The sequence below is a fragment of the Stegodyphus dumicola genome, chromosome 3, assembly GCF_044657685.1.
Source record: "Stegodyphus dumicola isolate Sdum_Otavi_A_Nest chromosome 3, ASM4465768v1".
NCBI classification, from domain to species: domain Eukaryota; kingdom Metazoa; phylum Arthropoda; class Arachnida; order Araneae; family Eresidae; genus Stegodyphus; species Stegodyphus dumicola.
The window spans coordinates 184233496-185380978 of NC_140770.1; the positions used below are offsets into that span (position 1 = coordinate 184233496).

General features: G+C 33.3%; 9 protein-coding genes and 1 long non-coding RNA gene across 28 annotated transcripts; 7 read left to right on the plus strand and 3 right to left on the minus strand.

The window, feature by feature from the left end:
- Positions 1-8740: 8740 nt before the first annotated feature.
- On the minus strand, positions 8741-172183 carry eIF4G1 (eukaryotic translation initiation factor 4G1). 2 transcript variants are annotated; one of them, XM_035362888.2, is made up of 31 exons: positions 172083-172183; positions 154044-154097; positions 113987-114021; positions 110338-110568; positions 106824-107015; positions 98804-98918; positions 98522-98712; positions 92234-92909; positions 66275-66369; positions 61490-61781; positions 59937-60067; positions 48327-48440; positions 45247-45417; positions 42184-42381; positions 38770-38916; positions 36267-36343; positions 35945-36125; positions 29963-30061; positions 29378-29534; positions 27972-28072; positions 27727-27851; positions 27545-27607; positions 27217-27428; positions 23960-24054; positions 21438-21610; positions 18846-19050; positions 14894-14992; positions 14486-14617; positions 14285-14366; positions 10382-10528; positions 8741-10259 (listed from the first exon to the last, which is right to left on the minus strand). In XM_035362888.2, exons 1-31 carry the CDS (start codon positions 172141-172143, stop codon positions 10072-10074), a joined length of 4839 nt encoding a protein of 1612 aa, XP_035218779.1. In that variant the 5' UTR covers positions 172144-172183; the 3' UTR covers positions 8741-10071. The 2 variants fall into 2 exon arrangements, with proteins under 2 accessions (XP_035218779.1, XP_035218780.1); XM_035362889.2 differs by lacking the exons at positions 154044-154097; positions 172083-172183 and adding an exon at positions 124386-124627.
- Positions 172184-181263: 9080 nt separating this feature from the next.
- LOC118194674 (serine/threonine-protein kinase haspin homolog) lies at positions 181264-420362 on the plus strand. 4 transcript variants are annotated; one of them, XM_085813698.1, is made up of 11 exons: positions 181264-181318; positions 182176-182277; positions 221030-221220; positions 222387-222505; positions 244326-244502; positions 281149-281211; positions 311985-312091; positions 320957-321027; positions 345349-345583; positions 349223-349346; positions 419619-420362. In XM_085813698.1, exons 2-11 carry the CDS (start codon positions 182187-182189, stop codon positions 419644-419646), a joined length of 1206 nt encoding a protein of 401 aa, XP_085669824.1. In that variant the 5' UTR covers positions 181264-181318; positions 182176-182186; the 3' UTR covers positions 419647-420362. The 4 variants fall into 4 exon arrangements, with proteins under 4 accessions (XP_085669824.1, XP_085669822.1, XP_085669823.1 ...); XM_085813696.1 differs by lacking the exon at positions 419619-420362 and adding an exon at positions 357066-357431 and having other exon boundaries at positions 181269-181318; XM_085813697.1 differs by lacking the exons at positions 281149-281211; positions 419619-420362 and adding an exon at positions 357066-357431 and having other exon boundaries at positions 181270-181318.
- LOC118194673 (uncharacterized) lies at positions 394425-479398 on the minus strand. Of its 8 annotated transcripts, none has more exons than XM_085813691.1 (10): positions 479195-479398; positions 475055-475185; positions 461993-462103; positions 441091-441162; positions 434787-434939; positions 431167-431236; positions 426409-426548; positions 402673-403014; positions 397341-397491; positions 394425-395794 (listed from the first exon to the last, which is right to left on the minus strand). In XM_085813691.1, the coding sequence occupies exons 2-10, from the start codon at positions 475178-475180 to the stop codon at positions 394599-394601; spliced, it is 2361 nt and encodes a 786-aa protein (XP_085669817.1). In that variant the 5' UTR covers positions 475181-475185; positions 479195-479398; the 3' UTR covers positions 394425-394598. The 8 variants fall into 8 exon arrangements, with proteins under 8 accessions (XP_085669817.1, XP_035221735.1, XP_035221734.1 ...); XM_035365844.2 differs by having other exon boundaries at positions 461993-462088; positions 475055-475193; XM_035365843.2 differs by having other exon boundaries at positions 475055-475193.
- A 6972-nt stretch (positions 479399-486370) lies between these two features.
- Positions 486371-492258, plus strand: LOC146998227 (protein GVQW3-like). Its single transcript, XM_085812471.1, has 2 exons — positions 486371-486804; positions 492252-492258. Exons 1-2 carry the CDS (start codon positions 486371-486373, stop codon positions 492256-492258), a joined length of 441 nt encoding a protein of 146 aa, XP_085668597.1.
- Positions 492259-499456: 7198 nt separating this feature from the next.
- On the plus strand, positions 499457-658666 carry LOC118191742 (WAP four-disulfide core domain protein 1-like). Of its 2 annotated transcripts, XM_085813700.1 has the most exons (7): positions 499460-499649; positions 561498-561699; positions 566029-566085; positions 576535-576687; positions 581103-581156; positions 657927-658011; positions 658246-658666. In XM_085813700.1, exons 1-7 carry the CDS (start codon positions 499524-499526, stop codon positions 658286-658288), a joined length of 720 nt encoding a protein of 239 aa, XP_085669826.1. In that variant the 5' UTR covers positions 499460-499523; the 3' UTR covers positions 658289-658666. The 2 variants fall into 2 exon arrangements, with proteins under 2 accessions (XP_035218476.1, XP_085669826.1); XM_035362585.2 differs by lacking the exons at positions 657927-658011; positions 658246-658666 and adding an exon at positions 614980-615071 and having other exon boundaries at positions 499457-499649.
- On the minus strand, positions 545006-765132 carry LOC118187642 (calmodulin-alpha-like). 3 transcript variants are annotated; one of them, XM_085813701.1, is made up of 5 exons: positions 765053-765132; positions 713713-713746; positions 711412-711555; positions 708366-708608; positions 545006-545162 (listed from the first exon to the last, which is right to left on the minus strand). In XM_085813701.1, the coding sequence occupies exons 1-5, from the start codon at positions 765113-765115 to the stop codon at positions 545101-545103; spliced, it is 546 nt and encodes a 181-aa protein (XP_085669827.1). In that variant the 5' UTR covers positions 765116-765132; the 3' UTR covers positions 545006-545100. The 3 variants fall into 3 exon arrangements, with proteins under 3 accessions (XP_085669827.1, XP_085669828.1, XP_035213789.1); XM_085813702.1 differs by lacking the exon at positions 765053-765132 and adding an exon at positions 745115-745407; XM_035357898.2 differs by lacking the exon at positions 545006-545162 and adding an exon at positions 699599-700230 and having other exon boundaries at positions 765053-765130.
- Positions 765133-765467: 335 nt separating this feature from the next.
- LOC118187643 (troponin C) lies at positions 765468-836924 on the plus strand. Of its 2 annotated transcripts, XM_035357902.2 has the most exons (6): positions 765468-765674; positions 795818-795891; positions 796045-796075; positions 820070-820213; positions 822027-822278; positions 836760-836924. In XM_035357902.2, coding segments are annotated over exons 3-6 (426 nt in total). In that variant the 5' UTR covers positions 765468-765674; positions 795818-795891; positions 796045-796074; the 3' UTR covers positions 836789-836924. The 2 variants fall into 2 exon arrangements, with proteins under 2 accessions (XP_035213793.1, XP_035213792.1); XM_035357901.2 differs by lacking the exon at positions 795818-795891 and having other exon boundaries at positions 765472-765674.
- Positions 836925-855000: 18076 nt separating this feature from the next.
- On the plus strand, positions 855001-940913 carry Dd (CTD nuclear envelope phosphatase 1-like protein dullard). Of its 4 annotated transcripts, none has more exons than XR_015040380.1 (9): positions 855002-855280; positions 867040-867106; positions 876505-876623; positions 892438-892509; positions 892722-892838; positions 893652-893763; positions 898323-898466; positions 932984-933181; positions 937087-940913. XR_015040380.1 is itself a non-coding variant. In XM_035357896.2 (8 exons), the coding sequence occupies exons 1-7, from the start codon at positions 855182-855184 to the stop codon at positions 898463-898465; spliced, it is 729 nt and encodes a 242-aa protein (XP_035213787.1). In that variant the 5' UTR covers positions 855001-855181; the 3' UTR covers position 898466; positions 900878-901762. The 4 variants fall into 4 exon arrangements, 2 of the variants coding, with proteins under 2 accessions (XP_035213787.1, XP_085669829.1); XR_015040381.1 differs by having other exon boundaries at positions 932984-933077; XM_035357896.2 differs by lacking the exons at positions 932984-933181; positions 937087-940913 and adding an exon at positions 900878-901762 and having other exon boundaries at positions 855001-855280.
- An 84834-nt stretch (positions 940914-1025747) lies between these two features.
- Positions 1025748-1051127, plus strand: LOC118191281 (uncharacterized). Its single transcript, XR_004758561.2, has 4 exons — positions 1025748-1025886; positions 1039299-1039483; positions 1039679-1039834; positions 1050681-1051127. It is a non-coding gene; the product is annotated as an uncharacterized LOC118191281 (long non-coding RNA).
- Positions 1051128-1064159: 13032 nt separating this feature from the next.
- Dp1 (satellite-binding protein 1 Dp1) lies at positions 1064160-1133619 on the plus strand. Its single transcript, XM_035362085.2, has 22 exons — positions 1064160-1064224; positions 1064325-1064396; positions 1076602-1076858; positions 1078123-1078347; positions 1082809-1083015; positions 1086995-1087210; positions 1087764-1087970; positions 1088861-1088968; positions 1093134-1093317; positions 1095772-1095908; positions 1100785-1100889; positions 1100975-1101175; positions 1105256-1105387; positions 1114949-1115254; positions 1115862-1115996; positions 1117967-1118185; positions 1119602-1119740; positions 1120197-1120324; positions 1120505-1120744; positions 1127381-1127602; positions 1130855-1131073; positions 1132684-1133619. The coding sequence occupies exons 3-22, from the start codon at positions 1076634-1076636 to the stop codon at positions 1132918-1132920; spliced, it is 3792 nt and encodes a 1263-aa protein (XP_035217976.1). The 5' UTR covers positions 1064160-1064224; positions 1064325-1064396; positions 1076602-1076633; the 3' UTR covers positions 1132921-1133619.
- Positions 1133620-1147483: the final 13864 nt, after the last annotated feature.

The window sequence follows — 1147483 nt, forward strand, 5'->3', positions numbered from 1 at the left end:
TTTTTTTATTATTGCATGTGGTTTATTTCGAATTGAATATTGACTTGCAGCAACAAAAAAGTTCTATTTATTATCGAAAACGGAGAGGGGGGGGAAATGTGCATACATGGATCGTCAATGCAAAAGACGAATTTTACCTGCAGACGCCAAGATGAAGGATGTGTTTTTGTGAGTTCTTCAAGGACCACGAGTTTTTTCAATTATCGTGTGCTTCTAGCACGATTTTTCTCTTTGACCTTGTGATTTTTTGGCATGACTTTGAAAGATACGTCAGATATGGATTGTGAAAAATGCAAATTTAGACTTGGACAGTGACAACGTTTTAGATGAGAGGGAAATGGATGATATACTTCTTAAGGATTATGTCAATTTTATTAACAGTTAAATTTTGAGTTTAACTTCTTTCCTGTCAAATTTTTAACTTCAACTTACTACTTCCGGCCAGGAAGTAGTTTTAGAATCACATCTGAATACATAATGAGGAGGAGCGGTATTTAACCGTGAAGTTCTACTTGCTGAGTTAGAGTTTTTGATCAGTGCGCGTCCGCCTTTTTGGCTACTCTCTCTCAAAGCTGTTATTATGCTCAGCCGTACTCAGTCCCTTGATAGCTTCGCAGTCATCTCGTGTTTAAGGGGCCAACTCCATTAAAACTTTGATAGCTTCGCCTATATCTCTTTAGTTTACTTCTTAGCCTCTTGAGTTCAAGCCTAAGTACCGGCTTTTATTGTACACTTCAAGACAGAGTTCTGTTAAATCTTATTTAAATAATAAAGGGTTATTTACCCTTCCATCTTGTTGTTTCTTGTCACACGAACTCAAGCGATTATTTGCTTATCAATTCTTAAGATTCTTCACGTTTAACAATAACTTAGCATTTACAAAATGAGGAGCAACCCATATTATGATGAAGCTGATTTTATTATTAATGCTTTGAATTTCTTCAGGAACATGCAGGACCACTCAGACCAGCTTAAATCCGCCTGTGAAATTTTCTTACTGAAAATTCAAATGAAGATCCGTTGATGCATTTCAGAATAGGATAATTATTATTTGGATAGGATAATTATTGAAGTGTGAGGTTCCTTGCGCACATAATAAGTTTATTATTAATTCATGTACTCTGAAAACTGATGGTGTTCAAAATAATATTGATTTGACTGATGATAAGAGTATTGAAAATAATAGTGATGTAATTAAAGATAACTGTATTATGATTATAAAATTCCTAATAATGTTTCATATTCTCAGATGAATAAAAAGTTTATTTCATAAAATAGTGCTAAAAAGTCCAGCACATCTTAGTGTGATTCACGCAGAGCTAAAAAATGTGGGCAGGAGAAGGCATGGTTTTGTCTCCTCAGCAAACCAGCACGTCGATTTGAATTACTGGAAAAAAAAATGCTACCATAAGTGTTGATAATATAAGTAATAATTCTGCTTCTGAGGCTGATACTCAAAATAATAATGCAACGTATATAATCCTTAAACAGAGGTCCTCCAGCCGCTCAAACTAAAATCAATTATTGTTATTCCTCTTCTGAAAGATAATTTTAGAAAACCTGACGGAGGAAACTGAGATGGTGTTTACAGTTAGAATCCCATGAGAATTTCTGAAAGTATACCTTATTGATTTTAAGTTCATAGAGTCAGTTTTGTCTATTTAATAAATAATAGTATTCGACATTATATATTGTTCATGCAAAGAATGCTAAATTTGTAAAAGTTGTTCTAGCAGAAATTCCATCAGATACTCCTGCAGAGAAAATTAAGAGTGAATTAATTGCTGGAGATTTCAATGTTTTGGAAATAAATCTGATGTGTAAATTTTGTACATGTATTCCATGGATGGGGAACCTTCCAGAACGAATTCTTAGCGGTTTGGATCAGAATGTTTTCAAAGGCACCCAAAAGCTATATAAATCTTTCCTGCACGCAGAGTAGCAGCCAGTCAGGCAGTGAGACTAGTCAGTCAGAATCTCTTAGTCAAGTGTCTTGTCAGTCAAACCAGTGTCTATCGAGTCGATCAAGTTGATCGTCAGTCTAGTATCGAGAGTCTAAAGAGTGCATCGTCGAGAGTACGTTGAGTTCCGAAAACGGCCAAACAGAATCAGGAACTGTACTCTGGTGCTTTGTCGTGATGCTGTCTTCACCGTTGTAGCCTGAAGGTTGTAGTCTTGAGAGTATGTAATGTTCCGAGGACGACCAAATGGAGTCCGGAGCTGTACTCCAGTGCTTTGCTGTGAAGCTGTCTTCATTGTTACAGCCTCATAACTTGAAAGCTGTGTTTCAGCATGTTTATAATAGTTTCTCGATGACTGGGAACGTGAGTTTGGAGCTGTCCTGAGTAATACAGACTAAATGAACTGTGTCTGATTCTTCATCAATTTTGTCGTCAATCACTCCAAATCTGCGAACCCATACAGAAACGCAACAACCATACACAAATTCACCACTTAAGAATTTTAAATTATACAAATTAACGTTCAGAATGAATTTCGGTCTCAGGCTTAAGTTATACCCGTGTCAAATACCCTTTCACTACAGTTCTCAGATATACTTTGGAGTTATTGCAGAATGCAAAATTAAGCGATGAAGGCAGAAATCCTTTCGAACGTTCATTCAAGAAGTTTTCTCCCGCTCTTCTTCTGACGTGGTTCGAACCAGTTTGACACACCATAGAATCGATACCGGGGATTACTCACTAATTAAGCAACATACATGACGTCTACCGACTGATATACAGGAAGAGGTAAGAAAACTTCTAAAGGACATGCAATAAAGCAATGTCATCGAGCCTTCAGCAAGTCTTTGTGCCTCTTCCATTGTCCTGGTTGCTGAAGAAAGTAAGCTGGTTCAACTTAATATTGGGTTGGTTACTGCTGAGCAACTTCTAGTCAGAGGGTACCTGTCTTCTTCATGAACTGGCGACATTCTTCTGGGCCCTCTTTCTGGCAGCAAATGATTTTTGATGCTTGACTTAAGAAATGGATGTCGGCAGGTGACTAAGAAAAGATATCACTTACTACCGACAAGAATTTGGCAGTTCAAGGTGATACCGTATGGATTATGCAATGCACGGGCAACATTCGAATGCCTTATGGAGGACAGTCTTAAGAGGTCTTTCCAGTGAAGTCTATTATATCTGAATAACGTCATCATCTTCAAGAAAAGTTTTGAAGAGCCTTTAAAAAATATTACAAAGTTGCTTCAGAATCTGAAGTAAGCCAATCTAAAATTAAGTCCTTCCCAAATGTAAGTTGTTCAGACACAACGTGAGGTAACCTTGACCTGTTGGTGTGCGTACAAATTCAGAATAAGCGTCACCAATTAAAAAATGTGATGCTACAAAATTGCCCATCAGATAAGAAACTTCTTGTAGCTTTGCGCTTGCTACCGTCTATACGTGAAGTACCTTTCTTTGTGATGATCACTAGTTTTGAACACCAGCACACATCCTTTCTAGCATATTTAATATTCTCAGCTTAAGTTGATCAGTAATATAGTCTTGAGTACCATACTGTAACAATAAACGTGCCCTTGTGCTGCTGATTTCGGTAGTTTGTACAGAAAATACAATAGGAAAGATATGAAAATGTTGTTGTACAGGATATCATAACAGGCTGGATTCAGTAATTAGCAGTGCTACATTTGGCCTGTGAATCAACTTTTTTGACTACCCCTGGATTAACCTTTTGAGGCCGGGGTAGCAGTAAAAGCTACCAAAGGACGGGGAATCTTGAACAGAATGCTTTTGCCCTTTAAGAAATCACCTCCTATTTGCAACAAAGATTCTTGTGTGTATGGATTCTCAGAGGTGTGCATCTATGTCGCAAAAGGAAGACCTTTAAAAGCGATAAGTGGTTAAAACTCCAGGGACGTCAAATTTGACATTTCACCCCACTTTTCAGCCTGGAAAAAGGGGGGGGGAGGGGAAAGACATGGCCACTAAAGTGTACAACCCCGTCGTTTCAAAGAGAGGACTGTATGGCCACTACAATGGCCATCCCATCTTCAAAAGGTTAAATAATTATCTCTACAAAATTCACATACAATTTTGTCAAGATTAGAGGCTAGGCAGCCAAATAAAATCTATTAATACAGTTGCTTTGTCAAAAGTATAAGGTATTTATAAATTTATCAGACACTCGACATTCTTGTTATTCGTAATACAAAACTGTTGATGAAATTTGAAAAGAATTATTTAATTCTTCGTTTCCATGAAACTATACTGGAAATTACTTTTTTAGTTTCAAATAAATGCTTATTTTAAAAAACTCCCCCCCTTCATTTTATTCAATCAAAGCGAGTATTTTTGAAAACTTGCTTATTCTGGCAATTAAGGGTTGCATATTGGATAAAGCAGATTTTGTAAACAAATTTGTAGCTGACCAATATCACAAATATCTCCCAGTACAGAATTTTAAAGCTTAATTTATTAAAGCATAATCACTCTTGGGGACACCGTATAAAAATTTGGATTTTATATCTATGAAAACACATTTTGAACAAAAATTCAAGGAAATAACTGCAACCTTCTTTTTCAAATAGTAGAATTTCACCATTGCAGGTACATACATGAATCTGTGATTCAAGGAGGATGAATATGGAATCAAAGTCAATGGATTTTTCCATTCTTACCTTCTCCCAATTTATTTCACACATCCCTCAATAAGTTCAGTCTTAAGAAGGTAGACAATTGCTTTTTAATAATATAAAGCTGGTATTCTGATTATGCAGATCAGCACTTGGAATTATTTAATTATAATGCATTTAACTTATGCACTTATTTACATACTGGTAAAAATAGACTTCTCAAAATTCGGTTTAATAAAGTGTTATAAATTATAAAAATTTCATCATTACTATATAATTCTATTATTTAATGCTGCAATAACAAAGTAATAAATTATTACTACCAAAGAACAACAGTTTTGTGACTTTTATCTTATTTAATAAAAGTGATATGTAGTTTACATAAAATTTATATGTTTTGAAAACTTTTCTTTTTTTTCAAATTTCCAGGCTGAGAATGAACATTAATGTTCTATTTATTCTTTCGAGTATCAGTCAAAGACATTGAGAATCCTTTCATGCTTCATCCTAAATTTCCTCTTTCTGGCAAACGAATCTTCATGTCAACCCCACCTAGATCAATTCTGTATTTTGGCAGAATGCCAGCTATGGTTGTATTTGTCATTGCCAAAATATACTTACAGTGGCACCTTATTTAATGAGATGGTGTAAGCAATACTTAGGAACTCATTCTTATGTCATTTATACCTTCACTACATACAATTTGTCTCTGTAATTGATTATGTATTTAATTTTTTTTACTTAAGTGGCTGCTGTGATTTAAAAGATTCTTAAGTCAACACGCTATTTAATGCAGAACTGTTATTTGAAACATAATTGTATTATAGGATTTTGAGGAGACATAAAACAAGTTCCTCTTACATTTACACCACATGGATATGTCTAAAAGAAAGTGCTAGACAAAATAATCTGCTGAATTAATTTAATCATTCAATCAAATGGTACTTCCCATGGTGTAAAGATGCACTAGATAGAATTAATAAAATTATACTTGCAGGAAATCGTCCCTTGGAAAATAACTAAATCTAGAATAAATTCCTATTGTTAATCAGGACACTACTGTATAAGTAATTACAAGTTATTTTAACAATATATCTTTAAATAACAGATGCAATTTTAAACTTAATTTTTCATAAAAATAATTTTGGATGAAATTTTATCTCTTGGAAACAAATATTCTATCCATTTCATTTTGTTCAACAAATTTTCTTAATTTTTCAAAACTGTTAGTAGCTTTTTTGATCAGTACATTTCAGTTCAAGAGTTTTTCTTAGAATCTACAATAATTTTATTCATGATGTGAAGGCATCACTGTATTTATTGTCAGTTTTCATACAAGTTGTCACTATTGTTGTAAATTGGAATATATCCAAAACACAATTCTTCATAACTTTCCTCATTGTCTGAAAATTAGCAACAGTTTACATCTCCCATGAGTTTTCTTTTCCCTAAAGGCCCCATTTTCTTAAAACGTTTTAGAGATTTCTCCTTCATTGACTATAACACATGACCTCCAGTAAAAATAGAAGTATCTCCTTTGAAGTGCTTACATTTTCACAAAATTTAATTCTGTTCATTTGCTGAACATCATTTTTTTAATGACATTTAAATGCTTTTATAATACCCTAAAATTTAAGATTGAATGGTACATGCTGTTTCTACAGGAAGGGACACAAATGTTTTTCAGAAAGAGATCAGAGTGTGTGTGCTGCACAGTTATCAAACTAGTAGAGATGACTTTTCTGCTTGCTATCCCATTTAAAAAAAAGGGAAGGAGAGACTGAGAACATACAAAAGAAGGAAAAAAAAAAAAAAATTAACATAGTAACACATTCCTTCAATTTTTAAAATATTACTACTACTCCATGTTCAGCAATGCACTCCAGTTTCCCTTGTATTACAAATTTCATTCGGCTTTTATTCATTTAAAGTCCAAGTAAAATGTATTTTACACAGTTATCAGCTCCTTTCTTCTCATCATGCAGTTTGATAAGATAATAATAAAAATAAAAAAAGGGGGAGAATTTCTCTTGCCTAACTTGTGAGCCATCTCAGCTGATTTAAATGATCTCTCCTAACACTTAGCTAATTAATGAAAAACATTTTAGTTTTATTGCTTGACACCATTCTAAAAAAGCAATGTCTCTTGGTTTGCTCTCTTTTTCGCACTTCTTGAAACATTTGCATTTATTATTATTCTGCATTAATTATAGTTCCTCGTGTAATATTGTCTGGGAAACTCCATTTAAATGTACATTTTTTCTGGCTGCAATTAACAAGCACATAAAAATCTTTTCTTCTTTTTCTTTAGGATTACATCTTTTGTGGTTGACACTTTTCATCATGTTACAAGTTTGGCACACAATAAATTAAAAAAATGTTTCTTCCAGTGATTTATTCAAATTTCAAAACTTACATTTCTAGCAAGTAGAAAGATTATCATTTGTTCCTTTAGTTGATCTCCAATTTGATGTCTACAAACATAAGCAATGCTCCCATTGCTTTTACTTCAGCCAATAACTATCTCCTTTTCATTAAAAAATTCTTAATGTACAGCAATGTTAAGAAGCATTTCATGAAGTTTTTATTTTTTATAACTTGGCAAAGCTGAAGCAGATTTAGCATTATCTAGGCTGCACCACAAGTAGGCCTGCTACATTACAACTCTTGCAACGCATAAATCAGCCGCTTTCATTTCATACTACCAAATTGTTTGTTAACCTGACTCTTAAGAAAATGCTTAAGGAGAATATGATTCAACGTGATAAGAGCTGGAGGATTCTGGGGGAAGAGACAACTTTCATTCTCGGTTTTCCAAGAAAGACGGCGGTAGCTCTATTCAGAACAGACACGACTGTTTGCGAGACAACCTCTACAGAATTGGAGTGGTGGATTCCCCAAACTGTATTTTGTGTAACTCCAATCAGCCTATGATTTTTGAACATTTAAATAATTGTATTGCACTTTCTCAGTATGAGGACATTGTGTTAAAAAGTACTGAAGAGTCCGTGAACTTATGGCTTAAGTACTATGTCTGGCATTTGTAAAATGAATACAATTTTGTATAACTCTAGTACTACAAAAAGATATTTCTCCATTTCTTAGACATTATGTGTTTGAATGCATTCATATTATATACAAAAATAATGGAACATTATCACGTATCAACATTTTGCTCAAATTTATTGAAGACACTTTTGCGACGTATCCAATTGAAAGAAAGAAATCGCACAAAGTCGGCCAGAGACCTAATATAAGGTAATTGGGCGAGAATGTTCTGGATTATATACCGAGAACATCGGGGGGGGGGGGGGGGGGAGAGAAGGTGTTTGCATTGCTACAAATGTAAGATCAGGAAGGGATCGCATTACTGGTGTTCGATTTGCAGAGTCCCATTGTGTATAGTACCGTTTTGTTGAATATCACCCCACAGCAGGAATTTAGATTCATACTTTTATATGTATAATATTTAATTTATTGCATTTTTTGTTTAATATGTATGTAATATATGCTTATGTTAACCAAATAAGTAAGTATTAGTAATAAAATTTTCAATTTTATATATATATATAAAAAAAAAAAAAAAAAAAAAAAAAAAAAAAAAAAAAAATTTTTCATCAAATATCTTACCAGCGCAACTTACTCTGCGATTGACAAATATACTCATCATGGCTCGATTCTGGCGACACAAAACATTGCGCACTCTTAAACGAGAGCGCCACAGTTTACTGGTTAAGATGACTGTTTTTGTTAACCTTAAGATAAGGAAAGTCAGGCTCTCTAAAGCAAAGACAGCCCACCCCCAAAAAACAGCGTCTCAAGGTATGGTGACCAGGAAATTTGAAAATTCCAGTCAAATCCATAAACAATAAAGCAACTGACCAAATTACTTTAAATAGACGAACCAGAAAAAGCTTTGACTCACACTGAAGTATCAGTCTTAAGCCATTTCAGTTTTAAAAAGCAATGGAGAGAGGTAGTTTTTCTATTGATCAATATGTACTTGTTTTGGTTCATGGGAATTTGAACATTTTCTGATTATTCAAAAATAGAATTATGTATCTTAATTGCAAAGAGAAATTGCTTCAAGTTAAAAAATGAAAATATGTCATGTTTTGTGAGAATTTGAGGAAAAAATTCTAAACATTTGAAAAATCTTAAGTTTTATAACACACTCATCATTATTCTTGTTGATACAAAAACCTCATTACCAGTAATGATGTATAAAACATTATATATATATATATATGTATATATTATAATTTGCTGTTGATATTGTTTCTAATACAGCATTATTTAATGGAAAAGAAACCAGATATAAAATAACCTGGCTTTCTACAGAACAAAATAAATTTATGCATTTCCTAGTTTTTTTTACACAATAAATATGTTTGCAGTGAGCCATATGAACAGTAATCAAATTTGACACACCTTCATAGTCTAAAAAAGGAGGAATACACTGCATTTTACATTTCAAACTTTTTTTTTTTACAACTTAATATCACAACTGGAAAGAGAAGCAAAAATATAAACAGGAAACAGAAAAATTACCTAAAAGTTAGCCATTTACATTTTTCCTTCCCATTCACAGTACAGAGGATTAAGTATACAATTATACAAGAATTTCAGAATTACATGACTTTTCACATTTAGGAACAGCATCATAGATGCTTCTCGCTTTCAACAGAGTATCAAAATAGATTTGCCGTGATAAAGGATTGAAAAAAAAAGTTTCAGAAAGAATAGGATATGGAGACACTAATATTAAATATATTAAAATTCCATCAATGACTGTTAAATCTTCATAAGATACATGAAATCAAGGGGAAACAAAAATTTTAAGAAGGCACAACTTTAATACAATATATATATTACTTACAGATTCAGCAAATGGGGGAAAGATCTAATTTTGCAAAATATGCCCATTATGTACAAAAAATCTAATTTTCACCAAAAACTGCACTGGAAATAAGTCCAATGCTTTAGCATTGGGAGTGATGAGGCACATTTTTAAGAATTCAATTTACAATCCTCTAATCAACCCCCTCTTTTCTTAAAACAGCTTACCCCATTCCTTAGCAGAAAAATATGCAATACATTTTCTGCAAATCATTATACAAGTGAGTTTTTTTTTTTTTTTTTCTTTCCTTTTTTGAATGAAGCCAAACTTTTTATATTTTGACAAAACAAACTTGAGTACAGTGACTGAACACAAAGTGCCTATCATACAATACTTTAGGTAATTTTTTATACACTATACTTTTTTAATTTCAAAAATTATTTAAAAAAAACAAACTATATATAATTGCACAAACAATATATCATTTTTAATGGAAATCCAGATTGATGTCCAACAAATCCTTGCATCACATATCATGACTTCTGAAACATCCGAAAGTTAACTTGATGTATCCATATACACCAATTGAAAGTAGTCTTTTAGGTCCAACTAAGTAAAATTTTATGTTACACAATCGTCATTCATCATCTACAGATTCTCCAGATTCAGCTTCCCTTAGCCACGTGAAAAATGATTTTACAGATTGTACAGCAACACCTTTGCCTTCCAATTCATTCGGATCATTACTCTGTTCCCAAAGTTTAAAAGTCTCTTCACTAATCACATCATCATCATATAAGATGTCAAAAATTTGTCTAAGAATTCCTGAAAAATCAAAACAAAATCATAAGATCTTCAGTATCAATAATCACTACAAAAGTATTCGACCGTAGCAATTAATTTGTTACTGACGGATTACTATTTTTGAAATGAGTAAATGCATTTACCTTTTGGTTGATTCAACTGATTCATAAGAGCCTGGATGGCATACAAAGCTTGAAGTTCTAAATTTCCATTATGATCTATGTATCGTGTCAAAAGCGGTATCCTCTTTTTTAGTCTCGAAGCATCGAGTTCATACTTTGGATCTGTTCCTAAGGAAAGCACAAAATATAAAATATCAAAATGAAAATAAATTATGCATTTGGTTATATATAAATGCTCAGTATTTATTTAAAATGTACACGTAGTAAAAACATAATTGTTATGAAAATACACAACAGCTTATGCTTACAGGCATTACAACAAACTTATGTTCAGTTTATATGCCTGAATATATATATGCATGGATTTATCCAAAAAAACATGCTTTCTCTTCTTCTACAAACACGTTTGTTCTTCAGTTATCATTATCGTTAAAATCTGATCCACAATTACATGATCTTAACAGCTTGATTTTTTCCCCTACATATACTGTATCAGAAATTATTTCCTCCATTGGATCCTTAAAATCTTCAAAATGATACATATCAGAATTTTATTTCAAATATATTTTATGTAAGTATGCAATGTAATATTTTAAGTAATATTAATGTAATTATTTATTATTTAATATATACATAATATTTTAGAATATGTGGAAGAGAAGCCACCAAATTTTAATCCCGAATGATTCAGGAACAGTTGCAATGAATTGACAATTTAGTAACTTGGAAATTCATTTACTGCTTGGAGACAAAAGTGCCTTTTCCATAGATAATTTTATTCCTTCATAACCAATCCTTAGGACAGACATTCTTTTCCACTACACATCACCAATATACGTGTGTGTATTGTACACCTAAAAATTCTGTACAGCTCATATCGTTTAAATAACATAGCGAAGCAAACAACATGAAGCAGGAAAAAAAAAAAAAAAAAAAAAAAAAAAAACTGATGTGTACACCACGACTTCCTTGTACGGAATATTAAATTATATGCATTTTTTCTTGCATTTTATTTAAACTTATTAGATTGAATTAAACCTACTTCGCCGACAGTGCATAAACCACAATAGAATAAATGCATTCTTTAACATTCACTTTGTTTACTATAGCGACACTCTGGCGCTAGGTTTACTTAACAATATTATATTTCATTCATATTATAACTCAGAATGCACAAAATGTATATCATTTAAAGAATTATCTAATCTTTGCCACATGTTCTATTCAAATACTATAATAAAGCCAGAACTATGTATAAAAGAAATTAAGCAAACAAACAAACAAACAAAAAAAAAAGTTTTTCACAGACAGTTGAGTATTTTTCATTTAATTAATTCAGTTCTCACTTTGCAAGAAGGCAAAAATACATAAAAAGCCAAAATATCTATATTAAAAATTACGAAGTAAATCTCAAACGCATATTTCCTCGAAAAAATTCCAGAAAGAATTAAGCATGATTTAATTGGCAATAATAAATGAAGGCGTTATATTTGTTGTTGCGAAGCTAAGTTTTTCTAGATTGGCAACAAATCCACTAGTCTCCTGTTTCAAATGTAAACATCAATGGCCGCCATTAAAAACAGGCTTGGCGGCAATTAAACAACTTTAAAATTGCTGATAATTCTAAAAATATTGCACACAGATTTACTAAAGGCATAAAATCCTTAACCGGAAGATAAAAACAACATAATTCAATCATTTTTAAAGCAAAAAATGTACAAACATATAAGAGTAAAGAAACTGAGATCACTGAGCCGGATAATAGAGTGGATATATATATAAATATATTTATATATGTTTGATGCGGCCGATTGCAACCAAAACACGAGGTGCACATCTACATGTTATAGCAGTCCTATATACAAAATTTCAATGTTCTGAGGCTACTCGTTTTTGAGTTATGCGAGATACGTACGTACGCACGTATGTACAGACGCCACGAAAAATTCTCTTCAGAATTCATTTTAAATAAGTTTTATAATTTTTGGGGGGAAAATTGTCTTTTTTTCTTTGCTTACGTACAGATGTCATGTAAGAACATCATTAAACTGCATACGATAGAAGTAAAAATGAATATTTTCGTTGAAATAATACCTGAAATTTTAGCTATTACAATACTTCCTTTTTACTTTGTACAGGGAAGTAAAAAGACTCCGACAGAGCATACAATAGTATATCTCCTCACTATTCAAAACCCAGACAAACAGAAATTTAAGTTCATATAAACCAGTGGTGCCCAACCTTTGGCCTCTAGTGTGCACATTTCCAAAACATCAACATTTTTGTTAAACATATTTTCAATCTTATGTGATACATCTGAAATATTAATTTCTTTAAGTGGTTTTAAAGATGATAATGATATTGATAAATCAGAGAAGCAGAGTTCAAATTTATTTTTTAGTGTATTTAAGGTTTACTGAGTATTTATCTGTTTCAATTGCCTTGTGGTTATTAATATGGCTTGATTTTTCAGTGTATTTAGGTTTTCTGAGTATTTATCTGTTTCAATTGCCTTATGGTTATTAATATGGCTTGATAAATTCTGAAAATGGGTAAATTTTTTTTTTCTTTCATCTGATTTATCCACGAATTTAACTTTATCTGAAAAGCAGTTACAGTTCCAGTCAATTGAAAAAGGGGTTTTTCTTTTCCCTAGAGCAGTTTGTTCAGTTTAGCTGTTACACCCGTGAGAAAATACAGATCGGATAACTAATTTTTATTGTCCAATTCTTTATAACTTTCGTTTCCCGGATTCCCAAAACTGCTTTATTGGCGAAAGAAGTTCTACAAATCGTTGAAGTACTTTTCCCCTGCTGAGCCATCTAACATCAGAGTGAAGCAATAAGATTCCATGTTCGCTATCAAGTTCATCAGTCAGCAATCAATTATTTTATAACGTCTTGCAAGACATCTCTTATGAGTATAAATGCTCACAATATTTTAACAATTAAGAAATATAAATGAATGGTTATTTTAAAAATATATTTTGTTCATAATACCTAATCGGGCTGGCGAGCACACTTGTGCTCGTGAGCACAAGGTTGGGCACCAGTGATATAAACTTTACACTATTAAATAGTACCACTGTACTATTATCTGTTCAAGAATGATGAACTTGAAAATCTGTATTTAGTATTTACAGAATTAGAAAAATTAAGGGAATATAATTGTTAAACAATGTCTATGAGCTAAGAATAAACCATATGATTCATATAACTTGCGAAAAATATGATATTTAAGCTACAATAAAAAGAACTACATATATAAATCTTGGAATGACCGAGAGTAGTCTTGTTTTTTTCAAAAATATCTTTATTTTTTTAAATGCCCAACTGTGGTAAGATAGCTTTCCTGCAAAGCGGTGTTAGAATTGTCAGAAAGTGGCAGGGAAATGCAGGTTTGCCAGATTTTGCACAGAATCGCCCAATTGCCGATAAAACTTGTAATGATGGAGCAATAATGTTCTAAAAAGCATTTTTAGCAGTTTTCTCGGGAGTATTTTCAAAGGTAGGTTAAGGCTATATATACTCTGCCTGTGCACAGACAGAGCAGTGTACCTTGCGCGTGTATCAGATCTCGAATTCAGAGATTAGCTTGAGAGTGATTGACCGAGTCGGCAACTGTACTTTATTGCTTTGCTGTGAAGCTTTCTCCATCGTTATAGCCTGAAGGCTGTATTGTCCACTGTTTCAGTGTGTTTGGCGTAGTTTTTTTGACGGGTGTAAACACATCTTTTGAAATGTCCTGTGTAAATGCTTACTGGCAAATAAATTACGTTTTGATTCTTAATCAAGTGTTATCATCAACTACTCCAAATCCACGAACCCATAGAATACAACACTATTACTTTTCCCTTCAGAAGCACAGTCTATTCTTTCCACCCCTTAATAATGAGTGTAGAAAAATGTATAAATTATTCTTTACCTGTTATGGCATCTTCGTGTACAGCAGTGACCAAGGCACGAATAAAGGAAGGTTCTGTTAATGCATTCTGGGATACATTTGCCTAACAAAATTAAAGCACTTGATTTAAATTTATATAAATTTAACAAAGGGTGTCCTCATTTATATACAAATAATTTCTCAAAAAAGAATTTAACAATTTTCAAAAAAAAAAATTCTTACATCTATCCAATCAAATATTTCTTCACTCTCTTCAGTTTTCTCAAGTAAAATTTTTAAGTTCTTTTTTATGTCTTCTGGTGACATTTCAGTATTTGGTAGAATTTTTGTAGGACTAATTGTAAATTCCAATTTCTGGAAGAAACAAAAGTATAGATAAGCAATTAGAGCACTACATAAAACATAATTTAGATGTAAAATTTAATATGGTAACAATACTTGTAAAAACATCCTACTTATGACCAATATGATTTTTGTTCACAGATGAATTAAATACAATAATTTTCAATAAAAATACGTAAATGTTTCTATTTATGTATTTTTGTTACGACCATTATAAGCATTAACATTTATTTATACATTCAGCAGACAAACACTAGTATACATAAATATATATATAAAAATACCTACATAGGTATGTATAAAATCATCCACATTTGCACTGGAACCTAAGAAATCTGTCCACTGCAAACCAGATTCTCTCCATAATTCACCTAATTTAATTGTGCCCTAGAATTGCAAAATAAGATATACTAAAATTATCAGAAATGTTCACACATAAAGCAATTTGTAAAATACTAGCTTTTTGAAAATTTGAGCATTTTATTACAGCATTTATAATGAGAAATACATGAGACTGCAGACCTCAAGTTTTTATTTTTTCTTGAAAATTATTTTAAGAACTGTTTTAAAAAAATTAAGCCGTATTTTTAAAAATAAGCTCTTAAAATGTCAATTTTAGTAATTTAATAAACAAATTGAAATTATCAAATATCGGTGTGTGTTTATTGGTGTAAGCGATTTTAGCAAATCCTCTATGGCTATTTGCTTAAGGGGAGGGATGTCTTTGTGGAGGACTTTTTATGGGATACTGGCTTGTATACACGTTATGCCCATGCAGCCAGCCCATTTGTGGGATTCAAACTTCGGACTAAACTACCAGTGTTCAGTGACTTTACCGCACGGCTGTTGGTGGGCCCTTGAAATTATCAAATAATTTTATTATATGTAACAAATCTAAACCATTTAAAAATTATCCTATCAATTTTTTAATATTAATTTTAATATATCACTATAGCATTATTGTGTTAGAAAAAGCTGTCTTAAAATTCCATGTTTAAAACAACATGTCTATATATGACAAAAATATACAAGAGTGCTGCTGAGCAGTTGCAGCTCGAAATAAGCACTGTGGAACTGCAGCACCCCCTATTTCCACACTTATTATTATTTTTAATATTTAATATTAGTGTGTCCTTTAGTCTTTCTTTCTTTATACTTTTACAATACATAATCCTTAAGGGGTGTTTGGAACCCCAAAATCTTCAAAAAATTGTGATTTCGGATTTTTTCATTTTCAAATTCTCTACACCTTTATCTTTCTAAAAATACCATTCTTTAATCTGCATGAAAATTAGAACTGTAAAAAAATCTAGTTTTAATTTGTCATCTATTGCTTTGATCAATGAGGATTTTTACAAAAAAAAAAAAAAAAAGAAGAAGCTTTTCTCCAAACGTGATTTTTTTTATACTCGATGTATCTTTTCTCAGGAACTACTGCTCACAGGTATCTAAACTTTTTATGGCTTATTTATTAGGTTACCTAATATTTACTGAAATGAGCATTTTGTAATAAACTTAGAAAAAAAAAAAAAAAAAAAAATTAATTTTTTTTTTTTTTGGTGAGAAATGTGCTAAATTTTACTATGCCTTACAAAATATTCTGTAATTTACTCTAAAATTCAAAATGTTTCAAAAGCTCATTTCAGAATAATCAGATAGGTATACTTTAATTACAGAAAACATTTCAAGCTTGTATCTACAGCAGATTTTGAGAAAAGGTACATCGAAAATGGCCAACTTAACATTGTTGGTATAGGGGTTTCTGATACCCCTTAAGCTTAATGTCAGTTGCCATCCCCTACTTTGTGAAAAAAGTACGAAATTCTTTGTTTGAAACAGCACGCTTCACAGTTTCAGCAATGTGGTTTTTGGCTGTTCTGCGCATACGCGCACAAAAAACAGCATGCGAGCAGGTAGCGAGAAGAGCACTGTCGCTCTTGCAGTGCCGGAATTGTGGCATGTTGTTGGAAACGTGATTTCTTTTTACTCCGCGCGAGTGGTATTCCTCTACAAGGTGGAACTTCATCATACGGACCATAAACAGAGTTCATGAAAATTTGCAACCTTTAAAAAATTGCCTTACTGAAATTCAATCAACATCAAATGTAGAACAAACTATTGCAAAAAACAACAGGAATTTAAAAAAAAAAAAAAAAAAAAAAAACTATATGATGATAATTTCAAGTTTTGGTTAGAGCTTTTTTATCAGATGCCTATGTTGAAATAATATACAACTAAATGCAATCCAGGGAAATTAGTGTGTTGTTTAAAATTAACGAATATATAACAAATTTCAAAACTGCTATTTTAGAATTAAGAAACTCAAAGTACTGTAAGAATTTTCCAAAGACACTGATGGCAGAAGCTAAGGAAATATGTGACTTTATACTATGTATTGATATTAATGCACAAATATTCTTCAACTAAACACTTAGCAGCTGCTAAATTGTTAAACAAGAAATGTTTCGCTAGTTTTAGGAATGAACATTCTACAGAAGAAATAGTACTGACCACTGAAGCATATTTAATGATTGACAGAGAAAAGCTTGAACTGCAAATTAATTGAGCCACTGAAATTTATCTTTGAAAATAATCTAGATGATGTTCTTAGTGAAATTACGAAACAGATAAAAATTCTCTTGAGAGTTCCCATGACTACATCAGAAGCAGAATGCTGCTTCTCAACATTGAAAAAAATGAAAACTTTTCTAAGAAGCACTAGGAATTCGAAAAGACTAAATGCGCTTGCATTGATTTCAATAAGTCTCCTCAGTTGTCATCCAGAGATCAAGGAGAAAATTATTGATCTTTTTGCGTAAATTAAAATAAAAAGAATGGATTTTATATTTAAATGAATAGACAAACATTGAACTGTAACAATTTTGGTTAAAGTAATAAGGAAATGTTTAATTTTTTTCTTGTAAGATTTCATGAAGTTTCAAAATAAATTTTCTTTTTATACATGTTTATTTTCTTTTAGACAATTTTAAAACAAAGGTTAAATTTTTTTGGAACAGCACCCGCACTAATTTTAGCCACGAGCCGCCACTGCTGCTGAGTATATTGGCTGCAAACAATTTTTTTTTAAATACCCTGAAAGACTTTTGTGAGCCTATTGACAATTTGAAGGGCAACTACAACAAAGCCTATAAGGTATTTTTGTATAAATGTACAGTGGACCTTGAGATCATGAGCCCCTCTTTTCACAAAACAATGAATCAATGAACACATTATCTTGAACAATCTGCCTTGAATGATGTTTCAAGTTATGAATACTAAAGCTGCCAGTAAATGAGTTTCAATAATATTTTTAGATAGTCTGAAATACTGAATTACCACTCAGGGTCTTCTAGAAATGTTTAAATATATTGTTACAACTTTTATTATCAAAGCCTGCCAGCAAACGACATCAGAATATTTTGGTCTGAAATTGACTTGGTAATTAGTAATTTAGTCTGAAATAATTTATAAGCGGAGACTCTGCAGACTTCTCTGTGATTTATGATTTGTTTTCTTTAAGCAAACTTTGGAAGATAATAATGAAAAAGTGGAAAAGTTAAAAAAATTAAAAGTAACAACTTGATTATGAAGGAATTTGACCTCAAATGCACTAGCAAAAGGTAATTACGATGGAAGTTTTTTTCACAGGAAGAGAAAGGGGAAAAGGAATCTAGATCTTTGATTTCAAAATTTGGGGAGAATGTGATTAAATGTTTAGTGTAAGGATATCAGCCTGATAAAGTAGTTTCGATGACAAAGCCATCTCACTTTAAAAAGAAAAAAGAAGATAAAACATGGATTTCCCAAAAGTAGTATCTCTCTCTCTCTCTCTCTTTTTTTTTTTTTTGCTTTGCAATGGTGAAAAATTTTGGATATCGTATTTCTATGAAAAGCTATATTTTGACTAGTCTCAAACTCAATTCAACAATATTTTTGCATACCATCTGTATGCATGGACAGAATAAAGAACTCTTTTTCAAAATGAATTTAAAATGGTTTCAAAAGAGATTTTTTTCATGACGTCTGCACGTACAAATCTCACATTACTCAAAAATGAGTAAACTTAAAATGTTGAAATTTTGTATATGGGACTGGTTTTTGTTGCAATCAGCCACATCAAGCATTTATAGATACATATATTCCCACCCTGTTACCCAGCTGGTTGAGCTTAGCATTTTTATTCTAATGTATTGGTCAAAAGTGCATTTATTTTCAATTTATTCATGATATAAATACATACCTTTTTCTTAGCTGCACAATGAAGTACTGCAGAAACTAACTTCCCAGCTGTTTGAGAAGGCATACATGGCTCTAAAACATCCTTCAAAAATGTCAAAGGCAATTTGTTATCTTCTATCATAGGTTCTAATATTTCACCAATATATTCCCATATTAAAGGAATGTCCAATGCATAGTCATCTAAATTTTCTAAAATACCACAAAACCTATAACAGAACATAAAATTAATTTTTATAAATTGAATATCCAAACAACTTTTTCAGCTGTACACTTAATTTTAGTCAGTGAAAATACTGGAACCTGACATAGTAACCCCATTTATCTAATATAAAATAAAATAGGGAAAACATGCCTATTTATTCACATTATCCTCTTAAAACTCTATGAAGTGTGTAAAAAAGTAATCAAATTGATGCTTTTATAAATTTTTTATTCAATTAAAACTACGATCTTGACCTGTCTTTAAAAATAGTGGCCTTGGGACTCCACAGCGTTTGAGACAATATCTCCACTCTTCACAGCTACGCTGGAACTCAAATTCAGGAATTGCCTAAAATGACATACTTTGAGGTAGGTTTTCAATCTTGGGAATAGGATAAAGTCACATGGACTCAATTCAGGGCAATAAGTGGGCTGAGCAGCAACAGGAATATTTTTATCTACCAAAATGGCATTAATTGAAAATGCAGCGTGATATAGTTCATTGTCATGATACAGTACCCAATTGGTCTACAAATCTTGGTCTTACATGCCATGACTCTTTTTTTTAAAATCTCTCAAAAACTTAGCAGTAAAAGTACTGTTTCATCATTTGGCTTGGCCAAACTACTGTGGACAATACCTTGGCCATAAAAAAAAAAAGCAAGCCTCTTTCTGATCTTCAACTATGCACATTCTTGCTTTTATTTGGCAAGCTTGAAGCACGCAATTCGTGGTTCCGGAGAAGTATTTTTGGGTACCGATTTATCAGCACTAATGACACGTTCTAGAAACTGAGTATCATTTTCACTGCACTCCAAAAAATCATGGTATTTGTCCCTCCTGTTTTCTTTTTCTCTTTGTGGAAGGTTTTACAGAATAATTTTCACACACATTTTCTTTATCCCCAATTTATTTGTCAAAATTTAACAAACAGTTGAGTGATTAAACTGTTCTTCACTCATTTAACCTGTCAAGTGACAATCCGAATGCACAAGGTCCTGAATTCTTGCAGTTGCTGGCCTTAGCTTGCAAGTTTTGTCTTCAATTAATTCCTTTCCTGAAACACCTGATAATCTAGCCCCTTGACAAAAAACACTGTCACTATAGGGCTGCTGAAGCTCTGCTAAAGTCTTATGGGAAGTCTGACATCACTACATTGTTCAAAATTGATGTCACTCATTTTCAGAAAGCACATAAAAAAAAAAAAAAAAAAAAAAAAAAAAAACTGAAATGTTTCAGATTTTAAATTATGTCCAAAGGGGCGTTTTTTAACATTTTGTGTGTTACCTTTCTTTATTAAATATCATGTTCCTCGCACTTAAACCATAAGATCCAGTGCAACAGCAATATCGCAAAATAGTTTTAAAACGAGCATATCTTTAGAATTTCCGATACAGAGACTCACGCGCTGGAGATAAAAATGTTTTTTCTGCACAACGTTGCCATTGCTCGCTTTGAAATCCTTGAAATTGTTAATTAGAAATTCGTCAAAGTTTTAAAAAATAGGAAATCGATCATAAAACAAATTTCAAATTTGGTCTTCCATATGCTCATATTCGTTGGAGGATTACGTTATTCAAAATTCGATGAATCTATGTACCGTTATTTTATGACAATGTGAGAAATATACATACATTTACGCAGATTTTCATTATTTAATTTCTTCAAATATAATGCAGGACTCCAACATTTTATGGCAACAGTTTGAAAAGTGAACCGACATTTATCCGTCCGACGCAAAATGCCAAAACGAAACTAATAGTCCTTCGGGATTCAAATCCCTTTGGACTAAAAAAAAGAAGCTTATGAAGAAAATATAACTGTAGTCAAACAGACCTATGTAGTTCAAGCTCATACTGGCTATGCATCAAATGCTCTCTCACACTTTTTGCCAAACATGACAGTGTTGCCAGATCAAATGCTATGCTTGCAGTCTTATTAACTTATTTACACACCTCATTCGTGATCCTGCAACCAACAGAAGTCATGGAAATGCTTGTTTGATTCACTAAAAAAAGCATGTATTTAATCTTCTGACTCTATTAAGTTTTAAGTTTTTCAATAACTGATCTGAATGTTGAATGTACATGAACTATATGCAGCACACATACACACACACACACACAAAAAAAAAAAAAAAAAAGAGGCAATCATGAAATACTTTCACCATTTTTTAAAACAATTTTTGACAGTAATATGAACAATACTTTTATTAATACTATGCTATTTTTATAGACAGTGGAACTCCAGTCATCCAGATTACTTTTTATTAATTATTTAAACTACAAAAGTTTTATCATTAATGATGTATACACAGATCTAGTTTTGTTTCAGGAAGCTTGATACAACTGAATGAACTAGCATTAAATTCAGAGAAATGAATCAAGTTTACCCTTTTTTATATTGCTCTAAGGTAATTATTTTCTTCTTCTCCAGAGAACACAATAATTGGCCCAATAAATACCTAGATTGACTAGACCGTTCCAGGACTTGATTAATTGCTGCATTAATAAAATAATGAACAGTGGTTGGAGAAGCCAGCTCCGTAACACATTTTACAGCTTCCTGGAAAATAAAATATATATCCATGAACATAGCAAATTTCACCAAGGAATACTTTTACTTAAATATAATTCAATACAGCTTATGAGTGTACCCCGTTAAAAGCACAAATCTTACAGAATTAATAGTTGATTATTTTCTAATAATGAATATTTGATTGACGGTAAACATAGTTTTGTATTTGAATTTGAAATGGGGAGAGAAAAAGGGGGGGAAAGCTTTCATGTAAATGCCCATTTCCATATTAACTTTTCAGATAAACAAACAAACAAAAAGCTGGAAGAAAATGCAGATTTATAGAAAAGATTTTCCTACTAACCAAAATAAAAAATAGTTCCATCCCTTTTACGAATAGAAAGTAAATTGTGAAATGAAAAATCAAAATGGACATTCAAATAAATGAACTTATGAAAAAAAGGGAGAGCAGTCCAAGCTATTCTAACATACATTAAAAATCTGATGTGTACACCACGACTTCCTTGTACGGAATATTAAATTATACGCATTTTTACTTGCATTTCATTTAAACTTATTGGATTGAATTAAATCTACTTCGCCGAGAGCGCATAAACCACAATAGAATAAATGCATTCTGTAAAATTCACTCTAGTATTTGTTTACCATAGCGACACTCTGGCGCTAGATTCACTTAACAGTATTATATTTCATTCATATTATAACTCATAATGCACAAAATTTATATCATTTAAAGAATAAAATTATCTAATCGTTGCCACATGTTCTATTCAAATACTATAATAAAGCTAGAAGGATGTATAAAAGAAATTAAGCAAACAAAACAAAAAAGAAACAGTTTTTCACAGACGACTGAGAATTTTTCATTTAATTAATTCAGTTCTCACTTTGCAAGAAGGCAAAAATACATAAAAACTCAAAATATCTATATTAAAAATTACGAAGTAAATCTTAAAACACTTATTTCCTCGAAATAAATTCCAGAAAGGATTAAGCATGATTTAATTGGCAATAATAAATGAAGGGGTTATCTTTGTTGTTGCGAAGCTAAGTTTTTCTAGACTGGCAACAAAACTACTAGTCTCCTGTTTCAAATGTAAACAATCAATGGCCGCCATAAAAAAAGGCTTAGCGGCACTTAAACAACTTTAAAATTGTTAATAATTCTAAAAATATTCCATACAGATTTACTAAAAGCATAAAAACCTTAACCGGAAGACAAAAACAACATAATTCAATCATTTTTAAAGCAAAAAATGTACAATTTACAAACATATAAGAGCAAAGATACTGAGATCACTGAGCCGGGTAATAAAGTGGATATATATATAAATATATTTATATACGTTTGGTGCGGCCAATTGCAACCAAAATTCGAGGTGCACATCTACATGTTATAGCAGTCCTATATACAAAATTTCAACGTTCTGAGGCTACTCGTTTTTGAGTTATGCGAGATACGTACGTACAGACGCCATGAAAAATTCTCTTCAGAATTCATTTTAAAGCAGTTTTCTAATTTTTTTGGAGGAAAAGGGTCTTTTATTCTGTCCTTACGTACAGATATCACGCAAAAACATCGTTAAATTGCATTCGATAGCGGTCAAAATGGATATTTTCGTTGAAATATGCTGCCTGAAACTTTTCGCGATTACAATACTTCCTTTTTACTTCGTAAAAGGAAGTAAAAAAAAAAAAAAAAAAGGGGGGGGGTTCAAATTATTTCAGAATATTTCATTTTAGAAGTAAACTGTTCACTCAGTTTTTTGAAAATCAAAGCTCTATTACAGAGCAATACCAAAACTATATATATATATATATATAAAATAATAATAATTCGACACACATGCATGATATTTTAATTTGAAATGGGGAGAGAGAAAGGAAAAGTAAAAGCCTTCATGGAACTGTCCATTACATATTAACTTTTCAAATAATAATTATATACTATTTTTAAAATTTGCAGACTTGATGTTTTGCATTAACTAAAAAAAAATGTGAAAGCTGCAAGAAAATATAGATTCACAGAAAAGATTTTCCTATTAACCAGAATAAAAAATAGTTTCATTCCTTTTACGATTAGAATATAAATTGCGAAATGGAAATTCCAAAAGGTAAAAAAATAAGAGCAGTAAAATAAACGAACTTCTGAAAAAAGGAAGGTTGGCAGTCCTAGCTATTCTAACATATATTAAAAGAAGAAAAAAGATTATAAATTATTTCAAAATATTCCATTTTAGAGAGTTAACTGTTTAGTCGGTATTCTAGAAAATCAAAACTCTAGTACACACTAATACCAAAACTAAGCCTATAAAAAGAAAAAATAATTCGACACACATGCACAAAAAAAAAAAAAAAAAATTAAAGAATTCTTACCTCAAAATCACTATTGTGTAAAAATTCATCGATTAAGGGTTTAGTCTTCTTTTCAACATCGTCTTCTGACAGTTCAACTCCTCGTAAAGCAACAGCTAAAAAAAAATTTAAAATATTTCGTACTGTTAAAATTAAATAATTGCCAAAGAGCTGCAGATATATTCAAAAATATTTCTATACATATACTTCTACAACAATCAAAGGTAAATGACCGTTTATATTTACAACAAATTACCTATATTACAATGAACTACAGAATTTTTAAAATTCTCCTTAAAATTTCTCGCAGTTCAATTTCTTCCACATAAATTTTATGCATGCTTGTTATGTGCATAAACAGATGAAAAAATTAACTGAGTAAAATGCCAACGTCTCTTTGCATAATGTATAACTCTCAACTTATTTATTATTTTGCTATAAAATCTAGAATTCAATAAAAATGCAGTTACTCAGATGAAAAACTGAAAGACATTTAATAAGAAAATCCTTTACTTTCTTACTTCACTTTTAAATGATGAGCTATACACTAATCTCAATAAATGCTTCTGCAGTTTTCTAATTTCAGCAGCAGCTTTACTGACTTTTTTTCCCCATCATCTCTCTAAACATCTAAGGATTCTTTGGGCAACCAAGCACAATATTTTTGATATGAAAAACTTATTCATTATAATCACACCATGGTAGACTAGCCCATCATACAACCAAATAAGTGTTTTAAACTTCTCAAATCACTCTCAGCTGCATGACAAAATTATTTCAATGAAACTCCAAACTTACTCAATTCACTTTAAAATCCATGGATCAGTTTATTGTACTCAATACATTTAATTAAATATTCTAAATTTTATGTTCTTTTGCAAACTTCATTTTTTAATTTTCTTAAAAAGAAAATCGTGTAGTGAAGGAAAGGTTATAAGTACTTTTAACCCCTTTGAGCCGGGTAGCGAAAACGTGCGCTTATCGCTGAGGCCGGCAGTGTTTTACGCGAGCGTCTCTCCAGGGTCGGGGGCTTTTTTGCTACTAAGCCTAAATTCATGAAATTTCCGAAGTATCAACGCATTGTTTAATAATGCTCTATAGAGTATTTAAACGGCTTATGCTTTATAAATATTTATATATATATACTTTAATTACCTTATTTCTTGTTTAAATGCATATTTTACACATTTTATTTTAATTACTCACCATTTTATGAATTTTAACATTATACATCTAAAAACTAAATATATTACTTAAAATTCTCTTTTCGTATGAAAAATTTGAAAACAGGGATATACACACAGTCCTACGTTACATTCCTTGCACTCGTAATAACTCATTTGCCGTTTTGGAGGATTTTTCCGGGAATGTGAACAAACGAAGCATCGTCGTCTCATTTTCTTATCAGTCTCTTCTGAACAAAGTTTTGAAAAATGTCTTTCAGTTAATCTTTCAGAATCAATATCTGAAATATTTTGCATCATTTCTGCTATTTCATGCTCTGTTAAACATTTTCGACGCTTCGACATTGCAACGGTAAAAACAAAGAATTCACGTCTAACAAGATCTAATTATTTTCTAAAAACTGAACTGCAAACCAAAATACCCAACGCTTTAGAGCAAATAAAACTTCTCCACTTACAGTAAACAACTACCACGTGCGAATAAAGTGCGATTTAAAGAGACGTCATAAATCACACCATTTGGAAACATTTACTTCCCTGTTTGTTTATATAATCAAAAACACGTGTATGTGAGTCATGCTTCTCTCATTTCGAGTAGAAGGTCTAATTTACATGTATCTGAAACCATATGGACATATAATGCCATCTTGTCGCAGAAATTATAGTTTGAAAAACGTTCCAAAGTACTGGCACAAATACGTGACAGTCGGTAGAGAACGGAACAATCCTCTGGCACGCCTGCATGTCGGCTGGTAGGTAAGTGTGTTCGTTGCTGGCACGTATACGTGACAGTCGGCGCGAAGGGGTTAAATATGAAAATAATGAATATGGTACCTGTGTGAATTAATTCAGTAATCTACCATATGCTGAAGAAAACAAGATTAAAAACAAATATTAACAGAATAAAAATTACATGATTCTATACTTGTCTGCAGTACGTTCAGGCAACTCAGATCACAGCATAAGACAGATCAATAAAACGTAATCAATAACCACTAGCTATTGGGCACTTACTAAGGCTGCAAACACCTAATAGCCTTATAAATATAACAAAAATATAATTCAGGTAAAATAAAATTTAAGAAAAAGTATTCTGAAAATTAGAGAATGGAATTTCATTAATTTAAGTATCATTAATTCAATAAAATTTTATTTATTGCTGGGAAACATTTTTCATTTCGTAAAGGCTAAATATTAAAAACTGGGAGGCTCAGTGATCTAACGGGAGACAGGGTTGAAAACTGGGAGAGTTAGCATCTATGCACTAATATAATAGGACATTGAATAGTACAATCACAATAAACCTTAGAAAGATCTTGCAAACTTAGCTTTTCCAGTTATCACCCATGACATGAATTTACTACAAATAAAATTGATCTTCCTAGTAATTTTCACAGAAATTCTAGTATTTCTGCTCCAGTTAGGATGTTTCTATATTATGTATGATGCCAATTTGAGATTCTAGGCACACGCCTGAGTTAAGAGTTTCTTTTCAGTTAAATGCCACTGGATAATTCCTCTATCATGCCTTAATCCCTGCATCTTAAATCTGTTTATTCAAGATTTCAACAGACAATTACTATTTTTTAATGCAGTTAACTCACCAATTTTTGAGGTTTATTCTATTCTAATATAAAACATATTTTTAAAGCTCACAGTGTCTCTCAGTATATATATATATATATATATATATATATATATAAAAAACACCTTTCGACTTTTTGATGCAACAAAGAAGGGAAAACTAAAGTGTTATTATTTCAAAAACACAGGGAATAATGAATTCAGTACCATGCAAAATATAAAACTCAAGGGGTTTGAGAACTTTGCCAGATACTATATATGTTTTCATTTAAAAATGAGAAACTACACACAGATAAAAACAAAATACGTACTGGAAGACAGTCTGACAATGGTAAGCAGATTTCAACCGTATTATTTCATTACATCCATTGAGATCTTTCAAATGAACACCAAGCTAATAGTCATTTACATTTAATTTATACTTTTTGTACCTAATATCTAGCCCTCCAGCTTAATCATTATTATAAGAACCTATATTTTAACGAACAGCTAATGAAACAATTTTCTTACCAGGTCCATCAACTGCTTTGCCATTGAGAAGAGACTCTGGATTCCTTTTAACGTCTTGTGCTTTAGGTTCACTAACACCAGCCCGAGAAGCTAGACCTTTAATTGTTTCAAGCAGATTCTCTCGCTCTTTAGATGTAGAGGGCGTTTTCCTTACAGGTGGAGTCATAGGATTATTGCGGCCACGACTAGATTCGCGACTTGAAGCTGCAGATCTAGAAATATCAATAAAAGATTAAAATTCAATATTCCAAGAAAATGGGAAAAATTGCAGTTACACATGCACAATAACAGAAATTTGAACCACAGGTAATAGAATAATAAGAATTACCTCTGAGCACCACGCCTGGCTTCATAATTTGGAGCCAAATTTTGGTCAGCAAGTGCAGAATACCTGATTGTTTTCAAAAGGTTAGAATTGTTATTACATTCTACATGTGTATTATTATTAAATACAATTTGTCTGGATGCCATTAGTATTCAGAAATAAAGGTTATTGTATGTTTTATTTACCTGTTTGCTAAAGGAGTTTTGGCATCTGAATCACCAGATGTTTTTGTACCGCCACTACTACCCCTACCCCAACTCTGAAGGCCTCTTCCACCAGGACCTAAGCGAATACTTTCCACTTCATCTGGCTATACAAAAGGGAACAAATACAATCAAAATATTTTTCACATTTATTTCAAACTTATGTAAGAAGTATAAAAGAAAGAGCATGAAGCTTTATAAATTTCAAATAATGAACTCAATAATACCTTAGTTAACTTCAATTTATTAGGATCTACAACATTATAACTTCCTTTATTACTCTTCGATGATGGAATCCAGCCTTCTTCTGACTGACCTAAATTGCGAGCTATGGGGAAGACAAATAAATTAAATGATTATACAGTTTTGTTTGTATTTTTTAGAAAAAGACAACATTTGTTGGCTTGGTATATCCTTTCGTTCATATATAGATACTCAATACTTATTAAAGACAAACCACAAAAATTTTTTTTTTGATTTGTTACAAATGAATTCCCAAATAGTAATTTTCATTAATAAAATTAAATACAGGTGATGCACATTTATAAGAATAACATGTTTTTTAAACTGTCACACTACGTGAGGTTTATATGACAGCTGAATTAAGAGCACCTAACAGCACCAATCTCACTTAAAAGGTTAACAATAATAAAATATTCCAAGAGTTGAAAACCTCGAAATTCAACAGAAATGTTTGGTTACTTAAATAACCATACATCTTAAGTATAAATTTGATGCATATTCAGATTCTGAAATTGTGAAATATAACAAACAATAAATGAAATTTTGGAATTTCATCAAAATTTTCTAATAGTTAAATGCAATTATCAGACATGAACAGATTTTCATTCCATACTGTAGATAACAAAATGATCACAGGTAAAAGATAACTTCACATAAAAAACAGAATGATTAAGATGTCCATGAATAAAGGCTGGTCTAAACATGAAACCAAAACACTCACTGCCACCCCAAATGTTGTAACATGATCATAGATGACTTTCAGAATGGCAACTATTGCTGCTCAAACTAGTAGCAATTGACAGCAAACCATGCTGAAATGATGATTACTTTATGGACGCCACTGTAGATGAACTCCATAGAAATACTTGGTTTTATATATCATAATTTACAGTCTCTGAAAAACTCCCTACAGACAAAGTGTTTTATGTTTGAGCTGCAAAACAAATATCAGCATCTGAAATAATCACAGTCCCTACTGAAGAACACTACTTGATTTAATTTGACAGCAGTTCACCTGCATTGCTGCAACCAGTGCAGTGGATCATTATAAGAGTCTCGATACATTTTATATCTGCTATTCCGTCCACTGTGACTTTAAAATCACCAACAGTATATTACTCCCAATTTTTTTTTCACCCATGATTATTCCATTTCAAAATAGAAAGGAAAAAACCTAACAGTTTCTTAAAATTTTGCACTCTGAAAGAGAGGCTAATATTTATGCAGTGCATTTGAAAACAAAAATCTAATACAATTTTACTTCTATAACTGTTATTATTTTTGCATAGCTCTTATATCCCTAAAATTTATGAAATATTAAAAGAAATACCAGCAGTCTAAATTTTAGAATAATAATAATAAACTAACAAGAAAAACTGCAAACATTTACCTGCACTTTTCCTCCTATCACGGTCATCAGGCATTCGCTTAGAATAATTCATATTTGAAAATACTTGCTGCTGCTCACGAGCTTCTCTTTCTGCTTCTTTGTGAATCTGATCAATAGTTTTAGGGTTATTCTCATCTCTTCTTGGAATCCAATTATTCTACAATAAAGGGATAAAACATTATTTACACTTTAGTCTAAATCTCAATGTATTGCTTTGGGCCAATTTTCAGTAATACCAGCTATTTTTCAATATTACTTTAAATCTGTTCATTTTTTGGAAACAATTAAAATGTTTATATTCATTGAAGAACAATTTTTAAATAGAGCAGTTCTCTTTGTTTCATTTATTACATGATGCAGACTTATATTTTGAAAAATCATCAAAGTCTCTGGCCCCGTAAAACATTTACTGTTTTTTTTTCTATATTGAAAATGCAATTATTAGTTAATAAAAATTTAAATGTGATTCTTCGCATTAGAAAAAAGTTCTAAGTAAGTTTTATGCAGTAGGAATAAAAAGAGGGGAAAACAGGTAAATATAAATTACATAAGTAAAAACAAAGGAGTGGAAGCGAACTTCCTTACCTTTTTTAAGTCTATTACATCTTGCAACATAAACCTAACTCTAGAACTTGTCAAGCGTTTATCCACAATCCTTTGCATTTCAGCAAAATAACCATCCATCTAAAAAAGGTAAAAAAATTTCATCTTGTTACAAAATATAAAATAACTTTTAATACACCTTTCTAAACCTGCAATAACTTATACAGTTATAATCTCCCTAGAAAGAATACCATGCTTCTTAGGATTCTAAGATATATGTCTTAATCTCACAGAACCACTGATGTGGGGGGGATAAGTGAAATAAAATGCTACCTATATTTTGATTCAAGTTGACCTACCAATAATAATAATAATAATAATAATAATAAAACTGATTTTTCAGGTTATTTACACTTGCTCAACTGTGTAGATGTCTAATTTCCATCATTTGCTGACACATCTGGCAATCATTTATCAAAAGCAGTTTCCCAACAATACATGATTAAAAACATAAGAAATATTCTAAGACAGAAAACCTGCATGTTTTCCTGTCTTTACATATTTTATCAAAGCAATAATTTATACAAGTTTGATCATGTTTCAAAATCAAACTGTTGCTAAAAAAACAACAAATAATATACAGTACCAGCAACTTATTAAAATCACTTCCTTTCCAAAAATATTTGGCACACCAGCAGCCACACGGTAAAATGGGTGAACACTGGTATTTCTAATCTGGTTTCAATTTCAGGCCTGCAAGGGTGTTTTTACTGTTTTTCCCACGTATAACATGTATATGACAGTTTCCCTTATAAAGTCCTGCATGAAAGCAGCCCTCCCTTATGCAGATAGCATTAGTGTGCTTTGCTATAATAAACTAAAACAAAACCTAAACTACGCATATTTGAGTTTATTAAGTGTGAGTTGAGTATAAGAGGATTTCAATATTGCAAATTATGGTATCAACCAATCTAATCAATGTCTAAAATATTAATTAAAAATTAATACTAAAATTGAGCTTTTTGAAAAACTTGGAAATTTTTTTTAATAAAAAAACTTTTATAATTACACACTTGGGGAAATTTTAACTTTTACAAAGAAATGCTGCATCTGTATTTGTTTTGTATTGTCTGTTGCCAGTCTTTTAGTTGTATTTTCAAGTTCGTCAAACTGTTGGCAGTAATCTTTCAATTCAAGAGTTCTTAAAGTTTACAGTCTTTTCCTCAATTCAGTTGAGAGTGACATGTAGTCACTTTCACAATCAGTTTCTGTAGCTCTTTTAATGCTTTCTATAATTTCATAGTCCATGCTTTCACATGCTGTCTCAATATTGCGATCAATTGTAATGTGTTCTAAAAACAAACAACTTCCAAAACGTTAGAAACAGTTTACAATTCCGCTGTGGCTTCTACATCAAGACCACATTCTTTTAGATTGTATTCACATTGTATTCTTTTAGAAACCCAACACCCCCTTCTTTGTCCAATGATGATCTGTCCCTAGCTTCTCCCCTTGTAGTTCCCGATAAACAACATTCTCTTTCCATCTTGTGAGCCACTCATCAATTGGTCCACAATTTTCTCCTAGCATTTTAATAAATTCTACAGTTTTTGTGGCCAAGAGCTCTAAAAATTGGGACACAAACCATTCAACGTCTCTAGATTTTCCAACCTTTTTGCACTTGAGACATTTGCATTTTTTTACAAACTCTTTATCAATTTTATTTCTAAGTAAATTGTGCAATGCTTTTTGGGATATCCCCATTCTAAAAGGCTGCTTCTCTTTGGCTGCATTTACTAAACATACCATAATCTACCCGCAATTTATCCTTTTTTTTCAGGCTTAAATCATTCTGCTAAGGTATTTTCGACATGTTACAAGTTACCCACACAGCATATACAAAATGTGTAGTGATTTATCCAAGTCTAAATATCCTGTCTCTTGCCATTAGGAAGAAAGCACCTTTTTCAAGTCGACCTGTTCCTTTATGGTTATTATAGGCATAATCAATGCTTTCTTTTTTCTTCAGCTTACAATGGCCACTCCCCTTCTGCAATCAAAGACTGATATGTCTGATGATGCAAGGAAGTACTTCAAAATATTTTTTGACAACACACTGCAAACTTATTGTGTGTATGCACGAAAATCCCTTATCCGCTGATGTTCGAGAAAGGGAACCAGTGCTCCCTTTAAGCACCACCTATTCTTTAATCCTGGGAAGTATTCATTTATAATCAAAGACCTTATTTTCATTCCTTCTAAGACTGCTTTTGTTAGTCAAAGATGAATATTTTTACGTTTCTTCTTCCTTCACGTTCGTACGCGGTTTGTATGGATTTGGAGTGAATAATGACGACACTTGACGATGAAATATCAAAACACACTTTATTGGCCAGTATTGTCAGGACAGCTCCAAAACACATTTTTACAGTCGTCGAAGATCTACTATAAACATGCTGGAACTCAGTGACACAGCCTCCAGGTTATCAGGCTATAATGGTGAAGACAGCTTCACTGCAAAGCACTAGAGTACAGCTCCCGTCTCTGCTCAGTCGTTCTCGGAACTCCACACACTCTCAACGCTACAACTCGTGATGCATTCGACAACACACAGAGCACAGCTCCCAACTTTTCGGTTCGGTCATTCCCGGAGCTCAACACGCTCTCTCGACAATGCACTAACCGCGATTCACTAAGAGACGCACTCGCTGCCCGGCTCCGCAGGGATTGACTCGCTAGACGAGACACCAACTCGATACTAACTAACTCTCTGCGTATCAGCACAGTTTATATAGCTTTTGGCTGGTGTTCGAGAACATTCTGGGCTAAACCGGTAAGAATTCGTTCCAGAAGGTTCTCCATCAGTCCACGGCACATTGCCAATTTTTGTCGCCAAATGGGCTCGCTAAATGTGGCAACCCTGCCTTTCTATACCATTTTATGGAAACCCTAAAACTGCTTTGCAGTGGAAGCCATCTTACCACGCCTGTACATTTCATAACAGTATTCGAAGGAACTACAGAGGTATAACCACACCAGGGGGTTTGGTTCTAAATACACTTACGGAAATTTCTGCGAAATACAATTTATCAAATAATTACATAACGGAACAATAAATGAACAATGACAAGCAGCTTTTATAAGCCACAAACTGTTTATGGTGGATCTGAATTACCATATTTGCCAGTTTGAGTTTCATAAGCGTTAAAGATTAGTTTAATAACCAGCAATTTTTCCATTGATTATTAGCATATATTTGTTTGGGTTCCTGGAAATTTGAATGCAATAAGCTGTTAATTTTAATTTAGCAGATGTAATGCTACTGTTTTAGCACTGTACTCAATTGCAATCTTGTTTTTTAAAACGGGAAAATTTCCAAAAAATATAAATTAAAAAGTATAATTTATATTACTTTCTTAGTTTCCTAGTCGATTTAATTTTTGAATTTTTTTTATGGAGTTCACAGTTAAATAAAACACGTCTAAAATTTGCTATTTATATCACTTTAGTTTAAATTTTATGCACTTGATCCTCCCACAGAAAGACCAACTAAATCAGCAGCTTCGGCTGAAATTTCATTATCAAATTTAGAGTTAATACTCTCAGAACTAAACAAAAACATTCATAACAACCATTTGAACAGAACTGCATAGCAAGTTTCACTCTCAAAAGCTCAAAATCTACTGAAGATATGTTGAAGATGAAAACAGTAGCATTACATCTGCTTTCTAATCTTTTGGTTAATGAACAAATTAAAATGATTAAACGTTTTTCTGTTGAGAGTGGGAGTGTGGCTGGCATTACTATAATTCATTATTTCATAACTGGTACTTTTCTAATCATCCTAACAGTGCTCCAGAAGTTCCTAAATGAGAATGTAAGGTTGCACAGAGCTTAGAACTCCAGATCACTGCTGAAAAGATTACTGTCCGTCTTTTCAACTGATAGGAAGCATAAAAATCTGATGTATCCAAAAATATACATTGAAGGCAAATCCATAATGAAGACTTTAAATATTTGGGAATAACCTTAGATGCAGAACTCATTGATCATGAAGTATGCTTCTCCCATTTGGGCTCATACTTCAAAGATTACCTTAGAGAAAATAGAAGGTATTTTGGCAAAGACCACAAAAATCATTACCGGTGCACTGTGCCTTCCTCCAATAATTTAAAAATAATTCACAAATGTGGTCTCAAAAGCCTCAGAAAAAGAAAACAGTATAATTTAATAAAATTTATAAAAAAAGTATGTCGTGTACCATACTAAGAAACAAATCGCTAGGAAAACCTTCGAAAATTATAATGGCATCACTAGACTGAAAAAATCATCTCCTATGCAATTTGACAAAGATTATCAGAGCAGTTCTTGGCCTCAGTCCCAACAAATTTTTTCTTTTTCCAAGCGCCAGCATTTCCTTTCAGGCTTCCAATGAAATCTAAAATAGTATACAACCTACTTGAGCCATGCAATATAAAGGAACTGATTGACATCATTACAGCGAAAGAAATCAGGACCATTGAACAGTATCCAAAAGAGGACGCTGTGCACATTTAAATAGATGGGTCATCTAAAAGAGGTTCTGCAGCATTTCTCACTACTCAAGCAATATTACTTCACACAAGATTGGTAGTGGAGCCATTGTCTTTACTTGCGAGGTTCTGGCAATAGCAATGACACTTGACATACATAGGTCCTTTCCCATTTCTCAGCAAGCAAAAGGACTTGTCTTCAGTGACTCAAAAGCATCTCTACAGACGATCACCAATAAGATCCACTTTTGTCTAAATCAGATACAAAAGTTAGAAAATGTCTGCATTCTCCATTGGTTTCCAGCACATGTCAACATCACATATAACAATAACGTACATATAAACTGGCAAAAGAGGATCAAAATCTCAATAATAATAATAATAATAATAATGTAAATGTTATCGCCTAGGATGGAAATGCGATCGCCTAATTCAGATTGAAATAAAGCACCAGCTCCATATTCAAGCTTAAAACTGGCCACCACAGGGGATTCAAAATTGACAGGAAAGGAAAACCTACAGGAATTGTGATAGCTGACCGAACATGGAATTGACAACTGCACACACTTTCAATTTTCCAGCCATCCTTCCTAAATTGTTAAAAATTGGAGTGTTGTTTAAAGGAAAGAACCTCTAGAATGATAAGATTTTGCAGATTGCCAAGACTGTCTGTCATCTTCACCCACAGCACTATTCGAATAGGTTTCATCTCAGACATGACAACAACATCAGATGACAGTACATTTTCAAATAAAAAAATAAGCATTAAAGTATTTCTACTCCCCACTTTTCTAGTTCACTTCCTTGCTCAATAATATTTAAGCTCTGAAGTGCAACTTCTAAAATAAGACTTGTAGAAATGGCAGAACTGCATGCTACAGCAGACATGTTTTTTATATCCAGTGATCTCAGCTTAGGTTTGACTGCTAGCACAATAAATATTCTAATAATCGACATATTAACAATGGTATATGGATTTAAATACCACTTAAAAAATTGATTATTTTGAAATAATCAGTAATCCAAAAAAAAAAAAATTGTGATATTTAGACATCTCATTATCAGAGGTATGGAAATTAGAATCCAAGAAATATGATATTAGTTCTGCAACATCAGTTCCTACATACAGGTTATGGGAGAAAAATTTTTAAATCAATATTTCGCTACTTTTCTTAGGCATATACTTTAGCATTCAGTTTCATTATAATAATTTTCTACACTTTGGCATAAAACTTTCATGGAATAGCAATAAATGCTAACCAAAATATTAAATTTAAAACTTCTGTTAAAATTAGTAGAGCTAAAATTTCTAAAATGAATTCCCTCCCTTTTAACGTACACATTATACGTTAGATTATCAAGGCTGACACAGCAACAACTGAACAGGACTGATTAAATTGATTGGCGTGAAAATTATTTAGATCTGTTAGCACATTCCATATTTATACTAAAAAACAAGTTATGCATTTAGTTGCTTGAACTAATAACTTACAAGATTAGCATCTCTTGGGGCTTTGTTTGATTTTCCTTCATCTAATTCTTTGCCTATGGTTTTTAAAAGCCGACAAAGACATTCAAGGGATTCTTCATCTTGCTGACTTAAAAGCTTCTTAATACACTCATGCATTATAGGTTCAATAAGCATATTTAATTTAAAGAGTTCTCCAATGAACCTAGAAAATAACAAATATGTTACAGATAAAAGATAATAGCATGAAATGGTCATGAACATCATTCATAATGAAATCTTGTGCATGCACACAACTAAAAGTAAGATTCACATGATAAATATTTCATAAAATTATTATAATTACCTTATATTGCCTAGTTGCCTATATCTCATTTTCTTCTCTTCTTCATCGTACTCTAATTGAAGCTCTTTCTTCTTTTCCTGCATTACAAGACTTTTCATTAGTTGCATAAATTGTAAGCATTTGAATCTTCTACACAGTCAAATTTACTATCTAGATGACATGAGTTTATTAGATATTAAAACGGATTATTAAACTTTAGAGTAATTTCACAGAATTAATTTTGAACCACTGACTTATGCTTACTTTTTTAAAAGTAAAAACACCTGGGTATTTGCAAGACAAATTACATACAGTTAAACTACAGCCCAAGGCAATACTGATAAGACATATCAGCAACTAATGGATACACAGAGACAGCCATTCTTATGGGAAAACTTACAAATTTCAATTTAGGTATTTTTAATTAACCCTCTGCTTACGCCTCTCACGATTTCTACGGGATACGAAATCCTCATAATATGAATCGAGTGAAAATAGTGTGCGTAAGTATTTTTTTAAAAATTAAGATGTTATTAAAATTTCTGCATTATACTAATTTTGTTTATAAAGATGTAAATAGTAATATAAGAAGATAGAGAATATATAAAAAAAGTGCTCCTTATTTCAGAACCAGAATGTGTCCAAATTAGTGTCATACGCGGAGGGTTAAATACACTGCTGGACAAAATTAATTTTCTCACATTTTTCCGAAAATATCACACAAAATATAGACAGTTGATTTTCATATGTAACTGAGACTGAGATGAGTTTACAAATTCCTGGGGGACGCCGCTATGCCAGCAGGAGGTATAAAAATCCGCCTTCAGCTGATCAGCTCATTCTGCTCTGCAGTGCAGTGGCAATTTTTATGGGCTTTCTTAAATAATCTTTTATTTTCTCTTTTTTTTTATGTGATATGAGTACACATCATCTCTTAGATTATAGTATGGAAATGAGGAATTGTGAGTAGGCTGAGGCAGGCCAGTCCCAAGCTAGGGTTGAAAGAGAAGTGGATGCAACACCAAATGCCATCTCCAGTTTGTGCAATCAGTTAAAAAACAGCAGGACAGTGTCCAGAAGACCAGTATTTTATACTTTCAGACAAAAGTCAGAAAACATCTACAGCCACACAACTATCTCGTGACCTCACTGCTTCCACAGGAACATCAGTTTCGATGAAGACAGGACTGTCTGATAAAAAGTCCAACATTTGCATTCAACTCACACTTTCCCACAAAAGAGAGCATTTACAATAGTGCATACAACACCAACACTGGACACAGCTTCAATAGGCCCTAATGTCCTCTTCAAGGATCAGTCCCCATTCAGTCTACAACCTGATTCTCGGCAATTATTGATAAGAGGGGAACCTGGAACCCGATACAATCCCAGCAACATAATGGAAAGGAACTAATATGGTAGTGGAGAAGCGATGGTCTGGGCAGGAATCAGGCAAGACACCCGCACACCGCTCCATGTATTTAACACTGATTCCGTGACAGGCAAGAGAGTATACAGCCTTAAGTGCAACTTTTCAGAAGTGCTACTGGCCCAGAGTTCATTTTTATGGATGACAATTCAGGACCAAATAGGGCCCACCTGGTTGATGACAATCCAAAAAGCGAAAATAGAATATTCCCTGAACTGATTGGCCAGTCAAATCTCCTGACCTTAAAATCCTATTGAATATGCTTGTGAGGGCTACTGAAATACACCAGCTCAATTCAGAAGCTTCTGGTGAAGGAATGGATGTGACTTTCACAAACAGTCCTGAACTTTCTTGTTAACACAGCATGACTACTCATTGTTCATGTTGCCTGTCAGTGGTAACAACACACCAAACTAGTCCCCTTTTTTACTGCCTTTTTTCAACCTCAAGTTTAGACTACACTACACTCTTGGCTATAACTAATGTTAATGAATTGCATTTCCATTGTTGTTTTGTATAAATTACTGTCATACAATAAACTATACACATACCTAATTTCATTTATTTCTATCAGTATTTTTTGAGATATTTGTGTAAAAGTGTTCCATCTTTTAATTTTGTCCACCAGTGTATTTCAAAGCTCAGAAACTATTGTATTAATGTGTTTAAATATGTTTATTTCTACGATTCCATTAAAAAAAACTTAGAAAACTGAAAGGCAAAAACTAAAAACAAATGGTAACAACATTTGATACTAACCACATTTAAAATCTAACACAATTCAATAAAAAGGAGAAAGTTTTAGTTAAATGACATCGCACTCTTAGAAATAATGACACATAAATATTTTCAAGCAGAAGACAGAAAAATATGCATATAAAGTTAAATTAAAACTTATTCAAACAATTTAAATTTTGTATAATTTTAAGTTTAAATTGGCACACACATTTTACACCTTTTATAATAATCTGTACATTTTAAGAGCAAAATATATAAATTAAAAAGGACATGATTTAATTATCATGCAATTCAATTTCAAAATAACATCAAATTCTATTACAAGCAATATTTAGGATAGAAAAATGACTGTCTTACAGGATCTGCAGATTCAATGGCTTTAATTCTGTCTTTCCTCTTAAGCTCATCAGTTCTATCTTGCTCAAACTCTTTCTGGCACTTGGTAAGTAAGAGCTTTCGGAAATTTACCTGTTGTCCAGGTTGTCCAGCTAAAGGCACTTTGATCTATTATGAAAAAAATTATGCATGTACCTTTCATGAAATAGCATGTATGCACATATATAACATACACATATCATAATAGCATAAAATGCATAATAACAAAAGTCCAGAATGTCCAGAATAAAGGCCTTAAAACTAATGTACTTTAGTGTTTAAATGCAAAAATAAAAGTAGACCTGTATTTTCATATGGATGCAAAGCAAATTTACTCCAATTCAAATCCTTAATTAAAAAAAAAGCAACTTTAAGAATTCACAGGTCTGTATAAAATTCCTGAATGCACAACTGAAATGTATGTGCTACACCAAGATGGCATATAATACGTCTTTTCTAGATGCAATAAACTCAACTTATCAAAATGTGAAACTAGCTAATATGGTGGTGTCCAACCTTTGGCCTCTTGCAAGCACATTTTCAAAACATCAACATTTTTGTTAAACATATTTCCAATCTTATATGATGTAGGGTTTTCCTTATTTTGCATAACAAATTTATTTAAAGTTTTTCTGTTCTCAACTTCTTAAACTTCTATAGCGCACGTTTCGTTGTTATTTCGCGGTCACGCTAGTAAGCCTTTTGGCTTTATCAGTTTAATATCATGCCGGTTAGAGTTCTGAGAGTCCATCTCTTAGTAGCAATTTTGAAGTGCGTTCTTGCACTCGTTTATTTTTGAGATTTTGATTTGTATTCTAGTCTACGTTTAGGTATCACCGCAAGCGAACGGTGTTTTGTAACGACGCACAAAGTCCGTGCTTTCTGTTAATTTAGTTTGAGTTAATAAAGGGTTATTTTGCACCCTTCTTCTGTGCTGGTATTTAATTCACGCCTGTGCAAGAATTCATCAGGTTCATTGTAGGATCTAAGTTAGTGTAAGTGGACAAGTAGAGATAGATCTTACAGTGATACATCTGAAATATTAATTCCGGCAAATGGGTTTAAAGATGAATAATAATATTGGTTGAACTTTATGGAAATCAGAGAAGCGGAGTTCAAAAATATTTTTCAGTGTATTAAGTTTTTCCAAGTATTTCTCTGTTTCAATTACTAATATGGCTTGATAAATTCTGAAAACGGGTTAAATTTTTTTCATCTGATTTATCCACAAATTTAACTTTATCTGAAAAGCAATTGCAGTCCCAGTCAATTCAAAAAAGGTTTTTTTCTTTTCGCAAGAGATCTTTGTTGAGTTCAGCTGTTATATCCGTGAGAAAATACAGATTGGATAACCAATCTGGACGATAAAATTTCCGAATTCCAAAAACTGCTTTATTGACATAAGAAGTTCTACAAATCGTTGAAATAATTTTCCCCTGCTGAGCCATCTAACATCGGAATTAAGCAATAAGATTCCATGTTCGCTATCAAGTTCATCAGCCGCGCAATCAATTATTTTATAGTGTCTTGCAAGATAACTCTTATGACTATAAGGGCTTACCATATTGAGAAATATAAATGAATGGTTATTTTAAAAATATTTTTTATTTATAATACCTAATCGGGCTGGCGAGCACATGGTTGGGCACCGCTGGTCTAAAACAATGCCATATCATGTAAAACTCTTGTGTTATGTGTCTTACACAGAAAAATATTTCTTTCTCAAAATTTAGCCTTTTTAAGCTCTTTAAAATAATTTGTGCAATCTATCTTGGTATTTCACATTATCATTATTACACTATAAAAGTTGAAAGATACAGCATTTATTATATTAATTTTGCTAAAATCAAATTACCCTACAGCCCTGCAATTTCGATTAATAAAAAATCTCACGTGGCCAGCACATTACTTTCCACCAGTTTCATATCTTAACATGAAATTAGCAGAATAAGCTTAAGGCAACCATCATTTCCAGCTGATCATTTGTAAATAAAGTCTAATTTGTTCACAAACTTTGAGGCTCAATGTTAATTATAAACAGTACTCAATTTTATTATTCTACTTATTACACAAACAAAAATGCAGGGGCATAAAGACTGCTTATTTATGTTATTGAATACCTAAATTACACTTCAGAATCAAATGACAGTCCAAGGTCAAAGTTTAGGCACCACGCGCATAGGGCACCATCTGTTAGAAACATCTGCATTTCTTTCCATGTATACCTTACAGCATAGCTAGGCCACAAATCCTCCGAGATGCAGATGCCACAGATGAACTGAGTACTACAATGGCTGATGCACACCTTCCAGAAAGGGTTAACTGCTTCATAATGAGAGCTTATCTTATTCTCACAGCACTTTGCAATATTCCAATATATTTAATGCATATAAATGTTATATGTTGTTCTCAATCACATACCCATTTTAAAGATCAAATTTGAGTCTTGTATCACATTATTTTTTTAAAAATATACAAATGTCTATTCAGAGTTTCAAGAAAAGTATCACTTCAGCCAAAATCTAATATGCTGTTTCTATAGATATTCCCTTAAATATTAAAAAATGATTATATTATATTTTAATACAGTTTTTCCATTAAAAACTGTTATGAGCTACTTCTGGTTGTCCAATTTTATCCAAAATCTAAGAACCTCTTTATATGAATGTAGGAAACAAATATAAAAAAACAGAAATTTTTGGAAGTTTCATTAAAAGATATCATGGATGAAAAAGAAGTCATCACATGCATACAATCATTGTAAAAATAGTAAAAATGTGTTATAGTGGACCTAATTTGTGCTCTTTCATTAAAAACTCGCTATTAAATTTTGGGATCGAAAAATCACTTTTCTTAGCTTTTTTCTTTTTAGAGAAGCATATAAGTTCAAGCATTTTTTTTTGGGGGGGGGAGGGGGAGCTCTAAGTCCCATCAGCGTAAAACAAACCTTTATGGGGTTCATGTAAAGTACCACTTCAGAATTTCCAATTTTACCCAAAATCTATTGAATTCTATATCAATATAGAAAGCTTAAATATGGAAATTTTTTAAGTTTCATATAACAGTTATGGATGAAAAAACTGTCACACACTTAAACATGGACAGACAGATATGATTCTAAAAAGTGTTGTGGGAACTTTAATTTGTACTTATCCACTAAAACATCACTTCCTTACCTATGTATGTATATAGGCTGGAAGGTAATGAAAAGAACATTTAAAAACATATTGATAGCTAACAAAATAATAAATTGTGCTTGCAAGTGTAATTCCCCTAACGAATAAAAGAAATGATTGCACTGCAAATTGTTTTACATACCATTACAAAAAAAAGATTTCATTTTTCTTATTACCAATCTACTTTTTAATAATTTTTATTCATATTAAAAATACTTACCAGTGCCAACTGTTTGCACATATTAGCATAGGGAACACTGAAGTTTGGTTCATCAATTGCTTTTTCAAAAACTAAATCAATTACTCCTTTTAGCTTTTCTTCTGTATTTATACTTAAAGTTTTCACTTGCCCAACAAGTGTTTCAAACTTTTGAGGAGTCAATTTGTTCAAGATTCCACGAACTTTCCTATATAGATCCTGCAAGTGAAAAATTGTAAAAGACCCTAAGAATCTTTTATGCATAACTTTTCATACTACACATTTTAATATACAAACTGATTGACAAAATACACGATCTAATTTTAAAATAAATTATACCTACCATTTCACATAGAAGTGCTTTTTTGCATAGACTTTTCATACTAAAATTAAATATATTGTTTTATATATCCAAACTAATTCCAGGTCATAGCAGTTTCTCTAACACATTAGGAAAATGGATTTAAAGTAAACAATATTCAAAATACATACAAAAAATCTTCAATTTGTTTGCAGAGATATCAGGCTAAAATAATGCAGGTTTTTCCAATTGTTTATCTTTCCTGTACATTTTTAGCAACAAAAATACTTTGAATTGCAGTAGTTTATATATCATTTTGAAACTCTATTTTCTCTCTATATTTCTATAATAATAATTTTGTTCCAAAATCATTTAGCAAAATATTTACTAGGTGTTTTTGTTTAGATGTCAAAACAGGATTTTCTGCAAATTTACTTTTATGAGTACAAGCTAGGCAAGGTTACACAATTCATTCAATTTTAGAATATTTCAAAATGCCATAACTAAGTTCTAAAGATTCATCAGAGGTATGTTCTTTCTTGGCTACAGAATTTTACATGAACTTGAAATCAAGTGAAATTACACTAAGAGTAACTATAAATGATTTGTTGGGGGTTAAAATAACGCAACGTAATTTTAATATGAAGGACTGCAAGTCCCTTATATTCATTTAATGACAGAATATACCTCATTCACTCAGAATATATTTTCAAACTCAGGTGTGCAGATTTTCTCATGAAACATTACATAGTAGATATGAGTTAATATAAAGCAGTTTGCATTCAAAAATATGCAAAGACTTCATTCCACTGTTATTGTGCATTTCAAAGGCATTGAAATTCATCAGTCACTGCAGCAATTGGTAGTGATATCAACAGTCCATAGATACCAACTGCCTGCATAAAAGCAAAAACTTTGGTAGCTCCTTTCTGACTTACGGCAGAAAGAGTTTCCTGCATAGCCAACATAAATGAATCACACTAGCAGCAAACTTGACGTCAACTGAAAATTGAAATTATACGGATTACAGATGTAAAACATTTACAGCCAGATGATTACAACAACAAATATAAACTTTGCAATGGTCGGCAATTCTACAATTTTGCTGCTTGCTGAATAAACCAGTGAATAATGTTTCACTGGTGATGAATGATAAAACCATTACTATCTCTGGATATTGTCATGTTCTAGTTTGACAGAAATGGGATTCATCAAAACTCTTATGCATCATTTCACGAAAGTGTACAAGGTCTGTCTCACCATTAGAACACTATCACAGGTATGTCGCATATTGTATCTGCAGTTATTTCCTCGAAGGAATGACGATGATGATGATGGGAAAATGCATATATCCCACAAGACTGGACTATGCTACTACCTGAATAATGAGCTCAACGTCAATAGATTGGGAATAAGGAAAAAAAAGACTTAATATTGTTCTGATAGCCACCAGAATTCAAAAGACCTCAAAATGATTTCTTTTCCTTTATATATATATACATATACAGGGTGAGCACAAAAACAGTCGCTGATTTCAAGGTGTCAAAAAATTAACAGTTACTTGGATATGTTGATAAATGCAATATCCACAACTTAGTGAACTCAAACATTTTTCATTTCTTTTCTTTACAGAATCGATACACATGACTTCGACTGCTAGAGGGCAGTGAAATCGAAAATGGCGTTCACCCCGCAGCAACGAAGCTGGTGTATGTTACAATTTGCAAAAACAAGCAGTGTTGTGAGAGTGCAGCGCGAGTTCAAACGAAACTTTGATGTTGATCTACCTATACACAAATCCATTTTGAAGTGGCATAAAACATTTAGTGAGATAGGTGCATTCGCGATAAAAGAAAAGGACATTCTGGCCAACCTTCTGTCTCGGACGAAATTGTTACCCCCAACTCTGAATGATCTTCAAGAAAGCTGCTGTCAACTCCATCACACCGGATATGCTACACATTGAGTGTTTGTGATTCAAATCAATACCACCAAAAAGTTTATGTAACTATGTTAAAACTTCGGGCAAGATACTTCTTTCCGGTATTAAAGTTATCCCCTTTCGAAACTGGGGATTGTTTTTGTGCTCACCCTGTATATGTAAGAAAAATAAAGAATATGTAAAAGATTAAATTAGCAGTGTAAATTAATTTCCCTTCTCTATTCTAAAAATAGTAACCCCTCTCTGCATTATGTCATTTCAAGACTATTCTATGTCATATTCTTACGTAATTATGATGATGTAAATGGAACTAAAACTCAACCAGCCAATAGTAATTTTGGAGCAATATTAACTGTCCAATAAGAATGTATTAAGAACCAAAACTAACTCAGTCTGAATAAGATTTCACCCTGAAAATAACGCACTTGCTTTCCACGCTTTGGCCTGGCTACAGTGCTGTCTGTCGGCTGCTGCTTTTTCGATACAAAATTGTCAAAAATGAATGCCTTTTGGAGCAGGCACATTTAATGTGCCGATTTGTGTGTAGCCGCAACATGTTGCTCAAAATAAAACTGAAGATTTAATCTGCCTTCGCCTCCAATTTCCTGGTCATTGTTCCTGAATTTATTACATATATATATCAAACTTCAGGATCTCCAACACTTCATAACAGCTCCCTTGAAAACCATTAATAAAGAAATACTGCAATATATATGGGGAGGAATGGAACACTCCTTGGATGTGTGCCATTAACAAGAGGTGCACAGTCTGTATATGCAACAAAATTATATATTTATTTTAATTAAGAAACATTAGAAAATTTAAAAATTAATGAAGATACCTGAATTTCAGCAGTCTCATCAGCAGGTTTCTCCACCTTATGAGATGGCTTCCATGCATTTTCTGACTCATGTAATTTAATATTTTGCGTAAGAGAGCTTGAAAATGAAATAATTTTTTTTGGCTTCTCTCCTCTTCCAGGCTGACTTCGACGATTAACAGCAGTGTGAGGCTGAAATTATTTAGATAAAATTAAAGAAAAAAAAAATAAGCACCTATAAGCACTTTTCAAGCACATTTTAAGAAACAAATAAGCACCTATAAGCACTTTTCAAGTACATTTAAGAGGAAAAAAAATAACAAATAAGCACCTAATTACATTATACACAACTGCATAACCTTAAACAGACTTGTATGAGAAATACGTGTATGTGTATTTAATTATGGCAAAGCACACGAGGGCTATCTGCCTAAGAGGTGGGATGCCTTCATGGAGAACTTTCTAAGGGAAACTGGCTCGTATACATGTTACACATGGGGAAAACCACGAAAACGCCAATGCAGCCAGCCCGTTTGCGGAATTCGAACCTCGGACCGAACTACCAGTGCTCAGCAACTTTACCGCTCGGCCGCTGGTGTATGAGAAATTCAGTATTTGTTAAGAGAGAATGATCATTACTCAACCATTGAAAACAATTACATTTTTTTTTTTTTAAATTTTAAATAACAGTTCACTTTATAGAACTAGTTTACAATGGAAAAAAAAAAAAAAAAAAACATGCAGAGCTAAATTATATTACAATATTTAATGATGAAATTTTAGTTCAAAATAGACAAAATAAATAACCAATAAGCCATATTTATTATATTCGCATGGCACCTAAAAATAAATGCAATTTATTTTTCCACTCATTTTAATATTTAAATAATTTAACTTAAATCAAAATTCTGAACATTTTCTAAATTTTCATTGTATAACACTTTTTCCTTAACAGATATTGTAAACAAAGTAATTTAAGTAAAAATGAGTAAAAAAAGGAACTTTTCTGATATCAGAAGACGGGAAATTGCTTCATGCAGACATCCTTTAACAGTAAAAGTTTAACTAACCGGCATACTCAGAAATTGCAGAGTATCTGAAAATTACGCATAGTCGAGCGTAACTGGTAAAAGAGGAGAAGGGGTAGAATGTAGCCGTTGTTTAGATTTTTTCAGCTAAATAATGCTTTTGACATTTTGATATGTGCATCATATAAAAAATAGTCCAATGGAACTGAAAAATAATCTGCTTAGCAAGCACAGTGGTGTGCTAAGAGGTAAAACTCTTTTATCTCTGCAAAATATCGCAAACTTTATTGCGCAATACGTGTGCCTCAATTCTTCCGCACGTGATATTACATAATCAAAATCAACAGCTGTCAGTATTCGGAGAATAAATAACGCCCCTTTGCTTCTTCCGGTTTTCACCCTCCTGGGCCCATGTGGCATATTTACCATTGAGCACGACGCGGTGCGATATTCCTGCCATACTAAATTATTGTCCTAGTCCTTTCTTCTGTCTGTAGAGTACAGGTGTCATGCAAAAATATTCAAACAGATTTAAGAGCGGTCAAAATGGATACTTTTTTTTCAAATACAATACCCGAATTTTTTCGTATTTCCAATACTTCCTTTACTTCATATATGGAAGTAAAAAATTAAAATTTTCCCAAAATGTTTCAAAACCTCACTAAATTCAGCCCCTGTTCATATTCAAATTATATTTCATTTATAATATATTTAAAATTTGTTCATACTGTTGCAGTAAAAACATTGTTTTTTTTTTCATGGCACATGTATAGCAGAAAAGTACATCCCATATTTACAGAAGTTTCATTTTTTATCCCAATGACTTTTGAAGAGTGAAACTTCGTCAAGACAAAGCAGCAAGTCACACTTTGAAAAGTACCACTGCTTTCCTTGAAAAAATTATGACAGACACAGGTATTGCATATTTATCTTTTCCATGTATTCCGGAGTAGTCCCCTGACATTTATACCTAAGGACTACTGTACATTTGATCTCTTGAAAAGGGTTCTCTGTAAGTGTAAATTCACCATGATTAGCAGTGAATGAGAAATGAAAATCAATACCTGATGAATAATAAATATCACGATGCTGACTTATAGTCCCAAAAATAATACCAGACTGAACATTTATAAAATACTCTTAACATTTTAAACATTAACCCTCTCGCTGTGCATCCCGCGATTTCCACAAGCAACGTTAAAGTAGCAAAATTTGTCCAACCTGCGATTTCCGCAGGGACGAATTTTTGCCATCTATTTAACTGTGCAACATGCCCTTTCCCCGTTCAAGGTTTCCTTTCCACTTTTCTGTGATGTTTAATTGTTTATTTAGATGTGGGCTAACAGATGGTGTTAGTTGTCCGATACTTCTGCCATATTCCTGACAATATTCCCGACACTGATAGTAGTTCTGACTCTGATTTCAACTGTACTGAAGATAGTTATAGCGATTAAAATTTCTCGGATTCCTCTGCAGATAGTGACGAATGAGAAAATTAAGTTTCTATTGAAAACGTTCGACAGCAAACTGATATGCAAAAATTTTCATAGTATATATGTTTTACCTTTGTATTTTATATAATAAATCATAATTTAACCAATATTAATTTTCAAAATTCTTCTTTTATATCATTATTCTTCAATTTCAGTATTCTGACAACCTTTTTCTATGATCCAATTCTATATTGAAAGGGGAGGGGAAAAAACTTTCACAAAAAAATTTTTGTATATTTTAACAATCTCTAAAATTAACATTTTAATATTAGTTTATAATTCTAAAATCTCTAAAATTATTTAATTATATTTTAACTCCAAAATATATGTAGATTTGAAATATGTAATAAAAAATATGCAATTTTTGAACTTATTTTGATAAAAAAAAAGTATGCAGAGAGAGGGTTAATGAAACCAAACCATAATTGTTTAAAAAATGTGTAAACATGATCTGCACGTTACCTGAACAGAAAGTCGGTGTGTGTTTTAAAAATATTTATACACTCTAAATACTACAAGATATGTTGATTTTATAACTTGCATATAATACAAAATTAGAGAAGGGAGGGGGAAAACTTACAGGTCTTGGTACACCACCTCTTGCATATGTTGGCATAAATGGATCAGTGTAATTTCGAACAGGAAGAGACACTGGCACAGCTCTATTCACTTCAGTTAGCTTTTGAATATGAGCCTAAATAGAATGTATGAAAAATTGAACTGAAAAAGCCAATACTCCACGTTTTATACACACATTAAGTTCTAAAATAATTTAAAGCAAATACTAACTGAAAAATAAATGCAAAATTTGTTAAAAAATCTTAATTTTCCCTAATAACTCTTAAATATTAGTACTGAAAGCCACCATGAATATGTTAATAACCTGCATGAATAAAGTGGAAAAATTTAACATCCAAAAATCACATCAATGAATTAAATGCTTACTTCTATATATTACCATAAAAGAAATGATTTTAAATATTAATATTCTTGGACATTTAGAAACAAATATCTAGTGTAAACTATGCATTTGCCAAGCATTACAATACATACTGAAATTCTTTAACACACTTCAACAACTAAATTAATCCTTAAAATTAGTTCGGTATGGTTTCTTTTGCCAAAAGAAAAAATATATAGTAACTCTTTTGCAGCCTTTTTCAAGCAAAAGGTAATGGACTCTCTCAAAAGTAATAAGCGATGAGGTTTAAAAAATGACATTATATTATTGCATATTTAGAAAGATACAGCATACAAGAAATATTGTATGGCAAACTGCAGTTCATGAGCCAAATGAAGTATTTTAGTCTCTTAAACGCACATTGCAAAAAAAGCCTAGTTTTATTTTGAAGACTGAAATATTTCACCTTTATTGCCAAATCTTTAATACAAAGGCAGTAGAGAAGAGCACAGCTAACATAAAACTTTTACTTTCTTTTAGCATTTTTCAAAATGCAGGACACTAAAGCTTTTTTTAAAAAAAGCAATAAATTGTTGCTACTGAAATCACTACTCTCAATCACACATTTCAATCTCAAATTTCATCAGTCTCACATTTGGTCACATTATCTTTCACATTTATCAACAAATTTTCATTATTTTAGCAAAGTCAAATCAATGAGTAAAGATAAGTCACATCAAACAGTTAGGCATGGAATTTTCATTTTGCTTGTTCCAAAATACTGACACTAATGAAATCATTGTAGATCTTCCAAGGATAGGTACCACACTTCCTTCGCCTATCATTTTCCGTCTTTCTCCCATCTGGTCTTTCAGTCATCTTGTATGTCTGACATATTCTTCATGTTAGGTAGAATGAAAGACGGCTCAATGGAAAACTGTATTATTGTTGAATGCCCAATTACTTCACATTTACTCAAATACATGGAATTTTATTAAAAATTTTACTACACAAACTATCAAAGTTTTCCCAAAGCGTATTATACAGGAATGCCACTCAAACAGGAGAATGAAACTCCCCAACTTTTACAGGTGCTTTAAGAAAATTCCAGTCTATCCGTGTAATGCACGTTGGCTGTGGTTAATTATGGTATCACCAGAGAACAAAAAATTTGCCAATTACATATGATATATATATATAATATTAAATGAATCATTTAAACCGACAGTTTTCAATTTCCTTATTAATAAAAAAATTCCTCCCTATAATGTCTGTCCTCATGTGATAAGTTTAGAAGCATTTTTGAGATTTTCCATGCTTGTGTCTAGTGAAAAGTAGAGATAATAAAGAGAAGATTCTAGTATCAGATGTAAAATATTGTGATTTCATTTTCTTCCAGATGTTTTCCAAAAAGGAAGAAATTCATTGCAAACTTTCTGTAAAATACATGCATATTAATAACATGGAGAGATTTTTTTTTATTTTGTCACATTTTTCTGGAATCTTCTAGATTTGAGGGTCTATAAACCTTGCCTTCAATTACTTCTTATCTTTCCAAGCTGCAATGTCTAAAATCCTAAAGAAAAATTACCCCTACCAATTTGGTAACAGCAAAAAGCCAGAAATATTTTGGGGAGAAAAACAGAAGGAAAAAGGTGTAAAATTAATTTTACCAAGAAAAATGATGCATATTCTGAATATTCTGAGACAATTACATGGGTATTTTCCTTTTGCTAAGAACTGCTTCGTAAATTCTGCATAGCATTATAACTTGTTTATTTTTCAAATTCAAGATTATATAAGTGGCCAAAAGAAAAATATTTTATTTTAATGCTATTTTTTATACATAATTTCAAAGTATTACCATTATTTTGATGAAATTTATCAATGTTACAATGTTCTTAAAAAAAAAAAGTTGAAAAATTCCCAGATCTCGGCATTAAAAATTTTCTATAGAAACTGATCTTAAAATCGTCAAAATGTTGAGAAATCACCAAAGTTGGAGCAATTTAATAAAAGAATTCACATCGCCAAAAGCGAAAAGTTGCTTAAAAGCTCTTCATCAGAAAAAATGAATTTTGAAATTCTTACGTTTCACTTCTTGCTAAGAAACTCAAGTATCCCACCACTTATATTAGAAATAGGAACAAATTATAACCCATTAACACATTCAAAAGATAACCATATTTGTCAGTGAATCGCCTCCTCCAAAATGGCAATCGTAAAAAAAGACAAATTTCAGACAATTGAAACTAAGGACCTTTTACCGATTTTGGCAGAAATTAACAACATTTAAGAACCAAAAACGAATTTAAAAAAAAAATCTAAGGACTTTTAAGGACCGTACGAACCCTGGTTTGGTGAGAAATTTGCCGCCAACTGAGGGCCTATATGAGAGTAGTTCAATTTCAGGGTTATGCCAAAAAGAAAGAGAAAGAAAAAAATTTCCTGAAATTTGAAAGTATTATTTACTAATAATAAATAAATTTAAAGGTAAGAAGCAACATTAAATGATAACAAATAACATAAAAATAAAGATAATTACTTAAAAACTGAATTAAAATAATTAACGATATTTTAGCAAATATCGATTACTTATAGCAAATATCGTTGATTATTTACTTAATTTTTAACCTATATGACTAATTACTATTTTTTTTATTTTACTGCAAAATGAAAAATAAGGCATTTATTAAAAAGAGAAAAAAGAAAAAAAACAGGTTTAAAAGAATTTGAGGTAAAATCCTAGCATACGCTAAGGCCTTGGGCATGATTTTGATAACTGTCGCCAACACCAAACGACCCATTTACTGCTTATCATAATGTCACCAAATCCTGTGTGTACCATAGTACATGGAGGCTATTCTAACCAAAGAATGTCTATGTAAAGAAGGAAAGGTTCCTACGCCGCTAGAAAGTGGAGGAATTGCCGTAATTTTAAAACTTGAAAAATATTTAGTATTTTTTCCAAAAGAAATGAAATGTAACTCTGTAACATGAAATGTCATTGAATACTGAATGGATATGCAAGTGCGATTCACCATAGAAAAATATTTTAAGCAACGGAAATAAGAGATGAAATGTAAATAAACATGACGGGCCTTCTTAAATATCTTCCTTTTCAAACCTGTAGCAAATAGAGTACTGGAGCGAAAATCTTCCGTTTCAAATCTATTACGAAATCATTAAAAAATATTATCTAAAAAGTTATATCTAAAAAAATGTACAGAGAGCGATTCAATTTTTTTTAAAATTTTGCGAATATGATCAATATTTCCCAGATAATTATTCAAAAACTTATTTTACATCTTGCATTTTCATTTGGTTGCAAAAACTAGCACTTTAGATAAGAATGCTAGGAGAATTTACGCTCAGGCAAAGATGCCATTTTACTTCTCTAGGTGCATGGTGGGACAAGTGGTATCCCACCATGTCATGAATGACCTTCAAAGTTTTTTTTTTTTTTTTTATGCATGAAATAACATTGTATAAGGGGCTAATTATCTATGTGTAAAGTTTTTTTTTTTTTTTTCAAAAATTATTTTTTATGCAATGAACCTCGAAGGCATCATCTGTATTTGTATTTGTCAACATTTATACATATATATTTATTCACCAATTTAACAGCATGCGTTTTCAGCTAATATTTTTTTAAAAAACAACATAATCACTTTATATACCTGAATCAGCCGTATTGGGTAGCTTTTAAATTAAAAATAGAAATATTTTACTTTAAATTCATTTCCTTGAAGTTGTTTACTATCTTCTGTGAATGAAAAAAAAAATTACACCTTTTTGAAGAAGAGACACATCAGATTTTATTGATAAAGACATCTGATAAAAAAAAAAAAAAAAAAAAAAAAAAAAAAAAAAAGAGCACAAATTATATGCCATATAATGATTTCATGACATCACCTATGAAATTTTAATATTAATGAACCTTCTAATGGTAACCACTTCCCCTCCTTTAACCCTTTCTAAATGGGTGTTACACATATGTAATCCTTATGAATGTCTTTCACAGCTGGGCATCAAACCCATGCATCATTAGAGAATGAGCTTAGGAGATGGTGATGCACATGTGCATTTTAAGGCGAACCTTAAAAGACTACTTGATGGATTTCTGTGCTTATAACTTTTGAGCTGAGAATAGTTTTAGGATTCTGACCTTCAGTTTGATCACATTCTGCCTAACTTGTGTCAGCTGCACAGAGGAGAATGGGAAGTGTAACGTAAACAGACAGAGCTCAACTCACCAGGTGATATGAACACATTCGTGTTTCTGATATCCCTTCAAATCCTTTTTTCGCTAGCAAAGTGTCTTTAAGGGTTATTATGTGGAGTTCTCTTACACTTTGTATTGCTTTTATATATTATACTTCACATTTTTCCCTTTTTATTTTGGAAAACCTGAAGTTTATAATGGCAAGCAACTGTTATTTATCAGAGGAAGGATATACTCGCATGGTTAAATGAGCCAATTAGTCACATGGATGAGAGTGATTCATTTTCTAAAGAGTTTCTATAGAGAATATTTCTAATGGTTCTGACAGACATTTTGTCAGAGACTGAACTCTTTGAGTGACTGCTTTTCACTTCACGTAAATTGTTACTTCTTATACTTTTTTAAAATTAAGTTTAAAGTTTATTATTAATGCATTTTGTGAATTAAAAAAATTTGGTACAATTCCGTTATAAGGGGCATAAAAAATCGTTAATACTACTGTTGATGCTGCAGCGGCAGCGCCAAACAGGCGATACGGACTTAAAAGCTGTACAGAAAAGCGCCAATTGGCGAAACAGTAAACCCGTTTGGCAAACCTACAGGCTGACAGGGAGAGAAGAATTTTCCCGGCAGTCAAGTGGAACTACTTCAACAAATGTGTGCGTCTCTGCTTCGCCGAAATATGTGATCTTGTGTATTCGCATCTGTACTGTGCTCTGAATTTCTTAAGCCGTTATAATGTACCCGGCAACTGTTACTTTTCCTTATTAAATTTGATTATTAATTGTAACATGTCTATCTTAACTAAGATTTCGGCTTTCCTAGTTAATGTTAGGGATATTTTGCACGTGTTACTCACACGTACATCATTGGTGACCCTGTCCCTCGCTCCTTCTGTTTCGATCCCTAATGACTATCTGTCTCAATCTTTGTTTAAAAACTAAAAATATGCCTTATTTTGATGCCAATGCTCTTCCTTATGACTGATAAAAGCTCTACCCTATTTATTTCCTCCTCATTTTATCGTACGGATTACACGTGGTTTATCACACTAAAGGAGGATTTACAGGTATGTGGTCAAATTTTTTTAATTATCTGTGATTGGTCTTAATTATGTTTTTGTGATATGTTTTGCTCTAAAATTATAGTTTTAATTTAATTATTGATTGTTTAAAATTGATCTTTGTTTGTTTGTTTAAAATTGATCTTTACGATTTACGATATATTTATAATTGGCAACCATGCCAGGATCGGAAGGCCAAACCAACGAGGAATCGAATATGGCGGTTCAGGAGCCACAAATCTCACACGTGGCAGTTAAAATTCCCCCTTTATGGAAAAAGAATGTTAAACTTTGGTTTATTCAAGGTGAAAGTAACTTTGCTTTAGCGAAGATTAGTAGCGATAGTACAAAATACAACCACGTGGTTTCTTCGATACACCCTGGAACTCTTTCCGCAGTATCAGATATTTTATTTAATCCCCCAGCGACGGCTAAATATGATTCCCTTAAAGCTAGGTTAATAGTAGAATTCTCAGATTCGGAAAGCGAGCAAATACGCAGACTTATTTCTGAATTGCATTTAGGGGACGACAAACCATCTCACTTATTGAGAAAAATGAGAGAATTAGGTGGAAACTGTATAACTGACGAATTTTTAAAATCATTATGGCTGCAAAGGTTACCTTCCGAGGTGCATGCCATTTTATCAATAAGTTCGGAATCCTTAGACAATTTAGCAAAAATGGCTGATAAGATAGCTGAAGTGCGCACGCCAACGAACAACAGCGTGTTCGCGGTCCAGGCAGCTTCGGTGAGTTCCCCCAGAAACCCTAACGATTCTGGTGGCCCCCTCGAGGAGCTTAAGGCCTTAAGGAGTGAAATCTCTGCCCTAAGTAAACAAGTTGAGCAACTCTCCCGCGGAAAAACGAGGAATAATTTCCCCCTGGATCAACATAACACAGCACGTAGTTTTTCGCGTGGCCATTCCCGAGAGCGTGTGAACAATTATTGTTATTTTCATTCGCGATTCGGTAATAATGCACGAAAATGTCGAGCACCTTGTTCCTTTTCTCAGAACGCTACGGCCCAGGAAAACTAGTAGTAGCGGCTGTCGATCGAAATTCATCGGCAGTCGCGCATTCATGTCGTTTACATGTTTACGATAACAGATTAAATTTAAACTTTTTGGTTGATTTGGGCTCGGATGTTTCATGTGTGACACCGACTTCTAAGTTTAAGAAAATGCATCCTGATTCGCTTCAATTATTTGCCGCGAATAATTCCAGAATTTCTACGTATGGAACAAAATTGTTAATTGTGAATTTAGGACTTAGACGAAACTTTTCTTGGAAGTTTTTAATCGCCGATGTACCAGTGCCTATAATAGGAGCCGACTTTTTAAAGCATTTTGATCTTTTAATCGATTTAAAACGAGGTAGGCTTATCGATAATACTACGAAATTAACTCATATTGGTTCTCTTTCCGATTCTAAAAATTATTTTTCGGTAAAGTTAATATCTGGTGATTCACCATATCACAGAATCTTGAAAGACTTTCCGGAAGTACTGAAGTTAAAATCCGATTCGGGTAGAGTAAAGCATAGTACGGTTCATTACATCGAAACAAACGGTCCTCCTGTGCACAGTAAACCGCGTAGGTTAAGCCCTAAGTTATACGAAGCAGTAAAAAAAGAATTTCAATTTATGATAGATCAAGGTATTTGTAGACCATCAAAATCAGCATGGTCATCACCTCTTCATGTAGTTTCTAAAAGTTCGGGCGACATACGGCCAGTAGGAGACTACCGAAAACTGAACGCGTGCACCGAACCCGACAGATACCCTATCCCGCATTTACAAGACTTTAACAATACGCTTAGCGGAAAGACAATTTTTTCAAAAATTGATATCGTTCGGGCATATCATCATATACCGAAAACTGCAGTTTGCACCCCATTTGGTCTTTTCGAATTTCTGTTTTTAAATTTCGGACTGTGCGGAGCAGCTCAAACCTTTCAAAGGTTTATGAACGAAATTCTTGGAGATCTAAAATTCGCCTACGTCTACTTAGATGATATTTTGATATTTAGTGATACGGAAGATGAGCATAAATCTCACCTACGTACTGTTTTTGAAAGATTAACTTCATATGGATTGACAATTAACGCTTCGAAATGTGTTTTCGGCGTTCCGGAAATATCTTTTTTAGGCCATATAATCAATAAAGATGGTACCAAGCCTCTGACGAACAAAGTGGAACCGATACTTAACTACCCACTTCCTAAAACGGTAAAAGATTTGCAAAGATTTTTAGGATTTTTAAATTTTTACCCAACGTAGCCCAGAATCAAATACATTTAACTTCGTATTTAAAAGGGGCTAAGAAAAATGATAAGACAATCCTGAATTTGTCTGAGGAAGCGCGGAGTGAATTTCAAAAGTGCAAACAGCTAATCGCTAATGCTGTTCTTTTGGCACACCCGAAGAAAGATGCCCAGTTGGTTTTACAGGTTGATGCGTCAGACTTCGCGATCGGTGGAACGCTATCACAAATAGTTGATAGAAATTTACAGCCTCTTGCATTTTTCTCACGAAAGCTTTCGCAGGTGGAAAGGAACTATAGTGCGTATGATCGAGAGCTATTGGCAGCTTATGCTGCTATTAGGCATTTTAAGCATATGTTGGAAGCCCGGAACTTTTCTTTAATCACCGATCACAAACCGCTCACGTATGCATTCGACAGCGTTTGGATAAGTGTTCACCTCGTCAGGCTAGGCAGTTAGACTTTATCTCACAATTCACCACTGAAATTCGCCATATAAAAGGTTCGGAGACGTACTTTCGCGTATAGAAGCAATAAGCATGCCTAACCCTATCGACTATGAGGGAATCGCTAAAATGCAAGAAATCGACCCAGAATTACAAACATTGCTTAAAGAGTCAAAAGTTCTACATCTCAAAAAAGTTACCTTACCGAATTGTAGCTTACCGATATATTGCGATGTGTCAACAGGTAACGCCTGTCCTTACATTCCTCCGGCATTCCATGAGAAAGTTTTTGCCACCTTGCACAATTTGTCTCACCCCGGCATTCACGCATCAACAAAGTTAGTATGTTCACGGTTTGTTTGGTCTTCCATCCGCAAAGATTGCGCGAAATGGGCACGGCAGTACATTCCGTGCCAGAAAGCAAAAGTAAGCAGGCATACTAGAACCCCGTTAATGAAGTTTCCAGACCAATCACAGAGGTTTGATCACGTCCACCTTGACCTTGTTGGTCCCCTACCTCCTTCTCAAAATAATTATTACTGTCTAACTATGATAGATAGATTTACTAGATGGTCCGAAGCAGTACCCATACCAGACATAACAGCACGCACAGTAGCACATGCTTTCTATGACCACTGGATTACTCGATTTGGTTGTCCGACTGTTATTACTATCGACCAAGGGCGACAGTTTGAAAGCGGCTTATTTCAAGCCCTTTCCCAATTATTGGGAATCAAGAGTATCAGGACGTCTCCTTACCACCCACAGGCGAATGGACTGATCGAGGAATTCCACCGTCCTTTGAAAGCTGCCTTAAAAGCGCACGATACCAGTGACTGGGTGGCTGCCCTTCCAACGCTGCTGATGGGTTTCCGCGCCGCTCTCAAAGAGGACATAGGAGCATCCACTTCTGAACTGGTGTATGGAAAGACTATCCGTCTCCCAGGAGAATTTTTCAATTCGACACCTCCGGATGCGTCCCCCAAACAGTTTGTGGAGGATTTAAAATCTCACTTTGCCAGTGTCCGCCTGACCACGACTTCTAGCCACGGCCAGCGAACATGTTTCATTCATCCACGCCTTCACAAGTCCACATATGTGTTTGTTCGATACGACGGAGTTAGAAAACCGCTTCAAACTCCTTATGATGGACCGTTTAAGGTGCTAGAAAGACGAGATAAAACGTTTGATCTCGAAATAAAAGGGACTAAGCAAACAATCTCCATAGATAGACTGAAACCCACTTTTGTAACCATGGACTCTTCTCAAGTTGCTTCCAAGAGTGTGAAAAAACCTTCGGACATTTGTATCACCCGTTCTGGACGATTAATCCGACCCCCGCATCGGTATGTCACATTTCGTTGACACTGCGGAGGGAGTATGCAGCGGCAGCGCCAAACAGGCGATACGGACTTAAAAGCTGTACAGAAAAGCGCCAATTGGCGAAACAGTAAACCCGTTTGGCAAACCTACAGGCTGACGGGGAGAGAAGAATTTTCCCGGCAGTCAAGTGGAACTACTTCAACAAATGTGTGCGTCTCTGCTTCGCCGAAATATGTGATCTTGTGTACTCGCATCTGTACTGTGCTCTGAATTTCTTAAGCCGTTATAATGTACCCGGCAACTGTTACTTTTCCTTATTAAATTTGATTATTAATTGTAACATGTCTATCTTAACTAAGATTTCGGCTTTCCTAGTTAATGTTAGGGATATTTTCGTATGCACGTGTTACTCACACGTACATCAATGCCAATGCTGTCAAAAATAATTACAGTAACCCTAATGCAAGAAAGGAAACATAATAGTAAATAACTGCCTAAGATTATTGTTTTAGTACAGATGAAAGGTTAATTTCATGTAAATACATTTTTTGTTATTATAATTTACAAACAAAATGCTAAACATAACTGAAATTAAGTGTACGATATAATAGCGTCTGTACATAAACTTGGACAAATGATCAAAATGCTCTCGAGCATTGCGACTTTTATTATGCCATTTAGCACTGCCCCACAGCTTCTCTACTGTTTGTCTATGACACTTACTTTCGTGGTCCAAAAAATTGTAGTTGCGATTGATAGTAAAATGTTAAAAACTAGCATTTTGCAGTTCATCCGACTGGCATGACTTCAAGCAGTCAGTATAAACCAATGCTTCCTTCTACAATATTTTCTTTTATGACGTTCAATAAAATTTTCGTCAATCGTTCTGGAACAGCGATTAAGAAGAAACATTAATTCGTTTCTTTGCATAATCCGCCAAAAACACATTCTGGTGGAAGAACCCGTTCAACATTATTCTTTCTTCTACTAAAAAGGCTTCTGTCTACTTCAACAATTTTGCCCCATCCGCCGATTTTCGAGCAATGCCGAGTAAATAAAGTTGCGGCACACACTTCACGCATGTAACTGTTCCAGTCTACAGTTGAACTGTAGTTCATCTTCAGCTGGAGTTCACAAAATTCAATAGATTTAATCTCCTGACACCAAAAATAGATGAACCTAACGGTTGTACGTAAGGAGATTTTCGTTCCTTCAAACTAATTCTGACTTCTTAATCCTTTCTTCTCATTACAGGTTTCTTTTCTGCACCTCTATTTTGCTACGAAGCTACCGCTAAAGCATAATTTCATCTTGTGGTTGTTCGAACATAATTTTCTATCATAAATGATGCTTGCTCTTTGAAAAATTTCCATTGCAGACTTTCGTCATTCGGAAATTCCCAAATTGTTAAACCCATAGTCTTATTAGAAAAGAATTAAAAAATTGAACTAGTGTTTCAATGGTGACTTATAAATATAGAACTAACTAAATTTACGCACTTCGGCACATTCACTAGATTTGGCGAGTTTGCGCATATATTTTCGCTGCAATATTTTACGGTCCCTAAAACAGAATAGTACCAAAATGTCAATGTAAAAAAAAAAAAAAAAAAAAGATTAAATGCCAATCATATATGATAGCTTAAGTAAAAATCTAAAATGGAACCAAAAATTATGACAATGGGGTTAAAAAAAATTTTTTTTTTTTTAATTTCTATTTCTAATGTTTAGGCTTAGCAATGCAAAAGCCATGTCCTGAGGGAGCATCTTGAACAAAAGCATGCCATCTTGAAAGGATTCAGTGACCAACATCTCTGATAACATCAATATTGATTACTTCTACAAAAATTGGAAATCATTTAGAACCATTCAACCTGAGATGTTTATCTTAGAATGAAGTCTCAGTAATTTAGCTTCTCAAATCCTAGCTAAATAAAATAATGATGTATGTTTTCAAACAAAACAATTACCTTGTCTTTTATCACATCTAGATTTGGCAGGTTATTAGGTTTACATAATGACATAGGTTGAGACTGCAACTGAAGAAGAAAGTCCCTGTCATACTGTTTCTTCCCTTCAGGATTTAGAGGGCTCCACTGATCTAAATAGGAAGGGGGGAAAAATACTGCTTAATTAAAAGGCAACAGTTTCATTATATATTAAAAAAAACTTCCATAATGTTAGCTTAATTTCTTTTTAATAAATGGATTTTATTTTTTGAAAAATGTTACATTTTACACCTGCCAAAGCTTTTTTCATCGTACATATTTTTACTGAGAGTATACTAAATACTTAAGAGTGTATACAAAATCAGCTGTAGTTTAAACAGCCTCAAATGTAAGGTATTAAAAGAACAGATCTTTTAACACACTTATTTCTTTTACTTCTATATTACAATAAACATTCACTGAAAAAAATATACTTCATAAAATCACAGCTTAGCATGCTGTAAGTTCAAATTTCATACCAAAATAATTTATCAGCAACAGTAATTTACCTGAAACTATAGTTTTAAATCAAAATGCATATCTTTGATATCAATTAAACACATTTATTAGGCTGCAACATCAGAAATGTATTAATAATGCATTTCACATCATTTCTTATCCACAAAAAAGTTTGGTATTATACTTTATACCTATATATAATTTAAGTATAAAATAGATAAAAGTGAATTTAAAGAAAAAGTTAAAAACAATCACATATGACACACATTACAATTTTATGAAACTAAATGTTTCTAAGAATCCCAGGGAGAAACAACAGATATCCATTTACAAATTTGTTTTCATTAAATAAACTCTAAAATATTATAGAGATTTTTTTAAAGAGGCACTCTTATACTAATTAGCAAGATTTATGTATTAACTATAGATCTTATGATGTTCTGAATGACAACACTATCAGAATATTTAATATTTACTGGGAGAAAAAGCATCATTTTACTAAACTTTAAAATTTTTCTTAATTTTTTTTAAAGAATTACGTACCATTCTTGCAAAAAAAGCTGACTAATAAATATTTCTTTTTTGCTAAAGTGCAGACTTAAAAACATTTTGAGGTGATACCTAAAATACTAAACATATGTAGAACTTTTTTTATTAGTGCATAATTTTAATCTCCCAGTATTCAGGTCCTCAGAAAGACTCCATTAAGCATAATATTATTATAATTTCTCTTTTTATGATTTGATATTTCAACTACTGTTACATAACTTGCACTTAATATCTGTTTAACACAAACAATCTTCAAGAGACATAAGACATTTCAAAAGAAAAATCTTAACATCTCAAATCTTACCCCACCCGCCGAATGTGTACAACTGCTAAATTTTTCATTATCATAAAAACTGCAAATAGAAATAAAGCCTTATGTTGCAGTTAAAATCAAAAATTACTAAGTACATAAGTGCAATTACTGTAGATTACAAAATGTTAAAATAATGAAACATACTTTCACATATTCTTCCATTTCCAAAAAATAAAAGGCGAAAAAAATTTGAATTTTTTTTTCTAAAACTTACCTTCTTTATAATTATATTTCAAAACTATTTTGCTTTGTGCATCTTCAGATATGTTTTCTTTATCCTCGCTTTCTGCACTAGGTGAAACTGAAGACGTTTCACTAGTAGGCTCACTTGGGAAAATATCATTCTGAGGTGTTGACACAGCTGAGGTTTCCTCAGGAAGGGGTATGGAGCTTAGTATTTCACTGTCAACTATGGTAACAGGAGATGGAATTCTCTCTTCAGATACAGGGGAGACAGATGTAACTGGTGGTGGAGCAGGAACTTGAGATGCTACAGATGTCACTTCCTATTACAATTAAAATAACATTATACAAATATTTCTTGATTTACATAAAAAAAAAAAAAAGCTCGGTTTTGCTGTGTCCTTCATATTATTTTACACAATATTTTAATTTTTAGTTTGACAGATATATATTAAAAACACAAACAAGAAATGTGACTAACACCAAAGAATAAATATAAATAAAGCAAACATTTTGGTCCATTAATAAATGTAAAAATATCAGGAAAGCTGAATTTGTGGGCAAAATAAAAAATGTTTGTAATTATTTGAAAAACTAACTCTTAGAATGACACATCGTTAGATTATTGTTCTTAGGAGATTTTATACATCAGCAATTAACATGTTACTGATCACTGGCGGTTCGACAGCATATGCATGTCCAACCTGCCGCTCAGCCGCAGATTCTCCCTGTCCTCCAACAGGGTTCATAGGCACATTTTAGTTAAAAAAATAAGCACCTATAAGCACTTTTCAAGCACATTTTAAGAAAAAAATAAGCACCTGTCTAATTACATTAGACACAGCTGCATAACCTTAAAAATTAAGACTTTTAATTTACAATACGAGAAATGCAGTATTTATTAAGAGAGAATAAGCATTACCTCATGGAAAATAATTACTTTTTAAAAAAAAATTTAAATAACAGTTCAATTTACAGAACTAGTTTACAATGAGAGGGGGAAAAAAAAAAACCTATGCAGAACTAAACTATATTACAAGATTCAATGATGAAATTTCAGTTCAAAATAGAGAAAATAAATAATAATAAGGCATATTTATTGCATTCGCTTGGAACCTAATAATAAATACAATTTATTTTTCCACTCCTATTGATATTTAAATAATTTAAATCTAAATTCTGAACATTTTCTAAATTTTCATTGTATATCAGTTTTCCCTTAACAGATATTGCAAGCAAAGTAATTTAAGTAAAAAAAAAAAGGAACATTTCTGAAATCAGAAGACAGAAACTTGCTTCATGCAGTCATCCTTTAACAGTAAAACCTCAACTAACCCGCATATTGCCGAATATTCGGACAGTCGAGCGTAACTTGAAAAAGAGGAGCGGAGGGGGGGGGGGGTACACTGTAGCCGCTCTTTAGATTTTTCCACTAAATAAGTGCTTTTGACATTTCGATTTGTGCATCATATAAAAATAAACCAATGGAACTGAAAAATATTCTGCTTAGCAAGCAAAGTAAAACTCTTTTAAATGTTCATAAACAAATCTCAGACAGAACATCAAAATTAATTATCTTCCCTATGTGGTATTACGCAATCGGAATCAACAGCTGCCGGTATTGGGAGAATAAAGAAGTAAATAACTGGAGCGTGTTCATTCTAATTTTCAACACCCGGCGTTAAATTTACAGAATAGAATCATTCTTCGCTTGGGTTGGTAGACCGCAGAACTTTTAGTCCTATTCAATCCAGATTGGAAAGTGATAAAAAAAAAAAAGTCCGTTGCTTGTTTTGCAGCGAACTTGTAACAGTTTCAATATTCGAGATTTTGCGGAGAAAGGGGAGAACCTCCCAATCTTTATACTGTATAATGTATTGACCAAAAAAATTAAATTATTTTGACTATTCGATTACTTTCCCTTTATTTAAGCCATTCCGAATATTATTCCTTAGAAAGCTAATCTGTGTTAAAACACAACCATTTTTGGAAGTTTACTATACTTCAGCAGTTACTGCAATTATGTTATTATAAACATTCATACATATGCTCATAATATAAGCATAACGATCATAATAAACACGAATATGAACTGACCAAGCGGAACGAGAATGCAAATTATTGAGATCTTGATAGAAATTCAAACGTGTGTAGTATTTGGGTGGGAGGAAAAGAAAGCCGAATGTACCGGAATTTTCTAAGAATTTCTAAGGTCGAATTTTTTTTGAATTTCTAAGGTAAGCAATTCTTTGACCAATAGAACGACGGCACCTGTCTGTACTCTTCGTGCATACCAAAGGTTATGTTAATGCAGAGAAAGGGCAAAAAACTATTTCCGGGAGTATGATTCACCATCTGACATTCCATATTAGGAAGAAAAGTTGTTTATTTATAGTTTCGGCTTTGGTACGGGGAAAAATAGCACGTTCATTAAAAAAAAGCACTAAAAGCAAAAAATAAGGGCTTTAAAGAATTAAGTAAGCACCTATAAGGGCCTTTATATTTTATTTTCAAATATAAGGACTTATAAGGACCGCTACGAACCCTGTCCAATAACTGTCAGAACAATCTGATAAATCGTCTAAATAAAACTCTTCAGTACCCTTTTTTCGCTCATCGTGAACGGTAAATTGTTTTAAAAAGGTGTGATGATGTATGTGGTAGTTCATGAAGCAAAACACTTAACGCAAGTGAGCAAGTACCTCAATACTAGTAATAAAATGCAGATGATATAGCAAATGGCAATTGCTAATCGCCATGGCTACCGATTGATAGGCTATTTTTAGGTAGCCTCAAGGAAAAAGTGATTAATAGGCTGTCGGTCAGTAGGCGGTGATAAAAAGCCAATTAATAGGCTATCGGTCGGTAGGCATTGGCAATAAAAAGTCGATTAATAGGCAATCGGTTGGTAAGGTGTTAATGATGGCCATTTGTGACAGTAGATTTTTTTTTATCACAAACCGAAAATGACTTTAATTAAAAAAGGAAATTTTTCACTAAAGGCAACACTTTTACACTTCACACAGTTAATAACATGCAAATAATATATTTATATGCCATTTTTCAGGCATTTAATCATTTTATCAAAGGTTTTCTGTACTATTTGTCAATTACAGAAAATGATTTAAGAATCCAATCTCTGTAAATAGTTTAACATTAAAACACTAACGATTACATACAGTCAGTTCCAATCAATTGGACCACCAGTCAATTAAGACAGCTTCTATTTTGACAAAATTTCAAAGAACAATAATCAAACTAATACATAATTTAAATACTTCAATGGAACAATTCTCATTTAATTGGGAAAGTAACACAGAAGAAATTAAAAGATTGTGGATATATTTTAGACATTTTGCGATGTCTAAACACTACACACATTAAAATTTGATAAAATGATGCAAATCAGTTATCTATCATCCTACATCTCGCAAGAAAGTTACAATTTTAAAATCTTTTGTAAATTACCAAGAATTGAATGTACATAAGTAAGTTTCAATTTTATCCAGCAAAGCAAGTAAAATTGCTTTGCTGGATAAAATTGAAAGCCAGCTATTGAATACAAGCCATCATAGATTTGCTGTACAAAAATGTACCACAGTGTCTCTCTTACAATAAGAAAATCAGCGGTGTTAAGAAATGGATAGCATTACAGAAATAAATTCCACAATCATCCAAGCACTGAGAACTTGGAAGAAGCATTAGATTAAGTTTTGTATAGTTAGTATGGGATAGATATAAACTCCTCAGTGTTGGAGATTTTAAAAAGCTGGGCCACGATGATCTTAACCCTACAGGAGTAATGGATGTGAAATTCTATATAAAAGCATGGTTTCCATATTCATTTGCACATGAAAATTCCTGCCAGGTGCTAACTGATCCAATTTTGGGTTGGATGTACACTGGAAGAAAAGGAGTCAAGGGTACAATGTGATACAGTCATTTTCAAATTATAATCAAGAAAATAGCACTTATTCATGACATTTTAAGGAAATTTGAAATTCCATGGCCAAACCTGTAATGCACAGAGGGTTGTAAGGTTGGTTGGTTTGATAAAACAATATCACATTTTAAAAAGTGCATGATAAAAGGGGCAGTGCAGATATGAATGAAACTATGAGCAATGGCAAAAACTAAAATCACAACCTTTTTAAAACATTTCTGTTCAGAAGTTATTTACAAATTTCATGAAAACAAGTGCCTATTATTATGCTATGTCAGATAGCTAACGCCCATGCTATAATCACATTGCACTGTCAAGACATAAAAGGGCAATGGATGTTATTACAGTATTATGCTTTTTATATTTGTGAGAAAACGAAAAAAATGCTTATCCTTGATACTTTAAGGTCTTAATAGAAAGTTTACCAGCAGAATAACATATCAATAGCAAAGTATGGATGACTTTCAAAATGTTTGGTACTCTCTTACAAGCAGGGATGTAGAAGTGCAATGTAAATAAATGAAAATTTTGCTGCTTCTCAATAATGAAGCTGCACACCCTTATTTAGATAATCTAAAAAGATATAAAGCTGAAATTACTTATAAGCAATATTCTTAGTGCAACCAACATACATGGAGACATAATAAAAAGTTTATAGATAATGTATCGAGGAAAACCGGTTAATGGCATAAAGAAATTCATTATTTGTTAACAAGTTTATCAACAGCCAGAGAGAGAAGTGCAAAAATTTCCATTAGGGGGAAAAAACAATGATAGATATTTTTATACCTACCATTATGCATACTAAAAACCTTCAGTTTATAAGACACTGAAAATAAATATGTAATTCAGAAATAAACATATAAAATATACCTCTCCTTTAACCAAGAAAGCATCCATCTCTCCTCCCTCTTTGCTTTCTCCTTTTTTATTTAAATCTTTCTTCTTTTTAGTTTTATTTTTCTTACCTAAAGTAACAAAAAAATTGTCTAGCATCTGGAATGGCATTCACAACACTTAACCTTACAATAAATATTAAATTGAAGTATACAAAATCAATATACATACAGGTACTTTACAGCTCACATTTAGTTATAGACATGACTCAGTTATTTAACATTTTTTCATTAAGAGCTACTAGTTTTGTTTTTGCAAATTCTGCAATATACTTTAAAAAATACTTTATTAAATGTATATAATTACATTCGGCTTATCTTTGGAATATGGTAACTGGTAGTTTGGCGACATTTTGAAGGCAATAAAGGTTACTTACTACCTAGGACTTAGGTAATAATGTGAGAAGTACTCAGTTCCGATTATGCATTATTTTGTGTGAGGGAAATGAGAGATTATGAGATATGTCATGTGACATTAATGGACAAATTACAGTTTTTTAATTCGAAAAAGGGGAGGGAGGAATTTGGAAAACTGTAGTACTATATTATTTTGTATTAAGCTTCATTCTGTGTTGTGTGAAATAGTGGAAGTGTGCGTACCACGTAATGAAGATTCTGAAGATTAGGTAAGTTAGTATTTTTAATCATTTGAGGATATTATTTTTATGCATTGTTCTAAATGTAAGGAGTAAATAAATTAATATGATATTATTGGAAAATTGTTATTAGCAATGATTTAGTTTAAAGTAATTAGGATTGTAATCTAACTTTTATTAATTTAATGTATGTGCTTATTTATATTTTAAGTAGTGTTTTTTAATTTAATTATATTTTAATTTAATGATTGTGATTTTGTGAGTTATATGTTTGTAGTATTTTGGAATACGTTGAGTATTTTCATGCATTTTCATGAAATTTTTCTAATTTATGAGAAAAAAGCTGTGTACATGGATATAGTGAAGAGTGTGCCCAATAACATTTTTGTGCAATTCTGGGATTTTTTTTTAAGTAAAAATAAGTCAACGTGTACAAGGTTTAGTGATATTTTAATTAAATGATAGTTATTTTGTGAATTTTATGTTTGTAGGAATTTGGTATACGTTTCAGTTGAAGTAAACGTGCATGGAAGTAATTTAAATATTTGACACTAAGTATTTGTAACCATTTGCAATGTTTGCGGTATGAATTCGATGGTGATGTTTATAATATAATAGATATTTTAGAGGTAAAAGTTTTTGGATATTTTATTTTATACGTGGAAATGTTCATCTTTGGAAAGGGTATATACTTTTTGCGATCAGGTAATTTCAAATATGTTCTTTTTACCGGATTTAAAGATTCACAAAATTTTCATGCATTTTCGTGAAATTTTTCTAATTTATGAGAAAAAAGCAGTGTACATGGATATAGTGAAGAGTGTGCGCAATGCCATTTTTGTGCAATTCTGGGATGTTTTTTTAAGTAAAAATAAGTCGACATGTACATGGTTTAGTGGTATTTTAATTAAATGATAGTTATTTTGTGAATTTTATGTTTGCAGGAATTTGGTATACGTTTCAGTTAAAGTAAACGTGTATGGAAATAATTTAAATATTTGTAACCATTTGTAATGTTTGCGGTATGAATTCGTTGGTGACGTTTATAATATAATAGATAATTTAGAGGTAAAAGTTTTTGGATATTTTATTTATTTTATACGTGGAAATGTTCAACCTTGGAAAGGGTATATACATTTTCGAGATCAGGTAATTTCATATATGTGCTTTTTACCGAGTATTAAAGATTCACAGAAATTTTTTGCATTTTCGTGCAAATTTTTGTAATTTATGAGAAAATAGCAGTGTAGATAGATAAAGTTAAGAGTGTATGCAATGCCATTTTTGTGCAATTCTGGGACGTTTTTTTAAGTAAAAATAAGTCGACGTGTAAATGGTTTATGTGTATGTGCTATTCTGAAAAACGCGCAAGGAGTTTGCGAATGTGCACTTTTCCCCAAGTTTGCAGTTAATATTTGTCATGATTAAGCAGTTTTGTTACATAGAATTTCTAGCATTAGTGTAATTTCGGCTAGTAGATTGTTGGAAAAAGTGTTCAGTAAACAAAAAGAAAAGAAACATGTCTTTACTTCGTGAAGACAAAATGGCGGCGAAAAAAAAATAGAGGGTTGCTGTAGCAGAGTTGGTCGCCAAATTTTCGCAAAAAATTTAGTGGTATTTAACCATGTACACGTCGACTTATTTTTACTTAAAAAAACATCACAGAATTGCACAAAAATGGCATTGCGCACACTCTTGACTTTATCTATGTACACATCGACCTATTTTCACTTAAAAAGTCATAGAAAATTGACAAAAATCCAATTCTTACTCTTGTAAAAAGCGCCAAACAAATAAGTGGGCGATTCTGCACTTTAGCAGCGAAATTGTTTCTAAGTGCTTATTAGCTACAATCACGATCGGAATTTTCCGGAAAATGTCACATTACATGTCTCATAATCTCTTATTTCTCTAAGACAAAATAATCTGTGATTCGAACCGTGTACTTCTCAGATCTCTTTACAGTAGTACACAGTACATTTGTAGAGTACACAGTTCTCATTCGAACTGTGTACTCTACTAAAGTCCTAGCTAGTAAGCTTTATCGCCTTACCAAAATATCGCCAAACTACCTGTTACCATATTCTAAAGATTAGCCATCAATTCAATAATACAAGATAAATATTGATATTTAAATAAACAGCATTTTTGATACATTATCAAACACACAGATTTTCTTCACCAAGTGGATTATTTTAAAATTCAGAAATAACACTGAATATGAGATGATAATGAGGAACAACTACGTATATTAGGAAAACAAGCTTTACTAGTATTTGCACAAATCTAACAAAGATCATAGAATATGCAACTATTTGGCATTCAATGTAGGCATAATACTTTAAAACACATAACTGTGTAGCCATAATATTCTAAAACAGAGAATGCCACCCTCCCGAAAAATTATGCAAATGAGAGACTTATAATAGTCATTTACAAACATGCATCAGACATGCATTTACAAACATGCATGTTGCCAAACAGTCAGATGTAACACTAGTAATGAATAAACACGACATTACAAAACAAGCATAATCTCTTCACCTTGGTTTTATGTAAACCCGATTAATTCTCGATAAATCAGTTTAGTTTTTGAAAACAAATACCAATTTACGGTACTTGAGTACTATCCCATCAACCATGAAAATTAGCTACCATCAAAGTTGTGCCAATAGTTCATACGGAATTCTGAAGCAATAAAAGCCTGTTTATTATTAAACAATCAGTATTCAAACTGCATTTTTTAAAAATTTCATAAAAAGGCTTTCATTTATTTCTATTATCTTGTTAAGACTCTCTGATTTTAACTGGATGTTCTGCTTAGATTGCTACAAGTGGTACTGTTCTGCTATAGGAACCAGATTTAGAAATGAATGAAAGTATGCACATGTGTATGTATGTGCATATATGTGTGTACATACATTCATATTAAATATAGACATACATGAACACATCCATACAATTCTGAAGCCAGTCCTCATAACAGAATAGTACCATACAAGCTTTTATATATAATTATAATCCTATAACTGTTTTGTTAGCCATATGATATGCATTAATAAACACTTTTCTGCTGAAGATCTGATCTACTGAAGGGTAAATAATCTTGAAAATAATCTACTGCTTTCTGTTATGAAGAAGGCAGGTTCTAAATTTTAATCATGTTTTCAAATCGCAAGGAGATACAGAAACAGTTAATTTACATGTTTGTGCATAAAAACATAAGGTGTTGTACCAAGAACTAATCAGGTTTACTACAAATAAAAGCACAGATGTTACGAATGCATTGCGACACCATGCCTATCCATTAACTGACACTAAATTGCATTGCTCGTCAATGGCTTTATGGCCTACAGCTATGATGTATGGATGACGCTAACCAACGAGATACAAAGAAGGCACTAACTCTCAATCAGAGGCGGCAATAGTTCAGTTTTCCACGAGGCAGACCTAGTAAGAGGTCATAGGATAAAGGAAAAGCTCATGGGAGCCATTAGAGAAATGAAATTAACTGTATTAATGAATGTACATATTTCAATTTTTAGTGTAGTTTTAGTGATCTAGTGTTTAGTTTTTGTGTGTGTAATAAATGCTTAAAATACGAAGAAGGTTGAATCATTTCTGAAGCGGCACATGAACACAGTGCGACATTACATGTTCTCTACTTTTCCACAACCAGAGTATTAGCTAAGTGTAGAGAAAATTCAAGAGAAGCAGGTAGGAAGCTTTCGGTTTTATTTTACTTAGTATAAATTTACTGAAACGATATATATATGTGTGTGTGAAACGAAACTAAAAATGCTTAAGAAAGCTAAAGAGAAGATTTAGTAACGCTTCTTTGTGAAATTGAAGGTATACTAACCGTTGGTTTAACAGTGGTTCAATTAAAAAGTAAAACTGAGGACAGTAAAATTTTTAAAGATAATCCAAAATTTGTAATTGGATTATTAAACTCAACAGTTGAGAAAAAAGAATCATAGAAGAAAACGAAATAAAAGCTAGGGATACACAGTTAGCCTTTAAAAGCTCAGAGTGCTGAACTAGATAAATGAAAATTAGCTCAGCTAGAGAAAAAATTAAGTAGGAACATGGTTAAAGATTGATCTTACGTGGATAAAGATATCAATACAGGTTGAGGAAATTATTTGGAAAATCTAATAAAAAGTGTTAAAACATTATCCATTCCTGTCCCGGGAAGATCATAAAACTTTAATTTTTTTTTCAAACATTGGAGCATTCGTTACTAAAACTCAGGAACTCAAATTCGAAATTTTGTTTAACATTTTAGGTATTAAGGCAACTAATATATTATTTTACATTAATGATGAAGAACTAAAATGTTTTGAAACCATTAGAAAAGTAGTATTACAAGAATATCAACCAACTACTTATGAATGTTTATAGAATTTTCAAGAGCATGATGCGATTCCAAAGAGTCACATTTTTAGTCCGCATCTGGACTATCTGCAAACTTACAGTACTACTGTCAATTAATCGAAGTTAAAGATTTTGATACATTGTGTCAACTAATGATTTCTGAAAAACTTTTTCAAACGTTAGAGAAACGACATCTTCCATTAATATTAAAACAGGGAAAAATTGGTTAAAACCTAAGGATTTAGCTAAATAAGTTGACCAATATTTTTTAAACAAATTCTGCAGCTTTTCACATTAACAAAAATTTACCATATTTAGATGATTTTAATTCAATCCCAACTAATGCTTTTAAATCTCTATTATCCTAATTTTTCAATTTTCGTTATTACTTTCAGCTGATCTTTGGAATATGGTAACTGGTAGTTTGGCAACATTTTGTAGGCGATAAAGGTTACTACCTAGACTTTGGTAATAATGTGAGAAGCACTCAGTTCCGATTACACATTATTTTGTGTGAGGGAAATGAGAGATCATGAGATATGTCATGCGACATTAATGGACGAATTACAGTTGTTTAATCGGAAAAGGGGGGAAATCTGGAAATTTCGTATTTAGCTATATTCTGTGTTGTGTGAAACGTGACATTAATGGACGAATTACAGTTCTTTAATCGGAAAAGGTGGTTAATTTGGAAAAGCTTCATTGTGTGTTGTGTGAAATAGTGTTGATTAATTTTTGGATTGCATGGCGCTATGTAAAGTGAATTCTAAATTTTTAATGCGTTTATCTGATAATAACAATAAGTTGAGATTGTGTGAAAGGAAGTATGGTGAAAATGGACATTTTGTGAAAAGGAGTTTAAGGAAGGGTACATGGTTTGCTGAAAGTAGTTTGGGTATAGGTGAAATTTTATTAATTTCTTATTACTTGGTGAATAGACTTCCAGTTGACTACTGGATTTAGGATTTAGAAATTAGCAGTAGTACTGCAGCGACGTAATGAAGATTCTGAAGAAGATTAGGTAAGTTAGTATTTTTAATCATTTGAGGATATTATTTTTATGCATTGTTCTAAATGTAAGGAGTAAATAAATTAAAATGGTATTATTTGAAAATTGTTATTAGCAATGATTTAGTTTAAAGTAATTAGGATTGTAATCTAATTTTTATTAATTTAATGTATGTGCTTATTTATATTTTAAGTAGTGTTTTTTAATTTAATTATATCTTAATCTAATGATCGTGATTTTGTGAGTTATATGTTTCTAGTGTTTTCGAATATGTTTCAGTAGTATACGTTGAGTATTTTCATGCATTTTCATGAAATTTTTCTAATTTATGAGAAAAAAGCAGTGTACATGGATATAGTGAAGAGTGTGCGCAATGCCATTTTTGTGCAATTCTGGTATGTTTTTTTAAGTAAAAATAAGTCGACGTGTACATGGTTTAGTGGTATTTTAATTAAATGATAGTTATTTTGTGAATTTTATGTTTGCAGGAATTTGGTATACGTTTCAGTTAAAGTAAACGTGTATGGAAATAATTTAAATATTTGTAACCATTTGTAATGTTTGCGGTATGAATTCGTTGGTGACGTTTATAATATAATAGATAATTTAGAGGTAAAAGTTTTTGGATATTTTATTTATTTTATACGTGGAAATGTTCAACCTTGGAAAGGGTATATACATTTTCGAGATCAGGTAATTTCATATATGTGCTTTTTACCGAGTATTAAAGATTCACAGAAATTTTTTGCATTTTCGTGCAAATTTTTGTAATTTATGAGAAAATAGCAGTGTAGATAGATAAAGTTAAGAGTGTATGCAATGCCATTTTTGTGCAATTCTGGGACGTTTTTTTAAGTAAAAATAAGTCGACGTGTAAATGGTTTATGTGTATGTGCTATTCTGAAAAACGCGCAAGGAGTTTGCGAATGTGCACTTTTCCCCAAGTTTGCAGTTAATATTTGTCATGATTAAGCAGTTTTGTTACATAGAATTTCTAGCATTAGTGTAATTTCGGCTAGTAGATTGTTGGAAAAAGTGTTCAGTAAACAAAAAGAAAAGAAACATGTCTTTACTTCGTGAAGACAAAATGGCGGCGAAAAAAAAATAGAGGGTTGCTGTAGCAGAGTTGGTCGCCAAATTTTCGCAAAAAATTTAGTGGTATTTAACCATGTTGCCAAATTTTCACCAAGTTACCATAATCCAAAGATCAACCTTATTTTCTTCTAACAAATGGCACTTTTAGAAGTCATCTCTCTCGACTTCCTTTGGCATAAATATGTTCTTAAGTTGTTTTCTCAGTTGCAGATTTAATTCCTCATGAAGAAGAGGGACTTTGTTCGCCTTCGAAATCGATAGTTTCTATGCTAAAAATCTATGGCCAATACAAGTTGTTGCTTCATTTTTACAATTTTTTTTGAAGCATGTTTCTTTTCTGCCTTTACCTTCACATGTTTAGGGTTTATGAAAATTTACTTCTATAATGCATTTTTTTAAAATTTTACATAATTTTAAATGTAGACTTTTAATAATCAAACTGATAACAAGTTGACTATTTTTATAACTTGAAACCAGAAATTTCAGATTAAAATTTGTTGTGAACTGAAAAATAAGTACTGTATTTTCTGGCATGATTTTAAGTTTCAGCCACTGCAGTTTATTCTCTTTAAGTAGATAAGCCTGATAAAAACAATGTTATTCGTAATAAAACATTTAAAAAAAAACCTCCAATGCAAATTTTCTTTTGAAAAAAACCAGACCTAAGACACAGAAACAGAAGAAAAAATAACAGTGCTGTGTTTACATCGATCAAATTATATATCTCAAACATATTCATTTTTAACCTTTAAAAAAGACATACATTGCGTCACTGTGACTGTATGATACTTAACATCAGTATTTAGTCGGCAACTACCCGCATATGGTTATGATAACGACGGATACATTTACACATCCCAAAATGGGAAATTAATTGGCATACGAATTGACATAACATTAGTAATAAGCGATAAAGTAGTTAAATACTGCACGTAAAGGTACAATATAAAAAATAGTAAAGATCTATTATAAAACAAATCACTCAGATATTATGCAGCAAAATGAGGATGGTCGGTCAAGTGCACACATTAAAAATTGCGTTACGTAAGAAAAGCTTACCCCTACTCCATCCATCGGAATTATGCGGATTTTTATATCCAGGCATATTATCCAATTTAACACACAAAAATCTGTGTACAACAATTTGATTAAGTAGTGATAAGACATCAGAAATTCTCACGGACAAGTCGATTTGCAGCCATCATGGCCGCCAAGGAAGCTGCACGCAACATACTACTCGCTCCGCGGAGTCGACTTTACAAATTTAGATACACCCGAACAGAGGATGGGCTCAATTTTTGGCACCAAAGCAGCCACGTGCCAATTGGAAGGTTTTCAAGCCAGTCTTATGCAGCAATCACTTTCATGGAGAAGGAACATACAGTACGCTTACGGCTAAAATCTAAGCCGTGTCGCGACTGCTGCCATGAGAAATATCTCACACGTGAGCGTTTTCGCGAACTTTTTTGACCAATCTCGGGACGTCCAAGTACCGCCAAGGCCGCCACGAAATCGCGCTGTCCAAAACGGCAAATCGTCGCCAGTTGGAAGCTAGAAAAAGATGAGTTGCTCTACATAATAACTACTTTCACCACATAAGAATCGTTAAAGCCTAACTATACGCTCTACCTTATTTTTAGATGTTTCCTGAAACGGCGACAGGATGCCCAGTACTTTCATGTTAAATTTACGGGAAAAACATAGCGGCTACCGGATATAAGCTTAAAGACGAGTAACGGGTTTGGGGTAAAAAAAAAAAAAAAAAAAAAAAAAAAAAAATCGGTCAGGAAAACCAGTTTGCAGCAAAAAACATTTACAGCAGCTTTCTGATTTGTCAAAATGGTCAGTGTTTAGCTTTTTAATCTTAAGTTCTTAAGTTCTCTCGTAAATGTATATTATAACATTTAATATCAATATGAGTAATAACATAATTTAGTGCTACAACTTTAAAGAAAAATGTTTCATAGTTAACTTTTTAAAATGAAAAATATTTCTTCATATTTTCATCTCTTAAGGATTTCATATTACAGACAAGAAAAGGTATGCGAAAATATCAAATACCATTTGAAGAAAATTTTAGAAACAGAAATTTCCATAAGCTTTTAATACCAATCAGATCGAAGTTGGCTGATCAGTTTCATATTCACAATGAATTAATAAAACATTTTATTAATCACTGACAATGAAAATTATTTTTTAAAAACTTTACACAAACATTTCAAATCCAGTCATTTAATTTTTTACGATTAAATATGAAAAGAAAAATTATCATTAAAATTCAATGTAAATAACTAATGCATCTGATGATTAACTCCTTAATTCTTGTTTTTTCTTAGAGGAAAAACAAGTAAACAGTATTTTCTTGATTATAATTTTGAAACGAACTTCCCTCTTTGTACTTTGACACCCTTATGTATACTACCTTAATTGTATGCACACAGTCTGCGTTTAATGGTATCATAAATATTTCTGAATGTATTTGGCTTGCCCATTTGAAGGTTAATTAAAAATAATTACTATTCGAATATTTCTAATTAGAAAACAGGTGTCTAGACTTGATTTCTTTGGACAAAAAAACTAAAAGCCTTCTTTTCTTATTCTGCCACATAAGCTACATGGCACAGTAAGCAAAATTCCAAATTTTGTGTGTGTGTAATTATGGCAAAGCCTCGAGGGCTATCTGCCTAAGGGTAGGGATGCCTTTGTGGAGGACTTTCTAAGGGAAACTGGCTCGCATACACGTTACACATGGAGAAAACAACAAAAACTCTCATGCAGCCGTTCGCAGGATTCGAACCTCAGACCGAACTACCAGTGTTCAGTGACTTTACCGCTCGGCCACTGGTGGGCCTGGTAAAATTGGATTATTATTTACAGAAGTCAGAAATCAGCTATCATATGACACAAACATTACAGCAACTATGATACTATATATCAGATATGCTGACTGTTCTAATATTTCTAAACATAGTAAGTCTTGACAAGTTTATGCATAAGTTAACAGGTGTCCAAACATTATCTTTTATTAGATTTCATTGCAGCTTAGGAAAATTATTTAAATGACATCTTAAAATACGATATCAAAGAAAAGAATCCCAGAAAATATTAATATATTATATACCCCAATGACCTAAAATTAACAAATGCAACTAAAATTGCACAAGAAAACAGAATAATTCATTATGTTTGTGACAGACACAAAAGCAAACCTATTTAGGGTTAGAAGACATTGATATTAGTCTACACAGTCTGAGTTTTATAAGCATGTCCAGTATTTTTAAATGAAACTAATTATTCATATAGTGTACTTCTGCTGCCAATGCATCAGCTTCAGTGTAAAGGATTTTCGGTACTTTCTAATTATCCATATTGGCACTGAAAAGTCATGAAAAGATACTGATGAGGCAACACAACATACCCCAAAACGTACTTATATGACAACCCAGATATGGAAGTAACACGTGCTTGAGAATTTGCACCTTTGGAATTCAACGATAATTTTCCTGGCTAATATTTCTTTTAGCACTGCATACATTATTTTGTCGTAACAAATTATAATGGGCATCTGAAGCCTGCCAATTGCTATTACACTTGAAAGTCACCAATGAGTGTATGACTCCTCTTCAAAGTCGAAAATATGAGTAACTTTTTGGTGGGGGTAGGGGGATGTGAACAACCAAGATGTATTGGACTTTTTCAAATTAAAAAAAAATTTGCTCTTTGCAAAGAAGTCAATTACAAGCTTTGACACTAAAAAATATTTGGTAAAAATATATTTACGGGTGCCCCTTGGTGAAAACTAGCGATTTTTGGCGGTACATAGACACTGAGTTAGTGTAATTCTTTGACTTGATATTTTGGCTTTGTGTGTGTGCCAAAATAACAAGTGAATGAATTGCACAAACTCGGTATCTATGTACACATCGACCTATTTTCACTTTAAAAAAAAATCAGAGAATTGCACAAACTTGCCATTCCGCACTCGCTTGACCAGAGTCGTAGCTAGGGTTTTCAGCGCCCAGGGACAACTGAAGATTTCGTGCCCCCTACTGCTTGCCAAGGATAGAAAACATTTAATTCTAAAATGCTGTAACATCAGTTTGGCGCCCCTTGGATTTTGCGCCCGGGGACAGATGTCCCCCTCTAGCTACGCCCCTGCGCTTGACTTTGTCCACGTACACACCGATCTATTTTCACTTAAAACATCAAAGGAGCAGCCGACGAAAAATATACACTATAAATAATCTACATTTAAAACAAACAATGAAGTAAGATAAAAAAGGAAATTCATCTTGGTAATACACAAAGGAAATATCCACTTACATTATTTAGAAATTTCAGTGTCTTCAGTCAAACAAAATTCCTTAACAGCATCCAAAAACTTTCTAAAATTATCTGAAGTAGAATCTGTATATTGGCGTCACCACATAAATTCACAAAAATAAAGATAAAAAATATCCTCCGACGCTCGACCATATGCATTTCCTTCGTACAAACAGGACACTTATAATGGCTACTAAGAAAACCTGCATTTATTTACACAACACTCAATTGAAGCTTTTTTCCCTTTTGTTCCAAATCATACAGAAACTTCACATTAATTTTACATTCAGCCATTTTACCACGTAAACCACAAAATAACAATGTACTTCCTAACCAATATGCAAGCCTTTACCCATCATTCAAATTCACCACAATCACACAACCAATTGCATCATAATAGGGTTTGTATAACATTCAACTACTCAGGTAACCATAAATGAAACAATGATGACCCAAGGGGCACTCATGAATATACTCTCTAACCGAATATTTTGCCTTGAAAAGGAATTCTGGTAAAAATTTATTCTACGGTATCCCTTGGCGAAGGTTTTTTTTTTTTTGGATGCCAAGATCGGCGCCAGGAAGGAACGGCACCAATTTCAAGATGGCTGCCACACAAAATCAAAAATTTACACAAACTTGGTGTCCATGCAGACATTTAAATTTTAAAAAATGTGTTTAGATTTGTATTTTAACTTAAGAAAACATCAAAGAATTGCACAAACTAGGCATTGTGCACTGCCTTAACTTCGCCCATGTACACATTGATCTATTTTCACTTAACAAAATCAGAAAGCTAAAACAAAGTTAACTATTGCGGTTTTGCAGCTGAAGATGGTGGTTCGGTAAAACCATCGAAACTAGTCCTGTGAAAATTTTGTACATATAACGCTGATTTTTGTTGTTTGACTTCTGAATTAAAGTTAACTATCTTGGTAACCAGAAAAAATTCACAGTTGTCTTAACACACAGAGACAAATAAATAAATGAAATGTCAATTTTTTAACATTCCTTTTTTTTTTTTTTTTTTTTATGTGCATACGTTTAAAGCTTCCCACTACCATCTCCTCCATGTAAGCAATTCAATTAAATTTTTCATCGCTTCGGCTCATTCATATCTATCTTCAATTAAACCAGCTTTCATCCAAAAATCACACACCTTTCGTCCATACAAAAACCTCAAATTCACAATTTCATCATGATCCAACTCATCAACATTCATCCTCTTACTCACCTCAGACATACTCAAATGATGGTACACAGAGCAAAATAATAGCAAGACAATACCACATACGTGCAACCAAACACAGTAATTGAAAATAATGGTGAGAACCAAAAACTCGGGTCCATATAAAAGGGTTATTATTACGGAAAAAAAAAAAAAAAAAAAAAAAAAAAGGCAAAAAATCTAAAATTATCACAATATGTTTCGCAGAAATAACCCCTTTTAAATGACAAAGTGGTGCAAATCCATCAGAGCAAAAGGTGAAGTGTGATTCATCCGACCAAATTACCAGTTTCCAATCCTCAGATGTTGAATGTCTTCTTTCCCGATACCACTGCAAACGAATTCTTGCATGTCGGGCAGAGATGAGTGGTTTTCTCACAGGCACTTGACAATTCATTTTTATACTCTTAATAGCATGCCATCTCATCGGCTCAGCAAAATATCTCATATTAGCTGACCCAATCGACATTATTGCTTTTCCATCACCTTGGACATTGTACATCTAAGCGACAGTACTGTCTTTCTGTTCTGTATATGTGAGAGGCTCAACACTCAGTCTCACAAGAATTTTTCTCTCATCTGATTATTGCCATGTTATGTTAGGAACGTTATGTTATTTTCCGCAGGATAAGTTACACACAGGATACGGCTACTAGCCTCAAAGTGTGCAAACACCTAAGCCTTTTATCCTCTGTGCATGGTTCGAGCTGAATCTGTTGGAAAGAGACTTGGATGACGAGCTATGTCAGTTAAAGCACAGTAGAGTCCCTGTTCTGTCGTACAATTCGTCAGAGATGCCGCCGATCATTCTCTTGGAAAACCGTGTTCAAACCACAGTTATGTCTTCCAGAGAAGGACTGTGGGTTCTAATTACAACTTCTGCAAACCTTTGATATGGCTGCTTTTGAGAACACTGCGAGATTTGTTGTCGTTGCCCCTACTAAACGGGCACCAACAATAAGCTTTTTTTCAAATCGTGAAAGATCTGTCATTTTTCCCATTTTATTTAATTCATAGCGAAAAGAACTCTTACACCTTACTTACACTAGCATTTTAATCATGTGTAACCCATATCATAAAAAAAATTTGCATACTTCATCCCTAGCACGCATTCAAATGAAAATCTAAAAGATTTCTAATTCATTGGCCAGTGTGTATATAATATGTATATCTTGTACTCTAAACCTTTTCGCTGCGGATTTTTACCAAAGTAGGATAAAAAACACTATATTTTTATTACATATTTCAAATCTACATATATTTTAGAGTTAAAATATACAAAAGTTGTTTGTAAAAGTTTTTCTTTTTTTTCCAATTTAAAATTAAATCAAAAAGAGGTTGTTGGAAAATTGAAATTGAAAAATAATCATATAAAAGCAAAATTTCGAATATGATTTATTTTATGAAATACAAAGGTAAAACATATATTAAAAAATATGCAAAATACTTACAAAACATTTATTAGAATGAAGTTCAGTCTGATAAACTTCGAAACAAGGCTCGAGCCCAACCCCTACTTCCCAATATTTTCACCAAATTCGCATTTCTTTGCGAATTTGTTTTGCCGGTTTCAATTTTTTTAGCAACAAACAGCAGACTGTTAAAAGATTCTTTCTTGATGGAATTAGGGGTATATGGCTCACAAAATGTCAAGCAGTTAGTCTCAGGTGAATGACACATAGACATCTCTGAGATTTGCAAAGTAGTGCAAACATGTTTGTATATTTTGAAGAAACATGGACAACTAATACCATCTGTTAACCTATATCTGAATAAACAGTTAAATATCACAGAAAAGCCGAAATGAAACCATGAACGGGAAAAAGAGCGGGTTGCACAGTTAAATAGATAGGAAAAATGGATCTTCGTGAAAATCATGGGTTACGCAAATTTTGCTACTTCTACATTGCCTGTGGAAATGGTAGGCTACACAGAAAGAAGGTTAATAGTATGGTTGGGATTTAATGTCATCCCAAGCATATGTATGTTTCTTTTATTAAAAAAGTTTAACACTTCTAACTGCTAATTCCATTAGTAACCTCAGAGGTTAGATTATCTAGATATGGATTTCAGGATTATCTGCCTCTGGGGAGGTAAATCTTCATAGAGAACATTGTAAGGGAGACTGGCTTGTTACTCATATTATGCACATGGAAACCCATACAGAACATCCATACAACCAGCCTGTTCTCCTGATTCCAAATCCCAATAGAAAATTACCAGCATTTAGTGGTCTTAAGCATTTGGCCACTGGTGGTAAATCTAAAAAAGAATATTTTTCCTATTTTAATCTTACTGCTTAATAAGAAGGATTTTCCTTCTATGTTGGAAAATACGGAAAGTACTCTTTTATAATTAAGTATATGTAAACAGAAAAAATACAAACTTCCAGCAACATGCATTCAGCTACCTCAATAAAAGGGCATTTCTGTATTAAAGTATTAAGGGGTACTGAAGTTTCTTTATGAATTTCTACATGTATCTTTCATCCCCCCAAATTAATCAGTAATACTGAACGAGTAAATATAACTTTCAAATAAAAACCTTTCTGTAATCAGACATGTTTTTATTGTTTGAAATTTTGCAGTTTTAATACTAACATATATGTTATGACAAAATTATTAAAATCACATTTTATTGAAACAAAAGTATTATATTATCAGTAATCCAATCCTAACTGAACAACAGTTTGGTTCAAGTCCCAGCTTTAAAAAAATATATATAAATATAAATTTTTATATTAATCCTCTTAGAAAGAATGTTTTAAGAAGCTAATTTTTCTCTCGCGTTATAGATTGTATAAAAAAAACATGATCTTTAATATGATTTAGATTGTTTTAGGCAATATAAGAATCGGGTAACTCGGTAGTACAGAATAAACACTGCTGTGCTGTTTTATTTCTTTGTCATTTAGCAAAAAATCTTTTAATTAAAATATTTATCCTTTGGACTTCGCTTTAAACTTTATTTATATTTAAAATTACTAGAAAATGAAAAGCTGTCTTCAGCTGAAACATAATTCATGTAGTTGATATTTTAAAAAAATTGACAAGAATGCAAAATTTACGGAAGTATATAGCAATCAAAAAATCTTCATTTTCTTGTGTGAGCACTGAAAATAACTGTAGAAGGAAAGAAGAAAATTAGGGCGAAAAGTAAGCAAAAATTTACAGGGAAATTTGGCTGTCAGGCATACCAAGATCTTTCAAAAAGTTGGACGCTTTTGAGTATACTTTCAGGATACTTCAAAATTTAGGTGTTCAAAGAGACAACACTTGGAAGTGTACACCAGCAAATGCCATCAACTGAGCTTGTGTTAACAGAAAAGACAAAAATGATATCATTGCAGATTAAAGTGAAAAGCGACTGGTTTTAGACTATAAATGGTTGTATAAATTTAAATTACATTATAGAACATCATATCATATCATAAATGGAGAATCCCATGATTTCTCAGTCAAATTATTTGAAGATTCCGGAGTTTATCCAGTAATGTATGTGGATGTCACCTAAAGACATTTTTTTTCCCTCCTGATGAAACAGCGGCCGAGGAAGGGTGGCCGCTGATCACTGGTAGTTCGGTCCGAGGTTCGAATCCCGCGAACGGGCTGGCTGCATGGGCGTTTTCGCGGTTTTCCCCATGTGTAACATGTATACGAGCCAGTTTCCCTTAGAAAGTCCTCCACAAAGGCATCCCTCTCCTTAGGCAGATAGCCTTAGTGTGCTTTGTCATAATTAAATAAACCAAAACCTCTTGATGAAACCAGCCTCTCCTTTCATCTCATACCTTCAAAATACTAACCTCTAAAGATTGATATGACCATATACTGATAAAATGGATTGAATTGGATTATTAAGTTACGGCAAAGCAGGGCTATCAGCCTAAAAGGAAGGATGCCTTCGTGAAGAACTTTCTAAGGGAAACAAACCAGCTGGCATACACGTTACACATGAAAAAATCCACGAAAACGACCATGCAACCAGCCCGTTTACCGGGATTCGAACCCTGGAGTGAACTACCAGAGTTCAGCCAGTAGGCTGTTTGTCGGTCTTTATGAAATGGAAGGTGATAACTTTATTTAAAATGATTGTCAGAAATACCAAGATGTTTCGAAAAGTTCGATGCTGTTTAATATACTTGCAGAATGCCTAAAGAAAAAGAGCAAGAATAAAACAGAATTGAAACAAAAAAAAATTTTTTTGCGTAAAGTTTAGTATTTGTATTTTTTTTTAAATTTAAAACTTTTTAATCTTATATTTGATTAGTGCGATTTCAGAAATAAAATATTTGACTTAAATATGAATAACATTTTAAGAAACCAAATGTAGGATAAAATTGTGTAAAGCAATGGGCAAAATGATAAAACTGTTTAAAGCAGTGTATGCAAGTCATCCTAAGTTAAAATGTCGGTTATACATTCTCATTTATATATCTTTTCTGAACAGAACATTGAAAGGCATGTGAACTGTGCTTTACTGTATTTTCTCTTTTAATATATTCAGTTTTCAGATGCACCGTAGTCTGCGACACAAAGTATTCTTCTGAAAGAACCGCAATTCAAATAAATAAAATAAAATTCTGGGAAATTTATATTAATAAATATATTTAAAATGCTCAGTTCGAGTGAATAAATAGAAAATTTTAAAATAATTATCTGAAGAGACAATGCAACACTAACAATTAAAATAAAAGTCTAAAAATTTAAAAATTACCTAAAATAGTGACTATGACTAAAAATGTAGTATAAAGAAAACTATTTGAAAAAAAATAATAAAATAAATGATGCACCTTTTATTTAAACTATGCAGCTTGAATGGGTAAAAAGAAATTTTTAAAATAGTTATTCTAAAGAAACCGTGCAACTTAAACAATTAAAATGTTCAAAAAAGAAAAAAAATTACTTAAAATAATAGCAATTATAATTAAAAATAAAATATGAAGAAGAGTATTTGAAAAAAGGAACGATTGTGACTTTTTTCCCGCTTACGGGAAAGGAAAATAGGTTGCCATATATTAAGAGGTTCGTCAGATGAACTATTCTTGGCGCAACTGGAAAAAAAAAAAAAAAAAAAAAAAGCGCCAGCAACTGTTGAATTTCTCCGTAAATTTCGCACCAAATTTTACAAAATTTAGTATCTAGGCATAATTTGAGTCGTAGAATCGAAATATGTAAAAAAAATGGTATGTTATTTCAGAAAAAGTCCAACTTTGTGTCAAAATACCTATGTTAGAATAGTGATATATATAAATCTAATATATATCCTAAGTTGCACTTTCGAGACATAGAGAACGCAAATTTGAATTTTGTGAATCGGCCCAGTAGAATGAGAGATATAGAAATGTTCTTTGAGTTTTTGAATATTCTTTGAGCAGTGTACATACATTTGTACATTGTACACATTGTTATACAATACACGTCATACAATACACATTGTATATATATATATACACAATGTACATAAATTCGTACATTTTTTAATCTCGTTCCGTAACAGAACAGTACTCTCTTTTTTGGGGGGGTTGGGGGAGGATGAGCAGGAAGAGAAATTCATATAGGGTAAATTTTTAAACTAGAGATGCTTACTGAAAATTCTACAGGGATTTCTCCCACTAAGAAACAAATTCAAGACTGGAATTCTGGAATGGAAAAGATAAATGCCTTGAATCAGCAGAGATAGCAAAATCCAAAAAGATACCATACTGTTGTTTTCTCTATTATATATGGATCCACTTACCTTGCTTAAAAAAAAAAAAAAAAAAAAAACTTGGGTACAAATTTTGCCAACACCAGAATTTTCATTTTGATTATGATGCAACAAATCGATAACATAAAAAATTTTAAAAATAGAAACTAATTTTTATATGAATAATTTATTCCATTTGAAATTAATTTTTCATAAACTTAAGAAATAAAAAGACGCTATATTTGGTGATCAATCGCTTACTAATGAAAAAGCACCTATGTTTTTTGCGAGATAAACGGATTCACGTATAAGCCCAATTAAGCTTTAGAAAAAGCACAGAAAATTCTCAGCTTATATACAGAAATACACCCTGCAGTACATCTAAAACTTGAAAATGAACATCATTATGCAAATGCATACTTGCCAACACACGACACTCAAAAATCGGGACAATTTTTTTTAGAAATCAGGAGATTTACTTCAATGACAAAAAAATTTTTAAATGATAAAAATATATTTCTAATAATGAATTACCTTCAAATCGTTACTAATTAGTATCTGAACGTTCAGTTACTAATTCTTAAATGCAAACAGAACATTCTGCATTAATAGCATTTTGGTCCTTTGTTTCCACAGAAAAAAATTAACTTTTCCCTTTTTTTAATAGAACTCATATTGTTCCTGTGTTTTTATGTACGAACATGTTTGAGAACATCGGCCCTTCCACCGTGCGAAATCAAAAAATTCACAGTGACAAATAGTTACACATCGCAAATGCATTATATTTCCTTGAGGAAATATTAGAAGGAAAGTCATCTGTATACGATTTTTGAAAAGTACATGAGTATTTTACCTAATTTATTTTTCTTAAAATTGCCTTTTTCTCTTCAGTTACTAAACATCTTAAAAGAATATGTGTTTGTTTTGCCTTCTTGTGTAATTTTTATGCTACTGTTTGCAGCCGAAAGATTTTACATTCGCATATGCAGACATAACCAACCAAAATTTTCATACAGTGCGTCAGAACAGTTTAAAAAAAAAATTTTTTTTAAATAATGTGCGCAAGATGTTAAAAGAACCAATGTTTATTTAATAAGTAAATATTAAAATTGCAAGTATTTTTTAATTTGTGCCTCTATATTGCGCTTCTGTGTGAACTAATACGCACTGAGCGGTGATAATGTAAACGAGGGTAATTTATATTATATATGTGGATGGGAGAAAGTGAGTTTGCAAATTTTAGGTAGCCATGTTAGACAGCCTTTAAATTTGACATTTTTATTACTTATGTCATTTTCTTCCACTTAGAAATTAACTTGGCTGTTTGAAATGAAATTTACACTTAAAATTACTCACGAGAAAAAGTGCGACATTTGAAAAATCCATGTAATGTCCGCATCTGCATTTTAAGTTAAAAAAAGTGCAGATATTATGTGAGCATATATGGTATGACGTGTTTGGACACATAATCTCACACACAAAGCAGAAGCGCGCCATAATTTCTCACTGATGAAATTACTTTGGTTTTCTTCACAGTCTAGAGAAAAACCAGGTGTTTTCAGACACCCCAAATCACTTTTTTGGCGATGCAAATAAAGAAATATTAAGCCAAGTTACATAAGAATGGTGAGAAAATTTAAGAATAAGAGAAAGTCTGGAGAAATATGTTGTAAATTGGGTTGGCGGGAGAACAGTCGAAAATCGGGAGTCTCCCGCCTAAATTGGGGTAGTCGGTAACTCTGCAAATGTATCACCATGAATACAAAAATCAAGTTATTGAAATTAGCATTCTTAAAAATGGCCCAACAGAAAAAAAAAAAAAAAAAAAAAAAATTATAACTCTTAGGATTGAGGAGTCAAAAGTAAGGGAAAAAATTATTACAATTAATGAAAAATTGCATTTGTAAGAGATGTTAAATACAAAAGAATAAATCTACAAATATAAAATCAATCATGTTTCAAATATCTTGATTTTAAATATGAAATAGGAAGTTGCAGAATGTTAGAAGCTCTCATAATCCCAAAAGTTACAACAAATTTCTGAATTATATAAAATATTATCTCCAGGCTTTAAACAGCATTTTAAATAAATAAGATATGTGCTACAGACATATGCAAAAGGTTACTTTTCTGCATGATTCACAAGATATCTTGATTTTAAATATGAAATAGGAAGTTGTAGAATGTTAGAAGCTTTCAGAATCCCAAAAGTTACTACAAAATTCTGAATTATATAAAATATTCCCACAATCTCAAAAGTTACAACAAATTTCTGAATTATATAAAATATTATCTCCAGGCTTTCAACAGCATTTTAAATAAGTAAGATATGTGTTACAGACATATGCAAAAGGTTACTTTTTTGTAAGATTCACAAGATCAAAATTTAGAGGCTAAAGAGAACAGCTAAAGCTAAACAGACTTGATGCTACATGAGTAGCTAACTTACAAAATATACTGTATTGTAAAACCGAAACGAAGATATTTTACCACCATACTGTTGCTCAAAATTTGAATCATGCAAGGCTAGATATGTTCAAAGATCAGTTTTTGCATCATGCTTACTATAGAGACCACAAAAGGTTTTAACTATAGTGTCAAATCCACAGACACCACTCCTAATAACTTCCGTGGTTCCATTCTAGGTGATTCAACAATGAGGCAATGTTTTAAAATTAAAAGTAAAATTTCTCATGGAAGTATAAATAGGAGAAAAAAAATGTGAGTTGCTAGCACATGATGTCACAGTACTGCTTTGGGTACTGGACAAAGACACCATGATGCGCAATTACTATTGTCAAAAGGTTGTTGACCACCACTTTGATTGTTTCATGTTACTACTGGCTTAGCATTTATTTTAAAGATAATATTGGCACACCTCACTGAAAAAGAATAACATACCACCTACAGAGAGAGGATATTTGATGAATTAGCTGTTGTGCATATTCTTAAAACCTCAAGCTGATTGAGAATATATGGAACATTATAGGGAGACACACTGCAGCTTGCAATCCAATGTTGAAAAACAATTTCATACACGTTAAACATTATACACAACAGCTGTTCGAGAAGCAATACAAATAGGCTACCGCATTTGGCAATTAGCACTGTTAACTAAAAAGAATCTCTACTCTTTTTCATACTAGCATGTTGTCTATTACCAAGAACTTTTACTTCATTCAAAGGAAACATCTTAGTGGTAATCTGTGTAATACAGATTTTGGTGACAGATAATGGATTTATTTTTATTTCAGTAATGCTCTGTTCGGAAAAGCTGTTCAAACTCATTTTTTTTTTTTAAATCAAAATACAGCTGATGGCAAATCCTAGTACCAACAAATGTAATCCAAATTCTTTCATGCCAGTTTTGTATTCCCATTCTTACTGTCAATCCAAAACATGCTTCCTTCAGTGACGCATGATTTCACTGCATGATAATAAAAATGTTAACTGATTTTTTGCAATACTTTGATTTAAAAAAAAAAAAAAAAAACTTCTGTTTTATTTTCTCATAATTCTCACGTATCCATGAAGAAAGCAATCAATAGGAAACGTGTCGAAGGACTAAGCCTGTGGAAATAAAAATAAAAAAAAATAAAAAAAATAAAATAAAAAAAAAAACTGAAGGTTTGGTTACACTGGGGAGGCAAACATTTATTACCATACTTTGATGACAACCAAAGTCTACGATAGCAGATAACATGCAAGTACCATGTTTAAAAAAAATTGATTAAAAATGTTTAAAATGCTATGTAATGCTTTGATTATTTGCTCCCCCACCAAAAAGTTGTGAAAAACTACTCTAAAGCAATATGCAACCAAAATAGTAATGTAACAGCACATGATACTGCCAATAAGCATTATATTCATGTCACAATCCAATGTGTGTAGTGGATGTCTGTTTTGGTTAATACGCAATGCCAAAGTTGACCATATCCCAAGTTTGTGGAATTATCTTATTCTTTTTTAAATGAAAACAGATTGCTGTGTACATGGGAAGAATAACAGCATAAAAAAGGATTTCCTGTGAAAGGTAAGAATTTTATTACCAATGTTTAATGAAAAATCAGTCGTCAATGAATGCTGTTCAGTACTGCCAATGAGTTCTTTTCCAGTGAGATGTAGATAAGAAAGTTCAGACATTTTTCTCAAACAACCAACCATGTATATTTGTGACTAATTAAAAGAGACAATATATTGAGGATATAAGGAAGTCTCATACCTTAATACTACAATGTGAAGGTAACCTTGTAAGGATCCTAAGTTTTACTAACGTTTATTTTAAAACTGTACTATCACTTCTTATTTTCTACTTCTGGCCAGAATTAAATGCTTTAACTTGTTTATGCAAATTGTCTTGCTAATGCCCAAGTATTTAAGTTGTGGCTTTTTGCCAAGAGTTAGGGAGAGAGAAGAAGTTTTAAGAAGCAGGCTGCTTGTCACTGCAGTTTTACGAGTTTTCACTCGGTTGCTAGTTGCCTTTAAGGCCAGAGGTTTAGCCCTCTTGATATTTGCAAACATATTGTAGTTTCAGCAGCTCGGCGTACTACAAAGGTACCTTTTTTAAATAAAGGCCAGTCTTAGTGCTAGACATTTGTATACTAATTCAAAGTTAGCTTTTAGTTAAGAGTTTTAGTTAGTAGTTTTATATTCTTACGTTCAGACCACAAGTGGTTGGTCTCTGTATTCTGAAGTTCGGAAGTGCCTGTAAAGTGTTGAAAATAAAGGGTTTCGTATACCCTTCCTGCTTGTGTCGTCTGTTATACACAAATCTTGAACGTAGCTTGAGTAAGCTCCCTGTTCTTAATCAGGGCATTCTATGTTTCCAAAACAAATCAAGAGAAACACAAGTCCTGACAACTTTGCAAGTTCTTCTTTGACATGCAGTCGCTTTTTTAATGCAGTTCTTTTAATGTCAGTGTGTTGCCTATATTTACTTGCTAAATAATTAATAATAATTTTTATAAATAATTAATAATAATTCCTATTTTTTTAGAAGAAATACCATTAGAATTGAAAAATATGAAAAGCACCTTAAAAAGTGATAAAAAATAATTTTTTACTCACAAAGCTTAAAGTACCTTTTAAATTAGAATAAACTGAACATTATAGTGAAAAGGACTAAAAACACTAAGTTGACTTATTTATCATAAGATAGTATGTTTTCTCCAGAAAATCAAACAGAACTCTCAGTTTGTAAATGTGTTCAATATTAGATGAAAATTTTAGAACAGTAATATGATAAGAGCATATATTTTTTAAGTTTACAAATTTTACAGATAATCCATTTCAACTACACATTCCCAAATAAATTTTAGATAATAGAAATGACCGGTTAATTTGTAATAAATATTCTAAGTAGATTGACATGATATTGAAAATTATACACAAATACAAAATCTTTTAATACATTAAAAGTAACACTAAAACTTTTGATAAAATTCTCAATGAAATGCCAGTGTTCTCTTAAAAATCTAAAAGCTCGATAAATAATTGCAATCAAATAAAAATGGCTAATATTTTAACTTGTGTATCTACAAAGCTGTAAATAATTTAATATAGCTAATTACATACAATAAAATAGATTTCCTGCTCCCTAAAAAGAACAATATTTAATGTCTGAAATCCTTTTCGGGGTATACTGCTTATAACATCATTGATGGTTTCAATCTAAACGAAGAAAATTATTGAAACTTCAGTAAAACTTCTCACAGAAAGATTTGGAAATAAAGATGGAATGATAAATGCTCATATAGATAAGTTACTGAAAATAAGACCTTTAAATGATTTTAATGACATTCAAAATTTCCGCAAGTTACTCAATTATTCACAGAAACATATTCAATGTCTTGAATCATTAAATATGATCTCAGAAACATAGGGAGCCTTATTAACACCAATATTACTTAAAACATGCCCACAGATTGTTTTGAAATATAATAAAACAGTCTGAAAATCAAATTATTAGTTGAATCATCTAGTGGAATTTCTTTCTCAACAACTAATCCTCGATGGTACAACCAAAGATCACCACAAAAGCTTAACAAACCGAATGAAACCAGACATATTGCCAAACACACAGCTGTGAAATTAATGAATACAAGTTTGCAGGGGGGCAGAACTATGCATTTTTTGCAATGCTTCTGATCACGAGTTTACACCATGTAAACAAGCATCTTTGTGAACCACTGAGAAAAACAAAAAAGAGAAGTTCAAAATAAAAAGAATATGTTATCGCTGTTCACATCTATGACACCTTAGCATTAATTGTACTTATAGAATAAGATGTGAATTATGTAAACAACGACATTCCATTATAATGTGTTTTTTTATAAAAAGGGGAAATTAAGGAAGAACAAATTGAAAATAAGGCTTTAAAGAATAATTTGCCTTATCAAAGTGTAATCTTGCAAACTTTTAAAGGCATTTTGACTTGTAACAAGTTCTTTTGAACTACATACCGGACATGATGATAATTTTCTTCTTGAGGAAATTTAGAGTTTTTTTTAATAGCGTATTCTCTTGACTTTTAAAATATGCAGAAAATGTTCATCAGTTCAGAACTTTACAACATAAAAATTCAAAGAAAAACTTAATAATTCTTTCAAAACTGCACATCTTCTTGCAAAAAAGAGACAGTTTAATGCCTTCAAAATTCTTGAATCAATTCTATAGCCTGCACTCACATGATCATATACCTTATTATTAGGTATTTTCAATTCAAAATAATTACCTGCGTTATTCATTTCATATTAATTTTTACATCTGTTTATCTAAATTTTCAGATTTTCTTAGTGTGCATATAACAAGTAGAGATTTTGTAAGTTAGTGATAATTTTTTAAACATCACCACAATTCTTCCTTATTTACATTTTTTGAGTGCAGTACATTAGCCTATGCCCCAGGTATAACTGGAACATTACACAAAGTTAAATGTTAAATAATTTGAATTATACAAGAATGGCTATATAATTTTAATAAAAAGTAAAAATTGTAGAAAGCTCGCCTAAAAGTTACCAGGAGCATTCAAGAAAGCGACTGTATGATAAACTTGATATTGAAAAATATAAAAAAAGTTAATTAAACTACTTTATAAAATAACTGAAATAGTATGTTGTCACAAATTTGCCTGAATATAACATATAAATTTAATCACTGTGTTATTGTAACTATTCAAAAAATCAACTACATTTAAAAATTACCTACTTCATGAAAAACAATTCTTAGTAATATTTACCTATATTATTAAAGAAGATTTTATACTTTGGATATTAAGATATCAGTTTTTACCACTTCAGTAACTTTTGTACAATTCATTATATATATATATATTTTACAATGTGCATCTATCTAGAAAATTAACAAAGAAGTTACTATAACAAATTAAATCAAGCATACGGAAAATCTAAATGCTGATATTAAATATTACATTAGAATAATAAAAATATCGTCTAAGAAATTTGCTATTTCAGTGGAAATAAAAATGCTAAAATGTTAAAAAATTTATAAATTTTATATATTATATCATAATATTAAAGTGGAGATCTCTTGCTTAAATAATTATTTTCATGAATCAAAAGCACTTTTAATAATTATAAAGTTTTAATATCCATAATATCTTACTTTCAACTGATGACTTTTCTGTTGATTTGGAGCTGCCTGAGGATACTAAGACTTCAGATGCATCACCATTTGACTGCACTGTTTTGTTTTCTTCAGTCACTAAATTAGCTGGAGTTGTTTCTACCATGCTGTGTGTTTTATTTGGTACTGTTTCTGTGGTTAATTGAACATTGGCTTTATTTGTTTCTTGTACTCCATAATATCCTATGTTCTTTTCAGATTCACTAACATCATGAAGTGGAACATTATCAGTCTTTGTTTCATAAATATTCTCATGAACTGTTGCATCAGGTAATGTACTATATGTATCAGAGTCTTTGTTTTCAGTTATCTGTACTGACTCCACAGTTTCAGGAATTATTTTTTCATTTTCAAATGTGTTTTCAATAATACTATCATCTTTCTTGAAAAAAGCTATATTCGGTTCATCAGTACAGGTAATATTTCTATTATCAATGTAGGGCTCACACACTTCATGTAGTTCAGTATTTTCACCTTGTTCAATATTACTTAATACCTGTATTTCACTTGGACATAGAACAGGAGGTTGCGGGTCTAGGATTCTTCTATCTTCCACTGGTGCTGATTTTGATAATGATTCATTTTTTTGATCATTTGCTAATGCAGCAGCAACCTGTGCAGCAAACTGAATAGAAATATTTGTACCAACATTTTCCTGGAAAGGAAAGAAAAAAATAGTTATATTACTTATTTAAAAAAGAAAATATGGTAATGTGACAGTTATTTTATCTGCCCAGATATGAGAACAATCATCGGACAAAGCGCTATTCCACCCAAGTAGGCAACCTAGAATATAATTACCATGCATTTTATCTGGCAAACCACTAATTGTTGCACACACATTGTGCTGGCACATAATGGGCATTCTTATGTGAATTCCCATGAAGGAAAACATCAAATTGTATGAAAATGTACTGCTAAAGATTGTCAGCAAAGGGTCTGAATGTGAATAGGAAATCGGTTTCAGGATAGCCCAATATCATTTACAACAGCTGCTTACTTTATTTATTGCTGATCTCAAGACTATAACATCTTGTAAGTTTTGCCATTCTTACAGTTCGTATTGCCTCAACGTGTCTCCCAATGTAACTACTGATAGATGCAGTTATATGCGAGAAGTACGCAAGTCAAATATGGAAAAAGATAATGTCAAGGAATTGTTATTTCCCAACCAATTGTCCAATTTTTATTTTATTTTATTTTTATTTTTATTTTTAAAGTTAAAACACGTTGATGTGTACATGAAGAGCAGTGCCAAACTACTGCAAAAAGGCAAATTCTGCAACTTTCTATTGCTTTTTTAGGTTAAGTCAGTTGATGTGTACATACAGAGCAGTGCTAGTTTGCTCTCCAATGCAAAGAATTCTGCATTCTGTAAGTTAAAGCAGATCTACATCTACATAGAAAGCAGTGTCAGTTTGTTCTGCAATGCCGAGAATGCTGAAATTCTCCCTCCCTTCTTTTAAATTGAGACAAAAACCAGCATACAAACCAAGATAATAGAAATGTTTTATATGGATGTTTGTTGCACTTTCAATTAGTTAATTTTTTACTGTTTTATAAAATTTTGCATGTTTCCTTTCTGTAATTTTTATTGTTTCGTTATGGATGTTGCTTTGTGCTCTTAACTTTATTAATTCATTGCTGTATTATGTAATTTTTTAATGCACCACCATTTTTTTACAATGGTTACTGTTTTTTTTTTACGTGCTAGGTTGGCAAAGTAGTACTCATCAATGATTGGTGCCTTTATGGCAGCACTGGGTGAATAACATGAAAGTATTGGAAATACTCTAAAATTGATACAAATCTGAAATAGGGTACTTCCTTTGTTATGGTGGCACCCCAATCATATTTGGCAATTTTAGACTTGCATCAAGATCTCAGCTATAATTTTGCCAAGCTTGTGAAGCGCGAATGTAAAAATAAACAACACAATATGTAACAAATACAAAATAAAAAATCTGAAAGCTTTCAGATTTTACATTGTGCCCAAAGGGGCATTTTTTAAAGTTTTTACCTTTATTTATTAAATATCATGTTATTCGCACTAAAACCACAAAATTCAATTCAACAACATTATCGCAAAATAATTTTAAAATGAGCATATCTTTAGAATTTCCAAAACACAATCTCGCACACTGGAGATAAAAATGTTTTTTCCTGTTGTTGTGTTGCCATTGCTCACTTTGAAATCGTCGAGTTTGTTAATCAAAATTTTGTTAAGTATTACCAAATACGAAATCGATAATAAAACAAATTCCAAATTAGGGCTTCCAGATGCCCATATTCGGTATTCCCATTATTCAAAATCTGACAGCTCTAGGTACCGTTGTTTTATCGCAATGCAAGAACACATACATACGTTTATGCAGATTCTTCATTGTTTAATTTCTTTAAATATAACACAAGGTGACTACAATTTGAAAAGTGAAACGGACATTTAAATTTCTCAACTCTAAATGCCAAAAAAAATATTAATAGCCCTTCTGGGTTAATGTCCTTTGGGCTAATAATAACAATAATATTCACAATTCCTAAGAATATTTACCTTTATTATTATATTATCGCGTTTAATTGTATCAGTCAACTGCAGCACTTTCACACATATTAAGCTGTTTGTTACACCATTTCATGGACATCAATTCCTCTGCCCAAGAATACATAAATATAATAACACTGACGAACAATATTCTTCAACCACTGAACCAATTTCAATACAGAGGGCCCTCCCCTTCTTTTTGCAATTTTTAACATTACACCTCCAAATGATTTTGTCGTTAACAAAGTTCTGTATTGTGACTCTTTTCGATACTTGTTGGTTAGGTAAAACACGTTTTTCTTGAAAAAATTATACGGCATTTAACACTCATTACTTAGTAAATTAAAGATTGTTAATGTTATATTCACACAAAAAAAGAGTGATGAATATACTTTTAAATAAGCAATGCGAATGCAAAAAATCTCATCAAAAATAAATAATATACGAGGCGTATTCGGAAACTAAGTACCGTTTTGAAAAAAAAGATAGTAAAACAATTTTTTCGAATCCAATTTTATTTTTACATGAAAATACATGTCTTAAACTATTTTTCAACATAGTTTCCGCCAATGATCAAACACTTGTCACAGCGGGTGACCAGTTTTTGTATACCATCGTCAAAGAAACTTCCCGCCAGTTTCGATAACCACGACTCCACACTTTTCGGTGAATGAGTGTGTCTCCACTCCATCGATTGTTGTTTCGATTCTGGTGTGAAATGACACACCCCAGTTTCATCACCTGTCACAATTTAGTTTAAAAAGTTTTCTCCCTCATCACTGTACCGCGTGAGAAATGTCAGGGCACTACCAAGTCGCTTTGTTTTGTGAACATCAGTGAGCATTTTTGGAACCCATTGGGACAGTTTACGATAATTCAAGTGGTCAGACACAATTTCGAACAAAACAGTACGTGAAATTTGTGGAAATGCCTCTGAAAGAGTTGTCATTGTGAAGCGTCTGTTCTCATGAATTGCTTCATCAACTTTCCTTACCAAATCATCGGTGACAACAGAAGGCCGACAACTCCGAGCCTCGGCGTGGACATTTGTTCGACCTGCATTAAACATTCTTACCCACTTTCTCACCATTTCATCACTTATCGCGTATTCACCGTAAACCTGTGTCACTTGACGATAAATTTCGGCCGGTTTAACATTCCTCGCGTTCAAAAATTTAATCACGGCACGAATCTCACAGTCAGCGGGAGAACTAATTGTCTTAAACATTTTGAATGTGCACAGCAAACTGAAAACACAACATAGAGCAACCAAAATGGCGACAATTGAAAGTCAGTGAACAAGAAAGACTAGTGCGCATGCGCGGGACGCCTACCACGGCGCGGCGACGGCGCTAGAATGAAACGGTACTTAGTTTCCGAATACGCTACGTAAGAACACATGGCGAGAACAAAAAGTGGAATACTGTGCAAATATGCAATTACATCGCAAGTTATGAAAACACATGGCCAGATTTTGGCGAGATATCTCGGTTGTTTAGCGATTCAATCTGAGGGGCTGCTATAACAAAGAAGTTAAACTTATTTGAACTTCTTAATAATAAGTTATTATTAATTATTACGCCAGGATCAGATGTTAAGCCTAATAAAGCATTTTAAGCAGTTTTCTGTATTGTGTTCTTGCTGTGTCTCATCTGTCTCTCACAAGTGGCATTTGATCACACTTTCTAAGTGAATATGGTTTTACACTTACGTTCTGTATTTCCCCTTAACTCTTTCTGGCATGCTACCTTTTAAAGTTGGAATTTTGATTAAAAAAAAAAAAAAAAAAAAAGGTAGGCAGTTTAATTAGGCCTAGAGGAGTACACAAGTAAAATTTTGTAAAGATACATAGTTTTAATTCTGTGGGTGTGTCTGAAGTGGGCACACTAATTAAATAGAGCTTCGAAAAGACTGCTGAAACGAGCATTGCTGGGAAGCGCATAAAAGAGTAAGAGATTTTGCCTATGATAAAAAACACTAGATTCTGAATACCATAGCATATTTAGTATTACCCAGGTGTGCCACGGGGAGATCTGCTACTCTACACCCCCTAAAAAGCTCATTTTTGGTTATGTGATGATTACATGCTTATGAATGGGGGAAAAAGTAACTTGGTTATATGATATTTATATGAATTACATTTCATATTTACACTTTAGTCTATTTTTTCATCGTGGTACTTTTTGAAGGAAGTGACACCACCTTTAAAAAAGCACAACCCAATATTGCATGTTTTGCACATGTGCTGGGATCTGTATCAAATTCACTATCTGAAAGCAATTCGTGTAGCACTTTCAGTGCTTTAGAAATGGTCAGCCCTCTCCAATCCGTTTGAAAATTAATTAAAAATCTGAAAAAATAAACTAATATTATATATACAATTTGAAATTATGAACTATAAAAGGTCCCGAGTTTGAAACCCATCAATGACAAGATGCCTGATAATTGGTTTTTATGTAAATTTCTTTCTTGTTAATGTAATCTTATTTATGTAAATTTCCTTGTTATTCTTCCAGAACATTTTGAGTCTGGAATGTTCCAGCATATTCACCAGCTGTATATAAGTAGTTCTTCATTCAGTTTGAGTTAATAAAAAGTCTTGCGTACTTGTCTGTTGTACGATCTCTTCATCTACATGACAATATTATTAGGGAATTACCTTGTTTTGATTCCAATTTTAGATGCTTTATGTTTATATATTTATTTATTTATTTATTTATAATTATATGATCTATGTATAATTTAAGAGATTCAGACAGTCTGTGTTCATATTTTTTTTGCAATATATTAAACAATTATTCTTTATTTTCTGAAAAGAGAGGTGTGAAAGTTTACTTTTCCTGGCACATTTCTTCAACATCGATGCTGACATCATGCCTAGGTCACAAATTCGCTGCTCCTATGACATTCTAACACTATGTATATATTTTGATTCATTAAAATAATTTACTCTTTACAAACTGGTGTTTAATAATAACCTAAAAGCACCAAATATTCAGACACAATGACAAATTGATTTATTATGAAGTAAGATGATCAGATGGGTAACTTCTTGTTCCCAGTACAAGCTGACTATAAATATTATTTTCAAGTGTTTTCATTTGTGTCGGAAAAGCTGCCTCACCAGAGAAGAGATATTTGAATTTTAGACTGCTGTGAAAACTCCAAGTGTGTATGGTATATAGTAAGGGGCTTATGTTTCAGTACTGAATATTCTTGATTTAAACATCCTCTGTGCCCAGCAAGTATTTCTAGCACTGGTCATGTTCTCTTCTCTAATTGAACAAATCTGCACTTGCACTCTAATGCTCATATTTCATTGGTTCTCAGTGAATTCAGTTAAGGAGGACTGTGACTGGATAAAACTTTATTTCTCTTCAACATATAAGCTCGCTCAAAGTCCTTTTTCTTTTTGAATATTTTTCATATTAAACACACCTGAATTCCATAATCCTACCAATTCATCAGTAAATTTGCTTTCAAACAATGTATAAATATTTGCATGATACGACATATTTCATTTACTGGAAAAATACAGCATTAAAAAACATTTAAATTTAAAAAATATCCACAATTTCAGAATTACAATAAAAATTTTCAGTGAAACACACACACACAAAAAAAGTTATTTTATAGATTCATTCTATGAAGCACGTCGTATGAAAAATTTTAAAACTTGCATAAAACAAAAGAGTCCAAAATCAAACAACACATAGTAAACTTACTGCTTCTTTTTCTAACTGAGGACGTGAACTGTCTTCGTCATTTAAACGATTTAAAACATCTTCTCCAGTGTCTGGATTAATAATAGGTATAGCATTTTTCCTTAGTTTGGTAGTTGGAGGAGGCATATGATTTGACACTGGAGGTGGAGGTATAGTATTAAAAGATGATATAGGAGTTGATGGGTAGTAACCTGAAAGAAAATTGATAGAAATTTTTTATATTTACTATATAAATTTAACAGCACAAAAAGAAGTTTACCTCATAACCTAATACATACATACCATTCGTATTTGGAGGAGTTGGATTGCTATAATTATTCCAACTATTTACATAAACAGCTGCTGGCCCAGGACTAATTATAGAATATTGTGGTGGACTGTAAGGTCGTTGTTGGTACTAAAATAAAATTTTAAAAAAAATAAGAAACCGATTTTACAAAATTACAAATACTAAGCAATATATAAATATTAAATCAGCTTTAAATTAATTAATTTCTATAATAATACATCCCTTGTCAAGAAAAAGAAATCTGATAAACAATTGCCTAATACGTAAACCATCTTTGACAGTCCTGTTTATTGAATGGTTTGAAAACTCATTCATTGAAGGAGACAAAAATTACTTAAGCAGCAAAGCATGAGCTCCCAATTTCTCCTATTCTCAGTAATGCTCCAGGACTCAGTCTGAAGCCCTCATAACACTGCATCCATAAGGTTTTATTTCTTCTACCAAACACCACTTCCTTAATCCAACCAATGGACCAAGAAATAATAAAAACATTCAAAGCCTATTATGTCCGGCATGTTTACATCTCTGCAAATAAAACACTAGACGAAGGAAAGCATGACACACCAAAGGCATTTCGGGATCAATTCAAATTAAGGAACTGCACAGAAATGATTTAACTTGCGTTCATTGCAAATGAATTCATCAATATGAGATGCATCAACGCTGCACATATTTAAAGGATTTCCATCGATTGAAAATGTAGCCAAAGAACTTATACAAATTGCAAAAGCAATAGATGGCAAAGAATTTTCAGATATTGAAGAATAAATTGAATATCAGATATCGAAGAAAGAGAAATTGTAATATTCTTGAAAATAATAACTCGGGCGTGATGATCATTAAGTGATAAAGGAATAATTAGATGATCATATGATATCAGCCTACAATAAAAGCAGTGACAGTGAACATAAAAAAGTTAAAACAAAATGTTCACAAGAAAGTCACAGGAACTGCCTGATTCTGTAATATAGATTGACCCAAATGAAGAAAGATGGAAGACATCAAACAGCGCCTATTGTAACATTATACTCATCTGGATTACATGGAGGGCATATGATTAAGTAAGAATATTATTTAGTTTCTGCACTTGCTTTTGTGAGTGATGAGAAAAGCTGCTGATCTAAGCGAATTTGATAAAGGTCAGATTGTAATCTCCCAATGACAGAACGAGTATCTCCGAATCTGCATTACTGGTAGGTTGTTCATGATCTGCCTTTTTTAGCATTCATGCAAATAGGATAAATGACGGTGAAACCAGCAGTAGATGCCAAGGTACTGAACGTCCAAGTGTCATCAAAGAAAAAGGTTGTCAGAGACTGTCCTGTCTGGTACAGCAAAAATCAGGATCAGACAGTGGCTCAACTGGCAGCCCAATACAATGCAGATCCAAGTGCAAGTGTTTCAGAACACAGAGTTCAGTGGACACTGTTGGGTATGTGACTGCACCAGACATCCCACATGTGTGCTTCGGTTGACTAGGCATCAGTGTCAACTATGCCTACAGTGGGCTCAGGAACATCAAGACTGGACCGTCGATAAGTAGAAGACAGTTGCCTGATCGGATAAATCCCCATTCCTCATTCATCATATTGATGGTCGTGTCAAGGTAAGCTGTCTTCCAGGCTAACAATCGCTCACCTTGGTACAACAATCATACACATGCTGGTGGTGGTATTATGCTTTGGGGGGCATTATTATGAGTGGCTCTGGGACCCTTAGTTTTAGAACAAACTATGAAAGCTGCGGACTATCTGAACATAACTGCGGATCAGTTGCATGTTTACATGGCATCGGTCTTTCCAACTGGAAAAGGATCTTTCAGCAGGACAAAGCTCCATGTCACAAGGCTTGAATTGTGTTGGAGTGGTTCGAGGAGCATAAGGATGAATTCCAATTAATGTTCTGGACACATATTTCGTTGGATCTTAAGCCAATAAAGCACATTTGGGATGTCATGGAACAGCAGATCAGAGCTCCACTACCATATTAGAGACTTTGTGTTACAGCTGCTTAGACATTTGGTACAACCTGTCTCCATCTAAAAAGAACTAGTGGCATCCATACCAAGACAAATCACAAATTTCCTATAAAGCACATCTATTACATGTTAATAACCATTAAGGAACTTCGTTTTGTCATATTTATCTGGAAACTGTGGGTATATAAATCTTGCATTTAAAATAATAATCTATAAATATTGCCTTTACACCTTCCAAGGTGCAAGGTCTAAAATCTGAAAGTAAAATTATCTGAACTAATTATGTGGGATAACTCTTAACATGAAATATATATATATATATATATATTAACCTTATAGAAGATAGAGACGAATGAAATTAGTTTTTAAATGTTTACTGAGGCATTTTTGTTTTTTCTAAGAAGTGTTTCGGAAACTGTACTTTATAGCAGGGGTGGCCAACAAGTCGATCGTGATCGACTGGTCGATCATAAGGCTAATTTTGTTTGATCTCTTGCAATAACTGGAATGGAATGCTGTATACAATGGACTTTAAAGACAAAACTTTTTAGCAATAGTTTAATGCAATCTGCGAATATGCTGAGGTCATAAAGTCCTAGAATTCTCACAGCCTGACACTGATCTTCACCCATCCCAGCACAATATATTTTGACTTAGGTTTTACACTTGTCACCGGACGCAATGTGCGAATGCAACTGTTAGGGTTCGACTCATTGAAGAATGCACTGTTAGCTTGAATATTTGGTAGTGTCATATGGTAGATTCTTTTCTTTTGTATTAACAGTATTATTATTAATAAGCATTATTCATCCTCAGTGACGACTTTGGGTTTCAATTTTATTTTCTGTTTAAAATGTAAGTACCTTTTCTTTGTTTTAAATCAAATTGCTTTTCTTACATATCTATTTACTTGATACGTGAGCATTCTTGGCAACAGATCTCTAAACTGCGGTTATTACACTGAGAGAAAAATAAGGGACAGTATTACACATATATTAGGAATAACAATAATTCTATTTAAATGGAGATTTCAGTATTTAAACCATAATAAATATATTGTAAATTTAATAGACTTCTTATAAATTTAAATATATCTTTATTAAATTTTAATACACTTGTCTTGCTGTGTCCGATCGTAGTATGCAGTATTGTTATAATTTCTCTCAATGTAATGGAGATAACAGCAGCAGTTCATGAGTTTTTAATTTTATAGAAAAAATGTTTAATTCAATATTTATTCTTTAAAATGTCATATTTCTTTGCATTCTAGTATACCCATGAACATGATTAGTAAACCAAAGAAATTGAAAACTTATCACTTCAATGAAGAATGGGAGCTCATTTTTTTTAAATGTTGAATGATAAATGTTGTTGTTTAATATGCCTTACCTCAGTAGCCATTGCTAAAAAGGGTAATCTGGAGAGACATTTTTTTTTAATAACGAGTTTTTAATAACTTTACATAATGAGTATCAAACATATTAACACCAAATTCTAAGCAGAGAAAACATAAAGTTAAGGATCTTTAAACTCAATTAATAAATCAACAAAGAGTTTTTAAAAAGCCAAGTTTGAAGTCACAAGCAGTAACTACTGCATCATTCAAAGTAAGCTATCACTTAGCACAAAAAAAAAAAAAAAAAAAAAAAAAAAGAAAAGAAAGAAAGAAAAAAAAAAAGTAAGCCATTTGTAAAGGAAATGTTTTAAATATGTCAGATTCACTTTTTAGAGATTTTAAGAACAAGAGTGAAATTGTAGCTGCAACTCAAGATCTGTCTTGAGTCTCGAAACACAGTGATGTGACAAATTGAAAGGATGGGTGGGAATGTAAAAGAGCAGTTATATTATGATATTAATAGATATTCTTGTTTTTCCCTTCAGTGTGATGAATCGACTGATATAAGAGATATGGCACAATTAACTTTTTTCATTTGTATGGTTTTTAAGGATTTTACGTCTAAAGAATAATTGATGGATATGATTTCTTTGAAGGAAAGGACTACATTTGTAGACATATTTAAAGCCTTGAAAATTTGCTTAATGATTTGAAAGTACCACTTTTTAAATTAGTCTCAATAACAACAAATGGCACAGCTGCAATTATAGGTAGCGTAAATGGATAGCCCTATGTCAAAAGGAAGATGAATTCCCTGACTCTTAAGCTATCACCAGCAAGTGTTAGCTAGCAAAAGACTAAACACAAAAGAGGTTAAATTATTACTAGATACCAATATGAGATGGCTAAGCAGAGGTAAATTTTTGCAGCGATTTCGTGATTTATTATAGATTTTTCTTAATTCTTAATTTGATAAATTATAGATTTTTCTTCACAAACAAGATGGAAACTGCAAAAATTTAAATGATGAAATTTGGTCTGTTACTTTGCATTTCTTACTGATTTTGCTTCAATATTAAGTCATTTAAATTTGGAATTGCAAGATAAAATAAAACAGTAATCGATACCCTCAGCTGCATAGACACACATGTAAAACAAAAATTATTTTGCTAATTGAAAATCTGCATTTAAATAATCTGAATCATTTTGCAAATATTGCGAATAACCTACAAAAACATAAAAATATTAATTTTACGACAAATATGTCCCGGATATCCAAAAAGTAACTGAAGATTTTGAGATAAGATTTCAGGATTTTGAAGAAATTAAAGAAATAGCAGAATTCATATATTTTCCTTTAAAAAAAGATTTAAGTGTGAAACGTATTAGACAAAAAATTTCAGACATATTTCATATGGATCAAAAGGCATTAGAAAATGAAATTATAATTTTACAAATTGACTTAATCTTACAAGCCCACAAATTTGAAGAAGATTGTTGGAACTATGTCAACTGAAAATATCCCAGTATCACCAAATATAGCGAATATATATATTCTTGTTTCGGATCTACATACCTATGCGAATTGGCATTTTCATACTTGAAACTAAAGAAGACTAAACAACATTCTGTTCTGATTGATTCCCATACTGAAAGATCCATTATTATAATCTTTGTCAGGATATACACCTCATTATGATTCCTTGGTTAGGGACACGCAAACTCAGTCTTCCCATTGATGTTAAGGCAATAAAATAAATTCTAAAAATGTCTTTATCTGTAGCTACTTTGAATTAATAAACATTGTTAATAATTATCCAAGTTTTTTTTTTTTTTTTTTTTCCTTTGACATGAGTTTTTAGGATCTTTAAATAATAATTATTGTTGTTTTTTACATAGGTATATAAAACTTATATCTATATTTCAGTACGAGGAATGCTCAGCGAGCTATTGATAGATTAGCAAACAGCCACATTATTCTTTCGTAATAATTTCTCCTGGCCCCTCAAAAATGCGAAAGTGAAATATTAAAATCAAATTATCAGCCATACCGTGCATTTTCGTAACAACCTTTTCATATTAATGAACAAATAGTACAACTTATACATGGCAGTAGATAAAATAGTAAAAATCTACCTTGAAAAAATGTAGGAAAATCGAATTTTTTTAGGTACCTCATGTACGGAATGCTGCTATTAAAAGTTGGGTCTCTTTATACTGAAACACAGTGTATAAAAACATTGTATATATTTCACACCCGACTACACGTATGATAACGAGTTCATTGCGGCACACTTTTAAAATAAAAAATAGATTTTATATACAAAAACGTTGGCCACCTTTGCTTTATAGCACTAATTATTTTGTTTATTTTACAGAATCAAAACATTTCTAAGTTTACCAAAATGGAAAGTAATTTCACTTTAAAATATGGCAAGATAAAATAAAAATGTTTTATTTTTAATGTTATTTCTTAAATATTAATTTTAATTTATTATTATTTTTATGATATTTATCAGTGTTATTATGTTTATAAAAATCCTCAAAATTTTGCAATCTCCGAAAAAAAAAAAAAAAAAAAAAAAAAAAAAAAAAAAAAAAAAAAACATTTTGCTTATAACCGATTTCGAAATCACCAAAATTTTGAATCGCCACATTTAGTGCCATGTAATAAAAAAAACTCATATCTCAAAAAGGAGAAAGTTGTTTTCGATGTAATATTTTACGAATTCTTCATTCAAGGGGATTGAATAAAAATGTTTAAGTTTTAATCTTAGAAGGGCCGTGTAGCTAAAACTAGAGTATCCCTCATTTATGTTAAGAAGTGGGAAAGAATTCAAACACTAACCCATCAAACAGATATTTCCCAATGCATTGCCAAAATATTCCTCCAAAAAGTTAATTCTCACTCAAAATAGCAGTCACACACATGGGGGGGACAGACAGAAATGTCAGATGAGTAAAATTAAGGACCATTTGCCAACATTAAGGACTTTTACAGACCAAAAATTGCTTCGAAAAAAACCTAAGGACTTTTAAGCATTATGCAAACCCTTATTATTACTTTAAATGCTTAAATATTTTTCTACAAAGGGTTCATTAAAAAATCAAAATTCAGTTGCCTTACAATATGAAATTGGATACTTAATCAAAATAAAGTATTCAGTTTCTTCCAACTACTATTCAAATTTTAAACCAAATGAATTTTTTTAAATTCTTACTTTTACACATCGAACAGCTATTACATTATAACCACTCTCCACCTATAACAATGGGCTTGCCATGGAACAAAACCACTCAGTGTGCGGGGCTGATGGAGTATATAAAGCAGCTATGCATTATCTTTCCAAACATAGCATGATTAGTGACAAAACAGGAAAAGCAGCTGATTTAACAGACTTTTATAAAGGTCAAACCATTATAGCTCATCGATTGGGAACATCAATATCAGAAATGGCACATTTAGTGGGCTGTTCACATGCAGCTGTTATGAGCACATACCGAAAAAGGTGTACGGATGGTGAAATAACAAGTTGACGGCCAGCAGTGTATCATCGACATGCCATTGATTCCAGAGGAAAGCGGAGATTGTTATGCATCATTAGCTGTGACCGAAGAACTCTAAAACAGCCAAAATCACCAGCAGCTACAACAGTGGTGACCCAGACAGTGTTTCTCAACATTCTGTGCAGTGTACATGTGCCTACACAGCCAGAGGCCAAAGAATGTCCCTGCACTGAAGGCATGTCACTACCAACTGCGTCTGCAAAGAAACATCGGAATTGGACATTAGAAGAATGGAAGAAAGTTGTATGATCCAATGAATCACGTTTTCTGATCCATCACATTAACGGGAGTGTGCTAATATGCCAATTCCCAAACGATACCCTGGCTCCCGGATTCACAGTTGGACAGAGACAAGCCGGTGGCAGGGGTATTATGGAGTGGGCAATGTTTTCATGGAGCACATTAGGACCCATAGAACAATCCCTGACATCTGTGCACTACATGAACATCGTTGCAGACCAGGTTCAACCATTCATGACAACAGTATTTCCAGCGTAGGATGGTGTTTACCAAAAGGATAATGCACCATGTCGTAAGAGTCAAATTGTCAGGGAATGGTTTGAGGAACATTCCAGTGACTTTCTTGTCTTGACCTCTAAAATTTACCTGACATTAATCCAATAGGGCATTTCTGGTTCCACCTGGAAAACCAAATTCGTGCTGCCACGTTACCCTCGCAATGTGCGGGAATTGCAGGATCAGTTGGTGAGCGCTTGGTACCAAATACGTCAAGACTACTTATGAGCACCTTATGGAGGCAATGCCACACCGGATGCCGGAAGTTTTGAGTGCTAAAGGTGGTGCTATGTGTTATTAACAAGGTGGTTATAATGTTATGGCTCTTCGGTGTAAATGCTTTGGAGATTTTTTTTTAGATTTAGAAAATTCATAAATTTCATAATTTTGCAGAAGATATCTTATTTAGGCATGTTCTTTGGGTTAGAACATTTATGTATGGGAAAATTTTAAAAAAAATTATGTATTTATGTATGGAGAAAGGAGTAAGTGTCCTATTACACTTACTCCTTTCTCCATACATAAATACATAATATTTAAAAATATTCTTTATATTTTGTATATGACAGTAGCACTTCCAGATTATTTAAAAAGAGCTAATTGAGGCAGAACTTACCATGTGTGCCAAATGATGATGATTTAAAAGTACAGTAGGCATCTGATTAAACGAAGCATGTGATGGAACCATGTGTACTGGTTGACTATATTGTGAAGATGGCTGTTGAGCAGTCTGGTTCACAACATTTGTTAAAGGATTCCTAGCCATATTAGGCATCGATCTTGGAGCATTAGTTCGAGCATAATAATTCTAAAACATAATTAGAGTATTTTATCAAATTAAAATATTTATCCAAAATTTAAAGGAAATTAAAAAAATCAAAGATTTTAATTACATATTCACTTTTAAAACATACTATATGAAATTTTCACTAAATATTACCCTTTCAAATACATAGCCTGATTTATTCAAATTATTGGTTTATTTTTTTCTCACTGCTTATGCTAATTCTATTAATTCTGTGCAATTACTAAATGTCAAAACTGTAAAAATTAAACCTTTCATACTTAGAAAGCACAGTATAATTTTTTTACTAATATGCTGCCTCTGGTTTTAATATTTTAACATTACAAGTTTCTTTCAATTATATTCTGCATAAGTTCTAAATTGTACTTGGTTCAAGATACATATATAAAATAAGAGTAACAAAAGCAAAATTATCATCAGCATTCCTGAATAAATTCTGTATTAAATTAACACTGAATTTAAGATAATATTTGGAAAAAGGATGCAAAACTGCAATGCTCTATCCTTAATTATTTAAAAAATATATATATAATACTTAAACTGGTATAAGTAATTTTAACAGACTTCTTTCTTCTTGTCTAAAAATGTTTTATTGAAAATAAAAGCATAGAAATATTAGATATCTTTTACCTATTAACAACAAAATACAAGAGGAATATATTAAAATTGTATAAGAGTTTGATTTTCATTTCAATAGAAGAGTGAGTTCCAAGCATTCATAAGTTTATTCCAGGTTTGATTTCCAGCAATGAAATTAAATAAATGGTCCTTTATATGCTTTTGCACAGGTGTAACAGCTATGGATGCACTGCTGAGGCTCTAATTATACACAATCCTTGAATGTAAGTAACCCTATTTAATGTATAACTGAAAGCATACAGATGGGGGGTAAGAAAAAACAATTAAAGGAACTTGGGATATCTTTAGTAGTATATATTACCATGGTTATGACAAAAGTAAGAAAGGGGAGAAACTAACCTTAAAGTCCCTACTGAAGTAGGATGCTCTAATGCATTACCGCTTTGAAAAACTTTATGAGAAGGCTACCTTTAATTATAGCAATATTCTTTTTACCACAATAAAATCAATTATTATGTTTGAAAAAACAGATGTCAACTCAGATATTGAAATAAACATGCCACAAGAAAAGGCAGGAGAAAAAATAAATATATTCTAAATATAATAAAAACATGAAACTTCGGACAGAAATGGTCAAAAATGATAACTTTAGTTACATCAAAGATTGTTTTAGAAATAATTTGGTACTGGCCAGAGACCACATTTAACCAAATTGGCAAAATTCAGCACTATGTGGTTTCCAATGCAAACCCAAAACTCCATTGGCTGGGTAACATTTTATTATTTGATACATATTTCATGTTTCAGAAATTCAGCACTATGTGGTTTCCCATGCGAACACAAAACTCCATTGGCTGGATAACATTTTATAATTTGATAAATATTTCTTTTCTCAGAAATTCAGCACTATGTGGATGCAAAACTGCAATGCTCTATCCTTAATTATTTAAAACTCCATTGGCGAACTCCATGCAAACACAAAACTCCATTGGCTGGATAGCATTTTATTATTTGATAAATATTTCATTTTTCAGATTTAATACATGAACTAATTATATGCACTTGATATCAAAGAAATTACAAAAATAATAAATGAATGTCAGCTATATATAAACATGCTTCATATTTATAGTGAACATTTAACACATGCCCCCCTAAAAAATTAAAAGAATCAGACCAAACTTATAAGGCAAATGTTAATTAAATCAAAAATCTGATAACTTAAAACTAGACCATATTATACAATACACCGACTTCTTTATAACTATGATTACAATATAAGACTAAAATACTGTTTTAAAGAATACCATACTGTACTATAAAAGAAAAGTATCAAGGGTTAAAAGAATCTTTCATTACTACTGACATACAAGTCCAATATTCCCAAAATACATTATTTATGAACTGTTTGCCATGCAATTAATACAATTTCATATACCAAAACATAAAATAGTACTGTTCTGTTATCAGGACTGGATCCAGAAATATATGTATGTGTTCATGTATGCATGTATATGCAAGCAGGAATATATGTGTATGTATGCATATACACATAAATGCATATACCTACATAAACACATGTATACATTCACATATTTCTGAATATGGTCCCGATAACAAAACAGTAACCATAAAATTTCAATAGAAAATTCTCTATATGCATCACAAAAAAATAACAGCTAAAGTGGTGCACATGTTCCATGTTAAATTTTACACCACTTTAGTTAAAATTTAATACAAAAAATAAAAAAATATCCGAAAGGTTTCAGAATTTAAATTATATTGAAAGGGACTTTTTTTAACGTTTTGTGTGTTACCTTTATTTAATAAATATCATGTTCTTTGCACTTAAATCATAAAATTCAGTTCAAACACAGTGTCGCAAAATAATTTTTAAATGAGCATATCTTTAGAATTTCCGATACACAGTTCCACGCGCTAAAGATAAAAAGTCCCCCCCCCCGTAGAGTGTTGCCATTGCTAGCTTTTAAATCATTTTGCTAATCAAAAATTCGTTAAAGTTTTACAAAATATGAAATTTATAATAAAACTAATTTCAAATTTGGGCTTTCAGATGCCCGTATTCGCAGCAGGATTACACCATGCAAAATTGGATGACTCTAGGTATCATTGTTTTATCAGAATGTGAGAAATATACATACATTTATGCAGATTCTTCGTTGTTTAATTTCTTCAAATATAATACAGGGCGATAATATTTGGTAGCAATGATTTGAAAAGTGATACAGCCTTTTAAAGTTTTCAATGCAGAATCACAAAACAAAAACAATAGTCCTTCAGGAAAAAAGTCCCTTTGGACTAATAATAATAATGCAATATTATTAATTTAATCACACTCTACAATGTACTACATAAAAAATGCATATATATATATATTCTGATATTGTATGTATTCTGTTATTTGCCCCAATGATGGCCTGAGATCAGATATAATTACAGTTAGAGTTACTGAGATATAATTAAGTTAAACTGTGTTCGCAAAAGTCAAAGCTATATGACAAAACGAATCAAGGATTACCATATGTATTTGCTCATTAGCTGACATCCATTGTAAGCCAAGAAATTGAAAACAAAAATTAATCATGTCAACTATATTAATAATATTGGTTCTAAGTAGAGGAATATATTTTAAGCTGCCCTCCATAAAAGGGAACAAGTAGGCAAGAAAACAGGTAAATATGATAATTCTTTTTCATACATTTGATGATTTTTAATGCACACTTACATTCATTGACATATTATGCCCTCTATTTATTTGCTGACCCGGCTGTACCATAGGAGGAGGTTGTGGAGATGGTGCAGGTGCTCCCATGCCAGGCTGGTGGTGTTGCTGAGATGCAGATGGAATACCACCAGAGTTAGGATACATTCCTGGCTGGCCTGTTGGAACTTGTTTGCTCATGTCATGAGCAGAATTGCTTGGTACTGTTGGTAGTCCCTGAGGAAAACCATATTGCTGCAAGGGAAAAAAAAATTAATGGCTGAAAATAATTATTATATACTCTGTCGTAAAATGCACACCTACAATTTTATACTATATTTTTTAATTTTTAGAAATATTTGCTGTATAACTCGCACCCATTTCTTAACGGAAAAACATAAGAGATACTTAAGGAAAGCTCTTACTTTTTTGTCATTCATTTGAAACTTTTTCCCTAGGATTTTCAAACAAATGTATACTGAATTGGAAAGCAATAAGAAGAACAATATATCTGTGACTTATGTGAAAGGCACAAAAATGGTTTACATAAAACAACAGTTCACGAAAAATCTCACCTCACCATAGTGATTTCCAACTTAGCAGATGGTACAAAAATTAAAACCCATGGATATTATTATTATTATTATTTTTAAAGCTGGTGCTAAAATGTAATTTCTCAAATGGTGTTTTCATTAACGTTCACAAAAAAAGAGTGGGTGGATTAAAACGGTGTGAAATTGTGGATAAGAAATGTCTGGCAAAAGTGATCTGTTGCCTTAAAGAATCCAAAAAATCTTTTTAGTTCTGAATATGTTTAAATCCCATCTAACGGACAATACGAAGAAATTGTTGAAAGAGTGTAATACAGACATGACTGTTCTTCCAGGCTGATTAATGCCATTAGGTCAGCTGTTATATGTGTGTATCAATAAAACATTCTTGAAAATTTAAAATGATAGTGAAATACAATGAAGTTTGAAGATGAAAAAACATTTACAAAAGGAGACAAATACGACATGCCAGTCTAGAAATAGTGTGCGAGTGGATAATGATGCATGAAATGAAACTAAACCAGATGTAATTCAAAAGATATTTAAAAAATGCAGTTTTTTTAATAATCTAGATGGAATGGAACATGATTATTTATTTATGGATGAGAGAAATAGTGATAGCAAAGATGAAATAGAATTTGATGATGTGCCTAAAGATATAATCAAAGACAAATACAATTAACGTTTCATGTTATCGGATGATGAAAATTTGTAAGTTCATAAGCTATGCCATTTCTTTTATATAAATCTATTATTTTTATATCCGGCATACAACACACACCTGTAAATTTTTGTGTGTGTGTGTGTTAAAAGTGTGCCGAAATATATGGTACTCTAAATTTAGATCAATATATCATTTTTAAAATAACTTGAACAGTTAATCTTTAGATTATGGTAACTTGGCGATTTTTTGGCAAAAATTTGGCGACCGACCCTGCTACAGCAACCTGCTAGTTTTGTTTTGGACGCCATTTTGCTTTTTACGAAGTAAAGGCGCTTTTTTTTTTTTTTCTTGCTTAACATTTTTTTCTAACAATCTGCTAGCCGAATTACGCTTATGCTAGAACTTTTATGGAACAAAAGTGCTTAATCATGACGAAGATTAAGTGCGAAATTGGGAGAAAGTGCAGAATCATCCACTGCTTGCCGCGTTTTTAAGAATTGCACATACATGGTATCATCCATGTACACGTCGACCTATTTTCACTTAAAAAAACATCAAAGAATTGCACAAAAATGGCATTATGCACACTTTTGACTTTATCCATGTACACTGCTAAAGTCCTAGCTAGTAACCTTTATCGCCTTACCAAAATGTCGCCAAACTACCTGTTACCAAGTTCCAAAGATTAGCCACTTGAACAATTAAAAAATGAAGTTTTGATACATATTTTATAAAACTAAAATGCTTACATAATAAGAAATTTAATACTTGCAGGTTATCTGGAACTAGGAGCTAAGGCAGGTACAAAAAATGTCCATATCAGGTGTACAAATAAGTTTAGAGTGCTTTAAAAAAAAATTGAAGCTTTATTGAGAGGAATTGGAAGAATGTATTTTATTCAAAGTATTGTCCACCGTTAGCAACAACTTTCCCCATCTTCCAGGTAGCATACGGATTTCGTGTTTAAAACATTTCTCATCTTTCGAGGTGATCCAAGAACTGACCCAATTTTTGGTTTTTTCGTATGAAGTGAAGTGCTGCTCAGCCAAGTCTTGAGTCATCTACCAGTACAAGTGGAAGTTGAAAGAAGCAATGTCTGGCGAATATGGCAGGTGAAGTAGGACATCCCATTGAAGTTTCGTTGACCACTTTTACAGCATGTGGGTGAGTGTTGTCATGTTGAGAGATCATTTTGTCATTGTCTTTTGGCATATTTGGGGGGGGGTTCTGAGCTTCAATGCTTGGCTCAGTTGCATCAACTGTTTGTAATGTTCCCAATGATGATTTCGTAAGGCTGAAGTAGCTCGTAATAGATCAATCTGAGCTGATCCCACAAGATGCACAGCATTAGCTTCTTGCCATGAATATTCGGTTTGGCCATTGAAGTTTTTGATGCATGGTCAGGCTTACCCCACGATTATCTGTGCTTTGGGTTGTCATAGTAGATCCATTTTTCGTCCCCCGTCACGATTCGATGCAAAAACCCCTTCTAATTTTGCCTGGAGCAGTTGTTTGCATGTGAAAAAACAGTGTTCTACGTCTCTTGGCTTGAGTTCGTACGGAACTAAATTTTCTTGTTTCTGCACTATACCCATGGCCTTGAGACACTTTGAAGTCACTCCGAAGGTTTTGGCAAGCTCCTAATGAGTTTGGCATGAAACTTGGTCCAATGTCAAAATCGTCATTTACTTGTTATTTAATAATCATCAAAATCGACAGAACCAGTACTCACATGTTTTTATTGATGGAGCATGTTCCCCATATATATACTTCACACAACAATTGACATCCATCAGCTGCACTTTTCTTGAAATTAAAACAAAAAAGAAGCACTTCCTGTAAATTTTTATTTTGTTAGTACAAAGGTTGACATGGGCTAAGCACAAAGTCTGTTTACACTTCAGGAAAATGAAATAGACGGATTTTTAGACGAAAATGCTGGCACTTTAACATGAATATATTTACAAAGTTGTCTGATGGGATTTAAGACTAGTAATGCCATCTTATGTAAATCCCTCAAAACTTATTTGCACACCCAATAACTTGCAAACAAATGCCTCTCTCTCTTTGCAACCATGTTGTGGACTAAATTTGTTTTCGAGCATGTGACTGAATCTTTCATTAATTTTGATGTTTTAGATTCTTTTGCATTTTATGATTTATTATTTCCCTTATTAATGGTAATGAAAAAGGTAACATGATAGTAAAACAGTATTCATTAGCTTTATGCTAAATTGCAGAACATTGCTAAAAGTGCTATTATACTCCTTTAAAGTTAACCTACAGGAATAAACTAAATAATATTCACTAAAAATCTAGATCAATCAGATTGCCAGCTCTGCAACAATAAGAGTAATCAACACTCAGACTTTGATCAGTTACCTTAGCATCAGAGCTCCCTGTTTTGGATAACCATGAGTTGCAGAAAAAGATATGAGTATTAAAAAATCAATAATACCTGAGGGTATCCAGCTTGTCCGAAATCTGGGTGACCTAAAAAAAATAAAATAATAGTTAAATTAAAAAAAAAAAATAACTATCTATCTAAGTAAAAAAATTGTATATGCTCAAGGCAAAATTCATTGGAGAACTTTTAAAAAATTTTAATAAACAATTCTGCACTTTTTATATCTTAAAATTTCACATTATATTCTCATTATAAAATTACTATTTCATTTTGCAATTTTTATATTTTGAGTTTCACTTTTTTCCCCTCCCCCATTATAAAATTACTATTTCAGCTATCATGAATATCTGCTAAATCAGCCAAATTTTATAGGAGAATGTTCTGGCATTAAAATAGCCTAGGTTAGGTTATTTAACTATGGCAAAGCCTCGAGGGTTATCTGCCTAAGGGGAGGGATGCCTTCATGGAGGACTTTCTAAGGCAAACTGGCTCATATACATGTTACACACGGGGAAAACCACAAAAACACCCATGCAGCCAGCCCATTCGCGGGATTCGAACCTCGGACCGAACTACCAGTATTCAGCGACTTTACCGCTCGGCAGCTGGTGGGCCTGGCATTAATATAAAAATTAATTTTACAGAACTAAACAATAATTCCTGGATCAGCACTGTCTCAAATACTTTGTAATTTAAAAAATTACATTTCAGACTGATATGAAATATAAAGAAACAAAAACTGTGACTAAATAGCAATCATGAACTAATCTAAAATGTAGTTAAATTCTTGGTAAAATTTATTTCAACATATTAAGTAAAGGCAAAAGTATTAGTTCAAAACAATAAATATGTATATATGTAATAATATGCTGTCATGACAATGTTTTCTCTCATATACGGTGGTGGCCAAAATTGTGGACACTTTTGGAAATTTTTATGTTTTTGAACTTTGTATGCTTATAGAAAATGTTACGTTTTGCAAATTGCAAACTTGTATATATCATTTTAAAGAGAATTTATTACTGAATTCAATACAAAACACAAAATTCAATTATTTGCAATACAAAAAAGTTATATGTACTTTAATATAAATAAAAAACACAGTTATGAAGTGGTTTGTAATGTCTAGCTTTCCTGGTCAATCAATGTTCTTGTTCTGAGTATGTTCTGAGTGAGATCTTGTTCTGAGTTATCAGATCTTGTTCTTGTTCTGAGTATCAAATGTTAGTAACTGCCAGTAGAAGCTGACATCATGTTTACACTTGAAACAATTCATTATTTTGCTTTGTTCTGTAAAAGGAGGACCAGTTTCTTATACACTGCAATTACAAGTAGGAATTTTTGTAAAAATTTTTAATATTTAGTCAATAAGCAGTGACATCAAATAAAAGAGTAGATTGGACACCTAGAAAGAGATGTAATACAGTCAAAAGTCGTTAATTCGGACACCCATAATCCGGACCTCAAAGCTACAAACTTTCTACGCATGCGCGTAAGACCTTTACGACTGCGAATATGCATCTGCGCGTGTGCATCAAACGTTTACGCATGCGCGTTTAATGTATAATGGACGGTATAAGCTAAAATTCTAATTCAGTTAATATTGAAGACTGCGTTGTTCCTTAATCTTCGAATTGGATCCGGCTTATTATTTTTTGCAGACTGTTAGAGCAATTTTATAAAAGTAAGCTTGAACTTTCGATTATATCAAATAGAATTTCCGATATATATTTGCTAATATGCGAAAGATCTAAAGCGAAAGTATGTTTCGAAATCCCAAATCTGTCTATCAATTTCACGCTGCTCGGCGGGGGGAACGCCGTGGCACGCAATGAATTGGAAGTTGATTTTTCAGCACTATCCTTATCTTCAAGGCAGATGTTTTTATTTTATTTGGCTTATAATTTCTTACTAAACGTAGTATTTCATCTCGATGTACTGTGTCTTTGATATGATTTAAAACAAGTTCCTTGTCATTATAATTCGCTTCCGATAGTGAAGAAAGTAACAGAGGTTTTTGAAACGAAAAAATTTCGATTGACAAATTAGTCGGTATTCTCGACACATTAATTATAGGACTTGAACAGCGGAACTTTGTAACTCAACAAGAAATTATGTCTGTTTAATAGAATTAAAGAGAAAGTATTATCACATGAAACGAAGCAACTTAAACAACTTGCATTAAAAGAAATGTTTAATAAAGTAAACAAATAAATATTAAGCTTTTCTTTTTGTAAATTTTGATACCCTTTAGATCATAATTGTTCTTTATTTCATAAATTACGGTTTCATATTTTTAATTTTGTAATTTCTGCATGCCATCTTACCAGATTTAAACTGATGATCTATAATCCGGAATCGCCGAAGTCCCTACGAGTCCGGATTAACGACTTTTGACTGTATTATTGTGTTACGAGAAAGTGGTCTTTCCTATGCTGAAATTGCAAGACAGGTAGGTGGTTCAGTAACTACATCTGGAGTCTGAAAGTTTTGTTTACGATATCAGGAGAAAAATTCAATAAAAAACAAAGAAGGAAAAGGCCGAAAAAGGTGCACCACATCTATTGATAACAGAAGAATAAAAAGACTATGTCTCCAAGATAGAAAAATGTCATCAGCGGCCATCAGAAGTGATCTGAATGATGCTGGTGTTTCTGTCAGTTCAAGAACAAGCAGGAGAAGATTAACAGATGTTGGACTGAGAGGTAAAATTCCACGAAAAAAAGCCTTATCTTTATATTATTTTCAGCAACGAAAAAAAGACTACAATGGGCAAAGGAACACATTGATTGGACAGATGATCAGTGGTCACAAGTTATATGGAGTGATGAAACTAAGATATCGTTATTCGGTAGTGATGGGCGAAAATATGTAAGACGTAGAATAGGAGAAGAGCTACATTCTGACTGCATTCAAGCAACTGTGAAGAACCCAGTTAGTGTTATGATTTGGTCTTGCATGTTAGCAGATGGTATTGGTCGCCTTCATGTCATCAATGGGACACTAAATGCCAGAAAATACATTGACACTATTCTAGAACCAAAACTTCTACCTTCCATCAGAGATCTCTTTCCCAACAATGCTTCGTTAACTATTCAGCAGGATTCTGCTCCTTGCCACACGGCCAAAATATCGAAAGAGTAGTTTCGTACAAAGAACATTAAATTGTTGTCATGGCCAGGAAAAAGTCCTGACCTCAATCCTATCGAAAATTTGTGGCACCGTTTGAAAACTCGGTTAATCTTTGGACTATGGTAACTTGCCGATTTTTTGGCGACCAACTCTGCTACAGCAACCCTCTATTTTTTTTCGCCACCATTTTGTCTTCACGAAGTAGAGACATGTTTTTTTCCTTTTTATTTACTGAACACTTTTTCCAACAATCTGCTATCCGAATTACACTTATGCTAGAAATTTTATGGAACAAAACTGCTTAATCATGACAAATATTAACTGCAAAATTGGGAAAAAGTGCAGAATCGCAAACTTCTTGCCGCGTTTTTCAGAATCGCACATACACATAAACCATGTACACGTCGACTTATTTTTACTTAAAAAAAAATCCCAGAATTGCACAAAAATGGCATTGCGCACACTCTTCACTATATTCATGTACACTGCTTTTTTCTCATAAATTAGAAAAATTTCACGAAAATGCATGAAAATTTTGTGAATCTTTAAATCCGGTAAAAAGAACATATATGAAATTACCTGATCGCGAAAAAGTATATACCCATTCCGAGGATGAACATTTCTATGTATAAAATAAATAAAATATCCAAAAACTTTTACCTCTAAATTATCTATTATAAACGTCACCAACGAATTTACACCGCAAACATTAAAAATGGTTGCAAATACTTAGTGACAAATATTTAAATTATTTCCATGCACGTTTACTTCAACTGAAACGTATACCAAATTGCTACAAACATAAAATTCACAAAATAACTATCATTTAATTAAAATATAACTAAACCATGTACACGTCGACTTATTTTTACTTAAAAAAACATCCCAGAATTGCACAAAAGTGGCATTGCGCACACTCTTCACTGTAACCATGTACACTGCTTTTTTCTCATAAATTAGAAAATTTTCACGAAAATGCATGAAAATTTTGTGAATCTTTAAATCCACTAAAAAGGACATATATGAAATTACCTGATCGCGAAAAAGTATATACCCTTTCCAAGGATGAACATTTGCACGTAAAAATAAATAAAATATCCAAAAACTTTAACCTCTAAATTATCTATTATAAACGTCACCAACAAATTCATAACGCAAACATTAAAAATGGTTGCAAATACTTAGTGTCAAATACTTAAATTACTGCCATGCACGTTTACTTCCACTGAAACATATACCAAATTCCTACAAACATATAATTCACAAAATAACTATCATTTAATTAAAATATAATTAATTATTGCTAATAACAATTTTCCAATAATACCATATTACTTTATTTACTCCTTACATTTACAACAATGCATAAAAATAATATCCTCAAATAATTAAAAATACTAACTTAACCTAATCTTCTTCAGAATCTTGATTATGTGGCGGATAAACTTTTCTTATTTCGTCCGCTAAATAAAAAAGCAATCGTATGTGCGCCTGTTTCAGGATTTTTAAAATCATACTTATGGTTCACAGCAAGATGTTGAAAACCTTCACCCTCCAAACAGACATATGACTTCCAGCAATCAGATATTATTGTACCAGGTAGAATATACTGCTTAATAAAACTTAATAAGCAATCTTTACTTCTATCTCGCACAACCTTAAAAAAATCACTTATTACTACCCCTTTCTATCCCACTAAATACCCATTTCGAATTCACTTTAGATAGGGCCATGGGATCCAAAAATTAACCAACACTGTTTCACACAACACAGAATGAAGCTAAATACAAAATTTCCAGATTTCCCCCCCTTTTCCGATTAAAGAACTGCAATTCGTCCATTAATGTCACATGACATATCTCATGATATCTCATTTCCCTCACACAAAATAATGCGTAATCGGAACTGAGTACTTCTCACATTATTCCCAAAGTCCTAGGTAGTAACCTTTATCGCCTACCAAAATGTCATCAAACTACCTGTTACCATATTCCAAAGATTAGCTGAAAACTCTTGTCCGAATGAGGCGCACATCAAATAAAAGGGAACACTAATTGAGTCTATAATTGTTTCCAGGCATCATGTAATAATGAAAGAAGAGCTTAAAACTCTTGTCAGCTCAATGAAACATTGATGTGAAGCTGTAATCAAAAATAAAGGGTACCCTACCAAGTACTGATAACTCGCTGCAATCATCACTATCTAATGTATATCGATAACTATTATCGTTTAACTTTTTTTATTGCAAATAATTGAATTTTGTGTTTTGTATTGAATTTAGTAATAAATTTTCTTTAAAATGATATATACAAGTTTGCATTTTGTGAAACGTAATGTTTTCTATAAGCATACAAAGTTCAAAAACATAAAAATTTCCAAAAGTGTCCACAATTCTGGCCACCACTGTATAATTACCATCACTTTATTATCTTACTTATCGCACACATTAAATTACAGAACTGGGGTTTTCATCCGCAGGGAACCTGTTGGCGCTGTTGCATTTTTACTCGCCAAGCTCGCGGTTCATCGGCGATGAGCCGAGCCACAACGTGATATTTTGTAAATGTGATTTTTAGTGCATGTAAATTCAAGTTAGCAGACAAAATAATATATTAAACAATATATTAAGGTAGTAAAAATTCACAGATAATAAGCATGTAGATGTAAAACTAACTTGTTAAACGTGATATACAAAAATTGTATTAAATTCAAGTTAGCACAGAAAAGAATACATTAAGTATAAGACAATATATAAGCATTTATAACGGAAATAAAAATTCATTTGAAAAATATAAATTAGTACTAATGTACTGAAATTAACCTGTTAAACGTGATAAACAAAAAAAAAAAAAAAAAAAAAAAAAAAAATTGTCTTAAATTCTAGTTAACACAGAAAACAATATATTCCTTACACCAGCAGTGGTTTGCTAATTTTGATGACCATGGTGATGCATCAAACTATTCTGTCATCTTAGATAATCAATAATCTTTTTTATTTCAACTTAATCATCTATTTATGTCACACCTGCCATCCTCTGAAAGGTTATTGTTATAAAAGCATTAACAATATATTATCTTGTTAAATTTTTACGCCAGAAAATTGATTTATTCTCATAATTTTAGATGACAATAACCAATAATAAAAATAAAAGCATTACTTAGTTATTTAAATTGCTGTTTCTTAGAGCTGTTAATAATTAAGAACACAACGTGAACAGCCGTGTTACAAATTAGCATTCACCCCTCCCGCCGTATTTTCTTCCTTTCATCCCGAACCGAGAACCGGCATCTATCTACGAAAATATTTCTATCTATTTGTTGTTAAAAAATTCAGAAAAAATAAATAAGAGAAGAATAATATAAATCTGCAAATGCGAACAACGACAGTGATAATTCAACAAAATGAACGCAAGAGGAATGGTTGCAAACTTCGAACAAGCGAATAGGATAAATCCGCTGGGTTAGGTTACCAGGTTTGAACTATTATCGCCAAAGTTGGCGATGTTTACATTTACCGGGTTCTCTGCGGAAGTGCTTCCCAGAACTGAAAAGTATAAGATTAGTTTAAGAATACTAAATTTGTTACTTAGATTGTAAATTATGGCAAAACTACTCAAACATTATACAGACAAGAAGGAAACAGATTCATAAGGAATCTTATCTTTCACTTATCTTGCATACAGGAAAGAAAGCAAAGAAAAAATTTGTCACGTTTCTTTGCATAACATATATTTGTCACAATACGCTGTCATGACAATGTTTTCTCTCATAAATAATTGCTATTACTTTAGTATGTTATTAAAAAAAATCAAGCTAAGAGAAAAAACAAATGCAGGCTACCAGCATCCAAAAAGAAACCAATTTTAATTCCATTAAGTGAGATAGCTCTATGAAGTTTTTATAGCATTTTCACACGTAATGTGACTATTAGCCATTATTTCCTTCACAGTCAGCTCTTCGTTTGCAGACAGCCCTTGTGTGCCCTTGCCATCCATATTTGATTGATACCAATGTTTTGCAACTCTGCGAAATAAGCTATTTCTGGTGCCTTAAGGCTAAGACTGGATTAATACTTAGTAAGTTTATGAGAAAGCAATCTGAGCTATGTCTCAGTTTTGACCAACAGCACTAGAGGATATAGAATCAAAGGATCTTACACCCATCTAACCTTTAATAACATCCTTAAAAAACTTCCTGATTTAACAGACTTTTACAGCCTGCATTCTACACAGGCATTACAGTCAAAACTGTCTACATGCTGTTCATGATTTAGACCTGGGCCATCTATGGCATGTGCAGTCAGCCTTTGCTACTACATACCATCTAGGCTAGAATCATTACTAAGATAAAAACGTTATACATGATTTAGTTATCAATTTAAAACACAGAATACTTTTTGTTAACAGGGTAACAGCTGCCAAATGTGGTGGTCTATTTACGTTGTATGGTGCTTCTTTTTTTTTAAATAAAAACATCAGAGAATTGCACAAATTCTGTATAATGCACAACCTCAGCATTGCACACATATTACACTCATTATACATAAAAAAGTTAATTATTTCACGAAGCTTTATGCATCACTATAATTGTTGCCATAAAGTTATTATGCCAATGTTTATGTTTGATGCCAAGTGGTAACTTATTAACAGAAAAATACCAAAAATAGGAAAAGAAAGAAAAAAAAGCTTTTACCGTATATACTCGCGTATAAGTCGACCCCCCACTTCGACATAAAAAATTCATAGAAAATAAGAAACCCGCGTATAAGTTGACCCCCCACTTTCGAAATCGATCGAGAAACTTCGAAAAAATTTTTTTTAAGTACTACATTTATTAATTTTTTTAAGTACTACATTTATTCATCTGAGAAAAAAGTAAATATACGATAAAAAATACCTTAGTAAATAAACAAAATCAAAATCCTTCAATGTATGATTCATGGTCAGATTCGCCAAACATTTCATAGAACTCTTCTGTCGTCATTGGCTCGTCATCATACATATTTTCAGTCTCGAACTCTGTATTGTTACAATCACTACTACAGCCTTCGTCGTCATTTTCACTTTCAAACACAGCATCATCTTCCGTTGTTCGTTGCTAATACAACATTTTTTAAATGATTTTATAATCATTCAGAGGGTATTTCGCAGGCATTCGCATTTTTCAGGGGCAAAAACATAAAAATTTCCAAAAGTGTCCACAATTTTGGCCACCACTGTAGTTTGTAACATAATTTAAGTCATGAAATTACTTCAAGTAAGTGACTTATTTGATAAGTCGTCCAATTCGAGTGCGGGAAAAAAACAACTGCATTACACAAAGAAATTTTTGAACTTCCGATTCTTTTAATTTTTTATGGCCCCGCGTATAAGTCGACCCCCCCCACTTTGAAGTCTTTTTTTTTGCCCAAAATATCTCGACTTATACGCGGGTATATACGGTAATACTTTGAGAAACATGTGCCAAACTTTTGACAAATGCAAAGCATACTAGATCACTGATTACTGTTTAAACTCCTAACTGTTGTTCGGCATATTACTTTAATTATATTAATGTTCAATGTAAATATAAATACTACACACAAACCCAATGATTAAAAATTAATGGTTCATTTCACAAAAAAAAAAAAAAAAAAAAAAAAAATCACTGTACGAGAAAACTATAGACTATGTTAATTTAAATTTCTCTCAATAAGCTTTCATCAGTTTCCACAATTTGTGTCAAGCAATTTTGATACAAGATAAGAAATTGGCCCGTCCCTTTATCAAGTAATTATTCCAATCCATCACTGTTGATTCTTTTGAAGCAAAACTCTTGGTACTATGAGTTCACATAGCAGTAATGATTAAATAACCATGCTTATGTTCAAAACGCCTTTTTCTTCCTTGCATGAATGAGAGCAGCATTACTGTTTCGCCTTCTGTCAACATTTTAGATGCTATCTGAGCACAATCTTTCTTTGGGATGAATCTCTATTTCTTGAAAAACACAAGACAAGTGTCTATTCATCACTTGGTAAATTTGTTGCGAAACTGGCGAATACCAGGACAAAAAAAGTGTCAGGTGGTATAATTTTAACGGAGAAGTACTAAATTATTAATATTCAGTTTCTGCTAGCAGAGAATAATTTTTAATAGACAAAATAAAAAATATCTGAAGAAATAAACAATTGGCTGCATACCTTTTTCAGGAAAAAAGTTTAAATTTTAGTTAGAAGTTTTTAGTTTATCAATTTTCACCATAAAACTATATTGCAAACCAATTTAAATACACTATTTTAAATTATAAAAAGAAAATTTTAAGAGAATAAATATAATAGCATTTAAATACATGTATTGCTCATGTTCTTAAGCCACTAACATTACATTAACGATAAAAAAAAAAGAGTAAACAAACTTTCTTGAAAGCTTCACTTCATTTAAAAGACAGCGAACACTGCGAACGGAAATTCAGGAATGTACATAATACATAATCATTTAGAAAATTTATTTTGATACCACATATCATTTTTTTTTTAATTTTGTAAATTAAAACAAACACATATACATGCACAAAGTTTCACCTAAATGTGATTAATTATAATATTTTACAAGGTGATCACTCATCAACAACATACTTAGTTGAAGTTCATATAAATTAATGATATAATGCATTGTAAAAATATATTTCCTGCCTTCTCAAAATATTGGAAGATAGTAACAGTAGTTAAAAAATTAACACATTAAGTTCATAAATAAAAATTAATAATAGCAAAGTTTTCCACACTCATAGTACAACTGTTAAGTACCTTACAAATCATACATAAAATCTGTGTTGGCAAAAAATGTGCAAATCAATAACAAAGTAATAGTTAACAAAAAAATAAACTAAAGACTACATTAACGCATAGCAATACATGTTTGTAAAATCAGTTTCTTACAGAAGTGTCGTCATGATTATCCAATTTTTATTTTTGAATGCCAGAAAGTGAAAACCACTATCTCATAATACACTAACTAAATACACACCTAATCAAGAAAACAAACTTAGCATATTCACGATATACAAAATATATGTAAATATTACTTATATTTCTTAGCGATAGGCGGTTTTCGAACAGTACAAATGAAACCAAAAAATTTCACCGCTTATTTTTTTTTTTTTTTTTTTTTACATGAAAGATCTGATAACTACAGAAATCATCCCCCTCATACGAACATCTGATATTCAAAAACACAGAGATCGGAACAAAAATTAATCACATTTACGGTGAACAATTGCCAATATAGCGGAAAATTTTCCATAAAATTCTTTATTTATAAAAATATACCGAACTTACTTGACTGCATATGTGCAGCTTTTCATTGCCTTTCTCCAGAGAGTATAAAGCTATATACGCTTTCCATAAACAAGGGCACTAATAAAAATAATTCAAGTTTAATTTTCATTCCTCAGGTAAAATTATAACTGATATCATGTAGTGTAATATATATTTTATGTACTGCACAATGCCGATTACGAGTTAACGTCAACGGCAGCAAGTTAGGCTTAATTCTTCTCCCAGCCACGTACGTATGACTCGTTCACCGATTTCCTGTTATACAGCTTAGACGAGAGCTTGCATACCTGTAGCATTACATTGCCAAAAGGTGGTTTCTATTTTGATATCGATAAATTCGATTATTTCTCGTATCATTTTAAAATATTTAATAAGTAAATTTTATAAGTTTTAGACACAAAAATTAATAAAATGAAAGTAGTAATAATTAAACCATGAGATAAAAATAAATAGAAACAAATTTTTTTAAAAAAGAGGAGAAATTACAAAAGTCTGAATTACACAACGATATTTGTTAAACAAGACTCTTTCTTACAAAGGTTTTTAATTTTAGTTGTAAAACTGACGATAATAATTTCCAACGCAAAAAATTTTCACACATACATCTTTTTCGGAGTAGACATACAAAACTAACACGCTGAAAAATCTCTATACCAAGCATATAATCATGAGAGCAAGCGAAATAAATCAAGCTAGCATTTTATTTAAACAATACGCTTGAAATACTGATTATTTAATTAAAGTATGATGCAAAAACTTAACAAATTACGACCAAAACATGAAATTATTCTCTTGTTCAAAAAATGCTACATTAATCACTTGCAATGTATTTCGTTAACTGTTACTTCCTTCAAGTCAGCAGTTTACTAAGCAAATAATTTCCATCTTTTCCAACCAGTACAAAATGCGACATATGTGACATGAATTTAGAAAAACCTGTGATTTACTGCAAAGCATAAAGTTTTAAGCTATAATTCCCATTCTCTCCAAACCAGTCAAATTATCCGAAACTTACCTCCATCACCGTAAACAAAAGCCATTAAAAATAATAAATACAAATAAAAGTATTTTCCAGCTTTCTTGTTATACCACAACCTGCGCAAATCAATCCTATGGAAAAGGATCCAATTCATCGATTTTATCGCTAGATGTCGTTACTGCAGCAGGTTTTTTTTTTTTTTTTTTTTTTTTTTAAATATTGCAAAAAAAAAAAAAAAAAAAGCAATGATACTATTTCAACCACATAAATATACAGAACTCTTCTTTCTCTCTTATTTTAGAAATATTATATTACTACATGCCAATTTAATGAACACAAATGCAACAATATTTAGTTAATTCATATTGAAGTTTTTATGTGCATTATCATGATTGAATTCATAGATACATTCGATAGAAATAAACAATTTAGTATATAACTATTACATAACTATAAGGCAGTCAGAAGAATTTCATAGCATCCAGTGAATAACGGGCTAAACACACTAACTTACTTGAATTATGACCAAATACTTCAACAATTTATTAACACAGCAATATTTAAAGTTACTTACAACATTTCATCTGTTATCTAATATTATTCCAGTTAATAAATATTACCTTCATTATAGTAAATAAAAGCTATTATAAAAAGTCACAAATTTCAAATAATATTTAACAGTAATACTGTGCCTACAATATCTACATTAACAGAAACAATATTACTACAAAATCGGCCATAACAATCCGACTAGATCTTTTACTCCAGTAGAGTCCGCGTCCATACGAGCCAGTTTGTCTTAGAACGCCCCCTACAAAGACACATCTCCCTTTAGCCAGATAGCCCTAGTGTGCTTTGCTAATAAACTAAACCAGACCAATGTCCGAATTCCAATACTGCGAGTTTTCCTCCCGCTTTTTGTTGCCTACTGTGATCGAGGGGTAAAATCGGACCGAGGTTCGAATCCCGCGAATGGGCGTTTTCGTGGTTCTCCCCACGTGTAACGTGTATACGAGTCAGTTTTCCTTAGAAAGTCCTCCACGAACGCATCCCTCTCCTTAGGCAGATAGCCCTCGACTGTTTTGCCATAATCAAATACACCACCCACTTTTTATTTCATAACGAGGGTTCAGACTCGTGGTCTAATCTCCATCGAAACTGATTAATTATTACGAAATATTGTATGGTCCCAATAATTGTTGATAAGGAGTTACTTGACATATAAGGGCATTGCCGGGCGCATAAAATGTAACAGGTGGTGATAAATTGATGACATGAGGTTAACGCCGAAAGTTCTTTACGTACAAATCAAAGCACATACATGTTTACACAAGCAAGTGGAACAATTTTAGGCGACTATCACAACACATTAATCACGAAGCAATAAGAAATATTACAAAATTTGCATTTCACATAATTACAGGAATTGTAGTAATTATTATAGGTAAGAATGATGTTATTGTTTGAGTTCCTAAGATTCAAACGGAAAATAGTATGTGTCCAGGTGATGAAAGTAGGTACGAAATTGTGCTATGCCCAATTCGTCATGGATTACATTATTCTTGACAAATGACAGGAAGTAGGTGATTTGTCTCTTGCAATTCTGCACAGCAAGGTTGGCTTTGCAACAGTATGCCCAAACAAAGTAGGTATAACTAAGCATGGGAATCAATATGGCTTTGTAAATGTGTAACTTGTTGTCCACAGATAAAACGCCATTCCACGAAATTAAGGGGGGAAGTTTAGCTTTACAGACTCAGAACTTCTGGATAATAGATAGTACATATGGAGATCATGTGAGATTTTTGGCGAGGATTGCCGTGAGATAGGTGACACACCTAGCCCAGCAAGGGGAGGAATCATTACAGTTTTATAATTCCATCAATCTTCCTTTTCCTTGTAAAAAAAAAAAAAAAAACTGTACATTTGCATACAGTGATTTCCACTCTCCGTCTAACTCGCCAGGTATCAAGTGGCTGGATGCGGTTTCGTAATGTTTTTATTGCCGGACGAAGAAGTGGATTTTGTGAGAGAATCGCAGTGTCATCAGCATAAAGTGCTTGCATGGTGTTGGCTTTTTGCAGAATGTCGTTCACATACAAAATGAAAAGTAGAGATTCCAGCAGCGATCATTGGAGTACACCAGCTAGGATAGCACAGTGGGAGGAGTATGTGCATGAGATGCAAACGACGAAGTTTCTAACTCTCAGGCAGGATTAATGATGTTCCTTGATGTCCTCTAGGAAACCTAGGGTGGATAATTTGTGAATGAGACCGTTCAGCCAGACCCTATCGAAAGCTTTGGCTATATCCAGGAAAAGTCCCACTATAAACATTCTGTTAACGGTCTTTCGCAATGTGTTCAACCACTCATTAGAGCTGATGTGTAGTGGAAGGGCAGCGGCGAAAACCTAACTTATGCGGAATTTTACGACTTTTTTCTTTGATAACAGAACTTACTGTTGCTAGAACTACAGCCTCGACGATCTTGCCTTACTGTAGGTAGCAGGCTTATCCAGGGTTCATAGCCACATTTTAGTTAAAAAATTAAGCACCTATAAGCACTTTTCAAGCACATTTTAAGAAAAAAAAATAAGCACCTGTCTAATTACATTATACACAACTGCATAACCTTAAAAGAAAAATTAGACTTGCAATTCAAAATATGACCAATGCAATATTTATTAAAAGAATAAGTTTTACCTCAACCATGGAAAACAATTAACTTTTTTTTTAAATTTTAAATGACAGTTCAATTTACAGAATTCGTTTACAATGAGAGAAAAAAAACACTATGCAGAACTAAACTATATTACAAGATTTAATGATGAAATTTCAGTTCAAAATATAGAAAATAAATAATAATAAGCCATATTAATTGTATTCGCTTGGCACCTAATAATAAATACAATTTATTTTTCCTCTTATATTAATATTTAAAGAATTTAACTTTAATCAAAATTCTGAACATTTTCTAAATTTTCATTGCATAACTGTTTTCCCTTAACATATATTCCAAGCAAAGTAATTTAAGTAAAAAAGAGGAAAATTTCTGAAATCAGGAGAGGGGAAATTGCTTCATGCAGTCATCCTTTAACAGTAAAAGCTTAACTAACCCGCATACTCGGAAATTGCCAAATATTCCGTATAGTCGAGCGTAACTGGAAAAAGAGGAGGAGGGGAGATTGTAGCCGTTTTTTAGATTGCTCGGCTAAATAAATGATTTTGACATTCCGATATGTGCTTCATATAAAAGTAGACCAACAAAACTGAGAAATATTCTGCTTAGAAAGAACAGTAAAAGTGTTCATAAATAAATCTCAGACTGAACATCAAAATTAATTATCTCTGCAAAATACCGCAAACGTTATTGCGCAATACATGCGACGTAATTCTTCCATACGTGATATTACGCAATCGGAATCATCAGCTGCCGGTATTCGGACAATAAAGAACTAAATAAAGGAAAAGAAAGAGACTTACTAATCTCAGGTGTTTTTGATTCTAATTTTGAACAGACCGTTCAATTTCCGGAATAGAATCATTCTTCGCTTGGGTTGGGTAGACCGCAAAACTTTTAGTCCTATTCAATCCAGATTGGACAATGACAAAAAAAAAAAAAAAAAAAAAAAAAAAATGTCCGCTGCTTCAATATTAGAGATTTTGCGGAGAAAGGGGAGAACCTCCCAACCTCCGTACTGTATAATGTATTGGGAAAAAAAAATATATTCTGACTATTTGATTACTTTCCTTTTATTTAAGCCATTCCCAATATTATTCCTTAGAAAGCTAATATGTGTAAAAATAAACCCATTTTTGGAAGTTTATCTACACTTCAGTAGCTACTGCAACTATATTATAAATATTCATACATATGCTCATAATAACCACGAATATGAATATGAATATGAATATAATACACGAATATGCACCACGCAGAACGAGAATGTAAATTATTAAAATCTTGATAGAAATTCAAACATGTGTAGTATTTGGGTGGGAGGAAAAGAATACCAAATGTACCGGAATTTCTACGGTTTTCGCAGTTCTTTGACCAATAGAACGACGTGCACCTGTCTGTATTCTCGTGCGTACCATAGGTTACGTTAATGCGGAGAAAGGGGGAAAAGCTATTTCAGGGAGTATGATTCACCATCTGATGTTCCATGTAAGGAAGAAAAGTTGTTTATTTAGTTTCGGCTTTGGTACGGGGGGAAATAGCGCGTTCATTAAAAAAAGCACTAAAAGCAAAAAATAAGCACTAAAAAAAAAAAGAAAAGAAAAAGAAAAAGTAAGCACCTATAAGGGCCTTTATATTTTATTTTCAAATATAAGGACTTATAAGCACTTGTAAGGACCGCTACGAACCCTGTTATCGGACGATAACTCGTACATGATACAGGAGGCTTTTTCAGTTTCAGGATCGGTATAAATTATAGCCTATTTTTCATGGTGATGGTAAATGCTTATATTTTGAGATAAGCTAATCATTTTAACAAGGAAGAAAATTTCCTTCATGGAGAACTTCTTAATCATCTTGTTCATGATCTTGACTAATTCTGAGCTTTTTTAGCCGCAAACTTCCGAAGAGAATACTGGACTAATACGTTGTTCATGTGTGGGTTTGTCATGAATTTATGCAATGTGTCTGAAACTTTGTTTTCTGACTGATTATTTTGGATGCTGGTTATGCGAAACTGACACTTCTATGCAAAGCTAAAACTTCTCTGCCTTCTCAGTTTTGGTGTAGTGGATCCTCGGTGGGCCTCTAAGGGCCGGAATAGCGCTGTAGCTTTTCATAAGACATGCCATGACACTTCATATGGAGGCATCATCATCAGTAAGAGAACAGATATACTTTGTCCAGCGTTGCTGTGCCTGTGAGTTAGAAAGAGACCTGATGCATAGTGAAGTCCATTGAGAGTACTTTTGTCCTCGGGTAGAAATGTATGTTGCCATTTACGCCTTGCGGCGTTCCTTTCCTGGATAAGTTGTATATGGTCCGGAGACTGTATAGTCTTTTGCTTTGGAGCCCTAACGGAAAAATTTTTATATGCTGTAATGGTATCACCAATAAACTTCCTAATTAAGCTAACAATATCATCCCCCGGATGTATCATTCGGAATGTGTACTGAATATTGTTTAGAGTTTGGGCAAAAGTTTGCCAGTTTGTGATAAAGACTCTGCTGTCTAGTGCATTATAACAACTGATATCCAAGTAGATTTGGACCGGTTGTGTTCCGAGGACAAATCATCTAGTATGCAAATATCCAACGGATAGCTAATATTCTTTAATAGGAAAACAATCAATAATTCCACTGGAACAACGTTATATCCTGTTGGACCGCACAGAGCTGCTATTCGTATTCGAGGCCTCCGCCAAGCCAAATATGATGCGTCCTATGGTGTTAGAATTGCATCAGTGTTTTGTATTTAAGTCTCCGACTGTGATAACATGATCGTTAACTGCAAAACAAACATCCAGATCAGAAATAACAGGTTGTGGCCTTGAACTGGGAGATATATAAGCAGAGACAAAATTAAGTAAGTGAAGTATTTGATGTGATGTTAACAGCTGTGGTTTCAATAGCTAAAAGCTGTGGTACTGTAATTGGATAATAGTAGATATAGCGCTTTACAAGAAGAGCGGTAGCACCTCTTTGACGACTAAAAAACTGCGTCAGTCCTATAGTAGTAGTAGCAGATACTAATATTTTTTCCTCTGAGCTAAGTTTCGTTTCTTGTCGGAAAAATAAGTCGGGACTGTATTCATTTACAAGCTAAGCTTGTTTTCTTGTAGGAAAAGTAAGTCGGGACTGTATTCATTTACAAAGTCCGGAAGCTGATGAAATTTATATGAAAAACCATTTGAGTCCCATGTAACATGTGTAACTGCAATACAAACAATTTAAAGTGCAAAATATTAGTTAAAGCACAGTTATCACAATCCTTAGCTTACCGTCTCACGGCACACAGAACGGTGAAAATTAGAACAAGAGCAACAGGTTGAGCTGAGGCTAGTGTAAGGTATGACTCAAGGTTTCTTTAGCAGGCCCAGGACCTCTCGCTGGCGCCGTGGGTTAGAGCTGCTGGACTTACATAGGTTTTCTTTGGATCACGTTTGTCCGACCGATGATTTGGATAGCACAGGAATCTTGAGTTTGGGATTTTCCTTTCTTGCTGGGAATGCAGGGGACCTCCTATAATTTTCAGTGTGGATCCCTCCCTTCCCCCCACAGTTGTAGCACTCAGATTTATCAACTCTCTAAAACTCACAATTTACACTTTTATGTGCTCCAGAGCACTGAACACAAGGAGAATTCAATTTACATATGTCAGAAGAATGATGGTAAAATTGACAGTTGTAGCATGTGCTTTATAGGGATCAGTAGATATTTTGAAATACAAAACGTACATAAGTCCAATAACTTTTAAAAATTCACCATTAATGCGTCCATGAAATTCTACTTATGTATTATTTTTTAAGATTTTTAGGAAGTTTGAGAAATATAAATAAGTCGAACCGTAAATGGTTTGATTTGAGGAGCAGAGGATTTTTATTTCCAATAACTTGAGTTTGTCAAATCACTTGACTTTGGCCTTTCGGTACTGTTCAGTTTTTAAAGTAACTTTATACATACACACACATATTATCGGATACAAACATTTTCGGAAAAAGACATCAGGTAAAAATTTCTTGCCTTAAAGGAAATGCTTTTTACCTTTCCCGATATGAATGCTTTTTTACTTCTCAAATCAACTGGTAATTGCCGTGCCAAATACAATAATGATACAAAAGACCCTAATAGTAAGTTGTTTAACAGGTACTGGTACCTGAAAGGGACTAAAGGGATTTTTCTCATAATCAACACTCCCCAGAATATCATTAGCGAAATGGGAGGAAGAATAAAGCCGATAACAATACACAAAGGCAAGTTACTAAATATTATCTAACAATACTTCTAATTTTTACGAGAAAGGGAGAAGAGAATGTATAAATATTTGCACTTCTAGTTTTAGTCTTAACGGAGAAATTCACCAGCACAGCTGTTATATCTTTGCATTTACCAAGACAGCTTTCTTAAACAAACATAATGCAACACATTTTGATACGAAATTTTAAATTCTGACAGAAGTTGATTTTTATACATTAATTTTGATACATTAATTGAGGATTAAATAATGTCTAAATTTTGAATTTTTAAAGCATTCAACACCCCAGAAAGTGTGTTATTTAGAAACACCAGAATCCAATTATGTGGAAAAAGTGACGGGAGGAAGTCTGTCCCAAACGGCCGCTGAGGTTTAATGCGTTAAGCTTAATTTACTTTTCCTTTCGTGACTCGGTTACCCCCCCCCCCTCGGGAGAAATCATTCTGTTACAAAATGTACACAATACTTTTTCATTATTGGAGAAGTTAAAAAAGAATCAGCGTAATGTTTGTAAATTTTGCTGGACTAGTTTCGATGGTTTAAATTCAGACCAAATACTTCACCCGTGTAAGTGCATATGAGCTCATCTGTACTCATTTACGGCTTCTAATGGATGGCTCAATACGTTTAAAGACATGGTATTTCCTTTTGGGAGCTATGTAGAAGTGATTCTATACTCTAGAAAACAAATTTAATATGGAAAAGACTGGACTGTTTTTTAAGCTAATCTTTGACAGATAATCTTTAAATGCATGAAATATTTCCACTATAGCAACCAATCATTATACTCTTTTCTTGTAGAACACGGAGAGTCATTCTAATGAGCATCCGCTGTATATACACAATGCAGATAAAATAACTGTAAACCCCCAGACTGGAGTAGGCTTTAATACTGCTTTCGAAGGTGAGTGACACAGGTTTCCCCAATTCAGGAGCAAAAAAAAATGTCCACGTTTTTTGCACATTTTTCAAAACAATCTTTTTCTTTCCAACTGTCTTTTTCCTTGCAACATTACTGTACAATAACCACTTCTCATTTCCAGTAAAGAGCCGTTTCAAAAAAAAAAAAAAAAAAAAAAAAAAAAAAAAAAAAAAAAAAACTTTATTTTTTGCCAAGAATTACATACTAAAACTGGAGAAAGCATATTCTGATATGTTACTGAATGGGTACCAATACACCATAGAAGCTTGCGCACCCAAATATGCTTCAATTAATCAAGTATTTTTAAGAATGTCTGGTAGTTCCTGAACTATACAACATGGCTTTTCATAGCTAGCTTCTTTTAATAGATCCTTGTTTACAAAGATTGGTCATCCAGAACTGACTTCATTTTTGAGGCAGATATTTTTTTGCCCTTCTCAAACCACCTTCATACTATGTCATCAGAAACAGTACTTTGCACAAATTTTACGAACAGTTTGACCAGCATTTTTATTTTTCCTTTTTTTTTAAATAAAACTGCATAATATGACAAAAAGTCACTTTTTGGTTCTCCATTCTTAGCACTATACTGAGACAAATTACATCACAATGCATGCTAAACTTGTGCAACTTCAGCAGAAAAGACCATATTTACATAACTGCTATAATCAAGGTCACTCCTTATTAGCAGTAACAAAATAATTCGAAGAAACTGCACTTCATATTGGAAAAATACAGAACTTTCTGGATAACCCAATTAAAATGAAGATTCAAATAATCATAGGTGTAAATGTATGTCAAACTCCTAGAAGAATATAATCTATGTATACATTAAATAGTTACTCTCCAAACACATCCACATCTAGTTATAGAGAATAGAGCTCACTAGAGGTATGTAAAACATGCTTATGTATACTATATACTATATATAATACATGCAAGTGCACTGAATCATAATCTAAATATTCATTTGAAATTAAAATGTATACTTAAACATTCTTTCTATTAATTCAAAATCATTTCTAACAAATTAATAAAACATGAAACATCTTAATTTTCTTTTCAAATCAGGATTCAAATTTTAATGCTGCACCAGAGGGTTTGTTAAGGTTTTTCATGCTCTCACTGAGCTCACAGTTTATATAACTGCTTTTGGACTCACTTCAGCTGAAAATGTTTTTGTCTTTTTAACTTTATTACTAAACATCCCTTTCTTTGTGCTTATGCTTAACTCATAATATTTAATTACATAAAATTCAACAGCAAAAGAATACAATTTTTAAAAACAGCATAACTTTGAAATTCCCAATGCAATATTAAGTGTTGCTATATTTTTTTTTTTTTTAACCCAAGAAGAGCTATCATTCTTTAACCTCACTTTTGCATTAAAACATATATGTTGTCTGTTTCACTTTTAAATAACTAGTCACTGGCATGCCCTGCGACTAAAATAGCTACTATAAAGAAGAAAAAATGTATAATGTTTTAATAATTCAACTAGTGTTAATTCATTGGTCCAGCTGGTAATTAATAAAAAAGATAAAGAAATGCATTTATGTTGTTAAATCACTTATTCCATTAGTCAGTAACACGCAGATTAAATTTTAAAGAAAAATTAAATATCTTTATATAGCATTTGGTGTATCATCCTTTTTTTATTTGCATTGCTATATATATATAAAACTGCTAAATTATTTCTTTAATTTTTGTATTTTTCAAACTTTTTTTTGAAGAATTTCTGCCTCTTCAACTGAATTATTAACCCTTAAATTCTTAAATTTTTAATTTCTTGGAATAACAAAAGAACAGCACTATACTGTGTTCAAGTAAAGTTTATGCCAGGCAGGTGCAGTACTTAATTCTTGAAAACCAGAACACAGAATAAATATACATTAGGAGATCCTATGACTAAAGCGAACATGTCGCGAAAAGCGATGCCTAGGTCAAACCCACATCTTATGTTGAACTATGTTGAAGTTAGTACCATAACTTTTCATATGGCTAACATGTCATGACAAAGTTGCTTAAAAAGGCCAAGATCAGTTCGGTAATGAGATCCTAAAATCCTAAGTTGAAGCATCCGCACAAAAAATCAACAGGCAGTGGAAGACTGGAAAACAGTAAGGCATTTCTGTCTAACCTGAAACAGTACACAGAAGAACAGAACCAATTTTATGTGCAAGAAGAAATCAAACTGTACAACATAGTGGCAAGAAAGGTAATCTGAGATGCAAGTTGTGTTGGTCGAGGAAATGTCATGACATGGCCAATGATCATGTGAAAGGAAGGGGCAGTTATGAAAGCATAGCACAGGAGTACAAAATTGAGCAAGTCAAGCACTGGCAGGTGTGCAGAGGCTCTTTCTGAACCAAACATAATTTAGATAGTTGGCCTAAAAAAAGAAGTGGGAAGGATAATTTTAAAAGAGAAGACCCAAACTAAGAGAAAAATATTACACGACTAAAGCTGGAAATATGAAGGGGGTGGAATTAAATATAATTTTAATCACATTTAGTCTGATATACTCTAATCTTGGGTGCAGTAAAAGTAGTTAAGATTTGCATGTAGAAGTATTAAGCTGTATTATGGTTACTGATTTCATTAACAATTTCAGTAAGCATATACATTTACTCTAAGGGATCCGTTAACACTTTTAATTTGGGCATGTAGTTTTTGAAAACTTTTCTCATTTTTACAATTTAGTTTTTCCAAATATTTCATTGATTGCAGAGATATATTTGAAAAGGCTTAGAAAATCTGAGATCTGATTTGTTTCACTAGCATTCATAGAATTTTGTAAAGCATTGCTTTTTCAAATAGTGGCATTTTTATTATCAGAATTTTCACATAATAGATTACTGGGTACAGCAGCAACCAATTCTGGAGTATTTCTGACTACATTAAGTTTAGAATTAATATCCTACCTTTTCGTCATATCTGCATATGATATGCCTGGTTGCTCTCTTTTTTTTAATGGATTGGGTTTATTCTTTGGATTTAGGACATTCCCAATATGAGGCTTCATTATGAGCCTTGGCAGTTTGCACCTTGAGATCGTCTATTGGACCTTTCCAAGGGCAATGGATTGTTTTGTGTTCTAAAGAACCTTTTACACAATATGGAGCAAAGAAATAATTTTCAGAAGAATGGTGCCACCCATGACAATTATTACACTGTGGTTGGTTCTCTGAGGTATATTTTTAACTATTTACAAAAAATGCAAGAGATCTTTAAAATTATAAATTTTCTCAACATTTTCATTCCTTACAACATAAGCAAGAAAAAAGGACATGAAAGATTTGGTTCTTCTGCAAGTTTGTTGAGTCAATTTTCTAATTGAGAATCATCTATTGTTAAGAGCAGAGATAATGTTGCCTTTGTTGGTATTAGATGTCACGTCACAGGAGTTTGGTAGTTGAAAAATTTCCAAAGACAAGATGCTTAAAAACTTAAAATTCTTCCTGTTTCTTATTTAGATAATTGTAAAGCATGAATGATGATCAGATTTCTTCAAAGAAGAGCTATGAAAGTGGGATAAAGAACTTTCAGTCCAAAAGCAAAAGACTCTTTTTGATTGCCAACTACACTACAAACATACACAGATGTCGAAAAGACAGAATAGATTAAGACTGTTTTCTTGTCCCCCAAATGCCCCCAACTTCAATCCTGAAGCTATGACGTGTAATTATGAGCTTGAAGTGTTATTACAAAAAGCAACCTGTTTTGAGCATTTTCGTGAAGCATATGATAATCCAGTTAATTATAAGATTTCATTTCTTGATAAAATGCTAGTGCTAGAAAAATCTTGATGATTTATTGTAGAATCAGACATTTTGATATTGGTTTTGGTATACTGGTAGAGCCAAAAGTGTTAAAGATGACGGGGATGAAAATGAGATTGGTTTGGTTTATTTGATGGCAAAGCAAAATAGGACTATCTATCTGCCTATGGGAAGAAATGCTTTCATGATCGATTTCTGACAGAATTTGTCTTGTATCCTTGCTGTGCATAAAGAAAACTATGAAAATACTTATGCAGCCCATTTATTTGTGATTCGAGCCTGTGCTGAATTACCAGTACTCAGCTAGTTTAATGCTTGGCCACTGCTAGACGATGAAAACAAGTATTTGCATATCAATAAGCAGCTAGGGGAAAAAATAGCATGTTGCTACTTTCAATATGTGATGTATAGCTTTCCCAAGTATACAATAATGATGTTGTCACTTGTAAAGATTTGAGTGATGAAGATATTGTGACAGAAATTAAAATGACACATACTGTTTCTTCTCATTCTGATGAAAATGTTAAGGAACGCAATGCATGGAAAGTGAAAACTCCTAGCCAGTTGTGATATATATCATAAATAAACTGGTATTCTCACACATCACTGAGCAAAAAATGCTGAAGTCTTTGTCCTTCTAAATAAACTTACGCATGCAATTTTCTTACAGTCTGCATCCCACAAATGTAAAATGATAGATTTTCTCCCCGTCATTCTAAAGTTAAATAAATAAATTTATAAATATTTTTGATTATTCTAAGTGGTTTTTTTTTTTTTTTTTTTTTTTTTTTTTTATGGTAAAATTATTATTTAAAATTATATATATAAATGGATAATTTAGAGGAAAATGCGTAATTAGAGGAACAGTTCCAAACTATGACTTAAATGCCAAAATTATTAATGCATGGTGAAATAGACAAACAAAAGACATTTACTAATTGCAGACAATAATCATTGTAAATAATTTTTAACAAAATTTTTAATTATAATTTATTAATTTCTTTCAAAGATGTGACTATGCTAATTCATCTTTTTGGGTGATTCATCAATCAATTTTTATATTATTTTACAAGATAATCCCTTATTTTCTCTGTATTAGATTGGAATTGTGAACAAAGATTTCATTAAATAGGTTTCAACATTCATTTAATTCGGGTTCAACTGTATAATCTCTGGCTAAAGGGAACAATCTGATCACTTAAAATGAAGTAAAGAAAACTGTTACTTTGAGTAATGCTGTTAATTTGGAGAAGAAATTTCATACTATGAAATTTAACCCCAATGTTCATAATGCAATGAGTTAAGATTAATGAAATTAAATTAAATTTAACACTATCAATTAATTCATTTAAAAAAAAAAAGTTTTTCAAGGTGCAAGCAAATGTGACCTGCGCATTATCATAGAATTAAGTAATTTTCAGATTATAAATCAATTGATTTAGCAACCTTCTAAATCCTACACAGTGGAAATAAAGCAAGAAGTGGGTCCCACATTTGCGATAAGTATCAAATGCAATAAAACATGATTTTGCCTGTACTTTCTGACTTAAAAAATTTCTAATGAAGCATGAAATAGAAGATATTTAATGCATTTAAAAAAGAAAAGGAGTGAAAAAAAGAAATATAAACAGTATAATTTTGAAGCAAATGTAGATTCTGATATCAGATTTCTTTTCAAAATAACACTTCATATCATAGAATAAATTTTAAAGCTTTCTTTTGTCATATTTTACCAATAAAATTTTTTCTACTTACATACTTTATCAGGAAATTCATACCATGGTTAAGTACGCAATTTTTGCATCATTGCATATGTGTAAAACTACTTTACAGTCTTCTAATTTAGATTTTTATTGCTGGTTCCTGGCACTTCATTAAATGCAGATTCAACTGTATTAAAATATTTATGTACCATGCACTTAAAAGTGTATTTTAAATGAATCATCGCCATTCTAGGCAATAATTTCTAGTAAGATGCACATCAGAATTTTTCGATTTATTTTATTTTGTCGATAACTAAGCACTGGTACAGGCAATATTCCAGGAAATGATTTTAAGCTCTAAATGTGTCAAGGCTCTTTGTTTCCTGAAGATTTTAAGTCTTTTTTTAAAATTCATGTTGTATTTAAAATGCATTTTAAAAAATGCACAAGAATGTTCATTAGATTATTATTAATTTTCCAAGTGCAATTTTTTATACGACAGTGTTTAATGTGTGTGTGTGTATTTTAATTATGGCAAAGCACACTAGAGTTATCTGCCTAAGAGGAGGGATGCCTTCGTGGAGGGCTTTCTAAGGGAAACTGGCTCGTAAGACAATGTTTAAAAAATGACAGTTATAATAAATAAATCTGATTCCCCCCCCCTGCAGTTACAAATGCAAATAATTGGTTTTATGTAGTTTAAATAAAAATGAAACTTTTTTTAAGTGATCGACGTGAAAAATTATGAATAAAGAGGTATTTAATATCTTTTAGGAAAATCAGCCTGGTCATGGATTACTCGAAATGGATCAACCCCTCCATTTGGATAAATGGAACTTGTAACCAATCTTTTAATATAAACTGCTGGACTAACTTTAATAACGAGGGTGCCCTTTGGCGAGTAGCCAGATAAGTACTTCAGTAAAAGACAAGTGTTTAACCTGATAGGTTGCTTCAGACTCTTGCTCTATAATTTTTTTTTAAGTTAAATGCAATATCGGTATGTAACTTAAACCTGTTAATAAATAATTGCTACACTATAAAGGACTTTTATGACACTATCCAATACGACACCCTTATAAACTGTACTAATTTAGTACTTAACATTCTTTCCGGTAATTTCCTCTAATATTTAAAACTTTATACATCTATCTGGTAGAAGCTAAATCCTACCAATGGAGGTACTTTCAGCAATACCAACATATGAGAATTCTAAAGCTGGAAAATTTCTTCTCTTCATTAAAAATACTTTCCTCTCAGTACTTTGAATAAATAACAGATGCTAGCAAAATGCTATATAGAATGCAAAGAAACTATAAATGCTTTCCAATAGCATTTCATTTCCTTTAATGTATGAAGACCAGAATACTGAAGATAAGATATGTCTTATTAAGACCATTAAATTACAAATCTCACAGACCATATAAATAAAATGTGAAGATTGTTTTTCAAAAAGGTTACGTTGTTTGAGATAAACAAAAGAACAGCATTTATTTAAGCACCGTCATACAACATTCTATCACAATCCAATACCCAAACTTAAAACTGATTCCTCGAATTTAAATGTTAAGAACACAACATCGTTTCACTGTTGCCAGTGAATCAGAAAAAAGTGAAAATACATGCGAAATGTAAAAGTACTTCTTAACTACCTCTCATTAGACTTCAACCTGACAAAGTGGCAAGTAACTGGCTTATGTTCTACAGGGTCTTCCTCTTTTCCTTAAAGGTTCGTCTGAGCTGACATTCACATTAAGAATGCAGAGCCCAAGAGCAGAGCTGTGACAGACTATTAGTTCATTAGGTTTGCTGGTGCTTGCAAAATAAGTGGATGGAGATTTTTGTGCTGGGTTTTTGGCAAAGCTCTAAAGGCTGTAAAGCTGTCTGCATGAGAAGAAAGATAACTTTGTGGAGGACTTTTTAAAGGAAATTGGCTCATATTCCCTTTACACTTGGAGAAAACTGTGAAAACCAACCATGCAGCCAGCACATTTACATGGGCTCAAAAACTGACACTGGACCTCAACTAATACAGTGCAAACAATACTGACTCAGAATAAACAATATCATCTACCACATACAACTCCATGGAGAAAACCATTCTTTGTTCCTCAGTTGATACATGGCTGAGTCCATTTGACTTCAATGAGAAAAGACAATAAATAAATTTAGACAAGTCTAGTCTATAGGTAGCTTTAGACCAATCCGACTAGTAACAAGTGACATAATTTATAGTGAGTGACAGCTAAAGTTCTAGGGATATTTATTTAAATGCACAGCGGCCAAAATTCTGGGAATATTTTTTTCCCATCATTTCACTGTAGACATGTCAGTGGAACTTCTGCCACATGGGACAGTCTCGGAATTTACTGCCCCTCTTGATATAAAAACAAATAACTAAAAAAATGTCAAAATTACTTATAGTGAAAAAAATTTATGTTTATTTTTTAACAAAAATTTTAGTTCCAACATTTTAAAATTACATTACTTTACTTCGTTTTTTCTCAAAACACTCGATGGCATTGCATAAGTCTACTTGATTGCTATAATTTATGTAATGTAGAGGGGGAGAGAAAGATTCTTCAAATGCATAAAGAGTTATAGTTCTTAAATATTTCTTACATGCAAAATAAACATTTATTGTTCTAAAACACTTTCTGATTTTTATTTAGAAAACTCTCCTTATTATCAGCACTGCTTACAGTAGTTGTTAGAAAAGTTTGCAATAGTAATACAATATTTAATACTTTATTCTGAAGAATGTTTTTTAGAATAAACTGCAAAAATTCGAAAGGACCACCCTTCCATGGAACATGAAAATGGGCTCTGCTGCTGATTGACTGGTAGATTGATTATAAGTAGGCTGACTGGCTGGCCAACAAAATTCATTTGCTAGTTTATTCATTACTACTGACATGATTTACAAGGAAAAACCATATGACACAAAGTACCTGAAGTTATGACAGTTATGTATTACTTATGAAATGGTATAAAAAATTAGGAGTTATGATATTAAGATACCTTAACTTGACACTGTTTGAGGTATTTATATGCATACGTGATCTAAGAAAGAATTCCATTGAATTTAAGTTGATAATATGTAGAATTGGCTTCTTAGACATCAGTTACTTGCAGAAATTTTTTGTATGACATACTGTTCATGTGATATTGCATATCACTAGTTCTCAGGGCTGGATTTAGACTTGATGAGGCCCTAAGCTATTTGAGACATGGGACCCTTTATAAGACTGTTATATTATATTTTAATACTATATTTATACACCATTTTAATTTTTTGGGGGCCCCAAGAAAGTGGGAACCTAAGTTATAGCTTGTGTAGCTTATATATAAATCCTGCACTGATATTTCCAAGCAGTTACTGCATCTCTCTACGTGTTGTAATTATCATATCCAGCTGGTTACCTGAAGATCTGTGGCTTTAATTCCAGCATAAACCCACTGATTTCTCAAATTATGGATATGACGAAAATATAACTTAATGATAGCACCTAAACTGAAGAGTCCCATTTGGTCAAATAGAGCTAATGATTTTCCCTAATCACCCGTTGAGTAGGGAAAATATAAAGAATTATCAAATTTCCCTATGCAATCTCTTATGGTGTAAATACGTAGCATATTCCGAAACTAAGTACCGTTTCATTCTAGCGCCGTCGCAGCGCTGTGGTAGGCGTCCCGCACATGCACACTAGTCTTTGTTCACTGACTTTCAATTGTCGCTATTTTGGTTGCTCTATGTTGTGTTTTCAGTTTGCTGTGCACATTCAAAATGTTTAAGACAATTAGTTCTCCCACTGACTGTGAGATTCATGCCGTGATTAAATTTTTGAACGCGAGGAATGTTAAACCGGCCAAAATTTATCGTCAAGTGACAGAAGTTTACGGTGAATATGCGATAAGTGATGGAATGGTGAGAAAGTGGGTAAGAATGTTTAATGCAGGTCGAACAAATGTCCACGTCGAGGCTCGGAGTGGTCGGCCTTCTGTTGTCACCGATGATTTGATAAGGAAAGTTGATGAAGCAATTCATGAGAACAGACACTTCACAATGACAACTCTTTCAGAGGCATTTCCACAAATTTCACGTACTGTTTTGTTCGAAATTGTGTCTGACCACTTGAATTATCGCAAACTGTCCCAATGGGTTCCAAAAATGCTCACTGATGTTCACAAAACAAAGCGACTTGGTAGTGCCCTGACATTTCTCACGCGGTACAGTGATGAGAGAGAAAACTTTTTAAACCAAATTGTGACAGGTGATGAAATTTGGGTGTGTCATTTCACACCAGAATCGAAACAACAATCGATGGAGTGGAGACACACTCATTCTCCGAAAAAACAAAAGTTCAAAGTGACAATGTCATCACAAAAAATCATGTGCACTGTCTTTTGGGATAGGAAAGGCGTTTTGCTTACTGAATTTCTTCCCAGAGGTGAAACCATTAATGCGGGACGATATTGTGAGACTTTAACAAAACTAAGGCGTGCCATTCAAAACAAACGAAGAGGAATGCTCAGTAAAGGAACTGTGTTGCTCCATGACAATGCTCGGCTCCATACTGCTGGTGTCACTCAATCGTTAATTCGACAGTTTCATTGGGAGCAGTTCGATCACCCGCCGTACAGCCCGGACTTGGCGCCGTCCGACTATCACTTGTTCCTGCACATAAAGCGCAAGCTTGGTGGCAAGCACTTTGGATCTGATGATGACACGAAAAATGCTGTGGAGTCGTGGTTATCGAAACTGGCGGGAAATTTCTTTGACGATGGTATACAAAAACTGGTCAGCCGCTATGACAAGTGTTTTATCATTGGCGGAAACTATGTTGAAAAATAGTTTAAGACATGTATTTTCATGTAAAAATAAAATTGGATTCGAAAAAATTGTTTTACTATTTTTTTTTTTTTTTTTTTCAAAACGGTACTTAGTTTCCGAATACGCCTCGTAGTTAGCATATTCAACTGGTAACCAGAAGATCTGTGTTTCATGTCCTGACAAGGGAATGGTTGAATTTTCCTGTTTGAATTACTTATAATCAGATAAATATATTTACTTAAAATTCCTTTTTTATGATTATTCATTTAAGAAATCACATATTTTTTCAATAATTTTTACAAAATTATTACAAGAAAAACTAAGCCACATTATCTTCAAAGCAAAAATATTAACTAACCAATAATTAACTTCAAAATTCTATTAAATTTCTGCCTGGCTATGCAACTGAACAGAAAGACATCAACATATAAATTCACATATCATTTGCAACATGATTCTTAAATCATTAATTAGAGTATGGGATCATCAGCATTTTTGTAAAAGAGGATAAATACAACCAGCATTCTATCCTTTTGACATGTTTAAATGTCATATATATATGCATGTCTCTAAGTATATGTTTAACAACATCGTTGCGTGTGCACGGGTTCATAACAGATTGAATGCACCAGTCAGATAAGAGGTTAATAAAATTTATTCTTATCAAAAGAAATATATCAGAATTCTGGAATTTTTCTCAGAGATATTCTTACAAGTGTTCACAATATCTCACAATATCACACAATATAATCAGCAGTTACACTTCAAACTACTAAAAACGTTAAGTATAACACAACGTAAATCACATTTAAAGAGCATATACAGTACAAAGTCCGTAATCCGGACTTCGGCGATTCTGGATTAAGGGTTTTTCCGGATTATAGATCATCAATTTAAATCTGGTAAGATGGCATGCAGAAATTATACAATTAAAAATATGAAACCATAATTTATGAAATAAAGAGCAATTATGATCTAAAGGGTATCAAAATTTACAAAGAAAAAAGCTTAATATTTATTTGTTTACTTTAATAAGCATTTCTTTCAATGTAATTGTTTAAGTTGCTTCGTTTTTTGTGCTAAACGCGTACGCGTAAAGATTAAACATGTATGTGTAACATTAAATGCATTACGTGCATGCGTAAAGCATACAGAAAAAAAAAAACTTGTGGCTTTGAGATCTGGATTATAGATCATTCGGGATAATGGATGTCCGGATTATAGATTATTCCGGATAATGGATGTCCGGATTACAGACTTTGTAATAATAAATAAATATAATGCAATGCATTAGATAAATATAACACAATGCAAAGCATCATCTTCTCCACCACCAAGTTGACTCGTTCTTGTGTATAGTTGTGCATCACTTCAAACCGGGCCTGGAGATCTTTGATGTACTCCTCAGGCGATGAAGCCGCATCTGGAGGACGACCAAACAACATATCACAAGGCAGAAAATAGTCATGACCGAACAGCATCTGAGATAAGGAATAGACAATAGTCGTGTGGACAGTACTGTGATAAGCCAGAAAAAGAGGTAACTTCTTGTCCCAGTCCTGCTGGTTTGTGGAAACCAACTAGAGGTTATTCGGATTATTAAGTTACTAGGATGGTTCGATTAAAAATCTTTACCATGCCATCTGATTGTGGATGTAAATGTGCCATTCGTGTTTTGTAAATGATGAAAAGCTTGCAAAGTTCTTTAATTACAGCCGATAAAAAATTCCTTCCTTGATGGGAATGCAACTGAAGAGGCACTTCAAACCTGGAAATACAATGCTGTATCATTACCTCTGCTACTGTAACAGCCTCTTGATCGTGAATAGGATATGTTTCAGGCCACTTCGTCAAGTAAGCAATGACAACTAGGATCCATTTGTTGCAATCAGCAGTTTGGGGCAGAGATCCCAGTATATCAAAGACGCTCCTACATTGTAACATGGTAGCTTCCCTTGGCTGAATTTCTTCAGTCCTTTCCCACTCACACTAGCATCGCAAGATTAGCACCACTTTTGGCCGTCATCCTTTGCATTACTCCCTTAAAAGTATTCTCGAACTCCCTGGATACAGTCTTCTTTATTCCAAAAATTAAAGTCTTCATTATTCCAAAGGGGCCTCCTGTACGGCTGCTATGTAGTTCTTTACAGATGTCCGGAATTCAGGATCTTGGAAGTATCAGCTGCCACTGGAAAGCCTTTCCATCATCCAATTCGAATTTCTGATACCAGATACTGCTTCAAATAATTTGGAGTGAGTTACAGAGAGCCCAATATTGTTTTGTTGTAGGACTATAGACTGAAATGTCCTGCCAGGTAGGTTTTCTGTTTGAAGACTAAGTCAATTATGTTTTTAATGTCACAGTCTTCCAGCTGGTTCTTCTTGATTTATTTTGTCACTCTATGGGTCTCGATCAGCCAATGTTTATGTTATAACTTGTTGTGTGACAGGGGTTGAGCAGCTCGTATTTCTCTTTGATGCTGGAACAATATTAGCAGCTTTCTCCACAAGGTCTTTCAGATAGGGTGTCGGCATTTTAAAGTGATGATCCCTTCTAATGATGGATAATGATGTCATATTCCTGAAGTCTCTGCATCCACCTGGCTATTTGACCTTTGGAATTCTTAAAATTTAAAAGCTAGGTACAACAATGCATGATGTGTTAGGAGCAGGAATTTTCTGCTGTGGAGATAATGATGGAAATATTCTACAGCTTTAACTCTGACTAGCAACTCATGGTGACACAGTAATTGCTCTCCAGTGTACACAGGCACTTGCTATCATAAGCTACTACAGGTTGGTCGTTTATTTCTTGGGACAAAACAGCACCGACACTTTCATTGCTTGCATCCGTGTCAAGAATAAATGGTCTGTCTAGCTGAGGATAAATCAGGATTGGAGCAGATGTTTAAAGCTTCCTTCAGGCTGTTAAATGCATCCTCACAGTCTCCGGTCCACAAGAACTTTTGCTTATTCTCTGCCATCTGGCGAAGGGGTCTTATGATGGAAGAAAGGTCCTTCATGAATCTCCTATAATAAGAGCAAAGCCCAAGAAAACTTTTCAGCTCATGGACATTTTGGGGCACGTCCCATCTTTAACTGCTAACAATTTTTCAGGATCCGTACACACACTTTCAACAAAGATGACATGTCCGAGGTAAGTTGCTTCCTGTCTGAATAATTTATATTTGATGGGACTTAACTTTAGATTGGCTTCCATTGATGTCATCCAGGTACATCAGAAAGACTTCTCAACAGTCTCTATGAAGTGTTCGAACGTTGCTGGCGCATAATATAATCCAAACGGAATAACTTGAACTGCCAAAGTTCTTGTTTGGTAATCAATGCCGTCTTTTCTTGTCCCAAAAAAATTTATCTCTACCTGCTAATATCCACTTTTTAAATCAAATGTCGAAAACCACTTGCTTACAGAAAGAGTAGTTAGAATGCTGTCAGTTCTACCAAGAGGGTAGCTATCTTTCTTTGTAACCTCATTCAACAGTCAATACAAAATCTAATTGAACCATCTTTCTTTCTGATCAGCATGATGGGAGATGCCCATGGACTTGCTGAAGGTTCAATGACATTGCTTTCTTGCACATCCTTTAGAAGTTTTCCTACCTCTTTCTGTTTAGCAATTGGTAGATGTCCTGAATGTTGCTTAACTGATAGGCGATCCCCGGTATCGATTCTATGATGTGTCAGACTAGTTCGACCAAAGTCAGAAGACGAATGGGAGAAAACATCTTGAAATTCTTGAATGACATGTTCGGCAGCAGTCCTCTCTTCATCATTTAATTGTGCAACTCTGATGTAATGTTCTCTGAAGATACGGTTTCTGGAGTGTTACAGTTTCATTTAGCGTTGGTCACTGAAGTACATGCTGCAACCACTTCACATTTCTTAATAACTCTTGCCTTGTCAGTTACATTGGCAACCCTCACCGGGATAACGGTCCTTGATGGGTCAATGAGTGCTGAGGCTAGTAGTACTCCTTTTGGGCTGTTACAGTTCTTGAGATATTCCAATACACAAAACCTGAAATCTCTGTTTTTGGCTATGGATCCAGGAAGTAGGAATTATGTTCTTGCTGGTACTGTGGTATCGTCTTGAGCTTTGATTTGATAAACAACTTTAAATCCTTCACCATTAACTGAGAATAGGATTATGTCCTCAGAGGCAGAATGCAATTTGTTAAAGGTCCAAGGAAAAATTGTATTTCCTTAGAAAAGCTAATCAGAGTAAGCAAGGATCTGTAATATTGTCCACATACGCCTAATGAATGGTAGGCTGCATTTCCAAATGTGATGTTAACATTTAATTTCCTGTTATCAGTTTTCTCCCAGGACATAGTCTGGAGGGTAAAACACAGCAGCGCTGAGATAAGTTTACCCTCCAGTTGCTGAACCAAATCTTTTTGGATGATGGTAACGTTGGCTCCTATATTGGTTGTCAAATTACAGTGAACTCCATTGATATATCCCATGACGAAAAGTCCATTACTGCCCCCCCCACTCACTGCAGAAATCTGAAGTGCTTTAAAATGAGGCTTATCATCATCTGGCAACTAATTAGTTTCTCTCCTTTTTGATCGGCGTGGCCTTAACTTCCGTGCCCTGGGGTGTTCTGCAGTTTCTTCATATGTGGCATTCAGCACTGCAGTTCCAGCCCTTAGTGGTCGGGCTCTTGTCACTAATATTCCATCTCATGGCATTGAGTTGTCTGGTTAAATTATCTAGCTAAGCAGCCATTTGATCTATTGGCTCTTGGACTTAAAAGCTCTGATTAGCTGGCAATCTCTATGATTTGCTTGCTGCCTCGAATTTCATGGCGTACACTAAAGCGCAGTTTACATTATTGACACCCGCCATTTGTAGAGCCTTCTGTATTTCAGAATCCCAGATGCTATAGATGAAGTACTGCAGGGACAGGATTTTCCGAGTTTTAGTCAGGCAGTCCGAAAAGGCGAGATGGGACAGCCTTTAAACATCTGTGGCAAGTCCCTGGAGAGTTTCTGTTGATGGGGTTTTAATTGATGTTTGCTGTAACCTTTCAAACATTTCTCCCCAAAAACACAGCTACAATGCACTGGATGGGGTTTTGAAGCTTAGTCTCTGGTTCTCAGAAAGGGTTTGAAGTATATCTGCAGTGTCTGCTCTCAGAGAAGAGGCCAGATAACAGGCTTTAGCTTTGTAATCCCATTCCAAACGGCATCACCTTGAACCATCATACAAACACATACGTCACTATAAAAAATTGTATCATATATACTTGACAGGAGGTCTTTCCGTCATAAGTTGATAGCTTCAAAGAGGGATGAGAAGCCATGGTAGTTTAAAACCATCAGAACTGCTTCCTTCTATCACTATACATTTCTTCAAGGTGTCAACTTCTTTGGTAATAGCAGCAGAAACCCTGTCTTCAGTTTGTTGTTCAATTTGTTCTTGGATGGCCAAAACACTTTCTTCAATTTCTCCAACTCAGCATTTTCAACCATGTCTATTCTGTCTTCCATAGCTTCAAAGTTACTCTGTATTATGGCAGTAATATCTCTTTTCATTTCCTCTTGGACAGCTTTCATCTCTTCTAGGCTAGCTTACATGTCCTCTTTAACAGCTTTCATCTCTTTTTTCACAGTTTCTTGATAAGCTTCCATCCTTCCTTTAACAGATTCTTGACCTGCTTTCACCTCTCCTTTGACTGCAGCAAAGGCTGCTACTACCTGCTTTAATTGTTCCTCCATCGCATTCACTGGCATTTAGTCTCATTAAGTGTTGTGTGTGTATGGGTTTGTAACAGATTGAATGCACAAGTCGGGTAATAGGTTAATAAAATTTATTCTTATCAAAAGAAATATATTAAAACTCTGGAATTTTTCTCAGGGATATTCGTACAAGTGTTCACAATATCAAGTAATAGAATCAGTAGTTAAATATGTTAAATATAACTAAAAATGTTAATTATAACATAATGCAAAGCACGTCTAAAGAGAAAGCTAACTCAGATTTCTCAATTCATGAGGAAATAACAACTCACAGCAACAGTGGCCTTTTATATAGCTTTTAACTGTGCACGAGAAATTTCTAGTACTTTCTGCTTCTCAATATTTCTGGAAAGCATTAATAGGATGAAATTACGGTTATAACTAACATAACGGTCGATTACATTTATTCAGTTTCAATACAAATTACCGAGATATCCATTTACTCAAAGTTAAACGCACATGCCCCTGTGTTCTTACTTTTACAGCATAGCCTTCTCTTAAAATTTGTCTTGCTGCATTGCACGGAAAAATACAACAATTTTAATTATAATTCTACTAAAATTAGCTATCTAAATACAAAATTTGTAATAATATAATAGAAAATTGTAATAACAAAAGCATCTCTTTTACAGTATAAAATATATAACTATGTTAATTCAGTTAATTAGGCAGTTAATTCTTGTTCCAGTTATTCTAAGTTTGCAGATACACAATTAATATTTTCTTAATACTAAGAGATTAAAAAGTACTACGTCATGAAGAAATTCTCAGTCTTATAATAATATTGTTACTCTATAATATATTAATAAAAAATATAATGTAATATCATCTTGTTAAAACACCTAACAATAAATTATAGAGTTATAAATTATGTATAAAAATATACATATTTTTATATCATGGCAGATATTTCAATCAAATGGCACAGTTCAAAATTCACTGATCTTTCTATAATTCATTACTAATAGTTAAGTCTCATAAATTTATATGTCAAATAATCATAATGGATTTTTAAAACTCATGCCTCTCTCACTGTTAAAAAATTTAATCATTTAATAATTTGCTAGTAGTACATAAAGAATGAATTTGAAAGACACAGTGACCATTTATTTTCATGGCCATCCCTGAAAATATACATTCACTGTCTTTCAAATAAATTTATTATTATGGGGGAAAACTGTATAAGACCAGAGAAATCATGAGTTCTCAGTTTTAATTCAGACATGAGTTCGAAGTATTGAGTGATCTCTATGAGAGCTTCATTTCCTAGATGTGCTCTGCATTACATTGTGTTTAACGTTCTTAGTAGTTTGAAATGTTAACTACTAATTGTGCTCTATCATACTTAGAAGAGTACTTTTGTGAAAAGTTCCAAGTGTTTCTTTTGGTAAAAATAAATTTTATCAAGCTATCATATGTTCTGTGTACATTCGATCTATTACAAACCATACACATACAAAAGTATAATGAATATTATTTAAAGTTTTTCACCTGCAGTAATTAATAAAAGAAATGTATATAAAATAGCAGCAAGTCAAGAGATCACATAGAGTATGCAAGACCATTGGAAAGAACTAGGGTACTGTTCTGTTTTATCAGGGCCAGATTTAGAAACGTATGTTTGTATGTTGTGCATATATGTGTATTTGTATACAAACACATACATCCATATTTACATATATACATGAACACATACATGCATGCATACATAACATTTCTGACCCCGGTCCTGATAACAGAATAGTACCGGAACCAGATAGGATCTCAGCACAATTTGCATGTCATCTTCATTTTTGAAAGACATTTTCTTTAAGTCAAGTTTACCTGATAATTCAAACATACACTTTTACATTTTTTAACTCTTATTCATGTTATTCATATATGCTTGCTTAACTGCCCCAAAAGTCTGATTTTAACTCTTCTACACATTTGTCAATCACTCAATAAACTCAATAAAGTTGTAGTTGAGACAGATAACCTACATGTTTTCCTTTTTCATGCATTCATTATGGAATTGCACAATATTACTTACATACAATTTAAATTAACTGGATTGTGCATAAAATTGAATCAATATTTGAATAAGAATCATAATAACAATAATAATAATGTAATCTTTGCAATTTTAATTTAAAAATATTTATTTTCAAAAATATTTTGTTTAATTAAGACACAATAACACGCCGAATAAATACTAATTCAGAAGTCAAACAACAAAAATCAGCGTTATACCTACAAAATTTTCACAGGACTAGTTTCGATGGTTTTACCAAACCATCATCTTCAGCTGCAAAACCGCAAAGGCTTGTTCAGGCTTTCTTATTCTATCTAATCATTATTTCCTATCTTGTTCATTTGCGGTTTTGCATTTGCGGTTTGGAAAATTTTGTAGGTATAACGCTGATTTTTGTTGTTTGACTTCTGAAGTAGTATATTTTGTTTAGTTAAAAATAAAATATATGAATAAATAAGTACATAATTAATAAATAAGTTATTTCCTTACTAATAAATTATTTACTAATAAATAAGTTACTTAATTGTTTACTAATAAATAAGTTACTCTTAATTTGTAAGCATAAATAAAGTGAATCAGAGATTTTTTTACTTTTTAAAGACATTAATTAGATTTTAACCCTCTGAGCGTCATGACTGGCTTTATCCAGTCATGAGATTTTTTGTCACTTGTTAGATATTAGCTTATAATTTAAGATATTTTGCTTTCTTATTTTCATTAATAATATAAATGCCATCTTGATGAATGTAAGTTTGTGAAAATAGAGATTAAAATAGGTAAATATACATATTTAGCTAGTTGAGGCTCTTTACATACAGGTCTTCATTACAGATCCAAAAACCCAGGCTGTTCAGAGGGTTAATATTGGGTTGTTTAAAAACTCAAATTAAATTTAGCCCAATATTAATCCACGATGGCTCCAGAATAAGCATCATGACAGATTTACAGGCCCACAAAATCCGAGACATATTTCACAGGAGACAAGGCCAGGGAGAAGCAGTAGAATCTGACATGCTCACCTGAAAAAATTTAGTAACATATGGACAGGCATTTCCTGAAAGTGTATTCCAATTGAAATACACGAACAGGAATACAGTGAATGATGGGCACAATTTCAGGCTCCCTAACCACCTTAATACTATAATGTTTACTAGTGACAGTACCTTTTAACAGATAATTTTGCCCATCATGCCAAATAGCCCACTGAGATCAACATAATTGGCGATCAATGTATTTTCAGCCATTGCTGTATTTTAAACTGGAGTAGAAATCTTCAAAAAAGACAAAATCTTCCAATCCGCGTGCCAGTGGTGTAGAGATCTACAGCACAGGAGATGCCGGCAAACTGCAGAAACTAATAATGACACACCTGTAGCAGTGCTCCAATATGTTATCAACTGCTAAGATAAAGTTGTACAGTACATTACTATTATGTTGATGATGTGTCTGTCATTCTGAGCTGATTTAAAATTTGCTAGTTCACCTACAGGTTTGGAACCTGTCTGATCCTCTTGAGTCCAATACTTCCAAGGACACATCACTCATGAAGCACCATGCACCATGTAAAGCTGTAATTTCCTGGTAGGAAAATCCTCCTTCTCATAGGCCAACCATTGGCTCCCATTCCGATATCTTGCCTTGCTTTACTGGCACCTTTACTACTGAAGAACCACAGTGACTTCTCATAAAATGTTTATGGCTGGCCGACTAATAATGAAACACTATTTTTAATGTTCTGCTATAATCCTCTATTAATACTACTAACACAAAAGTTCAGAAGGATTGACTCAGCTCGCAGAGGTACTATCAATCAGAAATCCCAATCTTTAGCATATCATATCCTCCTTTCCATTTCCTGTAAGATTGACTTTACTCACTTCATGGTGTTGCAATTTTCAAAAACAAGAACATATATCCCATTATTGATGCATGCGACACATGCACATTTTATTATATTCAGGATTCTTAGGCTAGGTTAACAATCAATGTGACTAACAATCAACATACTGACTGAAGGCTGAGTGTATAAGATCAGAGCTGAGTAAATAAAATCCCACAAATTGCCAGATCTCAGCTGGTAGTCAGACCTCAGAGAAATGAACAAGGAAGCAGCACCAAATTACTAAGCAATAATACTTAATGAAACCAACTGCCATATATTCTGAAATTAGCAATGAGCATTACAAAAATATTTGAACAAATGCTGAAGAATAATTTTGTGGATTACACAGAATTATATATATATTTTTTAAAGAAATGAGAAAAAATGTAATTTCAATAAAGGATTTTTTTCCCCAATAACTTCTAGGTATTATGCTTTCCTAGTCATTTTGACTTGTATCTAAATTTAAGGTTGAAAATTAAGCTTTGGACATTCATATACATTATATAAAGATTACCTCAAGCATTTAAAAATTGCTCTAAACACAACTTCATTTAAAATTCATTCTTTGAAAAATCGCTACATATGCTTCTAAAAGTATACCTGAAAGGGAAGGGTCTTGCTTTAACAAAGTCTGAGAAGTGTAACAGTGTTAAAGTGAAAGAAGTTAATTGCCTTCATCTTATAAACATGAGAACAAGAATTAGTTGTATAATCTAGTGCAAATTCATAAACAGGATATGTCCTTATTCTCCTAAGGAGAGAACTTAAATTTTAATGTTAAAATGTTACATAAAAGTTTCAAAATTTAACACATTTTTTTAAGTTAAAAAATTTCAAATACCTATCAGTGAAAGCCTCCTTTGATTTTCCAGCATATGAGGCACAGTCTGTTCAACTAGAAACAAACAAAAAAATTCCTCAATTCAAATGAAGTACCTCACAACCTACTTAATTTTCAGCATGCTCAATAAAAATTAGAAAATATTTCATTAAAGATTATACCTCACACTGTTTTTGGCCCATACATATTGTACACTTGAATAATTGGTAAAAATTAACCTTAAATGAAAAGGCTCATTGCATTTCAAAAGACAAATGATAAATGTCTCTTCCTCAGAACAGATTTATTCTGGCTATCTTCAGAAGTTGATTATTCTGCACATACAGTTCATCTGCCTTAATACACTAGACATTTAATATAATTTGTTGAACAAAGCAGATCTGAATTAATATCCACATTAAGTGATCATCTGTGTTTTTAATTCTATAGATTTTACGAAATTTAAGCCTTTTCTTTCAGTTTATAGCAAAAATATACCACAGACATATTCTAGCTAAAATATTATAATAAAATGAAAGTGGACTGGAAGAGGGGATGCAAATTTTTAGAAGATTCAAAAACAAAACTGAATACAAGAAATTTGTTATTTTCTTAAAATACTCAAAAATTAACTTATAAACTAAGACAAAATTATATACACCTAAATTAAAAATTACATACCAAATAAAATAACTTTTATTTTTTAACCTTGCCAAATATATAGAAAGGATAATCCCCCCCCACACACATACACCCATTTTATTGTGGAGGCACCTAATAGGCAGTCACTGTTACCTCCTATGAAGGGACAGACAATTTTACATCCATGCCTTCTCTGGGATTCGAACCCAGGCCCTTTAGTATCACAGTCAGGCTCCCCTGACCACTATACTGTCTGGGTGGCTCTCTAAAAAGGATAGTAAAAAATACGAAGTAAAAATTTAGACAAAAATTTTATATTATATCCTTTTCATCTCAAAACAGAAAAAAAAAAAAAATTATAATATTTCTTATGAAAATGAGAATTTACAAAATGAGTTATTAATGCCAATATGCATAAACACACTTCTTAATAAACATAAATAGTTCCCAGATACCACACTTAGATTTCAGGCAGAAATAAATATAAATTGGAATTTTTCCTTTGTATTATTATTATTACTGTTTATATATGTTTTAATAAATATTTAAATAAATGAAAATGTTTATGCTGTTAAAAGTATATGCCCAAGTGCTGGCACATCAAGAAGTCAAGGAAGTCCTGAAATACATGAACATAAGAGTCACTTTTTACAGTCCATGCTCATCCTTAAAGAAGGCCAATTATGGCAGAAACTGTAATCGGACTAGAGCTGACACTTTTGTTTGTTAACTATGCCGGACAAAGGAAAATGTGCTTTGTTGTTTATGATTATCATTCAGAACTTCTTTTTCTATTCATCAGATCTAACATTTGTTGAGAAAAGGGTAGTATGTTCATGTGGTACAGGGATCATGAATGTACCACATGAATTTCGTATGGATGATGTGCAAAAGGTGCCTAAAGTGGCTTCATTTATCCCCTAGTTGTTTCTATTATGGTAGTCTGAGTAGCTGAATGTTATGGAAACCCTATTGTGACATAATCGGGTGCATGATTCTGGGAAATTTTGAATTATGGGATGTTTTGTTAGCGCTTTTGTGGTGTGTGTTGGTTTTATTGTTTAGACTGTAGAATGGCTGAATGTAGTAAGATTAATTTGAAGTTTCTGTCCGATTGGAACGAAAGGGAAAAAGAGCGTTAATTGACTGGTATGGTAAATGAAGGTTTACTTAGTAGCCATTATAAGTGTTCTGTATGTAGAAAGGATATGCGTCTAGTTGAATGTAAAAACCGTTTAGATGGATTTGAATGGGTTTGTAGGAAGAAAGGTTCAGATATGGCAATGCCAATATACGGATTCGAGTTCAGATATTTTAGGAAATTTTTTTATGCTGTTAAGGAATTTTGTGTGCGACAGAGTAAAGACAAGAACTTCTAAATAGGGTAAGTGGATATTTGCTTTTTGTAGTGCTTAAATATATAATATGTTTTTCCTTTTTTATGTTATTTTATTATTTGGTTTAAAATGCAGTTTATTGAAATTATGTATTTTTGTTTGCCTGTATTATAGAATTGGGTGCTCCTTTGACTTTTTAAGTGAAATTATATCGATGTGTACATGGACAAAGTGAAGAGAGTGCACAATGCAAGTTTGTGCAATTCTTGGATTTTTTTAAGGGAAAATAGATCGACGTGTACATGATAAAGTCAAGGGAGTGCGCAATGCCATTTTTGTGCAATTCGGAGATTTTTTTTTTAAAGTGACAATCGGTCGATGTGTACATGGATACAGAGTTTGTGCAATTCTTTGTCTTGTTATTTTGGCTTTGTGTAGCGGTGATTTTTGGCGCAAAAATCGCCGTTATGAAAATCAAAATAATAAGTCAAAGAATTACACAAACTCAGTGTCAATGTACCACCAAAAATCACCAAGAAGTTACCTAAAATATACTTTTAAGAAATTCTGGTACTATTCTGTTATCAGAGCCAGGCCCAGAAATATATTCTTGCGTGCATATGGGTTCGTTATGAATGAATGCACAAGTCCGATGAAAAATGAATATGATTTATTATTATCACAAATAAATAAAACAAAATACTTAAATTTTGCAGATATGTGTACAATATTACAATATCTCACAGTAGTTATCTTTTAACTACTCCAATGTTCAACAAAACTTAATTCAAAACAGCTAAAGAAAGCTAATCCGTGAATTCGCTACAATCAACAAGAGCAGTTTTCTAAACAAACTCTTAAAACAACTAACTAAATAACAAACTGAGAGGTTTTCAAGTTGCTTATATAAGCTTTTTAAATGTGCGAGAATTTTCTGGTATTTTCTCAAAATCACAAAGAGATATTTATTTATTAAATGTTAAATGCACGCACTTTTGTATTTTTAATTTTCCTTCTTAGCTTTCTTTTAAGATTCGTCATGAGCTGTACGGCACGTGAAATAAAACAATTTTACTTATAAGTCTAATAACATTAACTAATTAAATACCAAATCTGTAACACTGCCCTGTTCCCCAAGGACTGCACGTCCCGGGCAATACAATCCCCGGACAGGAAGCCAAACTTACAAGTAAGGCATAAATGCAATAATAAACATTACATTACAATAACAAATAACATGAACAATAAATGCAATAACTACCGTATTTGACGGCATATAAGACACACCCTTATTTAGAAGGCCACACACCAGGAAAAAAGTTTCAATAGTCAGCACAACAGTGCGGTACCACAATAACTTAAAATGTGGTTTCTTTTAGTTCTTCCGTTTCGTAAAAGCCAAATAAACAATCATTGAATGCAATTACCAAACATATTTTTATTAAGGAAAATTAACAAACGGCAAGCTATTTTTTTTTCGGTAGGTGGTGGACCGAAATGTCTTGCTGCTGCTCTGTTTCCATGCACTTAGGGCATGGAAACAGAGCGTAGTTTAACACTAAGTAAAGGCGTAGTTTAACACTCCTAGTTTATACTGAACTGTATAACTTAATCTTTTGTTTCCTGTAGTAATATTTTCCAGGGTAGTTTTTTTTAAAACAAACAGTTTTAAGCACCGATACCGACACATTTATACAGAGTAGCACCGACACCGACATGTGTGTCGGATGAGTCAAAGAAAGTCTATGTAAAGAAGGAAAGGCTCATAGACGGAATGTGATATTTCACGCATGCGCAAAATAATTATGGCAGATGTAGAAAGAATTATGCATGTCTAGACCTTTATACGGGCTAAAAATAGAATTCAGTAGAGAAAGTTAATCTGTGTCCTTCAGGTATAAGATGCAGGTAACTTTACTGGGACCAAATTTAGGAAAAAAAGTGCGTCTTATATGCCGTCAAACACGGTAACTTATACAAATCAAATATTATCAAATACTAAATACAAATCAAATAACCATTTAAAAACAAAAAGGACCATGATCTTACACTATTTACATTTATTTACTATGGCAATAGTAATGAGCTAACCTGTCGTAATGAACAACTTTAAGTTTAGAGTTCGATGACTTACGGATCTGAATCCCGCCGTCATTCAGCCTGTTCAGGACTGTGTATGGACCATCCCAAGGTGACTATAATTTCAGACAGAGTCCTTTCTGTCGAGTTGGATTCCAGAACCACACCTTGTCTCCTTCATGTAATTGATGTCCAGTAGCTCTTGTGTCGTATCGGGTTTTATTCTCCTCCATTGCCAAGTTGACTCGCTCTCGTGCAAAGTTGTACGTCACTTCAAATTGGGCCTGGAGATCTTGAATGTATTCCTCAGGTGATGAAGGCGCATCCAGAGGGCGACCAAACAAGAGATCATAAGGCAGACGAAGGTCACAACCGAAAAGCATCTGTGATGGGGAATAGCCGGTAGTCTCGTGTACAGCACTGCGATAAGCCAGTAAAAATGGTGGTAATTTCTTATCCCAGTCCTGTTGGTTTCTGGAAACCACTAATAAGAGGTTATTAAGGATGGTTCAATTGAACCTCTCTATCATGCCGTCCCGACTGGGGATGTAATGGCGTCATTTGGGTTTTATCAATGCTGAATAGTTTGCATAGTTCTTTGTTTACTGCTGACGTAAAATTCCTTCCCTGATCTGAATGTAACTGAAGAGGAACTCTGAACCTGGAAATCCAGAGCTGTATCATCACTTCAGTTACTGTTACAGCCTCTTGATCACGAATAGGATACACTTCAGGCCACTTGGTGAAGTAATCAATGACAATGTGTATTTGTTGCTATTAGCAGTTCGTGGCAGAGGTGTCAAGATGTCAAAGGCGATACGTACAAAAAGTGAACTTACGTTGCAATACAACTTGCCTCGGCTGCGTTTCCTTGGTCCTTTCCGACCTGCACAGGCATCACAAGATCGGCACCACTTTTGCCGTTATGAATGAATGCATAAGTCCGATGAAAAATGAATATGATTTATTATTATCACAAATAAATAAAGCAAAATACGTAAATTTTGCAGATATGTGTACAATATTACAATATCTCACAGTAGTTATCTTTTAACTACTCAAATGTTCAACAAAACTTAATTCAAAACGGCTAAAGAAAGCTAATCCGTGAATTCGCTACAATCAACAAGAGCAGTTTTCTAAGCAAACTCTTAAAACAACTAACTAAATAACAAACTGAGAGGTTTTCATGTCGCTTATATAAGCTTTTTAAATGTGCGAGAATTTTCTGGTATTTTCTCAAAATCACAAAGAGATATTTATTTATTAAATGTTAAATGCACGCACTTTTGTATTTTTAATTTTCCTTTCTTTTGCATTATTCCAATAAAAGCGCTCACAAACTCTCTGCTGGGTCTTCATTACTCCAAAGTGACCTCTTGAAAGGCTGTTATATAGTTCTTTAAGGACATCAGGAATCCGGGATCTTGGAAGGATCAGTTGCCATCGGAAAGTCTTCCCATCATCCGATTCGAATTTCCGGTATAAGACGCTGTTTCGAATGTGAAGTGAATCCCAGAGTGTCCAGTACTGTTTTGTTGTAGGACTACACATAGAAATGTCCTGCCAGGCACATTTTCTGTTTGATGACTCCATTAAATCAATTATGGGTTTAATGTCACGGTCTTCCTGCTGGTCTTTCCTGTCTTCATCATCACTCCACAGGTCTCGATCAGCCGATGTTGATGTCCTAATTTGTCGTGTGACCAGACTTGGCAGCTCGTATTTCACTTCGACCCTAGAACAATATCGGCAGCTTTCAGGGCAAGGTCTTCTAGACAGGCGTCGGCATTTCCGTGTGATGATCCCTTCTGATGACGGATAGTGATGTCATATTTTTGAAGTGTCTGTATCCACCTGGCTATTTGACCCTCAGGATTCTTGAAATTTAAAAGCCAGGTCAATGATGCATGATCGATGCGGAGCAGGAATTTTCTGCCGTATAGATAGTGATGGAACTGTTCTACAGCTTTGACTATGGCGAGCAACTCTTTCCTGGTGACACAATAATTCCTCTCCGGTTTAGGCAGGCACTTGCTCCAGTAAGCTACTACTACTTGGCCATCTATTTCTTAGGACAAAACAGAATCGACACTTTCATTGCTCACGTCTGTGTCAAGAATAAATGGTCTGTCTAGCTGAGGATACATCAGGACTGGAGCAGATGTTTAAAGCTTCCTTCAGGTTGTTAAATGCATCCTCACATTCTCCTGTCCGCAAGAACTTTTGTTCTCTGTCAACTTGTTAAGGAATCTTACAATGGAAGAAAAGTCCTTCCCGAATCTCCTATAGTAGGTAAAGCTCTAAAAAAGCTTCTCAGCTGATGGACATTTTCAGGGCGTTTTCAGGATTTAATGGGTGACACCTTTTCAGGATCCTTGCACACACCTTCTACAGAGATGACATGTCCGAGGTAAGTCACTTCCTGTCTAAATAATTTGAATTTAGTGGGACTCTTCTTTAAATTGGCTTCTTTCAGCTTCTCAAGCATCTTTCTAAGATTTTCTAAATGTCCTTCAAAAGTCTTACCCTCGATGATATCATCCAGGTCTATTAGACATGCCTCGTAGGAAAGACCTTTCAAAACAGTCTCTATTAGATGTTCGAATGTAGCCAGCGCATTGCAGAATCCAAATGGCATCACCTTGAACTGCCAAAGGCCTTGTCCCGTAGTAAATGCTGTCGTTTCTTGGTCATCAGGATGTATTTCTACCTGCCAATACCCACTCTTTAAGTCAAGTGTTGAGAACCACTTGCTTCCAGAAAGAGCGTCCAGAATGTCTTCAATTCTAGGAAGAGGGTAACTGTCTTTCTTCCTAACATCACTCAGTCGGCGATAGTCAATGCAAAATCTTGTTGAGCCTTCTTTCTTTCTAACAAGGACAATGGGAGATGCCCTTGCTGAAGGCTCAGTGACATCGCCTTCTTCCATACCCTTTAAAAGTGTTCGTACCTCTTCCTGTCTAGCAATCGGTAGACATCTTGGGTGTTGCTTGATTGGGGGATGATCGCCGGTATCGTATGCTAAATCTCAACCTAAGGCTAAACGAAATTCTAAAAAGTATAAAAATTCTAAAACGTACAAATGTTCTATAAATGATTCAAGGAATGAGGATGGATTAATCCTACCCAGCTCAAATTGTAAAAAGTAATGTTATATACCACTTTCTAACAAATTTCAAAAGTTGTCATGTAAAAATACTGAGAATAACGATGTTCAAATTATTGATGTGAATATGGATAATGATAACATGGATACCCAAACTGGTCTTGCAAATGATAATAATGTTACTGTTCAAACCCCTAAAATGAGACCTATAATGCTCAAACCTGATAAACAATACAGTGACTTACTAAAAATTATTAAAGCAGATACTAAGCGAGATTTCGTTGGTAAGGTTAACGGCGAATTTTTAAAATTTTTTCCAAGTACTGAAGATGATCACAGGGAAATTACTAGATACCTAGATGTAAAGAAAATTTATCACTATGTTATCTTTACCAAACATGATACTTATCAAAGTTGCAATAAGGGTTTTGCCAACTGACTGTTCCACTGGTGAAATTAAAGATGAATTATCTAATCTAGGTTATACAGTAAGACATGTAGCTCATGCACTGTGTAAAAACAAAAGCACCCATGCCATTATTTTAGATGCAGCTTGCCAGTAGTCCTGATGTTGAAAACGTTTACGATGTAGTTAAGTTCATGGGTTTCTTTGTGAAAATTGTGACTTATCAATCTAATGGAAGTGTTGTGCAGTGTCACAACTGCCAGCACTTTCATCATTCTTCAGAAATCTGCAAACTTAAACCAACATGTGTAAAGCATGCTGGTCCACATAGAACAAATGAGTGTTCAGCCAAGATGCTAGATACAGCTAAGTGTAGCAACTGTATGCATGTCGGTCACAATGCCAATTATAGGGGGTGTCCAAAATTCCCAGCAAACAGCGCAGTATAAAAGCCCATGTCTGGTAAAAATGAACTGTCTGCTGCTAGTAAGGCTGCAAGCCAAAATGTAAACATGCAAAGCAAATCTAATGTTGTTAATGGTGTTCTGTAAACTAAAGTTACTAAAAATGTGGAATCTGAAATGCATAATGTATGTGGTAATGTCAATAAGCAAAATGCTAATAGTAAACAAACTCAAAACAAACTAAAACTTAGTCTAGGTGGTTTTGTTAATAAAATGAGAATTTTTAAAGAAATATGTTTAAAGGGCTATCCCTTGGAAATATTATTCGTGAAGTCACTGACAAATTGCCTGAGTTACAGGCAGCTGCCAATGCCATAGACAAGCTGTGAAGAAATTTTTGGTTCACAATATTTAATACATGTGAAGAAATTTTTGGTTCACTGAATAATGCAAATGAGTAATTCTGTATATAGTTGTTTACAAATTTATACGTGGAATGCTAATGAACTGTCCTGAAAAATTAATGAACTCCGGGACTTTGTAAATGAGTACGATCCCGATATTTTCTTCCAACAGGAACACCGACTTGGCCCTGCCACACCAATATATGTGCAAACTTATGCTGTTCATCGGTACAACAGACTTGCTACTGTTATTAATCCTGGAGAAAAAGGCACAGCCCTCCTGATTAAATGCTCCATCCCTCATTATCCTGATAAATTCCACAGCTTTCAGCCGTTGAAGCTTCAGCTATCTCACTCACAACAAGCACTTCCACTACTTACATTTTCCGCTAGACACCGTGCTTGAAACTGCTACAATTCAAATGATGTACGTCATTCGAATGATGCAGCTCCAAAAACCCGAACACATTATACTGCCCATTCATCAGGAATCATTGACTTCTCCCTGCTCAGAAACACCAGTGTTCCGCTGGATGTTTCTGTGCTGGATGACCTCTCATCTGACCATAATCAGGTCAGAATGATTCTGGATATTCGCAGCTATACCTCACCAGAGCCTTTACTACTGACTGGCGAAAGTATTCCAAAGCTCTCAACAACATTCAGTACATCATATCCACAATACATACGAGGGATGATATTGATAGCTTAATTCAGACTTTCACAACATCTATTATTACAGCCCGTGCTAATGCTCACAAGGATGTTCCCAAAAGGCATATCTTCCTAAGCAAAGAGCTAAAGCAGCTGATCACCCGGTGGAATGCAGCAAGGAGACAATTTCAACATACCTGTAACCAGGAAGATAAACAAGCATTCAATCGTCTCTCAAATGCTGTTAAGTCTCTATTAGACACTCAGGCACAATAAAGCTGGACCAGATACCTCAATGTACTCTCCATAGATGATAACTCACTGTGGAAAGCCATTAAAATGTACATGAAATGCTACAATAAAATTACGCCCCTTAAAGGCCCTCAAAGGACCCATTATACAGAAATTGAGAAAGGAGAACTCTTAGCTCAGCATCTTCAAACTCAATTTCGCATAAACAATATTCATGACACTACAACAGAAAATCTTGTTCACCAGTTTCACTCCAGTTTCTCAACAAATCCATGCACAGACAACATCATTCCAGCCTTACCGTCAGAGGTCTATACCACTATCAAAAGACTCAAGATAAGGAAAAGCCCCGGTACTGATGGCATCACAAATAGCATGATCAAGAAATTCTCTGTCAAGACCATCTTCATGCTAACTAAAATCAGCAATATTATCCTCACCTGGCAATACTTTCCTCAGCAATGGGAAATAGCTAAGATTATACCTATCCTCAAGCCTGGTAAACCTGCATTGGAACCTGTATCTTATAGACCAATAAGCCTATTATCTTCAGTAAGCAAAATATGTGAAGCTACTCAAAGGAATCAACGAATTTCTGGACTCCAACAATGTTATTATTCTGCATCAATTCAGGTTCAGACGACATCTCTCCATGACCAACCAACTCTAGCGAGTGGTAGAAACTATTGCAGAGGGAATGGCTAACCGAAAAGTGACTGGTGGCTTGTTCCTCGACATTGCCAAGGCTTTTGATCGAGTTTGGTTGTATGTCCTCACAAATTACACATTCTGGGCTTCCCGGGCTACATCATAAACATGATTAATTCCTACCGAACAGGTAGACACTTTGTTGTTCACGTCTCTGGCAAAATTCCACAAGCCATGTCATCATGGCTGGCATCTCGCAAGGATCTCTGCTTGGACCTACACTTTTTAATATTTACGTGAATGACATACCTTCCACACACGACACAGCACTAGCTATGTCTGCAGACGACACAGTGGTCCTCACACAAAGTGCATTTCCAGGTCCACTTATACAACAACTACAAAATTACATACACATGCTAAAAACTTGGCTCTCCAAGTGAAAGATCCTCATGAACGTGGAAAGAAAAAAACAACAGCTATTATGTTTACAAAGAAGACCAACTTCAAAAAAAACCTGAAGTTCTATGACACTGATATTCCCTGGGCCAAGCAAGTCCCTTATCTTGGGTCACCCTTAATATGTCACTTACATGGTCCCCGCACATTAACATGCATTAACCAGAAGTTTTGAGTCTGTAAAGCCAAACTGTATCCCTTAATTGCTCGAAACAGTATATTATCTATTGACAACAAGTTACTTATTTATAAGTCCATTCTACGTCCACATTTGTGTTATGCAAGTCCAGTTTGGGCATATACTAAGAAAAATAATAGGGAAAGATTGCAAGTCTGTCAAAATACTGTTCTATGACATATTGTAAATGCTGAATGGTATGTAAGGAATAATAGAATACATGAAGAGTTAGACATTTAGTTATTGTGCACTCATTATTATAACTTTGCCAAAAAATTTCATGAAAGGCAGCAAAATATTAATAATTCCAGTATTAAAATCTGTGATTACAACTATAACAGTTTGAAAAATATGGATAGGCCTATGGCCCAACTAAATGTATGGATCCTGTAATATGCAACTGTAATAATTTGACATATGTGCTTATTTATGTATTTATTTTTATTCCTCTTATCTGCTACACTTCGAATTTGTCTGCATTCTCACTTTTGTGTATGTTATAGGTATATGTATATAATTATTTTAAGTTCATGTCTTAGTATTTGATGTTTTGTATTTGATAATTCTTAATGGATTCAATTTGCTTATGTTTGCACAACCTCATTCTTGTCACAGTCACCAGTTCCTGGACTTTTCTGCTCGCACTAATTTAGACAGCAACTCCACTGTTATTAATACATTAAATAAGTATTCCTATCTGACCTTAACAAAATTATTTTTTAAAAAAACCTATTCGATTTATCTTTCGGTTATTCTATACCACCTTTCGAAATAATCAAACTGTTCTACAAGGGGTAAAGTCTTGGCTCAGGCACCCTGGTGTCTCAAACACCATTCTACAGAGAGAGATTTTGCTTCAAAGGAAGGATCGAAACCAATTTCAAGATGGCCACTACACAAAACCAAAATAAAAAGTCAAAGACTTACACAAACTTGGTGTCCATGTACACATCAACCTATTTTAACTTTAAAAAAATCAGAGAATTGCATGCGTACTGCCATTGTGATTTTTTGTGATGCCATTGTGATAAGGCATTGCGTACTGCCTTAACTTTGGCCATGTATACATCAATCTACAGTCAAAAGTCGTTAATTCGGACACCCATAATCTGGAATGATATATAATCCGGATCTCAAAATTACAAACTTTCTGTACATGCGTCTCATTGACGCATGCGCATAGGTGTTTACGCATGCGCGTAAGACCTTTAAGGATGCGAATATGCGTGTGCGCATGCGCATAATATGTTTACGCATGCACATTTAATGTACAACGGACGGTATAAGCTAAGCTAAAATTATCTAATTCAGTTAATGTTGCAGATTGCATTGTTCCTTAATCTTTGAATTGGATCCGGCTTATTATTTTTTGCAGACTGTTAGAGCAATTTTATAAAAGTAAGCTTGAACTTTCGATTATGTCAAATAGAATTTCCGATATATATTTACTAATATGTAAAGCATCTACAAAGCGAAAGTATGTTTTGAAGTCCATTAAACAAAAAGTGAAATTGCTGCAAAAAAATGGATAAAGCCATATACTTTGTTTCTCTAACCATTCCGAAATCTGTTTATCAATTTCACGCTGCTCTGCGACCGGGGTGGGGGGACGCTGCGGCGCGCAATGAATTGGAAGTTGATCTGTCAGCACTATCCTTATCTTCAGGGCAGATGTTTTTATTTTATTTGGCTTATAATTTCTTACTAAACGTAATATTTCATCTCGATGTACTCCGTCTTTGATATGATTTAAATCAAATTCCTCGTCATTATAATTCGCTTCAGATAGTGAAGAAAGTGACACAGAGGTTATTGAAAACGAAAAAATTTCGATTGACAAATTAGTCGGTATTCTCCACACAGCAATTATAGGACTTGAACAGCGGAACTTTGTAACTGAACAAGAAACTATGTCTGTTTATAGAATTAAAGAGAAAGTATTATCACATAAAACGAAGTAACTTAAACAACTTACATTAAAAGAAATGTTTAATAAAATAAGCAAATAAATATTAAGCTTTTTTTTTTGTAAACTTTGATACCGTTTAGATCAGAATTGCTCTTTATTTCATAAATTACGATTTCATATTTTTAATTTTATAATTTCTGCATGCCATCTTACCAGATTTAAACTGATGATCTCTAATCCGGAAAAATCGATAATCTGGAATCGCCGAAGTTCCGACGAGTCTAGATTAACGACTTTTGACTGTATTTTCACTTAAACAAAATCAGGAAGCTAAAACAAAGTTAAAACTTTCATGGTAACCAGGAAAACGTTCGGCGCCATCTTAACACACAAGAAACAAACAAACAACCATTAAATACACAAACAGAGAGGAATAAATAACCAAAAATACACATTTCCTAACATAATGAACATTAAACAAAAAATCAGCTAATCTTTGGAATATGGTAACAGGTAGTTTGGCGACATTTTGGTAAGGCAATAAAGGTTACTAGCTAAGACTTTAGCAGTGTACATGGATAAAGTCAAGAGTGTGCGCAATGCCATTTTTGTGCAATTCTGGGATGTTTTCTTAAGTGAAAATAGGTCGACGTGTACATGGATACCGTATATGTGCAATTCTTAAAAATGCGGCAAGCAGTTTGCGATTCTGCACTTTCTGCCAATTTCGCACCTAATCTTCATCATCATTAAGCACTTTTGTTCCATAAAAGTTCTGGCATACGCGTAATTCGGCTAGCAGATTGTTGGAAGAAAATGTTGAGTAAAAAAAAAAATGCCTTGACTTTGTGAAAACAAAATGGCGTCCAAACAAAAACTAGCAGGTTGCTGTAGCAGGTTTGGTCGCCAAATTTCCGCCAAAAAATCACAAGTTACCACAATCCAAAGATTAACCAAAAAATCTTTTAACAAAAATTAACACACAGAAATGAATAAATACATGAAACAAGAATTTTTTATGTTTACTACTATATTTGGCAAATTTAAACATAATTTTGGGGAATCTTTACATTATGGTAACTTCAGGTATGTGATTGTTGGCGAAAATTTGGCGACCAACCCTGCTACAGCAACCTGCTAGTTTTGTTTTGGATGCCATTTTGTTTTCACAAAGTAAAGGCACTCCTTTTTTTTTTTTTTTTTTTTTTTTTTTTTTTTACTCAACATTTTTTTTCAACAATCTGCTAGCCTAGTTACGCTTATACTAGAACTTTTAATGAACAAAAATGCTTAATCATGACGAAGATTAGGTGCGAAATTAGGAGAAAGTGCAGAATCGCAAACTGCTTGCCGCGTTTTTAAGAATTCCACATACACAGTATACATGTACACGTCTACCTATTTTCACTTAAAAAAAATCACAGAATTGCACAAAAATGGCATTGCGCACACTTTTGACTTTATCTATGTACACATCGACCTATTTTCACTTAAAAAGTCAAAGGAAATTGACAAAAATCCAATTCTTCTTACTCTTGTAAAAAGCACCAAACAAATAAGTGGGCGATTCTGCACTTTAGCAATGAAATTGTTTCTAAGTGCTTATTAGCTAAAATCACGATCGGAATTTTCCGGAAAATGTCACATTACATGTCTCATAATCTCTCATTTCTCTGAGACAAAATAATCTGCGATTCAAACTGTGTACTTCTCCGATTATTGCTAAAGTCCTAGCTAGTAACATTTATCGCCTTACCAAAATGTTGCCAAACTACCTGTTACCATATTCTAAAGATTAGCCATAATTTTTTTACATTTGGTGGCTATACAAAGGCAAAATAAAAAGTCAAAGACTTACACAAAGTTGGTGTCCACATACACATCGACCTATTTTAACTTTAGCCACCGTCTTAACACACAAGAGACAAACAAACAACCAAAAATACACAAATAGAGAGGAATAAATAACCAAAAATACATATTTCCTAACATGATAACATTAAACAGCAAATCTTTTAACAAAAATTAACACACAGAGATGAATAAATAAATGAAACGTCAATTTTTTAACATACCTTTTTTTCATGTGCATACAATTAGGCTACCACCATCTTCTCCATCCTCCAGATCAGCAATTCAATTTAATTTTTCCTCATTTCATCTCATTCATATCTATCAGCAATTAAACCAGCTTTCATGCAAACATCAAACATCTTTTGTCCAACATCCATCCCGTACAAAAACCTCAAATTCACAATTTCATCATAATCCAACTGATCAACATTCATTCTCTTAATCACCTCAGACATACTCAAATGATGGTACCCCCAGCAAAATAATAAGCAAGTTAAAATACCATGCACATGCAACCAAACACAGCAACTGAAAAGAATGGTAAGAACCAAAAACCCAGGTCCATATGAAAGGATTACTATTACAAAAAATCATCAAAATCTAAATTTATCACAACACATTTGGCGATATTCACAGAAACCCCTTTTTAATGACAAAATCTGCAAAAAAAAAAAAAATTTCCGGTTGATCTTTACAATATGGTAACTGGTAGTTTGGCGACATTTTGGAGGCGATAAAGGTTACTACCTGGGACTTTGGTAATAATGTGAGCAGTAATCAGTTCCGATTACGCATTATTTTGCGTGAGGTAAATGAGAGATCATGGGATATGCCATGTGATATTAATGGACGAATTACGGTTCTTTAATCGGAAAAGGGGGGAAATCGAGAAAAAATGTGGAAATTTTGTATTTAGCTTTATTCTGTGTTGTGTGAAACAGTGTTGTGTAATTTTTGGATCCCATGGACCTAATTAAAGTGAATTCGAAATGGGTATTTAGGCATTGTGATAAAGAGAAGTTTGCTTTTTATTTAGCAGAGGAAGTATGGAGGAAAAATTCGCAGAAAAAATCTTTCAATAATTTTATTGAATGAATTAGAAAAGTGTATCCGCCACGTAATCAAGATTCTGAAGAAGATTAGGTAAGTTAGTATTTTTAATTATTTGAGGATATTATTTTTATGCATTGTTCTAAATGTAAGGTGGAAAGGAATTTGGTATTATTGGGAAAATTGTTATTAGCAATGATTTAGTTTAAAGTAATTAGGATTGTAAGGTAATTTTTATTAATTTAATGTATGTGCTCATTTATATTTTAAGTAGTGTTTTTGAATTTAATTATATTTTAATGAAATGATAGTTATTTTGTGAATTTTATGTTTGTAGGAATTTGGTATACATTTAAGTTGAAATAAACGTGCATGGAAATAATTTAAATATTTGATACTAAGTATTTGTAATACTTGCGGTATGAATTCGTTGGTGATGTGTATAATGTAATAGATGATTTAGAGGTAAAAGTTTTTGGATATTTTATTTATTTTATATGTGGAAATGTTCATATTTGTAAAGGATAAATACTTTTTCGCGATCAGGTAATTTCATATATGTTCTTTTTACCGGGTTTAAAGATTGAGAAAATTGTCCTGTATTTTCGTGAAATTTTTCTAATTTATGAGAAAAAAGCAGTGTACATGGATATAGTGAAGAGTGCGCGCAATGCCATTTTTGTGCAATTCTGGGATGTTTTTTTAAGTAAAAATAAGTCGGCGTGCACATGGTTTATGTGTATGTGTTATTTTGAAAAACGCTTAAGGAGTATGGTATTGTGCACTTTTTCCTAATTTTGCAGTGAATATTTGTCATGATTAAGCAGTTTTGTTTGATAAAATTTCTAGCATAAGTGTAATTCGGCTAGTAGATTGTTGGAAGAAGTGTTCAGTAGATAAGAAGAAAAGAAACATGTCTTTACTTCGTGAAGACAAAATGGCGGCGGGGAAAAAAAATAGAGGGTTGCTGTAGGAGAGTTGGTTGCCAAATTTTCGCCAAAAAATCGCCAAGTTACCATAATGTAAAGATCAACCAAATTTCCTCCAAGGCTAGTTTCCGCAACATTAGGGTTACCGGAAAACCTATTTCACGCAGCAGGCTTCCAGATTTCATAACCAATACCACTTGCCGATTTTTTTCAGACAAAAACCAAAACATACAGTAATACAGTAAAGATTAGCCTTACGTATCATTGTGCATGATTAATCATATCAAAAATCCTTTTAGTTCAGTTATGTAAATGATAGAAACTGCTCAATCCCTCCACAAAATAAATAATAAAATTAATTTTCTAAACTACATTTTTTGCTCTCAGTTTATCACCTTTAAAAATGATTCCTGCACAAAGGGAGGGGGATTTACTAGTTAAACTTAACTAATTTGTTTATTTAATGCATTTAGTACAAATTAATAAAACAGTTTTTCATTTTCATTAATTACTAAAATACAGCGATTAAGTTCCATTGCTAAAAATATATCAGCTCATAATGGTTTTCTCATTTGTACTTATACTCTAATATAAAGTTAATACACAAATTATTTACATACAATGAAATAAAAGCACTTGATGGGCATTAAAAAAACGTTTGCTGTAATACGATGCCTTATGGGCAAAGGCTTTATTAATCATTAGCTAATAAAAATATCATCTCAAGTGCATAGAATACCATCTAAATGGTAAGGAATTACACTATAGTGTATTATTTTGATTATATCTTCTTTAAATGTTCAAAAACTGAAATTTTAAATATTTTTAAATACAAAATAGTAGAAGGTAAAATTACAAATTTTGAATGTACATTCAAATTAAAATACATACAAAATGGAGATATTTTTCTAAGCATGTACTATGAGCTTAAAAAGCTTAGCTACACATTTGTGGTAAAATTAATATTTTATAAGGTTAAATAACAGAACATTTATGCCAGAGCAAAAATGTCAACAATTTTAATTGCAGTAATGCAAGTTGATTTAAATAAAAATAGAATAGGTCATGGATTTAGATTACTTAAATTTTCTAACATTTCACATAGGTTTATACATGATGTATAAACAAAACTATAATATTAGCAAATAAATTGCATGCTTATGTGAAAAAACTATCAGACCTTATTCTTATATAAACTGCATGTGCAAAATCACTCAACATGTACATTAATTTAAAAATAAACAGCTCAGACAAATTACAAATTACACAAAATTACTGAAAACAGATCTCGGATCAGTGAAACAGGATGGAATATACGATAAGTACACTGCTAAACATAATAAAAATAACAAACTCATGCGTTTCTTAAAGCTCGAAGCCTTGACATGTAATTCTGGAACAGAAACGCGGGTTGTTAATGTAAAGCAGGCAGAATTTGACACGATCCTTACACATTTGTACAGATTCAACTGATGACAGAAATTTTTTCCCCCATTTCTATTACAATCCCATATTTAAATTAGATGCAGGGGAACACTGTAAAATGCCCAATGTTTCAAGATCTTTGGTTATTTAATATACTATTGTAAAAATTAAATTTAATGTATACAGTAATGCGAAAATCTGTGCATGGAGCGTATGGTCTTAAAATTATAAGAAATACTGTTTGAAATTTAGCATGATTATTAAACACGAATAGAGCTAAAATTTTGCGCTTATTGTAATCAAGAAACATTTGTGGCTCACCTCGTTGTTGAGCACTCGCATAAACTGGATATTTAACTTTCTGTGGATTATTTTGACTCATTTCAAGCAATAATAGAGATATTCATTTAAGCCCTGTGGCAAAGGCTTATCGTTGCCAAACTGCTACTAGTTAAGTTTCCAAATAAAACCAACAATTTGTGGAATGGTGTTTTATACACCTAGGTGGCTAGGCTGACGCTCTTCCCCAAATCGAACATAATTGAAAGTTCGAAACAGTTTAGAAAGTAACTTATTTGAGATACAGCAATTTAAAGTTTGAAGAGATTCACGCACTATTAATTCAAGCTTAAAAGCTGTCTAACTGAATCTATGTTATCAAGGTAATTTTGAATTAATAACAAATACATACAATACACGCAAGATAGTATAAATATAAATGTGTATAAATAAAAACAAAAGAATATCGAATAATATGACAAAGTAAATATAGAAATCAGACTTCCATGATTACATTTGGATTGAGAATGGACATTGGCCTTTTTTATTAGTATCGTAATTATAAATTCTAAGTTCAGAGTTACTTATAGTACGTAAACGAATGTGAAACTATCTGGCTAGGTGGTACTAAAAACTTCTCAGTGGAATTATGCCTAGTTCAGCATGAATTGTATTGTTTCTAATATAGTATAGTGCGTTTGCAATTTGCTGCAGAACAACATTCTGGGCAGTTTGCAGTTTTTGACATAAATGTTCAGGAACATGCACGAACTCGGTTAATACGCAATAATTTAATATGTTCATTATAATGAAGATTTTTTGTGGCAACAGTGATCTTGTTTTATATATATTACTTTGAGCTTGATAACGCATCGAATGTTATTCTTTTTGTAATATTTAGAATGCTAAATAAATAAGTTCGTTGTTAATTAAAAAGGTTTTCTCTGCTAAATATATTACCATTCGTCCGAAGTTATTAAATAAGTCAAGAAATTGATTAATTTCAAACAACTTGCGTCCGGTGACAGGACAGAATGGCTATTTGAAGAAAACGAAACAACGGTTTGAAAACAAAACATTGATTTCGTATTGGAATTTATCAAGTGATGATTTATTTGATTATATCCTTTATTATTTGAATATATTGGACATATTGAATTTAAAATCATGGAATTTTTATTACGAAAGCGTAAGGCTCTAAGGCAATCGTTTACGATTACTGCCAGTGCTTTAGATGCTGAAATTCTAAAGCCTGACGTGGAAGTTAATCAACTCCAAATATTGAGCTCACAGTTGGAAGAAAAATTTAAGAGATTAGATGAAGTTCAATCACAAATTTCCGAATTTTTGTTGAAAAGTGAAAACGAAAGTGAATATTTGGCTGAGTTTGACACGAATGAAACATATAGTAATAAATATATCAGTTTAAAAACGAAAGTAGGAAGTAGAATGGTGAATTCCACTCCTGTAATTACACATGGAACTTGAGAAAATTCCACGAAAAGGAACTTTAAATTACCAAAGTTGGAGCTTTAAAAATTTAATGGGGAGACCCGAAATTGGTTAGGATTTTGGGTACAGTTTAAGAAGATCAACGAAGATGTAAATATAGATGACGATGAGAAATTTCAATACCTATTGCAGGCAACGGTCGTTGGATCCCCAGCTGAGGGAGGATAACTTTCTATCAGCTTAGAGCTCATAGATAGTTATTCTCCCTCAGGCGCGAATTATAAAGAAGCTATTAAGCAGCTAAAATCTCGATTTGCATGCGATGAATTACTCGTAGAAATCTATGTTCGCGAATTATTAAAGTTGGTTTTGGCTCAAGCTAGCAAAAAAGGAAATATGATTCTATCCAACTTGTATGATAAGTTAGAAACGCAAAGCAGAGCTTTGGAGACGTTGGGGGTTAAAAGTGAGATTTATGCAGCTATGCTGTATCCCCTTGTAGAGTCTTCACTACCTGAAGAAATTCTGAGGGCATGCGAGCGATCTCGCCAGCGTAGGAAAAGTGTTGAACACACTGAAAATTTGGAAAATTTATTGCATTTTCTCCGAATTGAAGTTGAAAGTGAAGAGCGTCTTCAGTTGGCCCATACAAGTTTTTCTGCTCCAGACAAATTTGACTCGGTTCCAGCCACAGCAGCTTGTATTTATGTAGGAGAGTCAAAGAAGAAACAGCTTAATTTTTGTGTTTGGTGTGACAAGGAAACACATAATTTTTATGAGTGCTTTAAGCTGCACAGCTTTTCATTGGAAGACAAGAAAAATTTACTAAGAAAGAAAAAAGCTTGTTTTAATTGCTTAAAAATTGGGCATGCTGCCGAAAAGTGTCAAAGTTCTGTGAAATGCCTATTTTGCAAAAAACGTCATGTAACGGTGATGTGCAGAGAACTAAAAGGTTCTAGAAGTTCAAAAAAGGAAGCACCTAAAGCAGCTAACGAAACGAGTGGGACTATTGTCTAACCAAAAACTGCAAACAACTCTTCTCCAAACTATTATGGTGAAGATTGTCCATAATGGAAAAAAGGAGCTTGTTTGTGGCAACGCTTTTTGACAGTGGGTCACAAGGATCTTACTTACGGAAAGACATAATAAAGAGACTAGATTTAGTCCCATTAGATCAAGAGACTTTGAGCCACAATTTGTTTGGTGAGTTGAAACTGAATCTCAGGTCCATGGTATTTTTAATATCGAAATACAAGGAACAGAAAATAAATTAAAATACGAATTATCGGTTTTAGATAAAGACAAACTTTGTGGATACATTCCTAGAGTGAAACTCAAACATATATGTTCCTCACTTCGAGAACATAAAATCAAAATCAGTGATTCTGGTAGAGATATACCAAATATCGGATTGTTAATAGGAGCCGACTATTCCGGACAGTTGATGACGAATAATATTATTCCAATTGACAAAAACCTTATTTCCATTGAAACAAAATTGGGTTGGACCCTACAAGGCCCTGTGCAAAGTCGTAATACCTTGCTTGATACCGCCGGACTTTGTTATTTGGATCTCACAGAACTATGGAATTTAGAGACAACTGGCATAAAAGATCCGGCGGAAGTGAAGACTAAGGAGAATTTAGATACTGAAACGATGAAATTTTTCCTAGAGAACATTAAAGTAATCGAGGGCAATAGGTATGAAGTCTGTTTGCCTTGGAAGGATAGTCATCGGATTCTTGGAGATAATAAAGATAAAGCGGAAAATGATTTTTCGCCAATACACGAAGACTGCAGAAGATGGGATTTTTCGAAGAATATGATGGTATTATTAAAGGCTGGCACGAGGAAGGTATAATTGAAATAGCTCCGAATAATAGTGATACTGGTCACTATTTATCTCATCAAGCAGTAATCAAGGATTCCAGTCTGACTACGAAAGTGCGATCTGTATTGGATGCATCATTGAAGGATGAAAATGGGAATTCCTTGAATGCTTGCCTCGAAAAGGGGCCGAATTTAATAGAAATTCTTCCAAAACTTTTGATACAATTGGTATTATGTAAATCAAGAGTAGCGCCTGCCAAAGAGGTAAATATTCCTAGATTTGATTTGCTTGGGACACTTATAGCTACTCGGCTGTATCGTCAAGTCACTGACGTTCTTAAATTGACAAAGTGCCAAGTGTACCTTTGGAGTGACTCGTCTGAAGTTCTGACATGGATCAAAAAACACTCCCACTGGAGTGTTTTGGTGACAAATCATGTAGCTGAAATAAGGAGATGCACAAATCCGGACGACTGGGATTATGTACCAAGCTCAAGCAATCCAGCTAATCTTCCCTCTAGAGGGTGCGATGCCAAAATGTTGCTACAGAGCAGATGGTGGAAGTGGCTGGATTGGCTTAAAAAAGAGCCGGATAAATGGCCTCTCTCTGAAGAATCAGAACTAGAAACTGATGAACTGAGTAGAGAATATGTTGCAATTTCCTAAAATTGCAAGGTGGGAGGATGTTCAGGAGCATGCACGAACTCAGCTAATACGCAATAATTTAATATGTTCATTATAATGTAGATTTTTTGTGGCAACAGTGATGTTGTTTTATATATATTACTTTGAGCTTGATAACGCATGGAATGTTATTCTTTTTATAATATTTAGAATGCTAAATAAATAAGTTCGTTTTTAATTAAAAAGGTTTTCTCTGCTAAATATATTACCATTCGTCCGAAGTTATTAAATAAGTCAAGAAATTGATTAATTTCAAACAATAAAGTTTTACATGAATACGCCCAGACTGGACAAGGGAAACGCAGAATGGATTTATAAATGAGTAACTTATTATCTGTAGACAGAACGCTGGGTGCTACTTTGGTAGATGGTTGCACGGATTTTGGCGATTTTCCTTTGGCGAGTAATACAACTTATGGTAAACCCATTGCTGGATAAGTTATTTATGGTAACCGATACTTTGTTGTCATTTTATTTAAAAAATAATGCGTTTTATTGTGCATAAATTCCGTGTTTAAAATTTTATTTATGGCTTCTAAATATTAAAAATCAATTTAATTTTGCATTTTTATTTGAAATAAAAATTTTATTGTTTATCATATTTTATGAAATTTTATTTTGTGGATGATGTAATCAATGACGTCACCTTACTTTAAAAGTAATTCGTTTTAATATGTATAAATTTAATCTAATGTTTTAAACATTATTTATGGCTGTTAAATATTAAAATACAATTTAATTTTGCATTTTTTTAAAAAATTATTTTATTATGTATGAATTTTTAAATAATTTTAATTCTAGCCGTGATGTAATAAGCTCTCAGACTGGTTATAGAATATTTGTGCATTAACGAGCTGTAATCAGCTCCCTGATTGGTTACTGACAATTTGTGCATTTCCGCGCCGTTTTAAAATTTAATTCATATCTTCGAATTCCTTCAAAGATGTCTTCAAAGATGTTATCTAAATTATGATTCTGATTTTTTTTGTGGTACTTATCAATAAACAACAGGTTAAATACTCAAAAAAAATGAAAGTACATATTTTTCTTTTATTTTTATAATTGTATACTTCAATTTTTGTTAAAAAAATTAATACACTATTTTCAGAAATTGCTGAGATAATTATTGTCCATGTGTTTTAATGTTAATTATATTCTATATAACTTATTTTAAAGTATTTGAATTTAATAATATTCTAATTCTTTTAAATGTTGGTATGATGGTTTTTAATTCGATATTCAATTTCAGTAATATTTTAATCTAATTAAACGTTGGCCTAATGTTTTTATAGCGGTGTTTTTATTCTCTTCTTTGCTATATGAAAGTAATAATAACCTTACTTTACTATTTTATACTCATAGTAAATGTATTTATTTACACTTGCCTGCCATCTTAGAAAACGACATTTTCAACCAAAAATTAATCCATTACTTTTAACGATATTCATTTATTTTTTTTTTAAAGTTTCGAATACTTTACTAAGCGTAAAAACAGCGTTGTTCAAGATGGCTGACGTTTGTAAAAACCGCGCCAACAATTGCGCCAACGTAAATCGCCAAAAATCCGTGCAACCGTCTACCAAAGTAGCACCGAACGCTGTTTCACAAACAAGACCCTGCTACTATTTTTCCCCTTAAAGGCCACTTCACGCGCCCTTATGTTTTGAGCTAATACATTTGTTCAACTAAGTCAAATGCATTATTGGCCAGCGTTAAGTGCTAATAGACTTCAATAACTCAAATAAAATAAAGTTCTTGGATGTTAAAAGCATTACTATATGACTTCAGTCATTTGCTATCCGAGAATTTAAATGGGAAAGCTCATTCAAGAACTTTTTATCTTACTGCTTACAGATATCAGTTGTAACTCTAACTTGCAGCATTATCATTTACCCTCCTCCATTTGAGAATTTCAATTTAGAATTTTTCAAAAGGTGATGTGTATAGATTTATTTCTTAGCTACTCTTGACCACATTAGAGCTACCGAACTAGTCCTTCAGCATGGTTTTGATCTTTATTGGAGGTATCATGATTTGCCAGTGCCAGAGTATATGTAAAATATGAAATAATAATCTACTAAGTCATCAAATAGATAGCTCATGGCTCCTCCATTTATCCTTATGAGCACGTTAACCTCGATTGGGAAAAGAAGAAATAAATTTACTAATTAATTAAATAAATAATATTAAATGCATTTCCAAATTTTTGTTAATTTCCAGGATGAATCTCCCGCCCTTTTTAAAGACATTTCTAAGACATGCACTATATATGGCAGTATGTTATCTGCGTATATAACTATACGTAGCTAACATACTGCCATATATAGTATACATACATACGTAGTAAACATTTGTTTCGACCGCATGTTTAATTGAAAAATACTCTTGAAAACCAGTTTATGGAGACGGAAGCAGACAGAGGACGGGAGGAAAAAGGGAGCACTGATACCATTCTATTCGGACATCAGTATGCGGGCGAGAGGTCGCATTGTTTGTATTTATCTCGTCCTTTTTTCCCTTGGTTTGGTTAATTTCGTTTTCCTATATTCTTCTTATTTTTTGTATTTTTATAATTTTTCGATATATATAATTGTTGAAGCTGAAAAATGCTTCTCAACTCTGACATTTTTAAGAAGCAAATGTCAGCGTTAAGAAGAAGACATTTTTAAGAAGCAGTATGAGCGAGGGCTGACTGAGCGTTCTAGCCATACTCTCAGATGAAAAAAAAAACATGAAAAACGGCATGCCTAAATTTAATCTAAACGTTCTTGAATAGTTTGTCTCAAAAAAAAAAAAAAAAAAAAAAAAAAAATCTGAAATGTTTCAGATTTTAAATTACGTCCAAAGGGGCGTTTTTTAACATTTTGTGTGTTACCTTTCTTTATTAAATATCATGTTCCTCGCACTTAAACCATAAGATCCAGTGCAACAGCAATATCGCAAAATAGTTTTAAAACGAGCATATCTTTAGAATTTCCGATACAGAGACTCACGCGCTGGAGATAAAAATGTTTTTTCTGCACAACGTTGCCATTGCTCGCTTTGAAATCCTTGAGTTTGTTAATCAAAAATTCGTCAAAGTTTTAAAAAATAGGAAATCGATCATAAAACAAATTTCAAATTTCAAATTTGGTCTTCCACATGCTCATATTCGTTGGAGGATTACGTTATTCAAAATTCGATGACTCTATGTACCGTTGTTTTATCACAATACGAGAAATATACATACATTTATGCAGATTTTTCATTATTTAATTTCTTCAAATATAATGCAGGACTCTAACATTTTGTGGCAACAGTTTGAAAAGTGAACCGACATTTATGAGTCCGACGCAAAATGCCCAAACGAAACTAATAGTCCTTCGGGATTCAAATCCCTTTGGACTAAAAAAGAGAGAGAGAGAAACGAATGGGCTCAATTTATAAAAATTGTACTTTATTATTTTGTAATCAACGTTCCAAGATGTACTGCAAGCAAATATTTTGGTTTCATTGCATTATATCGTAAGAAATGTTACTTTTTTTTTTTTTTTTTTTTTTTTGCCTACGAGAACTTGTTTTCTTTCAGTTGGATGGTTTCCTTTAACTTATGGATACGCATATGTATTTTAATTTGTAAGTTACGTCATACCTGTATATTTAATTTTCATTAATTTTGTGAAACTCCATTTAAATAATGCATAAGCCACCACTGTATGAGAGTATCAAAAGCTCACCGAAATTAAAGTGCTAACTGTTAGTTCATTTATCAAATTATCATTATAGATGAATGTTGTTGCAACCCTAAAATGTAACATTCCACTATTACAGATCTGCCCGCAACTTTCCACAATAATTTTTTTTTTTTTTTTTTCTATTCTAATAACTGAACATTGCTAAAGAAGTCACCCAGATTGGTACAGTGGTTATAGACGCTAGCTGCCATTTATTTAATCCTTCTTGTACGCGGCTTCGCAGCCAGTTCTCAGTATTCTTATTTGGCAAATTACAGATTCTTCATCTCTTAAATTCAGTCAGTGTGCAACTGCTTAACAAACGGAACAATTTTAAAACAATTAATGCTATTTAAAAATTTAAATTTCTTATATTTTAATGATAAATCTAATTAACATAATTTAAAGTACATTTGAAATTCCTATTACACGCAATTGATAATTTTAATAAACATTTGTAGCGTCATTCTAATTAATAAGATGTTTCCAATGTCATGTTATGTACTTCCGTATAAAATGATTTGATTTTGTCTAGATCATCTACTTTTTCGTATTTGTTTGTATCTCAAAAATTTTTTCTGTTAAACACATATGCACTTTCGATGGCAATACCACGCATACGCCAACGTTTGAAGATTTAATTTACCGAATATTTTTATTATTATTATTTAATGTTGAAGCCATTTTATGAGCTTTCACACCTATCCAAAATTAATTCGATGGTAACGACAGAATAATTGATAATAATGATTGCCAATAATGGTGAGGTTTTAAATTAAAATTCTCAAAGAAATTTAAATAAATTAATGTAATTTTACATTGTCAAATTTATCGGAAGACCTTCAAAGAATGGTGATGCTACGTATTTCATTGCTATGCTGAAGAGAAAGAATGATTTTCCAACATTCAGAGATACGATTTGCCTTTTCTGTGAACTGACAAAGTGTGAAATAAAATATACAAATTTAATTACGAAGGTTTACTTCAATTTATTAAAAAGTAAAAAAAAAAAAAAAATCATCATTATAATTTTTGTCATACATGAAATGACAGTTATCTAACAGTGATAGCTAAACAAAATGTTTTTCATTTATTAACGCATTTATTAACGCATTTAATTGAACTCGTGTAATCTAAGACTATTATCCCTAGATTTATGAAGAGGAAAGGCCCATCTCACCTGAGCTTTCGAGACCCCTCATCTGAAGACAAAAGTATGTTTATAAATTTTAAGAATTTAATTAAACACATATGCACTGAGATCCTTTGGAATACGAGTCATCTCTCGTTTGGAACTTGAGTGACCCCATAAATACGCCTCTGACCTCAGACAAGATTACAAGAAAAGAGATAAATCCTCTTTCTGTACAAAAGTACTCAAAATACCGAAAAAAATTCCAAATCCAATAACTGTATTTCATACGCAGGTCATGAAACATGCGTCTTCACGCGTATAATCTTTGAACGTGTTCAAGAAAAACATTTCACTTATGACACGCGCTGTACAAGATTTTATCAGTTTTCTAAATTATGTTTTACTCAAGATGTTCCCTTTTACTACTAAATGCAACCAGAAGAAAATTTTTCTCTCATTAACGGGTAAATATACTATAACATTATATTAAAATATTTTATATTTTATAGAGCTAATTCTGTTCTGTAAACGTAGTATACGTGTAAAAACAAAAATGACAATTTTTCAGCAAATTATTATTATTATTATTGAAAACTGACACACTAAACTGTTTTTACGTATTTGCATAAAATATTTTGTCAAAGTTCCTGATATTTTTCGTTTTGATCTGAAAATACATATTTTAACAATTTAAAACTTAATGAAATTTAAATTCAAGAAAAGCTGAAAACTGTTCAAATTGTATAACAGGAAATAAAAGTCTTAATTATATTTAAATAGCTATGGAACCGTTTGAATATTAAATAATTGAATTTAATAAAATAGGTAACAATCCTAAATAACGTAGTCTTTCTCTCCTAATTTTGAAATTGGATTTGCTGGAGAAACCTCCTTCTAACATTTGAACTTTGAGTCTACTGTTCTTGGCGGGTTCTGGGAAAAGCCCTAAGCAAAGAAATGTGTGCCCCAACTTTAAATGCATTGAAGAACCTTAAAAGAAACTAGTAATTTCTTTTGGAGACGTTGTAGGGTAATGGAGGATTATATTATTTTCTGTTTGCATTTGTTAATTAAATATGTTAAAGTTAATTGACGAGTGTTTATTTGAGAAATAATTCCCTTTCCATACTACAGCAGCTAATGTTTTAAAATTTAACACTAAAAGACATCATTCATGAAATGAAGAGGGGGAAAAAAGTACTTTAGCTAGTACAATGACTGATTATTAGCTTTTTTTTTTTTTTTTTTTTTTTTTGAGAATCTATCATGATTTGTTTGTTTGCTTTTCTGTTTTAGTTCATTTAATTCATATATGTTCCAGGATAGATCGAAATGCTTGAAATAACGAACTTATTTATTCCTTCCGCTCCAATAGTTGCAGGTGCTTTACTAGCCACTGGAACCTACTTCCAGATCCACAGAAGTAAGTGCAACTGCCTTTAGTCAATTCATATATTAAAAATATTTTCTTTCCTTTTTAGCTATTTCATATTTTTAGAATATTGGATGGAACTTAATCTGAAAAAACGTAACTTTAAAACTTCCAGAGTAAATGTTATAATATTTAACATTAAACTCAGAATAAAATAATTAGAATATTATGTATTTGTTATTTAATTATTAAGGGTTTTTTTTTTTTTTTTTTTAATTTCTGTTCTTGGGTAAATCTTTTCGTCATCTCTTCTCGAGATAATAATTTAACGGTTTAGATTAAAAAGAACCATAGATTTTACGATACTAAATATTTTCCTATCAGAGGGAAGTTGGCAGGCTTTTTGCTCAATAACTGAGTGACATTTAGATGGAGCTAGGCAAATATTAACTACATCTTGACGATCCATAAATATAATTTCTGACTTGTTGATCCAAAGAAAATTTTAAAAGGCGTTATGAAACAGTTTTAGAATAACCGTATAATTGCATTTTATTAAACATACTGATTGCGTATAATTATCATGTAATAAAAATAGAACAATAAAAAAATATTTCCACAGACTTCAGTCATTCTTTAAAAATGATACAGAAATATGGCTGTAGAGAAAATGGCACCGGAAAATAAGGTACCATTATTTTGCAACAGAGGAAGTAGAACACATGTTTAAAAATATTGCCACATTACTTCGGAATAGTAGAATCTTAATCGCGATGATTGCAAAAACATAAACAAGTTCTTCTTCAAGGAAAGAATTTCAATTTCTTTATATCCTTTGCTCTTTGTCTGTCAAATAATAGAAGCAGAGGAGTGTCAAATGTGTCATTGTCAGACTAGCATAGATGTTCTTACACCCCATGTAGCAACCTTAAGCTGTGGTTGAGTTAAACATTCATTGTCGCATAATTAGAATCCATCTATGGTACAGAGCTAGTACTAATTTTAAAAAAAAATGAAATTGCAATTTAGAATCACACTTGTGATAAGAATATTTTTGATTTTTGCATACTTAAGTGTCGAACATATTTTTTTCATTTTATTTTAATTAAAAGCAAGTATTTTTAGTACAGGGCAGAAATATTTAATTTATCAATACTAAACTTTGAATATGGAAACAAATGAATTGCATCAAATAAAAATTAAAGCGGCTGTTTAAAAATTACGTTAAATTTTAAAATCTAATTAAAACGCGACATTAAACACACTATTTAACATTTCGTATGTAATGAGGCCTCAGGTGGCGACGACGACGCTAAAAGGGACTAGCATTTCCGAGAGTATACACAAACATTTGTACTGAACATCATCTCTGACTACCACCAAGGAAGGACAAAATCAATTAAACCGAGTATGGACATCATGCAGAGGGTTCATTGTATTTTACAAGTAATACACATGCATTTTACTGATAGCAATTGCGTTTATAACAGTTAGGCTGAAGGCTTAAGAAAAACCTGTTAATTAGTTTTAGACTACGCTCCAAATAAATGGTGCGAAGCAGCTTTTCATATTCAGGAATTCAAAACGTTTGTAAAGAGACAATTAAATGACAAAATGTGACTAAATATAATTTACGTACACAATTTTCAATTAATGCCCTGAAAATTTTAGCACTTTGTAACACTCAAATAGCATATAGAAATAGAGATACTTTTCCCCAAAGGGCTAAAAATAGTTATATTTATGCATGATGTAAATGTAGTGAAATTAATAGAAATATTTCCTATTTTTATTTATTCTTATTAATAAATTTGAAAATAATGCATTTTTGTTAATATGATAAAGTTCTAATTTATAAATTCCTTTTATAATGTGCTGCATTTCAATTTTTTATGTTACATAATGTTTGAAATGCAATACTCTAATCTGGGATCTGGGATGAAGGGCATTCTGACACTTGGTTAGAAGTCATCGTAGCAATAAAGGTTAACTAAAATTTATTTAGCAGCTGAACAGATGAATATTCAACTTAAAAATCAAGTTGAATAGTTAGCGTTTGGGAGGCAACTTAATATCAATTAATTAAATTTTTATTTAGATTTATGCAAGTTTCGGACTTAGTAGTTTGAAATTTTTAAGAGCATTGACCAATAGAATTAATTAAGTAAGGAAACAATTATATTGTATTTAAGCAGTTGATAACATATGAAATTCATAATTTTAAAGAAAACGACGTCATGAGAAGATGTTTCGATACAGACATTATAAAATAGTTCTTTTTTATAAAGATGTATTAAAATACTCGAGAAATTTTTCTCTTCCTTGTAAATTTCTCTCTATCCTAAACTGTGCTGCCGGGTGACTGCAAAATTTTTCATGCGTAAAGCAAGAAAAGAAAAATTATTATTTTGATTTTATACACATTGCGAATTATTTACTTCTGTTAATGCTTGGGATTACTTTATTTTATAAATTAAGACTTTACAACTCTTCAAGAGAAGGTATAAACTTTAACTGTACTATAATACATTGCTTATCTTCCAAATGTAAAGGTGATGGAATAATATATTGTTATCAGTAACTTAATAGACCATAGAATCCTTTCTAAATAATAATAAGATCAATATTCACTTATATCAAAAAATGATTAACCTTAAGCAATCCTACTGACTAATTTATCGGAGAATAATATGCGAATCAAACAATTCTTGAAGGGAAAATTACTGAAATCTACATCTGAAACAATATACCACATATTAAAATAAATGGTGAGATAAACTAATTTCTTACCTTCAGCTGGTCTACGTGTCTTCTTACCTCTTCCTCTTTGCATCATACCTATCAAAAATGTCCGATAAATATTTAGTTAAAGTTCACGGGGAGCACAATCTAGACTGAAGGACTTAATTACGGCAAGTCACATCCCGCATGAATCAATCAATACGACCAGTCTGGACCTCAGATGGTCAAGATTCAAGCTCGCAGAATGTTTTTATTCCATATAGTTAATTTTTTGCTGCAAATGAAAATAAAACAAATAACCATTTTACTTCAATATGAGGAAAAGCATGAACATCTTGATTCCTTTTCATATATACAGAGTACTAGAGCGCCTGAATTGGATAAACTTACATGTACTCGCAAAAGACAGTGAAATGGAGAATGTATTGAACATTTTGCTTGGCTGTAGAGCTTAACTCTCTAGGGAGTAAGGCAACTAACTTTCTAGGGGCTCTGGGGGCAAAGAGCATAAAACCAAAGAATATGAAGAGGGATTCCCAATTCAAATTCTTTGATAAGATGGCCTTTCATTCAAACGACCAGCAGTCACCCAAACTGACGAGATCACATGCTCGGTTTCTACACTTCCCCCCTACAGGTGTAGTTTCTTTAAATGCCTTGTATAAGTTCATCTTAATTGATATGACTCTCCTGTGATTCTTTTGTGGCTCTCTATCTTTAGGTTAAAGATTACTTAGTATAACACTCAGCTGATATCATCTTCTTTGGTAGGAGCAAAGAATATGAATAGATGATGAAAGCAAGCTCCTGTTGACGGTTGACATTATGTAAATCAGCCTCGCTCCACTTTACTTTAGAATATAACTTTAGAATGGAAGTTACTTTAGAATGGAAGCCAGTATGCGGTGACGCATATGCGCTGGGTGTTGACAAAATTCACGCTGTTTTATATACTAGTCAAGCACAAAGCATAAATCTGCTATCTGAGAATTAGTTTTTGCTGTTATTTATATCCTCAAATGTTTATTCTGCAACATGCTTTACACGATTTTTTAATTTTACAGACAAGTTCTTCATTTCACATTTAATCATTTTCATATTTAAATATGATATAAATTATTGCTATTATTTAAATATTTCGAATATAATGCTACATTAAATTACGCTTAAATTTTAAATGTCTGTGGTACATTTATTATTATTAAAAAAAATAATAAAATGCAGCGTGAAGAAAGCTTTCGTAGTGGTCATCCTCCCTAACACTGACAACGTTCTTCACTGCTTGGTGAGGTATCCAGCTTTTACCTCTCAGGCGGCGAAGGGTCAGGAGAAGAAATCAAACTAAGGTGGAATTAAAGTGCTTCTTTGATGTTGCAAGCTGTTAATAAGAAATGTTAATTTAGCGCTTTCGAAGATGTTTTCAAGTCTCCCTCTTATTGTGCAAAAGAATTAAATAAAATTTTTATTGGGGGTTAGTGGTTTTAACTGTTAAGGAATAAGGTTTTAAAACGGGAGTAAATTTGGAATTGCTTCTGTTAGAAGATGTTATTTATCATGGCTGCAGATTAATGCAGGCACAGGCTCGCAAATATGAAATATATCACATGTGGTTAGAACAGTTATGATGTTCATCCTTTTTTTTTTTCCTTTAAAGAAATCTGATTTATATTTTTATGCATTTATTTACTAATTTATTTAATGCTGAAATGATTTTTTATAGATTTTTCACTCTTGTTTTCTCTTAACAAAAAAACAAAATTTCATTCTTCGCTTTATCACGCAGTCATAAAAAATTTTTAAAGGAATGTTTTATTCTGAAGCTCAAACTCAAATTAATAGATTTTTCCTTTTGATCCCTTTTTCAATCATTTCACGTCCATTGTTTTAAAATTTCAACATCTAAATTTGTACAGTTTTGAAATATTTTCACAGGTTATAAAATAAACTCTTTATCCTCTTCAGATTTATGAGGCTCCATATATTGCAATGACAAGGGGAGCCTCTAAATGATTAATTTATTTTTTAAAATGCTGAACGTACTCATGCATCTTAAGAAAAGACGATGCATGAAAATTCAGGTGAGTTAGGTCTCACAATACATAAATTCAGGTGAATTAAGTCTCACAGTACAGTAGATCTCTTTCTTCGATCAGAGTCGTAGCTAGGGTTTTCGGCGCCCAGGGACAACTGAAAATTTCGCGCCCCCTACTGCTTGCCAAGGATGGAAAACATTTAATTCTAAAATGTCGTAACATCACTTTGGCGCCCCTTGGATTCTGCGTCCGGGGACAGATGCCCCCCTTGCCCCCCTCTAGCTACGCCCCTGTCTTCGATCCTCGGAGGAAAAAAAAGTCATATTTTTTCTGACTATGTTCCATTTTACTGACTTAAGCTATACAGTGGCCGAGTGGCTAAGACCGCTGACTGCTGGAAGTTCGACCCCAGGCAAGTGAGCTACCTGCATGGTTGATTTTCCAGGTGTTCCTTATGTATAACGTGAATACAAGTCAGTTTCCCTTAGAAAGTCCTCCATTAACACCTTAATGCATTAATAAAAATTCAGAAATGTGTTTTACCCCCGCCATTTTTTTAAAATTCTTTATTTAAACACAACAATTTTTAACCTCTTTTTATGTTTTAACTCAGAACTGTAACGGATATATTCTGCTGTGTTCAAGTCAGGGAAAAAAAATATTATTAAATATATTTACTCGGGTGCGCAGAAATAATTTAGTTCGGTGTACTCGAGTTAATTAGGTTGACTGCATTACGAGGTTAATCCCGTAATGCATCCCTCTCCTTAGGCAGATATCCCTTGTAAATTTTATCGAGTTCAATTAACCTAATCTAATCATTTCAGTAATTTTTTCAGGTGAATGGGAAATTTGTGTTTTAGAAAATATGTTTTTAAATGACTAACTATGATGCGATGAAAAAAATTTGAGACGCTTTTCTTGCTTAGAACCCCAGAAAGGTGGCTTAAAGCAAAAAGGTTTAACGTCAAAAAAATTGGTTGGGTGTATTCTGCTTCTTTTTATGCAAGGCTGTTCAGTGTCAAATGTTATCATTATAATTATTATTCCCAAATGCCGGACACCAGCCGTTTGAGACTTTGACCACTACTAAGGCCGGAAGCAGTGATCACTTTCTTATGGAGGCACCTAACAGTAGGCGCTCAATACAGGAACTAATTCTATTGTTTGCTGGAAGAGTCCAAGATCTGTAGGTATGGTACGTGAAGGTAGGGATGAGCTTAAGAGGAGAAAGAGAAAGGGATTTTGAGTATAGGGAATTTCACTCTTTCCCTGATTGAGCGCCTACTATGAACGGGCTCTTGCTTTGTGAGGGTAGCTAGCGTTTCGTTAGTAAGTGTATTATTTATTATTCTTATTGATTGTCTGCCCCTTTTTTTTTTTACAGTTGCAATTTTCTACAATACGTTAAGTAAATAAAAAATTTACAGTTAAGCATTATAACTTCATGTAATACTCTGTTACTTTACCGTAATAAGAGTTCGAATAAATATTAAATTTCGTTGGAATAAACAAAATTACGTAATTTCGCCAAAACGTTATGCCTTTAAGCAAATTTTAAATAAGCATACAATTTTACATTGCAAACACGTATTTTTCTACGAAGTATTTTTTTTTTTTTTCATAAATTGATAAAAATTAATCTGGCCTTAAACAAAATGTTCAATAACACATAGAGCATAAAAATAAGCAGTGAAACTCCTTCCACGGTTCAGGAATAAGTCAGCGAAAATATCCCTTTTTTCCGTAATACCCACTGAAAGCCATTCCACGATCTAATTATTTCCGTTGGCAACCATTCCTGAACATTTCCTTTCTATTCTTCTCACCTGCGTATATTGAATTCGCCCAGCTAACAATAGCTGGCGTTCCGAGATTGACGGTCTAGCTCCATTTCGGGGTGTAGGACTACTGCCTTATGGCGCTGGATTTCTGGATTTCTCTGCGTTTTGCTTTGGCTTAGCGCGACCATGGAGAGGCTCGTAGAAAGTTACAAATTACAAATACAAGAGTTGGAACAACTCAAATTGGATAAAGGTGAACTCACAGAAATTGAAACGAAATTCTTAAATTTTTTGTTAAGCTCACTTAAAATTGTCAATGCACTACTTACTCAAAGTAAAACTGACTCAGTTTTAAATCAAGATAAGACACAACCTCAAATTCCAACCACAAGTAAAAATTACGAGGAAAATGAGAGGGCACGTAGCCCAGTTAGTATTCATGACAATTGTAACTGATGATAGATTACTGATAAAACATTAGATAAAGATTCTAGCTCTGACGATGACTATCCACAACGTTTTGGAGACAAACAGTCCGAACAAGAAATCCCAGACAGGGTATTAAGAAGATCAAATTAGATAATTTCACACAAATCATTTCACCAGTTATAACTCATAAAGATAACAATGGTACGATTGTACCGCAGGAAAATTCACAGAATACTAGTCAAGAATCAGTCATTCCTGAACAACACACTATCTCTGATAACATTGAAATGGACACTACTAATGCTGATGATCAGCAAAATACCACAAACGATAACAAAGCACAGGTTAAAACACCTAAAAAGAACAAACTACCTCCGATAATTCTCAAAGAAACTAAATTCAAATATAAAGCGTTAACAGGATTATTCCATCAACACAAATATAAATTCATAGGACAGAATATTAAGGATGGTGTTAAAATTATTACTTCTGATCCTGACAGTTATAAGGGAATTGTTAGGATCTTAAAAGAGATGAAAGTGGAGCATCATTCGTACATTTTGCCAGAGGATAAAAATCTCAAGGTTGTAATTAATGGACTACTTCTCACGACTGAAATTGAGTAAATTAAGGATAATTTAACTGAATTAAATTATCAAATAATTGAAATAAAGCAAATGTCACGACGCAGAGGCGGGGAAGTTCAGAAACTTCCACTTTTCCTGGTTACCCTACCTAAAAATGAAAACTCTAAACAAATATATCATGAACGCTATTTATGCGACCTCAGAGTCAAAATCGTAGAATACAGAGGCCGACAGGGACCATTACAATGTTTTCGATGCCAGGGTTTTGGCCATACTCAGGCGGGTTGTAATTATGAACCGAAATGTGTCAGGTGTAGTAAAAATCATTATGTAAAAGACTGTCCGGACAAAAATAAGAAAGATGTTCCTTTAGTTTGTGTAAATTGCGGTGGCAACCACACATCTAGTTTCAAAGGATGTGAAAAATTTCCGAAAAATAAAACAGAAAAGCCTAAAACTTTTTCTAACAGAATAGTTGAAGGTAAATCTTTCGCAGCTGCTCTTTCGACAGGTATCTTACACAGATACAATTACTGAGGCCAAAAAAGTTTTCACTGACCTCACTGAACTGGTTTCAGCAATAAAATCCGCTGGTTTTTTCCAGCTCACACAACAAGTTAAGGACTTGAACAGAAATCATCAAGAAAGCAATCAACCCAACAATACTGATAATGGGCCCGCACAGAATTAATAGAGCTCCTATCCAAATCATGATTTGGAATGCTCATAGCATCTTAAATAAAATCCAGGAATTTAATAATTTCTTACTAACCTATGATATTGATGTTGCTCTTGTCACCGAAACGTTTGCGACACCTTGTTTGAATATTAAGATCGCAAATTACAACTGTTACAGGTGTGACAGACTGAGTCACCGTGGTCATGGAGGTAGGAAGTAAGAAGGAGTCGCCCTAAACAAGTTTCTCCGTACCCTGCTCTGAAGCACCGGCAATCCCTACGTGGTGACCAAAACATTGGGTCATTTACCATTGAGTTCTATGGGATTTGACGCGTTCGGGTGTAAATATTTTGTAATTACGTCGCAAATATACATATAAATGTATATATTTTCTTTTTCTACAACACTTCAGAGTCCTAAGTATGTGAAAACAACATATTTTTAAACAACATTTAATTCTGAACGGAATTAAATGCTGTACTTTTCACAGGACAGTTTTCTCAGAATGGTTTAATTTGAATGAAATATTTTCACAAGTTTTCGTTAATTACATTAGAAAAAAAATTAAGGTAATTCGATTTTATTCGGTTAAGGTACAAAAATTAAGATCAAAGTTTATTGTATTATTAATATTAAAATTATGCATTATTTCTTTTCTATTTATAGAGCTTCTTCCTAAAATACTTTCTTAAATATGACATGATTTTTTGGCTTCTTTTAAATCGAAAAATGTAAGTCAATTTATAATTAATGCTCTATTTGGTTCATTTTAAATTAGAGAATTATTAGGAAAATAGTATTTGACTTTCTCTGAACATTTCTGAAAGGGAATAAAATAAGTTTTTTTTTTTTTTTTAAGTATTATTAAAAACTTGTAACTGAGTTATTATAAAATGTAAAGGGAATAATTCTTTTAATTATACTTATGAGATTTTTTTTTTTTTTACCCTTCATTTCAACAATACATATTCCAAAACTCTTTATTACGTTCTTAAGTGCGCATCTCAAAGCATTTGCTTTACAATACCTTTTAACAGATTGCTTTCCAATACGAACAATTCTTGCTTAAATAGTTTTATAACGTATTTGTCAACAGGATTTCAATTTATGTTTACAATTCAATATTAAGGTTATTATATATTTAGATAACATTTATAATCATTATATATTAGATACATTTAATCATTAGATTTCTTCACAGTACTATCACAGTTGTTTATAAGTGAATAAATTCTTCATTTCAAATACATTTATAAATAATTTAATGAATATTTAAGTATTTTGTCAAAGGCAGATACATGCTTTTTGCAAGCACATTCATAAATACCCATACATATTTCCTATTTATCATTTCCGGCATGGTGCCCACCAGCGGCCGAGCGGTAAAGTCGCTGAACACTGGTAGTTCGGTCCGAGGTTCGAATCCCGCGAACGGGCTGGCTGCATGGGCGTTTTCGTGGTTTTCCCCATGTGTAACGTGTATACGAGCCAGTTTCCCTTAGAAAGTCCTCCACGAAAGGCATCCCTCCCCTTAGGCAGATAGCCCTCGTGTGCTTTGCCATAATTAAATACACCAACACCATCATTTCCGGCATGTGCAAATCTTTAATTTCTGTGCATTCACTATATTTTTCGTGTAAAGTAATTTACACTAATTTAGCATACACCCGAAAGTTTTACATAAAAAATATATATGAATATAATTTGAATGAAAATTATAAGTATTATTTTTAATACCCACTCAAAGGTCAGTTTTTCTTCAAAATTCCCCCACGATGGCATCTCTCTCTTTAGGCAGATAGCCCTTGCATGCGTTACTCTATTTAATAAAAACTTAATCTGACCTATGTGCCTAATTACAAATATTTTAACATACATAATTTTATATTTACATTTAGCCATCAAGTTTCAAACTTTTCAAATCTTCTAGAAAATAAATTTTGGCAGATCTCTTTTAGCAATTTTCTTAAAATCTATATTTTTGTAGTGCAACAGCTTAGAATTTTATAAAACAAATTCATAATCAAAATCGCTGTTGTTAGTTATCGAAAAATAACAAAGATGTGATTTTTGCGTAAATGTCAGTAAACTATACAAATTGCTATTATCCATCACACTATGAATGTTTCTTTCATGCGAGAGTGTCCCTTTTTCGATTTCTATGGAACTGTCGTGTGTCGAAATACTATCAGAATTTTGTCAAGCGAGCTTCTGAATGTAAACAAAAAACACCCCGTCTGGTGACCCAAGCTTCAAAGCAGTGCTTCACTTCTAGCGCGGAATGGCCCCTCCTCCCTTTCCTACCTCCATGACCGTGGTGGGGGGGGCCGCTATCTACGTAATCTCCTTGCAATCATGCCTGATTAGCGAAGGTAGAGGAAACGGCTACGAAGCTGTTACAGCTTCTGTTTTATTACCAAATTATGGCATAATTTATTTTATTGCATTGTATAACCCTCCACACATTCCTATAGATGAGCATAAACTCGCTCAATTGCTGCCCAATTCGGAACATATCATCTTAGCTGGCGATCTCAACGCGAAGAATGTAGAATGGGGTTGCAGACGCACCAACAGAAATGGAGAACTTTTACTTGAATTCATTAATAATTATCCTATATATTTTTATGCTCCAGCTGACTATTCCTATCTTCCTGATGACCCTAGAAAAGGAGACATCCTGGATGTTATTCTTACCACCACCTCAATCCCAATTTATCTCGATGTGAAAGTTAAATTAACTTCAGATCACGTGCCTGTTTTAGCTACGCTTGGTACAAATAAAAACACTGATGAAAGGTTTAAAATCACTACGGACTGGAATAAATATCATAATTACCTCATTGAAAACCCTCCGGCTATTAATCACCTTAAAACAAAATTTGATATTGATTATGCAATTGATGTTCTCAATAATAGCATACTTAGTGCATATAACAGGGCTACTAAGAAAATTCCCGCTGATAAGTACAGTGCTAGATTGCCTAGTACCATTATAAACCTGATTTCACAAAGAAACAAACTACGCAAAAGATGGCATATTGCCTGGGATCCTAGAATCAAAAAAGAGTTAAATAAACTGAACAGAGAAATAAAGAAAAGTATCTATAAACACAGAGATGAGTCATGGAACGCAAAAATTGAAACATTCAATGAGCCGAATAATGCATTCTGGTCTTTTGCAAGGAATCTTCGCGGCAAAAAGCCGAACAATAAACCAATTTACGGAGATAATACTATAGCCGTCACCAATAAGGACAAAGCCAATGTAATGGCTGATTTTTTAGAAAAACAATTTGTTCCTAACCAAGATCCGAGCGACCCTTTATTTTCATATGACACTAGATATTTTATTCAAGACTGGATTAATGGCCCGGGACCCAAAAACAAAACTAATTATACTTCACCTAATGAAGTTAAGGAGATTATCAAAAGAATGAGCTCCCGGTTTTGATAACATCACCAACGTCGCTATCAAAAACATGCCTATTAATGTTATCACGAAATATGTCAGCATTTTAAATGCCTGTCTTGAGAAAAATTATTTCCCCGATAAATGGAAAACTGCTAAAGTTATTTTATTACCCAAGCCTGGTAAAAATGCTACCTCCCCGGAGGGTTACAGACCAATTAGTTTACTGCCCGGTCTGGGCAAAATCTACGAACGTGTTATCTATAAGAGAATCGAGCCTTACATGGATAAGATACCTCCTGAACAGTTTGGCTTCCGTAAGAATTTGTCTACGACCAAGCAGCTTGTCCGACTATATGAATACATCGGTTCTGCACTTTTCAAACATCAGAGTGTCGCCTTACTCATGCTAGACGTGGCGAAAGCTTTCGACCGCGTCTGGCATGAGGGGCTTATTCTCAAGCTTATATCCTTGGATTTTGACAGAGACCTGATCTTACTCATTTATTCTTTTATTAAACACAGAAAATTCTTTGTCAATATTGGTAACGACAACTCTGATCCCAGAAGACTCAATGCTGGTGTAGCTCAAGGATCAATTTTGGGACCAATTCTTTTTATATTTTATGTTGCTGATTTCCCTAAAATATGCACAGACCCAAATTTTCATTTAGGATGTTACGCCGATGACACGGCGCTTGCATACACGTCTCACAATCAAGAACTTGCCATTTCTAAATTGCAGGATAAAATTCCAGAAATTGAGCAATGGTGCACGAAATGGCGCATAGCCATCAATGCACAAAAATCCCAGCTTATTATCATAGGAAAAAGGCACTCTAGAAGTCCATTTGTAAACAAACTAAAAATCTTTAATGTCGAAGTTCCACTTGTGAACAAAGGTAACCTACCTTGGTGTTGTATTAAACAATAAATTGACATGGAAAGACCATATCCAAAAAGTAAGAGGCAAAACAGTTGCGGCTATCAGAGATCTTATTCCATTAATCGGAAAAAATTCAAAACTTGACCTACGAAGAAAAAGACATATTTATACTGCCATTATTCGGCCTATCTTTTCTTACGCGTCTCCAGCCTGGGCGACTTATTCGAAAAATGAAATCAAGAAATTACAGATCACACAAAACAAATTTTTAAGACAGATCACGAACGCTCATTTTTATGTTTCCAATGAAACTCTACATAGAGATCTAAAAATAGAGAATATCGAGAATTTCCTTCATAATGCAAATCGGAAATTTTTTGATAAGGCGAGAAATTGCTCGTACATGAATTACTTTAAAGTTTTCGACTATACCGTGTTTCCTGAAGATATCAAAATCAGACCATTAGCGGCCTTCCTCACCAGGGACACTAATTTTCCTACTTAATCAATCTTTTCATGCAACATCATCTTTTCTGTATATATTGTACATAAATTTTCGTATTACAACTCGTACTCTTTTGTATTTTTGTATTGTATATGATCACTTACTGTATTTATTTTATGTAATAAAATTGTAATTTGCTAATATATCATGTTTTTTTTTCTTAGCATACCTATCATGAACAACTTTAACTCTGACACTCCACACATTGCTGCCTCTCCTGGTCTTGGGCTCTATGTTCGATTCTCTGCTTGTGGCGTCCTGTGGTCACCCCCTCTTTATCTCATTTCCTATTGCCTCCTATCACTCGGTCCAGACACTTTTATGTCTTGTGCCCCTCGGGCATACTTGTCATGAGCCGGACACGTTGCATCAAATGCAATATTTCGGCATAATTTGTAATGAATGACGGTCTAGTGGCACCTAACACCGTTGCCTCCTGTGAGGGGACAGGCAATTTCATGGAGGTAAGAATAAAAGGAGGGGCTAACCCCACACTACCAGAGAAGCACTGCTCCCAGGCTTTGGTCTCCAGATAGGCTGTGATTTGCTTACATCCAGAAGGTCCCTTGACAACTCTGATAGTATTTCGACACGCGACAGTTTTATACAAATCGAAAAACGGGAAACTTCCGCTTAAAAGAAACATTCATTGTGTAATGGATTGGGATCTGATGACAATGAGGATAATATTTACATGTGAAATGGATAGTTATTATTTATTATATTATTAGAGAATTATTAAACTGAGTAAAATCGCTAAAAGAGGTATTGAGTGCTCTTACAAAATATATTTACTAGGAGATTTGAATTTGATAATGAATGTATCCTAAAACGTGTTTTAAGTCAAAAGTTTTTAACTTGATGGCTAAATGTAAATATAAAAGTATGCATGTTAAAATATCTGTAGTTAGGCACATAAATCAGCTTAAGTTTGTATTAAATACAATAAGGCATGCAAGGGCTATCTGCCTAAAGGGAGAAATGGCATCACGGAGGAATTTCGAAGAAAATCTGACCTTTGAGTGGGTATTAAAAATAATGCATGTAATTTTCTTTCAAATTATATTTATGCATATTTTTATGTAATATGGGTACTTATGTATATGCTTGCAAAATGCATGTACATAAGAAGAAAGAAAATACATAAATATTTATTAAATTATTTACAAAAGTATTTGGAAATGAAGGATTTATTCATTCATAAATTCCTGTGAAAGTTACTGTGAAGAAATCTAGTTATTAAATATATCTAAATTTATAATGGTTATAAATATTATCTAAATATATAATAACCTTACCATTAAATTGTAAACATAATCTGAAATTCTGTTGATAAATACGCTTATAAAATTATTCGTACTGGCAAGCAAGAATTGTTCGTACTGGAAAGCAATCTGTTAAGGTATTGTAAAGCAAATTCTATAAGATGCATACTCATAGGGAAGTAGGGAGTAATAAAGAAAATTTTTAGAATATGTATTGTTGAAATCAAGAGTAAAAAAATTCTGATAAGTAATTAAAAGAATTATTCCCTTACATTTTATAATAATATAATATACATTTTATAATAAGTTACAAGTTTTAAATAGTATTTAAAAAAATCCTTTTTTTTTTTTTTTTTTTCTATTCCCTTTCAGAACATGGAAATCAGCACCAATATTTAACGTATTTTACTATTAAAATAAAAGGTGCTCTAATTTGAAATGCATTAATTATAAATTGACTCAGATTTTCGATTTAAAAGATGCTCCAGAAGCTCAAAATTCATGTCATATTTGAGAAAGTATTGTAGGAAGAAGCTTTGTAAATAGAAAAGAAATAATGCGTAATTTGGGTGTACTCCAACTGCGCTAATGAAAATCCTTCCCGGGTCGAGCTATAGTCCAACTGCGCCAATCAAAATTTCTTCCCCTCTGCCTCCTACAGGATTACAATTTGACTTTTCGAAGCCAATTGTAGCCAAGAGGAAAATAAAAATAAATAAATAGAATTACATATCACAAGAACAAGTAAAAAATATCTAACAAGCAGGCTAATTACTTGAATAACAGTAATAAATGCGAGAGCTAACAAAGAAAATAAAAGGTATTGGTAAACATACATATTAGCATTACAAACATCTTTCATTTATGATAATAATAATCATACATTAAATAATTATAAAGCATACAAATTATATTTTTATTAAATTACATCAATAATAGTCAAGATGTCTAACTTAGACTGGAAAATTTAATAGAGTGCAAAATATTATTCCATATCAAAGTGTGTTAAAGTGTGCTAGAAATAATTTTCGTTAATTAAAGCAATCATGTAAATGTTTGCAGAAATTAATAGTTAAATTTAAAAAAAAGCATAGCATGAAATCTATAATAACAACATTACTATGCGTTTGGATCACTGACGTATAAATTGTAAATAAATTTAAATTATTATGCTAAGAAGTTTTTCTAAAGTTTATCTAGAAGAAAAGAATTAGATAAACAGTACTCCAAATTAATATAATCAATCAGGCCTGTCAATAAATAAAAGCTTATTTTTTTAACCAAAAACTAAAAATTAGGATGCAAAAGTTTGTGTAATATACTCGGAAATATCTGAACATATAATTAGTTAGAAACATACAATTAAATTAATAACAAGCTAATTAACAGTAACATTAAGCTTAATTTCATTCAATCTAAAACAAGCAAACGATCAGGAGCTCCGCATAAGTGACGTTTTAATGCTATTTTACGTAGATTTGCGCATAAAATAAAAGTTGCACTTGTGAAACAAGTGAATAATGTACTGATAGCCAACAGGAATTAAAATACAGCGGTTAAAAATATAACTACTTGTCAGAAGGTATGCAAAGTTGCCATGGCTAGAGAAATTGAATGATTATAGAAAACTCATAAAGTTAAGCGCTACAGTATGAAAAGAAAATTCTGGAATAAACATGTTAAGAAATTAGATGGAGAAATAATCCTTAATTTATTGATATCCATATAAACTCTATGCTTTTGGAAAAAGTTACATTTAATTTGAACCGAGGAATCAATCACCGAAAACGAGTTAATTTCTTTCCTTATTTTTTCTTATTAGAGGGATTTGTAAAAAGGTATGCCAAGGTGAAAATTTTTGCTATATTTTTAAAGAATAAATTTAAAAAGTATTTTTACTTCATGAACTGAAATTTTTACGATACATTTTTACACAGTAAATAAGTAAAAAAAAAAAAAAAAAAAAAAAAAAAAAAAAAATCTGGGAGATTTTTGGGATTAGAAACTCGAGTCGAACTAGTAATGTTTAGTGACTTTTCGCTTGATCATAAGACTTTTTGAAATTAGGCTGAACAATATATTAAGGAAAATAGAAGATACAGCACAGATAAGAACAAAAGTGGGCTGAATTAGAGATTTACATGTTTGGTGAATGAGTTAAACTTACCTGTATGCCATTATGAAATATTAGGAATGTAGCATAAAAGCATGAGTGAAGAAGGCAATGGCAATCTAAATCATTGTAATCTAAATGTATTTCATTATGAGTATCTGCTATTTCTGCTATTAATTTCAATACTACTGAAAAAATTATAAACGAATTACATTATAAATCACATGAGCTCGTTGCATTATAAATTTCAACAGTTAGAAATATTATTAGCGTGATTTAGCGACCATCTTTGTTAACAAATAATTTCAAGTAATTAATTTTACAAATAATTCAGCCTGAAACTAGGTTGGAAAATAAGCTACATGCTGAAGATTAAGCTTTGTCAAGGTGTTAGAAACATCTTCTCTTAACTAGAGTTGTAATGCAAGAATTTGTAAAAAATATCATTTAAATATAAATTGGCATAAATAGAATACAAAGTATCTAAATTCTACATACATGTAAACTTGAGTACAGTGCAACAATATGTGAAAAAGGAATGGATTAAAAGGTAACTGAAAATCCCAGGATATGAATATAAGGGAGTTCGAATTTTTTTTTTTAATTATGAAATTTCTGCTGATGCTCATAATTATCAATTTATTAATTAAATGTGTATTATAAATTAAATGTATTCCAAAGTACATCAGGTGGAAAACAGAATAAATATTTAAGCGTTTCTAGTATTAAAATATGAAATTTGTAACAAAGTTAAATAACCTTAAAATAACTTCAATGACTAAAAATGGAAAGCTTAATACGGGAATATATTGCAATAATATTAGTGTGAATTTAGAACGACTTGAGAAATCCAATTTTTAGATTTAATAAAGATAATTTTTTTAATTAAATTAGAACTGTTTACCTAAAATGGTAAATTTGAAAGTTAAAACCATTCTGCTATCTAAGAAGTTTTGTTAATATTTATCTAGACAAGAAACTTATTTAAGGTGAGCTACAAATCCGATATTTGATACGTTGATTATGTATCAGTTTTGTGTATGTCATTAATCTATAAATTTTACTATTCAAAACTGATATATATATATATATATATATATATGTGTGTGTGTGTGTATATATATATCAGCGATTAAAATCTACAATTTGGAAAGTTTTTAATTCTTACAGAGAATAAAAAAGATCTGGCTCATCATTCCTTTAAGCATCATAAAACTTTAAAACGAGTGTAAAAGAAATTTATTTTTTAGCACACGCCAGACTTTAAATTAATATTTGTTTTACATGCACAATTTTTACGATATTGATAAACGAAAATAAAGGCTTGAAGTCTTAATAGAATGTCCCATTAATGGCGATAAACGACTTTTTTTAGCATCCAATCTTCTTGGAAAGAAATGGGGTTACAGGAAACGTAGCGCAGTTCGTGGATTAGAAAAGAGGGGGACACGGATTTTCGATCAAATTTGGCGCAGTTCGTGCCAACCCGTAATTTTAATATTACTAATATAATAAACTTTGTACTTTTAATTTAACTTAAACTCTTAATTTTTGTAATCCTTAACCGAATAAAATCAAATTATCTTACATTTTTTTATAATATAATTAACGAAAACTTGTGAAAATATTCCATTCAAATTAAACTGTTCTGAGCAAACAGTTCTGTGAAAAATATAGCATTTAATTCCGTTCAGAATGGAATATTGTTTAAAAATGTATTCTTTTCACTTACTTAGGACCCCAAAAATATTGTAGAAAAAGAAAATACGTACATTTATATGTAAATTTAACGACGTAATTACGAAATGTTTTCATCCGATCGTGTCAAGACCCATTGATTCTTATGGTAAGGCGCTGAATGTTTTGGTCTCCACGAAGGTGATCGCCAGTGCAATGTATGGGGAAAACCGGTTAAGGCCTCTCCTCTTACTTCTAACCTCTATAGACAATTTACATCCATGCTTTCTCCGGGATTAGAAACTGGGCTCTTCGGTACGACAGACAGAATAACTAACCACTTTCCCCTCTGGGCGGTACATTGACAAATCTATGGCTGCGTATTTACATCGATTTAATTTTTAGTTAATGCAAATTTATGTTTTAAAATAATAGCACTATAAATAAAAATTACTATTTTTGAAAAGCAAATGAAGATTTATGTTAAAACATTTACCTGCCAACACTGCGAACTGTCTTGCCAGGTAAGCACAGGCCGATCCACTAGCTAAATAAAGGGGTTAGCACAAAGAACGTCTATGTATTCTTTGGTTAGTATTTCAAAAAAATCCTTGGGGGTTTCGCTAAAGAACGTCCTTGGTTTCGCCCTGTAACGTCACCATAGAGATAGATAGATCTATATGGTTGGTGGCGCTTTAGTTTTTTTCTCGCTAAAGGTTAATTCGCCAAGGTCAGCCCTGAAAACTGCAATTTCGAAATAAATTTGAGCCCCCCAACCGGGAAAGTGGTTAGTGATTCTAACTGCTCTAGTTCGAATCTCGGAGAAGGCATGGGTGTAATTTGTCTGTCCCTTCAAATGAGGCAAGGATGTTCCACTTATTATGTGTCTGTGTCCATAAAGGGCCAATGGTGTCCATAAAGGGCCAATACCTATAAACTTCTAAACCCGCCATTGCGGGGGGGGGGAAATTAAGTTCTAAAAGATATAAATAAGGAATTCAATAAAAGGAAGACTATTTTCAGAGGAATACGTTATTGAATTTTAACTCTTAAAAGAGTTAATTAGTAGATAGTTTTGTTAATTATTATTCATGTGAAATTTATCCCCATAGATGATATAAAATTTCATTATGATTTTGTTCGGTATTCAACTCTTGGGATTAAACTAATATATATATAAATAAGATTATTTAAATTTTTATGTAATTCAAATATTACGCATATTTATGTTTTTTTATTATTTATTTATTTATTTTCAGATTTTATTTTTAGCCCAAAAGGGCTATTAGTCTTGAAACACCATTTTGCGTTGTTTTACTTTTCATTCGAGTCTCTTGCCATTCGGCAAAATGTAAGAAATTTATTTTTCAAATTTAATCTATTTGTTATTAATTGGTAGACTAAGCTATTTGGATATAAACTTATATTTGGATATATACTTAGGACCCCAAAAATATTGTAGAAAAAGAAAATACGTACATTTATATGTAAATTTAATATAGCCATAAATAAATAATAGATGCAGCCATAAAGACTATTATTATTTCTAACGTTTTTCGCCTGAATGATTAAAGTAAAATGCATTTAATTCGTGATATGTCTAATTAAAAACATTAACTATTTTTACAGAATTATGTTATATACTTTTTCACTTTTCATCTGTAAAGAATGTTCCCATAAGAATATGAGCACTCTTGTGTAGATCAGTTTCTGAGTTGGAAAAAGCAACTGTCATATGAGTGCGGGAACACTTACACAAGTCCGATTTTTCGTTTGCATTACTGAATTAATGAAACAGGGTATAAAAAAAAATCTATAAAGGGAGCTTCGCATAATATACCGAATTCTCATAAAGCTGCCTGCACCTTTATGAAAAAGAATAGAATGGCGTGAAAGTGCTCGTGCTTGTACGAAAACTGCAGTCTGGCATAACTTTATTAAAAATGCAGGGACTTAAAGGTGCCGTTGCTTTTGTCAACCAGAAGTTTTTTGATTGTGTTTCTTTCGCCGGCTTAGCCTAACCGATTCAAGCAAAACTCTCGAAGGCTGTTCTGCTCTGGGGAGGTATGACGTCGTGGAGGACTTTAGGGATACGTTACATAAAGCAAAGCCATGAAAACTTCAAATATAGCCAGAATTTTCAGTGAGATTCGAACCTGGGTCGATGTAACAGTGCTTTGTGGATTTAGGCTCGACCGCTGGTGGCCTACTTGGAAAAGGACTCGGGTATCAAACTTTCAATAAATCCAACTTTCTTTTTGCTAAAATGACAAACTGCTATGCACATAAGGGATACAAAGACTGTATATAATTTTTTTTCAATGTTTTTAATTTCCAGATCTTGAATAAACATAGACAATAAATATAATATAATGCTTTTATACTAAATCTTTAATATTTCATCAAATGTACATATTCTTGTATGTTTTATGTAATAGTCTAAAAACCGCTCTGAGGGGATAGTGGTTGTGTAAAGTGACCACATTTTCATCGAGACAAAGCGGGACAAATGGAATGAAATGAAAATTGTAATTTAGTTATGAAAGCAGACCAATAATTCAAAAAAATGTATTTTATTGTATACATTCATTTACTTACCTATGAATATACATTTATTATTAACTATTGATAACTATAAAAATATTTGTAAAAAACTATAATTTGAATATTATGTTTTTTAATTAATTTAAAATTTTATTTAAAAAATTGATGATTTTCTTTCACCGTCATATTTTTTATCCGAGTGAATATTTTGCAATAGATTCGGATCATTTATTAAAATGTCTTGAAATTTCTCACATGAATTGGTCAAATTATATTTACACTTAATACATATTTTAAAGTTTTAATGTTCAACTGCGTTTTTTCAATTGTCCATATTTTATTGATACTAGAAAAAACACGTTTTATTGCTACATTTGTTCCTAAGAGGGAAAGCGCGTGTTCTACAATTTTCAAAATATTTTCATAAGGAGTATTATTCTGTTTAAAATGAAGAAATGACTCCGTCAATTTTTTTGTTCTGTTTCCACATTTGCAGATAACGAACATTTAATTTTTTCTTCAGTAATGTATATTTTTAAAAATGACACCTCATCAAAAAGATCATTTTCGCAAATATTATTTTTCGGAAAATGGTTACTAATATATTAAAAAGATTTTTACACATATTCCCATAAAATCTCCTTTTTTAATGTCACCCAAGGAAAATTTTTAATATCCTCGAATTGAACTGTATGTTCTTCAAGATATTCCAAGCAGTTATTATAAAAATTTCTGACTTCTTTCGGAAAATCAGGTCGTTTAATAAAACCTTGTTCTTCCAACCTAGTGATGTCCTTTCGAATAACTAAAGGAACGTAATCGTTATCAATTCTTTCTCGCAATTTTTTAAAAAAATTATTTATTTCATTTGACACTTCCATAATTGAAATTTTGTCCCCTTCAGTAATTTTCACCGCATTGTGAAATAATGTAGCTTGGTTGTAGATGAACTGATGCCAAATTTGTGATGTGTCATTTTCAATAAAGAGCTGCAATATTCTTGGACATTTATCTTGTGATAAAAAGTATGATTTTAATGGTTCGTATATTTTTAAAATATTTTCTACAGCTGGTAAAGGAGCTAGCCATCGTGTTTTGCCGTAGTCAATAATTCTTTTATATTCGATTTTTGGGCTTTCACAAAAGTCCTTAAAACTTTCAACACGTACAGTGTATATATATAAAAATACGAATAAATTGTTGCATTAATATTTTCAAGATCCACTGGAAGTAAGTCAGGTACTGTTTGAATAGTTTTGTGTAGAATGTGCTCTGCACAAACCTACCCCAATAATTTTGTAATGTTGCGAGTTCTCAACCTGCACGCAACAATAGTGGTGACTGCTATGAACTGGAAAGTACACAAAATCTTGAGAAGGGTTTAAATCCCTTTTTATTCAACTTTAAAAATTACAGATGCGTGCCCTTGACGCTCACAAACTACGCCGACCCGGCGGTAAAATAAAAATAAGAAACTAAAAATGAATAATAACAAGTTACTACCTACGAGGCTCTCTAAACGTAACTAACCTAACCGCGTTCTAAGATACCGCTGATATTACAGCAAACTTTCTGAATATTAAGTTGAAAGATTCAACTATCTGCCGAGGCAAGCACACAGGCCGAAACGCGCGTTTCTTAACTTTCTACCTAGCAACCTCCACACTCGTGAAGCAAGAAAGCACACTTTCGAACTCGTTTCCCTTCTATTTAACTCAAAATACTTTCGCTGACAATTTGAATACTTTGCGCGTTCTACTAAAATTTACATACTCTGGCATTGGCAATTCCAGGGGAAAGTAAGGCTTGACAAGAAAGATAGTTTAAACTTAAAATAAATGTTAGTTAAAATAAATATAAACCCTACATTTGCCGCTGCCAGAATTTGGTAAACTTGGAAGCAGGTCCTAGAAACGACCTGTTGAAGAGTTTCCATAATTCTGAACTAAAATTTAAGAGCCTCGTTTACATAAAAAAAAAAAAAAAAAAAAAAAAAAAAAAAAAAAAAAAAAAAAAAAAAAAACACCTCTTTTCTCACAAAAGTTAGAATAAATTTCTGTAGATAATTATTTTACCCTCTCTTCTTACAGCAACCTTTCTTGGACTTCAGCAATCAATCTGTTCTCTTCCTTCCAGCATCTGGAAGGAATAAGTATCAGTATCTTTCTAAATACATTATAATTTACACTTTCTTGACACTGAATAAGTTTTTGTTTTTGATAGATTTATTTTCCTTAGTTACTGCTTAATTCACATTCATTCAAGTATTCAAACATGAATTTAACTTTACCCTGGCTCTCCACCATGTGTGGTGTCAAACGGGAATATTCGTGTTTTAGTATTGCAACACTTTCCCTAACCACAGTGATTTGTTAGAATTCAGCGACCAAATAGACACACCTTACTCGACATTCTAAAACTCGATGAGCTATTTTAACATTCTTAAAATTCAAGTGTAGGTGGAGAACCCTACAAAACACATTCATTCTAAATTCCTCCTCATTCATCTTTAGACATGCAGGCTTTCGCTCTAAAGCATGATTTTATCTACAGTTTAATACTTAAATTTGAATTCATTTCTTTTGAGCATTTACTTTTAGCATCTAAAATTTTATGCTTCTAGACTAAATTCTACTTTTACATAACTTTCAAGTATTTACGTATATTTACAAAATTCTAATCCATATGATTTTTACAATTTACCATCAAATGAATAAGAGAAAAATAAATTTTTACTTCACGCATTCTTCGCCAAGCTGGCGGCACTGAAACTAAATTTCTTATTAATACAAGAATACGAAGTTATTTTTATCTTCGGCCAAATTTTGGCTTTAACATAACAGAATTAGTCTTTCGACCAACAGAAACTGCTTGTTCTTAGATTTTATACTTAAAGAAAATAATACTTTTGCCTTAGCTAAATAAAGTAAAACAAAACTAAGTCTCAACCGAGACAAATTGACTTTCGTCAAAACATAGAACTTGGTATTTACGCATAACATTTCGGAACAAAGGAAAAATTTTATAGAAGATTTTAACTTATCTTTGAGTTTTCGATGATTGGAACTCCGACATCCTCTTCTGGCAGAACTGCTCCCACGATATGGAATTCATCGAAGTCAGTCGTCTCCTTTGTGTCCTTCGAGTTTCGTCCATGTTGATTTTTCTTTTTCGCCCTCTGTATGCTGGCCTCTTGGAGTAGTAGTCGTCGGGTTGCTGTCTTTTCCGTTTTGCCCCTGGACGGCTTGTCTTGGCGTCCTTCGGTCTGGAATCGTGCTTGAATTTCTTCTGTTGGTGGTGGTCTTTTCGTTCCTCCTGCTGTCTTTTCGTTCTCGGGAACGGCGGCCTTGTTTGCTCCTGACTATCTGGCCCTGGAAGTGTTTTCCTCGATGCAGAATTTCTACTGCAATACATTGTAACTGGTATTTTCTCTCTTTACCAAAGATTCTTTACGCGGCGGCGTTGCTTTCTTGTATTTCTTAAATGCTGGAGTCTGAACGTTTTCATTTCTTCTTTTCGGTACCGTCGCATGACTTGTAGAAGGGCTAGGTTTCTCTTCAGTTCTCTGCTTCTTGGGTGAGTGCTTCTTGGGTGAGGGAGCAGGTGACGTTACTTCTTGACCTTCCACTTCTTTTACGCTTGAGTCCTGCAAGAAACTTTTAAGGATTTCAAAATCATTTGGATTATAATATTTTTTCATCTGATCGGGACTTGCTTTACAGATTTCCCCTCTCTCGTTCTTAAGGTACAATACGACTCCCTTGATTTCCTGAATTACATAGAGGCCTTAAAATTTTGGAGCTAACTTTGCAGTAAAATTGTCTGGGGCACTTGATAAAGAAAATTTCCGCTTCAACACTTTATCCCCAGCTTTAAAATCTGCTTCACGGCGTTTTCTATCATAGTATAATTTTTGTCTATTTCTTGCCGTATCCGAGCTTTTAACCGCCTGGTCAATGAGTTTTTGCACATCTTTTTGTTTAAATTCTTGCTCTCTTTGTTGCGCAAAGAATAATTTATCTAATGGCGTAATTAACTTCCGTCCTAAAAATAATTCTGCTGGAGTTTTTCCCGTAGTATCGTGATTTGCCGTTCTTAAAGCATAAGCTAACTCATTTATGTAGCCATCCCAGCGCTTGTGATGTGTGCTAACATAACTTCGAATTATTTTTACAATGTTTTTATTAACTCTTTCTGCTATGTTTGCCTGTGGTCTATACGGAACCATTTTGATATGGCGTATGCCAAGTCCAGTGCATATGTTTTCTAATATTTGGCTAACAAATTGTTTTCCGTTATTGCTAATGACTTTTATCGGTGCACCGTATTTTAAAATGTATCTGTGTAAGAATGCATCTGCGACTGTTTTGGCTGACGCGCGTTTAAGTGGAACAATCTCTGTCCGTTTTGAAAAATGATCTACAACTACTAAAAGAAAACGATTTTTATTTAACTCACTCTGGGGGAAAGGACCAAGAAGATCTATGCCTAAAATTTCATTCGGAAATGTAGCGCGAATGCTATTTATGGAATGGATTAAAATTTAATTTCCAAAAATAAATTGGCCTAATAAAACTAAATAAAATAGATTAGTAAATAGTAAAAAATTGTGTAACAAAATAAATAATGATCTTTCTTAAAATACTGCCCAATAAAACATGTCGAATAATTGAAAATTTACAAGCTTGGAAGCTAAAATTCTAAAACGATTTCGGAAAATTCGGCCGTCACATGTTAAAAGAAACAAGTCTACAGGCTACTAGTACAAAGAAAGAGGAGGGAGACGAAACGAAACGCAAGCCATTCAATACCGGGGAGGCAATTTTATGGCTTATCCATCACACTAAGGGGAAGCAAACATACTGCCTTAGGCTGAGCCATCTTAGAGAGATTTCAGAAAACGAAAGCGATTTTTTGGAGGGGTTTGTTGTCTGACAACGCGGCCGTTTTCAAAGCATTTCGTTCCGAGAGGCGGGCTCGTTGATGGGTTAATATCATTTATTAACTGACATTGATTGCAGGACCTGACATACGCAGTTACTATTTTGTATAATTGCGGGAAATATACCGCCTCGCGTACCTTTTTTAAAGTCTTTCTGACCCCTAAATGACCCGCTGTTTTCGCGTCGTGTAATTCCTCAAAATGCTTAATCGAAGCGAGGCTGGGATGACTGGTTTGTACTCGAGATTTTCGTTTGTTGTTTTCGTATAAAATAATAAATTATCTATTATTTCATAGTTTTCTGCTCTATTTCTTATCGCATCGATATCTGTGTGCTCAAAGCTTTCGGCGTCTTTCAAATATGCATAGATACTTCCAAATTCAGGATCAGCTTTCAATTCAGCAATAATTGTATCTCTAGAATCTAAAATTTTGGAAGTCAACACAGCGCATTTAAGTTCATTGCCTTCATCGTCCAGTTTTATACGAGAAAGTGCGTCAGCTACATTGTTTTCCTTACCCGGTTTATATTTGATTATGAGATTATATTCTTGGAGTTTTAAAGCCTATCTCATTAACCTGGGCGTTAGGCTTTTCCCCGAGTAAAGTCTACCAACAGCCGCATGATCCGAAAAGACTGTTACTGGAGCTTTGCCGAAATAAACTCGAAATTTGTGTACAGCCATTAATACGGCTAATGTTTCTCTCTCTGTAGCTGTATAATTCGCTATAGCAACATGGTTAGTATATTTCAAATAGGGGTGAACCAATTGTTATTTTGCTTTTGCCGACTGTTGGCTGAGGGGGGAAAAGTTATCTTTCGTCTTTAAGATACACCTACGGAAAATGGGTCAAGGCTCGTTTCTACGGCAACGGATAGCTGCAGACTACCTGGCGAGAGCTTTTCTTATGATAGACAGATTGTAGTCCAGTCCAGTCCATTCCATGCCTTTAAGGCCGGGATATCGCGCAAAGCGCAACCAAAGAACGTCTATGTACAATACATATTCTTTGGCGGAACGTATCCGGCTCAGCGAGAGAAATGCCATAGAATGCTCGTAACCAGTCTGAATTGCATAAACCAGTCTGAACCCAGGACTTAAGAGACTAACTCGCCTTGGTATATTAGAAAACGCTGGAATCTTACTTGGGATCCGAGAATCAAAAAGGAGGTTAATAAACTCAATTGGAGTATCAAGCAGAATATTAAGCAACATAGGTCTGAAAGATGGAATAATAAAATTCTCAGCTTCAATGAGCCAAATAATGAATTCTGGACTTTTGCTAGAAGTCCAGAAAGAAAGCTCAATGCAATAAAACGATCAGTAATGGAAGTATCACCGCCCTTACGAATAAGAATAAGGCTGTGCTTTTAGCCGAACATTTTGAGAAGTAATTCATGCCGAATGATAACCCGTGTGATTACACCTTTACGTATGATATCAGATATTTTGTACAGGACTCTCTAAGTGGCTCCACCGCAAGGTACAAAACAGATTTCACTTCACCCAGAAAAGTTCTAGACATTATCAAAAGACTGAAAAACAGAAAGGCCCCCGGCTACGATAGTATTACTAATATTGCTTTCAAAAATTTACAGAAGTCTTATTTTCACAAGAGAATTATCCTTAGGAGAATGGAATCGTATCTTGAAAGGTTACCACAGGAATAGTTTGGTTTTAGAAAAGGTCTCTCGACTACGAAGCAATAAGTTAGTTTGACTGAATTTATTGGATCAGCAATTCCCAACAATGAGAAAGTCGCCTTACTCACGCTAGACGTGGCGAAGGCATTGGACCGCGTCTGGCAGGAGGGACTAATTTTCAAGCTCATTTGCAAAAATTTCAACAAAGAAATGACCCTCCTGATTTACTCATTTATCAAAAACAGAAAAAATTTCATTTCATTTCGGATCAAAAAAGGTTAAGTGCGGGTGTAGCCCAAAGTTCGATCCTTAGGCCTATACTCTATCTCTTTTATGTTTCAGATTTTCCAAAGCCACTGACAGGCATCAATATTTACATTGGTTCGGCGATACGGCTCTTGCCGTAAAGTCCCTGAGCCCAGTCATAGCCGTTAAAAACTACAAGAGATATATAGAGCATATAGAGCCTTGGTGTATATAGAGCATATAGAGCCACTATATATAGAGCATATAGAGCCTTGGTGTATGAAGTGGAGGATCGCCATCAACGCTTCATCAGTCAAATTAACTAATCATCAGTAAGAGAACTCCCAGATGTCAAGCTCACTCTTTTTAACTCACAGGTTGCAATCATGAAAAAAGCAAACTATTTAGAAGCTATACTAAGTCATAAATTCGTCTGGACTTGAGCACATTAAAAATGTCAAGAGAAAATCTATTGCAATCATGAAATGTCTTATGCATTTACTGAACAAGTTCTCTAAACTGGACTTACTACGTTTAAGACGCCTGTACACGGCAATAGTTCGACCCATCTTTTCATATGCCTTCACTGCTTGGGCGGCTATATTTAATAATGATATGAATAAACCTCAAATAATACAAAATACGTTTTTAAGGCTCATCACGAACGCCCACTTTTTTGTTTCTAATGAGAGGCTTCACCGTGACCTTAAAATAGAAAGAGTCAAGACTTTCCTTCATAAAGTGAATGAAAATTTCTTTAACAAGACGTTAAACTGCCCACATATGGAAAATTTGAAAGTATTTAATTATATGATTCTTACTGAAGACCGAAATATTAGACCTTTAGCAACCCACCTTTGCGACTCAAACTTCCCTACGTAGTCGATACATCTTGTATATAATGTAGATATGTGTTTCATTTAATTTTCTTATGTATTTTGTTGTACTAAACTGCATTTTGTATTTGTGTATCTTTATTTGATTACCTGTTCACCTCACAAACTGTCGAGACTTGCTACACACCAACACTTGCCTCTCCTGATCTGCAGTTTTTGTTTGGATTTGGTTTTTCAGCCTTATGATAATTGATCACCCATCATCTTAACACATTAGAGCTCTCCTTCATCGCCCTTTGGGCATATACATCAGGAGCCGGACACGTCGCGAGATTTCAGCGATATTCCGGCAATATCGATATGGACTGGACTAATATATTAGAAACAGCACGCTTGTCAACCTCCATGCGAGAATACTTCCATGCGAAAATGAGAACCTTAAGCAAGCAAGAGTTAAGAACTTTGATTGCACTAGTGATAATTTCAAGACGAAGTCCATGGCCATATTGAACTCGTTTATAATTATGGAGTAGTAACGTATTTTAATGTGTTCTGCTTTTGTATTTTCCTCTTTATATTGTTACATATGTTATTATATGATGTATTCTATGTACAGTTTTTATTACACTACTGGTCTTATGCAATTGCACTTATTTTTATTGTGTTAGTCACCAGCTCTGCAGCTCTCTATTCATTTACACGTTTCGCCTAACTTTATAAAGTCGCTTCTAAGTTTGCTTACTTTTTCATTAATTTAATTAGGGAAAAAAGGTTCTTATTTCTTTAAAGTTATTTTTGACAAGTTTTTTTTCATAAATTTTAAAGCTCCATTTGGGGGTAGGGCAGTGTTCAGGCACCCAGGTGTTTAACAATGTTAAGGCCCGTCCACACGAGTACGCTCGCGATGTAGTTGACGCAATTTTTTTTTTCGCCGGCGTAAATTTGAGTTACGCAGAAGACGTAAAACTGAGTTCGCTCCTGTTCAGCTTTTACGTCCGTAACATGAACGAACAGCCAATAGCCGACCGAGTTCTTATCACGTGTCATAATCAGAAAATCTTCTTGCTTACCCCTTTCAATATGGCGTCAGAACCACAAAGAGATGAGTTTTTGCTTAGAATTATCATAACTGTATACAGCAATAAAACAATCAGCATACCAATATATATGGTTTGAGAAATCTGAGGATGGCATTGTTCACGCCATCCTCAAATTTCTCAAACCATATATATTGGTATCAATTTCAAATTCTCATTAAAAGGGAAAACTGCATATTTATAAAGCAATGATCCGACCAGTATATCCATATGCTTCACCTGTTTATAGCACCGTAAGTAATAGGAACCTAATTAAATTACAGTTCCTACGAAATCAATGTTTCTGCCTTACAAAATTTTCCTTAATTATTATAAATATTCGTTATATCATGTGTAATAAAAAGCTCTATAAATATCCCAATATTAAATACACCAAAAACTAACTTCAGCAATATAACAAAATAAAGCAGTTGACTGTAAAAGAGTATTCTATAAAATACAATTACGAAATTTTGGAGGAAAGTTACAACTTGGGTCATACGGCAATCATTTATTGAATATTAATTAAATTTACCTCGTACGTCCATTCCGTACGGAATGGACGTACAGATTCTTTGGTCTGAACCGTTCAAGAGAAAGGTCAAAAGGGTTGGGGGTTCACAAGACTCTAAAAGCTAAACAGCTAACAATAGAGGAAGCGAACAATGGAGAGGCATGACGAGGGAAAATCAAAATGTACACTACTTTCGAGAAGTGGCAGTCAACGTTTTGAGTGAAATGTGAAGTAATTACGCATCAATATTCAAACGGTATTTTAATTCTCATTAATTTCAATAATGAGAATTAAAATACGTTTGAATACAAGTACATTGATAAAATAAATACAACAAAATATACAAAATAATTGCGAAATAATAATGAAATTTCAATACATTCGAAACGATGCAATAGTGATGTATATTTTAGCTTATAAGATACACTATGTAGGAAAATTTGCGTCCCGGGTGAGGTGAGCTGCGTAGAGCCAGACATCAAAATCGTCTTAGAAAATAATATAATAAAAAATATTGAAGTGCTGTAAATGAGTGTAACTTTGGCGCTTTACTGAAAATTTCTTAATTCATTCTATGGAGAAATTGGTCAACATATTCAGTTTTTAAATCCTTATGCAAAGTAACTTTGGAAACATAATAATGAGCATTTGTAATAGCGCGCAAAATTTTGCTTGTGCATGACTTGATGTTTAAAAACATCTTTTCTAGAGTAAGAAGCCCAAGCTGATGAGGCACGAGAGAATACAGACCTTGTAATCTATATCCATAAAGAAGAATGTCTGTTTGTGTGTTTGTTTGTTTGTTACACTCAGTCACTACTATAGCTATTCTCACGAAACCTTTTTACAATTCTTTTCTGGATCCTGAGAAAGGTCGACGTCCACTTTTTTCCAAAAGAAAATTCAATATACATATATTTTACGCGAATTTAACGAACTTATAATTAAAAACTCATCTGAACTTTGGCCTAGCTGCACTGCTGTCTGTCTGCTCTGCTTTCTTGCTACAAAATTATCGAAAATATAAGCCTTTTGGAACAGGCACATTTAATGTGCCGACTTGTGTGTAACCGCTACATGTTGCTGAGCTGAAAATAAAACTGAAGATTTAATTTGCCTTCGCCTCCAATTTCTTAGTCATGGTGAATCAACATTTCTATGCAATCAGAATTCCTGCTCCTGAATATATTCGTATTACAACTGTGCTCTTCAGTTACTTCTGACTTTTTTTTATTACATCTGAGTCGACAGGATTCGAACCCGTGCGGGGAGACAGACAGCAGTGCAGCTAGGCCAAAGCTTGGAAAGCAAGTGCGTAATGTTCAGGATGAAATCGTAAGTCAAACTGAGTTAGTTTTGGTTCTCAAAGCATTTTGATTGGATAGTTAATATTGCTGTAAAATTATTATTGGCTGCCTGAGTTTTAGTTTCATTTACATCACCAGAATTACGTAAGAGTCATATGACATAGAATAATCTCGAAATGACACAGTTCAGAGATAGGTTACTATTTTTAGAATAGAGAAGAGAAATTTACGTTGCTTATTTAATCTTTTACATATTCTTTATTTTTCTTACATATATATTTATATACTTTTGGTGCGGCCGACTCCAACCAAAAAGGGAGATGTACAACTACATGTCATAGCAATCCTTTATACAAAATTTTAATGTTCTGAGGCTACTCATTTTTGAGTTATCCGAGATACATACATACATACTCACGTACATACAGACGCCACAAAAAAATCTTCTGAATCCATTTTAAATCAGTTTTATAATTCATTTTGGGGAAAAAAGATCCTTTATTTTTCCCTACGTACAGATGTCACACAAAAACATCGTTAAATTGCATTCGATAGCAGTTAAAATGGACATTTTCGTTGAAATACTATAATACCCAGAATTTTTCTTGATTACAATACTTACTTTATTTCGTACAAGGTAGTGAAAAGAAATAAAAGGCTGCTGCTCCTTTCTCCAAAACTGTTTAAAATTCTAGAACAAGCACGCTTACTGCGCCATTTTATCTGTTTGGCTTGAAAATGTTTGTCAAAGAGAATAAAAAAAAATATCAAATTCAGCCATACTGACGTAATATGCCATCAATATACGTGTTTCGGCCACCAAAATGCCTGCCTGTCTGACCAAAATGCCTGCCTGCCTGACCAGAGCGCCTCTCGGTCTGTGAGAATTTACGCATTCCGTAGCTTGCATTTTTATTTCTTGTTTTATTGTAACCGCTAACTGTAACTTTCCCTTTCTGCTTTGTCGTGTGATTTTCTAGGAGAAAGACTTAGCGGGTGGAAAACAAGACGTCTGTCTACTTTGTCTGCCTGTCTGTTTTTAAGTTGAAACGGCTGAATAAAAAGATGAAGTTTATAGTCCACACGCAAATGTTGTATTATTAATGTTTATTAATTTAAATTTAAGATTCCGCGACACTCAGCATTCCAGATCGTTCATACATACAGGAATAATGCAGTTGTTATTATTCAGATCTTCAGTTACATTTAATTGTTTTTCTGTTTTGCTAAAAATTATCCACTTCATGAATTTCTCTTTCCAAATTTCACAATTTCTATTCGCAGGCTCTTAATTGCTGAAATATTTCAAATTTTCTCATTTAAAATTATGATAATGTTAGGGCTATTAAGGACTTACTTTTACTATTAAAGCGAAAGCTAGAATTACACTTCTGTTATTTTAAATTAAAAATAAGAAATGATTATTTTTTACAAGAGAGACTTCTCGAATAGTGAAATTGATCGCAATTGACGTTTCAGACGTTTACGCGATACGTTTAACATAATATTTATAACATAAATGTAACTTTTATTTGAACTGCTAAAACAGAATTCTTTTTATTGAAGCATTGGTTTCATTTCCATGAGTAGGAAATGAATTCGGAAGATCTTGAGATAAGCCTGAAATCAAGAACATCTAAGGACTTTGCGCTGCTTGGTTGCAGTTGCTGAAATTTCTAAATGAAATTACAAAATGAAGCATAAAAATCTTGTACGCAACAATGATGCAGAAGTGTAGAACGTTTCCCTCGCGTTCTGTTCTAAAAATCCTCAGCTAGTCCATTAACATTTTAATAACTTTTTTCGTCTTATGCACTTTTGATAATTTCGGTCATTTTTGAAAGCATTCATTTCGGCCATTTCACCATTTCGTCTTTATTTTAAGTTTTTTTTTTAATATCTTAAAATGAAATATAGATAAGTTCAAAGGGGCAATTACCCTGAAGAACTGTTATTTTCGCTTTGGCATTTTGCGTTGGTTCACTATAAATGTCCGATTCACTTTTCAAATCGTTGCCACAAAATATTATCGCCCTGTATTATAGTTAAAGAAATTAAATAATGAATAATCTGCATTCATGTATGTATGTTTCTCGCATTGTGATAAAACTACGGTACCTAGAGCCGTTCAATTTTGAATAACGTACGTTTCCACCTGAATATGGGGCATCTGGAAGCCCAATCTGGAATTTGCTTTAATATTTATTTCATATTTTGTAAAACTTTAACGAATTTTTAATTAAACGACATGAAAGCAAACAATGGCAAAATTCTGCGGGGAAAAAAAAATTTACCTTTAGGGCACGGAACTCGGAAATTCTAATGATATACTCATTTTAAAATTAACTTGCGATATTGCTGTTGAACTGAATTTTATAGCTTAACCTCGAAGAACATGATATTTAATAAATAAAGGTAACATACAAAAAGTTAAAAAAACGCTCCTTTGGACGTATTTTAAAATCTGAAAGCTTTTAGACGTTTCTTTTTTTTTTTTTTTTTTTTTCTTTTTTTTTTCTTTCTTTATATGTATATATATATATATATATATATATATATATTTGTACTAATCAAGCAATCTTGCGATCTGTTATCTAAATAGCTCTTTGATCTGAGATAAGCTCAACAGTTTTCCATCTGTTGTTTCTCATTTCGTTTTTATTGATAATCTTAGCAATAGTTTCACATGTATGTTTGGTTCCCAAGTTACTTTTCCTTCAGGATTTACGTGCCTTGGAATTGCTGCTCTTAATTAAAATGACTGAACTGTGAAATTTAGTTATATGAAATTTAATTTCGGAGACATTATTTATATAGATATATTTGTTTCCAGCATGACGTTGCATTTTTCCTTCCCCAGAAAAGGGAGTGTCATTTATTTTAATTAGATGAACAAAACAATTAGTTTAAAGGTCACTGATTATAATTACAGTTTTAGCATTCAAAACTAACGTATCTTACATTGCTTATTAAGTATAAAGAAGAAGAAAGATCTGCAGAACTCTTATTATAATACGATGTACAAAACCGACTTACTAAATATGATTCTCTAGTTTATATCTTTAGATTTGAGTGTCTGGATGCGGTAGCGCATAAAAGCTATTTAGGTAATGAAAGGAGTGACTTTTATTTACGTTGCATGTAGGGAAAACTACGAAAACACCCATGGGTCACATTGAGTACTTAACAAATGTGATGTTAATTAGGTTTATGGTATATGTTTTAATAACAATTAGCATAACTTTTATCAACTATAGCATCATTGTCTAAACTGTGAATTTAGAAAAAGTTAATTTAAGAAAGGAAAACTAATTTAAATTTTAAAAAATCCGAAAGCTTTCAGATTTATATTACGACCAAAGGTTATTATTATTATTATTATTATTCTTTTTTTTAACGTTTTGTGTATTAACTTTATTTATTAAATATCATGTCTTCGCACTTAAAGCATAAAACTCAATTCAACAGCAATATCACAAAATATTTGTGTGTGTGTGTGTATTGAGAATGCGGCAAAGTACACTAGGGCTATCTGCCTAAGGGGAGCACAAAATATTTAAAAGAGCATATCTTTAAAATTTCCGATACACAGTCTCGCGCGCTTGAGGGAAAAATTTTTTTTTTCCCCCGGTACATTGTTGCCCTTTCTCGCTTTGAAATCGTTGAGTTGCTTAATCGGAAACTCATAAATACTTTTAAAATCTGAAATAGATAATAAAACAAATTCGAAATTCCAAATCTGGGCTTCCAGATGCCCATATTCGGGTGAAGACGTACGTTATTCAAAATTTGATGGCTCGCTCTACATACCGTTGTTTTATCACAATGCGAGAAACATTTATGCAGATTCTTCATTATTTAATTTCTTTAAATATAATACCGAACTCTAATATTTGGTGGCACAATTTAAAAATTGATTCGCCGTTTATAGTGAATCAAAATGCCAAAACGAAATTAATGGCCCTTCTGGGCAAATTGCCCCTTTGGGCTAAAAACGAAGCAAATTTACATAAAAAATCGCATTTAAACAAAAAAACAAAACTTTTTTTTCTTTTTTTTTGGGGGGGGGATAATCATGATCTTTTTATGCACATTTTCTGAAAAAAACCTGCGTCATTACATAAAAGCACAAGGTTAGGTTGTTTGGATTGGGCAAAGCATACAAGATTATACCTCTGCGGAAGACTGGTTCGTGGAGAAAACCACGAAAAATACCCACGCTGCTAACTTACTGTCTTAAATTCAAGACCAGGTGGAACTACCAGAATTCATTGGTTTTCACCACTAAACCACGGGTGGAGCCAATAAAATAAGTAATGAGCTGATACATTGCGCGGAAGTAAATTTACAATATAGTCAGCAATGTTAAGCAGTTAAGAGCAAAATTTTTGAATTTTTTTCATGGCAAGGAAATAAAATGTTAATAAATAGATTATATAAATAATTAAAACTATAAAAATTTATAAAAATTATGAAATAAAATTATTCTAAGATTTTCTACCAATATCGCTTTTAAAATTTCTTTGCAGTTAAATACGTTTTGTAAGAAAACATTTTTCTATATTTGAATCAATATAGTTTTTAAAGAAGTACCTGATGTTCAATAATGTGAATTTTTTAAAAAAAATAACAGTGTTTCTTGGATGGTCTTGATGATTATTACTATAAGAGTTAGATAAAATATAAAACCGGAACTTGAATAAAAATATCTCTACAGTGACTTAATGAACTGAAAAAATATTGCAATCAATGGACTATTTAAATGTGGGCATTTTTAGTAATAACCAAGTTTTATCCGTCAAATTAAACTAAATTTGTAATTGGAATAAACAAATTACATTTACTTTGAGCGTAATGGGTGAAACGGATTTCACTAAAAGTAGACGAGTTCCTTAACGGAAAGGGACTTGGTATCCCAAAACTGGTGAAATTCCCGATTTTTCAATATTTTGCTAAAAAAAAAAAAATACCTTTAATACCATTACTACATTAAAGAAAAATTTTGAAATAATCTAACAATAATAAATGGTATAAAATGGCTTTTAAAAATTTTGGCAGCCCTTTAAATGTCTCAGTGTTTATTTTTTTAATTAAATTCTCAATATCAGCTTACACTCTTCCTATATCTTGTTCAAATTTTCAATCGTTAATAAAATACTTTTTATTCATCCACTCAAGTTCAAACACATTTTTTTTTTAACTTGTAGTGGATGACACTTGATGTTAATACAGTTTTTTCACATATTAAAATCAATTCCTACTTATTTATTCCTGTTTATCGGAACTAAAGTTTAAGCTGTTTTTATTAAATATATGATAAGACTTACAAATAATGACCGTTTATTAGGAATTCTCACGTGCTGTGAAAATTAATTTTATAACAACTTATAAATAATAATACATGACTGTGATAAATGGAATTGTAATATTTAACAAAAATAAGTGGCAACAGTGAGACAGAGTTCTAACGATTTTTAAAGAGTATGGAATTAAAGAATTGTTGTTTTATAGAGTTGGATGAATCGGATGTAATGCCCCATTATGTAGCGAAAATTATCCTCGTATTTCTATGTTAACGTGATAATAATATAGTTTTAAAATATAATTCTTTAAAATATCTCCCGCTTCACAAACGGAGAATGCGAAAAGAAAGCGAAAAACGCAAGCGACGATTAGAGAAAGAAAAACATAGTAAGCTCCAAGAAAAGCTTCCTACGAAAACTCTTTGCAGCAGGTCATGTATAATGTCGTGTGAAATTAGTAGATGGAATGTTAATTGAAGAACTGGACTGTTCGAAACTCCCTGGAAAGGTTCCTTGCAATAATGAAGCATTACAAGAGATGAATAGAATGAGACATTATAGACCACCATCAGCTTCATAAATTAGAAACGAAAAAATGTTAATAATGTTAATGAAAAATAACTAAAATAAAATTTTTCTTTGCTGACCTACTAAGTAGGAATTGATTTAAACTTTTTTATATATATTACTTGTTTTACTTCTTAATTGTTTCAGTAACTTACTAAAAAACAGAAGAGGAATGTAATTAAATATGACTGCAACTATCAGCAATTTTTGTTTATATGTATAAACTGATTCATTTAAATAATAAGTTGGAAAAAACATTTTTTTTTCACTTTTAAACTGGCTGGTTTATATATAGTATATATTCAGCACAGCTAATATTTCTCTGTGTATTATCAGTCAACTTTGCTATGCTTCTTCAAGAATTGAAATTATTTGTGATAAGACACGAACAGAAAGAGGTGGCATAATGAAAGATGTTTTAAGTTGCTGACTGATGCATTATTGAAAATTTTTCTGGAATAAACATTAAACACCTTATTAATTAAAATGCTAATAAATTAATTTAAAAAGCAATTTATATATGAGGCCAATTGGCTAAAAGATGTGAAGAAATAACATATGCTGCTGAGTGGTTTTAAATCAAATGTTTTATGTCTTTTCAAATTCAAATTTTACTTTTGAAAAAAAAATGAATAAAACGGCAAATTAATATTATTAATATTGATTATAAGTGTTTTAATATCAGTAAAAAATATTGTAAAAACCAAATTATAATCATAAAAGCTTGTAATTTATATTTATATTAACAATTAAATAATACTAGGTTTTATCTTATATATATGTGTTGAAATTAAGTAATAAAATTATTAAGAAATTTGAAATGATTTAATGACCATTTAGACAGTTTACATTCTGTAATTTGCGTTTTTTTCAGTTTGCATTTTTACAATAAACTGTTTTACTTAAATTCCTAAAACTTATACAGATTTGGACTAAATTATTTAATGTTTTTACTGCTTATTTAAAATTATATACTTAATGGAAACAAGGATGGGTTTTGCAAAATACTGAAAAGAAAAATTATTGGAAGTGAAAATGCGATTGAGATCATTCTTTTTTCGAAGTTTTTACATAAAAATGTGCTTTTATTTTTTTTTCTCAGAACCTAATTCATTAATTGCCAAATAGATTCCGAAAGTTATTAAGAAAACTCTTATACATACAATAAAAACATCTGAAGGATAAACATTGAAAATTGTAGGAAAAGAAAGACATTCTAATTGATAAATTTTTCTTCAAAAAATTTTAATTAAAAAAAAAAAAAATTACAGGCAAAGAATTTTTTTTCAGCTTAAAATCGTTTTGTCTTATAAAACCATTTAATAATATTCATAAAAATTAAACGAATTAGTTCTTAAATACTTGAAAGAAAGTGTAAAATAGCGAGGGATTGCTGGAAAGACTTCAAAACTCGCTGCTAAAACCAAGGCTTTTTGAGTATCTCAAAGCGTTGTCATTTTCATATTATTTACGTAATTTTTCTAACGAGTAATGCAAATAAGACCCTATTTCCCTTAGAATGTGCTATATAAAATCAGTTTCCGTTTGAAACAGACAGTTCTCTTTCATTAGCTAACCAACCAAGATTGGTTTTTATAAAGAACTATAAAAAATAGTAAAATTCGACGATTTATAGAAATTTCATATGAATTTTCATACTTTATTTCATTGAATAACTTTGTGTTTCATCATAGTCGATATTTTTATGCAGCTACCGAAAAACTTCTGAAAAGATGGCTGCTGGTACATAATTCGAATGGATCAGTAAGCGTAAGAAGCCGATGTAAGAAGGCAATCCTAAAATCAATATTTACGAAAATCCGAATGACTGCAGGAATTGATAAACAGAGGAAGGCCTCTGTTTATTCGCACAGTTATCCGGGAAATGTCTCAACGAAAAAAGTAATTATAATTTATGTTAAACCTTTTCTTATTCAAACAATCCTACAGCTTTAAGTTAAGATTTTAGGCTACAATATTTAAAAAACAGGAAAAAAAAATTGAAAGTTTTCAGACTTTAACAGTTGACTAAAAAGGTTTGTTAAGGTTTTTACTCTCTCGCTGAGCTCACATCTGCTGTTACACTTACTACTATTAACCCATTCTTTTTGTCTTTTTAGCTTTATTATTAAATATAATTTTCTTCGAAATTTACAGCACAAGCAATTCAGTAAAAAGACAATAAATAAATAAATAAATAAATAAAAAATAAAAAAGCAGTATCCGTTTAGAATAAGGCGTTAAGTGTTCGTATAACATTTTTTTTTTTTTTTTTTTTTTTTTTTTTTTTTTTTTTTTTTTAAAGTCTTTTCTCAGTTCATATATAAATGTTCAGTTTTCTTACTAAAATGGGTTTTCAATTTTTTTTGGCTTTTTATTATTAACATTCAGTGTGTTTACTTTATTTATTAAGTATCATGTTCTTGGCGCTTACGCAACATAAAATTCGATTCAACAGCAAAATCGCAAGATATTTAAAAACAGTATATCTTTAGAATTTCTGATAGAGAGTCTCGCGTGCTGGAGATAAAAATACTTTATTCCGTACAGTATTGCTACTGCTCGCTTTGAAATCGTTCAGTTTGTTATTCGAAAATTTGCTAAAGTTTCACAAACTAAGAAATAAATAATAAAACAAATTTCAAATTCGTGCTTCTAGATGCCCATGCTCGGGTGGAGGACCACGTTATTCAGAATTTGATGGCTCTAGGTACCGTTGTTTTTTTCACAATATGGCAAACATGCTTACATTCATGCAGATTCTTCATTATTTAATTTCTTTAAATATAATACACGGCGATAACGTTTAGTGGCAACAATTTGAAAGTGGTACAATACATTTAAGTGTTTCGACGCAAAATGCCGTTTCAAGATTAATATCCTATTCAGGATGAACGTTCCCTTTCAGGCTAAAAATTCTTTTTTTTTTCACCACTTTCCATCAGACATTTTGGTAAACGAAATCAAATTTAAGAGCTCTGTGATTGCTTAATATATTTCTTGAATGTGCATATTCTGTTTGGATTATTGTTATTACTGCTAATATTTTAATATTTGTTTTTCATTAGCAAGCTCGTAGGTTAAAAGAAAATCGTTCTTTTTCTGAAGACATCGAAGAATTTGAAAACGCTGCAAAATTTTGTGATGTCCACATGAATGTGAAATTTTCATTTGCTATCCCATTCTGGTAAATAATGACAATTTACTGTTACATAAGAATAATTTTGTTTCATATTTCAACTGCTATACAAATGTGAATACTTTAGATTTAGAAAAATCGTCTGATCATTTAAACATTAAGAATACCATAACTGTTAGGAATCTTCAGCGCCTGCGCGATGTAAAGGAATTGAAGAATTGTATACAAAAGCAATAAGGAATTAGTTATGCCCTATTAAATTTCAGCAAATAAACACTGAATTACTAACATAAAGCAGACATGTATTCCTGCCAACAGTTTCAGATTTTGCGGATGATGTAAGATGACAGGGGTGCAGATAGTTTTTGCTTCTTTTGCAACAAATTTTGAAATCCCTAATTATGCTGTTTTCAGATTACAAAACAAGCTACAGAGTGATGTTCTGAATATTTGACTTGCAATTAATGCATCTGAATCCGATGTTCTCCTTGTAAAGACGCATACAAAATGTATACTTACACCTTAATTGTTCTAATTTCGACAGGAAATTTAAGGATGATAAAATATGAGTATCTAGGCATTAATCATATATAAAGTATTTCGTTCAGAGACCAAGTTTACTTGTCTGTTAAATAAGTTTCTGCTTATTCCTTAGGAAAAAGACGCATCTGCTGGCAAGTTGGAACGTTATCTTTACCTCGAGTATTAATGGGCGAAAAATCAAACGTACGTACGTACGTATGTATTTCCATAACTCAAAAACGAGTAGCCTCAGAACATTGAAATTTTGTATATAGAACTGTTATAACATGTAAATGTGCACCTCGTATTTTAGTTGCAATCGGCCGCACCAAACATATATATATATATATATCCACTCTGATACCCGGCTCAGCGATCTCAGTTTCTTTACTCTTATATATCTGTAAATTGTGCATTTTTTTGCTTTAAAAATGATTGAATTATGTTGCTCTTACCTTCCGGTTAAGGTTTTTATGCCTTTAGGAAATCTGCAAGCAATATTTTTAGAATTATCAACAATTTAAGAGCTAGACTAGAATAGAAGAGAAACACGCTAATGTGACAATCAAAATCGTAAAAAACAACCTTATATTTAGCGTAGGTATAACGAAACACTCAATCGATTTCGAGGGCAGCTAAAGGTCCCTCCTCATCAGGAGAAAGAAATACATAGAAAGAAGAAAATAGGAATCACAGAAACACGTGGTGCTTATCAGCACTGCACGTGGTTATAACTAGATTTTTAATCAGAGTTGCACTGGCCGCCTACTTTTACTGAGCCAGGCTGTCTGATCAAGCATAAAGAAATATTAGCGAAGTTAAAATAGGGAGCGAGGGGCAAATGCACATTACGCTCAAAATCTGAACTTCAAATAAATTTAAGAGCTGTTTAAGTGCGGTTAAGCCTAATTTTTAAATAACATGGCGGACATATTTGCTTACCTTTGAAACAGCAGAATAGCAGATAGAAACTTAGTCTCGCAACAACAAAGATAACGCCATCATTTATTATTGAGAATTAAATCATGCTTAATCCTTTCTGGAATTTTTCGAAGAAGTAAGTATTTAAGATTTACTTCGTAATTTTTAATATAGATATTTTGAGCTTTTATGTATTTTTGCCTTGTCGCGAAGTGAGAACTGAATTGATTGAATGAGAAATACTCAATCGTCTGTGAAAAGCGGTTGCTTTTTTGTTTTGTTTGCTTAATTTCTTTTATACATCGTTCTAGCTTTATTATAGTATTTGAATAGAACATGTGGCAACGATTAGATAATTCTTCAAATGATATAAATTTTGTGCATTCTGAGTTATAATGTGAACGAAATGTAACGCTGATAAGGGAATCTAGCCTTAGAGTGTCGCTATGTTAAACAAATATAGTGAATTTTAAAGAGTGCATTTATTCTATTACGGTTTAGGCGCTATCGACGAAGTAGATTTAATTCAATCCAATAAGTTTAAATGAAATGCAAGAAAAAATGCGTATAATTTAATATTCCGTACAAGGAAGTTATGCGGTGTACACATCAGATTTTTTATGAAATTCAAGACAAATTAAAACAATTGTGTTTTCCTCACTTGTGTTTTCATTAGTTCTTTATAGTGTTGTTCTTTGCAAATGTTTTACGCGGGCAGTTTTGTCACACGTGTACCGTTCCAAAGCCGTTTATGCTTTTTCAATTCACTGATTAATTCGCGCTGGGAAAAAAAAAAAAAAAAAAAAAAAGTTGTTGCCATTTGAAATGTTTTCACTATAACCGTAACTGTGAGAGCTTTCCTGTTTCAAATCATCCCAATCTCCAGCGTGTACTTACAAATAGCAATGTTTGAAGATTCATTTCGATTGATTGAGTGGATAGTTGGAACTCTAGAATTTCATATATCGAGGAGGTTTTTTTATGACCACAATATGTTTCGAAACTAAATACATATTGTAGCTATTAAAATTAAATATGACATTTTCGAGAGATATTAGATGATTTTGGCTAGAAATGGAACAACAACAACAACAAAAAAAAAAAAAAAAAAAAAAAAAAGCCAACATTTCGGTGTATTAATCAACGAAAAGTATTTGTCAAGTGAAAATTCAGTACCCGTCAACAGAAATTAGAAAGAAAATGCTTAATAACTGTTTATAAAGGATTTTGAAGTGCAAGAGATATAACTTCTCGGTGGCATTGTATTAACTACACTGTCAAATTATTTTCTTAAAAGAACTCAACTATAACAGATGAAAATTACATTAGAATGACTCTTTAGTCATAACAAACTTCTAATTTTACTTAAGCAAAACTTTCGTACAATCTGCAGTTAATAAATTTAATTGTGTAAAATTAATTTACTATCTCGAATAAAATAGCTTAAAGGGAAAATTCAGCTTTTTTTTTTTTTTTTTTTTTTTTTTTTTTTTTGTAAATGAAATTATAAGTATACATATAATTAATTAGCGTAGTAATTAAAAGTAGACAATGAATTATTAAACGGATTTTTTTCTAATTTTTTTATAACTAATCTTATTTTTTTTACTTAAATTATAATGAATAATACTTCTTTAACTATTCAGTTTGAAATGTATTTTTACCTACCATGAATTAAGTTAAAGTTTTATCAAAATTCAATACAATCAAAGTGAACTACAGAGAATGGTACATTCAGTCAACTGACAGCAATTTAAATCCGTTACGACAATTTAAATGAAGAACCAATTACAGTTCATTAGACTTAGTTTTTGACGTTTATCTGTTTGATGAAAACATTGCAGTCGGTAACAAAAAAACTCCATTAATAATTGATCATCCAGCAATCTGTTCTAATTTTCTTAATGCCATTAAATTGTATTTTTATTAAAAGTGCAACATAAAAAACTGTTTAGAATGGAAGGTATGTAAAATATTAAAACAATTATCTAGTGCAAATGGTATATTAAGCTTATAAATATGATATCCCTTATCTTTTTAAGACAGTAATGCAATGAGTGTTCAAATTTAATCTCGCCTAATGGCTTTATTTGGTCGGATTTATTTGTAATATATTTTGAACTTAAAATGCATTATGCAATGTTAAGTAATTTGTGATGTTAATCAGAAAGATAGCTCAAAAAATAAAATGATAATCTTTTATTATCAGCCATAAAATGCATCCTGCCCATTCCTTGTAAAATGTTAAAAAGAAATGTTTTAAGTTTCGCTTCCTGCTTGGCGGTCGTAACAGCTGTCTTCAGAATTTGGAAGGTTGTCGGACTTAACGACTTTGACCTGCAATGAAATCAAAACAACGAAGATAAAAAATCGAAAACTGTTCTTTTCGTCATTGTTACGCAAGTCCTTCACTTAATTCGTAAGGAAAGTCCAACTGAATTGAGTAATCTACAATACTAATGGGAGATTTGGACAGCTTAGGGGTTATGTTATTCGTCTGATTTACCAAACGAATCTTAAGAGGCTCAGTTTCTGATTTGGGGCCAATCTTGCTTTCTTTTATTTATAATAAAAGTCTTATTTGCAATAAAGTATTTACTAATCCTTAAGCAATGACCAGGAATTTTATTTTTCATTATAGAAGAACTTCGCTTTTCCGAGATAAATGGGACAGTAATCACCTCGGATAATCGAAAACTCGGTTAATAGAGACAAAATTCAGAATCATACAATTTTTCTGATATTGACAACAAAATTTCTACCGAGTTTTCTGTAACTGCTTATTTATAATTTTAAAAATAAGTGCACAAATACCACTGTTAACATTTTAATACTTTTTTTTTATTGCAAGACAAACTTTATTTCTTTCAGTGAAACAAATGAACTTTATAAAATTTTCTTTGATGACAAAAATATTCATGGGAAAACTGGAACAAATTAACTCCATTAATGCAAACTGTGAAATTTTGCCAAATTTCTTACATAATATTTTATGTGAAATTATTTTTTTCTTAAAAAAAGTGTTTTAGTTTCAATTTTTTTTTTTTTTTTTTTTTTTTTTTTTTTTTTTTTTTTTTGTTATAATTTTTGTTCCCATTTCCCCTATAACTTGTTCCTTTATATTGTTACCTATAACTTTAGTGTAAAACTTTTTTCCCTGTAACTCTATCAGTCGCCGCAAGATCACGTCAATTTTTGATCAACAAAAGATCTATAAGAAAAGCTTCAGGAATTGTTATAAACTTTGCGGAAAGGCTTTAATACCCACTATTAGAGAGCCATAAAACTGCGGAAAACTGATAGTTCAGCTTCAAAAAGAGTTCAAACAGCGTTTAATTACCGAACGAACTGGCCGCATGGGACTCCAAATGTGCTATAACACGATTCGTGTTTTAATATAATTCCCTATAAAAAGTCCTCCACTAAGGCATCTTTCATCTTTAAGCCCTTTAGTACTTTACCATAATCAAATAAACTGAAACCTATACTAAATGATAGCTAACTTTTACATTGCCTGTTTCCATTTCATTGTCATACTCTGCAGCACTACAATATTTATTTTTCTGACAACTTTTTCGTCACTCAGAACCTAAACTTTTGCTTCATTTTTTTTCCATATTTATTCATGAAATAAAGGATAAAAAGATGCCAAAACGTCATCTTTTTATCCTTTGAAATATGCCTATGAATTCATTGTCAGTTAACGTTGCTTGATCTTTAACTAGAAGGCAAATCGCCTGCTGCGATTTTACAATATTCAGAAATAATGCAATCTATGAAGAATTCAGCACTGCATAATTTTGTGCTTACTTCTATCATCTAGCACACAATCTCCATTTGAATCTTAGGAAGTCAGACAATAGCATCATTCCTATCTATAATTATGATTACGCTTTTCGTAACAATGTGAAGCGTTTAGTAGCCATCTTAAGAAATAATTTGTAAATAATTCATTATGTTCCTGTATTTTGTTTCTTGCAACATGCAAATTTTGTACCATTTCTTTTTGCTTTTTAATTAATGTGTTGTGAATGTTGTCTAAAATTGTTCCATTTGCTTATGTAGCACGTATGTGCTTTGATTTGTGCTTAAATAACTTTTAGCAGTAACTTCATGTCATCAACTTATCACAACCTGTAAAATTTTATGCGCGCGACCATGTACTATACTTCGTTCAAATCTAAAGTAACTCCTTATCATCAACAACTGTTCGGATTTTACAATATTTTGTAATCATCAATGTTTCGATGGAAGGTTGAACTTCGAGTCTGAACCCTCCGGTGCTAACACCACGTCTGCTCCGCAAGAAGATTAGTAAGAAGGATGTTAAATGATTCATCAACTGATAAATGATAAAAAAACACCAGAAATGAATCACTGATAAGAAAATTCAGGAATGTTACTGATTATGGCTCTGCTCTTTCTAACGCTGCTACATTTTCCCAATGATTTATTTACTTATTTTTATTTATTTATTTATTTTTTATTATTTATTTTTTTAAGTGACCGTCCGCTTATTTACAGAGATCCGGTTAAAGAAGTTGAACTATATTTTCAAATATCAAGACATAAAATACCATTTCAAGCACTCTTAATTAAACCTTAAACTTGCTTATTTCTTGTTAAATGTGTCCCTTTAAATTGTAACTCTAAAGAAATAACTTACAGAGCGTTCAAAATTTTAGAATAACTTTGGCTTTCTTTTAATTTACTTATAACTTTGGCATCAGAATAACTAATAACGTTGGCGTCAGAATAAAATCTCCGCAGCAGATCTTTAACTTTTTCTGAGAAAAAGTAATAGATAGCGCAAATGCTATGTTAAATTCAAAAATGATTTAATGAAACTAATTTTACAAAGCAAAAAAAGAAAATCTGAAAGGTTTGAGATTTTAAATTACGTCCAAAGGAGCGTTTTTTTAAACATTTTGCGTGTTACCTTTATTTATTAAATATCACGTTCTTCGCACTTAAACCATAAAATTCAGTTTAAGAGCAATATTGCAAAATAATTTTAAATTGAGCATATCTTTAGAATTCCCTATACACAGTCTCGCGCACTGGAGATAAAAATGTTTTTTCTGTACAACGTTGCCATTGCTCGCTTTGAAATCCTTGAGTTTGTTAATTAAAAATTTGTTAAAATTTTACAAAATATGAAATCAATAATAAAACAAATTCCAGATTTTAAATTTGGGCTTCCAGATGCCCCTATTCGCAGTAGGATTCATTCAAAATTTTATGGCTGTAGGTACCGTTGTTTTATCACAATGCGAGAAACATACATACATTTATGCAGATTCTTCATTATTTAATTTCTTCAAATATAATACAGGCCGATAATATTTGGTGGCAACAGTTTGAAAGGTGAAACGGACATTCAGAGTGATTCGACGCAAAATCGCAAAAGGAAAACAACAGTCCCTCAGGAACAAAGCCCCTTGATAATATCATCATCGACACACTCAGGATCCGAACCAAGAGGGGTGGGTACAAACGACCTTAGCCTGAGAAAATTAAATTGAAACTAGACTCGAGTACTCCCACTAGACTCGAGTGGAAAGATAGCTGAGAACTAGTAGTCTAGTGCAAAATTTCGAATAAGAGAAAAATGTCTGGCTATTTTGGTTTTTCCCATGTGTTGCTAAATAGGAGCCAGTTTCCCCTTAGAAAATTATCAGTAGAGGTATACTTCTTTCTTAGGCAGATAGGCTTTAACATTCTTCTCCGCGCTCCAATAAGAAAGTAAACAAAAAATTATAAAAAAAAAAAAAAAAAAAAAAAAAAAAATGATGAAGCTCTGTAAGAATAAAGAGGCTCCTGAACTTTTTGAAATCTTGCCTACAGACAGATTAGAAGGGGAAACGAAATTCCAGTGTTCAGTGATCTTACCATTCGGCCGCTGTGGTTGAGACAAAGAAGAGCAAGGGAAGTCGCTTCTTCTACCCTTCCAATGTTAACTCTTTTAAATGTTGATATTTACTTATTTTTCTATCCAAAAACTTTTCTGTAGTTCTATTTCATTATCAAAATTTGATCCGAAATCATAAAAATCACGAATAGTATACTGCACATTTTTGCTAAATTCTTTATCTGGTATCATTAACATAGCCGCAGGGTGCGATTACCATAAAGAAAATACTGTTGTTGTTGTTGCTAATGCTCACTTGTCTGACTTCTTGCTAACCCAAGCCCAGAAAATTCCTCGTGGCAAGGAATTTTATGCCTGTTGTTGGCAACAGCCTTGAGCACATTACTGGTGACAGTGCGATTCAGCTCAGTTTCGTCCCCCCCCAATTTATCGAGAGAACAACAGGGGGACAGGATCAAGAGTCTTCCACCCCTCTTCCCCTACCACCAACCTATCAAATGGACTTTCGGCTCGCAGCATATTTAAAGTGCCCATGCCGCACGGACACTATACATTTACAAACAGCCATACTTTCTCTGTGATTCGAATCCGGGCCCTTTGGCACAACAGTCAGCGATGCTAACCACTAAAACAAATAACGAACGTAGGTTTGAGGAACGCTATTTTCCACAAACGCGTTATCATAATTGCCTTATTTAATTTGTCCAGCGATAGAATTTCATACATGCGCGATGCGCTCCAAATCTTCGGCAGCTTTGCCATACACCTTACAAAAGATTCTTCACGAGTGCATCTTGGCTTTGTCCGTTAGTTGAGCGATCGTTTAATTCTCGTTTAGCAAAGCTGTAATCAGAGTTTTTATTAGTTTGTATCCACTTCTCCAGCTGCATTTGCATTTTTTTTTTTTTTTTTTTTTTTAAATTTAAGAAATTAAGTATGACATCTAAGCGGAAGAACGAAGATGACAGAACACACAAAACACCAAGTTTTGATGTTATCTCAGAAAACTGAAATTTTAGAGAAGTTGAAAAATAATACATGTGTTTCATCGATTGTGAAAGAACTAGCTATAAAAGAATCAAACGCAAGATCAGTATGGGAGAATGAAGAAAAAGATTTGGTCTAATGTGAAAGCTTCAGGCGCCATTTCAATAAAGGTTGCTCTAGTTTGAAGAGGTGGTGTGGTGTGGTGTATTTAATTATGGCAAAGCACACTAGGGCTATCTGCCTAAGGGGAGGGATGCCTTCGTGGACGACTTTCTAAGGGAAACTGGCTCGTATACACGTTACACATGGGGAAAACCACGAAAACACCCATGCAGCCAGCCCGTTCGCGGGATTCGAATCTCGAACCAAACTAACAGTGTTCAGCGACTTAACCGCTCGGCCGCTGGTGGGCCTAGTTTGAAGAGGAATTTCGCAGTTGGTAAAGATGGGAAATAAACTAATAGCTTATAAAGGAATTGACGGCAAGTATTTTTAGATGTAGAGGAAATCGGGGCTTTTTTTCCAGAGTGCTATCCCCGGATCTAATTGAGTTAGCCAATTAATTCCAGCAACATTGTCCCCGTCATTAAGAGGGGATTATGAGTATCTAAATTTGGAACTGATCGGACTGGTGGTTAAAGAGTTCTAAATTTCTAGCATATTTATTTTCCATTTCCAACTTAGTGCAAGTGTCAACATCGATCCCAGTGCTACGGTTCATGCTAATGACTAATTAGCGTAGTGTCTTAATTGTGAAATTGTGAAGTGCGTGTGCAGTGTTCAAGCTCTTGTGTTTCCGTAATCTCTGTGCAAATGTTTTACCAATGCTGAGTACAGAAGAACAGAGCCGAGCAAGAAGGTAGGCTCTCTAATTAACTTTCATAATTCAGCTTAATTATCAGGTTAGAAGTCACTAGATTATTTGAATTTGTATGCAGCACATTCTAAGTTGATTCATGTATTCGTTATGTATGTCCTGTCACGTTGCTTAGTAATTTGGTTGTTACATGGGCAGGCTTTAAATGTAATTAATTATAAGACAATTCATTGGTCCAACTGACCACTGTATACTGCGCATGAATAAAGTGTGTTTCAGCATAAGATTATCTTATTTATCCTAACTGGCACGAGTAGTAAAGCAGCAATAACTGTCAATAACTGTTGGCTAATTACAGACAATGAATTGTTGAATGCAGCTACTGATTAATTGATTTCGGAGATATTGATTACATAATGTGCCTTCATATGTGTTTTTCATCTGATTTTTCTCCCTAATTTGTCTAGCTGATCTTATAAGTTGCAACTACTTGTGTTTTTGTATTTTTAATTAGGTTAATTGCATATACAGACATTTAAAAATACCTTGTGTGTTTTCATATAAGTGTCTTTCAGCATTTGATAACTTTCAACTCTAATCGGTATGAGCATCTCAATTGCAGTAACTGAATTTGTAAATTAATTAGATTAATTACAGATGCGATTCTTATTGAACACAGGTTCTGTTGTTATTGAATGCTTATATTTTATTGAATGTATAGTATGCTTACATTATGTTTTAATTTTTGTGGATTCCCTTGTATACTTTCTCTGTATTTGCAATAATTTTTCATAGTGATACTTCTCAGTGTTAATGTGCTCTTGTTTGGTTCAACTACTCAGTGTATATCCATTATTCAGGGTTCAGCACAATTATTTGTATTTTAAGTCTGTATTGTGTTATTGTGAGGTGCTAATAAGAGAAGTGCAATAAGTGTACGAGCAAATAATGCACAAATGAAGTGCAGTCAGTGAAGTGCAACAAGTGCTTACGTGATATAGTGAAGTGGAAGTTAATCGCGAAGTGTGCATTCTGCCTTTGTGAATTGCGCATAGTGAATAAGCCTTTAAGTGAATTGTACAAATTATGTTAAATGCAAATAGTGCATAAGTGATATAGTGAGTGCTACCAGTGCAAGTGATAAGTGCAACAAGCGCATAAGCGTTATTGTGAAAGTTAAAATTAGTCGCGAAATGTGCAAATTTGCCTTTGTGAAGTGCACATAGTGATTGAGTTTTGAAGTGAATTGTGCAATTATCTTAAAGGCCTTTTAAGCGATAGTGAAGTGAATTTCTAACATCTAAAGTGCTACTGTGCATAGTGGTTTCCGTGAACCACCATTTTTGTGTTTTGTGCATAGTGCCTTAATATTTCTACAGGTGCGTGCTACCGTGCATTGTCTTCATATGTGAAACAGCATATTCTGTGTGTTCCCATGTATAGTGCATATTAATGCTAAGCGTATTAGTGCTGTGCATCAGTAACATAATCCAGTGCATCAGTGATAAGTGCAATTGAATGAACCAGTGTTTTTTGTGTGTTCCGTGTATAGTGTATTTCAGTACTAAGTACTATATTATCACGTACTCAGTGTCTCTAAGTGGCAACAGAGACTACCTGAGAGACAACGCCAGTGAATACAGGCCAATTAAATGCATCATGCCACGTCAAGCTGTACTACCAATTGACGGGGACGTAACTCCCAGCTGCACAAATTTAACAGTGTTACTGACCTCTGACCTTACCTACGAGAGTAAAGTGGATACAGTTCACGAACATATCAAAAGCGGAGTACTTACGTATAGAGGTGATAAGTACTGTCTGCCCACCAATCTTAGAGAGGACTTACTACAGGCGTTAGAAGCTCTGCGAAAGTTAGCCCTTGAGGGTCCAACCCCTATAGTCAAGCCACCAACAACCAAAGCAAGTACAAACACTTCAACAGTGCTGTGTTGTGATCTCGCACACGGCAGCAGTCCGAGCACAGTGCAACAGGACAATAGCATACACGAGGAGTTGCAGCAACCGCACGTACAGCAGCAGACAACCTACGCGGCAGTTACAGCGAAGATAAAAAGTCAACACCAAGTGGCAGCGCCAAGTCACACGCTGCTAATATATCCGAAGGAGGCCACCTGCTCTACGAGCCAGGAACTCAAAACTAAACTCAGCGAGGTGTTCCCACTGCCAAAGCTAGGAGTAAAGGTCGCGGCTATAAGAAACATACAAAAAGGAGGACTGGCAGTTGACTGCCACTCAGAGAACGATCTTAAGCCGCAAAGCTCCCTGACAAGTGATAAAGGCCAAGAGTTAGTAGACACAAAAGTTCCGGCCACACGCCTACCAAGAATTGCCATACACGGAGTCTCAGTTGATATACAGGAGACAGAATTGGAACGTACTTTAGCATCAGAATTCAATGCCACCAAAGCGACAGCCAGAATCCTCTACAAACTCCGGGACAGATGGAACACTGTCAAGTGGGTCATTGAGTGTCAACCATCTATCTTCAAACGCCTCTTGCAGACCCCAAGACTTTACATTGGCTGGCGAGTCTATAGAATCTCGGAATTTTTTAACACCAAGCGGTGTTATAAGTGTCAGGAATTTGGCCACGTCCAGAAAAACTGCAAAAATAGAAACTACTGCGCGTTCTGTACAGACGACCACGAAGTGCGAAACTGCCGTGCAGAACGACCTGCTTGCATTAACTGCGCGGACTACAACTACAGGACTGGCAGAAGCATCTCTTGTAACCACCCTGCCTACGATGTCAACTGCCCGTCGTACGGCAGGTACGTCGCTACAATCAGAAGAGGCACAAAATATGACTGAGCCGCAACCGCCTGATCAACAACTGACAGCATCGCGTACCCCAGGAGACTCTATAAAATGTATTCAAATAAACCTGCAGAAGGCAGAAGCCGCAACGGCGCATCTTGCACAGCACGCAGTAACCCATAAGCCAGATATACTCTTAATACAGGAGCTGTACTGCAGAACTGGAGAGGTGGCATGCCTACCAATTGCCTGGAAGATTTACCAGTGCAAAGCCGCAGCAAATGAACCTGCACCAAGAACTGCAATAGTTTGCTGCAACATAGCCTGGTTGCCTCTCATTATAAAGCAACAGCGAGACCACGTAGCAATACTATTAAGTTTTGCGAGGATGCAGTTAATTATATCTTCAATTTACAGCCCCCCTCCAGATGACATTCAAGAGACTATTTCAAGCATTGAGGACATTAGCTTTAAGTACCCATCGATCCCGCACTTACTCGGTGGTGATTTCAGTGCCCATAGTACCATATGGGGGTATCCCACCTCCACCCCTAAAGGACAACTGCTACAAGATTTCCTGAATTCTAACGGCCTTCAAATTATCAATGCACCTCATGCACAGCCAACCTTTGATAATACCTACCATCAGGGCTGGCCGGATATCACTATCACTACCCAGGACATCGCCAACAATGTCCATGACTGGCAGGTGGCCGAAGACGAAAGTTGTTCGGACCACCGATATATTTACTTCAATATAGAAGGTGATACGATCATTAGCATACTCAGATTTAAGTTACCAAAGAATAGAATACAGGCACTCACAAGGGCCTTTTCGCAGGCGCTTCAACAAAAGGAGCAAGCGTTGGATTTGTGCAATAATCAGAATGACCTTAATGACCATACAGAACAACTTCTAGACACCATCCGATGCATATGTGATCAATACCTGCCCACCAGGACTACAAAACGACTACAGGGTATTGCGTGGTGGACGAAAGAACTGCGCCAACAACGGCAGAAGTGCAGGGCGTTAAGACGCCGTCTACGCTCTACGACAGACGAAGAAGCAAAGATTACAATCCTCGCAGCATTCAGAAAGGAAAGAGCAGCGTACAAGATTAACCTCCTAAAGGCGAAGATCGCCAGCTGGCGGAAGTTCTGTACGGAGAACTCAAATCCATATGGAATACTGCACAAACTAGCAACCTCCAAAGTCTTCAAGCCGGATCATCTGTACGCCGAGACCACAAATCCACCCTCCACCGGCAACATAGCAGAAGATACTGCTACCACATATCTGAATGCAGCCTTCAGGGAAGATAACCCAGAGGATGACACGCCACAACAAAGACTAACAAGAGACTGTCAAGACGTCCCATATACCCCGGATGATATCCCTTTCGAAACGGAGGAGATTAAGCAAGTCTTCAAATATCTTCCGCTCAAGAAAGCGCCAGGCCCTGACGGACTGGACTATGCAATCATCAGGGTCGCATACACTGCCTGCCCAACATACTTCAAGGCCTTCTTTAATAAATTGCTAAGACAGCAGATATTTCCATCGGCCTTCAAAAAGGGCCAAGTCGTATTCTTTCTTAAAAAGAATAAATCACCAGAAGACCCCAGCTCCTACAGACCGATATGTTTATTGTCTGCGCTGGGGAAGGTTTACGAGAAACTTCTGGTGAATAGGCTAAAGTACCACCTTCACCGTACCAAATTCCTTAGCAATAACCAATATGGTTTCAGAACTGGCCTCTCTACAGTACACGCTCTAGATAAGATCAGAAGCCACATTAACGATAATAGAGCCAATAACCGGCACACGGCATTTATATCACTAGATCTTCAGAGTGCCTTTGACTTCCTCTGGTGGCCTGCAATCAAGCAGACCCTCAGGGAGGCAAAGTGCCCCAGGAATCTATATAACATCTTCAACGATTATCTGGACTCAAGAAGTCTCATAATCGCAAACAATAGTGGTGTCTATACAAAGAAGCAGGAGAGGGGCTGCCCACAAGGCTCTTGCGCGGGGCCCCTGCTTTGGATAATTACGTTCAATGCGCTACTGCAACTCAAATGGCCTGACCACACCAAAGTAGTGGCGTATGCCGATGATGCGGCACTGCTAGTTACTGGCCGTACGCGAGACGAACTGGAGAGGAACGGCTCCGCCACTTGCTCCAAATTCTATGACACGTGCCAAAAGCTGAAACTCGTTATCTCAGCCCAGAAATCTACGGCCATGGTCATACCGCGTCCAGGTACAAACCCCACGAGACGACCTTGTATTAAGCTAATAGGCAGAAACTTGAAAATCACCAAAACGTTGAAATACCTTGGAGTCACGTGGGACCAAGGCTTGACCTGGCTACCACATCTACAAGAAGTCAAAGTCAGAACAGCCAACATTGCAAAGAAAGCCAGGCAGTTTCGGGGACAAAACTGGGGGCAGAACCCTTACATTCAAAAACTACTCTACTTGACGGTTGCAGAAAGGATTGTACTCTATGCCTCAGCTATTTGGGCACTACCAATGGGCAGCCGTAAAATAAAAGCCCTGTCAACAATACAAAGACCTTTTGCTCTCAACATTAGCAAGGCATGTAGAACAACCGCGACAAATGCAGCACTTGTGCTTACCGGGCTCACACCCCTTCACATCAGGGCCAAGTTAGAAGCAATATATGAGCGGGTAATAAGATTAAAGGAGAATGCTGCACTCGGCACCACAGTCTTCAGCACGTTGCAGTACGAAACACCAGGCAGCACACAGCACGTGCACCCAGCACATAAAAACTCGGGCATACACGTCAAAATAGCAAAGAGATCTACGCCGCGAATAGAGGATGTACCAGTCGCCTCGCAATTCTACACAGATGGCTCCAAACATGATAACGGAGTGGGTTGTGCTTATGCTTATTATGAGCATGATACACTTCACAGTCAATGGAAAGGTCATCTTGCAGCTCACAATAGTATCTTCCAGGCGGAGGCCATAGCAATTGAAGCGGCAATACAGTACGCACATGACATACAACTTGCACGAACAGAAATCTGCACAGACAGCATGTCAGTGCTGCAGGCATTAAAGAATCATCATCACACATCTCCCATAATCCTGCAAATCTAACAGACATTGCATAGCAACCAGCAATCTAACATCAAGCTAAAATGGGTAAGAGGCCACTCTGGGATCGCAGGCAATGAGATGGCAGATCAACTGGCCAATGAGGCAGCAATCAACAATAATGCACAGGCTGTCTCAGCACTAATCCCGCCGTCATTTTTAAAAAGACAACTAAGAGACATAGGGAATAAACAATGGTTACAGGAATGGGAGAATGGAGATACCGGCAGAAGGACTTTCGAATTCTACCTTGTAGTAGATAAAGAACGCTTACAGACCATGCCCCGTGATATAGTTTACTAAAGGGGTTACCCCCTTTAGTAAACCCTTTAGTACAGGCCATACCCCCTTTAGTAAACCCTTTAGTACAGGCCATACCCCCTTTAGTAAACTATATCACGGGGCATGGCCCTTTTCCCACCTTCTTTTATAAGCGTGCTATCTCCATGACAGAAGCGTGTGTGTGTGTGGGGGGGAAATTGGCTCCCCCGACCACTACGTGTTCAACTGTAGCCTCACGACGAGCCATCGCCTACCATATCCCACTACGGACCTTACAAGAGGTTCATCATCAAACACGCACCTGCGATAAGAAATATATGTAAAATTATACAGCAGCTGAGCGCCCTAGGGCAGGATGTCTGCCAACCAACATAGGAATAATAGCATACACAGCGCAATAATTCTATGTCTCTATTGTAACTTAGCAGGTGTTATGTCTAAAATTGTAAATATGTAAGTGTATAAGTAACTGTGTAATGTAAGTAATGTAAGTAATAGTGTAATGTAAGTAATTTAATCAATGAGTGTAATACGTCGTACTATGTGTACTTTTAACATAACGTAATCGGTAATGTAGTCATTAGCGCGTGTAACGCGTGCCCCATGTGTATTATTTTAAGTAACGCATATATGATTATAAGGCAAAGTATGTGTGCCTATCTTGTTATATAGCATAATGTCATTTAAGAAGTAATAGCAATAATGTAAACTATAAGTAATCCAGTTATAAAGTAACTTAGCAAGTTCGCAATACAGTTAGCTTAACGTAGTATACAGTCAGGTTATAACTCTAATAAGTATAGATTAATGTCATGCATTATGTATGTGTAGTCTAATGTCATGTGAAGTGTAAAGTATGTATGTACTAATTCATGCAAGTATTATGTATAAGTTTAATGTCATGTCATATATCATGTATGTAATGTTATGTTTCATGTATGCATTATGGCCTATGAACACCCAGGTCAACCATTAACATAAGAATCTGTACAGAATCAATGTCAAACTGGAATAGCCCCTGTATGGCCATGTAAACTTTTTTATGAAGGCTCAGTAACTCCCGGTGCGCCCTTGTGGTACCCCAGGGAGTTCTTGTATCTATATAGGGAGGGCGTGGGACATATGCCTGTTTACCTCCGTTAAACACCAGGCGTCCCCGTCCTCCGTCACCTGTCACCTGTAGAGGAAATCAAAAAATTAATCGAGAAACGAAGAATAAAGAATTGAAGGATCATATAGCGCCAAGCGACAATGAAAGCCTTTAATTTAAATTAAACAAATTGTTAAAAATATCACAGAAACTGTTTAATTTTGTATTGACGATTGACCTAATAGAAGAAAGAAGAGGATACTTTATGACAGGCACTACAAGATACAAGACTGTGCCCCTTATTGCGAAAGCTTTAAAGATTTGCGTTAGTTATTGTTCCAAGCAAAATACTCAAGAATCCTTTCAATTAACATTTGCTAAATTCCCTCTTTTAATTACAAAAATAATTAACATAGCTGCCAACCTTGAAGTATGAAACACCGGGAGATTCTTGTGGCCAAAATTGGGAGCTTCCAGGAGATTTTCGAGGTGCACGGCAACATTATTTCAAAAGAACTCCAAATTGATTTAAATTTTATTTATACTTTTAAGTCTGCGTAGTGTTAATAATTATGGTTTTGTCGTAAAACATACTAATGTCTAATTATATATTTAAAATTTTGTGTTCATTGGTTAGTTTCATCTTGAAATTTTGTTGCACTTTTAAACTGAGGAAATCCTGAACAGGGAAGCTTTTACCCAGCTAAGTGAGCACCAGCCGCCTAGAGATATAGTGGTTAAGGGAGGTAAACAGCTGAGTTGGCTTCCGACATAGGTATACTTGATATATCCATGCAGTATTGGTTGCCAACCCAGCGGGAGTTAACTATTAGCTGCCAGGTCGCAACCCTGGCCGTGCTGGTAGAGCAGACGACATTTATTTTTAAATGCAATATAAAAATACATGTGCATACAAGGCTTAACAGGTACAGATACAGTACAGCATTCAGATATAGTACAAAATTTGTGTATGAAAAAATTGCTCTGAATAAATACAAAATTACATATTGAACATACATATTACATACTCTGTTGCTGACATATTGAACCAGCGTATATAGTTCTAACGTGCATCCTGTTATGCTTTACTGGTTAGGAGAGCCTACTACGGTACCAAAGAGCCCGGGGTAGAATCCTGGAGAAGGCATGGATGTTTATAAATGTATAGTGTCTGTGTGGCATGGGAGCTCTCTAAATATGCGGCGAACCGAAAGTCCTCTCGAGTTTTGGTGATAGGCGAAGAGGGTGTGATAAGGTCACATAAAAGAAGAAGAGACTGAAGATTAAAATGGACAAGGATGTCTCGTGAGAATAAGCTGAAAATTATTATTTTTTAACTTACAAACACGTTTTCAATAGTTGTTAAAGTAGTCTTTATTAAAATAATTAAATCGTTGGCAATGTTAAAAACGCAAGCTCCAGAGCCACGAATTGCTCTCGCACGTAAAATGTATAGAATTTGATTTTTGGTGATAGATAGGTTTTTCTCTGCAGAATTGTATGTAGCCATTTTTTTAGCATTCAATAAATTTTATTATGCTGTGTTTTGCTTTCAACCTGATGTCACAACCCAGGGTTTGCATAGCGGTTTCGGCCACTACACCACAAGGGGCTGGTTATCCTGGGACACTTCTCTCCCTCCCCGGAGTGCTCTCCATTGAAATTGGGGGCGGAGCTGAGCGAAGTCTTACTGACCTCCACCCTGACTTGGAACCCACATATTTTCAAAGCCATCGGAAAAACAACTGGGGGGAAGGATGCTCGAAAGCTTAATTTCATTATTAACCCATCATCATCATTAGACCTAGCAAGGAAAAAGATAATTTATGCAAGTATTCTGATATGCGCTTCACTGGCCTGGTGTACTGCCTCCAAAACTGACTTTCTCAAACTACAAACATCTCAAAACAACTTCTTACGAAAGATCACAGGTGCACCTTGGTTTATTCGTAACGAAGATTTGCATAAAAACCTCAAAATTGAAGATATAAAATCTCACATCAGAAGGATATATAATAATTTTTTCACTAAAGCAGTCACTAACAACACTGTACACTACGCAGATAACTTTAAATATGAATTGCTTGACGAAGATTTCAACTTAAGATCATCTACCACTTATCTGTTTACATTTGACATTTAATCTTACCATAATCTCACATCTTAGTGCATTACCAACACAGATCATACAGGCATGGGCCTTATTTTATACATTTCCTCAGGAAATTCACCCATTAGCGGCAAAATAAATAAGATTATACACGCGTGATATACCCATTATGGGACAAATAAGTTGCTTGTAAGAGCGCGATGAAATTCGCGCTGACACCAGCCTAAGAGGCTAGTATCATAGTATCATAGCGAAGTCATACTGTCACCTAGCAAAGTCATATTGTCATATAGCGAAGTCATACTTAAAGTATATAGTACTTGTAGTACATACTCGAAGTATATACTTGAAGTATATAGCGAAGTCTTGCCACCGACAGGCGCACTCTTGCCACGATGAATTTTGTTTTGTTCTGATGTCACAGGCAGACAAGTGAGATAAGCCACAATAATAAAAACAACAAGTAAGCATGATGGAAATAAAATGAATAATTAATATACCTATAACTATGTCAATAAACTTAGGATGTAACATATTCTTACGGATTTGGTATTCAAATAGCTAATGTTAGTATAATTATAAACTAAATTGTTTTATTCCCCATGCAGTGCAGCGCGTGACGAATATTAAGAGAAATCTAAGGCGGAAAATTAAAAATACAAGAGCACGTGCATTTAACATTTAATAAATAAATATCTCTTTTTGATTTCGAGAAATTGCTAGACAATCTCGTGCTGCGGCCGATTTAAAAATCTATAAAAGCCAGAGAAAGAACCTCTCAGCTCGGTTTTGTTCAGAAAACTGCTGTTTTTACTGTAGCGAATTCGCGGACTAGCTTTCTTTACGATTCTCTGTTTTGAATTAAGTTCTGTTGAACGTTTTTAGTAATCTAAAAGATAACTACTGTGAGATATTGTACGAATATCTGAGGGAATCTAAGCATTTTTGTTTTATTTGTTGTGATAATAAATTTTATTTATTTTTCATCGGACTTGTGCATTCAATGCATAATGAACCCGTACGCACGCAACAATATATTGATGTAAAAAATATAAATACAAATATTAGATGATTAAACATTAATTAAATTATAAGGTATTTCTCCCACTTCCCTAGCGTGCCTTCGTGGTGTAACGGTAGCACGCTGGGCCGGTATTCCAGAGGTCCGTGGTTCCATTCCCGGCGAAGGTGGTTGCATATTTTTCATCTTTTCTGCTTCCAAAAATATGCCTAATGTCTCTACAGGTGGCGCCCGAACTAAAAAGGGTTGTGGATGATGATTCTCCGCACCCAGGATTTGGCGACTAGGTCCCCTAAAACCCTAGTCGCCCTTTAAAAAGGGGAGTATGTAAGGTATTTCTCCCACTTCCCTAGCGTGCCAAAGTGGTGTAACGTTAGCACGCTGAGCCGGTATTCCAGTGGTCCGTGGTACGATTCCCGGCGAAGGCGGTTGCATATTTTTCATCTTTTCTACTTCCAATTAACCTAATGACTCTACAAAATATTCATATGAAGTTCTAAAAATGTCAGCAACAGATTAAAAAACTGGAGATCAAATAAAATTTAAGGAGAAAAATAATGCCAAAAATGACTAAGGTGGAGGAATAAAATTTGCACAATTTAAGGTTTTTTTTTTTTTAAACTGAATAAAATTAAGCATTAAAATTCATTCAAAATGAATGTAATTTATTGCTGCAAAATACTTTTATCAATAAAGGCTAAAAATTAAAAACCCGAAGATACAGTGATTGACCGGGAGACTGGGAAATGTGACGAAATACCAGAAGTCTTCCAATAAAACCGGGAACGTTGGCAACTTTATTTTTAGGTTTGTTTTAATTGTACTTAATTTGCTTGAACTAAACCTGCCGCATTGTTTCCATAAAAAGTTAACTTTGCGGAAAGTGATTTTTCCTTGCTAGCAATCTATTAGTGACATAACCACAGCGTTCGTCAAGGGCTTCCTATACTCTTAAAGTAATTAGCATTAAATATCTCGCTTTAAAAGAGACAAAACTGTTTAACAGGTTATTAAGTACATAGCGGATACGACATTAATTGCCGATACGACAAAGCAAAGACGCATCCGTTATTTTTAATGAATTAATAAAGTTTTTATTCGTATTTTGATATCTAATCAGATAAATGAGATAATTATATAAGAGAGAGGTCTTGTTTGACAAACTTCGAAAAAGTTTACCCTATCAGCATTAAATAGGCATCTTTTAATATCGTTTTTTCTACGACTATTTTGACAACTTTAAACGATGAGAAACAGTATTCTTCAAAACAACAATGGAATTTAACTAATTTAACATTAATATAAATAGAAAGATATAAATAGGCACTTTATCCGCCTTTTAATTAGGAAAATGGAACAGTTTATTTATGAACTTTTCAATAAGATTTCCAGAAATTTTTTGACCAATACTCTATCATTAAGCTTAATACTCGGATGGCATTTCTCAATAGAAGAGGACTTGCCAATGTAAAATTTTAAATTAGGCAAAATTTAGTGCAGATATTTTCAGGGAGGGAAAATTATTGCTCTTGGAGAAGAAGGACTTGTGTCTTATCACTTCAAAATCGATAGTTATTGATAATCTACGTCAAAGTCCCTTCCGCCCCCTAATTTTAAATGGATGACTAAAACCAAGAGGTCTTACTTCGCGACATTTCTCTCTAATCTGTCCATTTTTATAATGTATTTTAAGCTTATTTGGCGACTTTACTTCAGTTGAAAAAAAGTTTATTCTGTAATATTTTAATCATATTGACCTAACTGTTAATCACAGTCAGCGACGAATTTTATATGTTTTGGTATACAAAAGGGTGGGACTTCAAGAATCGATAACAATACCAGAATGGTAATATTAATCGCCATCACATAAAGCGGCGTCCACTATATCATTATCATTATAAGGGCACAGCCCCCGATTCTCCTAGCCAGCATAAGCCGGCCGTATGATCAAAAAATGGGACTGGCCAGAATATATATATATATATATATAAAACATATTATATATATATAATATGTTTTATATATCATTAAGCTTAATATATATATATATATATATATATATATATATATATATATATATATATATATATATATATATATATATATAACATATTATATATTATATATATATATATATATATATATATAAAACATGAAGTTCAAAATCAGTGCCGAATTTCAATTCTATCCTTATTCGTATTCATAATCTTCATTATTGTCTCTGCAAAATCTCTTTCAGATTTGAGTAGTTCCTTTTAAAATCTTCCTTAAAATTCCTTCTATATTTCTTTCTTGCACTCCGGGTAAGCGTATATGTCATGTTTCTTTTTAGGCAACAAATGTATGCCACAAAAGTTGCCGAAGGAAGCTACGGAGAAATTTATTCATTCCGCCACGTGGACGGTTCATGCAGAGTTTTCAAATGCATTCCAGTAGACGGGCAGCATCCTTTGAAATCAACACCTAACATCACCTTAAGCTCGGCCATACCGGATATCGTTTGTTCAGCGTAAGTAAAAAGCGTAAGCGTAAGTATAAGACTAATTCTATATTAATTCTGCTGGTTTTAAATCTAGAATGGCTCCACATTCTTCCGTTCACTAATCCAAGTGGATAAGCCCTCTGATTACTAATAGTTCGACCGGGTTCAGATCTGCGTCGAACGGCCTGGTTGCATGGGCATTTAGAGGTATTGAGAACATCACCTAATTTTCAGTAGAATCCTTCACAAAAGATTCCCATTTTAGACAAATAACTCTCTCGAAATTTGCCTTAATCCTAACTTTTCTAAATAATACTATTCTTTCCCCGCTGAATGTGCTATTGCGCTATATTTAAAGGACTGTAACTACTGGAATTAGCTTTTATTTTCCGAAGTTACATTTTCCGGGTTAACTCCAATCTGAGCCAGAATTACATTTTCTAAGACGTTTTGTAATGGATTTAATGTTTTCTATAATGTGTAGTGAAAATTCAAACCGAGCACAATACTAATTTGTATGATTTTTTAAATAAAAAAAATATGGTTCAACGGTATACGACGATTTGTACTGTATTCCCCTTCTCTATTTCTTTTCTTTCTTTCTTTTTTTTTTTTTTTTTTTTTTCTTTTTTCTTTTTTTTTTTTCTTTTTTTTTTTTCTAACATAGATGTGAAGAAAAAGGTAATTGAAACTTATAAACAGAAAAATGTGTATTCTCTTTACTTCAAAGTTAGATTATATATTAAGTCTCTCTAAATTATAAAATAAATATTTTGATGACTTAGAAGATTTCCCACATTAACTTGTTTGCTCTATGTTTATAAAAGTTTGTTTAGAAACACACTCAAATGTTGCTTGAGAGGGCAATATTACTATCTACATGTGAATCTGGAAAAAAAAAAAAAAAAAAGAATGGTTTGGAACTAGATACACTTTGGGGAATATTACACCTATGAATCCTTTCCTACAATGAAAAATCTGAGCTAGTTTAAAAAAAAGTCACACCAAAGCGCGTTTATTTAACCCAAAGGAGCATTAACCCAGAAGGGCTATTAATTTCTAAACGGCATTAACTATAAACGGCGCGTCACTTTGTAAATTATTGCCCCTAAATATTAACGTACTGCTTCACCAGCGGCCGAGAGGTAAAGACGCTGAACACTGGTAGTTCGGTCCGAGGTTCGAATTCCGCGAACGGGCTGGCTGCATGGGCGTTTTCGTGGTTTTCCCCATGTGTTACGTGTATACGAGCCAGTTTCCCTTAGAAAGTCCTCCACGAAGGTATCCCTCCCTTTAGGCAGTTAGCCCTCGTGTGCTTTGCCATAACTGAATAATTCAATCCTAATCCTATTAACGTCATTATATTTAAAGAAATTAAATAATGAGGAATCTGCTTTAATACATGTATGCACTACACGACGGTACCTAGAACCATCAAATTTTGAATGAGTTAATCCTCGACCCGAACATGGGCATCTGGAAGCCCGAATTTTGAATTCCGAATTTCTTTTATAAACCATTTCATATTTTGTAGGACCTTTAAGCGATTTCTGATTAACAAATTCAACGATTTCAAAGCGAGCTGTGGCAACACTGTACGGAATAAAACATTTTCATCTTCAGCATGCGAGACTGTCCATAGAAAATTCTAAATATATGCTGTTTTTTATTTTTTTATTTTTATTTTTTTTTTTTTTTTTTTTTTTTTTTTTTTTTTTTTTGTGGGTACTTTTCCGTTTTGCCGGCGCAGGCGATAAAGTCGCCAATAATGGCACAGTTGATGCCAAACTGAATATCCTCGCTGATAACCTTTTACGCGTCATTTTTCAAAACAAGTCACAGCTATTTCTTATCAGATTGATTGTTTCTTTCAATAACGGCATACAATTACATAGAATTTTTACCAGATAGTTCAATTTTATGCCTTAAGGCCATTCACGGTAATTAAGTCAATTAGGATGCAATCACACTGCTCCCTCGAAGGCGAAATTATAGAAAAGACGAGGGTTAAATTCATCAATCCTAATGAGAATGCACTAGCGAAGTAAAGCACTGCGGTTTTACATAATTTCTGGGTAAGATTTCTACCCAGAATAATAAGAAGATAATTTCTGGGTTACATAATTTCTGGGTACGAATTGAAATAATTCTTTCATTTAAACTTGTATTCCAAATTAAGGTTTAACTTAATTAATGTCGATAATTACTGAGAGAATTATATTTTTGTAGCGTAGTTTACGTGAGATGAGATCACTTGGGGTCACGTGATATGAACCGGCGAATCAGGACGTTGAACCATAAAAAATAAAACATTCTTAAGAACTAATATTTGTTAACATTTTTTATGTGTATATTGTATGTTGTCGTCAATAAAGTCTGCTTGGCGAGATTTGCGCCTTTGAAACGGAAAAGTACCATTTTGTGAAATTGCTTTTGAATTGAATTTTATGTGGCTGTGATAAGTGATAAGAGTATGATATTTAATAAATAAAGGTGACACACAAAACGTTATAAAAAGGCCCCTTTGTGCGCAGTATAAAATCTGAAAGCTCGTAGATTTAATTTTTATTTTAAATAGCAAATAAGATGTTCTTTATATGTAAAAAACCATGAAATGTTATATTTAAGTTTAATCAGACGATGAATTAAAGATACATATGGAGAATGAGCTTAATTTTATTTAAGGTAGCCAATTTCTGTATAATTTGAAGGCCAAATTAAGACGCACAATGCTTGCTTGGCTTTGCCAGAATTTAGGAATATTCCTTGGAGTTATAAACGTAATTTATTTCAGTATAATAGCAATATATATTTCAGTTTATCGATCTTAATGGTGCAGAATTGCAAGCAGAACGATAATGAGATCAGATGTAAGAGACAAAACTTAAAAAATTTAGTATGCTAGTTTTGATGGACTAGTTGTAATAGGGATAAGTAGGAACAAGTAAACGTAGCGTAGCGTAGTAGTTTTTAATTATTTTTAATCAGCATTTTTTTAAAGTAAGTTAATTGATCTTTTTAAAATGGTTTTACTTATTTATTTGTATTAAGTTTATGTATTAAGTCTGTGTATTAAGTTTTAAAACGATACTTTAATTTCTTTACTTATCGCAATACTTTTTTATAAATCAACAAAAATGTCCGAAACCATACGATGGGACAAAATACAACGTGCTACGATTTGCCCCAAGATTTTGATTTATATAGTTAGATTTTTCTCCTTTAAATGTTAACATGCAAATTACTGTTTTCTATTTGGTTTTCTTAACCAAAATGTAAAATTCGATTTTCACCATCTACTATTAGACCTCTCCCTAAGGCTTCACCTCGGAAGCAGTCTAACAGAGGCCGACGGAAAAGAAATTCTATCCTCTCAAGAAAGAAGCAATGGAAAAAGAATATGAAAAGATACTTTATAAGAGACAATATGAAAAAGAACAGAAAAGTAAAGGAAAGGGAAAGGTTAAAAGAAAATTTCCAAAAGGAAACGAAGCGATAAAATAGGTGAAGAAGATTTTGAACTTAGACACTGATTCCGAAACAAAAAATGGTTTTGTTAACTTGCGAAGATGCTCACTACAACTCTGAAGAAGAATGGATACAGTACTAAAATGGCAAAATGTGAGCACACGTTAAATGTGTGAAAGTAAACAATTTATAATTTGCTTGTGTTAACTGCAGTTCAGAGGGTTTGTTTTGTGAACATGATAAAGGGATAGTTATGCAATAAAAAAGCAGCAGTCATGATCAAGAAATCCTAAATGCATTTAAATTTTCCAAAAATTGTAACACCAAACCCCTAGCTCCCATATTCATGTCCTCAAATTTTAAAGTGTAATATACATGTTAGAACGTTCTGTACATCTATGAGAAGCATCAAGTTTACTTCAGTTTACAGTAAGGATGTTTTATGTGTTTTTAACAAGTCCTGTGGATAAATTGTGAAAAATATATACGCACTAGGGGATCCAGAATCAATTATAACATTAAAAATATAAATCGTTTCTGCTGAAGGTATTAAAAAGAGGGGGGAAGTTACCAGCTGCCCATTTCTTATCTAAATCATTTTGTACAGACTTAGTCTATATTTGGCTGGCCATTTTTATCATACGGAGTGTTTTATAAAGCAACCATACATACTGATAACTAAATGACTTTATACGAATAAAAAGTTGTTTCATCATCTGTTTAAGGCAGCAAACTCCCAGCTCTTTGAAATAACAAATTCCACCCACACATTTTAGTTTATTATAAAATTAGTATAAAAATTGTTACGAATTATTCTATTCATTACTACAAAATATATTAAGAAAGAGAGAATGGTAACTTTTACATAAATTACCATCACTTAACATAATGTATTTGCTTATTCTCAAGCAGCAAATCTACTTTTAACTTTGAGGAATGCGTGCAGTAAGATACAAATTTATACGTCAGACTTATGCCGCCCAGACGGTATAGTGGTTAGGGAAGCCGACCGCAATACCAAAGTGCTCAGGCTCCAATCCCAGAGAAGGTATGGTTGTATATCTGTCCGTCCTTTCATAGGAGGGAAAGGTGCCCCGCCTATTAGGTGCCTAAATACTAATAAAGTGAACACCCCCTCTGGCCTTAAGTGGCCAAGCCGAAATCGGCTGAGGGCCGGGGGGCAGTCAGACTTATTAAAAACAAATCCCTTAAAAATATTAGTAAACGGATCATTACACCTTCATTTTGTCTAGCCTTGGAGAGGGGAAGAAATCCCTGTAATTTGCAAAAATTTTAGCCATATAATTTTTTCAGTTTCAGCAAGAAAGTTTTTCAGTTGATGATTATTTATTATTTCTTACAGTGAAAAGTTTCAAATTTAGCGGGGATATTCAAGTGATTTAATTATTTTACTTTGATTATAAATATACATTAGTTTAAATACTTTTCAGTAAATTTGAGATTTAGAAAAATTGTGTCATTGCATACGCCATTTATTCTTGGTCCCCGATTTTGAATCTGAATTCCTGTATCTATGTCTGTTGTTTTACTTTCGAAGTCTCACTGGGAATGAATCATAAGTAAGCAGTTAGCCATAGTGTCCTGAAATCTAAATGTTAAAAAGATAGTCAGAAGGAATATTCAGTTAACAATGAAGTACTGACAGAAAACTTTTTAAAGCAAATTACTTTGTTTGATCAGGGTAAGAAGTAATAAATGAATACTCAGGTGACTCAGATACCGTCAGCTTATGGACGTAAGATAACTCGGAAGATAAGACACACTTTGTCAACATTTGAAAGATGACCTTTGACATCTCGTTTGAAAAGTGGATAAGTCAGATGAGAATACATCTGGAAAGACAGAAGACTTTTCAAGGGTCAGCGCCCATAGCTGGTGCCATCGCTCAGGCTGCATCGAGGGGCAGAATTTAGATGCAGAAAATGTTTTAGAATTCACAGAAGCAAAATTTAGGGATTTCAAGATTCTTAGAAATTAAAAAGTGCAAAATTTAGGAGGGTCAAATTTTTAAGAGTTTAAGGAGACACTGGGCAGCAGAATTTAGGTACCCCAGATATTGCAAGGGGCGGCAAAATGCCTTAGCGTCAGCCCTGAGCATAATTTTTTTTTTTTTCATATTGATAAAAATTCCGCCTAATCAGCCTTACGTAGATAGTAGACAAGGCTGTAATATATCTGTTTGTTAAGACGTAAGACTGTTTAAGTAATCTGTTTTAGCATGGAGAACTGACGTACCTACCTGTAAAGAATGAATATGTATCTCTTTTCTTGTTGCAGAACTTAGATATCGTACCTGCAAAGATTATCCTGATGTTAAAATTTTTTTATTTAAATTCAATTTCAGTCCCCTTGCAAAGAACTGTAATTAATAATTTTGATATTTTAAAATGACATTAAGTTTTATCTTACTTAATTTCCATCCATCATTTTTTAGATAATTGATCTGCATAAGTGTTGTAGATATCTGCATAGATGTGGTGGATAACGTATGCTTTTAACTACATCGTGTTTGTCATTCATTTTCCAGAACCGCTATCGAATGCAATTTAAGGATGTTTTTTGAGACATCTGTACGCAAGGACAGAATAAAGGATTGTTTTTCCTCAAACGATTATAAAATTCATTTAAAATGGATTCAGAAGAGATTTTTTTGACGCTTGTACGTACGTATATATCTCGCATAACTTAAAAACGAGTAGTCTCAGAACGTTGAAATTTTCTATGTAGGACTGCTGAACGCTGCTCAAGTGGACTGCCGCCCTTAACTATAGTAAGCCTTACGGTATTTGTTTCCACTTGGCAGATGCTGTCTAATCATGACTCGCTGATCCGACAGCACTACATTTTACACTGAGTACTATACATTGTAACAATATCATATATAAATGCAAGACATAGAAGAATATATTGATGCAAGACATAGAATATCCTATATAAATGCAAGACATAGTAAACCTGGTTATACATATAATACGATAATATTAGATCATTTTTCTATCGCACAATTTCGAGTACATACAATGCCTACGAAACTTTACACTCTAGTACTATAAGCTACAAAAGTACACACTCGGCTATAATTGCATTTTACATTGGGTACATTACATTGTGATTCTATTATATATATGTACAAAATTTACAAAATATATAAGCATTAAAGTCGCATAACCTCATACTAATACAGATATACTGAACAATTACTGTAATTACAGTAGCTCTATATCTTGATTACAATTCACACTGTACTAGTTAGCCATATTATTGCAAAATTAAGAAATAATATACAATGTTAATCAAACCATACACTGTTATTCATTATTGATGCAGGTACCCAAAGATAATACTATAAATGAAAAATGCTAAGGTTAGGTTACAATACACTTTTCAAAACCACAATACGTTTTAATGATTCTTTCAGTTATGAGACTTATTAATTGTAGGGTAATCTAAAAGTCACAAAGATGTGTACAATGAATAATTAAGAATCTATGCACCAATGTGGTTAAATCACACAAACATTGAACAGTTCAAGGTTCTGCAATGGTAATAAAGCTAATGTTATGTCATTCACAAGGAAGTCTTTACCCTAAGATGATCCTTTAATTGTGAGCGTACAAGGTACAGATGTGTGCAGTAATTGTCAATTATTCTGAAGTGTTCGCTCTGTTTATGCCTGCATGACTCTGTGCACAGTACTTTAATACCTCATTCCATTTGCGTTTAGCAATACTATTCTTGCAGATTGTTTCTGCCCATTGTGGCCAAAATAAATCGCTTGGTATCCTCAGGTGATAAGGTTTGCTGGATGCACAATGGAAGAGATAGTGATATGGATCACCTACCTCTCCACATTCACAGAATTCTGTTCCGCTTAAGTGGAACCTCTTTAAATAGGTAGGGAATGGTCCATGTCCAGAAAAAAAGTGGGTCTGTGCACCGTTCGTGACTTTTGCTACAGTTCCCACTTTTGGAAAAAAAGAGTAGGTCCTTCTACCCGTGGGTGCTGAGTCCCACCTTTCCTGCCACTGGCATAATAAATTTTCAAGAGTACTTCTCTTGAGATAAGAGGTTGGGAGTTTCACAGGATATTCTCTCAGGCTTTTATCATTTGATGCCGATTTGGCAAGCTCATCTGCCTTTTCATTGCCTGTGATGCCCACATGAGCTGGGACCTAGACCAAGTGTGGACGTAAGGAGGGAGGGCAATGCAAAAGAATTTTTTTGAGCTCTTGTACATAAGAGCTCCTGCTTTTATTTCCTCTAATCGCTGCCAGGCTAGAGGCCGAGTCACTGAAGATTGTTGCTCTGAATCTAAGTGAATAAACTGCAAATTTAATTGCTGCTTTTAGCGCTGCAACCTCTGTCTGAAAGACTGTATTTCTAATATCTAGTCTTCTTTTCCATGTTTTAATAATAGTCTCCCCTTGTAAAGCGCAAAATGCACTACCGGCGCCTCGCTCTGTTTTGGATCCATCCGTGTAGAGGCTGAAGCTGTTCTTTTTTGTAGATGCGTACACAAGTTAGATGCTATCGGACAAGTCTATGTCTGCGGGGTGCCCTAATAGAACTGGTTTGTGCTTTTCATAATCTGTGTGATAATAGTTCTGATTCCATAATGTTGCATTCTCATCTAGTCTCAGCACTCTTGCCAATAGGGATTCCCGTTCTAATCCGTTTAAGTAATTCCGTTTAAGTTTAATGGTGGTATACCAGCAAGCACTTGAAGTGCTGCTGTAGAAGTGGTTCTGTATCCTCTGCATATCAGTAATAATTGCATTCTTTGTATTGTGAGCAACAGTTTACTCATATGTGAGGAGATATTTCCCCCCAAATTGCTGCACCATACAAGATAATCCTCTCGGAAATAGTACGATACCAACTTCTCAGAATATTGGCTGGCGTTCCCTACTGTATTCTTGCTGTTTCACCTCCTTCAGGTGTGGAACCCAAGATAATTTATTATTAAAAGTCAGTCCCAAGTACTTCAGATTGGGCGCGCATTTGATCGGTGTACCGTTCATTTTAATGGACGGATTTCTTTTTGGAAAACCTTTCCTACCTATGTAGAGCAATTGGGTCTTCGTTGCAGAGATGATCAGTTTGTGACTCTTGGCCCAGGCTGCAAAGTCGTCGACTGCCTTTTGCGCCTTTTGTACCACGTCATTCCTGCTAGTAATGACTAGAAGAAAATCATCTGCGAAGGCTTGTATATTCACATTTGGATTATTATCAAACAGAGTAAAGGCTGTGTTAGCCACCAAATTCCATAACGTGGGTCCCAAGCAGGAACCTTGGGGGCATCCTCTTTGCAGTTGGTAATTTATAACCTCTTTATTCGTAGTAACCTGTACTCCTCTATCTTACAGATAACTTCGCAAGAGCTTGATTATTTCAATAGGGATTTGTGCATTGTCCAGGCATTTAATTACGTCTGGCCACCATAACGAATCGAATGCCCCTTTGATATCCATTGCCACTACTATTGTGTATCTGTCATTGTTCCTGTTGGCTTCGATATTCTCCAGAAGGTTCTTAAGTGCCCCCTCCGTAGACTTCTCCTCACAGAAACCAAATTGACTTTTGTTGATGTAATTTTTAATCTTAAGAAAGTAGTTGAGCCGCGCTAAGATGACCTTCTCTAGTACCTTGCTAATGGAAGGGAGAAGACTAACTGGTCTATATGCTCCCGGATCCGATGGATCTTTACCTTGCTTGTGGAACAATGCTACTTCTGCCCACTTCATGGCCCTAGGAAAGTGTCCTATTTTCCAACAAGCCTACATAACGAAAGAAAAAGTTGAGGGAACTCATGATGAATATATTTGATCATAAAATTATCGATGCCATCCGGTCCCGGAGCTTTCTTGTTTACGAGGCCTTTGACTATTCTAGTAATTTCCTGAATGGAAGGGAGCTGATGGTCATGCTTTTTGCTGGTCCAAAGAAAGTTTCGAAAGTTATATCTTGTTTGCCCATGCTCATCAAAGTCATCCCTTACATCATCCTTGGGAAAGATAGTGGTGAGCACTGACAGGAGGACATCTGATATGCTAGAGGCACTTGGTGCCAGTTTTGCGACCAGCTGAGTTGGGCGAAAGACTCTATCTGTTGCGATTTTTTGCACTGGGCCATAAGTCTCTTTTAGATTGGGACAATGTTTTTTCCAAGGTTCAGTTTTCGCTTTCTGTATGTGCTTTTTGTAGAGAGCACGTTCTTTCCTGTACTTTAACATTTTTACAGATCTTACTTCTTCTTCTTGTTCTGCCTGTGCCAGCCTCCTCAAGGTCCGTACTTTGCTTCTATGAGCTGTGAGACTGGGATTCCACCAGGACAATGGTTTGACAACTTGAATGGCTTTCCTTTTGTAGGAAGCACTTGCTGCCTGAGTGATATTCTTTACTAGAGTATCATACGCCTCATCTAGTTGGACTGGTGTGGTACAATCATTTAAATTTTCTTGGTTAATTACGACATACGGCCTGAGCTTTTCTAGAAATTTCTTGTGTCCCCCAAAGCAAGTCTTAAATCTTTGTTTTGTTTCGAAAGACACTGAATTTACCAGTTCATACTGGATTATCTGATGGTCACTAAAAGAAGGGAGGTCAGAAACAACCCAGTTGTTCATATACTGTACAATTGGGGAGGATGCTAAAGTTACATCTGGCCAACCTACTGCTCTAGATGTTCTAAAGTTAGGAGGGGAATCCAGTGTGTTTACAACTTTAAGCCTGTGCGCTGTGGCAAATTCTATGACAGCTCGTGCTCTATTATCCTCTCTGTCAGCTCCCCATAGTGGACTGGTTGCATTGAAGTCCCCAGCCACGATAGAGTATTTTGTGAGCCTCAAGATTGCTGGGTCTATTTCCTGTAACAGCCCCTCTATTGGGAGACTGGGGGGGAATAAGCATTGGTTACTACGTACTTATTATTTTTGTTCTCCAGCATGATTGTTACCGTATTCTCTGTCTGGTCTATCAACAAAGGAGCCATAGGTCCATTGTAGACTGTTGCCGCCAAGTTAGATTTGGAGAGAAAAACAATGTGCGTTGATGATAAACCCGGAATGATGCCATTCGAGGTGTACGGTTCTTGTAGTAGAGAAATGGAGATTGAAGACTTTGTTAATATCTGTGCCACATTGAGTGTCGCGGAGCGTGCTCTTTGGAGATTGCATTGTAAAAAGCTTATTTTACTTAATTCTTGAGTCAAACTATGCGAATTTACATTGGGAGAGTTCTGTTCAAGGTGAGACGTTCCAATTCTTCTCGGTAACAAGGACATTTCGAAAAGTTGGCTGGGTGATGGAAGTCGTGAGAAGTTCCTTTAACCTGGTTAGAATTTTGACAGTTAACACAACTTTCTGTGTCTGTTGTACACTCTTTTGTGAGATGTCCTTTGCTGCACTTTGCACAATTTGGAGTTGACTTGCAGTTTCTTCCCAAGTGCCCGAATTCTTGGCAGTTGTAACAGCGCTGAACCTGGAAGTATTCTTTGAAAGAGCAAGAATTAAGGCCTATGAATATCCTCTTGCAGTTCAGAATTCTGACAAAATGTTCCGAGGCGATTTCTACCAACCAGTTACTGTAACCGTCTGTTCTGGGCAGAGGTCTTCTAGGGCAAGCAATATCTCGGGACTCTTGAGGAATAAGCTGCTCAAATGCTGTAGTTACCTCCTCAGCCGTGGTGTCCTGCGGCACTCCAAAGACTATAAGTGATTTCCTTATCGGTTTGGGAATTCTAACACTGAGAGACTCTCTAAGACTAGTGGAATTCAGGATGGCGCTCTGGAGCCTTTGGAGATGTGCTTTCTCTCTGCAACGAATTAACAATTCCTTTGATCTGGTAGGGCGTACAAGTGTTATCGAGATTCCCAGTTTCTGAGGCTTAATGGTATCAATGAGCTGTGCCCTAATACTGTCCGGTGTTCTATCTTCGTCCTTACCTTTCACCAGCAGTACAGGCTCTGCTTTTCTATGAAAATTGTTCTGACAGTTGTCTGCTGTGGATTTACCTTTTATTCCTTTTCTTCTACCTCTTTTAACTACTTCTGTATAAAGTGACAAGTTAGCCTCGTCTTCCTCTTTGGGAACTTGATTATTCTCGTCTTTTGAATGTACCGTGTTCTGGTGAGTGCACTTTAGAGTGACACTTTATCTGGTCTCCTCTAATTGTCCTTCTAGTCTTGCTATCGTAAGCTCTTGCTCTGTTAGTAAGCTCCTTAGTTTGCTGAGGCTATTTCGCAGTATGGTAGTATCTGCCTTATTAAATTTTTTTCGATGTGTTTTTGGCCGTCAGCAACGCTAAGATCTTATCACAGTGCTTATTAAATATAACTTCCCTACTAGAGGAGTCGGAGTCAGTTTCTTGTACAATAGCGGAGACCTGTGAGGTAGTAGTCGAGAGGCAGGTTCCTGCTGAGGAAGCGGAGTTGGCAGGGGACGCTACGATAGATGCCATGCTAAATAACGTGCATTAATGCTGTGAGGGAACTCAAAAGTACCGTGCTTTTAACGTGAAACTATAAATCATTTAATATCACTAATGTAAAATAGGATTGAGAGGACTGAGATCATAACAGGTATGCTGAGTGCTTAGTACTGGCAGCACTATTATTAGAGTCACTCTGAGAACACTGGTGTAAGAATGGAATGAAACTGGACCATGCTCAGTGTTACTAACTATTTTAAAGACAATAGTGATACAGATAATTCTTATATCCTAATAACAATAAAAAGTTATGATTTTGATGTAGCTAACAGATACATACACATAAATGAATTCCAAGTAAAGCAATACAAATAAATGATACAAATAATATAGATAAGTTACTTAAATGTAAATAAAAGGATACAGATCAATTATTATATCAAACACAATGTGTGACCTATAATTATAATAATAATAATACATTTACGTTAATGTACGCACACTGTGAAAGGGCAGAGTTCACAGTGAAGTGAGAAGCTAAGTAGTGTGCTTGCGCTGTGTGCCCAAAACTAAAATATGCATTTACAGTTATAGAATTGTCAAGTGAGCTTTAACACATTTGCACTAAGAAAATCCTCTCAGTAAGGTACAGAATCTAGACCGTAAAGAACCTAGACTCCTTTACGTAAGTAAACTTAAGAACTAAACACTTGGAAATCCCATTAACTAAACACAATAACAAACAAATAACAAAATTTTCACGGACTGAGAATGTGAAATACAATCAATTATATGATAAGAATTGAGTTACTGTTATAAAATGTTTGGTCACTTGTGCATGATTAACATAAGCTTTAACAACTAATAACCTAACAAATACAGTAAGACCCCGCTTAACGCTGTTTCGTTTAGCACTGTTTCGGTTTAGCGCTCTTTTATTTCAACCCGGGGATTCCACGAAATCGCTCGCAGCATACGGGGATTCCCCGAAATATTATGCAGCGATAGGTTTCAAATACATATCCGAAAGAGTGTACTTGTATTTCTTGTTTGGTGCGGTATTGTACAGACATATTTTGAAGGGGTAAATGTGGAAGATGTCGAAGAAATAATTCAAGAAGCAGCGGCTAGTCTTTCTAATGATGAGCTCAAGGAATTAACTGAACAAGAAGAAAACAAAAATGTTGACAGAAGTGATTCAGAAGAAGAGCAAAAAGAACTTTCGATGGCGTTTGTAAAAAGGAGTTTGTCTACCATAACTGAAATAATGGATCAATTCATTGAAAATGATCCGAATTTTGACAGGAGCTCAAAAGTAAGGCGTGGTGTTAGAGATGCTCTATCCGTTTATGAAGAACTTTTAAGAGAACAACGCAAAAGAAAAAGGCAAACAACATTAGATGCTTTTGTCACAAAAAGGCAGAACACTGAAAACGCGGAAGGCTAACTAAATATGACTGACTTAGAATTTTATTTTATTTTATTTTTTTTTAAGAATATTCGTTTTGTTATTTATATTTTGTTTTTATTTTTGCAAGAAATAATAATGTGGTATTAATTTGGGCTTTAAGAAATAAATGTTTGGTTTTATTTTTATTAAAAAAAAAATACTTTTTAAATTTAATACCTAACCAATTTCCTAGCCATCTTACCCTAACCCCAATATTTACATGTAAAGATAGGCTCGTTTAGCGCTGTTTCGCATTACGCTCTACTTTGATGGAACGTATCCCCCGCGTTAAGCGGGGTCTTACTGTAAGGGGAAAATGCAGTGTTTATACTTTAGAATACTCTGGTGACAGATGAGGATAAATATTAATAAAGAAAAATATAAAAATTATATTACAAAAAAAAAAAAAAAAACACGGGGGAAAAACTATTAAATGATAATACAGTGTGCTCTAATATACAATTAAAACTCTTAACACCAACAGCATGAATATGATTATATACTGATGGATAGAACACAAAAAGAAACTACGGGACATATGATTAATTCAGTTAATATATTAAAGCAACTATAAAATAATAATAATAATAATAATAAAAAGCAGCTAAAAGATATTAATGTCCTACCATGCTTCGTCTACTTCAATAGAGAAGAACATGTGTGTAATCCAAACATAAGTATGCTTAGCAGCCTGTTTTTATATGCGTTTCATCTGTGACTTTAGTAATCCAATTAGGTTGAGATTCACAAGCACAAAAACACGTAATGCACACTTTGCAAAAGCAAAATGCAGAGACACTATGCACAAATTGAACACTTTCATTAACTGAAAAAGGGAACTTGACACTATTAAAAATTACCATTCACTCTGCTGATGATTATCGCACACTTTGCCGCTGATTAATTGGTACCTGAATAACTATCGCACATTCTGCTACTAGTGATTAAATAGCACACACTAAGTAACAAAATGACCTGTTTGTCACTGCTGGATTATTCACACACACTGTTGAGGGTATGCAAATTTCCAGATCACCCCGACTCTGTAATCGCCCCGACGACTAAGTCAATATATATATATATATATATATATAGGACTGCTATAACATGTAGTTGTGCATCTCCCTTTCTGGTTGTAATCGGCCACTCCAAAAGTATATATGTCACGGTGAAACACCGAAATCTGGAGAATGTCGACTTTCACCGGTGAATGTCAACATTCACATAGTCTCTTTGGTGTATGTCCGAAATATTTTCCAAATACTCTTATTTCTGACTTACACCGGTCAATATCGACATTCACCATGTACTAATGGTGAATGTTGAACATATAACAATATTATGTTTTCTTCTCCGTAATTCAGTCGCGAATAAACGCACTTGAGACTTGAAAAATGAACTTAAGAACATGAGAACCTAAAACACACAATACATTCAAATTGAGAAAGGAAAATAATAGAAGTTAAAAACTTACTTAATTAAACAGTACGTTCTAAATGAGAAAATAAAATAACAGTAATAAAAAACTTACTAAATTATGTGATTCAAATCTTATTTATTGCAACAGCTTAAACTATTATGGCACTTTTATGACCTCTCTTTTCGACTTTCACCAGAGCATATCTGTGATTGTCGACATACACCGATGAGGGTCCGAATATACAAGAATGCAGTGAAATATTCGGTCTTTCACCGACGTATTTGGTGAATGTTGATATTCTCCGGTGAAAGTCGACATTCTCCAATTTCGGTCTTTCACGGTAATATATATAACACTCTGTTACTAGCCTCGGAGAGATTAGTTTTTTTTTTTTTATTATTCCCATATGTTGGTAAATTGCGCATTTTTTCCTTTAAAAATTATTGAATTATGTTGTTCCTATCTTCCAGTTAAGGTTTTTAGGCTCAATATGCATATAATAGTTGTAGAATTATCAACAATTAAAAATTGCTTAAACTTTTTTTTTTTTTTTTTTTTTTTTTTACCACAGCAGCTATATTTTTTTATATTTGAAAGTTAGAAGAATAGGGAATTAAGCAGGTTTCTACATCTTCACCTTTTTACAGAGCGGGACCAAAAGAAAACTTTCACCGCTGAATGTCAACATTCACATAGTCTCTTGGTGTATGTCCGAAATATTTTCCAAATACTCTTATTTCTGACTTACACCGGTCAATATCGACATTCACCATGTACTAATGGTGAATGTTGAATATATAATAATATTATGTTTTCTTCTCCGTAATTCAGTCGCGAATAAACGCGCTTGAGACATGAAATAAGAACTTACGAACATGAGAACCTAAAACACACAATACATTCAAAATAAGAAAGGAAAATAATAGAAGTTAAAAACTTACTTAATTATACAGTACGTTCTAAATGAGAAAATAAAATAACAGTAATAAAAACCTTACTAAATTATATGATTCAAATCTTATTTATTGCAACAAAAATAATAAATTAAATGTAAGAAAATTATATTCGCATTTCATGAAAATGCAGTGGGTGGGAGATCCTCATTTATGAGCTCTTACCGCTCTTCCTTCAAAATATGCGGTGGTAACCACTGGATACCAGAAAATTAAAATTAAATTAAATTTGCCGCTGAAAACAGTAAAAGTAATTTTGTATTTTAAATTTGCATATTAATTTTCATTTCTTAGTATTTAATTAAAAGTTAGTTTAGTTAAATGCTGAGACATGAAACTAACTTAGAAGAAAGAATATCTGAAATTAAAACATTCAAATATGCGACTTTAGCTGGTTTTGATTATTTTAGGCATAGCTGTCAATCAGAAAGTTTCTCAGTGTGCCATGTAGACCAAAGTAAATGAATACTTTAGTATGCCGCCTTTTATGAATCTATAATTTATAAAGTGCTCCTTTTTTTTTACAAACTACCACGTTGATCTTAGAATACCACGTTGATCAACTACACCGTTGATTCAGTTGAATTAAAGTTAATTTTACGAAGTTTTACGAAATAAAATTTAATATTCAGGGTTTTATTTACGCAAAGGTAGGTGAAATGCTTGTCATGGTGTAGAGTCATTAGGTTATTTTGATGCTGGAGAGACGTGAAAAATGAGCAATGCCCTCTCCGGGACTCGAACCTGGACCTCTCGAATATGCACCCAGTGTGTTACAGTTACACCACGAGGGCATGCAAAAAGGAGGAAGAAAATACCTTGTAATGGTACCTCACTTTCAGAGGAAGACGTGAGGAGAGGAGCGATGCCTTCTCAACGACTTTACTGCATGGCTATTGGCGGGCCAGATTTGCGCGTGAGTCTCCACTTTTGTAAATCAGACCCTACATGCATACTTTCTCTCTCTCTCTCTCTTTTTTTTTTAAACTCAGTTTATTTCATTACTTCTATTCGAATGCAGAAAATTTCGAACGAGAAAGACAAAATTTCCCGAACTGGTTGATAGAGAAACTTGAAAAAACTCTTAAATTTAACATATTGATAAATGGGGGGGGGAGTGGAAGGGCCACTTTATTTTGGCAAAGACCTTGAAAAAAATGCACCGGTTAACGAGGGTGATCAGACACAACTACAATACTTCTTCATGGACTAAAAATGCTTCCCCATCGAATGTTGTGCTTCTAAAGATGAGGGATCTGTGTCTGATATCCTTCTCAATCTAAGTAATTTTTATGAATTTTTTTTTTCCTTTTCCGGCTAATTTTTAAATTTTATAATGACATTTTTCTCTGTTGCTCTACAGAAGAAATGAATTCGCCTCAACAAAGGAAGTTTTGCAAACGAAACAATGATCATTCTTAGCAATGAACTTGAATGGATCGATGATATGTTTTGTGATTTTAACTGCCGCTCTTTTCGGCAAGGTGATAAAAGAGCGGCAGGAAGGCCTCTTCTATTCCTACCTCTCTGAAGAGTAAGCTGTCGACGTCCATTTGGTTTTGAATCCCGAAGAATGGGTGAATGTATATAATTGTTTATACCTCTTCTTTCCTGAGTGTAAAAGTGGTCTTCCCCCTGTAGGGCTTCTTGTAAGACGTTCTCGGTCATGAGATGGTTAACTGATCGATCGGCTCAGCGATGCCCCGGCGAATGTTTGAATTCGCAAGTGTCGGGTTATTGATTAATGGTAATAAAGAAACATATTTTCTCATGAAATGACGGCGTTAGCAAGTTGTGCTTTTAACGTAGTATGTAAATAGGCTTGGGCAGGAAAGTAATCCAAATTTCGACATTTTTTGTTTCATGCTAAATGTATGTTATGTATGTATGCCAAATGTATCTTCAAGTGTATGTTATTCGTCTCTTCGTTGAGCAAATTTTGGTTTCTAATTATGCCAACTAGAAAGAAAATAGAATATACTTTTCCATGAAAGATATTTAAAAATAATAGTCTATTGTTGTTTTGACTATAACTTAAATCACCAAATATACAAAATTAGCCCTGTGTAATTTCTACAAAATTTTTATTGCAGTCCAAGCAATTTTTTTTTAAATTTTTAGCCCAAAGCGGTGTTAGCCCAGAAGGGTTATTAGCCTCGAAACGGCATTTTGCGCCGGTTCACTATAAATGTCCGTTTTTCTTTTCAAATTATTGCCACCAAATGTTATCGCCCTGTATTATATTTAAAGAAATTAAACAATGAAGAAAGAATCTGCATGAATGTATGTATGTTTCTGGCATTGTGAAAAAACAACAGTACCTAGAGCCATCAAATTTTGAATAACTTTGTTGTCCACTCGAATATGGGCACCTGGAAGCCCGAATTTGAAATTTGTTTTATTGTCTGTTTCATATTTTGTAAAACTTTAACGGATTTTTTGATTAACAAACTTAACGATTTCAAAGCCAGCTGCACTAAAAAAAAAGTTTTGTTTCCATCAGAACCAGAAAACTCTCTATCGGAAATTCTAAAGATATGCTGTTTCTTAAAATTTTCAGCCCAAAAGGACATTAGCCAAAATGCTCTCGAATGCTCGTATATGTTGGTGTATGCTCAAATACTCATGTATGTGTGTGTAAATTTAAAGAAAAAGTCCCAATGGGCGTAATATAAAATCTTATTTTTTACTTTGAAACTTTGAATCTGTAGCAAAGAAAAGTAAATGCAAATTACATTTATTTAATAGCATTCCTATTTATGAAATCTCGATTTCACAAATATTCTTAGCTCTCCGTACGCTAAGAACGTTCGTAAAATCGAAAGCACATTTTAATGCATAATTATCAGATAAATAGAAACTTCACCTTTGATAATAACATTGTAACAAATAAATGTTCAGGGTTTGAACAGATTGATAGATTTAAAACAAAACTAATATTAAAAAACTGTTAAATAACTACAACATAATTTTAATTACTATAATACTTACAGATGTCGTACAGTAATTAAAACCCTTGCCAGTAATAAAAAGTACAATAGTGCAGTAGAGTCTCACAAACTCAACCTTAATTGAAGAATGAAATGAAACCTTAATTGAAGAATTAATGAATTGAGAGGATTATAATTTATCGAAAATATCGAGTTTTATGAAAAACGGGTAGTTTATTTACAACTAATAATATTTTTTTTACACATAAATCCATTGTAATTTTGTTTCATTTACTCCTTCATCCACTCTAATTAAGGCATCTAATTTCATTTCCATTGTCATGCTAATTTCCCCCCCCCTTCTTGTTCGATCTTTTCACTTGCACAACGCAACACTTGCAAGCCTATGTATAAACTGAGAAACACTACTCAGAATGAACTGGAAGCTTAGCTTACAATATTATGCAGCCATAAACCTTCAGGCAAGAACCTTATGGCTAACAAAAAAAAAAAAAAAAAAAAAAGAATGTGAGGGGTAATTGACAACGGCTACCTGACTTTCTTTGGCCGCTTTATTACTGAGAATAAGAGCAAGGTAGATTGAAATTTTCTCAAAAAGAACAAAATCTGTCACCAAATAGGTTGCACAGGTTCCGAGAAATAGAATCGTAAGGCGAAAGAGATAAAATAGCAAAATAAGAATACCATATAATGTGTTTCTCCCGCCTTCTTAGCATGCCTTCGTGGTGCAATGGTCAGCACGTTCGGTGCGTATTCGAGAGGTCTGAGGTTCGAGTCCCAGCGAAAGCAATGCACATTTTTCACATCTCTTGCTTTGAAACAACCCAATGTCTGTATATCCATAACAAAACTTTGCACAGAACAGGAAAACATGAGGACATTTATAAGCATAAATATGTACTGTAATTGCAATGCAGTAATTAATATTGATTGCAACATATTGGTGATGTAAAATTTATAATATATTTTAATTATTAATAAACCACCATATTATTTCAAAGATAATGATCTGTTTTTCTGAAAATATTGTACAACAAGTAAGAAGACTTTTTTATTGGAGATACTATCCCAAAAGTAGCTATTCAGAGATGGCAAAAATGTTTTGTCATATCTTAAATTTGTAATCGCAGGGGCACTGCAATGAGAAATTTAAAGGTTTGAATAAAAATGTAATTTTGTAACAGTTTACCATAAATAAAAAGGTGAAATAAAATCCATAAAATCTCCTTTGAATAGAAATCTCCTTTGCTGCCAGAATTTAAACTGGGATGAAATATTACGAGCTCATTTTAATAAAGAATGGATTATGCTGGATTGTTAGATCTAAAAATCACTCCCTTTTCCAGACCTTACATCAATTAATTTCTTTTAATTGGAATATGCCAAAACGTACTTATCGAGAATCGAAAATATTGCAAAATACAAAACAAAGATAACTGGTAAATTAGAGTGTTCCGCAATCAAATTTGGAACGTCTTTGGGTTGAAGTGAGTATCAGATGATTTTGGAACAGCAAAACTTTCAGATACTGAAAGTTGATAATGATATCATTTGCGAAGACGAACACAGAAATTGCAATTTGAAAACTTATTACAGTCTAATACCTCGAAGAGTTAAAAAATATAAAAATAGTAAGTTATTTTATCGTAATTCCCACTAGCAAATTATGTAGAACACGTAATTTTACTGAAAATTATCTCTCCTAGAGTTTCGTTCTTGGTTTCGGTTCTACCGAACATGATTTTGCGAACAATACTAAGCAGATTATGGGGATGGTAATCTGAAAGTAGATTAGAAATAGTGGAGAATTGTTCAGCCTTTTTTTTTTTTTTTTTTTTTTTCTGCTATGCGAATTGTTAACTTTGCAATTTTATCGCATTCTTCTTTCTGCAAACCTGCAATCTTTGTTAAGATCAAAGTCCAAGATGACAACTTAGAATTTATTATCTTTTTCCCATTTGCGATTATCAAACTTCTGATGTGGAAGATGTATGTATCCGTGAGTAAATTTCAATCATAGCACGTGTTGTCTTGCAATATCATCAAAAGATTTCATTTCAAATAATAGGTTTAATCACAGCCAATAAAATCCTTTAGTTTGCTCTTGCTTTCTTTTTCTTCTTTTTTATTTTTTTCCCTTTTTCTTTTTTATTTCAAAATAATTATTAACACTCAAATTTGTAAAATTTTGAATAATTTATAGGGACAGAATTAAGTAACTATTTTAAAATCCATATTTTATAACATTTATTGTTTAAACTATTGTTATTATTCTTTTTAAAAATATTTTAATTAATTATCGAATAAACACTAATAAAAGGATTTTATTAGTGTTTATTCGATAAACGTATCAGTGAAATATTTCTCAAGGGAAAACTGGAATGAGATCATAAAAGTTAGAATAGATGAGTAAACCACCACATAGATGAGTAAGCCCCGTACCATGAAAATGAAGCCATGAAACCTCACCATATGACGTCACCACTCATCATTGTCGTTGCCGCAAGCGGACTTCTGATTGGTTTTGTGTACAATCTAATCGGCATTGGTTGCATGTTAGCTATTAATCATTGATCGTTTGAAAGTCTCCCATTTCCCGCTTAATTTTAAACGTGAAAGATTTTTCTACTTAGTATATAGAAAAATCACAAGGATTGCAAATAAATTTTTCAAATTTATTAAATCTAGGTCCATGAAAATGTGTAACTGGTAACTATAACAAATGTATATATGGTAAAACTTGAAATATCAATGGATGTTTCAATGATATTTTACGCAAATTAAACCTTAAAACACTTTTCTTAGCCTGCGAACGTTGATATTTGCTCTCAAATTCAGTGTAATTTTATTTAACAAAATGTTTCGTAGTTTTATGAATACGCTGTATGGCGGCCATGATAAGTCCTGACGTCGCGTTGCTAACACTTCCTTGGCTTTAATTTTGTGACGTCGTGCTTACTTCATCTATTTTAACCACCATGACTGAGATTAATTCATATAGATCTAATTCTGGCAACAGTAAAATGTTAGCTGCTTCGATTTCGAACTGGTCTAAGAGCAGTATATTTTAGTTCTGATTTTGGCAACACAAAAAATTAATCGTTTCGAATTGTTTTAATGGCGATATATGAAAATGTAACACACAAAAACGAAAGTTTAAAGCTCTTTTAATATGAGAGACGATATAAAATAACAAATTCATTGATGTATGACAGTATCCCTTTTCTTATTAAGTGGTGTTAATAACGTCACCAACAAATCTTTTCACTTCATGAAACTTAGTTCATGAAATGCGTTCTTTATTCAGAAAGGATTTCAAAACAGAGGGAAAAAAAGTTACCTTAAAGTCAAAAGATTAGAAAAAGGTTCATTTCAAATGGTGTTTTTTTTTTTTTTTTTTTTTTTTTTTTTTTTTTTTTTTTTTTTTTTTTAAACTACTATTAGATTTTTGAGAAGAAATAAATCCTTCAATACAGCTAAAATTTCTCGTAGATATATTTTAAGCAGAATTGTTAATTCTAAATAGGCCAAAGGTTTACTAAAATTTTTAACATTAGACGATTAAAAAAGGTAAAAGAAGAATCATTCTAAATAAACTGCCATAAGGCTAGATTTTTATCAAATCATGCAAATAGTTGAGTTCTGTAACATGAGTTTAGAGTAATATTATTTTTGAGCTTATTTGCCTGATATAAACTTTAATATGTCCTTTTTAAATTATTAATTTTGATTTATATTTTAAAATGAAAAGACAGTGACAGGATTCTTAATTTTGGTTTATATTTTAAAATGAAAAAACAAGTGCTTCGAAACGAATTCTACCTCTATCACTCTTGTTTGCACTTGTGTGCTGACCGTTCACAGCGGCAATAGAAGGAGAAGGGGTGGTTATCCAATATGGCAATATCCAATTTTTATGAGGTTATTCAATTATTAAGAGAAAAGTGTCGTTTCAGGAAATTTTAAATCCAGAATTACATAAGCTATCATCGTTATGTAAAAGTCATATGATATGGATTAATCTAGAAAAGACGTAGTCGAGAAAAGATATTAATGCAGCTGCTATTTTTAGAACAAAAGGGAAAATACCCAAATATCAAATGAAGAATTAAGCGGCTATTGCTAATTTCAGTTACAATTTTTAACTTTCATATTTTTTTATCTTACGCACACACACACATATATAAATATGTATATATATATAATGTAGGAACTGAATTCTGAAATGAAAATCAGTTCCTGGAATATATTCCAGGAACTGATTTTCCCCTTTTTTTCTGTTTCTTTTATCTTATGTTATTGTGCTGCATGCTTCATATGTTGCTTTACTTGTGTGTAGTTAGATTTGTTGTTTAGACTCAGCTATTCTATATTTTTTAGTTATTTCTTTAATTTTTAAACAAATTTATGATTTTGATGCAGTTTCTTTAAAATTTTGTTCTCTTGAAAAATTGTGCAGTTTTACTGGGCTCATCCAAACTGTAGAGATTGATTGGACTAATAAAGGCACGAAATTTCTATGGTTTATTTTTTATTAAATTCTAATTTATAAAGTTTTGTCATTACCAATTCAGACACAGGCTGATTCATTTACTTCTTCTGTTACACCAACCTCCTGACAACGAAGTAGCGAAGGATATAAATAATATTTTTCTTTTTACTGTTTTTCTTTTCGGTATGTATTGTTTTTGCTCCTTTTCACACAATCAGTCACTATGCTTTTCGATTATTCCTAATGGTTTTTTCTAGCTTGAATATGGGATAATTTTAAATGTTTTATTTTTATGCTACAATATTACTACCAGGTATTGCACCTGTTAGCGCATAAAAGGATATCTATTTGTAAGATATAAAAATATGAAGAAAATTATTAACAAAGTACTAACCTGCTTACCTTGGAACTAATTCCTAAATCGGCAATAGACCTTTATATTTCTAATTTCAATTTTAATACAACTCGTTTCACAGCATCTGCAATGACGTGATTCTTTCCCTGCAGTATTCCGCATTGCGGAAGCTATAGCCCAAACTCTGCGCAGAATTAAAATAAAGGATCCGAGCCAAGGAATGTCTATGTAGATACATATTCTTTGTCCGAGCTTATTTACAAGTCATGCTGTGGCTTAATCAGAAATCTATTCGCTCTTCCGTAGATTTAAATATAATTGGTTGTTCTAAAATATAATTGGGTTTTGTTTAAAATTGTAAGGTGCAGATTGCCACTCATTGTGCTAAATAATTTCGATAGAATGTGCTCGCAGAGAATTGTTTATGTCCAGAAATAAAATGTTCAACCATCAAGATAACTTTGATTTTCCGACTTCCATTCATCTACTACGCATCAGATTAAAGCTATCTGCTATCATCTTTCCCACCACTTTTATAACGTAATTTGTATTGATATATATATGCAATATTTTGGAGTAATAGAATAAAATAGAACGATTCATCAGCTAATTTTGGATGAACAAAAACGAAGAAAGTTTCTTACGAAAAAAAAAAAAAAAAAAAAGGTTCAATTGAATCTGATCTACCTCCTCTTGATAACGTTGAATCAGATTTTGATTGTATTTCTCTCCTTATATATTTTTTATATTTTTTTTTATTTCTTATATCTATAATTCTTCTAGTCTGCTGACTATTCGTTGATTTTTTGCATATTTATGGGGGAATTTTGAATTTTGCTGGTTTTGAATTTTATTTCTTTCTTGTTTTTGTGGATTACGTTCTAAATCTCTTATTTCTTATATATATATATTATAAATTTTACTAGCAGGAATTTTAATGGCGTAGCAATGACAATCCATTTTGGTTCCCAATGCATTTTGATTGGATAATCAATATTGTTGTAAAATTATCATTCGCTGCTTGAGTTACTTCCATTTACATCATCAGAATTATATAAGAATCATATGACATGACTTAATCTTGAAATGGTGCAGTGCAGAGAGATTACTATTTTTAGAACAGAGAAGGGAAATTAATTTACGCTGCTAATTTAAATTTTATCTTTTACATATTCTTTATTTTTCTTGCACGCACACACACACGCATATACGAGGGTAAGTTGAAAAATAAGTTTCCCCTGTCGACTGTGGTCAGAGTTGTGTATGAAAGTCAAAAAATAGAATGAGACATTAAAGATATGACATACCTTTATTTTTCCACATAGGTACCAAGTACATTGAGACATGTGTCATATCGCTTGATAAGCTTCAAAAAGCCCTCCAGGAAAAAATCAGGGCTTTGCATATGGAAGAAGCGTTGAACGGCTTGTTTCACTTCAGTATTGCTTCCAAAGCGCCTCCCCCGAGATTTTTCTTCAAAGCCGGAAACAGATGGAAGTCGCTTGGTGCGAGATCAGGACTGTATGGCGGATGGTGTAGGCTCTCCCAACCAAGAGTTGCAATATAGTTTTGCTTTGCCGTCGCCGAATGTGGTCTGGCATTGTCATCCAACAGCAGAACGCCAGATGTGAGAAGGCCAGGCCGCTTTTTCCGAATCGCCTCTTTCAATTTCGACAGAGTGTCACAGTAGCGCGTAGCATTGATAGTTCCAACCTCCAAAAAGTCCAGCAACAAAACTCCTTGGGCGTCCCAGAAAACTGTGAGGAGCACTTTACCTGCAGAGGGAGTTGTCTTGAACTTCTTTCGGACAGGTGATGACGGATGTTTCCACTCCATAGATGCGGGGCCTTTGATTCTGGTGTGAAATGGTGGACCCACGTTTCATCCCCCGTCACAATCCGAAACAGAAAGTCATTGCCATCTTCATGGTAACGCACGAGATGTTCCAGGCTGATCCCCATGCGTTGTTCCTTGTGTGTCGAAGTCAATTATCGGGGCACCCATCGTGCTGACACTTTTCTGTATCGAAGAATGTCGTGGATGATGTTTTGAGCTCGCTCATGTGAGATTCCAAGTTCTTCCCCTACTTCATCGATGGTGATACGCCGGTTCGCTCTAATCATGTCATCCACCTTCCTGACATTTGCATCTGTAGTGGCCGTGCGCGTCCGTCCAGCTCTTGGTATGTCCTCCACTTGCTGACGTCCATCACTGAATGTGCGACACCATCTCCGCACCATTTGCTTCGACATCCCACCTGGCCCATAGACTTCCACGAGGCGGTTATGAATTTCTGTTCCTGACACTCCACATGCCCATACATAGCGGATAACCGCTCTCACTTCCTCCTTTGACCACGAATTCAAAACGCACCTTCTCTCCATACCTACCAGGGCTCAAATGAGAGGCTGGTCTCCGCTTTGCGCAGGCACTGCAACAGCGCCATCTGCTTGATTTGCAGCAACCTCTACCCAATGGTGTATCGGTGACTTGAGCGATTTCCTGCTGTGTCGCCTTTCGCCCATAGCCGTTCAACGCTTCTTCCATATGCAAAGCGTGAATTTTTCTTGGAGGACTTTTTGAAGCTTATCAAGCGATATGACAAATGTCTCAACGTACTCGTACGAGAATAATAAAATAAAGGTATGTCATATCTTTAATGTCTCATTCTATTTTTTGACTTTCATACACAACTCTGACCACAGTCAACAGGGGAAACTTATTTTTCAACTTACCCTCGTATGTATATATCAGGTATATATATATATATATTAATTCATATCTAAATGAAAGTAAATCAAATTTATCTCTTCACTTCATCAATGAAAATTGATTTGATGGTTACATACGTGAAAAATATTGCTAAAAAACTGCACAATTAAATTTAAGAAATGTATAACTCAAGTTCTGAAAATATTGTCATGAAATATTAATTTGCCATTGAAAATATATATATGAGAAAAATGTCTTAAAAATCGGCTTGTCAGAAGTAGAAAAACGTTGATTTGTAAATTTTACCGAAACAGTGTCGGATTAGGTTTCATGAATACACTAAAGCACACAGAGGCTATCTACCTAGACGAAAGTTGCTTTTGTGGAGGTCATTTTAAGGTAAACTGGCTTTCATTTATGTTACACTTTGAGAAAAACCAGGTAAAACACCCAAGCAATCAGCCTGTTCACATGGCTTCGATCCGAGTCGAAATACCAGTATTTAGCAGTTTGAAGCACTCGGCTACTAGTAGTACTTTTACCCCAACAGTATTTTAAGTGACCAACCAAACTGAAAAGAAATTAAGATGTCTTTAACGTGCAGGTCAATTATATTTTTAATAACTTAAGTACTCAAGTATGCATGAAAATTTGATATGTAATATTGATCTTTCATTCAAATCTAAAACTGAACAATATAACAATGATAACAACAATAATAATTATATGTATAGTAAAAAAATCTGATGTGTACACCACATGACTTCCTTGTACGGAATATTAAATTATACGCATTTTTTCTTGCATTTCGTTTGAACTTATTGGATTGAATTAAGTCTACTTCGCCGACAGCGCATAAACCACAATATAATAAATGCATTCTTTAAAATTCACTCTAGTATTTGTTTATCATAGCGACACTCTGGCGCTAGATTCACTTAAGAGTATTATATTTCATTCATATCATTTAAAGAATAGAATCATCTAATCGTTGCCACATGTTCTATTCAAATACTATAATATAGCTAGAATGATGTATAAAAGAAATTAAGCAAACAAAACAAAAAAGAAACAGGTTTTCACAGACGATTGAGTATTTCTCATTCAATTAATTCAGCTCTCACTTCGCGAGAAGGCAAAAATACATAAAAAATGAAAATATCTATATTAAAAATTACGAAGTAAATCTTAAACACTTATTTCCTCGAAAAAATTCCAGAAAGGATTAAGCATGATTTAATTGGCAATAATAAATGAAGGCGTTATCTTTGTTGTTGCGAGGCTAAGTTTCTCTAGACTGGCAACAAATCCACTAGTCTGCTGTTTCAAATGTAAACAATCAATGGCCGACATAAAAAAAAGGCTTAGCGGCACTTAAACAACTTTAAAATTGTTGATAATTCTAAAAATATGGCATACAGATTTACTAAAGGCATAAAAACCTTAACCGGAAGATAAAAACAACATATTTTAATCTTTTTTAAAGCAAAAAATGTACAATTTACAAACATATAAGAGTAAAGAAACTGAGGTCACTGAGCCGGGTAACAGAGTGGATATATATATAAATATATTTATATACGTTTGGTGCGGCCGATAGCAACCAAAATACGAGGTGCACATATACATGTTATAGCAGTCCTATATACAAAATTTCAACGTTCTGAGGCTACTCGTTTTTGAGTTATACGAGATACGTACGTACACTGCTCAAAAAAAAAAAAAAAAAAAATGAGACAGTGCTATATCTCCCGTTCTACTGGGCCGATTGACAAAATTCAAACTACGTTTTTCATGTCTCGAAGGCGCGACTTAGGATATATATTAGATTTATATATAGTACTATTCTAACATAGGTATTTTGATACAAAATCGGACTTTTTCTGAAATAACATACCAATTTTTTTACATATTTCGATTCTACGACTCAAATTATGCCAGAATAATAAGTTTTGTAAAAATCGTACGAATAGTTTTTAAAATATTAGCTCTCAAAATTTTAGCTCTTCAATGTTAATTGAATTTGGCAAATATTTATTAATATCTCTTTTTTTACTAAACCTTTTTGATTTTTTCTCTCACATTTCGAAATTTTGGTTCATTCCAAATAAAATTTACCCATTTTTTGCGTTTTATTTTTTAAATTTCTATTTTTAAATAATTTTTATAAATTTTTCGAAAAAAATTTTCAATTATAACCTATAAATTTTTGCCATCATCTTAAAGTAGGTGTATTTTTAAGCATATCTGCAAAAAATTAGACTTTTTTATTCAAAATTTTCTAAGATATACACGAATTTACATAATTTCGCGTTTTGAAATTTGGCACCTTTTTTTTTGAGCGATAATAACGCCAAATGTGGTCTATGGATTTTTGTTACACTGAATTGCCACAGCTATTTTTAACCTTAAACTTCAAGTAAAATTTTACGGAGAATTAATTATATGACATTTTTTCCCTCAATGATGCTTAATAAATATTTATTAATACTATATGAAAGGCTATTTTTTTTAAATTATAGATGATATTATTCAAATTTTTAACTATTTTTTTTAAAATTTCTCTCGTATCTTTTCTTTTTTTAAAAAAATTAAGAGTAAGTTTTTGAAAGAGTAAATTTTTGCCTTCGGCGTTTTATCGTCTGCTACTTTACTTCGTTTAAATCGAATTGTCTAAAACTGAGAATTTTCGTCTGATATTTATTTGAATTTTATGACATTAACTGCATAATTTATTTCTAAACAAACTGTTGCTTTTGAAGTGGCTGAAAGAGCGGCTGATACTATTATCCATATTTTTAAAGCACAATATATTTTTATAGAAACATAATATTTAGAATAATCATTTTTTATAAAAGTCAAATTATGATATAAACATACAACCCTCTAGAGACTGAACTAATGGAAGTTCAATGGTTATGTAGAAATGATCTGCAGCTACTTAATGGCTGGATAAGTCAGCAGATTCTGTGGACAAGTAAGAATAATTATATAAACGACACCAACATTCTGGATTCAATAAACAACGAGGATACGATGTTTACTAAATGAATTTAAGAAGTTTTAAAACCTAAAAAAGCAACTCATTTTTTTTCCTAAAATGTATTTTTGTGCGTAGCGTATTTTCATTATATCCTTAAAATTCTAATTTAGAATGTAATTGTCAAGAACTGAATCCTAATCATCAGTAATATAATAAGTAATTATTGCGGTTATTAATAAATCCTTCTTATAAAGTAATTGCAAATATTTCAAAAAACTTTCTGTCTGAATGCAAACATTTTTCTATGCAAATATTTTTAATTTTATATTAATCAAGATTGCACACCATATTACTTATTTCCACTTCAATTCTTACCGTCAGTTTTAGTAGAATTTACAAATCAATTATATTTAATTAAGGATTGGATTGGATTATTTAATTATGGCAAAGCACACGAGGGCTATCTGCCTAAAGGGAGGGATGCCTTCGTGGAGGACTTTCTAAGAGAAACTGGCCCGTATACACGTTACACATGGGGAAAACCACGAAACCGCCCATGCGGCCAGCCTGTTCGCGGGATTCGAAACTCGAACTGAACTACCAGTGTTCAGCGTCTTTACCGCTCGGCCGTTGGTGGGCTATTTAATTAAGGAATGACCATCTAAGTTAAGAAACAGCGTAACGTAACAACATTTCAATTATTAGTTCCGTATCTTTCATGTTACTCCCGATTGGCTAGCTACATGATTTTTAATGAGTATTCGGATTTTACTAGTAACTTCACCTGGAAATCGAGCTTAAACTAGGTTAGTTGGTTATTTGAACATAGAAAGAACATGGGAGCTATTTGATTAAGATGCTTTCATAGAGAATCTTTGTAAAGAGAACCTAAAAAACTACGAAAACCAACCATGCAGCCTGGGTTAGACTGAGCAGCAAACAATTAGTATTTAACAATCTTTTCTTTTTCAAATGCTAGGCGACGGATGAGGCTCCATTTAAATCTCCAATTTAATATTTTATTTGTAAATATTTAAAATATTGTTGTATTCTTTGACACAAAAAGCAGAATTTAAGTTTTGTTAACTCGTTAGTAAACTACCAAGCCGTAGTGCAAATGAATATTCAATTTCTTTGGCAATGATTGTATTCACTTAATATTCTTGGAATATGAGCTAAAGAAGGAACATTCTCGGAAGATTAAAGAAGTGTTTAAATCCAGTGATATTAGGTTTGTCTTACAAGCTCAGGATCAAAACGATTCTGCAATTGCCCGAGTAGTTGACTTGTAAATGGATGTGAATTAAGCAGATGACTTTTAATCTTACAATATTCAGCCAGAAAATGTATTCCAAATGTTTTGTATTGCATGACAATGCATCTTTTCATTATTCAATAACCAGTCGGAGAACCGCTTGTGTTCGGAAAATAAGTATGTATATTCAATCGTCCTGCATGTTCTTCAAATTTGTCTTCTTGTGATTTTTTTTTCTTTCTCAAAAACTAAAGTTGCCTCTCAAAGGAAAGTTTTTTGCCATTGAAGAGACAAAATTAATATGACATCTACTTTTAGAGGCATGTCAAAAACAGATCTCTACAAACCCTCTCTTCCATTACATGCTGTGCAGTCAGACAAAAAGTTACATCAGCGTAAATTCTATAATCTATTTTTATTACACTCTGATTACTTTATTAACATACAGTGAATATATACTAAATCTTTTACTTTAGCTTAAGTAATTCGGAATTTTTGACGGAATTGTTGTCGGAACTAGGACTTAGAAGATAAGTCAAATTGAATATTTCGATAACCCAGTAAATACAAGTTCGAAATTTCAATATTTTATTTTCGGAGGGAGGGGAAATGTTTTCAGTTTTGGTCCATTATACTAAGTATATTTGCTTCGATTTTTTATTTTTCCATAAAAGCGAAAATTTTACGCATGGTATACATATAACGCATAGCTTCAAATTAAAATTTAATAATATAAAGAGTGGTTATAATTAAAGTTCCACATTGAAACGGTCATAAAAGGAAAACTACTCACCACCAGGGGGGAAATGGCGCTGTATGCAATATTGTTAAACGAAATATGGGTCGGAATCTAACTTAACCTTTTGTTAAACGGGTTTAATATGTTGTATACCCTTAAGAAACTTTGAAGTAGGCAAATTACCATTTAAAGACGTTAAATTCGATAAATGTCGAGTGCGCCATCCCTGTAAGTGAGAATTTCGTCCGTGAAAACCACGAATTAGCGATTAGAAAATGTGAGATCGCAAATCACTCTCACAAGTGCGTACAATCTGGAAATCGTTTTCTTACAGATCGCCAATTTGTAATTTTTTAAGCCTGAATTCGGTACTAAAACATGAAGATACTGATTCAAAACGCTTTTAATCGATTTGGGCCAAAAAAATCTCTCATGTTATCTATCTAGTTCCATTGCATTCTCCTACTGCATTCGACTGCATAACAGTCATTTCACACCGTTTACTGTTGAATGACAGCTAGTTTTATAACTGAACCATTTTTTCTGAAGAGCAGTCGACAGCTGGACCACTGCGATTGCAGCTCACTTAGAGCCAATATTAAAATGTTTCGTGACACATGAACTGCAGTAACGTGGCATTTTAGATACTACGATTTTTATGCAGGGCTGGGCACCACCTGAAGAGCGTCGCATAGTTACTTAGGCAACATTTCACGAATGAACGTCTTATAGGCCAACACTTCCCCTCTTCCCACCAGACATCAACCTCTGTGACTTTTGTCTCAAAAGCACTGTTTATGGTGTTTAATCTAAACAATTTGGCAGAAATGAAAAATGTGATACACTGTAACATTCCTCCTGATATGCTATGTGTAACGTGTATACGAGCCAGTTTCCCTTAAAAAGTCCTCCACGAAGGCATCCCTTCCTTGAGGCAGATAGCCCTCGAGTGCTTTGCCGTAATCTAATAAACCAAACCAAAACCAAACCTGATATGCTAAGAGCTGCTCTTGAGAATGCAGTAACATGATTTAACTTGCTTTCGGAAAATGCTGGACGCTACATTGAACATGCTTTGTAAGACGTTTCGGAAAATATTAAACACATTTTAAACAGATGTTTTCGTGTCTTATTTCATTTAACAATATTGTATACAGCGCCATTTTTCCCCTGATGGTGAGTTTTTGAACTCTTTTTTTCCGCCGAAATTAAATTCTCATAACCTCCTTTACACGATTCCCAAGTTTGATAACATTTGGTCCGGTAGTTTTCCTTTTATGACCATTTCAAAGTGGAACTTTAATAATAACCACCATGTAAAATAAGCTTTAAAAGTCTGACAGTTTGGTTCAAGTCCCAACTTTAAAAAATATATATATAAATATAAATTTTTATATTAATTCTCTTAGAAAGCATGTTTTAAGAAGCTAATTTTTCTCTCGCGTTATAGATTGTATAAAAAAACATGATCTTTAATATGATTTAGATTGTTTCAGCCGATATAAGAATCGGGTCACTCTGTGGTACAGAATAAACCCTGCTGGACTGTTTTATTTCTTTGTCATTTAGCAAAAATCTTTTAATTAAAACATTTATCCTTTGGACTTCGCTTTAAACTTTATTTATAGCTAAAATGACTAGAAAATGAAAAGCTGTCTTTAGCTGAAACGCAATTCATATAATTGATATTTTAAAAAATTGACAAGAATGCAAAATGTATGGAAGTCTAGCAGTCGAAAAATCTTAATTTTCTTGTGTGAGCACTGAAAATAACTGTAGAAGGAAAGAAGAAAATTAGGGAGAAAAGTAAGCAAAAATTTGCAGGGAAATTTGGCTGTCAGACGTACCAAGATGTTCAAAAAGTTGGACGCTTTCGAATATACTTTCAGGATACTTCAAAGAATTTAAGTGTTCAAAGAGAAAACACTTGGACGAGTACACCAGCAAATACCATCAATTAACCATGTGTTAACAGAAAAGACAAAACGATATCATTGCAGATTAAAGTGAAGAGCGACTGGTTTTAAACTATATGGTTGTGTAAATTACATTATAGAACATCATATCGTATCATAAATGGTGAATCCCATGATTTACTCAGTCGAATTATTTGAAGATTCAGGAGTTTATCCAGTGATGTATGTGGATGTCACCTAAAGATGTTTTTTTTCCCTTCCTGATGAAACAGCGGCCGAGCGGTAAAGTCGCTGAACACTGGTAGTTCGGTCCGAGGTTCAAATCCCGCGAACGGGCTGGCTGCATGAGCGTTTTCGTGGTTTTCCCCATGTGTAACGTGTATGCGAGCCAGTTTCCCTTAGAAAGTCCTCCACGAAGGCATCCCTCCCCTTAGGCAGATAGCCGTAGTGTGCTTTTTCATAATAAAATAAACCAAAACCTTTTGATGAAACCAGTCTTTTCTTTCATCTCATAGTTTCAAAATGTTTAGCCTCTAAAGACTGATAAAGGCTCTGACGAAATACTTCGTGAAGAACTTTCTAAGGGAAACCAGTTGTCATACGCGTTACACATGAGACCAAAATGTTTCGAAAAGTTGGATACTTTTCAATATACTTTCAGAATGCTTAAAGAAACAGAGAAGAAAAATAAATATTTTCGTAAAATTTAGTATTCGTATTTTTTTTAATTTAAAACTTTTCAATCTTATGATATTTGATTCTTGCGATTTCAAAAATAAAATATTTGACTAAAATATGAATAACATTTTAAGAAACCAAATGTAGGATAAAATTGTGTAAAGCAATGGGCACAATGATAAAACTGTTTAAAGCAGTGTATGCAAGTCATCCCAAGTTAAAATATCGGTTATACATCTCTCTTATTTATATATATTTTTTCTGAACGGAACATTGAAAGGCGTGTAAAACTGTGCTTTACTGTATTTTCTCTTTTAATATCGTATGCAGTTTTCAAACGCATCGTAGTCTGGGTTACAAAGTATTCTTCCGAAAAAAACGTAGTTCAAATAAATAAAATCAAATTCTGGAAGATTGATATTAATAAATATATTTAAAATGCTCAGTTCGAAGGAATAAATAGAAAATTTTAAAACAATTATCTGAAGAGACAATGCAACACAAACGATTAAAATAAAAGTATAAAAATTTAAAAATGACCTAAAATAATAGCTATGACGAAAAATATATATAAAGAAAACTATTTGAAAAAAAAATAAAGCTGCACCTTTATTTACGCAGTTCGAATAGGTAAATAGAAATTTTTAAAACAGTTATTCGAAAAAAAAAAAAAAAAAAAAAGTGCAACTTAAACAATTAATATGAAATTCGAAAAAGAAAAAAATTACTTAAAAAAATAAGTTATAATTAAAAATATAATATAAAGAATATTATTTGGAAAAAAGGAACGATGGTGACTTTTTTTCCTAAGGAAACTGGGTTGCCATATATTAAGAAGTTAGCCAAGTGAAGTATTCTTGGCGCAAACTGACAAAAAAGTGCCAACATAAATTTGTGAATTTCTCCGTAAATTTCGCTCCAAATTTTACAAAATTTCATATTTAGGCGTAATTTGAGTCGTAGAATCGAAATATGTAAAAAAATTGGTATGTTATTTCAGAAAAAGTCCGATTTTGTGTCAAAATACCTATGTTAGAATAGTGCTATATATAAATCTAATATATATCCTAAGTCGCGCTTTCGAGACATGAAGAACGCAATTTGAATTTTGTCAATCGGCCCAGTAGATCGGGAGATATAGGACTGTCCCATTTTTTTTTTTTTTTTTTTTTTTGAGCAGTGTACATACGTTCGTACAGACGCCACGAAAAATTCTCTTCGGAATTAATTTTAAAGCAGTTTTATAATTTTTTTGGAGGAAACGAGTCTTTTATTCTGTCCTTACGTACAGATACTACGCAAAAACATCGTTAAATTGCATTCGATAGTGGTCAAAATGGATATTTTCGTTGAAATATGCTTCCTGAAACTTTTTGCGATTACAATACTTCCTTTTTACTTCGTACAAGGAAGTAAAAAGTAGTAAATCACAAAAGCGTGAGACCTAGTCGGTCAAAATTGCGCGTTGAGCTGCAAAGTTTTTAAAAAGATTTACAAAAAAAAAAAAAAAAAAAAAAAAAGGAGAGGTTAGAAATCTAGTTAGGGACTTAACGAACATTTGAACCACCTATTTAATTCCTAATATTGCATGCAAAACAATGTTATATTATGTAAATCAAAGTTAAATCAAAAAATGTATGCGAAAAAAAACCTATCCAATCTACATACATTAGAAAACTGTACAATTAACTAAAAAAAGGTATGCGGAAAAACCTGTCCAACCTACATAAAAACAGAAAAATTGTACATATAAAAACATGGTTAATCTTCTCTGTTCAAAGCTGCAAACAGAACTTATCAAGGGAAAAGTGCTTGAAGCCCTCAACAAAGTTAATGTTAGGAATTTACTTTATCATTGTAGGCACATAACAGGTTGGTTGCCGTTGCCTTCTATGAAGGGACAGACAATTTAGATCCCTATCTTCTCCGGAATTCGAATCCGGGACCTTCGGTACGGCAGTCAGTAAGAGACCATTTTCCGGTCTGGGTTGCGCCTTGTATATATGAATGCTTATTTTAAAATTAGAAGCTACAGCGAATTGCATTTTTTGTAATATATACTCATGTCAAGCTTTATCTTTGCATACTCAAAAATAATGATATTCTATGAAATATTTAGCATTATCTAATCAAAAGTGATGAAACAATTCTAATATGCAAATCAAAGCACTACGTATTCTGAAGGTGAAACAAGCGTTTTCCGTAAAGTGATGTCTGAATATCTTTCTACAGTAAAGCGTTTGATTTCCGTGTAGATTTAAAACGGTTTGTTATGGCTCCAAAATATAATTCGGAAAAATATGGGAGTTACAATCATCGCCCGTTTAGAAGCAGGACAGACATCACGGAGGCAGTGAGATGTGTGAATATTTCAAGACAGACCTTTATGCTATGGGAAAAATTTCAGAACTCTGGAACCGTTGTAAACAGGCCTGGAAAAGCTCGTGAACAAATAAAAAATGCTTTTAAGATCCATATCTGGAAATAACTGCCCAGGCTTAATGGAAAAAGTCTTTTATGCAAGGAAGCCAAGTATGTGGTTCATTATCTTCACAAGAAAATAGAAATCGCTTTAATTAGTGCAAAGAATATCAGAATTGAGTGATCAGCAAACAAGAATTCTGCAAAATATGAATATTTTCAAACCTGAGCGGGGGAGAAAGAGGAACAGAAACACTAAACAAACTTTAAAAAGAAAAATACAATAACTATAACAAATTAAAATATAGGATAAAGACATTGAAATTCAGCAAATATGATACATTACCAAGATTTTTTTAATATAGTTTAAAGTGATTAAGTAACTTAAACTAAATAAATTGAATATATTATTTAATGACTTTCCTCTTTCAGGTTATTAAGCAACTTGAACGAAGGGCCATTTTATATAGCACCAAATTTTCCTAAAGTTTACAGGTATGAATACTTAGAAAAAAGTTTAAGCATGTAAATAATTTAAATTTCAGTTATAAATAAAATATTGGCTTTCTAACAAAATTTTTTAAAATATTCCTATCAAGGAAAACGCTATAGAGCTCCTAAAAACCTCACGTTCTACTAGAAATCCTAATGTTTTTCTCTACTTTTGATTCTTTGTGCGAAGTAAAGGAAGTATTGTAATCGCGAAAAATTTCGAGTATCATATTTCAACGAAAATATTCCTTTTTTGACCGCCCTTGAACCAATTTGAACTCTTTTTTTTTCGTAACATTTGTACGTACGGAGAGAATAAAGGGCTATTTTTTCCAAAATGGATTTAAAATTGATTCAAAAAGAGGTCTTTTTTTTTCGTGACGTCTCTACGTACGTACGTAGGTATACATCTCGCGTAACTGAAGACCATTAGCGTAGAATGTTAAAATTTTGTATATGTGATTACTAAAACATGTAATTGCACGCCTTCCATTTTTTGTTGCAAGCGGTGCGCCACTCATATATATATAAGACATAAAGTAAGAAATTTAGACGGAAATTTAGAAGTAATGCTTCACAAAGACGAAAAATTTCGAAATTCATAATTAATAAATTTCAAATAATCTAATAAATGGAACAAAGAATTTAATAAATGTAAAAACCAAAACTCTTAAACAATCAACACACCACCCACCAGCGGCCGAGCGGTAAAGTCGCTGAACACTGGTAGTTCGGTTCGAGGTTTGAATCCCGAGAACGGGCTGGCTGCATGGGCGTTTTCGTAGTTTCTCCATGTGTAACGTGTATACGAGCCAGTTCCCTTAGAAAGTCCTCCACGGATGCATCCCTTCCCTTAGGCAGATAGCCCCCGAGGCTTTGCCATAATCACACACACACACACACCATCAATATACCAATCCCCCCCCCGAAAAAAAAGGGAAAAAAATCTCCACAGAAATTAAAAGGAAAAAGAACATAACAGAAGAGTAATTCAATCAACTTCAATGCTACGTCATCAGGGGAAAGGAACATTGAAATCAGTTGAAATCTCTCTTCTACAAAAATCCTTGCTTTTCTGTATCCAGAATTAGGCGATGAGCCATTTCAATGTATTTTAATTTTAATAGTTCATTATTATTAATTTTAATTTTAATTATAAGAGTATTTTAATTACAATCGTTTTTACATTTATTAAATTCTTTGTTGCATTTATCAATACTAATAATTGAAATTTACTTATTATAAATTTCAAAATTTTCGTCTTTGTGAAACATTAGTTCTAAATTTCTTACTTTATGTCTTTAATGATAATATTCTGCAGCTTAAAGCGCGAATGTACCAGGCATATTTATATTTTGTTTTTTAAAAACATTGTTTTGTAATTATATATATATATATGTAGAATAGGTATTTACTGTCTAGGAATATGATGTTTGTAAACTTACTTCTTATGTGGCTGTCTAGGGGCTAATAAACTAGTCCGATTTAAAAATAACTTGAATATTTAATGAAACATGAATAGTTGCAACAAACTACAAAGTAATTACATACGTAGAAGGAAATAGATGAGATTATTTACAGATGAAGAGAAGGAATAGTCTTTAATATGCAAACATCTTTTAATCGCGTCATCCTCTTAATGGCGGAATCGTCTGACTTCTATCATCGGAAAAGTCAAAGATTTATTCTCACAGCTTGTCGCGTCATCCGATTATAATGAACGATGCCATCCCACAACTGCTCGTCCATCCTGATGGAATGCGGCCTCGCATTCTCGTAGCACCACTGTCTACATCTAGGGATCTGAAAAATAAAATTTAAAAAAAAAAAAAAAAAAAAAGATTTTTAGTTACTATTGAGGGAAAAGTCGTCTTAAAAGGTTTATTTCAGCCATCTTTTCTCATCATCTTAACATCTACAGAAACGTCACTCGGGACATCATCAGAATTCACAATAAGGGAATGAATGCCACTTGCTTTGATTGTAGATGAAGTGTCCAGTTTGATCACATTCTGTACTGTAGCAGGAACTATACTAACAGGATCAGTTTCTGGTTTTGGAAGTAAAACAGCATAATTAACAACTTTTCCATATCCTTCTTCAGAACCATTTCCATTGCAATAAGCATTTTTTTTTGCTCTTCAGAATCATTCTCAGATTTCTTGTTTTCTGCGATAAAACAAATATTTAATCTAAATGAAGAACCATCAATTTGGAATTCACCTTCAAATCTCTCTATAGGTTTGTTGCCAAATTCCGTTAACTGTAGCTCTGCCGACTTAAGTTCAGAAGAACCTATCTTCTTATGTATATCTTCTCTGATTAACGTTACTTGACTACCAGTACCTATTAAAGGATCAATTTGCAAATTACCCAAATTAACAGTTTTATGCATTTTTTTCTGACAAGTCTGAGTTATTAGAGTAACAGCTTTGGCCCCTTGGATATTTTTAAATGATGCTTTGGAGCAATCTGCGGCTTTGTGTCCAAATAAATTGAATTTAAAACACTTAAATCCTTTACTCTTATTGTTACAAAAATTAGACTTATGACCTAAACTTCCGCAATTATAACACCTTGGCTCTTTAATCTTACTAGGTATAGCGCGTGTTTTAGTACTTGAATAACCCTTATTCTTCGTATCTGGAACACGAATTTTCTCATATATTTTTAATTTTTCTTTGAATTCAGAAATATTTTTACACCCATACAAAATAATTTTGTTACTACTCTGATCTGGTATCCCATTGATTACATAATCAAGAATTGATGAATCATCAACAGAACCGCGACTGGCTATTTCACGCATGGCAATTAAATATTCGGAAAGTGATTCACCAGGTTTTAAGTGTCGTTTCTGTAATAAATTATGAAGTTGTGCACTGTTTATTTTAGAACCAAATTCAGATAAAAGATTTTCTTTTAATTTGTCCCATAATATTATACCTCTCAAAGACCTAATAAATACTTTAGCAGAACCAGTAAGCAATTTTTTAGCAAACACAATTTTCTGTAATTCCGATAACTTAAATAATTTAAAAGATTCTTCTAAATCACCAATGAAGGATTCAACTGGATATGTATCAGTGTCATTAAATTCAGAAACAGTTTCTAAAATATCACGAAAATGTAAGGAAATATTGCTAGGCATTATAATGTTTTCATTCACTGAGTTATTTATGGGAGGTGATTCGGACCGAACAGAATTAATATCATCATTTTTATCAGAATCATAAACACTTTTCAGATAACTCATCATCGTCATCACTTTCGGATTTTAAAAGCTTAAAATCACAAAGACTATTCAATATTAAATCACAGTTTTTATCAGGATTTGAATCATAATTAAGATGTAACAAATTACACACAGAAATAAAATCATTTGCAGTAAGAGTTTTAAGTAATTTTTGTTTTGTTTCTTCAATATTAAAATCAGATGGAAAACCACAAAAGTTACGCAATCTAGCTCTATTTTTTCGATCACCTAACGTTCCAAACACAGTTTGATGTAAAAGTTTAATTGACTTAGTAGGCCCAGTCTTTAAAGAATTTGAAATTCTAGGAATAGAATTTAAGGTATTCATCTTAATTCACAGTATCATAGAACACTATTTTTAGAAGTAACAATGTGGAAATAATCGAAACAAAACTAACTTCTCTTATTTTGTAATATTCATAATGCTTCTTCCTAGGCTCATCGCGGCACGAGCGCCCAAATCTGTAGAATCGGTATTTACTGTCTAGGAATATGATGTTTGTAAACTTACTTCTTATGTGGCTGTCTAGGGGCTAATAAACTAGTCCGATTTACAAATAACTTGAATATTTAATGAAACATAAATAAATAATGAAACATAAATAGTTGCAACAAACTACAAAGTAATTACATACGTAGAAGGAAATAGATGAGATTATTTACAGATGAAGAGAAGGAATAGTCTTTAATATGCAAACATCTTTTAATCGCGTCATCGTCTTAATGGCGGAATCGTCTGACTTCTATCATCGGAAAAGTCAAAGATTTATTCTCACAGCTTGTCGCGTCATCCGATTATAATGAACGATGCCATCCCACATATATGTGATGTACCAGCTTTTGTCCGGAATGTAGTCGTAGCTTAAATTATCAGACTATAAATTTAAAAAACAGGATCCATTTATTATTGGTCAGGAGAAATAGCAGTTACAAAAATCATATTTCCGGAGTAAATAAAAAAGAATTACTAATAACTTATTGTATGAAGTTTACTGCATCCTTACATTAAAGAGAAGACCCCGATATTCCTTTGCGAGTCCTTTTATAGCCTCTGGAAAGGCGGAGCTTCCAAGAAATGACGTCAGCCTCGTCAGCCATTCCAGTTCGCTTTAAATATCTCCAGAACATTCTATAACTGTACGTGTAGAAAAGGCGGGAAAAACAACTTGACTACGGGGCTGTGGATTTAATTCCACGTACTTTCAAATAAGAGACCGTCGCCATTAAAAATGAAAAGAACATACAGTTAGAATTTTAAGTGTATTCTTGACTAAGGAATTTTATTATTACATATATATAGTATATACCCACCCTTAAACCTGGCTCGATAAGCTCTGTGTTTTTTGTTCTTATATGTTAGTAAACTGTGAATTTTTTGCTTTAAAAGGGATTGAGTTATATCGTTCTTATCTCCGGTTAAGGTTCTTATACCTTTTGTTAATCTGCATGTACTAGTTGTAGAATTATCAACGATTTAAAATTCTGAGTGGCGGCTAGGCCTAAACGTGGCGGCTGTTTGTTTACATTTGAAACTCTTAAGTAGTATAGTGAATTACGTCATTTGGTGCACTAACTTCCTAACTTCAGTGGCTTTTTGCACAGTGCAACCAAAAGTTAACTTTACATTTTTGTGCAACAGAACTGTTCTCTTTTTGCCCGTTGGCGAATTGCTTGTTTTTGGGTAAAAACTGTAATTTTAATTGCAAAAAAAATTTTTTTTTTTTTTTTTTACCTGTGTTTAACTGTATTTGGTGTTTTAGGCTTTTCTGTAATTTACTAATTGAAATGTGAAGATTTTTTGAGTTTTTACTTATTTTTGCTTTGACGTGAAGAGAAAACTGAATTAATTGAATGAGAAATATATCTGTAATGAAATTCAAGGAAATAAATAAAGTTCAGCGAAAAGTGTGTATAATTTAATAAGTCGTAGAAGTCATGGGGTGTTCACATCAGATTTTTATATCCTAGTGATCACATAATAAGAATTAAATGAAAAAATTCGAAAACTTTAAAAAAATACAAAATTATACCCTTAAAAGATAATATCAAAAATAATAAAAAAAAAGTTAGTAAATTTTTAATATGATTTGAACAGATATTTATTCTGTTCAGTAAGCAGATTCGAGATTCTGGCACAATAAAATTGCTTCCTCTTGAAAACTCTTGCTTGTAAGCCTTGGCACAAGTTACCCATTGAAATAAATGAATCTTCAGTAACTTAGTCTTTTCTTTCTTAAATAAGTTTACTTCACATGCCTTCCCGTGGTTTTAATTTAAAATGGAATAATATCATAGCTAATAGTATAATATCATGAAGGCAAAATGATTAAATTTGTAAGCAATTTGCCACTCCTGGCAGCTAAAACGGCCTTTACCCGGTTAGGCATGGAGCCGAACTGGACTTGGATGACAGAAGCTGAGAACTCATTCCATGCTGCTTCAAGTCTATGCCACACTTCAAACGTATTAGCTGGAGAGGAGTAGCGGAACAGTCTCTCGCCAACCTGTGACCAGATATTTTCAGTGAGTGACAGATCTAGAAACCGTGCAGGCCAGGGCAGTAATCGAATACCCTGTGTATCGAGAAAGGTCAGAACACGACGTGCAATATGTGATCTTTGCATTATCTTGTTGGAAGATGGAGTTTGGCAGGCCTTGAAAATAGGGCACAACCACTGGATGTAAGACGTCAGAAATGTACCAATCTGCGTTCAAATTATTGTCGATCCGAACTAGAGATCTGCGTGTCATGTAACCAATGACTGCCCAAACCATCACGCCAGTTGCAGGGCCCCAATGCCGATATCGAATGTAAGAAGGCGACTTGGAGTCTCCTCGGAGCCTCCAGACACGTATACGGCTGTCAAAATACTGCACGCAGAACCGAAACTCGTCTGAAAAGATAACATTATGCCACTCGCCCGCTTTGTCGTTCGGCGTATCAGAGTCGCCGTCTCTCTCAACGTTGCATTGCCAAGGTAAGCCGAAGTAATGGTCGCCGTGCTAATAGTTCCCGCTGCTGTAAACGTCGACGCACCATACGAGCGGATACTGGGCGTACTGCAAACATGCCCATTTCTTGAGTAATGGTCCGTGATGTGGTTGTACGGTTTTGCAGGGTTAACCTCACAATATGTCTGTCATCTCAGACGTTAGTCAAAGGAGGGCTTTGAGATCCTGATGCCGTTTTCAATATGAGCCTTATTGATTCCATACTCACATGACAGTTGTTGGATGCCGACCAGTGCGACGGATGATATAACAGAACGATAATCCACACTCTCGATAGGCAATAATCTTGCCTCTATCGAATTCCAGCACTTGCCGTAAAAATATCTTCTTATTATTCGAGGCATAGCACGATATTCTGAGCAAACTCCTACCTTACAAAGCGGTTTCCGAAGGAGAAATCCACAAACTGTATTCGGTGTAATTTTCAAGTTTTCTTTTATGCTGTGCTTCAGATGTCGTTTCTCCCTCCTGCGTCCTCTAAATGCGTTGAAATACTAATCATTTGCATAGTCCAACCTCTTCTTCCTTTCACATGATCTTGACGTTCATCAGGTCATTCCTCCCGGTGTTGCAATTTTAATGGCCAGCAGTGTATAATTGCAGTCTACGCTTTTGTTTCCTGGAGAACTAATTCTAATTGGCAGATCTACCATTGCAGCTTATTTTAAAAACTTTTCAGCCGTTATACTGATACCAAGATAAAATTTTAGTTTCTTTTTCTCAATTTGAATTTTTATATTTTTCAATCATTATAATATTTTTTAATTTTTTGAAGGTGTAATGGTAAGTTTTTGGAAGTAGTGTAGTATAATCTGAAATTCAGTTTGCAATTAAGAGGGCAGAGGAAATGCGATAAGATACACTACAAAATATATGTGTGATTAAGTAGAACTGATACCATATGGGAACATTATAAAAAAAATGATTTTGCAACTTCTGGGTTTACATAAACTTAAAAAAAAAAAAAAAAAAAAAAAAAGAGAAGGGTATTTCATCTGAAAAGCTTGCATTACTCTGTATTTTTCATTCATTGTGAAGTAAAGGCTGAAAACTGTAACAACAACTAAATGGATTTTAAAATCTTATTACATGATTGTACGTTAGGCGCCGCTTTATGAGATCACGTCTGTCCACGATATTTTGATAATATTAACTGAACGATAACATTAAACTAGCAAAAAATGTATCCTGCAAAATAGCAATAAATTTAGCTAAATTAATATATAAACATCGCTAGAAACGTATAAATATCTACTTTCACAGCATTTTAATTAGGAAGAAAGTTGTTACAAGGGTGTTTACATCTTTTTAGAATGATTTCGGGGCCGTTTAATTAACGTTTAACATGTAAAGCATATTTTTTAAATGTTCGAATTTTCGGGTGAAATTTTCGAAAAATTACTATTTCATCATGTGAAGATAATCATGATGAGCACTTAATGTGCTTGGATTTGTTTCGGAGAGGGATTGGCAGATTGCAGCTTCGTTATGTGAGCCAATCCAGTAGATCTTCATAAAAATGGAAAACATATTCCTTTTCATGGTTAATTAAATCAAATTGGAAGAGAAAATGCCAATAAAACATTAAAAATAAGTTAGGAAGAAAAAATTAACATGGCGTATATTTTTTAAAGAAGGTCTGGTTTGTTTCGTTTACTTGATTACGGCAAAGCAGATGAGGTCTCTCTGACTAAAAGTACGGGTGCCTTCATGGAATATTTTCTAAGGGGAACTGGCTCGTATCCTCATTGCACATAGGGAAAACCACGAAAATTCACCACAGCCAGCCCGTTAAGCTGAATTATAAGCCAGGACGAACTTCCAGTGTTCAACCACTTAACCGTTCGGCTGTTGGTGGGGCTTTTGCAGATGGGGGTATATCTGCAGAAATTGTTTTGCTTCTGAAGAAGATGGACCTGTGTCTGATCGCCCTCGAACTAAACTAAGGTTGCCTATATTGTCTTATTTTAAATGGTTGACTAAAATCAAAATCATCTATTAGGCAACTTAATCCCTTACTTGGAGACATTTTCTGTCATTCGGCAAATTTATATTTTATTTTGAGCGTAATTGGCTACTTCATCTTTTATTTGGCGATTTTAGTTCTGTTTAAAAATAATTATTCCATAATATTTATTTACGTTATCCGAATTATTGGTCACATTAAAAGGTGTATTTCATGCTTTCGTATACAAACGGAAGGGACTTCGGCAGTTCAATAGCAATATCCGAATGATAACATTAACCGAGACCATATTAAGCGGCATCTACTGTAATATAAATCAGCGGATGTTTTAAATAGGCCTTTTTAACTGGAATCTTTTTATGTACGATATTTGCAGTATAAATAATAGTACCTGTATTTTACGCATTTCATTATATCAGCTAGCGTAACAGAATATGTAAAACTTGATACTAAAACATGCAAGGAATTTTAAGAATATCCAATACTTGAGTATATTTCCGATATTTGAAGAAATAAGGTTTAAAAATGTCTTTTAACTATTGGAAACTGTGACACTAACCATTTGTTAGGTGTTAACCGACTTATCGCTATGTCTGAAGTGTAACAGAGACTTGAGAAGGCCGTAAAAGACTCTTAATTTAACTTAGTAATATGAACAAAAGGCACGGATAGTGCTTACAAAGTTGCCAGCATTTTATGGCGAGAGACTCAAAGCAGGAATTCAAATGCAAAGCTCAATTTAAATAACTAATAGTCTACACTGAGCAATTTAGTGCGAAGTTGGCTTAGACTTCACCGGCGTGAATGTAAGTATAATGCAAGACCGAAGACTAGAACACTTATCTCAAAACAACAAACCTAATAACGGCGCCTTCATGAGGCTGACGCTCTGTCTTAACAGTCTGAGACCCTCACTTAAATACACGCTAACTCATTTGCATTCTGTAGGAAAAACGGAAAGAGAGAAGTGACAGTAAATATTCAAAACATAAAATAACTACTTATTTAAATTAAAGGCTACCTCACAAAGGAATAAAATGCTTACTTTGTTAATTAAAAATAGTAATTGAAAAGACAATCTGCAGAACGCTTTAGTACAGACTTGACAGGATTAAGGGAAGGGGGAAATTAATTATTTTTATCATTTTTGCTTAAATGAATGTATGTATTTATTTAGCATAATTTGAGGAATTTCTATAAGGCGCTTTGAATGTAATGTAAAAGGTGTAACTTTACTAGGAAATAATTTGTTTTTCATTTCTTTTAAGTGTGTCAGTAACCGTCAAATCTTTGTAAAAACATAAAAATCTAAGCGGAAATGGAAATTCGTAATATTTTATTTCTTTTAACATGAATTGAATCTCATATCTTTACAGCTATTTAGTTCACACAAAAATTGTACTTTTTCACTCTGAAGCGGATTTCTGCCATTTAATAAGATTGTAAATAAGGAAGTTTTAGGTATTCACTGATAACAAGAGGAAAAAATGAATGCTAACATCCGGCTGACTGGCAAAAGAAATTCGACCAACAATCAAGTAAAGAGTGATACATTTTTAAAGGTTCATTCTTGATCTGATTCTTTGCATCTATTGCAATACATGACCTTATTAAATCAACACACGACTTTTTTGGAAGTGGATCAATAGTCTGGTGCATTTTATTTTTCTTTTACTTTCGGATTCCATCTTGTTACAATAGATTATCAATCGAACGAAATCAATCTTCTTTAAACTCGCATAGCCACAACACCCCCCCCCTCCAAAATGGCGGTAGGCTCTTTCTGTTAGTTTAAAGAGCCGCTGATGTTTAATGCGTAGGATTATTAATGGAAGTGTGAGGATGTATAGAACAAATAAAACAAACGAAAGATTTTATTTTTTTATCTATTACATTTATTCATTCAAAACGACCTTACCTAAAATTTGTTGATGATCTGAGAAATAAGATACATAATTTAAGATATCCGTATCATTATTTTGTTATATTCCTAGTAAATGTTAAATCTATAAATGAATTGACAAACTTACTTGGATAGTTACTTGGCATCATATTGAGATTAAAGTGTTTCATAAAATCAAGTGCCTTTTCATTTCCTTTGCACTGAAATCTCCCATCGTAATATTTGGAAGATCTGTATGTACAGTAAATTCTTCATCGATCAATAAAGTTGTCTCAGAATATTTCATTAATGCACTAAACAAGAACATCTTCAAATTTGATGAATTAACAGTTGGATGAATAAATATGCATGCTAGAATAAATCTTGACTATTCTTTAACAGTTACATCCAACCATACAAATATCGCCTGCTTCTGAATCCTGTATTCTCTTATGCTGATTAAAAGTAAATTCTATTGATACACAATTTGCTATATTCGTCGAATTTCTATAAATTGCAACCCCCACTAGCTTGTCAAAATAAAACAAAATACAGCAAACATCATCTGAACACACTGACTGTCTACGCGCGACTGTGTGCAAGAGGACTTGCCATTCACCTGTGGTCGCTCATGTGTAGGGAGCTACACAAAAATTTCGCTGCAATGCACACTGTATATTTGGAAGTACTGTATATTGTCCAAATTTAATATATATATTTTTTTTTTTTTTTGGTATGTGTTTACTAATGTGCTGTTTCATCTATCTAATGATGTATTTAAATTGATTGTAACATTTGTAGTTTCGAAAATTCAGGCACACCTCAAATACCTCTTAATTTTTGCTTTTCCATCAGACAGTTGTGGAGGAACGTAATCCTACGTTAAAAGAGAATACATATATATATACACAATTTATATATTATATATATATATATTTAAACAAATTTAAATTCTTAACAAATACGTATAAAAGTAAAAAAGCAAATTTAAATTCTAAAAAAAGGAAAAAAGCCGAAATAATTTTAAATAATTTTTTTAAAAAAATGTGCAAACATGTAAAAGATTTAATTCTCGAACTAATCTACAATATCATTTAAATTCAGAAGCATAAGCAAATCAAGTGCAAAATGTTTCTTATTGGTTTATATGGATTATGTATAATTCTTTTATAGTTTCTTTTTATTGATATGCATATTCGTGTAGGGGAAGTTTCTGTAGACAAGGATTTCTAAAATACATTGGTTTCTAGATTTTTTTATTATTATTTTATAAAAAATTAATTTTTAAAAAATTTAATTTTTTAAGAAAAAGTTTAATTTTTGACTTTACTTGCTTGTTACTCAAAAGACTTCATTAGTATTTTCCTTTTTGAACTTTAATTCTTAAATGTTAATACTTAAATGTTAATTTCTAAGGGTACCACTTTATTGGAATTACTTTTGGTTTTGACTTTTACCCTTGCCTGCATGAATGACAAAACACGAATTGAATGATTGGGGAGTTAGGTTTGGAGGCAACTTCCCCTTGATAAGTCTGTCTCCCGCCTACTCTACGGTCATTCACATATGCATTTTTTTAAAAAATTGTTTAATTTAATTTTCATTTAATTTTAATTTATTAAATTAGTAGATTTATTTTCATGGATACTTTTGCACTTGATTTGCTTATGCTTCTGAATTTAAATGATATTGTAGATTAATTCGAGAATTAAATCTTTTACATGTTTGCACTTTTTTTTTTTAATTATTTTAAGTTATTTCGGCTTTTTTCCTTGTTTTAGAATTTAAATTTGCTTTTTTAGTTTTATACGTATTTGTTAAGAATTTACATTTGTTTAAATTAAAATTTCATTCCTTGCAGCAATGGCGCAAAGAATATTTAATTAAATATGTATTTAAATTTAATTTTTTTAATTAAATTCAATTTATTCTTATGAAACAATATATATATATATATATATTGTTTGACAATATTCATTTCTCAAGAATCATCAGCGATTGTAAAGTTTACTTCCCAGCTGTAGACACAATACCAATGGTTGCATTTAAATATCAAAGGACCTTAAGCAACTTACTCACTAACAGCCATGAAATAGATGAAACAGCAGAATGACATTGTAAGACACCAGTTTACAGCAATTGCGTAGATTCTCATCACCAGCACATAATTACTGGCAACCTGAATATCATACAAAACCATCAACTAAAAGCACTAATGAGTTATGGTACAAAATTTAGACCAGTCAGAAACATAACTAAAATTACTGTCACAAGACTTTCTAAAACAACATCAACGAATTTATAGTTAAAGCAAGCTATCAACTGAATTTACCCATAGATATTTTCTTAAAATGGAAAGCTAAAATTCTTCAACGCATATCCACAGAAATCAGTCACCTCAAGTTTAAAAGTACACTGAATTGGTCGCATCTTACATCAGATATCAAAAAATTAAAACAGCTTTTTACTATTTCAAAAATAGATAAAGCAACTTTAGCATTATATGAAAACAATTCTACGCAGAAATTATTCATAAAGAACTTCTCAACGCAACTACTTATCAATTAGCCAACCTTACAGAAACATCTATAATAAACAGGATTAAAACTTTTAATAAGAAACTCAATATTACTTTCAATACAAACTACAACAGATTTACTAATCGTTATGCAATTCCCAAATTCCATAAAACACCATTAAAATTCAGATTTATAGCTAATGGAACTAATTACAAGAAAAATGTAGACTATTATTTTTCAATTCAACTTAAAAAAATCTGAAAATTTATTTTCAATGATTGTAACACTAATCATAACTATTGCTGGATCATCCATAATAACACTGTCATTATTACCATTCAAACAATTAACATCCAAAACATTAACTGCTATGACTTTGAAAACTTATATACCTCACTTCCTCTAGAAGAAATCTACACCAGTCTACTTGATCTTCCTAAACTCTTCCCTGATATGCTCAAAATTATGACTCTTAACAAATGGAAAACCTACCTAAAATGCACACTTTTTCATAACTACATCAAGTTTCAAAATCAACTTTTTAAACAGGTCAGAGGATTGCCAATGGGCTTACATTCCAGCTCCTCGATCTGCAATATCTTTTTATTTATCAAAGAATTTAACTTCCAAAAAAATCTACAACCACAAGAGTTAAATTACTACAAACACACCTACAGATATATTGATGACCTTATTACTATTAATAATTTTGGTAAAATTGAACAATCCGAGATTTATCCAAATTGTCTTACACTTAATAAAACTAATCATTCACAAAATATCATAGACTTTCTAGATCTTCAAATCATTAACTACAAAAAAATTTTACTTTTTGACAAAACAAGAAACTTCAATTTCAATACTAACAAATTAATAAATTGGAACTCCAACATATCCAAAAAAGTAATTACCAATACAATAATTAAACAAATACAACGAATTAAAATTATATGCACAGATACAATAGATTTACAACGCGAAATTTTGCTTCTTATTAAAATTCTCAAAAATAATCTAATACCCATTCAATTTATTAACCATTAAAAGAGCAGGCGTTAAATACTCACTCTAAATCATTTAACTGATAGGGTGTAGGGTTTATATTTATTTTAACTAATATTTATTTTAATTTTAAACTATCTTTCCTGTCAAGCCTTACTTTTCCCTGGAATTGCCAATGCCAGAGTATGTAAATTTTAGTAGAACGCGCAAGGTTTCAAATTGTCAGCGGAAGTAATCTGAGTTAAATAGAAGGGAAACGAGTTCGAAAGTGTGCTTTCTTGCTTCACGAGCGTGGAGGTGGCTAGTTAGAAATTGAAGAACCACGCGTTTCGGCCTGTGTGCTTGCCTCGGCAGATTGTTAATCTTTCAACGTAATATTCAGAAGTTTGCTGAATTATCAGCGGTATTTTAGAAAGCGGTGAGGTTAGTTACGTTTAGAGAGCCTCGTAGTTAGCCACTTATTATTATCTCTTTTCAGTTTCTTATTTTTATTTTACCGCCGGGTCGGTGTAGTTTGTGAGCGTCAAGAGCACGCATTTGTAATTTCTAAAGTTGAATAGAAAGGGATTTAAACCCTTCTCAAGACTTTGTCTACTTTCCAGTTCTCAGCAGTCACCACTATTGTTGCGTGCAAGTTGGAAGCGCGCAACATTACATTGGCGCCCGAACACTTGTCGAACTGAAATGGCCGAAAATTGGATGGAAGTTGCTGGACAATAACAAGAAATGGCAAGCCAATTGGAAGGATTTGGATACCTGTTCCAGACGATGAGAGCGTCCATCAAGCCAAACGTCAATTTCGACGGAAAAAATTCGGTGGCGATATTTCTAGAAGGCCTAGACAATCACTTCCAGCTCTACCCTGTGCCTGAAAGACAGAAAGTTGCCATCGCCACATCTGCACTAAGAGGACAGGCCGCGCTATGGTGGAAGAATATAGGCAAATTTTTATTAGGGGAATTCAGAGGCCAGACATATACATTTGAAAATTTCAAAAAATCGTTATTAAAGGCCTTCCCCATAGTGAAAAATCGAGCAAGGCTAGAAGCCGAACTATATAGTTTTTATCAACGGAATATAGAAGAGTTGACGGACTTTATTCTGCGAAAAATTAAGCTGACGGATATGCTGTATGGGAAGACACCCGACACGGAGATTATTGAAATAATCTTACCAAGATTGCTACCTGCTGTTCAAGATTACTTCGAAATTAGAAACCCAAGCACATTGCAGAAACTCTTCGAATTGGCGGTCAAGTTCCAAAATCGCAGAATAGAGGAAAAAGCTAGAGGGGCATCGTATTCTCAAAGTATCTGAAGGCAATCTTCAAATGAGAAGAGCTCTTATGGGGGGAAAGAGCTATCAAGCTAACTCATCGACGCTCGAAGGTCAAGGCCCAAAAAGGAAATTTGAAAACAACCGTCCGCGTACCCAGAAGGCAGAAGTTGAAAGGAAAGCTTTAAGCGAGTAGAGGGGCCTGTGAAAGCGAGGGTCCAGACACCCGGAAGTTTTGAAAAAACCCTCAAGAAGACACTTAAATACGGTCATCGTCTAAGGATCTTAAGTTTTACTAACATTTATTTTATTTTAAATCTTTACTGTCACTTCTTATTTTCTACTTCCGGCCAGAATTATAAGCGTTAATGTATTTATGCAAAGTTTGTCTGGCGAACGCCAAGTATTTAAGTTGTGGCTTTTTGCCAAGCGAGAGAGAGGAAGCAGTGAGTCGAAGCAGGCCGCTTACCTTAGAAGTTATACTCAGTTGCTGGTTGCCGTCCAGGCCAGAGGTTTTAATCCTCTTGATAATTTTTAAACGTATTGTAGTGTTCACAGTTCTCTGTACTACATACGGCTTCCTGTTAATATAAGGCCAATCTTCCACGTTTATTATTTTAAAGTTAAATTAGAGTTTAGTTCTATTTTTATATTCTTACGTTTAGACCACAAGTAGTGGATCTGTGTATTCCGAAGTACGGAAGTTATTGTAAATAGAGAAAAATAAAGGGTTTTGTATACCCTTCTTGTGTATCCTGTCTACTTCCCACGGTGATTGAACATAGCTTTAGTAAGCTCCCTGTTCCGAGTCAGGTCCTTGCATGTTTCCGAAGAAAGTAAGACGGAACATTGAACCTGATAGTGGCGCCCAACGAAGAAGAATAACCATGGCCGAGTTTCAAGAAGAACCTGTGCTGCCTGCAGAAGCGGCTCAGGATCCAGAAATGCCAGCTGCCGCCCTGGAAGGATTTGGTTACATCGTCCAGACCATGCGCGCTTCGATGAAACCAGAAGCAACATTTAATGGAAACTCACCGGTAACCAGTTTTTTGGAAAAATTGGATGACCCCTTCATGCTCTACGCCGTGCACGAATTTCAAAAAGTTACCTTAGCTACCAGCGCTTTGAGGGGCCAAGCGCTTAACTGGTTCAAATGTATAGGCAGAAGTCTCTTGGGTCAAGCGGGAAGTCCCACCTATACTTACGAAAATTTCAAGACTGCCTTAGTAAAAGCCTTTCCTGCCGTAAGAAATCGTTCAAAGTTAAAGCGGAACTCTTCAACATATACCAGCAGCGAATCGAAAATCTTTCCACCTTTATTTTAAGAAAAATTCACGTCTTTAAACTCTTGTATGGAAGCCGTCCGGATCCTGAGATAATCCAAGTGATTTTCCCCAAGTACAAGACTTTATTGAATTAAGAAATCCGACTACACTGGAAAAGTTATTTGAGCTAGCAAACCAGTTTGAAAGTAGAAGAACGGCGGACATTGAAAGAAGACGCCAATATCAACAGCGAAACCAATTTGGTGCGCCAAGACTACAGCAAACTCAAGCACATGGCTACGGAAGCAAAGCGAATCAGTGGGCAAGGAAACCCGAGCATTCAAAAACAGCCGGCGAACGTCGACAGTTCAATAGCAATCCAGGAAAAAAGTCTGAAGGCCAGTGGAAAAAGAAGGAAAGCACGGAAATGAAAAATAATTTAAACTAAAACGGATTTCTGCTGACGGGAGGGTGCGGAAATCCGAAGGCCAAGAAAACCCCTCTTCCTTCAAGTTAAATACAGTAATGGTGAAAAATTTGACTCTTCCGAAGATTGAAGTGTTGGTGAATAATATCCCAGCCACCGCACTCCTGGATACAGGCGCGCAGTGTTCCTGTGTGGCAGAAGAATTTTTTAGGAAGTATTTTCGGAAATACCGCATATATAATTCGGATAATACGACAGTGTTAGCGGCGCAAGGAGAAAAATGTAAGTGTATAGGTAAAGTACCGCTGTATGTCCGTATCAAGGACGAACAAGTAAAGGTGATGTTTTTTATAGTAAAGAATCTGCAAGCACATATAATCTTAGGAATAGATTTTCTTTCAGAGGCACAAGCAACGCTGGATTTTAATGAAGCATCCCTTAAGCTGACAATGAAACCAGTTCGTGCAGAAAAGGCTGAACCGCCGATGTTAAATCTTGACCACCTGCCTAATGACGAGCAAGGAAGAATCCGACAAGTGGTAAGTGAATTTACTTCGTTATTTAGTGATATTCCAGGATTTACTCAGGTTACTAACCATAGTATTGACACCGGAGATTCAATGCCAGTTCGCCACAAAGCATACCGGTATGATAAGAATAAGGAAAAAATTATAGAATGGCATATCACCGATATGCTACGTAAAAAGATCATAACGCCCATCTCAAGTAGTTATGCTAGCCCGGTGGTTTTATGTAAGAAAAATAATGACTATCCTTTGACACATCCAAAAAGGTGGAGATTCGCAATTGACTACCGTAAATTAAACTCCATAACTAAATATCCGGTATATCCGTTACCTATTATTGAATTCTACGGAACATAACATCCACCAAATATATGACGACTTTAGACTTAACGACTGGTTATTTTCAAATAGGGGTTAGGCCTGAGGACGTGACTAAGACTGCTTTTATAACCAAGTCTGGCACTTATGCATTTTTGCGTATGCCGTTTGGCCTTTCAGGGCCGCCGGCAACATTTCAGCGATGTATGGACATTGTGTTAAGACCTGTTCTTGGAAAGTCCACATTTATCTATTTAGACGATATCATTATTACTAGTGATAATCTCGACCAACATGTACAGGATTTAAGACAGGTGTTTTCTTTATTAAATGAGGCCGGTCTAAAAGTTAATGTCGAAAAGTGCAAATTTTCAGCCCCTGAATTAAAATATTTAGGTTACAAAATATCTCAGAAAGGAATAGAGACAGACGAATCAAAAATAATCGCTGTACAAAAGTATCCGACTCCAAACACGGCGAAGAAGCTCTCTTCTTTTCTAGGACTTTGTTCATATTATAGGTCCTTTATAAAAAATTTTGCAGCTATTGCTGAACCATTGTTAAAATTAAAAAGGAAAAAGGCAAGATTCTCGTGGACGGCCGAAGCCAATAGTGCTTTCGAAAAATTAAAACAAGCATTAACGCAAGCCCCTGTGTTGAAATTTCCTGAAAAGGATGAGAATTTAGAAATTTCAGCGGATGCTTCGGATTATGCGGTAGGAGCGGTAATTTCGCAAAATCAGCAGCCCGTGGCATTTTTTAGCCAAACTTTAAATCAAACACAAAGAAACTATTCCGCGACCGAGAGAGAGACACTTGCAGTTCTGTTAGCAGTGCAAAAGTTCCGAGTCTATTTTGGAAAGGCGCCAATAATAGTGTACTCTGATCATGCGGCGGTAACTAGATTGTACTCAGGGAAAAACTTATCCCCAAGGTTAATAAGATGGGCACTCAAGCTGCAAGAATATAATCTGGTAATCAAGCATACCCCCGGAAAGGAAAATATCGTAGCAGATGCCCTATCAAGAATTAAAATAGATGAACAAGGTAATACCGTAAAGGTGGCAATGCTCACAGCATGTACAATAAATTCCCGAAAACTGTAATAACCGAACTGGGTAAGGATCCTGAGTTTGGAAGCATTTATGAGTATTTAAAGGATCCTGAAAATTTTAGCCACCAAGATATTGTGGCGATAAGAAATAGGGCGGCCCATTACGAACTAATAGATGGTCTATTATTCTATACAAAAACTACGAATTCCAACAACGAATTTCGACCTGTTATCCCAGCTAGTCTTAGATTAAATATCCTGCAGGAGCTCCATGACAGCCCTTTAGCTTCTCATGCTGGTATTCGAAAAACTATCCAACGCGTACGCGAGGCAGTCTATTTTCCTGAACTGCAAAAGTTAACAAGGGCATATGTCCAGTCCTGCCCAACATGTCAAGCAGTTAATTATATTAATTTCCGCCCGGCCGCGTTTCTAAATAGTATTAAATCCGAATTTCCAAATGAAATAATTGGCATCGATTTGTTGGGCCCTTTCCCAAAAAGTCAGTTAAATAAAAGTCGCTATCTCCTTGTTATGGTTGATCATTTTAGTAAATGGACCGAAATTGTTCCCTTAAAACGAGCCTCCGCGAAATTAGTTACTGATTCTATTTTAAATAAATATATTTTAAAATACGGGGCGCCCCTAAAAGTTATATCGGATAATGGTCCTCAATTTGTAAGTAATGTATTTGAAGACATGTGCCAAAAACTGGGCATACGTCATTTAAAAATGGTCCCGTATCGGCCGCAATCAAATATAGCGGAACGGGTCAATAGAAATATAGTGAAAATTATCCGTAGTTATGTTAAAAATTTTCATAAAAGCTGAAATAACTATGTCAATGAATTTGCTTTCGCCCTTAGGACCGCAAAACATGATACAACGGGCAAAACTCCTGCTGAGTTAGTTATTTTTAGGCAGAAAGATTATAACGCCGTTAGATAAATTATTTTATGTGCAACAAAGAGCCCCAGAATTTAAAATGGGTGATTTAGAAAAACTAATTAAGGAAGCAAAGAAGAATACTGAAGTAGCACAGAGAAAACAAAAACTATATTATGACTTGAAACGACGGGGAGTAACTTATAAAGTAGGGGATGAAGTTTTAAAAATTAAGCATTCACTTTCTTCAGCACCAGAAGATAAAACTGCCAAATTTTTTCCACGATTTGAAGGACCATATGTCATAGAAAAAATAACTCACGCTGTAGTAGTGTTAAAAGCTAGAAATGGTGAAACCTGCTCCGCAAACATTGATCAAATCAAACCCTACTATGATCGTAATAAAATGAAAATTTTCAAAGATCTTTTGCAGGATCCGGCACGGCAGACACCGCAGGCACAAGCTCCAGAGGTGGAAAAACGACAAGTACAAGGGCAAGCCATTAAGAGGCAGGAGCAAGTGAAAAGAAAGTTTCCCCGCGGAAAAATTGAAGGTAGCAAGAGAAAGAAGCCGTTCCACCGTCCAGAAAAGAGAGCTCACGAACACCCCCAGAATGAAGAAGGGAGAAGGACGACGTATGCAAAGAGAGCCAGGAGAAATGACGGCAACTATAACCCGGCTCTAAAACGGAAGATCTACTCATCCGACAGGACTCTCCGCAGCAAATGTCGCCGAACTGCGGAAGGGCCATCAGCGGCGGAGGAAAAGTTACAAGGAAAATTTGAACGGCCAGCAACGAGGTCCAAGCAGGAACACGAAAGGAGTTTCCCGGTTCCGCCAAGACCAGCTGCCATCAAACGACCAAGACCACAGGCAGAAGCGAAACAGAAGGTATTCAAGGGTGACCGAACTGGAGAAAAAAGAAAGCATCTAGAGGAAGGCACTGAAGGGCGAGCCCGTACAAAAAGGAGGATAAATGAAACAACAATCTGCACTACCTTTCAGGACTGGGCCCAGAAAAGAATGTCCGAGTATCACAAAGATAAGTAAAATTTTATGTTACTTTGCAAACTTAAGTTAATCTTTCATTCTTACTGCAAGTGGCAGATTTCAAGAAGTTTTACCTCATGCGAGGTCTACCTTTATCGCCAAAAGGGCGAGAAATGAGTTGTTACCGATTTTGGTATTATGTTTTTCAATTACTCGCGCGTAAAACTAAAGTTGATGTATAATAGCGTTGTGTAAAGACTTAAATATTGTAAAAAGTTATTGTATAAATATTATTTAAAACATTCTGGCAAGAAAGAAGTTTTAGTCTGAAAGACTTTTTGAAATGTATTATTTCAATGTAGAAAGAATTGGCACTTGCTTTGAAAAGAATAGAAGTTAACAATGTACTACTAATGTATGTTTTCAAATGTATAAATTAACGGCATGTTAATATGTTCTTATATAAAATGTGAACTGTTATTTTAAATGTTAAGAAATACCGTGATATGGTAAAAGTGAAAGTAATGTTAATTTTTTTTTATTCGTGTGACTGTAAAAAGACTAAATCATGGTGAATATGTGTTAAAGGTTGAATGATGTAGTTAGGCTCTCTGACGCTACACTTCAGAGTTAGACACTTTCAGAATAGTACCTCAGGGTTTAGAGTTGAAATTAGGGTGTGTTACGAGGTCTTGGTATGTTGAATTTTAACACGTTAGTGTTTTGATTGTAGGAGGAAGTGTTGAACACATAGACATAAACACATTCGTGTTTGGTGTTCTTTTACAACACAGGTCAGAGAGCACGGGGAGACATAACTAAAATAGTTATGAATGAAATAAGAATGTTAAGAGAAATATAATTATACGTTACTTGCCATTTCATTGTGTAACATTTCATTAAACTAGTTTTCCTTCCAGATCTCTGGAAGGAACCAGATTTGAATAAAAGCTCCTGTTTAGATGCAGTACAGATGAAAAAAATTGTGTGTCCTGGGAGCTGCTATTGTAAAAACAAATTTCTTTCTTTTAAATTTCTAGTTTCTAGCGAAAAATGTTTGTAAAAGATTGGCCTCGCGTTAGATTCTAGAGCTAAAAGTTTTCAACAAGGTCGTTTTAGACCTCAGTTTCAAACTAATTAACTCTGGCGGGAAGTATGTAAGGATCTTAAGTTTTACTAACGTTTATTTTATTTTAAATCTTTACTATCACTTCTTATTTTCTACTTCCGGCCAGAATTATAAGCGTTAATGTATTTATGCAAAGTTTCTCTGGCGAACACCAAGTACTTAAGTTGTGGCTTTTTGCCAAGCGAAAGAGAGGAAGCAGTTAGTCGAAGCAGGCCGCTTACCTTAGAAGTTTTACTCAGTTGCTGGTTGCCTTCCAGGCCAGAGGTTTAATCCTCTTGATAATTTTTAAACGTATCGTAGTGTTCACAGTTCTCTGTACTACATACGGCTTCCTGTTAATATAAGGCCAATCTTCCACGTTTATTATTTTAAAGTTAAGTTAGAGTTTAGTTCTATTTTTATATTCTTACGTTTAGACCACAAGTAGTGGATCTGTGTATTCCGAAGTACGGAAGTTATTGTAAATAGAGAAAAATAAAGGGTTTTGTATACCCTTCTTGTGTATCCTGTCTACTACCCACAGTGATTGAACATAGCTTTAGTAAGCTCTCTGTTCCGAGTCAGGTCTTTGCATGTTTCCGAAGAAAGTAAGACGGAACATTGAACCTGATAATCGTAAACAACTCACAGTTACCAATTATACAAGTCCTGGTTGGCGATGTACCAGTAGAAGCCCTCATCGATACAGGAGCAAAAGGTAATTTTATGAGTGATATTTTTTTTAAGAAAAATTTTAATAGGTTTCGATTATTTAAAAATAAAAACACAGAAATCATAGCAGCGCAAGGACAAACTTGTCAATGTATCGGAAAACTGTCTTTAAAGATACAAGTTCAAGACGAAAGCCTCAAATTATTAATTTTTGTAGTAAAAAATTTGCAAAGTCCACTTATTTTAGGTATGGAGTTTTTAAAAGCCGCGAAGGCCAAACTGAATTTTCAGGACAGTTCTATTGCGCTGGAGATGGACCGGAGGGTGGTGGAACCAGTAGAACAACCGCAAGTTGACCTTGGCCATTTGAATGACCATGAAAGTCAAGCCATCCAGCAAGTGGTGAGTACTTTTTCAAACTTGTTTTCAGAACGGCCTGGTAGCTGTCAAATAGTTACGCATGAGATACAGTTAACTGCCGACAAACCCTGTAGGACTAAACCTTATCGCTATGATAAACAGAAAGAGCTAATCATAGAAGAACATATTCAGGAAATGTTAAAGAACAAAATAATAACGCCCATAAATAGTGAGTACGCGAGTCCAGTCGTACTATGTAGGAAAAGAACGAGTTTCCTCCTTGGGATAAAAGGGCTTGGAGGTTTGCTATCGATTACAGAAAACTGAATATTATTACTAAATTCCCAGTTTACCCTTTGCCGGTTATAGAGGAAATTATTAGAAAGATTAAATCTACAAGATACATGACTACTTTGGACTTAACGTCTGGCTACTATCAAATAGCTATGAGACCCGAAGACATACATAAAACCGCGTTTTTAACAAAATCAGGCACTCATGCATTTTTACGCACGCCGTTTGGGTTGTGTGGGGCCCCATCAACATTCCAGAGAGCTGTGGACATTGTTCTAAAGCCTGTCCTAGGAAAATCGACTTTAATCTATCTAGATAATATAATTATAACGTGTAGTACGTTGGAACAACATATTAAAGATCTAGAAGAAGTTTTTAAATTATTAAAAGAGGCCGGTCTTACAATTAACGCCTCAAAATGCAAGTTCGCAACTAAAGAACTTAAATATCTGGGTTATAAAATTTCGCAAAAGGGTATAGAAACTCAAGATTCAAAAATAAAAGCAATCAAGAATTTCCCACCTCCCAACACCGCCAAGAAACTTTCATCTTTCCTTGGGCTATGTTCTTATTATCGGTCATTCATAAAAGATTTTGCTAATATCGTTGAACACTTGTTAGTAACTAAAAGAAAGAAAAGTAAATTCACGTGGACAGCAGAAGCAAATACCGCATTCGAAAGGTTAAAAGAAGCGCTTATCAATGCCCCTGTTTTGAAATTCCCGGAGGGGAACGAAAACCTGGAAATTACAGCAGATGCGTCGGACTATGCTGTGGGTGCGGTTCTTATGCAAAATGGCCATCCTTTGACATTTTTTAGTAAAACGTTGAATCATACGCAAAGGAAGTATACAGCTACAGAGGGAGAAACACTAGCCGTATTAATGGCTGTACACAAATTTCGAGTTTATTTCGGCAAAGCGCCAGTAACAGTCTTTTCGGATCATGCGGCTGTTGGTAGACTTTACTCGGGGAAAAACCTAACGCCCAGGTTAATAAGATGGGCTTTAAAACTCCAAGAATATATTCTCATAATCAAATATAAACCGGGTAAGGAAAACAATGTAGCTGACGCACTTTCTCGTATAAAACTGGACGATGAAGGCAATGAACTTAAATGCGCTGTGTTGACTTCCAAAATTTTAGATTCTAGAGATACAATTATTGCTGAATTGAAAGCTGATCCTGAATTTGGAAGTATCTATGCATATTTGAAAGACCCCGAAAGCTTTGAGCACACAGATATCGATGCGATAAGAAATAGAGCAGGAAACTATGAAATAATAGATAATTTATTATTTTATACGAAAACAACAAACGAAAATCTCGAGTACAAACCAGTCATCCCAGCCTCGCTTCGATTAAGCATTTTGAAGGAATTACACGACGCGAAAACAGTGGGTCATTTAAGGATCAGAAAGACTTTAAAAAGGGTACACGAGGCGGTACATTTCCCGCAATTATACAAAATAGTAACTGCGTATGTCAGGTCCTGCAATCAATGTCAGTTAATAAATGATATTAATTACAGCCCGGCCGGGTACTTAAATAGCATTCGCGCTACATTTCCGAATGAAATTTTAGGCATAGATCTTCTTGGTCCTTTCCCCCAGAGTGAGTTAAATAAAAATCGTTTTCTTTTAGTAGTTGTAGATCATTTTTCAAAATGGACAGAAATTGTTCCACTTAAAAGCGCGTCAGCCAAAACAGTCGCAGATGCATCCTTACACAGATACATTTTAAAATACGGTGCACCGATAAAAGTCATTAGCGATAACGGTAAACAATTTGTTAGCCAAATATTTGAAAACATATGCACTGGACTTGGCATACGCCATATCAAAATGGTTCCGTATAGACCACAGGCAAACATAGCAGAAAGAGTTAATAAAAACATTGTAAAAATAATTCGAAGTTATGTTAGCACACATCACAAGCACTGGGATGGCTACATAAAAGAAACATAATGAAAGCTTATGCTTTAAGAACGGCAAATCACGATACTACGGGCAAAACTCCAGCAGAATTATTTTTAGGACGGAAGTTAATTACGCCATTAGATAAATTATTCTTTGCGCAACAAAGAGAGCAAGAATTTAAACAAAAAGATGTGCAAAAACTCGTTGACCAGGCGGTTAAAAGCTCGGATACGGCAAGAAATAGACAAAAATTATACTATGATAGAAAACGCCGTGAAGCAGATTTTAAAGTTGGGGATAAAGTGTTGAAGCGGAAATTTTCTTTATCAAGTGCCCCAGACAATTTTACTGCAAAGTTAGCTCCAAAATTTTAAGGCCTCTATGTAATTCAGGAAATCAAGGGAGTCGTATTGTACCTTAAGAACGAGAGAGGGGAAATCTGTAAAGCAAGTCCCGATCAGATGAAAAAATATTATAATCCAAATGATTTTGAAATCCTTAAAAGTTTCTTGCAGGACTCAAGCGTAAAAGAAGTGGAAGGTCAAGAAGTAACGTCACCCGCTCCCTCACCCAAGAAGCACTCACCCAAGAAGCAGAGAACTGAAGAGAAACCTAGCCCTTCTACAAGTCATGCGACGGTACCGAAAAGAAGAAATGAAAACGTTCAGACTCCAGCATTTAAGAAATACAAGAAAGCAACGCCGCCGCGTAAAGAATCTTTGGTAAAGAGAGAAAATACCAGTTACAATGTATTGCAGTAGAAATTCTGCATCGAGGAAAACACTTCCAGGGCCAGATAGTCAGGAGCAAACAAGGCCGCCGTTTCCGAGAACGAAAAGACAGCAGGAGGAACGAAAAGACCACCACCAACAGAAGAAATTCAAGCACGATTCCAGACCGAAGGACGCCAAAACAAGCCGTCCAGGGGCAAAACGGAAAAGACAGCAACCCGACGACTACTACTCCAAGAGGCCAGCATACAGAGGGCGAAAAAGAAAAATCAACATGGACGAAACTCGAAGGACACAAAGGAGACGACTGACTTCGATGAATTCCATATCGTGGGAGCAGTTCTGCCAGAAGAGGATGTCGGAGTTCCAATCATCGAAAACTCAAAGATAAGTTAAAATCTTCTATAAAATTTTTCCTTTGTTCCGAAATGTTATGCGTAAATACCAAGTTCTATGTTTTGACGGAAGTCAATTTGTCTCGGTTGAGACTTAGTTTTGTTTTACTTTATTTAGCTAAGGCAAAAGTATTATTTTCTTTAAGTATAAAATCTAAGAACAAGCAGTTTCTGTTGGTCGAAAGACTAATTCTGTTATGTTAAAGCCAAAATTTGGCCGAAGATAAAAATAACTTCGTATTCTTGTATTAATAAGAAATTTAGTTTCAGTGCCGCCAGCTTGGCGAAGAATGCGTGAAGTAAAAATTTATTTTTCTCTTATTCATTTGATGGTAAATTGTAAAAATCATATGTATTAGAATTTTGTAAATATACGTAAATACTTGAAAGTTATGTAAAGGTAGAATTTAGTCTAGAAGCATAAAATTTTAGATGCTAAAAGTAAATGCTCAAAAGAAATTAATTCAAATTTAAGTATTAAACTGTAGATAAAATCATGCTTTAGAGCGAAAGCCTGCATGTCTAAAGATGAATGAGGAGGAATTTAGAATGAATGTGTTTTGTAGGGTTCTCCACCTACACTTGAATTTTAAGAATGTTAAAATAGCTCATCGAGTTTTAGAATGTCGAGTAAGGTGTGTCTATTTGGTCGCTGAATTCTAACAAATCACTGTGGTTAGGGAAAGTGTTGCAATACTAAAACACGAATATTCCCGTTTGACACCACACATGGTGGAGAGCCAGGGTAAAGTTAAATTCATGTTTGAATACTTGAATGAATGTGAATTAAGCAGTAACTAAGGAAAATGAATCGTTCAAAAACAAAAACTTATTCAGTGGCAAGAAAGTGTAAATTATAATGTATTTAGAAAGATACTGATACTTATTTCTGCCAGATGCTGGAAGGAAGAGAACAGATTGATTGCTGAAGTCCAAGAAAGGTTGCTGTAAGAAGAGAGGGTAAAATAATTATCTACAGAAATTTATTCTAACTTTTGTGAGAAAAGAGTTTTTTTTTTTTTTTTTTTTTTTTTTATGTAAACGAGGCTCTTAAAATTTAGTTCAGAATTGTGGAAACTTTTCAACAGGTCGTTTCTAGGACCTGCTTCCAAGTTTACCCAATTCTGGCAGCGGCAAATGTAGGGTTTATATTTATTTTAACTAATATTTATTTTAATTTTAAACTATCTTTCCTGTCAAGCCTTACTTTTCCCTGGAATTGCCAATGCCAGAGTATGTAAATTTTAGTAGAACGCGCAAGGTTTCAAATTGTCAGCGGAAGTAATCTGAGTTAAATAGAAGGGAAACGAGTTCGAAAGTGTGCTTTCTTGCTTCACGAGCGTGGAGGTGGCTAGTTAGAAATTGAAGAACCACGCGTTTCGGCCTGTGTGCTTGCCTCGGCAGATTGTTAATCTTTCAACGTAATATTCAGAAGTTTGCTGAATTATCAGCGGTATTTTAGAAAGCGGTGAGGTTAGTTACGTTTAGAGAGCCTCGTAGTTAGCCACTTATTATTATCTCTTTTCAGTTTCTTATTTTTATTTTACCGCCGAGTCGGCGTAGTTTGTGAGCGTCAAGAGCACGCATTTGTAATTTCTAAAGTTGAATAAAAAGGGATTTAAACCCTTCTCAAGACTTTGTCTACTTTCCAGTTCTCAGCAGTCACCACTATTGTTGCGTGCAAGTTGGAAGCGCCCAACATTACAAGGGATATGATAATTTGTTCCTAAACCTGAGAAGGCGGTATAAGTTAAGTTATAAGGACTATCAGTTGAAAGATTTGTATATAGTGTAATTATTCAGTTGTATATATTGGAGAAAGCTAATTGTCTTCAGAACTTATGGTGTTACTATACTGTTACTAAAAAAATGGGCCTATTTCATGACTTTAGTCTGTCTAATAACTCTTGGACAGTGAAAATTCCTTTTTTCCTTTCTTAAATTCTTAATCATTGCGACACGACAATTAGCCAGGAATTAATTAATTTCCATTCACTAGTATTTTCAAAAAATCTTAACAGACAGTTTCACTCAAATAAGAACTCCACATAATACATCCCTCAAGAATTCCGAGTCCCACCCACTACCATAAATTACTTCACCCAAGTCTTACCGACTGATATTATTCAAAGCCCCCACTGCTGCTAAGAATTTTCGGACACCCTACACTTATGAGTCAGACACGAAGAGAACACTTTGCAAACTCCCCACTAGAAAGAATGTAGTTACTTAATACCTTTTCTGGCCTTTATATCTTCATGTACATTCACTGTTCTTATTATATTTTTTATATTATTTTTATATTATTTTTAATTTGTTTTTACAAAGTTTGCATTATTTATCTTACCGTATATACCCGCGTATAAGTCGAGATATTTTGGGCAAAAAAAAAGACTTCAAAGTGGGGGTTCGACTTATACGCGGGGCCATAAAAAATTAAAAGAATCGGAAGTTCAAAAATTTCTTTGTATAATGCAGTTGTTTTCTTCCCGCACTCGAATTGGACGACTCATCAAATAAGTCACTTACTTGAAGTAATTTCATGACTTAAATTATGTTACGAACTACAGTGGTGGCCAAAATTGTGGACACTTTTGGAAATTTTTAAGTTTTTGCCCCTGAAAAATGCGAATGCCTGCGAAATACCCTCTGAATGATTATAAAATCATTTAAAAAATGTTGTATTAGCAACGAACTAGACGGCACGGAAGATAATGCTGTTTTTGAAAGTGAAAATGACGACGAAGGCTGTAGTAGTGATTGTAACAATACAGAGTTCGAGACTGAAAATATGTATGATGACGAGCCAATGACGACAAAAGAGTTCTATGAAATGTTTGGCGAATCTGACCATGAATCACACGTTGAAGGATTTTGATTTTGTTTATTTACCAAGGTATTTTTTATTGTATATTTACTTTTTCCTCAGATGAATAAATGTAGTACTTAAAAAATTAATAAATGTAGTACTTAAAAAATTTTTTTCGAAGTTTCTCGATCGATTTTGAAAGTGGGGGGTCGACTTATACGCGGTATCGACTTATACGCGAGTATATACGGTATATTGTAATCTTCTATGTTTATTTCAACTTTACTTTGAATTCTATTTAATAATGACAATTTCCAATGTTTAATTTTTACAAATAATATAGAACTCAAATGCATAAACATGAGGGTGTCGGGGACGGTTACTCGAGTTTTTTCGGATTTCTCTACAGAAATTGCTTTTTACTCCAAATTGAATTGGCTAAAATGCTTCATAAGAATAAGTTCTTTGAGTATGAGTATTGGTTCGTAATCCCTTCTATTCGCGGAAATATTTGGCCTGACTAGAATTGCCGATTTGGCTTTACCTTATAACTCGAGTAAAGACGAAACACCTTCGTATTTACGTATTTTTGTTAATTATTGTTCATTGAACGGGAGTTGGTTTGTTCCCCTTGAAAAGTCAACTAATTTCCGATCAATGACAATGATTACATGTTTTTAATTTAATTTTTCCTTTTACAATTGAAATTTTGTTCTTCATGATGATTTAATTCCAGTCCCCGTTAAAACATTATTAACATTTTACTTTCAAGTTACTTCAAAACATCTTTCAAAATATAACTTACCAGTATGGATTCACTCTTTCAAAATAATTCTACTTTAATTAAACTTAGGAGATAATATAATCAATTAATCAATATTGTTTAGGAAATTATAATAAAAAAATCTCCATATACCGTCTCCAACGAACACAAATTCAATTTAAAAACCTTGAATGAAAAAAAATTTAGTCAGAATTTTAATTAATATTTTAAATTAGTATTTTAATATCTACTTGCTTAAAAAATCTGCTAAGAAAAGTCTTTAACCGCAAAAATAAACATTTTAAGTATTGAAAAAGTAGCTATTGTCATTGACTTTAGATTAGTCGACTTATCAAGGGGATAAACCAATCTACCATCAATTAATAACAACTAAATTAGGAGAAAGTGTTTCATCTTACTTCTAAGTAAGCATCATATTATTTGCTAGATCCAAATCATAAATCACAATTAAGTCTGATTCCAAATAATGACATTAGTCAATTTAAGCCAAAAGAATCCTGTTAAACAAAATAAATAGCAAATAATCTTTGAATTAAAGTTTCTCACTAAGAACACAATTAAACCGAACGGGATGCTTACCTTAGAAGATATATCCCTTACACTCTCAATTTCAATCTCAAAAACAAAAATATATTTTAGAACATACTAAAAAAGTAACTCAAAATCCTAAGAAGTTAAAAATGATACAATCCTTAAATTTAAAGTAAAAATAAGTATTAATTTAGAAATTTAAAGATCAAACTAGTAAGTTAAAATTAACTTCGTTCGGAAGAATTCGGAGACAACAAAACTTTAGAATTGCTAATCAAATTAAGCTATTATTTTTATTTCCAAATTGCAATGTTTAAAGGTAATTTATGACAACCAGGATTAGCTTCATAAATGTATACATCTATAATTATTCCTATCACTGTTTGACATAAATTGCCAAAAAATTAATGATTGGTGTCATCGAAATGTAATAAGCGCATTTTAACGAGTATCGACTGCGCTTAACATTGTAGAATACGGCTAGTTTGTACTATGTAGTAAAAACTAATAACTTAAGTGAATATTATGATATTCTTTTTGAAGCGTGAAAAATAACACTGTATCTTATTTCACGGTTAACGAATCTTTCTGCTTAGCCCTGAAGTTTGTTTAATGTTTGTTAGAAGTAATTAACTTTATCGTTTAATCTTGACGTTTGTATTCTAATATTCACTGAATGATGGGGTTCATTGCGGGGGGGATTATTTCGTGTTATAAAATATAAATTACATTGCAAAATGAGATATGATATTTCTTTTAATTATTGCACGACAAATTTTTATCACTTTTTACAGTATATGTCTCGTCAAAGATGAATTTCCAAAACCAATGATGAGGCCTTGGTGGGATTTTAAAAACAGTCCTGAAAGATTGACAGATCCTGCTGAACACCCTCAACCGGGTAAGATTTTTGAATAGTTTAGCGGCATCCACATATGTTCAGTCAACAGCTTATAAAAACACCGTTTGTAAACAACAGTAACATCAGGAAAAAAATCGAATATCAAGTAATAATTGAATAATGTGCTAAAATAGTTATAAAGGTCACAGTACAGGTATAGTTTCATCATCATAGATGTCAACCAACTTTAGCATAGAGAATTATTCTGTCTTGATAAATATTTTAAAAAGATAATAATCATATAACTGACCTTCGTGATAATTACCGTATTTTCCTAGCGTATGTTTTTCTCTAACATTTTAGTGCCAGGTTCTAAAAATGTTAAAGATATTCGCTTAATTTTGTCCTTCCTCTGTGCCTTCAGAGAAAGAATTTCCCTAAATTTTAAAATGGATTCATCCATGTAGTGTTTCTTTTCGCCTTACTAACAAAGACAAACTCTCTCAGACTATCTGCGAAAGTCATGTCGAACCTTTCGCTTCTAACTGTTGAACTTCATGTCAGCTTAATACAAGAACTGACTCATCACAGCGAAGCAAACTGACCTTAAGATTTCGTAGAGTCAGCATGAAGAATTGGCATTAAGATTTCGTTAAATCAACTGCACATTCACGTGCTCTAATTATTTATAAATGATTTGAGGCCTAAGAAGTTGAAGAGACAACAGTACGAAAGAGTGCGATTCAAGTTACAAGAAAGTAGAAAGGAAGGTAGTTATTAGAGATTTTAATGCAAATATTATTACGTATTCTTATTGGAATACGTAATAATATTTGCATATTTTGGATGTTTCTTTTAAAGAAATAATTTGGGGATAATTACTAGTAGTTTATCCATTACTGCTTTCCATTTGTTATGTTCTTACGGTAACAGAGTCCTTTAGAAATTAAATTATTTCCATATTTTCCCCCTCCCTATAAAATTAATAATTTAAAAATTAAGTAGTTAATTATTATCAAATTAATTAATAATTAGTTAATCAATATTTATCAATGATTATTTAATTACTACTAATTATTTAAATAATTAATTAATTATTATTTATTTAAATAATTAAAGGTTAAGAAGGTTAAGGTAATTAAATAAAATGTAAAGGGATAAACTAAAATTTAATGAGATATTTTAATATAATTTTATTGCAAAAAATAAAATTTCCCAAGATCAAATTTCTACTGAAATTGTTGTTTAATTACATAAAAGAAGTGCCGGAGCCTTCTTATTTAGGGCTTAGCCTAGAATTATTGATTTATCCCAAAAACTAAGAAGTTTTTTGGAGCCGGGCTCCGGCGCAATTTAAGCTCTGGCTTTGAATTTATAAATTAGTAACTTCTGATTATCTAGCGAATTGAATAAGCGAACACGTGAAACTAGTTCCAGTATGAATTGCATAGGAATGAGAATAGAAGAATTAAAAAAGTAGAGAAAAAAAAATAAATTTGGTGATAAGATTAAACGAAATCAAATAGTAAAGCTTGATGCATAGTTGCCAAACCAGTAAAGGCTGCTATCACACGTCGGTTTGTTTCAGAACAACAACTGTTTGGAACAATTTTTCTGCTCTGTGTCGCAACAGCCAATCCCCATAGACCGCTTTGGGGTTAGCACAGGGAAAACTGGTTCCCCATCACAAACAAGCTGATAGCTGATTGCTTGGAAACGAACAACTTGCATTTTTGGGGGGGGGGGAATGAAGGAAAAATGAAGGTCTTTCTTTCAATAGTAAACCAGGTAGAAAAATTGTCCGAAACAGTTGTTCGTGTGAAACAAACACCGTGCGATATGGATTATTAATGCTTCCAGGACGTCAATTTGTTCCACTTTTCTTTTCTGGAAAGAAAATTTGTCCGGTGCAATAAGAAATGAGATCTTGATTATCTTGTGCATCGCTAGTGGTATGGCTCCTGGCAGGGTTCCTTTCACAAAGACCGGGGAACAAAAGACCACTGCAGGGCTCCGTCTGAAAACCCCCAACCGTGCAGTGCTGTGGTACTTTTTAGAACATTCCTGTGGTGACAGTTTTATTGTCATCTTAGAGCCAAAGAAAGAATCTTAGAGAAATCTTAGAGATTCTTTGCTTAGAGCTAACACAGTGCTTAAATTGCGCCGGAGCCCACCCAAAAAATATGTATTGTTAAGAAGAAAAGCTTCGCAGCAGCAGGGGTGGCTCCCTCTGAACGAAAAGGGACACAACTGCGCATGCGTGAAATATCTGTCGCCGAAAAGCGCCAAAGCTCGAAGCTGATGTCGAAGTTGGAACAGGTTCGACGGTCATGTCTATCAAGAGTTTAAAGTTGTGTGACTCCATTTTTTTCCTACATATTGGCAGATATAAAATCAGATATCAAACTACGATATGGATAATACAAGTTCAACTAGTAAAGCAAAAAAGCACGAAAATTCGATCGCGAAAAGTCAAAGAACGATTCATCTTAACCCGTGTTCCTCAATTTCCTGTACACGTGGCGGAGGTGGAAAATTTCGGCCAGGTACATCACAAAGGTGGAAATTCTTGCCAACATTTTCCGTCACCAAATCTCTTGGCGAATCGTTCCTCTTCTTTCTAGCGGCGTAGAAAACAAACTGGTTTACATTACGTCTATGGAGCCTTTCCTTCTTTACATAGACTTTCTTTGGCCCACCGGAGCCCGGCTCCGATGCTTCTCAAATTTTAAGATAAATTACAATTTTAGCCGGAGCGTACCGGAGCCCTAAATAAGACGAGCACCGGTATTTCTTTTTTTAAAACTAAACCACAATTTAAACGGAACAAAATTTAGAATTCATAACATTTTAGTTTAACAATAAGCAGACCTTGCAATACTCTAGAAATACGAATTCATGAAACGTTAAGTAAAGTCCCCTCACTCATATGCGGATGAATTGGGCCGGAACCCACTGGATGTCGGCTCCGATGCTTCTTAGTTTTGTAATAAATCATAATTCTTGCCGGAACGCACCGGAACCCTGAATAAGAAGGCTGCGGCACTTCTTTTATGTAGTTGAATAACAATTTCAGTAGAAATTTTATCTCGAAAATTTTATTTTAACAATAAAATTATATTAAATCGCGTATTAAATTTCAATTTATTTATCTATTTACATTTTATTTAATTTTAATTAGTTAATTACTTCAATATTTAATTATTTCAATAAAGAATAATTAATTATCTAATAATGATCAATTAAATTATAATGAATTAATTATATAACAATTATTGATTAAATAAGAATTTATAAGCATTAATTAAATAGCTATTAATTAATTTGATAATAATTAACTATTTAATTTTAAAATTATTAATGATTTTAATAGTCATTTTATTTATTTATTTACTCTTGTTTCTTTCTTCTGACGGTCTTCCATAGGGCTCCGGCACTTCTAATCTTAGAAATTAAGCCCTGAGCTAACAGGAATTTGAAAGGGTCTTGTTTTCCTAAAAAGTTGTAGTGAGTTAATCGAATATGATGGTTAACATACAGGGGACATTTTCTTTCGTTTTCGTTAGTTGCAGTTCTTGGGCATGCAGGCATTGATTTTTAAATATGCTATTTAAATATGGTAATGTTCTACACTGCCCAAGAATATCTTTCAGATATCCCAAAGTGAATATAAAATATTGCAGGAAAACTCCATAATATTCCAATCATGTACTAAAATTTATATGGAATGTATTAATGTCCACCTGTTTTGCATTATGCTGGGAATATTTTCATATATATTCAAAGAATGTGCATTAAATATTATTCTAAGAATGTAATGTAGGAAACTAGGCTTCAAACCATCAGAACACAGTCTTTTCCATGGCTCGGTTCGCTTTTTATGATCTTAAATGCTTCAGGTATATCGTTTAAGAAGATTAAAAAAATATTACAAATTTGAATATGCTTGGGACATTTTCTAAAGGTAGCTCTTGAAAACTGTCAGATTTTCCTGGCGATATGCATACAGTATTCCAAATTGCTAGCAAACATTCCGAAAATGTCCTGGGGTGATATGAAAAGAAATGCTTTGCGAGATATAGCAAAAGCTACTGTCTGTCTACGAGAACAATAGCTCCCGCCACAGTGTCTTGCGGGTGACGGTCGTTATAGCAACAAGGCTAGTATATTTCAAATAGGGGAGAAACAAGGGTTGCTTTATTGTTATTTTGTTTTTGGCGACTGTTGGCTGACGGGAAAAGAGTTTATCATTCGTCTTCAAGACACCCCTACGGAAAATGGGTCAAGGCTTGTTTACGGCAACAGACAGCTTCAGACTACCTGGCGAGAGCTTTTCTTATGATAGACAAACTGTACTTCGTGCTGTGTGATGTAAAAATATAGAAATTTCAATCAGGTCAAGCATTGCATTTTTTTTTTTTTTTTTTTTTTTTTTTTTTTTTTTTTTTCAGTATAAAATATATGCTTTAACTTTCGTATTAAAATTAAATTTGCGATAAAATGTGACTTATTTTCCTAGTAATATACTTGACAATAGACAGGGGTCCAGGAAAAAGATCCTAATCATATGTCTATAGATGAATATAGTTTGTTTTTTAAGTTAAATATTTAGCATAGTAGCATGGGAAGAAAATTTTGTGCCCCTCCCCAAAAAAAGACTCATCAATAAATTTGAACATATTAACCTCCTTGGTCCAGCATGACGAACTTGTTTTTCGGAATCCCAGCCAGTGGGGATTCACAAATCCAAGGTCAAAGGCTACAGAGCAGAATCTCTTCCACAAGTCCAATTTCGAAACGAGGGAGGGGGAAGGTTATGTACTTTTTGGTATGTTAACAGTGCATATTTCTACAATGGTAAATTTTAATGATTGAGTATGATATATTAAAACACGAGTTTTAGAAAATCCTTAAATTTTTATTCAGTTTTTCTTTTAAATTCCATAAACATTCAATAATAATTTATGATTAGCATGATAATTATAAAGATGAAGAAATAGCAGAATTAAAAGTTTTTTTTTTAAATTTTATAATCAAATTATTTTAAACAACTTAATTTATAAATTATAAAACGCAAATTTCGGATTTTTCTGAAATAAAATGTATATGTATAAAACATAAGAATTTTTTTTGACTATGTAGCACTAGCACAATTAATTCAGATGCAAAGTTATAAAATATTCTCATTCTTAATGGTCCAACTAGAAAATAAAAGAGGGAATGTGTAAAATCGAGGATAATTAGAAACAATATACCTAAATTTTAATTCTGGAAAGCAAAGAAATAAGTTGTAAATCCAATTTGCGGAAAAGCCAAAAGTGACAATCTTTAAGAGAGTAAGCTAACTTTGCAATAGCCTAATGCCGAAGGAAAAGTATGCTCATTCTTGTTAAATTCCTCTGACGCCAGATGGCCCTGCCATCGTTACTGTTTACAAAAGAATAGCTTCAATGGCGAAGGAGAGTGAGTTTGGAAGCCTGAGTGTCTTCCACGAATGAGTAAAATAAAGATAATGAGATATTATAGTGTAGTTTAATTATAGTTAGTTTAATTAAGAGTTACAGTCCATTCTGAATTATCCGGACCAGTTTTCTTGAGCTGAGAGTACCGCCGCTCTTCCTCCAATAAAGATAAGAAAAACAAATAGGTGTAAATATTTGAAGAGCTGAAGAATATCATTCAACATCATAAACGAATAATTCCGCTTGCTGAGAACGTTTAAACTACAACGGGTAGTTTAACTCTTTTACTGCGATGTCGCCCGAAACGCCCCAGCATTCAGGCATTAACAGATCGCCAGAACGCCTGTGTACATTTTCTAAATGTTGCTTTTCCTTATCATGTTAGTGCATGGCTCATTGGTCTCGGGAATTGTGAGAAGCCAATTATGCTTTTGAAGCGACTGAAAGTAGCTCTGTTTTTGAATGCTCCTTCTCTCTCCTTTCTTTTGCTAACGTTTAGCTTTTGATACTCGCAGTTGCAATCCTGTCCTAAAAGAAAACTGCATAGAGTGGGTGAAACCTTACAAAGATACTCGAGGAAGAAGTAATCGCTTCACTTAAGGTAGGTTGTTGTTAAAAGTTGTGACGTTCTACTTGGTATGGGGAAAGGAAATCCACTCCAATAAAATTTCTCATATACGGGCGTTTTAGATATTTGAAGCAAGCAGATTTTGGCTTCTACCAATACAGAAGAGTTAAGCCAGGAATGAAGGAGAGAAATACAATGTCGACAGAACGCTTAGAAACAATGTCAAACGAAATGACTGCTGATATTCTAGCTAGGTACCTGCCTGGCTCGGTGTTCAGTATAAACGAGGATTAATGGAGATTATCTATCCTGACGCTATTTTTCTTTCAAACGTATTTAAATATGACTACTTCTAACTCCTGTATGCAAGATTCGTAACAAGAGGAATTATGGTGTCGCACAGCAAGCTGTTTCCTGTTACCACATTATGCTGAAAGAAATCGCAAGTTATCTTGCTCAAACCCAGGGAGAAATTGGACACACCATATTTATTATGAAAGAGAAGCAAAGATTTCTAAAAGATAACGCAAATAGAAATATCCTGGGATTACATGATGTAGAAAGGTAGAACATTTGACTTACGAATTGAACAGGGATACCCCAAAATTACTCGAAGTAGAATGTTAGAAGGAGAACAATTAAAGAATAAATGGGCCAGAAGAAAAGAATTTTTTTAGTGGCACAAGCAAAAAATCTGTAAGTTCTCTTGAAGAATGTTTATAGAAGAAGCAAAAGCAAGTCCAGAAAAGGAGAGAAGGACTTCTGTACTTGACATAAAATAAGAATGATAATGTTGATAATATCGTTGACGCTTTGACAAAACCACATATATGTAAAAGCATTGTTTTCAGAAGTATGGGTTTATATATATTAAAAATATACATATTAAAAAAATTAGTATTTTTACGTACTAATCTGTAGCGTGGCTTCTGTTATTTAACCAGTTATTATTATTTTCATCTTTATACCTTCTTTCCGTATTTCTCACAAGAATTCAAATTAGCTTTGAAAGTATTTAGTTTGGTTTATTTAATTATGGCAAAGCACACTAGAGCTATCTGCCTAAGGGGAGGGATGCCTTCGTGGAGGACTTTCTAAGGGAAACTGACTCGTATACACGTTACACATGGGCAAAACTACGAAAACGCCCATGCAGCCAGCCCGTTCGCGGGATTCGAACCTCGAACCGAACTACCAGTGTTCAGTGACTTTACCGCTCAGCCGCTGGTGGGCCCTGAAAGTATTTAAGCTGAGAGTTTTGAATCTTAAGGACAGAGAACGTTTCTGGCAATACCTTCGTGCTGTTCGAATTCCTCGGCAGCCCTATTTAAAAGTGATATTCTGGCTTTGTCACTTTTTTTACTAACCCACACTCTAAACTTACGCTGCTGTAAAAAACAAATGTGCCAACTTATAATTTATTATATTGAATGTATAATCATAGACTAACGTTAGCAGTGTCTGAATTTTGTCTGTTATTGCTTAAATTTGAATAGCCACGAGTAGTGATTTCATCTGTATCCCAAGACGTGCCTTTATGTTTAGTTTAGACCAAATGAAAAGGTTATTTAAAAATCATCTTCTGCATTTGTGTATTTGTACATCTGGAGGACTTAACTTTAGTTTCTAGATAAATAATGATCCTACGACTTTATTATAGTTGTCTTATAGAATCAATCAATCAATGTTTTTTAAAGCATTAACAATCTAGAAAATGCTTTTAACTGAACCCCCCCCCCCAAAATGCAGATTCGCGGTTTTTGCTTGTTGCTGATGATATCTTCATTTCTCTTCTCATTTTGATACATTCGATTCATTAAACAGTTAGTAATATTTAATTACATACAAACAGTAACCAGTAGATTGATTTTTAATTCTAAACTAATTAATAAACATTAGTTTTCCATTCTAGTGTCTAATTTGATTTGAACAAAATTAAATATAACGAAAATACTAATTTCACAAAACTGAAACTTATAATTTGTAACAATCTGACCTACATTTAAGAATGAAGTATATTTAAAATCATTATAAAATGCTAATTCTCAATTAGGTAACACATTTAAAGAAGTGGTAATTTAGCTAATCATCCTTTAGAGAAAAACGAAAATTATTAAATCAAAATTGAAATGTACGAATACCAGATTCTCAATTACAAGATTTGACAAAAAGTTAAACGGAGAAGTTTTGACATTTTAATCGCTTTCAATGTTAATTAAATGAAAAAATTAGCTTTTTATTAAAGGTCAAAGGGACTTGTTATCCAACGAGACGTCAATCAAATCCATAGGTGGTTATTGAATGTTACGTGGTATTTCATGTTTCATAATCACAAAAAGCAAATTTTTGTAGCCTACTATATTATATTGGCTTATAAATTTCGTCTTATTTTATTTGTATTTTGTTTTGCTTTACCGTATTTTCTTTCAGCTGACTTATAGCTAAATTAACCTCTCTTTTTATTTGTTGATATCTTAATTAAATATGAATTAATATTAAGTAGCCATTCTTACTCTGAAAGAAATTATAAATTCTTAAATTCACAAAAACTTGATGCAACTTAACTATTATACCGCTACAAAAGGAAAAGATAATTAACTTTTAGTTTTCATTTAAGAGAATTAAGCTTCCAAAGAATTATGTTTATAAATAATAAACGGATTGCTAGTGCAAAATTTAATTCCAAATGTTTGAATTACATGTTTTTAAGGAAAATCCTTTTATTCTTGTAAATCTCTCAATCTAAACACATTTATATTTGCTATGTTATTTCTCATTCTTTATATTTGATAATACACCTTCTTTGATCTCATCCGAATGATTTTGATCTACTAGTAACAATAATACTGAAATCATGATCTTGATTTTTATTCAGTATCTCTTATTTTCAACTAGATTTATATTCTGTAAGCCAACGATTTGTGACAATCGAGTCTGCATTTTGTGGAGATCCCTTGACGTCTAAGGTAAGAAAAAAATTATAGCTCTCAAATAAAAAAAAAAATGTTAAAAAATAAATCCTACTAATTTGATTTAAAATTTAACTTCATTTGATTAAAATTTAACTCATTTGATGTGAGATAAATATATTAATTTTTTCAGTTAATATTAAGCACCACATGGCGTTACACGTTTCTTTGCAATTGAAATATATTTTAAACGACATTTATTATGTGTGTGTGTTTTTCTTTTTTTTTTTTTTTTCGAATTTAAGATAAAGACATTGTACAGGATAAAAATAAATGAAAATGAAATTATGGTATATTTTGTACAGATTCTTAAATCGGCATGCTAAGTATAATTTTAGCATCATCCACAGCCAAATAATAAAGTTATTACTATCAAAATCTTTTCTGTCTTAAAGCAATTAATGCTGCGAAGAAAAATGTAACTGTGCGAAGAAATATTCTAGAGGGTTAGCTGTTATAATTAGCATCATTCATCAAGAACAAATCTTCATACATGACTAGCTCCAAAGCTTATGCAGCAGGTACGTCCGAGCCAGGCTGCGGAATTTAGAAGTCGTAGAGTTAGCACAGAGCGGGAAAAAGCCTATGGGCGGCATTGTTTTTATTGCAACCTAATAATCGGTGCCAGTGGTTTCCAAAATGTGGAGAATATCTTCACTATGAGCATTCACGATTTTGGGTCCGCTGAGTGAGTAGATAAGATTGCTGAACACTGGTAATTCGACTCGGATTTGAATACCAGAGAAAGGATTGGCTACACAGCCATTTTAATGATTTTTCTCCTGTGCATGTGAATTTGAGTTATAAAGTTCTCCTTACAGATATCTCTCCTCTTAGACAAATAGTTCGAATGTGTTTTGCTTTACCAACACACCCACACAAAATTCCGATTGATATGACCCACTAAAAATGTTGTAAAGAAGCAATGTTTGGCAAAAATAGGCTAAGGTACAGACACAGCTTAGCATTTAAAATTTATTAACGACCATAATTTGATTTGTATTATTATTGCTCCTGATAAAATTGCATTTACTTTTTGATCCCATATTTAATAGACACAAAAATTATGCATTTGAAATTTCTGACCATTTTTAAATGACATTAAACTTTTGTTTAGTTTCAAAAGATGTAGTAGACACTGCGAAATTTGTTTATAAGATATTCATGTGAAATTTTGTTCTTAAATTTAGTTTTCTTGTATGCTTCATACAAAAAAATGTTTGCCAATATATATATATATATATATATGATGAAACACTCTCACTTAATTTAGTTTTTGCTAACTAATAGTGGATTGGTTTCTTCCTCTTGAAAAGCCAATTAATCTCCGGTCAATGGCAATGGCTGCTTTTTTAGTAATTTAAATTTTATTTTTTAACTTTACTATTCAGAACTTTTACGGTTTTAAATACTATTTTATAGAGCTTATTAAAATATTTTTACTACAATAGAAATCTAAATACCTTTTATTTAAAATACTGAATTTATTTCAATAATTCATTGCATTAATTAAATTTATGTTCCTTGGAGACGATATGTAAAAAAAAAACTTTTCTAATAATAATAATATATATATTTCTAATAATAATAATATATATATTTGAAGCACATACTGTGAACAAGGAAAGTGCGTGAAATACTGGAATTTAAAAAAGGAAAGAAGAGAATTAATTATTCATAATGCGGTATAGATTCATTGTTCAACGCATTTAATATTGTTTTTCGGTTATAAATTTCTGATGGTATCGATTATCATAAAAAGGGATTGAGGGAAAAGCATTAGATAGGAACAAAAATAAGAAAATTTTGGGTGGAAAAATTAAATTTTTCCGATTTCCTTCTAAATAGTTGCCATCGTAGATTTTTAAAAATTCCTTCCTTTCACTATTTTTTTTCTTTTATCTATTTATTTTCTCTATTTATTTATTTGGAAACACACGATGTTTCTTCGCTTTCATTTGGAAAGACAAAAAAGTAAAATAAAAGAAACCGTGGCATTGAGACAGCCCTGACCTCATTCTGAATTTAAGTACGAAAGTAATATTTCATTTCAGTGAAAGAACTTCGGTCTTTCGAAAGTAACGGTCTTTCAACCTTTACTTTTCTTTACTACCTGTTTGATATCCTAATTCCTCTTTCCTCCTCAAGTTCAGTTTCTTTGGCTGAATACACTTTTCTTTTTTCCAAGCTTAAACTTTTTGGACAGTTTGTTCCATTCTTTGGCTTTAGTTTGAACTCTTCCGAAATGACAGGCTTTGCTAGGTTTTAAGGTTGGAAGAGGGGGATTTTCAAACAGATCGATATAATCATTTCTGATATTCATTTTATGAATATATTCTTTCCTTGTTAGTCTTACCCAAATTCAGCAGTTAGAGCTTGTATTGCGTGTATTGCTCATTATCTGAAATGAAAAGATATTCGATCGACTGGTGTCGTTAAAAAATGAGTAATATATTAGAAACATCATCATGGTAATTATAATAAGTAATATATTAGAAAAATCAATATAAATATAGTCATCATTTAGTGTCATTTAATTTTAATATTTCAGTTACACAATTAGAACTGCTTAAGAATGATAAAATATAAAATCACCTTCTTAAATATTTTATCTAAAACATTCTTAAAATATTTAGATGATAAAATTTTGAGGGATACACAGTTTAAATTTTTGAAATTGCTTTATTATTTTGTATCATCGTTTATTTTTACTTCCTTGTACAAAGTATTGTAATTGCGGAAAATTTCGGGTATCATATTTCAACGAAAATATCCATTTTAATCGCTCTCGAAACCATTTGAACGATGTTTTTGCATGACATCTGTATGTAAGGACAGAATAAAGGACTGCTTTTGCCATAAAGGATTGTAAAATGGATTTCGAAGAGATTTTGTTTTTCTTGAAGTCTGTACGTACGAACGTATGTATGTATCTAGCATAACTCAAGAACTAGTAGCCGTAGAACTTTTGTATATGGGATTACTATAACCTGTAGTTGTGCACCTCCCTTTTTCATTGCAATCGGCTGCACCAATTGTACATATTCCCGCTCTGTTACCTGGTTCAGTGAGCTTGGTTTTTTTTTTTTTTTTTTTATTCTTATATAATGGTAAACTGTACACATTTTGCTTTAGACGTCATTGAATTATGTGGTTTTTATGCCTTCAGTTAATCTGTATGCAATAGTTGTAGAATTATCAACAATTTAAAAGTTCAAGTGGCTAGTTAAGCCAAATGAACCGCTTTTTGTTTATAAACTTTTCAGTTTGGTGCACCGAAAAATCTGCTTTCTTGTCCACTGCCCGCAATGCTTGTTTTTGCGTAGAAACTTTAATTTTAAATCGTAAAAATTGTTTTCTTAACTGCTTTGACTGCATTTGATATTTTATGTTTTCCTGTATTTTACAATTTTTAATGACGATATTTTGAGTTTTTATGTATTTTTGATTTGCCGCGAAGTGAGAAATGAATTAATTGAATGAGAAATACATCTCTAATGAAATTCGAGGAAATAAGTTTAAATAAAAAGCAGTAAAAATGTGTATAATTTATAGGCCGTACAAGGAAGTCATGTAGTGTGCACATCAGATTGTTTTATTATTATTTTGTGTGACAATATATGTATGCATATATAGTCAACATTCATTATAAAACCACTCGCTATATCCAATATTCGAATGCAACGATCGAAAGAAAATGTGTCCAGCCAAGTGCTAATTAAATCGATTTTCGCCAACAACAACCATTCTAATTTTTTTTTACATCTTTTTACTGTAGGAAGCGAAGGATCATTATAACTAGATCAGATTAGTAAGAAAGTGATGTGATTAATTAAAGGATGGTTTTTAAAAATGAAATGAATCTCATACCGTAATTAGCATTATGACATGATCAGTTAAATATATGTAAGCAAATAATATTAGAATTAGTGTGGAATATTAGAATTCATCAGTTAAAATAAATGTGTTAAATATTTCGTAGACGCCGTACTGTTTCCTACTGTTACAAAATTTGATGTTTTCCTGCTTTTAACTACACCTCCAAGAAATAAATACTTAGCGCTCTATCCGCTCAACCAATCGAAATGAAATTTCAGTATTGTTATTTGAAGGTATGCACTTGAAATTGTGATGAATAAAAACAATAGAGCTCTCACAGTTACGGTTACAGTGAAAACATTTCGAAATTTTTGAAGAGCAACAGCCATTTTTTTCCTGCGCAAATTGATCAGCGCAGTGAAAAACCATAAATGGCCTTCAAACAATACACATATGATGAAAATTATCAGCGTAAAAATTTGCAAACCATAGCTTGGCCATCAAGATCAACGTATGGTAACAGACAAGTGACAACACAAGGGAGGAGGAAAAGTTTTCAATGTGCCCACTTTCGGCTATGATAGCGCATTGCATTTAGGAGACTTTTGACAATCATGACGAATGTAACATCGCAGGAAGAATCTGTATAACTTCAAGTTTTATGGCATCTTTCAATTCGGATAAATTTCGTTGATTTGATGTGTGCACCTTGAATTTCAGATAATCCCAGAACCAGAAATCCATCGAGTGAAGTCAAGGGATCGCAGCGGCTTCGAAACTGCAAACTTACGGGAGATGACTCTAACTGGAATGTTATATATGTTGAAAACGTGGAATTCCAACAAAGGTTTCATCCCTTTCCTCTTTTGTGCTGTCTACGGTCCTTTATAATGTTTTTTTTTTTTTTTTTTTTTTTTTTTTTGTAAATGTTTTATGCCGGTGATTTTATGATATGTGTATCGTTAGAACGCCATTTATGGTTTTTCAATGTGTTGATCAATTTGCGCAGGGAAAAGAAATGGCTGTTGCCGCTCGAAAATTTCGATATTTATTCACTGTAACCGTAACCATGGTTTTTAGATTTCCTCTCGACTAAAAATTTTCTTTTCCTCAGCTTACTTTATGCAAGACGGTAGTATACAATTCACATAAATATAAATAATAGCAAGTCTCGTGTTATATTAACGATGCGAATAATCGTCACAGATTATTAATTCTTAAATTTTCAAGTATTAAAAATTATGCATTAATTTAAAACTGCGCTAAATATAGGGTCTTTGACTTCCGAGAACTTTAGGTGTCACGTGCATGTAGAATTTGATATTCATGTGATAAATGTAAATATGGATTGGATTTCTTCATTAATGACAAAATATCCGAGGATTGTCTGCCCTGAGGGGAGGAATATCTTCGCAGAGGACATTTTAAGAAAAACTAGATTGTATTCGTATCGCACATGAGGAAACCTACAAAAACTCCACGGAGCCTGACCATCCATCCTGATATGAACCCATGTCGAACTGTTAAGGTTCATTGTTCGGCCTTTGCTGTAACTGATTTTAAGTGTCTGATAGTAACATCAGATCCTGCCCACGAATTTTATGAGGATTAAAAGGCAAGTGTTGCATCTGTCATTAGTTTGCGCATTTGACACTTTATAGATGACAGTGCGAATTCGCCTGCCCAGTCCCAGTTTCGAACGAGAATACTTCGGATGTCTGCTGTCGATCCCAGTGTTACTCACACTTCTTCCTTTCCACTAACTGCTCGAAAGAACCTTCCGCTCGACAATATGTAAAAACGCTCCCATGCATTACAAATACCCATACCATTTCCGGGATTCGGATTAGGGTTTCAAGGGTGTGGTATCCGGTTTCTTTCTACCGTGTCAATACTGTAGCTCACTGCTCGGCTATTGCTGAATGTATACAGGGTGATCTGAACATGTGGGTGAAACTTTAGAGAGTGATAGAAGGCAGCTACAGGAGCAATATTCATTATGGACTGCATGGTCGGAAAGCCGCTAGGTGGTTTTGTAAATGGTATGAAAGGGTTGGTCCTCGGCATTTTCTAAGGTGGATTGCCGAGAGGATGGCTGGTTATACGAAGCACGATGAACTGGTGGAGAAGGGCGATGAACTGATGGAGATGGTCCCATAGCTTGGCCATCAAGATCACTGGATCTCTGTTTGGACTTTTTCCTGTGGGGATCCATATGAAAAGCCTAATCTACGAGTGCCCCGTTGAAATCAATATGAATCTAGTCGCCAGGATCGCCCTTGTTGCCGGAGATTTTCGGGAAATGTCTAGTGTCTTCTCAAATGTGCGTCAGTTTCTATCCCGCAGCTGTGAAGCCTGCATTACAGCTGGCGGAAAGTCTTCTGAGCAATTTCTTTGAGTATGTACAGGAGTTACATTTTTGTCATTAAAATGTTTTCTGAAGTATCTCGTCTCATTCTTGCGTTAATTCTTTAAACGTAAGTACTTTATTTATTTTTAGAAACTGGAAAATATTTTTATACACTTAAAATAGGTAAATGTTCCTATTAAAGAATGTTGAATCTCATCTGACCAGGCAAAACTGATATTTTATCACTGTCACTTCATTTCGTAGCTTCGTTGCAGCTTAGTCGGCATGGAGAATTACGCAAAGAACAGCAACTTTATGAAAACTCAGAAATGAAAAAAAAAAAAAAAGGGGGGGGGATGGAGAAATTATACAGACTATCAGTCAGGAAGTTTAGTGCAATCTTTGGACGTAAAAGTGTGTTCATAATGAAACAACAGTTTGCAGAATGATAAAGAAATTTGAAAAGATAGGTTCGATAGCAGACATTAAATCGTTATCCTCAATCTATCCGCTGTGTTAATTAATTGTTGTTTAATTATCGCAAAGGATTCTAAGGTTATCTGCCAAAGTCGAGGGATGCCTCCTCCGTTGAGGACTTTCTAATGGCAACTAGCTCGTATACACGTTACTCATGAGGAAAACGCCTATGCAGCCAGCACCAGCTATGCTTCTTTAAGCGAAACCTGCGTTCTTATAAGAATACATAGTACTACTAACATTACAATAGCTGAGGATAATTGACCGAGGCAGATCTCTCTCCTGCTCCATTTCCTTTTAAATCCTTAGAGGCAAACCACATGAATGAGATCCAAGAGTAACGTCCGAGGAATGAAGAGAACCGCCATGTCGTACCGCGCTGTGTGAAATAAGCAGGATTCCACAAGACTGGCAATTGTGACAAGGAGCACACAGATATTCCCAAGTGTGTAAATTGTTCTGGCCCCCATGTAGCCTCGTATAGGGGATGTCCGAAGTTTCCCAAGTACAAGAAAAATCCCAAAACATCCACAATTTGGCCTGGCATTAGTTTCGCCCTAGGTCTCCAACCCAACTCCATTCAGAATACAGAAACTACCAGTAGTCAGGCGGCTGCTGCCGATCTCCAACCGGACAGAAGACACATAGGTCAGAATAATAGCCAAAACCAAAAATTGTACCATGAGTCCAATAATCCTACCCAGTCAAATATCTTTAAGTTATTACAAGTAATGAAAGAAGATGAAATTATGTTTGGCCACAACCTTAGGACAATTATCATAATCTACAAAAGCAAAATCCCAGAACTATGAAAATTCTACAACCTCCTAGATAAAATCAAAATCTTACATATTACATATATATAATCTTACATATATATATAATTATATATTTACATATATATATAATTATATATTTACATGTATATATAATTATATAATTTACATATTATCCTATCATATTAGAGGAGATACACCAAATCAACAAAAACTCACCCTAACTAGTTTATTGTCATCCACAACTCATCACTGAGATTTTGTTAGTTACCCCTTTGTTACCCACAGCTAATATAATTCTCTTCTTAGCTCTCCCTACTTCCCTGACCTTTCAACAAATCTGTTTAGAGCCTATTATTATTAATTAATGTTAAATAATACTTTATTTACGTTTTGCACACATATTTTATTCATTCTGGTTAACAGTGATAGGACTATTCTCTAGGGTATTTAACCCTCCAGGCGGCAAGGCCGTATATATGCGTTCGAAAATAATGGCTCTCATAGCGGCAAGGCAGCATATATGCGTCCAAATATTTTGGTCCTCATGGCGGCAAGGCAACATATATACGTAAACTTAAATTTTGGCACGAAACGGCAAAGCAGCATATATACGGCCTGTCTCAGAGTGCCCTCCCCTGTCTGCTCTTAAAGTAAACTGACAGGTGATAATTTTTCTCTGCGGGAGATAATTGAGGAGAGGAAACTATCTATTCGCTAGGGGGCAAATGGGTTTTATCGTTAGGTTTTGAATAACAGCTCGGAATAAATAGCTCGTTCAAAACTTCCAGCTGTTCTGTGCTTATACCAGCTATAGTAAACTTAAATGTTTATGTTCGTAAAGAGAATTTTCATTTTCCAGCCTAATTATTCTCCAAATTTTAGATGCAGTTTGGCAAAATGTAATTGGAATTAAAATTAAAATTGCAAGAAACTGCAATAATATTTTGAAATATGTGATTTCAATTATATTGCAATTGTAATTAGCTTCGCAATTACAATTAGAAAGTAAGTACTTTTTAAATGCAACAATAATGTATGTAATTGCATTTTAATTCTTAAGTCTTACAATTACAATGCAATGATAATCACAAACATTATAATTATATAATCTAATTACAATTACAAATTTTATTGCATCTAATCACAATTACGGTAATATTAGCTAATTACGACGTAATTTTAAGGGAAGTAATTGTCTCTGATAATTAGAATTACTTAACATAGTGAAATTATGATCATAATTGTAATTCTAAGTGTAGTATGCAATTGTAATAAAATTATGCAATTATTAAGTAGTTATAGTTAAAAAGTAGCTGTTTTTTTAATTACAATTACAATTTACGTAATTTCATTTAAATTACAATTACTCTATATTTGTGAAATCCAATTTCATATTCAATGCAACTGCAATCATATAATCTAATTACAATTACACTGTCATTGTAACTCCAGTAAGTAATTATAATAATGTAATTAGGATAGCAATTGTTTCTGATAAAAGCAGTTACGTAGCCCAGGAAAATCATGATCTTAATTGCAAATGTAATTGCAGAATGCAATTGAAAACACATAGTAACTGGAATAATATTATGCAATTATCTTGTAATTACAATGTAACAATTTTTAATTACATATACAATTTACTCAAATGCATTTTAATTAGAATTGCATTTTAATTGTGAAATCTAATTGAATAAACAGTATAACTGTAATTATATAATCTAATAAAAATTACAATGCAATTGTAATGACCTCTTAATTAAAATTGCGCAGCAGATGATTAACTATTTAATCAGAAAAACAACTGCCCCTTGTAATTTCAGTAACATAGGCTAAGGAAATCGTGATAATATTTGAAAATTACAGTCAATAATATTATATTCGAAATGTTTCTGCATTTTGGATAATGAGTTTTTAAATAATACAACCGGATAATCACCTATAAGAAAAATATTAATATTTTCTGTCATGTCTTCTGAATCATCTTACATATATTGTAGTTTGTGGTACCAGCATAAATAGGAGTTTATTTAAAGGAAATATTTTATATAGACCGAAATGCACATAACGTTAGTAAGCAAATATGTATGTTTATGATCTTCGATATACATGTGAACTTAAATTACAAGATTAAGGGAAAGCAAGCAAAGAGTTTATGCCAGTGCAAAGGGATGTTTTCGCAAAGGATTTGTTACGGGACGCTTGTCTTGTTTACATTACACAAGAAATAAATCATAAAAATTACATTTATCCTTTTCTTTTCAGAAAGGAGATCATCAAGGACTAAACTAAGTCTCATAATTTTATTTAACCTATTACTTTAGCTGGTAAAAAAGAATTCTGATCAGCAATCAGTATGCTTAATTGCTGTGTGTATTAGACATTTTACTAAATCGATTTATTATGGATTACCGCCCAGACAGTAAAGCGGTTCGTGACTCTGGTTGCCGTACCGAAGAGCCTGGGTTCGAATCCCGGATAGGGCATGAATGTAATTTGTTCGTTCTCTTCATAAGTGGCAACGGTGGCCCACGTATTAGTCCCTCCTTAATAACATGACCGGCCTTAGTAGGGATCAATGTCTATAAACGGTTACTACCTGCCATTGGAAAAAAAAAAAATTACCAATTGGTCTTTTATTCAACATAACACACATTTTCCATAAATAGTTAAAATGCATTATTCAGTTACAAGTGAAAGTACTTGCATGAACTATTTTCCATCATTGTTTCACGTAAGAACAAATAAAAGTACAATTTTTTTATGCACCTGTGATTGTCATATTATTTGGATTACGGTAAAGACTGCAAAGATGCTTCTGTGGAGGACTTTCTAAGGGAAACTGGCTCATGTTCATATCACCCGTTAATAAAAGCAGGAAAAGATCTTTATTTAATTGAATGCAACGAAACATTTAAGAAGAATGCTGTACTCATAGAGAACTTTATAAAATAAAATGATTTGTATTCATGTTACACATAAGGAAATCCACGGAGCTATCTAAACATTTAGATTGTTTGCCAAAATGGGCATCCGATTTGAACTAGTAGTATTCAAAAGACGACTTATTACTCTGCTGAGCGAAAAATCTAATTGCTTTTGAAGTTATATTGTAATTCGAACAATCATTGTATTACAATTATTATTATTGTTTTTCCACAATGGCAGATTGGGAACAGTTACAGTGCAACACAGTCCATTAGTCTATACAAGCCCAGAAGTTGCAGTCACTTTATTATGGAGGCATCTAATATGTGGGCCACCATTGCCTCCTATGCGTTAGTTGTAGTTTTAACTACAAAGTAACTACAATGAATTACCAGCTTTTCTCAGTCAATAACAGATAGCTTAAACTTTAAAGATAAATGGAAGGTCTTATAATTTGTCGAATGGCAATATTCTAAGAAAGTGTAGTCTCCAGGATGGTCGAAGTTTAATTACAGTCTTACATTTCGCATACTGGCAGCACTTGCCCAAAGGCTGTTCCAAGATTATTTCTGTTCACCTCATCCATTAATTTTGGAGACAGAATCATGTAGAGACATTTTTTTCTGAGGACAGTATTTTATATAATAGAAATAATAATAATAATAATAATAATAATGCGTCTCTCTCAAGGTGCAGGAAACAACGAGTACTGATAAATTTAATTGAAATTACAATTATAATTCTAGTTAATACAAATACAATGTTACTTTAACGGTTAGAATTACATTATAGTTCTAATGGCAAAAATATCAAATGAGTGTTATAGATTAGTATACTTTTACTTATCACAATATTAAACTTTTAATACCGTTTTATTTTATTTAGCTTATCACAATATTGAGCTTTTTAATACCGTCGGTACTGAGAAAATGTTTTACTACTGTCATAAAATGTATACTCGATAATAGTTTCTCATTGATATTTTTTTTATATATTTTTCTGCATAATTCATAAATGTTTGCAATGGAAATAATTCTGAGGCTTTTATAATACTTCTAAATTTTCATGAAATAAAGTTCCATTAAGGTTTACTTGAAGCAGACTCTCAGTGCAAGCACTCGAAAAGAAGTTATGCTACATTTACATATTATGAAATGGTTGAATGTACAGTATTTACTTGTAACAGCAGTGCTCAATATATCGCGTTTTCTGAAAGAATGCATATGTTGCCTGAAACCGAATTTAAATCACTATAATCAGAATAATTGGCTAAAGTATTAAATTGTAATTTTTACAGCATCAATCGAATTCGTGGAGTTTATTGAAGATAAAAATGTGTTGATATTGACAAGCTATATTAGTTTTTGTACTATAATGAATGCTAGCTAGTAGCTATATGAATATAATGAATGTACCTAGTAGCTACTCTAGCTAATAGCTAGAGTAATTCAGTAAAAATCATAAAACTAGTACCATACTTATAACAAAGCAGGTTATCTCAGTAAATGAAGGGAATTAAGTACCGGCGATGGCAAGATTTTCCCATGGTTTGAAGACTAAGTAATTTATTCCTTTCAGAAAATTTTCTCGGAAAGCAAATCATCACTTACAGATAGAAGAATGTTCTAAGAACTACTGGATAAATTTATAATGGGAATAAAAGAATGAAAGAAATCGGAAACTCTTTTCTAGTAATCATCTTACTCCTCGAAAGTTGGTTTCAGTATCACCTTTTTAAGGAAATGATACATGAAATGGATTTCAGAAACTGAATCTCGAAATCATCAATAACTATCCAATATTCTGCATTTGTAAAAATTTGTTTAATGTGCATTTCAACCAAATGTTGAAAACAAAGTGAAAAAAAATCTCCTTACAAAAGGAAAAAAAAAAAAAAAGATTCCCATTCTTTTACAGTGATATTCCATTAAATTATATCAGAAAATCATATCACTGTTGGATGCAATAAATACTAATTTCAGACATGTTGCCTGTTTATGTTGTTAACTCTCTTTTGCAACTGAACACTGGTAGTTCTGCCTAAGTTTGAATTCCAGCGAATGCGTTTGTTGTTTGGTATTTTGGTGAATTTTAGGTTGAATATACCAAACCAGTTTCCCTGAAAAAGTCATCTACAAACGCATCCTTTTCCTCAAGCAGGTGCCCATCGTATGCTGCCTGACGAATATTCAAGAATTTTTCTTCTTTTACACAGCTTTCATAATCACATATTACCCACCAGCGGCCGAGCGGTAAAGACGCTGAACACTGGTAGTTCGGTTCGAGGTTCGAATCCCACGAATGAGCTGGCTGCATGGTCGTTTTCGTGGTTTTCCCCATGTGTAACGTGTATACGAGCCAGTTTCCCTCAGAAAGTCCTCCACGAAAGCATCCTTCCATTTATGCAGATAACCCTCGTGTGCTTTGCCTTCAATAGTACCATACCAATAATACCATAATCACATATTATATTATTGAACATTTTTAATTTGCAAAACTATAAGTTATGGAAAACTCAATGACATATTTATTTAGATTAATAAAAAGATAAAAATTAAATGCGTCATCGGCATCATTTTGTTAGTAATATCATTATATAATCTATTGTACTTTTTTTTTTTTAGTGTACTGGGGAATTCAAGAAAATTTCTCAAAAGTATCATCATGTTTTCGTAAACTGATATATAGTGTTAAATTATTATATTAATTTTCAGTTTATTATAGCAGAAATCGTAAATAGCTGCATTATTTATAACTCTTGCTTCACTGAGCTTTCGGAAGTCAATCTGCGTCCATCCGCATAATCGAGAAGCAGGTCGATTTGTTTCTCAGTGCAATCTCTGTGGGATCTTAATTCTACTGACCGATGTTCTATAAATTTAAAATATTTTGCCCTGCCTAAATTCTGTAGCTCTCTACATTCTAAAACTTTTGCCGTTTCAAGTGCCAAATTCTTAGGATTTCGCCATCCCTGAATTTTCTTGTTCGATGCCTCTTTAAATTCTAAGAATTTTTCAGCCATTAATCTGCCTCCTGGCAAGACGTGTTTTTCGATGCCACATATGTCACTGAAAAAGGTTGAAAAATCGGAATTTTAAAAGCAAACTTCCTACTTTTCATCAAATAAATTTTATCGATTATGAGTGCTGTGGAAGCATTAAAACATTTATGTAATAAATACACAAATACTTCAGAAACATTTTTTTCTCTCTACTGAAGAAAGGCCTGTCTCTGATTACCTGCGAATTTGATTAAGTTTTATCCAAAATCTACGTCAAAGGGTTTCTTTTTGGCCTAATATTAAATTTTACATTGGCATGTTCCTGTCCCTGCTTGATGTTGACAAGGTTTATTCAAAACTTACTGTTCTTATTTTTTATTTTAAAACAAACAATTTAAATGGAAATCCTCAGCTTGCTTTTATTTATTTAAATAATAACATTTGATAATGTGAATTGAGATCTCTAAGTAATTTGCGTATTTGAACCAAAAAAAAAAAATGTTAAACACTAATTTTGAAGTTTTTGTTTTGGTTTGCTTTATTTTTCCTTCAAAGCACGCGAGAGCTATCTGCCTAAAAGGAGGAATGCCTCCGTGGAGGACATTCTAAGAAAAACTTACTCGCGCCCACATTATGCACAGAGAAAACCACAAAAATTCCACTTTGAAAGATAAAAGTGTCTAATTTTTTAGAGCGAGATTTTCCTAACAATTAATTTTAGCAATTTAATACAAGTGCTATATTTAATTAAGAATTAAAACAATGTTCTTTTGTGATTAACATAAGGTAACTTTTTCTGTCAAAAATAATCATATGAAAATGCACCGAATTTCAGTACCATGTAATTTAGTTCGGAAACTGACAGGTATCTGTGACATCTTGTCTATATGTAGAAAAATTTTAATAAGGTTATTATGACTGAAATTTGTTTCAAAATATTCAATATTTCGTAACTTCTATCAACCAATAAATGCGATAAAGGTAAACTCCCCTTTTATAAATACGAAACAGGATAAACGAAATAAATTTGTGGTAAAATGAATTACAAACATTATGTCGAAATGACTGACACTGAGCATGGGTTTGTTATTTTAATAGTAATTTAATTATCAATTACATATAGCTTTCAATAGGAATTAGGTATTTTAAGCCTCTTATAAATTTTTTCTTAGCGTTAAAGCTCGATAACATGAATCAAAAGCAGAAAATTAGTTAAACTACACTGTCTCACTAGTCGTAAGATTATATTACTGAAATATGCATATAAAAACAAATTAACATTCTATAAACGTACATTAAAATACCGAAACGCAATAAAAATCAATAACATTTATACTTAAAAAGCAACAAAGCCGGGCTCATGTGAATCACTAGAAGAGGCGCCAAATTGGCTATACGAATTCGAAAATTACTTTAATTATTAGGGGAAATAGGCTTCGTCAAACTTAAATCAATAAAACAAAGCAAAAAAATTGCAAGAAAACCTGTAAATTAATGCAATATGCATTTCAGTGTTATTTCTTATTTATCAAAAATTTGGATTTCCAGAAAAAAGTATCTTTTTTCGTCTAACCAAAGCAAGGAAACAAAACGTGTTCTTTCCTCCGTAAGGGCAAAAGCAGCCCATCTGCTTAATCGCCTCTAGGCGGTAATCAAAGGACAGTAGGAAACCATCACTTAAGTGAAACGACTTGTTGATCGCCCTACAAGGAGGGGGGAAGAAAATCTAACAAAGGCCGTTTTCAGGACAATTTTGGTTCACTCTAAATGAAAAAAAAATTGTAAACATGGTTAATTTTTACTGCAGTTTTCGAGACGTAAATAGATTTGAATGCGAGCAGCCCGGTGGGTTAAAGCATTTCTTTAGGCTATAATTGTATTGCTTGCACATTTATTCTTCTTTATATGGTTGTAGTAGCACCAGGTGTAAGTGTCCATCGGACTCATTTTGTGGCCGATGGACACTTACACCTGGTGCACTGGCATGCTACTTTTAGATAATGTCAACGCGGGAGCACATTAAACTCAAGTTGCGAAAGCTGCCAGACCCGAGGAATGAAGAAAAGGGGAGAAGAATAAAAGACCAGGATTTCGGAAGATCATCAGCAGTAGATAAGGCTACAATGAGCTGGAACGTAAATAACACAAGTAAAGTGAAATCAGATGTTTGGAAAATTTCTTAAGTTTGAAAACATCTGTCACGTCCGGAGAGCTTGACGAAGTTGCACAAAATAAGTTTCAAATAAACAAGGAAAAATAAAATGGTTGAGATGCTAATGTTAAAATACATTTTAAACTGAGTACACTTAATTAAAAAAAAACTGAAAACTTTCAGATTTTATATGATTGATTACAGATTTCAGATTTTATATACATTCCGATAACCTCGTAGATCACGTGACGTATGTATTGCTTTTGTAAACAAACAATGCGAATGACCTCAGAGATCACGTGACTTTTGTACAGCTAATGCAAACAAGCAAGGTCATTCTTCCTCTTCTTCTCCTGTGGAGTGTATCTCATTACGTCCAAAGGGGCCTTTTTTTAACGTTTTGTGTGTTACCTTATTTATTAAATATCATGTTCGCACTTAAATCATAAACTTCAATTCAACAGCAATATCATAAAATAATTTAAAAGGAGCATATCTTTAGAATTTCCGATACAGCCTCGCGCTGGAGATAATTTTTTTCCCCGTTACAGTGTTGCCATTGCTCGCTTTGAAATCTTTGAGTTTGTTAATCAAAAATTCGTTTTATAATATGTAAATAATAAAATAAGTAAATAAAATAATAAATTATAAATAAGTTTTATGAAGCAGATTATAAAAAAAATTCCAAATTTGGGCTTCCAGATGCCCATTTTCGAGTGGAGGACTACGTCATTCAAAATTTGATGTTTCTAAGTACTGTTGTATTTTTCACAGTGTGAGAAACACACATACATTCATGCAGATTTTTCATTATTTATTTTTCTTAAATATAATGCAGGGCTCTAATACTTGGTGGCAACAATTTGAAAAGTGAAACGCCGTTTATACGCAAACCAACGCAAAATGCCAAAACGAAATTAATAGCCCTTCTGGGCAAATTGCTTCTTTAGGCTTTAAAAAAAAAAAAAAAAAAAAAAAAAAAGAAAAAAAATTAAGGTAATCTAATTTACAATTAAACTAGCCCTCTGAAGGGAAAACTATGTACAATAACAGAAGCGGAAATTATGCGAATATTTAAAAAAATTTTCAGAAACGAGCACTAAGAAGCTAGAGGAGAAAATAAATCAAAGCCTATTTTAAATACTTTCTAAACGCTGATATTTATGCATTTGGATAAATCTTAAAATAAATACGAGAAATCCATTTTTTTATGTGAAAAAAAAATTAGTGGTATAACATATACAAAACGTATGGTATTATCCGTAAGGAGTTAGCAATGAAAATCAAATGAAATATTTCACCACTTGATGATAGCGTAAAAAATGATAGCGTAAAAAATATATCTTACTCAATAGGCCCAAAAATATTCCAAAGAAAGATATTTAAAGATTTAGGGCAAAGTATGTAGCAGAGGAAGCAATTCACGAAAAACCAGATACGTTATTGAATTTTACGCATGAAGGTACTAAACGTATTCTAAATTTGTATACCGAATTAAGAAAGTCATATAGACTGTATTTAGATATCTGAGTGCTGCTTTTACGCAGAATCACATTTAAGCATCGCACAGTCAGTAGTTGTCAAACAGTGGTAATGAAAGATGTTTCTTTGAATTTTAGTTGCGGAAATGAGGTGCCTGTTAACTGGATTGCTTAAGATGAAGAAGTTGAAAACAAAGCTTTCGATTTATCTGTGGGCGGAATATATAGTGCCCCTCTCCTTTGTAAAAAAGTACAAAAATATCTTTGACGTTAATTCTGGAAAAAACGAAACTTTTAACCGTTTAAGTTTAAACTACTTTTATTTAATCGTGGAATATTATACATTACAGAGAATTGCAATACTAACATAATTCTATATTTACTTACCTTCAAACTTAAGCCATTTACAATTTACTAAATACTAAATGCTAAATGTTGCCATTTACAAACTACTAAATACTAAACGTTACATCTTCCTTTTTTTAAAGAGTCCAACGTTCAGTCCAAATACCCGGCCATTCATACTCAGTTCTATTACCTAATGACTGTCCCTTGAGTTAACGGAGTTTGATAGCTGATCTTCTAAACTTTGGGCTTGAGAAAAATCTGGGATCATAAATTTTTCCATACGTTTTCTGTTCGGTAACTCCTTGTCCTACTCCTCTCCCATTCTCTTCAGCAGCTGAATTGTTTTCTTTAGAGTCTCTAATGTCTTTTCTATTTCTTCTGAATACTGTTTCTCTTGATCTTAGTATATATAATCTGGGCGTTTTATATACTTCTTCTACAACTGATGGTTTTCAGGGATTATCTTGATATACCGTAACGCAATCTGCGTTGTGTAACGATGCTAGTGTTTTTGTATGACGATCTAAATATGACTTCTGCTAAATTCTTTTTTGGTTGATTTTTTCTTTTACATTTTCCAGATCTTGAGATTTCAGTGATTTTTCTGATGTAGGAAGAACTATGTTTGATCTTCTACTCGTAATTTCCTTCACTCCTGATGCTACATTAAATAAAGAGAGTGCACCTTTAACAAATTTTAGTTAATTTGTAGATACATTAGTTATTTTTTTTTTTTTGGAAGCAGGAGAAGGGAAAAATGAGCAACGCCATCGCCGGGAATCGAACCACGGAGCTCTGGAATACGTGCCAAGCGTGCAGACAACTACACCACGAAGGAACGCTAAGAAGATCGGAGAAATACCTTACAAATTAATTGTAAAATAAAAATATAAAACATGTATTTATGGGAAAGATATAGAGTTTAGATAAGTTTTAATTGTTTATTAATTATACGAGTTACTTAGTAGTCGGTTTTTACCATAAAATGTTTTATTGCAGCGCCAACTACAAGTATACTCGTAAAGTGTATATTCGTAGTTGGTGATTGCTTATAATAATTATTTTTACAAAAATTTTTATAAATTGCTTGATTATTTTCACAGTTCCTTTGTTATTTACTTTATAATTACTTATATTAATTCAAATCTCTTGAACTGCGCCAAATTATTGTGCTTTTTCTAATCCCCCAAACCAGATATCTGCAAAGAACATGAAAATGATCGTATGTGGCGTATGTAAAACAAAAACGTTCTACAAATTAACTTGTAGCTAGCGCCTAAAAAAACTTTGACCTACGGGATAATTCGTGGTTGGCAGCAACCGTGTTAAGTAGCAAAATTGTAGATTAGGAGTAGACGAGTTAGTTACGAGTAGAGCGGGTTTAGACCGAGAATGAGTTTATGCCACCAGCGAGATTTATACCGCGTGTTTGCAAGTAGTTTTGTAGTTTGAATATTTGTGCTAGCTAATTATTTTTAAATTTTTTGGTATTTTAGACTCGGCTTTGCTGCGTGCAGCCGATAAATCTGATTTAGATTGAAGCAGGAGCCAGCCGTGTCGGCAGTCATCTGCGTTTCAAGATATAGCGAGAAATGGCTGTCTCGTCTTCAGTAGGATCTACATTTTATGCTTCCTAAACGAACAAGGCTCTATACACTCCTTAAATGCTGGTTTTATATATATATATATATATATATATATATATATATCAGAAAAGGCGATTAAAATATACAGGTTGATTCGCTATCAGACAGACCAAGTTGCAGGGTGTGTAGGGGGTACAGAGACGACTCAGAATCACATGGAAATGCAGGATCGCAAATGCCGTAGTTGCGAGCTATGGCGCAAAGAAGCAGAGAAACAAATCAGAAACAACAATGTATTAATGGGAGAGAATACATTTTATTGAAAGGTTGTACTACAACAGATGTTCAAAATTACGCCCAAAAGTCGTCAGGAAGCCCGACAGTGGCGCTGCATGGAATTACGTTCTGCAGCAGTTTTGCTGTAGATGGCACTGAAAAAAAGAAGTTGCGTGACCATCAATCTTGCTGGAATTGCGTGAACAGATCTTGCTGCTTGTCATCATTTGCGATCCGTTCCCCTAGGCAAGTAGGTTTAACGCATATTCAAACGATGAACTGGTCGACGTCGTGTATGGAGCTGAGGACTGTAACCCGCAAAACGCCGTTCGACGGCTGTCCCAGGAACGTTGCCCGAACAGGCGTGCTCCACATCTCACCTTCGCAATTGTGAACCGATGGTTACGTGTGATTGGTTGTTTAACGAGAGCTACAATGAATCGACGGCGAACGACGAGGACACCTAGCAATGAGGAGGCAGTCTTACGCCTGGACAATCCAAGAAGACAATCCAAGTACGAGTACTCGAGCGATAGTCTAACAAGTGGCTCTATCTCAATCCATTGTCTTGAGGATACTCGCAGAAAACCAAATGAGCGCATACCACCTTCATCTCGTCCATTTATTAGAGCCTGAGAATTATCCACTCCGGAGGATCTTTGCTGCATGGCTCCTGCAACAGAGTGTTATAAACAGCGCATTTGCTGCATCCGTATTGCTCATGGAGGAAGCGTACTTCACACGTGAGGGAGCTTTCAATCAGCAAACCCCCACGTGTGGGCTTTGCAGAATCCTCATCGTACGCAACCACATATAGCTCAAGAGCATTTCTCGGTCAATGTTTGACCCGGCGTTTTGGAGACTATATCATTGGACCATAGACATTCTGCTCAGTCCTTTGGACGGTAGGCATACCTGATCTTCTTGGAACAATTCCTGCCCGAACTGACGCAGCACATGTTCCTCCGTTATTACTCCGCTCCATGTGGTACCAGCACGACGGGGCTCCTCCACATTACACGACTGATCTCCACCAACACCTCCACATAACCTTTGGACAGCGGTGAATAGGTCATGGTGGCCCAGTTCAGTGGCCTGCCAGATCACCGGAACTATCGTGCATGGATTTTTTTCTTCTCGGATCACATGAAGAGTTTGGTGTACGAAAAGCGTATTCCTTCAGTTGAAGACCTCGTCGCTCTCGAATATTTGTAGCTGCGGAGAATACGTGAGATGCCAAGAATCCTCCAGAACATAAGGAATTCCATGCAACGCCACTATCAAGCCTGCCTTCTGGCCGTAATTTCGAATGCCTGTTGTAGCACAACTTCCCAATAAAATGTTTTCCATCTCACTAATGTGTTTCTTTTTCTGTTCTTTCTCTCTGCTTTTTTGCACCATAGCTTGCAAATACGGCATTTGCGACCCTGCATTCCTGTGTGGTTCTGAGTCGTCTCTGTACCCCCTACACACCCTGCAAGTTTGTCGATTTGGTAGAGAATCATCTTGTATATCATATGTTATTTGTGGTGGAACTAAAGTCTCTTATCAATGATATTAGCTAAATATTAAATTTCTCGAGTTTCTGCGAGCTTTCAACAGGATGCAGAATTTATTGCTGTCGATCTATCTACTAGTAAAGAAACAGCGTATTTTTTCCTTAAATAAATTATTGGCAAATGATGCTTTAAGAAAACAAATGCAAATATTCGCTTTTTGATCGGATTTGTCTCTTTTTGCCTACATAGCCAAGAATACTTTATACTGTATAATTTTAACATCTTAAAGCGATGATGAATATAGAGACAAATAAGGAGGCAAACAATTAGTTTTTCCTTTTAGAAATATCTGAGTATGCGTTAACATTTGTTCGCAGACATGACAAACGATATCTCTGAGATAGTGACCATAGTTCATTAACCTACCGATTTTATCTAAGGCATTTTTAGTGCTAAAGTACTCGAGACATCTTTAATACTGGAAAAAAAAGCGTTTGGTGGATGGTTTCGCTTCTGATTCAGTAGATGTCAACGATCATTTACAACCTGAAGTTACGTCAGATAGATTTATCTTAAACGATAAGGCTCCGTCTCATCAAGATACATTTACTTATTTTGTTGTCATAAAACTCTAGAGGTAAAAAACGGGAGAGGGGAGTATTAATCTCGAAGTGCGTTAGAAAGGAAGAAAAATATCGTAGGATGTAACTGTTTGTTATTATTATTATTATTATTATTATTACTAAAAATAATTCAATTTAATTCCTAATGGTACGAATTTTTGCATTAAACAATTGGGAATTTCTCAAAAATAAAAAAAAATAAAAATTCGCACTTATTCGGAAAAAATAAAAAGTACTAATAATTGTTTTTAGAATCTGTTGGAATGAAATAAACTGTTATAATAATATAAACAATTAGTTGAACGATAAACTTCATTGTAATTGCACTTTTTTTTTTTTTTTTTTAGTCTGCCTTCTGCTCGTAATTATTATATTATAAGTTACAAAGTATTTCTCAGCATCCATGCTGTTAACAGAACAGTGAAGTTTTTGAACAGCTGCCTTTGAGAAATTTTTATTGCAGAATGAATGCAGTTGCTTTAAGAATTGCACGACATCGTTATGAGTATCTTGACTGAGCTTCAGTAAGAAACAGCTTTTGAAAATGATTGAATCCACCAAAGATCTGATCTTTTGGAATGAATTCTGTAAATAATGATATTTTAAAGAAGCTTTCCGGTAATATATTTGGCTTCAAAACTGTTGTAGGAATTCTTGCGGCTACATATGAACAAAATGATGTGTAAATATGTCTATAGGGTTCATTTACTGTGAACTAGATATAAATTTCTGGAACCACAGCTGACACTGACTTACGCTTATTTTGCCGCTACTTATATACTGCCTTAATATTTCTATTAATGAATATTTAATTGAACTTCTAAAGCAAAATATGCCAAATATGCTCCTTTGTCACTTACATTTAGTTTTGATATCGTAACTCTTAAAAATCGAACTGCTGTCTTCAAAATTTGCACTAAGAATAAGAACAAGACGAAATTACTACTTGCATTTATAGCAAGATGATGCAGGGACTTTATGCAGTCACCTTCCGCTTGTTCGTTCGATTGAAAAACCGCAATGTTTACGAGATGGCCTATAGTAAAATACTGCATTTCAGTTCATTCTACAAACAATAATTTAAATACACATATTTATATTTCTAATTTGTTGCATGTTGATATATTTTTACATTACATATAAGCTTAAAATAAATAAAAGCTTCCATTTCTATTTCAGAGGTTAAGGTGGTGCAAATATTTAAATAATGCGCACATCTCAGTACAAGAAATTATTGCGTTTTCATTTCCCGAAAGAATACAGTTTCTATTCAGAAGTGGAAGCTAAAGGGATCGGTTTGCATAAAATTTTCATGGTTCTTAAGTATTCTCCGCAAAAACACTATTCTCCTTTAATTCTATTGTTAAAAATGGGGGAAGCAGATTTTTATTGTATTATTCTTCAGTTAAAGTCGTTCACACCGTAAGTATTACAGCGGGTAATTATTATAAAAAATGTTACACATTTATTATAATCTCTGAATAATCGGCTTGGGGCAAATGCTTGAAACCTGCACACCTCTTTAGATAATTACAACCCAAGGCTGTAAAATTTGGTTTTGCTGTGATTTTTAACTTTCGCTTCTTGATTCCTATGTATTTTTTAGCTCTGAATCGGATATCGACTCGCCTTTTTCCTCGTCATGTCGAGGTTTTTCGGAAATCTCAGCTTTTAGAGTTTGCAAAAAGTCGAAAAATTGAGAAAATATGAAATTTTAAGCATATTTTCTTAAAATTTATTCCCCCAACCTTTTTTTTTTATTTTTTTAAGCTAATGTACATAAAACACATAACATGTGCTTCATGTGTCGAAGTTTCTATGGACCGCTCATGTTGTACTTCGTCCTTTTCCTTTTATGTGCTTGATAAGTGTTCATCTCAACGTAACAAACACCCTGCAACAGTCAGCTATCAGCGAAGCAGTTCATTTTTCTTGATAACACTTTTCCAATGTCTTGATGAAATCTTTCATCCATCTGTTCGCTAACGGGACTCCGATTTTCAGAAAAATATTCCAAATATGTCTTTAGAAAGTAAGCTTTTTAAGCTCGTGGAACAACCTAAATTTTTGAATATTTTCAATAATTGATTTAAAGTTGTGATCTTGCTCATTGCTCAGAAACTTGATTACTGCGTCTTCAAAGGCTACCTAAGCTATTCTTTCAGTATTTTGTTTAAGTTTTCTAATATCAAGACTAGCAAAGACACCCTCTTTTAGTTGGACTGTTGATAATTCTGGAAATTTGTCATATATATATTTAAAACATTGGCTTTCTTTTGATAAGCTGCTTCACGTCTAACTTAATATGCAAAGGTAGGAGAACTTTATTCACATTTATGAGAGCTTTTCAGAGAACATTTTTCGTTCCAAGTTCTTCACATTTGATTAAAATTTTTTATAGATTTACCTAGTGAGAAGAAAGAGAAAGGAGAGTAAGAGGAAGGTTTTCAAGAACCTAATGTATCTTCTAAAAATGGGAAAAACAAATTACTTGAAATAAATGAAAACGAAGTAAAATAGAAAATTAGTTTCATTTATAATAATTTTTATTATAAAACTGAAGGTTCAATGGACCTCTCCTCCCCATCAAATCCCTCAACTGTTTTTCTATAAGAATGCTTAGTATAGTCCATTAGTATAGGCCAAAAAAAGAATAAATTATAATAAAAAGTTTTATGTCTATTTTAAAGTCTCATATTTTCGCAATTTTTCAATAATTTTGAAATTTTCAATTTACAAAAACTCCTGACATAATAGTAAACATGAAGGCATTTTCAGATTCAGCTCTAAAATACATGAGAATCAATTATCAAAATTTAAATAACACAACAGTCGCAGGGTTAGTGTAATCAATGATTTCGTTAAACAGAGCGACAAAACTTCATATTTTTCTTCATCCGGTCAGTGAGAATAAAACAACAGTTCGCATTTTTACTTCTTTTTACTTACAGTGTAAGACGGAAGACATAAATTATTCCTTTTTTATCTCCTGTAATTAGGTTTTGAAGAATGCTTGGGTTGGAGCGAGCATTACGTCTCAGCTCGCATCGGCCTTGGCAGTGGCAGAAGAAGCCTATAACTTCGAGCACAGGGACTTGCATCTCGGAAATATACTCATCCAAAGGACAGATTCCGTATCCTTGAAATACACAATCTACGACTTCCATTTCTCTGTCCAAACAGTGGGGCATCAAGCTTTTATAATCGACTTCAATCTGTCGAGGATTTATGGCGGTATTTACCTTTCGTTCTTTCTTCCTTTGTTTTTCTTTCGTTTCTTATGTTTTTTCAACTTTGAAAGTAGTTATACTTTCAAAGCAGAAATCGCTGGCTCTGATATTTGCTATGAAGAAAATGTTAAATATGATGATTATAAAATCTACATATATATGCTCTGCAACATATATATGTTTTTCAACTATCTTCGTTGGATCGGGTAACTACATTTTTCATAAGCAAGTGATCTTTTCCAATGAGTAATTTTTATTAACTGCTTTTATGAAATACTTAATTTAAAATCGTCAGAAAATCTTTTTTTTTTTTTTTTTTTTTTTTTTTTTTTTTTTTTTTTTTCCTATCAAGAAGAGTTTAGAGGTGACAGACATTAGTCGCTGTATCACTGTCGCGCACACTGCATTTAGTACATCGTAAATTTTAACAATAGATATACAGAATCATTAGAATTATAAAATGACCCAATGCAGACCTAGGTAATATTTTGATACTTCCTAGTGGCAATAAGATTTCGAACTAAAATATTTGTCGCCGAAACATTGATTAGCCAGTGGATCACTTTTAAATAATTCATCGTCTAGATGTAAAATAAAGAAATATTCAGAATTATGACCATTGACCGAAAAGATAATATTACGCAATACCCGTTAATAATTGCCAGTATAATGAAAAGGTAAATCACATATACTGCAAAATCATTGTTAAGGCGAAAGTCTAAACGCAAACAAGACATACATGACCCAACTGTAGTTCATGTCGTAAGTTACAGGATGCTAAAAAAAACTGTATATCTTATATTATGGCATGAAATAGACATAACCAGTGAGATATATTACGGATGTGTTTCTGTTCAAATAAATGAGAAGAAGAGTTTTATTGCGGACTGCCAACTTGGTACCTCCTCTTCATGACTTGGATTAAACTGTCAGATGCTTCAGTGGGTAACAAATACCATATAATCCTATTTGTAGCTCATTTAATTTCCTTGAAGGGGAAGATGAAGTAGTTACCTCCTTTTCGATGTGGTCCCACACGTGCTGTGGATTCGATCAGATTAAGATATATTGATCGAATCGGCCAGACATCAGTAGCTAGAGCGTGCGGGTTTTGTACTTCTCCTATGAGGGACCATTAATATAAATAAATCACAATGCGGTCAATTATTTAAGAATTATGAAGAGACCACCACATCTGGCCTTGTATAGATTAATGGACTGTGTTACAACTGTTCGCAATCTGCCATTGGAAAAAAAATATTAAAAAATTATTTAACTCTTTGAATACTTGAATCGATTCCTGCCCAAACAACCGCCTCGGTTATAACCGTTCCGCAGCGATCTATTGGCTGTATCATGTTCCTTATTCCCTTCAAAATCATAATTCGACGTGACTTACACTCTAGTTACTTCGTGTTTTACCTAACAAACATAATACTCACTTGCAAAGAGTACTGATCTGTACTGTTCTATGGTGCGTGTGATTACGTTTTCTCGCCACAACCCCTTGTTCATCTCAGTTGTTGTACTGTGTATCAACTGTCCAAGGCAAAATTATCGTAATTTTATGACATAATCAAAATGGAACAAATAAACGCATTCCAGTTACCGAAATTCTCAATGATTTTTGTTTGCATACATAATTCACGAAGGTTTCTACACTGATGTGCAAGGTTCTGCCGTGTCTAGAGGCATATCTCGGCCTTACGAGACTGAAAAGTGAGTTATTGTTTTAGTTTGAATCAAATCAAAAAAATGGTAAGAAGAGTAAAAACACCGTTTTATCTAACTCTTTAAATGAACAGAACTGCTATAAACACGCTGGAACAATCAGCGACACAGCCTTCACAATGTCATGCAATAACGGTGGAGACTGCTTCACTGCAAAGCACCAGAGTACAGCTCCCGACTCTGCTCGGTCGTTCTCGGAACTCCACGTACTCTCGAGACTCTCCACGCTACAACTCGCCATGCACTCGACGACACACAGAGTACAGCTCCCGACTCTTCATCTCAATCATTCCCGGAGCTTAACATACTCTCTCGACGATGCACTAACCGCGATACACTAAGAGACTCTTTCGGTGCACTCGACGACGCACTCAGTACTCGCTGAACGAATGTCAACTCGATTGACTCCGCTCGGACTAACTAATTCGAGACACTAACTATCTCGCACTCTCTCTCCTCGTACAAGCAGGGTTTATATAGTTTTTGGCTTCTGTTCGAGAACATTCTGGGATAAGCCGATAAGAATTCGTTCCAGAAGGTTATCCATCCGTCCACGGCATATCGCTAATTTTGTCGCCAAATGTGGCAACCCTGCCTTCGCTGCCATTTTTTGGCAACCCTAAACCTGCTTTGCGGGGAAGCCATCTTACCGCGCCTGGACATTTCGTAACAATATTTCAAATGTCTCCACTGCTGATTTTCTCGCTTTATAGCAAAATTTGGTAGAAAAAAGCAGTGCGTAGAAAATTCTGTCCATAACCAGACTATATTTTAGGCGAAACAAGTGACATGTCACAGTAATAAATGCTCTCAATTATTGCCTGGCAGTTTTCCAGAATTTAAAAATATCTGATGTGGGCACCATATGACTTCCTTGTGCAGTCTATTAAATTATACACATTTCTTTTTGCATTTCGTTTCAATTTATTTCTTCGAATTTCATTAGAGATATATTTCTGATTCATACAATTCACTTCTCACTTCGCAGCAAGAGAAAAATGTATAAAAACTCAAAAAACCTTCATTAAAAACTGTAAAATACGGCAAACTCTAAAATATCAAATACAATTAAAATAATAACTTTTGGAATATAAATTAGAGCTTCTACGCAAAAACAAGCAATTCGGCCAACAAGCAGGAAGACGACATTTTCAGTGCACAAAATTGAAAGTTAACTTTTGGCCTCACTGGGCAAAAAGTCACTGAAGTTTGTGTATACCAACTTACTTAATTTGCTCATCGGCTAAGAGTTTGAAATGTAAACAATTGGCGACCTCGTTAGACATAGCGAAACTTTTAAATTATCGATAATTTTATAACTATTGCATGTCATTATATATATATATATATATATATATATATATATATATATATACTTTTTGGTGCGGCCGATTGCAAAAGAGAAGGTGCACAACTACATGCTATAGCAGTCCCATATACAAAATTTCAACGTTCGTTTCAACTGTTCATTTTTGAGTTATGCGAGATACATATCTTACAAGGAAGTAAAAAGTCATAAAACTGCAGATTTACTGCGCTTTAAATCTGTACTGTTTACATACATAAAAACACCCTTATTTATTTCCAGAAGTGGGTGAAAGCCATTTTAAGCGAAAGACAGAAAGTGTGCGAAGGGTATTTTTTTTTTTTTTTTTTTTTTTTTTCTTTAATGCGTACTTAAAAATATGTTGGTACGATATATAGTTTTCATCAGATTCAAAATGGTTAGTTATCAACATACTTAAAATATTCATTAAAATCAAGAATAGCTACTAAACACAACAAAATTTCATTTCGATTTATGTCTGTTATAAAACTTTATTATTAACTGTTAGAAAACTTTATTAAGAATTATTAAATTAAACTGTTTAAAATTAAACAATATTCTGCTTTTTGTTTTTTCTTTCTTTAGGCGATAAAGTGTATTGCGTTAGTTTGGATAGCTGTGTTTCAAAAGATGAGTCTTCTTGTGAAGTCTCTGAAAATTCTTGGTTGCATCATGGTACTATCTACAAGATAATGTTGGAATACAGCAGGTAAGTGTAATAATACCATACCAAATGTAAACTAAGTTTGAGTTTTATAATACTAAACATGTTGTCAGCTGCAAGTAAAATAAATGAATGGACTAACAGTACTTATTGTAACTTAGCTCTTTCTTTTAACCACTGAAAAAATGTTTTGTTTTCCAATTTCGATATACGCTTTCACCATAAACACACATGACTGCCAGTCGGCGATGCAAAAGATCTCTTATATGTCTTTAATTTATTAAATCTGTATTAATGTATTTACAACATTATGTATTAAAGTAACAAAACAAACCATTTATAAAGTCATTTCATTTGGATTTTTTAAACAATATATTGTGTGTGCTAACCCTTACACCCCAAAGGCATGCAGAAAAGAGATAGAAAATACACTTAACCTTTACAAACGAACTGTAATCTTTTTATTTCTACAACTTTATATAGACTGAAATGGCAAAGGTAAAAATAACAACAATATGTTTAGAATGATAATGTTTTACAAGATCCGATGTGTTAAAAAGTATTAAATAATTTTAGTTAAAATATAGTAGTGAAAATTTATTCTTAAACACATAAATAGCGTTTTTCGCGATGTAGCAACCGCTACAAGTTGTTTCCATAGCGTGTAAGAAGCACATATGTCATCATTTTTGGGGGGAAAACATCAAAAGTACTTAAATACAAAATATTAAATTGGCAGCCGCCAGTGAGTGTAACAGGATATTTTAATTATTAAATCGCAGTTTTAATCGAAGCTGTGCTGCTTTCACTTTTTGTATATTCAACACTTATAACATTTTATCAAATAACATGGACAAAATAACGAACTGAACGAGTAGCAGCGAACACATCATCAAACCTTGATTAGGCCCGGTCAAAGTGGAACGTCTGGTAAGCCTATCAAACCACCAAACAGCTGGAAGACTTTCAACTCGCCGTGCCAATATTATCATCTTTTCCAGATCCCACTACTTCAAATACCGATATAATACGAAATATACACAGTAAAGATTTAATACTACTATTAATGAGAACTTGCTGATGAAAGCGTGGGTGAGAAACCTTTTGAAATTCCAAAGACGTTTTTCAACCAAATGCATGTGTTGTCATGGTAACGAACGGGACATCAGGTGCCTACTCAAAACAATTAGGTCACAACTTCTGTCAAACAATTGCTTCTAGGTATGCAAAAACTAAGTTTTCGCGTGCTCCAAGCAAAAATGTATGCTATTTTTAACCCACTTGTGGTACCTTTTTTTAAAAAAATCTAAAATAAGCGATTTCCATGAATGCATTTTATATTATTCCTTTTATATATTTTTATATATTTAAAAGGCATATTATATTTTATTCCTTTTAAAGTAGAATACGTGACTCCAAAATTATCATATGCTGGGCAAGAAATTACATCAAATTTCTGAATTCAGCGGATTTCGATGCTTGTGACTTCCTAACTTTTGTTCTACTCTTTCCATTCTAGCACTAAAACATTTGTATCTTATAAAATTATTAGAAACGAATGGTTTTTGAAAATACGGATTTAGTTTAGTTCACCGTTTTGGTTAAACAGGGTATCACTGTAATATATATGGCTATACATAATCTAATAGCTTGTCTATCTACTCCCGTTTACTAGAGATCTACTAGTGGCCCAGCGGATAAGATCACCGAACACCGGTAGTTAGATCCAGCTGTAAATATTGCCGAACTATCTTGGTGCCTGGGTGTTTTTATACTTTCCATATGAACATGTGTAACACGAATACCAACTAATTACTTTTGAAACGACCTTCAAGAATTCAAACTTTCCCTTAGGCAGATAACCTTTGGGGGCTAGGACATAATTATTGATTAAACAAGTAAATAAACCATCAGCGTTCATTTTACTTCTGTGTCAGACTTTAAAAAAAAAAAAAAAAAAAAAAAAAAAAAAAAACGTTTTATGCAGTGCAAAAGGATTATGCAGTGCAAACTTTAGTGAATGCAATAAACTGTATGAGACCAAAAAATTTGGTTTGCCGACTTTGCACTTTTCGTGATTCCAAACCAAAGGTGAGGAGACGTATTGCCACCTTCATCGATGCAGTGGATACTGGTGCACGGCGCAGGCTGCCGTGTTACTGGGTCAGGTTCGGATGCCGAAGATGGCACGTATGTTTCAAATCTGTAGTATCTTTTCAGTATCGTGGCACTTAGATATTATCTAGCCGAAAGTCTTCTTGAGAAGTTTGTGGTACATAAAAAAAGAGAAGAATGCAATTCATGGATGCGTCCCTCAAATGTGTCTTCAAACGACGAACGCTAGAGGGCAATATTCGCAAGCGTAGAGGAATAAAAAAGAAAGGATGTCGAAAGAGGTGCTAATGACTTTATTAAAGAACATGGTTAAATCACAGATGTTCAAAATTCCTTTCACTCGCTGCAATGCATGCTTCATAACGTCGATGCGTGGATTCACGGACTGGTTCAAAATGGGCAGGTGTGTCAATGACACGTTTCTCCGCTTCCACGATCCTGGAAACGAGATCCATGTCCAATGTTCCTGTCGTCTCGTACTCTATCGACTTTATATAACCCTAAAGGAAGAAATCCAGGGGTATCAGGTCGGCCGATTGCGGTGGCCACACGACTGGTTCGCTTTTGCCAATCCAGCGGTCAGGATATGTCCTATCGAGATATCCCCCCCCCGCAGTGCTGCTAAAATGTGCAAGCTCTCCGTCGTGCTGAAACCAGATGTTTCGTCGTGTAGCTGCTGGAGCGTTATCTATCATATCCGGCAATACTTTTTTCACGAAATGGCAAATGCCACAAAAGATTCCATAAAGAACTATATTAAACGAATCCTCTTTCTCCTGCAACATTCTCGCATGAAATAATCAAACTTCCCAATCTCACATAAACCTGCGAACTGCCCCCTAGCAGTCACCGTTCCCATTTTCGGACACAAGTTCCTACGTAAATGTTGCTTGTCGTTGTGTGACAGACCAGCATGTTATGTTTGGCAACGACCTTTTGAGACACACTGTATATGTTGTTTGCTCTTATTTTCATTTATAAAGTAGCCAAGGCCTTGGCAAATGACAAACGAAACTTTCTGTTTCTCTTCACGATAAATTCATAGACTAACATGGATTTTACTATACAGATTATGGGGATTAGTCACAATAACATACTTATAATGGACTGAAACTCTGCGTGTCGGTATCATGGAATCGACAGATTGAAAAAACTAGTTTTTTCTCTTTCTCTAATGACAAGGATTAAATCCAGATTCATTTCCACAATAATTTGATCCATATCATCTGAGAAAACTTAAACAATTCTTTTTCATTCGAGGCCGCTATGAGGTTAGAAATCGCTCCCATAATCGCATAACGTTTTAGTACGAGGGGATACATGGCGATAGATATATATAAAAAAAATATATTAAATAAACCTTTTGTCTGCTGCTTATACTATACTTAGTCAGCTCTCTTTAACCACTTGGCCACTGCGAGACTCTAAAGCTAAACTAATGTTCCGTTTCCGTACATTGACCAGACCTTCCGTACATTGACCTATAACTTTAGTTAAAGTTATTGCTGTCTGATATTCAGTTGAACTTCCAGTAGAATGTTGAAACGATATTTACAATATCAATTCATATCATTCATCATTCAACAATCATAATTTCTACTACTTCCCAATCGACGTTAAACAGACCGAAGAGCAACCCCCTCGCTAAACCACACAAGAATTCTCTATATCCTGCCATCGTGTTTAATCAACTGAAAAGCACTACGCAATAAGAATTTCAGCCTTTTGAAAGAATGAACTTCTAGACCCTCGTAATTAACTTCGAGAACCTTTATTTTGCAATTCCAACATTCTTCAGCGGGAGACAATAATGAAACTAAATTTACATTTGCGTAACACTGAACAATTACAATCAGATTGTTTTCAAGAAGATGACGAAGAATAGTTTTCAGACCAAATTTTTCCGTCTCAAGCCGTGCTAAAAATTCGTTGCAGAAAGTAGGCAAGAACTATTATTTTTAAAATAAAAATGAAAATTCGTATTCAGTCATCATCCAGTTTTCATTCAAGGATAATCGTCAAATATGCTAAATCATTATAATTTCTAGCAAAATGATGAATTAGCTGCATGGAAATGAAATTTAAATCTCTACTTAATTTTGGTCAAATTTCATTTTCAAGTTACGCTTTGACTACGTCATACATAATATTGATTAAAGCATTAATTTTTGTAGAATGAGGGAAAAACTGTTTTCTTTAAAGGTTATTGCATATTGTTGCATTTATCATTCATAACAACAAATTTTCTTTTGAAACTAAATTATAAAGAGCTAGGATTTAAATTTGCACGGTTTGCTTCTTTCTATAAAATGTATAGAAAGGTGTTTTAGGTATTTATAGCAATTTTAAAAGAATCTACAGAATCTTAACTGTGTGATAGTAACTCAAAGTCCTTCAGACTTTATTAAACTGCTAAGCGAATTATCGCTTCATCTATGTAAATGAGACAAAGTTCTGTGAAGATTTTGAAAAAAAAAATCTTTTGATTAGATTTGAATTTAAACAGAAAGCACTATCTGTGTCTACAATCCATTCTGCCAGTTGCAGGTATAAAAATAATATAAATTGAAATTAAGAATTTAAAAATGTATCTTAGCCGAAGACTATACATATTTGTCTTCACAAAGCTGGCTCAAACTTTAATGGTGCGATTTAACTTCGGCTATCAAATGGCTGATATTAACTGGATAATGTCATAATTAGTGAATGGAATATTAACTGGAAGAGCTGGTAGATAGAAAGTAAAGATGCGAGCTTCTCTGCGAAAAGTGTTATTGCTAAAACATTCAAAAACCCTTGCCTTAAATACTTTATAACTCGTTTTCCTCCTGATGAGGGCTAACAGAAAAGTGAAATTATACTTCAGATCAAAATCATAAAAACTCGCTAATTAACATAAATACCTTATATATTTACTATGCAAATCTTACAGTTAACAAAATCTACGATGTGGCCAGAAAGTCCCTTTACATAAACGAAATGCATTAACAGTGTAAGATGATAAGATATTTAAGATTTAAACCTCATATCCTGATATGGCAAAAGTGATTTTCATCGTGACTTGCGCACAACTGCCACCTGATTTTCCGGGAAGGCCCCCGAAGGAATAAATTCTGTGCGTTGATCAACTCATTGTATTTCCTTTCTATGCTTGGCGAAGAAGTAATGGCAGATAACAGTGACTTTGGAGGAGCGCTTAGTGACATAAATGTGGGTCCATGAAAGGAAGCACAGCAACGATAATAAGACGCAGGTGATGATTAAGTTTCGTGAACGGTTCGCTAAGGCTCCGTTCAAACGGTGGTATGAATGTCATAACTAGTTTAAGCCGAGCTTCGTTGCTAGGTAACCAGACCTTGCTACATCACAAAACCTGGTTTAGGGGTTTTGGAATAAAGTTCGAAATTTTCAACTCTGTGCCAATTTGCCAACCGATCGGAGCGAACGTGCGAAACCTATTAAGCCAAGAAACAGAGCGGGAAAGCTGTAGACACATCCACGCATGCGCAAATTTAGCTTCTTTAATTGGCTACGCCTTAAACCCTGTCTCGGTGTGAACGAACTTCCTTATTTTATGCCTTATGATACTTTGATACTTGTGTTTATTCTGGCATGCAGCGGGGAATTCCTATTAATGCTTTTTCCAGATTCCTGAGAGAATTTCGATTGGGATTGATATCAGTGCCTTATAGCTACTATGCCTCTGACATTTATACCGTTGTCTGGATGGAGCCTAAAGAGCCTTTAAGTAGTCAGATTCTGATCATGTGGGAGAAGAAAGCTTTTTCGCCTGGTGAAGTCTTTATATTCAGCAGCCCCTTGGCCGCATCGTAATACGGACTTTAGGACACCATGCAATGTCCTATGGGGGATCATCAAGTCATACGTCAGGACGAAACGGTTCGTGAACAACGATGCTGTGCGGACAAATGTGTTTAAACCCTTCCAGCATGTGACACCACAACTGCTAAGGCGGATGAATAGGAGGACATTCAGGCATTTCGAGTTATGAAGGGAAAATAGTGGTGCATGTACGGACGTTTTGGATAAATAACTGTAAGTGTTACTAAAGTTACAATAAAATATGCACGTGTAAAGGGACTTTCTGGCCACCCAGTTCTGTCCAACTTTAAATAGTTAGGTATAGCATCATGAGAGCATGTTGTTATGTAGATACAGTCAATTTTATAATTTACAAGAATAAAATAAACAAAAATCTAATATTTAAAAACTAATAGTTTTAACATGTAAGTATACTATATAACAAATGTAGAAATAAAAACCAAAACGAAAGCTAAATCATATTTGCATAAAATTAACAATGGCATATATTATGGTGTAGTGAAAATTTCGTTGTCTTCTCTTGTTACTAGTACTGTGATGAATTCTGGTATTTTCTCAATCTACTTAGAACGACGTTGTTCATTGGTAACTGAATCTCAACACTTCCTCAATCACTAAACCGAGCGTTGCATTACAACGGGATCTTCTGTTGGTTATTTTTCATTACAATTAACATAGTATTGAACGTTAACGTTAAGGAACAGCATGTTTTTTTTTTTTTTTTTTTTTTTTTTTTTTTTTTTTTTTTTTTGTGTGTGTGTGTGTGTGTGTGTGTGTGTCTAATTTGAGAATGAAGCAACATAGAAACCAGAAATTTAGAGGACAGATTCACTAAACAGTTTTTTAATGAAAGTGACATAGAATGTTTCTAAAGTTCAACACAAATATGAATTACAAAAAAAAAAAAGTCCATTCTTGGCAGATAAATTCAGTCTTGGAGAAACAGCATATCAGAGTTTTTTGAGGAAAAATGGGGTGATAACATTACAAAAATGGATTCTAATACGGAATGTATACAGCCCTAGTTGCAATACAAGTTCAAGTTCTGGTTCAAGCTCATCTAACGATCTTGGAGGAGGATTTAAAGCAGAAACCTGTCTTCCAAGGTAGTCGCAAGGATGCTCTATCGGATTCAGGTATGGGGATTGAGCTGGCCATTCTATCCGCTCTGACTCTCAAGACATTCTTCAGCAACCCGAGCTCGGGGCGGTCGCGCATTGTCGTCTATCAGAAAAAAATCCAGGAGGAACAGCAAGGCATATGAGAGGAAATGAAGGATCTTATCTCGATATTTCACACTGGTCAAAATTCCTCCACGGAACAAACGCAATCAATGGTTAATCAAGCTCTGCCCATGTCCTTCAAATTGCAGCCCCATCAGTGGCTGAGTTAAGACCGCTGAATGTTGAAACACCATCTCGGGTTCGAATCAACTGTATATTTTGCTTTTCTGTACTTAACGCGAATAAGAGCCAGTTTCCTTTAAAAAGTCCTCTATGAAATCATCCTTCTTCCCAAACCTTCGCGTGCTTTGACATACTCAAGTGGACTAAAATAACCTTCATTTACAAGTGTAATTTCTTCGCAAACCGAGTGATTAAAACACAATAAATATACTTTTTAATATTTATTTAAATTTTAATAATATACCTAATTGATGCAATTACTGCAATTAATTAAAAAACGTTTCTAATGCTGATGCTTTCTTTTTGGAAAATAGTATATTTGCTAATCAATTTATTTTCGTGATTTTAAGAAGCACTTGCTTAAACAATTGCTGAAAAATTCTTAATTCTTCTCGAATAGGGGAAATTGGGAGAATTTCATGCCTATCACGAATATAATCTGGCTGAAGTATCTGATAGAAAATATTCTGGAGTATTTGCAACGAAACAACCCTGGACTTCGAAAATTAACAGCTGTCGACAGTGAACGAGACCAAATGAAAGCAGTGAGGTTGCTTAAGAAATGGAATGATTGCATTCTAGAACATAAATCAGCTGCTAGTTTCTTACGCAAAGTTATTTTTAAAGACAATCCTCTAGTCACAATAGAAAGAAAATACAAAAATTTAAACATTTAATTTCCTGTTCTATTTGTCTGCATCTCATAGTAAAAATTATTATTTCTCAATCTTGTAATTTGATGAAATAAAATGAATGTTGTCGTCTGAAGAAATCCTTGTGTAATATCGTACTTTTAATTCTTATTTGAATGTAGTAGTTCAACAACAACAAAAAAAAATCATTACAAAAAGAAAGCGTTCTCTTAAATTAGCATTTTAACACCATAGAAAGAAAACTACAGAAAATATGCAAGTGGAAATCAGTTTTCAGAAATTTTTAATAATTCGAAAATCCCTTGGACTTACAGAATTGCTGTTTAGAAAATTTTATTTGTAAGAGGTTCAGACGAGAATCAATTATAATTTACGGTACATCTACAAAATTTTAGAATTAAATTATTAAATGAAAAGTTGAAGAATCCAAGCTTCTTTCTTCTTAACCGTACAATCGTTATGGCACATTTGTACAACCATTTGATTCCATAGCAGAACTCAGCTTTTGGGACACTGTTTACGGATTCATGAATCACTTTTCTGGGTAAGACTTTATTCTAGGAAAAATGAAGTACTCATCAGGTGCCGAATCTGGTGAATAAGGGGAGAGGAATGACTCTTTGCTACAAACTGCTTAGCAAGAATAGAACAGTGTGACGGAAAAACCAGTTATTCGATTGAACTTTTTCAGGTCTTATGCGCTGAATTCTTCGTTGCTCTTATTTCCAATTCTCATCGAAGCCTAGAGCCAGATCAGGTCGATAGTCCCAACATTGTTCCAGTTTTGAAGGAGAACATACCTGAGGACGGATCTGATAGCCTACCGCCTTTCTGCCTTTTCCACCAATCTTCTGTGAAGAGTTTTGTCTCATTAGTTTTCAAGTATCCGCTGCGGCATAGACTATGCTTGCAAAAGTCCATGCCTTCTCCAGGATTCAACCTCGGCCCTAAGATTATAGCAGCCGGCTTCCAGTAGTCGTTACATGCATGATTATAAAATTTATAATTTACCATCTGTCCCTCAGGATCAAATTCTTTCTGAAATATCTCTTTCTGATCAGAAATGCTCACCAGCATGGTTTTTAAAAATCAAAGTCGCTGTGGCTATAGTGGAATTTCTGATCTAACCTAAGCAGATGATTACCGTTTGGCCTCAGGATCATAAACAAAGCACGAAATTTAATTTCCATGTAAACTTTATTTGAAAAAAAAAAAAAAAATAGGATTAATGTCTTCAGTTTGGCTCAAATCATACATGCAAGAAATTTGATCTTCCTGCTCCAATTAATGCGTGAGGTACAAAACGAGATCATTTATGACAATTTTATGAGCACATCTTTATTAAATTCGTCAAGTATCATTCAAAGAGATATGTGACAATTTTTCAGAAATAATTATCGAATTTTCTTAATGTTCTCGTGCATTCGAGACTATGAAGGTAGACCCATTTTGGATTCATCATCCATCTCGAAATCGTTCTAATAATAAAAGGCACTGGAATTACTTTCTTTAATTTTATTTCGTCTATAAAACGTCATGATTTATCTAATCAATTTGTGTCAAAGGACTAAACTTCGACCATTTATTTTAAATTTATAAAATTAAGTATTAAAATTAATTTTAAATATAATTTGCTGCAGCAGAATTTAAAAAATATTAAATAATTTAAAAAGTTAGATATAGTAACTTTAAAGTCCAATAAAATACAAATAATCACAGGCAATAATCTTCTTTCATTCGAGCGAAGAATTAGAAAAATATCATTGTGAATGAAAGTTACAGTTTTCATTTTAGCATTTATTGTACTGCCGAGTGAATAACAAATGTGGATACACATCTGAAGTAAAATTATGTGTTACTAAGCTTTTAAGAGGGAAGTGATGAATAACATATAACTTAAAACTTCATTTTTTTCACTTTAAATAATAATCAGGGATCTCAGCTTATATCACTGAGCCAATATGTTGCTAAGCATGCCCCAGCAAATTATATTTGTGACACAGACGTCTGCGTTTACAATCACCCATGCTGAACTGATCATTCTAGGGACAATGATCTGATTAATAAGTGATCATTGGTTAGGGTGGTCTTGAGTCTACGAGTCTGGAGAAACATGGTTTTAATACATAATGGTTAAAGTGCTTCTTTGCAGTTGATTATTGAAGTGTGAAGAAAACGATTGCATACAACAGAAAGCTATTTAAAAAATCTGGACATCACATGACTTCCTTGTATACAGCCTATTAAATTATACACATTTTTTGCTGCACTTAATTTGCTTATTTCCTCGAATTATTCAAACCTAATTAATCGATCCTTCGAAGTAAGTTGAAAATGACATTAAAAATTGGAAATTTTGAAATCAAATAGAAAGGTACATTTTGTTGTAGGGGAGTCAAACTTCTTCTAATTATTATTATTATTATTTTTTTAATAACGTTTATAAAACTTTCGCAAATACAAGTAAGCACGGAGAGATCATATTACAAGTTAGATTTCGTTATTTGTCGAAAATAATTTTTTTTATAGATTGACATTGAAAAACATGAATATTTGCGTCATTTAAAACATTTCGTTACTGGAATTATGTGACTAAGACCAACGATTGAGAAAATAAAAGGCGGGTAAGGACTTTTAAGCCAGGTAATAGGAATGGATACACACATATACACTGAAGTGACAAAAGTCATGGGATACCTCCTAATATTTTGTCGGTCCTCCTTTTGCCCGGCGAAGTGCAGCAACTCGACGTGGCATGAACTCAACATGTCGTTGGAAGTCCCCTGCAGGAATATTGAGCCATGCTGCTTCTATAGACGTCCATAATTGTGAAAGTCTTGACGGTGCAGGGTTTTGGGCACGAACTGACCTCTCGATGATATCCCATAAATGTTCGATGGGATTCATGTCGGGCGATCTAGGTGGCCAGATCATTTGCTGGAATTGTCCAGAATGTTCTTCTAACCAATCGCGAACAATTGTGTCCCGGTGACATGGTGCATTGTCATCCATAAAAATCCCATCGTTGTTTGAGTACGTGAAGTCCATGAATGGCTGTAAGTGATCTCCAAGTAGCTGAAGGTATCCATTTCCAGTCAATGATCGGTTCAGTTGTACCAGAGGACCGAGTCCATGCCATGTAAAAACAGCCCAGACCATTATGGAACCACCACCAGCTTGAACAGTGCCTTGTTGACAACTTGGGTCCATGGCTTCGTGGGGTCTGCGCCATACTCAAACCCTACCATCAGCTCTTACCAACTGAAATCGTGACTCATCTGACCAAGCCACGGTTTTCCATTCGTTTAGGGACCAACCGATATGCTCACGAGCCCACGAGAGTCGCTGCAGGCGATGTCGTGCTGTCAGTAAAGGCACTCGAGTCAGTCTTCTGCTGGCATAGCCCAAGGAAGACACATTTCGTCGCACTGTCCTATCGGACACGTCCTTCGTACGTCCCACATTGATTTCTGCGGTTATTTGACGAAGTGTTGCTTTTCTGTGAACATTGACAACTCTACGCAGACGTCGCTGGTCTCGGTTGTTAAGTGCAGGTGGTCGGCCACTGCGCTGTCCGTGGTGGGATGTTATGCCTGAAATTAGATACTCTCGGCACACTCTTGACACTGTGGATCTCGGAATGTTGAATTCCCTAACGATATCTGAAATGGAATGATCCATGCGTCTAGCTCCAACTACCATTCCGCGTTCAAAGTCTGTTAATTCTCGTCGTGCGGCCATAATCACGTCAAAGCCGCTTCACATGAATAGCTTGAACACAAATGAAAGCCCTGCCAATGCACTTCGCATTTACACATTTTCTACGCGATACTACTGCCATCTGTATATTTGCATATTGCTATCCCATGACTTTTGTCACTTCAGTGTATATTACCACCCTTGTATATATATACACACTCAAGCACACACGCACCTTTTTGGTACTACCGAGTGCAATAAAAAAGGGATGTGCTATAACACTGGATGTTATAGCAGTCCCGTATACAAAATTTCAAAGTTCTGAGGCTACTCGTTTTCGAGTTCTGCGCCATACATACATATGTACGTACGTACGTACAGACGTCACGGAAAAAGTTCCTCTTGAATCCATTTCAAATCAAATTTACAACCCATTTCGGAAAAAAAAAATTTCTTTATTCTGTCCGTACTTAGAGATGTCACTCGAAAAAGTCGTCCATATGGATTCGGGAACGGTCAAGGTAGGTATTTCCGTTCAAATATTATATCTGAAAATTTTCAAGATTATAATACTTCCTTTACTTTGCACAAGGATGTGGAAAAAATTAAGAAAAAGTTCGAAAAGATTATCAATATCACTGGTGCAACAACAATGACTTTCAGTAACACTGTTGTAGGAATTGAAAGCGTTCAAAAATGATGAATTTGTTTATTACTGTTGTACATTGTGTTTCAGTTTAGAGACTTATAGCAGCACAATCTCATTTCCTCCAGACGTAGTACTATCATCACATTATGCGACTTCCCGGGAGTTGTTTATTGTACTGCTGTGATCTCTACCTCGACAATTTAGGCAACAGGGATAACAATAGAGCGTGACTGTTCCCGATGGCCTGTGGATGAAGTGCATTATTCCAACTTTCCGCAGGTTGACGGGTTGTAAGTTAGCATTTACACTTTTGGTTTAGCGGTCATTATTGTCACTAAACCATTAGTGTCATTATTGTCACTAAACCATTAGTGTCATTATTGTCACACATTTGGTTTAGTAGTCATTATTGTCATATTTCTAAGGTGTAAAAACTGTTAACGCTATTCACATACGTGGAACAGGTTTTAAGCCGTAGCCAGTCAGGAAAAGTAAAGTTGCATAAGCGTCATTATGCAGCTGATACAGCTGAAATCGTAGACCGAAAGTCAGTCCGTGTTTCCTTCGATATGATTAGTCCGTTGTTATACCAGGCTGGCATAACGTTGAACAGTTAGAACGTTTAGACAAAACTGTTATACCAGTTTCTGAAACGTGGCTTGGTCTAGTTGCCTAGTAACGAAGTTCGCCTTATTACACTCGTGACTATAGAGCCCTCTTATGATCGCTCCATAAATGCCTCGCCTGATGATGTCAGTGGCATGTAGCGGCTGCTGTTAAATGTGTATTCCGTGTGCATCCTAAAATATGGCGGCCAGCGTAGTACTGGTTGGTTGCAAAGCGACCAGTCAAACCTTCAGGTTAATATAGCAGCACCCCATCATGAGTTCCGGAAACCAGTAGTGACGACCCCGCGGGCCCATTCGAGTAGTGGTTTAAGACAGGATTTAAAAAGTCTGTCGCGGTTGGAGTATGAGACTGACAGCAGTAAAGTAAATACAGAGCTCTCCAAGATGGCTTTTTGCCTGATTCCCGCTTTCCGCATAATACGGAGGTTTCTAGGTTGAGGAACAGGGCGTGTTGTGTCCTAAGTTATGAGACAGTACACCTAATAATAATCACATTATGTGGTCATCACACTATTTAATCTCTGTTTGTGGCTCAATGTGTATATAAAGTGAATGTTTTATTGTCACTTACTCTTTTATCGGCGAAAATTACACGTTTTTTCAAGGTAAAAAAGATCTCGCGTATTCCAGCAATTGATTTTCAAATGTAGATCTGCAGGAAAGATGAATAAGCCAACAATCTATATATCTGTTAAATACGAATCATTTGAATTTACAAGCCCATTTTATTTGAAATATCTGCCTAATTTCGCTCCTACATGCTCCTTTATTCAATCAAGAAGGCAATTTAAAGGAAGTAAGTAAGGAGAGCAAGCTATAGGTGGAAAGAAATTTATACTACCGGGCAAGCCCGCCAGATAAGCGGGCTGTAGCCAAAGCAAAATTTATAAGTTCCATTCTGTAAAAAATGTAGCTCTACATCTGTTTAGAAAATACGGATGGCAATTTTAACATTCCACCTCGGGCTCACTTCAACGCAACACGCCAACTAGCAGTGAAATTTAACAAAAAACGCGCAGGGTGCGAAAATTAGCATTTTCAGAGTTTTTAATTAATATTATGACTGATTAAAATCGTGCGAAGATGAGAATGGTCGAAATGGCTTCCAACGAATTTTTGGAATCCGGGGGTTCCTTTCTAGAAACTCAACTTCCTGCCTTCCGGAGGAGTTGTTGCAAGCAAACAGATAGACGATCAGAGATTTTATTATCATTAATATAAGAATAGTTAATTATATAAAGAATGCCACGGATAAGGGTAATGTTCAAAAAAGTACTATCATTCATTGTTTGCACAGGTATATAGGGAACTTAGGATGTTATACTTTTTCCAATCCTCACTTTAGGGAAGATGTATAAGTTTAGAGAATCTATGGTAGCTACAGTCGTGCTAAAAAAATAAGCAACAAACACATAACACGGAATAAAACAAAAGCTTTAATGCATATGCTTGAAATTGATCCAGGAATTTGGTGTGGCATTACTAAACCACATAGCAAATACACAAAAACACATGTATTACCACCATTACATTGCGAAAAAACGTATGGGTCGGAAGAATGTGCAATGCAAAGATCACGCTAATAACGGGCATGATACCCTTTTGCTGAAATGCATTTAACAGCGAGGCAAGGTACGAATAGTGTCGTTAATCGCTTCTTGTGGCAGTAGCACCCATTCCGTTGTCGCAGCATGTCCCACACATACTGTATGGAATTCAGGTTCGACGATCTAGCAGGCTACGGCAGATGCGGAATGGTTTCACTCTTCAGATAACTCCACACCACTTGAGCTCTATGCGGGCGGCCGTTATCATCTATAAATATTTCGTCGATGCTCATTGTAACGGTAAAAGATCGCACAAGAAGATGCAGAATTTTATCGTGATATCGGGCGGCTGTGACGGAACCACCAGGAATCACGTAGAGGTGAGTGCAGCCATTCATTGCTATCCTAGCGCCCTTCGTATATCGTTCTGGATGTCAAATCGAGACCCATCCTTAAATAGTGCATGTCATCATTGCTCTGGTGTCCAACTATGATGTTCACGGGCCCAATTCAACTGCGCTCTGACATGCGATGGGGACAAAGTAACGTGAACTACAGGTCATCGGGCGTACAGTCCCCTTTCACGTATTCAACACGACACAAGTTGGGGGATATGGGCCGTCCTACAGCATAAGAGAGATAGAACGCCAGCTGTCATGCTGCTAGTGATCTACGGTACATGGCACATAGCAACAGGAAGCGATCGTCTGTTGTGGTAATCCTCTGGCGTCCAGACTTACGTCTCCTAGAAGGGTTTTGAGATCCCTTTGGTAAGGATTCCACAGCCTGTTAATGACATTAGGATGACATTCAGCTCACTCGTAAAAACGGGTTATTTTGCACCATTTTGTAACATTCCGACAGCCCTCAAACGCATTTCATCGGGCAAATGCTGTTTTCGGCTCAGTCTTTCTGCTTTGACTATCTCAGTTTGTGGTGAAGTGGTGACAGAAGTGATGGCCACTTTATTGTGGAAGCGCCGAATAGTGAAATACGTGAGAAATTATGTGAAATTAATTGTCATTTCATCAGAAATATTTCAAGATTTCAGAAAACAGTAACGATACTTTGTAAATTCACTACTCAACTTTTACAAGAAAGCGTTCGGACTTAAACCAAGGATAATCATCGCGAAGCTTTCAGGAGTAATAAAGCATGTGAAGGAACAACAGGTGCAAAATTCGACTGTTCGCAATTACTTGTGACCAAAGTATTTGAATTGGGATTCCTATTCATCTCTTTTGCTTAAGACTCTCAGAACACAACGAAATGCACGCACTGACGCGATATTTGCAACCCGAGATTCTTAAACATGATGTATTCAGTGCAGGTGAAAAGGTTTTTGTTCCCTGTCTGTGAATTCCAAAAGATACCTTTCAGAAATTTTAAAATTTGATTTTCTTTTTGTACTGTGAGAGGTTTAATAGGGAAGGGAGGAAATCAAGGTTTACGCTTAAAACAAACGCATAACTTAATTCTAAGTGACATTTTTTAAAAACTTTAATTCGATACGCTCACCATGTTTAACCTGAAAAGTTCGAGAGAGACGTCAGTCATTGGTAGTATAAGGAAATTTTTTTTGTTGAATACCATTTAAATGGACTGCTCGTGAAAGATGCAGTTCAGTAAACTCTGTAGAACTGAACTAGACAATTTTTAAATTACAAGATTATATGTTTGATACCGAAAATTTAGCCGGTTGAAAAATTAGAAATTACGCTCCCAAATCCAAGCTCCCAATCAATAAATGGTACAAAAGCTCGAAAAGATGGAGCCAACGCTCTTTTTCGCTTCGGTGAAATCGTCAGCCACCATCAAGAAAGAGAGAGTGTTCAACGACAGACTTGGTCAGACTTTGGTCAAATCAATATTAGAGAGATCGCATCGCCATGAAATTTATTCCCTTCTGAATAGTTACTCTAGACCAGTGGTGGCGAACCTTTTGGGGGCCGAGAGCCCAAAATTCAATCAAAACCCACTTATTTATAGCAAAGTGCCAATATACAAATTGAACTTGAAAATGGGGTTTGGCTTAGTAAAACAACACACACTTGTCTTGAGACTTCAAGGGAACAAAAAAAAAAAAAAAAAAAAAAAAAAAAAAAAAAAAAAAAAAGACAGTTTTTAACGATTTCAACGATATAAAAAACTTTTTATTACAGGAAATAGATTGCTTTACGTATTTAATGGGATTTTTGTTGCTATATACATACTAATAATTCGCCAAACCTTGGCTCATATTTCGTTAATTTGAGTGCAACACATGCAGCATTCAGGTTATCTGTCAGTCTGTTTGTGTCACATTTGATATAGTGCAAAGCAGAAAATAGCTGTTCACACGCATAAGGTGATCCAAACAAGGTAAGAATAGCCCCATCCCAAGTGATTTAAACATATTTGGCAGAGAATTCCACGCTTTAAGGATTTCATTTTCATAACTATCAATTATGCTATCCTGTGTGATCTCTTTATACTCCATCTTCTCAAGTGTTGCACGCAGATAAGAGAATTTTCTTTTCCACGTAGAGCTTTCTTTAAATTCCAATAGCTTCATTTCCAGATTTTTAATATCTAACCATTATAAGCAAGAAAGATGAAGTTCTTCAAGTTTAGATTTATCTTGAAAAGTAACGAAACACATGGTTGCTTCCAACTGACGGAACTGTAAAAATCTATTATTAAAATTCTCTTTTGTAGCTGCTACGATGCTCGAAAATTCTTTGTACATTTCTTCATGGACTTGAAGGAATGTGTGCAAAGTGTGTAGAATTTTCTAGATGCATCTTTAGATTTGGAAAATCTTTCATCTGCTCACTTGCAAGATCTCTTTCAAGAACATGCAGTTTCTTTCAAATGTTTTATATAGCAAAATATCCTTTCTGCCGTTTTTTCCAAGCCTTGCATTTGCTTGTTCAGTACACTGAAGTGTTTTGTAAAATCTGTAAAAAACATAACGTTGTTAAGCCAGACCATATCCGTGAGTTGTGAATAATTCTGTCCTTTTTCATTAAAAAATAGCCTAATTTCATCCAAGCAACTTACAAATCTCTTTAAAACCTGTCCTCTGCTCAACTATCGGACATTATTGTACATAAACTAAGTGTTATACTGTGCTTGAACCTCACCAAGAAGTGCTTGAAACTGTCGACAATTAAGAGCTCGGTCCATGATGTAATTCACCATTTTGATGACATCTTTCAGAACATCGTCTAACATTTTGTAGCTGTCCCTGGCACAAACAGCTTCTTGGTGAATGAGACAATGAAACTGAGTAAGTGTAGGTTTTGTTTCTTTAACAAAGAACTGTATGAAACCAGATGTTGTTCCCAACATGCAAGGCGCATCATCACTAGTAATTGAAACTACTTTTCTGGTCTGATGTCTTGTTGCAAAAAAGCTCCCACCACAGCATTGTAAATATCTATTCCTTGTACAGTATTTCTGCTAAGTGGCATCTCAGCGATGCGTTGTTTAAATTTGTCCTTATTTGTAATGTCATGAAAAAGGGAATTGCTCCCAGACAATATGGCCCCTTTGATTAAATCTCCATCGGAGAGCGGTTTACCATGTTCTACCAGGCACAGTGAAATTTGAAAGCAGGCTGTTATTAGATGGTTTGTTTTAGAAAGATAATTGAAAAACCAACTTCTGGTAATTATTATTTCTCAATTTCCCTTCAATAAACACCTTCCGTTTAGCTTCATCAAGTTCGGCAGCAATCTTATGGTTGGTGTTGAAGTGCCCGGACACTAGATGTGCGACACACAACACTTTTCCCGCACAGAATGCATAATGCTTTACTATTGTGTTCAATAACTCTAAATGATTCTGTCCAGGTCTCTTGAAATGATCTTCCACTATCAATGTTTAATTTTGCCTTTTTTGGAGTCATTTGTGAGGGTTTAAAACCTGGAGTACAGAATAGCACAAAATTTTAAAATGAAGCATTAAATATATATCGATCATATTCTAAAAAGAGGTAACATTATTAGCCAATAGTAAGGAATTGGCTTTTCATGAATCAGCAATCTACGGCTGCAGATTGAAATATGAACAGGAGACAGCGGTAACCAGGACATCTCTTTGCCAGGACCAGGACATCTCTTTGAAAAGATGCAAAGTTATCTCTTTGCATCTTTTCAAGTTTATTTAGTCATATTTAGTTATTTTAGTCTTTGCAATCTTTGCAAAGATTAAAATAAGATCATAAAGCTGAAAAGGAGCATATGAAATCTAAACTTCTAACTTTAGATTTCATATGCTCCTTTTCGGCTTTATGAGGCTTATTTTGGTTGAACGCATGTGAATAAGCTTGGTTTTTCTACTAACCTTTCGTATTTTGCTATATTACCAAATTGCGTGTTTTTACATTATATTTGTACATTCTGTTTAAGATATTAAATTAGAATTATTCATAAGTTACCTCAAAATGCTTATACCTGAAGATTGGAATCTATTTAACAATGAAAGTTTTGAAACTCACCGGCAGCCTACAATAAATTTGAATTCGTTTAGCAAACATTAGTTTGCTTCAATTTTGGCGTATTCTTTGCCATGTAACAAATAATATGAGTGGCCCAAACAATTGAAACGTCATAAATAGGGTCAATAAATATGTATATCATTCCTGTGGAGATATATGAAAATCTTATATCTAGGCTTAGGTTCTATGCCAGTGGCATTATGCGATAAGTAAGTGAAACGTTCAAAGACCACACTAAAACACTTATTTAAATTGCATAGTATCATTTTATTGTGATTATTGATTAAGGAAGTAATATTTTAGTCGCGTGCCGGCTGATGAGACTCTGCGTGCCGATTATGGCACGCGTGCCACAGGTTCGCCATCACTGCTCTAAACCATTGATTTTCAAAGTGGGGGGACGCCTTTGAAGAGAGGTGCGTGGGGCAAGCGGTACTCCACCGCTTGCACGTACCACACCACACGCCTCACCCCATTGTGCCGCGCTCGAGTCATAGTTGGGCCTGAATTCAGTCAATATCCATCACACGGTGCAGTTATGTGTATTTTTGATGCGAATCAAACTTTTAAAACTGCGAAATCTGTCTACTTTTAAATTTTTTTTTTTTTTTTTTTTTTTCGTCATGAGTTTAGTGAAAAACGCAAATACAATGAAGATTATATTAAATACGGTTTTTTTTTTTTTTTTTTTTTTTTTTTTGCTATACAAAAAAATGGTGTCGACCATCCGCAATGTGTTATTTGTTAGGAAGTATTGAGAAATGATGCTCTGAGACCTTCTCGTATGTCAACAAAACACAGCGCGTTAAAAAACTAGACATGAAAGTTTTCTACTGCAAAATGTGCAAGTTTGAAACGTATGAACTGGTTAATACTGGATCTTTTACAGTCATCTGAAAAAGCGCTCGAAGCTTCGTATGAGTTATCGCTACTCATCGCTAAGGCCAGGAAAGTCACAATATTGGAGAAACTCTCGTCTAACTCTGTTTCTTAAACGCAGATGATAATGTTCTTGGATTGTAAAGTAAACAAAAACTTTTAGAAATACCACTTTCTGACAATATCGTGAAGATTCGCGTTGATGATATGACCGAATACATAAAAATTAATTATTCCAGGCGGTGAAAGCATCAAAGTTTTTCGCAATACAGTTGGACAAAAGTACACATGTTGCATAGTGTTGTAAAATGTTAGTTCTCATTCGATACATACAAAACAAAACTATTAACGATGAGATTGTGATAAGGTTACATAAAAGAAGAAGAGACTGAAGATTTATATGGACAAGGATGTCTCGTGAGAATAAGCTGAAAATTATTATTTTTTTTAACTTACAAACACGTTTTCAATAGTTGTTATAATAGTCTTTATTAAATTAATTAAATCGTTGGCAATGTTAAAAACGCAAGCTCGAGAGCCACGAATTGCTCTCGCACGTAAAATGTATAGAATTTGATTTTTGGTGATAGATAGGTTTTTCTCTGCAGAATTGTATGTAGCCATTTTTTTTTGCGTTCAATAAAATTTTTATGCTGTGTTTTGTTTTGAACCTGATGTCACAACCCAGGTTTTGCATAGCGGTTTCGGCCACTACACCACAAGATGATATGTTCTGCAAAATTAACGACTACTTCAAAAGCAATGCATATAATAACAGCAATCTCTGAATTCTTTTGAAAATATGAGTTATCACGGCAGAAACCGTTAGGCGTATGTTCAGACGATGCTCCATCAATGCTTGGATCTCAATCAGGATTCGGTCAGAGAACAAAATCCCACTATTACTGCCATTCTTCAAGCCTTGGCAGCTAAGACACTTCCAAATGAACTCAAGGATTTTTTAAAATTATGCATCAAAATTGTCACTCATGTTAAATATTCGACTTTTTACGTCTCTTTGTGGAGATCTGGGAACAGAACATAACCTACTGTTATTTCATACGGAATTACGCTAACTCTAAAAAGAACTTTGAAATGAAGTGACTCAGTTTTTTCAAAATTCAAAATCGAACTGAATTGCATCTGAAATTTTGAAAGTTAAATCTCCAATCTGGATTAGCTTATCTACCAGATATTTTTGATTCGTTGAACTCATTGAACTTGAAATTACAAGGTGGAGTTTCGAATGTAATTTTTCATCGGGATGCCTTCATAGCGTATACTGATTAAGTTACGACTCAAGGAACGTAAAACTTCAGTCTGCAATTACTCCTGCTTTCCAAAATTATTTGGCTATCTGGAAGAAGGGCGCTTTATGGGGTTTTTTAATGATACTGATACTAAGAATAAAATATAAAATCATTTTCTGTACCTCACTGGTGAATTCAAACGTTGCTTCCCTAACTCCTGACAAAAATATTTACAGAATGGCCACGGATCCTTTTCATGTTGACATAGATGAACACAGAAACACTATAAGAGCAAGCAAGCTTTGGAAATTAAAAAATGATTCTGAAGCCAAATATTACTTTGAGAACACGGATAATTCATTATTTTGGATAACATATCACAAGTAATTTTTAAGCACATGTGTGCAAAAGAGCGTCTTAAGCAGTTGTAGCAATAAAAACGAAATATAGAAGCAAATTCCTTATGCTAGTGATTTACGTTGCACACTTTCTACTGTTTAACCAAGCACTAACACATATTGTGAAAAATATACAAGGTTATTCGTCTTATTGATTTATTTGTTTTGTTATGTGTGTGAAAATAACATATTCCCACAATAAAACTTTTATAAAGTGTGCTTTTGGTTCTTACTATCCTTACAGGTAGGTAATATTTATTATTACTGTGGACAAGGGGCGCAGGAATTTTCATTTTTGGCAGTAGGAATGGGTGGCAGAAACAACTTTTGGAACCCATTCTCTAGACCCATTCTCTAGACTCATCCTCAGTAGTAAGAGAAATATTTACATTTCTGCAATTAAGTCCATTCTTTGTTATGTTTCACTGGCCTCATCGTCAGCAACAGATACAGAGTTCAAACATATCATAGGGCACTCAAAACAGTATTCTTCAGACATACCATCATAACTCATAGCGGCATCACAGGGCCCCTATGAGTTATGATGTAAAACTTCATAGGGCACTCAAAATAGTATTCTCCAGACAATAATCAACAAACATCATCTGATGAGAAATAAAGTAATCCTTGAGGATCTTAATAAGGAATCGATCTCTCACTGTATTTCAAAATTAGATGAACATTTCTTCGATCAGGGTATAAGGTACTTCTCCCGCCTTCCTATCGTGCCTTCGTGGTGTAGTGGTTCTGCATGCTGAGGCGGTAATTCCAGAGGTCCGTGGTTCGATTCCCGGCGAAGGCGGTTGCTAGTTTTTCATCTCTCCGGTTTATCTAAAAATATTGTTACTGGCTCTAGAAAATACTAAAAAAAAAAAAAAAAAAATTATTACACTAGCATTAAAGTACACGTTTTCATTTTTATTTTTCGTTCTATTCGTAGGACATAATACAAATACTGTTTTGTTAAATAAATTAATATTTTCTTAATTCAAATACTGTTTGTTAAAATAAATTAATATTTCTCTTTTTTCTTAATATTAGCTTTATTAGCAGCTTTAGGGAAAGTATTAATTTTTTTAAGTACAAAAAAATTACTTTTTTAATTAGTTCTTTGAATCATATATATATATATATAGATCTGAATTGTGTAATAAATAAAAATATAACTTATTTTGAAATTTAGAAATTATATTATTTTCCTTTAATTAATTTAAAAAATAACATTATTGCAGTGAATCAGGTTACCTAAAGAGTGAGCCAATTTAAGTTAATTAATTAACTAATTGTTGTTAATTCAAATGTCAAACAACAAAAATCTGCGTTATATTTTCAAATTTTCACAGGACTAGTTTCGATGGTTTTACCGAACCACCATCGTCAGCTGCTTATATCCTATCTCGTTCATTTGCGCTTTTGCAGCTGACGATCAGGGGCGTAGCTAGAGGGGGGCATCTGTACCCGGGCGCAGAATCCAAGGGGCGCCAAACTGATGTTAGGACATTTTAGAATTAAATGTTTTCCATCCTTGGCAAGCAGTAGGGGGCGCGAAATCTTCATTTGTCCCTGGGCGCTGAAAACCCTAGCTACGACTCTGCTGACGATGGTGATTCGGTAAAACCATCGAAACTAGTCCTGTGAAAATTTGAAAATATAACGCTGATTTTTGTTGTTTGACTTCTGAATTAGTATTTGTTCGGCGTATTATTGTGTCTTAATTGTTGTTATTTAATGAAAATAATCTTGATTATAAATTATTACAGATTATTCTGTATAATTCCGATAAACTTATAAGTATGCCTCCAATTGCCTTCGGATGATCATTCTGTGTTCACAAAACCTTCTTCAGAGACCTTTCGGCATTTGACACAATAATTTACATCTTTAAAAAATTTGAATATAAAGGTCGCTCTGAAATTTTAGAGCCAACATTTTACATTTGCACTCGATTTCCTAGCCATATAAATATGAGATCGTGAATTTTTAATACCCTGACGGTGTCGAATGCCGTCTTTTAACCCACCCCAGTTTACACTATTTGAAAGCCTAAATTAGACAGTGAAATGGGAGCTTCCAACGAAATAGTTTTGAAAGGCTGCTGTTAGAACGGAACAATACTGCAGCCCCAACTGTTCAATTTTATGATTGCAGTCTTTACTTTATCTCGGTTTTCTCACGTTTCGAATGACGTCATGAAAATTTCTAACATCGAATCATCGTTACTTCCAATGGTAGATATTCCAAGTGTATGACTGTTCCGTGTCGAATGAATACTGCGCTATTTGCAGTTCAAAGGCGTAATGTGAAGTAACTATGGCAAGCCTTAACAGTATTGTAAAGAGATATTTTTTAATTCAAATAAAATCGTAGATATTGCTTTTTTTCCCCGGTACAGTGTTGTCATTGCTCGCTTTGAAATCGTTGAGTTTGTTAATCAGAAATTCGTTAAAGTTTAACAAAATATGAAATAGATAATGAACAGAGGCGTAGCTAGGGTTTTCGACGCCCGGGGACAAGTGACGATTTTGCGCCCCTTTCCTCTGTGCCAAAAATGGAAAACATTTCATTCTAAAATTTCGTAACATCAGTTTGGCGCCCCCTGAATGCTGCGCCCGGGGACAGATGTTCCCACTTGCCCCACCCTAGCTACGCTACTGATAATGAAACAAATTCCAAATTTTGACTTCCATGTGCCCATATTCGAGTGGAGTACTGCGTTATTCAAAATTTGATCTCTAAGTACCATTGTTTTTTCACAGTGCGAGAAACATACATTCATTCATGCAGATTCTTCATTATTTAATTTCTTTAAATAGTCATAATATTTGGTGGCAACAATTTAAAAAGTGAAACGTCGTTTATAGTGATAATATTTGGTGGCAACAATTTGAAAAGTGAAACGTCGTTTATAGTGATAATATTTGGTGGCAACAATTTGAAAAGTGAAACGTCGTTTATAGTGAAACACCACAAAATGCCAAAACGAAATTCATAGCCCTTCTGGGCAAAGTGCCCCTTTGGGCTAATAAATAAATAAATAAAATTAAACAAAGAAAGAATTACGAATTATTTGATTATTATAAAGCGAGTGAAGGCCATCCGTCTAAGAAAAGTGATGCCTTCGTGGAGGATTGTGACGTATTCGTAACGTTTCCATGTGGAGACAGGGCTGTAACGACAGCAACTACATGCATTCAGCACATGTTTCGTGTTAATGAGGCAAAAAATAGACAAAGCACTTCAAAACCGATTTCGACTCTATGCCGGTTTCTATCCTATGCAGAGAGAGCAGGATTATCCATTAAGCAAATTAAGCCCCCCTGCGTTCAGGTACTCTAAAAATAATAATTTAAATCAATTAATTTCAAACACACGAAAGAAATTCCCCGGCTACAATAAGACAAAAAAGATTTTGAAAATAACGGTTTATTGGTTAACACAATGAGAAAAGTCAGTTTGAAAAACATACCCTTAATTCAAATAAATATAAAAGTACGTATAAGCGAAAAATACTTAACTATAATTAATATAACACAGTCTTAAAATTATCGGATATAACATTTAAATTTTACAAAGATTAAAATGGTTAATTTTAGTTTTTATTTACAGTTGATACTCCTGCAGTGGTGTCCACTTGTTTATCGTGTTTCTTTTGAAATAACGTGATAAGGACGCTTAGGGTGCAATATTATGTGTTTTAAGAGAATATATCAGTAGTATCCCTATTAGTAGATTCTGAATTGGTAAGAAAATTGTAAAAAAGAAGCATTCTGATTTTCCGTTGACCAAGAAAATCAAAATTGTGCTGGAGAGAGTGGAATGAACGAGAAGTGTTATTTCTCTTTAAGAATCAGTGCTTAAATTGCGCCGGAGTCCGGCTCCGGTGCTTCTCATTTTTTAAGATAAATTACAATTTTAGCCGGAGCGCACCGGAGCCCTAAAAAAGATGAGCTCCGGTACTTCTTTTTATAAAATTGAGCCACAATTTAAAGGGGAAAAAAATTAGAGTTCCTAACGTTTTAGTTTAACAATAAGCAGACTTTGCAATACTCTATTTTCCTAGAAATACGAACTCATGAGAACATGAGATGTTCAAGTAAAGTTCCCTCACTCACATGCGAAAACCTTTCTCTTTAAGAAAAGCAATAAATTTGGGGGAGTTTGTTTAGGCGTAAATTTCTCACCATACCTTCGTATCTAGTGTATTGTTATCGATGCTTACAGTTAGCTATCCTCGCAGAAAGGAAAATTTGTGTTCTCAAATGTACGTTAAATGACAGCGAGTACAATAAGAGTGAAAATACTGAGATAAACTGCTCCAGCACGTTCTATACATTGTCTTCCCACAGTATCCACCAATGGGGAGGAAAGCGTAACCAGCAACTTTACATTCATCCTTAGGAGTCAGATTCAGGACTCATTTTACCCCTGACACACATCTGCTTGATGGCTACAATTATATCAGCAGAGAGCCGAGGTCAAAAAGAACGTTTTCTCTCTCCGAGATTCTCTTCATTTTTTGTTTCCACTCACTCTTACCCTCATTCTGTTTCGCCCTGGAATTTTTATCAGCTATACTTTAAATATATTTAATTTTTGTGATGATAACCCTCCCACTTTGGATCAGAGCTTAAATTGGGGCGGAGCCCATCTTAGTTTTTGTAATAAATCATAATTCTAGCCTTAACGCACCAAGCCCTGAATAAGAAGGCTGCGGCACTTCTTTTATGTAACTAAATAACAATTTCGGTAGAAATTTTATCTCGAAAATTTTAATTTAACAATAAAATTATAAAATCGTGTTATATTATAATTATAAAAATTATAATTATAAAATTATTACAAATTAAAAATTTTATTAAATTCATAATTATAAAAAATTGCGTATTAAATTTCCATTTATCTCTTTACATTTTATTTAATTTTAATTATTCAATTACTTCAATCTTTAATTATTTCAATAAATAATAATTAAATATCTAATAATTATCAATAAAATTGTAATAATTAATTATATAATAATTATTGATTAAATAACAGTTTATAAACATTAATTAAATAGCTATTAATTAAATTGATAATAATTAACTGTTGAATTTTAAAATTATTAATGAGTTTAATAGTCATTTTATTTATTTACTCTTGTTCTTCTTTGCTGACGGTCTTCCATAGGACTCCGGCACTTCTAATCTTAGAAATTAAGCCCTGTTAAGAATTGTCAGAAAATTAAAATGCTAACTTAGCTAAGAGTAAAAATTAATAAAAGTTAAAATTGTTTCCGGCTGGAAGTTAAGGAAATAAAAAGTAGGAAGAATTAAAGTCGCTCAAATCGGCTGTATTTGAGTCTTTGAAACTAATTGGCCTTTTTAGTTATTAGCAGAATAATAGCAAGAAGTATGTACAGTAAAATAGTTGACAAGTTTAAATACAAAATATACAAATCTTCAAATCTAAAAAATATCCTGTCTTACCCTCCTTTCGGTTTCGGACACGTCGGTTATAACGTATTAATACAAAGATTGAATTTGAACGTTAAAACTAGCATTTTTAAGAGAAAAATTACTAAATTTGAAAGGAGTTTGATTTTTTATTAGAATTTACTAAAATTAGCTCACCTTTTAAGTAGTCTATTTCTGTATAAATATTTCTGATTCCATTCATTTGATCAATTATTGTGTTGTAATAACATTTCTTAATAACTTAGTCTGTCAATAAATTAGTTTAATTGTTGTAAATTTAAAATCCCTGCTTTTATCAAAAAGTTTAATTTTATTCTTAATAACTTCTTGTTGACGTGCATTGGTCTTAAGTATTGAGTAGGAAGGGTAAATTTGAAACTTTTCTATAGATTCAGTAATTGACAGTAATTACGTAAGCTGTCTGAAAAGTTTCCTACCTAACAAAGAAAAAATATATTTTTTCTCTAAAATTAAATTAATTTTTCTACTTAGTCTCCTTTTATGTCTATATATTTCTTCCAGCGATGGTCCCATCCTTTTAACCCGCCCAAATAATATGTGGAATCTTTCTCTGTAATGTCTCCTCACTTGACGAAAGTCTTTGTCTTCAAAGTGCTTCTTTTAGCTTAGGGAACAACAACAACACACACCTACACACACACACAAACACACACACACACACACACACAAAAAAAAAAAAAAAAAAAGTCACTTGGTGCGGAGTCTGCCGAATAGGGCAAGTGGTCAAGCAGTTCAAATCATAATTCTTGGATTTTTCGCTATTACAACCACTGAGGTGTGAGATGGAGCACTGTCTTAGTGAAACAAAATATTTTTCTTTTACAAATGTGGCCGTTTTTCTGCAATTTCTGTCTTCAGCTTGTCAAGTTAACGTTGCATAGTATGCTGCAGTGATGGTTTTGCCTTTTCAAGGGTAATATTGAGACAATTCCATGGCTGTTCCAGAAAACTGTTGCCATCACTTTCCCAGCAGAAGGAACAGTTCATGCCATTTTCGGAGCCGATTCAAAACAGTGGACTGCAGTCCACTGTAATGATCTGTAATTATGAATTCAGGTTTCATCTACAGTGATCAATAGTCTAAAAAACTCCGATTTATTGCGCTAATAGAACAGTGCAAATGTTCATTCGGACACGTTTTTCGTCCAAAGTGAGCAAACGCGGCAAATAACGTGCAGCCAGCTTGCGCATGTCTAAATCTTGGTTCAATATGTTACAAACACGTTCTTTGGACATGCTCTGCTATCTCTCTAACCTTGATTTGATGGTCGTCAGCACCATTCGGTGGATTTTAGCGCTATTTTCTTCAGTGGTTGCAGTTTTTGGCTGTCCTGAACGTTCGTTCATCGTCAATTCGTCATCCAAGCTGGTTAGCCCATGTTTAAATTTAGCTGCCCAAAATTTCATAGTAGTAAATGATGGTGCAAAATCCCCCTAAATGGGTAATAGTCAAACAAAAAATTCGCGTTCAGAATAGTTGAAATTTTGACTGGTAGTTATCAAGCGATGCCCAAACAAGTCTTCCCACTTCGGTTGATTTCAGTTGTCATCTGTATATTGAGGTTGGAAATTTTTCAGACAGCCCTCCCCTCATCATATCATCTGTGTATCTGAAGGTATTTGGGAAGGTTTTAAATTAGCTTGGTTCAGTGACTGATGAAACTGAATTTTTTTGGAAATAAGTATAGGCTACAAATGACTGTTAAGAAATTCGTCCCCGTACAGATCGCCTTTATTTTTTAAAAAACAATGTCATTAAATTTAATATAGTGGTGAGAAAAATGTGCAGTTGAGGAAATTTTTCCATTTGTCTTCTGCTCAAATTGTATGCATTTCAGGAATTAAATTTGGAAGTAGTAGCAGACTACTGTAAATTTCTTTCAATGGCAGAGTGGTATAGAAGTCTTCAAAATCATAACAGTTAATTTCTTTAATTTTGAGATTTTAAATTACAGAAACAACCGGTAGGTTGTTCCCGATCCACCAATAATTGTGATCTTTGTAAGCTAGATTAAAAATTATAGGACTAATCTTTTTAAGCTGGAGTGCAAATAAGTATAGTCGATGTTCTTTTTAATTTTTAGTTCCATTAGCAATAAATCCGAATTTAAACAGTGTCTTATGGAATTTGGGCAGAGCAAATCTTTTGTAATCAAGAGGAATAGAAATTTTAAGTTCGCGGTCCTCTTTTAGTTTAGTTAATCTTCAAAAAGATTCTTTGATAAAATCTCTTCTGCTGGTAAAATCAATATCTACATACCTAAAGACTTCTGAAATTTCTTTTCGATGAGCGATAGCAGGAGACGAATCAAATAAAATCGATGAGTTGCTTTATTTATAAATCCATAATATTTATTTTGTTTGATGTCACTTATTAGTTGATTATTATAGATTATTATAGTTTGGCGGCCGAATTAATAATAGTTCAAGAACAAAGGGCTTATAATATAATAAAGCACTATAATGTATTCCTTGTTATCGTGTTAAAATTAAGCGTGAGCTGTACATGCCTTCCGAAAAAAAAAAAAAAAAAAAAAAAGTTTCACTATTTTAGAAAAGTAAAGTAAATAGTATTTTAGAAAGTTCTGAAAGAAAGAACTTTTCAATACGGAGATATTTGACTGATTTACTGCAAACATTATTTATAACATATTTTATCAGACACATCAAGAAAGGAAATAATTAATTATATTACAATAATTATTAATTTAAAATTTATTTTCCAAAAATCGATCAAAATAAAAATTGAAAATTTCCGGAAAAACTTGTTTGTCTTGGAGACCATTTGGCGCCTTTCTGCAAGGGCGCCCGGGACTTGATAGACTCCCTTGCCGCCCTCTCGTTACGCCACTGCTCCACAATTTGAGAAAATGTGCAGTGATTTGCAGGCTCATGTATCACATTGATTATTAATTTAATGTTTATAAACAAATTATTAAATTAAAAAAATTATTAAGTAATGAAGATTAAAATTATTTAATAATGAAGATACATGAGTTTGAACTCCTATGTAAATTTTTTACATAGGATTAGTCATACTTTTACTGGGTGAGGAGCTATGGAAAAACTTTTATTGGAAAAAGGCGCCACGACACGGAAAAGTTTAAGAACCATTGTATTATTGTTAAAGACTCAGTATATATTTTGTTTTATTTATTCCTCGAGGTTATTTCAGCAATGCTAAGGCATAATTTTTTGCTAATTCCGTAGACAGGTCTGAATTTAGTGCTAAGTTTCATCAGTTCTCTTAATTGTAGGTCAATGACTAAATCCAAATTCTTCTTGATTATGTGATTCTGCTGTTCATTGATAAATGGTAGAAATTTTTGTTCTTTGCAGTAATAAATTGCTGTAGTACTTAGTTCCTGTTAATTGGCGAGCCAATTACTTAATTTTTTTTTTTTTTTTTTTTTTCATTTAAAAGGAAATATAGAACGTGCGATAACTGTACGTTGTTATTTTGTCACATTGAGAATGAAGGAAATTGAATTTGCAGTAATATTTGCTGGAGTTTTTTATTTGACACGAAAGGTTATATTTACAAAAATACAGTACTAGATCCAGAGGCGTAAATATGGATATGCAAGGAATGCCGTCGCATAGGAGCCCGAAGGCTTAAAGCGTTATCACATTAGCTATTTGTTGCCGGAACAAAACGTTTGCAGCAACAGTTCTGAGAAACGGCCTTTGGCGAAATAGGGTTACCATCTTCACTTGGTAAACAAGCTAAAAGCCAAACAAGAATCATTTATCGCTCAGATTGGCGAAAGTGACGTTTCCTTTCAAGTGACATTCGCTTCTTCGTGTTGTTTTGTATCGCTCACACGCTTTTCGTTTTAAACTTTATTGTTAGTAATGGAAGATAATAGAAAGGTGATTGCTATCAAGATAATCACTTTGATCTCCACTCTGGCACTTCAAGTAACAGATAGACACACTTCTGGTTATAGTAATCAATTACATCAGTAAGAGCCAAATTCTATATACACTAAAAATAGTTTAAAACGTGTGCTGGATAAGTCTATTTATCAGACATTATCTATGTGTATTTTCTGTTGTCTGCATTGCAATGAAAATTTGATGGTGGCTCACTGGAAAATTTGTGACCTGGTGACCACCTTCTGACCTTGACTAACTTTATAGCTCATAATTACTGTTCTGTCCATTCAAACAGACAGATACTATTCAGCAAAATGAAGATCAAATAAAGCACATGAATACATGAGCAATCAAACATGTGTGAGTTGTTTACTGCCCCATAGAACACTCGGTAATATACCTAAAACACATTAACCCGCGGGAAGGCGCGTTATGTGTATCATACCCCACCCTTACATAAAAGTGGAATATTCCTAACTTGAGAAACTGAAATTCTGTGCTGCATTCAGTAGCTGAGTTTCTAGTTGTGGTTAACTTTCAGAACCGCTTTTTCTTTGTCTGTGTGCTTCAGAAAAAAATTTATCGGTATTTTGTTGGAAATGGGGTATGACACACCCCAGGCGCCTGTCCGCGTAAGTGCTTTTCTGACCGAATATTTAGTTCAGAAATTTATTGTTCAGAAATATTAATTATTATTATTTTTATTTATTCTAGTTTTTATTTATTTTATTAAATTTATTTATTTTATTTATTTATTTGAGTGTAACAGTAAATATTTCTACTCGCAAGTGATTTTAAAGTACTTGACATTAAATTCGTAAAAATTTCTAACTGCATTATGGTAAAAAGAATGAGTTCCTATGAACTGGAGATGCAACGCATGTGAGATTTATTAGAAATATTTGAAAGCGATGAAGATTGCATTTCGGAAACTGAAGATGAATCTAAGAATATTTTCTACACTGTTTTGGTTTCGAAAAAGATAAAAAATTAATTCCTGATGTTCCTAAAAACGAAAAAACTGTTCTTATGCTTTCAACATTATAGAACGATCATACTATAGATGACACTATTGGAGAAAATAAAACGTCAGGAATTATATGTTTTAATAATATGACTAAAGGAGCAGTTTATATGGGGCATGAAATGTCAGCCAATTATTCAATTGCCAGAATAACAAGAAGGTGGCCAATGGTAATTTTCTTTCCTGCACTGAATGTTGCTGCAATAAATGCTTGAATTATATTACATTCAACTGCTAATCCACCAACAAGAAACAGAAGTCTGTTTTTGAAGTACTTAGCATTACAATTAATGAAAAAAAGTATTGAACAAAGATCAGAGATTAATACTTTTCCAAGAAACTGACGTACTGCATGCAAAACAAAAGCAGAAGTTTCGATGAAGAATTAAAACGAATACATGAAATTCGAAACAACTAAGTATGAAAGATGTGTTAAATTTTTTGCCCTCGCGCCAAGGACAGAAGAACGTGAATGCAATGTTTAAAATGTGAAAACATTCTGTGCCAAGAGCACATGAATGTATTTCGTTCAAAGTGTGAAGAAATAAAATAAGCATGGTGTATTAGAGATGCAATGAATCTTAGAGGCATGATGTTTATTTTTTTATATTTTCATTTATCTTAATTTTAATTCTAAGATTATTTTGGAAATTAATTTTTTTCAAACCCAATTATTATTCACGTATTTATAATACACGAGAAAAGGGAAACAGCTTTAAAACTAAATAAAACTATTTTTATCGTATTTTAAATATTGGGGTATGTGATACCCCACGCGCCCACTCTAGTAACTTTTCTTGGTGTGACTTCCGCCGGGTTAATTATACCAACTCTAGAAATTAGGTGGTGCACATCATGAGTTTGTTTTATGTGAATACGGCAAAGCCTCGAGGGATATCTGCCTAACAGGAGGATCCCTTTGTTGAAGATTTTTTAAAACTGGCTCGTATGCCAGTTACAAATGGGGCAAACCAAGGAAATGTCATGTAGCCAGCCCGTTCTCGGCATTCTAACCTGAGAGAGAACTACCAGTGTTCAACGACGCTTCGGCCACTAGTAGGCCCGTGCACTTAACTGGAAAGTGCAATTCATTATGTAAACAGACATGAAGGTGATAATTAGTTGTGCACTGTTTTAAGTAATCAAATGTTATAAATGCACAGCTGTTACATTTCTTATTATTTATTAGTCATGTTTTTATTACGTAGATCATACGTATAATATAATTATGAATTAACCCAATAACAAAATGTGTACACTCTTTAGTACTCAAATACTCATCAATTATTTTTCAACTGATTATTACATACCCATAATAATTTGCAAAGAACTGATAACTATAGTTGCTGTCAATTACATTATCGTTATCTGAATTAAAAACAACTTCAAATAAACTTCTTGGCAATGTTCATTTTTGTATTCATGCATACATATATATACAAATCTAATAAGTCATATATTTATATACAGATAGAGACATGCGATGGTTTAGAAGTTGTTAATATATATTTATTAGTATTAATGTAATGAATAAGATTTATATTAATGAATATATATACAAATGTTTTTCATCATGCATAATAATAAATCCATAAATTTCCAATGTTTCAATATGTAGCATTTACAATAAAAGTATAGTTTCTAATGTATTTATAATCCAAAAAGTATTTCATTAATAACATGAAAATAATAGACAAATTTAATGAGTATTCTCATTATTACATAAGCTACGCTTTTCTTTTTTATGCATCTTTTATGATGTTTAAAATGTGTCACTGATTATGCAATTAACAATTTAAAAGATAAGTAATTAGGAAAAAAGACGCGCATATACAAACGGATTTTAAAAAATTATTCAACTTAAATTTAAGAAATAAATTTCTATTATATAACAGTGATAATACACGATCAGCACGAAATACGACAAATTTGGCGACGAACAATTTGTAAACAAATTCGAACTGCAAGAACGACGTAAAATACTGTCAACTCTGAAATTTCCACGATTATATATTTAATGAATATATACACATTTAAAAAATGACTCAGGCAGTTGTATTACAACAAAACAGCAATAATTAAATCTGCCTCTATTTCCACCGTCCATCACTTCACAGTGAGAGCCATCGCCATATTGAAAGTCACCCGTGATCCTTCAGCAGTAGAACTTTCGTCTGAACGTTCGAGGAACACGTCTCCAGCCGGAACATTTTTCGGACAAATTTTAAAATGTTGCTCGTAGCCGGGACAGGTTCCTTCTAGCTAGACCAAAGAATGTCAAAGAACATATTCTTTGGCTAGACGAAACATTTCTCGGAAGCCTGCCGCTTAAAGCCGTACTACTAGAATCTCGTTTCTCGGAATTGTCCCGAGTAAGCGCGCGCGTCCATAGAAGTGATAGGGCCATTAGAGATCCCTGGAATGTCCTGATGAACTACATTTATATGTTTAAGTTCAAAAGAAGACGGATAGAATCCGCCTTCTTTTAAGTTTTTAAGTGCCCCATACATCCTCGTATGTGTATATACGAGTATATATATATATATATGACGTAGATAGCAGGCCTTTGCAAGCAGATAAAACAGCTGAATTTATTGTTGCATAGACTTTCTTTGTCTATAGATTCTTTGAGGAAAAAGCGAAGTTTCACGTGACTACTGACGTCACCGCACTGATTACCAACTGGACTTGACAGGTGGTGCCCTCTCTTGAACAGAATTTAAGTGTATGTACGAGTATATATATACACTCATGTCCATAAATTAAGGATAATTCGGAGTCACGAGGAAATCGAACTCTAAAATAAATATATCACCTGTAAAATCACCACACACATCTTCAAGAATCATATGCAAATTTCAGGAAGTAACCAGATGACACCGATGGTACATCACAATGACGAGAGTGATATATAACGTATACAGGCAAAGAAGTAAAATTGTTCGCAGGCGTTTTATAAGCATTTCAGTGCAATAACCGAATAGTTATGACACAAAGGACGCATTTGGATGATTTTTTACGTGGTAGAATTATCGGCCGTCTGGAATGTGAGCGTACACAACTGGAAGTATCAAACGAACTTGGAATTGCCCAGAGTGTCATCTCCAGGCTTTGGCAACGATTTTAAGATGATGGTAATGTGAGTAGACGTTACAGCACAGGTCGCCCCAGAGTTACAACGCTGAATGAGGACCGGTATTTGGCAGTTACTGCCAAAAGAAACAGGCGGAGCACAGCCTCAGACCTGTCTCGTCAGCTCTCTTCAGCTACTGGTACGAGAATTTCAAGGCAGACCAGGACTTAGAAGAGAAGGGCTAGCTCATAGAGCTTTTTTCCCTGAAGCAGAAAGTGAGAAGTGATGACGTAGCCATGATGACACTGAGCGCGCCAATATAATTCACAGCTTGGAAATTAGCGTTTTTGAACCAGCGTTTAAAATGAGCTGTGTGTGAGAGATAGTTATAATTTGGAAGAGGCAATGTTACTGCTTTATGCATTTTAGACTGAACCATTAAAAAATTTAATAATGCTTATTCAATTTTAAAATAATAGATAAAATGTGCTACTCTTTTAACATAAAGTTCCGTGGTTTTTTTTTTATTTTTATTTGCAGGTTTTTTTTATTTAATGCACGTTTATTTCTAATCATTTCTTTATTTGCATGCTAACTGAGAGAATTTTGATATTGCTTCTAAGATAACTATAATAGCAGATATTTAAATTTACTCAAAAAACAACTTTACATTGACATAGGTTTAAACATATATGACATATATGGCAACATTTCTGCTAACCTACGTTTGATTTTTTGCCTAATTGTAAATTTTACATTGTTATAATTCTCTCTTGGTTTTAGTTTGTGACACAATTTGATTTCTTCTTAATCTCTATTTAAAACCTCTTTAATAATATCAAAATTTAAAACAGTTACATCTTCTAAAACAAATCCTCTATCTAAAACGCGGTTTCTCAGTAATTTGAGGCAGAGCGCGAAATGAGACCTCTGATTAAAACAAACTGCACATTTTGAAAAGAACCAACTTAGTCCAGTTTAGAGTCATAGGAGAGTTTTCAATCTATATGCATTTCGTCGAAACTGAGAACGCATATTTTTTCTACAGAATACAAATATTCGCCTCTTTCCTTCTTTAGAGTAAGAACATTACTTTGAATTCTTGGACTACAATAAAATTTAGAAAACACTAAAAAATAAAATAAACACCATTTCTTTAATTTGATAATACTAGGTAAAGATATTCCAATTTTTTTCTTAATTTTTTTTCTTTCCAAAAATCATAGCTTTAAGATGACAGAGCTCTTATGACGATGCAACGTGAAATATTTTCACTAGTCCACCTGATTTTTTTCTTCTTTTTCAGTAATGCATTAATCTGCGTCTTTATAAAAATAGTCTTTAGTCATTTTTCCAAATTCTCCGATTTGTGCTGCCCCCCCCCAAATTTCGCTATTTCAGATTTTAATTTCTGACACCAATTTCTGTCTAGATGTCGTCCACCTTCTTTGTCGCTGAACAAACATTCTAAAATTTTTCTTTTCTCTATTTTCCAATACTTTAATACAATTTTCTAAGGATATTATTTTGTTCTTCAAATTATCAATGCATTCTTGTTTATCCTTAAACATTCAGGATGATCTACATTTTCATTTGTGAGTTTTATTTCAAAATCATTAAAATTTGATTTATTATTGTCATCATAATTTACTTTCGGCACAGCATTCCATTTCAACAGTTTCTTTTTGTGGCTATCCAAACAAGCGATTTTTCATATCATCTTCATAAACACTGCATAGAAAATGTTCGCTGCAGATTTTTCCGCTCTTCACATTAATAGAATCTTCTCTTTGACATTTGTGTATCCATTCTTTCGTCAAAAGCAAACTCTCATTTGGATCCATTGGTCCCATGAAATAATATATCTCATCCTTTCATACTTCTGTAAGTGCTACGGCACGTTACTGCAGCGCAAAAGGCCATATTACGTAAACGATACTTTACAATATAGAATTTAAAATAAAAACTGACTAAAATTACATATATATAAATTATTTTAAATATATACATTATTAGAAAACAGATATATATATTATTAAAATTAATTTGAGATATGTAACCTCTAGAAAATCTTTCGCAGTTCAATGAAACTACTGTTTTAAACGCGGGAAATCAGGACAGGTGGCATCACAGTGACGTCAGATTATTGCCTGTTACGTCCCCCCATTAGGCTCGCGTCGGCGAGGAGTCGAACAAAGAAATGAGCTAGCCCTTCTATTTATCCCTGAGGCAGACAGTGTACAGACGCTTAGGGCAGATTGGTCTATATGCTCGTAGACCTGTCAGATGCGTTCCACTTACTGCAACTCACTGTCGCCTGCGGTTAGCCTGGAGTAGAGAGCATGCATCGTGGACACCGCAACAGTGGGCTTGTGTAATGTTTTCCGACGAGTCCCGGTTTAGCTTGCAGTCTGATTCTCGCGGACTTTCATATGGAGAGCTCCAGGTACCCGTTACCACCAAGAAAACATCATTGAACTACACCGTTACGGCGGTGCTGGAGTGCTCGTTTGGGGTGGAATTATTCTGGGTTTTAGAACCGACCTGCATGTTCAAATTGGAACCATGACAAGCCAAATCTATCGGGACGTCATTCTGGAACAACATGTACGTTTGTTTCGGGGCGCCATTGGGCGCACAATTTGTGTTTATGGATGACAACGCCCGTCCTCACCGTGCAAACATCGTAAGCGAATGCCTTCAATCGGAGGATATCACCCGTATGGCCAGCAGTCTCACCGGACCTGAATCCAGTACAGCACGTGTGGGACATGCTTGGCCGACGAGTTGCAGCCCGTCAACCTCCTCCTAAATGTCTACCGGAACTTCGGAGAGCATTGCGTTTTGAGTGGTGTAATATCCCCCAAGATCGGATCGATAATTTGATACTCAGCATGCCTAGGCGTTGTACGGACTGTATTGCATCATCTGGGAGACATACAATGTATTAACAATCATACCAACCATGTAATATTGTTTTTTTGTAAATAGGCTTTTTTTTGTAATTTGCTCCAGCGAGTAAAAATCGCTAATTTTTTTAATAATATCAAACATATAGCATATTTTTTTGCTCTTTACCTTTTGTTTAATAAATAAGCTTTACAAATAAGTCAAATTTATTTTGCTTCTAACTCTTCATTTGCCTGATTTTGCATTATCCTTAATTTATGGACATGAGTGTATATGAAGTAGATTATCTTGCAAGCAGATAAAACAGCTGAATTCATTGTTGTGCTGAATACAAAGCAATAAAGTTCTATGCTTTTGTTTTGATTTTTCTCTACTGGAGAGTTTTCAAATCATTAGCTATAACCGGGGCCAGACTTTTGCTGGGTTTTTTTGTGACAAAGGCGGCAAAAATAAAGATACAGAAAGTCAGGGCACCTGAAGTTTCCTATAATTACAGAATTCCCAGAAATTCGTTTTAGGAAACGATTTTATATTGCAGCCATATATCAAATTTTCCCGTGTACGAAAAGAGTGAGTTGGCTGAGGTAAAAATTAATATTTCATTTGGGCATTGTAGACTTCACACCAGTTCTTGTTTTAAATTGGTTATACAATTCATTTATTTACATCTGTATCTCACGATAACGGTCCCTTCCGGATTAAAATCTTTTTTCTTTGTTTCTATTTTTGCTTCCTACTCTTACAGTTTTTCATATTTTTTTCAGCAATCACAATTAAATTATTTATAACTCTTCAGACGCACATTAATTTCAATGTTGCTTTTTGTGTATATAATTTTGGAGAAAATGTATAAGCCTCTTTGCTTAATCGTTTTTTAAAATCTATAAAGAAATCTTATTCGATATAACTTATAAGCTACTGATATTTGAAATTTTTGCATCTCACAGAAGAAAAGATATGTATAACGAATGACACTTATTGCGAAGTTTGACTTAAAATAGACTCTTACCAATTGTAGGCCTTTCATACTGGTTATTGCAATAGAGCGGTCGTTATAACAAGCGTCGATTGTGTTAACATTTCTAGCATGTTTTTTTAGAATCTAACTATTTAGATAGTCACTTTCCAAATAAAAGAAAATATAAAAAGGTGCAGACAACAATCAGTTATTTGACATAAAAAATGAATGTTTTCCTGAAAAATGAAGATACCCAATAGAAGCTTTTAATAATGATATAGGCCAAATAAGAATGTTACTGAGTTATTTCTAAAAGTTTCTCGTAAAGCTTTTCTCTGAAATTTTCCTTATATGTTCTGTCTCAAGAAGTCCTTTTTGAACGGATTTTCTATTAGTTATATTTTATGTATGAGTACATCTAATCAGAAACGAGGCAAGGTTTCGCCAAGTATTAAATCTTTGCAAAGTTTGCACGTAAATGTATGAAAAATTGTATTTAAATAATTAAAATATAATAAATGATTTATTAATAAGAAATTTGCCTCCATAAAATCCGCATAAAAATTTATTAGCGTGTTTATTAGTTTTTCGCAGGAAAGGTGGAGAGAGTTGTGTAAGTAATTTAGACAGACCTCCCCTCCATGTGGAAGGCGTTTTCATAATATTATGTAATTTATTTTATTAGATATATATATGCACAGAATCAATATGTAGTAAAATAAGCTCACAGAGACCTTTTCGAACATCCTGTGTTATACAGTAAACGAATTAAAACGCGTCGTCTTTCCAAATTTGAGAAAGATCTTCAGTGAATTTTTCCCCCCCCCCAATGGCAGATTGTGAATAATTACAAATGTAACCCAGTCCATTAATGTATAAAATGCTATATTATGAAGGCACCTAATAGGTGGGCCACCATCGCCTTTCCTATGAAGGGACGGACAGTTACAACCACGCCTTTTCCGTTTTCCGGGATTCGAACTCAGGCCCTTCGGCATCACAGTCAGCTTCCCTGGCCACTATATACGACTGGGCGGCCCACTTCAGTGAATTTGAAATAGATATTCAGTCTGCTTTCAATACTGATAATTTTTACAAGAGAAATTTGAGCAATTAGTTTTATTTCGGTTTCCTACTATAAAAATAAATGTTCATTCGAGAATGAAACTCAGGATGTAACCAGGAATTTTCAGCAACCTTACTTTCTTAGCAATTACACTCTTTTGCAAAAAAATCGAAGCACTAAAAAGGACTTTTGCGAGCGTGACGAAATTTGGTATGCAAAAACATCTTGATCGAACATGCAAATGATCAAAGTTTCAAGGCACATGAACATAGCGCGCATTTCTATTGCGAAATTCGCAAAGTATAAAATCAGTAACAGAGGCAGAAAATTTAACTTTTTTTGTTGCTGCCATTGTAATTCCGTAAAGAAGCAACTAAAGATGCCATTACGACGATATCAAAGACCTTACAGAGAACTAAACGACTTCGAACATGGTCGCATTGTAGGATTACGTGAAGCTGGGTGGTCATACCGAGCAAAAGGCTGCACCTGCAGCGTACAGACACTGCTGTGCAAAGGTGTTGGCAGCAATGGTTGCTACAAGGAAATTGCCGACGAAATGAAGGCTCTGGAAGGCAAAGGACCACAAATGCGAGGAAAGATAGGATGATTTTTCGCCAGGCTCGAAACGCCCCAACGGTAGCATTGTTGACTATTCAACGCACTACCAGGCACATCTATACTACCGTGGTACCGTCCACCATCTCAGTGCGCTTCTCTGAGGCGGGGTTATGCCTTTCAGACGTTTGCCTTTTACCCCACGATATCGGCAGAGTCGTCTATAGTGTTGTCGCAGCCAATCATCATGGCTGCCATCAGACTGGCAGCGTATAGTGTTCGGCGATGAATCCTGCTTCACTCTTGAAGCAGATGACCACCGTGTTCGTGTCTGGGGAGGACGGGGCCAGCGGTCCCAATCAGCCTTTGTTTTACAAAGGCATACAGCCAAATAACCCCTGGTGTGATGGTGTGCGGCGCTATTTCTTATGACAGCAGTATCTTTAGTCATCCTCTGTACACCTTTAACAGCTCAAAGATATGTTGATACCATCCTGCGGCCAGTTGCATTACTCTTCAAGGCACGTCATCCTGGGGCCATTTTTCCAACAAGATAATGCCAAACCACATACCGCTCGCATATCTCTGGACTGTCTCCATGCGGTTGATACTCTTCCTTGGCCAGCAAGGTCATCAGACCTTTCACCAATCGAGCATGTTTAGGACATAGTAGACCGTCAGATTCGGGCACTACAAAATATCGCAGATCTGGAGCAACAGCTGATGAATGCCTGGCAGAATGTGTCGCAGGATGACATTAGGAACCTCTACCGCTTCTTGCCTCTACGAATTCAAGCATGCATTGCCGCTAGGGGTGGTTCGACAAACTACTAATTTAACACTGAATGGGTGATTGTGAGCATGAACTGGTATTATGACCTTGATTTTTAATAATTTTATTATCTGTGTATGAGCTATACACATATTCAATTTCATCAAAAACAACCACTTCCTTCATGGTGCTTCGAATTTTTTGCAAAAGAGTGTAATTATTATGCTTCTACAGGTGTATAAAGTTATAAAGTAAAGTGTTTGAGACTGAGCAAAAGATGCATTTAACTTTAATTTGTAATAATAAGTTTTCAATACACAAATGATACATAAGCCTGTATGACTTATGTATCTTTTCATAAAATAAAATCACAACTATAAGACACTGACATCATTAACGGAAGATTTTTATTAAAAAAAATCATATTAGTGATTTTGCTTTCCTGAAAGGAAGATTAATCAAACTATAGTAACACAGTAATCAAACCACAATTACAAGATGCCTGAAAACAGGTATAATAATTTTTTTAGTACATCGGTGTTATTTTAATTTTATGCAACTATTTTGCATATTATTTTGTTCCTATACGTTTTGTTATTATGACCGAATAATCAATAGACATACATTTTAAGTATAAATCAAAGAAGTAACTTGGCACGATTCTGGTACTTAATTTGAAATGAACTCTGCAAATTAAAAGAGAAATCGTAGTATAATATTTGGAGTTCTCAATTTTCAAAACATGTTATTTGCAGCGTTTCATTCTGTTCATATATTTAATCTGTTACTAGCATTTCCATTAAACCAAATTGAAAAATCCCTACTAATATTAAAGTGAAAATTAAATTTATTATAAGGATCAAGGAAGTTCAAATTATAGAGTTCTTAGGCATTGATGCTTTTACCTCCACATCATCGAAAGAATAAAGTTATTGTCATCAAAAGAGGAGATTTTCTAATACTGTAAACATTTTGATAAGCCTTCACACTGAGGAAAAGGTAAAAACTCAGAAGGTCTAAGGTATTTCTCCCGCCGTCGTGGTGTAGTTGTCAGCACACTGAGCCGGTATTTCAGAGGTCTGTGGTTCGATTCCCAGCGAAGGCGACAGCTAATTCATCTCGTCTGCTTTAAAAAAAAAAAAAAAAAGTTAAACTAACTAAACATTATCAATATGAGTGATTCTTACAGTTTAATATAATACATACTGTAATGGTTCACTATATCCTTTTCAAATTGTTGCCACCAAATATCATCGCCCTGTATTATTTTTAAAGGAATTAAAGAAAGATTTTGCACGTATGAATGTGTGTTTCTTGCATTTTGAAAACACGACGGTACCTAATTAAGCCATTAAAGTTTGAATAACGTAGTCCTCCACCCGAATATGTGCACCTGGAAACCCAAATTTTGATTTTCCAATTTGTCTTATTATTTATTTCATGCTTTTAAAAATTTTAATGAATTTTTTATTAACAAATTTAACGATACGAAATCGATAAGTGGTAATACTGTTCGAAGTAAAATATTTTTATCTCAGCTCATGAGATTATTGCCAATCGAAAAAATGTAAGATAGTTATTTATCTTTCAATTTTAATTAACCAACTCAACTCTATGAAAGCAATGCGTTGCCACTGCCGGAAGTAATTCTTTTTTTAAATCATCCATTCGCCAGCGTGTTGCTCATCAGTAAAGCTTAAAACACTTTCAAATTTAATTTGGAAGGTTACTGAATAATTAGTTAAGTGATTTAAAACCAATAAGTGCAATTCCTTTTTTCATACATTTTAATGTGATAGATTTAAATAAACACGTTTTAAAATCATGGCATGTTCAATTAGAACTGTTAAATATTTTTTTTTAAATTAAATTAGCTGGATTCATTAAAATCGTTATGTACTTTTTCTAAGATAACTTAAGGTGGCTGTTTGCATGAGAGGCTAGTTTTGAAAGAAATGATATTGCGAATATAAAAGTATGGCAAATTCAAACACTCTATCTGGAGTTCTAAAGATATGCTATTTTTTAAATATATTGTGATTTTGCTGTCGAATTGGATTTTCTGTAAGCGAGATGATTTTGCGGAAAAAGACAGATTCCCATTGAAAAGTCAGCCCTTTTTCCATTGTATTAACAACAATAAATTATCTTTTAATTTCTAGTTTTTTTATTATTTTATAATTATTAATATTATTTAATTCAAATGGAATTTAATACTTCTAACTAAGTTTTATTTTCCTTAGTGTAATCTCAATTTTCTAAGGAATTAACTTTAGCAAATCTCCTATTCCAATAGTTTTTCTCTTCATTTTATAGGGGATGATCAAAATTAATAATTTATAATCTTTTAGCCACTTTAGTACTTGATTTGACTTTGAAAATTCATTTACCTATTTACTACATGAGTTAATTATATATTAATATATTTTACATCAGAATCATAAACAATTCAATAATCTGAATCATGTATTATAATGTGAATTCAAAACAGATTAGAGTTATTTTGAAATAGCATCATCCTAATTCAAGAGGGAAGGAATATGGATTGAACCATTATATATTAGGGTAATAACCTTAACAGGATTCTCCGAATATTTTGGGTACTAATCTTTAATTGCGGGTTGATTCTGTGTCACATTTCCCCTCCGCAATCTTATTTTCTATAGGAAGCAATTATTGATCACTTGCTAAACATGGAATGGCTATATAAAAGCACTTTTCTGCTAATATATTTTAAAATCCTAGTTGTGAAACATGCAGTGTGAACGCTACGAAACTGTAGTTGTGAAAGATGCAGGTTTTTTATCCATTGTAAATTATAAGGCAGAAAACCTGCATGTTTTCATTTCTTTACATTTAACCAAGGTTTGGTCTTGTGCAAAATGGTCTTTTTGCACTTTGGCAGCTGAGGCTGATGGTTCGGTAAAACCATCGAAACTAGTCCTGTGAAAATTTGCATACATAACGCTGATTTTTGTTATTTAACTTCTAAATCATAAACTATCAGTTATACTACATAAAAGTTTATGGCCAAATTTTTTTTTTAAAAAGGGGTGGAACAAGTATCATAGTTCAGATCTTTTGTTTGTATTCCATCAATGTTTTGAGTTTTATCAAGAGAATACTGAACCCTAAAACTGTTGAAAATGGTACTTTCTTTAACTGTACACCTTAAGCCCTGAATGATTCTCTGAATTTCATTCACAGTCTTGTTCAGTGGTCTTATTTAATCGGTTACTGCTGCACCTGATACCGAAAAGGCGTGGAATAAAATACCATTATTAACTGTATGAAAGGTTTTCTTACACATTGGGAATCAATACTCAAAATTCACAGTCCAAAGAAAAAAACTATCAAAAAATTAAATAAATAACTTTTTTTTAAATTAATGCATTATAATGCAAGAAATACATTTTAAAAATGTGTAAACAGCCACTGTATTAATCTCTTTTGCACAATTATATGTTCACTGGTTCAGTCTGCTGAATACTATTGGCTGACTGTTGATGATTTTAATGATGGCAAAATACATTAGATCTACTTGTTTAAGAAAAAGTTTACTTGTTTAAGACTACTTGTTTAAGAAAAAGTTTACTTGTTTAAGACTACTTGTTTAAAACTACTTGTTTAAGATCTACTTGTTTAAGAAACAGATAATAAATCTATTCAGCTATAAAACTTATAAAATAAGTAAATCAGCAGTTAAGTTTTCTTTTTTAAGATTTTCTTCTTCAATAATTTTACTTTAAATAAATACCATAGAACTTTGTTAAAAAAAAAATAACTTAATAAATGTAGCTAAAATGTAGAAGGCGGAAAGAAGTTTGGAAAGGAATAACATAAATTTAGACAATAAACAAGAAAGTAAACTATTTATTTAAACAAAATGAATTTTACACTTGTGATAAATAACACCCTAATACATACATGAAAATGGTATGTATTTCAATATTTGGTCTTTCATTAACATGTTAAATGTATTGAAAATGGACAGCTAAATAAAGTTTTTCTCAACTTAAAGTCTTTGCATTAACAGTTGTTTTGCAATACACTTTCTTTCTTTTTTAGCCAAAATTTAATATGTTCTGGAAGGTATTGTCTTCCTTCCGATTCAATTCCAGATTTGCATGTACATTCAATTTTTTTCTGTAAAGGACCTAATTCATTTAACTCGGAATTTTCTTTTTCAGCAATACAGTAAGTTTTACATTGTGCCAGTCTGCAAGAATGTATTTCATTGATTATGCACAGATTAGGTTCAGCAGGTTCAGCTGCAGATGTCAAGTCTGAATTCACTTCATGTTTTCTTTCAGGATGCTGAAATTTTCCATGAGAGTCATTCTTATTCCCACTAAATTCTATCAACTGTAACATTGTTAAATCTGTATTTATCTTATGAGACTCTATGAGATTATAGTTTAAATCATCATTTTCAGATGCAATATCAGGACAGGTTTCATGCTTATCTTCAGCATTTTGTATGGTATCCGAATCATCACTTTTATAATCCACTTGCTGAGAACTTTCTGGACTACTGTGCTCATATCTATGAATATAATGACTTCTATTCTCATTATGTTCTAGTGGCATTTTTACATTATGCAACTTTATGTTCTGAAGTTTTTCAGAAAAGTTATTTAATTCAGGTTTAGTTGTAATATTATCTTGTTCATCTTCAGGATTAGGCTCTCCAAATTCAGAATTAACACATATCTTGTCCTTTGGTTTTTCAGTAGAATTAAATTCTTTTTTTATATCACTTTGCTCTTGAAGTTTCTTTAGTAAAATCTCTTGTTCCCTATAGTGATTATTAAAATCTCTATAGAATACATTCTCACTTTTCTTCAACACTTTCTCCCTTTCTTCTATTTGTTGTTCTCTGTTTTTTAGGATTTCCCATTTTGCTTCTATCCAATACTCTTTATCTTTTAATTTTTTGTGTACAGCATTCAAAGTGAATTCCCAGTTAGCTAGTTCAAGTTTCTTGTCATCTAATTTGTGGGCATATTCATCAAGCTGATGTTTCTTGTATCGTAGAAAGCTATGCAGAATAGCCATTTTTTGCTGCTCTTGTCTCATTAGATACACTTTTTCCCTCAGTAATGTGACATTTTCATTTAATTCATCTTCAAAATTTTTTGAATGGCTTTTAGTTACAAATGAATGACATTGTCGTCTATACTGAGGAGTGCCCAAATTCTGCATATTAGATGTTCCGTTCGTACCTAGTTATGATAATGAAAAAGGTGTATTAGACAGATTATAATTTCCTTCTCTCTCATAGAATATATACAATTCTGAAAGACAGTACAGCTTGAACATTTCTGTAACTACATTTCTTTTAAACGTAAAAAAAAATAAGAATGATAAACAGAATGTAATCTCACACAGCTGACTGAATAATCCTATATGAGCGAAGTTATTTCCCTTCAAAAGGCAAAATGAGACCGAATTTGCTTTACTAATACTAAAATTGTATCCAAACATATAAAAAAGATAATGAAATATTTGCATTAAAATTTAGACATCAAATCCTTTGTCATTACATAAAACATTTCATATATACATTTCATTTCCATAAAAACAAAAATTTCTGTAACAAAAACTTATACTAAATAGGAAGTCAAGACATCTTGAGTTTTATCAGATCCATGCAAAATTATTATATTTGTCATGCTTACCATGCTAAACATTATATTTTTTATTTGAAATATTACTGTAAAAGCATTACAGTCAATTACTGATTTAACATGATAACATGAAAAGGCAGTAAAAACTCAGGAAAGAGGAGGAATAACAAATAATTCATAATGAGCAGAAATACACTGGTACTTTACAATTATTTCTATCCTTTTCTAATTATCCATACCCTAAAGAAAATTCGGCAATTTGCGATTTTGTTAATTAAAGAAAATTGTGCGGCAGTTTTATAGCTTATAAGTACTCTACTGTTCTGTCTATAGATAATAAAAATTCTAAGAAACACGAAATTTCATGACCCCACCCCCCAAAAAAATATCCATGTGGCTAAATTGTTATGGCCTGTGCATACTATTCAGCAAAATCATTAAAGCATATAAATCTATGTGGACTTAAACACATGGCATTTGGTGAGTTGCTATTGTCCTTTGTATACTCAAAATATGCTGAAACTGGGGTGCAGATAATCAGAAAGTACTAAATATTATTAAGCACTTATCTCTATTTTCAAGCAGTTTAATATATAGAATAAGTTCATTTGATTATCTAAATTTAATTAAAAAAATATTATTGGATGTTATGTTTGTGAACGTCATCTTCTTTCATTGTAAACAATGAAAAGCCAAGCATCATTAGAAATTAGAAAAATAAATTATATCTGGCATTAAAGAATAATATTTACAAAAAAATGTACACAATGTCATTGTGTTCAAAATAACATACAACATTAAAATTTAGGTAAAAAGGCAATCTTAGCATGGTGCAGATTTTGAATAAAACTCTCAGATTTTGACAGCAAACACACCCACATCCCCCTCTTTCCTCCCCCCTCAAATGAGTGATAATTGTTTTTATATTAAAATACAAACAAAGAGGAGAATGGACATAATGCCATTCATTAAGCAAAATAATAATGGATTATGTAAAACTAAGATATTAAAATTTGAAAACATTAGGAAGGACTGCATTGGAATTAATGGATCAAATTTAACCATACTTTTAATTTACCTATATAATTTAGAATTAATGTTAGAAATAATTACATCTGTTCAAAAAATATAAAATATTTACCTTTTACATTCTCACATAAATCATGTAACAAATCATTTGCCATGGATTTTCTACGGTCATCATCAGAATTAGATTTTTCAGCATTTAGATACAAAGATTTTGCATCATTTTCATAGGTAAAAGATCCAATAAATGTTTGTTCAGTGTTATCCTTGAAAAAACAATTACGCAGGAAAAATAAATTTTGTTTATTTTAAAATTAGCATCATTTATTAAAAATAAAATTTAAAACTATTTTCCAAACTGTATTCTGCAGAAAATATTATTTTTTCTCTACATTTTTATACAAATTAATTTAGATATATGATTCAATGTATTACTATATTTACTAGCACATTAGATCCATTTTTCTTGTTTTACCTCTTGAAAATTGAAATGGCCTAGTTACATAGTACATACCGTTTCTCAAAGGATGGTTTAATGAACACATTAAGACAAGTATAAAAAGGTGTATTAATATTACTGTACTGAAAATAAGAGTTACTTTTATTATATTCTTTTTAATTACACAATATGCATTCTTATCTGTGCATACATTTTTTATATTGTAATTCTAAATCAGGAATGCTGAAAAAACTAGAAAAACTATTGGAATAAATGCAGTATGACCGAGCAAGAGTAAAGAAAACTTTTTAAAATCATATTTTTATGTAATATCATACATAGTCACTATTAATTACCAGCATTCATTCTTAGTACACAGTGTTATTACTTTTGTATTTCTAACAGATGAAATTTATATAATTTTGAAAGAAAGTGGATAAAAATTTTGAACTCGTTTTAAAACTACTGATTATTTTCAGAAGTTAGTTGCAATATTAATGAATAATACCTCAGTGATTTAGACTGCATTAGATTAGTACTAGTATTCATTAATTTCATACTCATTATTTTAAACCAGTGGTTCCCAAAGTGGTCCCTATGGACCACCAGAGGTCTTCAGTATCATTCAGGCAGGGTCCGTGGAAAATTTTAATTGATTTGGGGTCCCTGAATGACATCAGGGGGTTTGCACAAGTTTAATATAAAATAATAAAATTGTGATTCATTTTTATTTTCATGGAAATTTAAATAAACAACAACAAGTAAAATAGTAGCGATTTTTACATCCTGAAGAAAATATAAATATAGGTGGGTGCTTAAAATACAGTACGTTACTTAAGTACTGAGTGTTATGTAATAACTTTTGTGAATGAAAGTGACAAAACATATTTTCACTGATTTGTCACTTGTAGTAAAAGTGGTGTGCATAACTTATTTTAATGTTATTACTAAAACTTAGTTATTATTCAATTTACTTCAGTAAATTTAGGCTTTCAATTTTCATCAACATGATAAGAACAATGCAATAATGAAATAATAAAAAACTGAGATAATCCCTCGAGAATGGGAAAAATAAATAAATAAATAAATAAAAATAAAAATAATAAATAAATAAAATAAAAATATATAAAAAATTGAAAATAAAAAAAATGTTACACACACTTATGAATTAATAGTTCTAGATGGTGCCAGCTACTTGAGTTAATAACAAGCACGACATGGTGTGAGACAGATGGCCGAAAACAGGTTTGCACAGAAACGCAATAATGGCGCTACATACATGAACTTAAACATAAACTATAAAAGAGTTATACAGCTAATCAACAATTTAGTTCTATGTTATGCAGATAAGAAGAGTATAAACAAATTCTCCCAGTCTTAGACAAAAAGAAATTTTGTATTGTTAGTTGGAAGTTTTGATATAGTTGCATTTTTGTATTGTTACGCAGATAAGTGTACTTTTGTTAAATAAGTATATTTGAAAAAATTTATCACTTTTGAAAAAAATTATATATCATATTTTTCAATGTAATAATCCCTTTACCTAACTAACATTAAGGGATTAACAACAGTGTTAGTTAAAGTACTAACAATATAGTAATCCCTTAATGCCAGATTTGGTACAGTTGCATTTTTACTTCCTTGTACAAAGTAAAAAGGAAGTATTGTAATTGCAAAAAGTTTCAGGCAGCATATTTCAACGAAAATATCCATTTTGACCGCTATCGAATGCAATTTAACGATGTTTTCGCATGGTATCCGTACGTAAGGACAGAATAAAAGACTCGTTTCCTCCAAAAAATTATAAAACTGCTTTAAAATTAACTCTGAAGAGAATTTTTTGTGGCGTCTGTACGAACGTATGTATCTCGCATAACTCAAAAACGAGTAGCCTCAGAACGTTGAAATTTTGTATACTGGACTGCAATAACATGTAGATGTGCACCTCGTATTTTGGTTGCAATCGGCTGCACCAAACGTATATAAATATATTTATATATCCACTCTGTTACCCGGCTCAGTGATCTCAGTTTCTTTACTTGTATATGTTTGTAAATTGTACATTTTTTGCTTTAAAAATGATTGAATTATGTTGTTTTTATCTTCCGGTTAAGGTTTTTATGCCTTTAGTAAATTTGTATGCAATATTTTTAGAATTATCAACAATTTTAAAGTTGTTTAAGTGCCGCTAAGCCTTTTTTTTTATGTCGGCCATTGATTGTTTACATTTGAAACAGCAGACTAGTGGATTTGTTGCCAATCTAGAGAAACTTAGCTTCGCAACAACAAATATAACGTCTTCATTTATTATTGCCAATTAAATCATGCTTAATCCTTTCTGTAATTTTTTCGAGGAAATAAGTGTTTAAGATTTACTTCGTAATTTTTAATATAGATATTTTCATTTTTTATGTATTTTTGCCTTCTCGCGAAGTGAGAACTGAATTAATTGAATGAGAAATACTCAATCGTCTGTGAAAAACTTTCTTTTTTGTTTTGTTTGCTTAATTTCTTTTATGCATCATTCTAGTTTTATTATAGTATTTGAATAGAACATGTGGCAAGGATTAGATAATTCTATTCTTTAAATGATATAAATTTTGTGCATTATGAGTTATAATATGAACGAAATATAATACTGTTCTTACGAACGAAATATAAATCTAGCGCCAGAGTGTCGCTATGGTAAACAAATACTAGAGTGAATTTTAAAGAATGCATTTATTATACTGTGTTTTATGCACTGTTGGCGAAGTAGATTTCATTCAATCTAATAAGTTTAAATGAAATGCAAGAAAAAATGCATATAATTTAATATTCTGTACAAGGAGGTCATGTGGTGTACACATCAGATTTTTTATATTGCTATGCAGATAGTGTACTTTCACTACTTTTTTTTTTATTAAAAACTTAGGAAGAGATTGTAAGTCTTTTTTAATACAGATGTTTTTTAAAGAGTTAATTATTGAGAATTATATATTATTCAAAAATTACAAGAACTTTTATCCTTCATCAAATAATTCAAAAAGGCTTTACTGCAGCATTCCACTGAAAAAGTTAATAATAAATGATAGTGGTTTGTTGCAAATAATACATTTGATATACAAATTTTCCTATATCCTTTTTTGTCCCTTTTAACAGTTAACAGTATGAGTAAGACGAAGAAAAAATGCCGATAATATGGAGTTGAATATTTGAAGTATGGCTTTATTTAATCACCAGGAAATAGTACTTTACCTATGTGTCTTCTATATAATAAAACTATGTCAAATGATTCAGTGAAACCTTCCAAGCTTAAGGAACACTTAATAAAAATCCATAATGAAAAAAAGATAAGGATTTAACATTTTTTTCAAACAGTCAAAGAAAAATTTTGAAAACATCGTTACTGTAAAAACTCTTAGGGACAACATCTAAGTGAGATGACTATGGATTGTATGCTTTTTATAACATTTTTTTAATGATTGCAAAATCCAGAAAGCCATATACTATTGGTGAAGAACTTATTTTACCAGCTGTAAATGAGGTAATGCGCAATGTCTTGCACAAACCAGCTTTCGACATTATAAAAAGAATCCACTGGGTAATACAGTCAAAAGTCGTTAATTCGGACACCCATAATCCGGAATGATCTATAATCCGGACCTCAAAGCTACAAACTTTCTGCACATGCGTCGCTTTGATGCATGCGCGTAAGACCTTTATGGCTGCGAATAAGCCTGTGCGCGTGAGCAAAATACTTTTACGAATGCGCGTTTAATGTATAACGGACGGTATAAGCTAAGCTAAAATTATCTAATTCAGTTAATGTTGCAGATTGCGTTGTTCCTTAATCTTCTAATTGGATCCGGCTTATTATTTTTTGCAGACTGTTAGAGCAATTTTATAAAAGTAAGCTTGAACTTTCGATTATGTCAAAAAGAATTTCCGTTTCTGGAGCTATCAAAGGATCTACAAAGCGAAAGCATGTTCCGATGTCCATCAAACAAAAAGTGAAATTGCTGCAAAAAATGGATAAAGGCAAAATATTAAATAAAATATCCTAAATATTTAAATTTGCTAACAGTTTCAAATTTGTAATTCCCAATTTCAAAATAGGGGCTGCTGTTATTACCACATGGCATGTACTTAGTTTTATTTTGGTTGATAGCTAGATGCATTTTGCTGGCTGTGGCCTCTAGAGATGTAAAAGCCTCTCTAAGTGACTCGTGTGTGCGACTATGTCAATATCGTCAGCAAATGCAAAAATCTGAACAGACTTGTTAAAGGTAGTTTCACGAGTATTAAAATAGGATTCTTTTATGATTTTTTGGAGGGTAAGGTTAAAAAGCAAGCAGACCAGTGCATCACCCTGTCTGAGCCCATTTGAAACAACAATAGGCTCTGAGAGATTATTCTGAATTTTAACCCTAAGTTTGTAAGGTATTTCTCCCACCTTCCTAGCGTGCCTTTGTGTAGTGGTTCTGCACAGGTATTCCAGAGGTCTGCGGTTCAATTCCCGGTGAAGGCGTTGCTCATTTTTCATTTCTCTGGCTTTTCCAATTAACCTAATGTCTCTACACTTTTGTCTCAGTAAGAGTAATGGTGACAAAATTTATAAGTTCAGGTATTGCAAATTCTCTCATAGCTTCAATTAAATACTTTCTGTTTACTGAGATGCAGGCAGTCTTAAAATCAACAAAAAGGTGGTGTGTTGTTATGCCATATTCATTAGATTTTTCCCAAATATGCCTAATGTTAAAGATTTGTTCTGTTGTAGACCTTCCTTTGCGAAAACCCCATTGGTAATCACCTACAATGTTTTCTGTATAAGTTACTAGTCTACTAAAAAGTATATTGGAAAATAGTTTGTAAAAAACACAAAGGAGTCTTGCATCTTAACGTCTTACACAAACAATTACATTTATAATGAATAATACTATGAGAACTACAGAAAATAATTATTTATAGTATAAAAATTAAAAAGTTATAAAATCTTTTTAAGATATTAATGAAGATATAATCTTACTTTAGAATTTGATGGTAGACCTATTTCATGGTACATCTCAAAATTTTTGTTGGCCAAAGAATTTTCATTGACATTTGCATCGACTGTTTCTGGTACTGTTTCTTTAATTTCTTCATCAGAAGAATTAAATAAAGATGCATTTAAGTTTCTCATTATATTGTTTGATGCAATGATAAAAGAAGATTCATTACATGCTTGTGGACTGTTTGCTGCATTTATATAATCAACATCAATCTTATCATAGAAATTTCTTATATCTGTTTCAGCATTACAGTAATGATTCTCATTAAAAGTAGTTTCAGACGATTTAGCATTTCTAGTTTCTGCTACCACATTTTCATCCTGAAAATATTAAACAATTATTTGCTGAAGAACATTAAAAGCTTATTTATTTTTAAGTGCATAAATACAGGCATGTGCAATATAAACACCTCCCTCCACCTCTCTCTCTACATATATATATATATATATATTATTATTATAAAGAATACTTTATATATTATCTCCAAGAAACAGAAATTCATTTAAAGCCATGAATTATTATAAGAAATAAATTTTTAGACATTATTTTAATTACTATTTTAAATCAGTATAATCTAATCCTGTATTGCAGTAAAAACCATTTAAAACCTGAAAAGAAAAATTCTTAATCACAGCAATTCCAAACTCAAAAGTAAAAAAAAAATTAAATACTGAAAATGTAGTTAATGTTATTGGTCGCAGATTAAATTGACTTGTCAAAGGGAACAAACCAATCTACTATCCATTGGCAATAACACACTTAAGTGATAGTGTTTCATCTTTTTTTTTTTTTTTTTTTTTTTTTTTTCAAAAGGACAAAATTATTATTTTGTAAAAGCTAGATCATAAATTATGAACAAAACTCAATTAATAGAAAAAAATTAGTCCATTTAAGCCAAACGACCTGTCATAAACTAAATAAATATATTTATATGTATATGTCATTACTAAATAAAAATGATTTAAATATTCTTTTCAATTTAAGTTATTTGTTATGAACAACATTACATGAGATACTTACTTGAGAAAAAATATTCCCCAACTCTCATATTTAAATTCAAAATCAAAAGATCGAAATTTACATAATCTTTTAAATTAAAGTTTATAAGTTACTTCATTTCAACAGAATTCTAACTACCTTTATCAAAGGCTAAAAATACTTTAGATGCATACTAATAATACATAAGGAGATATATACTAATATTATCCATTAGCAAATAATCTTTTGCCTAAGTATTAGGCAATTTATTACGATTAATTAAATTATTTACTTATATGTATATATATAAAAAGGGTGTTCCATATTGAATGGGGCAAAAAGAATAATACAAATTCTGTAATTGATCTATTAAGCCAAAACAAATTCTGAAACTACAGTTATATAAGTTTTATCTGCAACAGTAAAAAATCTTATGATTATGAAATCGCTGCTAGAGGCACAGTTAACTAAAATGGCCCTATCCATGCAGGAGGAAGTGTACTTTGTTTTAGGAAATGCCAATACATCATCATTCAAAGAAATTTTGACATGAAATTTGATAAAGAACCATGCATTGTCACAACATCGAATGGTGGGTGAAGCAGTTTCAGAACACAGCTACCTGCATAAGAAAACCAGCCCAAGACAAACAGCAGCACAAACTGAAGGGACTGAAAAAATTCGTGAAATGTTTTTACTCAATGTGCCTGATGTAATGGAGTGCTGAGTGTTGCAGAAACGTTTACATTGCCAGCCATATGCCTTTCCGATGGTGCAGTTGTTAAAAACCTTCTGACAAACCACTGCATAAAGCAGGGTTCATAGCCACATTTTAGTTAAAAAAATAAGCACCTATCAGCACTTTTCAAGCACATTTTAAGAAAAAAAATAAGCACCTGTCTAATGACATTATACACAACTGCATAACCTTAAAAATTAGACTTGTAATTTAAAATATGAGAAATGCAGTATTTATTAAGAGAGAATAAGCATCACCTCAACCATGGAAAATAATTACTTTTTCTTTTTCTTTAAATTTTAAATAACAGTTCAATTTACAGAACTAGTTTACAATGAGAGGGAAAAAAACTATGCAAAACTAAACTACACTGGTATGCAAAAATTAAGGATGAAGTCGAAAAATTGCCATATCAGCTGAACGAAGAGGCAGAGCGGACAGAAAGACCAATCAGGAGATTAAGTAAGGTGATGTACGGTAGCACATGCGCAAATATGCAGGTAGACGTAATGGGGGAGTGTCTGAGTAGTATAAAGCATGTTGTTGGTGTAAGATCAGTATTTCTGGCAAAGAGATTGCACGCCGTATAGCAGTTAAAATCACACCGAGTTGCTGCCTCAGCGAAAAATGGCGAATAATCAATCTGTTAGACGACAACTGGATGCTTTTACCCGAGGTCGAATCATTGGGAAGTTGGAGGAAGGCCGCAGTGTGACAAGTGTGGCTGCAGAGTTCGGAATTGCTCACAGCATCGTTTCACGACTTTGGAGACAATTTCAAACTACAGGAACAGCTATCCGGGGGTTTAGTAGTGGTCGTCCACGAGGAACCACACCCGCAGATGACCGGTATATTGCCTTACAGGCCAGAAGAAACAGGCGACAGACAGCGGGAGAAATCGCTAGACACACGACAAAGGTGACTGGACGACCGATATCGCGTTTTACCGTGGCCAGAAGACTGCACGGTGGTGGTCTGTTGGCACGACGCCCTGTACAGTGTGTACCTCTAACACCTGCCCATTGGAGAAGGTGTTCTCTGTGGTGCCAGGAACACTGGAATTGGAGAGACAATGAATGGGGACGAGTACTCTTTACAGATGAGAGCAGATTCAGTCTGAGTAGTGATTCTCATCGCATACTCATCTGGAGAGAGCGGGGAAGCCGCAATCATCCCTCGAACATCATTGAAAGGGACAGGTATGGAGGTGGCGGTGTTCTCGTTTGGGGAGGCATCATACTTGGTAGTCGTATAGACCTTCACATCTTCGACGCAGGTTCAGTCAACGGGACCCGTTATTGTAACGAGATTCTTCTTCCATATGTGCGTCTTGGAAGCAAAGTAATTTAAGTAAAAAAGAGGAACTTTTCTGAAATCAGAAGACAGAAATTTGCTTCATGCAGTCATCCTTTAACAGTAAAAGCTTAACTAACTCGCATACTTGGAAACTGGCGAATATTCGGACAGTGAAACTTGAAAATGAGGAGCGGAGGGGGGGGGGGAGACTGTAGCCGCTTTTTAGATTTTTCCACTAAATAAATGCTTTTGACATTTCGATATGTGCATCATACAAAAATAAACCAATGGAACTGAAAAATATTCTGCTTAGCAAGCACAGTAAAATTATTTTAAGTGTTCATAAACAAATCTCGGACAGAACATCAAAATTAATTATCTCTGCAAAATATCGCAAACGTTATTGCGCAATACGTGTGCCGCAATTCTTCCCTAAGTGATATTACGCAATCGGAATCAACAGCTGCCGGTATTGGGAGAATAAAGAACTAAATACGAGTAAGTGGGGTGTTTTTCATTCTAATTTTCAACAGACAGCGTTAAATTTCCGGAATAGGATCATTCTTCGCTTGGGTTGGTAGACCGCAGAACTTTTAGTCCTATTCAATCCAGATTGGAAAGTAACAAAAAAAAAAAAAAAAAGGTTCGTTGCTTGTTTTGCAGCGAACTTGTAACAGCTTCAATATTCGAGATTTTGCGGAGAAGGGGAGAACCTCCCAATCTTCGTACTATATAATGTATTGGCCAAAAAAATGAAATTATTTTGACTATTCGATTACTTTCCCTTTATTTAAGCCATTCCGAATACTATTCCTAAAAAGCTAATCTGCGTTAAAACACAACCATTTTTGGAAGTTTACTATACTTCAGCAGTTACTGCATTTATATATTATTTATATGTTATTATAAACATTCATACATATACTCATAATATAAGCATAATAATCATAATAAACACAAATATGAACTGATCAAGCGGAACGAGAATGCAAATTATTAAGATCTGGATAGAAATTCAAACGTGTGTAGTATTTGGGTGGAAGAAAAAGAATGCCGAATGTACCGAAATTTTCTACTGCTTTCGCAATTCTTTGACCAATAGAATGACGGGCACCTGTCTGTACTCTTCGTGCACACCAAAGGTTATGTTAATGCAGAGAAAGGGGGAAAAGCAATTTCCAGGAGTATGATTCACCATCTGACATTCCATATTAGGAAGAAAAGTTGTTTATTTCGTTTCAGCTTTGGTACGGGGGGAAAATAGCGCGTTCAAAAAAAAAGCACTAAAAGCAAAAAATAAGCACTAAATAAGGGCTTTAGAGAAAAAGTAAGCACCTATAAGGGCCTTTATATTTTATTTTCAAATATAAGGACTTATATGCACTTATAAGGACCGCTACGAACCCTGTAAAGCTTTCTGTCAGAATTTTCATGATAAGGAGACTTCACAAACAGACTTGTGTTTACGGATGAAACCACTTTTCACATTTGTTACAAAATTTATCACCCTAATTTATGATTTTGGGGCATGGAAAATTCGCACGGTGTTATAGAAAATGAGCATGATTCTCCAGAGGTGAATGTTTTCTGCACCATTTCCAACAGTTCGTTTTTCTTTGTGAAAAAATAGATTAACGGGTGCATCAAGATACGCATGTTATCACAGTAGTTGTTCCCTTATTTGAAGAAGGCAGTTCTTGGCTTTATTCTGCAACAAGCTGATGCTCCACCACATCAGCATAAAAACGTATGCCAGTACCTGAACGATAGTCTACCTCATCACTGGACTGGGTGCACTGGATCAAATGATATGCCATTGCTTTACTAGCCATTGAGATCTTTAGATTTAACCCCCTCTGATTTTTCCCCATGGGGTGTTTGAAACATAAAGGCTATTCTATAGTGAGTGCGGCAGTGTCAGTGGAGGGGCACACACAGAACATCTGTAGAAACCTGGATAACTATAGTTTCACAGCAAATTTGATTTATCAAAATAAAGTAATTACAACATTCACAGGTATGCCAACTTTTTGTCCCATTCAATATGAAAATTTAATGGGAATATCCTTATATACAGTGAAAATCATTTAACACGAAACTTAGGGGACTGAAATATTTTTTGGGTGTTAAAAGAATTTCATGTTTTTTTTTTTTTTTTTTTTTTTTTTTGTTAATTTTGTTGAATAATATATATATATATATATATATTCAACAAAATTAATTTTATTTAAAGTACATTTTATTTACATAAATATGTACACATGCATATATTTAATATAAATCAGTGAAACAATATCATCCACAAGAACTTAATTTAATACAAAATTTTCAAGTTTTTTGAATAACAAAACATTTATTGAGTTTTTAGAAAATAATCTGATATTTTTCTTTGTATTGTCTTTTTTAGCACCAAACTGTCAAGAAATTGTTCAATATTGTCCGTTTTGTCATTCATTTCACCACTGGAACGTGCGTCTAAATACATACTTTTCATGAGGTTACTCATTTCGGATGACATGGTAACAGGAGCTGCATTATTATTAATTTCATTTTCGTCATCGGAATATGCATCAATGATATTTTTTAAGCTTTGAACAAACTCCAAACTGTCCTTGTCTACCATAATTGGGGCTTGTATGCTTTACGCATGTGCGTTTAATGTTCGTGCATGTGCATTTAGCACAAAAAACGAAGCACCTTAAACAAATTACAATGAAAAAAATATTTAATAAAGTAAACAAATAATTTTTTTTTTTTTTTTTTTTTTTTTTTTTTTTTGTAAATTTCGATACGCTTTAGATCATAATTGCTCTTTATTTCATAAATTACAGTTTCATATTTTTAATTGTATAATTTCTGCATGCCATCTTACCAGATTTAAGTTGATGATCTATAATCCAGAAAAACCCTTAATCCGGCACTGCCGAAGTTCCGACGAGTCCAGACTATGGACTTTGTACTGTATATATAAGGAAAAATATGTAAATCAAAATTCTAATTTTAATTTGAATTAATCCCTTAACATTCTGAATTAATTTATATATTTCCCCTTTTCATAATTTACAGATAACTTGGTGATGCAGATAATTTGTAAACTGAAATTCAGACAATGAATATTGAAACTCAGCCAATCAGAGCATTGCAAACCATAACCTTCCTTCTGAGCTAATATGTTTGAAAATGATATCATCACAATTTATTTTTATTCTCAAAAGTATAAGTTTTACCAATACCATGAAAGATGGCAGCATAACTTTACCTTATAAGTTTTACTTTTTAGTGTTGTTATAATTAATTACAATTGTCTTGGTGCTTTAGTGTCAGACTAAACCCAATAATCTACTCATTTTCATGCATCCAATAATCAATGATTATATATATGAGGATGAAACTGGTTTTAAAAAAAAACTGATGTGTACACCACATGACATCCCTGTACAGAATATTAAATTATATGAATTTCTTCCTGCATTTCATTTAAACTTATTGAATTGAATTGAATTCACTCCGTTGATAAAATATAAACCACAATAGAATAAATGCACTCTTTAAAATTCACTATATTTATTTACCATAGCGATACTCTGGCACTAGGATCACATAACAGCATTACATCTCATTGATTTTGTAACTCAAAATGCATAAAAATTATCATCTGAAGAATTATCTAATCGCTGCCACATGTTCCATTTAAATACCACAATTCCTCTAAAATGACATATAAAAAAACTTATACAAATAAAAAAGAAGCAATTTTTCACAGACAATTCAGCGCAGCTTACCTAATGTGCATGCGCTACTCGTAAACATTCTTCTCTGTCCGAGACAGACTGGCGACAATATTTGCAGCTAACATGAAACACTTATTTCATTAGAGATAATAGTTCTCATTCAATTAACTCAGTTCTAACTTTGTGGAAGAGCAAAACTACATTGTGGCAGTCTTATGTTTCACTGTGTGCACTGCCAGATGACGTCATGTTGTTTTTGTAATAACCACCAGCGTGACCAGCGAACTCGCCCACATTCAACTCAAGTTCAAGGATATTCAAATTTTTGTGCAGAAGTTTTTTTGTTTTAATGAATAATTGTGTCAACATACAGTTGTGTTAATGAATAGGTGTGTTAATAAAGTTGTGTTTTAGCGAAGTGGAGTCATGTCTTTGAAGAATATTCACCGAGGCATTACCCACTCACCATAACTTAAAATCTCAAAATATCTTCATTAAAAATTGTAAAACACAGAAAAACAAAGCACTAAATGCAGTTAAACTAATTTTAAAAAAATTGCAATTAAATTTACAGTTTCTACACAAAAACAAGCAATTCTGACAGCGGTCAAGAAGGCACATTTTTCGGTACATAAAACTGAGAGTTTACTTTTGGTACTTTTGGTCCTACTCAGCCAAAAAAACCAGTGAAGATGCAGAAATTGACTTAATTCACTATTCTACTCATTTTGAAATGTAAACAAACATGGTTGCTATGGTAAGGTAAAAAAATTAGGCTTAGCCACGCTCGAACAACCTTTAAATTGTAGATAATTCTTAAAATATTGCATGCAGATTAACTAAAGGCATAACAATCTTATTATGAAGATAAGAACAACATAATGCAATCATTTTTAAAGCAAAGAATGCACAATTTATCAACACATAAGAAAAAAAAAAAACTGCTCATGGAGTCGAATATCATAGTGTGTGTGTATACACTGGTTATCATAAATTAAGGAAAAATCGATAACTTCCTCAAAAATAAGCCAAACCGTGTAAAATTTGACTATGTTGCCAAGTAAGAGTAGTTGAGTAAAACTGCGATATGCAAATTAGTGGTGCTGTTTTCAGAATACGTCATCTGCGAGGAGCATAAAAGTCCATGTTTGAGAGCAAGCCCACATATTTCATTGTGACAGTGATATCAGAAATCTGAGATAGCCAATTCATAACAATGACCTCCAGGCATCATTTGCCTGCAGAACTGCGATGGAGAGCCATTGGGAGACTAGAGGCAGGACAAAGTCAAACAGAAGTGGCCAGGTGGCTAAATATGCGAGTCCTTCTAGACTTTGGAGGCAATTTCAAACCACAGATTCGGCATGTAGGAGGTTCAGCCAAGGACGGCCAACTGATACGACGACCGCCGATGACCAATATGTGCATGCAGGAATAGAACCACTACCCCGACTCTTCTTAGATCCTCCCTTGCTGCAGACACCGGAAGGTTCGTGTCAATGTCAACTGTGCATATAAGGCTTCATGAAGGTGGTCTGTATGCGAGGGGACCAGCCATTTGTGTGCTGCTCACGTCACGCCATAGGAGGGACCGTTTTCAGTGGGCATGAAAACATGTCCACTGGACGCCTGATCAATGGAGGGCGGATCTTTTTACAGATGAGTCCAGGTTTAGTCTAAACAGCGATAGTAAGCGTTATTTGATATGGAGAGAACCTAGAACCCGTTATCATCCATCAAACATCCGTGAAAGAGATGCATACGGAAGGGGCAGTGTCTGTGTTTAGGGTGGCATCTCTTTGGGTGGACGCACAGACCTTCATGTCTTTCCAAGGGAAACCATGAATGCTCAGATTTATAGAGATGACATCCTTGATGCTTATGTGCGCCTATATGCCGGGGCAATAGGTGATGCTTTCCTGTTACAGGACGAGAATGCAAGACCACACAGGTCTCGCATCGTAGATGATTATCTTCAACAGGAAACAATTATGTGCATGGAGTGGCCAGCTCGATCCCCGGACTTGAATCCTATCGAGCACGTTTGGGATATTTTAGGGAGACGTCTAGCTGCTCTCAATCCACCCTTTCAGACCCTTGTCGCGCTTTCAATTGCTTTGCAAGAGCAATGGCTCTCACTTCCTATGGAACTGATAGACGACATAATTGAAAGCATCACACATTGCTGTATGTGCTGTATTGCTTCTAGAGATGATCATATTCCATATTGAAGGTACTTTTCCTATAGCAAACTGACACCTTTGATTTGTTCATTTTATACATGTGCTAATTTCTGTACTACCATATTTGTCTGGTAATTTCTTTTTATGTTATTTGCACAATATACTTACTATATACTGTATATTGTGCGTAAGTTTCATTAAATTCTACATGTAACTTTTTCAGTAATCGTGATTTTTGTGATTTTTCCTTAATTTATGATAACCAGTGTATACACTTTTGGGTGACCAAAAAAATGCCCATAGGAAAAATGCTCACAGGTATAAATGATCACAGGAAAAAAAACCCATACAGAAAAATGCTCACTTAGAAATATGCTCACACGTAAAAAAGCTCACATAGATATATGTTCACATGGAAAAGAGCCCCTTTAAATAAAATACGTAGAAATATCCTTAAATTAATCAATCAATAATTAATCGATTTGAACATCATACACCTACTTGAATTTTTCAAAGAAAAATTATTTAAATTACGAAAACATCTATGGTATATATATATATATATCAAAAACTGTATAAATTATGTGTAGATTCAGTTGCTATATAAGATTAACAAATGGACTGTTTTGAATTTGGAAAAGGAGAGGAGGAAGGAAGAAAAATGAAACAGAATATACAGTGAAATATTATTACAATTTCAATTGTTTAAAAAAAATAATAGTAAGTATATGTTACACATTTTATAATATAAACATTTAGAAGAATAGCAAATATAAATAATTATTTTATTTAAATTACGTAAAATACCTTATTAAATTGCATTCAGTAAAGGTCAAAATGGATATTTTTGTTGAAACATGGTACCCGGAATTTCTCGCGATTAAAATATTTCCTTTACTTGCATGGAAGGAAGCAAAAAACAAGTATCAGCAAGTTTCTCAATTTAGATTCAGTGTATGCAAATTTGGAATAAACAACACCTTTGGTGCATACGCACATAAATAGCATAATAAATATGTGGCGTTCCGACAGATACTTCAACTTCTATTCATGAGATGGCGCCACGTGTAAAATCCAGTTCTTAATCGGAGCAGCAAAGCGACATCTTTACTCACTCAAACTTCTCGACACACAACTGTACGCGAAGGTAGCATGAACTGTGTTCCGAGCTCTGTGTTGATCTCTTCAATGTAATTTAAATTGTAATTTAGTACTTAATATATTCTTTTGTTATAGGAGATTGTCTACTCTTATTTTCTTTAATTATATCATGCATTAAGCACACACGACCACCAAAAGTGGTGACCTTTTGACTGAGCACGCTACTGACAATGGATTTTCAACAACCCTAAGCCACGTGCATACAAGGCATTCTGAAGAACTGACTAAAAATAACAACGAATATGGACATTAAACGTATGCTACAACGTACCCCTTCAATTATTTCTAGAAGTATTGATATATATTGCTTGTGTTTTTTTTTTTTTTTTTTTTTTTTTTTCAAAGTCGTGCATATCATCGCAAGGAGCTTCAGCAAATCATCAATGTGATCTGTTCCGTTCCGCTGACTTCGCCAGTCATGCAATAATTCTTCGATCATTCAACTTTTGTGACAAATGTAATACAATAGTGATTTTCACTGAATGTGCTACATCAGTAACTTTTGTGCAACGTGCTACGGCAAAATTCTTCCCTCAGTGTTCGAAAGTAGTGAATTTTTTTCCCATGTGCTACAGGAGTGATTTCCTTTTTCCTTCGAAAGTGCCTTAGCAGTGTGAAGTGGTGATTTTGTGTGTGTGCAATACAAAATTAACGCATCATTTTTTTTTCTCAAATAAGGGTTTCTTTTCAAATGCATTTCGGTAAAATATTATTTGTGTGTAATTGCTGACCCTGTCTTATTTGTGTGTGTATCGTTACGTAAATTTTTTCTGCATGGTTAAAATATTTATTGTTATCATGGTAAAATATCAATAGCGTATCTTCATGCTACAATATTTGTGCTGTTAAGTGTTTATTATTTAAAGTGAAAATTATCTATCAGTATGCCCGACGATATTCCACCAGAGCCACAAATCACACGCGTTGCGGTGAAGCCACCGCCTTTCTGGAAAAATAATCCTTCATTGTGGTTCGCTCAGATCGAAGCACAATTTTCTATCGCTTGCATTAGTGAGGATTCTACAAAATTCAACCATGTAGTTGCAGCAATTGAGTCTGATATTCCGAATTCAAAGCATGACTTAATTCTCAAACCACCTGATTGTGATAAATACTCCAAACTGAAACAGCGGCTCATTGAAATCTATTCAGAAAGTGAATCTTCAAAAATACGTACTTTACTACAAGGACTTGAACTTGGAGATCAGCGACCTTCATACTTGCTGTCACGAATGCGTGATCTGGCAGGAAGCCATTTTAGTGATGACTTGTTGAAGTCACTATGGCTTTCGCATCTCCCTAATAACATACAAATAATTCTTGCTGCTTCCAATGAAGATCTAACCCGTTTAGCAGCAATGGCTGACAAAATTAATGAACTTGTTACTCCAGCTTATGTCAGTACTGCTAATGCTGCACCTTCCAGTTCATCCCTCGAACAACAAGTGACTGAATTGACCAAAAAAGTATCTGAACTCTCTACAAGTCTTCATGCTTCACGGAGATACAATCGATCAAATCAGGGCCCAGGTAATAAATTTCGTGCACGAAGCAGAAGTCGATCTCGTCACAACACTCGAACGCAGTACAAACATCCCACAAGTGGCATATGTTTTTATCATATGAATTTCGGCTCGCAAGCTTGCAAGTGTGCCCCTCCATGCACTTTTGTACAAGCGGGAAACTAAATGGGCGGTCTTCTGCTGGCCAACAGAATGTCCGCCACATCGACAGAATAGTACTGGCTGATCGTTCAACTCAGTTATGTTTTCTAGTAGATACTGGAGCTGACATATCAGTGCTCCCGAGAACTAAAACAAATGCTCACCAACTTAATAAACTTGTACTGTATGCAGCCAATGGTACCCAAATTGCAAACTACGGCACCAAACTATTGACACTTGATTTAAACTTGCGCCGGACTTTCAACTGGCCTTTTATTATTGCGGATGTAACTCAAGCAATTATTGGTGTCGACTTCTTGACACATTTCCACCTTCTAGTGGATGTCAAGAATAATTGCTTAATTGATGCTACAACTCAGCTGACATCACAGGGCCAAGCTTCTCACATATCAAACGTACCTACCAACATAAGTGTTTTATCGGGCAGCACACGGTTTCATCGGTTATTAGCAGAATTCCCTGACATTTTAAACCCATCCAAATCAGGGCAGCATACTCATCAGCCAGAAGTGTATCATCACATTGAAACACATGGCCCACCTGTATTTTCCAAGCCTCGTCGTCTTTCTCCAGAGATGCTAAAAGCTGCTCGCAAAGAATTTGAATTCATGCTAGCACAGGGAACCATTCGCCCATCTAAAAGTCCATGGGCCAGTCCACTTCACATGGTTAAAAAGTCTAATGGTGACTGGCGGCCGTGTGGAGATTATCGTCGACTTAATGCCGTCATGGTCCCTGACAGATATCCAGTCCCACATATCCAAGACTGTACCCATCTTTTTCATGGAACAAACATATTTTCTACCCTCGATCTTGCCAGAGCATATCATCAGATCCCAGTGCATGCTGAAGATGTGCCCAAGACCGCAGTGACTACACCATTTGGCCTCTTTGAGTACTTATATATGCCATTTGGCCTTCGCAATGCTGGCCAAACATTTCAGCATTTCATACACCAAGTACTGTCTGGTCTGGATTTCTGCATCCCATATTTTGATGATATCCTGGTTGCATCTACAGATGCGGAAGAACATTTTCAACATCTGCGTCAGATTTTCACTCGTCTTAAAGATCATGGATTGAAACTAAATCCATCCAAATGTGTACTTGGTCAACCCTCAGTTTCCTTTCTTGGATGTCTTATTACCCAGAACGGAGTTAAACCTTTACCGGAAAGAGTCAAAGCAATTAACGACCTACCTCAGCCCAAAACCATCTCTGAACTGAAGCGTTTTCTAGCAATGTTAAATTTCTACCGACGCTTTCTGCCAAATGCCGCAAAAACACAAGCCTGCCTACATCAGTTTCTGAAGAATAGCAAAAAAAAAATGATCAACGAGCTGTCCCTTGGACTGAATCTGCATCTGCAGCATTCGTGCAATGCAAACACGATCTGGCAAATGCAGCCACACTTTCTTATCACTCACCTAGTGATCAGCTCTCTATAATGGTAGATGCATCTGACACGGCCATAGGAGCAGTGCTTCAAGCCCATACCACTAAAGGACTTTCCCCAATGGCATTCTTTTCCAGAAAACTCACTACTGCAGAAAGGAAATACAGCACATATGACAGGGAGCTACTTGCTGTGTACTGTGCTGTTAAATACTTCCGGCACAACTTGGAAGGACACGACTTCATCATTTTCACCGATCATCGACCATTAACCTTCGCTTTTAGGAAATACTCTGACTCATGTTCTCCTCGTCAGCTTCGACATCTGGATTTCATCGCCCAGTTTAGTACAGATATCAGATATGTCTTTGGTACTGATAATTGTGTCACTGATGCCTTGTCTCGGGTAAACAATATCAACCTCACTACCCCAGATTTCTCTGAAATTGCAAAAGCTCAATTGCATGATGAGGAACTCAAGAACCTAATCTCAAATCCACAAACCTCCCTTCAGTTACAACCGCTGCACATTGATCCAACGCTTAAAATTTACTGTGACATAGAGAACAATAGAATACGTCCCTATATTCCTGTCAATTTTAGACGTGAAGTGTTTAATGCCTTGCACAATTTGGCACATCCTGGAATCCGTGCCACCAAAAAGCTGATCGCAGACAGATTTGTCTGGCCAGCAATGAATCAAGACATCACAGAATGGACTCGTTCATGTATTAGATGTCAACGGTGTAAAGTATCCCGTCACACTCACAGCCCCATTCAACAATTTAACCTTCCAGCAAGACGCTTTGATCATGTGCACTTAGACTTGGTTGGCCCATTGCCTCCTTCAAACGGTTACACTTACCTCCTCACTTGTATTGATCGGTACACAAGATGGCCTGAAGCCATTCCTATTGAAAATATATCCGCTGAAACTGTAGCTCGAGCATTCATCTCCCAGTGGCTTTCAAGATTTGGCATGCCTACCACCATCACTACTGACCAAGGCCGACAATTTCAATGTCACTTGTTCGCATCCCTCACCTCTCTTCTTGGCATTCGCCATATTCGCACAACACCATACCATCCATCTGGAAATGGGATGGTGGAACGCTTTCACCGATCTCTCAAACAAGGTCTGAAGTGCCACAGTAGCACACACTGGACAGAAGCCTTAGCCCTAGTCTTGCTTGGTCTTCGCACAGCATTCAAAGAAGACATTGGTAGCACTTGTGCTGAAATGTTATATGGTGCAACCCTCCGTCTGCCAGGTGAATTCTTTCACCCAGAATCTACTCCAGTTATCGACCCTCCAACATTCCTTCAATGTTTACGTGAGACCATGAGCAATATCTCGCCAACCCCAGCATCTTCGCATAACCAGCCAAGCTATTTTGTACATCCTGCGCTTGAGACATCTTCGCAAGTATTCGTGTGCAACGATGCAATTAAGCCAACTTTAACACCTTCATACGATGGTCCATTCAAAGTTGTCAAACGAACACCGAAACATTTCACCATCATCTGCAATGGCAAACAATCAGTGATTGGAATCGATCGTCTCAAACCAGCATTTCTAATGCAAGATCCAACAACTTCCTCATCAACATCACTCCCGGAAGAAAGCTTACATCCCATTAAAGAGCAACCTAAAACTACCAGATCTGGAAGAAAGGTTAAATTTAACCCAAAGTACTTATAACGTACCGATGGTACTTGGGGGGAAGTACTGTGGCGTTCCGACAGATACTTCAACTTCTATTCATGAGATGGCGCCATGTGTAAAATCCAGTTCTTAATCGGAGCAGCAAAGCGACATCTTTACTCACTCAGACTTCTCGACACACAACGGTACGCGAAGGTAGCATGAACTGTGTTCCGAGCTCTGTGTTGATCTCTTCAATGTAATTTAAATTGTAATTTAGTACTTAATATATGTTATAGGAGATTGTCTACTCTTATTTTCTTTAATTATATCATGCATTAAGCACACACGACCACCAAAAATATAATTTAACATAAATAAAAAAAAAAAATAACAGATAAGAACAGCAATTTCCAAACTCTGTGTCAAAATGCTTTGCAGTGGTACAGCTTTGAGTTAAAAATACCACAAGACAGGGAAGTATAAGAACTGTTTTAAAGCTTGTATGCATATGTAATATTTTTGAAAAGTACGATTCATTACACAGATCTCAATTACACGATGAAATTCACATTTTGTATATAGCAGAGAAAAAATTTTAACTTTCAAAAGGTGAGAGCAAAAGGCTGAGTGTTTAAATGACCGCTTTCCTTTGCTATATGTATTTCTAAAGTTGAACAAGTATTAGATGTTTATGCACATTGGGTATTCATCACATCCTATCAATGAGCTTTCCCAGAAGAACCTAAGAAACATAACAGAATCAGAACTTAATATGCACAATCAAACTGCAATGTCTCTAATACTTAGAAGCCATTTCTTACTAATTTATGTATTTTGGTGAATAAAACATGATATAGCAATTTTAGACGGAATCAAATAACTTGCTGGAAACCCATAGATTTCAGTGATATATTATGCACAAATTTGAGGTGAATTTTTTTTTTATTTTCCAGAAATGTGTCAGTAAACATGATACATTTTGTGCCTTTAGTAAGATTTATATGATACACCAAAGAAGGCATTTCATTAGATTGTATAATATCAGTAATACATTATATAGTTGATTTATAGTCTCATACGCGTTAGAAAAACTACAAAAACACTACACAGGTAACCTGTTGAAATGTAAGGAATGAATTTTAGAGCAAACTACAGATTTTATTTAATGTCTCAGCCATTGAAGAAGACGGTATCATGTTACAGTAATTACTCCAATCCAAAGAAAAGGATATGTTACAGTAATAAAAGTTTCAACATTCAGTGGTTCAGCATTCCTGCCACAAGATGGTGGTACAGTCAAATACCGAAAATACGCCGACTCCTGAAATCCGTGTTGCATCTCAAAATATAAACATTCAGTTTATAGGTTCTGGAAACCGCAACACTGAGTACAAAATATCGAAGAAAAAATACTTAATCGAATAATGATATCATAATTACCGAATAATGATGAGTCATAACAGAAATACCAAATTATTGACATCATGATAAAAGTTTTTCCCTCCTCTAATCTGCATCGAGGTAAGAGAGCAGATGATTCACTCAACCCTTCTTTCATGTTCACGATTCACGTTGTATTTTCTGAGCTTATTTCCCGAGATTATTTAGTGCTGCCTTTTTTTTTTTTTTTTTTAATCCAGATATTTTGTGGATAAATTTCAGCCCTTTTTAATACATACAGATACAGATAACAGATAAGAAACGCACTCATGATTTTACTGCTTGCAACATTGAAAAACGTAAACACATTGCAGTGACGGTAATGCAAAAAGTGCAAATTCGGCAAAAGATGGAGACAGGTGCTACTCCTTGGTTTATAGCAGAATCGTATGGAATTGCGATACGGTTGTGTATGATATACGGAAAAATAAAGAAAAGCTGTTGAAATTTTACAGCAACAGTGATTCTAACACCGGAATCCAAAACTGGAAATCTTTGCATGAGGTGAAATCGGCAAACCTCGATGCTGTGTATATATAATACAATGAATAATATAATCAATTTATATATGTAATAATAATTTAATGCCTATAATAAGTTATTGCAATAATGTATATAATAATTTAATTAAATGTATATAATACGCCTTATTTATTTTGCACTTTTAGTCTGAATCTTCACAGTCTTTTAGTCTGAATCACATCTTTTCTATCCTGAAATCTGCACAACCTCTGGTCCCAAGCTTTGCAGTATTCTGGACTCCTACTGTACTAACATTTCATTCAGCAATATTTAGAATATACATCTTTTTTTTCCATTCTCAGTTAATCTTCTAATGCTTTCAAAACAAAATTATTTAACAGAGTGAATGTGATAAAAATGAATAAAGTGTTGGAAAAATGCTATTTAATAAGAAGTGTCATGGAGAAGAGTGCTAAGATCCATTCTTTTATATCATTAGTTATATGGTCTGTTAGACAGCGCCATAATTAAAAATAAGTTGAATCTAAATGTAGCAAAAGAAATGCAGTATGATAGAGACGATGATTCAATCAAAATTATTTTGCATGTCACAGGTGAAGAACCAAACACGTGAAATTTGCGTGATAATACATATTAATAATTTACAGGATGAATATATATATATTTTTAACACTTTTAACAATTTCCAGGTGACCTGGATATTTGAACTTTATTTGGAAAGATGTTGTGCATTGTCAATAACTTAAAAGTAAAAATTGTTAAATATAACTAACTTATGTATAAATTTAAATAATTAAATATTATAATTATTATATGTATGTTTTTTGGTCTGCAATACATTTAGTACAGCAGGGCAGCAGACTGATAAACTGACTGAGTATTAAATATATTGTTATGTAGTTTGTATTTATTCAGATATTTTCAGCAGAATTTGTAATTAAAATTGTTTTATATACCCATGCAATGCAGCAGGAGAATTATTTGAAGAGAAAGGTATCCCGGAAAAGTTAAAATACAGGAGCACGAACATTTAGTAAACAGATATCTTGTAATTGCTTTTGCTATCTAGAAAAATCGAGAAAATACAAGAATGTGCTCGTGCATAATTAAAAAGCTTATAAAAGCTGAAGGAAAACATCTCAATTCAGTAATTGTTTAGAAAACTTTTGTTCACTGTAGCGAATTCACGGTGAGATCAGATTAGCTTTCTCAGTTTCTCTGTTTTGAAATGAGTTCTATTGAAAGTTTTAGTAGTTTAAAATATAACTATTGTGAGATATCGCGATACTCTATGAATATTTCTGAGGAAATTTAAGCATTTTGCATTTATTTGTTGTGATAAGAATAAATTTTATTCAATTTAAAAACATAATTTGTGGCTACTAAAACTTAGTTCAAAAGCTTACATATTTATACGAGTTAAAAAATTTCTTAAACTATAAGAATTTGTTCCATACTTTTTAATAGAGCATTACTTTTTGTTAAAAAATAGGATAGAGGAGATTCCCTTTTCAGGGAAGGTGAGAGGTTAATGATTACTAGGAGCTATGTCTCTGATCAGCATTCATTAGCCAGGTACTGACATTACATAATTCTTAACTATTTAAAACATAGTTAATATTTTTCTTAATTAGTAAACTTTTCTGTATTTAATTTTCCTAATTTATTTAAATTAAATTTTCCTCTAATTAACTGCTTTCAAATTAAGTATTTTACTCTTTGTACATTTTTTGATTTTCAAGTAAGATTAAGAAAAACATGCCAGAATGTAAAAAATCTGTTTCTTAAGAAACTTCCCCCCCCCCTAAGCATGCAATTAATGATTTGTGAAACCATAATAAGCAATTAAAGCAAAATGCAATTATCTTGCCTTAATTATTTCATCACACTCATAAGAAGATAAACAATAAACTTATACTCACTTTGGGCAGAAAATTTCAATAGTCATTATTTTTAATTATCAACTAAATAATTTAATTATCAACTAATAATGAGAAAAGAAAAAAATGCAAAATAGAATTTCATTCAAGCTGTCAAACTCACAGGACTACTCATAAAAAATTCTAAAAGAAAATAAACTCTTTATAAAAATTTGGCACATTTATTCAATGAGTGAATGGAATACTAGATTTCAGCTCCAAAATTTTAATGCCAAAATGACATTATGCCCAAGACTGTATTTTAGTAATTAATCAGGCATTTTAATATTATCACCACATAAAATGTTCTAAGTGAGATAGTATAATCATGTCTTCAGTTTGACTTTATTTTTAACAATTTCTTATTCCAAAATAGATACAATTTAATATTCTGTGAAACTGCTGATCTTCATAAATTCTAATCTTTTTCAAAATATTATGCAGTCCTTTTCAATTAAATTGTACAGAAGAAATTTTAAAGGTTAAAAATAAATAAAAATTATAATAAGCTATGATAAATTTTAGTGTTGCTGGGAATGATTGATTTCTAATAAAATTTTTAAATAATTATTCTATCGTAGAAGCAAGCATAGAAAATGTAATAACTAAAAAAACTTTAAATTAAAAACTTGAATAAGACTTTAAGTAACTTAAAGATAATTAAAAATAATCCGACTAATAAAGCTAAACAGAATTTTCAAATACCTGAAATTGCAGTGATTAGTTTTAGGGAGCAAACTCACTAATAAACAAGATTCAACAGTTTTTTTTTTTTTTTTTTTCATAATGATGGAATTATGCCCTAAAATGTTCTGAACACAATAAAATATAGTTTTTAAATTTAATGTGCAAACATTTTCTCCCTTATCACATATTTTATCTTACCTTGCATAATACGCTTAACCTTCTTGTTGCACATCCCGCGATTTCCACGGGCAATGTAAATGTAGCAAAATTTGTGCAGCCCATGATATCCGCGGGGATAAATTTTTGCCATCTATTTAACTGTGCAACCCGCTCTTACCCCGTTCAAGGTTTCCTTTCGGCTTTTCTGTGATGTTTAATTGTTTATTTAGATGTGGGCTAAGAGATGGCGTTAGTTGTCCACATTTCTGCCAAATATATAAGAATATGTAATGTATCATTTTGCATGCGCTTTTCAGAGTTCGAAGGTGTCTGGCAGGAAGCGTTTCACGAGTGATATAACCTATATTCCTGACGGTATTTTCGACACTGATAGTAGTTCTGACTATGATTTCAAGTATATTGAAGATAGTTATAGCGAAACTGATGAAAATTTCTCAGATTCCTCTGCAGATAGTGATGAATCTGAAAATTCCGTTTCTATTGAAAACGTTCGACAGTGGTGCAAAACTGATATGCAAAATATTACATTATGCAAATATTTTCATTAGTATATATATATGTTTTGCCTTTATATTTTATAAAATAAGTAATAATTTAACCAATATTAATTTTCAAAATTTTCCTTTTATATCATTATTCTTCAATTTCAGTATTCTGACAACCATTTTCTATGATCTAATTCTATATTGAAAAAAAACTCTTTTACAAACATTTTTTGTATATTTTAACCCTAAAATGTATGTAGATTTGAAATATGTGATAAAAAATACACAATTTTTGAACCTATTTTGATAAAAGATGGACACAGTGAGAGGGTAAAGAATAACCTTCACAATATACATTCTAATAATTCACACCCCCACCAAAAAGTGAAAAGGTATTCAAGAGGCAAAACAATATGCTGCCAAAATGCTAGTTATGCGTTATGCAGCAACCCACAATGTTAGCGTATTCATGTGGCAATTCATTATTTGCATAGCATGACCAGTACACAATATAGAAGTTACATGGAGCCAAGTTTGTGCAATTCTCTGATGCTTTTATTAAGAATAAAAGACCACTGTGTACATGGGGAGAACAATAACAAAAAAAGGGGGATATCCTGTGTACATGGGAAGAACAACAGCACAAAAAGAAGGATTTATTGAAAAGTTTTTATTATCAAAGTTTCTTGCTTTTTACTTCCTTGTACGAAGTAAAAAGGAAGTACTGTAATTGTAAAAAACTTCCGGCATCATATTTCAACGAAAATATACTTTTTGACAGCTATCCAATGCAAGTTAATGATATTTTTGGGTGACATCCCTACATACGGACAGAATAAAGAACTCTTTTCCAACAAAATATATATATAACTGATTTAAAATGAATTCTGAAGAGAAATTTCCATGGCGTCTGTGCATATGTATGTATGTATCTCGCATAACTCAAAAATGACTAGCCCCAGAATGTTGTAATTTTGTATATAGGACTGCTATAACATGTAGATGTGCGCCTCGTATTTTGGTTGCAATGGGCCGCACCAAAAGTACATAAATATACGCATATATATATATATATATATATACACATATATCTGTTACCGGGTTCGGTGATCTCAGTTTCTTTATTCTTATGTGTTTGTAAATTGTGCATTTTCTGGTTTGAAAATGATTGAATCATGCTATTCTGGTTAAGATTTTTATGCATTTAGTTAAACTGCCTGCAATAATCGTGGAATTATCAGCAATTTAAAAGTTTTTTAATTGCGGCTAAGCCTAATTTTTGATTACCATGGCCGCCATATTTGTTTACATTTGAAACTTGCAGAATAGTGGATTATATGTCAGTCTAGAGAAACTAAGCTTCGCAACAAGAAAGTAACGTCTTCTTTTATTATTGCAAATTAAATTATGTTTAATTCATTCTAGAATTATCGTTTAAGTTATTAGCTTATTTTTGCGTTGAAACTGTAATTTTAATTGTAAAAATTGTTTTTTTTTAAATTGTTTTAACTATACTTTGCATTTTATGCTTTTGTATATTCTTCAAATTTTAGTGAAACTAATTTGAATTTTTATGTATTTTGCCTTGCCGCAAAGTGAATTAATTAGTAGTGCACGTGCATTAGGTAAGCGTCGCTGAATCGTCTGTGAAAAACTGTTTCTTTTTTATTTGTTTAATTTCTTTTATACATCATTTTAGATTTATTAAGTATTTGAATAGAACTTGTGGTAGTTCTTCAAATGACATAACTTTTATGTACTCCAAGTTATAAAATGAATGAGATGTAAGATTGTTAAGTAAACCTAGCACCAAAGTGTCACTATGATAAATAAATATAATGAACTTTAAAGAAAGTGAAAGGGTGCATTTATTCTATTGTGGTTTATGCACTATCCACGAAGTAGATTTAATTCAAAATTCGTTAACTGTTAATTCAATATGTTTAAATGAAATGCAGGAAAATAACGTATAATTTAATTCCGTACAAGGAAGTCATGTGGTGTACACATCAGATTTTTTAATTTTATTGACTGACTGCTTTATGGCATTATCATGATTGGCAGTATCATGTATTGAATTTTTAGCACTTCACCATTTTGAAAACAGCTGCTGACTTTTGCACATTAACTTCGTGATTTGCACATTAACAGTCATAACCTAGTTTGGGATTTTTTAGTAGGAAATAAGATGTCGGTAATCAGAAAGTATTACATTTTTTTAATACTGTATGAATTTACACTAATAACTTTAGATAAAATTTCTTTTGTAAAATAATTATCATCTAATTCCTTTATTTACACAGAAGTATGAAATCATGTTAATAAAAATGTAAATGATTGAAAAATAATCTTTGTGAGCTAATATGAACATTATTTGAGTATCTATTATTAAATGAAAATCTGAGATATTAACGTTTTAGAAAGTTCTTAAGAATAAGTGCTATATAAGGTTTTAAAATCTAACCCTCCCCTCCAACAAATGAAATATCAGCCTCTACAATACCCACAAATATATAAAATTAGTAATAAATAGTTTTTTTCCCATGTTTAAAATTTATATAACATCTCTTATATAAGATAGATTACATTATATGGGAATGAATATTTAGGAAGATTAAACTCTCTATGCTAACAATTATGAACAGCTTTAACACTCAGATACAATTTATTACTCAGAAATCATAAAAATTGTTTTATTATTTAGTTTTGTCTGATTACACCACTGATTGACTTAAAGATAATAAAAATGATTTCTCAACCAGGACTGAAATACGAAAACAAAATATTTTACTGAAAAAATAATAAAATGTAAAGATAAATCGCATTAACTGATATAAATGGCAATATTTGTTATAGGATTAAAAAAATTAATTGTGATTAAAAAGTTTTCAAAAATTTCATTTTTAATACCAGTGTATCAGCATGTTTGAAATTAAAACACCAACAGTACTTTCTGATCATCTGCATGTTCAACTCAAAAGTTGCAAACTTGTTGCTGACTTTGGAGAGAAATATTTGGTCATCTTCACGTCTATTTTAATGATGCAGCCAGTTCTGCCTACTTTTTTACATTCTTCTTTTCCGATACAAAACACGCACTCTTCTTGGTTTTATGTGTATCCCATCTACACATTTCCTTGTACACAGCATGGATTTCCATGTTGTGTACAAGGAAACTTCTTTGCGGTCAGCAGTCCATTTCCCCCATGTACACAGCAATATGTTTTTGTTGGGGGGATAAAGAATTGCACAAACTGGGCAATGCACACATCCTTGGAACCCAAATCCTAAAATGAGAAAGAAAAAGGTGCATCAGGTTTCTCTACGAATTACATTGTGCTCTATGTATGCAGCAAACTAAGCCCAAAAATCTGCTGAAGATGATAAAAACTGCAGTATGCAGTAAAAAACATCTTAATTTTTAGTCACACTGGCAAAACTGCTGGGGGGGATGCTATATGAGACCTTGGTCACTATATAAAAATTTTTTGGCAATACAGTACATTATCTCATCAATACTTTTTTGCAGATTTTCGGTAAGGATTGCAGATAATCAGAAAATACCAAAGCAAATATTTAGATTATTCTTAAACAATGATTTATAAAAGAAAATAAATATAACATGTAAAAAAATCTGAATAGACTGGAAGTTTCCTAATGTTACTATTCTCAGCTCAAAATGAAAATTTAGTTGCATCACTTACAGGCAATTCTTTGTCTTGAGGTGGAGATGAAAATTTATTGACAGCTTCCAAAACATTTTTTCCAGTTCTAGGATCAATTATTGGCAATTTCTTTTTACTTTTAGACATGTGTTCAACAACTTCTTTGTTTTCAACAGCACCTTAATAAGAAAAGCAGTTGATATAAAAAGAAAGCAACCATAATATAATTACACAGGGTATGATTAGCTATACATGCTTCTAGTCAAATGCACAGCCTGCCCCTGAAAATAGTACACAAAATGACTTGAATGAGTCCACCTAGTGTAATTTCAGGGGCTTGCATTTAAATTACTCAGTTTGTTAATCAATAACAGATACACTGAAATTGGAAAAAAAAAAAAACAATTAAATAAGTAAAAAATAATGATGCTTTGCTGAATGGCTACACATTGGCACATGGAAGATAATTTGGGTTTCGAGGTGCACATGTTTTAGTGCAGGACTGAGTACTCACAATTTGGTGGCTCTAGGTGCCACCCTTTTCCCACAATGTGAAAACATACATACATGTATACAGATTTTTTATTATTAATTAATAATAGAGATTAAATATAGAAGAATTATTTAAACAAATACAGAACAAGTTTAGCAACTTCAATAGCTATTTAAAAAGCCAATTTCAGTTCCACAATAAGTTAACAAATATTTAGAAACTTTATGTTCTTCTCCATTTTATTTTTTTAACTAGAAATATAGAATATTTATTAAGTGAGAATATAGAACATACAGAAACATGTGTCCAAATTTGATCTTGGGAGAATAATTAAGGTGTAATGATTATAGGTTATCATACCATCAAATTGCTATTTGTGTTGGCCAAATTCTGACCATAGACAAGTGAATATGGAACAAATGGATCCAGGAAAAATAAATAATATTATAGGTTAAAATGAGCTTTATGTAACAATGCCAAAAGGACAGACAAACAAGTTAATGACCTGTTCTTATCATCTAAGTGGATGCCTTTCACCTTATGGCAAGTATTTAAGTGATTGGCATGGCACGAAGTATCTATATGTATAATGAAATATCATCTTGAGGATGATGGTCTTTATTTGCAGAGCAGCTATTTCTTTGCCTTTAAGTATAACATAAACATCTGGCTGCAAAGGCACACAAAATTATATTGCATGCATAGATAAATGACAATGATAGTGTTATTTTACAAGAATGCATCAGCATAATGAGCATCTACATGTATGACACCATCACTGCAAGCACCCATTGGAAGTCTGCCTTATATTTTATTATACCAGCACAGCAGTGAAAGTTATAGTATGGGATGTGACTGGCTGAGTTCTGCTCATATTTGGCATTCTGACCATTCAGTGTTACATTACAGCATTCCTGGTTTCTCCATACTTTCAAAATTACTCAAAATGCATTTTCCAACAGGCCAATGCCTGAGAATATGTCATATTCAACATATAACACTTCCTCAACACACAGTAAGTTATGGTTCTGTATCAAATCTTATTGTAATTGAGCATCTTTGGTTTATGATATCACACACACTAGCATCACAGAGACCACCAGTGGCTACAGGAGCTGAATTACAGTTCCGTGGATTGCAATATCCCAAAATACTACTCGGTTCTATGCCTCACCACATAATAATGGCTTTTGCTTCTCATGATTGATATATTCAGTAATGATTGTAATATATTCTATTTGTCAAACATTTTGAAATTTTAATGATTTCAATTTTGGAAAATAAAGAATCTGTAAAATAAACTTAAGTTTAATGATGTTGCAATTTGAATAGCCAACAGCATACATTTAAAGCAGTCACTATGTATGTCTCTAAATTATTTTGCATTTCAAGTTATAAATTTGTCACCAGATAAAAACTGCTAATCTGCTTTATTTTTTTCATTTGTGATAATCTGCTCAGTCTGAAAATCCTTTGCCGAAACTGAAACTTTATGAAAGCATGAATTATCTATCAAAAAATAGTAATTTACAAAAATTTGTTTCAGCAATAAGTTTAATTTTCTAATGTTCAAGCTGTAACAGATAATTTGCTATTATCTTGAATTCAAGTTTTTTAAGTTATTAATAAATTAAAAACTATTGTACTGAACTGAACTCGGTGGCGCAACAGCCCTAGTGGGCCAAGGCCAGCAGTGCCCCAAAATCTGCTTTCTTGACCGTGGGCCCCGGGGTGCGTAAGCATACTTCTTTGAACAAGTGGTCAGCTTGTCACAGGACGCCAAATCTTTAGTCCCCAAGCAAACTTGGTACTCATTTTATCGACCCAAGGGATGAAAGGCTGAGTCAACCTTGCCCAGCCTGAGGATCAAGCCCCGGACCTGTGGTGCTGCTGCATGATGCGCTAGCCACTGGACCACTGGGCCTCCTACTGTTCTTTACCTCTTCTTAAAATGAGAAGAATAATTTCATTTTCTTTATCAAGAGAAAACAAAATAAATCAAAGGAGTTGCTTTAAATGCATTATTCAATTTTCAGATTCAGTTAAAAATATTTTCAGCAAATTTCAGAGCAGAATAATTAATAATTTTTCAGCGAAGTGACATATAGCAACATACTGAAAAATGAAAGTAAAAACAATTATAAAAATAGTGACAGTAAAAAATCATAAAACATAAGAAAATACAGATTTGGATAAGTTTTTAATGTTAAAGCAGGGTTCGTACACATTTCTGCACACGAAAATTAAGTACTTTTAAGGACTTTTAAGAACCATTTATGAAAAATTTAAGGACCTATGAGCAAATGGGAACTGAATAAATTCAATTAAAAATATTATCTATGCCTGAATTTCACTTTTGTGATATCATCCTAAAAATAAAATAGATCTCTAAGTAGTCTGCATTATTACTAAACATGAATTAATTAACATAATGATTAATAAGTTTGAGAATAAAATAAACTTTATGCAATTTATCAAATAGCATTAAATATTTTACACTTACAACAGATGGACATATTTGAAAGAAGATAAGTGACATTTACGTTTTACTCAAAGTTAGCTTTATGCTGATTTTTTTAAATGTCTCATTTTGTCACGTACTTGGTCAGTCTAGAGGTTGAGTAAATAGCAGGTAGATTTTATGTCAAACGGCATAGGTTAAAATGAGAAGTAAGATCATAATCAGCATGATTCAGAACAAAAGACTGAATGTTGTTACTTCTGCTGCTTGTCTAGAGAGAGACTTGCTCATTAGAACAAACCTGAAAAGCCTGATGTAGGCAGATGTCCTGATGTAGTTTCGCAAGTGTTGAAAGTTAGTCGGGCTCTGTTTGCTGCAGTTAGTGTCGTAGCTTCGTGTAGAGTTTCAGGGGTTGTAACCCAGTTAATATACTTTAAGGTTCCAATAAGCCATTAAAGAACCAGAGGTGATAAGTAGTTTTGTATTATTTTAAGTCTCACTAGATGCAAAGAATAAGTTTTACTTGAATTTTTAAGTTTTTGTGTTTTATCTTGTGACCACAGTGAAAATTAATGAAAGGCAATAACTCACTTTAATACGTAGAGATAATTTTTAAGGGTAAGCAGTTAGTTATAAATAATTAAATTAGGTAATTAGATAACCTTAGTCATTATGGATTTACATGGCCACAATTAAATTTTATTTTTTAACAATATTTGTTAAAAAAGCCCTATTAAAATCAAAATCTAATCAAATTTTACAGTTTAAAATACATGTAATTTATAACATTGATTCTTAAATGATATTAAGATAATTACACATTAAAAGCTACAAAACATTTATGTTTTGTAGCAACAACACTAAACAAAATATTTATCCGTTATTTTAATTTGAAGCCTTCTCAAACATTTTGGCTAGTTTATATCGATTTCCTTTTCTTTAAGCATCTTTTCTAACAATTAGAGATTTGTCTCAAAATGCAAACCAATGCTCTCGCTAGTTTCTGCATCAACCTAACTGCTTTTCTCCTAACTTGTCAACCTCTCCACAATGTACCTATGAGGGTTTACTTGATCTGGTAAAAGTTAAATAGTCGAAAACCCAACTGATGTGAAGCAAACTATCGCTATGTCTGAATATTACATAAAATATCAGACAAAGGTTTAAATAAGCTTCCTATATAAAAAGAACTTAGAATACAAAGGCATGTTCTGATGCTAACAAAATCATTTACAGCTCACAGTCGCCAAATTTACAACCGTTTAATAAAAGAATTCACATCTCCAAAAGCGAAAAGTATTTTAAGAACTCTTTATTAGAAAAAATGAATTTCGAAATGCTTATATCTCACTTCTTGCTTAGAAACTCGAGTATCCCATCAATTATATTAGAAATAGAAACAAATTATAACCCATAAACCCATTCAAAAGATAACCATATATGCCAGTGAATCGCCGAAAATATTCCTCCAAAATGCTAATTCACACTCAAAATCGCAATTGTAAAAAGAGACAGAAATTTCAGATGATTAAAATTAAGGACCTTCTGTTGATTTTGGCCAAAATTAAGGACTTTTAAGGACCAAAAATGGTTTCCAAAAAAATTAAGGACTTTTAAGGACTCTTAAGGACCGTACGAACCCTGTTAAAGGCAGTGTCAATAACAATATAGCAATATATAAATCTGTGTTTTTAAGAAAAATATGAATTTAATCATTGTAATGATTATATTTCTTCAATTAAAATAAATATAAAATTGACTTAAACTTTAAAAAGAGATATTAATACTTCAAAATATAAATTTAAATTTTCTAATAAAAAGTTAATAATGAAGAAACACTTACGATTATGCAGCATTTCAGAATGGCTGTTCCATGCATTACCTAAAGGATAGAAATGCTTTGACCATGGTCCCTAGGTCAAAACAAATATTAGCTTTATTAATTAAATTAACAAAGAAGATACAGTTATCCAGAACTTCAATAAACCTGATTATTAATTTTTCTTTATTCCAAGTACAATTTAATTTGCTATTAAGCATACTTTTAATATCATTAACTTAATAATACAAAGAAGGTGCCTTTCTTAAGTCTTTGTTGAAATTAAATAATACAGGTTAATCCAAATAACGGCAATTCCACTGTACATAGAATAGAGGTTAGCAAAAAAGAAATAATTTATTTTGGTAATCTGAAAAAATCATAATTGTAATTAATATTTTGTTTCTATTTTATTTTTTGCATCAAATTTAGTTTTTCTGTAGATTTCAGTTTAAGAACAGAGCCACAGCAAAGACCTAGTATCAAATGAAATTATCTGATATACGTAAAAAAGTACAAAAATGTAAGGTTTTAAATTGAAGAACATTATTAATATATTTCGATTTCAAAAGATTAATTAAAAATAATTCAGAATTCTGCACAGCATATTTTGAAACATGCTGCATTTTATTTACATTATTTTTATTTAAAGAAATTTAAAAGTACTTTAGAAAGATAACTTTACAACATTTGTTTTATGGATCAGTATTTTGAAATTAATATTTAAATAAATGACAAAAATAAATGTCTGTCTGCAAACCTCAGGTTTTTTCTTGCTATAAAATTTGACATACAAATCTATAAAACGGAACATTAAATGTTGATTTCTTGGTATTATTTTGCATTATGCTTAAAAGAGAGGGGAAGGGGGGAAAAAAGCTTAATTTTTAAGCATTTGCTATGATTATGAGGTATTTCTCATATGTTTATGAGTAGAATCATAGACCTTTTGTATATGCACCTTCTACTCATTTATATTTCTTCATGCCTTTTTAATAGTAATTTTAAAAGTTACTCACAAAATAAGGCAACATTTTGATATTTTATTTTCCCTAAACCACCTGGCAGAAAGGTACCAGATAATCTCATCTTGTTGAATTTTTAATAAAAAATTAATAGGAATTTTTGGCATTAGACCAACATTTATTAAAGTACTTGGCTATCCATTTAAAAAAGACTGCTTTTATGAGGACTGTCTAAGGAAACTGATTCACAGCAAAGCAACAACCCTGAGCTTAGCATAGGTTTAATCTCGACTAAACCTACGGCAAACATAAGATTGCTGCTTTGCTAATTTGTTTTACTTTCATGTGTTTCTCTTCTGTCTTCATTCATATGTACGCTATGCTTAAAGAAAACTGAAATGACAGATTAAAAATATAAAATTGTATCATGTGTTAAACCGCATTAACATGTAGTTTTAGTGAGTATGCTTTCTAACTAGTTTAGTTTCATTTTTTTGGCAAAGTTTTTATTTCAGTATTTTAATTAAAAAATTTAGAATTCTATCCCTACATTTTTAATAGTTTCCTAAATAGTTGTCGTGTTTACATAAATTTGTAAAGAGAATCAATCCCAGTCAAGAATGACTGAATAATCTTCCAATGAACTTGAATTCATGGAGAGTATACGATAGGCTGTACATATAAGAAATTTTTGATGAACTTTTGCTTCAGAATAATGCAACTCTAAATTTAAGGTTCATACCAGTTTTAAATACAGCAGCAATTAAATACATATTAGGGTTAATTAATTATATTTTATTATACTATTCTTTACACAAATTTATGAAATCCCTTAAATATCTTATATCTAGCACTACCACATCTATTCATGAGAATTAAGTGTATTCAAATAGTTTTGCATGTATGAAATATCCATCATCTCAGTAAAAGTCCTTATGCAATCTTTATTTTTGCAACCATTGATCACAGTTATGTACTTATGGTTACATTTGTCTTTTTAAACTTTTTTTTAACCAATTAAAATTTTTTATGGTCTCTTGGTTAATTTAATTTTATTTAATAAATGTTCTTATTTATTCTAAAAATTAAAGTAGAAAAGGTTTGCCAAGCACACAATGAAAATTAATAAATACTATTTAATTTCAATGATTAGAATTTTTTTTAATTTTTCACCAAACAACAATTATAATAAGTTAATAGTTATAACAATTAGCTATAACAATATAACAGTAGCTTGTTATAGCTACTGTTATATTGTTATAGCTAATTGTTATAACTATTAACAACAGAAATCTTTTCTTAAACCAATGTTTTATTTTTAATTATGAACAAAATTTAAATATATTTCACACTTCATTTTGCATATGAGCCTTGAAACAGTCTTAAATTTTAAAATTAAATGTTTCAACTTTTTTTTTTTTTTTTTTTTTTTTTTTTTTGTACGAGAATCAAATCTACTTTTATTTTACGAGGACAATTCAGGAACTAACTTCCACTGTGGCATGGCGCTAATAGTGGTGGGTGGAACACAACAATTGTTACACCAAGCAATCTGTGATTCAGTAAGCTTCCTGTTATCCCAGAGAGAATGTTGTACTGCCCTACATGTGTTGGTTAAACGTCACAAAATATGCTCCACTATTGAAAATTCTGCCAAATACAAGGTAAAAAGAGTAATACAATTTCTTTGGACATAAAAACTGTCAGCAGCAGATATTTATCATTAACTGCATGTCGTATACAGCCTGAGCATTATGACTAAAGGTGCAATGTGTCAGTGGATGAGATTTTTCACAGAAGGAAGAACAAACATTTATGACAAATTAAGAAGTGGGAAATTGTATGTAGTGAGTGATGACGTCGTAAAATTAATTGACAGCAAAATCTGTCATATCTGTGGATTCACAATCTCGGAACTTTCACAATAATTTCTGAACATTTCTCGCACCAATTTAAATTGGATGTGTTTCAATATCCCTCTCCTGCAGCCAAGACTTAGTTCCTTCTGATTAACATCTATTCCGTGCAATGAAAAAGTGGCTTGGTACACTTTGCCGACGACAAGAAACTTAAGACTGCTGTGGCAAGTTGGTTACACTCGCAGGCAGTTCAGTTTTATGCAGAAGGGAAAAGCAAGTTGGTAAAATGCTATGGCAAATATTTGAATATACATGCGACTGTGTTGAAAAAGTGAGGACAACTGTACCTTTCAGAGGTAAATAAAAAATTTGTTGAATCTATGTGGTTTTTTATTAACAGTGAAACAGAGGTTAGTTTCCGAATTGCATGTGTATTTTTTAAAAAATAAATACAAAATTTTATTATTAAATATAATTTGGGTCTAGGGCCATATAAAAAGATAAGATTTCCTAAATTATACAAAATAGATTTTTTTTTAATTTAAAAAATACCAGAACTTAAATATTTTCCTTAGTTAAAACATTTTTGTAATTGGGACAATAGATCCAAGACAACAGTTGCAAAAATAAAGGCTGCATAAGGAATTATGTACATATTAAATATGAATTTAATGTGTACAATAATTAGATGTCCTGATATAAGCACAATGATACAAATATCAATCATTTTAGATAACTTAAAATAAAAGCTTCAAGTTTTGGGAAAAAAAAAAAAAAAAACACACATTCCAAAAACTATTATGATGATAATTTTTTTTACCAACAGATGAGAGTTTCCATAATACATTCCACTAGCAGAAACATCATTCTTGTATAAAGATGAAGATGGCAAAGAATGTTTCCTCAGAGGATAATCTGGCAATGAAGTATATCGGTATTTAGATGATAGCACATTTTGAGATGTTGCACTACCCTACAGACAACAAAATTCCTTAATTTTGAAGTTTTCCAATAAGAAACATTATCAAAACAATAAAAATTGAATAAATATTTTATAGCAAATAAAATAACTGTAAAAACACACACTTCAAAATTATGATGCAATGCACATTAAAAAAAAAAAAAAAAGGTAATTTTTTTTTCTTCAGTTCTTAATAAGTTAATAAAGAGAATAACATAAAAGGACAATCTAACTTTAATGCTTAAAAAGAAGAAGCCAGTACCACTACTTAAATAAGTATGGTATATGCTCACTGTTTTTACTTTAAATAACACTCCTGACGGTTTATCAAGAAAATGAATCACATCGTTTAAAGTGATATCATTTATCTTTAGCTGTAATACTGTAAACAAGGAAAACTATTTTCTCCTAATCCTAAATATGAAAGATTCAAAACAACCAAAAAGAAAAGAGAAAGATTAGCCACATTTACTTTTCACTTTTTAATAGAAGGTTAGAAAATAAGCTGAATTTGATCCAATCTAGGAAAAGAATTTCAGTTCAATTTACAATTCATCAAAACAAATACCATAATCTTATAACATAAACAAATTAAAATTAAGCAGGAAGGAACATTATTTTGCCTAAGAGAATTTTGTTCATTACAAATCTGTTAATTTCAGGACAAAATACATCAAAATTAGAAGGGGAAGTAAGCAAGAGATTTTGTTTTGTTTTCTTTCATTCTCTCTTAATACAGCTGACACTGGCTAAGTCAGAAAAATGTTCCTTGCTTGAATCATATCATATAGACAAATAGTTTTCCTTTGCAGTTCCTTCTTTTTTACTATTTTTTCAGGAGGAGGGGATATTGCCTTTGGATCTGGAAACCTATACAATTCAAATGGATAATTTCCTTTTTATAAATTTTTGTTTGATATAAAAAGACCGACATGGAGAATAACTTGCTTAACACTATTAAAATAAAATGGATTAAAATACATAATTTTACTGTCCATATATAAAAGGATCATAATTTTTCTACAATAGAAAAGTACACAACATTATGTTATTAAAAAAAAGCCTGAAAAATATACAATATTTAAATAAAAGGCGCTAATTGGCCAATTTGCTAGTAATTGAATGTTTTTATCATATTGGTGAAGGTAACATGTAGTGAATACTTAGTGTTACCATATTCCAATTTTCAAAATAAGGTCACATTATAAATTATTATTTTCATCAACTCACTTTTGATCTTCACTGAAGATCAAAAATACAACTGCTAGTTTTGATGATAGCTTTATATTACTTACATTGAAGATAGCATAATTCCTCCTAGTATTAATTGGTTTAACACCTGATTTTCATCTATATTTAATTTTTTCAACATAAACTTAAATTTTTTACAAATTACATGCTAGCTTGGTGATTTGTTTCAGTTTTTTTCATTGTAGAAATTCATTCAAATTACATTATCTATACACTGGATTTTTACTGTAGGATTTATGCATTGTTTCATATCTTGTTTGGATTTCCCCATAATAGTCAAGATAAATTATTGCTGTAAATTATTATTACTTTGTATTATTTTTTGCTCTCCATAAGAAAGAGACAAATGAGAGATTTTTCTATACAAATGAACATAAATGCCAGCAAAACAAAACAACATCAGCATCCACTTTTGTTTGTAGAAATTTGATTTCACTAACAAATTCTGACATAGTTTTTTTTTTTTTTTTTACATAAATCTAACAAAATTTTGTCTGCAAAAATAGGTAATAGCAATTTTTTACTCCCCCCCCAAACCTTGTAAAAGTTGGAATGGCATCTGTAGTTAGTTATATACAAAATTAAAAAGAATTGCACATGAAAACATCAGCAAATCATATGCTTATGAAAGAAATGATAGCAATGAAAAATAACACACATACATATAAAACATTAAATAATAATTAAAAGGATAACTCTAAGCAATTGCGAAAAGGATTATACCTTGAACTGAATAAACAGCTTCTTTCTTACTGAAATGGGTAGAAACTCTCTATGAATTATAATAATAATAATAATAATAATAATAATAATAATAATAATACCAATCCAAAATAAAATACTCAAGTTGATATAAAGGTTATATGAAAAACAGAAAATTTTTATAACAGCATACTTATTGCAGAATGAAATTCAAATAAGTCTTATGTAAAAAAGGAGAGTTTCAAACCACTAAACCAAGTGAGAAATTGCAATAATAAGCAAGGAAAAAAATTATAGGTAACATTAAAGAAAACATTAGTAAATAAAAGCATGCAAAAAGAGCTAAATATACATGCAATAGTTTGATTTCACAGGTTGACATCACTTTTTATTGCAAATCTTAAATGAATTCCACCCATTAAATAAGAATTAGACCATTAAAAACATAGCATTGAATGACAGAACCACCCCATTGTCACACAGATAGTAAAACATGCAAAAGAATATGAAAAAAGCAATATAAGAGAGGGAACAAATTATTTACCAATAAAAAAATATTTGTAAGAAAAACAAATGTTTAATTTTAAAAAATTAACACCAAAGTACAACATAGCCATCCTTATGCTAAATGAGCATGCAAAAACTAAAGAGAAATAAAGAGAAAAATATGCGTTTGAGATAAATTTAAAAATAAAAATAAAACAAACAAAATCTGAAATGTTTCAGATTTTAAATTACGTCCAAAGGGGCGTTTTTTAACATTTTGTGTGTTACCTTTCTTTATTAAATATCATGTTCTTCGTACTTAAACCATAAGATCCATTGCAACAGCAATATCGCAAAATAGTTTTAAAATGAGCATATCTTTAGAATTTCCGATACAGAGACTCACGAGCTGGAGATATAAATGTTTTTTCTGCACAACGTTGCCATTGCTCGCTTTGAAATCCTTGAGTTTGTTAATCAAAAATTCGTCAAAGTTTTAAAAAATAGGAAATCGATCATAAAACAAATTCCAAATTTCAAATTTGGTCTTCCACATGCTCATATTCGTTGGAGGATTACATTATTCAAAATTCGATGACTCTATGTACCGTTATTTTATGACAATGTGAGAAATATACATACATTTATGCAGATTTTCATTATTTAATTTCTTCAAATATAATGCAGGACTCTAACATTTTATGGCAACAGTTTGAAAAGTGAACCGACATTTATCCGTCCGACGCAAAATGCCAAAACGAAACTAATAGTCCTTCGGGATTCAAATCCCTTTGGACTAAAAATAATTTACAAAAATTAGCAAGATTTGTTTATTTATTGCAAAGGAAAGCAATTACAGGAAACCAGAGCATGTAATGGTCAACTCCCTCTCCCGAAAAAACTGCAACAGCATGGAAAAGAAAATCCAAAAAGTCGAAAAATTTTTTATGCACTATTCGGTTAATAAATGTTAATATAAATTTTTAATAGCAGTTTAAAATTCACACAGTAATGAGGACTTATCAACTATAAAAAAATTTCTTCACTGATAAAATTATAGATTAATTCACATAAACACATTTAAAGGAAAATGAATAGCATAAATAACAAAATAAATAATTTACATTAGTTCATTAACCAACTGTTTTAAATTTAAACAACAAAGATAACACAAATTTTTTTTCCATGGATTATATACTAAGAAAACTCAGTGTTTTGTTCATTTATTATATATATGACTTTAGATTTATTTTATTTTACCTTACCACTTTAAAGTTTTAAAGAAATTCCTATTTCATGTATTTTAATAGTATCATTTTTTTCCCATCAATAGTTTATGCTATAAAACTTGGAATTATTGCTCATCACTCAATGAATAATTAACATGCATCAGCTAATATGCATCAGTTAAATAATTTAAACTTCAAGTAATGTTTTGAAAAAAGATATTTAAGTACTTCATGGTTTTAACTTACTAAAGCTGCATTGAAGTTAATTTTTATACTCAAGACACGCTAATCAAACTCATATATATTTAAAGATGTTGATGATGGCAAACATATTCAAAACAAATTTGTCTTAAAATGCTATTATTAAAAAATTGGGTACTATTCCGTTTTGAGGACCGTATAATATTGACAAACTATTGTTGATGACAGTGCCGCCAAAAATAATTGCGACAACCCTAATGCAAGAATGGAAGTATAATAATAAATAACTATCTGAGATTACTGTTTTAATTTAGATGAAAGGTTAATTTCATATACTTATTTTTTATTACTATAATTTATATAAATAAAGCTAAACATAACTGAATGGAAGCATAAGAGTAAATAACTTTTTCAGATCATTATTATAATTTATATAAAAAAAAAAGGCTAAACATAACTGAATGGATTCCTGCATCGCCATTTCGCTACAGAGTTATCTCTAAAGCATATTTTTTATCTCATTGGTTATTCAAACATAATTTTCTGTAATGAATGATGCCTTTTCTTTGAAAAAATTCTATTGCAGACTTTTGGGTTATGGGTAATTCCCAAATTGTTAAATCCATAGCATATCAAAAAAGGATTTAAAAATAAAACTAGTACTTCAATGGCGTCTTAAGAAACATAGAATTATCTACACTTACGCAATTTGAAATCAGCACGTAAGCTAGATTTGGCGTGCTGTTAAATGGGCGCGTTTGCTAGATTTGGCATTTTTACGCATACATTTTCGCGGCAGTTTTTTTACGGTCCTCAAAACGGAAAAATATCAAAAATTGTGTACAAAAGAAAAGATATAATATACAGTACAGAGTCCGTAATCCGGATCTCAAAGCCACAAACTTAGGCATGCACGTCTAATGCGCGTGTCCACTACACATGCACGTAAAGCCAGCGTTTACCCATGCGTGCTTCCGATAGTGAAGAAAGTAACAAAGAACGTTATTGAAAACGAAAAAATTTCAATTGACAAGTTAGTCGGTATTCTCGACACAGCAATTACAAGACTTAAACAGTGGAACTTTGTAACTGAATAAGAAATTGTGCCTGTTTATAGAATTAAAGAGAAAGTATTAGCACAAAAAATGAAGCAACTTAAACAACTTACATTGAAAAAAATGTTTACTAAAGTAATATAAATATTAATTTTTTTTGTAAATTTTGATACCTTTTAGATCATAATTACTCTTTATTTCATAAATTATGGTTTCATATTTTTAATTGTATAATTTCTGCATGCCATCTTACCAGATTTAAATTGATGATCTATAATCCGGAATTGCCGAAGTCCTGACAAGTCTGGATTATGGACTTTGTACTGTATATATTAATGTAAACACTTGGAAAATGCATTGTTTAAACACTGTCAAGGTATTGAAATAGCTCAGAATTCAAATGGGCAAAAGGGAAGGTTAAATTAAATTGACAGAATTTTAAAAACCGCACTTTTCTTAGACGGCAGATACTGAGAACTGAAGTTGATACAAAGTATATTATCACCAATATATCATTCAGTTAACTATAAATTTTTGGATAGCTAGTGGAAATAGAATCAAACTCCTTTGCAGCGTGAATATCACAATTACCTGTAGAAAGATATAATAATTTTAATTCAAATCAGCACAATTCTTTCGGGTCCACTATGTGTGTGTGTCTTAGTTTTCATTCCGTGGAAATTAAATTTTCAAATTTAAATAGTAGAACTGGGAGAAACTGAAACTATTCTTCATATCGGAAAAGTTTGACTGGGAGATAAATCTCAAACATTTAAATTGCAAAATGAATTAAGAAAATTTCAAAATGAAAAAATAAATAAATAAAACAATCTTCAATAAAATGAGGAAATTTTGAAACTAAAGATACGAATGCCACTGTTTTTCCTTTCATCAATGAAGCATACTTCATTAAGATATGAACATTTCAAAAGTATAAATCAAAGAAAAAATTTATAAAGTTTATATTAAATGAATGTAACCGATTAGACCATTTGCAAATTATTTCTTGGTCGCTATATCATAGGCATGGATTAGTTCAAATAAAAAAAAATGTCCTGAGAAAATATTTTCTTGAAGAACAGCATAGGAAAGGAATTATACATACTTATATATTTTATTTTTAAACATCTATCAACTACCACTAATAATCATATAGACATAAAATTCATAAATGTAAACTAATGAAAAAAGAAGACTTGCAAAAAATAATATTACAAAAGGGAAAACACAAATGTTTACCGTTTGGCTTGATGGATACAATGGATAATATTTAGGAAAATATGAAGTTAATGTACGACGCTGGCGTAGTATCTAAAATTTAAAAAATATAATCACTACCTATTTACAAATATACTTAACATTAGTTCATGTGAAATACTGACAGAAAAATCGTTAAATAAGAGGTTTCTGTTAATTAATGCGAAAATAATCTGGAAAAATAATAAAAGAGCAATGCCAGCCTTGTTTATTGTGTTCACATTTTAAATAAAATATTGGTAACTATCAAATTCCTAAAATTCAATGCATTCAAGCATAATAAAACTATGCTTATATTGTAATGATATGCATATCATAGCAAAATTAAGATTTTTACAAACATGATAAAAGAAACATTTTAGTCATAAAATATGATTTTTGTAAATGTATTAAGTTAATGATTTACAGATTACCACATTTACTAATGCATTTCACTCAGTTTTCCACTAATTTTAATCCCTGAAAAGTAACTGATGAGAAATAGCATAGTGTACTCTTGTGTTTGCATGTTAACTTATGAAGGTAAAAGGCATGTGCTACAAAATGTATAATAATTAATTGCTACTTACTGTCTTCTATCAATTTTGAAATATATTTCAATGTTATACTTCTCTATCAATTTCTTGGACTATAAGTAAAAGCAAATTAAATATGGAATTTCTTAATACTGATAAGACTAAAAATAAATTTTAAAAGAAACTGAGAAGGGAGAAATTTGTGGAGTTCACCTCTGGTATCTATGACAATCTACTGCAACTAGTGGCTGCAGATGAGTAAAAAGACAATGGGACAATACTAAATACTTGTAGACATTTTGTACTTTTGAAAGGAAAACATATGCCCATTCTAAAAGAGTATAAAGCTGTCTTATATTTCCCCCCTTTTTTTTCTTATCAAGATCTCCAGGAGACAATCTCTTAATATGCCAGAATGCTTCAAATGATGACATTAGAAATAATTCAATGCCTAGATTAGGGATGTACAACCTTTTTAGCAGAAGGGCCACTAATAGAAACAAGTTCGTTGCTGAAGGCCAATAGCATATGGAAAATATTTTCCATAATCTCCCATACGCTTTTCCCTTGCATGTGCTACTGGGGTCAAAACACACAGTTCAGCTTGAAAAAAAATACAGTTTATGGTATTTTTGATATATTTGGTTGAAAGTTAGTTGTTGATATTCTTAAGACAGATTGCAAATGTTGATCTGTCAGTTTATTTCTTAATTTTGACTTATTTAGATTCAGAGAGAAAATGTTTGTTCACATATATAAGTGCTTACAAACATCTTCCTGCATTATTTGTTAAGCGCAAAAATTTGACAGGTAGAGTTCAATAAAAGTCCAGAATAATAAGTAGTCACAATAAAAGTCCAGTCACAGAATTTGGATTTGCACAAGTCAGAAGTTTTTAAGTCGACGAGTTCTATTTCAACATCTTTTGGAGCTTCTTCGACTACAACAGAAAATGGATACCCGAACAGTTTAAATTTAACCTTATGCAACTCAAAGTCTGCAAATTGCTTTTCAAAAGAAATAAGCAGCTTCTTTACTTGATCTGAATTGTTTGATCTCAGTTTTTTATCAGGAAAATTTTATTTGAGTTTCTTCAGGTAAGAAAAATTGACAAAATTTTGACAGTTAAGCTGCTTTGAGAATAGCTGGAGTTTTAGTTTGAAAGCAGATGCTGCATTGATGAATTGGTTTTTACCCATCAATTTTTTGTTTAGATCATTCAGATGGATCAACTAAAAATCTCACATCAACTAAAAATGCTAAGTCACATTTGAAAGAACATCCTAGTTTGCTTGCTATTTTCTTCAAGGAATGGTATTATTTCATGAATCAAATCAGCAAACCTTTTCAAAGCCTCTCCACGGCTCAACCATCATACTTCAGTGTAATACATGAGATCACTATGTCTTGAAAGTTGTTCTAGGATTTCCTTAAACTGCCTGTGGTTTAAACAATGTGAGCGAATAAAATTGGTTGTATCGCTCACTACTTTCATTAGGCGGTCAAATCCTAGTTCTTTCACCCATAGCTGTTCTTGGTGTATGATTCAATGACACCCAAGCAAATCTTTTCCTCTATCATTTAAATGGTTTCTCGGTAGACTCACCATGCCATTCTGAATTTCAATCATGATTAGAGGTCCATCAGTAGTGAAACTAACAAGTTTGTTCGTATCAAAATTATGTGCAGAACACAAATTTAAAACTGAGGATAAAATATCAGTTCCCAGTTGTTTGCCCCTTCATTGAACTCATTCCAACAAGTTCTTCAGTTACTTCAAAATTTTCAGAAATTCCTTTGAAAAACAAAAGAAGTTGAGCTGTTGAAGTAATAATATCTGTTGAATCATCAGCTGCTAGAGAAAAGTACTTAAATTTGGTGGCCGCATTCTGTAACTGTTCAGTAACATCATCAGATAAATTTTCAATTCTTTGAATTGTCTTTCTGCTGAGACTCACATTTTAAAATTTTTTCGTAACTTCAGGGCATACTTTCTCAGAAGCCAACAATATACATTCATTTGCAAAATCGCCATCAGTAAATGGGCAGCAACTTTTAGCAATTAAGGCTACAATTCTCAAACTAACCTCAACAAAGTTATCTAACTGTGAAGATGCCTTTGTAAATACGTAGGTCAGTCAGAAAGTTCGTTGCACTACTGCGTAAATATGTTCCATCTAAGACTATTTGGATGATACTGTGTGACAACACTTCAGACATGTACCTTTATCGCGTGACGTAGCGGCTTCCCTGAGGCAAGTTTAGTTTTTCTGATAATCAATCGTAAACATGTCTCGACAGCTGCAAATAGCGTCCAAATTGGAAATGCTTGCAGTGATTCGTTTTTTGTGGGCAAAAAGGTGCAACTGCACTGAAATTTATGGGCAGTTGCATGAAGTGTTTGGTGAAAATGCAATGTCAAGTCAAGCAAAATGGTGCAATATGTTTGAGAAAGGAGGCACAGATATTGACGATGCTGAGCGCAAAGGAAGATGAACTGCAACAAATTCTGAAATTGCTGCTCACGTGAATGAATGCATTCTTGCAAACAGATGCATAACGACAGACAAAATCTCAAATGAACTGGATATTTCTCATGGAAGTAAGCATAAAATTATTGCCGATCACCTTAAATTTTGTAAAGTTTGTGCTGGATGGGTGCCACGTCTATTGATGGACGAACATAAAGGAAAGCGTTTTGAAAGTGCATTTGCATTTCTGCAACATTACCAAACAAAAGGGGATGAGTTTTTTGACAAAATTGTGACTGGAGATGAAACTTGGATTCACCACTTCTCACCTGAAATGAAACGCAGCTCGCTCAAGTGAAAACATTGCAATTCCCTGACACGAACAACGTGTCAAACTGTTTCATCTGTTTCTTATTGTGAAATATCAAAACGATTGCAGAAATCACTTAAAAATCGACGGCGACGTAAAATATCAAAAGGCACTGTGTTCCTGCATGACAATGCAAGACAAAATCCAGCAAAACAAACATGCGATTCTGAAACATTTTAAGTGGGAAGTGTGGAATCACCCTCCTTATAGCCCAGACCTTTCACCTCCTGACTTACATGTTTGGTCCCATGAAACAAGAATTTTTAAAGCGGAGGTACCATTCGGATGCTAAAGTGAAAGCTGCAGCCCAATAATGGTTATCAGACATTGGACGGGATTTCTTTGCAGAAGGCATCAAAAAACTTGTACCACGCCTCGAAAAATACTTTAACGGAGGTAATAATGTTGAAAAGTAGATTTTGAATGGAACTTTAAGATATAAATAAAGTTATTGTAAAATTTTACTCCTGTTTTGTTTTCTTAGGCAGTGCAACTAACTTTTTGACTGACCCTCGTACATTCCTTTGAGCAACAAGAGAAAGGTGAAGGTATCCAATTTTACGATTTCGATCCTCTCCCCCAAGCTTTGGAAATGTTGACTGTTTTGTGTCCTAGTATCACTTAATGTTATACTCCTTGCAAACACTTATCGTAAAATTACATATCAAGCATGTAATTCTATTATTTTGCTCCACAAAGTCCAGGCCTCCGAAAATTTCCTGTTATCATCCGCTAACTTTTTTTTTTTTTTTTTGCATCCATTCATCATGGCAACTATCAAAACCTCGTGGAATAAAAATTGCAAAAATTCTATGTTGGTTCCACTTTCAAAATAATATTTAAATAGAAAAATGTAATATTCAAAACATGAAACTTCTTAATGGTCTTGAAAAGAAAAATAAACACACGTGATAAAACAATGTATAGTCATGAAGCCAAAAGAGAAACGATGGCAAGCAAATCAATGCACCACTTCAGATCCGAGCAAATATCTTTCTCTTCCACTTTACTAGCGCACAACACTCATGCTACATCACACCACAGACTCTTTCTCAATCTTCTAAAGGTGTTGGTCCTACAGGCTAGAAACAATTTTCGTGTTCATGCAGTGGATACGTGCTTTGGTTAATGCCGGGAACTTATCTCAGTGCCAAATCTCACTGCGAGGTGACAGAATAGAATGAGTAATGAAGGGGTGTGGTGAAATGTTTTTGCTCGCAACCCCTTCTAGAGACAACTAATACGTCAAATCGCAACAAAAGTTTGAAAAGGTCTTGGCGGGCCACGGGCTATGCATCTGTATAGATGGTGCTTGTCATCTTTTTATTCCATGTCAGTTACTTTACTAAACATTTTATAAATGGAATGGGAGGTTTATGAAGAGATGAATGAATGTCCTTGAAAGGTAATCGTAAAGACTACTAATTTTGAGATTTTATAAGCACTAGTTATTCTTGCAAAACAGCTGTTTTTCTGAATTCAGGAATTAAGATGAAAATTATGCATGTAAATTAAAAGGTTGCAAACCATATGCTGAAAAAGGTAGAGAAGAATATAACAGTAATTTTGGTAGATTGTAATACAAATATATTGTTAAATTTAGTATGATGGAAATTCATTTCATTGGAAAAATTTATTACATGAAAAAATATACCTAAGTTTATTAAAGAAACGTTCTGTGTTTTCCTGCATGTTATGAAGTCCTCTCATTGAACTCCTAAGTGATAAATCTTTATATCCATATAAGAAAATGAAGAATAAAAATTTCTCTATATTAATAATTTTAAACTGGGGAAAAAAAGAATTATGTAACTGTGTGGATTCAGAACAAAAATAGAAGTATTTACAACATTTTTTAAAAATATATGGATACTAATATGCTTTCAAAAAATTTCCTTTGAACTTCCTCTGACTTTCAAGTATAGAATAGATTTCAGAGAAGTAAGTTTATTTTCCAGAACAGTTTTCTTCATATAAAAAATATACATAAAATGAAAATAAAAATGAAATCCTTACTTTCAGTGCAGGTAGTAATCACCATTCAAATCTACGATTTTCTGCCAACAAGTAAATGATAGCTCTAATTTGGTAGCGTGATAGTTCTATTTCAGGCACCTTGTACTTAATGATAATGACATGTTTTTAATAATTTCACGATACAATGTTCTAAAACAAGTCTCTTTTTTTCAAATGGCAAAAATCGTTTGAGAAAATATGATTAAATATGGCAACACAAACTGTGCGAACGAGATTTGTGGTGGCAGGAAACCTTGTTAAAACCCGATATTATCTGCCAAGATAATACTTAAACTGTATTTAAAATTCATAAAATGTATAACTTTAATTGTAATAGTTAAGATTTAAACTATAGTACATACATGCCCTTTTTAATAAGATAGCAATGAATGTCTAACTACAAAGAAGGTGTTACTATCACAGCAGCTCTAAAATATTAAATAGGTTGCGCTAATTTTACGAAAGCTGTGGTATAAAGAAAGATTAATGAAAGGAGATTAATACATAACAAGGAATGAAACACTATATATTTCAGTGCACATGGTTGAAAGATAAAAGCCAAAACAATACACTTTTTTATAAAGGCTTTACAGACCAATAAGGTATTTTCTCCCACCTTTTTACATTCTTCTGTGGTGAAACAGTAGCACAGCACGTATTTGAGAGGTCCAGCTTTGGGTCCTGGCGAGGGCATTGCTCATTTTTCATGTCTCCTGCTTCAAAATAACCTAATGCTCTACAGTAGCACCCAAACTGAAAGGCAGTGGATGATGATTCTTACCACCAAGATTTGGCGATAGGGTCACCTAATCTCCAGTAGCCCTTTAAAAAAGAGGGAGTATATAAGGTAATTTCTCCCTCCTTTCTGCATGCCTTTGTGGTGTAAAAGTAGCTACTCGGCGTGTGTTTGAGAGGCCTAGGTTCAAATCCCACAGAGAGCATTGCTAATTTTTCATGTCTCCTGTTTCAAAAATAATCTAATAGCTCTACAGCCCAAACATGAATTACACAATTGATACCAAAAGCTGATCATGTGATATAACTATCAGATTTCTGAAGGGTACAAAATAATATCATTTGAATTATAATAAGAGCTCTAAAATAGTATCAAGTGCTTCCAAAGTTCTCTAAAAACTGTTTTATTTAAACATATACTGTACTCTCAGGTTTAGCAATAGTAAACAAGCATATATACAAACTCTTTTTTAATTCTATATAGTTTTGCTCATTATCATTAACATTAAATACTCTGCATGATTTCTATTACTGGATTTCTTTCAAAATCTTTGCACAAGACAAATACTAACAAAAGCCAGTTTCTTTTCGGTAAGAGCATGTATTATATAATTTTGCTGTGCTAGAGTTTCTGTTTGATGTTGCATTAAAAAACATGAAAATTTTTAAACACATTTGATCCTGTTAAAATTTCATTAATGAATGCATTGTCTGCTAGCATTTGGAACTCTGCTTGAAACACAGCTGGAACCAGATTATATTTTAATGGTTATACCTTAATGTACAACCTTTCAGCCCGAGAGCCACATTAATAAATTCACAAAGATCTGCCACATATCTGTCAAAAAAATACTGCAGTCAGAAAATTTATATAAAAGAGGGAGGTTTGTTTTGCGAGACTACAATTGACTCTAATAATTTGCGAGACTACAATTGACTCTAATAATTTGCGAGACTACAATTGACTCTAATCTATTGATGAGATAATGTTACAGATTTCTAAATATATATACATTGGTTCCAAAAAGTCAAATGGATATTGAATTAAAATGTTCTGCAACTTTTTTTAACTATGAAATAAGTATAAAGATAATACTTAAGTATCGTAGTTACAAAAGTATAAATTTTTTAACGATGTTACAAAATGCATTTACAATAAGGAAAAAAAACTTGCATTACTGGCAGGAGATGGTAGTTACTTTAGTTTCAATATGAAATTTGACATTATTTTCGTTTGATTAAAGCTTCAATATCTGTGTTTAATCTGTGTTGTTGCAATTCGTAAAGTTTCCTCCAAATGTTTGTCTGTCAGCCATGTTCTTGTTTTTGATTTTAGGATTTTCATTTTACTAAAAGGGCTGTTCACATATGTAGATACTGCCAAAGATAGAAGACATGAAGAGTGCATGTTTACGAATTCCTGGATACTCGTCTTTGGTCACGTACTTCAAATAAAAATCAATTAATGTAGGATTTTCAAGAAACTTGCATTTTACTGCAGAGTCACAATGTAAATCTATAAATTCTAATTGAAGTTCAGGCAGAACACTTCCAACGTTTACTGAAAATGGAAAGGAGAACATTCTCATAAAAATTTCATTTTCATGAAAATCGGCTTTTGAATTTCTCTTTCAAATTTGAAATGCATTATACATAATTATTTGAATTCCATGTTGTAGAGCTCTTCACACCATCAATTTTGGAAAGTGAGTGGAATTCTTATTTAGCAACTGACTTTCCAACAGGATTAATTTTGTCTCAAAAACTTTCACAAAGTAATAAAGATTATGAACAAGTAGATCTTTTCCCAGTAAGTGGTAGTTCAGTGAGTGAGTGAGAGTAAAATTATTGGCACAAAACCCAAAAATGATTATATTGCACCAAACACGAGGTAGATGAAATCATGAATGAATGATGCTTTGAAATTGTTTACCAAATCCAGAGGATTAAGTCATATAAAAACAAGGTAAAAGCACACATTAAAATACAATACACAATCTTCAAAACAGATTACATTAGATAATAAAAGCCAGTCTGGTTCAGAAGATCTGGTTTCAGATTTGTTTCATTTCATCTACAGAACTATTGCTGAGGCTTCTATTTTTGCTAACTGTTTTTGGAGGGACATTTTTTAGTTTGCTTGGAATAACCATTTCTTTATTTGTATGACACGTGTTAGATTTTCCTTTTCTTGCTTGCAGTCTGCTGGGTTTTATTTGGTGGAGTCTGTGTATTTATTGAAGTTTGGGTGGCAATGGTACGTGTTGATTTAATGGCATTGGCATATGATTTGTTTGATTAAAGCTGTGTGCTTTGAACTAGACTTCTGGCTTCACACGAGATGTTCCTAGTCACTTTTGCCGTCTGTACTTCCTTTCCTGTTTTCCATTTTGGGCATGAATGGGAAAATGCTGGATGGTCACCCTTGCAATTTATACACAGTGCCGCAGCAGTACAATTATCGCTATTGTGGCCAAACGACGAACATCGAGCTCATATCAGGTTCCCACAACAGGACATCTTGGAATGGCCGAAACGCTAGCACTGGAAGCATCACATAGGGTTTGGAATATAAGGTCTTATGGAGCAATTAAGATATCCAGTCTTGATATTCTCCAGCAGATCAGGCGACTTGAAGGTCAGGATGATGTGTTTCGTGTCAATCAACTGACCTTCCTTATGCATCCACTTTGCAGCACAAACCTTTTGGCCAGCTAACTCGGAAACGAACTCTTCTTCAGGAACAGACAGAAGGTCGACTTCCGAAATTACACAGTGACAATAATTCAATGTCTTATGCGCTGTTACAGTGACATTTGCCTTCCCAAGTTTGGTTATTTGAAGTAAGGAAGCAGACTGGGTGGCCAAAGTTGTATCAATAAGCAAGTCTCTGGACTGGCGACTATATTTCTAGGCTCACCAATATAAAAATGGATGTATTTATTTATCACAAAAGGAGACATCTTTTGCATCTCACCAGAAGGACTAGAGACAACAGGAGGATGTTAGGATTAATTGCATTTGAATCTATACATACTTTTTTAGCAGATTTTTCAGAAGAACTAGCGCTTAGAGCGACGGGACAGACTTCAAAGTCTTTAATTAAATACATTTTTGAATTAGCCATATTGAAGAGAGAAATGATTCGGACGCGGCTGTTCGCTTATGCGTCAAAATTAACTATTATGCTATCAGTGTATCACGGACACTAACAGTAACTAACTACTAGTGTAACTAACTACTAAAAATAGTCTAGAGTATTCATTTATTTAATAAAACATCACTCAGGTATATAACATGTCATTCTTCTTCACTAAGCCTAACTAACTACAGAAACATATTTTCCTAATTCTATAAATTGTTTTGTTGCAATTTCTAAGAAACTAAACTAACAATGAATAATTATTAGTGGCCAAACAACATTAAATAAAAAAAAATTACAGGAAAGTAAGTAAAGTTAAATTGAAGCAGGTATAAAATAAAAAATACATTAATTTAAAATCCAACATCCTCCCACCTTAAGTTATTGAGAAGCAACTTAACCTATTAGAAATACTAAAGAAAAACATAAAAGAACTGAATTAAAGTCCAAACATTTTTAAATTCTAGTCTTTGGTTAGGCCTGACTTCTCTTCCACTCCTGGTTTTTACAGATTTTACATCTTTTTGGCTGTTTTCCACTGAACACCCTTCAACTCTAACTTGTTCAAATCTTTCATTTTTTTAGATCTTCGAACCAATTGCATGAAAGTTCTAATGGAAAAATTCTTGGTATGGGACGTAAAAGTTGTCCACTTGTAGTTTTCAATCGTACCAGTCTAATGACTTTGTCTCTTCCAGGTAACAATTCAATAACAACGGCTAATGGCCACTCAACACATTTAACATTATCACTACCAAGAAGAACTATGTCTCCAAGTTTGATACTTTGCTCATGCTTCTTCGGATCATGTCTTTGAATCAAAAGTCCTAGGTATTCAGATCTGAAACTTTTTCGTATATCTGTGATTAGTTGTTGATGATATTTTAATCTCTTGTTGAGGGAATGCTGATCAATCTCATCCAAATCAGGAGCACCCATCTTTCGGAAATCTTGTAAAAATGAGTTAGGAGATAAAGGAACAAGTTCAGACTCCTTTTCTGAAATATATTTGGTGGTCGTGTGTGCTTAATGCATGATATAATTAAAGAAAATAAGAGTAGACAATCTCCTATAACAAAAGAATATATTAAGCACTAAATTACAATTTAAATTACATTGAAGAGATCAACACAGAGCTCGGAACACAGTTCATGCTACCTTCGCGTACAGTTGTGTGACGAGAAGTCTGACTGAGTAAAGATGTCGCTTTGCTGCTCCGATTAAGAACTGGATTTTACACGTGGCGCCATCTCATGAATAGAAGTTGAAGTATCTGTCGGAACGCCACAGTACTCCCCCCCAAGTACCATCGGTACGTTATAAGTACTTTGGGGTTAAATTTAACTTTTCTTCCAGATCTGGTAGTTTTAGGTTGCTCTTTAACGGGATGTAAGCTTTCTTCCGGGAGTGATGTTGATGAGGAAGTTATTGGATCTTGCATTAGAAATGCTGGTTTGAGATGATCGATTCCAATCACTGATTGTTTGCCATTGCAGATGATGGTGAAATGTTTCGGTGTTCGTTTGACAACTTTGAATGGACCATCATATGAAGGTGTTAAAGTTGGCTTAATTGCATCGTTGCGCACGAATACGTGCGGAGATGTCTCAAGCGCAGGATGTACAAAATAGCTTGGCTGGTTATGCGAAGATGCTGGGGTTGGCGAGATATTGCTCATGGTCTCACGTAAACATTGAAGGAATGTTGGAGGGTCGATAACTGGAGTAGATTCTGGGTGAAAGAATTCACCTGGCAGACGGAGGGTTGCACCATATAACATTTCAGCACAAGTGCTACCAATGTCTTCTTTGAATGCTGTGCGAAGACCAAGCAAGACTAGGGGTAAGGCTTCTGTCCAGTGTGTGCTACTGTGGCACTTCAGACCTTGTTTGAGAGATCGGTGAAAGCGTTCCACCATCCCATTTCCAGATGGATGGTATGGTGTTGTGCGAATATGGCGAATGCCGAGAAGAGAGGTGAGGGATGCGAACAAGTGACATTGAAATTGTCGGCCTTGGTCAGTAGTGATGGTGGTAGGCATGCCAAATCTTGAAAGCCACTGGGAGATGAATGCTCGAGCTACAGTTTCAGCGGATATATTTTCAATAGGAATGGCTTCAGGCCATCTTGTGTACCGATCAATACAAGTGAGGAGGTAAGTGTAACCATTTGAAGGAGGCAATGGGCCAACCAAGTCTAAGTGCACATGATCAAAGCGTCTTGCTGGAAGGTTAAATTGTTGAATGGGGCTGTGAGTGTGACGGGATACTTTACACCGTTGACATCTAATACATGAACGAGTCCATTCTGTGATGTCTTGATTCATTGCTGGCCAGACAAATCTGTCTGCGATCAGCTTTTTGGTGGCACGGATTCCAGGATGTGCCAAATTGTGCACTTCACGTCTAAAATTGACAGGAATATAGGGACGTATTCTATTGTTCTCTATGTCACAGTAAATTTTAAGCGTTGGATCAATGTGCAGCGGTTGTAACTGAAGGGAGGTTTGTGGATTTGAGATTAGGTTCTTGAGTTCCTCATCATGCAATTGAGCTTTTGCAATTTCAGAGAAATCTGGGGTAGTGAGGTTGATATTGTTTACCCGAGACAAGGCATCAGCGACACAATTATCAGTACCAGAGACATATCTGATATCTGTACTAAACTGGGCGATGAAATCCAGATGTCGAAGCTGACGAGGAGAACATGAGTCAAGAGTTTTTCCTAAAAGCGAAGGTTAATGGTCGATGATCGGTGAAAATGATGAAGTCGTGTCCTTCCAAGTTGTGCCGGAAGTATTTAACAGCACAGTACACAGCAAGTAGCTCCCTGTCATATGTGCTGTATTTCCTTTCTGCAGCAGTAAGTTTTCTGGAGAAGAATGCCATTGGGGAAAGTCCTTTAATGGTATGAGCTTGAAGCACTGCTCCTATGGCCGTGTCAGATGCATCTACCATTATAGAGAGCTGATCACTAGGTGAGTGATAAGAAAGTGTGGCTGCATTTGCCAGATCGTGTTTGCATTGCACGAATGCTGCAGATGCAGATTCAGTCCAAGGGACAGCTCGTTGATCGTTTTTTTTGCTATTCTTCAGAAACTCATGTAGGCAGGCTTGTGTTTTTGCGGCATTTGGCAAAAAGCGTCGGTAGAAATTTAACATTGCTAGAAAACGCTTCAGTTCAGAGATGGTTTTGGGCTGAGGTAGGTCGTTAATTGCTTTGACTCTTTCCGGTAAAGGTTTGACTCCATTCTGGGTGATAAGACATCCAAGAAAGGAAACTGAGGGTTGACCAAGTACACATTTGGATGGATTTAGTTTCAATCCATGATCTTTAAGACGAGTGAAAATCTGACGCAGATGTTTAAAATGTTCTTCCGCATCTGTAGATGCAACCAGGATATCATCAAAATATGGGATGCAGAAATCGAGACCAGACAGTACTTGGTGTATGAAACGCTGAAATGTTTGGCCAGCATTGCGAAGGCCAAATGGCATATATATGTACTCAAAGAGACCAAATGGTGTAGTCACTGCGGTCTTGGGCACATCTTCAGCATGCACTGGGATCTGATGATATGCTCTGGCAAGATCGAGGGTAGAAAATATGTTTGTTCCATGAAAAAGATGGGTACAGTCTTGGATATGTGGGACTGGATATCTGTCAGGGACCATGACGGCATTAAGTCGACGATAATCTCCACACGGCCGCCAGTCACCATTAGACTTTTTAACCATGTGAAGTGGACTGGCCCATGGACTTTTAGATGGGCGAATGGTTCCCTGTGCTAGCATGAATTCAAATTCTTTGCGAGCAGCTTTTAGCATCTCTGGAGAAAGACGACGAGGCTTGGAAAATACAGGTGGGCCATGTGTTTCAATGTGATGATACACTTCTGGCTGATGAGTATGCTGCCCTGATTTGGATGGGTTTAAAATGTCAGGGAATTCTGCTAATAACCGATGAAACCGTGTGCTGCCCGATAAAACACTTATGTTGGTAGGTACGTTTGATATGTGAGAAGCTTGGCCCTGTGATGTCAGCTGAGTTGTAGCATCAATTAAGCAATTATTCTTGACATCCACTAGAAGGTGGAAATGTGTCAAGAAGTCGACACCAATAATTGCTTGAGTTACATCCGCAATAATAAAAGGCCAGTTGAAAGTCCGGCGCAAGTTTAAATCAAGTGTCAATAGTTTGGTGCCGTAGTTTGCAATTTGGGTACCATTGGCTGCATACAGTACAAGTTTATTAAGTTGGTGAGCATTTGTTTTAGTTCTCGGGAGCACTGATATGTCAGCTCCAGTATCTACTAGAAAACATAACTGAGTTGAACGATCAGCCAGTACTATTCTGTCGATGTGGCGGACATTCTGTTGGCCAGCAGAAGACCGCCCATTTAGTTTCCCGCTTGTACAAAAGTGCATGGAGGGGCACACTTGCGAGCTTGAGAGCCGAAATGCATATGATAAAAACATATGCCACTTGTGGGTTCTTTGTACTGCGTTCGAGTATTATGACGAGATTGACTCCTGCTTCGGGCACGAAATTTATTACGTGGGCCCTGATTTGATCGATTGTATCTCCGTGAAGCATGAAGACTTGTAGAGAGTTCAGATACTTTTTTGTTCAATTCAGCCACTTGTTGTTCGAGGGATGAACTGCAAGGTGCAGCATTAGCAGCACTGACATAAGCTGGAGTAACAAGTTCATTAATTTTGTCAGCCATTGCTGCTAAACGGGTTAGATCTTCATTGGAAGCAGCAAGAATTATTTGTATGTTATTAGGGAGACGCGAAAGCCATAGTGACTTCAACAAGTCGTCACTAAAATGGCTTCCTGCCAGATCACGCATTCGTGACAGCAAGTATGAAGGTCGCTGATCTCCAAATCACGTCCGGGTCACCACTTTTGGTGGTCGTGTGTGCTTAATGCATGATATAATTAAAGAAAATAAGAGTAGAGAATCTCCTATAACAAAAGAATATATTAAGCACTAAATTACAATTTAAATTATATTGAAGAGATCAACACAGAGCTCGGAACACAGTTCATGCTACCTTCGCGTACAGTTGTGTGACGAGAAGTCTGAGTGAGTAAAGATGTCGCTTTGCTGCTCCGATTAAGAACTGGATTTTACACGTGGCGCCATCTCATGAATAGAAGTTGAAGTATCTGTCAGAACGCCACATATAGGTAAGTGGATGAGAGTTACTAACAAATTCCACATCACACAATACCATTGTCACTTCTTCAAAAGACAGCAGAGGTTTTTCCAAAACTCTTCTAAGAATTTGTTTCATGAATCCAACTAGTCACTCCCAAAAACTGCAACACCAAGAGGCAGTTGGAGGATTGAAAAACCCCTGAATTTTCCTAGCTTTGGTGTATTGAGCAATGAGATTACAATCAACGAGTTTCAAACAATTTGATGCTCCAAAGAAGTTGCTTCCGTTTTCACAACTACAGAAGTACGGCCTCAGCGGGCTATAAACTGACGGAAACACTGAATAAGCCTCTGTAGACAGTGAGGAACTGAGCTCAAAATAGACAGTTCTATACACAGCACATGTACACATGCAAATCTAAGGCTTTGCTTCTCCTCTTAAATACACAGGTCCAGCTATATTAATTCCAATAATTTCAAAAATAGATGCATCTCTTACGCAATTTTCTGGTAATGAAAATATCGGTGCTGTTAAATTTCTCTCTGCGTATCTTAAACAGGTAACACATTTGGATAAAAGAGATCTAATGACTTTTTTCGCGTTTAAAATCCAATAATGTTCTCTTAGAATACTCAACAATATTTGAGCATGAGAGTTCTTCTGGTGTCCTGTTATAATTAACCTTTTGACAGCCTGATGCTCTCCCGGTAAACCAAAAGGATGTTTAAAGTTCTCTGTATCCTTCCGAAATGAATTTTTTGTTTGCAGTCTCATAATTCCTTCTTCGTCCTTGTATGTTGCCAAAGATTCTAATTTTCTTTTGTTTACATGATCAGAAAAGTATTTGTTTTGTATTAATAATATGACTTTCTTTTCTGCGTTTTTGACTTCTTTGTAGGATAATTCTCCAATAATTCGTAAAGACTTTGCATTTAGACAATTAAAGATAAATCTTTTTATCCAAGCAATCAACCATATCACTTTGTCATAGCTTGAAGAATAATAATAGTAGCAACTTGATCCACAATGTCTGCATCCATTTCTCTTTTCATCAATTTTGCAGCTACAAATATATGAGTAACTTAGATAACAGATAGAATAATGCCAATCAGATTTTATTTTTCTCTTTTCCTTAGCTATAGAATGTTCATCAAAATTTTGTTCTGTGATGGGCCAGTTAGAAGAAGGTTCTAATAACCAAGTGGGTCCCTTCCACCATTTGCTTGATAACAGTTGTCTAGCGGAAGATCCTCAAGAAGACAAATCAGCTGGATTCTGAAACCCAGGAAGGTGTTTCCATGCAAGAGGATACGTTAAACTATTTATCTCATTCACTCTGTTCTTCAAAAATACCGTCCAAGATTCTTTACGTTGAATCCACCCTTAAACAAGCGTTGAGTCAGTCCAATAATGCTGTTCAACATCTTTCCATTGAAGCCCTTCCACAACAGATGCACACAATGAGCTCCCATCATAGCAGCCATCGGCTCCAATCGAGGGATAGTGATGGGTTTTACAGAAGCCACTCTAGCTTTGGCTGCTAAGAGATGAACTTGGACATTCTCCAGTGTCTCCACACAAATGTAAACAGCTGCTGCGAAGGCTGAATGACTAGCATCACAAAACGTATGCAGAGAAATGTTTTGTGTACTTGGAGTAATTGAAAAACACCGTGATACGGTCACTTCCTTCAGCAAATGAAGTTCTGAAAACCAGCTCATAAATTCTTCTTTTATATTAGTGCTGACTTCAGTAAGGTATGTTTTCTTTCCACATCTTTTGCAATAACAATTTGGGTATCAGCAAAGCAGGACATAATAAACCAACTGGATCAAACACCTTATGAGTGACAGAAAGAATTATTCTTTTGGACAGTTTCAAATTTATAGCTGTCTAACCAGTCAAGATTTATCATCAACGTACCCTTTTTTTTTTATCCCATAAAAGTCCTAATACAGAAGTAAATGGTTGAGGACCATTATCATTAGTGCATTGCAAGCCACTCAAATTGAATTTTCCTTCACTCAGTATGGCTTGAGACGTCTCAATGAAGGGTAATATATCACAAGTATCATTTAAGCTTGTTGCTCGAAAGAAGAATCTTAACATAATCTTGATTATACCTGGCATCATTCAAATATTTTCCCAAATCATAATCTAAGACTGCTCCCAAAAGAAAAGGGCTGCTCTTTACACCAAAGACCAATATGCTGTGTTGCATTACCTTAATTTCTTTACAGTCACTATCATTCCACCAGAAGAATCTCAAATAGTTTCGTTCTTCCGGCCGAACGCTCACTTGTAAAAAGGCCTTTTCAATATCTGCAATAAAACCATATTTAAATTCTCTAAATATCAGAAGGAGACTTGGAATGAGTTCTAATAAATTGGGACCGGATTCTAGACGCTGGTTCAAAGATGGAGATCCAATTTGCCTAGCAGACGCATCGAACACTGGACGTACTTTAGTGCCATGTTCCTTGACTACAGGTCGGTGAGGAAGAAAGTGCTAGTGTGAAACATGCACCCATCTGTGACATCATCTACTATTTCCAATTCAGTCCACTGTTTAAAGTCCATTGTCTATATGCAATCTGAAGCCCCACAGTCAGCTTTCCCGAAAGCAGGAACTCCTGAAAGCTTATCCCCAAGCCGCTGACCCTAATGACGAGTAACCAGCCGATTGACACTAGTGGGGACAACTAAGTGCCTCCCGTTTCAATCTGAAGCAGAGGCCAAAGCAGTGTGTTGCGGACAGTACCTCGCCCCTCAACTACCAAGACTCTCCTTTCCAGCCTTACAAGTCTCCATGAACCTCCGAAGAGGAAAACCACAAGGGACAATGGAAGGAAAAAGTGTCAGGGCAGAGGAGAGGAAACAGAAGTGAGGATATAGCACTGGGGCTCCAGGATTATGACACCAGTCTCACCAAGAAGATGATCCCCTGAAGGGTACCTCAGGAGTACCTCAGGATTGCCCCACCTGTACTCACAAAAGTGAGCCCCTGAGGGGTAAGTGGTAGTTCAAATCATTGAGATAATGTATAATATTGACAATGTAAAGTTTCTCAACCATTTCTAATCACTGAACTCGTGAATAGATTTCCCTTTAGATTCCATGAGTTGTTGAACTTTGCTCTTCAAAGAAAACAGGCGCTGAAGCATCTTTCCTCGGCTCAAACAACGTACTTCCACGTAATACACAACATCATATTCAGCTTCAAAATCACTCAAAAATTGTTGAAACTGCCTGTGATTATGTCCTTTAGACTGAATGAAGTTACACACTTTTACAACAACATTCAACACATGTTCAAAGTTTGAGAAGGACTTCCTGCACAATTTTCTAGGTGGATGATGCAATGGAAAGTCATCATAATATTATTTCCACTTGTCTTCACATCAGATTTGGTAATGTTGTTACTCTTATTTCCTCTCCAGTCACAGATTTAGCACCATCTATGGTTATAGCAGATACATTACCGAAGTCTAACACACATTTATCCAAAATCTGTGTCAGACTCGAATACAAATCTGTTTCTCGTGTTGTACCTTTAAGTGCAACGATACTGGCTAATTCCTCTATTATTGTGAAGTCTCTATCAACACCACAAATAAAAATGGCTACTTGTGCAGTATCTGTTGCATCTGTTGAATCATTTGCTACAGAATAAAACTCAAATTTTTGCATTTGGATTTTAATTTACCGAATATATCTGTTGCGAGATTCTCTATGTATCTCGCTACTGTCACACCAGAAAAGCTAATATTCAATATGACTTGAGCCTGTGATGGACAAAGCACATCAACTATACTCTGAAGACATTCTTTTACAAATTCTCCATCAGCAAAGGGTTTTCCCCGCTTAGTAATTTTTTCTACTATCATGTAACTAACACGAACACTATTTTCAGATTCTTTATTTTTGCTGCGATGAAGAAAGACTGCTGAAAATTTAGTTTTGATTTTAATTCACTCACCTTATCACTTCAAAAACGACCTTTCAATGCAGAATATTTCTCACTGTGCTTAGTATCATAATGTCTCTTAATATTGTATTCCTTCATCACAGCTAAACTGTCATTATAAAAAGGCAAACTGCCTTACCCTTTATGTACAACAAAAAAATTAAGATCTGATCACTTTTCTTGAAAAAAAAAAATCACACTTTTTCTTCAACTTTTCTCTTTTTGTCATCATGGCTTGCCGTTGTGTACTCACTCATTCAAAGACCATTTAATGCTTCCGAAATTTAGAATATGGAATAAGTGTGAATAACCTAGCTTAAAATCAACTGTAGAAAATCTGCTTATCACCCAAACAGGATGTTTACGATCACCGTTCCCTTTGACAACTGATTGCAATATTAGGAGAAATAGAATTCTAAAATTTATTTCCCCTCCCCTCTATAGTAGCTGCACACTCAAGGTCATCTTTGGCAAAGTATTCATGAAAGATTGACATCTGTTGCAAATCTGTTGGAGACAAGAATCTACACTTTTTATAAAATAGAGATTTTATGAGAAGTCGATTTTTTTTTTCTTATTTTTAAAATTATATAAGATAAAGTGAAATTATTGAAAAATTCGTCATTTTCAGAAAATTTTATCTCAAATAATATCAGGCATGCCAGTAAAATGTTCTAAATATCAAGAATAAGAGGAATTTTTTTTTTTTTTTTTTTTTTTTTTAAATGACAAAAAGCTGACAAGGCAATTTTTCTTGAAATCAAAATTTCTTTAAATTCTTCAATTTTTCTTCAAATTCAAATGTGGGGCCATAAAAATGCTTTTAATCTGCCACTCGTAGCCCATTTCTGTGTGTAGGAAACTGCTTCGAAGTCAAATAACACTTGCAACTTTACGTTTCATATATTGCTGTTGTGAAGAGCTAACATCAGTCAAGTTCAGCAAAAAGCAACTAGGAATGGCCCATAAAACAGTACTGAATTGGAACAATTATCTCTGGAAGATCTGTGTTCTTGAAATGGTGGCAGCAGAAGAGGAAAAAATCGGCAGTGGCAGATGGATTGTGAAGATCAACTAAAGCATGTTAATATGATAGAAAAATGATGCTGGAAGAATGGTGCCTCCACAGTAAATTTATGAATGAAGCATTTCTTGTAATGATTCCTGATCGTAGTGCCACTACACTAATGAACGAAATTAAAAAGAATAATCAAGAAAAAAAAAAAAAAAAAAACGCCATTTTTTCTGGTTGTTGGAAGTGGTATAATAGCAAACTTGAAAAGTCTGCATACATCAATTGTGAAGTAAATCACTAATATAATTTCATTGATCCTAAAAGTGGCACATGCATGCAAAATATAGAACATATGGGAAAGTGCTATATGGTAAAATAAAAAGCACCGTGGAAAAGCTTGCCATCAACTGGAGTCCTACTTAGTGGAGCTTCTCTGGAGGAAAGGACAGGCTGCAAATGATATGTTCGATGTCATACTAATAACAATGGCTAAACATTTTCCTCCAGACTAAAATCCGACCATGCTTGCCAATGGGGCATGTTTAATAAGAACCCCCAATTTCTTTCCTTTAGCACTACCTGATATTAGTATTAAATAGTTTACAATAATACAGACAAAATTAATTTCCCTATGCATATACAGTACCATTTGCCTTATCTTCAGTAATGAAACAAGAAAAACCCTCAAAATTAAACAGCTATATTTGGCTCTCTTTTTTTTTATACACTATTTTTAAGTTGAAAAAAAAAATGCTTTAAAATTCCAATTTTGCCAAGTTAAATTGCAGGAAAGTTGATAGTTGGTTCATTCAGTTTATAGTTTATGTTTTAAAATGATAATGGAAAACCAAGCTTGGAAGAAAATGTAAAATATCTGAACCAAACATTTATTTAGCATAATTTAATAACCATTTATAGTAACACAGGAAATAACAGAAATTTGGAAAGAATCTCTATAAATGTGAATGACACATGCAATTTCATTATGGCTAGTAAATCCTACATTGAATCACTTATAGTAAGCCATTTCAATAAAAAATTGGCCACCTAATTGTTACTACAAAAAATGAATGCATAAAAAATGAAGTGAACATTAGTGAACATCATAAAATCTAACTTACTTATCTCCTAGCACATTTTTAACAGGATGATATTTACATTCTTTATTTTTTAAAAAGTTAATCACATTTATTCAAAAATACAAAATATGAACTTCATTATAATTATTAAGATATCAAAGATTTTATTATTGAGATATCAAAATTTCATCATCACTATACATCTGATAAACTTTTCTATTAAGCATAAAATTTAATTAGTCTTAGAACATAATTTTGATAGTTATAATAATATAAAATCTAATTATGAAACATTATCATAACAATAGTACATTTAACAAAATTATGTTATAAAAAGGACACAAACTTTTTGTTCATTGACAAAATATATACAATTTTTATTTTAACTAAAATGGGAAAAACTTACATTTTTGGAGTTTTCTAGATTAACAAATGAGTGTAAAATGTCACTTGAAACATTAGTTGGTAAATTTTTATTTGGAAACATTGCCGTACTGTTTATCTGGTAAAGATAAAGCTGAAAATAATGTTCAGTTAAACACTGCATATTTTATTAATATAATATAAACAACTAATAGATATTAAAGATAAGGCCATATAGAAATATATTACAAATTTATACTTTTTAATTGTAATTTATTAAATACAACGAAAAGCATTTCCTTTACAGCCTGATGGTAATTAAAAAAAAAGGGGGGGTAATTGCATTCTGGCATACCTCTTTGCTAAAAAAATTAAAAATATCATTATTTAATTTGTGGTAACATTGCTTTTATACTTTGCATCAACATAATAAGGCATACCAAATTTAATATATGACAGAATTTGTCAAAACATAAAGTAATAAAAATTGGCAAAACAAACATTAATATATTAAATTTAATTAAGAACACAAAATTACAGTATTTTATTTAAATGTATTCTACAAATGCAGAATTTTAAGTAACTTACTGTAAGGGATAGCATTTGAAAATTGATTTGCCAAAAAATATTCTAGATATTAATGGATATATAAAACATTTAGAAAACAGCCAAATACTCTTAACTTTCATTTTTTTTTCCAGTTCCTCGATTAAAAGTTTTAAAAATGTGGATTTTATTTAACTTAATCAAAAGTTAATTTACAACTAACTGACATAATTTGGTTATCTACTACCTACCCGAAAACTCACGAAACAGTATTGGTGAGGCAACACATCATGTCACCAAAAGTATATACAATGTTCATATGTTTAACATGAAAGTGCTTAAAACGAAATATCGGTTAACACAAAATAATACGATGGTCCCGACAAACCACGTAGTTTCATGCATTTTTTCTCTTAACACAAAAAGATTTCCCTTCTGGGATGAACAAAATACAGAAAGCACCAGCCTAGCAGGCGAGATTTAAGAGGGGTGTGAAATGAAAAAGAGGTGGTTTCACATGTTTCATAGAAAGGAGGTTAACTTGGCTTTGACATGAGCCAATTTTGTTTATCTAAGCTACTTTCACCCTCCACCGCTAGAAACGCCACACAAAAACATCTCATCTCTCATCAGCTGGCTTTAGAATTCAGTGACGAGTACATTGCAGAGCGAGTAAAAAATCAGCAAATTTTTTTTTTTTTTTTTCCTATTTTAGAAGAATTTTTGATGAGTCCAATGGCAAAGAGCTCAAGGGGAAAGCAAACTGCTATTTCACTTAAAATGAAGATGGAGCTTCTTAAAGTTGTTGATGAAAAATAGAAGACAAAAACAGAAATCTGTAAAGATTTTGGGGTACTTTTCCATTTTGCTGGCGCAATATACAGAAAAGGCAAAGTCAAGGGTTAAATTCATCAATTCTAATGAGAATGCACTGGCAAAGTGAAGCACTGCGTTTTTACATAATTTTGGAGTAAGCTATTCGTATGCATTAAAATAGTTCTTGCACTTAAAATTGTATTCCAAATTAAGATTTAACTTGAAATTAATGTAGATAATTAATGAGAGAATTAGATTTTGTAGCGTAGTTTACGTGAGATGAGATCACTTGGGGTCACGTGATAAGAAACTGCGAATCACGGTGTTGTACCATGAAAGCATAGCAAATTCTTAAATTAATGTCTTTTTACAAAATTTTAAGCGATATTAAAATGTTCATACCTTTAAAATAAAAATTTCCTAGAACTAACATTTGTTAAAATTTTTTATGCATATACTGTGTGTTGTCGGCAATAAGGTCTGCTTGGCAAGATTTGCTCTGGCGAAATGGAAAAGTACTGATTTTGGTATTGCTAACTCAACATTATCAATAATAATTAAAAAAAAAAGAGCAAATTATGAAAATGTTTGAATGCAGTAAGTTTGAGCCAGAGTGAAAACAGATGAGAACGGCCAAGCATGAGGATTTAGAGAAGACGCTTTTACTAGTTTAGTTCAAACAGAGGAGATCTCAGAATGCTCTAATATCAGGACCTTTAATGCTAGAAAGAAACAATGAACTTACTGAACAAATGGGTATTACATTTTATGCAAATCTAGGATGGTTGGAAATTTACAAGAAAAGAAATGGCACAGTACTAAAAAATGTTTGCAGTGGAAGAAAAAAAAAAAGTTTTAAAAAGTTTTACCAACCATGACAGCAAATTGGTTTCAGTCTACGTTGCCTTCAATACTTGAAGAACTGCTTATCTAATAAAACTTTATCAGTTACTAGCAGCTTCGCTGCCAGCCTTCGTCTGGCTTTTAAATGTACCGGAAAAATGGCTGAAGGCAACACCAAACGTTAAATTTAAAAACTGCGTTGAATTTTACTCTGCAGAACAATTTCATAAAAAAAAGTTATTACGTATAACAAAATTACAATGAAATAAGCAATATCCTTTAATACAAATATTAATTATCCTAATAAATAAATTAACCAACTTCCCTTTGCAAAATCTTAAGAACTCAAATGCTATAAAGCAGGTTAAGAACTTTGCTTCCTAAAAAAATCACTCAAAACTTTTCAATATCTTAAAAACAGTGAAATGAGCAATAAATAACATAAAAGAATACAAAAAACAAAAAATTCTTAAAAGCAAAGTATAATTAATGATATGTTATCTTATATTTTCAAGAGAAAAAAAAATTACAATAAAATAAGCTATATCCCTTAATACAAATATTAATTATCCTAATTAAAAAATTAACCAACTTTCCGTTGAAGAAAAAAATCATGCAAAACTTTTCAATATTTTACAAACAGTGAAATAAGCAAAAAATAACATGAAAGCAACTCAAAAAACCTAAAATTCCGCACAGAATTTTACTCTGCAGAACAACATTATAAAAAAAAAATCAATAAAAATGTATTATATATGTTACCGTGAAAGACCGAAATTGGAGAATGTCAACATTCACCAAATACGTCGGTGAAAGACTGAATATTGCATTACATTCTTATACATTCGGATCCTCACCGGTATATGTCGACAATCACAGATATGCTCTGGTGTAGGTCAAAAAGAGTATATGTACACACTGTCATTGCAAAAGGTAATGTTTCACAAATAAATACAGTTGTAAAAGCAAGGGCCTCTTGTGCAATTCAAAGTGTCACAATAGTTTAAGTTGTTGTAATAAATAAGATTTGAATCACATAATTTAGCAAGTTTTTAACTTCTATTATTTTCCTTTCTCATATTGAATGTACTATGTGTGTTTTAAGTTCTTATGTTCCTAAGTTCTTATTTTAAGTCTCAAGTGCGTTTTTTTCCGATTGAATTACGGAGAAGAAAATATAATAATCTTATATGTTCAACATTCACCATTAGTACATGGTGAATGTTGACATTAACCGGTGTAAGTCAGAAATAAGAGTATTTGGAAAATATTTCGGACATACACCAAGCGACTATGTGAATGTTGACATTCACCGGTGAAAGTCGACATTCTCCAGATTTCGATGTTTCACCGTAACATATACAGTCAAAAGTCGTTAATTCGGACACTCATAATACGGAATGATCTATAATCCGCATCTCAAAGCTACAAACTAATTAATTAATTCTAAAATTAATTCTAAAATTATCTAATTCAGTTAATGTTGCAGATTGCATTGTTCCTTAATCTTTGAATTGGATCCGGCTTATTATTTTTTGCAGACTGTTAGAGCAATTTTATAAAAGTAAGCTTGAACTTTTGATTATGTCAAATAGAATTTCCAATATATATTTACTAATATGTAAAGGATCTACAAAGCGAAAGTATGTTTCGAAGTCCATTAAACAAAAAGTGGAATTGCTGCAAAAAATGGATAAAGGCATATCCTTTGTTTCTCTAACCATTCCGAAATCTGATTATCAATTTCACGCTGCTCTGCGGGGAGGAACGCCGAGGCCCGCAATGAATTGGAAGTTGATCTGTCAACACTATACTTATCTTCAGGGCAGATGTTTTTATTTTATTTGGCTTATAATTCCTTACTAAATGTAGTATTTCATCTCGATGTACTCCATCTTTGATATGATTTAAATCAAATTCCTCATCATTATAATTTGCTTCCGATAGTGAAGAAAGTGACACAGAGGTTATTGAAAACGAAAAAAATTCGATTGACAAATTAGTCGGTATTCTTGACACAGCAATTATAGGACTTGAACAGCGGAACTTTGTAACTGAACAATATATTATGCAACTTAAACAATTTACATTGAAAGAAATGTTTAATAAAGTAAACAAATAAATATTAAGCTTATAAAAAAAAAAAAAAAAAAGCTTAATATTATTGTAAAATTTGATACCCTTTAGATCATAATTGTTCTTTATTTCACAAATTATGGTCTCATATTTTTAATTTTAGAATTTCTGCATGCCATCTTACCAGATTTAAACTGATGATCTATAATCCTTAAAAATCGATAATCCGGAATCAAAGTCCCGACGCGTCCGGATTAACGACTTTTGACTGTATATATACAAATGACAATGAAATATGCCAATATCTTAAAAACAGTGACATAAGAAATACGATGAAAAATTGTTGCCAAACCCATATTTCTAAAAGAATGAAACTATTCAAAATGATGTGATTTCATCAAAAATCTATCAACAAAAATAAGAAAGGAAAATTGTTGCCAAAATCGCATTTTTAAAGATGTGAGAACGTTGAAATTTTGTATATAGGATTGCTATAACATGTAGATGTGCACCTCGTATTTTGGTTGCAATCGGCCGCTTCAAACGTATAAAAATATATTTATATATATACCCACTCTGCTACCCGGCTCAGTGATCTCAGTTTCTTTACTCTTATATGTTTGTAAATTGTACATATTTTGTTTTAAAAATGATTGAATTATATTGTTTTTAATCTTCCGGTTAAGGTTTTTATGCCTTAACCGGTATATCTGTATGTAACCGGTGTATCTTATAGTAAATCTGTATGCAATATTTTTAGAATTATCAACAATTTTAAAGTTGTTTAAGTGTCGCTAAGCCTTTTTTTTATGGTGGCCATTGATTGTTTACATTTGAAACAGCAGACTAGTGGATTTGTTGCCAATCTAGAGAAACTTATCTTCGCATCAACAAAGATAATGCCTTTATTTATTACTGCCAATTAAATCATGCTTAATCCTTTCTGGAATTTTTTCGAGGAAATAAGTGTTTAAGATTTACTTCATAATTTTTAATATAGATATTTTGAGTTTTTATGTATTTTTGCCTCCTCGCGAAGTGAGAACTGAATTAAATGAATGTGAAATACTCAATCGTCTGTGAAAAACTGTTTCTTTTTTGCTTTGTTAATTTTACGTACAAGGAAGTCATGTAGTATACACATCAAATTTTTTATATATATTTTTGAAGGATAAAACTGTATTACTGATCATTATAATTAATTTACAGTATTTTAAATATAAAATAATACAAAGTAATACTTTCTCCAAATACCCAATCTATCTACGAAAGAACACCTTTTAATCTTCGTCAAAATTCAGACACTCATGTCCAGAGCTAAATGAAAAGTCACTTGTCGCCAAACACCATTTCACAATTACTGAAAAAAATATCTTCATTGGAACAGTGTACTGAAGAACTCCATCTATATCACCAATCAAATGAAAGAAGTCATCATACAGAAAGAAAAAACTAGAGGCAGATCATCAACTAGAGGCTGAAGTAAAAGTTCGAAGCGTTATAATCCGGATGGTAAACTGTGTTAATACTACTTTACTTCCAGATAAAGATGCTTTCTGAAAAATGTAAGCCGCTGTATAACTAGAAATAGACGTATAACTAGAAAAATTAGGAAAACTTGTCTGGGCAGCAGAATCAGAATTAGCAGCTGGTTCTGCTGCTGAAGATTTAAAGAATTCAATTATAGACATTTTGTGATTGACAAAAAAAACTGAGATAAAATTTTTGGCTGACAGTGGTGCAGACATAAGTCTAATTCCAGCTACATGTAATGGCAAGGCAAGTAGAGATTTTAAACTTTATGCTGCAAATGGCACTGAAATCCCATGTTTCGGACACAAAATTTTAACTCTTGATTTGGGGATTCACCGTAATTTTCAGTGACCATTTATCAAGTCAGTAAAGGCATTCTAGACACAGATTTCCTTAACTGGTTTAATTTATTGATTAATATTAAAATAAAAAGTTAATTGATGGTGTAACTAAACTCAGCATTATTGGTGAAATTGCATCGTCAGCCGATGATTCAAATATAAGCACCTTAAACAAAAATAATAAATTTTGTAATATTTTGGCACAATTTCCGGAAACCACAAAACCTGATTTACTAATTTCTACAACAAAACATAATGTTGAAATAACATACCTACTAACAGCAAACCATTCTTTTTCAAAAATGAGGCAATTAGATCCTAAAAGATTAGAAATAGCCAAAAAAGAATTCTACTTTATGCTTGAAAATAGTATTTATAAGACCATCGAAATCACCATGGGTAAGCCCACTTCATTTAGTCAAAAAAAAAAAAAAAAAAAAAAGAAGGCAGCCCTCTTAGGTCATGTGGAGATTATCGCCGCTTAAATGATGTCACAGTACCAGATCGCTACCCTTTACCCAGAATTGAAAACTTCCACCACATTTTAAAATCTAAAATATTTTCTAAACTTGATTTACTTAAAGCCTATTACCAGATCCCAATAGCAGAACAAGATAAACAAAAAACAGCTATATCATCATTTGGACTTTTCAAATTTAATGCAATAAGTTTTTTGGCTTAAGAAATGCCCCTTTCACTTTTCAAAGATTTATTAACAAAGTTTTCATTTGACTAGATTTTACTTTTCTGCACTTAGACGACTTTCTAATAGTGTCGGAAATTGAGGAACAACATAAAAAACATCTTAAGTAAGTATTTAATAGAATTCAACAGTATGTCCTATGCATCAGTCTATCAAAATCAATGATGGAAGTGAACAAATTAAAATTTTTGGGATACCTGATAACACCAAATGGCTCAAAACCTCTTCCAGAAAAAGTACAAGTTATAAATTTTCTGAAACTATTCACGAACTTCGTAAAATTTTAGGAATGATTAATTGTTATACTTAAAAGATGCAGCTAATACAGGGTTCGTACACATTTCTGCTCACGGTAATTAAGTACTTTTAAGAACCATTAATGAAAAAATTAATGACTTATGAGCAAATGGGGACTGAATAAATTCAATTAAAAATATTATTCTATGGCTGATTTTCACTTTTGTAATACCATTCTAAAAATAAAATAGATCCTTGAGTAGTATGCATTATTACTAAACATGAATTAATGAACATAATTATTAATAAGTTTGAGAATAAAATGAACTGTATGAAATTTATCAAGTAGCATTAACTCTTTTACACTTATAATAGTTGGACATATCTGAAAGAGGATAAGTGACATTTACGTTTTACTAATAGTTAGCTTTATGTTGATTTTTTTTTATGTCTCATTCTGTCACATACTTAGTCAGTCTAGAGGCTTAGTAAATAGCAGGTAGATTTTATGTCAAAAGGCATAGGTTAAAATGAGAAGTAAGATCATAATCAGCATGACTCATAACAAAAGACTGAAGGTTGTCACCGCTGTTGCTTGTCTAGAGAGAGACCTGCTCATTAGAACAAACCTGAAAGGCCTGATGTAGACACAAGTTGGGAAGTGTTTAAAGTTAGTCAGGCTCTGTTTGATGCAGTTAGTGTCATAGCTTTGCATAGAGTTCCAAGGGGTAGTAGCCCAGTTAATATACTTTAATATTCTAATAAGCGATTAAAGTACCAGAGATGATAGGTTGTTTTGTATTATTTTGAAGTTTCACTAGATACAAAGAATAAGTTTTACTTGAATTTTTACATTTTTGTTATTTACCTTGTGACCACAGTGAGTGTTAATGAAAGGCAATAACTCGCTTTAATATGTAGACATAATTTTTAAGGATAAGCAGTTAGTTATAAATAATTAAATTAGGTAATTAGATAACCTTAGTCATAATGGATTGACATGGTGACTATTAAATTTTATTTTTAACAATATTTAAAAAAGCCCTATTAAATCAAAATATAATAAAATTTCACAGTTTAAAATACGGTGCTACTTTGGTAGACGGTTGCACGGATTTTGGCGATTTTCCTTTGGCGAGTAATACAACTTATGGTAAACCCATTGCTGGATAAGTTATTTATGGTAACCGATACTTTGTTGTCATTTTATTTAAAAAATAATGCGTTTTATTGTGCATAAATTCCGTGTTTAAAATATTATTTATGGCTTTTAAATATTAAAAATCAATTTAATTTTGAATTTTTATTTGAAATAAAAATTTTATTGTTTATCATATTTTATGAAATTTTATGTTGTGGATGATGTAATCAATGACATCACCTTACTTTAAAAGTACAGTCAAAAGTCGTTAATCCGGACTCGTCGGGACTTCGGCGATTCCCGATTATCGATTTTTCCGGATTATAGATTATCAGTTTAAATCTCGTAAGATGGCATGCAGAAATTCTAAAATTAAAAATATGAAACCGTAATTTATGAAATAAAGAACAATTATGATCTAAAGGGTATCAAAATTTACAAAAAAAAAAAAAAAAAAAAGCTTAATATTTATTTGTTTACTTTATTAAACATTTCTTTCAATGTAAGTTGTTTAAGTTGCTTCGTTTTATGTGATAATACTTTCTCTTTAATTCTATAAACAGACATAATTTCTTGTTCAGTTACAAAGTTCCGCTGTTCAAGTCCCGTTAATTGCTGTGCCGAGAATACCGACTAACTTGTCAATCGAAATTTTTTCGTTTTCACTAACCTCTCTGTCACATTCTTCATGTCTTTATCCATTTTTTGCAGCAATTCCACTTTTTGTTTGTTGGACATCGAAACATACTTTCGTTTTGTAGATCCTTTGGAAGTTCCAGCATCGGAAATTCTATTTGACATAATCGAAAGTTCAAGTTTACTTTTATAAAATTGCTCTTACAGTCTGCAAAAAATAATAAGCGGAATCCAATTCGAAGATTAAGTAACAACGCAATCATTAACATTAACTGAAATAGATAATTAGATAATTTTAGCTTACACCGTCCGTTATACATTAAACACACAGGCGAAAATGTATTCTGCACTTGCGCACACGCATATGTGCAGTAGTCAAGGTTTTACGTGCACGTGTAAAACGCCCGTGCACATGTGCCAACGCGGCGCATGCGCAGAAAGTTTTTAGCTTTGAGGTCCGGATTATAGATCATTCCGGATTATGGGTGTCCAAATTAACGACTTTTGACTGTAATTCGTTTTAATATGTATAAATTGAATCTAATGTTTTAAACATTATTTATGGCTCTTAAATATTAAAATACAATTTAATTTTGCATTTTATTTAAATGATTTTATTATGTATGAATTTTTAAATAATTTTAATTCTAGCCGTGATGTAATAAGCTCTCTGATTGGTTATAGAATATTTGTGCATTAACGAGCTGTAATCAGCTCCCTGATTGATTACTGACAATTTGTGCATTTCCGCGCCGTTTTAAAATTTAATTTATATCTTCGAATTCCTTCAAAGATGTTATCTAAATTATGATTCTGATTTTTTATTGTGGTACTTATCAATAAACAACAGGTTAAACACTCAAAAAATGTAAGTACATATTTTTCTTTTATTTTATAATTGTATACTTCAATTTTTGTTAAAAAAATTAATACACTATTTTCAGAAATTGCTGAGATAATTATTGTCCATATGTTTTAATGTTAATTATATTCTATATAACGTATTTTAAAGTATTTGAATTTAATAATATTCTAATTCTTTTAAATGTTGGTATGATGGTTTTTAATTCGATATTCAATTTCAGTAATAGTTTAATCTAATTAAACGTTGGCCCAATGTTTTTATAGCAGTGTTTTTATTCTCTTCTTTGCTATATGAAAGTAATAATAACCTTACTTTAGTATTTTATACTCATACTAAATGTATTTATTTACACTTGCCTGCCATCTTAAAAAATGACATTTTCAACAAAAAATTAATCCATTACTTTTAACGATATTTATTTATTTATTTTTTAAGTTTCGAATACTTTACTATGCAAAAAAACAGCGTTTTTCAAGATGGCTGACGTTTGTAAAAATCGCACCAACAATTCGGCCAACGTAAATCGCCAAAAATCCGTGCAACCATCTAACAAAGTAGCACCCAAAATACATGCAATTTTATGACACTGATCCTTAAATGATATTAGGATTAGGACACATTAAAAGCTACAAAACATTTATGTTTTGTAACAAAATATTTATGCTTCATTTTAATTTGAAGCCTTCCCAAACATTTTGGCTAGTTTATATTGATTTCCTTCTCTTTAAGCATCTTTTCTAACAATTAGAGATTTGTCTCAATATGCAAACCAATGCTCTTGCTAGTTTCTGCGTGCTTTTCTTCTAACTTGTCAACCTCTCCACAAGGTACCTACGAGGGTTTACTTGATCTGGTAATAGTCCCAAACATAAACTGAAAGGCTGAAATCATAAACAACAGGTATGTTACATAATAACAACTGCACATATCTTTGAAGAGTAATTTTCTTTATCAATTTCTTTCTTCAAGAAAAAGAAGAAAGAAACTACTCAGTTTCTTTCTTCAACGTGTTTCCTTTTCATTTTAGAATTTTTGAATCTAACTAAGGATTTCTGTTATTCTAAAAAATACTAAATGCATTTAGAATGTATAGAAGTAGCTAATTTTATTCCTTTAGTAATATGAACATTCAGAAGAAATATGAAGTATATATGGTAAGGCCCAGTTACAAAGCTGATGTGGCAGAATTTTTAGAACTTAGTGACACACCGAACAACAAAATCTAGAAATAGCAAAATTTTTAGAATTTAGAGCAGGCATTGGAAACAGAATTTAGAAAGGCACTAGGCAACAGAATTTAAGATCCACAGAGATTGCCTAGTTAAATGTGTTGATGCATTAAGACATATTAGATGAATCTTTCAAATTGTAAATTTTCAATTTCTTTATTAATAAAAAAATCCCTTTCTATAATGTCTGACCATGTGATAAGATTAGAAGCAGTTTTGATATTTTCCATACTTGTGTCTAGTGAGAATTAGAGAAAATAAAAGGAAGATAAACATGTTAGGAAAAAGATTCTAGTATCAGAAGTAAAACATTCAAATATTATGTTTTCATTGTTCTTCCAGATGTTCTCCAAAAGGTAAGAAATTTATCGCACACTTTCTGTAAAATACATCCATTACATGTTGATACCATGGAGACATTTTTCATATTGTCACATAATTCTCGAATCTTCTAGAATCACGGGTCTATAAATCTTCACTTCAAATCCTTCTAAACTTTCCAAGCTGCAATGTCTAAAACACTAGAGAAAAATTATCCCTACCAATTCTGTAACAGCAAAAAAACAGAAATATTTTGGAAAAAAAAAAAGAGGGGAAAAGTGTAGAATTAATTTTATAGAAAAAATTGATGCATATTCTGAGAATTTTGAATATTCTGAAACGGAGAAAACGCTTACTATGAAAAAATTAAAAAGAAGATATTTTTAATTAATTACATAGCTAATTTTGCTCTTGTTAAGAGCTGTTTCGTAAACTACACTAAAGCATTACGCCTTATTTTTTGGATTCATAATAAAGTATAATAAGTTGCCAAAATGAAACTTTATAATATGACAGCAAAAAATAGAGATGTTTTATTTTAATGTTGTTTTTTAAACATAATTTCAATATATTACCATTATTTTAATGAAATTTATCAATGTTGTGATGTTTTAAAAAAGATAGTCTAAAAATTCTCAGATCTTGGAATTAAAAATTTTTTATAGAAACTGATCTTAAAATTGCCAAAATGTTGACAAGTCGCCAAATTTAGAACAGTCTAATAAAAGAATTCACATCCCCAAAAGCGAAAATTTGTTTAAGATTTCTTTATTAGAAAAAATGAATTTCAAAATGCTTATGTTTTACTTCTTGCTTAGAAACTCGAGTATCCCATCATTTATATTAGAAATAGAAACAAATTATAACCCATTCAAAAGATAACCATATGTGTCAGTGAATCGCCAAAAATATTCCTCGAAAATGCCAATTCACACTCAAAATGGAAGTCATAAAAACAGACAGAAATTTCAGATGATTAAAATTAAGGACCTTCTGCTGATTCTGGCCAAAATTAAGGACTTTTAAGGACCAAAAATCGATGAATTTTAAGGACTCTTAAGGACCGTACGAACCCTGTAATACCCAAGCTTCCCTAAACTAATTCAGATAATTTTAAGAAGATTCTGGATGCTGTTAAGGAATTTTGTTTCACTGAAGGCACGTTAATTCGTAAATAAGATAAGTGGATATTACCTTTGTCTAGTGCAAGGATGAATTTCCTTTACGTTATTTCATTATTTGATTTAAAATGTAGTTTATTGAGATTATATGTTATTTGCTGGCTGCTTTGACTTTTGAAGTGAATATAGTTCGATACGTATATGGACAAACTCAAGAGAGTGTGCAAAGCCTAGTTTGTGCAATTCTCTGATTTTTTCTAAGAGAAAATAGTTCGATGTGTACATGGATAAAGTCAAGGGAGTGTGCGCAGTGCCATTTTTGTGCAAATCTGAGATGATTTTTTTTAAGTGAAAATAGGTCGATGTGTACATGGATATCGAGTTTGTGCAATTCTTTGTCTTGTTATTTTGGCTTTGTGTATCGGTGATTTTTCGTGCAAAAATCGGCACTACGCAAGCCAAAATAACAAGTCGAAGAATTGCATAAACTCGGTATCCATGTACTACTAAAAATCGCCAAGGGGTACCCATAAATATACTTTAACCATGTAAAGTTATTATTAAACGGAGAAAAATAATGTTTATGATGTAGCAATCGCTACATGACAATACTTAACTTCCTGTAAGACTTCATCTCTCTCAAAAATTTACAGTAAAATGCAGTAATAAAATATTATATTTTTAAAAGATTACATACTTTTTCTTTTGCCATTTCAAAGTCAGCAAGTTTTTTTGGCCTCTGTATTGATAAAGGATGCATCCTTAACTGCAACAGGTAATCTCTTCCATATTGCAGATGAGGCTTAGCTTCAGCAGTACTCATTATAACTGCAAGACTACATAAATAAGTAATTATTCATATCCATGTAAATGAATAAATTATATAGTAATATTTTTCATCATCTCATCTTTCATTAAAATTCTCATTAGTAAGAATAATAATTCAAAACATAATTTTCATACATAAAGTGAACATGAAATGATACTATGATAATCAACTTGAATACTGAACTGCTCATACTCTACCCAAGAGATATACATACCTCATTTACGTTTACATTTTTAAAATTACAACCTATTTTGTTTAAAAAAGTTTTGAAATAATCTGTCATTAAAAATGCACACAGTGTAATTTATTTCCATTTCCATATTATAATTAGTGCCTTATCTGAGAATATTTACAAGACAGGGCTAACGAGTTTCTTTCAAAATGGCAAGACATATATAATGCCCACTGATGTAAATGAAAACTGGATTGATGCTACTTTGATAGATGGTTGCACGGATTTTTGGCGATTTACGTTTGCGTGGTTTTTACATTCGTCAGCCATCTTGAGAAACGCTGTTTTGATGTATTTTACACACAATACAGTATTCGAAACTTACACACAATACAGTATCGTTCAAATTAATGGATTCATTTTTTGTTGAAAATGTCGTTTTTTTAAGATGGCAGGCAAATGTAAATAAATATATTTACTCTGAGTATAAAATACTAAAGTAAAGTTAAATTATTACTTTCATATAGCAAAGAAATAGAATAAAAACACTGCTATAAAAGCATTGCGCCAATGTTTAATTAGATTAAAATATTACTTATTGAATATTGAATTAAAAACATCATACCAACATTTAAAAGAATTAAAATATTAATTAAATTCAAATCCTTTAAAATAAGTTTTAGAAGATATAATTATTTAACGTTAAAACATGTGGCAATAAATATCTCAGCAATTTTTGAAAACAGTGTATTAATTTTTTTAATAAAATATGAAGTACACAATTATGTAAAAGAAAATTATGTACTTAATTTTTTTGAGTATTTAACCTGTCATATATTGATAAGTACTACAAAAAAAATGGAATCATAATTTAGATATCGATGAAAAAAATTTTAAAAATATAATACAATTTTAAAAATGTAATCTAAGGAAAAAAATTTGAAAAATGTAATCTAAGGAATTCTAAGAGATGAATAATAAAATTTTAAAATCGTGCGGCAAAGCACAAATATTCAGTAACCAATCAGGGAGCTGATTACAGCTTGTTGATGCAGAACTAATTACTTTTAAAGTAATGTGACATCATTCATTACATCGTACACAACATAAAATTCCATAAAAATCATAAACAATAAAATTTTATTTCAAATAAAAATGAAACATTAAATCGATTTTTAATATTTAGAAGCCATAAATAATATTTAAAGCACAGAATTTATGCATAATAAAATGCATTATTTTTTAAATAATATGACAACAAAGTTATCGGTTACCATAAATAACTTGTCTAGTAATTGCTCGCCAAAATCCGTGCAACCATCTAACAAAGTAGCACCACTGGATTTTTAAAACTCATTTAAAAAAGTATATATTTTTATCATAATAGATTTTGATCTAATTACAACATTAACAGCACATAATCATTAAGTATGGTATTAATCAAAATCGGAACATGACTTTTCCTGAACTATAAATACTGCATCAATAAATATGAAAAACTACACATTCAAAATCTGATTTTTCTGAGCATTTTTAATTTCATTATTCAATAAAATATCATCTACTGAATAATTAACAACGAAGATAATATAGTATTTGGGAAAGTGCAGAATCGCCCACTTATTTTTTTGGCACTTTTTACAAGAGTAAGAAGAATTGGATTTTGTCAATTTGCTTTGACTTTTTAAGTGAAAATAGGTTGATGTATAGATGGATAAAGTCAAGGGAGTGCACAATGCCATTTTTGTGCAATTCTAGGATGCTTTTTTTAATACATTACCGACCGGTAGCCTATTAATCGGCTTTTTATCACCAACGCCTACTGACCGATAGCCTATTAATCGGCTTTTTTTAGACAACGCCTGCCGACTGATAGCCTATTAATCGGCTTTTTTTCACCAACGCCTATCGACCGATAACATATTAATCACTTTTTTTCTCGGCGCTACCTAAAAATAGCCTATCAATCAGTAGCCATGGCGATAAACAATTGCCATTTGCTATATCATTTGCATTTTATTATTAGTATTGACGTACACTGCTCACTCGCGATAAGTGCGTTGCTTCGTAAACTCCCGCGTTTTCACACCATTTTTTTTTTAAATTACCGTTCATGATGAGCGAAAAAAGTGGTACTGGAAAGTTTATTTAGACGATTTATCAGACTGTCCTGACAGTTATTTAAAACATGAAGAATCTGCAGCTGAGCGGCCAGTCAGACGTGCGTATGCTGTTGAACCGCTAGCGGTCGATAAAGTGTTAAGTGAAAATAGGTCGATGTGTACATGGATACCGAGTATGTGCAATTCTCTTAAAAATGCACCAAGCAGTGGGTGATTTTGCACTTTTCCCTAGTATTCTTTGAGAGCAAAACCTGCAAAAATAAATCCTTATCTGCTGATTTACAGAGACTGCAAAATTTGGTGGAAGGGGAAGAATGGAACTGCAAGATGCTCCTGGTTTTAGAAATAGAGGAAAAAATGTATGCCTCAAAATTGAAGAGCATTTAATTGTCTCATATTTCCAAAACATTTAATTGTCCTTGATAATCCCACAAAATAAGAGGCAAATTATAATAAAATAAAATAAAACAGAATTACATACATGCTAAAAATAAAATACTTTTAAATAAATCTTATAGGCAATTTTGTGATTCTCTTTTCTTAAAAACAGTGTTTGAAGGAAATATTTAGAGCAATAAAGAAAAAATTAAAATATATATATTATAACAACACACACCGAACAGAAATAAACAACAAGAAATAATATATTTTGAAATTTTGATACCCTAATGCTATTATAAATACAAACTATTTATATAGATAGTTTTTAGGTGCATTTTTCTTTGGTAATATAGCATTTGATATCTTTACTGAATGATGACATTATAATTTTATAAAAAGAAAGGCTGCTTTCAAATTGTTCAATTTGAGTGCAAATAAGGAATACGATTTTATTTATTTATTTCCACTACATTTTAAATGGTGAATGCCTTTCTTATATGTTAACAAAGATGAAACTATGAAAAGATACGGAAAGAGAACAAAACCAAATACTATTATTGTCCACAAAATATTTTCTATATCATAGAAAATACCTTTTTAAATGCTCATGTATTAGAGAGCATAATGACTGATTAATTTTACATGCTTTATATGCATTTCAGATAACAAAATAGAAAAATGCTAATGTCAAACAAGTTTTTGAAAATGTTTCGTTTGTTGAATATTTGATGTTAGGACAAAATATATATCTCACAAATATGAAATCATTAATGTGAAATACAGATTACCACAGCACCATTATTAGAAGCATTATACAAGGCAATTCATTTTGTTATAATCTACACCCTTCTTCAAATACAAATACATTAGAACGTAATAAAATGTAGGCAATTTCAGAAAAAAGATTTTACTGTTAATTTTTTAAGATTATTATCAATATGTTGTCATGAATTGCATTAATTTTCATATCTGAGTTTTTTTTTTTTTTTTTAATATAACGACAAGCATGTCAACAAAAATCAATGATTCTAAATTTTTTTTAAACTAGTTAAATCAATAAATGACAGAGATTCTATCTTGATATTTCAATCTGTTTTATGCAAAGTTTTATGATTTACGTTAAGCCACTTTTCATTTTTTAACAGCTTAGGATTATTAACATTTTACATATTTTCATTTGTTAACTATACAATCCTAGTAAATTACTGACTACAATTTATTACACAGTTTTTCAAATATAATGTTACATATTATTATGAACTTTACACTGATATTGCTACTATTTCAAAAACTAATATAACGCACTTTATAAAATAAATTTAATGAACTCACTTTCGTTGGATTTAAATTACTACAAGATTCGTTGCTTCGAGAATTCTGAACTGTACAACTACGAATGACAACACTTCTCGAAACTGAATTCGCTACGCACTAAAATTAAGCACATAAAATTCAAATTCAAGAAAACTACGATCGAACATTAAATTATGAAACTAAAATGTTGCGGTTTTGATGTAAATAGCTCGGATTGGATAATAACCAATATCCAAAGTGTGGCCAAGCAATGTAAATAAATGTCAACTAATGCAGTTTCTACAGATGGTGGCTTAGCTTAATACTTATACTCAAATTCAATATAATAAAAATTCAGAGAATATTTTATTCCTCTTACTTCAAATAATTAAGATGGAAAAATCAAAATTTAGGGGTAAAGATTACACTAGATCAGAAGCATCACAAGTTGAAATTTATAAAACCGCACAGCAGTTTTAAAAATTTAAGTAAGGCAGTGTCCACAAAATCTTTAAAACTCTACAGAAATTAATAAAAAATTTGGTTTAGAGCTGTTTAGGTAGAGGACTTTGAAAAAGGCTAGAAATGGAGTGGATTGAGAAACTATTGATAAAAGACGCTAGAAATATCCCAAAGGGAAAATAAACAAATAAATACACGGCGATAAATTTATATATTAAAACAGCAAGAATTTGACGTGATCTCCCACACTGCTTGAATAATTTAGATGAATGAAAGCTCCCCTTACATAGAAGTTAGAATGGATGGAGTAAAGTGTGACATCATAAAATTGGCCAAGAAACTGTTAAAAATGTGACATCAAGACCTGTCATAGCCGCCATACAGGGCCGATGCTATTCGCACCAAGGAGGTTAGAATAGATGGAGTAAACCTTCCCCGTATGTTCCCATGCAATGAAAATGAAGCCATGATACGTCACGATGCGTGACGTCACGACTGATATGGGAGAGCAAGGAGGTTAGAATAGATGGAGTAAGCATGACGTCACAAAATTGATGCCGAGGAAGGATCGACAGCGTGACATCACGACTGATGAGCATGGCTGCCGTGTGGCGTACGGATAAGACGAAAGGTTTGTTTATAATTATATTGAAACTGCGCAGCCAGAAAAAAATGGGTGAATGTAGTGAAGGATGTAACAATCATTCCCGCTGCTACGCAGCTAATTTCATAAGTAAATGCCATAAACAGGTATTTTAGTATTTCTATTATTCTGACTTTATTGCTACTCGCTATTAGTTCAGCATTGTTTTGTTGACATATTTGTTGATAGTTTTGACCTGATTTTGAGAAATATGGATAGATGTGCTGCACCAAATTGTTCAAATCATTCTAGAAATAACTTTAGGATGTTTTGTTTTACAAAAAATGAAATTGCAACCCTAAAGCGTCGCAACAACATGGCTGATGACTCTCCCATATCAGTCGTGACGTCACGCATCGTGACGCATCTTACCGTCACCATCGAGATAGATCTGGATGGTGACGATCTTACTCCATCTATTCTAACCTCCTTGTGGGAGAGTCGTCAGCCATGTTGTTGCGACGCTTTAGGGTTGCAATTTCGGTTGGGGGCCAATCTTTGGCTCTTTAGCGGTATTAGTTAAAACTTTAATTATTTAACATTTTAGGACCTTTTAGAGAATCTTAAGTTTCGATTTTTCGCACTCATATAAAGATGTGTGACTTCTCTCTCGTAGTTTTTTAAAATGACGAATTTCTCATATGATTCATGATACGTTTTTAAAACATTTTCACATATATTTCAAATCCATATATAAGTTACAAAAACTTTCTTGTCAACTTACTTCTGAATTTTCAGTTTATACTTTTACATACATGCATACAATACATGCATAATGTTAGACAACTCAAAATGTACTTTTTGACAAGAGATTTCCCGCAGCTGTATTCTTAATTTCCATGAGGTTATAATGGGTTTGAAATCACGTTTTCATATTTATGTAACTACTTTTGTTTTATAATTCAAGGTAGTTTCATGTATTATATAAAAATTATAAGCCTTTCAATACAGTACTTGTATGATAATTCTTAACTATGCCATTTCAGTACTGATGGAGTTAAGCATATTACTTTTATTTACATTACACGTTAAATTATTTAGAGAACATTAAAGCTGTGGCTACAAATTTGTATGAAGAAAACTTCAGTAATTTTTAAGTTTCTAAAGCTTTCCTGAATCAAAAGTTACTTTTCTAAAATTGTAAGCAAATTTTATATGATAAGTGGATAAATACATGCTGATGCTTTAATATATCTAGCCAGTTCACATTTTAAACTTCTGAAAAATTTAATAGCTTGTCTGCATAATAATTCTTGTTTTTCATTTTTAATCTACTTCTTGTTTATCATTTTTAATATGCAGTTTGAAGTTTGCTCACATGGAATCGAATGTCTATTATTGCAACAATTTGGTTAAAAATGTTATTTTGTGTGCATATCCAGAAAAAGGTAGCTAAAAGCTTTATGATTTTAAATACTGATTTGAGATATACACCTTTAAATTTTGATGTTTTAGCAGAATGCTATAAAAACTATTTCAATGCTCTAATGGCTGTGGGAATCTATATTTTAAAAATATATTTTTATATAAATTTAGCAATGTAAAAATTCCATATCAAAAATACTATTTTTGTTCTTTATTTAGCTAAAAAGAAAATTTTAAAAATTAATAAATACACACATAAATAAATAAAAAATAAAAAGAATACCTTTCCACACAAAATTTACAGACACTATTTACCGATACATTTGCTATTAAGAAAATACTTTATACAATACATAGAAAAACTGGTAAATTTATGAATTAAACAAGGGAAAAAACATACATAAAATTTTAAATTTTAATTTTATATTTGCTTTAAATGAGTAGAGAATTTTATATTTGCTTTATACAAATAGAGAATATTTGTTAAATTCAAATTTCATTTCTTGAAGCAATGGCACAAGAAAAATATTAAAATTTAATATAATTTTACTGTTTTCTCGTGAAACAATGTTAATATATTATTATACATATCTGAATATTTAATGATAATTCAGTACTCTTCTGTTATCGGGATGGGAATCAAAAATGTATGTATAAACACACGTACATATGCATGGTTCATATATACATACATTCAATATACATCCATATAGAGATTTCTGAATCCGTTCCCGATAACAGAAGAGTACCAATAATTCTATAATTAGTTAATGTCCTTATTAATTAATTTGCACAAGTATAAACAAAAGTATTATTTAGCTTTAGATCTACATCTTTTGATAACAAACATATGCAAAATACTTGTACTTATAGTGAAAATAAAACAAAAATTGTTATTTTTCACTCTTTTTTTCTAACACAGTGCAAGTGATTCCACTATACTCAAATTTTATTAAAACACAGTAACTGGATTTTTTCCATTAAAGTCAACAGCTTTATATAGAATATATATAAAGTCATCAGCTTTATATAGAATGATATAACCTACTTTACCTGAATTTTTATTTATATGAATTTATGGGGAAATGCCAGAATAAATGAAAAAAAAAAAGAAAAGAAAAGAAAAAAAGAAAAAAAAAAAAAAAAAAACATCTGAATAAATCTTAGCCGAAACTGTTATGATAGTATTTTTGTTTTCAATAAAAAGTTTTTAAGGTATACCATTTTAGTTCAGTTTTCCCCCTATTAAAGGAACTACCCTAAGAGACATATTTTATTTAGACAATATGTTAAAAATATAGCTTAAGTGAGTTTTATGTGCATACTGTAAGGACGGGCAAAGCCTTAATTCAAAACCTGTTTTAAAGCAGTAAGTAAATAAATAAAATACATTGCTTTTATTAGCATCTCAAAAAATAGTGTTTTGGCTTCTAAAAACAAATCCTAAGCATCACATCATGATAGATAATAATCTTACGTAAGAAGAAATATCTGATTAGGAATACATTCTTTATATTTATTTGATAAAAAAGAAGATCAAAACGTATATGCAACACCACATTATGAAAAATCCTGCGAATCATTACAACACTGTAAGACATTGATTAGTAAGGTAAACATCAGTAGATCATTCTTTCACAGTAGCAATAAATTTTTCATTCAAAATTCTTAAAAATATGCCAAAACAAATTTACGACTGGTGCTTAAGATTTAAGGTCACACAAAAGTAAATTTGATTTAGCAGAGCTTGATATCTTCCATAACATAAAAGTAACTGCTACATGATGGAAGTTTTTGTGAACAAAATACGAACATTTTATAAATACTTAACCTTAATGACTAACTTCAAATTTAATCCAATAATGATGGAAACAATAATGTAATTGAGTACTGCAAATTTACTTTGTATAATATTTCTATGTAAAATCTGAAATTTATAATAGGTGAAGGACTTTACATTATTTAAACAATGAAGCCCCACTTCCGAAAGGTAGGATTTAGACGAGACATATAGGGCATTAAAACATACATTACCATATTATTATATTACTCAAAATTATTACTTTTAATAATACTGTTCTTTTGCTTACTTAATGCATATTCCTATATATATGTAAAATTTAAAATTAAGCAAAAAAGTTATTTTAGTTTAATCCTGATTTTGAACAAACCTCTGCGGACTTTGAAGGCAATCAAATACAGGTTTCTCTTTTTTAGGGGCAAATCTGAAGAAATGAGACCTGTGTCTGATAGGCCTCGAAATCAGTAATTTTTAATCAAAAACTATATCAAATTGAGATTGCTTTTATGCCTCATTTTAAATATGATTATTATAATAAAATACACTGTACGATCCGTTGTTAAAAATAGTGGACTGTAAATTGACTTGATATTACTTCAGTATAGAACCCAAAAACCTCAGAGTCATAATGTCGACCGAAACTTCTTTATTGGCTTTCAAACAGTAGGTAAAATCCAATTTAAACTGTACTATTAACATTAAAATAGTATCCGCGAATTGCTCCACTTTGAATCCTAGATTTTCAAACGAACATACACACTCTCTTACAGTGTCTACTAACGCTAATATCTGACTAGGAATTTCAGATTGTAAATTTGATAAATACAAGATTTTCTTTAATAACGATGAAAGTAATTCTCTCTTATGTGAAAATCTTTGACACAATAAATGCCACGCTATTTCGAAATTCCTGTCACAAATAGTTAAAGCTTGAACAATCCGCAAAGCATCTCCTTTTAAAGAACCCTTTAAATATCGTAACTTTTGTGCACCTGATAAACGGTCATTATCCACTATCGCCGTTTTAAATAAATCAAAAAATGATAACCATTCTTCAGTACTGCCACTAAATACAGGAAGAGTTAGCTTAGGTAAGCGTATACTCGCTATTTCACAAGATTTAGTTTTCACACTAATGTCTTTAACATTCTTAACTCTGGTTAGCACTAAAATTAACTCATCAGCAGTATCTTGTATGACCTGTTGTTCTTCTATAAATACAGCAATATCTTTTTCTTCACACATACTAAAAATATCCGAAAGTTCGGTCATTAAATTATTTAAAAAGTTCTAACTGATTAACATCAGCAGAATCGTAAGTCACTGTAATTTTCTCTTTCAATTTACTTAACTTAGCTTTAGCTACACGCTTTTTAGTTTTAAGCGTTGTAAATTCCATTATCTAATAAGAAAGATAAAAAAACACACTGACTCACCAATTTTACTGCGACTCCGGCTCGACGGACCATAAAACATGTACGATCCGTTTTTAAAAATAGTGGACTGTAAATTGACTTGATATTACTTCAGTATAGAACCCAAGAAACCTCATAACGTCGACCGAAACTTCTTTATTAGCTTTCAAACAGTAGGTTGGTTAAGGAACGGCGAAGACCACACTGCAAACTCCGACATCGGTAGCGGCTTACCAACACAAACTCAGAAGAACCTCTGCTTAGTTGAAACTCCAGTAATTCACAGCAACCTCAAAGCTCTAAACGCGAGTTTTAAAAACCTAACAAATTTGCGTCTGCGCCGCTCCTCGGTACAAAGAAAGAAATACAATTTGCATAACATCGAACATACCCCCAGCCTTGAAGTCCCAAGGGGGTTCAAACAATAAATTTAAACTGTTGAACTGCATGAACCTGAAAAATAAAAATTAAAGTCTCTAAATCAGGAATTAAATGGCAAAGCACATAGCTTTGCTATAGGTCGTTTTATTTCACCATTAGACGTGCGTAAACTCACCACTCGAACTTTCTCATCAAAACAAGGATACACTTTAGTAATTCTACCTAATTTCCAAAGTAGCGGAGGTAGATTTTCGTTCTTAATAAGAACCATATCACCAATCTTCAGATCTTGTTGTAACTTGCACCACTTGGGTCTCTGCTGCAATCTAGATAAATACTCACTGCTCCATCGATTCCAGAAATGTTGAAATAACCTTTGCACGTTCCTCCAACGGTCACTGCAGCTCATGGTTTCTTGAATTTGGTTAGATTCTGGAATAGCGCTTAAAGCCGCTCCGGTTAAAAAGTGTCCTGGTGTTATCGCCTCCAAGTCGCTACAATCACTTGAAGCTGGTACCAAAGGCCTAGAATTAAGACAGGATTCAATTTGGGTTATTAATGTCAAAAATTCCTCGTATGTTAAAATAAGTGTTCCTAAACATCTTTTTAAGTGATGTTTCATACACTTGATACCCGCTTCCCAAAGCCCTCAAAAATGAGGGGCTGAGGGAGGATTAAATAACCATTTAATATTTTCTGAAGAAATATAACCCTGTAGCTGTTCATCACGTTGAACAATAGAAAAGGCTTTCCTTAATTCTTTATTAGCTCCTATCAAATTCGTTGCACAATCACTGTGAATTTCACACGGTTTGCCTCTACGAGCTATAAACCGCTTAAGTGTCGCGAGGAATGATTTTGTTGAAAAATCTCCAACTAATTCTATAAGGGCGAGTCAAATGAAAGTGAGCCAACCCCTCCTCAGCAAGAATGGTTCGGTCCATCATCTGCGGCGCATGCGCGTAGCACAGAGATAGCCTTCATTTACGAAAGTGGCGCGAAAGTGTGAGGTTAAAGTTCTTTAAGGCGCTCTTACACTGGGTTGAAGACGGTAGCGTGACATAATGGACGCTCCAAAAGAGGAACAGCGTGGTGTGGTCAGGTTTTTGACAGCTGAAGGTGTTTCCCAACATGAAATTAGTCGCCGTATGACTGCTGTGTACGGTGAACATTGCATCGCATTGGCCACTGTGAAGCGTTGGAGCAAACGGTTAAGAGAAGGACGTGAAAGTTGCAAAGACGATCCAAGACCTGGCCAAAGCCACCTTGCAATCACCCCCGACACAACTGCACAAGTTGATGAGCTGATTAGACAAGAACGGAGGATAAGCATCGATGAACTGGCAGAGCGTGTGAACATCAGTCACGGTTCGGTTCACACCATAATTCATGATCATCTCGGTTATCGGCTTTTGTGTGCTCAATGGATGCCCAAGATTTTGAACGACCGCCAGAAGACGGAGAGGTTCGGCGCTGCTTTGACTCATCTCATCCGGTATCACAATGAGGATGACGACTTCTTGCCTGCAATTGTGACCGGAGACGAATCATGGTGCCACCACTACGAACCTGAAACACGCCGGCAAAGCTTACAGTGGAAACATTTGAATTCACCACCCCCGAAGAAAGCAAAGGCTGTCATTTCCTCGGGAAAGGTGCTATTGACTTTTTTTTCGATCGTCAGGGGCCATTACTGATTGAATTTGCTAAACGTGGAGAGACTATCAATAGTTCGCAATATTGTGCAACGCTGGATAGGCTGCGTGTCGCAATCAAGAACAAACGACCTGGAAGATTGACGAATGGTGTGATCTTGGTACACGACAATGCTCGTCCCCACGTCGCTGATGTGGTTAAGACACAACTGGCAAAGTTCAAGTGGGACACGCTGCAACATCCTCCATACAGCCCAGATTTGTCGCCATGCGACTTTAACATTTTCGGGAAACTGAAAAACATCTCAAGGGTACCAGATTCGTGTCGGACGCCGCCGTGAAGAAGTCGGTTCCAGATTTTTTGAATCGACAGCCCAAGAAGTTTTATGAGACGGGGATCACGCGGCTTATTTGTCAATGGGATAAATGACTCAATGTTCATGGAGACTACCTTTAAATAAAGTACTCTGTTTGTCATATATTCGCATTGGCTCACTTTCATTTGACTCGCCCTTATAAGTGTATTGCTCTTGTAGTAAAACAAATAAATAGACATACGTAACACTTAAAGATTTTGACTCCTCTACCAGGACGATATTTAACGTTAAATTGTCCTGCTAAATCAATCTCTACACGAGAAAAAGCTCTACTTTGAGTAACTCTTGAAGCGGGTAAATCTGCCATTAGCTGAGTTGCAGTTTGCGCTCTAACTCTACGCAGATAACACATTGGTTTATACACTTTCTTATAATATCTCTAGCATTCACAATCCAAAATCTATGTCGTATGACAGAAGTGAGTAGCTGTGTACCTGCGTGAAGAAACGTGTCATGATAATGCTTAATAATTAAACGCGTAATATTGTGATTCTTAGGTAAAATCATAGGATGTTTCTGATTATTTGAAACTGTAGTTTCTGAGCCTTCCGCCTACACACATTACTTCCGCGGAATCCAAGAAAGGACTTAAAGACAGTAATTTACTTGATGTCTTCAAGGGTTTACCAGATTCTAAACAGAATAATAAACTTTTGGAAATTCGGCTCTTTGCACAATCCTAACAATCATAGAAGTAACTTCACAGAATTCTTCAGTATATAAATAACCCCTTATACGCTCTGTAGGTAACTTACTACAATTATTTCTGAATCTTAAACACCACGCTAACACTCGACATAACTTTAACCATGATGAAAATCTTGAAAACACACTAGGTTCTTCAAATTTGGAAACATTTGAACTGAAACTCTTTTTTTAATTCCTTCAACATAACTTCACTCTCTAATTCTACACTTGAATTTTGCTGTACATGAATTAGGGATTCGTTTAACCACTGCGGTCCCTTCATCCATAACTCACATTGTAAGAATTCTGATGGAATGAAACCTCTGGTCCCACAATTTGCAGGATTTTCTTTCCCAGCAACATAATTCCATTGAATACTTGGAACAGCTTCCTTTATTTTTGCAACTCAATTTGCCACAAAAGGTAGCCAACGGCGAGGTTCGGACGAAACCCATGCCAATGTAAGCCGCGAGTCGGTCCATGCGTAAATATTGTTAATAGGCAGTTCTATGCATGATAATACTGCATGTAAGAGGTTAGTTAAAAGTAACGTAGCACACAACTCTAGTCTCGGAAGAGACTGGGATTTTAAGGGCGCTACTCTGGTTTTCGATGTCAGAAGGCTGACTTTGACTGACGAATCAAGGTTGATTGTTCGGAGATAGATGAATGCACAATAAGCCTTTTCTGAAGCGTCGCAGAAAGCATGGATTTCTATAACTACTGCCTTCGGACTCAAGACATACCTCGGAAATTGTAAGCTTGAAAGTAAGGGCAATTCTAGATAGAAACGCTTCCATTTTCTACTTATTCTCTTATCAACGAGTTCATCCCAACCCAGCTATAAGTTCCATAACTCTTGTAATAATATTTTCGCGTATATTATTGTTGGCGCTAACCATCCCATTGGATCAAAGATTTTGGCTACTTCTGATAAAATAGTCCTCTTAGTAAACTATCACTTATGCATGCCGAAAAATGAAACGTATCACTAGAGTTGTTCCAATTAATTCCCAATACTTTTACTTTCTTGTCACTGGTTATTTCAAGAGAAATACTGGATTCTCGTAAGCACTCGGGAATATTCTCTAAAATAGCTGAACTGTTTGAAATCCACTTCCTTAAGCGAAATCCACCCCTTTTAATCATTTCATTCAACTGCTGAACTAGAACATTCGCTTCCTTTTCACTTTGTGCCCCTGAAAGCAAATCATCAACATAAAAATCACGAAGGGCAATTTTTGATGCTAAAGGAAATCTCACTTGTTCATCTAATGCAAGTTGTTTCATTCTCTAGTAGACAAATATGGCGCACAGGCAGTCCCATATGTAACTGTCACTAATCCTAAATGTACTCAAGGGCTCACTAGGACTATCCCTCCAAAGCATTCGTTGCCAATTTGTATCTTTTGGGTGGACACGAATTTGTCTGAACATCTTCTCTACATCGGAACATACTGCAATTTTGTGAGTTCTAAACCGTAGAAGAATTGGAAACAGCTCTTGCTGAACTCTTGGCCCAACCATCAAAATATCATTCAATGAAAGACCCGATGTCGTTTTAGCTGAAGCATTGAAAACAACTCTCAGTTAAGTCGTAGTACTTGATTCCTTTAATACGGCATGATGAGGCATGTAATACCTAGAGTCAATAAGAATCTCTCCCTCAGGCACTCCCTCCATATGTCTCAGCTCAAGGTATTCCCTCATGAAATTCTTATACTGTTCATATATCTGAGGCCTTTTTAGAAGTGAATTTTCTAAAGATTGGAATCTACGCATAGCTAATTGTCTGGAATCTCCAAGCTGAGAAGGCGGAGAGTGAAACGGTAATTTCACAGTATATACCCCACTTTCTTCTCTCATATATGTAGATTTGAAATAATCTTCACATGCTCTCTCCGATTTAGTAAGCATGTCAAACGTAGGTACAGCATCCAATTTCCAAAAGTCAGACAGCATCTGATCAGTTTCCACTTGTATATTATTAACATAGATAGTAGGATTAATTTTTGTTGAATTATTCACATTACCTGAAATAATCCATCCTAGTTCAGAACGAGAAGCTACCGGTTTACCTTCTTCGCATTTAATTATTTCTCCCTTTAAAAGAGGTAAGGCAATATCTACGCCTAAAAAAATATCAACAGGCCCACTTTTGTAAAATGTTGGATATGCTAACATTAAATCATTATATTCCTCAACGTACTTCTTATCCAATGTAAAATGCGGCAAAGTTCCAATAATTCTATTGATGATAAATACTGGTGTTTTAAATGACACTTTCGCCGGAAAATGCGGAACGAAGTTTATTTCCGTAATTCCATTAGTTTTCGTATCCAAAGACCCTAAACATGAAATAAAAACTTTGGCATTTCTTCTTGCTAACCCTAGCCTTTGTACACAATCTTCTGAAATCAGGCTTGCTTGACTGCCAGGGTCAAGGAGGGCTCTACACAATTGGTATTCACCCGATGAATCTAACACTTTAATAACAGCCGTACATAATAAAACTTCACTCTGAAAATTAAAGTCTGAAACACAAGATTTAATTACTGGACTAGAACTTGCGATATTCTCCCCTGACCCAGCCGATTCAGCGCGAGGTTCTGGCCCAGGGAAAAATGGCTTAGCCGTCACTGATAATTCATTCGAACTGTTCGTAACTCCTTTACGTGCCTTTGGTTCATTTTGAACTCTTTCGAAATGCAGTAGTGTGTGATGATTTTTAAAGCACTTTTTACATTTATGTGTACTTCTACACTCGAAAGCTTTATGATTTGAAACCAAACAATTAAAACAAACATTATTTCTCTTGACAAAATTAACGCGTTCCTGAACACTCAGATTTAAAAACTTATTACATTTAAAAACTGAATGACCGGCTTTACAATACGTACACTGCGCGCGAATCTCTGAAGCCAATGAAGTTAATTTGTCTTTTGTAACTTGTTTTTTAACACCTTGCGTTTTACCTGCTTGCAAGGTTCTGTCATAAGATTTCAAGAACTCTAGCAGATTATTAAGTGTTGGTATTTCCTCACTCTTTAATGTTCTTTCCCACCATCCTCTCGTCGAAGAATCCAATTTAAACTGTACTATTAACATTAAAATAGTATCCGCGAATTGCTCCACTTTGAATCCTAGATTTTCAAACGAACATACACACTCTCTTACAGTGTCTACTAACGCTTATATCTGACTAGGAATTTCAGCTTGTAAATTTGATAAATGCAAGATTTTCTTTAATAACGTGAAAGTAATTCTCTCTTATGTGAAAATCTTTGACACAATAAATGCCACGCTATTTCGAAATTCCTGTCACAAATAGCTAAAGCTTGAACAATCCGCAAAGCATCTCCTTTTAAAGAACCCTTTAAATATCGTAACTTTTGTGCACCTGATAAACGGTCATTATCCACTATCACCGTTTTAAATAAATCAAAAAATGATAACCATTCTTCAGTACTGCCACTAAATACAGGAAGAGTTAGCTTAGGTAAGCGTATACTCGCTATTTCACAAGATTTAGTTTCCACACTAATGTCTTTAACATTCTTAACTCTGGTTAGCACTAAAATTAACTCATCAGCAGTATCTTGTATGACCTGTTGTTCTTCTATAAATACAGCAATATCGTTTTCTTCACACATACTAAAAATATCCGAAAGTTCGGTCATTAAATTATTTAATCTAGATTTAAAAAGTTCTAACTGATTAACATCAGCAGAATCGTAAGTCACTGTAATTTTCTCTTTCAATTTACTTAACTTAGCTTTAGCTACACGCTTTTTAGTTTTAAGCGTTGTAAATTCCATTATCTAATAAGAAAGATAAAAAAACACACTGACTCACCAATTTTACTGCGACTCCGGCTCGACGGACCATAAAACATGTACGATCCGTTTTTAAAAATAGTGGACTGTAAATTGACTTGATATTACTTCAGTATAGAACCCAAGAAACCTCATAACGTCGACCGAAACTTCTTTATTAGCTTTCAAACAGTAGGTTGGTTAAGGAACGGCGAAGACCACACTGCAAACTCCGACATCGGTAGCGGCTTACCAACACAAACTCAGAAGAACCTCTGCTTAGTTGAAACTCCAGTAATTCACATCAACCTCAAAGCTCTAAACGCGAGTTTTAAAAACCTAACAAATTTGTGTCTGCGCCGCTCCTCGGTACAAAGAAAGAAATACAATTTGCATAACATCGAACATACACATTTAATTATATATAACAGCAAAATTTAAACAGTATTATGAATTATTATCTATTAAAAATTTCAATTTTTAATCTATTCTTAGGCACTGAAATTAAAGCTTATCATATAATGCCTGAATTTCAATATTTTGATTTATTTATAAAACAATTTAGTCCATTATTAATATGAAACATTTTTTATGAAAACTATAAAACTTAAAAAAACATACATTTTAAAAACTGGATATCATTGAAAGGTAGTTTGGTAAACCCAATGCCTTTTACATGTTGTGGGGTCAACAGTTGTGTTGGAGTAGGCACATTAAAGAAGGCTTTAGTTTTTTTAAATCCATCTTTCCTAGAACATTCAAACTGATTTTCTTCAAAATGCACCTTCAAATTTAACAAAAGCATGTATGAAGTTTAACATTAAAATCAAAAGCAGTAGTATTTAATTACAGTTGCATGTACTAAATGAATTTAATCACACTATTAAGAATGAAATTTTGTGAAAAAATTTAACTTTTATATGAGAATAGGACAAAATTAAGAATAAATAATTAAGTTTATGAAGCTTCCTGAAGGACACAGAATATATTTACCTTACTATACAGAATGACCTAAACAATTTATAATTTATGTTATACTAACCAATTTTTAACACTAGCGCCAGCCGATATATTTGGCGACAATACATCAGAATCAAAATACAGCATACGGCTTTAATTCACTATTCGTACAGTAAAATTTAAATAAAAAAACACATATTACAATCCCAACCGAGACAAAGTTTACATGAAATGTAGGATACAATTTTACAAACAGTATAAACTATTAGCAACGGTAAAAAACAGTATTGGCGATATTTTGCTGCACAAATGCACACACATTCCACAATTGATTTTATATTTGAAAAATCATTTCAGCGTCAATAAGTGACAGCTAAATGGGTAAAATTCTAGTATACGGTGCAGCCTTGGCGCTTTTTTGGAAATTATCGCCAACACCAAAAATGACCTAAAGAATGTCTATGTATATACTATCCACTATATACTATGTATAACTATATATATTCATTGAATGACCCGTTTACTACTCATCGTATATGTCCTGTTTTTACTGCTCATTATAGAAGTCGCCAAAAGTAGCCAAACCCCATGTGCACCGGATACTAGGTTTAAACCGCTAAATGAAAGTACACATTTTGATAAAAAAAATAATAAGGGAATTTTTCTAATATTCTATGGAAAAACACGAAGCTGCACTTACCTCACAAAAACACGCTCCTGCGACCGAAAACCATTGATCTCGACCAGAAAGAATTACTTCTTCTTCGTCGTTTTTCATTTTTTGTAAAACAAAACATCCTAAAGTTATTTCTAGAATGATTTGAACAATTTGGTGCAGCACATCTATCCATATTTCTCAAAATCAGGTCAAAACTATCAACAAATATGTCAACAAAACAATGCTGAACTAATAGCGAGTAGCAATAAAGTCAGAATAATAGAAATACTAAAATACCTGTTTATGGCATTTACTTATGAAATTAGCTGCGTAGCAGCGGGAATGATTGTTACATCCTTCACTACATTCACCCATTTTTTTCTGGCTGCGCAGTTTCAATATAATTATAAACAAACCTTTCGTCTTATCCGTACGCCACACGGCAGCCATGCTCATCAGTCGTGATGTCACGCTGTCGATCCTTCCTCGGCATCAATTTTGTGACGTCATGCTTACTCCATCTATTCTAACCTCCTTGCTCTCCCATATCAGTCGTGACGTCACGCATCGTGACGTATCATGGCTTCATTTTCATTGCATGGGAACATACGGGGAAGGTTTACTCCATCTATTCTAACCTCCTTGGTGCGAATAGCATCGGCCCTGTATGGCGGCTATGACAGGTCTTGATGTCACATTTTTAACAGTTTCTTGGCCAATTTTATGATGTCACACTTTACTCCATCCATTCTAACTTCTATGTAAGGGGAGCTTTCATTCATCTAAATTATTCAAGCAGTGTGGGAGATCACGTCAAATTCTTGCTGTTTTAATATATAAATTTATCGCCGTGTATTTATTTGTTTATTTTCCCTTTGGGATATTTCTAGCGTCTTTTATCAATAGTTTCTCAATCCACTCCATTTCTAGCCTTTTTCAAAGTCCTCTACCTAAACAGCTCTAAACCAAATTTTTTATACATTTCTGTAGAGTTTTAAAGATTTTGTGGACACTGCCTTACTTGAATTTTTAAAACTGCTGTGCGGTTTTATAAATTTCAACTTGTGATGCTTCTGATCTAGTGTAATCTTTACCCCTAAATTTTGATTTTTCCATCTTAATTATTTGAAGTAAGAGGAATAAAATATTCTCTGAATTTTTATTATATTGAATTTGAGTATAAGTTTTAAGCTAAGCCACCATCTGTAGAAACTGCATTAGTTGACATTTATTTACATTGCTTGGCCACACTTTGGATATTGGTTATTATCCAATCCGAGCTATTTACATCAAAACCGCAACATTTTAGTTTCATAATTTAATGTTCGATCGTAGTTTTCTTGAATTTGAATTTTATGTGCTTAATTTTAGTGCGTAGCGAATTCAGTTTCGAGAAGTGTTGTCATTCGTAGTTGTACAGTTCAGAATTCTCGAAACAACGAATCTTGTAGTAATTTAAATCCAACGAAAGTGAGTTCATTAAATTTATTTTATAAAGTGCGTTATATTAGTTTTTGAAATAGTAGCAATATCAGTGTAAAGTTCATAATAATATGTAACATTATATTTGAAAAACTGTGTAATAAATTGTAGTCAGTAATTTACTAGGATTGTATAGTTAACAAATGAAAATATGTAAAATGTTAATAATCCTAAGCTGTTAAAAAATGAAAAGTGGCTTAACGTAAATCATAAAACTTTGCATAAAACAGATTGAAATATCAAGATAGAATCTCTGTCATTTATTGATTTAACTAGTTTAAAAAAATTTAGAATCATTGATTTTTGTTGACATGCTTGTCGTTATATTTAAAAAAAAGTAATTCAGATATGAAAATTAATGCAATTCATGACAACATATTGATAATAATCTTAAAAAATTAACAGTAAAATCTTTTTTCTGAAATTGCCTACATTTTATTACGTTCTAATGTATTTGTATTTGAAGAAGGGTGTAGATTATAACAAAATGAATTGCCTTGCATAATGCTTCTAATAATGGTGCTGAGGTAATCTGTATATTTCACATTAATGATTTCATATTTGTGAGATATATATTTTGTCCTAACAGCAAGTATTCAACAAATGAAACATTTTCAGAAACTTGTTTGACCTTAGCATTTTTCTATTTTGTTATCTGAAATATATAAAGCATCTAAAATTAATCATTATTCTTTATGCTCTCTAATACATGAGCATTTAAAAAGGTATTTTCTATGATATAGCAAATATTTTGTGGACAATAATAGTATTTGGTTTTGTTCTGTTTCCGTATCTTTTCATAGTTTCATCTTTGTCAACATATAAGAAAGGCATTCACCATTTAAAATGTAGTGGAAATAATTAAATAAAATCGTATTCCTTATTTGCACTCAAATTGAAAAATTTGAAAGCAGCCTTTCTTTTTATAAAAATATAATGTCATTATTCAGTAAAGAAATCAAATGCTATATTACCAAAGAAAAATGCGCCTAAAACTATCTAAATAAATAGTTTGTATTTATAATAGCATTAGGTTATCAAAATTTCAAAATATATTATTTCTTGTTGTTTGCTTTATTTCTCTTCGGTATTGTTATAATATATATATATATATATTTTTTTCTTCATTGCTCTAAATATTTCCTTCAAACACTGTTTTTAAGAAAAGAGAATCACAAAATTGCCTATATGATTTATTAAGTTTTATTGCCTATAAGATTTATTTTTATAAGATTTATTATTTCATTTTCATTGCGGCCCACCAGCGGCCGAGCGGTTAAGTCGCTGAACACTGGTAGTTCGGTCCGAGGTTCGAATCCCGCGAACGGGCTGGCTGCATGGGCGTTTTCGTGGTTTTCCCCATGTGTAACGTGTATACGAGCCAGTTTCCCTTAGAAAGTCCTCCACGAAGGCACTCCTGCTCTTAGGCTGATAGCCCTCGAGGCTTTGCCATAATCTGTCACACACACACACACACACACACACATTTTCATTGCATGGGAACATACGGGGAAGGCTTACTCCATCTATTCTAACCTCCTTGGTTTAAATGACTGATTTGAAGGGGGGGACAAAAATTTGTTTACATTTTTTGTACTTCTTAGGATATATTTAGCTTCAAAGATGCGTTTCTGTGTGAGGATTTCTGTGTAGAAACTTTAGGCATGAAATAAGTTAAAAGCGATTAAATCAACTATTAAATTAATAATTAATCATATAATACTGGTGATTAACAATTTTGTATGCCTTTTTATTCTTTTTATGGAAATTTGGCATTTTCAGGACACAAAAAGTATTTCAAAGAAGTTTTTAATACACACACAGTAATAAATTAAATTGAAATAAATAATGGGATGTAATTTAAAAGACAGAAATAATTTAGTGTAAGAGATTTAGATTTAAAAATTTACACAACAAATGATTTATCAGATTTTATAAAGTTACTTTCATAAGATTTTATTTTATGAATAACTTTGATTTTGCAATATGGCATTTTAAACATGTGTGGATACTGAAAAAAGTGATGAATATATAAGAATATTATAATGTTCAGTAAGTTTTCTTATTGAATAATAAATTCTGACAGTCCTATGCTATAAGAGTAGGGTCTAAGTTTGCATAAAAATTCCTCAGTTAAATAAAAGAATTTAAGTAATTTCTACAGCCCTTTTTGTCAATACATTAAAGATTTTTTAACTAATAACCTTAATTAATTTTTAACCTTGCTTGCAGTTAGAACCATCATTAAATCCCTATTTTATTTAATCATTTCCTGCAGATTATCATGTATATAGATTGGCCTCGTCTTTGTAACTGATAATTATTACTTGCAAATTGTTCTCTTGCTAGTGAACTATTAACAACCCTTTCTATTGCTGAGTTAGGGTTAACAACCTTCGCTCTCGCTACCGCCTGTATGGAGTATAATGCATTACTCCGTGCGTCTGTAGCCCACAAGCGGCCGAGCGGTAAAGTCGCTGAACACTGGTAGTTCGGTCCGAGGTTCGAATCCCGCGAACGGGCTGGCTGCATGGGTGTTTTCGTGGTTTTCCCCATGTGTAACGTGTATACGAGCCAGTTTCCCTTAGAAAGTCCTCCACGAAGGCATCCCTCCCCTTAGGCAGATAGCCCTAGTGTGCTTTGCCATAATTAAATACACCATACACACCACCGTGCGTCTGCCTTACGGAAATCAGCGTAAAATACTGGCACCTGAGCTGATTGTGTGCATGCGCGAACGTAGGTGGGTCGATGCGATTAGCCACTGCGGCCATACAGCGTACGGGTAAGACTACGAAACATATTGTTAAATAAATTTACACTGAATTTGGAAGCAAATAGTTACATCCGCATAGTCTTTTTAGGTATAATTTGAATAAAATACCATTGAAATTTCCATTGGACTTCCAAGTTTGATCCTGTATACACTTGTGTTACAGTTGCCATTTACACATTTCCATGTATGCAGATTTTACTAAATTTGAAAAAGTTATTTCCAGTCCTCGTGATTTTTCTATATACTAAGAAGAAAATCGTTTATACTAAGTACCAAAATTAGAACGGTTGACTTATAAACGTTCAATAATGAATAGCTAACATGTAAACAGCTCTGATTAGAATGTAAACAAAACCAACCAGCAGTCCTCTTATGGCAGCGCCCATGATAAGTGGTGACGTCAACCCTGAAATTTCACGTTTTTATTCTTGTTGCGCGGGACACACGGAGAATGCTTATTCAATCTATTCTAACCTCCCCGTACCCTTACTATAGAATGCTGCGAGTTGAACTGAATAGAACGTTTTCCCGCAGAGTACAGCATCTTCATATTCTAAATATCTGAAACATCGTCTTTCATAAACTGAAATATCTAAACAAATATAAACTGTTGACAAATTGGAATGGAATATGTTACGGAATCCTATAGTTTCGAAATCTGTCCCATGCCTCAGAAATATTTCGACTAAAGATTGCATTATTATGCATTCAGTATGAGCTGGCACCCCATTCCCAATAGATATGCCTCTAGAAAGCAAGCTTCGTGTTAAACAAGATCTCGCGAATTGTTTGCACAGCAATATCACATAATTCATCCATTGTGAAAATTTTGAAACCCGTGATTAGACAAAAATTTTCAAAGAAAGCGATTACCAAAACGCAGATGAAGTGACGCTGGACCAATCTGTCGCATTGGGGGGGGGAAGGGATTTTACTACATATTAGAGCTGATGAGCACTGCAATCTACAGTGAGTGAATATGTATATAAGACGTGGTGGGTTGAAACCCATTAAACGGGCTGGCTGCATTGTTGATTTTCGTACTTTTTGTCAATAGTAACGTAAATACGAGCGATTTTCCGTTGAAGTCCTCTATGAAAACATCTCCACCCTTAAGCAGATAGCATTCTGTGCTTGGCCATATTTAGATATCCTAACTTAACCTGCTGCATATAGATCGATGTGCGACAGTATGCGGGCAACAGTATATGTTAACCTAACTTGCTGCATGCAGATCCACTGTAGACAGTGCAAGTGGCACAGCCAGGCGCCTAAAGTGCCAGTTTTCGAAGAGTGCCAGCTAAATTGTTCTCTAACGTGACATAAATGAGTAAATGAAGATACATTTTGCTTTGAATCATTAATATATTTAACTTATACTAGATGCCAATTGTTCTGATCGCTTAGGGGACTAAAAATGATACAGTCATACCTTGACAATATTGGTATTTTGTTTTGTAATTTTTAAATTGAAAGAGGTCAGTTTTATAAAAATTACGAAATACAAATGTTTATATGCTCCTTCCGTCCCGATACATATATTAAGGAGAATTTTGTATTCATTATAAAAAATAAAACGCAAAAGATTTGACACCTTTTGAGATTGTAAGATTTTGTCCAGTACGACAAAAACTGAGAGAGATATTTGTTATATAATGATTTAGTCAAAAGGTTACCGTTAGTCAAAAGGTTGAGAACCGCTGGTCTACATTAATTCATGATAAAACTGGCGCGGAAGTAAGTAGATAGAACGGCATAGCGCCAATAGATGGCAGCACCAAAGACCTAAGTGTACGTTACTATTCTAGCCAGCGTTTACGCTCTCTCAACGAGTATTGTGCATCGACCTGTCTGTCAGTTCACGATAAACTGGTGTCGATTACTTGTTATAATGGTGCGAAAAACCATGCCGTGTTTTGAATTGATGTTTCTCTTTTGGATATTACTAAATGGGATATGTATCATTGGAGGAAAAGTGAATGATGAACTGACTTCACCAAATCATCGACTTTCATCAGTAAGTACGAAATTTAATCCTTCGTAGAGAAGGTAGAATGATTAATTTTCGTAAGACAGGAATTCACATAAAATTTTTATTTTAAAAATCATTATATTATCAAGCTATATTATTAAAGAATGCTTAGGAATCAATGTCTAAACTAACTTCTCAGATGAGGAAAAGCTGTTCATTTATAAGTATTTTAATGTTAAAAATAAATATATGAATTATCAAAAATCAATATACAGTGATAATAATATAAATAGGACATATGTTCTCCTTTAGCAGATATGATCTCTAAAAAGCGTTTAGGCATTGGCTCTTCTAGTCTTGTGTATATATGTTTTACCTCTTTATCATAGAACTATTATAGCGTTCTTAACCATAGCTCTTTTCTCGTATCACTTATTTTCGTAGGACGTTCTCTGAGTATGTCGCGCAAGTTTTCAATCGTATTTAAGTCTGGTGAATTTCCAGACCAATCTACATGTAGCCAAGTCGTGGTGAAATGCGCCTGCAAATGTTTTCCTGAATGGTCCAACCCTGCGTTTTAAAATTTCTATCTATCTACCTCGATAAATTCATAATTCCGTCAATTGGAACTAGTTTTCCAATACTACCTGCAGCGATAAAACTCCAAAGAACTTTTTTTTTTTTTTTTTTTTTTTTTTTTTTTTTTTAAGATATTTTACGGTTTGTTGGATGTTTTGCGGTCTGACAGATTCACCCTCGTCTAACGACGTTAGATGTGTTACATGAACAGATAAATGAGTGTCATCGCTGAAAAAGACCTTTTCCCAATCATTCACGGTCTTACGATTTGCATGTTTTTGCCTACAAAGTCATTTCTGCCTCATCTGATATGGCGAAATTAGTTTTTAGTTGTCTTTCTGACTAACAGTCAGAAGTTTACACCACACAGTTGAAGGATAACTATCAATACAGATAGGTAATAGAAGGAATTAAAGCATTTCTAGTTTTTTTATTAATAATGCTATTCTAAGTAAGAATCGATCAAGTTTCGGAGCTGTTTCCCTTTTCTTTCCACATTTGTCTTTCATTTCTGGAGAAAATGATCAGTTTCATTGTGTCTCTTCAGAACTCCAAAAAAGATAATTTTTCCAGAAACGTTCAGTATTTCTTCTTTAGTCATGAATGTGTTACTTTGAAGTACAATAATCTATGCTCTATAGGCGTTATATCCATTTTTAGTGCATTAAAATGAACGAATGCAAAACTTCTTTAAAAAGCATACAAAAGTAACTTCTTCTTCACGCAGAAAAAAGCTTAAAAATGGTGCTATAATCCTAATTTATTGTTTAAACCAGTTTTAAGTAGTAAAAAGACGGTGTTAAGGCAGATAAAACTACTTTGAGGCTGCTGGCGCCAGATGGCAACCAACTTAAAATTTTTATGAAAAAACATCACTTTGTTCCAATTAATTTGTACACTATGGTGCGGTCCACTAGCGTCCGAGCGGCAAAGTCGCTGAACACTGTTAATTCGGTCCAAAGTTCGAATCTCGTGAATAGGCTGGCTGCATGGACGTTTTCGTGGATCAAAACTTTCGATTTCATCTCTTCATCTTTTCTTCACCAAATCTTTCCACGACCATCACCTCCGAAGACGCTGAGCTTACTTTCAGCAACAATCAAATCAGAATCAAAGTTTTTGTTTAGGTATTTATTTGCAAAATCTAATCCTTTTTCTCGATATTGACTTGAGGTCAAAGGTTTTCTTTTGGGAACTCTGCCATTAATTCCACTGATTGATAATTCTACAGTTTCTGTTGCGAGGTGATAAATTTGAAGCACTTACTTTTGGACTTTTTTTTACTTTTCTTACAATAGTTTTTGTATCAATGTAACTAATTTTCTTTGAACGACCACTTCGAGATTTGTGGAGCAGTTTTCCCTCTGGCTTGTAATTTTGAATCATAGTCTGTACAGATGGACGATTTTTTTCAATAATTTGGCTATTTCATCGTAAGAAATTCATTTTTTTTTGGTCCGATGACAAATTGTGTACAATTACAAATGTAACCCAGTCCATTAATTTGTACAAGGCCGGATGTTGTGGTCTCTTTATTATGGAGGCACCTAATAGGTGGGCCACCATCGCCTTTCCTATGAAGGGATGGACAACCAGGCCTTCTCCGGGAATCGAGCCCAGGCCCTTCGGCATCGCAGTTAGCTACCCTGACCACTATACCGACTGGGCGGCTCCTTTTTATGCCTTTATTTTATATTTCTCATGTTTAAAATTTTTTTCTTGGATTAATTTTTTTCATGTTTAAGAATAATTCTTCATGATTATTTCTTAAACTGAGTATAAACCTGAGTTGATTTAGCTTATTGTTTCTGAAATACGTCAAAGATGTAGCAATAAAATTTTCATTTATAGGAAAATCGGTTTTCTAGTGTATGTTAAAGTATTTAACCCCTTCTTCTAAAATGTACATTGCGTAAAACGGCTATGAACCCAGAGTGGGCAACTAGCGGCCGAGCGGTCAAGTCGCTGAACACTGGTAGCTCAGTCCGGAGTTCGAATCTCGGCGAACGGGTTGGTGCATGGGAGTTTTCATGGTTGTCTCTATGCGTAACGTGTATATTAGAAAATCTTCCACAAGGGCATTCCTTCCCTTAGGCAGATAGCCTTCGTGCGCTATGCCGTAATTAAAGAAATCAAATAAAATCGTAGCGGGCAAGTTTGTGCTTCTTCATAGAATCTTACATCCCCCCCCCAAAGATGAAATATCCGGGTATCAACCCTGAACTCATTCTGAGAGTAATTAGATTACATGGAAAGTATTGAAAATCCTCATAAAAATGGAAGTTCAGGACATTCTTTCTGTATGAATCGCAAGATAAAATTTAAATGAAAATAATTTATTTTGCAGTCGTTATTTAAGGCATTTCTTATTGTTTATTTAAGGCATTTCTTATTTAATCATTTTGCTGCCATAACTTTACATAATCTGGATTTATATAACTTTTAGTGTATCTAGGATATAAAATGACAGGTAAATTTAAAGCAAAAACCGCTTTGGTTTTAGTTGCTTGAACGGTTTTAGATATCTGTTTTATAAAATAATTGAGATCCCAATTAAGAGTGACTTCTCAGTTCATTTGACTCACTTCTCTAAAGGAATGGCCCACCAGCGGCCGAGCGGTAAATTCGCTGAACACTGGTAGTTGGGTCCGAGATTCGAATCCCGCGAACGGGCTGGCTGCATGGGTGTTTTCCATGGAGGTAGGAAAGGGAGGAGGCGCCATTCCGCGCTAGAAGTGAAGCACTGCTTTGAAGCTTGGGTCACCAGACGGGGTGTTCTTTGTTTACATTCAGAAGCTCGCTTGACAAGATTCTCATAGTATTTCGACACACGACAGTTCATAGAAATCGAAAAAGGGACACTCTCGCATGAAAGAAACATTCATAGTATGATGGATAATAGCAATTTGTATAGTTTACTGACATTTACGCAAAAATCACATCATGGTTATTTTTCGATAATTAACAACAGCGATTTTGATTATGAATTTGTTTTATAAAATTCTAAGCTGTTGCACTACAAAAATATAGATTTTAAGAAAATTGCTAAAAGAGATCTTCCAAAATTTATTTTCTAGAAGATTTGAAAAGTTTGAAACTTGATGGCTAAATGTAAATATAAAATTACGTATGTTAAAATATTTGTAATTAGGCACATAGGTCAGATTAAGTTTTTATTAAATAGAGTAACGCATGCAAGGGCTATCTGCCTAAAGAGAGAGATGCCATCGTGCAGGAATTTTGAAGAAAAACTGACCTTTGAGTGGGTATTAAAAATAATACTTATAATTTTCATTCAAATTATATTCATATATATTTTTTATGTAAAACTTTCGGGTGTATGCTAAATTAGTGTAAATTACTGTACACGAAAAATATAGTGAATGCACAGAAATTAAAGATTTGCACATGCTGTAAATGATAAATAGGAAATATGTATGGGTATGCATGCATGTGCTTGCAAAAAGCATGTATCTGCCTTTGACAAAATACTTAAATATTCATTAAATTATTTATAAATGTATTTGAAATGAAGAATTTATTCACTTATAAACAACTGTGAAAGTACTGTGAAGAAATCTAATGATTAAATGTATCTAATTTATAATGATTATAAATGTTATCTAAATATATAATAACCTTAATATTGAATTGTAAACATAAATTGAAATCCTGTTGACAAATACGTTATAAAACTATTTAAGCAAGAATTGTTCGTATTGGAAAGCAATCTGTTAAAAGGTATTGTAAAGCAAATGCTTTGAGATGCGCACTTAAGAACGTAATAAAGAGTTTTGGAATATGTATTGTTGAAATGAAGGGTAAAAAAAAAAATCTCATAAGTATAATTAAAAGAATTATTCCCCTTACATTTTATAATAACTCAGTTACAAGTTTTTAATAATACTTAAAAAAAAAAAAAAAAACTTATTTTATTCCCTTTCAGAAATGTTCAGAGAAAGTCAAATACTATTTTCCTAATAATTCTCTAATTTAAAATGAACCAAATAGAGCATTAATTATAAATTGACTTACATTTTTCGATTTAAAAAAAGCCAAAAAATCATGTCATATTTAAGAAAGTATTTTAGGAAGAAGCTCTATAAATAGAAAAGAAATAATGCATAATTTTAATATTAATAATACAATAAACTTTGATCTTAATTTTTGTACCTTAACCGAATAAAATCGAATTACCTTAATTTTTTTTCTAATGTAATTAACGAAAACTTGTGAAAATATTTCATTCAAATTAAACCATTCTGAGAAAACTGTCCTGTGAAAAGTACAGCATTTAATTCCGTTCAGAATGAAATGTTGTTTAAAAATATGTTGTTTTCACATACTTAGGACTCTGAAGTGTTGTAGAAAAAGAAAATATATACATTTATATGTATATTTGCGACGTAATTACAAAATATTTGCACCCGAACGCGTCAAATCCCATAGAACTCAATGGTAAATGACCCAATGTTTTGGTCACCACGTAGGGATCGCCGGTGCTTCAGAGCAGGGTACGGAGAAACTTGTTTAGGGCGACTCCATCTTACTTCCTACCTCCATGGTGTTTTCGTAGTTTTCCCCCATGTGTAACGTGCATACGAGTCAGTTTCCCTTTGAAAGTCCTCCACGAAGGCATTCCTCCAGATAGCAGATAGCCCTCGAGGCTTTGCCGTAATTAAATAACCTAACCTAACCTAACCTATCTGTAAAGGAATGTGTGCAGAAATCTAGTAAACATTTTTGGACGTATTTCATAAAAATAATTGTGACTGCTGCAAACAATCAAACATTTGGACTAGTCACTTATCTTAGCCATAGCTACCAAATTTCAGTGAAATTATTTTTTAAGAAATTTATTATAGTATGAAATTATTTCAACATAATGTGGCCATTAAATTGCCATCCCTTGAAATATATTGAATCGTTATTTAGATTTAAATTAACCCCAAAGAAGCTGAATTTTAACATTCATTATATTTTAAATTGGGATGCATATCGTGAAACTTAGTTTTAGGATGCAAACTCTAGAAACAACGAAACAAATTTGAGGATAATTAATGAATAATACTCAGTATTTCTCGGCATTAAATTTCACCTGTAAAAGCTTTAGGTGTCTTAAATAATGGTCTGAAACTGTCCACCCCCGAAGTAATTTTATGCAGCCCGCAAATATATTTTACGTTAATTAGTTAACTTAAAATAATTATTAAAAATAAATTACTGTGATATATATCCTATTCAAAGATTTGAAGATACGAATTTGATTAACTTTTATTACTTATCAAAAGAGTTATTGATTTTTGCAATAAGAACAATCGCTTTGTTTGGGAGTACATTTACACGTGAACAATTTTTTCGCAGTTGCATGCTAATAAGTCTACGAAGAGAGCCAGATTACCGATGATTGCCTACAATTTGTGATGATATTTTGTAGTAATTTTCCTCCAAGATTACAAACCATATGAAAATCGAAATGTCATGAGGAGTTGTAGCTGAAAGGTGTAATAAAAAACAAAGATGTTTATAACTATTTACACGAAAATATTTTTTCTGTATGCTTCATAAAAAATGTAACAAATAAAAGAAAGTTAATAGGTTGTCATTATTCATTCTCAAGTTTTGTCCCTCTTGAGAAGTTTTCGTATATTTCTTTTTAGTTTAAGGAAGTTATTTAGAGGTTACATCAATAACATTACAATTATTTTAACAAATGCCCGTTTGAAAATTTTAATATTTAGCTGTCAATGCCTTTGAATTAAAAACTATGACCAATAGAAATTTTTTCGAGATACCAGCTTTTAGATTTCAGCAGAAAATAAGTATAAATTTGAGTTCTTTCTCTGCGTTATTTTTATTTTGAAAAATATATACGAAATAATAAATAAAACTTTTAAAATTTAGTTAAAAAAATTTGCTTTGTTACCTAATTGTTTTTTTTTTTTTTTTTTTCTTAAAAATTTGCGGCACAGCAGGCTGCTTTTCGATGGTGCATTTAGCCCGCATGCAATCTGAATTTGAAACCACTGCCGTAAATAATGAATAGCACGAGACTGTTCTCGTAATATTCAACTTTTAACAGTGTAAATAAAAACCACCTGCCTCACCTGTTTTGGTAAGTGGCGAAATACGTCTTTCATTTCGGATCAAGTTCCAAGGCTTTGGGTTGTCTGTTGAAAAGCAATCCCTTTTTTATTTGAAATAAAAGGCAAACATGTATATTAATGTAACATTAATTAAAATATGTGTGTTAGTGTAAGTAGTGTAAAATTAAAGCCTGTAAATGAATGTAATATTAATTAAAAATGAAAAATTATGAATATGAGCTACATTCTGAGTTCAAATTATTTGTTTGGTGTAATTTTTACTTCCAGAAACGTTTTAAATTCTGTGCGGATATCAGCTTAAACTTTCGCATTTCTAGCTTATTTAAAACTATATCAACAAATTTCGCATGAAATAGGACACTTCTTTTGTTTACACAGACACTTGAATTAAGCCATTTTTCATTAGTATATGCATTTTAATTTTGAATTTCGACTAATATTCAAATAAAAAATGCAATTTTTTTTATGAATGAAATCTTGAAACTAAAACTGAGATTATATACATTAACTATATTTTAAGATATAGAGAATGTCTTCAGACAAACTGTGGACTATATTTGTAGTCATTCACAAGGCATTCTATTTACACTTTTGATTCATCTCTTTCAGGTATGCTTCATAGTCTACAAGTGCTCACCAGAGGCGGAGCGGTAAAATCGCTGAACACTGGTAGTTCCGACTTGGATTTGATTCCAGGCGAACTGGCCGGCTGCATGGGAGTTTTCGTTCTTTCCCCATGTGTAATGTAAATACGAGCCAGTTTCTCTTAGAAATTCCTCAACGAAGGCATCCCTTCCATTAGGCAGATAGTTCTAGTGTGCTTTGTCATAATCAACTAAAGGCCCACCAGCGGCCGAGCGGTAAAGTCGCTGAACACTGGTAGTTCGGTCCGAGGTTCGAATCCCGCGAACGGGCTGGCTGCATGGGTGTTTTCGTGGTTTTCTCCATGTGTAACGTGTATACGAGCCAGTTTCCCTTAGAAAGTCCTCCACGAAAGGCATCCCTCCTCTTAGGCAGATAGCCCTAGTGTGCTTTGCCATAATTAAATACACCATACACCACACCATAATCAACTAAATCTGTCGTATGCCTTGAAAATAATTTTCCTTTGGAAGAAAAGGCGACCAATGGCTGAGAGGTAGAGTCGCTGAACACTGGTAGTTCGGCCTAAGGTTCGAATCCCGCGAACGCGCTGGCTGAACGGTCGTTATCGTGGTTTTTGTCATGTGTAACGTGTATACGAGCTAGTTTCGCTTATGAAGTCATCCTTCCCTTACGTCGATAGCACTCGAGTCTTTGTCGTAATCGCATAAACCAAAGCTTTGGAATAACAGTGAGAAATCGAAGAAAAAAGTATGGTTCTTTCAAAGCTTTGCGCAAAAATTTTTCAGGCTGCTAAACTGAAGAATGAAAGTAATTTCTTGGAATCCACTTCTCCCGTTACAGGAATAATCCTTGAAACAAGATGATTGCTGAGCGGTGAGGATAACTGTTATTAACTCAATGACAGATGTTTCTTCAGAAAAAGATAATGACATAGGCATTCAGCGAAACTTCAGAATTACTGTGTAATTGTTTTGATCATTAAGATGGAAAGATTGACTCACACTGTAAGTGATCTTATTACAGTTTACATCAGCGGTACTAACTCAAAAGTTCTTAAAAAATGTAGCAAATAGAAAAGAGTCAAATGAAAATGATAGTTGCTCTGAACGAAAAACTGTTTAGGTGTAAAATATTATTCCATTTTGTTGAATTTAAAGGAGAGTTAAATATTTAAAATTAAGGTCTAGAACGTAATTCTATAAACACTATAGCATGCCATATCTGTAGCGTGATGCTATATAACCATGTACTGCAGCGTATCCATAAAAGTGTGCCAGTATATATGCATATATAGTGTATCCGTATATTATTAAGTAGTATATCTATACATCCAAAAGCTTTTATTAAGATTTATTAATTCAGTGTGATCAAGGTTGTAAATGAGAACATTTGCATTTTCTGTATTTATTTCGACCAATATTTATCAAATTTTATAACTTTGGCTTCGGCCGGCTGTTTATTTGGTGGCACTTAAGCAATTTTTTCAGAGTATCAGCTCAGAATTTTGCGCGTTACTTACAGTGGTACTCCGATGTACGTTATTAAGACATTCCAGATCCTTCGACATTTAACAGAACTGACGCTCCCAATAAGAAATGAAGGGAAAATAATTAACCCATTCTTATAATTCCCATTAATATTAACAGGAATCGATTACAAGAAGGGGTTAATTAATGTTTAATACTAAATTACATACTGCACATAAATGAAGTTTTTCACATGATACAATACATTACATACAGTACATTTATCTGCTATCCAGATCAAACGCAATTTTCAATATGCTCTAACGTTTTATCTTTTCAATTGGGAATCGATTTCATCACCTTTTGCAACGTTAGCATTTAAAGCTTTGTTTGTTTTTTAATCTTAGATACTGTCGTACTCGGCGTAGAATATGCAGCAGTCTAGTGCCCAGCTTCACCTCCAAGGCGATCCTAACAATTTTCTTCATTGCTTGACTCACCTCATTAACTTTCCTAAAATTCATTGCTAACGTAGTTGAAAAAAAATATTCTCCAAAAAAACATAATCACGTGAAAATTCAGAGTTATAGCGCGAGTTATTTATTGAGTGATAATGGAGTGATATTGAGTGATAGTGGATAAAATTATCACCCCAGTATATTTGAAAAAGCGATGTTTAGCTCTAGGTATCACTATACCTATAAATATTTCTTAAACGTTCATATTGTGGTTTTCTGTTAAATAGGCGTTTGTTAATTAGAACAGTAAAATATCTTTATCTTCCAGTAATTATAAATGCTTAGTACTCCTTTATTATAAAATGTATACAGTGTACGTATGATCTTTACAGTGTTTGAAAAAAAAAATGAATTCGTGATTCCGAAGAATCATTTCGATTCAGAGTACTTTTTTTCGGGGAAGAATCAACGATGGTTTTTATTTAATTTCACCAGCTTCAAGATGTCACGACTTGAGGCTTTGTTGATAGCACCTGTCATTTTACTGGGCGAAGTATTCCATCATCTGCGATTTCCTCCGCAGCGTTTAGTGAATCATCCAATATTTTTGGCATCCGTCGAATGGGAGCTGTGAATTTGTTCTAAGCCAAGTGGCTATCACTGTTTCTAGGTGATATATCACACTTCCGCTTTGAAGAATAACTTCTTTAGACGGGAAAATAAGAGAATTTGTAGAAAATTAAGCTTAAATTAACCTATAAAATTACATATGCCAACGATTCTCAACCAGAGAAAAATAGGTGGTACACAAAGAAACAAAGTATTTCACTATTGAATTAAAAAATCTCGTGGAAAAAAAAGAATCAGAGAAATTTATTGTGGTCGAATTTTGACTGAAGGTTTTAAAAGTAAGATATTTGTTAACTTTTGGCTGAACCAAAAGAAGAGAAAAAGAATTTAAAGGCATTTCAAATAAGGTTATTAAAATTTTATTGCCTTCTTGCACAACCTATTTGTGTGAGCAAGGCTTTTCTTCCATGTTATATTTGAAAAATAAATACAGAACAAAATTAAAAGTGGATAATAATTTACGGTTAAAATTAAATGAAATAAGACCAGACATATAGAAATTTATCTCTTAAACAGGCCCAAATTTCGCACTAAATTTTAGGTATTGTAACTTAAATTTTCATAATTAAAATGGTAACTAATTTTTAATCTAACATTTTTTATGTGTGCATAATTAATACAAATAGCCAGTTGGTTTTGCAAATGGCAATATATACAAATTCTCAGTATTGAAAGATAATCATTACAAAATGAAGTGATGATACTAAAGTTTTTCAATTTTTGTTTAGATGATGCGTGCTAGTTAAAAAGTTGAGAACTACTGACATATGCTATTTTGTAGAAAGCTTCAATAATAGCATTTTTATAAAGTTTTTTTAATACTCGTTAGAACATGATTATCTCGGTTTGCTTAGTCTATCCGTTTGTAGCTAATTAAATTCGGATTATATAGTTAAAATTCAATAGACAATAGAGCAGATACTTTTCTAAGAAGCTATTTATGTTTCGTGTAAATAAAGTTTCAGTAAAATTAAGCAAAAAGAAAAAATCTGAAAGCTTTCAGATTTTATGTTACGCCCAAGCGAGTTTTTTTTTTTTTTTTTTTTTTTTTTTTTTTTTTGTCATTTACAGACACATATACGTTTCGAGACCCATACGCGTTTTTGGGCTACGCCATTTCGGGCTGAAAATATTAAAAAACAGCATATCTTTAGAATTTCCAATAGAAATTCTCAGGCGCTGGATATAAAATTTTTTTATTCCTTTCGGTGTTGCCATTGCTCGTTTTGAAATTGTTCAGTTTTTAATAAAAAATTCGTTAGCTTTACAAAATATGAAATAGACAATAAAACAAATTCAAATTCCAAATTCGGACTTCCAAGTGCCTATGTTCAAATGGAGGTTTTATTCAAAATTTGACTCTAGGTACCTTCGTTTTTTCACAGTGCGAGAAACATACATACATGCATGTAAATTCCACATTATTCAGTTTCTTTAAATATAATACATAGTATAATATTAATTTAATATTTGGTGGCAACAATTTGAAAAGTGATTCGGATATTTAAAGTGATTCGACGCAAAATGATGGTTGGAAACTAACAGCCCTTCTGGTCGGCTAATAGTCGTTGTCACCTCATTAACTTTCCTAAACTTCATTGCTAACGTATCTGAAAAATAATGTACACCAAAAAAACATAATCATGTGAAAATTCAGATAGTTGGCTAATATTAGTTGACTATCTGAATTTTCACATAGTCAATAGTCGGCTAATAGTCGATAAATTTTATGGCCCACATGTGAAACTTGTTAGATTTATCTTAAGCTATATGGTATTCTCGAATACTTGATGTTATTTTTTTTTTCAATATTTTATCTGACATTTATGCAGCGTTTAAAATTATTACTATTGTCATTAATTATCTAGGCGAAACATCTTGAGTGCCTTGGTAAATTTATCTATTCACGATATGTTTAACATTACTGCACCGATTCTTTCCGATTGTATTACATAATAGCCTAATTGTGCGCTTGTTTCCTAATCTTTTACATAGAACATTAATCATAAGTAAGGTTATACTGCATTTATTCTTACACACGCATTTATCATAAACAGGGCTTTCACATGTGCAAAATTACCTTAATAGTTGAATTTCCGCCTTTCATATTACGGAGAAAATCATATGGCACACCTAATGATTGCATAACCCATGGTATCGGGCTTCCTTGCCAAATTGCTGTCACGTGACTTTCATAAAAAAGGGTGGAGGAAGGCAAAGCAGATGAAATAGGTCGACAACCCCAAATCAGCCTCTAAGTTTCGGAGACAAAATGTTGATAACGGTCTATTGTCGTCGAAACAGTGCGTGGGTGTTTCAAAGATTTTCAGTTCTGTAAACTTTTACCCCGTTTACTTTCTGAGTTTCGCTTCGTTACCTTTTGCAATGAAAAGAGTTATTATGGTTGTTCTTCGAAACTGTTTAGTGGAAAGCTTCAGAACACAGAGATTTTTAGAAATGACTGAATTTTTTTATACTGTGATGCTAGTTATCAAAAGAGGGTGTTAACTCACTTTTTAATTCAAGTTTTCACGTACAAATGAATCACTTCCCGCGATTTTTCTTTGGAGTATTTTACCTATACCTAGTATTAGTCGTCTTTTAGAGATAACGAGTTGTTTATTCAACCTGCTCGGGTTTTTTTTTTTTTTTTTTTTTTTACTTAGAATTAACAAATAGAAATTTTACAGAGCGTTATTTTTATGCATACTGTTACGAATTTTGTACGTATGTAAATAATTTTGGAGAAATTACGAGAAATCTTAGTACTTTTTTTAGTCCAAAGGGGCTTTGTCCTTGTAGGACTATTGTTTTCGTTTTGCGATTTTGCGTTGAATCACTATAAATGTCTGTTTCACTTTTCAAACTGTTGCCACTAAATGTTAGAGTCCTGCATTATATCTGAAGAAATTAAATATTGAAAAATCTCCATAAATGTATAAATGTCCGTTTCACTTTTCAAACTGTTGCCACCAAATGTTAGAGTCCTGCATTATATCTGAAGAAATTAAATATTGAAAAATCTCCATAAATGTATAAATGTCCGTTTCACTTTTCAAACTGTTGCCACCAAATGTTAGAGTCCTGCATTATATTTGAAGAAATTAAATAATGAAAAATCTCTATAAATGTATGTATATTTGTCGCATTGTGATAAAACAACGGTACATAGAGCCATGGAATTTTGAATGCGTAATCCTTCTACGAATATGGGTATGTGGAAGACCAAATTTGAAATTTGGAATTTATTTTATTGTCGATGTAATATTTTGTAAAACTTTAGCGAATTTTTGAGTAACAAACTCAACGATTTAAAAGTAAACAATGGCAAACTATTTCGAATTGGTATATATTGGAAATCTAATAAATATTTTAAAAAATAATAACCTAATGGCTTTATAATAACTTCTAAACGTGCACAAAATTACAGATCTCTTTAATATGGATTGATGTATTCTATTTTCCGAAATTATATTATTTCTTATCTCAGGTGGTGAAGTAACCATTAGTTAGTGATCGCCCATTCTGATCCGGCAATAAAGCCAAACTCTTTTAGCTTTCAAAGTACATTCTCACTTTTCAGTTTACTAGTACTAATTAAAAATGTGCTAATATTATCAAGATTTATGAGTCTCGGTAATCAGTTGAAATTTGGTAACCTGTGGGCCGAAAAGTGACGGAATGCTTAGGGCGGTGATTTAATATTCATTCGAATAATGTGTGGATAGTTAAATTGGCTATCTGCGAAACTTCTTCGTGATATATTGTGTGTAACATTAAGTACAAGGTAGTTTCTGATAGAAATCTTCCATAAAAAGATTCTGTTTTACATTCTAGTTTGTTTGGTTTGTCTTGATGAAACATTTCAAGCGATGGCAACTCGTTCTCTTGCAAAGAAAAAAAAAAAAAAAAAAAATGAATACCAGATTAAAGTTAATCTTAAGCGCAGAACTGACTCTTTTACCTTGTCCTCTCAACAGTATGACAATTGTTCAGTTCCTATTTCATGAGCTCATTAGTATTGCTAGGGAGACTGCTTTATTTGCTTCTGCAACTCTGACCTACTGAGCGACTTTCAACCTAAGATAGCCTAAAGGCAACAAACGGAATATATTACTCAGAGGTAAAACCATCTACTATCTACTGGCCACAACCTTAGGTCGGAGGCCAAAACAGATCAGTCGGGCATTAATTGTCAAAGTCAAATTTCAAAGTTTACATTTGTACAATATGCAGAGTTATTTGGATATATTGCATACGTTGAAGAAATACATCTGAAGTTATTACATTAAGATTTTCCAGAATAGTTAAGACAGGAATTGACAGCCGCCTACAGTAACAAACATGGTAACAATAAATGCAAAACTTTTAAAATAGAAGATCATAGATAAATGTCAGTCATATATAATAGAAAAACACAAGTAAATGAACAATAAGGATCAACACCCCGTTCAGAATCTGCACGCTATTGAAATGAAGTATATGGTCATCAAAGAATCGAGTCTGATCTCTAGAGTCCAAATTTAAGTGTAAATGAACATACTTTATGTTCCATAGTCCAGTACTAAATGTTTTGCCAAAGCAAAGTATTGTGCAGTTCATGCAAGATTCAAGTCATATAACTCAGAGGTACTGGAATTTGTACTAAATCATTATAATAAAATCCAAAAGTTCAATCAAGAAGTTTGCTGATTCCAGTACAATTAACAGTTGTCATATAATTGTAACAATGGGCTAAAGAAGATCATACCAGATACACACAATATAGAACAAACATTTATGTTTCCATGCTTGGTCATAAATGTGCCAGGAGAAAAAACTATGAGTAAAATTATATGTAAATATACACAAGAACAGGTATCATAATATTGAGAGACATGCATTCATGACGTTGAACAAAAAATTACTTCAGATACAACCAAGCATGTGCTGTACACTTTATGCTTTTGCTTTTGAATGAAAAAAAAAAGTGCCATAACTTTTATAAGAAATCAGATGTTACAATTACTAAAAGTACAATTGTATTATTTCGTAGGTATGTCATTCCAGATATTCACTGGTTAATGCAAGATTAGTGATGCTGGTTACTACTGACGAATCTGACTCCTAATATTAGGTATGAATTAATTTTTCGATCAACAACCCACGTTTATAAGAAAATATTGTTACGTACGTACGGGTTCGTAATAGATTGAATGCACAAGTCCGATAATAAGTTAATAAAAATTTATTTTTATCAAAAGAAATATTTCTGGAATTTTCCGCAGAAATATTCATACAAGTGTTCACAGTATAATCAGTAGTTACACTACAAACTACCAAGAACGTTAAATACAACGCAATGCAAAGCGCATCTAAAGAGAAAGCTAATCCGATCTCACGCTGAACTCGCAACAATAACAACAGCTGGTAACTAAGGAACTGAGCTCAGACGCTTTCTCTTCGGCCTTTTATAGTTTTCAACCGGTCTCGAGATATTTCTAGTACTTTTTGTTTCTCGAAATTACTGGAAAGCAATACGAGGGTGGAACTATGATTACAGCTAACATAGTGGTCAATTACATTTATTCAATTTCAGTACTTATTAACGATGGTTTACTCAATGTTAAATGCACGTGCCCCTGTACTAAGTTTCCAGCATAGCTTTCTCTTAAATTTTTTTTCTCCCTACATTACACAGAAAAATATAACAATTTTAATTATAATACTACTAAATTTACCTATGCAAATACAGAATTCGTAACAATATTATGTTAACATATGTTAAATATCTTGTGCATTATTCGCGAGGAACACAATTTCCAAGTTTCAATCCAAGCTTGAAAACTTAACGTTTGTAAATTTTAGAAATTGTCAAACTTTTAAAGGTCCTTCATATTTTAGGAGTCGATAGTCATCTTAGAAGTCTTACTGATGCTAAATGTTCAACTATATGAAGATTAAGTTAAAATTCTTAAATATATATTCACTTAAATATATATTGTGCATAATAGCTGTATAATGCAGCTGTATAATGCATGAAGCTAATATTCCGATTTTTTTTTTATGTGCTGGAATACTTTCATTTTGTAAGACTTCATTTCCATTTCATTGGTTTCCCACATTTTTAAAGTTAGATTATTTGCATGTAGCAAAGCACGAAAGAGCTGTCTAAGGAGTGGAATGATTTCGTAGAGGACTTTCTAAGGAAAACTGACTCTATTCACGTTACATATGGGGGACACCAACCATGCAGCTATCTCGTTCATCTGGATTCCAACCCGACTAGAAAGGCTGGTGTTCAGCAGACTAACCATTATACACTGGTAGGACCTTTCATTTCTAAATAGTAGTATTTAGTAAACATTGAACTAAATGTGCAATACCAAAATTCAGCTTGTGCCAGTGAATAAATTTCATTTCCTTAAAAAATATAATCCTCCCGTGTATAACAAGTATATTAGCCAGTTTCCCTTAGAAAGTCCTTTACGAAGGCATTCCTTCTTGTAGACAGATAGCACTTGCCCTAGTTAAACTTCGGACTTATTTTCTGAGAAAATATTGAGACTGTTTTGCATAACTCTAGTTTTGTGTAAAATATTGAAATGAATGAGCGTGTAAGGATAAAACAACTTTAAAATAGGCATTTGAAGGCCGTTGCCAGTTGAACCCTCTTTTGCGATTGTAACTCTTGTAGTAATCACCGCATAGCATTTATTTTGTCCACATCTGAGACTATCAGTTCAAGTCTGCTTTCATTCGTATGCTTTTCATGAAGCGAACCATGCTGAACGGAAATGAAATGGGTAAAAAAAATTAAGCAAGTTGACCTCTTTTCTACAGCTATTGTTTCCATGGTTACGAGTCAACTCGGACGGCTTATATTAATCTTGAAGTTCTTATTTTAAAGTAACAGGAAGCTCCGCTAACAGCAGTATTTCAATCTCAGACAGAAGATAACTGTTTTATACTTTTGAATCATTATCAGATCCACCGAATTAAAATTTACACCTCTTAATTTATATAGTTTATTTAATAAAGTAAGGTAACTTTTTTTTTTTTTTTTTTTAAATTTACATACTTTGTCTGTTTACGAGATTAATTTAGACTTCAGAAACTTTAGATTCGAAATGAAGCTGTTTTTCCTGGATAAGCTCAATGTTTCTTAGTTTTAAACTGCCGTCACCAAATGCGTACAACTATTGATGGTTTGGTTTATTCGATTACGGCAAAGCCTCGAAGGCTATCTGCCTTCGTGGAGGACTTTCTAAGGAAAACTTGCTCGTATACACGTTATACTGGGGGGGACCACGAAAACGCCCATGCAGCCAGCCCGTTTACGGGATTCGAAACCCGGACCGAACTACCAGTGTTCAGCAATTTTACCGCTCAATTACAACTATTGAAAACTAGAAATTTGTTTGTACCAGATTCGACTGCTGGTGATCAAACTGAATGCATGAGTTTCGTACTTCCCCCTCCATGCATATTATATTAAGTGTTTTCGCTATAAAATTCTCTAAGAAAACTTCCCTCTGAAGGCACGTTCTGAACGGCTGTACTGTAATAACTTTTAGCAGAATTAAAATTAATGTTGCATTTGCTATGTATTTCTTTAAAATGACTCAAAGTGATATTTCAAGAAAAGTCACGCATGCGATTGATAAACCATCGAATTCCTAGTTTATTGTTACCAAATGCCCAGCTGTGGTAGGATAGCTTCCGCGTAAACTGGGTTAGGGTTTCCAGAAAGTGGTAAGGAAAGGCAGGATTGCCAGATTCGGCGGGAAATTGCCCCCGTGGCGACAAAACGGCGCTATGCTAATAGACGGAGCGAAATCATTCTAGAGCGAATTGTCACCGGTTTTCCCGAAAATGTTCTCGAAGGCAGGTAAAAAGCTATATATACCCTGCTTGTACGCGGAGTGGAGAGTATCCTGATTTGTATGTAGAGTTCAGTAATAGTGCCTTGAGTTCCGAGAGCGATCGACCGAGTCGGGAGCTGTACTTCAGTGATTTGACGTGAAGCTGATTTCACCATTATAGCCTGAAGATTGTGTTGCTGATTGTGTCAGGGTGCTTGTCGTAGTTTTCAGACGATTGTAAAGCGTCTTTGGAACGGTTCTGGATGATACTGACGAATAAATAGCGTTTTAATTCTTCAAGTGTTGTCATCAAGCACTCCAAACTCACGAACCCGCAGAACGCAACATTGTTACATTGTTTTCGAATTTATGCAGATGACTAGTGTATGATCGCTATGGGTGAGGGGTAACCCAAGCGAAATACCTAAGCGATCGAAAAATTTTGTGGTATTGCTAGAATGGGGTTGGAGTAAAAATCTCATTGCTGCAATATCTAGTAATTTTAAACTTTGCAGGTGCCTATAATCTACACATTCACTATAAAATTATACCTGAATTTTTTAACATCAGGTTTTGATGGAATTTTGAGTCTACGCAAATCTTATTCTCATATGTTAGCCGCATATTTTTGGATATCCACAATTTTTCACTTCCCCCCCCCCGAAAAAAAACTTTTATATATGATAAAAAAATTTGTTAAAAAATTTCCTTCATTTTTCGGTGTGCTCATAAAAATATTTGAGCTCATAACTCAGCTAAATTTTTATTAGCCCTACTGGCATTAACCCAGAAGGGCTATGAGTCTTGAAACGGCATTTTGCGTTGAATCACTAAAAGCGTTATATCATTTCTCAAACAAAAGCCTGCAAATATTATTGCCCGGTATTATATTTAAAGAAATTAAATAATGAATAATCTGCATGAATGTGTGTATATTTCTCGCACTGTGAAAAAACAACGGTACCTGGTGCCATCAAATTTCGAATAACGTAGTCCTCCATCCGAATGTCAGCAACTATAAGCCCGAATTGGAATTGCGAATTTGTTTATTTTGTAAAAATTTAACGGATTTTGGATTAACAAACTCAGTGTTTGAAAGCGAGCAATTACAATACTGTACGTGAGGAAACAAAAATATATATTGTTTCCAGTGCGCATTTTTAGTTCAAAGGCACATCAGCCCAAATGCTCTCGAACCGTGAATGTGCAGGTGAATGAAACAACGCCCCTTTGGACGTGAAATAAAATCTGAAAGCTTTCAGATTTTTTTAGATAAATTCAGTTTGGCTGATTAGAAAGTATATGTCATAAACTAAAAGTATAAGTAAGGTCAATATGCCGCCCAACCAAAAAAACCGGTATAGTGGTTAGCGTCGCTGACTCCTGTCCCCAAGGTCTCGGGTTCGAATCCCGGAGAAGGCATGCTTTCAGATTTTTTAGATAAATTCAGTTTGGCTGATTAGGAAGTATATGTCATAAACTAAACTTAAAGTATATGTAAGGTCAATATGCCGCCCAACCAAAAAAACCGGTATAGTGGTTAGCGTCGCTGACTCCTGTCCCCCAAGGTCCCGGGTTTGAATCCCGGAGAAGACATGGATGTTTGTAAATGTATAGTGCCGGTGCGGCATGACAGCACTCTAAATATGCGGCGAGCCGAAAGTCCTCTCGTGTGGTTTGGTGGAAGGTGAGAGGGGAGACTCGTCTTCCACGGGTTGCTCTCCATCAAAATTTGGGGGGGGGGCGGAACTGAGCCAAATCGTACTGTCACCTCTTAGGTGCTCAAGGCTGTAATCAAGCGCTCCTTACCATGAGGTATTTCGTAGCTTGAGCTGACTACGTCAGACAAGTGTGCATAAGCAATGTTCATGCGATGCGTGCGTTGTTATATAACAATTTCAAAATTAACTAGAAGTGGACTGTACTAAATATTTTATTCAATAACTTTAATCGAATGCGTGCCATCTTTCAAGCGATGACTTACTACCAACAACAACAGCAACAAAAATAAAACTGAGTAAGCGTTTACAGGGTTGCTGTAATGAACATCTGCGCCATGCAAGGCGCCAAGAAGAGAAAAAAAATGACGTAATCTTACAGTTAAATAGTCCTAATGACTTAACATACCCCCGGCATTGAAGAGTTACTTCAATAATTTCGTGCGATAATACTCTTAATAACCCACAAAATTGTGCAATTACTACCTTATACAATAAAGCAATACGAATAACATCTCTTAATTCAATATAAAAATATTCAATTTTCAATACAAAACTTTATACACAATACAATGTACAATACAAGTTTTATAATAATGAGCTAACACTTAACTAACTTAGGAAGCTTCTTCTTGGGGTAAAATTGCAATTTTTGTAATTCCACGCTTAATGATGCCCTTTGCTGTCTGTATTTCTACTACTCTAACCTTACTAACCTTACTACTACTCTAACCTAACTTCAAGAAAAAGTCTTGTAATGCGCCCTAACACCCATCTACAGACAGGAAGCTCATCCTCCTTCACTAGTACTAACATACCTATTTTAATATTCGTTTGTTCTACCTTCCATTTTGAACGCTGTTGTAGTGTGTTTAAATAGTCCCTATGCCAACGATTCCATATCAACTGGACAAATCTGGTAGTTCATTTCCATCTTGAGAGTCTGTTTTCAGGTATATCAATTAATTCGGGTTCTACTATAGCATTCAAGGGTCTTCCAATGAGAAAATGACCTGATTCAGTTCCTCTAAATCATTTACATCAGAAGATAAGGGAGTAATAGGGCGAGAAATTAAAACAGACTCTATCTGAGTTACTACAGTTAATAACTCCTCGAAAGTCAACCTTGCATTACCTACAATCCGCTTTAAGTGATATTTCACGGATTTTATTCCAGATTCCCATAGTCCACCAAAATTAGGTGTCAATGGGGGAGTAAACTTCCATATTATTCCTTCTTCACCTAAATAATCTGCTAATTTTTTGTCAGGATTTCTAATTAAATTGTTAATTCTTTGCAATTCGGCATTTGCGCCAACGAAGTTTTTTGCGTTGTCTGAGAAAATGATTGAGCATTTTCCGCGCCTAGCAATAAATCTCTTTAAGGTAGCAATAAATGCGTCAGTGGTGAGGTTACTCACTAGTTCGAGATGCACTGCCTTTGTTATAAGGCAAATGAAAAGAGCTAAATATACCTTATGAAGAGTTCCTTTCCTCTGTCCCTTGTACCTAATAAAAAATGGACCGCAAAAATCGGTGCCGACATGATTAAAGGGTGAGCTCGGATTTACGCGCTCTGCAGGTAATGACCCCATAATTTGTTCGATAGTGACTGGTTTATTTTTACTACACATTATACATTCATGGGTAATCTTTCTAGTTAAATTCCTACCTTGTAATGGCCAAAATTTCTGTCTCATAAAACACAATAATGCTTGCGAACCTAGGTGTAAATATTTCTGATGATAATGCTCAGCAATCAGCTTAGTTGGTTTGCATTTAACAAGCAAAATTATTTGATGTTTTTGTGAAAAAATTACATTGGCCCCTTGTAATCGGCCTCCTACTCTCATTACATTATCTGCATCCAAAAAAGGGTTCAAAGAAAGTATATTACTTTTATTATTAATGGGTTTACCTTATGCGAGGGAGTTGTAATCTGAATGAAAACTACATTTTTGAACCTCTCTTACTAAAAAGGATTCTGCTTCATTTAACTCCTTTGAACTTACCCCTCCTGTTCTTCTCTGTGCTCCTTTCTGTTTTGAACACCTAGAGTTCCAAATGAACCTGAAAATATAACTAACAATACGTAATAATTTTAAATAATTGTTAGTGATATCTAGGACATTATCAATAAATTTTGAAGGCAAAGTGCATAAACAAGCAATGTCAGTTCTTTTTCTCAGTTCATTAGAAAATGTCTCTGTTTTTTCTAATTGTTCAAAGTCAATATTCTTGTTAGGTATGACACCTTCACTCAAGAATGGAGGACCTTTCCACCACAGATCAGCATCATGCAGCTTGTCAAAATTCAGTCCTCGGGAAATAAGGTCTGCTGGGTTCTCCTCTGAACGCACATAATTCCACTGGCATGTCTGTGTTAGCTCTTGGATCTGCAACACTCGATTAGCAACAAAAGTTTTTAGTACATGAGGAGGATTCTGAAGCCATGCTAACACTATGGTTGAGTCACACCACAGACATATTTTACTGATGTCTAATTTCAATAAAGGCATCACCTTTGCAACAAGCTGTGCTAGCAGTACAGCTGCGCAGAGTTCCAGTCGAGGTACTGTCAGCGGTTTTAGTGGAGCTACTCTGGACTTGCTGCAAAGCAAATGTGAAGATAAATTATTGTCACTTCTACAGCGTAAATAGATGGCTACTCCGTATGCGTGTTCCGATGCATCTGAAAATCCACGAATTTGTGTCTCTGAAAAACTATCCTGTAAAACATATCTACTGACTTTCAAATTGTTGATAGATTGCATTGAATCAATAAAAAGTTGCCACTCCTTAATTACCTTTCGGATAGCGGATCGTTCCAATCAAGCTTCAATAACCAAAGTCTTTGGATGAAGATTTTTGCTTTTGTTATCCCTGGACCAAGCAGTCCTAATGGATCATAAATGCGAGCAATATCAGACAACACTGTTCTCTTTGTGTAAGTATTTGGTTTCTTGATGGTTGATTTGTACGAAAAACAATCTATCTTTGGATTCCATAATAATCCTAAAGTTTTGATGCTCTGATCATCATCGAAATTACTGAAAGAATATTCCTCTTGTCTATCCGGAAACTGCAAAAGATCAGGATGATTAGCGCACCATCTGTGCAGACGCATTCCTCCACATGATAATAGGTTAATCAATTGCAACTGTAATTCTTTAGCCTCTATTAGAGTATGGGCTCCTGTGAGTACGTCATCGACGTAAAAATCCCTTTGTACTATTAGCGCTGCTAACGAAAAATTGTTTTTCTCGTCTTCTGCTAATTGATTAAGTGTGCGTGTTGCTAGATATGGTGCGTTGGAAGTACCGTAAGTTATAGTCTTCAGTCTATAGACCTTAACTGGTTCTTCTTCACTACTCTTCCATAAGATGCGTAATAAATCTCTTTGATGTTCTTTAATCAAAATCTGACGATACATTTTTACAATGTCTGCTGTGAAGGCAATTTTATGCATTCGAAATCTGCAAATAATATTAAATAGTTCGTCTTGAGCTAACCTTCCATTCAGCAGAATATCGTTTAACGAAATTCCAGTAGTCGTAGGAGCAGTGGCATCGAACACTACCCTAAGTTTAGTGCTAGGTTTCTCGGGCCTGAAAACCCCATGGTGAGGAAGATAATATGAGAAACTAGAGCTATCCCCTTCATCAATTTCTTCGGAATGGCCTAATTTATTATATTCCTTAATGAAATCTTCGTATAAGTGTTTCATTGCGGGATTGCGAGTGAAGCGTTTAAGTAGATAATTCAGTCTTTTGCTAGCGTTTTCTCTCGATTCGCCTAAAAGGCTAAGTCCTTCCTCCTTAATTGGCATTTCCACTACGTATCTGCCATCATCTTGCCTCGTGTGTGTACGAAGAAAGTGCTGTTCACAAAATTCCTCTTCTTGACTTTTCCCTTTTTTGCTTCATTAATACCTTCAATCTCCCAAAACATTCTCATGTTGTCAGATAAATTATCCCCATTTTCCACAAACCCACAATAATTATCAACATTGCCTTGCTGCGGCATGCGTACTGACTTGCTAACAATGTATCCAAAAACTGACTGATGCAGAATCAGGTCTTGCATATCTATCCTATTTGTTCCCAGTAAATCAAAAAATATTTCGTTAGATAATAAAACATGTATTCGACCAGGTTTATAAAACTCTGGATCAGCTAAACCAATGAGTTGCAACTGCTTAACAACAGGAATGTTTATATATCTAGCAGGCGTTACGCGAATTATTTTTGGAACAACAAAAAATTGTAAGGTACGAATAAAATATCTAGTAGCGTTAGCGATGGTTGCTGTAGCCTTTTTCTTAACACCCATAACTGTACCATTGATACCTGAAATAGAAGCGTTTATTTTTCTTTTCTTCAAATTCAATAACTCAGCACCTTCTTTAGTAATGAAATTATTTTGAGAACCGGAATCCAGCAAGGCTCTCAGCGAAATAAATTTTCCATCATTACCTTTAACGAAAATAATTGCAGTTGAAAGTAGAACTTGTTTATTAAAAGAACTGGAAATATTCAGCGCAGTACCGTTAATGGACTTTGCTTGGTTGGTTTCATTAGTGTCACTAACCTTTTGGCTGTTTACCATTGGAATAAATGTATCAGCATTTGGAGAAAGATTACTGCTAAATTTATTAGTCTTGTTTGTGATTTGATTCGATGTGCCATTTGCTTTATCGAAATTTTCTTCATTTCGATCAAAATGTAAGAGCGAATTGTGAAATTTCTGACATTTTCTGCATGTATTAGAATTTTTACAGTCCTTGATTGTGTGGACCGAAGATAAACAATTGAAATATAGTTTTTTTATCTTTACAAATTCAAATCGTTTCTTGACTGTTAGATTTAAGAATTGCGCACATTTCAACAATAAATGATCAGCTTTACAATAAGGACAATTTTTTGAATTTTCTGAAAGTGATGTAAGAGCTTTGGTATTAAATGAACGTTTCGATTCCCCATGCGGAGGTTTGTAATGTGATAGGGTGCGAGCGTGTTCCTTCAAAAAACATGTCAGTTGTTTAACCGTTCATATGTCGTCTTTTTTAAGTGACTTTTCCCACCAACACCGAGTATTTCTATCCAACTTTTCAACTAATAAATAAAAAATTAACGTGTCTGAAAATTCTTCCACCTTTTGCTCCAATGCTTCCAAGGATCGTAAACATTCATGCACCTTATCGATAAATTTTAAAAGCGACGAAGTAGAATCACTCGTTTGAGGTATAGAAATTAATTTTTTTATGATAGAACTGATCAAATCTTTTTTGTTGAAATAGCGATCAACCAACAGATTCCATGCTATGTCATAATTCGAATCTGAAATTGGAATGGACTGAATAATATTTAAAGCGTCTGCCTTACACGAACTCTTTAAATATTGCAATTTTTGCGCATTAGTTAATTTGCTTTTTTTAGCTGCGGAAAATAAATCCTCAAATTCAATCCATTCTTCGATTTTCCCACTAAATATTGGAAGAGACAATTTAGGCAATTCTATATCCGAAACAATTATGTCTTTACTCGAACCGTTTTCATTTGAACAACTATTCCTTTGAGAACTCATCTCAGAAATTTTTCTTTTAATTTTCAAATGAATTTCATCGAAATTATCTATTACATTTTCCTTTTCCTTAATGAATTCGTCAGTGTCCTTTTCCTCACAATGTGCAAATAAAGAATCGAAAGTGTTAACTTAATTCTTTTTTAAATTCTAAAAAATTCTAAAAAATATTTTTGATTCGTATAACTCCAATAAGGAAATATCTGCTTCATCCACTGTAGAATTTACCTTATTTTCAAACTTTCTGATACAGCATTTTAAACTCCTTTTGTTAGCTTTAATCGCTTTCAATTCACTCATCATGAACAAATAAATAATTTATCACTTACTGTGATTGCAGATTTCTCGACAGCAACACCGGAAATGAACGATGACACAGTATCCAATCTTAATTGCGTAATCCACACGAAAATTCCAAACACTCTATATGAAGTTATGCGTAATACAACCAAACGAAAGTATTCTAAATGTTCTAAAAGATTAATTTTAGCAACGATATCTTTTACCTCCGGCTCGACGGACCATAAAGTGTTCATGTGATGCGTGCGTTGTTATATAACAATTTCAAAATTAACTAGAAGTGGACTGTACTAAATATTTTATTCAATAACTTTAATCGAATGCGTGCCATCTATCAAGCGATGACTTACTACCAACAACAACAGCAACAAAAATAAAACTGAGTAAGCGTTTACAGGGTTGCTGTAATGAACATCTGCGCCATGCAAGGCGCCAAGAAGAGAAAAAATGACGTAATCTTACAGTTAAATAGTCCTAATGACTTAACAAGCAGCAACAACACAAAATCAACATTTTCGAACATCCCGCATATTTTAATTCGAGGGTAAAAATAATTTTCTTTATACTGGAACTAAAGTTGTAGGCATGATGTGTTTACATCAGGATATTTACTCAAGTTTGATTTCCTAAATTTAGAACGAAAAATTAAAAATAGTTCACTTAACGATTTTGAAAGCAATTCTGTAAACAGAATCTTGCGTTTAAAGTTGGAATTTTACAGATCAAAGGAAATGAGTCACGTAAACTGATATATCTTCTTTTACCCTATATGACATTAACAAAAAACGAAAATGTTATCAGCAGTATGTAATATCTGTGCAACGTGAAGTAACACGCATGTTCAGTATTACTATTTTCATTCCAGAAATTTGAATGAATCAAGAAGGATCTGTTCCATCTCAATATAAAAGTGCGGCTTTTTTTTGCTTTCATATTTTTTGTCGTCTGCTGTGATAAAAGGCAAGTGTTAATTTTTAAGCACTTTCTTTGCATTTGAGATGTTACAGCACAGCATATGTTTTGCATGTTTTTTAACGCGATGTTTTTAATCTGAGTACCTTTCATAAAATCCAGGCCAGTACATCACCAAACAGAAATTACGTCGTTAGCTTACAATGCTATCAAAATCTTAAGAGAAATAAAAAAAAAAAGAAAGAAAGAAAGTGGCGACGGTCTGCTTAAGTGCTTGCGGAACTCGTAACCGTTTTTCTCGTCTGCTGAACAGGATCGCCGTTCTCTGGTTTGTTTTTCTTAAGAACTTGATGGGAAAGGATGATGACTGGATGAAGGATTCACGCGGCTATGAATGATCCATGCAGCGAGTCCCTTATACGGTAATCATCAATGTCAACAAGCATTCTGATAAGTCGATGATACGGCGATTTAAATGAGAAAGTTAAATATACTTTGCGGTCGATGTGTGTGGCATGTAAAGAGAGCAGTCCAATAAAACGCCAAATAAGTCTTGCCTGACCGGAAATTTCATTGCTTAGATAGGAAGTTATTTTCTTTGTTGTTAATTATACATAATTGCTGTCTTGAACTTCCGATGTTCAGAACAAAGCTGAGAGTTCGAATAATTAGGAGTGCAAATGTATAGTAATGAGCGCATTGCTGTATAAAGTTTTCATGTCATTTGTATGAACATATATCCTTCGCTAAATTCTCAAGGTTGGTTTATTTAATTAAAGCAAAGCACTCGAGGGCTATCTGCTTAAGGGGAGGGATGCCTTGTGGAGGACTTTCTAGGGAAACTGGCTCATATAAGCGTCAAGTTAAGGACTAAAGCAGCGGTTCTCAACCTTTAGATTAACGCGTACCATCTAAATAAAAATTGAAAAATTTAAGTACCACCGCTACATTTTACAATGATTATTTTTGAATTTCTCAATAGAAATATTAAAAATAAATATATTTTGCCATTTTTACAATCTTTTGGCTATTTGTATTAAATATGCATACATAAAAATGTTTTAGAGTAAAAATGGGTATCAAAATTTAAGGTATAATATTTTAATTCTAAAATTGAGTGCGAAATTTGGGCCTGTTTAAGGGAGACAAATTTCTTTGTGTCTGGTCTTATTTCACTTAGCTCTAACCGGGAATTAGGATCCTCTTTTAATTTTGTTCTTTTTTTAATTTTTAAATATGACATGGAAAAAAAAAATCTTTGTTTACACAAATAAGTTCTGCAAAAAGGCAATAAAATTTTAATAGCTTTATTTGAAATGCCTTAAAGTTATTTTTCGGTTCAGACAAAAGTTAACAAGTGTATTATTTTTCAAATCTTCAGTTCGAGTTCGATTATAGGAAATTTCTATCAATTTTTCGTTTTCCTTACGAGATTTTTGAATTTAATAGTTAAAAATACTTTTTCTTTGCATACCACTTATTTTTCTCTTGCGGTTGAGAACCCCTGGACCCTGCATTGTTGAGAATCTAAAATACATGGAATGGGAATCTAGTCCTTTAAATTGCAAATATCTCTTCGAAAGGCAAAAGTAACGAATTATATATCACTGCAAATGCATATGAAAGCTAAAAACATTTTTTAAATATGAATTACGATAAAATGAATCAAAACCGAGCTTTAAATACACAAAACATTTCAACTCGAAACCGCTGATTTGCGTCGAATGTGTGGCATATTGGTCTTGGTAACTTTCAGCAGTGATACTCTGAAGTGGTATTTTAGATTTATTTTTACTCAATTACCTGCAGACAAGACATGCCTGTATTATTTATAGCTTGAGTATAATTTCACAAAAATACTAGTTTTTTAACTAACTACACCAAATAGTAGGCCTTACTTACTGAAAATCTAAGTCATTCTTTAACATGGACCTTATAAGAGATAGACTAACCCAGTGGGCGGGGCGTGCGTCACCGACATGTCGGCAAGAAAGAGTACGGACGATCTGGTTTACTTTAACACTGAAACCTATGGCGTTTGTATCACATAAATCTTTTTAATTATTAAATGTGATACGTTGTATAGTGATGAGATTATGAAAGCCACAGTTTTTTCCAAAGAGGATTTAATATATCTCATTAAAGCACTTTTTACTGCATTTCGCGCATTTTTTTCACGCGTAATTCTTGTAAAAACATCTTTACTTTGGCAAAACGGTAAAACTCTAAGCACAAAATTTATGAACTTAATTTTGCGTAAAAATAAACTAAAATTAAATAAGATAGATAGTACGTGGTGCTTTGAAATAAATAAGGTAAAATTAAACAAGATCTGATAATTTCTTTAAAAAATTTAATGAACATTTTCAGGCAGCGATTTTCCAATTATAATAACATTACAAAACGATCATATTTATTTGATTATATGATAATTAAATTATTAACATTAAAGGGGATTAGTTATTTAAATAATTCATAAATTTCGGAGCATAAAATTTTCTGAGCGTAATGAAGGGAAAGAAAAAAGACAAAATAAAATCTAGAAGCCCTCAGATTTTATACTACGACCAAAAGGAACATTTTTTTAAAGTTTTGTGTGTTACCTATATTTATTGAATATCACGTTCTTCGCCCGTAAACCACATACATTTGAAAGCAGCATATCTTTAGAATTTCCGCACTGGAGATAAAACTGTTATTTTCCGTACAGTGCTCGCTCTGAACTCGTTGAGTTTGTTAATCAAAAATTTGTTAAAGTTTTATGAAATATTAAATAGATTAAAACAAATTCGAAATTCGGCCATCCAGATGCCCATGTTCGGGTGGAGGATTACATTATTCAAAATTTGATGGCTCTAGATACTGTCGTTTTAGTCATAGTGCAAGAAACATACATGTATTCATGCAGAGTCTTCATTATTTAATTTTTTTACATATAATACAGGGCGATAGTATTTGGTAACAACAATTTGCAAGGAGACATGGACATTTATAGTAAAAAAGGGCAAAATGCTGCTTCGAAACTAACAGCCTTTCTAAGCTACCGCCGCTCTGAGCTGTTAAATTAAATTAACAGTAAATAAAAGAAATCTTATGCAGAACTAAAAATAAATTAAAAAAAAATAATCACTATAAAATACAAGCAAAATTAATTATTACGGTTAAATACAATTTCAGTATTAGAATCAAATGTATAATAATTTTTAAGGAGTCAAAAGTGTTTATCACTATGATGTATTATGAAATATAATTGAAATAAAATTCCTTTATAGAAATTGTGCTATAATACTCATCTATAATTTTAAAAAAGCAGCACAATTTAGAATTTTAAACAAAACTTTCAAAAATTCGTTTTGAAATATTTTACTATTTTTTACTTATTTACACCAATAAAAAGCATAAAAATTGCTTGTTTGAAATTTTCTATTAGTTCAGATTTAAAATATTATTTTCTAGAAAAAGTAGTTACAAGTTTCCTTACAGCATAGGAACAGCTAAAGGGATATCCAGCCCTGAAAGCATGCAATAGCTTTATAATTATTTGGAACGTTAATTATGCTTGATAAATATGCTAAATTTTAAAAATCAATCTCAATTTCAAAAATAAAAATATCTAGAAATCTAATTTGTGAAATGAGGCGCTAGAACCAGTTTTTCTTGACAATTATACACTCTGCAATAGGTAACCAATGTTAAATTACTGCAAGTCGTCCCTACTCATCCGGATGTGATCAAGGTGTCAGCCGGCAAAGACGAAGGAGAAAACCCGTTAGGGTTAGTCTATTTCTTATAAGGTCCATGTTCTTTAACGGAATGTGCTACTTCCAGTTTAACACTTTGGCAGTTTCTTCCAGTACCTCGTCGTAAGCAACTTGTCGAGGGATTTAACATACTAGTTAGATCCGAATGTTTTCACCATCGTCATCAAATTCCAGTTGTTAAATCTCGGAACACCGGCTTCAAATTCCGGCGAAAGTTCCTGTGGTCTTCCACTAGGAAAGGGAATATAAGCCTGTTCAATGTTATGTCCTCCATGAACACATGCCTCCCTTTAGGTAAATAGTAGTCGCATATTTTGCCATAATTCTAAATAGCACTCGTTTACCTTGGAAAGATCTCCACGATTTAGTCCCATCAATTCAGCAAACAGATATCTTGTACACTGCAAAAAAAAAAAAAAAAAAAAAAAAAAAAAGTGGGGGACTGTTCTATATCTTCCGTTCTACTAGGGCGATTGACAAAATTCAACTTGCGGTTTTCATGTCTCAAAATCGCGACATAGGATATATATTACATTTATGTATAGCGTTGTTCTAATATATTTATTTTGATCCCAAATTGGACTTTTCTGAAATGACATGCCAATTTTTTTCCATATTTCGGTTCTACGACTCCAATTATGCCAAACTGCCAAGTTCTGTAAAAATCGCACGAGTAATTTTTAAAAAATTAGCTCTCAAAATTTTAGCTCCTCAATGTTAATTGAATTTGGTATATATTTATTAATATATATATATTTTTTTTGTTAACCTTTCTTGATTCCTTCTTCCAAAATTCGAAATTTAGGCTTAATATAATTCCCACATTTCTTATGATTTATTTTTAAAATTTTTATTTTGAAATATTTTTTATAAATTTTTCGAAAAATATTTGTATTAAAACCTATAAAATTTTTAACATCATCTAAAAGTAGATGTATTCTAGACAGATCTGCAAAAAATTCAAATTCAAATTTTATTCAAAATTTTCCAAGATATACATGAATATACATATTGGAGCTTTTGAAATTTGGCATCTGTTTTTTTTTGAGCGATAATAACGCCAAATGTGATTCAAGCACTTTGTTGAAACTATTTGGAAGTATGAACGATGACTTTTTTTCCGCTCATCTACAATGAAGAAAAGAAAAGAAAATAGGTTGCTTTAAATTAAGAAGTTCGCCAAGTAAATCATTCTTGATGAAGATTTACTTGATGAAGATTACTATAGAAAAAATGCGCCAAGATAAATTTCTGCATTTCTTCGTAACTTTCGCACCAAATTTTAGGAACTTTAATATATAGTTAAAATCTAAAATACGAAAAAAAAAAAAAAAAAAAAAAAAATGGCATGTCATTTCAGAAAAAGTCCGATTTTGTGTCAAAATACCTATATTAGAACAATGCTATATATAAATCTAATATATAGCCTATGTCACGCTTTCGAGACAGGAAAAACGGAGTTGAATTTCGTAAATCGAACCCATAGAACGGGAGATATAGGAACTGTCCTTTTTTTTTTTTTTTTTTTTTTTTCTTTTTTTCTTTTTTTTTTTCCGCAGTGTACCACAATCAAAGTAATTTTAACAATTGTGAGTGTTCTAGTTTTTTATGTATGACTATTACTCTAAATAAATTTATAGCCTTAAGAATCCTCAGTATTTTTAAATGTTGGAAAAAATACCCAAATTTTAGGAACTTATGTTATACTTCTAGTTATACTTCTAGGTGTTTAGACACAATGTTAAATTAAACATACCGTGTTAAGTTATGTGTTTTTAAAAAGAAGGGAAAAAAAAAAAAACACTAACTGGGTCAGAACTCGTAAACGCATTTATCAAGCCCACGCACTTCTACTTTAGCATAATTTTTTTAAAAAAAGGTAAATATAACAACGAAGCCTGCTTTCAGCGGCTTCTTGGGTAATAAAAAGAACCTTGTACACGTGTTTGGAATTATAGATTCTGGTAGAAAGTGAAAACTGAATTGCTTAAATATTTTGTTGAATTGTACTGAGCAAAAGAACCATAAGATTCGTAAGTTTTAATTATAAGCATCAGTAACTAATTTATTTCATTTAATTACGTCATTGACTATCTTCATTTGCATTTCCTTAATAAAAGAAGATGTGTTTAGAAAAATGTATTCTTTTTTTATTTTCACTAAACAAATATTTCTGATTTTCCAAATTAAAATCTTCCAGTAATTAAGATAGTCTTATTTATATTATAGTATAATGCAATAAAAGCACTCATTTTTCTGTATAATTAAACCAAATTTTTCTTAAATATAAACCACTTCAATTCAAGTAAAGAGCAAATATATACATAGGCCTTAAAACTGAGCGAAACCTATAAGAAGTATTTGCTTCTTTATTAATATTTATAAATATTTATTTGCCGAAGATCATAAGCCATTTCACATATCGTACATATTCCATCTAAAACAGCTTAGCATATCCTTTATCATTATACTCTTTTTGTTTTTTAATATAAAACTGAAGTTTGGATGATAACTGGATATTTATTTCCTCGCACAAAGTAAAGGAAATATTATAATCACGAAAAATTTCGGTTATCGTATTTCAACGAAAATATCCATTTCAACTTCTCGAAATCATCCGAACAATGTTTTTTGCGCGACACATACGTACGGACGACGCGTCTGTACGTACGGACAGAATAAAGGACTGTTTTTGCCAAAAAGGATTGTAAAATGGCATCAGAAGAAATATTTTTCCTTGACGTTTGCATGTATGTATCTCGCATAACTCAAGAACGAGTAGCGGTAGAACGTTCAAATTTCATATATGGGACTGCTATAGCATGCAGTTGTGTACTTCCCTTTTTCGTTCCAATTGGCTGCAGCAATGTATATAAATAGTTTATTCCCACTATGTTATCTGGCTCGTTTTTATTCTTATATGCTGATAAATTGTATATTTTTCGCTTTAAAGGTGATTGAATGATGTGATTTTTTATGTTCCGGTTAAGGTTTTTATACCTTTAATTAATCTGCTTGCAATAGATGTAGAATTATCAACAATTTAAAAGTTTAAGTGGCTAGTTAAGCCTAACGAACCGCCATTTGTTTACTTTTGAAACTGGATAGAATAGTAAATTCAGTTTCTGCACCTTCAATATCTTTTTGCCGATTGGGACCAAAAATTAACTTTCAGTTTTGTGCACCGAAAAATCTGCCTCCTTGCCCGCTGGCCGTATTCCTTGTTTGTGAGTAGAAACTACAATTTCTACTCAAAATTGTAAAAAATTGCTTTTTTAATTGTTTTAACTGCATTTGGTGTTTTATGTTTTTCTGTATTTTACAATTTTTAATGAAGATGTTTTGAGATATTTTATTTTTGCTTTGCCGTGAAGTGAGAACTGAATTATTTGAATGAGAAATATATCTAATGAAACTGGAGGAAATAAGTTTAAATGAAATGCAGCAAAATATATGTATAATTTATTAATAGGCCGTATAAGGAAGTCTAAATGTTTGTCATCAGTGATTAATCCTGTAATGAGAGAACAAAAAATTAAAACTATGTTGAACATGAATTGTGTGCAGATGGAAACAAAGGAAACCACTTCAAGAAAAGGGTCGTATATTTTGAGAAGTTGTGGTAATATGGAAATTGTTGCTTATGTAAGCATTTTAATGGTATAAGGATCAATTGTTTTTATTTGGTGGAAAAGTAGCGAAACATACTACTGTTTGTACACTTCGAATGTCTACGAGTAGGTGGTGATTTGCGTAAATAGGTCAGTACGTGAAATCACTCACGAGTTTTTAATAGGGAAACCTCGCTGCGTATGTCGTTTAATGAGGATGAAATAGGTTAAAGAAAAAAAGTCGTCGCCCACGAAATTTATTTTAAGCTATACACAAGGTAATTTCTGTCATAATGGACGAGACATGACCTTTATATAGCAGGTATGATTTTCAAGGATGATTTTAAATGTTCCATTTTCTAACATTCTAGGAAGATTTACATCAATTTAGAAATATTTATTGACTGGTTTCTCGTATCAAATAAATAAGGATAAAATATTTTGGTATTAAAAAATGTTAAGAGGAGCAAATTTTGAATTTGCATACTGCTGTAAGTTCAAGATTCAATTTTTTACTTCCTATTAACTTCTCATTCTACAAACTTTTCTCTTGGATGTACTACTACTACTACTACTAATTTGGTTTTTAACTTAACCCCCTTAACTTTTAACGTAATTGTTTGGTAATAGATACGAGCAATGAAATGAGAGGTAATGACGCTGGTTCCAATTAAAACTAACTAATTAAGTTAACTAATCAAATAAGTTAGGTCCCCACAAATATTTAATTATTTACATAATGTACAAAGTTACAAGTTAGGTGCTCTGCTAGCACAGACAAAGTGGAACAAGCGAACGCACCATAGGCCCGCTGCGTACATTCTTCAACTACTAACTAAACTAAATTTGGTTCCTCTCACAAGAGGGCGCTGATTCTGAAGGGCACTGTATTAAACCGAACAGTAATATTAAATGTATTCTTTTAAATAGCTACATTTGCAGAGGCAGTTCGCACATTGTTTAGACGATTTCCATTGCATTTACACAAATATTTTACCTACAATTTTTGTTTTATATGTTCCATTTATGCTTCACTATTTTTCTAATAGACCATATAAGGCTTTCTACTCCGTAATTACCAAGACAGTAGAACCTCTTATAGTATTGGAAGAAGTATTTTATGCCACTCCTCTTGAAAAGCATTCCCGAAGAAGTTGTAGGTCGATGTCTGGACAATCCGGTTTTTAAAAACACAAAACCGCAAAAATCCGTGGATGATGTATCATAAGATTTAGTAGGGATATGAGTAAAGGGTATGGCCTAGATATCGGTTTATTGTTCTATTTTTTTCCTGAAATTAAGAGTGGATTTTGACGTATGGCATCCTTGCTTTGTCTTGATGCAGCTGATCGATTGATAGCATTTGGGTAAAGAGAAGGTATTTCGTATCTGAAAATTGAAAAAAATATATGTTCCTGATAGTATATGAAGTTGTTGTTAGCATTTTTCTCCACTCTTTAATTTAGCCTTGTATGAAAAATCAGCAACAATCGTAAATCCCTAGGAGAAATTTTCTTTACATTCTTTGAACCATGTTTTACGATTTTTTTCTCATCTTGGATGATAATAAATGAATCTCTTTTTCGTTGCAGTCATTTAGATGCATGCAAGATTAATGTGCTGTTCAACGTTTTGCCATTTTTTGTCGAGATAAATATTTCTCATAAAGAATGTCTATATGTCGTAAAGAAAAACAATGCGCATTATATTTTTTCTCCTTTTTAAGATTCAAATCACTTCACTTAAAGTTCACACTGAGAATTTCAATGATTGTAAAACTGTCTTTTGACTTGGCAGATTTTTTTTAACATTAAAGATATTACCTTTGCAACATTCGAAACATTCGGTGTTTTACTTGGATATGTGTTTGGAACAATTTTTCCACTTGAAGCCAAAGTTTGACGTTTGATATTTTTTCCTTTCTTGTTGACACTATTACCTCTCGTAGCTTTAGATATCGAAAAACCACGGCTTTCACTGCGTTTATTAATAACCATATACGAATAAATTTCTTCAGAGAAAGCACAAATATTGCCTTTCATCCACTGCTTCTTTAAAAGCGCCATTTTGCATGGGTCAACACACGGGTAAATTACTAGAAGTCTGAGCATTTCAAGAAGTCTTATTAAAGTATTAATCTTGCTCAATTTTCTCCAGAAAGAGGAATAATATATGCTTAACTGTATGTGGAAAAACTTGGAGAGCTATCTGTTTAGAGATGCTTTCGTCTATGACTTTCTAAGGAAAACTCGGTCGTATTCGCTTTACATCCAGGCAAAAACTAGGGAAATTTCCATGAAACCAAATTATACGTTTGTATTCGAACCAGAGTCCAATTGTCAATGTTTAGCACTTAAGACATCAGCAAATGTAAATTCTAAGCATTTTAAGAATTTTGTTAAACTTTGATAATATGCAACAAAGCTATTTTTATTAGAAATACCATTACGAAAATAAACTTGTTACAGAACATATTCAAAAAATATGCTGTAAATACTGAGTGATCTTTGCTTAGAACAATGGCTCAGCTTTTCTCACAAATGAGTTAAGATCGTAATTTTGAAATTCTATAACTCCGATATTTTCTTTGAAGGTAAATTAATTTATTAATATTCGAAATCAATTCTTTGGAATCAAAATAAACAAAATGGATAGTTTTTTAACTTTTATGTCCGAATAACGTAAAGACGTAATTTGATAACAGCGAAACTATCAAGTTTGACAAGCTATAAACACCAAGTGACTAAGTGAAACAGTTACGGAAAGAGGCCTTTAGTGTTCCAGACGTCGAATAAACATTTTCCACTTGACAAATTATCTAGATTATTCTTTCCATCTGTGTCTAATTGTTGCCGAACTGTAAAAAGGCACTGGAATTAAGATTTTCAAAAATGGAGTTTTATTTTGTGGCTATTTTTAATTCACGTCCTTAAATGAAGAGACCACGTGATGCTAACGTTTATCGGGTTCTTTACTCAGACATACAAAGCTTCTGTTTTTTTTTTTTTTTTTTTTTTTTTTTTTTTTTTTTTTTTTAGGAAGAGAACACTGTTTGATCGCTCTCAAAATTGATAATTTTATTCAATGCTTACGCAATTCTGGGTTTCTATTTGTAAAATTTTTTACTCTCGTATCTTTGTACCTATTAAATGCAAGCGTATGCAATTTATTTAGAGAGTCGTTAGTTTTGTTTTTGAAGCAGGAGATGTGAAAAATATACAATGCCCTTACCGGGACTCGAACCTGGGTCTCTCGCATACGCGCCTAGTGTGCTAACCGTTACACCGCGCCGCGAAGGCATGCTTGAAAGGAGAAGAATAAATAGAATTGCAAATCTGATAGTACACATTCTGCGCATGATGAATTAGCTAATGCTGATTAAGTTTTAGATGTAAAATGCCTAGAACAAGGCCCCTCAACTGGCGAGGGATCATCCTGGGGGGGGGGGAGATTTCAAAGTTTCAGGGAAATGATGTCAGCCTTTTGTTTAATTAAGTATTTTAGTTTATAAATAAATATATATATATATATACAACTTTTATTTAAGTTTTGATATTTATCAACATTTTTTATACTCTTTGTTCTTTAATTCACTAAAAGATGGCAAAAATCTAAGCAAATGTGTATCTATTTTCCGAGTTTTGGAAAGGTTAATAATGGAACAATGGTGAAAGGGGTGAATAGCACAAAGCACACTGAGAAAGACTGTCTTACAACAAGGTTGATGAGAAACATTTTCAGATTCATTCTTCTGATCCTAGTTCTATAATTTCATTTTGTGAGTTCTATGCACCATCTTGTTGTAGCAGAAAATAGCATCTGTCGGTATTGTTTTTTTGCTCACCAGCGGCCGAGCGGTCCCTGAATACTGGTAGTTAGGTCCTAGGTTCGAATCCCTCGAAGGGGCTGGCTGCATGGGCGTTTTCGTGGTTTTCTCCATGTGTAATGGGTTAATATGAGCCAGTTTACTTTAGACAGTCCAGTTTAGAGATCCCTCCCTTCCATGTAATCCCTTAGGGAGGAACACCTAAATTATTATTTAAGTCTTAAATAATAATAATATTCCATCTAAATTATTATTTAAGTCTTAAATAATAATAATTCGGTTTCCCTTAGGAAGTCCTCCACGAAAGCCATCCTCATAGGCAGATGAGCCCTCGCGTGCTTGGCCTTAATCAAATAAACATGAAACAGCTAAATAAGCTGCAGAATACTACAATTCGCTTATTTTCGAATGATTTAAATAATTATGCAATAATTTTTGAATTTTTATTATCTGTATTTACGTATAACTTAACAAAACGCAACAAATTTAGCTAATACTAATTTTCTGAAGCACTGTGTTCTATTATTTGCAAGGTTCAGGGAGCTATGAAACGGTTTTCAAATAGATAATAAACATACCTTTCTTTAGGGTACATAAAAGTTAACTGCCTCCTTGCCTTTGTGTATTCTGCCGGAATTATAATTTTGTCTGGCAAGTATCCAGACAGCTGTGGCTACGTTTTTCACAGTTCGTTCGTCCCTATGGAAAACTTCTTTTGTTTCGTATTCACCTGCAGAAATGGAGGAACGGCTTCCGTTCATTTCTTGGTTTACTCTAATTTTCTTCCATTTTGGTGAATGTATGTACAGTAAGACCCCGCTTAACGCGGGGGATACGTTCCATGAAAGTAGAGCGTAATGCGAAACAGCGCTAAACGAGGCTATCTTTACATGTAAATATTGGGGTTAGGGGAAGATGGCTAGGAAATTGGTTAGGTATTAAATTTAAAAAGTATGTTTTTTTAATAAAAATAAAACCAAACATTTATTTCTTAAAGCCCAAATTAATACCACATTATTATTTCTTGCAAAAATAAAAACAAAATATAAATAACAAAACGAATATTCTTAAAAAAAAAAACAAATAAAATTCTCAGTCAGTCATATTTAGTTAGCCTTCCGCGTTTTCAGTGTTCTGCCTTTTTGTGACAAAAGCATCTAATGTTGTTTACCTTTTTCTTTTGCGTTGTTCTCTTAAAAGTTCTTCATAAACGGATAGAGCATCTCTAACACCACGCCTTACTTTTGAGCTCCTGTCAAAATTCGGATCATTTTCAATGAATTGATCCATTATTTCAGTTATGGTAGACAAACTCCTTTTTACAAACGCCATCGAAAGTTCTTTTTGCTCTTCTTCTGAATCACTGCTGTCAACATTTTTGTTTTCTTCTTGTTCAGTTAATTGCTTGAGCTCATCATTAGAAAGACTAGCCGCTGCTTCTTGAATTATTTCTTCGACATCTTCCACATTTACCCCTTCAAAATATGTCTGTACAATACCACACCAAACAAGAAATACAAGTACACTCTTTCGGATATGTATTTGAAACCTATCGCTGCATAATATTTCGGGGAATCCCCGTATGCTGCGAGCGATTTCGTGGAATCCCCGGGTTGAAATAAAAGAGCGCTAAACCGAAACAGCGCTAAACGAAACAGCGTTAAGCAGGGTCTTACTGTATTGTTATTTTAAATGCTTACGAAATTTTTCCACATGAAATTGCAACACGGATATTGCGCTAATAGGTAACATAACCATTTATTATTTCCACAGCCGTACGTTGATAAAATAAACTGTTCTTGATTAGAATATAAAGTCTTTAAATTAAAACTTGGTTAAGCTATATAGTAAATGAATACCGTATTTCCTCCTCTTTTTAACTAATTTTGCGTAACTCAAAAATCGCAAAAGAGCCCATTTTAAAATTTGGAGGAGCTCGTTTTCTGAACGCACTGAGGAAGAGGAAAATTACGCGAATATTTTTTTAAAAAATTTAGAACCTAGCTCTAAAAAGCTGCAGAAAAAAGTACGCGAAGAAATATCGCATATATAAGCAAACTGTTTAACGTGTTACACTAAATAAAATTCCTTAATAGCAGACTAATCAAGTGTAAAAGAATCAAAACTGTAATTGTAATAACTTTCTTGATGATCAGAAATGTGGAAAAAATGGCTTACTGTTTGTAAGCATACGCTGCCACCCTAAAATACCTAAGTCGAAAATTGTTAATTTTAAATTATATTGTGCTTTTAGTGGTCTGAGTTGAAGAAAAGCTGAAGCGCGCAAAATGAAAAGCAATTGTTTATTAAAGTAACCCAGCTAGGGTGGTAGTTTTAAAAGCATTCTTTTTAGATTTTTTTATGATGTGATACTTCCACTACTGCCATTCTTGCACTCACTAAGAATTCAAATGTAGCATAGTATGGTCAGATTCTGTTCATACTAAGGAGATAATATTCTCTCAGAACTTCAACAATCCATTTGATTACTGTCTTAAATTATTGACATGTTGTTGAGTATTCTTTAGACATTCTCGTTGGGCGCAGCAGACTTCTAGGACTTCCTATGAGAAATTGACTAGTCTTTGACTAGTTTTTACGTGCGACAAAAACCGCAAAACAACCAGCTGATTCACAATGAATTAAGTTCGGAACGAATTGCTACCACATTTAGCCCTGCCAACAGACTGGTTGCACCAATTTTCATGCTTTAGTCATATTTAATGTGAATGCGAATCAAGTTTTCTGTAGAAAATCTTCCATGAATGCATCCCTATCCTCAAGTTGACACATTTACCGTCTTTTGCTATGATCAAATAAACCAAACCCAAAGTACAGTCTTTTTTAAAAGTGACTGGCACACCAACAGCTAAGTGAATAAAACTGTTGAATTGGTAGTTCAATTGTTCGCTTGTAAGCATCATCGTGGATTCCCCCCCCCAAAAAATAGTCCTCTAGGATATAATTCCTTTCCTAGACAGGTAACCCTTGTTTCCTTTGCCCAGATTGATTAAATATGCATATATCATTTTTTTTTTAATTATAGTTTTGAAATTTCTTTCTGATTTCACGATCTCATTCTCGTTGGATTTCATTCTGTAATAATGGTAATTTGAAGCAAGATGTCATCATCTTTCACGACCGACACATGGCGCTGCACGCGAATGGATGGAATTTTTTTTGTGAAAAAAGCGCAGACGAAGCCGCCAGATCAAGACGTATAAAGATGTATACGACGTTGTAACGACGAAAGAACTTTTTGATTTTTCTTTGATGTGAGAAATTTCCTGTAAATATTCATGTTTCTGATATCTCTTTTCATAGTGTGTAAAGTCGTTAATAATCTTCATGAAATGTTTCAAGTGCCTTCCAACCGGTATAGGGGTTAGCGACGCTGATGGCCCCGGGTTCGAATCTCGTAGAAGGCATGGATATTTGTAAATGTATAGTGTCTGTGCGACATGTTGGAACTCTAAATATGCGCCGAGCCGAAAGTGCTCTCGAGAGGTTGGTGGTACAGGAAGAGGGGTGGGAAACTCTCAGAACCATCCCCTCGGGGTGCTCTCCATCAAAATTTTATGTGGGGGGCAGAACTGAGCAAAGTCGTACTGTCACCTGAATGGTGCTCAAGGCTGCTACCAACGACAGGCGCAATTTTGTACTCCTTGCCATGATGAATTTCGTGGGCTTGTTCTGTAGTTACTGCTACACAAGTAATTAAAATAATTAATGCTTGTCAAGTCAAATTAAAATGTCAATTGGACTAGTATGCCTGTTGACCCCTAGAAAGTGTCAGCTATTTACGAAGTGTGTTCTCGGACAGCAAGAGAAGAATATCTGCATAATTTTACAGTGAGTTTTCATATTTTTGCATATAAACGGTGTGAACTCCCAGGTCAATAACATGAACCGAGATCACATTAATCCTGTGAATAAGTGACTACAAAAAACCGTATTTATGCCGAAATAATATTCCCATTTTTTCCTACATTCTTGTTTTGGCATGGTCTTTACGGTAAGTGAAACTTCAAAATGGGAGAAAGAAGTACACTTATCATACTATATGATATAATCCCTCGGTTAGAGTAGACTGAAGGGTACCCCTTGTATTATCGCGAAGTTGTTTGATTTATCGCTAAGTTGTTGTTTCGTTTATCGCCAAGTTGTTGTTTCATTTATGGTAACCTGAGTAGTTGAATGTTCTGTAAATAAACTTTTACATAGAAGTCGGTGCTCCTTTTGACTTTTTAAGTGAAAGTATATCTGTGTACATGGGCAAAGTCAAGGGAGTGCGGAATGCCAAGTTTGTGCATTTCTGTGATTTTTTTCAAGTGAAAATAGGTCAATGTGTACATGGATACCGAGTTTGTGCAATTCTTTGGCTTGTTATTTTGTCTTTGTGTAGCGGCAATTTTTGGCGCTAAAACCGCCGCTACACAAAGCCAAAATAACAAGTCAAAGAATTGCATAAACTCAGTATCCACGTACCACCAAAAATCGCCAATTTTCGCCAAGGGGTACCCTTAAACATACTTTTACCAATCCCTCTTTAAATGCGAAATAAACCGCATAACTACTAATTATAATGGCCACATCTAGCTGAGGGATTTAACTTTAAGGCCTGTGTCCATTAAACTGATGTACCTTCAAACAAATAGATAACAATACCGTTAGCTTTCCTTTGTCCTTTGGCCACAGCTAATGGCATTTTCGGCTTTAAGAAACTTTGAAGTGAAGATAGCAAAGTAAGAGTTTTGTTCTTAGAATTACTGCAGGACAAACTATTTGCCTACAGTTGTGTAGTTCTTAAAAATATATCTTAAAATGTAAGGAGGGTCTTATATTCGAGGACGGGTGTTTGTTCTTGAGTAACTAGGATATTTAGCGTAATTAAGCGTAAAAGTGCAGATGTGTGCTAGGATTCTTTACTTTTACGCAATTCAAATATTAACCTCCAAATATTCTGAGTGTCTCGATGAGAAAATTGGTGTATACTGAAAAATTCTTACATGTTATTTCATTACGGCAAAGCACTCTAGAGTTTAATTTTTATATTGCACACACACTGCAAAGTGTGAAGTTTTGATTAAACAAAGACCGTAATACATAAGAAAGTTCTGGCTTCAATATGCTGTTTTGCGACCGTTTATTTTGTTGGTCAAAAAATCCCTGTTTAGATCAATTTTTGAAGTTAGATACAGAGGATCAACAGATAAGCAGAATTTTTGTCATTTTCTATATAGTGGCCATTTATGTACATCTTGCACAAAAAAGTGGGACAGTTCTATATATCCCGTTCTACTGAGCCAATTGACGAAATTTAAGTTTCGTGTTTGATATCTCAAAAGCGCGATTTAGTATATGTATTAGATTTACATATAGCATTGTTTTAACATAGGTACTCTGACACAAAATCGGACTTTTCTGAAATGACACATCGATGTTTTTTTTCATATTTCAATTCTAGGACTCAAATGATTCCCAAATGTTAAATTTTGTAATATTTCGTGAGAAGCTTGCTGAGAAATTTTGAAATTTATATTGCCGCACTTTAGGACTTTGCGTCAAGAATAATTCATTGGGCGAAATTCTTGTAATGCACATTTGGCGTTATTATCGCTTACATTAAATATGACAAATTTCACAACATGCCAAAATATAAATTCACATAAATCTTGGGAAATTTTGAATAAATTAATTTTTTGCAGGTATGCCGAGAAATACATCTATTTTAAGGTGATAGTAAGATTTTGTAGCTTATAATTAAAAAATATTTTCTGAAAACTTATGAAACATTTTTATGCAATCAGAAAATATCTGCAATTTTTATATGAATACGAATCGTGGATTTTATCGTATCATTTTGAATAGTTTCATTCTTTTAGAAATGTGGTTTTTGGCAACAGTTTTTCATTCCATTGTATACTGAACTGCTGACTGTTGAAAATCAGCACTTTGCCACTTGGAAAAATGAGGGCGATAATTCTGTGCAGTTTTTAAATTGAATGTTTGTCTTGGATACTGGACGTTTGTCGAGAGATGGCAGAAGGAATTTGTTTAATTTATTTATTAGGATAATTAACATTTGTATTAAGGGATATTGGTTATTTCATTGTAATTTTGTTATATGTAATACATTGTTTTTTTTTTTTTTTTTTTTTAATAAAGTTTTCTGCAGAGTAAAATTCTGCGCAGTTTTTAAATTTAATGTTTGGCCCTTCAGGCATTTTTCCGGTACATTTAAAAGCCAGACGAAAGCTGGCAGCTTAGCTGCTAGTAAATATATAAAATTTAATTAACACTGAGGAGCTGAAATTTTGAGAGCTAATTTTTTAAAAACTACTGGTGCGATTTTTACAAAACTTGGCATAATTTGAGTCGTAGAATCGAAATATGGAAAAAAATCAGTATGCCTCATCGGAAAATTTCCGATTTTGTATCAAAATACCTGTAGAACAATGCTGCATATAAATCTAGTATATATCCTAAGACGCGCTTTCGAGAGATGAAAAAAGCAAATTAAATTTCGTCAATTGGCCCTGTAGAACGGGAGATACAGAATGGTCTTTTTTACTTCCTTGTACGAAGCAAAAGAAGTATCGTGACCGTGAAAAATTTCGGTTGTCATATTTCAACTAAAATATCCATTTGACAGTTTGTGAGTTTTTCTAAACAAAGTTTTTGCGCGACATCTGTATATGGACAGAATAAGGGTCTGTTTTCCAAAAATGGATTTAAAATGGATTTAGAAGAAATGTTTTCGTGACGTCTGTACGTATATACGTATGCATGTATCTCGCATAACTCAAAAATGAGTAGCCTTTGATCGTTGAAATTTAGTATATGGAACTGCTATAACATGTAGTTGTAAATCTCCCTTTTTGGTTGCGATCGGCAGCACCAAATGTAGTATATAAATTATATACATTCAGTCTGTTACTAAGCTCGGTGAGCTTCGTATATTTAGTCTTATATGATGGTAAATTGCGCATTTTTTGCTTTAAAAGTGATTGAATTATGTTGTTCTTATGTTCCGATTAGGGTTTTATGCCTTTAGTTAAATTTGCATTTAATAGTTGCAGAATTATCAACAATTTAAAAGTTGTATAAGTGTGACTAAGTTTAACGGAGCAGCTATTTGTTTACATTTGAAACTTAGCAAAGTAGTAAATTAAGTCAGTTTCTGCACCTTCAGTGTCTTTTTGCCGAGTGTAACCAGAAGTAAACTTTCAGTTTTGTGCACAGAAATATCTTCATTCCTGCACGCGGGCCGAATTGCTTGCTTTTGCACAGAAACTCTAATTTTAATTGTAAAATGTGTTTTTTAACTGTATTTGGTGTTTAACGTTTTTCAATATTTTTCAATTTTCAGTGAAGATATTTTGAGTTTTTATGCATTTTTACCTTGCCACGAAGTGAGGATTGAGTTAACTGAATGAGAACTAACTATATCTCTAATGAAATTCGAGGAAACAAATTTAAATGAAATGCAGCAAAAAATGCGTAAAGGAAGTCATGTACTAGTGTCTATAATCAGAGTTTTTTGCTCAATGTCCTTTCTCAACATTTGTATCACTGTAAATTCTACTTAGTAACTGTAAAGAAGTTTATTTCGTACTCCGTATGCAGACCATTCTAAACTAAAACGATTGCCGCAATTTTTAGTAAATTTGATTGCTTTAACGTAACTTGTGTTACGGCTGAATTCCACGCATATTCTGTAGGGTTTCGTATTTGATATCTACTTCATAGTGCGCGGTATAACAAAATTTTGATTCATAGTTAACTGAGCAAGCCTAAAAACCTAAAATATATAGCAATCATCTTTTACGCAACAAGTTATTTTCAGGTAACAAACTTAATTTTTACAGAACTGTATGGTTTACTTTCTTACTATATGGTTTTTCCTTAGTCATAAAACGTGGTAGTTGCATCCATCTTCGTCATTTCGAGAAAATGGAAATTCAGATAGAATACTTAATCTGTTTGAATCACCGAAACAATGCTGAAATGCTTATTTATTTTGACAAGTGGTTTTTTGTTACTCCATTGTATTAACTCTCAAGAAAAAAAAAAAAACCCGATATATTTATTATCATCTTCTATTTGAGATTAAGGTCACAAGATGAAGTGTAGGATATCCCAGGACTTGAATCTCTGAAAAAAAAAAAAATTGTCTACAATTAGGATGGGCTTGAAGTGTAGCTTCTGCATTATGTAAAAATTTACAAAGGGTATTAAAAGTACTTGTATATTTTTGTACACTAACTTGCAACAGTTAACGTGTAAAATATGAATATTAATATTGGCCAACATAATTGGAAAACCAGTTATGGATAACAACTGCATACATACCTCATCCAAGAAATATAATATGGAAACGTAATATATTCCACAAGATAGAATGCTGCATAATAATAAGCTTATTTACCCTAATGCTGCTATTTTAATTATATTAAAATAGCATTAATATATTTTAATTATATTAATATATTTTGATATACAGCATTAATATATTTTAATTATATTAATGCTGCTATTTTAATTATTTTAAATTCATTACAGTTAATGTAAGTTTCTATTATGTTATTAAGTTGTATAAAAATAACAATTCCATGTTAAAAGAGATTGTACAATATGCATACGTCAACTCTGAGCGGCCCGGGTTTTCGCTAAGAAAGCACAAATTTCCCCAAACTACTAGGAGAACAAATTATTATTTTTTTTATTTTGATGTAAAAAATCTCCCGGTATTTCATACCTGGATTTGTGTACTTTTGATATATTGTCTTAATTTCTGACATATTTTAATGTGCACGTATATGTACGTATACGGCCTTGCCGCTTACAGGGAATCCAAAAAAATACACATAAAAACATGGCACTGCTATAAACAACGTTTACTAAAAACGTCATAACGTAAGACTGTAAAGTAATTCAAAATCAAATTTTGAAAATGTAAATATCTGTACAAAAAACCGTGCTAGAACCTTAGCAAATCTTATAATCTTTCAAAATTTGCGTAACCAAGAAAAACGTGGTAGGAAAAGGAGGAAAAGGAATTGTTAATAGATACGTATTTAGGCAAGAGTTTTTTGGTTTTCTAAAAAATTTGGTTTTCTACTCTTAATTATATCGCCAATTTACAATTAATTAATATTTTAATTCCTAGTCAGTTTATTTGCTAAATTTCTCAAAGTTCCTGCTAGTTTAAATTTCTTTTTTTAGTTATTCACAACATTTAGATTTACTTTTGGTTTTGAGTATTACTATACCGTTGCCTATATGGATGATGAAACACGAACTGAGTAATTGAAGAGTTAGGTTTGGAGGCAACTTCCCCTTGATAAGATCTGTCTATTGCCTCCTCAACAATTATTCACTTACGCAAATTATTTGGTCTTAAAATTTCTTTAAAAATTTTTGGATTTTTTGGAATATTATATATTTTTTCATGGTTTTAGATACGTGCACTTAATTTACATATACTCTTATAATTTAAATGATATTGTAAATTAGTTCGCAGAAATAATTCATCTTTTATTTTTGAAATTAATTACATAATTAAATTTAATTAATTATGAATTAATTAAATTTAAATAGAGAGCTGTTCTAAACATCATTATACTACTCTACTCAGTCGATCTTAAACCTAAAAGGACTAGCATTAACTAGTTGTATGTTGCAGCGTAATATTTGAATTATGCTGAAATTTGAGGATTTAATGCAATATTTAAATGTAAACATATCCATCTGTTAAGGTCTTTGCAACTTTTGTATAATTTGCAATTATATAATAAATGTGTGATTGCGTGCTCAGTGTGAAAATGCTTATTAACATTGCTGTAAAGAATATCTGTGAAATATCTCGTTGAGGCGGTTTCTAGTGCGTTCCGACTCTACGCCCAGTAGGTACATTAATACGGTGGAGCCATGTAAAATCATGACGAAGTCCTGATGCTTCGTTCACGTGTCTCTGTCCGTTTCCCCTAAAATCAGACCTAAATTTAGTAAATCGTAGAGAGTAGAGACGTATAAAGTTTGTCTGTATAGAATGGTAAAGTTCAAATTGCACCCTCGACTTTTGAGTTTTATTCTCTGGAATAGACTTCTGTTATAAATGAACAAGACTGTCTTTATTGCAATAAAATGACAATTGGTTGGTTAATTTTAGAAAAGCATGCTCTGCTAAGTAGCAAAGTCTTGCACAAATGCGCAAGATTTTGCTACTCTTTATTCTACTTAAACTTTCTATACTATATCGTTTGAAAATAATAAGGGCGATAACACAATTCTGCTTACTATTTTACAACTGCATACTTCTAATAAATAGTTCAAAAGTACATTCAAAATTCGAAATTAAACTTTTCTACGTTGTATAAATTTTTGAAACGGAAATCTTTAAAAAGGAGGACTTATGAGGTTGCACAAGTCGCAATATAGAGGGACTCCCCTTTCCAAAGGGGCTCCCAATTTTTAAAAGATTCACATATCCCTGTATCTTAAGACAAGGGCCCTTAGAAGTTTATGTGAAAAGTCTCTAGATCTTCCTATCTGTTTGCGATAAACTGCTACTGATAAATTACCTTGCCTTAAAAAAAGACTTAGAATGTCATTCTATTCCTATTAACTATATTGCCTTCTTGCCTGACATTCTGAAGTAGTGATTCTCGAGCTTTTTTGCCAATGCACCGGCTTTCACCATTGCTAGATCATCCTCCTCTCCTTTCCAAAACTTGAAAATTACATATATAAACTTATTTAGATTATTTCTTAAAATGTTTTATTAATTAAACAAAAAAAAGGATAAATCACAAACTAAAACTAAGAATTTAACTGCTAAATAAGAAGCTGTCCGCATTCCCCGATTATCTGATTGAAAACTCATGTTCTAAGCTGTTTGCTTTAGATTCTCAGCACTATTTCTGTAATTTATCTTCAAGTTATGCATGTATTTTTCCTCCACCTTACCAAGATTTTCCACCCGTAATAGTGTAGATGTTCGTTAATTTTGTTATCCGGTGAGAAATTACTTAAATTGGAATTTTGTACAGTGACATGTACACAACGCGAATTTGCATAGATTAAAAAAAAAAAAAAAAAAAAAAAGTTATCTTTATCCTGTAACAGTGGAATAACTGCGCTATATTTAGTTTCGTGGAATTGATGACTGATTTGCCGTTCTGCTAGTCTTCTTTCCACATCAGACAGATGGCGATTCACAGTATCAGCAGCTGTAATTCTAGGAACTGCAGGAGCCCCATTTTACATCAACAATGATGCGAATTCTTTGGCAATCTGTCATTTCGGTGATATTAAATAACGATGTTGTTCCCCCCTTTGTTTATTTCCGCCTTTAACTACTGTTTACAATCCATACTTGGTATTTTTGAAAATATTTTTTCTTATTAGTCCAAAGGGATTTGAGTCCCGAAAGTCTATTACTTTCGTTTTGGCATTTCGCGTCGGACTCCTATAAATGTCGGTCCACTGTTGCCACAAAATGTTAGAGTCCTGCATTATATTTGAAGAAATTAAATAATGAAAAATCTGCATAAATGTATGTCTATTTCTCACATTGTAATAAAACAACGATATCTAGGGCCATCCAATTTTGAATGACGTAATCCTACTGCAAATTTAGACATGTGGAAGACCAAATTTGAAATTTGGAATTTGTTTTATTATCTATTTCATATTTTGCAAAACTTTAACGAATTTTTGAGTAACAATGATTTCATATTTTGCAAAACTTTAACGAATTTTTGAGTAACAATGATTTCATATTTTGCAAAACTTTAACGAATTTTTGAGTAACAATCTCAACGATTTAAAAGCGAACAATGGCAACACTCTACGGGGGGGGACTTTTTATCTCCAGCGCGTAGAACTGTGTATCGGAAATTCTAAAGATGGCTCATTTTAAAATTATTTTGCGACATTGTTTTTGAACTAAATTTTATGCTTTCAGTGCAAAGAACAAGATATTTAATAAATAAAGGTTAAAAAAAAACGTTAAAAGAAGCGCCCCTTTAGACGTAATTTGAAATCTGAAACACTTCAGAATTTTTTTTTTTTTTTTTTTTTTTGTGTCTGTGTGATTATTTTGGGTTTTTTCCCCCTAAACACTGTTCTGATTGTCAGTCGAAAAATTTGATAGGCGCAAAATTCGACTTTTGTACATTCTCTTAAAATAAATTGTGATTCATTTATAGCACGCACATCATATTGATTGTACTAAAAGCTTTTAATCTCCTAATAAAATGCAAAATATTCAACTTTTAATTCTTTTCCAAATGAAGAAAATTTAAATCAGTCTTCGTGCAAATTGAATTTTTCCTTGGCTTAAAGTTAAAGTTTAATTTACAAGACTCATCTCGTTTTAGAAATTAGTAATTATTAAATGCAAATGTTAGTATATCATTCGAGGCAGGCCTAATGCAACACTGACCTTCAGCATTTAATAATTCATTAATCCATTGCGTAATTCATATTTACAAATATTATGAAAAATGTTTTAGATAGCAACTTCGATTCGTATATGACTTTAGTCACCATCAATGTTATTTAATCTAAATTGATTATCACAGATGTTGATAGATTAATCATTTGTGATATCGTACCAGGCACAGAATGAATTTTACCGGTCAACCTACGTTAGGGAAATAGCTCATAAAACGGATGAATTGGAACATTTTACAATAGCAATAATTTACCTAAAAATTTCATCTTTCAAAATATCGGTTCAATTCATAGTTGGTTAAATGTATAGTATAATTATTCTCATTATGAACTGTGGTAAGCACAGATGGAGATTGCAGACTACAGCGAATTTAAAAATTACTGTTTCTTGCTTCAGCCAGTATAATTGGCTGAAGTATTACATTTTCCTCTTTTCGACCGCGGTTATACAGATCTGAAAACTCCGAATAGTGGAAAATTTCAGCTTATATATGGCAATGAAAAATTCTGATATTTTGGGTACTAAGAAAGCCAAATTGCTTTTATGTAATTTTAATTCCATATTTTATTTAGAAATAAAAGTTTCTTTAAATCTTACGAGAGTTTTCTTGAAATACAAGCTATCTTTTAAGCTCTTAACAGTTGCAAGTAAAAAATAAAAAGAATTTTCCATTATTGAGACGACCCAGTAGAAATAATCATTAAGATATGGAAAACTGAGCTTTCAACAAATGTTTTAGTTCGGTAAACTGTACAGCTTACAGCTTTCTTCAAGAGATTGTAGGTGATCATTTAGAGGTAGGAACTTTCACTGTCCCACATAATAAAAAGGTATAGATTCTTAGCAGTTGAATTGAAGAACTTATATGAGTTTGGGACGTTATTTTGAGATTTCCACACAGTGCACAGTATCAGATACAGCTGTTTGGCTACATGAAATGTACAGGAATACAGAATCCGTAAAACGGTAGATGTCATCATCATCATCGCGTGCGAGAAAGTACTTAGAAACTCTAAAGGAACTGAAACCAAGAAATGGTACCTATAGCTCTATTGCATCAAAATCCTTAGTTTTTTGGAACAAGAGTGTAAATGTTGGAATAACCTTAAACAAGCAAAAATCATTTTCTCATATATTCCTCGAATAAATCTAATTTCTCGAGCACTGTTTTAAATCGTCGATATTTATGGTGCGAACTCTCCAGTGCTTTACACCTGAAAATCCTAAAAAAAAATCTTGGGATACCATAAAGCTATATCAATGACATGCATGTTTGCATCACTGAAAGAATAATTGAAACTCATGTATACAAAGTCGTCAGTATATAAAGTCGAATAAGTGTCTTAGCATGTCAGTATTTGCCGAGGAGAAGAAAGAGGCTGATAATGAAATCTTTTTGCATCAAATTTTGTCCCATCTTTCATGAATCCAGTCCTAAAACAATGCAGATGCACTTTGTATATGTGGAAAGTTTACATTTCCAGACGCTATTTGCAAATACAGATGGTGTTTGTGTCTGAGACAGCATCTGGATGTTGTTTCATAACTGCATAACTGACTTCTGTTAGAATGTACTGCAAAATGATTCTGGATTAACTAGGAGCACTGTGGACGAACCTTAATTGAAACCAGGGTTAAATAAGTTTCTCTTTTAAGTCCTGACTGAAACGTTACTGAAAATCGCGGTTATCAGACGGCAGTTGAAAAAACAAAACAAAGAGGAATAAGCAATATTATTATTAATCAGAAATACTATTAACATTTTACCTTCATTTTTAAGCAGTTTAATTAGCAATTCTATTTCAGAGCCATGTTCGGAAAACTGCATACGTTGCAGCTTTTTCGAACATACGGGGGGGGGGGAAGGGTAAGTCCTTGAAGTTTTAATACTAAGGGCAAATGCCGCACGTCCTTCGTTCTTTTTCATTATGGCATCCGGTTAACATTTCTTACTTCCAATACACGAGGACGTTCAGTTAGTTCTCGCCAATAAAGAACGTAATGCCTGCTCCTGCAGTATACTGCAGTATATTCAGCATCATTTGTTGAATGTTTTATAACTCGTCTGTTACAAATTTTATTGAATGTCATTTGTCTAAAAATTGTCATTTGTCTTTATTGTCTGTCATTTGTCTAAAAACTGAGTTTTTGAAGGAAATGGTGTGGCAAATGCAAGATAGTCTAAAGATAGTTTAGTTTTATTTGTAATTATCAAACCTATTCACTATTGTATGAATACAACATAAAAGTGGATTTTCCAATCCGCACCTCAGAACAGAGATATCACCGGAGCCAAAGGCTAAATTAATAATCTTATAATTTGAGCAAAATGCTATAGGAAAACGAATTTTAGATTTTAAGAACCCTAGCATAAAATTTTGAAGTCTTCTGACTAGAAGATGTGTTGGCCTCGCCAACATCTTTATTGAGCACTATTTACAATATTTACAATGATCCATATAACTCAGAATATGATAATATAGTGATTATTACAAAATGAAAGATTGGACAAAATTCTTTTAACAATTATTGAATTCACGGACATAATACAGACATTTTAGACATAGATTCAGTAATACAACTGAAAATATTTATGTATATAACAATACCTCATTATGATATGATAGATAAATTCCATGAGTCTAGATATAATTATTCGACCTTTATTATTTTTGATTAATTTACATAAGAGGTCGATTGTCAACGCTTGTGAAAGTTCTTGTCGTGTAGAAGCTGCACTTGGGCATTCGACAATAATATGTGCAGCATCCGCTGTTATTAGACCGCATTGACATTTACATGCTGTGCCTCTAAGTTTAAATCTATTTATATAGGAGGAAAATACTCTGTGATTTGTAAGAATTAGGTTAAAAAAGAAGTCACCACAATGGTCGTTTCTCCGATACATTGGGAAGTAATTTATAGGTACATCTACCGGTGTCGTCTTTTTGCCATCGTCTTTGCCATTTCTCTAGGGCTTTGATCTTGGCTATTCTTGATAGATGACTTCATGGTAGTTTACAATCCAACTTCTCTGATGAGTAAATTCCCATCTTTGGCAATTAATCAGCTTTCTCGTTTCCAATGGAGCCTTGATGGCTCCTTATGCAATGTAATTTACTATTGTATGAATACAATAGACTTAGCTTGTTTTAGGAAGCTGATATTTATAAGCCCATTTCGTAAGCATAAATTTAATATTTTCGGTTGTTGTTTTGTTAAGTAAGATATTTCTGTTAGTGGCGCGGATTGCTTTGAATTTTAGAGGCATTTCCCCTTCTTCGAATATTAATTTGCCGTGATTATCAAATCCGCAAATTTTACATTTCTTCATTTTTAATTATTACAATTTTAAGATTGTTTGTTCAAAAAGTGTTATGTGATGTAACCTATTTCAAAAACTTCAAACCAAAAGTTTCTCACATCTATACAAACTTCAAAAAAGCTACGTCATTTACTCTTGCAATATTGTTACGTTATTTTCTTCCTTCTCGTTCGTACAGGTTTCGTAAATTTGGAGTAAATAACGTCTACGACACTTGAAGTATCGAAACACACTTTAATTAGCCATAATCAAGAAAGCTCCAAAGTTACTTTTACAGTTGTCGAAGATCTACTATAAACACGCTGGAGCAATCAGCGACACAGCCTTCACACTGTTAGGCAATAACGGTGGAGACGGCTTCACTGCAAAGCACCAGAGTACACTCCCGACTCTGCTCGGTCGTTCTCGGAACTTCACGTACTGTCGACACTCACCAAGCTACAACTCGCGATGCATTCGACGACACACAGAGCACAGCTCCCGACTCTTCGGTTCAGTCGTTTCCAGGAGCTTAATACACTCTCTCGACGATGCACTAACCGTGATATACTAAGAGACTCTTTGATGCACTCGACGACCCACTCGGCACTCGCTGCCCGGCTGTCAACTCGATCGACTCCGCACGGACTGACTAACTCGAGACACTCTAACTATCTCGCACTGACTCTCCGCGTACCAGTAGGGGGTATATAGTTTTTGGCTTGTGTTCGAGAACATTCTGGGCTAAACCGGTAAGAATTCGTTCCAGAAGGTTCTCCATGGAATATCGCCAATTTTGCCTCCAAATATCGCCAAATGGGCGATTTTTTGCCAAATATGGCAATCCTGCATTCTCTTCCCATTTTATGGCAACCCTAAACTTGCTTTGCGGGGAAGCTATCTTACCGTACCTGTACATTTCGTAACAATATTATGTGCTCTACTTAGTGCACTTGGTCACCCATACAGTGGTTAGGGAAGCCGACTGCGATACCAAAGGGTTTAGGTTCGAATCCCGGAGAAGGCAGGGCTGTAACTGTACCTCCGTTCATAGGATGCAAAAGTGGCTCACCTGTTAGGTGCCTGCATAATAAACTGACCGTTTCTTCTGTCCTCATTTGTGGGCGAGCCGAAATCGGGTGAGGGCTCGCGATTGGAGGAAAAAAGGTTATGTAACTGAGGAAACTTTTCTTTGCGGTATAAGTTATAAAATGCTGCTTAAATTCTTTGCGTTGCGTATATAATTACAACTCTGTTCCATTTGCTTGCAAGTTCTCGGGTAAGTTTAATATCTACAAATAATGGGAGTAACAAATATGCTAAAAGGAAACTGGCGATTATTACAGAATAGATATTTAGAAGAGAATGCATTACTCAGTGGCGATTCTGTTACGTTAATCAACGCTATTTTACAGCTTAATAAGAATTTTAGCTGCACGAGGTTATTTTAAATTATTAAAACCAGCCAAAACATACTCAAGACCTCTTTAATTGTCCCAAAATTAAGTTTCGATAATGAACCGTTTTACTTTATGCAGCTCACCATCGAAGGTGCATATATTCACATTCTCTTGAGATTTTTTTTAAATATGCAAAAAAGATGCTTATCACAAATATGTCGAAAAATTAGATAATTGCCTTAAATATTGTTGACTGATGTATAAGGGAAAGGATTAATGTGTTTACAGTGTAGGGTTTATATTTATTTTAACTAACATTTATGTTAAGTTTAAACTATCTTTCCTGTCAAGCCTTACTTTCCCCTGGAATTGCCAATGCCAGAGTATGTAAATTTTAGTAGAACGCGCAAGGATTCAAATTGTCAGCGGAAGTAATCTGAGTTAAATAGAAGGGAAACGAGTTCGAAAGTGTGCTTTCTTGCTTCACGAGCGTGGAGGTGGCTAGTTAGAAATTGAAGAACCACGCGTTTCGGCCTGTGTGCTTGCCTCAGCAGATTGTTAATCTTTCAACGTAATATTCAGAAGTTTGCTGAATTATCAGCGGTATCTTAGAACGCGGTGAGGTTAGTTACGTTTAGAGAGCCTCGTAGTTAGTCACTTGTTACTATTCTTTTCTTAGTTTCTTACTTTTATTTTACCGCCGGGTCGGCGTAGTTTGTGAGCGTCAAGAGCACGCATTTGTAATTTCTAAAGTTGAATAAAAAGGGATTTAAACCCTTCTCAAGACTTTGTCTACTTTCCAGTTCTTAGCAGTCACCACTATTGTTGCGTGCAGATTGGAAGCGCGCAACGTTACATTGGCGCCCGAACACTTGTCGAACTGAAATGGCCGAAAATTGGATGGAAGTTGCTGGACAAAAACAAGAAATGGCAAGCCAATTGGAAGGATTTGGATACCTGGTCCAGACGATGAGAGCGTCAATCAAGCCAAACGTCATTTTCGAAGGAAAAAATTCGGTGGCGATATTTCTAGAAGGCCTCGACAATCACTTCCAGCTCTAACCAGTGCCTGAAAGACAAAAAGTTGCCATCGCCACATCTGCACTAAGAGGACAGGCCGCGCTATGGTGGAAGAATATAGGCAAATTTTTATTAGGGGAATTCGGAGGCCAGACATATACATTTGAAAATTTCAAAAAATCGTTATTAAAGGCCTTCCCATAGTGAAAGGTCGAGCAAGGCTAGAAGCCGAACTATATAGTTTTTATCAACGGAATATAGAAGAATTGACGGACTTTATTCTGCGAAAAATTAAGCTGACGGATATGCTGTATGGGAAGAAACCCGACGCGGAGATTATTGAAATAATCTTACCAAGATTGTTACCTGCTGTTCAAGACTACTTCGAAATTAGAAACCCAAGCACATTGCAGGAACTCTTCGAATTAGCGGTCAAGTTCCAAAATCGCAGAATAGCGGAAAAAGCTAGAGGGGCATCGTATTCTCAATGTATCCGAAGGCAAGCTTCAAATGAGCAGACTAGAAATGCAAACCGCTCTTATGGGGGAAAGAGCTATCAAGCTAACTCATCGAAGCTCGAAGGTCAAGGCCCAAAAAGGAAATTTGAAAACAACCGTCCGCGTACCCAGAAGGCAGAAGTTGAAAGGACAGCTTTAAGCGAGTAGAGGGGCCTGTGGAAGCGAGGGTCCAGACCCCGGAAGTTTTGAAAAAACCCTCAAGAAGACACTTAAATACGGTCATCGTAAAGAACTCACAGTTACCAATTATACAAGTCCTGGTTGGCGATGTACCAGTAGAAGCCCTCATCGATACAGGAGCAGAAGGTAATTTTATGAGTGATATTTTTTTTAAGAACTGTAATAGGTTTAGATTATTTAAAAATAAAAACACAGAAATCATAGCAGCGCAAGGACAAACTTGTCATTGTATTGGAAAACTATCTTTAAAAATACAAGTTCAGAACGAAAGCCTAAAAGTATTAATTTTTGTATTAAAAATTTGCAAAGTCCACTTATTTTAGGTATGGAATTTTTAAAAGCCGCGAAGGCCAAACTCAATTTTCAGGAAAGTTCTATCGTGCTGGAGATGGATCGGAGGGTGGTGGAAACAGTGGAACCGCAAGTTGACCTTAGCCATTTGAATGACCATGAAAGTCAAGCCATCCAGCAAGTGGTGAGTACTTTTTCAAACTTGTTTTCAGAACGGCCTGGTAGCTGTCAAATAGTTACGCATGAGATACAGTTAACTGCCGACAAACCCTGTAGGACTAAACCTTACCGCTATGATAAACAAAAAGAGCAAATCATAGAAGAACATATTCAGGAAATGTTAAAGAACAAAATAATAACGCCCATAAATAGTGAGTACGCGAGTCCAGTCGTACTATGTAGGAAAAAGAACGAGTTTCCTCCTTCGGATAAAAGGGCTTGGAGGTTTGCTATCGATTACAGAAAACTTAATAGTATTACTAAATTCCCAGTTTACCCTTTGCCGGTTATAGAGGAAATTATTAGAAAGATTAAATCTACAAGATACATGGCTACTTTGGACTTAACGTCTGGCTACTATCAAATAGCTATGAGACCCGAAGACATACATAAAACCGCGTTTATAACAAAATCGGGCACTTATGCATTTTTACGCATGCCCTTTGGGTTGTGTGGGGCTCCATCAACATTCCAGAGAGCTATGGACATTGTTCTAAAGCCTGTCCTAGGAAAATCTATCTAGATGATATAGAGTAGTACGTTGGAACAACATATTAAAGATCTAGAAGAAGTTTTTAAATTATTAAAAGAGGCCGGTCTTACAATTAACGCCTCAAAATGCAAGTTCGCAACTAAAGAACTTAAATATCTGGGTTATAAAATTTCGCAAAAGGGTATAGAAACTCAAGATTCAAAAATAAAAGCAATCAAGAATTTCCCACCTCCCAACACCGCCAAGAAACTTTCTCCTTTCCTTGGGTTATGTTCTTATTATCGGTCATTTATAAAAGATTTTGCTAATATTTTTGAACCCTTGTTAGTAATTAAAAGAAAGAAAAGTAAATTCACGTGGACAGCAGAAGCAAATACCGCATTCGAAAGGTTAAAAGAAGCGCTTATCAATGCCCCTGTTTTGAAATTCCCGGAGGGGGACGAAAACCTGGAAATTGCAGCAGATGCGTCGGACTATGCTGTGGTGCGGTTTTTATGCAAAATGGCCATCCTTTGGCATTTTTTAGTAAAACGTTGAATCATACACAAAGGAATTATACAGCTACAGAGAGAGAAACATTAGCCGTATTAATGGCTGTACACAAATTTCGAGTTTATTTCGGCAAAGCGCCAGTAACAGTCTTTTCGGATCATGCGGCTGTTGGTAGACTTTACTCGGGGAAAAACCTAACGCCCAGGTTAATAAGATGGGCTTTAAAACTCCAAGAATATAATCTCATAATCAAATATGAACCGGATAAGGAAAACAATGTAGCTGACGCACTTTCTCGTATAAAACTGGACGATGAAGGCAATGAACTTAAATGCGCTGTGTTGACTTCAAAAATTTTAGATTCTAGAGATACAATTATTGCTGAATTGAAAGCTGATCCTGAATTTGGAAGTATCTATGCGTATTTGAAAGACCCGAAAGCTTTGAGCACACAGCTATTGATGCGATAAGAAATAGAGCAGAAAACTATGAAATAATAGATAATTTATTATTTTATACGAAAACAACAAACGAAAATCTCGAGTACAAACCAGTCATCCCAGCCTCGCTTCGATTAAGCATTTTGAAGGAATTACACTACGCGAAAACAGCGGGTCATTTAGGGTCAGAAAGACTTTAAAAAGGGTACGCGAGGCGGTATATTTCCCGCAATTATACAAAATAGTAACTGCGTATGTCAGGTCCTGCAATCAATGTCAATTAATAAATGATATTAATTACAGCCCGGCCGGGTACTTAAATAGCATTCGCGGTACATTTCCGAATGAAATTTTAAGCATAGATCTTCTTGGTCCTTTCCCCCAGAGTGAGTTAAATAAAAATCGTTTTCTTTTAGTAATTGTAGATCATTTTTCAAAATGGACAGAAATTGTTCCACTTAAACGCGCGTCAGCCAAAACAGTCGCAGATGCATTCTTGCACAGATACATTTTAAAATACGGTGCACCGATAAAAGTCATTAGCGATAACGGTAAACAATTCGTTAGCCAAATATTTGAAAACATATGCACTGGACTTGGCATACGCCATATCAAAATGGTTCCGTATAGACCACAGGCAAACATAGCAGAAAGAGTTAATAAAAACATTGTAAAAATAATTCGAAGTTATGTTAGCACATATCACAAGCGCTGGGATGGCTACATAAATGAGTTAGCTTATGCTTTAAGAACGGCAAATCACGATAGTACGGGAAAAACCCCAGCAGAATTATTTTTAGGACGGAAGTTAATTACGCCATTAGATAAATTATTCTTTGTGCAACAAAGAGAGCAAGAATTTAAACAGAAAGATGTGCAAACACTTATTGACCAAGGGGTTAAAAGCTTGGATACGGCAAGAAATAGGCAAAAATTATTATTATGATAGAAAACGCCGTGAAGCAGATTTTAAAGTTGGAGATAAAGTGTTGAAGCGGAAATTTTCTTTATCAAGTGCCCCAGACAATTTTACTGCAAAGTTAGCTCCAAAATTTGAAGGCCCCTATGTAATTCAGGAAATCAAGGGAGTCGTATCGTACCTTAAGAACGAGAGAGGGGAAATCTGTAAAGCAAGTCCCAACCAGGTGAAAAAATATTATAATCAAAATGATTTTGAAATCCTTAAAAGTTTCTTGCAGGACTCAAGCGTAAAAGAAGTAGAAGGTCCAGAAGTAACGTCATCCGTTCCACCACCCAAGAAGCAGAGAACTGAAGAGAAACCTAGCCCTTCTACAAGTCATGCGATGGTATCGAAAAGAAGAAATGAAAACGGTCGGACTCCAGCATTTAAGAAATACAAGAAAGCAAAGCCGCCGCGTAAAGAAACTTTGGTAAAGAGGAAAACACCACTTACAACGTATCGCAGTAGAAATTCTACATCGAGAAGAACGCTTCCAGGACCAGAGAGTGAGGTGCAAACAAGGCCGCCGTTCCCGAGAACGAAAAGACAGCAGGAGGAACGAAAAGACCACCACCAACAGAAGAAATTCAAGCATGATTCCAGACCGGAAGACTCCAACACCAGCCGTCCAGGGTCAAAACGGAAAAGACAGCAACCCGACGACTACCACTCCGAGAGGCCAGCATGCAGAGGGCGAAAAAGTAAAAGCAACGTGGACCGCACTCGAAGGACCCTAAGGAGACGACTGACGTCGATGAAACCTATAACGTGGGAGCAGTTCTGCCAGAAGAGGATGTCGGAGTTCCAATCATCGAAAACTCAAAGATAAGTTAAAATCCTCTATAAATTTTTTTTTCTTTTGTTCCGAAATGGTATACGTAAATACGAAGTTCTATGTTTTGACTGAAGTCAATGTGTCTCGGTTGAGACTTAGTTTTGTTTTACTTTATTTAGCTAAGGCAAAAGTATTATTTTCTTTAAGTATAAAATCTAAGAACAAGCAGTTTCTGTTGGTCGAAAGACTAATTCTGTTATGTTAAAGCCAAAATTTCGCCGAAGATAAAAATAACTTCGTATTCTTGTATTAATAAGAACTTTAGTTTCAGTGCCGCCAGCTTGGCGAACAATGAGTAAAGTAAAAATTTATTTTTCTCTTATTCATTTTATGGTAATTTGTAAAAATCATATGTATTAGAATTTTGTAAATATACGTAAATACTTGAAAGTTATGTAAAGGTAGAATTTAGTCTAGAAGCATAAAATTTTAGATGCTAAAAGTAAATGTTCAAAAGCAATGAATTCAAATTTAAGTATTAAACTGTAGATAAAATCATGCTTTAGAGCGAAAGCCTGCATGTCTAAAGATGAATGAGGGGGAAGTTAGAATGAATGTGTTTTGTAGGGTTCTCCACCTACACTTGAATTTTAAGAATGTTAAAGTAGCTCGAGTTTTAGAATGTCGAGTAAGGTGTGTCTATTTGGTCGTTGAATTCTAACAAATCATTGTGGTTAGGGGAAGTGTTGCAATACTAAAACACGAATATTCCCGTTTGACACCACACATGGTGGAGAGCCAGGGTAAAGTTAAATTCATGTTTGAATACTTGAATGAGTGTGAATTAAGCAGTAACTAAGGAAAATAAATCGATAAAAAAAAAAAAAAAAAAAAACTTTATTCAGTGTCAAGAAAGTGTAAATTATAATGTATTTAGAAAGATACTGATACTTATTCCTTCCAGATGCTGGAAGGAAGAGAACAGATTGATTGCTGAAGTCCAGGAAAGGTTGCTGTAAGAAGAGAGAGTTAAATAAGTATCTACAGAAATTTATTCTACCTTTTGTGAAAAAAACAGTTTTTTTATGTAAACGAGGCTCTTAAAATTTAGTTCAGAATTGTGGAAACTTTTCAACAGGTCGTTTCTAGGACCTGCTTTCAAGTTTACCAAATTCTGGCAGCGGCAAATGTAGGGTTTATATTTATTTTAACTAACATTTATGTTAAGTTTAAACTATCTTTCCTGTCAAACCTTACTTTCCCCTGGAATTGCCAATGCCAGAGTATGTAAATTTTAGTAGAACGCGCAAGGATTCAAATTGTCAGCGGAAGTAATCTGAGTTAAATAGAAGAGAAACGAGTTCGAAAGTGTGCTTTCTTGCTTCACGAGCGTGGAGGTGGCTAGTTAGAAATTAAAGAACCACGCGTTTCGGCCTGTGTGCTTGCCTCGGCAGATTGTTAATCTTTCAACGTAATATTCAGAAGTTTGATGAATTATCAGCGGTATCTTAGAACGCGGTGAGGTTAGTTACGTTTAGAGAGCCTCGTAGTTAGTCACTTGTTACTATTCTTTGCTTAGTTTCTTATTTTTATTTTACCGCCGGGTCGGCGTAGTTTGTGAGCGTCAAGAGCACGCATTTGTAATTTCTAAAGTTGAATAAAAAGGGATTTAAACCCTTCTCAAGACTTTGTCTACTTTCCAGTTCTTAGCAGTCACCATTATTGTTGCGTGCAGGTTGGAAGCGCGCAGCATTACAACAGTAACGCGAAGACTGTTCAATAAAAGTGATATATTCAATACTGAAATCGGAGATGAACGATTCCTTTAAAAGATACTTCATAATCTTTGAAATAAAAACTGCTATTTGTAATAAAGTGTAAGGATTAATTTTTCGGAAAGCCTTGAATGTGAATTTTACTTCTTTTTTTCTAACAGGAAGAATTGAAATCATACCTGACAAAGCTGTTGTCTCAGAACTCGTCCTTCAGATTTTGTCCTGCTCCTAAACTGCCGTTAGAAGAGAACGATTGCAAACTAACAACCTGTAGGACAGATGATGATTGCCAATCTACAAATAAAAGTTGTTGTTTCAATGGATGCATTTTCACATGTGTTACCAAGATGTCTCCTCCGCCAGGTAATTAGTTAATCTGGATTTAACTAACAAATTATATCTACCAAAATTCGAAAACTGTGTGAGAAAACTCGTATGCAAAGCTTGTTACTTTCTTGAGAGCATTAAATTGATTAATTTAGTACAGTGATACTATCTCGCCATACGTCTTCTTTGAATCCGGAAACTTTCATTGTATACGACATTTACTTGCAGTACGACTAAATAATCTAGTACAAATATACTATCTCGCCATACGTCCGCTTTGAATCTGAAAACATTTATTGTACAAGACATTTATTTGGAGCACGAGTAATTAATCTAGTACAGTGATACTATCTTGCCATACGTCCTCTTTGAATCCGGAAACTTTTATTGTATACGGCATTTACTTGGAGTACGACTACTAATCTAGTACAGTGATACTATCTCGCCATACGTCCTCTTTGAATCCGTAAACATTTATTGTATACGACATTTATTTGGAGTACGACTAACTAATCTAGTACAGTGATACTATCTCGCTATAATTCCTCTTTAAATCCGAAAACTTGAGTCCGAGACATTTATTTGGAGTAGGACTCAAGTACGATAAGTCGCACCGCGCGCACTACACTTGTTTACCTCTTTCCAGACAATTCTACGACTGCCTATGAGCGTCAGTACACCTATTCTTAAAATTTAATAAACAACCAGCGTTACGTGATTTTATTTCACCGCTTAAATGCTTTGTAAATTCATTAATAATAAGTTTTAAGCAAAGTCACTGAGAAGTGTCAAGCAATGAAGACTATTGTTAGGATCATCATGGAGAAGAAACAATGATTTTTGAAAAATATCTTATAATAAATATATTATTGTCTAGAATTATGAGAAACAAATCAGCTGAAGTTGCGAAGGAGTTGAAATCTGTACCTTCCCAAGGATCAGAGACGTTGGAGATTGTAGAAAAATTGCTTTTGATCCGGATAGCATAAAAATGTTATGTATAGAAATTTGCGCAGGGTTTCATTTATGTACAGCATACATTTCACCCACTGCTCTTATATTTTAGGGTTAGAGTGTTATAATAAGATTTTCGTATGAGTTTTTTTTCCCGCTTTTTCTTATTATTAGAAAAGTTCGTTTCGTATGTGTCCAAGGTCCTGGAATGTATTGATGATGGTACCGAGGGGGTACCGCTGTATTAGAAGAGGACTTGAGTAGTTGGAACAGGAACAACAATAATCCAAAAGATGTAAAAATAACTGTACAGGAAAATAAATTTATGAGTTTGTAACATAGTGTCAAACGTCGTCATCACAAAGGCATTCGTTAAACGAGTGTAGTTATTGAACTTTTATTTTGCTAGGCCTTGCTGATGAATATTGCACAGTTCTGTCTAGTGTTGCTTGTCGTAACTGCGAGTTCTGTTGCTGTTTATTTTCAGCATGTTCTTGAAGGTTTTTCTAGATTTTTCTTATAGTTAAGCAGGAAATAAATCTATCTTAAAATAACAGTGAAACTCATTATGAGACTATACAAATTAGAAGAATTTCACGAAAAATGGGTTAAAATATTTGGTTTGCTATATTTTATTCAGAAAACTGGGAATCGGTTGACACCATTTAGTCTTGCTTCTAAACTGCGACTAGAAGACAGCATTTAACTTTTTTCTTAAGCAGTATACAATTACCTGAAAATCGGGCATTTTTCTTTCTTTATTTTTGTCTTTTTTCAGACACGTAAGTTTGGGAGGAAAGCTTTAGTGCTTGTAGAGTAGAGGACCTTTTTACGGGATCAGATCATCAGAATCGTTCGGCCATTGAAGTGAATCGGTTCTTTTTTGAGTTGTCGCTCTCTAACAATAACCTTCATGAAAAAGATTGGGAACGAGGTGTGAATCAAGATCGGTTTAGCGAGGATGTAGTGAAGATCGAAAAAAATCGAACTATCAATGAACCCCGAAGAATCGACTCAATTAAACCGCTGACTTCTGAACTTATTCCTTTCAACTGTTTTGAGATTCCCTAAAATCTCCTTTTTATTCAGAGCTTACAATAAAATTTTGAAATAATTTTTTAAAAGTTGATTAATGATAAAAATTAAACTCACTTTCATCATGGGAGGATAAACTTTCTTTTATCGGCTAAAATGGGAAATCAAGCTTCCTTGGCACACTTCCAACAAGTGCACTTTATGGATGGCAAAAGAACTATCGTTAATTTTTCGCGAATCAACTGCTCGCTCGCTTTGTAAAGTTAATCGATTCTTTGAGTTAGTGAACTAAGAGCATATCTCTATTTTAACCTTGGATCACGAAAGCCTTGTATCAAGAAAAAATCGGTTTACGAACAAATCTGAGCAGCAAAACGTAGCTCGGGTGGCAATGTATTGAGTTACAAACACTGAAATGAGCAATATAATTTCAGCATAATTTTCACTGACACCATTAACATTCGGGGACTTCTAGAAACATCATATTAATATTTTGAGTTGTTTGACTCTCATAAACAAAGCCTGGCAACAAGTGATTTAAGTGAACATGAATTCGTCCTGAAGGAAATCATCGCAGCATTGTCCAACTCCACCTGACAATGTACACCCCAGCCATTTATCGGGCAAAGCTGCACTGATGTTCCGGCTGTCTGGAAGTGGTTGCCTCTATGGTCGCTGGAAGTGGAATGATATAGAAGCTGGATCCGGGTAGACAATGTAGCAGGCCAGATTGTGTTGCACGCAGCGACTTTTAAAGGCTTGGTACTAAATGATATTTTTGAGGTTATCTGCCCTTGGCAAAGCCATGGACTTGGGAGTTGTCCTTGCGCAAAGCCATGGACTTGGGAGTTAGCAGCAAAGACAGAGTGGGCTTGATATAAAACCTAAAAGGTTAGCTCGAAAAGAAAGAAATTGAACAGCTTCAGAAGCAGCAACAAAAGGCTATTGGGGAGGAAATGTCTTCAGAGAAAGGAAGAAGCCCTTGTTCTTTGCGAAATTTGTGCAAAATGGGATATGATGTAGTTAAGTTTAAATAAAAACATTTCACCTTGATAAAGCAGTAGCAAACTATATAATAAGGATTTTCAATGACAGTGCCATGCCTCATTTTAGAAAATTTGAAAATATCAATATCAAATCCACACTGGACGAGGTTTGAATGAAACAGAGCCTCTGTAAATCTGAATCGATTCTATTTAAAGACAAAATATTAAAATATGCCCCAGAAAGTTACCTTATGTTATTGAAAGAGACTCCTCATTCAAACTACAATGTTTCGTCTCTTCTTCCTCATCATTTTCCTCTTAGGCTGCCCAAGGTAGATAAAATTAAATTTTCTTGTTACTTTTTCTGCTTAATGCTGTTTTATCGTAGAATTTAAGAACCTCCATTAGTTTTGCGTTACCAGTTTTTGAACAAGGTACAGTTGTAAAAGTTTAAATACTACAAATATTTTGTGGTCTAGGGACACATTCCACTTCATAATAATTACAATGGGTAAAACACAAATTCAAATTCACGCAAATTTTGAATGACGAACAGCCTTCGGGAACGAAGTGAATTCGTGAATTGTGGTTTTACTGTATCTATATTATATAACTAAAATTAAAGTACAAATAATTTAAGCTAATACCTTACAAAATTGTAGCTTTATTCATAAAATTTTACATTGGTTTATCAATAATTAGTACTTAATGGTATTCAAAATTAAATTTTTCTCTCCGTATGATAAATTTCATCTAATACCGTAGCCTTTTACAGGACTACGTTTCAGACGTATACGCGAATTCTAGCACCTTAATCTTGTAAAGGAAACACGCTTCGGAAGAAATGCACCAAAATTTTATCAGAATTCTTCGGTGCTAAAATCTTTAAAGCCAGTGCTTACTTTTCAAAAATGAGGTTAATCAGTAGTAAAAAAACTGCAGAAAACTATGAAGATGACGGCAACGATGATCATAATGACTACGACAATGATGATCACCGGTGGTCATCATCATAATTCATTATTGACTTCACTACAACTATTGTGCGATAAAAATGAATAGCGCAATAGGCTTTTCTAACGCATTTATGAAGAACGGTCCAAAAGATGCATAGTCAAGACAGAATCACTTTGGAGTAATTGCCTATATATAAGCCAGGCATGACGATTAAGATATTAAAATATAATTGCTCATTAACTGCCGTAATTTTTTTAACTTTAAAGGGGAATATTATTTAAAGTCGAAAAAAATCCGACTTGAAGCAGCAAAATTTATTTAGAACTGGTTTATAACTGTTAATTCTCAAACTATGGAATTTATCGAATTTTTGTTCTGCATATGCCATTTATTGTATTCTAGCCCATATTCATCAAAACTGTTTCATTTGCAGTTATTGACTGGGATGATGAACATGATGTTCCAACTCTTCGAAAAGAAGGTGAAGCTGGTAAGATATTTCTCTTCGTTTTTACTTTCGTCAAAGGAAATATTGACAGAAATAAACGCTGTAGGTAAAAAAAATACGAAGCCCATCTCAAGTCCTAGTTTTTGAGTATACAGCATACAGGGAAAAATATGTATATGAAAAAGTTTCATCTAGCGTAAAAATTATACTGCCAATAGAGCTATATGTGCCTTTATTTTAATGCCAATAGTAAACCAATGCTGAAATTTGTTTTCACAAAATAATCAATTGAAAATGAACATTTGTTGTAGAAGTAACCGAAGAGTCTAAGAATTTAAATATATACAGTTAAATTAATATACAATTTGAAGAATTTCAAATTTGGAGGGAGAAAAATATCTTACTTACAGTATGTGGTGTCACAAGAAGATTAGAACATCATGCAACGTTATTTACAGTTTCATTGCTACTAATAAAGAGATTTATTTCAACTGACTTGACTTTTCAGTGCTACAGTCACTTGCTGAATGGGATTTATGTTGACCAGACAGCGTGTAGTTCTCCCCGTTTTTACTCGATTCATTCTAGAACATATGTGATACGTTTAGAGTTAATCCTACATACCCTGCTAGACAAACAGCGAGTTATCGCTGCGTCCTAAACAACTCACAAAATACAGAAGGCTAAAATAACCTTTTTTTTTTTTTTTTTTTTGCCTTAAACTAAAAAGACCAGGAACAACTTCTGCCCCAGACGAAAATTTCCACCACTTGGAAATCTTCGAATTAATCTCATTCAAATTAAACTTTGATAACATAGTCCAAGACTGCATATAAGAGTAAAAATAAGGTGGCTCAGATATTTTCATGACGCGGATTTAAAACACTGGCTAGCGAGAATGCTAAAGCCGGATTATAACTTTTAAGCAGAGCTGGCGAAAATACAGCAAATCGTCATTGTCGGAAACTTATTTAAACACTAGGAACTCTCAGCTCAAATATGCACAAAGCTAATTTCAATTAAAAGCAATAATAATCTGGTGAGAAATACCTAAAGAAGTTATAATAAAGACTTAAATCGTAATAACTAGTTAATTAACGTAAGATACACACTTTAATTAAAATTTTAGTAAATTTTGCCAATAGGTAAAAAACTATTTCTTTTTAAATCCACCATTTTGTTACGATTTTACTATGACAGTGTTTGTTTCTTTTCAGAAATTACGCAACCATCCAAATTTTTAACTAATCAGGTTCTCTTAAAATAAAGGCACATATAGCTTTTTTTGTATCTTTCACGTATTTCATTTGCCAAATTTTAGTACGCGTTGGTTGTTCAGGTACTTTTTTCCTCATAAAAATTTGTATTTCTCTGCCTCCAGCGTTCTTATATCTCAGCGGATTTCCTGGCCTTTGGTTTCGTAACTGTTGGTCGCAGACATACATTGCCAGCTAAAAAATGATTTAGATGATACAAAGACAAATGTTTTGGCATTTTTAAGTTAAAAGAAATCGATTTTGCAAAAAATACAAAATTTGAATTTTTTACGTTCCTCCGATCCTGTACTAACATACAGGAAAATGTTTTATTATTTGTAATAAACTAACAGCTACGCGGTCAGCCTTTGTCTGGCTTTTAAATGCCAAACGTTAAATTTAAAAACTGCGCAGAATTTTACTCTGCAGAACAACTTGAAAAAGAAAAACATGTATTACATATCACAAAATTACAATGAAATAAGCAAGATCCGTTAATACAAATATTAATTATCCAAATAAATAAATTAACCAACTTCCCGTTGCACGTTGCAAAATCTTAAGAATGCAAATGGTGTAAAGGAAGTTGAGAACTTTGTTTTCTAAAACAATCATGCAAAACTTGTTATATAACTAAAATTATATATAATTAAAATATAATATAGAAAATTACAAAGAAATAAGAAATAAATCTCATATTTTCAAGAGAAAACAGTCAGCAGTCCAGTATGCAAAGCAATGAACTGTTGCTAAAACCACATTTCTAAAAGAATGAAACTATCATATGAAAGCAACAACCAATTATAACTGTGTTTTGTGAATGACATAATTCATACAAACTTCTTTGCCATTAGCTAATAAAGAGAGCGAGAGGGAAAGAAAAAGGAAATTCTTTCTGTTGCGCCTCGCGAGACACATGCGCGTCAGAATAAGAAGATTGCGATGTGCTTGTTGCATGTCCAAAAATCAAAAGAAAAAAAAAGCAACGTTTTATCTCATATTTTTAACAGTCAGCAGTCCAGTATAGAAAGCATTGAATGAAAATCTTTTGCCAAAACCATATTTCTAAAAGAATGAAACTATTCAAAATGATGCGTTAAAAATCGAAAAGATTAAAAAAAAAAAAAAAAGATTCGAATTTTGAAAAAATCGCTTCGAGGTGCACTGGCTCTTGTCTAGATGTAGTACGAGGGCCATCCAGGAAGTAGATTACGTTTCCGTCTGTGTCCGCTAGGGGCGGGGCTAGCGCGACCATCTTGGGGTCAGAGCGTTGCGCAGCTCAGTCTGCATCTAGCCGTGCTAGTGAGAGGTTCGTGCTGTGCTCCGTTCAGATACTGTGACGGTTTGAAATGTCTGCGTTAATTGAAAATCCCGCGAGCTGCGAGGTGCGCTCAGTAATAAGGTTTCTGACTGCAAAAACTGTAAACCGATAGAAATCTATCGGCAGCTTCGTGAAGTGTATGGGGACAACATTATCACTGAAGGTGGAGTGCGTCAGTGGGTCATAAGATTTCAAAATGGCCGAACCAATGTTCACGACGAAGATCGAAGTGGGAGACCCAGCATAGTGACCGCCGAACTTCTCGAAAAAGTCGATGCTAAAGTCCGTGAAAATCGAAATTTCACAATAACGGAACTTTCTTTGAGTTTTCCACAAATTTCGCGAAGTTTGTTGCACGAAATCATCAGCGAAAAGCTTGGTTACCACAAGTTTTGTGCAAGATGGAAGGCAAGAAGAGGTAACGAAGTGGTTGAAGGCGCAGGCGGCCGAATTTTTCGACGAAGGAATTTCCAAGCTCGTACATCGCTACGATAAATGCCTTAATTTGTATGGTGACTATGTAGAAAAGTAGTATTTGAGTGTGGCTTTCATCTGTATATAATAAAATTTGTTTCCTATACTTTGTTTATTTTTTTATTCCAAAACGTAATCTACTTTCTGGATAGCCCTCGTATACTAAATTTCGTAACCCTGAATCTATTAGCTTAAGCGCAGCACGAAAGAAAGGCACACACAGACTGTTGCTTTTATTATATGTAGAGATAAAACAAACTGCATTTTAGAAGCGTCTAACTACAGGAATCTCTAATGATGACTAATTTGTTTAGACGTTTTACGTAAAAGATTCCGAAGTTTACATTAAGAGATTTGAGCATCTTGTACTCTAAGATTGATGAAAGGAAGATTAGAGATGAAATTTAAAAGGTTAAATGGCATTGATAATAAAACTACTAATGATATTGTGCCATGTTTGTGGTTAACCTTTAAAAATGCCCTGGTAGCTATAACTGATCGAAATTAAATCTACCCTCTACCTATTAGGAATACTTGCTGTTATAATATGTGATTTTAACTCAGTTAATTCTCATTATTGTTTAGGTTTTAATCTACGCTGAAAAAGCAAGTCCTGACCTTCAAAATAATTCATATTGTATTCTCATACAAAATTAGATTCATAGTCCTGTGCTGATTAGTTATGAATATACTTGTAATAACTTAAATTCGGTTAATTAAATTTGATTTTAACGTAAGAAAATATTAGCAGAAAATTACCGGTGAGGCTTACCAACTTCGAGAAATATTTATGAATGATTGATTAGTTATGGAAAACGTATGGCTATCTATCTTTGCGTAAACCTTTAAGACGATGGGCCTTGCGGATTTTTGAGGAAAATTTTCTAACTAATATTTGTTGACCATGACCTTTTGTATGTATTTCACGCTTTGGTTTTCGCTTTTTCCAATTTATAGCGCGGAAAATTTTTCTATCTGATTCTGCACAAGCGAAAAATTTTAATTTGGGCTAAGACTCCAGTACTACTTGAGAGATTATCAGGAATTTCATGCAAATTATATAAAAAAGCAGTTATTTTGTTGCTTTAGTTACAATTAAGAATGCAAAAAGCATTCCAATGAGAATATGATTTTAAAACGAAATGGCAACCATGTTAAAAATGTTACCGCTGCCAGTAATTTTTGTGTTTAATGATCTGACAATTCATCACGTTTAAAAAACATGTTTCGAGAACATTATTTTATTATTTAAAAATTTTGTGAAAATAAGAATCCTTTTGGGAATACTCAACGTGCACTTCGCGAAAGCTATCCATATAATTGTCGGGTACTTTTCCTCTTGGCCGGCGCAAATTTCGCCAAGCAGACTTTATTGGCGACAACACGCAGTATACACATAAATAATAAATGTTAGTTCTAAGAATTTTTTATTTTGAAAGCATAAACATTTTAATATCATTTAAAATTTTGTAAAAAGACAATAAATAAAGGCGATAAATTTGTAAAAAGACATTAATTGAAGAATTTACTATGATCTCATGGTTCAACATCCTGATTCACCGGTTCATATCACATGATAATCTCATCCCACGTAAACTATAATAATAAATAAATAAATAATCTCATCCCACGTAAACTACGCTACAAAAATCTAATTCTGTCAGTAATTATCTACATTAATTTCAAGTTAAATCTTATGGAATACAAATTTAAATGAAAGAATTATTTCAATTCGTACGAATAGCTTACTCAGAAATTATGTAAAACCGCAGTGCTTTACTTTGCTAGAGCATTCTCATTAGAATTGATGAATTTAACCCTTGATTTCGCTTTTTCTATATTTTCGCCTTCGGGTGAGCGGTGTGTTTGCATCCTAATTGAATTAATTACCACAAAAGCCCTTAATGATAGAAATTACTTAAATGGCAGATATATTTTGAAAATATAGTAGAAAGAAATAAACAAACCACAAATGCACGTTACATGTTTATTTACTTGGCTAACTAAACATGTAATCTGCATTTGTGGTTTACTTATTTCTTTCTACTATATTTTCAAAATATATCTGCCATTTAAGTAATTTTTTACTTTACCAGCACGATATGCTGATGAAAGAAGTTTATTTAGCAGAAAAGAAGAAATTTTGATTTTTCCGAAAGAAGCAACATCCACAGCGAAGCTAAACCTAACAGGTTGAAAGTAATTTGTATCACTTAGGGCATAAAATTGAACTATGTGGTAAAAATTCTATGTAATTTTATGCCAGTATTGAAAGAAACAATAAATGCGATAAGAAATTGCTACTACTTGTTTTGAAAATCAAGCGTAAAAGTTTACCAGCGAGAATATTCAGTTTAGCATCGGTTGTACCATTTCTGGCGACTTTATCGCCTGCGCCAGCAAAATGGAAAAGTACTAATTGTCCTTGTGTTCGCGAAAGATCACTCTATGATGTGGTTTATGGCATTTCCTTTTTTCAGAATGAGGAAGGAGATGCAGTTATATGCAGTGCGCAAGTAATAACAAATTTTTGTGGTTAAATTTTCTGAACATGTGGCTCCAACAAAATGAAGCCTCATGTCATGCTGCTAACGCCACTATCAACGTGTTGGAAAATAATTTTGAAAGGCTAATTTTACGAAATGCAATTATTAGTTGGTCTTCCAGAAGTTGTTATTTATAAATCCTTTAATGTAAGGAACTTACATGTAAACATGTAAGTTCAATCCGAACAAAATTCAGATATTTTTCTGATTTATTTTTATTTTGTATTTTTAGTAGTTATAATTATTTTAAAAAATATTTTGAATTATAACCTATAAAATTTTTGCCGTCATCTTAAAGTATATGTATTTCTAGGCATTAGAGATTTTTATTCAAAATTTCGCAAGATATACTTTAATTCAGATATTGACGCCTTTTGGAATTTGGCATATTTTTTAATAAACGATAATCATGCTAAATGGGGTTTGCGCTCTTTATTAAGAATTAAATAAAGGGCGCAAACCACATTTAACATGTTTATCGTTTATTATTTAATTATTCGATAGAATGAACGTTGTGCCATTTTTACCGCTCGTTCGCAATGAAAGGGAAAGGAAAATAGGTTACCATAAATTATGAACTTCGCCAGATAAATTATTCTCGGCGCGAACTGAAAAAAGTGTGCCAAGATAAATTTTTAACTTCCTCAAATTTGACAAAATTTAATATTTATGCATAATTTGAGTCATAGAATTGTGATATGACAAAAAAAGCAGGTATATTTCAGGAAAAGTACGATTTTGTATTAAAATATCAATGTTAGAACAATGCTCTAAATTAAATTTCGTCAGTCAGGTCATAGAACGGCAGATACAGAACTGCTCCGTTTTCGTGTGCAACGTGTGTAGAAACATTAGGTATTTTTTGGAAGCAGGAGTCATGAAAAATGAGCAACGCCTTCGCCGGGAATCGAACCACGGACCTCTGGAATACGCGCTCAGCATGTAGACCACTACACCACGAAGGCATGCTAAGAAGGCGGGAGGAATATCTTATATACCCCCTTTTAAAGGGGGCTGTGGTTTTAGGGGACCCAATCACCAAATCCTGAGAATCATCATCCACCACCCTTTTTTTTAATTCGGGCGCCACCATAGAGACATAGGTATTTTTTTAAAGCAGAGTCATGAAAAATGAGCAACGCATTCGCCGGGAATCAAACCAAGGACTTCTGGAATACGCGCCCAGCATGCAGACCACTATACCACGAAGGCATGCTAAGAACGCGGGAGAAATACCTTATAAATGTACATTTTTATTGTTGCTTTCTGTTTTGTTAGCTAATGCGCTAATAAGTAACAGGTAATTTTAAATACTTTTCCGATTACAATATCATGAGTATTTAATTAGTAATAACCTGCAGGTTTCACGAAACTAGAATTATCGGAAGTAATTCAAAAGCAAGGATATTATGAATATTAGAAATCATTTTCCGTTAACTCGAAAGATTTCTGAAAGCGTTGAAGAGAAATTCTGCCCGCCGGTAAACGAAGTAGTTACGTAGTTTCGAACTGAAGCAACTGAAAATTACAGTTGTAAGAAAACAAGCTGAAGCTTTTTTATAGAATGATGAATGTTCTTTCTTGCTTTTTTAAACGTAATAAATACTTTTTGCGAAATGTTTTCCCCAAAGAACTTCGTTCCCGAACTAAAGTTTCTGACGCTCTGAATGTTTTTGGCAAAATGCGTAAGTACGGGTGGAAAACATAACCACCTTTAACTACCGCTCGTCGCGCTTCGCGAAATGTTTTACTATATTAGTCAAAATATATATTAAAGGCAGTAACTCAAACTAGTCGTAATATTAACAGCAAACAGCGGAATTACTATTGCAGTAGCGCAATATATCACTAATTTTATGTAGATAAGATTTACCTTTGCATTTCTCTCGCTACCATTTGGTTCCTGTGAGTCATGAAAGTGCTTGTACGTTTACATCTTGGCAGAAACAGATTTGGTTATGTTACGGTACTAAATATAAATATATATCTTCTTAAATTTTATGTATTCATTATATATCGCAGTATTGAAACTTTTTTTTTTTTTTTTTTTTTTTTTTTTTTTGCGTGATTTGGTTGCTGTACTTTTCTTCAAGTTGCTGTAAATGGTTTGCCTGTATGTTTATTGAAATTTATCCGCGTATGAATGACTCCATTTATTTCAATTCTTCTAACTTAGTCAATTAATTCGCAGCGAAAATGCATGCAAAGAGTGTATGTATAAAGAAAGTATGCGTTCATAACATTCAGGAACATTTAGTCCACATATTTAGGAAAATTGTCTAGTGTAGGTTTTAGTTTTTCATTTATTAAACAAGGAATGAAGTAAAATTCTGACAACTCTATGCAAAAATTCTGCTCCTGCTCGACGGCACCATTTATCTATTCATTTTCCCCAGGAAATCAATTTCTTTGTTTATAGACGCATTATAGGGCATATTAAACCGGAATATTATATATATACCGGGTGATCCAAGAGTCCGTTAACGTTTGAAAATTCAATAATTCACAGGAATAATGTAGGTAGAGAGATAAAAATTGACTCACATGCTTAAAGTAACGTGGAGTTTTATCGAACCCCCCCCCCCCCCCAAAAAAAAATGCAAGAAAGGCCAACATATGGTGTTGGGCAGCAAAATATCAGTGACGACGCATGATAATCGTGTATGAAATGAGCTGTAGTGATAGAGAGAATCAGTCTCTTCCTGACTTGTCTATCCTCGCCTCCGGGTGTTGGTCACGCTGTGATGTGGATTTATCATTTTTAGTCGTGATCAGACCCTTTTTCTTCGAGGAAATGCGTTTTTCTGCTGTTCAAACTGTCAGTGTGACGGGTGCAAGGAACACTGATATGTTACAGAATCGCATCATCCCTAGTCTGGCTGATAAACGCCTGTTGGAAGGTACCACTTTTATGCAGGATAGCGGTCCACCCCATATTGTTACACGTATGAAAGATCACTTCAACACATCGCTTGGTTAGGATCACCGGCTGAGCCGCCACTTACGTTGGCCTCTCAGGTCTCCAGATCTCAGTTCGCGTGATTATTGGTTGTGGGGTTACCTGAAGTCGCAAGTCTACTGCAATCGTTCCACCGCTTTCATTAGTATTGATTTAAAAAATGCTTTTGATACTCTGTGGTGGCCTGCCATCCTTGAGTTATTGAGAAGGGCAAACTGCCCTAGTCAGTTGCCCTTGTCATGCCTCATGTTAATATATAATCTTTCATGTTTTTAAAAGTTATTCAACGGAACGTAAATTGATGTATATTACAAGTCAAGAAATTATTACCAAAATACAAAATTGAGGCTGCCCTCAGGGTTCCTGTGCTGGGCCCGACCTATGGAACATAACGTTTAATTATGTTTTGTCCTCAATTTGGTCAGCACATACCCGCTTATATGCATATGCAGATGACACTGCTTCATAGTAAAAGAAAAAACGCAGAGCGAACTACAAAGAAACTCCACAGAGACTTGCAATTTATTCCATGAATTATGCACCAAAATTAAACTTTCCATTTCGGAATCCAAATCCACCATTTTGCTTATTCCAGAAAAAAGAGGATTTTTGGTCAGACAACCACGAATTACAATTAATGGAAATAGAATTGGCATCAAAAAGCAGCTAAAGTTTCTTTGCTTAACATTTGACGAAAAATTAAATTGGATTCTGCATGTTCAGGATTTGAAAAAGAGAACTACTATCATAGCAAATAATTTACGTCACATGCAGGGATATAAACGGGGCATTAGGGATGATAAGACAACATCCGACGGCAATTTATCACTATACCTACAAATGTGCTATACAGTGTTGTTCACAATAATATTGTCCCTCAACTACAGGTATTGTTGATGAATGACGGACGACATGTTGGAACTTTGTTATAAAGAACATTATTCTTTGCTAAAAATCAATTGTTATGCTAATTATTGCTTTTATCATATGAAACGCCATCTGTTGGCCGTTTTAAACACTTTTTTGCTTTCAATAAAACCCTGCAACATTTCAAGTACGTGTGGTGAATTTTTTAACCTCTCTATCTACATTATTCAGTGAATTATTGAATTTTCAAAAGTTAACGGAGTTTTGGGTGACCTGGTGGAAACTTTTTGCGCATAATTTAGTAAAACATACATTGAAAAGTTCCCATTTTTATGTAATAAAATTCAGTTAATCTTCTCAAACTCTCGAAATTGCTTATTCATAATGAGTAATATTCTTTTAAACATCTTCGATGGCATGCTTTCTATTTTCTGGTTACAAGACGTCTTGCCTTTTGTTTGCAAAGGTGTCATGAAGATAAAAACAAACGGCAGTTATAATGCTGACTGAGCTAGACGACGAAGTACAGCTAACATTTTCGATCTTGCTTAATAATTTAGGCGAATTTTAACGGGCAGGCTTATAATTTTTTATATAGTGCATATTTTTTTGCTTATATTTCAAGTTTCCTATAAATTGGTATAGGTTATTGCCTAGTTTGTTGGAGATTACAATCCATTTTACGATAATCGCTGTTATGTCAAGGTCAAGTGTTTGTAAATGACTTTGTGCCGTAATTATTGAGTTTTAATTATTCATTCATTACATCTTGACGGATTTGTATAACTAGTTAGCTATCCAGTTAGCAAATTTATGAGAACTGCAAACAACTTCAATTATGGAACACTTATATTGACATGGATATCGTAAATGAAAATGGCTCAACACTATATTTCATAAATTAAAAAGTCGTAAAACTATAAACCTATTAAATATTTGTGTGTATACACCTAAGTTCTCTTTGTCTGCTTACCTGCCTTATCAAAACTTCCAAATTGATGAATATTTTTAATTGAAATAACGATTTTTGTTCATTATGCTACTATATTTTCCATGAATGTTTTGCAGTTGTTCGTTGCACCACATCGCCAAGACCTGCACCTTCAGAACCGGTGGGCTGTCCAAAAGGATATATCTGTAAAATCGATGATTATGGCGATCCCATTGAAGGTCGATACAATTCTGGTGTCTGTGTTCCCGAACCTTCAGCTGTGGAGATAGGTTTGTACTCATATGCTTCCTTTTAAGTTTGAAAACAATAGTATTAAACTTCATCATGTTCATATAAGTTTTATCATGTTCTATGATATTGCTTTAAACAAAAAGTGTATGTGAATTAGTAAAATGCTGTATTTTAGTAGATGCAAAACAAGCGTTCTATGGTTTAACAACGGGTCTGCTCTTTATGGTCTGTCTTTTTGACCGTCTTCATATGTATATAAAATGCTAATTTTATTAACCCAGATATTCGATTTCTGTCATGATTTGTATATTTAAAGAATTTTTTTTCATTTTGCTTTACTTTTATATATTTATACTGCATTACAGAACTTTTTTTTAATATTAATTTCTGGCAGTGGAAAAGTATTTGTAATCCAAAGAAAATTTTTGACATTCTATTTCCAATTTTCAACATTGGTTTGGCTTCTTGGAGAATCAGTGAGATACATGAGTAAAATAAAAGTAAAAGCACTATGTTAGATTATTTAATTCTTAGCTGGAAAGTTTGGTTTGGTTTATTTGAATTACTGCAAAGCACATGAGGGCGATCTGCCTTGGGACAAGGATGCCTTCGTAGAGAAAAAGAAACTTGCCCACATTGGGAAACCACGAAAACGCTCATACAGCCAGCCCTGGACCCTGGACCGAACTATCAGTGTTCAGAGATTCAACCACTCGGCCGCTGGTGGGCCGGGCGGGAAGGAAATTAGGATTTCAGGCCAAAAGTTGCTTTCCGAACATCCGTTCGTGAAGACATTATAGTGTTGCGCAATAGCCCATCTGCGGTAAGCTAGCTTCTCCGAAAAGTGCTGTTAGGGATGCCAGAAAGTGGGAGTGAAAGACAGGGTTATCAGATTTGGTGCGAAATCGCTCATTTATCGAAAATCGGCGATATTCCATAGACGGAACGAGAACATTCTAGAAGGCATTCTTACCCAAAATATTCTCGAAGGTAGGTTAATGCTATATATATCCTGCCTGTACGTAGAGTAGTAGTATCTTGCATTCAGTGGTAGTATCTTAAGTTAAGAGATTAGCTTAAGGGCGATCGACCGAGTCGGGAGCTGTACTTTAGTGCTTTGCCGTGAAGCTTTATTCATCATTATAGCCTGAAGGCTATATTGCTGATTGTTTCAGCGTATTTATCGTAGTTTCTTGACGACTGTGAACGTGTTCTTGGAACTGTCCTGTAAAATACTGGCGAATAAATTGTGTTTTTATTCTTCATCCATTGTTATCATCAATTACTGCAAATCCATGAACCCGTAGAACGCAACAATAAGCATTCGTTTACGTTATTGGCAGCAGGCGATGTCATACTGGTAGACTTAAACTGGTTGGTTTTATCTTATGGAACAGAAAAATGATTAATTTAAGTTTTACTGGTAGTGTTGGAAATAAACTGTAGTGATTGCTAAAAAATTTCTTATTAGACTTTAAAATTCATACTCTAAGACTATACATGTGTTCAGTGTCGTCTTTACGTACGAGTACTTTTCGGATACTCCGCGAGTGTAGGATTTCCATATTTTAACAGATTTCATTAATCTTGATAGCGTCAATAAGGCCCCCAGAACACAAGAGGTGAAAGGCCTGCGATTCTTCAGAATGGCTATATGTGCGTTTTAGGAGAAATATTTAATTAACCAAATTAATATTAAAGTCCCATGCTTAAGTGAATATTTTGAGAAATTTGCTTTTGAATTCTTATTAACTTCAATATTAAACTAAAGCCTCACTTCAACTCTACTGAGCGAGTTTGATAACGTTGGAATAAAACCTCATATAATCGAACTTCCATTAATCGAAACCCAAATCAGTCGAAACTGCGAGACTGAATATTCAAACGGGTCCGAAATGAATCTCCAATTTTTAAATTTTTTAAACTTATTTTCTTTTCAACATATTTCTCCTCTTAAAAAATGTAATCTCGGTATATACTACGTAAAATTACGTGATCTTCGAAATAGGTCCAATAGGTTATTTCCTAATATTTGCACTCATTTATGGATCATGTGCTAAAAATTTACATTATGTTAAAAGTTTTTCATTTGAGGTGAAAATTACTTCTCTTAAGATTTGTATTCTATTACTAAAGTTTACAAATTTATTTTGAAGAATCAGTTTCGAGGAAATGGTTATCAGATTAAATGATAATCTTTACAGGTGAAATATTGATTATAATATGAGAATTTGTGTTCTTAGTAATTATTAGCAACAAATTATACTAAAAATTAAATCCTCAAAGAACCTTCCATTTTGTAATATAAAATGTTGCTTGCTTATGGTTTTGTAGTAGATAGAATGCACACACAAGCAATGGAAATAAAATTTATTTTACCCAAAGAAACACTTCTTAGTTGTGGAACTTTCCACAATAATACTCGTACAGCTTTTCACAGTATCACAGAGCACAATCAGTAGTTACACTTCAAACTATTAAGAACGTTAAACACAACGCAATACAAAGCGGATCCAAACAGCGAAGTTAAGACGGATATCTCAATACTCTGAATTTAACTCTGAACTAATAGAGTAGATGCTGTCTCTGGTCTTGTATAATAGTTTTCTCGTGGCCGCCGAGAAATGTCTAGTACTTCTCGAAATTACTGGAAGGTATATGAGGACATATATAGATTAATTGCAGTTATTAAATTAAAGTATCCATTACAGTAATACAGGGGACAGACCAAAATTTCCCCACTCGCCAAACTTGTCGACAAAAATTAGTCGCCCAAACCATCGCCAATATAGCGATATAACCATTTACTTAAATAAATGTTTAATACCCTGTATTCTTACTTTTCTGGAAAGCACCTCCTCTTTAGATTTTCGTGTTGAAATTAAAATTTTGTTAATTAAACTAAAATTTTGTTAAGGGCTTAAATTACGAGATTCGATTGTCATGAATTTAATGAGATGATAACCTCGTATCGTGAGCTAATTATACATCTTCACATACAATTTCATTGAAATTATATGTGAAGATGTGATTATATGTGATGTTCATTGAAATTATATATGTGATTATATGTGATGTTCATTGAAATTATATATGTGATTATATGTGAAATTATATGTGATGTTCATTGAAATTATATTTAGATACAAAATTCGTAAGAATAGCTTCATAGAGAAGGAAGTAATGCGTAGAAAACCAATATATTTTTGGGATTTTGGTTAATTTAAAAATTAACTGGTTTTAAAGTGAGATTCAGATTCACGGTGTGGATCTTCTCGAGTAAATATTCGTGAAATCTGACTGCTCAGAACCCAAAACCAATTCTTAGAGGGCTTAAATTACGAGATTCGATTGTCATGAATTTAATGAGATGATAACCTCGTATCGTGAGCTTGTAACGTTGCGCGCCTCCAACTTGCACGCAACCAAGAGGTGACTGTGAAAACTGGATAAAAGACAGAGTCTTGTGAAGGGTTTAAGTCCCTTTTTATTCAACGTAAAAATTTACAATTGCGTGCTCTTGACGCTCACAGACTGCGCCAACTCGGCGGTCAAATAAAAATAATAACCTGAAAAGAAACTAAAGACAAGACTCTAACTACAAGGCTCTCTAAAATAACTAACTCACCGCGTTTTACAATACCGCTGCTAATTCAGCAGACTTGAAGCTCACTTGAACGATTAACACTACTTCCCGCCAAGCACATAGGCCGAAACGCGGGGTTCTTCAAATTCTCGCTAACTACCTCCGCCCTCGTGAAGTAAGAATATCACACCCCGAACTCGTTTCCTTTCTATTTAAATCATAATACTTCCGCTGATAGTTTGCATCCTTGCGCGTTCTACTAAAATTTACATATTCTGGCATTGGCAGTTCCAGGGGAAAGTAAGGCTTGACAGGAAAGATAATTTAAACTTAAAATAAATGTTAGTTAAAATAAATATAAACCCTACAAGCTAATTATATATATCTTTCGTATTGTATTTAAGAACTAATTAGTTCGGTTTAAAGCAGATTTCTGTTAACATTAATTTGAAACAAAAGTTAAATATAATACACATTGTAAAGACAGCGAATTTTAATGTGTTTGCTCTATACGCATGTGAGCCGTATAGATCTTACACTTACACCGTGGATCCACCAGGATCATGTGGTCAAAGAAGGATTCTTTCCACAGTTTCATATTGGGAACTATGAAGTATGTTTAAAAAGTCGGACAGTGAACTCATGTTTTTTGATCATCTGTTATAGGCTTTCCTATGCATATTAGCAAAAAGGAAGAAAAAAAAAAAAAAAAAAAAAATCACACATTTAATTTCACAGTCCTGATTTTCGTAACTGTGTTATATTAAAACTAATCCTGTGGCTGATAAAGCTAAAATTTTGGGAAACTAGAATCTGCCTAAGAACGTTATTCAAATATGTTTTAAAAAAAAAATCTTTGTTTTACAGGCTCAGAAAAAGAAGACCCTTCTGGATTAAAAGAGAAGACTGGAAAAGAAACCGGTAAGACTTCTGAATCTCGAATTTATTAGATATACGTACTATATAATACACTCATGTCCAAAAATTAAGGATAATTTGGAGTCACGCAGAAATCGAACTCTAAAATAAATATATCACCTGTAAAATCACTACACACACCTTCAAGAATCATATGCAAATTTCAGTAACCAGATGACACCGATGGTACGTCACAATGACGAGAGTGTAAGAGGATATATAAGGAATACAGGCAAAGAAGTAAAATTGTTCGCAGGAGCTTTATAAGCATTTCAGTGCAATAACCGAATAGTTATGACACAAAGGACGCATTTGGATGATTTTTTACGTGGTAGAATTATCGGTCGTCTGGCGTACCCAACTGGAAGTATTAGAAGAACTTGTAATTGCCCAGAGTGTCATCTCCAGGCTTTGACAACTATTCCAAGATGATGGTAATGTGAGTAGACGTTACAGCACAAGTCGCCCCAGAGTTACAACGCCGAATGAGGACCGGTATTTGGCAGTTAGTGCCAAAAGAAAAAGGCGGAGCACAGCCTCAGACCTGTCCCGTCAGCTCTCTTCAGCCACTGGTACGACAATTTCAAAGCAGACCGTGTACAGACGTTTAGGGCAGATATACGTTTGTTAGGGGCGCCATGGACGCACAATTTGTGTTTATAGATGACAACGCCCGTCCTCACCGTGCAAACATCGTAAGCGAATGCCTTCAATCCGAGGATGTCACCCGTATGGACTGGCCAGAATTCTCACCGGACTTGAATCCAGTAGAGCACGTGTGGAACATGCTTGGCCGACGAGTTGCAGCCCGTCAACCTCCTCCTACATGTCTACCGGAACTTCTGAGAGCATTGTTTTTTGAGTGGTGTAATATCCCCCAAGATCAGATCGATAATTTGATACTCAGCATGTCTAGGCGTTTTACGGACTATATTGCATCATCTGGGAGGCATACAATGTATTAACAATCATACCAACCATGTAATATTGGTTTTTTGTAAATAGGTTTTTTTTTTTAATTTGCTCCAGGGAGAAAAAATCGCTAATTTTTTTTAATAATATCTAACATATAGCATCTTTTTTTGCTCTTTACCTTTTGTTTAATAAATAAGCTTTACAAATTAGTCAAATTTGTTTTGCTTCTAACTGTTCCTTTGCCTGATTTTGTATTATCCTTAATTTATGGACATGAGTGTATAAAATAAGAAAATGTTATTCCGAGACAATCTCATGTCTAGGCGCATTAACGTTTATCTAGCACATTCGTATAGAGTCAATGTCCTTGTATTTAACCAATGTAAACACAAGTTTTGTTTTACTCCGCTTGGATATTACGAATGCATTTTATTGCGAGTGTACTTCCTTCATTCATTTCTTTCACAAATTCCTTTTTGCTGGACATTAAAAGTGTTAGGTGCTTAATATTAATTGAATGTTTTACCCTTAATATTCGTATTTAAATTAATGTATTACTTTGTGTTTATAAAAAAGGAAACTATAAATTTTAAAATTTATAAATACATATCCTTTTAAGATTAGAAAGACTGTGCAAGGAATAGATTACTCCATATTTTAAATATGCCAAGTAGAAAAGACAGTTAAGTGCCCGGCCGGATTAGAACTTTTAAAGACAATAAGCACTTAATATTTTAGTGCCTTCACATTTACATTTGTATTTTTCTTCATTCCTTCTCTCTTGTTCTTGGGTTAACTGCACGATACATTCCTTAATAAAAACAGAGGACATTTTTCGGGTTGCCTATTTTTGAATCGCCAAACACTTTTTATGATCCCCCTCTTCCCCGATACCTTAAACGTATGTTTATTTTGCTTAATAAGATAAGCATGATGACAAGCAGTAGAAACTATCACTACGTGTGGTCGAGCATTATCTTGCTGAAATGTAAGCCCAAGATGGCGTAATTATGAAGGGTAACACAACGGGACGTAGAGTATCATCGACGTACCGCTGTGCTGTAAGGGTACTGTGTACGACAACCAAAAAAGTTCCTGTTATTTAATGAAATGGCATCCCAAATCATCACACTTACTTGTCGAGCCGTATGGCGGGCGATAGTCAGGTTGGTATCCCACCGCTGTCCGGGGCATCTTCAGATATGTCTTCCCTGGTCGTCAGGTTTCAGTTCGAAGCGGGACTCATCAATGAAGATCCAGTCAGTGACATTCCAAATCGGATGTGCCCGACATCAATGCGAACGGGCTTGTCGGTATATAGAGGTAAATCGTAAATGGCGTTAGAGGCGTAGTGAGCTCAGCCCCCCCTTTTTTTTACCCGTCTATTTAATTGTCCTTAGTATCACTGAAGCTTCAGCTGCACGTAATATCCATGACAATGATGACTCTGGGACTCACGTTCGGTCCTCACGTTCTGTCATCTGTCTAGGCCGACCGCTTCCTCCTTGCCGATTAGACCAACTGGCTTCTTTGTGCCGAGCTACAAGTCCTCTCTTAAATGCTGACTTCTGCGCGCATTGTTTCACCACCTGTATGCGAGGCATAGTTACTGTCAGAGTACACGGAATGAAATTCACAATGAGTTTAAAACCTAGAATCAATCAGTAAATAAACTCTTATGCCGAGCTGTCGCTGTTTTAAAACGCAACGTTGCCATATCAATGATAGATATGACTCGTGGCGCATGACATGGAGATACCCGGACCGGGTGAAAGGAGGTCGAAATTATGGCTCCGAATCTAAATTTCTCCTCTTTAATGTCGTACCAGTTGCGCAGTTAAGATGCGCTACAGCACCACATCTTCCTTCATTGGCCGCCAAACTTTAAAATTTTGCATTTTCCGTCGAAACCTCTATGCATATCAATTTGCGTTCAATATCCATTACTCTTTCTTGGAGCGTCGTATTTTTTTGTCTTAGTGTATATAATAAATTTATAATTTAAAGACACTAGTGAATCGCAAGAATTTTATTCAGTGGCATTTAAGGGGAATAAAGAATCAACCTCGGATGGTTCTAATTTATTTATCACTCGTCCCGTAATGCAAGATGAAAATGGCGTCAAAAACTGCAAATGGAATTGAATATCTCGTTTCAGTTTGTTGTACGAGAGTCAAACCTTTTCTGTTTTATTTTTTATATAATGAGTATAAAATTTTCCTAAATATAAGTACAGGGACCGGAGGAATGTGTGAAAAGTTAATTCCATATTTTAGTTTTTTTTTTTTTAATTTAAAAATACGAAAAGAATTTTTTGCGACATTTAAAACATCTTTGTAATTGGCAGTACACGTCTACGACCAACGGTTGCCAAAATAAAAGCCGGATAAGGGCCTTAATGCACATAGAATCTTAAAAGACATCCTATTCTCTCCCAGAAAAGGATATAATTCGAAAGGGCAGCCTATTCTGTCACGGAGGGTAGTGGCGTAAGGTATCCGAGTGGAGAGGACGATGGTTAGTTTCGAACTGTTTCGATATGCTCCACATTCTTACTGGTGTTCGGGTCTGCAGGAGTAGACTGGGAAGCCGATTTTGCTAAATGCTGCTTTAAAAAGAGATGTTAATTTAAAGCCGGGGTTGGGACACACGGGGCGTTGCGTCAAATGAAACATTCTAACTCTCTTCTCTCACGAACACCTGATTCTGTTCGCTGATGAATGTGGTGTGCCTTTAAAATGGTGCTGGAAACGTATAGCATTTTTATTGTTACCTAAAATAACTTATTAAAACCCATTCATTTCTATTGAGTGGAATGATTGTATCTAGAGCGATAGTTGAACGAGACGCGTCGTTTACGTTAATTATAGATGAGTAAATATAGTCCATTTGTTTGTAGATATATTTAATGTAGGAAATATTTGAGCCTGCGCCCGCTCCATATCGCGAAAAAAGTTTCAAAAAGTATTAGCTCTAATGCTGGAAACGCTGAGTTAGTTATTACTTACTTACACTATGCATAAATATGGTCTATGTTTTAATTATTTGGTTAATGGCATTTGTCTTTCACATTTTTGAGTACCTGCCTGTGGTTTGGGAACTCTAGTTTCAAGAAGGTAACTGAAGTGATCAGCTTCTTCCATTTCTGTTAAAGTAGAGCATGACGTTGAAAGAAGTACCACTCCATCTTCCCTTTGATTCAGATGCGATTACAATATCATGGTCTTCATCTTTACCCACTATATCTTTAATTTCTTCAGTTACAGTAAGCGCAGTGTTCTGATCACTAGTAGAAACTTCGTCACATTTTGTCCAAGCTTGCGAATTTTCATTGGTAATCTAATATTATCTCTTCTTATCTTATATCTAATTAATTTATGTAATTATTATTATTATAATCTATCTTATATGTAATATAATATTATACTTCTTTACTATTTGTCATTTGTTTATATTCAAATTCACGGCATGTTCGTTGTTGTGTGCGTGAAGGTTTGTAGTAGATTAAATGTACACAGGTTCTGTCAGCGTAATGGCAAACCGCACATTGAGTTGATCAATGTTAACGAATTTCGCATCCTGCGCATGCTCAGTGGTTTACCGTTGGCGTGGGAGGAAATACTGGTGACTAAGGGGGCATAAGCAACCCTACACAAGAGTGCGCGTCATGTAGGTCTTATCAACTGTTTATAATTGCGATACTACCGAAATTTGTTAGTGATTAATTAATGCATTTGCTTCTGCTTCCCTTTTGCTTATTTTGTTCTTAAACGTTATGTTTAATATCAGTTATTTTTAATAATTTTCTTGAGTTTAATTCAGTAATTTAAACTGGATTTATTCTTTAATTTGTTAAAGTATAAACGAATGGTAAATACGCAATTGCTTTTATTCCTCAGAAGTATAATCAATAAATATTCAGCTAATATATCTTGTAATGTTCCCTGTTTTGTAATCATTCTTAAACGAAAATTTGTGTAATGTAGAATCGATATTTACACTCTATGTAATGAAGCAACTTACAACATAATAAGTTTCAAAATCTCGAACTGTTTATGCCCAGATAGCAGAATATCAACCATACACTGTATTTATCTTCTTTTAAAATTGCACCAAAGTCGTAATTGCGCCAAATTCTCTTCTGGGCATGCGCAGTACGCGAAATTCATTTAACATTGATCAGCTGAATGTGCAATTTGCCATTACGCGTCCGGTGACAGGTTGATAAAACTTCAGAGTTCTGGAACTTTCCACAGAAATACCCGCACAGTATCACCGAGTACAATCGGTAGTTACACTTCAAATTACTAAGAACGTTAAACACAACGCAATATAAAGTGCATCTAAAAAGGAAGCTAACCCTACCTAGCCCTAGTGCATCTAAAAATATTTCAGTACTCCGAACTCTCAACAACTAAAGGAACTCATGCTGTCTCTGGTCTTATATAGTTTTAACACTGCCGCCGAGATATTTCTAGTACTTTCTGCTTCTCCAAATTACTGGAAGGCATATAAGGGCGAGTGCAGTCACGGATCATCAATTAGTTATTCAATTATACAATATCCATTATACTGATACCGAGACCGGGTCAAAATGTCGCCAAGTTTGGCAATAAAATTAGTCGCCAAAACCATTGCCTAAAACCATGCCTAGCCAACGCCACCTAGACTACAAAGCCAGAAAGCTCCACTTATGAGTCATCCCAGTTAGGCTATCGAAATTACGGTAGCGCAACGACCATATAGTTTCGGAAAGAACTTACAATCTATTTTTTTACTGTTGACGTTTTATTTTAATATATTTATAATTACTTTCCTCCTTTAAAGCACTTGCAATCTTGATTTTTAAATTTAAATCGAATTTTCTTTAAAATAAATACTAATCAGTTAAAGTTACATTTTCAGCACAGCGAATGTTAAACTATTTTTTTCTGAAAGGTGTTATAATTATTATCAAAATTATATTATATATTTTCTCATACATTAACTATACTTTCACCTTATTTAAAATATTTTAAATAATGTCAGACTTAGAACTTTTATTTTGATAACACAGTCTAATTTAAAAGCATTTTTAAAGAAAAAATCCATTTCTCTGAAACAGCAACTAATTTTATTATTATTATTATTATTATTCACAAAAACAGAAATACAAATTACTACTCAGAATCACAAAACTAATAGAAGGATGAATACAGTTTGAAAAAAATAATGCATCATACAATTAGTTTTAAGCAAAGGATCTGATTTAATAAGCAAGATTAAAAATATGGAATTAATTCAAAATTATTCGATTTTACACACATTTTCTACAATGATCTCATAGGAAGTACAAACACTGAAAAACATTAAATTGCAATTCAAAACATAAATTATAATGATAAAAATAGCTCGTTTGGAAATTTAAAAAAAAATACAAGAAATAAAGTTTTTGGATTCATTTACAAGAGCTGGAGTAAAATATATCTATAAAGAGCTAATAATAATTAAAAATAAATTATAATACAACATATATTGTCATGACGAGTCGAATGAATAGCATACATAGCATTTAGAGATTTGAACTGCTTCTGTGGTTATAAAAATTATTCATTTAATCAGAATTAAGTAGTAGCAATGTCTCTGTTCATAAAACAGACTTATGGTTGAAAGTGAATTATATAAGTTATGACTTAAAAAATTTAGAATGGAAAACAAAATCTGTTTTGAAGCTATTAGAAAATTGCAGACATGTCTTTAAAGCTCAGGAAGTTACTACTAAACTTTTATATACTTTTGTTGCATTTTTAGACATTATTATTAAAACAAGTTAGATACTTTTTAAGACTAACTGTAAATTACTTTTTTATTTACTTTATCAAAGTTGATAATTTTCTTTTTTTACAAGCAGGTTTTTTAAATCATTTTTTTTTTTATTTACAATAGTTGTTTAACATCATGTTTGTAGAGGATTTGATTATATTTTCAGCTATGGGATCAAAGGAATGGCCTTTTACACATGGTTCAATATCCAAATCCTCATTTGACATCAAAGCATTCAGAGTTAAATTTACAGCTACATTTCTTTGAGCAGGGTGTTTTAAAAACTTACTTTCAAACTCTTGAGATACAAGTTTTTGTACTACAATAAAATTATATAAAACAATATTTAAAACATGAGGCATAGGATACAAAAGGTCACCCCTATCTAATTTTCTGATTAAATTAAATTCGGAAAGGATATCGAGTTCCCTATCAATAACACAAGTCATTTTACAAAATTCACATGGATATTTTTAAAGGTAGAATAAAGGCAATAACCAGCTATATAAGTTAATATGGGAACATATGGCTGAGCCTTTATCATGTCGTTTTCAGATACTACAAGAGAAAAAGTTTCCACAAGGGATAAATCAATGTTTTCCTCCTCACAATCATTCCTTTCATTTATTTCAATAGCAATATTTCCAAAAGTACTTGAATTAAGCTTTAAAGGTAATAAGCTTTGCATTCGTAATTTTGACTCAGATTCATAAACCTGTCTAATGGAAATACAGTATTGCGAACCAGAAAGTTGGCGATACTTGCCAAAACGATCTTCTAACAAATCTGTTTGTATTTTACCAGGTAAAAAATAGTTCATGCCTAGCTCTTTAATGCAATACTTGCCCAATTCAATAAGTGCATATGTTGTGTTTCTCAGAGCATCATGAGTTTCTTTTGACAAGCAACCAGTAGTGCATTTTGCATCTTTCCATTTGTCCAACCAGTTTACAAAGTTACTTAAATACTCAACATTTGAGTCTACATTTGAAAATATCAGTGGTTCTTGAAAAGAACATTTCAGTCGTTTGCCTTTAAGAGGTGTTTTGGTATTTACTATACACCACCATTTATAAATTATATCTATATAATTAGCTGTTGATTCATAACTATCCAAATTCTGTTTATTACCTAGTTCTGTTAAGGCTGTGATTACCCAGTTATTAAACACTTGTAAAACTAATTTAACATTCTGCCTTTCAAGATTTGAAGGCTATAAAGCTTTAAGAGTTAAACCATACCCATATTTAATTAAACTATCAAATTCAAGATCATGTAGTTTTCTTATAGTATTAAATGAGGCTGCATTAAATTCTTCACTGCCAACAACGTTAAATTTAGGAAAATACATAAACAAGCCATCATTTTTTTGGCCAATCCAATTGTTACAAATACATTTTAACAAATGAACAGGAGCAATGACAAAAAAAAAAGGGGGGGCCTGTGTGGTTCATATGGATTTTGGTACATAATTTTAATTTCATGCTTCTCACTAAAGAAGGACATGGCTTTCCTGTTAATGCTATTATTATCACTAACCACACAAACTACCTTAAGACCTATCTTTTCAAGACCTACAATTACATCTCTTAAAATTTCAAACAATTTTTCTGCACTAAATGATTTTATTGGCAGGATGTAAGCAACATCTTTGTAAGATGATAATAAGCTTCTAATCATAAATATATATGCTGAAGAAGCAGCAAATGCACTGTCATATGCAGAACCAACAATATTGCCACCTTTAAAATCATAAAAAAGTTTTAGATGAATTTCATCCATCTTTAATATTACATTGTGCTCACATTCTTTTAAAGTTTTAAATTTTTGTTTAATATACCTTAAGAAATTAGAGTGCTGCTGCTCTTCAGACACACTGACATTTAGATTAGAACATATGTTTCGTAGAGTAACAGTGCGAGGCATGATCAGATTTCCAGAATTTCGCATAAATTTATAGGCGTGGGGTGAAATCGAATTTAAAATACAGGCAAAAATTAAGAAATGGGGGGAATATCTTAAACGTTGTTTTGGAAGGCACAGCAAATTCAGTTGCTCTTTTAATAATGTTAAAACACATTTTTTATCATCTGAAACAATGGCATACAGTTTATCTATAAATATATTAATAAAATTAATTATATTTACAATACTTTCTGGAGCTCCTGCTTCTAGAAGTTCAAGTGCATTTAAAATATTATCAATTTCATGAATACTTTTAACATGCATGGGTAACTTACTATCATTTAACACTTTTAGTTCTGCAGATTGGTGAAACGCTGATAACTGCATACTATTATTGATAGAAATACAGTATTTAAATACTGGAGAAGGACTTATTTAAAAAATTCCAATAACAATTGTATTTGATTTCATGACAACAGTAAATTTTAGAGTAAAATTGTTGTAATTTAAACAGTTCTGTAATTTACTGAATGTTGTAAACACTGATTTTGAATCCTCAGATTTTTTTGATATAATGCTTTTGGAGATAGCCGTTTGTAGTTGTCGGTTTTCACGGATTGTTTGTCGTTCTTTAACACTTTCTCTTATGGATACATCAGTGGATAAATATGATGGGGCACCAGAAAGTTTTGTTGGAACTGCATCTTTCCTTAGTCTCGGAATTTTTAATGGAGCTGATAATGTTTCACCAGTTTTTTCAAGATACATATACGTCTCCTTTTCAATATCACAAGGGCTAAAATGAAGTTAACACACCTGTAAAAAAGTAATTTTCACTTAAGAATCTGTTATACATAAACATACAATTTACAAGATTGAAATCGGTTTAAAACCAATTCATAACTGTATTTTAAGACTTATAAAACTGAACTTACAGAATAATTTTCTTTTAATGTAGATGTTAATACTAATTCAATATCTGAATGTAACCTGTTATGCACAAAACAACCAGATACAATTACAGTTTTAAACCCAGAGAATCAGTTTTTTACCCAAAGACAAATATTTTTAGCAAAGAATTAAGGTGATAAAATATTTATGAATTCAAGAAATGAGTTTATAATGCATCACAATTTCTCCTTTCGGAAGAAAAAAGAACCTCACCAAAATGAGAATCGAAGTACATTATAACACAATTTGCAATGTTTGCATAAACAAAAATAAAATACGTAATTTCTCTGATAAGTTAAAAAATTTTTTATTTTACATCGTGCTTTGGCTACATATTATGATTTATACATCATGTAATACAACCAATAGTACAATACCCCTTTAGAAATACCTTAACGTTTTTAAAAATATGCAAGAAAATCGTGTACTATAAGAAATTTAAGCAAATAATGTGACAAAAGTAGTAATTACAGCAGCATATAATTTTACAAAAGAATAGCGTTATCTTTAGGTAAGTACTATTAAAAATATTAACATTAGTAATAATAAATATAAATTAACTTACCTTAGAATTTTTAGTTGGCTCGAAATTGTCTCGTTTTATTGAATAAATCCATTTCTTCTTCAATTCAGGATCTCTTGGGAAGGAAAATACGTGGACACGAGGTCCACCATTATAGTTTCCTTTACATACGGGTACACAACATTTAAACACCATAGCGAAATAATATAAGTGCCTTAAAACATAATTAGGTTTAATCCTAGTATCCGGTGCATATGGGATTTGGCTACTTTTGGCGAATTTATGATGAGCAGTAAAAGCGCGACATATACGATGAGTAGTAAACGGGTCATTCAAAGAATATATATAGTTATACATAGTATATACACACATAGTATATAGTGTATAGTATATACATAGACGTTCTTTGGATCATTTTTGGTGTTGGCGATAATTTTCAAAATCGCGCCAAGGCTGCACCGTATACTAGGATTTTACCCATAATTATACTATAAGAATAATTGACGACGATTTTAAAACACGTGCAAGTGCAACGGTTATGCCACACACATCGACGAATTCACACCTGCAGCTTCGTTCAGCGCTAAGCCTAAGTGTGATGACTGATAGCTTCATTCTCACACCAGTATTCCGGCTTTGTAGTCTAGGTGGCGTTGGCCCAGCTCAGGGATATGTCGCCAGATAAGCGAGGTAGATATTTACTGAAGCGAAATAGCCATTTACTCGAACTGTATATTTATTTTTCTGGCAGAGCGTCATCTCTCTAGATTTTCATGTTACATTAATACGGAAAAATACACAAGTTTCACATATAATTTTACTAAAATTAGCTATGTACGAAATTAGTAACAAAGCATTGCTTAAAAAAAAATCATTCTGCGTTTAATATGTTGATGAGTGAAGACACTTGAGGCTGATTGTGTGGAAGTGCTTATTTTGCGACAGAAAATTCCTTTGCATTGATGGCGGTAAGAAGAGGATTAATACAATTCATTAAGAAATGTAATAAACTATTGATTACACTTAATATAAAATTACTAATATACAATGACCAGCCTGAGAAAGCTAAAGGGAGGCAGGACTTCTTTTTCCCAGTAAGTGGATATGCCTTTCCTTCCCCTTTTTTTTTCGTAGAAGAGGGGAAAAAATCTGTCCCCCCTTTTTTTTCTATTTCGTTTGGAGGAAAAAGTACGTGTTTATATCAGGTTAATGAATTTTTTGCCTTCCGAGTTATTTACGAACTTTTGTAAATGACTTGTTACGAATGTCATCTATAAATTCAGCAAGAAAAAGCTTTCCGGAGTAAATTTACTTCTTCATACCAGCTGGGAATTGTGACATGCCCCCACGCTCACGTGACCTCGTTTTTGTTCTATTTAAAGAAAGCTTCGTAGTTGTCAACTCTGCTATTGCAGAACAAAAAAAAAAAAAAAAAAAAAAAGGAATTAGATATAAAATTTAATCTTGTCAACGTTTTTTGTTTTCGTAAGCTATTCACTGAATAAAACCCAGGATTTAAACTGCAAATGCTAAAATTTTTATTTTTCATTCGCATATGTCTGCATATTGGATAGTAATGACTTACGTACGTATTTATGCATGATTGTGACGAATATTTTTCATGACTTATTTTTAAAATTTTGCTTTGTATGCTGATAGGACTAAAAGTTAGCCAGTACTTAAAAGATAGGATTTTAAAATAAAAGCTGATCAAGTGTTTTAGAAATACCTCAAGTCAGAGTATCGTGTGCACGTTTTTCGCAGACCTAAAACATTTTGATTGCCGACAGTTTCTAGCGACTTGGTATATATTGTAGAAATTTGTTTTTAAAACCACTCTAAAACTTGCAACTCAGATTTTTAAACTTTCCATGGTTTTAATTGTTCATAACAGCATAGAAAATTTATCTCTTTTCAAGGAAGGCTATTTTGATACTGAAAACGCTGTTATTCATTAATTCAATAAGCGTTGAATCATTAAAGTCTCAATTGCTGATTCCTCTTTAGTTTACTGAAAATGCTGTTTTTCATTAATTCAGTGAGCATTGAACCATTAAAGTCTCAATTACTGATTCATCTTTAATTTACTGAAAAGTGAGTACCATAATGACTCAAAAAATGAAGCATTAGGATGATGAGCAAAAAATTACAGAATATTCTTGACTGTTAGTATCTTTTAAGAAATGTTTTCAGTGTAGTCTTTGTACTTTCAGTGCACATGTTCTTCGTGTTTACGGCACTGAAAGATGCAACTGAAATTGGTTGAATTTCTGAACTATGGTTTCCTTTCATCTTCATAGTTTTATCTACCGCATTACATTCCATTATTACGCAAACTCGGATAGCATAAAAGAGCGGACGCAGTTCTGTTAAAATTGAGAAAACAAACTGTTGCATTAAATTTTTGTTGCATCTATCATTTTACTGTACTACTTTATACTTGCTCAAACTGGTAAAACATCGAGTAACATGCGAACAAGATTCACTTAAGTTTGGTTTATTTAGTTATGGCCACGTACTCGAGGGCTATCTGCCTAAAAAAGAAGGGATGCCTTTGTCGAAGACTATGTAAGGGAAAGCTGGATCATATACACATTACACATAAATTCGCTTAGGATCTAAGCTTATAAGTTCGGCAGGTTTTGGGAAGCCTGCAATTCATTATAACTTCTCATAACTTTGTTCTTTATGTAACAGGAAAACGGGCCTTGAGGGTGCCAGGAAGAGTCGTGCATTGGGGCTCGGACTATTTTGACTAGGTCTTGCATCAAGGACAGTTTGTAGACATTTCTTACAAGATTTAACTTCATGTTTTGCCAGTTAGCAGCGAGTTAATTTATTACTGATTCAGAGTAGAGCGTCCAGACTAGTTCATAATACTTTCCGAGTTTTCGCGTAAAAATTTGTTTATCTGAAAATAGAAAATACTCGAGTTTTCTTAGCTGGTCATAGTCTCGATAATGCCATTGGTAAAAGTTGCACTTGCAAGTTTATGTTTTTGATCAGAAAAGAGAGATATTGAAGTTACATCCATTGTGAACCAGTTAAAGTGGTGAATACTCGAAATCCTGCCTTAGCATTCTTTAGCTACTCAATGCTGCATTGGGCATGAAAGGAAATATATGTATGAATCATGGAGGTAGGAAGTAAGAAGGAGTCGCCCTAAACAAGTTTCTCCGTACCCTGCTCTGAAGCACCGGCGATCCCTACGTGGTGACCAAAACATTGGGTCATTTACCATTGAGTTCTATGGGATTTGACGCGTTCGGGTGTAAATATTTTGTAATTACGTCGCAAATATACATATAAATGTATATATTTTCTTTTTCTACAACACTTCAGAGTCCTAAGTATGTGAAAACAACATATTTTTAAACAACATTTCATTCTGAACGGAATTAAATGCTATACTTTTCACAGGACAGTTTTCTCAGAATGGTTTAATTTGAATGAAATATTTTCACAAGTTTTCGTTAATTAAATTAGAAAAAAAAATTACGGTAATTTGATTTTATTCGGTTAAGGTACAAATATTAAGATCAAAGTTTATTGTATTATTAATATTAAAATTATGCATTATTTCTTTTCTATTTATAGAGCTTCTTCCTAAAATACTTTCTTAAATATGACATGATTTTTTGGCTTCTTTTAAATCGAAAAATTTAAGTCAATTTATAATTAATGCTCTATTCGGTTCATTTTAAATTAGAGAATTATTAGGAATTAGCGAAATACTTTAAATAAGTATTTCTCTAATTCCTAATAATTAAATAGGTATTAAATAGTATTTGACTTTCTCTGAACATTTCTGAAAGGGAATAAAATAATTTTTTTTTTTTTTTTTAAGTATTATTTAAAACTTGTAACTGAGTTATTATAAAATGTAAAGGGAATAATTCTTTTAATTATACTTATCAGATTTTTTTTTTTTTTTTTTTTTTTTTTTTTTTACCCTTCATTTTAACAATACATATTCCAAAACTCTTTACTACGTTCTTAAGTGCGCATCTCATAGCATTTGCTTTACAATACCTTTTAACAGATTGCTTTCCAATACGAACAATTCTTGCTTAAATAGTTTTATAACGTATTTGTCAACAGGATTTCAATTTATGTTTACAATTGAATATTAAGGTTATTATATATTTAGATAACATTTATAATCATTATAAATTAGATACATTTAATAATTAGATTTCTTCATTTCAAAATTTAATGAATATTTAAGTATTTTGTGAAAGGCAGATACATGATTTTTGCAAGCACATGCATAAATACCGATACATATTTCCTATTTTTCACTTCCGGCATGTGCAAATCTTTAATTTCTGTGCATTCCCTATATTTTTCGTGTAAAGTAATTTACACTAATTTAGCATACACCCGAAAGTTTTACATAAAAGATATATATGAATATGATTTGAATGAAAATTATAAGTATTATTTTTAATACCCACTCAAAGGTCAGTTTTTCTTCAAAATTCCTCCACGATGGCATCTCTCTCTTTAGGCATTCATGCATGCGTTACTCTATTTAATAAAAACTTAATCTGACCTATGTGCCTAATTACAAATATTTTAACTTACATAATTTTATATTTACATTTAGCCATCAAGTTTCAAACTTTTCAAATCTTCTAGAAAATAAATCTTGGCAGATCTCTTTTAGCAATTTTCTTAAAATCTATATTTTTGTAGTGCAACAGCTTAGAATTTTATAAAACAAATTCATAATCAAAATCGCTGTTGTTAGTTATCGAAAAATAACCAAGATGTGATTTTTGCGTAAATGTCAGTAAACTATACAAATTGCTATTATCCATCCCACTATGAATGTTTCTTTCATGCGAAAGTGTCCCTTTTTCGATTTCTATGGAACTGTCGTGTGTAGAAATACTATCAGAATCTTGTCAAGCGAGTTTCTGAATGTAAACAAAGAACACCCCATCTGGTGACCCAAGCTTGAAAGCAGTGCTTCACTTCTAGCGCGGAATGGCCCCTCCTCCCTTTCCTACCTCCATGGTATGAATGGGGGGGTTCATCTGTAAATGCTAAATGTGTCCCATCTGTCAGACAAAAAGAGTCTCTAAGGAGGCTAGAGGTTCCCTTAAGGGTCATTCCCACTGGGGTTTATCTGAGCTAACGGAGTCAGTTCCATTTGTCGACTAGCTGTGTAAATAGCTGTATAAACTAGCTGTATAAATACACCCATATGCGGTCAGGTCGTAAATCCCCTTTTAATTAAAATTGAAATTAAAAGATGCGAGTCAAAATTAAGGGGGTTGCTCTTAGAAAGCCTCAATTAGAAGTAGTTATATGAAATGTTAATCACTACTTATAATTTTACGGATTAAACACTTATTCCCTATTTGATCATGTTCCCTATTCGTGTATGGCAAACATCCCCTATTCGTGTATGGCAAACAGATATTCGTCATTCATAAAGAAAAGAAAGGTGAATCAAAATGAGTTTTCAAGGCCTTTTGCATACATTAGCAATACTTATTCTCGTAATAACAGATACGTATGTGTTATTCTCTTCGTAATTTTCAGTACATATATTTATATTTATAATTAAGAAATCTTTTGAAAGCAGCGTCAAACAGCTGTCAAAATTATATTTTAAAATTGTTATTTAGAAATGCGCTTATAATGGTTTTTATATTTACGAAAGATACTTCCCGTTTACTCAGGCTCACTGTATTCAAGTCAATAGGACCAATTGAATGGAAAGATCGATTTGTTGATTCATTTCCAAGTTTCAAATCGGATGAATGGACTCGCGAATAAAATGGCACATTAAAATACGGTCACTGAACTACAGTGAGCTATGAAAATTTTAACAAAGGTTTCGTACTTTATCTTATGAAAACAAAATATCAGAATCTAATTAAATGTTTCACTTATTAGAAAAATAGAAAATATAAATATTTGTGAATAAAAAGAAATTATCTTTAAAAAAATAAAATTTAAATGATAAAAATAAAAGAATTACAAAATATTGCAGAAATTACATAAAATAGCGAATAAACTTATTCGGCACAAGCTCGCTAAATATAAAACAGATTGTACAGTCAGAAAGCTCGCCTTGTCACAGAAATATACTGTTCATCGGGTTTAAAGGTTATTCAGACTAAAGTGCGAAGTTCAGTGGGTAACTTGTATTTTCCTTTGAATGTATAAACTAGCCAAAAAAATTGAGCACTTGACAATTAGATGCAAATTTAACAGATGGGAGCACTTGACAATTAGATGCAAATTTAACAGATGGATTGAAGGAACCCTACTGCAACGTACCACTTTGTGTAAGCATTTTCGTGGATTTCCTTAAGGTATGTAAATATGAGCCCATTTTCCTTAGAAATTCTCCATGAAATCATACCTAGCCAACCCTCATATGTTTTGCCATATTCAACACAAAATCATTCTTAAGATGATTAATTAATTTTATGTTAGATGATACGAAGCTTTTCATAAACTAGGATGCTTTCCGTAAACAATTAGTATTAATAAGGGCTGTTCAACTGGAATTGGGTTGGATTATTTGTTTATAGCAGTGCTTTTCAGCCGACTTACATGTACCTGTATGTATTGCTCAGAGGGGTTGGAAGGAAATTCCCGAACGAAAACAATGTAATAATGAAATGTTAATAAACAAATAAATATAACTTTTCGTATCTTATGTAATTTGTCTCCAATCTGATACCATGTGCATCATTTATTTCTGATATACTGATACTGAATGAGACCTAAAAACAATTTTTGTTTTAAATATATCTCCCCTTATGATCCCTGACACAGCCGTTTACTTTCCCCTTCCGTAATTAACGTCAGTCTCCTGCTCTTGACCGCATTTGCCATGCCACTTATTTCAGCTGTGCTATGCCTGCAGTTCAGATTTTTCAACTTGCTGCCCTATAGGAAAAAACTGGTTTTGGAGATGGGTCGGCTACGTCAGTTGTGTCCGTTAGCTCAGACGAACCCCAGTGGGAACAGACCTTTAGAGGTTTTTTGGTCAGACTGGTCTGCGTTTCTACCACCCTGGGTAGAATTTCCACCGTGGCATAATCAGCAAGACCTGCTTATTTGAATGTCTGTCTCTGCTTTGCTTTACTTTCTGTCTCTCCCTGAACTCTGCTAAAAGAAATGTAAAAAATGGTATTCTAAACCTCTTCCGCTCGTTTACTGTATCTGATGCGGATGTTGAAAATTGCCTCTGTCGAATTCTCCACCTATCAAAACATGATTTTTAAGCGCTAGGCGTGAATGTGGACCTTTTTCTCGATAAAATCGGCAGAAAGAAACATTGAAATATTACCTATTCTCCAAATAAATGGAGCAAAATTACAAAGTTGAATGAAAGTTAAGGCCTCCAAATACAAGATCTCAAGTTACAAAATACGATAACGAGTACTTTTAAAGTTGTCCCTACTAGCTCCCGAACAGTAGGATGGCTGTGCACTTCTAGTTCGACCAGGTTCAAATCTCGGTGACAAGCTTGTTACATTAGAGGCTTCAGGGTGCTTATGCCAGTTTCTCTTGAGAGATCCTCCATGAAGATGACTCTCCGACCGAATGGAGACTGCTGGATACTAGGAATTCAATCCCGATTCGATCGCATGTGTACAGTCTATTCCAGTCAGTTTCCCTTAAAATGACCTGCACGAAGGCATTCCTTCTCACAGGCAAATTGCCTTCATGTAATTTCACGGAATCTAAATCATATAACCTCAGATTAAAATGGTCTTAACCATCTAAAAAGTATGAAAGTTTAGTCAAATTAAATCAACTAAGGTCAAACTTAAATTAAGTTAAAAACCTAAAGATATAAAATATTCAAAAATCCAATAATTATGATAGAAATAACTGCAATAATTTGATGGCAGCGTTCCTCGATTGACGTATAATGCTAAAAGTTTAAAATCTAAAATTGCTTACCAAGTAAAAGTAAGAAATGAATTACAGCATATATAAACATAGATTTCAACATCGGAAGAAATTTAGATATTTTTCTTATAATCTTATGGTGAATGACAAGTGACCGCTCATTAACTAAAATAAACACGGAAGATGATTCATGCATATATTTTTGTGTTTTTATTGAGTTTACTATGTTTATAGTGCTGAAAATTCAAAACATTTGAAGTGTTTTTATATACAGAAAGTTGTTTTAAGAATGTTTTTAAATTTAGAAATCATACGACGTAAAAATTGTTTGTCTGTTTATGTATTCTGGACAAGCAGATAACGACTTCTTAAGATATCTCAAGGAAACAAGTGATAAGCTTTTACTTGCATGCGAAGCTTGGATTACAAAATGAATGAATATACAAAATTTCTATAAACTGTAATCTGCCATTTTTCTATTTGATTTTTCCATGGGAAATTATACGATATTAATATAATTCGCGATCTTATTTTTATTTTTATTTATTTATTTTTATTGAGATGCAATAAGTAGCTGACTGTCTGAGATCGTAACCAAAATGTAAAAAGCTTGTACTTAAAGATCGATTTGAGAAATTGACAGAATGTGTAGGACACCGTACTCTGTTTGCGTTTTCGCTTCATTGTTAGGAGACAATTCAGCAACAAATCGTGTACACTATACAACTAAAATCTCAATCAGTTATGGTCAAAAGTAATTTTTTAGTTTTGTCCTACCTACCAAGAACCGGATATAGAAAACAGCAAAGAATAGTCGTTGTGGCCTATTCAACAGGATTATCATGGAATCGTTCGATTAGTATGTAAACATGTATTCGAAAAGGTCAAATATTCTACCGCCTAGCACTGTGTCTTAATTCTACCACATGTTAGCAAATTTAAGAATAGGCGGTGCAGCCGGAGGGGGATTTCAGACAAGCCAGCGTCTTCAGATTGTGCTTTGCAAGCAAATAACCATAATCACATTGCATTTGTTCGCTGTGTTAATATGAAATTAAATTTGCTATGGATTTTGTGTTTAGTTTCATATTTGTTATATATGATTAACGTAGTTTATTTTATGTAAAACGTAATTTTTCACATTGAGGAACTTGGCATGTTAGAAGCAGTTGGGGTAGGATCACTTACTGAACATATTTCAATATCTGTAGATGTTGTTGTCTTTCATGAATATGAATCTGCTACGCATATTCTGTTAAATTTATTAATGTAGTTGAATAGTCGCCTCTATTGGAGCAGGTTTTTAAAATTTATGTAGTTTCACATGATGTTCTTAAACATTCAGCAAGGGATACTTTTTCTGTGTTACTGTACTGCATATTCTTTACAACGAAACTGGGGAATAATTGTTTTAACCAGAATGGATTGACACTCGATACTAGGTATCCGTCCTTGGTTTTGAATGTCAAAGATAGCATGATTAAATACCTGGAAGTTTTTATTATTTAAATATGTCCATTCTTTTATGAAATATGACCCACTGGTGTACGAGTGGTTAAATCATTGAATACTAGTAGTTCATACAGGTTTTCATTCCAGGAGGACGAACTGGCTGCATTAGTGTTTTCGTGGTTTTCCTAATACGTAACACGGATAGGAGCCAGTTTTCCTCAAGTCTCCCTCCAAGGCATCCCTCAAGCAGATGGCCGCAGCATGCTTTACATCAGGGATGTCAAACTCATAGGTACACTTGGGCCAAACAAACAAGGTTTAACTTTAGGCGGGCCGAAAAAAAAATCAATATTCATAGAAACGTAGATTTATTTCAAATAATACAATAATAAACATATATATATATATATATATATGTTTATATATAGAAAAGAACAAGAAAAATTTAATGTTTACGTCCTGATACTTGACATCTCTTCTCTGCTATTATCTTTCCTATTTCGGGAGAAATTTTGTTTGCAGTGATAACTTTCAACGCTGACCCAAGGTGAGCATCATTAATACGGTTTCTAATAGGAGACTTATTACCTTTCATGACTGAAAATAACTGCTCGCACCGATAAGTGCTACCAAACACGGAAATAATTTCATATGCGAATTTTCGAGTATTTTCAAACCTGACTGGTAAATATTTGTAAAATTCAGGTACGCCCACTTCAATGAATTTTGGTTTCAAATTTGAGTTGCATTGAATCTCGATCACTTCCATTTGCATATGGCTGGGTACTGAGTCAATACTTATTGAGAAAAATCGAGGAAAAAAAAAAAATTGTCTTCGAGGGAACTAAAATCATTAAACCTCGTTTCAAATTCAGTTGTTAAATTTGCAATTTTTTCTGCGTATTTTTGATACGAACAAGTATCATCTAAACTTAATTTGTTCATGCTGCACGTCGGGAAGTGCGTCAAATCTTCATTTTTAAGTTGTTTTTCCCAAAGAACTAGTTGACATTTGAATGCTTTAATTATGTCAAACATGTTCGTAATGATATGATCTTTTCCTTGTAACGATAAATTTAAATCGGTTAAGCGTTTGGTTATATCAACCAAGAAAGATAAATCTTGTATCCATATTGGATCGTAAAACAAACTTACGTCTTGATTTTTCGTTTTTAGAAACTGACATATTTCTTCTTTCAAATCCCAGAATTGTTTGAGAATCTTGGAGCAAGATAACCAACGTACCTCGGTATAGTAGGACAAACCCGAATATTCACTATCTAACTCACTTAAGAAAGCAGTGAATTGACGCTGATTTAAACCTCGAGATCTTATAAAATTTATAACTTTTTTGATATATGACAAAACATTCTCCATATTTATTACTTTCGTGCATAGAACTTCTTGATGTATAATACAATGCATATGATGAATGTTTGAACCGTGAATTTCACTAAGTTTTTTTCTTAGTAATGCTACGAAGCCCTTCTTTTCCCGGTCATTGATGGAGCGCCATCTGTAGCTACAGAATTTAATTTTGCCAAAGGTAGATTGTATTTCTGCAGAAGTCCAAAAACACAAGTAAATATATCTTCTCCTGTGGTAGTACCATGCATCGGTATTAGTTCCAGTAGTTCCTCAAAAATGTTAAAATTCTTGTCACAAGAACGAAGAAACACTGCTAATTGAGCTTTGCCACTAATGTCCGTGCTCTCGTCACAGGCAATGGAGAAACTTTCGAAACTAGATGATTTTGCTTTGATCTGATCACTTAAATTCGCGGCTAAATCAGTAACTCTTTCCGCAACTGTATTTCGAGACAACGAAATTGATTGAAAAGCCTTCACATTTCCAGGACAAAGAATTTCTCCAGCTTTCATTAGGCATTCCTTGATGAAATCACCGTCAGTAAAAGGCTTCGAATGTTTAGCTATCAACTCGGACAAGACGTAGCTTGCATGTACCGCCGCTTCGCTTTCGTGCAATACTTTACTAAACATGGACTGTTGCTTTTTCACTCCTAACTTGAACTCTTTCAACTTTTCTTCTCTCATTAATCCTTCGTAATTGTTATATTTCGATTTGTGTTGTTCGTAATGACGTTTAATATTATATAACTTTGGTACATTAATAGTACTATTACATATCAAGCAGATTATTTTATCTTTTATTTCACAGCAAAAATATTCTAATTCCCATTTTACTTGGAATATGCTATGTTCGTCAGCGATTTTTCGTTTAATTTTACTACCACTTGGTTTTGATATAGACATACTGAACACAAAGGGCTGGAATAAACACGGTTAACGTTAAAAAGTTAACAAAAATTTATTCTTTCCACAAGAGATAAATCAAAATGCTGAAATATTTCTTCAAAAATATTCTAACAATATCAGAAAATGTCAAACGTTTAGCAAAAATCAATTCAAAACAGAGAAACTAATTCTATCTCACAGCAAAATCGCTACAAATCAATCACAGCATTAAGTAAACAAACAGTTCGCTAGAACTACAGCTACTACTGAGATGAGTTGTTTGTTCTCGGCTTTTATAAGCTTTATAATTAATTTCTCGAATATACTGGAAACATCTATAAATATCTGGATTTTTGTGGATGGCAACAGCAATTACGAGATATTTATTTATTAGGTATTAAATGCACGCACTGTTCTATTTTTAACCTTCCAAATTTTCTATTTTTAACCTTTTCAAAAATCGTCTGCGTTGCTAAGGCAACATGAAGCAAATCTAATTACAATTTTAAATAAAAAAACTAACTAAATAAATAACTATGAAATCCGTAACAATATGAATTAAGTAATAATTAATAATAAAGCAAAGTGCATGCACATGCATGCACCAATATATCGTACAAAACTATGATTGGAAAACTGAGACCATGAGTTCGGCTACATTCGGCTATCGGGGGATGCGTACAAGTTCTGAGTGCACGTGTCCCCCAAAAGCCGAAGGTAGCTGAACGCAAGCTACTCCCACGCATTTGTAATTTAAGTAGTGTGTGTGTCAGCTCGCTGTGAGTAATCTAACAACACTGAATAAATTATCGTTAATTACTTAGCATTAAACATTTCATTTTTTTTCTTCGTCGATATGTTATTTTATAATTAAATTTAAACAAATTTAAATTCTTAACACATACGTATAAAAGTAAAAAAGCAAATTTAAATTCATAAAGAAGCATAAGCAAATCAAGTGCAAAATCTATCCAATAAAATAAATCTACTAATTTAATAAATTAAAATTAAATTAAACATTTTTTTTTAAATGCATATGTGAATGATCGTAGAGTAGGTAGGAGACAGACTTATCAAGGGGAAGTTGCCTCCAAACCTAACTCTCCAATTATTCAATTCGTGTTTCGTCATTCGTGCAGGCAAGGGTAAAAGTCAAAACCAAAAGTAATTCCAATAAAGTGGTATCCTTAGAAATTTACATTTAAGTATTAACATTTAAGAATTAAAGTTCAAAAAGGAAAATACTAATTAAGTCTTTTGAGAAAAAAGCAAGTAAAGTCAAGACTTAAAATTTTTCTTAAAAAATTAAATTTTTTAAAAATTAATTTTTTATAAAATAATAAAAAAATCTAGAAACCAATGTATTTTAGAAATCCTTGTCTACAGAAACTTCCCCTACACGTTATATCAATAAAAAGAAACTATAAAAGAACTATACATAATCCATATAAACCAATAAGAAATAAGAAACAAAAAGAACTAATTCACAGTTTTAAAAAAAATATATATTTAAAAATATAATTTCATATTTAGAAAATATTTAGACACTACATAAAAAATTTAAAAAAAATACTTAAAGCAAGTAAATAGTAAGTTTTAATTCTATCTTACCTACTATATGAGTGTTGGGGTCTGCAAAAGTGTTGTGAAAGTGAATTGCGTTCTTCAAATTATATAAATGGCGCTTATGTAGGTAAAGTTGAGTGTCAAGCTGCTATCTTTGTTATAGTAAAAAAAAATTTGTAAATATTAATATTAATTAAATTAAATTAAATTAAAAATCCTAAAGGTAGTAATATCAATTATTTAGGGAGTTAAGTAACTGAGCTAATCAAGAGATGTATGTTTGCTTGAAGGAAATTAAAGTGAAGTGGTATGTGAAAAAAATGTAAACTGTTTGTAAATTGAAATGTGTGTTCTGTTGAAAAATTGTGAAAATTGTTAAAAAAATTTAAGTGAAAGATATTTTTTGTGAAAACTGCAAAAAATTAAAGTAATTAAGAAAAACTGAAATGTTTTAATATTAAAGTTTTAAAGTAAAATTTCCCAAAATTTTTTGAAATGAAGTCCTTAAAAAACCTCTAAAAATTCCCAGAAATTTCTCAAAAATTCTTTTAGGAAGTTAAATAAAACTTAAATTTGATGAAAGAAAATATTAAAAGTTTAATGAACTTGATTTAATTGGTATATCAAAACTTAACTAAATACTGGCTAAAGTATGGAAAATTAGAAGAAGATTGCCGATATATTGGCCGGGCCGCAAAAATATTTGTTGTGGGCCGCATGTGGCCCGCGGGCCGCGAGTTTGACATCCTTGCTTTACATAATCCAATAAACCAAACCTTTTCTGAAGGACTATAGATTTTCAATACAAATGCAGTATTATAAAACTGGAAGTAAAAATTTAAAATTCTGTTCGAATCGATTTATTAGTTTCTTTTTAAAAACATTGTATTCAAACGTACTGCTGTGCTGTCTGAAAGAAAATTTTAGTAAATGATCAAATTCTTTAACTGTCTTCCTTGAAAGATCTAGACATCATTTGTCAATAAGGTCTGGTTTTCTTTAAGTTCTTCACGAAGGCATCCCTTCGGCTTTAGCACACAGCCTTTGTGCTCATTGCCATATTCGCATAACCTTTTCAATTTGGACGTCATTTTCTTACATACGCATCCTGTTTACTAATTTGCTTTCTTCTGTACACATTTTCATACTGATTATCTAAAACCGAGTAGTAAGAGTGAAAGAATGTTGGTTACTCCAAGACATTGCCTTGCTACTTGATTCTGTACTTGACTGTATATAGGCAACAAACTGAACGACTGAACGAAATGTTTGACTATGAACGGGAATAATTTATTACCGAATCTTTACTTCTTGCTGTAGCTCTCATTGGTTGTTAAAATTACTTCATTTTCGTTTCAGTTAATCAGTATTGTTACTTTCATTTTAAATTTGCCAAACTGTATACTGATATACCTGATACGGCAGATATTATCTGCTTTCTGCTTTGATCACATCTGATCACAGAAAAGCCATTTGACCGATAATCATAATCATCCACATCTGCTCACTTATCAGCAAATAGCATTTGCTTTCTGCTTTATTATTTTATCAGAAAAGTCATTTAACATCTGCTCAGTTATCAATAGATGTTTATCATGATAGATATCTGCTGTCATTAATCATCGCAGATATTATATGTTTTGAAATTTGATTGCAAAAAGTGATTTATCATCGACACAACGACAGAACCTCATTTATTCGTTTATCATAAATGTGCATTCATTTACCATCAACAAATATCACCTGAATTCTGCTTTAATATTTGACCGTAAAAATGTCAGTGATATCTGCTTTGATATCATCGGCAGACATTATCATCTGCTTATTTATCCACATATATAATTTATCATCAAAATTTGTAAATTTTCCATCGACATCATCTGCTATCATTTATCATCTACAGATAGCTTCCGCCTTCTTTGATATTTGAGAATATAAGTGACATTTATCTTTGAAAGATAGCATTTATCATCCGTACCTGCTCACATACCATCTGCTGGCATTAATTTTCGACAGATATCATCTGCTTTGATATTTGATTGAAAAAATCATTTATCATCGACATATATGTATCATTTTTAATCAACGACATGCATCTGTTCGTTATCACCGAATTGTGTGCTGTCATTTATTATCTGCATTCTGCTTGGATTTTTATCGAAAATTGTCTTTAACTGCTCATTTATCATCGACAGATATCGTCTTTCTGCTTTTGATACTTGATTGCAAAAAGTCAATCAGAAGATTTTCTCAAGAATGAAATAATTGGAAAACAATACTTAATAAGCATTCCGAGATGACGTTTCTACGAAATGATCAAGCTATATAATTTTTATGTCATTCTGGTTGGAGGATCTTGTCAGTGTAAGTTTCAGAATCAAAAATCGTCCTGAGAAAGGAAGAAGTGTGTTAATGGAGATCCATTTTTCCCCTCTCATTTTAAAACTCATTCCTATCCTTTTATTTAAATTAATTTAAGAGAACCTGAATTCTTTTTTCTTTCTACATCATGAAAATCGCTTTCGACAGGCCCAATACTTTGTGCGATTAGTGTTACCAGACAAATTTAAGATTTATATGAAAGAGAAGAGTGCTAGCTTGAGCACAATTCAGTATTACTTGGCACGATTCACAGAATATTTCCGTGCATTTTAAGGAAGACTGTCTATGCAAATCCTTTGTGCCAGTCCTTTGAGGAAGTTTGTGCAAGTCCTTTGTATAAGTGTCTATGCAAGTCCTTTGTGGAAGTTTTCTTCTAGGGAAAGCTGGCTGGTATTCGCACTATATATGGAAGTCCACAAAAACGTACATGAAGTTTTTCGGAGACATTTGAACCCGTGTATCAGTATTCAGGGGTCTTACTCTATCTGCCGGTAATGAAATCCTTGAAAATTCAAAACTTTTGTATAAAACTCATCAGACTTTCTTAATTTTTAAGTGTACGATTATTTGATATAAACGAATATTCCGAAAGAAGTCAGATAAGTTTTTATGTTCCTTTCAAAGTTAATTCAAGTAATTATTTGTAAATTTAAGTGTACTGTTTTGAAATGATTTAGATTTCGTAAAATAATTTCACCACAAACTTTTGTGATCAGAGTTTTGTGATCAGAATCCGTGATACGTAATAAAAATATCAAGTGGAAATAATATTTGCAAACGGATTTTGTGGTCTTCTTTAGATATGTATTGGAAAACATTAAAAAAAACATTTAAAAATTTTTGCCATTTCATTTTGGAAAACATTTCAAGATTTCGAAGACGTTAAGTTTAAAATTTATTCAAAAGTTGAAACCCAATGCCAACTGATCACCGTGGAAGAAATGCCGTGAATGGGGTTAACGATTCGGGTACCTTTAACTAAAAAAAATCGGAATTCTTTTCCTTATTATTAATTGGATTCCTTGCAAACATTTTAAAATAAACACGTACAAAACTTCGCTCTAAAAATATTACTACGCATTTACCATATCCAAGGGTTTTTACACTTGCATTCCAGCGAATTTCTCTCTAAATTCCCTAAACTTTACACAAAATGCGTCTAAAGAGTATTTTAATAAGAATAGAATTTTAAAAGGAAATGAATTCTTTCAGATAAAACCAAACATTTTATATTTTGAAGTACAGTTTAGGACACTATGTTCTGAATAAAACATCATTTACTCCACCTCGACTTAGTGCGCACGCGCAAGTTCGAAGTACCCAATTTTCGACGAATCGTGTTGTCACGAATGCAATTCTTAATGCCCATTCTTAATGCTTGAAGGGCTCGTGATTTTTTCGCATCGATCATTGGTTTCAAATAAATCCACAAAAAGTAATAAGAAGGAGTTAAATCCTGACTTCTGGAAGGCCAACTAACAATTGGATATAGTAAAATTCTTTCATCGAACTATTTTTGCAATATGGTGGTAGTGGCGTTGGCAGAGTCACATGTGGTACCGTCTTGTTGGAATTACATGTCCTCGAAATTTGGCCACAAGCAATTTGCTCTTAATTGTTATCACTTACCAAGAATAAGGATAACAATTAGGATAAAAATCTTTTCGCTCTCTGAATTACGAACCAGTTGTAAAGCCCATTCTCATATGATTCACTATTTTATCTTTGGTGAAAATTTCAAAATTTTCATCATAGTATCAGGCCTGAAATGATCTGTGGCAACTCAAAGAATCCTCTTAAAGGGTGTTGGAACCGCAAAATCTTCAAAAAATTGTGATTTTGGATTTTTGCATTTTCAAGTTCTCTACACTTTTATCTTTCTAAAAATACCATTTTTTAAACTCTATGAAAACTAGAACTGTAAAAAATATAGTTTTAATTTGTCATCGAATGCTTTGATCAATGAAGATTTCTATATAAAAACGCGTTTTTCTCCAAACGTGATTTTTTTATACTCGATGTACCTTTTCTCAGGAACTACTGCTCACAGGTATCTAAAAATTTTATAGCTTATTTATTAGGTTTCCTAATATTTACTGAAATGAGCATTTTGTGATAAACTAAGAAAAAAAAAAGTGTGTGAGAAAAGTGCTAAATTTTACTATGCCTAACAAAATATTCTGTAAGTTACTCTAAAATTCAAAATGTTTCAAAAGCTCATTTCAGTATAATCGGATGTGTATAATTTGATTGCACAAGAAGTTTCAAGCATGTATCTACAGCAGATTTTGAGAAAAGGTACATCGAAAATGGCCAATTTAACATTGTCGGTATAGGGGTTGCTGATACCTCTTAACGATCTTTGGTTTAATGGCCACATACAGCATATACAAAGAACGTCCTATGGCGAATTGCTCTTTGCGTTTGCTGATTATGTTCTCATTTACCTAGATTAGATGTCAAACCTGTTTCTCATAATATTTGTTCAAAACAGAAAAATTGAAGGGGGGGGGGAAGAACATAGAAGAAAAGCGATATAATGGTATTATTTACTGCAGGAATGTGGAACACGGATTTTAACATTCTAAACATGGATGATTTTAAAGGTTAGTAATTTTTTTAATTCTGGAAAGGGTACGAAAAGTATAAAAAATTCCATCAAAGATGTCCATATTTTTTTATATCCGATATTAGGTGTCTTTATCTCATACCTTTTAAAATTTTGCTATAACAGTACACCCCCCCCCCAACAAAAAGGGGGAAATTTGACGAGTCAAAAAGATTCATTCCTTAAATTTGGGTTTCGTTATAACAAGGTTTATCTATGTCTAATTTAGTGACTTTAATTTGAAAAAATAAAAGTAACCAGTTTTCGCATGTTATCTTTTGATATATCATCCATGTCTAATGTAAATGTGCTGCGATTCAAACAAGTCATTTGATAAACCTTTGATCTTATCTTCCACAAAATGTTTCTGACGTAATCAAAACCATTGTTCCCCCTTCTCGGGCGGGAGGGGGCTAAGAAGTTGCAATTGTTAATCTTTTTTATTCTCAGCTCCTTGCATAAAAATTATTCCTCGGACCACCTACCACTTCTCCAAGGGAGTAAACGAATATCCAGCAGTTTGCAGGGTCATGAACAATCTTCTAGCCTTTTAATTGCCGTGCGTTAGAAAGGTTTTTCGTATGTGAACCATTTTATTTTAATTACCTCCCTTTGGGGTTTACTCTGAAATTCGAACCATGACTCACGCTATCTGATTCACCACAGTGAGTGGAAATTTCTTCGCTGTAGTTCTTTAAGGGCAATTAAGCGGTATTCCTGATAGCCAAACCATAAAATAACTTTTCCTTTAATGGTCTCCTTTTCCCTTCAATGGTTTTGATGATAGACTTTGAATGCCTATGCCAATAGTCTCAAACTTGCGGGCCGAAGATTTTTATGCTACTCATGAATACATTTCATTTACGTATTGTTGCAAATACGGTGTTGTTAAGATTTCAAGATTTATGGTGTAGTCGTTCTGCACGCTGGGCCGGTATTCCAGAGGTCCATGGTTTCATTTATGGATTGATTTGGCGACTGGGTCTTCGCCTTTTAAAAGGGGGAGTATATAAGGTATTTCTCCCTCGTTCGTAGTGTGGTGGTTCTGCACGCTGGGCTGGTATTCCAGAGGTGCGCGGTTCGATTCCCGCGCACTGAAATTTGTTATTTTTCATCTTGCCTGCTTTCAGAAAAAAACCTAATGTCTCTATAATGAAACAGCTTTTATTTTTCATTATGGAATTTTTTGTCAAATGAAATGATGATGCAAAGTTTTAACATTAAGATGCTTTCATGAACTGTTGTTATTAAAATGTTCAATAAAAAGCAGAAACCAACTTAACCAATTTAAAACCCATTTAACGGTTACTACATTTTTTACTACACTGTAATGTTTAAATTAAAATATTAAATTGAAAATACACGTTTCTTTTATTACTTCCCCTTTTTTTAAAAAAATTTCCTCAAACTCCGATGATTTTCAAGGGCTTTTCATTACACTAATGCACATTAGTTAATAAAATATACCTGCACTAGACATTAATAAAGGTGTTCTAATGGAGGACTATTTCTCGTAAAATTCACGTTCCCTTTTCCTACCCCCCCCCCGCAGTTTATCCTTTTAGTCTGGCAGGCGTGGTAATCGCAGATTCCGGACAGGTTCAACCACTTGCGTGATACACTAGTCTCTGGCACTGGCCTCAATTAACATTTATTAGTTTGCTTGTCCCCTTTTTTTATTCATGTTTTCTTTCATCTCGGTCACCAGACATATTGCATTAGGAAAGGTTGAAGAAAGTATGTAAAGGTTTGTCTGGCATGAGGAGAGTTTTTACTTTTAAACTCAGCTAAATTTTAATCGCAAGTAGATGCTACGGTTGCCTTGACTTGTTCGTTAACTTTCCTTTTCCGTCAAACTTTTCTTTTCCTTTTTTTTTTTTTTTTTTTTTTTTGAGATTTTAGAGGATTCAGAATTATTTCTAAAATTATTTTAGGAATTCGAACTTTCAAAACTTGAAACTTTTTAAAATTTAAATGGAAGAAAAATACGCCGATATAAAATTTAAAATTAGCAACCTTACATTAACTTAAATTTAAATAACACTAAAGATTTCGAAAATGATAGTATCCTTCTCTTTGTAAAGTATTTCTCCCGCCTTTTTAACATGCCTTCGTAGTATACTGTTCTGCACTCTGGGCGCATATTCCAGAGGTCCGTGGTTCGATTTCTGGCGAGCGCGTTGCTCATTGATCATCTTGACTGCTTCCAAAAAAAAAAAAAAAAAAATCTGATGTTGCACCACATGACTTCCTTGTTCGGAATATTAAACTATACGCACTTTTTCTTTCATTTCATTTAAACTTATTGCATTGAATTAAATCGACTGCGTCGATAGCGCATAAACCACAATAGAATAAATGAACTCTTTAAATTCACTGTATTTGTTTACCAAAGCGACACTCTGGCCCTAAGTTCAATTAACAGCGCCTACATTTCAATCATTTTTTAACTCAGGAGGCACAAAATTTAAAGCATCTTAAGAATTATCTAATCGTTGACACATGTTCTATTCAAATACTATAATAAATCTAAAACGATATATAAAAGAAATTAAGCAAAAAAAAAAAAAAAAAAAAAAAAAAAAAAACTTTTCACAGACGATTTAGTATTTCTCATTCAATTAATTCAGTTCTCACTTCGCGACAAGGCAAAAATACATAAAAACTCAAAATGTCCGTATTGAAAATTATGAACTAAATCTTAAATACTTATTTGCTCGAATAAATTCCAGAATGGATTAAGCATGATTTAATTCGTAATAATAAAAGAAGGCGTTATCTTTGTTACTGCGAAGCTTACTTTCTCTAGATTGGCAACAAATCTACTATTCTGCTGTTTCAAATGCAAACAAACAATGGCCGACATGGCAAAAATTATTAGGTTTGGCGACACTTAAACAACTTTTAAATTTATGCTAATTCTAAAAATATTGCATACAGATTTACTAAAGGCATAAAAACCTTAACCGGAAGATAAGAATAGCATAATTCAGTTATTTTGAAACCAAAAAATGCACAATTTACAAACATATAAGAATAAAAGAAACTGAGATCACTGAGCCGAGTAACAGAGTGGATATATATATACATATGTTTATATACTTTTGCTGCGGCCGATTGCAACTAAGTTACGAGGTGCACATCTACATGTTATAGCAGTCCTACATGCAAAATTGCAACGTTCTGAGGCTACTCGTTTTTAAGTTATGCCAAAAAAATACGTACATACGCACAGACGCCACGGAAAATTCTCTTTAGAATTCATTTTAAATTAGTTTTATAATTTTTTGGGGGGGAGAAGTGTCCTTTATTCTGTCCTTACGAACAGATGTCAAGCAAAAATATCGTTAAATTGCATTCAATAGCGGTGAAAATGGATATTTGCGTTGAAATATGATGCCTAAAACTTTTCGTGATTACAATACTTCCTTTTTACTTCGTACAAGGAAGTAAAAAAATACCTAATGTCTCTGCATTTTCAAGGGAAAGGGGAGTTATTTTTAAGAAGAGAGATGTGTTTATGATAGGTTTTAATTTTATTAAAAACTTAATACTAATATAAGTTTGCTTTTTGAATAGTTTTAAACTGCTTTAAATAGGTTGAAAAGTTTCGGTACTGGTGCGTGTAGGTTTAAAAAATTAATTTAACATTAGATTTACTGAAATATCCGGCTAAAACTAATAACATGGATGTTATTTATAATTGTTCTCAGCTGATTTTTAACATCATGCATTTATGTGCTGTGGACACATGTGACAAAGATCAATGTTTTATATTGGTGTTTTCTAATGTTTCTCAGATTTTAACTATCTTTAGATTTTAACTAAATCTGAAGATTAGATTTAAGATCTTAACAGATTTTAACTATAATTTTTGTCTGTATCTTTAGATCTTAACAGATTTTAACTATAATTTTTGTAGATTTCTGTTTATAATTTTTGGAGTAGTTTTGAAATTACCCACATTAAATTTTTATTTAAGAATATTGATCTGTACCTGTTTAAATGCGTTATTTGTATGTGCTTGATCCAGTTCACAAGAAATGTGAATCAGAAACATCGTACTTACCAAGTTGTCTTTGAATGACTTCCATCTTAAAAGAATTTTTTTAATATAAAATGCGTGCCATTCAACCTGCCCATTTAAATTAGAAACAGATTAGATTTTTAAACTTCTTTATCGCATGACACCACTCTAAAAGGAATGTGGAAATCATTATTTTTCTTTTAACTCAATAGCTTGCAAAGCGAGAATCAGAAACAATTTCCTAAGGATTCTATTCCCGTAATGCCCGCCAGCGGTTGAAATGGTAAGATTGTTCAACAATGGTAGTTCCACCGGCTTCGAATCTTAGCGAAATCAGTCTTCCATCCCATTCCTTTGTATATTCATTTGTGCATCGATCGCCATAAGTCAAATAAGAAGGAAAATATATATATATATATATATGATGGCTTTCAGATTTTATATTAAGTTCAAAGCGGTGTTTTTTTAATGTTTTGTGTGTTACCTTTGCTTATTAAATATCATGTTCTTCGCATTTAAACCATAAAATTTAATTCAACAGCAATATCACAAAATATTTAAAAACAGCATATCTCTAGAATTTCCAATACAGTCTGACGCGCTCGAGATATTTCCGCCCCCCGTACGGTGTTGCCATTGCTCTCTTTGAAATTGTTGAGTTTGTTAATAAAAAATTCGTTAAAGTTTTAGAAAATTTGAAATAAGTAATAAAATAAATTCCAAATTTGGTCTTCCAGATGCCTTTATTAGAGTGGAGGACTACGTAATTCAAAATTTGATGTCTCTAGTTACCGTTGTTTTTTCCCAATGCGAGAAACATGTATACATTCATGCAGATTCTTGTTTAATTTCTTTAAATATAACGCAGGGCTCTAACATCAAGTGGCAACAATTTGAAAAGTGATTCAGACATTTATAGTGAAACAATTCAAAATGCCAAAACGAAATTAACAGACCTTTTCGGAAAATTGTCCCTTGGCCATAAAAGGAAAGAGAAAGGAGGAAAAACTGGCGAACAGGTACGAGGCTTCTCCATATGCGTAACTTTAATGCGAGCTGTTAGGAAGCACTCCACGATGGCATGTCTTCCCTTAAATAGAACAAACTCTTCCTTGATTAACCAAAACTCTTCGCATAGCTAATACGAAATATTTGTTTTGTTGAGTTAAAATTGTAATTTGTAAATGTTTTCTAAAAACTTCAAATGTAAAAATTTGTTTTAATTAAAGAGTGGAAGGTGTAGGAATTCGATACACACCTCAATGTGTGGAATTATAATTACATTTTAAAATTACCATTTGAAATTAAAGCAGACTTTGAAGGTAATATCCAACTAATGATTTTGTGCTAAGAGAGAGGAAAGATATATTTTGATATTGCTGTCCACCGCATTCGTTTTAAAAATATGAAATTATTTTATATAACTTTCACCGTAAAGGTTCGTTTTGAATCATGAAATAATTGCTATGATCCATACTTCGTCTGCTTCTGCTTTACGATGTGCGTTAAATTGACTCAGCCTTGACCCTATTTGACCTTATTCTCTTGAATAGGAAGGAGATTGTTGATTTTCGGTATTGAGATGTCCTGTAAAGTTTCATTCCGGAATAAATGGTGCTGCCATCTGTGAATGAAGAAAGGAACTACTGGGACATTTTCCGTAAGAAATCCGTTTAGTCGAGATAGAACTGAATGTTTTTTTTTTTTTTTTTTTTTTTTTTTTTTAAATAAACTGAATTTTTTTCAGTTGGACTAATTTCTTTAAATAATTTTTAACTTAATTTTAATTCAGCTGAAATTCTCTTCACTGTTGTTTGTTGTTAAACCAAAGTTGGGTTCAAATCTAAACTCGAAGAAAAATGGAATTCCCGTAAGTTTATGAATTCTAAAACCAGCTTCACAATTAACTTCATTCATGCCTATGTTAACATTTAAATACATGCTAAAAGAAAACTTAATTTCGTACAGTCTATAATTTTATTTGGAATTTATAATTCTTTTAGTTTGGAAGTGAGCGAAACAAGTATTTTACTTTTTTACTCTGTGTGCTAATCTAAATCATTTTAAGAATTCAAAAGATTGTTTTTAAAAACATCATTGCGTGCGTACGAGTTCCTAATGGATTGAATGCACACATAACCGTTGATGGCTTGATAAAATGTATTTTCCGAAAAGAAACACTTTACAGTTCTAGAACTTTCCGCAAAAGTACTCGTGCAGCTCTTCTCAGTATAAAAGAGGACAGTTAATAATTACCATTTCAAATTACTAAGAACGTTAAACACAATCGCAGTGAAAAGTGCGTCTAAAGGGTTCTTGTACGAATATCTTCCACTACTCTGAAGTCGAGTTTGAACTAAAAACTGAGAACCTATGCTCTCTTGTCTTATATAATTTTCTGTTATCATCCATTTCTCGAAGTCAATGCAAGGCATATGCGGTTAAAGTTACATTTAAGGGCTGGATATGGTTACAGTTATATATAGGGATCAATTATAGTACCAGTTACAGTTATACTGGGACCTGACCAAAATATCCAGACGGAGCAGGGACGGAGAGCATCCAGACGAAGAATATTTGGTACCGAAGGCCCCGGGTTCGAATCCCGGAGAAGGCATGGATGTTTATAAATGTATAGTGTCTTTTCGGCATGAGGGCACTCTAAATATGATAAACCAAAATTCCTCTTGTGGGGTTTGGTAGTAGGGAAGAGGGGTGGAGCAGCCCTGGACCACCTCAGGGCAACTCTCCCTCAAAATTGGGATGGAAGTCGAAGTCCAGCCTCTCTGATACTCTGGCACCCAATCTTCTATGATATATGGACTCGACAACAACAGAAAAATGTTGCTAATGTTCTTGGCGATTATTAAGGATGTCAGCGACATCCTTAATTTTGCGTGATATTGGCTAATGTCACCATGAGTTTGCCAAATGGCGACATAAGGCAATATCCCGCCAAATTTGGCGACAAAAATTAGTCTCCAAATACATCGCCAGCTTGCCGTTCCCACTTACCTCATGGTTAAATGTACCTGCCCTTGTTATCTATTTTTCCAATTGAGCTTCACAGTTTCAGGCATTTCGTCTTGCATTACACAAAAGCTACTACAATTTCACACATAATTTCACTAAAATTAATTGCATATATATGAAAGTTATAATAATACTCTCCTCAAATGCATATGTATCTGCGGACTCAAATATTTAAAAGCAATTTTATCTGACCCACGAATACATTTCTCGTAAATTAATAAGCATAAAAACATTTTGAAGAAATGTTTGACTTTATTGATATGGGGTCCAGTTTTACAGTATTATCATTACATTTAAAAATGAACCCGAGTAACCCGCCGGAAAATCAACGAATGGAGCTCAATGATTTACAATAGGATATAAATCTTATTCAAAATTTGGGGATACAAACTTTGACTGGGTTTACTTTCTTTATCAAAAGATATTTTTTTCAATAAGAATAATTGCTTTACTTGGGAGTATATATGTGAAATAGTTTTTTCATAGTTGAAAATTAATAAGAAAAGAACCACATTGATTGATGATCATTTACAATTCGGGAGACAAATAGTTTTTAGTAATGTTTTTTCTCATTGAATAAATAAATTGAAATAAAATCCATGTAAAAGGACCTAAAAAGTATCTAAGTTATATTACTTTAAAAATATATATCTGTATGTTTTTTAAGGGGGGGGACTTCAGTGTTTAGCTATAGGACATATATAATTCTTCTTTTGATACAAGTTTAAAGACGAATCGAGTTCTTGTATATGGTTTGTGTAGAGGTATTTCTGTAAAATTTAGAGTTTCACATAATTCATGTTTCCTTCGTCATGGTATGCAAATGATTATTCAAGTTTATTTAAATGTGAATATTTCAGTAATATTCTATAGCTATTTAGAGAAATGTAAGTGAAACTGAGTGGTATATTTAAGAACAATTTATAAAATATACAATATGGATATTTAATGTTGAGTTGTACATTTCATCTAGTACTTAAATGCAGGTTGTCCACAAATGCATTGTTCATTAATGTTTTATATGTCTTACAGATGGCAGCACTATACCAATCATCAAATTAACCCTGCGTACGTTTGTGTTGCGCAATTACGCACGTGGGTGATTTGCACTCACCCATCTATTAAAATGTATCTAGATTAAGGAAAATCATTTTTAAGCTTTTGTCACCAGAACAAACAGCACAATTAACGTTCAGGTGCTGAAAGGCGGGAGTCCAAAACTCAACATACAATGTTTGCAAACTTGAGATCAGTATCACTTTGAGTAACCGTGTCACCAGAGGCGTAAATAAGGGTGTGCAAGGAAAATGAAATCGATAATAAAAGAAATTCCAAGTTTTAAATTTTGGCTTTCAGTTGCCCATATTTGCTGTAGGATTATGTCATTCAAAATTGGATGGCTCTAAGTACCGTTGCCAGGGGCAAGGAATAAGGGTGTGCAAGGAATGCCGTCGCATAGGGGCCCGAAGGTTTAGGGGGCCCTTAAATGTCCTGCTGAACTACATTTGCATGTTTTTGTATTTTTTTCCCTTTCGCTTTTCATTTTTATTTTTAGAGTTTGTACTACTATGAATTCTTATTTTAATATAATAGAATTCGTCTTAAGTTTTTAAGTGCCCTCCTATATGGTGCAGTGACGCAGTTCCGTATAAGACGCAGAAAAGGGGCCCTTGGAAGCACATGATATAGTTAAATTCAGTGTTTGCAAAAGTTAATATTCCATCATTCGACTATGAAATAGTAACTTCGTGACCTACCTCAGTTCAGGCATAGGAGTCAGCAGAAAATAGGAAAAGTTCCTTTGTATTTCTTAGTTTCTTACCAGAAAATTTTTAAAGGCGAAACCCTGAAGAAAAGGTTTTTCCCTTTGCAATCCCAATTCAACAGGGAGTGGAAGTGGAAATTAATTGTAACTATTTATTATAATGTAATTATTTTGTATATTAATTTATTTCTATATACTTTGTTATTATGATAGAATAATTAATAGACACATTTTCTAAGTATACATAAAGAAGTAACTAAACAGGATTTTGGTACTTAATTTCGAATGACCTTTGCAAATTAAGAGGAAACGTGGTATATTATTTGCAGTTCGAAATTTTCATAATATGTCATTCCGAAGCGTTTAATTTTGTTCATATATTGAATCTGTTACTAGCACTTCCATTAAACAAGTCCAAAAATCAGGACTAAATTAAGCTTGAAATTGAATTATTAATGTGAATGATTTTTACAATTTAATATAACATGTATTACGCTGGTTCACTGTAAACGGCGTATCACTTTTCAAATTGTTGCCACCAAATAATTTCACCCTGTACTATTTTTAAAAAAATTAAATAAGGGAGAATCTGCATAAATGTATGTATGTTTCTCCCACTATGACGAAACAACGTTACCTAGAATTGAATGTATGGTTCTCACAATGTAAAAAACGACGGTGGAGTCGCACCAGAAGGCAGGGTATAGGGACGGGAAAATTTTGGTTTTAGAAGTATGAAATATTCCAAAATGTCAAAGTTAAAGGCGGATCGATTTTTTTCTCTTTTTTAGACTAATAATCTGGAGGGGGAAATCATTCGTAACTATCAGTTGCTAACTCCAGAATGTATGCTTTCCTTCCTTAAGAACACAAAATCATTGACGTAAGTTGAGCAGTCGTGGCGTGAAAGGACTTTGCTCCACCCACAGGTCGAAATGGTGTCCTCGTCCAGAAAATGCAAAGAATTTATGACACCACATTTAGAAATGAGAGATTTCCCGTTTCTTAGGGATCTTTGAATGAATTCAAGGTCAAAGAAAAAAGGGGCATCTTTTATGCGACAAAGCTAACAACTCCCTTTGCAATCCCAATTAAACGGGTTTTGTTGTGTTTCAACAAAGAACACAAAGTTTCATTCTGGTTGCTTAAACATTAAGTGGCAAATATTTTACTTAATTTTTTTCCCTTAAATTTATCGAAATTCATGACTTCTTCACTTATGGGGAGGGGAAATGGAATGGATGAATATTTTTACTTGAAATAATGAGTAAATCAATATTCATCCTATTTTTTATATCAAAATTTACAAAATATTCTCACATTGCAGATAAAGTGCAGGTTAAGAATTCTTTAAAATTCCTAAACGAGAATTAAATCTGCAGTCACAGAACTCGTAAATTGATTTGCTTTAGGAAAGAGAATAGCTGTGGTGTTTCTTAGCCTGTAAATTACTCATCTACCAAAAATTCACACTAATCTGTAAAAGATAATTCTGAAGATATTAAATTTGTTTTGAAAGAAATATTTTAATTTCCCTTCGCTTGAAAAAATATAATAAATTACAATTCATTTTAACAACGTGAAACATTTAAGCCTAGAATTCAGTAATGCGCAATAATTTGTATGTTATTTAAACGGAACTGAATTGAATTATTATATAATAATAAAGCACTCGAGGAATATTTGCTCAAGGGGAAGAACGCCTTCGAGGAGTAATAATCGTTATTTGAAATAAAAAAGTGTGTGTGTGTCTGATTGTAGCAAAGTCTCGAGGGCTATCTGCCTAAGGGAAGGAATGCCTTCGTGGAGGACTTTCTAAGAAAACTTCCTCGTATATACATTACACATGGGGAAAACTACGAAAACACCCATGCAGCCAGTCCGTTTGCGGGATTAGAACCTCGGACCGAACTACCAGTGTTCAGCGCTCGGCCGCTAGTGGGCCCTTATTTGAAATGAAACTTTAAAATGTACACTTTTGCTTTTAATTTATATTCTACCTTTACTTTGCACAAAGCATTCAATACGTGAAATCATGAATAATAACATAAAAATGATAATAAAAATGACATCATACAACTAAAAGTATATACTACTTCGTAAATTTCGATAAATTAATTACTGAAAATATTAAGCATATCAATGGCAGCGTTGGACCTAATAGTTTTAAGTTGCATTTCAACATCTGAAAGAATATGATTTACAATACAATTTTCACTACACAGACGAATGGAAAAGAATTCTCCCACTTTTATTGATGTATTTCAATAATTTTCGCAATTAAAAAAAAATTAGTTAAAACGTTTTAGTGGAAAATGATGCGATTTTTATTCATAAAATCGCTTTTCGCATTATTCTCTTTCATTTTGGCATCACTGCGTAACTTTTCTAAGACATAAATAGGTTCCGTTAATATATGTTCCCATACATTATATGTATTTTTCATATTTTTGTCATTAATAAATTAATGTTTAAGATAAAAATGATACGGCTTAATTTATAAGCAATGTAAAAACTGGAAATCTGACGTAATTAATTTCTGAGCCAGAAATAGTTGTTTTAAGACGTAAATAAAAAAGATAACAATAATCAAAAATATTAATGCTCCTAAAATATATCGTGATTTTTGCTTTTTGATCCACCTGGGGTAAAAAAAAAAAAAAAAAAAAAAAAAAAAATCTATTTTCATTAAATGATGTTTTCGCATTTCTCTAAGAAGTGCGCAAAACTTGTTTCATACAACTTTATTTTTTGTAATTATGAAGAAACTTTATACTTGTTTCCTAAACAAGTATTTATTTATGCTAATTTTAGAATCTATGCGACAGAGTAGTCATCTTCAAAGCTCTTTGGATACAGGTCAATAAAATTTGTTAATGATTTTATCCTAAACATGTGGAAGAATTTCCTAAAATTATTCGAATATCCATAATTTTTACTGTTAAATATTGAATAATTATACATTAACTGAAATACATTTATAGTACAGAGAAAATGCTAAAAGATATTGCAGGTCATGTATTATGTGCCATTGGAATATGACAATAATAATAGTAGAATTTGACTGGGAAAAAAAAAAAAAAAAAACCAGATGTTTCAGGTTTTTAGAAAGAAAAGTGGACATCTTTACAGTAAAATCTTAGATGAAAGTTTTACTGTGACTCAACTTGGGAAGGACACTGGAAATTTATGGTGGAGGCGGGGGGTCCCTTTCTTTGCTAAACAGCTGCGTTGAAGTGTGGAATGCTATCTTCAGTATACTTGTAATTGGCTGATGACTCAGAACAGTAAACTGAACTTGCTCGTATTTTAATGACATTTCTCTAGTCTACATCACTACATCGAGAGCCTAAAGAAGTTTTTCTTTAAAATTAAATTTGAAAGGGATCTCAAATATAATTCTTCATTATAAAGCTAAGTTATTGATTTGTAATATTACATAAACTAAATTCTTATAATTTCAAACTTACTAAAAATTCAATTTAACTAAACTTTTAATGCATTTATCTAAAAATGCAAACTTATCACCATTAACAATGCAAATGTCTTCTAATATTAATAACGTATTGTTGTATTAACATGAAATATTTTTATGATAAATATGAAATATAAATATATGTTTCCATACATTAAGAAACATAATGACAGGCCAAAAATAAAAAACAAATTTTTTTAAACTTGTCCTGCGCTATAGCTGCAGGATTGAAGTAAAATAAACTTAAAGTATCTAAAGTTAAAATTAAATTGGAATCAAAGGAAGGAAATTCCTTGACGCTATAAATAACTGCAACCGTGTATAAGAGGTTTAACACAATATCTAAACAAATTTAAAATAAGAATTCATAGTAGCACAAACTCGAAAAATAAAAATGCAAAAGGGAAAACATACGAAATTATAAAAATTATCCTCCTTTTACTGAAACTCCAATTCAGAACTCATCAGGAGAAAATGAATTAAAGCTTCATAATAGTCGATTAATACGTTTCGTAAACATATTTTGTTGTCCTGGTTCATTTGAAATCTAAAACCGTAAAAAGAATCAATTAAATTTTCATTTAAGACATTAAAATTCGTATAAAACAGAAAAATCGAATCTGAAATGTACGTGAATTTTCTCTACAACGCTTTCGAAACACTTGGAAAAAAGAATAAAACATAACATTGTGCCAAATTGACTACTAAAAAAAATCATAAAACTTTTCATTATGCAAATTGACCTTTCAAAAAAAAAAGTAAATTGGTTTAAAGCCATCATATGCAAATCCGAAATTCAAAAGCAATTACAAATAAAGAGCAAAGCAAATGTACTTTAAACCAAATTGTCATTTAAACAACACTAAAAAATTGGGTGATCCCCGATTATGCTAAACTAAACTTCTAATACCAAGAAAACGAAAAACTTTTCATAGAGATTTCTGTTTCATTTTTCATATTTTTGTCATTAATAAATAATTTATGAATATAAAAAGAAAATTAATAGGGTTTAATTTATAATCAATGTAAAAACGGGAAATCTGAGGTCTTTCATGATAATTCATTCATAGAAACTAAATAGTGTTAAAGTAGGTCCATTATGTCGATTGATATGCATTAATATCATTTATTGTCCTGTGGCTTAATTTTAGAAAACATCTGTTAAACGAATTACTTCTTGGCTTGAATAAAGGTATTCTGATAAGGATATGTATGAATTCGAAACAGAAGTTGTTTTTCAGGAGAAAAGATTGCAGATGAAATAGTTCACATATTTTGTCTATATTGTCTAAGAGATGATGCAAACATGATTTTTTTTTTTTTTTTTTTCTTTTAAAGTTCTTCATATGTATTTCTAATGTCTAATGTCTTCGAACTGAAAATTCATCGGCAAAATCTGAACTCCAATAATTCAAAACATAAACAAATTGTTTAACAAACGAAATAAGTGTCTAAAATTATTGAAAACTTTATTTATATTAATGCTTTTCGTGTTTTATTGCATACATTTAAAATATTTTTGAAACATTCTTATTTGAGAATTTAATTATACGGCTTAGAAACAATGAAAACTATACTGCAGTTTAAATTGTAATTGACAGGAAAGTAATGAAATACATTAAAATTAAAAATATAAAAGTTTTAATTGTCAATTTTTGTGCTTATGTATGTTTAAATATCTGTAATTCCATTATCTTCGGTTTTTATAGCTCTAATTCTGCCTAAAATACAAATTTTTCTTATGTCCTTTCATTCTTTTATTGCCCACCAACGGCCGAGCGGTAAAAACGCTGAACACTGGTAGTTCGGTCCGAGGTTCGAATCCCGCAAACGGGCTGGCTGCATGGCGTTTTCGTGGTTTTCCCCATGTGTAACGTGTGGCCAGTTTCTCTTAAAAAGTCCTCCACGAAGGCATCCTTCCCTTTAGGCAGATAGCCCTCGTGTGCTTTGCCATAGTTAAATAATCCAATCCAATCCATTCTTTTATCATTAAATTAAAGTGTTTATTTCTGTATACTCTAAATTTGCATTATCCTTTATTTTTAAAATGATGCGAAAAACTAAACTCTAAATATTAAGCTATATTAAATTCGATAACAGGCGTAAAAGTCAACAAAATATAAATTCCAAATTGCCCGAGATATGTTTTTGCTTGTATATGTGTGTATATTAGGTAAATGTGTGTATTTGCCTGTATATGTGTCTATTCAATATCTGCATTTCTTTTGTCTTTCGTATCCTATCTTACTAATTTTCTTACTTTTCATTTGCTTCAATATTCATATAAGTTTTACGATTTGCTTATTATTTCTTTATATACCATTAGTTTTAAAATTAAAACATACCAGTAGTAAGCGCAGGTAACCGGGCGGCGGAAGTGACGTCACAGAAAAGGAGCGTGGGCAGTATCCAGAGGGGCCTGGAACCGGAAGTGACGACACCAGCGCCATCTTGTATCACGTCATGGAATGACATAATCAAACTTTCGTTTTGATTCTGTGGCAACGATTTTACGTTTTCAAAGTTTTTATTTTTTGTGGCAACGACACTATTTTTTATGTTTATGGCAACGAGCTCTTAACCACGTGTTTGGCAGGACACCACTTTTAATTTATTGTTTTTAATTATTTAATACGTCATTACTTTTAATTATTTACTCATTTTTATACGATACATTTTAATTATTTAATCCGTCATTAGTTTTAATTAGTTTTAATTGATTCCATTATATTTTAATCCATTTTTAATGAATTTAGTATCATTTTCCCTGTATTTTAAAAAATAACTCCACGGCTGAGATTCGAACTCGCTATCCCTGGAATGGGAGTCTAGCGCTTTACCGCTCGGCTACCCGGTCCTCTTATCAGACTCGTTATTTGAAACCCTCTTTGGCCCTTTGACTTTTTGCACCATTGATGACATAAGGCTGAAAGTCTGCGCATGCGCTTTGACATGAAAACTGCGTCACACATTTGTTTTTACATGACGGCTAGGATTTCTTTTGGCTTCTTAATCATTACTTTATTCATTGCTGTTTTAAATGTAAGATTTTCCCACAATTTAATTTTTTTTTATTATTAAGATATTTTTAATTGTTTTCATTTTTCATCTCATTCTTACTTTTTTTTAAGTTATTAGTTAATTTATTAATTTTTATTTCATTTTTTTCCCTTTCCCAAGCATAAATTTTATTTTTAACTTTGCCCTTTGACTTTTTGCACCATTGATGACATAAGGCTGAAAGTCTGCGCATGCGCTTTGACATGAAAACCGCGTCACACATTTGTTTTTACACGACGGCTAGGATTTCTTTTGGCTTCTTAATCATTACTTTATTCATTGCTGTTTTAAATGTAAGATTTTCCCACAGTTTAATTTTTTTTTATTATTAAGATATTTTTAATTGTTTTCATTTTTCATCTCATTCTTACTTTTTTTTAAGTTATTAGTTAATTTATTAATTTTTATTTCATTTTTTTCCCTTTCCCAAGCATAAATTTTATTTTTAACTTTCGCAAATTGACGTTTACTTCCAACAAAAGTGAATTTAAATTTTCTTTTTACTTTTTATCTTGCAAAGTTTATTTTTTTTTTATATTTAATTTTCTTTTTGGTTTTACAAAAGTAATATTTATTTTTACGAATTGAATTTTTCCTTTTCACTTTTTTATTTTGCAAAAGTTTTTTTTTTTTTCCAAAATTTTTTCCTTTTCGTATTTTTACTTTACTTTATTTTAATATTTTGTTTAACTTTCTTTTTGGTTTTACAAAAGTAATATTTTTATTTACGAATTGAATTTTTCCTTTTCACTTTTTATTTTGCAAAAGTTTTTTTTTCCCCCAAAATTTATTCCTTTTCGTATTTTTACTTTACTTTATTTTAATTTTCTGTTTAAATTTTTTTTTTTTTGGTTTTACAAAAGAAATATTTATTTTTCCAAATTTAATTTTCCTTTCCACTTTTTATTTTAAAAAAAGGTGTTACTACATTTTTAACTTAATTTTTTTACAAAAGTAATATTTAGTTTCATAATTTTAATTTTTTTTTAGTTTTTTTGTTTACACAAATGTTTTTTTTTTTTTTTTTTTTTGTTACATTTTTATTTTACCCTTAACTTTTCCCCTTGTTTTAAATACAATACGATGTTACATTTCCATTTCTCCAAAAGTAAACTTACCTACATTTCTGTGTCTTTGAAATTTTAAGCTGGAATTTACATGCATATAACTTCACTAGATAATATTTTCTGTAACATTAAGCCAATATACACAATGCTCTTTCTATATAGTTTAACTAGAATACTACATTTCTTACTTTTTTACTACTAAGTTGGAGATACTCAGAACTTTTCCTTCTAATGCATTGTACTAACTATTAATGACTGTATTAACTTTTTGGCCAACTATACAAAACTTTGTTGATTCCCTTTTACACGTCTTACTTTTATTCAAAGGATTCACCAAACTATGTCTGACAAATGTAATTTTTACACTTTCCATTTACACATTTACCCTTATATTTAACTTATAAAACATATTCATGCTGTATTTCTGATTCCTTTTCCCCATAATAAATACAGACTTACACATGTTTCTTTATTGTAAGACCCACTGACTTTAAACAAATCTTACAAGGAGCAATAAATTTTCATGGTATGAAGCCACTCAAACCAATGCATGGAGCATTTCTACCCAGTTAAGTTTAGATACATACCAATAGTACTTCATTTCTTCTTATTTTACTCTACAGACATTTATACATATATATTCAGAAAACTCCCTTTTATTCAGTAAGATTCATTTAATTTACTAACACAAATTTTGCTAACTCTTTGAAATATTTTACAAAAAATATCTTATATTTTCTTGCACACATCCTTCTTAAATCACCAAACATACACTGAACCTTGATTTTTCCTTCATGTGAAAACGTCACTCGGATTCTTAATATGATTCCCCTATTTACCGCAGAACTTTATAAACACTACTCTATTTGAACTTATCACAGCCTTACTCTCGTAACAAAGAAAAGAAGATTGAATTATATTTTAACTACAGACAAGAATATCCACATTGTAACGTATTATTTTAAATTTGAATTATAGTCACATTTGTGAAGGAGAATTTAAAGTCTATAATACACATGGAATTAATATTCAGCCATGGCAATGAAACTTTATCGATTTTTTCTCAACTTGGAATATAAAAATTTGTTAACTTGGAATATTTTTAACGTATTCATTGTAAATTAACTGAAAAATACCCATATTTCACATTTTCAATAATTTATTTAGCACTGAACTCTTACAGCCTTTTGAGAACGAAATTTAATTTATCATACCTGACAAATGATTCCTACATAGTAATGATACATTACACGAAATATTGAGTAGAGTTCCAAATAATGATCTAACATAGTAATTAACATAAAAGACCTAACACAAATAATTTTAAGATAGAAATTTCAAACTGACATTGCTTAACTCTTACAGCTTTATTTGATATTTAACGTCTCATAGATAGTAAATAAACCTACACACAAATAATTATACATAACAGGTAATAATGACAGAAACTCCATATAATCTACTATAATTACCAACTTTAAAAATTTTAACGCTTTTTAATATGTCACAAGAAAGACTACACTTTCAAAAAAGCATTATTTTAATTAAACATTGGAGTCATACAATCCTGCGCACATGTTTTTATTTATCATGAGCATGACACATAATAAGTAAATAAAATATATTTCACAAACTACGAAAAGCATTTCTCTTTTAACCGACTGTAATCTTAAGAAAAGGTGTAGTATGGAATGCTTAGAACACTCAGTGCCACAGTTCCTCATTTCCCCACGCATTAACCAAAATATACTTTAAAATGTACTTTAAAATCAGTTAAACAAATTCAAATGTTAGTATTCAAACAGGAATACTTCACAAATTAGATGAAAGAGAGGTACACAATGAACTTGAGTGATAAATACAGAAAAGCATGTAAGGACCGAGAAAAAGATGTATTCGTGGAGAACTTTTTAAGATAAAAACTTGCTCTATTTTTGCACATGGGTTACATTTTGCATTTCAGATTAAGGAAGCATTCAAGATAATTCCTGTATAACTAGGGATTTTATTCACACTTGTTAGTAATGTAATTTATTAGAACAGTCGCAGATATATAGGACAAGTATGCCATTTCCAAGGAAAACAATTTTCCAAGACAGACATTAATAGTGAAATATAAAATGGAATATGAAAATGCCATATTTCCAACAAAATTAGTATCTGAGTATGCAAAAACATGAAAAAAAAAAAACGAATATTTTTTCTGAAAATGCTCCGAATGGTTTAAGTTAGGATTAGTTTCATGAACAGAGCATGAAAAATAATGATGAATTTTTAATTTTATTTTGTCTGTAGTACATTTTCCATTTGGTTGACTGTACTTTACATTTAGACGCAAGTTGATAAATCAGAGTGATTTTGTGTTTTAAAGCTTCAGATTCAGAAATAATACAACTCAAAAGCAAAAAGATTAAAACGACAAGAGAATATACTGCAAGCAAGCGAGCGTGATAAATGACTTTTTGGGCTGATTTTCATGAATTCATAGATCGGGTGCAAAATTTTAATGCACTGTATATGAACTATTTTTCAAATGTATTACGATCACTGTTTTCCAACTTTACATAGACTTTAAGTATGTAATGTTGCGCGCTTCCAACCTGCACGCAACAATAGTGGTGACTGCTAAGAACTGGAAAGTAGACAAAGTCTTGAGAAGGGTTTAAATCCCTTTTTATTCAACTTTAGAAATTACAAATGAGTGCTCTTGACGCTCAGAAACTACGCCGACCGGGCGGTAAAATAAAAATAAGAAACTGAAAAAAAGAATACTAACAAGTGACTAACTACGAGGCTCTCTAAACGTAACTAACCTCACCGCGTTCTAAGATACCGCTGATAATTCAGCAAACTTCTGAATATTGCGTTGAAAGATTAACAATCTGTCGAGGCAAGCACACAGCCCGAAACGCGTGGTTCTTCAATTTCTAACTAGCCACCTCCACGCTCGTGAAGCAAGAAAAGCACACTTTCGAACTCGTTTCCCTTCTATTTAACTCAGATTATTTACATACTCTTGCATTGGCAATTCCAGGGGAAAGTAAGGCTTGACAGGAAAGATAGTTTAAACTTAAAATAAATGTTAGTTAAAATAAATATAAACCCTACAAGTAAACATTTCATGTTAATTTACCATTTTTTCCTGAAATTTATCTACGTATTTACTAAATTTTTGCATTTCGTTTATAAATATAATACCAAAAGGACATAAGAGAACATTTGTTTCTTGAAAATTTCCATAATTTTACCCAACTGTTATTTCTTTCATAGCTTTGAAGTAACCTTTTAAACACATAGTTATCTTGTATTGACCAGACAGCCGTTGGTCTTGCCAATGTCTGAGGGAAGTCACAAAGCTACAGAATTTAAGTAATATTTTACCAGTACTGAGAACTTCTTACTGCGTTTTTGAGGAAAATTGACCGAATTTAGTAGTTCATTACTAACCTAGGAGCCTTTAACTATTTTTTTTATTCGAAAAAAACACACCAGAAATTATCATCAAGATTTTCCATACAGATATATTGTACTACTTTTCATGCCATTACATTTCAAATGAAATTTGATTCATTGTCAGATAGTTAAATTTTTGTTATTTTTTCGCATACGAATGCATTTTCGTGTCTCACATACGCTCATTACATATGATTTAACAAAATTACGAACAAGTTAGAAGTTAAATGAATATTTCCTGAAATACTGTACATTTCATTCCGGAAAGTTTACATGAGTACCTTCATTTCGAAACCCCCAATGTTTCTTTTCCTGAATTCAAAGCAGATTTTGAGTGTAGAATTTTCAGTTTTTGACAGAAGTTATTTGTGGGTGGCTGTGATGTGTTCGTGTTTTCATAAACCGTTTTTGTGAAACACCCTATTGGTAACCTTTAGAACAGTTTGAATATTACCATTTTTTACCTTACTGCCACTGCAAATCATTGAATTTTCATATATTTTCCTTTTTTATCGTTTACAGTGCCTCGTACAGTCTTGAGAACAAATTTTTACTAAATAGTTTTATCATTCGATTTAATAATTTTGTTACACGTTTGGAAGATTTAACTTCACTATCACGCTAAACCAGAAGTTAAGAAAAGAAATGTAATTTTTATCTTAGTATTCTATGGGGATAGATTAATTTTCTCTGACATTGACGTATTCGTATGTAGATAATAGAGACTTTTAACCCAGCTCATACAGACTTGGAATATTTTCTCTAAGTCACCACGATGACTGACTTGCATTGTCATAGACGTTTTTCTCGTGAAATATATTTCTTTCTTAAAAGTTTATATACTAATTTCTTTAGAAACATGTCTAAGAAAATACCTCATCTTCATAAGAAACATCAGCGCTTTGATTGAAATTAATAATAAAATAAGAATCATTGTTTTGTAAATATATTTCTCTTTGACTCAAAAGTTTCTTCTTTATCATATTCGAAATGAACAATTAATTGTACATAACTAATATATTCTATTGATGAGCCAGAGTTATATTTTACCTTACTGCATTATATTTCAAAGTGAATATGTTTTATTGCATCTTTTAATAAAATCTTAAAAGCTTAAATGAGTGTTTCATTACAAAATTTGTACTTTCTAACTTCATTCTACTGAAACGGAAACATTCATAACTTATTACGAAGAAAACGTTTTACATATTATACTTTTTGATTAATTTTCATACCACAGTATTATCTTTGAAAATTTGTTTCCTAATCCACTGCTAATATATTACTAATTTTCGCTCTTTCAATACACTTCGTACGTGATAAAGAAACTCAGTTTAGAAACTTTTTTCCTTAACGCCTTGTATTGCATTGCTGAACCGGGGCCATGCTTTCATTTTTATTACATATCATGCGAATATTTTAAAAAAAAGCATATTTTTTCCTTCTGTTAGCACAATTTTAACCAGCATTTTACTATTACAGAGACTTCTTTAGTAAAATTTCAAGGGTTAAATTGATCGTTTCATTATTAATTTTGAAGATTCTGGATATATCCTATTTAAAAGGTCATAACCGATTAGCAAAATAGTTTATATATGTACTTTGTTGTCCTCTTGGTTAATTTTTAAAGCGTTTTCTAACTATAACACTTGATTTCTAGCGAAGTATCGAAATGATTATTTACTTTCCACTTTTTCCAAAGAATTTCGTAGACACATATGTTCAGTAGAGAATATTTTCCTAACTTAAAAATATTATTACCAAAATAGAAAAATATGCAAAATTTTCCGAAAATTTTATATATTTGTTTTTTAAAAACATGTACACGAATACCACATTTAATTACTTAATGTGTATTTTCCTATATCAGAACTAAAATTTCGAACGAAAATTTTTTAAATAATGTCATATTCCAAAATATTTATGTCTTTGTGATATCATCGTCTTTTCGCAAACGTTTTGAGAGTAGACGTTTAGACATTTCGAAACTGTTTTCTCTTTGCTATTGGAAACTATTTAACTTTGCTGTTGGTATATGCCAATGAATTCTCGATACTTTTTTCTCTTGGTTTATCTTCAGCTTATGAGTTATTTAAATACTTAAAAATATATTTTTAGATCTTTTATGTTGACACTTGTGATAGATTTTTTTTGACGTTTTTGGAAAATGTATTTTATTCACGTGAATGAAACTGATGTTTTCTTAAAATTTTATTATTCAGAGTGTTAGTCAATTACGAAAGAATGCCGGATTTGTTCTCTTTATTCAACATTCATATGAACTTCGGTATTCCAAATCCCTCACGCAAAATGTAATTTTTCTATCAGTAATAGGAAGACGAATGGAATAAATGCAGGTTATGCAGACATAAGATAAAAAATCTGGAAGTAAAAGACATTCTTCAGATCTAAACAATTCAGTAGAATGTGCAAATATTCATCCTATTCGAAGCTTATTTTTTGAATTACATAGAATATAAAATGTAAATTTAATAAAAAGAGATATAATGAAGATCAAGTATTCTGCAAAATCTGGATGGTAATTATACAAAATTAGTTATAGAGCAGGTTTTCGTAAAAAGTGGCTCCAGCGGAGGAAACACGCCAGCAGTCTTCTGAAGCTCTAAGTGTGTGTGTATTTAATTATGGCAAAGCACACGAGGGCTATCTGCCTAATGGGAGGGATGCCTTTCGTGGAGGACTTTCTAGGGGAAACTGGCTCGTATACACGTTACACATGGGGAAAACCACGAAAACGCCCATGCAGCCAGTCCGTTCGCGGGATTCGAACCTCGGACCGAACTACCACTGTTCAGCGACTTTACCGCTCGGCCGCTGGTGGGCCTCTGAAGCTCTAAGTGAGCACCTGATCTTTGCTCTTACAAAAGCTAAGTAGAATTGTAAATTCTACGTAAGAGCGAAGATCAAATGCCCACTTAGAGTTTCAGGAGATTGCCGGCATGTCTCCTCCGCTGGAGCCACTTTTTACGAAAACCTGCTCTATAACTAATTTTCTATAATTAACATCCAGATTTTGCAGAATACTTGATCTTCATTATATCTCCTTTTATTAAATTTACATTTTATATGCTATGTAATTCAAAAAATAAGCTTCGAATAGGATGAATATTTGCACATTCTACTAAATTGTCTAGATTTGGAGAATTTCTTTTACTTCCGGATTTTTACCTTGTGTCTGCATAACCTGCATTTATTCCATTCGTTTTCCTATTACTGATAGAAAAATTACATTTTGCGTGAGGGATTTGGAATACCGAAGTTGATATGAATGTTGAATAAAGAGAACAAATCCGGCATTCTATCATGATTGACTAATACTCTGAATAATAAAATTTCAAGAAAACATCAGTTTCATTCACGTGAATAAAATACATTTTCCCAAAACGTCCAAAAAATCTATCACAAGTGTCAACATAAAAGATCTACAAATATATTTTTAAGTATTTAAATAACTTATAAGCTGAAGATAAACCAAGAGAAAAAAGTATCGAGAATTCATTGGCATATACCAACAGCAAAGATAGTTTCCAATAGCAAAGAGATAACAGTTTCGAATTGTCTAAACGTCTACTCTCAAAACGTTTGCGAAAAGACAATGACATCACAAAGACATAAATTTTATGGAATATGACATTATTTAAAAAATTTTCGTTCGAAATTTTAGTTCTGACCTAGGGAAGTACACATTAAGTAATTAAATGTGGGCATTCGTGTCCATGTTTGTAAAAAAACAAATATACAAATTTTTAGGAAACTTTTGCATATTTTTCTATTTTGGTAATAATACTTTTAAGTTAGGAAAATATTCTCTACTGAACATATGTGTCTACGAAATTCTTTGGAAAAAGCGGAAATAAAACACATTCACTTGAAATGTAACGCAATAAGTTAAAATATAACTCTGGTTCATCAATACAATATATTAGTTATGTACAGTTAATTGTTCATTTCGAATATGATAAAGAAGAAACTTTTGAGTATAGAAAAAGAAATATATTTACAAAACAATGATTCTTATTTTATTATTAATTTCAATCAAAGCGCTGATGTTTCTTATGAAGATGAGGTATTTCCTAAGACATGTTTCTAAAGAAATTAGTATATAAACTTTTAAGAAAGAAATATATTTCACGAGAAAAACGTCTATGACAATGCAAGTCAGTCATCGTGGTGACTTAGAGAAAATATTCCAAGTCTGTATGAGCTGGGTTAAAAGTCTCTATTATCTACATACGAATACGTCAATGTCAGAGAAAATTAATCTATCCCCATAGAATACTAAGATAAAAATTACATTTCTTTTCTTAACTTCTGGTTTAGCGTGATAGTGAAATTAAATCTTCCAAACGTGTAACAAAATTATTAAATCGAATGATAAAACTATTTAGTAAAAATTTGTTCTCAAGACTTTACGAGGCACTGTAAACGATAAAAAAGGAACATATTTGAAAATTCAATGATTTGCAGTGGCAGTAAGGTAAAAAATGGTAATATTCAAACTGTTCTAAAAGTTACCAATAGGGTGTTTCACAAAAACGGTTTATAAAAACACGAACACATCACAGCCACCCACAAATAACTTCTGTCAAAAACTGAAAATTCTACACTCAAAATTTACTTTGAATTCAGGAAAAGAAACATTGGGGGTTTCGAAATGAAGGTACTCATGTAAACTTTCCGGAATGAAATGTACAGTATTTCAGGAAATATTCATTTAACTTCTAACTTGTTCGTAATTTTGTTAAATCATATGTAATGAGCGTATGTGAGACACGAAAATGCATTCGTATGCGAAAAAATAACAAACATTTAACTATCTGACAATGAATCAAATTTCATTTGAAATGTAATGGCATGAAAAGTAGTACAATATATCTGTATGGAAAATCTTGATGATAATTTCTGGTGTGTTTTTTTCGAATAAAAAAATAGTTAAAGACTCTTAGGTTAGTAATGAACTACTAAATTCGGTCAATTTTCATCAAAAACGCCGTAAGAAGTTCTCCGTACTGGTAAAATATTACTTAAATTCTGTAGCTTTGTGACTTCCCTCAGACATTGGCAAGACCAACGGCTGTCTGGTTAATACAAGATAACTATGTGTTTAAAAGGTTACTTCAAAGCTATGAAAGAAATAACAGTTGGGTAAAATTATGGAAATTTTCAAGAAACAAATGTTCTCTTATGTCCTTTTGGTATTATATTTATAAACGAAATGCAAAAATTTAGTAAATACGTAGATAAATCTCAGGAAAAAATGGTAAATTAACATGAAATGTTTACTTGTAGGGTTTATATTTATTTTAACTAACATTTATTTTAAGTTTAAACTATCTTTCCTGTCAAGCCTTACTTTCCCCTGGAATTGCCAATGCAAGAGTATGTAAATAATCTGAGTTAAATAGAAGGGAAACGAGTTCGAAGGTGTGTTCTTGCTTCACGAGCGTGGAGGTGGCTAGTTAGAAAGTGAAGAACCACGCGTTTCGGGCTGTGTGCTTGCCTCGACAGATTGTTAATCTTTCAACGCAATATTCAGAAGTTTGCTGAATTATCAGCGGTATCTTAGAACGCGGTGAGGTTAGTTACGTTTAGAGAGCCTCGTAGTTAGCCACTTGTTAGTATTCTTTTTTTTAGTTTCTTATTTTTATTTTAGCGCCGGGTCGGCGTAATTTCTGAGCGTCAAGAGCACGCATTTGTAATTTCTAAAGTTGAATAAAAAGGGATTTAAACCCTTCTCAAGACTTTGTCTACTTTCCAGTTCTTAGCAGTCACCACTATTGTTGCGTGCAGGTTGGAAGCGCGCAACATTACATACTTAAAGTCTATGTAAAGTTGGAAAACAGTGATCGTAATACATTTGAAAAATAGTTCATATACAGTGCATTAAAATTTTGCACCCGATCTATGAATTCATGAAAATCAGCCCAAAAAGTCATTTATCACGCTCGCTTGCTTGCAGTATATTCTCTTGTCGTTTTAATCTTTTTGCTTTTGAGTTGTATTATTTCTGAATCTGAAGCTTTAAAACACAAAATCACTCTGATTTATCAACTTGCGTCTAAATGTAAAGTACAGTCAACCAAATGGAAAATGTACTACAGACAAAATAAAATTAAAAATTCATCATTATTTTTCATGCTCTGTTCATGAAACTAATCCTGACTTAAACCATTCGGAGCATTTTCAGAAAAAATATTCGTTTTTTTTTTTTCATGTTTTTGCATACTCAGATACTAATTTTGTTGGAAATATGGCATTTTCATATTCCATTTTATATTTCACTATTAATGTCTGTCTTGGAAAATTGTTTTCCTTGGAAATGGCATACTTGTCCTATATATCTGCGACTGTTCTAATAAATTACATTACTAACAAGTGTGAATAAAAACCCTAGTTATACAGGAATTATCTTGAATGCTTCCTTAATCTGAAATGCAAAATGTAACCCATGTGCAAAAATAGAGCAAGTTTTTATCTTAAAAAGTTCTCCACGAATACATCTTTTTCTCGGTCCTTACATGCTTTTCTGTATTTATCACTCAAGTTCATTGTGTACCTCTCTTTCATCTAATTTGTGAAGTATTCCTGTTTGAATACTAACATTTGAATTTGTTTAACTGATTTTAAAGTACATTTTAAAGTATATTTTGGTTAATGCGTGGGGAAATGAGGAACTGTGGCACTGAGTGTTCTAAGCATTCCATACTACACCTTTTCTTAAGATTACAGTCGGTTAAAAGAGAAATGCTTTTCGTAGTTTGTGAAATATATTTTATTTACTTATTATGTGTCATGCTCATGATAAATAAAAACATGTGCGCAGGATTGTATGACTCCAATGTTTAATTAAAATAATGCTTTTTTGAAAGTGTAGTCTTTCTTGTGACATATTAAAAAGCGTTAAAATTTTTAAAGTTGGTAATTATAGTAGATTATATGGAGTTTCTGTCATTATTACCTGTTATGTATAATTATTTGTGTGTAGGTTTATTTACTATCTATGAGACGTTAAATATCAAATAAAGCTGTAAGAGTTAAGCAATGTCAGTTTGAAATTTCTATCTTAAAATTATTTGTGTTAGGTCTTTTATGTTAATTACTATGTTAGATCATTATTTGGAACTCTACTCAATATTTCGTGTAATGTATCATTACTATGTAGGAATCATTTGTCAGGTATGATAAATTAAATTTCGTTCTCAAAAGGCTGTAAGAGTTCAGTGCTAAATAAATTATTGAAAATGTGAAATATGGGTATTTTTCAGTTAATTTACAATGAATACGTTAAAAATATTCCAAGTTAACAAATTTTTATATTCCAAGTTGAGAAAAAATCGATAAAGTTTCATTGCCATGGCTGAATATTAATTCCATGTGTATTATAGACTTTAAATTCTCCTTCACAAATGTGACTATAATTCAAATTTAAAATAATACGTTACAATGTGGATATTCTTGTCTGTAGTTAAAATATAATTCAATCTTCTTTTCTTTGTTACGAGAGTAAGGCTGTGATAAGTTCAAATAGAGTAGTGTTTATAAAGTTCTGCGGTAAATAGGGGAATCATATTAAGAATCCGAGTGACGTTTTCACATGAAGGAAAAATCAAGGTTCAGTGTATGTTTGGTGATTTAAGAAGGATGTGTGCAAGAAAATATAAGATATTTTTTGTAAAATATTTCAAAGAGTTAGCAAAATTTGTGTTAGTAAATTAAATGAATCTTACTGAATAAAAGGGAGTTTTCTGAATATATATGTATAAATGTCTGTAGAGTAAAATAAGAAGAAATGAAGTACTATTGGTATGTATCTAAACTTAACTGGGTAGAAATGCTCCATGCATTGGTTTGAGTGGCTTCATACCATGAAAATTTATTGCTCCTTGTAAGATTTGTTTAAAGTCAGTGGGTCTTACAATAAAGAAACATGTGTAAGTCTGTATTTATTATGGGGAAAAGGAATCAGAAATACAGCATGAATATGTTTTATAAGTTAAATATAAGGGTAAATGTGTAAATGGAAAGTGTAAAAATTACATTTGTCAGACATAGTTTGGTGAATCCTTTGAATAAAAGTAAGACGTGTAAAAGGGAATCAACAAAGTTTTGTATAGTTGGCCAAAAAGTTAATACAGTCATTAATAGTTAGTACAATGCATTAGAAGGAAAAGTTCTGAGTATCTCCAACTTAGTAGTAAAAAAGTAAGAAATGTAGTATTCTAGTTAAACTATATAGAAAGAGCATTGTGTATATTGGCTTAATGTTACAGAAAATATTATCTAGTGAAGTTATATGCATGTAAATTCCAGCTTAAAATTTCAAAGACACAGAAATGTAGGTAAGTTTACTTTTGGAGAAATGGAAATGTAACATCGTATTGTATTTAAAACAAGGGGAAAAGTTAAGGGTAAAATAAAAATGTAACAAAAAAAAAAAAAAAAAAAAAAAAAAAAAAAAAACATTTGTGTAAACAAAAAAACTAAAAAAAAATTAAAATTATGAAACTAAATATTACTTTTGTAAAAAAATTAAGTTAAAAATGTAGTAACACCTTTTTTTAAAATAAAAAGTGGAAAGGAAAATTAAATTTGGAAAAATAAATATTTCTTTTGTAAAACCAAAAAAAAAAAATTTAAACAGAAAATTAAAATAAAGTAAAGTAAAAATACGAAAAGGAATAAATTTTGGGGGAAAAAAAAACTTTTGCAAAATAAAAAGTGAAAAGGAAAAATTCAATTCGTAAATAAAAATATTACTTTTGTAAAACCAAAAAGAAAGTTAAACAAAATATTAAAATAAAGTAAAGTAAAAATACGAAAAGGAAAAAATTTTGGAAAAAAAAAAAAAACTTTTGCAAAATAAAAAAGTGAAAAGGAAAAATTCAATTCGTAAAAATAAATATTACTTTTGTAAAACCAAAAAGAAAATTAAATATAAAAAAAAATAAACTTTGCAAGATAAAAAGTAAAAAGAAAATTTAAATTCACTTTTGTTGGAAGTAAACGTCAATTTGCGAAAGTTAAAAATAAAATTTATGCTTGGGAAAGGGAAAAGAATGAAATAAAAATTAATAAATTAACTAATAACTTAAAAAAAGTAAGAATGAGATGAAAAATGAAAACAATTAAAAATATCTTAATAATAAAAAAAATTAAACTGTGGGAAAATCTTACATTTAAAACAGCAATGAATAAAGTAATGATTAAGAAGCCAAAAGAAATCCTAGCCGTCGTGTAAAAACAAATGTGTGACGCGGTTTTCATGTCAAAGCGCATGCGCAGACTTTCAGCCTTATGTCATCAATGGTGCAAAAAGTCAAAGGGCTAAAGAGGGTTTCAAATAACGAGTCTGATAAGAGGACCGGGTAGCCGAGCGGTAAAGCGCTAGACTCCCATTCCAGGGATAGCGAGTTCGAATCTCAGCCGTGGAGTTATTTTTTAAAATACAGGGAAAATGATACTAAATTCATTAAAAATGGATTAAAATATAATGGAATCAATTAAAACTAATTAAAACTAATGATGGATTAAATAATTAAAATGTATCGTATAAAATGAGTAAATAATTAAAAGTAATGACGTATTAAATAATTAAAAACAATAAATTAAAAGTGGTGTCCTGCCAAACACGTGGTTAAGAGCTCGTTGCCATAAACATAAAAAATAGTGTCGTTGCCACAAAAAATAAAAACTTTGAAAACGTAAAATCGTTGCCACAGAATCAAAACGAAAGTTTGATTATGTCATTCCATGACGTGATACAAGATGGCGCTGGTGTCGTCACTTCCGGTTCCAGGCCCCTCTGGATACTGCCCACGCCCCTTTTCTGTGACGTCACTTCCGTCGCCCGGTTCCCTGTGCTTACTACTCATACCTTTTAATTTTACATTTTATTTGATTTTAATTATTCCTTGTTTTATTTGTTTAATTTATAATCATTTTTCATTCACTGTTCTTGATGGCTTACAGTAGGACTCTGACACCTTTAGTTCCTAAGTTAAGCCCAGGTTTAATAAATATCAATGTGCATAATTTTAACCTCTAAAGACTTGTATGCTTTTTCGGATTATCCCGGCAAAGATTAATCACACAGAAACTACATACATTACAGAAGGTAGTTAATCAGAAACTTATTGTAATGAATTTTTACATTAATCCTTCCAGATTTTAGTTCAGGAAATTAATATAATAAAAACATTTAAAAAATAAAATGAGTTCAAAAATTAATATAGCATTAATTAAGAAAAAAAAAACTGAAAGGTTTCAGATTTTAAATTACGTTTAAAGGGGCGTTTTTTTAACGTTTTGTGTGTTACCTTTATTTATTAAATATCATGTTTTTTACACTTAAACCATAAAATTCAGTTTAACAGCAATGTCGCAAAATAATTTTAAAATCAGCATATCTTTAGAATTTCCGATACACAGTTCCGCGCGATTTTTTTACCTCGTAGAGTGTTGTCACTGCTCACTTTTAAATCGGTGAGTTTGTTAATAAAAAATTCGTTAAATTTTTACACAATATGAAATAGATAATAAAACAAATTCCAAATTTGGGCTTCCAGATGCCCATATTCGGGTGGAAACGTACGTTATTCAAAATTGGATGGCTCTAGGTACCGTTGTTTTATCCCAGTGCAAGAAATATAGATACGTATATGCAGATTCTTCCTTATTTAATTTCATTAAATATAATATTGGGTGGCAACAATTTCAAACGTGAATCGGACATTTATAGTGAACCAACGCAAAATGCCAAAACGAAAATAATAGTCCGACAGAGCAAATTGCACCTTTTTTGGACTAAAAAATTAATTTATTTTGCATAATTTTTGTTCGTTAAATATTTATACTGGTTGCAATAATCTTTTCCACAAGCATATTACTCTCTCCTGATAGTATAAACTGTTGGCAACCGACGTCAATTCCCCTAGCGCATGCGCATGATAAGCAAGTTCTCTGCTGCGTAATACTTATACTTAGTAGGCAGTTAGCCAAAGTCAATGGTGAGTAATGCATGTAAGCGAGAAGGGCTAAGCGCTGTGTAATATCATGTTTCTACTCTGCTGTTCAACGTCTTCGTAGTTTAAATAAATGTTTGTTATGTACATAGAAGACGTCATTTTATTCTTCAAAGGTTATGGGCCCAGATAGCGCTTAACTGTGCAGTGCAACTACCGTTGTTAAATTCTTTCGGCAAGCCAAGCTGCGTCGACTGAAATGAAAATGGCGACGACTAATACAGTGTCAATTGAAAAGCTAAACAAGGACAACTTTGACACGTGGAAGTTGCAAATGGAAGCAATACTGATTAAAAATGATCATTGGGACTATGTAACTGGGAAAATTCCGAAACCAGAACCTGGTGATGAAGAATTTGCTAAATGGAAAACTACTGACCAAAAGGCACGAGCGGATATAATCCTATCCATCTTACCCAGTGAACTTCCACAAGTAAAGAATTGTGTAACATCTCACGAACTGTGGTGTAAATTGCATTCTATTTACGAATCGAAGGGACCAGCTAGAAAGGCCACAATTCTAAAAAAATTGCTTTTTACAAAAATGAGTGATTCTAAACAAATGACTGTTCATCTAAATGATTTTTTCATTCTTGTGGACAAACTTAAAGAAATGGAAATAAACATTGCGGATGATTTGCTTACAATATTGCTTTTATATAGCATACCGGACTCTTATGAAAGCTTTCGAATAGCAATCGAATCTCGTGATAAACTGCCTTCTCCAGAAATGCTGAAAATTAAACTGTTGGAAGAAGCTAACGCTCGCAAAAATAAAGATTCAACGTTTTCTGAACCACAACATGCGTGCTATTCAAAAGATCGGAAGTATACTCAACGACCGATTCCTAAACCGAAACCAGATAAATCTGCAAACCGAAGACAGTATCCAGTTAACTACAGATGCAACTTCTGCCATATCTATGGGCATAGAGCATCGGAATGTAGGAAGAAAAATAAAGAAACTAAAAGCAAACGCCTCAGTGAAACTGCGATGTCTACAGAAATTCGGAATTCCTTGGAGCGAGAAAAAGCCGTAGCATGCACTAATAGTAATTCTAAAGACATTTTTTGTCTGGATAGTGGTGCAACATCGCATATGTGTAACAGCAAGGAACTGTTTCAAGAAATTCACGAGGTAGGTGATACTTATGTTAAATTAGCTACTGATAAAATAGTTAAAGTTATTGGAAAAGGAACTGTTAAATTTAAAGTTCGCATAGGTTCTAAAACTGAAAATATCAAACTCAAAAATGTATTGTGTGTACCTGATTTGAAAAATAATTTAATCTCAGTGTCTAAAGTAACTGAAAATAATCTTTCAGTAATTTTCAAAGAAAAATGTGCTCAAATAATTAATTCTAATAACGAAATAGTAATTTTGGCTAAACGCGAAAATGATCTTTATTTTGTCATGCCAATATTTGAATCTGTATCAATTGCTAAAGAAATAGATCAGTGGCATATAAGATTTGGCCATTTAAATGAAAATGATCTTAAAAAACTTCAAATAAATAACATGGTTAGAGGTCTTTCTTTTTCTCAAAATGACTCTCTTTCTACTTGTAAGGTATGCATTCAGGGTAAACAAACCGCAACCCCCCTTCCAAAAGAATCTGAATATAGAAGTACTGAATTGTTGAATCTAATTCATTCTGATTTGTGTGGTCCCATGAGAACTGAATCAATCGGTGGATCATTTTATTTCGCAACATTTATTGATGATAAATCTCGATATGTTCGTGTTTATTTTCTGAAATCTAAGGATGAGGTTAAAGAAGCTTTCAGAAATTTTAAAGCATCCTTTGAAAATAAACTTAACTCTAAAATCAGAATCCTGCGAACCGATAACGGGCTAGAATATTTAGGGAAAGACTTTAATAAATTTCTTAATGATGCGGGAATAAAACACGAAATGAGCACTCCTTACACGCCAGCCCAGAATGGCGTCGCCGAAAGATTAAATCGCACTTTAGTTTCAATGGCGCGATGTTTGTTATTGCAATCCAATCTGCCTCAGAAATTCTGGGCCGAAGCCGTCAATACGGCTGCTTACATTCGAAATCGCTGCCCAACGCGAGGTTTAAAACACGAAATAAAAACACCTTACGAAGTGATGTTTGGCAGAGTACCTGCTGTCTCTCACTTCAGAACCTTTGGCCAAAAAGCATTTTCGCTAAATAAAAGGCCGGGAATAGGCAAATTTGATATTCGATCTAAAGAATGTATTTTTATTGGCTATTCTGATGAATCAAAAGCGTATAGACTTTGGGATCCCGAGGCATGTAAAGTGATAATAAGCAGAGACGTAAAATTTATTAATGAGTTTGAAAACTGCTGTAGTTATGACTCAGAGCAAGAAATAAATCTGCCTTTCGCTCCGGAGGAAAAAATTATAAATAAAACATGTTGTGATGAATTGTCACCTCTGGACGGTAGCGAGTCGCCACTTCACTCTGAAGCTGAAAAGGAAAGCGGAAGTGATTTAGATAACGAATCAATGCTTCTTATCCTGATTAAAAGGGGGCCTGGTCGACCCAAGAAAATAAAAACAGGTTTGCCAGGAAGGCCTAAAAAGGAATATCACTATACAGTTGTAAATAAAAATGAACAAACTCAAAATGCTGTTGAGGAAAGCATTAATCCTACGGTGCAAGAAGCATTAAATGGACCATATGCTGAAAATTGGCATAATGCCATGCTGTTAGAATATAACTCGCTTGTTCAGGAAAAGGCTTGGGAATTAGTAAACAGACCTGAAAACAAGAAAGTTATTGGTAGCAAATGGGTTCTTAAATTAAAATATAATCATGACGGCACTATCGAAAAATACAAAGCTAGGCTAGTTGCTAAAGGGTGCGCTCAAATCCCTGGTCTCGATTTCACTGAAAACTTTTTCCCTGTTGCTAGATTAAGTTCCATAAGAACAGTTTTAGCCTACGCAGTAGAACACAATCTCAAAGGTTACCAATTAGATTTTGTAATGGCCTATGTAAATGGAAATTTAGATGAAGAAATCTACATGGAAATTCCCGAAGGTTTTCGCGATGAAACTAATTCAGATAAAGTGTGTCTTTTAAAGAGATCATTATACGGTCTTAAACAGTCAGGACGTCAGTGGTACAAAAAGTTGGATGAAAAATTGAAATCTATGAAATTTAAATCTCTTAATTCAGATAACTGCGCTTATATTAAAAAGTCTCCTAACAGTGAAACTATTATAATCGTTTATGTAGACGATCTTATCGTTTTTACCGATTCTCAGCAAACGTATGAAACAATTCGCGATAGTTTAGCTTCTGCTTTCAAAATGAAAGACTTGGGAAAATTACATTATTGCTTAGGAATAGAATTTTACCAAAATGAGAATTCAATTAAAATTTCTCAAAAGAAATACGTTGATGATATTTTAAATCGGTATAACATGCAAAATGCTAAATCTGTGTCTTCACCTATAGATAACAGCAAAAAATTATCAAAAGAAATGAGTCCTAAAAGCGAAAATGAAATCGCTGACATGAAAAATGTTCCATTTAGAAATCTGATCGGATCATTAATGTACCTTTCAGTAGCTACTAGGCCAGATATCACATACGCCGTGAATTTCTTAACAACAATCCGGGAAAAGAACATTGGCGTGCTGCGAAAAGAATACTTCGATATCTAAAGGGAACACAAGATCAAGGACTAATTTATACGAAAACAGGAAAACCACTCATCGCCTTTGTGGATGCAGACTGGGCATCAATGTCGATGATAGAAAATCTTACACCGGTTTTGTATATATATTAAGTGGTTCAGCTATAACCTGGGAATCACGAAAACAACGCAGTGTAGCTCTATCTTCAACGGAGGCGGAATATATGGCTCTGTCTGAGGCCGCCAAAGAAACTGTCTACCTACGTCGTTTCCTGAAGGAGCTGGGTTACAACATAGAACAACAACAATATACTGCGACAATCAAGGAGCTCAGAAAATTACAAAGAACTCTGTGTTTCACTCCCGTACAAAGCACATAGACATGCCATCATTTTGTGCGTGAAGTGTATGAACGCGGTGAATTAGATGTGAAGTACATACCTACCAGTGAAATGGGAGCTGATGTGTTAACCAAACCCCTGACTCCTGTTAAACATCAAAACTGTTGTACAATTGTAGGATTGAATACTGTTTAATATGTATTTTGTTTTATTTTTCAGGAATAGGAGAATCAACGTCGAAAGGGGGTATGTTGGCAACTGACGTAAATTCCCCTAGCGCATGCGCATGATAAGCAAGTTCTCTGCTGCGTAATACTTAGTAGGCAGTTAGCCAAAGTCAATGGTGAGTAATGCATGTAAGCGAGAAGGGCTAAGCGCTGTGTAATATCATGTTTCTACTCTGCTGTTCAACGTCTTCGTAGTTTAAATAAATGTTTGTTATGTACATAGAAGACGTCATTTTATTCTTCATAAACAATAAATTTTAAAAATTTAAATTTGATCAATCTTAGCTACATTTGCGCTAGATTTTTCACACTAAAAGTTATTAATTTCGTTTTGGCATTTTGCATTGGTTCACTATAAATATCGTTTCACTTTTCAAATTGTTGCCGCTAAATATTACAGCCCTGTGTTATATTTAAAGAAATTAAATAATGAAAAATCTGCATAAACGTATCTATATTTCTCGCATTGGGGTAAAACAACGGTACCTAGAGCCATCCAATTTTGAATCATGTAATCTTGCACCAAATATGGGCATCTGGAAGCTCGAATTTGGAATTTGAAATTTGTTTTATTATCGATTTTATATTTTATAACTCTTTAACGTGTTTTTGATTAAGAAACTCAACGATTTCAAAGCAAGCAATGAAAATTTTGTACGGAAAAAAAAAAAAAATTATCGTTAGTGCGCGAGACTGTGTATCGGAAATTCTAAAGATATGCTCATGCGATATTGCTGTTGAATTTAATTTAATGGTTTAAGCGGGAAGAATATGATATTTAATAAATAAAAGTAGCACACGAAACTTTAAAAATGCCCCTTTGAGCGTAACGTAAAACCTGAAAGCTTTCAGATTTTTTTGTAAATTTCGTATGAACTAATTTTGCCCCTCTAGCCGTTTACTTGCAGTACGCTTCTCACTGGCTTTACCCTTGTCTCATTTTTGGCTTGATTATTCATTTCCTTTTCATTATTTATTTATTTCATGGATAACTTATATGGCACTCCCTCCCCCGAATCATAGCACAGAAGCAGAATATTTTGTCTGTTTGGTTAATTAAGTGGAAATTTTTCAAGTTAATTGCTCTTATTCTTTTATTTTCATCTTATTCAGTGTTTTATTGCCAATAAAATAACGTTACAGAAAGACCTGTTTTTTACAAATTTTTCAAATTTTTTTAAAGGTTTAAACAAAAAGTAAATAAAAATTAACATAATTTTTTTTTTTTTTTTTTTTTTTTTTTTTTTTTGTGGAGGAAATTTATTTTGTACTATTATAGCTTGCTAAAAATATTTATTCCAGTTTCTTATGGCATTCGGCGTCATCCTTGGCAGACAAAATTTAAAATTTCTCGTCTTAGTTGCTATTTGGCAGGATATACTCATTCATGTAAACTACGCGAGTAAATTCTGCAAAGTATAAAGACGAATCTGCAGTCAGATGTCGGAGCTCTGCAGAATGAGAAAACATATTTAGAAAGTTGTTGAAGTGATAATAATAATTTAATAATTTAAATAATAATTAAATATATTTCATCTCAGAAGAAAAGTAAATAGCAGAAACGTTAGAAATCTACCCTTCCTTTAGCCAGTCCATCATACCCTAAGGCGACGTAGATTGTTTGGGTACGAGGCTTCATATGAAAACATACAAAGTGTTGGAAGAGGAATTTAAAGTAGAACTTTATTTCTACACATTGGACATTGCTATTCGTTCTGTAGAAGAAAGATTTGAACTTACTCGGGAATACGGAGCATACTACGGTACAGTTTCCTGTACGACGTAGGAACCCTCAAACATCTTTCAGAGAACTTTTGAATAGACGCAAAGACTAGAAATTGAAACTTACAAATAAACATTCGAGTAATCTGAACGCTTCGGAACTTTGTGATGAACTGGAAGATCTGTCAAAATACATCGTACTTGGAGCGGAGCCCCTTGTCATTTTAGAATATGTATAAAATCTTGAATGTTTTCCAAACATACTGGAGTGGAACTTCGAATTTTGCTGCCCTTTCCTATAACAGTTGCAAGTGGAGAGAGATATTTTTCAAAATTAAAATACATACAAACTTGTTTAAGATCTTCTATGACGGAGACTAGGCTGACAAATCTTGCTCTAATAGAGCAAGATACACCTAAAGAAATTGATCTTTCTGACTATGTTCGAGAGTTTTCGGAAATGAAGGCAAGGAGCTTTTATAAAATTATAGCTAATATTATAAAATAAAAGTTGTTACCCTGGTAAAAAAATCATTCAAAAATAAATATTTACACATATTTTGGCGCAATTGAAAAATGTGACTATTCTTCAGTCTTCTAGATTTCTTTACTTCTGACGAAGAGGGACCTAAACCTTCTTGCCCTAGAAATTGTTTGAGATCTTAACATAAATCTACACCAAACTTAAGGTTATTGTGTTACTAATTTTGTTTCAATTGGCGTGTTTCTCTTCTATTTTCACAGAATATATTGTTTTCAATGTTTTATAATATAACCAGTTATTTAAGTTTGCTAAATAAGAATCTAAAAATACTTAGATTGGTGCAGATTTTATATAAAAAATTCAAAACATATTTGTATGTAAAACTTCTTGGATTTTATACAAAAATCTCCGTGAAACTAAGCTTTCTTAATGCTATACTTTACGTGACATGTTCCTTTTTTTATATAGACTTATTCATTTATTATCAGCATGTATCTCAGCGAAAGGAGGGAAGTCTGTCTCTTGCACGCACACAAAAAGTCTTAAATAAATGATTAAAATCATCTGATATCAAATACCCAGAAAAAAGCAAATTACACAGTTGATCAAGGGAAAATATTTTCCTTTTTATTCCTTCTTCATGTTAAGTATCTTTCAACTGGTTCCCTAAGGATGTACTTTTATTTTTTAACAAATAATCCAGATGTAATAAAATTCATCATAATAACACTGGCTCGTGAAATCCTTGATTTTTTTTTAACTTTTGAAAAATTTTAATTTTTAAGCACATTAAATTTATTGAGGGGGGGGCAGGAAAATTTTCTGCATAGGGGTCCAAGAGTTCTAGTTACGCCACTGCGTGTCACCCACTCGCTTAAATTGGTTCATACATCTTAAACCCCTTATGATCTTCGAATATGGGACTGTTGCAAGAATTGGGATGTTTTATTTATTTTAAAAGCAATTACTTCCAACTTTTTATAGCTGACTACATAATATAGCTGCTTTAGAAACTAGTAACCAGAAAGTTTGCGTTGCCACAAATATTTTTGTAATTTAATCCGTTTTGCGACAAAAGTTTTCGTCATGTTTCCACCTTGCGCGCATGATTTTTTAAGGATAATGGTACATACTTGAAATTTAATGGAATTCTTTATATGGGCACTCTTTTCTAACTGGACCCAAAATTTGATAAATATTTTAGTATTAAAAAAATTTATGCACGAAAACATTACATATTTTTTTAGTAAAATACATTTTATAAACCCAACTCCAAATAAAATAAAAATTTAACATGAAATTCTTAGAATTTTAGGTTCCCAGTAGTTTCCAAATGTTATAAAAGCTATATATTAAATATGGAATTAAAATTATGCAACAGAATGTTTTAAACTGTGCGCGCAAGGTGCAAACTTGACGAAAAATTTTGTCACAAAGCGGATTAAATTATAAAAATATTTGTGGGAACACAAACTTTCTGATTATTGTTTCAGAAAGCAGCTATATTATGTAGTCAGCTGTAAAAAGTTGGAAGTAATTGCTTTTAAAATAAATAAGTTATTCCAATTCTTGAAACAGTCACGTATTCGAAGATCTTATGGGTTTTACTGTGTGTGTGTTCCCTTAATGTAGAATTAAATTAAAATTTGGTATATAAACGCAGCATTTTATTGCAATATGAGTCCTTTTTATTCTTTTCTCAATTATAAATGCAGTTAAAACAATAGCATAACGTATAGTTTTAATAGTGCTGCCAATCGTCGATACAGAATTTGATTTAAGCAGCGGTGGAATGCTCGAGGGATTATTTCTTTCAGTTTCAATTACTTTAAAGATTAGTTAGATTGAGATTATTTTAATAAAAATTAATCCATTTTTAGTTAGCTTTTTGAACCAAGGATTTTGTTATGGAAAATCTTCCAAAAAGTAGGAAGTATTGAATGGCTTTGCTTCATCATACATGGGGTTACATGTCGTGATGTCCAAATTCTCGAAGACTTACATGAATTAATAATTTGAAACTATTCAAATGAGTAGCGTGTATGACACGCACAAGTGCAGGAATGCTAGCCATTGGCATGTCATTATATGTCGGAGTTTGAAATCAAATTTTGAAAACGCAAGTATAAAGAAATGTAAACTCTGCAGGCGAATCACTGTTTATTCGTATAATCGCATAGCTTTATTATAAAACATTCCTGTGTTGTCTCAGTCATATGCTTCGCTACCAAATAACTATTCCCATAAATTTTGAGCTGCATTTTCTTTACGTCAGAAAAAGAATTCTGCAGTGTAGTCTTTCCATTTGCCGTACCCAGAGCTCGATTTACGGATCCTAGGAAGCTAGGGCAAACCATGAGACTCAGGCTCTTTCAACGTTTTTCAGTGTAAATTTTACTATTGCAAAGCCTGTTTCGCGTGAAATACATTTCATGCCTCTCATTTAATTGCCTTTCAAGTAAACCCAAATTCAACGCTATTTAAACAACAAATTTTGCATTTCTGTTTTGTGATTTCAGTGTACCTATGTGTTTTATAAAATATAAACTTCTACATTTCAAAATAACTTCCATTCAAAAACGGGGGAAAAAGAGCTCACAGATTTCTTATTGCTTTTCCTACAAACCTTAATTAAGTCTCATTCGTGTCGGAGAGCATTTCAGCCCAAAAGAGCTAATAGCCTCAAAACACGATTTTTCTTTGTTTAACTTTTCATTGGAGTCTTGCCATTTCGAAGAAAAAAGATATTTCCTTACATGTTTAATCTACATGTTATTAACTAACAAACTAAACTATTTGAAAGTAATGGATGCATTCTTAAAAGTATTATTTTAATTTTTAATCTGATAGATCAATAAAAATGCATGTAGTACATGATATATCTAATTAAAAACATTAAATATTTTTCAGAAATTTTATTTTTAAGTATAGAGAAGATATGTAAAGTTCCTATCTTAGTCTACATGCATATTCATCTAATAGTTTATAAAATGTTTCGCTGTTCCCCCTGGGCCATCTTTATCGAAAATCCCCAATGATAAACCACATTAAAATTTAAAAGAGCGCTTTTGAGCGATTGTTAAGTTCTGAAATCTTTCATATTTTTATTATCCATTGTTATTATTTGTGTGGGAAAATATTTAGGTACTTGTGTATGCTAGTATTAACTTATACAGGAAAAGCTCAGTGCAGTTGAACCAATGTATTTGAACTGTTCAACCAATCAGACTGTTCAACCAAAAGATTTGAACTCGGGATAATTAACAAGGTTTAATGAATTTAGTTATTCTGCAGATGGACAGGTTAGAATAATAGCTTAATGCATTTACCACGTAACCAAAACAAGTACTATCTCTACAATATCCGACATGATCGTGCTTGCATAGGTAACACATATGCATGTGTCTGAAATTATACAAGATTTGTTGCTGAAATTTGAATTAGCTCAGTTTTCGTTGCAAAATAGCCATGCCATTTGGAACTAATGCATTAGGAAGCCATATTGCAGAAAAGGCCGACCAGCGGCCGAGCGGTAAAGCCGCTGAACACAAGTAGTTCGGTTCGAGATTCGAATCCCGGGAACGGGCTGGCTGTTTGGGCGTTTTCGTGGTTTTCCCCATGTGTAACGTGTATAGGAGCCAGTTTTACTTAGAAAGTCCTCCACGAAGGCATCCCTCCCTTGAAGCAGACAGCCTTCGAGTGTTTTGCCATATTCTAGTAAAACCAAACCATATTGCACAAAATTTATTACCAAAAATTCCTTTGCAGTGACATTGGTGGATGATGGGTTGGGATTCAGAAAATCATTTGTCATTAATGACTGATTTGACAAGCGATGTAAAACAAGATTCTTCCCTTAAATGCTTCTGAAACTTCCAGGAAAGTTCAATATACAACGGCCGAAAACGTCTTCTATCTGGGCAAATAAGAAAGGCGAGGAAGTTGAGCAAATAGGTACCGTAATGGACTGACAAAGAGCAAGATACTTTGTCAACAAGGAGGTTAGAATAGATGGAGTAAGCATGACGTCACAAAATTGAAGCCGAGGAAGGTTCGACAGAGGGACATCACGACTGATGAGCATGGCTGCCGTATGGAGTACGGATAAGACGAAAGGTTTGTTTATAATTGTATTGAAACTGCGCAGCCAGAAAAAAATGGGTAAATGTAGTGAAGGATATAACAATCATTCCCGCTGCTACGCAGCTAATTTCATAAGTAAATGCCATAAACAGGTATTTTAGTATTTCTATTATTCTGACCTCCTTGATTTAAACTATTCCAACCGTTCAGGAAAAAGATAAACATTATGAACAGAAAAATCTGCCCTTTTTACTTCCTTGTACGAAGTAAAAAGGAAGTATTGTAATCGCGAAAAGTTTCAGGCATCATATTTCAACGACAATATCCATTTTGACCGCTATCGAATGCAATTTAACGATGTTTTTGCGTCATATCTGTACGCAAGGACAGAATAAAAGACTCGTTTCCTCAAAAAAAAAAAAAAAAATAAAAAAAAAAAAATAATAAAACTGCTTTAAAATTAATTCTGAAGAGAATTTTTCGTGGCGTCTGTACGAACGTATGTGCGTACGTACGTATCTCGCATAACCCGAAAACGAGTAGCCTCAGAACATTGAAATTTTGTATATAGGACTGCTATAACATGTAGATATGCACCTCGTATTTTGGTTGCAATGGGCCGCAATTTATATATATATCCCCTCTCTTACTCGGCACAGTGATCTCAGTTTCTTTACTCTTATATGTTTGTAAATTGTACATTTTTTGCTTTAAAAATGATTGAATTATGTTGTTCTTATCTTTCAGTTAATGTTTTTATGCCTTTCGGAATTCTGGACGCAATATTTGTACAATTATCAACAATTTAAAAGCTGTTTAAGTGCGGTTAAGTTTTAAATAACATGGCGGACATATTTGTTTACATTTGAAACAGCAGAATTGTAGATTTGTTGCCAATCTGGAGAGACTAAGCTTCGCAACAACAAAAATAACGCCTTCATTTATTATTGCGAATTAAATCCTGCTTAATCCTTTCTGGAATTTTTTCGAGGAAATAAGTGTTTAAGATTTACTTCGTAATTTTTAATACAGCTATTTTGAGTTTTTATGTATTTTTGCCTTGTCGCGAAGTGAGAACTGAATTAATTGAATGAGAAATACTAAATCGTCTGTGAAAAACTGTTTCTTTTCTGTTTTGTTTGCTTAATTTCTTTCATACATCGTTCTAGCTTTATTATAATATTTGAATAGAACATGTGGCAACGATAAGATAATTCTTCAAATGATATAAATTTTGTGCATTCAGAGTATCGTTATAGTAAACAAATATAGTGAATTTTAAAGAGTGCATTTATTCTATTGTGGTTTATGCGCTGTCGACGAAGTAGATTTTATTCAATCCAATCAATTTAAATGAAATTCAAGATAAAAATGCGTATAATTTAATATTCCGTAAAGGAAGTCATGTGGTGTACACATCAGATTTTTTACTTCCTTGTACGAAGTAAAAAGGAAGTATTGTAATCGCGAAAGTTTCAGGCAGCATATTTCAACGAGAATATCCATTTTAACCGCTATCGAATGCAATTTAACGATGTTTTTGCTTGATATCTGTACGTAAGAACAGAATAAAAGACGCTTTTCCTCCAAAAAAGTTATAAAACTGCTTTAAAATTAATTTTGAAGAGAATTTTTCGTGGCGTCTGTACGAACGTATGTATCTCGCATAACTCAAAAACGAGTAGCCTCAGAACGTTTAAATTTTGTATATAGGACTGCTATAACATGTAAATGTGCACCTCGAATTTTGGTTGCAATCGGCCGCACCAAACGTATATAAATATATTTATATATATATCCACTCTGTTAGCCGGCTCAGTGATCTCAGTTTCTTTACTCTTATATGTTTGTAAATTGTACATTTTTTGCTTTAAAAATGATTGAATTATGTTGTTTTCATCTCCCAGTTAAGGTTTTTATGCCTTTAGTAAATCTGTATGCAATATTTTTAGAATTATCAACAATTTTAAAGTTGTTTAAGTGCCCCTAAGCGTTTTTTTTATGGCGGCCATTGATTGTTTACATTTGAAACAGCAGACTAGTGAATTTGTTGCCAATCTATAGAAACTTAGCTAAGATAACGTCTTCATTTATTATTGCCAATTAAATCATGCTTAATCCTTTCTGTAATTTTTTCGAGGAAATAAGTGTTTAAGATTTACTTCGTGATTTTTAATATAGATATTTTGAGTTTTTATATATTTTTGCCTTCACGCGAAGTGAGAACTGAATTAATTGAATGAAAAATACTCAATTGTCTGTGAAAAACTGTTTCTTTTTTGTTTTGTTTGCTTAATTTCTTTTATACATCATTCTAGCTTTATTATAGTATTTGAATAGAACTTGTGGCAACGATTAGATAATTCTATTCTTTAAATGATATTGTGCATTATCAGTTATAATATGAACAAATATAATACTGTTAAGTGAATCTAGCGCCAGAGTTTAAATGAAATGCAAGAAAAATTGCGTATAATTTAATATTCCGTACGAGGAAGTCATGTGGTGTACACATCAGATTTTTTATATATACTTTAATAAAAGGAAATGTGTTCCTTCTTTTAATATATACAAGAAATGGAACCCATTTTCCTTTCTAAACTTTTGAAAGTCGATAACGCTTAAAAAATGCTAAACTACGTCAATATAAATATATAATATAATATATAAAATTTGCTTACAATTTTAGAAAAGTAACTTTTGATTCAGGAAAGCTTTAGAAACTTAAAAATTACTGAAGTTTTCTTCATACAAATTTGTAGCTACAGCTTTAATGTTCTCTAAATAATTTAACGTGTAATGTAAATAAAAGTAATATGCTTAACTCCATCAGTACTGAAATGGCATAGTTAAGAATTATCATACAAGTACTGTATTGAAAGGCTTATAATTTTTATATAATACATGAAACTACCTTGAATTATAAAAGAAAAGTAGTTACATAAATATGAAAACGTGATTTCAAACCCATTATAACCTCATGGAAATTAAGAATACAGCTGCGGGAAATCTCTTGTCAAAAAGTACATTTTGAGTTGTCTAACATTATGCATGTATTGTATGCATGTATGTAAAAGTATAAACTGAAAATTCAGAAGTAAGTTGACAAGAAAGTTTTTGTAACTTATATATGGATTTGAAATATATGTGAAAATGTTTTAAAAACGTATCATGAATCATATGAGAAATTCGTCATTTTAAAAAACTACGAGAGAGAAGTCACACATCTTTATATGAGTGCGAAAAATCGGAACTAAGATTCTCTAAAAGGTCCTAAAATGTTAAATAATTAAAGTTTTAACTAATACCGCTAAAGAGCCAAAGATTGGCCCCCAACCGAAATTGCAACCCTAAAGCGTCGCAACAACATGGCTAACGACTCTCCCATATCAGTCGTGACGTCACACATCGTGACGTGTCATGGCTTCATTTTCATTGCATGGGAACATACGGGGAAGGCTTACTCCATCTTTTCTAACCTCCTTGCTTACAGCTTTCCTTGAAAAATAATCACAGTTAAGTCCCAAAAACTCGACTGCAGATATCTCGACATTCCCGCATAAATCTAAGATCACTTTAAAAAAAAAAAAATTGCTAACGAATTTCTGCTGGTCAAGCAGAGCATTATTTTTTAAATAATGTGGTTATCGTTTTTTATGGCTATCCTGAAATAATTTCTAATATTAGCATATAGCGTTCAAACGGTGTTTGTACATTTTAATTATCGCTGTAATAACAGTATATTTATTTGCGTGTAGTCATGTTTTCCTGTTTTGTTCAAAGATTTCGTACAGTAATTTAATTTTTCAATTTTTGTCCCTTTCCCTTTGTGTTCTTTTGTCAAATGAATTTGATAACGGGTTTTGTTCCTTTCACAGAAAATACGATCTACCATAATCCCTTCCAGTACTGAAATGCTTCAAAAAGTCAATTTGTTGCTATCAGTTACGATTCGCTTTTTTTTTTTTTTTCCTGTTGGTAGTCATCAATAAGGACCTGAAGATTTATAACTGTAGTCTACAGTAAGCTAAACTTTGAGTGTCTTCCAAGTAAAGTTTTCAGTTTACATATCGACTTACATATCAAGTATTGTGTTGTCTGTGTAGTGAAATGTTTGAACGAGGAAGGGAAATAAATAAACATGGAAATGAAACTTGTAAGGTATATTTTAATTTTATTTTATAACAGTTGTAGAGACTATTAGGTATTTTGTTTTTGTAACAGGAGTGATGAACAATGAGCAACGCCTTCGCCGGGAATCGAACCACGGACCTCTGGAATACGCGCCCAGCATGCAGACCACTGCGTCGCGAAGACACGCTAAGAAGGCGGTAGAAATACCTTATACAGTTATTTTAATTTCAAAGCCCTTTCCTATCAATTCTTATTTCCACTTACAACTCCTTACCAGAGTGAGGTTTTAAATCTCGTTGAATGCAAATGAGTTAGAAGAAGTATTTAGGGAAGGTTCAACTTATTTCAATAGAGAGTGCTAGAAATCGTTAGTAGCGCGTGTTTGCCTTCGGACTAAGTTATTCTCGAAACTGTTATGCTCGGCCGTATTTACGTGCCTTTTGATATTCGTCGGCTAGTCTAAATTAAATCTACGTTAAATAATTGTGTTCAGCTTCAGCTAAGTCTCGTTTTAGTTAATTATAGTTTAGTTTCTTATTTCTTATTCTGAGCAAAGTCCGAGTAGAGGCTTCCTGTAAGCCCGAGAAGGGGCCGACTGTTATTCTTATTTTGAGTGAAATAAAGGGTCTTTTAACCCTTCTCGAATCTACGACTTTAGTTATTTGAACTCAGCTATAAGCTGCTGCACAGTTCACTAGGTTCCTCGACATTTCGTCTGGGACCAAGAGTTAGGAACCCTATAAACTATATGCCCTAAAGGTACTGCACAATGGGAAAAGTATTTATAAACTTGTTGGATGATCTACTATAATAGCAAATAAATAGACTCCATTAAGAACCATTCAGAAAAGGTCCTTAATGGAGTCTTGAAATGTCTTAATGTGCCTTGGGAAAAGACCACGTATGTAGTTTAAAGGAAAGGAAAAGTATCAAAGGGGACGTATACGAGAAAATGAGTAAAAGGCTTTATTTAAGGTTTGGCGAAAAGTAAATCTAAAACCCATTTCAGGACCTTTTTTTGCAACTGAAAAACCTTCGAATTCTGTGAGGAATTTTATGAAAACCATGGATGGCACTAGAGAAAGTTGCTAGACGTTCAAACAAGTTTTTTAAAAAAAGGAGATTAAAGGAGATCAATGGTGAGACGGTGGACTCAGTGAAAATTCCAGACTGGGAATGCTTCTGACGATGATGTTGTAGAATGAATAGGGCAGGGCAAAAAAACTGAACTTTTATCTGATGAAATAATTGCACAAGTGAAAGAGAACGAGGCTAGAAAGGTAGGTAGGTAGGTTACGGAGGACTGGAACGCCTGATGTCTAACAGAGGTAAACAGACATGTTTTCCACGCCCTCCTCTAACTACTGCAAAAGCTCCCTGGAGCACAACGAGGCTGCACTAGGAGGTTATTGAGGTTGTCAAAGGGAAGTACATGGCCTTACAAGGGCATTAGTAGGATTGTATTACACATTGGAATAATTTGCTTTGGTTTAGTTGATTTAGGCAAAGACACAGGACTATCTATCCCAAAGGAGGTGTATACCTTCGTGGATGAATTTCTAAGGGAAGCTTTCTGGTATGCAAAGTTACACATGAGGAAAACTGTGAGAATGCTCGTGCAGCTAATCCGTTCGCTTGGAATCGGATGTCTTCCTTTTTCCGCGGTTGTCAAAATCATTCCTGTTTCTGCGAAATCATCAATCTTCATTACCCCTTTCTCAAAGCGGTTACATAGTGGGGGGACGAGTGGACCTTGGCCTCTCCCGAAAAGTAGGAATGTAAAAAATTTTTAATTTAAAAAGAAGAATTTTTAAAAGAAATAATCCAAAAATATTTACTATCTCAGATCTTTGCATGAATGAAGATGAGAGAGAGAGAGATGTTCAAACTCTGCGATGATTTTGACAATGAACTAAAAGTAAAAAACAATATTCTTACAAAATTCTGCATAATGGTGAGTTATAATAAAATCTTTCAGAATAAATATTCAGAATAAACTTCTTTGGTCTTAATTGCGCTTTTGCAGCTTTTAATTCTTTCATTTATGCAAATCCAATAAACTGCATTTTCCTTATTGTTATTCTGAATTCGATAGCCTTTATAAAGGGCTAAAAGTTTTTTCCTTTTAAATCCAATAATGATTAATATAAGATGTGAAAATAACAGCTAATATTGTAGCAGAATTACAAATGGAATGAAACTTAAGATTTCAAGATGAGCCTAAACTAAAACACGTCTTTAATCTAACGAAGACCAGGGATAAATAGAATATCTCTTCTAAGTCCTGACGAAGACTAACTTATTCACAAAGAAACTGCCCTGCTCTTTTTAATGACTCATCATGACATCTCCTAAGGAGCTGTGGGAGGGGTATTGTACTCTCCGATTTCGAGGGAACAGGAAGAATTTTGAAAAACGCGGAAAGAAGAATCGCGGAAACAGAACTAATTCCTGGAATCGAACTCAGATCGGAACTACCAGCGTACAACTATTTTACCGCTCGGCTGAGGGTGGCTCATTACGTAGTTGATTGCAATACAATAGTTGGTTGTATATCTGTATAATAACTGAGTATTATGAAGCAGCGATTTCACATTGCTGATTTGAGTGTTCATGTATTCTTTTTTATTTATTTATTTATTTATTTATTTTTTATGTGCACATTTCATGTGTGTTCATGCTGTGTTTAATGTACAAACAAGACTGCCCCACCCACAAATGTACATCAAATTTCAATGTAGCACAATGTCGCCCTTGTATGGCCATGTTTAATCTGAATGGAATATCAATAAGCTCCCGGTGCGGCCTTGTGCGGCTCCAGGGAGTTGTTGCATCTGGATAGTGGAAGGCGTGGGGCATATGCCTGCTTACTCCTGTTAAACACCAGGCGTCCCCGTCCTCCGTCACCTGATTTATTTTGGCATTAATTTACATGTTAAAACTTAAATAATTTCTAATTACTGCTTCCTTTTTAGTGTACCTGCCCGGCGGTTGCATTTTGAGTGAATCTCAATACAAGCATATGCAAGAGTTCATAGCTCGGCCTTACGTCGTCAACTGGTAAAAAAATTTCATTGAACTAACATAAGATTTTCATTGATTTTATATGAAGACAAGGTTTTTTTCGTTTAATAAACACTTCTTAGTTAAAGCGGCTAAAGTAAATTAAAGTTACTAAAGTTTCAAGTTTGTAATTTTACTTTAGTAACTTTAGTTACTAAACTAAATTTTAGCCGCTTGTAACTTTAGTGTAGTAAAAAAAGAATGTTTTAAAAAAATTTTCTTCTTTTTCAGTTCTTGCGTAGCTGGTTCTGTAGAATGCCAAATTTCTTCTTAAAGACCAATAGCAGAATGGTTTCCGAGAGAACATTTTTTATCTGTGATATTTCAAGTGGGAATTCCTAAACGAAGGAGGGTCTACTGTACATAATTACTGTAATATTTAATGAAGTTTTACTTTTAATGCTGTTACGCGTTATTAACATTGCAGTATTATTATATGTTTGAAATAATATTTGTATTCTGAAAGAATTTTTAAAACATCTTATAATATGTGTGTTAAAAACGCATCTATTTAAATTCATTGCATGTGATGTTTTGTTTAAGCTACTGCGATGCGAAACTGTAATATGTTACTCTTTGCATGAAATAAAACGTGATTGTAAGCCATTAAAGATTTAAAATTTATAAATATGCAAATAAAGCCTGTGTAGTATTTCAGTGCTACCATTTATTTATTACAGAATCCTTACTCAATGTATCGATATTCTGCATTACATTTAGCAAAATATTTTAGTCATGGTTTTCCCAAAATATCAAGTATCACATATTTTACAGCTTTTCAATTACTTTTGCAAAATTCATACCCACGTAAAAATTACATCTAAATCAACTGATTATACAGTGAAACTTTCCTAAAACAGTTAACTGTACAATTGCAGATACAAGCCAGTTTCTTGTAGTCTCACATGACTATCGGTAATTTTAAGTACTATTTTTCCTTTGTGTTCCCGACAAATGTATCGCTGTCTAAGGAAATAACCACTATATGCGGTTTCATTTCACGTAATTGTTTTCAAATAATGTATTCATATTTCTATCTTATACTCCCGAGATTAGCATATTTAATATTACATAATCCCTACTAATTATTCACAACTCTATTTCAAAAGAAATTTGTGAAAACAAAAACCATTTGAAATTTTCTTCATTAAACTAATAATGATGAAAATTAATATGCACAAAAATATTTGATTATATATCTTTTAACAAAATACCATAAAATATTTAATGCAATAATGTGGTTCTAGTCTCATACTTGTGCAGAAAAATGGAAGAACAACGTAAACAGAGTAAGCTACCTACTAAATTTTCACACAGTACCCTTTAGTAATGCCAAAAAGATTCCTTGGCTTGCATATCTTGCCTAACTCATTCCATAAATAAGTACGGTATGCTCAAATTTATTAGTACATAATATTAAAATGAAAATATTTACATCAAGAAAGCTTTAAAAGGGTATTTCTAAATTATAATCAAAAAACAAGTTTTCAATAATATTGTTTCAATAGAATTCAAAAAAAAAGTAAAAAAACTGTGCGTTAGCTGTAAATACATTGGTTCAAATTATCAGGTCTGAAATCATGACCTGTCAGTTTTTTATGCACATTGCTACTTACGTAGTCGATCTTATCTTGAATTTTTTTAACTTTTATTATTCTGCATTTACTCCCTTGTCTCTCATTCCAGTTTTTAAAAGAATGTTAAAAAATGTTTTGCTTCTCAAGAAAGAATGTGGTCAGATGATTTACATCACAGATGGCAGTGAAAGATTGCAATTTTTTTATCAGTACAACATGAATCATGTAACGAAATCTTGTTTGTCAATTAAAATATCATTCCGGGATGGAGATAAGATAAGCAACATCGCTCTCCAATAAGTTACTCAGAATATCAATCGGTGACGTTCATCAATGCATCATATACAATGACATCGGTGACATTCATCAATGCATCAGCTCCCTTCAATAAGTTAGTCACACTCAGCATGTCGATCGGTGATATTTGATGAAATTCTGAGCCAAAGCTAAAAGTAAATTGCATTTGACTGTACAAATTGTGAATTGCATTTACAAACAAACTGAAATATTGTAAACACAGAACAACGCATGAAAGACGACTTCAATCATCTGGGTTTTACACAATGTTCCATAAGTTCAATCAGCTGCTCGCCAAAGGGTCGATACGGATTTGTTTGCTTCTGCTCCATGATGATTGGTATTCCAACTTTGGTACTGAAATGAACATATTTTGTCTTCTAAATCAAGTTTCTAAACACTCCTGCGGTTTTTTTATTTAACACGAGATTTTCTCATTTAGCGATTTAATTTATCAGGCCTCCTTTTTTAAATATTGTAGTGTTACGTTGTACGGTTTCGTGAATTTAGAGTAAATAGTGATAAATAAGAAGTCAAAACACAAATTAGTCTTCATTATTACGCAAGACAGTTCCAAAGACACGTTTAGAAACTTCGAAAAACCACGTTGATTACGCTAAAACAATCAGCAACACAGCTTCATGCTATAACGGTGAAGACAGCTTCACGGCAAAGCATTAAAATACAGCTTCTGACTTGATAAATCGCTCTCAAGCTAAGCTCTTACTGAACTCTAGATACTCTTCTATTCCGCACACAGGCTAGGTGCATATAACTTTAACCTACCTTAAGGCGCATACTCGAGAAAAACCGCTAAGATTGTTTCTAGAATGTTCTTATTTCTTCTATGGCATATTGCAATTTAGTCGTCAAATATTGCCAAATGAGCGATTTTGCACCAAATCCAGTAACTTTGCCTTTCCTGCCAACCCTAACCGCGAATTGCGGGAAAGCTATCTTACCGCACCAGGGCCCTTCGTAACAGTATCCTAACTCTGGAAATGAACACGTGGGAAAAAAATAATAAAACAGACGATTATTTTAGTACTTTTTATGCAAAATAATTAGATTTTATTATTATTACATGGCACAATGATGCAAAATGGATGTGAGTGCATGCAGACTCGAATAGTTTGAAGAAAATCAAATTTTACTTTTATATCCCATGTTCAGTAACAGAATAAGTTTTAGTAAAATTTTTTGTTTAGTTAGCGTGCTATTTTCCGAGTCTTACGTCAGATGCTATTCGATGTTCTAATGCAAGCCCTCTCGTTCCTACAAATGATGTAGCTATATTCAAACGTAAAATTTGATACTGATAACGTCGTAACTATTTACAAAACATTAGACGGACAAAATTGCTCATAGTTCGTTCTAGGATTGGGGAATTGAAACTGATAGTATAAATTCATTCCAATCTAACTTGAAAAAACAAACAATACATTTTTCTAAAAAACTTTCCGATGAGCCAGGATATATTTCCCGTTTAGAGGAAAATAAAATAAAAACATTTAAATTTGAATACTATATTTGCTATAATTCTTACTGATTTTTGTAAATCGTTCATTTTGATTCCGAAAAATTCTCCAGAAAAAATACATGTGTAATATTTGAAATAATTTTAGCTCAAAAATTGGTTTAGGAAAGGAAGCAAAAAACAGCATTTTGAAATGTGTTCAAAACTTGCATAGACTAAAATGAGTACTGTTTATAGATCCTTTCTCAGAAAGTTTTATTTCTTGCATTAAAATGTTTTACTTTACATGTACAGAAACGCAATAATTACTGGAAGACAATTTATATGATCCCAAGAAAGGACATGCTCATTAATATGAAAACTAAAATTCGAGTTTCAGGTAGGATTGCAGTCGTCTAGGCAGACCTAAATGTTCAATCCCTTGTGGCAGTTGTAAATTGTAATTCAGTGCGTGTCTGATTGTGCATCGGGAATAATGCATCAGACTCCTGGGTTGAGGGATGGCAGTAAAGTTTTCGAAGTCACGCTTTTGAAACTCCTCGATAACGTCTTCCACACTTTTGTCACACGTGCCTTGAAATACGAGAGGTACATGTCTCATCTCTTCGTATGAAAGATAAGCATCAGGAATGGATCTCCAGATGAACCTCAGGGTCTTCAAATAAGAATTAAATGTAAAACCTCCGACATACATGTTTAAAAACGACAAAACGAGTTCAAGAATATGAACTTCTCTGTTCTTTAATAGCTTTGCATCTGCTCTCACTGCCACCCTGACTTCCCTACAGGATTCCTTGAAAATAGATCTTGTTTTAGTGGAACAAAAATTATTTAGTCATTTGAATAAGCAAGTTAAATTTACTAGAAAATATCTGCCATTCTAACACTAACTTTCTAAAGCTCAAAATACTGGCATGAGATGCTTTTGCCCCTTAATGCAAGCTCTGCGTTTTCTAAATTCTGTTGGCCAGTGGCTTCTGCAATTAGAAAAATTTTGCTACCTCTAAATACTGCCATCCAATGAAGCTGCACTGGCTTTGGTGCCGGCACTGTATATCGAACGTGTACTACTCATTCCGTACGGTATGAAATTAAACACATAATTTTCATTCATGAATTTTCATTAAGATACCTCAAAATCAAAGAAATTACCGATTTTTCAATTTTTGGCTGAAAACGTACCTTAATACCCTTACTACACTGAAGAGAAATTTTGAAATGATGTGACGATAATAAATGCTATATAAAGGTTTTTAAAAATTTTGACACCCTTTTTAACCCCCTCAGTGTTTATTTTTTTTACTTCTTAATTTTTTCAGTAACTTACTAAAAATCAGTGTAAATGAAAAAGAGTAATTAAATAAGTCTCCTATCAAAAAACACTTTATGTTTATATACTGATTTATTTAATTAAAAATTAAAGTTGGAAAAAATTTTTTTCACTTTAAACTGGCAAATAATATATTTATACTGAGCTCAGCAAATAATTTTATGTGTATTATCAGTCAACTTTGCTATGCTTATTCAAAGATGGAAATTATCTGTGATTAGACATGAACAGAAAGAGATGGTGTAATGAAAGTGATCAAGTCTCTGACTGTAGCATTATTGAAATAGTGCTGTGACAAACATTAAACTCTTTAATTAATTAAAATGCAAATAAATTAATTTAAAATTCAATTTATATACGTGAACAAATGGATAAAATAAGAGAAGAAATCACATAAGCCGCTGAGTTGTTTAAAATAAAATGTTTTATGTTAAAATTTCAAACTTTGCTTTTTTTAAAAAATTAATAAAACAAAAAATCAATATTATTAATAGTGATTATAAGCGCTTTAGAAAATATATTATAATTTATTCATGCATTAAAATTGTTTTGAGCGTGTTTTAAAAAACAAAAACAGGTAAAGAAAAATTCTACTTGCGTTTAATGATTTTTTTGCAATATAAGATAAGGTTTTAAACAAAAGCTTGTAATTTATGTTCATATTAATCAATTGAGCAGTACTAAGTTTTATTATCTTGAATTATTGAAATTCAGTAATAAAATTTTTAAGAAATTTGAAATGATTTAATGACCATTCAGAACAGTTTACATTCTTTAATATTCATTTTAGTTGTCCAGACGGTAGATATATATATGTATTGCTCTATGTTATTATTCTTATTTTAATCACAATTAATGTGGTAGAGAGAATGAACTTCATATAATTTAAATATTTCATTTTTGAGGTATACGTACTTAACAAAGTGCATTTAATTTCGTGATTCCTGACTGCATTAATTAATTAAAGTAATTGATTTGAGCTATTTTGAGGAAATATAAAGAACACAGTATTCGTTAATTTTAAACATAGAAACAATGTCTTACTTAGGAAGAGCTCGTAAGGAAGATTTGCAAAATCTCGCGGCTGAACTGGGAGTTCATGTGACTTCAGATTTGAAAATAGTCGATTTAAAACAGAAAATTGTGGAAAGTAGAGATTATGATGAAGTATTCGTCAAAGGAGTCTTAGACACAATAATAGAAGAACGGAAAGTGAGGGAGGAAAGGGAAGAACGGAAAGAGAGGGAGGAAAGAGAAGAACGGAAAGAGAGGGAGAAACGAGAACGTAGAAGACAGAAAGAGCGGAGAAGGAAAGAACAGTATGAATTAGAGAGATTAAGACTTGAAGCAGAGACAAAGTCTCAAAATACCGGACAGATCCGGCCGAAAACGGAGCTGCGTCACCTTATGCAGAAATTCGATGACAAGAAAGGAGATATCAGTCTATATTTGCTATTGTTTGAAAGGCAAGCAGAATGGGCTAAAATTGATAAAGAAGAATTTGTATCTCATTTACTAGGACTACTTCCTTACGAAGTAACCCAGTTAATAGCTAGAGAACCCTCCCATAAAGCTAAAGACTATGAACACGCAAAGAATTTATTGTTAAGACGGTTTAAACTAAGCCCAGAAAAGTTTAGGCAGAAATTTATGAAACACCAAAAAAGTACCGAATCCACATGGGTGGATTTCAATTATGAAATAGAAAATTATTGCAAAGAATGGGTGACTGGTCTAGGAGTTAAGACTTTTGATCAGTTGCTAGATTTGATGGTGATTGACCAACTTAAGCGTCGAGTTCCTCCTGAAATTCGAGATTTTCTTGATGAGTGGGTAGAGATGATTTCATCTAAAAATTTAGCTGAAAAACTTGATGCCTATGAAAACGTTTGCGGAAACTTTCAAAAAAAGCATGTAGTGGATAGGCAGAAAGAAAGATACAATGCACTAACTCAAGGTAAATTGAGTTCAGACAATAAAAATAAAACTGAAAAAAAAAAAAAAAAATGTCATCAGGATTTAATACGCAAAGCTGGTTTCATATAAATACCCAGATGATAAATATGAAAAACGAAAGATGCCACAATGCTATCAGTGTGGGTCCTATCAACATTTAAGGCCCCAATGTCCAAAACTTAATAATAGTACTGAATCTCCTGCTAATCCTAACAGAATTAGTGCAAAACCAGAGGATAAATTTTTATTACCTTATACTAGTATGGGTTACGTAAATGGTCATAAAATTCCTATATTAAGGGATTCAGGTGCTAGTATTGATATAGTTTGTCGCAAATACAGGTGAAAATGTGTGGGTGCAACAGCCATTAGACTTGAATCCGACCTGTTTACCATTGGCTGAGATCGAACTAAATTGCGATCTTGGGCGAGTAATAACTAAGGCTGTCATTATTAGAAATGAACTCGACAAAGGAAGGTATTTATTAGGCAATCGAACTTTTGCACTGTTGAATAAACAAGGAAAGGAGCCTGATAGTTGTCCTCACCAGGTTAATGCTGTCTCTACTAGAGCTCAAAGGAAAAGAGAAATAGCTGAAGAGAAGCTCTTGGAACCGATGAAGGAAGAAAATAAAGCATCCAGAGATGTTTTTGAAGAAGAAGATAATTTACCGGAACTAAATACGGAAGATGAAGCTCTCATGAAACTGGTAAAAATTGACTCAGAAGAAGTTGCACGACTTCAGCTTACTGATAAGGAACTGTCTAAAATCATCCAAGAAGTTAAAGAAGGTACATGCAAAAATGAGAACTATAGTCTGACAAGAAAAGAGCTTTTAGTTAAAAAAACGACAGATAAAATGGGCTTTGAAAGATAGTTTGTAGTTATACCTGAAAACCTCAAGTCGTCAATTATGAAGATGTGCCACGAAGGAACTTCTGGTCATTTGGGTGTCAAAAAGACCAAAGACAGACTTGCTAGATATTTTTATTGGACGAGGTGTTACAAAGAAACTGAAGATTTTGTAAGAACCTGCGATGCTTGTCAGCGCGTTGGAAAAGGAAATGACAAAAAGAAGGCTCCAATGACATTAGTATCAGTAATTTCCGAAATATTCACTAAAATAAATGTCGATGCTGTTGGTCCGCTACCTATTTCAAAGACTGAAAAAATATATTATTACAGCTCTGTGTATGTCGTCCAAATATCCAGATGCTGTTGCGGTGACAGACATTTCTTCGCCATCTGTGATTGATGCTTTCTTACAGATTTTCAGTCGTATGGGTTTCCCCAAAGTGATCCAAACAGATCGGCGGACCTCTTTCGTCAGTGCTTTGACAGAGGAATTTTTGGAGCGTTTCGGAATTAAACATGTAAGAAGCTCTGTGTATCATCCGCAGAGTAATCCCGTTGAGCGATTCCATAGAACGCTAAAAAAGATGTTAAGAGTCGTATGCATAGGAGCGACTACTGACTGGGAGAATTATCTACCATCAGTTCTTTTTGCTCTCAGAACAGTCACACACGAAAGCACTGGTTTTACACCAGCAGAATTAGTTCATGGCAAAAACCTACGAACGCCAGTCACTTTACTTTATGAGCAGTGGCTAGAACCGATTGAAGAAAGTAATAATGTTGTCAGTTACGTTTTCGAACTAATCGAATGAAGAAATGCCAAGAACTTGCTGTGGAAAACATGAAAGAAGCTCAACAACGGACGAAAACATGGTACGATCGAAACGCAGTGAAAAGAGAATTTGCTAGAGGAGATTTAGTTCTTGTTTTATCAACGAATCGTCAAAGTAAACTAGAAGTACAATGGAAAGGACCCGGAAAAATAGAGCAGAAAATTTCAGAAACCAATTATATTGTAAGTTTCGAGGAACAAAATGAGCCAAATCAAGTATATCACATTAACAGGCTTAAACCATATTACAAAAGACCAGAAATGATTAATATGATAACTGAAGTGGAAGGAGACTTAGAAATGGACATTCCTCATTTACCTTCCAATCCAAGCATATTAAATTTCTCGGACATCATAGAGGAGAATGAACTCGAGAAAAGGTTGAAACCCGAGAAAATAGAAGATTTACGAAAGGTTTTATGGAAATATTCTGGTTGTTTTTCAAATAATCCTGGACTAAAAACTTGGTTTGTCACGATATTGAGCTATTAAATAACGAACCAATACAAATAAAGCCATACAGACTGTCACCCCGACAGACTGAAATTCTGAAAAAGGAAATCCAGAAAATGCTCGATCTTAAAATTATAGAGTCGGGAGAATCGAACTATACATCTCCCATGATTTTGATAGAATCTTCATCAAAGGATCCTAGGCCTTGTATTGATTATCGTAAACTCAAAGTTGTTACTAAAACTGAATACTATCCTTTGCCTAATATTGAAGAACGTATCGAAACTGTAGCAAAAGCAAAATATATTACCCTATTAGATTTATCTAGAGGCTACTGGCAAATTCCGTTAACAGAAAGAGCCCAAAGATATGCAACATTTGTAACTAGTTTTGGAAGTTTCAGGCCTCTACATTTACCCTCTGGATTAAAAAATGCCCCATATTTTTTTAGCAAAGTTATGACTAAAGTTCTGGCTGGATGCGAAGGATTCGCTGTACCATACCTGGATGGCATTGCCATTTACTCAGAAAACTGGGAAGAGCACCTTAAAAACCTAACTTCTGTTCTAGAGAGAATACAGAAAGCAAACTTACGACTAAAACCATCAAAATGTAAATTTGCACAAGATCAAGTGAGATACCTAGGCCATGTCGTGGGACAAGGACAACGAACCCCGGATGAAGTAAAGATCCTGGCTGTGAAGGAGTATCCTACACCTAAAACCAAAACAGAAGTACGTGCTTTCTTAGAACTGGTAGGGTATTATCGCCAGTACATACCGAGATTTTCGGAAATTGCTTCACCCCTCACGGACGCTTTGAAGGGGGTGACAAAAAAAAGAAATATACAATGGTCTGAAGTATGTGACAAAGCTTTTAAAAATTTAAAAGAGTTGCTATGCAGTAAAACCAATTCTGTATGATCCCGACTTTGATAAAAGGCTTATTATACGAACCGATGCCTCAGACAATGGCATGGGTATAGTACTATGCCAATTAGATGATGAACAACATGAACATCCTATCTTGTATATAAGCAAAAAATTTACTAAATTTGAAAAGAATTATTGTACTACTGAAAAGGAGTGCGCTGCTGTCATCTACGCTATCAAGAAATTACATTTTTATCTGAATGGTCAGTAAGAATTCTTGATTCAAACTGATCATAACCCTTTGGTCTGGCTACAATCCAACGCCAAATGTAACTCTAGATTGATGCGCTGGGCACTTTCTTTACAACCTTATAATTTTAAGGTCATTCATCGCAAAGGAACTTTGCACATGAACGTAGATGTTCTGAGTAGAATTAAGTAATATAATAACGCTTAGAATATGTAACGACGTTTAGAATTTATTTTATTATTTAATGTATGCTCAACTGATGTATTTGAACGATCTCCATTTCTTTTTATTTAAATGTGGTGTAAAAGTATTTATTTAAAACTTAAAATTTTTTGCCTGAAATTTGTAAATTTATAAGAGAAATTACCTTTACTCTTTAAGCAATTGAGCAAGCCGAGCTTAAAAACTTTCGAATTTTTACAGAACTTTCCCTTCGGTAAAAATCTCTCCGTTGGGGGAGAGGTTGTAACAGCTTTAAATATTATTAAAATCTTGTAGTTTCAAATAAATAATTTAATTAAATGAACATTAAGCTATTTGCGAGTGGCAATATTTGAAACCAAACTCGAGTGCCACGTGCGACTCTAGCACGAAGAATGTAATTTATTTTTAAATGTTAATATTCTTTTTTCTTCTTGTTTTGTATGTCGCCATTTGAGTGCTAAATAACGTTTTTTCTGTGTTCCATTATTGGAGTTGCTTCATATTGCCAAAGAAGTATCACACGACGCTAACGGATGACAATGCCTTTCCTGTGAACGTATCTCTCTCGGGGCAAACGGTAAACTGGTTAAGATAAATTCCAAGAATTAATTTGAAACGAACTGTAGAGGTAAACAATTAATTTCTCGGAATATTTTGTTTCAAACATTTCTCTGAAATACGAGTATTAGGAAAGCTAAACATATTATTACTCATACTTAATAAATCAACAGCATTTTTTAACGAATTCCTTTTTGTCACATTATTTTAGGGATTATTTTCGGGGGATGTCTTATTTTACAAAAAGTTCCGAAAATCACGATAGGGCTTATTTTCGGAGGATGTCTTATTTTCAGAAAAAGACGGTAGTATTGTGATTTTATAAATTTAATGTAATTCCTGTGGTTTAAATTTAATGTAAATATACTTCTATAATTAAAAATAGAAATCGCGTAAAGTTCTATTTAAATTTAAAATATTTTCTGAATATTCTGGGACGAAATACGAATAAAATAAGTATGAATGGGAAACGAATGATCCGTACCAAAGCCAAAAAGGCCAAGCCCCCCCCATTAACATAAAAAAAAACACAAATTTCATGTGCCAGATGAAAAGAAACTAAATAACGCTGGACATATATACCAGTGAAATTTAGATCCAGGCAGTGTACATTTTGAAGAACAAGGAAGAAACCTCATAAAAGAAGATACATGTGAAAAATGTGCAATGTGGGTCTAATGCATGTACCAAAAAGACAAAACATTCTTTGAACAGTGTCACAAAAAATATTTGCTCTTTGAAATAAAATAAAATTAAAAAAAATAAAAAATAAATAAAAAAAAAAAAACTGAGTATTTTTTTATCCTTATTTTACTAAATTTTTGGTTAATCTTTGGATTATGGTAACTTGGCGATTTTTTGGCGAAAATTTGGCGACTAACCCTGCTACAGCAACCTACTAGTTTTTTTTGGACGCCATTTTGTTTTCACGAAGTAAAGGCACTCTTTTTTTTTTTTTTTTTCCCTTTAAACTCAACATTTTTTTTCCAACAATCTGCTAGCCGAATTACGCTTATGCTAGAACTTTTATGGAACAAAAGTGCTTAATCATGACGAAGATTAGGTGCGAAATTGGGAGAAAGTGCAGAATCGCAAAGTGCTTGCCGCGTTTTTAAGAAATGCACATACACGGTAACCATGTACACGTCGACCTATTTTCACTTTAAAAAAAACAGCCCAGAATTGAAAAAAAAAATGGCATTGCGCACACTTTTGACTTTATCCATGTACACACTGCTAAAGTCTTAGCTAGTAACCTTTATCGTCTTACCAAAATGTCGCCAAACTACCTGTTACCATATTCCAAAGATTAGCCAAATTTTTTAACCCATTTAGCCAAACGTCCTTATTATATAGGTACTTATATTTTCACTGCTATAGAAAAATTACATAAATGTTTATTTTTAATTTTTCTGACGATTTACTTTGCAAAATAATGTAAAAACATTACATGTTACGCAATTCCTACATACATTTTTTTAAAAATTCGTAAATTTCGTCGTTTGTTGGAAACGCGCACGGAGAAAGGTAAATTTTTTCCCCTACTACCTAGGTAAGTTTCAAAGTCCTAGACGCGCGGTGGTTTCACAGTGCGACCACCACCCACAGAACAATGGGCATAAGTAGATTTTTTTTTAATTCATAGTGTTACGAATTTGGTATTTAAAAAGCTAATGTTAGTTCAATTATAAATTAAATGGTTTTATTTCTCACGCAGTGCAGCGCGTGACGAGTATTAAAAGAAAGCTAAGCCGGAAAATTGAAAATACAAGAGCGCGTGCATTAAATAAATAAATATCTCTTTGATTTCGAGAAAGTACAGGAAAATTCTAGCGCGTGATTTTTAAAATCTTATAAAAGGAGGAAAACATCTCAGTTCGTAGTAGTTGCTTAGTTTGTTGTTTAGAAAACTGCTTTTGTTGATTGTAGCGAATTCGCGGATTAGCGTTCTTTAGCTGTTTTGAATTACGTTCTATTGGACATTTGAGTAGTTAAAAGATAACTACTGTGAGATACTGTAATACTGCATGATAATTTGAGAAAATTTAAGCATTTTTGTTGTGATAATAATAAATTTTTGTTCATTTTTCATCGGACTTGTGCATTCATTTCATAACGAACCCGTACGCACGCAACAATTTTTGGTGTCAGAAGTGGGATATTGAATGCCAAACACAAGAGCGATGGAAGAACAGTTAAAACAAATCATGACAGCCTTTGCTACATTTGAAGAAGAGATGAAAGACTCTGTTAAAGAAGAAATTAGATCCGTTAAAGAAGAAATGAAGTTGGGCCAGGAATCCGTTAAGGGAGAAATAAAATTGGGCCAATAAGAAATGAAAGAAAAGATGGAAGCTAGTCAGAAAAAAAAATGGAAGAATCCGTTAGAAGAGAGATGAAATCTATTAAGGAGGAAATGAAAGTAGGTCAAGAGGAATTGAAGAGAGAAATTACTTGCATAATAGAAAACAAGTTCCAAGCTATGGAAGGAAGAATGGATGCAGTTGAGGACAAAGTTGGAGAAATTCAAGAAAGAGTTTCTGCGGTAGAGCAACAAATTGAAAAAAGAGTTTCTGCCGTCCAACAACAAATTGAGGAAAGGGTTTCTGCTGTTGCAAAAGAAGTTGACACTTTCAAGAAGAGCATAGCGACAGAAGGAAGCAATTCTGAGGGTTTTAAATTCTTACCGATGCTTGCTCGTCCATTTCTGAAATTATCCACATATGATTGGAAGACATCCTGGCAAGTATATAAAACACAATTTTCTATCGTTTCGGATGCGAATGGATGGGATTCCCAAACTAAGGCCTGTCATCTCGCCGCTTCTCTGAGAGCAGACGCAGCGGATATCCTGCAGTCGCTTCCAGAAAACCGAAGCCTTGACTTCGAAGCTCTATCCGGCGCATTTGAGCTGCGCTTTGGCGAGAAGTGTTTAAAAGACTACAACAGGCTTCAATTAAAATCCCGTCAACAGAAGCCCACCGAATCACTCCAGGAACTCGCCACGGATGTTGAAAGGCTGTCCCATCTCGCCTTTACGGAGTGCCCGAGAGAAACGAGGGAAATCCTGTCCCTGCAGTACTTTATCGATGGCATCCGTGATCCCGAAATACAGATGGCTCTACGAATGGCGGATGTTAAAGATTTAAAAAGCGCTCTAGTGTACGCCATGAAATTCGAGGCAGCCCAGCAAGCCACTCGTCGAGACCGCCACCCAGTCAGAGCTGCTCAAGTGCAGAAGCCAGGGGATCAAGTCACCGCTCGTCTAAACAATTTAACTAGAGAACGGAACTCCTTGAGACGGAATATTGGTGAAAAGAAACCGACCGTTAAGTGCTGGAACTGCGGTGCTGAAGGACACATACGACGAAACTGCAGAATACCCCAGAGTACGGATGTTAAGACCGCTCCTAACAAACAGCAGGGAAACTAATTAGTGGCCATCTCGCGGGGCGGAGGTTGCCAGATAATGAAAAGCCCCAGTTTAAAGCGTTTCAGATTTCTGCAGTGAGAGGCGGCAGTAATGGACTTTTCATAATAGGACATATTAATGGAGTTCCCTGCAATATGACGATAGATACAGGAGCCAACGTTACCATCATCCGAAAAGATTTGGCTCAACAACTGGGAACCAAACTTATCTGGACGCCGCCCTGCGTTACCCTCCAAACTGTGTCCGGTGAGAAGATCGACATCGAAGGAAAAGTAAGTGTTAACATCACGTTTGGAAGTGCCGCTTACCATCACACGGCATATGTAGCAGAGATCACTGATTCTTGCATACTCGGATTGGACTTTCTAAGGAAATACAATTTTTCGTTGGACTTTGCAAATAACGAATTGCATTCTACATCTGAGGACATAGCGTTATTTGGAGTTAATGATGAAGAAGTTAAATCTGTCCATAAAATCATAGCACAAGACAATATGACAATACCGGCAAGAACAGAAATTTTACTTCCTGGATCCATAGCCGAAAACAGAAATTTCCGCTACGGCATCATAGAATATCCAAATAACTGTAATAGCCAAAAGGAGTACTAGTAGCCTCAACACTCGTCGACCTATCCAGAACGGTTATCCCGGTGAGAGTCGCCAATGTAACTGAGAAGGCGAGAATTATTAAGAAAGGTGAAGTAGTTGCAGCATGTACTCCAGTAACCACCGTTGAAAGAAAGAGTAACATCCAAGAATCCGTATCTTCAGAAAGCATTACATCAGAGTTACTTCAGAATGCGCAATTAAACGATGAAGAAAAGAATGCTGCCGATCGCGTCATTAAAGATCTTCAAGTTGTTTTCTCCCGCTCGTCTTCTGACGTGGGTCGAACCAGTTTGACACAACATAGAATTGATACCGGCGATCATCCTCCGATCAAGCAACATCCAAGACGTCTACCGATTGCTAAACAGGAAGAGGTACGAACACTTTTAAAGGATATGGAAGAAGGCAATGTCATCGAGCCTTCAGCAAGTCCATGGGCATCTCCCATCATTCTTGTCAGAAAGAAAGACGGCTCAACAAGATTTTGCGTTGACTATCGCCGGTTGAATGAGGTTACGAAGAAAGACAGTTACCCCCTTCCTAGAATTGACGACATTCTAGACACTCTTTCTGGAAGCAAGTGGTTCTCAACACTTGATTTAAAGAGTGGTTATTGGCAGGTAGAAATACACCCTGAAGACCGAGAAAAGACGGCATTTACTACGGGTCAAGGGCTTTGGCAATTCAAGGTGATGTCATTTGGACTGTGTAATGCGCCGGCAACATTCGAACGCCTTATGGAGACTGTTTTGAAAGGTCTTTCCTATGAAGCCTGTCTGATATACCTGGACGATATCATCATCGTCGGAAAGAGTTTTGAAGAGCATCTAGAAAATCTTAGAAAGGTGCTTCAGAAACTGAAAGAGGCCAATCTGAAGCTGAGTCCCGCTAAATGCAAATTGTTCCGAAAGGAAATGACTTACATGGGAGATGTCATCTCTGCAGAAGGTGTGCGCACGGATCCTGAAAAGGTATCAGCGGTTAAATCCTGGAAACGTCCCGAAAATGTCCATCAGCTGAGAAGCTTCCTAGGGCTTTGCACCTACTATAGGACATTCGTGAAGGACTTTTCTTCCATCGCAAGACCCCTTCACAAGCTGACAGAGAGCAACCAAAAGTTCTTGTGGACAAAAGAATGCGAGGATGCATTTAACAACTTAAAGAAGGCTTTAACATCTGCTCCAATCCTGACGTATCCTCAGCTCGACCGACCATTTATTCTCGACACCGACGCGAGCAATGAAAGTGTCGGTGCTGTTATGTCCCAAGAAATAGACGGCCAAGAACGTGTAGTGGCGTACTGGAGCAAGTGCCTGTCTAAACCGGAGAGGAATTACTGTGTTACTAGGAAAGATTTGCTCGCCATAGTCAAAGCTGTAGAACATTTCCATCATTATCTATACGGGAGAAAATTTCTCCTCCGCACGGACCATGCCTCATTGGCCTGGCTTTTAAATTTCAAGAATCCTGAAGGTCAAATAGCCAGGTGGATACAGAGACTCCAAGAGTATGACATCACTATCCGTCATCGTAAGGGATCATCACACGGGAACGCCGACGTCCTGTCTAGACGATCTTTCCCGGAAAGCTGCCAATACTGTTCCAGGGTCGAAGGGAAATACGAGCTGCTGACTCCGGTCGCCAGACAAATTACAACATCAGCATCGGCTGATCGAGAACCTTGGAGTGATGATGAAGTCAGGAAAGACCAGCTGGAAGACCGCGACATTAAACCCATAATTGATTTAATGGAGTCATCAAACAGAAAACCTACCTGGCAGGACATTTCTATCTGTAGTCCTACAACCAAACAATATTGGGCACTCTGGGATTCACATTCGAAACGGCGTCTTATACCGGAAATTCGAATCGGATGATGGGAAGACGTTCCGATGGCAACTTATACTTCCAAGATCCCGGATTCCTGATATCCTTAAAGAACTACATAATAGCCCTACAGGAGGTCACTTTGGAATTATGAAGACCTTACAGAGAGTTCGTGAGCGCTTTTACTGGAATAATGCAAAGAATGACGTGCAAAAGTGGTGCCGTTCTTGCGATGCCTGTGCAGGTCGGAAAGGACCGAGGAAACGCAGCCGAGGCAGACTGCAACGTTACAGCGTAGGTGCACCTTTTGAACGTATCGCCTTTGACATCCTGGGACCTCTGCCACGAACTGCTGATAGCAACAAATACATACTCGTTGTCATTGATTACTTCACCAAGTGGCCTGAAGCTTATCCTATTCCTGATCAAGAGGCTGTCACAGTAGCTGAGGTAATGATACAGCACTGGATTTCCAGGTTCGGAGTGCCTCTTCAGTTACATTCCGATCAGGGAAGGAATTTTGCCTCGGCAGTAATCAAAGAACTATGCAAACTACTCGGCATTGACAAAACTCAAACGATGCCATTGCATCCCCAGTCGGACGGCATGGTAGAGAGGTTCAATCGAACCATCCTTAATAACCTCTCATTAGTGGTTTCCAGAAACCAACAGGACTGGGACAAGAAATTACCACTCTTTTTACTGGCTTACCGCTGTGCTGTCCACGAGACTACCGGCTATTCTCCATCACAGATGCTCTTCGGTCGTGACCTTCGTCTGCCTTGTGATCTATTGTTTGGCCGCCCTCCGGATGCTCCTTCATCGTCTGAGGAATATATTCAAGATCTCCAGGCCCGGTTATAAGTGATGCACAACTTTGCACGAGAGCGAGTCAACTTGGCGACAGAGAAGATGAAGACCCGATACGACACAAGAGCTACTGAACATCAATTCCACGAAGGAGACAAGGTGTGGTTGTGGAATCCGACTCGACGGAAAGGATTTTGTCCGAAATTACAGTCACCTTGGGATGGCCCGTACACAGTCCTAAACAGGCTGAATGACGTCGTGGTTCGGATTCGTAAGTCTTCGAACTCTAAACCTAAAGTCGTTCATTAAGACAGGTTAGCTCATTACTATGGCCATATTACGTAATGTAAATAATTGTAAACAGTGTACGACCATGGTCCTTTTTGATTCTAAATGTGCATTTAGTATTTGATTTATATTTGATTTGTATTTGATAACATTTGATTTGTTTTATTTATTGCATTTATTGTTCATGTTGTTTATTATTGTAATGTAATGCTTATTAATGCATTTATGCCACAGTTGTAAGTTTAGCTTCCTGTCCAGGGATTGTACTGCTCGAGACGTGCAGTCCTTGGCTTTAAAAAGCTAATGTTAGTTCAATTATAAATTAAATGGTTTTATTTCTCACGCAGTGCAGCGCGTGACGAGTATTAAAAGAAAGCTAAGCCGGAAAATTGAAAATACAAGAGCGCGTGCATTAAATAAATAAATATCTCTTTGATTTCGAGAAAGTACAGGAAAATTCTAGCGCGTGATTTTTAAAATCTTATAAAAGGAGGAAAACATCTCAGTTCGTAGTAGTTGCTTAGTTTGTTGTTGTTTAGAAAACTGCTTTTGTTGATTGTAGCGAATTCGCGGATTAGCGTTCTTTAGCTGTTTTGAATTACGTTCTATTGGACATTTGAGTAGTTAAAAGATAACTACTGTGAGATACTGTAATACTGCATGATAATTTGAGAAAATTTAAGCATTTTTGTTGTGATAATAATAAATTTTTGTTCATTTTTCATCTGACTTGTGCATTCATTTCATAACGAACCCGTACGCACGCAACAATATATTATTTGTCTCTAGGATCATAATATTCAATTTCTAGAGTTTTTAGTTAAATTATAAAAATAATATCGCGCGTGCAAAGGGATAACATTTTCCTGCGTTCCAGACAAGACAACAACCCAAATTAAAAGCCTGGGTTTTTAATTTGGATTATTGTCTTGTCCTCATGGAGGGCCCTCATGGAGGAGACCAGATCAAATCCTAAAGAAGCATCCTTCATTGAGTGGATAAAAATAGAAACTAAAAGCGATGAATCTTCGGATTATGGTAACTTGGCGAATTTTTGGCGAAACTTTGGCGACCAACCCTGCTACAGATAAGTGCTAGTTTTGTTTTTTGGACGCCATTTTGTTTTCACAAAGGTAAAGACATTTTTTTTTTTCCTCCTCAACATTTTTTCTAACAATCTGCTAGCCGAATTACCCTTATGCTTGCTAGAACTTTCATGGAACAAAAGTGCTTAATCATGACGAAGATTAGGTGCGAAATTGAGAGAAAGTGTAGAATCGCCCACTGCTTGCCGCGTTTTTAAGAATTGATATACACGGTATCCATGTACACGTTGACCTATTTTCACTTAAAAAACCATCTCAGAATTGCACAAAAATGGCATTGCGCACACTCTTGACTTTATCCATCTACAGACCTATTTTCACTTAAAAAGTCAAAGAAAATTGACGAAAATCCAATTCTTCTTACTCTTGTAAAAAGCGCCAAACAAATAAGTGGGCGATTCTGCACTTTAGCAATGAAATTGTTTCTAAGTGCTTATTAGCTAAAATCCCGATTGGAATTTTCTGGAAAATGTCACATTACATGTCTCATGACCTCTCATTTCTCTGAGACAAAATAATCTGTGTTTCGAACTGTGTACTTCTCAGATTATTGCTAAAGTCCTAGCTAGTAATCTTTATCGCCTTAACAAAATGTCGCCAAACTACCTGTTACCATATTCCAAAGATTAGCCCTTAAAGCTAAAGTATTCTTCGTGAAATTTAAAGATGCGAAATCCATATTTAGAGTGTCGTGAGCATTCTACGAATCATTAAGTTGCGCCCAATGGATTGACTGCCTGTTTACTGCTGATATGCTTCGACTCTCCGGCTACACATCTCCTAGTGCCTGTACCATCATCATTTTCAACTTAAGCAAGGACTAATGCCATATTATCTGCTTCATTAAGATAAGTAGGCGCTCAATCCCGGAACGAATTCTATTGTTTGCTGGAAGAGTCCAAGATTTGTAGGTATGGTACGTGAAAGTAGGGATGAGCTAAGAGAAGAAATGAAAAGGGATTTTGAGTATACCGAATTTCAGTCGTTCCGGGATTGAGCGCCTACTATGAACGGGCTCCTGCTTTGTGAGGGTAGCTAGGGTTTCGTTAGTAAATGTATTATTTATTATTCTTACTGATTGTCTGCCCTTTTTTTTTTACAGTTACAATTTTCTACAATATCTAAAGTAATACTCTGTTACTTTACCGTAATAAGAGTTCTAATAAATATTAAATTTCGTTGGAATAAACAAAATTACGTAATTTCGCCAAAACGTTATGCCTTTTAGCAAATTTTAAATAAGCATACAATTTTACATTGCAAACACATATTTCTCTACGAAATATTTTTTTTTTTTTTTTTGTTTCACAAATTGATAAAAATTAATCTGTCCTTAAACAAAATGTTCAATAAAAATGGAGCATAAAAATAAGCAGCGAAACACCTTCCACGGTTCAGGAATAAGTCGGCAAGCATATACCTTTTTCCCCTGGTACCCACTGAAAGCCATTCCACGATCTAATTATTTCCGTTCGAAACGATTGCGGAACCTTTCCTTTCTATTCCTCTCACCTGCGTTGAACTCGCCCAGCTAACAATAGCAGGCGTTCCGAGATTGACGGTCTAGTCATTAAGATATGCCTTACAGCACCGTATGATTCCAACGATCGAAAAGTGCCGCAATTTTGTTAGGGATAGGACTCACCAGTCCGGGCGCTTTTTGAAAGAAACGTATCGTTCAAGGATGGTAATAAGGTAGAAGTCAGCATGGATATAATCGAATACTTTACCAGAATAGACTTTGAATTTTAAATAAAAATTCTATTTATTTTGATTCAACGCTTCCGAGAGTTTGCTATATACGTACACTGCTCAGAAAAAAAAAAAAAAAAAATGGGACAGTGTTATATCTTCCGTTCTATTGGGCCGATTGACAAAATTCAACCTGCGTTTTTCATGTCTCGAAAGCGCGACTTAGGATATATATTAGATTTATATATAGCACTATTCTAACATAGGTATTTTGACACAAAATTTGACTTTTTCTGAAATAACATACCAATTTTTTTCCATATTTTGATTCTACGACTCAAATTATGCCAATACACCAAGTTTTGCAAAAATCGTACGAGTAGTTTTTAAAATATTAGCTCTCAAAATTTTAGCTACTCAATGTTAATTGAATTTGGCAAATATTTATTAATATCTCTTTTTTTATTAAACTTTTTTTATTTTTTCTCTCACATTTCGGAATTTAGGTTCATTCCAAATAAAATTTACCCATTTTTTGTGTTTTATTTTTAAAATTTCTATTTTAAAATAATTTTTATAAATTTTTCGAAAAAAATTTTGAATTATAACCTATAAAAGTTTTACCATCATCTTAAAGTAGGTGTATTTTTAAGCATATTTGCAAAAAATTAGGCTTTTTTATTCAAAATTTTCTAAGATATACACGAATTTTCATATTTTCGCGTTTTGAAATTTGGCATCTTTTTTTTGAGCGATAATAACGCCAAATGTGGTCTATGGATTTTTGTTACACTGAATTGCCACAGGTATTTTTAACCTTAAATTTCAAGTAAAATTTTACGGAGAATTAATTATATGACATTTTTTCCCCTCAATGATGCGTAATAAATATTTATTAATTCTATATTTAAAGCTATTTTTTTAAATTATAGATGATATTATTCAAATTTTTAACTATTTTTTTAAATTTCTCTATATCTTTAAAAAAAAATAAGAGTAAATTTTTGTATGAGTAAATTTTTACCTTCGGCGTTTTATCGTCTGCTGCTTTACTTCGTTTAAATCGAATTGTCTGAAACTGAGAATTTTTGTTTGATGTTTATTTGAATTTTATGACAGTAACTGCATAATTTATTTCTAAAAACAAACTGTTGCTTTTGAAGTGGCTGAAAGAGCGGCTGATACACATTTTTAAAGCACAGTATATTTTTATAGAAACATAAGATTTAGAATAATCATTTTTATAAAAGTCAAATTATGATATAAACATACAACCCTCTAGAGACTGAATTAATGGAAGTTCGGTGGTTGTGTAGAAATGATCTGCAGCTACTTAATGGCTGGATAAGTCAGCAGATTCTGTGGACAAGTAAGAATAATTATATAAACGACACCCAACATTCTGGATTCAATTAACAACGAGGATACGATGTTTATTAAATGAATTCAAGAAGTTTTAAAATATAAAAAATCAACTCATTTTTTTTTTTTATCTTAAAATGTATTTTTGTGCGTAGCGTATTTTCATTATATTCTTAAAATTCTAATTTAGAATGTAATTGTCAAGAACTGAATCCTAATCATTAGTAATATAATAAGTAATTATTACGGTTATTAATAAATCCTTCTTATAAATTGCAAATATTGCACACGATATTATTTATTTACACTTCAATTCTAACCGTCAGCTCTAGTAGAAGTTACAAATCAATTACATTTAATTAAGGATTGGAATGGATTGGATTGGATTATTTAATTATCGCAAAGCACACGAGGGTTATCTGCCTAAAGAGAGGGATTCCTTCGTGGAGGACTTTCTAAGGGAAACTGGCTCGTATACACGTTACACATGGGGAAAACCACGAAAACGCCCATGCAGCCAGCCCGTTCGCGGGATTCGAACCTCGGACCGAACTACCAGTGTTCAGCGTCTTTACCGCTCGGCCGCTGGTGGGCTATTTAATTAAGGAACGACCATCTAAGTTTAAAAACAGCGTAAATTCAATTATTGGCGCCGTATCTTTCATGCTACTCCCGATTGGCAAGCTACATGATTTTTAATGAGTATTCGGGTTTTGCTAGTAACTTCACTTAGAAATCGCGCTTAATCTAGGTTAGTTGGTTATTTGAACATAGAAAGAACATGGGAGCTATTTGATTAAGATGCTTTCAAAGAGAACCTTTGTAAAGAGAACCTAGAAAACTAAGAAAACCAACCATGCAGCCTGGGTTAGACTTCGCAACAAATAATTAGTATTTAACAATCTTCAAATGCTAGGCAACTGGTGAGGCTCCAATTAAATCTCCAATTTAATATTTTATTTCTAAATATTTAAAATATTGTTGTATTGTTAGACACAAAAAGCAGAATTTAAGTTTTGTTAACTCGTTAGTAAACTACCAAGCCGTAGTGCAAATGAATATTCAATTGCTTTTGCAATAATTGTATTCACTTAATATTCTTGGAATATGAGCTAAAGAAGGAACGTTCTCGGAAGATTAAAGAAGTGTTTAAATCCAGTGATATTAGGTTTGTCTTACAAGCTCAGGATTAAAACGATTCTGCAATTGCCCGAGTAGTTGACTTGTAAATGACTGTGAATTACGCAGATGACTTTTAATCTTACGTTGTCAGTCAGAAAACCTAAACCGAATGTTTTGTATTGCATGACAATGCATCTTTTCATTATTCAATAACCAGTCGGAGAACCGCTTGTGTTCCGAAAATAAGTATGTGTACTCAATCGTCCTGCATGTTCTTCAAATTTGTCTTCTTGTGATTTTTTTTCTTTCCCAAAAACTAAAGTTGCCTCTCAAAGGAAAGTATTTTGACATTGAAGAGACAAAAGGAGTATGACATCTACTTTTAGAGGCATGTCAAAAGCAGATTTCTACAAGCCTTCTCTTCCATTACATATTGTGCAGTCAGACAAAAAGTTGCATCAGCGTAAATTTTATAATCTATTTTTATTCCACTCTGATTACTTTATTAACATACAGTGAATATATACTAAATCTTTTACTTTAGCTTAAGTAATTCGGAAGTTTTGACGGAATTGTTGTCGGAACTAGGACTTAGAAGATAAGTCAAATTAAATATTTCGATAATCCAATAAATTCAAGGTCGAAGTTTCAATATTTTATTTTCGGACGGAGGGGAATTTTTTTCAGTTTTGGTCCATTATCCTAAGTATATTTGCTTTGATTCTTTATTTTTCCATAAAAGCGAAACATTTACGCTTGGTATACATATAACGCATAGCTTCAGATTAAAATTTAATAATATACAGAGTGGTTATAATTAAAGTTCCACACTGAAACGGTCATAAAAGGAAAACTACTGGATCAAATGTTATCAAACTTGGTAATCGTGTAAAGGAGGTCATGGGAATTTATTTTCCGCGAAAAAAAGGAAGTTCGAAAACTCACCACCAGGGGGGAAATGGCGCTGTATGCAATATTGTTAAACGAAATATGGGTCGGAATCTAACTTAACCTTTTGTTACACGGGTTTAACATGTTGCATACCCTTAAGAAATTTTGAAGTAGGCAAATTACCATTTAAAAGCGTTGAATTCGATAAAAAGTCGAGTGCGCCATCCGTGTAAGTGAGAAATTCGTCCGTAAAAACCACGAATTAGCGATTAGAAAATGTGAGATCGCAAATCACTCGCACAAGTGCGTACAATCTGGAAATCGTTTTCTTACAGATCGCTAATTTGTAATTTTTGAAGCCTGAATTCGGCACTAAAACATGAAGATACTGATTCAAAACGCTTTTAATCGATTTGGGCCAAAGAAATCCCTCATGTTATCTATCTAGTTCCATTGCATTCTCCTACTGCATTCGATTGCATAGCAGTCATTCCACACCGTTTAGTGTTGAATGACAGCTAGTTTTATAACTGAACCATTTTTCTCTGAAGAGCAGGCGACAGCTGGACCACTGTGATTGCAGCTCACTTAGAGTCAATGTTAAAATGTTTCGTGATACATGAACTGCATGGAACTGCAGTAACATGGCATTTTAGATACTACGATTTTTATGCAGGGCTGGGCCCCACCTCACGTGTGTCGCACAGTTACTTAGGAAACATTTCACGAATGAACGTCTTATAAGCCGACAATTCCCCTCTTCCCACCAGACCTCAATCTCTGTGACTTTTGGCTATGGGGTTATCTCAAAAGCACTGTTTATAGTGATATTCTAAACAATTTGGCAGAAATGAAAAATGTCCGTAACATTCCTCCTGATATGCTAAGAACTGCTGTTAAGAATGCAGTAACAGGATTTAACTTGCTCTCGGAAAATGCTGGACACTACATAGAACATGCTTTGTAACATGTTTCGGAAACTATTAAACACATTTTAAACAGATGTTTTCATGTCTTATTTCATTTACCAATATTGTATACATCGCCATTTTTCCACTGGTGGTCCACTTTTTTTTTTCCCGCGGAAAATAAATTCCCATAACCTCCTTTACACGATTCCCAAGTTTGATAACATTACGTCCAGTAGTTTTCCTTTTATGACCATTTCAAATTGGAACTTTAATTATAACCACCATGTAAATTAAACTTTAAAAGTTTGACAGTTTGGTTCAAGTCCCAGCTTTAAAAATATATATATTTAAATATATATATTTTTAAATTTATTTATTTTAATATTTTATATTAATCCTCTTAGAAAGAATGTTTTAAGAAGCTAATTTTTCTCTCGCGTTATAGATTGTATAAAAAAACATGATCTTTAATATGATTTAGATTGTTTCAGCCGATATAAGAATCGGGTTACTCGGTGGTACAGAATAAACCCTGCTGGACTGTTTTATTTCTTTGTCATTTAGAAAAAATCTTTTAATTAAAATATTTATGCTTTGGACTTTGCTCTATACTTTGTTTATAGTTAAAATGTCTAGAAAATGAAAAGCTGTCTTTAGCTGAAACGCAGTTGATGCAATTGATATTTTAAAAAAATTGACAAGAATGCAAAATTTATGGAAGTCTAGGAATCGAAAAATCTTAATTTTTTTGTGTGAGCACTGAAAATAACTGTAGAAGGAAAGAAGAAAATTAGGGAGAAAAGTAAGCAAAAATTTGCAGGGAAATTTGGCTGTCAGACATACCAAGATGTTTCAAAAAGTTGGACGCTTTTGAATATACCTTCAGGATACTTCAAAGAATTTATGTGTTCAAAGAGAAAACACTTGGACGTGTAGACCACTACCACCAAATACCATCAATTGAGCTTGTGTTAACAGAAAAGACAAAAGATATCATTACAGATTAAAGCGAAGAGCGACTAGTTGTAGACTATGTGGTTGTATAAATTTAAATTACGTTATAGAACATCATATCGTATCATAAATGGAGAATCCCATGATTTTCTCAGTCGAATTAATTGAAGATTCAGGAGTTTATCCAGTGATGTATGTGGATGTCACCTAAAGATGTTTTTTTTCCTCCTGGTGAAACAGCGGCTGAGCGGTAAATCGCTGAACACTGGTAGTTCGGTCCGAGGTTCGAATCCCGCGAACGGGCTGTCTGCATGGGCGTTTTCGTGGTTTTCCCCATATGTAACGTGTATGCGAGCCAGTTTCCCTTAGAAAGTCCTCCACGAAGGCATCCCTTCCCTTAGGCATAATTAAATAAACCAAAACCTCTTGATGAAACCAGACTTTCCTTTCATCTCATACCTTCAAAATGTTTAGCCTCTAAAGACTGATAAAGGCTCTGACCAAATACTTCGTGATGAACTTTCTAAGAGAAACCAGCTAGCATACATGGTACACATGAGAAAATCCACGAAAACGCCCATGTAACCAGCCCGTTTACCGGGATTTGAACCCCGGAGTGAACTACCAGTGTTCAAGGATTCTCTACCGCTCGGCCGTTTGTGGGCCTTTATGAAATGGAAGGCGATAACTTTATTTAAAATGATTGTCAGAAATACCAAGATTATTTCGAAAAGTTGGATGCTTTTTAATATACTTGCAGAATGCCTAAAGAAAAAGAGCAAGAATAAAGTAGAATGCCTGAAGAAAAAGAAAAGAAAAATAAATTTTTGCGTAAAATTTAATATTTCTACTTTTTTTTTAATTTAAAACTTTTTAATCTCATGATATTTGATTCTTGCGATTTCAAAAATAAAATATTTGACTAAAATATGAATAACATTTTAAGAAACCAAATGTAGGATAAAACTGTGTAAAGCAATGGGCAGAATGATTAAACTGTTTAAAGCAGTGTATGCAAGTCATCCTATGTTAAAATGTCCGTTATACATCTCTCTTATTTATGTATTTCTTTTCTGAACGGAACATTGAAAGGCGTGTTAACTGTGCTTTACTGTAATTTCTCTTTTAATATATGCAGTTTTCAAATGCATCATAGTCTGGATTACAAAATATTCTTCGGAAAGAAACGCAATTCAAATAAATAAAATCAAATTCTGGAAAATTTATATTAATAAATATATTTAAAATGCTCAGTTCGAAGGAATAAATAGAAAATTTTAAAACAATTATCTGAAGAGACAATGCAACACAAACAATTAAAATAAAAGTATAAAAATTTAAAAATTTCCTAAAATAATAACTATGACAAATAAATATATATAAAGAAAACTATTTGAAAATAAATAAATAAATAAATAAATAAACGCTGCATCGTTATTGACGCAGTTTGAATAGGTAAATAGAAATTTTTAAAACAGTTATTCGAAGAAAAAAATGCAACTTAAACAGTTAAAATGAAATTCGAAAAAGAAAAAATTACTTAAAATAATAAAAGTTATAATAAAAAATATATAAAGAATATTATTTGGAAAAAAGAATGATGGTGACTTTTTTTTCCTCTCACGGGAAAGGAAACAAGGTTGCCATATATTAAGACGTTCGCCAAGTGAACTATTCTTGGCGCAAACTGAACAAAAAGTGCCAACATAAATTTGTGAATTTCTCCGTAAATTTCGCTCCAAATTTTACAAAATTTCATATTTAGGCGTAATTTGAGTCGTAGAATCGAAATATGTAAAAAAAAATTGGTATGTTATTTCAGAAAAAGTCCGATTTTGTGTCAAAATACCTATGTTAGAATAGTGCTATATATAAATCTAATATATATCCTAAGTCGCGCTTTCGAGACGTGAAGAACGCAATTGGAATTTTGTCAATCGGCCCAGTAGAACGGGAGATATAGCACTGTCCCATTTTTTTTTTTTTTTTTTTTTTTTTTTTTGAGCAGGGTACATATGTAAATAATTAAGATGCACTGTCTGCTCATGATTTTCTTTAAAACTAGTATACCGCAAGTTTTTCTAATCTTCATGAGCTCAGATATAGCTGTCGTAGTTCGATGGATGAAGCCCTTTATAACCTACCTTCAAGTCCATAAATGTGTATTCGGGCCTCGACAGGGAATTTCATTATTTTCATCTCGGAAGTTAGGTATTCAGTCAAGACGGTTTCTTCGGAATACTTGAGTACATTTCAAACTTTTTTAATGCTTAGAATAATTTTACTTGCATATTTTTCAAATCTACTTATTTGACGCAGCAATTTCATCCAAGCCTCCGTCACTAGATGGCGGCACAGGCTAACTTTCTCCATTTTGAGAACACTGTCGTATCGTTTTTATCCTTCTCTATGGGTAAAAAGTGTGATGGCACTGTAATCCACAAACTACCATGAATGGCCTTAGGACGGTAGTTTGAACCAAAGAATTTGCATTGCGAGAATTACATTCCCATTCATATTCTTTGTTTGAATTTTCTGGGAAAATGTCAGCGCTCTTAAACTCAAACTGCACGCGGACATGTACGATATGAAAGTAGCTGACGGGCGCAATAAAATTTTACAACAAACAAAAAAAAATGTTAAATAAAATTTAAAAAATTCTAGATGTATGTTAAAACATGCATTTATAAATGACAGAAAGAAAAAAATTTAAAATTACATTCATTTTTGTCTGAAATCTTGGAATCATCAAGAAATATTTTATTGATGGCATTTTGCAATTCAAACGTATTGATCGCGAAATATTAAAATTTTCAGATTGACAGTCATTCAGATTATTTTAATATACTAAATAATCACACAATAACTTACTTTTAATTTAAACTAGAAAGAAATATGCGAAAATTCCCCAAGAGAAACAGGACTTGAGAATAAATAATAACAACCTATACTCTTATTACATTATGGAAAGAACACATATTTGTGTGAAAATAATTATAAACTTCTTTGCCTACACCTTTCATCTAATGGCGTTCCGAGTTTCATAAAGTTTGTAATCTTTGAGAAAAATTACCAGAAATCTTCTCCACCTATTTATTTAAATAATCTTCAAAACCAGTTTATAGATACTAATCGACAGTCTGTTTATTCCATAAACTTATTCATTTTCATTTACGGAAACAACTTTTCATTTTCAAATGTATCCCCCCCCCCAAAAAAAAAGCGATTATTCTTACTGTCGATCATAGATGGCTGTATAGCATCACTAAGTAAAGCACTTTTTGGAAAATGGCTGCTACTTCTGTTTTCAAGTTAGTACAGTTTCTCATAGTAAACATTATATAATATTGCTTACATTTTCTTATACTGCCATTTTTTATTCATAATTAGTAATTTTAGACATTTTATTTTAAATGTGAGTTTGAGAAAATTGTGGAGTCGGTAGATAAAGATCTACCTAAAAGAGTGAAGTGGAACCCAAATGTACTGCTTATCAAGCCAAAACACCATTGGAAATGTTTATGTTTGGCAAGGAATTTCTAGAACATTTGACATTTGAATCCAATAGGTACAGGTTACAAAATCGTAGAAAAATGAATTCAATCACAATCGACGAAATGAAGGTATTTTGGGGGATCTGTATGTACATGACAGTTGTAGATTTACCATTTAGAAGATGGTAATGATCACTGCAAACAAGGCAGAAAATGATTTCAAATGCAATGGCCGTAAATCGTTGGGAAGAGATCTGTATGCATGTACGTATATGCATGCTGTTCACTGTAGTGAACAAACTGTAGCAATTATTTAAAACGAAATTTGAATAAAATTAATTTTTTTAAATTATTACTAAGGTTACTTTAAGTAGAAAAAATACAAATATTTTCGTTTAACTTCTCTAGATTCTTTGTATGCAACAAAGGGTTAAGCATTTTGCTTTTATTTGTTGTGATAAAAATAAATTTTATTCACTTTTTATCGGACTTCAAAACCAGTTTCATTCTTTTTATCGGACTTCAAAACCAGTGCATTCAGTTTATTACGAACCCGTACGCACCCAACAATATTTATTTTTCGACAAGTACTAATCAAATTTAATCAGATTTACATCTTCAAATCTCCGAATAAAATATATATCACAGTGCAAATGAACTAATTTCATTTCTAGATTTTCCGGAAAGTTTCTCAGGTTCATTATTAGTAATGAAGAAGATGTAAAATAAGGTTCATAACCATTAAAATCTTAGTCACTTTCTTCAAATTCTTGTAAGAATAATGTTAATTAATTTACTGGAAATTTAATTTACCTCAGGCCGCATAAAATAGATTTTGGGGCCACATGCGTCCCTCAGGCTGCCCGTTTGAGACCACTGCTCTATCTAGTTGTAAGCCAGAAGCAAAGAGAAGATCCCAGATCCCACAGAAATTGATATATCACAAGTTCAATTCTCCAAAACAGACTACAAACAAAGAATATCATGAAGCAGTTTTAGAATAGTGAAAAGAGAAGATTGTGTTAGATCTGAATCACGAAAGAAAGTTACATGATTTCTCCTTGCGATCAAATTAAATCGCACCTTACTTTCACATGAAACTGACAAATTCGGAGATCGTAGAAGCGAACTATCCTCCCTATTTGGTACCGCCAGACTACTCTGTGTTTTTAAAACTAATACTCAGAATAAAAAAGCACTAATATTCATAAACCGATATTCATTCACAGAGCATTCATAAAAGTATTCATTCATAATTCACAGAGCATTCATTCATAAAGAGTCAAAGAGCATTCATAGCAAAAGAACTTGATGGATCTTTAGTTGTTTATAAAAATCTAGTGCTACAGTTATGCACTAACGATTATTTTAGGTTAGGTTATTTGAATGTGCAGAGTCACGACAGTTATCTCCCTAAGAAGAAAGATGCCTTCGTGAAGTATTTCCTGAGGAAAACTGGTTCTTACTTACTTACCCGCACGAAATATATAGAAAGTGGAAGTGATTGTTTTGAAAAACATTAAACTCAATTTTTAGCCCGAAGGGGTAATTTGCCCAGAAGGGCTATTAATTTCGTTTTGGCATTTTGCGTTGCCCACTATAAAACAGTGATTCACTTTTCTAATTGCTGACACCAAATATTAGTGCCTCGTATTATATTTAAAGAAATTAATAATGTAGAATCTTCATGAATGCATGAATGTCTCTAGCATTGTGAACAAACTGCAGTACATAGAGACATCAAATTTTGAATAACGTAGTCCTCCACTCGAATGTGAGCATCTGGAAGTCTAAATTTGGAATTTGTTTTATTATCTATTTCATATTCTGTAAAACTTTAACCAGATTTTGATTAATAAACTCAACGGTTTCAAAGCGAGTAATGGCAATACTGTATGAAGAAGAAAACATTTTTATCTCCAGCGTGCGAGTCTGTGTATCGGAAATCCCGAAGATATGCTCTTTTTAAATATTTTGTGATATTGCTGTTGAATTAAATTTTATAGTTTAAGTGCGAAGAACATGATATGTAATAAGAACGTAAAATAAAGTCCATTTGGGAGTAATATAAAATCTGAAGGCTGTGTTTAAAATCTTTTAATTGTTTATTTCTTAGTACTAACATGTGTCTTGAATGTTGTTAATCACTTGCATCGACCTGAATTAGTGAGTTACTGATTAGTTGCAAGTCATATATTTTCTGGCAATTTTTCCAGCGCCATTTTACATATTCCAAATTAATGATTTTGTTTAAGAAATGTAGTAAAAAAATCTGATGTGTACACCACATGACTTCCTTGTACGGAATATTAAATTATATGCATTTTTTCTTGAATTTTATTTAAACTTATTAGATTGAATTAAACCTACTTCGCCGACAGCGCATAAATCACAAATGAATAAATGCATTCTTTAAAATTCACTTTGTTTACCATAGCGACACTCTGGCGCTAGGTTTACTTAACAGTATTATATTTCATTCATATTATAACTCAGAATGCACAAAATGTATATCATTTAAAGAATTATCTAATGGTTGCCACATGTTCTATTCAAATACTATAATAAAGCTAGAACTATGTATAAAAGAAATTAAGCAAACAAAACAAAATAGAAACAGTTTTTCACAGACGATTGAGTATTTCTCATTTAATTAATTCAGTTCTCACTTCGCGAGAAGGCAAAAATACATAAAAACTCAAAATATCTATATTAAAAATTACGAAGTAAATTTCAAACGCTTATTTCCTCGACAAAATTCCAGAAAGAATTAAGCATGATTTAATTGGCAATAATAAATGAATGCGTTATCTTTGTTGTTGCGAAGCTAAGTTTCTCTAGATTGGCAGCAAATCCACTAGTCTCCTGTTTCAAATGTAAACTCAATGGCCACCATTAAAAACAGGGGTAAAAGCGCAGAATAGGCTGCAAGGCTGCATCAACAATGTTCAGTAGGAAGAGCTGTGTGACGTCCATAAATGGGTGGGACTAAGCTTATGACGTCACAATGTAGTCTCCATGGACCTTATAAGAGATAGACTAACCCAGTGGGCGGGGCGCTCGTCACCGACATGTCGGTAAGAAAGAGTAGGGACGATCTGGTTTACTTTAACACTGAAATCTATGGCGTTTGTATCACATAACTCTTTTTAATTATTAATTGTGATTATGAAAGCCACAGTTTTTTCCAAATAGGATTTAATATATCTCATTAAAGTACTTTTTACTGCACATCGCGCATTTTTTTCACGCATAATTCTTGTACAAACATCTTTACTTTGGTAAAACGGTAAAAACTCTAAACACAAAATTTATGAACTTAATTATGCGTACAAATAAAGTAAAATTAAATAAGATTGATAGTACGTGATGCTTTGAAATAAATAAGGTAAAATTAAACAAGATCGGATAATTTTTTTTAATTTAATGAAAATTTTCAGCCAGTGATTTACCAAACTATAATAACATTACCAAACGCCATATTTATTTGATTATATGATCATTAAATTATTAACATTAAAGTGGGTTAGTTATTTTAATAATTCAAAAATTTCGGAGCATAAAATTTTCTGAGCGAAATGAAAGGGAAAAAAAAAAAAAAAAAAAGATAAAATAAAATCTAGAAGCACTCAGATTTTATATTACGCCCAAAAGGAAACTTTTTTTTTAAAGTTTTGTGTTACCTATATTTATTGAATATCATGTTCTTCACCCGTAAACTACATACATTTGAAAACAGCATATCTTTAGAATTTCTGAACTGGAGATAAAACTGTTATTTTCCGTACAGTGAACTCGGTGAGTTTGTTAATCAAAAATTCGTTAAAGTTTTACAAAATATGAAATAGATAGAAACAAATTCGAAATTCGGCCGTCCAGATGCCCATGTTCGGGTGTAGGATTACATTATTCAAAATTTGATGGCTCTAGATACCGTCGTTTTTATCACAGTGCAAGAAACATACATGTATTCATGCAGATTTCTACATTATTTAATTTCTTTACATATAATACAGGGCGATAATATTTGGTAACAACAATTTGCAAGGAAACACGGACACTTATAGTAAAACAGCGCAAAATGCCTCTTCGAAACTAAGAACCTTTCTAGGTTACCTCCGCTTTAGGTTAATAAATTAAATTAACAGTAAATAAAAAAAATCTTATGCAGAACAAAAAATAAATTAAAAAAATAATCACTATAAAATACAAGCAAAATTAATTTTTACGGTTAAATACAATTTTAATATTAGAATTAAATGCATACCATTTAAGATGTCAAACGTGCTTCTCACTGTGATGTATTATCAAATATAATTCCTTTATAGAAATTGTGCTTATAATACTCATCTATAATTTTAAAAAAGCAGCAAAATTTAGAATTTTAAACAAAACTTTCAAAAATTCGTTTTTAAATATTTTAGTATTTTTTACTTATTTACACCAATAAAAAGCATAAAAATTGCAAGAGAAAATTGTTTGTTTGAAATGTTCTGTTAGTTCAGATTTAAAATATTATTTTCTAAAAGAAGTAGTCACAAATTTCCTTACAGCATAGGAAAAGCTAAAAAAATATTCAGTCCTGAAAGCATGCAATAGCTTTCTAATTATTTGGAACGTTAATTATGCTTGATAAATATGCTAAATTTTAAAAATCAATCTCAATTTCAAAAATAAAAATATCTAGAAATTCTAATTTGTGAAATGAGGCGCTAGAACCAGCTTTTTCTTGACAATTATACACTCTGCAATAGGTAACCAATGTTAAATTACTGCAAGTCGTCCCTACTCATCCGGATGTGATCAAGGTGACAGCCGGCAAAGACGAGGGAGAAAACCCGTTAGGGTTAGTCTATTTCTTATAAGGTCCATGGTAGTCTCGCATTTACACTACGTGTACTTTCTATTTTCTCTTAAAAATAACAATAATAAATTATTTATTAGTGTAAATTAATATCAAATTCTTTACTTTTAATTTACATTTATAACATTTAAGCTTAGGCGTTATTGATAATAAGTATAATAAATTGTTTATATTTAAAATTACCATGATACTGTGAGCGAATTCTACCAATTATTAAAACGATAAACAACGTCGCAGTTTCTAATACTTGTAGAGCTTCAATAATTTCAAAGATTTTTATTAAATTATTATTATTGTTTTTATTAATTTTTTTATTTTTACAAATAAAATAATTTTTTTTTTTAATTTAAATTGATATTGTGGAACATTTCAATTTTATCATTTTTACAAATTACCTTCTTGCTACGTAACAACATAATTCCTTACATACCAATAATTAGACAATTTTCATTATTTCTAAAAATTTTAAACTTTACATTAATAAAAAAAGAAGAATATTTTTTATTGCATATGAACATCATTACACAGCTTTCATATCAGTTTCTAAAATTCCTAAATCACGTCATATTCTGTGCTAGAATTCTACGCATTAATAAATAAAAAATCTAATTTCTCAGAATGAAAGAAAATAATATAATAAAATAAATACTACAAACTTCGTACACTAAGCAATGCTTCACATACGCACACACACACATATTATCAATGAACTCATATTATCAAGTGCAGTTACGATACCAAACACTACGTATTAAAATATGAGGTAGACGTTACTTCAAGAGTTAAAGTTAACAATTTTGCTACTGTTGAGTAGATCGGCGGACTATCGATATATATCGTAAGTCGGAAAGCGTTATAAACATATCAAAGCCGAAAAATTAAAAATACAATTTAAATGAAAAATTACGTCCTAAATATAATTCACAATTAAAACAACAATACAAATTTTAAATACACTAGCGATATGTTAAACATTGCACATAAATAAAGTTACATTACTGCTCGGCATCACACACAACCTCGTTTTCTCTTCTACACAACGATCAGTATTCGCTCGATAAACATCAAAGAATTCCACAAACTCGGTGTCCATGTGCTCATCCATCTATTTTCACTTAAAGAAAAATCAGAGAATTGCGCAAACTCGGCATTGCGCACCACATTGACTTTGACCATGTGCACATCGATCTATTCTCACTTAAAAAAACATCCCAGAGATGCACAAACTCGGCATAGCGCACAACCTCGGGATTGCGCACCACACTGGATTTGCCCATGTACACATCGATCTATTTTCACTTAAAAAATTCGAGAATTGCACAAACTCGGCATTGCGCACCACACTGGCTTTGCCCATGTGCACATCGATCTATTTTCACTTAAAAAAAATCCCAGAATTGCACAAACTCGGCATCGCGCACAAACTCGGCATTGCGCACCACATTGGCTTTGCCCATGTACACATCGATCTATTTTCACTTAAAAAATTCGAGAATTGCACAAACTCGGCATTGCGCACTACACTGGCTTTGCCCATGTGCACATCGACCTATTTTCACTTAAAAAACATCCCAGAATTGCACAAACTCGGCATCGCGCACAGCATTGGCTTTGCCCATGTGCACATAGATCAATTTTCACTTAAAAAATATCCCAGAATTGCACAAACTCGGCATCGCGCACAACCTCGGCATTGCGCACCACATTGGCTTGCCCATGTGCACATCGATCTGTTTTCGCTTCAAAAAACATCCCAGAATTGCACAAACTCGGCATCGCGCACAACCTCGGCATAGCGCACCTCAATGGCTTTGCTTATGTGCACATCGATCTATTTTCACTTCCAAAAACATCCCAGAATTGCAGAAACTCGGCATCGCACATAACCTCGACATTGCACACTACATTGGCTTGGCCCATGTGCACATCGATCTATTTTCACTTAAAAAATCCCAGAATCGCACAAACTCGGCATTGCGCACCACACTGGCTTTGCCCATGTGCACATCGATCTCTTTTCACTTAAAAAATCCCAGACTTGCACAATCTCGGCATTGCGCACCACATTGGCTTTGCCCATGTGCACATCGATCTATTTTCACTTAAAAAAACATCCCAGAATTGCACAAACTCGGCATCGCGCACAACCTCGGCATTGCGCACCACATTGGCTTTGCCCATGTACACTTCGACCTATTTTCACTTGAAAAAATCCCAGAATTGCACAAACTCGGCATTGCGCACCACACTGGCTTTGCCCATATGCACATCAATCTATTTTCACTTAAAAAAAATCCCAGAATTGCACAAACTCGGCATCGCGCACAAACTCGGCATTGCGCACCACATTGGCTTTGCCCATGTACACATCGATCTATTTTCACTTAAAAAATTCGAGAATTGCACAAACTCGGCATTGCGCACTACACTGGCTTTGCCCATGTGCACATCGACCTATTTTCACTTAAAAAACATCCCAGAATTGCACAAACTCGGCATCGCGCACAGCATTGGCTTTGCCCATGTGCACATAGATCAATTTTCACTTAAAAATATCCCAGAATTGCACAAACTCGGCATCGCGTACAACCTCGGCATTGCGCACCACATTGGCTTGCCCATGCGCACATCGATCTGTTTTCGCTTCAAAAAACATCCCAGAATTGCACAAACTCGGCATCGCGCACAACCTCGGCATAGCGCACCTCAATGGCTTTGCTTATGTGCACATCGATCTATTTTCACTTCCAAAAACATCCCAGAATTGCAGAAACTCGGCATCGCACATAACCTCGACATTGCACACTACATTGGCTTGGCCCATGTGCACATCGATCTATTTTCACTTAAAAAATCCCAGAATCGCACAAACTCGGCATTGCGCACCACACTGGCTTTGCCCATGTGCACATCGATCTCTTTTCACTTAAAAAATCCCAGACTTGCACAATCTCGGCATTGCGCACCACATTGGCTTTGCCCATGTGCACATCGATCTATTTTCACTTAAAAAAACATCCCAGAATTGCACAAACTCGGCATCGCGCACAACCTCGGCATTGCGCACCACATTGGCTTTGCCCATGTACACTTCGACCTATTTTCACTTAAAAAAATCCCAGAATTGCACAAACTTGGCATTGCGCACCACACTGGCTTTGTCCATGTGCACGTCGATATATTTTCACTTAAAAAAACATCCCAGATTTGCACAAACTCGGCATTGCGCACAACCTCGGCTTTGCGCACCACATTGGCTTTGCCCATACCTGAGGCCGGAAGCCTGGTCTGTAGTGCTCTGCCCATGTACACATCGATCTATTTTCACTTAAAAAATCCCAGAATTGCACAAACTCGGTTTTGTGCACCACACTGGCTTTGCCCATGTGCACATCGATCTATTTTCACTCAAAAAAACAACCCAGAATTGCACAACCTCGGCATTTCGCACCACATTGGCTTGCCCATGTGCACATCGATCTATTTTCACTTAAAAACATCCCAGAATTGCACAAACTTGGCATCGCGCACAACCTCGGCATTGCGCACCACATTGGCTTTGCCCATGTACACATCGATCTATTTTCACTTAAAAAAATCCCAGAATTGCACAAACTCGGCATTGCGCACCAGACTAGCTTTGCCCATGTCCACATCGATCTATTTTCACTTGAAAAAACATCTCAGAATTGCACAACCTCGGCATTTCGCACCACATTGGCTTGCCCATGTGCACATCGATCTATTTTCACTTAAAAACATCCCAGAATTGCACAAACTTGGCATCGCGCACAACCTCGGCATTGCGCACCACATTGGCTTTGCCCATGTACACATTGATCTATTTTCACTTAAAAAATCCCAGAATTGCACAAACTCGGCATTGCGCACCAGACTAGCTTTGCCCATGTCCACATCGATCTATTTTCACTTGAAAAAACATCTCAGAATTGCACAAACTCGGCATCGCGCGCACCATTGGCTTTGCCCATGTGCACATCGATCAATTTTCACTTAAAAAAACATCTCAGAGTTGCACAAACTCGGCATTGCGCACCACTCAAAATCGTCTATACGTCTCAAAACCGTCTCTCTACTAGTTTCATATTTCTTCCACAAATTGGGCACTTATACGATATTGCAATCAAACTTTTCTCCATACACCACTCAATAACGCTCTTTTTTGCCTCTTCGCTCCAACTGATTAAAAAAATCCAAATTCAGATACTCATCCCTTCTTGCAGTAAGCACCGATTTTGACACACTCATCAATAATCAAAACATTCTTTAAGCAAAAGAATTATTTTCTGTATTTTCAGAAGTTACGGTTATAATTTTTAACTCATGCATTCAATATTTTCAATCGTTTGCTAATGATCGTTTTCAATCGTTTGGTATCTTAATAATACATTTGTCAGAGATAATTCGTTGCGTTAAATGCTGACACTACCACACACCACACAAAAGTAGATTTATAGTTAAAAAAATCTCGCGCAGAACATTATAAACCTACCAGTTCAACTCAATTAAAACTTCATTTAAGTTTTCTTTAAATACAAAGCTATAGTATACATATAACTTGTTTTTAAGGAGAGGCGTAACCAATATTACGTCATAAAAAGGCGTGTCCAACCATAAGAAATAAACACAGCATCGACTGATGCTGCCTATTCTGCGATTTAGCCAAAACAGGCTTAGCGACAATTAAACAACTTTAAAATTGCTGATAATTCTAAAAATATTGCACACAGATTTACTAAAGGCATAAAATCCTTAACCGGAAGATAAAAACAACATAATTCAATCATTTTTAAAGCAAAAAATGTACAATTTACAAACATATAAGAGTAAAGAAACTGAGATCACTGAGCCGGGTAATAGAGTGGATATATATATAAATATATTTATATGCGTTTGGTGCGGCCGATTGCAACCAAAATACGAGGTGCGCATCTACATGTTATAGCAGTCCTATATACAAAATTTCAACGTTCTGAGGCTACTCGTTTTTGAGTTATGCGAGATACGTACGTACGCACATACGTTCGTACAGACGCCACGAAAAATTCTCTTCAGAATTAATTTTAAAGCAGTTTTATAATTTTTTTGAAGGAAAAGAGTATTTTATTCTGTCCTTACGTACAGATATGACGCAAAAACATTGTTAAATTGCATTCGATAGCGGTCAAAATGGATATTTTCGTTAAAATATGCTGTCTGAAACTTTTCGCGATTACAATACTTCCTTTTTACTTCGTACAAGGAAGTAATAAAGGATATTTTTCTCATAGAACTTTCATAGAACTTTCTTCTTATAGAGTACTTACTAAAACTACGTTCCGTATATTTTTACCAAAAAGTGTCAGATGATCAAAGTTACATTATTTTACACACTTTTGAAACCGGGATTAGGACTCTATTATCAATCATTCTAGAATATTGTTACTGTAAAAATACAAGACCACGTGCATTTAACATTGAATAAAAGTTTATCTCTGTAATTGACATTTAATTTGAATAAATGTAATTAAGTACTATGTTAGCTGCAACCGTAATTATACTCTTCTTTTTATTTCCTTGTACGAAGTAAAAAGGAAGTATTGTAATCGCGAAAAATTTCGGGTATCATATTTCAACGAAAATATCGATTTTTACCTCTATTCAATGCAATTTAATGATGTTTTTGCGTGTCATCCGCAAGTAAGGACAAAATAAAAGACTCTTTTCCCCCCAAAAAAATTATAAACAAAACTGATTTAACATGAATTCTAAAGAGAATTTTTCGTGATATCTGTGCATACGTACATACGTACGTATCTTGCATAACGTATCTCGCGTAACTCAAAAGCGAGTAGCCTCAGAACGTTGAAATTTTGTATGTAGGACTGCCATAGCATGTAGATATGCACCTCGTATTTTGGTTTCAATCGGCCGCACCAAAAGTATATAAATATATGTATATATATATCCACTCTGTTACTCAGCTCAGTGAACTCAGTTTCTTTATTCTTCTACGTTTGTAAATTGTGCATTTTTTGCTTTAAACAGGATTGATTTATGTTGTTTTTATCTTCCGGTTAAGGTTTTTATGCCTTTAGTAAATCTGCAAGCAATAGTTATGGAGTTATCAACAATTTAAAAGTTGTTTAAGTGCAGCTAAGCCTAATGAATTTTGCGGATGGCGGACATATTTGTTTATATTTCAAATTTAGCAAAATAGCGGATTTGTTGCCAATCTAGGGAAACTAAGCTTCGCAACAACAAAGATAACGCCTTCTTCTATTATTGCTAATTAAATCCTGCTTAATCAATCCAGTCTGGAATTTATTCGAGGAAATAAGTGTTTCAAATTTACTTCGTAATTTTTAATATAGATATTTTGAGTTATGTATTTTGCCTTGTCGGGAAGTGAGAATTGAATTAATTGAATGAGAAATACTGAATCATCAGTGAAAAACGGTTTCTTTTTTGTTTTGTTTGCTTAATTTCTTTTATACATCGTTTTAGATTTATTATAGTATTTGAATAGAACATGTGGCAAAGATTAGATAATTCTTCGAATGATATAAATTTATATGCATTCTAAGTTATAATATGGACGAAATGTAACGCTGTTAAGTGAAGCTAGCGCCAGAGTTTTCGATATGGTAAACAAATATAGTGAATTTTAAAGAGTGCATTTATTCTATTATGCTTTATGCGCTATCGACGATGTAGATTTAATTCAATCCAATAAGTTTAAATGAATTGCGAGAAAAATGCGTATAATTGAATATTCCGCGCAAGGAAGTCATGTGGTGTGCACATCAGATTTTTTTCAGGAATTGTTAGAATTGTCTCGCGCGCCCGATTTAAAAAGCTATGAAAGTCAGAGAGAGAACATCTCAGCTGAGTTTATTAATCGTTGTTGTTGATTGTAGCGAATTCGCGAAGAAATCGGATTAGCTTTCTCTGCACTTTGGATTGCGCTCGATTTAAGCGTCAAGTAGTTTAAAATAGTGTGTGATATTGTACGAATATCTTTGAGGAAAAATCTAGTGTTTTGTTATATTTCTTGTGATAAGAATAAATTTTACTAACTTTTTATCGGTCTTATGCATTCAGTCTGTTACGAACCTTTAGGCACGCACATTTTTTAGCATTTGGCAACATTTTTTAAACGTCAGTATACAATATTAAATTTCCTGCCAACATACACTACGTATAAATTGTTTGTAACACATGAACATGTTTTAGTTAGTGGGATAATTATTGAAATATATGATTATTATTAATTTTTGGAAGTAATAAAATCTATATATCTACAAAAATCTTTACGCGACTTTTATTTACAAGACGTCATTTGGTCATAGACATATACTATTAATTAAAAATTGATTGAAATGATGCAAATATCCATGTTTTAATTTTAAAAAACAAATTCTTATAAAATTTAATAAATCTAACTTCCTATAATATCTCCTAGTACCTGTTATTACATCTAGAAAAAATATTAAACTCGTTTTAAGAAATAAAATACGAAATGTATGATTTACACTGCAAAAATTAATCAAAATATCCATACTAATAGATATATTTCCATACATAAAACACAAAATGTGCATCCTTCCAGAGGATGGTATAAAAATTTAGAAATTTTTAAACAAAAAATGCTAAAACGTGAATATTTGCGTTATTTAAAACGTTTCTGTAAGCCAAAGTGTATGTCTGCAACCAATGATTGTAGGCGTTGGAAATGTTACATATAAATATGAAAGTGTAAATTGTTTTTCATGATTTATGGTGAGTGGCATGGTATCTGTTTCAGAACATTTATCGTAACCACAATGCATAAAATAAAGCAAGAACAGTCATGAAAATTTTCCAAATTCTGAGATACATGCGTGCGTTCACTGTGAAAGTGATGCAAATAAAAGCTGCAGCGATACAAAAAGAAACTCGGATGTTGTGTTCGAACTGTGGGCGTCAACCCTCCTCATCACACCAGATGCTAAAAGTATATTCACCACTCGCGGATGACAGCATGAACTCAGGAAACCGAGAAATATTTTTGGGAGCTTTTGAATTTTGAAGAGGAGGCGTTGCGAAACAGTATCTGGCAGGACGACCTTCGATTCAAAATCTTTCTTCACCAACAAGAAAAAATTTCTGTATGCTTCATTTAGCCGATGTTAGTATGAACACAAATTCTGAAAAAATAAAACTGCGTTATGAGATTGAATTAAAAAAAACTCCACATTATTTAAGAAGTAAATAAATAAATAAAGGTTTAAGTTCTTAATTTTTTATGGTTTTGATTTAAAGTAATAAGAACTGGATAATACTCGTAAAACTGGTATTAAATGTAAGTCATTTTACTATATACCGCTTCCACACAATTCGCTACTCGGTCTTTATTTTCGCACCCTTCGGTAGCAAACATATTGTTGCGTTTTACGGGCTCGTGGATTTCGAATGATTGACGGCAACACTTGATGAAGAATCAAGACATAATTTATTAACCAGTATTACTGAGAACATTTCCAAAAAACACGTTTACAGTAGTCGAAAAACTATGACAAACATGCTGAAATAATCCAGCAACACAACTTTTCGACTATAACGGTAAAGACAGCTTCACGGCAAAGCACTAAAGTATTAGAGCTCCCGACTCTTTGGTTGTTCTCTGAACTCAAAACACTACTACTGAACTCAACATACTACAGATACTCTTCACGATACGCTTCTACTCCTCATACAGGCAGTGTATTTAGGACTTTTGATCTGCCTTCGAGAGCATACTGGGGAGAACTGGTAAGAATTAGTTCTACTAGAATGTTCTCGCTCCGGCTATGGTGTATCACCAATTTTGTCGCTAAATATTGCCAAAATGGCGATTTCGCGCCAACTCTGGCAACCACGCACTTCCTTCCCACTTTCTGGCAACCCTAAACCCGCTTTGCGGGAAGGTATCTAACTGTAGCTGGGTATTTCGTAACAATATACTTCCAAATACAAAATGTTTCAAATGATGCAAATATTCATGTTTCGGCATTTTTAAATTTAATGAAAATTACTTTTATTCCTTTGGTCCCTATACTTATGAAAATTTTATACTAGTCATAAAAATAAAACACAAAATGTGCGAAGGGCGACAAAAATTGACCGACATATTTCATGTTAAAATTACAGATTATATTCAGGGGCCGTATACAAGTTGAAGAGCGGAATGTTTGCATTCGCACCTAACTAAAAATAATATTATGTTTAGAAAAATTTTTCTAACTTTAAGAGATTAAACGACGAGTAATTCTAGTAAGATCAATGTGAAAAATATGATTAAGTATTATTTTTTTTTTTAAATGAAGACATTATTCACAGAATCTTATAGAATTCGCTTTCTAGAAAACACTGGCAGGGTTTATTTTTGGCACGTAGCCAACTCGTAATATAATTTGCATTAATTAAAAATGAAAAACCTTTGTTTGATTACCAGATTATGGCATAAAACACCATAAGAATATTAATAAATTGGTTTAAGCTTTGAAAAACTAAAAAATTATTTGTGTGAAATTTTTTTCGGCATGCCATTTGTAACAAAATTCTAAGTTAAAAGTCACTAATAAATCACAAGCGACTATCACTGAATGGCATTTAAGGAGGCAAACCTAACCTCGAGTTACTCTAATTTATTTGCTGAACACTCCCTCAGTGCAAATTGAATATAACGTCAAAAGTCACAAATTTTGAAATTAAATTTCTCAGTCAATTTTCGTCGTATGATAACCACTCTTTCTATTAATTCAGAAGTCACTCTTTTTATGTATCAATTTGTATAATGAGTAAAAAAAATTCCTAATTATCAGTGCAAAGACTTGAAGATTGCATAAAAAGTTATATTTCCCAACTTTTACCAAAATGACTGTTTAAAAATCTAAATGTGCGAAAAGCAAATACTTGCGTTTATTTAAAAAGTTTTTGTCATTTGAAGTACAAGTCTTTCTGCGACCCACGGTTGCGAAAATAAAGGCCGAGTAAGGGAACACAAAGTACAATACAATCTAGTTTGATTTGTGTGATTTCCTTTGAATATTTCAAATTGCAATTGTCTGATGTAATTTAAATTCTGAATATTTATTTCTCCACCGGTCGTACTTTTTATCTTCGGCGTTTCCACATTCTTATATTCTGGACTGGACACTCAAGCATATTATGCGAAACGTTTTTAGTTTCATTTCAGTTTTTTTTTTTTTTTTTTTTTCATATAAATTGAACGATGTCAACCATCACGTGGCTTTCTGGAAACTATCTTACCTGTAACAATATAATGGAAGAGGAAATCTGAAAAGGAGTAAGATCTGTATAGCATGGTGGCCAGTCAATTGATTTCTGTCATTCTTATCGCCCTGTTGGGAAATGTTGGTAAGATAAATCACACACTATGAATTAGACGTTATAATTCTACACCGACTACTAGCTGTATAACTGGTATACAAATTTTTAAATAGTACAATGCTGTAAATAAATATGTAATATAGCACAGTCATTAGGTTTATTTCGACGCAGGAAATGGGAAAAATGGGCAATGCTCTCGAATCGAGCCCGGGTCTCACGATTGCTATCCGACATGTTCCAGTTACACTGATAAGGCTCGCGGCAAGAAAGGAGAAAAACCTCTTACAATATAGCCAAAAACTTACTATAGTTATCCACGTTTTATAGGGTCAGGATTGTCAGGTCTATGTCAGGGTTGTCCTAGCTCTTTGATAGTCCGAGCCATTTTTCAAAATTGAAATTTTTCGTGAGTTGCATTTAAAAGGTATGCAAAAAAAGGCATTAAAAATTTTTTTACAGCAATTATAGTTATTGAAAACATACAAATAAAAGTACAAAATATGTATATTGAATTTAAATATTAAAAATTAAACGCATTTATTTTACTTCTCCTGATAATTCTTTAAAATTTGGTGAATAATTGGTGACAGCACTTCTCAGTAATTCTTTGAGATGCTGGTTAGTTAATACTGATCGGTGTTTGGATTTCAAGAATTTTAAAGTGGAATAAAACGATTCACATAAGTACGTTGTTTCAAATATTGAAATATTCGACAAGCAGCCTTTTTTAATTCAGGATACTTCGATTTTGGTACAAATTTCCAACATTCAGTAATGGGTGTCGACTTATATTTTAATTGTAGAGCTTGATCTTCTTGCATCTCTATTAATTCTAATTCTCCAGATGCTTTTTGGGTCATAATTATATTGGAAATGGACTCACCTTGAATTATTATTATGCTAATTTCAAATGGATTCAGAAAAAATCAAGAGACGATTTAAAATATTTCAAGTCTTGAAATCTATTTTGGAATTCCGTGAATATTCCTTCTATCTTTTTTAAATACTCGTTGAGTTTTTCTTTTTTAATATTGGAACAAATATTTTAATTCGAGGAAATGACAAAATGTTTTATTTTTAATGTCCTTTTGAAAAAGTTGTAATTTAGTTTGAAAACTAAATATACACTGTGAGAGGTCAGATATTATTTTATCTTTCCCCTGCAATTGTAAATTCAGTGTTTGCATATGTTCCATGACATCAGTCAAAAACATTGAGTCTTGTAACCACTCGTCATCGTTTACTTCTGAATAAGTTGTTTCCTTTTCTTTTATAAATGCAATTATCGGATCAAACAAATCTACAAATATATTTAATACGTTGTAGCTAGATAACCATCTAACAATGGAAAAGAAATTAATGTCATTTGGAAATTCTTCGTACAGTAATTCTTCAAGGAAATTTTTGAATTGTCGATGATTTTTTGCATTGGTGCGAATGTAATTTACAATGTGTAACACTGTTTTTGTAACATCAGGATATTTTAAATATTTTGTAGCGAGATGTTCTCGGGGAATTATGCAATGAATCGGTATGAATTGTGGAATTGGAGAATCATCTCTGAAAAACCCAATAAGACCTATTTTTTTTACCCAGCATTTCCGGAGCTCCATCAGTTGCAATGTTTACAAGTTTATTAAAAGGCACATCAAAAGCTTTCATTATGGAATCTAATGCATTTTTAATATCCACACCGCGGGTTGACTCTTGAAGTGCTACTAAATCTAATAATTCTTCTTTAACAACGAATTCAGGTGAAACAAAACATATGAAAACTGCCAATTGTGGAAGATCTGTGATATCTGTCGATTCGTCAAGGGCTAAGCTGAATGCAATACAGTTCTTCAAATCATTTTTTAAATTATATTCAAGAGATGTTTTAATTGCAGTTATGCGTCGTTCGGTTGTGTGTCTCGAGATGGGAAACAACTTTGTGCAATGCTGCATTATTTGGATCTAAAACTCTAAAACTTTAAGTACATCTTTTAAGTTTTTTTTTTTTTTTTTTTTTTTTTTTTTTTTTTACAGCAATATTCCAGGCAATAACAAAACTGGCTTCAGCTTGATTGCTAAAGTCATCAAAATTGACTGTCGTGTATTTAAATTTGATTTTAAAGAAACAAGTTTATCTGATCTTAATTTGGAATTTGCTGGATACTGATTAGAAAACTGAGGATGATTGGTTTCATAATGTCGACGTAAATTGTTAGCTTTATAATTTTTGACAGTAGAGTTATAAATAACAAATAATGCTTTTCCGTTATTTTCAATAAAAAAGAAATTCTCCCTCCACTAATTATTAAAACTTCTATTTTCATGCTCGTATTTTCTTTTTTTTATTTTCGTTCTCTGTCTTCATATTTTCAAAAGAACTGGAAATAAATAAAGAAATTTAGAAAATTTTTGTGTTATTAAAACAATAACAATACGTGTTACATACTACGAAACAAATTATAGTTAACCTACCAAAATTTCCAGATTACAAATTATATCTGTAGCAAGAGTGATACAAATTGTTTCCTCTAGAGCATAATGTCAACTGTTCGTTGCAATGAAAGTTTACAAATTGAAAATCGGTCTGGACTCGCATTCAGACATCCGCTGGATACCCTAAACGCCTGAATAAATTCCTGCCTAGTGCTTTCCCCCATCACGTTACTGCATTGCTCATTGCTTTGAGGTGTTGTTAAATGACATGCCAGTGATTCTTTTGAAGAGACTAAAAGTAGTTCTGTTATTTTAATTCACCTTTTCTTTCCTTTGTTTACTGTCAATGTTTAGCTTTTGATGCCCGAAGTTGCAATCACCTCCCAAGGGGGAACCTCACACAGGGTGAAAGCATCCAAGAAAGAAGTTCTCGCTTTACTTAAGTAGGTTATTGTTAGCCCTGTAGTATTCAATTTGTCATGGGGGGGGGGGAGGAAAAGCATTCTAGGAGAAATTCGTAGACGCAGGCGTTTTAGATGTTTGGGGAAAAGAGATTTTGCCCTCTCTCGATGCGACAGAGTTAACTTAGACGGAAATGAAATTTGCTACAAAGTTGCACTTGGTCTCTCATATTTGTTGTCAGTAATTCGAAAGACATTTTGAAACACATACGGAACAATAGCCGGGAACCACTTCCTCTTAATGAAGGAACTACCACTCTGCTAGTACATATTGGTAAATGCACCCATTCATCAAATTTTTCCCGAAGGAAAAGGACCAAAAACACAATTGATGGAAATGGCGCAGAAAACATTCACCTTTCGAGAATCGCTCTCATGTTCCCCTACACCATGCAGATATTCCGTCCCCTAAAATAGTAAATTATGGCTATTAACTTTGCCAGAAACATGAAACGTGGCTTCAACCGTAAACACAAGTCTGCTCGCGAAACCATTCACCTTCAGTTTAGGTTGCAAATTCTCACAGAAAGCTTTAGGCAGCGGTTTGTCGGAAGGTTTTAACGCCTGGACCATCCGAAAGCTGTCTGGCCGTGAAGACGTTTCCGTCATACATGCTACACCGTTACATGAGGCATATTAAGTAGGGAATGCGTTAGACGCCTTTATTTTGTGGGACTTTGTAAAAATATTTCACGAATTTCTTCAACCACTTGGATTTTGGCTGCTGTTCGTCCTGAACTGGTTTTCTTAGACAAGCAGTCCGTGTTCTAAAACTGCTTCAGCCACCGTTCGATGTTTTGCGGTGGTTTTTTACCAAACTTCGTGTGAAAATATCTCTGAACGACGATAAACGATGATATTATTTTGAGGTACTTCAAAAGTACGCCTTCTCCTACACGGATGGCACCATTTTGATTTACAGTGCTCCTAGTGGCAATTTCGTAACATCAATTTTTTCCCTGTTGCCAAAACAAACTTGTATAAATATAGTTTCAGAATTAATTTATTTCGGCTTAATAAATCAGTTACAGGATTTGTACTATGCTACTCTTTTTTTTTTTTTTTTTTTCTGTCCCTTTCAGTATGAAACACCTAGCATCTACCATTCAGACAAACTATCAATAATATTCATACCTAGCCTTCTTATTACCATTATTGCTTTTTGCTTTTTAACAAAATCACGGCATCTTTTATAAAATTAATGTAACTGACAGCTGACACATTTTATTGTCTGACATATTTCCTCACACTGCAGTGTTGCTTTTACTAATGAGAAGTTAATCATTCACTGTTTAAAGCGTAATTGTCGCCATCTGTTTTAAACCCTAGGTAACGTTCTCTGTGATGAGGCGGCCAATGGATTGTAACCTTAATAAGCTGTGCTTAGGAAAGTCATGGATGGATTGGGCTATTTCCGACTAATACTTATCCTAGCATTTTTCGGTCACTGGGATTTAAAAATAGCTGTTTAAATTGGGTAATTTTATTTAAAAATGTAAACGATTGTTATACATATCACATTCAGAAATCCAGATTTTAGATTATCTGACATTTATCTCCTTTGTTCCACTTGATTTATGGAAAATTTAAAGAACACTGACTATATTGAAGAAATGCGCTTTCTGCCAGACATTCCAGGTTGCGTTGATCAAAACATCAATCCCTATATATGATATGCTGGTGGAGTATTTTGGAATGATGTGAACTTAGACTTAATTCGGATAAAACAAATATTTGAGCCTCCAACACAGGAAATAACGATTTCCGAAGAAGAGCGTGAATCGAAAGCATATCATTGCGTGTGTAACTCAGGAGGTAAAATTTGTTTCTATGGTTATCAGTGGATGAAAGAATTCAGCGCCTGGCGTTTACTGTAGCCATGACAGAAAAGAAAGAACTCATTATAGGCATCACGCTATCATTTCGGAAGATACTATTTTTACACATTCTTCCCTAATTTCATTTGGCATCACTGCCAAGAAAGATGCGGTAATCATTTAAATGATTTTACGGAAACAAATCCAAAGAAGCATTTCCAAGAACGTTCCGCCTCTTAACGAGCTATTATTTGTTCATATTTTTTAGCTTTTCGCTTTCATACGACATAAATGTTTCCCTCCTCCCCTTTCAAAGTTTCAAAACTGTTTTGTTTCATAATCTTTTAAATTTGATTTGCAAAATTTTTTAGGCCTGATAAAGCGTACACACTGTTTGCCACTTAGGTTAAGCAACTTAAGTTTTGGAAAGCAATCTAAATGACTGAATGAGTATGAATAAAAAATATTCATACTCGTATTATTCTCATGATCATATTCTAGCTTAGAGCAGTGGCAATGGTGCTGTAGCCAGTTAATTTGTTAGTCAATAGACATAAGTCAAGAAGTCTTGAATTTTCTGGGTTATACTAGTTAATATTTGCGTATATTAAAAAAAGAAAAAAAGAAAAAAAAATTCTTATCACAAGCAGTTTAAGTTAACCAAAGTAACAGTAGTTAAGAACTGGCCACCACAGTAAGGTAATGTCTGAGGGTGAAAGAGTTGGTAGAGGTATTTAATTAGTTCAAAAACATCCCCTGGCTTTCTGCTGGAAATCAAATGCGACCGTGGCTCCCAGACCAAAGAATTTCTAAGGAGCCTTAGACAATCTTTGCCCAGACTGCTCTGGTTAGACTAACAACAAGTGACCACCCTAAATGTATTTTCTTTGATAGTGGCAGAAAAATCCCGCCCCCCAACTTGTAGAAAATGCTGTGACCATCCAGCTTCACCGGATCGCATTCTGAGCTGCATCAGACTTTCTAAGAGGCTCATTACATCCGATCCCCTTATTATTATAGACTTTTGGCAGTCAACAACCTTCTGGGGTTGATCTGACATATGTCAGATCTTTCTAGGATAAGCAACAAGTTAATTAGTTAGGAAGCCACTTCTCAAACTGTTATAAGTGACATTTAAATCTAATACAGTAATATAACTGGAGTTCAGAAAAATAGCTTGTGATTTAATAATTTTCGCGTAACCAAAGGAAGTTCACATAATTAAAATTAGTGAAAACAACGTACCGTTGTAATTAACTAACCCATCTCCGTCAAGATCTGCTTCTTTGATCATGTCATCTACTTCTTCATCAGTCAACTTTTCACCGAGGTTGGTCATGACGTGACGGAGCTCAGAAGGACTGATAAAACCATCGCCATTCTTATCGAACACACGGAAAGCTTCTCTGAGTTCAGTTTCGCTATCAGATTCTTGAAGCTTCTTGGACATCATACTAAGAAATTCATCGAATTCAATAGTACCATTACCTGTAATTCAAAATAAAATGTTCTCTAACTGCGTAATAAGAATTTTAGAAGAAACAGTATTAATATGTTAAATAGTAATTAAATACCGGTGTAACTTAGTTCTTAATTTGAAGTCTCAAGAGTATCTTTGTGTAATTACATATGAATTAAAACATATAATGCCTGTATTATATTTGGGAAAATTTCATTTGAGATTGACAATTACAAGCAGTTGTTTGGGAAATTTCAAAACTTACATATGCATATGCTTAGAAGAAGTCATTATGCATTCATTATGCATATGCTTAAATGAATATAACGTTATTATTGTTAATTATTTGTTTAATTAATGCTACCGCAAACAATATGACTAAAAGCTATAATAGAAAGTCGAAACTTTTGTAACTGAAACCACAAGAATTTGTAATAGATTCTAATAATGTTTTACACGACGAAAAAAAGAAAATTTAACAATATTAGTCAGAATATAAGACAAAAATGGCCTTAATACTACGGGCTGGATCACCAAGATGCCTGGACATTGAATCTTACTTTTATTAAAAAAGATGGAAATTCCGAGGTCGATTTGCAGCGAGTTCAGTGAGGAAACAAAATTCTGAAGTTGAATTGAATATCATAAAAGCTGTTATTTGTGAATATGACAAAAATTAATATTTTAAGAGACAAAAATAGCAATACAGAAAAGTAGCAAAAATGAAAGCTTTGTGTAGCAAAAATGAAAAGGAAATGTTTAAATCTTTCATAGAATGCATGACATGATTGCTCGTTCTTCAACTGACGACTAAGTGTATCAAAGGAGCGTCACTTGAACTAATTTACATGACATGTGAAGTAATTTCTATGTGAAAATTTCAGACCAAACGAGTAATAACTGAGAAACGTCTTAAAAAGACAAACTTTAGACATATATGGAAGTTAATTATTTTAAATATTAATCTCTGGATCCGTGAAAACGCTCAGATGACTTATCGCCCTTCGTTAAAATAACTCTAATACAGAAAAACGTATACATCGTCTTAATAGTTCGTCAGCTTAACAATCACAGAATCTCCATAATAGCAAAAACTATCACAGCAGCGTGCGAGAATAACAGAAATAAAGATAAAATAAAATTAAGTATTAAATTTTAAGATAGTTAAAACTCACTTGAGAGAAAATTACATCTAGCAAAGCTTAAGCCGATGAAAGTAATTCACACGTTGGGAGAAACTGTACAGAGACATGCGGGCAATGAAACCTTCCAAAAACTCAATAATTCCGCGCTTAATTATTTCGAATCTGTAGAGGCCCAAATCTGTTTCACTCAAACATCTGAAACGCACGTACATACGTATTTTTGAATTACATATGTATTTTTATTTTGCAGCTGCTCATCTGATGGTAAATAAATAAATTAGTAAGTGTAAGATAATGTAAAATTGAATAAAATCGATAGAGATCAAAATACATAATTTGATTTAATCAGAGAAAATTAAAATGCATCTTATGAAGATTTGGATTTGGTTTTATGAAACGGTGAACAGTAAGATGCACAACACATCGAGAAATGAAAAAGTAAGTTTACCAAGAAAAAGGGGAGGAGAGAACGTGGGTTGCTATCTCGAGTAACAGACTCGTGAATTGCTTGTTTTCTGATTGGTTGTACTGAAATTGCATTCTTTTGTTGATATGTCATTCAAAAAGAGGAAGTTTCTATCTCGTATTGCTTCAAATGATAGCGTTAAGGCATAACAATAGAAATCACAGTTACAGATTGCATCTGTCCGACGAAATCATTGATTTGAGAGGGAAAACATAACATATAAGTCGATTGATTTCTCTTGTGAAGTTACATTTAAAAATTTTTTTCATTAAATACGCTTGCTGTCATTTCCATAAAAATTAATTTGAATTTACTCTCATAGCTATTTATTTTTTCTCGCACACTCGAACCGAAATGCAGTAAAGCAACCGTAATGTATGTATTTAGTTAGATAAATATTGTTACATGCGTACGTACCAGTGGCATGGGTACCAGTTTTATCCACTTGGTACTGATGGCCGTCGTGTTCTGTGCGAACAAACACCGGAAATTTAGTTCCATCATTAGCAGATAGATCCTAAAGAATGCTTAACGTGTGTTTCTGTATTTGGGCTGGACGGATTGAATGTACACAGAACTGATGATAGTTTCATAAAATTTATTTTCCAGAGAGAAACACTTTACGATTCCGGAACTTTTCACAAAAGTACTCGTACAGCTCTTCTCAGTATGACAGAGTACAAGCAGTAGTTACCACTTCAAACTACTAAGAACGTTAAACGCAACGCAATGAAAAGCGATGGTCGAGATTCACTTCTTGAAGACTTGGATACTGTCCTCAGGACATCTAAGGTATATTATTGGTTTTACGCCCTTGTTTTCTAGTCGTAATGGGCCCTGGAATTCTTTTAATAGAAAGTACATATTGTAGTACTCTTTTAAACTATATGGTGTAATGAGTTCTATCGTTGCTAACTGCATTTATGACAAACTGGTGTATCGCATTTTGTATATAATTGATAATGGCTAGGTTTCGAATTTGCGCGCTCATTTTGCGACACCGCTTCTAACCTTGATTATTTGAGATACCAGGCATGTTGTGTAGCTGCCCAAAACGTCGAGAATTAGCTTTTCTCAAGTCATATGCGATAATTATGTTGTATGAGTGATTAATAAAAATTGCCTAGTGTACTGCGTATTTACATTCATGAAGAAAGCAATAAAATAATAGCAGTGTTCTGAATTTTTAAAAGCCAAGAATTTATTTCTTGAATAGCTTACCATCTTTGTCAACCATGTGTACCATATTTCTCAGCTCCATTTCTGACGGTCTCTGGCCAAGCGATCTCATCACTACACCCAACTCTGCCGCAGTTATCATTCCATCTGAGTCTTTGTCAAATAATAAGAAGGCTTCTTTAAATTCTGAAGAAATTTAAATGAAGATTATTAGACATAAATAGCATTATAAAGTATTCACGTGAATAAAGAATATGAATTCTTTGTTGCATTTACTATTTTCAAATTCATTTAAAAACTAGAAAATAAAAATTAGAAAGAATTAAGAAACTGAAATAATTAATTTAAAGAAATTTAAGAAATTAAAAACAAACTCTGAAAGGTTTCAGATTAAATTACGTCCAAAGGGGCGTTTTTATAACGTTAATGTGTTACCTTTATTTATTAAATACTATGTTCTTCGCACTTAAACCATAAAATTCAGTTCAAGAGCAATATCGAAAATAGTTTTAAACTGAGCATATTTTTAGAATTTCCGATACAGAGTCTCGCGCGCTGGAGATAAAAATGTTTTTTCTGTACAACGTTGCCATTGCTCTCTTTGATATCCTTGAGTTTGTTAATCAAAAATTCGTTACAGTTTTACAAAATATGAAATCGATACTAAAACAAATTCCAAATTTCAAGTTTGGGCTTCCAGATGGCCATATTCGCAATAGGATTACGTCATTCAAAACTGGATGGCTTTAGGTACCATTGTTTTATCACAATGCGAGAAACATGCATACATTTATACAGATTCTTCATTATTTAATTTCTTCAAATATAACACAGGGCGATAATATTTGGTGGCAACGATTTGAAAAGTGATAAAGTCTTTTAAAGTTTTCAAGTGATAAAGTCTTTTAAAGTTTTCAACGCAAATTGACAAAACGAAATTAATAGTCCTTCAGGGAAAATTGACCCTTTGGACTAAAAATAATTAATTTTTGAAAATAATCAGATGTTCCTTCTCTCAGAATTAAAATTAAAGGAGTTCTTCCTAAATTATATTACATTTAATTTTCTGAAAATATATATTATTATTTACTGGTGACTCCTTGTTTCATACTGAAATTACTCAGTTCGTTTAATATATAAGAATTTTCAGTAGATCTGAAAATACTTTATAATGCTATCTACACATTTTCAGTTAAATCATCGCTACAGAGTTTTATGACAAAGTTTCCAAAACTACTGACGTTCTTCTACTGGCATAAATGGCAAAAATCTATGCATTTCAAATTGTAACTATGTCTTTCTTCTCATTCAGAGTATGCTTTAATTTGGGAAAATGATGATCTGTCCCGTTCTGAAGTTAAATAATCACAGCTACTATGCTTCCTGTTGCAATGGATCGCCACATGCAATTCCCACATTTTACATCAAATTATCAAGCATTTTAGTAAAATAAATCTGCAAAATTATTAAAATATTTACTCACACATAGCTCTGTCCCTCGTTCATGTAGTTTTATTATTTTATAATGGTATTTGATAAGCATGCTCCATTTGGATAAGGAAATTAAGACGTTGGAGGAGATTCAAGAATTGTTCAGTCTTCAATTAGCCGTTCTAATGGAATTGCGAAGAAATTTAATTATGCCTTCTGCATTTGGAAATTCTTTATAACCTAAGAAAGAGAATTCACTGTGTGAGGCCATACCTATGAGAACGTGGCATCTTATTTAATGTTAATGCACCGGTATTCTCAGTACTGACTGAGACACGGTTCTCAGTTAAAATCATGATATTCTAGATCAACCATCTGTTCTTCTCCACGGAGTTGGCTTGTAATCTTCATTTTCATCTTCGTTCATTCTTTCCATACTCCCCTAATTAAAATCGCATTGAAATACGACATTTTGTAAATGATGAGGACCGCTTAGTAACATTCGGGTAATAATTCAAAATTACTTTTGAATATTTGATGGAGCAATCAAATATTTGTATTCATATGAGGAAACTTTGCTTTGAATAATCATAAGGACAGTTTGCTTGCAGTGCCTTTAGCTTTCATCGTACCAGTAGGAGACCTGCAAGTTTGTTGTCAAACCTTGTATATTATTTTTCCATGTCAGTCGTTGACATAAACACAATTATCCATGAGCGATCCTCAAAATGGTTCTGTAACAACAGCAATTTTTTCGTTGTTCGGAGGATACAAGCCTAACTGTTAAAAAAACAGCCCTGTTCATTTACATGAAATTTAATCCGCCCCCGGTTAATCAAGGGTTGACTGCATTTTTATAGTTAACTTCGATAGTTGTAAGGTAAAGTATTTATTGAAGTACACATTACTTACCAGCCACTTGTTCTTCTGTTAAGCCGTAATCTACCTGTAAGTAATATTGTATTAATTACTAAAAATAGCAGTGAAAATAAAAAATTTATATGATTTTTGGTAAAATAAAATGCTTTAATGTAGCAATTCAGAAAAATATTGCAAGTTTTCAGCAAATAATACAATTTAAAATTAACAATGGTGTGTAACAAATATAAAACTGCAGCTATGACGTCATTTTGTAATGCATAAAGTTATAAAGTTAACTAGGGCTGTCAGCAACCGAGCAGATAAAACTGCTGAACACAGGTAAGTCGACCCCCTTACCATCCTTCGGTTGCCTCTATGACCGTTTTTTTGTGATTTTCTCCAAGGTTATTGTACTACAACGTTTTCTCATCCTAATTAGAAATGGATCAGAATTACTTCAAATGAACTATAATAAAAATGCATTTTCATCGTTTACTGTTTGTATTCTTTGATGATAGTGGTGATAGGAGGCGTATTTGTTATCTGTTACTATGTTGATGATCCGGTATTTTAATTGATCACAAGATTTGTGGATAATTGGAATTCCACTGTATTTAGCTTTTATATGTGTTACAACTCGAACCCGAAATGAGCGAGAGTTTTGCTTCTGCCAGTGGTAACACGAAGTCGAAAACAAAACTTTGAAGTGAGCAGTCGGTTCCTCGGCTTCTCTTAATAGAATTTGATTCGAAGGGGGGGGGATAATCTCCGCATGTGCGTTCGATGCAAGAGACACTCGGCGAAAGCTCTTGATACAGTGCCTTGTCCTCTCCCAGATGATCGACTCAGAGATGCTTATGCATTTGAGGTGACGAGTGTTGATGTAGCAGCACTTTATTTAAAGGAAAATAGAAAGGCTTGGATCTTGCTTTTTACCTGCGGAGTTTATCGTGCGATTCATTTAGAATTAATTGAAAACTTATCGACTAATGGATTTTTCCTCGGATTTAGAAGATTTACAGCACTTAGAAGATGACAGCCTATGCAATATTCACAGCAGGAAGATGAATCTTCTACATAAAGAGTAGTATACAACGACAATGGTACAAATTTTGTAAGGGCAAGAAATCTACTCTAATCTGTTGTTTGGAACCAAATTATCAGTTCTTTGACAATGAAAATTCAGTGGAAATTAAGTCCACCAACCGCAGCGAGACTGGTTCAGATGATCAAGAAATTATTGAGAAGAATCCTGGGAAAAGCATTACTCTCATATAAGGAGATGTTAAATATTATGTGTGATGCAGAAGCAAATATCAACTCCACACCATTAACATACGAGTAAGAAGATTCCACCGATTTATGTGAACTCACTCCATCTATGTTTATTCGAGATGTTCGAACTGAAGGTGTTCCGGATCTGGACAGTTTGGATGAAATCAACTTATCGAAAAGATGGCGATACCACCAAAAGTTACGTGTGGAATTTCGTACAAGATTTAGAGATGAATATCCTGGACTGCTAGTACATCAACCAAAGACTGTACCTTTGCGAACCATCAAGAAAGGTAATTTAGTGTTTGTAGAGGACGATAAAAGGAAAAGAATAAACTGGCCTATGGGTCATGTGATCGAAACATACCCAGGAAAAGATTTTTTTTGTCTGTTGCTTAAAGTATGTAAGTTTGCAGAATATTAAATAAGTTTCAAATATTCCAGATATTTGTTATGCCTAGGTAAAGTTGTTAATTTGTGGAAGATTTAAATTTCTCATCTTATATTACTACTTCAATTTTCATTTCACAAGTGTTTTGATTTTCTCACACTTTGTCAAAAATCAAAAGGTGAGAGAAGTGTTACAACTCGAACGCGAAATGAGCGAAAGTTTCGCTTCTGCCAGTGGCAACACGAAGTCGAAAACAAAACTTTGAAGTGAGCGGTCGGTTACTCGGCTTTTCTTAATAAAATTTGATTCGAAGGGAATAGAATTTGAATCGAATCTTAATAGAATTCTCTTAATTGAATTTGATTCTATTTGAAATTAATCTTGAATTATGTAAATATAGTAAAATAATATATATGCGTAAATAAATAGTCTTTAAGAGTAACTTTGAAGTCGTGATTCGAATTTGAATTGAATATCGAAATCGAAAGCGAAAGCTCTCCCAATAGAATCTTCGACATAAAAGAATTCGTGGCTTAGAAGCAACAATATGTATTCGGAAATGTAACACAATATGTTATTTACATTTTCTGATAGCCATAATACCTCTTCAGATTAAAGAAAGAGCCATAATCAAATTTCGGTAACTTTCGGTATCTAACAACATAACTCTAGTGCAGAAAGGGAATAAATTAATACAAAGAATAAACCTTTGTATTAGTTCCTCAGTCTAACAGTACACAGCTTGGTTAATAACAGAAATTAAATTCTACCAATTGCGTGAACAACAGAAACAAAACTCAAAATAAAATTTAAATTATTAAAATGTGAGATTTACAAGGCAAAACGTGTCTACAAGTTTGTCAGCCCCTGAGCAATTAAGTTTAGTGAGCCTAAAACTTAATTAAAGGTAGTTCACACACTGTGGAACGTAGTACAGATACGGTTAGAGACAGCTGCTAAAAATGCTCTAATGCTCTTTTAATCCTTAAATTCATCAACTAATTTGTAACAGGCGGGGGTCTAGAAAAATAGAAAGAATAGTAAAGGAAAAAATAATAACTGGTTAATAAAATATTAATTAAATTTAACATGTTATTAAAGTTCACATATGACAATAAGTTAGTAAATTACAAGTAAATTTAACACATGAAAATTATTCAACATATTACACGTAAAGTTAACATATGAAACTAAAAACCTACAAATCTACCACATAAACTCTGTATCAGGAGTGGGCAAATATATCTTTAAATGTGGGCCAAAGAGGTCACCTTTAATGTACCATGTGGGCACGGCCGTCTCAAGGTGGGAATGTCTCTGCTTGACGATCTTCTGCAGTACCCCTATTGTTTGGCAGAACGCGATAGAAGATCGCCGATAGAAATTTTTCTTTGAAAAATTACAATTTAAAATAGCACTTTATGCTCTTAATTTAATGTTATTTTTTTATTCTAAGTAAGGTGATGGTGAACACGGGTGACGACGGCCTTGCATGCTGGTCAACCAAAGAAATATAAAATGCCCAAGGAATACGCAGCAAGAAAAAGGGCAAGAAAGCATGTTATGCGCTAAAATTTTCACAACTTTCGAAGGCCCGCCAGAGACTGAGCACTGAACGGTGGTAGTTTGGTCCAGGTTCGAATTCTGGCAAACGGATCAGGTGCGTTTTCGTGGTTTTTTCCAAGTGTAAAATGTATATGAGCCAGTTTCCCTTAGGAAGTCCTCTTCGAAGGCATCCATCCCCTTAGGCAGATATCCCCAGAGTGCTTTGCCATTGTTAAAATAAACCAAACCAACCTGCTAACCTGCAACTACTCCTCTCGCTACGATCCCCACCAAGCTAATATATTTTTCTTAAACCTGTCGACCACAAAATTGCATCTTTTTCTCCCGTTTTTCAAACTATCCATACGCAGCGGTTCTTTGCAAATGCCTTGTGATGTTGGGTGTCTCCAACTTGTCAGCAACAGTAGTAGTGACTGCTATGAACTGGAAATTACACAAACTCGTAAGAAAGGTTTAACTCCCTTTTTATTTCGCTTTAGAAATCACAGTTGCGTTCACTTGAGGCTCACAAACTACGCCGACCCGGCGGTTGAACAAAATAGACAAAAATGCAACTAAAAATAAATGACAGGATGAATAACTAACGAAGTCACTACCTACGAGGCTCTATAATCGTAACTAACTTAACCGCGTTCTAAGATACAGCTGAGATTCAGGAAACTTTCTGATTAAGAATTTGAAAGATTCAACGAACTGCCGAAATAGGCACACAGGCCGAAACGCGCGCATAATGTGTTTTTTTCTTCCTGTATTTTAATAACAATTACTTTCTATTCTTCAGGTCAGAAGTAATTGATTACTTTATTGCATTTATCACAAGTTGGGGAATGAAATTTTCTTTTTCTTTTTTTTTTTTTAGATTTTTTTAATTAAAAAAAAAATTATTTCTTGCCCGGAAGCATTTTCTTTCATAAAGTTTAAAAATTAAAAACCAGAAAGTTTTGTGATCTACTGGGAGACCGGAAAAAACGATAAAGTAATCGGTAGAGTTGGCACCTCTGATAAAAGCAAATGGAATTTTTACTATGGCCTATCATTCCTAAAACTAGAAACATCATTTTAAATGTTCCATTCACACAAATTTTCGTAACTGAAGTCTAAAATTTCTTATGTTACGTAGCATAGAAGGTGAAAAAAGGGCAGAGGGAGTTCAAAGTTGGCAAGATTTCTTTTCCACGCTTATTTTTAGCCATATGACGTATTGTCATTAAAGCATGAGTGAGTTCTTTTATTCAATAAATTTTATTATATGCAGTGTTATGTTTGGCCCTTCTATCAAGAAGGCTATCATGTTTCTAATGTTCTTATTTTAAAACTAAAATAGTTGCTAAAAGAGGCAACTTTAGAGCGGATAAAAAATTGCTGTTGGAAACGCTCATTGAAGTTTCGTGATTAAGTTGAACGTTTATTATGTTAAACTTGTGTTAAAAAATAGCCTTGGCGTTGGAAAAAAAACTTGTTACCTCTAAATTTAATTACACGGCATATTTTTTAATTATCATCTCAAATTACAAAGAAATCAATCATTCTTAGAACTGTTATTGAATTTTCTTCCCCTTCTCCCTCCTCTCCTTCTTTCTTCAGCCTCTTTTTTTACTTCCTTATACGAAGTAAAGGAAGTATTATAATCGCGAAAATTTTCGGGTATCATATTTCAAAGAAAACATTCATTTTGACCTCTATCGAATACAATTTAAAGATGTTTTTGCGTGACATCTATAGGTAAGAAAAGAATAAACTACTCTTTTTTTTTCAGAATCGGCTGCAAAAAAGATTTAAAATGAATTCAGAAGAGATTTTTTCGTGACGTCTCCACATATGTATATATGTATTTATCTCGCATAAATCAAAAACAAATCAGAACGTTGAAGTTTTGTATATAGGACTATTATAACATGCAGCTGAGCACCTCTCGTTTTGGTATAAGTACCAAAAGTATATATATATATACATATATATATATATAGACAATCTCTTACTCGGCTCACTGAGCGTTCTTTATTCGTATATGTTAGTAAATTGTGCCTTTTTTGCTTTACAAATGATTGAATTAAGTTGTTCTTATCTTTCGGTTAAAGTTTTATTACTCTAGTTAATCTGCATGCAATAGTTGTAGAGTTATCAACAATTTAAAAGTTCTTTAAGTGCGGTTAAGTCTAATTTTTTCCCATAGCCGCCATATTTGTTTACATTTGAAACTTAGCAGAATAGTGAATTAAGTCTACTTCTGCACCTTCAGTGTATTTTTGCCAAGTGGGACCAAAAGCAAACTTTCAATTTCGTGGTCCGGAAAATCAGCCTTCTTATCCGTCGGCCAAATTGCTTGTTTTTGCGTAGAAACTATGATTTTAATTGTAAAATATGTTTTTTAATTGTTGTAATTGTATCTGGTGTTTTATATTTTTCTCCACTTTTCAATTTTTGATAAAGATATTTTGAGGTTTTATGCATATTTGCCTTGCCGCGAAGTGAGAACTGAATTAATTGAACGAGAACTATATCTCTAATGAAATTTGAGGAAATAAGTTTAAATGAAATGCAGTAAAAATGCATAGAGTTTAATATTCTTTGCAAGGAAGTAATGTGGTGTACACATCAGACCTTTAACTTATAACGAAATTTTATTCTGCATCAAATAATGAGAAATTTTTGAAAAAAATTATTATACATTCTCACCTGTTGCATAAATTATTTATCAATAATTTATACAACGGGTGAGAATGTATAAGAGCTACCATTTTTGTCTAAACCTATGAAAGTTCATTGTTAGTTTTTGCAGCAGTCAAAATCTTTACCATAAATAAGTATATGTAGTATATAAAGAATTAATTTTGACGCTACATTTTAGCCCTATAAATAAACGTGGATCTTCTTAAACCTGCCTCTGGAATTGTTGCCACAGATGAGTAAATAAAAAGAGTTTTTACGGAATACAAAGCAGAAATTAACATTAAATAAAATATTCACTGAGGTTAGCCATTTACACTTAGAATAAGAAAACTAGATAATAAAAAAGTAGAACATTCTATATGCAGTTTTTGTATCCAACAAAATGTAAATGGAAACAACAGTAACTTAATAACTTCATTTAAGAGCATGGAAGGGGTAGTTTATAAGAGCATGGAAGTAGCGGTTATTATTAAATTAGCAGTTCAATTTTCACTTTCGAGTCTGTAAAAGGAAAAATCGAATGGAAACCAATGGTAAGTGTACAAGGTCACAGAGTTGTAATAAAAACTATGTAATATTCATATGTTAGCTTTAATCCCACAGCCCATCTTCCTTCTAATTGGATTTATATATCATCTAGAGCAACAGCTTTTTTTTTTTAGGCCCAAAGCCCAGAAGATCTATTAACTTCGTTTTGGCATTTTATGTTGAAGACTTCAAATGTCGGTTCACTTTTCAAACTGTTGCCACCAAATATTGCAGCCTTATATTATATTTAAAGGTATTTACGGTATCTTACAATACCATATTTCCTCGCGTCCGACCGATCACAGCGAAGCAAACACGCACTGGCATTCAGTCTACGATTTCGCTCAGTCAGCTATACATTTAACTTCTCTAATTGTTTGTGAATATTTTGAGGCCTAAAGAGTCGCAGAGACAACAATAAAAACGGACGTAATTCAAGTTGCAGTAGAAATGAAGATATCGCATTAGATATTGTACGGTTAATATTAATATGTGTTCTTATTGTGTAAGATTCTCATTAGTGTACTTCTCAGTTACTGTAAGAAGTGACGAATCTTAAGAACTAGTTAGCGAATAATCGCTTAAGTTCGTGGTACAAGAAACAACAAGATGGAAGGGTAACTAACTCTTTATTAATTCAATAAGACTGAACAAAACTCCGACTTGGAGTGTACAATAAAAGCCGACAAAAAAAAGTTTTGTTTTGAACTTACGAGACTAAGAAATAAACTAAAACTAAGATTAACTAAAGGGATATAGCCGGAGCTATTAAGATTCTAATCGAGTTGGCCCCTTAACTCTAGTTGACTACGAAGCTTATCAAGGGCCTTAGTACGGCCGAGTGTAATAATAACAGCTTGAGAGAGAGTAGCCAAAAGGCAGACGCGCGCAAATCAGAAACTCTGATTCTCTCAGCAAGAAGACACTTCGTGGTTTAGATACCGCTCCTCCTCATTAAGTATTCAGAGTGATTCCAAAACTACGTTCTAGCCGGAAGTAGTAAGTTGAAGTTAAGAATTTGACAGGAAAGGACTTTAACTTAAAATTTAACTGTTAATAAAATTAACATAATCCTTACAATTGGAATGTTGGTTTCTTTCCAGGATGTCAAATTAAATAAGTTTATCCCTTTCATTTGTTATGTTCTTACTATAACAGCGTCCTTCGGAAATTAAACTATTTGCAGAATTTTCTTTTCTCGAATTTTTGATGATATAGCGGTAAAAAATGACGGGAGAATTACGCGAGGAAATGAGGTGTATCTTCTAAGGAATTTTGCTTTCTTCGTAATTTTTTCTGGTTGTGTTTCCTTGTGTTCCCCTGCATTTTGCTGTTTTATATATACTTTATACTGTTTTATATATACTTTATAAAAAAATCTGACACTTTTCAGATTTTATATTACGCCTAAAGGGGCTTTTTTTAACGTTTTGTGTGTTACCTTTATTTATTAAATATCATTTTCTTCGCACTTAAACCATAAAATTCAATTCAACAGCAATATCGCTAAATAATTTAAAAAGAACATATGTTTAGAATTTGAGCGCGCTGGAGATAATTTTTTGTTTCCGTACAGTTGACCCATTGCCTGCTTTAAAATTGTTGAGTTTGTTAAACAAAACACAAAATGCTGTATAATATATGAAATAAATAATAAAACAAATTCCAAATTTGGGCTTCCAGATGCCCATATTTGGGTGGAGACATACGTTATACAAAATTGGATGGCTGTAGATACCGTTGTTTTATCACAATGCGAGAAAAGTACATGCATTTATGCAGATTCTTCATTATTTAATTTCTTTAAATATAATACAGGGTTCTAATATTTGGTGGCAGCAATTTTAAAAGTGGTTCAGACTTTCAAAGTTTTCGACGCAAAATGCCAAAACGAAATTAACAGCTCTTTGGGCTGAAAAAAAATCTATATATTTCCAAAATGCATTATTGTTTTTAGAAATAAATTAAATTTTGTTTACTTTTTTCTCATATTTATTTTAATTTTTTAATCAATGGAATTTTTATTATACCGATCAGCTGTCCATACATATTCGACTATCGACTGCCAGTCGACCTCTTGAAGGAAACCCTTTTAAAACTTCATTGATCCCCAGCGTATTCGTAACGACCGTGCAGTGAAACCCTGATCTAGAGCAATGGTTTTCAAATTTTTTAAACTTTGTACCTTATAAACAGGAATGAAAAATATGTGTCTCACCACAAAAACATTCTGCAATTAAATATCACTACTCCTTAAAGGAAGTGTTTATGATCAAAGAAGGAAACCTCTTAAATTTCTATTATTCATTCATATACGTAATAAAATATAACACTTTTACAATGTAATAAACTATAAATATTACGGTACAATTTTTCAAACTAAATTCTTAGTCGTTTCAGTATCGAACTTAAAGTTGTAAGTAGTATATGGCCAAAGCGCTTAAAGGATGTACCAAAAACTAGAAAATATATATATATATTTGAATAATAATAAATATATATATATTAGATTAAAACAAAATATTAAAAATCGTGCCGTTTTACATTCGTCTTTTGCGTAAAATTATGCAGTTTACCATTACAGATTCATGTACTATAGTTTAAAAAACTTTAATCTAGAGTGCATGATGCAAATCAAAAGTGGAGATGATAGATCAATTTTAAGGTATTGAAATGTTTTCACATATTTTAATGAACTACATATGAAAATAAATAACTTTAGCATTGTTAAAGAAAATAGCATATCACCAATGCATCATTTTATGCCTATATTGCCTAAAATGATCAGTGATCTTTTGGGGAAAAAAAGTTTTGTTTTGATTTACGACTGCATTGCTCTAGTAAGTTATGATCCAAGTTTTGTAGATTAACAGATCGAAGGTCTTCTATATAGAACTTGTGCTACAGCAGTCTAGTTTCAACATGGTCAGTGATAGGTCAGGGGTTTTTTAAACCGGATGCTATAGATTTTGAAGTCCATTGCAGCTTCTTAAATTCTGCGGTCACGCTGATTTCGATGATTCTAGCGTCTGCTTTGGCTATCTTCTATATAAAATGCTAATCGTCGTGCTCTTGTATGTATAGAGCATTTTTTGATTCTATCATTTTATAATTCATTTTGCTGAAAAATGAAGTATATATTTTCTCTTTCGAATTTAAATCACTCATAGAAAATAATACAGATTGGTAAATTTGAAAATGTGGATCTAGTACTTTTAAACCACTGAACCAAAGATGCATGAATATAGGTAGCATATATAGGATGAAAATTAATCCTATGATGATTTAAAGAGCATAAAATTTAGAAAAAAAAAGACTATAATTTATCCTCTAAATAAACTATAAGTTTCCATTTTCAGAATCATCTCCTGGATGACTGACAATAGCAGTGTCTGTCCATTGAAAAATGTTTCTACGGCGAAATTTCCCATGGGTCATGATGAAAAATATTGTATTAATTTGCTGATTTTTTTTGGGGGGGGTAGGGTACTGATACTACTGCTACTCATATTTAAGTCACGCAATCCATTAATGAAAGAAAATACTCGAAAGCGTCCCTTGAACTGAGATTTTTTTATTGTTTTTTAAATAATATGAAGAACGTTGTACATTCTTAAGGCTCTGATTAAAAGAACAGCTATGGAAGTTGCCATCCGTTAGACCTAAACTCTTTCGTTAGTGACACCGACTACACCGAACGTTGTTTCTCTCAAATTTGGCCCCTTTTTCACATTTATGTATTTGTTATGATATAGGTTACTCTTCTTGAACTAAATGCAGGTGCGATTATTTTAAGTAAGACTGGAGTTACAGACAGTGTTACTGCTTATTAAAATCCTTATTAGGGAAGAATTGTTTGCTTACTTAACTGATTATGGCAGCACACAAGAGGTGCTAATAGAAAATGTTCCTTTGTGGAGGATTTTCGGGGAGAATTAACTCTTATTCATGTTACACATAGGGAAAATCATGTTCAGAGGAAGCATTAAGTATGAATAACCGCATTTACAAAAAACATTGAATCTAAGTCACGAGTGTGAAAGTTTTATTGACATTATCGCATTATTAGAGGAAAAAGAATTTCCTCTGAGGCCTGCAAAGAGAGAATGTGTGTAACTGGTGGTTCAGAAAGTACGAGAGAGACAATACAATTTATTTATATGACAGGAAAAGATAACCAGCGCAAAATATAAAATTTTATAATAACCAGCCCTAGACTGCTAGAATTTTATACAATAACCACGTCATCCTAAGTTCCTATTACTTAAATTTACAAGGAAAATAGTATCTGAGATTGGACTAAAAACCCGAATCCTCAAAAATGAAACCATAGCTCAGTTTGCCAGGAACAGACTTCAGGAACGATTGTCTTGTTAAAAGTCTTAGCCTGCCATGACTAAATTTTATGCACATTTTCTCATTAATACCATCCAGAACCATCTCCGGACATAGGCATAAGCGACAAACAGCCCCGAATTCCAGAGAGCCCCAGCTAAGTTGTTCTCTTGAACAGCAACTAAATGGAAACACATTTCATTTTGAATTATTATTATGTTTACAGGGTGTTCAGAAATGAAATGTTGAAAAAGAACGATACATATATCTGAAATCAAAATATTGCATTGTGGTTCTCATAACAAGAACGGACAAACAAGGTGAGTGAACTTCACTCCTGTTAGATTTCTTTCTTCGACGACTTGACGCTTTTAGATTTTTTTCTGTTGCATTCACCCAAATTGATCTTATAGTATCTTTCTTGGAAGAGATTTTGGAAGGAAAGAATGTATGAAACGCCTGGGGCCGATGCTGCAGATTTTCGCAGTATCGCCCAGGCTACATATGGCGCTTGCATAGAGGTGTACTAAAAGATTCTGAGCTTTCAAATTGTATTCATTTAGCTATGTAAACCACACTACAAGAAACACCTTGATTTCGGATATATGCGTCTCTGGGTTTCATCATTTCTTTCCTAAAACTCCGTGTATGTGAAATCAGTTGTAATGATAATTTAGGGCTTCAACAAATGTTAAAGCCAAATCTGCTTGCATCTCTGATGTTTTAGATTGTGTTCTTAGAACATAGAAAAGGTTTTTCCGAATTATTTGTCCTCAATTTCAGCGTAAGACAGAATAATTCATTCACTAGAATGATCTGCCATTCACTAGAATGATCTGCTTAATATTTTATGTAGCTGATTGATGTGAAATGAGGTGTAGCCGATTAGTGATGGTACTCTGCACTGTTGGCGTGACTCCATGGAGTAACTGGTGTGATTGTGTTACATTCAGTAAGTTTGCATTACTACTGAATATAGAACAAAAATACATTTCATACAAATGTGTGAGAATTTTTACTATAGTACATAACAACATTGAAAGCATAGAAACAATTATTGTCAGTCATTATCCTCATTATGTGACTATCTTGCTAGTTAGAGTCTTTCTTGGACTCTAACTAGTGGAGAGCTTTAAGAACATTCTGAGTTCTTGCCTTTGTCTAAAACAGTTTACAGATTGAAATAGTCACGCTCTCTTCATTTTCATAACGGTTATGATTTACCTCTTCTGATTCGTTATATAGGAAACCATCACAACAACAACAACAACCATATCATTGGTACGTTAGCCTCAATGAAATCGAGAGGCTTTAGTGACAGACACAGTGTAGATCGCTAAATTCCCTTGACACTGGCTGTGAAGTTCTGTTTTTTGTAATGTGAAGTGGAGCTGTAACTAAACGAATTATATCGTCTGTAATGAGAGAGTCTGTTGCCTCACACTTTGTAAAAACTCGAATCTTATCTTTGTGTGGTCCGCCGCACGATCAAATATTTTATGCCATCATTTTATTAAACACCCCCGATAATTTTGGTTAAACACTATGAGTATGGCCAGTATCTCCAGTTGTATTTCAGTCAGCTTGATAACCATCGTTTCAACAATAAAAGAAAAACTGTTTTTCTTCACATTTAAAACAAAGTAATTCTATACCCGAGGTGCTTAACATATAGCATTAAGAAAACACTTTTTAATTACAATAACGGCATACATATGCACAAAAGTTATCAACTAGATATTATAAATTAAAGACATTTCAAATAATATCTACCATATATATATATATATATATATTATCAAAAATGAAATAGAGATTTAAATTATTAAGAAGCATATTTGTTGCATTTAAATCAATCAGTTAATTAATCAAGCATCGCAAGTTTGAAAGATAAATTAAAGATCTCATGTCATGTAATTACAGTAATAGCTTACAAACTGGCTATTTAGCAGGTCCCTAATAAGATGAATTAAAGATCTCACATGTTATTCAATGGCAATATTTGGCTAGATTTCTCGGATGATAAATGGCATGTTACATCATGTACTACAACTATTGCCATTTAAATAGTGTCTAGAACAATGCGTATGATAACCCGTAGGGTATGTATTTGCAGTTGGCAACTTAGACTATTACCACTTATGTTAAAATACGTAGCCTCTTGTTATTGGAAATATGTGTCTTTTTTAACTGAATTTTGTAAATTTTGTAAATCCTAAAAATTTGAAAATGTGTGTATACAATATACCACCACTGTAAAATCAAGTATGCATGGTTACTAAAATTAGATTTCTTGCTTCTCAAAACTCTTTGCTAAATGAGATAATAAACAACTATCAGATATACTTCCCTTCTCACAACCTTTCTTTTTAACTCTTTTCTCTGAAAGTCCTCTAAATATTTAAACAAATGCTTTTTTTCAATCGGCAAAGAGTCAGTTTGCAATAATTCGCGATTTAAGAGCAGGAAAAGAAAACAAGTCATCTCAAAACTCAATTTGTTTGTAAGTGAATTTAGAAGAGCAAACATATGCAGTTTCAGAAATTTTTTTAGTGAGGCAGATTGCCTAAGCAGGGATCTGAAACCGGTATACTGCGAGCCACATGTGGCCCCCGAAATAATTTAACACGGCCAGTAAATATATTTTAAGTACACATTTACAGTAAATGTGGTTCTTACAGTTCAGAGACATAGGGAAATATGCGCTGAACATGCAATGACAGCTTCAGTAACAGTCTTGCATATATTCTTGCATAATTATACGTGTAAGCCAGGCTATGTGATTGTGGTAAGGCGGCAGAACTCACATGCAGTTGGCAGCCGCTGTTGGTGAAGCTCCAATATTCTCGCAGATCACGCCCCTCTGCAACTGAGTTTATACTTTTGTATAATATATGTTTTTCTTCAGTCAGTCATTAATGGTACCGTCCAAGATCTCCTACGAGGGACGCATTTCATGTGCCATTCATTCAAAGGCTCCGTAAAGAACTCTGCAATTGCTCTGGGAAGTACTGTTTAGGTAGTTCAGCTTAAGAACAACACTGCAGTATCGCAGTGAACTGGTTATCAAAATGCACAGCTTCACGGTTCCTATTGCTATATACATGGAGACAAGCTAAACTGGCTTATGAAGCTGTTTATTTCCACTTGTTATTAGATCTGCATTATATCAGTGCCTATCATTTAGAACTAGGCATAACTTTTGAATGTTACATACATGCGGAAATTCATTGTGTTGAATTAGAGATGTAAATAGAATTATAATAGTGATTTGGATTAAGAGATAAATCTGAAATTGACGAAAAAGGGTGCATTTTTCCAGAAAAATAAGAAATCGTATACTTTTATGGTGTTGGATGCACAAAAAATAGCACGTTTTATTTTTAGTTAGTGAATATCAAATCCAAACAATGCAACGTTCCTCGCTGTTGCGAAAAGAATCATAAAGCAAAATTTGAAATTTTAAATGGAAATTGAAGGAAGAAAAGTTACAATTTCTGAAATACGATTTATAACGAAAGCAAAATATTTTTACAAAAGCAAATGAATTGAGTGAAGCAACACTTCACGGAAGTTTCCCACTATTCATATAGTATATATTTTCGATTTTCCCGGCGCGGATCATTCGGTTTATGAATTATCCATGTACGGCGGTGCCCACGCATGCACACTCTGGTATTCTCGAGAGTGTCAAATACACTCATGTCCATAAATTAAGGATAATTCGGAGTCACGCGGAAATCGAACTCTAAAATAAATATATCACCTGTAAAATCACTACACACATCTTCAAGAATCATATGCAAATTTCAGTAACCAGATGACACCGATGGTACGTCACAATGACGAGAGTGCAAGAGAGTGATATATAAGGAATACAGACAAAGAAGTAAAATTGTTCGCAGGCGCTTTATAAGCATTTCAGTGCAATAACCGAATAGTTATGACACAAAGGACGCATTTGGATGATTTTTTACTAGGTAGAATTATCGTCCGTCTGGAATGTGGGCGTACCTAACTGGAAGTATCAGACGAACTTGGAATTACCCAGAGTGTCATCTCCAGGCTTTGGCAACGATTCCAAGATGATGGTAATGTGAGTAGACGTTACAGCACAGGTCGCCCCAGAGTTACAACGCCGAATGAGGACCGGTATTTGGCAGTTACTGCCAAAAGAAACAGGCGGAGCACAGCCTCAAACCTGTCTCGTCAGCTCTCTTCAGCCACTGGTACGACACTTTCAAGGAAGACCGTGTACAGACGCTTAGGGCAGATTGGTCTATATGCTCGTAGACCTGTCAGATGCATTCCACTTACTGCAACTCACTGTCGCCTGCCGTTAGCTTGGAGTAGAGAGCATGCATTGTGGACACCGCAGCAGTAGTCTTGTGGGATATTTTCCGGCGAGTCCAGGTTTAGCTTGCAGTCTGATTCTCGGCAGACTTTCATATGGAGAGCTCCAGGTACCCGTTACCACCAAGAAAACATCGTTGAACGACATCGTTACGGTGGTGCAGGAGTGCTCGTTTGAGGTGGAATTATTCTGGGTTCCAGAACTGACCTGCATGTTCAAATTGGAACCATGACAAACCAAATCTATCGGGACGTCATTCTGGAACAACATGTACGTTTGTTTCGGGGCGCCATGGGCGCACAATTTGTGTTTATGGATGACAACGGCCGTCCTCACCGTGCAAACATCGCAAGCGAATGCTTTCAATTGGAGGATATCACCCGTATGGACTGGCCAGCATTCTCACCGGACTTGAATCCAGTAGAGCACATGTGGGACATGCTTGGTCGACGAGTTGCAGCCCATCAACCTCCTCCTACATGTCTACCGGGACTTCGGAGAGCATTGCTTTTTGAGTGGTGTAATATCCCCCAAGATCAGATCGATAATTTGATATTCAGCATGCCTAGGCGTTGTACGGACTGTCAACGTCTGTGAGACATACAATGTATTAACAATCATACCAACCATGTAATATTGGTTTTTTGTAAATAGGTTTTTTTTTGTAATTTGCTCCAGGGAGAAAACATCGCTAATTTTTTTAATAATATCAAGCATGTAGCACCTTTTTTTGCTCTTTACCTTTTGTTTAATAAATAAGCTTTACAAATAAGTCAAATTTGTTTTGCTTCTAACTCTTCCTTTGCCTGCTTTTGCATTATCCTTAATTTATGGACATGAGTGTAAAAGAAACACGTGCAAATTCTAATATGCTGCAAAAACCGCTGAATTGCATCTTTTTTAATTAAATGAGTTGAACGTACGTTCAGCCCACTTTATCAAAAATGTTCTGGCTTGCCAATTGCTTTTCGAGTTTGAGACCATTGATTTAACCTGTCTATAACACAACAGTATCAATATAAGCTGGAAAAAAAACCCTTTCTCCAAGTTAAAATAACGCGATTCTCCTTTCATGCCAATTTAAATTTAACAGTTAGTAAGGACACAGAATTCACTTTCAAATTAAAATGCATAGAGTTCTCAGTAACAAAATGTCTTAAGGATGTCGAGAAATCGCTGTCGATTACCACTCATGTTCCTCTTTCTGTTGCTAGCCGTTAGCAAGGTTCATAGCAGTACTCTGTTGTAAACTAAAATTTCAGTTCCTTCTGGGTAGTTTTACAGTTTATATCCAGGCTTGCAAGAGTTGCCTGTGCAATAACTCCCAGACGGAGTAGTTGCTAGGAACGCCGACTGCCGTGCTGAAAGGCCCGCGCTCAGATCCTGAACAAAGATGGAAGTTTTTAAGCATAAAGTGTCTATGCGGTAAGGGGGCATTCATAATGTATTATGAGACTCAATCTTCTTGAGAGGCCGCTGGTAGGAAAAAAGCAGTGGGATTGTCCTCCCCCGCAGAATCGGAGCGGTAGCTTAGCAAATAGGAAGGCCTAGAGATACCTAAAATGTAGTAGACATAGTAGACAGATACCGGCCTTTCACAGATATGGGCCTTTCATAGATACCGGCCTAAAATACGAACAAGAAAAAAAGAAAACAAATTAATATGACAAATGAAATGAAACTGGATACCTCAAGAAACTGGAGAAAGAGAAATGTGTTAATAAAACTGACTGTGATTCAGGTATTGGGCGAAATTACGAATACAACCCATTCTTTCTGCCTTAAAAGTCGACATTTTCGGTTACTGGACATCCTCTTAGTCTATGTCAGGTCGACCTTTAAAGACTCTACTGTACATAGTAAAATATATTTTTTAGCTTACAAATTACTTTTCATAATCTAATTATAAAATTACTGAACGCACAGTGAAAAGACCTTCATAAAAGCTAAACATTTTAAAATTTCGCTTTAGTGTGTTTCTTTTCCAATTTACCTTTAATCTTTCTATTCTGCTTGGTAGCTTTGATGTGTTTTTCTGATTATACTTATCTATCTTTCCGTTTTATTAATATTTTAGATTATCAGGCATTGGAAACATTTTAATCAAGTAAAAACATTATTATTGTTTATACCATTCTCAGATGAATATTGAATCCCCAGTTTTAAATTTTATAATCAAGATTTAATGAATTAGGCGTTAATAAATTTATCAATTTACAATAAGTTTGAATATAATAAGTATCAATTAATTTACAGTAAGAGAATAATAATAACTCTTATATAGAATCTGAGGATATTTTCGGTTTTTTAAGTTACATTAATAAAATATGTATCACATTTCGAAATTTCGAATCAGAATAGTATTATGTGAACCAATATAACAAGGATAGAGAATAAATTTCTAATAGGTAAATAAGGTAAAATTCAGCCAAAATTTGGCTTTGACTTCAACACAGAAGAGACATAATCCTTTTAAAGGTAAAGCATGGCTTCCTTTCATGAGAAAAAGCTTTCTTATAACAAATCTTTTCCTTTCCAACTGCTTTCTCTTGTGATGTAACTGTTAGCACATCTTCTGGCAAAGATCTTGAATTCGAGTCCCGCCGACGGTATAGTTAATTGTTTTACCTTTCCGGCTTGAGAAAATAGCGTCAAGTTGGCTTTTGTCTAAAATACAAGGACAATATTTCATCTCTACCTTAGTTTAGTACTGGGTTGCTGTTCCCTTTTCCCAATCATCCTTTAAGTGGGGAAGAATGCAAAGAAATTTTTTCTTCCTCACTACCTGATCTTATGATATGATTGTCAGTATATCTGGCTGGCAACAGAAAAATCCGAAATTCCGGAGCAGGTATAGCTGACTTTTTATGTTTCCTATTCCAAATAAATACTTAAGGTACGTGCCTACCGTAAAATCGTCGTTGTGGTGAAAATTTTCGAATTTTTTAAAATTTATTTATTTTATACACCACACATTTAAGCTTCCATTTTTTTTTTTACTATAACTAGAAGAAAAGTTATAGTATAAATAATAAACCGGAAGTGAATTTTCGGATGCCAGAAGTTGGCATTCACAGGGTTGTAAAAATGTAAACAAAAAATTTAAACAGCTATTTTCTAATTATTAAACAATATAAAAGCTGTAAAAGCAACATATATTTCACTGTGTGACAAGAATTTGATGATAAAATGCCTACATGGGAAGACTCAAAAAAATAATGTTTTAATAACCTTTTGTGGCTATTTTACCTAAAGAAACATTTGTCCAACTGGAAACATTGCTTTTAGGTGCCCATATCGCTGTATTATTATTTAATTCAGGATATTTAGGAATTCAGGATATTTATTAATCTTTGACTGTTTACAGGTAACAAATGCATATCCATAAGCATTTCTAAATTGATTAACGCCGTTCAGCGACTGCTTATAAAACCTGTATTTTCAGTCACCTATACACTACTTTCTTATGAATATCATCTTTCTTAATAAGACAGAAGATAGATTTTGATATAGTGTAAGTTCTTTTAAATCCTTTTTTAAGCGACCTAAATTTAACGGAGTATCCTACATACTTTGAAAACGTTGAAACCTTGTTATGACGGAACTCTGAAACGAGGAAAACTTTTCGAGGGTTTTGTTGCTTGATTGCCAGGTATCTAGGTGAGAATCTTAGCACTTACACCCACGTGTTTATGTGTCACATCAAATAGAAGTTTTATCACGTAAGATTTATTTTAGCCACATTTGATTGGCATGAAGTAGGTTCAAATCACATGAAAGTTATAAGACAAGATATTTTGAAAAGAAAATGCTGTCATTATAATAGCTATCAGAAGGTGTGGGTGTCCTGTTTAATATCAACAATATCAGATTCTCATGTCAAAAGTGAGGTAGTTGTTTCTCTTTTATAAACAAAAGCATTGAAAACTTAAAAATAAACGTTTTATGCCTTCTTAAACTGAATTTTACAGCCTTCCACATTAATGCTAGTTAAATGTTTTATTGCTGGAACACATTATCTAATATAATATTTATATCAGTTTGTAGAGTCATTAGGTATTTGGAAGCAGGAGAGATGAAAAAGGGGCAATGCCCTCGCTAGAACTCGAACCACAGACCTCTCGAATACGCCCCGAGCGTGCTGACTATTACACCACGAAGACATGCTAAGAAGACGGGAGAAATACCTTATATACTCCCCCTTTTAAAGGGCGACTGGGGATTAGGGGATCCAATCACCAAATCCTGGTGGTGGAGAATCATCATCCATTATCTCTTTTTAGTTATACTGTAGAGACATTAGCTATTTTTGAAAGCAGGAAACAGGAAAACCTTCGTCGGCACTAGAACCACGGACCTCTCGAATACGCGTCGAGCGTGCTGACCACTAAACCACAAAGGCATGCTAAGAAGGCGGGAGAAATACCTTATAAGTTTAATTAAGGTACATGTCTCCCAGATGGTATAGTGGTTAGGGAAGCCTACTACGGTACCAGAGGTCCCAGGTTCGAATCACGGAGAAGACATGGTTATTTGTAAATGTATAGTGTCGTTGTGGCATGGCGGCACTCTAAATATGCCGTGAGCCGAAAGTCATCTTATGTGAATTAGGGGAAGGGGAGAAAGGTGAGAAATACCTGGAGCCCTCTCCGGGGTGGTCTCCCTCAAAATTGGGCAGGGAAAATAGAAGTCCAGCTTCTCTTCGGAGTAGGCTCTGGAAATATTGTTCCATATAATACGGACAAGACAACAACATTAAGGTCCATAATTGTATTTATATGTTAATAAACAGATTATGTACAAACTTGCAATCTGGCAAAGTAAAAGACCTGAAGTGGACACGACATGATTTCTTTGTACGGCCTATTAAATTATATGCAATTTTTTTGCTACATTTCACTTAAACTTATTTCCTCGAGTTTCATTAGAGATATACGTTTCATTGAATTAATTTAGTTCTCACTTCGGGGCAAGGCAAAAAATATAAAACTCAAAACATCTTCATTAAAAATTGTAAAATAACGCAAGAACCTAAAACACTAGATACAGTTAAAAACAATTAAAAAAAAGTTACGATTACAATTACATTTTGCAAGCAAAAACAAGCAATTCAGTCAGCGGAAAGGAAGTCAGATTTTTCGGTGCGCAAAATTGAAAGTTTACTCTCGGTTCCACTTGACAAAAAGGCATTAACGTTGGTGCACAAACTGACTTAATTCATTATTCTAAGAAAAGTTTCAAATGTAAACAAAGTGTGGTCAAACCATTTATACAACTTTAAAAGTGTTCATAATTATACAGCTATTGCATGCAAATTAACTGAAGGCATAAAACCCTTAACTGATACATAAGAACAACATAGTTCAATCACTTGTAAAGTAAAAAATGCACATTTTACCAACATATAAGAACAAAACAAAATGTGTGTATATATATATATATGTATATTGCACCAAACACCAAACGTATATATATATATACGTTTGGTACTGCCGATTGCAACCAAAAAGGGAGGTGCGCAACTAAATGTTACAGCAGTCCTATATACAAAATTTCAACGTTCTGAGGTTACAACGTTTGAAGGCTACTCGTTATGCGAGATACATACATACGTACGTACAGACATCACAGAAAATTCTCTTCTGAATCCATTTTAAATCCATTTTGCATTTCGCTTTGGGGAAGAAAAAGTCTTTAATTCTGTTCGTCCGAGCAGATGAAAAGCAAAAACACCATTTCAAGGGATTTGAGAGAGGTCAAAACGGATATTTTCGTTGAAACATGATACCGAAAGTTGTCGCGATTACAATAATTCCTTTATTTCAGCATACCAGCGAAGTAAAAATACCGCCGTTTAATTCTTTAACCTACTTTCTTTTAATAATTTATTGTTCTTTCGTGTATTTTCCATTGCAATTCAAGTAATAAATTACGATATTTGTAGTACTACTCTAAAAATGTAAATAGGATTGTTTTGTATTCGTGGATTAATTTTTCAGGTAATACGTATGTTCCATACAGAGAAACCAAGAAAATTCCCATTCCATTCCAAAAGTCAATTCATTCGTCGGAGTACGAACCCAGGCTTAACTTCCAATGTTCAATGATTTTATCGCTCGTCAGCTGATAGGATAAAATGTATGAAAATTAACTATTCGAACAGTGCGACAATAAATTTTTTGATAATAATTTAAGATTTTTAATTTAGTATTGTTAAATTTTATATCACGCAATCAATACCCGATTAGCTGAGAGGAGAATTAACCAGGCCTTATTAAGAAAAATGGTTAAGTTTGTTTATTGCTATTATAAACATCATTATAAAACAAAATTATCATCATTAGCAGATGACGTCATAATTAGCTGTGTAACCCTTGATAGTAGTAATATAATTTTACTGATTCCGAGATACGTAACTATTGCAAAATAGTTAGAAACAAAAAGTTCTAACCTACCTTTTTCTTAAATTTGAACTCAGTGATATTGTTCAAGCTCTGTTACAAATATTTTTAATGCCCTTTATAACTTCGTTCCTTAGCTTCTAACAAAGCTTCAGCCTGTTTCTTTCTTTTAGAATTACTTTACCATATTGTTTTATTATCGATTTGATATTTTGTAAAACTTTAACGAATTTTTGAGTAACAAACTCAACGGTTTCAAAGTGAGCAATGGCAAGGCTATACGGAAAAAAAAAAATTATCTCTAGCGCGCGAGATTGTGTATTCGAAATTCTAAAGATATACTCTTTTTTAATTATTTTGTGATATCTGCTGAATTGAATTTTATGATTTAAGTGCGAAGAACATGATATTGGGCGTAATATAAAATCTGAAAGCTTATATATATATATATACATTTGTTTTAAGCAGGCGACATGAGATATTGTTCTTGCTGTACTCTTTAAACTCTTCTGGGATTAACGGTGATTTTGAGCTAACTGTGGCCGTCATTTCCGGTATTACTCCGGTAAATCAAGAGTTGGTTGTATTTAAATGATTGTAATTGATCTTGAATTTTACAATCATTTCTGTGATGTCATTATTACTGAAGTCTAAATTAAAGCAAATTTAAATAAGATAATATTCATTTAAATCTATGACTTAGATTTGTTCGGATGTCTCCAAAATTTTTTAGAATAATTTAATAATAAGTTAACCAATCATATATTTTGATGTTTAAAATTAGAATCATCTTCCTTTTTTTAAGTCATTACGAAATTTTTTATAAGAATAAATAATGTTACAGGATTTCTTGTACATTGAATTATTATTAAAAGTCATTTTCTTTCAAATAGCTTATTTTTAACTTTTACACTATAGTACAGAATAAAAAACGGAAATGGGGAAAAGAACCCACCAAAATATCAAATTAAATTTTTATATTAGTTCATATGGATTTTAATTTTCTAACATTTTTATTACTCCTTTTCTATAAATTCCATTGCTTTAATATTTCAAAATTCATGCACACAAATATTTTCGAGGTCTATTCAGTTTTTGTAGGTTTGATAATAAATTTACCTAATATGTTAATGCAAACTAATAATATTTTTTGATAATTATTAAAATTAAAAAGCAATACGTTTACAAATATCGAAGTTTTATCTTTCTTGTATTTTAAAAGTTAAGAAATTAATCCAGAAGAAGGAAATCATTTTACTTTACTGACAACTGCAATAAATTCCAAAATATATTCAAAAATAAATTGCACAGGATTGTAAAATAATTTTATTTAGTCTGTGTTTCATTTAACTATTAATTTTAATTAATTGTGATCACTTACTTATTAGCAACAGATTCTGTAAACTGTTCTATGAAATGATTTCAATTTCTAACTTCTTCGCTAATCCTGAATTCTATATTGTCTTCAGATTGCCCCAAAATAAAGGAAAATGCTTAATTCTTTTAGAACCTTCCTTAAGTATTATATCCACAGTAATTTAAATAATGTTTTTTTAATAACCTTCTTAAAGAATATAATATAAAAAGTACCATTTTCTAGCATGTAAGTTTGTGTTACTTTAAAAAATATGCACTTCCAAGACCTATTTTACCGTTTCAAATCTGCTGTTGCTAAGGAGAGAATGACACGTCAAGTAAAACTGAGTATAGTTAAACAAATTTAATTGAAGTAGATTTTTATTAGTCTAAAGGGACTTTATTCTGAAGGATTATTGTTTTCGTTTTGCGATTTTGCGTTGAATTACTCTGAATGTCCGTTTCACTTTTCAAACTCTTGCTACCAAATGCCTTACATGCTAGAAAATGATACTTTTTATCGCTCTGTATTATATTTGAAGAAATTAAATAATGAAGAATCTGCATAAATGTATGCATGTTTCTTGCATTGTGATAAAATGACGGTATCTAGAGCCATCAAATTTTGAAAGACGTAATCTTACTGCAAATATGGGCATCTGGAAAACCAAATTTGAAATTTGTTTTATTATCGTTTTCATATTTGTAAAACTTTAACAAATTTTTGATTAACAGACTCAGCGATTAAAAAAACGAGCAATAGCAACACTCTAAAAAAACCTTTTTACCTCCAGGGCGCGGAACTGTGTAAGGTATTCGATTGGATTATTTAATTACGGCAAAGCACACGAGGGCTATCTGCCTAAAGGGAGGGATGCCTTCGTGGAGGATTTTCTAAGGGAAATTGGCTCGTATACACGTTACACATGGGGAAAACCACGAAACGCCCATGCAGTCAGGCCGTTAGCGGGATTCGAACCTCGGACCGAACTACCAGTGTTCAGGGTCTTTACCGCTCGGCCGCTGGTGGGCCGAACTGTGTATGGGAAATTCTAAAGATATGCTCTTTTTAAAATTATTTTGCGGGATTGCTGTTGAAATGAATTTTATGGTTAAAGTGCGAAGAGCATGATAATAAATAAATAAAGGTAACACACAAAAGGGTAAAAAAACAAACGTTAAAAAAACGCCACTTCGTTAACGTTAACAATACGTTAAAAAACGCCTCTTTGGATGTAATTTAAAATCAGAAAATTTTCAGATTTAAAAAAAAAAAAATTTCAATATTTAATTTTAACATTATTTTGGAATGCATTTATTTATAAAATCTTCGTCAATTAGCACTGTTTTTCTTGCCCTCCTTTAAATGCAGGATTTTTATATGCTTATTCATAGTGTTTGCTGCATATCAATGATACTCCTGACTGATCCCACCCACTAAAAGAAATTATCCAAGCGTTACTCAGAGCTGAATGCCGAACAGGATTAAAGCTTTTTGACTTTTCTTTCGAGTAACTCATCTAAATATAAATTCAAGCTTATCAGGGTAGCAAAGATAAGTGATTATTATTAAGAGGTATATTTTATTGAGCTATACTTCTCTAATTTCCCTTGAATGTTTCTGAACTAAAATTTCTTCTGTTGGTTCATTTAAATTAAATGTATATTTAAATGTATTATTTAAATTAATTACTTGTAAGGATTATGTTAATTTTATTAACAGTTAAACTTTGAGTTAAACTTCTTTCCTGTCAAATTCTGAACTTCAACTTACTACTTCCGGCCAGAACGTAGTTTTAGAATCACGTTTGAATACATGATGAGGAGGAGCGGTATTTAAACCGCGAAGTTCTTCGGTCTAGGCGAGAGAGTTACCATATATTCTGTCTGCACGCGTCCGCCTTTTTAGTCTTCTCTCTCGTAAGCTATTATTACGCTCGGCCGTACTTAGACCTTTGATAGCTTCGCAGTCAATTAGCTTTAAGGGGGAACTCGGTTAGAATCTTGATAGCTTCGGCTATATTTCTTTAGTTTAGATTAGTTTTAGTTGACTTCTTAGCCTCTTAAGTTCAAGCCCAAGTGTCGGCTTTTATTGTACACTCCAAGACGGAGTTCTGTTAAATCTCATTTGAATAATAAAGAGTTATTTACCCTTCCATTTTGTTGTTTCTTGTTGCACGAACTCAAGCGATTATTCGCTTATCAGTTCTTAAGATTCTTCACGTTCAACTGTAACTTATCATTTACAAAGTGAGAAACTCTACAAACTGTTTAATAAATTTATAAGTGTTTGGTAGCTGCAGATCAAGTTTAAAGAGGTTGTGATCATCATCTAAAAGTCGATACTCAATATCTAAAATTCGATAATTTAAAGCGGTTCTGATCATCATCTAATAGTCGATGCTCAAAGTCGATAGTTTAAAGAGGTTTTGATCATCATCTAATAGTCGATGATTAATAATTAAGTTTTTATGATAAAATTTCCTAGACACCGTTTACAATTTAAACAATAAATTTCCTTTTTGATTTGTAAGTGCAGCGTATCTTAATCTGTGGTTCTCTTAGACTTCTTCCCCCCCCCAAAAAAAAAAATTCTGAAAGCTTTCAAATTTTATATTACACCCAAACGGGCGGTTTTTTAAACGTTTGTGTGTTACTTATTAAATATCAGGTTCTTCACACTTAAAACACATAAAATTCAATTCAACAGCAATATCACAAAATAATTTTTAAAAAGCGTATCTTTAGATTTCGCGATACACACTCACGCGCGCTGTAGATAAAAATATTTTTTTCCCGTACAGTGTTGCCATTGCTAGCTTTGAAATCGTTGAGTTTTTTAATCAAGAATTCGTTAAAGTTTTAAAAATATGAAACATATAATAAACCAAATTCCAAATTTGGGCTTCGAGATGTTCATATTCAAGTGGAGGACTACCTTATTCAAAATTTGACGTGTCAAGATAACGTTGTTTTTTCACAGTGCGAGAAACATACTATACACACTCATAAAGATTCTTCATTATATAATTTCTTTAAATATAATGCAAGGCTCTAATATGTGAACCAACGCAAAATGCCAAAACGAAGTTAATAGCTCCTCTGGGTAGATTACTACTTTGGGCTAAAAACAAATTCAAATTAACTGCTAAAAGTAGTTGAAAATCTTTAGTTTTGAAATTACACATGGCAATCTCCTATCACTTTTCTTCCCAAGATTTATATTTTATAAATATAAAATGACTCAAATAAAAAAACGAAGTACTGAAATTGACTTGATCTATAGACCGATTTCAGATTTAACCTTACCGGCATAATCCAAACATAGAAAAACCTGTGCAGGTATTGGCAGGCTCCATCCATCTCCCTTATGTGAATACCAACATTTATTTTATTCCTACTTAATAACATAAAAATTATCCAAGCTCTAATAACCATGAATTATTAAAAACGAATATAAATTTCCTTCCATTAACTTAATTATTAATACCAATATAAAATTTAAAAAAAATGTGAAAACTTTCAGATTTTCTATTATGTCCAAAGGGACGCTTTTTTACTTCCTTGTACGAAGTAAAAAGGAAGTATTGTAATCGCGAAACGTTTCAGGATTTCAGAACTTTCAACTATATTTCAACGAAAATATCCATTCTGACCGCTATCGAATGCAATTTAACGATGTTTTTGCGTGATATCTGTGCGTAAGGACAGAATAAAAGACACCTTTCCTCCGAAAAAATTATAAAACTGCTTTAAAATTAATTCTGAAGAGAATTTTTCGTGGCGTCTGTACGAACGTATGTATGTACGTGCGTACGTACGTACGTAAGTATCTCGCATAACTCAAAAACGAGTAGCCTCAGAACGTTGAAATTTTGTATATAGGACTGCTATAACATGTAGATGTGCACCTCGTATTTTGGTTGCAATCGGCCGTACCAAGCGTATATAAATATATTTATATATATATTCACTCTGTTACCCGGCTCAGTGATCTCAGTTTCTTTACTCTTATATGTTTGTAAATTGTACATTTTTTGCTTTAAAAATGATTGAATTATGTTGTTCTTATCTTTCAGTTAAGGTTTTTATGCCTTTCGGAATTCTGGACGCAATATTTGTACAATTATCAACAATTTAAAAGTTGTTTAAGTGCGGTTAAGTTTTAAATAACATGGCGGACATATTTGTTTACATTTGAAACAGCAGAATTGTAGATTTGTTGCCAATCTTCTCTCTAGATTTCACAAGATTAGAATTCTATTTTTCTAAGTTTCGCAACACAAAAATAACGCCTTCATTTATTATTGCAAATTAAATCATGCTTAATCCTTTCTGGAATTTTTTCGAGGAAATAAGTGTTTAAGATTTACTTCGTAATTTTTAATGCAGATATTTTGAGTTTTTATGTATTTTTTCCTTGTTGCGAAGTGAGAGCTGAATTAATTGAATGAGACATCGTCTGTGAAAAATAGTTTCTTTTCTGTTTTGTTTGCTTAATTTCTTTCATACATTGTTTCAGCTTTATTATACTATTTGAACAGAACAAGTGGCAACGATAATTCTTCAAATGATATAAATTTTGTGCATTCAGAGTGTCGTTATAGTAAACAAATATAGTGAATTTTAAAGAGTGCATTTATTCTATTGTGGTTTATGCGCCGTTGACGAAGTAGATTTAATTTAATCCAATCAATTTAAATGAAATTCAAGAAAAAATGCGTATAATTTAATATTCCGTACAAGGAAGTCATGTGGTGGACACATCAGATTTTTTTTATTTACACATACATGTACGGTTCGAGAGCAATTGGGATAACTCTCCTTTGGGCTAAAAATATTTAAAAACAGCATATTTTTAGAATTGTTGATAGACACTCTCGCGCGCTGGAGATGAAGAAAGCATATGGGCTAACGCCTCTTTGGCTAAAAGTATTTTAAAACAACATATCTTTAGTTTCCGATAGACAATCTCGCGCTCTGAAGAGAGAAATATTTCATTCCGTACAGCGTGTTGTACTGTTCGCTTTGAAACTGTTGAATGTTTTAGTCAAAAATTTGTTAAATTTTAAAAAATAAGAAATATGTAATAAACAAAATTTGAAACTCAAGATTCAGGTGCCCATATTCAGGTGAAGAGTTACGTTATTCAAAATCTGTTGGCTCTAGGTATTTTTTTTTTCACAATGCGAGAAACATACATACATTCATGCAGCTTTTTCATTATTTAATTTCTTTATTTATAATACAGAGGCGATAGTATTACTCTATAACAAAAAATATCGATGCACGGAACTATCCGATTGCTTTGAAATTTCATATGCGTAAATGTTTTGACCAAATATACAAATTTTGTGTCCAATGAATGAATAGTGCTATCTCCAGCGCATACAGCAGATGTATATAACGAGCTGTTTTTGAACCTGTTGTTAAAAATTTCTGTTGCATTGCGATTTAGGATACCTTTCACAGACTGAAAAAATGCCTCGCCTCAGGATTCGAGCTCATTACGAGAAACGTTCAGAGTTTGCAAGAGGTCGTATCATTGGATTGAAAGAGAGGCAAGTTGGGCAAATCGGAGAATCGCTCGTCATATGAGTCGAAGCGATGCAGCGATTAGAAGATGCTGGCAAGAATGGGTGGACAATGGCAGATTTTAGCGTTTTGATGGTAGCGGTCGATCCTAGGGCCACAACAGATCAGGAGGACTGCGTGATTTTCAGGTCAGCTGTCACAATGGCACCCGAGACCATAACTCCTGGTTGAGAGCCTGTGTGGTGTGCAGTAGTGAAAGCATGATCGGCACGCTATCAACCATCAGACGTGCGACCCGAAGACGAGTGTCATACAGACGGCTGATAGAGCGAAATCTACGCTCGTACCGACATTTACGCCACCTGCCCGCCTGCACACTGTTGAGCCAGATTACAGTGGGGCTTGGCTCGATGAGGTTGGTATGATGCTGACTGGGAGCATGTAGTCTTTAGCGACGAATTCCGTTTCCAACTGAGTTTTGACGATAATCGAAGACGTGTCTGGAGGCGTCCAGAGCAGCGTGCCGATCATGCTTTCACTACTGCATACCACACAGGCTCTCAACCAGGAGTTATGGTCTCGGGTGCCATTTCCCTTGATAGCCGGATCTCTTTGGTCGTGATTAGCGGCACACTTACAGCACAGCGGTACGTCGATGACATTCTGAGACCGCTCCTTTTGCAGTACCCTGGCCTTACGTTTCAGCAAGATAATGCCAGACCACATACGGCACGTGTTACTGTGAACTGTCTTACAGCTTGTCAAACACTTCCTTGGCTAGTCAGCCCTCCCATCGAGCATGTCTGGGTTATGATGGGAAGGCGACTGCATCCAACAAGGAATGATGATGACCTATCCCGATAATTGGAGAAAATTTGGCAAGGAATATCGCAGAAGACCATCCGGGAGCTTCATCAGTCTATGCCACGCCGTGTGGCAGCTTGCATCCAGGCTAGAGGTGGGTCAACATACTACTGAATTCGTTACTTTGTAACTCTGAAATAAATATGTCAATTTTTCTGAAATTTTCATCATTTTCTATTCTGTATATAATCTTCCTATCTACCAATTTTTATTTTCATCGGACAACTTCTTGGTGCGTTTTTTTTTTTTTTTTTTTTTTTTTTTTTTTTTTTTTACTATTTGAAAAGTGATATAGCCGTTTATAGTTGTAATGTTGCGCGCTTCCAACCTGCACGCAACAATAGTGGTGACTGCTAAAACTGAAAAGTATACAAAGTCTTAGAAGGGTTTAAATCCCTTTTTATTCAACTTTAGAAATTACAGATGCGTGCTCTTGACGCTCACAAACTACCCGACCTGGCGGTAAAATAAAAATAAGAAACTAAAAAAAAGAATAACAACAAGTGACTAACTACGAGGCTCTCTAAACGTAACTAACCTAACCGACCGCGTTCTGAGATACCGCTGACAATTCAGAAAACTTCTAAATATTACGTTGAAAGATTTAACAATCTGCCGAGGCAAGCACACAGGCCGAAACGCGTGGTTCTTCAATTTCTAACTAGCCACCTCCACGCTCGTGAAGCAAGAAAGCACACTTTCGAACTCGTTTCCCTTCTATTTAACTCAGATTACTTCCGCTGATAATTTGAATCCTTGCGCGTTCTACTAAAATTTACATACCCTGGCATTAGCAATTCCAGGGAAAAGTAAGGCTTGACAGGAAAGATAGTTTAAACTTAAAATAAATGTTAGTTAAAATAAATATAAACCCTACATAATGATTCGATGCAAAATGCTGTTTCGAGAATAATAGCCCCTTGGGCCAATGACCCTTTGGGCTAATAAATTTTAAATTGTATTTTAAAAATATAAGTATGATGATATAGTAACACTAATTTAAAATTTTAGTACTAATTTTTTATTTCGAAAGAGATAAGATTAAAATGATGCTCAGTGCATTCTAATTGATAAAAGTGGTCGTCATTGGAAGAAAAACCTTTGAGAAACAATGGCCTTAAAGAATTAAGATTTGCATTGAACTGCTTTGTTGCAATGGTACTTCTTCTTTAGAATAACCAGGGAGGGAAAAAGCTCTGTAGCACTTTGTTTTTATTACTAGCCCAAAGAGGTAATTTTCCTAGAAGGGCTATTAATTTCTTTTTGGCATTTTGCTTTGATTCACTATAAACAGAGAAACATTTTTAAATTGTTGCCACCAAATATTAGTGCCCTGTATTATATTTAAAGAAATTAAATAATGAAAAATATAAATGCATAAATGTATGTATGTTTCTCGCACTTTTTGTGATAAAACAACGGTACATAGAGCCATCAAATTTTGAATAACGTACGTCTTCATTCGAATATGGGAATCTGGAAGCCCAAATTTTGAATTTGTTTTATTATCTATTTCGTATTTTGTAAAGCATTTATGAGTTTTTGATCAAGAAATTCAAGGATTTCAAAGAGAGCAAGTACGGAAAAAACATTTCTAAGGATTTCAAAGAGAGCAAGTACGGAAAAAACATTTCTATCTCCAGCGCGCGAGAAGGCGTATCGAAAATTCTAAAGATATACTCTTTTAAATATTTTGTAATATTGCTGTTGAACCGAATTTAATGGTTTAAGTGCGAAGAACATGATATTGAATAAATAAAGGTAACACACGAAACGTTAAAAAAAGGCCCCTTTGGTCGTAATATAAAGTGTAAAAGATTTCAGATTTTTTTTATTTTTATTATCATTATTACTGTTATGAAAGTACTCATATCAACATATAGTAAGGTTATCCACAGAAAAATCTAATTTTTAAAAGAGTCGCCATTTGGAAAAAACGTTTGAGAAAAACGCTGCGTTAATCAACTAAAAATAAAGAGGATAAATTCATTAAAACATAAAGAACTATATTTCAGTAAACTATTTTTAAGTAATGAAAATCGGAGGCATGTTGTATGAATATTACATTCATGTCTTGCAATTGTTTATGGTCATTCTAAAAGCTCCATTTTTTCCATAATAAAACCATTACTAATTATCAACATGAAAACGCAACACAAAGAGAAGTAATTGGCTTACCATTTCTTTCCTAGATGTCAAAAACTTCTACATAAAATAGTCAAAATACAGGATTTACGTATCACAGCATAAATTCAACGCGTATTCGAATTCTATGGTCGATCGAAGCTTCAAAACACATTTATTTGAACTGCTTTCAAAACCGTCGCAGAATAGGAAGTTGCAAAATCAAAAACCTCGATCCGGGGAAACACCTCATAAAGAGAAACATGGGGGCATCCAACTTGAGCTGTGCGACTTGCTATTTTCAGTCCTTTTTCCGAATGCCCCGACGTGCACATCTTCACCGTCATACATCCTCTTCGGAAAACGTCGGAGGTGGTGGATTTTTTCTTCTCTCAAGATCATTATAACGTATTTCTTCTTTCTCCTCCTTCCGTTTGTTTACAGCTCTTCCTCTGACTCAGTTCAAATGCTAATTTTTCTCCAGTGCTCTCAGAGATGAGATTTATGGAATGGCAATTCTGGCTTTCAGGTTGGAGGGCTCGTTACCACGAAGAGCTTGCCTTTTCTTTTTCCATAATTAAGGTCTTCAGCTGAAGAGAAGGAATGTTTTGCTGCAAGAGAGAGTTAGGTTGTTTTATCCTAACTCATAGGTAAAGACTAAAATATCGCGCAGAGAGTTTTAAAGAATTTATGACTGTTGGAATTTTAAGAGGAAAGCCAAATTGGCTATTACGAACGAGTTTCCTATCTCAGTGTTTCTGATTTCAATAACAAATCAGGCGAACGTTCGAGCGTTTTTTGTTTCAATGAGAAACCTGTTTCTTTAATTCATTGCTTTTAATTCTGGCTCATAGGGAAGCCAAAAGCTTTTTATCATTTTTAATATTTTATTAGTTTTTTAATTCTCTCTCTCGTATTTTTATTATTTATGAATTATTACACACCATTTCCATAAGGCTTTGGATGCTTCTTTTGTTCCAATGCTTCAAAAAGTGCAGATTTCTTAAGACCCCTAAATTAATATAAAAATATATATGCTTTATATCAGCTGATAATGGCAATAAATGACAAAATTAGAAATGATCTAAACAATGTATAAAGTTATCCGAAGAGTTCTACTGTTTTTAAATCGAAGAGAGTTTGTTTCTAATTATTTTTTTAATGCAGAAAAAATGGTGAATGTTTAAATATGGTCTTCTCTGCTCGCGCATGTGTTGAGGCATAATTTTTCTTTCGGTGCAGTGTTAAGAATGAGCAATCCAAAAGTTTATTTTCATCATATTATGTATGCCCTTTTATTTTAAAAATGGTAAAAAAAAAGTCTAGCCAGATGCTTATAAAATTCGTGCTGTATACGAACAAAATTTTGTTTTTGATGACAGAGTTCGAAAGCATTTTAAGCTTGGCAATTTCATTCTGGACGATTCTCGCTTTGGACGTACGTCCCCTGCAAACGAAGACATATAAAAAGAAGCTATCACTCAAAATCCACTTATGCAATTCAGGAACTGTCAGACTGAATAAATATTCCTAAAAGTACAGCATATGATCATTTGAAGAAGATTGAGTCTGTAAGCTGCTAGATTGTATGGGTACCCCTTACTTTAATAGAGCAAAATGTTCTTGCTAGAATTTCCATGTGTGATTCTTTGCTGAAAAGAAACAAAATAAGCTCCCTTTTTTAAACGACTTGTGAAGTAGATGCTATACAAAAACGCTATAAGAAAATTATCATTGGGTAAGCCAAAAGAACGTTCTTTAGTAATATCGGAGAGGGTACTGCATGTGAAACAAGTTATGCTTTCTGTATGGTGGGTCTTCAAAGGAATTCTAGACTACGAATTGTTACCACCAAAACGTACAAAAAGTTCAGAAACATACTGTTCCAAATGACAGCTTTAAATACAGAAATCGAAGCGAAGTGCCTACAGCTGGTTAATCGTCAAGGTGTAGTCATTCAAAATTATAATGCTCGGCCATCACATTTAGATGAATGTCACACAAAGACTCTGATGACTATGATGACAGTGATGTTTCGTGTCCCCCTAATATATTCACTAGACCTCGCTCTCTCAGATTTTCAGAGACCTTCGTCTCTTCGGAAGCATGCACCCAAGATTCGTAATAACATGAAAGTTCAGCTCACACTTAGCCATGCCCATTTTGTATATACTCTTCCTTAATGTAAGTGTATTCAAGAGACAATGTTGATAGCTGTATTCAGATTTTTGTCCGGAGAAGTGTATTTATGGCAACAGTCTACAAGCCAATTGTATTTGGACTGTATATTTCTCACACGGTCACATGGTATGCTTCTTATTGAGGTCGTTGTACCTTTCTGTGTTGCTCTAACGTGCTCAGAACAGTATATAAATATATTAACGTCTTAATTTATTTAAGAAATATGTCCTTATAACTAAGCATATGTATCCAAATTCCAGTGCATAGTATAAGTGATATAATAACTTAGGAGTTCGACCAGTTATATGCATATAATATTTTACTTCCATATGCAAGTATGTTTCAATTTACATGAGCGCATCAACACGTCTTCTAACGAATGAATTAGTATAATGCAGTGAATATATAAGGTATTTCTCCAGTCTTCTTAGCATGCCTTCGTGGTGTAATGGTCAGCACACTCGGCGCGTAATCGAGAGGTCCGAGTTTCGAGTCCCGGCAAGGGCATTGCTCATTTTTCATGTCTCCTGTTTCGAAATAATCTAATGTCTCTACAAATCAGCATCTAGTACGTATTTAAATAAAATATCTCTAGTGTAACGCATGCATCATACCTAATGTCGGAAGTATTTGGATCTACAATCTATCATGTATCCCTAATTTTCTCTAGCATGGTATTAGAATCTTAATTTGTTTTAGCACTGTATAATATAATGTTATAATAATATAATAGCACTGTTAACATAATTAATAATATAACACACATAATTAATAATATAATAGCACTGTATGCATAATGTTGTTTGTGTAATGTTATTAGACGCACTAGTGCTGTACTATTTGTTAGCATTAGTATCGCAGTAAATGTTCATATCACAGTACATACCTGAAATGCTTTATGAGTGCAGTCTAGAACTGTATCATAAATTTATGTATGTTTAGATGTTTTCGTTTTGTATTATATATTAGCATTAGTGTTGTAGTATATGTTCACTGCATAATATACTAATGCCTGAAATGCCTTTGTAAGGTCTGTATGTCTCAGTACTTATTGTTGCGTGCGTACGGGTTCCTAATAGATTGAATGCACAAGTCCGATAAAAAGTTAATAAAATTTATTCTTATCACAAGAAATAAAACAAAATGCTGGCTTTTTCCTCAAAGATATTCATACAGCAATCTAATCAGTAGCTATATTTTAAACTACTAAAACATTAAATAGAACGCAATCCAAAGCGCAGAGAAAGCTAATCCGATGTCACTGCGAATTCACTACAATTAATAACAACTTAGTAAACAACTGAACTGAAATGTTTCTCTTCGGCTTTTTAAAGCTTTTTAATAATGCACGAGAAAGTTCTGATAATTTCCGTTTTCTCGAGATTTCTGGAAAGCAACAGAGTAGAATTACGGTCACAGCTAACATAGTAGTCAATTACACTTATTCAGTTTAAATATAAATTACGAGATATCTATTTATTCAATGCGTGTGCTCCTGTATTTTTACTTTTTCGGCGTAGCTTTCTCTTAAAGCTCGCCACACGCTGTACTGCACGGGAAAAATAAAACAATTTTATTCACATTTCTACTAAAAATAGCTAACTAAATGCAAAATCCGTAACGCTATAATAGTGTTATGTACATGTGTCTGTTTTAAATGCCTTTAATGACGTCATTTATATTATCTTTATTATTGTACCGCCTTTGTAGGTCTCAGTACTTATAGTGGTATATACACTGCGAAAAAAAAAAAAAAAAAAAAAAAGGACAGTTCTGTATCTCCCGTTCTACTGTGCCGATTCAACTTGCGTCTTTCATGTCTTGAAAGTGTGACTTAGGATATGTATTAGATTTATATATAGCACTGTTCTAATGAAGGTATTTTGACACAAAATCGGACTTTTATAATGTAGTTTTTCTGAGGTAAAAGAGTGTTAGAAATGAATGTGCAAATTTTAAGAGTACTATCATGACCAATTTAATCACCTATACAGTAGTTCAAAGTAAATGTACACTGTGACGAAACCAGAAAAGAAATACGTGTGTTAAATAGTAATTTGCCTCTTTGAAAGCAATTATTAGAAAGGGGCTTTAAATTTTTCTTGTATAACGAAAACTGCAAACAAACTTTTTGAAAAAAACGAAAACATCGGTTCATATTAAGCACGGAGAGAAAACCACTAAAGCTCCCAATCAGCCATGTTGTTCGCTAGGCTCTGAACCCGCATCCAAATACCAGTGCTCATTTTCTTGTAACACTTGGACTTTAGTGGGATACTCTTTGGTGGAGAAGGAAACTAGCAGCTAGCTGTTAAATCCGGCTTGAAATTTATTGTTTCGTTGAGTGCTTGAATTCCACTAGAAAATAAGCTTATTTCCATTGGAGCTTTGCACCCGAAACGTAATAAACAGCTGAACGTTTTCTCTGTCTCTTATTTTGTTCCAGAAGCCCAGTTTAGCGTTAGCCCAAAAGGGTTGTTAGTCTCGAAACGGCATTTTGCGTTGAATCACTAAAAGCGCTGAGTCATTTTTCAAATTGTTGCCACCAACTATTATCGCTCCTTTGTTATATTTAAAGAAATAAAATAATGAAGAATCTGCATGACTGTATGAATGTTTCTCGCATTGTGAAAAATCGACGGTACCTAGATCTATCAAATTTTGAATAACGTAACACTCCACCAGAACATGGGCCTCTGGAAGCCCGAATTTTGAATATGTTTTATTATCTATTTCATATTTTGTAAGATTTTAACAAATTTGTGATTAACAAACTCAACGATTACAAAGAGAGCACTGGCAACACTGTACGGGAAAAAATATTTTTATCTCCAGCGCGCGAGACTGTCTATCGGAAATTCTAAAGATATACTGTTTTTAAATATTTTGTGATATTGCTGATGAATTGTATTTTACTTGGTTTAAGTGCGAAGAACAGTATATTTATTAAATAAAGAAATACACAAAACGTTAAAAAAACACCCCTTTGGGCTTAATTTACAATCTGAAATCTATCAGATTTTTTTCCGTGCGTGTGAGTGTGCATAATTTTTATTTAAACATCTTGTATAGATATCCTTATCATTACTTATGCCCTGAGATTTCTTTCTTATTCTCCTCATTTCTTCTGAAAGAATATAAAAAGGAGTTTATTTTGTTTACTTGTATACAGGTTCAAAGAAATGCAGAACAAAATGCAATATTTTAACCCATCAGTGTTATTATACTGCACTGATCGGTATATAGTATATGTACCCTTTAATCATGAATCAGAGTATTTTGCTATGACGTTTAATCTGTAATATCGTATCAAAATTATTCACACGAGGTCTAGGAACTGGGAGCAAAGATTACTTTTTACTTTTTTACGTATATTAAAATGAAGCAGGAACTGATTTCATAAATGATATGATAAAAATCCACTTAAACAATCAGAAGCTGAAGATAATTAAAAATAGCAACATTACAGAAAATCAGATAGAAGGAAAGATACTTTCATTTAAAACACGAAAAAAAAAATAAAAAAGCTATTATCTTTGAAAGTGTACTTTAATAAAATGAAAAATGCATGTTCATTTCATTCATACGAAATTTATAAACGAACTGCAAAAATTTCTTCCCATTTTCACTTCGAAAAAAAGGAATTATAATGCATAAGAAAAATTTCTTAATTGCGAATACTTAAAAAGTGGAGGCTACTTACCGAATTGAAAAGAGAACAATTAAAGGCGAATGAAGAATGACCGTGACTATTACTTATTATTTGATGTAGCTCTAAGAAAGAACTAATTAATCACGAATATGACTATTTAACTATAACTGTCAAATATTGGGCAGCAAATTTCGTATTCAATAAGTAATGGCAACCATCACGAGTATAAAATGTCTAAATTTCCGCTGTAGTAGCGCAGTACAGATAAGAGCAGGGTTTTGTTTTGTTTCGTTGTTGTTTATTTTATTATGGCAAAGAACACTAGGGCTATCTGCTTAAGGGAAAGGATTTCATAAAGGACTTTTTAAGGGAACTGTCTCGTAGCTATGTAAACTCGGCGTCTAAGTGATTTCTAAGCCGACGATACATATCTAGGTGGCTAAAGTATTTTATTTAACTATTTGTGGAGATACATTAGTGACTATTTACAAATGAAAAAAAAAAAAAAAATCTGATGTGTACACCACATGACTTCCTTGTACAGAATATTAAATTATACGCATTTTCTAAATGAAGCATACAGAAATTTTTTCTTGTTGGTGAAGAAAGATTTTGAATCGAAGGTCGTCCTGCCAGATACTGTTTCGCAACGCCTCCTCTTCAAAATTCAAAAGCTCCCAAAAATATTTCTCGGTTTCCTGAGTTCATGCTGTCATCCGCGAGTGGTGAATATACTTTTAGCATCTGGTGTGATGAGGAGGGTTGACGCCCACAGTTCGAACACAACATCCGAGTTTCTTTTTGTATCGCTGCAGCTTTTATTTGCATCACTTTCACAGTGAACGCACGCATGTATCTCAGAATTTGGAAAATTTTCATGACTGTTCTTGCTTTATTTTATGCATTGTGGTTACGATAAATGTTCTGAAACAGATACCATGCCACTCACCATAAATCATGAAAAACAATTTACACTTTCATATTTATATGTAACATTTCCAACGCCTACAATCATTGGTTGCAGACATACACTTTGGCTTACAGAAACGTTTTAAATAACGCAAATATTCACGTTTTAGCATTTTTTGTTTAAAAATTTCTAAATTTTTATACCATCCTCTGGAAGGATGCACATTTTGTGTTTTATGTATGGAAATATATCTATTAGTATGGATATTTTGATTAATTTTTGCAGTGTAAATCATACATTTCGTATTTTATTTCTTAAAACGAGTTTAATATTTTTTCTAGATGTAATAACAGGTACTAGGAGATATTATAGGAAGTTAGATTTATTAAATTTTATAAGAATTTGTTTTTTAAAATTAAAACATGGATATTTGCATCATTTCAATCAATTTTTAATTAATAGTATATGTCTATGACCAAATGACGTCTTGTAAATAAAAGTCGCGTAAAGATTTTTGTAGATATATAGATTTTATTACTTCCAAAAATTAATAATAATCATATATTTCAATAATTATCCCACTAACTAAAACATGTTCATGTGTTACAAACAATTTATACGTAGTGTATGTTGGCAGGAAATTTAATATTGTATACTGACGTTTAAAAAATGTTGCCAAATGCTAAAAAATGTGCGTGCCTAAAGGTTCGTAACAGACTGAATGCATAAGACCGATAAAAAGTTAGTAAAATTTATTCTTATCACAAGAAATATAACAAAACACTAGATTTTTCCTCAAAGATATTCGTACAATATCACACACTATTTTAAACTACTTGACGCTTAAATCGAGCGCAATCCAAAGTGCAGAGAAAGCTAATCCGATTTCTTCGCGAATTCGCTACAATCAACAACAACGATTAATAAACTCAGCTGAGATGTTCTCTCTCTGACTTTCATAGCTTTTTAAATCGGGCGCGCGAGACAATTCTAACAATTCCTGAAAAAAATCTGATGTGCACACCACATGACTTCCTTGCGCGGAATATTCAATTATACGCATTTTTCTCGCATTTCATTTAAACTTATTGGATTGAATTAAATCTACTTCGTCGATAGCGCACAAACCACATTAGAATAAATGCACTCTTTAAAATTAAAAATATTTGTTTACTATAGCGACACTCTGGCTAGGTTCACTTAACAGTATTATATTTCGTTCATATTATAACTCAGAATGCATAAAATTTATATCTTTTGAAGAATTATCTAATCGTTGCCACATGTTCTCTTCAAATGCTATAATAAATCTAGAACGATGTATAAAAGAAATTAAGCAAACAAAACAAAAAAGAAACAGTTTTTCACTGACGATTCAGTATTTCTGTATTCAGTATTCAGACGATTGCGTGTTTCTCATTCAATTAATTCAGTTCTCACTTCGCGACGAGGCAAAAACACATACACACTCAAAATATCTATATTAAAAATTACGAAGTAAATCTTAAACACTTATTTCCTCGAAAAAATTCCAGAAAGGATTAAGCATAATTTAATTCGCAATAATAAATGAAGGCCCTATCTTTGTTGTTGCGAAGCTTAGTCACTCTAGTTTGGCAACAAATCTACTGTTCTGCTGTTTCAAACGTAAATAAATATATCCGCCATGCTATTTAAAAATTAGGCTTAACCGCACTTAAACAGCTTTTAAATTATTGATAATTCTAAAAATATTGCATACAGATTTACTAAAGGCATAAAAACCTTAATCAGAAGATAAGAACAACATAATTCAATCATTTTTAAAGCAAAAAATGCACAATTTATAAACATATAAGAGTAAAGAAACTGAGATCACTGAGTCGGGTAACAGAGTGGATATATATATATTTATATACGTTTGGTGCGGCCGATTGCAACCAAAATACGAGGTGCACATCTACATGTTATAGCAGTCTTATATACAAAATTTCAACGTTCTGAGGCTACTCGTTTTTGAGTTATGGGAGATACATACGTACGTACAGACACCACGAAAAATACTTTTCAGAATTCACTTTAATGCAGTTTTATCATTTTTTTGGAGGAAAAGAGTCTTTTATTCTGTCCTTGCGTACAGATGTCACGCAAAAGCATCGTTAAATTGTATTCGATAGCGGTCAAAATAAATATTTTCTTTGAAATTTGCTGCCTGAAACTTTTCGCGATTACAATACTTCCTTTTTACTTCGTGCAAGGAAGTAAAAAGAATAATGATTGAGAGGCTACATCTTCGTTGTCTCATTAAGTCTTAGTCGAAAGCACGACTGTTCTCCTTTTCTTCTATCATTCATCTCACTGCGAGACAGCTAGTCGTATTGAAATGTGGCAGTCCTATTACTTACATCTATATTACGCATTAGAAAAGCCCCAAAAGCGTGAGTCCCTCTCACCTGGAAACGAAACCAGGTCGAACTACCACAGTTCAGTAAGTTCGGGCGCTGGTGAGCACAGATTTGAGCAGAGCTGTACCACGCAATAAGCGGACTTAAAATACCGCCAGAGACATTGAATCCTTCAAAAAGAGGCATGGTCAAGTCAAGCAGTTGAGGTCAATTCCACTGTTGAGGTTGAATATTCACAGTATTCGAGTGCATTCTATAAGAGTCACAGAGAGACCGAATGGACCTTACGAGAATTCTACACGTCAATGGTCCTATGTCCCAACTGCCAAGAGGAATAAATACATCAGAGAAATGCCGTACGGTTATATTGAGAGATTTCGACTTCCACCTAAGATGCTCTTGTTTAACCTTCCTGTGTAACATTAAGCTTCTTTATTTCAAGCTCTTTTCAATAATAAAACCAAATCTTGATTACAAATTTTGTGTTTCCTATAAAATAATACATTGAAATCAGATCTAGGAAAGTTTTTAAGAATTAAATTAAGAGTGAAGTCCCCAAAAATAACAACAAAGCGTACTACAGATATTGAGAAGACTTTTCTGGCAAACAATATCATATTTAAATCATTCATGAAAGGAAGTAAGAAAAAAACTCTTCAAACCAAGAATATAGTCTGAAAAGAATAAATAATGTTTCGCTTTTTTTACACTCTTCTTCATATCTCAGTTTTTACGCTTTTCTTCGTATCTGAATTTTAACTTATAGCTAATTTGATAACAATGTTCTCAAGAATTTAATCCCAGTCATACATTTGGACATGCCATGATAGTAACTGATGTATTTCAAGAAGCTGTTATTAATAGTAACGCTGTTACACTGCTATTAATATTAACGCTGTTATTAATGTTAACACTGACGCTTACAAATTTTAATCTTAATTCAGTAGTTCCTGTCTGCAAGAAATGCGTCCCGACATCTGCCATATTTAAGAGGAACTTTGCTTGGTGACGAAGCGCAGTTATACCGTACTTCCTCGCGTAAATTATCCCTTAGTTTTTAGCTTCAGGTTCTGAAAATTTTAAAATAATTGCATGATGTTCCTCTTTTTTGATGCGTTCAGAGAATGAACTTCCTAAAATTGTAAAATGGATTTGTTCCAGTAGTGATTGTTTTCGTCTTACTAACAAAGACAAACCCTAGGAAATTGCTTTTGAGGTCACGTTGGATCTTTCCATTTTAACTTTTGAGTTTATGCCAGCCTAATACAGGAGCCGACTAGCAGAGATAACGGTAAGAACAGGCGATACTCGTATTACAGGGAAACAGAAATGAAAATTCATTAGATATTGTAATGTTAATATTACTATGTACTTTTATTGGAATGTACATTTCTTTAAAAAAAATAATACTGTGATAGTTACTTAGACTATTACTGTGTTAATGCATTCACGACTACGTTACATTGTTATGTTTTTACTATAACCGCGACCTTCGGAAATTAAATTATTTGCACAATTTCCCCATCTCGATTTTGGATGTTAAAACTACATAAAAGAGTCTGATGTGTACACCACATGACTTCTTTGTATGGCCTATAAGGGTGAAAATACCTTATGATATGTATATGTGCGTTTGGCGTAGCTAATTGCAACGAAAATGGGAGGTGTACAGTTATATATCACCACAGTCCCACATGCACAATTTCAACGTCCTACGGCTACTCGTTTGTGTGTTATGTGATATTAATGCATACGTACGTACGCATGTACAGGCGTCACGAATCGATTTTACTATCCGTTTTGGGAAAAAGAATCTTTCATTCTGTCCGTAAAACGTAATACAAAAACTTATTTCAAATGGATTCGTGAGCGGTCAAAAAGGATATTTTCCCTGAAATATGATATCCGAAATTTTTAGCCATTACAGTACTTACTTTACTTCGTACAAGGATGTAAAAAGGGGAGAAGTACGATATAATGAGATTATTTATCACAATAACATAAATATCGTGGTAATATTCATTTATTTGTTCTCTTGGAAAGAATCGAATAAAAATGAAGTCCACCAATTACTCGTGCGGCCTAAAGAAAGATATCCCCTGTTGCTTGTATATTATAGATGACAGTAATGACCAAACGACTTTGCACAGTTGCATCATAGTCTTGATCGAGAGCATCTCAGGAGAAAAAAATCCAAAGGTCTCGTAAACACCTATTCCCCTTCTATAAGCTTCACATTGGCTCAAGAGACTTCTAAATGTTTTCATACCACAAAGTAAGTATGTTATGTATCTGATATACAGCATCAGAGTTGATGCATAATACAAAGAATTTAATACGTGAATTATGCACTGTAAGACGTTAATAAAATTAAATAAAGTATGTTTTACTTTGCACTTTATGTTTACAGTGTACTTTCTATTTCTCTTGTGCCTATAAAAAATATGAAGTCTTCTAGCGCTTTGCCTTAATCTGCTTACGGTTTCAGGAGATGAGAAAACACTAAAAGTTACTCTTTCAAATAAAAGTACTACATAAGCAATGAAGCATCTGATTCGCTCATATGCATTTGACGGGGGAGGTGCTGTGGAGAGACAGCACTGATTGTCTGAGCTGTTGCATTTCGCAGCATTAGGGCATGTTCTCCCTTTTGCCGCGTTTTGTAACATACGAACCATTTATTTTCATTTATTTAAAAAAATATTTATTATCCACAGTAAACCACTGGTACGTAAAGCAGCAAGAACCATATAGCTGTATAACAAAAATAAGCAGACACAAGATTACCACTGGTATTCAACTAAATGTTTAATTTAACTTAAATTTCTGTTACAAGTGGATGATATATTCGACAAATTTTTTTTTAAAATTTAACATAGTAAATTTCTCATTGGCCTTATTTCACAAATGAGCAAATTATGTTTAATCTATAGCGAATAATTTTAATAAAGTAATTTTTATATGTCAGTCACATTTTATGGAAGTAAACTGGCTCACATTTAAAGAAAAAATACTTGAAATAAACTATATCATTGTTGTTTGAAATCGGAATACGGAATCTGCAGTAAACCTCAGCGATATAATGACAGTAGCAGTGAAAAAACGCTTGAGAAGGATGTCTTTAATTTCTTACAATTTAAAAAAAAGTTCCATTGATTTCTTATGCTCTCCATATGTTATTTATATTGCAAGATCTGGCCTTTTTAGCTATCATGTAATATCACTAGATTTCAATGTTCAACCTGGCACGTTCTTGCGCAGGAGTGAAGGTGAACATAGCAGGGAAAGGGTGTAAAAAGCCTTTTTTTTTAAGCACAACTTTTTAACAGAAAGGCACGGACTTGATGCATACAATAGCACCGACTACTTGCGGTGAGAGCATAAATACGAGTATAATTTAATAATAAATACAAAAGGTAAGAGGTAGTGCTGGTAGAGTTTAATTTAATCTGACAGGGTGACTTAGCAACTCGCATGGGCGATAGATTAACTAACGGCCAGAATGTGTAACCGCTATTAAGTTTAATAGCTGGACGATAAAATAGTAAACGTGCGCTACGCTAGCGAAATCACGCTCTAACTTTCTCTTTTCACCCTCTTAAATACTCTATTCACCTACTTAATTTGCATTCTGGCGAGGAAATGCGAGAAGAAAGTAAGAGAATTCAGAAAAGGTACCAAAATTAAAATAACTGGTTAGTGAACTAAGGGGAACACTACAATGTATAATCTGTAAGTGGGGAAAATTAATTTATCGGCTCTTTAAATAACTTATATAATTCACATAATTTATTCATTTATTCAAATAAGTCTACGCATAATTTTGAAAGAAAATTAAATTTTGATTGTTATGTTACAAAGCAACTATAGAGAAATTGTTCACCAAATCCAAGTAATGACGAGTTATTGTTGACCATATTTTAATTCTGTTTCTAATGTAAACGTGCCGTAGGAGTTTGTCCTGCCTTTTTTATACTCCGTAATTGACAATATGTGACCGTGAGTACTCCGTGGGGGATAAATTCCGATTTAGAGACTCAGTTCCGGTTTAGAAACTTGGTTTGGTGTCCTTTTAGCTGCTGAAATTTTAGCCGAAAGGGAAAATCGTGTACTTTGAGCCGAAATTTCTTCTGCTCACACAGAAGGGAGAAAAGTAGCTTTTAAGTCACCGTCGAATCAAGGTTAGAGAGATAGCAGAGACTATTAGCATGTCCAAAGAACGTGTTTGCCACATATCGAATCGAGATTTAAATATGCGAAAGCTGGCTGCACTTTGGGTGCCGCGTTTGCTCACTTTGGGCCGAAAACGTGTCCGAATGAACATTTGCACCGTTCTGTTGGCGCAATAAATTGGAGTTTTTTCGAGTATTAATCACTATAGATGAAACCTGGATTCATCATTACAGTCCAGAAACAAAAACGCAGTCAAAACAGCGGACTGCAAGGGGAGAATCGGCTCCAAAAATGGCAAAAACTGTTCCTTCTGCTGGGAAAGTGATGGCAACAGTTTCCTGAAACTGCCATGGGATTGTCTCGATGTTATTACCTTGAAAAGAGAAAACCATTACCGAACCATACTATGCAACGTTACTTGACAAGATGAAGGCAGAAATTATAGAAAAACGGCCACATTTGCAAAAGGAAAAAATTTTGTTTCACCAAAACAGTGCTCCATCTCACATCTCAGCGGTTACAATAGGAAAAAATCTATAAATTATGATTTGAACTGCTTGACCACCCTTCCTATTCGCCAGACCCGGCGCCAAGTGATTTTTTCCCCCTAAGCTAAAAGAAGCTCTTGGAGGACAAAGATTTTCATCATATGAGGAGATATTACAGAGAAAGATTCCACATATTATTTGGGCGGTTTAAGAGGATGGGAGCATTGCTGGAAAAAGTGTCTAGACTTACAACTAGTTTATGTAGAAAAATAAAGGTAATTTTAGAGAAAAAATATTTTTTTTCTTTGTTTAGGTAGGAAACTTTTCAGACAGCCTATGTATATGCTTTCCTCCGTATTTGTTATACATTTAACGAAGGGAAAGAGTCTGACTAAAAGTTCGTGTATTTATTATTATTATTTACAATTTCTTTTCTTTACTAATAGCTAAAATCTCCGCTTGGAAAACTGTACTTTCTGAGCACAAATGTTCTTTCCAGAGTATTTTTAGATTTTTCGCTTTACATAAAATATTAACTGTTTACACTTTTTCTTCAGTTTTTGATCCATCTGTATATGCTTCTGCTATTTACAGAGTGATGGCTACTTTCAGGTACAGGTAGAAGTGAGAGGAACACCAGAAATTCACCGCTGGTCGTACTGGTCTCACTAACTGTGAATTTCCGTCTCAGTTTTGAGGATGAACACCCCCAAAAAAAGCCGGTCCAAGGGTCTTCCACCCCTAGTTCCCTGCAACCAACCTCTCTAGAGGACTTCCGGATCGTAATGTATTTTTAGTGCCCCTTTCCGTACAGACACTGTACGCTTACAAATACTCATGTCTTCTCAGGGATTTAAGCCCGAGCCCAGTACATCATTTAGCGTCACTAACCACTATGCCAGCAGGGCGGCTGTAGCTGTCAACAAAAATTCACTACTTAGTCTAAGAGCATCTTTTATAATGATAGCCTTAGTCATAATCGTGCACAACCTTAGTCGTGTGGTGTTAGGCGTATGGTGTTGAAGTTATTACTCAAAGCTATACATTATATCAGCCTAATCCAGCCACATAAGCCATTAACTGGATCTCGTATTAACATGTTTTCCATCAAGTTAAATAAATATGTTTCTCTAATTATTTAATATTTTTATGAAAATAGCAATATATACAAGAACTGCATTTTGGAGAATTTAAATTCTTACTACATTGTTCTGAAATTTTATATGAACTAATTTTATTGAAAATTTGTAGTAATCGTTGATTATTATTTATCTGAATCATTAATAATTTAACAGCTTTTCATTGAGTAATGTTTCAATATCAAGTATGTATTTTGTCCTTTTGAGCTTCACACATGCTTCTTAATAGACAGATGTGTAACACCTTGTGGTTACAAGAATTTTCTATGTGCGAGAAAATTTGTTCCAGTGTGTAAATGACCGGGAAAGCATAACACTGAAAACAATATTTCCAGTTTTCTGCAGAAAACAAACTAAAATTATTTGCTGCGCTTTTTGTTTAATAAGTCCGCGAAATTTAATGACTTTGAACTTCACACTATCTTATTTCCACTGCTTCCCAGTTAACAGTTTTCACTCTGAAGGAATGTAAAAAGAAAAATATTACATTTATAGTATTATATGCTTTCATTTAATTAAAAATTAACTTTGCTTGTCAACGTAATCTCAATACTCGTATTCATTCAAGATGTTATTGAAAATTGGCCCATATAGCTACGATTGGCCCGTCTATTGTAAATTCTCAAGGCCAGTTGTATACAATGTTAATACATTAACAACTCAATGCTCGGGAAAAATTTTTTGCGTTAATTTAGCTAGCTGTTCTCAGTTACTCAGTTAAAAAATTCTGAAATTGTATAAACAAAGAGGCATTTCCACAATTAAACATTTCTTTCTAATTTCTTATATCTCTTTGTTTTACTTCTTTTTAGAAGAAGTTAAGGCAGAAGCCTTCGAGTATTTGGCCCTAATACAGTGATCTCGATTTGGAATCTCTAGGAAGAACAAGGATGACGTGGGTGGATGTCAAAAATATTTAACATAGTTAGTGTTAGCATTTCCTTTAGTAATTTTCAACGCATCTCTCACCGATTTATTATTTGTAACTAGCATAATTATCAAGGCATTATCGATTATTTGTGACTACTAATATTCGCAAAAAGTAATAACTATTTTCAAAACTGATATTTGTTTGCTTGTTAGCGAATAAATATGGTTTATCTTGTTATCGAATGACGTTCAATACTTAGGATAAATGAAACATTCTGAAGATTTTTTCAGATCACTTACAAGTTGCAACGAAACATGAATGCAGATAGTCCTTCTGTCTATAGCTCGTGAAAAATTGCGGGTGGAAAAATGGATTCACGGTGATTTTTGCTCAAGACCTTAAATCTAGAGGCTGCAGTTATGTTTTTGGAGAATACAGTTTTAAACAGAGAGTACTAAAAATCAAATCGAGAGAGTCTCAGTACATTTAAGTCTTGAGATGACTTTGGAACTGAGGAATCTTATGCTGTCCTGCTACATGTAGGCGCTAAGCATTTTACTGCTGCTGCAATCTCTGTGGGTGCTAAATTCTTCTGCCCAGCACCTTTCACAATAGTAAACCTTTTGCCTCCTCTAAATTCTGCTGGCCAATTGCCTCTTATTAATTCTAAAATTTTTGTCGTCCTAAGATTTTTTTTTTATACCTGGCCGCACAATTTGGAAAGGCCCTGGTGACTGCCCTGTGGTAGACACAGTAAAAGTAAATAGAGCGTACCTACCTAAAAATCACATCAAAAGATTCTCAATACATTCAAGTCTTGAGATGACTTTGGAACTGATGAATTTTATGCACTCCTGCTACATATTGACAATAGAACCTGCGCTAAGCATTTTGCTGCTGTTGCAATCTCTGCGGGTCCTAAATAAACAGCCACTTCCCACCTGTAAATGGTATCGGGCTCTCTGGAAAGGAGGCAGTGGCGTAGCTAGGGTGGGGCAGGGGGGACATCTGTCGCCAAGCGCAGTATCCATGGAGGTAGGAAAGGGAGGAGGGGCCATTCCGCGCTAGAAGTGAAGCACTGCTTTGAAGCTTGGGTCACCAGACGGGGTGTTCTTTGTTTACATTCAGAAGCTCGCTTGATAAGATTCTGATAGTATTTCGACACACGACAGTTCCATAGAAATCGAAAAAGGGACACTCTCGCATGAAAGAAACATTCATAGTGTGATGGATAATAGCAATTTGTATAGTTTACTGACATTTACGCAAAAATCACATCTTGGTTATTTTTCGATAACTAACAACAGCGATTTTGATTATGAATTTGTTTTATAAAATTCTAAGCAGTTGCACTACAAAAATATAGATTTTAAGAAAATTGCTAAAAGAGATCTGCAAAAATTTATTTTCTAGAAGATTTGAAAAGTTTGAAACTTGATGGCTAAATGTAAATATAAAATTATGTATGTTAAAATATTTGTAATTAGGCATATAGGTCAGATTAAGTTTTTATTAAATAGAGTAACGCATGCAAGGGCTATCTGCCTAAAGAGAGAGATGCCATCGTGGAGGAATTTTGAAGAAAAACTTGCGTGGTTTTGAAGAAAAACTTTGAGTGGGTATTAAAAATAATACTTATAATTTTCATTCAAATTATATTCATATATATTTTTTATGTAAAACTTTCGGGTGTATGCTAAATTAGTGTAAATTACTTTACACGAAAAATATAGTGAATGCACAGAAATTAAAGATTTGCACATGCCGGAAATGATAAATAGGAAATATGTATGGGTATTTATGCATGTGCTTTCAAAACGCATGTATCTGCCTTTGACAAAATACTTAAATATTCATTAAATTATTTATAAATGTATTTGAAATGAAAAATTTATTCACTTATAAACAACTGTGAAAGTACTGTGAAGAAATCTAATGATTAAATGTATCTAATTTATAATGATTATAAATGTTATCTAAATATATAATAACCTTAATATTGAATTGTAAACATAAATTGAAATCCTGTTGACAAATACGTTATAAAACTATTTAAGCAAGAATTGTTCGTATTAGAAAGCAATCCGTTAAAAGGTATTGTAAAGCAAATGCTATGAGATGCGCACTTAAGAACGTAATAAAAAGTTTTGGAATATGTATTGTTGAAATGAAGGGTAAAAAAAAAAAAAAAAAAATCTGATAAGTATAATTAAAAGAATTATTCCCTTTACATTTTATAATAACTCAGTTACAAGTTTTAAATAATACTTAAAAAAAAAAAAACTTATTTTATTCCCTTTCAGAAATGTTCAGAGAAAGTCAAATACTATTTAATATCTATTTAATTATTAGGAATTAGCGAAATACTTATTTAAAGTATTTCGCTAATTCCTAATAATTCTCTAATTTAAAATGAACCGAATAGAGCATTAATTATAAATTGACTTACATTTTTCGATTTAAAAGAAGCCGAAAAATCATGTCATATTTAAGAAAGTATTTTAGGAAGAAGCTCTATAAATAGAAAAGAAATAATGCATAATTTTAATATTAATAATACAATAAACATTGATCTTAATTTTTGTACCTTAACCGAATAAAATCGAATTACCTTAATTTTTTTTTCTAATGTAATTAACGAAAACTTGTGAAAATATTTCATTCAAATTAAACCATTCTGAGAAAACTGTCCTGTGAAAAGTATAGCATTTAATTTCGTTCAGAATGAAATGTTGTTTAAAAATATGTTTTTTCACATACTTAGGACTCTGAAGTGTTGTAGAAAAAGAAAATATATACATTTATATGTATATTTGCGACGTAATTACAAAATATTTACACCCGAACGCGTCAAATCCCATAGAACTCAATGGTAAATGACCCAATGTTTTGGTCACCACGTAGGGATCGCCGGTGCTTCAGAGCAGGGTATGGAGAAACTTGTTTAGGGCGACTCCGTCTTACTTCCTACCTCCATGGCAGTATCCAGGGGGCGCCAAATTGATGATACACATATCAGAATGAAATGCTTTTTATTCTCGGAACACAGAAAGGAGCGCAAAATCTTTAGGTGTCCCCGGGCGTTGAAAACCTTAGCTACGCCTCTGAAAAGAGATAGTCACTTATAACCACGATAACAACCAAGCAATGGTCATAATGTTCTAAAGAAAAGATAGAAAAAAAGAGAATTTGAACACTTTATCTGCGCACACTGGAGTGACGAGCAGTCACTTTTTGGTAGGGTCAGCCAACATCTATAAACTTACGGATGTACTGAAGTAGCTAAAAGAGTGTAATAGATTCTTCATATCGGCAAGACCATATATAAGCGGCCCAGATTACTTTTTAACGGCTTTAAAAATGTGTATGTATATGCATCTTGAAATATATCCGAAAAACTAAAGCTTTATATTAAAAGTACATAAATCCAAGTAGCAGAGGTATTTTGGCAGTAAAATCATGAAACCTATTTCTCATGGAAGTTTTGGACAATTTGGGGTTTCTTAGTAAAACGTTTTTCGTAGTATTTGGAAATAGTTATCTTACTTAGAAAATGAGTGTTTAGCTTCTTTTGATTTGCTGAAGCAAGAGCTAAACCATAGTATTTATATTATTATCAGTTATTATGCTTATTAATAGTGAGAATTTCATATGTTTTGAGGGATTGGATTTGCCTTGTGCTGTAGAGCATATAATGAAAAGCATATTTTTGTTAAGACTATATTTTTGTTAAGACTAATAAAAGTTGTGAGAAGATGGGCATTTAGTTGAACTTTTATATTTGCGAAACTCTTTTTATGAAGATTTAAGAGCTATTCAACTAAATGTAACTAAGGAAATTTTGCTGACTTCTTAATATTTCCAAATGCAATTTGTTCGTATACTTTACTATGCGTTTGATACAGCTTTTAAAAGTCACCTAATTAAAATTTTTAGTATTTAAATAATTTTTTTAATTTCCCCATTTCACTGAAGTAATTAATAATTCTTAGTCGTTGTTCTTTTTCAAAGATTTACTTAAAAAATGAAAAGTTAACTGTAAAGCGATAAAATGATGCAAGTTTTTAGGTTTTCTAGAACAAATTTTCCTGCTTAGCATCGACTAAGGATTGAATATTTATTAATAACTAAAATATCCACATCTTTGTGAAAAGTAAAGAAAAGAAGAAAAATCTTCAGGAATTTCAAACTTACTCCATCGACAGAGATATTACGAAAACTCAGAGAAAACATGAAACAGATTTGCTCTCTTTTCATTGTCTTTGAAATGTTTGCCTCGTGTTCCTCAACTAGCTTCGACTGAATGTACACGAGGGAAAAATGAGTCGAGTCTTTTCAGTTTTTCTTAGAAACAGAAAAAAACGGAAAACTGCGGAAACGCGTGTTCGTTTTTCCAAAGCACTCCCCCGGCTGTATATCAGTTCGACCAGACAGTTTGGCCCAATGTTTGTTTTTTCAGCGCGCTCTGTTATAACCATATTTTTAGACGCCCAGCCGTGGACTGGCAACGTAACCTTAGATGTCTTCATGTAAAAGGCTTTTTTAGGCGGTAGTGTGAGGGCCACTTAGGAATATCTGTGACGTCACTTTTTAGAGCTCTCAAGGAATCCAGATGGCTCTCTGAATGGTGAACTCTGTTGAGCTTGCCTTTTCTTTGACAAGGCTTCGCTGTTGGACGGTGGTCTCGTTGTAATTTTCGTTGGAAGTGCATTAGATATTCTAGAAAACTTGTGATTCGTGTGATCTGTTTCTTCTTTGAGATACATTTTGCTGAATTTTGGATATACACGGTTAAGGGATAACATTTTTTAAAATGGTAAGTCAAATTTATTGCTTTAGTTTTTGAAGATCTGAAGAACGTAATTATTTTTTTAACTATTTCACTAATAATGTATTAGTTATGGCAATACTATACTTTTTTTAACCATTTTCTTAATTTTGAGTTGAAGACGTATTAATATTTTCAAATATAATCCAATACAATTTGTTCACGGCAAAAATTTAATTTGCAAACATGATATTTGCTTGACGTACTGCTTCTAAAATAAATACAATATTCTATTTCAAAGAATCATGAATATATTCTGTAACACTTCAGAAATACTGAAATTTATTACAAGGTCATATTCTTTTGCTTAAGTAAAAAATAAAATGTATTGGATTTTTTTCTTATGTTAGAAAAACATTTTTAAACTTGTTATTTTACTTGCTTGGCCAAAAACTAATGAGAGAAAAGGGTTTCCCTTCGCGGGGGGGGGAGCAGATAATGATCTGCACATACTATATACATATTTTTCATAAAAACATAAACTCAGTGCGTTTTTTTCAAAGAAAATTTATTAATATATCTTCACATTCTTTATTAATTAGTTCCTTTACCTTAGTAAGAAACATATTTACTATAAGAATAAAACTTTTAAAGCATTCAGGCATTACTTTGTTTGACTTATATAGTTGCAAATAAATTACTAAAAATTTTACGCTTTATTATTAATACATATAATGCTCTTAAATAGATAGAGGAAGTGCGCGAAAACAAAGCACCAAGATGAAGCGATATCAAATAATTAAAATTACATCGTTTAAGCAAGTTTTAAAGAATGCATGTGAGATATTGACCAGATATTGTGAGATATTGTCTCATATCGCATTTGTATCTTTTTATGCTACTAAAAACATAAAAGATGACTGTTTTAATAAACAGAGTAACGTTTCTCTCTAAATGAAATCATTATTGCACCTTACTTAAATTTTCAAATTTCTCGTAAAACTTTCTAGCGACATTTAAATTTTTAAAAGTTCTGTATTATTTCTAAAACATCGATGATAATTTGTTCATAATCATCTGACGCTATCATCCATTTGCGGAAACTGTTTTAACAAGGACCTTAAGATAATAATTCTCATTAGAATTAGAACTAGCAAGTCAAGTTTTGTTTAAGATTTCACTTTGGAAATTACTGCGGTGCGAATATTTGCCGCTCCTTTTTTCTGGGTTGTTTCGTAACATCTTAGCTAAATTAGTGTTCCTTGAAAGCTAGATTACTTAAGAAATGTATATAGACTTATCGCTGGGAATAACAAATGATGAATAAGAACATGTTGGAAAAAGAAAAAATATTCCTTATAATACTACTTGGTGGCAGGCTATTCGTTTGGGTTAGACAGAAATATTTATATTGATTTAGAATTCACTTTTTACTGTATGTTTAAAAACCGAACGCACGAAGACTTACAATCTGGCCAAAAGTTTCTCATTTTTTATTTTATTTCATCATAGAAAACTTCACTTTGCTCTAATGCAGCATTTTTTTTTTTTTTTTTTTTTTTTGTTTTTTTTTTTTTTTGTGGTTGCTCTTTACTTCCTTGTACGCTGTAAAGAAAATATTGTAATCGAGAAAATTTTCGGATATCGTATTTCAGCGGAAATATCCATTTTGACCTTTGCGTGACGTCTGTGTAGTGGAACATAATTTAATGCTCTTATATAATTATTAAGACTTCCTAAGTGGCAACATGACGTAATGTTTTGAATAGTTATTAAGATTCGCCGTGTGGCAACAACCGGTCGAGCTAAAAACGTCCTTACTTGAAGTGTTCTTTGATAAGCGTTGCGTAAGCTTTATTTCTTAAAAGTTTGTTATATTATGTAAAAAATAAGTAACATGTTGCAAACAAGACTGGAAATTGTAAAAATAAGTATACTGTATCTTTTAAGACCAAAATAAGCATTTATTTTATTTGTGAAATGCTCTGATTGATCAGTTTCGATTTCGCTTATTCATCAAATCCACATCTGTACGTATGCTCAGAATAAAAGACTCTTTTTTTCCGAAACAAATTGTAAGTTATAACATTTATGCTAGTTGCGCACCTCTCATTTTACTGCATTTGGTAGTACTAAATCTGTATATATTAAAGTCCTTACCTGGATTTTATTTTCACAGTCTTCGGTGGTAGTTTTCCAGTTACAGAAAATGACGAAAATACTCATGTTTCGGCAATGTGAAATTAAAAGAAAAAAATTATTTTCAATAAATAGAGAAATCTAACTTCTAATGCAGTCTCCTGGCTACTATACTAGTTATAGGAATATACTATAGTTTTATACTCTTTATGGAAAAATAAAATTTTGAATCCCGTACGGCAAAAATTGACTGGAATACTTAGTTTCAAAATTTGAAATTTTTTGTCATTTTCAACTTACCTCGAAGGATCAGTTAACTAAGCTTTTCTTTAACTAAATTTTGTTTATAGAAAGCTTTCTTTCATTAGAAATAATTTTAAATTTTGCTTTATGTTCAATTAAAAATATATTTTCTATCCTTGCTTTTGAGGATAAACCTTAAAATCATTTTTAATTAAATTATCTCGTTTTTGAAATTTTCTTTGGAGTCTTGGTGAAGAATTAACTAAAAGTTGATTTTTAACATAGTGTAGTTACCAATATCTATACGGTATAAAAAATAATGTGTGTGTTTATGTATTTCTTTGTTCGCGATTAACTCAATCACTACTAGAGCTATGTCACCAAACTTTCTACAATTCTTTTCTGGGTCCTGGGAAAGGTCGAAGTCCTCATTCTCCCCCCCCCCAAAAAAAAGAAATAGCTAACATCAGATATATTAATTAAAAATTCTGCAAACGCTTTTTTGCCCTCATTTTTCCGAGTGGCAACAGTCTCGCAAGCTGGAGATAAAAATCTGCTTTATTTTGAGAAACTTTGCCACTGCTCGTTTTCAAATCGTATAGTTTGTTAGTAAAAAATTTCTAACTTTTGCAATGAAATAAATATAGCATTGTCAAACATTAAATACATTATTCCCGATCCCAAAAATTCGTGGGAAGCCATTTCGACTGTTCCCATCTTCGTACGACTTTAATCAGCCGAGATATTAATTAAAAACTCTGAAAATACTAATTTTCGCTCTTATTTTTCCGAGTGGCAACAGTCTCGCGCCTTAAAGATAAAAATGCTTAAAAGTTCGAAAGCATAAAAGATAAAAATTTCGAAAAGTGTTGCTTCTGCTCGCTTTCAAATCGTAGAGTTTTTTAATAAAAAAATTTCTAATTTTTACAAAATCTATATATATAAAGAAGAATGTCTCTTTGTGTGTTTGTTTGTTCGCATTATTGATTTCTGATCAATTGTTATGAATTTTTACAACATTTAATCGACTAAAATTGAATATAGGGGAAATATTGGATGGAACTTGAGCTTTTACGACCATTTGATCTCTCATTATCAGCAACAATTTGCTGATAATGAGAGAGAATTTATTTATTTTTCTATCGACATTTTTATGTGGGTTCCATATCGCATCAGAGTGAAAAATGTATGTCTATGAATCGTATTTTTTGAATCGTTATTAGAGAAGGATCACAACAGTATCGTTCTCTCTGTTGTTGTATACATTACTCTCAATCTAATTTAAGTGGCATCGAGTACTTCCGCTAGTTAAATGATTAAAAAGGGGAAATGAAAGGGAAGTAAACAAAATGCAATCTAAAACTTCAGATTACAAACTCTTCAAAGAATTTGCCATTAAAGTTTCAAAAGGTCAAAAAATTCTTTAAAAAACAAAAATTTGTGACAATTGCAAGACTAATACCTTTTCCTGATATGTAGATTTTTAATTAATATTTGAAACAATTTTGAGCCGAGTTGTTATGTGCTAGGCCTTATATTTTAAGGATTAAATGTCCAGAAATTCCAGATATAGAACATAAATAAGCTGTTCAAAATAACAAAGTCGAATAAACGGTAGGAAAAAATTTCTATGATAACATTTCATTATATACACTCATGTCCAAAATTATGTTTACATGCATAAATTCACGGATTTCTCAGAGACTATGACTAATAATTTAATGAATTTTCGTGGAATCATACATAACATGATGACACATAAATGCAAAAGTAAAAATTGAAGATCACCTCATATGATATAAAATTGTAGCATGAAACAATAAAAATGGTAATAAAGTGTGACAAAGAGAGTTAAGAAAAAAAAGGAATGATTCAGAAAAGTCTTACGAATTTAATATGGAATATGATCTTCCCTGACTTGTACACACATATCACAACGTGTTTTAAGGCTGGAAATAACGTTATTAACCACAGTTTGGGGAATTAATCTCCACTCTTCCAGCAATGCCGTCTTCAGAGCATTTACATCTCTAGGAGGACGATGTATACGTGCAATTGCTCTTCCAAGGTAGTCCCATAAGTTCTCTATCGGGTTAAGGTCAGGAGAGTTTGGTGGCCAAGGTATTCGCTTAATGTCTTCACTTTTAAGGAATTCATCAACGAGGTTTACTCGATGTGCACGGGCATTATCATCCATAAATAAAACGTCAGGTCCATATGCACCCCTGAAAAGTCTTACATAAGGATCTAAGACCTCATCTCGATATATCTGGCCTGTCACAGATCCGCTGCTGAACACGTTGTAGGGGCGTACGTTCATCGATCATTATTCCACCCCATACCATCACACCTCCACTACCGAAACGGTCACGTTCCACAATGTTCGAGGGATCATTTCGTGTTCCTGACTCCCTCCAGATGTAAACACATTTAGAATCACCAGTTAAACTAAACCGCGACTCATCAGTAAAAAGAACATGGGACCATTGATGTTCAGTCCAGTTTTGATGTTCTTTACACCAATTAAAGCGATCCCTCTTTTTCTGTGAAGACAGTAAAACACATACCCTTGGCTTTCTGGCATAAAAGCCTTTTTCATTAAGCCTTCTGTATATTGTTTGCCGTGATGCAACAGTTCCAGTGGTGGCTGCAAGCTCTGAACTTAACTGGCGAGCAGTAGCCTTTCTGTTACGACGGGCAGTTAATGCCAGATACCGATCTTCAGAAGCAGTTGCCATTCGTTTCCGACCTTGTCCAGGCCTCCTTACAACATTTCCATCATTTTGAAACTGTTTCCATAGCTTAGAGACTGTCTGTCTTGAAATATTCAGACATGTGGCTGTTTCCATGATTGACTGCCCTGCTTCTAAACGGCCGATAATTCGCCACTTTACAGATTCTTCCAAATGATACTTCGAAGCCATAACAAACCGCTTTGAGTCCCTACACACTGAAATCAAATGCTATGTTGCAGAAATTCACTCAAATATTCAGTTTGCGGAAAGCGCTTGATTCACCCTTGGATGACGTAACGCCTAGATTTGCATATGACAAACCGTTTGATTACTTTTGGTTTGGATAATGCTAATTAGGCTTGGTTTTCACACATTCCCTGCAAATACGGATCACATTGATTCGATATTTCATTGAATATCATCATTTTTGGGTATTTAAAGATAATTTTGGACATGAGTGTATTAACGTTATGTGGAAACGTGCATTTATTTCAAGACACACCTGTGCATTTATTTCATTGGATCGTTTGTGCACTAGAACTCACAACAAATGTTTCCTCTAACTGTACTAGTTTTTATTTTACAACAACACGAAATCCATTTATTCAATATAATAAACACCTTGTCGATACGTTTGCTAATAATATTTTAATTAAAAAAAATTCTGACAGTTACTTTTTGACATGGTTATAATAGTTATGCTGTTTTCTTGTTTTATTTATAAAATTTAAATAATTAAACTAAAATCTATTTAAAAATTTACTTGAATCCATGCTAAATAATTAAGTTGATTTATTTAGGATTTTTGTATTCTGAGCTGTTCTTTTTAAACTAATACTGAAAATTTTATAAATTTCAACTTACAGGAGATATTATAATATTCATTTCTCGCCCTGTCACTAACTTCAGTTTTCAGCATTATTTGTATTTTTTAATCTACATTCGATTTCTTAAGTTCCTTTTTAGCAAGCTACGATCAAAATTTTCCTGCATTTATGCTGAGATATAAGTGATTATGAAACGGTTTTACTCCAGATATATCAAGCCGCCAGTTTCAGCAAATATAACTTAGACGAGAAAAATGTCATTTTGAGTAACAACGTGTAATTATGGGCGTTTTTAGCCAAATGCTTTGAATTGTACGAATGCTGTAGGAATAGATATTTTTACAACGAAATACTTTGAATCCTTTAGAATAAAAAGGTTAAAAACGACATTGGTTTTACTCGAAATATTTTTTGCTTTTGAAAGAAATAGAATTATTTAGCAGTGAGTTATGGAGCTTTGGAATTTTAACATTAGCACTAACCCGACTGCATTCGTGCAGTAAATACTGGAACTCGCTCTGGGTAACTCAAAACCCTACTACCATTTATCTCTCCGGGCATTTCAAACCTAGTACCATTTTTCTTCGTAAATAAAAATGATATATTACAAACAAAATAAGAAAACAATAAAAACATTTATTTTACAATTGCAAATATTACTTGCGTTCAGTTTATACAATTTTTATAGATAGCATGTTGATGTTTCATACAATTTTTTAACACTTGCAGAGAAATTAGGTTACTTTTATGGGGGAGACTTTAAAAATGAGCAATGCTTTCGTCGGGAACCGCGGACCTCTCTAGTACGCGCCGAGTGTGCTGGCCATTACACCACGGAGGCATGCTGAAAAGGCGGGAGAAATAGCTTATATACTCCCCTTTTAAAGGGCGACTGGGTTTTAGGGCACCCAATCGCTAAATCCTGGTAGTGAAGAATCATCATTCGACACCTTTTAGTTCGAACGCCACTGTAGAGACATTAGGATTTTTTCGAAACAGGGGACATGAAAAATGAGCAATCGCCTGGCCGGGACTCGAACCACGGACCTCTCAAATACGCGCCGAGTGTGCTGGCCATTACACCACGAAGGCATGCTAAAAAGGCAAGGGGGAATATCTTATACACTTTTAGAAAATGAATCTAGAGTTTCTAGTTTTTTACTAGGACATAATACACATCTTTTATAAGTTTCTTTACGTTTTATATTAAGTGGTTCTTTAATACTGAAATCCGATTATTTTTCACTTCTTGAATACTTTGTTTGGTTTCGCTTTTCACTATGTTCTTCTCAATGATTCATGTCGCATGTTTTTCAGAAACAAGTGTCTGTTTCAAAATTTCTTTTTAAACCATTTGGTAATTTTGTCTTAAAACAATAAAATATTCTTTCTGAGAGACTGAAGATGCTAGTTCTATTTCAGTGTCTGTGCCATTTTCTCTACAAGGGCTGTGATTACTAAAATATTCTTCATCCAAAATATCTTCCTTATCATCAACAAAGAAATCGTCATCACTCAACAGTTTCTAAAAAGATTTCGTAAACTTTTCATACCATCATCCTAAGGTAACACGCCATGTTGAACAACGAAGCAAAATGAGGAACGAAATCCAAATAACGCCGAATCTTGCACGAGTATTACACATCGGAATCATTTCCAAGAGATCTGCTTTAAAAACAGCTCAGTTATGGAAAGGATATGATCTTCAATTCAGCTACTAGAGATTTTAGCCTGGTACGATTAAGGGAACTTAATTAAACAAAGAAAGCAAACAGCTCGGGTATCTCAGATGGGATGCGAGATCTCACTGGTTAAATACTAGATTAAGAAGATGATAAAATGTTTACAGTATTCAGATTTTATAGCCCTGGAATTTAAGTTTCTTGACGATTGTCGGAATGATAGCGCATTATAGTGAATTTAAATATGCCATTTTGCATTAAGAAATGTGTATTAGGGATTAGAAGTTAATCTTTTTGACTATATTCGGACATATCCAGTCCACCAGTTTGTTTATTATTATTCGCCTGTTACTGTTAGTTTAAACGATTAACAAATGATATTGCTGTAGCAGTAATTTTCACTTTACTAATTACGTGCAGCAGTATCAACCATAGTAACAACAAAATGAAAAGAAACAGAATGTGGAAAATTAGTAATAAGTGCGGGATACAACAAGAAGAAGCATGCGTAAGGCGAATTTTTATTGCTTCATGTGTTCATGTCATGATAGCGCTGATAAAAGATATGTCCCGTTCTGTCACAGTCGTACCTGTATCACGTGTCGTATTTGTATCATGTGGTAAAACATTTAAAAGATTTAACGCGTGCGGGCAGTTGTTGTACCAAGTGAAAGTTTTCCGGCGAAAATTTTATTGGCGATTTTGAAAGTTTTAGTATCTCTTCCCGACATCACTCAGACGATTTTACGCTTGACTATATCATTAGAAAGATCGAAAAACAGCGAAAAACAGCAGGCCTCGCCAGGGAATTCAATATCAGTAAGTATTTAAAACAATTGGAACGTAGCCAGTGTCACATGGAAAATTGTGTCAGATAAACGATCCCTTCAAGAGACAGGTATCTTGTCCTACAGGTAAACAGAAACTGGCACTCTGCAGCTCAGCAGATGACGAATGAGTTTGTTGCTGCCACAAGACAACAGCGGATCTCCCGATGAACCGTAGCCAGACATTTTGGGAGAAGAAGAACTATACGCCCGTTGTGTGTGTCCCATTGTCCAGGCAACATCTTACCGTTCGTTTGCAATGGTATAGCGAGCATCGCAACTGGACTGAAAAAGATTAGGTTGCATATTATTCTCAGATGAGAGTAGGTATAGTATACTCTAGCGTAGGTATAGTCAGTATGGAGTATATATATATATGGCCGGCATTATAATCAATGACCGACAGCCTTATCTGTGTCGGAACTGGGATCAAGACCAGCCGCGGGACATACGATGCTAGAAATGAGAGCGGTAGCATACCAAGAGCCGCAACCTCGGAATATTATAGCATCATAACATGGCCGGCATTATAATCAATGGCCGACAACCTTATCTGTGTCGGAACTGGGACCAAGACCAGCCGCAGGACATACGATGCTAGAAATGAGAGCGGTAGCATACCAAGAGCCGCAACCTCGGAATATTATAGCATCATAACATGGCCGGCATTATAATCAATGGCCGACAGCCTTATCTGTGTCGGAACTGGGACTAAGACCAGCCGCGGGACAGACGATGCTAGAAATGAGGGCGGTAGCATACCAAGAGCCGCAACCTCGGAATATTATGGTATCATAATATGGCCGGCATTATAATTAATCGCCGACAGCCTTATCTGTGTCGGAACTGGGATTAAGACCAGCCGTGGGACAGACGATGCTAGAAATGAGGGCGGTAGCATACCAAGAGCCGCAAATTCGGAATATTATAGTATCACAATATGACCGGCATTATAATCAATGGCCGACAGCCTTATTTGTGTCGGAACTGGGACTAAGACCAGCCACGGGATAGACGATGCTAGAAATGAGAGCGGTAGCATACCAAGAGCCGCAACCTCGGAATATTATAGCATCATAACATGGCCGGCATTATAATCAATGGCCGACAGCATTACCTGTGTCGGAACTCGGACTAAGACCAGCCGCGGGACAGACGATGCTAGAAATGAGGGCGGTAGCATACCAAGAGCCGCAACCTCGGAATATTATGGTATCATAATATGGCCGGCATTATAATTAATGGCCGACAGCCTTATCTGTGTCGGAACTGGGATTAAGACCAGCCGTGGGACAGACGATGCTAGAAATGAGGGCGGTAGCATACCAAGAGCCGCAACCTCGGAATATTATGGTATCATAATATGGCCGGCATTATAATTAATGGCCGACAGCCTTATCTGTGTCGGAACTGGGATTAAGACCAGCCGTGGGACAGACGATGCTAGAAATGAGGGCGGTAGCATACCAAGAGCCGCAAATTCGGAATATTATAGTATCACAATATGACCGGCATTATAATCAATGGCCGACAGCCTTATCTGTGTCGAAACTGGGACTAAGACCAGCCGCGGGACAGAGGATGCCAGAAATGAGAGCGGTAGCATACCAAGAGCTGCAACCTCGGAATATTATAAATGAAATATACATAATATATAAAAATAGCAAAATGAAAATGAATATGAAATGTCTCATGTTCGTCTTTCCCGTGGTACTTCAGGTGATAAATTTCTTTTCATAGAAGAAAATGCGCCATGTCTTCGAACACTCGCTGTTCAGGATTGTCTAGACAGCGAGAATATTCAACGCCTCGTATAACTATAGTATGTTCTCCAGATCTAAACCTCAATGAAAATATTTGGAATGCTTTGGGAAGGAGATTGTTGGTCGAAAATATCCTCTAACGAACAAGAACGCCCTCATTCGTGCGCTGTCAGAGTGGGATCAACTGCTTCAACAGCTGTTGGATAATACTGTACAAAGCATGGCACGACGCGTGGAAAGTTGCATCGTATTCCAGATAGGTATATCCCGTAGTTGAATTTCAAAGATCTGCCATTCATGCACATTTTTCCGTTTCTCTGTACACAACCTTTCGTGGGCCGTGGGAAGATTACTTCCCACCTACATGATCCTGGGAGGCCCACCAGCGGCCGAGCGGTAAAATCGCTGAACACTGGTAGTTCTGTCCGAAGTTCAAATCCCGCGAACGGGCTGGCTGCATGGGTGTTTTCGTGGTTTTCCCCATGTGTAACGTGTATACGAGCCAGTTTCCCTTAAAAAGTCCTCCACGAATCCAAGGCATCCCTCCCCTTAGGCAGATAGCCGTAGTGTGCTTTGCCGTAATTAAAATACACACATACACACATGATCCTGGGAAATACATATGTGGGAAGCGCAAAACCCACTATAATATTTTGGCTTTGGTATTATAACGTTGGGAACTCTTAATTCCCACTTCAGTATTGTGCTGCCATCTGTGTTCAATCAATTGAAAACAGAATTACCACATTTGTTTTGAAAGTTCGAACGCGTTGTCTGAGATCTGTTCCACTGAGACACCTGTTTTGATTTGACATTTGCATTGCTATACGATTCTGCTACAAATGTAAGTAAAACACTGTTTTTATTACAATAACGTTCTCTTATTTTGTATATTTCTGCAAGAACTATCTAATATTGAATAATAAATAATGGGTGGAAAGTGAAAATGCTATTGCATTGTGTATAAAAGCCACGTGCAATAGGTATGTTGGAAAAATTAGAATATTTTTTTAAATACATTTGAAAATATCATTCAATTCTACTGAGAAAGAAAAGGATTATTTTGGCATGATTTTTACCGAGGAAATTTTACAGAATATTGTTGACGATGTATTACAGAATATTGTTGACATATGCAAAGCAGCCTTAGAAAAGGAAGAGATTGGGTGATACCACGAAAGACATTATCCTGAACTGGAAAGAAATCACATCAGAAAATGGGTAGGTATGCATATACTCATGGGTAAACATCAATTGCCTGAACTGAAAAACTACTGCAGCACAGACCCTATTCTCAATGTTCAATCAGTAGTAAGAATAATAATCGCAAAGAGGTTCAAAAAAGTAACTGAGATTTTACACAAATCGAAAACGATAACAGCACATACCTATGGGGGCAACTTGGGCATGATGAACTCGATAAAGTCAGACCAATCCTCTCACACCTCAATGATTCCATACCTAAAGTCTACGAACATTCGTCAACATTATGAATAGATGAATGTATGATAGCTTTCAAAGGGAGAACTTCATTGAAGCAGTATATGCCAATAAAGCCTATAAAAAGAGGTTACAAGGTGTGGTGTTTAGCAGACTCTAAGACTAAACAAACTAAACTAACGGAAGATGTGAAACAGACAGGTCATCTTATAGCCTATGATAACTATTTGACATCTTTTAAGCTCGAAAAAAGTCTACTTATAAGTGGTCTGTTTTCTGTGGGGACTGTGAGCCCGCAAAGGAAGGATCTTCCACCAATGCTGAAGGCTAATAACAAACTGCAAAGCGAAACTGCGAACTGAAAGAATGAAAATAGCAGAACTTAAAGAATAAATGGAACGTGTCATTAACCACCTTCGACAAGTAGATATAGGAGAAAGTGATTACGCATTTCATCGAAAGAGTTGTAGAAAAAGTCATGGGAGTCATACACCAAACATTATTTTTCATTCTTAAACCGCACTTTTAGCTGTTGTAGGTATGTAAAAATATTTTCCCATTTTCTAAAAATAAAATATTTTAGTGAACATACTGTATAAAGGCTTTTATTGTGACACCTTTTATTTAAATTAAAACCTATAATTGCGTTTTATTGTTAAATTCCAGTCTACAGCATTTTAATACCCAATATATATTTCTTGTTCTATTTTGACTAATGTTATATACCATTTGCTCTCAGACTCGATTATTTGATTATCGCAAAGCACACCAGGGCGTCCTGCCTAAGGAGGGATGCTTTCATGAGGGAGTGTCTAAGGAAAACGCTTTGGCATTCATGTTACGCTTGGAACACTACGAAAATTCCCGTTCACTCTTAGTTAAATTTTACTAAAAATATTTTCGTTTCACAAATTCTGTACTGTTTTATATGATGTACTCCAAATTACTCAACCAAATAACATATTTATATTTATGTAATAAAAGGAGAGAAGTACTGAAGCAGGAACACTGAGACGTAGAAACGCAGAAATACTGATTACGCAGATACTTGATAGCTTAGAGAGTAGAAGATCTATATTGAAGAGGAAGAATTTTGATTGCATATAGAATGTTAATTCGTAACGAATAAGAAACTTGGTAGTCAAGGCAGACTAAATTCCATTTTTAATTAAATTCACATGTGTGGCCACAATTCCCTTAGCACTCTAATCCAGAATCCTGATAATCTAATTTCTAGAACAGTTACATTTTTAATACTATTGCGATAGAAAGACAGAGCTGCGAAATGACATCCAAGCAGCACCAAAGATAAAAGCAAAGTGCGCATTTAATCCGATATGGCAGTCTGTTAAGAGAAAGATTTTGGTTTAAGTTCGAAAGGTTTTAGTTACCAGAGTTTAGGTTCCCGATTAACTTCGTCATCAGCGTTGCAAAAGCTTTGTGGTATAGATTAATCTAGAAATGGCGCAGTCCAGAAATGTTGTTATTTTTAGAACAGCGAGACGAAATACTCAAATTAAAAATGAGGAATTAAGAGGTTATTATTAAATTAAACTAGAAAACTGATTTACATATCTTTTATCTTGTAATTTAAAGTTAAGTTGTAATAACAAACGAAAAAAGACCTATGTGGTCAAAAATTTTGCGCATTGGGCTGCAAAACTAAGGAAATTAGAAGATAAATTTTAGTACGCACGCTAAAAAGTTACCAAAAACTATGGCTTCCTGAAAACTTCAACATAAACATATTTAGTAGCTATGAAATGCGTGAAAAAGGAGAAAATACAACATTTGAATATTTGCAAGTAAAATTAATAAAAAGTAAGCTATATGCTAAACGAATTAAGTAATTTTAAACACAGTAAAAAACAAATTAATTGATTGAGGTAAAAATAAAATAGTAAGCTATATGCTAAACGAATAAGGTTTAAAACACATTAAAATACTAATCAATTGATCGAGTTAAAAACAAAAATAAAAATTAAAAGCGGTAAATGGTTAATTAGCCCAATTCGAAGTTCATTTTGCCTCGTCAAGGGAAATTTTTAAAATGAGTTTCGAATTAAGCTTGTAAGGATCTTAAGTTTTACTAACGTTTATTTTATTTTAAATCTTTACTATCACTTCTTATTTTCTACTTCCGGCCAGAATTATAGGCGTTAACGTATTTATGCAAAGTTTGTCTGGCGAACGCCAAGTATTTAAGTTGTGGCTTTTTGCCAAGCGAAAGAGAGGAAGCAGTTAGTCGAAGCAGGCCGCTTACCTTAGAAGTTTTACTCAGTTGCTGATTGCCTTCCAGGCCAGCTACATACGGCTTCCTGTTAATATAAGGCCAATCTTCCACGTTTATTATTTCAAAGTCAAATTAGAGTTTAGTTTTATTTTTATATTTTTACGTTTAGACCACAAGTAGTGGGTCTTTGTATTCCGAAGTACGGAAATTATTGTAAATAGAGAAAAATAAAGGGTTTTGTATACCCTTCTTGTGTATCCTGTCTACTTACCACAGTTATTGAACATAGCTTTAGTAAGCTCTCTGTTCCAAGTCAGGTCCTTGCATGTTCCCGAAGAAAGTAAGACGGAACAATGAACCTGATAGTGGCGCCCAACGAAGAAGAATAACCATGGCCGAGTTTGAAGAAGAACCTGTGCTGCCTGCAGAAGCGGCTCAGAATCCAGAAATGCCAGCTGCCGCCCTGGAAGGATTTGGTTACATCGTCCAGACCATGCGCGCTTCGATGAAACCAGAAGCAACATTTAATGGAAACTCACCGGTAACCAGTTTTTTGGAAAAATTGGATGACCACTTCATGCTCTACCCGTGCACGAATTTCAAAAAGTTACCTTAGCTACCAGCGCTTTGAGGGGCCAAGCGCTTAACTGGTTCAAATGTATAGGCAGAAGTCTCTTGGGTCAAGCAGGAAGTCCCACCTATACTTACGAGAATTTCAAGACTGCCCTACTAAAAGCCTTCCCTGTTGTAAGGGATCGTGCGAAATTAGAAACGGAACTTTTTAGTATATATCAGCAAAGAATCGAAAATCTCTCAAGTTTTATTTTAAGAAAAATTCACGTCTTCAAACTCTTGTATGGAAACCGTCCGCATCCTGAGATAATTCAAGTGATTTTGCCGAGGTTACTGCCCCAAGTGCAAGACTTTATTGAATTAAGAAATCCGACTACACTGGAAAAGTTATTTGAGCTAGCAATCCAGTTTGAAAGTAGAAGAACGGCGAACATTGAAAGAAGACGCCAATATCAACAGCGAAACCAATTTGGTGCGCCAAGACTACAGCAAACTCAAGCACACGGCTACGGAAGCAAAGCGAATCAGTGGGCAAGGAAACCCGAGCATTCAAAAACAGCCGGCGAACGTCGACAGTTCAATAGCAATCCAGGAAAAAAGTCTCAAGGCCAGTGGAAAAAGAAGGAAAGCACGGAAATGAAAAATAATTTAAACTAAAACGGATTTCTGCTGACGGGAGGGTGCGGAAATCCGAAAGCCACGAAAGCCCCTCTTCCTTCAAGTTAAATACAGTAATGGTGAAAAATTTAACTCTTCCGAAGATTGAAGTGTTGGTGAATAATATTCCAGCCACCGCACTCCTGGATACAGGCGCGCAGTGTTCCTGTGTGGCAGAAGATTTTTTTAGGAAGTATTTTCGGAAATACCGCATATATAATTCGGATAATACGACAGTGTTAGCGGCGCAAGGAGAAAAATGTAAGTGTATAGGTAAATTACCGCTGTATGTCCATATCAAGGACGAACAAGTAAAGGTGATGTTTTTCATAGTAAAGAATCTGCAAGCACATATTATTTTAGGAATAGATTTTCTTTCAGAGGCACAAGCAACGCTGGATTTTAATGAAGCGTCCCTTAAGCTGACGATGAAACCAGTTCGTGCAGAAAAGGCTGAACCGCCGATGTTAAATCTTGACCACCTGCCTAATGACGAGCAAGGAAGAATCCGACAAGTGGTAAGTGCATTTGCTTCGTTATTTAGTGATATTCCAGGATTTACTCAGGTTACTAACCATAGTATTGACACCGGAGATTCAATGCCAATTCGCCACAAAGCATACCGGTATGATAAGAATAAGGAAAAAATTATAGAATGGCATATCACCGATATGCTACGTAAAAAGATCATAACGCCCATCTCAAGTAGTTATGCTAGCCCGGTGGTTTTATGTAAGAAAAATAATGACTATCCTTTGACACATCCAAAAAGGTGGAGATTCGCAATTGACTACCGTAAATTAAACTCCATAACTAAATATCCGGTATATCCGTTACCTATTATTGAAGAAATTCTAAGGAACATAACATCCACCAAATATATGACGACTTTAGACTTAACGACTGGTTATTTTCAAATAGGGGTTAGGCCTGAGGACGTGCCTAAGACTGCTTTTATAACCAAGTCTGGCACTTATGCATTTTTGCGTATGCCGTTTGGCCTTTCAGGGGCGCCGGCAACATTTCAGCGATGTATGGACATTGTGTTAAGACCTGTTCTTGGAAAGTCCACATTTATCTATTTAGACGATATCATTATTACTAGTGATAATCTCGACCAACATGTACAGGATTTAAGACAGGTGTTTTCTTTATTAAAGGAGGCCGGTCTAAAAGTTAATGTCGAAAAGTGCAAATTTGCAGCCCCTGAATTAAAATATTTAGGTTACAAAATATCTCAGAAAGGAATAGAGACAGACGAATAAAAAATAATCGCTGTACAAAAGTATCCGACTCCAAACACGGCAAAGAAGCTCTCTTCTTTTCTAGGACTTTGTTCATATTATAGGTCCTTTATAAAAGATTTTGCAGCTATCGCTGAGCCATTGTTAAATTTAAAAAGGAAAAAGGCAAGATTCTCGTGGACGGCCGAAGCCAATAGTGCTTTCGAAAAATTAAAACAAGCATTAACGCAAGCCCTTGTGTTGAAATTTCCTGAAAAGGATGAAAATTTAGAAATTTCAGCGGATGCTTCGGATTATGCGGTAGGAGCGGTACTTTCGCAAAATCAGCAGCCCGTGGCATTTTTTAGCCGAACTTTAAATCAAACACAAAGAAACTATTCCGCGACCGAGAGAGAGGCACTTGCAGTTTTGTTAGCAATGCAAAAGTTCCGAGTCTATTTTGGAAAGGCGCCAATAACAGTGTACTCTGATCATGCGGCGGTAACTAGATTGTACTCAGGGAAAAACTTATCCCCAAGGTTAATAAGATGGGCACTCAAGCTACAAGAATATAATCTGGTAATCAAGCATACCCCCGGAAAGGAAAATATCGTAGCAGATGCCCTATTCAGAATAAAAATAGATGAAGAAGGTAATAACGTAAACGTGGCAATGCCCACAGCATGTACAATAAATTCCCGAGAAACTGTAATAACCGAACTGGGTAAGGATCCTGAGTTTGGAAGCATTTCTGAGTATTTAAAGGATCCTGAAAATTTTAGCCACCAAGATATTGTGGCGATAAGAAATAGGGCGGCCCATTACGAACTAATAGATGGTCTATTATTTTATACAAAAACTACGAATTCCAACAACGAATTTCGACCTGTTATCCCAGCTAGTCTTAGGTTAAATATCCTGCAGGAGCTCCATGACAGCCCTTTAGCTTCTCATGCTGGTATTCGAAAAACTATCCAACGCGTACGCGAGGCAGTCTATTTTCCTGAACTGCAAAAGTTAACAAGGGCATATGTCCAGTCCTGCCCAACATGTCAAGCAGTTAATTATATTAATTTCCGCCCGGCCGCGTTTCTAAATAGTATTAAATCCGAATTTCCAAATGAAATAATTGGCATCGATTTATTGGGCCCTTTCCTAAAAAGTCAGTTAAATGAAAGTCGCTATCTTCTTGTTATGGTTGATCATTTTAGTAAGTGGACCGAAATTGTTCCCTTAAAACGAGCCTCCGCGAAATTAGTTACTGATTCTATTTTAAATAAATATATTTTAAAATACGGAGCGCCCCTAAAAGTTATATCGGATAATGGTCCTCAATTTGTAAGTAATGTATTTGAAGACATGTGCCAAAAACTGGGCATACGTCATTTAAAAATGGTCCCGTAACGGCCGCAATCAAATATAGCGGAACGGGTCAATAGAAATATAGTGAAAATTATCCGTAGTTATGTTAAAAATTTTCATGAAAGCTGGGATAACTATGTCAATGAATTTGCTTTCGCCCTTAGGACCGCAAAACATGATACAACGGGCAAAACTCCTGCTGAGTTATTTTTAGGCAGAAAGATTATAACGCCGTTAGATAAATTATTTTATGTGCAACAAAGAGCCCCAGAATTTAAAATGGGTGATAGAAAAACTAATTAAAGAAGAAAAAAAGAATACTGAAGTAGCACAGAGAAAACAAAAACTATATTATGACTTGAAACGACGGGGAGTAACTTATAAAGTAGGGGTTGAAGTATTAAAAATTAAGCATTCACTTTCTTCAGCACCAGAAGATAAAACTGCCAACTTTTTTCCACGATTTGAAGGACCATATGTCATAGAAAAAATAACTCATGCTGTTAAAAGCTAGAAATGGTGAAACCTGCTCCGCAAACATTGATCAAATCAAACCCTACTATGATCGTAATAAAATGCAAATATTTTCAGATCTTTTGCAGGATCCGGCACGGCAGACACCGCAGGCACAAGCTCCAGAGGTGGAACAACGACAAGTACAAGGGCAAGCCATTAAGAGGCAGGAGCAAGTGAAAAGAAAGTTTCCCCGCGGGAAAATTGAAGGTAACAAGAAAAAGAAGCCGTTCCATCGTCCAGAAAAGAGAGCTCACGAACACCCCCAGAATGAAGAAGGAAGAAGGACGACGTATGCAAAGAGAGCCAGGAGAAATGACGGCAACTATAACCCGGCTCTAAAACGGAAGATCTACTCATCCGACAGGACTCTCCGCAGCAAATGTCGCCGAACTGCGGAAGGGCCACCAGCGGCGGAGGAAAAGTTACAAGGAAAATTTGAACGGCCAGCAACGAGGTCCAAGCAGGAACACGAAAGAAGTTTCCCGGTTCCGCCAAGACCAGCTGCCATCAAACGGCCAAGACCACAGGCAGAGGCGAAAAAGAAGGTATTCAAGGGTGACCGAACTGGAGAAAAAAGAAAGCATCTAGAGGAAGGCACTGAAGGGCGAGCCCGTACAAGAAGGAGGATAAATCAAACAACAATCTACGCTACCTTCCAGGACTGGGCCCAGAAAAGAATGTCCGAATATCACAAAGATAAATAAAATTTTATGTTACTTTGCAAACTTAAGTTAATCTTTCATTCTTACTGCAAGTGGCAGATTTCAAGAAGTTTTACCTCATGCGAGGTCTACCTTTATCGCCAAAAGGGCGAGAAATGAGTTGTTACCGATTTTGATATTATGTTTTTCAATTACTCGCGCGTAAAACTAAAGTTGATGTATAATAGCGATGTGTAAATACTTAAATATTGTACAAGTTATTGTATAAATTTTATTTAAAACATTCTGGCAAGAAAGAAGTTTTAGTCTGAAAGACTTTTTGAAATGTAGTATTTCAATGTAGAAAGAATTCGCACTTGCTTTGAAAAGAATAGAAGTTAACAATGTACTACTAATGTATGTTGTCAAATGCGTAAAATTAACGGCATGTTAATATGTTCTTATATACAATGTGAACTGTTATTTCAAATGTTAAGAAATACCGTGATATGGTAAAAGTGAAAGTAATGTTAAAATTTTTTTTATTCGTGTGACTGTAAAAAGACTAAATCATGGTGAATATGTGTTAAAGGTTGAATGATGTAGTTACGCTACACTTGAGTTAGCCACTTTCAGAATAGTACCTCAGGGTTTAGAGTTGAAATTAGGGTGTGTTACGAGGTCTTGGTATGTTGAATTTTAACACATTAGTGTTTTGATTGTAGGAGGAAGTGTTGAACACGTAGACAGAAACACATTCGTGTTTGGTGTTCTTTTACAACACATGTCAGAGAGCACGGGGAGAGATAATTAAAATAGTCATGAATGAAATAAGAATGTTAAGAGAAATATAATTATACATGTTACTTGCCATTTCATTGTGTAACATTTCATTAAACTAGTTTTCCTTCCAGATCTCTGGAAGGAACCAGATTTGAATAAAAGCTCCTGTTTAGATGCAGTACAGATGAAAAAATTGTGTGTCCTGGGAGCTGCTATTGTAAAAACAAATTTCTTTCTTTTAAATTTCTAGTTTCTAGCGAAAAATGTTTGTAAAAGATTAACCTCGCGTTAGATTCTAGAGCTAAAAGTTTTCAACAAGGTCGTTTTAGACCTCAGTTTCAAACTAATTAACTCTGGCGGGAAGTATGTAAGGATCTTAAGTTTTACTAACGTTTATTTTATTTTAAATCTTTACTATCACTTCTTATTTTCTACTTCCGGACAGAATTATAGGCGTTAACGTATTTATGCAAAGTTTGTCTGGCGAACACCAAGTATTTAAGTTGTGGCTTTTTGCCAAGCGAAAGAAAGGAAGCAGTTAGTCGAAGCAGGCCGCTTACCTTAAAAGTTTTACTCAGTTGCTGGTTGCCTTCCAGGCCAGAGGTTTAATCCTCTTGATAATTTTTAAACGTATTGTAGTGTTCACAGTTCTCTGTACTACATACGGCTTCCTGTTAATATAAGGCCAATCTTCCACGTTTATTATTTCAAAGTGAAATTAGAGTTTAGTTTTATTTTTATATTTTTACGTTTAGACCACAAGTAGTGGGTCTTTGTATTCCGAAGTACGGAAATTATTGTAAATAGAGAAAAATAAAGGGTTTTGTATACCCTTCTTGTGTATCCTGTCCACTTACCACAGTTATTGAACATAGCTTTAGTAAGCTCTCTGTTGAGTCAGGTCCTTGCATGTTCCCGAAGAAAGTAAGACGGAACATTGAACCTGATAAGCTAACTCCATCACGCGTTTCGCCGAAACAGACAATTGAAACTTTGCGCGACAAATTTTTTAATAAATTAAATAAACTATGTCAAAAACTTTAATCTCAATTCTCTGTTCCAATTTCCCGACACGTCCGCTTATTTTGACACATTAAGGTGTAAAAAAGATAAAAAATAAAAAAATGTAAAGGCAATTCCGATGTACAGAAAAATAAACAGCGATATGGTATTAGTCAAAATATACAAGATCTTATGGGTTGGACCTGCGAGCTTAAAGAATTAAATTTTTGTAAAAGTACCATAAATTATATTTAAATCAAAAAAGAAAAGATAATATAAAAGACGACTAGAAGCATGGGTCTTGCCAAGACCTAGAAAAAACTTTTAAAGAAAAAATTATTAAAAACAGACCTGGAACAACGCCGTCTTCCTTGGTGACGAGGAAACTCGAAAAAGAGTGGGCAAACCCCCGAGCGTTTCCATTGCCCTCAACTTGTCGGATGACGTAGAAAGGGGGGAAAATAACGTCACTTGGTAATAGCCAATGCCAAGTGACTGTCCGTTGGCAGCAACCTGACTCATAGCAAAGGAGGGTGAAAATTTCTGCTTACTTTAGAGCCCATTTTAGGTAATTTTTTGCTGAATTAGCCATTTCCACTTTTCCCAATCCAATTTTCTTCAAACTACTAAGACGCCATTTTTCAACACGTTTCACCACCGTTTACCAAAGTAGCACCCTTTTCAATATCTTACAAACAGTGAAATAAGCAAAAAATAACATGAAAGCAACTCAAAAATCTTAAAATTCCGCGCAGAATTTTACTCTACAGAACAACTTTATCAAAATAATAAATAAAAATGTATTATATATATATATAAATGACAATGAAATATGCCAATCTTTTAAAAACAGTGACATAAAAAATACGATGAAAAATTGTTGCCAAACCCATATTTCTAAAAGAATGAAACTATTCAAAATGATGCAATTTCATCAAAAATCTATCAACAACAATAAGAGAGGAAAATTGTTGCCAAAATTACATTTTTAAAGATGTGAGAGGTGTACTCGGAAGCTTCATTTAAAAAAAAAAATTTTAAAATACAAAATATTATCATTTTTCCAAAATTCTTTTTGTAAAAGAAGTCGCAAGGATGAAAGTTTAACGTGTCCAAAAATCAAAGAAAAATAAACTGTACATTTTTAAAAATAAACGTTTTTAGAAAAAATCCCGTTGAAAAGGTGTTAAGCTCCCTTTGTTAAATAAATTCGTATTTAATCGATTTACTGAAACATGAAATTTATTTTAAGTTCGTAAAATAGCTAAGTGCCTACGTTTTATGACGATGTGAAAATGGAGTGTGTAGAGTAAAATCTCGCTTTCCTATAGCCCCTTATGTTTCAAAATGACGCGATTTCGTCACAAAACATAAAATTAAAAAAATCGAATTCGAATTTCGAAAAAATCGCTTCGAGGTGCACTGGCTCTTGTCTAGATGCACCTATGTACCAAATTTCGTAGCCGTGGGTCTATTAGCTTACGCACAGCGCAAACGAAAGACACACACACACACAGACATAATCTTTCTTTTATTATATGTAGAGATGAAGGAGATATTTAATATTAATTTAATAAATTCTGAATAACAAACATGAAACTATCCCTAACATATAGGTCATCTTTTTCCACATAGTCTACATGCGCATTAAAACGTCACATAATTTCAAGAAAAATTCAAAGTTCAGATAATCGTGATACCTTTATTGGCATTATGTGATTGGTCGCACCCCTATGGAAAATTTCGAATTCATTGGCGACTTTATGAATTAGCAATATAGTTTTGTTTGGCTAATTTTACGTCTTATAAGTTTTATTGTGTTCATAAATAGCGAAAAAAAACATTTTATAAGAGAAAAGATAAAAATCTATGTGGCCAATATTTATACTTTAAAGCATATACCGTTTAGTTAAATATAAAGTTGCAAATCTACATATGCGTACCACACACGTTACTAAAATACATGTATGATATGCTCATGCGAGATTGGCTCTTGTTGCGTGTACACTATGGAAGTAAAGTGGAAACTAATTCTACTACGTTATAACGTATTCTCGAATCGAGAAGCGTATAATCAGAAAGTACCTATTTAATTTCAGTTTACTAATTTTACATGTGCACATCCATTTACAATATTCAGTATACCCAGCATAATATTATTTATAATCTTATATATATATATATATATATATATATATATATAATATTATTTATAATCTTATATATATATATAATATTATTTATAATCTTATATATATATATATATATATATATATATATATAATATTATTTATAATCTTATATATATATATAATATTATTTATAATCTTATATATATATATAATATTATTTATAATCTTATATATATATATATATATATATATATATATATATATAATATTATTTATAATCTTATATATATATATATATATATATATATATATATATATATATATATATGCGGCTTAAGTGCTTGTCGCCGATAGTTTATTGGTTGCTTGCGTAATTGCAAATTGTTTTATTCCCCGTGCAGTGCAGCACGTCACGAATATTATGAGAAAACTAAGCAGGAAAAATTAAAAATACAAGAGCACGTTCATTTAACATTTAATAAATAAATTTAACATCTATGTATAATAGAATTCGGAAATATGCAACCAGCAAAAACCGGCAACGATGAAAAATCAAATAAAATGAAATAAATAAATATCTTTATTATATGCTGCTTAAGTGTCTGTTTGTAGCCGGTAGTTTATTGGTTGCTGCGTAACTGTACTAGCCAATGGGGTGAAGTTGCCAAAGCACAGGGTTGCCGTTTCAATTGAGACATAGACAATTTCCTGTAAAACTTGCCTTTGCTATGACCATCAATAAGTCTCAGGGCTAAGCGTGTTGGCATTTTTTACCTGAGCCTGCATTTGGACACGGTCAACTTTATGTTGCCTGTTCAAGAGTTCGTGAAAGAACGGACGTAAAATTAAAAATAATGTATGGTCCTCTGCAAGGCGAGCTTAAAAATGATGAAAAGATCTACACACGAAATGTTGTGTACAAAGAGATCTTTGACATGTGAATTAACATTTTATTATTTAAATCACCTTTATTTATTGAGCTAGCGGCCGCTCTTATGTACCGCCAGTGGTTTCCTTCATTGCACTCTGCTTTAAGCAATTAAGCAAGGAGGGGGAAACCCCGCGCGGCAGTAAGCAAAGGGGCGTCCTCGCCGCCGGCCCTGGATAATTCAGTTTAAATTAGTAGACACCTTTACACAAATCATTTTATTTGCAATTTATAATATCTAGAACAGCGGTCATTTCATGTGACCGCTGGGCTTTCTAGTATTTAGTATCTGACTCAGAATGGGGAAAAGGCGTAAAATAATTATCATAAAATTTCAAACTATCAGTAATGAAATCTTAATTTATGAGAAATTATAAAAAGTTATTGATAACTACTTATAAATTACATATGCGGTAATCAGTAACTTTTCATAAGTTATGGACAATTACATATGAAAAGTTATTCCGTTTTCTTTTTTAAAAAAATGGAGAGTGCAGCTGTAAGCAATGCTAAACTTCAGCAGAAAGGAAACTGTTAAAAAATAAAATTAGGTTCATTTGAAATAATTCAAAATAATGGTTCCTAAATGCAATAAAAAATTTAAATTTAAACCTATATTAAAGTATTTGTGCAACTCTCATGGCTGATGCCTCAAATCGTTTTTGGAATCAAAAATATGTACTTGACAGATTAACGTACTTCATCTATTAGTATTACTATATCTATGGTCTGTTAGGGGTGAATAAACTGATTAATTTAAGAAAGTAAAAGCAGTTCTTATACTTTTGAATCTGATTGATTTAAATAAAAATACATTTAATTCATGATATAGCTAATGAAAAATATTAAATATTTTATAGTATTACATTACATATTTTTCACTCTTTAGATATACTGAAGATATATAACGTTTCTATGAGTGCTTGGGCCACTTCTACTGATAATCTATGATGATAAACAATTTGAAACTAAAAGAACCCTTCTAGGCGGAGGATAAAATCTAAACCTTTTTCCCCCCTCCCTAATCAGTTCCTATTTGCAAACGGATTACCGTTTTGATATTTAGACACTGCTGATAAAGCAAAGCAATGGAATCTCAAATATTGGAATTTTGTTTGATATTTGCTCACATTTTCGTTCAGCGGTTGTACTCAATGATGTGATCTCTAAACGGCGAAATTGGGACGATTAGTGAGCTGTTTAATTTAATTATAGCTGTATCACTCCAATTAATCGTACTTAGAAACTGCAAAATCTTTTAAATAATTTGCTAAGTACCACAACTAAACCTGAGCTCTTTATCTTCCGAATCATCTTCACAGCGGTCCCATATTGTTCTTGGAATGTAACTTTTCCAATGAAAATATTTTAAAATGCGATGGCCACTTAATTCTGAAATCTCGCGAAACACTTGTTATACAGATTTTCTTGAAGTCTGACGCTACATTTCATCAAAGTTTGTTTTTCGTAAGGTCTTCGTGCGGTCTTTCGGAACGTTTCCTATATACCGTATTTATGCGAATCTAATGCGCATCCCCATTTTAAAACTTTAAATAATAAAAAAATTGTTTGTCGGCGAATGTAATGCGCATCAATGGTATGAGGAATTTATTGAATCTTATTTTATACAACAATGGATTTGTATATAAACTATCAATCAATGGTATGATAATTTTATTTAAATTTAGATACCATATTTTATACAACAATGGATTTATACATAAAGTAACAGAACATAGAATTAACCTATTAGTGGGCTATTGTTATGTGAAACAATCATTGTTAATTACCACTACCGTATATACGGTACATATCGTAAAGTATGAACATGAAATAAATGGTAACATTTCTATCTAGCTAACAGTTTCTACAATCAGTGATTAATAGTAAACGTCTTTATTCACTATTTTGATGATAACTTTTTTAGTCCCTTTCTCCGTAATGGTGTAGTTACGAGACATATCAAACCAAATTGGCGTCTCGTCAGCGTTGCCAATTTGCCCCATTGAAAAATTCTTTTCCTTCCGAAGTGTGATGACATACCGCTAAAATGTTAGTAGTTTTCCCTCAAAATCTGCAGGAAGCTTTTGGCATATTGTTGTACGGCGTCTTAGAAATAAGCCCATCCGCTTCATAAACCGATCCACCCATCGACGGCTAGCTTTAAACTCTCGTTTCGGTATTCCAAGAACTTCAGCCTCCTCTTTTGCTTTATTTCTTATAGTGTCGCTAGTCACAGGTTGTCCATTCTTCCTCCTTTCACGTAGAAATTCCAAAACGTTTTCTTCAATTTTAGGGTGTCTTCCTTTGCGAGGGCCAGTGAATTTCTTTCTACTAGTTTTAGTTGCAAACAGTGCCAATTTCTGTTGCCGCCACAAGCGAACATTGCTCTCAGCTACGTTGAACTCTCTCCCAGCCTTTCTATTGCCATTTCTTTCAGGATAAAGAATTACTTTACGTTTGAAAGTAGCGTCATATGACATTCTTCTCTGCTTGCCCTCCATTTCGTGACTACGTACTCTGCAGTATGCAATAATGTGTCAACGATAAATGTAACGGTAAATGTAGTCGAGAAATACAGTAATCCATTGTTACGATTTAAATTCGGTTGACGTCATCGGCGAACTGCTGACGTCATCGGCGAACTTTGCACTCGAATCTAATGCGCCATCGAATCTAATGCGCACCCCAATTTTGAGTACTACATTTGGCCAAAACGATTAGATTCGCGTAAATACGGTATAATCTGGACAAATCCATCGGTTCAAACTTATTTTTTATAAAAGTAATGGTAATTCGAATGAATGGAGCTGTTCGAAACCCTCTTCTGAACTACACTGAAGTGGCATTGAATTACGGATAGTGAGTCAATAACGAGTTGGGCCTACTGGGGCTTTGATAACGACTGCCACACGACGAGGCATAGATTCAATAAGTTTGCGGAATGGTTTGCCAAACATCAGTTAGAGCTGTCCATAATTCAGGAAGGATCGCTAACGTTCTGTGAAGGGGTTTCATATCTTTATCGAAAACAACTCAGAGGTGCTCAGTAGGATTTAAGTCAGGGCTAATTGGTAGCCAATTATGACCGAGAAGTCAAACTATACAGCCAAGCAGTAGTCAACTAAGACCTGTGAAAGGTGCAGTTATCTTAATGGAATACTCCATTTCCGTGTGAATGACAGGACAACATAAATAGATGAAGCTGACTGCCCAGCAACTCTACGTATCAAATCATATTGAGGGAGGCTCGTACAAGTACCAGAGATCCCAAACACTGCCAAGAGGAAACACCGCAGACCATGATTGAGCCGCCATGGCCTTGCACCGCCATGGCATGCAGTATCCATTCTTCATGAGCCTGACGCCATATTCTCAGCCTACCGTCGATGTTAATAGTCAGAATAGAGATTCATCACTCCATGCTACTTGTTTCCAGTAATCTAGAGTCCATTCTCTCAGTTCTCTTGCCCAGCCAAGACATACAACTCGATCTCTTGCATTGAGCAATGGTATTCTCGTGGGTCTACGGCTCCCGAAGCTCATTTGGGAAAGCAAGCATTGCAAAGTCCGTTTACTGACTATACGACTGGCGCCCTCATTTAGCTGCGTGGTAATTTGAGCTAATGTTTGCCTTCGCTGGCTATGAACAATATGGCTGAGCCGTCTCACATCATGCTCATTCAGGGCTAATTGCGCTTTGCAATTTGCGGAATTGCTAATTTTTCCCCACAATCCTTGGATTCTTGGTATACCCTTGAAACAGTCGACCTAGAAATTCATAGCCCTCTGACGATTTCGGAAACTGAATGGCCCATGCGTCAAACACCTACTATCTGTCCTCGATCGAAGGCGTCTAAATCAGAAGTTTTACCCATACTGAAAAATGAAACGACGGATTAACAACAACCATATTATTAGCTATATATACAATTACCGCAACGCCCTCACGTCAGCATAAATGCGGCGCAGCGTAACACAATTTGCATAGTCATGTCTATCCTTAATTCAGTGGCACTTCAATGCATCTTTGCACTTTACTCACATTTTCAAACTCCGGAATTGCTAATCTGTAGCATTCCGAGATCATTTTCGTTGCTCAAACTTTATTCTGCCTACTCCGTTATACCAAAATGGTTGAATTTCAAAAGAAGGAAAATTAAATGAGTAGACAGCTGCTGAAGTATGTATACACTTTTTGAAACACCTAGTAGTGTAGGTAAAACAAAAGCGCCCGCACTAAGATAAAACATATTGTAAATATAGGCAATCATCAATATAATTAGAATATAAGAAAAGGAGAAATTATATTTCTTATTTAAGGCTTTGCGAAAGAGTGAATTTATCAATATCCGTTTATTGATCGATAGTGATTCGTCGATATATTTATCAACTTAATTTCTAAGTAGTTCTGAAGTTTATCTGGTAGAGAATATCTAAGTTTAGCTAAACATATCTCTCGGATTCCCACTCCGATAGACTTCTTCTAACGTTAAGTAAAAGTTCAGATGTATACAACGACATTATCTACTATTGTGCATTTGCATCATTCTATCACTGATGCATGAAGTGACGTAAGAATCTTCTACGTTGATGAATGTGTATATAAAAATAATTACTCGGATACAAACGTGTATTGTAGCCATTCTGATCTCTTTGAACATGCTGTGCCATAATTTGTAAGCAGCAACAATGCATTTATATGTTTTCGTTTGTTGATTGATGTCATTAAATTGTACTGACAAAGTACGTACTTTTTTTATCCATTTAAATTATATTTTTTTACTCATATCTTCGACATTTTCCTTAAACGTTTCAACAAAATGTCGCGCATCAGATCCTATTCTGCAAAATGTCAGACCGTTAATTTAGCTTTCGAATTTCACCAGTGTTTATTACTTGGGAAAAAGAACGATTTAAAAGTAACATATGCATTTCTTAATAAATAAAATCTTTATTTTATTTTTTTTAAACCGAATGGCCCTAGATAAACCGAACACAAAGCAAATTAAAAGGTATTTTATGTTAAAAATTCTTTGTGATTTGGATCCGTACTCTTCCTTCTCACTTTCGTTAGCTCTAACAAGGATGCAAATAAGATTAAAGAGTATTTAAATATAGGGTTATGGATGCTTTTGTATGCAGAACTTTTGTAGTATTTTTGTAGTTTTTGTATGTAGAACTTTTGTAGATTGTAGCTTTATTTCCTACCGCCCATCTTTGACAATTAATGTTCTGGCATTAGACATTTTGCAGCCGAAGTTAAATAGCGCCATTAACGTTTGAGCCAGCTTAGTTAGGCCAAATCTATGGTTTTAGAATACAATCCCTTTTTAAATTGTAAATTTAATTTTATGGATATTTTAGAACCCACAAGTGGCAGAGTTTTGAGTGCACCCACAAGATGTGCCTTTTATTCAATTCAAGATGAAGTAATTAGGTTTCTTTAAAAACCTTCCTAAGACTTAGTCGCGTATTTTCAAACGGAGCGATAATGCGCTTGACAGTCTAATAAAGTCTGAAGAACTTTGAGTTTATAGTACACAGCTAGGGCGCTAAAAAGTGAAAAACACAACTGCAAGGTGATGTTATAAAAATAAATCAAACCGGACATGGGAGACTTCACTTGCTTTGAGCTCAGTTTATCTTGGGCTATAATATGCCTTATAATATACCCAGTAATTATAAAGTACCTTAAAATCATCGTTAAAATTAATAAAAGACTTATTTCCAAACCTCGTGTATTAAGTGCATACAAATATCTTATATTCTTCTATAGAAATATATCATTTGTTTTGTTAAAAACAATTAATTACTCTTTAATAAAAGCAAACCTTCGCGCTAAGGAAAAAACTTTTCACTTAAAATTGAGGATTTAAAAATAACTCCCTTTATCACATTCACTAATTTTCACTTAGAAAAACTTTCTGGTGATGCATCATAGGCTCCTGTTAGATCAGCTAATTTGTTATTAAATTATTTTACTGAATTTGTTTTATTATTTATTTATCTATTCATTTATTGAATGGAATAAAAAAAAGTGTTTTAAACAATAATTTTTAAGGAATATTGCACAAATTCGTATTAGAAATAGTCAGCTTTCTTATAAGTATTTTCATAAGATATAAGGGTATTTTCTCTTGTCTTTCCTCTGATGTCTTCATGGTGTAACTGGAAGCATACTTGACGCGTGGTCCCAGCGAGAGCATTACATATTTTTATTGTCTCTTTCTTCAATATACCTAATGACTTTACAAGATTAATTCTTAGATCAGTTTGAAAGTTTACTGATCTCCATCAAGAAGGTATATTTAAATAACTCCATCAAGAAGGTAAATAGCTCACAAAAACATTACTTAAAATTTATTATTTCTGATAGTCAATAAACCTGCTGTAGTGATGAAAATTTGGTATTTTAATGTCAAGAAAATAAATAAACTTAATGCTTGTGCTTCAGAATGTAATTAAAAATCTCTTTATTCCAGAAGCTTGAGTAAGGTTCCACGAGTAAGGCACTTTCTTCAGAGTAAAACAAGAGAGAATATAAAATTAAAATACTGTAAGTTAAATAATGTCAATATGATTAAGAAACTGTTTTCTAAACAGTTTCTAATTTGTTTTCTAATTTAGGGATTATCCAAAAGTATTAAAATTTGTCTGCGTTTTGATTTAATGTAATTGTTCAACTTAATTAATTTGTTTTTTCCTGTAGGTTGAAGAACTCACCACAGAACAAGTACAAAGTATGTATTTTTAATTAAAATCACATCTTAGTCTTTCTATGATTTGAATAAAATTTCAGTTTAGTTTAAAATATTTCCTTCCTTAGTTTGTATTATGTTTTATTGAGTTAAATGTTCTCTGTTCACGTGTTTACTGTTGAAAATTTTGTTTGGTTTCATTTTCCTGTTCGGTTTCGATAAAGCGTAGTGTAAATTTAATTGAATAGTTATTTCGTTCATTAGATTTCGTTATATATATTCTACATATTTCGTTCATTAGAGGTCTCTCAATAAACAATAAATTTCATAAAAATCTCGCTGATTGCACTCTTAAAACGCGTTTTTTATACATTACACCGCCATTGCTATAAATCTCCCTCACCAAATAAAATGGAAAAAATAAGAAGCATTAGAATTTAAGCTTTTGGTTACATATATTTTTCTAAACTCTCTTTAACATCCTTATTGTTTTTAAATGAATGGCGAAAAATAATTGAAAAATATTCAATTATTGATACCTTGAAAATTTTCAAACAGTTCAATTATTATCATTTTATATTAGATTAATTCTTAGAAAGTTTACCATGAAAAGAGTTATTTTCCTAATTGAAGTCACGATTGTTTAACTGTTTTATTTTTGCTTTTTTTCTACTATTTTCTTGTTGCTCAAGTAATATTGAGTAAGATGATTTATAGCGACACTTTATATCAGAGTTAGAATTAAAAAAAAAAAAAAATAAGAACAACTTTCGTTGGCTAAATAAACCACGAGCATGGTGATAATTATCCAAATATATATTAAAATTCAATTCTTAAAAACACGTTAGCCTAACAAAAGTGTTTTAGGAAGCATTTTTGCGAAACCGCTGCGTTTCGACTTAATGCATTAAATTACGAATGGTACTTGCTTTACATAAGATTAATAACTTATGCACTTATGATATAAATAAGCCCATCATACGTTGGAATGCATATCTAAAATCGCGCAAAAAATGCCTAATCAACAGAACTCATCGTTTAGCTTAATTTATTTAAATGCTTTTAGCAGATATGTATAAACCCACAGCTAAGAACTGAAAACAAGCTTATTGGACAATACTTTTTCTTTTAAATTTTAGTACAATTTATTGAATATTATACTGAAAGTGAGAACATAGTATACGAGTATTTAACATTTATGTACACATAACCTGCATAAACGCTCTGGCACCATTCTGTTAGCTTTGCGAGTGTTGGGGTTATTGTAATTCCTACAGCTAGCTCTGTGGATTCTAATTATTAGGTTCCATTGCACTCCTTTCCAGAAGAAAGAGATGGAAGTGATATTCCTAGATTCATGCAAACAAAAGCTCAATTGCATTTAACTTAAAACTTAAATGAGCTGTACTTGAAAGTTAACAAAATAATGTATAGATAACAGTCCATTTGACAAGGCTAAAATTCATGATTCACTTTTACTCTGAGAGGAAACAGAATTCTAAAGTTCCTCAGACATCAAACAACTGTAGATAGAAAATATGCAAATTTTCACAATGTTAAAGAATGTTTTAAACCCTTAATTAAAATGATTTTCTGTATGAAGAGAACGCTAAAATGAACAAAGTTTTCCATTTCACTCATTTCTAATCACATTTCAGTCTTTTTCAAAACATCCCTTTCGAATAATTGTGTCTATTATAGAAAGATTGCTTGTATTTATGCAGCATCGTATCTAATGCAAAAGTGACTTTTTAAGTTTTAACTTCAAACAAATTTTTATTAAATATGTGCAACTTTCAGATCATCGTAAAGTTGATTAATTGACATCAAAACATACTACTATCACTTGTGAGCATTTTCCCAATAACTGAAGAGATTCTTTGCTTGACTGTAGTAGTGACATAACATATTTTCTGTCTCCTTACCAAATGCACGTAATTGGAAGCACGTCGGGCTAACAGTTAAGAGGTCCGGATTTCGTATGCCAACGAAGGCCCTGTTTATTTTTATATTTTCGGCTCTGAAATAAACATAATGACTCTATAGTATAAATGACTTTCAAATTTAATTGCATTAAATACTTACACGCATCTATATTATTCTCTGCAGAAGAAAACGGAGAAAATTTAGATTTTTCTTTTTAATAGTATAGATCCACATAAAGAACTTAATATTAAATAAATATGAAAAAAATTAATGGAACATTTGTATCACCGATCAAAGTTCCATTTCTGTTGTTATGGGGGCAGTAGAAACTAAATCCAAAATTTAAACGAGGTCAGAATCTTAATCTGTTGCATTAGCACCGACAGTGAATGCTGTTTCCTATTTCAGAAAATGAGGTTATTCAATGAAAATGCATTTTACATTGGTTATAAAAGTCCTAGGCCAAAAATGTCACAATGTTCAAAACATAAGGGTAAATTAGTATGCAAAATACCCTTTCACAGAATCCAACGAATCAACTTGATACAATTTGCATAGCTAAAATTTACCTAAAAAAAAGTTAATGAGTGTGAAAATTTCCAATTCTTGCGAATAAGATCATAACCTGAACCTCAGAAGCAATATAAAAGCAAACGAGCATGTCAGACGAACTGTGATTGTCAGAAAAATTCTATACATAACAGATTAAATCTAAATGCATGAAATTTTTGTCGTGGCTTAAAGACATAATATCGATAATTTTACATTCAAAAGGATTGCATAATAAATGGAAGAAAGCCTAACTGTCGCAGCTGCAACAGAGTTTGGTAATGCGTACAAGGCTTTAGGCAGTTTATCAAACGACTAGAATGCATTCCAGATGCATATGACTTACATAACAAAGGATAAGAAAAACAATATTTAATGGTAACAGCTGAATGCGATCTACGCTTCACCGCCAACCAACCAATGAATATCTTCTTTATTGGAGTACAGTTTAGTGTGGTGTCAGATCCGCCTAAGTGGACGATCTAGCATTGTATCAAGGTCTTGTTTTCCCATGAAGTCAATTTAATATGCAGGCGGATTCCTAATGCCATTTCACCTGACGTAAAGGAGTAAAACGTACCAGCAAAGTATTAAAACGGTCGAGAACACTATCGCTATGGCGGTACTGAAAGATGGTGTCGAACAGCATCACAGTTGAGGACATCTTGAGGTACAGGTGCTGGATAATGGTATTATGGCGGGCGACTTTTATTGTAAAGAGGTTAATGAATGCCATGTTTGCTTTTTTACTAGTATCACTGGCAATACATTTCTTTTTATGATGATAATATAAAGCCTCATTGAACCTCATTATTGAGAACCTCCTAGAGACTGGTCTGCTTGCTCACCAGACCTTATTTCCATTAAGAAAGAAATGTTATAGCGATACTAATTGAGTCTCGCAATGTGCTAAGTTATATATAAGGCCCAATTTCTGCTCTAAAGAAAGAATAAAACAATCTATCACAGGAACTCTTAATTACGTGCTAATATGGGGGTGGGGTGGCATGACGTCGTGATTACTGCTGCTTCATTGCAATTCAATGTGATTGTATTTCAGACTGAGAAGTATTATTAAGTAATTTTCATCCATTTTTAACGTATAATCAAATTCAAATGTAACATTTTCGCAAAATGATTGGGTAGTATTAATTTCATATCTTATTTCCAACTTCTTTTTATTACTATTTTGTGTTAGATGTTAAAAAATGAATAGCTTTTCATATTTTGCCATTAATATACAATTTTCGTTACACAAGTTAAACTAGAAATCATCTTTAGAGGGACTTCAATAGATGAAAAGGTGAAATTACCTTTTTTTTCCAAATTCATGCGAAAAATGTGTTTTAATACCTTTACTACGCTGAGAAAAAATTTTGAAATAATCTGACGATAATAAATGGCGTAATAAAAGACGATAATAAAAGACTTTAGCAGCCCTTTAAATGCCGCATCCACCTCAGAGTTTATTTTCTTTTCCTTCTTAATTGCCTCAGTTATTTTTTTTTAAATCAGTGTTGAAGAAGAGGAACGTAATTAGCTGTGACTGCGACTATCAGCAGACTCTGTTCATGTATGCAATCTGACTGATTTTAAACAAAGAGTGCAGTTCAAATTCTGTTTTTAATTTTTTAACTTTTAGGCTGCTTTTTTTAATTCTTTTTTCTTCTTATTATTTTTTTTTTACTCAGCTCAAACTATTTCTATGTGTACTTTCAGCCCATTTTGTTATACTTCTTCAGTTATATAAATTACTTGTGACAGACATGAACAAAAAGAATTAATGGAAGCGATCAAGTTCCTGAATGTCGAAATTCGTCGTGGAACAAATAAACAACTTAATGAATTAAAATACACCTAAATTAATTATAAACGAAATTTGTATAAAAAAAATTGGCTAAATTACGAGAAGAAATTACGTATGCTGCTGGGCAGCTTTAAATAAAATGTTTCTGTGACTGTTCACATTTCAAATTATACTTTAAAAAAATGAATTAAACAACAAATTAATATAATTAATATTGATTATAATTTTTTATAAAAAGTATTTTGATTAATATATATATTAAAATTGTTTCGAACGTGGTTTGCAAAACAAAAACAGGTAAAGAACATTCTGCTTACATTTTATGAAATTCCATCAGTACTTTGGCCATGTAAAGTTTCAAATAAAAGCTTGTAATTTATAAGTACATTCAAGAATCGAACAGTAATAGATTTAATTTTAGATATATTGAAATTCAGTAAGAAAAAATTTTTAAAATGGAAATATGTTAATGACAGTTTAAGGTTTACATTCTTTAAACTGCGTTTTCTCAATCTGTATTTTTTCGATAAATCCTTTTACTCAAAGTCCTGAAACTTTCACAGGCATGGATAAAGTTGTTTAATATACTTACTGCATGTTTATTATTATTTACTTACCAGGTATAGGGTTTTGCAAAATACTGAAAAGAAAAGCTATTGGAAATGAAAATGTAATTAAAATCGTAGGTTTTTTTATCCCTCTAAGTGTATTTTATAATATAAGTGTATAAGTGTATTTTTTAATTTTTTTCCTCAGTACTAATTTATTAATTCAAATATCGATTTTTGAAGTTTTGAAGAACATTCTAATAAACAAAATTAAAAGCTGGATAAAAAGGATTGAAAAACTCTAGGAGAAATACTATATTTTAATTGTTAACTTTTTCTTCAAAAATTTGAATTTAAAAAAAAATTACCGGCAAAAAAAAATTTTTTTTTAGCGTTAAAATTATTTTGTCATTTATCTCGATTCATAAAAAAAGTTTCTTAAAGGAAAGAATCATTCAAAAATATGAAGTTCTTCAAGTTTGGTAAACCTAAATCTCTGTTCGAAGAATTGCGTCTAATCAAAAGCTGAGTGCGTATTTTGAAAATGCTTTACTTTCCTTCTGTTAACAGAAGTAAATCAAAGTGTATAAAAAAATGCATTCTTATCGCTTGTTTATGCATACGAAATTTAATTACTTGGAGGCACTGTACATTCAAAGCAAACAAAGATGTCCTTTTTTTAAGTGTATGTGCGAGCACAAAGATAGAATGTCTTGTAAAGCTATTTTGTTGTTTAGTTTCTTTTAATTCAGTACCCTTTTGCTTGCAGTTTGGACCCGAGCCAGAATCATGTCTTGCTCATTTAATGTTTCTTAAAGATGGTTTTTACACAATAACATTAAAAAGTAATTTGGAACAAAATGCATTTTGATCCGAAAGCAGTTTGTTTAAAATAATTACCTATTTCTAACTTAAAATAATAATAACAGTTCAATGATTAACAAAGACAAATTTATTAAATTGCTATAAACAAATTTTATGTAAGCGAAGGTCCAAGATTTAACTTTGATTTAACTCTCACCTGAAATAAAATCAATTTTTCATAATACGTAGAGCGACTACAAAGTTTTAACACTAAAATTCGTGCAAAATAGGAAGTTCAAAATTCTTAATCATAAGTCTATAAATGCCCTGGTACTTTCATGGACTCAAGAGTTTGATATACCTTTTGGAATGATGCTGTTCAAGTTTCTGATTACGAAGTTTTACTAACAGTTAGCTTTACGTTATTTCTTTTCTGAATGCCTTTCACTCCCTCAGTCCAGAGGTCTACGCAAACATTATGACAAATGAGTTTACGTTGAAAAAGGAAATCGTTAACTGATATAATTCTGAGTAGAAGTTTGACCGCTAATGCTGCTGCTAGCCTAGACAGCCGTGCGGCTGAGAAGTGAACGTCTGACGCTGTCGTGGCTGTTAAGTGTTGGAAAGTTAGTGTTATAACTTCGCATAGAATTGAGTTCTAATCTAGGTAGTATATTGTGGAGTCCCAGCAAGTTGTGGTCAACAAGAAGCTGAAAAACCTTAGTTTGTATTAATTTAAGTGTACTCCTACACAAACACACACATGTTGTGAAGAATAAAATTTTATGTTAAGCTTTACATTTTGAGTTGTGCCCATTTATTTATTTATTTATTTATCACCACTAAGTAAGCTTCTGACCTAGGGTGTATACCAAACAGAACAGTACCTGCTCATCGGGAGATCAAGTACAATCCAGAAGTCGCCACCACCAGGGTAGGGCTGTACATATTTTTTTAACAAAATCAGAGAGTGCATATAGTAGCATAGTAAGTAAGCATTAAGGAAAGTAAAGTAAGAAGCATAAGGAAAGTAAGCATTAAGGAAATAGTAAGCATTAAAGAAAGTAGTAAGCATTAAGCACCATAGCAAGCATAAAGGAAAAGCGATAAATCGTCAACATACAGAGGTAACTTCTAAAGATGAGCAATTTAATTCAAGTAATAGTGATATCTTTAGTTGTTATAATAGCTTTCTGAATCTTTTCAACGCTTTTAAAATAGTAGCCTTTTGAAGTAAGACTTCTTTTAGAGAAAAAAAAAAAGTACTTCGTAAGTACCAAATTTGTTGATAGTTGAGAATTTTGATACTTTCGTTTGTTTCGTTTGAGGAATAGGTAAGAATATTGATCTTTCTTTTGCTAGAAATCGCTTGAAAAGTAATTGTATGATGGTACATTCTCGTGCAGGAGAAACCAATTATTTGTCTGAAGTTCTTCAAGGCTAACGCGCTGAAATTTCTTCAGAGATCTATCCGTAATAAAATATGAAGTTCAGCGTCGGTCCTCCTCCCCCAGGAATAAATTTCTTGTGAATTATTCTATTTCAATTAATCATCAACCCTTACCCGAGATTTCTGAAACTGAAATATCTGTGATCATTGTGAAAAATTTCTCTAACTCAAGCAAACTGGTTATTGTCTGAGGATTATAGGCGAAGAACTGAGATTTGTTTCATATACAGTTACAATTCCTTTTAAAAACCTGGTTTAATATCTGCCATTTGGATGAAATGTTGAACTGAAGAAATTCTGTCCTCTTTCTGTTTTGCAGTCTATGTCAGTAAAGAATCCCTTCCTTATTTCAATATAATGAATATTGAATCTTGTAGGAAGAATAAAGCTAATTTTTCAGAATAAACAAAATACCTTTATTTAAATTTTAAAACAGAACCAAAAAAAAAAAATAAATACTGCAGCTCTAAACTATCAAAATTTTAAACTCTTAATTACTGCAGTTAAAACTCTTACAACTATTAAAAAAAATTAAAAACCATCAACTCTCTAAACAAAAATATATATAAAAATCTTTCGAATCCTCTTCTTGTTGCCACACCGTAAAATGCAAGTTCTTGTCCTATTATTTATATTTCACGTTCTCTTTAAGTCACGATCTTCACAAGTCATGATCTTTACAAGTCACGATCTTTACTAGTCCCCCCACAAGAAGCACATTCGTCACCGTAGAGACAATGTTGCTCAGAGTTCATTGAGAGAGAAAGAGTTAACAGCTAACCTTGAAAAAGCATCAGCATTCCCATGTGGACTTCCTTTGCGGTATGTCACAGTCATGTTATACCGTTGTAACGCTAAGGCCCAACGAGACAGTTTAACACCATGAGGGGCGCTTTGGGTCAAGTAGGTGAGGGGATTGTGATCAGACACAATCTGCACTTTGGCACCGAAAATCCATGTGTCAAATTTTTTCAAGGCTTCGATGACACAAAATGCTTCGCTTTCGATGGTTGACCATCGTTGTTGACAGGGCGTTAATTTCTTGCTGAAAAATGTTATGGGCATTTCTTTTGTAAATGGCTTATGTTCATTATCATTCTCACCTATGGTAGGCAATCCTAGTAGCTGTTATTCCTTATCATCTCTCCTCTCTTCTATCTTTCCAATGGCTTTGTCAAGTAGCTCATACCATTTATCAATTGTTTCAACTTTATCAATTTCTTCAAATATGGGATTTCTGTGCTTGGTGAAAGTCCTATAAACTAAAAAAAAAACTCAGCAATTTTTTTTTCTTCTTTTTCTAATAATTCTTCATCAACATGATGTAGATCGTCTACCTCGGACTCGGGCTCTTCTATTAATTCAGCAATTCCTTCCGTTTCTTTCTCGTCTTCCAGTTCTTCGCTTTCATCCGAATAACTTTCTGTTCAATCTTCCATGTTTTCACCTTTGAACTTGAGAGGTTTCTGTGGTTTTCAGTTTCATTGTGGATGACATTTTCCTTTTCAGTTTCAACTTTTGTTGTATAATCCACACTTTCTTTTTGATCTCCCAGTTCAACAATATCTATGCTGTCCTTATTGTACTTTTTGTTTCTGTCATCATCCAGAATTTCTTTTTCAGTAAATTGTAATAGTTCACTGTTATCTGCAAGTTTATTTTCAGTTTCAAGATCTGCAGCTTCTGTGTGATTTACATTTTCATTTTCAGTTACTAAGTCAGCTTTCATACTTTCCTTGTGGATTATTAAGTCATTCTTTTTATCATCTACTTTTTCCTTCTCGTTTCCAATTTCAGCAATATATTCTTTCTCTTCTATGTTCTCATAATCAAGATTTACTTGAGTTTTATTGTCATCTGCAATTATTTCTTTTTCAGCTGCAGTTTCAGCATCGTCTGTATTTTCTGTTTTGGTTATTGGCTTCACTTGAGTTTCACTTTCATTGACAGTTTCTTTTCCAACTGGGATTTCAGTCTCACCCATAAATTCGTTTTTACTTTCAGGTGGAATAATTTCTACATCTGTTATTTTGCTGTCAATTAACTTTTCCTCTTTGAGTTCATCTTCTGTTTCTACCCTCTTAGTTTCTCCTGTTATAATTTCTTCCTTCTGTGCTTCCTGTTCAACAATTTTATCTTCTATCATTTCTGTTTTCTCCATTTCTGTAAAGGGCAGTTCTTTACAACTTCCACAGAATTTTTTAACATCTTGCTTAATAGTAGGCCAAAAGAATGAGTACTTGATTCGTTGAATTGTCTTTTTCTCACCGAGGTGGCCGGCAAGAGGGATTTCATGTGCCATTCTTAGGACTTCCCTTCTTTTTTCTAAAGGTAATACAACTTGCTTAATGTTTTCACCACAGATATATTCGGAATGAAGTAATATGCCATCATCGAAAGTATATGAATTTTGATTTTTATTTGCCCATTCAAAGCATTTTTTCAGAGTTTCGTCTTGTTCTTGATGTGTCTTGAATTCTAGTCTTACCTTGTTCGTTGTTTTCAGAGACTCTATGTTTTCTTGGGAAATCTGATTAACAACAGCCAGATTTGTAGTAATGTCTTCAACTGGTGAGGGTTTATCATCTGTCTCTTTGTACTCTAAGGGGGATGCATCCCAATGACGATCACAGTTCCACAGTTCGATATTTCCACAGAGTGTTTCATAAGCTGAAGAACTCAATAGCAAGTCGGTAACTAGCTTTTTTGAAACAGCACACGTAATGGACACTCTACCGTGAAAATCATCGTCAATTTTCATCTGGAAAATCTTTAGTGGAGTAATTTCGTTTTCACCAAAAGCAGAAGATATCTCTATTTTACTTTCTCCTTCGCAAGGTATGTTGTCAACCAATTTCTCACGGACTACTGAAATTTGTGCTCCCGTGTCTACGATTCCATTTAGAATAATATCTCCACATTTAACTTTGACCAGTTTTAATTCATCTATGTTTCTAGATACGTCCACTGATTTTGAGACAGGAATAGAGATCTTGGCAGTTAGCACTTCTGGTTTTTCTTTTTCTGCTAGGGGTGCTTGTGTTTGTATTAAGTTGTTTTGTGCTGTTGCAGAAGCACTTCTTGGTATCCGATTTTTGGTACATAACTTAGATGTATGACCTTCTTTTCCACAATTATAGCAAGTTAATTTGAAATTAGTCTTTTGTGGTTCGTCACTCTTACGGGATGGGTACACTCTTGGCGTGTTTTCAGCGTACAGCGATTTATTTCTGAAAGCTCTTTCTGGAAGTGGAGATCGAGGTTGCCATTTTTTATTAGTTCTGTCTGCTGATGGATTACCACCATTCTGTTTTGAGATATTACGAACACTGTCATATTCGTCAAGTTTATCAGCTAATTTGGTTGGAGAAACGAATTTCGCCCAGTCGTCAAGAAGATGGTCTCTTACTTCATAGGGTACTCTTTTCTTAATTTGGTCAGTAATAATCAAGTCTTTTAACGCGGCAAAATTTGTGATTTCAAGACCATTGATCCATTCTTCAAAATAACTTGTAATTTCGTAGCAAAAATCTCTCCATGATTTTTCAGCGCTCTTTTGGTGCATCACAAATTTTTTTCTAAAGCTTTCAGGATTTAATTTAAATCTCTTCAATAAAATGGCCTTAATGTACTCATAATCTTCAAAATTTTCTTCAGATTCCCTACCAATTAATTGAATGATTTCAGATGGCATTAAAGTCAATAAACATGAAACCCAATCTTTAGGATCAATCTTTGTCCTTTTAGCTTGTCTTTCAAATAAGGATAAATAAATCACAATATCATCGTGTCTTAAATTGAATTTGGGAATAAGCTTAATTAAATCAAAATTATGATGTCCATTTTCATTTGTTGGTGGAGTTTGTGTTAGTCGAACACGAGATTCAATTTCGAGTTTCCTCAATTCAAATTCCATTTGCTCTCTTTTCTGCTGTGCTTCTAATTCTTCTTTCCTTCGTCTTTCCTCAATTTCTTCTTTTTCCTTTCTTCGCTGTTCCTCTTCTTTTCTTTTCCTCTCTTCAATAATCGTTAAAAACACTTCTTTAGCAAATGCTTCATCATATGTATCACTTTGAATTATTTCATTTTTTATCGCCACGATTTTCATACTTGGATCTACTTGAATTTCTAATTCAGCAGCTAAAGCCAGCAAATCCTCTTTTTTCCCACGTCCCATAAAAGCCATGTCTCGATTTTATTCAGCCAATAGACTCTTAGTTTTATGAAAAGCTATTTTTTTTTCTTTTCTTTCTCTATTTAAATATAATTCACAATGAATTTAATTTTATTCGACACGAAAATCAATCAGTAGAATCAATACTTAATGTGTTGTTCACCTACTCTGGCGAGTCAAACGAAATTACATTTGAACACTGGCGTATTCATTACTTTGAAAATTACATTTGAACACTGGCGTATTCATTACTTTGAAAATTACATTTGAACACTGGCGTATTCATTACTTTGACAAGTAAATAAACTAAGATTCCATGACGGAAACAATAATTAACTTTTCATAATCTTAATTAACTATTTTACGTTTCCAAGGTAAATTGAGCTCTCACCTGAGTTATTTTGGTTCGTAATTATATGCGGGGAAACTCCGATCCTGTCGACTGCGCCAGTAAAGAATCCCTTCCTTATTTCAATATAATGAATATTGAATCTTGTAGGAAGAATAAAGCTAATTTTTCAGAATAAACAAAATACCTTTATTTAAATTTTAAAACAGAACCAAAAAAAAAAAAATACTGCAGCTCTAAACTATCAAAATTTTAAACTCTTAATTACTGCAGTTAAAACTCTTACAACTATTAAAAAAAATTAAAAACCATCAACTCTCTAAACAAAAATATATATAAAAATCTTTCGAATCCTCTTCTTGTTGCCACACCGTAAAATGCAAGTTCTTGTCCTATTATTTATATTTCACGTTCTCTTTAAGTCACGATCTTCACAAGTCATGATCTTTACAAGTCACGATCTTTACTATGTCTGAGGGACAGAACGACAAGAAATTTTTCTTTTTCCAAGATCTTCCATTTCTTAAGCAGTGCCTTTGCTAATATTGTAGAGTCAATAGGATTTTTTTTTTTTTTTTTGAAGCAGGAATCATGAAAAACGAGCAGTGCCCTCGCCGGGGCTCGAACACGGATCTCTCAAATACGCATCAAGAGTGCTGACCACTACACCACGAAGACATGCTAAGAAAGCGGGAGAAATACCTTATATACTCCCCCTTTTAAAGGGCGACGGGGGTTTAGGGGCATCAGTCGCCAAATCCTGGTGATGGAGAATCATCATGCACCACCTTTTTAGTTCGGGCACCACTGTAGAGACAATAAGTTATTTCGAAGCAGGAGTCATGAAAAATGAGCAATGCCCTCGCTGGGACTCGAACCGCGGACCTCTCGAATACGCATGGAGCGTGCTGACCACTACATCACGAAGGCATGCTAAGAAGCGGGAGAAATACCTTATAATGTTAAATTCACAACTCTCATTTGAAGGGACAGGTGACGATTTTTCGGTAACAATTTTCGAACCATTTCGATGTTCTCAGCCATTCAGAATTGAGAAAGCGACCATTCCTGGATTTATTATCAACATATTTGCTTACATACCAAATCTTCTATACCAAGGAAAAACGCTGAAGCATATAAATGTTTGATCTATGTATGCTTTACACAGCATTTCAAATGTCTCCTTTGTAGTTTTTCCCAATTTACATCATTTTATTACTATACTTTTGCATTTTGATGTTTGATGACTGGTATGAAAAGAATAGTTCCATCAAAAAAGTTATAAAGAATTTTATTGACAAATCTTTTTTAATATTGTTGCGTGCGTACGGGTTCGTTATGAAATGAATGCACAAGTCCGATGAAAAATGAACAAAAATTTATTATTATCACAACAAAAATGCTTAAATTTTCTCAAATTATCATGCAGTATTACAATAGCTCACAGTAGTTATCTTTTAACTACTCAAATGTCCAATAGAACGTAATTCAAAACAGCTAAAGAACGCTAATCCGGGAATTCGCTACAATCAACAACAGTAGTTTTCTAAACAACAACAAACTAAACAACTGCTACAAACTGAGATGTTTTCCTCCTTTTATAAGATTTTAAAATGACGCGCTAGAATTTTCCAGCACTTTCTCGAAATCAAAAAGAGATATTTATTTATTTAACGCACGCGCTCTTGTATTTTTAATTTTTTTTTTCGGCTTAGCTTTCTTTTAATATTCGTCACGCGCTGCACTGCGCGAGAAATAAAACCATTTAATTTATAATTGAACTAACATTAGCTTTTTAAATACCAAATTCGTAACACTGCCCCCTTCCCAAGGACTGCACGTCCCGGGCAGTACAATCCCTGGACAGGAAGCTAAACTTACAACTGTGGCATAAATGCAACTGAGGCATAAACATTACATTACAATATCAAACAATATAAACAATAAATGCAATAACTAACTTAAACAAATCAAATGCTATCAAATACTAAATACAAAACAAATACTAAATACAAATCAAATACTGAATGCAAATCAAATACTAAATACAAATCAAATACACATTTATAAACAAAAAGGACCATGGTCTGATACTATTTACAATTATTTACATTACGTACTATGGCCATAGTAATGAGCTAACCTGTCGTAATGAACGACTTTAGGTTTAGAGTTCGAAGACTTACGAATCCGAACCACGACGTCATTCAGCCTTTTTAGGACTGTATACGGGCCATCCCAAGGTGACTGTAATTTCGGACAAAGTCCTTTCCGTCGAGTCGGATTCCACAACCACACCTTGTCTCCTTCGTGGAACTGATGTTCAGTAGCCCTTGTGTCGTAGCGGATCTTCATTTTCTCCGTCGCCAAGTTGACTCGCTTTCGTGCAGAACGGTGCATCCCCTCAAACCGGGCCTGGGCATGTTGGATGTGTTCCTCAGGCGATGAAGGCGTATCCGTAGGGCGACTAAACAGGCGGTCACAAGGCAGACGAAGGTCTCGACCGAAGAGCTTCTGGGATGGAGAATAGCTGGTAGTCTTGAGTTTCTTTTCGACCCTGGTATGATTTCGGCAGCTTCCCGAGCTCGATCTTTCGGACAAGGCGTCGACATTTCCAGGCGAGGATCCCTTTTGAGGATGGATAGTCATGCCATCAGATGCTATGCAGCTTATTGTTTTTGAAATCTAAGGAAAAATTGTATTTTCTTAAAAAGTCCAATCCGAATATGCATGGATCTGTAATATCCGCCACATATGCCGTGTGATGGTAGGCGGCACTTCCAAACGTGATTTTCACGTTTAACTTCCCAGCTATGTCGATCTTATCACCAGACGCAGTCTGAAGGGTAACACAGGATGGCGTCCAAATAAGTTTATCTTTAAACTGTTCAGCTAAATCTTTCCTAATGATGGTAACATTAGCTCCTGTGTCAATGATCATATTGCAAGGAACTCCATCGATATTCCCATTGATGGACAGTCCGTTATTGTTGCCACTCACTATAGAGATCTTAAGCGCTTTAAAACAGGGTTTTTCATTATCTGGCAACCTCCGTTCCTTGATATGGTCATTAATTTGTTTAATGCGTCGTTGCTGGAAAATGGTCTTATTTTCCGTACCTCGGGGTGTTCTGCAGTTTCTTCGTATGTGGCCTTCAACTCCGCAGTTCCAGCACTTTAGAACTACTTTCTTTTCACTTCTGTTCCGTCTCAAGCCACTGACTTGTCTGGTGAAATCATCTGCTTTATATTCCGTACCCTGGGGTGTTCTGCAATTCCGTCTTATGTGTCCTTCAGCACCGCAGTTCCAGCACTTAACGGTCGGTTTCTTCTCACCAATATTCCGTCTCAAGGCGTTCAGTTGTCTAGTTAAATCGTCTAGACGAGCAGTGACTTGATCCCCTGGCTCCTGGACTTGAGCAGCTCTGACTGGATGGCGGTCTCGACGGGTGGCTTGCTGGGCTGCCTCAAATTTCATGGCATACACTAAAGCGCTTTTCAGATCTTTAACATCCGCCATTCGCAGTGCTTTCTGTATTTCAGGGTCCCGGATGCCATCGATGAAATATTGCAGGGACAGGATTTCCCTTGTTTCTGTCGGGCTCTCCGAAAAGGCGTGATGTGACAGCCTTTCAACATCCGTGGCGAGCTCCTGAAGCGTTTCGGTGAGCTTCTGTTGACGAGATTTTAATTGGATCCTGCTGTAGTCTTTTAAACATTTCTCGCCGAAGCGCAGCTCCAAAGCGCCGGATAGAGCTTCGAAATCTAGCCTTTGATTTTCGGGAAGCGTCTGCAGGATATCCGCTGCGTCTGCTCTCAGAGAAGCGGCGAGATGACAGGCCTTAGCTTGGGAATCCCATCCATTCGCATCCGCAACGATAGAAAATTGTGTCCTATACACCTGCCAGGAGGTCTTCCCATCATATGTAGATAGTTTCAGAACGGAACGAGCAGGCATCGATAAAAATTTAAAACCTTCAGAATTGTTTCCTACCGTCGCTATGCACTTCTTTAGGCTGTCAACTTCTTTGGCGACGGCAGCAGAAACCCTATCATCAATTTGTTGTTCGACGGCAGAAACTCTCTCTTCTATATGTTCTTTTACAGAAGAAATTCTTTCTTCTACTTGTTCTTTTACCGAAGAAACTCTTTCTTCTATTTGTCCAACTTTAGTTTCAACCGCGTCTATTCTGCCTTCCATAGCCTCAAATTTATTTTCTATTACGCAGGTAATTTCTCTTTTCATTTCGTCCTGACCTGCTTTCATCTCGTCTTTAAGGGATTTCATCTCTTCCTTAACGCATTCCTGGCCCAATTTCATTTCTTCCTTAACGGATATTTGACCAGCATCCATTTTCTCTTGCACAGCTTTTATATCTTCCTTAACGGAGTTGACGGCTCCTTCCATCTTTTCTTGGAAAGCAGCAAATGCAGTCATCATTTGCCTGAATTGTTCTTCCATCGCTCTTGTTATTGGCATTCAAACCCCACTCCTGACACCAAAAATTGTTGCGTGCGTACGGGTTCGTTATGAAATGAATGCACAAGTCCGATGAAAAATGAACAAAAATTTATTATTATCACAACAAAAATGCTTAAATTTCTCAAATTATCATGCAGTATTACAATATCTCACAGTAGTTATCTTTTAACTACTCAAATGTCCAATAGAACGTAATTCAAAACAGCTAAAGAACGCTAATCCGCGAATTCGCTACAATCAACAGGTGACAGGTGACGGAGGACGGGGACGCCTGGTGTTTAACAGAGGTAAACAGGCATATGTCCCGCGCCCTCCCCTATCTACCGGAGGTTTATTGAGATCTTAAAAGATTTATTACATTGCCATACAGGGGCAGATGAGAGATACATTGGCTATTTATATTGTATTACAGATTTAGGTTTGCAAGGTATACGTTACATAACATACTGGTTACACATTTAAAAAAAAAAAAGAAAAGAAAAGAAAAAGAAAAAAAAATATTAACATAACACATACATGACATGACACATAAATACTATTAATAAAGAAGGTACATGCGCTTAGCAGAAGGAAGATACTGTATTTCCTTAGATGCAGAGGAGTACTTACATTCACTTAAGACCCTGAATTAGTGGGGTTGGCATAGGTCTTGCCCCAGGGCGGTTATCTGGCTGATTATTCTGCAGATGGTATTCACTGTGCCTTTGTTATTAACGATGAATCGTTTGAAGGCTATTTGGTTGTCTGCTGGCAAGTGGAGGTGATTATCCTCCGTGAGCGGGCATTCAAAGATGTAATGGTCTGGAGTTCCGAGCGACCCACAGACGCACAAGCCTGTATGAGAGATACCAAATCGCTCAAAATAGGTGGGAAAAGGCCCGTGCCCCGAGATGTAATTAGTGATGGGAGGTATGGAGTATTGGCGCTCCGTTTTCACTCTAGGCAGAAATAAATTGGTTCTGCGACCCGTATCACAGGTCTCCCATTCAGCTTGCCACTTCTGCAGACCTTTTTCCTTAAGAGTTCTCTTGAGATACGAGGGTGGCGCTGGAATAGTTACCATGTGTGCAGCTATGTTGCTTGCTGCCTCCTTTGCCAGTTGGTCAGCTGTCTCATTACCCTCGTTGTTAACGTGTGCCTTAGTCCATATTAAATTTATAGTTGAGGATGTGATTGTAGAATATTCTGGAGGTCCGCTACCAATGGGGAGGTGTGGTTATGGTTGACTAGGGCGAATAGCGTTGACATGCTATCTGTAAACAGCATTGCATCGGTGATCCCGCTGTCAATTGCATGCTGAATCGCAGTGGTAATGGCTATGACTTCAGCCTGGAATGTACTGTTTATTGGTTGAAGATGCCCCTTCCACTCGATTTCCTTGCATCCTCCGTGGTACAGGACGAAGGCACTACCTGTACCCTCGTCGAGCTTGGATCCATCTGTATAGTACTGCATTGGGTACCGTGGATCCTGTATTGTAATTTGCTCGTCACTTCTGCTGACGTGAATCCTTATATTTCTTCCCTTGTGCGCAGGGTGCGTCTCCAGGGTATTCTTTGGATGCTCATACTGAACTGGACTATAAGTGTTTCCGTAGAAGGTAGCTTCCTTCTTTAAATGGATAACAGTAGAGTAAGCAGCTTCAGTTTCTGCGCGTATGTGCAGTGGCATTAGACCAGATAATACCACTGCTGCACTAGTGGCCGTTGTTCTGTAGGCCTTACACAAGAGTAAGGCGTAAGGTCGTTGTATAATTCCCAGCTGTTTGACTTTTCTACCACTCATCGGATTGGCCCATATTGCTGAAGCGTAAAGGGCTATTTTCTCTGAGACTGTAAGATAAAGAATTTTCTGTATGTGGGGATTTTGACCCCAGTTTCGCCCCTGAAATAGGCGGGCTTTTCTTGCTATTTCGGAAGTTCGCTGTTTAATACTTTGGAGGTGGGGAATCCATGTTAATTTGTTGTCCCACAGAAGGCCAAGGTACTTTAAGGTGTTATTGATTTTAATGTTCCTCTGCATTAATTTGATGCATGGTTTGCGTCTCAGGTTGGCTCTTTGCTTCGGTATGATCAGGGCACAGGACTTTTCAGCAGATAGTTGAAGTTTAAGTTTGCCGCAGAGTTCTGCAAAGAGTGCACAAGACTCGGTGCCATTCTTCTCAAGCTCGTCGCGGGTTCTTCCTTGTACTAACAGTGCGGCATCGTCAGCGTAGGCGACGATGGACGTATGTCTTGGCCATGTGGCCTCCAGGATGGCGTTGAAAGTAATCGTCCAAAGAATCGGTCCCGCACACGAGCCTTGCGGACAGCCCCTTTCTTGGTGTTTAGTAGTAACTCCGTTGTTATGAGTTATTAGTAGACTTCTGTCCTGCAGGTAGTGGCAGAGGACGCTGTAGAGATTGATGGGGCAATGCGCTTTCCTGAGTGCCTGCTTGATTGCTGGCCACCAGAGTGTATCAAAGGCACTCTGGAGGTCCAGCGAGATGAAGGCGGTGTGCAGGTTGCCTGATCTATTCCTTTGTATTTCCTCCAAGATAGCGTGCAGAGCATGAGTGGTGGATTGTCCAACTCTAAAGCCGAATTGTCTATTACTGAGATAGCGGCTGCGATGAAGGTGAAATCTGAGTCTATTGACTATTAACTTCTCATATATCTTCCCTAGGGAGGATAGAAGGCATATTGGCCTGAAGGAGCTCGGATTTTCTGCATCTTTATTCTTTTTTAAGAAGAGGACGACTTGTCCCTCTTTAAAGACGCGAGGGAAAACTCGATGGTGCAAGAGCTGATTGAAGAATTTAGTAAAGAAGGATGGTCTTGCCTTGTAGGCTATTCTAAGGATGTTATAATCGATGCCATCGGGTCCCGGTGCCTTTTTGAGAGGGAGATGGCGGTAGATCTGTCTGATTTCTGAGTCACTGAAGGGCTCGTCGGCTGGAGTTGCTGGAGGTGTTGAGTCTGCACGTATCTCCCTTTGCTCTGTTGTGTCCTGTGTTGGATCGTCATTCGGGAACAGTGCGTCTAAGTAGGTGGCAGCTGTGACTCCTGCGATGTCTGTTGTAAGAGAGGGGTGGGCGAAGATCTGTGATGGCTGGTAGATTTTATTAGTCGACAATTTATGGAGGACGCTGCATGGATTGTTATTCTGCGTGCAAAAAGTTCTCCAACTTGTTATCTTTGCTGCGAGGATGTTCTTTTTGTATGATGCCCTTTCCTTACGGAAAATTGAAAGGTAGTGCATTTTTGTGTCCTCGTCGGTTGCTGTTCTTATTCTGCGCCTTAGAGCACGACATTTCTGACGCTGTTGCCTGAGTTCTTTACTCCACCATGAAATGCTGTGCCGTTTCTTGGCAGCTCGCGTTGGAAGCAAATTTGAGCATATGGTCTTAATATTATCCAGAAGATGTTCTGTAAATTCTTCCATCTCGTCTTTGCCGTTGTAGGCTTCTAGTGTCTCCTGTTCTGCTGTTAATAAAGTAGAGAAGGCTGCTGTCAGAGGACGGATTTTGGCTTTTGGTAACTTAAAGCGCTTTAAAATACAGATGTTGGTGTCACAGTTGATTGTGAAGGTTATGTAACGGTGATCCGAGCAGCTTAGTTCGTCGCTAACTTTCCAGTCCTGTACTTGCGATAGAGCCGTTCCTGTTGCCAGGGTGACATCTGGCCAACCTTTGCAGTACGTATTATCAAAGGTAGGGGGTGCGCCGCTGGTATTGACCAAATGTAGGTCGTTTGCTGTTAAGTAGTCCTCTAGCGCTTGTCCCTTGGGAGTGATATCTTGGTATCCCCAGTTTACATGATGCGCATTAAGATCACCCCCATAGACTTGTGGCGTTGAATGGCATTTAGATCGAACGTACGTTGCGTTTGCTACGAAATTGTCGATGGAATCTGTTGGGGAGGAGTACGCAGATATAAGAATCAGTTGTGCATTTTTGAGCACAATTAAAACGGCAACAAAGTCTCTGTCCTGTTTAATTAGCAGCGGATTCCAGGCTGGGTTACAACATATTAGACCCGCTCTTGGCGCTTGATCTTGGTTCCTTGCTTTTGACTGGAAGACCTGCCATGCTATAGGGAAACCTGCAATGCGTCCTTCCTGGCAGTACGGCTCCTGGATCATCAGGAAGTCTACAGAATGCTCCGTTGCATGTTGTATCGCCTGTGCTGTAGCAACTTCTGCTCTTTGCAGGTTTATTTGTGTGCAGCGGATTATCTGTGCTGTCGTAGGGTTATTTGATACTGTGGGTATCGGTTGATTATTACTTGTTGCTATTAGTTGGCTGTTAGTACGCTGTGCTGCGTTGTTGCCGTTCAATATATCGTGCGTATGTCGGGCATGAGGCTGTGTATGCTGCATGCGCGGTATTGATTTTACCACGTGTTCTGAAATTAAAATCGGCGCAGTTGATGCAGGTTGGTTTGCTGGCTCTGCATTCCTTAACGCTGTGACTTCCTGAGCAGAAGGCGCAATGTTGCTGGAATTTACATTCACTTTGTAGGTGTCCGAATGCCTGACATCTATAGCACCGTCCCGTATTAAAATATTCTGAGATTCTGTAGACTCTCCATCCGAAGCTGATCTTTTTGAGTTGCGTAAGCTTGTCGTATGCCGCAGGTTCGCATTGGATAATCCACTTTGTTCCATTTCGTCCTTCTTTTAGTCTGTACAGAACCTTTGCTGTGGACTTTGTAAGAGCAAATTCTGAAGCTAGAGTCCTTTCGACCTCCTCCCTCTGTACTTCTGGCGGTACAGCGTGAATTGCAACCCTAGGATGCCTTTTTTCCGGGAGTTTCGTCTGTACAAGTTTTTGACCTTCTTCACTGCCCAATGTATTGGCTAGTTTAGAGAGGTCTTCTTTTGTGGGGCAATCTACTGCCAGTCCTCCTTTTTGGATTTTCCTTATTGCATTAACTCTAACTCCTAAGGTAGCAAGGGGGAATTTTTCATTCAAGGTGGCTTTTAGATCTTTGCCTGTTCCTTTGGCGTCTTGGGCCGGATAGATCAGCAGAGTATGGGTTCTGGGTTTTCTAGACTGGCTGGGCTTCTGAATCAGCTTTGCTGCCTCCGCAAAAGATCTTGGGATGGGAACCTGGGGAATTACAGCTGTTTCTACGTCAGTGAAAGGGCTTGGTGCTGCTGAATCACTTGGTCCTGCGTTAGGTTGGAAGTGCGCTAAGCCGCAACAGACGAGGGTAGATGTGTTTGTGCCTGCCTCGTGTGTTGGCGGTTTTGGACTGAAATCTGGCCCTTCGAGTGCCAACCCTTTTAGCACTTCCAGTGAATCCTTGAGCCTGTTCCTTAAGACTTGGGAAAGAACGTGTTTGCCTCCTCGATAAGTGTCGGCAATTAGACTGATGTCCCTTGCTAGAGCTGCAATTCGCTCTTCGCGTGTAAGCTCAGACGTCAATAAGGCCTCCGTATCCAAGTTATCTTGTGAGGTAGTTCCTGCTTTATCTGATAAAGTTGTCGGACGTGTCATGTCAGAGTGGAACACAGCACTGAGCAATTATGCGCTGAACACTAAAAGACTAGCACTTAGCACTTCGAGATGACACTTGCGTCACACTTGGTGAACTTATAACACTTGACACACTTTAACACACTTTTAGCACTATTGCACGATTGTGCCTCTCTGGGTATCTTGGCAGACAGACTTCTCTATTCTTCATCTGATATTAATTAGTTGAAATCTAATAATTGTTATCCACGGTAAATGTATTTCTAACTTTGACACACACACTTGCACTATATAAACACTGCACTGCACTGAGTTCTGCTATTTATTTCTAACTTTGACACACACACTTGCACTATGTAAACACTGCACTGCACTGAATTCTGCTATTTATTTCTAACTTTGACACACTGCACTATGTAAACACTGCACTGAATTCTGCTATTTATTTCTATCTTTGACACACACACTTGCACTATATAAACACTGCACTGCACTGAATTCTTCTACTTATTTCTAACTTTGACACACATACTTGCACTATATAAACACTGCACTGAATTCTGTTATTTATTCTAACTTTGACACACACACTTGCACTATGTAAATACTGCACTGCACTGAATTCTGCTATTTAATTCTAACTTTGACACACACACTTGCACTATGTAAACACTGCACTGCACTGAATTCTTCTACTTATTTCTAACTTTGACACACACACTTGCACTATGTAAGCACTACACTGCACTGAATTCTGCTAAGTCCAATAAATAGAGGAAAAAAATGTATCTCCGGATCTAATTATCGGAATGACACCAAATTTGGAAACTTCTGTCTGCGAAGGTGAAGTATGAGTAATGGCGTTGGTCCCAGATTGGTGCGTCGAGTTGTTCTTTAATTACTACGTTGAATAAAATAACCCACTTGATAAAAATTCGCCGTTGTGAATGACCTTCGCGAACTTCCTGCAGCTCGCGGGGGGGGGGGCGAAACGATTTCCTTCAACGGTCGAAAAGTGCTTGCTGAGCGAAAATTCGCTACCTTATATTAGTAAATTAATTATAATTAATTCATCATCCAGTTTGCCGATTGAGATAAAACCAGTATTAATAGAAAGCTGAAGTAATCATCTTTCCAATGATACCAGTATTGGGCTGCTGCGACTTCAGATGGCTTCCTAATGCAGTTGTGAAGATGGAATTCACGTCGAAAATGGCGTCAAGGAACGCTGATTAATGTTCAAAATTTGTAAAATCCACAGTTAACGAACTAATAGTCGTATACGCATAAAATTGATATCCAGGTACTCCTGAGGGTATACGCTATTACGTGACAACTACTTTTGCGTTCGTAGAACGATTATTGCCGCTGCTGTAGATCAAAACGACGGAGCGCTATCCGAGCGTGGCTCAGTACGTACCATGACGTGATAGGCCAGGCTACAATCAACAACAGTAGTTTTCTAAACAACAACAAACTAAACAACTGCTACAAACTGAGATGTTTTCCTCCTTTTATAAAATTTTAAAATCACGCGCTAGAATTTTCCAGCACTTTCTCGAAATCAAAAAGAGATATTTATTTATTTAACGCACGCGCTCTTGTATTTTTAATTTTTCCGGCTTAGCTTTCTTTTAATATTCGTCACGCGCTGCACTGCGCGAGAAATAAAACCATTTAATTTATAATTGAACTAACATTAGCTTTTTAAATACCAAATTCGTAACAATATTTAATACAAAAATCAAGATTTCGAGGTCGAATTATCAGTTTCTGTACCTTAACTGGTGAAAGAAGTCTGATAATTTGAAGCTGGAAGTCCCAAACAGGATTTGGGTCTTTACAATGCCATAAAAGAGTAATAACTCAAGAGTAGGGTTCCTATCTACTATTCTTCTGCACTTAGCCGTAACGCGTTATTCTTGAGGAAAACAAAATGAAAAATATGCAACTAGTCAGAATATAAAGCTAGAATAACGTCGTGTATTGAGCATCGTTTTAAGGTTTAATGATCCTATTCTTATGCTTAAATAAAACTTTTGTCAGAGCTTGTGTTGAATCGCAGTAGAATCTCTGGGCTTTCACTTTTAAGTTGGTAGCGTTTTAAAATTCTGCAAGTTTATACTGAAATTCCTATGGTATTCATTCCGAATGTAAATAATTTCCTTCCCAGTAAAGATTTATGTAAATGAAAAAGCCCATGAGATAGAAGAAAATTAGATTCTTCTATGCACTCACGTCAGCTCCTAAAACTTAGTAATTTTATTGTTTTTACAACCCTGAAAGATAATTAAAAGTAGTAAAATAACTAGTTATTTTTAGTTAAGTTTATTTTTAAAATGTAAGTAATCGCACTAAAAGTTCATCAGATAGCATTCCTTTCAGATTTCTTTTTATTTCTTTATTTTTTTATTTTGGAAAAAGTTTAATTTATTACATATGCTGATGTATATTAGATATATTATAATATTTTTCATTCTGACAGTGTTGAGGAAAGCTTTCGATATGTTTGACCGAGACAAAAAGGGATGCATTCACACAAATATGGTTGCCACGATCCTCCGAACACTAGGGCAGACGTTTGAAGAAAGAGATCTAAAAGAACTCATTGAAGAAATCGACTCCGATGGTAAATATAACACTATTTTTGCTATTATTACAGATGTATGTATTTAATTTCTTAAAAAATCAGCAATTTTACTTTGTTTTTGAGAATATTTAAATATTTGACGAATTTCACTGCCTATTTTTCGAAATGTTGTTTAATCATTCATTGTAATTGAATTCTTTTTGGTCGTCGATGCCCTACAGAGTTACAACAAAAATCATCGCTGTCTTGGGACTAATGTAATTCCCATTTATCCTCTCTGATTATATTTTCAGTCTCACTCTCTGCCTCTTCTGTTCTCGTGACATATGAAAAGATATTCACATCACTCAAGCATTCAAAGCCTGGTTCGGTCGAATCGTTATTGAACCATTCTTCGATGCTTTTTCATCGACATTTTGAAAGAATTTTAAATTTTCAGTTTCTTGGAATACAACTTCAATTATTACTTAGACTTTTTCACGGTTTGGTAAATCTCCGATGAAGAATCTCTCTCCATGACCCAACCAGTGTTATTAGTTTTAAGTTCGACTATAATTCGATTAATTACTGCTTCGGTTACTTAGTATAGGACATCCAGTACAGTCAATTTAACTGTGCACCAGCAGAAAGAATTGTACGAGGTAATCGTTGGAAGTAAACCTAAAGGCGCAATTCAGCGGTTCTTTAAGCAGGCTCAGATTTGTCCATGTTTGTTTTTTATACTAAAGCAGACTTGAAAATGAGAGTTGAAGCGTGCGTGCTTGAAAATGCGTGCGTAGGCACCGCCATGCACGATAATCTACAAACTGGATAATTCAGAGAGCACTGTATTATTATTAATAATAGGTATTCGAATCCTCGCAATCCAGGAATCTTCAGAAAAAATTTCAGATTTGAAAATCCTAAGCATCGTACTTTTTTATGTCGTACCTTTTTTAAAATCCAACCTAAAAATCTATTTTCTCCCTCCTTCCAGCGTGCCTTCGTAGCACACTCGGCGCGTACGCGAGAGGTCTAGGTTCGAGTCCCGGCGAGGGCATTGCTCATTTTTCATGTCTCCTTCATCAAAAAACCTAATGACTCTACAGTGGCGCCCGAACTAAAAGATGGTGGATACGTCACCACCAGGATTTGGCGATTGGGTTACCTAATCCCCAATCGCCCTTTAAAAGGATCTCCCGTTTTTCAGCATGCCTCCATGGTGTAACGGTAGCACATTCGGCGCGTATTCGAGAGGTACAGGTTGGAGTTCCGGTGAGAACATTGCTCATTTTTCACACGTCCTGCTTCAAAATATCCTAATGGCTCTACAATTCTTAAACGTTTTAACTTAAATATTTAACAGAAAACATATGTACTGATTCTATGAATCTTTTTAAATATAACATTCGCCAAAGAGCTTTAAAATCTTTTGTTGAAGTCAATGACCTTGGTAAATTGCATATTTAAACACCAAAATCAAATTTTTGGGAAATGCAATGAAAATCTGTAAGTTTCATATCTAGAATGTCATTCTTTTGAAATTTCGATGTTAAAAAAATGCACTTGATATTAAATGACATGTGCACTTTACTGGAGGTTGGTGAAATGGTTATGTAGTAATTTTTATGCATTATACAAAACTACTATTAAACCATAATTAGAATAATTAAAACTAATTAAAACTACTAGTTAAACTAATTGAAACTTTTTTCATTAAAAATACGTGGAACATCATAACAAGCTAGAAATTATTTCAGTATAGTGGACAGCGTATATTCTGCAAGCAGAAATACGTCGGTTAAATATGACTCACTTATATTGATGGATAGTAAATAGGATATCTTCTACCCAATCTCTCTTATTCTTACAGGAAGTGGTGAATTAGAATTTGATGAGTTTTTGACATTGACTGCTCGTTATCTGGTGGACGAGGATTCAGAAGCTATTCAAGAAGAACTCCGAGAGGCATTTCGAATGTACGACAAAGAAGGCAATGGGTACATCAACGTTTCAGACCTTCGGGAGATTTTAAGGGCTCTTGATGATAACCTCACGGAGGATGAATTAGATGAGATGATAGCCGAAATTGACACCGATGGAAGTGGAACAGTTGACTTTGATGGTGAGTATTTGAGTTATACCATTGTGAAACTCAGAATTTACACTGATTATAAGCAGACTTAAGCAGTTAAAGAAGTTCATTATTTAAAGAATATTATAGTTTCCCTCTCTGAAAAACGATTATTTTTTCTTGAAACATCCATTCTAAATTTTAATAGAATACACATTTTCATAAGAATGACGCTTTGTAACAGAACAGGCTTTAATCGGTAGCTTTTTTAATACTAATCTTAAATTGCATGGTCTAACTTTGGATTATAAAAATAGATCCTGTGTCAATATAATACCAACCAGAAGCTGATGATTGCGTGATCCTCCTTGCGTGACTTATTTAATGCGGTTATGTGTCTCACTGTTTCTCAAACTAAAAACTGGAACAGGAGAAAATGCACCTACTACCTACTTTAAGGAAGTTTTAGAACTACAGCATCAGAAACGTTATCGAAGACGTAAGCAAACCATAGCATGAATAACGCTAAGCAACGTGAGGGCAATATGGAAGTGCATCGTGCCGCATTGTGTAAATGATTACATTGATTTTTGAAACTCCTTTTGCTCAAATAACTAATAACTTTATAAGGTATTTATCCCGCCTTCTTAGTGTGCCTTCGTGGTGTAGTGGTCTGCACGCTGGGCGCGTATTCCAGAGAGGTACATGGTTCGATTCCCGGCGAAGACGTTGCTCATTTTTCATCTCTCCTGTTTCGAAATAACCTAATGACTCTACAACTTAACGGAAACTTAACAGCAGCTTGATTTTGATGTGTCAATGACAGTGGTGCATGAAATCGAACATTATTCAACTAAATCTTTTTTTTTTCCCCCGCGAACAGCAGGCATTTGCCCTTTTTTTTTTTTCAGGTTTGGCCACTTCTAAGCCATGAAGTGGTGGCCATTTTATTGTGGAGGCACCTAATAGGCGTCCACTGTTACCTCCTATGAGGGGACGGACAAATTATATGGATGCCTTCTCCGGTATTCGGAACCTTCGGTGTCCTAGTTGGCTATACCATATGAGCGGCTTCAATTACATCATGAAAATGCAGATTTAAAATGCAGACGCCGCAAATGCTGCATGCTATTATACGTTCAGTAACGTCTTCACTAATGACATAAGCTCGGGTACGTAATGCTCTAATGTCGAATTATGGAATTCATTTTCTTCTGGCAAATTGTTAGTTATAACATGGACAGTTAAAAATTCAGATGCTTGTATTGCAATTGTAACACGCTATTGCATATACAGCACCATCTTCGTTGATGATATAAACTTGGCTACTTACATTTATTATGTAAGTAACCAAGGGAATAATGGGGATCGAGTTTCAGTTTTCCAAAACTGGCAATTAGATCATATAATTCACCTCTGAAACTCAGTACAAATAAAATTTTAAAGTAAAATAAGCTTACTTAAACGATACTATAACAACAGTAGCGACGCTTATTAAATTTTAGTTTTAATTATTTCTAGAAAAAATGCGTATTAAGTTTTCCCCAGCATTTCGATTACAAATCTATTCCATTCTTTTGGTATGCTTTTACACGAAATGAAAGAAACTGAGTTTGAAATTTAATACATTATTCGCCATCACCCAATAATGCCATCACATTTACTTCAAACGTGTAGCCATATATCCGATTGACATTCTAGTTTTACATTGTTCAAACTGGTTCTTAGATCACAGTTTATATCACGCCTTTGGAATGAACACCATTGACTGTTCTACATTTTCTTGTTAATAATAGGCCTTTATGGATATTGAGATATAATGATCCTAATCGATACTAGGAAACAAGTTATCAGAACATGTAAATATTTTACATTTGGGAAGAACAAGGGTATCTAACAGCTTTTAAAAACATGATATCTCCCTTGCTGATTGATAAATAAGCAAAGTAAGATTGATAATAAGCAAGGCAAACTAAGTTTCCCGAAAACTAATAGGCAGCTTGAAACCTTAGAGACACGGTAAACAGCCCTTCTGTTTTTCTTGGTGATACCATTTGGTTTATGTTCGAATGCTTTTTTGTATAAAAGCAGTTGATTTTACTTCTGTTTTTTGGAGGTAAATAAATTAAATATGAATACTTAATCATTTCTACCATAATTCGATAATTATTTATTTCTGTAAACGTTTTAATGAAAATTTTTAACTACAATATCAGTTTAACTGAATGTCTTTTTCTTACTTTGTTAGAAACCTCATTTTGATGATGAGTAGTTACCTTTAATACGCTCTGTTTTATGCTATCGTTGAGTAATATATAAATTTATCATTTCTGTAAAATTAATTGCATTCAATAAAAATTTTGTCTAAACAGAAAGAAAGTGCTTACACATTTTCATAATTTCAGTGAGAAACGAAAAAAAAAAAAAAAAAAAAAAAAAATAGTAAATATTTTGGAATAAAAATTTTTCGCAGTAGCTTATTGCTTAGAATGAGAAATATCATCTGCTACTTTTAAATTTATTCTTCTTTCAAAATGTCGCATGTAAACAAGCCGGGGATTAAAGCATACGTTCTTGCGCTTCAAGAAATATTCCTTTCCGTAATCAAAAACGTTGTGAAATGCATGGTATTAAAATTTCTAAGCAAAAAATATGCAATGTTTATTAATCGGACAGGGAAAAACCGCCATTCTGCGTGGAAAGACGACTTCAAACGAATACCCGAAAGATGTGCGTACTGTTGCTTAAATTAAGTTGTTGATAACAACAAAAAATCTGCCGAAGCAGAAATCAATTGCAAAGTCTTTAAATACATCTATAGCAACAGTAAATACAGTAATAAACCTAGATTTACAATTTAAAAACCTAAAAGGATAATGTTCACCTGCTTTTGCCGAGGCATGTGGCTCAACGCAGAACGATTTGTAGAACACTGTATGAAAACTATTTAGCAGAGGAAAGATGAAAACACATTGTGACCCTTCAGGAAGCATGGGCTAGTCTATTTCACTACAACAAAAAAAGAGCTATTTCTTATCGAAAAAAAAAGGAGAAAAAAACTGCATAAACATGGTTGAATTGAATTTTATGGTTTAAATGCAAAGAACGTGATATTTAAAAAATAAAGATAGCACACAAAACGTTAAAAAAACTGTTTTTTTGGGCGTAATATAAAATTTTTAAGCTTCTTTTTTTAATTTTTTTTTATTTCCGTATTTTTGGGGGCACTGTTTAAAGAAGAAGTACCATATATGGAAGAGATTTTATGTGTTTTTATTAAATCTTTTAATTTGCAAAAATACCTCTGAAAATTTCGTAATCAGGGAACTTGACTTCTGATTAAGATATCAATTTTAACGATATTACATAATCTTATCGTATATATATGGAACATAAATATTTTAGTTGGAATTGACATCAAGTGCTAAGGCCGAATTTTATTTAATGTGTTCAGTATAAAAGTTCGCGTGAAAACACGACTCATTGTTTTGCAAAAGAATGTTTTTAACTCTTGTGAATTTAAATCAACAGTTGCACATATCTGATTAGCTGAGAGAATTGTAATTCTTGCCTATCAATCACTGAAGTTAAAATGTGCTGATTAAGCATTTGTCTATCCATGATGCAAAATTACAGATAAAAAGTTCAGCATAGTCCTGAAATGTCATATCATTGCAACACTGAAAGGAAATTCAGTTGTTCCCAAATATCGATGAATAGTATTATTTATTTTACAGAAATTTATCAATAAGCTTTGAGGACGATAAGTTATTGGCGTTAAGTAACGTATGACTGTATTTAGCATTTAAACGAATTTGCATGTTAATTGCATTAAGACTGATACATAGAAAATGAAATTAATAGCGCATCATAATTTTATTCCTGAACAAGAATTCTAATAATTTAAGTAATAAAAAATGTAATGAGTAAATTAACATTTTCTTTGAATTTCTAAGCGTTTTAAAACAGACACCAATTAGTCCAACAATTTAAAATTAGCCAAAATTAAGAGCAACCTTATTTTGATATAGATTATGAGTAAAAAGTGTGTGGATTTCGAGGGTTCTCAGACGCAGCTCCCTTTTGTTCAGGATCAAAATAAATAAATAAATAAACAAAATATTCCGGGCTACTTTTTCTTTTCTTTTCTTTTTAGCCCAAAAGGGCTATTAATTTCGTTTTGGCTTTTTGCGTCTTCCACTATAAAATGGCCTTTCACTTTCCGAATTGTTGCCACCAAATATTAGAGACCTGCATTATATTTAAAGAAATTAAATACTGAAGAATCTACATGTACGTATGTATGTTTCTCGCAATGTGAGCAAATAACAGTATCTAGAGACATCAAATTCTGAATAACGCAGTCCTCCGCTCGAATATGGGTATTTGGAATTCCTAATTTGGAATTTATTGTATTATCTATTTCAAATTTTGTAAAACTTACACGAATTTTTTATTGACATACTCAACGATTTCAAAGCGAGCAATGGCAACACTGTATGGATCTCCAGCGCGCGAGACTATGTATCGGAAATTCTAAAGAATATTCTTTTAAAATTATTTTGAGATATTGGTATTGAATTGGATTTCATGGTTTAAGTGCGAAGAACATGATATTTAATAAATAAAGGTAACACACAAAACGTTCAGAAAGCATTCAGATTTTTTTTCACTTTTCAGATATATATATATATATAGATATAGATATAGATATATAAAACAGAGGATATGTAACATTTCTCATGTTATTTTAGAAGTCAAACAACAAAACATTCTCATTCAACATTCAAATCAGCGCTTCCCAAACTGCATTCCGTGAACAATCAATGAGTATTTTGCGAAAACTATTATTACATGGATACGGTTTGGTAATGGATTGAATGCACACAGAACTGATTGATAGCTGATATTTTTATCTTTGACGCTTTACCCCCCCCCCGGCTTCCTAGTTTGAGTATTTCAACCGTTTCAATAATCATACATTTTAATTGAATACATTGAAATCATACATTGAAAGATCAACCAATTAATATAAAAAAATACCAATAGTTTAATCCGTGGTCTGTCATCACTGCTTGTCAAGACATTTCATGTGTTTTCCTCATATATCGTACATTAATATTCCACAAAGTGTTTCTGAAGCTTTTGGGTTTCAGTGATAACCTTTGTGTTTTTCACTTTAGCATGCACGACATTTCACCTCATTTCGTCTTTAGATACAAGGTGCTTATCTAATTCGACATAGAAAAACAAAAGTACTTAATTATTAGACATACCTTGCCTATAGCGTATTAGAAAAAAAAAAAAAAAAAAAAGAATGGAAAAAAAATCTGAAATGTTTCAGATTTTAAATTATGTCCAAAGGGGCGTTTTTTAACATTTGTGTTACCTTTCATTATTAAATATCATATTCTTCGCACTTAAACCATAAGATCCAGTTCAACAGCAATATCTCAAAATAGTTTTAAAATGAGCATATCTTTAGAATTTCCTATACAGAGACTCACGCGCTGCAGATAAGAAATGTTTTTTTCTGCACAACCGTTGCCATTGCTCGCTTTGAAACCCTTGAGTTTGTTAATCAAAAATTCGTTAAAGTTTTACAAAATAGGAAATCGATAATAAAACAAATTCCAAATTTCAAATTTTGTCTTCCACATGCTAATATTCGTTGGAGGATTACGTCATTCAAAATTCGATGGCTCTATGTAGCGTTATTTTATCACAATGCGAGAAATATACATATATTTATGCAGATTTTTCATTATTTAATTTTTTCAAATATAATGCAAGACTCTAACATTTTGTGGCAACAGTTTTAAAAGTGAACCGACATTTATAGGAGTCCGACGCAAAATGCCAAAACGAAAGTAATAGTCCGTCGGGACTCAAATCCCTTTGGACTAATAACATCTTTCCTGTTTGATGCATGTGTCTGCATGCTCCTGTCACCTTTATGAATCTTCTGCTAATCTAGTCTCTGAATGGCAGCAGTTCAATGACAGCATTTACAACTTAAGTTTGGTAGAGTTTTGTTTTATAGGTATCCCCAAAAATGTAGTTTGTATAGGTATAATCGAGAAGTTTTGAAAAGCATAGGTTTTAAATATGATTCTGTTGCCAAAATACTTCTTTAGCAATTTAATGCGGAAGTCTGCTTTCCTGTATCTGAGAAACCTATATGTATCTATTGTTAAACATTCAGCCCCCCCCCCCCGCAGTAAGACTCTAAACTGCGTAGCAGCATTTTGGTAGGCCTCGTCGCTTATGTTTGTTTCAAAGAATACGAACCTAATTTTTAGACACCTTGACATCAAGCTATTTTTTGCCAGACGCATAAGAAACTCAATAAACAAATGCCAGTTTTCAGAGCCCCACGTCTGAAAATTTTGACTACATATGAAATCAATCCTCATATGGGAAAATAAAAAATAATTGACCTAAAATGGAAGTACAGAGGGTGTTTGCACATTTTTAGAACGATTTGGGGACCATTTAACTAATGTTCAGAATGTAAAAAGTATTTTTTAATTGTTCGATCTGATAGCCTTTTTTTCTGCACTGTTTCTGAAAGTTTGCGTCGTTACGTCCGTGAAAGAAGAACTTTTCATAAAACTACCATAAGTATTGATTTTCATTTTTCTTCCAATGCTCTCTAGAGTCCATCAATTGTGATGGGTTTGCGCTTAGAAAAAGCTCTCTTCAAGAGAACAAAGACGCAATAGTCCATACATGAAACGTGAGAGGACTTCGCAAGAATACGTTGAAAAGGCATATATGCAAAGGTATATATGGGTGAAAGTACTCGGTGGAATTGTCGGAAATGGAAGAACGGACACCCTTGCTAAAACGGCGGCACTTGGAGATGGGACTGATAATTTTGATATCCAAGATTCAAGAAATAAGACCATGGAATGGAATGGAATGGCAAACTGAATTTATGTAAAATGGAATTTTTGCTGGAAGTCGTCTGATAAGAAAAAAAAAAGAGTTAGTAAGAAATATAAAGTTAAAAAAAATATCTAAAAGTTTCAAATTTTAAATTACGCCCAAAGGGGCTGTTTTTAAAGTTTTGTGTGTTACCTTTATTTAATGAATATCATGTTCTACGTACTCAAACCATAAAATTCAGTTCAACAGAAATATCACAAATTAATTTTAAAATGAGCATATCCTTTAGAATTTCCGATACAGTCTCGCGGGCTGGAGATATTTTTTTTCTTTGTGTTGCCATTGTTTGCTTTGAAATCGTTTAGTTTGTTAATCAAAAATTTTTTCAAGTGTTACAAAATATGAAATCGATAATAAAACAAAATTCAAATTAGGGCTTCCACATGCCCATATTCTATAAAAGATTACGTTATTCAAATTTTGATGGCTCTAGGTACCGTTGTTTTATCACACTGCGAGAAACATACATACATTTACGCAGATTCTTCATTATTTATTTTCTTTAAATATAACACAGGGTGATAATATTTGGAGGTAACAATTTCAAAAGTGAAACAGACATTTAAAGTTTTCAACGCAAAATGCCAAAATGAAATTAATAGTCCTTCAGGGCGAATTGTCCCTTTGGACTAACAAGAAGTTGGATATTATAAATAATGTTGATATAAATCAGGTACTAACTAATCATGGGTGTTTCCCGGCTTATTTTAATCGGTTCCATCTACAGAATAATGATAAAGCTTAATATGTGACAAGTTTGGGGACGCTAGGCACTTCGTCGATGAATGTACGCTTACCCAGCGTGCAAGAGAGAAATATAGAAAGAATTTTAAGGAAGATTTTAAAAGAAACTATTCAAATTTGAATGATTTTGCAGAGACAATAATGAAAATTATAAATATGAACAAAGATAGAATTAGAATTCGAGACACAGATTTTGGACTTTTTTTTTCCCGCCTTATATTTGTTTTTTCTGGCCAGTCCCATTTTTTGATCATACAGCCGGCTTGTGCCGTCTAGGGGGATCGGGGCTGCGCCCTTATAATAATGATAATGATATGCAATACCTGTACTAGTCTTCATTTTTTAATATAGTGTGATACTTTCCGGAGTATGACTTGTTGCTTTGTCTTTATGAACTTTAGAAACAGTACCTACCTTTTTCGAGTATTGTTTGTAGTCTTCTTTCCATGTAGACGTAATGATTCACGATTTTTTTCCTTTTTAGATTAATAATGCTGCTTATTTAATACTTAGAAGTACTATACATTTCAAACTTTTGAATTATGGAATCAGAATATTTCTCTTCGGAAAGCTCACAATTATATCCTTCAAGCCACAGCCTACAATACCACATTTCGAAAGAAGAATAAATTCAAAGGTAGCAGGCGGTATTTCTTATTTCAAATGATAAGCTGTTACCAGAAATTTTGATTCCAAAATATTTGTTAGCCCAGAAGGGCTATTAATTTTGTCTTGGCATTTTGCGTTGAAAACTTTAAATGTCTTTTTCACTTTTGAAATTCTTGCTTCCAAGTATTATCGCCCTGTGTTGTATTTAAAGAAATTAAATAATGAAGAATTTGCATAACTGTATGTTTCTCGCATTGTGATAAAACAACGGTACCTGGAGCCAACAAATTTTGATAAACGTAATCCTCTACCGGTCTCCGAAAGTCCTAGTTTGGAACTTGTTTTATTATCGATTTCATATTTTGTAACACTTTGACGAATTTTTGGTTAACAAACTCAACGATTTCAGAGTGAGCAATGGCACCACTGTAGGGTGTAAAGTTGCGCGCTTCCAACCTGCACGCAACAAAGTGGTGACTGCTGAGAACTGGAAATAGACAAAAGTCTTGAGAAGGGTTTAAATCCCTTTTTATTCAAATTTAGAAATTACAAATGCGTGCTCTTGACGCTCACAAACTACGCCGACCCGGCGGTAAAATAAAAATAAGAAACTAAGAAAAGAATAGTAACAAGTGACTAACTACGAGGCTCTCTAAACGTGACTAACCTCACCGCGTTCTAAAATACCGCTGATAATTCAGCAAACTCTGAATATTACGTTGAAAGATTAACAATTTGCCGAGGCAAGCACACAAGCCGAAACGCGCGGTTCTTCAATTTCTAACTAGCCACCTCCACACTCGTGAAGCAAAAAAGCACACCTTCGAACTCGTTTCCCTTCTATTTAACTCAGAATACTTCCGCTGATAATTTGAATCCTTGCGCGTTCTACTAAAATTTACAGACTCTGGCATTGGCAATTCCAGGGGAAAGTAAGGCTTGACAGGAAAGATAGTTTAAACTTAAAATAAATGTTAGTTAAAATAAATATAAATCCTACAAGAAAAAAAAAAAAAAAAAAAAAAATTTCTAACTCCAACGCGCGAGACTGTGTATCAGAAATCCTGAAGATATGCTCATTTTAAAATTATTTTGCAATATTGCTGTTGAAGTAAATTTTGTGGTTTAAGTGCAAATAACATGATCTTTAATAAATGAAGGTAACACACAAAACGTTAAAAAAACGTCCTCTTGGGCGTAATGTAAAATCTGAAAGCTCAGAGGTTTTCTTTTAAGCCCATATAGAGTTTTTTTTTTTTTTTTTTTTTTTTAATTCTTTATCTAAATCGTCTTAACATTGTGTAAACACCCTCTGTATCACTGCAAATGAAGGTCTTAAACTATTGATAACCCTATGCAAATTTCTCGTTATAACATATCTAAGCAACTACACGATATCTGAGCAAGACTTGGCATACGATATGACGTGTTTAAAAAACCTGCTCATAATAAATTGACTGATCAAACCCGTTTCTCTTTCCGAAGAATTCGTTCTTCTTCCTACCAAACTAATTTATTAACTTCGCGCGCATAGTGGAATAGTAAAGGAGTCGGACAACCAGTGCAAATAAAATTCACTCAAAAGGGTTATAGTTTTTTAAAGGTGCGGTCATTTTTTTTTTAAACTGAATATTTTAAATAAAGAATAATACTGAAGCTACAATTAAATGCAAACCAGATAAAGAAAATAGGTAGTGTTAATAGAGCGCGTACGAGTTAAAAATTCTAGATTTTTTTTTAAAAGATACTGTGACGGGCAGTTACATATTCAACATTGGCCACTCCTAAAGCCAGAAGTGATGGCCATTTTATTGCTGAGGCACCTAACAAGTAGCCACCGTAGCCTCCTATGAAAGGACAGATAGTTACAACCATGCCTTCTTCGAAATAGTATGCAAAAAATGTTTCATCATAAATGAAATTGGTAAATCCTTGAGTGCATTTAATCTTTTTAGAATAAAATAAACATTTTTAGTAAATTGCTTACTCTAATGCACATGCAGATACTGTATTTGTAGTATAAGTATATTGTTTACTTGATGAATGGATGCCGCTATCTATCTATCTGCCGCTATTTATCTCTTTATTGTAGAACTTTCCGGTTATACTATCTAATCGGTTTTTCACTACTTATCAATTTTTTCTGTTTTTGTTACTCCTTTATTTATATTTATTTTTTACAGTTACTTGAGGCGCAGTCACATACAAATAAAAGAAATAAGTAAAGTAAACATCAGCGTCTGTTTGTTGGAAAAAAGGCAAATTTTTACCACTTTCAAAAATAAGTGAGTAAATAAAACATACAAAGTCCGCCTACAATGCTAAATTTAACTCACAAAAAATTAAATGTCGTGAGTTTTGCTAAGATTTTTTTTTTTTTACTTACGTTATTAAAACTCATGACAGTTGAAAATTTATTTTACTTAAAATACTTGCGAATTACTTTAATTTGTTACTGATTAAAAGAAATAGTTTCATTTAATCAGGACGTAAAAATTTAATACAGTCAAAAGTCGCTAATTCGGACACCCGTAATCCGGAATGATCTATAATCCGGACCTCAAAGCTAAAATCTTTCTGCGCATGAGCCGCATTGACGCATGCGCATAGGCGTTTTACTCGTGCGCGCAAGACGTTTACGACTGCGCATATGCATCTGCGCAAGTGCAGAATACGTTTTCGCGTGCGCGTTTAATGTATAACGGACGGTAAAAGCTAAAATTATCTAATTATCTATTTCAGTTAATGTTGATAATTGCGTTGTTCCTTAATCTTCAAATTGGATCCGGCTTATTATTTTTTGCAGACTGTAAGAGCAATTTTCTAAAAGTAAGCTTGAACTTTCGATTATGTCAAATAGAATTTCCGATGCTGGAGCTCCCAAAGGATCTAGAAAACGAAAGTATGTTTCGATGTCCATCAAACAAAAAACGAATTGCTACAAAAAATGGATAAAAGCATATCCTTTGTTTATCTAACCGTTCCGAAATCTGTTTATCAATTTCACGCTGCTCTGCGCGGGGGGGGGCACGTCGCGGCGCGCAATGAACTGGAAGTTGATCTGTCAACACTATCGTTATCTTCAGGGCAGATGTTTTTATTTTAGTCGGCTTATAATTCCTTACTAAATGTAGTATTTAATTTCGATGTACTCCGTCTTTGATATGATTTAAATCAAATTCCTCGTCATTATAAATATCACGAATACAAATCACATAGTTTTCTGGTTGCAATTTTCTAATTTCGGCTATGAGTAAGGTATGCTTTACGCATCCGCGCGTTAAAAGAAATGTTTAATAAAGTAAACAAATAAATATTAGGCTTCTTTTTTGGTAAATTTGGATACCCTTTAGATCATAATTGCTCATTATTTTATAAATTACGGTTTCATATTTTTAATTTTATAATTTCTGCATGCCATCTTACCAGATTTAAACTGATGATCTATAATCTGGAAAAATCGATAATCCGGAATCGCCGAAGTCCCGACGAGTCCGGATTAAAGACTTTTGACTGTATTTTATTTTCAGCTGCTGAGAAAAAAAAAAAAAAAAAAAAAAAAAAAAAAAAAAAAAAAAGAGCACACACAATAAAAGGGATACTTCTATATCTTCCGTTCGACTGGGGAGATTGACGAAATTTAACTTGTCTTTTTTCATTTCTCGAAAACGTTAGAATATAGTATATTAGATTTACATATACCAGGCTTCTAACACAAGCATTCTGACAAAAAAACCCGCCTTTTTCTGAAATGACATATCTTTATTTTTCCATACATCGATTTTACAACTCAAATTATGGCGAAGTGCCAAATTTTGTAAAACTCGAATGAGTACATTTTAAAGAATTTTCTCCCAAAATTTTAGCCCCTCAATGTTAATTTAATTTGATATATCCGTATTAATATTTCTTTTTATATTATTCCTTATCTTTTTGTATTGATTCCTACTTTTACAATTTTAAATTTAGATTCAATCCAAATAAAATTCGCCGCTATTTTCTGATTTGTTTTTATTTTTTTATTTATTTTTTTTTTTAATATTTATAATTTTTTATTATAACCTATACAATTTTTACCATTATTTCTAGGCATATCTGCAAAAAATAGAGTTTTTTTATTCAAAATCTTCAAAGATATACATGAATTTAAAAATTGGCGAGTTTTGAAATTTGGCATACTTTTTATTAGCGATAATAACACCAAATATGGTTTACGCACTTAGTTGAAATTATTTGAAGATTGAACAATGCAACTTTTTGTCGCTCATGCACAATGAAAGGAAAAGGAAAATACTTAGCATAAACCATAAATTAAGAATATCGCCAAGTGAATTAATTATTTTTGGCACAAATTGAAAAAATAACAAGATGTAATAAAGGCTAATTAAAGATAATTTTTTTAAATTTCTCGGTAAGTTACAAACCAGAATTTACAAAATTTTATATTTAGACGTAATTTAAGTCGTAGAATTGATATATGGAAAACGATTCGGTATGTGGTTTTAGAAAAAGTCCGATTTTATATTAAAAGCCTATGTTAGAGCAATGGTAGATGTAAATCTATTATACGAGTACATACTAAGTCGTACGCAAAACGAAAACTAATTTTTATCAATCAGCCTAGTAAAACGGATATAGAACTGTCCCCTTTATTGTTTTGTTTTGTTTTTGTGCAGTGTTGCATAAATTTGGAATAATTAACATGGAAGCGTAACAACTTTACCGTTTCCTTAAATAAACTAAACTGATTTAAGTAATACAGAGTTCCAAATATTGGCTTAGAATTTTATCTAAGATATTGTACAGATTTTATTCAAAAATGAATTCTTTAAATACAATTTTGAGATTAGTGGAAGGAAATTTAATTTAAGTAATTAAACTTCGTCTTTAACATTATGAGTGGAGATGAGATAATAATGCAACTGAAAGAGTGCCACGATAAGATGAAGAGCATGTGCCAGTTTATAAATTGCCTAAATTGACTGACTAATTCGTAATATGTTACAGTGTATCTTTAAGACATTCGTTTCAGGAAAAATCTCTTAGTTTATCTACTGTATTAAAGTTTGTGTTGAAAATGCCTGTTTATTTTTCATTGAACTCCTTAAGTGATTTTTTAAAAATATTTTGGGACGTTTAAAACTAACAAATAACTTATTTGTGACAACGTATCTGATCTTGTTTGCTGATAGCAAGATTAGTGACGACGTCATTAATTTTGTTGCTTGTCACTTGCCTTGTTTGCTATTCTGTCTAAATAAAATAAAATCTAATTGAAAACTAGTTAACATCCGCTACTTGAGATAAATAGCATATTAACATCTAATATTTATCATAGGAATGTCTGCTACAGTGCTGTATATAGAGTAACAGATAATGCTGTATATAGATTAACAAATTTTTAATCGTCCGAACAAAAAGTAATCCTCTTTTTCAAAAGACTATTCTGAAATAGGGCAATAAGTTAATTGTAATGCAATTAATTCTTGCAATCTGTAGGAGTAAACTGCCATTGCTAACAAGGTAATTAAATAAATATTTCTTTATAAAATAATTAAATAAAATGTGTTACAGAATTCTAAATGCCAAGGTGATTAGAAAGTAATGTAAAAATCAGGTTAGCCAAAGTTCAAATAGATAACAATATATGAAAATGATTCTGCTAATGGAATTTTTACTAATTTTCATAATCTTAAGGTCAAGCCCTTTCAAACCCTTTGCTTTAGCCCCAAAACTATTGGATTAACGTTTCGGTTATTTTATTCGTAGTAAATGCTTTCATATGATAGGGTGTGTATTTTACATACCATGCTTAAGATTTTTAACTACTTAGAAATTGTACAGAAATCAAAAGAAGATTTTTTTCCCGCTGTCTGTGAATGTCAATGATGAGGAAGATTTAAGAAGTCCCAAAGTGGAAATTTTTAGTGTAAAGAATGAATATTTTGCAGCAAAACCAATCTTCAAAGTGAGGATTGAAACGTTATTTGAAAAACTTCAGAAAATGACTGTATTGTATTAATAATGATATTCATGCAGTACTATTTTCTTTTATCGTTTGAAATTATCTGGGACAATATAGCATTACTTTCTAACAAACCCACTTAAAACTTAACTTGTAGTTATGAATGAAATAAACTTCAAAAATTTAATTTACATTAGCGCACAGTTTATTCTTCGACAAATGTAACCCATAAAGTAGAATTTAAATTTTTTTTTTTTTTTCAGAGTTCATGGAAATGATGACTGGAGATTAACGTTGCCAACTACGCTGTTGCTTGCTGCAAAGATTTTTCGACTGAAGATGATTGAATGCAATGACGCTCTACGTGATTAATATTTAAGAAAATAAATATTGTTCTTTTATTCAAATAAATTGTGCTTTTGTAGTCACCTTTGTTTTTCTTCATATGTGTAGAGATTCAGAAAAATTAAGTTAATCGTCAATTCAGGACATAATGTATCTGGCAACTGTCGATGATTCATCGGCAAGTGAGGGCATATTAACTTTCTTACTATTGTAAATAAAATATTATTATAATTCGCGAGGTATTACTAAATTTATATTGCAATCATGTCGCCAAATGTACTTCCAAAAGTTAAGATTAACTGAAAAATGTACTTAAATATCGATATGCTAATTAATTGTGACAGTTAACACTCGGTAAGAAATCGATAATAACACATGAAGAATACAAGCATTGAAGTTTTTAATTATTTGTTCGAATTGTGGGACTATCTTATTATCAAAGCTTCATCATCATGTTAAAATTGGTTGATTTTTTTTTTATGTGAAGTAAAACCAAAGATCCGATAGATATTGGGTTATTATTCCCAAGATTAAAATTAGACAAATAAATACACGAACCAGACACAACATATAAATGTAACTAAGTACTAGACGAAGACAGATATTACATCTAAAAAATATGAAACCCATTATGTAAAGGCAACTTAAAAGTAAGAAAAAACACATTATACAAACGAATTAGGCCGAAATAAATTTAAAATCATAATTCATAAGCTACCATGAAACTAAGTAGAACAGAATGTCAGTGCATAATTTATAAACAAAATATAGTTATAAGCCACAGTGACAATATCTTTTAAAATAAGCATTTCAACTATGAACATATTCACAGCAGGTTAAATTAATTTCATAAAACGCGAAATCATGAAATTACACAAAATTCATTATCATATTTGTGAAACATGAGCTAAAGAGTTATAAGTTAGTACATTTTATAAAGTTAAGCAGATTAAAATGAAACTTAGGAGATGTCTGTAAAATGGCGAGATGAATTAAAATATGAACAATTAAAGCGTGCTGAATGAATACATGCGTTTATTTTCAATGCAGACAGTATCATTATACTAAGTATATTATTCTAAGAATGAAATTTTTTTAGTATCATAATAGTGTATATGCATAATTATACTAAGAAGGAATTATATTTAAAGTGTATAGCTTATCAGAATATACATGCAGTCAACAGCTAACTTTATGATTATACTCTAATAATGGTTTTTCCGAAAACATTATTTTTTCATTATTTGTAAGAAGTATCATCTAATATACCTCGAATAGATATTGTATTACAAATTAGCTTATCTTTGTATATCCAACAGCTTCTATAATTTTAAAAACTTTGAAATGTTATTACTAGTAATATTATTTTTCTGTACAGCTTACTCTATTCTCTTAAAACATAAAAATATGATTAAAAAAATCCGATGTGGGCACCACAAGACTTCTTTGCAATACCTATTAAATTATACACATTTTTTGCTGCATTTCATTTAAAATTTATTTCATCGAATTGCATTACAGATATATTTCTCATTCAATTAATTCAGTTCTCACTTCGCGGAAGGCAAAAATACATGAAAACTCAAAACATCTTCATTAAAAACTGAAAAAATATAAAACACCAAATGCAATTACAACAGTTAAAATTTTTTTACAATTAAAATTAGAAGTTCTGCGCAAAAACAAGCAATTCGGCCAGCAGCAGGAAGCCGGATTTCGGTGTACAAAACTGGAAGTTCACTTTTGGTCGTGCTCTGTAGAAAGACACTGAAGGAGCAGAAACTGACTTAATTTACTATTCTGCTAAGTTACAAATGTAAACAAATATGGCTGCTGTATTAGGGCTTAGTTGTACTTAAGCAACCTTTAAGCAACCATTTTATATCTGAACAGCTGACGATGGTGGTTCGGTAAAACCATCGAAACTAGTCCTGTGAAAATTTGAAAATATAGCGCTGATTTTTGTTGTTTGACTTCTGAATTAGTATTTGTTCGGCGTGTTATTGTGTCTTAACCTTTAAGTTGTTGATAATTCTACAACTATTGAATGCTGATTAACTAAAGGCATAAAAACCTTCAAGGAAACATAAGAAAAACATAATTCAATCACGTTTCAAGCAAAAATTGCAAAATTTACCAACGATATAAGAATTTTAAAAAATGACCTCGCCGAGACGAGTAACAGAGTGTGTGTGTATATCCTACTAGATATATACTTTTGGTGAGGCAGATTTGAACCCAAAAGGGAGGTGCACAGCTACATGTTATAGCAGTCCTATAAACAATATTTCAATCTTCTGAAGCTATTGATTTTTGAGTTATGCGAGATACATCCATACGGACATACAGACGTCACGAAAAAGTCTCTTCTAAATCCATTTTAAATCGATTTTATAATAAGTTTTGGGAATAAGAGTCTTTTATTCTGCCCTTAAGTAAAGATGTCATAAAAAAACATCGCTAAATTGCATTCGATAGCAATCAAAATGGATATTTTCTTTGAAATGAGATACCCGAAAATTTTTCGTGAATACAGTACTCCCTTATAAAACTCAACAAAACTTGGTTTTATAAATTTATTCATTGGAGAATGGAGATCGAATTGAGGATGTATTCTTATGTACACAGCGAAAATTAAGACTTAAAATAGAAAAATTATGTACAATATTTACATCCCATGCACAAAAAGTATACGATTACCCTGATATGCATATATATGCATACGAATTATTATTCAGCATATTAGAAGGGACTCTCTTCTTTCTTACATATATAAATTCTTTAACTTATAATAGGATTTCTAAGTCAGAAATTTGGATAATATACTCTGGCTTACATTAAATTTTCAGATGTATTACTATCTGTGTATATAATTTAAGTAAAGGATACAAGATTTAAAGATTATATTGGATACTCCCCCCGCCCATATATATATATATACATATAGGGGAAATAAATTATTATTAACTAACTTTGCAGCAATTGCGCAAGTAGTAGTAAGTTGTTTTCGCACTAAATGAATTTAAGATCATACAACATTATATATATATATAAATATATATTGCTGGCATTAGCCATTTTAGTCTTTGGACGCCACTAAGGCCAGAAACGGTGGTCATTTTATTATGGAGGCACCTAATGGGCGGCCACCGTTGCTCCTGTGAACGAACAGATAATTACATCCATGGAGAGATTCGAGTCCAGACCTTTCGGTATGGAATTCTTAAGTCACTGACCACTTTGCCGTGTGGGCGGCATACTGGATATTTTAATCAAATCAAAACTCATAAATACAGTCTACCTATGCTAAATTCTAGTTTTGTTCTACAGCATTCTCTAAGATTGAATATGAGGTTCTCATAACTTCTTTACTTATAATCAGCTCTATATCAGAACTTTCGTATTGCTGTTTTTAAAGTGTATCCATTTCAAAAGGCGCTGTATAATCAAACGTCATACCTTAACCAGGAATAGCAGTCAGCAGCAACATAGCAGTCAACTTCTGAAAAAATATTTTCTGATAGCCTCTTATCATTTTTCAAAGTAGATGCATCATGTCTTTATTGAAATGAAACCATTCGCCTTATATGTTTAAAATACAATTTGAATTATTTGAATTAAAAGATGTTTGCTAAGCAAACTTAAACACCTCATGAAATGCATACCATTGGTTTAAGAAACATGAGACAGAAATGAAGAAACGAAAGACATTGCAAGATATTAGCGTTTATTGCAAGAGACATTCCTCTGACCACAGTTCATTTTCTCTAACATTTATCTTAGGCATCAGTTTGTAAGATTTTACTTAGCCTAACATTGCTACTTTAATTCTATAATCTATCGGACATATAGTGAGTTATCGCTATGTCTGAGAAGGACGAAGTCTTAGGTTATAAAACAACGCTTTTATTTAACTAGAACTTTGGGCATAAGGGCAAGACTTTGTACTACAATAACCGCAGCTTCTGGTAATGCAAATAAATAAAAATGTCATTTCAAATTAAAATTTAATCAGCAGTGAAAAGACTTTGTAAGAAGCTGAATAAATACGAGCGCTTCAGATTAAAGTATTGGCAGCGGAAGAATGTAAAGCTGAGAGAATTATATTGTTGCGTTTTTCTTTCTTCTGACACCAATTGTTACGTTATTTTCTTTCTTCACGTTCCTACGGGGTTTGTATGGATTTGGAGTGAATAACGACGACACTACTTGATGAAGCATCGAAACATACTTTATTGGCCAGTATTGTCAGGACAGCTCCAAAACACGTTTACATTCGTCGATGAACTACTATAAACACGCTGACACGATCAGCGACACAGCCTCCAGGTTATCAGACTATCACGGCGGAGACAGCTTCACGGCAAAACACTAGAGTACATCTCCTGACTCTGCTTGGTTGTTCTCAGAACTCCACGTACTCTCGAGACTCTCCACGCTACAACTCACGATGCACTCGACGACACTCAGAGCACAGCTCTCGACTTTTCTGTTCAGTCGTTCCCAGAGCTCAACACGATCAACACTCTCGATGATGCACTAACCGCGATACACTAACAGACTCCTTCGGTGAACTCGACGACCCACTCGGCTGTCAACTCAATGGACTCCGCAGGGATTGACTCGCTAGACGAGACACCAACTCGATAGTGACTATCTCGCACTCTAGACGAGGCACTCTCACTCGCCCTGTTGACGAGGCACACTCTGAGACACTAACTGACTGAGGACCAGCAGGGTTTATATAGCTTTCGGCTTGTGTTCGAGAACATTCTGGGCTAAACCGGTAAGAATTCGTTCCAGAAGGTTCCCCATCAATCCATGGCATATCGTCAATTTTGTCGCCAAATGGGCGATTTCTCGCCAATTGTGGCAACCGTGCCTTTCCTTACCATTTTATGGCAACCCTAAAACTGCTTTGCGGGGAAGCCATCTTACCGCGCCTGTACATTTCGTAACAATATTTAACTAGCAGATACGCGGCCAGCCTTCGTCTGCCTTTTAAATGTACTGGGGAAATGCCTGAAGGGAACAAACACCAAACGTGAAATTTAAAAACTGCGCAGAATTTTAATCTGCAGAACAACTTCATCAAAGAAAAAAAAAAAAAAAAGAACACAATTTTTTTTTAAAAATGTATTACATATAACAAAATTACAGTGAAAGAAGCAATATCCCTTAATACAAATATTAATTATCCTAATAAATAAATTAACCACTTTCCATATGAAACTATTCAAAATGATGCGATAAAATCGAAAAGATGAAATAAAAAAATATGATTCGAATTTTGAAAAAATCGCTTCGGGGTGCACTGGTTCTTGTCTAGGTGCACCTATATACTAAATTTCATAGCCCTGGGTCTGTTAACTTACGCGCAGCACGAACGGAAGACACACAGACTTTTATTATATGTAGACACTAGAACTGGCAGAAACTAAGCACGCTACGCTAGTTACGCTAGCAAGCTGCTGCAAGGAACTATCTCTCAAGATCCAGAAAGCTTATCTTAAACACTCAAACAATTAATTTGCATTCTGGAGAAGAATACCGAAAGAAGAAGTGTAGATACAAATAATAAAAACTGATGAGTTTGAAATAACAATAAGTCTCTAAGTGAGAAAGGATTAAGGCAGAGAAATTTCATAAAATTAGTTTTAAAACTTCGAGATATGTGGTTTTGTAAATATAAAATTTAACGTTGGTTTAATTTATGAACATTGTTTATTTTATTAAACGTTAACATTTATTAAATTTCTTATGTAAATTCATTGACTCGAAAATATATTGTAAAATAAAAACATTCTTTTAAGATAATTAAAGCATAAAATTATCAAGTTGTTAAAAATATTTGCTCTACTTTCACATAAGAAAACACAAACAGTGGCGAAGTATTAAGCACTATAATTAGCTTGAAAAACAAGGTTATAAATACAAACTTCTCAAGAATTCCTTCCGAAAGTTTAACGAGGGGCAAGTGATTGCTATGTTATCTCCACCAGCAAGTGTTTTTCTATACCTGAAGTTGTTTACATTTAGAAGACACGCGTAAAATTTTGCCTCACTAAAATAAAAACCTTGCCAGGCAAACTTTCGCAAACAACACTGAAAATTATCTTCGATTTTTCTTACAAATTCTAACAATATGAGCTCAAAGCTTATCAGTCTAGCAAAATGATTCGATAAAAAATATTCAGTCGATGACAGTTACTTAGAATAGATCAGAAAATCAATATTTTGGATATAAGAAGTGCTATTTGCAGTCATCCGAGCCTCTATTTTAAAATTTATCTAAACCGCAATCAGAATCAGTTTAGCAAAGTTTAAAAATTTAGAAGTTATTTTACGGGCGAAGTAATTTATTCAAATGTAATTTATAGTAATAAAGAACAGCAAAGTCTATACTAGTTATATCAGATAAGGAAAGAATGTGCTAATGTTTGATAAAATGGATGACGTTCTTCTGTTTCAATTATCTAGGGCTATGCAAAGTTTAAAAAAAAAATGTAGCTCCCATTTATCCACTTTTAATAGCTGAAAAATGAACCTACTGCAGCGGTCTGTATGCTCGCGAACCAAAGAAGCGAATACACAGATTAAAACATAAATATTAGTTAAATTATATTTCTACTTTATTTTGATTGTCTAGTTTTGGTTTTATCTTGCAAAATTAAATATTATAATTGCTTGAAGTTAAGTGCCTAAAGTTCACGAAAGGGCATTCGGCTCGCCGCATATTTAGCGTCCTCTATGGCCCCATGACACTATTAATTTCCAGACATCCATGCCTTCTCAGGGATTCGAATCCGTGCCTTGCGACGCTAACCACTATACCGAACTGGGCGCCTAAGGATTTGTGTATTTTGTAATTTTACCTGTAATGTAGCTTCTGGCTTTTTTTTATTTTTGTTAACAAATGGGCATATTTCAATTTCTACTCTTGTCTACCGCCCATCACAAGTGAAGATATTCTACCTCACACTGTAGATTTCAGATTTTTAGTCAGAAATAAATTAATTTCTATTGTTTGTAAGTTTCAAACTAATTTTTCTATAGCAGTATTAATATCTCGACTATTTTGCTAAGCAAGAATTTTCTCTCGCCAACCTCTGGTAACCCAGCCCTAAATTTTCCCCTCCTTACAACAATGGCATTTGACTCGTCTAATTTCTCCCAAACATCGTAACCCTAGAGGCATTCCAATGCAATGGACAGAGTATGGCTTGACCATTTCCTGAGGTTCCACTTCTCAAACATATATATTTATTTTAATTCATTTCTGACATTTCTAACTTTCGTTTTGAATATATTTTGTCTTATTAAGCATTATGTCGGGAAATGACCGACATGTCATTTCCCGACATATGAAATGAAAAGTAAAGATGTGACAGGGCTGTATATCAAGAGACCTGCTGTTTGCGTGCCGCTCACTGCAGCACACAAGAGAGCGCGTTCAGCATAGTGGATATAATATGCGGCTTGGACCAGACTTAAGTGGATCACCGTGCTTTCTATGAGTTGAGATTCAGTCATCCTCTGTGTACTTTTATCTGAAGAGTGCTTGGAATACGATACTATCCCTATCTCATGAGAGATAAGGATCATAACGGTGGTGGAGGTATAATGGTTCGAGCTGGCATTACGTTGGACGACCGCACACCCCTGCATGTGTATGATAAGGGTTCCTTGACTGCTATGAGTATACAGAGAAGATCTTAGAGCCCTATGTTCGATTTTGCAGGTGCGTAATTTGTCCTGGATTCCTGTTAATGGATGACAACTTTGGTCCATATACGGCTCAGCTAGTCGAAGATTACTTGAAAGAGAGGGTATTAGCCGCATGGATTAGCCAATCAAATCTTCTGACGCTCTACAGCGTGTCTGGGACGCTCTTGGAAGGGCAATTGCCTCTCGCCTTCCCAAAGTCTCTTAATTTTGGACGTGAGTAAGAGGAAATTAGTTCAAAAACAAAATGAAAGATATTAAATAAATATTTAATTCCTTAATGAGAATCTCAGTTGAAATTCGTTCAGACATAATTCAGAAACGTCGCTCTTTTGATAATTCTTTCGCTTGCTGCTTAACAAACACCAAGGAAGTATCAACTATGCCGCTTCGTCGAGGTAGTAGTTAGCGATGCTGACTGCCGTACCAAAAAGCTTGGGTTTGAATCCCGGAGAGGGCATGGACATTTGTAAATGTATAGTGTATGTGCGCCATGGAGGCACTCAAAATATGCGACGAGCCGAAAGTCCTTTGGAGAGGTTGATGGTAGGGACAGAGGGGGGGGTTAAGACACCCTCGCACCCGTCCCCTCTAGGGTGCTTTATATCAAAACTGGGGGCGGAAGTGAATAAAATCGTACCTGTACAGTGCTCAAGGCTTAACAATGACAGGCGCAATCTTGCACTCCTTGTCACAATGAATTTCGTAGACTTGACTCTGATGTTACTGTCAAACAAGTGAGGTAAGTCGCGACAATAGCAATATCAACTATTATTTAATATTTGTTTACTATTTATCGTTTTGTTTTTCCATTAATTTACTTTAATTTCAATTTCGTTTTCCAAGTTTTTGCTTCAAATTTTTTTTTTTTAATTTAGGCCTTCCTATTAGATAGTTTACTACTCTTGGTTGCTAATTCTACATATTTTATTTCTTTATTATTTTAAATTAATTTCGGTGCATTTTGTGTGGCATTATTAGTATTTATTAAATAAATTATCTTCGATTTTTTTGTCACATAAAAAACAGCAATATCCAGCATAGTCCAAGATCGATCGGTCTGTATTCAAAGTTCCAGTTTGAAAATTTCAAAACAAATTAAATTTTGAATTAACAAATCGATTTAAAAAATGTTAGTACACAAAAATTAGCATTTTTACATACATAATATTCGGGTTTTTTTCCCCTTTACACTGTTAAGTCTTTTTTGGGGCAGTTTATTTTATAGATGTTTAAACACATATTTCACACATATTTAATTTTTCTTTGGAGTTCTCTATTGTATATGTACGTAGTACCTATACTCAAGCCGTTCGTGCTTGAGTTCTGACAGCTGTCTCTAGGAAAGGTAAAAAAAGCATTTTTGAGGCGTTCTTGGGTTGATTTTCATCCCGGTTTGGCAACAGCACTTGCAAATGTCACAGGACAAGATTCACACTTGAAACCTGTGAAAGACCCCACTCCGACTTAAACTCAATGCGATCGTTTTTGCTGCCCCTTATGTATAAACTACGTAGTATGATAAGTTTGTGAACTTTAAAGTTCAACTAACTTCTGTTTATAATTTAACTTGTGTTTATCAGTTTAACTTCTGCCTATCAGTTTAACTTCTGTCTATCAGATTTACCTAATTAGATTTTTACATTACTGAGGTTTTGCAAATTTACAGCAATGTAGAAGTCCAGTTGTGATAATAATTTCAATTCCTATTAAAAATAATAACAATGATAGTAACGAATCCAAAAAGAAAATGTGAAAATGATTCTGTCGCAAAGAAAAGCGTAAGTGGCTCGCTTTAGAATAAAAGCTGGAGGAAAACATCTTCAAGAAGTTGTAAAGATCTTAATTTTTACTAACGTTTATTTTATTTTAAAACTTGACTATCACATCTTATTTTCCACTTCCGGCCAGAATTAAATGTGTTAACTTGTTTATGCAAATTGTACTTGCTAACGCCCAAGTATTTAAGTTGTGGTTTTTGCCAAAAGTTAGAGATAGAGGGAGGAAGTGAGTCGCCTTGCCACTGCATTACACGCGAGTTTTCAATCAGCTGCTGTTTGCCTTTAAAGCCAGAGGTTTAGTCTTTAAAAACGTGTTGTAGTTTCGGCAGTTTGTGTACTACATACGTAATAATTTAAAAGGCCAGCCTTAGTGTTAGGCATTTGTAAACTAATTCAAAGTTAGCTCTTATTTAAAATTTTAGTTAGTAGTTTTAGATTTTTATGTTCAGACCACAAGTGGTTGGTCTCTGTATCGCGAAGTGCGGGAGCACCTGTAATCTTATAGAGAATAAAGGGCAAAGTTAACCCTTTCTGCTGGTGTTGTTCATTCCACACATATTTGAACGTAGCTTGAGTAAGCCCCCTGTTCCTATTCAGGACACATCATATTTTCAAAGCAAATCAAAAGACATACAAGTCCTGATAAAGTTATGTAATTTGCTAAAACAGGCTGTGAAAAAAAGGATGGAAGAGTTATCAATTCAAAACTTTAAAATATGGTTATTATTTATCAAAAGCACTTAAATGGTAAGCATGGAATAACAATTATCCATAAGAAAACGAGTTCCACTTTAAACAAATGGAGTTCAAAAGCCGTCATTAAATCTTTACGAGCCGTTCTGATTGGTACAGCTGAGAATACACTTGGCTCCTGTATCTTTCATTGGGTTCTGGTTCGAATCCCGGAGAAGGCAAGGTAGCTTGTAAGTGCATGTAGCGTCTGTGGGGCAGGGAGCAAATACAAGGCCAGCTGAAAGTCTTCTCGATTGGTTTGGTGGCACAGAAGAGTGTTAGAAAAGAAGGTTGATAGATAAGAGTGTTGCAGGATTATTAAATTGGGACGGAGCTGAGTAAAGTAGTACTGCAAACTACATGCTCAAGGCCCATATACCAACAACAGACACAATATTGCATGGTTGGAAATGTTTATGGAATGCTTGAAAACTTGTCAGAGCATATTATGCATGTTGGATCCAATATTGAACCTGGATTTACAGTTCACCAAACTTAAAACAACACTACTCGTTGCTATAAAAATACATATCAAGAAAAAAGGGTAAACAAGAAAAAATGTTCAGAAATAGATACTGCAGTTAAATAAATAAGTAATAATAATAATAATAATAATTGAATGAAATAAATTAATAATAATAATAATTAAATAAAATGGTAATAAGAAATGAATTACGAAAATAATGCATTTTAAAAAAGTAAGTCTAGTTAAAACATTCGAAATTATTAAACAGAGAAAATTTTTGTTTCTTGAAGAGGGGAGACAATCAGTTACCTTTTTTCATATGTACTCAATTCCTCAATTAGTCCAGGTTCAAACAATCCGAGATATCGGTGGAACCGATTACCCGGACTATAAGAGATGCAGTCGTGATGAAGCTTGGCATCAAAGTGCAGGCATTATACTTTTGCAGAGTGGTAAGGCAAAATCCAAATGACGGACAAGATAATTTAGCTCTTAAGTGCACATCTTTATTCCACAGCTTCAATTCAATTTTCACCATCAATCACGCTTTACTTCATATGAAATTCTTCAAATTACACATTCAATAGCGATTTAAACTAAGTACGATTGAATTTAAACTTTCTGCGTCATAACTAATTCTAACAAAAGGAAAGACAGATGGACAGAGCAGCGCAGAGTCTTGTAGCAGCGATATTAGGAAGCAGTCTGACTGAAAAATGGCGCGTACTCAGTATTTATAGTAGCGGTTACGTAATAGGCTAGCATATTCTAGAAGGTACTGGTCTGGTAGGGAGATTTTAAATTGCGGAAACTTAATTAGAGGTTGCCTGTTCGCGTAGAGCAAAGCCATCGTATTTTTTTATATTTTACGTATGTACACCAAGGTTAATAATTGGAGGATATTTAATTTAATACTATTAATATTGCTCAAAATGATGCGAAATTAATTAATTTATTAACAAAGGAATAATATATATATATTAAAAGTGGCAAACAATCTAGAATAAAGAAGGTACAAATCCAAATTCAAAGTAGTCCCACCAGCGATGAAGCGGTTAAGTCGCTGAACACTTAGTCCAACCTGGGTTCTCTTTAAGTTAACGGGCTGCCTGCCTGGGTGCTTTCATATTTTTCCTCGTGCGTAACTTGTAAAACATTCAGTTTCTCTTAGAAAGTTTTCTACGAAGGCATCCCTTCCTTTAGGTAGGTGAGCGGTAAAGTCGCTGTACATTGGTAGCTGGGTTCGACGTTCGAATCAGGCCGACGAGCTTGCTGGGTGCTTTCGTGATTTCACCATGTGTAACGTGTATACGAGCCAGTTTCCCTTAGAAAGTCCTCCACGAAGGCATCTCTCTCTTTACGCAGACAGCCCTTGAGGCTTTGCCGTAATCACATAAACCAAACCAAACCTTTAGGTAGATAGCTCTCGAGAGCTTTCTGTTAATCAAATAAACCAAACCAAAGTCAAAATTTTGATTTGAGTCTTCATATTCGGCCTGATAGACGCATACTGTATCTTAGTCTTATACAGGGTGGTCATAAAAGAACTTTCTCTAGCTACGTACGAATCCCTAGCCTCCCTATCTACTCAACTAAGCGAAATAAAATTTCAGATAGTGTTATTTCAATTGTGATTTCTCTTGAGATTGTGATGATTTAAAACAACAGAGCTCTCACGGTTACGTACAATAGAAATATTTGGAAATTTTCGAAGGCAACACCTCAAAACAGCCAGCAATAATTTTAAGCTTTATTAATAATCTAATCAAGTAGGACTGAAAGTGAAACTAACCCATTCTGAATTCAAATTTCGTCCTGAACACAACGCATTTCGCTACTGCTGCTTGGACTAACTAGACTGCCGCTGGGCAGCTCTCTCCTTACCGCAAAAGTATAAAAATTGTAAATGTTCTGAAACATATACGATTAATGTGCCTGCAAAATATTTAAGTGCAGTAAAAAGAAAATCTGCTACTGCTGCATCTTCTTGCATTTTTACAACTTCGAAGTTTATTCTTTATTACGGATTTTCTATATGTCTTTCCAACATCGATTACAATCGCAGCCAACATTCCCAAATAATCATAAGGAACTGTAACAGATTTGGTAGAAAGGTAGTTCTAACGGAATTGGACATGGTTTATTGTGTACATAGCATGGAGACACTTGCAGACAGACGCAGCCGTAGATTTAGCATAACTTTATTACTCGATAATAGCATAATTTTATCACTTAAATAACATAATTTTTATTGCATAATATAATTTTATTACTGGATTAATTTTTCCACGATTCTCTAAATTCATAAACCGAGTTCCACATCCTCATGAGAGCAATCTGTACGCAATCTTCATATTATTCTTTGAAATTTATATCTTAAGACACACTATGAATGATGGAAAGAGAGGTAAGGGACATCATTCTAGCACACCTGCAAGCAAAGCAGAAGAATGATTACGCATTCAGCAGAAGCTTGACAAAGTGTTAAATGTTCCAGTGCTTTAACTGAAATCTTGGTCTCTGATTGGATTAAAAAATGTCTGCATTGTCGGTTATGTAAGACCTAACGATGCGAATTAATTTTGAAATGACGTTATTTAGAATGATATGTTTTAAATAGTTTCTATTTTTAGAACAGTAAAAGGGAAGTATCCAAATTAAAATTAAGAATAAAGGGGCTATTGCTATTTAAAATTAAAAGTTTACATAGTTTTGTCTTGCATTCACTGTAAAACGTGATTTTGGAGCTGTCCTGATTAATATTGGCTGAAAAACGTATGTTTCGATACTTCATCAAGTGTCATTGTTATTCACTCCAAATCCGTACGAGTAACGTACGTAACGTGGAGAAGAAAGAAAAAAACGTAACAATATATACATATATATATATATAAGTCTACTTGATCTGCCTAAACTCTTCCCTGATATGCTCAGTATCATGACTCTTGACAAATGGAAAACCTACCTAAAATGCACACTTTTTCATAACTACATCAAGTTTCAAAATCAACTTTTTAAACAAGTCAGAGGATTGCCAATGGGCTTACATTCCAGCACCTCGATCTGTAATATCTTTTTATTTGTCAAAGAATTTAACTTCCAAAAAAATCTACAACCACAAGAGTTAAATTACTACGAACACACCTACAGATATATTGATGACCTTATTACAATTAATAATTTTGGTAAAATTGAACACTCCGAGATTTATCCGAATTGTCTTACACTTAATAAAACTAATAATTCACAAAATAGCATAGACTTTCTAGATCTTCAAATCATTAACTACAAAAAAATTTTACTCTTTGACAAAACAAGAAACTTCAATTTCAATACTAACAAATTAATAAATTGGAACTCCAACATATCCAAAAAAGTAATATTAACAATACTATAATTAATCAAATACAACGAATAAAAATTATATGCACAGATACAATAGATTTACAACGCGAAATTTTGCTTCTTATTAAAATTCTCATAAATAATCTAATACCCATTCAATTTATTAACCATTGCCTTAAAAGAGCAGGCGTTAAATACTCACTCTAAATCATTTAACTGATAGGGATATGATAATTTGTTCCTAAACCTGAGAAGGCAGTATAAGTTGGATGACTATCAGTTGAAGGATTTGTATATAGGGTAATTACTCAATTATATATTGTAAAAATATATTGTAAAAATAAAAAATTATATATTGTAAAATATATTGTGTGTTATATATTGTATAAAATATATTATATATTGTTTTACAATATATAATAAATTATATATTGTAAAAAGCTAATTGTCTTCAGACTTATGCTGTTACTATGCTGTTCTAAAAAAATGGACCTATTTCATGACTTTAGTCTGTCTAATAGCTCTTGGACAGTGAAAATTCCTTTTTTCCTTTCTTAAATTCTTAATCATTGCGACACGACAATTAGCCAGAAGTTAATTAATTTCCATTCACTAGTATTTTCAAAAAAAATCTTAACAGACAGCCTCACTCAAATAAGAACTCCACATAAAACATCCCTCAAGAATTCCGAGTCCCACCCACTACCATAAATTTCTTCACCCAAGTCTTACCGACTGATATTATTCAAAGCCTCCCACTGCTGCTAAGAATTTTCGGACACCCTACACTTATGAGTCAGACACGAAGAGAACACTTTGCCAACTCCCCCACTAGAAAGAATGTAAGTTACTTAATACCTTTTTTGGCCTTTATATCTTCATGTACATTCACTGTTCTTATTTTTTATATTATTTTTATATTGTCTTTGATTTATTTTTACAAAGTTTGCATTATTTGTCTTATTTTGTAATCTTCTATGTTTATTTCAACTTTACTTCGATTCGATTTCATAATGACAATTTCCAATGTTAAATTTTTACAAATAATATAGAACTCAAATGCATAAACATGAAGGTGTCGGGGACGGTTACTCGAGTTATTTCGGATTTCTCTACAGAAATTGCTTTTTACTCCAAATTGAATTGACTAAAATGCTTCATAAGAATAAATCCTTTGAATATCAGCATTGGTTCGTAATCCCTTCTATTCGCGGAAGTTTTTGGCCTGACTAGAATTGCCGGTTTGGCTTTAACTTATAACTCGAGTAAAGACGAAACACCTTCGTATTTACGTATTTTTGTTAATTATTGTTCATTGAACGGGAGTTGGTTTGTTCCCCTTGAAAAGTCAACTAATTTCCGATCAACGACAATGATTACATGTTTTTAATTTTTCGTTTTACAATTGAAATTTTATTCTTCATGATGATTTAACTCCAGTCCCCGTTAAAACATTATTAACATTTTGCTTTCAAATTACTTCAAAACATCTTTCAAAATACAACTTACCAGTATGGATTCACTCTTTTAAAATAATTCTACTTTAATTAAACTTAGGAGATAATATAATCAATTAATCAATATTGTTTAGGAAATAAATTATTATTAACTAACTTTGCAGCAATTGCGCAAGTAGTAGTAACTTGTTTTCGCACTAAATGAATTTAAGATCATACAACATTATATATATATATATATATATATATATATAAAGAGAGAGAGAGAGAGAGAGATGTAGATATAGATATAGATATAGACATAGATATAATATTTAGACATTTATGTACTGTATTGTGGAAATGGAATAATATTTATAACACAAGATACTCAAATTTGAGCTTTGCAAGATGTAAAGGATAACAAAGTATATATCTTTGTAAGTAGAAAATAAAACAAAGTCTCTTTGAAGATAAATACACTATGTACAGCTATTTTGGAGCTTTGCAAGGGAAAGCAAAGTCTATATCTTTGCAAGAAGAATTAGATAAACAAAGTCTCTTGATAGCTCTATTTACATTTAATATATGGGATATATATCACCACTTGGTATTGTGACAGATGGATCTGGGTCTTTTTGCTGCATGCTCAATTGTGTGGTAGTAATCAACTAGTTTCTGTATAAGCTCGTATTTGGAGTGCTTGATTTTTTTCAAAGAAATGATGCATGTGGTGAAGATTTGATCTTGAATTGGTCTAATTTTTAATTCTTTGTGGATATGGAGGTTACGAACAAACCAGGGAGCATCGAGAATTTCTCGGAGGATTTTATTTTGGAAAACTTGTATCTTCTTTCGAAAGTCTAGAATACTGTGGCCCAAACAGGAATTGCTTAGGTCTTCGTAGGTGCGTAGGCAACAGTATCGGTCTCAACAATGCAAATTCTTTTGTTTATATTGATGTTTAAATTTGATTTTTTCTCTATGAGGGAATTCAGTGCTATTTTAATTGCAATTGATTTTTATTGCGTATTCTGTATGCTCTTTGAATAATAATTGTGGGTCGAAGAGACGCTAAGGTACTTGATTGTTTTTGAAATCGGAACTGCCTGATGGTCGGTTTTGATTTTTATTTCTACTGAAGTGAATTTGCGATGTCTTCTGTATAATAATATATTACTGTTTGAAGGGTTTATTTTCAGCTTCCAAGTTTTGCAGTAGTGGGATATGATCTTAACCGCTGTTTCAAGTTTTTCAGTTGCCAGCTGGGGTTGAAGACATTTGGTTAAAATAGCCGTGTCATCAGCTGTTTTTAAGGTTAGAGGAATGTGCATATCATTTGTGAATGAATGCCCAGGGTAGAGTCTTGGACAGGGATCCCTGTGGCACTCCACGTCTGAGTATTTTTCTTGAGAATAGAGTGTTGTTAATTTTGACTTAAAATGTTCTGTTTTTAAAAAGCTTCTCATTATCTTGATGATTTTGATAGGCAGTTGAGCAAGGTGTAGCTTAAAGAGTAAACCCTCATTCTACACCTTTTCGAAAGCTTTCTAAGGTATAGAAAACAGCTTGCAATAATATTCTTTTGAAAACGTTTCAGCAATTTATTCTGTTACGTTTAAAATCGATGCACAGTACTATGTTCTGATGGCCCTCGAATATCTTTTTTTGAAGCTTTTTCTTATTTTTAAGCATTTTTTTAATTCGTTGCCATTCTATAAGACTGAAGTGCTACAATGACAAGAAATGTTCTACCTCTCATTTTATACGAATTCAGATTTTTAACTTCATACAATTGAAGCTCATAAAGAAGAAAAGGCTACTTCATTTCTTGTTACTTCTTGTGTTATTCGTAGAATTACTGGACGTTTGGGATTTATAATTTCGTTCAGAGCTTTGCCCAAAATTATAAAATGTCCATAATTTTTAAATGAAAAGTCTAGTGAGATTTTAAATAACAGTCACTTTTTCTGATAAAACTCATCAGTTCCTATAAAAAGAATTTTCGGTTCTGAGCAATTTTTGTTTTTCAGAAAGAGGTCGGTTACATGTGTTAAAAGTGAAAGAAATTTTTACTTTGAAAAGAAATTTAATTATTCGTGCAATCATTTTTATGACCATACAAAATCCAAAAGAATTATCCACATTCATCTTTAGTATGATTTCCTTTTATTATTTCATACCAACTTTTATCCGTCATACAAGTTTGCGTATAGTATATATTGTAAGCTTTCTAATCACAAATAAATTTGTTTAAAAATGTCCAGGACACGGACATTAGCAGAAAACTTTCAAGAGGAAGAAAGAGACTAGTGATAAATAATTAAATCAATAAATTTTTATACAATTTTTAATTTAGATTTTTAGATCAGAAATAGATTACAACACACGGCGTTTCACTAATGCAAAAACAAAAACACTAAACGTATACTTTTCATGCATAAATACAAACACACAATTTTTAAGTATGATGTGCCTCTAACGCCAAAATTGCCACTGCTTCTTTCTTCTTCACAAAATACCGTAATGCTCATAGTTAAAAAATCTGTTTAGCTTCCTAATTTTGTACACAGTCTGTTTAGTTCTTTTATAAAATTAATAACGCATATTTTCAGAAACAAGCATTTTTCCTTCTTTGAATTATAATCGCATGGATATACCACACTATCTAGCCATAAATTCTCTTTCGACTGGAGTCCAATGTAAATTACTACAATTGTCACTTCGACTATTATTATCCCATGGCGGTTGTTAATACTCTACGCGCTGTATTTGTGTATAATCGTCTAATGTATTTTTATAATTGACTCTGAGATTTGTGAATTTTATCCAGCCGTTTTAACATTTGTTTACAAATGTTGAAGCAGTTACAAATGGGCATTCGTGCTTTTCTTTTATTAGCATCAAAAATATGGAATTTCATTTGTTTTGTAATTCGGAAGCAGATGAGAACGGTAAGCCTAAGAATAAAATTCTTTTCTGTATATTTTTTATATTTTCAGAGTTTTTTGTAATCATTGATTGTAAAAATTCAAATCATTTTGTTCAAATCAAAACAAAAATGTTCAAATCATTTTGCTGGGCGCTTTTACTGATATTATCTGTCCCATTTCTGTATCGGACGTATAATTGTGTAATTTTACGTTATATTTCATTTTCTTATTCAGTTTTTGGATAAATTAATTTATTTTTAGATACCCTTTTAAAGCGTTTATGAATGTTTACATTTTATTAAGAATAAGCTGTTTAATATAATTAGTAGTATAGCTTCGAATTTGCTGTGCTATTTTTAATGTTGTTTGTTCCCATTGCTGCGTTTAAGATCTATTACTTTTAAGAAAAGATGAGGTTAATTTCTGATTTTGCTTTATTGAAATTCTAAAATATATTTTTAATTCGCCACTGTTCTTAATTGATTTTTTGGTCCCAAGCACAATAATGTTCCATTTGTTAATAAATTTTACACTTATGAAATGCTAAAATGGGTTAATCAACTTGAGATTTAGAAATGTTTTAGTTTCATTGCTAAACCTTAATTTAACTATTTTTACTAAGGTACTCTTTTAATAATAATTGTTCAAAATTATAAAAAGTTCTATAATTTTTAAAATTTAAAAAAAAATTAATTCCCCCCTCATTATTTACTGAAATAATTTGATTATTCTGTTTATGTTAAAATAGAAGCACAAGGTTATGTAACTTTATACTTCATTTTCTGTTTCTAGTTTCTTATCCTATGGCAGAGTTCAGTAATTTTGTGAAATATGTTGATTTTGAGGTAGAAGTTAAACATTGAAGATGATGAATTGCAGTATTGTATTTAAAAATTGCTTGGGTAAAGTGCAGAATCGCCCAGGTACTATTCCGTTTTGAGGACCGTAAAAAATTGCAGCGAAAATGTATGCGCAAAAGCGCCAAATCTAGCAAACGCGGCCATTTAACAGCGCGCCAAATCTTGCGTACGCGCTGATTTCAGATTACGTAAGTTTATGTAGTTCTATATTTCTTAAGACGCCATTGAAATAATAGTTTAATTTTTAACTCCTTTTTTGATATTCTATGGATTTCACAATTTGGGAATTGCTCATGACGAAAAGTCTGCAATAAAATTTTGGGTAAAGTGCAGAATCACCCACTGCTTGACGCGTTTTTAAGAATTGCACATACTCGGTATCCATGTACACATCAATCCATTTTCTTTCCAAACAAAATCCCAGAATTGTACAAAAATGGTACTGCGTACACCCTTGACTTTATCTATATACACATCGACCTATTTTCTCTTAAAAAGTAAAAGGAAATTGACAAAAAGGCAAATGTTCTTACCCTTGTAAAAAGCGGCAAACAAATAAGTGGGCGATTCTGCACTTTACCGAGAATTGTTTCAAAGAAATGGCATCATTCATTATAGAAAATTATGTTTAAGCAACCAACGAGATGAAATTATGCTTTAGCGATAACTCGGTAGCGAAATAGCGATGCAGGCATCCATTAAGTTATATTTAGCAATTTTTATATAAATTATAATAATGATCTGAAATAGTTATTTACTCTTATGCTTCCATTCAGTTATGTTTAGCTTTTTTTATATAAATTATAATAATAAAACAGTATTATATGAAATTAACCTTTAATCTAAATTAAAATGTCAATCTTAGATAGTTATTTACTATTATACTTCCTTTCTTGCCGCAATTATTTTTGGCAGCATTGGTATCAACAATAGTTTGGCGATTTTTTACGGCCCTCGAAACCGAATAGTACCCAGCATTGTATCTGTAAATTGCTTGGGTAAAGTGCAGAATCGCCCACTTCTTTATTTGGCGCTTTTTACAAGATATTAAGAAGAATTGGATTTTTGTCAATTTTCTTTGACTTTTTAAGTGAAAATAGGTTGATGTGTACATGGATAATGTCAAGGGAATGCGCAATGCCATTTTTGTGCAATTCTGGGATGTTTTTTAAGTGAAAATAGGTCGATGTATACATGGATACTGAGTATATGCAGTTCTTAAAAACATGCCAAGCAGTGGGTGATTCAGTGCAGTGGGCCCACTGTAGGCATAGTTGACATTCATGGTTGGTCAACTGTATTCACACAGAGTGGGATGTCTGCTGTGGGCTAATCTTTGGAATATAGTAACAGGTAGTTTGGCGACATTTTGGTAGGCGATAAAGGTTACTATCTAGGGCTTTGGGAATAATGCGAGAAGTACTCAGTTCCGATTACGCATTATTTTGTGTGAGGGAAATGAGAGATCATGAGATATGTCATGTGACATTTATGTAAGAATTACAATTCTTTAATCGGAAAAGGGGGGAAATTTGGAAAAAAAAAAAAAAAATATCTGCAGTAATTTATAGCATTTTGTATTTAGCTTCATTGTGTGTTGTGTGAAAGAGTGTTGATTAATTTTTGGATCCCATGGCGCTATCTAAAGTGAATTCTAAATTTTTATTGCATTTATCTGATAATCCAAAAGAATTGCTTAAATAGTGTATGAGTGTAGGATTAATTGCGGATAAGTATGAATGTCCAGCATGTGAGGATGAAATGAGATTGTGTGAAAGGAAGGATATTACAGATAAGTTTGAATGGCGGTGCGAGAAATCTGGTGAAAATGGACATTTTGTGAAACGGAGTGTAAGGAAGGGTACGTGGTTTGCTGAAAGTCATTTGGGTATACGTGAAATTTTATTAATTTCTTATTACTGGGTGAATAGACTGCCAGTTGACTACTGGATTATTGAATATATAACAAAAGTTTATCTGCCATGCAATCAAGATTCTGAAGAAAATTAGGTAAGTTAGTATTTTTAATCATTTGAGGATATTATTTTTATGCATGTAAGAAATAAATAAATTAATATGGTATTATTGGAAAATTGTTATTAGCAATGAATTAGTTTAAAGTAATTAGGATTGTAAGGTAATTTTTATTAATTTAATGTATGTGCTTATTTATATTTTAAGTAGTGTTTTTTAATTTAATTATATTTTAATTTAATGATCGTGATTTTGTGAGTTATATGTTTGTAGTATTTTGGAATAGGTTTGAGTAGAAGTAAATGTGCATGGAAAGAATATAAATATTTGACATTAAGTATTTGGAACCATTTTTAATGTTTGCGTTATAAATTTGCAGGTGACATTTATAATAGATAATTTAGAGGGAAAAGTTTTTGGATATTTTATTTATTTTATACATGCAAATGTTCATCTTTGGAAAGGGTATATACTTTTTTGTGATCAGGTAATTTCATATATGTCTTTTTTACCGAATTTAAAGATTCACAAAATTTTCCTGCACTTTCGTGAAATTTTTCTAATTTATGAGAAAAAAGCAGTATACATGGATATAGATAAGAGTGTGCGCAATGCCATTTTTGTGCAATTCTGGGGTGTTTTTTTTTAAGTAAAAATAAGTCAACTTGTACATGGTTTAATTATATTTTATTTAAATGATAGTTATTTTGTGAATTATATGTTTGTAGCAATTTCGAATACGTTTCATTAGTGCATGGAAATAAGTTTAAATAAAATGTAAGAAAAAATGCATATAATTTAATATTCCATACAAGGAAGTCATGTGGTGTATACATCAGATTTTTTTGTATTGAATTTGGTCCGACTATTCTTTGCCACCATTTAAGTGAGGCTAATTTAAAACATGAAGAAGAGAAATATTTTTATGTAATAAAACCTTCAGGCAACAAAATATGGATTTAACTTTATTTTTACCGTTGCTGATACTACCATATTAATTCTTCCAGAGATTCGCAGCTTTTGAGAATTAAGTGTAAAGTATTTCCAGATATAAAAGTGTACAAGTATAATTATTAATATTGTTTTTAATGAGTGATTAGGAATTGTAATTTTTTTAAAGTAAAACAGTAAGGGATTGTAAGGAGATATGTTTTCTACAGTTGTTTGTTATTAACTGTTATAGATATAGCTAGATGTTTTAAGAATGGTCAAAGAAATAATGTTTTCTAAATCTCAGTTTATTTGTTTGATGTTTTTCTGTTTTAAGTTTATGGCAGATCACATTTCCTTGGTGACAAAACAGGCTTCCTGTTTTATACTTTAAGACTTGTATTTGTTGATATGTTTTGGTCATGGCAGGTCACATTTACTTGGCGACAAAATTGACATGTCATTTTATATCTAGAGCTCATATTTGGCATTTAAAGACATAAATAACAAAAGAAAATATAAAATTAAAAGGCATAAATAAATAAATCAATAAAACTATAAAACCATATTTTCCAATTTTTCATGCCAAATAATGTAATAATCCCGCAGGTGAACACGAAGACTGTACAGCATTGAAAGAATTTCTTTTTTTTTTATCCTTTACTGTCACATGTTATCCGTGCTTAAATTTAAATTCATTAACACCACCATAGCCTCTGGGTTTAGGCCACAGTAAATTCTTTAAATTACATTTGCATTTTTTCATCATTCTTAAAATTATAATTGAGAAACTGGAAAAAGTAGCAGGCAAAAATCATGATCACAATGAATCAAGTAGCTACTAGGAAAGCTATATAAAGAAAAAGTGCAGAAAGTAGAGGAAAGTGTAGGTGACCTCAAAGATATTTGTTTTGTCGCATAAAAAGTCACGCAGGAAATTTGATTAGCAGGGTAACCACTAGTAGGGGAAATCGTGTCAGTTCTCAGTCCAGAGTTAGATCTGTGTGCAAGCTTTGCTCTTTACATGTGCTTTGCCTTTGCATTGTGTTCTGTTTAACATTCTTAGCTCTATCATACTGAGAAGAGTTCTATGAGTACATTTGTGTAAAGTTCTAGAATTGTAAAGTATTTAATTTGTGTGTGTGCATTCAATTCATTACGTTCCCGTATGTGCACAACAGCTTTTGGTGTCAGAAGTGGGATTGAACACTGGTGACAGGAGTAATGGTAGAGCAACTAAGATAGCTGGTGGCAGCCTTTGCTGCATTCAAAGAGGTAAAAGCAGGCCAAGAATCCACTTAAGAGATGAAAGCTGGCCAAGGAAAAAATGAAGCAGGTCAAGAAGAAATTAGAAGAGAAATTACTGCCATAATAGAATAGAAATTTGAGGCGAGGCAGAATAGACATGGTTGAAGATAAAAGTCAGAGAAACTTGACAAAGAATTCCTATTGTGAAATGACAAATCAAAGAAAAACTTTGTTTTGCAAAACAAGTTGAAGAAAGAGTTTCTTCTGTCCAGCAATAAATTGATGGCAGATGTCCAATGACAACAGAAACAGTTCCTTCTCTGTTGCCAGAGAAGTTGGTAGTTTAAAGAAATCCATAATTTCTGACACTTTTAAATTCCTTCTCATGCCTTTTGTCTCTTTCTAAAGCTATCAACATAGGATGGAAACCATTTTTGGGAAGTACACAAGACTCAGTTATCTATAGTGGTGGATAAAAGTTGAGGAACTCTAAAGTTATGGCCTGCCACCTCACTGCTTCTCTAAGAGACACAGCGAATATCTTTCAAATTCTGGCCTTGAAAACCAGAGGCTAGACTTCAAAGCTCTGACTCATTGGAGCTGTGCTTTGGCAAAAAATGTGTAAAATACTATAACAGGCTGCAGTTAAAATCTTGGCAACAGAAGCCCATCAAGAGTTCGGCACACATGTTGAAGGGTTGTCTTATCTTGCTTTTTGAACTACCAATCAGAAACAAAGAAAATCCTTCCCCTCGAGTACTTCATCAGTATCGTCTGGGATCCTGAGATATAGAAAAACCTACAAATGGTGAATGTCAAGGATCTAAAAAGCACTTTAGTGTACTCCATGAAATTCGAGGTAGCCCAACAAGCAAATCATAAATACCGCCACCCAATAAGAGCTGCTAATATCCAGGAGCCAGTGGATCGAATGATTGCTCATGTAGTCGATTTATTCAAGCAAGTCAGTGGCCTTGAGGCAGAATCCGAGTGACAACAAAGCCATCCCAAAGTTCTGGAACTGCAGAACACCTCAAGCAAAGAGGAGGGAAATTAATTAGTGGCCTGGGTGGAGGTGCCAGATACTGAGAAGGATCATTTTAATGTGCTTCAGATTTTTGCAGTGAGTGGCGGTAGTAATGGACTTTCTTCATGGAACGTATAAGTGGAATTCCATGCAGTGTGACCATTGATACAGGAGCCAATGTTACTGTCATCCAAAAAGATGTAGCTCAATGACTGTAAAGTAAACTCATTCTGGATGCCTCTGTACATTACCCTCTAGAGTCTAGACTATCTGGTGATAAAATCGACATTGGCAGAAAACCACCATCACAAAGCATATGTGGCAGATATTACAGACCTTTACATACTTGCATTAGATTTTCTAAGGCAATATATCGTTTTCCATTGGACCTTTAAAAATAACAAAGTGCATTCTGCCTCTGAGGACATAACCCTGTTTAGAATTAATGTTGAAGGTGTTAAATCTGTCCACCAAATCAAAGCTCAAGACAATATCACAGTACCAGCAAAAACAGAGTTTTTACTTCCAGGATTTATAGCCCAAAACAGAAATTTTGGGTACTGTGTAATTGAATATCCCAAGAACTGTAACACTCCATAAGGAGTACTAGTAGCATCGGCACTCGTCAACTTCTCGAGGACAGTTATCCCCATGAGAATTGCCAACGCCAGTTATAAATTGAAAATCGTTGGGAAAGGTGAAGTGGTTGCAGCATGTACTACATTGACGTACATTTAACAAACCAATAGTGCTTCAGTCTCTGTTTTTTGGAGAACCCAGTATCGGACATGAGCAGAGTGCACAACGAAGAGAGGAGTGCTGCAGAATGTGTCAGTCAAGAATTCAGAGATGTTTTCTTCCAATCATCTTCCAATGTAGGTCGAACCAGTTTGACTCAGTGTAAAATTGATACTGGGGGATCATCCACCAATCAAGCAGCATCCAAGACATTGCTAAACAGGAAGAGGTGAGAAAACCTCAAAGGGACAGGCGAAATAGTGATGTTATTGAGCCTTCTGCTATTCCTTGGGCATCTCCCATCATCCTGGTCAGAAAGAAGTGTGGTTCAACAAGATTTTGTGTTGAGTATTGATGTTTGAATGACATCACAAAGAAAGGCAGCTACCATCTTCATAGACTTGACAATATTTTGTGTACTTTTTCCAGAAGCAAGTGATTGTCAACTCTTGATTTAAAGAGTGGATGTTGGCAGATAGAGATATGCCCTAATGATCACGAAAAGACAGCATTTACTACCAGACAAGGAGTATTCAAGATGATGCCATTTGGATTATATACCAGCAACATTCGAACAGTTCTAAGATCAGCTCATGGAGACAGTTCTAAGAGGTCTTTCCTATGAATCCATTTTGATATATCTGGATGATGTCGTCATGATCAGAAAAGTTTTGAGGAGCGATTAGAGTTTTAGGAAGGTGCTACTAAAATTGTAGGAAGTCAATCTAATATTAAGCCTTCCCAAATATAAATTATTCAAGCTGGAAGCGACTTCCCTCAGGCATGTCATCTGTGCCAAAAGTGTGTATGGATCCATAAAAAGTGTGGGCAATTAAAGATTGAATACCCACTGAAAATGTCCATAAGCTGAGAAGTTTCCTGGGGCTGTGCATCTAGTATAGGAGAGTTGTGAAGGACTTTTCTTCCATCATAAGACCTCTTCACAAACTGACAGAGAGCAAGCAAAAGTTCTTGTGGACAAGAGAACATGAGGACGCATTTAAACCAACTGAAGAATGCTTTAACATTTGCGACAATTGTGACGTATCCTCAGCTCCACAAACCATTTATTCTTAATATGGATACGAAGAGTGAGAGTGTCGATACTGTTTTGTCTCAAGAGGTAAACAGCAAGAATATGTCATATAAGTATATACAGTCAAAAGTCGTTAATCCGGACTCGTCGGGACTTCGGCGATTCCGGATTATAGATCATCAGTTTAAATCTGGTAAGATGGCATGCAGAAATTATAAAATTAAAAATATGAAACCGTAATTTATGAAATAAAGAACAATTATGATCTAAAGGGTATCAAAATTTACAAAAAAAAAAAAAAAGCTTGATATTTATTTGTTTACTTTATTAAACATTTCTTTCAATGTAAGTTGCTTAAGTTGCTTCATTTTATGTGATAATATTTTCTCTTTAATTTCTATAAACAGACATAATTTCTTGTTCAGTTACAAAGTTCCTCTGTTCAAGTCCCGTTAATTGCTGTGCCGAGAATACCGACTAACTTGTCAATCGAAATTTTTTCGTTTTCACTAACCTCTCTGTCACATTCTTCATGTCTTTATCCATTTTTTTGCAGCAATTCCACTTTTTGTTTGTTGGACATCGAAACATACATTCGTTTTGTAGATCCTTTGGAAGTTCCAGCATCGGAAATTCTATTTGACATAATCGAAAGTTCAAGTTTACTTTTATAAAATTGCTCTTACAGTCTGCAAAAAATAATAAGCGGGATCCAATTCGAAGATTAAGGAACAAGCAATCATATTAACATTAACTGAAATAGATAATTAGATAATTTTAGCTTACACCGCCCGTTATACATTAAACGCGCAGGCGAAAACGTATTCTGCACTTGCGCACACGCATATGCGCAGTAGTCAAGGTCTTACGCGCACGCGTAAAATGCCTGTGCGCATGTGCCAATGCGGCGCATGCGCAGAAAGTTTTTAGTTTTGAGGTCCGGATTATGGGTGTCCGTATTAGCGACTTTTGACTGCATCAGTAAAAGTCTATCTAAACAGCAGAGGAATTACTGTGTTACCAGAAATGATCTGCCGCATAATTAAAGCCATAGAACATTTCCATTATTATCACTATGGCAGAAATTCCCTAGCACATGCATCATAGACTTGGCTTATAAATTTCGACAATCCCAAAGGACATATAGCCAGATGGATGCAGAGACTGCATGAATATGACATCATTAGACATCATTATCTGTTGTCAGAAAGGATCGTCATACGGAAACGCCGATAACCTCTCTAGAAAGCTGCTGATTTTTTATCAGTGTTGAAGTGAAATACGAGCTGGTTGATCTGGTCATAATTTGGATTACAAATTCAACATTGTCTGACCCAGACCCAGGCAGTGATGAAGAAGTCAGGAAAGACAGTTGGCGATAGCATTAAACCCATATTTGACTTAATGGAATCTTTAAATATTAAACCTACTTTGCAGGACATTTTGAACTATCGTCCTACAACAAAACAATATTGTGCTGTCCGAGACTCACTCCATATTTGAAATGGCATCTTGTATTGGAAGTTTGAATCAGGTAATGGCAAAGCATTGCGATTGGAGATGGTACTTCCAAGATCCCGGATCCCAGCCATCCTCAAGAACTACATATCATCTCAACAAGAGGCCACTTAGGAATATTGAAGACTTGGCAACAATTGCGCTTCTATGCGAGTAATGCAAGGCCTGATGTGCGAACGTAGTGTCAATCTGCCGATGTCTGTGAAGGGTGGAATTAGTTCAACAGGAATGTCGCAAAATAATATTAAAATGTGCATATCTTAAGAATTTCCAATTCACAGTTCCGCATGCTGGAGATAAAAAGGTCTCCCCCCCTCCCGGTAGTGTGTTGCCATTGCTTGCTTTTAAATCGTTGAGTTTGTTAATGAAAAATTCGTTAAAAGTTTTACAAAATATGAAATCAATAATAAAAAACAAACTCCAAATTTCAAATTTGGCCTTTCAGATGCCCATATTCGCAATAGGATTACGTCATTTAAAGTTGGATGGCTCTAGATACCATTGTTTTATCACAACGCAAGAAACGTACATATATTTATGCAGATTCTTCGTTATTGAATTTCTTCAGATATAATACAGGTCGATAGTATTTGGTGGCAATGATTTGAAAAGTGATACAGCCTTTTAAAGTTTTCAGTGCAAAATCACAAAACGAAAACAATAGTTCTTCAGGGACAAAGCCCCCTTGGACTAAAAATTCAGTTTATTAGAGTACATTTTATTTGCATATATGCGTATATATGCATGTATTTAATAATATTCAATAAAAAAAACATCCACAAGAACTTAATACAAAATTTTCAAGTTTTTTGAAAAACAAAACATTTATTGAGTTTTTCTAAAATAATGTGATATTTTTCTTTGCATTGTCTTTTTTAGCATCAAATTGCTTGAAATCGTCCATTTTGTTATTCATTTCGCCATTGGAATTTGCATCTAAATAACTGCGCATACTTTTCATGATGTTCCTCATTTCGTATGAGGTGAAAACAGAAGCTGCATTTTTCATTTCATTTTCGTCATCAGAATCTGCGTCAATAATGTTTTTTTTTTAGCTTTGAACAAACTCAAAAATGTCTTTGTGTATCAGAATTGGGGCTATACACATTGTCATCAGCTACTTCAACAAATTCTTCCGATTATACAGTAGGACAACCCAATAACACAGAAACTATCTCATACATTTCATTAAGTGTCAGCTCAGTTTCAATATACTCCTTCTCCATTTCTTTTGGCACAAACCAAACTCGCTGATTTTTACACACACTGCAATGGACTCGTCACCGAATTAATTCCAAAGCCAACTGATGAGAGATGAGATGTTTTTGTATGCCATTTGTAAGGGTGGAGGATGAAAGTGGTTTAGATAAACAAAATTGGCTCATGTTACATGCTATTCCGAGGGTATTTCAAAGCCAGGTTAACCTCTTTTCTATGAAACATGCAAAACCGCCTCTCTTTCATTTCAAACTCCTCTTAAAGCTTGCCTACGTGGCTGTGTTTTCTGTATTTTGTTCATTCCTAGAAGGGAAATATTTTTGTGTTAAGCTATTTTCGTTTCGCGTTAAAAGAAAAAAATGCATGAAAATGTATAATAGTTTGTTGCTATCATTGTATTATTTTGTGTTAACCGATATTTCGTCTTGAGCGTTTTTGCATCATACGTATTTTACCGTACATACATACACACGTGCATACATTCACACATTCCTTACTAATGTATTTCATCTCGATGTACTCCGTCTTTGATATGATTTAAATCAAATTCCTCGTCATTATAATTCGCTTCCGATAGCGAAGAAAGTGACGGAGGTTATTGAAAACGAAAAAATTTCGATTGACAAATTAGTCAGTATTCTCGACACAGCAATCATAGGACTTGAACAGCGGAACTTTGTATCTGAAAAAGAAATTATGTCTGTTTATAGAATTAAAGAGAATGTATTATCACATAAAAAACAAAGCAACTTAAACAACTTACATTGAAAGAAATGTTTAATAAAGTAAACAAATAAATATTAAGCTTTTTTTTTTTGTAAATTTTGATACCCTTTAGATCATAATTGTTCTTTATTTCATAAATTACGGTTTCATATTTTTAATTTTATAATTTCTGCATGCCATCTTACCAGATTTAAACTGATGATCTATAATCCGGAATCGCCGAAGTCCCGACGAGTCCGGATTAACGACTTTTGACTGTATCTCATGAAGTTTAATTTACTTTCTTCACGTTCTTTTATGTCATTTTGATCTATATTAAAGTACATTACATATGTGTATGTGTGTTCTAAAAGTTATTCTTCAATTGCACTGAAAGAAATTGTTATCAAATAAAAAGATTGTTTATGCATTTATTTATTTAACTGTGTTTCTTAAATTGTTTTTAAGTGAATTAAAATGGGAAATAATATGAATTATTGTTCTAAACTTGTTTTTTATGTTATAGATAGTTCAACATCAGACAGTGAAGTACGATGTTCTACCTCTTTCTCCTTTGTCCAAACATCGCTTAAGTAAGCCTTATTCATTTGTCTAAACTCTTTAAAATTTTCCTAAATTTAACTGGTTTTCCGAAATTTAGAACTGGTAAAATAATGCACACTTTCTTCTTCTTCTCTCTCTCTCTTTTTTTTTTTTTTAAATAAATTCTAATGCTTATACTATAAGTTTAATAATCTGAATGCAGTTTGATTTATACTTAGTTCGTTATGAAATTCAGTAATTTGAAGTCTATGAAAAACGATTGTTTTTCAAAAATTTACTTCTTGTTTAATGCATCTGAAGTAATTTCTTGATAGCATAGTGTTGTTTTGTAATTTTTTAAAACTGCTTTTACTATTTCTTCACTTTATCCGAAAGTTTTGAAAAGTGTTTCATATATGCAGGAACTCTTTCAAACTTATAATGCTAAAATATTGGGATCATTACTTCCGATTTTATAATTGCCAATAAAGAATAGGTGAACATGTGTCATGTTTTTGTTACCTGTGCAAAGTATATAAAAAATGGTTCATATCTTCTATTGTCATGGCGCTTTGAAATGTATGAAAAAGTAGAGAAGAAAAAGAATTAGAACACTAATGATTAGGAGGTAGGTAGCGTTTTAATTCTGCTCAGTCTAGTTTCACAAATGCATTCATCACTGTTAATAAATCATTGTGTAAAATTGTTTTTAATGAAGAATTATTTTAAGACTATGGAAGGGACACTAGTAATGGCAAACAATAAAATTTGTGTACTGCTTTCAATATAATCCCAATAAAATATTTACGAAAGAAAAATTCAGTGTTTTAATAATATTTATTCAAGGTATTAAATATATTTTAATGAAGATTATTGAAGTCTTGTGTGTGATCGAAATTGTTTGATATACTGTTCATGCCCAAAAAATGTAATTAAAAATTAAATAATTGGAATATATTTTATCATAATTAAATAAGAAAGTTAACTGTGCTTTGAAGTTTCAAGTAATATAACACTCCATTTTCTCCTCCCACTCCTACTAAAGAAAGTCTCATAACTTCAAAAATTTATGAAAATCCAAATTGACACTGAAACCTAATTTACATTTTCTATAGTTTTTATTTCCTTATTTGTTTAAACGAGGTTTGTGTGAGAATGAGTAATGGCAGATTATTTTAATTCATATCAGTAAAAATTTGAATTAAATATCAATTAAATAAATGTTGTAAACTTAGGAAAGGGAGAAACAGTTTTTAATGTTTTTTCAGTAGAATTTTTAAGAAAGTTAGAAAGGATTCAACCAACTATATCTTAAAAAATGTATGTTGTATTGATAGATCAGTTTGCAGAACTATTTGAAAGATAATAAACTAAGAATTTAAGATTCCATTGCTGATCAAAATAAAATTATTTCACTTGAGTTTAATAAATTATTCATAAAAAATTATTGCCTTTCCCATGAATTACCTTAATGTACCTAATAGCATATCCAGGTATTCTTCAGGTCAACCTAAGTTGGGAACACTGTCTATAGTAGAAATTGCATGCGTCCGCAGTGGAATATAGTTCTACCATTTCGAGAAGTAATATTGTAAAAATTATGCTGTGAAATATGAGTGCTGTTGAACAAAGGGAACGGAAGGAAAAAAATGTGCGAACGATAGATTACATTGCGTCCAGCTTTTTGTTTAAAAATTTGCTAAATCATGTCAATCAATGACCAGCAGGAAGACATCTTCTCTTTAGGCATTATTGGCGAAACTGCAAATTCCAGCTACCCTGACCTCAACTCACTCTTGACGAGAAAAGCAATTAAAGCATTCATTCATTCAGTGACGGAGAGGAGAAAAAAGCAGTTGTTATGGTATTCATTCAGTCCCGCTAAGCTTATAGCTAGTAACAATATCGGTATTGTATTTTTTAGGAAAATGCTCCCGTAGTATGACAGAAGCCTTCATTACGATAATCTTTAGTGATACTGTTTTTTCAGATTCATGAGGTTGAAAATTATACACATATGTCGAAGATGAAGCAGGTACCATAACAACTGCTTTTTTCTCCTTCCAGTCAGTAAATGAATGAATGCTTTAATTGCTTTTCTCGTCAAGAGTGGGTTGAGGTCGGGGTTGCTGGAATTTGCAGTTTCACCAATAGTGCCAAAAAAAGAGGATGTCTTCCTGCTGGGCATTGATTGACATGATTTAGCAAATTTTTAAACAAAAAGCTGGACGCAATGTAATCTATCGTTCGCAATATTTTTTCCTTCCGTTCTCTTTGTTCAACAGCACTCATATTTCACAGCATTATTTTTACAATATTACTTCTCGAAATGGTAGAACTACGAGGGCTATCCAGAAAGTAGATTACGTTTTGGAATAAAAAAATAAACAAAGTATAGGAAACAAATTTTATTATATACAGATGAAAGCCACACTCAAATACTACTTTTCTACATAGTCACCATACAAATTAAGGCATTTATCGTAGCGATGTACGAGCTTGGAAATTCCTTCGTCGAAAAATTCGGCCGCCTGCGCCTTCAACCACTTCGTTACCTCTTCTTGCCTTCCATCTTGCACAAAACTTGTGGTAACCAAGCTTTTCGCTGATGATTTCGTGCAACAAACTTCGCGAAATTTGTGGAAAACTCAAAGAAAGTTCCGTTATTGTGAAATTTCGATTTTCACGGACTTTAGCATCGACCTTTTTCGAGAAGTTCGGCGGTCACTATGCTGGGTCTCCCACTTCGATCTTCGTCGTGAACATTGGTTCGGCCATTTTGAAATCTTATGACCCACTGACGCACTCCACCTTCAGTGATAATGTTGTCCCCATACACTTCACGAAGCTGCCGATAGATTTCTATCGGTTTACAGTTTTTTGCAGTCAGAAACCTTATTACTGAGCGCACCTCGCAGCTCGCGGGATTTTCAATTAACGCAGACATTTCAAACCGTCACAGTATCTGAACGGAGCACAGCACGAACCTCTCACTAGCACGGCTAGATGCAGACTGAGCTGCGCAACGCTCTGACCCCAAGATGGCCGCGCTAGTCCCGCCCCTAGCGGACACAGACGGAAACGTAATCTACTTCCTGGATGGAATCTACTACTGCAGACGCATGCAATTTCTACTATATACAGTGTTCCCAACTTAGGTTGACCGCTTCATCTTTGACATATTTGTGTATTTTTCAACCGCATGAATCTGAAAAAATAGTATTGCTAAGATTATTGTAATGAATGCTTCTGTCATATTACGGGAGCATTTTCCTAATAAATACGATACCGATATTGTTACTTGGTATAAGCTTAGCGGGACTGAATGAATATCTCAGTTAAAAAAGGGCTCTTTTCCGGGCCACAAATTAAAAATACAAGGGCCGTTTTCAAGGCCAAAATTAAAATTTAAAAAAAGGCAGAACTATAAACAGTTATAAATAACATTATAAATACAAGCTAACAAATCCCTTAGAAAATACAATATGAAAGTGTCTCACCAGTAGCCGAGTGGTTGAATCACTGAATACTGGTAGTTTGACATTGTTTGAACCCAAGCGAACGGGCTGTATTCATGGTCACTTTGGGTCATTTTCCCATGTGTAACATGAATATGAGCATTTGTTTCCTTTAGAAAGTCCTCCACAAATGCATCTCACCCTTTAGTCGAATAGCTCTTGTGGGCTTTGCTGTATTCAAATCACTTAACCTATCTAATACGGAAGTACTGATCAATTAAGTTAACTCTGGTAGAAGGAACAAGGGTTTCTGTCTAAAGGAAGAGATGGCTTCGTGGGGACTTTATAAGGGTAAAGGCCTTCTTTTATATAACATACTGAGTGACTTCTGTGCAGTTCAGAGCTTACAGTCATTGCAAACAAACTCGCTGCATACTACCAGTGTTTCATGGCTTAAGCAACTCTATCATTAATACGCTTGATTTGCAGATGATTCCATCTAAGAAAAGGAATAGCCAGATTTTTCCATATGATATGCTTGTTGTTTTTATACCTCGAAGGAAATGTATTGTTTTTACCTAGCTTATACTGTCCTACGCGACAAAATATAATTCGCAGATTCTCAGAGAGCTGAATCAGTCTGCTTTTTATAAATTGAGAGATGTAAAAGCAATGTATTCCCCTTCACGAAGCAAAAGACGCACCTTTCTTGCCACATCGCGCATAGACATTTCATTCTTCAAAGCATAAATAATTTGTTTTTTAAATACAAGCAAACTGCCGCTTAATACGGTAAATGTTTTAAAAGCAGTAAATGCACTGAAGCTTTCAGATTTTCTTTTTTCTTTCTTTCTTTTTTTTTTTTTTTATAATACAAGACATTTTTAATGGTATATAATTGTAATTGATCAGTGGAATTAAATGGTATATGATTAATTAGTTGGTATAAGATCATTTGTTTCTTAATTTTTATGTTTGTTTCACAATTTTAAAATTTTAATATTTTTCTAATACCTTGACATTTTTAATGGAAACTCTTTAGTCATTAGACCGCAATCTGAAGATCTCAGTTTCCAGTCTTTTTATTCATTTTATTTTTTATTTTAAACAGTAATCAGAAAGATAGGATAAAACGTACTGTAGGAGGGTGATTACCTGGGCCTGACTGGGAAGTGTGTCTTTGGAGACAATACAGGATGTAATTTTTAAAATGTTTGCTATAAAATATTGTCAGAGTTTTTTAAACAATCGCAGATTAAATCAAAATGACATCTGTAAAAAATAAAAATCAAAAATTTTCCCATTGTTCACTGTTTTGGTGGTAACAAGCTGCGTAAACTCTTTAAGAATTAACAGCTTTTGTAACAGATGGAAAACTTGGATTCCAGCTTGTAAAAGGAGAATAGAATTGCTTCAAATGAATAAAAACGCTATTACGAATTTTGTATATATGTAAATAACTTTAGTGGAATTATGTTCAAAATTATAGAAAATACTGTACTGAATCTTATTAATTTCTTTTATTACAAAAGTAGGAAATGGTCATAAAAGTTCAAACATTTTTAATGATGATCAATCAGCCCTGAAATTCGGCACCACTGTCTGTGTTTCTATATAATAAAGTCCAAATATGTGAATGTTAAAATTTATATATTTCACAGAAGTCTGTAAAGTCATTAGGAGCAGGAAACAGGAAAAATCAGCAATGTCCTCCGCGGGATTCGAATTTTGGACCTCCTGAAGCTAGCTGGAGGTACGTCCAATTACACCACGAAGACGGGGTTAAAGAATGTTAAACTTCCTTGCAAGTTTTTTGTATTTAACTGTCGCTCCCAGTAGTAAATAGAAACCAAAAGTGAACATTAAAATGGTATGAAATGTTAAAAATTAGAAAGGATATTAAATAAAAGAAAAAGCATAGAAATTTAGATTTAGGAAAAGTAGACCAATGTAAAATTTAAAATAAGGCCTAAAAAACTTATAAAGTCGTAGATTTAAAACTTTTCGTATCATTATATACTTCATATTGGCATGTTTCCCTTATGTGTAGACAAATTAATATCCTAGAGTTAAAAAAATATTAAAGAAAATCTGAAAGGTTTCGGATTTTAAATTACGTCCAAACGGGTGCTTTTTTAACATTTTGTCTGTATTATGTTCTTTGCACTTGAACCATAAAATTCAGTTCAACAGCAATATCGCAAATTAGTTTTAAATTGAGCATATCTTTAGAATTTCCGATACACAGTTCGACGTGCTGGAGATAAAAAGGTCCCCCCCCCCATTATAGAATTATTTAAAATTTTTTTTTTTTTTTTTTTTTAAACTTCGCAGGAAAGTATATCGTGAAATTATTATAAGTTTAAATTCCAAGATCTTACCATTATAATGTTGTAAGGGGACACAGCCGCAAAATGTTGATAGTTCAACTTAAGTTCTGCTCCTGTTCATTGAACATGTTACCGGCATGGAAGTTTAATAACTGTTCCACATTTAATGTAAATATGAGTCAATTTCTGATAGAAAGTTTAATTATCCTTTCTTTTTAACATGTTGCTTTAATTGCAATTATCCAATCCGTTATACACCAAAAACAGTTTAAATTGCAGATATAGAAATCGAAAACTAATTATTACTGCAATAACTAAGATTTTATTTCATAAATTGCTGTAAATTAAAACATAAACATTTCATTGCAGTAAGAAAAACATGCTTAATTTACGGTTACAGCAAGTTTTATAAGAGCTATGTTACTTGTGTGAGGTTATTTGACTAATAAAGATGATTTCAGTGACGACATACTCTCCATGTCAGTAGTAATAATATGTAACACTCTGCTGCCGTAGAGAAAAATTCTAGCAGTCATAGACAGCCTTATTCTAAATCTGTGCTCTTCCATAACAGAAGAGGTCATATGAAACTGTCTTAGGAAATATTCATAAAAGTTTAGATATCGAAACTCTAGAAATACATAATAAAAGTTCTAATTTGAGAATAGGTTCAAAAAAGGAATCATAGTTTTTTTTTTTTTTTTTTTTTTTAATAATCAGTTATTTACTCATAAGCATACTTACACAGAGTGGCCCCAAAATTCTTCGAACACTGATGAGTTTCAGTGAAATATTGCTTTATTCATTAATAAAAATCTGATGTGTACACTACATGACTTCCTTGTATGGAATATTAAATTATGTGCATTTTTTCCTGCATTCCATTTAAACTTATTTCTTCGAATTTCATTTAAGATACATTTCTCATTCAATTAATTCAGTTCTCACTTCGTGGCAAGGCAAGGATACATAAAAACTCAAAATATTTTCATTAAAAATTGAGTGATTTGGAAAAACATAAAATACCAAATACAGTGTAAGCAGTTACAAAAATTTACAATTAAAAATTAGTTTCTAAGCAAAAACAAGCAATTTGGCCACTGGGCAAGAAGACAGATTTTTAGGTGCACAAAACTAAAAGATTCCTTTTGGACCTATTCTGCAAAAAGACACTGAAGGTGCAGAAAGATTTAATTCGCTATTCTGTTAAGTTTCAAATGTAAACAAATATGGCTGCTACGATAAAAAAAATTAGGCTTAGCCGGCCGCACTTTTAAATTGTTGATAATTCTACAACTGTTGCATGTAGATTACCGTATTTGACGGCATATAAGACGCACCCTTATTTAGACGGCCACACACAAGGAAAAAAAGTTTCAATAGCATAGTTTCTTTTAGTTCTCACGTTTTGTAAAAGTCAAATAAAGAATTATTGAATGCAAATTACCTTCACGTATAAGACGCAGGTAACTATTTTGAGACCAAATTTAGGAAAAAAAAGGCATCTTATATGCCATCAAATACGGTAATTAAAGGCATAAAAACCTTAACTGGAAGATAAGAACAACAAAATTCAATCATTTTTAAAGCAAAAAATGCACAATTTACCAACTTATAATAATAATAAAAGAGCTCACAGCACTAAGTGATATATATATATATATATAGAGAGAGAGAGATCTGTATAGATACGACCGTTTGCAACCAAAAAGGGAGATGCACAGCTGCATGTTATAGTTGTCTTATATACAAAATGTCAAACTTCTGAGACTACTCGTTTTTGAGTTACGTGAGATACATACATACGTACAAACATCGCCAAAAAAAATTTCTATTGAATCCCCTTTAAATCCTTTTTGCAACCTATTTTGGGAAAAGTCTTTTATTTTATCCTTACGTACACAAATCATGCAAAAAGATCATTAAATTGCATTCAGTATCAGTCAAAATAGATGAAATTGATGAATAGATATCTGTCTATCCAAAATAGATGAATTTCATTGAAATACGAGACCAGAAAATTTTTGTAATTACAATACTTCCTTTACTTTGTACAAGGAAGTAAAAAGCCATATTTGAATATTTCTCCACTGACCATAAATATAATTTTATTGATCCTGATACTGACTATTGAAAGGTTTCGAGTTGGTGAAATGGGAAAATAAACAGTGCTGCACTGTCCATAACCAAATTAGATTCTTTATTGAGTTTATGAAGCAGCAGCTGCATCCTAAAATGTAAATGTTTTCAGACATTTTAAATGATGTCCACATTTTCATGCCTCTGTGTCAATATTAATTTCCTACCCGACATAAGTTTTCTCGCTTTTGGTAAGTATTTTAATTTACATTAAAAATTTCTATTTTTTAAAATATATCTGTTATTTTTACTTCCTTGTACGAAGATTTTTCCGTGGCATATCTATGTATCTCACATAACTCAAAAACGAGTAGCCTCAGAATATTAAAATTTTGTATATAGGACTGCTGTAATATTTAGATGTGCCCCTCCTATTTTGATTGCAATCAGCCACACCAAAAGTATATAAATATATGTGTATATGTATCCACTTTGTTACTCGGCTCAGTGAGCTCAGTTTCTTTATTCTTATATGTTTGTAAATTGTACATTTTTTGCTTTAAAAAATTATTGAAAATTTATTATTAGCAGCCATTTACATTTTAAACTCAGCAAAATAGTGCATTTGTTGCCAATCTAGAGAAACTAAGCTTTGCAACAACAAAGTAATTGTACATTTTTTGCTTTAAAAAATTATTGAAAATTTATTATTAGCAGCCATTTACATTTTAAACTCAGCAAAATAGTGCATTTGTTGCCAATCTAGAGAAACTAAGCTTTGCAACAACAAAGTAAAGTCTTCTTTTATTATTGTGAATCAAATTATGCTTAATCCATTCTGGAATTATCATTTAAGTTATTAAATTATCTCACATATTGACTCAGCATAACATTCACAACAATTAAGTCGGTTTCTACGCCTTATCTTTTTACCGAGTGAGACCAAAAGTAAGCTTTTAGTTTTGCACACCGAAAAGTCTGCCTTCTTGCCTGGTGGCTGAATTGCTGTTTTTGCATAGAAACTGTAATTTTAATTGTGGAGAAAAAAAAAAAAAAAAAAATTAAGCTGTTTTAACTGCATTTGGTGGTTAATGTTTTTCTGTATCTTTCAAATTTTAATATAGATGTTTTGAGTTTTTATGTATTTTTGCCTTGTCGCGAAGCGAGAACTGAATTAATTGAATGAGAGGAAATGAAAGGCAGGAAAAAATGCATTTAATTTAATATTCCGTACAAGGAAGTCATGTGGTGTACAGATTTTTTCCCTTTTCGGTTTTTCTTGAATTTAACTGTATTGTAGATATTTTGGTAATAATTTTCATGCTTGGAATTTTTCGCCAAACTGTTAGCACTTTGTATCTGATCCCAAAAAACAGAAAAGTACTATTTTATCACTCTTAACTATGCTTTTACTATATTTTTAATCATGACGATAATTTGAGTTTTTGTTTATAATAACATAGTTTTATGGACAGAATGCTAAATTTGTCATTAAAAATGTTATGAACTGTTTCAACTTTTCTTGTGCTTAAAAATGTAGTTAAATTGTTTGTACTTTCTGAACATTTGCTGTTTATACAGGTTTGGTGAAACGGAAAATACTAGTCCTTGACCTTGATGAAACATTAATTCACTCTCATCATGATGGTGTTATCAGACAGATGGTTAAACCTGGCACACCACCAGATTTTGTACTGAAAGTATGTTTATAATTCAAACATATTTTGGTTATTTTCTCTTAAAAGGACTTTACAGTTTATGAATTATGTTTTTTACTTTTAGTGATTTAAGTAATATACTGATGCAGCTGAAAAATAATACAAAAGTATTATGTGTACAATTGAGATAATTATTAAATGCAATCTAACCCTAATTTAGTGACATTTGATTTAAAGTCATGTGCAAAAGTTTGACCACACATGGAAAAATCAGATTTATTGGAATTCCACAACAAAAATGTGTTATAAATGAAAAAAATGGACTTAAAAGGTTACTGAAGTATAGTCAGTATTTTCTCAGACCTCCTTTATTTTTTGTCTCTGCTGCAATCCTTTTAGGCATGCTATGAACAAGAGACTGGCAGTGAAGCTTGAGAAATCTTTGTGCACCACACATGCTTTATTGCTTCAACAAGTTCTGTAGCACTGGATTGTAGCTTCTCCGCGACTTTATTTTTCACAATACACCTCAGGTTCTCTATGGGATTCAAACCTGGGCTGTTACCTGGCCAATCAAGCACCTGGATTTGAGTAGCCCTGAAATAGTTCTTCTCTGCCCTGTGACATTGATTTGAGCATTTTCATATACAGTACTAAGTCCAAGATCTGGACGTCCAATATCCAAAATGGATCTAAAATCGGGACCTCAAAGCCACCAACTCCCCTTTAATTTATTTTTTAGAAATGTTTTTGTATGCTTTATGCATGTGCATTTGATTTTTCCCCCATAGTAAAAAAACACATGAAGAGTTGCGATTCTTAATATCACTTCGGCACTAAATGAAACACCTCATTATTCAAGAAACAATCAATAATTTGGCTCCATAGCTGCATACCTGCTTGGCATACATCTCAAATCGAAACATTCTACTTAAAAACATTATTGATTTTACACTAGTGATATTTTATATCCCTGACGCCAACCTGGCAGATCATATTATATTTTGCTTTCATCACTGCATGTTTATACACATGATAATTTGAATAATGACTTATGCGGCAAAGCTGAAATTTTGACCGTTATCGAATGCAATTTAACGATGTTTTTGCGTGATATCTGTACGTAAGGACAGAATAAAATACTCTTTTCCTTCAAAAAAATTATAAAACTGCTTTAAAATTAATTCTGAAGAGAATTTTTCGTGGCGTCTGTACGAACGTATGTATGTACGTACGTAAGTATCTCGCATAACTCAAAAACGAGTAGCCTCAGAACGTTGAAATTTTGTATATAGGACTGCTATAACATGTAGATGTGCACCTTGTATTTTGGTTGCAATCGGCCGCACCGAATGTATATAAATATATTTATATATCAAATGTTGTATGAACTTAAATCCATTTAGTGCGAATACAAGTTATTATTACTTGCGCAATTGCTGCAAAGTTAGTTAATAATAATTTATTTCCTAAACAGTATTGATTAATTGATTATATTATCTCCTAAGTTTAATTAAAGTAGAATTATTTTAAAAGTGTGCATCCATACTGGTAAGTTATATTTTGAAAGATGTTTTGAAGTAATTTGAAAGCAAAATGTTAATAATGTTTTAACGGGGACTGGAGTTAAATCATCACGAGGAATAATATTACAATTGTAAAAGTAAAAATTAAAACATGTAATTATTGTCATTGATCGGAAATTAGTTGACTTTTCAAGGGGAACAAACCAACTCCCGTTCAATGATCAATAATTGATAAAAATACGTAAATATGAAAGTGTTTCGTCTTTACTCGAGTTATAAGTTAAAGCCAAACCGGCAATTCTAGTCAGGCCAAATATTTCCGCGAATAGTTGTTACTCAAAGAACTGATTCTCATGAAGCATTTTAGTCAATTCAATTTGGAGTAAAAATCAATTACTGTAGAGAAATCTTGTAAAACTCGAGTAATCGTCCCCGACACTATCATCTTTATGTATTTGAGTACTATATTATTTGTAGAAATTAAACATTGGAAATTGTCATTATGAAATCGAAATCAAACTAAAGTTGAAATAAACATAGAAGATTATAAAAAAGATAAATAATGCAAACTTTGCAAAAGCAAATCAAAGAGAACATAAAAATAATATAAAAATAATATAAAAATAAAATAGAAAATAATATAAATAAGATCAGTGAATGTACATGAAGATATAAAGGCCAGAAAGGTATTAAGTAACTTACATTCTTTCTAGTGGGGGAGTTGGCAGTGTGTTCTCTTCGTGTCTGACTCAGAAGTGTAGGGTGTCCGAAAATTCTTAGCGGCAGTAGGGGCTTTGAATTATATCAGTCGGTAAGACTTGGTTGAAGAAATTTATGGTAGTGGGTGGGACTTTGAATTCTTGAGGGATGTATTTTGTGGAGTTCTTATCTGAGAGAGACCGTCTGTTAAGATTTTTTTAAAAATACTAGTGAATGGAAATTAATTAATTTCTGGCTAATTGTCGTGTCGCAATGATTAAGAATTTAAGAAAGGAAAAAGGCATTTTCGCTATCCAAGAGCTAGTAGACAGTCTAAAGTCATGAAATAGGCCCATTTTTTTAGTAACAGTATAGTAACAGTATATGTCTGAAGACAATTAGCTTTTTACAATATATACAATTGAGTAATTACACTATATACAAATCTTTCAACTGACAGTCATCCAACTTATACCGCCTTCTCAGGTTTAGGAATAAATTATCATATCCCTATCAGTTAAATGATTTAGAGTGAGTATTTAACGCCTGCTCTTTTAAGGCAATGGTTGATAAATTGAAAGGGAATTAGATTATTTTTGAGAATTTTGATAAGGATCAAAATTTCGCGTTGTAAATCTATTGTATCTGTGCATATAGTTTTAATTCGTTGTATTTGATTAATTATAGTATTGTTAATTACTTTTTTGGATATGTTGGAGTTCCAATTTATTAATTTGTTAGTATTGAAATTGAAGTTTCTTGTTTTGTCAAAAAGTAAAATTTTTTTGTAGTTAATGATTTGAAGATCTAGAAAGTCTATGCTATTTTGTGAATTATTAGTTTTATTAAGTTTAAGACAATTCGGATAAATGTCGGAGTTTTCAATTTTACCAAAATTATTAATTGTAATAAGGTCATCAATAAATCTGTAGGTGTGTTTGTAGTAATTTAACTCTTGTGGTTGTAGATTTTTTTGGAAGTTAAATTCTTTGACAAATAAAAAGATATTACAGATCGAGGTGCTGGAATGTAAGCCCATTGGCAATCCTCTGACTTGTTTAAAAAGTTGATTTTGAAACTTGATGTAGTTATGAAAAAGTGTGCATTTTAGGTAGGTTTTCCATTTGTCAAGAGTCATGATATTGAGTATATTAGGGAAAAGTTTTGGTAGATCAAGTAGACTGGTATAGATTTCTTCTAGAGGAAGTGAGGTATATAAGTTTTCAAAATCATAGCAGTTAATGTTTTGGATGTTAATGGTATGAATGGTATTAATGACAGGAGTGTTATTATGAATGATCCAGCAATAGTTATGATTAGTGTTACAATCATTGAAAATAAATTTACAGATTTTATTAAGTTGAATTGAAAAATAATAGTCTATATTTTTCTTGTAATTATTAGTTCCATTAGCTATAAATCTAAATTTTAATGGTGTTTTATGGAATTTGGGAATCGCATAAAGATTAGTAAATCTGTTGTAGTTTGCATTGAAAGTAATATTGAGTTTCTTATGAAAAGTTTTAATCATGTTTATTATAGATGTTTCTGTAAGGTTGGCTGATTGATAAGTAGTTGCGTTGAGAAGTTCTTTATGAATAATCTCAGTGTAGAATTGTTTTCATATAATACTAAAGTTATTAGTTGCTTTATCTATTTTTGTAATAGTAAAAAGCTGTTTTAATTTACTAATATCAGATGTAAGTTGCGACCAGTTCAGTGTACTTTTAAATTTAAAATGGAAAGCTAAAATTCTTCAACGCATATCCACAGAAATCAGTCACCTCAAATTTAAAAGTACACTGAACTGGTCGCAACTTACATCTGATATTAGTAAATTAAAACAGCTTTTTACTATTACAAAAATAGATAAAGCAACTAATAACTTTAGTATTATATGAAAACAATTCTACACTGAGATTATTCATAAAGAACTTCTCAACGCAACTACTTATCAATCAGCCAACCTTACAGAAACATCTATAATAAACATGATTAAAACTTTTCATAAGAAACTCAATATTACTTTCAATGCAAACTACAACAGATTTACTAATCTTTATGCGATTCCCAAATTCCATAAAACACCATTAAAATTTAGATTTATAGCTAATGGAACTAATAATTACAAGAAAAATATAGACTATTATTTTTCAATTCAACTTAATAAAATCTGTAAATTTATTTTCAATGATTGTAACACTAATCATAACTATTGCTGGATCATTCATAATAACACTCCTGTCATTAATACCATTCATACCATTAACATCCAAAACATTAACTGCTATGATTTTGAAAACTTATATACCTCACTTCCTCTAGAAGAAATCTATACCAGTCTACTTGATCTACCAAAACTTTTCCCTAATATACTCAATATCATGACTCTTGACAAATGGAAAACCTACCTAAAATGCACACTTTTTCATAACTACATCAAGTTTCAAAATCAACTTTTTAAACAAGTCAGAGGATTGCCAATGGGCTTACATTCCAGCACCTCGATCTGTAATATCTTTTTATTTGTCAAAGAATTTAACTTCCAAAAAAATCTACAACCACAAGAGTTAAATTACTACAAACACACCTACAGATTTATTGATGACCTTATTACAATTAATAATTTTGGTAAAATTGAAAACTCCGACATTTATCCGAATTGTCTTAAACTTAATAAAACTAATAATTCACAAAATAGCATAGACTTTCTAGATCTTCAAATCATTAACTACAAAAAAATTTTACTTTTTGACAAAACAAGAAACTTCAATTTCAATACTAACAAATTAATAAATTGGAACTCCAACATATCCAAAAAAGTAATTAACAATACTATAATTAATCAAATACAACGAATTAAAACTATATGCACAGATACAATAGATTTACAACGCGAAATTTTGATCCTTATCAAAATTCTCAAAAATAATCTAATTCCCTTTCAATTTATCAACCATTGCCTTAAAAGAGCAGGCGTTAAATACTCACTCTAAATCATTTAACTGATAGGGATATGATAATTTATTCCTAAACCTGAGAAGGCGGTATAAGTTGGATGACTGTCAGTTGAAAGATTTGTATATAGTGTAATTACTCAATTGTATATATTGTAAAAAGCTAATTGTCTTCAGACATATACTGTTACTATACTGTTACTAAAAAAATGGGCCTATTTCCTGCCTTTAGACTGTCTACTAGCTCTTGGATAGCGAAAATGCCTTTTTCCTTTCTTAAATTCTTAATCATTGCGACACGACAATTAGCCAGAAATTAATTAATTTCCATTCACTAGTATTTTTAAAAAAATCTTAACAGACGGTCTCTCTCAGATAAGAACTCCACAAAATACATCCCTCAAGAATTCAAAGTCCCACCCACTACCATAAATTTCTTCAACCAAGTCTTACCGACTGATATAATTCAAAGCCCCTACTGCCGCTAAGAATTTTCGGACACCCTACACTTCTGAGTCAGACACGAAGAGAACACACTGCCAACTCCCCCACTAGAAAGAATGTAAGTTACTTAATACCTTTCTGGCCTTTATATCTTCATGTACATTCACTGATCTTATTTATATTATTTTCTATTTTATTTTTATATTATTTTTATATTATTTTTATGTTCTCTTTGATTTGCTTTTGCAAAGTTTGCATTATTTATCTTTTTTATAATCTTCTATGTTTATTTCAACTTTAGTTTGATTTCGATTTCATAATGACAATTTCCAATGTTTAATTTCTACAAATAATATAGTACTCAAATACATAAAGATGATAGTGTCGGGGACGATTACTCGAGTTTTACAAGATTTCTCTACAGTAATTGATTTTTACTCCAAATTGAATTGACTAAAATGCTTCATGAGAATCAGTTCTTTGAGTAACAACTATTCGCGGAAATATTTGGCCTGACTAGAATTGCCGGTTTGGCTTTAACTTATAACTCGAGTAAAGACGAAACACTTTCATATTTACGTATTTTTATCAATTATTGATCATTGAACGGGAGTTGGTTTGTTCCCCTTGAAAAGTCAACTAATTTCCGATCAATGACAATAATTACATGTTTTAATTTTTACTTTTACAATTGTAATATTATTCCTCGTGATGATTTAACTCCAGTCCCCGTTAAAACATTATTAACATTTTGCTTTCAAATTACTTCAAAACATCTTTCAAAATATAACTTACCAGTATGGATGCACACTTTTAAAATAATTCTACTTTAATTAAACTTAGGAGATAATATAATCAATTAATCAATACTGTTTAGGAAATATATTTATATATATATATCCACTCAATTACCCGACTTGGTGATCTCAGTTTCTTTACTCCTATATGTTTGTAAATTGTACATTTTTTGCTTTAAAAATGATTGAATTGTGTTGTTTTTATCTTCCGGTTAAGGATTTTATGCCTTTAGTAAATCTGTGTGCAATAGTTTTAGAATTATCACCAATTTTAAAGTTGTTTAATTGCCGCTAAGCCTGTTTTTAATGGCGGCCATTGATGTTTACATTTGAAACAAGAGACTAGTGGATTTTGTTGCCAATCTAGAGAAACTTAGCTTCGCAACAACAAAGATAACGCATTCATTTATTATTGCCAATTAAATCATGCTTAATTCTTTCTGGAATTTTTTCGAGGAAATAAGTGTTTGAGATTTACTTCGTAATTTTTAATATAGATATTTTGAGTTTTTATGTATTTTTGCCTTCTTGCGAAGTGAGAACTGAATTAATTAAATGAGAAATACTCAGTCGTCTGTGAAAAACTGTTTCTTTTTTGTTTTGTTTGCTTAGTTTCTTTTATGTATCATTCTAGCTTTATTATAGTATTTGAATAGAACATGTGGCAACGATTAGATAATTCTATTCTTTAAATGATATAAATTTTGTGCATTATGAGTTATAATATGAACGAAATATATACGTTAACTGTTATATAATTATTGGATTATATAGCAGTTAACTTAGTTTCCGTTATATAATTATTATATAAGTTAACTGTTATATAATTATTAATACTGTTAAGTGAATCTGGCGCCAGAGTGTCGCTATGGTAAACAAATACTAGAGTGAATTTTAAAGAATGCATTTATTCTATTGTGGTTTATGTGCTGTCGCCGAAGTAGATTTAATTCAATCCAATAAGTTTTAAATGAAATGCAAGAAAAAAATGCGCATAATTTAATATTCCAATACAAGGAAGTCATGTGGTGTACACATCAGATTTTTTATATTAGTAATTTAATAGCAAAATGTATGGTAACTTTTTATCTGGACATTATGCTTGACATTCCAGATTCAAGTTAAATGTACTAAGAAATGTTGACAAGGAAAAATTAAGAAAAATTTCTTTCCATATGCTAGAAACAGATTTTGTTAATGATACTCATAGACCAATAAAAATAACTGATTAGTTATTCACATTAACCCAGAACTGGCGCCAGAGCTCGTTTGGCAACACCAGGCGGCATAATTTAAGAAAGACAAAATTTTTGGAATTTAGAGAAGCACCAAACAGCAAAATTAAGGGATGACAAAATTTTATTAATTTAGGGAAAGCATTGGGACCCAAAATTTAAAATCTAGGGAGGCGCTTGGTAACAGAATTTAGGACCCACAGAGACTGCATCAGGCGGTAAGATATCTATCATTGACCCTCGATATGACTTAAGTGTATGTGTGAATTTATTTATTCAGGACTTAAATAAGCTTTAAACATGTGCAAAAAATAGACACAAGTATAATAAATAACTAAATTAATATAATTCGGGCTTAACTACTTCAGTGCGCGATAGAAGCAAGACAAAATTTGGTGAAAAAACTTGTCTGTCGTCGCCATTCTCATGATGCATAGCCAGTAATATATAGCGAAAGTTATCAAGTTAGGCTAAAATTATACTTTACTAATTCCAAGGAATTTCAGTTAATATAAACAGATTGCCCTGTTCCATAACTTTCTGATTTAATCCAACTTGTTATTTTTTGCAGGCTGTTATTACAGCAATTTTATGAAAATAAAGTTTGAACTTTCGAATTATGTTGAAAAGAGTTTCTAATTCTGGAGGTGCAAAAGGATTTACAAAGCAAAAGCATGTTTCGATGTCTATTAAATGAAAAGTGGAATTTCTAAAAAAAATGGATAAAAGTATATCCGGCTCAAAATTATGCGAGGAGTATGACATTGGGAAGCCATCTGCACATGACATAAGAAAACAGAATAAAGGAATTTTTTGTGATTCTGATACCCCACTCTCAATGAATAACAGAAAAACTATTTGTTATGCTAGACGTGACGATCATGACAAAATAATGATTGAATTGGTCAGACAGCATTTGCAGCAAGGGCATGCCAGTGTCGAATACAGTGCTAAATGGCTCAAGCCAATATATTTCATGAAGAAATGAACTTAACTGAGTGCACATATTCGACAGGTTAGTTAACCAAATTTAAAAATTGCCGTGGTATAAGGCAATAAGCATGTGCAAATGCTGCAGGAATGCACAAGTGTAAACTTTTTGTAATCGCAAAAAATACATGAGTTTGAGCATTTAAAGGAGTAAAGAATTTGCCCGTTATATATCTCAAAAATAAAAGAGCATGGATGATAGAAGTGTTAATGAATGATTGGTTTGAAAATCATTTCATAATCGAGGTTCGGCAACATTTGAATTCGGTTCATTTACCTGAGGACACAAAAATTGTCCTATTTGTAGACAACTGTTTGGCTTATACTTCACTTAAAGTTTTAGTGAAAGATAATATATTGGTATTATAGGGAATAACCATTTAAAATCTTTGTTTTAAATGTCTAAATGGCAAAAGAGAGTTGAGCAACATTGCCTAAACTCTTTTCCTTCTTTTTATAAGAAGGAAGTATCATATATCGGTATTATTCCTTCCTCCAAATTTTGCGTTCACCATTCAGTCTATGGATATCATACTAGTGCACACGCTGAAATGCACATATAAAGTAGCATTTTTTAAATTCATTGAATTTTTAAAATTCATTCAAATTTCTTGAATGGTAAGACTGTTCAAGAATTTAAAAAATATTTTAGCATAAAATCTGCCATGTGGAGCATCGCAAGATCGTGGGATATGTGTCTCCAGATACTTAAAAAAATGAATAGCATAATTTATGGCCAGCTAAAGTATTTCATTGTGAGGATGATTAAGATGATAGCTGCAAATTTGAAAGTTTTGGGATATCACAAACCAAAGGTGAAATTTTCCAATTAATGGATTTTGTAAAGAAATGTAAAAAAGTGGTAATAAAAATGAAGATGATATAAAAGAAGTTTTTCATTACGATGACAATGCCCCAATTTCAAACGGTTAACGCACGACAAAATCTGTAGTATGGTTCTAGATCCAAAAATTACTGTTACCGATTGTGAAGAAAGTGGCAGGTTATTGAAAACGAAAAAATTTTGATTGATAAGTTAGTTGGAATTCTTGACGCAGCAATTACAGGACCTGAATAAAATGGAACTTTGTAACTGAACAAGAAATTAAAATCTGGCTGTAGAATTAAAGACAAAATATTAGCACAAAAATCGAAGCAATTTAAACAACTTACATTGAAAGTGTTTAATAAAGTAAACAAATAAATATTAACCCTTTTTTGTGAATTTTGACACCTTTTAGATAATAAATGCTTCATTATTTCATAAATCACAATTTTAATTTCTACACGCCATTTTACTAGATTTAAACTGATGATCTAATATCTGGAATCGATGATGTCCAACAAGTCCGGATCTTGGACTTTGTTCTGTATACATATATAAATATCTTTTAAAACTATATGTAGCTCTTAAATTTTGTTAAGATGGGATATTATCCTTTTCTGTTTTCATCATTTGCTAGAAAAAAGTGATATATGAGTTTCATAAGAAGATTTGAGAGCACATTCAGAATTTAATGGACATTGTAAGAATTAGAATAAATCAAATTAGAATAAATATAAGTTGGTAAACAATATTTGTATTAGAAAGTATTAAGTAAAGCATTTGTAAAAGTTTTGATGAATTAAAAGGTACATAGTCAGAAGGAAGTTAAAATGAAATAAAATGTTCTAAATTGGCACGTTTAAACATAACAAGGTTTGAGTTTACTTATTTATTCATGTGGTTTTAACATGTCATTTAAAAAGTTTTATTTTGTTTTTGATATATTAAAGTCATAATTTATGAAGCAAATTATGTTCTACAGCATTTAAAAAAAAATAATATTTGACCTGGCTGAAACTATTTTTTAACGCATCTGCTACTTGTCAAATGATAACCGGTAATGCTTATAAACATAGGCAAGGCAGAATTGTAATAAAATTTTTTAAATAATGCTTTTATTGTGCTTGTGCTTGCTGAAAATGCAAGAAATCTCAATGAGTGGTAACTATAAATAAAAAAATTATTGTGATATATATCATATTTTTAATTTAGATCTGTCCTTGTTTTTGTCTTGTCTTAAAATTTGTGCTTGTAGGATTTTCCTGTAATAGAAAAAAACAGGTAAAATTTCTGCAGGAATACAATATTTTACTGCAAAATCACTAAAGGAATCATGGTTAAAATTTTTTCTAAAAGTGATCATTACAAAATTTCCACTCTAACAAAAACCCATTTGTAAATACGTTTGCTGTTTTTGGGGATAACTAAACCCTGAAGAGACAAAATATTATGACCACCTACTCAATAAGGCATTCTGCAACCTTTAGCCTACAAAACATCACCTTGGTATTGATGCCACAAGTTCTTGGTAGATGATTGGCGACAGGTTCTACCAAATGTCTAAACAGCAGTCATACAAAATCAAGTTATTTCAGCGTTGTGGTATTAGAGCTCTGTGCTACTTCTCCATGGCATCCTAAATGCACTCAATTGGGTTAAGATCCTGTGAGTTAAATGAGAGGGCATTAATTGGAATTCATTCTTATGTTCCTTGAACCACTCCAACATATTTTGAGCCTTCTTGTGATATCTCTTCCACTTATCCATGGCTAGGTCTTTATGGTTCTAGGCCTATTGTAGGCCTAGTTGACGATGGCGCTTGGTGAACAGAGGCACATGAGTGGGACATCTGCTGCACAGTCCTGTTTCCAATAATATCCACTGAACTGTATGTTCTGAAACACTTGTTCTTGAAGCTCCATTATATTGGACTGTCAGTGTAGCCACTGTCTGGCCCTGATTTTGCTGTACCAAGCGGGACAGTATCCAGTCAATATTCTTTTTCTTTGATGATGCATAAATGTCCAACAACTTAGTGTCTATTGTGATTTCACCATCATTTATCCACTTTGCATAAATACTAACAACAACAGATCATGAACAACTTGCCAATCATGCAGTTTCGGAGATACTTGGTCCAAGTCTTCAGGTCATTACAATCTGCCCTCTATCAAATTCGCTTAGATCAGCAGCCTTTCCCATCACTCACAAATGTAAGAGCAAAATTAGTACCTTACATTTTCCAGCAGCAGTTGAATATGCTTTCCACATAATCACATGCCCTCCACATCATCCAAACGAGTTCATTGAAAAATGTGGGGGGATGGTCACAATGTTTTAACCCTTTAACTGTCAAGTTATTTTGATGATTTGGGTACACAAATTGTCAAATTTTTTTATTGGGAAAACCAAATGTAGCCGAAATAAACATCTCCCGATATATATTCGGGTATGACAATACGATGCACTCAAAAAAAAAAAAAAAAAATTACCCCTAGAAATACTCGGGCGTGACATTTTCGAACACCAGTGCTGTATCTCGGGCATGACAGTTAAAAGGTTAACTCATCAGTGTATAGTTGAAAGGTAAAATATGTATGTATGTACTATAACAGCGGTTGTCAACCCTTAGAACTTCATGGACCACTACATATATAATTTTATATTTGGCAGACCACTTATATGAAATTAAAAAAAAAAAAAAACCCTTAAATCAGAACTTAAAAACAACATATTAATATGCAAAAACAATATTCAACTTTCCAATACATGTAATTCCAATTTTCATTTGTTAATATAATTTTCGAAACATTTGGTGTTCAGCAGAATGCCTTTATGAAAATTCAGGCTACGCCCCTGATTATGAGTAACAATTAAAGCACTATTAACATCTCGCTGATACACATATTTTGTTCACATTGAAAATTTATATTAAAAGTACAAAAATCTTACCTTCTTATACAAAAAATTTCACATTTCCATATCACTGAAAAGGAACTTCATAAAAAGCAAGAATAAACCCGGTAAGCACAAAGCAATATCAATAAACTGAAAGGTTAATGCAGCCAATTTTTAATTATTGTAAACATAGTAATCATCTCTTAGTCAGCAATGGTGCCATGGATCAACAGTTAGACAAAACAAAAACTGAAACTTCCAGTGATGCAATTAAAAAAAGAATGCAGATGGTTCTCATAAAAATCCATCAACTTGGCAATTGACATGGAGAAAAACTGTTATTATTAACAACTACAGTAGCATATGTTTGTAATTCAATAGGAAAGAGAATTCCAGTTTGCACTATTATTGATAACAGCAGCGTATTAATGGATGCCAACTCTCACTTTTAAATGTCGCTAGACACACCTGCAAAAGTAGCTAAATTCATTGAAGGAATTTCGCTAAAAGTAGTAGCTAAAATTTAAAAAAAAGTATGATCCATATTTCATAATAGTTTTTTTTACTCGTGTGTTTTTAAACTGTATCTTCATAAAAATATAAAATAATGTCCCAATTTTTCTGCGGACCATCAAAAACATTTCATGCACCACCGGTTGGCGACCGCTGTACTATATGATCCTTTTACGATAAAAATAATTGCTCTATCATAGAATTCACCAAATTGCACCAAATTAAAAAGTTAAAAGGAGAAATCGACTTTATCTTATATTCAAGTATCTAACAATTGACAGTACTGCTTAAAACATTTTGACTCATTCTGTTTGTAGAATATGCTTTGCTTACATTTATTTCACTCTTTTTAAAATATATAATTGTGCCTGGTTGTATGTAATGTTCACTCCCGTTCATGTGTTAAACCTTTATGCATATGTCATTTGAATTCATCTCTAAGTTACAGAACAAACAGGGGAAAAAAAAAAAAAAAAGACCAAATGATGATGTCCATATAATGCAAGTTAGCAAAAAGATAATGAATGATTAACAGCATTTATTTAATCTATTAGAAGAAAAGTGTATTATTTGTCATTTGTTTTTTAAACTGGATATTTGGATGTTTTTGCAATAAGACAACATAAACAATCAGATTGTTGTAAAAATAAAAGCAGTGCATTATCATCCATTCCTCTAATTGATAAGTTTGTCATGAAAGTAAATTCTAAAGAAGATAGTATAGTTGCTTCGGAAATACCTCGAACACACTGCACAGTTATTGTTAGTTCAGAAACGGACCGACTTTTATTTCTTTTGTTGCACCAACCCCTTGATGATGATGCAACGAATGATGTAAATTACTTTTTTCCTCTTGGTTTTAACAATTTTTGCTCCTTTGCAATTAACTGCTGTGCTTCTGGTTTTTTATTTTCACATATGGTTTGTTCTAAGTTGAATGTAGGATGAATTTTAATCACATTAATTTATTTTGCATTATACACACATATATGTGTTTTATATTTTCTTGCATATTTTTCCCTGTAGCTTTTTACTGGCAAGTTCTAAAAATATATTAATATTTGCATAATGTCCCACTTTCTCAATAAGCTGAAACTTTCCTTTATAACTGTTGAACTACATGCCAGCCTAATACAAGAACCCTCTCATCACATTGGAAGCAAACACGAACTGACATTTAATCTCTAATTTTGCTATGTCAGCTACACATGTATGCTAATTATTTAAGGATAGATAATTTGAGGCCTAAAATAGCAAAGGTAACATTAAGATAGAGTGAGATTCAAGAGAGAAATAGAACTGAAGGAATCTTAGGCATTAGAATATTAATATGAATGTGTATTCTTGCTGGAATGTAGGTTTCATTTAAAGAAATAACATTGTGAAAGTTACCTGTTGTATGTATGCATGGCTGCTTTTCATTTGTTATATTCTTACTGTAACCACATCCTTGAGGAAAAATTATTCGCATAATTTTCCCTTTTCAGTTTTCAGACAAGTAATAAAGAAAGGGGTGAACACAGTTACACAGTATATATATATATATATATATATATATAATTTAAAGTAAAGTAGAAAGAACAAACGATAAAAGACCTATGTGGTAAAAAACTTTGTGCATTGTGCTGTAAAATTAAAAAAAATTAAAAGAAAAATCCTAGTTCGAATGTTAAAAAGCCGCTGAAATACTGTGGTTCCGTGGAAACTTTAATGTAAGCAAAATGAGTGGCAATGAAATGTGTTATAAGAGAAAAATACAACATTTGATTATTTACAAGTAAAAATCAATACTAATAGTAAGCAATATGTTAATATAATTAAGGTATATTTAAAACATTAGTAAAAGTATTAACTAATTATTCGAGTTAAAACATAAAAATTAAGAAGCAGTTAATGGCAGATTAGCCCAATTCGAACTTCATTAAGGCACGTCAGGGGAAATATTTTTTAATGAATTTCGAGCCTAGCTAACTCCATTACGCATTTCACCGAAACAGACAATTGAAACTGTATGCGACACATTTTTCAATTAATTAAATAAACTTTGTTAGAATCTTGAGTCTCAATTCTCTGTTCCAATTTCCCGACACGTCCGCTTGAAGAAACACATTAAGATGTAATAAGGATAATAAATAATGGAATGGAAATCCCGATATACAAAATAAAATAAATAGCAATATGCTATTAGTCAAAATATACAAGATCTTATGGGTGGACGTGCTAGCTTAAAGAGTTAATACTTTGTAAAAGTACCGAAAATTAATTTAATTTTATACTGAAATGATACTAAAATAGAAGAATTGAAGCAAGGGTTTTGCCAAGACAAAAAAAAAAAAAAAAAAAAAAAAAAAAAATAAATAAATAAATAAAGAGAAAAAATATTTTTTTAGAGGATTTTTCTCTTAAAATTTTTTTACTTGAATAATTAGTTAATACTTTTACTAATGTTATATATATATATATATATATATATATATTGGTACTTTTGTGTTATTTAAAATTAGTTAAAACAGCATTTTAGTTTAGCGTAAATTTCAAATAAAATTTTTTAATATAACTGACAGACACTCAAGCCTCTTCAGGAAAATTTTCAGACTGATAGGAGAAACAACCGTATTTATATCAGAAGCAACATGTGAAACAAAGTGAATAATAAATGTAGTGCCATCTGTTTCACCCAATTTAAAAATTTACATTGCCACATTTCTCTTGTGTGTTAACTGATTCCTGTTGATATATATCTAGAATCTGTTGCCACGTTTTAGCAGTGAAATATATTTTAGACATCAGTGTATAGTTGATTTATATTCTTCATAGTTTATTTTTGGTTTTTTAACTCTACGAATATTTACATCAAGATGCTAAAATTTAGTTTTATAACAATATAGGATATGTGAATCAGGTAAACTATTTTGCTGTTGTGTTGGTTATCTAGGTGTGATTTATATATGTAAAAAATGTCTCATTTCAGGTTACAATTGACCGTCATCCTGTTAGATTTTTTGTTCACAAGAGGCCACATGTGGACTTTTTCCTAGATATGGTATGAGCTTCACGCATCTTAAATCATTTGTTTATTTATCTCAATTTATAACTTAAGTTTGACAAAAATAAATAAGTTTTTAACAAGTTTTCAGCAAAATAACCTCTTTTTTAAAAATTAAAATGTAAGTAGAAAGTTATCAAAATACTATCTCTGTGCACAATGCTTAAATTTTAATGTAATTTTTAAAAAAAAAATTTCTTTTACATTAGGTCAGTAAATGGTATGATTTAGTTATTTTTACTGCAAGTATGGAAATTTATGGAGCAGCAGTTGCTGATAAATTAGACAATAATCGTGGGATACTTACCAAAAGATACTACCGACAGGTATTTTTATTTAATTGTAAATGTTTTTATTTTCTGTAAAAATCCTGTGTAAAAAAGAAGTATTTTTGAAATCCAAAGAAAGAAAATGTTCTTAGTAAAATTTATGATACTTTTACATTGTTTCTAGAAGCACTTTTTAGTTTAAATGTATTCTGGGAAAATTTAATTACTATTAATATATTTTATCATTGCTATTTTTAGTTATTCTATAATTAAATCTATTTATGTTGTGTTTTGTAAAGAGGCTTTGCTTCTTTTTATAAACTAAAGCAGCAAAACAAGAATTTTAAATATGTAATGTTTTTACAGAATATTACATTTTCTGATTATTTACATAGATACATAAAATAAGTAATTTTTTTTTTTAATTTATCAATGAGTAGTATAGATCATTAATGGTTCTATGGTTAAACACAATTAACGGATGATAATTTTATTCTTGGTCCAGTTCCCAGTGACTGAAACGGTAAAATTTTTTGTGGTTTTTCCTTCATGTGTAGGATAAACATGAACTAGTTTCAACTTATTGAGGCTACTGCAAGGATCCACTCCATCAGCCTGTGAAACTTAACATAATTTATTCGTCTGTCAAGTCAACTTTTATTTGTAGTAGTTTAATGAGATGCCAAGCAATAAAAATCAAGTATCCAAATTTTTAGCATTTTAGTCATTACCAAGATATAAAAATTATATCCCTAAATTTATAACTTTAAATATTTAAAAATAAGTTTTTTTCTTAATGACAAGTTTGTTTTTATATATATAATAAGAAGAATCTTGACAATTCAAAATATAATGTATTCTTTCCTGTAGCATTGCTGTGTGCGATATGGAAGTTTTAACAAAGATCTTTCTGCCATTACTCAAGACCTCTCAAGTATATTTATATTAGATAACTCCCCTGGAGCATATAGAGCATATCCTGGTAAGTTGCATTATTCTTTCCTGCCCATTGAGATGTATTATAAAGTATGATATTAAGTATATTCATAAAATGATAAGAAAAGGATAAATATCTTGAACTTTTCACAGTAAAACTCATTTAAAGATTCTAAAACTGAGTAGCATTGTTTGAAAATATTTCTTATATCATCTGCATTTGAAGTTTATTTTGCACATTTATATTATTTTTTATAAAAAAATATTATAAAAAAAGAATGATATAGTTTCATTGATCTGTTTTAGTTAAATGCATATAAGTATATGTATCATTTATAATTCACTTCAATTAAGTGAAATTTATTGAGAGCAGCATGTATTACGTAGTATACAGAAGCTAAATAAACAAAGAGAAGTAATAAATGTTCATCAGCTTTTGAGTATTAATTACAGAAACTAATGAATAAAAGAAGGGTCTTGTTTTTAAATCAACTAGAAATATTTCTCAATCATAGCATAAAAATTATTTTGATACCCAACTGGTCCCAATATTTGGTTTTAATATTTAATGTGTAGTTATTTTAAATGTATGATGAAATAAAGAAGTCTTCTCCATGTAATCTTCATAATTCTTATGCATAATAGATATGCAATGTGCTGATCACTTTTTAGACTACCATATTTGTAATTTGTATTGGAAAAGTTCTGCTTAAACATTTTGAAAATTTATGTACATGCTCTTAATTTGTGTTAGAGAAATTTAAAAATTCTATAATGTGTTTTGAACAATGATGTATTTTTGACGTATACAAACAATTTTGAAAATCTAATATTTCTGATATAAAATGAGAAGAATTTGGCAATAGAATATGTTTAACCCTTTGAAGCACATGATACTTTTTGGTATTGAATAATGCAAAATAATTAATGTTTTGGTCCTATAAATGAGTAATATCTGTTTGAAAAAAATATCTGGCCCCTCCTTTTAAAAGGGGGGGGGTTCATTTTCATAGTATTGAACAGCATGCATCTAGGATGTAGGAAATATTGTTAGTGTAAGGAAATCCATCACTGTGCATACATTTCATAGGTTATTCCAAATTGCATATAATCTTGTATTTCTTATTAAAAAAAAAAAAGCTCTATCAAAGATATTCTTTCACAAAAATGTATTAAATTTTTCAAAAAAAGTGTTTTTTATAAATGTGATATCTGTCTTTTTTGCATTATGCACCAAATAAAATAATATGGTATTTTATTAATTTATTAAAAATTATTTCAAAATAACATAGTTCAAAATCAATAGCAAAATTATATCATGATAATAATAAAAATGGAGGATATATAATTAATAGTAAAGTTCTAATAAAAAAATTACCCATAAAAAGGATTTCATTATTAAAAATTACTTAGAATGTATTTTTTCAAAACTTTCTTTTTGGCACATGCATCCAGTGTTGCATGTCTGACACATAATTCTAGTTTCATGTGGTTTTTCTATTGTGCTACAAAAGGCACTTGCATGTTATCGGCAAATGATCACATTTTTTAAGCAATTTTCATTTGGCACGTAATGTTTTTTTGTTTGTGTAGTGAAGAAGTACATTATTTTCCCTTGATAATAGGTTCACTAGATCCCATAGATACCAAACCATGGATAATTTCTATTCTAAATGCCTTCATTTCAGATCTGCATCACTCTCTGGTAGCATATGATAAAAAGTATAAAGCATTTGATATAACTACGTCTAAGAAGTGAAAAAATACACGTTGCTGCTGTTTCTACTTTTCCTATCAATTTTGAATAAACTTTTCGTTTTGTTGAAGTAGTCTGTCTACACATGTGTTTATTATAACCTTTCATACGGTTTCGAAGAGGATGTGGATTTTTTGATCCAGTTTTCTTCTTTTCTTTCAAGGGATAAGGAATCTATGCAGTTGATAGCAAGGAGATGTAGAATTTATGTCACCATTTTACACATATTAATTCATTGTTGCTGGTAGCCCAGTCAGTATCACATTTGAATTTCTTATTCTCAATGAGAGTCTTAGGTGGATTTTTCTTGTTTAGATTTAACTCTTCAACAGCAAAATACATTTTTAGTTTCAAGAAATCGATTGAGTTCATAAGTTGTGAAGTAGTTGACCATATATATCATATGTTTTCCCCATCTAATGCTCCACAGAAATTGTTAACAACTCATTCAGCCAAGTTCCTTTCAATCTCTTGATTCTTTCCTGAATATATTTCAAGTTGCGAAGCCAAACCACTCACCATTCTCATCGTAATGCATCCAAACTTTTTTTTTTGGTCATGATTTGTTGTATTCAACTTCTTCCTTTAAATCAGATAATTAATTTGTCTATTGATTGATTTTTACTAAAATCACTCAGACAAATGTTTTTTATGCAGTTTATATAGTTTACCAAAATTTTCATCTGTTTTTGGCATGAGGTCATTTAGATGCAAATATCCTAAAAACCTACCCAAATTATTTTACTACCATCTGTTTTGATGATTCATACGAAATCTCATTGCCAAATATTTCTATAACTTGGCCGGTCCCCGCCCCTTTATTCTCATCAAAAGTTTTAATCCAAGAAAAACAAACATATCATGCATAGTTATGAGATGGAAATGTTTTCCTTTCTTTGTCATATATAAATTCATTTGGAAAGCTGTTTTTTCAGTAAATGTCATAGTAAATATTTCAAAATATGTATTGATGAGTAAAGGATTTTCCATGTCAGTAATTTCTTCTATTGAACCACGCTCTTCAGAAAAGTGAGGAACAATCTTGCCCCACTGCACCAGCATGAGAAAGAATACTGTCTTCTTCATTGTTTTTGACATTGGACATCATAGATTTTAAATCAGAGGGAATCCGTTCGAAAAGAGGAGCCAAAGCCTCGGATATGTTAAGTCCTTCATGTGGCATTTTCGAAGTCAATATAAAAAATTATCTATCTATATACGCATAATTTATTTTATGAGTCCTAAACTAATTTACTGTAATAAAATCTAACAAAACTTTTTTGAAAAACTACTCGAATGAAGATCCAAATGAATTGAAACGGCTGTGACTGAACACAAAAATAAGAAACTTTTCTCACAAAAAGATGCAAAATTAGGCAAGGCCTCAGCCCTTCCCGGTGCACATTTTCGTAATAAACAACCGATACAAATATGTTATTAGCTTTCAGAGATAAATGAAAATCACTGGTGAATGAATGACTACAATAAAAAAAAAAAAAAAAAAAAAAAAAGAGAAACTTTTCCATATACAGCTACACAATTAGACAGCGACCCTTTCAACCCCAATACATGTGTTTGTGATAAATAACCCATACAAATATGTTAACAGAATTCAACTGAAAAATTATCCTTCAGCTGATACAAGACTTCTCTGTACCATCACAAATCAAATGCAAGACAGGAGCCATTTGTGCCATTAGAACACTATAATTGACACACAAAAATGAGATTTTTATTCCCAATTTTAACTCGTTGTTTTAAAGTAATATTAAATTATTACTTTAAATTAAACTAATTACAATTGTAATAATGTCAAACTAATATTATTACTTTTGGATCCAAAGACAGCCTGTATTCATATTATTAAGGATCTAAATAACTGATTTTGAGGATACTTTTGGTGTGAAATACTATTTTTATTTTTCAAATGCCATAATTTGAATCCTTTTAAAACAGCCTTTAGTAAACTTAATAAATGGAGGATACAGTACTCTGATTTCTAGGAAATTGCCATCTACATTCGCTATTTAGATTAAAAAAATCAATTCTAAATATGAACTGCCTTGGAAAGAATACATAAAAATTAAGAAAAATGCATTTTTGTAGCGAGAACGGCACTTGGAAAAGCATAAAAATAATCAGCAACTGTAGCAGAAGGCTTATAATTTTATAATATTTTACTTATCTTTTTTTTGGGGGGGGGAGATATACAAACAAAACAACACGGAGGTAGTTGTGTTTGAACAATGTAGCATGATCGCAAAGAACCACAACACAAGATAGTGATTGCCTGACACAATTATTGTGTGCCTAATTTAGCACTTGTGCTAATCATCGATGTTGGAACTTTTATTGGAATCTTCAATCTTTCATGCAGACATTTAGGATTGGGACTAAACTGGATCAGATTATCTTCCACTTTAAATAATTTAGTTATATATATGAGGTGTACATATAAATAAGTAAATCACTGATATAAATAAGATCAATGTAAGAAGTGAGGTATCAAAAATTGCATAAGAAAAAATATAAAATGGCAAATGGTTGCAAAAGTAAAAGAAGATAATTAAATGAACATGCTAAGAACCCAATAAATTATCTAACATCACATTCATATAATATTCAATGTGATCAATCATTCAATGTAAATAAATTTTTCATTTGTTTGCATTTCACATTTAATTTTTCAAGTAAGTAGGTAAAACTTAATATTAGCATAGCAGTAAATTATAGTAATTTAATTAAATTAAAATTAATTTCTTTCCATTACAATTATTTAATGTGACGTGTTTTCCAAGCCAAATATAATTTTTTTTTTTTTTTTTTTTTTTTTTATCTTCTAACTATAGATAATGCTATTCCAATCAAGTCATGGTTTTGTGATGCTAGTGATACAGCTCTTTTAAATCTTTTGCCAATGCTTGATGCATTGAGGTTTACTAGTGATGCCAGGTCTGTCTTGAGTCGTAATTTACATCTTCATGGTTTGTAATGTAAGTAACACATTATTATTATTTTTCAACTTATAATATTTGTATATTTTTAATTATTCAAAATAATTTGTTCTATTGCTTATCTTGTATGATAATGTTCTACACGTGTCAGTGGATAAAAACTACTAAATTGGGTATACATATATAGGTAACATTTTTTTAAAATAAGACCAATGTAGTGAGATTTCAACAGCACATTTTTCTCAGCTTGATTAATTTTTGAGCTATTTATGTATTTTTGTGTTCATTTCAGATAAATTATTATAAATATGTATGCACACGCAAGTCATATAAATATACAAATATTTTTTTAAAGAGAAAATTTATAATTCTTCCAAGAATTTTCGTGCATTATGGTGCTGAAAATTGATCATTAAATATATAAAGAAGGAAATTTAGAAACAATTTTTCACAAAGACTAAAAATTAAACTTCAAAAGAACTTCATAAAATCCTATGAATATAGAATAAGAATCTCTTAAAATGTAAAAAAAGAATAAACTATCACAAGGAAAACCAAAAAATGTATGTCTACCGAAGAGCCATTGCATTATGACTACCCTGTTTAACAACATGTAGGATCACCTTTAACCCTCAAAATTGCCAGCACCCGGCATTGCATTGACTCCATAAGGTGCTAGTAGGTAGTCTGAGGTATCTCGTACAAAGCAGTCACCAACTGGTCCTGCAATTTCCGCACATTACAAGTGGGTTAGCATGGCAGCATGAATTTGGTTATCCAGGTGGGACCACAAATGCTCTATTGGGTTAATATCAGGTGAATTTGTAGGCAAAGACATGACTTGAAAGTCACTGGAATGTTCCTCGAACCACTCCCTGATAATTTGACTATTATGACATGGTGCGTTATCTTATTATTAAGGACCATCCCCTGCCGAAAATACTGTTGTCATGAGTGGGTGAACCTGTTCTGCTTTGATGTTCACGTAGTGTACAGATGTTAGGAACTGTTGTATGGGGATTATGCGTGCTAATGTGCTCCATGAAAACATTGACCACACTATAATACCTCCACCACTGGCTTGTCTCCGTCCAACTTTGCATCTGGGAGCCAGGGTTTCGTTTTAAAATCTACCGAAACCCATCAGTAGATTATGCCCGTCGATGTGATGGACCAGAAAATATGATTTGTCGGACCATTCAACTTTCTCCCATTCTTCTAATGCCCAATTCCAATGTTTCTTGACCTATTGGCAGATGTAGCTGGTGATGCGTGCCGTCAGTGCAGGGACATGCTTCGGCCTCCGGCTCCGTAGGCCCATGTGCAGCAATGTATACTGCACAGTGCATTGAGAAACATTGCCTGGGTCACAACTGTTGTAGCTGGTGGTGATTTCGGCTGTTGTAGCTCTTTGGCCATGGCGAACAATGCATAGCAATCTCTGCTCTCCTCTGGAATCATGCGCCGGTTGACTGGTCATTTCACCATCCATACACCACTTTCGATATGTGCTCACAACAACTGCTTGTGAACAGCTCACTAAACACGCTGTTTCTGATATTGAGGTTCCCAATCGCCGAGCCATAACGATTTGACCTTTATCGAAGTCTCATGAATCACCTGCTTTCCCAATCACGCTATGTTTGGAAAGACAATGCATAGCTGCTTTGTTACTTCAACATCAGCCGCGCCCGTGCAGTGGTTTTTGTTCCTGAGCGAGCCCATTGTTATAGATGAAGGGTGGTAATAATGTAATGGCTCTTTGGTGTGTATATATAAGAACAAAAAAGGAGAGGAATCCAATCAACTTCAACATAACATCATCACAAGGAGGTATGTCAAACTTGATTACAGTTTCCCTTCCAAAACAAAATCCATGCTTTTCTGTATCCTGAATTAGCTGATGAACTATTTCAATATATTTTTTAATTTTAATAGTTCACCTGAGAATTCTGGTCCTCCTCAAAGTGAAGGAAAAAGGCAAAAATTACAAACAAAAATAATTAAAAATATCTTCCAATTTAAAAGATTTCTGTAATTTAAAAAGAATCTTTAAAAAAAGTGAAAACCTGTCTTTAAAATGTAGGAAAAATTAAAATCCTACAGTGGAAACATTTTTGAAATTTCAAAATAATCTTAACACAAAACTTTGCGAAAATCTTTTATTAGGCACCAATGAAAGCAAAGGAAAGTGGTGAAAATGTAAAATAAAACCATTAAAAATATCTTCTAAATTAAAAAGATTATTAATCTAAAAAGAATCTTTAATAAGTAATAAAAACTTCCCCTTAAAATGTAGAAAAAATTAAAATCCTACTGAGGGGAAAAAAATTTGAAATTTAAAAATAATCATAACACAAAACATTTCAAGAACTTCTTATATATGTGTGTGTGTATATATATATATATATATATATATATATATAATGAGTGGCTGCATGTATTTGCAGACGGCTCCATGTTGAATGTCCGTATCAATGCTGGTGCTGGTGTCTTCTGCAGTCTCTTCTCATTTTACACTCCTGTTGGAAGGTTTAAAACAGCCTTTGACACGGAGATCTCTGCAATTCAAATCGCTTTGTTACAGCTCCAATGCCAATCTGAAAATTTTTCAAGGGCTGTTATACTATCAGATTTTAGGGCTGCTCTCCTTACTATTGCTTCTTCTGAAGTTCCAATTTAAGCTGATTTTTTTACTATTTGTCTGACCCTTAATGATTTAATGGAAAACCACAAAGTGGTTGCTTTGCAGTGGGTACCTGTACACTGTGGACTCCAGGGTAATGAAATAGCTGACTCCCTGGCAAGGAAGGCAACCAAAATTGCTCAAGTAACAGATCAATCAATTGCTTTTTATACCGCCAAACAGTTAGTTAAAAAAGTCTTTTACAGAGAAATATTGGGAAAACATGAAAGAGGAAACAAAGACAAGAAATGGATTGAGAAAGTCACAAATATTCCACTACGGATAAAGAACAGATCTGTTGCCTTTTTTCGCCTTGCTACCAGCCATGCTTGCTTCTCCAAGCATCTATATCATATAGAAATACTACCAAGTCCTCTTTGCCGATTGTGCAACATTCGTGAGGAAATGGATGGGAACCATTCAAGTCAAACTGTTCTGCACTGGGCTCGGTATACTTGTGGGAGAAATACTGGAGAGTTCGGCTCAAGATGGATAATTTATAGATTTACTGTAGTTTTATTACTTGTCACTTTGTTTGTATTTCTGACTAAAGTTGTCTTCTATTCTGCCATTGGAAATAAATATATACCGGGTGGCCATAATTAAACTGCCAGTGCTCACAGTGTTCTGTAGCGCGATCTATTTGCGAGAATGACGCACGTTTTGTAGGAAGATTAAACAAGGCAGGGGACGAAGGATTCTGCGAAAAAACAAATTAGTTCCAAAAGTCACCGCTAGGGGAATATTTGGCACTGTGTAATAGAAAATAGAGTGTTAAGAAATGCAAATCAATATGGAAATTACCTTTTATTTTGCATTCAAATGAGGTTCAATGTGGCTGCTGTTGTTGTGGACCACATATTGCATTCTGTGCACAGTATACACAACAGCAGAAAGTCACATATCTGCAGGAATTTCCCATACAGTCCGTGATATGTTATTCTTCAATGTAGCCATGTCCTGGACCATTCCTTGATAGACCTTGGACTTAAGGTAACCCCATAGCCAGAAGTCGCATGGGGTAAGATCAGGCGACCGAAAGGCCATGCAGTTGGAAAGTAGCGACTAATGAATCTTTCTGTTGTGAATTTATGTCATAGCATCTGTTGCACCCGTACAGCAACGTGTGGAGGGGTTCCATCTTGCATGAAAATGATTTCCCCCAGCCATTGTCTTTGCTGAAGTGCCAGTATGACAAAGCTGTTCAACATGTGGTGATATTTCTCTCCGGTAACAGAACAGGTTTCCGGTCCTATCGGGGTAATGTTCTCATAGAAGAATGGACCAACGATAAATTTCACTGTGAACCCACACCAAACAGTTACCTTTGGTGAATGTAAGGGAATTGCTATGACTGCATGTGGTGGTTTGTCATCCCAAATTCGGCAGTTCTGGGTATTCACAATTCCATTCAGGTAAAAGTGGGCCTCGTCTCCCCATAAGATTTTCCACGGCCAAGCATCATCCACCTCCATTCTGGCAAGAAAGGTGAGAGCAAAAGTCAATCGCTTATCATGGTCGGGGTACAGTAACTCCTGTACACGGCTGATCTTGTACGAATAGAAGTTGATAATCTTTCGTAAGATTTTCCATACAGTACTGTAAGACATATCCGAGCTACTCCATGAGCGCTAGAGGTGGCAGCAACGCCATGGCAACTGCTTCGATTGTATCCTGTGGTACAGGTTTTCGTCCTCTGCCTGACTGAACCTTCAGAGAACCTGTTTTCTCAAACGTCGCAACCATTGCTTTTAGCCCATTAACTGACACAGGACCGTAACCTTTACGCATTTTTTTGTGTGTTCTAAAAGCACGAAGAGCAGCTGACACGTTGCACTGGTTGCGGTAAAAGAATTTGACCAGTAACGCATGCTCGACTAAAAAAGGAGACATTGCACATAAACTTTCGATTCGATTGATTCGAAACGTAACACATTACCTTTTAAAACCCAAGCAGCTGGCACTGTGTGAATGGATGTAACGTGAAATTTGAATAAAGAACTTCTTCTGCTGCTCAGCGTACGTGATATTGCAGATTACGAGACTTTATTGGTGTTTATGTAGATTTTACGCTTTTTTAAAAGTGTTGCCATATTGCACTTGAACTAAATCAGAAAATGGGCATAATAAAAGGTAATTTTATTCCGTATTAATTTGCATTTGTTAACACTCTATTTTCTATTACACAGGGCCAAATATTCCCCTAGCGGTGACTTTTGGAACTAATTTGTTTTCTCGCGAAATCCTTCGTCCCCCATTTGTTTAAACTTCCTACAAAATGTGGCGTCATTCTCGCAAATAGATCGCGTTACAGAACACTGTGAGCACTGTCAGTTTAATTATGGCCACCCGGTATATGCACACACACATTAATAATTTCAATCAGCTATTCTTAGAAAAATCTCTTTTCATAATGTTGAAAATACTGGTATGAATTACCTAGAATTTCATTCGTTGTAGTTTTCGTCTTTGTAGCTCCGAGTGCCCATTTAATAAAAGTTTTTTTTTTTTTTTTTTTATCATTTCTATCTCACATGTTGATGTATTCTACATACAAGGTTGCCACGCTGCCTGGAAAACCAGGTCAGGGGATTCAAAAATTAACCAAAAAATTCAGAGAAAAGTCAGAGAATTTAAATATTTGACTCAAAATCTGGAAAAGTCGGGGAATTTTATATGGCAATCCCCCCCCAAAAAAGCGAGTTTTGCACCGACATTGAAAGCGATCACTTTCTTGGTGAATTAATGTATTGTGTGTGCGTCATTTAGGCAGCTGGCATAGAGCCAATTTTCACAGTTCCAATTAGATAGATAGTTCCAAACGCAAAGCGAGTTTCCAGTATCCTCGAGAATGGCATGCGCTTGTGCAATGCATGTTGAATAAGCAAAATACTTATTCTCGTATAAATCAAAATCGGTTTAATCCTAGTATGCGGTACTATGGAAGTTAGATTCAAAGAATATGTATTGTTAAGAAGGGAAACTTCTCTGCAACAGGAGTGGCTCTGTTCGAACGTAGAGGGAAACAGCTGCGCATGCGCGAAATATCTGTCGCCAAAGCTCGAAGCCGGTGTTGAAGTTCGAAGGTCATATTATCAGTTTTTGGTGGTCGTGTGCTTAATGCATGATATAATTAAAGAAAATAAGAGTAGACAATCTCCTATAACAAAAAATATATTAAGTACTAAATTACAATTTAAATTACGTTGCAGAGATCAACACAGAGCTCAGAACACAGTTCATGCTAACGTCACGTACAGTTGTTTTTCGAGAAGTCTGAGTGAGTAATGACGTCGCTTTGCTGCTCCGATTAAGAACTGGATTTTACACGTGGCGCCATCTCATGAATAGAAGTTGAAGTATCTGTCGGAACGCCGCAGTACTCCCCCCCAAGTACCATCGGTACGTTATAAGTACTTTGGGTTAAATTTAACCTTTCTTCCAGATCTAGTAGTTTTAGGTTGCTCTTTAACGGGATGTAAGCTTTCTTCCGGGAGTGATGTTGATGAGGAAGTTGTTGGATCTTGCATTAGAAATGCTGGTTTGAGACGATCGATTCCAATCACTGATTGTTCACCATTGCAGATGATGGTGAAATGTTTCGGTGTTCGTTTGACAACTTTGAATGGACCATCATATGAAGGTGTTAAAGTTGGCTTAATTGCATCGTTGCGCACGAATACATGCGAAGATGTCTCAAGCGTAGGATGTACAAAATAGCTTGGCTGGTTATGCGAAGATGCTGGGGTTGGCGAGATATTGCTCATGGTCTCACGTAAACATTGAAGGAATGTGGGAGGGTCGATAACTGGAGTAGATTCTGGGTGAAAGAATTCGCCTGGCAGACGGAGGGTTGCACCATATAACATTTCGGCACAAGTGCTACCAATGTCTTCTTTGAATGCTGTGCGAAGACCAAGCAAGACTAGGGGTAAGGCTTCTGTCCAGTGTGTGCTACTGTGGCACTTCAGACCTTGTTTGAGAGATCGGTGAAAGCGTTCCACCATCCCATTTCCAGATGGATGGTATGGTGTTGTGCGAATATGGCGAATGCCAAGAAGAGAGGTGAGGGATGCGAACAAGTGACATTGAAATTGTCGGCCTTGGTCAGTAGTGATGGTGGTAGGCATGCCAAATCTTGAAAGCCACTGGGAGATGAATGCTCGAGCTACAGTTTCAGCGGATAGATTTTCAATAGGAATGGCTTCAGGCCATCTTGTGTACCGATCAACACAAGTGAGGAGGTAAGTGTAACCATTTGAAGGAGGCAATGGGCCAACCAAGTCTAAGTGCACATGATCAAAGCGTCTTGCTGGAAGGTTAAATTGTTGAATAGGGCTGTGAGTGTGACGGGATACTTTACACCGTTGACATCTAATACATGAACGAGTCCATTCTGTGATGTCTTGATTTATTGCTGGCCAGACGAATCTGTCTGCGATCAGCTTTTTGGTGGCACGGATTTCGGGATGTGCCAAATTGTGCAAGGCATTAAACACTTCACGTCTAAAATTGACAGGAATATAGGGACGTATTCTATTGTTCTCTATGTCACAGTAAATTTTAAGCGTGGGATCAATGTGCAGCGGTTGTAACTGAAGGGAGGTTTGTGGATTTGAGATTAGGTTCTTGAGTTCCTCATCATGCTATTGAGCTTTTGCAATTTCAGAGAAATCTGGGGTAGTGAGGTTGATATTGTTTACCCGAGACAAGGCATCAGTGACACAATTATCAGTACCAGAGACATATCTGATATCTGTACTAAACTGGGCGATGAAATCCAGATGTCGAAGCTGACGAGGAGAACATGAGTCAGAGTTTTTTCTAAAAGCGAAGGTTAATGGTCGATGATCGGTGAAAATGATGAAGTTGTGTCCTTCCAAGTTGTGCCGGAAGTATTTAACAGCACAGTACACAGCAAGTAGCTCTCTGTCATATGTGCTATATTTCCTTTCTGCAGTAGTAAGTTTTCTGGAAAAGAATGCCATTGGGGAAAGTCCTTTAGTGGTATGGGCTTGAAGCACTGCTCCTATGGCCGTGTCAGATGCATCTACCATTATAGAGAGCTGATCACTAGGTGAGTGATAAGAAAGTGTGGCTGCATTTGCCAGATCGTGTTTGCATTGCACAAATGCTGCAGATGCAGATTCAGTCCAAGGGGCAGCTCGTTGATCTTTTTTTTTTTTTTTTTTGCTATTCTTCAGAAACACTCATGTAGGCAGGCTTGTGTTTTTGCGGCATTTGGCAGAAAGCATCGTAAAAATTTAACATTGCTAGAAAACGCTTCAGTTCAGAGATGGTTTTGGGCTGAGGTAGGTCGTTAATTGCTTTGACTCTTTTCGGTAAAGGTTTGACTCCATTATGGGTGATAAGACATCCAAGAAAGGAAACTGAGGGTTGACCAAGTACACATTTGGATGGATTTAGTTTTAATCCATGATTTTAAGGCGAGTGAAAATCTGACGCAGATGTTGAAAATGTTCTTCCGCATCTGTAGATGCAACCAGGATATCATCAAAATATGGGATGCAGAAATCAAGGCCAGACAGTACTTGGTGTATGAAACGCTGAAATGTTTGGCCAGCATTGCGAAGGCCAAATGGCATATATAAGTACTCAAAGAGATCAAATGGTGTAGTCACTGCGGTCTTGGGAACATCTTCAGCATGCACTGGGATCTGATGATATGCTCTGGCAAGATCGAGGGTAGAAAATATGTTTGTTCCATGAAAAAGATGGGTACAGTCTTGGATATGTGGGACTGGATATCTGTCAGGGACTGTGACGGCATTAAGTCAACGATAATCTCCACAAGGCCGCCAGTCACCATTAGACTTTTTAACCATGTGAAGTGGACTGGCCCATGGACTTTTAGATGGGCGAATGGTTCCCTATGCTAGCATGAATTCAAATTCTTTGCGAGCAGCTTTTAGCATCACTGGAGAAAGACGACGAAAATACAGGTGGGGCATGTGTTTCAATGTGATGATACACTTCTGGGTGATGAGTATGCTGCCCTGATTTGGATGGGTTTAAAATGTCAGGGAATTCTGCTAATAACCGATGAAACCGTGTGCTGCCCGATACAACACTTATGTTGGTAGGTACGTTCGATATGTGAAGCTTGGCCCTGTGATGTCAGCTGAGTTGTAGCATCAATTAAGCAATTATTCTTGACATCCACTAGAAGGTGGAAATGTGTCAAGAAGTCGACACCAATAATTGCTTGAGTTACATCCGCAATAATAATAAAAGGCCAGTTGAAAGTCCGGCGCAAGTTTAAATCAAGTGTCAATAGTTTGGTGCCGTAGGTTGCAATTTGGGTACCATTGGCTGCATACAGTACAAGTTTATTAAGTTGGTGAGCATTTGTTTTAGTTCCCGGGAGCACTGATATGTCAGCTCCAGTATCTACTAGAAAACATAACTGAGTTGAACGATCAGCCAGTACTATTCTGTCGATGTGGCGGACATTCTGTTGGCCAGCAGAAGACCGCCCATTTAGTTTCCTGCTTGTTCAAAAGTGCATGGAGGGGCACACTTGCGAGCTTGCGCGCCAAAATTCATATGATAAAAACATATGCCACTTGTAGGTTCTTTGTACTGCGTTCGAGTATTGTGACGAGATCGATTCCTGCTTCGAGCATGAAATTTATTACGTGGGCCCTGATTTGATCGATTGTATCTCCGTGAAGCATGAAGATTTGTAGAGAGTTCAGATACTTGTTTGGTCAATTCAGCCACTTGTTGTTCGAGGGATGAACTGGAAGGTGCAGCATTAGCAGCACTGACATAAGCTGGAGTAACAAGTTCATTAATTTTGTCAGCCATTGCTGCTAAACGGGTTAGATCTTCATTGGAAGCAGCAAGAATTATTTGTATGTTATTAGGGAGACGCGAAAGCCATAGTGACTTCAACAAGTCGTCACTAAAATGGCTTCCTGCCAGGTCACACATTCGTGACAGCAAGTATGAAGGTCTCTAATCTCTAAGTTCAAGTCCTTGTAGTAAAGTACGTATTTTTGAAGATTCACTTTCTGAATAGATTTCAATGAGCCGCTGTTTCAGTTTGGAGTATTTATCACAATCAGGTGGTTTGAGAATTAGGTCATGCACTGAATTCAGAATATCAGACTCAATTGCTGCAACTACATGGTTCAATTTTGTGGAATCCTCACTAATGCGAGCAATAGAAAATTGTGCTTCGATCTGAGCGAACCACAATGAAGGATTATTTTTCCAGAAAGGCGGTGGCTTCACCGCAATGCGTGTGATTTGTGGCTCTGTTTGAATATCGTCGGGCATACTGATAGATAATTTTCACTTTAATTAATAAACACTTAACAGCACAAATATCGTAGCATGAGGATACACTATTGATATTTTACCATGATAACAATAAATATTTTAACCATGCAGAAAAAATTTACATAACGATACACACACAAATAATACAGGGTCAGCAATTACACACACAAATAATATTTTACCGAAATGCATTTGAAAAGAAACCCCTATTTGAGAAAAAAAAATGATGCGTTCATTTTGTATTGCGCACACACAAAATCACCACTTCACACTGCTAAGGCACTTTCGAAGGAAAATGGAAATCACTCCTGTAGCACATGGGAAAAAAAAATTCACTACTTTCGAACACTGACGGAAGAATTTTGCCGTAGCACGTTGCAGAAAAATTACTGATGTAGCACATTTAGCGAAAATCACTATTGTATCACATTTGTCACAAAAGTTGAATGATTGAAGAATTATTGCACGACTGGCGAAGTCAGCGGAACGGAACAGATCACATTGATGATTTGCTGAAGCTCCTTGCGATGATATGCACGACTTTGAAAAAAACACAAGCAATATATATCAATACTTCTAGAAATAATTGAAAGGGTACGTTGTAGCATACGTTTAATGTCCATATTCGTTGTTATTTTTAGTCAGTTCTTCAGAATGCCTTGGATGCACGTGGCTTAGGGTCGTTGAAAATCCATTCTCAGTAGCGTGCTCAGTCAAAAGGTCACCACTTTTGGTGGTCGTGTGCTTAATGCATGATATAATTAAAGAAAATAACAGTAGACAATCTCCTATAACAAAAAAATATATTAAGTACTAAATTACAATTTAAATTACATTGCAGAGATCAACACAGAGCTCGGAACACAGTTCATGCTACCGTCGCGTACAGTTGTTTTTCGAGAAGTCTGATTGAGTAATGACGTCGCTTTGCTGCTCCGATTAAGAACTGGATTTTACACGTGGCGCCATCTCATGAATAGAAGTTGAAGTATCTGTCGGAACACCACAAGTTCATAAAATGAATATCGTTTAAAATTTCTTTAAACTTTAAAGCAAAAGTAAATATTTTTTCGCCTAAGTAAATTAATTAATGGATTAGTTATTGTGAGGGGAAAAAACTATGAAAATCTGTTTTTAAATTATTGCAAAAAATCCAAGAAACATTTTGTCAAAGAATGTTTCTTAACACATGTTCCTCAATTTCCTATACACATTGCTGAAAGGGAAATTTTGACAGCCAGGTTCCGTCGCCAAATCCCTTGGCGAATTCTCCCTCCGATTTCTAGCGGCGTAATAGCATTGCGTCTATGGAACCTTTCTTTCTTATATAGACAACGTTCTTTGGTTAGAACATGGAGTATAATAATATGGAGTACTTCGGAGTATAATTATACTCTCTGGGTTAGAATAACCTCTGTTAAGAATAAGTTCACATAAAAAGGTAAGCAGACTGTAATATCACTAATTTATTTTACATAACACTTTCAAATAGAAGGAATGCCGTCTACCTGACGACACAGCACACTTCACTCTTAGCACTGTGGCAATTAAAAAAAAAAAAAAGAATAGAATACAAATCACATAAGTTAAGAGTTGAAAGTTCGTCTATTGTTGCAAAGACACACTAGTAATTCTTTTGGTAACAAAAAATACTAAACATAGCCCCCGGCCTTGAATCCTTCTAAGGGTTCAAAAAAGACAAATAGTTAAAGCATACATAATAACATTAACAAAAAAATTAATTGAAAATATAACTAAAATTAAAGTTCAATAATATGAAAAAAGTCAATAGTTCATAGTTCATATTAGTCATGATTGGGGATAAGACACAATTTAGTAACAGCTCATTTGAAATCACCAGCGGCTGTATGGATTGTAGCCACTCAAATTTTTTTATCACTACCTGGATGAATTAAGACAATTCTTCCAATTTTCCATTAGTTTGGAGTCAGTTGTTCGGTTTTGATCAGAACTAAATCACCACATATTAGATTTGGAGATGCACGAAACCACTTAGCACGTTGTTGAAGTGTTGTTAAATATTCTGCACACCATCGTTTCCAAAAATGTTGCACAGTCTGTTGAACTAGAGACCAACGTTTAAGTCGTGAAGATTTCACATCACTCAAGTCAGATTCCAGAATGGCAAGCAAAGGGGCTCCGATCAGAAAATGACCTGGATTCAATGCACTAAAGTCGTTTGGATCACTAGACATCGCACAAAGAGGACGGGAATTCATACACGCTTCCACTTGTGTAAGCACTGTTAAAAATTCCTCATAAGTTAGAAGTGTGGATCCTAATACTCGTTTAAGATGAAATTTCATGGATTTCACATTAGATTCCCACAAGCCACCGTAGTGAGGAGATGTCGGAGGATTAAATAACCAAGTTATACCTTCTGAGGTAATGTAGTCACATAATTCACTGCTTTTCTCAATGCGTGCTGCATTTTTATAAATCTTCAGTTCCTTACTAGCACCTTTGAAGTTAGTAGCACAGTCACTCGAAATTTTAGATGGTTTGCCTCGTCGGGCGATAAATCTTTTTAGAGCTGCTAAAAACGTTGAAGTTGATAGATCACTGACTAACTCCAAGTGTACAGCTTTTGTTGAGAAACATACAAAAATGGATACATAACACTTGAAAGTTTTTGTTCTTCTCCCAACTTGGGACTTAATAGAATATGGACCAGCATAATCAACACCGATGACTGCAAAAGGTCTTGATGGTTGAACTCTGGGCGAGGGTAAATCACCCATTATCTGGGTCACAATCTTGCCTTGATTTCTAATACAAGGAATACATCTGTGAATAATCTTTCTCACTATGCTTCTCACCGCAGGAATCCAAAACTGCATTTGTAAAGTGCTTATTAATAACTCTTGACTAGCATGCAAATAATTGACATGGTAATGAATTACGATGAGATTAGTGACATATCCTTCCTTTGGAAGCAAAATAGGATGTTTGGTATTTTCAAGAATGTTTGCATTTTTTAAGCGACCACCTACTCGAATGACGCCTTCTTCATCAAGGAAGGGAGTTAATTGTATTACTCGGCTGCTCACACCTTTTAATTCTCTCAATGTTTTTAAATAAGAGAGCTCTTGAGGAAAATATAATTCTTGGACATTTTTTATCACTGCTTTTGTAGCTAATCGAAGCTCATTGGTTGTCAGAAAACCTCTCAAACGATTTTCGAAGAAGTTTCGACAGTTGTAAATAAATCTTAGGCATAATGCAGCTATACGACATAATTTTGTCCAAGATGAATACCGTTTAAAAATGTCATTTTCCTTTACCGCACAAGATACTGAAATGCAAGTTTTTCTTTCTTCTCTACAAACTCCTTCATAATCTACATCAGCAAGATGTTCACTGTCAGGACATGGTTTGTAATCTTGTGAATATAATTAAGTAGGTCCAATGAACCATCGCTCACACTTCAGAAATTTTGCTGGAAATATTCCTATCCCGTTTTACCTTTGATATCAGAAGAATTATGATGGAAAATGAGTATACAATCAATTATCCAATGAAAGACATCTCGTCACAACACAAACAGTTTAATATTACGATTCTATTTACAAGTCTAATTAAGTGTTAGTTTTAGCTTTGACACCTCAAAGCAATACTCAGAACATATATGGCATAAAATATTACTCATCAGTTTTTAAATACTCATGAAAAACATCTCAAAAAGTCAGTTTTCTCATTACTTAAAACGAAAAGTAAACAATAGAACAAACTCGAATGTGTAGATGTAAAAAACTCAACTGTTGCCAATCACAATTTACTAAATTACATCAAAATAAAGATAATAATCAGGTAGAGGTTCAACTTCACATCCTCCCACCTAAGTTAATATTTTTACCTCAAAAATTTAACTTACAAAAGAAAATTGTGAATATTTTATAAGTTACAAAAAGAAAATTATAAGTAGTTCATAAGTCTAGTCTCTTTGGTACTTTGATTGTACGACCTGCTCTAGTCTTTTGAATCTGAGGTTCAAGTCCACAAAGGTTATCAAAGGAAGAATAGGCACAGGTTTCACCTCCCACCTTCGCGGTTTAAAATTTCTCAATAATGGGATCATCGTTGGAAACTTCAAGTGGATACAATCTTTGAATTGGTCTTAGCAAGTGTCCATTAGCTGTTTTAAGCTTGACAAGTCTTGTAATTCCATCTTTTCCTGGAAGAATCTGAATTATTTTACCTAATGGCCAATTGATTCGCTTGGTGTTATCACTTCCTATCAATACAATATCATAAATATTCACTTTCACTGATTTTTTGTTTCCTGCTTTTTGAATAAGTGCTTCTAAATATTCAGACCTAAACCTGTTTCTCAAATCCTTTTGCAAGTTTTCTCTACATTTGACTCGCTTATTAAGACTTTTATGCCCAATGTCATCAAGATCTGGAACATCACTTATTTGATTATCTTGCAGAAATAGAGATGGACTTAAAGGCATTAAAGTAGCATCACTTTCAGTTACATATGTCAATGGACGGGAATTAATTACTGCTTCACAGTCACAGAGAGTCGTGTTCATTTCTTCTGAAGTTAGCGAAGCTCTTCCTAATACTCGTCTCAGCAATTTCTTAAGAATTCCTATCAATCTCTCCCACCAGCCTCCCCACCAGGAGGCAGTTGGTGGGTTGAACTTCCACTGAATTGGTGGTATAGATGTGTCTTCAGTGATTTGCTTCCAGTTTAAGTCTTGAAGTACATTTGAAGCACCAACAAAATTGGTTCCGTTGTCACAGTATATGATTCTGCTCCGTCCTCTACGAGCTATAAATCTTCTGAGAGCTAGTAGAAAACTCTCAGTAGACGTCGATTCAACCAACTCTAAATGGACTGCCCTATAAATGGCGCAGGTGAATAAACAAACCCAAGATTTCTTGTTGCCTTTCAGGGTTACTGGTCCAGCAAGATCAACTCCACAGATTTCAAATACAGCTGCTTCTCGTAATCTATCGTCTGGAGGAGCCCCAGTACAAGTTTCTAGGTAGAAAATCTTCTACACACTGTGCATTGATTGATGATAGATCTCACAGTTTTACGAGCATTCAGAATCCAAAATCGCTCTCATAGAATATTTATTAAAATTTGAGTTCCAGCATGTGCATTTTTCTCATGATAGTATCGCACTAGTCTCTTGACAGCCTTATGATTGGATGGAAGAATAGCTGGCGTTTTAATGTCTTCTGTATCCTCACGTAAGGTAAGTTTAGTTTTTAGTCTGAGAATTCCACTTTGATCCTTGAATACTCCTAAAGTTCTTAATTTACCATCCTTTTCATTCACAAAACAATCATCACAATCAAGTTTTCCATGCTTTCTCACTGTTTTTTCAGTTCGACAATTGGAGGTGAATCTTAGGATCCAGGCAATTAGATTAACTATCCTTTTGTATTGGGAAAAATATCTGTAATACCAGTCTCTCTTGGTAACCAAGCATGCAGAAACTAAACATTTAGTTACAGAAGAAACTATGCTCTTTTTCTTTTCTCTAACAATCTCAGTCTCATCTAAATTTAAGTCACCTTTAGGCCAATCTTCTTCAGGCAAGTAAAGCCAACTTGGACCTAACCACCACTGAGATTTCAATAAGGAGAGAGCTGAACAACCTCTACTTGGAAGATCAGCTGGATTCATGCAACCAGGAATATGTCTCCAAGAATCTTTATTTGTTAGTCTTCTAATTTCCTTCACCCTAGGACAAATACACTCCAGGCTTCTTCTCTCGTTATCCAGGCTAAAACAGTAGAAGAATCAGTCCAGAAGTAAACTTCTTCACTCTGTATCTCAGACAAAATTGAGGACGAAAGGCGAGACGTTATAGTAGCTGCAAGTAATTCCAATCTCGCGATAGTAGTTTCTTCTTTTCCACTTGGTGTATCACTCCTGGCTTGTATCAGTTGTACTTTAGTAGAATCAAAAGTTTGTATACGAATGAAAGCTGCCACGGCATAAGCATGCTTACTGGCATCACAGAAAATATGTACTGAAGTATTTTTACTCGTACTCCTTGAACCCAAATATCTTGGAAAATGGATCTTTTCCAGATAGTCAATATCTTTCAACCATTTTAAAAATGTAGTTCTCGTACAGGTATCAACTTCTTCATCCCATGTTGTCTTCTGCTTCCAGGTTTCTTGAAGTAATAACTTAGGGATAAGGATAACAGGACAATACCTACCAAGAGGATCAAACAATCTATGAGCTGTAGATAAGATTAAGCGCTTAGTCACTTTTTCAAAACATAACTTTTTTATACTACCAGTATTTATTCTTAGAGTGTCAGATTTTTTATTCCATATTAAACCGAGCACATTTGTATCAGCAAAAGCATCAGCATTAATATCATTGAACTCCCACCCTTTAAGCTCAAATTTTCTCTCAGCCATTACCTCAGTTGATACACTAATAAAATGATTTGAGTTCTTCATTTTTAACACAACTGACACAATTGTCAACATAAAAACTATGCATAAGTTTTTGAATGACACCTTTCGTATATAAGGATTCACCGGTTTCTATTTTCCCTAAAACAGTTTGTAGGTGAAGCTAAATAGTAGAGTTTAGAAGAAAAGGGCTACTTGCTACACCAAAAACTACACGGCAGTGCCTGTACACTTTCAGTTGACCATCACTATCAAGCCATAACTACTGATAAATACTACTGATAGAACCGCTAATAACTACTGATAGAACCGCAAAAAGTCTCTATCAGTAGGTGAAACACTTATTTGAAGAAAGGCTCTTCGTATATCAGCAATAACACCAATCTCTTCTTTTCGAAAGCGTGTTAAAATACTCGGAAGCTGTTCTATTAGATTTGGGCCTTTTTCTAAGCAGTCATTAAGACTAGGAAATCCCTTTACTTTGGCCGAAGCATCAAATAACGGTCGGAGTTTTGTAGTGCTATTCTCTTTGATAACTTCTCGATGAGGAAGAAGGTAAAGAACTTGCCCTTGATAATTTTTATCAGCCTCTTCAATTACTCCCTCTTCTAGCCATTCCTTGAAAACATCTCCATAAGCTTCATAATTGGACTCGATTTTAAGACGTTTAACAGTTTTGTTCAGTCTTCTCTCGGCTAAGTCAAAATAGTCTGTTAGTGGTGGATGATATTCCAACCAGGGCAAATCAACCTCGAGACGATCATCGACTATACGTTTTCATAGACTCCAACTACTACGGATTCTCCGTAGTTTCTACGGAAATTCATGAAAAACTACGAGCTACGAAAAGTATGGAAAAAACTACGGATTTTACAGAAGCAAGAGCAGGAGAACCAGTACGCAAAACGGAACCAACTAATTCATCCGATGATTGGCTGAATACTCGTGTTATCATATATCACGTGTTGAGTGCGTTCCTAGTTTTGAAGAATTAGCCAATCGTAGATCAGTAACTCCAACCGTTAACGACTTATCAATAGTTCCACCTAATTGTCTGTCTCCCAGGTTCCTCGCTGATGCGTGTTTAGGCTGCATTGTGTAGTTTACGGCGAGAGCTTAGCATGTGTCTTGTGAACTGTGAATCAGGTGAAAGATTTTTAATCATAATGCTGCCTCGAACGAAGAAGCGAAAATTATCAAAGCAGAAGTTTAAAGATTCATATTCTTCAGAATTTCCATGCATTAAAGCGTCCGAAATTTCTGTGAATCACGCACACTGCAGCGTATGCAACAAAGACTTCTCAGTTGCTCATGACGGAAAAGATGACTGTAAACGGTATGTGTTTTCTCAAAAGCATATAGAACTTGGCACCGTAAAATCTAAAGAAATAACAAATTTCTTAATAAAAGATGATGAAACAGATCCTATAAAAGCCGAATGCTATTTTGTTCGTTTTTTAATTGAACATAATCTACCGCTTTCTGTTTCGGATCATTCCAAAGAGCTTTTCAAAGCAATGTTTCCGGATTCTACCATAGCAAAAAAATTTAGCTGCGGTCATACCAAAACTGCTGCTATTGTGAAAACGCTTGCAGAAAATACTGTTGCTGATATTATAAAATCAGTGTGCAGTACATCATTTTCTCTAAGTACTGATGGAAGTAATGATAACAATGATAACAAACTGTACCCATTGGTTATAACATACTACAGTAATGAAAAGGGAGTGATAATTACTTCATTGATTTCTATTTTAGAATGCACGAATAATACAGGAGAAGGTATTTTTAATTGTATAAATGAAAACTTTAAAAACAAAGGTTTAGAATGGAAAAATTGTTTATCATTTTCTTCGGATAATGCTAGTAATATAATTGGAAAGTTTAAAGGTGTAGCATCATTTATCAAAATGCATCAACCAAGTATAATCACCCGAGGTTGTCCGTGCCACCTCTTGCATATAGCTGCAAAAAAAAGCTACTGAAAAATTAATTGGCTCAGAAATTGAAATGTTGATAATAGATATATATTTTTACTTGGAGAAAAGTTCGAAACGGAAGCATAGCTTCAAAGTTGTTCAACAAATTTTGGGACAGAATGCAAAATCTCATAAAATTTTGAAATATTGCAGTACGAGATGGTTGTCTCTTTTAGAATCTATAACAAGGATTTTGGAACAGTGAAATGCTGTGATAAATTTTTTTGGAGAAAACCAGATAACAGTGAGAATGAAGGAAAGAGATTGCAAAACATTAAAAAAATTTTACAGTCACCGACCACCAAATTGTACTTGTTATTTTTGAAAAATACTTTGCCTTTGTTTATAACAGTAAATATTAATTTGCAACAACAAGCTCCTTATATACATAAATTGAGAAGAGAACTTTTTGAACTTTTAATGAATTTATTTGTTAGATTCGTAAAACCATCAGTAATTTCTAAAGAAAATGAAGATGTTACTCTAACGTCTATTCCATTTCAAAAGTATAGTAAACAAAAAGAAAATGAAAATTTAGTGATTGGTGCGGAAACAAGACTATATTTAAAAAATGCCAAGTTGAATGAAAGTGAAGTGAAATCATTTTTCAATTCTGTGCGAGCTTTTTTTGTAACTGCATGTTCATATATAATTGATAAATTTCCACTGAGTGATCCATTTCTAAAACATGCTGAAGTTGCTGACATCAACTTGAGAACTGAAGTCTCATTTTCCTCTGTTCTTTACTTGATGAATACTTTTCCATCCATTTTTGATGAAAAATGTCTTAATCAAGTAGAAATTGAATTTTCCATGTATCAAGTAGATGATTTGAAAGAAATTGTAGATTTGCGTATTGATATAGCATGGGGAGAAATTGCCAAATTAAAAAATATGAATGGGTGTATTAAATACAAAGTATTGCCTTCTGTAATGCTTGCTGTCTTAATAATACCTCATTCAAATGCAGCTTGCGAAAGAATTTTTTCTATTGTTAAAAAAAATCAGACGGAATTTCGACCAAATTTAGGTCTTAAAACTCTTGAAGCAGTTTTGATTGAAAAAATAAATATGCAGGCAAATGAAGAACTGTGTTATAAAAAAACATTCTCAAAATCAGAACTTAAGTTTGCTAAGCATGCTACATATAAATCTTTGCATTCATAAATTATGCATATTTTGTTTAATATGTATCATTCTTGGTTATTTAAATTTTATTTCCCTGTAGAAATCATATCCAGAATAAAGATATGATTTATAGCTTCTGATTTTTTCTATGATTAGTAGTGATTTGAAGTACTTTTTATTAGTGAATGCTTGAGGAGTTAAAAGAAAATTTCTAATTAAACGTGCATATAATTTACAAGGTATATTTTTAATTATTCAGTTTTATATGTATATGGATTTTAAATGTAATAAAATTGATTACAATTAATTATTAATTTAAAATTAATGAATGGTTAATTACAACATACGCTACGCGCACATTTTCAAAGTTGTAAAAATGTCGTTCGCGCGTTGACTACTGACAAGGTTTGCTGAAGGTTGGAGTCTATGCGTTTTATTTAGAAAATGTATTTAGAAAATGTAACCGAGCAGCTTCTTGCAGTTCAGTCTGGTCTTTGTTGACTGATGGATCAGAGATCCCAATTGAGTCCAAAGTCCATAGATCTGTTATGGTCTCCACAGTAGATAACAAGGATGTAACTAAGAAAGATGATGAAAACTCACTTTTCGAAGTATTCGGCATTCGTCCCATAACTGACCATCCAAATTTGGTCTCAATAGCTACGAGACCACAAGGCAACCCACGACGACCACCTGTCAAGAGTTTTCCAGCTACATCAGCCCCAATAAGAATCTCAATAGGATTTTGACAATCATCCACAATATTTATATTACAGGCTGTTAACTCTTTCAGACAAAGCTTGTTGACAGTAGGTGGCACTGACTTAAAAATAATTTGTTGACTAAGAACTTTAAAGTTGCAATTATAATTCCCATGCACACTCAATAAATATAAAGTGTATACATCATGCTTGCATATCCCTGACTCCTTCCCTCCAAATAAAGAGTGTTGTAAATATTCACAACTCTGAGGTTCATAGTTCATTTCTTTAGCTGTACTTCTTAATAAATATGATTGCTGTGAAGCAGTATCGATAATAGCTCTTGCGACACGTTTTTTTTTTCCCATTACTTCTAATTATAACTTTGAATGTTTGAAGCATTATGTCCGGAGTAGAAGATAAATTGGAAAGAGCTTGATCCACTTCAGCACTAATCTCAGTTTTCAACTTCAGATGATTCTTCGATTTTTGTCATAGTTATTTGGTGCATCTTTCTACACAGAAGAATATGGTGTTTTTTACCACAACACAAGCAACCAGCTTTCAAGTTACAATCCTTGACTGAATGTCCAGATTTCAAACGTAAAAAACATTTGTGAGATTGTTGAACTAGTGACTCCCTCTGCCTTAAAGGTATTTTTCTTACTTTTAGACAGTCTCCAGAAAAATGTGAATTAGAACAGAATATACACTGTTTTGATACTTAAGTTAGAAGGTCTGTTGCACTAGGTATGTTTGAAAACTTTCTACTCTTACATTTGTTCTCTATTACTTTTTTCTCATAGGAAAGATTATGTTTTACTTCTGCTTTTGGTTTCGATGTGTTGAAACTTTGAGAGGCTAAAACAAATGCGTTCTTCAGCTTCGACTTTGGCTTGTAAAAATTCTAAAATGCATTCTAAATCACTTTTCTCAATTATAGTTTTACTTTCGTCTGAATCATCCAAATTCACTTCTCGAATTCTACGATGAGCAGATCTATAGCGCTGCCAAGCAACAAGAGTTTCTTCGGGTAATGATGATTCAACTAGTGGAAAAAGCATTGCAGCATATTTTTCCCTAGTAACACCTAATAATTCAAGTGATTGAAGTTTACTCTCAAGTTGATCGAACAATTTTCTTAATGAATTTTTAGAAGTGTTCTGTTTTTGAAGAACTAATAAGTGTCTGACATATACCTGAATCAATAGTTCCTCTCTGCCGAAACACATTTTCAGCTGTTTTAAAGCTTTTTCGTAACTATTACCCCCTGGGGGATAGCTCTTAATTAATTCTTCAGCAGGACTGCCTTATTCCATTGCTTGAGATAAATACGAAAATTTATCGTGAAAATCGATATTAATGTCCTCATCAATTTTTTGAAACTGACCCCAAAAGTATAGCCAATTTCGTACACTACCGTCAAAAGTAGGTAATTTTATTTTTGGGTAACGTAATAAAATATTCGGCTGCGAAGCAATGTTCAAATTTTCATTTTTAGAAGATAATTGTTCACTGACTAGTGTTTCTAGCTTCTGTTTTAAAGATCTCCATCGATCAATATACATTTCTGACTCATCTACTGCTTTCTCTATTTTGGTATCGGAAGTATTTTCAGAATACAACAAATGTTTATATTTCTCTTCACATGCTATCATTAATAAAGCTTTCTCTTCAATTAGCTTTAATTTATTAATTTTATCAACACGATTTAATTTGATTTCTTCCTCATTAAAAGCATTACATGCTCGAGTAAACAACCTTCCAAATTGCTTTCTATCTTTCAAAACAATATCCATAATGCACAAAGAATAAAAGAAAATATAAACATATTTTTTAATCTTAATAATGCAGCCGTTGTCCTGTCGTTGGACGCCAGATGTCCCGTTTTACCTTCGATATCAGAAGAATTATGATGGAAAATGAGTATACAATCAATTATCCAATGAAAGACATCTCGTCACAACACAAACAGTTTAATATTACGATTCTATTTACAAGTCTAATTAAGTGTTAGTTTTAGCTTTGACACCTCAAAGCAATACTCAGAACATAAATGGCATAAAATATTACTCATCAGTTTTTTAAATACTCACGAAAAACATCTCAGAAAGTCAGTTTTCTCATTACTTAAAACGAAAAGTAAACAATAGAACAAACTCGAAAGTGTAGATGTAAAAAACTCAACTGTTGCGAATCGTGATTTACTAAATTACATCAAAATAAAGGTAATAATCAGGTAGAGGTTCAACTTCACAATTCCTTTTGTACCTGAATCAGCTGGATTCCGCTTTCCATTGATATGGTTCCACCTAACGTCAGGAAGTGTTCTGTATTTTAGTAACACGGTTTACAACAGAGGGAACCCAACGGTATGGTTCTGCAGAAATCCAGGACAGTACAACAGTTGAATTTGTCCAGGCCAAAACTTTACGTATAGGAAAGTCTAAATGTTCTAACACTGATTTAAGCAAATTCACTAACAAAACTGCAGCGCATAACTCTAATCGAGGTAATGATTGCACTTTCAGAGGGGCAACTCTTGTTTTTGATGTTAAGAGTGTTACTTTGATGTCCAAATTACGTGACACTGAACGCAAATAAATTGTTGCACAGTAGCCTTTCTCGGAGGCATCACAAAAAGCACAGATATCAATATAGTTCACGTCAGGAATCAAAACAAATCTCGGTTATTTTTAATTATTGAATAAGATGTAAATCATTTTGGAAAATCTTCCATTTGTTAGCAATCATCACTAACAGGTTCATCCCACGATAAATGGAGTTTCCACATGTCTTGTATCAAGATTTTGACATAAATAATACAAGGAGCAAGCCAATCCAATGGGTCAAATATTTTCGCTAAATCAGAAAGGATATCTCTTTTAGAGTATTTAAACTTTTCACCAGAAATGGATACGGAAAGGTTAAAGTAGTCTTCACGGGGGTTCCAATTAATTCCTAAAACTTTGATTGAGCTATTGTCTTGAATTTTCATAGCCTCAGAATCATTTCTCAACTCCTGGGGTATATTCTCTGACACTGTCAAGTCATTGGATGACCATTTACGCAGAAGAAATCCTCCACGTTCTAACATTTGCAAGAGTTGATTTACTAGATTTTTGCACTCTTCAGTGTTTTGAGCACCTACCAAACAATCATCTACAAAAAAGTTTTGAAGTACAGCCTTCGAAGCTAAGGGCTAGTTATTCTGCTCATCGTAGGCAAGTTGGTATAAAGCACGAGTAGCCAAATATGGAGCCGAGGCAGTGCCGTATGTGACAGTATTAAGTCTATATTCTTGAATAGGATCACTTGGACTGTCCCGCCAAAATATCCTTTGAAAGTTTCTATCCTCTTCATTAACTAGAATTTGTCTAAACATTTTCATGATATCAGCTGTGACAACTACTGGGTAACATCTGAATTTGACCAAAACTGGAAACAGCTCTTGTTGTATTCTGGGACCTGTCATCAATATGTCGTTAAGAGATAGTCCTGATGAAGACTTACTAGTAGCATTAAAACCACATGTATTTTATTTGTAGAGCTAGATTCCTTAATTACTGCATGATGTGGCATGTTGTATGCTTGACTTGGGGACTCTGAACTACGGACTGGTTCCATGTGCCCAAGATCCAAGTATTCCTTCATAAAATGTTTATACATATCATATGTATCAGGAGATCTTAAGAAATTTCTCTCTAAAGATTTAAATCTTTGTAAAGCAAGATCTTTAGACTTACCCAACCTTGAAGGGTTGTTATCTTTAAATGGAAGTTTCACTACATAATGACCATTTTGATCACGGAAGTGTGTTGTTTTAAAGAACTCTTCACATTTTTTATCTTCACTTGAAATACGTTTGACTTCAGGAATGGAGTCTAAAGACCAAAATCTTTCAACTAATTCGTTTGTATTCAACTGAAGATTATTCACTGTAAAAGTGTTAGTTAGATTCGAGTCATGACTAATAGTGTTTCCGGAAATGATCCAACCCAACTGAGAAAAAATTGCAAAGGGTAATGATTCTCCTCTCTTTATGATGTCTACCTTAAGCATAGTAAAAAATACATTTACACCTAACAAAATATCTATAGGTTTTCTTTCATAGAACTTAGGATTAGCTAAGACTAGATCATCAAAATGATATGCAATTTTAGAAGGAAGCGACACGTTAGGCACATCTGAAGTTATCCTTGGAATCACGAATGCATATGTTTGAATTTGACTCAAAGTGCGGGGTAAAAATTAATTCCACTTCTCCACTTGTTACAGCGTTGAAGGAACCAAGGCACGATACTTCAATTTTTTTGTTAAATCTACCTATCTTTAGTTTTCTGACACACTCTTCACTTACAAAGCTGGCTTCCCTGCCACAGTCTAGTAAAGCCCTGCAAGGGATGGCTTTACCATTGGAATCACTAACTTTAATGAGAGCAGTACACAGTAATACACATTTCGCTTCACCTTTAGAATAACTAAATTGTCCTGTACGTGTTGTGGCATTTGTAATGACTTCATTCTTCTTCCGGCTCTGGGGGAGAGTGAGGACATTTGTTTTGGTTTCTCATTTTCACTAGTTTTGATATTTCGATCAAAATGAAGAACAGTATGATGAGGTAACTTACACGTCATACATTTATGTAAACTACGACAGTTTTTCACTAAATGAGGCTGAGAAGATAAACAATTAAAACAAAGTTTGTGTTTCTTAACAAATTCGATTTTTTGGACACTTGAGTTTAAAAACTTACCACATTTGTGAAGAGAATGATCTTCCTTGCACATTATACAACTGTTTTTACTCGACACTAAAGAAGTTACTTTAAAATTAGAAAATTTCCGAAAATCTTTAGATTGGTTTCTACTATTCTGAAGGGTTCTAGCATGGTCTTTTAGAAACTGGAGTAAATTATCTAAAGTACCTAATTCATCTTTTTTCAAGGTTCTTTCCCACCAAAATTTTATGTTTTTATCTAATTTCTCAGTTATCAGATAAACAAAAAGAACATCAGAAAGATTAGAAACTTCTAGCTTAAGAGTTCTCAAAGAGCGTACACATTCATTCACTACATCAACACAATGTAAAATAGCTTAAGCTGAATCAGAAACATTTGGCAAATTAAACATTTTACGAATTCATGCATTAGTTAATTCTCTTTTATTAGAATAACGTTCCTGTAAAAGTTGCAATGCTATATCATAATTAGCGTCAGAAATAGGAATTGACTCAATAATAGACAAAGCCTTTTTTTTACAAGAAGCCTTTAAATATTGAAACTTCTGACATTTAGAAATATTCGGATTGTTATCTATACTAGCCTTAAAAAGATCATAGAAACTAATCCACTCATCTATATTTTTCCCTGTAAAGGTAGAAAGCTCTAATTTTGGTAATCGAACGTCAGACGAATTTACTTTTGCTACACTACTTGTTTCGATAACAGAGTCACTGGAAAGTTTCTGTAACTTTTTATGTATAGTTATCCATAATTCATCTAAAGTTTCTTGTATTGTTTGTTGTTCCGTAATGAATGTATCACAATCCTTTTCAGGACACAACAAAAATATTTCCTCATAAATAGAATGAAGCTCACTGTTAAAAGCATTTAGTTTCGTTTCGAACAACTTTACCTCTAAAATTTCTGCTTGTTCTAAATTCGAATTTACCTTGCCTTTACACGTTGTTATATTGCTTTTTAGAACCACCTTTTTAGTTAAAACTGGTTTCAAATGAGCCATTATGAATAACAATAAATATTATACTAACAACTCTAGCAAAAGAAGATGAAATATTGGAACGTACTGACCCCAATGTTGAGGTTTCTACGCTACACCATGCCACGGGAATATTCCACAAATCGAAACTGATTTCACCACAGATGCCACACGCATAATCTACAAATTGAATCGAAAGTACAGTAAGCTGATTATTAACCCACAAATCGAAAGTGATTTAACTTGCTAATATTTGAATAAATCACATCATATCCAAAGCTCGCTAACTCTTCTCTCCGGCTCAACGGACCAGGAATGTTAAAAATAAGTTCACATAAAAAGGTAAACGGACTGTAATATCACTAATTTATTTTACATAACACTTTCATATAGAAGGAGTGCCATCTACCTGACGACACAGCACACTTCACTCGTAGCACTGTAGCAATTAAAAAAATCTGATATGTACACCACATGACTTCCTTGTACGGAATATTAAATTATACACATTTTTTCTTCATTTTATTTAAACTTATTAGATTGAATTAAACCTACTTCGCCGACAGCACATAAACCAAAATAGAATAAATGCATTCTTTAAAATTCACTTTGTTTACCATAGTGACACTTTGGCTACCATAGTTACACTCTGGCGCTAGGTTTACTTCACAGTATTATATTTCATTCATATTATAACTCAGAATGCACAAAATGTATATCATTTAAAGAATTATCTAATCGTTGCCACATGTTCTATTCAAATACTATAATAAAGCTAGAACTATGTATAAAAGAAATTAAGCAAACAAAACAAAACAGTTTTTCACAGACGATTGAGTATTTCTCATTTAAAATTACGAAGTAAATCTCAAATGCTTATTTCCTCGAAAAAATTAAGCATGATTTAATTGGCAATAATAAATGAATGCATTATCTTTGTTGTTGCGAAGCTAAGTTTCTCTAGATTGGCAACAAATCCACTAGTCTCTTGTTTCAAATGTAAACATCAATGGCCGCCATTAAAAACAGGCTTAGCGGCAATTAAACAACTTTAAAATTACTGATAATTCTAAAAATATTGCACACAGATTTACTAAAGGCATAAAATCCTTAACCGGAAGATAAAAACAACATAATTAAATCTTTTTTAAAGCAAAAAAATGTATAATTTACAAACATATAAGAGTAAAGAAACTGAGATTACTGAGCCGGGTACTAGAGTGGATATATATATAAATATATTTACATACATTTGGTGCGGCCGATTGCAACCAAAATACGAGGCGCACATCTACATGTTATATCAGTTCTATACAAAATTTCAACGTTCTGAGGCTACTCGTTTTTTGAGTTATGCAAGATAAGTACGTACGTTCATACAGACGCCACGAAAAATTCTCTTCAGAATTAATTTTAAAACAGTTTTATAATTTTTTTTGAAGGAAAAGGGTATTTTATTCTGTCCTTACATACAGATATGACGCAAAAACATCGTTAAATTGCATTCGATGGCGGTCAAAATGGATATTTTCGTTGAAATATGCTGCCTGAAACTTTTCGTGATTACAATACTTCCTTTTTACTTCGTACAAGGAAGTAAAAAACAAAAAAGAATAGAATACAGATCACATAAGTTAAGAGTTGAAAGTTTGTTACCATAGCAACCAGAACTGAATCATCAGGCAGCAACGCCATCTATTGTTACAAAGACAGACGGTATTTGGCGACATTATAATGAGCAGTAAACGGGTCATTTTGGTGTTGGCAACGGTTTTCAAAATTGTGCCCAGGCCTTCCCGTATACAAAATCTTTAAATCTTTTTTTCCTCCCTTTTTAATAAATGCCTTATTTGTCATTTTGCTGTTAAAAAAAAAAATAGTAATCTGTCATCTAGGCTAACCATTAAATATAAATACTTTGGCTAAAATATCGTTGATTATTCTAATTCAATTTTTAAGTAATTATCTTTATTTTTATGTTATTCATATCATTTAATGTGGTTTCTTCCCTCTAAATTTATTTATTAGTAAATAATACTTTCAAATTTCAGGAAATTTTCTGTGGTATATTCCTGAAATTAATTCTAGCACTATGTTGACATACCATCACGAATTTAAATGCGCATATTTTTTGCGTATGTATGCTGCTGAATAAATATAAAATACCTGAATTTATTTTAAAATATTTCGTTTAGCTGGCAAAATGTCTGCAAAAAAGGACATTTTTGATCCAGATTAGGCAGATTCTAATCTCAATCTTCAGTGGAGAAAAGAATTCACATTAGTTAAAATATTAATGCATGTTACTGTGAAACACTGAAATCTGGAGAATCTCGAGTTTCACCGGTGAATGTTAACATACACAGTCGCTTGGTGTATGTCCGAAATATTTTCCAAATACTCTTATTTCTGACTTACACCAGTAAATGTCGACATTCACCATGTACTAATGGTGAATGTTGAACACATAAGAATATTACATTTTCTTCTCCGTAATTCGGTCGCGAAAAAACGCACTTGAGACTTAAAACAAGAACTTAAAAAACACTGTACATTTAAAATGAGAAAGGAAAATAATAGAAGTTAAAAACTTACTAAATTACGTGATTCAAATCTTATTTATTGCAACAACTTAAACTATTATGACACTTTGAATTGCACAAGAGGCCCTTGCTTTTACAACTGCATTTATTTGTGGAACATTTCCTTTTGCAATGACAGCGTGTACATATACTCCTCTCTTTTCAACCTACACCAGAGCATATTTGTGATTGTCGACATACACAGGTGAAGGTCCGAATGTACAAGAATGTAATGCAATATTCGGTCTTTCACCGACGTATTTGGTGAATGTTGACATTCTCCGGTGAAAGTCGACATTCTCAAATTTGAGTCTTTCACGTTAACATATATAATAAGTCATATGTAATTGGCAAATTTTTGTGTTCTCAGGTAATACCATAATTAATTTACCTCTTAGCACAGCCAATGTGCATTACGCGGATAGATTGGAATTTTCTTAAAACACACCTGGAAAACCTGGAAAAATCAGGGAATTTCATTCTCCTGTTTGAGGGGCAATCCTGTACGTACTAAACATCACTCACCAGATGTGCATCATATGTGTGACACCTTGTGACCTGATATCTTTTTTTCATTTCTAGACCTTTATTATATGTATAAACTGTCAATCACCAAATATGCATCATGACTACTATATCTTGTGACCTGATAAGAATGTTACTTTGTATTGGAGTTAAATAGAAAAAATTCCATGCTATCCCTGCATATTTTATAAGTGGTAAATACATAACCGCTTTGTTTCTTTTATAAGCAGGAACTTTTGTTCTATCATTTTAGTGCAACTTATTATTATTATCTGAGAAATTTATTTAGTAGGCTGATGTATCTAATGGAAAATTTGAAGATTTCTCAATGAGACCTGTTGTGAATTTATTCTTGTTCGTGGTACGATATCATGTTCTACATTATGTAGTTGTTAAGTTTGTTAATCTCAAAAAAAAAAAAAAAAAAAAAAAAATTGCCTGCAATTATAAAAAGATCAGTCTAAATAATTGGTTCTTTCTGATTATCCGCAACCCCCTGAAAAATATTTATAAGGCATTGCCAAAGTAGGCAGCCCATTGTGTCACTAAGATGTGTTTTATGTTGCAAGCCAGGTTTGCATCCACAGCAGGCTAGTGTAGGTTCAATGTCTTCAAATTTGACTTTTTCTGATTAGTGTTTGTTTTTGTCACATTGAGTACATTTTTTTAATGTTGTAAGAAATCATAATGGAACTGTAGAGTTTATCCTGTCTGCTCTGCGTTTTTTCAAAAATTATGGCATTTTGTGCAGCAATTGAAAATGCAACAATTTGAAATCCATAAAGTTGTATTTCTTGAACCATCAGGTTTTATAGGTCAAAATCTGTGCTTGATGTTGAATTTGTGTAATTCTCTGATATTTTCTAAGTGAAAATTTCGTGGATTTCTTGAAAAACATGTGTTTTGTTATAGTTGTTTAATGCCTTTTTTTTTTTTTTTCCTCCTTAGCCCAGGATGGCTATTAATTTCATTTTGGCATTTTGTGTTGAAAACTTTAAATGTCTGTTTCACTTTTTAAATTGTTGCCACCAAATATCAAATCGCTTTGTGTTATATTTAAAGAAGTTAAATAATGAAGAATCTGCATAAATGTGTGAATGTTTCTGGTATTGTGATAAAAAAAACTGTACCTAGAGCCATCCAATTTTGAATAACATACGTCTCCACCCGAATCTGGTCGTTGGACCCAAAGAGCTATTAGTTTCAAAACAGCATTTTGCGTTGATTCACTTTTCAAGCTGTTGCCACCAAATATTAATCACCATGTATTATATTTAAAAGCAATTAATAATGTAGAATCTTCATGAATGCATGAATGTTTATCGCATTATGAAAAAACAACAGTACCTAGAGCCAGCAAATTTTGAATAACATAGTCTTCCAATTGAACATTGAGTACTTGGAAGCCCAAATTTTGAATGTTGAATTTGTTTTATTACCTTTTTCAAATTTTGTGAAACTTTAATGAATATTTGATTAACAGTCTCAATGATTTCAAAGCGAGGAATGGCAACACTGTATGGGGGAAAAAAAAAATTATTTCCAGTGTGTGAGACTGTGTATCGGAAATTCTAAAGATATGCTGTTTTTAAATATATTGTGATATTGCTGTTGATATGTGATTGAAGTGTGAAGCACATATTTAATAAAGAAAGTTACCTCACAAAACATTAAAAAAATGCCCTTTATATTATAAAATCTGAAGTCTTTGAGATTTTTTTAAAATTCATTTATTATACTTTTTTGGAATTCTTAGTGTGTCACCATTTTCAAAATGTTTCTTGCCTTTCATGTATCAACTTAATGAAAAATTAGTTGTCGGTGGGTTAGCAACTTTCCAAGATGGTGTAGATAATTAAGATCTAAGTGTATATAATTAGAAAGTATATTTTAATCTTTATATATAACTTTTTGATCTCAGGGCTTAAGCACCTGTAAGATCCTAAAAAAGAGCAGAGTTTCTTTAACTAATGCTTTCCCTCTTTCGTGAAGTTCCTTGCTGTTTGCGACTATATATACACACTAAACTCAGTGGCGCAACAGCCCTAATGGGCTATGGCCTGTAGTGCCTTTTTCTGCTTTTTCTGATACTTGGGCCCCGGAGTGCATCAGCATATGCCCTGGGCAAGTGGTCAGCTTGTCGCAGGCGCCCCGGTGTTTAGTCCCCAATAAAGTTGTTACTCATTTTATCGTCTCACTTAAAAAATGAAAGGCTCAACCTTGTCCAGGCCAGTGATCGAACCCTGAACCTGTGGTGTAGCTGCGTGACATGCTAGTCATTTCAACACCGGGTGACCATATATATATATGTAAGATCAAAAATATGAAAGCAAATTTCTAAATTTAATTCACTATAACCTTTTTTATTTTTTATTTCATTTAGAAATTTCATCTATCTGTCCTAAAAATAGCGCTGTAAATCTAAACTGTGTCATTCAAATTAATCATGTGAGCTTATGTAACCCTTAATGCAGATGCTTCTTGACCAATCACCAAAATTGTAAACCAAAACTAAAAACTGAAACTTTTGACTCCCTCCCTTCTTTCTATGTACTGATGCTTCACTTTTACTTGTGCTTTCCTCTTGGCCAGACGTCTTTCTGCAATCGTGTGTGCTGCTGTATTCGCTTCTATGCCAATAATATCAAAATTGTAAATATTCTTTAATAGGCATGAGTAGAGTGCCAAGTGAGTTGTGGCCACAAAATCGGAATTTAAATTTAAAAGGAATGTAATCCGGCTCGACTGCTTCTTCTTCAAAAATGGATGGACACTCTAAGCATCAAGTATCTACGCAATTAATATTTCTACACATCTACGTCTCAGCATTCGTATTTCAATGCCTTTAAAATTGTTCTGTCATTACATTCTTCGGCCAGTTCTAATTATGAAAAATTCTACACGAGTTTGTTAAGGTATGTTCGCAGTGAATCATGGGAAAAGTCCTGCTTCATCGGAAATTTTAATGCAAGTTTGTACCGCATTCACGATCAAATCATTCATGTCGTGTCATCCAACCACAGTTTCATTACATATATATATGTGTGTATACATTTGTAATATGATTCTTGCTTAGAGGGGTGTATTTACTTCTGAAAAGGAAGGACAATGCAGGAATTATTGAATAACTACTAGATGCTTTTTCTTATCGCTAGAAAGTTTAAAGGTACAAACGTTTCCAAATCAGACTTTTTGGATACACAGAAGGGAATGTGTATTTCTGTTATAGAAAATGTCATTTTGTTTCTTTATATAATTTTCTTCTCTCAATTCTTTCTGTTGTATTTTAAAGCTATGTTATAAAACTCGCTATTTTATTTTATAGATATTTTAAATCTTTTATATTTATCTGCTATGGTGTTTTTGCTGCCGTACCCAAATCTCGAAAGTGCTGCCCCCAAGCTTCTAAAATTAAAAAAAAATAAAAAATTAAAAAAAAAAAAAACAGATTTATAAAACGTGATAACCAGGAAAATATGTTCTAAGTGAATTAAGACAATAGCACTCATACAATGTTGACTTTTTTTATTAAAAGCACACAAACTTTGGAAACAATACTTTAAAACAATAAAGAATACTAGTACAGTACGGAAAATTTAAACCTAAATTAAAATAATTTCTTTCGAACTTTTTTTCTGTAAAATCGTGAATAACTTCTTTCATGTCTAATTTATTATTCAATTCATGTACAATATCTAACATTGCTAATCCATTAAGACAATTTTGAGTTAACATTGTTCAGAATTTTAATTACAAAAGTAATTTTTAGTGTAGAAAAAGATCTTTCGCTGGTAGCAGCAGTTGTGGGCAGGTTTAGCGAAATTCTTAACAGTATGCTTCAATTTAACCCAATGTTAAGGTAGAATATAGCAGCCAGTCTTCTGACACATATTCTCCATTTTTTTAAATTCTGTGTTTAAAATTATTAAATGAACTTAAAATATTAAAGGTGCAGGTAGAACAAGCAATACAAACTTACCTGAAAAAAAGCATTTTCACCTCTATTATGGTGTAATTGTTACATAAACTATATCACTACCACAATCCAAATAGACCCTGTGGATGTTACTGCATAAAAAAGTCACTGTTTTAAATCTGACTCTCTTTTATTAGAGAGTAAAAAGAGTTTGTGAAATCCTGTCGGCAGCTGGCGCACATTTCTCATTTTGCACCGCATGGTCGCATCCACTTTGTCTGTTCTTGTCTGCTGTGCATCTCAAAATATAGGAATAGCCAAAAAGCCTTTCAATGACTGTTGTATATCATTTTATTTTAATATTCCTTTATGCTGCCCAGATGGTATAGTGGTTAGGGGAGCCAACTGCAATACCAAAGTGCCTGGGTTCGAATCCCAGAAAAAGCATGGCTGTAACTGTCTGTGCTTTCATAGGGGGCAAAGATGGCCCACCTATTAGGTGCTTCTATAATAAAGTGACCACCACTTCTGGCCTTAGTAGTGGCCAAGCCGAAGTCGGCTGAAAGCCCGCCATCAGGGGAAAAAATATATATATTCCTTTTTATTTTCTAGATTCAGGCAATTGGAAAATAAATAAATATATATATGTGTGGATGTATGTATGTATGTGTATGTGTGTGTTTGTAAGGTGAAAAGTATGTAAATCAGCTTTATAATTTAATTTAGCTTCTCAATTCTTCATTTTTAATTTCGGTATTTCCTGTCTGTATTCTAAAAATAGTAATAACCTTTTCTGGACTGCATCATTTCTGAATCAATCTATGTCACTAACGCTGATGACGTAGCTAATTCGGAACCTGAACTCAAAATTTCGAGAACTGAAACCTTTGTCTTAATAAGCAACCAAAACCTTCTCTTGGTGAGCCTCCTATTGGATAATTGAGCACTTTTGTTTCTAGCTCTGTTTGGCCCTTGTATGTTATTTTGATCTGCTCTATTCCTATTACAACAGTATCAAAAATGTAACTGTTCTTGAATATGCACAATAGAGTGCCAAATAAATTGAATTAACATTGAATATTTAATCTTAATGAGTTACCAAGTTTCCTCTTCAGTGTGGATCTACGTCTTACATCATTGTACAGCACGTGATGAAAAAAGGTATTGCTATGTCTTTTTTCATCATGTGTATATATATATATATATAATATTTTTTTAGTTCAGTTGGTTTTGATGCTTTAGGCAGTTGCCTACCACTTAGGGCCAGCCAAGTTTCCATCTCTCTCTCTCTCTCTTTTTTTTTTTTTTTTTTTTTTTAATATATAGAATTTTTGGACTTTTTTAATTTACAAAAATCCATAAAGTGAAAAGCACTATCCAAATATTGAAGTAAACATAAAAGTTACATATTGTCAGACTTTCTCATAATTTTAGTTTGCTTTGCTTTGTATTGTGGCAATGGTTTAGAACCATGATACTCCAGACTTGCCAGAAGGTTCATTAAAAGGAAAGCCGAAGACTTTAGTAAACCATAAAATTAACTTTTATGTATTGTACGAAATTACATGTTTTACCTTTTTTTTTTTTTTTTAGATAAAGGTAAAATATGAAATTTCGTAATGCATGATGATAAGCCAGTGTCAGATGTCGACCACGAGCAAGCAGGAACAGTGAAGTACAATCGCAAGTGAGTCTCTCAATGAAAGTTCAAGTCTTTATACTCCCGCTATGACGAGTGGGCACGGGTACAACCCAGCAAACATGGATTCTTCATGCAAATATTCCGCTACAGTATGTTATTAGAAATATTCGAAATCTTTAAAAAAAGTTAATTGCTATAAAAATAATTAACTGAACTTTGCAGAAAATTTAAAATTTTAAGTTTAAATAAATATTAAAAATTAGCATGAGAACATAATGCTTAAGGGGAAAACTATCAAGAAATTAGAATATGCACTATTTAATTCAAGCTTAACATATTTGCTGCCAATCACACATTGGTGCATGCTTGGCATTTGTGTTGAGGAGCCAGTCACACTCTGGTGCTTAGTGTGGAGGGATGTGTCAGGTGGCAGCCACATGCTGGCATGAGTAAAGCAACGCCTTATTGTTTATTTTTTGAATATGTATGCTGACATTGGCATGGAGAGAAGGTTAGAAACTAGTTATGAATGTGTGTGATTTAGAATGAAAATAAAGTTTCATTTCATACAAAGTTATACACGAATAAAATTCTGAAATATATAGTTTGCATTGTTATCATTGTAATTATTTTATAATAAATTCATTTGTAATATATATATTTGTTTGTGATATAATATCATATAAAAATAATCGATATTGTTACTTATTCATTTTTAAATGCATCAGCTCATAATGCAGCATTGCAAAAATAGTTTTATCTCTACTGCCGATCATACGCTGGCATGTAGTCATAAAATTCTGTGCTTAAAGGCTTAATAATGAATGTGGTACACATAATAATCTTTTATTACCTCTTCTAAATCATATTTCTTATAGTAAGTGAATCAGCATATGGGTACAATCTATTTCTATGACACAGCATTATCTGTTTGAGCAACCTCACGTCACCAACAGTGCCGACCAGCGGCCGAGCGGTAAAGTCGCTGAACACTGGTAGTTCGGTTCGAGATTTGAATCCCACAAATGGGCTAGCTGCATGGGCGTTTTCGTGGTTTTCCCCATGTGTAACGTGTATACGAGCCAGTTTCCATTAGAAAGTCCTTCACGAAGGCATCCCTCCCCTTAGGCAGATAGCCCTCGTGTGCTTTGCCATAATTAAATACACACACGTCCCCACTAGCAAAAGTGTTAAGGGGAAAACTATCAAGAAATTAGAATATGCAATATTTAATTTGAAAATGACTTCACTGTACTATACATTGTTCATACTGCTATGTCCTATTATTGCGATTTGTAAATATCATCAATAAAAAATAGTAAAAACAGAAGCTATGAAACTATTTTTTGGAATAATTCATTTTAGTTTTAAAAATAAGAAACAGGATAGTTTGAAGAAGTAAGCATTTAACATTGTTTGTTGAAAATTATCAACTAACTGAAAAGTAATATTTTTAGCAAATTAAAGGAATTTAATTTGTTAAAATATTAACTTATTTAATGGTAGTTTGGCAAACATTACATTTACTCATGAATTCCTTTAGTCTTACTTTTACTAATTTCGCAGCCTTATTAAGAACATGTTTTACTGTGTGATTCAAATTAAGGCAATTGTTTTATAATAAAAAACATGTGTTAAACTGGGAGATATTATACAGTTTTTGAAAGAAGGGGAAAAGAAGTTACAATGTAGTTAGTTGCTGTCTTCAATAATTTGTATTATTCTGTTGTTACTGTTTGAGCTTGGAGCTCAAATACTTGTAAGAAGATCCTTAAAAAGACAAGGTTTCTTTACCTAATGCTTTCCCTCTTTCAGGAAGTGCCTTGCTGTTTGTGACAATATTTTGTTGTTGTTTGATTCTTGCTTAGAGGGGTGTATTTACTTCACAAAAGGAAGGAAAATGCAGGGATCATATGTGTTTTATGATGTTCCATATTTTAGCACTTCACAAGCTATTGTATTTGTTCTATAGTCAATCAATCCTCTTTTCCGTTGTTTCGGCATATTGCTATAAAATGAAGAAAAATAATTTCCAAAAAATCTTGCAAAAATATGGAATATTCCATCACAAGTCTCTCTTTATGAATTATGAATATGATCATCCTGTAATTCTGAAGTTTCACAAATGAAAAGGAAAGATAGGGAAAACCAATAGAAAGAACTTCGAAAGAGATAAACAGTTAAGTTTCCAGGCACATCAAACTTTATTGTTCACCCCATCCTTTCAGCTTGGAAAATGGGGACAAAAAAGATGACCACTGAAGAAACATCCCCATCCTTTCAAACAGAAATGACTATCCCAGCCCAAAAAAAAAAAAAAAAAATGATGTGTTCCAGCTGAATTAGATTGAGCTTTATTTAGCTGGTTTGTAGTTTGAATAAAAAATATAATTGTTAATATTGGTGATATCACTATTTTGCTGACTGATTTGTGGCTATTACTGAAGGCTTTATATTAATATTATTTTATACATCGGTGGACAGTTGCTTAGGACGGATCACAAATGGCTATATAGCATGTTAAAAAGTAAAGCGTGTTTGGATGCCAAGTGAAATAAAATGATGCCAAAATACTGGGACATAAAGATAATTTTTTGTGCTCTGAAATAGGCTTTGTAAGGTGTTCAGGGAACAAAAATGGCTATATTTTTCTGAAAATGTAAAAGTGGGAAAAATGCAATTAATGTCAGCAGGCATTCTGCCATTAGATGTCAATTCCAGATATGGTCACCATGAAGGGCAGTGTAAGATTCCACACAACATTATTCAACATCTGTAAAGGTAATTTATCCCATTCCTCTGTCAGTGCATGGATGATGTGTTCTTATTTATTGGAGAGCATTGTTGACCAACAAAACTCCTTCGCAAAGCAAAAACATTTTCAATGGCATTCTGATCTAGAGAATGTGCTGGCCATACGAGGCATTGAAAATCCTTGCTCTCTAGACATCCCTTGACAGCGACTGTTCAAACATATGTTGTGTTGTTGTCCATGAAAAGTAATTTATCACTGGCACAACAATGGAACATGTGAACATGAGGCAGCAGAACATCATTAATGTATCGCTGGCCAGTTGTAGCCCCAGTTGGAAGCGTGTAGAGCAACGTATAGTTATATTCATATAACAGGACATGCGGGCATATAATCCTCCTTGATGGAAATGTTTGGCCAGAGTTTTTCAGCAGATTTGCTTGCCAGTTGCACAAAGTAACTTATTTTCTACCTCAATAGCTTTGCTATGCCAGTTCTTTTTGTCAATAGCACTGTACAAAATGCAGTATGTACCTATCTTCTGCAGGGGTCATACTGTGAACATGACCTTTCCCATGATGTTTGTGACACATTCCATTCATTTCAAATGATTTCTTGAAACAACATTGTGGCTGGCATTAAACTCTCTAGTAATATATGTTGTTTTTTTCTAATTTCTCCAGTCTTGCCAATAATACTGCCCACACATAAAATCATCTGAGTAATGTCAGGGAGACATACCGAAAATTCCAAGTTCGTCAATTCATTCTTTGCCATTAAATTTTGCATTTGAACAACAAAGGTCAATATGCATCAAATTCTTTATCTCTTTTATGTTTTACATTATTCCATATTTATACTAATTTCCACATTTTCCTGCCTTCCATTTTGTTGCCATCCATGCTATCGCTGCTGCTATCTGTCTGTAGCAGTTGTCCACCAGCATATTAACCAGTCTGTCACTTCTTGTGGCAGTATATTTCCTTTATTTATTAATTATATTTTGCACACTTTTGCAAATATTATCTCCAACAGTAAATAAAGTAATTTGAGAACTATGCAGATGATAATAAATTCATCCCAAAAAACTTAAAATTTTCTTCTCATCTAAATAATTTAATTAGCTTTAAAAGAACTTCATTTTCCACATTTTTGTAAACTTTTTATCAATGAAATTGAAATATTAAGAAACTTGTTGCATCACATTGACTTTTCAAACTTAAAAATTTGTAAGTGTAATTTTTTTTCCCTTTCTCATTCATTATGATTTATTGTATATTGATTAGTTTTATTTTATTGCAGAATATACTTTGAGTTTACCAAAGCTTACTGCCACTTTATTTATACCAGCAACACAGGCAAATGAGAAAATTTTGAAGCTGCAGTGTGGCACAAACACAAGTAAAACTTGCAGTGGTATTTTTAACATCCACGAACAATTTAACTTCTGTAACAAGATCAGCACCTTCATGACAGACATGGCTCTAAGGAACTGTACATAATTTTTTTGAAAGCAACTCATTCTCCTGCAGCTAGCAAAAAAGTGCTTTTTTGTGTAATATGAACAGAAATGGGCACTTTGATACATTTGTAAAATTTGAACTTGTAAATGTATAGTTTTTATGTTGGAAGATATATCATCACATGCAGAAATAAGGTTAATAAGACGCTTGTTTGTGGTTTGTTTATGTTGTGTAAATGTGTTGATTTTAGAATGATCTTGTTGAATTTTTCTTACATTATACTGGAAAATGATCATACAAATAACTTCTTGATTGTGTGATCAAGTTTTTATTAGAAATTGGTATCCAATGGATGCATATTTTCTTCTTGGCAAAAGACTTGTTATATCCATAGTTTTAATGTGATAGTATTTTTATATTTTCCCCTTTCTCTTCTAGAAATTCAGGTATTTACTTAAAAATTATAGCTATATATCAGTTTCTGTAAGTTAAGCTGAAACTTTAAGCTAAAGTTAACTTTTTCTGATAACAAAAGACCAAGTATTTAAATTTCATGTTAAAATTAAATATAATTTTTTAACCAGTGAATAGAATTTTTCATTGGTTAATAATCATTGTATAAATAAATATATTATAAAGGCATGAGAGTTTAGAATGTTATGTAATTTATTCTGCCATCTTCAACTTCTTGGAAAATGTTATATGCATATGTATGTAATTCATTCTGATGAGCATTTAATATACTTATACATTTTAAAGGTTTTCCAGGAAGTTTCACCCTGTAGGGTGTAGTTCTAAAATTGTTGTTACTCTGAAAATTAACATGATCAGTTAATTTTTGTCATCCTAAAATTATGGTAAATTTGTTTGCAGTTTTAATCCATTCCTGTTTAGATACAAAATTGCTATTAAATAATAGTATGACTGTAATTATAAATAAAGCAACTGAAGTTAAGTATCAAGTTATTATCAAAATGTGTATAAATAATAATTGATACTTTCTGTAATTTGAAATCATAAACATTATTTTTCTTATCTCATTATGAAAATATTTAAAATTTTCTTTTAGATTTGCTTGGTAAATTGATTTCGTATTTGAAGAGGACAAAAAGAATGATTTTTAGTGATTTTCTTTGATTTTTAAAATTATTAAAATATTTTTCATATTTTTTTGACACTGAATAACCACATGTATTTGCTTGTTAAGTCTAAGCTTGTGCATGTCATTTGTAATCAGTCTCATCGTATTAAACATAAAATATGTGCTTCTATTCATTTAAAAGGAGTATGTTTGTCATTTATATCACTTTTCCTACCTTTAGATTTTTTTAGCATGTACATTTCATCTTGTTACTCTGTCATTAAGTTATGACCAATGTAAAAGCAAATATATTTCTTCCAAACTTTAATTTTTGATATGTAAGATTTTCGTCAGCTTAGGTAACTTTTGCATGTTATTAGATTTTTTTTGGTAGAGGAGTCGTGGACAAAAAAAAAAAAAAAAAAAAAAAAAAAAAACATAATAGAAGAAAAATATTTTTTGTGTGTATTTTGGTGAATAAATATAATATTAAAAAGCATGTAAGAAATTTTAAGCATCTGAGTTTCTATGTATTTGAGCTCCATTAAAATTATTACCTTTAAAAACAAATTAATCTTACCTTCAAATATTTAAAAATGCTCCCACTTAGGTAATTTATATTGTCTGCTCATTTAAGATACAGCAACCATTTTGTTAATAAACTGGGCATTAATTGTAAAAATGTTTCCTTAAATGACATTTTGTAAATCCCTGCCTAATTTACTTATCATTTAATTTTTATCACTTAATTTAGTTCCCAAGCAAAAATGGTTCATAGAACAACTTAGCCTCCATAAATGATTAATGTAATAGATTACTCAGAGTTTAAAATAAATGTGATTAGAAAGCCAGTTTGCATTTCAAATTTCCATAAAAAATTGTTCTTCGTGTTTAATTTTTTATTTTTGCAACCTTTTTGTGATCTGTAACAATTTTATGCACATAAAAGAGAGTCAAATTTTATTATTTTATTTTGGTTTCAGTATAAATCTATATCATTAATAATATATTAATTTGTAAAAAAGAACTGAAAGTAAAGTGAGTGAAAAGACAGTGAAATGATTGTCTATTCCAGATGGTGGCACTTAAAATTACAGAGGAATATTTGATTGTATGAAGAATGTGGTATTTTCTTTGTGACTGTATTTATCAGTTTTGTTATTATTTTTGAGTTACTTATGTGATTGAAGTACTCATATTGTTTTCACTGAATTTCTCTATACTTGAAATGTAATATTAAAGCTCAATGGCTTTATCCTGGAAAAGTGTAATTATAAGTTGTTGTTGTTTATCTGATAAATATTTTTAAAAACATGTGCTTGCTGCTGATAAAGTATGACTCATTAATCCTAAAATTAGAGTGGAAATTTTAGTTCCTGTTTTGAAGTTTCAAATAAGTATACTCCGATCTTATTTATAGCGTGTGTTTCAAATCCTATGGAAACAATGGTGCTCAGAATGTTTTATTTGTGTGTACCTTCAACATTATTTATTTCATTATCAGAGAGTGCATTTGTTATGTTTGCATAAGGGCGTGTACTTATGTGTTTTTAATTTTTTTAATGCAGGCTTCCTGTTGTTTAAATGGTAATCTGCTTCATTGCAGTTGTTTGGTATATTTATTTACAGCACAGGTTTGTTTTGTATATCTGTGATAGATTCCTTTTTGATGAATTTTTTTTAATAAAACAGTTGCAATTAATTAAACTTTGAGTGTGAAGAAAAGTAAAATAGATAATTTCCTTTCAATAAGTGGAATTTTTTTTTTTTTTTTAAATTTATGTTAGATATGTGTTTCAATCAAATTAAGCTCAATAACTCATTTAAGTAAGAATTTTGCATTATATTACATGAGCTTATTTATTAATCTTCATTTATTGTGCCAAAGAGAGCAGTGATTCCCTGGCCCTTTAAATACTGTATTCATTCCACATACCAGATTGAATTGAAAATTTAGGTGATAATTTTTTAAATGTTATTTCACCCTTATATTTTAGATATGTTAATTGATATCTCAAATTATATTAATTTGAAGGCATATATCTTAAATATTGTCCCCATTATGTTTCTTCAAAAATTATTTGATTACCTTTCTTTTAAATTTTAAGATAATTCAAGTTTTAATTCATGCATTAGGGATTTGTGAAAAATCATAAAATATATATGATTTATGTTCATTCTTTACAAAATAATAGCAAGAAAAATACTGGAATTGTATTCTGTTTTATGTATTAAAACTTAACTGTGTCATCTGGATTTTATTTCTAAGGTTTTTCACCTACAGAACAATATATTAAGATTCCAATTGTTGTTTTTTGATATAGAAGCACAATATTCATAATTTTAAGTAATTAACAGCCGACAATTACTGTGCACAATCAAAGTTGTGAATTCTCTGCTGATGATGATGGTATGTGTAAACAGCCAAGTATGAAAGTGTAGACACAGTTGTAAAAATTTTATTTATGCCAGAACTTTCATTGGCAATATATGTATATTATGTAAATATTGTACATTTAGTGTAACATTGTTTGTTGTAGTTCATCATAATCATGATAATTCATAATAAAAGTTGGTTCAAAGGATGGATTTTTTTTAATTAAAAATTGGATATGTACAATTTGTGCTTAAAATATTTAGGTATATGTCTTTGTACATATATACCAATTTCTGATTGCTTTATTATTCTAAACTCTGTGTAGAAATATCCACTCTATCAGATGGCTGCAGAAAGCTAAAATTTGCATGAAATGCTGAGCATATATAAAGATTTTGGGCCGATTCTTGGATAATAAAAGTTTTAACCAGTTTTACATATATTCTGCCCCAGTCTAGAGGTACAGTCTATTTTTTAAAATTCTGTTCAAATTTTATACTGAAAATGGCATGGGTTCCACAAATTAAAAATATGTAGAGTATTGCATGTTGTTTAAGTTTTATAAAGGAAAATTGGAAATTTGTTGCAAACAGCATTAATAAAATGTATCCAAAACAGGGCAAGTGAAATCTGGTTTCTTAAATTTTGAACAAGATGCTGCATGTTCTGAAAGATAATTATGCATTCATAAATTACATCATTGAATTGAAAACCTGTAGGTGACTTTGGATGAAATCTTAGGAATAAGTAACACAGCCAGTAATAAATAATTTTGTATCACTTGCTTGTAAATTCTTGATGTCCATAGGATCATAAACTGTACCCCATTATCGTCTCACTTCAGTTTTATGTTGACACCAGAATGATTTTTATTGAATATAATTACTACAAGAATGTGTTGTAGGAAGACGATTTTTTAAGACATCATAACTTTGACAAATTTCATTAAAATAATGATAATATATTTGAATTACATTTAAAAAATAACATTAAAATAAAACATTTTTATTTTTCGCTGTCATATTATAAAGTTCCATTTTGGCAACTTATTATACAATATTTTGAATCTGAAAAATAAACAAGGTATAATGCTATAAAGCATAATTTATGAAACAGCTCTTAGAAAAAGCAAAATTAGCTATGTAAATAATTAAAAATACCTTTTTTAATTTTTTAATAGTAAGCATTTTCCCCATGTAATTGTCTCAGAATATTAAAAATTCTCAGAATATGCATATGTTTTCTCTATAAAATTAATTTTACACCTTTTTCCCCCCTTTTTTTTCCAAAATATTTCTGGCTTTTTGCTGTTACAGATTTAGTTGGGATAATTTTTCTTTAGTATTTTTGACATTGCAGCTTGGAAAATTTAGAAGGATTTGAAGGCAAGATTTATAGACCCACGATTCTAGAAGATTTGAGAAATATGTGACAAAAGGAAAAATGTCTCCATGGTATCAGTGCGTAATGGATGTACTCTACAGAAAGTTTGCGATGAATTTCTTAAATTTTGGAGAACGTCTAGAAGAACAATGAATGTTTGAATGTTGGGCCGATGACAACTCCTGATACTAGAATCTTTTTCTTAACGTGTTTATCTTCCCTTAACGTGTTTATATTCTCTACTTTTCACTATACACAAGCATGGAAAATATCAAAAATGCTTCTAATCTTATCACTTGGGCAGGCATTATAGAAAGGGATTTTTTTCTATTAATAAAGAAATTGAAAACTTAAATTTAAAAGATCCATCTAATATGTCTTTAATGCATCATACACTAGGCATTTTTCCATCTCATGAAATCTCCGTGAATCCTAAATTCGACTGCATAGTACCTATCTAAATTCTGCTTGCAGTGCCTGTCTTAATTCTAAACGTTTTGGCATTTCTAGATTTTGTTGTTTGGTGTGTCACTAAATTCTAAAAATTCTGCCACACCAGCTCTGTAACTGGTCTTTACTATATATATTTCACATTTCTTTTGAATTCCATATTACTAAAGAAATTAAATTAGTCACTTTTTCTATACATTCTAAATGCATTCAGTGTTTTTTAGAAAAACAGAAATTCTTAATTAAATCCAAAAATTCTAAAATGAAAAGGAAATGTGCTGAAGAAAGAAACTGAATACATAAAGAAAAATATTCTTCAAAGATATGTTATTATTATGTAAATCACCCAATTGTTTATGATTTCAGCCTTTACTACAATTTTCCATTTCTGTTTCCTCATATGATAGAGTTACTGAGCCAGATTAAATTTAAATTAAGTTGTATAATCTTTGACCACTGGTCTACATTTTTAGTTTGAATTTGACTGTTCTTGTTTAATTACGCCACCGTGAGATGTAATTGACTTTGTTAGCATCAGAACATGCCTTTATGTTGTTCTAAGTTCTTTTTAAATAAGAGGCTTATTTAAACCTTTGTCTGATATCGTAGTTACTTTCGGACATAGTGATAATTTGCTTCACGTCTGTTGGGGGTTTTAGACTATTTAACTTTTACCAGATCAAGTACACCCTCATAGGTACACTGCTCAAAAAAAAAAAAAAAGGGGGGGGACAGTTCTATATCTCCCGTTCTACTGGGCCGATTGACAAAATTCAAATTGTGTTTTTCATGTTTTGAAAGTGTGACTTAGGATATATATCAGATTTATATATAGCACTATTCTAACATAGGTATTTTGACACAAAATTGGACTTTTTCTGAAATAACATACCAATTTTTTTACATATTTCGATTCTGCAACTCAAATTACATCTAAATATGAAATTTTGTAAAATTTGAATTTTACGAAGAAATTCATAATTTTATGTTGGCACTTTTTTTTTAGTTCGCGTCAAGAATGGCGAACTTCTTAATATATGGCAACCTAGTTTCCTTTCTCGTAAGAGGGAAAAAAGTCACCATCGTTCCTTTTTTCCAAATAATATTCTTTATATTTTTAATTATAACTGTTATTATTTTAAGTAATTTTTTCTTTTTCGAATTTCATTTTAATTGTTTAAGTTGCATGGTTTTTTCGAATAACTGTTTTAAAAATTTCTATTTACCTATTTGAACTGCGTAAATAAAGGTGCAGCGTTTATTTTTTTCAAATAGTTTTCTTTATATATATATATTTTTGTCATAGTTATTATTTTAGGTAATTTTTAAATTTTTATGCTTTTATTTTAATTGTTTGTGTTGCATTGTCTCTTCAGATAATTGTTTTAAAATTTTCTATTTATTACTTCGAACTGAGCATTTTAAGTATATTTATTAATATAAATTTTCCAGAATTTGATTTTATTTATTTGAATTGCGTTTCTTTCGGAAGAATACTTTGCAACCCAGACTACGATGCGTTTGAAAACTGCATATATTAAAAGAGAAAATACAGTAAAGCGCAGTTAACGTGCCTTTTAATGTTCCGTTCAAAAAAGATACATATAAATAAGAGAGATGTATAACCGACATTTTAACTTAGGATGACTTGCATACACTGCTTTAAACAGTTTTATCATTGTGTCCATTGCTTTACACAATTTTATCCTACATTTGGTATCTTAAAATGTTATTCATATTTTAGTCAAATATTTTATTTTTGAAATCGTAAGAATCAAATATCATAAGATTAAAAGGTTTTAAATTTAAAAAAAATATAAATACTAAATTTTACGCTAAAATTTATTTTTTCTTCAGGCATTCTACTTTACTCTTGCTCTTTTTCTTTAGGCATTCTGCAAGTATATTAAAAAGCATCCAACTTTTTGAAATAATCTTTGTATTTCTGACAATCATTTTAAATAAAGTTATCACCTTCCATTTCATAAAGGCCCACAAACGGCCGAGCGGTAAAGTCGCTGAACACTGGTAGTTCACTCTGGGGTTCAAATCCCAGTAAACGGGCTGGTTGTATGGGCGGTTTCGTGCATTTTCTCATGTGTACCGTGTATGCCAGCTGGTTTCCCTTAGAAAGTTCTACACAAAGTATTTGGTTAGAGCCTTTATCAGTCTTTAGAGGCTAAACATTTTGAAGGTATGAGATGAAAGGAAAGAGTGGTTTCCTCAAGAGGTTTTGGTATATTTAATTATGATAAAGCACACTAGTGCTATCTGCCTAAGGGAAGGGATGCCTTCGTGGAGGACTTTCTAAGGGAAACTGGCTCGCATACACGTTACACATGCGGAAAACCAGGAAAACGCCTATGCAGCCAGCCCGTTCGCGGGATTCGAACCTCGGACTTTACCGCTCGGCCGCTGTTTCATCAGGAGGGGGGGAAAAAAAAAATCTTTAGGTGACATCCACATACATCACTGGATAAACTCCTGAATCTTCAAATAATTCGACCAAGAAAATCATGGGATTCTCCATTTATAATACGATATGATGTTCTATAACGTAATTTAAATGATATCGTTTTTGTCTTTTCTGTTAACACAAGCTCAATTGATGGTATTTGCTGGAGTACACGTCCAAATGTTTTCTCTTTGAACACCTAATGTCTTTGAAGTATCCTGAAAGTATATTCAAAAGCGTCCAACTTTTTTAAATATCTTAGTATGTCTGACAGCCAAATTTCCCTGCAAATTTTTGCTTACTTTTCTCCCTAATTTTCTTCTTTCCTTCTACAGTTATTTTCAGTGCTCACACAAGAAAATTAAGATTTTCGATTCCTAGACTTCCATGAATTTTGCATTCTTGTCAATTTTTTAAAATATCAATTACATGAATTGTGTTTCAGCTGAAGATAGCTTTTCATTTTCTAGTCATTTTAACTATAAATAAAGTTTAAAGCGAAGTCCAAAGAATAAATATTTTAATTAAAAGATTTTTGCTAAATGACAAAGAAATAAAACAGTCCAGCAGGGTTTATTCTGTACCACCGTGTGACCCGATTCCTATATCGGCTAAAACAATCTAAATCATGTTAAAGATCATATTTTTTTATACAATCTATAACGCGAGACAAAAATGAGCTTCTTAAAACATTCTTTCTAAGAGAATTAATGTAAAAGATTATATATATATGTGTGATGTATCAGCTTTTGTCCAGTATAAATAGGTCGTTGAAGAAATATAGCTTAAATTATCAGACGATAAATTTAAATTAAAACAGGATCCATTTATTATTATTCAGGAGAAATAGCAGTTACAAAATCAGATATCCGGAGTAAATAAAAAGAATTACTAATAACTTTTTGTATGAAGTTTACTGCATTGTGGCAAAAAAAAAGAGTCCCGATATTCTTTTGCGAGTCCTTTTATAGCCTCTAAAAAGGCGGAGCTTCCAAGAAATGATGTCAGCCAATTCAGTTCGCTTTAAAATTTTCCAGAACATTCTATAACTGTACGTGTACAAAAGGCGGGAAAAACAACTTGACTACAGAGCTGTGGATATAATTCCACGTACTTTCAAATAAGAGAACGTTGCCATTAAAAATGAAAAGAACATACAGTTTGAATTTTAAGTGTATTCTTGACTATGAAATTTTATTATTACATATATATATTTAAAGCTGGGACTTGAACCAAATTGTCAAACTTTGTCAAAGTTTAATTTACATGGTGGTTATAATTAAAGTTCCAAGACTTGAACCAAATTGTCAAACTTTTAAAGTTTAATTTACATAGTGGTTATAATTAAAGTTCCAATTTGAAATGGTCATAAAAGGAAAACTACCGGACCAAATGTTATAAAACTTGGGAATTGTGTAAAGGAGGTTATGGGAATTTATTTTTCGCGGGGAAAAAAAGTTTAAAAACTCACCACCAGGGAAAAAATGGCGCTGTATACAATATTGTTAAATGAAATAAGACATGAAAACATCTGTTTAAAATGTGTTTAATACACTCATGTCCATAAATTAAGGATAATGCAAAATCAGGCAAAGGAAGAGTTAGAAGCAAAACAAATTTGACTTATTTGTAAAGCTGATTTATTAAACAAAAGGTAAAGAGCAAAAAAAAGATGCTATATGTTTGATATTATTAAAAAAATTAGCGAATTTTTCTCCTTGGAGCAAATTACAAAAAAAAAAAAAAAAAACCTATTTACAAAAAACCAATATTACATGGTTGGTATGATTGTTAATACATTGTATGTCTCCCAGACGACGCAATACAGTCTGTACAACGCCTAGGCATGCTGAGTATCAAATTATCGATCTGATCTTAGGGGATATTACACCACTCAAAAAGCAATGCTCTCCGAAGTTCCGGTGGACATGTAGGAGGAGGTTGACGGGCTGCAACTCGTCGGCCAAGCATGTCCCACACGTGCTTTACTGGATTCAAGTCCGGTGAGAATGCTGGCCAGTCCTTACGGGTGATATCCTCCGATTAAGACATTTGCTTACGCTGTTTTCATGGTGAGGACGGTCGTTGTCATCCATAAACACAAATTGTGCGCCCATGGCGCCCCGAAACAAACGTACATGTTGTTCCAGAATGACGTCCCGATAGATTTGGCTTGTCATGGTTCCAATTTGAACATGCAGGTCAGTTTTGGAACCCAGAATAATTCTACCCCAAAGGAGCACTCCTGCACCAACGTAACGGTGTCGTTCAATGATGTTTTCTTGGTGGTAACGGGTACCTGGAGCTCTCCATATGAAAGTCCGGCGAGAATCAGATTGCAAGCTAAACCTGGACTCATCGGAAAATATCCCACAAGACTACTGTTGCGGTGTCCACTGTAACAGCTTAAATATCGTTATTAATCTCTCGTGCATTTGAAATAGATGAATAATAAATAATGTACAGATTACTGGCAATATTGAAATGCAAGCTCGAGAGCTGCATGCATTTTTTGCACGAAGCATGTAATTATTTTTTTTTAAATAAGTTTTTAGAATATGTTTTCTCTTCTTGTTTGTATGTCGCCATTTTTTTGAATGTTAAATGAAAGTTATTGCTGTGTTTCATCATTGGAGTTGCTTCATATCGCCAAAGAAGTATTACAGTCTTAATTATTTTGGAGGCACCGACCAAGATCGAATAATCGTGCGTATTTTTATTTTATTAGTTCATCATTGAACGCAATATTAGTGATACCAGGTTATCACTTCCTGTTGATATTGAATTGCCTTATTTTATTAGTTCATCACTGAACGTAATATTAGTGATACCAGATTATTACTTTCTGTTGATATTAAATTGCCTTATTTTATTAGTTCATCACTGAACGTAACTTCCTGTTGATATTGAATTGTCTTATTTTATTAGTTCATCACTGAACATAATATTAGTGATACCAGATTATTACTTCCTGTTAATAATGAATTGCTTTATGTTATTAGTTCATCACTGAACGCAATATTAGCGATACCGGATTATTACTTCCTTTTAATATTGAATTGTCTTATTTTATTACCGTATTGGATATTATTTTTAATATTCATTTTAGTTGTCCAGACAGTAGATATATATATTGCTCTATGTTGTTATTCTTATTTTAGTCACCATTAATGTGGTAGAGAGAATGAACTTCATATAATTTAAATATTTCATTTTTGAGGTATACGTATTTAACAGAGTGCATTTAATTTCGTGATTCCTGACTGCATTAATTAATTAAAGTAATTAATTTGAGCTATTTTGAGGAAGTATAAAGAACACAGTGTTCGTTAATTTTAAACATAGAAACAATATCTTACTTGGGAAGAGCTCGTAAGGAAGATTTGCAAAATCTCGCGGCTGAACTGGGAGTTCATGTGACTGCAGATTTGAAAATAGTCGATTTAAAACAGAAAATTCTTGAAAGTAGAGATTATGATGAGGTATTCGTCAAAGGAGTCTTAGACACAATAATAGAAGAACGGAAAGAGAGAGAGAGGAAAGAGAAAGAGAAGAGCGGAGAAGGAACGAACTGTATGAATTAGAGAGATTAAGACTTGAAGCAGAGACTTGATAAAGTCTCAAAATACCGGACAGATCCGGCCGAAAACGGAGCTGCGTCACCTTATGCAGAAATTCGATGACAAGAAAGGAGATATCAGGGTACTATTCCGTTTTGAGGACCGTAAAAATTTGCAGCGAAAATGCATGCGCAAAAGCGCCAAAGCTGGCAAAACGCCCATTTAACAGCGCGCCAAATCTAGCGTACGCGCTGATTTCAGATTGCGTAAGTTTATATAGTTCTATATTTCTTAAGACGCCATTGAAATACTAGTGTAATTTTTAAATCCTTTTTTAATATCCTATGGATTTAATAATTTGGGAATTGCCATTAACGAAAAGTCGGCAATAGAATTTTGGGTAAAATGTAGAATCATCCACTGTTTGACGCGTTTTTAATAATTGCACATACTCGGTATCCATGTACACATCGATCTATTTTCACTTAAAAAAAATCCCAGAATTGCATAAAAATGGCACTGCGCAAACTGTACACATCGATCTATTTTCACTTAAAAAGTAAAAATTGACAAAAGTCCAATTGTTTTTACCCTTGTAAAAAGCGACAAACAAATAAGTGAGCGATTCTGCATTTTACCGATAATATTTTCAAAGAAAAGGCATCATTCATTATAGAAAATTACGTTTGAACAATCAACGAAATGAAATTATGCTTTAGCGATAAGTCGGTAGTGATAGCGATGCAGGCATCCATTCAGTTATGTTTAGCAATTTTTATATAAATTATAATAATGATCTGAAATAGTTATTTACTTTTATGCTTCCATTCAGTCATGTTTAGCCTTTTTCATATAAATTATAATAATAAAAATGTATTATATGAAATTAACCTTTCATCTAAATTAAAACATCAATCTTAGATAGTTATTTACTATTATATTTCCTTTCTTACCGCAATTATTAGGGTTGCCGCAATTATTTTTGGCAGCATTGGCATCACCAGTAGTTTGGCGATTTTTTACGGCCCTCGAAACCGAATAGTACCGATATCAGTCTATATTTGCTATTGTTTGAAAGGCAAGCAGAATGGGCTAAAATTGATAAAGAAGAATTTGTATCTCATTTACTAGGACTACTTCCTTACGAAGTAACCCAGTTAATAGCTAGAGAACCCTCCGATAAAGCTAAAGACTATAAACACGTGAAAAATTTATTGTTAAGACGGTTTAAACTGAGCCCGGAAAAGTTTAGGCAGAAATTTATGAAACATCAAAAGAGTACCGAATCCACATGGGTGGATTTCAATTATGAAATAGAAAATTATTGCAAAGAATGGGTGACTGGTCTAGGAGTTAAGACTTTTAATCAGTTGCTAGATTTGATGGTGCTTGACCAACTTAAACGTCGAGTTCCTCCTGAAATTCGATATCATTTTCTTGATGAATGGGTAGAGATGATTTCATCGAAAAAATTAGCTGAAAAACTTGATGCCTATGGAAACGTTTGCGGAAACTTTCAAAAGAGGCCTGTAGTGGATCGGCAGAAAGAAAGATACAATGCACTAACTCAAGGTAAATTGAGTTCAGATAATAAAAATAAAACTGAAAAAAAATTGTCATCAGGATTTAATTCGCAAAGCTGGTTTCATAGACCTAGAATTCCACGTCCAGATGATAAATATGAAAAACGAAAAACGCCACAATGCTATCAGTGTGGGTCCTATGAACATTTAAGACCCCAATGTCCAAAACTAAAGAATAGTACTGAATCTCCTGCTAATCTTAACAGAATTAGTGCAAAACCAGAGGATAAATTTCTATTACCTTATACTAGTATGGGTTACGTAAATGATCATAAAATTCCTATATTAAGGGATTCAGGTGCTAGTATTGATATAGTTTGTCGCAAATACATCACGCCGGAAATGCTGACAGGTGAAAATGTGTGGGTGCAACAGCCATTAGATTTGAATCCAAGCTGTTTACCATTGGCTGAGATCGAACTAAATTGCGATCTTGGACGAGTAATAACTAAGGCTGCCATTATTAGAAATGAACTCGACAAAGGAAGGTATTTATTAGACAATCGAACTTTTGCACTGTTGAATAAACAAGGAAAGGAACCTAATAGTTGTCCTCACCAGGTTAATGCTGTCTCTACTAGAGCTCAAAAGAAAAGAGAAATAGCCGAAGAGAAGATCTTGGAACCGATGAAGGAAGAAAATAAAGCATCCAGACATGTTTTTGAAGAAGAAGATAATTTACCGGAGCTAAATTCGGAAGATGAAACTCTCATGAAACTGGTAAACATTGACTCAGAAGAAATTGCACAACTTCAGCTTGCTGATAAGGAACTGTCTAAAATCACCCAAGAAGTTAAAGAAGGTACATGCAAAAATGAAAACTATAGTCTGACAGGAAAAGAACTTTTAGTTAAAAAAACGACGGATAAAATGGGCTTTGAAAGACAACGTGTCGTTATACCTGAAAAACTCAAGCCGTCAATTATAAAGATGTGCCACGAAGGAACTTCTGGTCATTTGGGTGTCAAAAAGACCAAAGACAGACTTGCTAGATATTTTTACTGGACGAGGTGTTACAAAGAAACTGAAGATTTTGTAAAAACCTGTGATGCTTGTCAGCGCGCTGGAAAAGGAAATGACAAAAAGAAGGCTCCAATGACATTAGTACCAGTAATTTGTGAAATATTCACTAAAATAAATGTCGATGCCGTTGGTCCGCTACCTATTTCAAAGCCTGGGAAAAAATATATTATTACAGCTCTGTGTATGTCGTCCAAATATTCAGATGCTGTTGCGGTGACAGACATTTCTTCGCCATCTGTGATTGATGCTTTCTTACAGATTTTCAGTCGTATGGGTTTCCCCAAAGTGATCCAAACAGATCAGGGGACCTCTTTCGTCAATGCTTTGACAGAGGAATTTTTGGAGCGTTTCGGCATTAAACATGTAAGAAGCTCTGTGTATCATCCGCAGAGTAATCCCGTTGAGCGATTCCATAGAACGCTAAAAAGGGTGTTAAGAGTCGTATGTATAGGAGCGACTTCGGATTGGGAGAATTATCTACCATCAGTTCTTTTTGCTCTCAGAACAATCACACACGAAAGCACTGATTTTACACCAGCAGAATTAGTTCATGGCAAAAACCTACGAACGCCAGTCACTTTACTTTATGAGCAGTGGCTAGAACCGATTGAAGAAAGTAATAATGTTGTCAGTTACGTTTTCGAACTTATTAATCGAATGAAGAAATGCCAAGAACTTGCCGTGGAAAACAAGAAAGAAGCTCAACAACGGAGGAAAATATGGCACGATCGAAACGCTGTGAAAAGAGAATTTGCTAGAGGAGATTTAGTTCTTGTTTTATCAACGAATCGTCAAAATAGACTAGAAGTACAATGGAAAGGACCTGGAAAAATAGAGCAGAAAATTTCAGAAAACAATTATATTGTAGGTTTCGAGGAACAAAATGAGCCAAATCAATTATATCACATTAACATGCTTAAACCATATTACAAAAGACCAGAAATGATTAATAAGATAACTGAAGTGGAAGGAGACTTAGAAATGGACATTCCTCGTTTACCTTCCAATCCAAGTATATTAAGTTTTTCGGACATCATAGAGGAGAATGAACTCGAGAAAAGGTTGAAATCCGAGCAAATAGAAGATTTACGAAAGATTTTATGGAAATATTCTGGTTGTTTTTCAAATAATCCTGGACTAACAAACTTAGTTTGTCACGATATTGAGCTATTAAATAACGAACCAATACAAATAAAGCCATACAGACTGTCACCCCGACAGACTGAAATTCTCAAAAGGGAAATACAGAAAATGCTCGATCTTAAAATTATAGAGCCGGGAGAATCGGACTATACATCTCCCATGATTTTGATAGAATCTTCATTAAAAGATCCTCGGCCTTGTATTGATTATCGTAAACTCAATGCTCTTACTAAAACTGAATACTATCCTTTGCCTAATATTGAAGAACGTATCGAAACTGTAGCAAAAGCAAAATATGTTACCCTATTAGATTTATCTAGAGGCTACTGGCAAATTCCGTTAACAGAAAGAGCCCAAAGATATGCAACATTTGTAACTAGTTTTGGAAGTTTCAGGCCTCTACGTTTACCCTTTGGATTAAAAAATGCCCCATATTTTTTTAGCAAAGTTATGACTAAAGTCCTGGCTGGATGCGAAGGTTTCGCTGTACCATACCTGGATGACATTGCCATTTACTCAGAAAACTGGGAAGAGCACCTTAACTTCTGTTCTAGAGAGAATACAGAAAGCAAATTTACGACTAAAACCATCAAAATGTAAATTTGCACAAGATCAAGTGAGATACCTAGGCCATGTTGTGGGACAAGGACAACGAACCCCGGATGAAGTAAAGATCCTGGCTGTAAAGGAGTATCCTACACCTAAAACTAAAACAGAAGTACGTGCTTTCTTAGGACTGGTAGGATATTATCGCCAGTACATACCGAGATTTTCGGAAATTGCTTCACCCTTCACGGGCGCTTTGAAGGGGGTAACAAAAAAAGAAAATATACAATGGTCTGAAATATGTGACAAAGCTTTTAAAAATTTAAAAGAGTTGCTATGCAAGAAACCAATTCTGTATGCTCCCGACTTTGATAAAAGGTTTATTATACAAACCGATGCCTCAGACAATGGCATGGGTATAGTACTATGCCAATTAGATGATGAACAACGTGAACATCCTATCTTGTATATAAGCGAAAAATTTACTAAGTTTGAAAAGAATTATTGTACTACTGAAAAGGAGTGCGCTGCTATCATCTATGCTATCAAGAAACTGCATTTTTATCTGGATGGTCAACAAGAATTCTTGATTCAAACTGATCATAATCCTTTGGTCTGGCTACAATCCAACGCCAAATGTAACTCTAGATTGATGCGCTGGGCACTTTCATTACAACCTTATAATTTTAAGGTCATTCATCGCAAAGGATCTTTGCACAAGAACGTAGATGTTCTGAGTAGAATTAAGTAATGTAATAACTCTTAGTGTATGTAACCACGTTCAGGATTTATTTATTTATTTAATGTATACTCAACTGATGTATTTGAACGTTCTCCATTTTTTTCTTTCTATTTAAATGTGGTGTAAAAATATTTGTTTAAAACTTAAAAATTTTGGCCTGAAGTTTGGAAATTTATCAGAGAAGTTACCTTTTCTCTTTAAGCAAATGAGCAAGTCGAGCTTATTAAACTGTCAAATTTTACAGAACTTTTCGGAAAAAGTCTCTCCGTTGGGGGAGAGGTTGTAACAACTTAAATATCGTTATTAATCTCTCTTGCATTTGAAATAGATGAATAATAAATAATGTACAGATTACTGGCAATATTGAAATGCAGGCTCGAGAGCTGCATGCATTTTCTCGCGCGAAGCATGTAATTATTTTTTTTTTAAATAAGTTTTTAGAATCTGTTTTCTCTTCTTGTTTGTATGTCGCCATTTTTTTTAATGTTAAATAAAAGTTATTGCTGTGTTCCATCATTGGAGTTGCTTCATATCGCCTAAGAAGTATTACACCACAATGCATGCTCTCTACTCCAGGCTAACCGCAGGCGACAGTGAGTTGCAGTAAGTGGAATGCATCTGACAGGTCTACGAGCATAAAGACCAATCTGCCCTAAGCGTCTGTACACGGTCTGCCTTGAAATTGTCGTACCAGTGGCTGAAGAGAGCTGACGAGACGGGTTTGAGGCTGTGCTCCGCCTGTTTCTTTTGGCAGTAACTGCCAAATACCGGTCCTCATTCGGCGTTGTAACTCTGGGGCGACCTGTGCTGTAACGTCTACTCACATTACCATCATCTTGGAATCGTTGCCAAAGCCTGGAGATGACACTCTGGGCAATTCCAAGTTCGTCTGATACTTCCAGTTGGGTACACCCACATTCCAAACGGACGATAATTCTACCTCGTAAAAAATCATCCAAATGCGTCCTTTGTGTCATAACTATTCGGTTATTGAACTGAAATGCTTATAAAGCGCCTACGAACAATTTTACTTCTTTGTCTGTATTTCTTATATATCACTCTCTTATACTCTCGTCATTGTGACATACCATCTGTGTAATCTGGTTACTTCCTGAAATTTGCATATGATTCTTGAAGATGTGTGTAGTGATTTTACAGGTGATATATTTATTTTAGAGTTCGATTTCCGCGTGACTCCGAATTATCCTTAACTGATGGACATGAGTGTAGTTTCCGAAACGTGTTACAAAGCATGTTCAATGTAGCGTCCAGCATTTCCCGAAAGCAAGTTAAATCCTGTTACTGCATTCTCAACAGCAGCTCTTAGCATATCAGGAGGAATGTTACGGACATGTCAGTGTATCACATTTTTCATTTCTGCCAAATTCTTTAGATTATCACCATAAACAGTGCTTTTGAGATAACCCCATAGCCAAAAGTCACAGAGATTGAGGTCTGGTGCGAAGAGGGGAAGTGTCGGCCTATAAGACGTTCATTCGTGAAATGTTGCCTAAGTTAACTGTGCGACACTCTTGAGGTGGGGCCCAGCCCTGCATAAAAATCGTAGTATCTAAAATGCCACGTTACTGCAGTTCATGTATCACGATACATTTTAACATTGACTCTAAGTGAGCTGCAATCACAGTGGTCTAGCCGTCGACTCCACTTTAGAGAAAAATGGTTCAGTTATGAAACTAGCTGTCATTCAACACTAAACGGTGTGGAATGACTGCTATGCAATTGAATGTAGTAGGAGAATGCAATGGAACTAGATAGATAACATGAGAGATTTCTTTGGCCCAAATCGATTAAAAGCGTTTTGAATCAGTATCATCATGTTTTAGGGCCGAACTCAGGCTTCAAAAATTACAAATTAGCTATCTGTAAGTAAACGATTTCCAGATTGTACGCACTTGTGCGAGTGATTTGCGATCTCACATTTTCTAATCGATAATTCGTGGTTTTCACGGACGAATTTCTCACTTAATCTGGAATCCGTGTACGGATGGCGCACTCGACTTTTATCGAATTTAACGCCTTTAAATGGTAATTTGCTAACTTCAAAGTTTCTTAAGGATATACAACATATTAAACCCGTGTAACAAAAGGTTAAGTTAGATTCCGACCCATATTTCGTTGAACAATATTGCATACAGCGCCATTTTCTCCCTGGTGGTGAGGTTTTGAACTTCCTTTTTTTCACGGAAAATAAATTCCTATGACCTCCTTTACACGATTACCAAGCTTGATAACATTTGATCCAGTAGATTTCCTTTTATGACCGTTTCAATGTGGAACTTTAATTATAACCACTCTGTATATTATTAAATTTTAATTTGAAGCTACGCGTTATGTGTATACCATGCGTAAATTTTTTGCTTTTATGGAAAAATAAAGAATCGAAGCAAATATACTTAGGATAATGGACCAAACCTGAAAAAATTTCCCCTCCGTCCGAAAATCAAATATTGAAACTTCGACCTTGAATTTATTGGGTTATCGAAATATTTAATTTGGCTTATCTCTTAAGTCCTAGTTCCGACAACAATTCCGAATTACTTAAGCTGAAGTAAAAGATTTAGTATATATTCACTGTATGTTAATAAAGTAATCAGAGTGTAATAAAAATAGTTATAGAATTTACGCTGATGCAACAACTTTTTGTCTGACTGCACAACATGTAATGGAAGAGAAGGCTTGTAGAGATCTGTTTTTGACATGCCTCTAAAAGTAGATGTCATACGTTTTGTCTCTTCAATGTCAAAATACTTTCCTTTGAGAGGCAACTTTAGTTTTTGGGAAAGAAAAAAAATCACAAGAAGACAAATTTGAAGAACATGCAGGACGATTGAATACACATACTTATTTTCGGAATACAAGCGGTTCTCCGACTGGTTATTGAATAATGAAAACATGCATTGTCATGTAATATAAAACATTTGGAATACGTTTTCTGACTGAAAACGTACGATTAAAAGTCATCTGCTTAATTCACAGCCATTTACAAGTCAACTGCTCGGGCAATTGCAGAATCGTTTTGATCCTGAGCTTGTAAGACAAACCTAATATCACTGGATTTAAACACTTCTTTAATCTTCCGAGAACGTTCCTTCTTTAGCTTATATTCCAAGAATATTAAGTGAATACAATTATTGCAAAAGAAATTGAATATTCATTTGCACTACGGCTTGATAGTTTACTAACGAGTTAACAAAACTGAAATTCTGCTTTTTGTGTCTAAGAATACAACAATATTTTAAATATTTACAAATAAAATATTAATTTGGAGATTTAATTGGAGCCTCATCAGTTGCCTAGCATTTGAAGATTGTAAAATACTAATTGTTTGTTGCGAAGTCTAACCCAGGCTGCATGGTTGGTTTTCGTAGTTTTCTAGGTTCTCTTTACAAAGGTTCTCTTTGAAAGCATCTTAATCAAATAGCTCCCATGTTCTTTTCTATGTTCAAATAATCAACTAACCTAGTTTAAGCGCGATTTCCAAGTGAAGTTACTAGCAAAACCCGAATACTCATTACAAATCATGTAGCTTGCCAATCGGGATTAACATGAAAATACGGCGCCAATAATTGAATTGCTGTTACGGTACGCTGTTTGTAAACTTAAATGGTCATTCCTAAATTAAATAGCTCACCAGCGACCGAGCGGTAAAGACGCTGAACACTGGTAGTTCGGTCTGAAGTTCGAATCCCGCGAACGGGCTGGCTGCATGGGCGTTTTCGTGGTTTTCCCCGTTTTTACGTGTATACGAGCCAGTTTCCCTTAGAAAGTCCTCCACGAAGGAATCCCTCCCTTTAGGCAGATAACTCTCGTGTACTTTGCCATAATTAAATAATCCAATCCAATCCAATCCTTAATTAAAAATAATTGATTTGTAACTTCTACTAAAGCTGACGGTAAGAATTAAAGTGTAAATAAATAATGTCGTGTGCATTCTTGATTAATATAAAATTAAAAATATTCGCATAGAAAAATAGTTTCATTCAGACAGAAAGTTTTTTTGAAATATTTGCAATTACTTTATAAGAATGATTTATTAATAACCGTAATAATTACTTATTATATTACTGATGATTAGGATTCAGTTCTTGACAATTGCATTCTAAATTAGAATTTTAAGGATATAATGAAAATACGCTACGCACGAAAATACATTTTAGGATAAAAAATTAGTTGATTTTTTATGTTTTAAAACTTCTTAAATTCATTTAATAAACATCGTATCCTCGTTGTTAATTGAATCCAGAATGTTGGGTGTCGTTTATATAATTATTCTTACTTGTCCACAGAATCTGCTGACTTATCCAGCCATTAAGTAGCTGCAGATCATTTCTACACAACCACCGAACTTCCATTAATTCAGTCTCTAGAGGGTTGTATGTTTATATCATAATTTGACTTTTATAAAAATGATTATTCTAAATCTTATGTTTCTATAAAAATATATTGTGCTTTAAAAATGTGTATCAGCCGCTCTTTCAGCCACTTCATAAGCAACAGTTTCTTTAGAAATAAAGTATGCAGTTAATGTCATAAAATATTTTCATAAAATTCAAATAAACGTCAAACGAAAATTCTCAGTTTTAGACAATTCGATTTAAACAAAGTTAAAGTAAAGTAGCAGACGATAAAACGCCGAAGATAAAAATTTACTCTTACAAATATTTTTTTAAAAAAAGGAAGAAAGAGAGAAATTTAAAAAAATAGTTATAAAAATTTGAATAATATCATTTGTAATTTAAAAAAAATAGCTTTTTATATAGTATTAATAAATATTTATTACAAGTCATTGAGGGAAAATATTTTATATAATTAATTCTTCGTAAAATTTTACTTGAAATTTAAGGTGAAAAACAGCTGTGGCAATTCACTGTAACAAAAATCCATAAACCACATTTGCCCACCAGCGGCCGAGCGGTAAAGTCGCTGAACACTGGTAGTTCGGTCCGAGGTTCGAATCCCGCGAACGGGCTGGCTGCATGGGTGTTCTCGTGGTTTTCCCCATGTGTAACGTGTATACGAGCCAGTTTCCCTTAGAAAGTCCTCCACGAAAGGCATCCCTCCCCTTAGGCAGATAGCCCTAGTGTGCTTTGCCGTAATTAAATACACACACACACATAAACCACATTTGGCGTTATTATCGCTCAAAGAAAAGATGAAAAATTTCAAAACGCGAAAATATGTAAATTCGTGTATATCTTAGAAAATTTTGAATAAAAAAGTCTAATTTTTTGCAGATATGCTTAAAAATACACCTACTTTAAGATGATGGTAAAAATTTTATAGGTTATAATAGAAAATTTTTTTCGAAAAATTTATAAAAATTATTTAAAAATAGATATTTAAAAAATAAAACACACAAAAAAAAAAAAAAAAAAAAAAAAATTGGGTAAATTGTATTTGGAATGAACCTAAATTTCGGAATGTGAAAAGAAAAATAATAAAAGTTTAATAAAAGAAGAGATATTAATAAATATTTACCAAATTCAATTAACATTGAGGAGCTAAAATTTTGAGAGCTAATATTTTAAAAACTACTCGTACGATTTTTACAAAACTTGGTATTCTGGCATAATTTGAGTCGTAGAATCGAAATATGGAAAAATATTGATATGTTATTTAAAAGTCCGATTTTGTGTCAAAATATTTATGTTAGAATAGTGCTATACATAAATGTAATATATATCCTAAGTCGCGCTTTCGAGACATGAAAAACGCAGTTTGAATTGTGTCAATCGGCCCAGTAGAACGGGAGATATAGCACTGTTCTTTTTTTTTTTTTTTTTTTTTTTTTTTTTTTTTTTTTTTTAGCAGTGTACATTGTCGAGAAGTTTATAAGTTAGGAGATAAAGCACGCAGAAACTAAAGAGAGCATTGGTTTGCATATTGAGACAAATCTCTAATTATTGTTAGGAAAGATGCTTAAAGAAAAGGAAATCGATATAAACTAGCCAAAATGTTTGGTAAGGCTTCAAATTAAAATGACGGATAAATATTTTGTTGAGTGTTTTTACAAAACATAAATGTTTTCTAGCTTTTAATGTGTAATTATTCTAATATCCTTTAAGAACCAGTGTCATAAATTACATGTATTTTAAACTGTGAAATTTTATTAGATTTAGATTTTAATGGGATTGTTAAAAAATAAATGTAAATGTCATGTAAATCCATAATGACTAAGGTTACCTACTCATCTAATTTAATTATTTATAACTAACTGCTTACCCTTAAAAATTATCTCTATATATTAAAGCGAGTTATTGCCTTTCATTAATACTCACTGTAGGCACAAGATGAAACACAAAAATGTAGAAATTCAAGTAAAACATATTCTTTGCATTTAGTGAGACTTAAAATAATACAAAACAACTTATCACCTCTGGTGCTTTAATGGCTTATTGGAACCTGAAAGTGAAGCTGAAAGTGTAACTGGGTTACAATCCCTGGAACTCTACACAAAGCTATGACACTAACTGCATCAAACAGAGCCTGACTGACTTTCAACACTTGCCCAATCGTGCCTACAGATCAACCGTCCTATCAGGCCTTTCAGGTTTGTTCTAATCAGCAGGTCTCTCTTTAAACAAGCAGCAGTCTTTTAAACAAGCAACAGACTAAACAAGCATTCAGTCTTTTGTAATGAATAATGCTGATTATGATCTTACTTCTCATTTTAACCTATGCCGTTTGACATGAAATCTACCTGCTATTTACTAAACCTCTAGACCAGCAACTCTCAACCTTTTGACTAAAATGTACCATCTGAACAAAAATTGAAAACCTTTAGTACCAGCACGACAAAGTACTACTACCACCACCACTCTTCAACAAAGCTCAGATCGCATAAATTTACGAGTGTTAGAGAAAAAACTCAATCAGGATGTTGGGGTTTTAATTTTTAAAATAAATAGTTAAAAATACTTTGCTTCTTGCGTACCACCAGTGGTACGCATGCAATCGGTTGAAAACCTCTGCTCTAGACTGACCAAGTACTATGTGAGAAAATCAACATAAAGCTAACTATTAGTAAAACGTAAATGTCACTTAACTTCTTTCAAATATGTCCTACCTATTATAAGTGTAAAATATTTAATGCTACTTAATAAACTGCACGAAGTTTATTTTTTTCTCAAACTTATTGATAATTATGTTAATTAATTCATGTTTAGTAATAATGCATACTACTCAGGAATCTATTTTATTTTTAGGATGATATTACAAAAGTGAAATTCAGGCATAGAATAATATTTTTAATTGAATTTATTCAGTTCCCATTTGCTTATAGGTCCTTAATTTTTTTTCATTAATGGTCCTTAAAAGTCCTTAAAAGTACTTAATTTCCGTGCGCAGAAATGTGTACGAACCCTGTCTTAATGCAGGCAAAATGTCAGGTAGAACTTTAAAGAATTATATATAATTCAATTCGAATATCTTAACTATGATGGAAATAAAGCTGTGCCACGTTGTATGGGAACTGGCTGTCATAGCCTTGGGCTCAGGTTTGAATCTTGGAGAAGATGTGGATGTTTGCAAATGTATAATTTCTTTATAACATGTTAAGCGTAAAATATTGTCAAGCCGAATATCCTCTCAAGAGACTGAAAGTGGGAGAAGAAGGGTGAAGGCCCTTTTATCCGTCTTCCTCGAGCTTCTGCTTTAAAATTGCGATGGCTGAGCAAATTCATTACCATCACCTGTAAAAGTGCCCAATGCCTATTTCAGTGACAGCCTGTGGCCACAATAAAATTTATGGGTCTTGTATAACCATAGATTTGGATTAAAAACAAACTAAAGCTGTATTTTGTGATTGTTGTATTGTTTTTAACTGAATTAATATTCATTTTGATTTTTAATTTTTTCTGGTTTGTTGGGAAAAAATTCATTCTATTTTGCCCTTGGAAGACAGCATTTTGTTTTTTTAAATATCATTATTTTTATCCATTTCCTCAAATATATTTTACAATTTGAAATTAATTTAAATATGTGTGTGTGCGTTTTCAAGCTATCTGAAATGTTAAATGCCTTAGAGAAAACATTATGATCAAAAAAAGTTGGCATTAATTTTATAAAGCATAAGATTTATTTCAATTTATAGGTCAATATTTATTACATCCCTGTCAAAATAACTTCCAGTGACTTCAGTGCATATGTGCTATTGTTTTCCTAACCCTCAAAACATAATATTATGAAAGGACATGTGAATTTTCTTTTATTCAATCTATAAACTCCAAATGTTAACCATGGAGTACATAAAAGTGTCATATCAGGTTAATACCATAATGAAAGTGCATTTATTGAATTTTGGGTAAATAATTCATTAATTATGAGCAGATAACATTTTCATGATGCAAAATGCATTTTACCTTAATTGAGACTTATTTTTGTTTATTAACAGCTTCACACAGTTCCAAACAAAACCCTTAAATAATATTATTTATCAACATGACACTTCTTGGTAATAAAACTTCTTGGTAATATGCAATAAAAACATAAGAGATAAAAATGACAACATACTGGGATGAATGAGTACTAAGAATGAAGTTTCTGAGTACAGTAAGCAAAGCACAGAATACCATGGTACAATGATTAAACAAGCATGAAATTTTGTACAACTGGCAACACATATTATTGATACGCATACAGGATCTTGCTTACATTACTTATGGCAATGCTTAAATATACATAATATAATACATTCTTAAGATAATTTGCTTATGAAACATACTTATAAGAGTGTCAGTTCATTACTTAATGCTGATGGGAGTCCACTTACATATATATATGTTGGATTATGTATTTACTACATTCAATTTAAGTGGAAGACATAAGATTACGATTATAATGATTAAATTAATATATTAGACACGTTAAGGTGTTGACAACATATACTGTAGTTACAACATTCAGATTAAATTGAAAGCATATGATATCAATTATAATAATTAAGTTAATACTATAAACACATCGAGGATGATTATTACAGTCAAGTAAAAGTCACATAAAGTGTAGTATTTAAGGTAATACATTAAATGCATCTAACGAATAGGATAAGAGTATGATGAAAATAATATGGACATAACAGTAGTAAACAGATATTACTTATCTGGTAGCAGGGTTATGCGCTGGGAGGTATTAGGTGACAAATGAAAAGTGTACCCTGCAGAACTTGATGATCTTGTGAAGCTGGCAAAGCGAATGTAGTGCGCAATGCCGAGGTTGTGCGCGGTGCCTGGTTTGCGGAATTCTAGGATGTTTTTTTAAGTGAAAATAGATCGATGTGTACATGGTCAGAACCAATGTAGTGCGCAATGCCGAGGTTGTGCGCGGTGCCTAGTTTGTGCAATTCTAGGATGTTTTTTAAGTAGAAATAAATCGATGTGTACATGGGCAGAGCCAATGTAGTGCGCAATGCCGAGGTTGTGTGCGGTACCTAGTTTGTGCAATTCTAGAATGTCTTTTTAATTTGAAATAGATCGAAAAGCCAATGTAGTGCGCAATGCCGGGGTTGTGCGCGGTGCCTAGTTTGCGGAATTCTAGGATGTTGTTTTAAGTGAAAATAGATCGATGTGTAGGTGCTACTTTGATAGACGGTTGCACGGATTTTGGCGCCTTTTTGGCGATTTGCCTTTTGGTGAGTAATACAACTTATGGTAAACCCATTGCTGGATAAGTTATTTACGGTAAAAGATACTTTGTTGTCATTTTATTAAAAAAATAATGCGTTTTATTATGCATAACTTCCGTGTTTTAAATATTGTTTATGGCTTCTAAATATTAAAAATCAATTTAATTTTACATTTTTATTTGAAATAAAAATTTTGTTGCTTATAATATTTTATATAATTTTATGTTGTGGATGATGTAATCAATGACGTCACCTTACTTAAAAAGTAAATGGTTTTATTAATATCTATAAATTTAATCTAATGTTTTAAACATTATTTATGGCTGTTAAATATTAAAATAAAATTTAATTTTGCATTTGTTTTAAAAATGATTTTATTATGAATGATTATTTAAATAATTTTAATTCTATGCGTGATGTAATCAGCTCCCTGATTGGTTACTGAATATTTGGGCATTACCGCGCCATTTTAAAATTTTATTATTCATCTCTTCGAATTCCTCGGATTTCAAATGGAATGGATATCTCCGTTTCGAAGACGAATGTTGTTATTGGTAATTACCAAGAATTATTGGTATTGGAATAAAAAAATTGCCCTTTGAGACTTTATTTTGGCCAACCTTTCTTTCCTAATCAAAGATTTATTTATAAATTGTTAATAGCGTCAGAGGAATTTTGGAGGAAACCTCGCTAATTGCTTCTTCGATGAAGTGCGAGATATTTGGATAACAGATGAAGATGGTTAAAAGATCCGATTCAATTATGATTTCGATTTTTTCGTGGTACTTATCAATAAACAAGAGGTTAAATTACTCAAAAAAATGTAAGTACATATTCTTCTTTTATTTTATAATTGTATACTTCAATTTTTGTTAAAAAAATTAATACACTATTTTCAAAAATTGCTGAGATAATTATTGTCACATATGTTTTAATGTTAATTATATTTTATATAATGTATTTTAAAGTATTTGAATTTAATATTATTCTAATTCTTTTAAATGTTGGTAGGATGGTTTTTAATTCGATATTCAATTTCAGTAATATTTTAATCTAATTAAACTTTGGCACAATGTTTTTATAGCGGTGTTTTTATTCTCTTTTTTGCTATATGAAAGTAATAATAGCCTTACTTTAGTACTTTATACTCATAGTAAATGTATTTATTTACACTTGCTTGCCATCTTAAAAAAAGACATTTTCAACAAAAAATTAATCCATTACTTTTAAAGATATTTATTTATTTATTTATTTATTTATTTATTTTTTTTAAGTTTCGAATACTTTACTATGCGCAAAAACAGCGTTTTTCAAGATGGCTGACGATTGTAAAAATCGCGCCAACAATTGCGCCAACGTAAATCGCCAAAAATCCGTGCAACCGTCTACCAAAGTAGCACCGATGTGTACATGGGCAGAGCCAATGTAGTGCGCAATGCCGAGGTTGAGCCGTGGCCTTCGAGATCTCGAATCTAATCTCGAAGGCCACGGGTTGTGCGCGGTGCCTAGTTTGCGCAATTCTAGGATATTTTTCAAGTGAAAATAGATCGATGTGTACATGGGCAAAGCCAATGTAGTGCGCAATGCCGAGGTTGTGCAATTCTCTGATATTTTTAAGGTGGAAATAGATGGATGTGTACATGGAGACCGAGCTTTGATGTTTTTCGAGGGAATATGAATCGTTGTGTACAAAGGAAAACGAGATAATGTGTGATGACAAGCTGTAATGTAACGTATTTTATATGCAATATTTAACGTATCGTTTGAGTATTTTAAATTTGTATTGTTGTTTTAATTGGAATTATATTTAAGACATCAATTTTCATTTAAATTGTATTTTTAATTTTTTGGTTTTGATATGTTTATAATGCTTTCCGACTTACGATATATATCGATAGCCCGCCGATCTACTCAACAGTAGCAAAACTGTAAACTTTGACCCTATAAGTAACTTTTGCCTCATTATTATAATACGTAGTGTTTGCAATCGTAATCGCTCTTGATAATGTGAGTTCTTTGATAATACAGTGTCTCATAAAGTGATGGGACACCTTGTGCTTTACAAAAGGAAACTGCAATAAAATAAATTAAAAAACATGTAAAAATATTTGTGGGTGTGTTTCATACTTAAATTTAGTAACAATTATTACATAACATACATTTTCTCAAAATATTAATTTAATAAAAATACAATTGTTTAGAACGGAACAAAAAATGGTTCACATAAGTGATGAGACACCATTAGATACTACTACGTACTATGCAACAAAAATCGTCTGAAGTAAGCAATAAAATTATTTTTTGGGGTTTTTATTTTTACTCAAAAGCAATTGGCAATAATTTATAAAATCGTCTGCAGTATTTCTCTCCATTTTGTTTTGGAATTTTTGTGTTTTTTATCTCTGTGCAGCCATGAATGCTAAACAAAAAGAAACTTTGCCTGAAATTCGAAAATTAGTTATTAATTTGCATACTGAACGTGGAAATTCTATTAGAGAAACTGCTGAAACAGTTAACCTGAGTCATTCAACAGTTTTTAATATCATTGAACGATATAAAAAGAATCATATGATTCAGGATAAAAGAAGACTTGGCCGACCATCAAAGCTATCCAATGGACTAAAGCGAATTATCGTTCGAAATATTAAAAAAATCCAAGAATGAGTGCTCCCAAAGTTGCTGCTGATTTACAAGCATTATATGGAGTAATTGTTAATCCTGAGACTATTGGAAGAGTAATTCGATCTGCTGGATATCACGGTAGAGCAGCCAGGAAAAAATTCTTCGTGAGTGAAAAGAATAGAAACCTCAGACTGGCTTTCACAAAATCCAACATAAATAAGAATTCTGATTACTGGAATGAAGTTATATTTGCTGATGAGAGTAAATTTAATATATTTGATTCTGACGGTAGAATCTTGGTGTGGTGAAAACCCAGGGAAGAATTTCGCAAACACACCATTTCTTCAAAACAACAATTAAAATCGGTGCTTCAAGAAGAATGGGGTAAAATCACTCCAGAAATCGCAAAAAAATTAGTCGAATCCATCCCAAGAAGATTAAATCTTGTTTTAAAAGTAAAAGGAAATCCAACAAAATATTAAAACCTTTTATGTTAAAACTTATATTTATTTAACCTTATTTAAACCTTTTACGTTAGTAAAATTTTTGGATAAATATTTGATGGTAAAGTAAGTGTCCCATCACTTATGTGAGCCATTTTTTGCTCCGTTCTAAACAATTGTATTTTTATTAAATTGATATTTTAATATTTTGAGAAAATGTATGTTATTTAATAATTGTTACGAAATTTAAGTATGAAACACACCCACAAAAAATTTTTACATGTTTTTTTTTTAATTTATTTTACTACAGTTTCCTTTTGTAAAGCACAAGTGTCCCATCACTTTTGTGAGACACTGTATGTGTGTGTGTATGTGAAGCATTGCTTAGTGTTCCTAATTTGTAGTAGTATTTATTTTCTTATAATATTTTCTTTCATTGCGAGAAATTAAATTTTTTATTTATTTGTAGAATTCTAGTATGCCTGCCTACAGAGAATATAATGTGATTTAGGAATTTAAGAACCTGTTTTTCATTAATGTGAAGTTTAAAATTTTTAGAAAATAATGAAAATTGTCTACTTACTGGTATATAAGGGATTATGTTGTTACGTAGCAAAACGTTAATTTGTAAATATGGTAAAATTGATATGTTCCATAGTATTAATTAAAAAAACCTTTTTTATTTGTATAAATGCTAAAGCTTAAAATTCTTTGAAAATACTAAGCTGTATGAAATACAAGTATGAGAGACTGCGACGTTCTTTATCGTTGTAATAACTGGTAGAATTCGCTTACTGTATCATGATAATTTTAAATATAAACAATTTATTATACTTATTTTCAGTTACGCCTAAGCTCAGAAATGTAAATTTAAAGAATTTGATGTTAATTTACAATAATAAACAATTCATTATTTTTTTTAAAGAGAAAATAGAAAATACGCGTAGCATGGAGAATACATTGTGACATCACACCAAATTATTTATTAAAGGTGAAATAGCTAAAGGTTTCCGGTATTGTTTTTAAAATTACATCCTTTTAACCTTAATCATTTTTATTAATCATTTCTTAATATTTCTTTCTCTTAAAATCGTGTATAATAGTCGTAAACTTATTTCTATTATCCACGATTTCTGGTGAAATCAAGATGGCCGCCATTTTTTGAAACACGGAGTTTCGTCGAAAATCTGGATGGCAACCATTTTTCAAAACAACGTATTTCATCTGCTTTGGCGCCAAACCAAATTCGCCAAACTTTGAAGGTGAGCTATACTAAAAAAAAAAAAAAAAAAAAAAAAAAAAAAAACTGCTAGCTGAGGTTTTGAAATTGTTGCCAAGCAGGCGCATGGAAAATAAGTAGTAACGTCAAACTGGCGTAGTGTGATTTGATTATACTGCAGAAAGAATTGGGAAAAGATTTTTCTTAGTTCTCGCCATCCAGGCGTGTAGTAAATACTAGTAACGTCATCCCGACGTATTACAGATTGCATATTGCAAAAATTGTTTTTTTTTTTAATCGCCAACCAGGCGGGGAGATAGATAGTAAAATCGTCAAACTGACGTGTGTAAAATTCCATTGTATTGCCTAACTGTCAAAGGTTTATATAGTTATATAGCTAACGAGGCTTGTGAATAGTGAGTTAAAACGTCAGTCCGACGTAGTATTATATTATTTTGTGTAAACCTGGCAAAAATGTTTAAATAATTCTCTCCATTTGGTTAGTGTGAATTTCGTATTTGAGAAATTAAGTCTCGCCAGAAATTATACATTTTTAATACAAGTACGATCTTTTAGATTCAATTTTAAAAGAAAGCCTATCAAAGGTAACTTGTGTCAACATGTCATTCTTAGCTAGGAGTAAAAAACAGGATTTAAAAGTACTAGCAGAAGAGTTAGGTTTAACCGAGAAACCTGAATTTAAGATCGCTCAGTTGCATAAATTGATTACTGAAAGTCCCGTTTATGATGAGGAGTTTACTCGAGAACTACTAGCTGCAATTAGAGAAGAAAGGGAAAGAAAGGAACAATGCGAAAGAGAAGAAAGGGAAAGAAGAGAAGAACGCGAAAGAGAAGAAAGAAAAGAGCGTGAAAGAGAAATAGAGCAAATTATTATTAGATAGAGCATTATTATTATATAGAGCATTATTATTATATAGAGCATTATTATTATATAGAGCAAGAACTTATTATTATATAGAGCAATTATTATTATACAGATCAAGAAAGCGAATTAGAGCCTTTGAGCTACAGAAACTTCAGTTGGAAGCAGTGGCTGCCACAGCACAGCCAGTAGAAACTACGCTGTTACCTGAGCAGCCTTTAAAAATCAGAATTCACGATGTCATGCCCCATTTCAACCCTAAAGAAGATGAAATAAGTTTATTTCTGGTGTTATTTGAGCGTCAGGCTAAAATGATGAATATACCTGCTGAAAATCAAGTGACTCAACTTATTTCATTGCTGCCTCCTGACATTGTTCAGCTTATTGCTAGAGAACCAGAAGAGGACGCGAAAAAGTATGAATATGTAAAAACTTTACTGTTACAACGATTTAAATTGAGTGCGGAAAAATTTCGACAACTATTTAATAAACACCAAAAATCTACTGAAAGTTCTTGGTATGATTTCTACTATGAATTAAAGAATTATTTATGGATTAATGGATGGCTTAATGAATTAAACATTAAAACTTTTAAAGCTAAAAGATCTCATGCTGCTTGATCAAATAAAAAAGCGTACTTCTCCTGATTTCAAAGAACATTTTATGGATCAATGGACAACCATCATTTCACCTACTGAAATGGTTAAGAAAATTGAAGATTTTGAAGATGTGAAAAAAACAATGAAACCGAAATTTTCTGCCAGTCAGACTGAGAAAATTAACAAAGGATTATTTAAACCGCGTTATGATAATTTTGTAAAAAAATAGAGCATCCGCCTCATTTTAAGCATTCTGATAAATGGGACGATTCAAAATACCAGAAAGATCACCGACAAAGAAGTCAATTTCAAAACAAGAACCAAGAACCAAGAAATTTTATATGACAAAAGATATCGACCACGTTGTTTCGAGTGTGGATCATACGAACATTTTAAGCCTCAGTGTCCTCGCTTAAAACCAAATGAAAAGGTAAATTACGTATCTTCGAATGATGATTTGTTAAAGACATATACAATTAACGGTTTAGTTAATGGGCATGAAATGCCTATTCTTCGAGACACAGGTGCCACTGTTGATGTTATTTCTCGGAAATACATAGATAACAAGATAACGCAAAAATGACTGGAGAACATGTCTGGGTACAATATCTTTTAAAGACCATTTAGTGTATCTACCGTTAGCGGAAGTTGAAATTAATTGCGAACTTGGTCACATGAAGACAAAGGCAGCTGTTGTTACAAATGATCCCGGAAGATACGTATTGGGTAACAAAACTGCACAATTTTTCAAAAATAAATCATTCTTAAATTTAGAAAAAATAAATGCGGTTTTGACACAATCTCATGAAGAATATCGAAGCAGAGAAACTGAAATAGAGGAACTAGAAGAACTGACGTATATTGAGACTGACGAAGATATTTTACCTCAAGCTGATGAGGAAGACAAGGAACTTTAAAAAGTTATTAATGTTAATTCAGAAGAATTAATTGAATATCAGCATCAAAGCAGAGATCTAGCGTCATTGCTTAATGAAGCTAAAAATGAGAATTCCAGCAAGACAAATGATTTGAAAGTAAAGGAGAACGGGCTGTTGATGAAAAAGAAATTAGATAAAAATGGAAATGAAAGGGAATTAATTGTTATTCCTGAAAGATATAGGGATCAAATGTAGAACTATTCATGTTTGATGCAGATCCAAACGAGAAAACTGAAGTTATTAATATGAAAGCTGACTCACCTTGTTCACCTAATGATTCACCTTTTATGGATAGTGTGTATGATTTCCCTCTACAAGTTCATCAGTTCCTTCTTCCCCAAAAAGTAAAGATGTGTTTGACAGTTTGTTAGCAGCAGATCAAAGAACTTCTTATAAAAGAACTTATGAAGGTGCTTCTAAAGACGAAAAATTAAAAATACATTCAGAATCTAAGCTCGCGTCCGGAAACTTAGCAAAGAGGCATAAACATGATAAAGGATACTCAAAGTTGCCATATTCAATGAGAATGCAAGTAACAGATAAGAACAAAGGTTCATCTCGCATTTTTCCTTTAGGAAAAACTATCTGAAAAGAAAGAACTGACAAAATTAAACGATTCTCGGTTAAAAGCTCTAGATGAATTGCCAAGTTCTGGAGTTGATATACAAGGAGAAGTTTTCAAACAGACAAGAGCGAGTTGTTGAAGTAGTAAAACTGCCGCAAAAGCCTCTATTACACTCACCTGATTTCAATAAGAAGTTTGTTTTGCAAATTGAGGTTTTGGACTCTGGTATGGGTGTCATTTTAGCTCAAAAAGATGAACGAGACAATGAACATCCAGTATTATTCCTCAGTAAGACGTTTACAGAAACTGAAAAAAAGTACTCTACCACAGAAAAGGAATGCGCCGCCAAAATGTTTGCTGTAAAGAAACTTCAATGTTATTTAGAGGGGCATACTAAATTCCTCATCATGATCGATCATAATCCCTTAGTTTGGCTCAAAAATAATGCGCGTCTAAATCCACGACTTATGAGATGGGCACTAGTACTACAACCCTACAATTACACGGTCCTTCATCGAAGTGGTAAAAACCATAAAAATGTAGACGCATTATCTGGAGGGGCGAGAGGCTGTAATATGTTGTTATTTAATAAATAACTATATTTATTGTTGAAGTGGCAACGCCATATTTGCATTATGTAACCGTTGCTCAGCGATGAGAGAAATTGTTTTAAAAGATTAGAATTCTGAAGTTTTTACCAGCTAGGAGTAGTATGAAAGTTTTGCCACTAAAGAATTTCTTCAAATTATCTATCTACGTTAACTAGAAATAAAATTTATGTTCTAATAAGAAGATTGCCTGTTTTGTCAATTACTGCAAAATACATTACAGTATATATTGGACGTGATCAGTAATGGACATCCCGTCAGTGGCGGTCTTTCCTTGATCACTTTCGGTCATCGTGGACGCTGTTTTCGATTTAGAAAAACATGAAGTTTTCTAATATAAACCTGATGTCACACAGAGTTTGAGGATGAAATATTTCTGAGTATCTTTTTAATAAGTTTTGAGACTTTTTTAATAAGTTTGAGTTTTAATAAGTTTTTAATAAGTTGGAGTTATATTCAGTTTCATTCCGTTAGCTATGGCTAAGAGACCTTACATAAAAACTTAAAAATTTGTCCAAAATCACCGGACACTCCACTTTTCCGTCTAACTGGAAGACAGTTTCCTAAAATTTACTTTGACGGAAAAGGTAATAAAGGTAGGTGTTGGTGTATTTAATTATGGCAAAGCACACTAGGGCTATCTGCCTAAGAGGAGGGATGCCTTCCGTGGAGGACTTTCTAAGGGAAACTGGCTCGTATACACGTTACACATGGGGAAAACCACGAAAACACCCATGCAGCCAGCCCGTTCGCGGGATTCGAACCTCGGACCGAACTACCAGTGTTCAGCGACTTTACCGCTCGGCCGCTGGTGGGCCGTAATAAAGGTAGGAGAAGATGCGTTGTGTGCGCTAAAACCAAGGAAATGCGAAAGCAAACAACGTATTTTGAGTGCGAAATGTGCAATGTAGGACTGTGTGTCGATCCTTGTTTTGAATTATTTCACACACAGCAGAATTTTTAAATTGGAATTTAAGTACGTACAGATAATTCTTTTTTTTTTTTTTTTTATTGTATTTGTAAATTTTTTTTCGTGTTTATAGTATTTATTTCTGTGTGTATAGTTATGATTTTAGTATTTTGCCTGTTTAATTTATTTCTATTAATGTGATATTCTTTATATTAATTTAATGTGATATTCTTTATATTAATACACATTAAAAACAAGTACATTAAATACGCAACTTCAAAAATTGAAAACATAATATCAAAATGCTGATTTTATACGATTTTTTTTAAAAAATAAAATTACAATTACGCTTAACTGCTGAAAATGCGCGGGCTGGTGGTGACGATCCATTTCAGCGGGTCCGGTCCCCTGACTGCGCATTGTTCTCCCGACGCTGGTCCTTAAGGGGTTAAACGATGAAGATCGGTATGCTGCCGAACATGCGATTCAAGATCTTTGTGATGCTTTCCCTCGTTCATCTTCTGACGTGGGTCGAACTGGTTTGACACAGCATAAAATCGATACCGGCGACAACCTCTCAATCAAGCAACATCTAAGACGTTTACCGTTTTCTAAACAGGAAGAGGTAAGAAAACTTCTAAAGGACATGCAAGAAAGCAGTGTTATCGAGCCTTCAGCAAGTCCCTGTGCATCTCCCATCATCCTGGTGAAGAAGAAACACGGTTCATTTTGCGTTGATCATCGCCGGTTGAGCGAGGTTACGAAGAAAGACATCTATCCTTTCTTCTAGAATTGATGACATTCTGGACACTCTTTCAGGAAGTAAGTGGTTTTCGGCACTTGATTTAAAGAGTGGATATTGGCAAGTTGAGATACATCCTGATGACCGAGAAAAGACAGCATTTACTACGGGACAAGGGCTTTGGCAATTCAAGGTGATGCCGTTTGGACTGTGTAATGCGTCGGCAACATTCGAACGTCTTATGGAGACTGTTTTGAGAGGTTTTCCTACGAAGCCTGTCTGATATACCTGGATGACATCATCATCATCGTCGGAAAAAGTTTTGAATAACATCTAGAAAATGTTAAAAAGGTACTTCAGCAACTAAAGGAAGCCAATCTGAAGCTGAGTCCAGCTGAATGTAAATTATTCAGACAGGAAGTGACTTACCTCGAACATGCCATCTCTGCTGAATGTGTGTGCGCGGATCCTGAAAAAAAAAGACTGGAAATGTTCCGAAAATGTCCATCAGCTGAGAAATATCCTAGGGCTTCGCACCTACTATAGGAGATTCGTGATGGACTTTTCTTCCATCGCAAGACCCCTTCACAAGCTGACAGAGAGCAAGCAAAAGTTCTTGTGGATAGAAGAATGTGAGGATGCATTTAAGAATCTGAAGAAAGCTTTAACATCTGCTCAATCCTGAAGTATCCTCAGCTCGACTAACCATTTATTCTCGACATGGACGCAAGCAATGAAAGTGTCGGTGCTGTTTTGGCTACAGAAATAGACGGCCAAGAATGTGTAGTGACTTACAGGAGCAAGTGCCTGTCTAAACTGGAGAGGAATTACTGTGTCACCAGGAAAACGTTGCTCGCCATAGTCAAATTCCGATCAGGGTTCACATTCCGATCACGGAAGGAATTTTACTTCGGCTGTAATCAAAGAGCTCTGCAAACTACTCGGCATTGACAAAACTCAAACGACGACCTTACATCCCTAGGCGGACGGCATGTTAGAGAGGTTCAGTCGAACCATCCTTAATAACCTCTCATTGGTGGTTTCCAGAAACCAACAGGACTGGGACAAGAAGTTACCACTGTTTTTACGGACTTGCCGCAGTGCTGTCCACGAGATTACCGGCTATTCATCATCTCAGATGCTCATCGATCGTGACTTTCGTCTGCCTTGTGATCTTTTCTTTGGTCGCCCTCCGGATGCGCCTTCATCGCCTGAGAAATACATCTAAGTTCTCCAAGCTCGGTTTGAAGTATTCACAATTTTGCACGGGAGGCTCATGTTCGAGGTACGTTCATCAGGCTCCTAGGCTGGAAAAGCCACATCCTGTGTATAGTGACGTGTGGAAACGCATAACTTTCCTGACATATCATAAAATAGTTCATAATTGAGAAAACATTTATCGTGAAAAGCGAGGATGAGCCTTGCGCATATACATGACGTCGAGCTAGTCATTCATTAGCTGGAGATGCTTTTTGCAAGGGAGCGAGTCAACTTGGCGACGGAGAAGATGAAGAACCGATACGACACCAGAGCTACTGGACATCGATTTAACGAAGGAGACAAAGTGTGGTTGTGGAATTCGAATCGACGGAAAGGACTCTGTGCGAAATTACCGTCACCTGGGATAGTCCGTACACAGTCCTAAACAGGCTGAACGACGTCGACAGTTTCCTCTAAATAGTCCTCCACGAAGGCCTTCCTCTGATATACTATGACAGCTCTGATACTATCAGAGTATCCTAGCTCTGATATACTATGACAGTGATCTCAAATTGCATGTGAGGCGAATGCACAATCTAAAAGCAGCTAATGAGCAGGATATTTTTTCTAAAAAAGTTTAACAAACTAAGTAAATTAAAAGCTTGATTTGCCAAAACATGCGTATACAGTAATAATAATGATTCAAAGAAAGCATTTATACTTATATTCTCTTTCAAATTTAAAGGTTTGCAAGAAAATTTTTTTTTGATTACGCTTGAGAATTTTAACATATTGGCAGCTAAATATTAAATTTTCATGCTGACATTTATTGGAATAATTATAATATGTTGGATTAACCACTGAATGACTTACTTTTAATATAAATTAAAAATCACGAAATTATGAAAACTTGAGAATAAATATTGACTATATAATCTCTTTCTTTTATTTATTGTATTTTTCTGTTATGTATACGGAAAAAGTGCATATTTGTATGTAAATAATTATAAATCTTGAGGAAATATTGCTAAAAAAGTATCTTCATAACAGATTGTAGATGTCTTTATGGCTAATTGTAGGTACTAATCGGCAAGCTGGTTTTTTCGTATTGGTTATTAATTTTCAACTCTGAAAAAGTGTTCACATGTAAATGTACTCCCAAACAAAACGATTATTGTTATTGCAAAAATTCATAAGAGGGTATTTATATTTTTACAAGTACGAATAAAAGTTATCAAATTTGTGCCTTTAAATCTGTGAATAAGATTTATATCACACTGCAAATGAATTAACTCTATTAGATTTTTCTAGGGTGTTACTCGAGTTCGTTTATTGGTAGTGTAAATAGTATAAAATTAGACTAAACATCACTAAAACTTTTCTTCAAATTCTTATAATAATGCTAATTATTTTACAGGAAATGCGTTTGCAAACCGTGTTAAAATTGCTGCCAGTTTTCCACCTTGATCTTGCAAGTGTTAATAAAATAAAGAGTTTTTAGAAGTAACATTTTAAATTTGCATTCATAATTTCTTATATTCTTGAACGCAATTATCAGTGTGAGATCTACATAGCTTATTGAATTCTAACTTGTTACTTTGCACTTGATTCAGAATCATATCAATTAATTTTATATGAGCATATAGAGAAGATTAACAATTTACCTAAGGGGTTGTTGTTATATTTTCTTCTAATCGCAGTTTTTGAAACAGAGGTGTACCTACAGCCTGGCTTTACAAACAACTAAAATATACACTAGTTTCCAGAAATTAAGGAAAAATCACAAAAATAGCGATACCTCGTTCAAAAACAAACTAATCCACATAAATTTAAATATGTTGTCAAATGAGAATTGATGAGTAAAACTGTAGTATGCAAATTTGTAGCACTGCAATCAAAATAGATCATTTTCCAGGAGCATAAAATTGCATGTTTCAGAGCAAGCGTGCAAATTATTCTATGATAATGAGATAAGAAATTTGAATTCGCCAATTTGTAACAATAAACTCCAGGCATCATTTCCCCAAAGAACTGCGATGGAGAGCTATTGGGAGATTAGAGGCAGGATAAAGTCAGACAGAAGTGGCCAGATGGCCAAATGTGAGTCCTTCTGTGGTTAATAGACTTTGGCAACAATTTCTAACCACAGATTTGACATACAGGAAGTTCATCAGAAAACGGCCAACCACTACTCGTGCACCGATGATTGCGAAAATAAAGGCCGAATAAGGGAGGGGTTTTAGGACACGTTTGTACTGCTAATCGTTTTTGTTAGTTACACGTTTAAGTACTGCTAATCGCTTTTGAGTTATGTGAGATACATACTTGTATACGTGCATACAGACGTCACGAAAAAATTTCTTTTGAATCCATTTTAAACTCATTTTACAATCCGTTTTGGAAAGAAGAGTACTATACTCTATACATATATACAGACACACCAGACGAAGGACCTCCGACCCAGGTCCATATTCTAGAGGACTCATACAGAGTTTGGAATATCCATCGTCCGTAGAACCTCGTCTTCGCGGGCGCAACCCCCGCAGTTCCCGCCCGGCTTTTACAAAGCATTGGACAGAACTAAATTGTTGCAAAATCAAAAACTCTGTCACCTTGCCTCCGGGCATCACTCCATCGGCAAAAATTCCATTGTTTGTCGGTGCTCTGTCCACTCTGTCAGTCCCCGCCTCGAGAACTGAATGGGGTCAAACCCCCGGGGACTTAGTCGACGATCTCCGATATAGCTCCACCACAGCCGAAGGAACAGACACGACAGTACCAGTACGGTCCCTGCCAAGCCTGAACCAACCTGAGTATAATACTCGGGTGAAGTCAAATTATATACCCCCGTGGTTGAGACTGCCTAGGAAGATCCTAACCAGTACTTCCCAGGCGTTCGCCTAAGTCAACCCCCCGGGGGATGCATACATACAGATTCCATGCAAAAAAATTCTCCAAATGGGTTCGGGAACGGTCAAAATGAATATTTCCGTTGAAATATGATACCCGAAATTTTCGCGGTTTACTTCGTGGCCCACCAGCGGCCGAGAGGTAAAGTTGCTGAACACTGGTAGTTCGGTCCGAGGTTCGAATCCCGCGAACGGGCTGGGTGCATGCGCAATTTCGTGGTTTTGCCCATGTGTAACGTGTATGCGAGCCAGCTTCCCTTAGAAAATTCTCCACGAAGGCATCTCGCCCATTAGGCAGATAGCCCTCGAGGCTTTGCGGTAATCTCATAAAACAAAAAACAAAACCTTTACTCGTACAAGGAAGTAAAAAAAAAAAAAATGTAAAATTCGTTTAAGAATGAGCGTCTTGGCACTGATTGATTAATGATGCAGCAAAAAACGTTTGTCAGCGAGAAGAAAGGAATAATAAATTGCCCTTTATTGCAACTACTATGCTACAAATTTGCATATCTCCAACATTCCAAATTATATAGGCAGCGCGGTAAAATCGCTGAACACTGGTAGTTCTGACTAAGGTTCGATTCCAGGTGAATGGACTGGCCGCATGGATATTTTCGTGTTTTTTTTTTTTTTTTTTTTTTTTTCCATGTGTAACGTGTATGTGAACCAGTTTCCCTTAGAATGTTTTCCATGAAGGCATTCCCCTTCGGCACATAACCCTGGTGCTTTATCATAATCAACTAAACCAAACCAAGCCAAATTATACATACATGCAGTCGACTATTCGTTATTTAAAGTAATAGCTCTTGAAGGAAAGCTTTTAAATGTGAACACATGAACAAATGAATTTTGTTATTGTGATTTTAAAGTTATAATACTTTTATTTTTTATATGCTTTTGCTTTACATGCAGAAACAACAGCTCGTCCCTGGTCTTCGATGTAATGGGTAAAAAAGGAGAGGAAATTTTGTCAGTCTTTTTTATGTTGATTACAACTGAGAGCAACTTCATAACATAATATATATATATAGTATATACAGTTATATGAAGTCTCCGTTTAATTTCCTAGAAAAATATGCTTGATGTAGAAGTTTCAACTATGACGTTAAACTATGATGGAATAAATGCTAGACATAGAAACATCTGTATTTACAGGAATGCAGCTGAATTTACTTTAGTTGAAGAGGATGGAAAACTGCCAATGAAATCTTCAAGGTGTTCATCTTAAAGTCTTCTTATAAAAAGGATTTCAGTATTTAAATAACACGAATAAATCTTAAGTTTTGAAATTAGGTCATTAACAAACTTGATTCATGTTATGTGGGAAAAAGTGATTATTAACGTAAAGGGCGTTAGCCCAGAAGGGTTATTAATTTCATTTTTGCATTTTGCGTCGAAACCTTTAAAAGTCTGAATCAGTTCTTAATTGTTGCCACCGAATATTATTGCCCTGTATTGTATTTAAAGAACTGAAATAATGAAGAATCTGCATAAATGTATGTATGTTTTTCGCATTTGTGATGAAACAATGGTACCTAGAGCCATCAAATTTTGAATAACGTTAAGTCTCCACCTGAATATGCGCATCTGGAAGCCCAAATTCGGAATTTAGAATTTTTTAAATTATCTGTTTCATATTTTGTAAAGCATTTATTTTATTAAGAAAGTCAACGATTTCAAAGCAAGCAATGGCAACACTGTCCGGGGGAAAAAAATATCTCTAGCGCGCGGAAATTCTAAAGATATGCTCTTTTAAAATTATTTTACGCTATTGCTGTTGAATTGAATTTTATGGTTAAGCGTGAAGAGCATGATATTTAATACATAAAGGTAACACACAAAACGCTTCTTTGGGCGTAATATAAAATCTTAAAGCAGATTTCTTCTTCTTTTTTTTATTGCAATATTTTCTAAATATTAATATATACACTTACACATTATATATACACTTACACATCTGAAGTATTCTTTTAAATAATGATATGAAATGGAGAGTATTTTAATAGCAGTTTTTCTGCAATATACCTGACATTTGCGGAAAGTCTTTGATATCCGGAGATTTAGGGACAGATGCTATACTCTCATTCTTTCTTTCTGTTTTCCTGTCAGAATGATAAATTCTAGTTCCCGCATATTCAAACGAGGTAGAAAGAAATAGTATTTAAAGGAAGTTTTAGTTTGCTTAATCAGAGCGTGTTCCGCCTGCTGAAGGCCGCCTTGCTAATTTCAATTCTGCTATAGGAGTTTGTCTTCGGCGTTGCGTTATGCTTGAAAATACTGCTTCACGCTGGTATAGTGTTGAGCCATTATTAATTTTTGCGTAACTTTTGGCGAATTACGAATTAGTTTAGTTTTAAACTGACTTAATTACTTTTGAGTTACGCCACAAATGCAGGCTGGTTTGTAAGCACAAGAAGTGCCTTTTGTTTAATTATTTGAGTTCTGAATAAAAGGGTCTTTTACACCCTTCTTATGTTCTGCTTCACCTTAGCGATAAGTTTCTTATACTGTAGAGTTATTGCAATATTTTGAAGCAGAAGACATGAAAAATGTGCAGTGCCATCGTTGGGTCTCGAACCCTGGATCTCTAGATTACGCGTCAAGTATGTTTCCAATTACACCCCAAAGGCATGCGGAAAGGAGGGAGAAAATACCTTAATCACTTCTATTCAAAGCTTTGCAGCACCTTGCACAATCCTTACGCAGTATACAAAATTAGAGAATTCTTTTATTTGAGTCTCTGATAAAGTTTCGTGCTAAATGGATGAATGTTTATGGCAGAAGATTATAGTCTCAAAAAGTGGCATGTATATGGATGTATACACGGAAGAGCAAAACATTATGACCACCTACTCAATAACGCGTTGCGTGACCTTTGGCTGGAAAGCAGTTGCAACTCGTCTTGGCATGGATGCCACAACTTCTTGGTAGATGACTGAAGACAGGCTGTACCAAATGTCTGAGCAGCAGTCATGCAAAGTCGAGATATTCCCACAATAGTTGTGTTTGAGCTCTAAGCTTCCCGCTCAATGACATCGCAAATGTGCTCTATTGGGTTAAGATCTGACGAGTTAGGGGGCCAGGACATTAACTGAAATTCAGCCTTACATTCCTCAAAACACTCCAACACAATTCGAGCCTTGTAACATGGGGCGTTGTCCTGCCGGAAGATTCTGTTTCCAGTTGGGAAAAAAGACACCATGTAAGGGTGCAACTAATCCGCAATTATGTTCAGATAGTCTGCAGCTTTCACGATGACTGTTCTACCATAACTAAGGTTCCCAAAGCTGCCCATGAGAAAGTCCTCCAAAGCATAATACCGCCATCACTAGCTTGTGTATGACCTGCTATACGGGGGGAGAGAATTGTTCGCTTGGAAGACGGCGTATCCTGACAAGACTATCGACGTGATGAATGAGAAATCGACGTGATTCATCCGACCAGGCAAACTATCTTCCACTTATCCATGATCCAGTCTCGATGTTCTCGGGTTCACTGTAGGCGTTGTTGACAATGACTCTTGGTCAACAGAGGCACACGAGTGGAACGTGTGCTGCACAGTCCCATATACAACAGTGTCCGTTGAACTGTGTGTTCCTAAACACTTGTACTTGGTCCTGCATTATATTGGGCTGTCAGTTGAGCCACTGTCTTTCTCTGATTTTGCTGTACCAAATGGGAATCTCCGACGTCCTTTTTCTTTGATGGCGTTTGGACATCCAACAAATTGGTGTCTACTGCTGGTTTCGCAGTCTGAAGATCCAAACTTTGTTATCACTCATTCACCGAAATATTTTGCTCTCAGAATAAAGAATAAAAAAGTAAATGAATCTATAGATAGATTAAAGCCAGCATATTTTCATCACAAAAAATTCCTGAATAAAAGAAATGTACTACTCCAAATTGTGTAAACAACGCGCCAATATCTTTTGAGATTCAAATCAGAACAACTATGGCTCAACACAAAATTAAATCAGCTTTAAGATAATCCCGAACTGGTAGAATTCTTAAGACACCGTTGCAGGTGGTGAACAACCTACCAGTCGTCCAGTTTCGGAGATACTCGTTCCAAGTCTTCGGGCCATTACAATCTGCCGTGTATCAAACTCGCTTAGATCAGCAGACTTTCTGATCATTCGCAAAAGTAAGTGCAAAAATGATTCCTTAAATTTGATGCTTTGGTTGCATATTCTGGTTTACTGCGGGAATTAATTGCTCTCTTACCAGAGCTTATCAGATAATCCCACAAGGGGCCTCATACAAAAGGGCTCATCCAATTGGTCCACCATAAAGGTGTGCACCTTAAGATAAAATATAGTCAAAATAAGAAAACAATGAGACGCATTGTCTCTGAAATCCCACTGGCGGGTGAGGATGCGATGACATAATATTAGCATTGTCCTATCAGGAGTGTGGCGGCAGTCCTATGACTCTTGAGCTACTGAAAGTTTTTAAATCTAAAAATTAATACGAAGGTTACAGATGCTTGTTTCTGCGTGTTTGCATTATCTAAGAGAAAAGGCTGCAAATGGCCTATTTTTCCTGTTTTCTTCAAGTATTTCGTAAGTGAAAATATCTGCAAAGCCAGCGGACGTGTTCGTAGTTTTATCATAAAATTTAGCATTTATTCTGTCCAGAAAATCAGAAATAAGTTCCACTTGCATGCAGATTTCTGTTTCTAACGTAGTATGGATCTCCGGTGATTACCCTGATAATCTCGTTTTGAATTTTTTGTTGGGAATAGATGTCACTTTTGCTGGCGCTTGCCCAGGTAGGCGAGGCGTATGTAAGAATAGGCCGTATGACTGAAGTGTAAATTTGCCTTTTACGATTGATTCCTTACCTTTCCTTTCCTTTTCCCACTATTGCCGTGTGTAGCTTGCACATAACAAGCTGTATACCGGCTGTCATAAATTAATAAGTGCACTGCAGGTATAGCAAATACATGAGTGTGTCCGGAGGACAGATACAAAGGGAAGATTAACTCTTTACCTTAGACCTAGACATATCTATATTACCGAGTTATTGCAGGCGCAACGTTGCTGTTTCCTTAAATAAAGCCCAAGGGCACATGACATAATGAATTCTTTAAATGGAAAACATCTGGGAAGAGAAAAAGGAAAAAGGAAAAGAGAGAGGAATACCAAAAAGAAAAGGCCAAAAGCATCTGGCAGGTGAACGGAACTTGACAAGATGAAAAAAGTCCGAACGGATCCTTGACAATACACAGAAACGACAAATGCAAAACATGCTTCAAAATACTATACAACAACAACAAAAGTTCGATACTACTACATAACTACACAAATGCAGCCCATACAGCAGAAAATCAACACACAACGGTCATTACAACATCACACAAGCAAATCCAAACAACTTAGAGTACAGCACTGTCTTCATCAGATAAAATGAAAGAAATTACAGCCACCAATTGAGGAGCAAGAGAAGAAGCAGAGGGCCTCATCCCTTGAAGGTGTGAGCTGCAAGTGGTCTTATGTTGCGGTCTTCGTTGAGTATTTTGTATTTGAAGACTTGAGAATAGTTCACATAATCGCACTGGACAGCTTTAGAGAAAAATTTCTCATTTGTTCTTTAATAAATTCTGTGATGGTTTCAAGCTTAAGATCTCTATGAAGAAGTTCATTTCGGATGAGAAAGTCAGCATCAGTGATAATGCGAATAAATTTATTCTGCACTACTTGAAGTTGATGTAATTGATTAGGAGAGGCAGCATTCCAAGCAGGAGATGCATAACAAGGAATTGGTCGGCCACTTAATCACGTGCTCTCCACGTCATCCAGACGAGTTCATTGAAAAATGTGGGGATGGTCATAATATTTTGGCTCGTCAGTGTATGTTATAACCTTGAATTTAGAAATCTCTAATTTAAGATTATAAATTATAAAAGCAGCGCAATATGCTACGAAATTAGTTAAATAATCAAGGTACGTTGATTAAATAATTAAATAAAAATTTATTGGTTAAACAGTCTAGCAGAAAGAATAACATTATTCAGAGACGTGGTGAAAATTTTTCGGCGTTGCTTGAAAAAGCACGAAGAACTTTCAACTATTTGTGGTATTATGTTACTTTTATATTATTATTTTACTTAATTGTTTTGTTTTTATTCCAATTTTGATGTATATTCTTTCTGTTAGAATGTTAACCACCAAATTTTTGATTTAATTATCATACCTATGGTATATACATATATATCTATATATATTATTATTAAAAACATTTTATATACTCAACACTTATATATAACGCTCCACATGATAAAAATATAATAAAATACGATAGCTGCTTTAAAAATAATTGGCGATCTCAAAATTAACATTATAGATTTGGTACTCTCCCACTAAATTCATTTGTTCTTCCAAATTCGAGATCTTTCTATGTTATGTAACTCTACTGGAAAACAGCAACTAAAACTAATATTAACCCTTTGTTTCATACAAATAATCTAGAGAAGTTAAACGAAAATGTTTGTATTTTTTCTACTTAAAATAACCTTATTAATAATAAAAAAAATTAATTTTATTCAAATTTCGTTTTAAATAATTGCTACAGATTGTTCACTACAGTGGACAGCATGCATATACGTACATGCATACAAATGTCTTCCCAACGATTTACGGTCATTGCATTTGAAATCATTTCCTGCTTTGTTTGCAGTGATCATTACCATCTTCTAAATGGTAAATCTGCAACTGACATGTACATACAGATCCTCCAAACACCTTCATTTCGTCGATTGCAATTGAATTCATTTTGCTACCATTTTGTAACCTGTACCTATTGGATTCAAATGTCAAATGTTCTAGAAATTCCTTGCCATACATAAACATTTCCAGTGGTGTTTTGGCTTGATAAGCAGTACATTAGGGTTTCAGTTCACTCTTTTAAGTAGATCTTTATCTACCCACTCCACAATTTTCTCAAACTGACATTTAAAATAAAATGTCTAAGATTACTAATTATGAATAAAAATGTCAGTATAAGAAAATGTAAGCAATATTATATAATGGTTGCTATGAGAAATTGTACTAACTTGGAAACAGAAGTAGCAGCCATTTTCCAAATAGGAATGCTTTACTTAGTGATGCTATACAGCCATCTATCTATGATCGACAGTTGAAAGTTCTAATAATATAGAATGAATAAACACAGGAGTGGAATCTGTTAAGGCATTTACAGAAGAATAAACAAATTTAAACTTTTTTCTACTAGAGTGGACATGATGCAACAAAGGGTTGACTTGTCTCTAGAATAACACCTATTTTGGTATAAATACTTCTGATTAGTTAATTGCATCATTATTCCGATGCTAGCTTCACAATGCTAATATCTGCCCGCTTCGCTTTTTTAAATGCCTGCGCCATTTTTTGTTAAAAACTAATTCATTTATGTTTAAAATTATCATATTTAATTATGATTGAATAAGTGTCTGCCCAAGTAATTGCATACGTGGAAAAATAAAGACTGGTGATTTGTCGTAATTCAGTTTTGTTGCCTTCATCTGTATGCCTTAACCACAGCCATGACGGGCATCGAAAGCTGTTGAAAGTTCCAGAGTTCGACTGCGCATTCAAAATCATTGCACACACGCATATGTATAATGTTAGACAATCGCGTCTATATCAATTCATGTATCCATACCAAATTTGGTTTGAATTTTCTTAGAATCCTAGAATTAGTACTCAGCCATTAAAGCCGAGAACTGGCCGAAAAACTCTACAGGCAAAGCTGCTTGAAAGGTCCAGAAAATTTTAACAATGAAAACAAGTATCACATATTCTTTACTTTTGTTCTAGGACTTTGTTAATAGGAAATATTAACAGGAGCAATAGTTAAATAACAGCTAATTTAAGTTAAAAAAATTCTTCACCGTCACGGATGTAGAGAAAATAATAAACGTTTCTCCTAAATATGCAATCTCTGCTGTAACATAGTTTTCTAGCAAACCGGATTTTAATTTACTTAAAAGTATAACTCATAAGCTCAGTTTAAAAGAGATTCTGTAAAATCCGGCATCAAATCCTAGATTCTACTGACAAAAGATAATCAAGAAAATAACGCTATGAAAGCACTTTGCAAAGAATATTGACATAATAGACGGCATATTTCAATAGACATAGAAATCACTTACTGTGGAAAGATGTTAAAAACAAATCACAAATAGCACCAACAGCATTAGCGAAATTTCAAAGTATTCACCAAATTTTCACTCTCAGGGAAAAGAAAAAATACAGAAGCCTTAACAAACCAAGTTTTAAAATGATTCTCAGTCTAACCTTAAGAAATAAGGATTGATGATTAAATACTTTAAATATGTCCAAAAAATAGCGTATTTGAAAACGTATCTTTAAGAAAATTTATTCTATCATTGAGAATCTGACCTATCGGTGGCCGAGGCGTAAAGTCGCTGAAGACTGGTAGTTAGCACCGTTTGCGAGGTTCAGATCCCGGCGAACGGGCTGGCGACATGGGTGTCTTCAACGTGGATACCAGCCAGTTTCCCTTATAAAGTTTTGCACAAAGATATCCCCCCCTAGGCAGATAGACGTCGTTTTATTTACCGTAATGAAACCAGTGTTCCTTACACTGTAGACTACAACCCCAAATGGGGGCGCAAAAATTTAATTCAGATATATGAATTTAAAGAAACATCAATCGCAAAATCCTTTTCAGAATCTTTCTTTATAGCGTAGTTATCAAATCGTTATACTGGCCAAGTTGAATTGTAAATTATATTTACATACTGAAAAATACCACTAGGCGCATCGTAATAAAGAAGTGGCATTGCTATTTCAGCATAGCATTTATTTCATAATCAAAATATGCTACAAGAAGTACAATGCGTCCTACTTAACTAACACGTACTGAGAGTGAGGTCGTCATCGAAACCTTTTTCAGTATAGTTAACCCTTTTCGGAACGCTACCTTTTAAAATAGGAGTTTTTATTTAAAAAAAAAAAAAAAAAAAAAAAAAAAAAAAAGTAGGCAGTCTAATTAGGCCTAGAGAAGTACACAAGTAAAATTTCGTGAAGATAGCACTTATCATTTTAATACTGTGGGTTGTGCCCAAAGTAGCACACTGATTGAATAGAGATTCGAAAAGAGTGCTGAAACGAGCATTGTTGTCAATGAACTTATAGTGTTGCGAGGCCGCAACTTGTCAGCAACAGTGGTAATGACTGCTATGAACTGTAAATTACACAAACTCGTAAGAAGGGCTTAAATCCCTTTTTATTCCACTTTAGAAATAACAGCTGCGTTCACTTGACGCTCACAAACTACGCCGACCCGGCGGTTTAACAAAACAGAAATGTGAAACTAAAAATAAATGACAGGATGAATAAATAACGAGATCACTACCTACGAGGCTCTAAAATCGAAACTAACTTAACCGCGTTCTAAGATACAGCTGAGATTCAGCAAGCTTACTGATTAAGCAGTTGAAGATTCAACGAACTGCCGAAATAGGCGCACAGGCCGAAACGCGCGTTTCTTAAATTTCTACCTAGCAACCTTCACGCTCGCGATTCAAGAAGCACACATACAAACTCGTTTCCCTTCTATTTAAACTCAACTTACTTCTGCTAAAATTTGAATAGACTGCGCGTTCTACTACAATTTACATACTCTGGCATTGGCAATTCTAGGGGAAAGTAAAGGCTTGACAGGAAAGATAGCTTAAACTTAAAATAAATGTTAGTTAAAATAAATATAAACCCTACAAACTGACCGATGAGATGCGGAGAAAAAAATAATACAGACTCTCAGTTGTCCTAGATTATCGGTGAGCCCGGCCTGGGCACACCTAGGATTCGCCGTTTGATTTTAGGCAAGATTTCAAGGTAAAAATTTAAAACTAATATAGAGTAAGGAGACTAGCTTACATTAAAAAAAGTGACATAGAAATTTCTTTTCAAACAATTCCTTTTATACCATAAAAAAATCTGGAAGATTTCTTTGAAAAATGAGGGTCTTAAAAAACTAAACATGGCTAAAGTATATGAACTAGTTTGTGTTGAGCTGTCATCTACTATAAATAAAGAAGGTTCAGAGTAACCTATAGTACCTATGAATCCTTTTTCATTCAATTTTTCTGTGCGTACAGAAGGAAATTTTTAGATGTGTCCAGACCGGGCAAATTGTGCCGCAAAGGGTTAATTGTTTTTTGTTTCGATGCAACAAGTGTGTATATCTCAAGAATGATACATTGTTACTGTTTTACTCTGCTAAGTTTGGTATTTATTTGAAAAATTATTATGAGAGAGGTTATTAGCCTCAAAGGGACCTTAGTCGCGAATGGGATATTAGTCTCGAAACGGCATTTTACGTTGACGGCGTTTCAAATACAAATGGTATATAAACAGCATATCACTTTTCAAACTATTGCCACCAAATAGTATCGCCCTGTATTATATTTAAAGGACTCTATCGATTTAAAGAGAGATACTTCTTTGCTTCTTTCTTTCTTCTTTTTAATATTTAAAGTCCATCTTTGAAACTTCATTGGTTTTGAGGGCAATCAAAAAAAAGTCTTTCTTCTTCAGAAGCAGAAAAAAATTCAGCATTTTTTTTTTTTTTTTTTTACCTTGAAGAAATTTCCATGAAAACATTAAGGTTGCCCTTTCGCTTAATTTAAAATTTTACATTGGCATGTTCTTTTCCAATGATGAATGCCTTCCAAATGTTAAGATTACGGGTGCAGCATCAGTCAAATAATTTCCAGAAACGTTCAGTTCTGCAATAGCTGATAAATATTGTTTGCATTTTCCTATTAAAGTGCTATGAAAATACCTATTTATATGATCTTGACATTCTAAAATTAAATTAATTAAATTCCATTACTACTTTGAAGGATATTTATTTTTTTCGTCGTTGAATGTTGTCATTCGGTTAATGTTACCAAAATAGCACTGGACAAACTTGATCTTAAGGGCCGCCCTCAGTATTATTAAACAAAGCAAAAAATCTGAAAGCTTTCAGATTTTATGACGCCTTTATTTATTAAATATCATGTTCTTCGTTCTTAAACTATAAAATTCAAAGCAACAGCACTATCACAAAATATTTAAAGAGGAACATAGCTTTAGAATTTCCGATTACTCAGTCTCGCACGCTGGAGATATCCCCCCTCCGTACGCGTAATGGCAAACCACACATTGAGTTGATCAATGTTAAACGCATTTCGCTTACTGCGCATGCCCGAAAGAGAATTTGGCGCAGTTACGACTTTGGCGCAATTTTAAAAGAAGATAAATATGGTGTATGGTTGATATTGTGTTATCTTGGGCGTAAATAGTTCGAGGTTTTAAAACGTGTCAGGTTGTAAGCTGCTTCTTTACTTGAAGTGTAAATGTCGATTGTAAACTACCCAAATTTTCTTTTAAAAAGGATTACAAAACAGGAAACATTAAAGATATATTAGCTGATTATACTTCTGAGGAATAAAAACAATTGAGTATTTACCATGCGTTCCATTCATATATAACAAATTAAGGATTAAATCTAGTTTAAATTACTGAATTAAAGGTCAAATACATTACTGTGAGTAAATGAAATAGACTGTTTCAATTGTAAACAGTTAATAAGACCTACATGACGAACAGGCTTGTGTAGGATTGCTTATGCTTAGTCGCCAGTATTTTCTCCAACGCCAGCGGTACACCACTGAGCATGCGCAGTAAGCGAACAACTCAATGTGCGGTTTGCCATTAAGCCCCCCCCACACACACCCGTACAGTGTTGCTATTGCTCGATTTGAAATCGTTGAGTTTGTTCATCAAAAATTCGTTAAACTTTCACAAAATATGAAATAGATAATAAACCAAATTTGGGCTTCCAGATGCCGTATTCTATTGGATGTCTACTTTACTTAGTCTCGCTCTCTGGAGATCCATACAGTGTTGCCATTGCTCGCTTTGAAATCGTTGAGTATGTCAATCAAAAATTCGTTAAAGTTTTACAAAATTTGAAATAGATAATACAATAAATTTCAAATTTGAGCTTCCAGATGGCATATTCGAGTGGATGTCTACTTTATTCAAAATTTGATGTCTCTAGGTACCGTTGTTTTTTTACAGTGCGACATACATATACATATATATATTTGTGCAAATTCTTAATTATTCAGTTTCTTTAAATATAATGCAGGATTCTAATATTTGGTGGCGACAATTTAAAAAGTGAAATGACGTTTCATAGTGTACGACGCAAAATCCCAAAACGAAATTAATAGCCCTTCTGGCGAATTGCTCCTTTGGGTTAACAAAATTTTAATAAGCGAAATTAATAGCCCTTTTGGCGAATTGCCCCTTTGGGTTAATAAAATTTTAACAATCAGAAATATTTTCTTCTGAAATTATAGCTCAGTTACAAAAATGAGTGCCAGATTTCTCATATTCTTCCTAGGGCTTCCTAGAAATTTTTCTTAGAGCTTCATTTATTGTTCTTAGGGCTGCTGTGCCCTCCGGCTAGAATTTCGATTTATTTCAAAATATGAGAAGTACTGGAGCCGAGCTTCCGGCGCACTTGAAGCTCTGCTAAAATTCTCTATAACTAATAAACAATGAATAATTAAATCAAGATAAAAATAATTGAGTAAATTAAAAACTAATAGTTAAATAATGATAATAAATAAATGAGTAACTCATGTTATCTAAATCTGGCAGGAATTCCGATTTCATTCAAAAACTGAGAAGTGCCAGAGTCGAGCTCTGAGCTCCAGCTGAATTTAAAGCTACATGAAATTTCCCGAACAATTTTTTTTTTCTTCTATCAGCATAATTTGAATATTTTAATAACTAAGTAATCTTAATTTATTTTGCTATCCTACAATACGGAATTTATTGTTTTAGCGTTTGCTAAGCAAATTAAATTTAAACGAAAGACAGTGAATTTAAATCAATAAAATTAAATGTTATCAGAATGGCATTTCATTGTTCGTGACAATCGACATTTTAAAAGCTTATTCCTAGATAAGTCCCCCCCCCCCCATTTCTAGATTTTTGCATTATATTAAACGGCACAAATATTTCACGAGTTTGACTTCATCCATTTGATCAAAATTGTTTTTAAATTTATTTAATAAACCAGAATGCGTTTCTGAAAAGAGCAGCTACTGAAAATACGCACTTTAACTGTCACAGCTGTGGTTGTTCTCGCTTCTAAACACTGATAACGCTATCAGTGCTACTTAATGGCTTTTATTTCCTGCATGCATTGCTATAAATCAGAAGAGGAGTAATTTTATCCCCACTTATTGTCATCGCATGTGCCTGCCTGTACATGAGTCCTTTGAACCCCAGCATTTTCAAAGTTGAGTCGGGACTCTATAGAAGGGTAGTATATAAAAGTGATAGGGGAAAGAGATAGAAGCGTTTTTAAATTTTATTTTTATGAATAATTAGTTAATTAAAGTTTTAATCTGCACACAGTAAAATTCTTATTAACCAGATCGTTTGTTTTTTCTAAGCGAAATAAAATTAAGCTTGATTTTAATTTATTAAATAATTTTTAGCCCAGAGGGGACAAGGAGGGCTGTTAATTTCGTTTTGGCATTTTGCGTCGTCCACTATAAAACGGCGTTTCACTTTTCAAATTGTTGCCCCAAATATTACAGCCCCGCATTGTATTTAAAAAAATTAAATAATAAAGAATCTGCATGAATGTATATATATTCCCGCACTGTGAAAAAAACAACAGTACCTAGAGACATCAGATTTTGAATAGCGTAGTTCTCCACTCGAATATGGCCATCTGGAAGGCCGAATATGGAATTTGTTTTATTCTCTGTTTCATATTTTTTAAAACTTTAACAAATCTTTTATTAACAAAATAAATGATTTCAAAGGAAGCAATGGCAACATTGTGAAAAAAAAAAAAAAGAAACATTTTTATCTCCAGCGAGCGAGACTGTATATCGGAAATTCTAAATATATGCTCTTTTTAAATATTTTGTGATATTGTTTGGTATAAATGCGAAAAACACGATATTCAATAAATAAGCGCCACACACAAAACATTAAAAAAACGCCCCTTTGGACGTAATTTAAAATCTGAAACCTTTCAGATTTTTTTAAAAATATTTTGTTTAATTTAATTAATACAAAAAGGTAACCTGCAGTTGCATATACATTTTTAAGAAACAGCTAAATTAATTTGGGTAAGTATTGAGGGCTCGTGGTATCGCCTGCATTATTCGCTAAATACAAAATTTGACGACTTTTTTTTATGCGAATTAAAAGAAATGTCTTAGTTAATTTTAGCACGGTTAACATATAAATGAAATTATGTGAAACAAAATTATTTTCATTTTTTTTATTTTGGCTAACATTAGTTATGTTACAGTAAGTAATTATTTTTACCAAATGAGAAAAAAGTTTTATGAATATTTTGGATATTTGGATGTCCTACAAATAATCCAAATATTTGGAGTGCCAAATATTCGAATGGTAATCAGAACTTTGGAGTTCTACTGCATTTCTCATGTGTCTTATTACAAAGCATTATGACTATTCCGGTTTTTTAACTGTTTAACTGTTTTTTTATTTTATCTACATGTAATTTATATTTAAATCGTATTTACTTCTTCTTATTAAGCCTATAAAAATTGTAACGAAAGGAATAGGAATTTCATTTTTCGAAAATTATGTCTTTACTCAAATGCGAAGATTGCATTGATATGTGAAGAAAACTTCATCAAATGAAATTTAGAAATTTAGAAGGAATTGAGAAACCTATCATTTAGAAAAGAAGTCAACCCTGACGGCAGAGCGCAGCAGGGTCCGTGCACTAAGGTGCCGAATGCAGGCCTGCAAGGAACCCACAAAAAGAGCGACACTCGTTAATATTTCGAAAGTTGAAAACTACCTACAAAATAATGCTTGTGAAATCCATGCTGTCATCTTGGAAAAATTGCTGCACGAACACTGCGAACAAATTTGAAACTATCTTGCGTATCGCATGATAAGATGTTTATACTTATTAGGCTTTCGGCAGCAATATGCTATTGAGTAGCACCCTAGCACAGAAGTAGTCGCTCACATTCTGGACAATATCTGCAGACCTGATAACATAGACATAGATAATTCCGCACAAAGAAGTAGCAAAGATAGTTTCGAGCAGCATTACAAAACCAAGAAAATGGATTTAAAATCGCTGCCAACCGCTCAAGAAGTAGGTGACATAGTAAAAATATTAAAACCCAATAAATCCCCAGGGCCTGATGGGGCCCAGTGACATTATGGAATTTATAAACAGCACACATACGGTGTTAGTGTTCGCTTACATAACAGCGTGTTTGCACAACAGGCACGAAACTTGCTGAAGTGGTGCTATTCCTAAAAGCGAGCAAAGAGCCTGCCAACTAAGTGTTGCCGCGTCTTATCAGCCTATTTGCCTCCTGCCTGCGATTGGGAAGAGTAGTAGAAAGAAATATCATTTAAAGATTGAAACACTATATCCTATCTGGACAAAATATATCTAAAGAAAATGTGGTTTCCTAGCAGATCGGTGAGTCACACACTGCAAAACTTACGAAAAATGATAATAAATAACAGGAGAAATAATTAGCTCAGTCTCATTATCTCAGTAGACATATTCAGTCGACATACTGGGTGCTTTCAATTCGTTGTGGTGGCCCGAAATTCTCAAGAGATTATAGGACATAGGTTGTCAAAGATCCTCTTTCACCTAGTTTACGGCTACCTTAACGATTGCCACATACAAATAATAACGGACGCAGGTGTGCAATCATGCTCTATCAATAGAGGCTGTCCTCAAGGATTTTGCCTGGGTTCGCTGCTATTGAATCTAGTAGCTGGCATAGCACTAAATCTCTTTAATGCAGATCCTTACACGGAAATACTAGCCTTATGTTGATGACATTTTACCAATTACCGAAAGGCACAGTTGTAACGCATATGAGACTAGGGGGCAAGAAGCAATGCAAAAGATGACCAAATGGCCCAACAGCCATAAACGAATTACTGCTACGAAGACCATTTCTCCTAACATTTGTCGAGGGTATAAATCCTTGCCTGTTAACGCACTAAGTCCGAATTCTGGACTGCCGTCTCTGCACCTGTTAGTTCAGGGCGAGAGTGCAATAGTTCATGCACTGCGAATCAAAAAAAGACAAGTTCGTGGGATAGAACTTCATGTATATATATGAGCAAAGTATTTCTGAGTCACCTTTTCACCCGGCTGAATTCAATATTTCAGTTAACTGTAAGTCGCCGGCGTGGTTCGAAGCCTCGCGCAATCTGTACTCATGGGTCAGAGGGATAATAGGGCACTGGCAGTGGGCATTGTATATTACAAGGAAACCAGATCATAAAGAACTGGAAAAGAAAGCTCAGGAAGAACAAGTTAGTTTTTCAGGCTGAGTTGGTTGCTTGCTTGTCTGCAAAGCTGCACTTGCCTATGCATTGGTTACTAACTACTCCAAAATTTATGCAGATTTCTCTAGATCTCAAGCAATCCAAGGCACATACTGTAACTACCCACTCGTCAGGGCCATACAAAAACTAATAAACAAAAGCGTAGGCCCAAACTCTAGTGGGTTTTGCATTGCTCACATAGGGCTACTAGGTAATAACGAAATTGCAGATGCAACAGCCAAGAAGGCAGCTAATGAGTCCTATGTACGCACACTTGATATGCCTCTTCTTGGCTTGTTCTTAAAAGCCGAGCTCAAAAGAAAATTATTAAAGCGATGGCAACATCTGTGGAAAACAGAAAAAAGAGTCTATAGATTTTTCCAAATATAGGTGAGCTCTTAAGAAGTCGGTCACCTCACTTTACCCAGTTTCTAACAGGGCATTTGCTCTTCATGACATATGTTCATCGCTTTAGACGACATGAAAATAACTAGTTCTCATGCGGAATGGCAGGAGGTCCAGATCACTATGTGTTCCTTTGCAGAGAGCTTACAGAACATCACCTTAGGCAGCCAGCAGAGCAGCATATTCGTGCATGGGCTGAAGTTACTTAAAAAATCGCTATGCTTTGAAACGCATTTTGGTTGCGTCACATCGTACGTAATATCTGAAACAGGCTGGAGTAGCGTTCAGCATCCAACTTCGTCGCCAGAACAGCCCCTATATGTTTTGCACTTGCCTTTAAATTATCTTAATTAAGTTAACATTTTCTGTTCTCTCCTGCTTATTTTTATTTGTTCTTGTCTTATTTCTTTTTCATGAGTTTTTAATTTTTTTATTTAATTTTTTATGTGTGTGAATATATGTATATATATATATATATATATATATATATATATATATATTAGAATATATTTATATTTTAGAATAATATATTTTTTCATTGTTTTAGATACGTGCAATTAATTTACATATGCTCTTAGAATTTAAATGATATTGTAAATTAGTTCGCAGCAATAATAATTATTTTTATTTCTTTGCAATTTAAATAAATAAAATTTTAATTTTATATTTGCTTTATACCAAAAGAGAATATTGTTAAATTCTCTCTCTATATATATAATTAAAAGATAATATATCTATATATCTATATATTGTTGCGTTCTACGAGTTCGTGGATTTGGAGTGATTGAGAACAACACTTGATGAAGAATCAAAACACAATTCATTCCCCAGTATTACACAGAACATTTCCAAAGACGCGTTATAGTCGTAAACAAACTACGACAGACATGCTGAAACAATCAGCAACACAGCATTCAGGCTATCAGGCTATAACGGCGAAGACAGCTTGACGGCAAAGCACTAAAGTACAACTCCCGACTCGGTCGATCGCTCTCGAGCTAATCTGTGAACTTAAGACACTACTGCTGAACTCAGCATACTCTCCTACTCAAGATACTCTCACAATTCATTGCTACTCCATTTTCCAAGCAGGGTATTTATAGCTTTGGACTTGCCTTAGAGAACATTCTCGGGAAAACCGGTAAGAATTTGTTCTGGAATGTTCTCGCCTCGTCTATGGCATGTCGAAATTTTTTTCGCCAGATAGGCGATTTCACACCAAATACGGCAAACCTGCATTTTTTGCCACTTTCTGGCAACCATAAACCTGCTTCGCGGGGAAGGTATTTTACCGCAGCTAACATTTCGCAACAATATATATAGATATGTTATCTTTTAATTAAGGTCGTGTACTCTAATTTAATCTTGAATAATTGTGTATATTGCTTTCATATTATTTTATCTTTTTGTATCAGAAACTCTGTTATATATTTCTGCTCACACTCAATGTATTACATAGCTGATTATCCCAAGTATATCCACGTAATTCAGTCATACCTTTACCTGTATTGTAATTATCTACAGAACTCATTAACTATTTACGCTGTGGAAGCCCATTAACAGTATTTAAGTTGTATCTATCCATTTCTAGATCCGTACATGTAGGCACTGAAATTTGCTCGCCTTACCCGCATTGCACCCTCGTTCTATCCTTATACCACTGACTTGTCCAGCACATTTACGCCTCTCAGCACTCGTGCACTCTTTTTGCAAGAAATACACTAAAGTGTTTTCTGGACTTTTAAAAAGGATTGAAACACAACATTTTACTTGTCCCTCCGCCAAACATAGGCCTTGAACTTTTTCCGTCGGCGGGGCCACCAGGCCGATATTGCTGCCCCAGTAGATTGGCTATTCCGCCGTCGGAGGAAAAAAAAGAAAGGAAAGTGTGGTAAACGTGCAAGCCAATGAATATTACCATCATGACCCCATCCATCGTTGACCAAATATTCAAGTGTTTCCGAACGGAAAGAGTAAACTGGGCTGGTTAATCCAAATCAAAAATTTCTTATTGAATCCTGCAATGCGAACAGCTCTTACCTAATCTCAGACCAAGATACTTTTTGACTATTTTACGTTTTTTCTGAATGTGCACTAACTTCCTCCTTCTCCGCTTTGGCTTTATTTTTGCCGACATGCATCGTTCGCCTCTTTGTTTCGTCCATTCTCTAAGATATATATTTCAAAGAATGTAACGAAGATTAGGTGCTTATTGCGCCCATGATAATTTGTGAACTTGATTACGCTTCTCAAGGCTAGCTTTATCGTAAAAAGTATTTCTCCTATGTATGAACTTATAGCGACCTATACAAGCAATAAATCGAAATGAAGTTTCAGATATTGTTATTTGAAGTTATGCGCTCGAGATTGTGATGATTTATATCAACAGAGCTTTCGTGGTTGCTGTTACAGTGAAAAAAAATTAATTTTTGAATGGCAACACCCATTTTTTTTTTCCTGCGCAAACTGATTAGCGCTCTGGAAAACCATAAATGGGGTTGGAGCGATACACATGTGACGAAAATTGCCGGCATAAAACATTTGAAAAGAAGCGCATTCTAAAGGACCATTGAAAACACAAAAGAGGAGAGAGGAGGAACTTTTGTTGGAATTAAAAGTTTTCAACGTGTACAACATCTCAAGATGGAGTCTCCCGTAACTTTGCAGTTTCGTAGTCACCGCGATCTCCTAACTTCACTTCGATGGATATCTGGTTCTGCAGTTATCTGAAATCTAAGGAGCAAGCATCAAACCACGAGAGAAGGTGCTATAAAATGTGAAAATGATTTCCCTTGCGATACTACGTTAGCCATTGTTGTCAACAATTTCCCGCATGGAGTGCATTATCATCTGCAAAGGTGGGCACGTTGAAAACTTGTAATTCCAAAAAAAGGTTTTTCTCCTCTCCTCTCTTCTCTTATATTGTCAGTACTCCTTTACAATGTTCTTCCTTGCAAACGTTTTACCCTGGCAATTTTCGTCATAGGTGTATTTTTCAATACGCTGATCATTTTGCCCAGGGAAAAAGTGGATGTTGCAATTAGAAAATTTCGAAATGGTTTCACTGTAATCGTAAGCCTGAGAGCTTTGTTGTTTTAAACTATTACACTCTCGAGCGCATACTGTTGCGCCTGCGCGCGCATTTCATTACTAGCGTCGGCGCATGCGTCTTGAGCTCTTGGAGTTTGTGACATGAGATTGTGAGCTAAGAGCGTGTGAGAGAATTCGTGGCTTCGAGTGGCCATGAACTATGTAAATTAATGAGATTTAAAGCGAGATATAATACAGTCCATTGTTCCTGAGTTTATTGAATTATAGTGTAGTGCCTGTGCAAAACATCGTGGTCCGTCATGGGCCAGAGATCTATGGATTAAGAATTATTTACAAGTAACAAGTAAGTCAGCAGTTTCGATTTAAGAATAAAGTGCCATTTTGTTATTTTGAGATACTGTGTAAGAGTTTTGAGAAAATTTATATACTGTGTTACTGTGTTTAAGTAATTGAGAAGAATTACTTATTATCTTGTGTTATTTCATTAAGAGTACAATGTTGATAAAAGGTGCACTTAAAGAGGATTTAAAGCTATTGGCTTTAGAACTGAATATAGAATTAAGTGAAAAGATAACTGTTACAGATTTAAATTTAGCGATTAAAAGTAGTGAAGCTTTTAAATCCGATCCAAATTCGGTAATAGAGTTGGGTAATTCCATAGTAGAGCATCGTAAATCTGAAGAAGCTAAAGTATTACAGTTAGAACAAATTAAATTAGAGAGATGTAAAACAGAACTGGAAATTGCTCGATTGCGAGCTGAAACCAAAAGTGTTAATAATGATCAAAACGAAAATAAAAGAGAAAGTTCCGATTCCTTAGATTCTCTTATTAAAAGTATAAGAACACTAACATTGAAGGTTCCGAGTAAACCTGAAAACTGGAGTTATTTTTTCTCGTCTTTAGAAAGAGCTTTCGCGACAAAAAATGTGCCTGAGAAATCTAAAGCGGAAATATTGTTAAACTTGTTAGGGGAACGGGCTTCAAACATTATCGTGTATATTAGAGATGAGGAGCTAAGTGACTATGAAAAAGTAAAAGCTATTATTCTAAAAGAATTTGAACCTACACCACAAATTGTTTTAGAAAATTTTAAAAAGGCTCAACGCCTAAATGAGTCCCATGTGCAGTTCGTGTCGCGATTAACCACAAATTTCGAATATTACTTAAAATTGAGGAAAGTGTCTGATTTTGAAACTCTGAAGCAGTTAATAATATCAGACAAATTGCTTGAAACATTAGATCGAGAAACGTCAGCCCATATTTCTATAAGGCAAGCTGAAAGTTGGTTTCCGCCTCAACAAATGGCAAAGGAAGCAGATTTATTTTTCACATCTCGCGGAAAATCCCTTGCCGCAAGTGAGCACAGTTTTCAAAAACCTCGCAACAATTACAAAACGTCGAAAAATGTTTCAAAGGTATTCCTTGCCGATGTAAAAGGCTTAAAGTGTGTTCTTTGTGAGGAAAATCATTTTTTGGCAAAATGCCCAAATTTCTTGAAACAACCGGTGAATGATCGGGTTGAAATCATCAAAAGTAATAAATTATGCTTTAATTGCCTAGCATTAAACCATTCCGTCACAAACTGCAAATCAAAGTTTTCGTGTTCCGTTTGTGGGAAAAGACATCACATGACACTGCATTTTCCAGTAGAAAATAAATCATCGAAAGAGAAAGAAAAAAATAAAAACGAAACAGCGAGTAGTTCCAGTGTGCTTTCCCCCCTAGCGCCAGACTTTCTGCCTAACAGTGGTAATACTCTACTTACAGCGACTAGTGTAAACAGATCCAAAAAAAGTGTTCTTCTGAGCACGGCTATTTGCTTTATTAGTGATGGTATGGGTAAGCTACATCCAGTCAAAACATTACTTGATGGCGGCAGTACTTCATCGTTTATAAGCAGAGACTGTGCGAATAAATTCAACTTTGATTATGAGAAGGTAAACATTGCGATTTCCGGATTAAATGATTCCTTGTTTACAATTCGGAAAAAAGTTTCGGCATGCATTAGCAATAAAGATAAAAGTTACGTGAGACATTTAGACTTATTAGTAGTACCAAAAATCACGCAAGATTTGATTCCTTCAAGGAAAATTAATATTAAAATGCAGGATTTTTGTAACATAAAATTAGCCGATAAAAATTTTAATGTTCCAGAACGTATAGAGATGCTTTTAGGAGCTGAGGTTTTCTTTGAGATATTAAAATCTGAACAAATTCGATATGAAAACTCGAGTCTTATTTTACAAAACAGCGTGTTCGGGTTTATAGTGTCGGGAAGCGTTACATCAGAAGAACAGAGCCGCGTACATTGTGGGTTAATGAAAACATCTAATGACTTAGAACAAACAATGAGAAAATTTTGGGAAATAGAGAATGTTGAAATAGCCATTCCAAAAAATAAAGAAACAGCAATATGTGAAGAACATTATGTGCAAACTCATAAGCGGGATGAAGAAGGGAGATACATTGTAACAATGCCACTAAAGGAAGATCCTATTTGCTTAGGAAATTCAAAGGATGTTGCCCTTGAGAGATTAAATGCCTTATGGAAAAGGTTAGTTAAAGACCCTGAATATTTGAGTCTGTATCAGGATTTTTTAAAGGAGTATGAAGAGCTTGGGCATATGACTGAGGTTAAAGAGAAAAATGAGCCTAAGGTAGTGTACGATATGCCACATCATGGGATATACCCACCTCAAAAAACAACAACTAAATTGAGAACAGTGTTTAATGCATCATGTTTAACATCAAATGGAATTTCGCTAAATTCTTTACAACGTAATGGAGGGGTTATTCAAGATGATCTCTTTTCAATCATGCTTAGATTTAGAAAGTACCCATTCGCATTTACGGCGGATATTAGAAGAATGTATAGAATGATTAAAATTAACCCTGAACAGAGATGCTTGCAGCGAATCCTGTGGAAAAAGGAAAATGATGCACCTGTGAAAATCTACGAGCTTAATACTGTGACTTACGGTACAGTTAGTGCGCCATACTTAGCTATGAGAACTCTTAAACAATTGTCGATTGATGAAGGTCCAAAGTTTCCGTTAGCTGCGCCAGTCTTACTTAAAAATTTTTATATGGATGATGTGCTTAGTGAAGCGGAATCTTTGAGTACAGCTAAGGAACTTAAATCTCAGTTAACTGCAATACTGAAGAGTGCAGGAATGACACTGCACAAGTGGTGCAGTAATCATGCTGAACTTGCGGAAGAAGATCACTCCTATTCCTTTCCTAATGAAGCAGAATCTACAACACTTGGAGTGTCTTGGAGGTCTAGAAGAGACTGTTTCTGTTTTAGAGTGAAACTCGATAATGACATAGTTGTTACCAAACGACAAATATTGTCCACAATTGCAAGATTGTGTAACCCGATTGGTTTACTAGGGCCAATCATAAGTAAAGCCAAAATATTCCTCCAACGGTTGTGGTTGTTAAAGCTGAATTGGGATGAACCACTACCAAAAAAGGAAGCTGATGAATGGAAGAAGTTCTCTACTGAACTGGAAGTTTTAAGTAAAATAGAAATTGAAAGGTTTATTCTTATTGCAGAAGTAGACTATGTGGAACTTCATGGATTTGCAGATGCCTCTGAGGTAGCATACGGAGCAACCATATATTGCAAGTGCCGTTCGAGAGATGGAGAAGTGAAAACAAGGCTAGTGACGAGTAAATCCAGAGTCTCACCTATTAAACGAGTTACTATTCCGAGACTGGAGCTTTGTGCGGCAGTCCTACTTGCAAGGTTGATGGTTAGAGTAATATCTGCATTAGAGATTTCTGTGAACAACGTTTATCTGTGGAGTGACTCCATGATCGTGCTTTCATGGATACAAAAGGAGCCTTACCAGTTGAAAACATTTGTTGCAAATCGAGTGGCAACAATTCAAGAGTCGACTAATGGTCATCAATGGCGTCATGTGTCATCAAAGGAGAATCCGAGTGACCTTATATCCCGAGGTTTGGATCCCAGTAAACTTCTACAAAATGATATGTGGTGGAAAGGCCCTCTGTTCCTGAGATACGACGACTACCCAAATAGAGAGATTCCGGTGGAAGTCATTGTGAAGGACTTTCCAGACGAACTTAAAATCCTTAGTGACTCTAATATTTTTCTTAATGTGAAAGCTAACCCTTTCATTGAGGATTTCTTAAATTTAAGTAACAATTACATTAAAATTATTCGTGTTTTAAGTTTTATTTTTAGGTTTGTAAACAACTGCAAGGAGAAGGACAAGGTTTCAGGTCCTCTTCAGAGCTCAGAATTAAAATTAGCTGAACTTAAGCTGATTAAGCTAATTCAAGATAGTGAATTTAAAAAAGAAATTTCAAGCCTTGAAAAGGAGGGTAAGGTACCTCCAGATAGCAAGGTAAGAAGTGTTTTTCCATTTTTAGATCAATATGGAATTTTAAGAGTTGGAGGCAGATTAGCTAATTGTAAGTTGAATTTTGATAGAAAATTTCCTATAATCTTACCAAAGAATCATAAGTTGACTAATCTAATTATTGTGATGTTTCATAAGAAATACATGCATATTGGTCCACAAGGCTTACTGTCTATTGTTAGACAAGGGTTTTGGCCCTTAAACGGGCACAACACTTGTAGAAAAATAGTACATGAGTGTGTCGTATGTTTCAAAGCAAAACCAGTGCCCTGTCAACAACTTATGGGTCAACTCCCTCAAGAAAGAGTCAGCCCGAATTTTCCATTCAATTGTGTTGGAGTTGATTTTTTTGGTCCTTATTTTATAAAATACCCACATCAGAGAAAAGGTCGCCTTAACAAGGTGTATGTGTGCATTTTCGTTTGTTTTGTTACCAAAGCTTGTCATCTTGAGTTGGTAACAGACCTGTCTAGTCAAGCATTTATTGCAACCTTAAAGCGTTTTTTCAGCAGGAGAGGCAAGTGTGCTCGCATATTTTCAGATAACGCAACCAATTTTGTTGGTAGTAACGCAGAATTAAAGAAATTGAATAGGCTAGTCAGCAAACCAGATGATGAATTAGGTAATTATTTATCGAGTGAGAGTATTGATTGGTCGTTCATTCCCCCTAGAGCTCCCAATCATGGAGGTCTTTGGGAGGCAGGTGTCAAATCTGTTAAGTTTCATTTGAAACGCGTAGTAGGCAATTTGAAACTAACCTATGAGGAGTTTCTTACAGTAATTGCTCAAATTGAAGGCATTTTGAATTCTAGGCCCTTGCAACCTTTATCATCCGAACCAGAGGATTTTGATATCTTGACACCAGGCCACTTTCTGATAGGCAGACCTATCACGGCTATTGCAGAACCTAATATTTTAAACGTTAACGATAATAGATTAAAGAGCTGGCAAAAATTGACTAAATTGGTACAAACAATTTGGAAGTATTGGAGAAATAATTATTTGAGTGCAATGCAAGGAAGAACTAAATGGTTCTTTGAAAAAGACAATGTCAAGGTTGGAACTATGGTAATTTTAAAGACTGATAATGTTCCTGTATGTAACTGGCCTCTTGGCAGAATCGTAGAGATATTCTTAGGTAAAGACAATAAGGTTAGAGTAGTTTCAGTGAAAACGAAAGGAGGCATTTTTAAAAGATCAATTAATAAAATTTGTCTTTTACCTATGCCAAATTAAACAAAAAGTATGTTTGTAATTAATTATTGTATTTTCTTATTATAGTAGTTTGATTTTTTTGATGTTATTATTTGATATTTACAATTATTTACCTGTATTTCGTATTGTCACTCTGTGCAATTTTTTATTGTAAGATCTAATTTTGAATGATTACATCATGTCAAGGCGGGCGGTATGTTGCGCCTGCGCGCGCATTTCATTACTAGCGTCGGCGCATGCGTCTTGAGCTCTTGGAGTTTGTGACATGAGATTGTGAGCTAAGAGCGTGTGAGAGAATTCGTGGCTTCGAGTGGCCATGAACTATGTAAATTAATGAGAATTAAAGCGAGATATAATACAGTCCATTGTTCCTGAGTTTATTGAATTATAGTGTAGTGCCTGTGCAAAACACATACTTTCAAATAACAATACCTGAAATTTAATTTCGATTGATGGAGCGGATAGGCCCTCTAGCGTTTCATTTGTAACGGCGAAGATTTTTATGAAAACTCTGTATACTTATCTACATACAAATCACATGTTGAATGATCTAAAATTCACTTAGTTTGAAAACCAGTTTTTCTAATACTTGCGCAATAGCTTGCGCAATAGCTCAACTTTAAAACACAATTTTCGGAATTAAGCTTCCTACATATCGGTTCCCTCTTTTTTGATACTTCTGCTAAATTTGTATTAAGAGATAATATAATCAATATTTTAGTAAATAAATTATATGCATACATATATGGAACTAATATTTTACCAAAGGACTGTAAATAGTTTCACTTATTTAGAAATTTGATTCCATCATATCATCAGAATGAAGAAATTTTTGCTGGGGCCGAATTTAACTACTAACCAAGCGCAGATAGAATAATGCCCCAAAGTGTCCCAGATGTCAAAATTAGAGCTCGAATGAAAAAAATTATGTCTAACCTTTGACTCGTTTAAGTGAATTGAACTTTGAAGTCAGTTTCTGAAAAATCGTGCTAGCATGCACACAGAACGCTAAAGTAAATCATCGTAAGATCGGTCAAAAGAATTTACGCAGTAATGTAAATGAGCTTATTAAAAATGAATTGATTGAATAATATTCCGATACGAGTTTTTACTGTATGCGAATTACATATTAACTTTTAACTTAACTTTAAAACTTTTCTCATTCTAATCCGGTGGGCTGCTTACGAATAATTTGTTAGATTTTTCTATTTTACATAGCTACATGAAACAAAATTTTACAGTAAAACGTTCATTAGGAAAAAAACTCACTTTCAAGACTTTGTTTCAAATTTTTACTTTTTTTGCGACCTAAATAAAGGCCTTTTGAAAAGGAAAAAGTAAGGAAAGTACTTTGCAGTTGGTGATGGCGTACGCTATGTTCCCTCTAAAGTTTAAAAATAAATTAATACATATTTCACGCAACTCATTTTATAAAAACAAAACGAGGGAAAAAAAAGCTTTGATTTCAATAACAGGCAAGCAACATTTAAATCAATTTTTAGGTATAGCATTGTCGGTCCTACGTCTAAATCACGAATCTGCTAAATCTTTCTTTTTTAAAAAAATCTGATGTGGACATCACATGACTTCACTATATGACCTGTTAAATTATACACACTTTTTGCTGCACTTCATTTAAACTTATTTCACCGAATTATTATAACTTTATTAATCGATCCGTCGCGGTACGTTGAAAATGACATCAAAAATCGTAAATTTTGAAATTAAATATCCGGGGAATCAAACTTCTTATATTTTTTTATTTATTTATTTTTTTTATTTTTTTTTTATTTTTTCATAACGAGGATAAAATTTTCTCATGTTTAAATGTTGAAACCAGTAGATAACATTAAAAATTCAGATTTTGTTGTATATCCCAATTTATTATTAGTATTTTTAATTTGACTTTGCCAAAACATGAATATTTTCGTCATTTAAAAAACTTCTTATAACTGCAAGTATATGACTGCGACAGACGATTGCGAAAATTATTTTCTCTTTCAAGGCATGAAGGCTGGGTAAGGACTTTTAAGTCGGATAAGGGGGGCGCAAGCTGCAATACTAAACATATTATTTATTTATATATATGTATATTTAATATTGCAGATTGCGATAAAAAAGAGAGGTGAACAACTAGATATTATAGCACTAACCCTATAAAAAATTTCAACGTTCTACGACTAATTGTGTTTGAGTTATGTGAAATACATACATACGTACGTGCTCACTTATTTACAGATGTCAAGCAAAAAAAAAGTCGTCCAAATGGGTTCAGGAACTATCAGAACGGATATTTACGTTGAAATGTGAATGTAAATATCCGTTTTGATTGTTATCGTATTGCCCGAAATTTTTCGCGATTACAATACTTTCTTGACTTTGTATGAGAATATAAACGTGCTTGAAATGCAAAAGTAACTTTTTCTCCCCCCCCCCAAAAAAAAACTTAATTTTGCACATATTCTCTTGTTATATGGATTTCACAGAATTTCTCGTTTGTGTGTAAAATAAATAGTGAGTGAAGGACGAAAGAAATGTACATGTTTGCAAAAAGCAAAATAAGCGGATGATGTATAGATATGTATAATCTCGCATTTAAATCTGTACATTATTATAACATACATGTTGTATGCATGCATGTCTACGTTTAATTAATGGTTATTTTCTCATACATTAATTGTGATTTTCCCATACATAAGCCTTTTCATTATTTTTACTTGCTGTGCTTAAACATTCTCTAAATGGTAATACATTTAACCCAAACTGTATAATTAAAAACTTTGCAATTAATCTTTTTTTTTTCTTTTGAATATATCTGGACATATGCAAGGTGTAAGAGAATTAATACCACATTTTCCTGGCGTATTTCCTCCCCCCTTTCTTTTACTGCTTTTATCTTCTGAAAATCGAGAGGGAAAAATTATGCGAACAATTTAATTTCCGAAGGACGCGGCTACACTAAGAATATAAGAAATGAAAAGTAATCATGGATAAACTACAGGTAATTATCAGAATGTTATTTCTTTAAAACAAACCTACATTCGAATAAGTATATATAGCAATATTAACATTAGAATGTCTGATAAGAAATCTTCATTTCTACTTCTCTGTAACTTGAATCTCGGCCTTTCTTATTATTGTGCTTGTTATTCCTTAGGTCTCAAATCATCCATAAATAATTAGAGAAGTTGAATTTGCAGCTGACTCAGCGAAATCGTAGTCTGAATGTCAGTTTGTGTTTACTTCGCTGTAGTTGGTCAGTTATTGTATTACGTTAGCATTTATGCTATCCTAATACAAGAACAGTTAGAAGTTCCATTCAGAAAAACCAGTTAGAAGTTCACCAGTTCGAAGGGAAAGGTACGGCATGACCTTCGCATGTCATTTTCAAGGATTTGTCTGTGTTAGTAAGACGAAACAATCACTACGAAGAGAAATCTGTTTTAAAATTTATGGCAGCTTGTTCTCTGAACGCTCTGAGGAAAAGGAAAATTACCTGAATACTTTTTTAAAATTTTCAGAACCTGACGCTAAAAACCTAGGGAGGAATATAGTTACAACTTATTACTGCTAATAAGTAGTTACAATTATTGTCACTAACAGGTAGTAAGTAGATCTAATAGTTACAATCTTGGAGCGGGTTATTTGTATTTTAAATTACTGCATTTTGAATACGGCAAAGCACATAAAGGCTTTCTGCCTGAAAGGAAGGATGTCTTCGTGTAGGGCATGGAAAGGTGGCCGGTATCCATACAGTGAAAGCCATGGAAACTCCTATGCAGCCAAACCGTTCACCGGGCTATGAATCACAGCTGTAAGGAGTCACAGAGTTCGACAAATATAAGAGTTTTTATAATACAATGTGTGATGGAATGTGAAATATGAAAGCATGAACAAAGAACGAAAAGCATTGATAAAGAAAAATAATTTTAGTAACGGATATTTACACGAAATAATGTTTGATATTTGCAAGAAATTTTGAGATAAATGGCTATCAATGGCAATATATACATTACAACAAATGATTGCGTGCGTTTTGAAAGATGCCCGGCATAAGTATTTTTGCAGTAGAAACTCTAATTCTGGCGGTAATTCGTCAGGAGAGATGCATCATCACTGTGATACTTGTATTGCATTTGTTGGTCGTTCATTAGAACAATATTTTTTAAATATCAAACATTTGTGAGGAAACCCAAGACTTACTAAGCTTCTATTTTCGTATGGACTGTTAGGCGACTCAACAAAACAACTGTAACTCAGAAGAATGTTTAAAGCAAACTTTTTTATTGTAGCGTTCAACTTAACACATAAGCACACATCGTGCTTTACGAATCCAATCACAGTTACTTGCGGGATTGAGACTACTAGAAAGTATTAAGGTAAGATTTAAATGAACAACTAAGCGATAATGTCATTCAAAATTTCAAGAGTGAAATATTTCCTCGACACCAAAAACTACTTCCATCAAAAAAGTGTCAAACGGAAACGTGAGAGTTTATTGGGTTCAGAGTTCCGCTGGTGTAAATGAGCCTTTATGAATTCATTCACAGCTACTTTGCGGGATCCAGATTAATAAAAAATATTAAAGTGAGATTTAAATTAATAACGTTGAAATTCACAAAAGCTAAAGATAAGCTTTAGCTCAGCCTACAAATAAGCGTACTTGGAAAAGCTAGGAGTGAAATAGCATGAAGTTCAGCCTCACTCTAAAACATTTACCTAATGTTAAGATCTGTGCCCTTATATACGTTATGGCATCTTGGGGGGGGGTATCTGATGATGGTAGAAGTGACTGTAAAACTAAAAATAATAATGAATTAATTAACATAAATCCTTACGCACTGTTTCTTGTAAATATTCCGTGTTTAAAACATCTTTTCGTTTTCCATGTTCTTCGCATTTACTGTGTTTTCAAGCTCACACTGGACATTCCACCGCATGCTGTGTCCCGAAAGTTGTTACTTTTGATACCTTCTGTTCTAGAGTCGGTGTATTCTTTTCGGAAGCATACAACGTAGACGACTCTACGTGGAAGACGAAGTAGAGAATACTCGCTCTGTCTTTTAAGAATAAATACTGCAGAAGAAAGTTTTAAATAACCTTTTTATTTAAACTAAATTAAACAGATGCACACACTTGGTGTTCACAATTCCCCACCACTTGTGTTCAACTAAATTAACAGAAAATAAAAATTTAAAACACATTAAATTAAGATGGCTAACGACTAGCTCCTTAGTTTAACCAAACGCTAAATTGGCTGTACACAGCAAAGCCGAGCCTAGAAATGTCAGTATAAAGTGAAAGGTGTCTAACACCGCTTAAAAAGCTAATTGCAAACACGCAGCCTAAACTCGAAACTATCTCCGCTACTACTCTTTTCGAACTTAGCTTAAATTAGCTTAGCTTTCGAACTTAGCTTTCGAACGAGCGCAGCTTAAATACTGCTTCTGAAACACATTTAGATTAGCATACTACGTCATTTAAAATTTACAATCCGGCAGGAAATTGAAATCAGGAGGGAAAGGAAAGTAAAACTAAAAATAATTGGTTAAAATAAAATAAAGTCTTTACACTGTCATCCCTTTAAGTAATGATCATCAGTTCTGTTATACCTTCTACATACACCATACGCGCAAAAATTCCAGCCTTTATTTTCACAATTGATAATCCCCCGCTACAGTGTTGCCATTGCTCGTTTTGAAATCGTTGAGTTTGTTAATCAAAAATTTGTTGAAGTGTTGCAAAATAGGAAATCGATAATAAAACAAATTCCAAATTAGGGCTTCCAGATGCTCATATTCGGTGAAAGATTACGTTATTCAAAATTTGATGGCTCTGGGTACCGTTGTCGACGCAAAATGCCAAAACGAAATTAATAGCCCTTTTGAACTAACGCTGTTGGGTTTAAAAAAAAAGATTCAATTACTTTATTGCGAATGATGGAAAAATCACCAAATCATGAGTGTTTGAGAAAAACTGTGGATGCGGGGAAGAAGGGAAAAAAAAAAAAAAAAAAGGAAAAGTGAGTGGAATAACATTAGTGATAGCAGATGAAATCATAGTATGTGGAAGTTTTTTTTATCTACAACCGAATGTGATTTAATTATACGAACCGAATGTGACTTGGAAGGTCACGACGACAGACTCCGAGCGACAAGATGACGCTTCGCAAAATGAGATCGTTGATCAAAAGAAAAGAAAAAAAAGTTTGAACTCGATGTCATCGTTCAAGTTCCCTTGTAACTCTGCTGTTTACCACTGTGGTCTCAAATTGCATGTGGGCCGAATGCACGATCTGAAAACAGCAGACGGCCTGAATGTTTATCAAACAAAAGGAACATTTTTTATGAAAAAATTAAAAGTATTCGAAATAAATTTTAAATTCAGTTTCCTAAATATTTATCATATATACATAAAGAGCATTAATAATTAGGAAAAAATTAAAACTTATCTTTATTAGCCGAAAGGGGGCTATTAGTCTCAGAATGAAGTTTTGTGTCGTTTCACTTTTCATTTGAATTTGTTGCCATTCGGAATTACATAAGATGCACTTTTTTTTTATTTTACTTTTGAATCCAACTTATTAAAGCGACAAAAATGCATTTAATTCATAATCCATCTAACTAAAAATTATAAAAGTCTAACTAAAATGTAATCTACTATCTAACTAGAAAGGTGCTATACTTTTATAGAAGGATATTATATGGTATTTTATTATATATTGTCTATTTTGTAAAACTTTGATGAATTTTTATTAACAAACTCAATAATCCGAATGCGAGCAGTGGCAATACTGTGCAGAATAAAACATTTTTTCTCCGGAGAAGGAGCTTTCAGAAATCCTAAACATATGCTGTTTTTAAATATTTTGTGATTTCGCTGTTGAATTGAATTTTATGTAAGTGTGAAGAAGTTTATTTTATTTCTGAAACTTGTGGTGATCATGTAATGAGTAGTAGTACAATCTTTGAAACGTACTACACAGTCTTTGGATAGTACAGATTCCATTGTATACTTTCTTGGAAAAGTTGTCAGACATACAACATGAACGTACAATAGCAGCAGACGAAAGTGCGAAACTTGTGGCTGACTAGAAAGAAAAAGGATCGTGAACAAATATTCTAGAAAATATTACAACAATCACGATTTCATCAGCATATCAGTATACCGTATTTTATAACTTTTGTCGAATAGAACAGTTTATGCCCGATATACTTTCCACTGTTTAACTGATATTCCTCATTGCTTGATTGATGAAGAGAAATGCCTGGATATGCGACTTAATAGAAGCAGCATTATTGAAAAGAAAACCTGAAATTGTAAATAAAAGATTTCTAATTCGAATAATCACTATTGATGAAGTGTGAATTAAAGACTTAGAACGAGAAATGAAATCGTTATCAATTCAGTGGAAATGTATATCTTCTCTGCAATCCCCAAAATTTCGACAAGTACAAACATAGAGTAAGTACATCATGATCTTTGGCCCAGGTTTATCAAGGTTCACGCGATAAAAGTGTGACTGTCACATATTATTCTGAGATGGGAAAATGCGCAAAATGACTTGATTTGCTAGAAATGGTCAATTCCTTTCGAACGCTAGCACACAGCTCATGTAGTGAAGTTGCACCAGCTATGCTGATCAGATGGAAAGTTTACCCTACTTTTCATAAACTAAGAAAATTCCACTACATTTCAAATTCTTCTCCATATTGAAAAAGTCCTTCCGTGGAACACATTTTTCTACCTGAAAGAGGTTTTTTTCAGGTAGAAAAATGTGTTTCACGGAAGACTTAATAGAAGCAATATCCTACGATAAGACTTAATAGAAGCAATATCCTACGATAAGACTTAATAGAAGCAATATCCTACGAGGAAGAGTAAAATATCAGAAAACAGTGGATCGTGGATGTTAGGATGCAGAACTGCCTAAAAGAACTGTAAGGAAAACGGCTGTAAATGAAATAAAACCTCTGTTGCATCAGGTTCTTCTATTTACAATAAAATTAATCTAAAATTCCTTACCTGCTGCATTTTCAGTGTTCACGACGCCAGGCTTCTAATAATCACGTTTTCAGTAAGAGTTTCTATTACTGCTAACAAGCCATCTTGTCTTTTAATTATTTATTGAAATAAGACACTAATATACACTATTTACAAGGTAGGTAATAATTATTTTAAGACAGTACATTTTAATTCTGAGTCTTTACTCTCCTCAGAGCGGTTCCAATCTCATCTCGTTCTCGGAACTCAGTTACAGCAAAAGTAAAGGAAGAGATCTAGTGGCAAGAATGTGACAACCTCATAGAAAAAAAGTTTATTATTATATATGCATTATTTTTTAAACAGCCTTCGTTCTTACTATTTCGTGCTCTCCCGGTGGCCGTCATTTGCTCCAAGAGCAACATGATCATAGTTGTAATCAGACTGACATAAAGTTCTTTTACTTCTCGGTGCAATATCTGTGGCTTCTAAATCTCTGTCCGGTGACTTCCTAAATTCTTAAATTTTACCTTTCCTAAATTCTGCACTCCGAAGCGACTGCGCTGGTTGCACCGATCCTCCCACCCGGCCTGTCTCTAATAAATAAACAAAAATAAGCAAACAAACAACAATAATAATAATAATAAAATAAACAAAAATAATAATAATAAAATAAACAAAAATAATAATAATAAATAAACAAAAATAATAATAATAAAATAAACAAAAATAATAATAATAATAAAATAAACAAAAATAATAATAATAAAATAAACAAAAAAAAAAACTGAAAGGTTTCAGATTTAAAATTACGTCCAAAGGGGCGTTTTTTTTAACGTTTTGTGTGTTACTCCAATAATGTTTTGTGCATCTTTCAAATCAGATAATGGTGGTTCAGTGAGTTCACTAATTTTAACACTTTTACATTTTTAACAATATTTTAATTACTATATACAGAGCGCATTCTTAGGCCGCCGCCTTCCACATGAACAAACTTTATTCTCTTACATCTAAGCGAGCAACAGCGCCCTCTAGCCTTTTTCTTCAAATTACACAACAGCTAGCTTTATTTATTAAAAATCATGCTCTTTGCACTTAAACCATAAAATTCAGTTCAATAGCAATGACGCAAAATAATTTTAAAATGAGCATATCTTTAGAATTTCCGATACACAGCTCCGCGCCCTGGAAAAAAAAAAAAAAAATCTGATGTGTACACCACATGACTTCCTTGTACGGAATATTAAATTATACGCATTTTTTCTTGCATTTCATTTAAACTTATGAGATTGAATTAAACCTACTTCGCCGACAGCGCATAAACTACTATAGAATAAATGCATTCTTTAAAATTCACATTGTTTTACCATAGCGACTTTCTGGCGCTAGGTTTACTTAACAGTATTATATTTCGCTCATATTATAACTCAGAATGCACAAAATTTATATCATTTAAAGAATTATGTAATCGTTGCCACATGTTCTATTCAAATACTATAATAAAGCTAGTACTATGTATAAAAGAAATTAAGCAAGCAAAACAAAAAAGAAATAGTTTTTCACAGACGAGTGAGTATTTCTCGTTCAATTAATTCAATTTTCACTTCGCGACAAGGCAAAAATACATAAAAACTCAAAATATCTGTATTAAAATAAGAAGTAAATCTTAAACGCTTATTTCCTCGAAAAAATTCCAGAAAGGATTAAGCATGATTTAAATAATAAATGAAGGCGTTATCTTTGTTGTTGCGAAGCTAAGTTTCTCTAGATTGGCAACAAATCCGCTATCCTGCTGTTTCAAATGTAAACAAGAGCAATGGCCGCCATCAAAAACATTATTAGGCTTAGCGGCACTTAAACAATTTTAAAATTGTTGATAATGCTAAAAATATTGCATACAGATTTACTAAAGGCATAAAAACCTTAACCGGAAGATAAGAACAACATAATTCAATCATTTTTAAAGCAAAAAAATGTTCAATTTACAAACATATAAGAGTAAAGAAACTGAGATCACTGAGCCGGGTAACAGAGTGGATATATATATAAATATATTTATATACGTTTGATGCAGCCGATTGCAACCAAAAAACGAGGTGCACATACGAGGTGAAAAGAGTGTTATAGCAGTCCTGTATACAAAATTTCAACGTTCTGAGGATACTCGTTTTTGAGTTATGCGAGATACGTACATACGTTCGTACAGACGCCACGAAAAATTCTCTTCAGAATTCATTTTAAAGCAGTTTTATAATTTTTTTGGAGGAAAAGAGTGTTTTATTCTGTCCTTACATACAGATATCACGGAAATACATCGTTAAACTGCATTCGAAAGAGGTCAAAATGGGATATTTTCGTTGAAATATGCTGCCTGAAACTTTTCGCGATTACAATACTTCCTTTTTACTTCGTACAAGGAAGTAAAAAGGGTTTTTTTCCTGTAGAGTTTTGCCATTGCTCTCTTTGAAATCGTTGAGTTTGTTAATAAAAAATTCGTTAAAGTTTTACAAAATATGAAATCGATCATGAAACAAATTCCAAATTTCAAATTTGGTCTTCCACATGCCCGTATTCGTAGGAGGATTACGTCATTCAAAATTCGATGGCTCTATGTAGCGTTGTTTTATCACAATGCGAGAAATATACATACATTTATGCAGATTTTTCATTATTTAATTTCTTCAAATATAACGCAAAACTCTAATATTTGGTGGCAACAGTTTGAAAAGTGAAACGGACATTTATAGTGATTCAACGCAAATTCGCAAAATGAAAACAATAGTCCTTCATGACAGAGCCCCTTTGGACTAATAAACAAGAGATGAACAAAAAATCGATCAATAATGAAATCTACGTTGGTCTTTACAACTTCCTCCCAACGTTCAGCAAGCTGTTCAATGCCTCGACGGTAGAAATATTACCGTCTTTGAATCGTCATCCTTGAATAGCTGAAACAAATTTTAAGCCGTCCTAAGAAGCATCGCTTATTCGTCGTACAATTCACAAATCTCCCAAACAGCTTCTACGGCTTTGGCACCTCGATTAAACGCAAAAAGCAGATGGTTTGGAAAATGTTCTTTTTTGTCGACTTGGTACTTCATTTTAATGACACGAAAAGAACCAAAAGTAGATGATCATAAAAAGACTAAACACACTGTTCTGTAGGGCACGCAATTCTCTATCAAATAACGTATAACGAACGCTTTGCCAAAACATCTTATTTTTCATGCGAAATTTTCCCTTAAAAAAAAAAAAAAAAAAAAAAAAAAAAAGCCAGGATTTATGGACTAACACAGTATTTGCCTTTAGTTCGCGACTCTTACGATTAGTTTCGAATCGATTAATTTATTACACGTGTAAGATTATTTAAGAAACATTACTGAGTTTGAAAGAAGTATGCGGTTGCACTACTTTTGTTTCAAAATACAATTATATTTCAAACGTGAAACTTTTCGTTATAAAGGTGTTTCATTTAAAGATCCAAGGTTGCATATTGCTCGCGAGTCGCAATTACCTTTTATTAGGCAACGGAGGATTTTTGATATTTTGTGCTTAAGCACCCCCCAATCATCAGTAAATTAGTCACGCTGATTTGTTGGAGATTACTTGCCAAAGATTTTAATTTAACGTGTTGTTGTCTTATTCCATCGTACTATTAGAGATTTATATTGAATTCTTTTCTTAAGGTATTATATCATAACGTTTTGTATTGAATTCTTATATTCCTCTAAAATATGTCAATGTATTGTTGATTACCTACGATGAGAAGAATGAATGCAAGTAGTACATTACGGATAAATTGTGTATCTTCTATAAAGTTTTATATAAAAGATGTTCCCCACAAAATTTCACAATCTTCTATTCAAAACTTACTATGGAACCATCTTCATTGAAAAAAAGTCTTGTGGACTTATTTTTATCTTGTGGACTTATTGGCATCAAGAAACTTTAAAAAACATTTCATTCGATTTAACTGTTTTTGTGAAAGGACTTTATAACAAAAATTTCGCTTTTCAATAGACATTTCGAAGAAAATTGAGGACTTTTATGATTCGAATTTATTATTTAGTGTTATTACATATAGTATTATTGTCTTATAGTTATAACTTAGATGTTTATTTATAAATTATAGGTTCCATTGTAAAATTATATAATTAAGCATTTTCTAATTATGTGAGAAAGATCATGAGTTATGATAGGGCATAGTTAAAGTCCGTAAGCTATGTCCTGGATGTTTTTCTTCATGTCTTTCCTCATATTATAAATTTTTCTTGCTTCACTAATGTACTAACATTTTGCTCTCCCGGCCTCTTATTTTTGAGGGGGGAGGGAGGATTTTTTTTTAATGTGATATTTTGGCAGTCGGGGACATCAATTAAGCTTGGCTTCAAAATTCGGGCAAAATTAATGGCTGAGTGGCTGACCGCAGAAATGATGACACCGAAAGATTTCATTTATTAAAACTTTATCGCTTTATTCACTTAAAATCACAGATCATTATTCTTTCAGATTCTCCAAAAACTACAAATCCAATAATGATTAAAATTAAAATAAGGTTAAGATTAAGCTTCCGACGTCATAACTATTCTAACAAAGGAAAGAGGAAGCGACAGAGCAGCGCTAGGTCTTATGACAGAGAGCAGCCTCATGAAAAATGGCGCGAACTCTTCAATTATAGCAGCGGTTACGTAACATGCCAGAATGTTCTCAAAAGTACTGGTCTAGGAGAAAGATCCTGAAACTGCGGAAAGTTAATGACAGGTTGCCTGTTCGGATACAGCAAAGCCATCGTACTTTATATATTCTACACAGACATATATATATATATATATATATGTTATCGGCAATGCATGAAGCATTGGAACCCCATAGAATCCAAGAATGCCTGACGTTTTTAGGCAAAGTATGAAATATGATAATTTTTAGCCCAAAGGGCGTTAGCCCGGAAAGGCTATTAATTTCGTTTAGGCATTTTGCGCTGATTCACTATAAACGGCGAATCACCTTTTAAATTGTTGCCACTAAATATGACAGCCCTGTATTATATTTAAAGAAATTAAATAATGAATAATCTGCATTAATGTGTGTATGTTTCTCGCACTGTGATAAAACAATACTTAGAGCCATCCAATTTTGAATAGCGTACGTCTGCACCCGAAAATGGGTATCTGGAAGCTCAAATTTGGAATTTGTTTTGTTCTCTGCTTCATATTTTGTAAAACATTAATGAATTTTTGATTAACAAACCGATTTCAAAGCGAGCTTCCCCTTAGGGAGATAGCCTTCGAGGCTTTGCCGTAATCACATAAACAAAACCAAATAATATCTATTCCGCAACCAATAGTCCGGCTGCTCCTCTTTAGTAGTCATTTTGGCTGTTTTTAGATCATTTGTTAACTTCTGGTGAGTAGTTTCGGTTATTCGAAAAGAATCAGAGATGTATTTCATGCTTCGCCGGTTTGTTGGCATTCTATAGAATGCCTAGGCAATGTGTGAAATGTTTAATTGTTAAATTGCCGGCCAGATTTCGGCATTCTATGAAATGCCTATGGAATGCCGGATTCCATACTTTGCCGGTTCTACAGATTCGTGAATTTGAAGTGATTGATGGCAACACTCGATGAAGAATCAAAACACAATTTATTCATCAGTATTACACAGGAGAGTTCTAAAGACGCGTTACAGTCACAAAACTACAACAAACACGTTGAAACAATCAGCAACACAGCCTTCAAGGTTATCAGGCTACAGCGGTGAAGACAGCTTCACGGCAAAGCACTAAAGTACAGCTCCCGACCCGGTCGATCGCTCTCGAGCTGATCTCTGAACTCAAGGCACTACTGCTGAACTCAACATGCTCTCAATATTCACCTACTCCGCGTACAAGCAGGGTATATATAGCTTTTGGCCTGCCTTCGAGAATATTCTCGGAAAAACAGGCAAGAATTCGTTCTAGAATATACTTGCTTTGTATATGGTATATCGCCAATTTTGTGGCCCCTATATATACCCTACTTACTCTTTTATTACAATTCTTTCTACCTCCGCAATAAAAATTCCACGAATTTTTACTTGTACGAAGTAAAATGGAAGTATTGTAATCGCGAAAAGTTTCAAGCATCATATTTCAACGCAAATATCCATTTTCACCGCTATCGAATGCAATAAAACGATGTTTTTGCGTGACATCTGTACGTAAGGACAGGATAAAGAACTTAAAAATTCCCCTCAAAAAATTTTTAAACTAATTTAAGATGAAATCCGAAGAGAATTTTTCGTGGCGTCTGTGCGTACACGTACGTACGTACTTACGTATGTATCTCACATAACTCAAAAACGAGTAGCCTCAGAACATTCAAATATTGTATATAGGACTGCTATAACATGTAGATGTGCACCTCGTATTTTGGTTGCAATAGGCCACACCAAAAGTATATAAATATATGTATATATATATATATATAATAATAAAATTCCATAGTCAAGAATACACTTAAATTTCTAACTGTATGTTATTTTACAATATATCATATATATATATATTAAATCACAAAGTTACTTGCTCTGATAAGTAAAGCACGATCAGAAACTACTTTAGCCGAACCATTAAGTTACGTTGTCTATCATGATATGAATCACCCTAATAATGTTATCTTTTCAGGTGTCATAAAACATCACACATATATGTGATGTACCAGCTTTTGTCCTTAATAAATAGATTGGTGAAGAATCATCAATGTAGTCGTAGCTTAAATTATCAGACGATAAGTTTAAAAAATAGGATCAATTTATTATTATTCAGGAGGAATAGAAGTTACAAAATCAGATATCCGGAGTAAATAAAAAGAATTACTAATAACTTTTTGTATGAAGATTACTGCATCGTGACATTTAAGAAAAGCCTCCGATATTCCTTTGCGAGTTCTTTTATAGCCTCTGGAAAAGCGGAGCTTCCAATAAATGACGTCAGCCAATCCAGTTCACTTTCAATATTTCCAGAACATTCTATAACTGTACGCGTAGAAAAAGCGGGAAAAACAACTTGACTACGGGGCTGTGCATTTAATTCCACGTACTTTCAAATAAGAGAACGTCGCCATTAAAAATGAAAAGAACATACAATTAGAAATTTAAATGTATTATTGACTATGGAATTTTATTATTACATATATTTTTTAAAAATTATTTTAACTTTAAATTTGCTTTTATAAGCATATACATGTTTGTTAAAATATATATATCTATATATCCACTCTGTTATTCGGCTCAGTGATCTCAATTTTTTTATTCTTATATGCTTGTAAATTGTGCATTTTTTGCTTTAAAAAGGATACGCCTTTAGGAAATCTGTATGCAATATTTTTAGAATTATCTACACTTTAAAAGTTGTTTAAGTACCGCTAAGCCTAGTAATTTTTGCCATGTCGGCCATTGCTTGTTTACATTTGAAACAACAGAATAGTAGATTTGTTGCCAATCTAGAGAAAGTAAGTTTCGCAATAACAAAGATAACGCCTTCATTTATTATTGCGAATTAAATCATGTTTAATCCATTCTGGAATTTATTCGAGGAAATAAGTATTTAAGATTTACTTCATAATCTTCAATACAGACATCTTGATTTTTAATGTTTTTTTGCCTTGTGGCGAAGTGAGAACTGAATTAATTGAATGAGAAATACTTAATCGTTCTGCGAAAACCTTTTTTTTTTTTTTTTTTTTTTTTTGGTTGTTGTTGTTATTGTTGTTGTTCTTTGCTTAATTTCTTTTAGACATCGTTTTAGATTGATTATAGTATTTGAATAGAACTTGTGGCAGCGATTAGATAATTCTTAAGATGATATAAATTTGGTGCATTCTGAGTTAAAAAAGGAACGAAATATAATGCTGTTAAGTGAACCTACGGCTAGAGTATTGCTATGGTAAACAAATATAGTGAATTTTAAAAAGAGTGCATTTATTCTATTGTGGTTTATGCGCTATCGGTGAAGTAGATTTAATACAATCCAATAAGTTTAAATGAAATGCAAGAAAAAATGGGTATAATTTAATATTCCGTACAAGGAAGTCATGTGGTGCACACATCAGATTTTTTTAAAATTAGATTTGTATTGATTTAAAACCTTAGACTGCTCTGCATTATTTATTTTTAATCAAATATTTTTGCTAGTTCAGGACAGATTTATTTTCATGATAAAGTTTCTATTCATATCTGCCTAATTTATTACGTATGCCTCCAAACCATAGATTTTGCTTTTCGACGCCATGTTTTAATAAAATGCATGACTGTAAGGTAATATACTTTCTTAAGATAAAAATTTATTAAAACCCATGCCTGCTACTCCACGCTTATTATTTATTGATCAAAACCATATATCTGGAATAAAGCAAGATGAGTCGGCAGTACAAAAAATATTTCCAAGTCGGAAATATTTTTACTAGACGTCGGACGAATACTAGATCTTCCTCCAATTTGAAACCTAAAAGGTTCTCGAATCTTTCAAAGCGCGTAATGTCCGGAACCCTTCGTGTAAGAATCAAGAGAGTAACTTCTCCTTAATATTAAAAGATCTTTAGCTACAGCAAAGTTTGATATCTGCGTTTAATGGAAAGCAATTTCATTATAAAGTCTTAAAAATATATTTATTAAAAACAGATAAACAAAATTTAGTAGATGTAGTAAGGAACTCCATTTCTCAATATAAAAATATATCCTCAATATATAATTTGAGTAGCAGCTCAGAGCCTTTTTTTTGAAATTACACTTTTTGGTTTTAGCTCAGAGGAGCGTTAGCCCAGAAAGGGTTCTTAGTCTCAAAGCGGGATTTTGCGTTGAAGCATTATAAAAGTCTGAATCACTTTTCAAATTGTTGCTACCAAACACTATCGCTCTTTCATATATTTAACGAAATTAAATAATGAAGTATTTTCATGAGTATTTGGATGTTTTTCGCATTGTTGGAAAAAACGACAGTACCTAGAGCCATCAAATTTTGAATAATGTAGACCTTTACCAGAATATAGGCACCTGTAAGCTCGAAATTTTGAATTTATTTTATTGTGTATTTCATATTTTCTAAATCTTTAACGAATTTTTGATTAACAAACTCAGTGATTCCAAAGCGAGCAATGGCAATGCACACTGTATGGGAAAAACATTTTTATCTCCAGCGCGCGAGACTGTCTATCGGAAATTTTAAAGATAGGCTGTTTTAAAATAGTTTTAGCCCAGAGGAACATTATCTCAAATGCTCTTGAAACGTATATATGTATGTAAATAATAAAAGCTCCCTTTTGGATTAATATAAAATAAAAAAGTTTTCAGATTTTTTTTAATTTTTTAGCCCGAAGGGCGTTAGACCAGAAGGGCTATTAATTTCGTTTTGGCATTTTGCGTTGGTTCACTATAAATGTCGGTTCACTTTTCGAATTGTTGCCACCAAACATTAGAGACCTGTGTTATATTTAAAAAAATTAAATATTGTAATGAATCGTTCAGTGGAAGTCAATGAAAATATTCTTTCCGTAGTTTTGCTTTAAAATATTCAACGGTCTTATAAATCATGAATTCGAAACATTCAAGTAATGAAAGCTTCGAATTTTCGAATCTGGAATTATTTTCGAGATTTGATTTGAGGATTCGAATGTCCCATTCCTATGTTTTACTACCCCATCGAATGCTTGACCTTTCTAGATAGTAAACATTTTCACTTTAAAAAAATTCTTTAATCTTTCTACAGTTTTATTTATGCAATCTTCCTATTTTAATATTCCTTACGTAGCAAATATTCTAATTTCAATGATGTTTTTGGTAAACAAATTTCTGTTTTCCATAGATAGTTCTGTAGATGTCAATATGTTTGGATTTTGTTTAAATACTGTAAAAAGTAAAAAATATTTTTTTAGCTAACATAATAGTCTGCAAATAACTCTCAGGCAATCAGTCTTCATTAAGTCTAATGTGTAACTGAAAATAAAACCATAAAGCTGCCAACAATAGAGGTTCTTAAGTTAGTTGCTAAATCAAACTTCAAGCGGATTGAATGCAAATTTTCTTATACATATTTTTCTACGAGGGCTATCCAGAAAGTAGATTACGTTTTGGAATAAAAAAATAAACAAAGTATAGGAAACAAATTTTATTATATACAGATGAAAGCCACACTCAAATACTACTTTTCTACATAGTCACCATACAAATTAAGGCATTTATCGTAGCGATGTACGAGCTTGGAAATTCCTTCGTCGAAAAATTCGGCCGCCTGCGCCTTCAACCACTTCGTTACCTCTTCTTGCCTTCCATCTTGCACAAAACTTGTGGTAACCAAGCTTTTCGCTGATGATTTCGTGCAACAAACTTCGCGAAATTTGTGGAAAACTCAAAGAAAGTTCCGTTATTGTGAAATTTCGATTTTCACGGACTTTAGCATCGACTTTTTCGAGAAGTTCGGCGGTCACTATGCTGGGTCTCCCACTTCGATCTTCGTCGTGAACATTGGTTCGGCCATTTTGAAATCTTATGACCCACTGACGCACTCCACCTTCAGTGATAATGTTGTCCCCATACACTTCACGAAGCTGCCGATAGATTTCTATCGGTTTACAGTTTTTTGCAGTCAGAAACTTTATTACTGAGCGCACCTCGCAGCTCGCGGGATTTTCAATTAACGCAGACATTTCAAACCGTCACAGTATCTGAACGGAGCACAGCACGAACCTCTCACTAGCACGGCTAGATGCAGACTGAGCTGCGCAACGCTCTGACCCCAAGATGGCCGCGCTAGCCCCGCCCCTAGCGGACACAGACGGAAACGTAATCTACTTCCTGGATGGCCCTCGTATATCACATTTCTATTATTATTTAAAATTTTAATAAGCCAAAAGGGTTTTTAAGTCTTGAAAGACGATTTTGGGTCTTTCCACTTTAATGAGTTCTTTTACTTTTCATTCGAGTCTGTTGCCATTTTGAAAAGCGTGATATATTAATCTTTCATATTTCATATATCTGTTATTAATTTGCAAACTATTTAAAAGCAACAGATGTAGATTTTAAAAATATTATTTTTTTTTTACTTCTGAATCTGATTTAAATAAAATGCACTTAATTCATGATACATCTCATTAAAAATATTAAATATTTTATAGAATTACATTACACAAATTTTCAATTTTTAAATATACTGGAAATATAAAACGTTCTCATATTAGTCTAAATGAATATTCGTCTAATACCTAAAAACGTTTCGCTATTATTGTAAGGATCTTAAGTTTTACTAACGTTTATTTTATTTTAAATCTTACTATCACTTCTTATTTTCTACTTCCGGCCAGAATTATAAGCGTTAAAGTATTTATGCAAAGTTTGTCTGGCGAACGCCAAGTATTTAAGTTGTGGCTTTTTGCCAAGCGAGAGAGAGGAAGCAGTTAGTCGAAGCAGGCCGCTTACCTTAGAAGTTTACTCAGTTGCTGGTTGCCTTCCAGGCCAGAGGTTTTAATCCTCTTGATAATTTTTAAACGTATTGTAGTGTTCACAGTTCTCTGTACTACATACGGCTTCCTGTTAATATAAGGCCAATCTTCCACGTTTATTATTTTAAAGTTAAATTAGAGTTTAGTTTTATTTTTATATTCTTACGTTCAGACCACGAGTAGTGGATCTTTGTATTCCGAAGTACGGAAGTTATTGTAAATAGAGAAAAATAAAGGGTTTTGTATACCCTTCTTGTGTATCCTGTCTACTTCCCACAGTTTTGAACATAGCTTTAGTAAGCTCTCTGTTCCGAGTCAGGTCCTTGCATGTTCCCGAAGAAGGTTAGACGGAACATTGAACCTGATATTATACCTCGGCGATCTCTATTGATAACCCATATTAAGCTTTATAACAGTCCTTTTGGGCGATCGCTAAAATCTGAACCCTTTCAGATATTTTATTTTTAACCCAAAAGAGCTGTTAGTCTCGAAACGGTATTTTGCGTTGTTCACTATAAGCGGCAAATAACTTTTCAAATTGTTGCCACCATATAATTTCATCCTGTATTATTTGTAAAGAAGCTAAATGATGAAGAATTTGCATGCATATATGAATGTTCCTTGCATTGTGGAAAAACGATAGTTCATTGGGCATCAAATTTTAAATTACGTAGACCTCCACCAGAACATGTGAACCTGGAAGCCCGAATTTTAAATTTCGAGTTTTCTATTTTCTGTTTTATAAAACTGTAATGAATTTTTGATTAACGAACTCAACGATTTGAAAGTGAGCAGTGGCAACACTGTACGAAATAAAACATTTTATCTCCAGCGCGTGAGACTGTACATTGGAAATTCTACTAAAGATATACTGTTTTTAAATATTTTAAGATTTTGCTGTTGAATTGAATTTTATGTGGCGTAACTGCAGAGAACGTGATGCTATAAAGTTAACTCACCAAAAGTTAATAAATACAAAAAAAAAAAAAAAAAAAACCCCACACACACACACACACACACAAAAAAAAAAAAAAAAAAAAAAAAAATTGTAAGCCATCTTACAAAGAAAACTGAACGTTGGTATGACGAACTTTGTAATGACTGAAAAAAATCGAAAGATTAATGCTAACACTTAACACTGCATCCGGAATTCTTAACGTATGCTGTTATGATGCTTTTGAAATTTTTGTAATTTTGCTGTTGAATTGTATATGGCGTAAGTGCGAAGAAAATGGTGCTTTATAATACAGTTAAAAGGATAAAGAAAAATGGGTTAGCTGAAGTGTAGTAGACTACAGCAGACTGGTAGTCTACGAGCTCAGAGGGAGCGTAAAAAACCTTAACAAACCCTTTTGGGCCATTGTTAAAATCTGAACCCCCTTCATATTTTTCTTTTTATTTTGTCATTTATTCTTTTTCCCTTTCTCTCTCTCTCTCTCTCTCCTTGTCACTTTTTTTTTTAAAGTTATACATTTATTTTATTCACGATTTTTAGTTAGATATAATTGAGAATACTCTGATAGGTGAAAAAGCCCTTTTTTTTATTTATTATTATTATTATTATTATTATTATTTTAACTTTTTACTACATTTAACTAAAACAATTTTATAAGTATCGGAAAAGTCATAAAAGTAGGAAAACTATTTATTATTCCTTCTAATCAAAGTACCAACAAAGTAAGCGTCATGTCCCCTCCCCTCCACTTTTCTTTTTTTTTGGGGGGGGCGGGTTCTTGTTTGTTCTTCCAGTCTACCAGATGTAAATTTATATTCAGCTTGTTTAAATTTCTGTTTTATTTAGAGATTCGACCTCGTCATCACCTAACATGATGGAACTCCTAATTAAAAACTGGATAATATCAAAAAATATAGAAGAATTCTTTAAAAATTGTTACGATTCTTTAACTTATTCAAGAAATTCCAAATACATTTCATTTAAAAGTCCATTTTTTAAGTCTAATTGCAAGTGTAAGAACAGAATTTTGTAAAGATTAGTTTGATCCTTAAATAAAGATCTGTGAAAGACATTACACTAAATAAAAAAAATTATATTGAATTTAAAATGTTCTTGCATAGAATTGTATCGCGAATACGTATATGTCGAAAATTTAATGAAATTCGGATCCTTAAAAGGAGCTCGAAAGGTAATTTCAGTATTTAGCCCAAAGAAATAAACAAACAAATAAATCTGTATGTCATTTATATGAGCATTTATCTGTTCATTTATCTCAGCAGGGAACAGAGAAAACATGGATGCCCTCTCCGGAAATCAAACACCGGACCCTCCTACTGTCAGCCATGCCTATCATCAATTACATAGCAAAGATACACAATGAGCAAGCAGAAATTCCTTACATTCTTTCCTACTTAAAGGAAACTAGACAGGGAGAGAACCCAATCATCAAATCCAAGTGGTAATCTGATTGAAAACTTTTGAGACTGATTTTTATATTCAGAATCCAATGATTCTACTGACCTTATAGATATATGTATATAGATATATGTATATATATAGAGAGAGAGACATTTAAATATTAATAAACAATCAAATGTAAGGACTATTAAGAATCCTGCTCCTAGGCTGCAATGATTTAATTAAACATAATTATAATTAAAGAGGAATACTTCTATTAAAATTCTTATATTTCAAATTAAATTAAGGAAGCTAATAAAGTAAAAGAATTATAGTTTGAAGTCTAAATAAATAAATGCCATTTTAACTTTAATTATTTAATACTTGTAAAAATTTTTCTTAAACATTTTAAAATTTTAAAATGCTTTAATATTACTTAAAAATTGCAAATTTGTAAATTGGAATTCATTTAGACTTCAAATTGTAATTCTTTTACTTTATTAGCTTTCTTAATTTAATTTGAAATATAAGAATTTTATTAGGAGTATTCCCCTTTAATTATATATATATATACACATCACTGTAATAGATTGGACCTACTTTTATTACGTAAATGGAATGACACCGGCAGACAGACGTAGCCGTCGTTTAAGTATATAATTTTATTGCCGGATCAAGTTAGAGATGCATAATCTAACTCATTTATCATTATTATGGGCGCAATATTCATTCCATAGTTTTGGAATATTAGCACATTTTATTTTTTTAGACAATGGGCAATACAGAGAAGCTAGCGACGTGTGTTAACAAGAGCGAAATTAAAGCAATCTAACTTAACTAAATCTTATTCGGTGATTGGACAAATGGTGTTAGCATTGCGGCCTAAGGAAAATTTTTATGGTGGAAATAATTTTTGAAGTAGCGCAGTTTACATTTATGTGTTATAAACACTTACTGTTTCAGGACAGAAAGGGAAAGTACACAAATTAAAATGAAGAATAAAAGGGACTATTGCCAATCAAAGTTAGAAGCTTATTATCGTACACACACATACATATATACACACCGAATTTTGGAGGCCTTCTTTTAGTATTCAGCTATCATTTTACCTGCGGAAATATACGGGTACTCATAAAATCCTGTACATGATTGCTATGCCTAGTATTTAAAAAAAATCAATCTAAGTTGTTTTCGATCCGCCTGTATACCCTTTCACCAACTATTGGTAAGCAAACTCAACTAAGATAATTATAACTATTTTATTGCACTAAATTTCACGAATCTAAACCTTTCTTTTCCCTTTATTTATGTTGTCGAATGTTTCTTGTTAGCTCTAAAATTATCTTGGTTAAGATAGTGTATTTTAGGCCTGGTACTCGAAGAATGTTTGTTTTTCACACACTAGTTTCTAAATCGTTTATAACCTTGATAACAGAAATCATTGCTAGCAATTGTAAAGTATGCTTTACTGAAACGAATGCATTTGGTTTTACACGGGAGAATCTTATCATTTCCTATGCATCTGCGAAATAATTACGTAGTGAAAAAAAACAGTAACAAACTCTCAGGCAGAGTTCGGGTTATCTTCCATTATCAGTAAGTCACTCCAAAAAGATAACAAGTATGTACACAAACGTTGCTTCGTTAGAAAATTCGCAATAATAGAAATGGCGATTTTCACCGTTATATTTGGCTAATGAATCCGAATTTAAATAATTAAAAATGAAATTAAAGCTAAAATTTTCGCTTAGGTAAGTACATACAGCAATATTTTAAAATTTTATGTTGTATCATAAATTATAATACGACGCTTAGCTTAAGAGAGCTTCTTCTGACGCATGCGCCGTTCGCGTTTATCCGCGCGGTGAATGATGACGTAACTGTTTATTACGTATGTATGTATATGTATATCATTCTTACTTCTTCGCCCTTTTTTTTTCTCTGCTGTATGCAACTATGTTTAAGTTAATCTCTGTCATTAAAAATGTTCACTGATATTACAATCTATTTAGGCTCATTTATTTCTTCAATGGTTATGGGCCCAGGAACGTTTCAACTGTGCCTAATTAGCAAAATACTTATTTTAAAATGAACATTTTGAAGTTTTCGAGCATTGAACTCTTAAGCCTAATTCAGTGCAAGAACTGTTACGTCTAATCAACGGTAAGAACTGATCAGCGTTCAGTTAAGCCTATTTTTATAGCGCTCAATCTTGTTTTTTTTTTTTTTTTGGCTGTGAGAGACTGTATTACATTATGTCGCATTTGACTACTATAGAAAAGCTCGGAAAAGATAATTTTGACAGTTGGAAATTACAAATAGAAGCAGTATTGATTAAAAACGACCATTGGGATTATGTAACCGGTAAAGTGCTAAAACCTGCTGAAGGAACCGAAGACGAAAAGAAATGGCTCCAAGCTGATCAAAAAGCTCGCGCAGATATAATTTTTGCTATTAATCCTAGTGAACTGTGTCATATAAAGCATTGTGTGACATCAAATGCTGTGTGGAATAAACTCAAAGCCGTATATGAATCGAAAGGACCTGCGAAGAAGGCTACATTATTAAAACAGCTTTTATTTAGAAAAATGGCGGAAAGCGAAACGATGTCTGAACATTTGAATAATTTCTTCGAAATAGTTGATAAGCTTAAACAAATGGAAATTGACATAGCTGATGATTTATTATCGATTCTTCTGCTCTACAGTATTCCAGAAAATTTTGAAAATTTTAGATGCGCCATCGAATCAAGAGATCAGTTACCTAGTCCCGAATCTTTGAAAATCAAAATGTTAGAAGAATGGGAAGCAAGAAAAGGGAAAACGTCTCAAGATTCACAGAATGCATACTATACTGATTATAAAAGAAGAAATCAAGAACAGAAGAAAAATGAAAAATGGAAGGTAAATTCAAACAAAAATTTTCCAGCTGAAAGAAATTTTCGAAACTTGAAGTGTAATTACTGTTCGAAAATTGGGCACAAGGCATCTGAATGCAGAAAGAAAATAGCTGATAGAAAATATGCACAATCAAATAAGGGAAATCAAGGTTCTGTGATGGCTTCTAATTATGAAGAGCAGATTAGTTTAGCAGTAAACAATGCTTATCAGAAGACCTCCTCATGGTGCTTAGATAGTGGCTGTACATCTCACATGTGCAATGACAGAAGGTTATTTTCAGAATTTCACCCTCGAACAAATTCAACCATAAAGTTAGCAGTTGACAAAACATCAAAAATTACAGGAATTGGAACTGTCCTTATCACAGCACCTAACGGAAATAAGACAATTAAACTTACGCTCAAAAATGTGTTATGTGTTCCGGAATTAAAATGTAATTTTCTGTCAACATCTAAAGCTACTGCAAATAATCGTTCAGTGATTTTTACAGAACGGCATGCTAGAATAATAGAACCAAATGGATCTATACTAATGCAGGCTATTCGTCATGGTGATCTTTATTATATACATCCAAGCACTGAAACAGCTGCAATAGCACAGGTAAGTGATTTTGTAAAGTGGCATCTTAAATTAGGTCATTTAAATGAGTCTGATTTGAAAAGACTGAAGTCTGATAACATGGTTAGAAATTTAAATTTTAATAACACTGAATCTCTAAAAGACTGCAAAGTCTGTATCCGAGGTAAACAAACTGTGCAACCTTTTCAAAAAGAATCAAAATTTCAAAGTAATGAATTACTGAACTTGATTCACTCAGATTTGTGTGGACCTATGAGAGTCCCATCCCATGCTGGTTCGCGTTATTTTGTTACTTTCATAGACGACAAATCGCGTTATGTCAAAGGTCAGTTTTCTTAAAACTAAAGATGAAGTGAAAAATGCATTCATTAAATACAAAGCTGCGGTCGAAAATCGTCTAGGAAAGAAAATAAAAATCCTTCGGACTGATAACGGTCTCGAATATCGCGGAGAAGAATTTAATAAATATATTCAAGAATGCGGGATTAAACGAGAATTCTCAGCACCAATGACTCCTCAACAGAATTCGAGAGCTGAACGCATGAACCGCACTTTAACTGAAATGGCCAGATGTTTGTTACAACAAAGTAATCTTCCCCAATCCTTTTGGGCTGAAGCCTTGAACTGTGCTGTTTATATTCGTAATCGTTGCCTGGGAGTAAACAAAACACCTTATGAGTTATTTTTTGGCATCAAGCCAACTGTATCTCACTTCAAAGTATTCGGACAGAAATGTTTTGTACTTAATAAAAGGTCTAAAGGGAAATGCGATCCTCGATCAGAAGAACATATATTTGTAGGATACTCAAATGAATGGAAAGCGTACAGGCTGTGGAATAAAAATTCCAGAAAAATTGTTATAAGCCGAGATGTTAGATTCATTGATGAATTTGAAAACTGTACTAATTATGATAAAGATTTAGAAGTTTTATTTCTCGAAAATATTCCTGATAAAAAGAAGGAAGAACCTCTGAATGTAAAGCAAATATCGGCTGATGAAATAACTGAAGACCCCTCAAATATGGCAGAAGCATCTGCTGAATCATCTGATAATGAAGATTCTGATTCCGAAGCAATACCTGAAATGCAGATTAAAAGGGGGCCAGGTCGTCCAAAGACAGTCAAGACTGGGAAGCCAGGAAGACCAAAAAAGGAGTACCACAATATAAACATAGAAAAGAAAGAAGCACAAATTGCTGAAGAAGATACAAATCCGACATTAGAAGAAGCATTAAATGGAAGTTATGCTGAAGAATGGCATAAGGCTATGCAAAGTGAGTATGAAGCACTTGTTAAAAATGGTGCATGGAAATTAGTAAAGCGACCACACAACAAAAAGGTAATAGGATGTCGCTGGGTTCTTAGAACGAAATATAATGCAGATGGAACAGTTCAAAAGAGAAAAGCTCGATTGGTTGCTAGAGGATTTGCACAGGAACCTGGAATTGATTTTAATGAAACCTTTGCTCCAGTAGCCAGAGCAAGTTCCATAAGAACTGTGATTGCATACAGTGCTGAACAAGACCTTATGTTATATCAACTAGATTTTGTTATGGCTTATGTTAACGGAGATTTAAAAGAAGAAATTTTCATGGAACAAGCTAAAGGTTTTGAAGACCAAAATAATCCTGATTATGTTTATGCTCTGCAAAAGTCTCTTTATGGTTTGAAACAAAGTGGAAGACAGTGGTATGAAAAATTAGACAAAAAACTCAAAAACTTTGGATTACAACCATTACAATCAGATAAGTGTGTATACAGGATGAAAACATCTCAAGGTGAGTTAATTCTAATTTTATATGTTGATGACTTAATAATAGCAACAAATAGCTGTGATTTATATGCTGAACTTAAAGGTTATCTTTCTAAAGAATTTCATGTTAAAGATTTAGGCAAACTTCATTATTGTCTTGGAATAGAATTTAATCAAGATGTAAATAATAATTCTATTAGTTTATCTCAGCAGAAATATGTTGATAATATTCTACGAAGGTTTAATATGCAAGATGCAAAACCAGTAGCAACTCCTTTAGATCCTAGTGTAAAATTAAGTAAAGAAATGTGTCCTTCTGAAACTGAAAAGGAAGAAATGAACAACGCACCTTATCGCCGTCTAATTGGTTCGCTTATGTATCTTTCTGTGTTTACTAGGCCGGATATTGCATATGCCGTCAGTCACCTGAGCCAATTTAATAACAATCCTGGAAAATTACACTGGTTGGCTGCAAAGCGCGTTCTTCGATACTTAAAAGGAACTAAAAATTATTGTTTAAAATTTCGAAAGACTGGAAAAGCACTTATTGGATATACCGATGCCGACTGGGCGTCTGATGTTAATACTAGAAAATCGTATACAGGTTACCTATTCAAGCTAGCTGGAAATCCGATAACATGGGAATCACGAAAGCAACAAACTGTTGCATTATCAAGTACTGAAGCAGAGTACATCAGTCTTTCAGAAAGTGCCAAAGAAGCAGTTTATTTACGTCGTTTTCTTAAAGAATTAAATTTTACTGCTGATTATCCAACCATTATATATTGTGATAATCAAGGTGCACAGAAGCTTATGAAAAATGCTGTTTATCACTCACGCACTAAACACATAGATATTAGACATCATTTCATTCGTGAAATTTATGAAAGAAATGAAATAGACGTTAAATATGTGCCAACAGAGAAAATGCCTGCTGATGTACTGACAAAAACATTGACTGCTTCGAAACATTCTAAGTGCTGTAAATTAATTGGAATAACTATAAATGATTAATGTTTATTTTTTTTTCAGCCGCCAAATGTCGAAAGGAGGATTGTTGTATCATAAATTATAATACGACGTTTAGCTTAAGAAAGCTTCTCCTGACGCATGCGCCGTTAGCGTTTATCCGCGCGGTGAATGATGACGTAACTGTTTATTACGTATGTATGTATATGTATATCATTCTTACTTCTTCGCCCTTTTTTTTCTCTGCTGTATGCAACTATGTTTAAGTTAATCTCTGTCATTAAAAATGTTCATTGATATTACAATCTATTTAGGCTCATTTATTTCTTCACTTTAAGTATGCAATATCAATATTCTTATAAGAAATATAAGAAAATTTCTTGTAAACAAAACAACAACAATATTAGAGAACTGTTGTCATTTAAATCTCTTCTGGTGTATGTCAGCTGCAGAAAGAATTCGAGGAGCAGAAATTTAAAAATATCTCATGTGGACATCACATGACTTCTTCGTACGGCCTATTAAATTAAACATATTTTATGCTGCGTTTCATTTACTTATTTTCTCGAATTTCATTAGAAATATATTTATTATTCAATTAATTTAGTTCTCTTTTCGCGGCAAGGCAAAAGTGTATAAAAACTAAAGGTGTCTTCATTCAAAATCGTAAAATACAGAACATAAAACACCAAATACTGTTAAAAACAGTTTAAAAATAATTTTTATAATTGAAATTAGAGTTTCTAATCAAAAAAAAGCAATTTGGCTAGTGGTAAGGAAGATAGATTATGCGGTGCACAAAACTGAAAATTTATTTTTGGTCGCACTCGAAAAAAAGACACTGTAGTTGATTTTACAAACTGATTTCATTCACAGTTCTACTAAGAGTTTCAAATGTAAAAAATTACGATCTCATTAGGTTTAGCACCATTTAAAATATTTTAAATAGTTGATAATTCTACAATTATTGCATGCATATTAACTAAAAGTATAAAAACCTTAAAAGGACCATTAAAAGCAACATAACTCAATCACTTTTAGAGCAAAAGCGTGCACAATTTACCAACATATAAGGATAAAAAACTGAGATCACCGAGTCGGGTAACAAAATAGGTCCGATTGCAAACCAAAAAGGGACGTGCGCAACTATATATGTTATAGCAGTCTCCTATACAAAATTAACAAGTTCTGAGGCTACTCGTTTTTGAGTTATGCGAGATATATACATACATGCATACATACGTATCTACAGATTTCACGAAAAAAATCTCTTCTGAATCTCTTTTACAATCCGTTTTGAAAAAAAATGAGTCCTTTATTCTATTCTCACGTACAGATGTCATACAAAAACATCGTTCAAATGAATTCGAAAGCAGTCAAAATGGATATTTGAGCTGATATATGATGCCTAAACGTTTTGGCGATTACAATACCTCCTTTACTTCGTACAAATACGTCAAAAAGATTTTAATAAAAACTTTTAAGTTCTGAAAAGTTTTGATGATAAAGAAATACATATAAGAGTACATGTACATAAAAATTCTGATGTCAAATCCGTGTAAAAGTTGAAGATAGTGTAAAATTTGAAAGCCACTAAAAAGTTCTGTTAACTAGTTTCCATAAAAAAAAGGAAATGATAAAAAATGGATAGAAATGTCAATTCTGAATTCTGTACCAAAACATTCTGAGCAATCGACCATACAATAAAACGCAAATATTTCCATATTAAATTTGGCCCACCAGCGGCCGAGCGGTAAAGACGCTGAACACTGGTAGTTCGGTCTGAGGTTCGAATCCCGCGAACGGGCTGGCTGCATGGGCGTTTTCGTGGTTTTCCCCATGTGTAACGTGTATACGAGCCAGTTTCCCTTAGAAAGTCCTCCACGAAAGGCACCCCTCCCTTTAGGCAGATAGCCCTCGTGTGCTTTGCCATAATTAAATACACCAACACCAACACCATATTTAAATTTAACTCCATCCTGAAATGGTTACCCCTATGCGTAAAATCTTAATAAAAATTTTAAAAAATTCCTTATTCGCATCAAAGAACGATATAAATAATGAACGTTTTTTTCACTTACTTTCCTTGTGTTTATACCGAAATACAAAACGATAAGAAGATTTTAGAAGATTGCTCATATCATTGAACTTACGGCGTGTGTTAACATATAAGAACATGTGCATCAGAAACATATTTTTCAAAACAATTTTTTTAATAAATTTTTTAATTGTAGTTAGGTTCATCAGATGGCGATTAGCATTAAAATTCTGAATATATATCTCAGGTTTTGAGTTGATCAAAAATTAACATTTTACTGACCAGTTAAGAAACAACAGTATTCCTAACCTAAAAATGGAAGCAAGCATTGGATTTTATAACATTTGCACAAGATAAGACATCATTGCACAGTGCTTCTCCCTTGCTTTCAATTAGTGGCGAAAATTGAGCAATAAGTCGTCAACATCAGTGCTAATGGTGGTACAGATTTCTTACTTAAAATCCTGTGATATTTGATTTTAAGGCTACCTGAAGTAAGGGGCACATAGATATCATCCAACGGCATTGGATAATGTAAATAAATTATTTATTGGCATAATGTAAATAAATGCTTTTCTGTCAATTCAGATCGAAAGTAATTTTTCAACATGCTCTAGCGTCTGTGATCTTTGTTTGGTAAGCGATTTTCACCCCTTCGCAACGTTAGTCGATTTAATAACGCCTTTGTTTTTAACAATCGTAAACACCATCGTACTCCGTACAGGGTATAAAATACCCAAGTCCTGATACGCCTGCCAATCTATATACGGATTGTATATATGGCACGGAACAATTCAGTGGTATGATTATGTCTCATGCATATTTATCTATTATGAATCACTATGCTTATCTAGTATGTTTATCAATTATCCTTCGTGTCATGTATGTAAACAAATATCAACAAAAGTTTCTATACTTGATGCAACCATTCCTTGTTCCAATGTTCAAACTTTCTGTTTTGAAATAAACTACCGATGCTCTCCTCAACTCCAGAAGGAAGTTGTTCTGGACAGTTGCGGGATCCGGACAATACCTGAATAGTCTGTGTAATCTGCCCGGGTGTTCGGATCCTGCTCTCACCTGTCACGTGCCATCTTCATACTTTGTAACAATCTCTTTTCACCTCCATGGTGATCCTAATAAATTTCTTCGTTACTCTACTCTTGCTATTAACTTTTCTAAAATTCATTTTTAATGAATTTCTAAACAGAATTACGCAAAAATACAAAATCACTTGAAAAATAAATAAATAAATAAATAAAAATCTGAAAGAATGCAGATTTTTATTTACGTCCAAAAGGGATTTTTTTTTTTTTTAACATTTTGTGTGTTACCTTTATTTATTAAATATCACGTTCTTCTCACCTAAACCATAAAACTCAGTTCAAGAGCAATATCGCAAATTAGTTTTAAATTGAGCATATCTTTAGAATTTCCGATCGACAGTCTCAAGAGCTGGAGATAAAAATATTTTTTCTGTACATCGTTGCCATTGCTTGCTTTGAATCCTTGAGTTTGTTAATAAAAAATTCGTTAAAGATTTACAAAATATGAAATTGATAATAAAACAAATTCCAAATTTCAAATTTGGGCTTCCACATGCCCATATTCGCAGGAAGATTACGTCATTCAAAATTCGATGGCTCTATGTACCGTTGTTTCATCACAATACGAGAAATATACAAACATTTATACGGATTTTTCATTATTTAATTTCTTCAAATATAATGCAGTACTCTAACATTTGGTGGGAACAGTTTGAAAAGTAAAACGGACATTTATAGCGAACCAACGCAAAATCGCAAAACGAAAACAATAGTCCTTCAGGGACAAAGTCCCTTTGGACTAATTATATAGTTATAGCGCGGGTTATTTACTGAATAGTAGCAACATGCGAATTGACAGTCATAGGCAATCTCGTAAATCACATGTTTCGAATGAGATATGGACAATGTTTCGAAAGAGGTAAACAAGTGTCATGCGCATAGTCATGGCTCATCGAACTCGAGTCGTATTCCGAACAAATATCGTATCCCACACCAAAACTTTTCTCGTGCAATCATAACATATACGTCCAGTTGAAGGTGTTTCAAAGCGGTCTTATACCGTCTTTTACATCCGTTCTTTTGAGCAATTTGAGTCACTCGTGTCCAGGTGGTCTGAAGGGAGCCTCCAAGTCTTACCGTCTTTTTAAATTCTTTTATGAAGAAAGCGCCGTCTAGCGATTAAAAGTGCAGTTAAAAAATTGCGTAATAAAATTCTTTGGGAAACAAAATCTCCATGATGTTATCCATTTTTGTTCTAATTACATCATTATGCATTTAAAACTAATGGAAGTACAGTTTTATTTCATAATTCTATGGACTTGAGATTTAAAGCAATTAATTTAAGGAATCTAGAATACTGAATAGTCTTCTTTTCTTCTGATCTTCATAACTGTGAACAAAAGTAAAGCTGAGATTAAATATATCGATAGAAGGTCAATAAAGAGAAATGTATGTTGACTCTGTTGTCGTCAATTACATATTCGCATACTTCCGAACAACTATTTCAAACAATTTTCCTGTCAGCTTTATCAGTGAAAGAAAGACATGTGACTGTATTTTCTCCCTCCTTCCAGGATGCCTTCGAAGTGTAACGGTAGTACACTCGGCGCGTATTGGAGTACCGGCGAGGGCAGCGCATGTTTTTCATGTCTGCAACACTACAAATGGCCCTCGAATTAAAAGATGGTGGACAATAATCAATATTTTTCGATTGGGTCCTTTAATCCCCAGTCGCCCTTTAAAAGGAGAAATATATAAAGAATTTCCTCTCTCCTTCCAGTATTCTTTCACGGTGTAACGGTAGCCCACTCTGCTCGTATTCGAGAGGTTCAAGTTCGAGTTCCGGAAAGGGCATTGCACATTTTTCAAGTTTCCTGCTTAAAAAAATCCTAATTACTCTATACCGTTTCCACAAAAAGTTGTAGATTGTTCATTTTCATTTAAGCAACACCGAATTAAAAAACTTGAATGTCATTTATTTGTTGTTAGTCTCTGTGCTTGTAATGGAGAACCAGTTTCCCCTTTGCATGGCAACGCCGTGGTGATTGGCTGTTTTATATCATATGGCAATGCAGTTGTTCTTCCCAAATGTTCTGAATGTGTGATATGACATTTACTTTCCCTGATAACCCCTTTATTGTAATAATAATAATAATTATTATTATAATGATTTTAATTAAAAAAATAGACCCTCAGATTCTTGCCTTAGAATGTTTAATAGTGTTAGGAATAATGTACAGATAACTCCAGAAACAGATATTTGAAGTACATTGTATAATTTTTTTTATTTAAATAATTCTCTTTCATGTGTGATTTTCCAGTTACTTAAATTTCATTCTACGGCTCTACAATAAGAATAGTAGAACAGAATCTTTGAACTTACAGAATCATAGAATGAAACTTGACTAGATTGAAAGGTAAATGATATAATTTTGTAATCATGATTATATAGACATCTAACTTTTTTTCACTTTTTTCTAAAAACCATGATGTTCGATTTTTAGGTTATTTTTCTCGAATAATTCTTAATAAAAATTAAAATGAAGAAATAAAAATAAATCGGAACGTGAAATTAAATTTTTATGTAATCATTTGTTAGCCAAGTTCTTAATATTCAATAAATGATGCTTCGATTCAAAAAGATTGCATGCTTAATGACTAAATGCAAATATGGAGGTTTTCATTTAAGAAAGGAATAAACAGAGCAGATTTTCAGCCTTCAATGATTAGAAATAAGCACACTTTTAATCTTTATTTAGACCTCGCAGGAAAATAAATATCACTAAGGAAAGCTAACTATTCAGTAGCCGAATTAGTTAGCTAAAATTATTAGTCCAAAGGGGCAATTTACACAGAAAGGCCTATTAATTTCGTTTTGGCATTTTGCGTTGGTTCAGTATAAAAGTCTGAATCAATTTTCATATTGTTGCCACCAAATATTAGAACCCTGCAATATATTTAAGGAAATTAAATAATGAAGAATCTGCATGAATGTATGTATGTTTCTTGCAGTGTGAAAAAACATTACCTAGAGACATCAAATTTTGAATAACGTAGTCCTCCACTCGAATATTTGCAAAGCTTTGGAATTTGTTTTATTATCTATTTCATGTATTGTAAAACTTTAACGAGTTTTTGATTAACAAACTCAACGATTTCAATGCGAGCAATGACAACACTGTCCGAAAAAAAAGTAATTTTTATCTCCAGTGCGCGAGACTGTGTATCGGAAATTCTAAAGTTGCTCTTTTTGAATTATTTTGTGATATTGCTGTTGAACTGAATTTTATGGTTTAAGTGCGAAGAACATGATATTTAAAAAATATAGGTAACACATAAAAGGTTTAAAAAAAAAAAAAAAAAAAGCTCCTTGGGGCGCAACATAAAATCTGAGAGTTTTTTTTTTTTTTTTTTTTTTTCTTAGGTAAAATTACTTAAAATATTATTTACTAAGATTTTGGAGCACGTGTACAGTAAAATACTGCTATGCATATTACGGTTTTGAATACGATTTCCTGAAAGATATTTTGAATGTCAGGCAAACAGTAGTATAAACATGCGTAATACAAATTTCTAACTTTAGAAACTGCTAAAATTAGACGTTCATAGCTAACGGAATTCAGTTTTCATATGAAGTAATTTGAAGACTAAAATTGACGATCGTTTTCAATGGGTGAAAGTGATTAATGTCAACTGGAATCGAAATAGATTGAAGCTGAAAATTCTGACAACTAGAATGTTCAGCTTCAATTCTTACTTACAAAACATTTTTTAACACCTCAAGGTTAAAAAAAAAGTGTTATTATTGATTTCTGTTTTCCAATTTCGATAAATTGTGTCTAAATTATTTTAAGTAACATTTTGAATTTTTTAAAATTTCTAAAAATTTTTAAAGCTAGACTTTTCTTTGACAAAATAAAATTATAATTTGAAATTTTTAAATTGCAAGTTTTTTCTTTCTTCTCTCCTTTAGAAGTTCGCAAATGGATAAAACAGCAAATTACTGATTAGAACTCAGATGAATTAAACAGCAACTTGCTGATTGAAACTTTTCTTTTAAAGAAACGCATATAAATTTAAATTTCGCATATTTTTACAATAAGAGTTCATATGATCAAAATTGTCGCAGAATAAAAGCTTATCTTATTTGAGTCATTTTCAAACTACAATCATCTGTTTTTCTTTCAAGAGATATTTCGTCGTGGAAGTGTTTTGAAAATACATGCTGCTTAGCCAAATCTTTACTAGCTTGCCATGAAACTGGACCCCACGCTCTTCAATTAAAGTTCTTAGCTGAAAGAAATTCTGGAAGTTTCTGAAGTTACATCATATGTTTCCCATTGATATCCACATGTTTCTAAAAGTGTGGTAAAAAAATTGTTCCTACCAAGTCTTCTAATGCCGTCTATGTACCTTTTTTTCTTCTTTTCCAAATGGCGAATTTTAACCATACTCTATGAACCTTGTTTTCCTTATTTCATAATATCAAACTTTCATAATCTTTTTTCTTGTTTTATGATATGATTGAAACATTATACGTTACATAATTCTCAAATAATGTTGTTTCAAAAACTCCATTTCGATTCCAGTTGACAATATCATTTGGGACTCATATCTTCAAAGAAGGCAAAGAGTAATCATAAAATTTGGATTTATTCCAGATGTTTTTGTTATATATAAAAGAATCTATAGAATGATATCAAATGCCACTCTCTTCCAAATCGTTAGCAGTACACCACTTTTTAAATGTGCTGAACAAAAATTCCATAAGACAACTCCTTAGAAATCATAGCAGAGAAATACGAGATACCGCCACATTCATACAAGTACAACCTGAGAAAGGAAAATGACATCATATTAAGCAGGAAAAAAGAAGCAAACGAAAAGAAATTTCCTCAGTTCCATACAGATGGTTCCAGCCTAGAAGAGGGTAAAAGCAGCGCAATCAAAATCTACCTGGACCTCCACTCGAACAAGAATTCCACTTAGACCTTAAAAACAGTATATTCCAAGCTGAATCAGAAGCGCTCCTGGAAGCAATAAAATACAGCATCACAAAGTCCCTAAAAGCATCGTTAGTCTTCGCAGACATTCCTCAGCCATGCAAGCTATCGTGAACTCTCACCACAGATCAAAATTAATCCAAGAGATTATAGAAAGAACTTCAAAATCACAAAATCAGCACTTCTTTGTCACTTAGCTGAAAGGACATGCAGAGGCAAAAGCTAATGAGGTGGCTGACATCCTAGCCAAAGAAGCAGCTAGGGGTCAAGATGCACAAAACTTATCAGTGCCCTGGCCTGGCTTGCACCTGAAGACACTCACAACCAACGAATCTAAAACTGATTGGCAGAACCGGTGGGACGAAACTGAACACGGGAAAAGGACTTATCAACTGTTTTTAAAAGTAAGCACTGCACCCAGTTCAGTAACAAGAGAAACAGCGTGGCTCGTATCGGGGCGTGGCCCTTTTCCTACTTTTATGCAAGAAATACCGCTGCTACGGATGAGTGTGTACGTGGAGAAATAGGCAGCACCAAATACTGCTTATTTAAGTACTTCCTCAAGGCTGAAAATCATCTAAAAGTTACGAAATAAATCCTTTCATAAGATATACTACCAGGAACAACCATCTCAGAAAGGAAACACAAACGTAATGAACTTCTTGTCAACAGAACGCTATACAACACAGCCTATGATAGCATAGCAAAGATGTTTCCTGAACAAGACGTGAGGTCGAATGTAATCTCGAATGTCACACCTAATCGCAACAGAGTAAAAATGCAAACAGAACTGGAACTGTCGTCCATAGCATGTAAGTGCAAGAGGCACCGGTTGTGAAAGCATCATTGTAAAATACGTAATTCTTTCTTTCCAGATCTGAAAAACACCTGGCCAAGCGGTAAGAATATTTAATATACACCAGAAGAGGCAGAGCCCGAAGTGTGAAACACACCAAATAACAAGACATTGCAAGCAACGCCTGGCAGGCCTCTTGTGGGCCTTGTGGAGTGGAGTTATCTGGATAATAAGTGCGGCTGGATAATACCCACATTGCCAAAGGTATCCACCATATTTCACCGTGTCCAATAGATTGATTCTTATGTTCTTTTTGAGATAGTTATTTTTATTTATATATTTATTATAACAACCATCAAATTAAAAAGCAATATTTATTTATTTATTACGTTATGATCGTATCTTAAATTTTCCCAATAATGAAGCATTTATGTTCTTGCTTGTCTTTGTATTCAAAAGGTACCTTTCCTTACTCCGTTTGTAGAAAATCGCGGCATTCAGTTGTTTCAAGCAATAAGGAAAGTGTGATGTACCGATTCACCTTAAGAAATGAAGCACCTTCAGAGTGGAATGTTGTTACCATGTTTCCATGTGATGTTCTGAAGTGATATTTAGGTAGGTTATAAATGCAATACTAAAGTTTTCCATCTAAGAATGTCTTTACCACATGATTTTCAATAAAGATTAAACCCGGAGTTTCATGGCATAATGTCTAAAGCACAACATTTCCGTTACCGCTTGCCTTCCCTTATCTTCTGTCCCTTATAGCTCAATATAAAGCTTAATAAAGAATTGAAGAAAGTATATGAGTTTCGAATAGAAACTTTACTGAGTAAATCAGAGGGAAAATGACATATAACTGAAGTTACGCGCCGTGTAAATTACATATTTGATTATTAACATAAATAAAAGAGAATTGGGACAAATAGGAATCCACTTATATACGTAAGAATGAATAAATAAGATGCGTTTAAAAGGCGCATCATTCTATTTAACACCGCATGCTTCTGTAAAATATTCTGCTATGTATAAATAAAATTTTGATTGTTAATTTAAATAAGAAAGATCCGGGAGACAGCTGAAACGACGCATGACAACGTTTGAGCCAACTGCCCAAAAGCGTCAGTACTATTCTGTAAACAACCCGAGCTAGAACTCTGAATTTTAAAGCAGTTTTGTGCTTTTTCGCGTAAATCTATTAGCAATGAGTTTTAGGAGAGTTAACAAGAAGTGTCAAGCAACGAAGAAATTTGTCAGGATCACCATGATGGTCAAAAAAGAGATTCTTAAACCGTATGAAAATGGCATGCTTATGCGGAACTAGGCGGTTGCATTCCGTACCGAGTGCAGTGGTATCTATGAGTGTGAAAATCAAAGACGCTATTAAATTAATTAACATTGCAAAGGGGGGCGAAATCCCTTACCAAACAAAGCTCAGAGCCTTTAGCGCATGTTAAAAAATAGCTTTTGATCTGGATAGTAGAAAAACATTTGTGTACAGTATATATTTCACACATTGCATTTGTATTTTAGTACTAAACAATGTTGTAATAATACATAATATTGCGTGGGTAAAGGTTCGCAATGGATTGAATACACACAGAACCGATGAGAACTTGATAAAATTTATTTTTAAAAGACTTTACGGTTTCGAACTTTCCACAGAAGTACTCGTACAGCCCCTTCCTCAACCACTTCAAACTACTAATAATGTTAAACCCAATGGTATGTATCCAAAGAGCAAAACTCCCACGGAGATCTCTTAACCCTCCGGTCTCAGCTTTAAACTAAAAACTAGATTCTAATTTCCCCTAGTTGCCACGAATAACGTGCTAAGTGCATGTTGTTTTCCGGCTGTCTTAATGTAGTTTCCTTGACGGACGCTTGAAGTAGAGCAATTACTTGGTCGATTTGTCCAGAACAGCTGGGAAGGATGGAGGAGCGTGACCATTGTCACATGTGCTGAACTAAAAACTGAGACTGTCCAGTCTTATAGAGTTTTCCTCAGCCGCCGGGAAATTTCCAGTACTTTCCATTTCTCGAAATTACTGAAAGACATATACGGATTAAAGTTACATATAAGGGCAGCATTCGATTATAGTTACACCAGGGGCATAGCTAGAGAGGGACAAAGAGGAACACCTGTCCCCGGGCGCAGCATCCAGAGAGGCGCCGAAATGATATTACGAACTTTTAGAATGAAATGTTTTCCATTCTTGGTAAACAAGAAGGGTGCAAGAGCTGCAGCCGTCCTGGGGTGCTGAAAACTGTAGCTACAACTCTGAGTCACATATAGGGACCAATTACAGTTTTCAGTTACATAACCAATTACTGTTACAGAGGGACACAACATAAATGTCATCAAATGGTCGCCAAGTTTGGCGACACTTGCCGATTTCTTTCGAAATTTTGTGACAAAAATTATTCGCCAAGACCGTTGCCAGCTTGGCGATATCTCCCTAATTTCACGAGATAGTCATTTACCGCAGTGTTAACCCTTTCGCCGTTTTCTCCTGTCCGCGAAAATTTCCTCCCCCTAGCGGGTCGTCTGTTTTTCGTAGCGTGTAATGTTGCTTTCTCTGTACATCATGACTCTCCATACATGACTTTCGTAGTGGATGAATGTCAACGAATATTAAGTAAAATTATAAGGAAATAAAGCATAATGAAAAAATAATAATATATCTGCTTATTTCTAACAGCAGGATAATTTGATAACATCTGATCCAGGCGGTCCCCTCCTCCCATTTTTTTTGTTGTAATCTTTTAAAATTATTGGTTTTTTTAAAGTTCTTTTCCGTGTTCCAACATCAATCATCGCGTTATTATGGACTGTATTCATCAAACGTATATCCTTCTTGTCTTTCCAATTCACAGCCTCATTTTTTTCTCTTTTTCTGCTGAGTAGACGTTGAAGCCATCTCTCACTGTCTTGTATATTATGTAAAATGGCGCGAATATTCATAAAACCCGGGGCAAATTCAATTAGAAATAGAATGCCTGATTAGTGCTACCCTCTAGGAGGTATAATGTAGAAGAGTGCTTGAGGCGCGTTACGGCTGCCCTGCGGAAGTTTCATGTGAACGCGCTAAACGCGTTACGGAAGACGAAGAGGTTAAATAGATTTGCCCCTGTAATCGTATATTTCTGGCAGAGCTTTGCTTTTTCGATGCACTCCATGTTACATTACACGAAAGATACTACAATTTTACATATAATTTCACTAAAATTATTTACATATATACAAATTTGTAATAATAAGAATGAGAATTTTTTATAAGAACGGATTAATTATTTTTCCTTTATTTCTTATTGGAAAAGTTCTTTGGTTCACGTCCGATCTGCTATACTTCCAAGGATCTGGAACGGAGTAATGACGTATACCGAGACACTACTTTAATTGTATGTTAAAGTTTCAATTCTTGAATACCTAGAAATCGTGTAGTTATACATCATTCTTGAGAACAAGACTTTAAAGATACTTATAAAGCACATTTCTAATGATCACTATTACTGCTGATATTGACGTTATATCAGAGAACATGAATTATTTAAAATATCATATTGAATTGCTCATACTTGCTGTAGTCCTCATGTTTCTATCAAAATATCCTCTATTTCCCAAAGAGTATAGTAAAACGAGAAAGAAGCATATGTTTTATGAAATATTTTCTGCTATAACACCATTGCAAAATAAACATCTGAAGGTAATATTGTTACACCTGTTTCTGAAACACAGTTTTGTACATGTGTATGCTTATTTCTTTAACACGTGTCTTTTGAGGACCGACTTGGTTATTCACATTGCGAAAAGCTAGAAAAGTGAGACAGCTACTGAATCAGCATTTTGATAAGGATTCGAAGCTTTCTCATCTTAGTAAAAGATGTAAACTATAGATCATATTTCTATCAAATATGGGACTATCGTTTAGAATTTTTAACGGCTTTACATTAAATGAAGAGTAATCAAGAAAAGTTAAAATAGAGTTCTACGCTACATTTCTTATCACATTTTCTGCTTTTATAGTAAATTTGATGTCTGCTAATAACATGTAGCGAAATTACTTGAATAATTCAATTGAAATTTAAATGATGCAGAAAGCTGAAATAATTTCCAATAAAAAATTGTGTATTTCATAGAGTCATTATGTTATCGATTGAGGACACGTGAAAATGTGCAATGTCCCCGCAGGGAATTCGAACTCTGGACCTCTCGACAACGCGTCGACCGTGCTTCCAGTTACACCGCAAAGGCACGCGGAAAGTAGAGAGAAACTATTTTTTGAAAAAAATTCTTCAAATTTATGTGGTGCCTAATTTTTTATCCTAATTTCATGCTTCAGTGCATTTAATTTCAAATGAAAATTAAGAAATTAGCTTTTCACGTATATATTTTACGCCACATGATTTCTGTGAAGGTAAGATGCATAATAACTTTGTGGACAAAAATATATATTATAATCAAATGAAAACAAAACAAAAACAAAAGTCAAAACATATAAAACGAAAACGAAATATCGTACAACGAGCAGAAAAGTAGTTAATAAGATTTAAATTTATAGCAGGAATTAAAATTTGGAGCATTTTTACAGTAGCTGTAGTGTACATGCCGCCCTGATCGGCATAGCCGTTAGCGATGCTGGTTGTTGTATTTTGGGGCCGAGCTGCAGTCTCGGAGAAGGTTTGGATATTTGTTACTACTATTTAGTGTTTCTTTGTTGTCAGGAGACTCACCAATGGTCGAGTGATTTGGACCGACTTGGGTTTGAGACTATGCGAGAGTTCTGGCTACAATTCAATTTTCTTTAAAAGATCCTCCACGAAGATATCCCTTCCTTTAGGCGGATAGCCCTCGTGTGCTTTTACTTACTCAAATAACGTAACATAACGTAACCTTTGTGGCCCGAGAGTACTTAAGCTACACGGCGAGATGAAAGTCCTCGCTTCTGAAGGGCCCTTCGATCTGTCCTCCTGGAGAAGGGGGCAGGATTTTCCTTCAAAGTTGGAGCGGAGCTGGGAGATATCGTACTGCCACCGACATGATGACCAAAGCAATGACAAATGCAATCCTACGCTTCTCGATCCGATAAACTTCGTGCTCTGATGTTACTGTCAGACAAGTGAGATATGTCGTTAAAAAATTCTGACCTCAACACACCCAAAGGCACACTCTTGTGTTAGGAGATTATAAGAATTCTGTTGTCATTCCTGTCTTTCCATCAATTAGCTATAAAATTGCACGTATTTTGCAGAAATTTAACTTTCAGGCCGTTCATTCTCCTATAATTCCGAGTTCCATACTCAAGGACCCCATTCCGGATTTGAATTCCTGAGGTATTTACAGGATTCCTTGCCAGTGTGGTTTAATTTACATTGGTCATACTAAGAGAGCCTTAAAATTTTGCGTTAAGGAACATGAGGCATATGTTAGAAAAAAGGAAACACAGAAGTCTTCTGTTGCCCAACATTGCTGGTCCGAAAATCACACTTTCAGTTTTTCGGCAGCCAAAATTATTTAAAAAGCATCTTCCATTGGTGAATTAGACTTTCTAGAAGCGTTTCACATTCAAAAAAAAAAAATCTTTCTGTTCTAGTTAACGACCCTAATTCCAATCTAGCTTTGCCTTCAGCTTTTAAGGAAATTATGTTTTAGTTCTCGTTTCATCAATAGATAGCACCAGTAGCTTAACTCCTGTCTTGCCATTCCTATCTTATCTTATCTAATCACTATATCTTATATTGTTCATTTGCGCTTTGGCAGCTGAGGAGGATGGTAAGAGAATCCCGTGAAAAATTACAAATATAACACTAATTTCTGTTGTTTGACTTTTAAATTAATACTATATAGGTATGTCGAATAAAATTTGATAGAACACTAAACAACGGTATTAGTTGTTGATAAAATAAAATTTTAAGGTACCCAAAATTTAAATCATGATAATGCGAAGAATTGCCTTGCATCTTCTTGGAAAGTTTGAGTAACTCAGGTTTGTATGTTGTTTTTAATTCTAAGCTTGATTCCAGTTTCTCATCAATAAGACGACTTCTCAATTTAGTCTTGATGAGGTTCATGCTTGAAAATGATTGTTTGCATGAATATGTAGACTCGAATAAGGAAAGAACAGCAAACTCTAATTTTTTCAGCTGATTATATGAGTCATGAATACTATTCTATGTGTTAAAAATCAACATTTCTTCTCCAGCAGGTCCCTTTTGCTGTGAACTAAGCTCACATCTATTTTTTTCCAGCCTTTCTAAAGCAGAGCTAAGGCGTTCAGATTTTGAATTTCATTATTCTTTGTTTTTTAAATCCAGAAATTGGACTTCAAAGTTGCCAGGGTCAATATTAAAGGAGCAAAATTTAATTTTGTTACAGAGTACTAAGAGGTTTTTTAACAAAGGCTAACGTCGCTTTGTTTCTGAATTTCTGCAACTTGCTGAGAAAAACTTCTTTCATATTAAAAACTGTTGTTTTGAAACAGCAAATGTCAATATCAGAATTATTTTCTTGGCGATGTTTCAAGATGCTTGCAAAGTGAGTTAAAGTTTCTCTTTCAAAATCTTCAGCAAAAAGAGATAATTTGATTAAAAATGATATAACTTCTTCAAACATCGAAAAAATTGTATTTTCTTTTCCCTGTAGATTTTGATTAAGCTGATTTAGATGAGACGTAACGTCTGCCATGAAATAAAATTTTTGGATTCACTGATCGTTCGTTAGTTCTGGATAATAAATACCCTTTTCAAGGAGAAATTCTTTAATTTCGGTTAATAAGGACGCGAGGCGTTTCGAAACATTTCCTCTTCATAACCAACGTACTTTGTTATGCTACAGAAGATCTGCGTACTCATCTTCCATTTCAATTAAAAATTCTTTAAAATGGCGATGATTAAGAGTTTTACCCAGGGCTAAAGAAAGAGAGCCCTGAGTTTTACCTATAATGGAGTTGATAATCTTAATTACCAATTTCATAATTTTGCACATTTTTTCTCGAAATGTCTGCGCACAAAGTGCCTCTTGATGGATGATACAATGGTAAAGAAGTAGCTCGTGATTAATAAATGGGCCATTGTATTGAAATCACTAAAATGGCCCATTTATCAATACATCATCAAAAATCTTACTAGATTCAGTACTGTTGGCAACCGCCGTCGATTCCCCTAGCGCATGCGCATGATAAGCAAGTTCTCTGCTGCGTAATACTTATACTTAGTATGGAGTTAGTCTAAGTCAATGGTGAGTATAGCATGTAAGAGAGAAGTGCAAAGCGCTGTATAATATCATGTTTCTACTCTGCTGTTCAACGTCTTCGTAGTTCAAATAAATGTTTGTCATGTATATAGAAGACGTCATTTTATTCTTCGTAGGTTATGGGCCCAGATAGCGCTTAACTGTGCAGTGCAACTACCATTGTTAAATTCTTTCGGCAAGCCAAGCTGCGTCGATTGAAATGAAAATGGCGACGACTAATACAGTGCCAATTGAAAAGCTAAACAAGGACAACTTTGATACGTGGAAGTTGCAAATGGAAGCAATACTGATTAAAAATGATCATTGGGACTGTGTAACTGGGAAAATTCCGAAACCAGAACCTGGTGATGAAGAATTTGCTAAATGGAAAACTACTGACCAAAAAGCACGAGCGGATATAATCCTATCCATCTTACCCAGTGAACTTCCACAAGTAAAGAATTGTGTAGCATCTCACGAACTGTGGCGTAAATTGCATTCTATTTACGAATCGAAGGGACCAGCTAGAAAGGCCACAATTCTAAAAAACTTGCTTTTTACAAAAATGAGTGATTCTAAACAAATGACTGTTCATCTAAATGATTTTTTCATGCTTGTGGACAAACTTAAAGAAATGGAAATAAACATTGCGGATGATTTGCTTACAATATTGCTTTTATATAGCATACCGGACTCTTATGAAAGCTTTCGAATAGCAATCGAATCTCGTGATGAACTGCCTTCTCCAGAAATGCTGAAAATTAAACTGTTGGAAGAAGCTAACGCTCTCAAAAATAAAGATTCGTTGTTTTCTGAACAACACGCGTTCTATTCGAAAGATCGGAAGTATACTCAACGACCGGTTCCTAAACCGAAAGCAGATAAGTCTGCAAACCGAAGACAGTATCCAGTTAACTACAGATGCAACTTCTGCCATATCATGGGCATAGAGCATCGGAATGTAGGAAGAAAAATAAAGAAACTAAAAGCAAACGCCTCAGTGAAACTGCGATGTCTACAGAAATTCGGAATTCCTTGGAGCGAGAAAAAGCCGTAGCATGCACTAATAGTAATTCTAAAGACATTTTTTGTCTGGATAGTGGTGCAACATCGCATATGTGTAACAGCAAGGAACTGTTTCAAGAAATTCACGAGGTAGGTGATACTTATGTTAAATTAGCTACTGATAAAATAGTTAAAGTTATTGGAAAAGGAACTGTTAAATTTAAAGTTCGCATAGGTTCTAAAACTGAAAATATCAAACTCAAAAATGAATTGTGTGTACCTGATTTGAAAAATAATTTCAGTGTCTAAAGTAACTGAAAATAATCTTTCAGTAATTTTCAAAGAAAAATGTGCTCAAATATAATTAATTATAATAACGAAATAGTAATTTTAGGTAAACGCGAAAATGATCTTTATTTTGTCATGCCAATATTTGAATCTGTATCAATTGCTAAAGAAATAGATCAGTGGCATATAAGATTTGGCCATTTAAATGAAAACGATCTTAAAAAACTTCAAATAAATGACATGGTTAGAGGTCTTTCTTTTTCTCAAAATGACTCTCTTTCTACTTGTAAGGTATGCATTCAGGGTAAACAAACCGCAACCCCTCTTCCCAAAGAATCTGAATATAGAAGTACTGAAATGTTGAATCTAATTCATTCTGATTTGTGTGGTCCCATGAGAACTGAATCAATCGGTGGATCATTTTATTTCGCAACATTTATTGATGATAAATCTCAATATGTTCGTGTTTATTTTCTGAAATCTAAGGATGAGGTTAAAGAAGCTTTCAGAAATTTTAAAGCATCTTTTGAAAATAAACTTAACTCTAAAATCAGAATCCTGCGAACCGATAACGGACTAGAATATTTAGGGAAAGACTTTAATAAATTTCTTAATGATGCGGGAATAAAACACGAAATGAGCACTCCTTACACGCCAGCCCAGAATGGCGTCGCCGAAAGATTAAATCGCACTTTGGTTTCAATGGCGCGATGTTTGTTATTGCAATCCAATCTGCCTCAGAAATTCTGGGCCGAAGCCGTTAATACGGCTGCTTACATTCGAAATCGCTGCCCAACGCGAGGTTTCAAAAACGAAATAAAAACACCTTACGAAGTGATGTTTGGCAGAGTACCTGCTGTCTCTCACTTCAGAACCTTTGGCCAAAAAGCATTTTCGCTAAATAAAAGGCCAGGAATAGGCAAATTTGATATTCGATCTAAAGAATGTATTTTTATTGGCTATTCTGATGAATCAAAAGCGTATACACTTTGGGATTTCGAGGCATGTAAAGTGATAATAAGCAGAGATGTAAAATTTATTAATGAATTTGAAAACTGCTGTAGTTATGACTCAGAGCAAGAAATAAATCTGCCTTTCGCTCCGGAGGAAAAAATTATAAATAAAACATGTTGTGAAAAATCATCACCTCTGGACGGTAGCGAGTCGCCACTTGGCTCTGAATCTGAAAAGGAAAGCGGTAATGATTTAGATAGTGAATCAATGCTTCCTATCCTGATTAAAAGGAGGCCTGGTCGACCCAAGAAAATAAAAACAGGTTTGCCAGGAAGGCCTAAAAAGGAATATCACTATACAGTTGTAAATAAAAATGAACAAACTCAAAATGCTGTTGAGGAAAGCATTAATCCTACGGTGCAAGAAGCATTAAATGGACCATATGCTGAAAATTGGCATAATGCCATGCTTTTAGAATATAACTCGCTTGTTCAGGAAAAGGCTTGGGAATTAGTAAAAAGACCTGAAACCAAGAAAGTTATTGGCAGTAAATGGGTTCTTAAATTAAAATATAATCACGACGGCACTATCGAAAAATACAAAGCTAGGCTAGTTGCTAAAGGGTGCGCTCAAATCCCTGGTCTCGATTTCACTGAAAACTTTTCCCCTGTTGCTAGATTAAGTTCCATAAGAACAGTTTTAGCCTACGCAGTAGAACACAATCTCAAAGGTTACCAATTAGATTTTGTAATGGCCTATGTAAATGGAAATTTAGATGAAGAAATCTACATGGAAATTCCCGAAGGTTTTCGGGATGAAACTAATTCAGATAAAGTGTGTCTTTTAAAGAGATCATTATACGGTCTTAAACAGTCAGGACGTCAGTGGTACAAAAAGTTGGATGAAAAATTTAAATCTATGAAATTTAAATCTCTTAATTCAGATAATTGTGTTTATATTAAAAAGACGCCTAACAGTGAAACTATTATAATCGTTTATGTAGACGATCTTATCGTTTTTACCGATTCTAAGCAAACGTATGAAACAATTCGCAATAGTTTAGCTTCTGCTTTCAAAATGAAAGACTTGGGGAAGTTACATTATTGCTTAGGCATAGAATTTTACCAAAATGAGAATTCAATTAAAATTTCTCAAAAGAAATACATTGATGATATTTTAAATCGGTATAACATGCAAAATGCTAAATCTGTGTCTTCATCTATAGATAACAGCAAAAAATTATCAAAAGAAATGAGTCCTAAAAGCGAAAATGAAATCGCTGACATGAAAAATGTTCCATTTAGAAATCTGATCGGATCATTAATGTACCTTTCAGTAGCTACTAGGCCAGATATCACATACGCCGTGAATTTCTTAAGTCAATTTAACAACAATCCGGGAAAAGAACATTGGCATGCTGCGAAAAGAATACTTCGATATCTAAAGGGAACCCAAGATCAAGGACTAATTTATACGAAAACAGGAAAACCACTCATCGCCTTTGTGGATGCAGACTGGGCATCAAATGTCGATGATAGAAAATCTTACACCGGTTTTGTATATATATTAAGTGGTTCAGCTATAACCTGGGAATCACGAAAACAACGCACTGTAGCTCTATCTTCAACGGAGGCGGAATATATGGCTCTGTCTGAGGCCGCCAAAGAAACTGTCTACCTACGTCGTTTCCTGAAGGAGCTGGGTTACAACATAGAACACCCAACAACAATATACTGCAACAATCAAGGAGCTCAGAAAATTACAAAGAACTCTGTGTTTCACTCCCGTACAAAGCACATAGACATTCGCCATCATTTTGTGCGTGAAGTGTATGAACGCGGTGAATTAGATGTGAAGTACATACCTACCAGTGAAATGGGAGCTGATGTGTTAACCAAACCCCTGACTCCTGTTAAACATCAAAACTGTTGTACAATTGTAGGATTGAATACTGTTTAATATGTATTTTGTTTTACTTTTCAGGAATAGGAGAATCAACGTCGAAAGGGGGTATGTTGGCAACCGCCGTCGATTCCCCTAGCGCATGCACATGATAAGCAAGTTCTCTGCTGCGTAATACTTATACTTAGTATGGAGTTAGCCAAAGTCAATGGTGAGTATTGCATGTAAGAGAGAAGTGCAAAGCGCTGTGTAATATCATGTTTCTACTCTGCTGTTCAACGTCTTCGTAGTTCAAATAAATGTTTGTCATGTATATAGAAGACGTCATTTTATTCTTCAAGTACAATGGTAGTTTTAACTTGATACACCAAATAACGTTAAAATGAAATTTCGTGTCAAAATATCTGGGTTTTTAAACTTGAAACATTTCCAAGTTGAAGTTTTGTATGCAACCCAAAACATCGTCTATGTATTACATGCTGCCTAATTTCAATCGCTAGGAAAATTTTTGTTTCAGATACTGGAAAAAACTTCAAATTTGAAAAGACGAAAAGGCTAAAATACTGATATTTTGAAACTAAACTTCATTTTTACGTTATTTGGTTCAGAGCTTAAATTGCGGCGGAGCCCGGCTGCGGTACTTCTTAGTTTTGGCAACATATTCTAATTCTAGTCGGAGCGCACCGGAGCATTAAACAAGAAGGCTCCGACACTTTTTCATGTAACGGAACAATTATTGTAGTAGAAATTTGTTATAAAAAATTTTATTTTTAGCAATAAAATTATATAAAAAATCGCGTATAAAATTTTAATTTATCTCTTTACATTTTATTTAATTTCAATTATTTTAATAATTAATAAAAAAATTAATCGTGAGTTAATTAAATAATAATTAATAAGTTAAACAATAATAAATAAATATTAATTATTAATATCAATTAAATAATTGTTAATTAATTTGATACTCATTAACTATTTAACTTTTAAATTATTAATGATTTTTTAATAGTCATTTTGTTTATTAATTTACTCTTGTTCCTCATTTGCGATGGTTTTTTATAGGGCTCCGGCACTTCTACTTTTTAAAATTAAGCCCTGATTTGGTTTCTCATTCAAGTTGCCAATGAATGGTATATTAATTCAAAGCATTTCACTAGTTAAAATTTGGCATATGAAAATTACTACGACAGCACAATTTGATGTAGTATAATCAATGCAATCAAAACGCCGAAATCAGTGCAAAAAATTTTCATAGGAATAACATTGGCGGATATGTTTTGTTGTTTTCATGTTTCTGAAATATTTGACGGCCTTTGTTCAATGATTTTCTTGCTTTTACATCGCGCATGCGCCCGCATGTGCTATATTGTGGAAGAGCCACCCTCAAGGAGCCAAAAAGAGCCACAATTTGCCGATCACTGATGTAATGCATCTAAAGGGCGGGATAGATATCAGAAACCGTCCGGATATTTCCTTAGTTCTCGGTGAAGTTGTATTGATATTCATACTGCAAGATTTCTACAATTTTTACAAGACAAATAGTGTATTATATTTATATGCTTTGGATAATGCGGAACTCTGGTTAATCTTCTTCTCTGCTAGTGTTTTGACGTCACAAATGTCCTTAGTTGCCATTGACCCCAAACATGTTTAATTTATCTTCAACATGCATCCTGCAAAATATGTTCTCAGAGTACAGCCATTCAACAAACAATAAGTTGTTTATCTTTCGAATTTAATCAGTTTGCTATATTACTTGACAACCTTAGCAATTTAAAAACAGTAAAGCTGTTTCTTAATACTAGTTTAACTTTTTAAATAATATATCTAATCAATATAAGTTAAAATGCATATAATTAATAAAATATGTTTTCAACAGCATCGATCACTTAGCTCATCCCTCTCTTTTAATAAGTTTTGGTACTATTATATATTTCGAATTATTATATTATACTAAATATAAAATTTAGCGTAACATATTTTTTATTTCTTGCACAATTTAGATGAAGTTATATTTATATATATTTATTGTTCCAAAAGATTTCTAATAAAATATTTGATTAAAATATTGGTTATATGAAATTCTTCAGTGACTCCCAAAGGTGTACGTACGCTTCTTGAATTTGTACAATTTAGATGAAGTTATATTTATATATATTTATTGTTCCGAAAGATTTCTAATAAAATATTTGGTTAAAATATTGGTTATATGAAATTCTTCAGTGACTCCCAAAGGTGTACGTACGCTTCTTGAATTTGTAGAAAAAGCACTATAACCCGGAACTGAATTCGAATATAAAGGCTTTTTCGAATACAAATATCTTTTCATATCATTTCCATGCGATTTCAAATAACACCAAACATTTTTTTTTTTTTTTTTTTTTTTTTTTAATATTGACTTATTTTCAATTTCTAAAAGTGAAAATGTAAGGAGGCACAGATAAAACACAGCACAAAAGTGACGGTACATCGAAACATTTTTGTAATATTTCATAAATAAAGTTATCGTCTACTCCTTTTTTTATTTTTGCATTTTGGTGACATTTAAGTAATCGTTTGGCTTAATTATTTGCTTGTTATATTTTATTTAATATTTAAAAATGGGTCGTAATCATAAGGAAACAATGAATAGCGCTCAAAAATGTATCATTTTTCATCATAAGGGTGGAAAATCGATCTGGGATATAGCTAAATTGGTAAATTTATCCAATACCACAGTGCAGTATGTCATAAAACGCTTTAAAGAAGAAAGCCGGATCGAAAATAAAGTAAAAAGAGTTCGCAAAGTTAACTCAATGTGATCAGAAATTTATAGTTAGAAAACTTGTGAATAATTCACATTTGAGTGTTCTAAATATTTCTACAAAATTTACTGAAAATTTTTTTACTTCAATTTTACCTGAAAATGCTGAATCAGATGAGCTGGATTATATGGATGTTCGGTTCGAAGAAAATTTTTGTAAGAGCAAAAAATAGAAAGCTTAATCTTTTCTTCGAAAATCAATGGTAAATAAACCCGAAGCGTATATAACCCGAACGTAAACCCGAACGTTGTCTTATTTGCAAAAGAGAGCAAATTTAATAAATTTGGTTCCGATGAGGATATAATTGTGTGGAGAAGAAAAAATAAGGATCTTAATCACAAGAACTTGGTTGGAACAGTACGGTATGGCGGTGGAGGTGTTCTTGTGTTGGGGGGGACGCATGTCAGCATCTATATTAGGTAAGTTAGTATTTATTGATGGCATAATGAACCATGCTCTTTATTCAAATATTTTAAAAGATAATTTTAAATTTTTCGCCCAAAATTTGGGTATTGCAAACAACTTTATTTTTTTTATCAGGATAACGATTCTAAGCACACGGTCCTCAACGTTCGCCTTTGTTGTGTCCATAACTGTCCACAAGTTATGAAAACACCACCTCCCACCGGATTTAAACCCGATACAACACATTTCGAGAGAATTAGAAGTTAGAGTACGAAGACACAACGTAAAAACGAAAACCGAACTAAAACATTGTAGTAGATAAGTTGACAGTAGTAGAGATATTAGGATTGTAGTAGAGACATTAGGATTTTTTTAGCCCAAAGGGGCTTTGTCGCTGAGGGACTATTGTTTTCGTTTTGCGGTTTTGCATAGAAACAGTCTGAATGTCCGTTTCGCTTTTCAAACTGTTGCCAACAAATATTATCTCCCTGTATTAAATTTGAGAAAGTAAATAATGAAGAATCTGCATAAATGTATGTATGTTTCTCGCATTGTGATAAAACAACGGTACCTAGAGCCATCCAATTTTGAATGATGTAATCCTACTGCGAATATGGGCATGTAGAAGCCCAAATTTGAAATTTGGAATTTGTGTTATTATCGATTTCCTATTTTGTAAAACTTTAACGAATTTTTGATTAACAAACTCAACGATTTCAAAGCGAGCAATGGCAACGTTGTACAGAAAAAAACATTTTTTATCTCCAGCGTGCGAGACTGTGTATCGGAAATTCTAAAGATATGCTCAATTTAAAATTATTTTGCGATATTGCTGTTGAACTAAATTTTATGGTTTAAGTGCGAAGAACATGATATTTAATAAATAAAGGTAACACATAAATGGTTAAAACAAAAAACGCCTCTTTGGACGTAATTTAAAATCTAAAGCTTTTTTTTTTTAATGCAAGAAATATGAAAAATATGCAATGCCCTCTCCGGAACTCGAACCTGGACCTTTCGAATACGCGCCTGGTGTGCTATACCGTTACATCACGAAGGCAGGCAGAAAGGAGGGAGAAAATACCTTATACAGTAAAATGAGGGAAGAATGGAGAAATACTGGTGCAGATATTACGAAAAAAAAAAAATGTGAACCCAGATGTTCATCTGTTTAGATGATCATCTAAAAACATCTTTTTCTGTTTCTGTTTGATCAACTGAATTTCTGTCATGGATGCTGCAGGATATCTTAACAAAATAATATCTGACAGAAATACTACAATATTTACCAATATGTATGGATTTCTTTAAAGTATACGAAGACTTTTGTGAGGTAACTTTGTGTTACGTTTGATTATTGATATTCCCAATAAAAAATAATCAATGTAGTTTTTCTAAGAGAAATTTATAGATTTATTAAAAAATTCTGATTCTCAAATATTAATTTTTACTTCCTTGTACGAAGTAAAGGAAGTATTGTAATAACGAAAATTTCCGAGTACCATATGTCAACGAAAATATCCATTTTGACCGCTATCGAATGCAATTTAAAGATATTTTTGAGTGACAGCTGTACCGTAAGGACAGAATAAAGGACTGTTTTTCTCCAAACGAATTATAAAACTGATTTAAAATGGATTCAAAAGAGATTTTTTTCGTGGCGTCTGTACGTACGTACGTACGTATGTATGTATGTATCTCGCATAACTCAACAACGAGTAGCCTCAGAACGCTGAAATTTTGTAAATAGGACTGCCACAATACGTAGTTGGGCGCCTTCCTTTTTGGTTACAATCGGCCGCACCAAAAGCATATAAATATATGTGTATGCATACCAAATCTGTTACTCAGATCAAGTGAGCTCAGGTTTTGCTTTATTATTTTTTTTCATATGTTGGTAAATTGTGCATTTTTCAATTTCAAAATGGTTTAATTGTGTTGTTCTTATCTTCCAGTTAAGGTTTTTATGCCTTTATTTAATCTACATGCAACAGTTGTAGAATAATCAACAATTTAAAAGTTTAAGTGCGGCTAAGCCTAATTTTTTTATCATAGCAGCCATATTTGTTTACATTTGAAACTTAAAAGAATAGTGAATTAAATCTTTCTGCACCTTCAGTATCTTTTCGCAGAGTAGGTCCAAAAGGAATCTTTTAGATTTGTACACCTAAAAATCTGCCTTCTTGCCCGCTGGCCGAATTGCTTGTTCTTGCTTAGAAACTGTAATTTTTAATTTTAAATTTTTTTTAACTGCTTAAACTGTATTTGGTGTTTTATGTTTTTCTATATCTTCCAATTTTTAATCAAAATATTTTGAGCTTTTGTGTATCTTTGCCTTGCCACGAAATGAGAACTGAACTAATTGAATGAGAAATATATCTCTAATGAAATCCGAGGAAATAAGCTTAAATGGAATGCAAGAAAAAATGCATATAAGTTACTATTCCATACAAGGAAGTCATGTGGTGTACACATCAGATTTTTATTAATGAATAAAGCAATATTCCACTGAAACTCGTAAGTATTCGAAGAATTTGGGAGTCGCTGTATGTAAGTATGCTTATGAATAAATAACTGATTATTAAAAAAAAACTATAATTCTTTTTTTGAACCTATTCTCAGATTAGAATTTTTATTATGTATTTCTAGAGTTTCGATATCTAAATTTCTATGAATATTTCCTAAGTCAGTTTCATATGACCTCCTCTGTTACGGAAGAGCACAGCTTTTTTTTTTTTTTTTTTTTTTTTTAATTTTGCATTAAGGTGTGCAGTCAAAACGTTTTAGAACAGCTGCTATAGAAAAAGGCTGTCTATAACTGCTAGAACTTTTCTCTTCGGCAGCAGAGTGTTACATATTATTACTACTGACATGGAGAGTATGTCGTCACTGAAATCATCTTTATTAGTCAAATAACCTCACACAAGTAACATAGCTCTTATAAAACTTGCTGTAACCGTAAATTAAGCATGTTTTTCTTACTGCAATGAAATGTTTATGTTTTAATTTACAGCAATTTATGAAATAAAATCTTAGTTATTGCAGTAATAATTAGTTTTCGATTTCTATATCTGCAATTTAAACTGTTTTTTGGTGTATAACGGATTGGATAATTGCAATTAAAGCAACATGTTAAAAAGAAAGGATAATTAAACTTTCTATCAGAAATTGACTCATATTTACATTAAATGTGGAACAGTTATTAAACTTCCATGCAAGTAACATATTCCATGAACAGGAGAACAACTTAAGTTGAACTATCAACATTTTGCGGCTTGTTCCCTCTACAACGTTATAAAGGCAAGATCCTGTAATTTACACTTATGATAATTTCACGATAGACTTCCCTAAGAAGGAAAAAAAAAATTAAATAATTCTATAATAAAAAAGTTGGAAGATAACTCTGGAAATAGTAAGACTAAAAGATAATAAGCAGTACTTTTTTTTTAGTCCAAAGGAGCTTTTTCCTTGAAGGACTAGTGTTTTCGTTTTGCGATTTTGCGTTAGTTCACTATAAATGTCGGTTTCACTTTTCAAACTGTTGCCACAAAATGTTAGCGTCCTGCGTTATATTTGAAGAAATTAAGTAATTAAAAATCTGCATAAATGTATGTATATTTCTTGCATTGTGATAAAACAACGCTACATAGAGCCATCGAATTTTGAATGACGTAATCCTCCTATGAATACGAGCATGTGGAAGACCAAATTTGAAATCCCGAATTTGTTTTATTATCGATTTCATATTTTGTAAAACTAAAACTATTTTGTAAACTATTATTTTGTAAAACGAATTTTTGATTAACAAACTCAAGGATTTCAAAGAGAGCAATGGCAACGTTGCACAGAAAACACTTTGATCTCCAGGGCGCGAGACTCTGTATCGGAAATTTTAAAGGATATGCTCAATTTAAAACTGTTTTGCGATATTGCTCTTGAACTGAATTTTATGGTTTAAGTGCGAAGAACATGATATTTAATAAATAAAGATAACAGACAAAATGTTAAAAAAACACCCTTTTAGACGTATTTAAAATCTGAAACCTTTCAGAGTTTCTTTAATTTTCTTTTTTTTAAACTCTAGGATATTAATTTGTCTATACATTGGGGAAATATGCCAATATGAAGTATAAAATGAAACTACAAGTTTTAAATCTATGACAATATAAGTTTTTTAAGCCTTATTTTACATTTTAGATTAATTTATTTTTCCTAAATTTAAATTTCTAGGTTTTTTTTTTTTTATTTTATTAAATATTATTTCTAATTTTTAGCTTTTCATACCATTTCGAAGTTCACTTTTGGTTTCTATTCACTACTGGGAGCGGCAATTAAATATAAAAAACTTGTAAGGAAGTTTAACATTCTTTACCCCCGTCTTTGTGGTATAATTGGAAGTACCTCCAGCTAGCATTGGTAGGTCCGAATTCAAATCCCGCGGAGGAAATTGCTGATTTTTCCTGTTTCCTACTCCAATGTAACGCTAATGACTTTACAGACTTCTGTGAAATATATAAATTTCAACGTTCACATATTTTGCACTTTATTAAATAGAAACACAGACATTGGTACTGAATTTCAGGGCTGATCATCATAAAATATGTTTTAACTTTTATGACCTTTTCCTAAGTTTGTAATAAAAGAAATTAATAAAATTCAGTACAGTATTTTCTATAACTTTGAACATAATTCCGCTAAAATTATTTACATATATACAAAATTCGTAATAGCGTTTTAATACATTTGAAGCAATTCTATTCTCCTTTTACAAGCTGGACACTCAATCTACATCCTTCCCCTAATAACAAATTCGAGGAATAATCAAAAAGTAATTTCAATACGCTTTAACAAAGTATACATAATTAAAGCTGTTTTTTTTTTTTTTTTTTTTTTTTTTTTTTTTTTTTTTTTTTTTAAGTCTTGATTAGTTTAGGGCAGATGTACACTGGGGGAAAAAAGGGGGACAGTTCTATATCTTCCGTTCTACCGGGTCGATTGAGAAATTCAATTTACGTTTTTCACGTCTCGAAAGCGCGACTTAGGATATATATTAGATTTATATATAGAAGTGTTCTAACATAGGTATTTTGCAAAAAAAAAGGAAGGGGGCTTTTTTTTTCATATTTCAATTCTACAACTCAAATTATGGCTAAATATTAAATTTTGTAAAATATGGTGCGAATTTACGGAGAAATTTAAAAATTTAACTTAGCGCATTTTTTTTCAAGTTTGTGCCAAGAATAATTCACTTGACGAATTTCTTAATATATGGCAGCCTATTTTCCTTTCCCTTCCATTGTGCAGGAGCGGAAAAAAAGGCATATCGTTTCTACTTTCAAATAATTTTAACAAAGTGCCTAAACCAAATTTGATGTTCTTATCGCTTTAAACACATATGCGAAATTTTAGAAAACGCCAATATATAAATTTAAGTATATCTTCGGAAATTTTGAATAAAAAACTGTAATTTTTTGCAGGTATGCTTAGAAATATATTTATAGATGATGGTAAACATTTTATAGATTATAATTTAAATTTTTTTTCGAAAAATTTATAAAAATTATTTTTAAAAAATCTGAAAGGTTTCAGATTTTAAATTACGTCCAAAGGGTTGTTTTTTTAACGTTTTGTGTGTTACCTTTATTTATTAAATATCATGTTCTTTACACTTAAACCATAAAATTCAGCTCAATAGCAATATCGCAAAATAATTTTTAAATGAGCATATCTTTAGAATTTCCGATACACAGTTACGCGCTCTAGAGATAAAAAGGTCCCCCCCCCCATAGAGTGTTACCATTGCTCACTTTGAAATCCTTGAGTTTGTAAATCAAAAATTCGTTAAAGTTTTACAAAATATGAAATCGATAATAAAACAAATTCCAAATTTGGTCTTCCACATGCCCGTATTCGTAGGAGGATTACGTCATTCAAAATTCAATGGCTCTATGTACCGTTGTTTTATCACAATGCGAGAAATACGCATACATTTATGCAGATTTTTCATTATTTAATTTCTTCAAATATAATGTAGGACTCTAACATTTGGTGGGAACAGTTTGAAAAGTGAAACGGACATTTATAGTGATTCAACGCAAAATAGCAAAACGAAAACAATAGTCCTTCAGTGACAAAGCCCCTTTGGACTAATAAGAATTTAAAAAATACATTATAAAAAAGTAGGCAAATTTTATTTGGTATAACCTAAATTTCGAAATATCAAAGGAAGAATCAAATAAGTTTAATAAAAAAGAGAAATTGATAAATATTGTTGCGTGCGTACGGGTTCGTTATGAATGAATGCACAAGTCCGATGAAAAATGAACAAAAATTTATTATTACCACAACAATAATGCTTAAATTTTCTCAAATTATCATGCAGTATTACAATATCTCACAGTAGTTATCTTTTAACTACTCAAATGTCCAATAGAACGTAATTCAAAACAGCTAAAGAAAGCTAATCCGCGAATTCGCTTCAATCAACAAGAGCAATTTTCTAAACTACAACAAACTAAGCAACTACTCCAAACTGAGATGTTTTCCTCATTTTATAAGATTTTAAAATCACGCGCTAGAATTTTCCAGTACTTTCTCGAAATCAAAAAGAGATATTTATTTATTTAATGCACGCGCTCTTGTATTTTCAATTTTCCGGCTTAGCTTTCTTTTAATATTCGTCACGCGCTGCACTGCGCGATAAATAAAACCATTTAATTTATAATTGAACTAACATTAGCTTTTTAAATACCAAATTCGTAACAATATATATCAAATTCAATTAACTTTGAGAAGCTAAAATTTTGAGAACTAATTTTTTAAAAACTACTCGTGCGATTTTTAACAAAACTTAGCAGTTTGGTATTTGAGTCCTGGAATCGAAATGTGAAAAAATTTGGCATGTCATTTCTGAAAAAGGTCCGATTTGGTGTCAAAATACCTATATTAGAACAATGCTGTATATAAATCTTATACATATCCTAAGCCGCGATTTCGAGACATGAAAAACGGAAATTTCGTCAATAGCCTTAGTAGAACGGGAGATATAGAACTGTCCCTCTATTTTTTTTTTTTTTTTTTTTTTTTTTTGTTCGCAGTGTATATCAGCATTTTACTAACTACTCTTTTCAACTTAGTCATTGATTCGTTCTTCCATTTACTTCATCACCTGTAGTGAACTTTGGTCAATCTGTGTCTCATAAGGTGCTTCATTCACAGATTTATTCAAAATACATAGACAGCCTTCGGTATCTCGAAATCGGACATCTTTTTTTATGTGTGACATTTGTTTCAGCTTTGCTGACATCTTCCCATGAGACTGATAATACTGAGGAACGTTCTTTGTGTTGAAACACATAAACGGATAAATATATAGCTAATTTATTTGTCATAAATTAATTATAAAAGAAAAAAGGATTCATCAGTGACACAAAATAAACTGGCATCGAGTAGAGAATTTATAAAATTTTACAACTGTTTAAATAAAATAGATCCCAAAATATCTTTAGAATAATTCTTTACTGTTTCCTAACAGAATTAGAATTATTAGAATATTGATCTCAATAGTATTGAATTTCGTTTGCTATTTGACATTTATTAAAATATTAAGTTAAAGGATTCGCAACGCAAGTCAAACAATATAAAATACTTATAGTACAACTAATTATGTTGCGAGACTCTGAATTTTATTCATTCAGTCAGTCTCCAGTAAATGAAACGTAAGCCGCTCAATCGGAATAGTGATTAACGTCGCTGACTGCCGCGCCGAAGATCCCGGGTTCGAATCCTGGAGAAGGAATGGATGTCATACAAAATGTATAGTGTCGGTGCGGCACTTTCTGGCGGCACTGTAAATATGCGGCGAGCCGAAAGTCCTCTCATGTTGTTTGGTGGAAGGGGAGAAGGGGTAAAGGCCCTCGGACCCGTGCCCCGGGGTGCTCTCCATCAAAATTGGAGGGCGGAACTGAGCTAAATTGCACTGTCACCTGAATGGTGTTCAAGGCCGTTGCCAATGTAGCAGGCGTAATCTAGCGTTCATTGCCACGAGGAATTTCGTGGGCTTGGGCTGACTACGTCAGAAAAGTGATCATAAGTAACAATAACAAGCAACATAATAAGTAAAAAAGGAATACTTAATTAAAATAAAGAAGACAATCTAATTAAGTAATCAAAATAAAAGAGGGAATCCAGTTAGAAAGAAAACACGGCGTATTTCTGCCTTTCTTTTTAAATTCCTCCTGGAGTTAATTGAATTTCAGAAACAGGATAGTTTCTTCAGGTTGTTTAAGCCATGATGAGCTCTCCCACCTTCTAGATCTAAACAAAACTTCTGCAGAACAATCAGTCTCCAGAATTTTGATTAACTAGGTTGCAGCTTGCTGGGATATGCATTGATTGCTTCTTTTGCAGTAACAGTAGGTTATTTAGAAGTAGGAGATGTGAAAAATGTCAGTGCCCTCGCCGGGACTTGAACTTGGACCTCTCGAACGTGCCAAGTGTGCTACCGTTACACCACGAAGGTATAGAGGAAGGAGGAAGAAATACCTTATATACTCCTCCTTTGAAAGGGCGACTGGGCATTAAGCGACTCGACCACGAAGTCCTGGTGGTGAAAAATCATCATCCATCACCTTTTAGTTCGGGTGCCCCTGTAAAGTCCTTAGTTTTTTTTCAAGCAGAAGTACATGAAAAATGAGCAATACTGTCGTCGGCACTAAACCTCTCGTATATGCGCAGAGTGTGCTACCGCTACATCACGAAGGTATGGAGAAAAGAGGGAGGAAATACCTTATACTTTTATGTTAAACTTCTTAATTCTTTAAGTCAGTTATTCACAAATGTTCCCCAATGATCTACATTCTTACTCCAGAGCGTTAAGAAATTCACATTACCAAATCCGAAAAGAATATATCAATAGCTATTTTAGCTTGAATAATCTAGTGAAATAATCCAGTAATAAATATCAAAATTTTCAGTTTAGTGCTCGCAATCTTTTACGTGCATACATTTCCGGAAATAATTCTTTAACCTTAGAAACATTCAACAAAATTCATTTACAGTTTTAAATTCCACTTTTTCATAACAGCATCTTCAACATGTTAAAATAGCTGCTCTTTATGTTCTGCAAAATTCAACGCAAATAATCCAGTAGAAAAGATTGATAAAGTTACATCGCAGACCTTTAGAATGCTTTAAATTACTATAAAATGTTCATGATGGTGAAAGTTTTAACTTGAACTAACTCAACGAACGAAATTCGTATAAATAAAGTTATTCATACTCAGCAAAAAATTTATGCTTGAAAGCTTGGCCAAAGGTGCTAATCAAAGTTCCTCACTTAGTTAAAATCAGCATTCCATCTTTAAACGAATGCACTTTACAACGAAGTAAAAGTTGGCGGTAATAATCTTCTTCATATGATCTTTTAAAATTAGCTCCAAAAACGAGTGCCTGTCTTTGATTTCCCCATCAAAATTCGATTTCGATCTTCGATCTTAAACGGGCCGCTTCTGAACGGGCGAAATAATGGAACTTTTGGCATTAGAAATTCTGTTAAAATGCATTTCTACGTTTACGTCTGTTTTTGCGAAATTTTCGTTATATTCATCTACTATTGTATACTCAATTTGATATTTTTTATCTTCAACTTCTAGTAATAAAAAGCTTATTTCATTATCTATTTCCGTTAACTGAGAATAAATTTTGCGTAGATTAGCAAAATTAGATCTAATGTTGTGATCTTAATATTACTCCCTTTTAATAAGTTCTTCAAACTATTTAAAGCACTTAAACCATTAACCATTAAAATTAATATGGAATTATATCGGAAGAGGTATTTCTACAAAGAGTTGTCATTTCGTTTTCCACAGTTCTTATCATCTAAAACGGAATAACGAATTACTTTTGAATTACGTAAAGAATTAGTTGGAAATGAAAGCAATCTTTCTTCGAGACATAGTAACGCCTTTTTCGATTCAAGAGTGTTTATCAATGCTAATTTAAAATAATTATGAATGAGTTTATTTCCTGCCAGTATAAGAGTCAGTTTTGTCTTAGTGTAAATTATGCCTAGAAGATAATTTTATTTCATTCAATCCCAATTTTGGAGCTTTGGCTATATTTAACAAGTTGAGCATTATTTAAATGATTGTTTACGGATCCACGTTGAGTCCTTTAATTTGTGTTATGAAAAATATTTGGTTTGTCATGAATGGCAGTAATTTCCAATGTTATCTTTGGGTACTTCGGTAAGATTTCAGCTCTCGATGTATAGCTTAATCCTATTTGCTGGTAGACTCCACGTGAAAGGATATTGGTCCAATCACAGTCTTCCATACGGATGGTGATTATTTCCTCATATCGCTCACGTTTGTAGGCCACGGAGACTAATTTACTTTGAAAGTATCTGCGGTGCGTGTAAGTATATTTCTACTTTCTCTTCGCAGAGGTATGCGAATATTTAATAATGTTGCATAGAGCATGAGTTAAAAGTCTGATTGTATTTCTTTGCTTTTAGCAACACCTCAGAAAACTGGATACGCACACGACGTTAAGCATCTTTTAGGACGGCTTTTCCGGACGCAGTACGGTAAGTCTCAGCTGAGATAGGATTTTCGTATAATTTGACACGTCGACGTTTGCCTGATTGCGTTTAAAGACTTCCTTTCAGATGAAACTAAGATTAGATGTTAATTAATTGTTCATTCATGGCAGTTATTATTAATCTCAAATCAGCATACACTTCCGTCTGTATGCTGATTTCTGAATAAAAAAAAACTTTGTTTACTTGCGAGGGGAGCTGTAGAAAAGTTTATTTTTTTGACAGGTTTCTGCTCACTTGTTTTAAATGAATTATACAGTGGCAAAATGACAGTATATTTTTACTGCTAGTTATGACAATATGTGGCATATTATCCTCGGTATTAGCATAGTAGATATGTAAATTACGTATGGAGCTACACTAAAGCAAGTTAAAAATACTCGTTTAGCCAACATATGTTTAACTGAAAAGGATTTGACGTCTTCGTTTTTTTTTTCTTCACAGCATTTATATTTTTAGTAATGGTATTACACACTTTTAATATTTTAAAAAATAATATCCTGAAATTATGAATGATAAAAATTTATGAAATTGGCATATGTACTCAGCACATTTAAATTCACTTGGTATAGGGTACTTGGTACTCTAATTAGTTTCAAGAATCGTCTTAGCATATGGTTATATGTTTTCTTAAATCTTGTGGCTCTATTTATTTTTTCTTTCTTCAGCTTGTGTTAGATTTTACAATTTTGATCAAAGGTGGCAATTCTGTTTGTTAGGTGGCAGTTCTAGTTGGGAAATAAAGATATCTACAAAGATGTCATAAGTTTCACTTGTGGGGCTAAAATGCATATATTCTGCTTAATCGGTGAACTTGTTATTGTTTGATCTGTGAAAGTTATAACACTTTTCATAATAAAAGAGCAACTTTTTAGAATGTTTCTTGTAAGTTAAATACCCCAGTATTGTCAGATGTTAGTTTTTTGTAAGATATGTTCCTTCCCATTAGCTTATAATTCATTTTCACCTTGTGTCATATGCTGTCAATTATTGCATTTTGTCTATTTTCTCAATTTAATTTTCAAAACTACATTCACTTCTAGTTACTGAAATATAAAATTAAAATTAATCTTGCACAGTTATCTTCATGCATTTTTCATCTTTTAGCATTTTGTTTTCCTCTACTGCATTCTGGAATAAAAGTCTAGATTACCCCACAATTCTCATACTGGTTACCTTGAGAGAAATATGTGCATGATCCATCTTAGTAATCAGCTTATAACTGAACAAAATTGAAATTTGTGGATATGGTTTTGATGTGGGAACTTAAGACTGAAAAAACTGGATTTGAATTTGACTGCTTGTGATCCTTTCAACATAAACAATGGCACTATTGTCTCTTAGCTGTCTTTCTTAATTATATGCACACTAATTGGGGAAAAAAATCCCAACATAAAGAAGGTTTTATGCTAGATAAACAAAATTTGGTAGGCATTATACATGACTTCTATTTAAATTTTTATGCTAGGTGCATAAGTGTCATACTAGTAGTACCAGTATGAACATGCAAATCAGGTTTGCTTTAAAAATGCCCAGTAAATTCCATGAACTTTGTTTATTGTTGAGATTTAATGTTGGTCAAGAATGCCTGTAAGAAGATGAAGCCATCAGTAGCTTAGAGAGTTTAAACAAAGTCATGTAATAGGGCTATGAGAAGGTGGATTTTCTTTCTGTGATATTGCAGGAGGACTAGGCAGGAATGTATCCACTGTGCATGATTGTTGGCAGCAGTGCTCAAGAATAGGTACTGGCTCAAGAAGACTGACTTCTAGGCAGCCACATGGCACTACTGAGAAGGAAGACCGCTGTGTGCGGCATATGGCTGTGTTGTATTGTACTGCATCTGCAGCAGAAGTTCAAGCTGCAGTGTGGAGTGCAATGACACAACGAAACTGTTACAAATTGGTTACTTTAAGTTCGAAGCCAGGCTCCCCGTAACATGCATTCCTCCAACTACAAATCACTGTCAATTGGGAAGTTGGTGATATCAATCTAGAGTTCATTGGGCTTGAAGTGGAGATCTCTTATGTTTTCTGATGAAAGCTGGTGTCACTGATGGCTTTTTGTTGGTTAGAAGGAAGCTAGGTGAGTATCTACAATCAGCCAATCTGCAGCCTAGACACTTGGAATTACGGTCTGGGGAGAAATTTTGTACGACAGCTGGATCTGGTGATTCAACCTGTTCTGCTGCCATTCATGAACAGCATTCAAGGGCATGTTTTCCAACACTATAATGCATGCCCTCAATACTGCTATTATGACCCAACATGCTGCACAGAGTGTCGACATGTTGCCTTGGCCTGCTAGATCACCAGATCTTCTTCCAGTGGAGCACGTATGGGCTATTATTGGATGACAGCTCCAGCATTAACCACCCCTATATTGATTTAGTGCAACAGGCATAGAATGTACAATACGATGCATACACGTTTGCATGCTTGCATTCAAAATTCTGGCGGTTATTCTGGTATTAATGTACCGGTATTTCACATTGGAAATGGCTCTTCTTGCGCTTGCGTGAACCTGGGATCTTGAAAATTTTATCAATTAAATATGTTACTTAGACAAATATACTATCAAAATTTCATTATTCTACATTTACTTTTTCTTGGTATTGAGATTTTTTCCATCAGTGCATGTTTGGTTAGTATGCTGTTTTATGTAGAATGCTATTAAAAAATCATTGGACTTCATTTAATAAAATGAATAATTAATTTGCTGACTAACATATTTTAGTTTCCTATTGAGAAGCTCTTAAAATTGGACCGTCATGAAAATCGTAAATCTTAGAATTTGAGATGTTATCAAACAAAATACCTAAAATTTTAAGTATCAGACTGGTCTGTTATAGAGGAATATTTAAAATTAAATTAATTCATAATTATATTGCTATAGAGAAAAGATAATGAAAACCTTATTATAACCTTTTCTGTAAGAAATTACAAGTGTTCAGTACGAAGTTTAAACAAATTACAAAGTTTAACCTCTGGTGGCATTTGATGTATTTAAATGCAGTATTAATTTTTAATAAAATTGTTTTTGAGTGCTTCAAGAAGAGTTTTTTTGAACCATACATATATTTTGCCATAGACTTCCTATGAAAATATGAATGAGTGTAAAAAAATATTCTGTATATATGAATTAAAGTATTTTTTATTTCTGTTCATTGCTTATGTTACAACATTTTAACTCTAAGAAAATTGTTTCAGAACAAAAATTCGAAAAGCAAAGAGTATGCATTTATGTCTACAGGGAAAAAAAAAAAGTTAAGAAGTTTATTTACCTGATAGTAGAATATATAGGCTTGGTGGCGCAGTGGCTAGCACATCGCATAGCAGCACCTCAGGTCCGGGGTTTGATCCCTTGATTTCCATCCCTTGGGTAGATAAAATGAGTACCAAGTTTACTTAGGGACTAAACACTGAGGGGCCTGCAACAAGCTGACCACTTGTTCAGGGCACATGTTTACGCATCCCGGGGCCCACAGTCAAGAAAGCAGATTTCGGGCCACTGCTGGCTTTGGCCCACTAGGGCTGTTGTGTCACAGAGTTTAGTTTTAGTAGAATATATACCATTGCTAAGTTCAGTGGTACTGACAGGCACGAAACAAATGAAAAATTTTCTTTTCTGTGCATAAATTATTAGGGAAAAAAATTTTTTAAACTAAAAAACTTATCAGTGTTGACTTGTTTTTTTAGCAGTTGTATTCACACTTGAGCAGTTACATATCATCCAAGATGCTAAACAAAACAAAAAAACCATGGAAAAAGTACAGTGTTTATGTTTTAACCTTTAAAATATAAATAAATTTCATGTTAAATGAGAAGTATGGCCAATGTGTACATCACTAACATAAGTTACCGATTAAATCTTGGGAATCATGCTAATTATGTATAAACTATGTACTATATGCATAATTAATGTGGTTGTTTGTTATTTGTTTTGTGTATATATATATTATACATAGAGAAAATAAGCATTATTGAAAAGCAAATAGTAAACATACATAAAAGTAAATAAATTATAAAGAATTTTAATACTTTCTGATTATCTGCATTTTACCAAAATGTTGTAAACTCGTTGGTGATTTTGGAGAGTATTCACAAAGTCTTTGACAATTTTCCAGAAAAACATTTGTTTTGATGTCGTTTACATCCCTTTCAACTTTCATCAAGTGTCACTTATTTTTTATATTCTTTTTCTATATGAGATGGACTCGCTTCTCAGTTTTTTTCACTATTGCTGCTTCCATTACTCCTGATCTGTTTTCACTTAAAAAGATGGAGAATTGTGTATTGAGTATTACGTACAACTTCGCAAGATCATAAAATAAGAAGGAAGAAAAATGCCTGATGCTTGTAAGTGAGCCATATTGCATTCTTAGCTTACAGAAAGCTAATTCTGAGATTTCACCAAAACCTATTAAAATTTCAATATGTGATTTGTTAATTATTATATGGAAATTTCTGTAGGAGGAATCATTTTATTTTTTATTTGTCAAATGCCAGTTATATTGGCCGTTAGGCCATTAAACTTCTTGTTTGCCAATAGCTCTGAAATCTACAGGAAAAATTTGTCTGCTTCTCACTCCTCCAAATGTTACGCTGTCATTAGCTGTCTACTATTACATAAAATGGTACAACTCTGATATACGCCCTAATTTCACCAAATGTGGCGATATGTGTTCTGCGCTGGTTTTTGGCACAATTGCGTGTTGTATGGCAACCCTGTTGACGTTGAAAAGTATTTCGCTGGAGTTCGTTGGTTCCCGTCATGCTTTGTGTCTGAGAAGCTAGGGGAAAAAGATTTAATGGTGAAAGTTGTTGAATTGAAGTTCGGCGTAAGGAAATATCGTCGTGGTCATCCTGTTGAGGGGCAGTGGGTATTGTATTTGGAGGTGTGGAAAGAAGGTATGGGAGATTATTTTTAGTGGTTGTGTGTGATAGAAGTAGGGATTTGTGATTATTTTATTTATTTGTGAACCATAGTATGAATTTTCTGGATAGTGTGTCTGGCTGTCATATAAATACGATACTAGTGATTACGTGGCGGCATGTTAAAGGCGGTATGAAATTGGTATATCTGCTCTTCGAAAAAGCATTAATGATAAGTGCATTTTATTTTATTATTGTTCTTATTTTGTAGAATGTAATGTTCATTGTTTTTTTTAAGTATGAATTTCTGTCGTTATTGTTGTTTTTTTGAATTGTTTGAAATTTATTTTAGTTATTTTGTTGATTAGTGCATACCATCTGAATTGTGCAATTCGTAGATGTTTTTTAAAGTTGAAACAGAACGCTGTGTACATGGTATTCTTTGAAATTTATTGTTATGTTAATTTATTAAAGTGAGGTGCGTGTTGCCATTCGTAGATGTTTTTTTTAAATTAAAACATATCGCTGTGTACATGGACTCTTGTAAAATAATTTTGGTTAGAAACTTCACGGTTTTGCTATCTATATTTTTTGTTTTTGTTTCGGATTTTTAGCTTAAATTGTGTGTTCAAAACGTGGTTTTTGCATTCGCGAAAACCGTATTTTTGGAGACATTTTAGGCTTAAAGTTCAAAATTTAGATAGCAATATGGCAGCGTGGAGTTTCTCGCCAAAAATATTTGGTGCCTTGAGGGCGCATATCAGAGTAGTTCCCATAAAACACATAACGACAAATCAGCTAGTCCAGTACGAAATAAGTGATTCTGTAGACAGTCATGACCCGTCAATAGTCGAAAAGGTGCAACCGCAACTGGCGGGTGATCAGGAACAAAAGCTGGGTTTGTTGAGAGAACACTCCAAGGCTTGCTTATTATCATAAGCTCAAGTGGCAAAATAGTACATTTGTAGCATTATCTGGCCTTATATCAAGCTTAGTTTCTCTAGAAAGATGAATTCCAAAAGAGGCATATTGGCTTCTATTTAGTTTCTTAGTTATTCCACTTTCTTACAAACTGATAGATTGTTGGAAATATAATAATCCTGTGTTGAGCCAGGCATTCAGCATTATTTTGTAAACTCATTTGTCTCTTTTTGTCTCTGTACCTCATTCTACTATTTCATGTCTGTATCACATTCAACTATTTCATGATTTTGTAAAAAAATTCATGCCTATTAATAGTTGTAACATAGATTGAATATTTACAGACTGTTATCTCATAAATCTTCAAGAGACTTTGACTGTGCTTTATTTACATTTTAAGTTTATCTTCAGAATAATACTGTGTTTATATATGTTACAAGGTAAAGAGTAAAATATCAGGTTTTAACCATAGTTTCCTGCCACTACAAATGTCGCCTAAGCAAACAGTTTACGTTGGCATGTTTAATCATATTTTGTCAAACGATTTTTGGCACTTCAAAGAAAAAGACTTTCGTTAGACTGTGTTGTGAAATTTTTAAAAAAAATCATTATCATCACATACAATTTGTCTGAAATGGAGCTGTCATGCTACCAGGTTAGAACCATCATTTACTTCCAGTTTTGTTGTAAAAAGTCAGCTACAGAATGTCACTAAATGATATGGATAGCTTTAGGTAGTAATGTTGTATCATATGACACTGTGAATGTTGGATAATCAAGAAACTCATTGTCCCCATCAGTATCATCACAAAGCACATGAAAAAATTTTTGCTTTGTATGTGGTGGGATTGCCATAGTATTTATCCACAAAGAGAATGGAAAAGTTAAAAGCTTCGACAGTAAAGTGTACAGTGAGATGGTAGTCCGTGTTGACGCTGCTATCAAGAAAAGATGAACTGATTTCTGATGCAAAAAAGGAATTTTCCATTAAGATAATACAAGACCATATGGGTCTGCGTTCGCTGGCTGGACTCTGTATAGACTCAAATGGGATCTTTTGACACACCTACCATATAGTCCCGACATTGCTGCTTCAAACTTGAACCTTTGCAGTTACATCTTGCTGGTGCTATCTTCCATTCTGCACAGGATGTCCACAACGAGGTTGATCTGTTTTTGGACCAAGTTTCTGTGCCGAAAGTTTGAAAAACTACCAAAACCGTTGGCAGAAAATCACAGATTTGGTTGATGATTACTACCTGCACTGAAAGTAATGCTTTCATTTTTTTTTTAAGAATTTTTTTTTTGCTGGAAAGCTTTTATTACAACCAGATATTATAAAAACTAACATTTTCAATTTGTTGAAATTAGAATTCAAAACCATCTGCTTTTTAAGTGTCATGTTGTATTTTAAAAGAATTACGTGTGTTTTTTTAAACTATGAGGGGCTCTTCCAAAAATATATGGACAGGGATTGCTGTTAAGAATCCAAGTTGGGAGGATTAGGTATAGATTTCCGTTTTGAAGTGGTGGCCCTTGTATTCTCTACAGTTTCCATAGGTGTACTAACTTTTCATATAAATCTTGGTAAGTCATTTTCTGACTGTTCAATATAGTGTACGTGGCAGCTTTACTGCATGGTTTATATTTTTAATTTGTGATAAACCTAAACTGTATAGATGATGCAGAGAACTGTCCTACTAATATTTTCACAAAATTTTTTAACCGGGCTTCCTATTCTGTCATGTCATATATTGCCTTGTATTATCTTGAAGGAGAAAATACTTTTCATCTGCTCTTGTAAAGTACATTGCAATTTAACGTATATGACAAGCAAACAACAACTGTATAATGGCTTTAATCATATTAAAAAGCATGACACAGGTTATCTTCATGGGCAAGAATTGTAAAATAACTTTTACAGAATTGGTACTGTGTTGCTAGTCCATAAATAGCTTCAGAACAACTTTACAAGAAATGATTAATTTTGAAGAGAAACACAAAGATGACTAAACTATAAGTTTTGTCAAAGGTTGAACCAAATTATAAACATAAGGTGTTATTCTTCCTGTACAAAGCAGCAGTGTCTTAATTTTTAATAAGCATAATAATAAAATTGCAGTTGCATTTTTTATTATTAGCAGTATATATTTTATTTTTATTAAAGTTAATTTTTGCCATGTTGGGAATTCTACTAATAATGTATAGTGAAATTCAGAATGGCTGAAAAGCTGTGCACATTTAGCCTTTTTCGTCATCTGTACTGATTCAGAGGGCCCATAAATCTGTAGAAGCTTTTTCTGGTAGAAATTACCCTTTGCTTTTAATATTAATTAGCTGTGATGGATCAAAGGTATAATATTCTTTACTGCTGTATACCTATGCACTTTAGTCTTAAGGGGGATGAATTGGTCGATACTGCCAAGTCATCTGTTGAAACTGTGCACCACTTTTCCCCCCTTCTAGCTATCAAAGGGGTTTAGAGAAAAAGCATCTCATAAATGATAATCATTTATATGGCTTGGAAATATTCACAATAAACTGATGTAAACTTAAGAGGTCAGTGCTAGATTTTGAACAGTCCTGTTTCTTTATATACTTTGTTTCATCCATTATTTTATTCTTGCTCATGAGCAGTCTCTGTACTGAGAAAGGGAATTGATTTGCATTGCATGCAAAAGTTTTTCATCAATGCAAGTATTATTAAATGTCCCATTCCGAGCTGTTTTAGATTACTGTGTTTTATAAATGCAGACATAGCTTTTGAGTGACTTCACCAGAACAGCATATTCTTTCCAAGTCAACACCTTTAGTTTCTAAGATAGAAAAAATGATTAAAAAAAAAAATCTGTATAAAATCATTTTGTCCTGCAAAATTTTATCTTGTGATATTCAGACATTAGCATTATTTTATTTTGAAACTAATGCTTTTGTGATAAATTCCTATTTTTAACATTTGTGTACAGAACTTTTACTTGGTTTTAATTGATTTTACTCATTTTATTAGTTGTATTTAATGCAAGATATCATGAGCTCTGTTGGCATATTTACAAGATTTTTAAGTTTTTTCCTGATGCATAATCATTAAAATTCATTTTCTGTGTGACTTTCTAATTAAATGAACTGCATGCATGGGACATTTTCTAGTATGCAGTAAGAATGAGCTAGTTTCTGAGAAAAATTATTTAATGAAACCATATGTTTGTAGTTAGAGAAAGCTTTTAAAAGTGGTTTATCATAGTAAATGTCTGCTTACTGTGGAAAACAGTAAAAAATCGTGTATTGTAAATCTGGCTTATTTAATAACTGTATAAGGTATTTTCTTCCCCCTTTCTGCATGCCTTCATGGTGTAACTGTTAGCACACTCGGCATGTATTCAAGAGGTCCAAGTTTGAGTCCTAGCGAGGACATTACTCATTTTTCATGTCTCCTGCTTCAAAATAACCTAATGTCTCTACAGCTGTCGTAAAATAATTCATAATAAGAAAATTGCCTTGAATAAATGTTAATTTTTTGCTTTTCTTGTTTTTCATATATAATAAATGTCTAAATCATAAATTTGAATTATTAAAATGCGGAACATAATATTCTTTGCATGTAGGACTTGTTTTTAACATCTAAACACTTTGATTGCCACATCACCTGTATTCAGATGACTGCAAAAATTCTAATCAGGCTACATCATCCATATTCGGTTGACAGTTCTGTACTACTCACAATGTAAAGTATGTATTTGAAAAAATGATTATTGAAAGAAAAATGATTAATGCCAATATCTAAATTCATTCCGTTCACTAAACTGAATTGTGCTTCCTCAAGAACAATTTGTGTAAAATGTGATCAGTAGTATCTACACATTTATTTTCGCTGCATTTATCAGTGCTTGAAGCAGAATCTGAAGATGTAATTTTGTTTACTGAAAAATCTTGACTGTTTCTTATTGCTACGATATGAATTTGTATAAGCCCGCTACAGGTTTCTTCATCACTGCTATATGATTAAAAATTACTTTCATTTTTTATACTCTACAAAAAGTTAGGGCAACAATTTTAACACAAAACAAATTCAACCATTTGTCACTACAGAAAAAATATTTGGAAAAGAAATAATTTTTTAATCTTTCACCCTCTTTTAGATACTTTCATGGTTGAGGAAAGATTTTAAACTGAATGCATGTCCCAAAATGTTTTGCTCTAGGTGTTCTAAACTCTTACAGTCAGAAACAACTGACACATAGTATAACAGCACTCATGGCTTAAGGGAGATTTTCTTGCAAACTCTCGTGGCAGTCAACATGTTAAAAACCTTATAAAGTTTTTATAGTTGAATTAAGTCTTGTCTATTACAATTGTTTTGAGAACTTCTCACTTGTACTGTAAATATCTTACAGCCACTGGCTTAGGAAAGATATATGACTGAGCAGTATGCTCTGGCTAAGTATACAATTATTTGTTAAAATAATTCTCACGGTGTCTTGAATTCTGAGTATTTTGATTTTTAAATATTGCCTTTCTGTGTAAGGAAGAAATAACTAAATGGATAAGAATTTGTCTTTGAAAATATGGCAGAATTTTAAATATTAATTTATTTAACTTGGAAACTTTAATAAAAGTAAAATTAGTTAAAAAAACTTTTCATAAAATCTGAGTTTAACATTTTGTTACATCTTGTACTACTCTAGACATTGCAATGCCTAGTGTATGGCGGATACTAAAAGTATTTTCTGGATTTTTTTAAGAATTGTTGGAATGTTGGGGAATTGTGTATATTACGTTACTTCTTAGGTTACTGGGAATTAATTTTTTGCATTTTAAACTAAATTACATGCAAGTATTTTTTGTGAACTTTTTAAACCTAAGGGTATATCTAATTTTCTAATATGTGTTACATATATATTTTATATAGAGTTACAATGGAATTGTCTTCTTTGCATTTATATTTTAATTTGGAAATTTTTAGAAGCTAATTAACCTTTTGCGGCACAGCGTGTCTGGTCTGGACACATCTAAAAATTTCCTTCTGTATACACAGAAAAATTGAATGAAAAAGGATTTATGTGTTACTATAGGTTACTCTGAAACTTCTTTATTTCTACTAGATGGCAGCTCAACACAAACCAGTCTATATATTTTAGCCATGTTTAGTTTTTTTTAAGACCCTCATTTTTCACAGAAATCTTCCAGATTATTTTTAGAGTATAAAAGGAATTGTTTGAAAGGAAATTTCTATTTTTTTGGCTGTATGCTAATCTCTTTATTCTATATTAGTTTTAAATGTTTACCTTGAAATCTTGCCTAAAATCAAATGGCGAATCCTAGGTGTGCCCAGACCGCCCTCACTGATAATCTAGGACAACTGGAGAGTCTGTATTCTTTGTTTTTCCGCATCTCGGCGATCAGTTTATTGACAACAATGTTCGTTTCAGCACTCTTTTCGAAGCCCTATCCAGCCAGTGTGCCCACTTTGGACATACCCACAGAATTAAACGATAAGTGCTATCTTCACAAAATTTTACTTGCGTACTCCTCTAGGCCTAATTAGACTGTCTACCTTTTTTTTTTAATCAAAACTCCAACTTTAAAAGGTAGCATACTGGAAAGGGTTAAGAGTTGGTTCTTTTAATAAAACTCTTGGTACTTAAGCTGATTAACTCTTTGTGCTCGAGTGGCACCCAGCCGCTTTGAAGTGTCCACTTAAGCGATGCTGCTGCAGCACCCCGGAAGTTTGAATATCCATTCGAGCAGTGTCCCTAGAGCATTCAGGATGTTTGATGTGTTCACTCAATGTATGCTGTACTGCCGCTATGCCATTTTGGAAGTCTATCTGTTTGTTTATGATGTGCGATAAGATATTATCTGAAGTACTTTTGTTGATCAGTCTCAGCTTGCATTCTTAGCCAAATCTTACTTTAATTAGTCTTAGCATAGCATCTGCTTGAAAAATAAAACTATTAGCTCTTCACTAATTTAACTGAAATTGTTTCGAGTTGAGTTGCTCTTCGCTCGAGCAAAGGCCTCAATTGCAAAGGGTTAAAAACTGAAATAATATTTGCTTTTAAGAGGAAAATATACATTAAAAAAAAAAAAAAAAAAGGTCCAATCAAATTTGTGGTTCTGTTATCGAGATTGGATTCAGAAAAGTGTGTGTGCATGCATGTATTATGTGTGTATGTATATCCACATATATATGTGCATTTTTGAATCTGGTCCTGATAAAAGTATCAGATTTGTTTTAAAGCTTTTGTTGGAAAATTTGTTTTTTCAGGTGAAAATTTTAGGGACATTTCTTGGTTCGTTAAGAAAATTCATGTTTGTATGTTAATAAGTGCAGTTATGATGAAAAGACCTTGTATGATTTGAATTTTAATCCAGATAATTTTTTTGTAAATTTCTTCTAGTGTACTGTACGACTTGGCTTGAGTTATTGACCATGAATCTGGACGCGGTTCATGAGATGAATTCTTTCGGTGACCAGATAGTGATGCCTGCTCATACTAATAACATCATGGAAGAAAATATACCATACGAGGCTGCATACAGTTATGATGAACTGTTTCCATCTTTGCCAGAGAATGAAGTTAAACCTGAAGTTCCTGTTGTAGACATGGGTCAGTGGACACAAAAAATGAAACTTAAATCTTCTGTAATTACTCAGGTAATAATTCTAAAATGTAATTATTCAATTATATTAGCATGTCATGTGAATATTATTTCTGAACCTTATCAGTATACAAGATATTCAGAAACTGCTTTTCAGCTTTTAAAAATTTGAGAGTATTAATAGTTGTAATTCATAATGATTTAAGTATAGGTGTAATTCATAATGAATTACAACTATACTTAAATATTCTATCTGTATAGTTATATTTTTCTTTATCCGGATGAGTCGACAAGGTTTCAGTGAGTAGGTAATGTTTCATTGCATTAAAAAGGTTTCAGCATAATGGGAAAAGGATTGCCATGAAAGCATGAAGTAGTTATTGAAGCAGTAGTTAACCATTAGGTACAGACACCTCTATTTCACTTTACCTTTTCTAACATGATATCTTCGTAATTTTCTCATTTCTCACTGACTAAATATTTCATCGCCATTATGATAATTCGTCTTGGAATTTTATTTTTTTTAAAAGCACATTAGTCTTCCAGTATGTTTTAGCATCCAACACCCCTAAATAAGTCTGTCGGTTACATATAATTGAATAAGTGAAAGAAGAGAAAAGCAAATGCAAAACATAGATTCCCAAATTTTGTCTTCAAACAAGCCTTTATTTATGAATGGTGGCTGTGCATTTTTCATGTTAACATGCATATCTCTTTATAGAGCATTTGTAAACATAATTCTTTTGTTATTAACATTAATTTGATGATAAATTTTACTTTTTGCATTCTTTTGAAGTGTGAAATTCAGGTAAATGAAGTAGCATTTAAAAACAATGTACTAGCCAAATTTTATTTTTGGTGTTATCTAAACATTCATTTCATAGAAACATGCATAAATTTTGAGCATTTATTTGCTATTATTACTGCAACTTACTTTGATTGATTGAAACAATATCTTGAATTTCATGAAAGGTTTTTTTTTTAATTTAATATAGCAAAAAATAGTGAATTGCTGCATATGGTGAAGTATAGATAAAATGAATCAAAGTATACATTCAGTATCAATACACATTCACATTTCCTCTGCAAATATCAGCAGATAACTGCTGCTGCAAATTATATTTTTGTTTTTGTGAATTGGTGTAATTTAGGATACAGGATATTTTCAATGTGTGATTTGCTTTCTAAATTTACTAATTAAATTACTATGTAAATGCATTGGCGATGTTTAATTGGAAATTACTGTAAAATGGAAAAAGTTTTCTAATAGTATATAATTGCTAATTCCTTTTGTAACATCTTGTACATTTGCTTTTTAGGTATTCCATGTACCTGTGGAAGAACGGAAGTTTAGAGATATGAATAGCCAACGTTTTGGAGAGCAAGGTGAGCAAGCAAAAATCTGTGCCGATATCATGCAAAAGACTGGTGCTCATATTGAAATAAGCTCTTCTAAAGATCAGAGCCTCACCATCTTGGTCACTGGAAAGGAAGAAGCAGTACTTAAAGCACGTCGGCAGATTGTTAAAGAATTGCAAACACAGGTTAATTTTTGTTTTTTAAAATAGCTATTCTCTTATAAACTAATACCAATATAAAATTTGCTTAAATTAATACATTTTCCAAATGCTATTTAAATATTTAATTATATTTTAGATACTGTAGTCTTCAACTGTAGCATTTAGGAATATTTATTTTTAAAGAATGAGAATTACACAGTATAGCCACATTTGAATTGCTATGAAATTCACATAAGCATGTAAAATTAAAGAGTCCGCTGCAACTTAGTTGGTTTCATCATTCCTTATCTTTAGGAAATGGCTTCAGATTTCCTGGAATGCGAAATTATGAACATGAAAATTATTTAGTAGTTCTGTTCAAATTGTTTGTTGTTCAAGCTTGTTTTAATTTAACATTTCATGCAAAACTTGTTAGTGGCCAAATAGGTTGCGATTTCATCAAATCTTATAAAATTAACTATTTGAAATATGAAACTATTTCATTATAATATGCATATATATAACACTTAAAATATATGCATTTTAGCATGACCAGCAGTGAAAGTGTTGATAGTTATTGCTCTGAAGTCGTAGATTGTATCCATATTCCTACGTATTAAAAAAATTATATTTAAAAGCTATAACAAAAGGTGATTATTTGTATCACAGTAATTGCTTAGCCTTTAACAGAGAAATTTATGACTGTGTTCCAGTGTGTGATTGGCATTAGAGAAAATAATTTCTCCAGTGCCATATGGTACAAAGTCCGAAATCCAGACGTCCATTATCTGGAATGATCTAAAATCCGGACCTCAAAGCCAGAAACACTTTTTTTTTTTTGTATGCTTTACGCATGTGATTTTTCCTTTCATAATAAAACGTGTGGAGATTTTCACTTAAAAATTTCGATTTTTAATTTCACTTAGGAACTAAATAAAATACTCGTTATAGAAAAACAATCATGTAAGCATAAATTTGTGAGATTAATAATTTGGCTCCATAGTTGACTCTCTGCTTGGCATACATCTCAAACCAAACATTCTCTTATTTTATATCCCTGACCCCGCGAGTCATTATTATATTTTGCTTTCATCACCGCATGTTTATCAATACATGACAGCTTCAGTAATAACTCATGCAGTGATGTCTAAACTTTCTTATATTAGTAATTAAATAACAAGAGTATAGCAACCTTTTATGCTAACATTATGCTTGGCGATGATTATAGATTTGTAAATGCTCTAAGAAATGTTGACAAAGAGAAATTCAACAAAAATTTCTTTTCATATGCTAAAAATAGATTGTTATTGAAACTCATAGGCCAAAATATTACATTTAGTGCTATTTTCATTAAGAATAACTGATATGTTATTCACCATAAACCCAGAAGAGGTGACAGAATATGTCCGCACCGCACAGCAGAATTTGGAGAAGCACCAAGTGGCAAAATTAAGGGAATGAGGAGTTTTTTTATGATTTAGGGAAAGCACATGGGATTTAAAGTTTAAATGTGGTGAAAATTTAGAACTTAGGAAGGCACTTTGTAGCAGAATTTAGGACCTGTAGAGACTGCACCAGGCGGTATCTAGTGCCAGCCCTAGATAAATTCTTAAATATATGTGGGAGTTTATTTATTCAGGACTCAGATTAGTTTAGCATATGCAAGAATAAACGTAGCTATAGTAAATAACTAATACATTTCAGTCTTAATTTCAGTATGCAACAGGAGCAAAACAAAATTTAGTGAAACAACTTAGCTTTTGTCACCAATCTTGTGATACACAGCTAATAAAATGTATAATGGATGCTATTAAAGTTAGGCTAAAATTATCTTTACTGATTTTAAGTCATTTCAGTTAATGTAGCACACTGCGCTGCTCCCTAATCTTCTAATTTGATCCAGCAAATTATTTTCTGCAGACTTATTATTATGGCAATTTGATAAAAATTAAGCTTGAATTTTCAATCATGTTGAAAAGAGTTTCCAATTCTGGAGCTGCCTAAGGATCTACAAAGCAAAACCATGTTTCGATGTCCATTAAACAAAAAGTGGAATAGCTGCAGAAAATGGATAAAGGCATACAAGTCTCAAAATTAAGCGAGGAGTGTGGCATTAGAAAGTCGACTGCATATGACATAAGAAAAAGGACCTTTTTGAATATTTTGTGGAAGCAACTTAACTACATTGAAAGAAATGTTTAATAAAGTAAACAAATAAAAATTAAGCTTTTTTTTAGTTCATAATTGTTCTTTATTTCATAAATTATGATTTCATATTTTTAATTGTATAATTTCTGTATGCCATCTTACTAGATTTAAATTGATGGTCTAATATCCGGAATCGCCAAAGTCCCGACAAGCCCGGATTTGTTTTGTATTATGCATTGGTGCGCAACAGTTGCGAATAAAAATAAGAAAAATAAATAACAATAAGCATTATTTTTCTATAAAACTGCATCACAAATTAATTACAAGGCTGTTACAATGATATTTTCACGAAATGTATATTTAAAATGTTATTCATTTATAACATGAAACAAAAACTTTGGTTTGTTTCAAAGATGCATATATTTACGACTAGTTTCTAACCGTCATTCCATGCCAATGTCAGCATACATACTCAAAACATAATGCCCCCACATCATACCTCAGCACATGCTTGACAGTGAACAAGTTAATTATTTAGGTTTAACAGCTAATTACAAAGATTTTCTAGTGTATTTTTTTTTTGTATTAAGGTTGGGTAATATCCTTTTAACAGGAAATTACATTATTTGATTTAGAATTTCACTTGGAAAAGGAATCTAATATCTTCATAATCACGTAACTTTTGCAGCAAAGCAGAAGTATGTTTTTCTGGTGGAGATTGCTGGTACATACTTTAATTTTATGAAGTAATACTGGATGGATATTCTCGAGTTTTACAGTATTTTGCATTAAAAAAAAATTATCACTTGATATTAAGCCTGTTCTCATGGCTTATTGTAAACTCGCTTTGTTTGAAATATTTAAGTTCAATTCATTTATAAGTAGCTTATTTGACTTTTAATGATTACTTAAAATTACTCAAAAAAGCAGCCCTGATTTAATGTAGATATTGAGTAAAAGTAATACAGTCAAAAAGTATTTAATCCGGACTCGTCGGGACTTCGGCGATTCCAGATTATAGATCATGAGTTTAAATCTGGTAAGATGGCATGCAGAAATTATAAAATTAAAAATATGAAACAAAGAGCAATTATGATCTAAAGGGTATCAAAATTTACAAAAAAAGCTTTATATTTATTTGTTTACTTTATTAAACATTTCTTTCAACGAGCGCATGCGTAAAGCATACATTACGCACAGTCGAAATTAGAAAATTGTAACCGGAAAACTATTTGATGTGTATTCATGATATTTATAATGCGGAGGAATTTATTTAAATCATATCAAAGACGGAATACATCGAGATGAAATACTACATTTAGTAAGGAAATTATAAGCCGAATAAAATAAAAACATCTGCTCTGAAGATAAGGATAGTGCTGACAGATCGACTTCCAGTTCATTGCGAGCCTCGTCCCCCCTTTCCCCGCAGAGCAGCGTGAAATTGATAAACATATCTCGGAATGATTAGAGAATCAAAGGATATGCCTTTATCCATTTTTTGCAGCAATTCCACCTTTTGTTTGATGGACATCGAAACATGCTTTCGCTTGTAGATCCTTTGGTAGCTCCAGAATCGGAAATTCTTTTTGATATAATCGAAAGTTCAAGCTTACTTTTATAAAATTGCTCTAACAGTCTGCAAAAAATAATAAGCCGGATCCAATTAGAAGATTAAGAAACAATGCAATCTGCAACATTAACTGAAATAGATAATTAAATAATTTTAGCTTAGCTTATACCGTTCGTTACACATTAAACGTGCATGCATAAACTTATTATGCGTATGCATAAACATATTATGCGCACGCGTAGATGCATATGTGCATGCATAAAGGTATTATGTGCATGCGTTAATGCAATATGCGTTGATGCATGCACAGTAATTTTGTAACTCTGAGGTCCGGATTATAGATCATGGACGTCTGGATTAAAGACTTTTGACTGTGTAAATTGATTTCACGAGCAATCTGATGCAGGTAAAAAAGTAAAAACAAAAAATTTTGCTTTGAAGAAGAGGGCCTGTGTTAAACTGCTCTTAAAATCAATAGTTTTATTCCTAGTTTTTGTCAGTGCGTGATTTTTTTTCACCCAATTTAAAATTTTATTTGCATCTTTTTCTTCTAATGAAGTGTATCTGTTAGTAGCTCTTTAGTTTCCAGAAGTTCTGGGTCTTTGTCAGAACTTGTATTAAAATAGAATTTTAATTGCGTTGAACATAACTTTTATATGTTGTGTTGGAATATGTTTTGTAATTATTGAAGATGATTACTAACTAGAACATTAATCAATTTCGAAAATAATTTATGATGTTAACATCATAAATTTATGATGTTAATATTTATGATGTTTAATTAGGCTAGCATAAGCATTCCCATCCCTAAAGAACACCATCGTTTTATTCTTGGGAAAAGTGGTAAGAAATTGGCTGACCTGGAATTAAGTACTGCAACAAAAATCACTGTACCGCGCCCAGAAGACAATTCGGACCTGATCAAGATCACCGGTACAAAAGAAGGCATCGACAGAGCTCGACACGAAATTCAATTGATTTCTGATGAACAGGTACGTTTTTGATTCATTTATTTTTAAATTAAGCTAATCAAAGTGTAAAAGGTAATCTACCATTTTTTTAAATTTTGCTTTATAAATCAAATATAATAAGGCAGTATTTTTTAAAAAATCAAATTTTGTGTGAAGGTTTAAAAAGAAAAACTCATTAGATCAGTAATCATTATACTGTGATGTTTGATACCATAGTATGTAAAACACACCAGTTTGCAATTTTGCTGCATATTCATGTTTCATATAACTATTATCTGTATTACCTCCAATATTGCCCATTACTGTAGACTTATAGTAATGAGTGATTTTGGAGTTCATTTATAGTTAACTGCTGATTAACCAGGGTAGTACCAGGTACGGCATATATGGTTAACGTGTAATCATGCTTAATACAAGGGCATTTGAAACAAACCTAGGTAGGGCAATCAAGTTATAAAGCATTGAAAAATATAAAAAATTTTCTTGTATTTTGAAACTTTTTAATGTGAAGTATAAAGTCATTTGAGGGTGTAATAATATGCATGAAAAACTGGAAACTCATTGGTTTGCATTAGATGGGTGTTCCGAATGATGACATCAGACATAAAGAAACATTTGATCAGAAATTTTCAAAATGTTCTCTTCATAATAAATTTTTATTCACATTTTGGGGAGGTAATAAAACATGATTTCATTGCTGCAGTTTAAAAATGAGACGAGAACATGCGGAAACACTGGATCTTGCTAATCTCACAAATTCAAAAGCCAGAAATCTAGGATTTTAGGATGCTTCTATTTTTTAGTTCATTTTATAAAGTGGAACCACTGCTCATTGATTATATACCCATCTTACCATAATAGAGTTTTTTTTAATGCTATTTTTAAAAGTAAAATGTAGAGCAAACTTGGAAGAAAAATTACTTTTGCTCTACAGTGCACATGAGGCTCGAATTTCTGAGACTTACGAAAGATTTTGGAACAGTACGAAAGATTTTGGATTCTTCCTTATCCGTTGTACCCATCAGATCAAGATCCACAGGACTTAATTTCAAAAATTGCAGCATTTGCATGATAGTAATAACAATTGATTGTAGGTTGAGATGAAGATGGAATCTGGTACTTATTGTATCATTATGCGAAGTACATTTAATTCAAGGAGAACTATATGAGAAATTGAGAAAATAAGTTAACATTTATCTTGCACAAGTGTGTTAGGCTTAAAACTTTATGAATAGTTCCTCACATGTATTAGAAATGCTATTACAAGTATCTAATCTGCATATATAGAGCTGTTAAAAAAGTTGTATATAAGTTTTTCTTTTTTTCATTGTCCTAAACCTGGTGGTATTCTGCAGAATCCTTGTTTCAGGTAATTAAAATTTTATGTAGAAGTGGTCGCCGTGAGAGGATTTCATATTGTAGGGATTTTTTTTAATGTGTGTGTTTTTTCAAAACCATGTTTAAATTTGTTCCCTAGCCTCACACTTTGCAGATTTTGCTTGTTTTGAGAACAAGATTAGTATTTAAGAAAACTTAAAAATCAAGTCGCTTATTTGGATATTCTGTTACAGTTTGGTATCTCAGGTCTTTAGCAGGCATTCTGTAATAGGAATTACCTTTTTGCTGAGAAAGCATAACTTCTAAAGAAGGGGGGAAATAGTGCTTGCATCTGTTTTTTAATGTTGCTAAAATTATTCAACAGGTTTTACTTAATCTCTTATAACTTGGAAAACTAAACTTGCATAACATAGATGATGCTTCCATGCTTCAAGTGCTTGGAATTCCGTCTTGTTTATAAAGATACCTGAACAACTATGCTCCTTGCATATTTTAACTGTTTTACAGTTTTATTTAAGTTCTGAAAGATGAGCATCATATTACTGTGAGGCATATTCAGTATGGTATATTCTAACCTTACCATCCACGTGTAGCTGCCTACCAGGAGGCTACATGTTTCATTTGGTTTTGCACGAGTACATATTATTTGTTCTTTTGGATTTCTTTAACTATTAATATTATACATGTAAGATAAAAAATATGTAAATCAGCTGTATAATTTAGTAATGTCTCTTAATTCCTTATTTTTAATCTGGGTATTTTGTCTCTCTATAACATTTCTGGGCTGTACAATGTCTCGATTAATCTATGCCATAGAGCTTGCATAATGCTAATGAAGTAGTTAATTCAGAACCTAAACTCTGAGAATTTAAGCCTTTCTAAACTAAACCAAAACCTTTCCCTTAACAGTCGGTCATGTAGGGTAAATGTGCACTTTACTTTCAACTTCTGTGCTGCTTGGACACTATTTTGCTTTGCGCTCTTCCTATCGTAATAGTATAAAAAATATGAAAGTTCTGAAAATAAGCACAATTAAAGTGCCAAGTAAAGCATGGCCACAAATGTCAATTGAAAATAAATATTTAATATTACTTTTCTGCCAAGTTTCCTAATCACTAAGGATTCAACATTCTAGCATATTGTACGTTCGGAACTCTTAAATATGGATACAGATTTTACGCTATCTATGTGCTGCATAATCAGTATTTCATTGTTTCTAAATCTTAAGAGTTCCTGCATCAGTACTACTATATATATATATATATATAATGTTATAATAAAAGCACAAGGAAAGGACGGAACACTGTAGATGCGTGATTAGACCCATATTGAAAAAGATTTTCAGATTGCGTAGTATGCTAGTAATGTGAATTTGGTAATATCTAAAGAACTTGGCAGTCGAGGCAGTTTTAATTCCATTTTTATTTGCAACTGATAGTTGTGGCCACAATCACTTGGCACTCTAGTCGTGCCTTTCCACAGAAGATTTACATTTTTGATATTGTTGAGATAGAAAGCAAGCCAGCGAAATTACATCTTAGCACAGTAGAAAGCAAAAGCTGAAGTGTGTAGTTATGAAAGATGGAAGCATGGCGAAGAGAAAAGTTTTGGTTTACAAAGGCAGTTTCAGTTCCCAATTATTATGTCATCAGAGCTGCGCGGGCCATAGAGTGATCTAGAAATGACGCAATATGTAATGATTTCAAATGCGTAGATGAAAGCAGTGGACCTCCCAACAGCTCACGATACTGCGTAGATGACCGAGAAGACTGTAGTGGCTTGAAGGTGGCAGAGTGGAAAGCATGATGATGCAATTTAGCACAACATATCTTTATTAAAAACACAATCTTTATTATTTTTTCCATGCATATCAAATCATCCTTTTTCAGACAAGATAATTTCTTAATAATATTGAATAGAATAACTCCTATTTTGAAGTACGGCGTCATCTTAAGCAAGTAAGCGGCAGCAGCATGGATTAAAAGCATCTTACCAGCAGGAGAGCTAATGCGGAAAAGGGAAAGCTTATATAAGGACTGTCATAGGAAGAAGGCTGGGAGTAGGAAAGTTTCAGTTCAGAGTTTTGGTTTAGAATTAATTTGATTGGACAAGAGGTATCTGCATTAAAACATTATGTAAGATAGAAAACTCTGGAACCTGTGAGAAGAGATGAATAGGGGTAGATCATCAAATTTAGAATGTTAATTTTGAGATCATCAATTATATTTTGAAACAGCTATCATATTTTGTTATATCTTGCATATCCCCTTATGATGTCTGTGCAATGTGAATTTTTCAGTTTTCTACTATAAGGCACCACTATATTTTTAACGAAATGCAGCACTTTCACCCCACAATATCATTTCTCACAAGAGAAAAAAAGCACACACTAATGAAAATGTTCACAAAGATAACAGTCCAATTTAAAAAACCCGAACTCCATGTTGTAATGTGCCCTCGACAGACCTGGGTTGTCAGTAAATATGTTTTTGCAAAATTCTACATTACCCGTTTCAGCAACATAGTGTGCTGCTTGGTGATTCTTTACAGGTTTGGATAGATAAATCAGAGAAAGTACCAAATGTAGAAAACATTTAATTATGTAAAATTTCTGTTAATCATAATTATGAAGTTCTGAATGATTATTGATTTTTATTTTAAGGCTAAATTGGCTTTTGAGCGACTTGACATTCCAAAAGTTTATCATCCATTTATATTTGGGCCTTTTAATGAAGTTGTTAATCAAATTACAAGTGAAACTGGTGCCAGAATTAATATTCCTCCTCCATCTGTTATGAAAAATGAACTTACTGTTGCTGGAGAAAAAGAAGCTGTTGCTCAGGCTAAAGAGAAGATTCTGCAAATTTATGAAGAGCGAGTAAGTATTTTTTTAGCCTTAAAATTATGAGTACTTATTGTGTGCGCACATGTCTCTTTCATAATTTTCATAATTACCATAGTTCAGAAGAAAATTTAACAAGTAAAAATATTTAAATTAACTTTGAAATAAAAATGTGATGTTATTTTCTTGATTACGTATTTGTACTGAAGTTATTATCCATATTTTAAACTAAACTGACAGGAATAAAAATTGTTAATTATCTTAATTTCAGTTTTAAATGACCAAACTGAATCAGCATTTCAAGTACTAAATAATAATTCAAAATTTTGATTCATAATGCTGTCTGTAAAGCATATTCTTATCAGCTCTAAAAACATTAGAAAGTGCTAAAAACTATACTAACTTCTAACTTTAAAACTAAAATCTGCATGCGTATTTCAATTCAATCTGTCAGTTTTTAATAATTTTATATTTTGAGTACTCGCACAAGAAACTTCGTGAATCAGTTTTTGCCAAGTAATTTTGACTAATACATTTAATGTATGATTATGTGTGAAAATATTTGATAGTTTAGTTTTATACACTTTAGAAAAGAAATTGTCAAGTTGTTTCTGTAGAAGTTCCTAAAAACCAGCATAAATATATCATTGGCCCCCGTGGACAAACTATTCAAGAAATATTATATGAAACTGGAGTATCTGTTGAAATGCCTCCTCCTGATGTGCAGTCTGACACTATTACCTTAAGAGGAGAGCAAGCAAAATTGGGACCTGCTTTAACTCTTGTTTATTCCAAGGTATGTTTTCTAAAAGTAGCTTCATGTGATTGAATTTTGTTAAGCTTTAACATTATGAATTTTTAAATAAATTTTATTTTCTATTTTTACATTATTTGTATTTATGAAGTTTAGTTACTTTTAAAGGAATTATACCATTAAGATGGTTACAGAAATAATCAAGGAGGAAACTCCCTCATTTTAAAGTTTTATATATGTAGAAGGTTGTAGAAAAATGTTTTTATGTAATTTGTGAAGTTATGAATTAAGAAAATTGCCGATTTTGGTAATATCTGAAGGTCTGACCCACTTAATTTGCATTTTTCGTGAATTTTTTTAATCTGCTATTTCCATTTCTCTCATTACAGGATAAAGTGCAAATTTTGAGAAATTTTTCTAAAATTATTTACAAAAATAGCTGTATATAATTTTCTGATTTGAATTTCTATTAATGTGTAAAATTGATTTTTTTTTTTTTTTTTTATTGGGAAAAGCTTTATTTCCAAAAAACGTTTTTCAGTTACATGCAAATTTTGAAAATTTTATCAGTGCCATTCTACTTCAAAGACAGTTTAAGTTTGTTGTAGCATTTTGTTTTTAAAATTATAATTGCCATAGTGTTCTCTAGTCATGCTTTTTAAGAGATTTTAGTTGTTAATCCTGAACTTTGGCTTTAACAGAATACTACCATATGTCATGCTATATTAAAAAGCATTAAGAGTTATATTTTGCATCATTATTTGTAATGTCTGCTTATGTGTCTGAGAAATATGGGAATAGTAATTGCCTGCGCAGTTTTTAATGAAACCTTTGCAACAAATAAGATAGTGGAAATATTCAAGTGTAAAAATAATAATTGTAGAACTTTTAAAATATTTTATTGGTAATCCTGTGATTTTATTCTTTAATAGGCAAATAGTGTCAAAACTGCACATGTCAATGCACCCAGTTGGCTACACAAATATATCATCGGTAAAAAGGGAGCAAATATTAAGCAACTGACTCAGGATCTTACAAAGGTACTTTTGATCTGTTAATATCACTGAATGATCAAGTAAACTATGAAAAGTTTGTTTAGTAAATATAAATTTTTTATTTTATTATTTATTAGACCTCTCCTAGAAAACTTTATATGGTTTGCTCCAAAAACTTTATTAAAGTGTTGCTCTGCATGTTTCTATTAAATTAGTTTGTAACCTTTGTAAATTTTTAATGATTTGTACTAACAATTGTTATTTTGTGTCATTGATGGATGTGATACATATTTCTAAGCTAAGCAATTGGTAAAAATGTATTTACGGGTGCCCCTTGGCGAAGATTGACGATTTTTCTCGGTACATGGACACCGAGTTTTTTCAGTTTTTGATTTGTTAGTTTGGCTTTGTGTAGTGGCAGTTTTTACACGGAAAATCTCTGCTTCACAAATCCATGTACACATCGATCTATTTTCACTTAAAAAGGTCAAAGGAGCACCCAATTCTACATTAGAGCCAAATAAAAAATATGTAATCTCAATAAACTATATTTTAAATCAAACAATGATATAAAATAAAAAAAAAGGAAAGTCTTTTTATAGCATCTAAGCACTACACAAAGGAAATATCCACTTACCTTATTTAGAAGTTTCCATATCTTCAGAAACACAAAATTCAAACAAAAAATTCCTTAACAGCATCCAAAAACTTTCCTGAAACCATGTTCCCTTTCTAATAGAATGCTTTATATGGTGAGCATTATAAACCTTTCTTGTGAAAAACCCATTGAAAGCCATCTGAACGATCTTTAGGTTCATTCGACCATGTGCATTTCCTTCGTACAAACAGAACACTTATAATTCCGTTGAATTAAAATAAATTTAGAAATAAAAGTTTTTCTTCTGTACTCAAAACCATTTCACACACACACACACACACACACACACAAAAAAAAAAAAAAAAAACCCTTCCGCTCTTTTGTTCTATGCCACCAAGCACCCACTTTATCCCCAGGGCCGGATAAAGGGTGATTGTGCCCCCGCATTTGAAAAGGCCCCGCGTTACATAAAAGATCATTTTGAACAATTAAACATCATAATGTATTTGGGTTTCTGGGAAAATTTCAAAATATGAAAAAAGAAGTACTTCAAAAACATGCAGCTGAATTAGAAATTTCTCTTAGATTCTAAGTTAACAGAAAATGATGTACCAAAGGTGAAAGAAGCTGATATAGGTGGAAAAATGTTAGTTGAAGAAATGGAAGCTTTGAAATCTATTTTTCCTTCAGAATTTTTTGAAAATCCGTTTAAAATGTTCAAATTTTTATCTGATAATGATAGAGCAACGGCATTTCCAAACTTGTTTATTGCTCTCCGAATATTCTTAACAGTTCCAGTAAGCGTTGCTTCTAGAGAGAGATCATTTTCCAGGCTAAAATTAATAAAAAACTATCTGAGATCGACAATGAATCAGGATACATTAAATAGTTTAGCAATTATGTCGATTGAAAGTGAAGATACAAGGAAATTAGATTTTCAAACAATTTTAGAATTTACAGAACAAAAACTTAAAAATATGTAAATTCATGTATTCGTATTCAGTGATGTAAATTTATATTCAATAAATGTTCTTGTATTTTGAACATTTTTATTTTTTATGTAGAAGTTTACCTGTCTGATGTTCCATGACATTTGATATATATATATATATATACTGAATTTGAATTTTATTTAAATATTTAATATATAGAGAGAGGGCCCCACAAAGAAAAATCCAATCGGGCCTCGCACCTATTCGATCCGGTCCTGTTTACCAAGGCAGCCATTTTAACAATGCACAGCACACAATATGCGACATATTTCCTAACTGACATCCAACAAATATTTTCCCCATCAGTCAAATTCACAGCAATCACCCAGCCAATCACGCCATAATAGGGTTTTCATAAATGAAACAACAACTTCCTGATAATCAGAGGGGCGCCCTTAAATATAGGCTAACCAAGCAATTCAGTTAATATAACTGATGTAATAATTCAATAATTAATATAATAATGTATATTAATTTGCCTTGCTATATTTTTAAGTATTTAAAAATCTCTAAAGATGTACAACATTTATCGCTTTGAATACATTTTATTTTCATTGATGTACAATAAAAAAATTGCATACAAATTTAAGTAAGGCTTCAAATGTGTGTAATTTAAATTGCTGCAAATATAATTAATCAAATAATTTCTGCAGTTTATTAAAATTTATTAGGAAATGGAATAAAATACTTGTTTGATTATTTCTCTTATGTGTATATTTCAGATTTTTATAATAACTGTATTGATTTTAAAAGAATTTCTTTATTACTAAACTATTGAACTCTAATGTAACATATAACATTATGCTGGTTCCAAATTTTAATGTTGCTACAGTTTTGGAAGCACTTTGAACAGTGATTCCAAAAATCTGGCATTATTAAAATTACATACTTGTAATTTATTGCAATCTATGTTTATCTAGCTATCCTGGTGGAAAAAAGTTTAGCAAAAAAATTGTCATAAAAGCAGTTAATAATTGTATAAGAAAAAATTCCTGTTTATTACAATAAATTATTTTATCATTTTATTTATATTAAGCAAAATTGCATTAGAGTAAAATGAACATAATTATTTCATTTATTAGCCTAGTTTTAAACATAATGTGATGTTGTATGATATGACATTGTGAAAGCTAGTATAAGTTAGTCAAATTTTTAATTTCTAAACTTTTGATCAGTTTTCTTTATATAAAAAAGTGACCTTTTTTTAAATGATCTTTGATTATTTGATTCTGTTATTTATAGTTAGCAGTCACTTATCTTGATTTAGAATCTCATGGCATTTTAACAGCCATTGTTTTATATGTTATGTTTAGCATTACATTTTTTGGACATAATATCTGTGAGTACAGCACATTTTATTTGATTCGGCAATGAAAATTTGATTTGCAAAAAATTTTTTGATAGAATATAGCAGGTTAAAATAGGATCAGATAAAAGATGTACAGCAGATAATCATACTGGTAAACATAATTTTGAAACACCCTTTCTAAAATAGGTATACCAATTATTATTAACTGTTTTACTTTTTCCCCCTCTTCCCATAAGAAACATAATACAGTTTTATAAAGTTTCGTAACTAAACATAATAAAGTTTAATAAATAGTTTCATAACTAAATAAAGTTTTAACCATGTAAGATACATTCGGATTTGTATATCAGTATGACAGTGGTTGTTTCACTTATCTGTTTAAAGTAATGCCCTGAACTGTTGAAAAACTCTTAAGTAACTTGATATCTTATTTTACATGTTTATGTAATTAATTTGCATTTGAAATTACCAATAATTCAGAAAAAGCCGATAAACAAAACATTGCTCTTCCTATATGTTAGAACTAACTTTAAAGAAATGCTGTGCATTAAAGCATAATAATTTACTCCAAATGCCCTAAAATTCCATATTCCTCTTTAAACACTGCACTTAAGCTTTTTTTTTTTTTTTTTTAAATAGTGTAGTTCTATATTTATATGCTTGTGGTGCTGTTACTGTTTGAAAAAGAAAAAGCAAAGAACGGAGTTAGTTAATTTCTTTTTTCCCTGCTTTATAATTGTAAATTCAGTTGTCACAGGAGTTTGTTAAATTTTATGAAGCCATTAACATTGAAATAACTCCATCTTAGGATATTTAAAACTATTTATTGATATGATGAAAACTACATTCTTTATTATGTGCGTTCCTTTTAAACAAGTATGTTTTCAAGCTATGATATTATTTAACTAAAATAAACCAATAGTAATAAGTTAGATCCTGTCTTGCATGCTTTTGGTCTCTCCCACCAATTGCATTACAGTAATTACAAAATAACAGAGAAATAGACTATGTTATTACCCTTCACTGGAAAGGTATCCTTTTCTTATACATGCTATAACTATTTATGTAGTACTAGTGCTTTTTAAGGCTTGGTTCATGATGGGGTTTTAAGTTAAAAAGTATTTCATATTCTTTACTGTGCAATTACTTTCACATTTTTTAAATATATCCTTATGTTAGTTGTTAGCTGTGTCTGACTCATTGTTTTATGGTTGCTTGCTAGATTGCTTTATAAATTAAAAAAAATTACTAAGGTAAGCACTTTATATTTATTACTTGCACATGCAGTTTATTATAAATAGACTATTTTAGGTTCAAGTTGATTTTGCTGATGGACATGATAGTATTAAAGTTGAAGGACCACCTGAAGAAGTTGCTGAAGCTATTAAAAAATTAGAAGAAATGACTGCAAATCTATTGAAGCAAGTTGCTTATGAAGAAGTTAGAATAAAACCAGCTTACCATCGTCATATAATTGGGAAAAATGGTGCTAATAGTGAGTATGAATTTCAGATTTGATTGACATCATATGCACTGAATCTTATACTATTTTTATATTCACTTTTGTAGTATTTAAGCATTTAATCTTATTGCCTTAATTTTTAATATTAAATAGTGACATATGATTTTAGTTTAATTATGTGTTTACTATACCTCATAGTTATGTAAAATTTCTAAGGTCCTTTTTTTAAAGTTAAAATTTTGTAATTTAAAAAATAACTTTCTGTTTTTTATACTTAACAAGCAACTTTAACCCTGATAGGAATTTGTTCCCTACTTTTTGTAATAATTACATTTTCATAATCATGAAGATTTAATATTCATTGGTTATTTTGAAAATTCATTCCTGTATATTAAAATGGCGATGTTTGTGGATTGTACAGCATAGCATTCTGCATTCCTGTGGTGTTTTCCACTTCAACATATGCCCAAGAACATGTTCTACATTTTCTGGGATCAGGGGAAATATGTTTAATAGTCAGTCATGTTCAAATTAAAGGACTCACAAAAGTCAGCAAAGGCCTGGTTTGAGGCTGTGTTTCACACTTGGACAATTTCCCGAGTATAAAACTGAAATTGAAGGAAATGGAGCGAGTTTTTTCTCATAATCAGATACTGTAATCAATCATTTTCTTTCGTATTTAATAACTGAACTCGATTTAATAGGAACAGTTGTAACAGTGTAATATATATCTGTAATAAAAGTAAAGAAACCTCATATATCAACCTTCTCTAAAAGTAGACAGTATTTCTGAGGAAATATATAAATAAATATGGATTGAATATCATTGGCAGTCATATTTGCTAAGGCAAGCATCGTCACAAAAGGTCAGAATCTCTTTTTGTGGTTGGTGATTTTCACTGAAGCATGTAAACATCTTTAAAAAAAGAAGCTGAATAGTTTTTCTCCAGCCAATTTTGAAATTTTGTTTTGCATTGCCCTTAAAAAATTGTTCACTTTAAAGATTAATTTTCCTTTATAAAAACTGTACAGGTATAAAGTTATTTTATAATAGTCATTACTCAATATTAAATAAGAATTGATGTAGGTATTTGTATATTAAATATTGTATTTAAGTTATAACAACTATTTTTTAAGACTTGGAATTAATTTAATGAGAATATCATAGATGAGCAAATGTATAAGCATATCATATAAACTTAAATTCATAGTGGAAAGATTTAAAGTATAATATAGTCGAGAATAACAAAATTTGTTTTCAGTTTAACCTTTTTAGAAAACCAGAAATTTATTATAAATTCGTTTAAAAAAATGTTAAATGTATAAATTTTTAAAGTATTATCCATCCTGATCTTAATCTTTAAATACTGCTTGTTCTTGTAATGATGCATGTTGGCATGTAAATACTTTTTTAGATATTAATCTCTAAAAGCATTTTTGGACATAATGTTTCATGCTATTGTGTAATGTCTCTTATTTTATTTAACATGATAAACATTTTTAATTCAGTGTTACAAATTTGTTTTATTTTTAAAAGAATAATTCTTTGCTAATCAGGTTAGGAGTTCATACTCAGAAATTTAGTTTATTTGTATTTAATCATATATTTGATTGAAATTGTATGTATTATCAAGCTCTTTTCGGTTTCTTAATTTTATGATAAATAGAATTTCTACATTTTGCCATATCAAATTCGAAAGATGTAAATTCATAAAAGCAGCTTGCATATGTTATGTGTATATAAAACTGAATTATTTATGCATGTGTTTATAAAACTCTTGGATTATTATAATATATTGTATAGCATAGCTGCCAACTCTCCCAGACTGACTGGGTGACTCCTTGATTTTCATCATATCTGATGGTTTTTAATTTTTAGCCTTTACTAAGGAAAATATATTCCAGCAATAAAATTGGTTGAATGAATGAAAGTTACATTGTATTTTTATTCCTCTACCGTAGTGATTTTAGAATAATTTTTCTTGTTTAAATTTTATTCATCTGTAATTTCAAATTATATTTTTCTTATTACATTTCATTGATTAAAATTGATTGAAAGAATCAAACTTAAATTGTGTTAAATTTTCTTTCCTCTAGTGATTTTTAGAATAATTTTTCTTGTTTAAATTTTATTCATCTGTAATTTCAAATTGTATTTTTGTTATTACATTTCATTGACTTTTTTCATATTAAATTTCATTTTATCCGAGTTGTCTCAATTTATTGCACATGTATAGATTTTTATATGAAGATTCAACCAGTGATTTTGTAGTTATTTTACTGCATTATATGGTACATAACTAACTTTATCCAGCAGAATATAGAGTACAGTAATTATTAATTTTTATTTTCCTCTTATTTAAAAATACTTCAATAAATAAAAGTTTTTCTTTCTTATTCAGGATTTTGTTAGTGTAAAAGTATAAGAAAATTACAAAATAAAATTCAGAGTTACAAAAGAAATAATACTGGTATTTCAAATTTTAGTTAATAGGTTAAAGGAAGAAACAAAAGCACTTATCAACATTCCATCTGATGCTGATAGTGACATCGTACGCATTGAAGGTGATCCAGAAGGAGTTGCTCAAGTTAAAAAAATGCTTCTGGATATGGTAAACAAAATGGTAAGACCTTTGTTTCTTCCTTCTAAAATGATTTAGCCATTGAGTTAAAATAATTTTTAAATAAAATCAGCTTCATAAGAAAAAGTTTTTATCAAGCTTCATAGTGGTGAGAAATTGTCATTTTCTATACTATGCATCAAAATTGCTGAATATAAGTTGTGAATTGTTATATCTATCTATTTATATACAGCAAAACTCCCTATGTCCAAATTAATTGGACAACAACAGTCTAAACATTTTTTAAAAAAAAGTAAGGGGATAGGATAATTATTTTTCCCCCATCCTGTAAACCAAATGTGTACATTCTCTATTAAGTGGAGGAATTTCTATTGATTGTATTTATTTTAACATTTTATTTACATAAAATAAATATGCAGTGCATGCATTTTTTTTGGGGGGGGAGTAATTAAACTGTGTGTATTCACTTCTCATGTCTGTTTCAGTTAAAATAAAATGAGCTTTATTTTCAATATACTGATTATAATTGTAAATTTATGTAAATTCATTGTTTTTCCCCCATTGTGAATAAAATTGAACAAAATGCACAACTCTGAAAATGAAAGAACCATTTAAAACAAAATGCACATGTTTATTCAACTAACAGCAAACTATTTTTTGCTGATGTTAAGCAATCAAATTCAGAATAAACTGTGCCGTTAAAATTTTTAACCCTTTTAAAGCATGCTCTTCTGTTAATATTTATAGACTACATATTTAGTGAATATTGTAACCTACTCTGTGCTATATACAGAACTTCTTAAAATTGTATTGTTGTCTGGAAAAGTCTGCAGTTTTTTATGATAAATACAGTGAAGAAGTACAAAAATATAAGAAAATTTCATTGAATCTCACAAGCATCATATTGTTCTACGACCTTTTTCCCATTGCTTCGGCAGCTGAAAAATTCCTTCTTACTTCCTTGTAGGAAGTATTGCAATCACAAAAAATTCTGGGTATCATATTTCAATGAAAATATCCATTTTGACTGCTAGCAAATGCAATTTAACAATGTTTTTGTGCGATATCTATTTGTAAGGACAGAATAAAAGAATCTTTTTTTCCCCAAACGTATTATAAAACTGATTTAAAATGGATTCAAAAGAGATTTTTTCGTGGGGTCTGTATGTATGTGAGTATGTATGTATGTAGTTCACATAACTCAAAAATGAATAGCCTCAGAATGTTGTAATTTTGTATGTGGGGTTGCTAAAACATGTAGATGTGCACCTCTCTTTTTGGTTGCAAATCAGCCTCCCCAAAAGTATATAAATATATGTATATATATATATGTATATATTCACTCTGTTACTTAGCTTAATGAGCTTAGTTTTTTTATTCTTATATGTTTGTAAATTGTGTATTTTTTGCTTTAAAAAGGAATTATGTTGTTCTTAATTTCCTGTTAAGGTTTTTATGCCTTTAGTTAACCTGCATGTTATAGTTATAAAATAATCAACAATTTAAAGAGTTGTTTAAGTGTGGCTAAGCCTAATTTTTTACCATAGCAACTATATTTGTTTACATTTGAAACAAAACAGTGCCAATCTGAAGAAACTAAGCTTTGCAACAACAAATGTCTTCCTTTAATGTTGCAAATTAAATTATGCTTAATCCATCCTGGAATTACCATTTGAGTTATTAAATTTTCTCATATATTGATTCAGCCGTTCACAACAAATTAAATCGGTTTCTATACCTTCAGTGTTTTTTTCCTGAGTGAAGCCAAAATTAAACTTTCATTTTTGTGCACCAAAAAATCTGTCTTCTTGCCTGCTGGCCAAATTGCTCGTTTTTGCATAGAAACTGTAATTGTAATTGCAAAAAATTTTTTGATTGTTTTAACTGTATTTGGTGTTTTACGTTTTTCTATAACTTTCAATTTTTAATATAGATATTTTTTAATGTAGATATTTTTAGGGTTTAATTTCGAAATTTAGAAGTGCTGGAGCTCCTATGGAAGACCGTCAGCATAAGGGAACAAGAGTAAATAAATAAATAAAATGACTATTAAACTCATTAATAATTTTAAAATCAAATAGTTAATTATTATCAAATTAATAACTATTTAATTAATGTTATGCATTGTTATTTAGTCAATAATTATTATATAATTGATTAAATTATAATTTTATTGCTAAATAAAATTTTTGAGATAAAATTTCTACTGAAATTGTTATTCATTTGCATAAAATAAATGCCACAATTTTCTTATTTAGGGCTCTAGCTAGAATTATGATTTATTACAAAAACTAAGAAGCACCAGAGCTCGTATCCAGTGGGCTCCGGTCCTATATAAGCTCTGATCGTAATGGGAAAAAATTCTTTTATCATCACAAAAATTAAATAAAGTATAGCTGATGAAAATTCGGATAATGCTTAAAACAGGGCGAAACAGAATGAGGTAGTTAGCGTATGAGTGGGTGGAAACAAAAAATGAGGGGAGTCTTTGAGAGAGAACATTCTCTTTTACCTCAAATCTCTGCTGACATAGTAATTATAGCAATCAAGCGGATGTGTCTCAGGGGTAAAATGAGTCCTAAATCTGACTCCTAAGGATGAATGTAAAGTTGCTGGTTACGGTAGTGGATACTGTGGGAAGATGATGTATAGGACGTGCTTGAGCAGTTTATCTCAGTATTTCACTCTTATTGTGCTTGCTGTCACTTAACCCACATTTAAGAACACAAATTTTCCTTCCTGTGTGGATAACTAACTATAACCATAGAGAACAGTACAGTAGATACGGTGGCATGGCGAGAGATTTACGCATTCCTAAACAAGCTACCCCAAAATTATTGCCTTAAAGGGAAAGGCTTCCGCATTTGAGTGAGGGGACTTTATTTGAACGTCTCTGTTTTCATGTGTTCGTATTTCTAGGCAAATAGGGTATTGCAAGGTCTGCTTATTGTTAAACTAAAATGTTTGAAATTGTGGCTCAGTTTTATAAAAACAAGTACCGAAGCTCGTCTTATTTATAGCTCCGGCGCAATCTAAGTACTGGATATTTTGAATTTATATGTATTTTTGTCTTGTCGTGAAGTGAGAACTGAATTAATTGAATAAGGAATACATCTCTAATGTAATTTGAGGAAATAAATACAAATTAATATTAGCAGAAAATACTGTTTCCAGTCTGGACAGAGGAGAATGTTTACAAGTAGCGCATGCGTGCTGCATCGTCTCTGAAAAACTGTTTCTTTTCTTTCTTTTTCTTTTTTTTTTTTTCTTTTTTTTTAAATTTCTTTTATACATCATTTTAGATTTATTTTAGTATTTGAATAGAACATGTAGAAATGATTAGATAATTCTTCAGATGATGTAACTTTTTTGCATTCTGAGTGATAAAATGAATGAGATGTAACACAGTTAAATGAACCTACTGCCTGAGTACCACTATGGTAAATAATCATAGTGAATTTTAAAAAGTGCACTTATTTTATTGTAGTTTGTCCTCTTTATGAAGTAGATTCAATTCAATAAGTTTAAATGAAACACAGGAAAAATGCATTTAATATTCAGTACAAGGAAGTCATGGTGTACACATCAGATTTTTTCTAAAAAAAGTCATTAGGTTTATTTGTAAAGGAGTTACCGTGGTGCTATTTCAGAGTCTCCAAAAAAGTAAATTCCAGGCCATTCAGAAAATGTTGGAGTGGATTGTGGAGATAAAAATCTGAGACTGCAAAGTCTAGTAAATATGGAGAGCATCGCAAAATATCCCAGCTGAACTCAGTAAGCCTTTGTGTGATATGCATCAAAGTGTTAGGCAAGCATTGTCATAATGGAATATAATACCTTAACATTTGGTCAATTTTGGTGTTTTGCTTTTGAAACTGCCATTTGGGAACGGAATTTTTCCAAATTTCCTGTCTGATGTAGTGGCAACAATTTATTGTTCCTTTGTAGTCCCACAATACAGAAAGCATTTTGGAATATTTAATTTGTCCGATAGTTCTTTAATTGTATAATGTAGACTTTCAGTAATAGCTTTTTTAAAAAGCCCTTGTTTACACAGGATGGTCTTCCAGAATGGATATGTTCAAGGCTGAAGTTTTTACATTAAAACTTCTCAAATTATCTTCAAACTGTGTTATCCGAAATAGCACTTTGTCCATTTATGTTAGAACTTTTAAATTCCATCCACATTAGTGTAGTGGAAGCTTGACTGCCCGTTGTTGTGTGATAGGAATGAATGTAGACCCAAAGTGCATTAAACCAGCATTCTCTTCTTCAATGTGACTGGCTCATCGACATTCCATCACAGTGTCTGTAATGTACCAGTGCATATAGTTCCATAACTCTGAAGAGTAGCAACAACCTGTCAGTGCTGCTGATTCATATTGATGTAAAATCTTACATGGCTGTTCTCAGGATGTCTTTACTAAGATAAGATGCATTTGCTCGACATGGTCAGTGTTATCTCCCATTTTCTGAAGTGCGAGAAAAGTGTAACTGGTATTCAGGCTGATGTTTATATTAAAGTTTATGTGCAACAGAGTTTCATGTACCAAAAACTCATTTTGCACTATCTCAGGATGACTAAATCTTATGTTTGCATATTCTTTGGATTTTATGTGCACAGCCAGTTAGTGTCGAAGAAGATTTAAATTCCATATCATTTTATGAAACCTGGATACTTGAAAGAAGTGTGTGAGGTAAATATGATAACAGGATTCTGATATTCTGGGTATTTGAAATTCAGTAGATTTCTGGGAGAGAAGTTGTAAATGAAGTAATGTATGATATGCATGTATTTCTGAAAATGAAGGTGTTGTTGTCCATTATTTACCTTTGTTTAAAGTTTATGGAGAGCTTTTTCATTTCAGTATTCGTTCTTTTCAGTATATGTTGTAATTATATTTTAATCTTTTTATAGGAAAATGAAGTATCGAAGGAACTTATTATTGAGCAGCGCTTTCATCGTAATATTATTGGTGCCAAAGGAGAAGAAATTAAGAAAATTCGGGACAGATTCAATCTTGTATGTTATTTATTTAATGTATGTCCATACACAATATGATTTAAAAAATTAAACATCATTAAATTAAATTTACATTTTATTTAAGGTTAATGTTGCATTTCCTGAGCCTGGTCTAAAGAGTGATAAAGTTGTTATTCGTGGACCAAAACAAGATGTTGATGCCTGCTATAAATACTTGCAACGCTTGCATGAAGAAATGAAGATAAATAATTTCAGTGTAGATGTTCCAATCTATAAGCAAAATCACAAATTTATAATTGGCAAAGGTGGTGCAAATATTAAAAAAGTAAGAATTTTAATTATTTTTATACTAATGAGGTTATAAAATGTATTTCTGAATGCTTGTAGGTTGCATTAACTTCAGACTAGACCTATTTTATTGTTTTACTGTTGAAGGGAAAAAGTAGTTGTTTGAAATTCTGATTGCTTGTTTTAGCATTATGAAACAACCAATTTGTTTTAGGATTATGAAACCACCAATTTGTTTTAGCTTTATGAAATGACCAATGTAAGGTTCCAGTCAGCTAGTAATAGTTATTGTTTATTAATGATGAATGACATATTAGTCGCTGTTTATTGCATACTTGGCAAAGTTTAGTATTTCTTTACTGTTTGGAAATTAATTGTAGTTGAAAATGGGTGTTATTTGCAAAACCTATTTTTTGTAATGTATCATGCATTGTTATGACATAGAGTGGAAACCCACAACTGTCCTTTTTGCAAAAGAAGCCAAAGAGAGCTTGCTGAACAAGATTTCAATTCGCTTGCAACAACAACAACAACAACAACACACACACACACACACACACACAAATTGCTCTCTGAGTAAATGAACAGTATTGTGATGATGAAAATTTTGCCATTTTCTCTTACAGGAGAGGCCTCCACCTAAAGAAAGATTACAAGCAAGAGTTTTTGGGTATCATTTCCAAAGAGCAACAGATCAATAAGAAGGAATGAAATTGTGAATAGAAAAATATAGTCTAGGTATCATGTAGGGAGGGCTTCTGAAAAAGGAAAAGTGGTTAAATGGTTGAGCCCTGGATTTTAATCTGGGGAAATGGACTGGCTGTTTGGATGGTTTTGCTGTTTTCCCAGTGTCTAAGTGAATATAAGCCTTTTTCTTGTAGGAAGTCCTCTGCGAAAGCATTCCTTACCTTAGGCAGATAACACTTCTGTTTTACCACATTCTAAAAACTTAATCTAACTTAAAGAAAAACTCTTAACATGTGAAATTAGTTTTGATATCACAGTTGTACTGTGTCAGTGTTGTTATGGTTAATCCCAAATCACTAGTTGACAGTGAGTTAAAAAAAGGCAGGGGAGAAGAATAATCCATATTATAATTTAAAATAGAAATATGTTTAGCAATTTGCTGTTATTTTCAAGAAGTTTAATTTGAAGGATGAATTTATTTGGGTATGTGAATTAAATTGGAGTTCAAGAACATACTTCAGAACAAACAATGGTTTGGTTTTGGTGTATTTGATTATGGAAAAGAACAGGAGGTTATCTGTCTAAGGAAAGATTTTGTCTAAGGAAAGATTTTATTTGCATTTCTTAAATATTTTGAAACGCCGGTGGTGCAGTGGCTAGCGCATCATGCAGCAGCAGCACCACCACCACTACAGGTCTGGGGTTCGATTCCGGGCTGGGAAAGGTCGACTCGCCCTTGCATCCCTTGATTTCCATCACTTGGGTCGTTAAAATGAGTACAGTAGAGTAGAAGTCCAGAAATCTGCAGAGCTTGGGACCAGAGGTGTGGATTTCAGGACAGAAAAGATAAATCATAATATTCAGACTAAAAGTGCAAAATAAATAAGGCGTATTAGATACATTTGATTAAATTATTATATACATTATTGCAATAACTTATTACATGCATTAAATTATTATTACATATATAAATTGATTATATTATTCATTGTATTACTATATGTACACAGCATCAAGGTTTGCCGATTTCGCCTCATGCAAAGATTTCCGCTGTTAGAATCACTGTTGCTGTAAAATTTCAACAGCTTTTCTTTATTTTTCCGTATATCAGACACAATCATGTCGCAATTCCATACGATTCTGCTATAAACCGAAGAGTAGCACTTGCTTCCATCTTTTGCAGAATTTGCACTTGCAACGTGTTTACGTTTTTTAACGTTGCAAGCAGTAAAATCGTGAGTGCGTTTCTTACCTGTAATTGTATTAAAAAGGGCTGAAATTTAAAATATTCTTAATTTATCCACAAACTATCTGGATAAAAAAGAAGGCAGCACCAAATAATCTCGCGAAATAACAAAGCTCAGAAAATACAACAACGTGAATCGTAAACGTGAAAGAAGAGTTGAGTGAATTGTCTGCTTTTTTACCTCAATGCAGATTAGAGGGGGAAAAAACTTTTATCATGTCAATAATTTGGTATTTCCTTTGACTCATTAATATTCGGTAATTATGACGTCATTATTCGGTAAGTATTTTTTCTTTGATATTTCGTACTCAATGTTGCGGATTCTGGAACCTATAAACTGAATGTTTATATTTTGAGAGGCAATGCGGATTTCGGGTTGGCGGATTTTTGATATTTGACTGTACCAAGTTCGCTTGGGGACTAAACACTGGAGGTCCTGCGACAAACTGTCCACTTGTTCAGGGCATATGCTTATACACCCCGGGGCCCACGGTCAAGAAAGCAGATTTTCGGGCACTGCAGGCCCTGGCCCATTAGGGCTGTTACGCCACCGAGTTTAGTTTTATATATTTTATTGTAAATCATTAAGAAGGCTTATAGAATTAACTCTTTTAAAGGTTTTGTTTTAATACACACTGTTGTCAGTTGCAATATTTATTCGTAGTTGGCAATTGCTTATAACAAAGATTGATTATTTTTACAACAATTATTATAACAAAGATTATTATAAATTGCTTGATTTACTTTGTGATTACTTATATTAATTATAACAAGTAAGTCTCTTGAATTACGCCAAATTGTTGTTTTTTCTAATCCCCAAAGAAGGTGAAAATACTAAGAGTTTGATCATATGTAGCATAGGTAAAACAAAAATGTTCCACAAATTAACTTGTAGTTGGTGCCTATACACAAACTTCGACCTACGAGAAAACTTGTGGTTGGCAGCAAACTTGTTAAGATGGAGATTCAAAGAAATTTGTATTGAAAAGATGTTGAAGCTATGATGTAGAGATGGTTAATTTTTGAAACATCATAAGGGTGCTATTTTTCACTTGGTAGGTCCTCTTCCTCACCACACATTCAGATTAAAAATTGGAAGTTGTTGCCATGAATAAGGCCAAAAATCATTTATCTTTCTTCCACATTATGAAATTGTATTGCTCATTAGTGTAACTAAATCAGTCATTTAAAAAGTAATTTTATCTGTACTGAATATTGTAATAAGTGTTAGTTAAAAAAAATTAACCTTGTATAATGTGTCAACAGCTAAATTCAGCTCGATTTCATGCATGTATGCTTCAAAAATGTAAGATAAAGATAATGACAAAATTTTAGAGTAAAATGTATATTGCAGTCATCTTATGTATTAATTTTTATTCAAATGATATTGTCTTTTTTAATGTTTTCATATTTATTGTGTTTATTGTTTTATGATCAAAACGAAACCCTGAAACAAATGCTCTAATTTTCAACCTTTTTCTTGAGTTGATTTTTTTTCCTTTAGCACTGAAGACTTATGTTTTGTTAATTGATTGTAGTAGATGGTAATACGAAAATTTTAAATTGCTAGTTTGAAGGGAAAACTTAATTATGATAATGACATTCTCTAAGTTTGTATTGTGAAGGTCATATGAGTCTTTATAGTAAATTCTAAATATCATTTATGAATCTAATTGGTAAAATATGACAAGACTACAATAAAAAAAGATAATTGGAACAGCACCTACTATGTTGAGAGGTAGTAAAAATTTCCTGGAGAAAACAATGTTGCATGTTAGTGAAGGTTAAAGTAAAAATGTGTTGGTATCATCAAAAACTACTACAAATTTATTAAAAACTAGTTCTGAAAAAGTTATAAATATATATTTTGTATAAAATTCTTATAAAAGTTGGCATAAATGGATATGCCAACTTTTATAAGAATTTTATTGTACTTGCATTTACAATTCATGGATTAGTATGTAAATTACAAAATAAAATTTCTCCTATTTGTAAGTCATTAAAATAATTTCAGAATACAGCCTGTAGAATTGTTTGATAATTTTGATGTTATGTATGATTGTCTACTGGAGAGGGAAGCTTTTTATAATTATGAATTTTTAAGCTTTTATTTGTTTCTGCCTAAAATCATTATCTTTATTATTGCTTATTTTCTTTAATTGAAAATGTTATTTAAAATTTCAGATAAGAGATGAAACCAATACTAGAATTGATCTTCCTTCAGAAGGCACTGAATCTGATGTTATCACTATCAGAGGTAAAAAAGAGGATGTGCTGTTGGCTAAGGAAAAAATTTTAGCTATTCAAGAAGAATTGGTATGTTAATTAGAAGCATATTTGAATCATATAGATTGTTGTCCTGATTTATTTGTTTTTATTTTTTTTCTTTTTAGTCCCAAATGTGCTGAAATTTGTTTGATTTGAAAATTTTACGACTGATTTCCCCCTTTTTTTGTTGTCTTAAAATTACAAGGATTGCCTTTTTTTTAAGTAACATTTTTTATACTGAATTAATATTTTATAGTGTTTGAATCATGAATAGACTTGAAATAGACTGTTTTGTATATTCTCTTTACTTCTGCTATTATAGCATTTTTCATTACTTGTAAAAAAAAAAAATCTGTCTTTGCTTTTGTACAGCAGTCATTTTAGTGTTGGGAATGGCCAGAATGGTACTAAGTGCGAGTTATATGGAGGTTGTTCTTGCTAGTCTGGAAATTGCATTTGTGGCTGACATTACACAGTATGAATACTGAGGTAGAGCATGAACCATTGTGTCTTGAATAAATCCGGTTCATGGCTCTTTACAAATGGGTTTTTATGTTATCGTTTCCTATTTGAGCATGGAAAACCAAGTTCACGTTGAAGAAAATAGAAATAAGACTTCATCCAGTGAGGATCTCTAAAATATGTCCAATGTTCAAATATTGAAGTGTGTTTAAATGTTTCAGCACCTATAATATTTCTATACTACTATTTAAAAATTGTGGTTTAAAATTTATTTACTCATCTGTGCTGTATTTTTGCAACTATATTTCTATGACAAAATGTACTCTATGTGCTTCCAGTCACTGAGCAAATACAAAAAGTGATACTTTTACAGCTGTAAGTTCTGACTAATTGGTGCATGATCCCAAAGCCCAGTGCAGGTTTGCCACATCTAATGCTGGCAGAAAAAAGTAGAGGCAATCATAACTTTATAATCAGGCTTCGTAATTAAATGGAAAGCTTTTAGTTTCTCTTTTAAGTCAACCTTATTTATGCTTTTTTGCTGCATAATAAATGAAAAAAATAATTTAATTAGCATAGTTCCAAATGTTTTCATTTTTTGGAACTCTGCGGATCTGTAACAGCAGACTGGTAGTTTTATAGTCTAAAGTTATTTCTTTATACTTGTTTTGCTTTCTGTGTAAAGAAATTTTAAGAATATGCTTCTGAAGAGCATAATCAAAATGTAAATATGAATACAAATATAGATTAATAGCTGATTTTGATAAAAGAATAAATAACGGTGGTTAGAAGAATGAAGTGTAGTGCATGACACACATGTACCCCCCAAATCGCAAATTTACGGTAATGTGAAGTAAACATAATTCATTCTAATTTATGATATAAATTAGTTCGAACTGGTAGTTTTATAGTCTAAAGTTATTTCTTTATCCTTGTTTTGCTTTCTGTGTAAAGAAATTTTAAGAATATGCTTCTGAAGAGCATAATCAAAACATAAATATGAATACAAATGTAGATTAATAGCTGATTTTGATAAAAGAATAAATAACAGTGGTTAGAAGAATGAAATGTAGAGCATGGCACACATGCCCCCCCAGCCAAAATCGCATATTTACAATAATGTGAAGTAATCGTAATTCATCTTAATTTCTAATATAAATTAGTTCTTTTTTCCCTTTAAATTGGCTTTTTTACGTATACAGTCAAGTCTTCAATCCGGACTCGTCGGGACTTCGGTGATTCCGGATTATCGATTTTTCTGGATTATAGATCATCAGTTTAAATCTGGTAAGATAGCATGCAGAAATTATAAAATTAAAAATATGAAACCGTAATTTGTGAAATAAAGAGCAATTATAATCTAAAGGGTATCAAAATTTACAAAAAAAGAAGCTTAATATTTATTTATTTATTTACTTTATTAAACATTTCTTTCAACGCGCGCATGCGTACCTTACGCATAGCCGAAATTAGAAAATTGCAACCAGAAAACTATTTGATTTGTATTCGTGATATTTATAATGACGAGGAATTTAATTTAAATCATATCAAAGACGGAGTACATCGAGATTAAATACTACATTTAGTAAGGAATTATATGCCGAATAAAATAAAAACATCTTCTGCCCTGAAGATAACGATAGTGTTGACAGATCAACTTCCAGTTCATTGCGTGCCGCGACCCCCCTCCCCCCCGCGCAGAGCAGCGTGAAATTGATAAACAGATTTCGGAACGGTTAGATAAACAAAGGATATACCTTTATCCATTTTTGTAGCAATTCGTTTTTTGTTTGATGGACATCAAATCATACTTTCGTTTTCTAGATCCTTTGGGAGCTCCAGCATCAGAAATTCTATTTGACATAATCGAAAGTTCAAGCTTACTTTTATAAAATTGCTCTTACAGTCTGCAAAAAATAATAAGCCGGATCCAATTTGAAGAATAAGGAACAACGCAATCATCAACATTAACTGAAATAGATAATTAGATTATTTTAGCTTATACCGTCCGTTATACATTAAATGGCACGCAAAAACGTATTCTGCGCTTGCACAGACGCACGCATATGTGCAGTCGTAAATGTCTTGCGCGCATGCGTAAAACGTCTGATGCTAAAGCAAAGTTTAAAGTTTAAAGAAATTAAACATTTAGCAGTGGTAGCAATGATAGCTCCCTGAGTTATGTTGTGCAGACATTGAAGACAATAAAAGATTTTGAACTTAACGAATTTATTAACAATATAATAAAAAAATAAAAACACATAAAATAAATTTCAACAATATTAGAGTATTAGGCAAAACATAACATAATCATCATTCATCAAATATTTTTACCTGTACTCCAAAACACTGGCATTCTATACAAACAAATTTCAAAAAAAAAAAAAAAAATGAAAAAGTCCTAAATAGTGACTATGCCGCCTAAAAATAAAGCAGGCTACCCATTCCATAAGTCATAATCAATGGTCAAGAAAACACCTGAAAAATTTAAATGTGAAACCACTTAAAAACCGGCCTAACGCCGTTTGCATTTAATTCCATCCTCCTTGAAGAAACATAGATGCTGCCTACGGTAGTCACTCACAGGACAGCCCCCGGAACTGAAGAACTTCAATCTGGAACCATTATCTTGTAAACCGGAATCAAGGCATCCTTTGGAAGGGGCTGGAAACCGCTCACACACCAGCCGGTAAACCAGGAACTAGAAGCAGGTTGAGCCAGAGCGACGCGAGATACTTATAGCAGAAGTAGGAATGACGTCATCTTACGGCAACCAATCAGCTATCGGCACGAATCGGCTTTTCAGATGACGTAACATTGTTTCATTTTTGCATCTCAATTAGGTTGAGACAGTCCGTTTTCAATGCAAACAGTGGCAGCAAGAAAAAGAAGTAGAAGTAACTACTATGTTTTATTAAAAATAAAGACTAAACTAAATAAACATTTCAAGGAGGAGAGATGATGCAGTAAAAGGTTTAAAAATAAGCTATATTTTCCAACAAATGCCCCCCACATCATCATCTCTGACCTGAAATAAAAACCAAATGCCAGTATCTTTACAAAAATTCAAAAACAAGAATAAATAAATATCACAATTTCATTCAGAAATTTTTAAGAACATTTTTCTTTGGGAAAAACTTATCCCATTATTCAAAAATTTTACCGTAGCAAGAAAGTCCAACATGTTACAAAACAATACAAAGTCATATATATGATCATACGCTCAATACGTTTACCCAGGGCCCTGGTCACTCATACAACATTTTACACTATACAATTTTTACATTTACCTAATATCCATCATATATGACTTAGAACATATTTTTCAAATTAACAAAACTCTTAATTTAAATACACACAAAAACAAATTTCATAAGAAAATTGTTCCACAAAATTTTACCAGATTATGCTTAGTCAGCGGTTTTGTCATGGGATCAGCCAGATTATCTTTACTTGGGACATATTTTAAATCAAAAATTTCCCTGTTCAATAGATCACGAATGAAAATTGTTTCACATCTATATGTTTTGTCCTCGAGTTTTCAATGGGTGATTTTGTAAAACATATAGCAGCCATGTTATCAGCAAACAATATTGGCCTCGAAACATAGTTACTTGCAATTTTAAACTGAATGCATTCATCCAAAATGTTTTTAAACCAAACTAATTCTTTTGCTGATTCAGTCATGGAGATAAATTCAGCCTCCATAGTAGATAAACTCACTCCCCTTTCTTTAAACGTACGCCAAGATACAGGTGATTCTCCTAACAAAGCTACTTGTCCACTAATAGACACCATATCATCCCTGCTTGAAGCAAAATCCGAATCTGAATATATATTGAGCTTCAGTTCCTTGCATACCAGCTTGAGTTTGTGCTGTCTGGTATTGGAAACGTACCCTAAAAGTTTAAGTAATCCTTCCCAGTGAAACTTACCAGGATTGCTTTGGAACTGAGAAAATATATTAACAGCATAAGCTATATCCGGACGAGTACGATTGCAAAGAAACGATAGACATCCCAAAACATTTCTATAAGGATAATTCATCATTTCAGTCGTTTCTTCTTGTGTACTGGGACTTTGAGACTTTGAGTATTTCACACCTTTAACTATTGGAAGGGAAGTAATTTGTATTTTAAAAAGACTTAAATCGATTAACTATGTCTTCTATATATAATTGCTGATGAATTAAAACACTATTTTTCTCATATTCAAATTCCACACCCAGAAGCTTTCTTGTTTTACCTAAAATTTTCAAATCAAAATGTGAACTCAGGACTTTTAATATCCTTTTGGCCTGAACTTCACTTTTCCCAAACACAACTATATCATCAACATAAACCAACAGAATGACAAAATCTTTAAAACGATAGACACAATTACACCACTCAAACTTAATGAACCCTAGGTTACATAGTGTTCTATCCAACTCGTAGTACCATAATCGGCCACTCTGATGCAAACCATACAAGGCTCTATCTAATCGACACACAAAAGTTTCTTTATCTCGCTCCACAAAACCCTGAGGTTGGGACATGTAAATTTCCTCTGATAAAGGAGCGTAAAGATAGGCACTTTTCACGTCACATTGTATATTTGCCCATCCTAGGTGTGCAACTAAAAGGGAGAAAAAGAGCTTTATTACTGAAAAGTTGACTACAGGAGAGTAGGTTTCATCATAGGTATCGTATTTAATTTGCCGATAACCCTGAGCCACTAAACGAGCTTTAAAACGAACAATGTTTCCAAAAACCCTGAGGTTGGGACATGTAAATTTCCTCTGATAAAGGAGCGTAAAGATAGGCACTTTTCACGTCACATTGTATATTTGCCCATCCTAGGTGTGCAACTAAAAGGGAGAAAAAGAGCCTTATTACTGAAAAGTTGACTACAGGAGAGTAGGTTTCATCATAGGTATCGTATTTAATTTGCCGATAACCCTGAGCCACTAAACGAGCTTTAAAACGAACAATGTTTCCAAATTCGTCACGTTTAATGTTAAAAATCCACCTGCAACCTAGTGGAGTCTTGTCTTTAGGAAGTGGAACCAGATGCCATACCTTATGCTTTTGCATGTTGGCCATTTCCTCTTCCATTGCCTCTATCCATTTAAGCTTTTCTGCAGATTTCATTGCCTGGTTATAAGTGTTTGGAATTGAAACATCTAGTCAGCTATCTCGGGTATACGACGTTGAAGGAGTACCAGTTGGGTCGATTTCACCACTATAAGTATTGCTTCCCTTGAAATCAAACAAGGTAGGATCATACTGAATATTATGTTCAGTGCAATACCTTTCTACATCATTTGGTGATCGTAGTCTTTGATTACACCCCCTCTCAAAATAATACACATCCGTACGAGTGCCGTCTGGCCTTGGAACAGGTTTACGAAGCCAAGTTACTTGTCTCAATGTAGATTGAGTGTCAGTGCCAATTGTAGAAGAAGGTACATTGGTATCGGTTCTTTCCTCTATTTCAGGAAAATAGCCAACTGGAGTGTTAGTAGATTGGAACTCTACCCTTTCTTCAGATTCCACATCAGGTAGGGTGCCCAGTGCAGCTCCACTGCCACTTTTCTGCATTCCAATCGACTCTTTAAAAGTAGCATTTAGGATTTCCACTACCTTTTGTTCATTTTCCAACCAAATTTTGTACCCTTTTGTTCGTACACTGTACCCAATTAATCGGCCCTTTGTTGCCTTTGGATCAAGTTTAGAATTTCTTTTAGCCTTTGGAATTCCCACATAGGCAATCGTTCCAAATGCCTTAAGATGACGTACTGATGGTTTCCGCTTAGTGTATAATTCGAATGGGGTTCTATCTTGGCCCTTATGACAAATTCTATTAAATGAATATGCAAAATACATTACTGCATCTGACCAAAATTCAGAACTCATTCCACTATCGTGTAAGATTGCACGTACATTATTGAGAGCTGTTTGATTAAATCTCTCACAAACTCCATTCTGTTCTGGAGTGTAGACATCTGTAAATTCGTGCTTTACACCATTTTTATTACAATATGACCTGAATTGATCATTATCATATTCTCGCCCATTGTCAGTCCTAAAGTATTTCAACTTAAGGTTCAAAGATCTTTCTGCACGTGCTATATGCCTTTCAAATACTTCAAACACCTGACTTTTCTCCACAATGGGGTACACTACCACATAACGAGAATATTCGTCAATAAAGGAAACGAAATAACGTTCACCATTCCTACCTGGAATGTTAATAGGTCCCCATACATCAAAGAAAACCCTTTCAAGCGGTCTCTTTACTTGAATACCTTCTAAAGGTCTATAGGAGATTCGTCTTTGCTTATTGATTTGGCAATGTTCACAAAACAAATTAGGTGAGTGCTTTAACACAGGAAGACCTCGAACCGAATGTCTCTTACTAGTCCTGACAATAGTATCATAATTTATATGACCAAACCGACCATGCCATAATTCACTGTTATTATTCTGAACTGCGGATGCCTCAAATTTTACAGATTTGCCCCCCTTTTTGATTATTTTCGGGAACACATGATAGTTACTTCCTATCAACTTAGCCTTGTCCAAAGTTGAATTCTCATCATCAGTAACTTTAATTTGCCCATTTTTACCATAAAATCTTGCTCCATTGATATCCACCCTAGGTCCAGATATTAAATTTCGTCTTAGTTCAGGTGAATATAGCACATCTTTAAGCAAAATAACCGTATCCCCAAATTTCATTTTAACAGTACCCTTCCCATGAATTGGAAAAGTTACCCCATCAATAGCTACTAGCATATTCTCATTTTTCACAGGAGAAAAAGTATCAAACAATTCACGATTTTTACAAAAATGATGAGATGCAGCCGTATCAAAGATCCAACTATCATCATTTTCTTCCAAATTGTTAACATTAGCTTGAGCTATAAAATGGGACTGTGCATGGGAATTATTACTTTTACTCAACTTGGGTTTATTCTTACACTTAGAAGATGTTTAATTACTACTAGATACAGCTGAGGAAACAGAAGAAGCAGGTGAGGGTGATCTGGAAAAATTACCTCTCATTCTACAGTATTTTTGAATATGACCTGGACGGCCACATTTATAACACTTGAGCCCTTTAATCTGCTTAAATTTGGGTTCACAGTGAGTACTTTGAACTTCTATAGTCTTATTGGAGTTTTCCCTATCCATCTCTCTTAAATTAAGATGCGTTTGTTTCCTCTTCTAAAATTTCAAGTTCAACATTTTTAAAAATGAACTTTTCATCTGGCCACCTCAAAATATTCTGAACTACTTGATCAAATTTATCTGGAAGAAACCTAAGAAACTGGAAACATATATATAAGTCTCTTACAGCCTGATTAATATCAGCTAACTGTTCAGTTACTCGTTTTAATCTAGAAGAAAAACTAATACTTTCATTTGGCTTGATTTTGCAATTCAAGAACTCTGAAAACAGGGACATATGTCTTGACCTATAATCTGGCTGGAAATATTTGGCAAGCGTATTCCATGCCACTACTGGGTCATCAATTTCACATATCAAGTTTCTATATTCAGGGCTTACATTCATATAAATTAACGATAATGCCAATCGACTTCTATTTTGAAAGTCGGCAATAATTTCTTTTGCGATACCCTTAACATCATCTAAATCAGGACTTTTCTCAACACCTTTGACCAAAAGCCATGCATTTTTTTCATTCAAGACAAACTTCATATCTTTGGACCATGTAAAATAATTACATGCATCAAGTTTAGCAATATTATGCATGACACTAACAGTAGCCATATTTGAATTTTAACAAAAACCGCCCCCCAATCTCTTAAGTCCTAAATTAACTTTAAACTTCAAAAGTCTGCACTAAAAATAACTCAGGAGCTGCTGGGCCCATAACCAAAATGATGCTAAAGCAAAGTTTAAAGTTTAAAGAAATTAAACATTTAGCAGTGGTAGCAATGATAGCTCCCTGAGTTATGTTGTGCAGACATTGAAAACAATAAAAGATTTTGAACTTAACAAATTTATTAACAATATAATAAAAAAATAAAAACACATAAAATAAATTTCAACAATATTAGAGTATTAGGCAAAACATAACATAATCATCATTCATCAAATATTTTTACCTGTACTCCAAAACACTGGCATTCTATACAAACAAATTTAAAAAAAAAATGAAAAAGTCCTAAATAGTGACTATGCCGCCTAAAAATAAAGCAGGCTACCCATTCCATAAGTCCATAATCAATGGTCAAGAAAACACCTGAAAAATTTAAATGTGAAACCACTTAAAAACCGGCCTAACGCCGTTTGCACTTAATTCCACCCTCCTTGAAGAAACATAGACACTGCCTACGGTAGTCACTCACAGGACAGCCCCCTGAACTGAAGAACTTCAATCTGGAACCATTATCTTGTAAACCGGAATCAAGGCATCCTTTGAAAGGGGCTGGAAACCGCTCACACACCAGCCGGTAAACCAGGAACTAGAAGCAGGTTGAGCCAGAGCGACGCGAGATACTTATAGCAGAAGTAGGAATGACGTCATCTCACGGCAACCAATCAGCTATCGGCACGAATCGGCTTTTCAGATGACGTAACATTGTTTCGTTTTTGCATCTCAATTAGGTTGAGACAGTCCGTTTTGAATGCAAACAGTGGCAGCAAGAAAAAGAAGTAGAAGTAACTACTATGTTATATTAAAAATAAAGACTAAACTAAATAAACATTTCAAGGAGGAGAGATGATGCAGTAAAAGGTTTAAAAATAAGCTATATTTTCCAACAACGTCTATAAGCATGCGTCAACGCGGCGCATGCGCAGAAAGATTTTAGCTTTGAGGTCCGGATTATAGATCATTCCGGATTATGGGTGTCCGAATTTGTTTAAATTTTATTTAGTTAATGTATTTATTTTTACAGTAAATATATTTTTGTATATTCCTTTCATAATAATTGATATTTCAAGCATTTGAAATGTGTGGCATGGATTTTTTAAATATAGCCACTCAAATTAGTATTTTCTAATCGGTATTATTTTACAGAAATCAAGAAATGGCTAAGTGATAAATTATCTGCATTGATTTCACTCTGTTAACTATTTTTTAATGTAATTTCTAAGCCTTAATGACATTCATATTCCGATTTTTTTTTACAGGATAATGTAGTTACGCAAGAAATAATGATCCCAGCCAAGCTGCATAATTCTATTATTGGTACAAAAGGTAGATTGATCCGATCTATTACAGAAGAATGTGGTGGAGTAACCATTAAATTTCCTACTGGTGGTACAGGTAGTGATAAAGTATCAATTCGTGGTCCCAAAGAGGATGTACAGAAAGCCAAAAAACTTCTTTCAGAGCTGAAAAATGAAAAACAACTGACAAGTTACACTGCTGATGTCAAAGCAAGACCAGAACAGCATAAATTTTTGATTGGGAAGAATGGTGCAAATATTAAAAAAGTAAACCTAATTTTATGCATTATTACCCATCGATCACTAGATAGTTTATTGCATGTAAATACCTAGTAATGTATGTAATTAAATACGATTTATGTTTAGAAGATTAATAATTCTGAGAACTACTTAATGAGTCTCTTATTCTTATCTTCTAAGTCGATATGTGTGGGAGTCTATATGTATATTTTAAAATGTAATTTAAAAAAAGCAAGCCTAATTAGAGCAGTTACTAAAATTTAAAAAACAAAATGCTAAAAAATAGAATATTTTTTAATCTGTGCATTTTTCTAGTGTTTTGTCTTAAAGTATTGGAAAAATGCATGTATTAAAGTTTTCAAAAGAATATATAAATATTTAAGTTATGTACAAAGTGTTCTTGCTTAAAATCATCTGTGCTTTCAAAATAACACTTCAGTTCTCCCCCTTTAAGAAATGCACTATGAAATACCAGTATTATTAAATTAGTTTTCCTTACTATAATATGAGTGCATATGTTGTATAAAACATCGGCATTTTTTTATTTGTTAATGTACGTTGGGGATTGTTTTTGATAATTGTTTACGAGTTTGTTACATTTTTTAATAATTTGGTTATTCTGAACTTTTGTTAGGTTCGTGAAAAAACTGGAGCAAGAATTGTTTTTCCAAATGAAAATGATGAAGACAGAGATACTATTACCATCATTGGTCGCAAAGAGGAAGTTGAAGCTGCAAAGAAGGAATTAATGGACATGATTTCTGATTTGGTAAAGAATTTTTTTCCATACTAGTTCTCTCTTCCGAGCAGAAAAGCTTGTATTTTAAATGTTTCAAACCTAAATTTTTAAAGCAACCATTAAAAAAGAAATAATTAAATGCTTTTGATTTATTGTTCCATTTTACTTTTCCCTCTCTCCCAAATCCAGTGGCCAGGCACTTAGCTTATTGAACATTGTATTGTGTGACAATTAAATACATTATGGGCTTAGAGGCACAAGAAAAGCACTTAAATGCTTGATAAACTGTTATCATGCAAACAAACTAAATGAATAGTAATGCTGTAATCATGTTTTTTTAACCACTTGCGCTAAAAAGACGTGCCACGCACGTCGAGATGCTTTTTTCTCAAACCGCGTGCAAAAATGAAAACGTGGTGCACACATCGCCTAACAAAGAGATTGTTTATTTCGAGTTACAGCTCAGAATTGCACTCGCCAGACGCGGAGTGGCGTAAATGAGACATTTTGCCGCTTGTTATATTGTAGCGCACGGCACTGCAACCATGAAGTTTAGTCATAGTGCAAGTGGTTAACTGTAAGCATATTGTAAAGTAGTTAGAAATTTAATATAAAAGTTGAACCATCTAGTGTTAAACAGTTCATTCTTACTTTAGCCTTAATATACCATTTAGAATATTTTCTACAAATTGTGTAAAAAGTGCGAAAGACAAAGAAACCAGTGTATGGAATTTTTCAGAGATACAGGAAGAATTTATTTTCCTGAGATTACCATATATATCAGGGCTGGCCAAACTTCATTTCGGTAAGAGCCGTCTGTTTGAATTTAGGAATGTTCAAGAGCCGCATCTAGATTTTCTAAAAGCCACAAGTTCATATTTATATCATTATACAAGTAGTGGAGGAGGTTTTAAATAGAAAGAAATCCTTGATAACTAATATAAAATCCTTGATAATAATAAAAGTCTAAACTAATTAATTACTTCCTTTTGGACACTGAATAGTTTGTTTACCATATTTCATACATATATTTTATGTGTATGAGCTGCACAAATTGCCTGCGAGAGCCATATAAGGCTCGGGAGCCGCACTTCGGCCATCCCTGATATATATCATTGTCTTTAGTAAGTATTGTCTCTGTATGAAACAAATTTAATATTGCGTGTTCATGCTGATGCATGTCCAATTCTCAGACTAAAGCATTCAGCAAATAAGATTTTAAATTTAGCTGCCTAAAAATCGGAGTAGTTTAAAGCAAATGAAACCCTTAGTAACAAAAATTTTTATTTTTTTAATTATCTAAATAATACTTGTTGAGAGAGGCAATTTGAAATGTATTTAATGATCAATAGATTTTTTTGTGAACATCAGCAGCTTTGGCAGATACAAGATTTAGCAGTTCTTTCATCCCAAATGTGTATGGTATCTGTCGGTTGTAAATTTGTATTGCGAGTTGGTTTATTTGCACCCACTGCAGTGTGCAACTGGAATTCAAGCTGAGTTCATTCACAATCATCAAAAGTTTAAATAGGCTAAGGTTCATTGGTCCCTGAATAAAATTGTTTGGTTTTTATATATTTCTGTGTCTAATCTTACATTAGAAATAAAGTAGGAATTTTTCATTATTTAAATTTTATTAATAAATTTAATGTAAAAGAATTCTAAAGTGTTTCAGAACTGTAAACTATTGAATACTTAGCACAATAGATAAGTTACATTTCTTTTGCTCTCAGTTAGCCATAGTATGAGGTATTTTATTTTTATGAACTTATAAGATCAGCTGATTGATATAATACTTTTGTATTAGCATTGAAAAAAATTTTAGGTTTAATGTAATTATATAAATTTTATTTTAATATTTATTAATTTTTGTATTAATATCTCTTTGTTTTTTCCCGTTTAAAGAATTGTAGAATTATTAAAAATTATCAGAGTTATTGCTGCTAAAATATTCCATATCATTAATATTTAAATAAAGAAATAATGTTTTAACATTATAGGAAAAGACTGATCAGATAACTGTAGAAGTGGATCCAAAACATCATCGACATTTTGTTGCAAGACGGGGTGAAGTGCTGAAACAAATTGGTGATGAGTTTGGTGGAGTGACTGTCAGTTTTCCTAAAAATGGAAGTAATATTAGCACTGTGTGCTTGAAAGGTGCAAAAGATTTCCTTGAAGGGGCCAAACAACGTTTACTTGAAATAGTTGAAGATTTAGTAAGTTTATTTTTAAGACATAATTATAAATATCTATTCCTTTCACAGACTTCTGAAATTTTTAAAGTATTGTGTCATGATATATATAAAGTAAAACCAATTTGAGCATTTGGTTGTTTATTCTGAATATTTTTTACACATGCTAGTGTACTAGTTTGGTGATGTTCTAGACCAAAGATTAAATTTCCAGTTTATATAAAATTGATTTTTGTAAATTGTGCTTTTATGCATATAAAAATTATACTTAAGCACTAAAGCATCAGCAAAATGAATAGTATTTCTTCCTGTTACTATATGCTTTTTTATTAATATTTGTTTATCCAAATAATATGAATGGCATTTTTATGTCCCTGAGCATAGTTAACAGTGTACAGTGAAACTGCACACTGTTAACTTATTTTTCTTTATCAGTTTTATAAAGTATAAACACAATGTAAATTAAGACATGTGAGGAATTTTTAAAAGCTCAGTGTTTTTAAAAATTAAATTTTTTGTCTTCCTTCTGATAAAAATATCTTAGTATTTATATTAAACTGATATGGAAGTTTGTAATTAGACTTCCCTTGCCTTTTGCTCATGTAGCTGATTCTTACAAGTAAGCTTTGAGTACAGCTAGCTTTTTGTTATGTTGGTCATGATGGTATAGTGGTTTGGGAAGCCTGACAGCGATACCGAAGGGCCTGGGTTCGATTCCCAGAGAAGGCATGGCTGTAACTGCCCATCCCTTCATAGGAGACGATGGTGGCCCACCTATTAGGTGCCTCCATAATAAAGAGACCACCACATCTGGCCTTGTATAGATTAAGGAACTGTGTTACACTGTAATTATTTACCATCTGTCATTGGGGGGGGGGCAAGTTGGGCATGAATGCCTTCAAAGCAAGGTCATTTCTCCTTTATAGCATTTGCAGTTTTGGAGAGAATTACGTATATGGTGCTTTTGTAATTTTCATAGAAGAGACTTTTGTCCTTTTAATTTTTGTGGGTAAACTCATAATTTGAATTTGAAAACTCATAATTTGAAAACTGTTGATTGTTACTTTTTGTTTTTCCAAAGGTCTCTTAAAATGTCTAAGATTTTCTTTTTTAAATAAAGTACATAGCAGAAACATAGGTTTTGGGTTTCCTCAGCCTATTTTCCCTAAAGCTTTAGCTATATCAAGGTTACAAAGTACTGCAGTGTGAAGTTTCTAGATATCTAGAATGAGCTTGCATAAATAGAAGTGTTGTAATTATTTTGATAGATTTTTTATCTCAGACATTCTAATTTCCATATCTGTCTATTAAATTAATATTAATGTACATCATTTTATCAGTATTTTCTTGTATTTCTTTTTATTGTTTGTGATATGTTTTAATCACTATACAATTTGTGTTGCTTTATTAAATATTATAATTAAAGTTTTTTTGATAAAGGATGCCATGGAAACTATTGAATGTGTTATTCCACAAGAACATCATCGTACTGTGCTGGGAACACGAGGATCTAAAGTGCAGAATATTGAACGTCAGTTCAATGTGAACATTAAATTCCCTGACAGAGAAAAACCTGGAGGTACAAAGAAGTTTTTTTCCATAAATTTCTAAACCTTTCTTTAAACTAAAATAAAATAAGATAAAAGTGAAATATTGCCTACCAAATGAGTTTTAAATAGCTGAGTCTGAAGAATGTGTTTCTAAAGTATGAAATATGGGAAAAATATTTCTATAATTAATAATTACACATTTAAGTCCATATGGAGTGTAAATTATGTAAATGCTTTATTGTGAGATTTAGATATTAGCCATGGAAATTGTTTATAAGTGGGCATTTTACTAAATGTTTAAATTAGAAATTCATTCTAAAATTTCTATCAGATTTTTTCTCTTATTTTTGTATTTTTAATCTACCTCCCATTTTGCAAATTGTTTAAAATCTGAGCCAATTTTCAGCAATCTGTCATTTCTGTCTTATCAGTGACAGTTTTATACTGTGAAATAGTATGTAATGTTAATTTTCTTTTTTGATTAGAAAGCGAAAAAATTACTATGAATGGGGAATGCCATAGTGATGAAAACGAAACTGATAAAAATCAGAAGAATATTATTTTAATTAAAGGAAGACCAGAAAACTGTGAAGCTGCAAAACAAGCCTTATTGGTATGTTAATATTGGTTTTAAAGAAAATTTACTTCCCTTACTACTAAAAATTTACTACTAAAATTTTTCATTAGCCCTTTGATTTAGAAAATTATGATTTTTTCTTCAATTTTTATTATTCTAAAGTTATCATTCATAAAACGATTTGAAACCAACAGTTTTATTTCTTAATTTTATAAGGATCTTGTGCCAGTTACTGAAGAAATGGAAGTGCCATATGATTTGCATCGTTTTATAATTGGACAGAAAGGCAAAGATGTTCGAAATATGATGGAAATGTATGATGTTAACATCATTATTCCACCCCAGAATGAACATTCAGATGTCATAACAATTAAGGGTCCGCAAGCAAATGTTGATAAAACAAAAGCAGCACTTAAAGAACGAATAGAGCAACTGGAGTTGGAAAAACAGGATAGAGTAAGTTTGCATTGTATTTGAAGCTATAAGTTAGATACTTATAAATTTGCATAACTGTTTTCATTCCTTAGAATTCTTGTGCATGTTGAGGTATAATAGTTTTAAGATGCTTAGAATAGTAGTTTAAAGATCTTATGTCAATATCTGGTGTAATAAGTCCTGAAATTTTTGTTACTTTAGAATTAGAATTTGTTTCTTGGGAATCCCATTTCCTTTCTGCATTGATCTGCAGTTTTATCATCGTGATTTTATGACAAATCTGCTGTAATATATCTTACAGTTTGGCCATTTGCAGTTAGCCTGCTAAAATGTTTTTTAAAATAATAAATGCTATTAGATAATTGATTTGAAGCAGAGATATTGTAAAAACAGGGATATGATTACACTGGGCAACAAATTTGAATTTTTGTATCGCTACCTTTGATATAAAATACTGTTTTGATGCTAAATATGAGAACAATATTGAAATTCAAAAGTTAGTAATGGTTTTTATTAATTTCTTAAATACATTTTTTAAGCACGTATAATTTGTAACAATTATTTGAAGGTGCTTTTCAAACACTAAATATGTCTTTGTTTTGCTAATCAGCGATTACATCTGGAACATCTCTAACAAATATCCAGCAATAATCAGCAAGCATGAAAGGGCTCCATTTTCCTTGATATCTTTTTTCCATCTCTGCAGTTCTGATGAAAGCCTTCACCATAGTTATCTGGGAGGAAAATATAGTTGGGAATCAAGGAAATGTATTTTCAAAGACATGTTGCAACCTAGTTTCTTACATAATAGTCAGTTTCTTTACGGGTTCATTCTAGTTTTCAGATCCTAGAAATTTCCTAGTTCATTTCCTAGAAAGTTAATAGCTACTTCTCGAAAATTTATGCAAGCATTGTTCTTGTCACCTTAAGATATTTTAAAAACATTTGCTCCTTGAAGAGGTTTCAGATTTGAGGCCCAGCAAAAATGCCTTTCTTTAGTTTTATTCCTGAAATTTCCCTCAAAGGTACCGAAATGCCTAGCCACTTTTATCCACCGCTTTCACAAAATTTTTCATTAGCTCTAATTTTATGTATAGTGGCAGTAGTAATACCTTCATTGGGTCAATCAATGGCACATGTTACACATTCTTTTTTCCTTGTTACGAAGACTGTCTAGTAGGACATTCTTTCTTTTAAAATGATCTGCCCTTGCTCAATTATCCCATTCACACGCAAAAACAGCATAATAACCAATCTCCATTCTTCTGGCTTCTGATTCATATCGAGGGCTCCGAATAAACCATTGCAAAAATTTAAGTCTCAGTCGGTGTCGAAGAATGGCGTCAAATTCCGACGAGTGTAAATCTTGTGAGGCTAAGTGAAATGCTGTTCCAATAATCAGGATCCAAAAACATTGACAACATATTTTATAACATGACAAACGTCAGTAGGTTTTTTCCGAGTCTGAGGTATAGGTTTCCAGTGGTTTAGGAATTGACAAATCCTCACTATGGCATATTGGCTGTATAGCGGATAGTGCACATGGATACATTTTAATGGACTGTTTTCTCCGATACGCCCTTTCCCTATCCTACAGGAGAATTCATGATGAAATAGCAGTCACTCACATGATCTGACGGCTATCTCTACATGAATGAGACCGCAAAGAGCATCCAATATTTTTTATTTAAGCAGTTTCACAGACCAGGAGCACGCAAATTGCAGTAGATGTGTGGAGCCTAAGATCTCGAACTTTGAAGCCAAAATAGAAATTGTAAGCTTTTTTAACCATGGGAGTCGAATTTTGTCTGCAAGATGCAAAAGTCACCTCACCACAAATATTATAAAAACTGTTCACGTTATTAACACACTTACGAGGCATCTTGCTTGAATGCCATCTTACAACTGACTATAGAAATATTATGCAACACATTGTGTTTATTATGTTACCCTTGAAGGATGACATAATCAACACTTTGTGCTGATTATGTCATCCTTCGAGGGTAAACTTTGGGAGGATGCATTCATATATTGGGAATATCATTTGAAATTTCTGTCTGTTTTTATGACTGTCATTTTGAGTGTGAATTAGCATTTTGGACGAATATTTTTGGCAGTTCACTGACAAATATGGTTATCTTTTGAATGGATTCATGGGTTATAATTTGTTGCTATTTCAGAGTTTCTGAGCAAGAAGTGAAACATAAGCATTTTGAAATTATTCCAATTTTTTAATAAAGAGCTCTAAAACAACCTTTTGCTTTTGGGAATGTGAATTCTTTTATTAACCCTTTATGGCACACTATATTTTAAAGTCAGAATTTCAACAAAAAAGTTGTACACAGTCTATTTAGGCTTAAAGAAGTATACATGTAAAGTTTGGTAAAAATTGCACTTACCGTTTTAATTTTGTGGGTGTTCCATGAGCTGGAACACTGCACTGCCAGAGCTCTTAAAAGTGCGACTAAGCGAGCATTGCAGTGAAACACGAAAATGAGTAGAAGTTTTTGTATAATAATGAAAAAACACTGTATTATGGCTGTATACATGGTTTTCTGGATATGCACAATATTTTTGAATATATATGGATAAATGAGATAAATATGTGTATATACACAAGTCCTATATACAAAAATAATTACAAATTTTTCGATTTCTTAGCTTCGGGAAATTTTTCAAAGCATGTCACACCTTTTTGATAGAAGCACAAACCAACTTTGCGCGTTTTATGCAGCCGGCTTCTGTTCCATGGTACAATATGTTTAAAATTACAAGTAGGAACTTGAGCCTGCATAGAGGGGCCTGGCTGAGATGGATCATCAACCTCCTCATCAGATAAATGAGTTTAATCTGACATATCATCATCGAATTGCACAAGTGGTTCAGGAGCGTATATCTCAGTATCGCTGCTATCCTCATGCTATGATTCAGAATCCGAGGGTAATTCATGAAGAACTTTAAGCTCATCGGAAAGAGTTGGACATCTCAGCGCCATTTTTGGAAAATTAATAATAATTAACTACTAATATTAACAATAAAGAAAAATAAACTATAAGACATACACACACAAAAAATATCTACACAATTATTGAAAATAAATGGGAATGAGACTGAAAAGCGACAGCAAAATATTCGCGCAGCTTTAAGTAAGGATGACTCGAGCTACTGATAAAATTCCCGCCTGAAAACTAGCAAAAATTTCAAGATGCCCGTATTAGGGCTTTCATAGCACAAACCACACCTCACCCCTCAGTACTGCTTTGTTTGAATTTATTCTCCCCAAAACAACAGAAACAGAAAACACATACAGCAGATGTTTTCTCCTAAGATCTTAAGAACAGATGTTCTGATGCGTAACGGCATGAGATCACTAAAGGTGCAGTGATCCGGCTGGTGGAACAGAACACCCCGTTTTATTCAATGATTCTGTGCATTCTTTTTGTATGAAAAATTTTAAAAAATGTAGAACAAATAATATAGAGTACAGCCATCAAAATTATACTGAAAATTTTTTTCAAACAATTTTTTTTGTATCTAAAAAAATAGGGGAAATTACATGAAAATAAGTGGATTTTAATAACACATCATAGGTGAAAATTCTGGGTTTCTTTGTGATATGCTGCCATCTATTATTTTTTAAGAGTTCAAAGTATATTATAAAGACATTTTTATCCATTTACGGCTGAATTTAACTGTTTCAGAAGTGATTCAAGTTGGGTGTTCCATGTAGTGGAAACACTGAGCAACAAAGGCTTAAATGATTCTAAATTTAGTGACTTATCAACATTTTGGTGATTTTAAGATCAGTTTCTGTGGAAATTTTTTAATTCTGAGATATAAGAATTGAAAATGTATTTAAAAGATAACATTAAAGGGCAAAAAAAGTAGTTTTTCCTGTCGTATTGTAAAGTGTCATTATCCAAACAAGATATAATGCTATAAAGCACTATTTACAAAACAGCTCTTAGCAAAAGCAAAGTAACTAAAGCAAAGTAATTAATTAAAATGTATTTTTAATTTTTTTCATTGTAAGAGTTTTTCTCATGTAATTGTCTCAGTATGTTCAGAGATCTCAGAATATGTGTCTGTTTTCTGTGTAAAATAAATTTTACCATTTTTCCCTTTCAAAATATTTCTGACTTTTTGATATTACAGCATTGGTAGGGGTAATTTTTCTTAAGGATTTTAGACATTGCAGCTTGTAAAGTTTAGAAGGAGTTTGAAGGTAAGATTTAGAGACCCTTTAGATTCTAGAAGATTACAGAAAAATGTGACAAAATGAAAAATATCTCCATGGTATTAACATGTAATGGATATATTTTACAGAAAGTTTGCGATGAATTTCTTACTTTTAGGAGAATGTCTGGAAGAACAATGAAAAGATAATGTTTTACTTCAGATTAATAAGATCTTTTTTCTTAACATATTTATCTTCCCTGTATTTTCTCTACTTTTGACTAAACACAAGCATGGGAAATATCAAAAATGCTTCTAATCTTATCACATGGACAGGCATTATAGAAAGGAATTTTTTCTTAATAAAGAAATTGAAAACTGCCAATTTAAAAGATTCATCTAATATGTCTTAATGCATCATACACAGGGCTGGCACTAGGCATTTTTCACCTCATGCAATATCTGTGGATCTTAAATCCTGCTGCCCAGTGCCTTTCTAAATTCTGCTTCCAATGCCTGCTCTAAATTAAATTTTTGCCATTTGTAGAGCAATTAGCAGTTTTTTCTATACATTCTAAATGCATTTAGTCTTTTTACAGTAACAAGTATTTAATTGAAAAAAAATTGTAAAATGAAAAGGAAACTTATTGAAGAAAGAAACTGAATACATAAAGAGAAAGTTATTCTTCAAAGATATGTACAATTATTATTATTATGGAAATTACCCAGTGTATAATTTCAGCCTTTACTATAATTTTCCAGTTCTATGTTCTCACCAGAATGCAAATCGTTTAGACAGTTTTTAAACTGAGTTTTTTGGAATGTAAGACAGGGCATGTTTCAAAGCTCTGCTTACTCTGTGCATTAGTTCCTGCAGCTCTGATAATTAGTAATATTCATCTGTGCATTATCACTGCCTACGTTTGAATTTATGATGAGAGCATTACTGAGCGAGCTTCAATTAAAATTAAATTGTGTAGTCATTATAATGCTCGTCCATATTTTTAGTTTGAATTTGACTCTTTTTTTTTAATTGCATCACCACAAGCTTTAATTAATTTTGTTAGCATAAGAACATGTCTTTATATTCTAAGTCCTTTTTAAATAAGAGTCTTTTTTAGACCTTTGTCTGACTTTGTAGTTACTTTCAGACATGGCGATAATTTGCTTTACATCTGTTGGGGGGGGAGGCTGGACTATTTAACTTTTACCAGATCGAGTAAACCCTCGGTACATTGTAGATAAGTCGATAAGTTAGGAAACAAAGCATGCACAAACTAATGAGAACATTGGTTTGTATATTAAGATAATTTTCTAGTTATTAGAAAAAGTTCTTAAAGAGAAGGAAATCTATATAAATTAGCCAAAATGTCTGGGAAGGCTTCAAATTAAAAAGACGGATAAATATTTTGTAGAGTGTAGTTGCTACAAAACAAATGTTTTGTAGCTCTTAATGTGTAATTATCCTAATATCGTTTAAGAATCAATGTCATAAATTACATGTATTTTAAACTGTGAAATTTTATTAGATTGTGATTTTAATAGTGGCCATGTAAATCCATAATGACTAAAGTTATCTAACTACCTAATTTAATTATTTATAACTGCTTACCCTTAAAAATTATCTCTGCGTATTAAAGCAAGTTATTGCCTTTCATTAATCCTTACCGTGGTCACAAGATATAACACAAAAAAATGTAAAAATCATGCAAAACTTTTTTTTGGAATCTAGTTTGACTCAAAATAATACAAAACAATTTATCATTGCTGTTACTTAGCGACTTACTGGAACCTTAAAGTATATTAACTGGGTTAAAACCCCTAGAATACGCGAAGCTTCAACACTAACTGCATCACACAGAACCCAAATAACTTTCAAAATATGCAACCATGCCTACATCAGGTCTTTTAGGTTTGTTCTGATGAGCAAGTCTCTTTCTAGTCAAGCAGCAGTGGTTAGAACAGCCAGTCTTTTGTTATGAATCATGTTGATTATGATTCTATTTCTCACTTTAACATATGCTGCTGAACAGAAAATCTACCTGCTATTTGCTAAACATCTAGACTGAAAAGTTGTTAGGGAAACATAAATAAAATGTCACTTATCTTCTTTCAAATATGTCCAACTATTATAAGTATAAAATATTTAATGCTACTTGATAAATTTCATAGAGTATTTTATTCTCAAACTTATTAATAATTATGTTATGTTTAATAGTAACGCATCCTACTTACGGATCTATTTTATTTCTAAGATGGTATTTACAAAGGTAAAGTTCAGGCATAGATAATATTTTTAATTGAATATTTTCAGTTGCTGTTTGCTTGTAGGTCCTTAATTTTTTTCATTAATGACCCTTAAAAGTACTTAATTTTCATGTGGAGAAATGTGTACAAACCCTGGTGACCAGTGTTATTAATAAATTTTAATACATTTAATTTTAATAACTCATTATTTAATAGATTAAATTTTATTTTTAGCTTCTGCGAAGTTTCCAGTTAACTGTGGAAGTCGACCCACAACATCACCCAAAAATTATTGGTCGTGGAGGAGCTATAATTTCAAAGATAAGAAAAGATCACAATGTAAATATTAATTTCCCAGAACGTGATGGAGCCAATGATCGAATTATTACCATAACTGGGTATGAAAAAGACGCTGAAGCTGCCAAAGAAGACATCCTAAAATTAGTGCAAGAACAGGTATGTGCTGATTCTGTAAATGCTATTTATTCAGTTTTAATTTGTTTCAAAATCAATATACATGCATATTATAATTTTATATGCTGAAAATTTCTAGCTAATTTCTTTATGGAAAAGAATTCCGTTATTACTAGATTCAAAAACTGGTTCCCAATGGTGTGGGTATTCTCCGAGACTAATAATTGACTATGTGATAGCAATTGATCAGTAAAAGTAGTCACTTCTTTATTACCTACCATCTCAGAAGTAAGATGCTCAGCATTTGGGCTCTCCTTTTTTTTTTTTTTTTTCTTTCTGCATTGACAGCATTTAATTCTGCAAAATATTCAGAATGAGTTACTTACTGTTTTAAAGCTGTGCATAAAGTATAAGCTCTGTGAAAGCTGTCTTTTTCTGCAATGATGATAGTTACAATAATTTGAATCTTCACATAAAAGTGTACTGGCTGTTCAAGGGTGATGTTGCAGTATTTTGTAGTAATAGATATTTTTAATGTTGTGGAATTTTCTCTTGAAGTTGATAATCTTATGGCAACACAATAAATAAAATTTATAAAAAAATCTGCTTTACTTATAGATTCATTTTTAAATGCCACACAAAAGAAACTGCAAGGAAGAGACATCAATGTCATTGAAGCTAGAAAGATTATTTTTGATTTTCATTCTAAAATTAATTGACTTGTTTAAATAGACACTGAATCGGAAAGAATTTCATTACTTTGATAGCTTAATGCTTGTATCCATTATTGAAAAGTATTGCATTCCCTCAGATGACATATTGTTGTATACAAGTCACTTGCAGAATTTAAAAGAAGATTTTATTGTTCACTTTCAAGACATTGGAAATTTGAGTGCGAGAGTGGGGCTCATAGAACTACTGAAATGCAATATATGTCATCTTGATATTATGATGCTAGAAGAGTTGATTGCATTCAGGGAGGATATTCAAGCACGAATCTTATTCAAAACACATGGATATGCTTAGTTTTGAAATGTCAGTCATCCGATAGAAATATCTTGATAAAAGTTGTTACTGAAGCAATGTCATTGATCTTAATCTTTTTACCCAGCGGAAGCAGGCTTTACTTAAATCAGTTATTTATTACAGAAAACCAATAGATTGAATATTTTTGAACAAGAATTTAAGAATTAAGTTCAACAATTTTGTACCCAGTGTTAAGAGATTTAAATATCAATACATCAAGCACAGTCATCATATTATATTAACAGGGAACTTTTGTTCAGTTAAAATCTGATTTTCTTTCTGTAAACGTGTGTGTGTATTTGTTATATTAAAAATGTTAATACAAAAAATAAAACATTTAATGAACCATTTTTTTTCAAAATCTTTGTTCGTATTCTTAATCTAATTGTTATGCTTAATCCTCTGAGTGATGTGATTCATGAAGACCTGTATTTAAACAGCATTTATTAGCTAAATTTGTGTAATTGCTTATTATAGTCTCTATTTTCATAAGCTTACATTGATTAAGATGGTATTTACATTGTTAAAGCAAGAAAGCAGACTGTTAATTTTTATTTAAATTTCATTAATTTTTTTGAATTGGTGTATTGCTTGTTTGAAAAGTTTTAACATTTTTTAAAATTCTTTGTAACATTTAATGGATTTGGATGTGTAGTTAACCAATAAATTACAAAATGTAAAACCTAAAATAGAACATTAGAAATGTGCTCTAAAAGCAAAAGGAGCAAGTCCTTTTTAACCCAACTAAGAATCGGTCACACACAAGGCTAACACCAGTATGTGCTGAATGGAGTCCTGTTTTAACCATTAAACACATTTTAATTGATTGTCCAAATTTTAATCCCTTTCAAAATTTTGATTGTAATATTTCTGAGATTTCAGCAAAAGATTTAGTTGAAGAAACACATTTTTAACTGCAACGTTGCAAAAGCTGCAACGTTTTACCACATTATTTGAATGCCCTGAATTCATTGAATTTCAGATCTAACCGGGATCTAGTTATAATCATATCATCAAAATTTATCCTTCGATTATAAAGTTTTCTATCTTTATTCCATAACTTTCATATCCTAGTTCTTCGTAAAAGAATTTTATGTGTTTGATTTTATTTCAGGTTTTATTATACACTTCCTATTTTATACCTATATGTAATGTCTTGACATTTGTTAGTATGTACTGAATGGTGCATGTGTTCTTGTCTTTATTTTAAGTTTTGGAAATGCACAATCCTTTGTTTGGTACAACATAGCCCCCATGGGTTTTGGGTTCAGTTGCTGGGTGCCCCATGAGCAGACTCAAGCAGATAAGGATGGATGTGTTCGAGCCTGCACTAATCTGCTTAAGTATCAACGCAAGGACAAAATTCTTAACTTGATCATCTACTTCAACAACACATGCCGAAAAACGGGATTAGTCTGTGTCTGGTGAGCCAGTCGGTAGCATCGTAAAGTGCAGTTTGGCTAATAAAAAGATCTTTCTTTGCCTCTAGTGCGATTGTCCTGATTTTATCCACAGAGAGTATCTGGAAAAAGATAAAACTCTTGACAGTAAGGTGTACAGCAAGATGCTAGTCCATGTTGACAATGCTATCAAGAAAAAACATCAAACTGAGTTCTGTTGCAAAAAGGTAATTCCATTAAGATAATGCAAGACCACGTGTGTCTCCAATCACCGGCTGGACTCTGTACAGATTCAAATGAGACTTTTTCCCACACCCACCATATAGCCCCACATCACTCCTTTGGACTTCTACCTTTTTTAACAATTGCAGCTACATCTTGCTGGTACTATCTTCCATTATGCACTTGACATCCGAAATGAGGTTGATCTGCTTTTGTACACGCTGCCACCAAGTTTATGGGCAGAAGTACTCATAAACCTACCTTAAGTTTATGGGCATAGTATGAAAAACTACTAAAATATTGGCAGAAAATCATAGATTTGGGTGATGATTACTAACCATACTAAAGATACTGCTTTCATGTTTCTTGTTTTATTAAGGATGGTTTTTGGCAGAAAACTTTCTTTACAACCAGATATTTAAAAATATACTTCAATATTTAGATTTTGGCTTTACACTGATGCATTATTTTAGAATGTACAGCTGTCTCCTTGGAAACAAATGCATTTACTGATACTTTTTTTTCATCAAGTCATCTATATTATGCAAGTCTTTTTGATTAAAATAACTATCTTAAAAAAAAAAAAACTGGTTTTTTTTAATTTATTTATTTATTTTCTTATATGCCTTTTTTTTAATTTATATAGGAAGATATGTATAAGGAAGAAGTACAAATTGATTCCCGCATCCATTCTCGTATAATTGGAACTCGAGGCCGTAACGTTCTGAAAATAATGGATATGTATAAAGTTGATATTCGCTTCCCTCGACCATCTGATCCTGATCCAGATCTGGTTGTAATTCAAGGAGCTGAAGATGATGTATTAGATGCTAAAGATCATCTTCTGAACTTGGAAGAGGAATATGTAAGTTTTATGAAATTTGGTTCTTTTCACGATTATTTTGAAACTCCTTATATAATATTTTTAAGCATCTGCAAGCAAATATGACACAGTTATTTGGTGAGATTCTAATTAAAATGAATTTTCAAAGTATTAAAATTATCAGCAGTCTGGTTGCTCATTAATAGAGCTCAATACAAGGGACAATGAGTAAATTTTAAACCTGACATGTTGGTATGAAATAAATGACCAAAAGAATTTGCTCTTTCGCTAGTTTTCTTTGGTTTTAATGAGCTTAATCAGCTAAGTGTTGAATTCTGTATTAAGTTTTACCACAGTTCTGACATCCTGTCCGATAATTTTCTCTATCATCATTGTAAAATGAACCACAGAAGTTGCTGTTCAGTTTATGAAATAAAAGTTTGGATCTGAGGCTGGTGGTAATAGAAAGGAGAGAAGCTAAAACCTGCTTTGTTGAATAACACTTGAAAATTCGAGCCATGTGTGAGATGCTTTGTTAAGCTTGCAAAAACAGTCTGCTGAGTTTCATTTGTTTTTCTTTCATAGGGTGTCATAGTTGGGTCACAAATTTAATAATGGACAATGGTAAAAATAGCGCATAACACAACCAACCATTGCCATTCCCTCTGTTTAGCTTGAACGTATGTATTTGAAAAATTTTAAACTGATATAAAATTAACCCTTTGGGTACATTTGATGAGTGAGACCCGTCATCTGCTTACAGATTCGTCCACCGTAATCAGTGTTGTAACTAAAATGCTGTTAAAAAATATTTATATCGCCAGTATAAGTATATTCCAAATAAAATGCATTACTTTTACATATAAATCCATATAGCAACAAATTAAATCCATCCCATGGGCATAAAAATCTTCAAATAATTCAGTAGTCAAAGGGTTAAATGTATTACATAATCTCCCTACGTGACGAACAACAGTAAAAAACAAATCATCAGGTACAAATTTTGATGAAAAAATGGCACTGAAAAATATGAATTTACAGAAATGCAAAGATGTAAAGGGCCGTTTTGCTGATTAATTAAAAGGAGAGCTAAATTATGCATATAAATCTATATGCCAAGTACAAAAGCAGTTTATTTCAGCATAGCAAATATCATAATGTGATGATGTGACAAAACATTTTTGTAATTTTTAGAAAATTGATGGAGATATAATCAGTGTATTGTAGACATAATTGATAAAGGTAACAATCCTATAGTATGTAATATGTGCACATAAAATAATTGCAAGATTTAAGATTATAATTACTTCACTGCAGCAGAAAGTTAGGATTGTTGCATTTTTATAATATATTTTTGTAGATAAATGAATCATTTTTGACTTGAAATATCTCTATAATATTGTGTTTAAAGTTTTATGTAAATTAAAATCTTGACTCATTTTAGTTGAAGATTTGTGAAAACAATTTGTTATTGTTATTTTCATTAAGATTTATCACCTTTATTTATTCTGCCTTAAAATACTAATTTTTTCTTAATTAAGGAGACAGTGGTAAGAAAAATAATTTGTATCCTTATTGTTCAAATGATTCAAAATTATGAACTTATTTTACTTTGATATGTAACTTTTAAACACATTTATTTTAATATTCAGCTTCAAGATATGCGAGACAGAGATTCTTTGAGGCAGTACACGGCTCCTCCAAGTCGCAATGGTAACCAGGAATCGGATAATCGAACCAACGACAAAGGCTTTGTTGTCAAAGGTGCCCCTTGGGACAAGAGGAAAGATGCAGCTCCAGATACCACTAATACTCAAGAGTTCCCGTCCTTCGGCTCCGGGGGAGATATGCCCCCCAAGCCAGTTGCCTGGGGCCCCTCACGCCGCTAAAAATTATATTTTCTGCAATTGATTCTGCATCTCCTTTTTGGCATATAAAGGAGTTAGGAACTTTTGCATAGATTTTTGAATCTCCTAGTGCCACACCTCTTGCGTAAAAGGCTCTCTGATATATGTCCCCAGAAATATCAAATAATTTGGGCTGCTGCAGGGTGATGGTTATTTTTTTAGCTCTTCTGTCCTGGAAGGTCTTTTTCAGTTACTGAACTGTGCATGGAATTGTTTTCATTGTTAATTTTTTTATAGTTTTATCCTGAAAATCTGTCAGAAGGCACGATAATGAGAAATTAAAGAGTACAAAAATTATGCAATCGGTATGGTTTTCAGTAAAGCAATAAATAACTGAACTGTAAAGAACTTTATTTAATCATGAAAATGAACTTATGCAATTTTTATTCTTGTGCTATAGTGATAATTATCTGATTTAATTCAGTGTGATAAGGTGCTATGAATGTATAATTTTTGTAAGGTCAAGAAGCAAAAAAAATTGGCCTGTTTGCTGAGCAATAGAATTTTGGAATGAAATTTTTGCATATCAAATTTTTTTGAGGTGTTGCGCCTGGGGTTGTTTAAATGATGCAGATCTGTTTTATCTGGTCCTATGCAAATGTTCATTGAAGCCAGGTAAATTCTTTGTATATTTCTTCAGAATTGTATTATAAAAATGAATTAAAGGAACTCTTTCCAGTAGTTGTATTTTCCTATTTGTTTGAATTTGTCTTATTGCTTTATCTGATACACAAATTCAAAATAAAGTACATTTTTTCAAAATATTGTATAATGTGAAATATAAAGAATCATTGAATATTTTTTGCCTTCTAACTGAAACCAAATCTTATTTTCTCTCATATTTATCAAGATGTAAGTTAAGATGCAAAGTTTTAAACCTGATACACTTCTAAAAGAGACAAATATGATATTTTTTTCCATTGTAGTACCTATGTATTTTGACAAAAAGTAATATTAAGATAAAAAGTATTATTAAGAATTGTTAATAAAATATTTAACTGCAATCTATCTTTTTGTCTCATTAAATCTTCCACAGAGTTCATACTTGAATTAAGGAATCTGAAATTTATATCTAGAGGGGTACTGCACTGTTCTGAAATCTTTTTACTGCTTTGTCAATGACATCTCTAAAAGCTTCAACGTAATAATGAAGACGACAAAGTTCTCAATTCAGCATCCCCCCCCCTGTTTAATTTCTTTGTGCAGTTCAAAAAGATTTCTTAATATTTCCATTATAGTCATGTTTCTTTCTTTAAAGTGCATCTTGAGGATCACTTCGCAGTCCTGAAAAATTTATGTGCCTTCATCTCCTGCAATAATTGGCTATAAAAAGTTCTCCGATTTTCACTGTTAAATTGCAAGAACTTCTTGCAATAATCAATATTCTGCTATTTTCATGTGTTGACAGAAGTTGGAGTACTCTCTGTGGAGACCTTAATCATTTGAAGATTCTTATGTAAATCACATAGAAATTGCAAATTTGTTGTTTTAGGAAGACCCAATTGTGGCATTGTTTCCTTCGTCAACCATTTAATTTCTTCCTGAAAACAGTGTCTGATGTCAGTGCCTTCAATGATCAACATTGACAAGAATCATCTTATATGAAATTGTTTTGCCTGTTCTTTCACTGTTTAATATGAAAGAGAGGCATCATCATAAGAATCATTAAAATATCGTTTTATTGCAAATTAGGATTTCTACCTTTTTAGTCAAGCACAGTACACACTTTAGAGAATCATGCAAAGACGGGTCCCAAAAGAATTAAAATGGCTGTAAGAATTTCAAGCACTACATGTGTACAAGGAAAAATTATCACTAAAGGATTTTTTAATTGGGAAGTTGTGAACTTTTGAATTTTACCGTATACATAAAGTTAATGCATTTTTAGCCAAAATTCTATGCAAGTGTAGCCATTCTGAGGAAAGTTCCAAATCCTAAAATAAGATCACATATTAAGTATAAAGACTTGATGACATTTAGATGAAAATAATTTTATTTTTGCTTAACCATTGTCTACAAAAAAAAAATAATAATTATTATTATCTCAGTTGATTATATTTAACATTTGTTTAAGAAATGCAGTGTTAAATTTTACTAGAGAATGAAGAAAGTGAATTGTTTTAAAAATAATTTTTTTCATTACATATAAGATTTTCTTGCTTTGTTGTTCTATCGTTTTTCATTAAGTATATTTATGAGAAGTAAAGAGCGTTGAACTCATTGTTTAGATGTTATTGCAAGTCATTTGGATAAATGGTTGTGTACTCTGTAGACAAAATACAGTCAAAAGTCATTAATTCGGACACCCATAATACGGAATGATCTATAATCCGGACCTCAAAGCTACAAACTTTCTGTGCATGCATCGCGTTGATGCGTGCTCGTAAGACCTTTACGGCTGCGAATATGCGCGTGCACAAAATACGTTTACGAATGTGCCTTTAATGTATAACGGACGGTATAAGCTAAGCTAAAATTATCTAATTCAGTTAATGTTGCAGATTGTGTTGTTCCGTAATCTTCGAATTGGATTCGGCTTATTATTTTTTGCAGACTGTTAGAGCAATTTTATAAAAGTAAGCTTGAACTTTCGATTACGTCAAATAAAATTTCTGATATATATTTACTAATGTGTAAAGGATCTACAAAGCGAAAGTATGTTTCGAAGTCCATTAAACAAAAAGTGGAATTGCTGCAAAAAATGGATAAAGGCATATCCTTTGTTTATCTAAACTTTAACGTATGTTTATCTAAACTTTGTTTATCTTGAATGCTGTGGCGGCGCACAATGAATTGGAAGTTGATCTGTCAGCACTATCCTTATCTTCAGGGCAGATGTTTTTATTTTATTCGGCTTATAATTCCTTATTAAATATAGTATTTCATCTCGATTTACTCCAAATCAAATTCCTCGTCATTATAATTCGCTTCCAATAGCAAAGAAAGTGACAGAGGTTGTTAAAAATGAAAAAATTTTGATTGACAAATTAGTCTGTATTCTCGACACAGCAATTATAGGATTTGAACAGCGGAACTTTGTAACTGAACAAGAAATTATGTCTGTTTATAGAATTAAAGAGAATGTATTATCACATAAAAAACAAAGCAACTTAAACAACTTACATTGAAAGAAATGTTTAATAAAGTAAACAAATAAATATTAAGCTTTTTTTTTATAAATTTTGATACCCTTTAGATCATAATTGTTCTTTATTTCATAAATTACGGTTTTATATTTTTAATTTTATAATTTCTGCATGCCATCTTAAGAGATTTAAACTGATGATCTATATTCCGGAAAAATCGATAATCCGAAGTCCCGACGAGTCCGGATTAACGACTTTTGACTGTACATACTTTGTGTAACACAATGAGGTAATTTTATTATTTTGTTGATTTTCAAAGATTATGCAATTAAAATGATTAACTTCATAATGACAAAAAAGACTGCTGTATTGTCAAAAATTGCATACTGCAAACATTGTAATATGTACCAAAAATTAAAGTATAAGACAAAAATCTTTTGTGTGAAAAAGGGAATTGGCAGAACGTCCCATTTGCTTATATGTTGTATGAAGCCTTATATCTAGTATATAATTGCTGTTCCATTAAAATTAACTATGTTGAAACACAGTCGATTTTAATGTTGCAGATATTAAATCTAAATGTAATAGTTTCCTAAAAATATCTATTACATTGAAGTTAAAAAAAAAATGGATAAAAAGCTAGGTCTAGGAAGATATTTGATCTGAATAATTGCTATTCTGAATGTATATTTTTGGGAGGAAATTAATAACTTTTATTGGGATTCTAACTCCTGAAGTGGGATGAACAATCGAAGAAAATAAAGCCGCCTAGCCTTGACCAAAAGTGTCATTTTTAGTTAGGTTATGTTAAATACTTTTATTGAACAAATAAAATCCATTATTAGTTTTGATGGAGGGGAGAAAATTTCCCTTGTATGTTTCACATATACATACTTGTTTTAAAAACAATGTTTAGCTGTTATTGGCTTAATCAAATGGTTAAGGTTTAATATATTTGTTACATTTTGAATTATATAAAATTGTTTAATTTATGTCATTTTAATAAGCAGCTTAACCAGTATAGTAATTGATATTTTTAAAAAAATATAAAGAATTGGATTGCATTTTGTGAAAAATTTCATTATCAAATGAGTTCAGCGTTTCATCAGTTATTTGTAACTGCTGTCATCCCCCTCCAACACCATGTTTCCTAGGATACATTGTTTCTAGTCATTTTGAAATAAAATGCTGTATTTTGTTTTGAGCGGAATGAACATAATTTTTACAGCGTCATATGTATGCACACATAAAATATTTTCTGGTTATATAGAGAATTTAACACATCTGCTGCCAGGGTAAATATATGAAACTTCAGCAGAAGCCATGCTAGTTTAAGGAATGAATCTTAAAGATGTTGCCATGTCTTTTTTCCATATTGCACTATTTTCTTCCTATGTATCATATGAGGTGTGACACACACACACACACACACCAAAAAAAAAAAAAAAAAGAGACAAAGTGTGTAGCTTGAAAAATTGAGTGGAGTTCGCAACAAATGTTTTTGTGACATCATCCCACACGTCTCTATCCATGCGGCCAGTTTCAACTTAACCGATCACACCAGTTGGGAGTATTGCGTCAATGAGTAAACATGTGCAGAAAAATTTTATGTAAAAACCAAACAGCGAATCAACGTTAAGTTTCGTGTGAAACTTAAGAAATCGGCCACGAAAACATTTCAAACGTTAACGGGGGCTTATGCAGATAAAAACTTTGTCTTCGTCCATGTGCGTTTGAGGGGCATAAGCAGTTTTCAGTGTGAAGGGACAAAGTATACTTGGCGGTGTTTATTGCCTTCTTCGATATTAATGGAATTGTAATGATTGAGTGGGTAATCAACACTATCACACTGAAGTATTAAAAAGACTGTGAAAAAATTAATGTAAAAAGGCCAGAGATGTGGAGTGATGGATGGCTGTTGCACCAGGACAATGCACCCGCTCACACAGCCTCTATCTGTCGAGCAGTTTCTGACCACAAAAACATTACTGTGATGGTGTGTCCTCCTTATTCACCTGATTTGACTCCGTGCTACTTTTTAAAAAATTTCCTAAAGTTAAATCTTGCTTAAAGGGAAGCCATTTTGTTGAAGCTTCAGTTGAAGAGGTTCAGGTAAAAATGGAGAATCTCCTGAAGGGCCTTCCAAAAACCTTGTTCCAAAACTGTTACCAGAAATAGCAGCACCGAATGCTGAAGGGGACTACTTTGAAGGTGATAATGTCAGAGAACTGATCTGTAAGTACAATGATTTATTGGACCAGTCTTTTTTTTTTTTTTCTTGTGTCACACCTTGTATGAGTATTCAAAATTGACTGAGGGACATATTCTTTATCTGAGAAACTAAAACAACTTGTACACTTAACCGATAAATTGTCTTTTAAATCTTTTAGTAGTTTTTTGTTAAATATTTCATTCTTGTGTCTTCTTCCTTTAGGATAAGAGGGCGGTGGTAAATTGTCATTTATATAATAAAATTTTGAGCAAAAAAGTTACATAAAAAAGTGTAAAACCTGACACAAAATACTAAATTTACTGCTATGCGACTACACACACCCCTCGGACATAATGCTGACCAACATAAAAGCAAACTTCATGGATGACAAACTGTTTTCGATTAGTATGCCAGTTTAGTTATGGTGTATTTTCAGTTATCCAGTGTGCCTTTTGTATTTCTTTTGAAAAATCACCTTTAAACCCCTGCTCTGATTTCAAACTATTGAATTGCATTTTGTAACTATAGTTGCTGTTTAATTATTAAATTTAGATATTAACTTGCTTGTTAACTATTAATTTGCTGTTTAGTTATTAATGGTGCCTATGCTTACACTCGTTTCTGAATCCCCCTTTGATGGCCGCTAGTCTTGAAAATGGTTCCCCCCCCCTTTTTTTTAAAATTGTCTTTTTAGTGAATAAAAGCAAATTAATATGTACATGTGGCATACTATAGGATTGCCTTCTCTTAGTTATACATAACCACGTGATGGTGTGTTAGATCACACATATGTGATTAATGTAAACATGCTAGGTAACAATGATTTTGAAATTTGAGTTCAAATCTTGGAAGTATATTTGATTTTTTGATTTATCCCAATATTCAGTTTATGTATTTATTTGATATTTTGTCTTGAGTGATTTTTGCCATGATTTATAAATCCTGAAATACTGGTCTCGATGTATTGAATGAACTAGGATTCCGCCGACTTTTGAAAATATTGTTTTCCGATTTCTAGCAAAATGCTTATGTATAGCTGAAAACTATGTGGTATAAAAAAAAGTGCCTCCTTAATTTAAAATTTCCTGTAGAAAATAAAATTTTATTATGTGAAAGACAATATTTATAATTATGAATTACCTCTAACAGCAAAGAGTTAAGAAGTATTGGATAGTTCTTTAAATCATTGATCTTTCCTTTCTTTGGTGCAAACAGGCTGGAATCATGTGTACAAAAGCATTTATATTACAACTGAAGTTCTTTCATTACAGAATGAGATTTCTTTTTATCATTGCTTTGTAAGTTATAAATTTAGATGAAACTCAAAAATACTTTTAGCTATAACTAATGCAAGTTACATTCTTGTGAGTCAGCATATTTAAATCTTGTTATATTATTTTAAGAAAATGTACATACCTATAAGAAAATAATTAAATGCACTAACGAATAGGAATTGTTTTTTTATAAGCTGTTAGTTTAAAATATTTTCAATTATTTATCACAAAGTGATTATTATCAGTAATAGTATCGTATAGCTTTTGCTTCAAAATGTAGTTGGCATTTATTGTCGTTGTTCTGTAGTAATACCATTTTTATTAAAAGGTTATTTGTTTGTATTTAACATCATTTTCTTTGCCATTTTTATGGAAGGGTTATTAATATTTGTTTAGTTATTAGTATTGTAGAAATATTTTTTCTTGAAGTTTAGTGGTGCTTCAGTATGTGTTCATTAATTAATCTGTTATAGATCCTCGGATGTATATCAAATAATTTTTTCCAAGGAGAAATAAAGGGAAAATCATTAATCTATTCTTATAAAAAATTCTATTGTAGGATAATACTTTTTGATACTAAAATACAAACGCATTGGTTGAAATTGACATTGCTACATAAATGACTTAATACTGTATGTCTTCCCGCTATTCAGATCAAAAGGAATTTTTCATCATGCTGTAACATTTTTTATCTTTGGTAATTTATTTTGACTGCTTTGCAGCATTAGCCAATTTAAATGCTGTATTTGATTTTCATAATCTTGATCTGATTGATTTTCACAATACTTAGTACACCATTGTACTCAACATATGGTATATAATAGCCAAGTCATATGTATGTCATCTATGTACTTTTTCAGCAACCCGCCTAGTTGTGATCGTAATTTTTTTTTTTTTTTCCTGTTACTATGTGGTCTTCTCATTAACTGTCTTAAAACTCCTTGTTATGTATTTACAAAAAAATGTAAATTCAGTTATGGTGTGGATTGTTTACTGAATAATAGTAACAGGTATACTGATGCTCATGGGCAGTCATAGTGTTGTCTCAAATGATGTAAACAAGTGAAGTGTGCACAGTCATGACTGATCGAACTGTAGTTGTATACTAAACAAAAGTTTTCATGTCCAGACAGGATGCATACCGAGTTGGATATATTTTGAGATACCACTGTATTAGTACTTAATATTGCAAATGGACATTATTCAGATTTTGACTTAAAGCACTGTGAATTTTTTAGGGTACCACTTCTGATTATATAGTGTTCACAATCATTTCAGTGTGTCAAGTCTTTTGATTAAACCAAAATCGGATAATTCTAGCATGTCTTATATATGATTGAAAACAAATATGCATACTACCAGAGTCAATATCATCAATGTCTTGTAATGCATTTATTTGTTAAGCTTAATGCTTTCATCATGTGTTATAAAATATATTAAATATTTAAAAAATATGACACAAATTGAAAGTTTAAATTTTGAACAATTTTCTGTAATCAGATTCTGAAGTCCTTTGCAGTTATAATGAAATTTAAAAAAGCCTTCATGTAGATATCTTTCTGTATGTTTCACAAATTTGTCATTTGCTTCTTAAGGAGGCAAATATTTTCGGTTTTAAATTATCTTGTTTCTTTCAATTTAATCCACTTGTTCTGCAAAAGTGATTTAGGCTAGGAAATGCACGAAAGGAGACCAAATAATTTCATATATAGTCAAGTGTCCATCATAATAGTTTGTATATAAAAATTTTGGGAAATTACCGATAGTTGTTTAGATATATCCTGGAAGATAGATAAATTATAAGATGGACATATGCAAATACATAAGACATGATTAACTTATTTTTGAAGAATAAATTTATTTTTTCTTTCATGTAAATAATTGAAGTTATGGGGATAGCATTTCCAGTGATAATGAAAAGTAAATTCTAAAGACAGTGCAAAATATTTCGTAGGTCCTGTTTACTTTTTCTATTTGATTTAATGCAAATAAAAATGTTACAGAAGTTGGATCTGTATTTTAACTTCATCCTAAGATGCACTGGTTTAGTTTATTTGATTATAATGAGTGTTATCTGGTTAAGAGGTGTGTGTGTGTGTGTGTGAGTATGGCAAAGCCTCGAGGGCTATCTGCCTAAGAGGAGGGATGCCTTCGTGGAGGACTTTCTAAGGGAAACTGGCTCGTATACACATTACACATGGGGAAAACCACGAAAACGCCCATGCAGCCAGTCCGTTCGCGGGATTCGAACCTCGGACCGAACTACCAGTGTTCAGCGACTTTACCGCTCGGCCGCTCGTGGGTCTTATCTGGTTAAGAGGAGGGATACCTTTGTGGAGAACTTTCTAAGGGAACCATGCTTACAGTACCTTACGTAAGGGGGAGAGGCAAGACAAGACAATCTATCCGCGGGCGCAGCATCCAGAGGGTGTTACGAAATTTTAGAATGAGTTGTTTTCCATTCTTGGAAAACAGGAAGGGGTGCAAAATCTTTGGTTGTCCCCAGGTGCTGAAAACCTTAGTTATGGTTTTGTTGGCTCGTATCTACCTTATACATGGGGGAAAACCGCGTAGGTGCCCTTGGAGCCAGCCCGTTCGTCTGGAATTGAACCCAGGTTAAACAACCAAGTATTTAGTGATTTCGCCTCTTGGGCACTGGTGGTTGAGATGCTTTCAAATATAGAAATTTCTAAAGTATTACTTGGAGCATATCATAATTTATTTAAAAATCATTTCGATTAGTTCCTTGAGTTTTGTTTCCATGAAGGATAGTCCACCATTGGCCAGGCGGTAAAGTCCCTGAACACTGGTAATTCAACCTGAATTATTCGAGATGAACGGGCTCTGTATCAGCGCTTTCGAGGTTTATCCAGTATATAACGTCATATGAGGCAGTTTCCCTTAGAAAAGTCCTCAATAGGAATCGAGTGCTTTCCCATAATCAAATAAACCAAACCAATCCATGAAAGATAATCTAAACTAAACAAAATTCTCTCTTTCTTCTTCATACATATAAAAGTATCCAACGTTACATTTCTGATTTTAAAATCTAATTATTTCCACTTGAATCAGTGAACAAGTTTGAATAATTTTTGGTCTCAACAATAATCATATACACTGCTCTCCAAAAGTAAATGAACAGCATGTTTTTCAAAGTTCATTACAAAAATGTCAGTAACATTTAAATTCACAGTTTATATGCTTCATAGTAAGGTATGTTAAGAAAATATGTGCAACAGCAATAATTATCACTTTCATTTTATAGAAATAAATGCTTATAAAGCTGTTGGAGAAAAAATGCAAAAACTGTGAGTTTTGTTCACGAGTATTTATCTTCAATTGCTGAAAGTTAAAATTTAGTTTCCTCAGATTGTTACCTTTTATTAATATCGTTTAATTATATATATATATATATGATTAGGCGATTAAATATTAATGATTGTTTTAATTTCTATTAAGAAAACGGGTGAAAGTTCTTTGCTTAAAGATTTACTTATTTTCTTTAAAAAAGAGATGGCAAAAACTCGTATACTATTATGCATTTTTTCAAGAAATAAAGCATTTCAAAATTTTTGGATAAAAAGAATTTTTAACAAAAGCTAAGGACAATTACCATACCTCATCCAAAATAAACAACGCGATTCGAAAGACGTCAGTTGACGAATGCCGGGCGTCGATCCCACCAGTAGGCGGTAGTATCCTTAAACTACCAATCGCCTGACGTCATTCCTACCTCCATATTAGTTCTAGTATCGCCTGCGTACCAATTTATAAGCCTTTAAATGGCAAATTGCTCTGTGGTTTAAAAAATGGCTAATTTCATTCTGAAGTCGGTTACCATTTTCGGATGAAATCGTATTATAAGATTCATTCATTAAAATTCCGTGTATGTTTTCGAGTAATAATTTTGCAAGATACAAATATGAATTTGTTTTTCGATTTGGCAAATGTTTTTAAATCTAGAAAATCATACATAGTAAATTATACTTAATGATTGGTTTTTCAATTCCCGGGGAAAAATCGTGTCAAAAGCCGATGTGAAATCTTGTCATTTTAAGTTGTGACAAATAGTAAATGAGCTCTTCGATGGAATTTCAGAATTCACTGTTCGAGTTCTCTAAATACAGCGAATTATTATTGTTTAATGAGAACTTATTAAAAAATAATAATGAGGACTTATTTATTTATCGTTAAAACTAAGACTGCCATTAACATCAAACGAAATTATCTCTTCCTATATGTACGCCTATGAGCGGCCGAACGGTAAAACCGCTGAACACTGGTAGTTCGAATACTGGCGAACGGGCTGGCTACATGAGCTTTTTCGTGTTTTCTCCCACGTGTAACGTATATACGAGGCAGTCTCCCTTCGAAAGTCCTCCAAGAAGGCATTCCTTCCCTTTGAAAGATAGACCTTGAGTGCTTTGCCGGAATCAAATAAACCAAACCTCTTCCTTTATGGTCAGAAAGATGTTGGATATTTTGACAGAAATAAAAGATCAAGAAATCAAGTTTTCAGAATTATTACGAAAAAAGAATTATAAAGAATGATCAGGAATAACCATGATGCTTATCATAAAAGTTTTGAATCCTTGTAGTTGAAAATCTAGCAATCCATTTAGCCCTGGGGGGTGAGGCTTTCATTTATCTGTATATAGTTTTAGTTTAAAAACTATTTTTATTCAGGTTGTGGTATTTAAAAAGATTTTTTTATACTTTCTGTTTAAGTTATGAAATGCGTAAAAAATAATCTAAATAACTGGATGTATATGTTATTTTTTAAATTTTGGAAAAAGGAGGTAAAATGGGTGCATGGGGCTAAACAGGTTCAGAACCTCTAGCCAATTGTTTCATACATGCTATCTATGACAGAAACAGTAATATAATACACAGATGAAAATGTAATACAATGAAAGCGACCTTTACTAATCCTCCGCAATACCTTTCACGTGATTCGGAGTTCTTATTGCCATTTGCACTTCCTCGTACGAAGTTAAGTAATGCAATAATGAAAAATTTCGGGTTTCAGATTTCAACAGAAATATTCATTTTGATTTTGGCCCTCCCGGAATCCATTTGGAGGATTTTTTTGCATGACGTATGTACGTAAGGACAGAATAAAGGACAATTTGTAAAATGGATTTTTTCTTTATGATAGTTGTACGTACGTATGTATCTCGCATAATTTAAAGGACATTGAAATTTTGTATATGGGACTGCTATAACATCTAGTTATGCACATCTCTTTTTTTTTTTTATTGCAATCTGGAGTACCTAAATTATATGTATTCTATATATACCCCCTTATCCCGTCTTTATTTTCGGAATCGTTGGTCGTTGACATAACAGAAATAAAGAAAGTCACAGAAGGACTTTAAATGACGAAAATATTCATGTTTTGGCAGTTTGAAGGAATAATAATAATAAATTTTGGACGAATAACGAAATCTTTCTCTTAATGGGGTCTCCCGGGCCCTTCTATTTGGAAAAGTTTTACATTCATTATGAAAAAATAAAGATACAAGAAATTTGACTCCTATTTGACAAAAACTGAGCGGGATATTTAATTTTAGAATTTGAAGTTTTTGATGTCATTTTCAACTTGCCTTGAGGAATCGGTTAATTGAGAATAATTCAAGGGAATAAAGGAAGTGTAGAAAAAAATGTCTATACTTTAAATAGGCGTACAAGAAAGTCATGTTGTGTCCACATCTGATCATGATGCTCTTGAATTAAAAATGACTAGCTACTGCGGAATAAGAGCAACATTACTGTGGCTTATCTCATGGCAGATCATTTACTGGCAACATAAACAAGAATCTCAGCTACTACAGTGCGCAGATGCCTGGACAATACAGGTTTATATGCTAGATGACCATTTATTTGTGTCTCCTTGATCCGAGGACACAGAGGTGCCCGTTTATGTTGGGCAAGAGAACACGCCTCTTAGACCAGTTAGCAACACTCTCTAGACCAGTTAACAACTCTCTAGACCAGTTAACAACAGGTATCTGTTCGTGTCACGAGCGAGTCCAGGTTTACATTAGAGAGTGATTCAGATCTTCAGCTGGATCTGGAGGGAACAACGCACCAGATACAACCAATCGCACATTGTGGAAATACAGAGTTACAGAGGTGATGAAATAATGGTTTGGGCAGGGATCTCTCTCTGTGGTCACACTGACCTGCATATGTTCCATGGAGAAGCTTTGACCGATGTGAGGTATCGAGACGAGATCTTTGATTGATATGTCAGCCCATAAATACCGCTGCTATTGGTCTTGGATTTCTTTTAATGGGCAACAATGCGCCACAGCACCGACCTCGGTTTGCTGAAGAATATAGTATGAAGCGGATGGAATGGCCAGGTTGATCCCCAGGCCTGAATCCGATAAAGCATCTTTGGGACTACCTTGGGAGACAGGTTGCTGCTTTAAGTCCTGGCCGAAAATTCGTAGCTGAGCTTGGACAAGGATTACTCCCTGTCTGATCTGATCGTTGTTTCCCATTTCACTGGCTGGCAACTTAATTCTCAGAATGGCACGTCGCTGCCGCTAATGTATTGCAGCTACCCGTGGACACATTCCTTATCAGATTCCATTTTTGTAATGTTAACACCACATTGTTCCTCAAAAACTGTGATGTACTGTTTCTCCAAAAGTGTAATATTTTACTGTAATTCATGTTTGTGTTGAACTTTAGAAACATTCTATGTCGCATTCATTAAAGAACTGTTTAGTGAACATGTCTTGTAAGTTAAGTGTTTCTATGTTGTTTCATTCTCAAATTAGATGCACAAAACATACTGTTCCTTAACTTTTGGAAGGCAGTGTATCTTCAGATACCTTTCATCCATTCGTACGAATTAAAGTTTCTCTCAGCAGTTCGTAAAGCATGTTAAAATTTTTGCCTTCAAGGCTTTTAATTATATAATGAAATAGAAATTTTAGTTTTCATGGACTTTTGTTTTCAAATTTGATTTTAAATTAAAGTTTTCATTTGGATTTGTTTTAGTGAATCAAATTATTTATTGGGGAACTAGCATTTACAGAAAAGAAAAGGTTGTATGCTAGTCAGGCATGCAAATCATCTTAGATTATCATCTTTATTTCTGTTATGTGCTAGTAATTAAATTGATGAAACAGCCGAAAATCTGTGTTTATGTAATGTAAGAAAGAAATCTACTGCAAATAAAAAGAATGTAATTTAATATAAAATCAAAATGCCACAAGTTTGGGAATAATTTAGATTAAAAAACACAAATGTGTTTAGTATAATTTTAACATGAGATTATTTTAGATTGTAATCTTTATCTCTGTTATGTACCAGTAATTAAATTGAAGAAACAGCCGAAAATCTGTGTTTCTGTTATGAAAAAAAGAAATCTATTGCAAAAGAATGTAATTTAATATAAAACCCAAAATGCATTAAGTTTGGGAATAATTTAAATTAGAAAACACAATTAAAATCTTTATTTCTGTTACTTACTATAAATTAAATTTAGGAAACAGCCAAAAATCTGTGTTTCTGTAATATCAGAAAGTAATCTGCTGCAAATAGAAAAAGAAAGTAATTTAATATTAAACCCAACTTTAAGTTTGCACCGAGTTTGGGAATAATTTAAATTGAAAAGATATAATACATCTCATCCTAAAGAGATAGTTAATCCAAAATTATATCTTTTGGCCTTACTTTTTTTTTTTTTTTTTTTTTTTTTGTTTTGTTGTTGTTTTGTTTTGGTGTGTGTGTGTGTAGTGAAAGGTACTTTTATTAGAAAAGTAATATTTACAAAATATATATGCAATGAGAAAACTTTTTTTTTTTTTTTTTTTTTTTTTGAAAAAAAGAATACGTGGTGCATTATTATAAGTAATTCAATACATTGGGCTATGCGATTTAATGGTATTGTTAATATTACTTAAAACGTATTTTAATTAATTAATGAATTTTTGCAGCATATTTAAATTCGATTT

Bases quoted from the DNA above. Each gene is read 5' to 3' on its own strand.
- eIF4G1 (XM_035362888.2), bottom strand. From the start codon at position 172,143: ATGAGTCAAAATAATCCACAGAAAGTTAAATATCCAGTTTATGCGAGT. The intron at 61,782-66,274 runs GTATATTTTATA...TAATTGTAATAG, and splicing joins CTTTCTTGGTTAAAGGAGAG to GAAGTGACATCTGTAGCATC. The intron at 38,917-42,183 runs GTAAGTATTTTT...TTTTCATAATAG, and splicing joins TGTGCAAACAGTTGGCACTG to ATCAAAGTGCCTTTAGCTGG.
- LOC118194674 (XM_085813696.1), top strand. From the start codon at position 182,187: ATGCTTGAAATAACGAACTTATTTATTCCTTCCGCTCCAATAGTTGCA. The intron at 221,221-222,386 runs GTAATTATAATT...GTTTTTCATTAG, and splicing joins GAAATGTCTCAACGAAAAAA to CAAGCTCGTAGGTTAAAAGA. The intron at 349,347-357,065 runs GTAAGTGTAATA...CTTCTCGAATAG, and splicing joins ATAATGTTGGAATACAGCAG to GGGAAATTGGGAGAATTTCA.
- LOC118194673 (XM_085813691.1), bottom strand. From the start codon at position 475,180: ATGAGTACTGCTGAAGCTAAGCCTCATCTGCAATATGGAAGAGATTAC. The intron at 462,104-475,054 runs GTATGTAATCTT...CATTATTTTCAG, and splicing joins TTGAAATGGCAAAAGAAAAA to CTTTATCTTTACCAGATAAA. The intron at 403,015-426,408 runs GTAAGTGATGCA...TAATATTTTCAG, and splicing joins CTCAAGACAAAGAATTGCCT to GATGAAAATGTGGTAGCAGA.
- LOC146998227 (XM_085812471.1), top strand. From the start codon at position 486,371: ATGACTGCTGTGTACGGTGAACATTGCATCGCATTGGCCACTGTGAAG.
- LOC118191742 (XM_085813700.1), top strand. From the start codon at position 499,524: ATGGTGCGAAAAACCATGCCGTGTTTTGAATTGATGTTTCTCTTTTGG. The intron at 499,650-561,497 runs GTAAGTACGAAA...TTTTTCTAACAG, and splicing joins CAAATCATCGACTTTCATCA to GAAGAATTGAAATCATACCT. The intron at 561,700-566,028 runs GTAATTAGTTAA...TTTCATTTGCAG, and splicing joins CAAGATGTCTCCTCCGCCAG to TTATTGACTGGGATGATGAA.
- LOC118187642 (XM_085813701.1), bottom strand. From the start codon at position 765,115: ATGAAAAGAGAGCAAATCTGTTTCATGTTTTCTCTGAGTTTTCGTAAT. The intron at 713,747-765,052 runs GTAAGTTTGAAA...TATTACTTACAG, and splicing joins GTAATATCTCTGTCGATGGA to GTAGATTACGGCTTAACAGA. The intron at 545,163-708,365 runs GTACGTTGTTTT...TTTTTTTTTCAG, and splicing joins TGGGTTAGTTAATTACAACG to AGATTCAAGTCCTGGGATAT.
- LOC118187643 (XM_035357901.2), top strand. The intron at 796,076-820,069 runs GTATGTATTTTT...TCATTCTGACAG, and splicing joins CACCACAGAACAAGTACAAA to TGTTGAGGAAAGCTTTCGAT. The intron at 820,214-822,026 runs GTAAATATAACA...TTATTCTTACAG, and splicing joins TGAAGAAATCGACTCCGATG to GAAGTGGTGAATTAGAATTT.
- Dd (XM_035357896.2), top strand. From the start codon at position 855,182: ATGTTGAAGCAGTTACAAATGGGCATTCGTGCTTTTCTTTTATTAGCA. The intron at 876,624-892,437 runs GTATGTTTATAA...GTCTCATTTCAG, and splicing joins CACCAGATTTTGTACTGAAA to GTTACAATTGACCGTCATCC. The intron at 892,839-893,651 runs GTATTTTTATTT...TCTTTCCTGTAG, and splicing joins CCAAAAGATACTACCGACAG to CATTGCTGTGTGCGATATGG.
- Dp1 (XM_035362085.2), top strand. From the start codon at position 1,076,634: ATGAATCTGGACGCGGTTCATGAGATGAATTCTTTCGGTGACCAGATA. The intron at 1,087,971-1,088,860 runs GTATGTTTTCTA...ATTCTTTAATAG, and splicing joins TAACTCTTGTTTATTCCAAG to GCAAATAGTGTCAAAACTGC. The intron at 1,118,186-1,119,601 runs GTAAGTTTATTT...TTTTTGATAAAG, and splicing joins TTGAAATAGTTGAAGATTTA to GATGCCATGGAAACTATTGA.